Here is a 1153433-nt window from a genome sequence, read left to right on the forward strand (position 1 = left end):
TTTTTTCAGTGCCAAATCACAACAAATGTCATCTCAATACATCTAAATTAATGTAATTGTAATCCAATTATGATCCATTCAGTGAAATCCAAATTAGTCCAATTAAAATGCCAATTATTAAAAAAAGTTGTCCAGCTCAGGAAACCAGCAGATCTTATCAAATCTTCTCTTTGATTCAGTCCTAATCAAAGGAGGCCCAAGACTGGAGAGGAAAACTTCCTTTCAACAGGAAGAAACTTCTGGCAGAACCAGACTCAGGAAGGGCGGCCATCTGCCCCGACCGGTTGGGGGGTGAGAGGGGAGTGAAAGAGGTCAACAAACACCATAACACCAGGCCAGACATAGCTGCTGAGAAAGAGAAACACAAGTTAATGACAATAGTAATGTCATATGTACATGGAAAGTACAGAGAGCAGAGTGAGGGGGGGGTGCTCAGTGCACCATGTTACAACTGAGGATATTAAAAACTTAATTTTCTTGATACATCAGGCCTTCACTGAGGACCTAAAAAGCCCCGAAGTTTTCCCTCAGGGTTAAATTCCATTCGTGCAAGTCAGGGCATCGCCCTTAAAGTGGAACTTCACTTCTATCATTAGACCACATTCCTGACAACACTGGACTCATGTGCCTTTTAAATTAATCAAAACCTGTGCAACAGGACAAAGGTATTTGCTGTATTTAATCCCACTCTCTTTCAAACCTGTCACCCACAATGCTACCCAACTGTTACTCAAGTGTGTTATCAGTGGCTAGTGTCACGTTGACCCATTACACATCAGCAGGGGAGAGGTTAAAGAGATCATTACACTTCTTTTTCCACACCCCAGTACTATTTTATTTCAGTTTCCAGCTCCAACCACTGCATACTCAACTACCAATACAAGACCTCACTAAAATCCCATGACTTATAATTAGGGATTTCATTTTTCTTGATATGTTGTAGCGTGTTTACCATAGAAGGGTAAACACACATGTGCAGTTGTGTTTTGTGAAAAAACAAGCAGACTCTTTATCTTTCCAAAATGGCTGTAAATGCCCTCAGTTTAGTTATACAAAAGCACATCTTTGTTTTTGTTTTTTTTAAGTGGTTTTATGAGCCTGGGGTTTTAATTTCATCTTGATAAATGCCACCACATAGTAGTCTGAAAAGCATGCAAATGCCCCAAATGATAGGACAGCGTTTTAAGAGCGACTGACTCAAAACTTTATACCTTCTTGAGAAAAGACACTGACACAACATACACTTGATGTTTGAAACTGTGGAAAATATGGAAATGACCAAGGGGAATGTAATGCTGTGAACCAGCTTGAATTCAAAAAGTGGGGTGTAATTGGATTAGTGACGCAAATTAGTGAGCAAGCACTTCAAATCTTAATTTTCTACAAGAGGAAGTTCTTAGAAAAAGACTCCATGTGATTAAGGAACTGGAATGTTTATAATATACTGATGAGCATGTTTAGCAGTTTAATTCTGGTTTATTTAAGGAGTCTGAACAGTGAAAATGGTGTCCTTTTTTCTGTTTTAACTCTAAATCATGTGGGATTTTTTTAAATACTCGCAATACACTCGCTCAAACAGCTATCATGAGGGCTCTGAAGGCTTCCTGGTCCAGCATACCTCTACCTCCCACTAAGCAAGCCTGTCACTGCAACAAAGTCAAAAGATGGCATTACACTGGAATCTACAGGCTGCGCTTCTTATAATCGTGTATAAACGTGTGTTTTCTGTCCTTTTTTGTTGCCCCAACAGCAGCAACCTCAGTGAAAATTAGCATGTACTCTCAGATGTTGTGTTCCCATTGATGCCGAACCAAGCTGGAGCCACTTAATACCTGCGTCTGTTGCAGACTGTGAAGCTGAATGTCGATAAAAGTCTTTGACATTACACTCAAGAGCCAGATGTCAGCTGATTTTGTGACCAGTGTCACATTGAGATGCCAGAGAATCCGGCTGGACTAAAGCTAGGCTAACATGTGGCTCTGCCTTGGTAAAACTACAACAGTTCCAAAGATATGCACAAATCATGCTGCATACTTCTTTATCAGTGCTTTCTCACACTTAGATTCCCATTTATTCACATGAATCCCGTCTAGAATGACTGTGTGAAAATAAGCTACGAACGCTTTTGATGGGAATTTTGGGACAATCTTATCTCCTTTACTTCCATAAAGGATCCAGTGCTAAAGAAGATCATTAGGAGAAAGCACTTCCTTGTTAGATGCATTATTTTCACTGTGCTCTGCGGTAAGGTTTAGGAACTGAAACTACTTGGTTAGATTCAGTAAATGTTTGCGGTTTGGTTGAATTTATACAACCTCACAATTGCAATCCAGTGATATTGATGTGACAATACGCCGCTTTGCTTTTCTTATCTGGTGCACTGAGACTGACTTAAGGCTCTATTTTAAAGGATCCTGACTCAGAGTTTAGACTATATAATAGAATCAATACATTTCAGACCTTAATCAATACTGTTGAAGTAATTACTCACAGTCCTGTTGCAAAGTTTACTTTTGAGGGGTGTTGTACGGTATCCCATTTAGTATTAGTTGGTTGGTTACTCTGAGAAGATTAACTGACACAGAAAGTTGAAAGGACACTAAGACATTAAGAATTACGCTACATCTGCACCTTGTAACCTCACAAATCCATTATTCTAGAACTGCCAAAGTGGAAACTTTGGGAGATTATGTGAGAGACACTGATTCAGTTGTAGCACTCACTATATTGTCCCTCCTTAATTTATGACACAATTCTTTTTCAAATCCATTTCAGGCACGTTAGAATGGACCGGGATTTGTTTTAAAATGCCAAATTTAAAGGTAAAACACATTAGTTTAGCTCATGAGATGATTGGAACAGAACAACAATCAATAGGATAGAAGAAGAAAGCAAGATCAATAAGTCCAAAAAACTGAGGTTAGTAGAGTGTTTCTAGACATGACTTTATTTGCTTTGGTGGTCAATTCCATCCATAAATTAATAGAAATACTATTATTAATACTGTCCTCTTCCTGCCTGGTAAAAGTGGGATTAATATTAATACTAATATGGAAAATGTTACGAATAATTCAGTAATTTATTCATAAATTAATAGATTCTGAAATGGCTTGTAGCTGGCAGTTGTCACATGATTCATGACTTGAGTACTGGGAGCAAAGAGGGGAGTCAGAAAGACCGCAGAGGCGGGACATCAGCATGGATAATGGAGCCCGACACGTTTGTATCACTCTAGTGACTAGACAAATGACATCATATTATATTCCATTGTTTAATCCAAAGGATTTATCAAGACAAAGGGAAATCCAACTCAAAGGAAAGCGTTTTAATGTTAAGGTAGAAAATCATGGACATACTTTAAAGAATCCCATCCTGCAACAGTCAGTGAACCAGACCTCAGACCAGAGTTTGAGAACTGCCAGCTTCAGAGTGGATGGTTTGTATGTGTATGAGCTCATTCAGTAGCTGCTGATGTCTAATTAAAGCATGCCGCAGACAGACAGGCAGCAGCAGCCTGTAAGTCTGCACAGAGAGACAGTGCAGGATGAAGAGGCCTAATAAGGAGGAGATTGTAGTGGAGAGGAAACACACACACACACACATTTATACATGGTGGTAATCCCATTCCCTGGCTCCCAGGGGGTCTGTCTATGTGTGTGTGCTTTAATGGCTTTCTTATGCCATTGAGTTCACTGGGCCATTTAGTTTGGTTTGTCGGTCAGTAAGTCAGTCAGTCAGTTTGTCAGTCAGTTAATTAATGAACCTTTTACCTCATCAGTCTGAAATCTGATCATTTTAAACAGAAAGAAGTTATCATACACTGAGGTTCCATTCAGATTCCACATGTTCTCACCTTGTTTTGTGTGTTAAATCATATATGTTCAGATTTTTAATCAGCTCTAACTATAACCCCATTCAAGTGTAAAGTCTTGAGAAAAATGTAAGATGTCTGATGCAGCACAGCCCTAACTAATCTGATATCTTTATGTGGAACACATGCCACATTATAGAGCATATCCAATGCCGTTTCCTGTGTAATCATGAAAGAACACGACAATGAACAATAAAATAAAGCAAAAATGGCACAAAACACAGACACTATAACACTTAAATGTATTGAAAAGCACAAGACCAATTGTGATTGCAGGACTATGAAAATAGTTTGAAACTCAGTTCAAAATGATCCAAGTCATATTTATTAGGTCGGTTTACATGCACACCGGTATTGATCCCAGTATTGATCATATTCTGCAAGCAGGTTATTAATACCCTTATATAAATGATCCCGGTTTCTGTCCCTGTGTCTACAGTTATGTCTAATTTCTTATAAACTCATCAATGAAGATATTTACCAGTGGGGCATGTTCAGAAGCCCGGACAGGGTGTTTATTTCCCACAGTATCCTCAGGCTTATCTCATTCGTCTAATTTGTGCCACCTTGTCTCTATTCACCTCCGTCCTCCTGTGTGTGACCTGAAACTCGACCTCAGCAAATTACTTTGATGGATGTCTCAATTCTTAGAATGCACCTGGAAGAGAAACAAACGATGGGAGAGGAGGCATGCTGAAGGAGTTATAAGTCATAGTACCCTAGTGTATCCTTTGTGGTATTTATGTGTCTGAAGTCTTAACCAACTCAAAACTCAGAAAAAACACAACCCTGCATTTTGTTTTTGGCCCCTTGTATCTGGGAATGTGTCATTCAGTGAGTTGTTCAGATTTTGCTGGTGAAGTAATGTCACTTTACAAAATTATCCAACCTCCCTCTTCTATATATCGAACTTCAGCTTCAGGTATTTCCGCATTCACTGTATCTCAGAAGTGGGGAGTTAAAACCCTTTTTTCTATCAACATCAAATCTCATCCGTTATGTAGTGAATTTGACTGAATAAATATGAGCTAACAATCCTTTATCAACACTTTATTTAATGTTTTATAGCCTGGCATGAAAAACCTGACATCTGATTGGTGTTTCTCATAAATACACCGTCAGAATAGCAACATAACGGCTGTTACAGGAACAAATATTGGTGAAATATTGCCCATATAAGCAACAGTTTTTCAAGTTAGCTGCTGAAAACTTTATGAAAATTAGTGGAAGAAAAAGCAGCTGTTATGTCTCCTTTTAATTTAATCATAGATTAATATATATTGTTATAAAACACATTTAAGGCTAATCCGAAAGAAATGCTAAAATACAGGCGGATGCTACAGCAAAATGGTTAGAGGATGCAGTTGCATCACACCTCTCCAGGATAAGATATTAACCAGGTTTCTAACAACAGCATGACACTGTTTGTATGCACAACAAAAAAATCTAATTAATGTAATAATTGACTAAGATTATAGTTACATGCACACAGTTTGAGTCATGCTCTTAATGAAACGCATTTACTGATTAACCCTGAAAAAAGACTTGAATTTGTTTTTTTTTTCTTTTTGGACAAATTAAACCAACTTTAAAAGGATCCCATAGGAGCAAAAGAGGGGCCTTTACATGAAAACAGTGGATCACCAGGCACCCTGCAACTTACAAATGAGCCTCTCAAGAAAATGTTGACAGTTATAAAGGAAACCAGCCAGTTAATTACCATTTTAGAAAGTTAGTCATCCAGTGAGTCAGTTGAGATGTTTATCTTTCAGTTACAACAGCGTGTGTCATTTTGGTTGTTTAAACAAATTTACCACAACAAAAGAAACCCGTGTTCTGACAGGAACCTTCATACCAAATGTTGCAACACTCTGCAGAGTAAGAGCTTTATTAATAAGGCGGTGCTGCAGCATTTTCTCAGGTAGCTGTGCAACACAAAGCTGCACCATTTCTTTCTTACTCCAAGGTTTCTTCTTCACTGGTCTGTATTTGTATAAACACAGAAGAGAGTGGCAGGAAAATAATGCTGTGGCTTGGTTATAGGTTACAAATTCAGTTGTATTACACACTAAGAAGGGGAGGTAAAGGAATGGTAACAAGAAGCCCATATGTTACAGCTCATGGTGATGGATGACCCATATGCAGAAGAATCAGGCCAGCGCTTTGCAGAGCAGAGAACTTTATTTTGAAAAAATTCAAGCTGCCAAACCACAGAAATCTGTGAAGAAATAAACTCCAAACAAACATGAAACAGTGGAACAGCTACATAGCAGGCAGCAGCAAGGATTTGACAATGACCAATGAAACCCAAGGAGTATTTATACTGGGAGGGGTGAATAGATTAATCGATGCAGGTGTTTGATGAGTAACAGGGAACAGGTGGTAACGTACTGCTCCAGGGACAAGACAAAGACAGAGGAGGACATCTGTGGACAACAGCGGGGAAAAGAGAAAAGCTAACTCAACAGCAGACTGGGACTCCCAGTAACACACGTGTTCTTAGGAGCGCTAACTTAGACCGCTCCTAAGAAGCTCTTAGCACTAAGAGCTTCTTAGCAAATCTGGGAAACGAGGCCAATATATGAGAAATGAAATAAACTACACAACACGAGACTTGGTAAACACCACGTAAACACAGAACAGGAGCAAAAACAAAAGCACAGAACATAATGTTATCAAAACTAACCTTGGAGATGAGAACAGAACATAAGACCAGGACGGTGACAACATACACACTTTGTTGCACATATGCTACACGAAGTGCACCGCGAAAATTGGTACATTTTTGTACCTTGGCTGGTACCTTCTAGTCTTGCGTTTTTTAAGGAACAATTCTGTTCCACTCATAAACAAAATATGCCTTTATTCTCTGATATATGTGACCATTTCAATCAGACATCACACATACAGCCAATTTAGAATCTGTCTTTAACCTAACAGGTATGCTTTGGACTGTGGGAGGGAGCCAAGCCACCTGAAGACCCACACAGGTAAGGGAAGAACATGCAACTTCCAGAGAAAAAGACCACAGCAAAGATTCCACCAGGAACCTTCTGGTTGCAATGTGACAGAGCAAACCACCACACCATGGTACAACTGTGTGCCCCTGGTTTAAGTGAAGATTTTTACCATCAAAATGAAATAAAAGTCCACAGTATTTACCCTAAGGACCCTTTCTGTTCGTCACAAGGAACTTTTCTGATAATTGTGCCCTTAGGTACAGAAAACTAAATCCTTATTTCTCTCTGTGTATGATTTACATCCTATGAGGTCATTTTCAGTCCACTTCAGAATCCAAGTTGCTGATTCTACAAAACTTAAAACTGCATTAAATTTTGATGCTTTTCCTTTCCACGATAACATCAGTCAATATCAGTACATCCCGGTAATGGCCATGGACACATCCTGTTTCAACTAATTTGAATCTGATTTGTCCGATGCTTTCGTGTTTGTTCTTAAAAGTCCAGCCAAATACATAACTAAACATAAATGCTACATAAATAAACCTAAATATCTTTAAAAATACCGTTTATGGAGCAAATCATTTATTTTAGAATATAAAATCCGACCTTGTTATTGACATATCAGCAAGCAGGTTTGGCTAATTTTGGCTTCAAAGTGACAACATCAGCATTCATTAAGATGGTTTTACTGTGACCTGGATTGGGACTCGAATACAAATCTGTTTTAGATGAATTTGTATTAAGTGATGTGGGATTCCCACAATTAATCAGTCATCCAGAGATTTTTAAAGTGAGTCACTAAACCAGCAAGTTTTGCACTCAGAAAAGAAACCAGGGCGGTTAGTTAGTCTGCCTGTTGGCCTGTAGGTGGCACATTAACCCACTTAATTACTCCATAGGCTTAATGTCTCCTCTGCAGAAATAGTCGTGATCCGTCCTAATCAGCTGCGACTGACAAAAAAGAAAACCCCATCCTCCTAAAGTGGAACAACAGACTCTATCGCATCACCCGGGGATTATGCTGCATCTCTCATGCATTATAAAAACGTTAAGTGCATGTTCTCCCTCGACACCAGTATTTTCCATGCTACAGACCACCAACAAGGCTATGATTATTTCGAGCAGTGCAGAATGCATATCAATTAAGCCATGCATGAATTACAATGAACAAAAGCTGTTTATTTACATGTCTGAACGCTCACAGTGGTGTAGGTGAGCATAATCCAACAGCTCTTTTGTTGAGTAACTTTATGCTTATTTTTACTTTACATTCATAAGCTGTGCTTCTTTAAACTTTGAATGTATGGTGTTTCATTTTATAATCATCGAACCGACTGCTGAACCTCATGTGAAGCACATTCAATCGTCTATTTAAAGATTTGGATATGGATTAATAAATGCGACCTGTATGATGACGGCGCTCCTCTTACTGGATTTTTGGGAAGCTTGCTGAGAAACCACGTGAACTGCTGCTGACTCGCGCTATGATTGGGCGATGTGTCTGCACGTGTACCGGCGAATCCCTGTCCGTTATGTAACGTGAGGACCGGGAGGTAGGGTTGTAGTATCCTGGCTGTTTGCAGTCCATTCATGCCAATGTGGAGCCCTTTCAACTCAAACGGCTTGTTTTCACACATTGTAAGCGCCTGTTTGTGTTAAGTGTCTTCAAAAGACGTTTATTTATGATGTATTTTACTTAACAGCTTGACTTCACTTCTGCAAACAGAATTCAAGCGGACTTGAATTGTATTGATTTAAAGGGATGGGCCTGGTTGTTCGCTAGAGCTGCAGACTGTTGTGCCTGAGGATGTGGGCATAGATGATAGCTTGAGATAGTTGTAGTTATTGTAAAAGCTGATGTGTAGGATGAGGGAGAGGAAGAGTTGGGTGCAGATGGCTTGTGAAACACCCTGCAAGACAATGTGACTCAATGTATTTGAAAAGATTATCATTACCAGTCAAGTCACCTTTAATCATAAGGCACATTTAAAGCAAACTGTGCGTATCATTTAGGGCGGTGAGAGAAACAAAAGCAGAAAATCAACAAGAATATTTTTAATGACACAAAAATGTGTCATAAGGGGCGAAAATGATCCAAAATTCCTTTGGAATCACGGGGCAATAGTTTTACTACGACATTGCACAACAAAGCCCGCAAAAGTTGTATTTTCTCTACAGTAAATCATACGTATCACAAACATGATTGCTGACCCCTGAAGGTATCACTTCATAAAAAATTCTCATGCCGTCTTCGCTCCTCCTCGCAGCTTCAACTGCCGCCCTGAAGCTGGACACCCGGCTTTTTCTCACAATCCACGTGTGTGTCTCTATCCTTACATTTACCCGCCACCATTTTCCTGGAATCCACTCCTCGCCGTATCACTCCGCCTATAGTCCCTCCACTTCTGCGCGTGTTTTACCCTTTTCGCCCGCTCGCCCGTTTTTTCCGCGAGGACTCAATCGCTACGGGGACCGAGGGCGGATATTTCGGCGATAGGTTTGATTATCTTTAACGACCTTTTGGGGCTTTTCAGTTTTTTGGCGCGAATTTGGTGACGGCGGAGGAACATCGTCGCAGTGGATACATAAACCGAGCAACCCACAGCCACACCTACTCTGTCTGATAGTAGCGGGGGTGGAGAGGAAGACTTTGGAGTTACACACAATGCTGCCTTGTTCCAACTTTAATTTTACACGCAAAAAGTTTCGCTCAAGCTGAAACGAGTAGCTTAATCTTTCCCTGTGGACGCCATTGGATGTGTTGTCTTTTTCCCCTTTCTTCGTTTTGAATTTCCCTTTAACAGTTGAAGGTAAGAGCTGAATTTCGGGTGAAATAAATTGAACTAATGGCAGCTCACTTGCAAAATGCGTGGTTTTTAAGCCCCCCTCGTAGCGGTGTGTTAGATGCATGTGTGCATTTCCTTGTTGCATGTGTCCGTGCACTGCAGTGCTCGAGAAAAATTACTGCCGGTTTTCACGTTGAGATTATGGGGTGTTGAACCCACACGGCGTTTAAATGTCCCGCAGTCAATAGTCCTACTCCATTTATTGTGACGTTTCACAAAAAGGTTCGTTGTTGCCAGCTTCGGTTTGTATTTGATAAAGGAGTGACGTGTCGAAAGAAACTGTTCACATATGGTTTTCCTCTGTACTGAGCGGAGTTTCTGCAGCTATCTGTCGTTTATTCCGCTTCCAAACACAATCTCCTCTTCTCTCCCTCCACTTTTACCTGCTTGTGTTTGTATTTACTGCAAATGAAAGGCGTGCATTCATGCGCAAACGTCGGTCAGTGTTGAGTGAGAGGGAGACTGTCGTTGGGAGAATAATTTAGTTCTGCTCTCCTGTCCCGGCGCAGACTGGTCTGTGTTTAAAGCCTCGGCTCGTGTTTCCTGGGCTGAGACTGTAAAATAAAGACGGCCTTTAACTCCGTCTCTCACACTGCTGCTTTGTGCGCAAACACAGCCGTTACGCACACGCATACCTTAGGAGCCCGTAGGAATATCGCAGGATTCAGCTCCTCGGCGGTGCTTTGTAATTTCGGCAGCATGCATCGAGTGGTTAGTCAGCAAACAGATGCTGGCTGTGGCTCCCTTTGTTTACTGTGAGAAGTGGTGAATTCTGCCGGATTGTTTAGTCATGTGTGAATCAGCAGCAGAGGTTTTAAGTGTTGAGCAGCACAGAAGGAGACGAAGCGTTTCCACTGAATATTGTTTGCGGGTTTTTTTTGTGTTTTGTTTAGTTTTTCTGATGTTTTTATTAACTTTCTGAGAAGGAAAAATGTAGATTGTGGAAAGAGGTGTTAAGTTTCTGCCCCCGTCTCTCCCAGCTGTTCCTGTGATGTCATGGGGAAGGGGAGGGTAGTCTTTGGGGAGATTTACGGGCCTCCCCAGAAGCAGAAGGGAGGGACTAAAGTGATGTAAACACAGATAAAAGTGGCTCACTGCTGGTGGGGGTTTCAGTCTGGAGAAACTGGTTCAAACTTTCACTACAATAGGTGTTGCTGCCGTTTTGTTTTTTTCTCTCGTTTTTTTGGATTTACCTCATTAAACTGAACCGCTGCTGCTGTAGACACACTACCGGACTAGTTTATCTGGATTTTAGCATTTAAATTTTCCACCACCTCTAATTTTATTTATTTGTCTGGATTTTGTTCTCAGATTCTGCAGTCAAACATGTTACCAAGTTTTGCTCAGTCGCCGGACTGGCTTTACTCTGAGCCGCTGCTGTTTGACGATGACTTCTGCCAAAGTTTGATGAAAGACCTCCAATCGTTGCCAACACCCCCCCAGTCCCCTCCCATGAAGGCTGGTCTGGGAGACAGCAAGCCGCTGTCCCAGGAGGACCAGTTGAGCTATGTGTCGGACATCCTGCTGGAGGACCACGACATGCAGCAGCTCAACTGGACCTGCGACTTCTTTCACTCGGATGCTGCAGAAAAGGAGGACGAGCCCAGCTCCACTCTGGAGGATGGTGGGGAGGACTGCTTGTGGCAGTGCCTTGTTGCGGACAAAAATCTGGAGGAGAAGCTGGTCTCCTCGATGCTCGGCTGCAGCCCTCTGCTGTCTGACATCGATACCAGCATCTTCGAGGAGATTGCCGGCTCTACGCTCGACTGCCAGAACCTGATGGAGGCTCAGGAGTCGAGCGAGTCTACATCAGACTACGGATCCACTGGTGGCGAGATGTCTACGTATTCCTCAAGTGACTCTGGTGAGTCAAGAACTTCATGTTCTCTCCAGAATTTGCTAAGCTGCATGGATTTGTGGGTCTCTGTATTTAATAAAGATATTTTAGTTTTAATGCTGATTAACAGATCAGACTTTAATCTCAGTCTGTCTCATTGTGCTGCTTATCAGTCCAATCGCCTTTCAATCAGACCAGCTTCATTGATATTTCATTGTAATGCTTGGTCACACGGAGCCTTGCTCTTTGCACTCTGCTTATCTGAATTCCACCCACTCACCTGCAATCTGCAGAGGTCTTTATGACTGGATGACATTGTTAAAGCGTGCACGGGCTGCCGGCTGTTGTTTGTAGTAACACTTTTGACTCCTAATAAACTCGAGTCATTTCACCAACTTAAACCCTGCAGAAAATGACAGTTTTAGCATCTAATGCTTATCTTGAGCTGCCCTCATTCAGATTAGGTTCACAGCCAGTAGGTTTATGGCTGTTGACAGTTGTTGGAAAGATTTTCACTACTTGTTTGTGCATGAGAGAGGGTGATCTAAGCCCACATGGTGTGCTGTGTGCAGTGCCTACACTCTTGTTTATGTATCTGTTCTCTTCTGAAATGTCATGGAGCTCAAAGTTGCCAAAAGGTTTTACCATTAAAAACCCCAGACTGACCTTTTTGTTTGTTTTTCCCTCTGACAGAAGAAGAAATTGATGTTGTGACTGTGGTGCGGTGCCCCTCCAGCCCCTCCCCTGTGCCCTCATTGGCTGACGTCTCTGTTCGCAAACGGAGACAACAACAAGAACAGGAGCAGCGGGCTCTGCTGCGCCACCACATTGAGATTCAGCTACAACACAACTACGCTGCTCCCTGTCCTGCCTCACCTCCACCTTCATCCTCATCCAGCAAGCGCTCAAGAGGCAGTGATGGCTCATCGCGCTTCCATCACTCTTCCCGTAACTCCTCTTCGTCTTCATCGTCCTCGTCGCGCTACCACCATTCGTCGCGAAACTCGACAGAGACCGAGGACGACGAGGAGCGTCGGCGGACTCACAATGTGATGGAGCGACAGCGCCGCAACGAGCTGAAGAACTGCTTTATGCGCCTGCGTGATAACGTGCCAGAGCTGTCGCACAACGACAAGGCATCCAAGGTTGTGATACTCAAGAAAGCCAGAGACTGCATCTATGGCCTGGAGGATGACGGCCACAGACTCCAGAACAAGAGAGACAAACTTAAAGCAAAGCAGGAAGAGCTGAAAGCCAGACTACAGGCGCTTCGCAGCTAATGGACCAATGGAGGACTTTGTACAGAGACTACGATGGGTGGGGATAAAGGATGGTGCACCATGCTGTAAAGCGCACACAGACATTTACATTTCAAAGACTTTTGGGTTTCAAATGGTCTGGACTGTGTATAAACACTGGTTCCTAACTCAAAGAACACAACAAACGCTTTGCCTCAAAGTTGATCTCCTCATGCCTTGACTGCTGACTGTTTTTAGTTGAGTGTAAGGTGGTTTGTTTTGGTTTTTCCTTTTTTATTTTTTATTTTCCCTTCTCATTAAAACATTTTTGGGGGTGCCAAATGGCACAGGTGACTTGAGACAAAACCAGCAGTTCCTGGTAGGCCAAATAACTTGAAGCCACAGTAGCTCAGTGTTTAGTAGTTGAAAGAAACTTGAATATTATGTTTTCAGGACGTCTTATAGCCATATTGACAAGTGATCCCTCCACTCTGCCAGGTGTTTTGGTGGCTTTGAAGTCATTTGGACTACACTTGAACACAACAATGCTCTGCATCAGTTCAGTTCATCACCAGTTCAGTCTCTGAATGTGTGTGCATGTGCTCAAGCTCAGAAGCAGCCATATCATACCAAACTATAGTCAGGTTTTGAGCAGGGCTACCAGAGCAAATTGGCCAAAGCTGGGGCAGAAACCACTTTAACATTTTACTCTTGCAGGTTCAAAACTATAACACTCTTATTTAAGGGGGTTGTATTGTAGAGAATTGTGCAACAGCAGGGATACTGGTACAGTTTGTTCAATTACTCATGGGATTGTAATTTCACTGTCGGTTATGAAAATTAAATGTCACTGTGATTCATAAGTCTGTGGGCCCTTCAGCACCTGCTTAAAGACGAACATTTCCAAAAGCTGATTTTCATCGCTGTGTGTTCATGACTTTCTGGAATATGTAGCAGAAGCTGCCCAAACTACTACCATCAGAGCTACAGATCCGTCTCCCTGGGAGAGGAGGAACGAAAAGGTGATCATTGGAGGCCACTGGCTTTGACCAACATTCCCCTGTTGTAAAAGAGGATTTCCCCACACTGGTTGTGTGATGTGCCAAATTAAACTGAGGCACAACTGGCTGAGAGACCCAACACAAAGCAGTAGTTTAAGACTAGAATGCAACACGATGCGGTCTTTCTTCAGCAGGAGCCCGGACATGTTGCCAGGTGTTCATGTAAAACCCATGTTGGCCATACATGTGCGGTTTAATAATGAAGCGCATGTATGACTGAACATCGGCGCTTGTGTGTTAAATGTCTTAAAATGTCTTGTTTTATGTTAAGAGTTCTTCCTCTTCGAGTTCGAGAGGACTTGAACGGAGCTTGGTTTGTAAGAGGTGTTTGGTCTAGAGATCGTAAAAAGCTGTTTGGCCTTGAAATCCATTATTCAGGACTCTGTCAACTTTCTGAGATTCTGTTGCTGTCTAGTTAAAATGTTCTTCTTCCAAAAGAGGATATTTTGTCACAGAAGCCTAATTTTATTTTTCCTCCTGTTTGATTACTTATTTTGTAGATATTAAGTCTCAGAGTTGCCTTGAAGATGCAAAGACAGCAGGATTTTTTTTTTCCTTTTTCTTTTCCACATAAAACTTTGCAATCCTACCTCCACCTGACTGCAGTTGGGCATGTAAATGTTTTTCTTTTTGTTTAATTGTACAGATGTTATTGTATCATAAATTATTTTAGTCCTTTTATTCTTTGTTCATTGTTCCTTTTTGTGGATTTAAAAGGAAAGCACATTTTTTTTTTAATATTGAAATAAAATTGGAAATGAGTCAAAGTCTTTGTCTTTAATGGCTTTTATTATAATTAATTTAAATGACTCTGCACTTGAGTACCAGTATACAGTATCAGATCTAGTGAAGGTCATGTCAGACTTCTCCTAATGTAGCTGTAAATTAAAACAAAACGGGTAAGTATTGTGTCATAACCCGAGAGTTCTTACACCTGAGTTGCAAATTCCTTTACATGATGTGAACTATAAACAGACGTAGGGCGACTTTACAGTTAACTTTATTCCAGACATTAATGAATTCCTCTTTTATGCTGCTTTTTACTGAACATGACAGCCCGACTGCTGTTCAAAAGATTCCTCGTGGTTGAGTTTTGTCTCCATAAAGAAGTGTTACTTCTTTTTTAGTATTTACCAGAGGAATGTGTATCCAGAACACCAATTGTATCTCCTCCAACTAATTTCAGAGTTATTGGAACAGAGTACATGGCATTTCTTGCCTTATAAATACAAACACTTCAATAAATCTCATGTTGAAGGCCTTTTCCAATTGATTTTATACAGGTGAGAAGAGTGTTCGGGGCATTATGGCCTTGGCTTTAACACTTTTCCATAAACTGTTCCAAATTCCTGGATCTGGTCCAGATCTGAGAGCCACTTACTTCAGTGCCTGAGGATCTGGATTATGATCACCAACCAGACTCAATTTCTTAAATGTGACATGTTTTCCTGAAAGATAAATGAGCACAGAACACATAAGATGAAGAACAAGATTACGAGTCTGCTAATTAATACAGAAGAGCATTACCAAGAGGATGCAACTAAACCAGACCAAACATAAACTGTGTGTGCAGTAAAAGTAATTGATCCATTTTCTGTACCCGGTCAATCCAGCTCAGGGTTGAGGGAGGGCTAGAGTTGGGGTACCCCCCTACATGGGTCCATCACAGGGCCACACAGACTATGCACACTCACATTAACTACTAGGGTCAATTTAGAATCACCAGTTAACCTGATTGGATGGTGGGAGGAAGCCGGAGAGAACCCACACATGCATGCAAACTCCAGCCGGGAGTCAGAAACACTTGCTGCGAGGCAGCAGTGATAAAATAACATCTGTACCACTTTACACTGCAGCAAAACACCCAATCCACTGCTGAGAATGATGATGAACCTTAAATTAGTCATAAACTGCAGTTTAGTAGAAATCTACATTTTCAGCTTGCTTACATTATAGATCCAAAAGACAACAGAAGTCGAACATGCCGTTTAATTTATACATTTAACATATATTGTCATTTTACTTAAAACAACAGGTTACAGGTGGTTTTTAAAGCTTTGTTTAAACAAGAGAAAGTTTAACATGTTAAATAAATAACTCGCTGGATCAGGAGATCCTCACGTGCACTGACAAAGAGACAGCAAACAGTGGCACAGAAAGCAGCAAATTGTTCAGACTGCAGTTGAATAATAATACTAACATCAGCTGCAGGATAGTAAGAACTGAACTGCTGTGGAATTTAACTAATATCCTGAACACTGATAAGAACTGGGCTCACTTCAGCCCTGTTGACCACTGCCTCTGAAGGCTACCTTCCCACTGAATAAAAGATGCAGACTAAATAAGCGGTTTTAACTCCATCGGAGTAAATAAAGTTTCACGCATCTTAACAAATACAAGAGCACGTGAGGGATGCTTGTTAGAAGAGCAAGCTAAGCTAAAAATGTTCCCCCTCACACACCTGTCATGCCTCCTTATCTACACACCACTCCCAGGGATGGTGATATGTAAACTTTTTCTCTGGGGAAAGTGTGAGGCTTCAACACGTATATGTTGCGCAAACTGAGCTCAGCCCATGTGTTGCAGTGTGCATGTGCATCAGGTGGACATGTGCCAGACAGGTGAGTGTGTGTTATCTCTGCAGCGTGGGCGTTTCCTTTGAATTCTCTGTTTAAAAAAGCCAACAGCTAAAGTTTCACTGTCTTATCTAAGATCTGCACATATAGACACTATAGAGATGACTACAATCTTCAGTAGATTTCTAAAGTAGTAATTATATAGTTTAAGGTACAAAGTCCTTTGCATTTCCAAGAAAGACTGAAAAAGATAGTAGTCTGACATACTGGGGTTTATGGGCTGGAGAAGATATTTGAAATGTTCAGTTGTATCTAAATGTTTTGGCACCCGGGATCAACATTTCTGTTTCTGTCATTAGAAAATTTAAAGATAAACACATTTTTCATAGACATGAGGAGGCTCAGGTCCTTCAACGTCTGCAACAAGATGCTTCAGATATTTTATCGGTCTGTTGTGGCGAGCTCCATCTTCTTTGCTGCAGTGTCATGGGGTGCGGGCATCAAGGCAAAGGACGCCAACAGACTGAACAAACTCATCAGGAAAGCAGAGTCTGTTGTTGGCTCTAAGCTTGTCACCCTGAGGGAGGTGGTGGAGGACAGGATACTGGCAAAACTGCTGGCAATCGTAGACAATCCGTCTCACCCCCTCCACAAAACACTGGAGAAACTAAAGAGCAGCCTCAGCAACAGACTCATTCAACCCGCTGCTCTAAGGAGCGATACAGGAAGTCCTTCCTCCCAACCGCAATCAGACTTTACAACTCATCTACCTCTGTCAGAGCCACTGTTACAGAACTGGAATAAATCTATCTGTCTTTTGCACTCTGCACCTCAAATACTGTAACGTTTACTTTATATCGTGTATATATATATATGATGATGTATATATATATCATCATATCATAGGTATCATCTATCTATCTATCTAGACATATATATAGCACTTCCAATTGAACAAGAATGGACAAGGAACTGAAGCAAAAGTTTGTTGCTCAGCACCACCTTCACATATTTAGTTCTATGACATTCTTGAGTTGCCTTGCATGCACAATGTCTATTGTGTATTTTTATGTGTGTTTAAGACCATTCTGCTTTGTTTTAGAAGCTATCCCCTTTTTATCCTCACCTTTTATATAATACTGGCTGCACTACAAGCCCAAAGCCTGGTTGAGCCACCAAAATACACCAGGCATCTGTAGATGCTCCTGCTGCACATTTGTGAAACTCAGTTTTGTGGTAAGGAAGCAGGAAAGGTTTCCCTCTGACTCCTCTACAGAGGTCCTATTTGTGCAGGTGTGACTGCACAGAGCTCCACCACCTCAGAATCAGATGAAGGTTTTTTGCCTTTTGAGCAACCTTAGCAATTCTCCAGGAAAGCTGTTTTAATCATTCCAACTGCAGCTTGGTCTCCATGCTACATGTTAACTGACATTCCTCTATGAAAAATAACTGAGAACACTGACAGCCTGAAAAACTGTTCTATCTTCTAATATCTTTGTATAACTTCAGAGGTGTTTGGCAGCTACTTGGAGGTGTCCATGTTTGGTCATGTTTGACTGAGTTTGGGCAGCCAGAGTCTTTGCATCACATAAACTTTCATAATAATGAGTTAAAAAAATAATTGTCTTTACAAGCTAACTAAGACTTTTGTTTAGCACTCTTTTCACATTGTGAATTTAATGCTCATCTTCCACCCATTCAACTATTCATGGTATCAGAAAATTAGGAGTAGGCATGCCCATACCTTTTTCAGCCCACTATGTAAATGTCTTTATGGTTAGAAATGTAAATTGTTTGTATTGCTCGCTTTCTTATCAGTCCAAATGTGGATTCATGTACTTGAACTTGTATCATAGTACCAATAATAAAATTAACAATTCTGTAATTTCATATGTAAAATCTATTGTCGCTCATCTATGTTTGATTCTTCTTAGCAACTCACTAACTTTCTGCTCATTTTGCATTTTTTCTATCAAGATCAAATCGAGCAGATGAGCCTGAGCTGTTTGTTATAATTTATTTTAAACTCTTTTAATCGTGCATTCATGTTAGAACAGCAAGGGAACAGAAAGTGGAAAATGACCAATTCTGCTGGAACAATGGGAAGACTTGTAATGAATAACAGGTTTTGTCTATAGTTGGTACTTTATTCTAGACTTTATCTTTTCAAATGTTTACAGAAGAACAAAAGAGAAGAAAATGATCATTTTCTTGTGGGCTGAAGTGAGAAATAAGATAGTTTCAGAGTTTCAGAAAGAACACATTGTGTAAGGATGGCTGGAGAGGGAATGTTTGTCTGTCTGTGTGTACAGCTATGTAGGTCAGGGTGAGTGTGTGGATGCAACTACCAGGTGTGTCAGATAGCAGCTAACGAATTGACCCAGGTGCCATAAACGTCTTTTCATCACAGAGCAACAGATTAGGTTTGTTGTTTTATGAAAGACTGCAGGGAGAGGCCTGATAAATTACTTAAAAAGAAAAATGCTCACTAACACTGCTCGTCAGCCATAAGTTCAAAGGTGGAGCTTCATTGGAACCAGCTGAGGCACCCCTTTGTGTTTACATGTTTAATTTAGGCTTTATCTCTTTATCTCAGCTCCCCATGCTGCATTCTTATATTGCAACCAGAGGTCATAATTTTATCTGTTTATCTACAAAATCCTGGATTGACAAAATGACAGACCAAAAGAAATACATTACTACGAAATACTGCTGCCCAAAACTAAACGTCTGGAATGTTTTTCCAACAATCATGTGGACTCGTAAAAAGCAGGAATGACTGTAAAACCTCAGTGAAACAAAATATGTCTTCAAGGCACTGGCACATAAGCTGGAGCTTTTTTTGGCTTCACTGTGACGTTAGCTCAACACAGTTTGTATTCTCCAGGAAAGAAGACAACCAAAATATCATATTGCTGTATTATGGGTGGAGTGTCTCTTTAAAATCAAACCAAGGCCAACCTCTGTGTGTGCATGTGGGCGTTGTACAGTAGCTGACTGCATTTGCTTCTTGTGTGGCTCACTGACCCAAATATTCTGACTCATTCATCCTGATCTGCCACATCAAAACAGAGTGGGAGAAGAGAAGGAGATGAGCAATGGAAAATGGTGGAAGTAAACACACGTAGAGGATGACGAAGGAAACAGAGATGATAAAGAGAAAGAAAAGGAAAAGTGGAGCTCCGAAGCTGACATTTGACCGTCCTTTGTTTTCAAGGGAAACAATGAGAAACCCTAATGAAAGGTTAAAAAAAGAACTAAATCCAAACCCAGTTCTGACTAAAGATCCTCAGCCACAATGCAGCACACAAGTGCGTCATACATGTGCTTCAATTTATGCCTGTAATGACAAGCAGTCGCATCATTCTGCCTATGATATGTTTACCCTGTAATATCTGAAGCAGAATGACTTCTCCTGTGAAAATCTAACATTCAATTCAAGGAAATCATGTAGCTTGCTTCTGTTTTGTCTGTGGAAAAATGCAGCAATCATCAGTTTTTAATTTGCAGCATATGTGATTTAGATAGCTTGGTGCTTGATATGAACAACTTTTACGGCTGATTTGATGGTTAACGAATACTTTCTACAGTTGACAAATGCTTTCAATATAAATATAAGATGCTATGCTAAAAACCCCTATATAAGATATTAGGGGATTTTGATAAGGGGACATAGAGGAGGGTTATGGGACTCACCAGTTTGGTAATTTTCTCACATCCTTCTTTTTAGTTTTCACTTCACGGGCTGTTAACTTTTGGATTTGCCTACAATTTTAGTCACTGTTGAAACAACTTGATTCATTTTAGGTGTGTTTGCTGTTTATTATTATCACATGTGTTGTGTTCAGCCTCTTAAATATCACTTAATTTTCCTCTGTCCTACTACCAGTAAGGAAATGGACAATTCCAAGATCAAATCTGTGATAAAATTACAGTTTTTTTTTCTTTTGGACACTGTTCTGCAGCTGTTCTCATTCATCAGCTTCATCATCATGTGCTCACACTGGGATATGTAATCTACATTTAGCCTGGATGTGACTCAACAGCCGGTAAGTCAGCAGTCTCTGCTGCTTGTTCTGAGACTGTTACAGTTGCCCCACTTTCCGCTCATCTGTAACCCATTACCCAGATCCCTTTGCTCTTTTGCCTAACCAAGTGCTTCCCTAAGGGCTGCTAACCAGCTACGATGAAGCATTTCCTGTCTGTATGCCACTGGCTATGAGAGTCATGCTAAAATAATAAGGCTGTTATATCAGAGCTCTGTCACGAGAACTGGTCCTGAGTCAGGCTCATACTGCAGTGCTGCCAGTGGGGATGCCAGGAAACTGTGAATTGGTGTCTATTTGCATATCTGTGTGCATGACATGTTTTTGTCTTTTTTTTGTGTGTGTTAGCTTAAACTTATGAAGGGGTTTTCATGCTGTTATAGCGTAGAATGCATCGGTACTGTAATCAAGGCAGAAGACAAATGTATGAAATGTGTGTTTTTTTCACAGATAGAATCCCCCCCCCCAGGTCAAAAACAAACTATAAAGACTAATGAAGTTAATACATTTTCAAATAGTGCACAAAGTAAATCAACAACCAATGTATGAATATTAATAAATTATAATTCAATTCTCTTTTGGAAGCTCCACTATAATGGAGACAGATTACCATCTTGCTGGTTTGGTTTTTTTATCGTTAACTGAAGGAAATGGGCGCTTATTGATCATGTAAGCTGTCTCAGTTCAGTGATGGATCACTTTAGAACTGCTGAGGGAGATTTTTGGTGATTTCCTGTGTTATTCCCTGCAGGCAGCAGTGTCTTTCCGCTGACATCTGAGTCTTTTAAATAGAATTCACCTTGTCTCACAGACTGTTTTTAATTTCTGAGTATAACCTACTTGCTGAACCTGGCTCCACTACAGGCTTATTTTACTGACTCTGACTCTGTTTGGTATCTTTCAACTGATTACGTCTACGATATCCTAACATGGCAAAAGCTTAAAAGGTCTCTTTTAGACCTGCACCCCTTCATACCTGGGTTTCTAGTACTGATACTAGAAAAATGTGAATGGAAAAGGTAAAAATCATTTTTAAAAATATATTAATGTACAAAAAAAGAATGAAATGGAAATAACTTTATGAATAAAGTCTGACCTTGCAAACTTTAAAATCATGTGACTCATCAGCTGTTTTGGTCTGAACTGGCAAACAAATCTATGTAACGGAACAGAGTCTTTCCAGATGTGACACAATATCCAGGATATTCACAGAGATGAAAGTCATTCCTGAAGAAGAGCTCCCTCCATTTCGTTCATGTGAATGTCCATTGCAGTAAACGGGCGGCTGTAGCTCAGGAGGAAGAGCAGTCACCCACCAATCGGAAGGTTGGTGGTTCGACTCTGGCTTCCCCGGGCTACATGTCGAAGCGTCCTTGGGCAAGACACTGAACCCCACGTTGCCCCCCCAGTGTATCATTGGGGGTATGAATGTGTGTATGAATGATTAGAAAAGCACGTAGTTAAGTATCTTAAGACGTGCTGTATGAATGTGTGTGAGTGGGGTGAATGCGGCATGTAGTGAAGCACTTTGAGTGGTCAGCTAGACTAGAAAAGCGCTATACAAGTACAAGTCCATTTAAATTTGTTGACTTTTTGTGTTCTGGTTCTAAAGGCTTGTTTTGGAAAACTGCTTCTTCTACTGAATTACAACTTAAACTGTAATCTCATCAATTCTTCAAGTTACATATGCTTGTGTGACACGTTTCCAGTGACTTGACGTAGTTTGAAAACGGCTAATGTGTTCGGTCACAATACAAGCAACGATAGAGGCCAAGATCCATCTTTGGTCGTTACAAATGAACGTTTTAAAAAAGGGGACCGAACACTGTCTACCACACAGGGTTGATTTCTCTGCACAAAGCTCGTGTTACAGCTGACATGTGTACAGCAGCTGTTTTGTGCAAAAGAAAAACAAATGATTCATCAAACATGTTTGCACAAATGACGAAAGACAAGTTGCATTGCTTTATGTCTGGACACAAACCACAGACCTACAGCAACCTTTGGAATGACACATTCAGCTACTGCATAGGGACTGTGTTTATTTACTGTTGGCCACTTTCAGCAACCAGTGACCTTTGGAATGACACATTCAACTGTTGCATATGGACTGTGTTCATTTACTTTTGGTCACTTTCAGCAACCAGTGATAGACTGGATAAAGTCTACTCTGCTGCTCCTTAACATAAAGCTTCAGGAAATTCATCTTAGAATGGGGATTTGACCTTAAGAGGCTTGCTGGAACTCTCATTAGCCGCATTCGGACAGAGACGTTGTAAGAACGCAGTTCTAAGAACTGTCCACGTCAAACTTAGTTCTAAGACCTGCCCTTCCCCAGGGGAAGTGTTTCATTTTGCATTCGCACATAAGTCGGGGACCTTGGTCGGACTGATGTGACGCAGCCGTCTGCGACAGACGTGTTACTTTAGCGCCACTCAACAACAAAACAAAACCCGCGAAAAGTAAGGAGAGAAGAAAACAACACCACCAAGAAGCTAACATGGAGAGCGAGGAGGCCCCCGTGTTCATGGTCTGCATGACGGTGATATTAATCATGGACGACCACATCAGGCGTCTAAGATGGAGGCTGGAAGAGCGCACAGCGAGAGTCAGGAGATGAAGAATCCAGCAGCGGGCGATACTTCTTCGTTTCATGAAGGAAAGAAGGAGAGCAGAGCGCCGCAGACAAAGGAGACGACGTCTCAGTTTAACTTATTAAACATGAGCTGGTTGTGTCCGTGTCGTATGAGTAAACATTTCAGACAAGGGGCGGAGCTACCAAACACCTACGTCATATGTGTTCCTATGGAACCCAGAAAAGACCCGGGAGAAGGAGCTAAAATGGTTACAGGAACTGAGGGCCGTGGTCCAAAAAAAAAGGTTATAGGAACGGCAAAAGGTTCCTACAGTGGGAATGTGCCTAATGTTAGTTGCTGTATAAGAAAGCTTCATGTGAAGGAGGCGTAGTTTGCATCTGGTATAGACATGCATCTACAGTGATCTAATCTAAGTTTTACAGCTTCAAGTCAATTCACATCAGATATAAATAAGAAAGCTTCTCCACATGTGCTTAAAGTGACCATTTGATGGGTGTCACTTCTCCACTTCTACACAATTTCCATTTGCAAAGACCCAAGACGTTGTTGTTTTTGACCAGCAGCAGTCAACGATGCTGAGCAAAGTCTGCAGGAAATTTACATCTTGTACAGAAGACTTCAGTGAAGTAGATGGCACAGTTTCCCCTTCACACTATGCAGAAAATGCGTCTTTGTGCAGTCCGGAACTCCCAAGAACGAGGGCAAAGTTACAGGATTTCTATCATCATATTTTTCTCTGGTTTTGAACAGAATTGAATAATACTTTTATACATCCATAAATTAGAAATCATTATTGCAGCATAAAGAAATAAACTGCTATTTGTTAGTTACTAGTTATTTATTTTCAAAAAAGTCATTGTTCAGTTATTACTGTGGGCAGAAATGACCTATAGCATTACAGCTGAGCTGAAGAAGCCTCTGACTGAACACACTCCAATGTTTGATCTCCATGTCATGTAGAGGATGTACAGCATTGTCCATTATCTTGAGTAACTTTGTACATTTTACGTGTTGCATTACAACGTGTTGCATTACAATGTGTTGCATTACAATGTCGCACAAATGAAGAGTTTGATGGAAATGGAACAATTCTTAATTTAGCATTTCTTCGAGTTTTTATGCTGAGTTGACGTAGATTTGGCTTTTTTAAAGAAAAGCTGAAGTAAGATGGAAGGAAAGATGTGTTGAATGTCAGTTTTGATGGAGCGACCATGTTGGTCAAATGAACAATCAGCTGACAAATGACAAATCTCTAAACTAGCCTGGCGTGCATTTCAAAAGTTGATTTCAAATTCGCTTCAGGGCTGGATGGAAACACAACTGGTGCATCCACAGCACATTCACAGTGAGTGTTCATTTCTGTTCAGATCAACCAAGATGTATGTCAATGCCATTTGCAAATTTGCAAGCAGGGCCACAGCGTTGGAGTCTGTTCACGTGTAAAAGTGATCGAGACGAGACGGCTGCAGGTTTTCACTTGATCGTTTATAAGCTCATTCACCTCAGTTGGGTTTCATTTAACTTTAACCTCGCTGGCCCCTCCAGTCTATCTAATGTGTGGAAGTGTTCTCGTTGACACATCATTAGCATGCTAAAGAGGGGATCTCACTGCTTGTCTCACACATTGTTATTCTGTCTGCTTTGTTTTTGTGCTGTTGAATTGACGTGTCGGAGACTCCGTGGAGTCTGCTTCTTAACACTTCAGTGTGACTCATGTTATCATGCAGGAAGCTACAGTCAAATTCATTTTTACAAGGTCTAAATTGGTCTGACTGTGACTCTGTTCACATTGCTAGTTATAGTTTAATAAAGCAGCTCGAATAAATGCATTTACAAAACGTTTTTACTCATAGGAGATGTGCAAAAGAGATAAACTTAACAAATTGTAGCAAAGATTCTTAACACGGAGAAACAAGAAAAAGGAAAATTTTATGGATTTAGCATCCAGTAATCCATGATAATTACATTCTAATGTGATGCAGTATTACCTTTAGACAAATCAATGATGTTTAACCATTACTGTGTAGTCTTAAAGTAATTTCTAATGTGTAAAACAACAACTGAAAGTGTAAGAAAATAGCAACAGAGTCCTAAACTCTTTGCGCTTTGCAGCTGTGTGTGCAGCTCCATGCCTGTCTGTGTTGTGTCAGTGGCGTGAAAAAGCAACAAAAATTGTGTCTCTAGACACAAATCAGTGGATTAACCATTTGTGGCTGTTTCTCCTACGTTATGAGACTGAGCCGCTTGGATAAGTATTTCCACGTTCGATGAATAGTTTGACTGTTTCGAGTTTTTGATGCCTGACAAAATCCATGACCCAAAGGATGTATCTGTAATAAAGATATAATTTGCTTATATTTCTTAAATAATGAGAAATTACATAAACAGGTCCCCGTGTCTGACTTAATACTTCTCAAGCTACTGCACAGACATGTTTATTTCAAGTGGAGTCAGAATTAGCTTTAGCTTTGCTAGCCAAGTATGTTAAACGCACACAAGGAATTTGTATGTTGTTGTGAACTCAAAGAGACAGTGAGGTCTCAGTCCTGTGTCCCAGGCTGACATACAGTCTTCTCCTGGGTGTTTTAAATCACAGCTAAAGACCCATCTCTTCAAAATATTTCAATGTCTGATTGACCAGGTTTTGAATTTGGCTTTGCAGTGTTTTGCTGTGTATCTAGATCTCCTCACATGTTTTAATCTGTGTTTTAGCCTTGCATTTTATTTTGCTTTGGCTGTTTGCTGTGTTTCTTGATATTTTTTGTCTAAAATGTTGTTTTGCCTGCACTTTATAACCCAAACACTGTGTAATCCAGGTTTTAAAAGGAGTTATAGAAAATTAAAGATGCAGATGGTTGAGGTGTTGCATGATGGATTAAACTTCCAGCTTGTGGTTGCCTCATCTGTTTGCCTGATAGGCAGCACAGCATGGTGTGCCAACCAGCCGTTCAGTTCTGTGACGAAGGGTTTCTTGGGGACAGGGGGTGATGGTGAAGCATTTAGAACATCTCCAGCGATCTGTTTAATATTTAAGAGAAGAAAGGAGCCAGGTGGTTGTTTTAATTTTAAGGCAGAAGGAGAAGACACCATCTGGACATACTGCTCTCCTGGTGTTCTCTCTCTCTGAAAGAGCCATTTCAAAAGCTCTTCGCATTGTTTCATTGCATTTTGAAAAGGAAGGGTGATGGGTTGAAGTAGTCTGGGGTTAACAGAGGTGTGACGGGGGATGCTGGTGTTTTGGAGGAATGGGGGAGGACTGTAAGTTTGTCCTTCTCAAAGTGACAGTAGAGGACTTTTAAATGATCAATCAGGTCTTTGTTTGCCTCAGCAGAGGGGGATGGTCTCCCATAGTCTGTGATATCTTGCAGGTCTACGTATGCTCATGTAGGGTCATTGGCTGGAAGGCCCTGAATGTCTGCAACATGACTCCTGACTTCTTTCTCAGATTACCCAGATTAAAATGTGGAAAATTAGCAAATTTGTCTGTGTGTGAATATGGTAGCAAATCCACCAGAGCACTTAAAGCGAGCAAATGCGCATGTTGACAAAAAATGCTGCTTCACACTCGCTTGCCAATGTTGTAAATTCCTCCAAATATATGTGACACTGATGTCAACGCAAAAACTCACCTGGTCTTGTACATTTCAATAAAATTCTAATCTCCACAGCATACTTTTTGTTGTGAGAGAGAATTTTCAGCAGCGAGTGTCCTGATATGAACAGCAACTGCAGTCAGAGTCCTTACCCAGTTCTCCTCCTATCCGCAGTGTTCATGCATGAAAGCGGCCTCTGTCTGTTGTACAGGGTCCAGTTGTGAACCACAGCTTGTTATACAGAAGGTTTTTGTTAGGCACACGTCCGCACAAAAGCTAAAGTAAGATGCCACAGTGTGAGTCAGTTCGTCCAGATTGTCACAGGTTCAGTCAAAACAGTCTTGCAACTTTGGCTTCACTTTGCTGCTTTTTAGGCAGTTTTGGCATCAGGCTTTGCAGTTTCTGCCTGTTGGTTTGCAGGAACCAAACAGTGGTTGAAGAGCCACAATACTGCACACACAAACAGAGCAATGTTTGCTGCTGTGGTTCAGTATTTAATTGTCCCTGAAGAAACTTTCTAAATATTGGTAGTGCATGACTTCTTCTTTCTCCTGTGAAGTCTCTAAAAGTTATTTAAAGTGAGTACAAAGGTTATTCTTCCAAATAGCTAACTAGTTGGCCGGGGTTTGCCGTGTCCTTCATGGTGGTCTGGGGGTAGTCTAAACACCGTCCAGCATGAAGAAGGACAAAGACTGCAGTGAATAAAATGGTAAACAATATCCAAGTTTTGACTGCAGCATTTACAGTTTGCTTATATTGGGACTTTAACTGTAATCTAATGAATTCTAAAGTTCCTGTGTTCTACTCATTTACAAGTTCATACATTTCATGCAAACTAATCAGAATAGGTTTACGTGCTTCTAATCACACTGTTTTTCTCAAACTGTACACTGCTGGTCCCCCCCATGAAAGGTGCAGATACTTTGACTGCTCAGCTGATTGGTCAACAATAGCAGAGGGTGGCAAAGATGCTCATGCTTTTGCTTGAATCTTACCAAACTTGATTAAGATCAGATTTATTGTCATGCATACACACAAAATTTGTCCTCTGCTTTTAATCCATCCAGGTTGGTACCTGTTGACACACACGCACATGCACAGGGTCACACACACACTCATAGAGCGAGATACCATACACTGGAGCGGTGGGCAGCCATTTACAGTGCCCAGAGAGCATGGGGGTATGGCGCCTTGCTCAATGGCACCTCGGCCGTGACAAGGGGGTGGACTGACACCCCTCCAGGGAATTGAACCGCCAACCTTCTGGTTACTGGATGACCCAATCTAACCATTGAACCACGGTCGCCCTAGTTACTAAGAATTATGCGAATACATTTCATAAAAACGAAGTCATGTAATGTAATGCAATAGTGTGGTGAGTGCTTTTTAACACAGCAAAACTTTCACATGCACAAATACAGCATTCTGCATGAAAGGTAGAGAAAACAAGCCTATTCATGAGAAAAGGGAAGGAAAAACAGGTTTGTTGTTTCTTTCCACAGCACAAGCAGCAGCTTGTGATGATGACTGATGTCAGTCTCTAACGTGCAGAAGTCAGCTGTGGTGATTCTTTTATTGGACTCAGTATTTCTGGACTGTGGTAAAACGAACATTCATTCACCCTAATACATTTCATTTTTGCAGACCAGCCTCAAGCAGGTTAAGTATAGTTATATACTTAACTTATATACTTACTATATACTCCATTCTCCCCAGTTCAAAGTTTGCAACGTGTCAAAATTGACAGAAAATAGCTGGCAATTCAGGTTTTTTGGTGTTGTTTTGTTGTTCTCCTCCAGAGTTTTTTAATCTGGTGCGTGCTGATTGAGTGTTGCATTTAGATTAGATTAAATTAGGTTTTCCTTTATTGTCCCACAATGGGGAAATTCACATGTTACAGCAGCAAGCAAGAGACAAAAAGAACAAAGACAACAGGGACATACAATAGCAGGTAATACCACCAGTATCAGCAGTTATACATTAAGAAAATTGCACATTGTTATTATATTATTATTATATAAAGTGGTTATTATACAGTAGATATTGCACATTAAGAACTGTGCATCGTTATTATTATTTATATTTCTATTATTATTTATATTTATAAAACAGGAATAGCTACAAGAAGGGTAGACTTGTGCAATGGTCCATCGCTACAGGCATCCTTTAAAACCATCAAAACTCAAGATGTAACGACTATTGTAAAGGTTACAAAAACATCAAAAGCTGTTTAAAACTGAAAGTGTGTGGTTATGTTTGTTAATGCATATTTTACTTTCTGTACAATATATTCTAAAGCCATTTCTGAGTTGTTGCTGTGCCTTTTCCTCAGTGATGTCTCCTGTGGTTTAGGAAGAAATCTGCTCAGTTCAGCTCACCAAAGTGCTTTACAGCAGATAATAAATAAAGAAAAAAATAAGTAAAAAAACAATAAAATAACAGTAAAAGCAATAAAATACAGTAAAGCAGATTAATACTTTGGACATGCCAACACCTCAGTGGGACTTTTCAAACCATTTTACTTTGCTTCCACTTGGGGATGGTGTTAAAAATTTGTGTAAAAATCAGACACATTTAGCAGCTCTGTTATTTATTTATTGTTATTTTTTCTTATGTTTGCTGTTCTTTACAAAATTCTGTTATGGATTGTAAAGCAGATTTACTGTCTATTGTTTTGATTCTTATTTATTCATCAACACGAGTGCCCGAGCACCTGTAAAGCAGATGTTGAGTTTTCAAATCAGTCACCTAGCTGCATGAAACATGATGTTCTTTTTGATAGTTCACTGTACTTCAGGAAGTTACATTGTTGCAAACTTATCATCATTCCAGAGACCCACAACAACCCACCAAACAACTTTCATGTCTCATTTTACCTACGAACTCTAAAGACGGTTGTCCGATAGATTATTTGCTTTTGCACAAGGTAACCGTTTACTTATGGAATTGCAGAGAAATGTGGATACTAACACATAATAATCTTTGTTGTTTGAAATATGAAACAGAACTGAAACAGCTTTCCGGCATGAGCCCAAAGATCAGACAAACCAAGCAAACTCAGATGTTTGAGGTGAGGTTGCTGCTGATCTTGCACTTTGATCAGGTTTATATCTGAATTCATTTCTACACAGAATCGAGGTGACTGAGTGCATGTAAATGAGAGTGATTAGGGGGAGGTCCCTCTTTGTGTGTCACCATGTGTGGAAAAACAAATGCAGAGTCTTGAGAGTCATAAAAATCCCCCTGTGACATCTGACTTGTCACTTCTGAGTTTAAAATAAAAAATATGTGTGATAGAGGAAGGAAAAGACCAGGTTTCAAGCCTAAGTGGAGCTTGAAGGGTGAGATATGTCAAAGATCAAGTGCAACTTTTAGTCATGTGGACTTTCTCAACATCATAAGAGAGAAAACTGACCTCACACCTGAAACTCAAAGGAAAGTTAAAAAGTTTTAGCTTTTAACAGCTTTATGTCAGTTATATTTTCTGTTAAAGAGGTCAAAAATAACTCTTTCTGAACACTTTTTGTCCAGACTGCAACTCCATTAGAAATGTTATTTGTAGCGCTGAACTGGATAAGAGTAAGGCAGTGCAGTATGAGGTAAAATCTACTGTATCATCATCACATTTCGTTCACTTTGTATCATTCAAAGCTGTTCTAAGTTCCTTTGCGCTCTCAGATGTCTCAGGGCTCTGTCTATCAAACTAACACATCAAACACATCAAACTAACACCAAGAACCACTGGAAAAATGGGCTCCCTGCTGGCTCTCCTCAAGTTGCAAGCATTTGGTCAAACAAATGGCAGATGGGATGTCCCACCTTGTCCTGCAAAAGAAGACATAACTGCCCTGCTTGGAAGGGGGCAGTGATCAGCCTGTGGTAATCACAAGGGAACCTGGAAGACCTCGCAGAAGAAGATGTAAACAAATAAGCATTGGCTTATTATCTCACCATTGTTATTTGCTCAGCATAGACGTTAGCGTGTAGTTCAGGGATGTGGTCACGGGGAATTCTGCACTGGAGTGGCAAGTGAAACCAAACTGTGGGTGAAATAATTGATTATCCAGGTACAGGCAGCGCCCTCTCAGAGTGACAACTCTCACTGACAGACCATTGCCGATTTAACGCCGAATCGTCTGAAATATGCAGACGAGGCGGGACAGTGCAGATGGTGCCTTGCACATTGAAAGACAAGAGACACTGACATTCATTAACACTCCACTCGTTCTAATTCTCTGACTTATGCAAGACACTTTGAGTGTTACAATGGTCAAAATGCAGTATCGTTAAGTTGAATAGTGTTTGTAGCCCCTTTTACACATGCAGTAGTTTTCATTCATCTCGAGGTAACTAAATGTGTCTGTGTTGTGTGTGAAGTACTTCCTGGTACTTTTCAGTACATTTTCAGACAAACTGTGAGCTCCTACAGTCATATTAACAGACAGACATCTTGGGTTAATGCAACATATGATCATGATATGTTTTAAGCAACTGCCAGTTGCCACAGAGTCTTGATGAGCTTATTGTCTGTCACAATTTCTAACACGAAAAGAAACGGAAAAGTATGCGAATGTCTTTGTAATATTAATAAAAAACAATGATGGAAGCAGTTTAGTAGTGTGTGTTATATGTGTAGTTATAACACACACACAGAACAGATGCAGTCTGCACACTGAAATGAGAGCAGATGACGAGAGTGAAACCTGTATGCTAATGTAAACATGGCACTGAAAGAAGGTGTGTTAATACACCAGCCTCTTCACCTCTTTTTATATGCTTCCCACACACCTGATTAACAAGATGAAAGGATATGGGGAAATCCCTGCAAAGCATTGACACTATGAATCATGAGCATCAACCATCACAACATAGCTCAGGATGAGTGAGGAGGAGGGGAAGGAGGAGGAGTTTAAGGTACAGGTTGCTGGCACTTGTTATTTTTCTGATCCTAAAACTGGTCACAACTGAAACAGTTCTGTCTGAAATATCTCTGTGGAGGCACAATCTGAAAAAAATTGGAATATTCTCATCAAGTATACATATTCATATTCATAGCAAGCATGCAGGCAATGCTATAAAATGGCAAGTGTAGTCTGCTATGTAGTTGGTGTTGTCTGACGCAACCTGGGCGTCTTCATAGGATCTGAAACGACACAATAATGTTTTAAGAAATATTGTAGAGTAAACTTTTCAGAGTGAAGGTGAACCAGCATATCAAGTTCTCCTTCACGTGCTGCTGTTTGGCTTTGAGATGTGCGTTTACTCTGCATACAGCCAACATCAGCTGTCAAACACTGTGTCTAAACTGTGGAAATATGGGGGTAAAATCATCCTGCTGCAAGAACAACTTAAATCTAATATCTACAGAGAAGTTCAAAGGCCTGGAAATAATATGAACTTTCAAAGATTCAAAAACAGATTCTGAAATATGGGCAAAAAAGGACTTTTTCAGGGTCAAATCATGGATAACACCAATAGTTCCTAACATACTGTGTGTCTTTATTTTGCTCCATGTCAGTGCTCAGTTATCATTACTTAATATTGACATGTACTCCCTGGTTTTCATCTGTTGGTGATTAGTGAAACAATCTTGCCATTTTCTTGTTTTCATATTCCTTGTGTTGCCAGTTATTTTCCTGTCTGTGGTTTCAGGACTTCTGAAAGTGTTTTAGCTCTGGATTTTGGACTTTCACTTGTCTTGTTGTCCTCACTAAACCTTTCTAGATCTCACAATCAGAGGATCCCTGCATAACCCTTTTTTCACTTAGAAATAGATCAATCACAGATAGAGAAAATACTGAACAAAGAGTTTTTTGTGTTTTATTGAGCTAAAAACACTTGTGAAGAATGATCATGATCATAGACTGAAGTCACCTGACCTCAACCTCAACGCTCAACATTTAAGGGTTCTTGAAACTTGAGAATTATTCCTGATATGATGTGCTACTTTCGAACATCCACCCATTGTCTTTCGCTTATTCATGGTCAGGTCTGGGAGGCAACAGGTCCAGGAGGGAAACCCAGACATTCCTCTCCCCAGCGACACTCTCCAGCTCCTCCTGCGGGATCCCAGGGCATTCCCAGGCGTGCCCAAAAACCATCCAAAGGGAGGCAATCACAAGGCATCCAAATGCCCAAACCACCTCAACTTTTGATGCACAGGAGCAGCTCTGGTCGAGCTCCTCCCACTATCTCTAAGGCTGAGCCCAGCCACCCTCAAAGGGAAACCCATTTCAACTGCTCGTTTCCATGATCTCATTCATTCTGCCTCGTGACCATAGGTGAGGGTCGGAACAAAGATGGAACAGTAAATCGAAAACCTCGCCTTCAAGCTGAGGTCCCTCTTTACCACAATGGGTTGAAGCATGACAAAGTCCTGACCCGTCTGTCCATCTCTTGCTTCAAATTGCCATCACGCCTTTGAACATTGTCTGATAAAATAGAATAAAATTACCTGGTTATCAAGTTTTACATAAAGTTGTGGAGTGTATATGGTGCTGTCATTAAACCCAAAAACACTAATATAGCCTGACATTCACATACATTTTTTAACTTTGGACTAAAACCAACCTGAAGTCATTTAAAAACAAATGCAAAAATATAAGTTCTGGGTTTATATTGTAAAAACGGAAAAAACAATGCTGCCCTGGAGGCTAGTCGGAAGTCCTCATCTTCTCTCTGATCAGCACACAATTAACAATCTGCAGAGCTCTGCAGCTCAAAACCTCTTCATTCATTACACTGAGAGCACTGCATGAGAACAGCGGGGGTTCTTCCACAGAGCTCCAGAAACACAAAGAGAGAAAAATGTGGGATTATAAAGAGTTACAGAGTGAGATGAGCCACCCATGCTGGAGGTGTATTTCCCTGGAGGGTTTCATGTCTATCAGTCCAGTTTCCATTCAAATGTACTGCAAGTTTTAGTGAAACAAGCAGGAAATATGCTTGAGATAAAGCAATTTAAGTCACGCTTCCATCTGCTGATCTTATGTATTTGGAATGCATTGAGATAGAGCTTGTTTCTGAATTGGTGCCATTAAGCTTTCTCAGAGGACGAATGCATGCAGAGATAAAGTAATAAAAACCCAATTCATCAACTCTGGGTGGAAAAATAAAGACAATGAGATGCAAATGTCACATTTATGTTTGTTATCTCAGTCTAAACAGATCTGCTGTCGTGGTCTCTTCTGGGAAAACTTGAGTGATCACACGTTTCAGGCGTGTTATTTAATCACACAGTTGATTGATGAACGCTGCAGTTTGACACATTTATTTTTCATGTGAAGAAACAAACATCTTTCATCAGTTTTACTTGACTAAGAACAACTGCATTTACTGCTGTTCTTGTTCTCATTAATACAGAGGAGATTATACCCCCCCCTGATTAACTTTCTAAGCAATCTTTCTTCCTTCTCCTCTTCTATCTCTTCCCCGAAGCAACACAGCCACACAAATGAAGTGCCTTCCTTTGTTTTACTGATAATCCCTGAACATTGTTCACGGAGGCGACATCAGTCACTGACAGCGGCCCTCAGGGCAATGCAGAAGCCACAGCTCAAATAAAATGCCACAGAAAGTCACTGTAATCACACGGTAAACCAGAATTTTGTGTTAGGGTTAGTTAATTGACTTTATTGCTTCGTTGTACAGAACGAACAGCACTGACACACACACAAAAAAACTGAAAAGATATAAAGATAATTAAACCTATGATGGTCCAAAACTGTAACACAAAGTAAGAGTCTGGTCTTTGTGCAGTTTGAGTTGATTTCATGGTCGTCAGACGCAGCTGCTGCTGGTGATTGACACGGCCTGTTGGTGCACGCCTGCTTCTAATTGGCCTGGTTGCAGCTTAACGTTTTAAAAAACCGCCTGTCTTCATAGTGTGTGATGGTCATACGTTTGGACGATTGGTTTCAGAGCGAACCCCTGAGCAGATTGACATATAATTACCGGTGATTTAAATTTTTATTCAGCACAAACAACAAAATGACAATCTTGATGGGTGTAAAGCTGTCTTTTTTTTTTTGCTTCTACATCTTCCTGTTCTTCTGTTTCTTGACATTTGTCAAATTGCTTCATTCCTGTGGGCAGACATATATTGGAGTAATTGTTGGGGCTATGAATTGCTGTTTGTTGTCAGAAAACATGAGCTCGCCGTTAAGTACAAATCTTTCAGAAGACAAAATGGTTTGTGATAAAGCATGTTTGTGAGAAGAAATCTCCTTTGAAAGTAAAATCACTGCAAAAGAGAGCTTTTTGGAGACATTTTTGGTCAAAACATCACAGGGTTACAGTACCACAACACTCTTTACACCCTGTTCTCCGCAGCCTGTTTTAGTGACTCCACCAAACTGCTCAATTCCACTACTTTGAAGTTGGTAGAATTGCTTACCAACCTATTGCAAGTTACTATTTTCTCCCAACATGAGCACTTTGGCCACAGACAGTTGCCTCTTTAGGCCCAATACCATTCTGAATAATGTGTTGAACTTTGTTGGAATGCCAGAGTAATGTAACGCCCAACATAATTCCTTCATTGCATGTCAGCTGAGCCGGTACTATTACTTAACATAACACAGCAAATCTAAGGATTTATTTTCAGGAGGCAGCCTGAGACAAAGTTACAGCTTTTGAGTTGGTATTCACTTTAAACACACAAACACACGCTTTCATGTGTGTCCTTTAAAATGTCAGATGACTCATCATCTCACCCTCCAGCGAAAGTTAGTGAGCCTCATGTCAGTTTAATCTTTGAAAACCAGAGATAACAGAGCATTATCAGTGACTTTAAAACTCCTCTCCCTCTTTATGACAGCACAAGTGATGTTAAGGCTCCAACGAATGCCCATTTTGGAGGCTTTCTGGGTCAACCCGTCACTGTAAAAAAACTGTTGCCATTTTTTGTCACTCCACACGTTTGTGCACGTCCAACAGCTTGAGCTGGTTCACTTACAAATCATTTAAATTGAATTTGATGGTTGTTCTTGACTCTCAACTGACCCTTGGGGTGAGTGTGAGTGCGCATGGTTGTTTGTCCCTGTGTGGCCATGTGATGGATTGGCGCCCTGTTCAGGATGTACCGACGAACGGCGGCTGGGATAGGCTCCAGCCCAAATGGCCACAAATTATTACAAAAATAAGATTTTCTGAAAGAGTCAATAGAAAGTTCAGAGTGAATAAAAGGGAAATGTATATTTATCATCAAATAAAACAAGATTTCTGAGGAGGAAAATGGATTTTGACTGGGAAGGATCATGTCAAACTTGATGCATTTTATGAATTTCATGTTATTTTACTTCTTTTATTCCTCTCGGAGATGTTTTTGCCTTAAATGATGGAAAGGAAGAAACTAATTTACCCGGTTTATTGTTTATTTATTAAAGTTTTACTCAAAAAGACGACTTAAAAAGTATACTTAACTATGAAATCTATCTAAATAATGAATATTTGATAAATAAAACTGGATTTTGTTGCAACGTAATATCACAATGTGTTTTTAAGATGTGTTGGCATAAGACTTGAACTTTTAGGGTGGGAGTTGGTTAAATTAGCTGTTTGTATGTGTATTTTTCTCTGGATGCACCAAATGCTTGAATCAAACCCTTTTGCATTATGTTTTATATTCATTAGTAGGGTTAAGCTCAGCTGTAAACATGAAAAATAAATACAGAAAGACGAGTGCTTGGATTGTTGGTGTCGGAAAGTTACAGCAAGTGGTGGAGACAGACACCCCCATCATCCAACACTGGAAACCTCTGGAGGAGGGAGGGGTTTCCATTGCTATCACACAACTTTACACCCAGTTCAGAAAGACCATAATCCCACTTTCGAGTTGTTTATTCAATCTTCTTCTTTTGACTAAGTTTCTCAGGCTTGTCTATTTCTGAAAGGTGTTTCCTTCGACCACAGGGAGTTTGCTGTTAAGTGTCAGTTGTTTAATTTTAAAATGGGGAGAAATGCTATAAACTTTGGAGAAAACAGGAAGACATCACTGAGACCACACACCACACATACAAACACATACTACCTCCACCTCTTTTATTGTAAGAGCTGATGTACTGATGGGAACTCAAATACAGAACTGAAAGTGGGCTTGCAATGTGTGTGTGTGTGTGTGTGTGTGTGTGAGGAAGTCTAGCAGTGTGCTGGGTGAGTACACACTAACGGATGGGGAGGTTCAGGTTGTGTGTGAGTGATAACGGCTGTTTTCATACTGACAGCAGTTGCAGCCTCTTCGTTCAGTTCACTGCAGTCCGCTGCAAAAGCTCCACCACAGAGGTTTGAGGACGACCCGGCTGACCTTTGCTGTCCAGTCCACAACCCAGCCAATACAGCCCTGGTTTTCAGAATTTTTGCATTCGAGGCAAAACACAGGCTGAAAGCTGAAACTTCATGTGTGATATGTAACTTAAACTGCTTAATCAGTCTGTTATAGAGATGACATTCAATAGCCTCTCTCAGGCGTGCACTTTCAGGCATGCACTACCAGCAACATGAACATATCGCTCTCAACATGGAGGTGCAGTTACATTAATACTGCGTGTTCTTATATTTTCACAGCATCTGAGCCTCGATGTTTTCAACTGCTCACGTCCACCATTGTTTTATTTGTTAACCCAATGCAGCGCGTCGTTAGCTTGATATTGAATTTTCATGTTAAAACGGCAGGTTATTATGAGGATAAGTGTAAAGAGTGTTGTGTGGTTGGTGCTGCTTCACACTTAAAGGGTTAGGAATCAAAAAAGGCTGAATAGATAGAATTGATAAGAAAATACCTGGCACTGAGCAGCCATAGATATATCCTGTAGTTTACAGAATCCTCCATCTGATAGGCTGCGATTTTTTTAAATAAAGAATATCTCTTTGTTAGGATCCAGTGGTAACATCTTTACATTGGGCCCGTCTGCATGTTAGCATTATACTTTATGTAACAGTTTGCAGTTTACATGAGGTGCACTATTAACACAAAATCTAACATTTTTACTTTAAATCTGAAGAATAGCTGTATTTTTTCACCATTTTGCTATCAAAACCAGACGATGACTACAAGCAGAATCAATAATATGTTTTGCAAATGATAATACTGAGAACCTTTTATCGGGCTGATAATTATTCTTTTACAGTAGGTCAATTAAACACTAACTGTTTTATGAACTCTATAAAGATTAACTTTTATCACACCCCACTTTATATAATGTCCAGTCATCGACGGATGAGAACATTAAAGGAAACCTGAATAACTGAATGTCCTAGCTTTAACAGATTGATGAAACCATCAACGTTATGCATTTCATGTCCAATGTCAGCATCAACTTTTGGTATTTTGCTTTATTTGTTAGCCCATATCATCCATGCACAGTAAGTAGGTTGGAGCGGCGGTGGTGTAGTAAATCATAATCATATAAATCATCCTGGATATCTAGCTTAGAGTGTGAGAATATGTTTACTTTTCACTAAACTTTTTACAGTATGAGGTGAAGAATGAAGAGACAGTAATATAATACATGTCCATAGTTTACAGTAACATATAATCCCATCTTTTGTGTTTGGTTGGAGACAGACCTGCAGAAATTTGATGTAATTTTAAAACCATTTTATTAAGATTTACACCAACGCCTGCTGTTTACTATTATTCTCTTCATGTAAAACATGTGATAAATTATATTGAAAGGGATTTTTTTATGGCAAATGTCTTTGCTCTTGTGTTAAGAATGTGTCTCTCATCTTTGTAGTATTTTAAATAAAAATGCTATATATGCTCTTTATGACAAATCCTTAAAGTGTAAAAGAATTCCAGCAAAGCCACTGTGTCTGTGTGTGTTTGTGTTACACCTCCTCTTATCAGTCCTGCTTGTTGTCACTTGTTTCCACTTGAAGATGAAAGCGAGTTACTGCATCTAAAACAACCCGACACTTGGCCAGACAAACAGGACTGCCTCCTCCCCCACCTCCTCTTCACCTTTGTTACTTTCCAGCAGAAACACTTGATTCCATTATAGATATGTGGACTCTCTAGAAAGAAAGTCAGCAATAATGTGCAAAAATGTGCTGATTGTTGAAAATGTGTTTTTTAATCTCTACTCGCAAACCTCGAGTGTAAAGCGAGTCACAAAAATTGTTATCACAGGGTACAAAGAGAGGATTTTTCAATAATACGGCTTATGTTTGCAAACTGAAGCCCTTCTTTTCTTTATTCTAGCTGTCTGGATCTGGCTTTGTTACCCAGTTCTTCTCATTTGTACTCCAAAGTGGGATCTGTCTCTAATGTTGTCAGAAATCCAGGCAATTGTGAAGGTATCCACCTCTGTTTTCACAAGCTTTTCACCTAACAGTGCGGGTTGAATTTTATCAAAAGCACTGGAGAAATCAAAAAACATGATCCTCACTGTGCTGCCTGCTTTGTCCAGATGAAAGTGAGCTCACTGAAGCGGGTAGATGACGGCATCTACAGCTTCAGCTGCAGGATAATAAGCAAACTGTAATGGGTCCTAAAAGGTGTTTACTTGCTTGGTGAGTGGTTGTTCATTTATCTACATGTTTAAGTAACTTTGGGAAGGACAGGCCTACTGAACCCCACATTGCTCTCCAGTGTGTCCCTCGCTTGTAAATACCTTAGAATAAAGGCATCTGCTAAAAGAGTGCAATGTTAATAGCTGTGAAAAGTCAACCATGTGAACCACAGTTCTTAACATTTGTCTCTTAAAATGTAAACAAACCACAGAAGAATGGAGTTGCAGTGAGGCCTAGAGTTTATTGGTGAAATTATGATGTGATTTTGGTGCATTTAACACCATCTGGCTGTTGGATTTGCACTGTGGTGTTCAAATGCAATCTGAGAAAAAGCCCTGAGTATGTTTATTTCAGTATGTTGTCATTTGGGGAGCCACTCAGTCCATATAATTCTCAGAATGCCGCTAAAACTTTTCAGGACTCAGACGCAGGGTTTTTCAACAGAACATTCATTTTTAACACGATCAACCGCTTGTCAGTAGTTATGAAGTTGTGGCCTAACAGTCTTGTGCATAGCTAAAGCTAAACTGACTGTTAAATTTAGACTAAAGGGGTAGTTCTTTTGTGATTTCACCCCAGGATGAGTTCATAAATAAGGGCCAGTTCTGTTTTGACATCACTTGGAGATCTGCGTGTAGCCCAAAATTTGTGTTAGCAAAGACTGTTGACACTGCAAGTGAGACAGCTGTGGCTGACTGTGGAAAACCAGAACAGTAGTTACTGGATCCAACACCTGTTGTGTCAGTGTATACTTTTTCTTGTTTGAAAAGGTTTTGTTCGTCTCATTATTCATCAATTAAAGGGTACATTTATGAGGACACTCACAAGCTCATATTTTCTATTTTTCCTTGTTCTGCCTGTGTAGGAGTTGTGTTCTCTCTCATGTTGTCATACATTCGAATGTTAGACGCTAATACAATAGGTATGCCTGTGGCATGAATGGAAACGTTTGCCATTGTGCAGAGTCCTAATCTGTCTGCGCATGTGGACACAATGACTATTCATCCTAAAATGACTGTAAATATCCTCTCTTTTAACTTTGCATCATCACAACTTGTACATTTGCTGATGTAGGCTGACACCAACACAAACCTCCTGACATAAGGTTTTACGTCAAAGTATCTCGCCGTTAGCATGCAGTGTTAAACACGGAATGGCTCCATCTCATCTTCTGACAGCGGCAGCCCATCTTCAACAGACTGTAAGACTGAGGGATGACTGCACAGCTGCAACACACACGTTGAACACACATTTGACTTTTGACTTTATAGATGAATATAATGCAACATGGAGGCACACACTTGATGTTTCACTGTGAAATAGCCCAAACACACAATGGATCAAACCTAGATGTAAACAAACATTGGCACAGTAATGTACCAGAGGGGGTTTTACTCAGTAAAGCCAGCTTCACTTTAGATAGACAGATTGATAGATGTTGGATTGAGAGAATGTGATTTGTGGAACAGAACCAGAGGACAGTTGAGGGGTCATGTTCAGGTTAAACTACTGTGTGACAGTGTGCTTGCATACAGCGTGACAACAGGTGTGTGTATGTGTTGAGTCTGTCATCACACAAGCACACAATAGGATCCTTCTTTCTGACAGCAAGACGAATGGAAGCAACAGATGCACACATAACTTTTACTTACAAAAGAGTGAGTGTGGATATATGAAACAGAGAGGGAGGCCAAAGGAGGGGGAGAAAAGGCGAGAGGAACGAGGAAATACACAGATTTCTTTTTGTTGTGGACACAAATGCAAGTGAAAATAATTCAAGCGATTCAAATCTTTCACAGGAAAGTTGAGTTTCGGTCTAAATTTATCAGATTCTGCTGTGCTTCACAAAGCAGAGCCACTTAAAAAATCTCAACACCGGACAGATACTGTCAGTTCATGTTCCGTTTAAGAAACATAAAACTCTGCCTCCCAAAAAAGGTAATGGCAGTTTCAATAAATAAAAAGAAAAAAACACTGAAATGCAATCTAGAAATCCTCATGTCTTTAGTTTTAGATGGACTGAGGTGAAGTGGAAAACTGTATGGTCTGAACAAACGAAGACATATTATTATTGTGTTTAATTATTATTAATAGAATTATTTCTGAAAATCTTGGCTGCTGAGTCCTCTAAGCTAAAAAGAGGGGCTGGACTAACAGCCTTTCTTCAGCTAAAATTTGAAAAGTAAGAGCCAGAAAACATGTCTGCAAGGCTTGGGTAACTTTATTTGCTAAGTACATCCAGACAATGCCATTTTCAGAGAAACTCTTGCATATTTAAGTGGTTTCAAAATGCCCAAAACACACATTCTGCACATATTACAACAGTATGGCCCCATACTGAAAGAGTCTGTCCTTCCTGCTGTCCACACCTGTTGCAGACTAAAAACCTTTCACGCATTATACAACAGAAAATACTCCAAATAAGGCCTTGAACTGTTGAGCAGATTAAGGCCTATAAAGCAAGAATGGGAGAAGACTTTCAAAAGCATCTTTCACACATGCGTCGCGCCTTCTTGGGGCAAGAAAGTAGTTAACCTGCCACTGTTTTCCTCGTAATTCACACATGCAAAATAGAGGCGGAACAGCCCCAAATTGCTGTGTCCTTTCGTTCTACGATGCTGGCTTAATGTGTGAAAGCAAACACGAGGTCGGGTAGTCTTGCCTGTTACTCCCCTGCCACTACAGAAGTGTAACAACGTGAAAGGGTCAAATGTGACAGCAGTTGTGCTCGTTAGTTCACAAATGCCTAAAGAATTGTTGAAGAATTCTTAGAAATGCTCCGACTTTCTAGAGTTTTCCTGTTGGCATAAAAAAAATCCTTACTTTCTAAATAAAGTTTTGAATGACTGATAAATCTCTTGCTCTTACTATAACTTATATAAACATAGTTGTACACCAAGTTTGTTGAGAGTTTTTTTGTCATGCATGATTCCAACCAAAATGACTTTTCAGAGTAGGAAGTGAGTCCGATTAGAATCTGAACAACAAAACTGGATGAATACCTAATCTAGTGTGGACACATCATCTTGAGTCACTGTCAGGACCTAAGCTCCCTTCAGGGGGTCTAGGGGTGGAGACTTGGGAGATCTGGGGGTGAAAGAGTGAACTAGGCGTTGAGGGGATGGGTGGGGGTCACCAGCTAATGATCTTAAATCCTTGACAGGTCAAAGGTCTTTTGAAGATCCACTTCCAGGACACAATAGAGTCTTGTTCTTCCCCTGAGCTGAAACAGTCATTCAACTACAGAGTATTGGCCTCTGACCCCTCCCTGAATCTCCTGTGGAGAAGAAGTTTGCAATTCTGACTTGAACGCATAATTGTTCCAGTAATTGTCCGTGTCGGTTTCATGCTCCAAACTCGGTATGAGCAATTTAAATCTTTGATGAACGAGCCAATCGGAAGCGCTTGCTCATGGCAAAGATTGATCAGACTCTCGTGTTTAAACAGTGTTACTAAGTAAAATTCCTCCAGTGAGCCTTTTTAATGTTGGGGGAGTTCCACTAAAAGCTTGAACACAGATTGACAAAAACCTAAAAAAGCATATTCAACTGAATGATTGATCTGCTCGGATTTTCTGTATCCTCTATGATTCACCAAATGTTAATGATAAAATAACCTTTCTGCAGGCAGCTCAGTCCCACCATTATAGTTTCCTCATGGAGGATTGTGTTCCTGTAGACCGTCTGTAGACAGAGCTGTGCAGCAAAGGCGCACAACGAATCAAGCTCACGGAGAAGTTTGCATGGTCTTCCAAAGAAAGGCATCTGCCACAGTATGCAGCCCACTGGAGTGTAGCTCCTTCGTGGACACGTCAAGCATAACAGCTTCCTAATAAAACAAAAGTCTAACATCTGTTTTGTGGAAGGGAGTTTGATTAGAAGACTCTCTTATTTCAACATTATAGTGCCAAGGACAATTAGCTTAGCTTAGCATAATGACTCCGAGCAGCTAATAAAACATGGATATGTCTTAACTAACACTGCTTATTTACATTTTAGCTAACTGTTTGTCAAAGATTGACAAAAAATGTGTCCTCTCCCTCAAAATTTTACAATGAAACCTCTAAATATTCTTTGTAATTGTACTCGCCAAACAAAAAGCTTTTTGTCCAAAGTGACTTATGAGTGAGAAACAACATTCAAGCTTCAATGAGTGATAAAACCTTCAAATAAAACCATCAAAGCTGACTTTTTAACTTCATAGCATACACAGACATGTTAGCTAGTAATCACATTTCATAACGTGCACGTCACATACCAAGTCATGCCACATGTTATTAATAATCCAAACCATTTGGCATATTTTTTTATTGTGTAAAATACCACAACAAAAGCTTAAAATGACATCCGAAAAGTTGTAATTATATGCATTGTCATAAGGTCACGTTGTCTTCACTGACTCTGTTGGCAAGTCGCTACATCAACACCACTGTTTGTCCATTAGCAGACGAGCGTGAAATCTTCTGCTCTGAGTCAAGACTCAGATATTTGACCTAAATTCATGACACAGAGGCAGTCAGATGAAAGGAAACTTCAGGTTTACTTGCAGAATGTTACCAGGCAGGTAGACGAACAAAAGGCTCAGAAAACAGACAAATTCCAGGTCAGCAGACAGAGGTTGAAAAGAAGTTAAACTGACAGGTGTGGGAACAGCCTCAACACAATGGCAAAATACTAAAAATACAGATATAAACTATTCATTTGATCAATAAACACCAAAATAATCTTTTTAGTTTGTTAAACTTTCAGTTATCTTCTGAAAAGAAATCGTAAAACCTACAGAAAACTTTTATGGGCGTTCACAAGAATTCTGTTTAATTTCAAAATCAAACTTTTCGTTCCATGTTGAAACCCCAGAATTAGTTTTATATCCAAATTTCACCCACACAGGGACAGTACATAGGTGGAGAAGCTGTTATTCATATGAAAACCAACAGATGTCCACAAAAGTGTTATGTGAGAACTGAGTTTTTGGGAGGTTCAGTTTCTTTATTAGTTTTTTTTTTAAATGTTAGAACATTCCCAGACGAATGATGTGACTGGAGAAAGAAGATATTAAATGACCAGAATATGGGAAATCCTCAAGGTTTTACGCTATTATTATCGTTTAATATTTTTTTAAACAAATGGTTTCCTTGGTTTGAGCAGAGGCATGATCGAGCTATCAGAACAGTCAGTACATGTCTGCTCAGTCAGTAAATAACCTTCTGCCAGTGAAATGTTGGTGCTTATAAAGAATATCGAGCACAGTTTTCATTTCTCAGGATGATTAAAATGCCTTAAAGAAGTCACACACACACACACACCATCCCTTCATGCAGTAGCTCACAGTTGTAGCAGTTCACAAACACTCCTCAGAGTTTTAAAGGCACTCTATCTTCTGAGAACAGCTTTTGTCGCTGAGGTCCAACTGGTGTGTGCGCGTGTGTGTTGCTGTAGACGAGCAACACATGTGCCATTCAGACTGCAGTAGTGAACAGAAACACTGTTCGTTTGTTTCTCTCTGTGTGTGCTTTACTATTTTTATGGGGTCCGAAAGCCAGGAGCTCACCACACAAGAGGCATCTGACAGCTTTGTGGAGACCTGAATATCGGCACCCACAGATTCAAACAAGTTTTTGGGGATCAAGACTTTGTTGGCATGTTTGGGTCGGAGTGAGGTTAAGGCAAGGGTCAAAAGAGAGTTCCCCCAAAGCTAGTAAGACAAGGAGTTGTGTGTGTGTGTTAGTATAAACTCCACAATCTACTATGAAATTACAGGAAAACTTTGCGGACAGAGGTGATCATATGTGTTTGTCTCCTGCTGACTGCATGTAAAATTATAGGGCCCCGCTGTGGGTTGTACAGAATTTTACTGCATGTGTTTGTGTGTGTGTATGAATGCTCTCCAAATTATAGAGGTCTCTATGTACTGTGCATAAAGACAAAGTGTGTGTGTGTCTGTGTGTGTTTACTCTTGATGGAGGAGGACCATTTCAGAAATTATGCAAACATCTATAAACAGTGATTTCTGTGCATGTTAAGGCACTTACGTCAGCATATGAGAATGCAACTATTAAACTTGCTCAAGCACGATACCTTCACGCTGTTGTGTGGCATAATGATTATGAGTAACAGCAGCTTAAATAAGTGCACAGGCTTCATTTCTAATTACTCACATTAATTAAGAGCGCATATCAGTTTACTTGAGCTGAGAGTTAACGTGAAACTGGTGAAAATCACATGCAGATTAATCAGAGAATGTAAATGCACATTGTTTAGCATAATTTAAATACCTTACATGATACTCATGGATACTATCATTTTCTCCTCAAGGTCTAAGTTTCTGAACATGCACACCAGACAAGAAAGAGTTCATGATTTACCAAAAAACTACAAGCCAAGGTTCTGTGGCTGAACTCCTCTGTTTACCAAAATATTCTGGAGTCAAATGTGAGGCCATCTGTCCAGTAGCCAAAGCTTGGCTGAAATTGGGTCATCAACAGGACAATAATCCCAAAAAACAGCTGCAAATCTGCAACAGAATATCTGAAAAAGAAAAGAATCAAGGTGTTGAAACGGTCCTCACCCTCAAGAGAGCTGTGCAAAAAAAAAAATGCTGCAAACCTCAATGAACTCAAGCAAGGTTGGAAAGAAGAGTGCACGGGCCAAAATTCCTCCATAATGATGTGAGAGATTGATATGACTGATTTATGTTGCGCATAAAACAATTACCGTAAGTCATTGCCTCCTGAAGGTGGTTCTACAAGCTGTTGAATCATGTCCTGCCTCTGGATTTTGACCTCGTTTTTGGTAAATAAACACTAACATGGTGTAATATGTGTAATATCTTGTGCTGTTGATAATCTCAGATTGTAATTTACCAAATGATTTTATATTTTGTCCTAATAGATAAAATGTAAGAATTCAAAGAGAGTACCTTCTGTTTCACATGACTGTATGTAATGTGGGTGACCTAATTAATGTGTGTCTAAGCCATTAGATAGAATAAAAATGTATGCTAATGGGCGTGATTTATCTGCCACACAATCAGAATGTTTTTCTCCTTTTGTCAAGATAATGTTGAATGAAAATGATTTTAACTGGACCTGAATCATGATTTGATTGCAGTGAATTGGATTATATTTGGCTTGAACTGGATCGTATCTTCAAAGTGCCTCGAGATGATTTGGCGCTATATACAAAACTGAATTGAACTGAACTGGAATGATTAAGGTTTAAGTTCTCAGATGGTTTTTTAAATTAATTTATCTTTTAATTAAGCTGAGAAATAAAGGTTTGAAAAAAATAGCTTTTAGGTGGCTGTTTTCAAATGCTACTTTGAGTTTTTTTTAAATGGTGCCTTAGAGTTTATGGACCGATGAAGCTTTTAATGTCATGCATCATAGCCGTAAAGTTTGATCTACGGTGTCAAACACTGCACTCATTTCTCATTGAATCTTTATCTCACAAACCTCTCACAGGCAAATTTATTCAAATTTTCCATACACAGGCCATGATTTGCATGCAAATGGTTCATCTTGCACAATTTGACACCTCCGATAACTCATAGCACACCTGTTCCGTCGGTTCAATGTGAACCTCTGAAGATTGCATTTAAGATTTATTACATTATCTATTTGTTTAAATGTTTCCACTCCGAATGACCAGTTAAGGGAATAAAAACTCAGATTTACAAGGTTTAGTGCGGCTCTTCCTGTTGAAAAACTAGCACTGACTGTAAATCTCACTCCACTAGAAAGCATTGTATCAGTTTTCCTCTTCATGTGTCCCCATGAATTTCCTCTGTGTGACTGTTGAATACTGAAACAAACAAAGCTTTCATGCAACATTTAAAACCCATGGGTTTAATAAAATGAGTACCCCTTTTTTTACACTCGATTGTGGGGGCACATAACCAACGCAGACCCCATAAATGAGCTGGCACGTTATCCGACATGTGCAGTTCTTCTGTTTCCCAAAAAGGAGCCATACTTTCCAGGAATCTGACCAAGCTTTATATACCGCCCATCCTTCTTAAGTCCTCTGCAGCATGGCATTTTCAATGTGTTTTTTGGGAATGTATATAGAGAGAAGGGGGTGTCCTTAAAGCTTTTGCCTTTATGATCAGCGGGGTCTCCAACTCAGAGGAACTCCCTCCCTGTTTTATATTGTTGAGTGTGTTTTGAGGTTGGACCTTGAAAGCGTTCTGACTGGTAATCAGCAGTTTTTAACATGATCAAACAGCCTCTATTATGATGGAGGACAATAGGGCTGACAGGGGAGGTAGGAAGGGGAGTGCATGAAAAGATGACAATAGATTTCCCCCCTTTTTAACCTCCTTGTATGTTCTTTTGCATTTTTTTAGTGTGTCCAACCACCAGCGAGCAAGTACAGATGCACAAAATGTCAATGAATAAACATCAATTTCTTTTCCTGATGACATTGTTCACAGTTAACTTTCCACGAGTAGAAAAAACCTTATAACTGTGTTAGTGTCTTTGTAGGATGTAGAATTCATTGTTAGACCAGAAAATGATGGCAAAACAGAGCAACTGTTGAAAAAAACAAACACAAACCCTGGTTTAGGTGTTTATGATGAGGCTGATTTGGGTAAAATCTTATTACTGAAGTTTACATGAACAGTGAGTCAGTCAAACAGTCTGTTAGACCACCTGTTGAGATCTGGCTGAAACTCTTCCAAGAAACACACACACACACACACACACACATTGTACGAAGTTTTAACGCCTGTGTGGTAAGTGTGCTGCTGCATGTGAGAAAGTAGCAGGGGGCAGTTTAACTGTTTCCCTTCTAGCCAATGGCAGTGCAGAGAACCCTGCTTTTCTCCAGCCAATACCTTCTGTGGAAGGTCTGATCTCAGCCAATAGACTGCTGAGAAGGGAGAGGTGGTCCACGTGGAGGCAAACAGCCCCCAAAACACTGAAAAACAGGGGATACTGCACTGTTGTGAAGACAGGAAGGGCATAAGGATGGAAAAATGTAGCAACAAAATGTCCATGTGACTCCACACTGTCCCTCTAACTTTTTTTATTCCTCTTCCTGAATGAGTGGGAGAAATGCACATAAAAACACTTTCTCTAAAATTCCTGTGAAAGAAAGGTGACGCACTCATTTTCTGAATCGCAACATGTGGATTGAATTTGGAGAATATGGTGTGAATCATCAGCCGCTCAGCTGGTAATGTTGACACCAGAGGAGGAAGTCTTTCCACGTCCGAGGTGTTGTTTGTTTGTTAAATCAAACACATCCCTGTCAGATGTCCTTCATCTGGCAGCTGCACCGGTGGTAAATGCTCTTACAATCAACTGTGAATTGATTCAGCTGAATAAAGACTTTTGCACCATTTTAGTGAGACAAGCTTTGCTTTCACCAGCTTCCTCTTCACCACAACAGACCGGAGCAGATCCCTCATTACTGCTGATGAAGCCCCAGTCCATCTGTCCATCTCTCGCTCCAACTTGGCATCACTCGTGCAGAAGATCTCAGACACTTTCACACCAGGACAGTCCAGTCCAGTCACACCTTCGTTTGGTTTGGTTCACTTTCACACCGCACTTTTGAAAGCCAAACCGCCTGGACAACATCACACCGTTTACAGCTGCTCGTTTGGGGCTGTAAACGAGCACTGACCAGGTGGGGAAAAGCATAAAGAAGAAGAAAACCCTGCACATCGATTGGCCGGGACTGAAAACAGAAATCCATCCCCATCAGCCAGCTTATTCACAACAAAAACAAACCAAAAATGCAGCAAAAAAGATGGCTGAGAGCCAGAGACTATGACGTGCTGCTGTGGTTACACAGACGTCACTTTCTCTCTTCGGTTCACTGGATAGTCCGTTTGCATTTCCCACTGTAAGCGAAACGCACCAGAGTTCACTTGGAAGCAGACTGAGACCCATGTAAAAACAACCAATAACCATCTCTGAAAAGATAGTAACCAGTTGGTAAAGATTCTGTGCAGATCCACAAGTTCGAATGGAAAGCAAACTGAATTCATTTAAACTCTAAATTCATTTTTTTGGTTTGTCAGGTTTTTCCTGCGAAGCTGCTTATGTGATATCCAAACACTCAAAAACACTCCAGTCATCTCCACGAGAGCATGAGAAACACAGACATTGATTTCATTCCTTCACCAAAGTGAGAGTTGAGGTGGAAGTTTTCAGTGGAAGAACCCATTCAGTTCTGGTGAGGACTGGCAACACTTTTGTTGAATAAAGGCTAAACGGAGCCTTCACTCTGAACGTTCTTGTTATTAATGTGACATTTTCTTTCAGCAAGCATCCACTGGTTTTATACGAGTAATGTCCAGTCCTCACCATGCTCCACGACTACTTTTTCATTGAAACAATGTCAGAATAACCTGTTTTGATGCATTTCATATGCATTCATACATTTTGCAGCACCAACCACATTCAGTGTCGTGAGCGTCTGTGAAAGAGAGAAAACTTCACACATACAAGCTTATTGCTATTTTGAGCTTAAAGACCAAAACAAAATGTTATTCTAAGTGTTTCTTCTCATAGACACACACACATTGTGGTTTATAGTAAAACAACGTATGTTCAGTCTGAGAGTCTATTTGTCGCTTCTGAACTCATTCATACAAGAACTATATAAGGAGGTTTTTTTTTACTTCTCACCTTCACCCTGCTGTCATGTTCAGACAATAGCTTTGGACTAAAACTGGGTCACAGTTACTGGAAGGTTTGACCACAGTCAGCAGCTATACACCAACACTTCCTGCAGCTCTTACAGAACACATTTCATACACTTCAGGGGGCCGATAACCTTCAAACTCCTACGGTTTACATCACATGTATTTAAAAGGTTTCCACTTAAACATGCGCTCTTAGTTTAATGTCGTAACACACTTAAAGATTGACTTTTAAAGATTTCTGTAGCACGACAGCACATTCAGTTTGCACAAATTCAGACATCTGTTTGTGCTATTTAACGTGTTTGAAAGTGACTTAGTCATGGGAGTCTTCTCAGCAAATGAAATGATTAGATGTGTTCTGTGGTTCTTGAGAAACTCTGGAGAAATTACTCAAATGACATACCTAACATGAATTAGAATTTGGAAATGGATGTTTTTTAAACATAAAGTAGAGAAAACGTAGGTTTTCGGTTTCATAGAAGTAGGTGAAATCAGTTAAATCAACTAGTCTTAGTTGCTAAATGATTAAATGAAAATGAACTACTTCAGCGACCTCCTGGAGACTTGCTGGTTTGTAAGGAAAGTAGGTTTTCTTAGTGATTTTTAACATTAAAAACTTTAAAACGTTTAAAAAGCCAAACATTTACTCTTCCTCTCATGAATTAAATAATCACCTCCAGTCAGAGCCAGTGTAACGACATACACATGTCCTGACAGAGAGCTATCCTTCATTTATAAAGTGGCAGCCGATTAGTTTGGTGATTTTATGATTCATGCAGCCTCCAGCACAAGTGGGAACAGACAAGAAGAATGCAAATTAATGCTTATTATAAAGGAACAAAACAGCACTGGGTGTTTCCTTATTGATTTGAGTTTGAATTTGCTACTATTATTACGGTGTTGCTGTCATTTAGATAAGAAAAATGTTCAACTTCAACCACTGCTGAGAACTGGTTACCAAGGTGCGAATGGAGGCAACCCAGTTGCCCGTCAACTATCAAGTTTGCGATAAGTTCAAGTTGTTCTGAGCGAGCGTGTTGTGGAAAGTCCCAGGACTGAAACAGAAAGGCTTTTGTGGTAGCTAACATGGCATGCATGTTATGTCATAAGGACTTTTTCAGTGTAGTTTCACCAAGTCTGCAGTTTGTTTGAATTACTTTTATTACTTCGGCAAAAATGTGCCACCATGAGTTCAGTGGGCTGCTGTAGTCACAGAGTTACCTCAGACTGGCTTGTTTGGGGTGATGCTCACCTGTGGTCGTCACTCACCGCTGCGTGTTATGGAGCGTTAATGATCCTCTCTAAATTCCACTTACTGTTCTAGGGTTATTTAACCTGAAAAGTTAATTGGTTACGTTACTCGTGAATGCCAAAAGGAACACTCTTTTTAAAAGTCTAAATGAAAATAGACTTTATCAGGAGCCTGCGCAAAAAGATCAATATATTGTGGAAGTAATAATAGATGATAAAAGGTTGAAGTTTGGATTAGTTGTGACATTTGATCTCTGAAAAAAGCACGAGTTGTGATTTGGCTCTGCCTTCCTAAGCGAACAAGTTATTTTGGTGGAAAAACTGAAGATCAAATGTTTTTCCCAGAAAATACCTTGTACATTATTGTCCTTTGTTTGTGTAAAATGCTCTTTAGTCCATATCATATTGTATATTTCTCCACAAACACCCACGAGAGGCAATTCTTTTTTCACTGTCTTGTTCTTTCAACACCAAATTAGAGCTCTCTGAGATTATCTTTGGCTCAACCACATGAGCCTCAGCTTATTTAAGATATTGCTTTTTTATGATTTTGTTCTGCAGTATTTTGAGAAGAAAACTTATTTATTCAATGTGCTCAAAGCTCCGTTTATTTCCATTTAAGCTCTGAACCTGCATCATGTGGAACTGCACATAGACATAGTTTGCAGAGAGCAACAGGAAACTGCTTGTGGATGCTCTTGGGGTTTTAAATGTCATCTATGAAAATATGCAGACTGACAGGTCATTTAAATGCAAGTAAATGAAGCTGAAGATGTGAAAAGCCACGTCAAAAACCATTTGACCTTTGCTGCAACCATCGGTTAATCTCCCATAAACAGCGAGGGGATTCCTATTCGCCCTGTGGTTCAATGGCAAACTCTGAGAAGGCAGTCGATTGCTCTTTTTTTTCCATCTTTAAGTCACAAAGTTGGGAGCTGAAACTGAAAAGTAGTTCCAAACTGACAGTATGTGGTTTTCTACGCTCTTTCTCTGAGTCACTGAGTGAGCTTTACGGGCTGGAAAATACAGCGGGGAAACTTTCTCTGCACTTGCAGTGCACATGAACTGCCGCATGTATACGGTGATGCATATAGAATCAGATACGGTGAGTGCGTGTATGTTTTCTGCTCCACTGTGTTCAGACGTCTACGGGGGAAACTAGTCCCTCCACAGACTCCACAGCCCCTTAAATCATCGCCACCTAGATGGACTGTGAAGTTTCCACCGTAGCAAACATAAAAGCAAACACACGACTGCACACACGCCCACACAGATAAGACTCTAGATCAAAAAGCATCTTCAGATCAACATCACTTTGCTTCAGCACGTTTGTCATTTCCGTTCTAAAAAGCATTTGCTTGAGCAAGCTGCTCTTGTGGCATACTGTAATACTGTAATCTCATTGGTCCAGGTATCCTTCATTAGGTGGGTCCTAATGAAGGCCTTTAAAGTACTAATTACCAAAGAGTTGCTGGTTTGATTCCCGGCACTTATAAACATGCTTTTTCTGTAGATTAACATAACTGCAAAACCAAACAATCACCCACAAACTAGAGCAGAGTTTTCAGTAATTGTATGACTAAAAGTTGGTGAAAACCCTCCAGAATGTCCGAACACACTTTACTCAGCCATGAGTGTCTGCTAACAAAGACATCTAAAGATGCATCCCACTGTCTCTTGTCTACCAAATACCACATAACTTCACAAATTCCCAATATAGTCAGCAGCTCATCTGAAAAAAAGGTAAAAGCCATGTTGTGAACACTGGAGGATGAACCGAATGCTGGACACCTGAGGCAGGTGTATAGAGAACTAGAAGAAAAAAGTCTTTAACAGAACAGAGACAGAGCTGGCTTAGAATCTGTTGATTCATCCATTTTCCACATGCGCTTAATCCTGTTCAGGCTTGCAAGGGAATCTGGAATTTATTCAAGCCGCCATCAGGCATGACGTTGGGTACATCCTGGATGGGTTGTCACTCTATTGCAAGGCTGTGCCTCAGAATGGAAAGCCAAAGTAAACCATCCGCAACAAAAGTAAATAGCAATGACGAAAAGGGATCTTGCAAAAAAGAAAAAGCACCCAAGGACTATTTATAAAGAGGAGAATAAGCCCTGTTAAGATGCAGAAGAGGCAGTTAGCAACTGAACCCGGGTGTGAAACTCAAACAGGAAGCAAAATGAACTGAAATGCATGCAGGAAGTGAACATGAAAAAGGAGTTTAAGAGAAAACCATAGAGATACAAGGAATCTACAAAATGCCAATCATAGAGTTCCACATGGAGATCTATCCAACAGCGCCTGTCCCAGCTGTCATTGGGCGAGAGGCAGGGTACACCCTGGACAGGTTGCCAGTCCATCGCAGGTCCGCATTAAATCTCCTACAATGGTGACAATGTAGAGTCACCTGACATGCATGTTTTTGGATGGTGGGAGGAAGCCAAGTGTCCTTGGGCGAGACACTGAACCCCATATTGCCAATTGATGCATCCATCGGTGTATGAATGTGTAGAAGAAAGCCCTGTGTAGCCGACATGGACTAAGACGTGCTGGATGAATGTATGTGAGTGAATGGGTGGCATTAGTGTAAAAGCACTTTGAACAGTGAGGAAAGTGCTATACAAGTACAGTCCATTTACAACAAATGCAGACACACAGCAGGTGGTTAGTGTTTCCTTTCAAAGACAAAGACCTTAAAAGTGTTTGCACGGCTCAGCTATTTCATTTTCTGCAAAATTAGTGTTTTATAAAGTATGAAATGATAAGAAACTTGATACAGACAAAAAGCTGTGTCCATGTCTGAGAAAACAATGCATGATTTAATAATATGGCTCCCTTGTGTGGTCTGCTGTGCAGTTTGTCCTTGGTTGGGGCACACATATAAAGCACAGAGGGTGGGAGATGGGAGGATCTATAGGATACCAACAGTATTTGTCCCCCCTGATGGCCCCCTTAACTGGCTCATCTGTCCATGTCAAGATGCAAGCTTTTACAGTCCTTCATAAGGATTAAAAAAGTGCAAACATAAGTAGAAAGTGCAAGGAAGCTGACGAACCCTTTTGTTGATATGTGGCAACAGCAGATGTATGATGAGAACAGTTTCTGAGATGGAAACTAAATTGAATTTTAAGCTGCATTTAGACAGATTATCTTGTTTTCTCTTGCTGTATTATGATGATAACCCTTCACTTTCTGTTGAATACCAGCTACCAGATGGGCTGGAGACAATTAGAGGTTTGAATAGAGTTTTAAGGATTACTTATGAAACAAAAAGCAGAATTAATCCTTTAAATCTTCATAAAACCAATCCTTCCTGTCTGTTTTTGTTTTGTTTTACATACATCCTTATTATTACTACATTATTATTATTATTATTGTTCTCTAATTGAACAGCTGCTTTTGCCCAGTTTTTGGACATTCTTTTGAATACAGATTATTGACAGATGGTTGTATTGCAGCAATATGGCAACACACACACACACACACACACACACACACACACACACACACACAGAGCTTCAAACTGTTCTGGCTGATCCTTCTTCAAGAGGGGGGGCTTGTTACTTTCGTCACCCCACACATTCACACACATTTATCTCTCCTTCTCTCTGTTTGATGACTCACACATACTTTCATTTTCTTCTCAAACACCTCTGCAGCCTGGAAACACCTCCAGTTTTGACACAGCTCAGTGACTGAACTTATTTTTGTCATCAGAATGAAATTTCAGCTGTTTGAGCATCACTTGTTTTTCTACTTAATAAGAATTGATCTAACAAATGACAAAAATACCCTTCTCACCATTTTGCATGAACATCTTTGACACTTTGGAAACTACATCAGCAGAACATTGTTCAAACCAGACATGTGACCACAAAACAGTGTTGAAGTGTATCTGCCAAATAATAGAAAATGAACTCTAGAAACGTACACTATATCGCCAAAAGTATTCGCTCATCTGCCTTTACACGCATGTTAACTTAAGTGACATCCCATTCTTTTCCCTTTGCAGCTATGACAGCTTCAACTCTTCTGGGCAAGTTTTCCACAAGGTGTAGGAGTGTTTTTATGGGAATGTTTGACCATTCTTCCAGAAACTCATTTGTGAGGTCAGACACTGATGTTGGACAGAAGGCCTGGCTCGCAGTCTCGGCTCTGATTCATCCCAAAGACGTTCTATCGGGTTGAGGTCAGGACTCTGTGCAGGCCAGTCAAGTTTTTCCATACTAGACTGGCTCATCCATGTCTTTATGGACCTTGCTTTGTGCATTGGTGCACATTCATGTTGTCTGGGATGAGTTCAGTCACATTTTAATCATTGCCAGATTGACACAATTCATAAAAGTGTTTACATGCTCTCTGATGCCCAAAGCCCTCATGGAACAGGCTAAAAAAAACTCAACAATTTTTCATTTCACACAAGTGGGAGTTTTCTTATCTTTGATTTTGAGCATTTCTTTTTTCTTGGTCATCTCTTCTAAATGCAAATCAAAACACAGAAATGACAACCTGGTTCCAGTTAACACAGGATAACTTAACCAATCAGATCAACGGAACTGAGCCAGTTTATAAAATCAAACTCATGTCACTCAGAAGACGTTTTCACAAAGCCTTCAGTGCCATTTCTTTGCTTTTATTTCAATTAAGAAATCCCCTCCTGGCCTGACTTGTTAGAAGTTAATGTGCCATGGAAGAAACTTCTTATCTCAGTGACTTCAGTCCTGGCACTTCATCTCCTCAAGTCTCCAACGTGAAGTAGAGTGAATTAATGGTCCTTTAGAAATACAAAGAACATACTCCATAACAAACTCCATAACTTACAAGTAAGAAGCATGTAGCACAAACAACTTCAATGAATGGGCCCAGAATTAGTTCGTCTTAACCATAGAATGCTAACGTACTAATGTACAATCACTAATGTTGGGGGTATTTTACACGATATAATATATCACCCCCCAAAAAAATACTTCAAAATATATTAAATCTCAACAATACATGGCAAATTAAGGTACTCTTCTTTGATTTCTGGGAATACAACATACCATAAAAAATACCATGGTGGACCCTAAAAAAAAGCTCTAAAATCACTGAAAAAATTAATTGCCTGGGTTAAAATCACCTGACGTTTGTGTTTTAGGGCTAATCATCAGAAAAGGGATTTCAAAGGATTTAAGGTTAAGGAATGAAAAACAGAGAAAATGTATATGGACTGTGAAATGTGCATCAAAAGTGCAACAAGTAATGCACAAGATGTAGAACGTTTCCATTTAACGATTACAAACTGTTGGGCGAAATTGACCCATTTGAGGATTCTTTGTTTACTGTAATAAGAAGAATCTAATGTTCAGGAAAACCTTGCTGCAACCACTCACATAGCAGTAATCAGTACTGATCATGTGGGGGTTAAAGGGGATCTTTGATGCTATGAAGGTAAACAACCACAGCGTCACAGGGCACTCTTCTGCAAAACTCCCACATCCTCATCTACATGTTTTTCATGAGTTCAAGTCTGGGTTTTTTTGAGGTAACTTTTTTCCCCCCCTGGAAGGTAACTGGACACATCTGCTTTTTTCTCTCCTGTTTATGGAGAAATTTACAGACACAGCACCCCCACATTTATACCTGGAGTTTCGCTTCAGCAGTAGTTTTCTATTCAAAGTGAATGAGAAACACCAAACACAGGGGCTTTCTTTTTGTGCTTTACTGGTATGGTTATTTCTTAAACATTGATGGATTGATTGCAGCTTTCTAAACTTTAAGAAATCTGTGAGTACAGCATTATCTAATGGCAATACCTAGAAATCATGTCTCATTTATACACGTATTAAGCTTTTTGTCATTTTAAATCAATAAACGGTTGGGGTTAAAGGGTAAAAGTACAGAGCATGGTATCATCCAGTCACGGTACATAGTGTGAAATGACATGTAAAACCACAAAAAGATACACTGATAATATACAGCCTGACTTGACTGCAAAATAAGACAAGGCTGGTTGCTGCTGTGAATAAAGAACAGGCAGCACAGGGTGTTGCTCTTTTAATATTTCCTCATAGATATTTTCAAAATAATTTATTTGAAATTAAATTAAATAACATTTGAAATGTCAGCAACGCCTGTGCAGTTTAACTGTGTATGAAAAGTTAATGAAACACCACCACAAAGAATAAATAAAGAATAAAAATAATTTCCCCGCGTCTCACGCCATATTTGGAAAGCCTAACCGCCTTCAAGAGACATTCAAACAAAGAGTAACAGGGTGCCAAAAAGGCACCTAACTAGTGACTGCTTTATTAGTACTTGTTGGAGCGTGTGTTTGTGTTTCACTACATTGATGTGTGTGTTCATGTTCTCAGTGCAGCTTTTATAAGACTCTCTCTAACAAATGAGTCATCCCTCCACAGCGGAAACTCTTTGTCTAACCGACACTGATACCACTATCTTCACCTTAGTCATTCAGAAACTAATTTGAAATGTTCTGACCTCAAATGCATTTGAAAACTGGAATTGTAAATGGATGAGGATGACAGGATACACACTTTTATTTATAGTCCTCCTTCTTCCATCGGTTCAAATACTATCAATACGAAATATTTCCAAAATGTTCTTTTGAGAAGAACACTTCCATAATTTCCATTAATGCATTTTTTGCAGCAAGACCAAATTATTATTTCTAAAAACAGATTTCTCATATCAAATGATAAAATTTATTTACTGAACTGATTACCACTTATTTCCCACTGTTACTCAATGACTGCTCGGAGGGAATAGCCTATGATAATCTCACATAAATTAATTTAGAATTAAATTACTTAGGTTGTGATTTGATATATATATATCAGAGCCTCAGGAACATTGAAGTTTACCTAAGTTTGAAAACTTATTATTATAAGTTATAATATACTTATCATTAGTATACTGAAGAAGAAGATATTATGTCAGGTCCATAGTTTAAAACAGATCTATAAATAGAAACGCAAAATGCATGTATATAATGTATATCTAAAAAGATATCTAGAAATAAACCAAACTCAAGATTTTTGTCCTTTCCAGACACGAGATGCATAACGTTAATGACTAAATTAAAGTCATGGCATTCAGCCTTTGCATTAATGTTCCTCATGCTTCATTCAGACATACCTGTGACAGTAAGTGGGTCTACATGATGAGATTAACTGGATTATAGCTATAGTTGGGTTATGCTCCTTATCTGAGGATAAGGGTAATTATCCTTGGATATATGGTGGAGAAAGAATTGAATCACTGGCACAAAGCATGCAATACCCGAGTACGATAGCATGATAACATGATAGTACGATAACATGTTAAGTTGTCTTTCAAGAATCATAACGGCATCACATGTGGCTTTATTTATCACGTATGCCACAAGTTAAAAGTAGGGAATGTTAATATGTTGAAGCAACTGGACCAAAGCACATCTTAACTTGATGATAGGAATTCTTTTTATTGAAAAAAGTTGTCAATGTAAAAGCCATGCTTTTAATTGTGGTGTCCAACCACAAACATCCTCTTTAGTTTAATTTTACTGTGGGGCTGAGAGCAGTTAATGCAGATCTTTGTGTGTGGGACTCATTAAGTCTTCTAGATTGACCCGAAGGTCCACTGAGTCACAAACTGACTCCGAACTGGTAGACTGAGTTAGTCATCAACAGCGTTTGAGTGAAAACTAGAGATCACTTTTATTGTGAAAAGTCCTGGTGGTCTCTGTGGCTGTAGGCTGCAGGTCAACCAATCAGATTCGTCTCAGTGTCTAAGCATGCTGACTGATTGGCAGATCAATAATTTGAATTAAAACAGGGTACATTTCAGTCATATTGCTCTAAAGACTCTTGTAAAAAGCCACAGCTATTTCAGTCTGCTTAACTAATTAAAAACATCAAACTGCTCAACACAGAAATGTAACAAAACCACTGAGAGAAAAAAAAGAAGGGTGAGTCACTCCTATTGTTCTTCAGCTTTTTTCACCTAGAATTTCACATCTGATGACTTTTTTTTCCTTTCAATGCTTTTATCTGTATATACGTAGGTGGGTAAAAGCCCTTCAACTTGTGATTGATCTAAGATGAGCCACATATCAAATTTACTCAACAATAACCAGGTAAAACACAGTCAAACTGCAGTCAGAACAACAAAGCAAGCTAACTGTAAGCAGGAATATTTCCCCGAAAGCCTTTTTTTCCCTCCATTACGTTCAAATTAACTTAAAGTGTGTTTCTCCCTTACGCAAACTAGCTAGCTAAAATTGAAAGTTTTTAGAATGATAGATGCTAAAGTAAAGAGGATTTTTCCAGTCCTGCACATTGACTATTCTCAAGGCAAAACATACATAGAGTGCATTCAATATCGTAGCAACCAGTAATCTACAAGCTTTTTAGATTAAAGCGTTAACAACAGCTAAGTAAACACGCCAGAGTTGGCTTTCCATCCAGTGGCAAAATGAATCTGAATCGTTTTAAAATATCTTCTCACAGAAAAGTCCATCAGGCTGAATTTTATCCACTGGCTTGGAACTAATGAACGAGGCTGCGTACTGTTGGTCGCAGGTGAGGGTGCAGGCTATGTTGTGCATGGCTGTAATAAACAGGGAAGACGTCGCTAAATGGGAAGCTATGGAAAAAGCCACAAAGTTCTTCTTGGCCACTTACAAGGTGAAAATGGACAGAGGTCTTCATGAATTATTTCCTGATTGGTCAACAGTGACTATATATTTTTTTTCTTTCTCTATAAGCAGATTGTCGTTCTATCAAATTTACCTAAACAGTCAATTCAGAATATGTAGGAAATAATGAGGAAAACTCAGCTTATATCACTGACATTTACCATTAGAAAATCCTCTTTAGGTGGCTGGTCCATTGGCAAACCATCGGCTGAAACTCATTATAATATTCATATATATGTTTGCTGTTCACGGAGAATTGTGTGAAAATAAGAATCATTGTTTTATAATCTTAGAATGTGCATTTGGTATCCAAAGACGTCCTTCTGCCATGCTGCACCAACCCTTACCTGAGTTTTCTGTTGCCACAGAAAATACTTTTGGTGTTTTTTAATGGTTTTCAGTCTCCAATTTATCCCATTATGTCACTATGGACCTTTAACTTCAATTTACACATTTAATTTACTGTCACATATGACAGAACATCTTATGGGCCCTTTTGATGGGAAATATATGAGTTGTAATAACAAGAAAAGCATGTAAAATAAGCAATGGGTCTTTCATAAAAGTAATGCATTATCAGTGTCTTGACTCATCTAAACTGCAAAAACACTATATACTATCAATTACATCTGAGCTTTTTCTCACACTTTCTAGCCTTTTCTTTTGTCTGCATGGCGGGTTTATCACCATCTATGGGTGGGAGTGAATGGGTGAATGAGAGGCCTTTGTAAACATTCTGTCCATGCAGATAAAGGGAGTCATTTCTTAACTTCTCAGCATTTCTTTACTGTTTTGTTTGCAGCTTCAGATACTGCGCTTTATTTCAAAGTGTGTTGTAAAGGAACAGAAATGATCATGGGGATGTTGGGAACCACCAATGAGGCAGGTTAAGGGAAACTGTGCACACTGGAAAATACATTTCTGCTCCTGCGTGAGAACGTAACACAGGAATCTGTTAACACATCTACACAGAGTCAGCTGAGGAGTGTAAACACATTTTCTATCACTCAGAAAATGCAACAAGACTAGTCTGCATAGAAACAAGCGTAGAAATTCTTTCTCGAAGCCTCTAATTTTACGTGATTGACTAACAGCTTCCTCCTGTTGGGCAATGTGTTTTTTCATCAGTTCCTGCACATTTACAGTGCACAGAATCGTGGTGATAACAGTAATGTGTGATCTGGTTGTGAACTGCTTTAATTGAACAGGGAGCAGTGTAAACAGAGCCTACTCTACCCTCAATGCTGGCAGCAGATAAGCAGCAGCACAGATAAGCGATGCTCCAACAGGAATGTTGGCAAGTGTTTGCCTCACAGCTAAGAGAGTCGCCTCCAGCCAACTGCCAATCACATGCAAATACCATTCAAATACTGATCTTAAAGCAACAGGAAATTTGAATACCACACCTTCGTGAGTATTTTTATGGAATAGTGCGTTCCTTTCTGGTAGCCACAGAGCACGAGTTGAGAAATAATTGCAACGGTTGTGACCACCCACATAGCCCGAGGTTCATTTTCTGGAACTTAAAACCTTCACTGGGATTTTCCATAAGGAAAAAAACTGAGGAATCCATGAGGGTTCCTTAAAACTCTGTAACAGCTCACATCCTCTGCTTCTGCCTCCTCTCACATCCAGCCTGTAGCCACTCCTCTCTCTGCTTGGAAGTCTAAGGATGAAACATGGTGAGAAACACTTTTCACACATTTTAGTCTTTTTTCAGACTAGTGTAAAAAACATTAGAAAGTAAAGTGTTTGTTTCATGACACTCTATCTGTGTGCATCTCCAGATCTTTCCTGAATAAATCAAAAGTCAGCTTTTTACTGCAATGCTCAACGCTGCAGTTGTTGCCTGCTCACTGTCATGTTTGGTCCAAATGTGAAGCTCTCATTCTTGTGCACAAATTGACTGCAACCAAACTTGGCAATTTCCTTTAGACTGTATGCTAAGACTAAAATCTTATTGGCTCATCTCAATTTTGAATGATTTGATCCGTTTATATGCATCACTTGACAACTTCCTCCTCTTCTAGCCTCTAACGGGACTTGCTTCAGATTCAGACAGAAGCATCTCTAAATTACTCCCAGAAAAGACGACAACAACTGTCTTCTACAAAAAGGCGAACTCAGAGATCAGCTGATGAAATGTCGTCCTAAAACGTGTAAATATGTAAGTCGTATCTTGTAAAACAGGACTGTGTGGACGACAACTGCATCCATCCATCCATCCATCGTGGGGGGACTGGAGCCTATCCCAGCGGTCATCAGGCAGGAGGCGGGGTGCACCCTGGACAGGTCGCCAGTCCATCACAGGGTCACACAGAGACAAACAACCACACACACCCTCACACTCACTCCGAAGGACAATTTTAGAGACACCAATGAACCTGACATGCATGTTTTTGGATGGTGGGAGGAAGCCAGAGTACCCGGAGAGAACCCATGCGTACATGGGGAGAACATGCAAACTCCAACCAGAAAGGCCCCAGCCGGAAGTTGAACGTTGAACCTTCTCACCCACGACCAATGCAATAAACCCTAATTGAGTAGAACAGTGTTTAATATTCAAACACTGTTGTGGGTTTTGTAACACTTAGAAAATCTAGTGTTGTCTCTGTGAAAGAGATCAGTGAAGAAGATATGCATCCAAATCCTCAAGGGACTGAGGATACACCGCACCCTGCTAACCCTCTAACCTGTTTTACCAGCTGAGAGCTGAAAACTAAACCAATTATCCAACTGCCTTGGTGGAAATACAGTCCTGAGTTATTGGAGGACACTTTAGTGTTATATTATTGCTACAAGGTCAGTGATTTATGCAACAGACAGTATTCATTGGATGTTGGGCAGACACAAGTTTTGTTTAAAGTACGTTTAATTGCATATTTTTTCATGAAAAGTACCTTAAAAGCTGGTAAATGAATGAAAGATAGTGCTGAATCAGAAATAAATGAATATTTACAGTACAAAAACACAAATATTCATATTTTTCATGTTTTTCTACAAACATTCAGCAAATGGAAACCTGCTCAAAGTTTTCATTGTTGGCTTTTTCTTTACCTCCTTCAGGATCATGTCTGTGTGCCGTCTCCTGCTGGTTAAACTTTGTGGGGAAAGTTTACAAGAAGGCAAATCTTCCTGTCAAGATATGACTGGAAAATTACATTTGAACTGTATTTGCTTTTCTTCAATATAGAGTTAATGACATCTGGAAGCAAAAAGGTCACTTAAATGACACATTTGGTACTTTTTTTTATCACTTTGATTGTCATCTTTTTCAGAAAACACCCTCAGCAGAGCAAACAAGTCGTGATTTCCAGTGGGTGTTTGAATCTAGATTGAATCTTTCATTTAAAGAGAGAACATGAAACTCAGTCATCCTTAGCAAGGATTAAGGGTTTTGTTTCTTCTAATGCCTCAGCTGTCTCAGAAGTAGGAGTAATAACATTTATTTAGTACACACTTGACAAATCAAATCGATCAGTTTTATGATCTTTCTAAAAGTGAGACTTGATTTGCTCAATAGGTTCCAAATAATTTGTAGTGAATAATAACTAGTGTGGCAAAATTGTCACACTACAGAATTCTAAAATCTAAAAGACTGTTTTTAAAAATATAAAGTTTATGGGTCTGATGCTACACCCAGGATTAGAAGATAAAACAATTCTTATGTCACTCCAGGTTATAATGGGTTAATGGATTGCAATACTGATAACATTTATATGAGTTTGCCTGGTTTAAAGTAGTACAACATTTTAATATCAATGCAAAGCATACAGGAAACCTTCAAACAACCCTCAGTATTTGTTAACGCAAAGGCTATTTGTTCAGTCAGGCTCTGTTTACTCAGTGTAAAATATTAGAACATCTATTATCAGGAAATTGATTTCAAAAGGTTGAGAAACTTTCATAAATCTTCACAAATTACCTGTTAATCCCTGTAGATCAAAACACACGGGGGTCACCAGGGTCACCTTTCAGGTGCCATAAATGTCTGTAACAAGTTTCACAGCAATTCATCCTGCTCCCATTTTAAAGAAGGCAAGAACAACGTGTGTAATATTCCCAAAAACAGAGACATTTTCATCTTCAGTTAAAAAGTTCAAAGACAACATATCATTTGAACAAACCAAGAGGCGTTGTGATTTTAGAAACATCGAGTTCTGGTGGTCAGAGTAGGACTGGAGAGGTTGTGTACTGCTGGAGAGAAAGGAACTGGTGCAGCATCTTAAAACTGATCAGAGTAACTGGCAACAAGGAAGTGAAACAACTGACAACTGGATTGGATAATTGAAATAAAAGATTAGGAAAATCTATGGACATTTCTGTACGCAGGAGATAATGGTGAATAGCTGTGGGCAACACTGCTTTAAAAACAGTGCAGCAGGAGCTCAGGAGCACTTCTGAAAACGACTGTTGTTGAACAACAAAAGTACACATTAAAACTCTGCTGTGTGGGGAAAAACCAAGGATCCAGAAGCACCTCCACCTTCTCAGCCTCAGCTCATTTCAGACGGACTGAGGCCAAACGGAAATTTATCCAGTGGTCAGAACTATTTTTCTTTTTGGAGATCATCTCCTCCAGGCAAGACAGGAAGTACCTGCCGGCTTCTTATTGGCTCAGTTTAGAAGCCAACATCAGTGATGGCGTGGGGGGTGCATCTGTGCTTTCACATCTGCTAAAGCCCAAGTAAAGCTGGACAATGTATAAAGTAACATTTCATAGCAATATGTGCTGCCAATTTCCTATTCAGGGAAGCATGCTCCTATTTCAGCAAGACTATCCCAAACAACAATCTGCAGTTATTACACAAGCATGGCTCCATATTGAGGCTTCAGCTGTCCGCCTTCAGTCCAGATTTACCATCCTATGAAAACACTTGCATTATGAAGTGAAATACATAATAATGTAGGACTTGATCTGTTGAGCAGCAAAATATTTTATTAAAGTCCTTCTCATACCGGTTAAAAACCCCCTTCAGTCCCTCATCAAACATCTCTGTCGCTGAAGTTATGGCAACAAAAATTTGTTTTCTTTACAGAAATACACATTTTCAACCTGTAATGCTGTAATGAGCAACAACTCATGGATGAAACGGGATCGTTCAATCCTTTTCTACTTCTTCTTATTTGTGTCTTAAACAGCAAACTAGCCTGATAACCTCTGATCAGTCATAACGATCAGAAACACAACATCCAGGACGCAACGTGATGCTGTATCTTCGTGTTTTCCAGTGATGTGACTGACCCCAGAGCGGTTTTAGTCCAGGTATCACTGATGGTAAACCTGTTACTGTCAATCGCTTGTTTAAGTGGGCGTAACTAAATAAATTTAAAAAACTAAGACTGGGCACATTTTGCATTAACTAATGAATTCATTATCGCCGACAATTATTTGTCTCCCATTAACGCAGTTTTTTATTATTTATTATTTTTATTGTAAACTTCTTTTGCTCACTGGCTTTTATTTTGAAAAGGTCCATCGTGGGAGAGCCTAGTATGTTGCTCACTGCTGCGGCACTCACAGGAAACAGTCAGAAAAGAAAGGACTGGCGGATAAAGCGGGCTGAACAAACATGGAGGTTAGAACTTTTACACGGCCATTTTCATTTCAGAGTTCTTCCAGAAGACGCAGTCAACAGAGCCAAAGTTATTTGTAAGCATTGCAACGTTGAATTGTCTTATCACCGGAGTACTTCGATCATATGACTTTACAGTTCTAATAAAAGTGCGTTATATGCTACTTTTGAACTCATAATTGGATTTTGGGTATAACAATGCGATTAATCGTGATTAATCACAGGAAATCATGCGATTAACGTGATTAAAGAATTTAATATTTGCCCAGCCCTAAAAAAAAAAACATTTGAAAATACTACTTTTGGTGAAAAATGGTGTTACAGAATGGAATAAGTTGCTCCCAAAGTGTCATTAGAAGAAGAGTACACCTCATACACACACCTTACCCAACTATTTTAAAAAGTTGAAAATTAGATTAAAAAAAAAAAAATTTTATTTTACCATTTTTTCTATTAAATATAAGCTTTAAAGGATTTAAAATAATCCCTTTCTGCTTTTAAATTCACATATTGTACAGACAATATGCCGCGCCGACATCACCGCCTCTACAACCTAAATACTCTGCAGTGTGAAACCTGATTCACTTGACTTTTCCTGTCAAATGTAGAAACTGTATATTAGCAGCAGCAGCTGCAGATGAGCTGCCTGTGGTAACACTGCACTGACACTCAGAACCAGAGGGAGCTTCAAACACTCTTTCTAGGGACACATTCTTCACACATCTGTTTCTTGATCAGTGTGAATCCTGATTCCTAACACTTTCCAGGGAATGTGGTTCTGTGTGTGTGTAATTCGGTCAGCCTCTGATTTCACGGTCACATAAATCTTGGTGATGCAGATGCTGAAATCCTGTCACTCCTGCTCCCTTTTCCAGCACTCCAAAGGCGTCTTTCCTATCAACTAAAAACTACAAAAGTGAGCTTAACAGACTTCTTCGGCTTGTCTTGAGGCTGTGTAAGCTGGTAGTATCATAAAAAAAATGTGTTAGCTTCAAGCAGCCTCTGAGTCTCTGACTAAACTGTGGTTTGAGAGACATTTTAGGTAAAGCAGATACAGGTTTTGTATCTGTCGTCTGTCCTTTTTCAGACTGATATGATCGAACCTTTCACAAGCAGCCACTAATCTTTTTATTCTAAATGAGACAAGAGTTTAGAATCTCTAAATGAGTTCAAGCCACTTGCAAATGAGGCTTAGAAAATGATACAGCCACCAGGTGCTTTTACTGGAGAAAGAAGGCAATAGAGATGGGTAATGGTAGCACGACCATGGACAACACGTGTGAAGATAAAATGAGCTGCATATGAACCTGCTAGTTCGTAAAAGTATAACTTAAAGTATACTTTTATAAACTTAAAAATCTTCCAATTTAGTCCAAAGAAGTATTAAATTAGTATACTTTCTAGTACACTACAAGTACACGGCCCCCAGTACACTTGCTATACTTCTACTTCTACTCAAGCATACTTAATAAAATGAACTTCGAGTATCCTACTTTTTGCTAAGGGCTGTCTCCTTATGACATTCTGTGATGCTGGTGATTCTTATCTGTTCAACAGAACATTTGATCCTCAGGCTCTTTCTGTACAATGGAAGCTGAAAGATGTTTCCAGCTCGTTTTCACATGTTAGGAATTTATCTCCTCTGTTGCAGCGAGCATTGTTACATGAGCTGTCAGAAAAGTGTGTCTTCTAAACACTAGGCTCACAAAAAGTATGAAATGATATGTAAGACACAGCAGTTTTAGGCCTCTATGAAACTCCATAAAAACTCTGGTATTACAGGAGTCAATAGAACTGCTGTTGGGTTTACATATATGTTCCTTAAACATAATATATTACAAAATGCTGTCGTCTAAGGTCAGGGACTTACACGAAGAACCACTAACACACTTTCCTCTCTGGGTATCAAGCAAGATAAAAGTTATACTTGGTAAAAATGTATATTATCTATCAAAATGTAAAACCCTGCATCATAATAAAGTGGATACATATGCAAACTGACTTGAAGACAAGCTTCCGCATGCAAATTTGGCACCAAATCCTCACACATGGAGTTTCTGTTTGGATGGGCTCACAGCCAGGACACACACACAATATACATAGTGAACTATTGCTTAACAGGCTGTAACAGGAAAGCCTCAGAGCTCAGCATTGGGAAACGTGACCGTTTAACCCCACGGGATGAATACATCATTTCAGATAGAAATCTGGGTGAGCAGTGGAGAGGAGAAGAGATGGAACAGAAGAAATGGCATTTTAATGGAGGGTGGGGGAGGAAGAACTAAGAAAAAATACTAGAAGAAGAAATTCAACAGAAGAGAGAAGGACTTTATTCAGTAAACAAGGAGGGTGGCTTACAATGATAGGACGAAAAAAGCAGCAGAAATGTTAAAAACCTTTTCATTTTGTTTCCAAGAACTGGTTCATTTACTCAGGAAATCAATGAACTACCCTTCTCAGTGTATATGTGTGTGTCAGCTTGTCAAAGCTACAGGGTTGAGTTCCTCAATGACAAAACGTCGGTGTCCGTCAGTGCACGGGGGTCAAAGGACAAAGGCTGCACAGCAGTCCCTGTAACCTCTGAAGGTTTAAGAGAATGAGAGCTGAGACACTTTGAGGTGTGAAAAATCAGAATTAAGGCTCTGACATGCTCGAACGGTTAAGCTTATATTAACTTTGTGTTGTGGTGAATATCCTTTAAAGTCCTCCAACCTGAACAATCATTCTTTGAACCCATCCTCGGATTAATCACCGCCATGTTAAGATTCTACAATAAATGTTTCGGCACAAAGAGAACTTGGTTAGTTTTTGAAGAAAGAGTGTAAATATTTGAAGTAGAACGGCAGTTTTCAGAGTAAAGCACTTTGAATTGCCTTGTGTACGAATTGTGCTCTACAAATAAACTTGCCTTGATTCTCAGTCATGGTTTCATTAATAAATGCACGAGCAAAGCTTAGCTTAAAGAGCCCACGTTAAGCTCATTCACAGGTTTTGCATTTCATTTTGTAGCTTGTTGGGGTTTACGTGCTCTAACATTTCTGCAGCTCGACTCGTCACCCTCTGCCTCAAATGCTGACTCTTGTTCCTTTTTCTTTTTCATGTGTGGAGTCATGTTCAGCCCCCGATCTCTGTGACGCACCTGTGATAAAGCTGTACGTCATGTTGACCGTTGGGCATTCTCGTGGCTATCTTTGAGCTTCAGTTTGGATTACGAGCCTGAGCTGAGGAAAATAATTGTGGGAATTATTTTAATGTAGTTAAAAGCTAATGTCGATCTAACTGCACATTGAAGCTGATCTTACCAACACACTGGACAACTGGTCACATCACTCCAGCCAAGATTTATCTTCGACCAGACAGAGGTTAATAAGGCATATTTCCACGCACTGGTTTAGAGTGAATAAGTGCAGAGGGTCATGATCAGTGATGGGAAGTAGAAACAGTACAGATACTTGCAATGTTAAATCAAGCCACAATTATAATTCAACCCGGCCATTTAACCACTGTCCCTCTCCCAGTATATATGCACAGGAAGAGAATCAAATTGTTGACTGAAGTATGTCAGACACTGCAAAGCTGTGGAACGAGTGGGAAAACTTTCAAGGCATTCTGCTGCTTCTAACATGCTTTGAAAATGTAAATATAGCTGAATTCACTGCATACTTTAAGTTACTTGAGTAGTGTTTTAGTCAAACGACAAATTCTATACAGCTGGGAATGCTGTAAGTGACTGTTAATTGACACGTATGTGAATAAGAGCTAATGAATGCTAAGCTTTACTCACTGGGGTTACATGCATGCCATCGGATCCGATTAATGGCTAAATTAGAATAAGATTGAGTTATTCAGTTAATGTAGACACCTTAATCTGATAAAAAAAACGGATCGGGTTACTCGCGATCGGCCATAACCATGATCACCACAAACAAAATGTAGAGGGACGGAGCTTCATCTTGCTCTTCGTTCGCCATCTTTCTGAATGCCTGAGTTGGTTGTTGTTGGTGGTGAAGACGTCAACAGGAAGTGGCTCTATTAGCGATAGTTGAAATGGGGACAGCGCCACCTATCGTACCGGGGTATGACATGCTTTGTGCCAGTGATTTGATTCATTCCCCGCCATATATCCAAGGATAATTACCCTCAGATAAGGAGCAGAACCCAACTGTAGCTATAATCCTTTTAATCTCATCATATAGACCCAGTGACTGTCTCTACAAAAAGGTAATAATAATAATAATAATAATAATACATTTTATTTGTTAGGCGCCTTTCATGGCAATCTCCTTGGTTCCTTGGAATCTGGCTCTGAAGTGATTTGATCTCTAACCACGTTATCTTGGTGTGTTAAGCTTGATTTTTTTCCAAAGTTTTGGTTGGACTAATCTATTTCCATCTAGACATGCTCATTGTCTTAACTTTTTATGCATCAGACAGTTTTCCAAAAAGACAGTAAGGACTGAACGCACTGAATACATATCACTAGATTCGAAAGGGTGTGCAACATTGGTGCACTTTTCCCATGACTCATAAGGACAAATTAGTGATGGATGTTTTAACTATTATTCCTTTATACCAAACAAGATTAAATCACAGCAAATGAGCTCATCAGATGTGACATCCCAACTCTACCAGCTCCATGCGCACACACACCGGAAAGAGACCCTCCACTGTTGACATGACTTCAAAAGCAGACAGATGTTATCTGCACAAATTGTTCAGAGTGACATCCACTGTGGTCAGAGCAGGCTCCAGCTCCTTGATGTACAAAACAAACAAACCCAAAGAGATCAGCTCTCGCTGTTGACCTGAGCCATGATTTACAGTGGCTTCTCAGAAACGGCGCTGATCTATCCAACCTCATCCCTTCATTTACCTGTAAACACGCACACACAGAGCTGGGTTGTGAACTCACGCCCACACAAGCACGAGTCAAACAGCAGTAGACACACAGACTGACTTACACAAACCATTTTCCCCAGAAGCCTGATCAGCAGTCTGTTACGTGTGTGTGTGTCTGTCTGTGTGAGTGTAACCATCCATTTAACAGGCCATTTCCACAGGGCGGATGTATTTACATACATGGCCCCTGTAAAACAAACACAGCCTCTCACACAGCTCTGAGCTTTCCCTAATGGCTAACAGGTTGACAGTGATGAGCAAGTGTTGAAATAATTTACATAATAACTGTGTCTAGTCTGCTAAACTTGTGTTTTACACACGCGTGGACACTCAGCCTTAGTTTACATAGAGAGTTTGAACTTGACCTGAGTCAGACTCAGCACTCAGACTACAAAAGTTGACCTTTAAACATGTTCATCCATCTTCATCACAGTCACGGCTGCTTTCTTCTGCCTGAGGATGCAAAATGATTCAATCAACCCAAACTGTGAGGGTCAAAGATCATCAGATCACAACTGACTAGTATGCTAACTGTGGGCAAAGTTTAAAAAAAGGAAGGCTGTTCCAAAATGTGGGCACTACAACAAATGGAAAACCTCTATGTTCATGGTAGCAATGTGCACGACTTATTGATTAGTCAGAATGGCGCACATAGTCGACTGCTTCGTGTGTTGAAGCAGGGGAACGTTTAAAACCTGCTGATCAGCGGCCATCGAGGAGCAGATTTGACATCCCTGATTTAAGGTAATTTATTGCAGAAAGTTAGATATCGAGTCAGTTTGGACCCAACATTGCCAGTACCAGTCATCTCCTATATTGTATTTTGCATGTATGGTGTGTTAACCTCAGAAGACGTGCACAAAGGATGCAGTTCTTGCCTTCTTTTGTCTGGATCCCCTGAAAGGATACCTTGGCTTTAGGTCATTTAATTATATTCTGAACAATAGTTGGGTTCAAACTTTGTGGCAACAGTTAGGGGAAGAGACTCTCCCTGTTTCAATGTGATATTGTTCGTCTTTTGCACGTGCCCATAATGTCAGAAACTTGAATGGCTGGCATGATGCCCTGATGTCATCCCCATCCACCTCCTTTGGAATTCACTGGAACAATGCCCATCGGCTAGAGACAAAGAGGAGTGAAGACTGTTGTAGCAGAAGTTCAGTAACCGAGGTTCTGGTGTTATTTCTTCAACCATCGTGTGCAGCGGAAATGTCCGATCGCTGTTAGCGACATGCTGCTTTGTACCCTTCTGTCGTTCATATTTCTACACACTCGCTCTCACAGACACAGACTGTAAAACCTCACAAGGACGTACTTGACAACACAAAGAAAACAGGAAGTTGCTCACATCCCACTACACATTCCATTCAAGCCTCCCCTCACACACACACACACACACACACACACACACACACACTTAACGGAAAGAGAGGGATGAACAAATGATAGAAAAAGAAAACACCAAACCACTCGTTTAACGCTCAGCTCTCAGGAATGAATGGAATACTGTCTGTGTCACTCAACACTTGCTCTTCATTGGCTGAGAGGAATTCCGTGGGCGGCGAGGAATGCTGTGATTGGCTGGGAAGGCACGCGGGTGCTGTTTGAATTGGATTAGGATCAAGCTGCTTCGTAATTCAATATCACAGTGACTAACAGTCTTCTTCCTTCTCTCAGTGATTAAAAAATTGACTTACGGGAAGGTTGGCAAACAGGACCCACCCTCTCACTGTTTGCTTCTGTTTTTTTCATTCATTCACCCTCGTAGAGTGTGCTTTCAACAGACTGAGTCATCAGATGTTGGCAAGATAGATTAAATTATTTTACCACAATACAAGGAAGGTACCCACACACACTCATTGAGGTCAAGTTAATGTCAGGAATTAAAAGGGAAGAAAACAACAGGATAAAACACAAAAAATCTACAAAGTTGGTGCTGTTACACATTCCTCTGACCAAATACATACTGTAATTTCTGGGAAAAGAAGGCTAATTATAATAAATAAGTGATGCAGACAAAAGACTACAGCAATAGCAAACAATAAAAGTGGAAGACGTAGACTTTAGTGGCCTTGTGTTCACCAAGTGGCAAAAAAACAACTGGACTCAATGACCTTGGACTGTTTGGCTCAAAAACACAGAAAACTTGTTTAAAGCGTTAGGGTGAATAGATTCAGCAATGATTCGGAGTTTTCTTTTCAACAAAGAATACAGTTGTCATGACAACTGTCAAGTAAAAACAGCTGGATTCAACGATATTTGTACAAAAAGTGACTAAACTTTTGTAGTTTGCTCCAAATATCTTAAAATTAGAGTTAATTTTTGACATTCTATGGGTGTTTAAGTCTCCCAAAATTCAAGTTTTCTCAGCAGGTTATTTCTGCTACACAAGATGCTGATCAAAATGGACAATACTGTACGACCACATAGACATGAAACAACTGAGAGTGTCAGAGGCTTCTTCAACTCTGCTGCATGAAAGAACGGTACAGGTGGTCATTCCTGCCTGCTGCAAAACACATACACAACGGCTACTTATGACGAATACTTCTGAATTCAATACGAATGACTTTTACTGAATATTGATTACTAATGAAAACAAAACTGTACGGATTTTTTATTTAGGTTCATTCTCATTTAACTTTTTGAGCACTGACCACTATTGTTTTAAACTTTTGTGACAACAGGGATCATCATCAACACAGCAAAGCACCACACTATTAAAGAGTGATGGTCGGTGGGGTTTTTATGTAATAAATTGCAGATATATGTGGCTATTTGTTTCCTGAGTGTATTAACTGTTCATTTACAGGCAAGGGATGTACCTTTATTAGTTACTAACAATTATGGAACACAGTATTAAACTGTGGTAAATGGTGAATTCTTTACAGTATCATAGCCCTGTTACTCCCACTTGCTTTTCTCTGGGACTTTCACATTCATGTGCTGCAACGAGAGCACTTCTCGACCTACTGACCTTAACTTCCACTGGCCCCCAAAACACACACACTTACACAGAGCAGGTCACGACCCCGTGTCACCAAAGGTCTCTGAGGGTCACTTAGTATCAGATGGAAAACCTCTTATTCAGTTTTTTTTCATCTAGATGCATGGACAGAAAGCACAAACACTGTCGTGTTGTCATTGTTGGTCAGTTTCAAATTATTGTATTAAAAAAAAATTCTTGTCACCGACAGATTGTTCTTTTCAAACTGAAGTGTATATTTAATCTCACTGACGGTAGAGCGAGCGCATGAAGAATAAAGTGACAATCTACAACTGCTTATGGATCTATTTCACAGGATACTATGAGAAGCGCTTGCTTTAAGACCAGAAATGAAACTCAAAGTAGACCTCGCCGAGGCCACACTTTACGACCCTCTGACCCTCGTTTGAACCGCACCGAGGGTACAACTTTCTCACCACACACTTACTTGACAGAATGACCAGTGCTTTGAAAACAAAGACATTTAGAGGTGTTTTTTAAAAAGGTAGTGTACAGCGCAGAAAAGAGGAAGTGAAGAGAAGAAAGTATATGCCAAACCTTAACTATGCATTTGAGTCTGTAACAGACACATCGAAAAGAGGAAGGCAGCAATTGTCATGAACTTATGAAACAACAAGGTTTTTTCCTCCTCATCTGTGACAGTAATTTTGAAACAAATTTCAGAAATGCTGCTGAAGAGAAAATGCAAATTAGGTGTGTTTTTATTGTCTAGTTATTACTATTGTAACTAAATTTGTCATACGATACAAGTTACGCTGCTTTTCCGTTGCAGCCTGACTGTCTTAAGTGTCTCTGCTGGTGAACATTTGTGTTTTTGGTGCTTTTGCTTTGAAGGAACTGTGTCGCCTTAGAGTTCACATACACAGAAAATACCAAATGATTAGGTTTCAAAACAGCAGGATATGTGTGGAGTGAAACAGCCACAATAAGTGCGAAGGATTTGTCTCCACTGTAACATGCAGTAATGAAAATACAGGGATAGTGCAAGTAGGGATATCCACAGTTAGCCCGAGATTCTCTTTTTGTATTGTATGAAAACCAGTAGAAGTCTTGTACTGTAAAGAAAAGAGATCTGTAATTTCATGGGTCAGAAAAAAACAGAAAAACATAAAGGTCACACAGTTCAACAAGTGGTCAAACAAATAGATAAAGAATGTTTAATCAGACGAGACGTAATTCCTCTGAGCTAACCACAGAAACATTTTAGGAATGTGTTCCATCTGAATATTAGCATCTGGTGAGGACGAGGCGCTTTTCCTTGTTAAAATGTACTGGTAAATAATTCAAAGGGATTAAGATGAATAGCAGGACGGGCAAGTTTGGTTGAAAGCTCTGGATTTAGAAAAAGAAAGAGAAAGAAAAGCCAGAAAATAAAAAAGAGGGGATTAATCTTCAGCCGCAGAGGGTTCCCAGCTTAGAGCCAGCTCTCCCATTCACTAACTCACAAAGACACTGAGAGAAGTTGTGCTTTGTCTGCCCTCTAAAGCTGTGACTGTGTGGGTGTGTCTGTGTGTTCAATGTGCTTGTGTGAGTAGATCTTTAACTATCTGTTGACCTTTGACCTCTCACTCTGCGTGTATTACAGCCTGTCTGTAACTGTGAATAGTTTTCCTCCCTCAACATTACCCAGATAACATATAAACTCATTCTATGGTACTTTTTTCATTAACTTACTATTTTTACTTAGTGAATGGACAGCTTTTACAGTATATAGGACCTCCTCAGTAATGCTGACTTCTCTAATGTCCACATTAACCCATTCGTGCAAACAGTTTTTCCTGTTTTATACAGAGTGCAAATTCTCAGGACTTCTGTCTTAATACTACTTTTTAATGGCTATAAAGTATTCTTCTTTCTCCTTCCTCGTTTTCCTCTGATAGAAAGGTACAGCACTTCCCATGGGAAATTAGTCTGAAAGACACATTACACACACATCTGAGACTGAGGCTTTTCCTGTTTGTTTTGGACAAATATCCACATGCAGAAGGTTTTTGGCCGCTGCAAATAAATCATCATAGAAAACCGTGTCCAAGGTGAAGCTATTTAAAAACTCCAGTTTCAGTGATATCATGTGAACAGGGTACTGGGAGAGTTTGGTTTGACTGTTTGCAAGTTTCTCCTTGTTTACATGGCAATGAGAGAAGCCTCCAAGCTGGTGTTGCTACTCTCCCTGCAAACAGGTGCACAGGATGGTGAGGACTGATGTGTCTGATTGTGCTACAGAGTCAACAACTCCAGTTTTGGATGTAAACTAACGGGACCTCTATGTTTTGGGACAGTTTTGCCACTGGTGGACAGACTTCTATGGGGGAAGTCTGTAACAACAGCGATTGCAGCAGCATGCTCCAACCCTTCACACCAAGAGGCCAATCATATTGTTGCACTGATGAAAGTGCACCGTTGAAGCTCATGACAGTTTTCTTTGTGTAATGACAGGATGCTTTGTTCAGCATGTGTGAATTATGAAGAGGAACAGCAACGGCTTAACAAAGCTGTTTCTCTTTCACCTATAATGTGCAACTGATTAGTGAAAGAGGCTATCAAGGTGAGCATTTAGAGACGATAACGTTGTTCACCTTAACCCACTGTGGAGATGTAAATAAAGTAAAAAAGCCTGTCATATGAGAGCTGTTAATTATTGCACCCCAAAACTTCCCTGGTAAAGCAAACAACAGCATTTGACAGCTTTTGTTCTGCAGGTCTCAACTTTGTTGGCTTCAGTAAGATAAGACACGCCCCTCTATGTCATGGCCCCTCCCACTGCTTGCTCTACCACATTCATTCTCCCGCTGTTGTTCTCACTCACTCATTCATACATTCATCCAGTGTCTCTTTCTGACTGAACACTGGAATAACAACCAAGTGGAGGCCTCATTCATCTGCTGGATTCGTGTTGACGTAGCACGTTCTCTCTGACTCTGCCGTTTCATCGGCTTACAGTCTCTCCCCTCGTCATTCATTCTCTTTCTCTGCTTTTTCAAGGCTGCTGCTTTTGCTGTTTTTACACACAGGGTTCAATGGTACTGTACAGAGATTAAATGTATGTAATGAAAGTGGAGAGGAGGCATCATACAGCACTAAAAGTTCTTGATGGCAATAACTATCCAAGACTAAATGAACAAAAATCAATCTTAAAGACAATTCAAAAACAAAATTCAGGATAATGGCTGTGTTATTTGACCATATTTGACTGTCTGTGCTGGTAACATGCAACATCAGCCCTAAAACTGTCCTTAGAGGATGCCTCTTACACTACTGGGCGATTTGATTACATTTGGATGGCTCTGAGTCAATTTCCACGATTACAATGCGTCTTCATGCTTGTCTCAAGTTTGATCAGATATCACTTCTCGACATGATATATAATAAACTTTCATCCATTTTCCATATCCACTTCATCCTATTCAGGGTCCCGGTGGGTCTGGAGCTGCCAGTGAGTGAGAGGGAGGCTACACCCTGGACAGGTTTCCAGTCCTGCACAGGGTAAGTTGTATTTATCTCGATTAACCTCAGTCACATGTTTAGCTTAAATTCGGAAAAACATTTTAATAACCCTTAAAACTCTGCAGTTTTCATTCTGAGCCATTCTGAAGAAATACTCATACTAACAAGAAGCCAGACTTTTTTCTCCAAATGGCACATTTCTCAGTAGATTATTCTTATTTTCCATAAATTTACAGAGGAAAAAACACTCGTGGAAACTGCTACTTGTGTGGAGTTACATCAGCTGAATAGAAGTTCTTTCAAAGCTTCAGTGTGGCCAAGGGGGCATTTACATTTAAACTATTGTACAAAAGTGGCCATGTGGGCTATGGACCAACGCTGTGTGAGCGGTCTAATTTGAACGTGTCCTCAGTGCATGCTGGTTGTGTTCAGACCGTACTTAATACTGTCCACTTGTAATCGAATCCTCCAGGACTTTGTGCTCCTAGATTTAAAATTCTATGACACTTGGTTTATATGTATTGTCAATATACACATCTATCAAAGGGGCAATATACGGCCTGGGGAAAGAACAGAAGAGCAGCAACTCAGAACAAAACAACACAGTCGTATACTTAATCTCTCTTTTCTCAGGTAAAACAGGCAAATTTGGAATCTGATCGCATCTCTCTCTTTCTGTAAGTGATTTTAAATGACGAAAGTGTTTTAATTAGTGGAGGAAATGATAGAACATTGCTTGCTCCATAAGAGTTGTGCACACTAAGCAGGAAACATGAGGAACATAGAGGGAGAACGACTGCACACTCAGTGCATCTTCCCATTGATTGTAGGTGTGTGCTGGTGTATTATGGTTTATGCCATGACTGTGTTGCAGAGTTTGGATCCAAAAGCAGACTCAAAGCCGGAGATCATATAAGGTGGATTGATTTACAATAGCTGAAGTATATTTAGTCCAAAGTTTGGCATGGCTTGACTTGGAAGGTCAGTGCTTGAGTTTCCCGTTCCGAGCTGGTCTTTTTCTGCAGGGAGGCTTAGAATGGCGGCAAGGCAGAGCTTCAGAATATCTGTTGACACAATAAAACAAGATTAGAAAAAAAACTGACTGTATATGCAATCTGACAGGGAGTGGATGCAGTAACCAGGTATTTATGGAGAGCGTGGATAATGAACTGCAGCTGCACCTGCCTCGCACACCAGGAACTGACTCTGAAATTAGGCATTCATACAGGGGAGATGGGAGAAGAGACAACACTGTCAAGGCACCACCTGACATCCTGACACTTTAAAAATAGTATAGTGTAAGCGCGTCTTTTTTTTCATTTCCTTCCCTTTTTCAGTCAAGTTGAAATCAAGAATGCAGCCTTGAGAGTACGTAACTTTTATCATGAATAAAACAGAAACTCTGCAGATAAAATGTTCTGCACTTTCCTGTAGAGAAATTTTTGGAGGGACTGCTGTGCAAGCACAACTCCACTATATGTTGTTGTAAGAATTAAATTAAATCAATTATCATTCTTACTTCTTAGTCTGCCTTGGAAACACAGTTTCTGAAATCATCAAGGATTTATCGAAAAAAAGGTTTTCATTCCACAGCCACCATTTTTTCATCCAAACATAATGAAATGAGTCTTCTGTCAGGAAATGTGACTGTAAGGATTACACTGTTTCTACTTGAGGCCTCCACATGAGATGAAACCAGCAAACTGCCCAATAGACTCTGAGACTCAGAGTATCTCAGACAAAACCAAAAGTTACTTTCTTTTTATCTTATGTTAAGATTTTTAACACCAGGAACACTAATGTGTGCAGGAAAGCGTTGTTGTTCTAAACATTGCAAAACTGTGCTATTAAAACTTACTAGTTCTTCCTCAATAGCAGGTTATCGGGACAAAGTAAAAGTGATTTTCCAGGCTGAGCATGACTGAATGTTGCTCTTAACCTCTCCATGGAAACCACAACTCACAACTGATCTTCTAATTGATTCTACATGTGCTCAGAGGTAAACCCCACAGAGACTCAGTTTCATCTTTAGCAGTTAACATGACACAGGGGACAGACAGTTTTTGCAATCCCATCATATATTTTCTAAACTTGCGGTTCTAGTAACCTTTGCAATTCTTACAATTCACACATGAATGGCAGTGAAGCTGAAACTAAACTTAAAAAAAGACAGCTTGTAGCTCAAGAGCCATATGTATTCCAGTGTAAAATAAAAAGAAACCAACCGACAACACACCTCTGTGGCACCCCATCATCTCTGAGATAAATGTAGCTTACTGAGAAGCATCAGTAATGAAGGATGAAGATGATGGGGCATAGTGACACAAAATCCCTCAAAAGCTTCAGCTTTGTCACTTTCATTTGACACGTCTAACATTGGTGTGTTTTGGACTTTCTGACAGTTTTAACTGATACGAATCGGTTGGAAAAAGGCTGCCTTAAATTAATCCTTGTGAACCACACAGTATGAAGATGCACACAGCAGAGAGACTAACAGCTGAGTAAAAGATTTAACCAGTAGATTGTTGAACTTTTTGATCATTTAGTCTATATTCTGATGCTTTAGTTTGTATGTTTTGTGGGATAAAAAAAGCTGTTACACTTAACATATTTCCTGTTGTGGAGGAAGCTCCACCTTATTACCAAGAACATGTTGACCTTCAATGAAAGCCACACATCCTCCCGAACTTTGCTGTACCCTCCCTCCATGTTATTTTGACACTGTGTGCTGAACATGCAGTTTGTTGTGCAGATTTGGGTCTTTTTGTTTGTTTTTTTGTAGAAGTCAGATGTGAAATATCCTCCTTTCACCCCGGAACCCTCAGCTCCTTAAATCAAGCCTGTATGAGGGTTTCAGGGGGAGGGGCAGGTGAGTGGTGAGCCTTTTGTGGGCCTGACCCCTAATTCTGAGAAACCCCCTGAGGTAATGAAACACCTCTGGGAAAGAGAAGCCTTGAGCTTTGCTTTGAATGCTGTGGGCTATCAGTAGGTGATGATTCCACAGCTCCTCTTCCTCCCACCTCCCTCTCTGATTGCATAGCTGGAATAAAATGTTGGTTCACACCCTAGATCACTGCAGCTCACTTCTCTTCGGTCTACCTATCAAGTCCTTAGACAGACGCCAACCTGTTCAGAACTCTGCCACCCGTATTATTACCAGAACCCCCTTCACTGATCATATCACCCCTGTTCTGCAAGAACTTCATTGGCTCCCCATCAAATACCGCATTGATTTTACCTTCAAGGACATTCACAGCCTTGCCCCTCCATATCTGTCTGAACCCATCCATATCAATACACCCCCCCGCACCCTCATATCCTCCACCATGGGAGCTGAGCCTTCAGCTGCTCTGCACCCAGCCTCTGGAGCTCTCTCCCACCTTGTATCCACAACATAGACTCTCTTTCCATCATAAAATCGATGCTGACTTGTTCAAATGTGCACATGGTGTGGAGTTTTATTCAATTGATCTGGTGTTCCCAGCTTTCATTTAATGTTTTTATATTTTATTGTTTTTATAACATGCATTATTGACTGCATAATGTGATATTTTGGGTGCTGTGAAAGGCGTTTATAGATCAAATGTATTATTATGATTATTGATGTGTCTGTCAGATAATGTATTTTAACTCTACAGTGGAGAGTTCGAGGGCGGCACCTCATGTCAGAGATAATGGATGGAGTGGACGACTGGTCTATTTCAACCTTTTCAGAGCAGATGTCTGAGACACAGCAACTAGTACTACTGTTTATTCCAGTCATGCATAGCATAGAGTATTCTTACTGCTGTGGGGGGAACACTGATTGTGAAAAGAGCAAACTGACTCTCAACTCACTCTTCTGGTATCTTCCTGACACATCCTTGGTCATGAGCTCCATAAGAGGTACTTCATGCACACTTCTAAGTAACAAGTTAAAGTTTGTTTCAAACATGTTTGACGGTTGTGTTCCAGCAGCCGCTCTGCATAAATTAAATAATGAAGACAAGCCACGCTGTAAAGCTCGTGCATTCATGTTGCGGGATATTGTAAAGCCTGGTCTGAGTTAGAAGGTTCTTACTTTATTTTGAGAGTGAGCCTTTGAGCAGCCTATGTTGAGTTTCGGTTGTTTTTTTTGTATAAGAATTGTGCTTCATGCTCTCTCCTATGTTGGTGTAGGATTTCTTCCTCCCGTCAGAAGAGATTATTTCCTGAGTCTGAACACTGAGAGCCTAAAACTGCATTAGAACTGAATCACATGCATTGGGACATTTTAGCCCCCTGTATTGCTTTAGCATTAAAGTCTTTGTGTTAGTTAGCTTGTAACAACAGTATGCAGCCCAATTTAACTCTGAAAACATCCTGTACTAATGTGTGTAGGAGGGAAAATGTTCAGTGTCCAGTCAATCCTTATTCTGAGCCAGTCTCCAAAGAGGGATGTTTTAAAAGAAATCCCCACACGTTCTTAGGAAAGGTTGAATGGAATTCCTCAAACAGCTTTTTTTTCTTGAGTCTGTAAAGGGAGACCATGCCTCTCTTTCATCTCCCTCCTGCTCTCTCCCACTTTTCCTTTTTCTTTGGGCCCTGTTCCCACTCTCCAAGTCAGTTTGGAGCATTTTCTTTCTTTCTTTATGCCGACTGCAGACCGAACCACTTTAAAGCTCTGCTCTCTTTTGCTGTTAGGTTTCAAAGCATTTTTGTCGTGTGTTTTGAGTTTGACAGGAAGTTGTGGTAACCATGGAAACAGAGTTGCTTCACCTTTCCCTGCGGTCTGTGGTCACACGCTTAACATGACATCAGCAGTGTATTTTTCAGCATGGTTCTGTGATGTTTTTGCTTTGCCACAAAACACCAAGCTGCAAGGAAACTTCCTGTCAGAGAGAACATGGACAGAGCTCATGTCGTACTTCTAGGAATCACATGAAGAAGAAATCTGTTACATTTCCTGCATCAAAGAGTCAACAGGAAAACGACAGCTGTGTTCAGGTCACTGTTTGCACATCAGCTGTTGTTTATGAGTCTTTATTATTTTATACAACTTTCATATTTTCAGAGTTTCTTGTGTTTTAGTTTTTGTCATCATCTGCTGCTGAGGTAGTATATTTTCAGTTATTGGGCAACATGAGTCTGACATGCCTGTTTTGGTATCTCTGTTGTTTTTTATTTAGCAGCTCATCTTCTTGTGTGGATGTGTGGTAGGCATATTATTTCACATCTTCACATCAGTCTAGCTAAAGAACTTCTGCGTTGGTACTTTGTAAGACCGAATTTGCATATCCCACTCAAACACAGCCAGGTGTTGAATGTCATCACAGTTGGTTTAATGTGATAAGCTCTTTGCTTACCTCTTTTGTTTGTTATGATGGGCAGATGGGCATTTGACTTAATAGTTTATTGTACTTGTGATTAGCAGCATAACAGCATAAAACTTGCTTGACAACTTTTATTTACTCTGGGTTAAAAACATAACTGATGGATAATGTATGTGCACACCTTTTGCAATTAAGCAGTTATGTACTGCAGCTGTGTGTTGTGTGTAAACTGCCCAAAGCCCATCTCTGAGACTGACTCAGAGCAGGCTGGTAACATTCACACCAGTTTAGTATATTGTGGGTGGATTTTAGGGCACTACTCCAGGTTCAGTGGCGTCACAGCAGAAATACAAAGACATCTTTGGCTCGAAGCTACAGACACGTGCTGACGTGCTTGAAAAAAGCTCTAACCTGCAGAGACTCAATAGTGTAACAGCTTCTAATGACTCTCTGTAAGACGCCACCAACAGAATCACTGATATGCTGTTCTTTCTGAAAGAATTTCTGGAAGAAGCATGACTTTGTCTGCCTTCATAGAAAGTATTTGTGCAACACATTGCGGGCCGAGTTGTATAATCTTCAGATAACACTGGTTGATATGAAAGAGTGACTATGAAAAGCTGCTAATTACTTGAATGTGGGTGTATGAAAAATGGGTTATGAATGGAAGGGAACAGCATGAGAAAACACAAAGCACTTTTTCAGCAAACCTTCCTTGTGTAAATGAAGATTAACCAAACAAAAAACTTCTGAGCCATACCTTTTACTTTAAGCCACATCTCTTTACTGCCTTCAGTCGCACTCCCACTGTTCATACAGGCAGGTATTATAGCTGTCATTCACCTTCACGGATGTGCAGCTGTAATCTACATTCAGGGTATGAGGCATTGCTGTGGATGTGCAAAGGAGCTCCAACAGTTAAAACCTTCGCATACCATTTGTCTCACCTTCCTGTGATTCAACTCTGTCGTCTTTTCAGAGGATGTGGTGCTGCTGAAAGTTACAGCATGATGCAGAGAGGCGTTTCTGTTACTTAGTATATCGTTATGGAGATAAATTAATTGGACAGATTTCACTAAATGCAGTTATTGACAAAACGGCGGTTTTATAACTTGGTAAGCCGTTAATGCAATTCACATTTACTGATAATTAACCTCCAGCTTTTTTTTTTCTCATTTGTTCTCAAATCACTCATAAAACATTTACACCTGTCAGAGGTGATGAAACACACCTTAACCACAACATTGCCTCCGTGTGCACATACACAGAGCTCTCTTTTCTCTGGGTGTATCAGATAACACACAGAGAGTGTGCCAAACCGAAGACACCCACACTCTGGTTCCCATGGGATTCTTCATGAGAATGCTTGTGTGTTTGTGTGTGTGTGCCAGCATCAAGGCACCCGAAGAGCCGAGAAACCGGAACTTTCTGCACACTCATTGCCAAACTTCTATTACATCTGCATTTGTGCTCATTCAAAACGATTGCCCCACCTTTTTATCATAACATGTTGTACCAGCTGAATTTACCAAAGGTGAGAACAAAACTTTCCACGCACCAGTGAAATAGTCAAATTATAATAGTCAAACAAGCAATGGAAATGACACAGAATCACGAGCGACGTAACCCTTAATAGTTTTGATTTAAAGCCTGTAACTAACAGAGCCTGCTTGATGGGTTCACTTGAAACGGTTCTGAAATGTATTTCTTATCTTTGTGGAGATGAAGCTCTGCAAGTGAAACTGCCACATCTGGAGATTTTAGTTTGTTATAGTAACAACTCTGATTTATTGATGTGCACAGATGTGAATAAACCCTGCAGCTGTTCATTTTTAAATAAAAACACAAACTTTTTATATTTCTACTGTAGTGTCCGCTTTGCTTTCAAATTTAGGATTTAAATCATTAAAGCATTTAACTGAACAGCAGCAAACGTAACGTACGTTTTATTCTAAAACTGGACTTTTAAAACACATGTTAGTCCAACTGAAATACCTAATAATTTTTCTTTTACACGTCCAGGTAACGAGGTTCGGAGTAAACCCTCTTCTACATTTACACGTTCAAAGGGACTCCGACAGACCGGTGGTGCTCTGAGGTGCTCCGTGCATGCTCCACAGTTCTGGGTTTGGACCCAGAAGTAACAGAAGAAAGCGGTAGATAAAAGAAGAAGAAGCCGATAACAACAAAGAGCGCACACAAGGGATAGTGCACATCTCATTTATTTAAAAAAAGAGTGTGCAACATGAACAAAATGCAACTTGCTGTAAAGCTCTAGTCCAGTTTAATGCTCTTGTCTAGTTATAATCATTTTTGTATTTTTTTTCAGTGAAGTTAGGTCTGAGCTAGTTCAGGCAGCTTATCCAAAATCTGCTAATGCTCTCATTGCAAAACATCCCCAACAGGTCAGTGTCCTTTACGTGTTAGCACAGTGCATATTGTATTGCTTGACAAGCGCACATGCTGATCACATGAAAGATACGCCACTTCTCGCTGCCACTGCCTGCCGTCAGCATTTCAAAACCAAGTTGCTGCCATCTGGTTCTAAACACAGAGACTTGCTGTCATATCATGCTGATCATCTCGCCACAGGGCATGTTTGGAGTTATGCATCTTATTCGCTTCATGCTGCTGTCAGCTTGTTAAAAATGCACACCTGCACCACATCATCCACTCTAAGGCCCTGAGTCGGCTGTAGCTGTGGATCAGATCAGTATCTGACAAAGTAAGAAGCGAAACAGCAGATATGAACTACCAATATTTAATCTGACATGATTCATTCCACATGATATGGCTGCAATGTTTCTCTTTTTTTAAATGAAATTCGTAAAATGAAGGTACAGATTCTGAGTAGTTCATAAAGCTTATAACAGTGACTTATCTGACTTGTCTCAGGTCAGTGAAAATGTGTCCTCGTTTCACTCAGAGCGATGCCTCTATCGGACCTGGCTCTGTAAACACCATCCCAACCTCTCAGTGTGCAGCATGGGAAAATATTTCAGCAGAAGCGTGAATCACACCGTGAGCCTCTGTGATATTCCAAGAGCTTGTTAATGTTTGCGTTTGTATGATGAAGTGAAAAAGAGGGAAATGATCCAATCAGACAGATGTGTTAAAACGTGATGAAAATAACAGTTTCCTCTAACAGTGCTTTGGTGTATTTAAAAATGGACTGATGTAAAGACCACATGAAGGGAAAATGTGTGTGTGCTCATGCTGTTGCTCCCTGGGCTTTTATTTCTTGATGTGATTGTACTTGTGACAATCAGAGACTGTAAAAGGGGTTTGTTTTGCCAATGTGACCATCTAATGGTATTCTGGCTGTCGACGTATTTTTCAAACTGTAAGTGACGAGGGAGGGTAAAGACCTCACCTTTCTCTGCATTCCAATTAGTATATTCAGACCAAAAAGTTCTCATGGAGGGTTATGGAGACTTGGAGCTCCCTGAAAGAAATGTTTAATTCACACTTAAGACATTAACACTGCGGTGTTGTAACCCAGGTCTTCACTATTGTTCCATTGAGATTTTCAGACACAAACGTCAACTGTTTATAGCTTATATGTTTATTGACTGACTTTTTATCTGTGTTCACGAGTTATAAGGTCGAGCTCTGGTGTTGCACTCAAACGTTCAACCAATTACTGTACATGCTAATCATACCAGTAGAGCTGCATCGCTGATGGTTCTCCCTCTAGATAGGAAAGCTCCTGTATCTGTTAAGCACTGGTTTCACAGACCACAAGACTATACCCATCACATCGACTTCATCTTGTGGCATGGAAAACACCTCTTTTCATACGAAAAGTAGCATGCATGCAGGAAACACATCTTCCTTTTGGACACTGATAAAATAAGGATGATTTATTCAAGGCATCCTTCTTGTAATGGACTAGTACTGGATGTTTGGCTTGTCCCTCAGTCCTTTAAATAGTCCCTCACACATGAAATTCCTTGTGAAATGTGACCAGTCCTCCCAGTATTCAGTTGCTCCATTGACTATTCAACAAACCCTTCTGACACTTGACATGTCCCTCATTTACTGTATGATTTAAGTAGCCCTTTGCACCTTCAATTAGTCCCTTATATTTTCGATTTGCCCTTTAGAGATCACTTTTTTTCATCTATACATATTGTGTTATATTTATGGTGTGTAGTTTGCACAGTTTAACACAGGGTTAAATCACTTGTGTCTTCATGATTAGGAGCTTAGTATAAATCCGGTATCTGTCTGTGTGTGGGTGAGAGGTCCTCAGGGAGGTGTATCAGTCAAAGGTGTCAGTCAGGAATGGAGCACAGGGGTGCGGACATATCCCACAGTTCTCTGGGACCACGAATTTCACAACACAAACGATCATGTTACTCTTTCTCTCACACACCCAGTTACAAATTTAGGAATACATCATTAGCTGTGCTTAATATGAAGTACATGCAATACCTCATTGCCTGACTGATGTTTCTTTCTCTGTGTGGAAATGTACCATTTATATGTGGATTCTCTCTCAATATACCATTTTCCATGCTGTGCTTTTGGTGCATGTTCTGACAGGAAGAAATGCCCATGTAAGCCCACATTCATTACAGTTCGTAATGTTAGGAAAAACTGCTGAGCAGGGGTAAATGCTGACTGGCTAAACTTCACTTTAGGAACATTTCTAAAATGCTAAAAGCCTTGCAGAAGCTAAAAGAATAAAAGCAGAAGGTTTTTATTTTTATCATTATCACCAACCAAGCAGCATTTGCCATATATGCTGTCAGAATAAAATAATAGAATAATGCAATTGAATTAGACAACCTGAATGACACCACATGCCATATTACATCATGTTATTATTAAGTGAACAAAACTAAGCTGAGGCGGTGAGTGAAAAAGTAAGTACACCCCATGATTCAGTTGCTTGTTGAATCACATTTCGGGCAGCAACTTGAAGTAATGGTTTCCTGTGTGACGTTATCAGTCTCTCACATGGTTGTGGAGGAATCTTGGCCCACTCTCCTTTCCAGCGTTGCTTCAGCTCATTGAGGTTTGCAGCTTTGGTTTCTGCACAGCTCTCTTAAGCATTTCAGTCAGGCTGAGGTCTGGACTTTGACTGGACCATTGCAACACCTTGATTCTTTTCTTTTTTAGACATCCTGTTGTAGATTAAAGCAGAGTTTGTGCTGATATGCTGTGTTTGGTTTTCTCCAAACGTGCTGCTGTGCATTATTACCAAACATCTCTACTTTGGTCTGGTCTGTCCAAAGGACAATAGGCCTCATGCAAAAACATTTTCATATTCTTATTCTAAATTTCTCTCACTTTTTTCATAAGGTCTCGTACGAACACACCACGTCAGATTCAATAAAGGCTACGCTTCGTCTCTCCTGTGCCAGGAAGTGTTGAGTGTTGAGTCATGACAATGGCATCAAGGCACAAAAAGAACAACTTTACAGCTCTGAGACTGAAGTTCTGCTTTCAGATATCCAAAAAGGAAAATCTGTCATTTTTAGCTGTTGCGAGTGCTATTAATTCCGTGTCACCTGTAGTTTGTAATGTCACCGAAATAAAGAAGAAATGGTTTGATATGAAAATGGCTCAAAAAAAAAAACGTCTCGCACTTTGATGGGGGAGGTCCATGGTGGTCTTCTGGCACCACACCTTCTGGTCTGCCTGGGCTGGTTCAGGTAGTGGGAGACCCTCGTTCATGGCAATATTGTGCAAAACGCAGCATGCCTTCTACAGAGCATATATTCTATATTGTTCAGCTGCAGCTTTGCAAACCTAACCTGTGCTGCCGTGTTCTTTTTAGAGAGAAGAGGCTTTCTCCTGCAGCCCTTCCAAACAAGCCATCCTTGTTCAGTCTTTTTCTAACTGTGCTGTCATGAACTTTAACCTTTAACATGCTAACTGATGCCTGTAGAGTCTGACATGTAGCTCTTGGGGTTTTGACCTTTTTTTGACTCCTGGGAAGATTGACAGCTGTTTTGAATGTTTTCCACTTGTGAATAATCTTTCTCTCTGTAGAATGATGGACTCCAGATAGTTTGGAAATGGCCTTATAACCCTTCCCAGATTGATGGGCAGCAACAATTGCTTTTCTAAGATCATTGCTGGTGTCTTTCCTCCTTGGCATCGTGTTAACACACACCGGAATGCTCCAGAGCAGCAAACTGACAAAATCTCTGCTTTTATAGAGGTGCTCACACTGACTGATGATTTGTTAATCAAGTGAATTTGGTTAGCGGCACCTGACTGCTACTTCCCCTCTTAAATTGAAGCAGTAAAGGCTTTGGCTTAGTTCTTATTAAATTAATATTGACACGATGTAATACATCATGTGTTATTAAGTCCTTATTTAACACAAATGGAGAGAAGTCCTTTAAAACACTGATCAGTCAGATCACTGTACTGATTACATCAACATTTTCCAATGAACAGCTTCAAAATGTGCAAGAAAAAAATAGACAGACGTAGCTTTTTTGATTGAACGGAATTTTTTGTCTAATTTTCAGGCTGACTTTGTGAGTCTGGTGGATTCTATGCCAGAATAGAAGCAGAGAAGATTTGTATTACTTCTTCCTGCCCTGAGTTCCTGCGGTGCAGAGGCTCATTAGAAAATAGGCAGGAACTTGCATGTTGGTGTAGGTGTACATACGGTCGGTTAATCTCCTCAGGCTTTACTGTAAGGCTTTATTACTGCTTTCATGAACGGAATGTCTTTGATTCATCATCTGAAATATTGCACAATGTCAAGAAAAGCGGCACATAGAGGAACTGTAACTGCGCCGTCTTCAAACAGCAGCAGCAGCACAAGGACTGCCTTAGCCATAAATCAAATACTTTAGCTTTACAGTTAAAGCTATTTGGACAAGAAGGTGAAAGGGCCTGAAAATTACAGAAAGGGTTGGCTTTACTATTAATGCCACAGCGACTTTCTATTTAGACAGGTTGGCTTTGTTTCAACAAGACTTGCAAGTGTGATGCTGAATTAATCAGATTCATTATCAGAAGATAACTTGACTTGTAAGAAGTTGTCAGAATGACCAGATGTTTCTTTTTGTGCCCTGAAGGTTTTCTAAATGTTCAGCTGTTGCAGCTGATCATTTCTTAGTTTAAAGACAAGTTTTATAAACAGATGATTTGATGAAAAATCTGTTAAATTTAGTCATTTGTGAACTCATAGCCAAACATTCAAATTATCTGACGATCAAGTTGTAGGACCCCAGTTTCAGTTCCATGAAAGGTTTGTCTTAAGGGCGCTTTCACACCAGCGCCGTTTGGTCTGCTTTAAACGGACCAGAGTTTGTTTCCTCAGATAGTCCGCTTTCGTCTGGGAAGGTTAAAGCTCACCCCTGAACCCTGGTGCGGACCAAACAAGCTAACTCTGGTCAGCCTGAAAGCACAGGTCTCAATTAGTTGTTTGTTTTTGCGGTGAACAAGCCGGCTGAAGGGGATGGATTTCTGTTTTCGGTCCCGGCCAATCGATGAGCCGGGTTTTCTTCTTCCTCATGCTTGTTTTCTTCATGGTCAGTGCTCGTGTGTGCAGTGTGAAAGTCTCTCTTGGACAGTGAGAATGTGAGATATCTTTCATCTAATAGTTTTAAATATTTGTTTATAAGTGTTGACCACATTAAGCCATTTTCACATGTGAGTTGCAGTCCTGAGGTAGGAGTTGCATGTGAGAGCTTCTGCTCTGGATGTCTTGGGTAGATTTTGCTGCCAGCCCCAGGAGTAAAACCTCTGGACCAAATTATTCACACATTCCCCAGAAAAGTTCCCACTGGTCATTTGTGAAAATGAGTTGAGCTTCTCCTCGACCTAGTTGCAATAAAAGTGTCAACATTACATCAATCCCATACTTCTTCTTTTCAAGTTAAGTGATCCCACAACAGCAATTTCTCGACTGGTAGCTGTTCAGATTTAGAGGTCAGTCAGGGTTGTCCACACTCTTCTTCTTCTAACTGGTGCTTTGATAGCGCCTCCCAACATCACAACCAATCCCACTTAAGGGTATTTTTTCGAATACATATGGTAGCTATAGTTTGAAAGTGTATGTCATTTAAAAACCTTTGTTTGCATTGAACAAAGTGAGGAAAAGGGTTCATGTGTTTCCTGCTCTACCTGCTTGTGCCGTCCCTCGGAGCTGTGCTTTACCACCACCACAAAGATAATATATTTTTATTTTTAATCAGTACATTGGTCTAGAGCACCTGCTGGAAACCTTTCTCTGCGTCAAAGTCCCCAGTTTCCCTATAAGTTACAAGTCCAGATAGCAACCCATGACCCATTTTACTTATGTTCCCTTCCTTCTAATAACACAACAATCTTTCAGTGATTCTGACGTTTACTTTGACTTTTATACTTTTATTCATTGCAGACAGTATGAATATAATATCAGCCTCATTTCATATGTTAATATACATTAATTTCAGGCCTGCAACACATTCCAGAAAAGCTGCAGTGGCAAAGCTTTCACCAGCTTTTCTCACAGCACTTAAAAGTTGTTCTGGCTAAGGGAAGGATTAGTGCTGCAGACAGGCCAGTCCAAAACACATATCCTTTCCTTCAGCAGCCAAATCTTTGCAATGTCTGCAGAATGTAGTTTTGGATCGTCTCATTGAAAAGTTAATGACATCCCTTGGTAAGATGTTGTCTACAAGGCAGCATATATTTCTCTAATATCTCAAACTTTTCTGCGTTAATGCTGCCGTCGCAGACATGAAAATGAGCTGTGCCACGTGCACTGATACAAACCCATATCACCACAGAGCCTGCATGATCCTTTTGGTCTGTTTTCCAGAGCATTGGATGACCATTTCTTCCAAAAAATAGCTGGAATACAGTTTGATCTGACCACAGTACACATTTCCACTGTGTGAGGTTCATCCCAGATGCCTCCAAGCCCAGAGAATTTGATGCCACCACTGGACAAGGTTAACATAAAGCTTCTTTTCTGCACAGTACATTTTAACTGGCATTTGTGAGTGTTGTAGTGCTTGGCAAACATTACCCACAGTTATCCCTTATCCGTGTGGTTTTATCGGCTATTGATAAATGACGGCTCTTCATGAAGTGCATTCTAAGAGATTGCTGACGGATCTGAGAGAATGTGGATGTGTAACTTAAGCTAACGCACATTACGTGCTGAAATTCCTCCAAATTGCTTGAACCGTTTAATGTCAAGCGCTCCAAAGGGAGAAATAAACTAAACCCTCCCCATCTGTCTTTGAGGAACATTGTTTTTTAATACTTAATTTATTTTCTCATACATTTGTTGACAAACTAGAGATCTTCTACCCATTCTTGCTCCACAAAGATTCAACCGTTCATGGCTTCTTGTTTTGTAACAAATTATATTTACAATCACCTGTTATATATCTTCGTATTAAAAAAAAGATTGATTTTTTTCCCATTATTACCAGCTCAACTTGAGCTCAAAGACTCAAGATCTCAACTTTATATGGAATGAGTTGCAAGCTTAAAATGCAAAAATGGACAAGAAAAAGCATGGAATATTTTGTGTGCAGTGAACAAAGAGTCTATCTAAAAGCACTGTGTGTACTTTTCCATATCGTCCCAACTGATTTGGGATCACATAGAAAAGTTTAACGTTCTTTTTCTGTATATCTGCTGGCCTGACACAGAGTAACCCACCAACAGATGTATGCTCTCGTTGCTGCCTTATTTGGCAGTTCCTGTGAGACACTGCACTGACACATGAGAATGTTTTAAAAGCATTCTCCCAGCTGTGAGATCATATTTCACTGCATACACGGGCGTGCATGAGACAGCTGCAAGCCAAGACATTTCCCTGGAAAATGGATGAAGGGAAAAGAGAAGGAAGAAGCTAAGAAGTAAAAAGTGGGAGGAATTAAAAAAGCTTGTAAAAAGAGAAAGAAAGAGCAAGAAACCTGTAAGGACAAAGGCGGGGGGGGGGCTGTGAAAGGAAGCAAAAAGAGAGGAAGGTGTGAACACTATAGTATGTTGACAGATGCTGTAACTCAGTTATGAAGGGAGAGGATGAAGAGAATGAAAGACTGATGCAGACGCTGTAAAACAACCAGAGGTCAGGAGGTTAAAGGCTTTACACAGCAGCCCTGACAATTTTACGGGAATATCACGCAGCAGCAGGAAATCATCAACACTTTGTCACAGCGGCTGCACGTTGGCATAAGACACCCTTTTTCCTCACAGACACCACCAGGAGTGAAAGAACTACCTCAGAGTGATAAAAAAAACATAGACACTGGTTTCAATTTAGACATCCATGCTGTCAATCTGAGGGAAAAGCTGCTCCGAGTTTAAACATTTTTCCTGCCTGGATTGAGCTTTCCACGATATCCCAGCGATTCGGTGAGCAGAGTGGAGCGCCGGGGTGGATGGAAAAAAATACAATAAGTGTGGCAGTGGAGCACACTCTGCACATCAATCACCGTATAAATGTCAAAAACAGCTAAGCTTGCGACAAAGACTCACACTCTCACATGCAGACATGCACATAGATGCAAGCACAGCAGATCAATGAGCCCACAAACTATGGCAGATGTACACAGATATGCACATTTTCAGATACACAAAGGGCATAAACACATATAGGGAAACAAAGCCAGATTACACATAATCTAGCTCTTACACACTTATTTGTGCCCATAAAACAGACACATGCACACACAGTCCCTGGTGGCCGGCACATGCTGCGACATCACAGCCATTTTCAGCTCCTGTGTGGCAGCTCGGTGGAATTTCAGAGTCAGCAGAGTGTCAGTCAGCAGCCCTGAAACTGCAACACATTCAAGCTCAGAGCAGGGGCTAAAAGTAACAACTTAAAATCACTGTCTTAGCATGTGTTTTACGTTTTTTTATGTCAAGTGAATCTGCTGAAAAATAAATCTTTCTCTAATGGAAGCTCAACACTCTTATTGTATCAGCATACAGGAGAAGTGTGGTGATTGTACTGAAACCTACGATACAACTGGTGCCGTGCTTTCATGAAACGGCCCCCCCGATCACTTGTCAGAGAATCTCTCAGTTCTGTATCGGGACAATAGAAATGACAGTGAAACAATCATGCATGTCAAACATGTTCTGTGTTCCCTCGCATCAGGGGGTGGGGGGGCTGACTGTGGACCACCAGAGGATATGCCAGGACATGCCCAGTCTCAGTGAATAGAGAGGGAGACACAGAAAGAAACACTCAATATAATTAAGCTCACATTGAACTGAGCTGAAATGACAGAAGAAAAAAGAAGCCAGGACCGCCTGTAGAGGCAGCTACTGTGTAACAGTTCTATCATGTGTAAAACAGAGGACTTTCATCCTCATGTTTATGAGGCTGTAACAACCAAGAAGGTAAGGTCACCAAGTTGTTACAGTCAAAAGTAACAAGTATCTATTTTACATGTGGAAAATACCACAGATTTCCTGTTGTAAAGTCCAGCGTTTTGTTGATCTGTCTATCCACCTCCAACTCCTCTACAGACGAGCTGTAAAATGTAAGATTGTCAAGCCATTAGTCAGAAAATACAAAGATGAAGAGAATGCTAAACTCAAAGCAGGAGTCCACAAAATAAAAGGGTCGCCTCAAGGTGACGACATACAACTGATATATACTCTCTTCCATCAGCGGCTGACAGTGTCTTTGCTACGCTACGTGAACAGGTCTGGGATGATTCAGCTGGATATATTTGAACCAAAGAAGAAGAAGAAGAGGCTGACTGATACAACTTTTTATTGCCTTGAGCAACATTAGAAATGTTCACTGCCTGGCTTTTCCCCTCAGCTTGACTTCTTCTTTAGCATGTGCTAGCTTCTTATTTCGTCATTTCTTACAGAACAAGCACCTCACCCAGCAAGAAGTCAGGATTGGCTCCTTCAGACTTCCTCAAGACCTCAAAATGACCCCCATGGAGCATTTGTTATTGCAGGCCAAAACGACCTATAACTATTTTATATGCTAACATGTGACCTTTAGTGTTTGTGAGAACAACTGCACATTAATTTGGCAAAATGGTGTCCATGAGGGTAATGGTTGTGTTGTAAAAAGAATGGATTTATCCCCAACAATGATCGTTTTCTGAAGCCTGCTGCAAGTATTTTTGATCTTTACTCAAACCAAGTACTGCCAGAACCCAAACAATAAGTGGCACAAGAGTTGAGACAGTTTTCATTTCTTTGCCTTCAACAGTAGATTCTGCATTTGTTTCATGCAGATAACTGAAATTCACATCCAACTCACTCTACTTCTTCCTGATGAAGATTTTGTGGCTTCTTAAAGGAAATACTTGAGAATGACGTCTGCTCTGATGTGGTTATGCTTATAAGTCGTATATCCGTCCTGCCTCTTGTCGAGTCGATGCTTTACAGGATGCCATTACGGTTCCTATTTAAGAGCATGAAGTGATACTGATATGTTTGTTTTATTTGGAGGACTTTTTGTCATCGAACAAGAGCATACAGGCCATCAGACTTCGGCTTTCTAAAATTAAAGACTTTAATACAAGCACAAACTATCAGATGGGTGCATCTGAGTGCTTTAACCTACACTAACAAACTTCTATACAATATATACTTTACTATATACTGAGTGCTATTTTCAGGGCAGGATGTGGATCACTCTGCTGTTTCCTTTAAAAGATTACTGTAAGGCAGCTCAGTCTGATCACACTCTGTAAGCTCAGTATAACAAACTTACGGTAAAACTATATCTGTGTAGCTTATTACCTGTTTTCTCTTATTTTATATTTTCAAAGACAAAATCAGACCTCAAAGAAAAAGAAAAAACTGAAAATAATTGGTCGCTGCGTCTCTATTTCAAAGTCATTGTGGCATGAAGGAAACAGACATGTCTGGTCATGAGCTGAGCAGAAGCAGACAGCAAGAGGGAGAGAAACCCTCTTTTTGTTCAGAAAATATGTGTGTGTGATGGGGGGATTGGGATTGCAGAGGCAGGGGGGGTGGACACAGACAGGGAAAACTACAAATGAACTCCTCATTGTCTCTGACACGTGTTTGTGTGTGCTTGAGGGGGGCAGAAGTTTGACTTCTACGGAAACAAATGCAGGAAGAGGAAATCTCTCAACTTGAATGTTGTCATTTAATGTCATTTGGTCATATGGGGGGAAGGAGGAAGTTCATCAGGACAAATATCACAGTGGGGACACATGCCTCGCCGTGCTGTAAAGGTCAAAGGCCAACTGACCTTTACATACAGCTGGCTTTACATTTAGACATGAACAAACTTAAAGGAGCTGCACGGCGCCGACAACATCAGGGTTTTCCCTTCTGTTGAAGATCTAAATCATGTTTTAACACAGCTTTTTTTCTGAATCATTTCCTTTAAAGCACATTCAAATTTCTTTGAACACTTTTGAGCCTTTGAATAGTTTTAGATCAGTTTTGCCCTGATCCATCAAACTGAGAGTGCTCTGACCGCTCTCTGCTGCAGGTAAGGAAAGGCACTGAGTACAGCTGAGGCTACGACTAAACACGGCCCTTTATTTGGACCGTGTCTCATTACACATGCATGGGAGGGAAATCCAGTTTCTGACTGAGGGACTGCGGATCCCAGCCATTCACTCTGAATGGGGCGAAGATTGTATCGAGCTCGTACTTAGCGATTGAATCGTGTCATCATTAATGCTTTTGCCCATGTCCCAGTGAGTGCCTGTTCTTCAGTCTGAGATGGGTGATGCAGACCGATGTGCTGTTTATAAGTTTATAAGTGTAAACGATGTTGTCCTTGACTGTCTGAACCATGTTTTAGCATGCGCCTTATAATCAGGTGCGCCTTATTTATGGGTTAAGTACAGAAATGGACCCCATATTGAGGGTGCGCCTTATAATCAGGTGAGTCTTATAGTGTGGAAAATACGATATTTGAATGGTGATTTTATCAGATGAGGCTGCGGTTATGAAAATCAGGACTTAATTAAAGCAAAGCATCAGTCTGGAAATGCTTTTCGTCACCTTGAGTTGACATGAAGTCATTATAATTCTGTAGTGTTTAACCAGCTGACCAAAGAAACTGAAACATATGTGAATTAGAGCAGCTTTTGGGGAACTCGGTTGCATTAACTGTTCTTACAAAAAGTAGGTGTAATTCCATCCCAAACTGCATTTTTTTCACTGTCATTTTTTTTTTCATCTTTTTCTTTAGCAGCGACAAGTCAATCTCCTTAAAACTGTCAAAAACATGACAGAATATCCTGATGATACTATGAGGTTATGTCACAAATCCTAAATGTTACAATAAATGGTTTAATGCTTTGATACTCAGGGCAACATGCAGGTAGTTGAAATATTAAAGAAGTGTCAAAGTCGCTGTTGTTCATCATCGTTTCTGAAGCATCATTGCAGGAGGGAAATACATGCAAGTTTCATGTCCTCTCACTGCTTAGGTGGCCCTGTTATAAACCAGAAACCTGTCTATAAATGCTGTTTAACGCTTAAAGCAAAGACTTTGGATTATTTATGGTGATGATGGTTGAAAACCATTTACTTTCTCATATCATCGCATCTTTTCTTTTTCCTCTAAACCAGCATGCTATAGGACTGAGGACAAAGCTCTGCCAAAGAAACATAACTAATAAAAACATTCACAACCAGTTTATTTGAAAGAACTGATGGCAATATGTTTCAACATTTAAGATCTATCAGGAAATCAAACAGACTTTTTTAAGTTTAAGACATTTTCGGAAACAATTCTTATCATTTCTCATTATTTAGTGTGATTTATTTTAGCGAAAATTCCCATATAATACAAAATAATATTTAATATTTGCTACATTAACTTAAACTTTCAAATTCAAAAGTAAATACAAACGTACAGAATTGTTTCTGTCAAGTAAATAAATTAATATGCAGTAAATGCTATAAAAAGATATAAAAATTCATTTAGGATATAATTAATGCATATAATTTTACATTAATTGAGATTTCTGCTTTAGTATCAAATGTATTTATTTAACTTCTTGTTAATAGTTCTATTTAGATTTAATTTAGATTTAAATCTTATTACTTCCATATGCATTTATTTGGTAAACTTCTCAATTGTTTTTTTGGTACATTTATCCTCTATTTTTACTACACTTACTTACTGATTTGCTCTAATTTACCAAATTAAGTGAATTGATTTAATAGTTTAATTGTAATTTCTTCTTATTCTTAGATATATCTAAAATTTCTGCTTCATTATGCAAATGAACGCATTAAAAAGTCATGTCTTATGGCCATTCAGCATCCAAGCGGTCACGTTGTTTATTGTGTGTTAAGCTAAAATAAAAGTTGCGTACTTTATTGTGGGAGTTCTGACAGATCAGAAAAGTGAGAAGCACCCACAGTGTTTCCCATCATTTCCTCCTCACCTGCTGTCACTCTGCTCCTCACTTCCTCCTGCTGATCTGATCTCATGTGAGCTGCAGCCCTCCAGCATTTTCTCTCTTCTTATCTTTCCAGTCTTATTTTTTGACCCCTATGTAAACTCGTCTGGACCGTTGGATGTTCAGTGACCCAGAAAAGTTTGTTTGGGTTCACACCTCATTTACCAGAGCTGTTACATGTTTGCACTGACCGCAAACAGCAGCAGCAACAATCAGGGATGCCTGTCTCCATCAGAATTCAATTCATTTATTTAAATCAGAATATTTCAACACAACCGAGAGTTTTTTGTTTAATTTGAGTGTAAACTTCTCTTAAGGTGCAATATTACAGATTACCTCCTGCTCTCACATGTATTTAGTATTCAGCAAAGCTAATTTCAGCTTCACTACATAACTGTTTATATTTTATTTCACTTGTTGTTATATACTTATTTATTGGGCTTCTTAAACTGGGACCTAAGTCCTAATTTCTCACCGTAAACATGTAAATATGAGCCGGTATGACAATAAAAGTTCTTTGAATCCTTGACGGTGTAATCTAAGCTATCTGAAGTTCTCCAGAGTTGTCGAGGCTGTGCTTTCATCTTCTGCCAACGGATGACAATAAAACCGGTCACATATTGATAAATAGCAAACAGCCAGGCAGTAAAGATCAAATACAAGCTGCCGAAGGTATGTGTCATTCATTCACAAATACAGTCATAGTGAAACCACTGAACATACACACACACTTGAATGTAACAGTCATTATGAAACCAGTTTTTCAGTGCTGATAATCCTTAGCTCACCACTGTCATCTCTGAATCAGAGTTTAACCACAGTCCGTTACTTACGACACATGCAGCAGCAGCAGCAGCGCCCACAGGGATCACCCGCAGTGAAAGTGAAAAGGAAACGGTGTGAAATGCATTCATCCATTTATTTTCTATATCTGCTCAATTCAATTCAGTATCAGGAGGTGTGAAATGCATGCATGAGTTCTTCATACATGTGTGATACCTGTTGAGTCATAAAAACCAAATGAACACCTGTGAAACATTAGGGAACCGTACTTAACACATTAAATCCACCCAGGCCCTAAAAAATGTGAATGTTCCTATACCAATTGACTTTCTGGCATTTTCCTTGGTTGAAGTCGGAGCTGAAATGACCGAAATTGTTACTTCTAAGTGTTTGATCCCATCAAACTCACCAAACCTCTGCTGCCGTTGACTGTAAAATACCAGCAGCTGGCAGCTTCTGACTGTCAGATGATCCATTACTTTGATCTGAAGCCAAAGAAAAACAATGAAGATTTGTCCCTGCTGATAGTTGACAAGAAGCCAAGCCGCAGAAAAGCATTCTTCTGCTGCTTTTCGTATGTGTCACTCATTTACAAGACACAGTCATACTGAAGACAGAATCAGGCTGTCTGACACACTGGAGTGCAGCCCCCTGGTATTCAAAACCACGAATGCTGGTGTAGGATTGCACGGAAAAAGCATTACTCATTGCACACTTTGAGAAAACTGTTGAGATTTCACCCTTCTGATTCACTATAACTCCCAGTAATTAATCATTTTCAGAGTGAGAAATGTGTCAAACGTCATTTTTGAGGCTGCTGTCTGGCGGGTTTAGTGACCGTTTCTGTGACACGGCAGAACATGAATGGTCCCCCAAACAGTGCATGAAAGATCTCAGTGACAAACTGGACACGAATGCCAGCTGAAAAGTAGGAGTCATTGATTTATCTTGCAGAGTTTCACTGAGACATTGCATAATTTATATCAATGAAAGGTAAATATGGAGGACTGTGTAGCGTGGCTTTGTCACTCTTTTACATCAGCCTACCTCTGTGAAGCTGCTCTTTTTAGTCATTTTACTGTCTAAGCTGCACTGGAGCAGGGACTACCACAAAGATGGTTTTAAGGATGTTAGAACTTGGTCAATCAATTATTTCCTGGTTACTTAACAAAGAATTAATGTCAAGCTAATAATTTTCCCTTAACTCTGAGCGGCTATTTCATGCTCCAACCTTAAGCAAATATTTTCTTTCCATACATTACCCAAGTATTCTATATTCTATGTGAAACCAAAGAAAAATGTAAGTGACAGGATGTACTACACATTGTAAACATTGGTAGGTAAAAGGTAAAACGGGTCTCTTAGCTAAGAGCTTGTGTTAAATTCATCCATCACCACAGCCTGCCTCCTCTTAAGTGTCTGTTCATTGATCAAGCTGAGGTTCAAAAGTGTGTGAAGAAACATAAAATAGGTACCGTATTTTTCGGGCTATAAAGCGCACCGGGTTATAAGCCACATTATCAATGATTGACTGCTAACGGGTCTGTTTTCATACATAAAGCGCACCGGGTTATAAGGCGCATTAAATGAAACAAAACTCAGATAAGTCAAACTTTATTCAACTCACTTGTTGTACTGCGTGACTGATAGCGTTGAGTTTGAAATCCGCTTCGTAAGCATGTTTCTTAACAGGAGCCATTTTTGGTGCAGCGGGTATAGAAAATGAATGAATGAACGCATACACCTTAATGTTGAAGCACAGATCGTATCACTCCACCAGTCCCGTGACTACGGTGGCCGTAATGCTCAATCCATCAAGCAGTGCAGCTTCGTAGCTTAAGAAGGCCGTGCTAAAACATTTTGACAGATTTTTGAGCGTCGTGTACCACATAAAATCGGTTCTAGGTCAGAAAACACAACCAGAATTAATTCATACATTAGGCGCACTGTCGATTTATGAGAAAATTAAAGGATTTCAAACCTTAAATCCCAACCTTCCGTTGGTTTCTAGAAACCTAAAATAGAGCCTTTTTTCCTGGTGACATTTTCAGCTCACGTACAAGCACCTTTGTGTCTGTTTGCATCGTCCAGATGGTTTTTCACAACAAATGGGAACAAGCTGGAAAGCCATCTTCAGGAATTGCAGGCACTGCCAATCAGATCAACTAGAACCAGTTCTTACATCCAACTTTTGGTGAAGCCATTCAAGAGAAGTTGAGAAAAGACTTCAGTGTCTTTGCTTTTCCTTCAGAGGAGCAACTACTCTGCACTTCTGCTTTTAACGGTTGCTGTAACCATCTACATTAAGCAGCTGATATTGCCTCTTCACATTCAAAGTGTGCCAGTTAGATACCAACAGGTTCAAACGATGGTGTTTATCAAGCATAGCTAGAAACACGACAAAACTGATCCTAATCACAATCTAGCTGCTTCATAGAGAAAAAAAATGTGCTTCTGATCATGTATTTCCACCGTTTGTGTGGGGTTATGACGCCTCTTTACTTTGCATAATTCTTCTGTATGAAAATACAGTTATTGCCATGACAGCTGACAAAATCTAAAACCCAATGAAGATCATTTGAGATTATCAAAAGCTCTTGGGCAAACCTTGTTGTTTAAGTTGGCTCAAACTGTTCTCATGGTACACTGATCTCAAATCTGTTTTCCTGCCAGTCAGAAGGCTCTGCGCGCTGTGCTCGAGCAAAATGTTTTGACATCTCAACTCCTACAGCGGAGTTTTCATTGTGACTGTAAGTGTATCAATGGAAGGTGTGGCTGAGAAACAACTGCTCTGTTAAGCTTACATACACATAATGAGATTTGGACTCAATCGACAGCAGCCTCAACCACCATAACGTCCCTTCTACGACTTACTGACTAAACGCCATTAAAATGAAACTCACAGGAATGCAGTGCTTCTGATAAAGCTTCTGTAGACCCTCAGTAGGCGACAACATCAAAATAACCAGTCTATAAGGCTTTGGATTCTTCATCTTTGAAAAGGACTAATTCTATCAACTTTTGTGCAGTGAGCTTCTGCTACACTCAGCATCTTCGTTCCTTCTGTCTTCTTCTTCTTGATGTTTCAGAAACAGATCCATCTTACACCTGCTGTACTCATTGAATTTATTGTACATGTAGCTGGTACTACTTCAGCCACTGAATATCTAAGCTAACATTTCCACATGCCTCGTTTTAATAGGCACACCACTGAATTAATGCAATGCATGTTTGCATCATCACCGCAGCATTGCACAACAGTCCTTCAGTGTAAAGCTTCTGTTACAGTGAAAACTGTGTTTTTTGTCTTTCATGGTTCTAGAATTGCAGCACAACATATCAGTTTTGTCTGCCTCTTATTGTCAGCTTATAAAAGATGCTGTACAGGTGAACTACAACTTTTAGTGCATGTCATCTGGGATAAAAGCTTAAACTGATGCAGGTAAATGCAAACACTATTATTTTTGTTTTGTGTAATGTTAAAAGTCACTCCTTATCAGCCATGTTTCCATATTACTGTCAAGCAAGCTTGAAACTGACTATTATAATGTTGCAAACAATTTAAATTTCCATTTCCAGGTTTGTAGAGAAGTAATCAGGGTTTATGCATAGGCTATGCTATTCGTAGCTTTAATAAACAGAATAGATGATGTAGAGTTTGCAAATGCAAACTTAAGGAGGAAGAATAAAGTATGTTTTTCTAACTATGCAACAGTGCATGTCTGGTGGAAATGTACTGGAAATGTTTCTCCTTGAGAAGTGAAACAGTTGATCCTGTGAGTTGATTGTATGCTTCTTCATTGTGTGAAAACGGCCCTTATTTATTAAAAAGAGACCCCCTCCCGGTGTAATGTACACAACTTTGTCATAAGGACATGATAGTATACAAATCTTGTCCCTTTCTGTGTAACATGGTTAATTAAACAGCTGTCAGCCAGTAAAAACCACCACAGTTAGTCAGTTATGGCTATTTCTGAACTATTTCTGCACATTCTGTACATTTCCAGATGACAGCTTCATGATGGACAGTAACTGTGCAGAAAGCATCGGGTGGAACCTCTCACATGTTAACTAGTCATGATTAAAGTTGTCATTTTTAGGTGTTTAAAGCTTCTTTACACACAAACATGTCATTTGATTGCAGATTTGCAGAAATCGTCCACATGCAAACGCAGTTTTGGGCACTGAGTTTCCCATCAGGCATTACTAAAGTATTAGTGAATTGAATTGTGAAGTGAATTGAAGATTTTCACTGAGTGTGGACTGGAAAACCAGGGTCTTTGACCCGAAATGTCAGATTGTGAGCCACAGCCTTCTCGGTTGAACTCTTTTTTACACGCTTCTACATAAAGTTAAAGTTACTTGCCGACAATATTGAGGAAATGTTGTATCAAAAGATATTGTGGCGTACACAACTACATAAAACAGTCCAACCACAAATGGCCCAATTTAGACGTCACTGGTCTTAGACCAGACCTGGTTGGACTCTGAGTGAACAGGACAACTTGGTGAAGAATGATGCATTAGACTGGGCTGCCTCGCTTTTACATTGAAGGGCAGGAAACTGTTATGATAACACCTGTCATTCCTGCCAATAAGTTGCAAACACACTTTACATCTTCGCTTTATTTGTCTGTTTTTTATAAATGGTGCTGAGGGGATTTTGTGGGGGAACAGAGAAGGGAAAAACCCTGTTTTAGAAAATACCCGTTTGTCTGTGTGTTTCTAGCTTAACACACTGATCTCAGATCACACAATGTTGAATAGAGCCAAGTCTGTTATAGATAAGCGTTTGTATATGCTTAACAGACACTATTCTTATGAAAAATGATTTCCTGTTGCAGTAAAACAAACAGACTTTTAAAATACTTTGAACATACAAAGTCTTATTTAAATACCACAGCAGCAAATGATTAAACCACTTAAACAAGTTAGTTATTGTCTGTGGCAACAAAGATACACACCCATCTTTGTAAATATGAAAATGAACATCTAATCTACGTTATCAAATTTAACAGCTCCATCTTCCCACCTTACAAGGAAAGAGCAGGAACAGGAAGTACATATTTGGAGAACAACATTATATAAAAGTGAAGCCATTTATGCATGTTTAGATTATTTGATATTTTTAACACATATTGTGCATATTGAGGTATTGTTGCAAATCAAAGCACAACCTTACAAACACCAAAGCTAACAAATTTCTATAAGAGTGCCAATAAAAAGAAGAGTCCTTATTTGAATACAATATCTTCTATCTTAGTTCAGGGTTATTCCTGAATCTGGATGTGATGTGAAAGTGAGTAAAAATCTTGATATATGATTTTTTTATGTACCAAAATACAAAAGGTGGAGTCCCCTATCTGCTGGAAATATTAACATGAAACAGATTGTTGTGTGACTATCACTTCAATACTTTAGATAAGAGATGTGTCCCAGTTAACTGAAAAGGAAATAGTCTTATTCACCACTCTCGGACAGAACTTCCCTCTAACGGTCACATTGTGACAGGTGGGAACCAATGCACCTGTAAAAGTTTTACTATCTTTTATCGTGTAACACATGCGAGTGCACGAGTGTGTGCTTGCAGTCTTCATCAACGTCATAATCCAAACAAACTTGCCTGCAGCTGACATTTGCGCAGGTTTGGACACACTCCAACCGTCAGGAACACTGTGTGCCAATCCCACACGAATACTTCTCAGAGCCTGCACCGCGTTCAGAATTTACAAAACAAATTAAAGTCAAATGTCGCTGCAGTCAGCTTGCGTTCACTTCAGTGTGCTGCTGATGTATTTTACAGTTCCACTGTAAGAAACAACAGCTTGATTTTAGAGTATCTGCACAGGTTTTGCATCATATTGTCAGCTTGTTAAAGAGGATGCTACAAACCTGCAGATAACACCATCATTCTTTCGAATTTCACGCTGTTCACTTTGCAGATGATAACTTTCCTAACAAATATGTCAGGTTAGAGCAGATCAGCGTGGAGCAGAGGTGATGTAAACTCAGTAAACCGGATTTAATTTTTTGTGTTTAAACTTAACAACTGATACTGACACAAGAAGGGCAAGTTAAACGCTAACAGCCCTCGATGCTTCAGCTACAAAACTGACAGCATTAGTATGTCAGTCAACACCTTTTTAAACTCTGTTGTGTACATAGGCAAGAAGTAGAGAAATATAAATAAGTATTTGCAAATCACTGAAACCTTTATTTGATTGGCTGCCTTTTGTTCCGTTCTCTGTCAGATGATCCCACACTGCTTCAATAATGTTGAGGTCCGGGCTCTGGGGAGGATTCATCCCTCCATAAGACCTGTTGCCACTGATTTTCAGTCCACTTCTTGTGTCATTTGGCATAGCTCAGCCTTTTCTCCCTGTTTCCCTTCCTGAAGAATGGCTTCTTGACAGCCACCCTTCCATGGAGACCATTTCTGATGAGGCTTGGGCCAACAGTAGATGGATCAGCTGAAGGTCCAGATGCATCTCTCAGGTCCTGTCAGGTCTTTGCTGGATTTTTTCCTCTTTCTTAAGGACATCACTTTCAGATCCTGTTCATCTGCTGTAGATAGTTTTTTAGGCCTGACGCTTCTTCTTTTGTCCTCCACTTGTTCAGTTTCCTCAGATGTTTTAAGGACACACTGCACACCATGCTGAGATATGCCAAGTTTTCTTTTGATAGCTATTTTGGAATCAACTTGTTGGTGCAAATTCTTATTATGTCTGTCAAACTGTGTTTTTTACATTCTTCAAAGCTGCAAACAAATGATGTGTCTTTATTTCAGGCTGTAACACAGTGTAGACACAACACTAGTTTATCCCCTGAGTAAGGAGTCATTTTTATGTTTAAATGATTCACAGCTCAAGGTCATAGGTCAAGTAGCTTAACAACTCGACTGAAAACGAGTGAAAAAGCAGCCTGAGAGCCTGGAGAACTATTCATCAAGACCAATTTAAGAGATAAAAGAAAGTCTGGCTGCTTGGAAGAAAGAATAAAGAAATGAGGGGGGGGGTCAAGACTAATGTTCTCCCTGTACATGCGTGGGTTATCTGCAGGGACTACGGCTTCCTCTCACAGTCCAAAAACATGGTTGTCAGCTTAACTGGTGAGTCTAAACTGACCCCAGGAGTGAGTGTGACCATGCGTGGTTGCTTTGTGTTGGCCCTATTATGGACTGGTGACTTGTCCAGGGTCACCTGATGGCACCTGGGAGAGGCTGCAGCCCCCCTGCAGCCCCCCTGCAGCCCTGAAGATGGATGGTTGTATTGTATCAAAACTCTAAACTTTGAAATACTGTTTTATGATTGAGTTATTGAATTATTTAGTACATGAGATGCATCAAAGATAGATGCATCCAGTAATGTTTGTTTCCAGGAAACCCATCCACTGGTTGTCCTGATGGTGTCCTCGCTCTACATGCACTTAACAGCAAATATCTCTGTGTGCATCAGTAATTTACACCCAAATATGAAAGAAAATAGCTGAGAATAAGTTGGAAACCCTGACATTTTGCATTTGATAGCACAGTTCAGCATCATTAATGTGTTAAATTCCTGATTGCCGGGACACAAAAAAAGAAAAGAAACTAATTTCATGAAATATCTGTCCAATTTTATCCTTCATTGTGATGTTTTTGATTACCACCACATGGATGTGAGAGCATCACGATAAATGGTCTCTGCTGGGCAGAGTACAATGAAATGTAGTAATGTTATGTGTCCCTCATTCTCATGGCACCCTCAGGCCCGACCTGCTGCGTTAGCAGAGCTGTGCGATGTTTAATTAAACTGTCAGCTGGTGTTTTTCAGATCCACGTCAGCACTCTGGAGCTGCACAAGTTAATGTGTAACTGCTGTTGTGTGTAATGCACTTGACCAAGGTCACTGTGACTTGTTTGTTTATTTTCTTTGATGTTCTAACGAAGGCTATGATCTGAAAAGCCGGTGTTTCATTGCATGCAGGCGTGTGGGAAATAAGATTATGAAATAATTTCAAAGGCTGTGAGTTACATTGGACCAACTTGACCCTGACCTCCTTCCTTGTCAGATTAGGACAAAAGGTCACGTTGACTGTCGGTAAAAGCCTGGCTTCCTCTGAGAAATTGTTACAACTCCGGCTCCACAGCAAGCAGCCGTTTTTAATTACCAGAATACAATTTATGAAAAATATTATGAAATATTTTCCTACAATCATTATGGTTTGGGTTCCTCATTTCATTCTGTAATCCCCTTTGCTAGCGTTGGGGATTGTCCTTATTTTTGTGAGTTTGTTATCCCTAAGCTCTCTTCTTTTGTCATTATCTTTACTTTAGTTGATATACAGCAGTCAGGGGGCCAGCGGATGATGGTACTTAAGACTTCATTTAACAGAGATGTAAACCGCAGCTGAGCCAGAAAACCATGAACTAAACTAGAAAACAAAAGACTAAATAATAGAGCAACCAGACAGGGAGATAATGAGATGAGAGAGGAACAGAACTATGGAGAAGATGAAAGTAACAGTGAGGATCCAACAAGGACTGAGACACACAAAGGAGCATATATACTGTGGGGAACTGGTGAGTAAATGACGTAAGTGCAGCTGTGTCATATTGACAATGAACAGGTGGATGAGGAGCTGAGGACCAAACAGGGAAACTGAGGATCTGAACACTGAGCGCTGAAACTAAAACAGACTAAAGGGGTAAAGCTCAAACAAAATACCAACAAAGACCACAGAACAGAGAGTAAACCAAGGCCCGAAGAAGCAATAAAACCAGAGAAAAGTCTAAGAACCCCAAAAACTATCGGCCACGATATAAAATCCCTGATTTTCTTTGTTCAAGACCAGATCTTCTGTTACTTTTGCCCTATTTGGATTTTTGTTGTGCTTTTCTGGGTATCCTCTGTAGCATGTTGCTTCCTTTCTCTTTGTCTCCCATTTATGAACTGAGATCCAGCGCTGAACTCATTGTGACAAACACCAAGCGGTCTCTGAAGTCTTATGGACTAAAACCCAGCTTATCCAAGAAAGTCTCGCGTTATGTGCCATTTCTTTTTACTTTAACAACACATCTTGGATCTTTTCAGCAGTTGTGCCATCAACGAAAGAACCCTCGGCCGACAGCAGCAGCTTAACTGTTTTACCAAAAGCTTGTGCGCAGTTCCAAAAGTGTTGGCAGATCATTTTTATTTTGAAACGTTTCATTAATAGATTATCTGAAGGAAAAAAACTGAAGATCATGCACTGTTTGGGTAGACTGAAAGAGCCTAAAATATGTAGATTATTTCCCAAATCTCACCCTGTTATCCGACCTAAAGAAATTCTGAGTTTTAAACAGATGCAACGCCGGCAGCAGAGAGTCTGCAGAGAATCCAGCAGCTCTCGAGACTTTCGGTCTTTTTTTAAACATTCTGTTGGTTCATACACTGGAGCCTGTGTAGCTTCAGTGCAGACGGTTTGTTGACACTGAGGAAGAAGAGTTTAAATTATCTGACACAATCAGGGCTTTGAACCCACAGCCTGGCATCATCTGCTGCCACAGTAACCGTCCAACCAGCAGGCAGTGCTCTCAGGATGAATGCAAGAATTTAAGACGGTTCTCTTTCTTTATTCATGCGAAGCAGCTTTTTGACCCTGAACTTTTCGGCCATGCTGACTGAAAGTTGTCAATTGTAGAATAATTGTGGTCTTAAACCCCTCTCACATCACAGAGTGAGCGTGGAAGTACAAGTTTTTAAGTGTATGAAGTCCATTAAAGTGAACTAGTGAAAGGATACTGAGCGCTCTTTTTGACTATCATGGTTTACTGAGACTCTTAAATAAACTAACCACCACGAACACCATTTGTATCATGTGTGCTTCTCTTTAACTTTAACTGATGGCAGGTTTTCTCCCTGGGTCCCACATCTGGATGGACAGATAACCTACTGAAAAATTGTAGTTGTTAATCAATCTAGAGAAAATCCACAACATTTTAAGCAAAAAAAAAGAAGAAGTTAGCCTCCATCAAACCTACGGAAGCAGAGAACGGCCGCCGATTATTATTATTTTAATGCACTGTTATCTCGTGATAACGACTTATTATCTCATTATCTTGATAGAACAAAAATAACTTTCTTGCGATAACGAAATTTGTTATTTCGATAGAACAAAGATTGTTTTCTTGCGATAACGAATAATTTCGTTATCTTGATAGAACATAGGTCGTTTTCTCATGATAACGAATTAATTGTTACCTTGGCTGAAGCAGACGGATAGGTAGGAGTTTGTCAGCCTCTCATCGGCTAACCGGTAGCCCCTAAACAAACCTAGTCAAGTAAACAAACTAATGTAAAGTGTAACTTACCGGTAGGCTACAGATATTTAGACATATAAAGAGATCATCTTCATATTACATCATTATATGTTTATGACAGCTACAGCCAGTGAAGCCGTTCGTGGCAGCTCTTGTAAGTCGAAATCAAGATGAACACATTATAAATTAATTTGTTATCCTGAAAATCCTGAAAATTGCCTTTACGTGAGATGATCAGAAATACAAAAAGAAAAATCTTTGCTGCTCAAATGTCATTATTGTATTTTTGTAAATTACGCATATCATACTATGATGTACATTTAGATAGAAAAAGGCAGAAATAACATCACGAGAAAACACCTCCTCAGAGGAAACTTTGTGGAGTTTTTGCCTCAGCATTTTGGGTGAAATGAGCCTTTAAATTTGGAACCCCCTAATTTCTGAAAAATCTTATCTTTCCCCTTAACTCTTTGATTTTCTCTCTCGATTTAACCAGTCAAACATGAACTTGACCTCCTCCCGCCTGCTGACTGCAACCTTCCAGTTAAAAGTTAAACCTCCTGTAACCCCGCCGTTTGAACTCAGCCCTTTGAGCTTTTCTCTTGTCTCATTTCTTAAGATGACCTTTGACTCTGCGCTTTACGAGATCTGGGGCTTCCTCTGTGTTTTCTACAGAAAGACGAACCTCTTTTGTTGATTCATAGTGAACTTTAACTGTACTCCCCCTTGTTCCTCTAAACCAAAATTGTGTTTATAATCACTCAGAATCTTTCCAACGGTTAGTTGTTTTCAGCAGTAGCAACGAAGTCATGGTCCCCAGAAGATAACTATTGATCATCCTTCGTCTTCTGTGGAGCTAATTAAATTAAAACAGACAGTTTTTGTACACTTATACCCAAACACACACATCTTTTACAGTGAAGTGGGTCACTGCAAATATATCAATCATGAAAAAGATTGACCTCTTACTGCATGTCTTTCTTCTTCTGCTTTTTTTTTTCTTCTTCTGTCTATACATATAAAAACAACCCACTAAGCACTGTGAGGAAAAAAGGAAATGATTTTGCTGAATGAACTTTGAGCTTCTGTCTATACATATAAAAACAACCCACTAAGCACTGTGAGGAAAAAAGGAAATGATTTTGCTGAAAGAACTTTGATCATATTTGTACAGGAGCAGAAAAAGTCAAGAAATAAAAATCACACAGGATTTGGATTACAGGTGATACTTTATAAAAGTCACACTTCGAGGTTACCTGGGGGATGAAATCTGTGAAGGTGGAAGAAGGCACTTTAGCACACGTTCTGGCTCCCAAGAAGGCACTTTAGCACACGTTTTGGCTCCAAAGAAGGCACTTTAGCATGTGTTTTGGCTCCCAAGAAGGCACTTTCGCTCGCAGTTTGGCTCCCAAGAGGGCACTTTAGCACACGTTTTGGCTCCCAAGAGGACACTTTAGCTCGCAGTTTGGCTCCAAAGAAGGTACTTTAGCACGCAGTTTGGCTCCTAAGAGGGCCCTTTAGCTCGCAGTTTGGCTCCCAAGAGGGCACTTTAGCACACGTTTTGGCTCCCAAGAGGGCCCTTTAGCTCGCAGTTTGGCTCCCAAGAGGGCACTTTAGCACACGTTTTGGCTCCCAAGAGGGCACTTTAGCTCGCAGTTTGGCTCCCAAGAGGGCACTTTAGCTCGCAGTTTGGCTCCCAAGAGGGCACTTTAGCACACGTTTTGGCTCCAAAGAAGGCACTTTAGCATGTTTTTAGCTCCCAAGAAGGCACTTTAGCACGAAGTTTGTCTCCCAAGAGGGCACTTTAGCACGCAGTTTGGCTCCAAAGAGGGCACTTTAGCACACGTTTTGGCTCCAAAGAGGGCACTTTAGCATACATTTTGGCTCCCGAGAAGGCACTTTAGCATACATTTTGGCTCCCGAGAGGACACTTTAGCCTATGTTTTGGCTCCCAAGAGGACACTCAGGCGTGTCAGAGTTTGCTTGTTTGGTTCGGATTAGCTTTCACGGCTGCCCAAACAAAGCGTACTCTCCGAGGAAACGAACTCCGGTCCGTTAAAAACGGACCAAACGGCGCTGATGTGAGAGCTTTCTGGTCTCGTCAGACACCGAGCCCTCTTTTACAATCAGCACACACACATTACTTTAATTATTACTCTCCTCCTTACACCAGGTTTCCTTTGTTCCTCACCAGGAATTGTCTTTGTTTTATGTTGCGTTGGATGTGTTCAAATGTCATATTAGTGTTGTTTGAGTCACTCTAATCTCTGCATTTTGGGTTTCTGTTTATGGACTCCTTTGATAAAGTCCTATCATTTTCTGAGCCTGTCTCTCTACTGTCCTTCAGTTTGCATTTGGCTCATTTTCACCTCAGATGGTGAATATGACAGGGTTCATAGACACCATCTTCCCCAGATCCACCTTGCTTTCGATAAAGTTTATGAGTTTCTAAAGCCAATGTAGACAAATAGATAGCATTTTTGCAGAGAAAAGGAGACACAACAGTGATCCTTATTTTTGCGCTTGTGAGTCATGTGTTGAGCTGGTGGTTGTAAACAGACCCCAACACAGACAGGAACACTCAAGTAACGTAACAGCTGACCTTTCAGTTACTTCAGTGTTCCTCAAGGTGAAACAGTTCATTACAGGCTTCATTAGAGCCTAATGTTAACAAACGTTTGTTTCTGTAATGGTGGACTTCAGTGTTGCCCTCCTGCATTCTTATTGATGCTGCGAACAGCAACTAATTTGAACTTGAATTTCCTATTTCCTTCAGAGTTTTTCAGAGTTTTTGAGTTGGTAATCTCTTCAGAGACTGCTGAGACCGAAAGATGAAACCCGCTTCAGGAACCCTGAAATAAGGGCAATCAGGAAATTAGAAAAAGGGACAAATGTCAGGTGAATGTAAAAATTTGACACAAGACACTGAGTATACCTGTTTCCTCACAGTATGTCACATGATCTGTGCGATGCTCCCGTTTAAAGAGTTAAACTTTAAAAAGCTGCAGCCTCCAGGATGTGTGTGTGGGTTCAGGTTCCAACCTACTTTCAGCCACAGTGTGACTTATGAGTCACGTGTAAGTGTTTTTCTAAAAGCGCTGCTGGTGAGATTTAACCCTCATGCGGTTTCTCTACCAGCTGTAAACAAGACTAAAGCAGAATGATGCTATTAACAAAACTCAATAAGAAAAATGCAAAACCTTTATAGCTGCTGCAGAGAAATGTAAGTCATTCACAGCTATAAGATGACAGGAAAAGCTACAGGGTACGTCTTTCTGTCAACACTTCACTGTAAGATGATCAACATGTGTCAGTTTGCTGAAAGATCACGTGTATTTTTACAAAGGCACACACTCCTGCTTCTGTGTCACAGTACTTCAGCGTGTAACTATACTCTTGGTTGTTTACAAGAGAAATGATTAGGTTTAAGTTAGTTCATCTGTGACAGTCATGTAATCATGGAATTCATCTTATTCAATTGTTATGTAAATCTTCTGGTAGTTTCACATGTTGATTTTACTGGATAAGTGTCAAAAATCAGCCACAGATCTGCTCTTGTAATGACGGCGATCAATAATAAATAGTATCACCAGGATATTTCAGCCTTTTCATCATTTCTGTCCGAGTTTATCAACACTTTTAAACCTTCAGTCAGCTGAACAGAGGTTGTATGACGTCTTTAAGAATAAATCTCCAGATCTGTTTCACTGCCTCCGTCACACCTTCAGTCTCTGTTATCATCACATCACATCACATCACATGCACACTGTGAGGATGCAAATTTATATAATGCTTCCCATCAGCTTTACACAAAGGACCATCCTAATCTCTGTATTCGATCAGAAAATGTGTATTTATTTTGGTTGTCTGTTTTTTCGGAGTGTTTTGTTAATTCATTTTAAATAGCATGATATTAATTTCCTTTTTCCATCGTATGACATGATTTGACTCTGCATATCAAGGTGCGTGCGGCTGCTGTGACACAGACACAGGACACACAACCTCCCCATGTTTGTGGTTATCGCACCATGTGAGTTTGTCAGCAAAGAAAACTCCATTCTCTCCATTAAAAAACATGCTCATGGATCATCATTTAAGCGCGTCTATGTGCACAATAGAATTGTTTTATGTTTTGCAGGTTTGTAAATTGCATGCACGGATTTTAAAATGATTTCTCTCTTTTGCGTTGGTGTGTGCAGCACTTCAGCACTGCAACAGGTGAGCATCCCACCTGACCAATCAGCAGTCTGCAGCGTTTCACAACACTACTTCATATCAGCTTAGCGTGCTGGGAACCTCAGCTGAAGCAGAACCTAAGAACAGGACGATTTTTTACATGGTGCAACCTGATTGATCTGAATCCTGGCGAGATGTGACGGTTGACAGAACAGGAGCTTCTTTTTTCTGAGTCCAGTTTCAGGTGGAGTGCAGCGACATCCAGGGTTGAAGGTCTCAGAACAGGCCGGAGTCACGTCCAAACAGTTTGGAAGTGCTTCTGCATTGTGGCAGCGTGTCGGAGCTGGAGACCAGTTTTTATAGCAGGGAGAATCAACTATTTGGCTAAACTTCCACCCGCATATGTGTGTAGGAAACCAGGCATGAAGCATGACCTCACTGATACCATCACTACAGCCAAACACGGTGATGGCAGCATCATTCTGTCGACATCATTCTGTGACAGACGGGGAGAATAAAAAGAAAGACAAACGTTGAAAAACATGGAAGTTCATTTTTCTGCAAGATAACAAGCCTAAGCATACCAGCAGTCCTAGTGTGCTGCAGCCAAAGAGTAGATGTGGACCCTGAGCTTCTCTGGAAAGACCTGAAAATTCGGACATTGAGGCTCCCCATCCAACCTGGTTGAACCTGGTTAAACTTTTAAAGCAACTTTATGATCACTGCCAAGAAAATGTGAGTGTAACTGGTATAGAAATATCTTTATAGTCAATCAATTTAATAAAACACTCCCAATAAATAAACCATTTTAAGAAAGTAACACTAAATGTGTGCTGATCCAATAGATAAAGAAAGAAAGATAAGGGGCATGCAATTTTTATTTAGAGCTGCAGCCTCACCCTGAATAAACCCAACTGTAACCTCAACTTGTCAGCCTGTGCCAAGATGTTGTTACTTTCCATAAATGTCTAAATCATCTTGCCTCATCGCAGTTTCACTTTCCGGCGAAACTCAACAAGATTTTTTTCTAAAAGGCAAACTCAACACACCCATATGGACACGGCTGCGGTTAATCCTGGGAGCATGCTCACATTTGTGAATGAAAGACACACTCTCTGTCCGGGAAGTGTGTTCTTGGAAGGACTCCAAGGCTTTGCAGTGGCGGGAAAATGGACACACGTGCACACACAAGCGTGTACACTGCAAAAAGTGACGAGTCTGGACTCAAACTTTCTTTTGTATAGAAAAAAAGACAAAGTTCAGATGTGATTTAGAGTGACTTCATTCACCAAACGCAAATCATGATTTTTTGAGGTTCATTTCTTTTGTTGAACGTTCTCAGATGTGAGTTCTGATTTTCATGTGACTTATTAGGAATTAGTTAAGTTAGTTAGTCTCCTTTGTCACCTGGTCATCATTTGTTGTTACTACCGTCGTTCCAGAGCTAATTTGGGGAATACAACAGCTGGACTAAGATCTAATAAGATAAGGCTCTGCTTTACAACCTGCTTACTGAAGATGCACTGTGCTCAGGAGTCGCTTTCAGACAAGCTGCCATGATCTGAGTTTTTGTGTGTTTTGACTTTGTCTTTTCCTTTCTTGTTTTTCCCTTTTCGTCATCAGTCTTCTTCCTGCACTTCCAGTTTTATTTTGCAGTATTTCCCCCTTGTGTTGTGTTTATCTTCTGTTCACACCTGGTCCTTGTTTGTTATCACCTCCCTCAGTATGCATCCTCCTTTGTTCAGCATCAGATGATTATGTTGTATGATGCTGTTGTTTTTGTACTCATCAGGTCTCCCTTGATTTCTTTCTTGTTTTGTGTATCAGCCAGTTTGTCCTTCCTTTGTTTTTCATATAGCTGCGTTGGCGCCTTTGGTTTAGTCATCAATAAAGCATTTGTCTTTCTTCATCGCCTTCCCTCGCCTCCTCAGTCCTGCATTTGAGTCCTCAACCTCCTGCTGCTCCACGCCCTTGACACATGCTCCCTATTAATCTGACGGCAACTGAACACGTCAGCTTTAAGTCTGAATGTGCACCCTGGTGTCAATATCAGTCTTGGACATAGAAATGTTAACGCAACACATTCAACACAGCACAAGCCTGATCTAAATGTGGTCAGGTTAAAGGAAAGGCAAATGTAAGTACAGATGTTTTTTCTCAGAAAATCAAGAGCCACTTTTCAGAATTAAAATCTAAATTAATAGCGCTGTCGAAGCTTCCTCATTCCATGTTTTTCCTTTTTGGGAACAGTGCTGAGAAGTGTTATCACACAGCCTGAACATCCTCACCCTCCTGATACGACATGATGCTTTTGCTGCAGGATGGTGTACACATCGTCACTTATGAGGAGACAGGAGAGGATGGGCCTGGACCCAGATCCATAAAGCGTTGTGAACACATAGAAATCACCATTTTCCTGCCCACAAACTTGTATTTATAAAGGAAGAATGTTTGCAACTCATGCATTCTTTAGATCACGTGCACACTCTGTTTTTCTACAGTCAATGTAAAAAGAGGCCACGTGATTTACCCTGAACTAAACAGAAGAACTTTGTAGAGATTGCTCGGTTTTCCAGGGATTATTTTTGTTCTGATTTTGTTTCTGATTGTAAATTCTCACACCTTATTGGGGTTTACTGTTAGTGTGGATGCTGTAAAGAAAACTGCAGCCATGCGTCAGACGTGAAGCATGTGAAAGACCTTTCTAATGGAATTTCATAATTAAATCAAGTATTTAGAGATGTTTCTAATTTACAGTAAGAAGGTTGTTTCCGGACGTCCAAACAGAACACATACCATGATCTCTCCGTGTCTCCCTTCTGATCATCTCCGGATTGTGTCTTTTTTTTTACTTCTGCAGGGGGGGTTTGCTCTGAGCCGGTTGCATGTTGCTTTTTTAATTCAGCAGTTTTTGTTCTGTTTTTGACTACAGAAATGAGATCACCAAATGAAACCGACTTCCTTGTTCTTTACATGATTGACAAGTGTCTCAGATTCATATCTGGTGAAACTGTGCTTCTCCTTTACTTTTGCTCTCATTACCGTGCCTTTTTAGTGTTGAAAGTGATGTCTTGATATGGAAGTAGCAAATGAGGGAAGCGGCTACATTCATTCATGGCTAAAAATGGGAGTGGACTTCAGCTTTGTGCTTGTGCATATAGTTTAACAATGACTACGATTTATAAAAGAACCATAAATACACAGCTTTATGTACCTTTTCCAAGGAGTTTGACATCTATCCCACACAAAGCTCTCTAGAATCTTTCTCTTTCTAGTTATATTCTAACTTATGAATGCTGAGGAGTTAAATGTACACGCATAAGGTTAGAACTAAGTTACATGATAAGTTTAGATAGTAAAAAAGTGCAGCCCAGTCTCAGGGAATGTTGTAGCGTCCCAATCCCTGGCTTGAGATTATGACATGGCAACGTATGTATATGTTGTTGTTTTTAGTAGGGCGGTGCCACAATCCATGAAGAATAAACTGTGTAAGCCCCAACCATGTATTCTTAACATGCATGAGTCTTCTTTTAGTGGCCTCTGGCATGGGAGTCTGCAGAGTTACTCCATCATGCATCCTCCTTACAAATGTGGAAATCAAGGTTGTGAAAAGGGAACATTGTCACATGGACAAGATGTCAACATTGACACAAGCTGTGTCTCTAAATTCACGAAGTAAAAGGAGTCAGGAAAATGCATTTGTACAAGTTTGAGGCTTTAATGTAAGGCTGCAACATTTTGGCAGTGTTGACGTTATTCATTCTGCTGTAGGATCCGGTCAAACTACACGGTTGTGGGCAGAAAAACTGCGTACTAAAGTTCCCCCTTGGGAGCCAAAACGTGTGCTAAAGTGCCCTCAAGTGCCCTCTCTTGGCAGCCAAATGCATGCTAAAGTGCCCTCTACAGTGGGTATATGTGCACTTTTTTTTCTTTCTGCCCCTGCCCTTCAACAAGTCTGTGCACGTCACTGTATGTGATGGATAAACATAGACACAAAAAGACTAAAATGTTCAAAAGAGCACCGTATATATTACAGTGCCATGTATTGGAGGACTTTTTGAAAGGCTACAATCTTCCAAGATTTTGATGTGAAATTTACAAAAACTTGACCAGATATTCTTACATGAGAGGAATTATTGTCATGTTAGTCTGAAACAGACCTGAGGCGTAACCGAGCCTCGGTTACGCCTCAGGTCTGTGGTCTCATCTGTGAGAAAGAGATGCTAACGATAAGGTTAGAACCTACGTTTCAACATCTGATGAATAACATAACAGGGATGAACACGCCGATGTTGTAATGTTGAGTGTTGGTCGGGACACAGAGCTCTAAAGTACGTGTCTGGAGTGCACAAACATGTTTCATTAGTTTTATTACCACAGCTTCAAATCTCCTCTGATTTACAGCCGACGCAGAGCAGAGGGAGAAATTATCATATTCTTCTTCATGGGTTTAAACCTTCATGTTGGCATCTTCACCGACAGATAGAAAGACAGCTGATCAGTTATTACTAACTGATAGCAACAATGAAGCTAACTCTACTTCAGTCTATCATTCAGTTTTTTCTCTAAACTCTCCCCGGCAGTAAAATCCGATTTGATATTTATTCTTGTCTGATATCTTACTCGTACGCTTTATCTCTTCTTCTTCTCTTTGCCCCATAGCTTCAGGCATGTGCATATAGAAGCTCATTGTACTTCAGAATGAGTCAGAAGCACATCAGAGTAAATCTTATGGTATTTTTCTTGTATTTTGTTTTGACACATTAAGTGAAGTAATACATTACATTAACATTAATAACATGTTATTACTTTCGAATTAATCGTGAGAGCTTGAATTAGGGGAACTGTTTCACCTCTAACCCTGAACTAGTTGGGAGTATTGACTTATATGTAGTAGAGGGGCAGAAGTATTTCTCATCTGTTAAGGCTCATTTATGCTCCCTTCACGTGCGTAAATGGGTACGTCCGTTTCAAACGTTGTCAAGCGTCAACGCCCACATAGTCCTGTGCATGCTTTACGTTGGCGTGTTAGTCAATACATCCACCAGAGGGCAGTGTAGAGTTCAGAGTTCACTTCCGACGTCAATAACAAATATGGCAACGATGGAGGAGATCCTGCACCTTCACAGAAAGAGACATCGCGGCATGTGGACGGTGTTCTGCCATTTTTGGCTTCTTCTTATTTTTCCCTTTCGCTGGCTGAGCGTGAACTATGCTGTGCAACACTGCCCACACCGTTCCCGCTGGTACTGCATTTAGGTATGCATCTGCAAGGTCTCTGAAAATGTCCCAAAATACACACGAAATGAATGCAGAGGACAGACTGAAGGCTCCGTCTGTATGAGTCTGAAAGAGCATGTTTTTGGTCACAGGATCCAAGGTGCGAATGGCGGTGAAACCACCTTTGCTACTTATAAGCCGACACTCCCCAGCAAGTACTTTAGAACTGAAGAGGCCTTTTGGATGAGAGGTGAAACATCTTCAAGAACCAAGAAGAAGAAGTACAGTTCCCCTTATTCAAGCTCTTAGGATGACCTGGATGACTGAGAAATACTCATACTTTCAGCTCTCGCTATGTGCTCTGTGCATAGACATAAACATATGTGCTCACACATAACAAAAGGAGTGTAGCTTGGCATAAAGTGAAAAAAAGCGACTTGTGATGTATTATTTTTTACAGTGCGTTACCACCCACACAGGCACACACGCTCACTCTCCCTCTCCCTGCGGCTTCTGATTCTCTGCCGCTCGCTCGGCCCCTCCTTCCTCGCCCCCCGATTGGCTGCAGAACTTTGGCGCGTTTTTTTCCTCCTCGTGACCGCTGCTGTCAGCCAGGCAACTCAGGGGAACAAAAGTTCAGCAGGGTGGTTTCCCTGGTAACGCATCCCTGAGCACAACCTGCTCTGTAAACAGGTCGGTGGTGCGGGACCGCAAGGCTGAAACCAGCAGCAGGAACAGAAACAGCATCACAGAGGAAAGAGTTCTGTTTGAGCTCACAGAGCTAAACTTCCTGGAGCACATCTGTTGGTTCATATATGATCTACAGGATTAATTTTAACTCACATGTTACGTCAGCTCAGGGAAACTCTGACACCGAGACAGTGAATGTTAAATACCACGTGATGTAAATGATATATGGTGATTATCCACCTTTGCTCCTGCTTTCACTCTCATGACATCACTCCAAACTCAGCTTGAAGCTCTAAGTTTACTCAAAATCTGAATCAAAGAGGCAGAAACACTCCACCCAACAGCTAAGCTTTAATCTAACAAAAAAAGTGCATTTAAAAGTAAACATTTCTTCAGTTAAAGTAGATGAAGTAGGTAAAATGGATGGATGGGTAGTAAAAAATGCTGTCTTAACATAACTGAAATTCTTGTTTTTACTCCTCATTAACTACTAAATCGTTAGCCTAATAGCATAATTTCCTAAGTAATTTATTTTGGCCAAATTGTGATATCTGCCTAACTACCACTGCTGCATCACCCTGCCTTATTCCCTATGTCCTCAGCCTATCAGAGCACATTTTAGAGTCCAAAATCACTATCTGCCTCAGTCATCTCTTTGACTTGGGCATATTTTGACACTTTTGTTTTCCAAAAACATTCAAATATGACTGAGGCAATTATGCTATTAGGCTAACGAAATGCAACCGTGCATGAAATGTGCACGAGTTCTCTGCCTCACAGATTCATCTTGCTGTTAAGCACCTATCATGTGCTGTGTTGATTCTGCCGTAGCCAGAAATGTCTATTATCATGTCACTGGTTCGGTTTGCTGCTGTATCACAGCTAAATGAAAACCCTAGAAGTACCCAGTATCTTTCGCTCCAGGAACTTTTTCAGGAGCTAAAAGGTACTTTCAGACTTAACAGTTCTAGGGGCTTGCTGAGAAAAATGGACAATGGGGAGCTCCTCCAAGGATGACTTATTTTTGGGCTTTTTATCTTGTTGCTTCACAGACAGAAACGTTAAAGTGATCCAACAGCCACGAGGAAGTCGGCAACTCAACATGACATTGTATTTCTCTTTCATATCTTATTGTCAGCCCATTTGTCTTCAAGTTGTTTAATTTTGCCACTTATAAAGTGATGTTTTATAAGTATTTGACCAAGCTCTGCCCTGGTAGGCCAGCAAAGAATATCTTTATATTAGAAACGCTCTTACTTGGAATTAGGAGCTAAAAAAAGATGATGAATCGAGTTCTTAATGAAGTTGGCTAAACTTCCTGTTGCATAAGATTCTTTAAAAAGAGGGTGGATTTGCTCTAAGAGTTGTAACAACTAAGAAAAGGTTTGACTTTTCTGATGCACGGCAGCTAAATGTGAATGAAAGTGAATCAAAGGCACTTTTCTCAGGAGAGTGACTGCTTCAGATCGAAGTTGTTTGTGTGTCAACAGTGGTCAAAAGCTCCGGCAAAATTAAGCAAATTAGGTCTATCTGAGCATTTTCTTTGTTGTTATCTTTTTTATTTGTGCTGTAAAACAGAATGGACGTGAGACAACGAGAAAATAAAATTGCACCATAGTAGCTTCTCACTCCCCATCTCATTGAAACAGACTGGACTGGCTGAGTTTAAATGTTGTTCACGGTGACAACTAAGTCAGGATTACAATTTAAAGTGAGCTATGGTGCTGATTCAGTGTGAGATGACTAAGACATGAAGGTAGGAAAAAAGCGCTGCTAATACCTTTTGAGCTGGGTTGGTTCTGGGGTGACTTCGGGCTTTTTCACACCAGGATAGTCTGATGCTCCAACAGTTACAACAGCTGCTCGTTTGGGACTGTATGCCTGAAAGGAGCACTGACCAAGAAGGAAAAAACCTGAACACAGAAATCCATCCCCTTGTTCACAACAAACACAAACAATGGAAACACCAAACGTATGCAGTTCCGGGGTTTCTGTTTTCACTCTGGTGTTCAAACCTAATTGTTTGCCCTCTAAAAGCTTCCCAGTATGAGCAGCAGGCGAGGCAGCGAGCAATCAACGCCTCTTTGGTTCACTTCCTCCCTTTGGTTCGCTGGATAGTCCATTTTCCATTTCCCACTGCAAGCGAACCGCACCAATGTTGGCTTGTTTGGTCCGCACCAGAGTCCAGACGAGCTTTCGCCTCTGCCCAAATGAAGCGGACTATCCGAGGAAATGAACTCTGGTTCATTTCAGTGGTAAGAGTGGCTTGTCCAATAACCTGAAGGTTGGCGCTTCGATTCCCGCTCTCACTGCTCAAAGACTTGTGAACTGACTGTCCACCTCCTCGCCACGGCCGAGGTGCCTTTGAGCAAGGCACCAATCCAGCTGCCCACCGCTCCAGAGAATGTGTATCTGTCTCTATATGTGCATGTGTGTTCAACACGTGCCAACCTGGATGGGTTAAATGCAGAGTAATTTCATGTATCTCTTCATGACAATAAAGTTTTAACTTAACTTAACTTAACTTAACTTAACTTAACTTAACTTAACTTAACTTAACTTAACTTAACTTAACTTCCTTAGTTTGTTTCCTGGTCCCTGCAGAGGAAATGCCGGGGCCTCCAGAAGTCCTCAGTTCCTGGGGAAAATCCCTGCAGATGAAACATAGCTAAGTAAATGAATATGTCTCCTTTTGGTGTTTACTTACATATAAGACTTAATTTAACATGTTTTCATTCTGAAAAAGGTACTTCTCCTCTTGAAATAATGGATTAACGATGCACAGACTGAGGTGTCCTAAATTTAAAGGAATCTCTAAATTTGAACTGACAGCCTTGTTGAGCTGCAGCGTATTCATTTTAGAAGCAGGTCATTAGGTTAGTTACCTTCAATGCCAACATAAATTATCATCAAATATCTCGACCTCGTAAAACCAGATATAGCCTGAAGCTCTTCGTATCAAATATCAGGTAAATAAGTTCACTCGAGTTTATTTTTAGATTCAGGATGATGTGCTGCTCACTCACTGCTGCCTCGGGGAAACTTAAGTTAACTTGTAAGAGTTAAATTTTTTGGCTCCACATTATTTGCTGAAATAAATCAAATAATCTCACTTTTTTCTAATCTTTCACCCCATTAAAAACTACCAAAATACAATATTCCTTTTCTCTATTTAAAGTCTTATTATATGTTAATAAAATGTATGATCTCAATACATTTTTGGCTCGAGTGTAGATCTGTGTGAATCTTTTAAAACCATCAACCAAAAGGCTTCTTAATCTGCAAATATGTCTTTTCCCAAAAATGACAAGAAATAAGGCATTTCTTGTGGATAATTTTTCCATATTTGGTCTTCCAGTGAGTACTTCCTTTAGGAGGATGACACGAATACGACTGAGATGATAGAAGTTATCGTGTGTTTATCTTGTGATAAAATCTAATACATGGCTTCCAACTGTCTGTGAGCATCTGGAGCATCAGTGCTCAGGCACAGTGAGGGGATAGTAAATCATTTACTTTTCTTACACGGTAAAGAAGCCTACTTTCTAGTCCGTTGGTTTTATCCGAGTGAATTTAATGATAAGGAGGCAGCTGGTCGTGCAGCCTACTCTGGTTTCAGATCAGATCAGCAGCTGGCCAGGGGGAGTGTACAGTCATTCACTCTGTACATTCATGTCCTGAAAGGAAAAAAGAAAAGAAAAAGGAATGTCGGCGTCAGATCAGTGAAGGCAAACAGAGTGAGGCGATACTTGGCAGACAGTTTGGAACAGAATGACGTCTGTTTACTGGACAGATCAGAGGTTTTGTTCTCTGTCAACGGATCAGATCAGACAGGACGGGGAGAAGAAGAGGAAAAGAGTCTTTTATCGGTTTTATTTCAACTGACCCACCGAGGACCTCTGGTGGTGACACTGGTATTTTAAACCTAATGTTTCAGCATTTATTCATTTATTAATAAGTGAAATCACTTATCAGGTTTAGAAGGTTTGGGTTTTTCTGAGGAATCTGTGTCCATTCTTGCTGAATACAAGATCTGAGCTGCTCAACAGTCCGTGGTTGTTGTTGTCTGATGCTCCTCTTCATGATGGCCACTCAAACACACACACTGTGTGTATGAAGCTATGCTGTTGGAAGTCGTACAGAATGAGGTCTGGAGTCGTCTTCTGGGAAAAGATGTCACCTTGATGATAGCATATGTCTCTCCAAAACTCCAACATCCACCTCTGCACCAATGTTACGTTCACACATGTGAGGTCATCCATGCCCCCCCATACCATCACAGACCTTTGTCTGATAACAGCCTGGATGCTCTTTCTCATCTTTGTAGAAGCAGACGTCAGTTTTTCCCTAAAGCAGCTGAAACGTGAACTCATCTGACCACAGAACACTGTCTTTTTGACATCTGAGATGAGCTCGTTTCCAGAGAACTGGGCCCTGTTTCTGCACAGAGCTGATTCATGGCTTCCTCCCTGTTTGATACAGTTTCAGGTTACGTTTCTGGATGCAGAGGTGGACTGCGTTGGGTGAAAATGGCCCACATGGCTGTATTGTTCATGGTGGCACGACTGTTTCTCACGCAGTAACGCCAGAGGGTTTGAAGGTCATCCAACAGTGTTTTCCATCCTCGGCCTTTACACACTGAGATGTTCCAGCTCTCCCTGAATCTTTTTACAATATTAAGCTCAGTAGATTGCTGACAGACCAGAGACCTTCGCCATTGTGCAGTTGGAAATCAGTTGGTTTAATTTCTCAAATGATATTATGTACATGTGACATTATTGTGGTTATTAACTTGTGTTTCCCTGTTCCAACAGGTATCCTTTGAATGGTGTTTTTCCCCCCTCTTTTCTGTCTTCTCAAACCCCAGCTGGTCGAGGCGGATGGCCACCCTTCCTGAGTCTGGTTCTGCCAGAGGTTTCTTCCTGTTAAAATGGAGTCGTTCCTTTCCACAGTCGCCTCAGGCACGCTCAGGACGGGAGATTGGACTGAAGACAAGTTTCAGTGCAATCTGTTGTTTTCCTTAGCTAGGATATTGTTTTTGAATTGGATCTATATGAATTAAATGGATTATTTTTAAATGAATTAATTGGATTTCATTGGATTATGATTACAATGAATTGAATTCCAATTGGCTTGAATTGGACTATATTATTTAAGTGACTTGAGATGAGATTTGTTGTCATTTGGCGCTATATAGATAAAAATGAATTGAATTGAAATCATTTTGACTGGATATTTTTCTTATGGAATTTGACACAAAATGGTGAGCCGCAACCAATCCTTACTTGGCAGGATTAAGTTTTTAGTGGATGCGCGTTTTACACCCAATTCTGACACCCTCACCTGTCACCACTCTGCAATCTGCTGGTTGTAGAATTTACCAGAATGCTCCCAAATCCTTTTAGCAAGTTGCTGCCATCAAATACTATATTTGTTTAAGCATCAGAGTTAACCCCCCCCCCCAACCCCCGCCCCCCCCCCCCAACCCCCGCCCCCCCCCCCACCCCCGCCCCCAACCCCCACCCCCCTTTCAGTATCAGTAGATTGCAGTGACAGTCAGTGGGTCTACATGATTAACTGGATTATAGCTACAGTTGGGTTATGCTCCTTATCTGAGGGTAATTATCCTTGGATATATGGCGGTGAATGAATCGAATCACTGGCACAAAGCATGTCATACCCCGGTACGATAGGTGGCGCTGTACCCATTTCAACTATCACTAATAAAGTCACTTCCTGTTGACGTCTTCACCACCAACAACAACAAACTCAGGCATTCAGAAAGATGACGAACGAAGATCAAGATGAAGCTCCGTCCCTCTATGTTTGTGATGAGCTGGTTATGGCACAAACGTGATGCATGACGGCACATTCTCCATCGCGTTGTTTGTTTCTTTCTGATGGCAGCAACAACAACAGTAATATCGTCTCCTTCAACTTCCGGTTGATGATCGCGGGAAAACATCTGGAGCATGCGCAGAACGCTCGATCCGACCCACTGTCGTCTACGTGCACGTTCAGTGGGCATCTGGAGCGAGTTATCTCGGGGGCTTAATTCGATCGCAAGTAACCTGATCCGATCCGATTTTTTGTCAGATTAAGCTGTCTACATGATCTGAATAACTCAATCTTATTGTAATTTAGCCATTGATCCGATCCGATGGCACTCATGTAACCCCACTGAGTAATTCCTCCTCCAAGTGTTTTTGTCTTCAGTCTTACTGACTGCTTTCGTCACCCTGCCACTTAATCCTTGTTCGTCATTTAAACCTCCTGAACTGTGAGAGGACTGAAGATGTGCAGACGCACACAAAAACAGAGATAGAATACACGCAGAGACACGAGACGCACCCAGGCGTCAAATTACGAAATGTGTGTGTGTAGAGCAAAATAAGATCAGTGGTGAGTGTCACAGAGTGTTTTGTGTTTGCAGAGTGCCACCGCGGCAACATGAGACATTGTTTCCATGACGCTGGCCGACAGAAAGAGCCGGTCTGTCCCCTGGCAAGGGTGTGTGGCCAAGTGAGTGAGTGTTCTTGCATTAGTTACCTTTTCTGGTTTAATAGGACCGGTAGCCTTCTTATCACAACCAACAATTGGTTTCTAATGAGGCAGAGCGCCACTGGAGTCTGGCTGTCCACAGTGGATGGAAATCAGTGCAACACTGCTCTTCTAACAAGCTTCTCTGTGTGTTTTCACTTGATACGGTCAAGAAATTAATCTAATAACATGGAGATCAGCGAGACTCAGCGTTACATCACAAACTGTTACGCCAGACATCTGTGCTTGAGCCCATTCAGACCCAATATTGTCCAGATGTTTCTCACTTCTCACTTCTCTGTCAAAAATGGGAAAATAAGAAATAGATACGGTTAGGCTTGAATCTTAATACACATACAGCTTTGCAGCAAGACACTAGAACAGTAAAATGTCACCATTTAATTATGCCTGTGCCTTTATTGTGAGATAACTACATTTTAGGCATGTGGACAAGCACCTATTCTGGGTTTTCTTGTGGGACACGACACACTTTTGGGACAATTTGTTATTGATTGTGAGGATGTGAGGCTGGTCAACTTGAAGGGGCTGTTTGAGAACTCAGAAATAACTTATTGATGTACAAGAGCTGAATTTGAAGCAATTTTTTGCCAATTAGACCCTGATGGAGCATTTTTACGGAGCGGAGACATGAAAGAAAGAGGGGGAGCAGATCCGACCCCTCAGAGTTAAGATGCTGGTGGTGGATGAGCCTAAATAGGAGGTGGCAGAGAGAGAGGAATGAGAGTTTTAAATAGGCAGGTATCGAACTGATTGGTCCCTAACGACCACATCTATCTTATTGAACTTACACTTAATCTTCATTTTGGGTCACAGAACTGGTTTGGCTTGGGTGTCAACTTATTCTGTTAAGGTTAAGCTTAATTTATAATTGGTGTGTGTACTTATACATTAAAAAGAAACCCAATGTTTGTGTGGACTTGTGTGTCCAACATACTGATGGAAATGTATTACGTTCTATGCAAACACAGACTGATCCAGAGTTCAGGCTCCTGGTATTTTCTTTGTGCTGCCTGCTGAGCCCCATCTGTCAGCAGAACCATTAAACACACACGAAATGTTAAACTCTGTACTGTACAAATTAGACAAAGATCCTTTTTTGTTTTGTGTATACAGTGTATTTGTAGAGAAATATAAAAAATAATGATAATGTTCAGAGTTTACGGACCATTAAAGGGGAACTCTTTATTCACTCCGTGCTCTGTGACAGTCGGCTAACTTCACACGGAGTTTGCTGCTGATAGTTTTGTGCAACATGGCAGGATATTTATCAGATTTTGACGACGTGGACGACAACTTCGAGTACGATGGATGTCCTTACCGGAGTGAATGAGCTGTGCTCCAGCGGCGGGCGTCGATGACGTCATCCCAGTAGACGAGTGTGTAGAAAGCCCTCTATAAGCCCCCCGATAGCCCCCAATAACAACAACACAGCAGCTATGAGCTAACAGAGCTATAGTACACGTTCATTCATTCATTCGTCTTAAAGTATTGGTGAAATAAAGACAGATAATGCCTTATTTAGAGGCTGCATCGTCTAAGCCCCGTTCACTCCGTTATATGGATCTCGAGGAATCTAAATATCTTCCGAAGGACGCCGACTTTCACCAAACTGTTCTCGGTGAGTCGATGAACGTATTTCATGCCAGAAATAAGGTCTGGTTTAAAAATACCAGAGTTCCCCTTTAAACATTTAAAGTACAATTTATATTTTGTTCTATGTGGTTGTTTTAGCACATCGCTAAGCAGAACTTTGTTTAAGGTTCTCCTTTAACCCAACAACAGTGTAATGTTTCCTCTTAAATACTTCCATCAGCTTAATATCCATCCATCCATTTTCTATACCTGCTTAATCCAACCATAGGGTTACGGGGGGCTGGAGCCTATCCCAGCCATCATTGGGCTGGGATAGGCTCAGTCCACAGGGCCACACAGAGACAAACGACCACACACACTCCTAGGGCCAGTTTAGAGAAACCAATGAACTGAACATGCATGCTTTTTGATGGTGGGAGGAAGCTGCAGTAAGGCCCCAGTTGGGAGTTGAACCTGGAGCCCTCTTGCTGTGAGGTGATGGTGCTAACCACCACACCGCTGTGCAGCCCCAGCTTAATATCACAAATATGAATATAAATGACCATATTTTGATGCTGTCAAACAGTTAAAGGGCCGTACAGATTAGTTTAAAGTTAGCGTTAGTTTTGTTCTGATTCTATCAGACCCTGTCTGTACTGTGTTGCCAGTTTAAAGCATCATGGTTCACATTGTTTTTTACTGTTTGCTAAGTTTATAGATAAATCTCTGGTTATATTTGTCTGTGTTCCACCTTTTTTCTCACCTAAGTTTGATACTTACCAGACTACTTCCTGCAGTTGCTGCTAATTAGGCTGATGAGCGCTGAAGCTGGACCACACGCAAAAATGGCCTGAAGTCATCCTGTTTCGCAATGTGGCTCGAGTCTTAACTGGATGATAACAGGAATTCCTCCCCCCCCAAAAAATACTTTTACGCTTGTTTTGTACGTTGGGAAATAAAAGGCAGATTGAAAGAAACGTGGACCTCCACAAACAGAAACTTTCCCAGGCTGACACAGCCTTGAGAAAAACGTACAAGACCGTGACTCAGCTGCATTAGCATTTTCAAATCATGTGTGGACTTTGAAACGGAGGTAAAAGCTGAACTCTTTGAAGTTCTAATAAACTTATCAGATGCTCTTTTTTTGCGCTCACTATCTGTGGGACTCTTGGAACCTGTGGCCCTCGGTTTCCTTTATTCTACCGCTGTTTAGTTTGAGATAACAGGCAGGTTGAGCCCAGGGTGTTTGCTATCACTGCAGTGCGATCATAGCTCTGAGGCTCAGTGTTTGCTCACTAAAGTGTTTTATGAAGGAACTGCAGCAGCAACAGTGAGTGAGTCAGACTTTGTAGGAGCGGAAATGTCATAAAATTTCTACACACCTTTGTATATCTAATGTTACAATCTCAAACTAAATTGTTCAGGAAGTTTGCCGTAATGTTTGATCTTTTCTGCTGTCGTGTGGTTTTTATGAAGCTTTATGAACTGGAAAATGTCCATCCTGTCGCAACAATTCAAAGCACAATAGCATCTCGGTATCAGATTCACCAGCAGCTGTGGATCATGCAACAGCACAACTTATCTGTTCTGTATGCGTTGCCGTGCCCCAGCAATCAATAGCACTTTTAAAGTTTTGTACTGTTGTCCCAGAATTGACATTCGTGTGTCATCCAGATCAGACAGTCTGACATAAATAATTCAAATGTGCAAAATAAATTAAATTTAACCTCTTTGCTTGGTCTCCATTTAGAAGAAGACTCTTTTTAGCCAAAATGTTCAACTTGTCTTCGATTTAAAATCCTATGAGACTAACTTCAAGCACTTTATATCTTTATTAATGCAACAAATCTTTGTTTCTAATTACTAATAACTAAAATATCTAATAACTAAAGCTGCCAGATAAATGTGGTGGAGTAAAAAGTGCTAAAATTACAACTAACATGAAGTAAGATATGTTTTATGACAGGAAAACACTCAATGAAACTATGTTTAAGCACATCTTTCCTTTCAATTTACAACATATTTACCATTTTACTGAGTGTAAATTTATACTTTTCCAATCCCACAGTGAACTGATGCAGAAATGAACAGCACAAAGCCTTAATTTACTTTACTTCTTTTTGCACCTTTTTATAAAAAAAGGTGTATTTCAACAGAGACATATTAAGGGCTGGTGGTAGATGTAAGATGCATGCTGTGAGAAGTTGGCTTCATCGGTCTAGCAGGGTGGATGCAACAAGCCAAGCCAAGTTTTCCAGTTGGTAGTGACTTCAGATTGTCAAATATGTGCTCTCAAGAACATCCATCCATCCATTTAATGTACCCACTTAATCCAACTGAGGGGGGCTGGAGCCTATCCCAGCTGTCATTGGGCGAGAGGCGGGGTACACCTCGAGCATGTAATGTCTCTTTAATACAGCTGAATTCCCAATAAAGCTGCTCCCATTCAAATATTTTCTTTCTTTTGTCACAAACTGTGAGACAACGTGTCGCTCTGCTCTAATAAATCAGATTTTATAACTGCAACCGACAAATTCACCATTCAGGTCCCTTAAAATGAATTCAGCTGTACTTACATTCATAATGGTCTCTCTACTAGCATTTTTACAGGTCTACCTAAAAAGTCAGTCAGACAACTGCAGCTTATCCAGAACTCAGCTGCTCGAGTCCTCACGAAGACCAAAAAAGTGGAGCACATCAGTCCAGCTCTGAAGTCTTTACACTGGCTGCCTGTCCATCAGAGGATAGACTTTAAAGTTCTGATGCTGGTCTACAAAGCTCTGAATGGTCCAAAATACATCAGTGACCTCCTGACCCACTATGAACCTTCCAGACCCCTCAGGTCATCTGGATCCATTTTTTTATCAGTTCCCAGAGTCAGAACCAGACATGGATAAGCTGCATTCAGCTTCTATGCTCCACATTTCTGGAACAAACTCTCAGAAAGCCTCAGATCAGCTGAAACACTCAGTATTTAAGTCCAGGTTGAAGACACACCTATTTTCAGCTGCATTTGAATAAGCTCGAGTTTCAAAACAGAATCATATTTTAACTATAGATTTTATCTTTCATATATATAATATTTTTCTGATTTTATCTATTGTTCTTATTTCTTTCTTTTGTTTAACTTTTAAACCGTGTATTTTATTTCTTTAGAAAGTTAGAATCTTTAGAAAGGCTCGGGCATATTTTTTCACATATCATCGGACACAGCATTGTTGCATGTTTACTGGGACAAGATGAAACGTCCTGGTCAAGCCATGACCATAAGCTCATGTCAACCGTGCGTATAACCCTGCAGGCTGAAAAATTCAGTCAATACATATACATAGAAACCTTCATCCATCCATCCATCAATCCAGTTTCTACACCAGCTTAATCAAATCCAGGGTCTCACAGCGGTGACCCCGGACGGGTCGGCACTCCATCACAGGGCCACACAGAGTCAAGCAAGACTACACAGAAACAAAGGAGAATATTATGATTGTTACTGTTATTATCCCTACTAATATTCAAACATATGTCAAATTATAGCCTTTTGGTTTTGATGATGTCACGCATTCACTGTGGCGTTGTTTCGAAAAGCTCATGCAGGGTCACAACATTTATTTCCATCCAGAGTTTCTCCTGACTTTGTCATCTTTTCCATCAGGGAAGAGGAAAATCTATTCAACTAAACTGTCCAGTCATGTAAAGTCCAGGTGCGCTTCGCTTGATGGACCTCTCAGATGCTTACAGAAGATCTGGAGATTCAAACCAGCAACCCTTCTCTCCAGTGAGATGGCATTTTGCAGTCCAGTTCTGTTCTGACCATCACAAACTGCTCCTAATTTCCCGCTCACTCTGATGTCTGAGAGGCAGTTCTGATAAATCACATCGGTGTGATCACACAGACACGCCGAGCCCGTCTCTGTCCTTGAAAATCGTTTATCATTCTGACTTCAGCGGCTAAAAATAGCTCAACTCTCCCGGTGACATCACAGTGATGCAGAACTGCAGGTACAAAAGCTAAATAATAGCACGATGACACACACACACCTGCTTTAATTTTTATCTTGAAACTGCAGTTAAATGAATGTAACTTGCTTCTATCACTGATCACATACTACTCGATGTTCTTCTTCTGCTGCTGTAATTAAAGACAGAATCTAAACCCACTTCCCTGTTTACAGTGATTTAAATAACTATTGTTTCTGTTGTGCTGTCTTACCACCTGGACTTGTGCTGCTTCATCAGGGACCAACAACGGCAGCGAGTACTGACCAGACAGAGATGGACAGATTCAGTCTCTGGCTTTCTTTGAAAAAACAAACCCAACACACTGATGAATGTGTTGCATGTTAAAAAGGATTAAGAGGTGTGTTAACTCGACTGAAAAACAAGTGGGTTTACATGGAATCTGCTGATGTCAAAGCAACCTTTTAAATCATACCACAAATTCTTGATCAGATTGAGGTTTGGGGCTTTCACTAAGCTTTAGCAGTATGCTAAGTAGCACTGTTATGATCATGTTATGGACAATGATCATAACATTTCAGAGCAGTCAGTAAACTTTAAAAGAAATCCTGATATGGGATTATCTTGTTTTAAACCGTCACCTGTTAGCAATGGGTCACTACGACCACCAGGTGGCAGTAATTTGTCTGTAACGGTTTGTCCTGTGAGTTCAGGTGAAAATCCAGGTCAAGTCCAAACTCAGCCAGGTAACACTAGTAATACCATAAATGTACCTGGGATTATCCGAAGAGTGGTTCATTTGAACATTATTCCAACTGAAAACGCTCACTCCTAACCCTTAAAGATGGACCTCGGCCCTCGTGACAATTCTTTGGAAGATTGAAACAGCTTTTCCTTATTTGGAATTATATTCAGCTACCATCCATTATTCCCTCAATTCCCAGGATTCAAAGGGTCTGCTGAGGAAAAACCGCCCCACAGCATGATGCTGCCACCTCCATGCTTCACTGTGAGGTTAATCGGTTTGTGCAGAGTCTCCCTGACACCCTTTGGTGTACTCAAACATGCCTTTTTTCCCAGCAGAGTGTCCAGTTTAAAGGTTTTGGTCAGGACAGACATTCGGATCTCTTCTGTGGCGCTTCGCAGCTCCTTTAACCTTCTTTTATCTGATAAATGCCCTTCTTGCTTGTTGTCCGGAGGGGTCGGTGGTCTTCACTCGGCAGGTTTGTTATAAAAGCTCCATTTTTGTAATAATGAATGTGACGGTGTCCTGAACATTCATAGCTGTACATGCAGAATCTTTTCTGTGATTTTCTAACCTTGCCCTGATCTGTGCTTGTTGACAACTTAGTTTCTGACATGTTTGGAGAGATGAGATGCGTTTCCTCGGTCACCAGGTGTGCCGTTCACGTGACTTCTGAAGCACCAGATATCAATTTAGGGCTTCAAAGCAAAAGGAGGCGATAATACGGAGACACAATTTTTCAGTTTTTAGAAATGTTTTGACTTAATTTCACTAATTTGTGTTACTTTGTTAAAGGGTATCGCATTAAATCATAAAATAGATTCACTTTATATTACAAATTGAAGTGGAAATTCATAGAAAAAAACACCAAGGGGCAAATAAATTTGTAATCCTTAAGTATCAACTTAACAAATGTCCACAGGCGATGAAAAACGTTTCTGCTGCTTTCATCTTTTGTTTACTTTGTTTGCCATCATCTATTCCAAAACCCGATATAGTCAGCCTGATTAACAGGCCAGGGTTGCAGCAGTTTGATCTTTTCTTGTTTCCCTCTGGGTGAGTCATCAGCTCCGTGTGAATGTTCAGATGGGTGATCTCACCGTGATCCACTCTCAGCCATGAGTCATCTGTAAATAACAACAACGTGTTATCTCAGCCTAATAAATACACACTTCATCTGAAAACTAAGACCCCCCCCCCGACACTGAGGAACAGATTTTCTTGCAACAAAAGGATGACAAAGCACTCAATTTGGGCTCTTTTACAGAGTGATAAAGAGCAGAAACAACGTATGAAGATGAGAATCCTATTTGTTCACAAAGAGTACTCATTTACACAGATTGGCTACTTTAAACAGGTTTGTTTAATCAGCTCTCCAGAACAAATATACAACTTTTAAGAATTTGTTTGGTTTACTCCACCTGACAGGCTCTGACACCACATTTGAAGCTCCTCAGAAGTGGATGTTGGAACCAAATATAAAATCATCTTTGATTTACAAAGTGGGGAAATGTCTGAAAATGACAAAGTCAAGGTTGACCGATAACACTCCACTTACCAGCTTTGAAATCAGACTTCTTGTGCCATATTCTCTCATTTGTTTAGTTTGAAAACTCTATTTCACGATAAGCTTTAATCAATAGCTTAATGTAGTTGTTTGTGGGGGAGAAACGTAAGAAACAAAGCCAAAAACATGGAAAAATGGCCTCCGAACAGTCGGGAGATAACAAAGTGAGATCACACGCATGTATGCTGCGATCACTTAGTTAGAGGTAAAGTCACTTAAGTGTTGGTTTACTCAGCAAACTGTTTTCCTTTTAATTTGATTCCCATCCATAATCGCTGCTGATTCAGTGACTCTTGATTATATGAGTACTGTTGCCCAGATGTTGCCCAGCTGTAGCTGCAGCCTACAGACACGGTGGTTTGGTGGTTAGACCTGTCCCCCTAACATACTCTTCATAGCATTCAAATACTTTCCAACATGTAAGTTTCTGTTAATATCTTTGTCCAAACTAGCACAGTAATGACCACAACACCCCTTTTCCACTTTCTAACCTCCATCTGGCATTAGCGCGTCATCACAATCACGTGACTGCAAATTGGTAAATTTATAACCAGAGCTAAAGTAGCACAAAAGCATTGAAAAGTGAGTAAAATTGAATAGAAAGTAATGTTTTATCCTCCTTTTGTGCTTTTATTTTGATTCACTTCTGCTCAAACTGTTTATAACGTTGTTCTTTCTCTTGATGAGTGAAAAACAGGGCAGAGCTGAAGCTTTTCCAGCCTCCAAGCAGTGAGAATCACACAGTGGGACGTGGCTGTGGGAGATGAGAGCCAACATTGTTGGAGGCCACAGCTTTGGCCTGTTGCGCCCCCAGATGGCGAAGAGTGGAACTGCAGCTGGCGCAACCCTGGTGCAACACACACCACCCGCCGATTTGTGCAGAGTCACTGTGATGTGGCCTTTGAGTCACCGAGCTGTAAGAGTTCGCCTCCTGCAGTATGTGTCAGTCTGAGTCACCACGGTGACAGCTGCAGTTTATATGTAACGATGACTAATGGCCTCATGGGAAGGATCCACTCACCTGTGTGTGTGTGTGTGTGTGTGTTAAAAGTGAAGCTGATTCTAACTGACCTGTAACCAGCCGCAAAAACACCTGAAGGTGTGTGTAAATGTGCGAGTCTTTCAACAAAGTGATAAAATTAAAGGAAAAACCCGAACCCTATAACAAAAACAACGGATTAAGGTCTACTTGAGACGGCGAGGAGAGGCGGGGGACTTCTTCATGTCCTGCGCTTCACACCTGCTGCACGAGCATCAGATGACCAAATGACACAAAGCGGGAAGACGACGACAAAGAGAAAACAAAGATGGCAAATAAGAAAAGAAAATAAGTCACAGCTGTGGGGATGAAAAGAGAAACTGAGCTGAATCACTCCTTTATTCTCTTGGCATCTGCTGAGGATTTTAAAGTTGTTCAACTTTGACCTCAATCCTGGAAATCGTGAAAAATCCATCTTATTTCACTCCTTTAATCACAATAATTACTAAATAAAATTCCAAAGATTAAAGAAATCTGATTAAATGTAATATCTTATCTTTCGGTCATGTGTGGTTGGATGCATTTTACCAGATAACGTCATAATTTATCATTATTGTTATGATCTTTTGGTGAAACTGGGTTTCTGTGCATTAGACATTAAAACTACAATAGGTCAAATAAGTAGTGGATGCTAATAGTTATGTTTGCATTTACTTTCTAACTCAATTACACCAAATAACACTTTAATAAAGGGAAATGATTTATAATTATATCATCATTCAGTTATTTTCATTACTTAATATGTATTTACTTTGACCGTTACTCATTCAAACAGACAATAAGACTAATGATAATTCGGGTTTAACGTTCCTTTGTGTAACATTCACATCTATGTATTGACACTGATGCATTATAGCGCTCATAGCTGTCTACGGCAGCCCGGAGGGACATACGGCGCACTGCCTCCTGAGTGGACGTTTTTTATTGCCACCATAAGTAGGGAGTGTTTACTTTATTGAGAGTCTGAGGCCCTGGATGTCATTACATCCTATGTGGTACATTTCTAGTGTTTTGCTTTAGCGACAGCAACACAAGCTGCTTCTCATTGGTCAGAGGGGAGTCAGTTTGGTGCCGATGCGAAACGCCAGGGCTGAAATATTTCCACCGAGGGTTTGATCCTCTTCATGCTTCTCTGTCCCATTTCTCTCCTCACAAACAGCCTTTTATCTCCGTTTCTCCTCCTGTGAAGTGGATCAGAGACGCTCCTCATCCTCTGAGACCGACGCAGAACGGCTCTTATTTGACAGAACTGTCATTGTTTGCAGCGTCAGGCTCCATGTTACGAGCTACGAAGCTTCGTGCATTGATCGGCGAATGTACCGCCACCTGAGAAAGTCCCTCACTGCTTGGGATGATTGGCGAACACGAGCCGCAGACACATCAGAGGAAAACTGATGAATCAGCAGAAGCTACTTTAACACAGTGAACGCCACTTATGTTTCACTGACAGCTGGAATGTTACATCTTTGTCGGCCAGATTATTCTTAAGACTAAAACTTTCTGTGAGAGCCAGTTGGCTGATCTTGGAGCAGAGAGACTCAGACGGAGGACAGAAATGAGAAATCACTGAGAAAGTTACTGACATGACGCACTGCTGACAAAATATATAGAATAAATGCTGTGTCTTCATAAAACTGAACCCTAAAAGTACGCCGCAGTTTGTCACTCAGTGCTCCGGGGGGTGGGGGGTGTGACACATATTTTGCATTTATCAAAAAAAACAAAATCAGATAAAGAAAGGGGGCTCTGGCTACTTCCTGGAAACAGCTTTGTGACACTTGCAGCAGATCTTCTGGAGGAGATTCTCAGTCTGATTGAGTGAAGGTAAATTAAGTCGACAGCATGTGTTTGTCAGATGGAAGATAACTCACTGAGATGATCCTGGAGTGACAACACATGATAACGGAGGGAACAGAGGGTGACTTACTGCTGCCAGTGGTTTTAACACAAACAGGGGTTAGAGGGTTCACTCTGCTCCCAGGAGAGATTTTGTGTGCGCCCCACCCAGGCCTAAATTACACCCTGAGGATCATCTGAGGGCGTTCAGCGTGGGCGAGAGTCAGATGAGCAGCTGGCTCATCAGCCCTGCTGTTCGGAAACTGATCAGATGAGGCAGTCCATGTGTGTGAGTCTGGTTTTATCATTTAAGTTCCAATATTAACAAACAGGAAGCTAAAAAGCCAAATATTCAACGCAGACATTGGCAGAGATAACACAGGGAAACAGGTGTGAGACATTGGACTTGAAGTAAGGCAGCCCTGTTTGTACGTACATCCCAGAATATCCAGGACTAAGATGGCTGACTGGAGCATCTATTTTCAGGCTCCTCTCCAGTGGAACCAGCTCCCAGTTTGGGTTCAGGAAGCAGAAACCATCACTGCCTTCAGCGCTAAGCTTAAAACACAGTTTTTACTAAATCCACTGATCTTTCTTTAAATATCCTCATTTGTTTCGAGCTTCTGATTTGTTTTATTGCTTCAGACTTTAATGTCTTCATCACTGTTTTTTTGTTTGATTTCTCTGCTTCTTCTTCTGTTGAGATGACTCATACAAACATAAATATTCACACCCTTTACCTGCTTTTTGAGGCTTAAACTGCTTATTTAAAATGGCTGACTGGAGCCTATCTTTGCCTGATGGAATTCACTGGATGTTATTAGGAAGGCACAAGCCCGTCTACATAAGGTCTCTGAGATAAGACTGTGTCACGCACAGACCAGGGGAATTAATCCAGCTGTTTTTAGAGGTTTTAGGTATCAGGTATGAAGCCTGTTAGTCTGACAGAACTAAGAACAGGAACCAGGAAAATGGAGAACCTTACAGAGGGACAGCATCAGCTGCTCTCCATCAGTCAGGTTTTTATGGTGGAGTGGCCAGACTCGAACTAAGTCTAAGACAAAAAGGCACATGACAACCTGCTGGGAGTTTCCCAAAAGGCCTCAGATGCCTGTGATCAAACGATAAGTGAACTGTTTGGCTCTAGCTCCCAAAAGCCTGTACGGGGGGGGCACCCTGCAGATGTCCACATGCAGATGTTTAAGGGCTAAAGGCCTCTCGATCTCAGGCTGAGTGAAGGTTTTAAGAACTCCAACATCTAACTTTTTAAATCAAGACTGAAGTCGAGCCACTTTGCACACCTCTGATTGTTTCAGGCTGGTCTCAAACCCTTCAGATTTCAGATTTCCTCACCCACAAGCACGAGAAAACCAGAAGCAGACACATCTTTGCACTATTTACAGAAAAACTGCCTTTAAATTCGGATTATTTTGTATTCTCACTGTTTTCTCTGCTTCTAAAATGTTCTTATCTTCCTGTTTTCTGATCATTTTAGCCAAATTAGTCAGGAATACGAGTAATTTTCTGTTGCAGTCTGAAGGAAAGCTGCTGATATGTTAAAAGGTTTGTGAAACACTTGATCTGCAGCAGTTCAGACTCAGTTTTTCTAACATTTAAAAAATAGACCGAGATAGAGGAAAGACAGACAAACTTTAAAGTGAACTTTTCATGTCTCTTCTTTTTGTCCTACATATACTGTAAGTATGAACCCAGTAGACGCTTTATATGACCTAAATAAATAAAATAAAATATACAAGAATCAGTTTTCATCATTCTCGTTATTTTTTTTATCATTAATCCCACAGTGGACGTGAAAAGGTGAACAAAGCATGTTCAGAAAGCATTCTGTTGGTACATGTCGGCCATACGTCTGCTCAGTCCCTCAAAACACATCAACAGTCAGACATCCAATCAGGCTTCAGATCCTCAGACATCAGGAAGTCCTCTGGGTTTCCTCCCCAAAACCTTTTCTACAAAAATACGAGCGATGGCGGAGAGATCACATCGTCAGAGAAATCAAGAAAAATACAATCAGGATATGTGTACGTACATTTTTATAGAAAGATTTAGAGATCTCCCAGGAATACAAGCGCTAATATATACATACACAACTGCCACGGGGCCAGTGCGTCCAGTTGATCAATCAATCAATCAGTCAATCAAAGCATGGGATCAGCTCTCGTGTCATCAACAAATACATCACTTAAATAAGCTGCAGGGAATCCCAAGATGCACAAATGCTTCTCTGAGAGCAGGAGCAGCTGCCCAGAGACTGCACTGCATTTCCCAGCATGCAGCTGGTCTCTGACAGGCAGCTGGAGGCCGAGGTCCTGAACAGCACGCACAAAGGAAATGTTAAAGCCGCTAAACTAAAGTTGGATCTGTTCAGGGACGAATCAGATTTCACTCGATAAACTGCTGAATGACACCACAGCCTGGGCAGCGGCTGCTTTGCTGTGACAACAATTTGGGTCTGAACACAGATCAGAAAACAGAACATAGGTTGGGTTAGAAAACAGAAATTGCTATTACAGCAATTAAATAGTTAAAAGCAACTTTAAAGTAAACACCTTCTCAAAGTGTTTCCTGATTTTATTCATCCCAAATGATGATGAACGTGATATTTTTGGACAAACTATTTTTGAGTATTTTACAGGCTAATATAGGACATCAGCATCAAACCTCTGCTTGTGCTACGGCCCCGTTTACAGCTCGCTCCGACAGCTCATTTTTGTAAGAACTCTCAACAGCAGAGCAGTTTACTGTCCCCTCTAATATGAATCAACGATAAAGAGATGGTGTTGTTTCTTTAAATAACCTACATCTCTGACACCTCCTGATTTATTAGCTCAAAATGAGGAAAAATAAAAGTCGGCAGACGCCACCGAAGCGGTTCAATCACTGAAAATAGCCGAGATTGTTTCCTGGAAAACTGGGAAAAACGTGTGCCGAGATCAGATCTGAGCCGAAAAACATGAAAACTTAAAGAAAATGAACTCTCGTAAGCACTGAAATGTTAACAGGTCTGAACATTTCAACCCAAAATAGAACCAGCTATTTTGTCTGAACCAAATTCTTTAGATGAATAGTCAAATTTGAAGTTACGTCCACACTATTGCTGCTTAATGGTCATAAAAAGCACTTTGAATGTGTCAGGGAAAGAAAAATCTGCTGCGTTGGAGATTTTTTGGTGATGTAAATCTCCAAACAAACGTCTTTTCTTCAGCGTGTGAAGTTTTTCAAACAAAAGATGTCACAATTTGTTAAAAACTTGGAGCCTAAGTAGTTTAAGTGGAGCTTAAACTAGTAAGGATAAATATTCCCCGTAATCCTTTTGAATTTAAGAGGATATGGCTAATTTACTGCACTCAAATAAAGGAGCTAAATCAGGTTCTATTGGCTTTAAATAATCAAACACAACTGAACATCATTTCTCGAAAAATCCATCGTTGTTGTGCCAACATATTAAAGCTGCTGTAATGATATTTGAGAGTTTAAATGTCTAATATTTGGTACTAATAAGGATAAATTCGATAAGAAGTCCTTTAAAGATATAAATGACTGAATGTTCTGGTGTAGGAACCATAGAAATGGGAAAGTTTCAAACTGTAGCTCCTTCAATAAAGCATAAAATGTCGCCCCCTGGTGGCTGCTTGCAGTACACACCATCATTTAATTGTAAACTGTAACGACTGATCTGGAGAAACAATGCAGTTCATTTTGTGTTTTAAAGTCAATGCTAATGTTACAACTACAAAAGCCAATCTGGCTACAGTCAGTAGTTTAAAGCGGCAGTTTTTGTTCCATCTGACAACAATAATAAGTGAGCGTCCACAGAGGAAGTGGGACCTATTCCACATCTCCAGTCCCTTGTCACTACAACTCAGACCACAGATTTTATATAAATGGGCGTAGCCATCAGGTCTGAAACTGAAGCTAAGGAGGAAGTGCCTTAAAGTGCAATACGATTGATGGCTCGATAACATCCGACTCAAATAATGTCAACTTCTCCAACAGAATACGAAGAAAATACATTTTTCACACAAGTATTACTGGTGTCATGAGCTTGACTCGCTTATTCTGATCAGTGTGCTGGTGGTTTATCTTCAAAATAATTCCAGATATAAACAGATATCAGAAAATAAAAATTTATTACTAGTCTTATAGCGAGGGGGAGGAACATTTTATATATATACGCTGACCAATAAGTGACAAAATAAGCAAAAAATATGGGTTTGACAAAATGAGAGGCAGTGACTCCATTATGCAGTTTGTCTATTAAGTAAATATCCAAGTCAGAATGGCTCTAAATTAAAATCCTAATGTAAGAAGCAAATATTTCTCTTAAACATTTGTCAGCGGCTGTAATCTTGTGTGGGTCAGGCTCCTGTTTAAAAAGTTTGTTTCTGCAGCAAGAAGGCCGCAAAAAGTCCTGAAAGAACGTGGCGTTCGTCCACGACAGACCTGTTATTCACCAGCTGCTGTGTGATAGTTCTGCTCGTCATAGCCTGCTATGTTCGTAGCAATAATGTGATCCGTTCTCATCAGTCTGCTTCTCCAGAAACATGAAGGTTGCCTCTTTAAAGTTAGCCGTAAATCACCGTATTCTTTTTTTTTTTCATATATTAACCAGATAATTATTTACACAGTAAATCAGACTTTTGCCCACAGTAAGATATTCGGTTCTTTTCTGCAGAGGCACCATTTGGCATCCGAGGGGTGGAAACGGAAAGCGAGTGGAACAAAACTGTTATTCATCGTGTCAAAGAGGGCGAGTGACCTCCGACAACGTGCCGTTAAGCAAAACATTCATCTTCCCAAAGCTCCGTCTGTTCTAATATTTACAATCTACAGATCAAGTCAACGTTTTATTCCAGAGTTCTGAGTGTTTGGTTTAACTCTTTGAGATGACCTGGTCCCGAACAAACACTCACTTTTCAAATCCTGTGGAAGCACACAGACCCACAGCCAGCTAAATTAAAAAGATACTCCACAAAACACGGGTCAACCATGTAACACTGGAGTTACTGGACTAACTAACTAACTCCACCCTCCTGGAAATCTAAGCAAAAAGCAAATCAAACGCACCCAGGCCTGAAGCGGAGCTGAGACACTACCCACTTCCTGGTCTGGCTAGTTAACATTAAGTGACCAGGAAATGAGGACTAACTAAAACAATCAATGGTTCTGTCAGTAAGACTGACTCATGCAAAAACTTAATCCACAATCAAAATGCAAACATAAACAAAGCCTGAAAGCCTGAAACTAAACGGCCTAAAAGAAAGCTGAATTTTATGTAATAAAACAAAGCAAATGTTGGATTGCAGCTGTTATTCAGTCTGTTCGTAAAGTCAACAAAGTCCAAGTTTCATTTTGCTCTGTGTGCTCTGTGCGGACACACTCTGGTACCTCATGTCAGGTGCTGAAGCCCGTGAACGTAACAATTCACCAGCAGGAGGGGAAACTTGTTCGGCCTCATTTGTGATTGGTTGGAGGTGGCAGGAGAGGGGCGGAGCGATCGTTGGTGGTGGTCCTTTTGAGCGTTACTTTTCTGATGAGCGTCAGCATATCTCCTCCTCCACCTGCCCCCTCCTGGGTCGCCTGCTCGGGGCTCTGATCCTGGTTGGTGGAGGGATGGGGCTGGTGCTGATGGTTGATGCTGCGGTCCAGGGTGGTGGGCTCTCTCTGGGCAGCAGGGGGCTGGAGAAGGGCCTGTTGCTGCTGCTGGAACAACCTATGTTTCTGCTGCTGGCTCAGCTGTTGTTGATCCTCGTTTTGGGGCCAATATTGATCCTGCATGTGTTGCTGCTGCTGCTGCTGCTGTAGTTGCTGCTGCTGCTGCAGTTGCTGCTGCTGCTGTAGTTGCTGCAGTTGCTGCTGCTGCTGCAGTTGCTGCTGCTGTAGTTGTTGTAGCTGCTGCTGCTGCTGTAGCTGCTGCAGCTGCTCCTGATGCCACTGCTGCTGCTGAATCTGCTGGCTGTGCTGCTGGACCTGACTGCGTTGCTGCTGGTGGCTGATTTGCTGCTGTTGCTGCATCTGTTGCAGGTACTGTCTCTGCTGTTGCTGTTTGACGTTGCCTCCCTCAGGTGGCTGGGAAGGTACAGTAGGCACAGGCACCGGGATGGGCATCTGACCCGGGATGAACTGGTAGTACGGAGAAGAAGAAGAAGCAGGTAAAGCACTGAGGCTCTGGGTGGAGGTGCAGAGTTTATTGTGACCAAAACCTCCCACTCCTCCAGCAGGGGGCGCTGTGAAAACATTCTCGTCACTACCACCATTTCCTCCAAGGGCTTTGAGGGGAATTTTTGGGGTGCAAATGGGAATGGGAACACCCCCGCTGATCGTGCCTCTGCGAAATATTGGTTTTGATGACGGTTTGCGCCTGATGGTTGCCGTGTGGGACTGCAGCTGACGGGTGGACCCGCCGCTCAATTCAGCGTCGGCCAACAGGCTGACTGTGGAAGCGGGACGTTTAGATTGAGCAAACTCCCTGTACTGGTATCTGAGGTCGGAGTTCCTCGGGATGGTTGAGGACTTGTCAAAGTCTGACTGGCTGTTGCCGTGAGACAGGTGGTGGAATGAGATGGAATCGGCGTCCCCGTGAAGAGAGATGGACTCGTAGTCGACTGTAGGGGGAAAAAGGAAACGTTAGTTTGATGCTCTGCATTCAGCTGTACTGGTCTCTACTTCTGACTTTTTACTGTGTTTTCATCTCATCTGACACACATGACAGGAGCAGGGGGAGCACATAGTTTCATCTGTGGGTCACTGGTTGTGTATGTGAAGAAATAATAAGGGAATGCATCACTGTGGAAACCCGGGGAACATGCAACCCAGTTACTCACACACACACACACACATATCCAGCATAAGGGTCACAATCACAACTTTATAAAGGCTGCAAAGCTTCAGGAACTTAATTATCCAAAGAAATGTCTTTAGGTTCAGTTTTTCTGTAAATTCTGGTTTCAGGAATGAAGCAAACAATATGTTATATGTGACAATCATATGGGACAATATGTTGTTTTCTCTCACTAATATGTGTTTGGGTTCATCAAGCTGTTTATGTGGTGATGAGATGTATTTACATTCCCATGACAACAGCACAAGCCAACATGTGTGAGGGCGAAAGCAGCGTGTGAGCCTCTGATGACCAGAAACACTCAGAAACACTCAGAAACACGAGGGAGACCGCTAACAAAGAGCTACACTTTGCAAAATATACAAAAGAGCCGTTACCACGAAAGGTGGAAACACGACAAACTTGTTTCACCACTGGAAGCAAAAACACCGACCGGGTATGTGGAGCGCAAAAGTAAACAAATAGCTCAACCAGCGTCTGAAAGGAGGACGTTACTAATGGGCCAAGGATACGATGCCGATATGATCTGTCCTGTGGAAAAGGAGGGCCTGAAGCAAGCGGTTAATTTTGACCCAATACAGAAAATCCTGAGTAGGAAATATCTATTTAGGTTCATTTTATTAGGTGAAAATATGGTGTCGGTTGCTGATGAGGTTAAGTTTAGTTGTTGTTAAACTACAGTTTTAAGCAGTTAAGTTGTACATTTCCTCATAATTTCCAGTTAAAACACAACCTGGGCTACTTTTGTAACTTTGAAGTGCCTTCACATGATATTTGTTGTGATTTGGTGCGATATGAATGAGACTGAATTGAATTATGTGGATACACGGGACATTAGTATTGCACATTATTCCTGATTCACATTTAAATAAGTATGTGATCAGAAATGAAGGTTTGTTTGCATAAACAGATGCTGCTAAAATGTGTTCTACAGCATAATGAATATCAAATATCATCATTATCATTTCCCACAACAAGAAGGAACCTAATATCAGACAAGGGTATCAAGAGCAAACAAATGCTGCTAAAGATTATTCAGAGAATTTTGATGATAAACAGGTTTTAATTCAGTGCTGGATGCAGGCGGGATGGCATGCAAGCAGCCCCTGAACCTCACTGCGAGGTAAGTAGACAACAGGACAGACAGACAGGCAGGCAGGCAGACACACAGGCAGGCAGACAGACAGGCAGGCAGGCAGACAGACAGGCAGACAGACAGGCAGGCAGGCAGACAGACAGACAGGCAGGCAGGCAGGCAGACAGGCAGGCAGGCAGACAGACAGACAGACACACAGGCAGGCAGACAGACAGGCAGACAGACAGGCAGGCAGGCAGACACACAGGCAGGCAGGCAGGCAGGCAGACAGACAGACACACAGGCAGGCAGACAGACAGACAGACACACAGGCAGGCAGACAGACAGACAGACACACAGGCAGGCAGACAGACAGACAGACACACAGGCAGGCAGGCAGGCAGACAGGCAGGCAGGCAGGCAGGCAGACAGGCAGACAGACAGACAGGCAGACAAACAGACAGGCAGACAAACAGACAGGCAGGCAGAGACCTACCATAGATGGAAGGATCTCTCCTTACAGCTGGAAGAGAAGGACGGAAGTTTAACAAAGAAAACAAAACCAACAGAGCCAGACAGGACCAAGTACACCAAACAAAAAGAAGAAACCAGCACATAATTCAGATGACAGGCAGGTGAACAGAGTCAGTTTTATCCTAACGATGCAAATCTAAAGAAAATACACAGGAGTCATATGAAAGCTTCAGCTGGACACACACAAAAAGTAAGACGGAGCTCCCTGAGCGTGTGTTCGGTTCCACTGGCTGCACAAACAGGAGCACCAACCCTGATTCAGAGCAACAGAGATGGTTTTAGGCTGCGTGTCAGCACTCACTGTGTGTGTGGATGGTGTCCTCGGAGCAGGACGGGGTGGTGGTCTGGGTGCTGTAACCGCTGGAACAGTGCAGAGAGTCCCTGCTGCTCCTGGAGGCGTCCGAATTTAACACGCCCAAGGTCAACGCCAGCTGATCCCGGGCCGAACAAGACTAAAGGAATTTACAAAACCAGGAGAAAAGATAACGGATGGACACAAGTTTTAGTGTTTTAACTGTTTCCTGTTTAAGTTACAGTTTTACAATGAACACACATGAAAATGGCCTGAAATAATCAGGAGCCGAAGCGTAACGCATCATCTGAAGGAGCGCGGTGGTGTGGACATTCACGTCTTCCAAAAGCACTGGGTCATGTGACAGAGATACACTGCCTGCAAAGACTCTGGATGAGGTCCTGCTAAACCAAGCAGACCTTCAAAGCTGCAAACTCAGGCACTACCCCCACCTCTGAAAGGCAGTTTCTATATGGGCCTCAAAAGCCCATTTCAACTAATGATCTGTATCCTGCCACAGTGTGTGACTGTGACACCTGCACACAGCTGAAATACAAAGATAAAGTGCTGGAACTGGTGCAGTGGACTGATGTTTCAGCACAGGAGGCATCTGGCTCTTCCTGTCACCTCAACACAAAGGAGGAGAGTAGATGGAAGGAAAGGATGGAAAAAATAAGAGCAAAATAATTCAAACACTCTCTGGTCTCCTGCTGCCCTCGTGTGGGTAATGTGGATTTCTGGACCCATGATAATATCAGCTCAGAACATTTTCTTACTTCCTGCACCAATGCTCTCCAGGCATTGATCAGTCCTTTAAAAATCAACCCCTGTTCATTAATTATACACGTTCAGGCGTATTTATCACTTAAAGCAGCGTCCTTTGGCCTTAAAATGGTTGAGCTGCAACTTTATATTTCTTTGTGTGTGTTCCTGGATCTAAATGTGAGTTTATTCATATCCCAACACTGCGTTTTACCTTCCCAGATGCAGACATGGCTCGAGCTCTCTCCCCATGATGTGTGTAAGAGTTGTGTGGGGGGGCCAGCAGGCCGTTCTCCGTCCCACCGCTCCCCCCAGATGCCAGCTGATTGGTGGAACAAACTCCATCCTGTCACAAATAAACCAGCTAGAGTCAATCAACATGTATTGTCAGAGTAAATAACAGTAACATCAGCAAAGTACACAGAGCATAATCCCATGGAGCCGTCATAGAAGTCCCTCATTCAACACATCAATCCTTTCAATTCTGTGACAGCTGCTATAAAAGCAGGTGTGAAGAGGTTGGAGGAGTGTTTATGTGCTTTAAATAAAAGCTGTGAGGCACGCAAAGCCACAAGAGCCACATTGTTAAAACAAGAGCAGAGAAAGAGTAGATTTGTTTCTACTTAAATGATTACTTTAGAGAAACCTGCTGCACTGGATGTACTAACAGGACTTCTACAATGACTGCTGGGCAAGGATCATCTACACAACATGCATCTTCTTAAATTACAGATAAATTACAGACAATAACAACCAAAAATATCGGCACAAATGAACTGATCTGAGGGCTAAACGTGACCGATTCTGTGGGGATGTAATTCACTGTAAAATATGATGAACTGCAGTCTGGGGGATTTGTCTTTCTTATGAAACTGGCGAGTGAGTAAAGGACCATTACGCCAAATTCCAACACCAGGAAGGCATTCTGGTACAGTAACAGAAGAGAAAACCGGTTAAGGTTTGTGGGGTATGAGAGGATCACATGTGAGAAGTGGAATTTAACGAGAGGACGTGCAACATGTTGATTCTCTTTCAAGGCTGCTTTGAAAAGAGAGGCAACTTGCTGCTGCAAAAGCCTTTGTCTAAAGACTAAGAAGTTTTATCGGCAGCAGTCTGGACGATGGTGTGTTTCTTTCGTTTGGGTTTCAGGCTGCTGGAAGCACAAATCACATGTCGGGGGATGCCGATGAGCTTTTTTCACTGCTTTCTAAAATCTTATCGGCAAAACTACCAACTCAGAAAGTAACTGAGATCAATTGCTGATGAAAACAACAGTCAGAGTAAATCTCAGCTTGTCACAGAGTAGAAGCTTTATGCATCTACTAATAAAGAGGAAGAACTGTGTGGCTGCTCGACTCTTTCAAATGAGTAGCTCAGCACTCATCCTGATCAACAATATTGTTTTGGTCTCAAAAACCAAGCAGCAGGCTAAAAGCTGAGCTTTATATGTTGACTTCTGCACACAGAGAAAACAGCTGAAAAAGGTTTGACCACAGAGAGCTACTTCAGGGTCTGATGAGAAAAAAGATGACGGCTTGTAGGGGCTTATATTAAACTATAAATCATTAATTTATACACAGAGGTGTCACTCAGAGACTGCAGCAGTGACCATAAGAGTGAATAAATGAATGCATCAAACTGTCAAATTTGTTCTGATAGTTAAGCAAAATGTACGAGAAGGATCACAGAAACAGAAAAATTAGACAAACTTAGGAATAAACACTCAGTCCAACATCAAAAAAAGCACCCATTAGTGCACACATGAAAACACACGAACGTCATCAACTTTATGGAATGGCATTAGGATTAGGATTAAACTGACAGAGATTTGCGGTGAAATCTGAGTTTTCATGGGATGAAGCTGGATTCATGAGGCTCATTCTGAGCGGGTGGAATCTGGGACAAAACATGGGGCTGAATGCGAAGGCTCTAAAGTCAGAGTTATGCATGTGTGGTAAAAAGGGAACACAGCTGGGGATGCTGTGGGGTGGATCCAGATTCAGACTGATGGAGGACAAACGGCAAAAACACAGCACGGCACTCGTGTTGGGAGGAATGGAGTAGTTGTAGTTATTTCTCACGGTGGTCAAATCCCTGCGGCTAACGCGGTGGCTCTGAGCGGGTTGGTGACCGTAGCCGGCTGCGTAACCATAGCGACCACGGCTGCCCTGACGACCGAGGCGAGAGGGAGAGTTCCCTTCGCTGAGGGACCGCCCACTTTCATCACAGCCATACAGCAGATAGGGCGAGGAGGAGCGCTACACACAGGAGAGGGTTAAAGCGTTGTGTGTGTGTGTGTGTGTGTTCTTGTACTTCTCTCATTGTCAGGACATAAAGTTTTTATTTCGAAGGTTACATCAGCTGACATCAGTGACATTTTAGCAGAGGGATGGCGAGCATGAGTTGGTGTTGTTGTACCTTTTAGGATTTAGCAGCTTTAAGTTCAAAACAAACATTTACTGAGTTTGGTTAAAATCAGACAACTGTGATCGTCGTCGTTTAGGACATGGCCAAAAGTACGGAGATCCTGACATTCCAACCAAAAACTGAACAAGCTGCCAAAACAGCTTCCACAGCTTTTCCTATGGAAATGGCTGTGGCTGCAGAGAGATGCATCCAATCTGCCACAGGAGCTTTAGTGAGATCCAGCATGCTTTAGGCTGAGAGGGGATCAAGTGTAGGATGGCGATAAAAGAAGGGCCGTGTGGAGGGAAACCTCTGCCACACCAAACTGGGGAAACTATCGGGGGGGAATTATAACTGTGAAAGACAAGAAAAGTACAACAATGTTGGCAAATATGTTGTTGATTCTAATATGTTTGCATAAGATGGAATAAAGTCACCCACACGGGAAAAAACAGCCCCGATTATCACTTATCATTAGATTACTTTTGGCCATGTAATGCAAAGTGTCTTAGATTTCAAGAAGGAAGCTCTTCAGGTCTGAGAACAGTCTCTGTGAGTGTGTGCATGTGGTACCTGAATGTGTATTCCATCCACAGCACAGCTGATTGAGTCCAAGGAGGGAACGTGTCTCACTGATCCAGACTGGTAGTTGCTATCAAACCATAAGTACTTCAGTTTAGTGTTTATAGCAGTTTATATACATCTGAAAAGACAAAGACTGACCAGACTGAGTCATTTTAATTACTAACAACCAAAGAACCACGGCTGTAAAGTTTCTAACTATCTTAAATTATCCACTTCTTCTGGGCATTTGTAAAATGAATCTGAACTTATTTCAGAACATTATGAAGAGAAATATCATATAAAAGTGCTTGAAAGTTCTCCTAAAACCATTTAGAGTAACTTATTTCAGCACAAATATTGTCTGAATCAACATCACAGTCCCAAAGGTAGATCAATAAAACAAAAAAAAACAAAAAAAAAGAAGAAAATATCATACCAGATCTTTTTTTTTTTATCCCTCACTACATGTGGCACAGGATTCCTGGTTAATTCATAATTAAAATGTTTATTTTAGAAACCTTTAAAGTCTGCGTTTATGGAAGTGTATCATCAATACAGAGATTTTAAAGCTGAAGTTGAAGCTGCTGTTCTGTATCGAGGATTGGACTAAAATTCCTCCATTATTATTATGGATTTCACATGTTTTCACCATTAATTCATATATAATCCTGGTTCCTTCTTTTCGACAAATAAATGACTTTGTAGAATATTCCGTCACATTTGCTTAAACGAGCCGTTTTCATGTACTTTTGAGTGTAAGAAATATGATGTGTTCTTGGTCCAGTGTCTACAAAAATCTACAGGGTTACTTTGATCTTTCAAGCATCAGTCTATATGTTTCCTAGATGTCATTTAAGAGTGTGCAGTGTCACCATAGCAGTAAAATGTAGAGAAATCAGCCGTTCAGACCAGAGATGCTGTTAATGGATACAGTCTTACAGCACATTGCAGCCAGTGCCAGCCGGGTTTTACCTGCTGATGCTGCTCTTCCTGGACAGAGTGTTACTGGGAGAAGCTGGAGGTGTCTGATAGGTGTAGTTGAAATCAGAACCTTTCAGGTCCAAAATCACCTGAGAAACAAATAACATCTCCTGTAACTCAGTTTTCCTGTAAGTCAGTTCCTGCAAAAGACCGAGCTCACCGAAATACATTTCAATCTTTCTATGTGACTCTGATTCCCTAAAACAGACCGGCAGCGGAGGAATTTGTTGCTCTAAAATAGATCAAATAAATCATGTATTTAGATACAGGCGACACTTTGTTAGTAATCTCAGTTTATTTCTGGTTTCAAGTGAAGTGTCACATGCTGTACTCTTCAGGTAAAAATACGCTTGGTCAAAATTCTGCAGTGAACAAAGAGAAGTGAAGGGCACCTGTTCGCTGGCTGCTGGGAGTTTACTGGGTTCAGCGGTCAGGTTGGTCAGATCTTCCAGAATGGTCTGCAGGTGGGTCACCTCACCGAGCATGTTGATCTCATGGTCCTGCAAACACACAGTAAGAATTAGCACAGTTTTTCTAATCGAGCCAGCTTTAAAGGCTGAAAACAGTGCTTTGGATCGTCTCACGCGCAAACACACACTGACCAGCACAGGCTTCAGCATGCTGACGAAGCCGCAGTAGCGAGCTCTTTCTTCGATCAGCGCTCTGCAAACGGCTCGCTTCTCCGTTTCCTCCAGAACGGCGTAACGCACGTTGACATCCTGCAGCGCGCTGTCCAGCTGGCCCCGAGCTTCGTCCTTCCCTACAGAAATAAAACGCACACGGGAGAAACTGATGTTGGGAAAATACATGGAAGAAAGGTCGAGATATACAGACACGGGTCCTGGAACACTGAGCAGCACAATCCAGGTGGATTTAAACTGGATTAACACTGAAAATGATACTTACAATCTTAAAAATGGGCTGATAAAAGTCAAAAAACAAAAACATTTAAAAATAAATAAAAGGTCAAAATCTCTTCAAGTCACTCTGGAAATATCTAAATAAAAAGGGATAATTGCTTTTTTTTTTTTTAAATAAACCTGATAAAAATGAGTATCATGTTATTGTGTTTCAGTGTTTCTGTGTTACCCAGATCCTACCAGCAGGGGGCAGCGCAACACTATGCAGCTCATGTAAAAGCACAAGACACACACACACACACACACACTGTGCTGAGCATCAGCTGTCTGCCCCACAAATGCTGCCTGACCTTGTCCTTCTGTTTGGGCTGAGAACCTAGAATCTGACAAAGGCAATGAGAATAAAGGCCGTCTGTGTTTAGATCCATTCAACTGACCAACTGATCTGTTGACCTAATATAGCTGTTGAAAACTTGTGATTTCTTGATTATGTTTTGTCACTAAAATCAGCTGAGTAATCAAGATGCAGAGAAACAGTACTAACAGTACTAATACTGTGAAAAAGAAACAGATGACTCATCAGTTTTACTCCTTCTCCAGTGTTATTGACTAGATTGTTTACTGCACTTAACAAGCCTTGAAGTGCACGTGACAAACCTTTAAACTGAATGCACCACTCTGAAAACCTTTAATATTTCTCTTTTGATAGAAAAAAAGCTTCTGGAGCAGTCAGATGTATTCTGTGCCTCTTTCAACTCAATCCTATTAAGAATATAAAACCTGAGGACCAGGTCATAATGGGTTAACATAACCCCACATCCCTCCAGTTAGGCAGGTCAATTACATGCTCAGCTGTCACACATTTTCACAGTTTAGACTTCACATCACTGTTTTAAAAGAAGAGGGTCACAGGGACTAGGTTGTAATCTTAGATCTTGTGCATGTTCCTTTCAGTCCAAACTTACCTGAAACCTACATCAAAGCAGACTCTTCTTCTCTGCTCTGAACTCTAACGTGTCACACAGACAGGCTGTAGCATAGGGTCACAGCCCAGTAGCAAACACATGCGCAATCGTGCACCGCGGAGCTCAAACATCCAAGAAGAGCAACAATAAGGAAAACACATTGGTCCAGAGGCTGAATTTCTACATTTTGATTTAGATAATCTTCAATGTGAACAAATCAAAGACAAAAACAGGAAAGCATCATGTCCTGCACACACTGGGCTCCCGGTGTAAAGCAGGTGTTAGAAACCGAAAGTCAGTTACGGTATTTTAAACTACTGACACTTTATTTTAAGTTGTGTAAGAGTGGCTGAAGGCACTGCCGGAGCTGAGCTGTAGCTCAGCAGTATAGTGTTGATCTGGCCTGAGCCTCGCCTCGCCTCACCTCCCCAGACCCGCAGACAGAGAGGAGCTGACCAGAGGACCATCCCAGCTGTGGAAATACAACCCATGAATGATAAAATAAGCCCTAAGCACAGACATCCACCAACACAGCAGCTTAAGCTCAACTCAGAAACACTGTTTACCTGCAAAGAAGTCTTTTAGGGCTCCGACGGAGCGTCTTATTTCAGGCTTTAACTCTTCATTATATATGACAAAAACAGTCAAAGAAAGCAACATAAATGTAATGATACCTATTGAAATCATTCAAGGATTGATCTCCTGAAGGAGTGTTTTTATATTTCATCCTTCAGTTTCGTACTGGTGAACAACAACAAAGTCCGACCTCTGGGGTTATCTGTCCACCAGATTTTTGAGATATTTCTCCAGCAAACAAACAAAACGTCCTGATCTTCGGCATAAAACCAGAGAAACAGACAGTAAATCCTGTGAAAAACAGCAGGAAGCAGTTTCTGAAGCCAGGCGGGCACACTGTAAGCTTTGTGCCGTAAACTCAGTCCAAACACAGCTCAGGTGCGAGCGTGGAGGAGTCGGAGGTTTATTTCCACGCTGCTAACAGAAGCTCAGTGTTGCTGTGCTGTTGGTTTGACGTCTGGCCTCTGAGGAAACACACAGGCTGTGTGCTGTCAGCCGCTGTTTCTACAAGGCTCTGGCTCGCCACCCACAAAAACACAGAGACCTGAAATCTGAGGCTCAGCCAATTCGCTCACTCTGCAAAAGGTGAAAGACAGTTCAAATTCAATTGTCACCAGCGAGCATCCTAAATGCACCGAAACGGCACCTCACTTCGCTTTCCCCACAGGATCGCCTTGTTTTTACATCGTTATATGGACTTTTACTTTAATTAACAAAGTTAAGATGCATCTACCTCAATGGCAAATACAGCTCAGCTCAAAACTAAATGAGTCGGGTCAGCCAAGGTCTGAGTAATCTAATCCCAATTCAATTATATTCAAGTCAGACACATGAAAACAACCAAGTCAATATGAGAGGAATTTTCTCCATTGCTGTGGCTGAGAACTTCCCAAAGATCATATGTCACTGTTATTAGTCTGGATCAGTTTCCACAAAAGCTCTTCCTAATGTAGGAAGGTGTCACCCAACACGACAGTAGTTATTTTACTTTTAGACACCAGAAAACTGATCTAAAATGAGCTTCTGGATACACAGATGCACTCGTTGTTCGACTCATTCTTTTCTCATTTGTGCGACTCTGAATGTTGGTGGGATTAAAAGAGTAGCTGTGTAAAAACCCTTAATCTGAATCAACGTGGACTGGATCTACAGTAAAGAAAGCAGCACATGCCACCTGAGCTCGGAAAACAGAAACAGTAGTTCTACGTGCTCGCCTCACTGGGCAGAACTAAGTCAGGGAAGGAAGAAAGAGAGGACAGATGGTGAAAATGTTCTGAGAAGAAGCAGTTGGAGTCACTTTATTTACTCACTTATCTGTTAGTTCTTTTTCTTATCAGTCCACCCATACACCAACAGCACAAAATCTCCTCTTTTTGCTGTGGTGAAAGAGCCACGATATAAGATATCAGAACTTGGGGGAAAACTTTAAACAGTTAAGTATCAAACCACTCAGAAAAACACTAAGTCGGTCTTTTGCCTTCAGGACAGACACCTGACTTTGTGTTCCTGTGGCACATCATAAGAACACTGCGTGAATAACTTCTTAAACGGATGACTCATGATCCAAGCTGCATCACAGGATTAAGTAAAACCAGTATGTCAGCACTTTTCTATGAGGAGGTTGTTTAAAAAGATTTCTTTAAAGCCCCACCTCTTAAATGAACCCGTGAAAAAATCTGTCTTCAAGCTATGAGAATAATGGGACCTTCCAACCTAAAGGATAAAAAAACAGAAAACCAAAAGGATTCAGGTCAATGCTTGGGTTTTACCCATCTTTAGGCACAATGTCCCAAAGTTTGGTAGCTTTAGCAGCTTTACTGCAGTCACACATGACGCTGAAAAGTTCATGATGACATAATCATCTGCTTTTAAAACCTATGACTGATGTTTAAAGTCTTAATCACACAACAGTCTAGACCGTCTGCGTCAGACTGGAGGTAAAGTAGTTTCCCTGAGATACTGTAAGTCGAATGTTTCTGTGCATTTCTCCACAGCAGGTCCAGACATGAAGCAGCTGTATGCAGCACTTAACACCCTTCTCCCCCTTTAACCTCCCTGATCTTAGGTGTCCTCATTCCTCCTTTCCCCCATTTCAACACACCGTCACATCTTCCGTCTTTCCTGTTCGTCTCTACTCAACCTTCAACTCATCTTCCCTTTTCCCAACTCTTCTCCTCTCTTAAAAACTTCCCCCCTTCAGGAAATCTTTTTTTATTTTTTATCTCCTCTGAGATCTTTCTCTTTTCCACCCTCAGGTTCCTTTACTAAGCTTCTTGTGCTCATATGTGACTTCTTCAGAATCCTCCATCCCACATCATTTGATTCCCGTTTTATCTGAATCTTCATCTCCCTCTCGCCACATCAGAGCTCCATGACCTCATCCATGTCCTCCCCCTCCATCCTGGAGGTCTTAAATGCAAACCGCACTTACTCCTTTAACCTCCTCCTCTCTTCTCAGGGATGGGATTTCCCTTTTTTTTTTTTTTTTGTACCTCCATAATCTATATTTTTCTCTTTACAAATATTTCTGTTCCCACTCTTCCTGCAGCTCTCTCTTCCAATCTTCTTTGACACAGCAACCACAAAAGGAGTCATGGACAAGATGACTTAAACCCATCTCTCTTATGCTCTTATTTTCCTCTTCAATTATCCTCTTCTTGATGAATAATTTATACTCCAGTTACAGTTCAGCACAAGCCTAAAACCAAAGCCTGAATGCTATCTGCATCTTTAATATCTAAGAAAAATAAAGAAATCTTTTAGTTCTCTGCTGTTTTGGACAAACTGCTGCTTATTGCTTCACTCATGACAAAAAAAAAAGAGGAAATGCTCATTTTCTTGCTCTCATGTTTCATAATATGTCACACAACCGGACACAAATGTGCACAGCATGCACTTTTAGTTATGTTGTAGCCTCAACCTTCCACAGCTCTTAATATTACTTCTGGAGCTACTTCTCAAACACTCATAAAGCCCATTTTGTGAGTTCTGCTCCCACGTTGCAAGTGTTTCTTTATGCATACAGAGGAAAATATCTTTTCTCCCGTCTGCTATCTGCTCCACTCAGTCAGCCATTGGAGATTCCCTTTCCTAAAGTGGCTAAAGACCACATAATGACAGATGTATGATTCACACACACAAAATCACATGGGATGATTAGGGAAGGAACAGATGTTTACTGTTAGCAGGTTTCCTTTTTTTATTCAAGCATCCTCGATCATACCATGTCGATTTTTACCCCCACTAAAGCAGAATGTGCTGGAATGATCTGGGGAGATTATAAGATAATAACAGCAACAAAAAAAAAAAAAAAAGCATGTGAGAGTTTAAGGATTTGAAGAAAGAATCTGAAGAAAACTGTTAGAAATAGAGAGTTAAACATAGTTTGCTGGAGGTGTGACTGTGATATATCATGAGTGTCTTCTGGACTAAATGCAAACTGGTAAATGGAATAAAATGAGAAAACACGAATCCTAAAACAATCAAAAAGTAAACTTCAACCTGAATAAGAAACAAAACCTCCAACACAGCTTATGCACAAGATGACGGGCTGAAAATAACAGCACTTTTGTTAAGACTAGCTCTCTCCAAACAATAAAGCTACACCAGTTGGTCCCTGTGTCTGTTACATATTATACGGTGTCTTCACACACACACACACAGCGCTGTACACTGAGGATAATTATAACGTGAAGTTTGGGACACTGAGCAGGAGAAAGAGAATGTGTGTTTACGTGCGTGCTTTGTCATTACGTGGTAACAACGTGAAGCTATGGCTTTTCATACTTGTTTACATATTGTAATCCTGTACACTTCTTTCATTTGGATAATTCCTACTTATCACAACCTTTTTTTTAGTTTTTTCCACCATCTCTATGAGTAATAATAGCACCGAACTCACCAGATTCGTGGCTTAGATCTGGTTGGAGCAGCTAAATTTAAAGAAAAAACCTTTCTGTAAAATGATGCATCGTTGTGTGATGTAGATATTTTTTTGGATAGATTGCGCCTTCTTTGCAAGCTCTCAGACACGTGTCTGTTGTTCTGTGTTTCTTGACCTTTGGGACTTATCTGCTAAATAAAAACAGTCCTCTGCAACAGATCAGTAAACTTCCACGTTGAGGACAAAGTTATCGTAGCTGCAGAGGCCAGTTAGACTACAAAATGCTCAAAAATATTCAGGTGATTTGGCGTGTCACTGTCTGACAGAACTGAGGCACACAGACAGTCAGAGGAATGACGGAGGAATACAGTGAGATGGACGGAGAAAAAACGTGTTGAGAGATGCTAAACCCACATCAGACATCACTCTGTTTACTCTGGGTGGGTCTGCAGGCTGTGATGTGTGCACGGACTATTTCTGTGTCTGTGCATATTGGATTTCTCGAGAGGGAGAGCAAAGACGGAGATGATGTTTGTAAACTGGCCTCAATGTTTCTTTCATTTTAATTTGGTTTGTGTGTGACATGCACGAATGAGGTTTCTTTGTTGGTTGGTTTTATTCTACCTAAGGCCGTCCGCATTCTTTCCTCATAAGCTTTCAGTTTCTTTGATTATGGGATGTAAAGCCGAATGAAGCCATGGCAACAACGGGGTGTGTCCATTTGATAGCAGAGAAGGGCGTGGGCCCGGTGTCTGCCGAGAGGTATGTCCACATTTCTGCAGCAATGGTCCAGTCATAACGCCCGGAGACAGTAAACAGGCCTCAGATCAGCACACATTAACCTTCAATCTCTTCATCCACAAGATAAAAGGTGACTCCTACTTTAACAAAGTAGGAGTCCAAAGCAAGACTCAAAAAGTCCAAAATCAAGTCAGAACGTCCACTTTGAAGTCATAAACAGATCGTTATATTTCTGTTCTGATAAACAAGCCTTCCTGTCTGCTTTGGACCATGTGACTCGATTAAAAGTGTCTCCGTCATCAGGAAAATTGAACATTTTGTTTGTCTTGTTCAGGATATCAAGTCGTTCCACGTCGAAAGGTTGAAGTCTGAATTCAACTGGTGTCAAAGCTGAGCCTGCAGAACCCTCTACAATCCACTCGTCTGCCTCATGTGTCGTTATCTCAGCAGGGAAACGTGTTTTCAGAGGGATTGTTTCCTCCCTCGGGGCGTCGGGTGACTGACAGGAGGTAGGGAATAACGGAATACCGCAGAGATCTAATGAGACATTTTTCAGCACAATGAGGGCAGGATGTAACAGACTCCCTGTGTTTGTTCTTCCTCTCTGTGGAAAATGATTTTAGAATTCGGCAGGTGGTTTTTCCTCAAAGAAAACTGATATTTGAGACTTAATCAAACTATGTTGTTGTTTACATTCTTTTTGAATGACAGTAAGACTGACTGCTGGACGTTCTGTTGTTCAGCGCTAATGAAAACCTTCTGGATGTGAATGAGTGACTCCTCTTACCTTTCTTCACCTTCTTCTGCAGTTTGATGGTGTCTGATGACTTCTTCTTGATGTCTGCTCTGGCCTTCTTGTACTCTGATTGTGAAAAAGCCACCAATGAGAAAAGTGTTGTGCCCGTGCAGTTGTGTGTTAGTTAGCTAGCATGTCGACATACCTTTGGCGTGGTCTTTGTCCAGCTGACTGGCCACTTTTTTCCACTCTTCCATTTTCAACTCGAGTGGAGTGATCAGACTTTCTGAGAGAGCTCTGAAAAAAGGAAATTTGAAATCCAGCTTTATTGATTGCTGTGTTTAACCTTCTTCTAATCAAAATCTACTGTAAACGACTCATTACCTCATTCATTTCCAACCGAGTCAGTAATTCTCTGGCAAGCTGAATCAGAGTTACACATTTCATGAAATGATATATTATTGTAATGGAGAAATATTTCTTTGTTTTTATACATGCAGTTGAGCTCTGGTGAATCCTACTCCTCCTTATCAGTGCTAAACCTTGATGTGCCAGGCATCTGCCTGACTATATAAGGTCTATAAAAGAGTGAAAACCAAGCAGTGAGGCTGAGAGATCTGCCTGTAGACCCATGAGAAAGGACCGTGTCAAGGCAAGGATCTGAGGAAGAACACAAGAAAGTCTCTGCACCATTTAAAGTGCCCCTTAGATCTGGCTGCCCAGAAAACAGGGACCCAACAAGCCAGTTTTCACACAGGAATTCTTCCCAACTAAGCCGAATGTGACAAGCTTCCGGAAGTTTGCCAAAAGGCAGCGTAATAACCATCAGACCTTATCTGATAACACCCTCACCTCATTATTACCGCCCAGACAGTTGTGCACGATACCATCTTTATTTGGAGAGTTTTTCTGCGACAGGGTGTGGGAGATAAGTCGTGATAGAGGGAGAGGTGGAAGCAGAAAAATATGAAGCAACCCCGACTGAGAATCTTTCCCCAAGTACACGAGATCTCAGGCTGAATGAAGGTTTAGAACAAGACAACGAGCCGAGGCACATTACCAACAGGTTTCCTTTCTATATTGTTGTTTTAAATAATTAGATTAGACTATATTTTCACATGCACTTGACATAAAGCTGCGTGGCGCCGTTCCACCTTTGTTTTAAGGGTTGGTGAGTTGATTGATGGTAAAATCTCTAAAAACAAAAATCCCTACGAGCGTGTCAAATAAAATCTTTATTGAGAGCTGATGGCTGCGCTGAGCAGCCCCCTTTAAGGCCCAGTCTTTACAAACCAACACAATCAAGACAGTCACTTTAAGGCAGAACAGCTGTATTGACTGCACTAAATTGTACAGGTGTACCTCATAAGGCAGCTTCAGAGAGTGTGTGCACGTGTAAACAAGACGTGTGACTCACTAACAGACAGCTTCTCCAATGACAGCAGACAGAATAACAGCTAAATGACTGTAACGGTGCAGCAGTGGCAGCGCTGAAAGGTGAAATCATGACAGCATGCAGCTCCAGCTGTCTCCTTCTCTCTCCACACACAGATACACACTGACTGTCATGTATGACCGTATGTCAGCTGAGGATAATAAAGTGTCTGGTTCCCACACTATCAAATAAAAGTTGTCATCACACAGTCTTTCACAGCTTCACCTGTCTTCCCCACCTCGTAAAAGCATCACATCAGACACTACGGTATTGAATGTGTGTGTGGTTGTCTTACGTGGTGAACAGCTTGAGTTTGGATTCGATGCTGCGGTGTCTCATGCACATCCTGGTCAGCGCTGAGCCGATCTCCTTGGTAGCACCTGCAAAAATCAGAGTTTTATTTTGAGAAAAGGACGGAAATGAAATGAAAACAAATAATATCTTTAAATAAGGATCGGTTTTGGAGCTAAACCCAACTCAAATAATGACCCCATAAATGTTAGCATCTGAGCTCCTCTTCTGTTAACCGTTGAAACGGACGTGACACCTAAAATATTTTCATTGTGTACGTTTGTAATTGTCTGAAGCTGCCAAAGCATGTGAGGAATCTCTCACTGAATCTGTTCCACAAGTTTGTGTCCAAAACAAATGAAGAGAAAGGATTTCAAACAGCGTAGTGCCAGAGAGTCCGTGTAGAAATGTTCCACTTTCCCTTCAGCTGTGCATTATAAGCAATTTATAAAGCAATTTCTTACTCATTTAATATATACATCGTGTTTGTGGCTCTGCATCACCACTGCGATAAAGCTGCATGTGTGTGTGTGTGTGTGTGTGTGTGCCATCCACACCTCATACTGGAGACGCATTAAGAGCTCAATCTGATTAAGATCTTAAGATGAGTGTTGTAATGTGTGTTGAGACGACGTACGAGGGCTCAAGTGTCTCATTTTGTTAATGAATTATGTAAGATGGCGACCGCGTCTTTTCACAACCAGTTTGGGTTGATCAGATTTCACGCCAACACACACAAACCCTTAACGGAGCTATGACGTAACACGATGCACTCAAGAGTTTGTGACACGGATGGCTTGTGTGCACACTAAAACTCACACAGTGGCAATGATTTTCAGGCCAAACACATTACAGCATTTCTGCTTACAATCACAGACTCGCACTCAGATCCCTGAAGCAATTAGCCGACAACCAGTCTTACACAGCATTTAACACCATGTCTTAGACACCATGATCTCGTGCATTTAAACACAAAACTGCACACTGCAGAAACATTTGACTGAATATGCACAATAGGATTGGCGAGTCATCGGTACATGCAGATAAGATCTAATATTTCCAGGTTGTGGTTGGGAGAGTTTGGCGAGTAAAAGTTTAGCTTTTACCGTTCTTTCATATCAAACATATCAGGTTGTACAGCTCAGTAATACATGCATGCATACATGTAAAATGCACATTAACATGGTTTTTAGAAGCTTTTCTTTTTCATGTTGACTCACTAAAATGGCGGTTGTGTCTTAGTCTGATTCGATGTCATGATTTGTTCACCTGCAAGACGTGTTAAAAATAGCAATTTGAGTAAATGAATGTTTGTAAGAGTTGTGCATCAGTTGGGATTCCACATACATGTTGACTCGGAGTGGGAGGAGGACTGGAAGGAAAGAGGTATGACTTCTACAACAGGTCCTCTTTCATACAAACACACAGAGAGCCAAGCTCATAATAATGGCCTCTTTGTGGCCATCACTCTGAATGTAGGCGCGACATCTTCCGTTAAAATGACAAATCGACTCATCAAAGCATTTTAGTGTTGAAGAGGTAGTACAGAATGTAGCTTTTTGTTTTTCTTATCTTCTATGTTGACGTACGCTTTCCAAGTCTGATTATTCCGAGTCATCACATTGAAAACGTGAGGCGACAAATCTGTGGCATTTCATTTCATCCACAACGTTCGGCTGCACTGCGATCAAAGTGAAAGTTCGTACAGTGACAGTTCACACACACTCATTTCAAGCTATTTGAATATCTAAATCTAAATGCTGCACATGGTGGAAACAGGAAGAGTCAAACACACACATGCACAGGCTGAAAAACTGAAACATGGCCGACATGTAAAGTAAGGAAGGCTCGAATGAAAAATGACTTATCAGCAGGTCAAGTTCTAACAGGAAGTGGTCGCAGTGTGAAACCTTTACTGGTAAAAAGCCTCATCTATCTTCTATTTTTTCCTATCAGGTTCTACACATCTTTTTGCATCCATCTTTCCCCTTACTTTTCTCCATCCTCCATCTTTTCTTACTCATGTTCCATCTCATTCCCTCTCAGCTCTGCCCTGTTTGCTATAAAAGAAATATTATCATAAACTACACACGGGACAAAGAGACGGTGGGAACGCACACAAAGACACGGTCTCTGGTAAAGGGTGTGGGTTAATTGCTGAGGTGTGTCGAGGTGCTTGTTTTATTTGCCTTTCCCTCCCTGTTGCACTTCAAGCTCTGAGCTCTGATAACATTTAAGACTTTAATGTTGTGATAATGCATAAAGTAGCTGTTTGAAAAGTCTGTGATGCGATGTTCAATAACGAGTGTCTTAAAAGCCTTCAGTTCAAAACCCAGCTGATGTTGCTGCTATTAACAAATTAAAATTTTAAAATGTATTTTAAGGATTTGAATGTTTAAAAAAACTAGTAACAGCAAGTTTCATATTACAAACACAGTTTATCCTTTAAATTCTGTAGTAAAACAGGTCAAATTAAGAGAATTATGCTCATTTTCTGGCTCTTTGGCCCCCCTAGACTTCTGGGTTGTAGCACCAAAGTCGTAAAAACAAATCTCCCTTTGAGCCCTGCACATACACAGCCATACGGGTACATTTGTTTTCCTGCTAGAGCAAATGACAAATCTTTCTTAAAGATGGTTAAACATTGTTCTACATCAACAGCTGTATCTAAATAAATTAAAGATGAAATGGTAGAGATTAACTGAATTTATCACAGACCTATTCAGTCATTTTCGGCGTTCCATCTTATTTTGGTTTCCATTTATGGTTCGTGCTCTGCACCAATTAGCCTTTAAGCAGCTGTAAGCAGTTGTTTTTTCAGCAAACAGGTTCACCGCATGCTACCTGGTCTACACTAACCAGCTAATGATATTAGCAAACATATCATAGCTAAATAGCTTCTGAGGAGGACACCAAACCACAGCCCAAAAGAGAATAAATACTCGACTTACACAAACAATACTTCAAGGGGACGAGCTTAAAGGTTCGTGTCTGTTGGATGAAGAAATAGGCAGACAATTGCTAACGTATGTAGCAACGACGACGTTAGCTACATTTTTCCAACAAGTGTTCATGAATTGTTGGCCTCATTATGGAATCAGTTAATAGAGACGGACAAACTCTGGTATTAGCTTTAGTGTTTGGTGTATAGAGTCAGCTGGGGATGCACCGATACCAGTATCAGTATGTGCGTGTACCTGTACTCAGTATTCATTAAAGTGTTCCGATACTACAGAACTGATACCAGCCGAGATTAATTTTCCTGCAGTGTTTGTGAAAGTTAAAAAGTTAAAACAATATGTTGCACTAAGAGTAGTTTTATATTTCTAAAATAAATGAAGGGCAGTTGCATTTGGGTTGAAAATGCAAACAAACAAATCTCCATCTGAGCCCTCCACATGCACAGCTATACATGTAGACCCCCAGAAGCCCCAGGACTGCATATTTCTATAAACTGTGATACACGTGTGAACAAAAATGCTCACACAAAAGACAAAAACCAAAAACCAAATGTTCTTTCTCTGATATACACTTTGCTGTTTCTGATTTACCTTTTTGAAGCATCTTTGAAGCACGTTTTATGTGAAGCTGATGTGCATGTGCACAATATATGTAACGCCTATAATACCCATTCTATGTATTCGTGTCATGTGATGCAAGATAACATTTTGAAAGGCATCAAACTTGACTTTGACATGAAATTTACAAAAACATTTTGATGAGAAGAACACTAGAGCATGTAAACATATGTAATTAGTGTTATTACAGGGACTCCACCACAGCTTCAATCCTCTCGATTCACAGCCTTCGCAGAACAAAAGGAGGCATTGATCATGTTCTTTTCATGATCATAAACCCGCACGACAACTTTACAGACCGAGCCAAGCAAAACAAACGTGACAGAACAAGAAAGCTGATCAGTTCCAGCTTAAAAACAACAACAACTAAGCTCTGAATCTGAAACTAGCTCTGCATCTGTCCGCCATCCTGGTTTTCTCTTTAGCAGTAAAATCCATTCTGATGTTTTGAATGTACATTTTTACCCCACTTCCTCTAATAGTTTCATCTTGCAGCTCTTTCCTGCATCTGTTACAATGTTTTTTTGTCCCTTAAATGTATTTTAAGGCCAAAGTGGCCACACAATTTGCATAATGAATAACGATTTACTTAAAAACGAGTCCGAATCACATCAGCTGTGAGGTTCAGGCATCTCTAGTGTTGTTTTAAATATAATAGTTTAGTTACTGATGGTGCGCAGATGCTGTTCAGCTGCATGCTTCATTGTTGTTTCCACACGTTTATTTGCAGTTTGAGTGAAGATAACACCTGAAATGGTTAAATTTTTGAGTGCTGCCCTGCTCTGTCTCACGCTGTAAAAATCTAATTTATAATACATAAATTACAATCTGTACGACAGACATCTGTCTGTGTGTGTGAGGGGGGGGGTTATGCAGCCAAGTATTGAACACTTAACCCTCTTTTTGCGTTCAGGCATGTCTAATAGCGCTGAGTGTGGAGCAGAGATTACTTCAGAGACGAGATCAGACGCCTTCAGATTCTTTTTGAATGTCACTTTTTGTTTAAATCCAAGAGATGGATGACATTTCAACATGACGGGCAATGCTAATGTCGGGGGAATTCCATGCTTGTGAAAACAACATTAGGTGGATATTGACAACTATGGTGTGTGTGGATTAACAGTTTGCCTAAGAACACACCTACAAGCCGGAAGACTGCTGGAAAACCTTTTGATTTGATAAAGTAAAACACTACATTTCAGTAGTCCAGATTCAAAGTAACAAATGCATGGAGCAGCTTTTCTGCAGCACTGTCAGACAGGGTGTTCCTAATTCTGGCAATATTATGAAGGTGAAAGAAGGCAGCCCTGGAAACCTGTTTTATATGTGTGTCAAAGGATAGATTCTGGTCAAAAATAACTCCAAGATTCCTCATTGTAGTACTACAAGGAAGAGTCATTTAGAGTAAGTATATAGCTAGGCTGTTTCACCCTGAAGCGTTCAGATCCAAAGGCAACACTTAGAAGCAGAAACTCTGCGTCATCCAGGTCTTTATGTCATTAAGACATGCTTGGAGTCTGACCAACTGATCCGGTTTCATAGAGTGATATTGTACTGTAATTGTAACTTTATTATTGGGCTGTCAATGAAAACCTCTGAAAAGCCTCCAGTTGATCCAAAATGTGCCCAGATCACTTAAAGAAGAATTTAGTTATTCAAAGACATGTGGAGGAACCTGAAGTGAGCCGTTCTCGTGAGGAAACATCCAAGAGTTGAAGCTGTTCTGCACAGAATAACACACAAAAAGTCCTGAAAGCTAAAGAGCCAGCACTGATCAAATCTGTAGCTGCAGTTATTTCTGCATGTCGGGTCAAAACCGACTCACTGATTGTGTTGGATTGAATCATTACCCTAAATACATTTTTTGAAAATAAAAATCAACATATTTATCTCATTTGCTTTACTGGGGTTGAGTTTGTGTGATCGTGAAACATTTTTATTCAGTGAGGCAGGAGACAGGTTTATTTCAGTTAAATCATATCCGATCCTTCATTTAAAGCACTGGTCAACTAACAACGAATAAACAAACCAATGACAGGAGCACAGGAGGCCCTAACAGCAAAATAAAGGCAACATTTTGGGGGGTTTCCCCCATAAGGTTATTTCATATAGACGATACATTTGCTGGTCCTTCGTTACTTTTTTCTCTTGTAAGCTTTGAAGTTATTTTCATAAAGATTTAGCCAGACTTTCTTAAATATGTAGAAGACTTGAAACATAAATGCTGCCACCAAAAGCACTAAAACTTCCCCAGGTGGAAAAAAAAAAAAAAAAGAAGGAGAGAAAGGTCAGAACTTTTATAATTTCCCTCTATTTTCCAAAGACGCGGTGCCAGAGAGACAAAGACGGAAGTGTTCACCCTCCTTCCCAGAGATTTTCCAGCTCCCGTCTCATACTGTGGCCCTTTCAGTAAAGTGTGTAAGCGTGAATTAATTAATGTTTTCTTTACACAGGTTGGTCCCTCTGTTTTCCCTTCCTCTGAATCTACTTTCTAACCTCCGGTTTTCTGTTGGAAAACACTAATCTTACAAAAATCAATCTGTGATTTTTCCAAACTGAAACTCTATAACATAAATATTAAGGGGAAAAACTATACTATACTATACTGTGCTAAAGAGTTAGACTGAAACACTAACTGCTTCCAAAGCATTTAACCTTTGCCTCTCTTCATATTGACCTAATTATTGATTAACTGACCAGTTGCGATGGAGCAAACCTTCAAAAACATGCACGGTGTGGTCCTTAGGAAGCCTGTTAGAATTATTCAGGACTCAGTGGGTTGTCTTGTGATGTGCGTGTACATGTGTGTGTGCTTTGAAAGCCCCATGATGCCAAAGACGTCAACGGTTCCTCAGTTGCCAGGGAAACCAGTCATGTGGAATCACCAGAGAAGAGACAAGGGGAACCTACTTCGAAGATCAGCTGATTGTGATCAGACTTGTGCCAAGTATTAACTCTAATACTTGTTAATTATTGTCACGCTAAACCATTAAGGTCATAACTGAAGTTGTGTTTACAGTGATGTGTTTTTAAGGCTGTGAATTCCAAAAATAAGGATGATATATTCAGCAGTTGTCACAGGTTGGATTCTCACGGAAATAAAGAGGATGAAGAGGCTTCAGAATAAATCAAACCTGTGGATGGATGGAGCGAGCAGTCTGTATGAAATCTAATCCATTTCAATTTGGTTTAAAGTCAAACTGCTGTGACTCAACACACCAACAAACAGCCACGAGCTGCTGACATCAGCACACTGATTGATCAGGGGTCAATCTGTAAAAAGCAATCAATGACTAAATGACAGGAAACTACAAACAGCATTCAAGAGCCCTGAACACACCCCCGCATCAGTTTTTACTTGAATAACTCACGTTTATTTACTGGTGGCTATAAAGAAAAGGAATTTACAGACATATCCCAACACACGAACTGACTGACGGATAAAATTCAAATCTACAAACAGATGCATCAGCCTCCAAGTCAACCAGCATTTTTCTAAAGCCCCCAATGGGACCATGTCATGAAATTTCAAGTGTTTTTGCAGTTTGTTCCAGGCGAAGGGAGCAGCACACATGAAAGGATTTCTCCCCATCGCAGTTTGTACCCATGGAACTGAAAATAATAAAAATATCCTGCGAACGAAGGAAATCAGGCCCTGAACTCTTCAGATGGAGGAAGGATTTTTAAACAACAATATACAGTGTTTTAGTCTACCTACTGACAAGGAGGACCATCCAATGTGTTGGTATAATGAACAGTGATGGGTGAGAGATGTAAAATATCAAGAGCATGCAGACATCGACACGAGGCATGCATTTATTCTGTGTACAGAACAGGGATCAGATAAACTCCTCATTAAAAACACAAAAACTGATAGTTATGGAGAAAAAGATGCAAAGTTTTCAGAACTTCTAGATTTGACACCGTACTGCATTCTCTGAGAGCATTACTGCCTTTCTCAGTGTTTTACTGCCTTGTGTCTAGATGTGGTGCAAATGTGTATGTGCATGTGCACAAAATGAAGGAGGTACTAAAATTCACCGCGTTCCACAAGCCTAGATAGTCGAGACATGCCTCCTGTTGAAAAATGACAGCAGCCTAACAGGCACAGGTTAAAAAAAAGAAAGAAAAAGACACAGAAAAGCAAAAAAACATCATCATCATCACTGCTCAGCCCCCGATAATCTGTGCCTGACAGCTGTGAAAAAAGATGGAAAAAAGAAAGACCGAACACACGAGGAAGGCAGCCGTTATATGGTTTTGTCTTTGATGAAGCGGCACGCCAAGATGTCAGTCACTGCTCCAGTCCACGGATGTCACGGATCCGTGATCACAATGTCTAACATGATTGGATTAATCTGATGTCACCTGTGGTTCTGGCTGCATTAACTGATGTTATCAATGCTGACACAGCGTGAGGATGCTGTCATGGTCCATCAGGCTCGCACACGAGTAACTACAATAAAAGTCAGCTCATGCCAAAATACATAATGGGACGATCCAAGAACAGGTGTAACCTTTGAGCAAGGCAGCAGGCTGCCAGCTATGCCTCCGTGAGTGTTTGTCTCGCCTGAAAAACAATCCTCAAACACACAGCGTCTTCCATTTCACTCATAAAAGCAAGACAAGAACATGAGCATTACCGTGGAAACCAACCACGAATCCCACGCACAAACCCACCAGACCGGTTCTGGGAGCGCCCCGAGGGTGCTGTAATGAGCTGAGAGGGAGGAAACTATTAAGTCGTTTTACACGGCGCTAAGAGTTGACAAAGCTAAGGGTACGAGTGCGAATCAGGGGCTGAAAATAGGTAGCGCGCGGCATTCCTCAAAGTCAGCTGCTCCATTTTTCTTTTGTCTTTGTCACACACTCAGCAGCTGACAGGCTGAAGAAGCTGGGAGAGAGAATGAAGGAGGAGGCGACAGCTGTCAAAACACGCTAAACACGCACATTAGCACGCGCACACGCTGGGATAACAGTGGAATGTGCATGGTCAACATGCAGTGTGTGAAGGCCCTATTAGCTTTACAATAAGCTAAACGCAAACAGATGGCAACGAGTTTAACCCAGATATGAACTGAACTGAGTCTAATAAACTCGGCACTTCCCTCCTCATTAAACGACTGCAAAGCTCATTTAAAAAAGATTCTGAATCCAGACCTGTTGACATTCATGTTTAACAGCTTTCAGTCATGTTCTCCTGCACCTCTGTTAGCGCGTCCTGTTATGTTAGAGGCATTTGTGGAAATACGCCACGCTTTGGGGGAAGTCGTCTGCGTTCACGTGCAAAACAGTGACCCACAAACAGAGCATAGTGACAACAAACAGAGCAAGAATTCTTTTTCTTTTTCTAAGGCTGAGGTTAGGTTGAAAAAACAGTCTGTCCTTTTCTTTCTGATTGTGGCATTAAGAAATGAATGAGTCTTTGGGCTTCATCTACACAGTCTGCTGCAGATGCGTATTCAACAGATTTTAACTGAGCAATAAATCAATTAATGAACTTAATTCAAACAAAGCTCTCTTTTTAAATGGACGTTTTGATGGATGTTAAGCAGCTGTCCTGACTCATGTTTGCTGGAAAACATCTCTAAATTTCTTCTATTTCTACACAGATGATGCCTCATGATACCACGCTGTTGACATTTTCAGCTGTTATGCTTGAAGTGATGTCATGTGCTGCAGAATGTGATCTGAAGCTGCCTCAAGCTGCATATTTCAAACTAACCTCTGTATCTAAATGACTATTCACAGGTCTATTCTGTCTGAGTTGTCTTTTCTTTCCGCTGCCAGCCTCCTCTGTCACCACACGCACATATCCACCGAACGCTAACTAGTCACGCATTGCTTCTTTGCATGTGATTTTCTATTTTTATAAACAAACACTCAAATATGACAGAGCTGATCTGCTGAGGCTTCCGTGGAGGGGAGTGGCCATAATCCACCTCCCACATACACACGCATTATTGGATTTTCTTTTAAATACCAACTGATCTATGTGTTACATAATCATACCAGGCACTGTAGCTCTGAACATGCTGGTAGTCCACATCCTTCTGCATTATGCTGCATAGGCAGCAGTCTGTGTCAGATGGCCTAAAAACTAATGCTTTATATGCACAAGACCGGATAATCGGTTTATGTCAGAGGTGGGCCAAAAAAAAAAAGGATCAACATTTATCAATCTAATAAGATAAAACATTATAAGCACACAGTAAAGTGAGTAAAGGCTCCGTTTTCCTAGTTTATCGAAGCATTTTGCTGACAAAGATCCTGTTATGACCCGGAATGCTGACCACAGACATACAAACCTGCATCAGTGTCCAGCCTCACTAATGCTTCCCTGGCTCAAAATCTGGTGAGAAACCTGCACCGCTGTGGCAGAAAATATATACACGGACAAGTCCAGAGATCTTACACATCAAAGCATGCTTAGAGGTCTTCAGGAGTAGAAAAGCATGTTTCAAAAACAGGTGTACAAACTCTTCTGGGACTACAGAGCCTGTCGAGCATCAGTGCCAGTTTGGGTCTACTTTACCAGAAATCCTACCGCTTCACGATTACAGCAGCCACAACTAACACACCGATCTCCAGCTGAGCTGTAGTCCACCTCTTCGTTTTAGTGGATAAAGTAGGTTAGGATTGTAAGGTTTTAAAAAGGAAGGAAAATATACAGAATAAAAGAAGATGCATCCATTTCTTTATCATCAATATGTGTGAGTGTGAGCTACATTTACGGAGCTCCATCCAAACAAATTTTCAAAGAGGGTTTATTCATCTAAACAAGAAATTGGTGCCACTCATTTTTAATTTTCTTAATGTTGATTTGGAAATATATGTTCAGCTTTTGGATGTGGGTGCACTGTGGTTTAAAGTACATAACTTGATTCAAACTATTATTGTATGTGTAACGATACAGACTGTCTTAACTAACCTGGTATTTCAAGCAGTATTAAGAGTAATTCAACTAAAATTGTTCATGAAATGTGTGGAATATAATCCAGGGTTAAACTAGGCAGCAGCACAAAGACTCGTTGGATCGAGGCAGAAAGAATCACAGGAAGACCAGCAGGAAAAAAGAAAAGGTTAAGGAGAAAAATGGCCAAAAACAGCCAAAATAACTTGGCATTCAAGTCTTAAAGAAACAAAACAAGTACAGAAAAGAAAAACATGCAGTGAGATCTGCCGAGGGAACATTTCATAATCCGGTAGCACAACGGTTTCTACATGTTATTATATCATTTACTAAGTCTTTCCACAGAGTAGCTGGAGCCAGTTTTTCACCTTATGGTCTCACCGTTTACAGGGGAAAAGATCATGAGGGAAAAGATCCTTTGCTTCGCTGTGTGTGATGCAAGATGTCGGTTTATTATGGTGATTAATGACTTCCATCTCAATGCGTCTGGCTCGCAGCCGATAACAGCAGCAGCCCTGTCCAGAAGACATTTTGCATCTTCAGTTTCCTGCCATGTCTTCTGAGAAAAACCACCCACAACCAGCAATGCTTTGTGCAACGTTTGTATGTGAAATGATCGTTCAGAGACAAAGTTTGACGCTATGGGGTGTCTCATCTTTCTCTCGCCAACAGTGCACAGCCTCCGCCTGGGGAACAGACCACAGGAACAACACCATGGATGTGCTAACGGCTCATTCATGCTGCTGCTCACTCCTCCCTCACACTGACTAAACAGAGCTGAAGTGTGCAATGACGAGTGCTATTTCCACAGCTAAATAAAAAGAATATTCCAGTCCCAGAGTTAGAAACTGCATGTGTCTGGGCCCCACGGTGAACACCTGTGTGTGTGTGTGTCCTCACCTCTGGTTCCAGTCGCCATGTCTGCCACCTTCTGAAAAGCATCCAAGAAGGCTCCAGTAACCACGATGGTTGTCCTGAAAAGAAGATAAAAAACATTTATATCCATCAAATCCATGTTTCATAGGAAAAGATAAACATCTGCTTTTTAGATTAATGAAGGTAAATGCAGACAAAAGTCTCCCAGACGTCCTTTGCTACTCCAAATATTTCTGAGATACTGAAAGAGAAAGATTTTTGACCTGAAAACAACACCTTCCAGAAAGGTGATGCTTTCTAACAGACGTGTTCTCAGATGGGAAGCTGGAGGGGGATTAGAAAACTGTGCAACCCAACAAAAAACAAGATCCTAAAGAAACAGCAGCAGGGCCGACAAAACTCAGAACACATCTGAAACAAACCTCCACCTGGTGTAATTTGAAGGACTTTTGGTGGAGCCACATGAGAGGCCATTTGCCTTCAAAGGCCTGTGTTGGGAGTGCAACTGGAGATCCTCTGAGACACACATCATCTTCATCAATGGACCTTTTGTTTGCGTGTCTTTTACCAGTCAAGTCTACGCTTCTAAAGCCAACAGTGTCACCTGATCTTCCTGCATTTTGAGGGGTAATGACTGTGTCTGACCTCATTGGAAAGTGTCTTTCAAAGTTAGACCAAAGACTTGACTCTGACACACATGCACACAGCCACCATCTTCATGTGTGGAGATGCAGTTTGCAGCTTTTCCTTTGACTCAATAACTAAAACACATCATAACAAAACTCTTGGAATGAGAGCGAAACGATTTTAAAAATTAAAACACCCTTCAGTGTTTCTTTGAAGTTTCAGGTGTGCAAATAAATGATTGATCATCCAGTCCTATAATAACCGACCGACTGAGCTGGAGGACAACTCCCAGCGACACACACACTGACAAAACTAAACCCAAAATCCGACTGAGCAGAAGCTTCAGTTGGTCTTTGCTCAGTGAGTTCATGCTGCTTTGATGTGCAGATACTCGGGTACAAGCAACATTTCTTATTATTCCTACAAAACATTTTAATATCTGCAAAGGAAAACGAGCCCTTTAGACATTTAACAGGTGGAAATAAAGCGCCTCTGCTCTCTATAAGTTGATCTTAACACATGGGGTGGATCAAATTTTACGAGGAGCTACATTAGTCTGTTTCAGCAGAATGAAACCCACCTTTTGTTTGGGGTTATGTGCTAACAATACATGTTGGATCAGGCACAATCTTAGTCCCACTGAAAGCCTCTTGGCTTGTAGTGAGAAGTTCGTCGTTCTTTAAGTCATTTTAACTAAACCCGCAGTGAAAGACGTGTTTAAGGCTCAATCCTTCCTACGTGGGACTAAATGTTAACACTTTATGAATGATGTAAAGCCTTGTTTTAGTTAACGTGACACCCACCCCCTCAAATATGCTTAAAGATTTATCAGACTCTTGGCTTGAATGATGGGTTTTGATACTAAACGGTTCTACTGAAGGTTCCGGTGTGTAACACGTGGGGCCATCTATTGGCTGAAATGCTGTATAAAGTTCACTATTATGTTTTTAGTAGCATAGCATTACAACTCGGTTTGTGTTTATTACTTTAAAAGAAGCTATTTATATCCAAACATGCTCTCCGTCCCTGTCCTCGCCCTCCGCCTATAACACAACCATATAAATACCGTAGCCCACAAGGGAAAAAACACGCTGGTTTTAGAAGCACAAACCACAGCTTTTCTTTTTCTTAAACTGGAATAACACACCTCACAGATGGAAGCCTCCATCACAACGTCATGGAGTGGTTTGAATCTTTGTCACTTTGTCACAGGCCTTTCTGCCACTGGACAGTTGGAAGATTTTAACAGGACCAACGTTTCAAGCCATGGGTTATGCCAAAAACAAAACATTTCGTAAGTCTTTGACCACCAAATTGAAGCCGTTTTATCCTTGTGATGAAGTGTAAGTTTGAGCCAGATGAATATGAAGCATATTGAGGTGTTCAAGGGACGCCATGTTCTCTATAATGGATGACAGACAAGCTGAAAATATAATGGTCAAGGCCACCGAGTTTTTCAATGTCTTATATGTGAAGACTGATTGAAACTGAGGTTTAAAGGATTAAGGCTTTCTGTGCATATATTACCCACAGCAGATACTTGAAGCAGCATTAAATATTGGCGTGGTTTGAACAGCATATATGTGCTGGAAGCGTGTGTTTGTGTGTCGCTGGCTGACTGGCAGGGCTAATGGACTGTGACTGGCTGCAGCAGGCTGAGCGATGCTTATCAAAGTTAACTGGCCTACTGGGGAAAACACTATTATACTGATCTTAAACTGAGCCAGCTACTGGGTCGCTGTTGGTGTGACAAGGAGACAGTCTGAGTCATGGCATGTGTAACACGTGTAACATTTATGTGGATTATAACACGCAGTGACACAGTTCATTTAAATCAAAACACAGAAGATAGACTGCACGAAGCACAATTCAAAAGCATTGGTGAATCTGACCCTGGTATGTCTTCTTCTGTCTTCTACAGTGATCAACACTTTCACAGATCTTTCATGGTTTCATGTGACTGCTGACAATTAAACAAAAGACACTGAAGGCCAGAAAAAACACTTTAAATGTAGCATTCTCAGATTTATCAAAAATCTTTACAGGTGAGTTTAAATGCATTCTTACTTGAGCTGTGATTGTAGTTTGGCTCCTTTGGTTACAAAGTCCTCCCAGGTAGGATAACTGGCCTGCAGGGGGGAAAAAAACAGTTTAATTCTATTTATACAGCACTAAATTAAAAAAAAGTCATATCAGGGTAAAGTAAAGCATCACGGATGTCAAACTGATGGGAATCCCTAAGTTTAACCGGCAGTCCCAAAGCTCAACAGCATTTACTTCATACTGTGCACCGCTGAAGTGCGTCTAAGCTGCTCTTAGCTGTAAGTGTTGCTCAGATCACTATTAATATCAGTGACATTGTTGGACTTCACAGCAACACAAATTCTACAAAATAAGGAGTTCAGAAATGAGAATTATAACACAAGAGTTGAAGACAGTGAGGATTAATGAGCTCTACTGAAATAAATACCAGATTGATTCTAATTTCTACTCAGAAATGTAGAAATGGTGAAAGAGAAAAACTAAACTGTTAGTGAAAGTGGAGGCTCTTGACTGAAAGACAGAAAACTCAACTTTGGGTTATTGAGCATTCGATTTTTCTCCTGTTTTTATATTTAACTGGTTCAGTTGCTGTGAACGACAGATGTTTAACAAGCTAAAGCAAAAAACACGATAAAGTGACTTTATTAATGGCAGTCGGAACAGCTTCACTGGGCAGTGCTGCGAAACACTTCCTCCCAAAGATATCCAGTCATTTCGGTGTCATCATCATGGAAGACATCAATCCCATGAGGCTTCATCAAAGGATAAAGATGAGTGGTCAGAGCAACTTTGCATTGATTCGCAGTGATCCTCTCCCTTATTGATCGAAGCTGACAGGCAGCATAACAAAGTCACCAAATCCCACACTGGAGTCAGGTTTTTCCTTGAATTTGTCATCTGATTTATAATCATCTCCCGACTAATCATTGATCACCAAATCAATCAGGCACCATGTGTGACCTTTGTGTTCCTTACAGAATGTCAGGGGATTATAGCTCTACTTCCAATTTTGTTTGAGCTAAACTGCAGCAAAACAATGAGCAGCTGAGTGACTCGTGTTATTTTTGGCCTGTCTGACTTCACATTAGAGCAGAGGCTGGGAACTTGGAGCTGATCATTAACACAGGGAAACTAACAGAAAGGAGCTAGGCCTAATACGTGCAACACAATGTCGCTGTCATGCAGCTGTAGTTGATTCTCCGGGATACCGCAGATTTTACTCTGAGCTCATTATTTCCACAAGTATGTTAAACTGTTTCCATAAGATATTACCACCCATATGGCATCGTAATGACTGCTTCCATACATCCGTCTAAGGACCCCACACTTGCAATCTTCGTCACTTTCAATGTGCACATTTAAAAAAAAAAAAGCAACCAACAATTTATATGAAGCGATTAATCAAGTACGCCTTGAAGCTCGAAATCACAAGATGGTTTCAATATCCTGCGAGGCAGATATTAAAATATCCTCCGGTGTCGACTTCTAGGGGGTAAAAGCTGCTCTTGTATCTGCATTTTGTAACAGCGGCTGATTGATTATGTAATCCGAGGCTGGATCGGGCTGAAGGCTCTGACCTTGAGTTGCATCTGTGACCAACAGCTGTTGGTATGGTGTTCTGGTTACTGAATCTAAAATGCAGGAAAAACCCTGTTGAAACAGAGGCCTGAATCCCACTTTCTCTGTATCTATTTTCCTAAACCCAGTCACCCTGAGTGTCTCCAGTCTCTGCTGGTCCAACGAAGAGAGGATAATACTGATTTAACCCATAACACAACAGCGTTAGCCTCTTAGCTCCACACCGCTAAAGCTGCTAGCCGGCCCGGGCTCACAGATAGCCAGACATGCACACAACAGGGGACTGACAGGTTTACTGGCGGCAGGGATTTAGCACTGTGTGATGAAATACTGCAGGTGATTGAATGAATGCCTCCAGTGAATAACTAACAGTGAACCTGAGATAAATAGAAGCAGGAAAGGAATGAAAAGAATGAACAGGAAAAGGACGGCACTCTAAAGCTTTATTTATCTCAGTGAGCTAAAGGAGCAGCTGAGGAAAAATATCCTGTATTTCATCATGATGAATGAAAAACATACATATGCCGACACATAAACTTAATGAGGTACATTCAGGGTAAACTGAAAAGGGTGTAATTCACAGCATTTGCAGCAAAGCTTAAATTAGTAGTAATAAATGAAATGGTAGAACCAAGTGATCTAAGTATCTTCAGTCTCTCAAAAACTCATCTCATGCAAAGGATGCATGTTTCTGTATCAATCTTCCAGAAGCTTAATGTGCAGAAAACAGTGAAATAAACAGCGAGGACAGCGATTTTACTGCCGTGCAACCACTTTGAATTTTACTCCAGGAATTATGGCAAATGAGACACCATCTAACTTCATTTGCATATCATTCAAAGAGACTGAGCAAACTGATAAAGAAAGCGGGCTCTGTGAGAAGAAGTTGATGGACATAATGGATGATACAGCCCATCCTCTACGTAACAGAGAGCTGAAACAACGGAGCGTGTTCAGGCAGAGGCTTCTTCAGCTCAGCTTGAGCTCAAATCGTGACCCTAAGACAGAGATACACAAACATTTTTGACCAATATTACACCTCTACTGTTCTTTTTGGGACTACGGCTCTTACCCTGGACTTCCCTCTTATAACTTTAGTTTGGTCAGAAATTCTGCTTGTTCCACACCAGAGCAGACACTGAACATCACCCCGAAGAGGAATGTCAGACTACAAACACAGAAATGCAACTCCTGCTTGTATTATTATATGTGCAGCTCTTGGAAGGCCCTTCTTGTTCCCTCACCACTTCTCGCCTCAACCAAAAATCCTCCCAAGACTTGTTGTTGCTGCCAGGAATGTCACGGTAAGCTGCAGACAAAACATCCCAGCACTGGTTGAGCAGCAGGCAGAGCTAAAAAGACCACAGGCAAAGTGTATCAGGGTCCACTGAGGCTTTTATACTAAGAGCTTTGGAGCAGTGGTTGCTAAATTAGGTTCCAGTGACCCTCAGGGGTCACTTTTAAAGGGTTCCTTAAACAGCTGCCATCAAAACAGCTGTCTACTCCCATCTGGCTGGATGGCTATTTTTATGTGTCCACTTCATTTCAGCTGTTACAGGCGAAAACTGTACAGAAAAAAAAAGGTGATGGCATCTGATGTTAGTCTGAGCATGAAGGTTTTACAGAGACACAGATCAGTCAATTAGTCAGTGAAGCTCGGGGTAAACAGTAGGTTTGTTGGTGGGTCAAAGGAAAATTCAAGGACAGGAGACGAACACTTCCCTCATAACTGGTTGATTTTATCTGTGATAAGCTTTGGGAACTAATCATGGTCCTGCTTCCTTACTTTGCATGAACTCAAACTGAGTGGAAATGGTCCACCGGTGCTGACACAGTAAACCATTCACACACCCTGAGCTCTCCGTGTATAGAGGACAGACAGAGCTGTTATCCTATCTGCTAAACCAACCTGACAACATTACCAGGGATACGGTTACTTTGTGTGTGTGTGTGTGTGTGTGTGTGTGTGTGTGTGTGTGTGTGTGTGTAGTTACCTGCTATCAGTGTCTAATCCTACCACCATAATTCTGACTTGCTCTACTGACCAACAGAAAGAAGGGATGCAGAGCCATGGGAGGGACGGACGCGAGATCTCAGGAAGGTGACAACGCTGCCCTGTTGACCTTTCCAGAGTCTAGACCGACCTTATTTAGGTCTTTCATTCAACTATGCATTCAACCAGTAAGCTAGTGATTCATCAGCCAGCACGCAAGACCTGCCATTGGGAATTTTAAGCCCCTTCCAGAGCAGCAATCCAGCCGAATGTGTTGGCTTTTTGTCTGAATGAGCGACTCTGATCACTTTTCTATTAAAGGCCAGTGCAAGCTAACATTTACGGATCAGACTGCATGCAGCTACATCAACTGATGAACACACATCGTGTCATTTAATAATAAAAAAGTGGCGCGGAAAATACCGCAAACATTTTCTCAATGAGTCAAACCAGCAGATCAATAAAGAACGCTGGATATAAACAACACTCAAATGAACCAAAAGGATCCGATTCATTTTCAAAAAAGCACCAATAATATTCAAAGCAAGAAACTTCCAAATAAAATAAAATGAAATATAGTTAAAGAGGGGAGCTGAATCGTGTGTATGTGTTTCATTTTCAGGGATAAAATGATGGAAAAGTCTAACACATGAATGCAAGAAAAGTACATTTAAAATAATATTTTTTAAAAATATCAAGATGAAGAGCAGCTGTTTCATCCAGGACAGTAATGATACTGTAAAAATACAGGAATATTGTTGTATATTGTGTTTTTTTCTGTTCTTCAAGTGTTTTGAAAGTGTAATTAATGTAAATAGTTGGAAAAATGGCAAAGTAGTTGTTAAATTGAGTCAAGTAATGGGTATACTATAAATTCCTTTTTGAACACGTTTAGAAGGAAATTTAATATGTGAGAATGAGAAATGTTAATACAAATAAAAGAAAATGTCCATCACAATTCAAACACCTCAAAGTGACAAAGCAGCTTCTCACACCAGCTGGACCAATTTCAAAAATACCTAAAAGTACATTAATAGTGTCACTATAAACCACCAGAGATGCATTTCAAGGCCAGTAGAGTTAGAGATTGTGAAGGCTGATGGGTATGAGGTCAGCCCACTGTCCTGTGGGAACTCCGTTTTAAAGCGTGAAGAAGTTCATTTTTTGACAGGGTAAAAACATCAGAAAACACACCATCTTTCAATAGTTTCCCTTAAAGGAGGCAGACTCCAGGGGTATCATCTGCCAGATTTACAGGTTTGCTCCAGATGTTTTCATTTACTTGACTGTTAAGGTTTTTAATTTTCTTAGCACCGCCACGGTGTTAAAGTAAGCTTTAGCTGGCATTAAAGCTAATGGAGTTGTGCCTTGTTTAGAGGCTTAAACCACACTTACGGTAGTTAAAAATATCTGTTAGCTTGTGTGTAGGAAAGGGACACTGACACCGCAGTGTATGCAGTCTGAAGAGCAGCAACCTTCAGTCACTTTGTCTTTAAGCTGTGGTTTCACTATACGGCGGTGCTGCCCCACGATGCACTGGGCCGTGATTGTGGTTGCAAAGCTCTATTTCCACTGTAGCATCCTCCACAATGCAGTGAGTTTACAAAGGAGCCCAAGATAACATCAAGAGTCAGAACAGGTAGGGTCAGGGAGACCATGAACCAGTGAAAAAAACAGGGAAAAAAGGGGAAAAGCAATAAAAAAAAAAACTATGGGGACAATAATTGTAAAAAATAAAAACAAAAGGCTGAGAATGCACCATGAGTGCACAAAAAAAGGATGACACATCTTTGAGTTTAGCATTTACCAGAAACTGTGTTCCTTATGACAGCTGTGGCCAGCGGCAGCTAACATCTCCCCTGAAGGGCTGAAAAACGTCCACGTGCTTCTCACATAGCTGCTCATGTAAATTTGTACGCAAGCGTCTGTCAGCTGGAAAATGATTTCAGGATTTAAAACAGGTGCGATCAGGACTACAGCTGAGTGAACATGTATGTGCACACGGCTGCTGTCCGTATTCATTTAGCATGTAGAGCCATGCTTGCGGCTCATTGCCACATAAATGCTGTTTGTGTTGTACCTTCTAGATAAAAAGAACTGTTTGGACAGAGCAGAGTTTTATTGACAGCAGCGGGGGGGGGGGGTAAGTATCTTTCATTGAAAGCAGGTTCAAAGGAAAATTCCTGTGAATTAGTTTTAGAGTTAAATCTCAGTTATGTTTCTGTCAGCTTCTCTAAGAGCTTCTCAATCTAAACCACAGTTATCTACGACCTGTGAATATACTCACAGACGTATACTTACCACACAGCTCAAACCTTCACTGAGGGCCACGCAAACAGATAAGAATATGCTGGGACTGCTAAAACTGAGCCCAACACCCACAGCGATCCTTGATGTCCAGGCCATCGATTTATCCTCCTTTTCTAAAGAGCTGGTCCTTGGAGTGGAAAGATACAGGGACTACCGATACAGATCTTATCATAAATAATCAGTTGTCAAAACAAAGTAACTACAAATTCCTCTGAAACCTGTTTGAAAGTGAAACCTGAAATTACACAGAAAAGATGACTAATACTGCTTAATTACCACCCGTTTCATGCTTTCCTCATTAGGTGAAAGCAACATTCAGGCTTTGTGTTGTATTTCTGTATATATGAATAATTTATTTCATTCATTTAAAGAGTATGTTTTAATGAGCTTAATGTTAAATAAATCCCATGAAAAGTCCAAAACTTTCCAGATGTCATGATAAATTCTGTTTGGAAACAGCTCCATCTGCAAAGTTTGGTCCATAAAATAAACAGAGAGACTTCCTGGGTCTCTGTAGATGCTACTCAAACAGGAGGAAATTCCAGATTTAATACACTTAGTGACAGACTGATCCACACTTGGTGCTCTGTTGAGCAGATTTTGGCATGTTTTCCCTGGGATTTGGTGGGTGATTGTTCTAAAATATTGAGTAATTGCAGCTGCGGGATGTTAAATATGAAGAAATTAATGTGAGAACACAAAAAGTCAACCCCAAAATCTCACATTTGTGTGTTTTTTTTTTTAGGTAGATGAGAGGCTGGGAGTAGTTGTAGTGAGTGTGTGTGTGTGTGTGTGTGTGTGTGTTCATGGCTGTCACCTATATGCCACTACATGACTTAAACCTGGAATTATTCTCCACGAAAAAGCAGTACTGAAGTTTAGAAGTAATTTTATTGTTGATTAAGTGTAAAAAAATACACATTCAAAGACACGCGAGCCATGTTATCCGCTGCTCTGGTCATTATGACTCAAAGTCAGCACATTTAAGGAACTGTGGTGAAGCAACAAAAGAGCAATGGAGGTGGAGAGGTCGGGACTGTTTGAACAGCAGGCTGAAGGTTTGTTTAGGATCATGTTTGAGCAACACTGGTTGGCTCAAAAAGACAAAAAAAAAAAGCAGGGAGAAGGGAAAGTAGACGGGAACAGAGCGTCAACATCAGGTTAATGGTTTGCCCGTGGCACACCGTGTGTTCCACAGCAAACTGAGTGATCCTTTACCTGCTAAATAGGGTTTTTAATAAAGACACCCCCCAGTGTTTTCACCTTGCAGCTTCCGTGTAACACAGGAAGTCACAAGAACAGAGGTTCAGGCAGCCAGGGCTATAATAGACCTGAAGAATCAATCCTGTTAGAGCTTAGTGACATATCAGCTTTGTCTCTAATCAAACCAAAGAGATAGATGTTGGACTGATTTGAATATTTTCCTGCATATTAAATGAGACAAAGGTGTAGAGCTACATCTAAAGTCGGACCAACTGTTTTCGTGATGGTGAAGGTTTAAAGGGTGTACTGAATGCCTGGAGGGGAAGCCGAAGTTAAACACACAGAGGATTTCCCATCCCTTTTATCCCACATTCCAAGTACTTGCATAACCAACAACCTTTTCTTTCTTCATTACCGCAACTATTACAAAAGCTTTGTTATTGTTCACCCCATCACTATGTGAGGGGAGCTCCTATAAAGCACTCTGCTTCAGCACATCTGCATGTGATCGCTGAAATACTTCAGGTTGCTCACAATCGTTGGAGTCACATTTCAGCTCTCCCAGCTTCCAGGCTGAATCAGCTGATTTCCATACTAAGATCTTGTGGTGTAAACTGCGGCCACGCAGCCCTCGGTGAGTCTGATGAGGACAAGGAGGGCTCAGTCGATAAATTCTCCTCCTCTCACAGCGGCAGGCTGCCTTCAGGAGGCACGGCTGGGCCGTCTGTCTTTTCTCTCCAACATCAGACTGACAGAGATAAAGCCACACTGGCAAATTCCTCAACTACACCAGCAACAGACCTTTTAGTGATGTATCAATAAATGCACAAAAGAAGAATCACAAGCGCACGAAGCATGAATCTCACTAAAACTAACAGTCTGTGGGGTTTGGTAACATCCACTGGGAAAATTTCGACTAACCAAACACCTCCGCCTCACCCTGCGCTTTTCAAACATTTAGAGAGAAACTACAATGGCTGCTGAAAACATGAAAGGCCTCTGCAGAGCCACTGTTTGGTTTGTCCTTTCTGTGGACACATGGCGGTGCCACAAGCAAAAGAGCAGCCCGTCACTTTGTAGATATAAATCACTTTTCCAAGGAAGTCAACATGACTATTCTTACATTCAACTGGTTCTATACTTTTTTCTAAATAATACACACATGAATTTTGACTCCTGACAAAAATTTGCTCCAAACTGACAGGCCAAAGGTGGACAGCATTAAAAAAAAGGGACTAAATGTATGCTTTATAACAGCTGTTCAGGCCCAAACCATTATCTTATCTTAGCAACAGGTTTTTGGTCACATGCGTGACAGAGAGAGAGTCTTTCCCTTTCTATATTCCACCAGTTTTATCATCTGAGATGTGTCTGTGTGGCTAGGATCGGGGGAGCCTTCATGAATACAACAGAATTAATACAGTGAATCTGTTTCAGAGAGCAAAGGTGTGGCCACTTATTAAATAGATCCCAGGTGTCCACATCTGAAACAGTGTTTTCTATGCAGTTTTTATGTGAGACTTAGAGCAAATATTTCATGAAGCAGTCGCGTCTTTAAGTTCCCAATCCCTGAAATTCACGTAAATACGCTTCACTGAGAAGTAAGTGAATACTTCTTAAAGCAATCTTACGGTCTGAAATGAAGAAGAGTGTGATTTTAAACTCTTCTTCTTTCTCATTTCTTCAGCTTTGTCTTCTTTAAACTGCTGCCATGTCTTACTGTTGATGTGGAGAAGAGGAACTAAACGGCAGCTGATCTACATGTGACTTTTCTATTTCTGTTTCTCTTTCTGTATTTCTTGAAGAATACCTTCAAAAAGAGCTAAATTGTTCAAATATTTCTTCCTTGCATTTAATACTCTGGAGAATCTCACTTTTTTAGATATACAGCTGAATTTAAAGGCTTCTTTTATTTACCATCCAACTGCTTGTAAGACATTCCACTTAAGAAAACTGAGCCCTTATCGGTATGCAGTAATACAGAGGTTTGAGCGCGAGTGAGACAAATCCACACCCTCTGTTAAGCTGCACTCATCCGTGCGACCTCATCGCCTACATCCTTTCAGCGCGCTGATCCCTTCAACTTACTTAAATAGTTTACATGCAGTGTTCCCGATTCAAGAGCTGGATTGCTCATAAGTATTTCCACACTCCATACAATCTCTGAACAATGGCAGTTTAACGAGGATCGTGCCAATATAGCATAATGGCTGCGTGAAAAGGGCCAAAGTCTAATCTGATTGTTTTATTCTGTGTAGCACGACAACACGCCCTTTATTCTCACCAATGCCAATATACTCAGCTCAGCCCAGATAGCTTAGGGATCACCAGCAAACCTTTTCATGTATTTCACATCAACCATGTTCATCAGCTTCTTGTAATTTTAAATGAAAATGCATCACAACATATACAGTGAACTGGGGGGTAAAGTCTATCTTTAGATTCATCACCATGCAGACGTGGTCGATTCTGCATCAATTTATGGCAGTAAAAACTTGATTTTGGTGGAACTTGGAAGTGCGTAACTTAGAAATTCGCCCAGCACCCTCTGCACGAAAAGCACATCAGCTTTTATGAATATCAAGGTAAAAATGACTTGAACAAGAGCCACTCTGCCGGCAGGCTGTGTAAAACTAAACCGAAATATTCGGAAAAGGGCGAAGCCAGTTAAAATGTCCACTTCAACTTTTACTGCGAAGGATTTGTGACCGTATTATTCAGTTGTTGAGAACCAGGGCTGTGCACTTTGAGCCAGGATACTACATCCCATCTCAAAGATATTTTCCTGACACAGGGATCCTGAAGCTCTACATCGAGACCAAAAATGAAGCCATGGAGTCACTGGAGAAACCGGTAGGATAGCTCTAACATGTGATGCATGGGCATCCAGTAAGTTGGAGTCCAGAGGCATTGTTTTTACTGACAGCTGTGATTTCAGACAATGCATCGTTTTAGAATCGCTTCACAGTCGTCTGAATCTTAACTCAATCCAATCGTAAAGTGGCTGAAGATGAATCATATAATTTCCACCACACATATTTCTTTACGTTTCACCAGTTCAGGGCGTGTCCACACCCACATTCACCTGAACTTGCCTATTTGCCTGTAAGGAATGAATGCTCTCTGCAATCAGCCACTCCCACACAAAGTACCAGGAACTACACCGTATCATATCAGTGATGAGACATTACATTGCATTATGGCCTCTGGATCTAGCGTGTATTGTGTGTGTCTGGCTCACTGTAGAAAACCATTTGTTATTCCACACACACCACAGCTGCTTTCTTATTAACAGTTCACCTTCACCGGACAGATAAGACACGCACACAGACATGCACGCACAAGATTTGTGTATAAAATCGTGACAACACACATGCAAGTTGTCACTTGAAAACCTCCGGGGAGATGAGGGCAGGTCGACTGTAATCTGAGTGACATTTTCCTTCAGAGTCAAGAGAACAAGATTTAACCACAGACTTTCTTACATTTTGACTTGTCATAGCATGAAAAGTAGAGGTGAGAATAATTCTGTTAAACGCTCAGTTCCCTCAAAGGTTGACTTGGCAAGTCTAATGCGATTCCATTTTCGTCTAATTTATTATCTCCTCAGTCAACCGAAAGATAAAAATCCAGTGTAAACGGATTGTTGATCAACACAACGAAATTCCAGCGAACCAGGAAAAGTGGGAATTGATGCCAGATAGGAGATGAAGGCCACAGAGCGGCCCTGAGTACCGAAACCATTCAGCGATGAATTCTGAGGATTTTCTGAACACAGTTCCTTATCTTTAAGCAGAAAGAGTCCATTCCACTCTTCCTTATTAGCCACATGTCTCGAGTGATTAACCCTGCTGTTCTAATCAGGAATATCAATTCACCGTGATGTCGGACCTGATCCAGGTCGGAGATGGAGCGAAGCCCAGAGAGAGGAAGCTTTGGAAAACACAGAAAGGAAGCTTTTGTCTCCCGGATGTGTTGCACTTACTGTTTGCTCTGTATCACAGCATTTGTTTGTACAATGTTTGAGTTTTGTAGCCATGGTGGCCTAAAAAACAAATCCTTTCTGTAACAGTGGGATTGTTTGGCAACTTAAATGACCTCGTTAGCTTAGCTGCAATCCTACATTCCTCCTTTTGGTATCATAGTTTTGCAAAAACAAAGTCAAACTTTAACTTTGTTGTGCTCTGGATGTTCGTTTGGCATCCTCTCCTTTCAGAAACGTTGTCCTTGCTTCATCTAAGACAAAAGAGCACCTATTCTCACAGTGTGTTTCTCTTTTGGTCCGATTCTGCAGTTGTCATCTTGACAAAGTGTCTCCATAAATTTGGGAGGTATAGCTTCTAAAGGAGCTTTGTAGGTTTCAGCTGTTGAAGGATTTCATCTTTAAGTTTCTCTGTAAAACACAGCAGAGGGCAAGGATCCCTCAACTAGCTCAGTTTATACTTTTATGAGCTACGCTTGCCCTGACACGCCAAAACATTTGCAGTGGTTAAAGTCTATAAACCAAATACTCAAATATCAATCAAATTCTTCCCAAAAATACATTAAACATGAAAGGTGGAGTTTTAAAGGGAAAAAACACAGACTCTACATGGAGCGAAAAAGCAAAATAAGACATGAGCGGGAATGTCATGGATGGATGTAAACGAATAAGAGCATGGAGGTGAGAGTGAAGGAGCACACTCAGCACATCAGGATGGAGGGATAGGTGCGAGTAGAGATGTGTGGAAGGTCGATGTCTCATAATGTCACTCCTAATATAGCTTAGACAGAAATCAATAAGCCGTCTCTCCAGTAGAACTGAAAGGTGCCATGAAGCTGCCGCAGGCGGGATTTCATCTGAGCCGTGATGTATTTTCATATCAAAAAGTCTGATAACCAAATCATCTGCACCCACAGAGTGTAAACAAGAGTAAATTCAATTAATCTATCCCCCTGGGTGCAATATAACAGATCTTCTGTACCCATTTTTGAGCCTCTTGAAAACTGTAGCGTGACACAGCTTTTGGTTTAAACGTGACCTGCTCAGACAGCAAAGTTACGGTACTTTAACCTGAATATTTTGAACGGCAGACGAGTGGAAACCAACTTCTGCATCCCGGGAAAAACTAAGTATTGGAGTTGTGCTGCATAAAGACAAGACAGTGTAGGGGCATGGAGAGGAAGGAACAACGCTGAGACTTAACCAGCAAAGTCCGCAGAAGGTCTGTCACACTGCTGACCAAACCACAGTAGCCATTTACAGACTGCAGGGACAAAAATATGGAGCCTCAGGTAAGCAGAATACCAACAGTTTTACGGATGCACGATATCCATCGGACCGATAAAATATCTGCCAATTTGGGGGGCAATTACATCATTTTTTATGGATCTGATATGTACATTTTATCCGATAAAAAGATACGATAAATTAATGAAATTGAGGGAATTGTTTGCAGGCCAAGAAGCCCCAAAACAGGCCATGATGCGCTGCTTACGTCGTGCTAAGCTTAACGGCTCAGTAGTTGGATCAAGATTTTAAACATGCAAAAAGCAACGCTACCTTCACAGGTCCCCGGGTCGCATACAGCGACATTGATATGCCAAGCTTTTCAAACAATGCACGCATGGTGGAGTATAATTCTGTTATTTGCAGATAAACCAGTCATAGTTCTGTTGAACAATTTTCGACTGATGCACTTTTTTATTTTAATTGTGTAATGATTTGACGTGTCAGTGCATTTGATTTATTACTCACATATGGTAAATGTTTGGCCTATGAGTGTCTTTTGCTGCTGTTATTTTTATTTAAAGCAAATGACCACAAATATGTGTGACATTAAAAAAATAAATGAACATTTGAAGAGCCAAAACTTTTGTTTGCTGTTATAGACAGGCCAGAGCTACTAAAATATCAGTTTTTCATCACTGCAAACTGCAGATTATATGAAGATTATATTAAATATAAAAATATAATTATCGGCAATGAGAAGCAGGAAATTGTGGGTTGAAATTTTTCCTATCGTGCATTCCAAAACAGTATAATGTGGCTCTGAGTCTCGTGTCACAGTCTGAAGTGACAGTAACAAGCCTACAGTTTGAGCCTCAGCCAACAGCATCATTACAATCACAAATTTGACTGCGGCTCTTAACAGCAGGTGAGATCTCCTGGTCATGAATGAAAGCTAAACATATCCTTCCGATGCATTTCCAGTTTCCTCTTTACATGAATAACCTTTAATAATAACACCTTTCACCAGACCAGCATGCCTCCAGCCCAACACGATCAGCGTGTTTCAGCTTATATATTTCATTCAAGCACACCGGCTGTCTGCAGCACAGAATGGGCTCATGATAAAAAGGGCTGAAGTGGCGCTTGGTTACGCTGCATGTTCACGACAAAGCTTGGATTACGCACCTTCAGAAAGCTGACAACAATCCCTGCAGTTAGCTACAGTAGTGAAGCAATCTTAGCATCGTCTCATCTTCTCCATAGTGGTTACTCAATCCTTATGTGTCCATGTTACAGTTCATGCATAGAAGGAGCAGTTTGTGTGGCTTTTAAAGTGCATTTTTCTTCAGACCTCGGACGCTGGTGTTGTGCTTTCAGTTGTCCCTCTTCATCTACAACAGTTATATCTCTAACAAACTCCAGAAAATGAAAATCCAGGGTATCAGAAGATAACTACCACATGTGGCTTTAATGTCAGAACTAAAATCATCTCCTTGACTATAAAAGGCAGTTCTGTTAAGTTTACAAAATGACCTACAATCAGTAACAAGCCTCTGCGCCCTCATGTCTCTTTGCTTATTAAAGAGTGTGAGCTCTTTAATGGCATGTTATGTTGCCCTGAGGAGACTTTTATCTGAACAGCAACTCTCTACTTAATTAGACATGACTTCTGTGTGTGTGTGTGTGTGTGTCCACGCAGCAGATGGCAGGAGTGCCCCTATTGGTTCTGTGCCATGCTGGTTAAATACCAGGATATGATGCCACAAGCTCTGAACCTCACACACAGCTCATTTCACACACACAATCCACCAAACCATCCCTCTTCCTTGTTATCTGACAGCAGAGGTGACTCATGTGTGCTGCTCACTGTTCTCACTACAGGATGTCTGCAAGTTCCATCACGCTACATGCAAAATGCTTTAACTTCTGAACATGAGAACACCCACATTTTCCTTGGATTCTCCATCTTACAGAGCTCTCTAACCGGTAGCATCTCAGGTAGCATATAGTTTCGCCAGACACCCGCCAAGCGGGTTTTTTTGCACCTGGACATTAAAAAACAATTTACAGAAATGCAACCACGACTCCCGTGAGTCATCAGAGGATCCACTCTTACACAATATTCTGGTATTTCTGAAGACTGAATCATCACCTGTGGTTTGTCAGTACCTCCCTGACAAACCCCTGCGCTCCCTCAGGCATTCAACAATTATCTGAGGATATCTTACAAGAGGCCGCAACGCTGAACACAAGTGTTGTGCGCAAGCAGGTAAAATTCATTAATCCTTTTATGCAATCACTCAGGTCAACATTGATGTCCTGGCATACATGTGTATGTAACTCACAGTGTCACAGACCAAGCCAACAACACCACAGTAATGGCAGCAGCCTCCTTCTATGTGACAGTTTCAGTGGAGTTTCACGCTTCCCTGTAAGAACTGCTCAGAAATGACTGGAGGTGTTGACATATTTGCCATGCTCAAGCAAAACATCTGATTCATGGAGGCCTCACATGAAACTGCCCTTGAGTTAAGTTTCCTTGCTCCAACAGGTCAGAGCTGTGTTGCCAGAACAAAAGGATCATCACATCATTGGCTATGAAACCAACTTTTTAAGTTAAAAAAAAAACATTATTACCCTCTAGCGTCTGTCTTTTTCAGTGTAATGTGCTTACAGTCCTGCATCGAACCACCCCGTAATAGTTTTGGGGTTTTATCGGCTTCACTTCCAATCAGCATTGAAACTAAACAACCGCAGTGCACGAGGAAGCTGTGATCAGGGCTACAGGAGTGAGCTCAGATCCATTTTTCTTTACAGACGCACACACGTGTTTTACCAGCCATAACATCTAGCTCTGACACACAGCTCAAACTGGTCATTTAACTGGACCACCGTCCTTTTCCCAGTAATCATGCGTGGAAGGGGAATCCAGTTATTAACCAACATATGTCCGAAAGTGTGAAAAACCAGGGCCTGGACTTCATTTCTCAATATATGGGGAATTCCACCTTACCTGCTGGTCATTCGGCAGATTTATAAACATCTTAATTGTGGCCTCATCAACAGGTATTATAGGATTATCTCTGCGCTATATAGAGTGATGTCATTTGTCGTCACACTGATCCTTCTTTTTGTTCCTCGTTTCCATGATGTTGCACACTTAACTTTTTGAACGCACCAACAGTGAGCCTCGATGTCCAACTGTTTGATTACGTTTCTATTTATTCTGATCCTCCACAAAGGTTTTCTATATTAAAGACAATAACGGTTGGGCAAGACCGTTCAACCAAAGAAAGAAAAGAAATGACGGATGCATTGATTTCGACAAAGAAGGTTAATAATGATCAACTGTTTAGGGTTTTAAACAACAACTGCAGCCATTCATGTGAAGAAGCCTCGTCCCGCGTTTCCAGAAGTTGGAACTTTGTAGGTGCACAATCAGTCCTCCAGATCTTTTATCAGGTCTTACGTGGCGACAGCTTACTTCTGTTTATATCTAAAATGACTTAGAAATGTAGTTCACACATTCAGTCACAGCCAAGATCATGCAGCAGCCGCTCTGCAGTGGCGAAGGGGAAGATTTTATCTGCTGCCACACCAACAGGAAACAAATTTATTCCACTTCATTTATCCCCAACTGCACCTCGTAGCTTCATATACAAAGCAAAGCGAGCACCCAAAGCCAACTACGACCAGCCTGGTGCATTCATAATTTGTGTCTGCTCATACTTTACTGAGATGCTGCAGCAGCTCGAAGCCTTGTAAGGAGAGGTCAGAGCGGGAGCGTCAAGTCTATCCGTCCTTACAAGAGCTACATTTGTAGGATGTGGTGAAAAATATGTGCAATAACCACAATCCCACACTGAATTTGAGGCCCTGAAATAGTTCAAGACATTCGTTGCTTCAACCTTTCTCTGCGGGAGATCATCATTCATGAAAGTATAACCGAATTTACCGCACGGACGACGTCTTTAAGGTGGTTTTGAATGGTGATTTTTCCATGATTAAATCAGGTTTTCATTAGAACGGAGTGATTTAAGTGATTTAAGCGAGACATTGTCTTAATGGATTGCTTTTCAGTCTGACTAAAGAAATACAAACACTTGCGTATGAAAGCAGCTTTTCTTTGGAGTTTTGGCTGTATCTAAACACACTTTTGTTTCACCATGTTTACAAAAAGATAACCCATTTGAGTGTATGATGCAAGAGAGATTCAATGATCAGCTGCATTATCTCGCTGTGTTAGTCCGGGTTTCATGAGAAAACATTTTAAACGACTCGTTTTAGGGGGTGAACCCATGAAAAACTTCGGCATCACTTCCCCTTGACTGCCTCACATATAGGTCAGCAACTCTTTGTTTCAGAAGAACATTTCAAGTCTTTACGTCAGCCCATTGCCTCCTAATGTCAGAGCTCATCCCAGTACAGCACCGCTTTGATGACATGTTCCCTGGGAGCTGTGGTTAACGACACAGACAGTCAGTGGGTCTACATGATGAGATTAACTTGATTATAGCTACAGTTGGGTTATGCTCCTTATCTGAGGGTAATTATCCTTGGATCTATGGTGGTGAATGAATGGAATCACTGGCACAAAGCATGTCATACCCCGGTACGATAGGTGGCGCTGTCCCCATTTCAGCTATCCTAATAGAGCCACTTCCTGTTGACGTCTTCACCACCAACAACAACAAACTCAGGCATTCAGAAAGAAGGTGAACGAAGAGCAAGATGAAGCTCTGTCCCTCTACATTTAGTTTGTGGTGATCATGGTTATGGCACAAACGTGATGCACAGCGGCACATTCTCCATCACGTTGTTTATTTCTTTCCGACGGCGGCGACAACAACAGTAATATCGTCTCCTTTGAGATTGGGTGACGATCCCGGGAAAAAACCTTGAGCATGCGCAGAACGCTCGATCCGATCCACTGTCGTCTACGTGCACGTTTAGTGTACGTTTGGATCGAGTCATCTCGGGGTCTTAATCCGATCCGATACGTTTTTTGTCAGATGAAGGTGTCTACATGAACTGAATAACTCAGTCTTATTATAATTTAGCCATTGATCCGATCCGATGGCACTCATGTAACCGCACTGACTGACTCTAATAAGCTTGATTCTTTAATCTGTGGCTAACCTGAAGCTCTGCAGTGATAGAGTCGCTCTTTTAACACCAGGTAATATCATAATGGATGAAAAATGCAACTAATATTTCATCACTTTTATACAAAGGATTAAATCTTGTGTAAGTCTTCTTATAGACGGGTGGCAAACACAAAGATTACAGTGAGTTTGGTGGAAGCAAACTAACACATCTCATTACTGAGGTATTTTGACTGTAATGCAGTGTACACCGTTTTAAGGACAGCATGTCAATAAGCACAATAATCTGTCCAATAATGAACATTTCAGGCAGTAAACAGCACTGATAGCTTAGATTAGAAAAGGACACATTCAACAGAAACTGATAGTAGTAAACCCAGGAGCCTTTCAACTGTTTTTTTTTGGTGATTTTCCAAGAAAGACACATTTAAATTACTTGTGTTATTTCATCACCAGCCAAAAACATGACTTAAATAACTATGAAAACAGATGGGGGTTTCTTCTTAGCGAAATGGCACAGTTTGACATCAAACCGCAGTATATTAAAATGTTGATAAAGAGGAGTGTCAATGTCATGAGCTTAAGACCATCCAAGCCCATCTTCAAGCTGCAAAGCGTCTTTTTGTATGCCCATATGAGTTTTCCATCATTCATCTGGACAGCAGCATGTTGTTACTGACCACTTCATGCACAGATGCTGATAAATTCATCTGAAAAGAGATCAAACTGGCCACTAAAACGGGTCAGCCAGGCTCCAGTTAGCACAGATATTTCCCCCAAACAACCCCAGCAGCACCAGACTCTCTGCTGGTTGTTTTGGTCAAAAAGAAGAAGGAAAAAGATGCGACTTGAAAAGAGAGCTGCTAACGATGAACATCTGAGAGCAGTGAAACACTGACAGACAGAAAAGGGCAGCCCGCTTGACAAACATCAAAGAGCGCACAGCTGGTAAAATCCACCCCCATCCAGCCCTGTTACCCTCTCAGATGGCCCAATTCCAGCTTTAACCTCAGCTCAGTCATTACCCAATCAACATCACCAGCACTCACATCCTCATGTTCAACATCCAGCTATTTGTAACCAAAACGTCAATGTTTATACGCATCTCCATTGTCATGATTTGTTGATTAGGTCCTATTAAAGCATAGTTTCCAGCTTGTCAGCACGCTATGACTCAGTCGGTGAAGTATGAGATTATGAAAGCCATCAAGTTAGGAGGAAATGCAAACATGGACATTTTATTCGGGTGACTGTGATCGTTAAGTGAAGCAATGGAGGAAATCTCCTTTAGGAATGAATGGAGCTCCATGCACGCCTTTGTGTCACTAAGCACATAAACTGTGATCTTTACAGAAAGAGCCTGCACATAAAAGAATAAACTATGATGACAAATGGGCTGAAGGTAATGCAAAAAGATGATTCTAAAAAGTGGAAAATGCGTCTAAAGGTGCAAAGCGTGCAGATCAACTTTTGTAAATACAAACGTAAAAGCATAAAGAGAGAAATCGAGGGAAATTATTAGTACGAAACAAACAAGTAAATTCATGATGTTATTTACCTTCATGTCGTTCATGATGAGCTGGAAGAGCCCTCCCAAGGCGCTGCATTCCTTCTCTATACCCGCATCCATTTTTCCACAGGCTCGGAAAAAATCCTCCTCAACCTCCCAACACGTAAACTTTTTCTTTTTTTCTTTACTCCCCCCAAAAAACTTCCAGGCGAGTTTTTAAACGCTCCAACAGAGGAATCAATAGAGCCTTTTTTTTATTTAATGCAGGGGGTGGTGGGTGGGTGGCTGAGGGGGGGTAGTTACAACACCCCGAGGGCAAAGTCTACTTTAAAAGAAACCACCAAAAACAGCAGTGGAAAAGGAGGAAGAAAAACACACGGGAGTAAAATCCAGGTCCAGGTCGGAGCAGCTCACACTAACGTATGGCTGTAGTCAGCCGATGCTAAACGCCGGCCAACTTGATAAACGTCCCAAAAAACACCACATCATGACTGAATCATACAGCAGATTGTCTGGAAAACGTCTGTCAGGTTTCAGAGCCTGGCCCCTGGCTGGTTTTAGTCACAGTAAACGGAAAGCACAGCTAACCGCTCCTTGCTAACTTGGCTAGCTGGAATGAGTGGTAAGTAACTCCGCTAGCAACCTGTGACTGTGCGTGTGTCCAAAGGCGAACACAAACATACGCACACACGCGCGCACACAGTCCGTGATCAATCAGTTGGTCCAAATAACTCTTATCGGGTGTCCAGCCTGGATTTTAAACCCTCAGTCGGTGTCTCCAGATGTGTATCCGAGTGATTTTGCTCTGTTTTCTTGCAAGTTTTGACGAAACGGGCGGCCGTCTTCCCAGCGTTACTCCAACAGGAGTCCTAACCTGAAGTGAATGAGTGCGTGAGCACCGCGTGAAGGTAGGTGAAGTGACGAAAACAACATCCGGTACAGCGTTTCAAAGTAAAAGCCAACGATGGATAGATAGATAGATAGATAGATAGATAGATAGATAGATAGATAGATAGATAGATAGATAGATAGATAGATAGATAGATAGATAGATAGATAGATAGATAGATAGATAGATAGATAGATAGATAGATAGATAGATAGATAGATAGATAGATAGATAGAAACTAACCAACAATATCACTGTAGGCTTTATGAGATGAGATATTGTGTTTTTTGTTATTTCATTGTTGCTTTTCTAATGATGTATACATGGACTTTTGTGTGTGTGAAATATAGATTGATGATGCTGACATACCATTGCCGACAAAGACATATTTTTGTTATTTGTCGCTACTGTTGACCTAATCATGGATGTCCATAGTCAATAATAAAAAATTAACTTCCTTTATTCCCCTAAAATAAAAATTTCAAGACCTGCAAAGATCCCTGAAAAGAACGCACTTTACCAAAGCACAACAGTGTTTTATCAAACATCTTCACACTGTGTTCACTGGCAACCACAGATTTGTTGTTTTGGTCTTTATGTGATTAAAAGGGATTGAGATGAGATAAGATAGACCTTTATCCATCCAACAGGGAAAAATTCCAAAGGGTTACAGCAACAAAGCAGTAAAGAGTAGCACTCAGTACTGGAAAATAATAACGGAAACACGCTGCACATGAAAAATAACAGAAATATTATAAATCAAATCTATTAGATATGGAATATAATGCATGATCTATAAATGCTGATATTAGCCAAGTGAGGGGTTATTATTGTACGACACATACAAATGCATATCTATATGATAAGGATTTATTTTTAAATCAGGAGCTTATATTTCAGTCTATCAATCAGTGTTTGTGATCAGTAGCTGGTGGATCACGATGAATATTTAAACAACATCAAGTTCAGTAAACACTTCATATTTTAGAGAAAATGCAGCAATATTTAATATCTAATATATGATTTTTATTTTATGTATTTATCTATAAATATCTGCAATTGAAATGAAGAAGAAATGAAGAAATGTTTACTTTCCTCGGACTGTTATTTTTGAGGTAGCTCTACTTCCGGTCTACGCAGAGTTGGGTTCTCTTGACGCTCCTGCGTGTCTCTTGAATGGTGGAGGTTTGTTGTGCGTTGAGGACGCGGCAGTTCGTCGGGGCGGAGTCACGGAAGGTAAAATAAAACATTTAGCAAAAGCAGACAAAGATATGGAAACTTTTATTAAGACTCTGGTGACAACAGAGAAGTGGATGTGGTTTGATAAGAGAGTCCAGTTTGTCAGTAAATTAATTAGTGGAAACGTATTAATAAACAGAATATACAGAAGGTAAATACACATAATCACCCTTTACACAGTTTACTCTAGGCCAAGGCTACAAGAAAACACTGATTGATAAATGCTGACTCCATTTTTATTAAATTCTCCTTCATCTGTGCAGCTTTTTCCTTATTTATCTGGACTTTAAGCTACTTTAGGTCACCTGTGCAGGTGGGCAGTGATGTTCAGCTGCAGCTGGATCATAAAGCTTTGTGTGCTTTGTTCCGAGGGCTGCGTGACTTAGCTATTTCATTCACTTGTAACACTTGTCTGTACTGAACTACGTGACGTTTGGCTTCAGAGAAACCACTCTGCCTGCCACAAAAGATTTAAGGATCGTGCTTTAATCAACACCACGCTGGCTGCTTTCATTTTCCAGCAGGAGCGGTTAAGCAGGACCAATTGCTTTCCTATACATTTCTATCCACCTCCTTTCTCTTTGCAAGTTGAGTACACACAAGTCAATTTTCTCTCCTTTATTTTGCATGTAAACAACACAAATTACACGCGTGAGGCAAACAACGACATAAATATATGATGCTTTTTTTCACTGAACACTGTATGTTTGTATTTAGTTTGCATAAAGGCCATGTGAGCTAATAAACCCTAATAAACTCTTAAATGTCGCTACATTTTCCTAATACTATTTCAAAGTGTGTATCCATTGGATATTCAAGTGGCCTTTTTGAGCTTTGCTCATCTTGAATGTGTTTCCATTGGGTCGAGCAACAGGAAACCACTGGTATGTGATAGTATTCTGTCATAACTGAATTCATATTTTATCCGAAATGCTGGCTGTTCGTACTAAAACCAATCACAGTTCCTCCTCTTGTCCTTATCGCTTGGCCCTTCCTCTCTGTTTTGCAGAGATATGGTGTTCATTTTTCTTTTAACAAAGACAAGAGGTCATTCAGCTCTTAAGCTGTGGCGTTGGGGTCCGTTTGGATGGCTCAGTGACCTCTACCCCTCGATGGGGCACCTTACCTCTTCAAAACAGAGAGACAGGGACAGAGCCTCAGTCCACGTCAGCTGTTGCATCGTATAGCAACAAGCATATAAACACAAGGCGCTCAGATGTTGAGTTTGTCTGGGTGTTTTTTACTGATTCACCCGGCAACAAGCTGAGTAACAGCGACAGCAGCCTTGCCCCCAGCCTGGTTACTATGGCGACCAGCCCAGTGGTGTGCACACTGGTTTGCATACGTGTTTTGCTGAATCACCCGATCTACCAAACACTCGTGTGATTTCTGTGGAGAGCAAAGGTCTGAGCAGAGTAATGTCAGAATAATAAAACAGTGAAGCCAAATGATTGTTCTGTCTTTAAACATTGATCTGGTTCAGGTCAATGTTGAATCTGATTTAAATCTGTTTTATCGTCGCGCTTCCTTCAACAAAGATGCAGCTCAGAGTCATTTTACAGATTAAACACATTGAAGTTGTAAAAACAACAAAAAGCAGAGGTGGAAAAGGTACTCAGATGTTTAAGTGAAGCAGAAAACATCAAGTTTAAGATTGTAATAAATCCTTAAATTCAGTAAAACTATTGCATTTATTTGATTTATACATGTGGACTGAACATAAGTACAAGCACAAAGGTAATTACTGACTCTGAAGTTAATTGTAAGAGCAATACTTCACAAGACAAATCTAAGGGGGTGTGAATGATTTGTTTGTGAAATTGTGACACGATTCAGAAACTTCAGCTGCATAAATCTGCATTAATTCTCAAGCTTTAATTTAATCTGACTAATTTAAAAATATATGTATGAAAATACATTTAATTCCATGATTATTCATATGAAAGTCTGAGGCGTCTTTCTTTTTTTTAAGTTTTAAGAGCAGAGTTTGAAACAGCTGGTTCGAACCTTAACAACGTTTTTATGAAGGTTTTGCGAACGTATAAATGAAATCTAAAGGAGTTTAATTTATAAAGCTGTCAAATAAGACAACACAGCACATATCTGCCTCTGAAACATAGTGAAGTTGAAATTTAAAGTTGTGTAAAACAGTAAAGAATACTACTCATTATGGATGATGTGTGAACAGTCAGGAAAACACATCAGATGTAACTTGTTTTTTAGAATGAACTCATTCAGACGGATTCTATCATCAAAGTTACAGAGTTGGACTGAACATGAACAAGCTTAAAATCCCACAGGGCTACTTAAATCTGCACTATTCATTTGATTAAATAAAAGTTTGAATTATGATACAATCCCCAAATGGTGATCGGTAACAGAGGAAATACTTTGCAACAGACAGATAAATTCATACAGGCCTGAATGGACTCCATACAGGTGCAACGTGTTTTATCTCTGCTGTACAGAAAGACATATTTTACATCCATTTCAGGTTTGTTAATCTGTTTGACTCAGTCTGAGTTTAAGCTTTTTTTAATTATCTGTTGATCATCTAATTCTCATTCTCACAGTTTGGAATTTACTGGGTCAGAAATCTTGAGTTGAAGCAGTTTTGTTTCCCAGTTGAACAACTGTGCCACCTGCTGGCCAGAGCTGCAACTGTCACCGAAATAAAGCAGGAAGGTCATAACGCTTTTAATGTGCTGTTTTAAGACTAATTTCTGATCCTTTTAAGCTTGATTTCACAATTCAGAGCTAACAAGGTACATTATTGCTGCTTTAGCTGATAACGATAAACAGCTTTAAGGAGTCTTATTAGATAATCTGTTTTAGTTTTCAGACCACTGATAATCGAGAATAAGGCAGCAATCTTATTTGTTGGACCAACGGCAAAGACAAAGCCTGTATTTATGAAACAGCAGCAAGAGATAATCTTCGTTGTTTTGTATTTTTCAGATCAAAACAAGCACCTTGAAAAAGAAATCTGATGCTCTCGTTTTGTGCCACAAACTAACACTGTGGTGTCTTATTATATGTCTGTAATTATGGGTTAAACTGGGTCAAATTTAAGGTCTGTGTCGTACTTTTTAACATGTTACGACACATTCTATTGCTATGTTTTAATATCACTGTTGTAAAGAAACCATGCTCCATGAAAGGTTACACGACAGGTAATAACCTCAATGGGAGTTCACCTCCTGTGTAAAAGACTGGAAACAGCCTCTCAGTGCAAGTGTGTGTTAAGCTGTGAATGTGTGTGTTTGTTTCAGCATCAAAGAATGACACTCTTCCTCTCTCGCAGTCCAGATGAACGCTGATCAGCTGCAGCTTCCTCTCCAGATGAAAAGTGGAGGGATCCTGAGGGGAGATGATGATGTATTTGCCTTTAGAAAAAGCAACGGCCCACATTCCAGACTTTACATCAGTGCGTCCCTTCCTTCTCAAAGTTTCCGCTGCCACACCAACAAACCAGGCGGTGCTCTCTCCAACTGCAACAGCCCAGCTGTGGGTGCCGGAGTTAAAGCCCTCCGAGGCCAGAACCATGCCGTGATACTCAAACCTCTCAGGGTTCTCAGGGAGATTCTGTCTCTGTCCGCGTCTCACACCAATCAGATCCTCAGACAGGATGAGTCCTGCTTCCGCTGTGTTTGGATCCAGAATCACAGGCGTCTGAGAGACCATCTCTTTCATTTTGCTCCAGATGTTGAATGTCAGGTTGCCCAGATGTTTGGCCACATCTATCAGAGCTCCTGAGACCAGCTCTGGGTCCTCCAGCAGGGGGCGATGTTTGATTCTTTCCACCACAGTCTGATAGTTCTGAAGAAATGAGACCTCTGCTGCTCTGAGCGCCTCCTCTGTGGCTCTGATTATATCTGAAAGAGCTGCTATCTCTCTGCTCAGAGCCTCAGTCTTCTCCTTCATCACCTGACTCTTCTGCTTCTCTTCCTCCCTCAGAGCACTAATCCTTTCCTCCTCTTCCTCCTTTAGAAACTGATGCAGCTTTTTGAACTGCCTCCTAATCTCTGTCTCAGTGTGTTTGGCCTGGACCTGAATGTGTTCTGCTGTTAGGTCAAAGTTTCCTTTAACCTGGTTAAAAAGATTCAGTTTCTCCTGTACGAGCCGCAGTGATCTCTGCAGCTCTTCTCTGTAATCCTGCACAGCCTCACTGATGGGTCTGAATCTGTGGTTCTTGTGAGATTCTGAGTCTCTGCAGATGAGACACACAGGCTGCTGATGGTCCAAACAGAACAGTTTGAGCTTCTCAGAGTGCAGACTGCAGAGATCCTCCGACTCTGCCGCAGACTTCCGATCTCTCTCCCGTAAAAAGACCTCACACGTGTTTTTTAACACCAAATTACACTGCGGGTGTTCACTTCCAGAGGCAGCCTTGCAAACAGGACACTCACGCATTTTCTTCTTTCTCCACCACCTTTTCAGACAGTTTTTGCAAAAGCTGTGGCTGCATGGCAGGAAAACAGGCTCTCTGAATATGTCCCGGCAAACAGGGCAGGAGAGCTCTTCCTCTAATCCAGAGGCCATTTTGTCTTTGACTGATGCTGTAATCACACCAGACAGAAAGTTAAAACAGGAAGTAAGACGCTTACTTCTCGATACAAGTCGTTTTCTGTTTGGTTTGTGGTGTCATTCAAAAACTCACGTTCAGCGACTGAAGGCTGCAGCAGGTTGAAATACACTCTCCCGTAGCTGTCCTGCCTCTGCTGGAGTTTGAATTTGTCTCGCCGCAAATATTGTCCTTATTTTAGCGTGTGGGTCTCCTATCAGAGGAAGAACCTCTGCTTCCTGGTTCGTGTCATGTGATTCATGACATACGTGGAGTTTTGTCATGAAGTGGAGGTGCTGCATTGTGTTGTTTCTCACTGTGCAGCACTTTCACCACCGTTCAGAGAAGTAGAAATATGATTTTTATTCAGTTGTGTAAAAAAGGAAGTACACTCTCTTTCAATTCTAAGATATAACATATCAGGAAACAATGGAAAAAAATTGCTGAGCCATATCAGATCTGAATATTAGGATGACATATTACACCGTGTTATTATTTATTTAACAAAGAATAGTCAAAATGCAGAAGCAGTGCGTGAAAGCACATCTTGAATCATGGTAAGAGGGTAAATAGCTGCCAGGTGCTGCTAATCAAATGCACTTCCTTAATCGATCATCAGTCAGTGTGAGCAGCTCTATAAAAGCAGAAGTTTTCTCAGTTTGCTGCTCTGGAGCATTCAGGTGTGTGTTAACACGATGCCAAGGAGGAAAGACATCAGCAATGATCTTAGAGAAGCAATTGTTGCTGCTCATAAATCTGGGGAGGGTTATAAGGCCATTTCCAAACTATTTGGAGTCCATCATTCCACAGAGAGAAAGATTATTCACAAGTGGAAAACATTCAGGACAGCTGTCAATCTTCCCAGGAGTGGACGTCCCAGCAAGTTCACCCCAATGTAATGTTCAGAGAAACCCAAGAGCTACATCTCAGACTCTACAGGCCTCAGTTAGCATGTTAAAGGTTAAAGTTCATGACAGCACAGTTAGAAAAAGACTGAACAAGGATGGCTTGTTTGGAAGGGCTGCAGGAGAAAGCCTCTTCTCTCTAAAAAGAACATGGCAGCACAGCTTAGGTTTTCAAAGCTGCATCTGAACAAAGCACAAGACTTCTGGAACAATGTCCTTTGGACAGACCAGAGCAAAGTGGAGATGTTTGGTCCTAATGCACAGCAGCACGTTTGGAGGAAACCAAACACAGCATATCAGCACAAACACCTCATACCAGCTGTCAAGCACGGTGGTGGAGGGCTGATGATCTGGGCTGGTTCTGCAGCCACAGGACCTGGGCACCTTGCAGTCATTGAGTCCACCATGAACTCCTCTGGATACCAAAATATTCTAGAGTCAAATGTGAGGCTACCTGTCCGATAGCTAAAGATTGGCTGAAAGTGGCTCATCAACAGGACAATGATCCCAAACGCAGCAGCAGATCTAAAAAGAACAGAATGTCTGAAACAGAATTGAATCAAGGTGTTGCAATGGTCCAGTCAAAGTCCAGAAGTCAAACTGGTTAAAATGCTGTGGTGGGACATTAAGAGAGCTGTGCATAAACCAATGCTGCAGACCTCAATGAGCTGAAGCAACAACAATGATAAAGACTGATAACATCATACAGAAGAATAATCCTTCAAGTTATTGCTGCTAAAGGTGGTTCTACAAGCTGTTGAGTCTTAGTTTTTTACACACTGCTTTTTTTTGTACATTAAATATTGATACAGTGTAATGTGTCATGTGATGTTGTTCATCTGAATAAAGCTTTTAACTCTGCCAGGGCTTGAACATCTGAGAACAGAGGATATAACAAGAATTCAGTGCTGGAGAACATGTGACTTCACCAAGAAAAAAACCCCAAAAGAACAGCAAATACAGGACGGAAACTCTCAGAGGTTTACAGAGCCTTTCAAGCAGGTTCGCTGACCGGATCAAAGATCAGTATTTATTTGAAAAACCTTTGAAGTAACAGATAAACGGACAAAGACCCCAGGTTTAATATAGGTAATGATTAAGCGATCAAAAAAAAAACCCCACCAACGCTCGATCACTATCTAACTTACTTTAAACAACCAAGAGACAGCAGACATGCCAAAACATGCCAACCTGTCCTCCTCTGTGAGTATAACATCTTTCAGACCAGTGGAGGATCTCTCTTGTCTATCTGCAGAGTACATAAAGATACCATCTCCACTTTATGTCATGAATCACATGACACGAACCAGGAAGCAGAAGTTCTTCCTCTGATGAAAGAGATCTGCACGCTGAAATAAGAACAATATAATAACTCCAGCAGAGGCAGGACAGCTACGGGAGAGTGTATTTCAACCTGCTGCAGCCTTCAGTCGCTGAACGTGAGTTTTTGAATGACACCACAAACCAAACAGAAAACGACTTGTATCGAGAAGTAAGCGTCTTACTTCCTGTTTTAACTTTCTGTCTGGTGTGATTACAGCATCAGTCAGAGACAAAATGGCCTCTGGATTAGAGGAAGAGCTCTCCTGCCCTGTTTGCCAGGACATATTCAGAGAGCCTGTTTTCCTGCCATGCAGCCACAGCTTTTGTAAAAACTGTCTGAAAAGGTGGTGGAGAAAGAAGAAAATGCGTGAGTGTCCTGTTTGCAAGGCTGCCTCTGGAAGTGAACACCCGCAGTGTAATTTGGTGTTAAAAAACACGTGTGAGGTCTTTTTACGGGAGAGAGATCGGAAGTCTGCGGCAGAGTCGGAGGATCTCTGCAGTCTGCACTCTGAGAAGCTCAAACTGTTCTGTTTGGACCATCAGCAGCCTGTGTGTCTCATCTGCAGAGACTCAGAATCTCACAAGAACCACAGATTCAGACCCATCAGTGAGGCTGTGCAGGATTACAGAGAAGAGCTGCAGAGATCACTGCGGCTCGTACAGGAGAAACTGAATCTTTTTAACCAGGTTAAAGGAAACTTTGACCTAACAGCAGAACACATTCAGGTCCAGGCCAAACACACTGAGACAGAGATTAGGAGGCAGTTCAAAAAGCTGCAACAGTTTCTAAAGGAGGAAGAGGAGGAAAGGATTAGTGCTCTGAGGGAGGAAGAGAAGCAGAAGAGTCAGGTGATGAAAGAGAAGACTGAGGCTCTGAGCAGAGAGATAGCAGCTCTTTCAGATATAATCAGAGCCACAGAGGAGGCGCTCAGAGCAGCAGAGGTCTCATTTCTTCAGAACTATCAGACTGTGGTGGAAAGAGCCAAACATCGCCCCCTGCTGGAGGACCCAGAGCTGGTCTCAGGAGCTCTGATTGATGTGGCCAAACATCTGGGCAACCTGACATTCATCATCTGGAGCAAAATGAAAGAGATGGTCTCTGATGCACCTGTGATTCTGGATCCAAACACAGCTCATCCGCACCTCATTCTCTCTAAGGATCTGACCAGTGTGAGATATGGAAAGAGACAAAAACTTCCCCGTAACCCAGAAAGGATCGACTACTACCGCTGTGTCCTGGGCTCTGAGGGCTTTGTCTCAGGTAGACACAGCTGGGGTGTTGAGGTAGGAGACAGTAAGGATTGGATACTGGGTGTGGCATCAGAGTTCTTCTATAGAAACAAAGACCTAAAGTCTGGATTATGGGTCTTAAAGTTTGAGAATAATCGGTATTCAGTACTGTCACCCACCAGCAGAGGCTTCATCAGACTTCATCAAATAGAGAAGAGGTTTAAAAAGATAGATGTTTATCTGAGCTGGAACAAAGACAGGCTGTCGTTCTTTGATGCTGAAACTGACACATGCATCCACACCTTCAAACTCACTTTCACTGACAAACTGTTCCCATACTTCAGCACTGGGAAAAGATCTCCCCTGAAGATATCACCAGTGACGGACTCAGCTGAAATGTCACCACTGATCATCATAATCATTTTTCTGCTGATAATTATGTTGGTGTCAAGTTTGGAAACTAAGCTTCGCAGCTTAGGCTATGTCTCTGACCGAAAGTAGGACTTCTTACTATTTTGAAGAAACTGCAGTCCGTGAATTTCAAGGAGCTCTGAATGATGGTGATTTAAAACTTGCCCTTGTTGTAAAAAAGAAAGAAATTCAGCTGTAAATGTCTGCATCATATTAGGCTCAGTCTGTTTTTGATTGTAAAAGATTAATTTAACGAAGTGCTGAATGTAAATAATTTGTTCAAGACTTCCATGTAAATTACAATATGTGAAAATGTGTCATGGACTAAATAAATTCTGCTAAATAAGTAAAGTGTTTTTCCACAGCTGAAGTCTTTTCAAACAACTCATAACACACTGATCCTACCCAATTCATCTGTGATCCTGTAAAAAATGTGCTTTAAAATAGTAGAGGGATCCTTGTTCTGGTGCCATACCAGTTTTTTAGAAGGGGTTTTATTTCCATTTACCTATTAAATCAATTTCACGATACAAGAAAACTGACCTTGTCTTTTATCTGCTTATGCAATGTTTCTGAAGTCAACAGCTGCCTGAGCAGACGACTGTTCAGAGGAGGTCAGAGTCTGTTTGTTGAATTAAAGTTAACATGCATCTATAGCACATTGTAGCTGTTTTTATAGCGAGTAGGCTTCACATTTAGTGATTTCAGAGTCTTATCAGTCTCTTGTTAACCTTTCACAGCGCGGTAACTGCATAACATTTCAGAATTTTAAGGGTCAGCGGGTCTGAAGTATCTTTAAATGGATATTTCTCATTGATATGATTACTTTTATTAATGACATTAATCAAGCTACTGAGCCTACACTTGATTCCTTTTGTCAAGTGTGCTTTTGTAAATGTTCCCAAAGTAGTCTTCATGTGATAAATATACCAATATATGTACAAGTAGAATACATGTGTACCACATCTGTGGTTATTTTGCTTTCTAATTCACTGAAGGTTTAAGTGAACTCCTTAGATGTCACTGTTAACGTGTATGTGTCAGGATTTCCTCATGAACCCCAGTCCCAACAGGTTGGGAAGCCAACTTAATAAAACCAACATTTCATTCACATTAGAGCATAGAAAACAGATCAAATGTTGAAACTGAGACATTTTTCTATTTTATGAAAATTACTCGCTCAGCTTGGAATTGATGGCAACTGCACGTCTCTGAAAAGGTGTGACAGGGGACAAGAGGAACATGCAACTTGTTAGGTTACTGTTAACTGGTAACAGCACAGTAACATAATTAGGTATAAAAAAGAGCACCTAAGAGAGGCAGAGTGTGGCAGAAGTAAAAGTGTGTAGACATTCGGTGATCTGAAATCTAAAAAAAAGGATTAATGCTCCTCAGGAACACTTCCAGAAACTATGGTCTGTGAACACAGCTCACCGTAACGTCCACAAATGCAGGTTAAAGCAGAGAAGAAGCCACATGTGAACATGATCCAGAAACCGTCGTCTTCTCTGGACCAAAGCTCATTTAAAAAGGACTGAGGCAACGTGGAAAACCTGTAGAACTGGAAGGTTAAACATCTGGAAAGGTTTACACAGGTTTTAGAGCTACATATGCTCCCATCCAGATGACGTCTCTTTCGGGGAATTTGCATAGTTCAGAAAGACAGTGTTAAACCACAAGACTGACCTGCTGCTGTCCAGACCTTTAACCAACTGAAAACATTTCAAATAAAGAAAGAAGATCCAGGACTGCTGAGCAGCTGGAATCCTCCATCAGACAGGAATGGGACAACATTCCTCCCCCAAAGGTCTAACAGCTGGTCTCCTCATTTCCAGATGTTTACAGACTGTTGTTAAAAGTGGGAAAATGTCTCACTTTTAGCTTTTATGTTGTTCTTTCTTACTAAATCTATATTTGTATTTTACACAGTGTTTCAACTTTTTTGAAACTGAGGCTGTAGTAATTTCACAGGATTGTGTGTGGAATACTGTCTCATAAATCTGTGTTGTAGGAAACTGTGATCATGTGGTCTGCATTCATCCATTCTTCCTTTTTCTATGGGTGACCTTACAGCAGAACGCATTTACTTCCAAAAACACAGAGATGGAAATCGAGGAGCTAATAGATGAGGAGCAGGCCAGGATCACCGGGGAGGAAGAAAAGCCCATCATGACGGGAAAGACTGGGGTCTTCTGTCAGAGTAACGGAGGACGAACCGAGCGTTGAGTTCAGAGGAAACAGCAAAGCAGCGCCCTCTGCTGCATGATCCACTGCTGGTTTCTGGAGATTTGATGGTGCAACCTACAGTCTTGCAGTTCTGGATCCAAACGCCACTTTTCTAAACCTCATTATACATGAAGCGCTTCAACAGTTTCACTTTCATTATGAGACACTTTCTTTAAATACTAGAGTAAAACATTCCATAAATAGAAAATACCCTGTAAGCGAACTAATTAATAAAACTGCATAACTTAGATAAAATGGCCCTACAAGCATCCATGATGATGTTCTCACCAACCCTCCAAACTGCATCCGCAGCAGTGCTGAGGGACGTGAACTGAAGGTGGCAGCATGTTGGACAGAAATGAATAGACATATTCATCACTGGTGAAAATCATTTGCAGACACACCAACAGTAAACAAAGTTAAAAATCAGACACGGACACACATTTCCTGTAAATATGCTATTTAATACAAACCCGCGTACAAATACATGTGGAAAACTTTAAATTTAACACACAAATCACTCTTTTGGAAGTTAAAAGCAACTCAAAGGAGACTGGACGTGATTTTTACTGCATTTGCAACAGACACATTCAGATGGAGGCGTTTTCAATCAGCTGTTAAACAGCATGTAAAGCAGTTACTGATGAATCTTTAAGGCACTGTTGGCTCCTGATATGGTACATGATATATGAAAACAACCGTCAATACTCTAAACTGGCCAGTAAAAAAAATGTAATCTCTCTTGGTGAAAATATGTCTATTAACCAATAAATGAATCGTTCTGTCATTTAAGAATTCTTTAATGCGAAACATCCTCAGATCGCAGCTCCTCTGGTGATAAAAAAAAAACATTCTAATTGCTCTTGGAAATCAAAATGAACCAGGTCATTATATAGATCAATGACCGAACTGATCTGGTAAAAGTGAGAAACAAACAATCACAATGTGGAATATTGAAAAATTTTTAGTCAATGATAATGTTACAAGTTGCTGATAACTTCTGATCAGAATGCCACAAATCCCACTGGAAGCTGTTACTCTCAATATTTGTGGAGACAGTTTACTTCGACTCAGTCCCATACGCACTGCTGTGCGACTACAGATGTGCAGACAACACAGCCAAACGTGTATTAATCCACCGATGAAAATAGTCCCAGAAACAAGTAGTTTTCCCTCTGTTTGAGTAACTCTTAAGTATGTATTTGTGACTTTAAAAGAATTCAAACGAGGAGGTTTGACGCTGAGTGTGACGGCCGGAGCTTGGAGGTATTCAGTGATTTACCTGCAAGCACCGCACATCTGTACAGAATATTTAACGTCTACAGCTAGATCTCTCACGGTTATTTAGAAAATGCACAAAAAAGGCTAATGAGTTTACATTAGAGCAAAACAAGGTTTTAATGAACATCCTTGTGGATGTAGACAGATCCGGACAGATCTTTACAATCTTCAGTGCTTAGTACCTTCAGCATGTTTTTGCACATCCACATAAATATTCCTCATCTGTTTTTGGAGTCTCTTAGACTGAGGAAGACAGAAAGTCAAATTTGGATTCCTTAACAAAGTTACGTTTATTAATCTTTTAATTGCTGTTAGATTGAGCCCAATTCGGCAAATCGGACCTTTAAAAAAAGGATTCAATCCTTTTGAGAAGTGCATTTGAAGTCAGCAAATATAAGAAAAGCCAAATTCTGATGTTACAACAGCTTCAAATCAAACATTTTCACTGAGGGAATTAGAAAAAAAATATGTATTTATGAATTTTTCTTTTGTTTAGATGCTGAATAAGTACAGTTTTATGATGAAAAACCTCATTGATATAGAAACAAAAGCACCACAGGTTCATAAAATGTTATAACCCATAACTTAAAAACACAGAGAAATTATACAGAGAGAAACCACTGACCATTGAGTGTTTATGACAACTTATTGCAACAACATGACATGAATCATGTTAATTATCCCCATTCAAGAGAAGGCTGTTGTCAAGGCAACAGGTGTTGGATTGTTTACATATGATGTAAAATCAAGCCACGGGGTTGCTGTAGTGATAGCACTTCTGGACCAGTTTCAGATAATGGAAACCAGAAGCAAACTTGGCTTTTGTATTGTAGAAGTAATTTAGGAGTAGCGTAGGTGTACTTCAGCCTGTTTTGTCAGAAGATTTCAGCTTAATACAGACTTATCACCGCCGATAAGTGATGAAAAAGTGCAGCAGAGAAATTTGAGTTGAAATTTTAAAAGCAGCAAAAGAAGTAATTGGCACAATTTGAAAACTGTGGTCAAGATTTCTTCTATGAAAATTTAAAAGATCCTTATTTATCTGTATTGCTATGTCTTTATGTAAAGCATGAAACCATACTGATTTCTGATTAGATGTCAGACAGGCTCCAACAGGAGAATTTCCAGGTGATAAACGCGTCCCGCCCTTGAGTTACACCTTCAACAGCTCAATCGCCCTCAGACTGATCTCTTATTTTACGAGCTGGATTTGATCAGCACAGCTCTCTGTCTTTCTCTTCAGACAAGCACACAAACCAGCGCAGGTCCAGTCGTGGAGCTCCCGTCGCCTGTTTCACGTGCTGAAACACCCCAGCAGCGTTCGTAACTCTGGGAAACACGACTTCTTGCTGCTGTTCAGTCTCGGTCAGATCAGAATAGGTCTGTTTGTTTCAGTCCACTCAACCTTTCAGTCAACTTGCTACGAGTCCAGAACCTCTGCTTCTGTGCTCACTCGTCTGTCCAGCCATCTGTCTGTGGGCGGAGCTCCTTCTCCTCCTCCTCCGCTCTGTCTCTTAGCAAAATCGCTAGCAATAGCCAGCGCTCCTCCTTTTAGGAACCTGACAAAGTTCTCACCGATTAATGGGCCCATGGCGTACATGCCCGGCCCATCTGCTGCGACCACCTCGTTCGTGAACGGGTCTACCTCGATCGGGTTCCTCCGGCATGAGATCGGTTCCTCTGGGTTGATGCCTAATGAACGCCCGTTGTCGTCCAGAAAGGAAAGATTGGGGTGGGCGCCAATCAGGACCAGCACCTTGGAGACCTGGACTACCGTCTGCTCGCCGGAGTCTGACTCCAGGACGCACTTCCGGTCAGGTCGGAATGCCACAACTCTGTAACGCGGGAAACTCAGGTAACCGGGATAGGAGGAGGACGTGGTTGAAGTGGTGCTGGAGGAGGATGGAGAGGGGGAGGGAGGAGAGGAAGGAGTGGAGCTGGGGTGAAGGTTCTGGGCATGTTCCTGTGTCAGAGGGTTTAGTTGGTACTGTTGCTGGATCATCATCTGATGAACCTGGAGACAAAAGGGTGAGACATAGAGGTTAACTTCTGAAGCTGTTCCTCATAAACCGGGGCAAATACTCAACTCTTGAGTCATGACATTTACAAAAATATCCATCAGCACCCTCAGGTATCAATGTCCTCACCTTGTGGTACTCAGGGTAGAGCAGCTTGGGCAGCTGGTTGAAGATGAGACCGGGGTCCGTGACCGAGCGTCTGAAGGCGTGGTACACAGGCGTGTTTAGGTGGTGGGCCGCGAGTACTGCATCGGCTGCCGTAAGCCCCGCCCCCACCACCAGCACCGGGTCTGAGGACTGGTCGAGCTCACCTCGCGAGATGGCTGCCTCCAGTTCCCAGAAGGAGTGGCAGACGAAGGGCAGCGACTCTCCCTCCACGCCGAGCCTGGCGGGGATGTCGTGCGTCCCCGTCGCCAGCACCACATTGTGGGCCAACAGGGAGAAAGGCACCTGCTCCGAAACAGAGGAACCATCTAGACGCAGGAGAAAAGAAACAAGAAGCTGAATATTTGGTGCTTTCTTCATCTTTAAAAACAGAAGCAGCAACCCTCATCAGGACTGTTTCCTTTCACTGTACCTCCAAGCACCTCTCCCTCCCTCCTCTGCAGTCCCGTCACTCTCCAGCAGGGCGGCAACCCGTCTTGGTTGCCAGGCTGCCTGGTCACAGAGGTAACAGTGGTCCCACAAGCAAAGTTCTGCTCTAAGGACATCAGGGAAACATAGTGTTCGTAGTAGGAGGCTATTTCCGCCGGTGTGGCACGATCATTTCTCACATTCCTGCAATTATAAAGACCAAGAAAATACTTTTCAATAATAATAAACACAAATGTGTTGCAACATGGAGCACTATCAGAGAACAGGAACCAGATAAGATAAATGTATGTATATGGCTAAAGTCTAAGGGAGGTGAACAGGAACCATAAAAGTTGGTTGTTATGACGCTAAAGTGTTGCTTTATGCAAATCAAGCTGTGTTCAGCTTGGCTGGAGTCATTTGTAAAACAAAACTGAAGAGAGACTCGCACATGTACATACTTTGTTCTTCAGAGCATCTAGCATGTATCTATGTGTAAATTTACAAAGACATAAGGCCATCTGAGGTGTGGACAGTGTTGTAAATTAAGTCCACTCATTGTCCCAGTGGTAAAATACGTTTAAGACCTTTTTAGCATTTTAGCCAATAAATGTATCGTCAGACCATGGAGGGTTTTAAAAGGGTATATTCAATTATTTAGTGGTTATTTAATCACTGTACTCAACACATTGGTAGTATATCTACCATCAATACAACAGCACTGTGATAGTAAGGCTCATTGACTTATAGCTAATTTAGGTTAGCTAACTTAGGGTTGCTAATCTAGTTTAGCTACAAAAATAGCATCTTCTTTCTTTAGTGTCTTTTTAAAGCAAGCATAGTAGCTGGAAAAGAATTCTGTTAAGGTTGTTAGCTAGTTCTTGCTAGTTCCAGAGGCCATTTAATTAATATTTTCTTTTTGTTTTATGTTTTCTGTTAATTAAGTGTCCAGGTTGGCAGTGAGCAAACATTTAGCTCAGGTTTCAGCCTGCAATGTTAGCACTAAGGTTGTCTGTGAATGTCTGTCAGCTAGTGAGCAAATTTTGATGGGATTATTTTCTGGTTAACAGTACAAATGTTTTCTCTAGCTAGCAAAGTTTAGTTCATGTTGTCAGCAAGCAAATAATTTCCTGAAATTTGGATCAAAGTCATAGCTCACACCCTTAACGCTAAATTAGCCATGTTTCAAGGGAATTTAAAGCAAAACTGAAATATTGCCAAAATTAAAATGTGAAACATTAACTAATTGGGAGTAAATAAACTTGGCTGCAGAGTATCATCAGTAGGCCACATTATACTTGACTATAATAAACAGAGTAGTGGTTGCTTACTGGAAACAAAACCTTGAAAAGGAAAAAACTTAACAAATCCAGCTGTGACAGCCGTACTCAAAAGAAAATAGGGAAAAAGAGGTCATCTTTCATCTTAAAGAGAGCTAAATCTCATCATTATTTAATGTCTCTTAGTACCAGCCTTGTTTAAAAACTGTAACTTAATTCACAATTATGTGACTTTAACTTTTTTCTGCCTCAAAAAATTAAATATTAATATTGTAACACACATGATAATGTTGTGTTTTGCTCTCAGCTGAAAAAAAAAACATTAACTCAAGATTGGGATTTTGCACAGTTTTTGCAGTCCCTCGTCTTCTATTTTGAGTGTAACTCAACTGGAAAAAAAGGAGTAAAAAACTTGCAGTAATAAAGTTTCTGTGAATGCTTTTGATCCTTTTGATATCGTGAGGCTTTAGTTTTCTATGAGCTCTTCTGCATTTCAACACACTTTATTATAAGAGTTGTGTGTGCTATGAACAAAATGAGAGGGTTTTATGATGATCAGACCTCCGTTTCTCTCTCATCCAGTCCTTCAGTTTAAGTCCGGGAAGTTCCATCCAGTTAGCCAGACTGAGAGTCAGCATGGAGCCTTCCATGGCCTGAAACACGACACAGGAAACTAACATCAGACAGGCTGAGTTTCACTTCTAGGTCCTTATGCTCTTGAAAATGAGTTACATGCATATCGGAGGGTCAGTGTGTATGAATAAGAGGCAAGGTAGAAGAAAGACTCCGTTGTGGGGTTGCTTTATTATGTTGAGAAAGTATTCGAAAAATAAATGGTTGACATTTGGTTAAAAAAGAGATAACATTAAGTAGCTTAACATTAACTAGCTTATTATATATGATTTGAAGCCAAATTTAGACAAATTACTCAATATACATAAAATAAACATTCAATACACTTGTTTTTACTACATAAACATCTGTTATTTACGTATGAAATCATTCATGTCAGCTACGTACATGCCACGCTCCTCCAGGTGGGCCCTTTCCCAGCACCAGGTGAGGAATAGCACGCTCCGGCTCGTACCGCCATTCCAAGGGAGACGTGTGGTCCAATCCAAAGTCACTGTCAGGCAACAGCAGCGAATCAAAGAGTACCGCCACAGGATTGGACGATCGTCCCTCCAGCCCTTCGCACAGGTACTCCAGATCCTGCAGACGGACGGGATGAGAGCCACCGTGAGGCACCGTTCACTAATTGCACCCAACTTTACACTGAAATTAAAAGTGCACATTTTGTTTGGTACCTGCTCCAGCAGCGACAGGTGAGGCTGCTCACCCAGCTTGCTGTGCAGCAAAGGGTTTGGGTGCCATGCCTCAGACGACAGGTAGGGGGTGTAACCTGACAACAGGTAGGACAGGCAAATCCCTGAGGGGCCGTTACCTGAGAAACACACAGAGACAAACAGGGCCAGATGAGTTCTGGTGGCGGTCAAACTGTTGTGGCTAATCGGTGTAAATCAGCACAATGCTCTGGGGGCTCTTGTTGTCGTGTGCATATTTTATGTGTGCCCTGGGGTGCTATGGTTACACCAGCAGGGGGTTGTTTCCTATGGTTTGTCCTGCAGTGGTTTTTCATATATTCAAATACGCATTTTGAAATTGAAATTGCAAATAGTTTGCAGGCAGAAAAGGTGCTAAATTGAACAACTTTCAAAGTTAAGAGAAAATCAGAATAAACTTTATAAACTGTCTGTTAAAATAAGAGCAACTAAATGTATAAAATGCAACAATACGACAGCTAAAACATACACTGAAGAACAGCGATTTTAAAGTCAATGGGACATACAGCATGACTCAGCAGGTCTGAGTGCAATTTATATAAAACAAATAACTCATCAATTCCAGACACACAAGAGCCAAACACAAAGCCTCTAACACACACGCTCATGATGATAATTGGATTTCACTTACTCACTTTCACACATTTAGTTTATAAAAACATACTGAACTGACTTTAATTTCCTTAAAAACACTTAAATCATTCCTACAGTTCGGTGTTCCCCCTAATTCCAAAGTGGTATTTCAATTCCTTAAGTCAAGTGGTGTCATTGTGCAATTAAACATCAAGTCTTGACAACTTGTAGCAACGTGTTTTTACTGGAGGCCAAGATTACTGCAAAAGACTTCCACAACGATCTTCCTGTTGCTGAAATGTCTTTTTCTTCATCTTGTGTGCAGCAGCACATCTGCTTTAACACTCAACAGATTTACTTCATAGCTGCATGTTAAGCTTCACAAATTGGAAGCTATTAGAGCTTCCTGTTAAGGCTCCCTTGAGTTTCCTCACAACATAATCAGCAAGTTAAGTCGCTTACCGATAATCACCACGGGTAAAATCTCCCCAGGCAGATTTTCTTTATCATGAAGGTCCATTGTGACTGCAAAGAAAAGGATAATATTGTTATGATCAGAGCATTGTTCATGCCATCGCCATGCTTTTTCTCAAACAGTTCCAACTACGGTAGTTAATCATTGCTGAGACAAGTAATAATGGTGAGTCAGTGAGTCTGATCCCACTTTCCCTGCGTGTCTCACAGTTAAACCCGGCAATTTTACCAAAAGCAAACAAAAGATGCTCAGACACGAGACTGCGACAGCCTTAAAAATCACAGGAAGTGAGCATGACACTGCGTCGAAGACATGTTTGGAAAGACGATTTCCTCTTCTTTCTGTGATTCCGATTCTTGGCAGTCTACACAATCCGGTAGTTTCATCAGCCGGAGGATGCTGCTCTCACAGCTCAAATTTCACCACAAGTGCACCTCCTCTTCTTCAAACATGTGAGAGTACATTAATAAACAGCTCGATTAAAACTTTGGCTTCACAGCTCTGAAACATCTAGAATGTCACACTCATAGCCCAGCGTGAATCCCCTTTAATTTGTCCAGAAAAACTCCAAAAGCTCAAAAGTTAGCAAAAAGTTGATTTAAATGTGCATCAATCTAAGTGAAGGACAAGTGAGCAAGAGCTTAATGCCAACTTTATGTAAAAAAAATGGAGTAAAAAATGACAATAAAAAGCAAGTGCAAGTGGGTGCTCCCACTTTCCACTTACAGCTTGTTTCCTACATCCTTCCTGCACAGAAACTCTTTGTCTCACATTTAAACTTATTCACATAAGTCATTTTGTGTGGCTTCGGGGTGCGTTTGCCATTAATCGTAATGTTAGTAATGATTTCGCTCACTCACACAGTTGCAGAGGGCTGGGCAAGGCTATCTGAGGACATCTGTGGACAGTGTCGGTTACTTTCGACAAACTGCCGCGTCATGCTTACACAGACGAACGGAGAAATGTGAGCAGAGGAAAAAAACGTGAGGAGAGAGAACAAGAAGTGGGGGACAGAAAGGCGAAGCATAAGGTAAACATATGAGGAGCAGTAGTGAGAAAAAGGAGGCAAGGGAGGGAAGAAGCAAAAAGAGGAAGGAATGAACCAGAACCAGCGTGAGACAAGGAGACATGCTGAGCGGGAGATAAAAAGGGTTACATAAGAGTAGCGCTGACGTTGGCGCTGAGCCCAGAGCTGAGTGGGTTTCAATGCCAGACTTTACTGAACACACACACACACACACACATACAGTCGAGGACTACGTGCAGACCTAGTAGCCCAGTTCCCTTCTGAAACTGCATTGATCGGATAATTAGTTTCCGTCATTCTCTGGAACAAAGTGGAGAAGTTTTCCAGCTGGGAAGGTGACTAACGCTGGATTTAAGGAGAAGCACGGTCAGAGGAGCTCAGTGTTTGCTCAAGAAAAAGAGAATTTAGCCATTTTCAACTGAATAAAGGTGTGAAAAAAAATGAAATTCTGCAAAACAAACAGTCAAAGTGAAGGAACATTTCCTTCTGAGCTGTAACCTGTTAAGGGTTGTCAGGGAAGATGTTTTCTAACCTGAAGGACAATTTACTGGCAGGATACTGAGATTTCTGAGAAAGGAAGCCTTCATTTCTCAGTGTGCAGATTAAACACACTCCGATATATTTTCCTCATTAGCTATAACTGGAGCCGCTGAGCATGTGAAGCGTCCTGTGACGCGGGACACGACGCCCCCCCCCCCCCCCCCCCCCCCCCTGCTGCATGTAAACAGCAGAATAAATCCACCTCATATGAGTTTGACTGAATTACTAAATTGATGAGTCACATGAGCTGAGCAGCATGCTGCGTTTATTTACCTTCCACGCCCATGTTTTCATTCTGGGCCATAACCTTCCCGCAGATAAGATCAGATAAGTGGGTCATTGCATCGGACCGTGACACTTTTAATTGGTGAATTCTTGCATGAGATCAACCACTGTCCATGATGTGCGGGCGTAATCTTTACGCATGTAAAACAATAAAGATGCACGATGGCTTCAGCTACTGGATGACGCACAACACTGGCCATCAGCTGTCATGTCCAGCGGCCTTTCTTGGTCCCTAAAGCCTAATAAACTATTGTTTAGCATAAAACACAGCAGAAATAGTTGCTTTCTGCAACAGAAATTGTACATTAATGCAGATTAATGCCCATTTCAAATCTATGAGTGGATTATTTTGAAGCTTTTTAGATGAGCTAAAGTTTAGAAGCGGAGCGTGAAATACTACAATAGTCATACCGTGTTACTGCATTTCCTCTGTTTGCTGCTCACTGTCAGATAAAATCCCACAGGCAAAGAATCGAGCAGCCAAACAGGTTTCTGCTGGTACTGATCATCACGGTAATGACAACAGGGATGCAGCACCTGGTCCTTCAGAGAGCATTACTGGGTGCAACAGTGGCTGTGACAGTGTGTGCGTGCAACAGGCCGATTCTGAATGTCTCACTTCTAACAACCACAAACACCAGAATGTGTCGGCTTCCTCTGAGGGTGAGCAAAGGCTTGTTTTACAGGCTCCAAACCAACACCCAAGAAGACCCCAAAGAGTCTCTGGAAAAGTGAAAATGAGAGGAAAAATGCCAAAATGCAACAGATAGCGGACACCCCCGTCTCTTCCCACATACCTCCTGCAAATACAGCACGGCCCAGAGTCTTATCCATCTTATCTCTCCTTTTATGTAACATCCTACATGACTCTGCCTCTAACCCTCCAAACCTGTATGGATGCCGACGTAATAAAGCCCTGCGGCTGCCTGGCCTATCTGCCATCTGCACCGACCAGACGGCTAATGAGATTTTAATCATTACTGCACGATCGACAAAAGTCCTGCTGGAGTCCCAAAGCCCACAGCGGAGTTGGTGTACTCCGATGGTTTTGGGATTCTGTGACAGAAGCTGATTACCTCGAATATGTCAACATCACCTCTGCAGGCTTGTTACGGACAGCCTTTAAAGACTTTTTTGCTGCTTTGGTCATGACAGCAGCAGATGATCCACTGTCATCGCTCATTAGTGTTTCAGGGTTTTAGGTTCTGTGTGTGACTTGCGACCTCTGACCTCCATCCTGTAAGTCTCTTGTAATTCCAGTGCGTCCTGACGGGCGACGGTTTCTACACAACCAACAACCCACAAAGATAGATTGGAAAACTTGAGCCATTTTTCTATGCAACAACAAGTACTTTAAAATCTCCCAGCGTGAGAATTAATGAGAATAATCTAAGGTAAACTGAGCACACGATGTTCCCAGTATGCTCACAAATATGACAAAGACGCCTACAGATGCCTACAGCAATGCCTCATGTTTACACACAAAACAATGAAAACACTGATAACATATAAAGCTTTTTAGATTGTTGCCTCACTGGGAGAAAGCACATTTATTCAGATTTACAAAAGCAAAACTATGTAAATCAGCCTGTTATTAGCAGATATGTACACAAGCACACAGCAGAGGGCTCTGTGTGTGTCATCTCCATCTTACAGACATTAAAACACTACTCAGACACCACATATTGTTAATAAAACCTGAACAGTGTCGCACTGTATGACTTTAGTTACATTTGGGACCATTTTGTTGCAAGTTAAAAGTATTTTAATTAGTCCTGCGCTTGAAAAACTGTGAATATTTTCTATTTCTTTAACATATATTGTAAAAAATTGAGGCTTTTTTGTAACTTATAAGACATGCTTACAATAAGAAAAACTAATCATCTGAAAATAAATACAAATAGAGAATTATTTTTGTGTAGTAGCAATAGTTAATCAGGTGAAAACGTATTTTTGTTTCTCGTGCAAGCATTTCCATAAAACGTCATCTGTCATTACCATAGTCATTATCAACTGAGTCTATTGTCTAAATTTAGCAGGAGACCCTGGCAGGGGTCCCGCCGTGTGACTGGACATGTAACCGGTCGATAGAGCACCATCCACCCGCCGGCCGGTGAGCTGCAGGAGGAGCTGCTCTCTCCACGCTGCGACCCCTCAGTCCACAGCCATCACAGCCAAGGTTAATAACGCCATACTGACTCGTTTGTAAGCCGGCGGGCCGCACACCCTCTCTGACACAAACCTGCAGGGATAAAAAAAAAAAGGGTATTACTCACAGAAACCTCCTGGAGAACAGGCTCTGCGTCCTCTGTGAGCTCGCAACGTCTTTCGAGTAGAGAAGCGTGTTTTATATTCTGTTTTTCCTTCAGATGAAGGATGATGTCGCGGCTCCCCGCCTGTTCTTCTGTCTGTGCCTTCCGCACGTGCTACGTAGCGCTTTTGCTGAGGTCCGGAGCCGTTCATTCAGTTGTTATATAGAGCTGCGGAATCCCGGCTCGACAGCCAATCAGCGGCAGCCCTGCTCCCCTGTGCCTTATAGACACGCCCCCTTCTCAGCCCCTCCCTTTGTGTCATAATAAACAAAGATCGTCTACTATTGCGAGATGGAGCGAACACGGGACTGACTAGAGGATTCACACCTTTAGTTTTTATGAGTAAAGGTACATTTATTATGCAGCAAGGAATGAAGGAAGAAAAGCAGGGAAGGAAGGAAGAAAGAAAGACACATTTATAATTATTGTATCATGCCATCTTCAAATAATCCTTATAATTTCTACTTTCTCCATCTCCTCCAGCAGCATTTTAGGAGTTGAAACGCTCCCCAGGATGAATTTTTGCTGAGATGGATTTTGTAGGAAGGAGAGACTCCTGCATGTTAAACACTCACACGCATTTTTTTTTATCAAATGTAATCTGCCTCAGAGGTTGAAAACGTCTGGGTTACTCTCATTTTCAAATACAGGGAGAATTCGGCTAGAATCATAACATCGTCTCAAATGATTTTGTCAAGAATCTTTAAACTCAGTTCCTGTTTTAGGTGTTTTTTAAATGAAGGTGAACCTTAAGCCGTTGTTTCATTTGATATTGTCGCATACTAACATGCTTTTATGTATGAAAGCGTTTGTTATTCTGTGTCTTATGCTGCCAACTTGACCAGGACTCCCTTGAAGAAGCGAACTGGTATCTGAATGGGAACTTCCTGGTTAGATAAAAACTGAGTAAAACGAATGAAAAAGAATTAAATTTGCAGCATGTCATCCTGCGATGGGGCTTTTCAGTTTCTCGACGAACAAACTGCTGTCACCTGACTGCTGCTCCTGAAACTGAAAGCTTAAGATGTGTAGTTACAAAATTTGAGAAGATTTTTTAATGCCACATCCTGCTAATTCAAACAACAAAACCTGACGCGCGTCTACATTCTTTTCATTCCTATCTGATAATTAAGTCAGCTGTTTCAAACCAGCTCCCTTTATTTTTACCGTTCCGACTCACAACAAAAGTCGCTGAAGGGCTCACAAAGATAAAAATCCCCTAAACACCAATGAGATTTCTTTCTTTTATTCTTTGCTGTTCCATTCTGTTCTGAAATTTTCTCAGGTTTGTTTTCCCATTTATCCTTCACCATCTTTTCTGTTACTGTTACTTCTGGTACATTTATATACACACATATTGCCTTATTACCGCTACATCTAGCTTTCTAACCGTTTTCTGCCTAGGATTTCCTCGCCATCTTTTCTGTTCCTGGATTTTTTGCTTATTCTGATGACAGATTACCACCATTTGACCTCAGCTTTGTTAAATAAATGGACATTTATTCCACATTTGTGCTGACCTGTGCATCCGTGAAACTTCCTGGTTCTGGCCCATCTTATTTCTTTCCAAACACTGAGAAGAAAAGGAAAAAAAACCTCTGATAGGTCCAGACTCCGAAGACAGTAGGCATCTGCCTGAGCTGAGACAAGAGTAAAGAGAAGAAGAGCGAAATTTAGCTAAATTCAAAGAGTTTCTATCAGTTCATCTTATATCCAAACAAAATAGGTTTGTTTTTCAGGGATAAACCGATCAAAACCCAAACCAAGATCTTAACTTTATCTGAAAAAAAGAATAAAATACGGCCAAGAGATTGCCAAAATGTCCATGTTTGATTGTAGGAAACACCATTGTTCTCTGACACATCAAATGTGACCTTCTGTGTCTATTTTCTTCAACTTCTAACTCCTAAAAGAAGTAAAATTCCTCTCTGGGGATCAGTAAAGATTATACTTCCACCGCCTAAAATAAGGCAGTTACCTTGTGATTCTAAATAAAGAGGCTGAGGTCAAAGCAGGAACATGTTGGGTTAGACTGACTCAGAAAGGTCATCACGTGTCTGCTGTTGGCAGCATTTACAGATGAGTCCCCCAACATGGCTGCTAAAGGTTGGTTACATCACAGTTCATTCACACACAGAAGGACAATGTGCCACAGTGTCCATGCGTCATCCACATTTGACTGCTGTTTAGCCTTTAGTATTACCTTTCAGTGTAGAAATGCTACAGTAAGAGAAAATACATTAAATTAGGGGTGCTGGTTTTTATCAGAAATGTCAGCAGAGTGGGATCTCTTCTGATTGTACCCCTCTAAGATGGTCATAGTGGTCCTGAGGCAGAGAGCTGTGTAGTGAGAGTTTCGTCTTCAGTGGACTCATGCTTAGGTAATGTAATGTGTTTGTAATTTACTTCCACCCCCCTTTTTTTTTTTTTTACTTTGCTTTTAATTTAAGTAATACTTGCAGAAAAAGCATGATTGGTCCAAATTTAAATCGAAAAAGTCCCTTGAAAGTTTGTCACTCAGTTTGCAGCTATGAAGTGAAATGTCTCAACACCTTCAGATTTTAGAGGGCAGTCATGGTTCGTGGTTGCCAGCGTTCAGTTTTGGTTTTTGCTTGTATTCCCGGTTCTGCTTTTTATTCCGTGATAATAACCTTCTAAACATTATCTACAGACAGGGAGTTATTGTCATCGTTCCAGTAATTTATTTTTATATTACCCCAATGTCCATACAGAGTTGGGAAAAAAATCCCTTGAATAGGCAAAATCACTCAAATCCTACAGTAACGCAAAAAAAGTGGAATTTTTTCTGCTCTTCAGCTTAAGTTGTGGGATGTGACACCACTGTCATAAAAACACATTTCTTTTGTGAGCCCTGCATACTTACAGCCATACACTTGAATTTAATTTGTTCTGATAAAGAGGCCACTAAGATGCCATCAATAACCCACAAAAAATGTCAAGCAATCTTTAAAGCAAAACGGTGCGATGCGGGGCTGGACGTAAAGGTCGTGAACTGCGGTATCTCCGCCCCAAGACAGTTTCAGTGCAGAAATATGCACAAAAAAAGTCAGCGTACTTTTAAGTTTACAGTTTTAAGGCCCACAAACTCCACAAATTGCTTTCAGGCAGTGTTTCTCAATTCCGGTCCTCATGACCCACTGCCCTGCATGTTTTCGATGCTTCCCTCCTCCACCACACCTGATTCAAATGAATGGCTCCTTATCAGGCCCCGGCAGAGCTTGGTGACGAGTTGAATTGAGAAACACTGCTTTAAGGAGACAGTTTCTCCATATAAACTCAAACAAATGTCCAACATATTGGAGGCAAAGATTGTCTGGTTGTAAATGTTTGGCCTCCAGTGACTGTGTTGACCAAATATTCAAGTGTTTTAAGCTCTTAATCTTTAAAATTTTAGTTTTATAGTTCTGTTATATGATAACGACATGTTTAAATGATTATTTGTATGACTTGAGCTGCTATCTGTCTTGAGCAGGACACTCTTGGAATACAGATTTTTAAATCTCGTGACTTTTGTGGACTATTTTTTTTTTTAAATGGTGAAAAAAACAATAAACAAACTGTGTCCTAATATGAAAAATAACATACTGCATATTGAATGGAGTTTTCCTTAAAAACAAATTTCTCAATGAAAAATAGATGGGATTTCTTTCTGTTTTTACCCTCTTTTCTTGTTTTTTTTCTGTTTTTTTTAATGTTTTGATTATTTTCTTTATAAAATCACGTCTCTGACCACCTGCTGCAACTCTCTGGTCTCGATGTCTCTGCCTTCTGGATCTTTCCATCTCTATGAGCTGGTTTTCTCTTCATTGAGCTGCTCATTCATGGTCCACCACAGCGACTGGTTAGTCACTGCAACAAGACAGTGTGACGGCATTTCTCCAAGATGATGTCAGGGCTTCCCTGTAAAAAATTGTTTTTATGGATATATGGTCGTACTGAAGACAAAAGAGGGTCCAACCTTTTACTAGCAAGGTGTAAATAATAAAGCGGCCGGTGAGTGTATAAGCATAACGCAGCACAGCAGCATCGTGAAACACGCAGCTTGGACTTCTGTGGCAGATTTTTCTCTGGAGGTCACCACAGTGAAAAGAAGTTATTCTCTGAGCACTTGAGCTGCTGAGTTGTTTCAGTGTGAGCTTAGGCTGCGAGCTAACAGGCTACATAGAGAAGAAGTCAGGGCAGCTGACAAAAATGTGTATGCAGGGTGAAATAATAGAGTCATTACGAGAAGCATCGGTTGTCTGTAGTAGTGAGGCAGCTAAGCCTTTGGGAAAATGAAAGCAAAGAACCTGCAGCTGCACATATGACATGCTCGTGATGACTTGTTAAAAGAGAAGCAATAGACTCCTCTTACAGTTTGAAATGCATGAAGAGTTTATTTCTTAGAGTTAGTAACAAAAAATGCATCTTTACTATTCATCGTTTCCTTCTCATTAGCACCTGTTGATGTCTGTGGAATGAACAGACCCACTTTGGTGGGTGAGGTGGACTTTGGCTCTTTTACCGTAGAGTTGTTCACAATTATCCAGCTGCAATTCACACAGAAGGTTACTCATCTGTATAAACTATCAAGCAGATCAACATTTGATCCCATGACATGAAAATAACCACATTCGTCTAAAAAGTGTCAATTTGTCAATGAATGTTCAAACTACTCCTCACCTATGGGTCAGTTGTGTTGAATTGGCCACAAACTATAGTAAGAAGGAAGGATGGGATGGAAGCAAGGAGCTAATTTATCCCACATTTATCTGCCTCAATCTCATGCCGTTACAAAACTCTCCATGGTTACGGCGTCAGAAAAGGCTGAAACAACACATTTTAAAAAATGCTTTAAAAAGACATTTCTTCCCTTGATCGCCCTGTTCTTGTTTTCTTTTTTTTTTTAATCGGAATACAACCTAAAAGCCTTTTTTTAATGAATTTCATGCACGGCACATTCAGATGCAACAGAATGTTTCAAATGAACACTGTTGCCATCTGCAGTTGAAGTAATCTTAGTCATTTATGTAAATTGGACACTGAAATATTAAGAATTACCTTACTTAATCCCGTCCATGCTTCTGACTTGTTTTATTTGCATTTAATTTGAGTCTATGAGTATGCAAATGGGCCCAACCTCGGCGACTTGCCTGACATCACCTGCGCACACTCTTTATTTCTCTGGATGATATCAGCTGGTGATGTTTTGCTGTAGATTAGTCTTGTTCCCGGATCAGTGCTCACCTTGCAGGTGGAAGGACTAGTTCCAAAGGTTTAGATAATATTAAACATTAGTTTTGGTGTCTGTATTTTTGATCCATGACATCTCGTGTCTTCTAGCATTAAAACTATACTGGGGCAAAAACTCTTATTTAGACCCAGCTCACAGGGAGTCAAAGACTGCGAGCACGTCTGGGTTATGCACATATTTCCCTATGCTGCAGCAGTGAACTGTTACGCGCTTTCTACACCTCACTGGTCCTGCGGTGAGTGCAAGAGCAAGCAAAACATAAAATAACATCTATACCATTGCAAAAAGTGTCATATTTACGCTAATGCTTGTATTTCAGTCTGAAATATCAGTTCTTTGCAGAGAAGATGGGACTTGTCAGTCTGTGTGCATATAAAAAGCAAATCTTTGAGCAGTACATAATGAAAGTGTCTGTTTTTAATCAACCCCTGAGGTTTTCCTATCGTGTAACTGTTAACTCTTTAATGTCCACACTGACAAAAACAATGGAAAAATCTTTCTTTTAATTTCCTTGAGCCTAAAAAGAAACCACAAGCCTTTTTTTTAACTATTTAACTATTGAGATGAGAATAAAAATCTAAAAAAAAAAAGGCAACGCCACTCTTTATACTCACTTTTAGCAGAACTTTTAATCTAAACTGAGAGGAAGAGTTGCCTCAGGCAGATTTGCTCCCAAAGAATTTTTATAAGTCTCAAAAATGTGGACTACCACACAACAGGAGGACGTTAAGGGGTTAAATCAAATAAAAACATAAACTGTCAATCATCAACTGAAAAATAAGTTGCTAACTAAAGTAAGTGCAGAAAGAACTGGGTCAAACCGGATTTCCTTTCTCACAGTCATGTGTGTCGCTCCACCCTTTAAACTGTTGCCTGTCGAACTGGGTTTTTTCCGAAAATGATGCCGTCACACTTTGTTTCTCTTTCTCTTAAACAGACATTTTTGTGCCCACGTGCACAAGACAAAAATGAAGGCCTGTGAGAGTGTCTGAATTGGCTGCTCCTGTGAGGATTAATACATAGAGGGGGGGCTGGTCTTTGTTGCTGCTGCATCTTTCTATGTCCATGATTTATCTCAATCTCCTTCACTTGACTTTGGTTTCATTGGCTTTTTTTTTTTACCCAAATAAAAACTTAATCCTAATAAAGTCTGTGTTCAGACTCCATTCTGTTTCATCCATAACATAGACACCAGCAGCAGCAGACATGTTAATTCACTCTGGATTGTTATCTTTTATGAGTTCAGGATCACTTTGAGCCAGTGGAAATGCGCCTTGGCACTGAACTGAGATACCAAGAAATCTTGATAAAGCGGATGTGCGTGGAGTCAGGACAGCCTGACTCAGAGTTCCTGTCGGTCCTCAGTGAGCCTTAGGAAGTCCTAAGAATTGTTAGGTCTGAAAGTAAATGATGCGTGTACAGATAACAACAAGCTTTTAATTGAAATCCTCAGAAATGATGCTGAAATCCAATAACCACCACAGTTAAAACTCACAGCTACTGACTAGCTCGTAGCTTTACTTCGTCTTTTCATGCCAGAATGGCACACCAGAATGTGATTATTGTGTGGGTGGAAAATGTCTTTTGTTTCAGCTTAGCTTGCATTTATGTGCATGAAACAATACTGTTGAGGGGTACATTCAGCTTTTGCCGCTGATGAATGGACTGGAAACGTGATGTGTGCGTTCACTGAGGTCCACTGATGTGTTTCATGAGAAGATCTGAGAATTTTTTCACAGATAAAGAACAGGTTGACTTTAAAAGATGGCTTTGGAAAGCTCCGGGCTGGTCTGTGAGTCACTGTGTAATCCCCTCCAGGAAGCTATCTATTGTCTGCCAGTGGGCGTCAAAGCGCCAAATTCACCGGGATCTGCTTTCAACAGCAGAGATCACAGGCAGAGGATGAACAGATCCGAGCCAGACAAAAGGGCCTCTGAAGGGTTAAAGGTACACAAAGCATTCCTCCTGGGCTCTTTTCCAGGAACAGACAGGACATTTGAACAAGACAGAGACAGAATGAGGGTACAGCGAAAGGGGTTCGACAGGTCACAGGGTTGCCCACCCCTCAAACCCACACAGCAACGTGTGAGCTGTAACACATAAGGCATTTTGCACAAATGTGTTACTTAGAGGGAACATGAGCGGGACGTACAGGCTTGTAAGACACTGAATGTTACACTCAACATTCAGAACAAAGCACAACAGACCAACAGACAACTACTCATAAAGTGTTAAAAAACTGATTTTGAACTTGTCAAAAATCAAGTCTCATTATTGAAGGCTGAAAATCATTAAAGGTTATAAATTACATGGGACATGACACAAATGTAGCTAATTCAAAGAAATTCTCGCATGAATTTACCTGTAATGGGTTGAGAATTTCACAATCAAAGCCATCCTTGAGCATCATCATTCTGACAAACTTTCAGGAACCAGAAAAACATGCAAGAAAATCCAGGATTTCACAGAAAATGATCTGATATGAACCGCAAATTCCAATTTGGGGTTGTTTGTTAAGCCATTAAACACTAACCTATGAATAATTCAACGATAACAGAGACACCAAACTCAAGGTGTGAACCAGTGTTGTCTACACATATCAGACACATTAGCAAATCATTTTAAATGGCATTTATTGTATTTTTAGGCGACTTGTTACTAGCAGCCCATCACAAACAGACATAATTTGCTCCCTTTTCTTTTGTTGCATCTGTGTCAAATGCCAAAGATAACACAGTATGACATAAAATGGTATTTAGCACCAACAAGGTGATTTCTAAAAAGCTTTTAGTTGGAAACCTGCATATCTTAGCATGGTGTGCAGTTTATCTTTACAAAAGTTGAGGAAACTGGACAAGTGGAGGACAAAAGAAGAAATCCACAAAGACCTGATAGAAAACCTGAGAGATGCATCTGCTGGACCTTCAGTAAATTATGACTTAGAATCTTTATCTTTTACAGTTTAAGTAGATCGGTTTATCTATTTATGTTGTGAGGTTTGGCTTCAACATGGTTAAGGCTGTGTCTGCAGCTTGAATTACTGACTGAGAAACTGCGAAGAAGAGCCAGGCAGATTTGTTCAAGAAATAATTCCATCATGTGACTTTGAACCTCAATAAATGTCTTAAAAATCCTCATTTAATCAACATATTGTATGTATATGTCTATGGTGCCGTCCTGTTGTTTTGGCTACATGTAAACAGACTTCCAGCACTGCAGAAAGAGGTTTAGATTAATGTGATTATACTCACTAACCTCAATGTGTTGCTAATGCAGTTCTTGCTTATTGTGCATGCTGAAAGCAGACTTTAGGAGCAAGTGTGGGAGCTGACCCCTGACCCCGTCAGAGCCCGTGCCCCTCCTCTCCCGTCCAGCTTCAGTCTGGGTCTTATGGACTAAGGAGTTTGTTGACAATTGGATTAAAATATTACAAGATTATGCAATACTTTTGTCTTTGTGCAGAGGCAGGCTGATTGGTGGTGATGTAACACCGGCATCATGGAGACTGTTGAGATAGACAGACGCAGTCAGCAGAACTTCAAACACTGGCTCCAGAACTGAAGAAGAAGTGGGACATCCAGAATTTATCTATTGAAAAACCGAAGTTATATGTTGTGTCTTACTGTTTGGGTTCCTGCACATTTTTACAGCAGAGACCGTCGTTGTTTTTCAGCTTTTAAGCACAATTCAAAGACATATTCACACGTTTTTTTTTTTGTTTGTTTTTTAGGAAAAACCTGATGAAACCAATACATATAAATCAATATAAAGATGATTTATGATGATTTATAAAGTGGTTTGTCTGCTGCCCCGATCTTTCATCCTCATCATGAGTCATCTCAAAGCCCTGACAGGACACTCTTTGCCTGCTTTTAAATGCACAGTCACAGAGACACGCCTCAACAAAAACTGTAGATCTCTTTGGTCTGGTACGGCTGCAACATACAACTGCAGCACCGTCAGCATGACTTGTAAAAACCAGAACCAGCGGTCCCGGCTCACAGTGTTTATATTTGCTATGATTCTTCTTCATGCTCGCTTCTGGACAATCAGAGATTCTCTGCTGATGTGTTTCTAATTAAAAAGACTGGCTGTGCACAAACATTCACAAGTTTTTTTGTAGAGATGAACAAGACGAGGCTTCACAACAAGCTTCCTCTGTTACACAACTAAACAAACACTACTCTGTTTTGACTTGAGATTATTGTTTTGTCTTTTCATTCAAGACTGAAGAAAGCCGCTTATGGACCATAAACAAAATATCTCCAAGGTGGCTGGCTTAGTCACTTCCGCCTGATCAGAGTTATGTAATGATTACGATGCCTTTTTAAAATGTATTTATTCCTTTTGTGTCCTCAACCATGGAAAGTCGCTGGCGTTGTGCAAACAGATCTGACACGTGAAAGAACATTGTGTGCATCTCGGTAATATGTTCTTTAATCCAACGAGGGATGGGCCTTTTGTAGCCTTCAGCACATTAAACCTGTTTATCACCAGCTGCACCTCTGATTTAAATGGCTTGAATGAAGCGAATAGAAATTTAAGTGATTACTTTATCTTTTTGCTTGTTAACTGACTACATATCAAATAGTTCAGAAAGTTCAAGTCAATTAAAAGATTATCATTAGAAATAATGTCATAAAACTGGTTTGTTAGTGATTCAAAGCAGAGGACTGACAGCATAGACAATCATAGCCCAGTTTAAGTACACATTTGGGGCTATGAAAAAAAGTATGTGACCAAGGAACCACGCGATAAGCTGGAAGTTTTTCTATGATCTTTTGCACAGTTCAAAGTAAGCAGAATAAGCTCCTGAAGCTTCTGTTTGTGCATCTGTTGGTGTGTTACAGACTATCATCGCCATCTATCACATGTTCTTTTGGAACATTTAAGTGCTTCATCGGGTAATGTTGATGAAGGTAACTCATCCTAAATGTTAAATCTTAAATAAGCATGTGTTACTTTCCAGGATTAATACTGTGCAGTGTGTAAATTTGGAGTCATTGTTTTGGTTTCATACCATGTTTTGAGGCTCCTCCTCGCGTTGTGGCATGATCTACAGTTCTGATTTTTATCCTTTGGCTTTTGGATTATCGTGTTCTGTACTAGTTAACTTCCTGCTTTTACTTTCAAATGGTTTTGATTAGTTCATTCTGGTTAGATCAACACCACATTTCACCTGATTTGTGTTTGTCATTACCTTCTTCTAGATACATACCACCTTTTTATCTTTCCTCTTTGTCTGATCATCATCTCATCACCTGTTGGTTTGATCACTGGTCCAGACTGACTGTTCAGTTGTTATGAAGTAAGTTATTAAAGTTCTTTGGTGTTCATTCAGCTGCCTTCTGTGGATTCCTGCATTTGGGTGCTCTTCATCACACAAATAATCCCTCATACTAACCTTCAGGATAATGTTTTAATCATGCCTCAGTCCTTTTATACTCAACATAAGCAAACATTGAACATATCTATACATGAGTTTATCAACTCTGTCATAGCATTTGTTTAATATCCTGTATAGCAACTGATAAAATCTGCTGCCTGTGACCCAAATAGCTCACTCTTTTTGGATGTTTTATAATCAGTTTAGTTTAATAAATGGGGCAAAATATGGGGTTGAATTCTGCAGGGGATCAGATATTGGCACGTCAGCGGGTAGCTAATGAGCAGCTCTTTTGTGCTACTGCAAAGCTCTGCATACACTTAAGGGATTTGTAACTTTTAAACTTGGTTCCACTCAGTCTAAAAACACTAAACTACAAAGTGCAGGAATGTTATCTGAGATAATGCATCGAGGTCAGAGATTCAGTCCAAGGTTTTGATCTGTTCACATTCTTTAGGATTGTGATTCAGTTTCTTCTGGTAAAGTCAGTTTTTTCCTCTAGTTTCTCATCTCCTGATCATTTCAACCATCCTTTCAGCCAAACCAAGCAAAAGGTAACCCAGAAACAACTAAATCAGGCATGGAAATGTGTTCTTTAGACGCAACATGTTGTAACGTACCCTAACAATCTCTAGAGAATCCTTAAAAAACTTTTATATCTGATCTGATTTATTTCAGAGAACATTGTGTAATGAAATGGTTATCATTCACACCTTCGTATACTGGGTGGGGAAAGTCACTGGTTTCAGAGTTCAAGTAATTGCATAATAAAGTTCTAGCATGCGCTACAAATAGTACAGCACAGATATATCTCGTAAATATTTTTTTATGCACAAAGTGTGTGTGTGTGTGTGGGGGGGGGGGGGGGGACCTTTGGTTATGCCTTGTTGCTTTATAACCAACACTTTCAAATCTTTGACAAAAATGCACCTTTTTAAAATTGCTTTTAATGTTTAACCTAAGTCTCATATGTTTTTAATGTACTTTTTTATATTGTTTTGCTGATTTTATGTTGTTTTTATGCAAAGTGTCTTTGAGTATTTAGAAAAGTGCTTTTTAAATAAAATCTATTATTATTATTATTATTATTATTAACAGTAGGTAAAGTTAACTTAAATTAAGAATAAGACGTGTTTTTAGTAAAGAATAACAAAGACATTTTTAATTGACTGTGTAAGATGCTTTTTTATGGAGAATGGTGTAAAAAAGCTGAATTTTCCTTGTTTTAGTCCTGAAATGCTGTCTGAAAACTGCTCGAATCTTGGCAATTTTTTAGTTATTCTGGTGATTCTCAAGACAAGTTATCCAGTTGGATGGAGAATCGAGCTGATTTGTCATTTATCACATCTGTTTGTTCCAGTTTCCTTTGTTTATGTGTTTTTAAGGAAAGCCCATTTCATCCCTTTCACACCTACTAATTATCTCTCACTCTTATCTGTTCAGTGCATAAAGGTTATTGAATGAATCACATTTCTAAATGTCTGTTTTCTGTCAGATGAGACTGTGAACAAAAACGTTTTTTTCCATCTTGCAGTAATCCTCACAAGGTTTCAGAGGATTGTGATATATATGGTGTTAAATCTCTGTCAGTTACAGAGTTACAGAAACTGGGCCTGCTTTTACCTGCAAGATGAAAGATTTACAAGAAGGAATGTTAAACCTCATTACGCAACCAATAATCCACCATGAAGCAGTCAGCCTTTTCAAAGAATCAATTGCCGTTTAGGAGATATTTTGCATTGTACTCTCGCCAAATGTTGTGAGAAGATGATTATTAACAGCTCAGCTTAACTTCAAGGCCAAAAGTTCTGGGAAACAGCTAGTCCTGCTCTGTCTCACGTCTCGTGTTCTCATTTATTTAACTCGTACAGACCAGATGCAAAATATGTCAGTATGTTTCAAGCCTGATGCATTTCTTTGCAAAATGTTAATGGATGTGAGAACAAAGACATTATTTTACAACAAGAGTTGAAAGTTTAAGCTTTCAGATATTTTTATCTCCTTCAGTGGCTGAGAAATGACTATTTTAGTGAATATTAACAATTCTAAAAGCTGTTTTTTGAGAAAACTTTCCAGTTTTAGAGTATAAATACTCTTATTTATACTTGTAAAAGGATGTCTCATGTCTTAAAGGATTAATCCATGAACCACAAATAATATAAATTCTAATACTGATCATCTACATATGTTCTTTGTGTTTATTTAGTTAATTTCTTAGTCTCTCCGGTCTCTTTTTAAGCCTCTGTCATAATTTCCCTCCAGTTTAGAGTTATTTCACATCATATTTGTTGTCATATGATCATGTTTTACAACAATGAATGTAACAGAACACTACAAACTTGTTTGAGAGCTGGTGTTTGGCCCCCCTCACAGCGTCACAGACACCTTTCCGCTCACTTAACATAAAGTCAGATTATTGTTAATGTTGTGAGTTTTATTCCTCAACCTGACTGAATACAACCCAAATACCAAAGAAGTTAAGTAGCTCTGTAAATTATAAGTGAAGGAGGCCATTCTCCTGGTTATCATCTAACTTTAAACTATTTTGGTCCCAACTTTGAAATTCTCTCCATGCAGTTGATCAAACCCCATTGCTTCCCTTTGCCCCCTCCTCTTATCTCTATTGTAATTTTCCCTTTGATATGCAGCTGCCCTCCTCGTCTTTGCTCTCTGTATCTATGACACATTAACCGGTCAGAGTCTAAAGTACATGTTTTACTCCATATTTCTTTTACTGTTTTACTGATATTTTCATTGGATAGCATAACTGGACTGGGAATTTTTCAAGTTTTTTTCCACTGAGGTACAGTGTTTTAAAAGTGACATCATATGCATGCTTGTAATGATTCATTCATATCTTGCTTTAAATTTTAACCGGACCAGATTTACAGTGTCGATCCTACTGTTAAAGGGGAACTCCGGTATTTTTAAAATACATTTATCTCCTCACTGAGAACAGTTTGGCGAAAGTCGGCATCCTCCGGAAGCTATTTAGAAAACTTCATATAACGGAGTGAACGGGGCAGGGACGATGCAGCCTCTAAATAAGGCATTATCTGTTTTAATTTCACCAATACTTTAAGACAAATTAATGTACGAACGTGTGCTATAGCTCTGTTAGCTCATAGGTGCTGATATGTGGCTACTTGCTGCTAACGGAGGGATTTCTACACACATCTCTACTGGGACGACTTCATCGACACGTATGGCTGCAGCACAGCTCATTCACTCCGGTAAGAATGTCCATCTTACTCAAAGTCGTCGTTCACATTGTCAAACTTTGATAAATATCCTGCCATGTTGCACAAAATTAGCAGTAGCAAACTCTGTGTGAAGTTAGCCGACTGTCACAGAGCACGGAGTAAATAAACTGTTCTCCAGGGGGGCGTGTGGATGAAGTGGTCCCAGTAGGGTGCCTGTGTAGAATTCCCTCCGTTAGCTCTCCTATAGCTGCAAGTAGCCACATAACAGCAGCTATGAGCTAACAGAGCTATAGGACATGTTCGTTCATTTATTCTTCTTAAAGTATTGGTGAAATAAAGACAGATAATGCCTTATTTAGAGGCTGCATCGTCCCTGCCCTGTTCACTCCTTTATATGGATCGCAAGTTATCTAAATAGCTTCTGATGGACACCGACTTTCGCCAAACTGTTCTCGGTGAGTAGATGAACATATTTCATGCAGAAATCTAGGTTTAAAGATACCGGAGTTACCCTTTAAGCCAGGCTCACTTAGTTTCACCCATTTGAACTTTTGAGTCATGCTGATTAATCTTCTTTTTTTTTTTTTACCTTAGACGTATAAAATAAACTTATGGCATTTGAAAACAGCTTAAAGTTTTGGCATTTATAACCTGCTTGTAAATTTGAGCATTAATAGCTACGTAGAAAAATGTAGCTGCTGTCTGAGGGAACTGCAAATATCCTGCAGCTGTGTGCTGGTGGCAGAAATGTAAATAGATCAAGATTAGCAAAATGATTGTTTGAATTGTGACTGTCTTTGAGTAAATCTGTTGGTTTACGTCAGCCTCACCAGTTCAACCTGGCAACCTGCTCTTTTGTTTCTTCTTATTTTCACCCTTGTTTCCACCACATCTAGACAAAAGCCAACATATCTGGCAATAAGGTTGCTGAGAGACAGATTTATCAACAAAATGTTACTATGGATGAGGTTTCTCAGGGTAAACAGAGCAACAGAGGCTAAGTTGAGCAAAAGAACCCGCACCATTCATGTTGGGAATGTACATAACAAAGATTGGTATCATCAAAATGAGTCATAAGCTCATAGTTTTCAGTTGAATATCTTCCCTAGTAATGTTTTAACAATGGTTAATCATGTAAAGAATGGAACCCCGCTGGCTTCTCAGCTTGTACTTGAAAGCACTTTACATAGGTAAGAGGTGATTCTCATCTCTGACATCAAGTAACTCACACGTCAATGAAATGCATTTGCAAGGGTCATGTGAGATCAAAGAAGGCCAAAGTTGTTTACTGGTGATCTCTGAGCCAGACCAGACTTATTTAACAAAGCTCTGTCAGATTCATTAGAAACAGTTCCTCACTTTGACCGGCTTGTTTCTGGCTTTTTGAGCTCCTGTAAGGGGCTTTTTAAGTTTCACGCTGGCAAGATCATCCAGACTAAACCTGACTGCAATCAATTATCCTGCTAAGTATCTGTTATAGAGCTCACCATTGTTTAGTTTGGTGTCCAAAAAAAGAATTAAAGCAACGAAAATGCTCAGAAACTAATAATGGGAGTGACGTATCACCCATCTGACTTACTTACGAAAAGCTATTTCTGTTACTTCTTGTCTAAAAAGAAGAAAAGAGTGTAATGAAAAGCCACTAAACTGGCTTTCATTATTTTTGAAGGCCTCGTCCCTGAAATTACATAATAAATTTAGTGTTGATGACAGGTTATGAATTCAACACTCGGAAAATGATGGAGCGTGGCTCTGTTTTCGTTGACTGTTGTGATCAAATTGGCTCAACCATGTCTCCACTCAACATTCAAAGCAGTCCAACACGATGGCAGCCTTCATGTCTTTTGTACTGTTGGAAAAAGTGACAAAATCAGAAATTTTGTCTATCCTAAACTACTTTCTATGTGTTGCACACATACATCTGATTGCATAAGCGGACACAGGTCTGCTGTCGGAGTTTGCAGCTGTTCATGGACAGAGATATGGAAAACAACTTGGCTTAATCAGACTAAAAAAACAACAGTGCACTGTGACTCTGGGACCTGAGTAATCTTGAAAAGCCCTAAAACCACAAAGTCAAATAGGTGACTTTGAAGTTGCGTGGAAGTTAGCATGCATGTACAGTACAGTTCAAGAGCCGTTCAAGGCTCCAGTCAGTCCTGTTGAGTTCATGGTTTGTCAGGACAGTGAAAGCTTCAGGAATGAGCGCTCATTCTTACAGTAAAAACACAGGAAAGCATGAGTCACCCACCACCCAAACTGCGTAAAGACGATCTTTATCACACAATAATCACTTCCATATATGTGACTGTCAGTTTGTTTGGTAAAAGCAGAGACGGCAACGTGCTATTCATGTCGCACAATCATTTCCCAGGAACATGGGATTTAATGATTTAAAAAAATGCAACAAATGAGATGACTGCCAACTTAAACCGGGCTCAAAGTTATTTCTGCATCATGCTCATGCATCAAACCTCTCATGCATCTCATTCAGAGGGCAGTGTGGCTTTATGTAGAGTTAAATTTGTCCTCAGCAATCAAATGTCTCTTTGAAGATGTGATATCACCTGTCAAAGTGGTTCTAATAAAAATAGAAAAACAAGAACATGCACTCCCTCCCGTTTGATCCCATGACACAGTGTCAGTGAGGAGACACACCCACCCACAATAACCCAAACAGATACACCATGAGTTATAGATAAAAACGGTATGTTCAACTTGCTGACTCCAGAGCTCCACAAGAGTTTCAATAAAAACTAATAAGAATAAAACAGAATACAAAAGATTATCTTTTCTCACAAATCAGCTCCCTCCATGTGTATGTTTGTGCTCTAAAACTTTCATTACAAGCTGGAAACTGTGATGTAAGAGGCAGAACTTGTACTAGCTGTCTGAGTCATTTTGACCACTTCTCTGATTCTGTAGACAACACATACTGAAACCTGTTTTTCACTCACCCTGTTGATGGCATAATCCTCCCGGTAGCCTTCTCAGAGTTACACAGCTGAATAAGGAAAGCTTGTGCAGAATTAGAGCTTGTGTTTGAGGCTGTTCTGTACGGCTGCAGGGAGAATAACAGGGTCAGCCAAACACAGAATCACATTTCTGACCTAGATAGAAGAATTTACCCTCAAGTATACAACATTTTGAAAAGGAATGTTTTTAATCCTCTTAAGCTTGATTTGGATCCATATTTTGTTCTAATGGCAGAATCAAATAAATTCACCCTAATATAACTATATACCCCTATAGGTACACTCAAGTGAGTGCTGAATCCACGACTTCCAGAAAAACATGTTCCAAAATAATACCTTGAATAATTTAATTAGAAACTCTCTTTCTTACCTCTTAGAAATATTAACCAAACATAATATTTAAGGACTCTAATAAAGCAAAAGGAATGGAAATCAATAATAAATGAATCCCCAGTGTATAAGAGCACACTGATCACATCATTTTTTGTTAGCTTTACTAGAAAAGTAATTGATTTTTGTGTCCCATCTACAACATAATTTGACCTTTCATTTTGAATGATCATTTCCCTGACAGGGGGGATGGATTGAATCAATATGTAATATGAAGCGTTATGTGCTATAATTAACATCTACCAAATAACTCACAGAGATTTTACTGGAATTATGGCTTCAAACAAACATCTCTTCACAGATTTTAAGGTTAAAATTGAAGAAACATTGAACATTTGATAGAATAAAGTTTGCAACAATCACTCTTGTGTTTTGTATGTTTTTGATGGATTTGTGTCTGGAAGCTTGTGAGCTCACAGCATCCTCTCATCCAAGGAAGCAATACAGCTTCTAAACAGGTGACGGAGAGTAATCGTCAGACTTTTGCTGCCTTTTATCAAAGCTGTGGATCTGTAGAGTGGAGGAGAAAAGAGTCAAGTACCTGAATTTTGTCATGAGAGCAGTACTGTGATGCTTAATTGGAAAAAGAGTGACAGCTTCGCATAAAACAACAAGAGAAGGGTAGACAACACATGTTTTCATAAAAAGGTGACTTTGTGAGAGAGAATTAACCTTAGATAGAAGATGAACAAAACTGCAAAATGATTCAGATTAAAAGTGAAACATTTGTTTCCGCCACTGGATTATTCATCTAAAACTGCTCAGCACGGTGGTGGATTAGTCATGATTTGGGCTTTGGTTGCAGCCAGCGGTCTGGAATACATTTCAACCTTTAAGAAGAGAAAAGTGTGCGATAAAATACCAACAAATTCTGACAGAAAACATCTGTTAAAATAATTTATTCATGTACATAAAGCTGGAGATGAAAATTGGATGGTTTCAAAGACTGGAAAACTATCTTAAAGACGCCTCAAAGTCAACAACAAACTACCTGAAGGATAACGTGCCACCGCCCTCACAGTGTTCCCATCCTAAAGTGCATCATAAATATGGGCCTACACCTCAAGAGAGCAACTTGCAAACATTAACAAGTAGTTGTACTTGTTAAAGGGGGTGTTAAAAAGAACTTTAGATTAGCTTTTAATAACGTAAAGACAGAAACTCTGTCAGAAACTTTAACAAGGGATGCTTGACTTTTGCAAGTCACCAAGTTTGGCACCAGAGTTGGGGGTCAAATGTCACTCCTCCTATGATGGAGTTTAAGTAGGAGTACAGTGAAAAGGGTTAGGTAGGTTAAAGTGAAAATATTCTTCATATGGCAGAACTGCAATATGCTTACATTTAGACTTTTTAGTCAATACAGTGAAAGATATGATATCTAATTAAGTTTATTTAAAGATGAGACTTTTGACCTGCGGAGGGAAAGATCACATGGAAGAGAAACAGCTTGAAGCTTGATGATGTATTTCTTTATATATCTTACTTATTATTTATATATCTTTCTTTATTTTCCTGCACACTAATGAATAATCTGCTCAAAATGGTGCCATCACTGATCATAATCAGTGTTTGTTGTCAGCTCACACCGATTTAACTGAGGGCTTTTGGTCTTAAAGAAGATTCTTCTCATTCTTATCGTGTGACCTGAATACTGTGTGTATGGAGGGTTGAACAACTCAGCTGCGCCGGAGGGCAGTGTGGATGGTGACGAGTTGTTTTTAGATTCTTCTATGGGACATGAATTTTTCACTGTCGGTGTCTGTGTTCTTGCAGCTTTCATGAGGAGCAATTAAAATTTTACACCTTGAAATATCATCTCTTCCTCACAGGGTTGTTTTTTAGGTTAAGGATAGAAGTTTGGGTGATGTTGTGAGGTTGCAGCGCTCTGGCAAACTCACTCAACTCTCAATGCTTTTTGGATCACCAACTTTACAACTGTAAAGAATGCAGTTGTGTGTGAATTGCTGCCTTCACATAGGATCAGTCAGTCATAAAGACCTGACATCTGCTGCAGGGCTTTTTCTTGCATAACACAGACAGACAAGTTACATACATGTCAAAAATGCAGATGCCAGAACACACAAACGTCTCCACAGGTTGAATAGATTACTTTGAATTTAGATAATAAAGCAACAGAGAAGTTTGTGAACATTGTGAAGTACCTCTGACACATTTCAGTACACATTGTTGAGCTTGAAACTTCCGTAAAGGGCTCAGGAGCTGAGATACAGCAGTTTTGATGGCGTCTGTGTGGCTTCTTCAATGTGACAAAAAGTGAATGTCTATGACTGTACATGTGCAGGGCTCACACTAAGGTTTGTTTTTATGACACTGGTGTCAAATCCCACAACTGTAGGGAGAGCCAACAAAAAGCTAAATTCTCTAGTGTTACTTCAAACTCAGTCTTTCCACTTGATGTCAAGCACTTTGGCTGCAGCTACAATTGTGTTAGCGTGGGTGGAAAAGTCTGACTCACTCTGTGTTTCAGCTAAATCCAAAGGTGTGGGATGGGCTGAGCTCAGAGATGTTGTCCTGAAAAAAGGAATGGAGAACGGCCAGACTAAGACAGCTCTGTACATGCCTTCTGCGACACTACATACAACATATTTCAGAATAATTTATTGATATTTTTCCAAATACCTCTTCAAACCACACCCTACTGAGCTATATGAACCCATGGCACCTGGCACCTTATCATATTACATATTTACTCCGACACTGGATGTGGAATCATATTACCCATACACGTACAGTTCTACCTTTTGCTTTAGCCCCGAGGTTCGTAACACAGTAACTAAACAGGAAACACTACAATAAAACCAGAAGAATAAAAAGATGAGACTTTTTGTTATGTTTAGAAATATTTTGTTGTTTTGATACGTTTAGAGAAATGTTCTTTTCTACTTTAAAAAAGAAACATTTAGTGAAATGTGGCTCTTTCTATCTATGGTTCTGGTCTTGTTTATGGAAATATTACTCACAATTTTATTGTTTTTTCTGCTTTGCATCTCTTTTATGATGCTGTAAATGAAAAATGTCCAGCAGCTGCTGCCCCCTGCTGGAATCACACAGCACACACTAAGCCATGCAGCTTTTGGGGCAGATCGAACTACTGCCATGTTTGATAGAATAGAATAGAATAGAATAGAATAGAATAGAATAGAATAGAATAGAATAGAATAGAATAGAAAAGAAAAGAAAAGAAAAATACTTTATTCATCCCCCAGTGGGGGAAATTCAAATTTGTCAAGTACCTCAAAAAAAATTATAAAAGATTATAAATATTTACAATGATTGTACATTAAACAGAAACAACAATACTACTACTACTAATAATCAATGACTAAATAAATAAATTTGAGAAGAACATGTCAGCAGTCACTGTTAAAAAGCCTTATGTCTGTGGGGACAAAGGACCTCCTGAACCTCTCAGTCCTGCAGCAGTCAGATGAGCCTCTCACTGCAGCTGCTCCTCTGTCCTGCCAGGATGCTGTGGAGAGGATGCTTATTGTTCTCCAAAACAGAAAATAATCTCCTCATCCGTTTTTCCACCACAGCACTGAGAGGGTCTAGCCTTCTGCCTACAACAGAACTGGCCTTTTTCACCAGTTTGTCCAGGCGCCTACAGTTTTTGTCTGTAGTGCAACTCCCCCAGCAGACAGCAGCATAGAACAGTGCACTCTCAGTGATAGTGTGAGAAAACATGCACATCAGGTCACTGCAGACATTGAAGGACCTGAGCCGTCTCAGGAAGAAGAGACGACTCAGGCCCCTCCTGTACACTGCTTCTATGTTGGCAGACCACTCCAGTTTATTACCCAGCACCACCCCGGGTCTGAACAGTCTCTATCTTCCCTCCATCAATGCAGACTGACTGTATGGAGCTTTAGATCTCCTGAAGTCCACCACATGATTGAAAACCAAATGTCCTTGAGATTAGACTCATATTAAACATAAGAAACATCTGTATGTTGGTGTCTTTTTTCATACCGAAATAGACAAGAACACACCACTGAGTCGGTTTCCCATATTTCCATTTAATAAACAGTGGTTGCCGTCCAGCACAGTGCACACAGTTGACTCACAACACATTCAAGTATTCAAGGATTAAAAAAGTGTTCCACTGCAAACTCTCCCAACACTCTCTTACACGGCCGTTGGGTATATCATTTACTTTTTGTCCACATTTAATAGTGAGACTTAATTCAATCAAAGGTCCATTTCTGAGTGTTGACAACACACAGCTTTCATTATCATCTTTCAAGTGTTCATCTTTACTCTCAACTTGTTCTCACTTGAATTTCCTTTAAAATGAGACAAAGTTTTCTGATTAAATAAGAAGCCATTAGAAATGACCCATCATTAACTGATCACAGTGTGAATTCTGTTCACATACAACATCATTTTGCTTTCTGTGCTGCTCTGGTTTTGTGGAATCCTGAACAGATCTGGTCCCTCTGCAGCTCAGCTGGTGAACTCCTGACAAAGCTGGTGGTCATAAGGCTGCATCAAGACACCAGAGTTCAAATCCAACTTGGCAACGGACTAACTTAGCTTATACCCATCAGTTATTATGGAGTTTCAGGTTTCTAAATGATAAATGATATCTCCTGTCCAGAAACAGGACAGTCACGGGTGTTGATTTGGAGGTGGTCATTTGCCTTCAGTATTTTTGATTATACATGTATAAAAATCTCAATCTCAGTTTTTTTTAAATCCGGTTAACAAGTATCTAATCAAAATTGTAAGATTTCTAGTTCAAAGTATGAAGACCAGATCTGAAGTAAAAATAAAAAAGGAGGGACAGATAACTGAGTAAGCTGGAGGAAAGATGCACCACCAGTTACAGGTATAAGCTGTCCCCTAATCACAAAGTTGGTCCTACACATGCCAAACTGTCTTTGAGAAGGTCACTGCAGCCCAAGTTGCTCCCAGTGGCAGCGAGAACCTTGCAAAGACAGCTCTGCATGGGTGAGGAGCAGCTCTTTATCATATGGCCTGTAAATGGACATTTTTCCACCAATAAGGCCAGAGACAAGGCGGAAAGAAATACGCAAAAACCTGATCTTTGTCTTTAAAGTGACATATTTTAGCACTTTGGCCGAGGACGCTCCCTCTGAGCACTCATCTAGAGCTAATATCTTTTATAATTGATAAAATGGTGATCTGTGTTTATTGATGCTGACAATACAAATAAATCCAACCTTACAAATGCTGGGTAAGAAATGATAAGTACCAGTACCAACAGCGGAGCGAGCTAATTTGAGACGATAGAATTCTAAACATTTAGAAGCCACTAAAGCTGCTCTTGGCTTCATAAGAGCAGTGATCAACAATAGTGGCTGATAATCCAAAATCAATAACTGTTGCCAGTTGATTAGAGAAACTGGGTTAATTCAACTTTGCAACAGCAAGTATTCATCTGGATTATGGTTCCCGGTGCCTGGTGGTGTTACAGTGCAAGAACAAATTCAGACTGGAGGTAGGATGTCTAACCAGTTCCTCTTAGCAGCAGGTAGACAGCAGAGATGGTGATGGCGGTGGCGGTGTAGGTAAAGACAGCAGTATAAACCGTGTTTGTTCTGATTCGTTCTCCCAGCGCCTTCTGGGTCTCCTCCAGACTTCTCACCACCGTGTCAGACTCCCACTGGTCCCTCTCTGATCTCTCAAACTGCAGCTGACCCGCCGGTGTTCCAGCCGGTGCTTCAGCCTGAGTTCCAGCCTGTGTTCCAGCCTGTGGTTTGGTCTCCAGCAGCCTCTTCACCGTTAACAGTTCACTCTCAACCCTGCCGAGGCCTTGCTCGAGCTGTCCCAGCTGTGGGGGGAAGGACTCCAGGATGGACTCAGTCCTCTGGCTGCCAATGTGGAGGTCTTTTAAGGCTGAAAGAGACACAGTGGGAGAGGCTGGGATCGGTCCCCCTTTCTGAGGGTCACCCTTTTTCTGTGTGAAGGCATCAGTCAGAGTGACCCTGAGGCTGTCGATGAGCGTTCGGAGCTCGTCCTGCTGGGAGCGATGGTTTCCGGCCTGGACTTTGAGGGCCTCCTGCAGGCTCTCTGGCCCTTTCTGGGCCTCTAGCAGCAGGTTCTTCAGCTCCTGCAGAGACAAGTGAAAAGTGAGATCAACTAAGATCATCGTACAGTGCTGTCCTGGTCGGGCTGAAGAAACAAAAGAGAATTCATCCGGAAATATGTGTTCGCTCCCGTATGAGTGATAAAGAACACACAGAACCTTCAGCATACAATGAGTAGGCCCAACTACAATGCTGAAGAGTTTTTTTAAAATGCACCCCCCATAATAACGGAGATGCCCAGTCCACAGAATAAAGGTTTTCCTTTAACTTCTCACCCATCCTTGCTCTTACTCATCTCACTGAGCAGCTGAGGGAAACTACATTGTTTTCTCTGTTGCTTCACATCTCAAAAACCCACCACATCACCCCCAATTTCAGATTCTTCAGATTAAAGCTTTGGTGTAAAACACTGGTTTGTACTCGACCTTCTTCATGTTAAGTAGTGAGTACTGGGTGCAGCAGCTCCCCCTTCACCTGCAGCCGAACACGGTTGATGTACGTTGATCCCATGACTCCGATCAGGGCTCCGAGCACCGAGCCGATGATGGACCAGTTCTTGGTGCGCTCTGCTCTGGTCCTCTCCTTCTCGTGGCTCGCCCTGACGCCTGCTGAAAACAAGGCGAACTTCTCCCGCTCCGAACCTTCTGCGTTCTCATAAGCAGTCCGGAGACGACGCTCCTCCTGCAGAGGGGACAGACCATGAGGCGTGAGCGGTTCTTTATGACTAAAGTTCCATCAGCTAAGTCTGCGTCCGACTATACTTCTGTACAACTCTTACTAAAAATACTAATCAGTACATTTGTGATGTTACAGCTGTGTAAGAACTTCACGAGGGCATCTATGTGTACGTCTTTTAAGTCCAAGACAAATGTCCCAAAGATAACAATAAAGAGCATCATCCTTAGTAAGACGGTGTTAAGACCACATTTAGACAGGATTATGCAAATAAATTATTATGCTTTTGTTTCTTTTGACCACCAGCTGTTTGAATCACAAAGACCATACAATCTGAGGCAACAGTTACTGCAACACTCATAATTCTGTGCGTTTTCAATCGTCTCAGCTGACCTGCAGCAGTTTGTGCTCCAGTGTGGCAAGCTCCAGGTAGTGAGCCTCCTCCCTGGAGACTCTGTCCAGGCGGTCTCTGACCTCCTTCAGCCGGCCCTGCAGGGCTTCCAGGCTTGCATGGGCCTCACGCACCATCCCTCTGGCCACCATGAACGCCGACTCAGCCTGAAAGAAAACACATTTCTGTCATGCAAAGGTCATCTTTAACACCCTGAAAAAACACTTGCGAGCAAGAAACCGAAAATGCTTTTTTAAGTAAAAGTTGCAGAACTGTCAAACTGTCTTTTGGGGTGTGTGACAGTGAGATGTCTCTCTGGTTTTATTCAGTACATAAGTCTGGATTCTTACTCTCAACCGACCTCAGTGACTTTTGTTTGAGCCTCGCGGACCTCGTTCAGTCCCACAAACTCCTCATACCGCTCCCACCAGTAGTTGACAGTGGTGGTGGCCATCTGAGCCGACCTCTGACCCCAGTGCTGCCCCAACTCACCGGCATGCTGGAGGAGGGAAGATAAGCGCACGTGTTCTCAGTCGGTTTTGTTTTTTAAGGGTTAAGGTTAATAAATATCAAGGTAATTGTAAATGCATAAAAGGGATTTTTCTGTACTCGTAAAGCAGACAGGGTGCGCTCCTTCACCACCTCAGCTCCACTCTTTTGTTCAGGAGGGGAGGGATCACAGGGGGGCGGTGGTCCAGGCTGATGCTGAACACTGTAGACCCGGACTTGAAGTATTCTGTCCGGCAGACGGTGGCGGGACAGACAACATGAGCCACGAGCCCAGAGACAGATCTGAGCTCCTCTGTACCTGATGAGGTAAAAATCTGATGAATCATCAGTATCAGCCGTAACTCTCAGAGTTCTCCTGTAAACTGTGTGTGTGTGTGTGTGTGTGTGTGTGTGTGTGTGTGCTCAGACGTACTTCATTGAGAATGGGAAGCAGTCAGAGGTGGAAGTTAAGACCAGCTGCTGTCACTGCAGCTACAGGGCCGACACTGAAACAGGCACCTGTGAGAGCAACAAGGAAAAAACTCCGGTTAAAACTTTAAACTTTAAACTTTAAGCTAAGTTGATTAAAAGTAACTTATTTTAAAAGTAAAAAAAAAACAAAACACACACAATAAGTCATTCATTATAAATGAATGAATCCCTTCTCGGTGTAATTAGAGATAAAGAATTAACAAAAGCTACAGAAAAATCCCGTCAATGTAACTAAAAAACACATTTTTGGGGTAGAAGGAATGTTTTTATTTACAGCTTTGCTGCATCAATAGAAATAAATTCTAAAAACAGCAAAAAATTCAAGCAAAGTGGTCCCGAATTCTTTTTTCTTACTTAAAAACCAACAATCTGTACATTGGCAGAGTTGGAATAAGCTGTTTCACCACAATATCTGATGCATTGTTAAGACAATCCTGATGTAAGTAGAACTGCATTTTTTCTAACAGGATTTAATTCAGTTTTACTTAAATAGAATTGAATCCCCCAGCCCGTTCTGAGCGTGCACGAGGTGATGGCGGAAAGAAAAAAACTCCCTTTTAGCAGGAAGAAACCTCCATCAGAACCAGAAGCAGGAACAGTGGCCATCTGCCTCAACGAGGGGGGCGTTGAGGGGACAGGAAAGAGGGGACGACAAGCACCATAAAGGATGGAGAGACGAAGTCATGTCACAAAGACAGGATTATTGGTTTGAGTTCATCTTACAGGAAGAACAGAAGCTTAAAATGAAAGGAGACCAGTTTAGAGTTTCAAGACTCACGCCTTGACAAGACGGTCTGAGGTCAGAGCCCTAAAAGACTTGAGAGGGAGAGTAATGACATAACCAACAACTGTGCAAGGCATAACGGATGTATGAAGACAAAACAGCAAGAAGTGCGCAGCTGTGTGACGCATGAGTTCTTTAAATATATTACGATAAGTCATCAACCCTCTGAGATCACAGCCAGTGTTCTACCTCATCTACTATTAAACTACTCAAAACAAAAACACATGATTATTTCATTTGGGGCAGCTGTAGCTCCAGAGTGGCCTCCGGAAGTTTTCTGATTCAACCCCCAACATCCCCCAATTCACATGTCAAAGTATCCTTGGGGAGGATACTGAACCCCACACTGCCCACCAGTGTGTTTCCACTTCTAAGTCACTTCAGATGAAAGAGTCAGCTAAATGATTGTAACATAACATATAAGATAAAGAAGCATCCTAAACTGTGAGTCGGTCCCAACTGAAGAGTCTTTAACAGCTTCATTAAAGCAGAAAAAGGGACAAGGTCAACAAATTCGTCATGATTAAAAGTCGTATATACGTTTTCATGTAACACAGCTGTTTATATGTAATGCCCCTGTCAAAAATAAATAAAATCACATCTAAATAATGAATTATCATAATATCCATACCTATCTAAGCTCATAACACATGTAATTATGCACTTTGCACGAGCATTAGTGTGTACCAATTTGTCGTTTAACGTTAGAGACGTAATCCAATGCTTGATTCCTCTTTTAACAGGTAACATTTACAATCTGTGAGGGTAACATGAGTGGTATGGAGACTGTTGTCTTTCAAACATTGAAAACTGCCTTCTCATCATAAGAAAATATTAAAATACAACAGTTTTAATAGTGGTTGATATATTATATGAATTATCAGACAGCCTGGAGGAAGACGCTGTTAACACAGGTTTATTTTAACTTATATTGCTGGATTACATACAAGGTTAGCTGCCTCATTTCCAACGAAATCCACGTTGCTAACATTAACTGTCTGATTGACTTTTCATTAATAAAAAACTGTCTGAGAAATCTGGTGATAGTTCCAATTTACACAGCAAGATGTCAAATAATCATACCTGTTTTCTTCGGTGTTGTCAGAGCATTCAGATCCCAAGAATGGCGTTTGTTGAAACTAACTAGTTATCATCTTGATGCCTAATTATTAAGCTAGCAGCTAGTTGAGATTTTGATCAGGCACAGAACAGGGGTTCTGTTTCCGCTTCAGGGTTCTTTGGGGTCCTTCCAGCGCGGATTAGAACGATAGCCTGTTGTATTCGCAACAGATAAACGTTTATTTCTTGTCATTATTTGGTAATAGTCAACTTTAAACATGTCTGGCAGAGAAGGTGAGATGATGTCTTTTCTTAAATTTTGTCACCTAAAAGAAATATTTCCATGACGTAGCAAAACTCAGTGTCGCGTGGTTCATAGAGTGGATTAGCTAGCGACGGCTACAAATCGAGCGAGCCCGTTAACGTATATCTTTCGCCAAACTCTGCTGTAAATTTTCTAAATTAAAGCGTCATTTGCTGTCGCGAAATACATATGTAAGACACATAATATCTCTGCACCAGGAACAAATATTAATGATGCATTTGCTCATTCGGCTTTGAAATTGCGTTCGAAGCTCTTGTCAATTTAAAGAAAAAAATTAATAAAATTTATTGTGGCTTTTACCTTGTTAACATCAAGCAGATTAATGCGTACTGTTTATGAAAGTCTTCAGTGTTTTCTGTGCACACATCCAAGCAAAGAGGGCCCTTTTTCTTACAAATCGTAGTACCAGTGAGCTAATAATTACCATTAACTAATTAAATATCAGATGTATTTAAAATAATGGTGTGGCACTGCAGAGTAAATGGAAACGAATCCGTCTTATTGTACTTAGTATTAACGTTTATTTAACACCCGGTCCGTGATTTTAATATTACACATTTCTTTTTCTCAGGAGGCAAAAAGAAACCACTGAAGGCGCCCAAAAAACAGAACAAGGACATGGATGATGTAAGTGTCCTGTTTTCTAATTCTATGGTTGTTTTTATCAAAAGGTCACTGTTACAGTTATCACTCTCACATATAAATGACAGAAAATCTTAAACAATTCCCCCAACACTTTCCCCAGAATCATTGAGTATCTGATGTAAAGTAAAACTGACCTGATGGACAGCTTATTTTTGCTAATTTTGTCACTGGAAAACCTTGACAGGGGTAATTTATTGAGGACAAAAGTGAGTAAAAAAGCGGACTTGTAATAAGTGTTGAGACTATGGATTGTCAACCGATTTCATATCTCCAGGATGATGCAGCCTTCAAGCAGAAACAAAAGGAAGAACAGAAGGCCCTTGATGCTTTGAAGGCCAAAGCATCAGGAAAAGGACCTCTAGGTAAGATCATTATTGAAATATCCCATTTAAGATGGTATCCAGCTGCTGATTGTGAGCTGTGCTCCAGCTGGATATGATTAAATTCAGAGTTGAGCTGCTTTGGTTTAGTATGAAGGTCTTCTGCTATTAACTGATCAGATTACAAGTTTTCTTTAGCATATGTTCTCATTCCTCCTTTTTTTGTCTCCACCAGGTGGCAGCGGCATCAAAAAATCTGGGAAAAAGTAAAATCTTGGTGTGAGAACATTTGTTTACTCCTGGCCACAGTTCGTTTATGCTTAAGGACTTCATTTATATTTGCTTTGTTAAAAATAGACCCTGTCGGACTCTAAATCAGTCCCGGTGAAGTCATCCAGCAATGAAACAGTACGAGAAATTAGATAATAATTTTAAGGAATTAAAGGGAGAGTAAACATGTCACCAATCAAGTCCGTAAAAAGCTCCCTAATGAAATGTAATTCTAGTTTGCAAACTTTTTTTTATTTCATTCAGTCACGTGTCTTGGCCTAACTTTTAAAATCTAGTAAATAAATGAAGGTTTGTAACTTTGGAACTGGAAATCGTTAAAAACTAAAACCCTCTGACACTCACTGTGTTGTTTTGTGTCCATGTGAAGCTTGCACCAGAAACACAAAACCAACCCAAGTTCTTTTCCTTCTGTTTTTTTTTTTTTTGTATAGAGGGAAACTACCAATAAAGCTTTTTGTAATCACTGCGTGTTTTATTTCTTTGCTAAATTAGGCTAGAAGCTGTCATGAGAATTATCTTTCTATGGTTAAGTTCAAAGTAGCTATTGAAGAGATTTTCCTTTATATAATCTGTTTGTAGACTTCATTTTTTCCTCCCCCCTCGATCTATTGAGATAAAGAAAATATTGTTTTTATTTGTGTATATATATATATACTTCTATACACTCACCAGCCACTTATTAGGTACACCTTGCTAGTAAAAGGTTGAACCCCCTTTTGAGATGTTTGAGATGATATGAGCTTTGTGACAATACAATAATCAACTTTTGATCTCCAGAAACCTGCAAAAAGAATAAATAATTTATGGAAAGGCTGCTGATGGTATGAATCGTTATTCACAAACAAACTCTTCTTTACATAAAGTTTTAATAGCTTAACCCAAGTTATTAAACCCTTTAAATACTTTGAGTATATTGGAGGAACATTTTCTTATTGATTCTTAATGATTTTTTTGTTATATTTGTAATACTTTCTCAAATGTGTTTACTTGTAACTTGTATCTGAATTTGTATCCAACAGAATTAGTTCCAGTACAGACTCGGCTGTTGCGTTAAATCTTTATTGAAAGTCAGTTTATTAACAAGCGTGTCTAACGGTGCAGTATAAGTTTGGAAGGCTGAACATTTCTCCAGCAAAATAAGCCAGTTAACATTTGTTTTGGACTTGGACTCAAATATGTGTAGCAGTTAACAAGTACATGTTGTGTTTACTTCACTTTGTGAACAGCATGTGAAAAAAACCCACACAACTTTATCCTGGAAGTCTAAAAGGTGTACAGACATATTTTCTATATTAATTTCCAATACATTGTCGTTAACCTATACAATACGTAGGACTTATTCTACTTCTCACCTCAAGGGGAGGCTGTTTTTATCATCTTTAGTTTGGCAAATGCTTCTGGCATCCTAAATGTTTCTATTGAGAAATATGCAACTACAAACAAGTCTTATGATGCTTCTCAAAGTCAAGGAAGGTTCCTCAAGGAGCGGCTGCTGTTTCTCAGATGCTACATCATCCATTTTTAAACACATTTCTGGCATTTTTACACCACTTGACCTCTTGAATTTTGTCACCTCGGCTGTTTGAATAGTTAGACCGAGCGTGTAAGAAAAACAACGCATTGAGAATGATTTAAATGGATGCATCAGGTCATTATAGGATATAAGAATTAGAAGAAAGACTACTGTAATGTATATTTTATTCGTAAAAACATCTAGTAGCCTCAAGGCTACAACCTGCAAGATCATTGTGACATCAAACAAAGACGGTCGGTTTTTATACATTAAATAACATCAAAACAAATCACAACATGGTTTGAATAATTAGACATGATTAAATGATTAAATAATATTTAACCTGGCTTGGATGATATGACCTTAATGTACCTATGAAATCACAATCCCACTTGTTTATTTGCATCAAGTTCAACACAGTTTCTGGTACAAGCTATACTAAATAGCAAAACCTAAATAGTGTAACTGTAATGGTAAAACTATGAATCTGAAGGTAGCTCTGTTTAGTCTCATCTCCACAGCTGAACACTGTCCAACCAGCACAAATCATCTGTATGTATTTGCACCTATGGGACAGATTCATGTGTACAAATCAAATTTCAAAGAATAGATCACTCCTGGATGTCAAAATACAAGTAATTTCTGTATGTGCAAAGCTTTTGTTCTGCTTTTTCCACACACAGCTAAAAAATCCAGTGGAGATGCCCGGTCAGTGTTGCTGGGTTGTAGCTGTACAACACAAAGGCCCATTCTGTGCTTAGTTAGTGATTAGATCAATTATGAATAGTGAGTCAAACCAAAATCTCCATTGGGTTGTCAGTTAGAAGTGGAAAAGGTGGGACAAAAGTTTTAGATTCGGAGAGTTAACATGTGTCTTTTAACTTGAAGAACTTAGCAAAACTTGATTTTTACTTGTACTTTTTTTCACACAAATATGTTGATAGAAATTATAAAACATATACAGAAAAAAAACTGTCATCAAATTCAGTCATCGTATCGAACGTTACTTAGAAGAGATGAAAGGTTGTTATTGGCACGAGTCATGAAACGTGAGCCGTCACATTCACCTGGTTCTTAGGCAGACTGGCTCATACTGGGCTGGGCTGACGTACTCAAACCAAACGTGTGGTGCAAAGAAAATGACTATAAGAGAATACTCATTACAAGTCAAGCATTACAGCTAATAAGTCCTTACAAGTCATACATGTTGGAGTCTGTTCATTCAAAAAGAGTTAAAGTGAACTCAGAACAGCTGCTGTGGTAAAGTCTATGAGCTGTAAATCTGTAATAAATCCTAACAGTCAGCTTAAACACTCGTAGTGGTTCTTCTGTGGGTGATGAGTCAAGGTGTGTTTCTGTTGTGTTTTAGACAGATGTGGCCTCTGAATTACACTGCATTTCGATATTTCTCCTTTGCCATCTTTTGTCGGAGGAACTGGATTTCTAGGTTGAGCTTCTCTCTTTCCAGCAGCAGGTTTCCTCTCTTCAGCTCGAGCAGATCCTCACTGGATACAACATCCCCCCCCGCAAAATCCTTCAGACCTGCAGTGGGAAAGGAAAAACAACTCAATCCACTGAGTCCTGCAGCTACATCAGTGCAGAGCAGGAAAGTTGATTTTTAAAGGATAATCACACAGCAAGTTCCTCCTAAAACCATGTCTTCCAGCAAGAAATGCTTTAAAAATGCAATAAATGAGGCAACCAGCAGAGAACCTGGAAGTTTATGTTCTCAGGCAAGAAGTAATTCACCACACAACATGCTCTAAATTTGTTTAATGAAGCTAAACTGGCATGGTGCATAGGCGTAATCCATTGCATAAGGACCAAAAAATGTAAGCATTGTCTAGTAATTAGGAAGTAATATATCTTAGCCACAATAATGTTGGTTATAAGTTGTTGAAAATGTTTTTTATGAATGCCAAACTGAGCCTTGTGATGTCCAGAAAATGTGTCAGCTCTCTGGAAGGACTTTTTGAAATCAGGCAGAAATACGTGACAGCTAACAGACAAGAAAATGGGAGAAAAAGCAGGGGAAACAAGGCTGTGTTTCTACATTTTCTCCTTCATTTAGAAGACATTTCTCTCACCGAATAACCGATGAAGATTCAAGGCTTAATCACTCCATCAATCAATAAGAAAATAAGAAGACATCCCTGTTTCTGCAACCAGCTGGCTGTGGTGGTTCAGCAGCTCAGAGGTTACCACAGGTCAACTTTGATCATCCAGATGTGTTTGACTGCTCACTAAAAAGCTCGTCGCACTGTGTGTGGAAACAAAGGAGTTAATGTGTCATTTTAGCTCGTTTATTGGCACATTTTCACACCATTTGATCCAACTGTAGCTTTGTGGTAGTATGTTGGGTATCATGGACAAAGTGTTGGGAATATTCCTTTAATCTTCACAGGGTTTTAATTTCACTTAGTGGAAATGCCATTATCCTTCTTGTAAGCTGCATATTTTTTTACTACATTCTGTAAAGAACCCAACAAATGTAGCTGTCATTAATAAATGACAAAAAACTGGTGTATTATGAGCATAAGTGTAGCTCACCGTACTGTTCATCTGCGGTCTCAGTCAGTGACTTCAGCTCCACCTCCACGGGATAATGGTCACTCACGTTCAGTGTCTGAAATGACGACATAAAAACATATTTACTGATTTATGAATGCTTTGTGAGCTCTTCCATGAGTCTTGATGAGTGCCGAACAAACCAGATACAGTTACACAGTAAAACAGCTGATCTTAGGAGTAGAGATGTTGTGTAGCTACATTAAAACAACATTAAATAATAATTTAAAATTAATATTTGACTGGTTCTATAGCAGCAACCAAGGAGGCTTCTTCTAGTCCCAGCTTTAAGAAAAAGTGGCATGTTCGTACACACAGACGACTGTTTTAATACCTTTAATACCTCCATATATCCACAGTTTGCTTGGTCTTTCTATGGGACTCTATGGGTTTACAGTCACAAGTAAATACATAAATAAATCCTGTTCAGGCTTCTTTCACCTGCTGATTTTACCGGGATTTTTAGAGCACAATAATTACTTCCAGGCCTCGTGCGAAGTCAGAAACCTACAACAGACCTGCTCTTCAGTGAGTCCGTATTCTGTCTGGAAGTTGAAGGGTTTGGCAGAGTTTGGAACGACGGCGTGAAGCATGTCGTCTCCGTAGATCACAATCCTGAATCCACAGACACCACATGTTTTTAAGACATTTTACAGTGTTTCAGCAGCCACCGTTCACATGATAAAATGGAAACGAATATGGACAAAAAAACAACTCAAACTGCAGCCTCACTCACAGCAGAAAGTGTCAGACTGAATCTTTGAGCAGACCAATGTGCCAACGTGTTCCTCTGCATTAAAGTGTTAAAACTGGTCGAGTCTTTTTCAACCCTTTCTATTTGGACGGCGCTCTCTGCTTTCCATCTGTATGCGTTACCTGTCGTACGTGTGGTCGTTTCCCGTGTTCGCTGTGGTGTCCACGTCATCTCCAATCAGCCAGTGGAAGTTCTTGTCGCTGCGGATACGGATGTTCTTCATGTCTCTCTGGGAAACGTACGAGCCGTCTGCATTGAAGTCGCCCAGGATCATCACGTTCTGCAGCACGGAGGGGGCAGCTCAGTAACACTCACAGAGAGCCAACATGCATCAACAGGTTGTGATCTTCCCATCTCACTCTGCATAACACAGCAAACCCTTTTTTGTTTGTTTACCTGCTGATCTGCTTCATATGAAGACAAACTACTGGTGAAAGATGGCTAAATATTTTTGTTGTTACAGTTTGACATAGTTTCAATGGCACGGCTGTTGGAACAGTGGTGCCACCACTTCTGGGGGATAAAGTTCAAATAACTCCAACATGTGTCCACTTGCTTTTCCAGTTACATCTAATTCTGTTTATCTTTTATTTTTAGATGTCAATAGAAGCCATTTATCTAAAACAGTATTTCATATGATTATCCACAACTTACAGACAGTACAGAACATTCTGCGCCGTTCATCCATTATTTTCAGCTGTAATGACTGTTTTAACCTGCGTCTGTATTCTCATTCTGTGTTGTCACAGTGGAGGAGCCACTATTTATTGTGGTAAAATAATTTGTGCTACATTCAGTTAGTATGAACAGTTATTTATAATACTAAATAAAACGTTTCTCGACGCAACCATGTTAGGATGTTAGGTTAATTGGTGTCTCTAAATTGTGCCTTGGAGTGAGTTGAGGGTTGTCTCTGTGTGTCCCTGTGATGGACTGGCGACCTGTCCAGGGTGTACCCCGCCTTTCGCCCAATGACGGCTGCGTTTTAAAGAGTATAGGTAGGGAAGATGGTTCTTGGAGCTATGTCAGTATAACCGTGGCTGTAACTAGAAAGGAAAGGTAAGAACGCTCAACTACATCGGAGGAGCGATGACGCAACACTTTGCATTATAACTGAATTGTTTTAGCCTCAGTGGTCAGAGCAGCTCTGTACTTCGTACTGTGTTGTTCTCTCTTGCAAGATATTATTAAAGGCATCTTATCTCCTCATAAAATAACTGACTCTGTGCCTTACTAAAATTTCCACCACAATGGATAGATGCCTCCCAGCACTATGACAACATGAGGAGCTCTCCGATGGACTCTGTCATTGTTTGGTCGGGGCCGTGGCCACCCTTGACTACTTCCTGGCTCCACTCCTGTCTGGGCACATGTTTTGTTAAACTGGTGTTCAGCTTCTTCCCCTGCTGATATGCTGGGATCTTTTATTTGATCTTTTAGCACTGTCAGTGCCGTTGGTGATGTGGTGCCCTTACATCGGTTCTCCACTTCTTCTTGACGTGCAGAAAGACATCGTAGAGTTCGTCCAGCTCCTTCTCTGAGTCCTCAGGTTTGGTGTGAACTGGGATCATCACCAGATCCTTCAGCACTGAGGTGGGGGCACAGACAGACATTTATGTAGACATTGCTTCAGACATTACATTACATTTAATTAAATTAATTTCCTGGAAGTTCTGTACTCTAATCTTAACCATAACTGCATATTGCCTTACTCTAAGCCTCACCTTGAAACATTGTGTTGGTTTTTTGTCCTCTTAAGAGAAAACACATCCCGAAAACATGATTGTGTAAAAAGATTCACTGATACCCGGATAACTTACACATATCAGACACCTGCAGCTGAGAGGAAACCCACTGTAGGGCTTCTCTGATGGAATCTTACACTGAGGAAGAAGCATTTTTCATTTACCTCCCTGTTGAAACACGTTTCATCTTACATAGCCGACAGATCTCCTCTCACCTGTATTCAGGCATCTGAACCGCAGGATGTAGGGATCTCTTGCGAAAACATCCCCCCCCTCAGTCACCTCATCATCAAACTGATGGGAGCCCACCAAGTCAACCAAGTCATCTCTGCACATGCACACAAAGACACACACTTATCAATCAAGATGACGAATTTTGATTCTGCAAATTACAGACTGAAGGTCTCTATTCACGTGTTTTATTTAAGTCTGCTGTGGTTTTAAAATAATCTTTTGTGTCTAAATGATAATTCTCTGACAACAAGTCACAAATTATAAAGGTATATGGATATATACATATCATATGGATGCATATAGATCCATATACTAAGTTGAGATATTGTCACTTGATTTTATTTCACTCAGCTGTATTATGTTCAGCCCTCATTTACCCCTAAAATGACAAATATCACCCCTTATTTGTTGCTCTCTGAACCTGTGACTGCTTGTAAATTGCAGCAAAAGAGATAATTTGCCACAATTCAATGTCAAAATAAATCATTCTTAGTATTTATTGCCATATTTACAACAGCTGCTACTAACCACAGTGTTGTAGATCAAAAATAGCAATCAATAAAAGCAAATTGTTTTGAGTATTGTAGAAATGAATATTTTCGACAGCAGTGGTGAGACTTCTGGCTCAGAGGTTTTGATCCCTCGCCTCTCCAGTCCACATTTGGAAGAGTCTTTGGGCAAGATGAGTAATAAATGACAGTGACTGTGGCTTAAATGTCCTCCATTTGCCATTTCTGGTTAGCGAGGGGCAAAGATTCCCTGTCATATCCAACATTTTTCTTTAAATAAAACAATTTATCAGTATTTGACAGTCAGACTGACTGACATCCTGTCCTGATGAACAGCTCTAAAGTCTGAAAACTCCAGACTTCTACTGATGACCTCTCACCTGTACAGGAACATGAACTGCTCCTTGTAACGTGTTCGACCCAGACGAGTGCTGATTTTCAATGTGTAGTGATGTAACCTGTTGGACCTGAACAGACAGACAGAATCATGCTTAATAATAAAGAATCATCCCTCTCGGACGCAACGGATAAATATCAGCCATTAAATATTGGCTATTTCAGTCAAATGATTCTTTTTAATATAATTTAGCTACATCTTTGGGTCAAAATATTAAATATTAGTCTGTTTCCAAGCTAGACTGTCTCATGAGTCTCAGATGTTAAATGTTGCCTACAGTTTGAGCAAGTTAGCATGTAAAACCGCCATAAACACATTATGAAATTTGTTTTTAGCTCACAGTACCTCTCACAAAGCCACTAATTATGTGATAATAGCTGTGACAACCCCACCTCCTTTAGTTTCTCGGCTGGTCTTTGTCTTTGTGTTTTGGTGGGGCATGGTTGGATTGTTTCATATTGAAAACTCCTGGGCCTGGTGTTCCAGTATAACACCATACTGTACACACTTCATCTAATCTTGGTTTCTTTTTGCCACACAACACCTCATCTCTCACACGTATATATGCAAGCACGACTGCTTAACTGACTTTATGCCGTGGTTTTGAGCTGATCATGACATAGTAGTGATGATGATGATAGTGACACTGACTTGTTGAGTGCATCAATGAAGGTTTTCACAGACTCTCCGCTGACATCCACCACCTCCAGGATCACAATGATGTCATATCGAGACACAATCTGTGAGACAGGAGGAAAATAACCTCAGTTTACCAAAAATAAAAACCAAGTCTCAGATCTGGAATCTCAATGTTAACACGTATTTTATTATTCTAATAGTTGGTGAATTAATCTGCATCATCAGAAATGGACCAGTTGATTAATCCATAAAACAAGCAGATTAAGAACCAATGAAACAAGCCAATACAAGAATTTTCCCATTTACTGCTGTCGCTGCTAGAGTTTTATCTTTCAAAGGAATATGATCACTATTCTGTTGCAATATTTTGGGCTTTTTTATTTACAGAGGGAACAAAAAGCTGTTTTTTTTTAATCCTCTGCCTGACAACAAGCCAAAGCAGTTGTCAAGGTTTTAATGAGAAAAAGTGACAATATTACAAAAAAATTAAAAATATGGCACTCTGAGGCATTTACAGAGTGCCGAGGCACATCTGAGTCCACCTGAGCATATATATATGCAGGAGGGATTCGTTCCCCAGCTGCAGTTTCTGAGTGTGTCAGACTGGCTTTTAGTGATTTAATTTAGTAAATATAACATGTTTACATGTGTTATAAAAGTCCATTTTGTTTGCTCTCATGTAAAGGTGCTTAGTGTGGTGAGATCAGAAGTTGTTACCTTAACCAGGATATTGAGGACATCTGGGTCTGACACTTTGCTTCTTCCAAACTTCTGGATGTTAAACGCTGCAATTTTCATGGCGGCTACAGGAGGCAAAGACAGATACAGAGAAAGAATATACAGTATGTATAGATAGTCTGTCTCTGAACCTGCACAATCATGTGGTTTTATTGTGAGAGTGTGTAAGTAGGCTGCAATTATTTGTTAACAGCACTAATGGCAAATAAAAGCTGACAGCTTGTCATATCAGTTCCCCTGAGGCATCTGTAAGTGATTACAGAGTAAATGCTGCAGCCAGGGGCTCATTTGTTTGTCTCTTGTGGTTTAAGTATCAGGACATAGTAGATAACAAGGTAAATAAGACCTCAGATGAACAAAGATACATGACTTATGACACTGTGTCATTATTCCTCTTAATCTAGAAGTCCGCCCCGTGTCTCACATTGTTACGGAGGAATTCTGGCTCACTCTTCTTTACGTCACTTCACTGACAAGATCTTGGCTTTGACTGGATCATTGCAACACATTCAGCTATTCTGAAGATGCTTTGTGTGTTTGGGATCATTGTCCTGTTATCTGTTTTTGTATCGCGTTAGTCGTACTTAACGTATTTTTTGTTCATTTTTGGGGGTGAAGTATGAAATCAAATATGTGGAGAGTTTCGTTGATCCTAATTTGTAAAGAAAACAACCACTTTTATGTTAATACGGACACAATTTCCACACAGTCTTTGATTTATTAGTTCAGGAGGAACACGTTTAATCAGCATTTTTACTCTGCATTTTCTCTAAGGTTCAAGTTGCATTAGCTTTGCGTTTATGTTTAAAAAGGCATTTATCAAATGAATTGGCTGCTCTCTAAATTCTTTCCTATCTTGAGGTGAACGTTTCAGCAGAATAGGGAGGACTTGTTCTTACAGGTTTAGTCACCGTTGTGACACGGTCCTTTCCCCTAATTCCACACCTCAGACTTGACGGTGCCTTCATGAAGCAATCAGCTCTTCGCCACAGGTGACAAACCTGTGTTAACTTAGCCTCTGCTCACCTGTTAGACTTTGTCTTAATCCATCATTTGCTCAGTAACTTCAGAGCAAAAACCACTGCAGGCAGGGAAGCAGACAAACTGCATCCCAAACTCTTCTGGCATGATTATTTCCTATCATGCTACAGAAGCCTCTGACTGCACAGAAACTTATTTCCTGTAATATATTGAGTAGAGAGTGACTGGCTAAAAGCTTGAGACTTTTCATGTGCCTGTACTTGGGTATTTTAGCTAAATTTTTTCATACAACTTAACATCTTTGCTCAGATTTAAGAGGAAACTGTTCTTTCTGTTTATTTCTTAGCTACAACTACTACTTATTTGATCAGATTTCATTTTACATGCAGTAGTTGTGTTCGTCCAAAACAACTTTCTCTTTGTGAAGACAATGAAAGCAACCTCAACGTTAAACTCACGACTTCCCAATCAAACACACTGTTTACAGCTTGGCTTGTTAATGAGTAAATCCTCCAAAAGCACATGAAACTGACCCATCTTTACCAGCTGAAACTGTAAAGAGTATGCCGATATTATCACGAAATGCCAATTATGTAACACTTTAAACTCTAAAAGAGGATATTCTGCCTGACCACTACTTTTAGAACTTGAATACAATCATACATTTACAGCAAGTCTGATGTATTTGTGTGTATTTTGAACATGCTGTACGCAAACCACCAACTTTACAATGCCCAGCCCACAGTTGTATATTTAATTATAATTCTGTTTGAAAATCCAGCAATAGCTTTAGTTTGTGTTCTCCACCCCGGTCACCTGTTGTTTGTCTGTCAGGTGACTCACAAAATCCAGGTAATTCTCTGGTATAAGAGTATTTGCATGTGTAGGGTGGAAGTCGTCCAGCAAGTTTACGTTGTGATTGGTAGGTGCTGCAGTGGAAAACAGCTGCAGGAAGCCAACACAAACACAGCGTGATGTCGTAAACGCTGCTATCGCGTATCAGTGTTGTCTCGACTCGTTTTGCTTCTGAAACATTACTTGATAAGTTTGTTTTTCTGAAATCTACGTGTTATTGGGTGTCATACAAGAAGCATCTCGTTTGCTTTTACTGCAGACAGTAAAATGTCAGACCAACAGTGTAATGTGTCAGCGAATGTTTTCATAGTCAGACTTTCGATATTCATTTCATCATTTAAGATGATTTTTTTGCCGTATTTTAACTTCACAGATATGTACCCAGGTCTGACCCCCAAAGGTCCCAGATAGTTTTTGTTTTTTACAACCACAATTTAGATGAATTAGTGATAATGTCAATAAAAAGATAAATTAAAAGAAAATAAGTGTTTTTCTGGCAGCTGGGGCACCAGGAAAATCCTGTAAAATGGCACAAAATAAATGAGTTATGATAATACAGTAATGCATGTCTTAAACTTTCATTTCAAGTGACATCTTCCGTATTATTTTCTTTTTTTAATGTACAATGAAAGGCACTTATGGCATGTAATGACTGAGAAATAACAGATATATATGGTTAAAACTGCTATGATATAAATAATAGAGCTTAAAACTAAATTACATATCAATATGTATTATTTCTATAACATAAAACCCAGTAGCTTGTTGTTGTAGGATATTATAGCTACACATCTACATGACAGCAGAACACAGAATCTTGAGTCATGGTTGCCAGTTTCTCATGAAATTCGTAATATAAGCCACAAAAATAAGCCACAATTGTGTCATAACCAATCAGTTTGGACTAGAATTTAACACTCCCATGAGTCTTTGCACAAAAAACATGAAACTCCTTGAAAATATATTTTAGTTGTCCCTTTGTCTGATGTAAAACATAATTTCTTTAGAAAATGCAAACAGTGTGAAGGCCTGCATGATATGAACCATAATTATGAGATTTACGTTGAGTTGAGTTGCTGTGCGGGTTATAAAGAGTGAGCTCACATCTATTTCAGTCACTTCACATCTAAATCTTCTCCTAATATGTGCATTACATTCAGAAGTATTTTCAACAATGTGAGACACGGGGCGGACTTCTAGATTAAGAGGAATAATGACACAGTGTCATAAGTCATGTATCTTTGTTCATCTGAGGTCTTATTTACCTTGTTATCTACTATGTCCTGATACTTAAACCACAAGAGACAAACAAATGAGCCCCTGGCTGCAGCATTTACTCTGTAATCACTTACAGATGCCTCAGGGGAACTGATATGACAAGCTGTCAGCTTTTATTTTCTTACAGGGAAATCATCTGTCTGTCTCTGCCTTTTACTGACTAGCTGCCCTCCTTGGACGGCTTTGTTAGGTTCTCACCTGAGATTTGGGGCACTGATTTTGTCCTAATGCTCTCCCTGAGCTTTCCCTGATGTCAACAAGCAAAAATACTCTTTCATGTCATTTTTTATAACCCAGGGTGTTTATTCTTTCCTGGACGGGCAGCTTAAAATGCAGTGGCCAGATTTTAAGAGCGTACCAACCTCTCCAGGCACAGAATAAACACCAGTGATCTATGTGAATGTTGCTCAATGTTTGTTTTTTATTCAGTGCCACACACAAGAGCTTTAAATCATCATATCAAATTATACGAATAATTCAAATCCTGCAATCAATTCAAAACCCAGGCTTGCCATTAACTTCAGGCCTAATCTTAAATTTCTCTCATTATTTTTACATTAGAAGAAAATTTTCTTTTCTCATTCATAATAATGTGTGTTGTCGCACCACTACTGCCATCTCTGAACTGGAAAGAGGGGCCATCTTACACAAGAGCTCACGTAATTCTGATTGGTCCATTTCTTCATTCTGGTGTATTTGGTATTAATCATGCAGGAACTTGTGTAAAAGACACTGAAACGCTTCACAGAACTCCACTCTTGCAGATTCCACAACTTTAGCTTGTAGAAAATAAAGATATGTGGGTGGTTTGCGAAATATATTTCAACGTCAACTATTTGTTTGCTATTATATAAAATACTTGAATGAATTAAAAAGTCAGTTATGCTACTCAGACCTAATGATATGGTGAGCAGGGTTTTCTTGTTGTTTTACATTACACATGTAAAAATGTGCTATTTCTGTCATTTCAATTTTCTCACGTATTCAAAAATCCTAGGAAGAAGTTAAATAAAATAGAAAAATTCGGTAAAATTACAGCTTTATATATCCATTTACTTTTGCAGTGCAGCAGGAACTACTTATCAGAGGCTACTTGTAAAAAGCAAACTGTAAACAAATAATATATCAGCATCAACAAGGGGGCTTGGGGTGGAAATGTCCACTCTCATTACTGATGTTTAAACTACAGCTATGCAACTGACTTCCTGTCAGGAAAAGAAAAACAGGGTGAACATGACACAGAAGCAGTCTTGGTTTCTTATATTTTTCTCTTCTTCTGGGAATTTCTTGAAAGCCACGAGCCTAATTGAAGCCATTTAATCTGTTAAAACTGGCACATTCATCTCTAACAGTAAGTCTGGATGATAAACAACTACAGACTGCGACTCTCCTGAAATCCACCTCTTTATACACATTAGACGCTTTTTAAGGTCAAAGTCAAATATCTATCCAAGGTAATGAGACATTTCTTTATTTTCACATTTATATTTACAATGTAACTCTGGATGGATCTCACTCTCGCCTGCATTCAAAACTTGACAAAAAAATACAAAATTTACTAAGAAAAGTCAACTTTTTACTCTAACTGGGCAAGAAAATGTCATTTTTCGTAATACTTTGTAAAAAGCGCGTCACCTCACAGGTGCACGCCTTCAGAGCGGATTTTCTTCGAGCCGGAGGAACTCTCGGCGGTTCACTGATACTGACAAGCGGAGACCTAATGGTCCAAACATTTTCACTGTGAAGAGGATAGTTAAGATTTAACTGAACAAACATGGCATTTTCCTCTGGTGCAACAGTCGGGAGATCCCTTTGGATTTCGTTCCGTGACCGCAGCCGTTTTCAAGCTGTGGGGTGAGTTAAATGTCACCTGAAACGCAGGTAAACTGATATGATTTTATTAGGGTGCAATAGTCAGAGTTTAGAGCTGCTGTCGTGCTGTTTAATTTTTGGTTGTGCAATGGTTTAAGCATAATATTTGTAGTTCAAATCGCTCTTAAAGTCACTGTTTTTCCGGGTGACTCTTAATTGGCTGTAGGTATGAATGTGCTTTGTTGTCTGTCTCTGTGCTGCTCCTGCAAAGGGCCGTCCAGAATGTACTTTATCTCCCCCATCCCCCAACACCCTGAACTTAACAAACCCAGGTGTCGGGAATGTACTCTTTTTGGCCTCTGAAAGGGGGCTTACAAGGTAAAGATTAAATTGTTTCTTAAACTTTAAACCTGCTGAGGCTACACCTGTCGTTCGCAGGGACACAGTGTGTGAGTGGATTGATTTAAGGGTGTGAAACACTGCTTACAAGCAGCAGAAAACTGGCAACAGTTGGAAAAATTCATGATATTTGTTTACTATCTCTGAAAAAAACTATTTGTTTTAGCTTATTCCTTTAATAAAATCAGGAAATGTCCTGTGTTTTTTTTTTTTCTTTTTAGATTTTCTGCAATTTTTCAATGATGGAACAACAAATACAAGGTAAACTGTTTTATATTAGTACTCTAACAGGGACCCTTGTACATTATCAAGTGGGAAACCTTAATGGGTTAATGTAAAGTAATCAGTTTTGCTTTGGACCTTTACGGTTTTAGTTATTTAAATGAAGAACACTAGCTATTTCTCTACCTAAAACAGTGCAACAAAGTTTCAGATCAGTACCTGAAACTCTCACACTCATATTTTCCACCTTGTTTTCTTTAAGCACGGCAGAGGAGGAGGGCTGTTATGCTGTCTTGCGGCATGTTAAGCCTCTCAGGCATTCAGCTCACTATGAGTAGAAAAAAAAAAAGAAAGATGTTTCTCACCTGCTGAAGGAGAATCTGATCTTGCTGCTGTTCAGCGGACGTTATACCAGATGTGCTGAGTCAAAGTAAGAATCTCATCAAATGAAGAAGGTGAGGGTAATGGTGTAAAAGTCTTTGGCTCACAACCAGAGCAAAAAAGTGTCTGAGAGGGGGGTGAACAACGGCCGTGGGATTGGTTGAAAGCCACCAACCAATAGCAGCAGTTGGAGACAAAGAAAGAAAAAAGAAATATGTTAAACAAAGATCCCGCCCTGCTGATGTATCCCTGCTGCATAACTTGTTGAAAGTCCTGTGGCTTTGACTGAGGCAGACACGCAGTCTTAGAAGTATGACCTAAATGTCATAAAAAGTTTCACTCATACAGGCTGGATGTTTTCAAATTGGACAAATGAAGAATTAGTGCATGTATGTCGCGATGGTTTGTGTCTTATGGGCTCTTCAGCAGGAAGTCACGAGCCCACAATGCACTGACACCAACAGGAAATGATTTACCACCCAAACACACCAGGGGTTCAATTTAGAATTCTCTGTGAAGAAACGCTGCAAAGCAGTTTGTGAACATCAGCCCTAAATGTTGAATAAGATGTAAACCATGTGTGCCTTTGAGATTTGTAGAGTTGGTATGTTTGTATGTTGATTCTTTACATGGGAACAGCCGCAACAAAACGTTTAATTTAATATTTGATTCGTTCATTTCTTTTAACTGTTATTTAACAGACACAAGCACAAAGAAATTATCTCCAGTTTCTTCATTGACCAATTGCATTTTACAAAGATTAGAATATGATACCAGCAAAACGCTCAAAGTTGTCAGCGAAAGGAAGATTCAGCAATCACAAGATTAACTGGAGAGAGGTGACTATGTCAGGGTTGGACAATAAAGGAGCACCCCACCATAATCCTGGTCTTTCCACACAAAGATGTGCGATGGCTCACTGCTTTGTCACAAAGTAAAAAGAAATAATTGCTGTATCAAGGCCAGTTACCCATTTACAATACCTCGAAACAGGCCCAGCTGGCTGTGCTCTGACTTATCAAAGATTAGACCTACCTGAACCATCTCTAAAAGTTTCAGTATGTAAAACTGAAAGAGTTTATGTGTTATGACATTACTTTTTGAAAATCACTTTTACCATAAAGTGTCAGCCAACCATTTGTGAAAAGAAATCATTGATTCTGACTTTTATTACTCCAAAGAAATAAAAAAATGCAGAGAAACCCACTTTTCTTTAGCTTTTTTTCTCATTGCAGGCCTTAAAGGGTTAAGATGCTCACTATTTTGCGTCTGACACTCAACATTATGACATCAAATCACGTATTAAGATTTTCCCAGACAGATTTTCTGTATAACTATTATGGGTCTGAATTTGGGTTTAAAACTATCAGCAAACATGCCTCAATTTTGGCTACGATACTTCACAAAGTTGTTTATGATATTTCCCACAACGCAAGAAACGCCGGGTGGCTACTCAATCTCCAGGCCTCCAAATCCCAGAAACCCTTGCAAACTGGACGATGATCTACTGGTCAACAAATTGGCTCATGCAGTTTCTATTGCTTTCTGTTACGTTTTGTTTCTGTTGAAGCATGAATTAGGTATGTCTCCTTAAGACAGAAATCAGTCATGAACTTTGGAAAATGAAGTTCAGGGACTGGAAGCACTGCTCACCCTCACACCCCCTGGAGCTCCCCGAACAGTCATGTAGAGCAGCGGGACAAAACGCCACAAGAAACAGTGCAACTGATCCATAAAGAGAAGTAAGAGTGCCAGGATTTGAATTGGGTCAGTTTAAACCTCAAATGTGGACCCAAATACAAAATAAAATAAGGCTTAAGTTAAAAAACTTCATAGACTAGTTCATAGACAACGTATTCAGGTGACACCAGCACTAATCTAATATTTATGGCAACCTGCTGTGGTATCACGGTGACATCCTGTGAACTGAGACATTGAGCCAGACGTAGCAAATCTCTGGGCTTTCCCCCATCACACGCCCTCAAGTTGTTTTTGCGTTTTTATGTGTCAAGCGAGCAAATGTTTGCTTATGTTTTGAGTTCTGTGTTGGATGGTGAGCTTATGTTTGCTGTTCTTGATGTTGCTGAGGTTTTTTCCCGGCCCCACATTGTACTCCCCAAGGAGCATAGTCTGGATGCTTTAAAAAGAGCGCATGTGCATGAAGCCGCTGCCTGTTGCAAAAAAATTTCCCCTCAGGGATTAATAAAGTATTTCTGATTCTGAACCTATAATTTTGCAAGCACTTAAAAAAAACCTTGTAATGTTTGCATTACATTAAATACATGCACAAGTCTAAATAGATCCCGAAATGAGTCTGCAGGAGTGCTCAGAGACCTTAACGAGCAGATTGGCAGGAAACAGGGACCCAACATGGGAAATGTCTGTGGAGAGAATTACAAAACTCCTTCAAGAAGAACTCGAGTGTGCGGTTGTTCTGAGTCAGTTGTGTCAACAAATTTGGAGCAAGCACAGACAAAATGAGAATGTAAAGGTGAAACATAGAGGTAGACAAAGATGGAAAACTCAAAGCAATATGCCTGAAAACAGAAGATGGTCAACAAAACAATTTAAGATGTCATAAAAGCCAGAGGAGCTGCAACAAAGAGTCAGTTGTAACTTAGTTTAAATCTGATTTAATCCATTCTTTGTCCACGGTTCCCTTTTTTTTTTTTTTTCCGTATTTGGTCTGGAATCCTGTCAACCCATCAGTTAAATGACATTTTACTGGTATGTTTTAGGTGGCCAAAATGATATCGTTTTTATTTGAATTGTTTTCTCATAGCTGTGAGTATGTGCATGTTTTTTTCTACAAACCAACACAGCTGAATGGTGATTCCATACCTTTTAAACGGGGTTGTACAAAAACATTCTTACCATCCATTTGGAGTTGTGCGTCTGGCAGCCTACCAAATTTAAGTATCGATAATCAGTCTCAATTTGGCTCTGGATCCTTAGCAGCTGTGTCAGTATGTTGTTTAACTGGTATGTGTGTTGCTTGTTACAGAGCTGCAAACTAAACCACAAAAACACTTTGTAGTGCAGTTTTTCCAGATTAAAAATGTACGCCTGTAACAGTAAACAGTGCAATAAGACTAGTGCAAATGAACTAATATATTAAGGTCCAACTGTTCAGTTAAACAATGAGCTGATGCTCTCTGAAAAGCTCTTTAAAGCTGAATCTAGGTGCCTCATCGTCCCAGATTAATCTATTTTGCATTGTGTGTCTGTTTTTTGACTGTCACTCGATGCCTATGAGCTAATATAATATGCACTTTTGTTTTTAGCCCCTGTCAAGTCCACTGATACATCACACTAAGAAGCTACCTGTTAAGTTTCTTAAAATGATTGTTTCTGACTGGTTCTTTGTACTTCATTACCTAATCCAACAGATCCTCATACAGCTAAACTGCGACAACAAAGTGGATACAAGTGGAATTTCAAACAGGTCAGATTTTCTATCCATACATGATGAAGAAATAATGCTCGTCCCACAACATTAACAATGTGTTCACTTTTTTTCTGCATAAATTTCCAGTTTTGTAGCTATATATCTGCTCATAGTGACAGCACTTTTTTGGGATTATGTTACGGTCTTGTTTGGACACAGACTGCTATTGTTATGGAAGAATCATTGTCTGTTGGAGTGATTCAACAGTCATGTTTTCGTTAATTTTATCGTTATCTTACCCCTATCCTTTTTTTTTCCGGATGCCATTCAGACAGGAAGGGTAATTTTCCATTTACAGGGACACAAATAGCTTGCAAGATAAAACTTGTCATGTTTTCTCAGTGCGCCTCCCATGAAAGTTATGTTGACACTGTGAGTCAGTCTCCAGACTGTGTGACAACCTGTGTTTAAGCTGACTCTCCTCTAAGCTCTCTTTTAAAATGAAACTGAAATATATAACAATCCCACAAAGCTCCACCTCTGATATCATCAGACACAAACACGGACATCCAAGTTCACAGCTCAATGGAAGAGTAAAGCTCTGAGGGATTTACTATCAAATAATCTTCACAACGGAATAAAGAGGTAGAGTAACAGAGAGAACTTGGTCTACACAGAGGCTTCCTGATATAAAGTTCTGCCTGATGTGTTTCTAGCTTCACTCAAAGAGAAGATGGCTTCCAGTACAGAGAGGGATCTGTCGTGCTCCGTCTGCCATGGCATCTTTAAAGAACCGGTTGTTCTGTCGTGCAGTCACAGCTTCTGTAAAAGCTGCGTGCAGGCCTGGTGGAGGGAAAAACAAATCAATGTGTGACCGATATGTAAGGAAAGACCTCTGAGTGATCCCCCTCTTAGTTTAGCACTGAAGAACCTGTGTGAGGCTTTCTTACGGGAGAAAGAGCAGATGTCAGTCTCTGCAGGATCTGAGCCTCTCTGCACTCTGAGAAACTCAAACTCTTCTGTCTGGATCATCAGCAGCCCGTGTGTCTCATCTGTCGAGATTCAAAAGCACACAACAACCACAGATTTAGACCTGTTGATGAAGCTGCAGAGGATCACAGGGAGGCGCTCCAGAATCGCCTGAAGCCCTTACGGGAGAAACTGAAACTCTTTGAAAAAGTTAAAGGAAACTGTGATCAAACAGCAAAACACATTAAGGTCCAGACAAGACATACAGAGAGGCAGATTAAAGATGAGTTCACCAGACTTCACCAGTTTCTACAAAAGGTGGAGGAGGCCAAAATCGCTGCTCTGAGGGACGAGGAACAGCAAAAAAGTAAAAAAATTAGGGAAAAGACTGAAATGCTGAGCAGAGAGATTGCATCCATTTCAGAAATAATCAGGGCTACAGAGAAGGAGCTGAGATCTGCAGATTTCTCGTTCCTGCAGAACTACAAGGCTGCAGTAAAAAGAGCTCAGCAGCGCTTCCCGCTGGATGATCGCGAACTGGTCTCAGGAGCTCTGATGGATGTGACCAAACATGTGGGCAACCTGACCTTTGACATCTGGAGCAAGATGAAGGAGATGGTTTCCTACTCTCCTGTCATTGTGGATCCAAACACAGCTCATTCAGAGCTCCTCCTGTCTGAAGATCTGACCAGCATGAGACGTGAGGAGAAACAGAAACTTCCAGACAACCAAGAGAGGTTTGACCTTTGTCATATGGTTCTGGGTTCTGAGGGCTTTAACTCTGGGACTCACAGCTGGGATGTTGAAGTTGGAGACAATGTGGGCTGGGTCGTGGGTGTAGCAGCAGAGCCTGCCCAAAGGAAGGGAATAGGTTTATCTGATGGAAGGTATGCAGCTGCATCCCCTTCAGATCCACACATTGTTCTCCAAGTGAAGATGTTGAAGAGGATCAGAGTTAATCTGGACTATGATAAGGGAAAACTGTTGTTCTCTGATCCTGATTCTGACACAAATATACACACTTTCACCCACAATTTCACTGAGAAGCTGTTTCCATACTTTAGCAATAAGATACTAAAGCAACTAAAGATATTACCAAAGAAAGTATCTGTAACAGTAGAGCATCTTAATCTGAATCCCTGATCATTTCAGGTCAAGATATCTGCTTTTATCTCTACGCATACTTGCTTGATATTTGCCTAAATAGAAATGTTTTTTGTTTTTTCAAATACCCAGTACCCTGGAGTGATGCTCTGCAGGCTTAAGGCTCGCTCCTGTGGCCAGTACCAACAGTGATTTCCATTAACCGATTTAAAACATACTCTTGCACAGTGACCAGCTTCTCCTTTACAGATATATCCTCTAATAATATATAGAGACTTCTTTTTATTTCTAGAGGTGTTGGAAATGTTGCCTTATTTAATTTGACTTGAGATCAGTTTTTCAATTCATTTCCTGCTATGCCTGGCTGGTTCGATATTGGTTGAAGAATATTTGTTTTTTGAAACGTTTAGATCAATTATCAGCCCTTTTCACAAAGAGATTACGTGTTATTATTGTCGGAAAAAACAATGGACAACAGCCTATGTATTCAACATTGTTCTACCACATTAACGCTCTTATCTACGCATTGATTCAGTTCTGAGAACCTTAGTTTCATCAACTTCGGTCCTCCGTTTTGCCTCTGTACCATACCAGCAGAGCAATACAGGCACAGCAGTCAAAGTCTCAGTCACTGGGATGAAATTTCACGACACATTTAGGTCAACGCTGAAAACACAAACAGGTAAGATAGAAGCTGGTTCAGAAACTTCACCAGAACCTACTGAAGTAAACAGAGGCCAAGAGCAGGTTGAAAATATGCATAAAAAAGGAAATATTTTCTTTCATTTCACATAATTCAACAAAAATGTATATTCATTTATGTTTTATGTTGAGCTCGGTATGTTGTGCAGTATCTTTGTATAAAGTCATTGCATCAATGACCACATGAGGTCAGCAAAACTATTCTATTTCAAGTCTTACTGCAACCCTCCTGAGACTTAGGTGGATCCCGTATGTTTGTGGTTTGCATGCTCGTCAGTATTGCTGTCAGTGGTTCATTTAGTTTGATAACTATTAAATTAAATGGGATTTTTTTCCCCACCTTTCGTTATGGAAGCATAAAATGGCCCAAATTTTTGCAGTGAGATTTTAGCAAAACACTTTTCATTTGGATACTGAAGCACTGGATAAGCACTGCTGTTGATTAAGTACTTTGAAGTAGTTTTTAATCTCATTGTTTCTCATTTAATTTCATTGTTACTGTTACTCAGGTAAATAAATGCATTGCAAGTTAGATATTTATGGTGTTCATATCTCTGTTTCATGTTTTAAACTTTAAGCAACCATGAGTTCGATCACATAGTTATTATTAGACATTTGCAAGAAGTCAGAATATGAAAAGTAACGTGTGTAAAGCTTTAAGCATGAAATCAGACCTAAAATCCTTTAGAGATTTTAGATCTGAATGTAAGACAGTTAGATTATGGTAGAAGAATGGTTCACCAACTGGACTCAGATCATAAACTAACTGCTCTGGATGATCAGCCTTCCCGTCATGACCATGAGTTTCATTTCCTTTCTAATTCTGTATAGTGTGTGTGTCTGAATAAGTCAGCAAGTCTTGTTCAGTCTAATAAGAAGGAAATCTCATCCTTTCATTGCAAGTCCACACGTCAAAAGAGTCCAGCGGTGAGTGAGATTTTCTCTCCTGATTTTAGAAGATTGATGACAGAAAAACTGGAATGTTACAGCTCTTAATCTCAGTCTTTGACCATGTGTCTATGGCACCTTTGCGAGTTGTATTTTTTAAAGAAATTAGGTAATTGAAAAAACAAATTTTTCATTATTGAATAGAATTTTTTATTTTCTTCTAGTTAGTTTTCACATTTTAGAACAGCTTGTAAAGATTTGATGCAGACTAAATGTTCTGGCACTTTCGCCTGTGCTGAGCTTTGTGCATAAAATATCTTTAGGTTTTGTTCTTTTACGGCACAATATAGCAGAACTGTAATGAAGTACACGTATGTTGTCTTGGATTTACTTAGGTGAGGGTCTCTTAGATTTTACAGGATTTCTGTAAATCAGACTCACAAACTAAGTTCAAAGATAATTAATCTAAAAAATAGTTTTATATATTCTGTGTTAATATTGTTATCCTACATGGAGGTTTATGTTGATTATCAAAATGCAAAGGACAAATATTTTCAATATCCTACGTAGTTTCTTATCTTTTTATTGGATTCAACTTCTTGTATTTAACATCATTAGTTGTTAACTTTTGGACCATGGGGAGTTATTATTGCCTGGAGGTCCTGGTGGGCGTGGCCTTGTTGCTGTCGACTGTCCAATGTGACGTGGGCTGCAAAGGAACGGACGGCCATGCAGGAATGGAAGGAGCGCCTGGTAGAGATGGATGGCCTGGAGATAAGGGACAGAAAGGAGAGCCAGGTAACATCCTCCTTTACTTACATCTCAGAGCAGATGTATCATTCTGCAGGTTTATATTCAAACTGCTCTTGTGTGGGACAGTTAAAATGCACTGAAGACCAAACACCAAATAGCAGACATAATGATGCAGAGCCATGTGTGTCAGGTTTGGCTCTCTGAAGTTGGTGTGGAACAAAAAAACTGAGCAAAGGGATGGTGAATATCGACTAAAACACTCCAGGAGGCCAGACACATAGCCTCAGATTAATTGCATTTTTGCTTTGTAGCTGCTGGACGTGTGTAAATAAACACGTAAATAAAGAACTATTTGCTGATATTGTGGCAACTTGTCCGTTTATGTTGTGTTGACAGCATGTTTTTGCAGGTAAATCAGTTGTTGTCAGTTTAATCATTGTGGTCCTTGTCTTCAGCCGAGAAGCCCAATGGTCCGGTGGATCCAAGCGCCCTGCTGAAGCTGAAGGGCGAAATGGGGAGTCCAGGTCCCCAAGGGTCGATGGGTCCTAAAGGTTACCGTGGTGATTTGGGTGCAGCTGGTCTCCCTGGTATGGCCGGTCCCCCTGGCCCAGATGGGAGAAGCATCAGCCAGGGTAAACACAACAGTACAGTCTACCACATAACCCTCGTGCAAACATAGATGTCTGACAGAACACACAACAAAGCAGAGATTTACCTCAGTTTACCTTAAGAGTGTTTATCTGCTAAAGACTGACCATACACTCAGGACAACAACATTGGGCAAAAGCAAAAATGCACACAACAAATAGTAATCAACAGGAGGACGTGTTGTGGTTATGACTGTGGTTAAAAGAAACAAGGTGAGGAAATTATAGCAGCAACCTCAGAATAAAAACAGCTTGTGTCAGCTGAGCAGATAAAATCTTCTTTGTGTGTCCAAAACCCACTTGTCATCTTTCCTCAATATATACATTCCCGCCACGTGGTTATGTTGTCAGTGTATGGCTTATCTATCTGCCTCTTACACCCTGACAGCCTTTGATTTTTTTTCTTATTATGTCTTGACACATAAAACTAGGAACTGAAAAAAGCTGTGAGAACACACACTGAAAAACAATTTGTACCGTTGACAGTGAGGCAAAAAAATTAAAGCTACGTTAAACTGATACATTAACATACTGACTGCAGCTTGTGTGTATGTCTCTGTTTATTTCAACAGGAAAAGCTTCTATTAGTCAGGACCATTCGGCCTTCTCTGTGATTAGGACTGATACCAGATATCCTTCCTACGAACAGGTTCAATCTAACGCCCATCTTTCTGTGTCTCAGCTCTTTAATTTTTTTTGTTTATATGTTTTAGTGTACTGTAATAATGATGTATTTTATTAATTGTGTCACTTTGTTTCTCACAGCCTCATTCCATATTCTACTATTTCTTTTCATAAATGTCCTAATTTAACTTTCTAGACCTGACACCCAACCTTTTTTGAATGTCCAACGCTTATATTCATCATGTAAAGATAACAGATAAGTTACAATAAGATAAGATACGATACGATAAAATAAGATACGATAAGATATGATACGATAAAATAAGATATGATACGATAAGATAAGTTACAATAAGATAAGACACGACACGATAAGATAAGATACGATACAATAAGATACGATACAATAAGATACGATATGATACAATAAGATACGATATGATAAGACAAGATAGACCTTTATTCTTCACACAGGGAGAAATTTCAAAAAGCAAAAGAGTAAAGAACAGCACACAGAACTGGAAATTATAAACATGGAAAGTATAAAAAACAGGATTATTAAAAGCAACTGAAGTAAAACGTATACATATGAATAGAAATGGAATATAACACATTAATTACAAATGTTATCTGTCAGGTGGAGAGTTGTTATTGTACAAATATATGGAAATGTATATTTGTATATGTGCATATTTACCTACATGCATAAGATGTAGAAACATGCAGTGTTGTACGTTCATTCACGCTTGTCTGTGTCACTGTGGTTCCATCAGAAAATAACGTACCAGGATATTGTGGTCAACAACCCCGGTGATTTCAAGAACACGGGCGAATTCATCTGCAGAATACCTGGTGTTTATTATTTCACCTTCCACTCTGTTGCCAAGGTAATACATCCCTGTCTGCTGCACCAGTATGTTTAACTACCCTCGACTCAACAATATAAGCTTGTATTGGATCTGTAACCATCCGCTTCAGTTCTGTTTTATTGTTGGGATGTATGTTTGTAGGTCAGCATGTGCCTGGCTATAGTCAGTGACTCTATGGATAACGAGCTGGGATTCTGTGATTACCACAGGGGAAGGGTCTATGAACAGGTGAGTGTCTGAGAGGCTTTCGTGATTGCTTTAAGGTCAATCAGCACCACTGTTGGAATGCAATATGATGCTTTGATATCATTAACTGCATTTGGTTTCAGGTGCTGTCAGGTGGCGTGGTCTTACAGCTAACAGCAAGACAGAAGGTTTGGCTCAAGTCTTTTAAGGAGACACAGTCAGATACTGATCCACGAGACATCCAAGACAAGAAGATCATCTTCAATGGCTTCCTGCTCTTCTCAACTCAACAATAAAGTTCAACTGTACACTCATTCTGCAACGCTTTCAAATCTCTGTCAGATATCATTTCCGAAAAACAACCACTGTTTCACGTTACCCTGATATTTGTATGTTTTGGATTTGTACTGATTTGTTGACTTCATACTGACTCCTATAAACATTCACTGAATGCTGACTCTGGAATTAAAGATGATCTTTTAGTGTGGGTGCTGTATGTTTGGTAAGATTCATTCATGCAGTCATTGATGCAGTTGTAGCTTTCATAATCTCAAACCTCTTGCCATTGTTTATGTTTTTATGTCATCTTAGTACAAAGCTGAATTTTGATAAATGAACATTTCCTCAGTAATTATGCTGAGTCGTGACCAACAGCCCCACAGTAATGGGATGCATGTTGTTTTTTTTGTTATTAAAACAAACTCCAAGTGCAATCAATGAAAATAACATCTAATACAGACACTCAATTTAGAGTAGCCATTTCCTTTCATTGATTGTTACAACCTGGCTCTGCATGGCAGTAAAAGGCAGTCAGATGTAATTTAATGTAATTATTTTCTTAATAGAACATAAATCACAGCGCTAAGGTATGCAAAAGGGAGGAATAAAGGGGCTGAAGTTGTTACTTAGAGTAATCATCTAAAGAAGAAGAGATTCTTGAGTTGTACTAAAAGACTCCTACTTCCTTGGGAAAAACAAAAAACCAATAACCTCAATCAGTACACTCCAAACCAATCTGAAAAATAACCGCAAATATTTGTGGGACTGGAGAAGGAAGGAATAGCGAGAACTAAAGTTAAATGTATAACATAATGCAACATGTGTCTGTTTGTTTCACGTGACTGGAGATTTTAGGCTAAATGGTGCTGTTTGGAAATAATTTTTTTCTTTTTTGTTTTGTTAGGAAACAGAGGAGCAAAAATTTGAAAAAATACCTGTGATTTTATGTAATTATAGCCTGAATCACATCCACCACTCATTGACAGTTGGAATGTGGTTTAAAAGCTGATGAAACCCAAACAAGAGCAGGAACACTGGTCCAACTGGCCATAGCTAGAAATTAACAGAAGAGTGGGGAGTCTGGAGGGCAGGAAAGGCCATGATTCAATATCAAATCATCACCCAAACACTAGAATTCTGCATGAAAGAATACATAAAAAGAAATAAAACCCATATTTGCATTCAGTGCTAATATCAGGCTCTGTAGCAGCCCACGGCTGTAATATTTATATTATTTCTAAACAAAGTGGCATCTTTTCTTTCTGTGTTCTCACCTCACCACAAATGGTCAACAGCTGCCTCCTGGTTCTGTTCCTGTTTTTTCTCCCCACAATCACCAAGTGCTATAAAAATTATTACGATTCCTTTTTTTATATTAGTCAGATTTCAAATTCCGTTTTTGATATGTGAAAATTTAGGGTGACTGGACAATAAAAATGGAAAAGATTTTCACGAATGCAATGCAAAAATAAATAGATAAATAGTCTCTTGAGGTGTTCTATTTATGATTAGTTTATTTGATGCACTTTAGAGGGGATGGAAATAATTTTATGAATAACGTCGAGCAAAGATTGAATTGACATCACTCTGTTCTGAGCGTGCAAACAATAAACTCATGTTCTGACTGGCGTCTTCCCAGATAATCCCAGAAATTAAATTAATTTAAATCCTGAAAAAGAGCTCTCTCCCTTTTCCTCTTGTAGATGTCCATCACAGTGTTTGTTGACTTTGTTTCTACCTCCTCAAGTTAAGACAACTACTTCTTTTACTGAATTATATCAACAAACAACATATCCCATACCGCCACCCGCCATACACATATTTAGTTTAGTGTCACCACTAAACAGCTTAGTTTGTTCCCTTTGAACCAGTCTGTTGAAATGTGTTTGATTCATATTGTTTCATATTCGCTTCACTAGTGAAAGGAAACCCAGTTACTGTTAGCCATGAATTTGACATTCACAAGTACCTAATTTATTTTTGGTAAACCACAGTTAAAAAGCAATCCATCAGTTATGATGTTGGCACTCAAAGTTTGACTTTAGTGTTGATCTTAAAACAGAAAAACACAGAAAACACAAACACTCAAAGAAGATATTCTCCCACCAAATAAACAGCTGGTTATGATTTATGAATAATGAAATGTGATATATTTTGTCCGAGAGTTATCTTTGCACTAGAGGCGCTGACATGAAAATGAAAATGTTGTCAATGCAGAAACCACTTTAAAATGTTCATCCCTCCATCTCAGCTGTAAAATCTATCACTTCATGGCATGGAGAAGTTTCATGTGACCCAGCTGAAAGGAGGATAGAGAAGTGAAACATGTTTGATATTTGTGCTTCTTCTTTTTGGTTAACCTTTGCCACTTTAGAATATCCTCAGCTGAACTATTACAGTGGAGTTTATGAAAGTCTATGAATCATCCAGAAAGTTCTCTTTTTCAGTGTGAATGTGATCAAATTTACCACAAAGCAGATACTCTTAACATGTTAGAAAATTTTGTTTGGTTGAGAGGACTGATAGAAACCTGTAGTAGTTTATTTTATGGTTAGATAAGTGGGTGGAATCGATCAGTCCTACATTCACAAAACACGAGGTGTAGTGTGGCATGCAGAGATTGATTTTCTGAGGAGAAAGTTGGAAAACAGTTCATCTATGAATAGAGTAGATTGGGGCAGCCGTGGCTCAGTGGTGCGAGTGGGTCATCCAATAACCTGCAGGTTGGAGGTTCAATTCCCACTCTCACTGCTCAAAGATTGGTGAACTGACAGCTGGCCAAGGTGCCTTACAAGGTTAAAAAAAAACAGGTTACAAGGTAACAACTATGCAACTTAAAACCTCTCACATCATGACAGCAATTGTGTGGGCCAACCAGAAGATGGACAAATGAGATCAAAACAGAATATCTTGGATTAAACGCAAAGTGTTTGTAGGATGGAAAACACTCCAGCACTGAAACATGATGGTGGTACCGCCATGGTTTGGGCCTGTTTTGCTGCATCTGGGCCGGGACACACTGATAAAATAATGAATTCTGAATTAATTTATCAAGACATGAGCAAACCTCTTCTATCAAAGAGGAATACAGTTAATGTTTTTGAGTGTTCAAGTTAAAATCATTGCCTCAATCCCACAGAAACATTGTGGAAGTACTTGAAGTGAGCAGTTTATGTGATTCCGTCCAACAATCGTCACATACTGATGGATTGGCAGGATGTAAACTTTGAATTTTAACACATTGTGTACCCTTAAAGCTTCAGTTTTGGGACATGTTGGGTCAGTTGGACATTTCCCTTTAATAAAATGCATTTTAATGTGTATTTTAATGCCTTACCATAATTTTTTTCCAAACCTTAACCAAATACTTTAACAGTTCAAAACCTTAACCAAATACTTTAACAGTTCAAAACCTTAACCAAATACTTTAACAGTTCAAAACCTTAACCAAATACTTTAACAGTTCCTACAACTGGAGCTGCTCACAGAGGGCTCCTGAACAAGCGTCAGTCTGCTCAGTTTATGTACAAGACAACAATTACTGGAACAAATTTCATAACAGATTGTTAATTTTGTAGTTTGGTCCACAGAAAAAAAAAAAACCTGCGAAAGCTCCAAAATTGCACAATAGCTACATTGTCCTTCCTCATTTCTCTAAAGACAAACAGCTCCTCTCGAACTGCTGCGACAACATTGGCGATGGTAATGTGATGGTGTCAACAGGTGCCGCTCTTCTAAGTAAGCTCCATGTAAGGTAGAAGCATGGGTTGGTTGGTGGTGTAAAACGCCTTGGCTTCACTACAGGATATATTCTGTACAAAAAGCCTGCAGCATGGTGGACTTTTTCCACTGCTGCTATCCGGGAGGAGATATCAGAGGACACACTTATCCAAAGACTGTCACAATTGAGCTGACAGTATGCACATTGCACTTTTTCAGTAGCTACAACTGCCATGTATATGTTATATTCTGTTCTATTTTTAATTTAACTTCTATTTTGCACATACAATCGTATTGTATGCATAACGTTTTGCACAACGAGCCCATATCTTTAGAACAGGTTAGGTGATCATCATGGTCTAACATGTCTGAGGACTATGGAAGCTTCAGTTTCACTTCAAACTGTGAACTTACTCAATCATTTACACTTTGTGTACATTTCAAGCTGTATGTTCCATCTGTGGACCCTGAGCGTCACCATTTCGCTCTCTGTATGCTTGTATGTGGTAGAGATGACATGAATGACATAAGAGTACATGATTAGGGTAATGCCCAACTCCACTTATAATTGATGACAAGACAAAGGTCTGTATAAGCACCGATGTAGGTCTGGGGCTAGCGGTGGGAGACTGACTTAGTGGCTTTACATATGTACCCATGGGAGGGTTTCTGGTCAATCACTAGAAAGAAGAAAAGGCAAATTAGACAGAAAGAAAATCTCATCTAAAGCCCTAACAGAGGTACACACAGCACACAGTTGGGTTTAGAAGTTGGCTAGGGTTAGATAACTATACATTTTCTCGGACTACACAGTTAAATACTGTTTGTTTGTGGTTCCTGTCATGTGACATGATGCTACCCAATACAAAACAACTACCTACCAAGACATTGTAGTCTGGCAATTCTTAAACCTGAATTGTTAAACTACAATGTATCGGACATGTTGACTGGACGGGTTTGGTTAAAGTTAATGCATTTGCTGTATTATTATAGCTTACCTTTGGTGACATGCATAATATCCCTCATTTTATATATGGTCATTTTTGATCCAATGACTTAAATTGATCTCCTTTTATCCGCTTTTAGGACTTCTGAAAATCTGATCACGCTGTCGTTAATATTTATGCAGAAATAATAAAAGAGTCAGAAAAGTTTTTAATCACTTTTAATCACTGCTGAATGCTGAATCACCTGCTCTTCATAACAACACATCCTGTCATGATTGAGAAACTGAAGCTTAGAAGTTTAAAATAGAAGTCCTGGACTCCCATCAAACACTCCAAACCTCCATTTTTTTAGCTGTTAAATATGATGCTGTGCTTGTTTGATGTAACGTAATGTGCCTGATAAAAGCAAAATCTGTGACAGAGACATTTCATGCCAACAACTGAAAGCATCGGCCTAAAACCAAGTGATAAAGAGCTCCATATTTAAAGGCTCATTCATGTAGTGACATATTATTACTGTGGTTTTTAACAAATGCTTCTCAGCGAGGTGAAACTGTTTTCAGTGGCCAGTGAATCCATATTAATGCTTTCATTTAGTGATTTATTGTGTATTAGGGGCAGCAGCACAGAATAAGAGGGACTGAGGTAAAATAAACTAATTTCTATGTTTTTAATAGTTGTTGGACAACAGTGGAGTAAATCCCTAGTGTTATTGAGTTTGCTGATACTGCTCTGTTCTCTGATTCCCTGCGTCTGTACGTAACCTCCCAGAAATGCAGAACTGCATACTGTCGCCTCAGAGAATCATTGGTGAATCTTTGGTTTTGAGTCGTCTTCCTTGTCCGGCTGCTGCGGGACTCTGAGTTTCTGTTCAGTTTGCTTTTAACTGGCGGATTTAATTTCTCTGTCAGCTCTCTCGGGTGAGTTTTAGACATTTATTGAATTTATGACTTATTTACTTATAAAAGAGAAGCTTCTGTTGAGATAATCTCCTGGTTGGCCATTTTTAATGATCTTTTTACAGTAAATGAGGAATTCAAATTTGTTTTATTCCAGAAAATCTTCAATTAATTTACAAGTCTAGACTTAACTTTTCTTCTTAATCTCATGTTTTATTTCTCATTATTCCATCTCCTCTTGCCTCGTTTCCCCATTCACTTCACTTTTTCCCTGCTCTCCTGATCCCACTTTTCTTTTTCCTTTTCTTCTATTTTCCACCTTTATTCCTCCTTCCATTTCTCTTTCTTGTGTCCTCCACCCATTTCCCAACATCCTGCCATTTCTTCTGTCTACGTCCCTCCTTTCCTGCCTTCCTGTTCCCCCATGTCCTTCATCTCATCCCACTTTCTTCTTTTCGTTTCCTCCTCTGCCTGTTGTCCTCTTCTCTAATTTTCCTGCTTTCATTCTCCTTCTCTTTATTTCTCCAATTTTGTCATCTTTTTGTGTATTTTCCATCTCCCCCTCTCTCTTATATTTCCTTGTCTCCACTCTTTACAGGTTCTCCACCATGCTCCACCCTCATTTTCTTGTGATGGGAGCTCTGCTCTCATTGGCCATACCATTGCTGGTTGCCACGGAGACATGTCCAGCCATAGGGATGCACGGGATACCAGGTGTGTGTATCTATGTGTGCGTAATTATAGATGGTGATGCCTGTGTCTCTGTTTTTGTACAGTTTGTTCATCCATGTGACTCTACACAGGTATTCCTGGGCTTCCTGGGAAAGACGGTCGGGATGGAGAGAAAGGACAGAAAGGAGAGCTAGGTATCCACCTCACACACACAGATATATATTCACACTCACAGAGTTGGTCATCTGGGCTGCAGATATACTGATTGATCAAGAAGTTCACAGTCTGAACTTACAGTCTGAAGAAATCTTCTTTTCTTTTGCCCTGAGGAGAGCTCTTTTCAGATCAAATTTTAGATTTCAGATCAAAATACTGAACAAAAATCTTCATTCTGAACAAATTTTTCGGGTGAAATTATACCAGACATTTGTCTTGAAAATGTCTACACAGAAGTGTCTTTCTTCCTCTTTTTATGTATATAAAAAAGCAACTTTGTCTTGGACAGAGCAATGCTGGTTGTTAACGCTATCAGTATGTAATATTTCCTCTTAAATGATCAAAGATAATAACATGATTCTTTGCAGTGGATTTTTAGAGACGTGGCCAAAAAGCTCATCAGCACCAGACCCGACTGCAAAGCGATAATACCTAACATTGTTGTTGCTGTTTTCAGGAGCACCGTGGGCCAGCGGCCACAGTTATGAGAAGGGCCATAAGGGGGAGGCGGGCCTGATAGGATTCCATGGTAAACGAGGTCAGAGTGGGGATCCCGGGGTGGCAGGCACCCCAGGACTTCCCGGATTACCAGGAGAAGCAGGAGAACCTGGGTATGTGATCATGCACTACTGAGAAAAGCATGGAGGTTTTAATGAGGGCAGCAGAGAGATTTAATTGTATTACAGACAGTTAAATAAAAAACTGAGTGGGAAAAAAGGACAACAGAATCACTGTCTGGTAGTTTGTTTGGCACATGAAATGGAAAAGGAAAAGTCTTAGTCAATCTAAGCTGAGAGGTGCCTTATAGAAGGACCCTATGTTGAAATTAGGCTTTAAAAAGAATTGTGTTTTAGATTAATGTGTCATGCTTGGTTTAATATGCTAAAGTAATTCAGCAGTTAAGATTCATGGTGACAATAAAAGAGAGGAAGAAAACTCTGAAGTAGCCTTCTGAAAAACATGCATTTAAGCACAGAACTTTTCTTTTGTTTTTGTGGCTGCAGAACTGTTGGCGCCCTGCAGCATGCGGCCTTCAGTGTGGCCAGGGGAATCAACAACTACCCCGACAAAGGAAGCGTCATTCGGTTCACCAAAGTTATCACTAACATCAACGATGACTACGACACACTGACAGGACACTTCAGGTGAGGGAGCCACCAGGTTCCTTATCGAAGGGGATGGCATCACTGAGTCAGATCACCAAACTCTGGTGGCTGGCAGTTTGCTTCTATAAAAAGGCACAAATTGCATGTAAAGTCATGTATTTTGTGTAAAATGTTTCTGATATTCATCAAACTTTAGCTGATGCTCTGTTACATCTGCATTGAAATGGATCTTAGAATCAGGAAGTTTCCAGAAAACCCACAAATAAATTTAAAGTTTGCACTTTGTCTTACCTACTTCAGAGATTCTATTGCTGGGCTAAGTAGAAAATCTCCATTTGAAGTTCGGATCGAGTGCTGTGGATATCTGTGTTCTAACATGCCACCAATCTGGGACCTCTCTAGAACATTTCAGGTGTACTCTGCATGTGTGAAAATGGTTATAGTGATGTAGCATCAGGATGAAAAGGTGTTTCAGCATCATTATCTGAAATATCAAATGTTTTTTACACATTTAAAACCAAATCACAAGCACACTATAAATCTGACTAAGTAGTTCCCATGCATACACCAAACCCAACAGAGAGTTAGTATCAACCTCAATAAGTAAACGGCAACTTTTGGAGTTTTTCCATCACATGGTATGATGTGGTAGAGCTCCTTTGTTTTCCATTAGAGGTAGTATGACATAACTGAAACCTTGAGGACAACAACAGGGCACCATCACCAGTGGACACTTTGTTTGTACCTCAGAGAAACACAGTCATTAATATTTGATGCCATGGTGAGGACACACTGAATATTGTAGTCTGAACCAAAAAGGTGGACAAAAAAGCCAAGCTGGAAGCAACTGTAACTAAAAGAAAAACAATTCCCGACAACTTTCTCCGCATGCCAAATAAAATCCGAACATCGTTGGCGCAGTTTTCTGGTGCCATCAGGGTGACCAATCAGATAGAAAAATGAAGGGACCCACTTTAAGTGAACAAGTGTGATAAAGTTTGTGTGCTTTATTGCAGGTGTCGGGTCCCAGGAATGTATTACTTTGTGTTTCACGCTTCACTAGACGACAGACTCTGTGTGCTGCTGAAGCTTGACGGCACACTGCTGACGTCATTCTGTGATCATCGCCGTATCAGGAGACAGGTACAAACATGACAACATTTACAGGTCAATCATTACAGTGCTGGGCAGCTAAATAACATCAGGGCTGGTTGCTATATGGTGTTTTATCACATTTGTTTGCGTCGTGTGGTTTGTCTTCTACTGCTCTGCTTGTTTTTGCCTGGGTTGTATATACTGTATGCCACAGTACTATACTGTAAGTCCCATGTAGGTTATGGAAGAAAACACTGTGGGATGTACAGCTAGTTTGTGCTTAATACAACCACAATTCCAAAAAGGTTGGGACACTATGCAAAACTGCAATGATTTTCTAATCTGAAAGGCTGGGAAAGTAAATGGTACTAAAGACAAACAGCCAGAGGTTGGGACTAATCAGGGTCATTTGTAACAGCTCAGTAACATGACTTCGTATAAAAAGTGAACCTTAGAGAGGCAGAGTTTCTCATGAAACATGGGCAGAGGTTGAGCAATTTGTGGAGCGATTTCAGAATAATGTTCCTTTGAATATTCCATTACATACAGTACATAACAGCATCAAAAGATTCAAATAATCTGGAAGCACCTCTTGTGAGAGGGACACAGTAAAGAATATTGGATGTCCATGACCTTCAGGCCCTCAGGCAGCACTGCATTAAAAACAGACATGATCCTGTCATGAAAATCACTGCATGTGCTCAGGAACACTTCCAGAAATCATGGTCTGTGAACACAGTTCACCGTCCACAAATGCAGGTTAAAGCTCCGTCATACAGAGAAGAAGCCACATGTGAACATGATTTAGAAACACTGCCCTCTTCTCTGGACCAAAGCTTTAAACTGGTCTGAAGCAAAGTGGAATACAGCTCTAGAAAAGAGGGACCATCCACCTTATTATTAGCACTTAGTTCAAAGCCTGCATCTCTGATGGTATGGGGCTGCATTAGTGCCTATGGAACAGGAAACCTGCACATCTGGAAAGGCTCCATCAATGCAGAAAGGTATATACAGGTTTTAGAGCTGCTATGCTCCCATCCAGATGACGTCTTCTTCTGGGAAGGCTTTGCATATTTCAGCAAGACAATATTAAACCACATACTGCATCTATTCAAACATCATGGCTTTGTAGCAGAAGAGTCCGGGTGCTGGACCTGCTTCCAGTCCAGAACTTTCACCAACTGAAAACATTTCAAATACACCAAAGAAGACCCAGGACTGCTGAGCCGCTGGAAGTAAAAAAAGAGGGGATGCTACACAGTGGGAATCATGACCCCGTCTCTTTTTTGACACTTGTTGATGTCATCAAATTCACTTTGAACATTTAATCTGCTTTCTATGTTCTATTGTGAATCAAATATTAGTTGATAAGATTTGCAAATAACTGACATCCATTTTTATTTGTACTTTACACAGTATTTGGGTTGTAAAAATGTAGGGAATTAAAATATGCTGAGTTATTACCAAAAAAGGCAGTGTGGAAATGACTGTGCCAATATATTTTTCATTTTTTCAGGTAACTTCAGGAGGCTTGGCCGTCGCCTTGTCAAGAGATCAGGAGGTTTGGCTGGAAACTAAAGACTACAGAGGAATGAGAGGAAAGAATACTGGTTACAGCATCTTCTCCGGCTTCCTGCTGCACCCACAGTAACCCACAGGATGGGCAACAGAAAAACCCTGCAGAATACCCTCTTTCCTTCTTTAATGCAGACTCTTTTGCCTTTCAACTGGTGAATATTTGATACTTTTCTCACTTTCTCTACAACAGTAAAGCCATCAATTCACTTTTGAGTTGCTCTATTTGCAAATGCTGATGTAAGGAATCTGTAACTTCAACTCAACTTGATATGTCCATTTTATTAAATCAGTTTCTCAAACTCAGTTAATTTGCTTAGTTGGTTTCATTATTTTATGAAAAGAAAAGAAAAACTTGATTTTGGCTGCTTGTAATTCAAGAGTTTCCACTGATGGGTTTAATGCAACAAACGAGTCAGTTTTAAGAATTTTTAAGTGTATTTGCATGATCCCTAAAACTGTGTTATAACCAAGTGCAGCAATTACTCTTCGTCTTATTGTCAGTCCTCTCTGTTTGGAGTTTTCATTTCAAACATAACCTTCCATTTCAGTCGACTGTATTTGATCCAGTAAACTCAAATGAAGAGCTGAGAAACAACCAGAATGGTTTATATGTTTGTGCAGGAGATTTTTTTTGTGCAATATTTCTCCTTCTGGCTCACCTCAATGAGAACACGAGTTAGAGTTGAACATTTTTGATTGATTCAAATGTAAACAAAGGTCAATATGAGTGTGTGTGCCATGGTTTAATCCAATTTGAGGTGCTTCACCACCTTCAACTCACTAAGGTTAAACTTTCCAAAATGTCTCCAAATGATCCTCTGACAGATTTCAATCAACACAATTTCTGAGCACTGTCAGTGCTGATTCAATCAGATCCTTTGATTTCCATTTGTTTTATATTGCAGGATGTGACAACAAAGATCCTAATGGGTCTCATGCCAGAAAAATCTAATTTGTCCCTTTGTTAGCACGAAGAATGACTCTTCTTAAGAGGAAGAACTCCCATCCACTGAGTGTAATCCAATGTTTGGAGCACTTCAAACATTAAAAAAAAATGAGGTTTTTATTACTACTTGCCACTGATTTCAACAAAAGTAAGCCTAAAAACATGTAAAAGCTATTTTTAGAAGGTTTGTTATTCTCAGTTTTACTTAAAAACTCCTGACCAATGATGCATATTCTTAAGTGTTCAACAGATCCTGTGTACTCTCATTAGTAAAATACATGAATATATAAGGAAATATAACCCTGCAAACATTTGTGGGGGATAAATGGGCTGAAAAAGTTTCCGTTTACATATGTGATTGACCTTTATGGGCCCAAGATTTGACCTGGGGCCCATTCTGGGTAACTTGCATGATATCCGTATGAAACCCGTGGATGATACCGACCGAGGCCCATAGTAGAAATATTGGTTGTGAATGTGTGGAGCTCAGTTCCACACCAGAGTCTGCAACAGACAGTTTACCAAAGGACATCCATGTTGCTAATAAAAAAAAGCTCATTTCCAACTTCAGCAGAAAAGGACAGAAATGCATTTTAATTCAAAATGACCAAGTTTTTCACAACATGGCACTTGAACCCTCAGAGTTTAGAATCACAACAGGAGCATGTTGTCTGCTCTTTACTGAGCCTTCTACGCTGTAATAAACAGATCAGCACAAGCATGTTCTCACCCTCAAAAACCACAAGCAGACGGAGCAGAAGAGGCCGAGAGAGACAACAATCAGTCTAGTTAGAACATCGCTAACGAAAAGGAGCACAGCTGATTATATTCGGAGGTCAAAGATTTGTTTAATGGCTTCAAAGGGTGAAAATATTTCACTTTTTATTTATTTTTTAAGATGTGATAAATGGTGTTGTCCATTCATCCACTTTCTATGTCCGTTTAATCCGTCGGTCGGGTGGCGGGGGGGCTGGAGCCTATCCCAGCGATCATTGGGCAAGAGGCAGGGTACACCCTGGACAGGTGGCCAGTCCATCACAGGGCCACACAGAGACAAACAACCACACACATGCTCACTCCTAGGGACATTTTTTTTAACCAATTAACCTAACATGCATGTTTTCGGACGGTGGGAGGAAGCCGGAGTATCCGGAGAGAACCCACGCATACACGGGAAGAACATGCAAACTCCACACAGAGAGGCCCCGGGCGGGGATCAAACCTGGAACCCTCTTGCTGTGAGGAGATGGTGTTAACCACCACACCACGTGCAGCCCCTAAATGGTGCTGTGTGAAAGAATTTTTAACTTTAATTCTAAAAGATAACAGGACACTCAAGTGAATTACTAAACCATACCAACGACTCAGGATTTCTATAACCGTAACCTAGAAGGGTTTCACCTGTAAACATTCCCACGTATGAAAATAGAAAGAAATCATATCTGCGTAAATATATGCATATGTATGTATATAAATATACAAATATATCAAATGATCGTTGAAGAAGCTTGTATGTAAAGTGTTTGGTTTCACGACAATACAAACAATATATAACTGTATCACTTAAAAAATTATGCTGAGACACCTGAAAATAGTTAATTACATCAAATTAGGGCTGACAGCAAAGTGCAGGTGGACAGTGGCAGGCATTAGAATGATATGTCGTCTGAAACCCAAGAGAAGCTTCATGCTGCAAATCTGAGCAGAGCGGGTGAGAAAACAGGACAAACTGTAAGAGGTGGAAAGAGGATCTGAGAGAGTGAAAATTGCCAACCAGCATATTTTACAGGATGGACTTGTTAATGAGATGTATCACCGAAATAATGCTGAGGAAATTAAACGTTTTGTGGAACAGATACTGACATGCAGACTGAGGTTAAGACCTTCAGCTGCCCACTGCTTGTAAACAGTCTCTGTGTTGCAGGGAACCAGGAGGAAGTTCAGAGAAAAACGGAACTAAATCTTACTTTGGAGGAAAGTTATTTTTTAATCAGATGGATTCCGTTTAGCTTCATCATCAGTTCTTTATCAGGTGAAGCATTTCTTGACTTCATGTTGAGCTATTTCACTTCTGCGTTCTCAAATAAATGCAAAATAATCTTACAGATTTACAGGAAAGGGTGTCAAACTCTCTCAAATATGCGCAAAGAAAGAAGACGTGACCTTCAGTTGATCAAACAGAAAAGCAGGGCCTGGACCTCAAGACTTTTCAATAATAATAACGATAATGTACTTTCATAAAGGTATGTGTCTGCGTTGGGTGGCCCCATCTGGGGCTAATGCCCCCGGCAACGCAGCTCTCATGATCATGGGCGAGCTTACACCCCTCCGTCACATTAAGATGGAGTTTGATGGAGGGGGTCGCTCTACATTTGGTGCATCATAAAATGCAAAATGCAACAAAGAAGACCCAGGACTGTTGAGCAGCCAGAAAGAGTGAGACAATGTTCTCCTCCCAAAAGCCCGACAGCTGGTCTCCACAGTTCCAGATGTTGTTAAAAGGAGAGGAGATGCCACACAGAGGTAAACATGACTCTGTCCCAACTAATCTGGCTGCCCCTAAATTCAAGATGGGGTCACACTTTTCATAGAAATAGTAGGACATCTGGCTTATAAGGTTATAAATGACACATTTTATATATGTTACACAGCATCCAAATTCTTCCCAAACAGAACAGGATGGTTAGTTATTATGGTAATACCCCTCTGATTAAGGTATTCATCTGGGTTTATGAATGTGTTGGTGATAATATGTGCAGAAAATGGTGAAAACTCTAAATCCTTCCTGTTTTGAAATGTTTGTCCATTGAGTATTTCCCTTTTTACGTGGTGAAGGCCTCCCTCTTATTGACTTTTAAAGGGCTAATAACATCTGGAATATTATTATGTCTATTAGATCAGTGAAGCACACTGGTGAGAAAAGACTACTTTAATCACAAACACCCAATGCCACCCAATGAATATAAGTTGAATCTTGCTTTTTATTAACATTTTTCATGTTATTTTTTAACATTGCTGTTCACTTTATTATCCCTCCATCTGGTTTCCTCATTTCTTTGATAGGAATTTGATCAATTTGACTGTTAGTGCTTACAATGTTTGATATCTGGCATGTGACATGATTAAAATGGCTCCACTGCATCAGTAAAATGTGTCTGCTGAAGTCACATAGAACAATATATCAGTGAGAGTTTAATTTCATTCTGAAATCTGTCATGTGCACTCTTTTGATTTGTATCTCAACTTTGGTCAATTCACTAACATTTCAGTAACTTTTGTGATCACAGCTTTAAAAAAGCAAAGGGTCTTTTTAGTGCTGCTCTCCCACCTTTACAGCAAGCTATTTTCTTTTTTCAGCCTCAGCAGTGAACGGTCAGTGTCGTATCCCAGAAATCCTAATTTAAAGACACAAACAGAGCCTCTTCTTGCCCTCTTGAGTTTCACTTCCCTTTACCCCCCCTGAATGAGCGACAATGAGCTGCAACAGTCTCTGTGAAGCAGGATCGCTCTCCATCAACTCAACGCCGCTCCATCAACTACACGACGAGAGACATTATTTCTGCAAATGGTGAGACTATTTTATCTTATGAAAGAACAGATAAACAAGAGGTGTATCTGAAGATTGGGAGAAAGTTGCTTGGATGTTACATTCTTCACAAGATTCTTTATTTCAGTTCCTAAATCCCTGTTAGTATAACATGTTTAAACAGCAGTATTAGATCCATAAATGGCTAAACTGCTGAAATCTAAGTACACATATTTACACTTCAGTTCATGTGTGAAATCTGTATGTATCATATATTGTACCATGATTTGTTGATAAAACTTTTCGATTTAAGGACAGACTATTCCATTAGAGTTTATTCGTAGGTTCAGATTTTAGCTGTGTCCTTGGAAAGTATCGACTTTTTCCCTCAGAGTTTGTATTTATTTTACTGATTAGATTTCTGGTGTAAAACATTTCATAAATAAAAAAAAAACAAAGCTACAAGTCGTTCGGGACACACCTTGACTTTACTGTAAAATGACTCTCACCACTGTAACAGAATGACTAACGATGACCATGTTTGTCTTTAAAATAAATTGGAAAAAGAACAGTTAAATAAAGCAAACCGAAATAAATGTGGGCTGCGTTCTGATCTTGAGTTTGCGTGTCCTCAGGCCCTCCAGTGGCTGACCTGCAGCACTGCAGTGTTGCTGCTCTTGGTTCATGTCACTCTAGTTGACACACAATGCTCGGGAATGTCTGGGATTCCTGGGATACCAGGCACCCATGGGCCCAATGGCAAGGATGGCCTGAAAGGGGCCAAGGGAGATGCAGGTGAGCTAAAACTGGACATGAAGTTGGTTTTATATGTTCTGTTCACATGTTTATCTTCATATTGGCACAATTTCTAATTCAGTAAACTCTGTTTTTCAAACATAGAGGTCACTAAACCGTTTAAGCTACCTGAATGCAGCTTTAAAACTCCAGTGAGGGAAACAACGGGGGAACTTAATTCGAAATGCTCATATCTAATAATAAATAAAACTTCAAGCTTCAAGGTGTTGGGGCAGATATCTGGTCTTTTTCCACCAGTGATGACAGTCAATATGCTGATCAATTACATCACACTTTTAGTGGAATACTTCTGTTTGATTATGAAGAGAAAAATATAATACATACACACTGTATAATGCATAGACCTTAGACTTTATGCAAATGCATTGTTATGAGATGTGATTATTGTTTATTTCTAAGAACAGGTGTTGCAGGTGAACCCATCAGGGGCCAAAAAGGGATATCAGGTATGCGCGGACCCCCAGGACGGGCTGGTTTGAAGGGGGAAGTGGGCCTCCCGGGACATTCCGGCGATATGGGCCGGAAAGGGGAGAAGGGAAGGCCCTTTAACCCCTCCAATGACAATAAACCGTTCTTCTCCTACAAATGGATCATGCAGCAAATGCCAGAGTTGGACACCGCCATGAACTTCAATGGGTGAGTTCTACAGTCTCAAAGAGGGAGCCAGAGAGGTTTTACTGTCATGCGTTTCATCTTTAGGCAGGATGCAGGGCAAGACAAAGAGCAGGAAACAATTTCTTAAAACTACCAACTAAAACTGAGGAATGTTTGACCGAGATACTCTGAAGTGTGACATTGATCAACTATCTTAAACTGTAGGCAGGTCACTACTAAAGCGCCTGAATATCCACCCTTTTTCTATTCCTGCTTCATTCATGTCAGGGCTGCTCTGAAAATTGAGCTCCTCGTTCATTATCTTCTAATATCTTTGCTCATGGTGTCAGTGAAGCCTTCAGCCAATCAGAACAGAGTTATTCTGTCACGAAGGCGGTGCCGAGCCCATACAGCCAAACTGACTGTTCCCCACAAGATTTTAATGGCATGGCGATGTTGCAGTGGAAGTTGGATGACGCCAATCACAACCATTTTCACTCAGGGACGATGATTCATGCATGTGAGACTATGACTTTACAGTCTTTCTGCTTGAGAAACATCATCGTTGAATTGTTGTCTGTCTTTACATCTGAAAGACTCTGCCTCTCTAAGATGCTCTTTACACCCAATAATGCCAGTGACCTGTTGCCAACTAAACTAGCTAGTTTTATCTACATTTTACATTAGAATTTTTTTTTTTTAAACTTTAGATGTTGGAGCCAAGTGATAACAACTGTATTCTAACTGATAACAGATGTTTGTGTTAATCTCCCGCAGAGAGTTTTTGCCCGACGTGGTTCTCCCTGGTCAAAAAGCGACGATGGAAAACGGGGAGTTCGTATGTAAAATCAAAGGCATCTATTTCTTCAGTTACCACGTCTCAGCAAAGAGCAAAGTGAGTCTGAAGGGTTTGCTTCTCACAAAGGGTTTGTGTGTCTCCTTGAACCTGATTTTTGGGTAACTGTAGTTTTGCAATTTCTGCCTCAAATATTACACTTGTTACACCTGTTGCTATCTGCCAGCTGGAGGTGGCGATTAATTTAACATACTCATTCGTGTTTGTGTTCCTAACTGCATGTGTAATGTGATTATCAAGGTGTGTCTGAAGCTGGTGAAGAACAGGGAGACTCACATGATGCTGTGTGACACATCTGAGGGTTTCCTGGTCACATCCGGCTCTGCGATCCTGGAACTACAGAATAACGACAGAGTTTCACTGCAACCAACCCAGTTCAGCGCCATTGTGATGAGCCAGAGCAGCACCAGCCACACTTTCACCGGCTTCCTGATCTTTCCAACCCCCTGAAACCACATCCAGTGGAATATTTACAACAGTTAGATGAACTATTTGTGTTTTGTAACAGCGCAGTGAAGATCTGAACCATTAAAGGCTGCTTCATATTTCAGGTGTAGTCTTACTTAATCATGAATTTCTCAAAATCATCCAATAAAGTTTCATACTGAGCTGCAGTCTTTCTTATTGTAGTATTAAAAACCCATCACAGCGAACAGTTCTCGATCTTAAACCGATTTTAACACATTTACAACCTGTAATTCAAGTTTGAATAAATTGACTGAAAGCTGCACTTGCGTCCACATTGACTGATATATTTTTTGTAAGATTAAACAAGTCTATAATGAGTCTGATCAGTGTTCTATCTATCTCTGTTTCTTCTATGACCTCCCCTTAAATAACTTCAGGTTCCTTAGACCTAAGAATGTAATTTTAACAATATCAGCAATTCATACATTCTGAGAGGAATAAAGTCACGTAACAAACATATAATGTCCTCTTGTGTTCAAGTATGGAGTGCCGTTGCAAACATTTAAACAGATTTTTCTTCAGTAAATAACTAATTGGTCATTGTCTGGTACCAAGACCTGTTTAATTAATGATTGTGTGACTCAGTTCAAAACTTAGCTCAACAAATCCACTTAAAATGGCTTATTGAGTCTGGTTCTTTCCTGCATATTCACGTCTTTCCTGTGAAACAGAAGCTAAAAAAAGCCCAGTGTACTGGTCAGCTCTATTGGCCTGGCCAGACACCGCCCACCGTTCATCAGATCTCGTGAAATTCAGAAGTTTGACAGTGCCTTACATTTGAGGAATTCAACTGGCTCAACTGGACTCAAACGGCCTTGGTGCTCTAGATGTACTCCAAAGTTTCATCTGGAAGTGAAAGTGTATATTAATATATTCCCAGTAAAGCTGCTCTCATTCACATATTTTTCTGTTTCTAAACCTTGTGTCGGATGTTGTGACTGAAAATCAGTTCATTGAGTAAAACATTTCCAGACTGTCGCTCTGCTTTGTTACAGCAGTGTTATCTGATAGCTCCACCAATCAAGCAACTTAAAGACGTCTGTGTGGTGAATTCAGCTAGAAGCAGCAGAATGTCTTGACTATTTTCTCAACAGTCCATAGAGTCAATGTTGAACAAGCCTCAGCAAATAGCTCAATTTTTCTCTCTCGTGCGTGTATACTTGGACAAGGATGGCGGGCCAGTTAACTGACCAAGTTGAGCTGTAACCATAGTTTTTCATTTTATTGCATTTCATACCCACTTAATCCAATTCAGGGTCCCTGGGGGAGTGGAGCCTTTCAAGTCAGTCTTGAAAGAAGAATTCACAAACTTTACTTAAGCGAAAGTAAGTTATTAAATGGAAAAAGTCCTACACCACATTCGTATCATTACATTATTCTTGCAATTATGTGAATAGAATGAAAAATTATTTCACTGTTACTTGATGGAGGGGAAGCTCAAAATGTCAGGCTGTAACTTATGATTGTTGTACTGAATTTTTCAGTAGATTGAGTCAGAATCTCAGAAAATACAGTAATCTTTGAGCACTGACAAATGTTTGCTCATGCATTAATATTTGTAGAACACTGTTCGTGTAAGCTTCTATGTGTAAAACATAGTTCCTCAGAAATTAATTTTAAATCTTCATTTTCAGACCACATGCTGTACATATCTATATTCACATCCAGGTCATATTCTTCCCTTGCTTAGCGTTAGCAAGAAGTTTACTCTACATCTATATATGTGCAGAACTAAAACAAAGTCTCACCACCTGGAAAAGGATAACAGTATGAGCGAGTAGGAATTAAAAATTCAGTGGTGTGGTGTGTGACATTTCCTCCTGCAGCTCGTTGGTTTAAAAACACTGACGTATCAGGTGTATGAAGATCAGTGGACTCTTTCCGACTCACACCAGCCCAGGAGTTCATTAAATATCAATCACATGGCATCAGGTGAACAGACCCTTAACTTTACAGCCGTGTGGATGGTAAACACACATCACTACAACAGAACAGACCCTACGATGTCGACCTTAATCTGACCGAGATTTTTTTCTTCTGTGCAACATGTTCATTACAAGGACTTAAAAAATGTGTTCAGTTTATTACCTACTGTACTTTATTTTATAGCATCACCTACGTTGAATATTTTACTTTTTTAGATTGCAATTCTCTTCGAAATATGTTATTTATGTCATTCTATTGTTGTTCCTTCTTGCATTTTTTTCTGATTGAGTCTTATAACTTGACATGTGATCTTTCTTTTGGTCACCCACAACCTTCCCCACTGCAGGATGAATATGTATAAGCCTCACTCATCAAACAGACTTGTGGCAAGAAACAAACAAAGTAACCAGAACCAGGAACATGTGAGGCGAAACAGCGAGAATCTGGCAATGACAGAGAAACCGAGGGGAATATATACTGAGGGAAACTCATGAGGAAGTGACTGCAGCTGTGAGTAATTGACTAGGTGACAGGTGTGGCAGTGGAGCTAAAGACCAGAGCAGGAGGGATCTGAGGAATCGATGGAATAATGACCAGAATAAAAACACAGGACTGAGAACTTGGAACAAAAGAATAAATCATTAAACCATGAAAAATACTAGAAAAACTCAAGACAGTAACAACAGAACCCCCAAACAACATGACAGAATAAATTTATCTTAAATTAAATCTATTTTATCCTAATCTAACATCTTACACTGTGTATATAACAAGAAATCAACTTGGAAAAACAAAAAAAAGTCATCTTGAGGGAGACCATCAAGGGATAAATTAACATTGTTCTTCTAACATTGTTGAAACACTTCTAATGTAGTTTATTTGCTGCCACAATTTGCCATTGAATTAAAACATGTGCTGATCTGATCTGATATTGGGTGCCTATGAGTGTTAGCTGCCCATAAGCCTTTGTAAAGATGTCTGAAAGGTTAACTTCAGCCCACAGTGTCAGTGGCTGATGGGCTGCTGAAGACTCCGTTTCTGGCGTAAAAGGTGCTCTTCACCACGGACAACCTCGCACAGGAAGGAGTTCTGTAATCCAGATTGTAGTCACCTGTGGATAAAAGCATGAGCCATTGTTTGCTTTGTGTAAAGTCCTTTGTGGGACCTTGTAAAGCTTAAGTGGGTACTGTAAAAGTGTGAAGCATCTACCGTTTCATCTGAAAAGTTCTGAAATGAATTCATATATACACACGTCATCTTATTATAAGATTCAACACAAAATACTACATCATTGGTGATTTATAGAAGCTGATAAAAAGCCACAAATATTTAAGATTTAGTCGTCTTAGACTGCTCACTCACCCCATTTTATTTTCTCTAAAGAAGATAATAAAGGCTCCACCAAAGCTCCTTAGAGATTTCGACAGGCTCTTATCATGGCTGCTACTCAGGTTCCCACGCAAAAAATATTAAATGACCTGACACGAGGACTGTCAAGTTCTACTGACCTTCATTACACCTAAAATCCGCCTCTAGCTACCAGTGTAGGACTGGATTGGTCAAAACTTTTGTTTCATTTACAAATGGAAAGTTTGAAGACTGGCAACACGGTTTCTTTTGACAATCTCAAGAATCAAGCTGCTTTGCAAGGTAAACAGAAGTACCTGCCATTCATCGTGCAAAACTTTACAATGAGGTATGAGAGCACAAATATCAGGCTTGAGATGAGGATGAAGTCCTTCTTTAAACTAAGGTGGTAAACACTTATCTTGACAGGTTAAAAATCATTCCTGCTAAGCATCTCTGGGTCAGAGATTATAACGCTGAGCTGTTAAGATTTATGTATACACAGATTTGTTAGCCACATTAAAGTCTCATGGAGTGCATGGTGCCACCAACTTACCCAGCCTCCACCCGTACTCCCAGGATGACAGCAGTGGAAAGTCAAATTTCTCTTCAGGTCTAATGTGGCCACGCCTCCTCAGGTACAGACTCCGCCCTCTCTCCTGCAGACAAGATTTACTTTAAGATTAATTTTGAATAATTTCTTAGGATTCTTGGGATACTGAACAACAAATAGTGAATTGGCTAGCTTGATGGTATTGTGTCGACCGAGTGAATTAGCATTGTTAGTTTTGTTTGTACTTTGAAAATAGGTGGCAGAAATATTTGTTTTATGCTTAATGTTACTGAACGGTGAGAAATAGTCCAGCCACCTTCAAACAACTACACAATTAAAATGAGGGGGTCCGTACATGGTGCAAAGAGTCCTGGTACAGAGTCTGTCTGGTCTGAGGAGAAACTGGCCTCATCAGGGGAGGCATGTCATGCTGCTGCTCCCCCTCCACTGTGGTCGTAGGAGGAGGAGGTGGAGGAGGAGCAGGAAGGTTGCTCTTTTTCTTCGGTGCCCTGATAACAACAGGAGAAACAGCCTTAGTGCGTGCAGAAGTTTACTAACATCTTCCAGATAAAACATTTTAGACTTCAGTTTGGTATAACTCTGCTTATGAAACAATGCAGTATCATCCAGCACAAACAGCTTTCCAAAATAACATATTCTAATACACTAAGATCAAACAGATTATTTATACATCAAGTGATCCAGGACAATTCTGCTGATGTGGTTCACAAATAAGGTGTTGGGCAATTATATGAAAGTACAGCACAACAAAACTGAGAAACACAGTTAAATAATATGGAGTCTTTATGTGGAGGGGAAACATACTGCTTTAAGGTAAGTTGGGTTAAAGACCCCAACAACAACAACCAACTGTATTAATCTAGCATACATTGGGTTCACTTGTTGGACCGTCACTGGTAGAAGGAGCAGTTTAAACACACATTTGCACCAGCATGTCAGTAAACACGTCTGTAATGGCTTTACAACAGTAAAAAGATCTAATGGGCGGAGGGATTTTGTGTTACAACACTCAAATCTCTGAACTAGCGTAACGTAAGGGTAACAGTAGCAAAGCTGACCATAAATACTTTTCATTTTAGAACCCTTATCCCTCTCTTTCTGCAACTGGTTAGCAATTAGATCAATCTGATTGGTGAGTTAAACCGAGCAGCGCCATTGGTTACTCAGAAAGGCCAATAAAAACAATGTTATCAAACATTCAAATATAGTGACACAAGTTACAGAACTTCTTTCTATTCTAGCTCCATAAAATAAAGCAGCTCACCGAGTGTCAGCAGGAAGTTGGGGTAGCCGTGTTTGGTCTGTGCCGTTGTTTCTGATGTCGTAGCTGGACGGGTAGAGTCTAGCATGGCGGCTCTTCCAGGTCAAACGGGTCAACGTCTCCTTTTGGATCTGCTCCTTGTAGAAGTTCTGGGTCTGAGTCGTCAGAAAGCCTTGCATCTCCTGCCAGAAAGCTGCTGCTCCTCAAGCAGGTTCAGCCTCATAAAACAGGGAGAGTCAGACAATACTGTTGCAAGTTTTGGGACCGTAAGGAGTCAGCTTTATTTCTCAGAAGATTTTTGAGGTCTCACAGAGAGGCACTGAGCTTATACTAAGTATTTTCACCAAAGTCTCATACGCCCAAATTAGGGATGCACGATAGCACATTTAAAAAAAAAAAAAGAAGAAAAGTACTTCCCTTTTAGTACTTGCCGATACTGAGTACCGATATGAGTACTAATCAAGGCCATTACAGTTCTTACAATTAAAAACATTTTCTTTTCTTTTGGCATGCTCAACCCAAATACAACTGCACTTTGTGCATTTTAGTAATATAAAACTACTCTTAGTGCAACATATTGTTTTAACATTTTAATTTTCACAAACACATTGCAGAAAAATTAAGCTCCTGTCCCACTGGTATCGGTTCTGTAGTATCGGAACACTTTAATGAATACTGAGTACGAGTACACGCACATGGTATCGGTACCGATACCGGTGCATCTCTAGTCCCAATAACACCTCAGAAAATTGTCTCAAATTGTGAAAAAAAAAAAAAGGCATAAGTCACCTTGAAATGCCAGTGAGTACAATGTCTTTCAAGTTTCCAAAAGGCCTCTGTTTGCCTTTACAAGCCCAATCCACAAAGATGGCAACCCACATGGTCCAAAGAATCCGTTGTCATATCCTCAGATAGTCTTTTGGGGCCCTGCCCGAGACTGGGGCCCTGCCCGAGACTGGGGCCCTGCCCGAGACTGGGGCCCTGCCCGAGACTGGGGCCCTGCCCGAGACTGGGGCCCTGCCCGAGACTGGGGCCCTGCCCGAGACTGGGGCCCTGCCCGAGACTGGGGCCCTGCCCGAGACTGGGGCCCTGCCCGAGACTGGGGCCCTGCCCGAGACTGGGGCCCTGCCGAGACTGGGGCCCTGCCCGAGACTGGGGCCCTGCCCGAGACTGGGGCCCTGCCCGAGACTGGGGCCCTGCCCGAGACTCTTGCCAGATGGCAGTTAGGTCAGGCTCCAGCCCTGAACAGAATGAGGTGGTTATATAAAGCTGCATGACTCGATAAAAAAGGTCCTCATGCTTAACAACTTAATGTTCCTGCTGGTGGCAGTTTAGGGTCGCTCATGCTCTCCACCTGCACTGCATCATTTTGTCATAGTTTGGCTTTAGTATTATTTTGATATTCTCTGCTTTTTGGTTCACTTATGGTTTTCCTTTGAGACGGATTTTGTTCATCATAATAATTAGTGTTTGTTCCACAGCTGTTTTGTTTTTAGCAGATTACTCCACTGCTCCATTCCCACTGTACACACCTGTTAGTCATCGCTTACCTGGTGTACTGTGTATGCTGCCAAGTGTTCAGTGCTTATTTTTTAGCAGTTTTCCAGCCATTTTCCTGCAGTTTCTCGCTTGCAGAGAGGCAAACGTTCTATGTTTGGGTCATTTCACTGGCAATTTATCACACTGATGGCTACATCAGGGTCAAATGACAATCCTTTTTATACCATTCTTTAATAATTATATATCATGCCCTGGAATGATTCACTTTTTAAATCACCAAACATCCCAAAGTATGCTGATAATTGGGTGTCAGGGTTTCTGGTTTATTAAGCAGTCCAAGTCACCTGCTATATAACCAGTGAGAAAAGACTCCTCACACAGACTGGAATGCAACAGCTTTTTTTTGTCTGATATATCATAAGACCCTAATGTCAGATGCAAAGCAGGGCTTCAAAAGGCTATTTATTCTGTCCAATATGTCAAATGTTTTTCATCTGATCATTTTATCTCCATCTCCAAACATCTCAAAAGAAACTTGTATGAGCTTCAACTCAGTTTGGACTGATGCTGCAGATAAGTTACGTTTTAGCTTTTACTGTCTTACATCACAAGATACAAACAAAAGGATTGACAGCCGGGGGAATCAACCCAGATTCAATTCAAAAGGCATCTTCAAAAAAAGAACATGTTCTGAAGATGCGTGTTAAACAGAATAACAAATAGCACAATAAATCACCATCATGCCTGCATAAGAACTGAGCAAATCTGTTTGTTTACATTTGTTAAGCCTTGAATAGGACTACTTTACCTTCGTCTTGCCTGGTGCAGAGGTGTGCAGGATGAGCCGCTGACTGTGAAATGAGCTGTGGATCAGATGGCTCACTGTAATACAAGGAAACACGAGACAGATGCACACACTCGTCTTTTCCCCACCACTACACACCATTAGACGGACCTAAATCTTAATTTGCCGCAGTTTTTACCCCCCCAAAACAAACAAAAAACCAACTAGTGGAGATGCACATCCGATGCATAAGCAATTAACACTGATGAACAATTAACATGCATCTACAATTACACGAGTGGATATAAAAGCATGCACAATCCAATCTAATGCACACCTAATTAGTGTGGAAATTACCTTATAACCCAGATTGAAGGGCAGCAATAATTGCTTCTCTAAGATCATTGCTGACGTCTTGCTTCCTTGACACGAATGTGTTAAAACAAACCTGAAGGTTGCAGACCAGCAAACTGCAGAAACTTGACCACTGAGGAAGGCAATACATTTAGAAAATGTATTTTTATTTTAGATGGATGCTGGACCTTTCTCTCAGTTTAAAAACACAAAAACAATGCAGCACATATGTAAACATTCAGGAGTGCCTCTTTTCTACCACTGACCAGACGGAGGAGAAGCAGGATGAGCACCTGAATGTATCAACAAAAAAAAAATCAATGTTGAGGAAAAAGAAAAAGATTCAAGACTAGTTTCAGTTTTCCACATTCCAGTTTATTTTAATTATCAAATGTACAGTACATCAGGTTTTAATTTCACATTAAAAACACCCAGTTCCTAATACAAAATGAGAAGCATTCCCTATTCCCACCCCAATACAAAATATCCTCATCTTAAAATATCAAAAGAAGCAGTGATAAGGCAACAACATCAAGGTTAGGATCTAACAGACTTGTGTAGATTTCTTCATAATTTACACACAAACTGAAAATCTGACCCAGTTCTTCAGATCCATCACGTATTCATTTTCAGTAAAGCTGAACCATGATCACTCTTTTGTCCAGGCAGACGTGAAACTGATGAGAACCGAGCAAAATAAATCAGATCTGTTCATGTGATGATGCAGAAAGGAATAGCTACGATCTCATACTCTCCACTCTAGCATGTTAAGTAGTCTGTTGTACAGTGCAGGAAACAGTAGTTTGAAGGCAGCCAAAAGTCAATTTTCTTTTTTTTTTTTGGGGGGCAACAGTAAGTAACCATGGAAATCTGGGAGCTAATTATTAAGAGCAACAAATACACAATAATCAGTAGTTGCACAAAGTTGACATTTGATGTTGGAATGAAACCAAACCAAGAATTCCAGTTTTCTTAACAGTTTACTCGCGTCTTAATTCACCCCTTTTGATTTAAAAAAAAAAAAAAAAAAAAAAAAAAAAAAGGCATTCTGCACATACTTGGTTATTTACTTGCTCATTTCTTAAATTAACCAGTAAAACCTGAAGGATACAAACCTTTAATAACCCTCACAGAACTTTTGTTTTGTTCCTGGGACCGTTTAGCTAAAGAAAAGTGCTGGTATTCCAGTTGTGTTTCGAAACAGAAGCATTTCCAAGACATTTCAGTTTAAATGTTTTCCAAATCCAGTTTAACATTTTACACCAAGTGTAGGGACATTCTCACCGACTAAATGTGTAAAAGTGCAACCATTTTTTTTTTTTCTTTTTTAATTTCCCATTACGTTAGTTTCTCTTTTTTCTTTAAAGAAGATCATTTCTACCATTTTGCTTCCCCGAGCCACTGCACAACAAAAAACTGTCCAACCAAGAATCTCTACTTTGATGCGTTTTAGTGTTTTTAAAAGAAAAAATGACTTTTTATTTTATCAGGGTTATTTTGAGGCAGGCAGAAAACCCTGACGAGAGCAGAAAAGGTCACCTCACAAACCTTTGTTTAGCAGCTTGCTCATTGGACAGTCGTTTGCAGTGCAGCCAAGGTGTCCTCCAACTGAAACAGGGATGCAGAATGGTGCGGGAGGAGTGACTGCAGTTTTTCTCGGCGCATCACGGGACGGTGATGTTAAACGGGGACCCCGGGATGTGGTCGTCGCCCCACTTGACCACCAAGATGTAATCTCCTCGCTCCTTCAGCAGATAACTGACGTTGTACTGAAGGTTGCCCTTGTGTTTGACCAGAACCTCCTCACAGGGGATGTGAGGGCCATGCACACTCACCATGAGCATGTTCTTACCTGGGAAAAGGAGGGAAAAGCCTCTTACCAATGATACGTGTTAAAGTGTTTCTGCTGCCCTCCATTCTACACCAAAAAACTGACAATTTCAGCTCACAAGCAGCTGCGCACCATTACTCATCTCAAATAAAATTTCATGGCTGTCCTGACAAGACGTCGCACTTCTGATCTCATAGCGATCACTATGGCAACATGGCCTAAGCAGTTGACTGCAAAACTTCTAAACTTAAGGCATAAAACACCACTGGGCTTTTACAGGGTGCAGTTCAAGTGTGACCAAGTTGTACACTTCATTAAATGAATTTCTTTAGGTTTACTAAGCATTTGCCAATCTGCTGGCCTCTTAATGATCTTTAATTATCTGTTTTTGCCTCAACAAATGAGCCTGGTGCTCACAGGTAAGCAGTGAGAACGTGTTGTGGGACAGAGACCACAGGCTCATCTAATTTTAGTCTCCTTGTCTCCTCTTTCCTCACCCCCTACCTGGGATTCTGTAATCGTTCACAGCAAAATGTTTTGGCCCCGAACCCATTTCCCACATAATAAATGGCATTAAAACTACATTTACTTTCTCCACAAACTGATTTAATGCTCCCCTGATGAGAATAGCTAAATACAGCAGTAGCATACAAAAAAAACCCCAAACATATGAAACTGTGTCCTGTGTCATATTTAACAAAGCACAGATATCTTTTTTTCTTAAATTCCTGTCAACTCCCCTCCTCACGTCTGAGTGTGGGGACTAAGACATGAGGAGGGGAATAGAGGACTGTGCTGATTGGGAAATGGGATAAGCCGTTTCTTACCAGCTTTGCTGCAGTCGACAGAGAAGCTGCCCCTCTGTCCCACATAGGCCTTGCTGAGGCCAGATCCTCTGCATGTCACCTTGCTGGCGTCAGAGTAGTCCGGTCTGGACATGGCACTCTGTGAAAAGCTGCTAGACACCCGAACAGCTGGATCCAGAGTCAGGGTGGACGTCTCGCTTGCGTTTGTCACATTCACCAGCCGAGGACCTGAGAGACAACAACAAAGCTTATTGTGAGCTTTCTGCTGCTGGATCACCTGGTTTTTAATTGTAACGTTACAGGGAGCGGTGAAGGTTACCTGTGACTCTGGCCTTGAAGGGACTGCCAGTGATGTGGTTGGGTCCTCCATACTTTATGCTAATCAGGTAGTTTCCAGGTGCCATGGGAGTGTACTGCACCTTATAGCCCTCTGGAACCTCTTGGCAGTCCATCTTTACTTTAGAGGGACCCTCGATGGTCACGGCCAAAGCCCCAGGACCTGCTTTAGTGTTGTTAATGATGAACTCCGATTGGGTGCCTGTAAGATTAAAAACACTCAGTGTCTGACTTGAAACCAAATCGGACATGGTACATGCATGTATTTGTGCACACCCGCCCCAAAAGTTCAGAGAAATCTGCTGAGAAAAAGCAGGGTAGCGCAAACGCCATCAGAGCCTGTTACAGACTTGTGACCCACCTGTGGTGCCTCTCTCCAGTCCAGCTCCATATGCTGACACCAGAGCAGGCTCTCCAGTCTGTCCTGCTTCTCCAACTCTGACCTGGAAAGGACTTCCAGGGATGTGAGAGCCGTTAAATTTCACATCGATGGTGTGGATGCCGTTCTCCCGGGGGATGAAGCGGATGGCGTACTTGTCTAAAGGGCACAGAGGGTGTTGGTTAGTAGTGGGCCAAAGCAGTTTTCTTTTGGCCACTTGAAGTTGACATGCACCACCTTTAAATCACCAATGAAAAACACCCACACACCTCTTTCCAGCTCTGTGACAACACACTTCTCCAGAGCTCCAGAGGGGCTATGAACTTTGGCCTCCATCTTGCCCTGTGCGCCATTCAGACGTACTGCAAAGGATGCTGGGTAATTTGCCTTAAGACCAGACTCCTGCCGAGCCCAGACATACAGTTAAACAACAGGGGAGAAAATAATTAACACTTAAATCACAGACATGCAGTGATGCTTACAGTTTGGTTGCAGATCAAAACAGCCGCGTGAACATGGACCGCTTTTAATCAGATTAACAGTCCAATCAGAATAAAAACACTACATTTTTCTGTCACATTTTCTGCATATTAGCAGCCAAGCTCACTTTTTAAATGTCAAAAAGAAAATAAAACTCCCCCCCAATCTCATATTTAATGTCAATATAAGAACTTAAATTTGAATCTGATCACATCGACTTCAATCAGATCAAAGCAATCTTTGTCCATTAATACTTCTAACAAAATATTCTCGTTCAATCTGTCTAAACTGCCCTCTTGTGTCATATTTTACTCTGTTCCACCACTTCACTCCATGTGTTCTGCTGATTTCTACTCTTACCTGAGCTCTCTTTGATGCAGCGCCAGCAGACAGACAGACGGCCACAATCAGAACGATTAGCCTTACAGGTAGTACTCAATCCGACAAAAAGACACGTTTGTGGATTCTTTTTTTTTTTTTTTTTTTTAAAAGGATATTTTAAAATGGTTTTGTTAACATATTGTAGTAGAGGCAGTATGTGCAACTTGTTAGCGCTCTCTGGTGGACAAACCATTTAATGCCACTTTGGTCAGAAGTTTAGCACAATGTTAACCAGAGGACATACCACAGAGATGAGAAAACATAATTTGCCCCCTTTGGTTACTTCACCTGGATGCAACTGCATCTGTCAAAGTGATGTTAATGTCCATCAGTACCGAGGAACATGGAGACTATAATGCTTCAGTTTCCTTACTTTCAGGAAAAACATTTTTCTAAATAAGTTTTTAATCTTACCCCAGAAGGCAATGCTTCCTTATAAATACATAAAGGAAGTTTTACATGAAAATAAAGTGTTCTATTTATGCCTTAATAGGAAATTGTTGCTTTGCATTGTCGCATATCTCAGTATCCAGATTAAGGAGAACAGAAGTACTCGCATCAGATCTGTGACTACTTCTGTTCCCCTTAATCTGGACATAGAGATAAACTAACCTTTTCTGTAACGTTTAGAATATTTGTTGGATTTTGAGTTCAGCACTGAAGACTTCACAGTTGAAGCGTAATTTCTTCCTTTTGATTCATAAACTATTCCGCTTGTGGTGCATGACTGTTTTGCTCTGTGCAGTTTGCAGTAGGGAAACACCCAACTATAATCACAGGACTGAGTTGGTTAAATTTAGCATTAAGTAGGACCTTATTTAAATTATATTAAACCAATAAAGAGTTTTTACATCACTAAATGAAATAAAAATGAGAATATAACGGCTTTATGCACTAATGCTGTAGATTCTATACATTTTTAAAGCAGATTTGCTCATTGATTGATTTATTTTTTAAAAACCATTCCCTTTGCCTCACTTTACACTGTCAGATCTGATAAAAACACTGCTGAATGTTGCATACCCACAGTAGGAGCTCGTCTAAACGAATGAGTTGGTCTCTATTCATACCTGGCATTAACATGCATCTGTGGTGATCTGATCACACGTGCACAGCACCTGGTATCTGAGCACTGCCACCACATTTGGAGGTTGTATGAGCTCCATAAGATCCCACTCTTTCAGCTTTGTCAACACAAAAAGACCAATGAGGTTGACTTACCAACCCGACCATATGTTCAGGTCTGCTGACTTAATGGGTCAAGGTGGATAACTGACACCGACTATATTTACATGCACAGCAATATTTAGATTTCGATCCAAATGACATGAAACCGAGCATAGTCATTCTGTACTTCTACAATATGTCACCAATGTTTACACACATCCAAAGCGCTCTCACACAGAAAAATAAACCTTACTTCTCACCCAGAAAGGGTGTCTCTTAAACAAACATGGCTGCCTTTTTTTGCTTTGCCATTAAGAAGACATTATTACCAACTTCTGGTGGGTTTTTCAGAATTTCACACAGTTGGAAGTCAGGAATTTCTAGAATTCCAAGTCCTCATCAAATGCAGCACAGAGCACGTGCCAAATCAGTCATCAAAAAGCTGTAAAACACTCCAAGACCTAATAATGAATTCAAGGTGTATACATGCTTACATAATACCACTAAGACCAGATTATGCCACATGATTTTCATTGGGGTAATATCAGAAAAATGCTGTGCATGTAAACCCAGAGTTATGTGGGTTGGAACATTTCCACCAGAGCGTGCGGGGTTTGCAGCAGAAAAGGCACAAAGCTACATCTTTCATTTGCATATGGAGCGGGAAAACGATCTGACCACAAGTGGTTTCTGTGAGTTCTGAACTCAGGACTGTCAGCTTAAGATCAAATCACCAAAGATGCACGTTTATGTCGTGTATGAAGAGGACCGAGGAGGAAATCTGCTGAGGCCCGTCTGTCTGCTGCAGCTGTGCAGTCGGAGAGCTGATGTTGATGATGGAGCTGTTAAAAGCCTTTAAATGAAACACAAGAGAAACACCAAGAGTTCCACACCAAACAAAAGGAGGGATGACCAGAGCCAGGCAAACAGAAACGTATGTAGTACAGCCACTCTGAGCTGCTCCGTTTGGGATTACAACACCAACAGTCTTTATTGAATTCTTATTTTAATGGTTCTGTTCTCCAGTGGCATCATCACAATAAAAAAATATGAAGAATTAAAGTAAAATGGTAGTTTGTCTTCATTTGAAGTCAACGAGAATCCTCTTTACCAAATTATCAATTTACTGACCAAACTAATCACCCCAGTAGAGGCTTCTGAAATGTCTCTAAAGAACCAACTTCTATTCAGTTTCCTATTCTATGACACTGGAACTTTAATTTCTTTGGGGTTTGTCTGTACGTCTAAGAAAAAAAAGCTTTACTTTAGCCAGGTGCTTTTTAATTATTACAGCTAATATTTGTCTGTTATCTCATTTAATTTTGAAAATAAGAATGTGGCCTAAATAGGAGGAAAGGATGGCTCTCTTAGGCCAAAGTGTCAGCTTCACAGAAGCCATGAGTTTGCCTGGCTGCGGTCACATCCATGAGGCCAGTTGCATGAAGAAAATTCGACTACTTCAAACTGAGTAACTGTGCAGCTAACAGGAAGAGATTCGACTGATGTAGGCGGTTTGAGATGCTGATCATCAGGCTTATCTGTGGCTTTAAGGTTGATTAGTAATTAGAAACAACCTACACGTATTAGAATTTCTTCTTGTGATGCTAAAAGATCTGATAACATGACTCCAATTCCAGCTCGAGGTTACTGTGGGGCAGTCATAGTAAATGTTTCTATTAGTTTAATAAACTTGGTGCCATAGTGAACCAAAATCAGTCCAAGCCCCAGTTAATCAGCTTTAAAGTGGAGCAAATTCCATCTTTGTTCATCAAATTATAATTTTTTTTCTTCTTATGCAACTGCGCCCCCGAGCCCTTTAGTGTTGCATGACAAGCTGGGTGTGGAGGTGTCTCCTCGTGCCTCACCTGAAGGCCGGCAACAGAGAGGCGCCGGGCGTCGTTCACTGGTGCGACAACAGGAACCAGGTAGGGGCTGTCGGGTATGTGCTGGTCATTAAACTTCACCGAAATCTCATAATCACCTGCAGAGGAGGGGGTGAGAATGTAACCGAGCGTGACAGATACTTTAATGCACAGATATGAAATAAAACCGTGTGGGAATCATCTACCAGGCTCCTGAGCAATGTAAGAGACGCCGCAGGACCCGTCTTTGCGGTCGTCAAAGGAGATCTCGGCTCGGCTGGGTCCTTCCACTGCGATGGACAGACCACCAGCACCCGCCTCCCTTGTCCAGATACTGAACTCGGCTGGTGGACGAAGGAGAGAATGTAAGAAAACAATGCAGTAATGCACCTTCCCCATTTATCCAGACCTTTAAAGAGCATTTTTATCATCAAAGAGAGAACAAAACTCAAAGCATTTCATATTAACCTTTTTGGTTTTATAGTAAACGATAATTTTATGAACTCAGAGGTAATGACTATCAGGTTGTGTGTAATTTTTTGTACCTGGCTCTCCTGCCAGTGCACCCTCCAGTCCCGGACCTCCTGCTTTCACTTTTGCAGCACCGCCCTCTCCAAGTGGGCCCACAGTGAACTGGAAGGGGCTACCCGGCACATGCACGCCCCTATACCGCACACTAACGCTGTGCATGCCCATCTCCGTAGGCACGAATCGCACACAGTAGGTATCGCTGCCAACGGCAACCAGCTCAGCAGGCTGATTGGCTCCAGAAGGAGATGTAACCTCAGCAGTGACGTCTTGCATATCGATTGCTGCAAAGCAAAGAAATGGTAATGGGTTTAAAACAGTTCTTTTCTTTTAAATCTACACATTATGCCAATAAAGCTGTGATGAATAGAATGCATTGTTTTTGGGAGAATGACAAACGAGGAAAAGAAAAAGAAATTGATATGAAATGGAAGGCTGGAAGGAAAAAGTTTGAAAAAGATTAGATTGAACCTAAAAGTTTACGCTCTCAGATGAGATTGTGAACTGAATTTCAGTTTGAATCATTTAGTCATTTCAGGTTTTTGAATGTAGACTGACTGACATTAAACAGGGTTAAAAATGATGGCCAAGTGTGCCAAAAGTGAAATGACCGGAGTAGTTCCTGAAGCTGATGTATATATCGTCCATTTCTCTGGCATAAAATCAAAAAGTAACCCTAAAAAAAAGATTAAGTGACGCTGCAAAAAAAAAAAAAGAAAAAAAGAAAAAGCATGATATGCCGCAAACCTTGTGCTGCAAGCCCAGTCACTACAACGCACCCTCCACCCCAGCACTGCTAACTGAACTGCGGGCATCAACAACCCAAACACCCCTCGCAGCTCTCCGTCTTCCCGCCAACACCAGACCAGATAGGCCAGAAATGAGGCGGACGCGCCCAGGGGAGAGGCTCTGATCCCGGGTGACAGTGGAGACACGAGCCGTGCGATAGCTGGATCTTCCAGACAACCGGAGGGAGCAGTAGGAGCGGAAGAAGGTGGGACAAAGGAGCTGCTGAGACAAGACCAGGAGGAACCAACTCACTGGAGGAAAGAGATGAGGAGAAGGAGCAGAGTATGAGGATAGCACAAAAGAAAAGAGGAGAACCTGAGGAGAAGAAAGATGATGGAGAGAGAAAGAAACAAGTCAGACTGGAAAACATGTGGACAGGACTGAAGAGAAGATACAAGGACAAAAAGCTTAAGGAAAAAAGTGTAAAAATAGGAGAGAAGAAGCAGTAACAAAAAACTGAAAAGTCAGAGCTCCTAAACCTCCTTTTCTAAAGATGTTTAGTTTCTGACGCTGCAGGACGTTTTTACACTGGATGGCTGACTGTCGTCTCCACACGATCTGAATCGTGTCGATGATTAATGACCTGAAAGGATCTTTTCCTGTGATGTGTGGAAACAACTCAGGTTTTTTATTGTCCCAGTGATCAGACACCTTTCTGTGGGCTTGTGCGTTTGTGTGTACCTGGTATCTTCAGGTTGAGGTCACACACACTCCCAACGCTGGCAACAGACGCCGCCTTCTGTCGCCGGGTGATGCTCTCCCGTATGCGACCCTCACCCGTCACCCGCACTGTAAATGGACTTCCTGTTGACAAATAAACACATAAATGCTTCATTATTCCTCCTGACACATACAGCTGTCACCATAACTTTGCTTTTAGAAGAGTTTGAACCATTATTTTCTTTGAGAACTTGAGGACTTCCAGCAGTGGAAGCTGGGAAGTTCGTTTGTTCTCACCTGGGACGTGTTCCTCAGCAAAACGGACCGAGACGATATAGTTTCCAGGTTCAGTCGGACAGTAAGTGACACTGCATGTCCCATCCTCCAGGTCCTCCGTCTGGATGTCCACCTTACTGGGACCTTCAATGGACAGGGCCAGACCACCATAACCTGCGCACAAACAAACCGATAACCATGGCAGACAAGCAACTTAAAATGTTGTGAACAGCCAACTGGTGGCAGAGCCTTCTGTACTGACCGGCCTCTCGTGTGTCGACTACAAAGCTGGTGTTGTTGAAGGTGGTGCCCTGGACGAGGCCGTCACCGTGAGCTTTAACTCGGCTGGCGTCTCCAATCTCAGACTGGACCACCATGATGGTGATGGGGCTGTTGGCCACATGCCGCCCGTTCTTCAGGATGCTGACCTTGTGCTCACCCACCTCCCGTGGGATGAAGGAGATACCTGGGAGGAGGTGGGAGACGCAAACAGAAAGATGAGACCTCTAACAATAAGAGAAGGTTAAATAGATATTAATAACCATTTCTTGTTTTCTGGCTCTGAAATGTGCATTTGTGCTGCTGTATATTCAGTTGCTGCTCATGTACAGAGGTTGTAGCGTCTTGAGTCCCAGCCTGGTGCCTTTTATTGCACGTCTTCCCCAACTCTTACTGCCACCTTTCCCATCTAATAACTGTTGACTAAAGAGGAGTATCCACCCCACCCCAAAAAAAACTTAAAAAGGATTTGTGTGCATTACCAATGTGGTTGTTGGCCATCCTCTTCAGCAGGCAGGGCTCTTCGCGGCCTGAGGGCGCCCTGATGCTCGCTGTCAGCAGGCTGAGGTCCGTCTCATTAATGTCCAGAGAGAAATCTGCTGCTGAGCCCAGTTTGACCTGAGAACGCCTCTGGTTGTCCTCTAAAAGACAAAGAAGAGACAGATGTGGACATTTAGCTCAACCACACCCTCCCAAAGCTGTAGGAGAAACTTTGGTGGTCCTAAAAAAAAAAAAAAAAAAAAGCCTGCAACTTCTGCCATTTTATGACTGTGAAAGCATGTATGCCATTAAATCATTAAGATAATTAAAATCTGCTCTGTTAAATATCAGCCCTCTGAGTTTAAGCCACTTTACTCCTCTAATCCAATACATTTGGCTGAATGAATGCATTTCGTCCTTTAAAACCAAGTATCTTTGGCCGTTTGTATCATCAAACTGATAGAAACCACAATTTCCTGTTAGATCAGCTGCAGCAGTCCTCTTAAAGGTGTACGACTAACCTAAAGCCTAGTTTCACATCTATCAGAGACAGACAAACGACCCAAATCTGAAGAGTCAGGCTATGTGTTAACACACGAGACATGATTTATGAGGCTTGCAGAGACGCCCAAGTCCCTGACTGAAATATCTAGCATGTTTAATATTTTCAAGGAGTCAGCAGAGGGAGGAACGTTGAGCAGAAAGAAAGGGGTCAGGAGACCCGGAAAAACATGTTGGTAAAGTTAAAACATTACGATTTGCTCAGTTTTCACAAGCTGACTTTGGTTAAACCAGTTAAACAAAACAGACTGAATGACCAACTTATTTCAGTGTGTAGCGTTAATGACTCGAGAGAGAGGCTTTTTTTTTTTTGCATGACTGCTTCATCGAGATCAGTCTGATGAGTCAGGGATAAAGTTTTAAAATGTTCTTTCTGATGAAGGAAACAACCAATGAGTCAGCGTTTGATACGGAAATATGCATTAGCTATTAAAAAGAATAAGGGCCAATAAAGAGGGGCAGAAATAAGGATATAAAAGTTTGTTTTCAGGCACATCTGTTGATCATTACTGATCAGAGTGTGTTGGAGTGCAGTCTGACCGGTGATCTTGGCAGTGAAGGGGCTGCCGGCGATGTGCTCGTCATTGTATTTGACCATGATGTTGTAATCTCCCGGCAGCATGGGCAGATAGCTGACGCTGCACGTCCCGTCTTTGTTGTCCACACAGCTGATCTCTGCTTTGGACGGACCCTCAATGGCCAAGTCCAGACCTCCTGAGGAGACAGAAACGCAGACCGTTCAGACAGAACAGTAAAATCCTTCCTCTGCATTGATAATATTCTAAAAAGAAACTTGTAGTTTGCATTTTAAAGTGGACATTTGTGTTCCAAACTGAGTTGCTACTATGGGAAGTTACCACCCACAGACTACATTTTTAACTTTAAAAATAATTCTCTACAAATACGTTTTATTTTAAGGTGTATGGTATGAGCCAACACACCATCTGAGGCATCCTCCGTGTAGACCGTGAACTTTGCCATCTTGTTGGCAACACCGTAGCTCAATCCAGGACCGTAGGCTGTGACGTTGGGACTACTGACATGATTCACATAGAACTGAAGCGGAGACTCTGCAAAACACATGAAAGTCAGCACAACCAGCAAAAGCAGTCTATCGTCCCTTTTTGAGGACGTGCCAACAGCAGATGCCTGATGTTTAGGGCCCGATGCCGACACCCCTTAGCCCCAAACTCACCATTTTGCCAGTACAAGCTGCCCTGTTTTTATAAGGATACAAGGAGTTGCGGTCATTTAGCCCCTCAACGAGGGTATTGGGGAGCAGTTCGGATGACTAGAAGACAACTACTCCGTGATCGCCAAAAGAAAAGGGAAATGCGGGTGATCATGCGAGGAAATTCAACATGAGCAAGAACATGAGCATAAATGTGCTGGTGAATGAACCAGGCATAGTCTGGGTTGTTTAATATTAGCTACGAGTGTAATCCAGAAATAAACAAGTCTGGTGCCCAGAAAAAGATTTTTTAACAGCAGTTTATATTCACAAAAATGTGCACAGAGATACTGCTTGGTAAGAGAGCCGAAATCAGTGAAACGGGAAAGTATGGTGGGCAGATTGGCTTATTTCAGCCAATAATGCTCCTGATCAGACATTTCCATCTCCTGTACTAAACTTGCTGTTATATTGTTATAGATCCATTTATCATGGTTTCATTCATTTTAGCATTGCAGAATGCAATAATACATTTCAGTTTGACCCTTTGTTTAAACATAATAAACTATGCATAAACTTAGTCTGAAAAGTTTTATCCAGCTTGGACTGGGAGACCTTGACTGGCCAACAAAGAGCTAACAATGTCTTGGTGTGCAATGATCACAGGCTGTGATCCAGACGTTATCGCCCATCAGTGGCTAAAACAGGTTTAATCTCTACAGGCAAAGGAGCACCATTAAGAGGACAGACTGAACACAAAATCTACTACTACATATGTTTAGATATCTGTAGATTTGAACTTTATAAAACTTAAAGAAGAGTGGCATCAACCAGAATTACTACTTTACTGCGTACCTTTTAAAACCAAACATGCATAATACATCCCAAACCTTCCTTACATAGTTTCAAAAAGGTCTTCATCACACAGAAAAACACAAATGACTCCATTTTTAATCTCAAACACAACGCCAGTGTCTGAGCTCTGCCAGCAAACTGATTCCTGAGGGGGAGATGCCACAGTTCTTTCTAGACACCGGGCGTCTCCATTTTACCGTCCTAACCTCAGCCCTGAGACCTGGCAGCAGGCGCCTCTATCGTGTTGCTCAGGGTTACGTGTGCTGACCTGGAATGTGTGTGCCGTTGTATTTGATGTGCATCTCGTGCAGGCCAGCCTCAGTGGGAGAGTACTGCACCGTGACCGTCCCATCCAGGTTGTCTGTAATCAGCGGCTGAGCCGATTTACCTGAAGGCATCAGCACCTCGCCTGAAAAAGAGAAGTAATGAATGAATGCCTTTTGTCATTATACAGTGTTCAACAAGCTTCTCCTGTGCTCAGTGCAAAACAATTAAAGCAGCAACAACAAGTAAATAAAAGTGCAGATTTGCAAAATAGAAATATAAGAATAAAAAATATAAAAGTATTTAAAAAGTATTGTACATATTATTTACATGGCTGGTAAGCTGGTTTCCTCAACTGTTCTTGTTTTTAGCACCACATCAAGGCCAGTTCTATGAATCTCCCATTTAACTCTTTATATCGTGGCTTGTGTTGATATATCACTTTGTACAGATCCATGTTTCCTCAGGGCATTACAAAGACACTTACAGAACTCTATTTGGCACATTTTTCCCTCATGCAAACCTTCTGAATCAGACAAAAAGCTCCCAGAGCATCGATCTGTGCCTTACCAGTGATTTCTCCCTTCCGGAAAGAGAAGGGTATCACCATGTCAAACGGTCTGAAGCCGCTGCCGTTAACGCTGCTGTTGACAGTTTTGTAGTTTTCTGACGTCACCTGGAGAAGACAGAGACCAACGGAGTTTAGCAGGAAAACGACTTCTCAGCGACCTCCCGTGCAAACATGCTGCTGCATCCAAGCCCCGCCCACTCAGGGGCATCCTAGAAAGTGTAGTGCAGTGGAGCGAGAAGGAGGAAGAGCGTGATGATGATGATGAAACTGTGATGCAGCCACAGTGATGAAAAGTGCACTGAGGAAGAGCGAGAAGTGACGGCACCAAAACAAAACCCCTGAATAATAAAAAAAACCTCAAACACCCGAAACCATAGCAACGCATTCTCACAAACAGTTTATTTCATGATGTTAAAAGTTTGCTGCGATCCCATTGGCTGAGACAACAAGAGAAGCGATGACATGGAGGAAAAGCAGTCGAGTGAGTAAACTTGAGAGAGATGTTAGGTTTCAACTTGCAGCCATTCCCCTGCAACAGAGTGTGTCTGTGTGTGTGTGTCTGTGTGTGTGTGTTGGCCAACTTTATGCCAAACATATCATGTAGTTCAGGTAAAAAAAATTTTTATTTTTTTTTTTATTTTTTTTTATTTTTTTTTTTAAATTGTTTCATAAGTAGTTTCTTTTGGGAGTTTTTTTTGCACCCTATGACTGAACATATTAGCGGAGCACTGACTAACAACCACTTTACACAACTTGGACCCACTCAGGTTTGACAAAAACAATAAAAGCCTTATTTAAGGTTTGCTTTCATAGGAAAATTAACAAGAATATACTATACTTACATTATATATTAATATCTTAAAGTTTCAGCTCTTTTTAAAAACCAACTTACAGCCTCCCCAGAGATCGAAAAGAACACACATTTCTAAAGTATCTCTGAATGTTCATGTGTAAGAGTGTGTTGGTGTGTGTATTGGGGTACCCATGGCTGGAAGCCAGCTCCAGGGGGAGCGGCCTGATTCTGTAGAGACGTCTGCTCTTGCATGATGGGTACCTCATCAGTAGCCTGAGGACATGACAGTAAGGATTAACACATGTAACGCACACAGGCTCAGTCTCTTCCAGCCCATCGACATGGAGGATTTTCTACATCAAAGTCCCCTAAAATTATTGTGAGTGGAAACAGAAATTTAGAAGAAAAAAAAAGCCTCCACGACTGCCAATATTCACCATTAGTATGAAACTGAAACAGTTTATATGTTCTGCCTCAATGTTGCAAATATTTTAATATGAATTAAGAAATCTCTGCACATTTAAGGTGATTTTCTACCCCTTAAAAGGAAGAACTAACTCACCACTCTGCATTTTGTACAAATAAACAGCATAACATCTGACATATGAGCTCCAATTAAAAGGATTCTGTTAACGTCTTGAAATAAAAGCTACAAGTGTCAATCTAAATGTGCATTAGACCGTTAAAACATGAGGTATGCTCCCATGTTCTATCACATGTTAAAGGATAAACTTAAGCTGGGATTTTAGTTCAGACAGAGATATGATGCTATTTTTCTGTGTTTGATACAAACATAAAACGTCTTTTGTTGGAAAATAAAGTGAAACAGAAAACCTAATAAAGCAAAGACTTCATGTGGAGTGATATGCTGCAGTAAAGGGCTCCACATGCATTGATTTTCATTCATTCTGTGCAGTCTAATCCAAACCCTAACCAGGACCACAGAAATGGACCCCATAGGTTTTAAAGGTCTTGTTGATGTGAGCCATTTAACCAGAAAAGGTCCTAATGAGGTAAAACAGGATTAACTTTTTATCCATCTGAACAGACACTGCTGTTGGTAAATCACAGTTTGTAACCTTGAGGCAGAACAGAATAAATAGTTTAACTGCAACCAGCTGAAGGAGTTTATTGACAGATGTGGATGGAAACCATCCACAAAGGAAAATCCACTGAAAATCTCAAACAGAAGACTCATTTTTGGATCCCAAAAACTACAATAAGCCAAAATACTGTGCCGCCAGCGCCTCGTTTCAGGCCCATCTCCTGCGTTCAAAAGCTGTAATAGGAGACTAATGTTTTTATGAATCCATTCTGGTTCCTTAAAAAAGAAACAATTCTGTGTCCAACACTCACCATGACCTTGAAGGGACTGTGTGGCACGTTTTCTCCTCCGAAGCGGACGTAGATGACGTAGTTTCCAGGCGCTGGTGCGGTGTAGAAGATGTCAAAAGTGCCGTCTTCATTCTCGAGCACCTCGGCCTCCACCTCACTGCCGTCTGGCTGAACCACCACACAGCTCACTTTCCCTTTCCCAGCACCCTTAGTGTTCACCACCAGGCCCAGCTCCTCGCCGATGGCCACCGTGGGACCCACGCCTGGACCTGAGAGGAGGAAACTTTAGATCTTTTTCTTGAATGGATTAGGTTTCTTACATTTTCTTGTGCTTCTGTACCAGTGACTGTGCATTTGCTGGCGTCTCCGGTTGCTGTAGCACGAACTCTGAAGGGCGACGCAGGGATTTCATCACCGCCGTACTTTATGACGATGGTGTAACGGCCAGTACGGTCGGGGACATAAGACACACTGTATGTACCATCACCGTTGTCATGGATACTGGGATGCTTGGGTTTACCATCCTGGTCCTGAGGCAGAGGGAAGAGCAACAGCTCAATGAGACATCTTCTGTCCTGTGCATGTTTTAGGGCAGCTGTGTACGTGAGAGTTACTAACCGTGATGACCACGTTCAGCTGGCCCTGACCGGCGTCTCTGGCATCAATATTGAACTCGACAGGGAAGCTGGCAGGGATGCCGTTGGTCAGCCCAGGACCACTGGCTCGCACTTTACTGGCATCATGAGTCGGCAAAACCCGGAACTTGAAGGGACTGAGGAGACCACAGAGTGAGTTAAGATAAAACACCAAAACCGCTGATGAGACCAACAATTATCAATGGAATCAATCTGGAATCAATCCTGGAACAGAGTACATCTTGGATTTTCTTTTAGTTTAATTCCACTAGTTAGTTCATAAGTCTGTCACTCAATCAGGTGAACTAGAATAAGAGGCCAGAACTATCTTCAGAATAATTATGTGGACCATTTGAAGGAACCAGGACCAACCAACCCTGACTACTTGTTGCTAAGTGAGGCTCTAGCAATTTATGGAAAAAAAACTAGCACATGCAGGCAGAGAGCAAGATGGTTGGTTTTCTTCTGGTTTTTAAAGTAGCAGACGTGACCTGTTCAGTTTATGACTGATGGCATGAAATCAGATTCTATAAGTCTTCATATCTTATTTAAGGATGTGGATTCAGTTCATTTGGAAACTTCCCCATCAAAATAAACCAGAGAGGGGTCAGGTCAGCGGTTTTACTTAAAGCAACACAGAGCAGTATCTTCACCTGGGAAAGACTGCTTTCACACATGCAGTGACTCCTCTACCCCACCACTTCTAAATGTTGAACCAAAAAACAGGTGAGCTTGTCTCTAAACTTTTATAAATGACTGAAGCTATTCAAGTCAATTATCTGAGAGACACAGTGTGAGCAGGCATGTCTGCAACATTTTTTCTTTTTCTCATTTTTTTTTTCTCTCGTCTGCAATGAGATTCACGAGTAAAGGCTGCAAACCAGCTGTATTTCAATCAGTGCATCTGTGGCACAGCAGGGGGAGGCAGGCTCTTCCCTGGGGGGGGGTGACCACACACCATGTCAACACTTCTCACACAATTTCCTCTCAAGCAACAATCCTGGGCCTGCACCTAATGTGAAAGCCTCTGATTCCTGTGCTCAGTGAGTGTGAGTCAGCTGCCCTGATCATCACTTGTTCTTTATAATATGAGTTTTGAGAGATGTGAGTTTTGGATATTTGAGGAAGTGCTGAAAGGCAGAGATGTGGGTGGTGCTTCTTAGCATTTTTGTAGATCCAAACTCACTGAATGAGGAAAAAGTTAGTCATGCTCCGTACACGTGTTTTTTTTTCTTATGGCAAAAACTGAAGAAACTGCTGGAAAAGTCCATTAAAGCCTAATAAAGCCAAAAAACCAGACCGAAGACACGTCAGGAAACTCAAGCAAATAGCTCAGCATCAGTTCATACAACATTCATATAAACAACAAACATTTCAATATCTTCCATCTTTTAACGGATTTGCTGATTCCTGAACCAGCATCCTTTCCATGTGCTGTGTACCTGTTGGGGACGTCCTCCTCTGCATACTTGATGGACACAGAGTACGGTCCCTCAACAGATGGAGTGTAGGACACATCATGAGTCCCGTTCCCGTTGTCAGTCACCTCCACGGGCACCGCGACTCCTTTAGGACCGGTGACGGCCACGGCCAGCGGGGCCACGCCGGCCTTCCTGCAGTCCACCGTGAAGGACTGAGGAATGTTTGCCCTGACTCCTGACTCCAAACCTGGACCAGACACCTTGACCTTACTGGAGTCCACCACATCCTTTACTGGAACATTGAATGGACTACCTGGAAGGAGGAAACATTGAGGAAAAAAGAAATTCACTTTAAATGTCTGTTACAAATATCTTTAAGCGTTTCTAAGAAATGTTGCACCAACATTTTAGTTTCATCGCTTTGATGAAGTTTGTTAAGAATCAGCACAAGTGGAGCCATCCTCAGCATGAAAACATTTTTGTTTCCCCAAGACAATAATTCATTCTCAAGTTCAAGTTAATTTCAGTAATGTTCTAGCCTCACAGTTCGTTTGGACGATGCAGAATCATCTCTGTAGAAATTGAAAGATACGGCAGCCTAAATTTTCTACATTAAAAGGTCTCCCACGGTGAATCGAAACGACTTGATCCACTGAGTTCCTTCAACAAACAAAGGTTCCACAGTAAAGTTGTGTAAAGCAGCAGAACCGCCGACTCATCCAACCACAGAACACGACTTCAGTGCCTTTCTGAACTCTGGGAAGTCAGGGGGGGTTTGGGGCGTTTATTTTTGTTAACTGATCGATCATTTTCTGGTAAGTTTGGTACAAAGTGTTGACCAACGACCCACCCGTGCTTGGAAGGACTAAAGCAGCGTTCAGATTGTCAACTCATTCCATACAACCGTTGCTGTGTTCAACATCTGTTGCCACAACACTGACATAAAACTTGATAACAAATCTGTGTGCACACTCATTTTCCCTTTATTACACAGCAACTACCTACACAAACATTGACCCCAGCTGTTGCTGTATAATTACCTTAAATCTACTAACAAATTATCATCAATAAAAAGAAAATCTGTCATAACAGAACTGTTAGAACACTGCATTTCAAAGGGGAGCTAATTACAATGTATTCCAACCCGTTTACCACTGAGACCGGATGTCAAGCTTCAGATATGGTTCTTGAGGAGACGTTGAAGCACAGAGCATAAATCCAGTGCATTTATCCATATTCAATGCTCAACAAACCTCATCCAAGTGGTTATACAAGGATGTGAATGAATCACATGGTTTTCATAAATGCCCAAGGTTAAACTTCAGATGTGCTGGCATCCTACACGAAACATGCATTAGTTACCATGTGTTGTACCATGTGTTCACCAGCTGACCCAGAGTCTCTGCACCTGTAGTAGCTGCTTCCCATTACTGGTGGGGAAGCACTTCAAAACTGTTCGAATATTCTAAATAAAGCGAAGTTTGTCAGGGGAGACCGTGAAAATCATTCTTTGTTCTTCTGTCTGTTGAATAAAGATTCAAACTTACTACAGATTTAAGTTCTGGCTCCATTTTAGAAAAATCTTTCCTGGAAATGAGGATAGTCTACTGCTAGAAAAAGCTTTTTTTTCTCTCCTATGAGGGACCACAGAGGCAGAAATGTAACTGATCAATAAATATTGATATTAAGCAGGAGCAGCAAACGGGTCATTTCTTGGTTTTTTGAAAAATTCTGCCCCAGTTCACCTTTTAAACCCGCCCGTGCGTCGCCAACGCTCTTAAGTTCACTGTTGCACTTGGCTTCATTACTGGCCGACAGCAATGCGTCTGCACCTCCGGGCGACGCCTCCACTCAACAGAACCACAAAGCCACAGCTGCTTATGAAAGGTGTCGAACAAGGAGACACGCTGAGCTTTTGTAAAACGGGGTCAATTAAAAATTCAACTGCGGCTTTTTAACGCGAGCCAGTAACTTCAGCCGCATCTTTAAAACATTAAATGAAACACTCAACGTGTCCTTTTACAAGCCGCAAACATCAACAACATCTTTATAACATTAACTGAAGAACTTTAACAGCATCTTTAACATCAGTGCCTATTTATAGACGAAAATTAGAGAAAAGGCAACGAGGTCCTATAAAAGTTACTTTAAAGACTTTATGGCAAACAACGATGCAAGATCTCATTTTATTCCTTTTTCTTCAGGTTGTAAAAGTTATTTCACATGCATGTGATGAGCTTTCTCAAATTATTTATTCATCTGTGACCATCTAGATTTGAAATGAGCAGTGAGCTCTTAAGAGAACAAAGCGAAAAACACCTGCAACTCTCCCTCAAACAAACTAACAGTCAAACAATCTTATGCAGATGTGCTGGTAAAGTTTCTCAAAGGAACACAGTTTAAAAAGCTGATCTCACCTGGGATGTGCTCCTCTCCGTAGGTGACGTTAACGTTGTAAAGGCCTGGTGTGTAAGGAGTGTACTCAACACTGCAGCTGCCATCTTTGTTGTCTTTGCAAGATATCTTCGACTCTGATGGACCCTCCACGGTGATGCCCAGGCCGCCGATACCTGCGCCTCTGGTTAAATGACAAGTTAGACCCAAAGTTAACAAACTTAAATAGGCGATATACTGGAAGTGCCAATCCATCCATACTCCAATAGCTGGTTAGATTCTAGATCCAAATTGGATTTATTTATTTCAGACCAGCAACCTCCATCTTTTGCCTCTTTAACAAAAAAAATACATTTATGAGGAAAAAAAAACCAAGCTGCTGATGTTACTACTTCATCCACATCAAAGACAGATTTGGAAATCAAATCATCCTTCTGTGAAGTGCTCATTTAACATACCTGGTTATGATGTCGAAGTGGTTGGGCTGGTCAGTCAGGCCTTGTTGGAGCCCGGGGCCGGTGGCCACCACCCTGCTGGGGTCACATCCCTCTGACACGGGAACCTTGAACGGGCTCTTAGGAACTTGAGTGTCATCATAAAGAACCTGGACGCTGTGGACACCTGAAATATCCAGACAAACGGCCGATGAAACACGCTGCACTGTAGTCTGGTTGTGATTAAGTGTCTCAGTCCTGACGTGGAGCGTTACCGTTCTCAAAAGGAGTGTATTCGATGCCGTAGGTCCCGTCAGCATTGTCGGTGACCACACACTCCGTCAGCACTCCAGATGGGTTTTTGATCTCTGCCTTTATGTGATCTCCTCCTCGTCGAGTGAGAGGACGGGCGTCCACTGTGAAATTTGTGGTGGCCTCTCTGAAAACAGCTGGAGATGACAGGACAGGCCTTGTTTAAATGCAGTCTGTTAAAGCGCTGTAGTGTTCTCTGTGGCTCGGGAGGACCATTCTAAAGTCTAAAGAAACAATTCATTTTCATATTTAAACAAACGAGCCATCTTCAGTGTCCCTAAAACAATGAACCCGTTTCAGACTAAGCAGATGGACCACGGCGCACCTTTTCCTTCCACTCCAGGTCCGAACACTTTGACTTTAGATGTGTCGACAGCTGGGTCCACCATCACTTTAGCAGGGAACCCGGGGACAACCTTGTCGCTGTACTTCAGCAGCAGAGTGTACATGCCAGAAGTCAGGGGGATGTAGGTCACCGTGTACGTCCCGTCTTTGTTGTTCACTACCTCAGTCTTCACTTTCGCACCTGGAACAACCAGAGATGTTCATTTCCAGCACAGAACTTCACATGGTCCAAATATTTCAACATGCACAAAGTTCACCAGGACACGCTTCTTATTCCTCTTTCTGAAACCTGAATAACATCTTATTATTCTTTGAAGAAAATAGTTATTTGACAGAATCCATGATACTGTAGCATGTAAACACATTTTCCAGGTTTCTGTACATTTTCTGTTCGGATTATAGCAGTTAAGATGATGAGAAAGTAGAAGGAACCGTTTACACATGTTCAGAAACAGGAGGTTCAGGGGTATAAATAACCCTGTGAAGTTCTCATGAGAAACTGAGAACTGGGATTCTAATGTGCAAGTTAACACACTAAGACATGAATTAATCCAACTGTAATGAATGAACGCTGTGTTGGCATCACCTGAACCCAGATCAGAGTCCGGTGCTGCTTCCAGGCTGAGTTGGCCCGGTCCAGCCTGTGAGCAGTCCACATTCACAACACTGGTTTCTCCAACCTACACATACATAAACAAGCTGGATGAGATTATGGTCAACAGTTGAGCTGCAAAGAGGGGAAACATTTTCTTACAACAGTCAAATTTGGACCAAAAAATGAAGAGGAGGCAACAACATGACTGCAGTTTCAAGTCTGCGAAACCTTAAAACAGTGGAAAAATGTGTGAAACGTGAGAATTATCCGTAATAAGTTTCTGAAGTGCTGCTACACAGTCCATCAGCCTCTCCACATCCTCACCTTGGCTCTCTTCAGGCCAGACCCCGAGGCCACCACCTTGGAGGGATCAAACGGCATCTGGATGTCGGCTTTGAACGGCGAGCCGGGGATGTGAACGTTCTCAAACAGGATGTTAACCAGGTAGTCTCCAGGCTCGGTGGGCAGGTAGGAGACAGAGCAGGTACCGTCACCGTTATCGGAACATTCGATCTTGGCCTCGGTCGGTCCCTCCACCGTCAACCCCAGACCTCCAGTGCCGGCACCCTTGGTGTCGATGGTGAACTCAGCCGGGCTCCCCACCAAACCTCCCTTCAGACCGGGACCGGTGGCCTTCACCTGCAACAAGTCCAGCTTTAATTCATACAATTTATTTTGGCCCATTTTAATTTTCTTAATTATTTCAGGACCAAAATAATCAGACGTAGTAAACTCTAATAAACAACTATGGGTCTGATTAAGGATGTGGAAATGGGTTCAATATTCCAGTTCATTTTACAGTTTACAGATTGTTTTCTGTTTATTTTCGTGTTGGTCTTCAAAGATTAGCAAAGAGACACTAGATACAAAAAAACCCAAAAAAAACACATTGCTGATCTTTTAAAAATTGATAAAAGAAGGAATCAAAACTTAGAAAAAAAAAAAAAACAGGAGTAAAGCCGTTACCTTGCTGGGGTCCGGAGGCAGTTGGGCCTCCACAGGGAAGGGGCTCCCAGGTACAGCGTGTCCATCATAGGACACGTTGACAGTGTACATCCCCTCCTCTTTCGGGGTGTAACGAACCAAACGAACACCCGCTTTACCGGGCTGAGGCTCCACTTTACAGGGTACTGCTCGCTGGCTGGGACTCAGCTAATTCACAAACGCACACAGAAACATTCCAACAACAAGTTTTTGTTTTAAGATTTTCTGTGAATCTTTCATCATTAGATGAAACAATAATGCGGCATCTCTCACCATCGTCACCTCCAGCTGTTCTTGACCTCCTGCGCCTGTGGTGTCCACAGTGAACTGCTGCTCTTCATCAACCTCCACTCCTGAAAGAATTTAAAGTAAGATACTTCCCGTTTAAATCATGAAGATGAAATGTTTTCTGTTTTCAGACCTTGTTTGGCACAGAGGGTGAAAAGGGTTCTTACTTCCATTCAGGCTGTCCACAGCGACCTTACTCAGGTCCAGAGGGGCAGCGACTCCGACTGTGAAAGGACTCTTGGCAATGGGATCTCCTCCAAACTTCACCACAATGGTCATCTCCCCCTGCAGACGCAGAAATGTATACAATGTATACATTGTACCGTGTTCAGATGCAAATTTGATGTGTATATTGTATCAATGACAGGTCTCCATCCGTCATACCTGATGTGCAGGCGTGTACTTGACAGTGTGAGAGTAGTCGTAGTTGTCGATGACGTCAAACTCTTTTGCAGGAGGAGAGAAGGAAACATCGAGCGGAGCTTTACCGGCTCCTTTAGTCAGCACTGTGAAATGGGTCGGCTTCCCGCTCTCTACACCTGATTAAACAAGAACCCAGAGACCAAACTAGTTGTGAAATATCACACAAAAATGTCAAATATGAGTAGAAATGCAAGCCACTTTATATGTTTGTGCAAGACTGTTTCTTGGACAAGAATGGACACTGAGCACAAAGGTCCGTCTTGGTTCAGAGCAAGTCTCCAGAAAAGTAATGATAGTAAATTTTAGGTCCCCCGAAGACTGTCATTCAGCACTGTTGCATGCACAGCTGAGCCGAGCTCCACTTACAGCTCGACCATTTAACTAGACCATCTTCCTTGTCCCAGTATACGTGCAAACTGGGAGATCTAAGTACAGCTGAATTCAGTGCACAGACGTGGTCTTGAAGTTACTTAAACAGTGATTCTGTCAGATGCTGCGGTCATCGAATCAGGAGTTTATAAAAGCAGAGAGACACTCTGGAAATGATTTAAGAGACCACAAGTTGAAACGGAGGCTTAATGGGCTGATTTTCAGTCAATTTCTGAGGCTCTGTGCCCTCCGATAGAAGAAACAGAAATATGTGAACGACACCAGCTTTATTTCTAACTCAGCTGTATAAATATACACCGACACGTTACCATTTTTTACAAAAAGGTTAAAAAGAAAAAAGATGGAACTTTAGAACATGTGCAGAACACTTGAGTCCATTGCTAGCTGAGACTTGACATGCACGAGCGAGTCCATTCTAACCACATTATCTGGGTGTGTAGTCCAGTTTTAAGAAGGTCAGCAAGCATGTTAATAGGTCCCATTTTGTGTCTAGTGTCATGAGAACTGGCCAAGTTTCTCACCACTGCGAGCCAGCCCTGGACCTTCTGCTTTAACCTTTGATGCATCGTGGGACGGATCCACTTTTACGATGAAGGGGCTCCGTGGAACTTCCTGTGTGTGACAAGTTCACCAAAAATAAAAACAGAAATCCAAACACGTGGGTCCAGATTTTAAAACCTGAAACCTTTCAGCTTGTGTGCGAGACTGTACCTTGTCTGTGAAGAGGACTTTAACCGTGAGTCTTCCAGCAGCAGGAGGGATGTATTTCACAGTGAACGTGTCATTGGCGTTGGGGATGATGTCGAAGTCCACGTCAACCTCCTTGTCACTGACCATGTTGGCGTCGCACTTAATACCCACGCTGACATCACCTATTTGAACACATTCACACAATAATCTTTAATTTTCTGCACTCATGTCATGATGTAAAAGTCACTGTCATAGCAACATAAGCAACAATGCAGGGCAGGAATTCAGAGTATGAGAGGGAAGCTGAAACTGTTCAACAGAAACTATTCCTTCATTGACAAGAGGAACTGACAATCGGAACAAGTTTGTTTGCATTTTAAAATGGTGCACATAGCACAAAAATGTTACATCAAGTGAAATAAGATTGTTTGCATCGTTGAGGTGGTAGGTTTTCACACCTTTTCATTGGTCTTTTATAATAAAAGATATTCAACTTAAAATACCTCCAATGGACACCAGTGAAAGTGTACAATTCAAAACAGTCACTGTAAAAAGCAAGAACTGCCAAAATAGAACAGTCACTAAAGGTATTACGACTTAAAGCAGCAGCTTCAGTTTATCATGTAGGTCAGAGCTTAGTACGACGTCTGTGTTGGGAAGAAAAAACATGTCTGGGGGTTTCGGAGGAAGCGTGCATTAGCTACAGTGTACTTTTATACTTGTGTGGGTAGGTGGTGAAGGGTGATGTAAGGGCGTGTGTTGCACTGCTCAGGAAGGTCACGGTGATGAAATTTCCTGTTGGGATGTTTCTGCCTTGACATCATCGTCAGGGCATACCAGGGAAAGGTGTGTGTGAGAGTCTCATTCATAGTTTATAGTGAAGGTGACCGAGTGTGTGAGGCCAAGTGTGCAGCTCGTTTAAAACGTGTTACAGTGGAAATAAGTTCAAAAGTGTGTTTTCCTGTCTTTCTTGCTTCAAGTGTGTATGCATGGGTGTGTAAGTGTTACCATCTCCGGCTCCTGAGCAATCCACAGTGAAGTGTGTGGGCTCGTTTGCCTTTAGTCCAGTTCTCTCTACTCCAGGACCGAACACCTTCACCATGTTCGGGTGGCTGCCTTTACCCACATTCACCTACAAACACCAACAGGAAATAACAGTTTTCATTAAAAAAAAAAAAAAACTACAAGGATAGCATGAAGCATGGAGGGTTTCCTCCCTCAGATCATAAGTTGTTAAAAGCAGAACTGAAGGCAAACACTGTACTATGGCGGCCCACATGGCTCAATCCTGGAGCCACGGTTTTTTCTTTCCCCTTTTATCATGTCTTAACACATTAGGTTTGAATCAATTTCAAAATTAATCACACGGACACAGGAAAACATGTCATGTTTGTATAAAGTATATAGTTTGCTAACAAACTATTTAGCTGGCTGTATTTTATGTATTTGTCCATTTAATAATAATAAAAAAAAAATTAAAAAAAAGAATTCACACCGTCATTAGTGGTAGTTTCCTGCAGTTCAGGAGGTAGAGTTCCCCCTTCAATTGGATCTTCCTACTTCCCTTCTCAAAATACCCCTGAGGAAGATACTGAACCCCACACACAAGATACCGAGCCCCCAAATGGCTTTGGATCAAAGTATCTGCTACATAAATGTAATATGTAAGCCGCTTTGGATAAAAGCGTCTGCTAAATACATAAACATGATATGAAAGAATGTATTCATTTACTTCTGGGTCTAAGTAACTGTATGCGTGATTGGACTTATGACAGCAGTCATTTGACTCCAAATGTTTAATCACATTAACATATGAAGCGAAATTAACAGTTTATAAGAGTGGTAATTCCTTAACAAATCTGAAGAATTTACATCTATGAACAAGAATAAGTCAAGCTAGTGACTTTGTGGAGAAATCTAAACAAGTTACACAGACGAGTCGCAAAACTAAAGGTGTAATCATATCTATTCGTGGTCAATGTGATGCGTTTTTTGCGAGATGTAGATTCAAGTTATTTTCAGTTTCAATTACAGAATCTAAACTTCAGAAAAACTTTCCTGCCGTTTGTCTCGGTATAGAAATCGTTAAACGTCTTGGGGACCCACCCTGAGGTCACAAAAGGAAACGCATAGGAGGAAAAACAGTGTCTTGAGTTCTGGGTCATCAAAACTACCTCACGCTGTGGAGGTTTCTGGGTAATTTGTCACTTTACACACGTCGCCTTGTTTTAACTCCCCATACAATGATGTATTGTGGTAAAGACTTATTACATTTTTCACAGTCTTCTGAAGAAAATATATAATTTTACAATATTTTAAAGGGTTTATCCAGTTATAAGAGAAAAAGAAAGAATTAATGAACCAAACACGATAAAAGATTTGAATAAAATGCCAGAATTTATTTGAAACCATCCTTACTTCCTGAAATGATTAAAGTTGGTATAAATTATTTTGGAATAGGTATTAATGAGCTTCAGTCAACATGTTAGTTACACATTTGTCAAAGAATACAAGATTTAAAATGTAGCAACAGAAATTAGTTACTAAAGTAGGTTTTTAAAAACAAATTCAGGAGAGTGACCTTTGCTTTTGATTCCAGAAGACTTTAACATATTACACAAATCAAAACTCGATCTGAGGAGTTTTCTTCTGTAACTTGTTGAAAAAGCCTTCTGAGGAAATTTCAGTTTATCAGCCGTCTTCCAGACTTGTTTGAAAGTGGAAAATTACTTGAACAACGAGCCAAATCTGTGCAAACCTTCAGGATCGTGACTGAGCCATAACAGGTTAACGGAGTATTCAGAAACTGATTAAAACCCTGACAGAAGAGATCATTCCTGCACTAAGGATGAGTTTAATAGAACGGAAACATAATCTCCAGAGATTAACTCATGAAATTGCTCCGTAGATTTAGTCACTGCAGAATTTACAAAGCTAATAACCGATATTGTCAATTTCACTTCAGTTACAGATATCCTTACTGCCTGAACTGAACTCCAACTTAATCTTTCTTTAATCTGCAAAGCATTTCTGCAGTTACATGTTTACTTGCAGAGCAGCGGCGCCTTGCATCTCTTGTCCTAACATTAAGAGAAACACGTCATCGTTGTAGGTTTCCAGCAGTGCAACCAGTGGGGCGTGACTGTTTGCTTTCTACCCATCGACTGAATCAACACCCAAGTCAAAGAAAGGTGCAGTCAAGTGTCTGCTGAGGTCAAAGTCTCAGGAAGCCAGATATAACAGTTCTTCACCAAGTGCAGACTTGTCATGTCTTGAAATGATCTGTGGACCTTTATGAATACCTGACAAATCAGCCTGTACAAACACTTCAGCAATAAATTATGGAACAGACTTCAACGCAGTAAAATTGCATCATACAATGTTCTTGAATAGTCTTTAAAAATCTCTCAGAAACTTATCTTGTCTGAGCAGCTCCTTGATTTTCTTACAGAGAAAATAATGTCTGCCAACTCTTGCTTTCTGTTGGCATCATAAATTCCTGAACGATGCACAAACATATCCACATACTTTATCCGAGGCCGGTTTGTAGTTTCTCATGACTTATTTGCCCTTTGGGCGAAATCATGAGCACCTCACATCAAACAGGGAGACTGGAGGGCAGCTGATAAACTCAATGAATAAAAAAAGTAAATAATTCACACTATGAATGCAAAAAGCACCAAATTAAAAATGTTATCATGCACAGAGGTCTTGTTAATGAAAATCAGCTGTACAAAGAAAACCTTTTCACTCCAATTTGTTAATAAATATGCTTTATATCAGTTAAAATGGAAAAATCTGTTGTATTAATCACAAATGAATATATCTCGAGGAGTTAATGGGTCAAAAGGTTCTCACTGATGTCAGTTTGTTTCATGTACTGATAATTTCATGTTCAATATTTATGACGGGAACACAGAATCATCATTAAAATAGATGTGAGGAGTGAAAAGGTTTCATTGAACAGGAACAACAAACAAACATAAAAAAGGTGACAAAGCTCAACTCATCTGAACTTCACAATCTTCCCAAACTGGAAAGAATCAGAACATTTCCTTACATCTTAGCCAGCGGTCCACTCATTTTGTTTTAAACTGAAGCCAAGTTTAACCTCCGTTACTGTTACTTTTGTATTTAGGATCTCTCGCTCTACAGCTGTTCCCAGTTCTGCCGAGTACCCCACTGCTTCGTTCCCACCTTACACATCTGTTTGCCATCAGTCATTAATCCTCCGGCATGTACACTCCCTTCAGTTCTCACTTGTTGCATCTTTGTACTTGTCCTTCCTGCATTTTAATTCCCTGTTTGATATGCATGACTCATGTCCTTCTCCCCGTTGCCTGATCTTGGATAATCACTCTTGCTTGGCTGTTTGGATTTTGGACTGTAGTGCTGCCTGCTCTTTGCCCATTTCATCTCCAACATGGACTTCCTTCCTGTTCTGTCTTCATATGGTATATAAACCACTGTATATAAACCACGGTCCACTGTCCTGCAGGTTTTAGATGTTTCCCTGCTTTAACACACCTGATTCAGATGAAATGGATCTCTTCAAAAGATTGTTAAGCTCTGCACAAGCCTGCTAATGATGCATTGATCTGAATCAGGTGTGCTGAAGCAGGGAAACGTCTAAAACCTGCAGGACAGCGGCCCTCGAGGACCAGATGTGGAAATCCCTACTTTAAAGAGATATTTGGGTGTCGGTCTTCTGTTTGAGCCCAATATATTCGATATATATTTCATCTTTACATGGGTTGTTAATACATTTATTTTGTTTTTGCATTTTTATTTTTAGTGCAAGGTGTTATCTAGAGCGCCAACGGTTCTGCTGAGCAGAGCTTTTGCTTGACATGTAAAAGTTTCAAGTATTTCATGTTTTTAAATTGGAATCTAGTTTATAAGGTAGTTGGATGACTGACGATGGGATTACATGCATGTGTAAATACAAACATGTTCTACGAAGGCCAGCCAGACTGAGTAATTGTAAATCAAGATTCAGTTGCAAGCATCAGGGTACAGAAGCACCGTTCTCATTGCCATTTGTCTTTTTCCAACACATCTGTCACTTATTCAAATGTTCAGAGATTTTTCTCATGATCTCACCTCGTAAAAATTTCATAGTTTTTTTTTTTTTTATAAACCAACTTCACCTGAAGGCTTTAACTTGTTTAAACCTCTTAAATCCATCACCTCAGGAAAGACACCAAGTCGCTACTGCACCGACTGAAACACGATCGCTCACCGTTTTTCCAGCAACAAGCACTGATGATAATAATAATAATACAGTTTAAACGGGTCTAACGTGTTCATGAACAACAATTCGAGTCCCACCAAATCACAGATGGAGCTTTTATAGCAAATGTATTAAACAAAAATACCAATGAGGATTGAAAGAGCAAAGAAAACAAGTTTAAGCTATAAAATGTGATTTAAAATGGTACATGGCCACAGTGATTTAGATCTGATCTTAATCGTTTTCTTAAACTGAATGCAGTTGGTCCTTTTGAAACAATGAAGATTGGAAAAAGTACAAATACTTTCATTAGCAAAACTCAACATGAGTTTTATTACCTTTTATTCTTCTAGTCGTATGCAACTTATATTTGACTTTGTTCACAATCGGCAGTCATTCTAAAGGCTCAAAGTGCATAACTGAGTTTATTTTAATAATCTGTAAGAGATAATCAGCCTGATTAAAATGTTAATAAATAAAACTTCCTGTCTGTTAACTCTCTGTGAAACCACCAGAACCCTGAGATTTTAGTAGTTAAGCTAAATTAAGCAGATGCATTTTCCCCATTAGTGGATTAAGTTGTGTCCATTTAGTCACAGCCTCCAGGTTCATTCACCTCACGTCAATAATCCATCCCAGAGACTTCTGGGATGTTGATCAAGCAACTCATGTAAATATAAATCAAGGTGGATTAAAAGATTTTGCTTTAAAAGTTGAGCAAAGCATCTGTGGTTTAAAGTGACTGATGGGATTCAGTGTAATGCTGGTTTGTAGCTAGGATCAGTAGTTCAGAGGAGTTAAACCTTTGTGCAGATCAAAACAAAAAGTGGGAAACAAACCATAAATAAAATGCATGAACAGTGATTACAGTGCAGAGTCAACATAAAAACTTATTTAGAGGGAAAAAGGTGCTCTGTGCACAGACAGAACACAGTGGTGGCGATTCGTGTTTTGGAAATATTACATCAAATGCAAACAACACATTTAACATGCACTTTTGATCATGTGCTGCATGCTACTGACAGGCAGAAACGTTTTCATGATGATTCGAAGCAACAAAATATGAGATGTGTTTGTGGAACATATTATTCCATCACTGATGTTTCTGTCTTAGATGCTGAGAGCAGCTGTTCAGCCAACTTTCATTATCACACCTGTTAAATCCTGACGGAAGAAGATGTTAATACTGGCAGTGTCTCTTCTGAACAGACCTGGATAATACTTTACTTCAAAGTTTTACTTTGCTGTATAGAAATGTATTCATGTTCTTGAAGGGAAGACAAACTAACAATGTTAACCCGTGTTTTGGCACATTTTTTGGTTGTCAGAGGGCCTGAGCAAGACAGAGCAGTAACACCGCAGCTTACTGCATCTGGACTTCTTTGTTACAGGGATACATTAATCAATCTCATGTCATGCTTAAAGCTGGGTTCATGGGGTTGGTTCAGCTTAGTTTAAAGACTGTAAACACTGGGAAACAAGCTTAACAGTGCACTTCTCTGCACTTCTGAAGCTCAGCAACTAACATGTTTGAACTTATCCGTTTTATGCAAACAAAAACTCAAGACATTTGTGTTTGAAGTTTAGTAATTATAGAACAATTTCTTTTATGAAAGACTGAGTATGCCTCCGCCCAGCACTGGTGTGCTAGGAGTCGTACCTCTCCTCAGTGTATGTAGTGATAATTATCAGAGGCTTCTTAGTTTTTCTGCCTTCATCTGAACATTTTGCCTCCACCTTCCTGAAACTTTCCTCTCGAACAGTCAGCTCTGACTCTAAAACTTTGATTCCTCCTGCTTCAACTAAAAGCTCCGACTTGTAATCTTTGGTGCCTTCTGCCTCAAGCAGAGTCTTATATTTGAGCAGAGTAATGCCACTTCTTGTGGTAACGGGGCACTGCGATTGGCTGCTTACCCTGAAAGGGCTGTTGGGGATGCTGACTCCTCCCCAGGCGATGGCCACGGTGTGTTTGAGAGGGGAGGTGGGCGTGTAGGAGCACTGGTACAGCCCATCACCTTTACTCCTCACTTTCACCTCCACAGGGAGTCCCTCACCATCCTGAAGGACACACAAGAAAACTTTAGAAGCTGCTCAAAGCTACAGAAATGAAAACATGAGGTTGCAAAGAAATATTTAACTGGTTTGCTCAATGTAGAAATGTCCCCCCCCCACTCCCCTTTCAACACACGGTGCTAGCCACAAGCTAGAGACTGCGTTTCGTATGCGAAGTGAACATTTCAAAATATATCTATATCCAAGTAGAACAATTAACTAAGCAGCCAAACAACTTTGCTCCCATCAGCTCCCATGAGTCAACATTCAAAGATGGTCCCACTGCTTGCTGGTGCTTTAAAGAAAACATCCCAAGTATCTTCACCCCCATAAGGTTTTCTACACAATTTCACTAAAAACAAAAACAAGAAAAAACACTGCTGTGCATAAGTAAGTGAACATGTGACATACCGTTGGAAAGCAGAGATTCCTGCAGTTTGATTCATGCAAAGCGTTTTACCACAGACTGACCACAGTGGGTACAGTCAACATTAAAGACAATTCTACTTTTTACACACACATTTGATTAGGAAAAATTAACCAAAATGTTAAGCCTAATTATTATATACTTTCAGCTCCACATGTGAGCAGAGACTGAGAAGCTATGAGACTTTTCTGTTGGAGAACCAACCCTGTTGGCCTCAGTGTGTGCACAGAGTAACTGAACAGGTGCCTTTCTGCCTCTAACCTGTGCTGTGATTTTCAGAGGTCCTTTCCCGGCACCCTCGGCGCTGACCGTGAACTCGGCAGGTTGGTTGACCAGGCAGCCGCTCTTCTCAAGCCCCGGACCGTAAGCCTGGACCTAAAACCACAAAACCAGAAATGATTACCTCCTACTCCATATCAAAAGAAAACCAAAGCCAATCAAATTTCAGAACCCTAGTTTGAGGGTCCATCGCCATGACAGGATTTTGTGCCTCAGTGACCTTGTCTGGGTGGCTGGTGTTGTCATCAGGAATGATATAGGCCATGAAAGGGCTGTGTTCAATGTCCTCTTCATCACAGGTCACACGGATGGCATATTCACCAGGTTCTGTTGGCCAGTAACGGACATCACATGACCCGTCGTTTTGATCCTCGCACTCAATTTTAGCCTGAGAAGGACCCTCAATGGCAAAACCTGGAGACACAGCAGGTGGGAGTGGTTCCAAGATCAGAATTTAAGTTTGTTCCACTTGTCTCAAGAAAAGTCACAGTAGGCCAGGACTGATAAATGATGGTCAGTGGAAAAACTACGACTCACCGAGGACCCCTGCATCAGGGCCAATGGACTCCACCACAAAGGTGGCAGGTTTCCCCACAATGCCTCCCTCCAAGCCAGGCCCCCATGCCCTTATCTGCTGAGGCCCCGCCTCTGGACCGACCACCACGTCAAATGGACTGATGACACATAAAGAAGGCGGAGAAGGTCAAAATGTGAGAAATAACAACCCACTGCTGTGTAGCTGCTGCAGTCATGAAGCAACGTATGGAAAACGTGTGGCTTTCTGTGTGTGTGTGTGCATGTGAAAGAGGAATTTAGGTATGAACTCACCTACTAGGTTGTCAACACAAACACAAATCTAAAACCTCGATGCTCCACAGGAACATAACCCAATATTACATTGGCTTTGGGAGCATGTGTGTTCATATGCAGAGGCCTCAGATGGAAACCACCTTCACACCAAATAAAACTGCCTGTTGGGATTTACTGCCGACACTTCAGACTCCCAAGGCTCTTATTTTCACTGACAATTATGTCTTTGCTTGCACTTTCTAACTTTCTAACAGCAAAGACTTGAGCAAACAAAAGAGAGGAATTACATTTATGACTCCTCAGTCAAAAAAGAGCAACCTTTGTAATAATGTAGCAAATGACGACATCTACATCGTAATTAACTGTTGCTGCATCTGTTGAGGCTTTAAGAGCAGTTTTACACTTTCATGGAGGCGTCGGTCTGTGGCGCTCTCAGCCTCTGCGGGCAGCCATGTTTTCAAAGAAGATGAACAGACGTGCAGTCCTCCAAAAAGCCAACAACGCACAGGCTCTGGAGAGGATGCTGTGTTCATTGAATGAAAGCTAGCTAGAATCAGGACAAAGCAGCTTTTCACCATTTTCATTTAGTCTTTGCTACCACAGAGCAAAGCTACAGGATCAACAGCACAACTAGGAGATCTACATTTAGTCTCTTTAGTGGCTTTAAGTTACGATGAATCTGAATCAATATCATTGAGTATATTGCGTGCCAAGATTAGCCAACCATCTGCGAGTCATTTTTAACATCCTGTTTATCAAAAGGTAACCACTTAGGCAGCAACAAACATTAAGAAAAATATTCTATCCTTGTAAAAATGTTAAAAAGTACAATCTGCACAGTGACTATAGTTCATGTTTCCTGATACAAAAAACAGATGAAGCAATATGATGAGATAACACCTTGAAAAACACACCAAAGTGTGTTCCTCACCTCTTTGGGATGTGCTGACCCCCCCAGGTGATGGAAACTGTGTATTTGCCAGGACTGCTGGGGTAATACTCGTATGAAAACACACCGTCCTGACTGGAAATCTGCTTCATCGGCTCCTCGATGCCCTCTGTATGAACAGACATTCAACATGCTTCAAACACAATGTCTGTGTGACCTGGAAGACTGACATCAAAGGAGTTTCTGCTTGTCGAGGAGAAGGCATGAGCACAGAGTGAAGTATGCTCTATAGCTACATTTACTACAGTTACGGAATAAATATGGGATTATGGTGTCAACTTCCCATGTTAGTTTGAATCTACCCAGTACCAAAACCGAGCTATTCTTTTGTAATTTCTTCTTCAGTGAAGCAGGTTTAGATTTAAGGGAAAACATGTGCATGCACCATAGGGATGGCGATCTTTAAGGCGATCTGGAATTAATTTAATGCCATCAGATGTGAAAGAAAAAAAAAAAAATCTCTAGAACCTGCGCTTTAATGTGTACTTAAGTTTCTCATGGAGCAACATGTCTGCATACAGAGCCCTTTGATCTGTGCAACTGGGGAGGAAATATCAAACTCTTAATTACACCCTGTTGCATCTCTTTAATTTGATGAACCCTCTTTTTCAGTTTCCCAGGTAAGAAAAAAATAAATAATTTTGCATTTTAAAACCATATTTAAGTAAAGAAAATGTTTTAGAGTCCAGATATTTCCAGACCAAACTGTATCGGAAGCATGAAAGTTATCCATCACTGAAAAGAAAAACAGATGGAGTCATGAGGACGGCAACCTTCCTCAGATACCTCAAACAAATATCCTGCATTCCATCACAAGGCGAAACTTTGACATACGTGATTCAGGGTCCGATACAAGGCCTTTACAGTGCAAGCTTTACTCACTGGGTCCCTTGATGAGCACCTTCAGGTCTCCACTGCCTGCGTTTCTGGTGTCCACCTTGAAATCCCCAACCTGCTTCACCCTCAGGCCCGACGGCTGGAGGCCCCGCCCCGTCGCTCTGCAGGCGCCCGGCATGCAGGCTGTCAGAGAACCAGAGACAGCACATGTGATCAGGCTGCACTTGATTCATTTGAATGGGCTAAGTGCCATGAAGGATGTTGGATGCAACCAACTGACCGGGTCCCACGTCCACATTGAATGGGCTCCTCGGGACTCCCACCCCTCCGAAGGAGACTGTGACGACGTGCGGTCCGGCCTGTGTGGGCCGGTAGGTGCAGCGGTACGTGCTGTCACCCGTATCCTCAATCATGACCTCCACACTGTTCTGCCGGCCCTGAGGGTCTCTTATCATGGCCGTCACATCGCCCGTGCCTGCACCTACGTAAAGAAGAAGAAACGACTTTGAGGTAGTGATGTCATTATTTAGAAAAATAGGTTATTTGAGAAGCAGTGCATCATCCCCCCTCACCTGCAGTGTAGATGTCAAAGCAGGTGGGTTTGTTGGCGATGTTGCCTACAGGTTCAACTCCTGGGCCTTTCACCGTGACTTTGGAGGCGTCGCCCAGCGCCTTGTCCACATTCACCTCAAAGGGACTTTTTGGAATCTCCTGGCCTGCAAACAACACCGTCACCTACAGAACAGACACAATTATCCTGTTAGAGGATTCAAATCAAAGAGATTTTCACTACATTTTAAAAGGTCTTAAAAAGTTATCCTCAAATTGAAATGCATCAAACTCAGTTCAGTTATTTTAATTCACCTTGTGAGCTCCCATGACTTGAGGAATGTAGGTGACGCTGTACGTCTTCTTGCCCTCGTTAGGCTCCGCCGTCAGCTAATCAACATAAATACAGGTAGAACATTCAAGCACAGTTGGAAACTAATTACTGCAGGCCTATTGTGAAAGGATTGGTGTGTACCTCCTCTCTGGTGCCATCTGGATGGTCCAGGTAGATGGTGACTTGTCCCTGACCTGCACTGAACGTGTCCACGGTGAACACAGCAGGTCGCAACACTCTGTTCCCCGTCGGCTCAATGCCTTCACGCACACAGACAGATGCAGTTAGAGAGAACTTCAAAGTCCAAAGTTCAAAACCCTTTGCACACACGAGTTTAACCAAGGGGTTAACGGGCGTTTGCTTAAGATGGAACGCAGCTTCTGATTTATACTTCAGCATCAGCTTTGAGCTGTGCCACACAGAAAGTCTGTGCATCAAAGAGATCCTGCTGAACTGTGCTTTGATTACATTTCCCACAGTAACAGTGTTTACCTTCTTTTATTCATTTTGTGATGTGATAGTGAGAAGTCTCCCTTGCTTCAATACAGCCAAATAAAATGTTTTCCAATGCAACCAAAGTTTTACAGTAGAAATCTTTGTTAAATAAGGGATGTTAAAGACTTTTCATGCTGTATCCGCCTTCTACCATCATCAGAAATTAGCTGCCTCTGTAGGACTGAAAGTATAAAGTCACTTAACCTTCTAATGCTGATATGAAACTAGTTTTAATGCCCATGCATTTTCTACTGGAACAGGTTCCGTAATGAATCTGATATGATTTAGTCCCATTTAAAAAGGATTTGCCCTCCATCTTTGTTCCGATGGCTCCTTCTGTAAGAGCTTATCAGTAGCTTTTGGTTCAGCAACACCTACTGTCCTGTAGAGAACTTTAGAGCATTGTGTGCGTTAGTATGTGAGGCAACAGGGTTTTGAGTAGACTTGAGTAAAAGTTCCAACTATGACACCACACATGACAGCAATAACAAGCAGGTTAAAAACACTTTGGAGCCTGGGTGGAAAATTACATGTGGGTTATAATAATTAATAATTTTCTGAACCAGGTCAACAGTGAGAAAGTCTAGACTCCAAACCACTGCCTTCGCCATCATAATAATACTGTGGAGCTTTAAAAAGTGACTTGAATTCTGTGCTGATGAGCAGAAGGTGAGAAGCAGAACTGCCACGAGTGAACTGTGGAGGGAATGAGTGTGTTTTTGGCATTTTGATTCTGTTGTCTGGATAAATGTGTGAGTGCTGCCTCTGCAGCCATTCCTAGCATTTCCTTTCAGGATTACCAAGTAAGAACAACCTCACCTGTGTGTGTGTGTGTGTGTGTGTGTGTGTGTGAGTCAGTGTAAACAATGAGCTGAACACAGAACTAACGGCAGCTCACTTCCTCACATTGTCAAGCCGGCATTTCCAGTTGTTTCCATCATCCAACCTTCAGATGTGACATTTAATTACAGTTTGTGTGAGGTTGCCTGTGTATGAGAGTTTTTAAACCCTGTTGGGGACTTAAAACTAGAAGCACGCCAGAGAAAAGGGCCCTGCTGCCACCGCAGAGACAGAATTAAGGTCCATATTGGTCTAGACTGCGTTTTGAAATCCAAAAATTTTAGGTCGGGGTCCGTTGTGATGGTTAATATTGGGACTTCATTATGTCTAAAGAGCGTCCTCATGGGAATATAGAAACAAACAGTTTGTGCCAGTTTACCAGGTCCGTATGCACGGGCCTTCTTGGGGTTGAGTTTGGGTTTGAGTGGTGCTCCCGGCTTCAGTTTGGCTTTGGGGAACTGAGACAGGTAGGTCATCACAGACTGCTCGTCCACACTGGGGTCGATGATCTCCTCTGGAGCAATCACCTACAGACGCACACCAACAGGAAAAGTTCAGGACTGCTGTAAAACCAACAAATATTAGTTTTCTTTTTCCTTAATTTATTTTCACTGCTATGTTCAGAAACTTATGGCTTATTTAAAAAGAAAAAAAGTTTTAAAGTACCTCAGCCCCTCATTATACCATCTCTGAATGATCAATTAACCTTTATTATAACTTAACATAAAAAGATCATTTGTGTAAAAAAATAAATAAAATAAAAAAATGCATCTGCATATTCTCAACACAAAAGACCGATTTGGGCTTAGAATCTTCACCACATGCCGTGTTCTGGCCATTTATAAATTTGTTAAATGACTCACTCATGGTATACGTATATTACATCTGAGATATAATGAAATACAAAATACTTACACGATTACATGTGCAAAAATTTATCATGAAGCCAGTGTAGAGTTCACAAAAGGCTCAGAAAAAAAAAAAAAGATTCATTATGTTTCTTCACTGAATGAAGAGTTACAATCTGAAATTTTCCCCAAAGTTGAACTATGTGATAGCTTGACCATACGTTTTCTTAAGGATGAGCATTAATACAGTTCTTTTTTTTTTTTTACTTTTTTCCACTACATTCTGAACCTGGAAGTGGAGATTCTCCCCTCATTCAGCCAGCAGACCATAAGTGGACAGCTGACCCTGGTGCTGGGGGATAAAATAGAGCTCCATTTGTAAACTTAAGGAAGGATGCTGTTCCAGTTAGTGGAAGCAAGCTGCTACTGTAGAACTAAAGGAAGGCTTCCATTTATGGCCACAAAAACAGACAGTAGAAAGTAGTAGAAAGTAAACTTCTGTCTCAGCATGACCCGCAATTATTATTCAAATTCAGGTTTAAAATGCAGCCCAATTAGGCAAGCAAGTGAACAGCAACTGAAATGGGAATTACAGTTAATCATTGGAAAGCTATCTTTATCGGAGATGCATCAGAGGTGAGAAAATGTACATATTTCTTTTAAATCCAACTAAAATAACGCAGTCTCGGAAAGTACATCGTCATTTAAAAAGGGGAAGTGACTGCACATATTTTTTGTATCTAAAGTGACAACTGACTCAAACACTCAAACAAACACGCTGTCACTTTGCTGGAGGACATCCAAGTCTGAAGATGTGTCTCAGTGAGCCGTTCAGACATGCAGCCGGCTCAGCTGTAACCGTCAAGCTGCTGCCACACATTTGTTACATCGACTCACAGCCACATAAAACCCCAGCGGTTGGATTTTTATTTCCGATGGCAATGTTCCAGCAGCCATTAGCAAAATCCTCAGAGTGTGTGTGTGTGTGTGTGTGCCACCAACTTTATTAGCAACCTGGGTTAGTTTAAATTATAACTAGCAAGAAAACTGTCTAAAATCAGTACCAACCATTTGTGTTTCAGATGAGAGCAGAGCATGATTTCTTTAAGAGAAAAATCAGCCACATAATTCTTTAAGATCGGTAATCCGTATCCAAATGTTCATTTGTGTGGTACCTCATGGCTGTGACACCAGCCTTAAGTGTCAGAGGAAGAGGGATGAGTAAGAAACTTACGGCAGCTTTGTTATGCTAAATATCCAAACAAAGGAAAAACACCAACTGGCTCAGAAGTGCCATAACTTTGCTAAATGACTTCCTGTGAAGTGTCATTTCTTGCATAATTCACTATAAAACATTTCAGCTGTTGAATCTGAGGATCGAATTCAGACAAAAGCATGTGAAAAACAAACAGGAAACCAAACACCGTCTGTGCGACATACTGCAGGGGAACTTTGACCTCATGGAGAAAATAATCACAGCAGAGGGAATTCTGCCTGCACAAGGCTGCAGGACAGAGCAGTCGGGGGGGGCGAGGTTAGTTTGATACTGTTCCGGTGATGCAAGAAGACACCTTCCTTACTAAACGTGGTGGCAGGAGGGCTTTACTTTGGTGCCTCTGGACCACAGGAGCTTTTTCCACAGCTTTAATAACTACAGGATTAAACAGTACTGCAGGAACTGCAGACAGCTGTAGTTCTTGGAACCCTTCTTATTGGGTCCTCAGTTGTTTAGCTCATACCCTGAAGTATCTACTCTCTAAACTGTGTCAGGAACAGTACAGACAAAACAGGTTTATTGTGACCAGTTCAGACAACACAGGTGCTTGAACTCATGGAGCTTCTGAGTTCACCACTACGAAGAGCTTGAAAATTAAGATAAAGTTTTTATGTTGGGCTTTATGAAAATAAAACAGGAATGAATCAACAATTATATCTGAGGTTTATTTACGATGTAAGATAAATCATTTATAGATCCTAGAACGCGACTTTGACTCATCTAAAAACTGCCGACTGGCTGTTATGTCATGGTGAACTTGAATATATTACAGCTTTTTCTTAATATGGTTAGTTGGGAGACTTTTTTTCCTCCATTTCTGTTGCTTTCTGTGTCTGATCTTTAAAAACCAAATGTTGACACAAAAATATAAAAAAAATAAACAAAACTTCTTAAAATCAACTTGTTATTATATGTTGCGTCTACACAACCACCATTTTTTTTTTTAAATGAAAATTATTATTCAAGATTGACCTAAAGTTTCTAACCCCAAATAACTTGACCCGGTTTATTGCTGTCAAAGCAATAAATAAAAAGGTTAAAGTTCACTGTGGAGCAACCTTGGGAGGGAAACTAACCTGCGGGATGCCCAGCCAGCTATCAGCCAGCTGCATGGCTTCAGTAGCATTCTCCACTGGTTTTACTGGATCCCAGGTCTCCCAGTCTGGACACAGGCCTTAAAAAGAGCCAGAAAGTGGGGGTGAAGACAGCGTTACGAGCCCTGCTAAAGAATACTGCAACAACAACCTGAAGTTTCACTTACAGACTTATAGTTAAACATGACAAAACACAGACAGAAGTGTCTTAAACCAACAGTCTGGTGGGTTTTAATCCTCCTTATGGACCAAACATGCTGCCGTTTGGACTTCTTATTTAGCTAAATCAGAGCAAATAGGATCACTTGAAAAAAATATTCATAATCCAAGAAATATAAACTGAAACAAAGTGAAGTTTTGCTCAGGAGCTTTGAAAAACAGTTTATAAAAACAATCATGGCAAAACATTTCAATTCGATTTTTTTTTTCTTTTTTTAAATCTTAGATTTTCACTTTTACACTTTAAAAAAAAAAATCTATTTCTTACGTTTTTCAGATAGATCTATGAAGTTCTATCCATTTTCTAATAAAATGTGAAAAAAAAAAACAAAAAAAAAAAACAGAATCTGACAGAAAAAGCTTCAAACTTAATCTAGAAAAAGAAGCCAAATATGAAAATGTATTAAACAAAAAGTGAACATTAGAAATACATTTTTTCCCCTGATTTTGGTTCTTTCCCTTTTATTTTAAACCTAAAAAAATGGAAGTTCATGTTGAATTAAATTATCAGCTCACCCATCACATCTGTAGATAGGCTGAGATAAGTATTTTAGGTTCCATTTCATGCAACTTTTCAGGGTTTTTAAAAAAAAAAAATTAAAGAAAATAACTGTCTTTGTGTCACAATTACTTTGTTGATCTGTTAAAATCTATTTTTAAATTTTTACAAATATTCCAGGACAGAGCAGCTCTAACACCTCACTGTGATGCAGTAGAGTGCGACTGGACATTAAAACCCTCATGAAGGTCAGGTTTTCTGCAGTATTAGACCGCATTAGTTTTATCTGTGCGCACCAAAAACTGCCAACTGTATCTCAGTGTCAGCATCCGCATTGAGGGAAAAATGAACAGTGCAGCTGCTGATTCAGGCATCATGTAAGAGCTAAAGAATAACGGTGATTAATATTAGTCACTGGTGTTGCCTCGTGTTCAGTTTTTCCACATAAAACGTGTTTGGGCGAGCACGGCGGCCTCTGCTTCACAGTTAAACTTGGTACCTGGTGCACAGCTGTCCACCAGTGCTCCCAGCGCCTTGCCGTTTCTCCAGTCCTGGCTGAAGTTGTTGATTGGCAGGTCAGGAACTTTATGTTGAATCCAGCCCAGCAGACGCTGTTTGGGTGTCTTTGACTCAGCCTGAACACAAAAGCAGCACAATCAGCTCCTGAAAATGAGTTCTGTGTTTATTTTAAAAATATTTTTTGTTTCCAGGTGCGTTTGTGGGCAGAAGTGACACGATGGAGGAAGTTGTTGGCTGTTACCTCTTGATCCTCACCCTCCCAGACTGGCATGGAAATGGAGTAGTGCAGGATCAGAGTCCAGATCAGACCCAGGATCAGCTTCAGGTTCCCATCTACAATGGCTTTAGAGTCTGAAGGAGAGAAAGACAGACCTCGGGTCAGATTCAGACTGCTCTGATGGACAGAACTGGTGATCATATCTGCTTATTCTAATGCAAAGGAACCTGCTCAAATGATCCGATTAAACATCTTACTTTGATATAAACAAATTAAATCTAAGTGACATCTATTCACAAAGGATCCCACCTTCAGGATGTTGTGCTCCAGCTAAAATCATGATTTCCTTTATTGTTCCTCTTTATACATTTTTTTTACCCCAGTTGTTTAAGCTTACAGCTTTAGTTTCACTATTCATGACATTTTACTGTCATTTGGAGCCATTGACCTGGAAAGAGAGCAGCTACATTCTGTTGGGCTGACGGGAATAAAGAGATCTATTGAACTAAGTCTAACAGAACCCATGAGTCTGATGCTAAAGCCGTGAGGTGCATCTATGTTAACTGACCCTCGATGTGAAACCATAGGCTGAAGAGACAAGATCAGATATCAAGGTGTTCAGTGAGTTCCTTCAGTCAATAAGATTCATCCACTGACATCAATGTTTACAGATCAGCTTATTTCACATCCTTCCTGCCAAGTTTATATGAGATACTGATGAAAAGCCCCGAGCTCAAGCCAGCGCCAAACAAACAGTCCACAGATATTACCATTCAACTTCTTTCAGTAGAGCAGGAAAGAACGGAGTGCTGCTGGATAATGTTTCTCCTTAATCACACTTCTCTGTACCAGCTGGTACCTCTCTCACACATGCACACAAACAAACACAAGGACGCAGCAACATTAGCCAATCTACAGCTGCAGAACATAGAGTTCAGAGCCAAGCAGACAAAACAGTCATTTTTAATCTCAGTCTCCAGAAGAGATGCAGGAGTGGGGATACATGTGGTCTGAATACATCTTTCAACACCAAACATCAATTGCCCAACTCAGGAAGTAGAATCCTCTTTTCCAGGGACATACTTAAATGTTATTTTTCAACACTTCGGCTGAAGTGTGATGCAGTGATGGACACTGAAGAATGCCCCATGGATTTAAAAGAAAACTCTTCCTTTTGTTTGGATGTAAATGCCTGAAACTTGAGGTAGCGTATGAGCACTTTAAACCCATATTAGTTATACAACTCAGTCAGTGGATGAGATCCAGCTGAAAAATAAAGTAAAAGAAACAGAGTATTGTATCTGATAGATGAAGTGGCAAAAAGCTCACTTTCAGCAGTGCAGTTCACAGCTGAAGGCACGAGGAGTTGGATGAAATATGACAAGTAAACATGGCCATTCACGCATTTGTCCTCCAAACAAAACATTGACACTGCTGCTCTCCACCTGCATCCTTCCCTTCACTTCACTCGTCATGAAAAAGGACCCGAGACATCTGGTACCCAGACCATTTCAAAGAGAAAAAGTTGCCTCCGACAATAGATTAGTGTTTTCCAGCGATTTTGATTTTAAAAAAGTGCACAGGTATTTTCCTGAAGGTGGCCAGGAATACATCCCACAATCCCAATGTAGGTCAGAAAATCTAAAAACAAAGCCGAGTTATTTAAGAAACTATCCTATGGATTTAAACCTTCCTTCTACAGCACTCAGACGTAATTATTGCTGTTTAATAGCAACTATTAGTTCAGTGTTAAATGGCTCTGCGGGGATCCGCTTGCTGTTACTGGTGTTATAACTGCACCCACTGGTCAGAATTAGTTTTTAAATGTGCATTTCTGACCATATGATATCGAAATGAGTCATTTGTATGTGGTTTCACCATAAAAATGCCAAACTAATGTGGCTTGTATTGAACCAAATATCATCCAGATTAATGTAAATGCATATTCCAGCTTCAATGAAAGCCAGTTCATCTTAAAACATATAGGAAAGGAACATTAAACATGGAGGTTTAATGAACACAAAGAGGAACTGAACCACCAACACTAAGAAACTGATCTTTCTCCTGAGATAGAGCTCTGAAAATCACCAACATGATTTCAAGGTTTCATATTCAGGTGAATATCTCACCTGTATATGAAGCCTTATTACACATCACTACAATCAGCAGGTCTGACTCATTTCTGTAAAGCGGATGTGAGCGATGAATCGCCTGAATGAGACGTAGATGGCTCAGAGAGTCAGTAAAGCCAATAAATGTGTGGCTTCTGCAGCGACTTTGTCTTCTCAGAGGCTGAATGAGTCATTACTACTATCAAAACTGAGATATCAGCGGAAGCTTTAAATGGGGCACCTTCACATTCTTTGGATTTCTCCTTGAAAATCAGACTGAATACTACAAGCATCAAAGGGCCGTCTTCAAAGTTTTATATTCCACCTTGATTCCCGGATTTCACAATCGTTCAAACTTCTCACACCAGATTCAGTTACAAATGTATCCGTCTCTGCTTGCTTGTGCAACGATGTTGCTGCAAGCCAGCCGCTTATTGGTGAGCTCAGCAGATATGAGTCGTGTCCCCACAGTGTGAGAAATCCTGTGATCCACCCAGAGAAGCTGCAGCTTTGCTCCAACATCAGCAAAACAGCTGTGGTCCAAACATGTTTCAGCAACCCAGGTTTAGGTGGAGCTTTGAGGCTGCTGCCTCGCCTCTGGTGACACAATACTCCAACACACACTTTTTTTAAAATCCAGGAGTGGCTGTAACATCCCGTTTATGACACTCCTAATCGTCAACCATTATCTTTTACACAGTCTCTGGATTTTTCCCCTTTGATTTATCCTCATTCCTCCACAAACCCCTTCAATCGCCTCACCTTTTTGTATTCTTTACAGCTCATTTCTCCTTAACCTGCGTGGCGTCTCACACTGAGATTGTAAGGCCACACCTGTGTGGGGGTGTGTGGCAGTGTGTCACATCGTCAGTGGCCTTCACTCCCACGTCCACCCACAGCTGAGCTCATTCACTCAGCTTACTGACAGATTAGTCACACAAAAGCTGCTCCTTTCTTTACGGAAACCAGGACGGGAACTAACAAATCATTAAGTTCATGTACAAGAAAGGGATGAAAATTGCACTTTTGTTCCTATGAGCAGATCATTTTTCTTTTCTGACCCATTATAACCAGCTGCAGAAGTCAGTAACGAGGATCCCTTTTGCTGTTGAAACACAGGAAAAAGGGAGCAACACAGCGCAGCTCTTTTCACACAGTGACCACCAATCACATTTCAAGAAATTCACAACTTAAACCTACATTTGTACAATTCAAGTCAGACATTTTTTGCTCTTCTTATGAACTTCTTGTGACAGACTCAACATTCAGCCAAACAAGTAGTTGGCTAAACATCTAAAGGCTTACTGAGCCGTTTGTGCACCGCATTGTTAATAGTTTAAGGTAATGAGGCTATCACCATGGCAACCTATTGTTCATATGGGGGGGAAGAGTTTAATCGTGTGTGTTGCTTGTGCTGAGACTTTCTGTACGTGGCAGATAAAGAGTGTTTTAGAGGGTTTAATAGCTCTAATAACCTGCTGCATTGTTTCCTTACAGCCTGATCTCTCCCCTCTGAGCCCCTCCATCCTCCGTATGTGACCCACTCTCATACATCACTTTTCAATCCCAACAGCCTGATCACTGTTCTGGTTGTTTATTCGAATTAAATGCATCCCTTTTTACCCCCTTTAACCGACTCTGGGATGATTCAGTGTCCTTTTACGTGCTCCTCTGCACCTACTGTAGCGTCAGGGTGCTTCGCTTCCAACACCAACATGTAGGACCCATTGAAAGCTTCACCTCATCTCCCCCACCCAGAAACCTTAAACATTACAGTCACATCCTCTTTCATTCAGGGATTTATCCATCCACAGATGCATTCACAAAAGGTCTCCATTTAGTTCAGCCCAGATCTAAGACTGATAAATGGAGTCTGAACCTCTCTGTGAACCACTATTCCTGCTGATACCCGCAGATTTGTTGATCTGTTGCCTTGGAGACACAACAATACCAAGACAATAAGGTCACTAAAGTAGAAGTGGGTGCCCGGAGGGTTTAAGTTTGCATTAGCATGGACAAAGAAAACCTGAATGTGTACAAGGAGAAATGGAAAGTGAGATAGACAGACGTGCGTTTGTGTGCAAAGGTGAATTGGAACAAAACGCCTCCCTTATCAGCACGGCACACCCTGGCCAGCACAGGAAGTTACATAATCAGCCAGCAGCAGACTCCAAAAATACCTGCCCTGTGGTCCGAGCTAAACTAATAACAGAAACTGACCTCCAACCAGTCCGGTTATTCATTATGAGACTGACAAATAACCACAGAAAACCCAGAGCAGATATTACAACTGGGCCAAATAAAGACTTCCAGTTGTTCAACCACCTATTTATGTAAAATGTTAGAGTATGAAGTGTTGAGTGAAACAAGGATCTTATACCATCAAATCTAATCTCTTTTTTGGTTTCACAAGGTTATTTTGGCTACATTTGAAGGACTTATCTCACGAGTAGAGAGGCCCTGGTTGCAGTTTCCTTTGCAGTCAAATTTCTGACAAAAGTGGAAATGCTCTTGGGGAGGAATGAATGAAGAAAGGAAGGAACGGACAAACAGATGAATGACGTAAGAAATTAATGAGGAAAAGGAAGGAATGTGGGAGTGAAGGAATAAAGGCTCCAATACCCATAACAGCAGCTCCACTCATTGTCATCAGCACAAATAAATGGATCAGTTATCCGTTCCAATCACAAACCAGTGGAGCTGCACACCAGTTGGAAACACTGGTTCTACCAGCCTTTGCTCGTGATGTAGCAAATTAATAAAAATCAGGACTGCTTCATACCACAAATTAAACTCCCAGGATGATTTTAAGGAGGGTCCAGTTCTGCATACATGCATCATATCTGACTGTGGCCGAGACTTCCTTCAGTTGCACCTAAAAACATTTCTTTGGGACCATCTCGGCCCTCCACCTTTAATATTGTGGCACAGTTAGCAACGACTGCCAAATGTATTTGCTTTAAATGCGTCACGAGCCAGAGGTCTTTAGATCCAGAAAAACACAAGTTTCCAAACCACAATGAGGTCTATGTAATAAACAGGAAGGTGTCAGTGGCTGCTGGAGAGATCAGAGGGGAAACAATACTGGGATGGTCAGCACTCAGTCTGGAAAACAACATGATACAAAACAAAAGGTTTAATCTCTTGATAGACTTACATGTTGCATCAGGGTCAATAAGAAAATATCAAGCTGACAAAGAACGTTTAAGACGAGTGGCTAAAGGAGATTTGGAAGGAAGGGTCAAGAGGCACCTGCGGTGGTAAACAGGACGTGTAGCTACTGTGTGTGTGTGTGTGTGTGTGTGTGGTGCGAGTCATTGTACAAACAAATTCCTGAGTGGTGAGATCACAACACCCCACCCACTAACCCCCAAAAATCACCTCCACCCCACTGAGGATGAATAGAAGGTGAATAAAATGCCGCCACACACACACTTTATGGCTACTGCAAACACAAATTGAAAAAGCACCCCCACACAGTCACTCTCTCACTCAGCAGGTAGCTTTTAGAAACTGGACTCAGATCAGCTACAAGCAGTCGTCACTCAACACACTGCGAGGAGAAAGACACACCCTGTACACACGTCCAGGTGTCTGACATCACCACCTTCCTGTCTTTACCGCAAAGAGATCGCAGAGGATTTGACATGAGCTGAATTGAATCACCAGGGTTCGTTTGGAAGATGCACATGAAAGCAGTGACACAGTAACAAGAGATTTAATTTTTTTTTCCAAACCTCAGATAAAAGAAGTAGGCTGAAAACTTAACAATATGCTGCTTTTGTCATTTATGATCAGATATTTTAGATCCGAACTGATATGCAACCATACAGCTGTCCAATCCAACTATACAGAATGTGATGAATGATCATTTATCAGTAATATAGCTTTGTTAAACCAGAACTTTTGTTCAGTGTTCTCCTCCCATCGTGCATTTCCTGTCTTTACATGGGACTTTGGCTGCGTTCAGACTACACGTCAAATGTGGCCAAAAGCAGATATTTTTGCTCATGTGTGACTCGGATCAGATTTCTTTTGTTTGAACAGCACAAGTCATAAGGAATTAGAATTTTCTCAATTTCAATTTGGGCCTGATCCGAGCCGTAAATCTGAATCGAGCAGAAAGGCCTGCAGTCTGAACGGACTCCATGCATCATGGGTTCCTGCTGCCCGAGAGGAAGTGACTCATCTTTAAAAACTCTTAAAGTAAGAACGTTAAAACCACCAAGCAGCTCCTTTGTTGTGCTTGAAGAGGTAGTTTAAGTTCTATATTAGGACAAAGGTCTCACCAGACATCTGAGTGCTGTTCCTTTATTACTTGTGGCACCTATAAGTCTATTCTCCATTAATCAGTCGCACAGTCTACAAATTGTCTAAACATTTCCTAAAGTCGCTTCCCACAGACCAGATTCCTAATCAAAATGGGCCGATTGTAAAATAAATTCAGTTTACCATCATGAATGATGACAAAAGCAGCAAATCCTCACTTTCAAAGAGTCTTCAGACCCACCAGAGAAAGTTTTGCTTAAAAATAAATAATCCACAGCGTCAATTTATTGATTGAAGTTTCCACATGCACAAATAAACCTGTGCATACTTCCTTTTGGGTCAGCCGTGCCAAAACTTCCCATGCGTGTGCATGTATTTGGTCTACAGTAGAGGTGCAGATAACAGATGCTCATGCAGGGTCTCTCCTTAAATAAAGCGGATATGGTCTTCTGCTCCTCATCTTGGAAAAACTGCATAACAGACTGTGGGACGGTGGAAATTGATCCGAGAGAGAGTCGGTGTTCTCGGTCCTAATGCTCGCAAATATTTAGGCTGCACGCAGTCAGCTGTAGACGGACCCGGTGAATCACCGACGGAAGATGGAAAAAATTCAATTAAATGAAGAAGCACAGGCCTCAAGAACATGGAAACTGAATTGCCTTTAATATTTCAGACCCCCTGGCTTGTTATGAGTAATGCTGCAACTGGGGGCAGGGGGTGAAATCAGTGTAATAAATACATTGTGATGCACAGCAGGAGCAGTGAGGGTAAAATCCAAGGCATCTGCTCAAGATGCTTCTCCAACAGTCGGTAATCATTACATACATTTGGGAAGATGGAGCCAAGGAAACACGTTTCCTATAATTAAAGTGAACTGAACCTTGAAGCTTCTCAAGAGGTTTGAGCTGCTTTTAAATTACCTTAACACTTGTGATCTACTTTTGTGGGCTAATATTTTAACTGCTGAACATCATGACGGCACTCCCAAACTGTGACACCCACTGGCGACATCAGTGCTGTAATAACAGCACAGAGGAGTCACATGAGTCATGCACCAGCAGCTCGGCTCGAGGAGGTGATCCACCAAAAGAAAACACGATCAGATTGCAGACATAAAGAGGCAAGAGGGGTTTAATGTCTCTGATTTGAGTAATGAGGGGTGAGCAAGATGAACAATGTGTCATTCTGTCTCAGACTCTTTAATCTGGTTTTGGTTGGACAAACAGCTGCAGAAAAGAAGTGAGTGAAGATCAAAGACTCAGAAGTACTCACTCGTTCTTTTTACAAGGAGTTTAGGTGAATAAACCTAAAAGAAGACTTGAAAAGCTTCACGAAAACCTGAAGAGCGTCCAGGATTAGTTCAAGAGGTGAATCTGTAGAGTTCACCAAACTGGAGAAGCTCAAAACCGACAGACGCTTGCTTTGAGGACAGAAACAAAAGCAGAGAAACAAAGATTAAACCTTTTATTAGAGGAACAGACCGTTTCAAAGTTAAGAGCCAATCTGAGCAGAAACTTTTCTCAGAAGACCAAAAATTAAAACCAGAGCAGAGCATCAGCAGGAAGGAAAACAGAGTGAAACACATGATCTAAACGCATGAATAATAAAGCCCCGCAGGGACAACGGCGTCCGATACAAGTTCGATGTGAAGAAACAGCCAAAGAAATATGACACGAGAGCCACATGAGAGCAGAGTAACCCACACGGCGCAGCCCTGTAATTAACACACAAACATCTGGCATGACGTCCACATGCATCAACAGCACACACACTGACAGACACACGGCAGCGTTTAGCCCTGCATGACCTCACTCTGCTGGTTCCCAGGCTATGATGTCATCACAACCAGACCCGTCATGCGGTGAGGGCGAGGAGGATTAAGGGAAGAAATTAGACGTGTCATTTGTTTTATTATGAGAAAGCCACTTAATGTCACTTCCATGAGAAAATAAGAACATTCGTCTGTACGTAAGCGTACTGCTCAGACATTTCTATCCACCTCATATCACGGCAAACAGCCACTTTCTCAGCAAACTCATTTAATCTCAGCTGGAGGATTTTCTGCCCATTCTGACTGAATATTTGTGGGTTTCTGACCAGATTAGTACTTTAACTGATATTTCATGGAAGAAAACAAGCTCAACATAATCAAATGCTCGATTTAAATCAGAAACTATCTTATCAAGAAAAAAGTGGGACCAGTTTTTGTTACACTCGTTTGTCAAACCAACTGTTGGTGCCAAAAGTTTTAAAAATCAAAGTTGAACAGAGAATAAACAAGAGGAAAAGAAAGAAAAGCCAAAGATGAAAAGATGTTTGAAGCTGAGCCAGGCTGCAGGAGGTTCACCGCTGTGATTATCAATGAACAATCTCAGTAAACCACAGAAACCATGCACACACACACACTTTTGTATTTCTGTGAGGACACACTGACATAATGCATTCCACAGCTTCTTAACAAGGTCAAGTCGATGTGGCCAAAACATGTCAGGATTTTTCTTTTGGGGAGAACAGTCTGATCCGAATCATTTATCTACATATTTGGACTTAATTCCTGTTCACCTGCTCAGCCGTCAGTACATCTTACAAATGTGTGCACTTGTTTTAATTTAATTTGAGTCTGACCTGTTGTGGTGATTCACATCTCCTCTGCTTCAACAACAAGCTTCCACTATGCAAGACACGCTGGATGAACCAAACCGACTCAACTCAGTTCAAATGATGTTACTTTTTTACTCAGGAGAGCACGGACATCGTAAGGATTTCCTTTAATTGCTCGGGTTCATAATTAGGTTTCAACTATGTGGCATTTTGAGACAACTGGTAGCAGCATCATTTTGGAAACAAACACATTTTTGATAATGTGCACAATTGTTTTAGTTCCATCCATCCATCCATGATCTTCTGCTTATTTGAGGTCGGCTCCTGAAGGCAACAGGTCCAGGAGGGAAAGTCAGACCTCCCTCTCTCCAGCTCCTTCTGGGGATTCCCAGGCCAGATGGGATGATGTGAGATAGAGATATATATATATATAAAAAATCCCTCCAGTGAGTTGTGGGTCTGCCTGGGGTTCCTCCCAGTTGGATGTACATTTGCGTAGTTGATTAAATCTGAACTCAAGACGACTGTCGAGCCCAGAATGGATGTTTTGGCAGGCAATAGTGTCATCTCAGCATCTTATAATTATCATTGCTGTATTTCATCTGACGTTAAACAACATTAGCAGGATATCTGCAATAAATCTCCAGCATACTGCTCATAATCAGGGTCAGCATCAGTCCGTGAATAACTCATAATAGGTCGACCACTTTTCCAGATGGCTGTTTGTTGCAGATTCATATCAATGGTCCCTTCATCCAGAGAGGAAACACAAACCTGAAGCTGAAGTGTTATTTAGAATTTTGTCCTAATCTAAATGGACTGGCAGTGGTCGTGAGCTGCCAAGGACTGATTGATGTCATGTGGGCTGGCCAAAAACATGAGAAGAGAACCAGGAAACTGGTTAGATGCAGGAGAAGTGGGAGTGTGGCGCTTTGAGCTGGGACCCATCAGGTAGACTCATTCCCCTCCTACTGTAGCAAACTGCTTAGTTTCTCTTCTTATTTCTAAGAACAGCAGCGCAGTATTAAACCCTATCCCTCTAAACCAGCCACTGAGGAGGCAGTGCCCATGTTTACACAACGACAGCCTTAGCAAGAAGAAGAGGATGAAGATACCAAGAGAACTTTGACAGAGCAATATGAACAGATTCAGACTTCAGGGCTCTTATATGCCAAACTGATGTAAATAAGCAGTAATGGCAGGACCCTCTGCTGCGTCCAGGGACAAAACTACCAAAGACGACCTACAACTAAGACGCACCGTCTGCAAGAGGACATAAAGCATGAGTCCATTACTCAATAAGATATAAAAAGTTAATGCTCATGAACGCCACTATCAGCTTAGGTTTTAATATCCAACATAGGTCTAAGCCCAGGAAGGCACGTTTTAACACCTTTTTTCTGAAAAGGCTTGAAATTAACACATTACATGGATCGTTTTGTACAAATATGCTTTATTAAGCTTCACGCATTTAAACAGAAACATCTACACTCGCTCTGCTTTCCCTAATCCAACATGTGTCTGTACCCCACAAGCTGCACCACGAAGCTGTGCCGTGCAGCCATCATCCCAACTACAAACTGATGTGCTTTGGGTCATTTCACATAAAGACGTTTGGACTGCAAAGACGCAGTTACTTATTACTTTATAGATTTATGTTTTATGCAAGAAAAGCAGATAATATGCTTAAATGTTCCACCTGTAACCATCACAAGCTGAACCCTTAAACCAGGTTTTTACCCAAAGCCAGACAAAAGTGTCAATAAGAAGAGTCCTCAGTCACACAAAGACAGACAAACCTTTAAAAAGCCGACTAATCCTTCATTTTAAATCCACCACCATCTCCCTGCACAGCATTTTCTTTGTCCATCAGCTTCCTGTCAGTGTGCTCATCACTAACCAAATACCGATCGAGCAGCGACTGAAATTAACTCTGCGTCATGTCTGCTGCCTCTTCACCCAGACGACACAGGTGTGTGGATGTTGATTCATCCCCCATGAAAGAAAGCGTCGCACCAATTCACAATGGAACCAATGGCACAACAACAATTCAGTCTCATGAAGACACGAAGGTCTGCGGTGCGATGACAGGACGAGCGGCGGGGACGAGGCAGACAGAGACAGGCATTTTAATTCCATTAACCTTTCATCAGCAGACACCTCATCACTCAAACTACAGCCTACATGTAGAGACATTCCTCAGGTGAAACACGTACCTCATGTCTTCCTAGAGCCTAAAGCAACTTTTTCAGAACTGTTGCACAGCCCAACCACTCTAAAAGATGCTCATTTTAGACCAATAAAGTTCAATTTCTTCAAAACCAAGAAGCCAAAAGAGCATTTTGTCATCTGCATTTACATCTAAGAAAGACAAATTAATTAATAAAAGAAAGACTTCATAAAGGCTACAACCAGCAGCTGATTCATTTATCTTTTTAGAAGGGCTAGAACAGGTAGTTTTACTTTGTTCATTGCAAACAAAAGCAGTGGCCATTTTTAAATGGGCTGTATGATGGACGGATTTCTGGATCCACAGCTGTCAGGGACCCAAGCAGGAAAGCCAAGAAATTACAACAAATGTTGATTTTATTATGACTTTCAGTCAAACTTCACACTAAACAACCACTTCCCTCTCCAGTCCCTGTCCAAAGATAATCAGCTCCTTTTCTTCTACTTGAAGAACATTTCTGGATTATTTCAACATGACATAATTCACATTCTTGTAGGTTTTGTGGGTCATGCTAACTATTAGCCAGGGAGTTGTTCCTTTTTGCCCCCCTTTATAGGCATCTTCTTGTTCAGATTGTGCCCCAAGTAAGCATGACCCAAAGAAAGTGACTATTCCTTCAGCAGCTACTAAGAACAAACAACTCGAGGTTACAGAACGCGGTAAATAAGACCCAACGTACTGGGTGATTTGTTACACTGAACCATCTGGAAAAGCTTCAAAGTGTTTGGAAAAAGTGAAGGCACTTTTAAACAGCGTTTGTCATGGGATTGGATTAACCATCCGTCTTTCAGCGGGCATGTTCAATGCACACTTTGATGTTGATGGAAACTGCAAAACTAAACGAGTTGTGTTGCAAGTGGGGGATAGGAACAGCTGGAGATCAGTTCTGAAGTAGCAAATGTGATACTCATACAGACCATCACAAGGACAATCAGCCGCTTCTGCAGAAATATTCGTATGAACTGTCCACACAAACTAATTGGGTCTTCTTTAAAGTTTAGTTTCGGGTTATTGAAAACTGCGCCGTTCACTTCAGCCATGCATGATACAGCCTAGAACACTGCCTGCATACAACACCACGCTCCAATTCATTTGCTCCTTACTAGCTGATGGTTACCAGCTCATTTTCTAGGAACGTTTCCTTTTCCAACTGCAGGAAGACACTCCAGTTAAAACCAATCAGTTGGAGGAAATTTAAACTAGTCAAAGCTTCTTTCGATGAAGGACTAACTGATGCTACAACAGCATCCACCTCAACCCTTTTATGAGCTGCTATTATCGACCGTCCTTAGAGGATTCCTGGAAAAAGGACTGACCTACAACCTGGAGCAGACCACAAGGGATTCGCTTCTCAAAATCTAGCAAAACTCAGCAGAATCGGTTAAGTTAAACTCATCAAAACATCCCCAAATACATTTCAAATAGTCTCCATCATTTTGATAAAATAAACCATTTAAATGGGTCTCAAACGATAAGAAGGTGACGTTTGTTCTTCATGTCTCAGCCTGGAAAACCCAACAAAAAGCTGCTTCACTCAGACTTCAATCCAACAAAGACGCTTTCTCTGCAGAGAGGTGGTGTGTGTGTGTGTGTGTGTGTGTAAGTCTATAGCCTGGCTTTTCTCAGGTTACCTTTCCCGCAGCAACACAGAAGCCTGTGTCTCACACATTACAGCTGCTGGCGTGGGAGCAAAGCTGACAATGAAAAAGGTAAAAACGTCAAACTTTTATGTCCGTGTAGGTACAATGAACATCAAACACATTTTGATTCGACTCACGCTGCCTGATTGGCCCCAAAAAGCTGACTGCAGGGAGGATGTGGCGCATTAAGCAGCTTTTTAAACCCTCAGACTGAATGCAGCTTTCTGGCTCAGTCACACCTGAGTGAGGCTTTTGGCAAAGGCACCAAAGGTCGGCGCTGGGAATGTCATTTCTGGTAGCTTTAAGGGTACAGAGGAGCTCAGAAATGCCAATAGTTTGCATGTGTGTCTTTAAAATAAGAACAGACTCTGTCTGACACTTGAATAAAAAAAGCTTTTAATTACACTGGTGAGAAAAAACTTCTAATTTAGTAAATCTGAAACGTTTAGGTAATAATGTAACCTGCTGCGATTTCTGGAGCCCGAAGCAAACATCTAATCAAACCCAGGAGAACACAAGAGATGGAGGAACTCTGTTGGCGTTTTAGGATAAGATCTGAAACCAGTCGTGTTCTTCGTTTCAACACCAACGACAGTTAATTCCTCCAAAACCACGAGTTGATCCAGCCCCATTAATCAAAGACGCATCATCAAGTTTTGACCTTAATGAAAGTGACACGTGTTGAGATCTGGTTGCAATTATTGATCCGACAGCAATTCTCTCTAAAGAAGGAGTGAGCAGGGAGCTGAGGGAAGCTGGACAGCCCGTGTTTACAGCATGTCCCACCAGCCGACACCGCCGAGCAGTAAAACCCAAAGACGAGACCAAAGGCCGGAGCCATAAATATGACATAAATCTAATGTTTGGGTTTTTTCCTCCTGGAGGAGTGAAACCCAAGAGCTGAAACAGATGAGGGAAGAAAACAGCCAAGAGGCAAACATGTTTCTGTTAGAGGAAAAAAAGCTGTGAGGTTTCACAGAGCGAGAACACGGCCAACGCAAACACGCCCGTCAGCTAGGACTTACAGACACGACAGTCTTCAGAGATCGAGCAGAAAATAATACGCCTTTATGGTTCCAACTTCCAAAGAAAATTAAATCAAAGCAGGATCTCTCATATTTTGTTTTCCTCCATTAGAAAGCACCATCATCACACGGAGTGTGAAACTGACAAACTCTTAAAGTTCAGTCACACCAAAAACAACTAATTACGTCTCTAAATAGACCAAATACTGTTCCAAGCCACATGAATGGCGTATTCCACACTACAACTGCAGTTTCACAACGGTGGCAAATTATATTGATGAGATAAATCGACAGCCAATCAAAAATACACCACCTCTCATCCATGGTGCCGAAAGATGGACGGCTCCAAGACCAAGCCTCAGTTTTCCCTGAATGAAGAAAAGCTAAACATTTAATATTGTCTTCCCCGACTAACTCTTATGCGAGTTACTTGGTGGTGTAGGGATACCTTTGAAATCATCCATTCCCAGCCACAATCTACAGTTAAGTGTTCAACTCGGATGAGATCAAAGGTTATCGCCTGTTGTGAATCCTTATTTGGCAGCTGATTTGTGTCGAGCTGCATGAAGACGTAATTTACTGAACAAAATCTGGGATGTCACTGTGTGTTAGTGGTGCTCGTGTTCTTTGGAAAACATGAATGTATAATGTGCACGTCTCAAGCAAATGAACAAAAGCTGCTCAATAACATGACGTCCAGGTAAACAGGCATAAAATAAATGAAGCACAGCAATGACTCAAATCTCATATCCTCCTCTTATCAGCACAAAAATCACTGGAGATAAAAATCACACCATGAAAGAAAGTCCCTTAGTAACAAAAACTCATTAAAACAGAAACCAAGATGATAAACTAGTGTAAAAGCAGGCATCGACCAGCTGCCCCGGCTGGCTTTGGATTGTTGTTTACACACAGCGCCATGGCAACGAGCGGCCGAAAGCGAAAGACTTTAAAGTGTGTGTGTGTGTGTGTGTGTGTGTGTGTGTGTGTGTGTGTGTGGTTTCTGGTCCAGGACCGGAGCAGCCAGCCAGACAGTTAATGTCACAGAAACGGAGGGCGAGCCGGCAGTTAAAGTTCAGCGGGCAGAAGGAGAAATCTGCCCTACATGTTGGCAGACATCAAGAAGAGGCTGAAAGCAAAACTGAACATAAATCATTGATGGGAGTGACCCATTTTGATCAAAACACAGCAGCAGTTCAGCATTACACTTCCACAAAGCCGGCCGTCACGTACAGGCCAATGACGGACGAAACCATTTAAGATGGTCAAACAGCTTACCGATACTTGGCTTGTTAGTGAACATGAGTGTTTAATCATCGCGTATTTTTAGATTGTTCCATAGATGGGAACACAACACCTGGGTGTACAAAACAGGAGAAATGTGATCGTCTGAAAGAAGGAATCGATCAAGCCAACATGGAAGTGCAGTCATCCTGGCACGGACCAGTTTCCCAACATCACTTTGGTCGAATTTTCATGACGTTGCCTAGATGAAAGAAAGCAGCTCCAGAGACCCATTTAATATGAGAGTTAAGACAAGTCCTGGTTAAAATGACTCCATGGTTACTCACATTAGAGCTAAAAGCTAAGGCAATGCCGTTGAGAACAGCTAAATGGTTCGACTGAGGTTTTTAGGGCTAAAAACGATGAGATCTGTCGCCTGAATTCAGAAGTTGAACCCTGTGGAACACCACAGGACACATTCAATTCAGTTTTATTCATTGAACGCCAGGTCACAACCAATGCCATCTGAAGGCACTTTAAAGTTAATATGTACAAACTGGAAACTTAAAATAGTCCAAAGTAATGCAATATTCAAGTCTTTGCAGAAAGATGCTCTGGTCAGCGTTTTAAAAAGCTGCACTCAGATCTAACAGGACGAGCACAGAGAGAAACAGAGGTTATTTGCAACTTTAATTTGTCTTCAAAACGCGGATTATTGCAATGAGAACCTTGTTCAATATAAAAAAAAATGAAACATATGCATCACAATCCAGGTTAAAAACAGACTGAGGAAAACTGCCATAAAAACACAAACACTGAAGAACCACAGGCCGACGGTTTGTGCACATTAGAGAATGAAGTCACGGCTGGATTTAGGTCACAACTCAAAGCCTCCGATCCTGTCGGGCCTGTTCTGAGCAGTCACACGTCTCCTCTCAGGCAGATGTAGAGCACAGCTTTTCAGGTTCAGTCGCACCGCCTTCAAAATAAACTTCCATTTCACAAATGTCTGACATAAACAGATTAAAAGGTGATGCCACAACCATTTATTTGGTCTGCGATCCACGTTTCTGCAGTCGTTGCACAACTCAGTTTACGGCCCGTCCGTTGTCTGGTGAACGATCAGCGTTTTCAAAACAGAAAGCTAATAAACAGCCAGTTCAGTCCGTCACAAATGCTGTGAAGAAAGTGAAGTGTCATGCATCTGTAGAACGAGGGGTTTTCCCCTCGGGAGTTTGTGGAAACTAAATCAATTTCAGTTTCTGATAACAAGTCAATGTTACGTAGTTTATTTTTACAGCACGTTTCATGGAAAAAACAATTCAGAGTGCTTTACGTAAGATGAAAGCATTCAGCGGGGAGTGGAAGAAGCATAAAAAACAAGAATATGAAAAAAGAAAAAATGTAAATGATTAAAAACAAGCAACAGTCTGGATAAATTGGATTTAAAAATGTCTGCATTTGGTGACTGTTTCATCTCCTCTGGCAGTTTGTTCCACTTGTTTGCAGCATAGCAGCTAAATGCTGCTTCTCCAGGTTTAGTCTGGACTCTGGACTGGACCAGCTGACCTGAGTCCTTGGCTCTAAGAGCTCTGCTGGGTTTATATTCTCTGAACAGATCACAGATGTAAACCATCAGCAGGCTTTTAAAATCTGTTCTGCGACTGACTGGAAGCCAGACTAAAGCCTTTAAGACTGGTTTGATGTGTTCAGACTAACTGTCTAATAGTTAGAACACAAGTCGGTTCTTAGACCAAACTCCTCCAGATCTTCTCCGCATGCAGCTGTGAAGAAACACCCGTCTGCACAAGTGGACGGCCAACGCCCTCTCTATTCAACACACACACACACACACACCTGCCGCGCAACTCGCTGGTAGTAATGTGCACACTTTGTTTCCGACAGACGCAAACAGCATTCACACAAAGGATCATATCGCTTTGGATGAAGATTCTTCAAATTGGGCTTTCCTGCTGTGCATTATACAAAACTTTCTGCATGTAAAAAGCTCTGCAGTCTGCACCAAAGTAGATATTCTCTCCTGCACAGCAGTGGCTGAACTGCCCGGGACGCCTCCGTTACCATCCAGGTTATGGTCTACATCACCAGGAAACATTTGAATAAAGCCTGTCCAGCACACAGTTTGTGTTGCACTCCATTTTTAACCAGTCAAGAGCCTGAAACTTTCAGGAGGGGGTCTGGAAGAGACAGGAACTGAAAGAGAGCATTTCATAGTGAGACACAAGGTGCTGCTGAAGTGAAACGTGAGGAAACTAAGGAAAACGTTTTCAAAATGATTGGGTTAGTCCGACCAGGAGAAAACATCCTTCATCCGAACTGAAATTAACAAGTTGTAGCTCATCTGCACACACACCTTCACTTCCTTTTAAAGGCATTTTATTTAGTTTGTAAACAGGTTTGACATCAATTTGATGTCATTGGCTGACTTTTAATACATGTCCTGATTTGTGAAACAAGAGCACCGTAGGAGTATAAAACTGCCACATCAATGGGCCATTAGAAATGCTTTGCTTTAAAATCCTAAGCGAATTGAGTCGTGGAGTCGGAGGGATGAGGATTTTCCACCCTTTGGGATCCCACACATCCAAAAATAAATGAGTAGAATTACATGGTGCGTTTTAACATGATTTGTTGACATCCCGTGAAAAGACCTGCTGAAAATATTTCTTCCTGTCACAGCTTTCATTAGACAAAAGCTTGGGGCCTCCTTAAGGGGCCCATACCACAGCTAACCATTAACACACAGACATGTGAAAAGGACAGAGCTGCATCACTCTGACAACAGTGAACATCTCCTTCCCACGCTTGTTTTTCCCCCGCCTGGCTGGCCATCATTGAGGTGAGGCATCTGACAAACTGCCGTTATCTGTGTAACTGGACTGTAACTTCTCCAAGAAGCCCAGATCCGATCACTAATAACAGCGCTTTTCTTCCAGTGATATCTCCATTCTGAGTCCTCGTGTTCCGCTCCGACATGCGAACGCAGTTAAGCTGTTACACGAGCTGCCAAATACTCTTGCTGCAGGCTGTAAACAAGACGAGCCTCGAGTCCACACCTGAGAGATAGAACACGCCCTTCAGACCGCAGCCGACTCAAGGCCGAAACGCTTTAGTTTCTCAGCCCAGCTCTCGTGGGCTTCCTTGTTTGGTTAAGTTCATCTGAGCCAGTGTGAAGTTGAACTGTGGTGTGGATTTAACACCCAGATGGCTGGAAAGGAGGTCCAAACAGACTGGATTTGTTAAAGAAAAGGAAAATATTAAGAAAGTAGACGTGCAGCTTTAAAAAGGAGAAAAAAATAAATAAATCTGGTCATAGAATAAAACATCCATAAAGTGCAGCAACCATCGTTGAGTTACACTCCAAGAAGCTGCGTCACTGTTTATCTTCACATCAGTGAGCTTTACAGGTTTATTTCTGCAGTTTTTAAACAGTCGAGCAATTTTCTTCTGCACAAAATCTGCTCTAAAACCTGAGCTTTGATTAAAAAACGGCTTCCTCAAAAACCAGCCTCTATTAAAACTAAAGATATGAAATAAGAACCATCTGCCTGTACGTTTATCAATATTCAGAAAAGTCTTTGTGCATCTTTAAAGCAGGTAAAAGCACCTGAAACTCCCCCAAATCTGAAAGGAAAACACAGGATGTTGCATCTGGCCCGAGTGGGTTCAGTCTCTCACAATTCTGGCAGCTGTGACCAGCATCTGAGATTCACTTTAAAGACAAAGTCAAGAAACATGGTTTTACACATGTTGCAGCTCTGTAAAGCAGAAAAGCTCCTCCATGCATTCTCATTCGCTAAAAGCCACACTTACACACGCATGAAAGACTCACGTTTTGTGCCAAATTAAGAGTTGATATTTCTAAAAATACATGGAACTCAATTTCTTCACCTCAACAGAACAAAACTGATCTAGTGACGAGTCATTTCATCTCAAAAAGCTTTTTCTTTTCGTTAGATCAGATAAAGCAACCTACTTCAGAAAACAAGTTTTCATTTAAAATAAGTAGAAAATAAAGGTCTGATTTACTTGATTACACCCGATTTCAGCTGCCATAAGAGTTGGTTAAAGCAGCTACTGAAGGAGGCATACATGTGTGGTTTTATTAGCATTGTTGTTAGGACAAAGGGATTTAGGATTGTTGCAACACATGAGGTTGACAAACTCATGACCTGAACAACTCAAAGTGAAAATGAGCCATTATCTCAAGAGAACCAAATAATTCACTTGCAATCTGGAGATAAAGGCATTAAAGAAAACTTTAAGCGCAGCCACTGTATTTCTGACCCAAAAGAAGAGGAAAAAAGAAAAATCCATAATATCTAGTTGACCATTTTAAGTAAGAAATTCAGAAACCTTACAGTTATCAGGCAGTTCATTCTCCAACTGTTTTGACAATCAACCAATTTCTGAAAAGAACCAACATCCAGAAATCTGAATTTTGGATGTTTCTGAAGCTCTGAAGGTTTAAACTCTGCTGGACTCTGAGCGCGTGTCCCACCCAGTCAGCCGTTTCCTCTCTGGTGTGGAAAAATAATTAAACCTCCACCACAGTTGTACGTCGCTCAGTGCACTCCGACCTCAGCTTCCACCCATCGCCAAACGCCCGGCAGCCTCTGAGGCTCAGTTATTTCAGCACTTTCACTGACCGTGGTCTCCAATCAACGCTAGTGCAGCCTACAATTCCCACAAAAACAGACCGGAAAACTCCAGAGCTCTTTCACATATTTAGAAATGTTTAAATCAAATGAATCTTAGTACCAACATGTGCACAGAGAGCTCATGAAACACCCAAAGTGACTGGCAAAGAAGCAGCAACCTCACAGCTGCGTCTGACCACAGACAGGTGAGGTCATTCGTAAAGGCCTGAGAAGTACCTTCCAAAACAGTGACTCAGCAGCTTGTTGACTGAGCTGGCTGAATGCAGAGAAAGAGGCTGCGTTCACTGTCTGGAAGGAAGATGAACAGAAAAGATGGATACAGTAATCATGCCCCATGAGAAGAACCCCAAAATCGCCTGGAGGCTCATTTCAGCGTCGTGTCTGATCCATGTTTGCTTGGAGAAGCTCAAGAAGGCTTCATGAATTGCACCAAGAACCAACCAGAGAGAATAACAACCCCCCCCCCCACAGATTAAACATCAACACAGATAATCGAAACGTTCCCAAGTAGTGAAGCACAGGCAGAAATGTGGCAGACAGCTGCCTCTTTTACAGCAGAGTGCTGCGTCAGGTGTGCAGGTATCCAGGCTGCTACGTCAGCACTGAGAACACCTTCGATCGCACTGAAGTCACAACCAGGCAGCAAAATATGCACACACAAATAAAGAAAACAGCTCGTTTAATCACAAACAAATAATCCCCCACATACAGCCTTATGAGCCAGTTACAGAAGGCCGATGAGCAGCTGAAGAAACCTTTGAAATCCTGAGGTGCTGCTAAGAGCTGGATGCCTTATATCATCATCTAAATGTCAGAAAATTCATCAATATGAGACCCAGACTGAAGAGCTGCCTTCACTTGTTTTACACTTTGACAGTAAAGACAGTCAAGTTAAAATAAAATGCAAATATTGTCCGACTGGCCCTTTCCATCATGTCAAATCCCTCGGATTCATTTCTTTATTAAAATTACAGCAAAACATGCAATCCTACCAGCAAAAAATAAATAAATGTATCCATCAGTTGCTTTTTTTGACTTCATGGCACACAGAAACAGCTCTATAGCTCCACAGTTAAAGAGCTGCTGCAAAAATTAAGCAGCTTAGAAAATCAAAAACATGAGTAAATGATTCAGACTTCCCATTTAACACCAAGTGGTTCTAATTTTGTGAATATTGGCTGCAAGAGTAAAAACAGTCCTCATCCAAATCCCAAACCGAGGAGATCTCCACGTGGCACCTGCCTCATAAACGCAGGTACCCCAGGTGTTTCCCACCCCTGTGGGAGGCTGCTCATTAGGACACGGCACACCAGACTCCATTCAGAAAACAGTCCATTTAATCCTGCTGTATAAAATACCATTTGTCTGATCTTTTCAAGACAAATTAAATTGGTTTTAGCCCCTAAAGTGGTTTTCCTCACTATAAAAACGACGGTAAAAATCATTAAATAACTGAATTTAGTAAATGTATCAAACACTTGATAAGCTTTCAACAGCTGCTGATTTTATTTATTCATTTTTTTTAAATAGTTTAAATTATGTAAACTTGGAAACAAAGTTTCACTCGGAGCTTATTCCTATATATAATAAATCATATATCAGTCTTTTAAAGCCGAATGAATGGACCTCGGTCACTCACCTATGGAGACCAGCTTTATGCTCTCCCGCTCCAGAAACTCCAGAGCCACCGACACGTTCTCCAGCTTCATCTGCCTGAAGTTGGGCCTCGGGTGGTACTTTCTGTACATCTTTTTGTGGCTGAGGACTTCCAGCAGGGCGATGAGTCTGAGACCGTCGCCCAGATCCAGCTGCAGGTCCGCGATCCGCTTGTTGACGCACTTCAGGTGCTCGTTGATCCATCGGGTGAAGGTGTTCTGCTGGATCTTCTTCCACGGAGCGTCCTCAGCCAGGTCCTTCTCTGTGGCGGGCATCTTTAAGCGCTCTTCCCGGTTGTTTTCTGTAACGCTGGTTGTTCGGACTCGGGTTAAATGTGACTGAAAGTGGGCCGCTCTGCGTGCTGCGTCTTTCCCCGGAGCTGCCGCAACTTGGTCTGAAGTTCTTTCCTCAAACTCACCGACACTTGAAGCGGCGGGTGCGTTCAGGTGGCGCTCCGATTTTTCCACTTTCTACTTACAAGTTCATGCGTCAGCGACGTTTTACCGCCCCCCGTTGATGTTTTTGTGTCTTTTTCTTTATGGACAGTTAATTACCTTTTCACGCGAAAATAATAAGAAACAAGACTCTGAATTCAGTCATTCAGCTTACAGAGAGACAGTAATTTTACAAAGCCAGACCGAAAAGAGCAGAAAATACTCAGACACAACTCTAAAGCGCACATAAGTTAAAATAATCAAATTCAATCAGATTTTAATGCGCAACAAATCTTTAAAATCCCCGTGTAAGAACAAATATGAATAATTTGTGTTAATTAAAAGATTCAAACGGATCAGAACAAAAATGACTAAAAGAAAACCTGCTGCTTTATTGACCATGTGATGCCTTATCTTTTTATTAGTTACTGTATTGTTTTAATATTAAAGTATTTTATCACTTTGATTGTACCCTGCATGTTTTACTATGAAGAGAAACAAAAAAGAAAACATTTATTAAGTAACTTAATAAAGAGAAAAGATCTCACAAAAATATCAACAAATCACGAAATCTTTGCCTTTAAAAAGAAACATCAATGTCATTTTCAATGTCATATATATATATATATATATATATACATATATATATATATATATATACACATATATATATATATATATATATATATATACAAAAGTAAAGATTATTTCAATCTGTAGATGCAAGGAGTTCATATTCTATTTAATCAGGGTGAAGTTTTCCACTTAGTCATGAATCTCGTGCTTGTTGTGTTGTTTGTACTTTTAGGACGACGCAGATCAATAAACTCTGATCTGATCAGCTTTACTCATGACAAAACCAGAGGAGGTCAAAGTTTGAGCTTCCACAACGTGCCTCAGAGGACGCAGAAAGTACTAATTTACTTCAATAAAAGATTCAGGTCATCACAACACCAGGGATCAAAATCATGTGAAAACTTTCAGAATCTACCAAGCTGCTGAATCAAAATATTGATTTGAAAGCTTTATTTAAAATATTTCAAACAAAATTAAGGAACAAAATAATATTTTGAAATCATTTTAAGACAGTTTTTCCTTTAGGCAACAATTTAAGAGAAAATGTATGACTATAAATGTAAAAATGCTGCAAATTCAGGTGATAATTGGCTCACCATCACTTCTTTGATCATGTATCTTTAATAAATTGCCACAAAACTTAAAGTCAATTTCAGTGGTCTGAAATTTTCAGTGGAGATAATCATGTTTGAATACCTTGTATCAAATTAAAATGTATTTTCTTCATGCTTCTGTAATCAGAAAGGATTTTTTCATCTAAGCAAAACTACAGCAGATCTACACAGACTCGTTTCCTCTGGGATCTTTTCATCAGCAGCACATGACACTTCATGTTTCTTGTCAACCGTCTCATAACAAAACGTGTTAACATCTGTTTTCAGTAGATCTTAAAAATCTGAGGCGAGTCGTTGCTGAACTGAAACTCTCCTCAAATGTTTCGCCTTCACAGTTTTGGATGAGATCAGATCTGCGCGTCAGCTCCTAAATCCTCCAGCAAGTTTCTATCATCTCGTAAAGATGACATCGTGCTCCCGTCTGAATGATTGATGCGTGTTTGCCATGTGAAGACATTCAGCTAATGACACACCTACACAGGCCCAGACCTGCACTCAGGAGAGAAATCCCCATCATTTCTCTCTAGATACTCTTAGAAAAGTACAATTTTGAGGTACTGATACTTTATTTCATGCCTCTATTTTAAATAACATCTTACTTTATCACATACTTTTGTCAGATATACAGATGGATGCTTCTTGCAAAGGAAAAGCCAACATGTCTGTAAATAAATTGGAGCTCTCAGACGGCACGATATGAGAGAGTCATGCCACTTAGATCACAGCCACATGGGCTCAGGAGTAGCTTAGAAAACCAGCTTTACTCAGCACAGTCCACCAATGCATCTACAAAAGCAGCCTGGAAGTGTATTACACAAGGAGGGAGCAATAAATCAACTGTGTGCAGAGTTCTCTGGACACGAGCTCATCTCAGATGGACGGGAAGACAGTGGACACGTGTTCTGTGGTCAGATGCGTCTACGTTTCAGCTGATTTTAGTAAATTAAAAAAAACCTGCATTTAGTTCTACAAAGAAGAGAAAGACCATCCAGGCTGTTCTCAGGCAGCATCTGTGATGGTATGGATGACTTCATATGAGTGAAGGTAGCACTGAGGCAGAGGTGGCTGATGGACGCACGCTACCATCAGACTGAAGTCTTCTCTCCTCATTCTGAACAGCTTCCAGCAGCGTGGCTTCATACACACAGAGTGTGTGTGTGTGTGTGTGTGTGTGTGTTGGACAGACTCCACCTCTGTCTCCCGTTGAAACTGTACGGAGCATCATGAAGAAAAGCAGACCGCAACAACAACCACGGACTGCTGAGCTGAGATCCTGGACTCAGCAACAGTTAGCATCCTCAGCTCCCAAACCAAAGAAACATTTGTTTTCCACTCGTTTATCGATGTTGTGAGTGGAGCTCAGAGTGAGGTTTGTGAGTGAAGAGACTGGAAACAGGTGTGGTGGGTCAGCTTGCTACAACTTTAATCCAAACATCGCTCTGCATATTCAATACATCACCATCATATTCTCTACACAGCTCCCTCTCATATCTCTAAACAATTTAAACAAAATAAGTCTAGTTGCACATCATTCAATAACATTTTATTTTACAATTCTCTCTCTGTACTTTAGTGTTTTTGTCTTTAAACATCAGGAATATTTGTTCGCTGTCATTTGTTATTTCTTTTTTTGTTTTTTTTTTGTTTTAAACACGGAGACAAGACAGAATACACAGACGATGACAAACGCTGCTCGAGTCCAAAGTGTGAACCGACACACACCCCACTATACACCGACACACACTGTTATAATTCAATGTCTGTTAAAAAGCTTTCAACAGAGGCCTGAAGTGTTAAAGTTGATCCCATCGTGCTGATAATTTACCTTCGGAGCCTTTTCATGAGCTGAACATCGAAGGAGTTTAAAGAGAAATGAGTCGATAGAAGATGCGACACAGACTGAAGTCTTAAATCCCGGAAAGCTCGTTAATCTGCAGAAATAAAACACGTTGGGTGGACTGAGGCACCAGAGAAAATCCTGTTGTGGTGTTCATGTGGGATGGAGGATTGATGGGACGCCACTCTTTGACTTCTGACAACCAGGAGAAGAGCTGGAACAGGCGTCTGCTTTGGAAATACCTATATGACCTCAGGTCAATTCAATCTCTTATTCACATTTTCCACCAATTAAGAGTCAGTTTAAAATGTATGTGACCAGAGTGGCGCATCTCTACATCGGAAGACAGTAGAGCTCAACAGTAATACTCCTGCATGTTATTGTTTCCATTTTACATTTTCTACTCAAGCAACAGGTTTTCAGGCATCCTGCAAAAACTGAGGTGTTTGGAAAGAGAAAAAACCGTGAAAGTTCATCCTCTGCAAAACACAAACACAAATTTCGTTCCATCCAGAACCCGAACTGCTCGGTCGGAGAACATTTTGATGGCTCCGCGTTATGGTTGGCTCATCAAATAATGAAAAGATGATTTAATAATGAAAACACATCTCACTGGACTTCCTCCAGTAGTCGAGGAAGACTGAGCGGCAGTTGAAAGCTTTGGAAAGACTTGGTAAGATGTTACAGATCTTCTGTCCTCATCCGTAACACTGACAGGCCTCTGTGTGCGTTTATCTGACAAAGTGTGTGTGCTTGGCTGTCCCAACACAAACTGTGGTGCTTGTTAGTTACATCAGAGGCACTTTGACCCCTTTTCTGTGTCCCCAAAGAGAAGAGAAAAAAGAAAGAAAAAATCCGGATTTATTTCAGTAATTTGGCTTCAAGTTTCCACCTCCAACTTCAACCCCAAAAAAAGAGAAAGAAAACAAACCAGAAAACGCCATGTTAGACGTCCAACAAGGCCGACTGAAACAGAACAGAGCAGAGCAGGACTTCCTGAACCCGCCAGTGTGAATACTTTCCAACAGACTCAGTGAACAGACACACTTCATCCCTTTGTGCGCTCACTAAACACTTAGAATACTTATATCATCCACTTTTCAACCTTAAACCTGCTCCAATGAGGTGCGATGCAGATTTCCTGTTGTCCCAGTTCCAGCTATGCCTCGTTAGTGTCGCACACATTTCCCAGCTGATAATTCAGCCTTTAAATTTACCTAAAAATTTACAAAACAGGAGAAATGCATCCATGTTTTTTTTGTCATGATATGAACCAATGAAACTGAGGTGGTTATGAGCAGATAAATTCCTCAAGTGATCAAAAAGCAACACGCAGATGCTGTACATGTTTGATAGTCACAAGAAGCCGGCACACAAAGCTGGGTTGAAGTTTTTGTAGGTAAAATTAAAGGTGAATGCTCCACTTTTCAAAGAGAAAGCAGCCTGTAGCCTGACCTGTGATGAAGAAGAGTCAGTGTCCTCACTGAGGCTGCTGGAAAGCACTTCGTTCCCTCCATCCTGTCCGTTTACCATGAGTGTGAGCGTCACATCGGGCAGGTTTTTGTGAGGAAGCTCTGCCTGCCGGCGAATGCTTCATTACCCAGAGACAAAAACCAAAACGCCCCCACCACAGCTGAGAGAGAGAGCTGAGAATAAAAACGACAACAAAACTCCTCCTCTCAGGAAAAAAATCTTTAAAATAAACCAAGAAGCATCTGAGTCCTCTGTAGAAACCACAACCTTTATATTCCCTCTACAATTATGTACAATTACATTTTATACAAGTAAAGCAGTGATGCTCTCCTCACAGCGCTCTGTGTGTGTGTGCATGTGTGTGTGTTCTAGGTGGAGCTGCTCTTGGAGAGGTTGGGGTAGAGGACGGCTGCTGTCACGGCGACCATCACTGCGATGACCGGCATCCAGGGGCTCCAGCCGCTCTGCCCGAGAGACGACGACACACACACACGGAAACAGAGACAAAGAAAACCAAGTTAGTCTGCAGTGGTGTCTGAGCTCTGCAGCTGGACCGAGACAGAACCAGAGAGGGCGCTTTTCATGACGCTAACACGTCTCCTCGCCTCCGTCACTCGCATCCCGTTCCTGCCCAGAAAGGTGCGAGGACGGATGCGTTCGAAGATAATCTGAGGCCCAAGTTAGCATGATGAAAATCACCTGCAGGTGACAGGAGGAGAGTGAAAGACAAAGCAGTGCAGGAACAGAAAGACAGGCCCATTCAGTCCAAAAGATGATACTTTCTCCTTTCTTGGATGCACAAGTTTTTGCCTTTCAATGGAAAAAAAAAAAACAAAACTAAAAACCGTTTATTTACAAAAAGCAACGCACACGAATCAACATGTAAACACATTCCTGCAAACAACAAGCTGAGGTTAGCTCAACTGATAATTTGGTCCAAATTGATTTAAAAAAGAAAAGAAAAAGAAAATCTTTTTAAATGTCCAAGTTAAAGTTAAAGTAGATAAAAACAACCTTTTATCCTGTCAATCTTTAACAATAAAACAAGACACACTGCAAATCAGACCCAGGCCACTTTCATGTGGTCCTAAATCGGATGCATCTGATGTTTTCTTCAAAGTGAGCTCAGTCTGAACGCTCATGTCACATAAAGTGAGACAATTCTGCGCCCGAGGAGGCGGGACACGGTGAGAATCAAATGTAAACAATGGACAAAACAAGCACTTGGTCATAATTTTGTTGGCTCCGATTGCACAACAACTTCGGGACCGGTGCTCACGCGCTGACATGTGTAGCATCGCGGGTCACTTCACACCCGAGCCTGATGGCGGTCGCATTTCAATTAAACTGAACTGAACTGAGCTTTAAGACCTGCAGTGTGAACGCAGCCGTAGAGCCACTATCACACTTTTATATCTGATGTGAGGTTTCCTTCAGCATCTACACTGATCAGGTCTGTGTGCAAAACTCGGTGAATTTCCCAGCCTTTGGATGCGGTTAAACAGTCATCGCAGACGTTTACGCCCAGTTTCCTCCAGGTTTTGTCATGAGTTTGGCTCCAAAAGGTAAGTACGGCTCTGAGGAGGGTCCATACTGTAAAAACTACATGACAATAAGACATGAAAGCACCACAGCTGGGTCGTAGTTTAAGGTATCTGCTTTTGTTGACATTCATCCAAGTGATTTTTCATGAGATACAGAAAGGATTTTACTCATGTAAGTCCACATGTCAAATATTTCATCCTTTTTGGGAGAAGCTCTGTCTTCTGTCACGGCTTAAAATCCAGCTCCACTGAAGGTTTCTTGGCATTTCATAAGCATCCATCCACACCTCAACATCTTCCAGGCCAAGACAATTTGTCAAGGATACAGCCATGAATACAGTTCAAGTCTGTGTCAACCTTTCAGTTGGTGGGCTGGTCATCTGTTCAAATAGATAACAGATGTGCCGCAGCAGACAGCCGGGGTGTGAAAAAGCTCTTCATCAATGGAGATCTGTCCACTTCGAAGGAGCTTTGTAAAAAGCAAACACGAACAAGCACAATTTGTGCACAAAAAACATTGAAAAGGGAAAAAAATATCATTTTTTGGGACTGTTGGAGAGGAAATAAAGTTTAAAAAAAAAAAACAGATGGAAAACAGCAAAGTAAACAAGATCGAAGACATAACCCGACTAGAAAAACAGAGAAGTTGCAGACCAGTTTTCCTTCAACAACAGGAAACACTGGACAGACATTCCTTAATTAAGAGAAGCAGCAAAAAACGACACAGAACAAACATGATGGACAGGATGTTGGAGGTTTCAAAAAGAAAGATGCATTTAATGTCTGGAAAGAAAAACACCCATATTCAAAGAAATAAAGATGCATGCTGCAGAATGAATAAAACAGCAAAGCTGAGAGTGAAATGGAAACGTAACTGGGTTAACGCAGCAAACTGGATGGAAGAAACGCAGGTCAAATTAAAACAATTAACCACAAATCCTGCGGCAAAAGATGGACAAAAACAAGCATAAGATTAAAAATGAAAGACCCTGAAGAGGAGTGAGAAGAGAGAGCGCCGGTGGAACGTATGAAACAGGTCAGAGCAGGACCCTTTAAAGGGATTCCAGTCTGAGTTTCAGCTGGTTAGACTTCCTACACCTCAGGCTTCAGCTTTCAACCAACAAAAAGCCTCTAATTTAGTCAAATAAACGGAGGCAAAATCTGAATCTGAATAATGAATGAAGTCTTTGCCCAACTTTCTCACATCCTTCGACTAAAACCTGGTCTAAAAATCTCTGGTTTCACAGTAAAAGCGAACCGTGACTGATTTGGGAGAATTTAAGATGACAAAAAAATGACAAAACCCTGCATTTAAATTCTTTTCACCATGAATATATAAGTATTAAAATGGGGTAGTTGGAAATTTTGGATGAGAGAAATGAGGCCACAGCGGTGTGGAAACTGTTTCGCCTTCATTAGGACGACTCTTCAGGTCTATTCACCTGCTATAGCACAACATTATCATTTCTTTTCTCATTTAAATGAAGTCTGCACATGAAGACACCAGTTTCAGGTCTTTTGCAGAACTTTATTTCAGCCCAACTCTGATAGAAAGTCTTTAATTCTCGCTGGAGAACAAAATGTGCATCCACGTGATGCCTGTAACCAAATCCCAGTGGTATTAGCTACAGCTCCAACTTACTTTAACCCTAATCCTGCCACCATAACTGCCTTTAGGAAACTACACAGCCCTGTAATCTATGTCTTTGTAAGAGTTTTTAAAGAAGGCTGAGATAATGGACAAATAATTGGGTTTAATAGTGATTTATTGACATTGAGTTGCACCGGAAATAAATAACGAATTACTATGTTAGTCCGAACAAAACCGGACTTTTAAAATGGATGAAAATATGATAGTTTGACTAAAATCGTTAAAAATGACCACCTCAAACCAACACAGTTGGTTTGTACGAGTACTCTAACCTAAGGGCCTAAGCAGTCCGTGCATGAGCCAATATCCCATCTTTTCTCAAGTACAACAGAATTCCCAATAAAGCTGCTCTCACCCACGTCTTTACGTTTCTTTTGTCAAACGGCAAAATGTGTCACTTAAAGCTTTCCCAGACTGTCGCTCTGCTCTAATAAAATCCAGATTTTACAACCACAGCCTCATCAGACAAAAGAGAACGTCTGTGAGGTGGATTCAGCCTTACATCCGTGTACGATGACCTCCTACAGAGGAAGTTAGAGGTGGCAGAATGTCTTGCACGGCGTCGGACATACTTTGTTAAGTAACTTGTCTCCTTCCTTCTGTGCATGTCTACTGGGAAAAGACTCAGCTGTGCTTGTAACTCCGCTGACTGAAGAAAATATAGATTAAATTGAGCTCACTGCGCGCTCCTAAAATAACAGATCTGGATACCTGTAGGCAGAAAATGTTGAAGAGATTTGACCTATGACTGCACTTAAGTCTGATTTTGTTATTCTGCGAAACATCTTACCCTGATGGACCTGAAAGTGCCTTTAATTAAATAAAATTAACAATGATTTTACTCCTCTGAGGGAATATCTTTGAGCTTTCCGGCTGAATGGAATCAGTCTGTTGGAATCATTTATGATAGAAACTAATGTTTTAAATTTCAAACCTCTACAGAAGTGTAAGCTTTATGTAAATAAAATAAGGGCTTTGCTCCCTGAGGTATCGCTTTAAATGAAGGGTTTAGGGATGGTGTGAGCCCATCTCCCAGAGTTGGCTGAAACAGAGCAGAGGCAGAAGTTTGACTGAGACGGACAGTCATGCAGTTAGAGCTGTTCACACCAGCAGACGAGGACCAGACACCACCATGATGATGAGGATGATGATGATATTCAGTCTCAAAGGGAAGTTTAAGAGGTGAGGAGAGTGTCCTGCAGATCAGAGTTCAGGGTTCAACTCAGATGAGATTTACAGCTGTTTGGAAGAATATGAAGAGGTGAACTGAACCTCAGTCAAACTCAAAACATCCAGTGAGCAGGTGAGGATTTTTGAGTCAGCAGAATCTTTGAGTTAAGATCCAAAGATATTAACCTGCTATGTAAATGTGATTTATTTTTATCTGTAAATACCCTGTAGATTGATTATAATCACAAACCTAACCGTCACAGACATCTGGACCCGGCCTAAGTCAAAAAGTCACGATTAGATTTTTGAGATTTGCAGAAGAAAATGTGCATTGGACTGAGTACAAGCCTCGTTATTCCAACCGGCACATATAACCCTGAATTCATCCCAAAGCAGGACACTGACCCCACCTCTGCTGTCTTTCCTTGCAGAGTTAACAGACAGATGGAGGCGGCAGCAGCAGCAACAAACAGAGAGACTGATGTCATGTCGGTGTGTACCTTTCTACCACAACTGGCCGAAACACCAGTAGAGCAGAGCCAGGACAAGGCCCATGAATATGGCTTGGACAGGCTGCAATATGGATGGCTAGAGGGAAGGGAGGGAAGGGGAGAGGAATAAGAAGAAATCAGCCAGCAAATCAACCAAAACCAACATGGAGGATGGAGCAGCTGCAGCGAGGGAGGGAGGGGAGAGGACAGAGAACGATAGAGGCAAGGAGAGAAGGTGTTCTGGGAAGGTACGTTTATATCCAGTCAGCAACACGACCATTTCTACATGTCCAACAGTCACATTCTCACCAACACCACAGAGGATGATCACACATCCATCACCAGGCTCTTCAACAGCAGCCCTGATTTAAAATAAATCAGCTGGTGTTTAAAGACACGTGAGAAAGGTCTGAAACTTAAAGCCATCTTTCATTAACTAAAGCAGCACAGCAGATGTTCCAACATGCCAGAGATTCGCAGGAGGAATGCTAAGAAAGCCGGTTTTATGAAGTGATATGTGACCATTTGTTAAACTGAGTAAGTTATTCTCCTTTCTATCTGTGTTTACCATGCTCAGATGGATAAAATAATTAGTCTACACTGAATAACTTCAGCAGAATGCCACAAAAAGAAACAAAATGCTGGCAAATGACGCCTGTCTAACATTGAGACACGATTTTATTCACAGAATTACTGCACATGTGAAAAAGTATCATAAATCCTTCTGCATCTCTAAGATGAGGTTGTGGCAACATAAAATGCCTCCAATGATGTCAGTGTCAGCTGATGCAGAGTACTAAATATTAATCTTGGGGGGTGGATGTTACCGTTCTTTCTAAGCTGCTTCATTTTTCTTTTTAAGACGAAGGGCGACTGAGTATCTGCCGCCAGAGAAAAAGGAAAACATGCTTGAATCTGCTAAATGTCTGCAGTGTGTTTAACTGTGGGTTAACTCAGCACTTCATTATGGAAACGCAGGGGATTATAGAAAGGATTATTTCTCAATTTTGTTACTAATTAAAGCAGAAATCTAATCCTGGTTAGCCTGTGTGCTTCAGTTACTTAATGAGGCAGCGTTTACTGCACGACAATAAACACGAATTAAACTCTCTACGCTGCTTTGGAGAGAAGTCTGAAAGTAAACGTGACATTATTCCTGACCAAAAAATATAAACTAAACTGGGAAGTTTTGATAAAGAGCAACTATTCTTTAGGATTTAAATTCAACTAAAACTCGTTAGAAACCGGACTCTGCAAATCAAAACAGATCCTGCAGAACAAGAAACACCGGAGCTGAGAAGTGGTGGATGAGAGAAAAGAGGAAGGTTGGAAGAGGATGAGGAGGGGAAGGAAAAGAAGAGGCTGCTCCGCCTCGCTGATTTTCTGGTTCATAATTCCAGAGATTTCTGAGTATCAAAGACAAACTAACAGCTTATTTATCAGCTGGACGTTTTTGAGATGGTTTTTAACACCATACACAGTTAAATGTTACATCACTACTTTATGTATACACACCGATCAGCCATAACATTAAAACCACTAAAGTGAGCAACGTGTCTCATCTTGATCCAATGCACTGTTCTGCTGGGAAAACCTTTGCTAAGGTCTGACTGGTCAGAGCTCTTTTCGCAGGATGAGGAGATGTGCTCCATGTTAGGCAGGTGGTTATAATGTTATGGCTGATCGGTGCCTGCTTTAACCACAGTGATTAGTAGCAGTTCTCTTCGTGAGATTCAAACTACACTAAAAAGACTTTTCTGTCTCCAGTTAGCATTGAGGAGAGGGTGTGAACTGGGAATGCTGGGTGGGCTAAAGAGTCCAATTCCCCTGCGGTAAACTTTGAGCACAAACAACTGTGGGGGGAACAAACTTTGGCGTTTAAAGCTCAGCAAACAAAAGAATATTACATGTGATCTTTGGTCTTCCTGAAAGGGAAGCGAGTGTGTTCTTTGTGAACTCACGGAGCTCGTCTTGTCCTGCAGCAGCTTCAGGCTGCTCCTGCACTGCTCCAGCTCCTGGTGGATGTTCAGCTTCTCCTGCTCTGTCCTCTCATAGCGCTGACGGAGGTCCGAGAGCTGCGACTGAGTGTCTTCGTACTGCACATGAGAAAACACACTAAATCATCTCAACAAACTGAGCTCATCAGTTTAAGAAACGACTCACTTAACAACTTTAAACAGTCATTAACCTTCCTCTGCTGTTCACTGGTGTTGCTATCTTTGCGAGGACCATTTTAAATTTCTGCCACACCTTAAAATGGGTTTGATTTAACGATGAGGTGGACCACAAACAAGCAATACAAACAAGTGTGAGTACCTCTTTCTGAAGTGTGTGTGTGCGAGCCTGGGCCTGGTCCAGCTGGCTCTTCAGTCTGCTTGCATCCTGCAGGTGCTGATTCTCCAGAGAACCCAGTTTGTCCTGCAAAACCTCCTCCCTCTTTTCCAGAGACTCCAGACTGCTGCTGAGGACCAGACTTTGCTCCCTGGTGCTGCAGAAAAACATCACAAACATGCCCAGTCAGTCAATCACTTTAATACGTTCAATAACATCAGCAGGTCTCCAACAACGTTGGCAGCATCTTCGATCTTTCCAACAATTCACAGAAGTGCAGGAATCACCCTTCCACCATATTTGCAAAGGCACACAACTGATTTTTATCATCCACAAGCTCACAGGTAAGTTAAGCGACTATCTGAAACAGAACCAACTCTGATCTATTCCTTTAAAAGCACCCCTGTTGTGTCTGTAATTCAGATTATTCAGATCATGGAATTCAGATTAATTCTCACAGCACAGACAAATTGTGTGAAAGTGACTAACATTGATCTACTTCCTTCTTTGTCTTTCATTTCCTTTCTCACTTCAGGACTGAATTTCTCAAGCTCACAGGGCGTCGGTGGCTGCATACTTTGGTACGACCAGACGTATCGGCGTACTCTGAAACCTGCAACGCTCCACCAGGCTGAATATGTAAGAAACCTCGATGCTCTTTTAAACATCTGATACCTGAACCAAAAAACACAACAGGACAGCCGGAGACATTTAGCTCTACGGAAGTCCTCATTAAAAGTGCTGTCTGCGGTTTATTGAACGTAGCTGAAACCCAGATAAAATCCTGCTGAACTCCCACCTCTTCCTCTCCCTGGAGAACAGATTTTCAGCCCGTTAACCTGCTGACTGCTCAGACTGGTTCAGCCTCCTGTCGCCTTCTACCTCTATCAGCTGAATGTAACGTTTCCTCCTGTCCGTCTCATCCTCTGCCCGTTCTTTCATGATGAATTCAAACTCAGAACCTGATCTGTGGACCTGCCAGAGCTACTTTCAGCTGTACTGAGCCAAAATTTGTATCTGTGTTCCCGGCTGTCAAACACACTTTCAGTTCAAAGTTCGTCATGCTCAAAGACTCGGTTCAGAGTTTGGAGGCTTTTCAATGAGTCGAGGAGCCACTTCTAATGCCAGGCTGGCAGTGTGAGAGCTTCATTCAAAACAGAATCCGATTCGACATCTCTGTTTGGACGACCAGTCAATCGCTTCTGTTGAAAATTTAAGGTTTCGTTGTTATTTGGAGCCACACTATGCTCTACCGTCTCGACACGACATACCCAACTCAGCAAATTAAGGTGCAACATGAAGAAATATTTTCATTACTGCCCAGCGGAGCAACTGAGGTGTCAAGCATTTATATGACACAGATGTAAATGTGTTTAATGTGTAGTTTACAGCTGTGTGTGGTAAGAAAAAGACAGATAAGAGTTTTTAAATCAGCTGATGACCAATTCTAAATGACTAAACAACGTGTGTTAAAATCCCTACAAACAAATCATTGTATATGTAAGTTACCAGTAGGGGGCAGTGTAGGGTCAAATTTAACCAGACGTGGGGTCATAAGGTCAGCAGCAGTGAAACTGACAAGTTTTGAAAAGAAGCTGAAACAATTACACCCACGACTGAGCAAGTTGCTTTCATGAATGCGTGATTAAAAAATAAGTATATTCCAGGCCTTAAGCTTCTATTGAGTAGAATGTGTTTTTCCTGTTAAATAATGCTGTACCTTTTGACATTTTCCCTTCAAAATAAAGTAGAAATTTGGTATTTTCTGGAGATTGTCAGTTTATATGATAAATATGATACAAATATGAAATAGTTGCGTTAAAGTCAATATTGGCTGTGCTATCGGGTATTGAGTCCTTTCCTTGACAAATTTTAAATCTTGGTTTAAATCTTTTTCTAACTTCAGACTGATATATGCTGGATTAAGATGAAGTCATGGAACATTGCACATGCGCACCTGCTCAGCTCAGCCTCCAGGCGGTGCAGTTTATCTGTGAGAGCTGTCCGTTCAGTTCTCAGGCCGTCACAGTCCTGCTGCAAACACACACACCGCTGCTGCAATGCAACACACTCCACTGCAAGAGATAACGACAGGATGTACAGTTAGGGTCCATTAAAGCAAATCAGAATCCGCAGGGAAACGATGTGTTTAGGTGCAGAAAACGTTCACAGAAACGGTGCTCACCCTGCAGCTGGTTGGCAGCGTTCTGTTGCTGCTGTTGCTGTGTGAAGACATCCTGCAGCCGGCCGATCTCCTCCTCGTACTTGGCAGCCGTGGTCCTCCAGTGCTCCAGCTCAGAGCGCACGCTGCCCAGATCCGCTTGCAGGGTGGCGATCTCGCGTTCCCGCTCCGCTGTGGCCGTCTCCATGGCGTGTCGCAGGACAAGAATCTGGAAAGAGAAACACGATGCACAGATCAGTCACGACGGACAGCGAGGTGTTGGAAAAGCTCAAGAGTGGACTTCAGGGGGAATCAGTAGAAGTCTCTTTTGAAGAAGAGTGATGAGCAGATGGATGGGATGAGGAAGAATCAGATGTAGATGTAAGATTAGGGGGGAGGTGCCACCAGAGCAAGCTGAAGCCGTACCTCCTCCTGGGCTGAGTAGAGCTCCTCTCTGGTGCTGCAGATGGTGCTCTCCCTCTGCTCCCTCAGTGCCTCCATGTCAGCCTGCAGCTTCCCAAGCTGAGCTGCACACACCCAGAAATAAGCAGTTTACAACATTTATAGGCTCAAAGAATCTCCTGTATGTGAGAAAACGTGGATTATCCAGATACTGACTCTGCAGGTATTGGATCTGTTTGGTCGACTCCTCAGTCAACTTGGAGTTACTCCTCCTCTCCTCCTCCAACAGAGCTGCAAAGAATCAATCAGTCACAATGTCAACACTTCCGCTCCGAACCTTAGAACGTCAAGGTTTTTAACTGGAGTAATAACTCCACCCCACAGTGTCGGTGTGGCCTCAGAGAATTAGTTCTCGTTACCTTGTAGCTCCAGACATTTTTGCTTGCCAGTGTTGGCCAATTCCTGGGCCTCCAGAAGCTCTCTGTGCAGATGGTGGATGACCTGTTCTGTGTCTCCTGGCTCTAGACCCGCCCGTTGCAACTCAGCTACAAGCGAACAGAGCCCAGAAACAGAGATGATCTAAACTTTCCTTATCCAAATTTAACAATTAAACGCAGTTAAATTAAACACATAAGCAGCATCACTGCACGGCTCCCCCTAATGGACGGTTATATGTACTGTACAAGCTGTTTGAAGGCCTTTTCTCATAACTCAGATTTCCAGGTGTACGGTCAGTTAGAGCAGTTTATAACAGAGCTACAACGATGAGACGAGTCGTTACCTTTGAGAAGAGCTACTCTGTTCTGCGGTTCATTCAGCTCCTGCTCATCCATGTTGCCTTCTGAAACACATTTAAAAGCCATGTGTCTAATGTAAATGCCTTTAGAAACTAAAGGGGCAAATGAATGGAATCGTGTTGATGATGTGAGAAATTTGTGCGTTTTTCTGACCTGACGTGTCGTCACTGCTGCGGTCTTTGCTTGGACTCAGAGTGTCTGACATGTCCGACTCTTTGGCGTCCATCTGATTCCCTGTGAGCAAAGAACAGTACGACTCCATGTTAACCCTTTACACCCAACACACATTATGTTTAAGCCAGTGCAGATGCTTGTGTGTCCTCTACCTTTCAGTCGATCAGGACTTGCGAGGATGTTGTCTTCTGCCGTCTGGTTGTTCTGCAAGTGGGCGTCCATAACTTCTAAAAATCGTAAATACAGATAAAACATTAGATTTTCAGTCCTTATCATAACATTTAAAAGTCAGCTGTCCATCTACAGTTTATTTGCTGTTAAAAGGATTCAGGATAAAAAGTTCTTTATAAAAGCTTGGCGTTAATTCAAAGTCTTACCATCAAAGTTGACCAGTTTGTGAATTGAAGAACTTACAGTCTCCTTCAGCTGTTTGACAGCTGCAGAAAGAAGAACAGAAAACCAAAGGAGTCGATCAATAAAACTGTTTAAATAAGTGGCCAAAACACACAATCTGGACTTGTATCCATCTTTATTTATCCGTCTCAAACTTAACATTCGGTTAAAACATGCAGAAACTTACACAGGATCAGTTGGATTAGGGCTGGTTAGTAATAGTGATAATGGGGACAGTTTATTTTGCTTGTTCGAGTTGCACATGTAAGACAGCGTTCATCACTCTAAAGTCATTGAATGAACAAAAATCCCTGACAAATTAACTAAGAAAGGTTTTTACTTAAAGACTAACTGCAGCTCCGACATGAAAAACACAACTTTGATGATCACTTTACACAAAATACGCAGTTGTATTGTGACCTGGTGCCTGAAAGTTGTGTGGTTGAATAAATCCAATCCAACTTTATTCATAAAGCATTCAAAACAACAGAGACGACCCAAAGAAGAAGAAGAAGGATGATGAAAGACTAACCAGGGGAACTACTTTCTATTAGACAAAATCAGTTGAATGTCCCCATTCGATCAGTCTACAATGATCTATAAAATGTTGAATTATATTGTTAAATATATTGTTGAAAAAGTCAACCTAGTTAAAAATGTTTCCATCAACTGTCAGTGGCCATTTCCACAAATAAATGAATAAACTTTAAGATAATAAAATAAAATTTAAGCCATTTTTACAGATTTCCTCCTCCTTAAGCCATGTTCTCATGTGTTATTCCACAACAAAGGAACCTATTAATGTAACTCCCAACTGATGGCAAGTATTATTGTAGACAAACAAGCCAGATAGAGTCGCAATGACAGATCTAAGACACCCGATTCTTGATTTGTGTCAGACACACTGGAAGTGGAGAGAAGCTCTCACATACTCATAAATATATATCTCATAAACCCATTAAAGGGTTAACACATTCAGATGTGATGCAACATCTTAGTGCCCATGTGATAGAGGTGCCTCGAGCCTTGTGCGTTAACTAAGGATGAACCAGTAAACTCTTTCCCATGAGCTTCTCGTGAGCTAAGGAAGCCCCTGTATAAATCCTATTCTGGTTCACACTGAGGTGATGATACCGCCAGACAATTTACTGAGATCTTAATGAAATGTTTGTGATACGCTTTGTTCAAAAGAAAACAAAGGAACAGGACAGCGTTAATGTTCCACTTCCATTCAAGCAGATCATTTTAGGGCATGGAGTCGTCGCCTCTGCCCCATCTTCCTCAGTGCCTGCCTCTTTAGAGCTCCGTACTACTTAATAACCCTTAGAGAATTTCATTATGATATGAGAGAGCGTACAGAAAACCGTTGGAACTGTTAGAAAACTACTTGACTTGCACTTTTATTCTCAAACACTCACATTCCCCCGTGTCAGCAGTTGGACAGCTTGTAGGGTACTGAACCCTCTTTAAGGCACAATTTTGTCATGTGTTTAAAGGCCCAAGTTGTTCAAACAAGCACTGCACAGAATTACAGCTGCTGGACGATTAATAAAACAAATGAGAACTAACTTTATAATCCCTCTTGTCACACACCAGCTCCATAAACTCTGTACTTTCCTCTTGCACCATTCCTCTGCGTTAGAAACTGTTGCTTATATAGCCAATATTTCACTAATTATTTTTCTTTTTTTGTAAGGCTGCGCTGTACAGATGATGCTTTCACAACAAAAGTGACAATCGGAATTTCTAACTTCCGACTGGAAGATGCTCGTGGTAAAATGCTGCGGTGTGGACATGACAACTCCTCTCTGAGAGCAGTTTGTCTCCTCTAATAAAAAGATGACCAGCCCGTCTCGGTTTAGGGAGCGCCGCGTATGGTCACGTGACTTTCTGGCGTGCAGCCGGGACCAGGTGAAGAGGAATGTCCAGTCAAGCGACACAGAACAGGTGTCCAAAAATGAACGCTACCGCGATATTTTTGGCTTCAAGCTATCAGACGTTGAACAGAGAAAGGAGCTGTGTGATATATGCAGGATTACAGTTGCTACGTCACGTGACTAGCTTACAAAGTGAAACAATCTTTCAGTCAAACCAAGCAAAATACAACAATGGAGGTGTTTGTAGGGGTCACACCTCACGACAACTCCTCAGAGACATAAAGAATAACCGACTCTCAAACACACTGCTCGGCAAAGACATGATGCCCATATGTACCGTTAGCAACGTGGAATTCCAGAAAAGGATCCACACTCTGGACAACAGGTACCATCTGCAAGTTCTCAATAATGCAAAGAGGTGGGGTCTTTTTTATTTCATTTGAAAACGTTGGATTTCTGGTTGCTGTGGAGTGTTTGAGTTGAGAAACACACAATTCAGCAATATTAATAATTAGTGGGTGTATTTACCTCGATAACCAAGCGAGGTGAACCGTGATACCATTTATTCATCACATCACAACACCGACCTCAATAAACACAAAATGACTTTTCCCCAAACTGTGCAGCCCTACTTCTGACTGGTAAAAAAGAACCTAAATAAACAGCCAGTTTCCTTGTTGGGATAAAAAACATTAAAGTTCTGGTCGAGCATTATGAACGCTTTTATTTCTTAAGCTAAATCAACTATGTAACCAATGTTGAGATCAGATGCTAATAACACAAAAAGCAGCTTCGACTTCCCACTTCTGAGGAACAGTGAAAGCAGCAGCATCTTAAGTTTAAGTTTAAGATTCAGAGAAAAGAGGCTCGGTAAGGCTCGACACATTTTCAGATCTACTGGGCCCCAAACAAAATACCACTTCTTGGCCAGGACTTCAGACACCTAAATACATGCTCTCAGGCACAGAAAAAAGGGATTTTTCTATAGTACGTCGCCTTTAAAAATCCTCTCACGAACCTCTAACTGAGAAGAAACCAGAATGCATAAATGGTGGTGTCTTTATGATAAAGATGCATGTTCGTCAGTGGAAACTTTAGCCAGATTCTCTACATCTGTCCTTCTGCCTGCTGTTTGAAGGATGGGTATCCAATCCTTCTGTTAACAGTCTTCACATATGAGGCAGACGAGAAGTCATTTTCAATGCTAATGCTAACTGTTAGCTATCGTGAGATAAGTTCATGAAAATCAAATGACGACATTCTTTAAAAGATAGGGAAAGTATTCAGAAAGTTTCAGTTTCTTGTCCATTCCGGACAGCGATGGGACTCTGCAGGATGTTGATGAAAGTAAAAAGCATAGGACAGGACTGGATGTTTGTACTCACGCGGACACTCAATCAACTGTTGGATTCTAGTTGAGTCTCCTCCACTGTTGTTGACATGACAGTTGTCTGATAAAACACAGAGGACTGACGTTACTTTGACGACTATCAGATATTCCTCCCCTTTTTTTTTGTTTAGATTTTATTGATTCTGCTCATCAGTGCCAGATGTCACTGAACCTTCACTCCAAGTTGGACACACGCATCCCTTGAATGAAGCAGAATATGAACGCTTATTGTAATTTTGGAGAGGATTTTTTGAAAGTTCAGCCTTTTTCCACTTTCTTTTCCCCTTTAAATTCCATGTGTCTCTGAACTAAAGAGAGACAAACTTTGATTCTCTGTATTAAATAAGCAGAATCAAAAAAATCTTTAATGAGCACTTGATTCTGTGAAATTTGGAACTGAATCCTTTTCAGAATCAGCTCTTAATACCCAACCCTGTAATATTTAAGACGAGTAAAGCTGCAGAGAAGAAACTGTGATGGAGAAAGGACATACAAGCAGGTAGAAAGCATGGCAGCGCTGACGACTTACAAAGACATACAAAGACTCCAAAGACGGACAGACACTTGCCAAATGGACAGGGCAGAAATCGAGGCCATAGAGTGTTGGCATCTTTAGACAGATTAAACACACTTGCAGACAGACAAGACACTTAAATCTTCCAACAGCTGTTCAGTAAAACATCATAAAAACAAAATGCCACACTAAGTGAACGGTCGTTCTCTGCACCTGAGCTCACAGTCGCTCAATTCAACACTCAAACAAAGACTCATTACACGTCATCTTGTCAGGAAGTAAACTGACATCATCTGTTCCACACGAGACACAACTAAAGCAAAGACTAAAATCAAAAAGATTAAACTGGATAATCCCTGACAGAAGTGTGAAATTTACTGCCTAATAAGGACTGAAACAGCTTCTTAATTAGCTGTATACGTTCATATTTTAGTTAATCAGGCATGTGGCCTTGCAGAGGTTTTTGTTTTGGCCCAAACTGACAGGTAAACTCAGACAGGTTGGCAATGAACCTGTACTTAAAACTGATTAAAGTGACTTTAAATTCAGGTGAGTGGTCTGGAAGGAGGCAGTGTGCTCGCCATTTAATCAGAGGGTTGCTGGTTCACTCCCCAACAGCCTCGGTCCACATTATAACTTCTCCTGAACTTACGCTGTCCCCGCTGCGTAAAGGATGTCTTCAATCAGATCAAATTAGACCAATGTTCTTTTCTTTTTCTTTTTTTAAGTAGGTTAAGGTTGTATGAGGTGCTTATGCGGACAGCGATCACTGTGCTCTGAGTTTGGAGTATCGGGGAGGAATTCAGGAGGAGGAACCAATCCAGGCTCGAGTTTACACCATCTTACACAATTCAGACCTCAAAGCGGTTTCATGGCAGTTCAAGTAAACTCCACATGTAGGGATTTTTCCAGCACAAACTTAACGGCGTTAGCTGTGTCAGGCTTTTGGATAGCTAACTGCTGACCATTACTGATCAGGATTTCACCGATTTTCACGGTCTCATATTTGGCATTTTTGCATTTGACTGGCAGAACTGTCATTCACAGTCGATCCACCGCACTGTGAAACCAGCATGAATGGTAAGAGTTGTTTGAGATGGTTAAAACCTGCTTTTCTGGCCATTCTGAGTCACCGTTAGATCCCAGTCAGATTTCCTCCCCGATTCTCCAAACAGAGAGCGCTGGTAAAACAGCTACTACTCAAAAGTACTTCACACAACCCCACAGAAAAACGGTCTTGTATTACATCGCAGTTTAGGGATTAGATTCTCATATGAAGTACCATTTGGATGATTAGATGTGTCCAAACGTTTGACCAATAGACTTCCTGACAATCTACAATGCAATGATACAAACCTAACTAGGTAGAGTAGTGTATTATTGGGTTGTTTTCTATATTAAAGAAGAGTCCTATACATCAAACTGTTTGTTATAGTAATCAAACTAACTACCATCATTATCTCCATCTTCACCAACTGCACCATCATCGGTGTCTGTATCCCCCTCATCCTCGTCTTCCTCCTGGCTCTCAGGTGTCTGCAGGCTCTGTTTGTCCTCAACAGGCTCCTCTACGGGTCCGTGGGAGACAATGTCGACATCTGCCATGTGACCAGATCAGATATATACGATTTTGTCGAAACTTTACCAGCCACACACATGCACAGAACAGAGTCTAAATGATGGCAAGCTCCTTCAAATAGTGGCTACTGTGGGAAAATTGTGCAGTGAGACAGTCACCTGCAGCGCTCATAGTACAATGTAGTCATTCAATCACCAGAAGTCAATCAGTGACCAAAAGCTTCTTTTCCCCAGAAGAAGAAAAACAAAGCAGCAGACAGTTTGGAAACTGTGGAAACAACCCAGATTATCCAACAAGCCCAGTTTAGACCTGACAGAGTCCCAACATGTCCCGAGACAACTTTCAGCAGACACAAAACAGCTCAGGTGGCTTCATTTTGGCCACAGTTAAAACTGCAGGTAACATGACGCACTACTGCTCGGAAAGATTCTTTAAATGCACAGTTAGAAAAGCTACATTTCACAAAACGTTTCAGGCGTTTGGTCAAATGGGAAAACTAAAATCTTAACAGGGAATCTGTGTCGTGGTTTCAGCCAGAGAATGATTTAAAGCCTCAAGACATTTTTCAGCATATGCACCTGGAGAGCGACTTTTACTGGTATGAATGAGATGCCATGATGGAACAAGAGTCCAGTTCCCTAAACACACCCGGTGTCCTGTTCAGATTTACCTCAACAAAACACACGCATGCTTCGAGTATGATTTAAAGGGATGAACGTGTGAATGTGAATGTGTAAACTTTTTGGTTTGCACTTCAGATTTCTGGTACGAACCTCAACATGAACCTAATGCATGTTACATGACCTGTATCAAAAGCTGCCCAATAGAAAATATATGAAGTCATAAATGTTTTCAACACGCATAGAATCTATTATTCGAATTCTGATGCACAGGGGGTTTCTCTACAGCTGTGCAGGTATACTTCTGCAGTAGTAAGTAACGACCTGAGGGCTTTAATGGTTAACAGCGACAGGAAACTGTCATTCTATAGTGCCGAGTTATGAACAAGTTAGCCGGCCCACGTGAGGAGGTTGGATTGGAGGAAAGGGACAGACACCTGCCTCGCCTACATGCTTTTTGATTCCTTTTTTGTCTCCATTTTGATTTCTGGTCCTTTAAACGTCCTTCGCTCTATTGTTGTACCACCCTGTTAGGCATTAAAAGTGCTTCACTGTAAGATATCTAAATGAACAATAATATCTATAAGTTGATGTAAAAAGCTTTGCAGATATTTTCCACGCCACTGAACTGTTTCGTTACCAGCTCAGAACACCTTCCATGTCTGAAGATGAGCTGGGAGTTAAAATGGGTTGAGTTTTGCACAGAAGCTTGCTGATAAACTAATTAATCTATACAAATTAATTAAATAAGTAACTGTAAAGCATTTCCTTCCATCTACAATACTTGTATTTGGGTGGACTGCTCGTCTCTTTTTAACAGTCAGTGTGACTGTGTCAAGGTTTTTTCAAGTGACTTTTGGTTTTCTTGTGTTTATGATTTTGACAGAAATGTATTCAGGGATAATTGTGAATTCAGCTTTCAGATAACTATCTCAACTCTACCTGCATCCGCATTTCATGTCCCCCATCAGAGCTACCAAAGGACACACGAAGTCTCAATCGCACTAACTTCAGAAACAGAAGACAAAAAGCCAGATTTCCACCGGAAAAGACAGATGAACAAAGAAAGCCACGAGAGCAGTGAGAAACAGGAATGTTCATGGGTATCGTGCAGGAAGGTGTCATGCATCATTAGTGCAGGATGAGGAGGTGAAGTTAGTGGCCAAAGACGCACAACAGAGCGGCAGAGAGGAGGCGTGTCCAGAACAGACCAGAGACTCACCGAGACTGTTGTTTTCTTTTATGCTTTTTTCTTGAAGCTGTTCTAACCGCGCTGTGAACAACAACAACAACAACAACAGCAGAAAGAAGCGTTGACTCACAGGAACTCACAGATGTGTTCTGACCCACCAGCTCGTTGCTGAAGTTACCTCTTGTGTTGAGCAGACGCTTAAAGTGATGCAGGATGTAGTGTGTTAGCTTGTTAAAAGTTAGAATAGATTGTGTGTTTGTGTACATATCAGGATTAAACGTGCTGTGAGGTCTTAAACCTGTCATTAAGACACACTGTGGGGAGACAACATCCTTTTAGGTACAAGAAGCAAGTCAACATACAGTAGACCAAAGACTTGGCCTAAGGTTATGATAAAGGTTATATTTAGACAACTGGAGATCAAAATCAGGGCTATGGTAAGACTGTAAGTGTTCTAAATGGTGAACCAATGGTGTGTTTGTACCCTGCAGGGCAGCGAGCCTCTCGTTGGTAAAGTCGTTGTCGGCCTGCAGAGCCTCGATGCGAGCCTGGAGAACCTGCTCCTTCTCCTCCATCTCCTCAATCTTCATCTCCAACTCCCTCTTCTCCGTTGCTCCCCGCTGAGTCAGTTCTTCTTGCCGGCCTTCTGCTGCCTGGAGAAGTGTGACAAAAGAAAGAAAGTTGGGAGGGAAGAGGACATGAGGGGAGAAGAATGAGGAACAAACCAGAAAGAGGGTGAGTTGATGAACATATTTCACCGGAAATAATCTGGGAAGGCACCCTTCTGTTTTGCAGAAGTAAGTTTGCTCCTTTTCCTTTAGGGATCAATGAAATAGATCATTCAGCCACTCCATTAGAGCTTGATGGGAACTATTCCTTGACCCCTAAAAGGAAAAGATCACCTTACCTCAGCAAAACAGGGGTTTGGTCCAGTGTAAGGGTCAGAGGGGGGAACTGGGCCATTTCTGTTTGGGTACCTTAATTTTATCAGTGAGCTCTTTGATCTCGTTGACAGCGGCGTTGTATTTGTTGGCTAACTCCCTCAGCTCCTCCTGACCCCTTTCGGACATCTCCTTCAGGTGGGTGCACTCGTCCTCCGTGTTACTGAGCGAGCGCTGCGGGACAGCAACGTTCAGGCTTTACAAAAACAAAACCACAGAACAAACAACACTCCATCGTACAGTAAGTACATCCTGCAGTCATACCTCCACCTCAGACAACTTGAGGACCACCTCGATCTTCTCCTGCAGGACTGCCCTCAGGGACTCCTTTGCCCTCGTCTCATAGTTGTGTTTGTCCTCCTGAAGAGCCAAGAGCTCCTTACGGATCCCTTCCTCTGGCTGGGACTACGAGAGAATTTTTCTTTTATAAGTTGATGAACATTTAGCCTTAAAGCCATCCAATGAAGAATAGTTTGACAGTTTAATCCTAACACTTTCTGAAAGGGCGTGAGTTTTACCTTAGAGTAAGCCTGTAACTGACTGCCCATCACCTCCAGCCTGGAGAGCAGACGGTCCTCATCTATCAGAGCCTGGTAGAGACACCCACAGTTTACAGCGAGTCATATTACATCAGAGAACTGGTCAGGAGTGTGGTCACTTACTGTACAACCACAAATTATTCACCACAAAGCATACCAGCTGCATTTATCGACCACTTTAAGATAAATGGCAATTACAAGCTGCAATGTGGTTCTAGCTAAATGGCAAAACAACTGCAACAAATGATGATGAATGCTTTCTATGAGGGTTCAGTATGAAAGGACCACAGCGGGGTTCAAGATATATGGGAAAAATATGCAATACAGGGGTGGGCAATAAAACGATCGCAAAATTAAATCGTGATTCAATTTACGTTGATCTCAGTGATCAGCATGAGGCATTTTCAATTGATCTATCCACAGAGCTCGCTGTGTATCCCCTCAGCACACTCCACTCTGCTAGTTGATGGCAACGTGCCTCTAAACTGCTTGCTTGAAAAAATGGAAAATAAATAAATGAATACAATGAACTACCAGCAGACTGAGGAGGGAAACCGAGCAGAGATGTAGGAGAGAATGAGTGTTGCAAAATAGAGCCACGACAGCGTAGATGAGACTGAAACTGAACTAGTTTTGTCTTCCCAAACTGTGGAAGCAGTCGACAAAGAGATCCCACTACGTCAGTGATATGGAAGCGTGGAAAAGATGAAGCCCACATTAACACAATGTGCAAACTTTGCTGTCGGTTGGGGAACGTCAAAACGAGAAACGCGATCAGTTTGCACCGGCCCACATCAGTGTGTGTTTACACACATCAAGCCGCCGCGGCGACATCAGCTGAGCGATGACGCACACAGCCTGTTTCACCTCAGTTACCACCTCCCTTACCAGCTCAGAGGAGTTTCTTTTAACCCTCACACATGCCGTCTCTGTGCTTTCACCAATGACACAGATGCACAACAACTGCAAAGCTAATAATCCTGAATTAGCAAATACATTTTTATGAGCAAGTATGTTATCATCTTTACTAAAAATGTTGAAGGAGATTTGCTCTTCTTCATATCACAGTCCAGGGCTGAAGAACAGAAGTGAGATTTTCTACCTGCCAGCTGCTCTCTGAGGCCTTCTGAGTGTTGGTTAACAGACGCTGCAGAGAGGCGAGCTTCTGCTCCAACATCTGCTCTCTGTGTAAGGCCTCCTGGACAAAGAAGAGAAGGGACAGAAAAGGAGGCGATCAGTTACTCAAATGGAAAAAAATACGATTCTTTAGGAACAAAATCAATAACATTTGCACTACAGCAAATATGGTATAAAACAATTCTATTTAGGGAGAGACGAAAGGATTTACAGCCATTTTATCTACTACTGCAATGTTTATCTTATTGCCTACTCCAGTTATAGTATAACAGTATTTATTTAATCCATGCCTTTTATCGATATAAAACAGAGGCTACATTAGTTTTTTCATCATTTAAAATGTTATTCTTTTCTAATTCAACTCTTCCAATGCTCAACAAATGCTCCATCATTAAGAGTGTAGCTCCCAGTAACGACCAGCAGGTGTCAGTGCATTACCTGTAAATACTGGGAGAGCTGGAACAGTTCCTGAGAATACATACTGGGAGTGTTGGCTGCAACCTGGACAACACACACACACACACACACACACACAAACATGAATACATACTGACCGAGCAGAAAGGGACTGCATATGTTGTTCATGTACATAAACACAATGCAGATGGACAGGAGCACATACAGTCTACACAAAGAAAATATTATATGACAGGCAAGAAATAAACAGTACTGGTAAATTGTTTGGACACACACAGTTACACCGACTAAAACCATCAGCGTTTTCCTCTGAGAATTATCTAACAGGTACTGAGGCATTCGGACACAGTTGCCCAAGGTATGACCCATCTTCAAGGACACATTGACCAATAAATACACACATAACTGCCCCTAAATCTAATAACTCATTACACTGATTCCTGACATGAGGCTGGTAGACATTCTGATATCTAATGAAGGTGTAAAACTTCACAGATCCATGATTATGTGAGGATGTTAGCAACAATTCTTTGTAAAACAACGAAAATTAGGTCCCGTGATCTTTGTAGACATTACAAGGTAATTCAGCTGATCTGAAGCAGATTGTCGCTACTGATCACCGATTTCGTGGTGTAGCTAAAGCCTTTCATTTATAATCCAACATGAGATGAGAAGGTATCATGATGCGACAGCTGCTGATTTATCATCAGCCAACATGTGCGTCATATTGCTCTTTTAAACTCCATGTTAAGAGGGTTTCATAGAGAAGATATTCTGATGTCTTCAGTATACAGGGCAGCGATGGTATCTGGGAACATCTTAAAGCTTCAAAATTATATAATAAAAAGTCAAATTTTAGTAAATGTGTATTAGAATAATAGCTAAATGAGAACAACATACCAAGTTAACAAAAATAATTGTAATTTAAAACACATTTTTACTCATTTAGTTTTGTTGACGCCAAACATAGAGCTGTGAAGAATTTAGAGGCACAGAGTGGTCGAGCAAAAGAAACAAACAACACCATAGAAATAAGCACATCACACCAAAGACTTGTTGTTCCATAATGACAATAAACTGACACTAAATGCAGCAACGTTAGTCATCTGTTTCACAGAAAACTTTGTCACCATCTCTCCTCATCTCCTAATGGCACCAATGATACTGCCAATAGTTTCAGTTAATTTATTCATGTGAAGAAAATAAGAGATGAGTGTAAATATAGCTGCAGCAGCTGAGAAAGAGCTTTGGTAATGCCATCCGTCTCCATACGCTAATGAGACCATGTGTTGGTTACTTTACAATAAACATCTGTGAGAGGATAAAAACAATCCTGACTTTGGGCCTGATATCTGTCCATCACTCATTTCAGATGAATCACCACGTTTACTTAGTGAAGAAGTTTTTCTGTTGACATCTTATTTATTTGTGTGAACCTTCAACAGCTCACAATAATAATAGTTACTTGATTTTACACTTCCGAGCACTCGTGTTGCCCTCTAACAGTCCTGCTCTCCTCCATTTAAAAATAATGATGATGGCCTCTTCTGATCAGTCTTTTCAGTGACAATCAATCATATTATTCATTCATAATTAGCATTCAGTTCATTTGTATCTTTACGACAGATTAAGCCGAATATTCCTTCAAAAATTAGACGATCGATTGAATTGAGTATATGAGGAAAAAGATAAACAAAACTCTTCGATCGTCCTCGATTCGTCCGCAGAGAAAACAGCATCACATCTCCCAGCTCAGAATACAACCTCCTGCAACCTCATTTTCATCTCCTCCCAACTTCAAAACATGCTGCATTCACTGTACCGTGAAAATGGGAAGTTAAAACTCTTTCCTCATGCTTTTTGCTTTGATATTATTAGCACATTCTCATTAGCAGGTGTATGGATTACTTAAGAAAAAGAAAATATCAACCGTTGTATAAAGAACAGCGGTTCCCTGAACATTAGCCTTCAAACACAGAGGAACGGGCCGACAGTGAAGCTCACGGTTTATCGAGCAAATATGTGAAGGAGGAATTACGATGCAAGTTTTGACTGGAGTACAACCTGCAGGCTGGACGCTACATTCTGTGCTGCAGTGTTTTAACAGCCTGAGGCAGTTCAACGCATGACTCGTGACTGAACTGCGCCTCATAAGGAATCAGTACCAGCTATCGGTGGCCAACTACAGACAAGTTTTTAGGGATAAACAACTCCTCCCAGAGTTACAAATTCATGGCAGAAAAAGCAGCTGTGGTATTTTGGCCAAAGTACATCACAGACATTTAATTTAGACCAAAGGAAAGTATGTTAACTTGTGAAAAACTAATCCTTTTTAAATCACACCATACGAGCCATCTAACTGCCCGTAATATCGGTCATTTTAAACCCATCTCGTGTTAATACACGTGATTTTGTTTCAGTTGATGGCAGAAATAATGTTCAGGATGTTTTTGAGCTGCAACTTTTGGGTAGTGAACGAGTAAAGACGAGTGAAATTATCAGTGAATAAGGTTGTAGTTTCACTTTCTCCAGCTTCCTTTAAGTCCTCTGCTGCCAGTCCATTTAAAGCAGTAGGGTCATGTGTAAATGCTGAAATTGCACACAGTAACTGAAAAGCCTTTAAGTCAAGTGGACAGCCCCTGCATGAGTGACAGGGTGAGTGTGTGTCCTCAGAGACCAGCGAGGTACAAGGACCCTGCTTCAGGACAGCTAATTGTATTAGAGAAGTGGTTCAAATCTAATCACAGCTCCTCATGAACACACTCACACATCAGCCTGCATTCCTCAGATAGGTTCCACTGAGGCCCTGCTATTCACACAACTGGAGGAAGACACTGATCAGGCTGAGGCAGCAGAGGAAGCTAACATGGCACACTGCTGTACAGTAAACAAGAAACCATTATCGAATAACCTGACTCTCAACTGTATCGTATGGAAAAACGGAATGATGTGTGGGTTTTGCATTACAGGATTTATTTATTTTAAGTATGAAACGTTGTCTCGTGCACTGCTACGATTCAGGTTACGACTAGTTTATTTATTTGAAAACTGAGTGTTAATTTAGTAAGATTATTAGTTACTCTTTGGGTGAACGTTGGCAATGAACGCCTGGACAATGACCAGCTAAAATTACTGTGCAGCCAAACTGTAGTTCATATACGTCAGGATTTTTTTTTTTTAAGGGTAAGACCATTATTGTAATTACATCAGTTAAAAAAAACAGAGGGACATAAAGTGGTGCAAAGTTAGAGTTTTGTCTTGTAATCATGTCAGGTATTTAACCCCGGTAAGGCGAAGAGGAAGGCTTACTTACTTGCAAATCAATTAGGCTATCTTTTTAAATAAAATATTTAATTTTGTCATAAAAGCCCCACACTAAAGATAAGATTCTGTCTTTTTCATTTTACAAAAGAGGCTTTAACATAAAGACTCTGACCAGATGTGCAAATCCAGTCAAGCTTTAATCTCCATAAAATGTTCTATTAAATACTATGCAGAGGGATTTTAAACAACTGGGAACACCACATCTCCTGATCCGACAGTTTCAGATCTCCACTGAAAACAAGACAACGGGATCAAAAGCTTTTAACACTGGAGATCAAAAATCTAAAAACATTTCAAGTGAAGGAAACAGAAAAAAAGAGACGTCTCCTGATCAACAGGAAACATTTCTGTAGTGCTGCAGGACCAGCTGGCATCTGTCCCTACATTCCTACTATCAACCGACTACTCCACTCTGTGTGTGTGTGCGTGTGTGTGTGTGTGCGTGTGCGTGTGTGTTAAACCAAACCAAACCAAACCAAACCAAACCAAACCAAAACACATTTACACACAAACGCATTGAGTTTCCTCACTGAGGAGCAGCCATACATAAAAATGTGAAACAAACCACTGAAACAAGGGACGGGACAACAGAAATTCAACACTCTCCTGCTCTTACCTTGTCTACAGGTAGTGGTAACGGAGCCTGGATGACACTGAAAGAGGAAGAGAGGAGAGAAAACAGTTGGTCACCAAGGAAACAGCAAGGAGCAAAGACATATGGAATAACCATGGTGACAACAAAAAAAACTTTGTTAATGTCATCATTGAACAAAAACCTCAAAACTACAATCAAACTTAGACTCTGATGCTGCTGTAATATGAAAAAAAATAAAATTACAACTGGCTTAGTCAATGTTTTTTCCCCTGTGTAGTCTTGAAAGACTGACACACACTTGCATACACATAGAAAGAACGAGATCGTGATCAACTACAATAAAGATCATGTTCAACTGCAACAACTACAACAGTCTCAGTACTTTTTTTACATAAAGACTGGAGAGAGATACGTTGGTGAATGAACACAGAGGAACGTCTGAGAGAGCCGACCTTGGGCAGAAAGGGCCAGTCAAAAACAAATACTGCAGAGGACGTTAAGCGTGTTAAATCAGTGCGTTGTGGTGCTTTCTGTGGTGGAATGTGAGCGTCAAAAACACAGTAAATCATTGAGCTGGGCGAAGCCGCCTTAAAATGCAATGAAACATGAATGTGACAGTTCACTGATACAGAGAAGCCTCTGGCCTGTTTTCTCAACTGAAGAATGACCCTGCAGTTGATTTTCTGAGTCTCCAATCATATGTTTGCTTTGAGATAGCACCAAGAATGACAAGTATAGACCAATAACACCCAAGTCTGTGCACAGGAAACTGCACATGATCAATGATATAAGCATGAGCTCAGAGTGAGGCGGAGTAGAAAGTTCAGTACAGAAGCAAAGTTACTGTTCTTTTTGTTTCTGGTGTGTTGGTCCTCACATTTCTATACAAAGAGCTGTTCAAAATGAAGAGAAGAGTTAAAAGACCCCGTTTACATGTCATAAATCATCTTTATGTCAGTTTCCCTCATATGACAGACTATGGTAATGTCTGTCAGAGGTGTTCATGTCCGATTCTTTGAGAACATGAGCTCTGATCACAGGTGGCCACTTGTAACACATTTTAATGGAAGGTATAAACAGTGAAAGTGAATCAATATGATCTTACAATTCATAACAACTGAGGAAGCAGAAAAAAAACATGCAAAAATAGATCAGATATATCTTTACCCCCCCACTCCAGCACTGTTTACGTGAGTTAGTGCTTTTATCCATCATTTCATCCTTCAATCAAATTTATAATAAATTAAAATAAATCTTGATAAGCTGGTTTTGAATCAACATCTTCCTCAGAAACTGTGCAGTTCTGATCATAGACGGGCCTCAAACCTTTGCATTGGAAACTTTTCTGCTTATCCTAATTATACCTCGTTGAATATGGAGATCGAACATGATCTTGTGTCGATCAATGAATAGCAGTTCTGTAGCTGATCGTGTTTAGAGCTGCCCATCCGACTCAAAGATGTCATCATAATGATGGTACTGAGTTGATACAAAGCTAATAATGACATTTTTAAGCAACACCTAATACATTTACATCAAATAAACGTCCTGATTTAAAATGAAGAATTTATCATGTATCAATACAACTAACTCTTTGTGTTCTTTACAACAAATACAGACAGAAGTTCAAAGACATGCAGAACAGGCCACATTCAGTTCAGATACTGTGATTCGGAGCACAGCAACGTGACACAGGTTTGATCGGGGGGGTCCTTTACAGCCTACAGTCACAGTGAAGGAAAACTAGACGCTGAGCAAAAATATAACTTAACTCTGTCAATGTTTAACATCAGGAGAGGTGGGAACTGCAGCAGCTCTCTCAACAACTAAACTCTCAGTATGTTCACACAAAAAGAACAAACCACCATCTTAAAATGGTGAAATTTCTGCCTTGCATTTTGATGCATAAAATAGCCATGACTGGCTCAGGCATAATGGAAAAGGTAGGCTATCACCACAGCCCACACTGTGTTAAAACTGTCCCTGTGTTAAAACTGTAGCCCCTGAAATAGCATTGTTACAGCTATAGGCTGCATGATAACTGGTAGCATCTAGAGAGTAATGCAGCTCAAATGTGCATCAACAAAGTTGCACAGGAATCATGTCCCTCCAACAGTACACGTACTCTGCAGCCACCACAGAAAAAGCCTGTCCGATTAGGAATAAAACTGAAAGAATTTAGAAAAAACGAGATGAGCTCTTACAGATAACGAGATGTGGAAACAGGAATTTAACACTAATATGAGATCAATCACAAATTATCTGACAAGTTCTTGGGTTAAGAGTGCAAAGGTGAAGTGGAGCAACGTAACCAAAGCGTTTGTCATATCTGAACAAGCAATTCTGCACAAAGTGGCAACAGCAATCTCACCATCTACGTACTACTATCCTACTTAGTTTTGACACTTACAGAACACTTTAAACACAAGACTTAACTTTATGTATGAAACTGTGATGGTGTTCCTCTGGGCTTTTCCAACACAGGGGCCCAAATAATTCTTATCATTTTAACGCCGCTTTTGTACCTTTACAATGTTGTGTTTTAACCAAAGATGACAGAAGTGATGCTAAACAACAAACAGGACCAAACTAAGCTGGTTAGAAACCCCTCCTCAAAATGTCCTGTTCTCTGTGGAACAAACGGTTTCACTGATAAGTCAAAGAGGGTCTTAAAGTCGCTCTTTTTTAGCCAAATTAAGGGAACATTCAAGACACAAATTAACTGCTTTTCAGAGTATTCCAGCAGAGTGTTGTTGAATACTCAACTGAATGCCAGCGCTATAAATCTCATGTTTGAAAGGGTCTTCATTTGCCTTTTTTAACACTGAACAACAGCCATTTCTGCAGAGTGAGACAAATAATTAACTCGTAAAGAGAAACTCGACATGCAACAATGAGTACTTTGTATGAGACGGTTTTCCAAAAGGGGAATTGCAAGTTATCTTTGTATTTTTCTACATATTTATGTATTTTCGTGTGACTTTCTAGCTGGAAATCATGTTACCATTTACACATTAATTCGGCCTTTTCTTGCCAAGACACTCACTTCAGATTTAGATTTAGAAAGTCCCTGGTTGTCATTAAATACCTTAAAATACGCTCCATGCAAACACAGATTGATTACAATCTAAACCATAGTAATACAACCCAACCATAGTTATCCAGATCATTTCAAATGAAGGTGAAAATGCAGAAAAATCTAAGCCAGAATTATGACTCGACACTTCTTAATTACTTTAAAAGAAAGAAATGAAGACAGAAAAAATGGACCAGTAGTTTTATTGCATTTTAAACTCAAAGCCAAAGTGCAGGTAACAGAAATAGATAGTTTGAAAAGGATGTGCCAACAAATTAAAAGGAAGCTGGTACCTTTAGCCCCAGCAGTGCAGGTTATCTGTGGAAACCAGGACAACAACCTCCAAAGAGCAACATCATCCATCACAGGAAACACCAGAGACTTTTATTTTAAATCCGGAGTTATTGTGCTGAGTTAAGACTTTTTAGAGCTGCGCAGAAGCCCGGCTGCCTGTCAATCACCTTCATCCCAGGGATCACTGAACTGAGAGCATCTTAAAAACTCCTTCTAAACTGCTACTGTGTGAACTTCAATGCATCGTAAAAGACAAGATGTGTTATCTCTCGTGTTTTAACAAAAACTCAATAACGTGTAGAAAGAACCTTAAAGAAACTGGTCGTGACGATTCAATTTCACTGGTATTTTGTTCAATCTTTGAGGGTCCATTTAGAAAACTGTACACAGTATTTCAACTGTACACCAGAAATTAAGGTGTCCTACTGTAAGAAAATTCACGTAAAACAATGAAAGATTGTAAGGTGAAAGCAAAGTACTAACAGTTCTTAAATTATGTAGGTTAGCATGCTAATCTGCTAGCACCAGACCAGAGTGTATACTCCTCCGTGGTAACACTCAAAGGAACCTTCCTAACTGAGTGAAATGACCCGGTAAGAACTGTTAGCTTTAGCAGAGGATACACCGGACCATCTTTTATGAGACAGGAGGAGATAAATCTGTCCCACAGTTCCTTGCAACAGCAGCTTTGATGTAAAACGCTCGATTATTTCAATCAAGTCGCACTAACACGCAGTGTTTCACGTAGACAAATGTGAGGACAGGACAATGAGTACAAGTAGCCTGTGATGACAGTACAGGTGTCTTTGGCAGGTGCCAAATTGTTCTAACTGGCTTCACCTGTGTTGTGCACCTGGCTTCATTGGCTGTGCAATATTTGCTTTGTCATACCATCAGTGTCCACTAACCAAACTACACCTTTAAGAGCGCGACACCATGAAACCCAGACTGCATGTCAAAAAATATTCCCATCTCCAGCCAGAAAATACTTGACAACAACTCTTGGAAGAATCCTGAAAAATATTAAGTTTCTTTAACCTCGATGTGTTCTCATGGCAACGCACGCCGCCATGTGTCATTCTACACCGTTAAAATAACACGTCCAATAGTCGGGGTTAAGGTTCAGTATGGTTGGAGCCTCCTCTTATCACACTCCATACCATCAAAATTACTGTGCACATCGTGAAATGATGGTGGTTAGGGCAAAAGTGCAACTTCTCTAAAAACAGATACACCAGATCTGAACTGAAACACAACAAATCTAGTCCCAGCAGCACGAGGCAGCTGATTCAAGGCCATGCTTGAAACTATCAAGAATCTGTTACGTTTTTATTAGAAATATAATCAGAGCACAAGGTGCTCCGGCATAGCAGGACAAGCACTCTGGAAACTACCTCCAAAGGACTCATTTTCATCACAGTTCCTTCTTACTGTGCCGACATTTATAGTTTCTATCATATTCATTCAGCGACAGCAGTTTGTCAGGCTCGACAGCATCCTGATGTCATGGACGTCATGATGGAGCTCGGTGACATTGACTACAGGAGGCTACAGGAGTCTTAACCAATAAAACCACTCATCTTTAGTCACGAAACACCGTCTGTGGACCAGAAAAACTCCCAAATAACACTTCTTATAGAGACAGCACTAAATCCAAAGCTCTTCAACTGTTCCTTACCAGAACATCGAGTCTGCCTACACAAACACAAAAAGTGCAGCGGGCCCACAGAAATCAGTCATCCACATCAGATCTAACTGAGTGTTTTGCATGCAGTCCAGCAGTCGGATGATGGAAAACAGTGGCAGTAGTTTCCATCTGGGTCACGCTCAGAAATTTCTACCTCTAGATTAGGTTTTAGTATTATTCTGGACGACATTTGAACTTTTCAGTCTGCGCTGAATATGGCAGCACTTGCTTCTTTTGCATGTAGTTAAATATGCTAATTACATATTTTGTTATTTTCTTCTATTCTTTTCATGTATTTGGTGGCTATTTTTATACATTACATACCATACATGATATATTGGCAATGTTTACAGCCTCGTGCAAGTGGTTTTCTTTGAAATGTATAAAATCCCCAGGTATAATTTCATTAAACTGAAATGTAAAGGTGAATTTATAATACAGTCAACATTCCCCAAACTCTTTAAAGAACCTTACTAACAGTGAACAAACTCTTTATCCTCTTAAAATGTTAAGGTTTAGAACTGTTAGCAAGGAGGGAAAAAGTTTAATACCAAAACTGAGACATTGTATTGAGTTTACTGGGATATCCAAGAATTTAGGTGATCATAAACCTTCTTTGGAAGGCCTAAAGCACAACAAATCAAAAACTAAAGGACAATACCTGTACTAGGTTTTACCTGCATTCATAAACTCAAAGTTAATCAAATCAAACCACTAAAAAAAAACTCAGATTTATTCCTAACAGGAAGTGGACCGGATCATACTAGTAAACAGGTGTTGTATGAGCTGAACAGCAGTTTTTAAACTGCAACTTTAGGTTATGACAGCATTTAGCTGTAAAGCTCAATGTCACATCAGCCTGATCAGGATTGCCTGGGTTTAAAAACTCTGGTAGAAATTCATGAGAGCAGACGTTACCTGTCAGGTCTTCTTCCCGTGTTCGTCGGTGAGTGATTTGTCACGGGGCAAAGTTCACCATTCGGCCTCTAAGCCATTCCAGCTGCTCCTGGAGAAAATAAACCCTTCCCCTTCACTTCATTTTCTCTTCTGGATTCAGACCGAGACGCTGATTCCTCTCTACTTTTCCACAGTGTGTGTGTGTGAAGTCATCACATAAAACAAACTGTTTCTCTTTACACTTTGCTCCTCCCCTTCTCTGAGCAAAACAGCAGATTTTCTTCCTTTAACTTATGCAAGTTGGAGTAGCTCCGCCCCTCCTGGAATGAACCGTGAGGAAACAAACCCTTTTTTTTTTTTTTCCTGCTGGTGCTGCGATTCTTTTTTGGTTTGTGAGAAGTTAAAAGCGTCCCGCACAACTGCTACATGAGCCGAGCTATTATATCCAAGCCTCAGATTCTAACCTTCACAAGCTTTGCTCGCATGAGTGAGAGCGATTCAGCTGAAAATCAAACATCCCTGTCAACCACAAGTCTTTGTAAGTGTGGGAGTTTTGAGGGAAAGGCATTATATCCACAGGTCAGACTTCATCATTTCAGTGGCAGCATTAAATGTGTAACTTATAACCTGCTCTTACTCATGTATTAAATCCTGTGTTGTTCTCTGCATTCTTCTCTCTGTGTGACTCTCTATCACAGTGAGTCATGCAAACAAATAGTTGCTGTACACTTAAAGACACTTTTCTGGCCAAACCCAACAAGTAACGTCACAGCAGGTGTTTCGCATTAGATAGAAAGCACAATGACATGAGCGAGCTCTCCCATTGTTAAATCTACTGTAACAGATTCGATAGTTTCACTTTTCACAGGGTTTTCTGTTCAGTTTCTCCGTCTTTCATGCAAAGTTCAAAGGGTAAACTTATCCTTTTGAGTTAGCAGCTATCAAGAATCAAGTTTTCAATGAATACTAATGTTTCTGTTGTACTCAGACACACCGAGCGGCTGTAAAGCTACATTTGGCAGACCCATTTTTCAGCTATCAATAAATCTGCCATACTCATCTTACTCGTCAGAGATTACTTTACTTTACTAATTCCTAAATGAACTGGGCTACTATTCTATGATTCAAAGGTGGTATTCCCTCCAACTAATTAGTAAGTCAAAATGCAAGCTTTCTACTGTGTTCCAGGTGAATTTACTCTGTCAGAATCAAGATGTGTTACTGTGTCACACAGGAAGAAAACCTGACAGGTAACGTCTGCTGTTATGGATTTCTACCAGAGTTTTTAAACCCAGACGATCCTGATCAGGCTGATATTTCATAGAGCTTTACAGCTGAATCTTAGCTTTCTTTTGAAACCAAGATTATATGTACAGCCCTTGTAGTTGTGAAGATATCCTCAAAAAACAAAAAAATAGACCTGGTGATGACGAGGTATGAACGGACGCTGTGCAACTTTGTTATTCTGCTTAGGCCAGAAAATGATGAATCAACTATTGCAAACTATAACTTTGTGTAAGCTGCAATGCTCAGATATCCACTTTTACATCATAAAGTATCCTAAAAAAAAATAAAAAATAAAATCCAGAAACGTCCTTGGTCTCAGTTCCTGCTCTCGGGACTCACTCTGTGCAGGGCGATTCAAGATTAATATAGTCTTGATTTGTGACATTGAGCTTGACCGCTGTGCTCTTCTATCACAGACTTTAAGGAGATGCAAAAACACCTTTTTTTAGAAGAGAGATGTTAAAACGCCTCTCTGCACAGACATGAGTCAGTACTGTTAGGGTGATGCACAAAACAAAAAGGGATATTTTTAAACTGCTCTTATCCACTGCTACCATCTTCTACACTATCACAGTGTGCTTGTTGGACTAATGTGAGTCACTGTTGTAGGATATGCTCGAAGTAAACTCTACACCTTTGCATTAAGCCTAAATTAATTTGTCCAAAAATATTCATGAATGGGAAACAAAACTAAGGTTAAAACAAACAAGTGTTTTTCCCTCGAGAAGAAAGAAAAGATCACGTCCACCACCAGAAAAACTGGTGTTAGACATCATCTCCCTGCCTACCAACTAGCTCAGCGTGCAACTTTTCTGACAGTGAACTCATCGTACTTCTTCCCCTCAATGTGAAGGCAAAGCAGCTCACTACGACCGATTTATTCTCAAAGTTACTCCGACAACTTTGAGTCACATGAGCCTCATCGAAAGCCGGGGACGCCTGCGGCTGGTTCGGTGTTGGATTATGTAGAACCTTAAACTGAGTCGAAGTGTAACTGTGTATTTATGTGCAAACATTTAAAAGAAAAAGAGAGATATCTTGCTGCTCTTGTTGTCATTACAAAGGGGAATTTGGTGCATATTCTGACATCAGACAAAGGCGTAAACATAACCTTAACAGAGTCAGTCTCAGTTTACTTTCAGTGGCCATAAAATGTGGAAAATAGTCACGGACACATACAGGTATTTTCAAAATACCTGTATGTACAGGGCCCAAGTTTCGAACTGCAACTGTTGTAGTTCGGTCCGGATGAGCATATTAGGACCATTAACGAAGAATAGACCCATGTCTGAGTGTCAAAATGCATTGCTTTTCACAGCCATGAATGCTAGGTGTCACCTGTCTGAGAAGGGCTCTTGTTTGGGTTCATATTCATGCAGGTCTGGATGCTTGTCTGCGTTTCACAAAAAAGAAAGCTGAACACAGGAGCAGCAGATGGCACTACCCGCCATCGCACAGTGCCTTTGGATCACATACACATACACACACACATGGTAAGGACAGCAGCCACACACAAACTAACAGACAGACAGGTGGGACTCCCAGTACAGTAGGAAGCTCCATGCTGGGTCAGCTGCTAGTCAGTTACAGCCCATTTAACTGCTACTTATCCACAAAACACACTTTTCTAACTACGAGACCACTCTGCATCGATCACCGTAAACATTAAAGAAGAATCCCACAACAGTCCTGAAACAGCCTTCACTGATTTTCAATGCAAAGACACCATTTTTCACACAGTCTGTTCACTTTAAAAGCTGTCCTCGTCAGCAACTAGACTGACGATAATCTCATCACTATGCAAGCAGAAATTATGAGTGTGTGCGTTTGTCTGTGCAAGAACGGCCAGACAGTGGCTGTTAGCATCACTGAGAGTAACCAGAGAACCATTAGTAAGTGGTTCATTCTATTCAATTATAATGTGGCACTGATGAAAGTACAAAAAATGAGTTAACTTGGTTCAAATTTGTGCAAAACATACAAGTAGTGAGCGGTCATTCTGACATCCTCATAAATAAATGACTTACTCGCTTCGGCGGCGGGCCTCCATCCCATCAGGTAGGAAGAGTTTGACTGTTGACACGATGCAGCCATGGGTGACTGGGAACACAAACGCACAATAGTGTTAATGACACATGACACTTTTTTTCATGACATTCTGTAAAGGTCCAATGTCCTGATTCATTTCTGAAAGTAAGTCCTGAGCAAAACGATTGAAATCCCAGTCTCAGCCGTGATGTAGCCAGTGTTCACACTACATCTTGAAAAATCTCAGAGTTACAGTAATTCTCATATTTGGGATGTAGTTGTGCATAACTTCCACCTGTTTCATGGTTGGGGGCTTCACGACAATCTATTCTGTTCTAGCAGCTATATTTACATGTAAAATGATCACTCAGAAGCTCTTATCTTATCTGTCCTCTCACATGCTCATTCAAGCCCGTCAGCTGCCATGCGGCTCCTCTTTCACCGTCACTGGCAGACCCTAAATTTGGACTATGCTTATATTCTGACCTCCATGTTAATTGAATCCTTTTGCTTTTCGGCTCCGACCTCTGCTAACTTGCAGGCAATATAGAAAATTATTCAATGGAAAGTAGCTAAAGTTTGTCCAGATAGCAATATCATAAAATTACATTTGACTGATTTTAAAAATTCAAACTTTAGAATATACACGGATGGCCGTGAACATAAATCGGCAAATCAAATCTATGAGTGTGAAACAGATTTATCTGCCTCCGTTGACTTGTTTCACTTGTGTTTTCCCCAAGAGGTTCACATCAGGATCCCAGTTCAGTTTTGTTTAACGATATTTCAAAAAGAAGAAGACAGTTTAAATATACCTGAGACACATTGATCCACCGTTTTTCCCTCTCGGAGAAGTCCCTTAGTGCGGGACTTGAAAGAACTCCTCAGATGTCACAGAGACGTACGAAATGCTAAATATCATAAGCATGAGGCTGAAGAGCCCCAAAATCAGCACAGTGTTTTGGCTCATAAAAGAACCCGTGCTGTTGCTTTACATTTGTAAAACTATTCAATTGATTTTTTTCTTGTTTAAAAATATAATATCTGTCTGGAAATTTACTTTAAAACGTAATAAACCATCACAGCCAGAAGTGAACTCAAGCGCATTCCTCTTGTATGCAAACCAGTGGTATTGTCCTTTTAAGCTTCATGAGTTTATTTTTTTTTCTTAAACAGTGAAGTTCACATATTAACCTGCGAGCTCGGTCTGATATGAACGAGGTCCAGTACAGGTTGAATGCCCGTCGGGCCGCCAACATATAGAGCTGAAAATCTGACCTCACTATCTGCGCTGCAGCACTGTTCATGCAAACATAATGTTGTACGACCTTAGCAAAATCAGCCCGAAGCCACCCGAGAGAGCAAGAGAGAGAGAAAATTTATTTCAGGATTGTTTGTGCATCATCAACTAAAATCTACATAGAGGAAGGGAAAACCTTCACTTTCCTGTGTGCACCTGTATCCCGTTACACAGAAAATGTTTTAAATTTTATATTCTTGCTGTCCTTTGTTAAGAAATTCAATATATGCACAAACCTTTGCGTGTGTTCTCAGTAACATCAACCCCAAACTGAATGATGTCACCAGACAGGACCTCACAGGGCGGACTCTCCTCCGAGCCGCGACTCAACCTCTGGCTGTTGATGAACGTCCCGTTGCTGCTTTTAGTGTCCTGCAGGTAGAACTGACACACAAATAACACAGGTTAGAATAATGTGAATAAACTGTGAAATAACATCATAACAAATACAGACGACGGGGGCAGACAGCTCTTATGAAATCAAGCAAGAGTCAAATTGCATAATTAAACACTAAGCTGCAGCTCGTGAGGGCGAAAGTGTAACTTCACAGGAGTCAGTCAGTAATTAGACTCTGAGTAAGACTTAACACCACATGACATAATATGACCTTTAGACAGCAGAAAGGCTGATGATAGATGATAATAAGAACAGTAATACAGCTGTGAAAATGTCGTTGAGAGGAAAGTCAGGGGACCACCACAGTTAGTCCTTCTGGGGATGAGGAAGGTTTATCGATAATCTTATTACCCAACATACACTCTGACTGTGAATAAAATCTAGACGTAGCCATCATGAAGCCACCCACTCGTTTATGAAATGTTGTTTTGAATCCAGAAGTTTGGCAATTGGTTAACCAACAGCGTCTTGGTCTTTTCGAGGTTTTAATTAAAGACATTTAGGCAAGACACAGCTTGTTTGGGGAGCGATGTTGACTGATCCAACATCACTTTCAATTTTTTTCTAAGTTTTAAAATCTCAAAAAACTTGCATCCCAGCAGTTATGTTCTGTTTCCACCAGATGTTAAGATCAGTTTCTTTTCCCTATTCATAACCGACTCACTGCTTTCCACTCATCAGCTCTTAGGGCTGAATTAGTAGATATTTGCAAATTCATTCCAAAGTCGTTCCACCGTCCAGAGATACTCAATGGTACTGACAATACAGTCAAGCCATTTAAAGACACAGAAGCAGTCACACAGCAGGAATCCATGATGATGACAACAATGACCATGCGAGGAAAACACAAACAGCCAGAGTGAACAACTATGTCATTCATTTGCTTCAGGAAACCAGAGAGGTCACTCAAACATTAATGAAGAAATAAAAGTTAGAAAGGAAACGGAAGACATGTGAGATTACAAATTCCAAGCCAACATCCACACAAATGTAAACACACGTATATAAAGGTGGTACGAGAACGCACACAGACACAGAGGACACAAATGACACTGAAAACCACACACAGTAAGCAGTCTGATCGGGATGCCTGAGGCCTGTCTGTCTGACGCTCTCTGACGAGTTTCATTCATCAGTTCTCCGTCATGACTGAAAACCAGTGTACTGTCCTTCTGATGAGAGAGAGAGACACAGGATGGAGACACAGGAGGATGGAGGGACTGAAGGAAGAAAAGGCAAAAACGAAGGAGAGAATGACGCCCTGGTTCACATCGCTATTTATCCGACTGCAGTGTGCTGCAAAATCCCACCAATTCGCATTTCATGATGGCTTTACCCTTACACACAAACACACACAGCTACCTCCTGTCCCCATGGTAACCTGGAGACGGGGAGGGAGGGACCTAACTATAGAGCTTTTCACCCAGCAACAACACACACACCACCACATACCTCACATATGGCTCTCACACTTGTATCTACAGCCGTGCATTCACACACTGAAAGCATGACTTCATCTACCTGTGAACAGCAGACTTCTGGTTTAGTCCAGCACACGAGCATCATTCCTAAAACTGACTTTACACAGTAACTGCTGCTTGTTTTGGCTTTTTAACAAGCTAATAGTAAATTCCAAACCCGTCAGATCATCTGACTCAGATCACCTAAGACCAAAATATAGATAAAATTCACAAAGATGCGACTCTTTGAAACAAAGGGACCATCCAGGCCGTCCCAAACTTTCATGGACAACAGTCCAGCCCTTAAAGGTTTAAACTTTTTATTTGGTCCATGACCACGCCCACAGTCCCTGACACAGGCAGGAGTTACTGCTAATGCAACCCCGTTTTTTCAGTGCTAGAGTCTGAGCTATGGTGGTCAAAACATCTGATACAGAAGAAAATTAGGTTTTAAAAATACTGGATCTTGATATTTAAATTTAAAGCCCCTTATATGCTGATACTGACGCCATCTGCCTTTGTTGCTGTCCTATTTCTAAAGCAGTTAATCTCCATCTCCATAAACATCCAAGCGTCAACAAAGGATGAAAACCATCTGAGCTATCATACATTGGTTCATTTTTAGATCATCGGAATCACACCATTTGTTGATATTGTGGGGTTTGTTCACTGTCCATCTCAAGAACAACAAAAGAAAAACATCTTGAAATTGATAATTAACTATTTGGCAAGTATTTTGTTTTAAAAAGTATTTCTGGAGTGGTTTTACCATGTATAGGAGCACGTGAATGCACCACATTTTAAACCGATCTGCACTTCCAGCTTTCTGCAACGACATTCCTGCAGCACTTCCACCCACTAACAGCACATTTCTCTGGGAAACACAGCACTCCTTTATCCCTCAATGTCCCTATCTCATCTCTTCTCTCTCTCCTCCGTCACTGTCAGTTAAAGGAATTCCATGTTTGTTTTGAAATTGTCTTCTGTCTCCAAAAAACAGTGCAAACCATCAGCTGGCAGGCAACAGCCACAACAACCACTTAACCAGTCAGGAGGTCAACACATGACACCAGTTTGGTTGGACGCTGTGCACACACACAGGTTGGGAGAAAGTAGCAGTCATGTGATGGATAATTCTCTCAGAATCACTCGTAGGAGGTACACTGAAAGCTTTACCACAACTAAAAATAATTCCACTTTAGAGTAGGGCATGTGACTTCTCCAGCATCCTAAATTTACTCATAAGTGAAAGAGGAAGATCTCCTTTCACAAAGAACAATTCTTACATGTGTAGAATGAATGGGAATATGTGACTGAATGATGCCTTTGTTTTTTCCCCCACGCACCAGTCTAACCACTCAGTTCAAGTAGATATAAAATCTGCCCTTGAATCAAAAGGCTGCTCCAAACTCGCACTTGTCTCAGCCAAATGAATTAACAACAATGTAATAAGAAATTGCAAGCTTTCCTATTTGTCCTGACCTTCTGGGGTCTTACCGAGCAGCTCAGTAGTTCAGAGTTAAGATGATTTCCTTTGTTAGGAGGGCTGATAAAATACTTCTACAGAGAATAGGACCAAACGTCTGCCACACAGAGAATCTTGGGCCGGTCAGGACATACTTCTCACTCTGTGAGGCTTGATAAGCATGTTCATGAACCCTTATGACCAGCCAGAAAACACTGAAGCAAGCAGCTAAGCCAGAAAAAATAACAATCGCACTGAGAGTCACATGGAGTTTAAATAGATATGTGTGTGCATACGATACAGTCTATCAGCTATGCATAAGAAATAACACCATAACCATAATGACCCCAAGAAGTCAAGTGGAAGGTCAAACGCCGTAAGCTTTCTAGTAATAATCATTGAGAGCGCAAGTTTTTAAAGACCCTTTGTAAGAATGGATGTCTAAGGATTGGTCACACCACAGGAGAGGCAAAGAGGCATGAGATTTGCTCCATATTCATTGAATGAATGAATCTGTCACGCTGAAGGGAGTGCGGCATGATTGGCGTGATAAATCTGTTGTAGTCACACTGTTGTTGAGCACAACAGGGACAACAGAGGCGACACGCTACAGAGGAAGAAAAACACAAAGGGGAATGAATGATCACTTTTCACACAGGTCTCTGTTCTTGTAAAGTTCCACAATGACTGTTCAAACTAGAGATAATGGAGGATCAGAGGCCCCTGACGTTACTTACACAAGGTCAGAGCCAATATTTTACTTCCTCATTTAAATGCCTTTATGCACTTTAGTCTTTTAGTCCAATTAATCAAAAATGTCAAATTTTCTGTGAGCTATTGGATCACCACACTGTAGATTTAAAACAAACTGCAAGGTTATTAATCCTAAAACTGCACTGAAGCGATTGGGTACGGCAGAGACATCAATCAGCTGGAGGACTAAATAAACATTCATTCCTCTGACGGTACAGCGGTTTGACACAGTGGAGATTCTTCCTCCACAAATGATCTTCAGCAGAGTATAGGCACCACTGGCACAGAAAACAGACAAGAAATTTTAATTTAGGCCATCCTGATGGCAGGTCTTTCACAGAATAACCACAGACTGATACGACCTATGGCTTCTGGGGAAGGAGCAGAGCTAATCAACGCATTTTGACACTCAAGGACAGATAATTCTTCTAACTAATGAACTGCACAGCAACCGCAAGCTGACAAAGCACAAGGCAGTAAAAGGAAGATTAGCTTAGAACACACTGTGCATGAGCCCAGGGCAAATCTCTACCTAACATTTAGATCTGCATACTGATTAATCGGATCAGTACAGGAGACATCTTTTTCACACTCAAAGGACTTAGGAGGTATAAACAGTAGTTTTTGAAAGGCTGCTCGGTATATCACAATGCTACTCATTTTCATTCAGAGTGAACATGGGATGCTCTTGAGACACGATGCTGATGTTAAAAATTGGAAGAGCACTTACAGGTGGCAGAGCATCTCTGAAAAAGACTGTAGATGTGGAGAAAGCAGGGGAGAGTTAGGTCCCAGTGTGCATCAGTGCAGAGAGCCAGCTCACAGAAGCCTGGACTCCTGCCACCACTTCCAAAAGAGGCTGTTAGCTGCTACTGGCAAACAGAAAAGGTGTTTTATCAGCTAGCATATTCCTGCAGCTCGGTGTTTGTGTTCCCTGGAAGAGTGAGTGTGAATGCACGTGTGCTTCAACAGCAGCTCCCTGTATTGATTTTCTGGTAAAAAGACAAACCTATTATCAAGGACACTTAAAAATAACATGATTATTATTATTATTTGGGGGCTGGATAGTGTAGTGGTATGATTGCCACCTTCCATGTGGGAGACCTGGGTTCAAATCTCCTGCATGAAAGGTACTATCTCCAGTAGGGGTCCTTAGGCAAGGCCCCTTACCCTATCTGCCTACCTGTAAGTAGCTTTGGATAAAAGCGTCTGCTAAATGCATAAACAACAATAAACAACAATGTTAAAGCTCAAAGAAACTGACTGACCTTCATGACTAATGATTGATCACTTTATTTTAAACAGTTTTGGAAGAGATTAACCAATTTGAATCATTGCTGAAGAAAGACGTTGAAGACAAACACATCCTTTAAGGAAGCTAAACAAATGTCTAATCGTAAGGTGTAAGTGGAAGCATTTTTAAATCAAGCAGTATTGTGTTAAACTTCCTTTGAGATAACATACTGTGACCACTTTCATTAAATGGCTTCTGTGGTCCTGCTTGGAGCAAACATTTGCTAAACTTTATGATATTACAGAACATAAGTTTATTACCACAGCCCTGATACCAACTAAATGGGTAACTTTAATAGGAGACCTATTTCTGAAGGATGGTTGGTTAATGGTTGTTACTCTATAAGAGACGTATGAATTAGCATGACGATAAACTGAGGATGACAAAACATGTTGACAGCATCATCCTTCCTGTGTGAGGAAATTACGAAAAGCAGAAAGAGTCAGGATGGGTTACATCACCAGACAGTTGGCCCAACTGTCTCACCTGCCGACTGAAATTTATTTAGGTCAACATCAACATCAAATAATTCCCAACAACTTGGATAATGCGCTGCTGTGGTTGGGATGTTAATCTTTTCTAAGGTTCCTGGAATATTTCGACTGATTTGGCAGCCTGTAAGAAGCATGAGTATATATAGAGCTGATGTAGAGAAGGGTGATGTAACAAACAAATGGTTAATGGGCTTTCACATTCCCTTACTCTAAAATACATCTGATGACTTGCATCATGTACAAGTTATAACTGCCAATGAATACAAGTAAAAGCTTGTGTTGGAGATGTGTTTTAAATCAGACCTGTTCTTCTTCTTTTCCTCTTGACATCTATAATTCTCAAAATAATTTTAATTCGGTATCAAGTGCTTATCTCAGCACTGTGTTATCTGACTCTTTGTGCTCACCAGTAGCTACCATATCTGTAGCATAGGAACTGAAGCATAATCTACTGTTCAGAAGGAAAGGAAATGCACACATGCAACCCATATCAGGAACAACAAACATGCAGAATATACCTACTCATCTCCAAGAGACAGTAAAATGTCAAATGGGTATTATGCTGCAACCCTTAACTAAAATCCCATCATGCTGTTCACTGAACACACACAATGCCAAATCCCAGCCTGCCAGGGTGGCCTTCCTGCCAACACGGTCCTATTCCTTCACATGCACAAACACACAGAGATATTAAGAGTGTTGGCTACCCGTTTACTGTCTGTCTTAACAGCGTTCCTGCACCGTGTTGGTATTCATACTGAAGCCACTACAACACTACGATGTGCAATACTGACACCGGACAACAGCTCTGAGCTGCTATCCACCAGCTGCCTCGTTGACCGATCAGCTCCCCGAGTGTCTTTAATCACAAAGGATGTCGCTGCTCTGAGGGGAAGCTGTATTTGTGAGTAGGTACTGCGTTTAATCAACAAGAGTCTCGATTAAAGCTATTCAAGTGTTTTCATGCACGATACATGAAGAGGTCTGAGGAGAAAATCAACGAGTCATGCAATTCTGAGCTTTTTCATTTCTACTTAATTAGTCTGTGCTCACTGACTGTTGGAGGTGCCCCCAAAGCAGTAGCTACACTAAAGGCACTGGGAGTGGTGAATCTGTTTTTCAAATAAAATATGTGCACACCCAAGGCCGACAGCAATCTAAATGACTCATCTGCTGTAAGGGAGTGTGTCCTCATTATAAGCGAACAACTGGAGCAACAATAATGCGATTCTTAACCCAGCACAACTGACACCTGGTGTGAGTCTATTTGGGAAAACTTTCAGGAAAATACCTGCTGCCATCTCGTCCGGATTATCAGACAGACGTGAGAGAACAAGCAGTTAAATCTGCAAACTCTGAAAGTAAACATGCATTTATCACAACTTCTCGATGAGCAGAAACTAACATTTTTCTGGGATTTAAAAATTTGGCATGACTTCAAAACATGCCATCTGGAATGTTACAGGTGCCAACAAGTTAGAAAGTCAAAGGTTTAATGGCCGACCAGATTTAAAACGGGGCGCCCTTGATTTTTTATTCTTCCAAAACTTCAACGGTGTGGCAACTGAAGCATAGCTATTTTGCTCCAATTTGTTCTTAAAACTCAGTGAAAACAGGTATCTTATCACAGCTCTGCATCTGTCACAGCTTCAAAATCAAGATGACTTAAACACCACCACCCTAAGAAATTAGTGACTGTAACAAGTATGGTATCAGGCAATATGTTCCAGGGCTTTAAATGATGTTATTTAACATAATAGATATACTCCACATAAATCCTTATGACGGATAAATGAAGAGATTCAGTGTTGGATGAGAAGTTTACTTAAAATCAGACTCCATCAGGTTCAACACAAGGAACAGATATGAAGAGAACTTAAATAACTAAAAGACTATCTTTATCCCAAAAAATAAAACAAAAAAAGAAGAGAAATGCCTTCAACTTGAAATTACAAGGTTTGTTTTTCACCTGAATAATCTCTCCGTGGTACCCAGCAGTTTTAATTTGCTGAAAGATATTTACACCTGCCCAAAACATTCATTAATACTTTCATTGCTGTGCGAGTTTCTCCTGCAGTCCTTTCACCTTTAAGCTCTAAATCCTGCAGAGTTGCACAAACATGGAGAAGAAATGCGTGCCGTTCCTGCCCTGAAGAGAGACAGACATCAGGGCGAACTGAATCAACGTGGAAGATAACGTAGGACCAACTCCAATTTCATGCATCTATGGCTGTAACAACCGCATGAAGAATGAAGATGTAAAAAGGCTAAAGGAGTAATTCAACAGTTTACATTTGAACTATGATTGTTGATGAATAAATTTAATCTGTAGCATCCATAACCAAAATTATTTGCAAGCTAGGAAACTGCTTTTTTCAGAGTTTGGTGGTGAAGTTACCACACACAGTTCTTACGTGTTACAATTAAGTCTCGCAGAAGGATTAACCTGGGCTGATCTGGTCAACGGCACATGTTAAGGCTCAGCGTACACGCTCACTGAATGAATGGATGAATGGATGGATGGATGAATGAGAGGATAAGTAAGTGATGAAACAGTACAGCTCCACTGCGAGTCCTACTTCTGAGTCAATGTTTTGGCATGTGCAATAACCTGCTATTTAGTCAACTGCTAAAGCTAGGGCTAGCCATCTTTAGGGGACAGGTATTCTTAAAAATATTATGTTACTAATGCTGTCACTGAAATAACAATAAAACACTTCTTGTAAACTTCTCAACCAAAAAGCAGAAAAATCAAAGCTCCGAGTTTCTGGTGGCACTTTGCGGTTATTAAAAATAAAATCTACTTTAAAAACGGCTACTTTTTGTCCATCTTAACACTTTCTCTGCAGCACTATGTGCTAAATTTAAAAAAAGTTTGAGAGAGAATTACTTTGAAGCTGAAAATCCTACCCAAAACATGCAGAAACCCACTGATGTAAACCATTTATCATTCATTATGAGCCATTAGCGTGGTTACATAAGCTTTCCCTTTCTCTAAAGAAATCCTTATGGACAATTTTTCAAAGTTATGAAGAAAATAAGGAATATGAAACCTCATCTGAAGACTGTGTTGTTTGAGTAACAAACCAACTGATCCTTCTACAAGCAGGAAGTCCGATTAGCTCTCAGCTCGTCTAACAAAAAGATTTCCAAAGTCCAGTCTCAGAACTATGAGCGTGAAGAGAGAAGCAGCTGGATCTGAAATACCTCATAAATATAAACCTTCCATGTCACTTCCTTTTGTCTTAATAGAAGATATTAGAGATAATTTGTTTATGCACCATTACAAATACTTTCTGAACATATCAAGCTTTCACAAAAAAGAAAATCTAAACGACGCATATAACCACGTCGCAGCCCTATTTGACTCGATATGCTCACCCCTGGCCTTCATCACATTTCATTCCAGCTCAAAAAAAAATAAAAAAAATAAAATTAAAATCAATAAATCTGAACAAATTGATCAGATATAAATCTAATTTTGCCAACAATCTCGAGTGTACTCTGAGAAGAGACCACCTTTTACTGCGGGTATCCTCAATGGATGTCTCCAGTTGGATGCTAAAAACAGGCCACACTCTCATGCACACGGTTATAAAACCCAATAATAAAGAAACCTGCTGGATCACTGAGCCAAGCGATAAATTCATCCATCACAAACCAGTCATTCCTGTTTCTCCATGGCACGCCACCCTCACATAGACAAAAGGCTGTGTTCTGAACCATAAGAGTAAATATGTCCAGTATATTACAAAATCATAGTGATGAACAGTGCAAGTGAGTTCAACAAATGTGCATTCAAATCTGCTTCAGCCCGATAGGAGTGTGAAAAGTGAAACTGCTTTTTGACCAAACTAAAACTGCCGACTCATTGAACAGATAGTGCTCGTAGTGCAAGAGGAACCTACAGTTTTGAGGTACCGGTTAGGCAAGCAAGGTCTGCATGTGTCGTAACCAGTTCCATAATTTGAATGCCGCGCATTTTGAATATGTGCTTCGTGTCTAAGCGCCAATGCTGTCATAGTTTTACAATGTACATCATTTCTAACCACATCTTATGCAAGTCTTATATTCGTGCTGTGAAGATGAAACACAGAAATATAAGTTAATCATACCGACTACAGAACCGAAAGGGTGACTGTTGATGGGCTTATTACTCTCCAATGAAGATTGGATATTTGACACCATTTTAATCACAACTTTTGTTATTACAATGAGGGTTACAAGGTTATTCTTATAGGTCAAGAAAAAGTATCCAGATGTCACCTTTCAGTTACTTAAACGGCGATTGTGTCAGATGACGATGCAGTTTTAAAAGATTAGGATTTTATTAGAGCAGAGCAACACCCTGGGAATGCTCCAACCCCTGACACACAACCCTTAATTAATTAACCCTTAGGAGTCTAATATAAATGCACTTCATATAACCTGATACCCCATGTGTTGCACATCGAAATGTGCAGAATAATCTCAGCTATCACACTGAAAGTGCTGACTAATGATACGTCTGAGAAGTCGGTGCATGGTAACTTTGCAGACCGATTATAAGCTTCTTAAATCTCAAAACCAACAGCATCCACGACAGAAGTCTTTTACTCACAAAAAAAAATCTATGTAAATTGATGCAAACATTATTTCTGAGTGTGATTAAATTACTGAAAAAAAAAAAATAAATTAAAAATAAATAAAAATCAGGAAAACGTGATGCAGACTCCTAAGGGTAAACATCTTGCTTTTCAGTCACATTTTTGGCACATTTAGCTGCTTGACCACAGAAACAGAACAATATGTGAATGAGAGCAGCTTTTTGGAGGGATTTAACTGTATTTATATATACTTACACTTACTGTTGACGCAAAAAGCAGGACCTTTAGAGCATGTGCAGAGCACCTACGCTCATGTGAGTCTATTTGAGAGCACACGTGCAGGAGTGACTCGATCCCTCCCCACATTATCCGAGTGTGTAAGTTCAGCTTTGATTTTGTTGTACAATTTCAATCAGACTAACACGTTTACTTGAATTTAAAAAGTCAAACTAACACAATAATCCACTTTTTTAAGTGACATTGTGACGCCCACTGTTAGATCCTTACACGATGCTAAAGCAGCTGTAACCTGACCATAACACTGAGGTTGACTGACAGGATTGACCGACAGTGGCCACAACATTAAGAAAAACTGGTAAATAAGTCATAAGTTTATCACTCGTCTGAAGTTGGGCACCAAGATACACCTCTCATGGGCTGCAACTTACAATTAATCATTCCACTATTTCTCCCACAGCCAATACAAAGAGTACGAGAACCAGCTGTTGACCTATTGACTGTATATAGTTATTACATTTTATTACATGATATCTGGAAATGATGGAGAAAAGAAAGTGAGGATGACATGCAGCAAAGCTCCCAGAAAGGACTGAACGAGGGAAGCAGCGATTCGTTCTACGACGCCTTATGTATGACATAATACAACCATGGTCACCGTTTCTAGATTTTTATATGTGACAAATTAACTGATGTTGAACCGGTTACACATTCCTAAAAATGTCTTTCTCCACAGGTATAAGTCGGGTTGACCTCTCACCCCTGACACGATTAGGCTACTACAGCGCTGAAATTCATTTGAAGCCAGTCAGTGACTGAGATTTAAATGTATTAGCCAATTCTGTAGCAACACAGCTCTTTTCTGATCTATAAAAAAAAAAGCTCTGGTCATAATCTAATAACCAAAATAAGACATTCTCTGTTTTCAACACAGGATATACAGTACAAGTCAAAAGTGTGAACACCTCTGTTTGTTTTGAATTCTTAGGTGCGTCCAAACATAAGGCTGGTAAAGTATGTATCCTAAGAGCAAATAAATCTGGGTGTTGGGATGTGTGCATGTTAAGTCTATCCATGTCCATGCGTTTATCCCTGTAGAGAGGAAAAGATGACGCTACTCGTGTCATTATAAATAGCTTATGCTTTGTGCACACACACACAAACACACAGAGTATTTCAAAGTCCCTGCATGCCACATAGCAGGGGTAATCCCGATGCTGTCTCAGCCTGTTCAACCTGTTCTCCAGAGAAACCACAGACACACAAAAGATGATACATTGCACAGATTTGATCAGAGATGAGGCTCTTTAACAAATGAGAAAAGATTAAGCAACGTTAGACTGCACGGAGGACTTTCATCAGAGAATTTCTGCACTGAATTTAGTCTAGTCCAGGAATAACTTCATCCTGTGAAGAACATGAACCTTTAATACTCATCGAACCAGTCAAACCTAATGCCCAGTGGATGGGGGCATTCCCATCATGGATGATACTCTTCTTCACGCTAATCAGGATAGAGAGGTTTCATCCAAAATGGGGGATGACTCAGAACTACTTTGTTCTAAGGGATGATTGGACCTGTGGTAGATAAAATGTCTCCCAATAGCTTAAAAGAGCAAAAATATCCCCTTAATGTAGAGGTCATTTGTCACATGTCTGCATTAATATTCTGTTCACCAAATGAACAAGAGAAGACACAGAGACCAAAATATCACAGATATCTCATAAGAAGCAGTCCTTTACAAAAAAGGACAGCTGATGCAACTGACAGAAACGTATAAACTTTTCTTGTGATAAATTTTATTTCAGCTTCTTGGAATGAGCGAGCCAAGTTTAGGACTTAACTTTTAATGCTGCAAATAAGGACAACTTTGTTTTGAAGTTATTTGTCAAATGCAACATCACAGATGATGAAATTATGTTACAAAAATCAGGACAATTATATTTAGAAAAAGATGGAGGGCCAGTGGCCAGTGCCAAAGTTCACACATATTTCTTTTTCACCACACATTTTACTGTGGTTCTTAGTGTTTTAAAATCTGGGAAAATATCCTCAACATAGAAGTTTGTGTTGGTTCAGTAGCTCTGCCTTACTGAACGTAAACTTCCACCGACAATAGTGGTGGAATAGTGGAGGCTCATAGCATCGACTGGTTCAGAAATTCAACTTTCTCCTGACAGACCAATTATTTCTTGTATTTAATTTGTTCAAGTTCACACAACGCCAATTATTGGGTACCACTCTCCAAAAAGACAACTGATTCAAACAGTTACATTAGGTTTGTTGAGTGCACAGTGTGCAAAACTTTTCACCAGCTCAGTTCAGGTCATTCCCATCCAGGGGGAAGTTTTTCACGGTGTTATCATGTTAAAGAATACAGCTGTTTCCTGGAAATTTCAATAAAACAGATTATTCCTTTGAAGTGGTGATGTGTGACAAATACATCCAAGATGACATCAGGGATATTTGTAAATGGACTCCATTTATATTGGACTTTTAAAGTCTTATTTACCATTCAGAGAGCAACCCCAAAAATGACACCGATTATACACATTGACAGTAAATTTAAGTGTTCACTATCCTTCCAAAGGACAGCCTAACAAGCAGCTAAAGGAAGAGGAGGAACTAGGGATCAAACCACCACCCAGTTAGTGTCCATAATTCAGTTTGTTAGAAAGTGTGAGACGATCTACAAAAATACTGGAGGGAAGTCAGTCATGAAGGGAAAGGATTCGACTGTCTCTTACCTTGCCGGTCTTGTGGTCGAACCATACAAGAGCATGATTCCTGGACAGCACCTTGCAGTCAAAGGTGGCATTGTTCTGGGCCGGACGGCACCGAGCCACTGACCTGCCGATTTTGACTGGCTCATCCAGGTACACATGCCGCTCCTGGAATGGGTGCGAGTTGGGTCGGCAGGCGAACACGGCCAGCGCTGAAGGCATTGATTTTGGCTTGAGAGTATTACTCCAACCAGACACAAGGGACAGATTTTCTTGATCCAGATTGGCAGGGTTTTGTTGCAATCCTCAATGAATAATCTACAATATCTATAGCCTATATGTAGGCCAAATTCTAAGTCGTGTAATCTTCTAGGCACTAACTGATAAGCATTGTCCACTGTACACAGCCCAGACAGCACCGCTTTCCCACTTTGAATTAACAAGAGTCTTCTGTGTTTGAAAAGAACGAAAATAAAAAACCAACTGACAGGTATAAAAAAAGACAAGACATTCCTTTCACTGACAGTCCATTAAAGCTACATAACGACACTTAGATCTGTCAGCAAACACTATGTACAGACCAAGGTGCCATGTGTCAAGACATACATGACTGAGTATAGCACTGACAGTCTGGCAAACAGCCCCTCACGTCCATCAAACTATTCAAGCAATGAAGCAGGCGAGGGGAGACCAGTTAGTTGCCAAACTTGATATTAAATCAAACAAAAGAGCAGCAGTTCACCCCAATTATTTAGGCTGTAAATCAATCAACCTGTTTAATGTGTCAGATATTTAATTGAATTATTGCGCGCTTTTTGAGCTATGTTTTGACCTGCAGCAAGCTAACAAGCACACGCACCAACGGTTTACACACGTTTAATTGTGTGCCATCTGTTGTCTTTTGTGTCATTTACAGAGTCATAATTGGAATGACAATGTTGCCCTGATACAGGGAACCTTATCTAGCCACCTAACGTCACCACTCCCTCCAGAGAACACCTCCGAGATCGCTAATGACACCTAGCAAGACTACACACCAGAAGAACCCCCTGAGTTATGAAACACTACCGTTCATCTAAGGCTTGCCAATTAAAGCCGTTTCAGTGTCTTCCCTGTCCGAATTAGTCCTTCAAGAAACTCCGTCAGAGTGGATTGCGGATTAGCAGGTCGTTTTGTACAACTAAAATGCTAATTGGCTAGCTTGTGGACAAGCCAAGCGCTAACTCTCGGCCAACGTTTTCTGGCGTTGGACCAGCAGGCTAGGCTAAGCTAATGAGTGCCGACAAAGTTATCATTCAAGTCTTCAAATGTTTTCTCTCCACCCTTCTCAACCAACTCGCTTACCGAATGGATGCGATATGCCATCCCTGTTTCCTGTAGCAATTAAAACCAGCAGGCTACCGTGTCTTGCGGCTACAGAGCCCTGCAAACAAACGTTAGCATGAAGGTGAGCTACCTAGCAGCTAGCCGGCTAACTGACAGTCACAGCAGAGGCAGACGCGGAAAAATCGGGAGTTTCTTGACTGCGGCTCCTCGCGCATCACACCGACGCCGTTTATCTTCCAGGAAAACCACGGTAGAGACCACCAGTTACAGAGTCGTCGTCTGCAGCAGTCCACCTTGAGTTTGCCGTGATCGTTTTGAGTTCCAGCCTTTACCTTCCTACATATTTCTGGAAGAAACCTAGAAGAAGTTGTCCTCCTCCGCAAGTCCCGGCCGCCATACTGAAACTAGAGAGCAGAGACAGGCGTGGTGCGTTCACTGACCGAATCACATCAACTCCGCGCACCCCTCAGCTCATTACATCAAGTGGCAGTGGAAAAACGAGAGATAGATAGATAGATAGATAGATAGATAGATAGATAGATAGATAGATAGATAGATAGATAGATAGATAGATAGATAGATAGATAGATAGATAGATAGATAGATAGATAGATAGATAGATAGATAGATAGATAGATAGATAGATAGATAGATAGACATCAGTCAATAATATTTATGATTAAAAAGTGAACACTGAATAAAAGTATCATTATTTTAATCTTAGATTAAATCAATTTTAGTCATTTTGACTTGTTTGTTTTCCAGTTGTGTGGATATATACATTTTTATGGATGTTGCTTTAAAATGCTCAGACTTTTAGTGTGAACACGTAGTAGAAAACAAATAATTTTTTTCCTTGAAAACTATTCCTAAAATGTTCAGATGAATTACAAATGTACAGCCTAACTTTATGTACAGTATTTCTACTCCTCAGTGCGCAACACTTCCCAACACCACTGCTGTAACTCATCAAAATCCCTTGCTGTATTTTGTTTTGATGCACAAAATTGTAATTTCCATTAGAGGGTTTTATCCAGGTGACTTGCTTTACTGACTGGGACAGCAGGGCGGAGAGCGGCGGGGTGGGGTGGTGTGATGTGGGAGGAGATCAAATTCTGCTTATGGCTCCAGAAATGTCCCTGCTGTGCTCTGATGAGCCGACAGCTGAGACTAAATCAATGTTGGATGAGACAATAGAAGAGCAAGAAACACTACAAAGCATTATTGTCACTCATTTTGTTTAATGCAGCCATCATTTAACAGGAAATGTGGCTAAATTATTTAGAATTACATGTCAGTGTTTGCAGTTTTTCCCATTGAAATAAACTGTTCTTAACCTTTAATTTGCCTTAGAGGCTGCAGACAGAGTCAAACACAGGTGAGCCAAAGAATATTTAATAAAAAATTTAGAAATTTAAATGATATTTTAGAAGCCATCTCTAATTAAACATTTTTGTTTAATTTTCTAATCTGTGTTTAAAGATTAGATCATACTAAGATTATAGTTTATATAGTTTGGGAATTAGGGAAATTGTTTGTACAATCTTGAATGAGAATTCCATAATGTTTCACACTGTTCCAATTCATATCAAGGCAGAGCTATTTATAAAAAAAACAGCATCACAGTAAAACTTTTCTACAGCATCAACACTAAAACCTGAACGTTATGGGTTCAAACTGTGATTTTAAATAGCGACAGAGGAATTATGTGTTACAGTTTTAAAATCATTTGCAGATTATTTTTATTTATTTTTTCCTTGAAGCAGAGTAAAACCAATTGCCGTCACGAAAGAGTGTGATAATGCACTAGACTGCCATGCAAAATCTGTGGAAATTTATAGAAAGGACAACATTCAAAGAGTTGATGCACTAAGAGACGTAAAAAATGCTTCCAAATCCATTTGAATCTTAATGTGTGGGTTCCTTTCCCTATAAAATTATTATGAAACATTACAGTAGAGAAAAATGTTACACTACATTTACGTAATTTCTCAAATGCCCTGAAACAAACGCAGGGTTGAAAACCTATAAGTGATGTCACCACTGAACATTAAGAAATCTGCACTGCCTCCAGGCTACATTTATAAGACGTTTATCAAACCAAACTCCAACTTAGAAAAGCAAATAAACTATTGAACTGTTTTTCAATCTTCAGTGTCCCTTTCTCTGTGCACTGTACACAGCTCACATCATTTCTGTGCCAAGTTCTTTTAACACAACACTCAAAACTTGGAATGTAAAGTTGTATATAAAAGCGTGTGGTCCAGCTTCAGGTCGTGGCAGGACTGACAGGCCTGGGTAATGATGCCAGGTCCACTTGGGATCATACTGATTATCGGCCTGCTCCAAAAATACCAGAGTGGAGGACAAGACCAACTGTTAAGATGTAAACAACATCAGACCTTTCGACTGGTTCCTCTCTGAGGCCTTGTGCTTTTACTGTCACATGTTCCAGGTCCAGTTCTTTATCATGGTGCAGACCCTGGTCTTAGCCTCTTCAGACCTCCTGCAGAGTGAGCAGAGGACCAGCTGTCACTGTGCCAACAGTCTGACTATTATTTGAGATTTAACAGCATCTTAAAGGGTTTAGCTTCTTAGCCCAGCTTGGCATCTCTAAGTCCAGTTAAGCGAAGCCTTACTGTATTTTACACTAAAAGATGAACTCCATTAGAACATATCTTGATATAAAAACATAATTTTATAAAAGCTGTGGTTTTTCTATGCATTTAAACACTGCTTTTGTGGCAGTTATTACTTTTCTTGTTTGGTTAGTCAAAGGAATATTAAGCATTTTTACTTCTAACTGCATCTACAGCAGACAGTTGAACTATACTGAACATTTATTTATTTTCATATTTGTCAATGCTTTTTGCCTGCACTATAAGCTTACAAACATCCATTTATAAAGATGTAATATAATCTTGTAGAATTGTATCAAAGTTAACCAGTATGTAACATGATTTTCTGTGATTTATTGATCAGTTTTGAATTTACACATTTATATATTTGGCATTTGTTTCTTTGAATCAAAACTACACAGACTATAAAGGCAGTTGACAAAAAGAAGACATCTTTTTTTACTGATCTGATTTAGTAGAAACAAATCTTATTGGTTTGAGCTCTCGGTTTACAGAAAAGGTGGGTTATTTCAGCACCAACAGTTGATGTGCACGTCCCCCAAGTTCAGATCTCCAGTTTGTTTCATCCATCTGTTTCCTCAGTGATGGGGCTATTAAAGGATTTAGATAAAGCTGATTTACTACCTTGTTCCTGTCTCAGGCTGAGAGGTGAGTTGTGATTGAAGAAGTGCTCGATTCAATTATGCGACTTATTGTGCCTTGTGGACGAGGAGGGTAAAAATGTAGATCCAGTATGACAGAATTAAAGAAGTTTCCAAAGTGCCGCTACAGAATAAATGTAAATATGACTGTGACTATCAAATCATGATGGCCAGTGAAGGAAAACAAGGCACTGCAATATATACAGACAGCAGTGTAATCTACAATCTCAGAAAATCGAAATATACAGTACATTATCCTACCTGAAACATTTAGCTATTTAACCATGTTAAAAGTATTTAGCGCATAGGTTTGATAAGTAATGTCAAAGTTCTTATTTATTGTTGCTCAAAAACTATTACCTTTTATCTACAGATTTGGATGAATATAGCTAAACTTTTGATAAACTGTAGGGTTTTTTCTGTTTACACATAATATATAGACTGGCATACACTAAAAAAAAAGCAAAAACCCATTAACATGATGGAAAGCTAATTTGAAGAACCTCAAGAGTTAAGTCTAATTTCACATTTTGACTTTATAAATCATGATATTTTCCCTTACCTTCCTTATAACTACTTGTATATTCGTATTTTTATTTTTTAATCCAACACAGAATAAGATTGATTTCCCATTGGTATTTTTGTTTACATGTACTTTAACACATTCTGGTCTCGCAGTGACGACAGTACGTAATGACGTTATACGTTTCATCAACAGGACGTCCTTACGCTCCAACTCAAATGCTAAGTGCTAGCTCAGCGTCTGTGTTGCCGCTTGCTTTCTGTTGTTACCTTAGGGAACGCTAACCAGAAATACAAGCAAACTTGGTTATAAATTCGTTAAGATTTTCAAGAGCATTTGTGTGTCCGTGTCGGGCCGTAGTCATGGCTCTGCAAGGCTCGGAGGAGCTTGGGGAGCAGGTCGAGGAGCCGGAGGATCTTGACGATCAGGACGCTAGTAGCATCTCCCCGGCCGAGGAGATAACTCTGCCCCCCGGGCCTGGGGGCGACGAGGAGCCGGAGGACGCCGTCCTGCTGCCGTGGGACCGCTTCTCCGCCTGGCTGCACTGCATCTGTGTGGTCGGCTTCGATCTGGAGCTTGGGCAGGCCGTGGAGGTAAGGCAGAGGGCTCCACTGAGGACACTGGGTCAAGTAAAACTCTGTGAGGCGACAATTTGTAAGTTAGCAGCTGCTCAGGGCTCAGACTATGTCCTGGACAAGAAGATACAGATCTCTCTATTTTTTTGTGGTTTAGTTATTCTTTGCATAAATGACACACTTATGCATAAATACTGCTGAAATAGTATCAACAAGGTCACTGCTTAATTTATTTAATATTGCTTATTCTCAACCTCTGTTTAGGCTTCCTTCTTTGGAGATAGTCTGAACCATCAGCCTCAGTGTCACCAAGGTTATGATTTCACACAGAAGCTTATTTCTCTTACACTTCTTGCCATATAGGGGACGTATATGAGTTTTTGGACAATTAAACTTGAGCAAAGCATCTCTAGAAGGGGATGTTTGAATCCCACTTGAGTTGCTAAAGCTGTCAGAACAAACACCTGTTGTCCCTTTAATAGTTTGAATACAGAAAATCAATAAGTTTTCATTACAGTACTCTATCTGCAGTGTGTTAAACGTTTTGTTATGCAGTGGCTTCAGACTTTTTTTTAAGTCTTTCTGTTTCACTTTCTTTAGTGAACTGTGCAACACAAACACTACAACACTTATTTTGATAGGAGCAAAAATATGTCTGTACCTTTAAAATGAACCAGTTCATGCTAGCTATACTCAGTTTGTAAATGTTGTGTCAGATAAAATGACATTATAAATGCTTTTTTTTTAACTTCAGTTGTATTGTACTTTTTGAGTAAAAATGCTCCCTAAACTGCTTTACAAGGCTAATGTTGTAATATTTGCCTTTTTATTGACATTTTTGTAACACTTGCTGGTAATTTTTGGTGAAAATGTCCAAGTTTTAACTCCTTGGATGATAGAGGACTTGTGTTTTGTTTTCAGTTTTGGGTCGATGAGCTTCTGTCGTGTGGTAACTGTTTATTTTGTCTTCCAGGTAATTTATCCTCATCATTCCAAACTATCGGAGAAAGAGGTGAGTCAAACGGACTGAGACGGGTTAATTATGTCACATTTTACCATAATTTATGTAAATGAATAATTCTGTACTATCTGAGCCACAGAAATGGGATACACTATGGTGAATTATTGGACATTTTAATCATGTTTGGTCCTTGTGCTGTTTCTTGTATTAAGTATATGAATCACTAAATCAACCTGAAACAGACATGATAAGAAGAAAAGGCAATAACAAATACATTATTTTTGGTTTCCCTTCAGAAAACAAGCATCTGCTACTTGTCTTTTCCAGACTCCAACTCAGGTGAGGTTCTTCTTCAGCATTTTAAAATGTCTTTGACTTATCTTCATGTCGCAGAACAATCAGAACTTAATGTTTAACAGTAAAGTTGAGTCACAGTTTTAGCTCAATCTGGCCTTTTGATCTGGTGACTGTCCTTATCCCAGTATAGAGGTAATGCGTGTTGTTCAGTCAACCGAATCTGGATATTCAGAAAGAAATCGCAGAGAAACGATCCAAACGGATTTCTGCCATTAAGAGACAACTGATATCTGGGCTTGGTAACATGGATTTGCAGTTATATCACGTCTAAACTATAGACGTGATAAACTGTTTAGCATATCTCATTTAATATCCCTGAAACTGCATCAAAGTTTTTGCATTTGATATAAAAAAATCTTCTTTTGGTCTTTACTTTTGATGAAGAACATTAGTGGAACAAGTCTAACTTGCTTGTGAAATGTGTTCATAACATGCCTTAACTTTTAAAGTTTGCTCCAAATATGTTCAAATCAAGACATTGTTTGATGGACGTATCCTGTCTTTGTAATCCTGATCCCCTGGTTCACAAGTCAAATGTTTCCTCAATGTTACAAATCGAGGGGTAAACTGGTAAAGCTTATTGGAGATCACGATAAAGAAGCAAGAAATGTGCCCGCAAAACTTAACTGACTCGTGAGTCACAACTGTGCTCAAAAAACCTGAGCTGCTGAGGTTAGAATAGTATGAAAGATGTGAGTACAAACCTGTTGTTATGCAGCCAGAAAGTCATTGAGGGACTTTGCCACCCTCATTTTGCTGATAAATACCTTTTTTGAAGTACAACTGTGCATTTCCAGACTTTACATACACTCAGGCTTTGCTCTGTGAATTTCCTGAGGTACTTGTAAACAACAGGAAACATTTAGAGATTAATGTGCCACAGATTCTTCTCTGGTTAGTCACAAAGAGCCACGATATTCATTCAATACAATATTCATATAATATTAAGAGTAGGTGCGGCAGATAGGTTAGACCAGTGTTTCTCAATTCCGGTCCTCATGACCCACTGCCCTGCATGTTTTCAATGTTTCCCTCCTCCACCACACCTGATTCAAATGAATGGCTCCTAATCAGGTCACTGCAGAGCTCGATGATGAGCTGATCATTTGAATCAGGTGTGGTGGAGGAGGGAAACATTGAAAACATGCAGGGCAGTGGGTCATGAGGACTGGAATTGAGAAACACTGGGTTAGACTATCTGCCCCGTATTGAGAATGCTGTCCTCATCCTGCTAAAAGAGCTCCGACCAGTCAAAGTGTGGTCAAAGAACATATGAAGGTGTCCTGGAGTGTCTGGTACCAGGACTTTAGCAAAGGATCCATTAGGTCCTGTGGGTTGTGGGGAGAATCATAGTATTTTGGGCTTGATTCGCACAGATGCCCCAGTCCTAGGATGCAGGTTTTCCCAGCAGCGCATTGCATTGAATCAAGATGGGAAGTGTAGCTCACTTTACCTGTCAGTGGTTTTAATGTTATGGCTGATCCGTGTATGCCTGAATCTGGGTGATTTATGCAGTTTTCCTGTCGTCTTCCTCTTCTTCTGTGAATCAGTATCTTGGTTTAAGTTCGGGGTGTGAACTGTGAAGTACGGACAGAGCACCGAAACCAGGTTGGGTCTCACCTGCAGTGGTAATTTGACTGCCAGCTGCATTATCTGTGTGTGTTTGTCCAACTGTTTGTTGTGATTTCAGTTGATCTAACATGTATATTTAAATGTTTGGTGTTAGTCTAACTAACCCATTTTGAGCATCCTGCGGACATACTGTCGTTAGACTGGACTCGTATTCTGTTGATGGGCCTGATTAAGTGTCAGGTCGTGCTTTATGATCAGTTAAAACTTGGCCCAAGTTTAACAATTGTTCTCATCAGTGGTGAAAAGCCAGAAGTTATCAGGAAGGGAGACACATTGCAGCCTTTAAATATGGGAATAATTGCACACGTTTTCACACATTTTTCTCCTGGACGGTGTTTCAGTCGTTGTGTCGACCAAAAAAATGTTTGTTTGAGGGTAAAAGATGAAAAAACAGGATGAGGTTGGATGCAGTTACATTAATGGCATGATTAGAAATGTGGTTTCTGACTCTTAGATTTGACATTCACAAATGCTAGTGACTAGCTTTCATCAGCAGCTGTTGAAACGGAAACAGTTCTTATCGTGTGTGTCATTTTTAAAACTTCCCTTCCCTGTTCACACTCAAAGCTTTTGCTTTGTTTTGGACCTCCTTTTACATTTTTATTTTTTATTTATATTTCTTGGCCCCACAAAATTACTGAGTCTTTTGAAAGTAAGACTGAAGGGTGATGGATGAGTATGTGCACGTGCACACGGATGCAAACGCTCATGCGGTCAAACACTGCTGTGGGGGTGTGAGTTTTCCCTCAGCGTGTGTTTGTGTTGACTGTGAGTCAGCAGTGAAGCTCAGGAACTTGCTTCCCCGAGTATGAAGACAGGATTGGGACGCCGTGCTTTCAGGGCAGCTATTTATGTATATATCAAACGTACTGTAGGTTTTTGGCTGAGAGAAACATTATACTGCAGACCTGCAGCTTGCTTCCTCTCCATGGCTCCCATAATTCAGCCTCACTTCTTGATTAGAGTTGGCATTGTTTGTGTTTAATCCACTTTAAGATTTCAGAAATGAATCGTGACTCTTGATTTGTTGAGTCGAATCTGCTCTCTACCACACTGGCCTTAAAATGAAACTGTGATGTTTAAGTGCTGACACTCTACTCTGAGACTGTTTGAATAAAAAGCAGGAATGGGATAAAACTGATTGACTGAAGCCATGAATTCTGATAAAACAGAGGAAGAGCTTATAAAGAAAGCATGAATTTAGGAACTAAAGAGACAACCGTTATTCTGGGTCTTGGTTGACTAAAAGACAGCAAATCTTGGACTTTGAGTACATTCATTAAGTGAACACAAAGACAAGTCTGTGCAGCTCTGTTCTGTGTCATAGGAGTTAAAATAACACAGATTACATACAAGAACTTGATGACATTTCAATAAATCCGAGGTTTGTCCACTTGCTCGCTTGGAGCCAAAGAAATTGATTTGTGTTGCTTTAAACGAGAGCAGCACAGGCATTTATCAGGTAATTACAACAAAAACTACTGAGTATATCCACGATGGCTGGACAAAATTCCTAGATCAGTTAAAGATCTCTATCAACATCAAAAGCTATGATTGTTTAAGTTGGGCCACACACTATCTCCTTTAAAGTTGAATAGAAATCCATCCATAAACCTCTGAATAACCCTGCTGACAAACTGGAGCAACTGGACAGCCTCCTTGGTGGAAGTAATTAGTTAAATCTTTAAGCTATGGACAGATATGAAAGAAATGTACCTCCTTTTCCTAAGATCTCACTTTTCCTTGTTGAAAGGAAGGATGGTGGGAAAAGTGAAAGACTTGGGGAAAAGATGACCTCACTACTACAAGAATATGACCTCACTGTTAATCTACAGATGTTTACAGAATATTCTGATGAGTTCCGATTATAATCCAATTCAATGTGATACCTGTAATGTTCCATATTAGTCCAAATCATACAAAGCCAATTAAAAAAAAAAGTAGCCTAGCTAAGGAAACCAAACTATTGCACAAAAACGTCTCTTTGATCCAATCTCAAGTCACTCACTGAAACACTTTGAAGCTTGAAGACGGTCGCTTATGTGAACACGAGCTGAAACAACGGCCGTATTTTCCACAAAATACTTCACAATAAAATCACAAAGACGAATAAGAAACCATTTAGAAAAAAACAACGTAGAAGAAACTAAAAACGGTATAAAATGGGTTGCTGCTGCAGAAATTAAGCGGAAAATGCAGTTTTGAGCAGTTTAGTTTTGAGTTTGGACTTGAAAAGGGTCCAAACTGCCCTGACCTGATTCATGCAAATAAGACCAGAAAGTTCAACCTATGGTTATAAACTAAATCAGTGTCTCTTTCTGCGTCTGTTTATTAATGAGGTCCGTGTCTCACACTCTGATTAAGGTAAACAGAACACCTCAAATACAGCGATTCAAAGACACTTTAAACTCCGAAGCTTCAGCTTCCTGATTCTGGCCGGGTGGTCTTGAACGCAACTCGACTGCATGATGTCATGGAGTGTTGGCTTTGTCCTTGGAAGTGTGTGTGTGTTTATGTGTGTGTGTTACGAAGAGGAATGCCTTGGAAGTCTGGCAGACTGTGTTTGTGTTTGGGATGTCCTAAACTCTGATAATCATCAGTCTCCTCTGACATGCTCCCTCTCCGTCTGCCCGGAGATGTGCACACATCATATTGTGGTTAAATGCTGGTCTCATTGTGCACTTCCTATTTTCCTTCTTCCTCTTCCTGTTTACGTAAAAATCCGGAACCAGGGAAACCAGGAAGACACACAGGAGTCGTCTCGTGCTCAATGGGAACAGAAAATACACCAAGGCAAATTATCAAGCTCCCAGTTATCTAACAGATTCTCAGTCGTACAAAAGCAGTCATAAACGTGAAGTTAAGTCATCCAGCTGCAGAACTTCTGAAGTTCTTTGGAACAGATAATGATAAATAACTCAATGGAACAGCCGTTTAATTGTAAACCTCTCATAAAACGCTCTGTTTTGTGTTATGTCCCTCTTCTTATTTGTGCTGTGAAACAGAAACTCGGTGAACAACCACCTTCTATAGAAGCCCAGTCCGCTCTGATTGGACGGATTTTGTGGTCTGATCATGAATAGTTCACTGTTCTGCATCAACTTTGCTTAAATACAAAGTCTGAACAAAAGCTTTATGTATTTGTGATGAGTACCAGACAAGTCATCCAGCATTTTTTAAATCCTAGACATTTTTTTTTTTTCTGATTCCAGGAAGTGAAAAACTGAAATATACCTGCCAGGGGCAGCGTTCAGCTCAACTGGTTTAGCTGGCGCCTCATGTACAGAGGCTGTAGTTCCTCTATGCAGCTGACCCGGGTTAGAGTCCTGGACTGGAGTGCCCCCCCCACTCCCTCTGCCCCCTTTACTGTCTGTCCATTTTCATATCATACCTGCAAAACTACTTTTTGTTTTCATTGCTGTGTGAGAGAATGGTGATATGTACCGTAAAGACAAATAACAGCTCCAAAACACAGCCGTCAATCATGGCGGGAAACACACTTTTTGTAGTGGAGGCGGCCGTGGAAACTATATTGAGATGAAATTTATGATTCCTGTCTGGAAATGTGTGGGCGGGGCTTCTAACTGCTGGGAGATGGAGATAGTTTGGCTTTTTTTCTGGGGGGTTGTCTTGTGTTTTATGGACAGCCACTGATAAGACTGAAGAATTTCCTGCTTGGATGAACTCTAAATATTTTTCTTTGTTTGGGGTTAGACTTAAATATGTAAATATTTCCATCTCACAGCATTAATTAAAGTCATTAAGAGAAACATTGAACCTGGTGGAGTGTTTTGTAGTTCACTTCTTGTTGTTGTTTTGCTGGGTTTCCAGGTTGCCTTGGCGACACACAGTTCTGCTTCCGCTTTCGTCAAGGTTCGAACAGGAAGTCGTCACTGGGCTGCTTCCTGGAAACCGCCGATCGGGACGCTCCGCCCTGCCTGAAGGTAGCACACACAAACACACTGCTCTGTGACATGCTCCCTGTGTGTTTGGGTCCTTTTTAATGCAGCAGTGTGTGCATGTGGAGCCTCCGCAGCTGTAATGAAATCATGTTTCACTGACTTTGTGTGCGACTGTTGCAGCGGGAACAAGGTCATTACTACGGTTACGTGTATTTCCGGCAAGTCCGAGACAAATCTCTGAAGAGAGGATACTTCCAGAAGGTCAGTGTCATCTGTGAATGAAAACATTAACTTATATTTAATAATCTTAATATTTAGGTTTTAGTGTTTCCACTGAATAACTTTATATTTCATTATCAGCAGAAAACGTGAGAGTTGCACATGAAAATACAGTGAAATCCACTGCACTCCATAGTGTTTGGGACAGAGTCACATTTTTCTTTGAGTTCCTTCTCTGCTCCTTATTTTCAGACATTTCAGTTCCACCATGTGGAAATTACACCTTTTATACACAATCCCCCTCATTTCAGGGCTCCATTATGTTTGGGACAGTTGTCAGATGTGTTTCATTGCTTCATCACTGCAGGGATATGATACCTCAGCTTGCTTCTACAATTTGGAGTTTGTAGTTCAACATGAGGAGAGAAGCTGTGCCAATGAAAGTTAAAGAAGCTATTATGAGGCTGAAAAACAAGAATAAAAGCATTAGAGATGTGGGTCAACCCTTAGGATGACCAAAACCAGCTGTCTGGAAGATCATTGACAAGAGAGAATGCTCTGGTGAGCTCTGTAATCACAAAGAGACTGATAGGTCAAGGAAGACAGAGGAATCCTCACTATGATGAAGAAGATTCCTTAAACGCCTCTCCAACAGATCAGAAACAGTCCTGTCAGAGACGACTATCCGCAGAAGGCTTCATGAACAGAAATACAGAGGCTACACTGCAACATGCTAACCAAGAGTTCTGGAAAAAGGTGTTGTGGGCAGACTATGAACCTGTATCAGAGTGACCAAAAGGAAGTGCCAAAGATCCAAAGCATAGCCGGCTCTCTGTTAAACATGGTGGTTAGGGCTTAGACATGTGTGGCTGCCACAGATATTGTTCTAGTAAATGCCTTTAGGACTCATCCTGCAACAATTCCTGTATCTGTACAGGAATGTTGATATTTGATTAGCAGGAGCTGAAGTGAAATGAATGTACTGGTTTCAGGAAATAATCATAGAGAGACGTGGACCCTATTTTAAAAAAAAAAAAAAAAAAAAAAAAAAAAAAAAAAAAAATATTGACACAGAGAAACTATTAAAATCTAAAGTGAACACAAATTTCATGTATAAGTTGGTTCAACATGTGTTTTTTTTATCCATTTTTCTTATTAATATTATATTAGCTAAATAGAAATATCAAATTAACTCATCCAGCTCCTCATTTGGATGTTCATGTTCAATGACTTTTTGACATTTTTCCCTATTTTCTGACACCTTTTAGATAAAATTAACATTCAAAATGAATATTTAAAAAAAAAAAAACAGAATAAGAAGGTTAATAATAAGATGGATAGTGTCAGATGACGTCTTATTGAATGAGTGTTAGAGTTGTCTGAATGTAATATTCTTGCTCTTTGCTCCAGTCTCTGGTCCTGATCAGCAAGCTGCCCTACGTGACCTTCTTCCACTCGCTGTTGAAGATCATGGCTCCAGAATACTTTGAGAAACAGGAGCCCTGCCTGGAAGCCGGTTAGTCTGATTTTCTGTTTCGATCTGGGTTTATAGAACGAGGGCCGGCTTCCCCGCGGCTCTTCAGCCCCTCTTTGACCAAAGGTGACACGGAAATAAATCGTGGTTGTTTTTAGAGTTAAGGTCTGTGTGTGCAATTGTAATGATGAATGATAAATATATCTGGGTGTCTTCAGTTCAAAAGTCTGTCAGACAGACTTCTGTTAGCAACAATAAATGCCTTTCCTGACACTTCCTTAAACGTAATGAAGTGCACACAGTCTGCAGTCCTGAGTGACGATCAAAGTCACATCTTACAGAGAGGTTCTCCAGTTAAGTTGAGCAACAAAAATCACGTTAAACAGGTGAGAAATCTCTCCTTTATTCAGCTTGTTTTTCAAAAAGGAGCTCATTTTAGAGCCTGAGCTGAAACGGTTGTTTTGGTTGCGTGGCTGAGGGAAAAGGGATGACATCACACTGAATAGTTAATTTTATAGCCCTCAAACTGGACTGTTTTTTAATGTTTGATGTTTTTATTAGGCCTTTTTCCCCATCTTCTGTTTTCTCCTTTGTATTACTACACTCACTTATTACTATGAATTGTAGTTTTTGTGCATGGAGTATGATTCTATAAAGTGTGTTATCTTTATTTTAAGCTTCAATAGGCTGTGTGGCAAATATGGTTATTTTGAAAAGCAATGATGTTTTTTCTCCATTTGGTCCAGAGCTTTTAAGAAAACAAGGCTTAAGTCATTACTTTACCACTTTGATCATCTTTCTATTGGCTCCACGTTATATTTTACTGTTTTGATGGCGATATTCCAGGCGTCGCATCTTCCGTATTAGTCATGTGACTGATGTGCTATGGTGTGAGGGTTGATCAGAGCTAACGGCGTCAGGTCCTGAGATCTCAAACTTCTGGCTCTTCGGATGTCCCAGCAGACCAAAAGTGATCATATTTCCCTATTTTCGCCCGTCTGTTTAAAACAGCTTCTTCTGAAGTTGAAGAGAAAGCAGATCAGTTCACAATCTGGTTCCCCGAAATGACAAATCTTCTCGCGTCTCTGGGACTTTTGATCCATTTACTGTGCGGTAATGTTTGATACGCAGGTTGTCGGGAGGAAAACAAACAATGTGAATTTCTTGAGTGCATCTAAAGTATATTTTTCCATAAAAAGTAAGGTTAATTGCTTTCTTGTTGAGGTTATTTTGTTAGTTAAAAAGTAACGTGCTTCTCTACGCTGTCTCTCAGAATTAGTTTTCTTGCAGGTAAATGATAAAACCGGCAGTTTTTGCAGGGTTGTTTGTCAGTTTTAAGCACGTTAGACCTACTAAACTGTCAGATGAGGGTGAGCATTGATGTATTCAGTCTGAGCAGAGCTCTGAGAGACTACGGGAGGAATGTTCTGATCTGTATCACCGTTGTCTGTGTTTGTTGACAGCTTGTAATGATATAGACCGCTGGCCGACGCCTCATCCCGGACGAATCCTCACTCTGCCTATTATGGGCGTTGTCATCAAGGTAAACGCATACATACACACCGGCGTACATTTCATTATGACTTGTCACCGCAGGCTAAAAATGGGTATATGATAATATATGATATTAAGAATGGTTAGCAACATGAATTAATGTGGAATCGCGACAGTTTAACGGGATGTCTGCAGCTCTTGAAAATTTCTAATAATCGTCACTTCTTCCATTTTTTTATTACACTCCAACTCAGGGTTATGGAGGGCTTGAGAGGCGGGATACACGTTGCCAACAGACACAAACAACCATGCACACTCACTTAAAAAGTCCTTTAAAATTCACTTTGCTCATTATTCACCAAAAGGATCTTTGATTTTGTGCATTTTTGATTGTTTGCTTGTTAAGTTGCATACACAGAAGGATGTACAGAAACCTCAAAAATGTTCATCCTGGAGAGAAATGAATAAATAATCAGTTTTTCTGTTGTGCAGGAGAAAGATTTGACTTGTAGATCATTCTTGGCCATATTGTCCTTATTATTTTACCTTTTTTTAAAAAAAATGCATGTATAGACAAAACCGAGCAGTGTTCTCTGTTCATGCTTTTATAGTTTGAAGCTTGAAAAGTAATCTTATGCCTTAAGCATTGTGTCTCAGAATCTATTTGTTGTTCTAAATAAGATGTATCTCAACAAAACGAGCGATGAGACCCATTTTATCACCAAGGCTTTGATTCAAAAGCAGAAACGGCACTCGTTAGTGAGTAAAGTAGAGAAGAACTCATGTTGGTGTGTCTTCTGATGTGCTGCAGATTCGTATTCCAACATGTTACGACAAACCAGGAACCTCACAGCTGGTCCAGTCTGCCCAGGTAAAAAAAAAAAAAAAGAACAAAAAGATTAGTAACAGAGGGAGTTATTGTTTCAGTGCCTGCTTTTTTGTTGTTGTGAATGACATATGTTTAACATTCTGTGAATTATAAAGCTGAAACGGCATATCTGCCTTGCAGAGCGACAGTCTGGTGTCCATTGTGCTCCCAACCATCCATGAAGTCGACCTCTTCAGGTGAGCCATCATGGCACAATGTTTGTTTTATACCCATGCTGCACAGTGTCTCCACCTACTGGTTCGTGGTGGCACTGCAACTGACTCACCTTTTCATAATTGATGGTCTTCAGGTCAGCAAAGCCACCCTCTGCCAAAAAAGCTTGTTGACAGGTAAAATAAAGGAAAAAAACTTAGATTCCAATATTTAGTTTGTTTCTAAAACTTGACGACTTCAGTGCCCTAATTATGTGTATATGAGCTTTTTCTCGCCTGGTCAAAAAACAAAGCCTCCTGGTGTCATAGGGGGTTAACTTCCTCAACTTGAACGAAAATGAGACTTAATATATGGACATCCCAAACCCATCGACATGGATGTTCTTGGCCCTGTTTCTCCTTATATTCAGTCCTCTATAAAATGCATTGGTGTTTATTTTGAAAGTGTTTTTAAATTGGACAGGTTGAAGAAAAAGGGAGATGACGTTACTCCTGAGCTGTCCTGACTCCACTGGCCTCCCAATCATCACAGAATTGGTTTTAAAGTGTTATTGTTGACCTTTAAAGTCACTGAACGCACCAACTTCACCTTACCCAGGCGAACTGTTTCATCTCTTGATTCCAGTTGCTCCTGAATGTGCCAACATCTGGGCTCAAAACTAAGCTAGAAGAGATTGAGTCTCCCTTCTTCCACACTTTAAAAATCTTATAAAGACTAATTTCTTCTTGTTTGCTTTCCCTCTGTACTCTGAACGTCCCCATCCTGGCAGTTTTAACCCACTTTACTGTTTGTATTCATCGTTTTGTTTGAACATAAAACTGTTTTTGTTGCTCCATTTTATTTTGTGCTGTAATTTAGTTAACTTCAGTTGTTTTTAAATGTGTTAAACTTTACTTGAAAGACAAATCTTGGAGGACCCGCAGGAGAAAAACAAATTAAATAATACAAGCTATATGGTTTTAAAGAAATTAAAACCAAACTTGTATAGCTATTAGTGATTAGTGACTATTAAAAAGCAAAGAAAAACCACATAATCTATGAAATATAACTCTCCACTCAGTTAATGTCTGTGTAATCGTTTAAGGAAGGAGTCTTGTGTGTATTTTAAACTGTTCTTTCACACATTTACCTCCATGTCCAGGTGTTTCTACCCGGTCTTCTTCCACATCCAGATGCTTTGGGAGTTGGTGCTGCTTGGCGAGGCTCTTGTCGTCATGGCGCCGTCGCCCGCTGAGTCGTCAGACACGGTGCTGGCATTGGTCAGGTGAGCTGGAGAGGGTAAAAGCAGCTCATTGTGCCAAAATAACCTGAAAGTGCAGAGCAGCTTGTTAAAACTGACATCATTACAGCTGCATGTAGCTTTTCACACCATTAAAGGTCTTGAGCGGGTCGTGGTTTCATGTTGAACTCTTCGGTAAGGAAATAATCCAGATACAGACTGATCTAATATGTTTAATTTACCTTTTAGCATTCGATGATTATATCTCTCGATGGGAAAGCCCCAGAAGTACAGCCGTGTTTTGAGGATGACACAAAACTGAAAGTTACTTCAGTTTTTATGACAGCATTTTCACTCCAGAATGTTATGAAGAGTGATCAGATTAAGCCCCTCTTTGCCATGAAAATTAACTTAATCCCCCAAAAAAACATGGTTGTCTTCAGGGAAATGTGTGCAGTCACCATTGTTTTGTATAAAAAGGACTTCACAGGCAGAAAGATGGCACCTAAATCAAGCTTTTATTAGAGCATCAAGAACTCCAAGGAGAGACGTTCAGTTCTTGTGAAGAAGGCTTCAGGGTGCCCAAGAAAGTCCGGCAAGTCCCAGGATCGTCTCCTGAAGGTGATTCAGCTGCGGAATCAGGGCACCAACAGGGCAGAGCTGGTTAGGACTGGTGAGGTGAAGACTTTGGGGGATGGTCTGGTGTCAAGAGGTTCAGCGAAGAAGTTTTTCCACCAGGAGAAACTGACAGTTGGCAAAAAGTGCACAGTTGGACTGGTTAGGACCAGGTGAAAGTTATTTTCTCTGGAACATCTGGAAAAGGATAGTCCACAGAGGAAATGGTGACTTCTGCCATCACTCCTGTGTCAAGACAACAGTAAATCATCCTGAGACCATTCATGTGTGGGTTTGCCTCTCGTCCAGGGGAGTGAGCACAGCCTCGAATAAAGAATGGTACCCAAATATCCTCAGACACCAACTCCTCCCAACCTCCCAAAACTGTTGCCTTTTCCAACACGATGGAGCATGGCTCAGTGACTCGGGGAGCAAAACATCGAAAAGTTGGCTCCATGTTTAGGAGAACCTGTGTTCAATCCTCAAGGGACGGTTGGACAAACAAAAATGGGTTTCCATTTGTCAGGATTTGGCCCAGAAGTTGATGGACAGCATGCCAGGGCAAATTGCAGAGGTTGAATTTTGACTCTTTGCTCAAACTTTGATTTAATTGCCAATAAAAGCCTTCGAAATGCTTGTAATTATAATTCAGTTTACCAGAGAAACATCTGACAAAAAGATCTGAAAAGAAAAAAATGTCAAATATGTGGAAGTTTTGGCCACTTATTGTCGTCCTCTCTCTGCAGCTGTATCTCTCCTCTGCGCTACTGCAGTGACTTCAGGCCATACTTCACCATCCATGACAACGAGTTCAAGGAGTACACAACCAGGACGCAGGCCCCGTGAGTGGAAATGAACCTGTACAGCTGTTACTGTGACGCCTGTGGGCAACAAACTGTCCTCATCTGTGTCTGCTGACTGTACAGTTGTGCTCTGGAAGCGTAGAGAGGAAAAGTTGGCGGATTCTTAGAGGTTCAGTGCAGCAAACGCCGGCTTTATGTTGTGTCATTTGATACTGGACGCTCCATTCAGGCAGAGAAACATGTCTGGATGGTCAGATCTCAGCAGAGAATGTGATGAAAACAGCAGGTTGTCTCAGGTGTTGACTTGCATCACTGCTGGAAAACATGATGATCCTGATGTGTGAGCGGCAGTGTCTCTGCCATCTTGAGCAAATATTCAAATCACTTATTTAATCCTAATCCTTTCATAGTAATCAGCGATCCTGTCTGTTTTTAAGAGATCATACGTTCCAGATGGATTTGTCTTACAGATAAAGTTTTAATGTTCACAAACCTCCAGCTGCATTTTAAAAATGGGATCAGATGGAATTTAATCGACTGAAACACAAGATTTATTAAAGATGCTCAGTCAGTTTTGTTGATCAAAACAAGCATGAACTCAGGGAAGACATGATGTATCTGCATATTGATACAAATAGGACAACAGAGAAGCTGCATTTTGGCCCTTTTGTGGGACTAATCAGGGACTAATTGGCTAAAATGACCTTCTGTTGTTATTTTAACTGCCTAACAGACACAGTTTAAACTGGCTAAAGCTGGGAAGTCGTGATTTAAATGTTTTCTTTACTGATCTTTGCTAACGGGCAGGAAAAACTGGGCCCCCAGCTGAGCTATGACACTATAATGATGTATTTACATTCACAGCAGACCACCAGGTTTATGTGACTCTCATGTAATAAAAAGATGATCATGATGATCATTCTATTGTCTCTGAGAAGGAGGAAAGTCACAGAACACTGGCTGAAAACACATCTTCGGTCAGTATCGGACTGATTTTAAATAATAATTCTTATATATTCAGTGACTTTCCTCCTTCTCAAGGACTTCTTGCAGACATTGGAAGCTTTTTCCTTGCTCTTCTTGTTTGGCCATACTTCTGGATGCTGCGATCGAATTTGAGCCTGAGGCAGCCAATCAGAACTGAGCGCCCCTGAATTTTCCGATTGGTTGACTTTGTGGCACAGTTGAGCGAGTGAGTGTGCTGCAGGCTGAAAGAGGTTCTTACTGCATGCTCATGTTGATCATAACAAACATGCAAAAACCTTTGCTGAGCGCAGAATGGATCCTTGTTTGCTCAACTATAAGTTCTGTTGGCTCACGTTTAATTTTTTCTCAAATTGTGATTCGTATGCTTGCACAACGTATTTTTCCCATTGCTCGCTCAGAAACCAGGCACAAATGCAACGCCATCATAAGTTAGCAGCTGTTAGGCATCTTCAAAGAAAACTTGTTACTTGTGCTTTTAATTTAGTATCAGATCATTATAAGTGCTTGATTAAGTTCTTATCGTCTGTGATCTGTCACTCTGCAGCCCATCGGTCATTCTGGGAGTGACCAATCCCTTCTTTGCAAAAACGCTACAGCACTGGCCGCACATCATTCGCATCGGAGACATGAAGCAAGCAGGTAAATGTTACTTTGTCTTTCATTAAGTCCCCATGAAATGGCTGTGACAGTTGGGGCTGGGTTAAAAAAATGGATTTTTCCCAATTCAAATTCAATTCAATTCAATTCAATTAGATTTTCATGCGAATTGATTCATGAAAAGCAATCTATCCATTCCGCTTGTCCGAGGTCAGGGCGCAGAGCCAACAGGTTCAGGAGAGAAACCCAGACATCCCTCTCCCCAGGGACACTGTTTAGCTCCTCCTGGGAGATCCCGAGGTGTTCTGAGGCCAGAAGGGATACATAATCCCTTCAGTGAGTTCTGGGTCTGCCCGGTCATCCTCCCAGTTGGACATGCCGGAGCAGCGCCCACAATACTGCTTACAAAATCCCAATCCGTCTGTCCATCTCTTGCTCCCGAGAGCTCGTCAGTTTGAAGAAGAGACTTGTCCTCGACCCACAGGGAGTATTTGTTGTGTAAAAAATATCCAGGTCAGGGCCAGTTTTAACGCTGGACTTTCTGGAGTCAGGAAAAATATTTATTCAGGAAAAAGGAATGAACCAGAGTATTTTTTTGGATAAAGACGCATTGTACAGTGTTTACAATGTTTACAGAATATTTACAGTGCTTACAGTCAGTGGGTCTACATGATGAGATTAACTTGATTATAGCTACAGTTGGGTTATGCTCCTTATCTGAGGGTAATTATCCTTGGATCTATGGCGGTGAATTAATCGAATCACTGGCACAAAGCATGTCATACCCCGGTACGATAGGTGGCGCTGTGCCCATTTCAGCTGTCACTAATAGAGCCACTTCCTGTTGACGTCTTCACCACCAACAACAACAAACTAAGGAAATCGAGAAAGATGGCAAACGAAGAGCAAGATGAAGCTCTGTCCCTCTACATTTAGTTTGTGGTGATCATGGTTATGGCACAAAGGTGATGCACAGCGGCGCATTCTCCATCACGTTGTTTATTTCTTCCTGACGGTGGCGACAACAACAGTAATATCGTCTCCTTCGAGTTCCGGGTGACGATCCCGGGAAAAAATCTTGTCTATATTTGGATCGAGTTATCTCGGGGTCTTAATCCGAGCGTGATTAACCCGATCCGATCCGGTTTTTTTTTTTTTTGTCAGATTAAGGTGTCTACATGAACTGAATAACTCAGTCTTATTCGATGGCACTCATGTAACCGCACTGAATGTTTACAGTGTTTAGTTGACTCTGTGTGACATGTTTGTTCCTCTCAGGGGAAATGGCCAAGCAGATGAAGGTCAAGAAACTGAAAAACCTCAAAACTCTGGATTCTAAACCTGGTAAATATTCAATATTATACATAATTTTTTGTGTGTATTATTTCTTTAAATTAATGTCAATGCTATTGTTTTTGAATCCATTCACCATATTTCCTCAAATAGAAGCGTTGGTCTTTATTTGCTTAAACATTTTAAGCTACCAGGTCTTTATTCGAGGCAGGTCTTTGTTTTAAATAAGTCTTGTTAAATTTTCCTACAATGCCTTATTTTAATGGCTTAATATGAAATCTGGAATGATGCTCATAAACACGTGAGTCATTCTGAGATTACTTTATCTCTGTTCAGCTCCATCATTTCCTCCCCAAGCAGCTGCCTCAACTACTTTGAAAGGTTTAACTTTTGCAGTGGATTGAGGTATTTTTTTATTTAACCTTTATTTATACAGGTGATATCATTGAGACACGGGGTCCAATGACATGATAATCAGTACAAATAAAGTTTCCATAAAAAGTAACAAGTCAAAAAGCACAACATGGCACTAAAAACAGGATCAAGTATCCAATTCTGCTTTTATCCCCAAAACAAGTTCAGAATGTGCTGTAGCAGGTTCAAAGTCTAAGCATGTAGCAAACAAGCTAACAAACAAGCTGTAACTACATGCGTAACACTTCCTGCACCGTATCAGACTTAAAAACCCCTGTGAATTTAACTGGATAGAAATACTCCTGGTGTTCGTGGTGCTTTTTGAGACGTGTGTTCATACCATATCCAGCGTCTTGCTGCGATTGATTGGGAGTGGGTTGAAATTCAGGAATCAAACAGCCACTTTGACAAGTTCTTAATCCAGTAAAACAGCATAGTTATTAATAATTATATTAATTAAATGAAATGCTATTTGGTATGCACATTATAATGATAAGTGTGCCTTCTTCTTTTCTTCTCTCCACCCTGCCAGCCACACCATTATATATTCGAACTCTATGTATTGCCCTGATACTCAACCAGCTTAAAGTTTTTCCTCTAGGGCCAGCTGTCTTGTCCTTGTGGGACCTGCTTCTCTTGCCTGACCTCTTTGTTTATTGCAGGTGTGTACACTGCATATAAGCCATATCTCAGCAAAGATGAGGATATCATCAAGCAGCTTCAGAAGGTGAGAAATGCTCTCCTCTTAATGTATCCTGCATAAGTTGTTGCATGTTTAAAACAACGTGAGCCGGACGAATCGAGTGCATTAAAGGAAATGTTAACATTCATATCTGATGACTATATCCCTCATGCTCAGAATGTGGTTAGTGAAGCTCACAAGTTTTTTGTTGCATCACTTCCTCATTTTCTGTTTGAGTTATGAAAAGGCAGCTTTAATAATCCTCACAGTCACCAGGCAGGAGCAGACGGTCTCAGAAATATAATAGACATCACAGCAAAGAAGTGCAATAACATAAGAGGAAAGTTCGGCACACACGCTGTGATTGTCAGAGTTTTATGAGTCTTGCAACCACGGATGGACAAATTTCTGACAGCATCGGATGTTTGGGGTGATCTTCCTGCTGTATGGCTGCTGCTTCACCTAACCGTCCAATCACAATGTAGGATTGAACGAGGTGTTCTTCAACATGACGCTGACACCGTCGTGCAATAACCAAAATGGACCTGAACAGTGTCGGTCGATGCCAAACTATCTAAATGTGAGTTGTTGAATCCAAACAAAGACGCAAATCTGGTTGAGTTGAGGCGGCAGAAGCTTTGTCCGTATGATGTGTCCCTCAGCTTTTCCACAATAAGGCCCGGCTACAGGATGCTACAGGATGCTGCAGGACGCCTTTTACAGTGCCAAGATATGGGACTCCTATTGGGAGAAATGCACTGTCCTTCATCTCAAACCCGTCTCCACTGCAGGATCCTGTATTCAGTAATGGCAACAGTTTATCAGAACAGTGGAATAAATGCTTTAATGGTTTTGTGATCAAATCTGAATAACTAAACACTTCAGAGCAGCCATGATCATTTTAACTTAACTTCCACTGTAAAGGAACGCGCCTTTAGAGTCTTTATTTTATTGACTAAGGTTTGTCTGTCCCTCTTTCTCCTGTTGCTTTGAACGCTGCTGCTCCAAATTTAAGAACAGCTCATGATTCATAACAAAACGTCTTGTTTTGTTTCTTTTTCAGGGTGTTCAACAGAAGAGACCCTCAGCCGCACAGAATGCAATTCTTCGACGCTACTTCTTAGAACTGACTCAGAGCTTCATCATCCCTCTGGTAACAACAGTGCACAAACCTACATGCACTTTATTTCTGAAGATATAAAGCTTTGTTTTTGTGCACTTTTGTCACAGGTCTTGTTTTTGTTCTTGTGCATTATTTTGCGAAGTCGTTAACGATTTATTTTATCGAGGCTAGAAACTCTGCTGCTTCATTTTTGCGGACAAACCGATTAATCTGTTTGTGGTTGTTGTTGTAGGAGCGGTATGTGGCCAGTCTGATGCCTCTCCAGAAGACCATCAGTCCCTGGAAGAGTCCTCCTCAGATACGGCCCTTTATCCAGCAGGACTTCATGAAGACACTAGAGAAAGCAGGACCTCAGCTCACATCCAGACTGAAAGGAGACTGGATTGGACTCTACAGGTACGGATTCATACTACACACAGGCCTTTATTAGAACTCTCTATCTCTTTAAGGTAATTTGATCGTTAATTGTAAGACGCTGAGGGGCGGCTGCAGAGCAGTCGCCCACCAATCGGAAGGTCGGTGGTTCGACTCTGGCTTCCCCGGGCTACATGTCGAAGCGTCTTTGGGCAAGACACTGAACCCCACGTTGCCTCCCAATGTATCACTGGGGTATGAATGTGTATGAATGATTAGAAAAAAGCACGTAGTTATGAATCTTAAGACGTGCTGTATGAGTGTGTGTGAGTGGGGTGAATGCGGCATGTAGTGATGCTAATTGATCGATGGAATAATCAATTTGTTACCTGAATGATCGCTTGCTGCAGCTCCAGCTGTCGGGCAACTGTGAAGCAAAACGTTATGAAGCAGTGCTGGAAACTAAAGTTGTGAATCGGTATCTGAGTTCCCCGGGCGCTCCAAGGTAGATTCAGGCCTGGGAATGTATAGAACAAAAGTCGGTGTACTTCAAAACTAGTCAGAAGCATGTAGTTTAAGGTTCACTAACTTTTCTAGCGTTGCTTTAAAGGGCAGAAATGTAGTCATTTAATGTCTCCACGTCAGCTTGGTTATGGATCGGCTTCACGTGCACTCCTGCATGTTTTTTTTCTTCAGGCATTTCCTCAAGTCTCCCAACTTTGACGGCTGGTTTCGCAACAGAAGACGAGAGATGACACAGAAACTGGAGGCTCTGCACCTCGAGGCGTTGTGCGAGGAGGTGAGGAGGAGGAGGAGGAGGAGGAGAAAGGCTGTAAACGTTAAGATCAAGCACAGAATTTGGTTAACGTAGAACTCAAATATGTATTGTTGATGCTGCTGACCTGAGATGCTGCCCATCATGGCCAGGAAGCTCGTAGAAAAGAGAGGTTCAGTCTCAAGAGTTTTTATTTCTTTATTTAAATAAAAGAAATAAAATGGATTACCAAGACTTAGTTTTGTACTGAAGGTGGAATAGTTGTGGCACATAACTTTGCTAATGAGTGGCATCCATGAATGATGTCCCTATAAGTTTAAGTCAAACTAAAACGTCCAACACACAAGTTAATGTACTTCACTCACACTTGAGTGGAAGAGGGAATGAAATGTTTAATTTGTTAAAAGTTGTACTCATTCCTCAGAGAATGTCGGATTCGCTCCATTACAGTTTTTAAAGACTTGTTTGTGATGACGGGCTGATATCATTTGATATAAACAAAGCTGGAGTCATCACCAACTGAGCAGCTGCTCAGTGAAAGCCATGACAACAGGTCTATAGTAAGATGCTGTTACTCCATAAATCAGGCGAACAACACAGTTACAGGTGAATGGGCTGCACTTCATAGCACATTTGTAGTGTAGCTGACCACTCAAAGCGCTTTCACACATTCACTCACACATAGAAGCTACATGGTGCTTTCTCCTAAGCATTCACGCTCATTTATACATTGATGGACGCATCGGTAGACAACGTGGGGTTCAGTGTCTTCCCCAAGGACACTCTGAGATATGGCCCAGAGGAAACCTTCCGATTTGCAGGCGACTGCTATTCCTGCTGAGCCACAGCTGTCCAGATGTGGGCTCAAGATGGAGAGAGATGACGGGATACTAATGAGGTATCCATGTACAACAAGGCAAAGGAGCTACAGCTCAGACTGCTGCACCACTTTCAGCGAACACCTCAACTTAGAAACAAACACGTGGAACTGCACATTACATGTGAACCAAAACGCTCACGTAGAGTTTATGTTGGGGAAACAAAATCGAATAGAGAAGTGTAGGACCTACTTTTCCTTTCTCTCCATCTTTTTTTCCACTCATAAATGTTTCTGTCTGCAGGATCTTCAGCAGAGAATCCAGAAGCACACGGAGGTGGAGGCTGTTGATCTGGTTCTGAAGCTTAAAGATAAACTGGTCAGTGTGAACTCCTCAAAGGCTACTCCATGAGTACCAGAACTGTCTTTTTATCTGACTTCATCTGCCATTTATACAACCTGGAAGGTCACATTGAAATACAGGATATCTTCTTCCAGGGAGTCTTCTTTTTGTTACAGCCGCGTCATCAAATAGGGGACAAAAATATTCTTAAGGGAACATTCTTTTACCAAAAGCAAAAGACTACTGTGGATCCTTAGATATTTATTTATGTGTCTGTCTAATCTATCCTTCCCTTATTTCTTCCACTAAATAAAACTCTGTAGAGTTTAGCAGCTCAGATCAGCAGACTGTGGGGCTGAAAATTTAGTTGCTGTTCCACCTCACGTTCACCAAAGTTACCGTTCTCAGTGTAACTGCTCACATACGTGCCTGTGTAGTACACTCGTTACCGGAGATTTCCACAAGGGGGCGCACCTGATCTCTCAGCCCAGCAGCTGCTGCCGGATTTACAGGATGTAAGCAGAAGCACTCCGATAAACAGTAAATATGGGGTGAATGAAAGAGGTTATTGATGGAAACTGAAGATACAAAACACGGAAACATCGAAAGTAAGCTTCCTTTAAGCTGTGCTGGTCACCTACATTTTAACATTTATTTCTGAGGACGTGCACGACTGGCGCATCAAACGAACGCAGGAAACGTGAAGCAGCCATGAGAAACACGTAGTGCACAGCAACTGTATTTTACACTTAAGAGATATTTAAGATATCATTTTAAGATTTAAAAGTTTAGAAAGACCACAGCCGATGTGCACCAGACAGGTACAGAATGGTCAGTCTGCCTCGAATATGTCTAAAGTTTGCTTGAATTAATTTAGTTTGCAGTTAAAGCAAAGTATCTGTAGCGTTCCCTTTCATGTCTTAAATGCAAAACTCTGATCCTGTGTCATAAAACTTTATCTCTAACCATTCATAGCCAGTAAATGTGTAACTTCTCTGCATATTTGATCATGAATTTAATGATATGATCGTTTCGGTCCAGGCTAATGATTTAATCACTACCAGCTACTGTCCCAGACTAATCTTGCTCTCTGTTTGTTTCCAATAGGTGTAATGTCTGTAATTTGTGGCTTTGTGTTCACTCATTGAGTTCAGTGATGCTAACTTTGTCACCGCGCTGCTGATATTGTCAAAATTAGGACAGCAGGAATGCACAACCAGAAATATTCAGAAATATTGTTACTTTTCATTTCTAGTCATTTAAAAATCAATCTATTCATACTCTGAACTATTAAATATTATCTCATAATTGGGTTTTGATGATTCCACTTTGGTTTATGACGCTGCAGAGTCAGGCGGAGAGGGAGCAGCTTCCGGTGCGCCCGGGGACGCTGTCGAAGCTGACAGCCCACATCGAGGCGGTCATCCTGGCCTTACCAGAGGACCTGCAGGGTATCCTTCACAAGCCCCCCACTCCCTGACCTTTAACCTCCCTGGTCTGCACACTAACCCCACGTTTGACCTTGTTTAAAGTTGGAGGCAAACCTTGATCCCAGGTCTGCTCGGGTCTGATATGGAGAGCACACGGGAGCCAAAATGTACATCCAGCCTCAGCGGCATTTACTTCACACCTCCACTGGGAGTCTGACTAAACCCTGATGTCTGAGTGATCGTGTGGTCTTAAAGCGAGCAGCTGGAACAGAACGAAGTGGACCTGCCAGACGGAGTCTTTTAGAACAGCATTAAGAAGGTTTTTCATCACAGTGACATCACTACAAAAAGGAGCGCTTGATGCATGGCGTGAGATTGAAGGTCCGTCTGAGCTTGTGGTGGCCCGTGTGCAAACAGAACAGGAAGCTGACCCCCCCTCCCCCTGCATTGTTTACCTCGTAACATCTTTGATTTATAACTTTTTTAACTTGACGCTGGGCTGCTGCACTCTGACGGAGCAGAGTTTGGAGTTTTCATCCATTTTTAAAAACAGTTTTTAAAAGAAGTGCACTTGATCGCTACCCGGACCAGCGTGCCCCTCACTCACTTCGACACACACAAAACACTTATGCAAACAAACTGAAGCGAGCAGAGCCAAGCAGTGCTTTACTTTTGAATTTTACTAAAAAATATCCTCCATTAAAACACCACTCAGACAGAGCGTCAAGCACCAGCAACCCTATAATAACCCTCGATGCAGCTCTCGTCTCACTGCTGTGAAAGTTCGCTCAGGAGCCAGTGTTCATAGTATTCATGTCACATGACTTCTGTGTAGCCTATCAGAGTTATTCAAAGTTGTCCTGAAGTGCTCAGGGTTTACACCAGAGATGTGGTAACATTTGTGTTGAAGACTGAATTTGTGTGTCAGAAATGTGTCTAAAAACCAGCTGATTGATTCTGAGCTCCTCTGAGGGTTGAAGAAAGTGTTTTCCCTGTTGGACTGTGAAACTATGGAAGCCCAAATAAACCAAGGAAAAGGGGAAACTCATGAATAATGATTATTAAATTAAAGCAAAAAAATAAAGCCCATTACTGTCGGGTTTAGTTAGATTAGTGTTTTTAATTAAAAGTCCTGAAACATTGGGTCAGATTAAACTAAACTGATCAAATGATCAAAATCTTCATGACGTGATGTGAAAAGTCCCTCTGACAATATTCTGCTTTGCTGATAGCTTTATATTTGAAAGTTTTTGCTCATAGATTTGCTGATGATCTGTAATCGTATTTAACAGGTTCAAAAGAACAACATACCTATTTTTATGTTTTGAATTTATCCGTTTCCTTCCTCCAGATGATGGTGGGCTTTCACGGTGAAATATCCTGGAGGTTGAGCTCGACATGATCATTTATCAGAGTTTTTAGATTTTTCGGAGCATAATAATCACGAACACCAGTTGCTCTTTCTACACCGTTCACATACTTTTGGCTCTGCATTTGGCTTATTTACGCTTCAGCCACATTATGTAATAAGAATTATGTAAATGATGCAAAAACCGACGCGTACGACCGAACGAGAAAACGATCCGTAATGCAAAGTGTTTCGTGTAATTATGAATGTAAAAGCACACCCTGATTGACTGTAGCTGACAGTGTTGTCAGCCTTAAAGCGTCTAAGAGGTTAATGTCCAGCGTCAGACTCCCCGTGTTTGTTTTTTGATTTAATCATCGTGGCAAAATGAATCAAAACGAGAGGGTAAAAGCCTTAAAACGTGACGAGCTCTCCACGTTTATAGAAATATGATATTTCTACCGAATGTAACCCACTTTTCTGCCCGGAAGAAACATCATTAGCAGCGATGGTGCAATGGTAAATGGTACAAAGTAAAGATAATTTTGGCTTCTAATGATTTTGACTCCGTAAATCGCATCTTTCTGACCTACAGTCTTAATGAAATGTCAGTGACTTGCTCCAGATTTAGCCCTTCAGCTCTTTTTCTTCAACCTTGAATGTACACCTCAAATCAGAGCGACTGTTTTAGGGCATGAAGCCGTCAGTGTCTGCCCTATATGGAGATCTGAACGTTTAAATGACCCTGTCAGCACATTATTAAGATATGAGAGCGTACAGTAAATGCAGTGAGAGCTAACAGCTCAGACTACCACACACCAAACTAATAGAAAAATACTCCACACCGCAGTTATAGAAACATAAGCCGACGGGTTAATACGCCAGTCAAAAATCCCGTAATTATGGGCTTCACGCTCTGCACATTCATCTGTTTTCAGTTTATAAAGGAAGAAACTTGTTTATGTGGGCAAACTTTTACAATTGTTACAAGTTTAATATGTAATGATGGGTTCTTATGTAGTGCTGCATTCAGTGACAAGTGGAAAATCAAAGATTTTGATGTTCTGATTGGGGGGGGCACCAATTAGAGTCATATTTATATAACATTAGACTAACTACTGGTAGAGCTCATTCAATGTAAATCAAATAACTGCTGTTTATTGCAGTTATGTAAGTCACTTTAGGTAATTTGCTGTTTATACGTGATTACAAGGTGTTTGACTTCCTGTTTCCTGAATGCAGCATGATTAGAAGTTAAAGTTGAGGGGAGATATTTTTAAACCATGGCAGCACAAACCCTTCGAGTTGGTAGCGACATCAGACTGGGTGTCTGAAAGTGCACAGAAAGTAATGCATGAGCTTCTTTCAGTTTTTTGGAGAAAATCTCATCATTAAATCTTAAATTCACAAACTCACAATTTGATCTTGATTAGAACATTTGTTGAATTTAAAATTGCTGAATTTTAAAGTCATGAATGAATACTGCACATTTGAACCTTTTTCTTTTCTTATTTTTCTCACAGAAATGGGGCTCCTTAGTTCAGTTTCTGTGATTATCAGCAATAATTACAGAGACCAGCTCTCGTGTTTAGTCCATCATTCCTGCATCAAATATGTCCAAAGAAACTATGAATAATAACCTGTAAAGTGATTATATTAGTGCAAATCCCCCAGCTGGCAGCTAATAACTCCCACATTTAAGCAGATTTGTTTGAGAAAGTGTAAGAAAACTACTGGTGGCTAATGAAAACTCCCACCTCTAAATTTAGCAGTGTGTTGGATACGGAGGCACATATTTTAGTTTAAACAGTGTGGTGCCTTACTATTCTGAAGAGCCACTTCTGTTTAAGAGTTTTATGCTGGAAATCTTTCTGCTGTGGATTCAAGGCCCGACTGAAGCCTTTTGAACAAACAACTACAAAGATTATTATAAGATTAATTAAGAAATGTAAAGAAAAAAGGCATGTTTATATCCAGATGGATTAATCAAAGACTTAAACCCAACAAATAAAGGGAAGAAGAGCACTGCTGAGTCTGTCATAACGTTGCACTGCTGCATGTTCCAGCCTCTAACTACAACCTGTGGATCATCTTTATGTGTCCATTTAACTTTATGTTTTCTCCAGAACTTTGGCTGCAAGGCAAAAAGAAAAAAAAAGTCACCTATTAGCAGACAGTAAGTGAAGATATGCATAAGGAGAAACTGACAGGACAAACCAGCTATCATGTCACACTTTGAAATGAACATGCAGAAACCCACAAAACCAACAATTTGGCTTCTTTCAGGCCTGATTACATTGAATTCATAAACATTCCTGCACATGTGGAGCAATAACGGTTTATCAGGTGGTATATTTAGCTTTTTCAGATCGTAAATCACAGACTTATTTTATTTTCTGCATTTCAAACTGTTCATTTGACGTCACGTAACATGTTTTAAGTGCTTTGATGTTTGCCTTTTTTTGTCAAGCAGATAAATGTAAAAGAATATAACTGGTTAGACAAACCTGTGACTTCTGGTTGTTGGGCAACCATCAGAGTTTTATATTTGTTAAAAAAAGAAAAACCTACTACAACCTTGAATTTTATGGGGGCTTTAACTATGAAGACAGAGGAGTTTTGTATATAAAGACGTAAAAGTGGACAGGAGACGCACACGTTGTTGGAGGATGTACAAGTATTTTGCTATTAAAACAGATGTCTTACTAAATGCAGAGATGTTGAAAAGAAATACCACTTGTGATATTTAGTTCTTGCTTAGAATAATTACAATGCTGTTTGAGCATTGTAATATTTTGAATTTGTGGATTATTTTTTTTTTTTTGTTTGTAACAGACATTACAGGAAAGTAAATTCTACTTATTGACAATTGACAACTTATTGACTTTGTGTAGTTTACTGATGTAATGTGTGCTTACTCCTAAAATTGTGATCATAAGGTGTTCTATGATAGTGTTTAGACACTCAGCAACACATTATATTCAAATTACATTCGATCCAGTGTCTGTTTAGGTACCGAACCTGGAGATAAAGGTACATCTTCCACAGTCTAAAAAGTGAGTCCTCTGGAAAATACACCAGTTAAAATAAATCTTTAAGGTACATTTGGGATAAAATCTCTCAATTAAATTTTTTTTTTTAGGGCCGGGACTTTAACGCGTTAATTAAGATTCATTAATTACGCAAAATTAACTTGTTAAAAAAATGTAATGCATTTTAATTGCACGTAATTTTTGCACCGCAGAACGTTTCTCACTGGATGAGTTTTAGGCATAAATGGTATGGGATGGTTGGTAGTGTAGTAGTGGGTTGTGCAGGCGCTCTGTGTAAAGAGGCTACAGTCCTCGCTGCAGTCGGCCCGGGTCGAATCCCGCATTGGACGGCCTTTTACTGCGTATCATTCCCCCTCTCTCTGCTTTCTGTCTCTTTTTATCTGTCCTGGCCATTAAAAGGCATAATTTAATTTTTTTTTTTAAACTGAAGGATGGATGGAAGCGTCGATAAGAGCCCGGTTGGTTAAGTACCACTTTGAAAAAAAACCCAATGTTTTGTTGCTTAAGCTTATGCATTCAGTCATTATTCAATGGTATTCTACAATCCTCTTGGAAGAAAAAAAATAGCTTTTCACTATTCTCAGGTCAAATATTTATATAACAAAGCCTCTAATTAATTAGATTAATTTTTTTTAAGAGTCCCGGTCCTATTTTTTTTTTTTTTTGGTAGCGCCAAATCCCAATAAATGTCATCTCACAGCAGTCTGTCAACCCTATAGGGGAAAAAAAACATATCTTAACTATTAAATTGTAATCTGGTCTTTCATTGAACTCGATTATAAACAACAAGCCATTATAAATTAAGCACAAACTGGAAAAATGACCTCCATCGAAGCTGCTTATGAGGTCCAGTTGAGTAGTTTATTACCTCGTATCATCTTGTCCGGACTTTGTGGGAAAGGTCCTGGGGTTCAGGTAAGGTGGTTACAGAAATTCTTTAGGACTTAGGAAAAGACTGATTAACCACACTGACACCCAACTGTGATGTGGGTTCTGCAACACTGAAACTGAAACTGCTGCTTAAGTTTGATAAATCTTCTACAGAAAGTGTGTCAGACACTTTGTCGTGACGATGTCATATCACATTAGAGATAATCTAGAATATTACTTTATTATTGAAGTTTGTCACTGAAAAAGGAAAGAAAGGTTAATGGAACATAACGGTGTGACTGGCTGCTCAAACACACCCTCCTGTCTTCATATTTATCCACATTCGTAATCCAAGGTCACTATAAAGGTTGCGTCCACAGGAAATTGTGGGACGAAATGATCTCCTTTCTTTTATAAGTTATTGGTCCGGTGTGTCCTTTGCTAATGGAGATTATTAAGGAAACTTTGGAGCTCATTTCCTTAGATTTTGTAAGATTCAAACAGTTCTTTCCAAGGCTGCCACTCAGATATTTCCAGGACATTTCACTCAGGTTCCTCGGCCATTATTATCCCAGATAAACTCTTTGTTTAGATTGAACAACCCAGGTCCTCACCTTTATGTTTGACTGGTTCTTTTTCTGTAATTAAACTATTAAAAACAGTGTTTAGGGTCAGCGCTGGAGGGATTTATGAAACATGAGCACATAATAAACTCCTCCACCATTTGTTCTTGCAGCTGTAATTGTCATTTCATCTTTATTTATCTGAACAGAAGAGTCTATTAGGATTAGTTTAAAATGTGTTTCTGTGTGTTTTGGGCACAAATGTGAACAAGCCTCTTGGGGGCAGTGTTAGGTTATCATAGATTCTATGTTCCTGAGCTTTTAATCATTACGTCTTTATCAAAGTAACATTTATAGCAACTATTTGTTCTGGTTTTTACTTTTAACATAACAGCAACCAAATCAAATTGAAGTCAAGCAATGGGTATGATTTAAATTACATATTAGTCGGTAAAGAAAAAATAACCAGCGTCTCTTTGTTCATGTTCATTTTATTTGTGAATCTACAGAAAAGTAAGAAGTAACTCAAACCCAGTGAGAACTACAAGTAAAATCCTCTGAACACAAAGAGCTAATTGGTGCATACACAGAGACAAATACCTAATTTGATCTTCAAAGCATTTACAGGACTACAGTACCCTTACATTAGTATAAGCTCTATACATATTGGAGTAATAGCATTTAACTAGCATTGTGTTTATCAAATTTCCCATGTGACTGGATCAGAGTGATGCAAAGTACTGGTTTACTCAGAACGGATGCAGCAGACTACAGTAACACACCATAACAATGATTCCCTGTAATATTTCCACTTTATTTTCTATGTTTAAATGATGTAATGTTTCAGTAATTCTACATAAATGTTAGTAATCCAATGCCCTGCACGCATCTCGATGCATTAGGAGACAGGATTTGGAGAATCAAACTGGAACAGCGTTCACTGGAACTCAGTGAGTGCTGTATCTGGAGTTATCTCTGGTCTCAGTCGTCTTTATCAGCAGTTTGGGAGCAGGGGAGCTGCTGCTTCTGTGGTAGCCATTAGAACTTTTAGGACCTGGGCAGAAAAACACAGACAGAAGCTCATTAAGATGGCAAAGGAAGAAAAATGAACACATAAAGTCCCATCTAAACTATATCCTCCAATGTAGCCCCTCAAGCAAAAGGGTGGTTTTGGAAAGAAGTTTAAACCTCTTCAGTACTTATGCAACATACGGTATTTCTGTCTAGTTTGTACTTACTGTAGCTGGGGATAGCCTGGATGTTAAGAATGGATTGTTGTCCAAGTCTAAAAAGGAAAGAAAAAAGACATTAGGCATACGTTAATGGTCCCATCACCCCCATCCAGTCTGTGTGGTGGTGATGACTGGGGAGAAACTATTAAATGATCAATTTGCCTTATTCATGTCTTTATTTCCCATTGTGATGGCTTTTGTGACTGTTTTGGCTATTTTAACTTTGCAGTCTCTGGCAGTGGGTGATTTTCAGTTTGTTGTGTGTTGGTGCTGAAGAGGAGATCCATCTCATAAAACCCCCCAAAAAACTATTTGCTTTTTGTAAGAACTTTGAATTTACAGCAGTGATTATCAAGTGCTGCTAGTTCATTACCTTCACAGCGGGTTAATCTGTCATCCACTGAATACAACAGCGATTTCTACTCGTTACACCAAAAGTGTGAGCACAGGAACACCAGCTGTTGTTGTAGCCTATGCTGTCTTTGGGATGCCCTGTTGTGTTTCTGCCGCTAAGTCTAGTCTTTCATATGATTTAGCTTTTCACATGGTGTTTAAATAACTGGTGAATCCTGAGTCAGTTATGGTCTACAGGGGACTCCTCCAATGCATTTAGCTGCTGGGTTTCCAGTTAATCGGCCTCAAACAAGTAAACAACTGAGGCTGAGGTGGTAAATGTGACAGTGGTCAGGCTGTACAACAAGTTGTTGTGGATGAATTTCAGTTGGTAAAATGCACATTGAATGTGGGTAATTTCTGGATTTACAGTCAGACTCCACATTTCCACCATCCTCATATGATTTCCTACCTGTCCTCCTCGCCCTCTAGCAGCTTCCTGTAGGTGGCGATCTCAATGTCTAGAGCAAGTTTCAAGTTCATCAGGTCCTGCAGATGAAGACAATGGCATCATGTCACATGGCCTTTCAGTCTAGCCCTTGTCACTGTGTAATTCACTCTTTTCTTCCCTCACCTGGTACTCTCGCAGCTGCCTGGCCATGTCTTGCTTGGCTCTCTGCAGAGCATCCTCCAGGTCTCTGGTACGGGCTTTGGCTTCTTTCACAGCCAGCTCTCCACGCTCATCAGCTTCAGCTAACTGGTTCTCCAGGTTGGCACGCTGAAGTGGGATTAGGGACGAGAATATATCACAACTGGCTCTGAGCCGTATTCCACTGTAAGGCCTTCAGACCTTCAGACAGGAGTTTGACACCCAGATACAGAAATGTTTTTTCACCTTTGAGTTACTTTCAGTCAATAACAGGACAGCACATTTTGGTTCAGTCTTATTAAGCTTTACAAATCAAAACTAAATGGTTTGAGTTAAAAAAAAAAAACAGCCCATCATGGTTAAGACTAAAATACATGGACACTGTTTTCACTCTTCCCACATAGCTGTCACGATCAAAGAAGTAGCCGATTATTTTAATGAGAATATAGGATGTCGTTGCCTGTATGAGCAAGTGACCCATGGAGTTGTTTTTGGGTGGAGGACAGTCTGATACATCACCTGGACTGAAAGTTTAAACTAGACCTGGATGAGTATCTACACCAACACCTAGACAGATGTTTCTTGCAACTCCACCTGTGCTTTCACAGCCTCTATCTCACTCTGGAGGCGGCTGGTCAGTCGGTTGATTTCAGCCACTTCACCCTTTACGATGCGGAGCTCGTCCCCAAACTGGCTGGCCTGCACTGACATTTGGTCAAACTGCAAGCAGAAGAATCACAAATGTTACACACACAGCTTCAGCTTGTTCCTTTGAATGGAGGAGAAGACATTTTAATGGGCTCATCAAAACAATTTCTTTTATCTTCTTCAGACAATCGAGCTTTGTCATGAGAAATGTGATGATTGCATAGCTACAGAAGAGCGCCTTTAACAAGCTACATTCCCTCATCATCACCTTGTTCTTGTACCATGCCTCTGCGTCCTCTCTGCTGCGGGCTGCAATCTCCTCATACTGGGCTTTGACTTCGGCGACTATCTGCTCCATGTTGAGGTTGCGACTGTTGTCCATCTGCACCACCACGGAGGTGTCTTTAATGCTGGCCTGCAGCTCGCGCAGCTCCTGATCAGGGTGCAGGAAATAAAAGGTGAAAATATTATGTCCACAAGAGTTGAGCCAAATGTAAATTATGAGTTGAGATTTTAAATTTAATATAAGACTTAAAATTAAAAAAGAGTAAACTCTGTAAATGTAAAACAATGCTCACTCCGGATCAGTTTAATTTCAGATATTGTTTGTTTGTACAAACACAAAGACTAAAAATTAATACTATACATGTCTAATGGAATATTGAAAGACTTATAAATTAAGTAGGCTACATGTCTTGTAGTTTGACCTGAGAAAAACGGGTGTTTGCATGTTTTTGTGTCAACATCCTTCTTTAATTTTATATAACTTGTCTGTGAATACATAAAGACTGATGACACAGTAATGTAATGAGGCCATAAGAAGGTTTATATATTCTGTATTTCATTTATCGATGGCATCTTTTATTTCCACATACTATTTCATATTAAACATTGTGTTTTTTTCTGTTTTCTTAGGAGAGGGAGGTGGAACAAAATTCCCTGGATAAAAACGTATAAAGTGCACACGTAGGCAGTTTAAAACAAATAAGGGTTTGAATTCTGTCAGGTTTCTGGAGGAGACGTGTTCATTTTCTCTGGGCTTGATCAGAGCTCCCTCCGTCGCCTGCAGAACGCTGCTGCTCACCTTCTGACTGGCACTAAGAAGCGGGATCACATCACTCCTGTTCTGGTCTCCTTGCACTGGCTTCCCGTCCATTTTAGAATACATTTTAATTGTTGGTTTCATGGTTTGTTTTTAAGATTTTAAGAGGTGTGGCCCCTCAGTATCTCCCGGAACTACTTCAAGTTCATAATCCAGTCAGAGCCGTCAGATCACCAGATGAGCTGCTGCTTGAGGTCCAAAGATCCAGGCTTCAAACTAAGGGCGACCGAGCGTTCTCAGTGGCTGCTCCAAAGCTATGGAATAGCTTGCCACTTCATATTAGACATGCCGTATCGTTGGAGTCGTGTAAGTCTTCCTTAAAAACTTGGCTTTTGGTCGTCTTGGTCCTGCTGTGAGCCAGACTTGATTTTTCCTGGTGATTCCTGCATTGTTTTATGTGTGATGGGTTTTGCATACTGTTGTATTTATTTTACTGTTCTTATTTTATGGTACTTTTATTAATATTTGTGTAAAGCACTTTGGTTGTTTTAATGTGCTATAGAAATAAATGTGACCTTGACCTTGAGGATACACACAACTAATGGATAAAAAAAGGTTACACACACAGGCCAACATGCTGCCATCAATGTTAACACTTGATTGAAACCAAAGTGCATGTCCTGACATGTCTCACTGAACTTGCAGTGTTATGACAATCTTTCCTGCCTTTCAATAGCTTTTTTAATCACTGGCGTTCTTAAGGGAGCTGAAAATAACAAAATTTAAAATATCACACACTAATGGCAAATGTTTGAAGTGGAGTCTCAGATGAGTCATAACCTAAACACAGAACAATGAAAAAAACAGGCGGTGTTAAAAAACAAGTGATACCTCCTCATAGACATTGCGCAGGAAGTTGATTTCATCAGTCAAAGCTCCGACCTTGTCCTCAAGATCTGCCTTGACCAGATAAGCAGAGTCGACATCCTGAAAACACAAACGGACACAAAGACGATACGTGAATCATAGATATGGATTAAAAATTCTTTGAAGGCTGCAGTATTTCTATATGTGCTATTAGTTGCAGTTTTAAGACGTAATGACAACAATAAAAACAAGCACACTGCCTTGTCAGTGTAATAACAAGCTAAACACAACGGTACTTTACCTGTGTAAATTGAATTTTATCTTAATTCGTGTTTTAACTGCACCACAGTTCAGGGTTTCTACAGTAAATCCAAGAGACTGTACATAGACACATACAAGGCCAGGTCATAGAATAAAGCACATATTTAGAAATCTAAGTGGCATCCAACTGTCTGACATGAAAAAAAATACGGTTTATTTCAAGTCTGTTGTTAAAGACGTCTTTAAGCTATCAAAGGTTTAAAGATCCCATATTTGTTTAGGATTTAATAAACTGACTGGATCTGCTTTAAAGGTGTAATGTGCAACCTTAGCAAGCCACTGGGTGTCACACTAGAGCAGTAGACCCATCCATCCATCCGTTTTCTATACCCGCCTAATCCGTCAGTTGGGTTGCGGGGGGGCTGGAGCCTATCCCAGCAGTCATCAGGCAAGAGGCGGGGTACACCCTGGACAGATCGCCAGTTAGAGCAGTAGACCCTAACTCCAAATGAAGTCCATAAAATACCTCATCAATCCCAATATAAAGGTAAAAATGGACCTTTATCCATGAAGGATTCCCTCTCTTTATGGGAGTTTTCATGAAGGAAAAACTCCATGTTTGTTTCCAATAAGAGAGAATCACATGCAGGAACTATGAGTTGCAGGTTGCTCAACCTGCCAATGGTGTTACAGTTTAAAATATTGCATTTTGTAACTTCATTATAAAATAACTCACTAACATATACACATATGTGAACATATTCACATTACCTTCCATTAGGAAGTTCTCTGTTTTGGCTCTTGTCTCCTTTTAGGCTCCTTTTACACAACGCTGTCTACTCTGATTGGTCATTGTTTTACGTGTGCCAAACTAGCCGTTCAGCAAAGCCTGGACAACAGATGAGCTTTTTAACGCAGGTCAGGAGCAGTGCATTCTTTGGGGGAAGAAGAACTTAATTTAGGGTGGTTTTAGGCTTTTACACATAGGGAAGGATCATAAGTACATTGATTGATCGATTTAGTCTGATTATTCTTTATTTGTGCTTTGCATTGGTTTATATTATTATCCACTTTAGCACCAGTATAATCCAGAAAAGCTTATCTAAACACGAAACAACAATTGAGTTAATTGTTCAAAGTGAATCAAAGACAGCTTAATCAATGAATGACGGATAAGAGTTGAAAAAGTTGAAATATTCCCTCAAAACAAGTTTTGTTTAAGGATGCTGTAGAGGAAGCCGGCATCCAGGAGCTGTCTACAGCACAGTACATCAAATATTTCCTGGACTTGGGGGAAAGCCTCCTGCTTGAATGATCAGATGAAACATGAGAACATGCAAACTCCGCACAGAAAGCTGGTAATTGAACGTGGAAAACTCTTGCTGTGAGGCGACGGTGCGAACCACCACACCACCATGCAGCCCTCAGGTGAAACAGTATGTGTGCAGGTATTTGTTGATAAAAAAACTTTTTAAAATGAAAAGCTAATGTTTTGAAGATACTAAGAGTGATGCCAACTTGTGTATTTTGGTTAAGACACTTTAATAAATATTATGATAATTTACAGAAGGAAAACGAAGAAGTTTCTTCTCCATAAAGGTGCAGTGTACATACTTTAAAAAGCTCAGGTTACAGCAATTTTCAGACAAATCTTTAGTCTGTGAACAGCACTAGTAAGAGGCCATAAACAAAATAAAGTGTGGGTAAATGAAACTGAGCAGCTGCTGTTCCCATCTAACATGGATAGTTTTGTAATGTTTGTGGGTGTTGATGCGTTTGGGAATACGGGACAAAAAGTACAATAACCAGAAAGGACAATAGAATGCTTCATCTTACTCGCCACACCTGCGACTGAATATATGAATGAACGTGTCTGTGTCCTGACCTTTTTCAGGATAACAAAGTCGTTCTCCATGTTGTTTCTCTTGTTTATCTCCTCCTCATATCTGTGGCAGAAAGAGGACAGTGTGACACGGAGGAACATTTAATGAGAGCGATACTAAAGAACTCAACTGTCATCATTGTTTACTTGTGTTTGAAGTCTTCCACCAGTCCCTGCATGTTCCTCAGCTCCCCATCCAGTTTGGTCTTGTCATTGTTGACCAGGTCCATTTGACGCCTCAGACCCGCCATGTAGGCCTCGAACAAAGGCTCCACGTTGGATCGGCCAACACCCTGACCCTGCAGCAACTCCAGCTTAGTCTCAAGCATCTTGTTCTGCTGCTCCAGGAAACGTACCTGAGTGAGGCAGAAGGATAGGTTAACATGGAGATTTAAAACCCACGCTGTGGCAACTATTAAGAGTTTGATCATTTATGTTTCTTATAGAATAAAAATCAAACACTCCAGTGTTTAACACTGTATCCTAACACATTGTTGAATTAAACATACCTAAAGATCAAGTCTTTTTATTCCACACCCTCTCATAAATCACCCACAGTGCAACGTAGAATCATGTAAAAATAAGATTTTGTTGTTGTCATCTCTATATATATCGATGGCATATGTCTTTCTTTGTCTTTCACAGTGGCTCAGACTGGAGAATCAAACGTTGACTGACTCGAGGATGGCTGTAACTATCAGCAGCCACCTTAGATATGTAAGCTACTAAAACTGAGCATCCTGGGGATTTGGAAAAATTACCTAGAAGGAAATAACCATCACATTCATCAGTTCCTGACTGCAGTTATTGGAATGAAATAATCTTTTCATAAACAGAGGTCAAAGGAACATTCCGTCAGATAAGTAGCACAAGTTCATTGTCAACACTTGACTGCAGTCCAGGCCTGTATCTGTGCAGCTCATGTTTCCTGCCCGCAGCAGGGTTTATACCCTCCAACACAAAGCCTGTGTTCTGTTTGGAGCAGAATGATCTTCCTCTGAGGCACAACCACACCGCGTTTGACCGGATTCATCAGGTTACAATCCAGCTCAATGGGACGGAAATGGGACAGATCGCTTAGATATCCAGCACCCCAGTACCACCAGCTCAGAATGCAGGTGGCTATTTCAATGCAGAATCTCTACGTTCTGGCTCTTTTATAAAGCCTCTGGGTTTAAATCCAACATGGGATCATTCCAGCAATGAAAAGACAGTACATGTCGTAAAGTATCCAAATGATCTTGACTCTCATTTGGATTTAAACTGCAGCATCAAGTAAAACTTTGTCTGCTTGTTACATGTGACTAATCACATCGCTGCATGAGGGAACAAGCTCTTTAATGTTTCATTAAAGAGCCTGAATGGCATTAGATTTCTTCAGCAAGTGTAAGCTGAGTGTAAGTATCAGTTCTCTCAACTTTTGAATTGCTTCCTTGTTTATATGCATGACTACAAAGTTAGTTGGAGAGGTTGTGTTGCCACAGCAATTGAAATTTAAACTCACATGAAGATCAAAAACGCAATCTGAACGAGAAAAAATGGTCAATACAGGCTCTAAGAAGCCTCTATTGATTGATTGTTTCAGCCTTTCTTACATCAAAACGATATAAAAGCTCTTCGACTGAAATGAAAGGATTTCCAAGTTTTCCAACAGGCAGTGAGAATAGGTGCCACTAAGAATTATGATTATCTATCTGTTTAACATTGAATCACATTAGTTGTGGTGCTTTATAACATTGTTACACAGTTTAATTCCTACTTTGCTGTTATGATAGTTTTATGCAACAACAATTGTCTCTAATATATATGTTAATAGCATATTATTACTATTTAGAATGTATGTGAATGTATATGTATAGTTAATATACAACACAAGACACTACGTGGGTGTATTCATTGTGTATTTATTGTGTATTTAAAGTGCATTTATTCTTCTCTACTTGCAGCTGGAGTTCTTGCACAAACCTATTTGCACAGTTCTTTCATCTAGTGCATGTTTAAACATTGAAAATGTTTAGATAGAATAATGTAGGTATTGTAAGATGTGGACATCATTTTAAAATCTAGTGTTTACTTAAAACAATGAATTTCCTTTATTATATTCTTTGTTTTCATTTAATTTTCTGTCTCAGTCATGGTATACATTTACCTCAACGGCTACTTTGAGATGAAAAAAGTCTCTCCTTATCGCCACTCCTTCTCTTATTTTACACCCAAAATGCTTTCAGTTTTGCAGTTCTTTTAATCAAATACCTTAGAGGGCATTTAATTTTTTCTGCTGCCATCTGTTAGACATCCTCAAATGCAATCGGTAAACCTTCCCCAACTTTAACTCAAACTGTGCAACTTTTGGCTCTGTGGACAAGAGACACTTGGGAATATTATGAAATACTGTAAATTTTAATCCCATCACTCCACCAGAATTAAATTTGAAAAAGTTAATCTTCTTAATCAACTTCAAAACAACTTTTAAATGGTTATATTTGTACATTTGAACAAACGTGCCTTTATTCAGCTCTGTGTCACTGAATGGCTGGAGTGTATCTCTGCTGATGTGAGAAGTCAACAAAGCCTCTATTGTGAGAGCGTTACCCACTCCGTGAGAAAGAAGACATGCTCCCTGAGTAGGGTATCAATGTCCAGAGTTATCAGAGCTTTTCGCTCTTTCTGTGGGAAATGTGTGCAGACTACATTCTTCAGCCACTTCAACAAGACCATCACTCACCTCCACTGTCCCATTTACTGCTTTCTAACACCTCTAACACAAATGGTAGCATGTGTTATTAGTATTATCTGTGTCTTCAGTTTAACAGTGAGTAAATGCTGTTAAGGTTAGCCAACTTAGCATTAATAACACAACAGACTAATTCACTTTCAGTTTCAGTGTCCTACTCACAGAAATCAAACTGTGTAATGATTATACTACAAAAATAAGGTTTTTTATTTTTCTATTTAGGCCCGTGGTTACTTTGAGACATTTTTTTATGCACGTAACGAAGCTCGCGATCACACAGTGAAACCAATCTCTCTGCAAAATCCCAATCTGCTCTGATTGGTCAGCTGCACATACATGTTTCATTGTATGTAAAAGCATTGTCCACACCAGTGCTGGATGATTCAGATGCAGATGCATGAAGACAAACAAACCCAGTAAAACAAGGTTATTGTCCTTGTTAGGCCAGATACTGGTGACAGTTATATTATTTGATAGGTGCTTTGACAAAATAAGCTGTAGTTTCCAAAATATGCTGCTTGACTGCATGCAATTTATAACCACAGACAATTTTATCATCTTAATGTTTCCTGGGTTTTTTTTAGTGTTTTAAGTTAGACGGTTTTAGGTTTATTCAACTGAAGTTAAGGATTTATGGTCATCGTACTCCAGTTTGGCATCAGCATAAAAAATGGAATAAACTATCATTGATTGAAAAAAATCAAATGTATGTTGAATTCTGCATATTTTCACCACTTTTTTCCATCATAGTGCACGTTTTTAATATTCATCCATGCTTCCTTTAAAACCAACTGACTCTGCTGACAAAAGCAGTGCTTTTACATCTCTGAGCAGTTGAAATGCTGATCAACCCAACATATAGGAATTAAACATCCTGTATTTCTGTATGATGTTGTCTAAAACAATAGAAACTGCATAGATTCTACAGTTTAAAGTATTCATTAATTTATAAAGATACAAACTGGATTCAAATTTCAAACTGAAGTAGACACACATTTGACACAGACTGAGGAAAATTGATGGCATCTTGTATCTTCCTAACTGTTTCTTGCCATAAGGTGTCCAACAGCCAAATCGTCAGCTTTTTTTGAGTTATCTAATATCAAAACAGCTTCTGATCAGAAACAGCACCAGTTCCAGTCTCATTACCTTATCTATGAAGCTGGCAAAGCGGTTGTTGAGGCTTTTGATCTGCTCCTTCTCATGGGCTCGACTCATGGACAGGTTGGGGTCGATCTCCAGGTTCAAGGGGGCCAGCAGACTCTTGTTGACCGACAGAGACGTCAGCGAGGCCCCCAGACCATGATGGTGCCCATTGGTGCCAGCATACAGGGAGCTGCTGCTCAGGGAGATGCCACTGAACCCGCCGTGGCCTGGACCGAAACCACTGAGCCTCCTCGAGCCACTGCTGCTCCGGACAGAATTACTGGAGCTGATTCGCTTGGTTCGGCTCAGACTCATGTTGGAGCGAGAGGTGGAGGGTGACAGGAAGAGATGGATAAAATAAATGTGTTACAAATAGAGGAAAGACAGGTGAGTAAAAGAAGAGATGGTTGTAGAAGAAAAAACAAGCTGGATTGAGAGGACAATAAAAACAGAGGAGTGAAGAAGTTGAAACAGGTGAGGTTGGGATGTCTCGCTGCAATGAGGAGTCTCATGTGTCTCGTGGCCTTTTAAATCTCCCCAGGGTGGAGTAATGAGAGGAGGGGAGAAGCTGGAGCTTGACAGAGCTTTGGTGTCAGATATCTAATGTTTCTCAATTTTAAGCGAAATGTGAAACAGATTTTTCTGCTAGTAATAGCTGACTTTTTGTCATAATTTACAACCAAAAATGAAACCTGTGATTCACAATTTTATGTTTTCTTGTTTTCAGGTTCTTTGTTAAGTTTCAGGTTCTCATCACGTTTTCAGGTTCTTGTCATGTTTTTTCCCCTGCCACTTAGTTTCACTCCAGTCACCTGCTTTCTGTTTCACAGCTGCACATCTTCACCAATCACCTCCCCACAGTATATAGTTTCCTGGTTTTCCTCACTCATGGCAAAATCCTCACTTTACCCTCCACGCTCACGGCATGGATGCTAAGTCTGGTTTTGCCTCATAGTCTTGTTAATTCATAGCCACAGTAATTTATAGTCTTGTTGTTCCTACTTTTATTATCCACAGTTCCATAGTCATGTTATTTTACAGCCATTGTTAAATCATAGCTCCATAGTCTCGTTAATCATCGTCTTGTTATTTATTCACAGTCTTGTTTTCACAGTATTCACAGTTTAGTAGTTTTGGATATCCGGCTCAGCCGTGTTTTCTGTTTTGACCTTGCTTTTGGAATAAACCTCTTTTTGATTTTGAAGTCTGCATCTGGGTCCTCCCTTCCTCGCACCATCGAATCTGACAATTTCAAATGATCGGAAACAACGGATGGAGTCCTGGAAATAAAAACCTACCCTTTAGCTGGTAAAAGACAAAATGTTTAACTTCTTGTGGGAGTTTTCCTCCTGCCTCCCACTGCATTACTTGAGGGTAATGAACCCGATCTGCCCCTTCAACCTGAGATCATGCAGGTGTTGGTTTGGTTATGTTTAATACTGATATGTATTTGAACCACCCTGGCCTCACTGGTTTTGTTGTACTTGAGCATACCAGCCTAATGCATCTCATAAACAAATGAATACTGTGAATAATGTTCAAAGTGAGTTGTGTTGCACTGAAATAACAGGATCTGTCATTTACTAAACATGTTTTAGTCTACTTACTAAAATATATTTGTTACCTCCTGGTTGGGCTCATGCAATATCATCACTTTATGAGGCTTAGTAATTAAAACTACTTAGAAAACAATCAGGGTTAAGGCTAAAATACACTAATGAAAAGCCTTTTGTTGGTTGCCTTGGTAAAAAGATGGGATTAAAAGCTCTGTTCATACATCCAATGGCTGATAATTTTGAAACCTGTTCCCAAATCTTGGATTGAAATTCTCAGTTTAATAAAAAGGCACAAATTTCAAGATTTCTAGAAGCCCAAATTTCACTCCCTGTCATCTGTCGATATCATCCATTTAATCTCAGTCATGTGTAATGAATATGCTTCTGTATATGCTCTATGTTGGCACCTTATCTTTGAAAGCTGGACATAGTTGTGCTACAGCAAACAGTGGATGCTTTCAGACATCTTTCTAAATGTTAAATTATGTCATTGCTGTTGTTTAACAAAAAAAAGTCAGACGATGGACTTTTCATATGAGAAAAAAACAATCATCCACATTAAGGAACTGAACTCAAGAGCAACTTTAGAGTGTTGCTGTAAAAGCAACAAAGCTACGTCATTAAAATCACAGTAAAAGGCTTTTATTGGACATATGAATCAATCTTTATTGTGCTATTACGTAACTTTACTACAACAAAGAGATCATCAACTCAAAAGCATCAACTTAGAATGTAGGTTTTTGTTACTTTAAACCAGGGATGTCCACATCTGTTCCTCGAGGGTCGCTGTCCTGCAGGTTTAAGATGTTTCCCTGCTTCAGCACACCTGATTCAGAGATCCATTTAATCTATATCAGGTGTGCTGAAGCAGGGAAACATCTAAAACCTGCAGGACAGCGGCCCTCGAGGACTGACTTTGGACATCCCTGGTTTAAAGTTCCCATAGTACTACAACTAATTATATTTGCCAAATAATATACATCTCAGTTTAATCTGTGATTTTAATCAGTCCAAGCTGTGATGCTGGGTGAACCCAGTTAATCAGTGAAAGGGTAAGTAAAGGGTGAGTTCACAGAGTTTTGGTAAAGATTTTATTCAGTCGGTTTTGAGTACATTCACATATTGCATCTTCTGGCGGACTTGCACATAGAAAATATTTTTAAAGATCCCTTCAGACAATTTGAGTATACTTGAATGAATGAATGTTGTCTTTTTCTCCAAGGGCATCACTGACCTGATAATGAAATATTAGAATTAATGTTGGACCGTTACTCCTTTATGAAATCACTTTCCAGTGCAAGACCTGATCAATTCTTTGTTTGTACTAATGTATCCTCTTTGTTGGTATCTTGGATGCAGCATGTGGTCCTTGCTTCCTTTTTGCTGCCCCATTCGCCTTCTGTGATCCTTCTAGCCTGTACTTCTTAGGTCCTGTTGGTTAACAGAGAGAAGAATGAAACATCCACTTAGCACAGAATCAAACGGTTTTGTGCATATTTGGTAGCAAAATGTGCAGTACAATTATGAATTGAAGTGCATCAGTTTGATTCAGATAAATCGAATGGATAGCTAAAATCGATGGATAGTCAAAATCTGAATGAATTGGGTCAAATTCTATCTTAAGGATAAAGTTGGATGAGGAAGGCTACAAAATGAAGTTGAGGCCCCTATCCCAGTAAGTCAGCTGACAGCTCAGGTGATTTCTAAGCATTTAATCTGCAAATTTCAAACAGCAGGCACTATTCAGTCTGCTTTATCCTGCCTATCCTTGCTGACTGCTCTGTAAACCAGTTTGCAACCCTCCTCCACCCCAGCTCTTCCTCGTTACTGCACAAATTTCGTGTCTGTTGTAAGTGATGTCAGCTCTGTTCTGTATCTGCTGCTCTCTCCACCTCAGGCTTCCCACAAATGCACCTGGAGGAGCTGGCTGAGCTGTTCTGCTAAATACAACTTTCAGCTGACTGAAATGCATGCAGCAGTCACACTCCAAAGTATAATGAGAATCACTTGGGTGAATAGAATTAAAGATACCGTTTGTTCGGGTCTTAGATGTCTGCCTTTTTTTTTTTGGTATGTCTGCCTTCAGCTCCACCTCCACAGGGTAATGGTCACTGATGCTGAGAGCCTTAGAAGGCAAAGGAAAATCACATGATGAATCTCAACACTGGCTGTCCTGTAAAATGCTGCAGACTTTCAATCATTTCAGATTCTTGGCAACAAGATGTTTGTAGGTGTGGAAATCAAAGCAAACAGCAGTAATTCTCACTTGTTCATCGGTCAGCCTTAAGCCTTTCTGGAAGTTGAAAGACTTGGCAGAGCGGCGGACGATGGCATTCAGCATGTCCTCTCCATATACCACGATCCTGTTTGCAGAAGATGTATCACAGGCTTTAATACAGTGATGTTACAAACCTTTTGTGAGCACTTGCAAGTGAGTGGCATAATGTGTAAACATACATGTGGAATAAGCTGCTTATTAACCAAATGATTAGTGTGTCATACAGATGTTGGTCCAATTTTTATTCCTCTTCTTCTGTTGTGCTGGAGAGTTGAACTCAATTAATGTTGAAACAGCCTGTTAAAAGGCATCTGAAAGGCCTTCAGATTAGCTCAAGAAAAGTGTGTAGAGAGATTCATGGAATGGGTTTCCATGGCCGAGCAGCTGCATCCAAGCCATACATTACCAAATGCAATGCAAAGCGTGAGATGCAGGGCTCTAAAGCACGCCGCTACTGGACTCTAGAGCAGTGGAGACGCGTTCTCTGGAGTGACAAATCACACTTCTCCATCTGGGGTTGGCGGTTGCTAGGAGAATGGTACTTGTCTGGCTGCATTGTGCCGAGTGTAAAATTTGGTGGAGGGGGGATTATGGTGTGGGGCTGTTTTTCAGGAGCTGGGCTTGGCCCCTTAGTTCCAGTGAAAGGAACTCTGAATGCTTCAGCATATCAAGAGATTTTAGACGATTTCATGCTCCCAACTTTGTGGAAACAGTTTGGGGATGGCCCCTTTCTGTTCCAACATGACAAAGCAAGGTCCATAAAGATATGGATGACCCAGTTTGGTGTGGAAGAACCTGACTGCACAAAGTCCTGACCTCAACCCGATAGAACACTTTTGGGATGAATTAGAGCAGAGACTGAGAGCCAGGCCTTCTGTCTGACCTCAGTGTCTGACCTCACAAATGCGCTTCTGGAAGAATGGTCAAATATTCCCTAAAACACACTCCTAAACCTTGTGGACAAGAATTGAAGCTGTTATAGCTGCAAAGGGTGGACCGATGTCATAATAAACCCTATGGATTAAGAATGGGATGTCACTTCGGTTCATAGGCATGTAAAGGCAGATGAGCGAATACTTTTGGCGGTATAGTGTTTATTGCTACAAAGCAAGTCAAACCTGACGGTGAGGTAGAGAGGAAAAAAGTGCAAAAATTCAGTTTCATTTTTACATCTGCATCACCTGTCATAGGTGTTATCATTATAGTTGCTTGCTGTGGTGTCGACATCATCGCCTATTAGCCAATGGAAGCGATCATCATTGAAGATGCGGATACTTTTCCTCTTCTTCTTGGAGAGATAACGTCCACCTGCATTAAAGTCCCCCAAAATCATAATGTTCTGCCAAAGAAATAACATAAACGGTAACTACTCATTTGTAGAAAAGAACATAAATGTGATAATCACCACAACTTCTACAAGCTCAACTGTAATGTGTCAAGTTAAAGCAGTCATAGCTCTTTAATAGAAATGACTAGGGGCGTCTGTGGCTCAGTGGTTAGAGCGGGTCGTCCAATAACCGGAAGGTTGGTGCTTTGATTCCCACTCTCGCCACTCAAACATTGGTTAAGTGACAGATAGAGGGTGGCAGTCCACCTCCTTGCCACAGCCGAGGTGCCCTTGAGCAAGGCACCGTACCCCCATGCTCCCCAGGTGCTGTGAATGGCTGCCCACTGCTCCAGTTTATGACATCTGTCTCTATGAGTGTGCGACAGGTTCAACAGGTGCTGGATGTTTTAAATGTGGAGGAAAAATCTAGTGTATTTCCCTGTATTTACATGACGATACAAAAAGTCTGATCTTAGTAAGAAGCTAAAGATCTATGCCCTTGTCAGGCCATGTTTTATAATGAATATAACAGCATATATAGATATATATACATATATTTATATATGCCTTATCAAGGCGGAGAGACCTGCCTAAGATGAAAAAAAGTGGGATGAAACAAAACCATGTGTTTGACTCAATTGCTGCATTAATAAGCACCTTTGGCAAGTAAAAAAATCTATTGTTGGTCAAGAAAGTCGTGCGTAGAATTTGAAGCTATTCCGGTTGTAGTTACCTTTAAATATCACAAACTAAGTTATCAGAAAATGCAAATCCTCTTCACAGAACTTGCAGAACTTTATGCCTTGATAGTTCTGTCTAAATCTGTAAACAACTGGAATTTACAGGCCTCCATCTGCCTCCAAGGAAACATTACAATCTTAAAAAGCATGTTTTGTCCAGTCTTGTCCTGAATCATGGCGTTAGCTGGTGATTTGAATTGGGACTGACTTAAAGCAGCTTCAGATGATTTTAAATCGGCCTTTGATTCCATTGATCTCACCCAGTTGGTCAATTTACCCACTTGGCCAAATCTTAAAAGCCCCAAAAAGTCCACCTTGATTGATCTGATTTTGACTAACGTTTCCGCATAAATTCTCATCTCTGGGTGTCTTCTGCAATGACCACTGTTTTCTGGCCCAAATTTAAATCTTGTATTATTTACAAGAGGAATCTTAAACACTTTGAAGAACAAGCCTATCATCACGATTTGTCTGACACTGATTGGAAGAAAATAGGACTGATCCCTGATGTAGAGATGGCTTTCTTAAAGGGGAACAACACAGCAGCTAAGACAGATAATGCCTTATTTAGAGGCTGTATTGTCAATGCCCTGTTCTCTCCCGTTGTATGGATGTACACAGATCTCGAGTAATCTACATATCTTCCGAAGGACGCTGACTTTCACCACACTGTTCTCGAGTATTTGAGTATTTTATGCCAGAAATAAGGTCTAGATTTAAAAATACCGGAGTTCCCCTTTAAGAGAATGTTTTATGCAAATTGTAAATACACATGCCCCATTAAGGAGATGCAGGGTAAAGGGTTGAGACAGCCCCTGGTTCTCCCCAGAGTTGGCAGATACTATTCAAGCTAAGGAAAGGAAAACAAGCTCTATCGCTGACAAATGATCTTCTTTTATTAAGAAAGCTGAACCTGAATATTATTTGTCTGTCACACCACTGAGAACCTAAACAATCCACAGAATTTTTTTAAAGTTATCAATTCTATATGAGCAAAAACTCTCAAGTTCTACCTACCTATGTCTTAAACGATTCTGTTCCTGTTTATGATATAACAATAAAGGTACGTTTTAATATCTTCTGGCTCTTTGTTTGACTTTTTGGGAGCAGTCTCTGGGAAATAAAGCCCTTTGTCACGTTTTGATTATGTTTTGTCTTGTTTTGTCTTGTTTTCAGGTTTCTTGGTTTATTTCTTGTCATGTTTTTTCCCCAGTCACGTTAAGTTTCTCTCATGTCACCTGTTTCTGTTCCACAGCTGCACCTCGTCACTAATCACGTCCCCACAGTATAGTTTCCAGGTTCCCTCATGTCATGGCAGATTCCTCACCTTTACCTCTCATACCACCTCTCGTCAGGTCAGGTTACTGCCTCATGTTTGTTCATAGTCTTGTCTATTTATCCAAGTCACGTCTTGTCAGCTTAGTATTTTTGATATCCGACTCAGCTGCACCGTTTGTTCCGTGTTTTGTTAATAAATTAAGTTTACTTTGAAGTCTGCATCTGGGCCTCCCTTTGCACCACGTTCGTCACACCCTTAAAGCTTTAGATTATAGAAAATCTTCTGGACCTAATGTAATAGATCCTCACTTTTGCTGCTGATTTTGTAGCAGAGGCTCTTAGAAATGTGTAGCCTCCTTATGGAAATTAGCTTTAGTTTAAAATTAAAGTGCTTTTGTCCACTGTGCACCTTTTACATGTGATATGTTGCAGACAGACTGGAAACTAACTGAACTAGTTTCATTGAGCTTTTTTTAAATTCAAACTGAGAGTTCTTGAGGCCAACTCCACTGCATGCACTTGTTTTTCGTACTCTGCTTGTAAATTCAATCTGTTTTTCTTTTAATCTGTATTTTGCTTGTGTTTTAACTGTGCAAGTTTGTGACTGTATTTTGTATCTGCTGCTGCCTTGAAACGTGTTGAGCACAGTCTCTTGATGGAGGCCATTTTACGCTTGACATGCAGCTGCTCTCACTTGAGTTCACATAGTCTTTGAACATAATTTGAGGTAACACAAAAACTATGAAACTTACATCAGTTTCCCATTCCTCTATGACATGTTTGACCACATCGTAAATCTCATCCAGCTCCTTCACTGCGTCCTTTGGCTTGATGTGGACTGGAATCAGGACCAGGTCTTTCACAACTTTTACAGTGTAAAAACACAGAAAACAGAGATTATGTCATATTTCATCCCTGTACAGTGTAATTAATCCAACTTCACACACTTTTTTCAGGGGAGCATGGATGAAAATCCCCTAAACAAGAACTGAAAGACTCTTTGCTGGAAATACAAAAGCATTTACAACCTGTGAAACTGACTAAAAGGAAGGTTACCAAAAACAAGCACCTTTAAAAAGTTTGCTTCAGGACCGTTTCTTTATTGTTTAGTTTAGTTGTTTTATTTCTAAAGACTCATCTCTGACTTTATGCCTTTTGAAGCACAGGTCATATACTCACTTTGCTTCATTAACAGAAGTTTGGATAAGGGAGCCTTTGCATACATAGTGGGATTCAAACTTTTTTTTTTTGTGGAATCACTGAAATGTATGATGAACATCAACAAACCTGTGGTAGGACAGTGAAAGCGCAGGATGAAGGGCTCTCTGGCGAAGGCATCCTCATCCCCAGCTTGATTATCTTCATACTGCATGTGTTCTTCTAGCATCACCTCATTCTCCCTGAGACACACAAATAGTGAGGCAGAAGGGGGTCTATGAATGCTGTAAGATCGGTGCACTGACATCACTCCACTTAGATTCTGTTCTCCAAATTTCAGATGTTTAATCCCTACACATCTGTGATCGTGATTTAAGCTTATGTTGGTTGTTGTTAGAGTGAACTACTCCTTTATGTGATGCTCACAGTGAATCTACTCCTACCTGTAGAAGCAGACATATTTCTCTTTGTAGGTGTCTCGTCCAAGCTCGCCGCTGGCGATCATGTCATACTGATGCTGTCTGTTGTTGTTGACAAAATAAACAAAAGGAGATATGATTAGGTAACCCGACATTTGTATGGGTCAGAACACTCATTTGAGCTACAGGCATTATCTCCACCTCACAGTGAATCGATATCAATTGTTTAGCCATTTTTTTTTTTTTATCATCCTTTGATATATTCCAGCCCTTCATTACACCATCTTGGAATGAGCATAAATTCTGTCAAACAAATGTGTTAACCAACCTTTGTTCCAAACATCTGTATGAGAAAAATCCTTTGGGTGAAAAACACCAGCTTCAAAAGCCCTTTTAGCCTGTTAAACTATCACCCACTCAGTGACTTTTCTGTACTGGACTGGCCAACAAGAATGTCCCTGTGAAAAATATGGAATGAGGCTGTTACCCTTTGGATGTTTGCTGCAGGCAAACATCACTTTCAGGGTAAAGTCAATGGAACATCAGATAAATATAGGCTACTGCCATTGGTTTATGATATCCTTTTTGCAGATAGGCTGATAACTGTCAATAGTTGAATACTGGCCATTACCAACATTAGGCTGAGGTGCTGTATCTGTGGATGCCTGGTTTAACCCCATCAAAAGTCATCCTCCAAGCAGCACTGTTTGGATTCACCACACCGTCATCTACTTTCATATTCTTGTTGCCCATAAATTGCATGTGCAGATAAACTTAAATACCAAACATTTTACCCCTTATACTCACTGAGCTTCGTTGAGTTTTTCCAGTAACAGCTTAATGGCTGTGCTGCTTTTATCCATTACCTCCAGTATCACCACCACACTGTACTGAGAGATGATCTGAGAGAACAGAACAGCATTTTCTATGCCTATCAAAGGTGAGAGCATTGATATGATGAATGATTTTAAAACATTTTGGCCTGATACTGAATCAAAACCTGAACATCTTAAGATGGAAAACATTACACATAGCACACTCTGCCTTTCTCTCACTGTAGCAGAGATTTCCATTAAGTCTATAATCCATTCAAATATCTTATATAATATTACGTGTTCAGGGCAGGGGAACAATCTTTTGTTGTAACAGACCTTCTGTGTCTCCAAAAAAGCAAACTTTAAGAGTTCTGGATTAAAAAAAAATATGCAAGATCACCATAGTATTGGAAAAATTAACATTTACATTTTCACATTTATTTTCAGCTTGTTATAAATATATAAGTATACTAAGCATATTAAGACAAATTGTGCAAAAGAGTTGAAGGAAATTGAATAAAAACGTTTTGAAAGAGGCCAGTTGTATGCTTGGTGGTGTCTGTATTCCACACCCAGACTGGCAAAACCCTCCCATTATGTTTTTCTTCATTAAAGGAGTATCATGAGCCGAATGTGGAAAAGCTGCTGTGCTTTGGAGGCGGCTGTGTGAGAGTTAAGTTTTCAGAACTGCCCTCAGCAGTGTTCTGTTTCATATAGACTTCGCCCTTTAAGGCGATCGTGGGTACCGTTTATCCCTTCATGCCTGTTTGTGGCATGTTCTGAAAATTTTCACGCCCACCCGTTGAGTGGGCCTCACCTCTGTCTCTGCTTGTGTATAAACTGGTCTGAGACCAGACAATCGGCTCCCAAATGCCTTGTTCTTCAGCCACACACTTTTGTTTGTTTGTCAAGCTGGCTCTGATACCCCATCAACGGACAGCTTTATCGCTTATCTTTAGGAAAAAGCATGCTTTACATTTTTAGTTATAACATGAAAATAATCATTTATCACTGCATGCACAGGTTTGTGTTTGTTCGAGTTCCTGTGTGAGAAGAAAGACGACCCATCTATTGTCTTTGCTATCTTTACAGTTAAAGATAACAAATTTAGTTGGTGTTTTTAGAGATTATTTATTTTATTTGCATCTATCACTCTCTCAAAATAACAAAAAATGAAAAGCGCTTGATAGTAACACCCCCTCAGTAAAGTATCACAGCTTGTAAATGTGTAATGAGTCGGTTGAAGTAATTGCACAGTGGGTATATTAAGCTGCTCTAAGTACATGAAGAAGAGGGGATTTTGATCGTGTTCCCAGCAAAACTTAAATCTAAATCAATGACGGTTAATAGCGGAAATGATTTGGACCTGAGACATAAGCTGTGATTGTAAAGTTTAACCACAAGGGGGGGCTGGTGGGGACTGGAGGTACATGACAGTTTGAGGTGGACAGGTTAGAGGAAAAGGCGCCAGCTGTGACCATGAGCGTGCTGCAGGATCCACTCAGTGGGACTGAAAACTATGAATGGAGTAAAATATATTTTTAAATACCTCTCTCTTTTTTTTTTTAATAAGTTAGAAACAAACTAACTGCCACAGCTTGACAACCAGCCAAGATTGAACTTCGTCAGGACATAAACTGTTTTACCAATCATTTCTGCTAGATATTATTGATGGTCACATGACAATAAAAAGTGCATGGTTGCCAAGATACAAGGGGTGGGTCCACTTACCCACAGGCATATCTCACCCTATTCCCTTCAAATTCAAATGACTGCTCTGTGTGTAAATAAAAGACATCCTTACCTTGATAAGGTGTTTGACGACAGTCTTGCTTTTGACTTTTTTCAGTCCCAGGTTCTTCACGTTGAAGGCCGCTACTTTCATTGTGACTTCATTAAAGAAAAAAACATTGTGAATATTAATGATGTGTCGTCCATAGTGTAGATCAAACCACACTGGAAGAAATCAAGAGTGTAGAGAGAAGAGGGGAAAAGAAAAAACTGAGGCGGGTGACATGTGGTGAAACAGAAACTGGAAAAGACCACTGAGGAAACTGCGGTTGGTCAAGTGTGTTTCCGCTCTTTGTTCAGCTCACACAATCAAAATGAATTAATTGAAATTTAGGCGGGAAAGTCCGACTACAAGAACAAAAGATAAAGAAATGAAAAGTTCTTATCTTTGCTTTTTAGAAAAAAAAATAAATCTTGTTCTTTTGAATATAATCTCACTTTTAGGGTTCAGTTCTGTAATGTGTTTTCACAGAGATACACAGATTAATTCTTGCCTCTTCTTCAGCGTTGGCCATTGGTAATGATTACATGAGCTGTTATACATTAAAAACTAAGATATGGCAGGAGATAATTCAATGTATTCCAGCAGTTAAACTGCCAGACGTGTTTTGCATGAAAGTGCTCTATCTGTAACGGAGGTAGTTTTTTCCCTTCTTCAGTCTGGTGGATTAAAAGCATTAAAATAAATACTGAATTAAGTCAAGACTTATGTCTTAAGTGGCTTGTTGTCCCCCACTGCACCCCCAAACCCATTCAAATGTTATTTCAGCATTGTGATCTAAAGCTCTCTATGAAAGCTTAAAAGCAACAATACAAATCAACAACAAAAGTTCCAGCTGTTTGTGTTAAATTGATTCAGAACATTTTTTACTTAAAGTGTAGATGTAAAATACTCACCTGCGTAGTTGAAATAAACAATGTCAAAACGATGCAACGACTAGACTAATGTGACAGTAAAGAGACTGAAGGAAAACCAGAGGAAGTGTCTCGGCTGACCACAAGAGCGCACACTGAAAACTAACACACCCAGCAGTCTGTATTATCAGCAAGCAAGCATTTCCTGCCTGTAAGTACAGTACAGCTGATGCGTTTATCCCCTCCTCTTCAGTCAAAATTGCTTCCCCAACTAAATCTGGATCACCAGAGACATCAGAGCACTTCTGAATGGAAAGAAGGTACAAGGAGGCATAAAAGAAGATCCACAGACTATCAGAGAGGGAAAGGAGGAAGCTGGAGCCAAGGCTGTAGCAGAACACCAAGAACGCCTCGAGACGAGGACGATCCTCGACCAGTCCATGGTAACAGTGACAGAAGCAGTGAGCTGAACTGTTCCTTCTGTAGGTTCAACATGAAGAGACATGTTATAGAAGACTTCCTCTCTAGTTTCTGTACCAAAAACCATCAGTCCCACTGCAGAAAGTGCCTCTAGGGTGGTATTACCCTCACACATCTAATAACCTTTGACTGGTCCTGGATCCTCCTGGTCACCAGTCGCTCCTTCATTGCACCCCTGCGGTTTCGCTAACCTGGACAGAGCAGAAGGATCTGTCGGAATTACGCTCATTGTTGGTTGCTGAGGAAAAGCATGACTGCCATGTCGTCTTATAACCCTTTTGTATCAAGGACTGCTTTAACTATAAACCTCAGTATGTGTACATCCATCTAAGAGCATCAGGAGCATTATAGGAGGCAGAGCCATGTATATGTCCAACATCTATGCACGTTTCTTTTTGTTAAAGCACTTTGTACACTTCAAAAATCCTTTTTCTGGCTGGGAACCTCAGAAATTTAACCTTCTTAGTTGAAATGGAGCACACCATCATGCTGCCTTCGCTCAAAATTGCTGCAAACATGTCTCTTTGATGCAACTACACTCTTTCTCTTTGAATATCTTATGTCCCAAAACATATAAAGACAACGTCATTATAATCGTAATAAGTGTTTAAGTTTACTAAGTGTTTTTACTCATCTATAAAGAGTCAAGCTACCGGTGACTGGACAGGGGTACTTCAGGGTCAGTCGGATTCTGTCAGGGCATGCCTGACTCCACCTCTGGATCCGCCTACGCTCAGTGTCCAGAGCGTCCTTATGGTCATTTTTTAAAATCTTATGAGTCTGTCTTAGCCAATGCTATTTTCTAAGTGTTGGCCTGTGGTGGGAAAACAGCAAAAGACATAAAATAACTCAAGAAACGTACATAATTTCCCTGCAGGAATAAAGGTTCTTCTGACAGTGACATGTGGTCTGGCTAAATGAAAAGAATGAGACAGCAGAAGAAGAGGAAGTGAAAGCTGCTACTGACATCTTAAACTGCACTTGAAAGCATAATTCAGGAAGAGGTTGATTATTATTTTTTAGTGTCATGCCCTGTATCATTAACCACAAACTTCAATCCAGTAAAGAGGCATCAAGCAGAGGGTAGTCTGCCTGCTGTGGACACTTTATGAGGAAATAGTGTATTCAGTGGGATGGAAATGCTATTATAATCATGATGTTGAAATAAATAACTTATGTTTGTGCATTTAGCAGACGCTTTCATGCAAAGGGACATACATATGAGGATATAACAATGTAGCTCGCATCAAAGCTAACAATAAGCTACGTAGAAGGAAAAGCACTAGTCAGGCTCTGTCAGAGTTGACGGCGTAGAAATAGAGTGCAGGCATAAAAGTAGAAGAACTTCTTCAATAATAAGCCTCTCTGCAGCACTTTCAGATTATGTCCTTTCAGAAACAACTGCTCCCTGAACATCTCATCAACACCTCAGACCCGGAACTAAGACAAAGTAGTCAAAGCTGAGGCCTCTTTTAAATGACATCTGACACATTCTGTATCAAAAGGCTTCATCATCACCTTTTAATATGGGGGGTTTGTTTGCATATCACACATGGTTTGTGTGTAATTTACTGTAAATGCTAATTTTCCAAGAGGTACAAGATGCCATTGCTCACATATTCAAAACTTAAGAAATATTTAAAAAAGGAAGACTTATTATGTATTCTCCACCTTTAAAATGTCTAAGATATTATACTTTTAATGCTGTTTTATGACTCATATATAATTTATTTTGTCAGTTTAATAATAAACAATAATTCTTTGCATTTCCTGGTCTGGCAAACTGAAGAGCTGCTCAAGCAGCACTTAAATTGAAACAAACATTTCAATTCTTTCACTTTCACACCCATTTAGACTTAAAAGATAAACAAAAATGTTACAGTCAGTATGAGACAAACTTCCTCATTCATTTTGTCTTTTGGTTGTACTGCCTGTTTAAAATCCAACCAGAAATAAAAGGCCTTCATGTAAATGATGAGAAAACTAAAAGGAATAATGTTAAATTCTACATAATCTTCTCATTATTGTCGTTATTATTAACACTATATGAATGATAAACATGTCCGCAGGAGTAAAAAAAAAAAAAAAGACAAAGAACACAGGTTTTTCTTTTAAACATTAACAGATATTTAATTACATCAAATATGAAAAACATCCATGGTTTCTGATCTTACACCTGGAAGGTAAAACTCAGTCAGAGTTCCTGCTGCCACCGAAACCGATTAAGGCAGGTTCTAAATACAAATGTTGAAGAGTGAGACCCAAATAAATCATTCATTCATTCATTCATTAAGTCCAAACCAAGCAGTTAAATAGAATTTCCTTTGATTTGTGTCACTCATGAAGGACAGCCCGAGATGTTAATGTCAATGTGAACCTGCGAGAAATACATCAAATGTAGAGAAAACAACCTTTTCCAGCTCAATATAAGCTTGGTGTTAAAAGCTGACGGATGGATTATTTGGAGGATATTGGGTTTTGTTCTCCGCTGGTGGAGGTGGAATGTTTCAAGAGCAGAGCACCATGGGAAGGAGGAGCAGGTGTGTGGATGTGTAATAAGTTTCATCTGGACCAGCATTCAGAGGACGGTGGAGTGCATCTGATTTAACATTAACTGTTGAATGTTGAAGCATTTATCCTGGTATTGTAGGGGCTTAAACGGGCATGAAACACTGAAAAATGGATTACAGACGTCGCTCAGTCCCTGTGAGCAACATTTATTTATCATTTCTTTTTTTTTTAAATTGTCAGTCCCAAATGTTCTTCATGTCTCACAAATCCTTAAAGGTTGGGCTCATCCTTGTAGGGTCAGTGGCTGCAGTTCAGGGTGTGTTCGTGTGTCACTGCTCATTCTGCTGTGTATCTGTGATGGTGGAGACGGCGCCCTGGCCTTTGCTGACATCACTGATACACGCCCACTGACCGTCCATCGACTCCTTCCACAGCGTCACCTTCAAGTAAAGAAAAATGAAGAAAGTTACACCTGCACATCTTATACTGCTTTACAGTATTTCCATGAAACCAACTATATCAGAACGAATATGTAGAAGTTTTACCTTGTTGTCTCCTCCTGAAACAGCCAGTATATTCCCAGTGATGGACCAGCTGACGTGCCAAACAACATCATTGAACTTGTGGAGCAGTTTGGTTGTCCAGGTGTTGCCTGCAGGATCGTCGCATGTCCAGATGAACACACGTCCATCCTGGAAAAAAGTGCACAGAAAGTTTATTCATCAGCAGGTCAGAATGCTTTCAATTTGATTCTTTACTCAAACTGTAAGTGAGTATTTTAAAGATACTCATAGTTCTTGTTCAAAGTTCACAACCCAAAAGGAAACAGTTAATTTCTCAGATTTTCAGAAGGACCTGGGCACCACAGCCAGTGCAGCAGCTGCACACACATCTCCGCATTCATCCATCTCATTATTCATCAGAAGTGCATCGCTGACTACATTTGATCAGAGTTTAACAGAGAAACGGGTCCATTATGTGGAGGCGCTGCAGGTCTGAGTGGATTAATGCAGCTTTTCCCATAGAAGTCGCCTTCATCACACTATTCTTACCACAGAAATTCTGCCCATGACATATCAGATCAAACAGTAATTTAACTAAATGATCATAAACTGTGGAGCTCAACTTAGTTAACACTTACATATAGAGTGTGTGCAGCACGGCTGTCTGAGCAAAGGCCAGAACAGAAGTTCAAATGATATTACAGGTGTTCTGTGGCTTTCTGCTGTGCTGTTGTCCATCTAATGCTTCAGATTCCTTTAGAGTTCTCTTCTGAGAGCTTTTTATTTTTGTTCAACACCACTTTTAGTCAGTTTCTGCCGTGTCCTTGCTGATGTAGTCGCATTAGTTTATTTGTGGTCGTTCACACGTGCGTGTCTGTGTGTGTCTCTGGTGTGAAAATAAGTGTCGACAAGAACGTTGTTCAATGCTGTGACAGAGAGCCGTGCTCCCTTTAAGTACTTCATTTAAAAAGAACATGAAAAATATGAACACTGGACACAAACGTGCACAAATCTATCTGTTCACATTTTTAAGAAACTACCAATATGACTTATTTACATTAGATTTTACCAAGAGTTGAAGCTTAATACTGCCCGTCTATGAGAATGGGATGTTCGCTTTTTTAATTTTTTTTTACCACCAATAAAGTAAATGACACATGACCACGCTGGTAGCGTCTCTGGCTCCACCTGGTGGTACAAAAGAAGAACTCAAAAGGAGTGAAAATAACTGCCGAGTTTTCCAACACTTGAGAAGAAGAGTGATTGTTGGAAAACATTTTGGGTGTTACAAAAGGTCCAGACTAGGTGTAAAACTGTAAAAGTTACCCTTGTAAGTCCATCAAATCTCACCTGGGAGCAGCTGGCAATGGTGCTGGTGGGAAGACCAATCGAGGGAGCCCAGCCGACATCTCTCACCCAGTCGCTGTGAGCCTCCAGCTTCTGATCCTCCTTCCACTGACCGTCTTCCTCTCTGTTGGCAGGAAGTCACAATCAATGACAGTCGGGTCGTAAACCATAAGCTACACGAACCTTTACATGTTCACAGTTAAGTCAACCTAAGTTAAGTTATTAGACTTCTAACATTTCCATTTTTATAAGAAATTCCATCTTAAATTTTTGTCCCCCAGAAAAAGTGCTGCTACATGTTGCCATGGCAACAGTATGGTGTGGAAAAGTTTCTGCTATCGTCTTGCTCCAACTAAACTACCCTGAAAACTCTGAAACTCACTATCAAGACCAGTGACCTTTAGAAATGTTCTGATGCACTCAGGTATACCAAAGAAGACGTGTGCAGATCAGATTTCACTGTGGCAGTTTACCCTTTAAAAAGGGGATAAAATACTACCTGCTGACAGACATCATTAACTAAATGTTCAGAAATTCTTGGGAGGGGCAGTATGTCACTGACTGGTTGTAGTTTCTGGCTGTTACTAATCAGGTTGGAGCAACTCGAGAGATTTTACATCCTGATCATTAAGTCTGAGGCACAATGTGCCTGGAAAAGGTTTTTGGAACCTTTAGTCAGAAAGTACCTTTATCTATTTTTCAATCACTGCTTAAACAAACCATGTGATCTTTACTCTGACTTCAGAAACCTAACAGTACACAAACAGCGCTGTAGAAACTCAGCTCAACAATGACTTACTTCCAGAGCTTCACCAGGTTGTCGCAGCCTCCTGAGACAAAGCGTTTTACGTAGTTTGGTTTCTGTCCTGATGGCTGATCAATCAAGCTGCCTGGAACTACAGCCGGAGCCCAGCTGACAGCATTACACCCAATCTGCAGCAAAAATACAGCTCACTGTACTACTTTAAATACACACTTCACCCTCAAAACAAACAGAACAGCGTGAAACAAATGAGTAAACTAAGTAAAGCATTCATCTCTGCACTGCTGACAGCCGTGGGTCTGACTCACTGTGTGCGCGTTGCTGATCTTTTTGACATCCCACTGCTGATCTCCAGTTAACGTGAGAAGGGAAATTGCACCATCTGAGCTGCCGCAGGCCAGGATTAGACCGAATTCATAAGGACCCCAGCAGACAGAGTTCACTGCAGACACACAAGGAGAAGAGCTGACAAAATGAATAGTTTAAACATAACTTTATCATTAGCTGTGGTCAATGATGAAAGTTCCTAATATTCTATTTCTAAGGAAGAGAAACAAAAAGATAACGAGAAAGAAAGACTCCTGTATCTAGGGCCAGGTGATAAAACGTGATACGATCCCCACACTAATGGCAATAAATGTGTTCTGCATCAGTAGTTGCAGTAACAGGGTGTTGTAGATGACACAGAAACAAGGAGAGTGATCAGACGCAGAGCAGTGACAAAGCACCGGCGATGTGAAAACGGCTAAAGCAGACTGATGGGGAGGAAACAAACATCTCAACAGTTTTAAAATGACCCATCAGGAACACAGATAAAAAGAGCTCAAAAGAACACAGAAATTCTTTGTACTCTGACAGACAAGATACCAGAAGGATGGAGAAAAAAAAAAAAGGGGGGGGGGGGGGGGGACTTCCACAGACAGAACTGTTTTTATTTATGAAGAATTAACATTTAATATAATATTAAGCTCTAATTAAATACAACCCCTCAAGTTCAAATAAAAAAGACACCCTGCTGGTAAGTGTTTTACTCATTAAAGGCCTTAAATTAAAGCTTTATAAAATATAATCTATATCATAAATCCCTCAGACCCACAAACACCTGCACCTCTCCTCCAGAGAGCCACAGGCGTATCAACACGGGAGGAGGAACTACCGACCTGACGACTCATGTCCAGTGTACTCGTACATCTTTTCCCAGGCTCCATTCTCCTCCTTCCAGATGATGACTTTTCGGTCGTAGGAACAGGAAGCCAGGATGTTGCCGAACATCGGGTGGGCCCACGCCACCTGCCACACGGGGCCCTCGTGACTACACAACACACATTTTGATCAGTAACAGTAGCAAGCTTAGGTGTGATAGTATGTTTACAGAATTAAACCTGACTAATAAAATACATACAGGAACCAGATTTATTACCACTTAACCGCTAATGGCTGCAGGAATACTGAGACTCAGAATCTTTAATATAAACAGAAAAAAATGTTGACAAAATGTTTCTTAAAAAAGCGACCATTTCTTCCGTTTTCTGGTTCTGCTGTGGACACTTGGAGTTTCTTTTACCCTCTGAGGTCTGCCACCAGGATCTGTCCTCCATTCCTGACATCAAAGATCTTGACGGTGCGGTCAGAGGAACAGGTGGCGAGTCGAGTCCCGTAATAATCCATCTGGGCATCGTGCTGAAACAAATGCAACAAAATAAAATCCTCCTTAGTTTCTTTCCTCAGCAGCAAAACAATCCAAACGTAACATGTGCACAATAATTCAACTGATGTTTCATTTTTAAGCAAAGAAACTGGATGCTTCCAGCTTCTCAAACATGAGAATTTCCTGCTTTACTTGGTCTTACATGACAGTGTCATTTTGGATGGCTGAATGAGACATTTGCTGGCATCCCAACAGAATATAACATGTTTGTTAAGCATGTTTCAACTTTTTTTCTGTTATTGAACCTTCAGAAAAATCATCAGCAGTGCAGCCTTTGTTCTGATCTGGTTTCTACCTTACGTACCTGCTCTGAAATAAAAATATTTGCAGTTTGAGAACATCTCTACAACGGAAATACAATCAAAAGCCCAAATACAGTCAATTCTGAATCAGAAGAAAAATCGGATGGAAGTTAAAACATTTCCTTTATTCAATCCATTGAAAATAAACGATTCGTCAAACGTTAATGCAGAGTTCTTTCTGTTTCTTTCATGTCTCTCTCACATGCAGCTAAACCTTAAGTACTGGAACATTTGAAAGTGTACCAAACCAAAAGTTTTAGTCATATTCAGCTTCAGCTTAATGATCGACCTTCCAAATGATTCATGAAATTTGGCGTCCATTTCGATCTTTCATGAAATTATGTTCCTTTTACTCTACAAACATATCTTTGGTGTTCATGACCAAAGACCTCAGATATAACATTTTGTTTGTACTTTAGTATCTTCTTTCCCTCTAATCCTGCACACAGAGCAAAGAGTCACCATCCTTATGTCAGCTACGCTTTTTATAGTGCTTATATTAAGGTTTTGTTTTTTTCTGTTTAGCAGACGAACAGGTGTTCTTCACAGCTATTTCCTAATTACATTTTTCAACAGTCTAAATTGCCATTTCTCCAAGTTTGCTTTATAGTTTGTAGAGAAAGAATAGCTATAAACTTTGGGAGCGTTGATTCCTCATGATGATCACCAGTGTTTATACCACAGTATTCTGTGAAACTGTAACCCTTATTTTTAAAAATACCCGATCAAACAATCCCTAAGAGGTTCAAGATAAAATTTAGAGACAGTCCAACATTTTGTGCATGTATGGTTGACTGTTCCCGACATTGTAAGTGACACAGACACCACATGATACTTGATCAGAAATAGAAGAAAAGACACAAACTAAACTGCATTAATGATCTTTAAATAACTCATCCTAGTAAATACCATTTAATATTATACATCTACCAGATTTTCCAAGGTTGCAATCCTATTTTAAAGCCAGTTTTACAGATACAAACACATTAAGATAGTAGAAGCACAAAACCCAGGACGATCAAACTGGATGTCTTACAATCTCTGTGGGTCATTTTAACAAATTATAGCTGCGAAACTGTGACATATATTATTGCTATTTGGCATAACAATATATATATATATATTTGTGGTAATGTGGTATAAGAGCGACCTTTCATACAAGTTAGCCTGTCCACTGACTTCTAACGTTAGCAAAGCTTAAAAATAAAAACTGAAATACTTACGATCATGTCTTCGTGGGAGGTGTCCACTGTGTTAATAACAGAAACCTATAATCCACAAACGAATAAACAACATTAAGCATAACTAAAGATGAGCAGTGTATCTTGAGAGATTAGCCACTCTGCTAACCAGATGCTAACTACCTGGGCACGTCAGCAGCTAACAGTAACTGTTAATCATCACAAACGTTCTCCAACAGGTCGACACACGGGTGAAGTTAAAATGATTGGACTCACCATGGTTGCAGTTTAAGGTGAAGCACTCCAGAAAAGTGTCCCCTGTTGTCTTTAAAATGAATAAACCAGGTTCACTAAGTACTCCGACGTGGCAACAAGTACAGAAGCCGCTTCCACCGAGTCCCACCGCACTTCCTACCGACGGAAACAAGAAAGAGCCAACAAAGGTTCCCACATACATACAAAAAATCTACAATTAGAGGATTCAATGGAAAAAGGCTCGATATAAATGTTCACTTAAAGATAATGGATACAAATAATCAGTGCAGAGCTAAATAAGATAAGACTCAGTGCCACATTATAGGCAATTGGAGGTGTAAATACTTCTAATTCCAAATATAGTTAAACACGGTCTAAAACCAAGGTTTCAAGATGAAACTTCAATTATTTAGAGTTTACACTCTACACACTATTTCGGTGCAATAAATATATTTTAAGCCCATTACACACATCATCGATAGTAAAAACCTATGGTGGTTTTCTAATTTCACAAAGAGATTTTTTTAAATTCAATTTTCGATTTCAAGCTACATTAAATAGTAAGCAATGCGTTTTCTTTTGAGAAAAATCGTTTTTCATAAGAATGCCAGTATTCTCTGTTCTCAGTTTCAGGTTTTATTCTATTTTAATAGTATGTTCTTTTTATTGCATGGCCTTTTTGACTTGTTTCACTTGAATTTTTAAATTTGAATAAAATTAAATTAATCAGTTTTTTTGACACAGGATGATGAAGATAGTTCATGTAGAGCTAGCTACTGATGTATTCAATGTTTACATTTATTAACGATTAAAATATCGTGTTTTACTACAAGCAGTGACTCAGCTGTGATACCCCGTCTGTCCACACGGGGGCGGTATAAACCTTGAACACTATCCCAACGTCTATTTTTATCCGAACCCACCGAGTGTCGGGTTCCAGCGGCCGTTAGTTCCACTCTCTGCCCACCAGTCACGCCATGTTGTCAGGGTGAATCTGTTGCCCCAGTTTCCTTACTTTACCGCAGATTTTTAAGTTTGCTCGCGTCGGTGTCAGCTGTCAAAGTACGACGATGTCGAGTGTGTCCTACCACATCTCCAACTTGTTGGAGAAAATGACATCCACTGACAAAGATTTCAGGTACAGTAAGAAACAGTTGAGCAGCTGTGACAGTGAGACGACACATTTCAGTCTAACTCATGTAACGCGTGCGGCATCTAATTACACTTTGGTCCCTTCATTTCTGTCTTCTGATTTTTAAGACTTTTCTGGGAGCAGACAATAACACTGAAAGCCTGCCTTTAGTAGAAATATAACCACATAGATTGTTTTCGTTTTCATTTATTTGTTCACTTTATATATTGGTTGGAAAATGTGTAGAAATAGTGTGAAAACACAGTGTTATTACTTTCCACTTTTCAACAAACAGCCCAAAACCCAAATGAATTCAGCTTACTATCATAAACAAATTATTGAAAGTATGTGAACCCTTTAAATCTTTAATATTTCTGCACAAATATGGCCAAAAGCATCACTGTGATTTATATATGGGTCCTAATATTAGGTGAGAAATAAATAACCCAGTTGAAACAATGGGACAGATGCCGAACAGAGGATCTGGTGTGATGCCCTTTGCATTTAAACTTTACTGTTAACTCTTGATGAGTCCTGCGCATTAACTTGAATAATTTTAAACTTTTAAAAGTTTTTCAGCACAGTTTGTGACTATGTGAATCTTAAACCTGTGTTTAAATCTTAGTTTAAATCACAGATTAAGATGAAATCTTAATCTTAAAATCTTAAACCTGTGTTCTGACGAGAACAGATAGTTGGTGGCTTATTTTGTTTAAAACACATTAATCAGTTATCATGTCCCTGCGCTGTTCTGAGTAAGTCTGGTCCTTTCTTTTTTTAATTGCCAGATTCGTGTTCAGTTTTTTTCTTCATGTTTAATGAAATATTTGTTTCAGCTGTGAGTATTTTTCCTTATCCCAGTCTTTGTTGCGTGTGTGTGTCCAGGTTTATGGCCACGAATGACCTGATGTTGGAGCTGCAGAAGGACAGCATTAAACTGGACGAGGACAGCGAGAGGAAAGTTGTTGCCATGCTGCTCAAACTGCTGGAGGACAAGAACGGAGAAGTGCAGAACCTGGCGGTGAAATGGTAAAACGTAACAAATACCCTCATTCATTAGTTTCTCGTCTTATTTTCTGCAGTTTGTACAGGATGGAGGGCGACTCTGCCTCTATACAACCGTACATTGGAGCATCATTCAGACCTAGATGTATTACCTCATATTAAAACTTTATCTTGAATATTTTCTATGCTTTTTAAACCAAAGAGAAAAATAAATAGTCAACTATTGTACGTGTTTTTTCCTTTTCAATCAGTTTGGATGCGATTTGTGAAATACATTCCCATTTGTTGCTGCCATAGAATGAAGTAAATTGCTGGTATGTTTGATGTGTTTAGCCTTGCCCCTCTGGTGAGTAAGGTGAAGGAGCCCCAGGTGGAGGCGATGGTGGACACTCTGTGTTCAAACATGACGTCAGACAAAGAGCAGCTGAGGGACATTTCCAGCATGGGCCTGAAGGCTGTGATCGCGGAGCTGCCGCTGTCTTCGTCAGGTGAGGGCCACTGTTGCCTCAGCTGTCTCCTTATGCCAGAGAAGGCGACCGACGGCATTCAGATGTGTTGATCCTATGTCGAAAGCATTTTGTAATGTGAAAAAGAGATTTTCCAGGAATTACTCTGAAGTTCATGATGAGACGATAGACTTTTTCACCAATAATACAAACCAATAAACTCGTTATAATATCTTTCTCCTTCACTATGACTGCACAGCTTCTCCTCCACTTTGGCCTTTTCACCTTTTACGTTATCGCACTTTAAGTCCTGATAGTCTTGTAGGTTTTAAGAGTAGATGTAGTGAACTCTGAGTATTTCTGACAGCAGCCAGAACAGGTGCAACAATTGTTCATGTACAAACAACATCTTTTGTTTGGGGTTTGTGAGTGATGTTTCTTTTTAAATCTTCCTCTGGGCTCAACATGCTTTGACAGGTTTGACTCTGACAGCCAGTGTATGTAAGAAGATAACCTCCCAGCTGATTGGTGCTTTGGGAAAACAAGAAGACGTGTCTGTTCAGTTAGAGGCCCTGGACATCCTGTCGGACATGTTGGGAAGGTAAATACGTTCTGCCCTAATCCACACAGGAAGGTCTCAGTCAAAGACGTGACTTCAGATCTACTCCTGTAAAGATTTGTGAACTAATCTTTGACAGGTGGGATGCCGTGTTATGTCGGACAAATGATTGTAGTGTTTTTGTGTTCCCTGCAGGCTTAGTGGCGCACTGGTCAGTTTCCACAGCTCTCTACTCTCCAGCCTGCTGCCTCAGGTAAGAAACATTTATCCAGATAAAGTACAACTGGAGAGTGACAAATGCAGTAACGTTCCAGTGGTGTGTTCTTCACCGCTGTGGTTCTTCACCGCTGTGGTTCTTCACCGCTGTGGTTCTTCACCACTGTGCTTTGTTGCCAGCATGACAACAAAGAGTTGGTGAGTTGGAATAGAAGGGGAATAAATCTCAGATAAGCTGCAGATATTAAAAAGGCATTCGGTTGCAGTTAGTTTGGTAAGAGGTGGAGAGTGGGAATGGTTTGGACATTTCAACTTGGGGAATGAAAGCAGCAGCTGGTAAATCTGTGATGTGGGAATGTAAGGACACGTAAATAATAACCTTTTGGAACTGTGTCCTGTTTGCAGTTCTTTTTCTCTCTACTGAATTTCTGATCATAGCTTCATTTGTCCGATATCTCTTTCACCTGCATGCTCCATCAGCTGACGAGCCCCAGAATGGCGGTCCGCAAGCGCTCCATCTTGGCTCTCGGCCACCTGGTGCCCTGCTGTAGCCACGCCCTCTTCTCACAGCTAACCGAACACCTGTTGACAGAGTTGTCAAAAGGCCCGCCAGCATCAATGACGAGGACGTACATCCAGTGCTTAGCAACTGTCAGTCGGCAGGGCGGCCATCGAGTTGGTGAGATCTGCTGCTGAATTCGCAGTGGATTTAATATCAGATGAGAAAAATATCCTACAGTTTGGGTGAAGATTTACTTTGTAACACTGATGGCTGTTATGTGTCTGGATGAGCCTGGTTGGACTGTAATGTCAGGATCTACATTCACATCCTCTTTAGCATCGATTTTCCATCCAATGTCATCATGGCAACCATTACCATTACAGCTGCTTTCTGCCAATAGTGTAATCTCATGTAGGCTCACAGGCGCCTGTAAAGGCAGTGAATCCAGATGAGAAAATCCAGCAATGCAGAGCAGAGTGAGGAAGAAGCAAAACTTGGCTTTGCAAGCAGAATTCAGACATACAAACACTCACAGCGACAATGATCTGAGAATGGAAACCTGACATATGCTGTGATATTAAAAGTAAAAGTAAAAGTAAAACAGTAATATTGTGTCAGTAATACACAGTGACAAAGTCTCTTATTCTTTATGCAGATTAGGACTTTCAGTCAAACTTTTCACAGTTATTCTTACAGGCTCCTCCCACCTTCTATTTTAGTGTAATTCAGTTGCCCAAGAAATAAGACAAACTGTCTGTAGATAGTTTGTAGTTATTGTGGTTAAATTTGGTCACAGTAATTCTGCAGAAGAAATCTTACATCAGGCCTGAGTGTGATTAACACAAGACGGGTATGTGTCGATACGTAACTGAAACCTGGGCTGGAAAAAACTAAACAGAATGCACAGGACGTAAAGTTCTTACTAAATAAAACAGGAAATGAGGTAGATAAACATAAAAAGGGACCTTTTACAAACAATAGAGTACGAGAAAACCACTAAGAACAACCAAAACCAAACTTTAGACTAAGATACAACAGTAAAACCAGAGATCATGCCTTATTTCTTAATCTTAATTGTAGTTTTTCTTCCTTGTCCTTTGTTTGTGCTGTAGGCGAGCATTTAGAGAAACTGATCCCGATGGTGGTGAAATTCACCAGTGTGGAGGATGATGAGCTCAGAGAGTATTGTTTCCAGGCCTTTGAAGCCTTTATACGCAGGTGGGCACACTGACAGACACAGACAGATTGTCTCCATCACCTCAGAAATATTCATTTCCATAACCATAGCTACAACCTCTGCTGGTCTGACCCCAACGAGCCTAAAGCTAACTCTGCCCTAACTATAAGTTATAAGTACAGAAGAATTTAAAGATTTATCTTATGCTGACTTCACATTGAGACATCATGTCCCCACCACGCCCTTTACACCGTTTGACAGGTGTCCAAAGGAGATGTCCCCTCATGTTGCTTCAGTGACTCAGCTCTGCCTTAAGTTCATGACCTTTGACCCAAACTACAACTACGATGGCAGTGAGGAGGAGGACGAGCACAGCATGGACATAGAGGACGGACTTGATGAAGGTTTGTGAGAACTGCCTGTCCAACAGACAAACTGACATTCAGCAGGAAGATGCTAAAGTGAAAGCAAATACATTTCTGTGAATGTGCTTTTAAGATTCAGGTGAGTTTTCAGGTCAAACAAAGGATGTTTTTGTCTCTGCTCTCCCCTTGAAAAAGAGTTTGTTGTTAGATTAAATTTCTGCTGAGTCTGAGAAAAAGAAGTCTTCGCGTAAAACCAGCTGCTCGGTTGGGTTTTGTTGGTATAGAATGAGCAAATGATTGCAGTCATGAGCCTCATATGAACTCCATATGTATGTTATATGTCTCCGGTACGACGTAACTGCTGTTGCATCTCATGTCACGACTCCATCCAGAATCAGACGACGAATACAGCGATGATGATGATATGAGCTGGAAGGTGCGGCGCTCTGCCATTAAGTGTCTGGAGGCTTTGATCAGCACACGCAGAGACCTCCTTCTCTCCTTCTACTCCTCCATCTGTCCCGCTCTGCTGACCCGATTCAAAGAGCGAGAGGAGAATGTGAGGGCCGACGTCTTCGCTGCTTTTTCAGCACTGCTGAGACAAACTCACACGGGTTCAGGTCACCACGGCCTCATCATGGCCGGTGCAGACTCAGGGGTGAGCAGGGAGGAGGAGCCAGCAGTTTCCCTGCTGAAAAAACAGGTACTGAATCAGGTTATCACTTGGTCTGACAAGGCTTACAAAAAAGATGTGATCACTAAACAGGGTTTTGCAAAATCTTCACACTTTATGAAAGAAAAACTTCTATTTCATACAGCACGATACATTATTCTTGGAGGTAAACTGCGTAAATGTGTGTGTGTCTGCTTCCAGATTCCAGTGATCGTGAAGGCTCTCCACAGACAGTTGAAGGAGAAGAGCATTAAATCTCGGCAGGGCTGCTTCTGTCTTCTCACTGAGCTCGCTCACACTGTTCCTGGAGCCCTGGAAGAGCACATCCCTGCTCTGATACCTGGTATATGCACGCAGGCACACACAGAAACCCTAAACTTTTACTAACTTCACGTTAATGTGCTCCCTCCTGCGGTCTAAAACTCCAGTTGTTCCTCACAAATACAGACAAGTACACTCACATTACATTGTGCAACTTCTCTTCTTGTGCTGTCTCTTCTTCTCCATAAAAACCCACAAACATCTATTTGTCTTTTCCCACAGCTGCTTCATTTTCTCTTTTCCCTGCTTTTCTCCTTCTCCATCTTTTTTTCTTTCTTTTGCTCCTCTTCCATCCCTCCACCCTCCAGGAATCATCTTCTCCTTGACAGACAAGTCCACCTCCTCCACCATAAGGATCGATGCTCTCTCCTTCTTCCACGTCCTTCTCCTCTCCCACCCGCCGCAAGCCTTTCAGCCACACATGCAGGTCCTTCAAACCACCTTTAATGCTTTGTTTTTAAATGTTTGCTCAGTTATAATGTTTAAAACTACGATTTGAAGACGAAAATAAGCTGTGCAGTCAAACATTTTATTCCAGTCGTCTCATTCTTTTACATTTGAATGATAAATTGTTACCAGGACATCTGAGTGGACAATTTTGAGTGGAGAAGGACAAAAACAGATATCATAGCTTCCTACGAAACTGAAGCAGTGAGCTCTGATCCTCCCTTTACAAGCTGCAGGGGATTCAGCAGTTTAACATTTTGATAAAAAAAGGAAGGCTTTATCCCAATGATATCGTAGATATTCTGCTCTGTTAGGAGTACAAACGCAGAGTACTCTGTGTACTGTTGAAAAAAAAGAGCTTTGGCTGATTTTGTAATACTTCTATTTGCCGTCTCTGCTGTGGTCCCTGCAGGTGCTGCTGCCTGCGGTCTTGGCGTGTGTTGAGGACACTTTCTATAAGATCACCTCGGAGGCTCTGCTGGTCACCCAGCAGCTGGTCAAAGTGATGAGGCCACAGGGACAGACAGCCACAGCTGGAGGATTTGACCCCAAACCTTTCGTCAAGGAGGTACGAGGGCTCACAGCTGTTTTCTCTGATCTGTGGGGTTCTAATTTGATTATGCTCTGAATCCTCCTGGCAGTTTTTCATTTTTCAGTGATCACCAAGTGGCTCTGAAGCTGGAGGTGCACCCTCCTGGGAGAGTGTAATTTACTGATTTATAAAAGGAAAATACGGTAACAAGAGTTTGATGAAGCCACTGAGATGATTTCAATCACAAATGTTGTAATTCTGTTTTTGAGTTGTATTTACTTTGGAAAGACAACAGAGGAAGGATTTATGTTTTACGACTGACAGTTTTAGACACTTTTTAGGCACAGAAATGAAAGCTTACAGTTTTAATCTGGTGGTTTTGTCATGAAAAAAATTATGGATTGTAAATGAAGACAAATCTCCTACGGAGCCAAACAAAGAATATGAACCAGGAGGACATCAGATAGTTTCCTGCTGAATTGAAGTTTCAAAACACAATATTTTAAACCTGAAGAGAGTAGCAAACAGAGCAGAATAATTTCACTCTTTGTATTTCCTGCTCATAAACTCTCTGTCATGAGAGTGCATACACAAACACACTCCTTTCAGAGGGAGCCGAGCTCTAGCTTTCTTTCATCAAATGCAACTGTCACAATCCATAGAGAAAATGAGGAGGATCCAAATGCAGGTCAAAGTGTGCTGGAGTCAGTCCATGAAGGCAAACGAAAGATCTTAATGACGAAATGGGCCAACGGAACAAAAGGCACTGCTAGAATAGGAAAACCAACAGAGGCCATGAACGAACAGAAATCCAGAGGCAAAGCTGACCAGGACCAGATGGAATGATAAATAGAGCAACCAGGTGGTGAATAAAGAACAGATCAGGAAGAACATGTTGGTCATTTGATGTAAACACCACCTGTTTACATGAATGCGCACATATTCAGAGTCGAAAACCTGGCATGACCTAAAGAGCTGATTTAGCATCGTAGTACCACTTATTGAGTCCACTGTTAGGGTTAGACACCCTGGATATGTTGAACCTGCTTTGTATATTAGGTCTCCGGTGTGAGAAGGCCAGGAGTTCTGCTAACTCAAGAGAACAAAGCTCTACAAAATAAGACGGGTATTAACATAACACAAGAACAGAAAGAGGGCAAAACCTGACTGAACACTTAACAGATATAAAATATGGCAATGAGCATAAGAAAACCCAGATAAACAGAAGTGAACTGGATGGTTAACAGGATAAGACATCACAAACCAAAAGAGAAACCTGAACAAACAAAAACAGACCATGACGGCGTCTTAATCGGTTAAAAAGACTCCTGCAAAGAGAAAGAGACAATTGTGTCCCGGCTGGCCTGTCAGAGAGATTTATGAGCTGCTTGAAAGCATCTTGACTGTTTTTGTGTGAGTTGCTGCAGCTCAAGCACGACACACAGCAGTTACCAAAGGACGTATATTATCCGTTTATTGAAAAAAACAATTTATGTGTGGCTGTTCTTGTGTGGTTAGGCTTAGAATTAGGGTTTGAAGGATCCAAATACTGGATGAAACAGCCAGAAGGCAGCTGGATGAAGAAATGAAACCTAGCTGAGGCAGAAAACACGGCAGGATTGCTCTGGCAGAACAATAAACGATGAAAACCAAGGAGTATATATGCTAGGAGGGGAGAGTAGATAAGTGGATGCAGGTAAGAAATAAACAGGAAATGGATGGTAACATTATGACCTGGATACATGCTAAAGGTAACCTAAAAATACCCCAAAATCCAAACACAAGAACACGGAAACACAAAAAGATTGAAATCAAGTAGATTAGACAAAGATAAGGCTCTTCCAGAATAAAACAACTGAACAGATTAGGTCAAATCAAAACTAAATGTTGTGAATGACGGTCGCTAAGACGTTGGCAGAATTTGGTCAATTTTATTGTTGGGGAATCAAGACTTCAATTATAAGCAAGAATGCTCCTCAACTCTCTTTTAGATGTATATTTACATCTGATGTGTGGTTCCAGGGCTGCAAAAAAGCCGGTTTTGCTTCAGTGAAATTGTGTAAAATTAATAAATTGAGTCTTCAGTAACAATACCAGGAGATTTGGTGATTTATCTGCCAAGAACTACAAAATTACTTGAAAAATCATGATTAATTGCCAAGAAGTTCAGCCTTGAATATGAAGGCACCTGTATGATAATCTAAGATAAATTTGGGAATGTGACTTTAATTTAAACACAAAAAGCAGGTGATTAAATGTGGTCAGTTAGAGTTGCAGAAAGCAGTGTTATGCAGTACAAAAATACCATCCGTCCTTCCGTCTGTCCGTCCATCCATCCATCCATCCATCCATCCGTCCGTCCGTCCGTCCGTCCGTCCGTCCGTCCGTCCATCCATCCATCCATCCATCCATCCATCCATCCGTCCGTCCGTCCATCCATCCATCCGTCCAGCTCGAGCCCATCCCAGCTGGTGCCGGGTGGGAGCCGGGGTACCCCCTGGACAGGTCACAAAAAGACCAACATAAGCAAGCAGATGCTTTTGTTCACATAAAGCAGGGTTGCTCTTTTGTGTTCCCTTCTTTGATGGACTGTAAATAATCACATATATTGGAGATTGCTTGTATAAAACATCTGCCAGAACCTTCTCAATGTTACTTAGTAGGAGTCCGATCCCTGCTACCTCCAGAACATCCGATTAGAAATTTAGACTTATTCTGGCAGGCTTTACTGCCCTTTCATTGACTGTTCGCCACAATGGAAGAGTCTGTTTTTGTTTACATTGTTTTATGCTGTATTTAATCTATAATTTGTTCCTGTTTTTGTCCCTTCACTTATTTTTCTTGGCTTAGCCATTGTTTGGGCCCAGATGTGTTTTATTTTGTCACCTGTTCTTCATAAAATGTTGTTTCCCCCCAAGGTGTTTTCAGCAACAATGAAGAGGCTCAAAGCAACAGACATTGACCAGGAAGTGAAGGAGAGGGCTATTTCCTGCATGGGGCACATGGTGTGTCATCTTGGCGACCACCTCGGGGCAGAGCTGCAGGGAGTCTTGGCGATCTTTCTGGAGAGATTAAAAAATGAGATAACAAGGCTCACAGCGGTTAGGACCATCACCCTCGTCTCTGCTTCCCCATTCAAGGTTCAGTATGACCTTTTTTCATAAACAGCGCCCTTTTTATTTGACTTTTTAAAAAGCATAGAAATAACCGCCCTCCTTCTCCAGATTGACTTGTCATCCATCCTGCCAGAGACGTTGTCTGTTTTGGGATCTTTCTTGCGGAAGAACCAGCGGGCCTTGAAGCTCGGCACGCTGGCGTGTCTCACTTCACTGGTCACCCATCACGCTGCCAGCATCAAGCCCGCAGCTCTGGAGCCCATGCTGAGTGAGCTTCCCCCTCTGGTGGATGAAAGCGACATGCATGTATCTCAGGTACAGACACACATTATTCATGCTGCTCACAACTTGTGCAGTTTAACATCAGGAGGATAAATAATGCCAAAAGGGGATTCTTGGTACTTTAAAGTGCTCAGACAGTCGTAGAAAATAGTTGGAAAATGTTTGTATGCGTGCATTTGACAGCGAGATACAGACTTTTGGCAAGGAAGAGTTTTATATACATTTAGTAGGTCATGATCATGACTCCACACATTTATCAAAACAAATGTTTGAGGCTATTTCCTTAAGTGATATTATTTGTTTTCATCCTATGTTTAGTGCCACCTCAACCAAAACACATCAGCCTCTCTATGTAATTCTATAGGAATACTACAGAATATGTAATAATAGTCATGAAGCCATTCCAGTCTCCAGTGGGAGCTCAGAGAGGTTAGATAGACGTCAATGTAGTGTCTGAGGGGTGAGCTGTACGCCGCACATTTCCTGGAGACTGTGAACAGTCGGCTCGAGCCTCTCCATCAGGGTAGAGCGTGTAGGACGCAGGATACGAGACACAAACTACGTTATGGTGATGACTGTGCTGTTAACGGCACGTCGAGAATAACAGATAGGACTGTTTTTGTGTTGGTATCGTGATCACATGTATTTTAACATATCTACAATAGCAACTATCTAGAGAAAACAACATACGGATTCTTACTAGCATGCACACTTGCTTGCTGTAAATGCTCCAATAAATTTGCTGGGTGAGGTGACCTGTGCACGAAGTCAGGGACAAATGATACGGAACATCTCTGTTTTCAGTCCTGCAGTGCCTGTATGAAATGGCTTCAGAGAGGAGGAAGCTTACAGTTGATTCATATTCATAATGTTGCTGCAGCTATGCTTATTCTCATTAAAACTTTAAAGTATTAGAGCTGATACAAATTCATTTTTAAGCCTTTCTAGCATTATAAATAACAGTATGTCATATATTGAATTTAAAGCCAGGGTGGGCGATATATATTTTCTTTTCCATGAGTGGGTAAAAACTGTACCAGTTGAGTTTTTAAGTATTCTGCTAACAGACAGATGAGTCCGCTTTCAACAACACAAAGTTCTGAACCAATATATGTTTTATCGATGTTGTGGTAAACTTTAGACATTGTGTGACTCTGTTTAGGTATCCATCACCCTGCTGACGTGTTTGGCCAAAGCCTGCCCCTCCTCTCTGGCTAAAATCAGCTCATCTGTGCTGCCAGGAGTCTTCAGACTCATTCATTCACCACTGCTGCAGGGTGGCGCGCTGGTCGCCATACTGGACTTCCTTCAGGCAATGGTACAATCCAAGGCCACTAACTTGGGTTATAGGTAAGATGGCATGTGACAGTGAGCACATATGGGTCCATGTTGGAGAAAAGAAGGGAATTCTGGTGGGAAAGCTGTTCAGGGTTGATAACTTCTAATGGTTTGTTTGTAATACTTTTGTTGACCCACAAAGGTTTTAAATAGCTGATAATGATCACGTAGTTTAATGGGTGACTTTTTGCCAGCACTTTAAAAATAAAATGATCTAAAATGTCAGTGTTTCCCTCAGGCCAGTAAACAGCTGCTATTTCGTCATGTGACATAAATCCTTCCAAAACCCACAATGTTGAAGTCACTTAAGGTGATTAAACGCCATTATATTTCATTACAGAATATAAAACATTACAGTGAAACTTGATCAGAGCTCCCCCCCTGCGTCACCAATCCAGATTATATCATGTCTGGAGTGTGTTAACATCAGTCTGAGTCACTTCTGAGTCAGGTCTGCATTACATTGCAACACTGATATTGAAGTGATTGCAGTTTTCAAGGGGAACTCCACAAATTCTATAGATAAAGATCAGTTCACTAATCACAGGCAGTAATACTAAGTCGAGAAAAATATGTAATGTCTTCTGCGGCTCTGCAGGAGATTTGAGCTTGAGTCAGGTCTTTCGATGCCAACCAAGAGAGAATGAAGCCAAACCAAAACAGACCAGACAGCATGTTATGTTCAGACTCCTCGGGTGGCAGGAAAGCTGATCCATTCGCCTCTGTTTGTGGAAACAAAGGAAAAAGTCCAAATTCAAACACAACCCCACGTGGACTTATCAAGTGTATCAGCAGGGAAAGTTCAAGGAAAACAGATTTGTCTGTGTGTGAACAGATTAACCATCCAGAGATGATACACTACAGCTTGTATGGTAAACATGTAGCTGAAATCAACATTTTGGCAGTATTTTATGTATAAAGTAGGGCCGGGACTTTAACATGTTAATTAAGATGAATTAATTACGCAAAATGATTACGCATTTTAATCCCTCTTATTTTTGCACCGAGGGCGATGCTTCTCACTGGATGAGTTTCAGGCATACCGATTATACTGGAGCACCAACTAACGATCATGACTTCAGACAACAACAAACCACAGTGAACAATAGTCAAACATGAGCGAAGAAGCTGATGAGACCGCTTTGGTTGGCTCCGTGGACGGGAAATTTTTGTTTAAAAAACAGACGGCTGGGATGGTCGGTAGCGTAGTCGTGGGTTGTGCAGGCGCCCCGTGTAAAGAGGCTACAGTCCTCGCGGCTGTCGGCCCCGGTTTGAATCCTGCTTCGGACGGCCTTTTACTGCGTATCATTCCCCCTTTCTCTGCTTTCTGTCTCTTTTTATCTGTCCTGTCCATTAAAAGGTATAAGAAAATAAAAATAATAAACTGACGGATGGATGGAAGCGTCGATAAGAGCACGGTTGGTTAAGTACCACTTTGCAAAAAATAAACAATGTTTTGTTGCTTAAGCTTATGCATTCAGTCATTATTCAATGGAGTTCTACAATCCATGTGAAAAAAATGCTTATATTTATATGTGATTAAAATGCGATTAATTTCGATTAATTAATTACAAAGACTCTAATTAATTAGATACATTTTTTTTAATTGAGTCCCGGCCCTAGTATAAAGCAAAACTTCAAGAGATATTTAAGTGAATGGCTTTATGCCTTTCAGTCTAGGTGAGTCTAGTAAAAGGTGATTTAGTTAGATTCTATCTTGTATGAGCTCTGAACACAGAGTGCCATCATTGTTAAAGTCTTCATCAGACGTAACTGGTCTGAGTTTGTTATTGCCCCCAAATATTACCCTGAAGAAACTGTGACTTTTTTGTATAGTTACCACATGGATTTGGGTATTATCACCTGAATTTGTATCTGTTTGTGCATACGTGTTGGTAATGTTTTGTTTTTTTAACCTGATTATTGAATATGAATGTAAATGAGCAAGTTTGCTGTAATCCAGCTTGTTTAGATCACATATGATTTAACTGATGTCCATCAACCTATGAGATTCAAATTGATGAAGCAATTGAATAAATAAAACAAATGACTATTCCTCTCTTCTCCAGTCAGTTGCTCAAGTCTCTCACAGAGCCTTTTCAGAGCTCTAAGTCCTCTGCGGACAGCAGCATCCTCCACAGGCAGTCCTATCACTCTGTCGCTCGCTGTGTGGCCGCTCTGTCTTCAGCTTCTCCCAAAGACACGCCCGGCACTGTGTCCAGCCTCATACAACAGGTGTGCGACTGCATCTTTCTCTCTGATGCTCTACTCTAGGTCTGTTTCGATGCATTTTACATACACACTCTGCATATTGAGTTAAACTCTGAGTCTTTTCAGTCTTTTTTATTATTTATTATTCACTTTATATTTTCATTTTTAACTATTTCAAATATTATTGTGCACAGTTATAGACACACAGCAGTGCTGAATGAATCATTTTATCCATATAGCCAAAGATTGGAGGCAGTTTTGAAATGTGGCTGAGGGTTCATTTACTTCAGTCATGATGGAGTTTCTCCTCTTTAGCAGTGACAGTATGGATCCGAGTATTTTGGTCCATCGGCTGATATGGTTTTGGTGAAAAATAGTGAGTGATGTCGAAGTAAGCTGTGCTCCAGTGTTATTGAACCTCTTTTCTCATCCCCTCAGGTGAAGAATCCTGGCTCTCCAGAGTCATCTCGTGTCCTGGCTCTGTTGTGTCTGGGGGAGGTGGGGAGGAGCGGCGGCAGTCTGGGAGCGAGTAAGGAGGTGCAGGGAGTGATCTTGGAGGCCTTCTCCTCCACCAGTGAAGAGGTAAGACATTGTGCATAGTTCCACGGCTGCAAATTGATATTACTTGTGTGAATTTATATCAATATAATGGACTAGTGGTGTAGTTTAAAGGAGTAGTTTACCAATTTACTGCTGCAGAACGGAGACGATTTTAAATGTCAGTTGGTTCTTTTTTTATGGATAAATTAAAGTGTGTTTTGATAATACATTGGGATTATTTGTGGTAAATATATTTTAACATGAGATTTGCAGCAGTTGATAATGTAGCCCTCTGTCATTAATTATATTGTGTTAGTCAAAGCTAAAGAAAAAACCTTTTAATCTAAGCCTTTTTCTTGTTGCTTTGTATGTTACAATGTCTCATATGAATAAAAGAGGGATAAGACATGTGTCATTCATTAGCAAACAAACAACCTCATCAAAAACTAATTAAGGGGTCTATGTAAATCTAATGATGTGAGAAGAGGAGTGTTGTCTGCTTTTTGCTGTATGAAAACTGAGTGAAACCTTAGATTTTGTGAATGCTGGTGATAAAGTATCTTGCTTGTGTTTCCAGGTGAAGACGGCAGCCTCCTGCGCCTTGGGCAGCATGGCGGTCGGGAGCCTGAAGGAGTACCTGCCCTTCCTGTTGAAAGAGATTTCAGCACAGCCGCGGAGACAATACCTGCTCCTACACTCCCTCAAAGAAGTCATCAGGTGAGTGTTCATACATTTACAGAACATGTTTAACTCAACATCCGCTCTTTGGATAATCTTTTTTTAAATATCTTTTGAATGAACCAACACAGCTCTCCGTTCTTTAGTGACCAAACCTGTAAATTGACAACTTTGTGTACATCATTATGTCCCGTTTAGGTTTTTTTTTAACCAATCACAGAATAATTGAGGGGAAAAAAGTTTAATTCAGTCATCTTTGCATTTCCCTTTAAAGTCAGACTCAAACTCGCATTTCCTCCCTTTGATGAATCCCTTTTTTCTCTCCCTGTTCAGCGCCTGTCCAGCTTCTAGTCTCACGTCCCATGTGGAGTCTATCTGGGCTTTGCTCTTCCAACACTGTGAGAGTCAGGAGGAAGGAACCAGGAACCTGGTGGCTGAGTGTTTGGGAAAGCTGACTTTAGTCAACCCTGCACAACTTCTGCCCAGACTGAGACAACAAATCAAAGCTGGTAGGAGGGCTGTGGAGTTGAATTTCATTCTTTTATGAACATCTCATACAGAGCTGTGCAGTTTCAAAGCAACTTTACATTTGAGATTCTCTTTTTTCAGCTGATTGAATATTGAGACTTTTAAAAACACAATTTATTCAGAAACAAGTCCGAGGAACCAAATATGATAAAAATACAAAAAACTCTTCAGGAAGCAAAGGAGTAAATAATGTATGAGTGGATGAGTATAAATGATTTTGTCTTTATATAGCGTCTCTGAGCAAGATGATATGAAGATACAGTATTTGTCTTATCAGTATCTAAGCTTAAGGATCAAGACGGGTCAGTCTGTCAGTTCATCTGAGCAACAGTTTGAACCAGAATGAAATTGCTCCACAACATAATGGTCAACAGGCTGTATCCTTTGGTGTAAATAAGGCCTCAGCAGGTTTCAAACCATTTTAGAGTAATCTTTAATAGGAAGTAGCACCATCATTTCCTTTTTACATTGTTGTCTGTGTAGCTTCCACAGCAACAGACACCTCCATGACAAGTTATGTTGAACATTCTTGACACAGTATTACACCATAAAGGCTCTTATCACTATAAACAACACTCTACTCAGCTCTATTGTATTTAGGTTCAGATGTGAGGGATATGTCGCAGGAAACTGAGTAAATCACTTTAAAATGATCTTCATGACGCTTATGTAAACCATCCCAAACTGGAAACATTCTTAATTCAGTACTCCACTTGCCTCCTCGCAGGTTCTCCTCTGGCTCGCAGCACAGTAGTGACAGCTATCAAGTTCACTATTGTTGACCATCCGGCTCCCATCGATTCACTGTTGAAAGACTGCATTGGTAAGTCATAAACCAAAAAACACAAGCCACAAAGGAATTCCTCATTTGAAAATACTAAATTTTAGGGCCGGGACTCGATTAAAATAATTGATCTAATTAATCAGAGGCATTGTAATTAATTAATCGAAATTAATCGCATTTTAATCGCATATAAATATTTGAACTGAGAACAGTGAGAAGCAGTTTTTTTCACATGGATTTTAGTATACCATTGAATAATGACTGAATACATAACCAACCGTGCTCTTATCGAGCGTCCATCTATCCTCTGTTTTTTTATGTTATTTTAATGGACAGGACAGATAAAAAGGCACAGAAAGCAGAGAGAGGGGGAATGACGCAGTAAAAAAGTTTGTGTTTTCTGAAGTCATGAACATTAGTTGGTGCTCCATTTTTTTATTTTTGCATAATTATGTTATGTTATTTTATGTTTATGTATTTAGCAGACGCTTTTATCCAAAGCGACTTACAAATGGAGATATAACAAGCTATAAAAAGCTAACAATAAACTACATAGAAGGAACCCACTAGTCCGACTCTGTCAGAGGTGACAGAGTAGAGATAGGGTGCAGGCATAGAAGGGAGTGCAGAAAGATAAAGTGCAGAGATAGGTGAAAGGTAAGTGCTAGAATAGGAGATGCTCTCTGAAGAGCTGGGTTTTCAAGAGTTTCTTGAAGATAGACAGGGACGCCCCTGTTCTGGTAGTCCTCGGTAGGTCATTCCACCATCGTGGGAAGTAATTAATTAATCTTGATTAATGCGTTAAAGTCCCAGCCCTACTAAATATATATAATATTTCAAAATCTGCACTTAAAATCACATTGAAACAGATGTTAAGGCATCTTAGCCTTTACATTCACTGGTTATTTTATTAGGAACAGCATGTTAACAGCATCAATTTCATGCATTTTATGTTGTAAAGCTCACTTTGAGATCCAGATTCTGAAGCAGGGCTCAGACCGGCTGTGGCACTCAAACCGTGACCACTGACAAAAAGCAGGTTGCTCTTTGATTTCATGCTGCTGATTCAGGAAAAAAAACTATGTTCAGCCTCAACAGGAAGAGACTCATCAGACTTCATCAGATTTTCACTTCTTCTACTGTTCATTTGTGGTGAAGCTGTCTTTGCTTCAAACTTGCGGTCCTCTAACCCGCTACCTCTCACTGCAGATGTGTTGCAAGTCTGAGCTGATTTTGTGCTCTCTGAGTGGTCCTTTTTTTCTCTTAGTTTCTCTGTGTTAAAACAGAGCTGCCTTCGATTTGCTTTTTCTTTTCTTCATTCTGAGAACATTTTTGGAGGCCCACATAACACTTTGAAAACCTCTGATCTGAAGGACAGAACTTGTTTATCTTTGTTTGGATCGAATTTTACACAAACACTTCTCTAAAGCTGTGATTTTATCTGTGTGTGACAGGAGACTTCCTGAAAACTCTACAGGATAACGACATCAATGTGCGTCGTGTCGCCTTGGTGATGTTCAACTCTGCAGCTCATAATAAACCATCTCTGATCCGCGGTCTCTTGGGAAAGGTGCTGCCTCACCTCTACAAGGAGACCCAGATCAGGAAGGACCTCATCAGAGAGGTGAGTTCACTGGCCGAGAAACTGCGGGTGTTTATGTGTTTTCTCTGTGCAGACATACTGTTTTATTTGTGCACTGCAGGTGGAGATGGGTCCATTCAAACACACTGTGGACGATGGTTTGGATGTACGTAAAGCAGCGTTTGAGTGTATGTACACTCTACTGGACAGCTGCCTGGAGGGGCTGGACGTCCTGCAGTTCCTGGATCATGTAGAGGAAGGACTCAAAGACCACTATGATATCAGAGTGAGCAGAAATGATTTGCATAGTGACATCATATCTGAGTCGTTTCTCTTGATCAGTAGGAAACTTCGGCTCAGATTGCTTTCTTTAATGGTCAGTTCTCACAATAAAAAAGTCAAGTCAGTTTTTTCATGAACAACCAACCGTGTTCGAAAATACTTCAGCTTCACAGCCAGCGTCTGCATTTCGATTTGACAGAGTTTAGACAGAAAGACAGAAAACTCTCAGGTTTCAGAAAGTGCTTCAGTGTTAAGACACTGCAGCCTCACAGAGGTTTCTGACTATAGAAACCACAGCGCATACGCAGTTGCTCCTGCAACCTACAAGTGTCCCATTAATTAGTTTTCCTTGTGTCTCACATGCGTTTTTGTTTGTGACTTGCAGATGTTGACCTTCTTGATGCTGGCCAGACTGGTGTCTTTGTGTCCTGCTGCTGTTCTTCAAAGACTGGACAGACTAGTGGAGCCACTTAAAGCGACCTGTACCACAAAAGTAAACTCAAACTCAGACACAAAGTCTTATTGATAAATAGTAAAATGATTGATTTATTGAACTATATTTATTGAGAAAGTTAACATTAGCAAGTTATGACTACTCAGTGCACTGAAACAAAGTCTCCATCACCTCTCGCTGTCCGTAGGTGAAGGCCGGCTCCGTGAAGCAGGAGTTTGAGAAGCAGGAGGAGCTGCGGCGCTCGGCCATGCGAGCTGTCGCTGCCCTGCTGGCTGTGCCGGAGGTGGAGAGGAGCCCCAGTATGGCCGACTTCGCCAACCAGATCAGATCCAACGCCGACATGGCGTCCATCTACCAGAGCATCCAGGGAGGGGAGGGAGGCAGTGTAGGACCCACAGAGAGCATGGATATGAGCTAAACACAGGCTCACAGGAGAATATTATGTTTTTTTATAGATGGTTTGAATAGCATAGTTAAAGTGATCTGTGTTTTAAAGAAGCATAAACGCTGGGTGTTTTTGGTACTGTGTGAACTTCCTCTGTGTCAAAACATGTTTTATTATAACCAGGCAAAATGGGTTGAATGACAAAAAAGTTAATATTCCTTCATCTTGTAATGTTTGCAGACAGAACGGGATTACATTTAGTTCACATGAAAAAAAGTACAAGCAGCATTGGAGGTGTTACAAATTGTCTGATGGATGGCTCGTTACACAGGTTTCACAACACTTTGAGTTTAAACTCTCTCTTACCGAACTGTTACAAAAGCAGCACAACCCCACCACAGGCATCTTCATATTGTAGTCAACAGGAAATACAGTGGCTGAGTTTTAACAGGTTATTAGCAGAGAGGAAAACCACAGGCTGAACAAAAGCCTTCAGCAACGGGAAAGTGACTCGCTGATCTGAGTGAAGAGAGGCTGCGTTTATTCTTTGTGATATTGATGCCAACTTGACATAAAATGTTCAATCTGTTGATTAAAAATAACTTAAATCATAATACTTTTGTTTAATCTGAGTAACTGGAGTTCTCACATGTCAAAAGTGTCTCCTCATAACTGATCTCTTCATTTAAAATGCAAAGCAGTGAAATATTACCAATTTTTCTTCTTATAATAATTAAAGTTAAGGAGATAACATGTATGGCTCATATGGAAGAAAGAGGAATGGTTTGTTATAAATGTAAAATACTTCATAACATATACACAGCCTCATAAATAAGGTATAAAAAGCATGATATCTGCATGAGAAACTGACTGAACACTGATAAAACAGTAAACAGCATTCCACGCTAAAATTTATAGCCCTCATTACACAGGAAACTACAACAACAGATTTAGAAATGCGAGGAATCGGAAGATAAAAGAAAAAAAAGTCTAGTCCTTGAGTGGCCTTGGATTGGTTCAAGAGAACTGTGTGCTAGTACTGTTAAAACCGTTAAAACCATAAAAGAAGCTCAGCAAAAGATGCGACCAAGTTCAATTCTGATGAGAGATTGAGAAGTGTAGAAAAGACAAGGGATGAGGATATCTATTTGTGAAGGAGCTCGGTAGGAATAAGTATTCTCAAGAGATATGAAGACGATATTTGAAAGTGGTTACAAATGGTAGTTTTATTTGTAAGCATTGAGTTCATATCAGGATATTTAAGTCAAAGTCTGTCCACAGACGGACGAATAAACATCTGCCAGACCACTTTAACCTCCTGTAGATGCTGCCACAGCACTGCAACGCTTTCACATCTGGCCACAAAGACGTACAGACAGGCAAACATATACAGCTGATGTGGTATTGTTTGGTGGACAAACAATTTAACAATAAACATCTGTGATGTGTCTCTTGATGAACCACACATCTAATCAGCTTGGTGTGATTTCCTGGATTTGGGTTGGATTTTACTATAAACATTGAAAAGCAATGACCTCTGGTTAAGAAGCTGGGGCTTCTTGACTGTTGAGTTTAGAGATTAATTACTTAAGTCTGGATGGATTCTATCCATTCTTAGTTACACACTTCCACTTTTTGGGGGCTTCATAAGCTTTTGTTCATGTCTGACAATCTGAATGAAGCAAATCAAATCATCCACAGCAACTTTAACTTCTCAATTAATTTCCCACAAGGCAGAAATGTGACAAATAACAGTCTCTGAAACCAGTAATCAGGCAGCAGATTAAATAGATAGAAAAAAGACATTTTGTTGGTTTTCGATGCAGAAATCATCAGAGAAACAATTCAGCTGCAACGCTCAAGTTCCTCTTGTAGGGTTTTGGTTAAGTGTGTACAGCAGTGTTTCCTGAGATTTATTTTAGGCTACCTACCAGTGATCCGCCCACCCACATCCTCCATTTTTGTTTGAATGGCATAGTGTCTTGGTAGGTAGTTACAATGTTCCAACCCATTTCTCCCTCTATAGACCTACTGCTGACCCTCTACAGCAGGGATGTCGACATCCAGTCCTCGAGAGCTCCTGTCCTCCAGTTCTGAATCTGAATCAGATGTCTTGAAGCAGGGAAATGTCTAAAACCTGCAGGACGGCGGCCCTCAAGGACCGACTTTGGACATCCCTGCCCTATAGCACCACTAGTTGTATTTTGTCTGAGTATTCTTTATACTGCAACACTAAAGTAAATATCAAACTTGTCACTCCATAATTAAAAGATACAAACATGGCATGTCTAAAATCCCCTCTTTGAATTCAAGACTGGTGATTAGCATGATTCATGTTGATCCATTTTTGAAAATAAAAAAACTGAGGTCAGAGTAAAGGGGAATGAAAGGTAAACCATGCCGTGAGGGTTGATAAAAAGCTCATCTTCACATAGATAAAATTATTACTGAGTCCAGCCATGTCTGGAAGGTCAGTATTTGATTGCACGCATGGTTGAAGTCAAGAGTTTTCTCACAGTAGCATTATGTTAACCTTTGAGACTTTAAATTAAACTCACCGTTCACTTATAAACCCAATAAAAACCCAATCTCATCAAATAATACATCAAAATAATATTTTTTATTAAATGTAGAGAATCCATTCAAGTGGTAAACACTGCTACATATTTGCCTCATGCTGCAAAGAGATCTATAAATATGATAGATAACCTTGTCTCATTCCAGGGTCATTTAACCGAGACACTTCTAAGTCATACTCTGCAAACGTGTTTTTGTTTGACCACAGTTCACTCAGCTTATAAACACAACAGATGAGTCACACAGACACACGTATGTGAGAGACGGGTAACAGACAGAGATCAGATAAATAGCAGGAGTGACTCTGACATCGAACTTTAATGAAACATCTGCACATGAATAACACGAGGTTGCAGAATGAGGAATAGTGTGCAGTTTGTGGATAAAGGCTAAAGTACAGAACCATTAAAACATAAATGCTAAAAAAAAGCATAAAATTACAAAAATGCACGAACAAAAGCAAAAATGAAGCTTGAGAAAGTCCGAAGCACAAATTCAAAGAAACTCATGATTAAGCAAATCCGTGATAAAAATCCTGGTCCACGTTAAACTTTTAATGTCCGCCTCTGCAAATATGACTAACTAACATGTCTATGGTAAGTTTTTGTGTGCCCCAGTACACCACCTATGTCCACCTACACCGACTTTAAGGCAAATTTAGATGCACAGTGAGGAATCAGTTACGTTCAAATCTAGCAGTTAGCAGTTAGCACAGTTCATTCAACATTTGCACATTTTGCAGTGATACTGGTGGACAAACAATACAATAACAACATTTTCTACATAAAACATTCAAAAATCAAACACAGTTCAATCAGTATCTGTGACACGCTGAATTTGTGGAAAACATTGGTCTTGATCACATATCACTGAGGCTGTCTTATTGAGCTTTGTATGCCATTACAATCAAGGGACTCATCATCGTCATAATCAGTCTGGTGTGGTTTGATCAGTGAGTAGAGAGGTATTTCCATAGGTGTGGTTGAATGACAGGTCGGTTGGACTTGGTAGCATTTCACGGTAGAATATTGGCAGGAGGGGGAGGTCGGTTTAAAGATCAGGGCACCTCCTTCAGGCCTGTTAGCTGTTCTGCTTTCAAAGTTGATGGTAGAGTAATGCAGTGGGGAGGGGTTGTCTGTGGGAATACTGGCACTGGTGTCAATGTTATTTATCGAACTTTCTGAGCCTGGTATCTGGAGGGCCTCCTGTATCTCCTCATAGATATGATTCTTTCAGGAAAATAAGAAAAATACAGTTTGTGTTTAATTCTAACAGGATAAACTATCTATATCAACTTTTATCACTGTACAGTGTAGATTAATTAAACGACAGGCAGGTTAATGGTTGAAAACATTTCAGATTTTAGTTCTAAGTATGTAAATGTCCTTCAGTGAAATCATACCCCGACACACAGGACATTTATTGACATTTCAACACTAACCTCTGTGGGATTCTGCTCTGCTGCTCTGTTTCTTGTGCTTTTTAAAGGGAAAAACCCTGACACAAATCAGAGGTAGGGAACAAAAATTAGATTAGACATCAGGACAGAGAATTTATTTATTTTGCTACTCTTCATCAAATGCCTTCTTTGTCTACCTAATTCACGAAATCTTTATCTATCTATGTAAAGCTTCCTTTATCTTTATGAACCTGCAGCAATTTCCCAGAAATTTACAGAGATGATCCTGCCAAGTTACTGCTCACGTCATATGTAATGTGTGACGTGGCCATTTTAGATGTTATCAGGAAAAGGTGTGAACTTGGTTCTATGTATAAACTATGCATGCATGCTTCATGAAGAACAAACAAATGATGCACAGTCTTACGGTTGCAGATCAGGATCGAAACTATGATGAACAGCAGTAGTACCAGTACAGCTACACTGATGATCAGGGCTATGAATGCCTCAAAGCCAAGATGCACTAAACACAGAAAATATTCATGTTAGAACGACAGTATAATCAATCCTGTCCAAACTGAAGAAGTAAAAGGAAGTTTGAACGCTTAAATAGTAGAATTGTAACTGAAATTTAGACGTATGAAATGTATTATCTTACCAAATGGACTCTCAGATGATGTGGACACTGAAAGCAAACAAGAAAAAAAGCTCAGTTCAGATTAGTTTAATTTATATCGCACCAGATTCAAGATCAATTACATATGAACTGTTTAATTCAGATCAATAGAATCAAATGTTCTCCTTCTCTCTTGAATCCTCACTTTTGCAGTCCCCCTCTCTATTCCACAGCTGCTATAACAAAAATATAAAGACTGTAACAGTTCTTCTTTAAAGAAATTTAAAGAAAAAGTCCAAGTCTAATTTCCTGTTGTCACATCTCCAGAGCGTACTTCTCTCAAGGTGCAGGAAATGAAAACAACATAAATAGCAACAGCCACAGACGCACTTATGGCATCACATTTGTTAAGTTGGTTTCACAAAAAGGGGGTAGACGTCTGTGGGTAATTCCACGAAGAAGAAAATGAACTGCTCTAAGTTGGCATTATATATAGCATGTGTGAGAAAACTGAATCATTTACATCTCCGGCAATGTTGCTGGCGTGCTCTGAAACTGAGATTATGTGTGTGAGTGTGTGTCTTAGTTTGTTAAAGTTTGTCAAACCATTATTATTAGTCTTGTAAGTTGTGGACTTAAATGAAATTAATTGCTAGAGTGAAATATTTAGTTGAGTTTTTATTTAAATCTAATTAATTTTGTCTTTTAACCCAGTAAAACCACTGCAAACAGGAAAAGAAAATGTCAGCATTGTGTATAAGCACACCACATCTTCCTGTCCTTTTAATAGCAAACCACTTCCTCTTATTTTCTGCCTTTCATGACCTAGAAATGCATCTACTTTTTCACCAACAGTCTGTGGGAGTTGGTTGCTGCTATCTCCAATAGTCAGCTTGGATATCTTAAACTCAAACAGTGAAGATGGCCTGTATTTTCAGCCTTAAGCCGTCTTTAAAGATGTCTTTCAGTTACACCCCATGCTGCCCAAAGCACAGTTAGATTACAAGAACCAAATATGACAACCTGACTCACCATTCAAGACCATTACGTGGAAGAATATGCTGCGCTGTTTGTCGATGCTTTCTGCTCCACACCAGTACGTCCCAGCGTCAGCTGGTTTAAACTCTCTCAATGTTATGCTGATGTTTCCTTGAGTTCTGTTATCTTTCATGGAAAACCTTCCGCTGTCAGGCTTTGTGGTGTTTACACAAAGCTGACATGTGGATGGATTTTCTCCCTTACAGATGAATTTTGTTGAGACATTGCCAACATATTTACAGAAGTATGAGAAGTCCTGTCCAACTTTTGCAGTTTTCTTGAATTTAGTAATATCTGTGAGAAACAAACGTTCATCTTTCAGTCATACCGTTTGAGGAATACCCAAATGTTGAAGATGAATGTGAATAACACACCTTTAACTTTCAGCTTCATTTCCATGATCTCTATACTGTAATTTCCATCTGTTTCATTTACTCCACACCAGCAGACACTGGGATCTTGTTGGGAGTCATCACTGATAGACAGAGAGAAGCTACTACTCGTGTTTGTGGGTGTCCCATTTGACTTCTGAGGGGATTTTGTTGTCATTTCATTGTGGATTGAATTGTTTTCTTTGTAGATAAACTTGACTTCAGACATGCTTAAATTGTATTTGTTTGAGTAGTAACATTCAATGTTTGCTTTAACCTTTCTGTGGGCTGTTTGATAAAACAACATCTGGCATTCTTTAGTACCTGTAAATTAAACAGAAATATAAAACATGCTGATTTTTTAAAATTGTATTCAGCAGTTAACAGACTGGAGTACTAATTCATTTGTTTTTGCATGGTAGATATAAACAATACATCACTTATAGAAAAAAGAGAGAAAATGATCAATTAATGCTGTAATGTTGTAATACTGCAGTTGTAAAACCCATATGACTGCATGCCCCAAAAAGCTGTGGCACTGAGGCAGCATGAATGGATTTGAATGAAAAGTCACTTACCCTCTGTAGAGAGTTCACATTGGTGTTGTCTACTGTCATTTTGTTGAAGTTGTTTCAAGCTCAGCCTGACGTTTTTAAGTTTTATATCGTGGTGGAAGAAAAATCTATCCTTGGATTCCCACTCATTAGTCTGAGAGCTTTGTCTGGATGCTGTTCTGGAGCTGTTTACTCGGATCGTTATATAGATAGTTTTATGAGGACATTTGCAGGTAAGTTCAAGCCATCCTTCCATGCATCCTTTCACTTCTGACCTGGCCTCGAACCCTGTAGATTAAAAATTAATGTTTATGTCATCCACTGAGACAATCCCAGAGCCACTGGCCTAAACTGCCACCCTGTCGGTACAATACACCCTGCCTGCATCATGAGATCACTCAGATTAATACAATCCATAATAAAGTTTTGTCTGCATGATTTATAGGCGATGAAACAGATCCATTAACTCTAGAGTAGTGGGGGCTGCTGTAGCTCAGGAGGAAGATCAGCTGTTTGCCAACCGCAAGGTCAGCGCTCACTCAGAAAGTCAGTGGTCTGATTCCTGGCTTCTCTGTGCCACATGTCAAAATATCCTTGGACAAGACACCGAACCCCTCATTGTCTCTGATGCGTCCTTCGGTGTGTGATAGAGAAAAATAAAGCACTGTGTCACAGTGTGAAGCTGTGAGTAACACCGCATAGACTAAGACGAGCTGTATTATTGTGTGTGAATGAGGGAATGCGTGGCTTGTGGCGTAAAAGCACTTTCAGCGGTCAACTCTATCTAAAGTAATTCCTCTTTGGTTTTCTTGAGTTCATTTGACAGCTAGTTTTTTCTTGAACTAAACTGTGTTGGATTGCAGATGACAAAGCACACACATTAAAACAAGCTCAGAAAATAACATTTATGTTAAAGATAGGTCATATCCTTTTAGTACGTTGAAAGGGCCTTTAGCAATGAAGAACCAAAAGGTAATAATTTCCCTACTCTGGAAATCCATGTGGTGATGACTCCACTCGGCTGTTTTTGTACCGCTTTGTGAACATGGCGTACCTCTTAGAAACTAAAGTGGCTGACATTTCTTTGAAGTTGGGGAAAAAGAAGCCAAAACAGATTTAAAATTACACTGAAATTCATCACACAGCCGAATATTCAAAACCTTGAAAATGGTTGCAAGTGCTGCTCCGGTTTTACTGAATTTGCAATGAGCAGCTGTTTGATAATATTCTTCATGGGTGAAATATAGTAAATGTTAAATTAAGTAACTTAAGAAGCTACAACACTGAAAAGCAAGGTATCATTTTTAAGTAGAGCATGTGCACACCCTCTATAACATAGAGTGATAAGGAAGTGGTTTACAGATTTTTGGACATGTTTGTAAATTATTTTAAAAACCCTGAAGAAATTTGAATAAACTGGAAGGAATTCTTCATTGTATTTAATTTAAATTAAAAATGAAAGTTAAATCTACACCTGTCACATCTAAATGAACAGTTGATGCTATCAGGTACCAATTCTCTGCAGGAAATAGTCATTTACAAGCTTTAACCTGCCTTTTTCACAGTCGTTATTATGACTATAAAGTTTGGTCATATCAATGATAGATATAGAAATGCATGTAACAGATTACCTGTTACTACACATCACATTGGTGTTATCAAGACACATTAGTTTTTAATGCGTTGCTCCTAAAACTGGTCTTGATTTTCCACTTATTTTTTCTTAATTTGTGCCGATTCTTATTACAACTTGTGAATAAACAGTAAGATGTTGGTAGATACTGTGAAATTATATAAAACTTTATATATTTCTGTAAAATACTTTAACTCAAAATATGACACTGCACCGTTAAAACATAATTAATTAAGCACAGAATAAATAACACTGCTAATAGCATTTACAGACCAGTTATATGCTAACATAGCCACCTTGTGAATCTTTATGCACTTGAATTGATTATGCTGTTATTCCCATTCAATAGTTCTGAATCAGATGGGAAGTGCAAAAGTGAATTGTAGACATGAAACAGGTTGTGTCACTGTGCAAAAGGCAGAAAATTGTATTAAAAGTAATGGCATCGCTTTGACCCTGTTGGTTTTAGCTCTGATTTGGTCCTCTACTGAGGGTGCTACAAAGACAGCTGTTAGGGCACGCGAAAAACAGCAGTAACCACATATGTAGGATGTTTTAGATGTTTTGAAATGATACATTTCTGAAGAGACTAAGCTGTGATATTAATCCCTAATGTGAGTGATAAGGAAGTATTTATATATTTACCTGTCACCAGTGAGAGGATGAGTAGAAAGAGGCTCTTCATTTTGCCACTGTTTGAAATAATATGAAGGGAAGTCAGTCTCTACGGCCGACTTAGCCGTCCTCTTCTTCCTCCTTCCTCCTTTGATCTCAGTGATTGTAATGTTTCATGTTCTCACACTATCTCCACCAAGGGAGATACAAAGGCTACATTGATTTTACATCTACTTAAAAGACACGCAGTACATTAATTATGTGTAGTCTAGTTTGAAGTTGCCATGAAACTGTTATCAGAATAGTTGCCTCTGCATATTTTTAAGTTTAAAAAAAAAAATACATGCACATTCATACATCTTTCAGACTAGATAAACACCTAAAACACTATCGTCATTGTCTTACTTTGTGAGGTAGCTGGATTCTCACAAGATTTGCAAGATCATAATCACAAGAGAATCAATGTTTGCAGGCTTTTTTAAAAGTTTATTGGACTTTTTTTTAAATGATCAAACAAATGATATCGAACAAAAAGATAAACACATACATTTCTGGTCATAATGTAAACCACAGACTCATAACAGTAGAAACAATGACACTAAATATAATACAATACCTTTAATAGTGCAACAGCAGAAGATTAAAAACAACAGTCAGGGAGATAGTCAGAGTTGTAAGAACCAGGGAGGGGGAAGGTTGCCAAGCAGTGACAACATACAGAAGGTTTCTGGATACCAAAGAAGAAGAACGCAAGTGACATCACGGCATGATGGGTCGAGGTTAATCCCCCGCTGACACACCTCTGAGCCATCAAGGGACATAGTGACAGAGACTAAATGGACTAATGGACAAGCCAGCATCACAGAATACGTCACTCAAAACCAGTGATTACTGTTGTCACTCTTGCTGATTCTGCAATGCTGGCCTGCTATGAGTAAGCACACAGTGATGCGGGGCTGATCTTCTCAGGGTCCTGGGGTGATTCAGTGTGGGTAGTGCCATTTTTCAGCTCCACCTGAGGGCGCCATGGGACCAGTACCTGGAGGGTGGATCGACACATCTGGGAAGCATCTGTGATCACCAGGAGCAGAATATCAGGAGTTGGCTGTCAGTCCTTCAGCGCTTGAGTGTTGAACCTTGTGGAACATCTCCCCGAGATATTAGGGAATAACCTTCCACATGCAACCTCTTCTCAGTATTCTCCTGAGAGAATTAAACCTTTGGATTTTTATATCCACGGCTGGCAGCCTTTGTCCTCCTGAGGATCAACTTTCTCTGTGCGACTTGTCCACCCTCCAACACTTCCCATCTGTACTGGTTACTAGACAACAAACGGCCTCCTCCTGGCACACCCATACTGGATAATCACCCTGGATTCCTCTCCCCTCCTCTGGACGTGATTCAGTCATCTGCACAGTAAGGACCATTCCTATCCCCATCAGTTCTTTTCATTCCTCTACAGTGAAGCCTCCGTTCCCCAGTACCTGGTTTCCTTCTACAAATTCACATCCATTTTTCATTGTCTGATCAATAAACCTTTGGATTGTCAGTTCCTCTCAGAGCTTCTGTGTATGTGGGTCAAACATTTGGATAAAACCATGACAGATCCACCTCTTTTTGGTATGTGTGAATTACTAAAGAGGAACAGCAGTGATTAGACAAGAGCTGATTTGTGAAAAGGGCTGTAGTTTCACCACAAGAAACCCACATCACTCAGTTTAAAAGTCTCTTTGCAGTCTCGTCCTAAGTCCTTTTGCAATTTGTATATCATCCTTCTCTGATCTTATGATTCTTTAAATCAAGGCTATAGGAAAAGCTTTTAAGTAAAGACGTCAGAGGAAACTTTTTCATTATGCAACAAAGACTCAATTTGAAAATAAATTAATCAAAAGTCAGCACTGACATGCAAATAAGGCTCTCACACTGACTTTAAATGGCAAATAACATCTAAAGACTAATCTAATCAGTGGAGATTCTCCCATTACAAGAATTTCATTGGTTTCTTGTGTTATTTCTTTTGTCTTGGCTGGACTGTTGAGTAAAAAGGTTCATCCGTAGATCTGGATGGAGTATTGACAGCCAGGGAAGTTGGGCTCTGATTGCATTTCAATGTAGAATATTGGCAAGAAGCAGAGGTAGGTTTAAGAATCATGGATTCTCCAGCAGCTGCTGAGTTTCTTTTGAAGTTGATATTAGAATAATGCAGTGAGAAGGGGTCACTTGTGGCAAAGTTGCAAGTAGTATAAATGGTATTCACTGAATCTGGCTCCCGGTGGTGCTCCCGTACCTCTTCATAGATATAATCCTTCCAGTGAAGAAAGAAAAATACAATTTGTGTTTAGTGTGCACTATCCTTTCAAACTTTACTTTTAGAAAAGAGCAGATTAATTACACAACAAAATGGTAAATATGTTAAACATTCCTTGTCTCACTTTATTTGTCAGTGTAAACACTTAACTACACACGGGATATACAATTATACACTAACCTCTTTAGGTTGCTGTTCTGCTGCGCTGTTTCCTGTGTTTCTTGAACGTGAAAAACCTTTATAAATAGATGGATTATTGATTAGTATAATAATTTTTCACCCAATTTAGCCACAGCTGCCACATTTATCTCATCTGCCTGTGTTACTGTCCAGGAATGACAATTGTAGAGTTGCATTAACTGATGATTGCGTATTTTCCTTTAAATTTATCTGTACATCATTACATAAACAAATTGAAGGATGATGAACTTCCATCTAGTGACAGCTAGTCCTGTCCAGTCAATGTCTGCTGTGGCTGTTCCGGATGTGATTTGCACAGGAAAAGTGTGAATTGTTGTGTGTTGATCAGCTACATGTATAAATGTGTTTCATACTGTACCAACGAACGATGTTCTTACGTTTGTAGGCAAAGATCAAAACGAGCATCAACAGCAGCAGTGTCAGCACAAGTGCACCGACAATCAGAGCAGTTTCTACATCAGAACCATCTGCACCACACAACAAAGGAAAAATCCAGCATTGTGAAAAGATTCAACATGACAATGTCCTCCACAACTGTATTGATCATTTTAGAGCAACTCTACACAAATCAAATAGTATGACATTTATAAAAATTAGTAAAACATTTCTGCTGTTGTCCTGCAGCAGGAGTTTTAGGATATCAGAAATGCTCTCTTACCTAATGTACCCTGAGCAGTTGTTGTACTTGCGTGGGTTGAAGGAGCAGGAGGTGTTGTGGATGTGGTTGTTTTTGTATTTGTTACTGGAAGAAAACAAGTGTACACTGAAGTTGTGTTTCAGAGCATTCAAAAGTCAAGTCAAAAATAAATATGAAAAGTAAATATTGGGTTTGTTGAAAAATTCACCTCCAGCACAAATATTAAGAGCTTAAAAAAAACTGGCCCTTCAGCTTCTTTTTGGATGACAGAGCTTTACTCTTTCTCATTTCCACTATACGAATGTCACAAAACCATATTAAATTATTTCGTCATGTTATAGCAGCCCCCAAAACTTATGCAATTAATTCGTCTAACCTGATATTTTTAGGGCTGAATGACTCAGAAAGACTATAATAAAGAAACATTGTTCATGGTAGTACCTGTACCTGTTTTTTTGTCTTTTTCTTTCCTTTATGAGCGTATTATGTTTTCATAACAAAAAGGGAAATTAATACAGTTTATTTGAACAAATATTATATGCTCTACTCTTGGTTTACATTAAATATGGTTTGTCTGATAAGATGGAATTAATTTAGTCAAAGCTGTAAATAAACCTGGAGACTTGAAGGAGATGGTTACAAAACGAATGACAGGAGAGGCAATCAGCAGTGGAAACCACATGTGACAAACTAACAGAAGTGGGCAAAAGAACGCAATCTCTGAAAACAAAATAGGAAATAACATGAACAAGAAATGGAAGATTTCAAGACATAGAAAAAAAAAGTCTCAGACAAGCATCTAGTTTGTCACAGTTTATGTTTTGATTATTGTTATGTTTCAGGTTCTGTCACGTTTTATGTTTGATCTTCATGTTTTCAGGTTCTTTGCTATGTTTCAGGTCATGTTTTTTCCCCTGTCACGTTAGGTTCACTCATGTCACCTGTTTCCTGTTTCACAGCTGCACATCATCACCAATCACTTCCCCACAGCATTTAGTTTCCAGGTTCAGTCACAGTATTTGCAGAATCCTCACTTACCCTTCATGCCACAGCCATGACAAGTTATGTCTGGTGATGCCTGATAGTCACTATTATTCATTGTCTTGTTTGTTATTTAACCATAGTACCATAGTCTAATTTTGCCATTGTCTTGTCTTGCTTTGTTTATTTTCACAGTTCAAGTATTTTTGATAACCGACTCAGCCGCGTCCTTTTGTTCTTGCTTCGTACTTTTGTTAATAAATCTTTGTTTTTGGAAGTCTGCATCTGGGTCCTCCCTTCCTCCACCGTTCCCGACATAGTTCTTCACATACAGTTCTAATGGTCCCTGTTGTTGATAATTATTAAGCTTAAATATTAATGTCCAAAACTAAAAAAGTAAGAATAAACAGCCTGAACTGGGGTCAAGTAACTTTCACAAAAGAAAACAGCATCACTCACCATTCAAGAACATTCTGTGGATGAACGTGATCTGTTTGTTGGAGGTTTTTTCTCCACACCAGTACATCCCAGAGTCTTCTGGTTTTATCTTGATCATTGTTATGGAGATGTTTTTTCTTTCTGTGTCCTTTTTCGTAATAGAAAACCTTGGGCTAATATCAGGCTTTGCTGTGCTTAGAACGCACTGACATGTGGATGGATCTTCTCCCTTACAGATAAATTTTGTTGAGTCCTTCTCATGATATTTACAGAAGTATGTGAGATTTTGTCCAGTAGTTGTTGATTTCGTGAAGTTAACAATATCTGTGAAAAACAAGTAGTTGTATTTTAGTCATGCCTTAACAGATGATAAATCCTCAGACACTAAAGATGATTACTCACTTTTTACTTCAAGTTGTGTGAGGGCCAGGAAGTAAGTTTTGTCCTTTCCTTTCACTCCACACCAGTAAAAACCAGCATGATTCATGGACACATTACTGATGTATAGATCAACGCCTTTGCTGGTATTCATGAGTGTGAGCGTCCTGTCTGACTGTGTTGAGACAATATCCTCACAGATAGATTGGTTTTCTTTACAGAAAAAACTGAACTCATACTTCTTTGAGGATTCACATCTGATGGTAGTTTTAGCTGTTTTGTATGCAGTCTGAATGACTGGTTTAGGGCAGCCATTCTCTGGAAATAGAAAAACAAATGAAAACATGGACAAATTTGGCTATATCTACCACTGTAATGCAGTGTTCATACATTTCTCTGTTTCGAAATTTAAATTCTTGTAAAATTTTCCTACATAATGAGGAAGGTACTGTGAAAAAATGGCAGCATAACAGGGAAAACTTTGAATAATGAAACTGAACTTTATCAATGTATTCTATTACTAAACATATCATATATTCTACATAAAATAAACATTTAATTAAATTCAGTAGAGGTGTTCTGGGTTGTTAGTTTTTTCAAAACATTTAATTATGCTAAAGAAATGTTTATGTTAAGGTTCAACTTGACTGTATTTGAATAAGAAAATGAGAACCTCTTACCATATTGAAATGTAGCTTCCTCTAAGCCAGGCAGATGTTTAAATCCTTTATTACATCTGGGTGTCTTTGAGTTTTTATGTTTGATTTCCACAGTGAGGTTCTTTGGCAACTTGATTCGTCCATAATCCTTTACTTCGGTTGTTTGATATTTGTGATTTGTTTTAGGATTGCACTTAAATTCAACCCATTCTTTATTCAACTCATTCACCATCTTACAGGCCTTACAAGCTGCAGGAAAGAGACAAATGTTCAAGTCATGTCATTCAGTCAGACAATTAAAAAAGCAAATCATATAGTCCATAGCAGCAATGACATTTATTTTGTTATTTCTTACAAGGTCGTCCATCTTCAATATCATTAGTGAGGCAGCAGATATGTTTTTACCTGTTATTAGCGAGAGGATGAGGAGAAAAAAGCCCTTCATTCTTCTGATTTTAACGCTAAAATAATCTGTGAAAGTTCAGCAACAGCTGGTTGAGTCAGTTCCTCTTGAAAGTGTTTGGTGTGAAACAGCAATGTTTCCTGTCGTTATATTCTGTGCTGCCTACAAGTGATCCGCCCATCTTCTTCCTGTTTTTATTTCAATATCACACCTTATTTTGCTGTTTTGGTGTCTCTGATGCACCATGTTAACACTGTCAGTGGGGCTGTGACCTTTGTGTTTAGTAAAAATAAGAAAGATGTGCTGTTCAAATAAGCTAAATACTTTGTATTTCATTATTCATTACATATTTGATTGAAAATTGCCAATTTGGCCATCGTTAGACTGTGCTTCACAACAATAAATATCAAACACATGACACATTATCAGAGATATAAAGTGTCATGTTTAGTTTGAAATCACCTCTTTGAATCAAACTTGTGTGATTTGTGTCCATGTGAGGACAGTTTTAAGGGGGAATGAAAGGCACACCATGTTTTGTGAGGTGTCAAATATTTGGGAGGAGAGTATTTGACTACATTAAGGCTTGAAGGCAAATATTTTGTTGCAGTAGTATTACTTTGACCCTTACTAGTTTAAATGATTATGTTTTAAGTTTGAAAGTCTAAAGCAAAGTCTCTGTACATTGATTAAAATCCCTAAAACCTGCTTAGAATGTATGAATGTTTTGAAATGTTTTAGATTTAGCAAATTTTTATCTTTGCTCACTTCACGTCAGCTTTCTCAAATCATCTTCCTCATTTGTACAGAAGCCTGACCACACATTGCTCAGTTTATAGTTGCAAAAGACAAATCACACAGACACGGACGCATATTTGTACATAAGAAACAGGAAGGAGAGAGATCAGCTATCAGATTAGCATTGAGTTACACACTAAACATTAATGAAACAAGCACAAACACATCACATGAGCCTTTCTTATTTAGCAGACTCTTTTATCCAAAGTGACTTACAAATGAGGACATAACATTACAGCTAACATCAAAGTTAACAATAAGCTACGTAGAAGGAATCCACTAGTCAGACTCTGTCAGAGGTGACGGGTAACAGTGTAAAGATAGAGTGCAGGCATAGGGGGAAGTACAGAAAGATAAACTGCAGTAGAGGGGGTAGGTAAGTACAGGGTAAGTGCTTGGATAGGAGAGGCTCTCTGAAGAGCTGGGTCTTCAATAGTTTCTTGAAGATAGACAGGTTCCCTGTAGACCCTGTTCTTGTAGCACTTGGTAGGTCATTCCACCATCATGGAACAACACATGAAAATTGTCTTAAGCGTGGTGTAGGCACTGCGACACGACAATCCCTTGACGACTGGAGTGACCAAGTTGTGACATAAGCCTTTGCGAGAGCATTCAAGTAGATGGAAGCCATTTCATTAAGGACTTTGTAGGCTGACATCAGGGGGTTGACGTCTGCTCTTTTAGGCTGATTGACGACCAGACGCGCCAGCGTGTTCTGGACCATCTGCAGAGGTTTCACAGCACAGGCTGGGAGATCAGTTAGGCGAGCATTGCAGTAGTCAAGGCATGAGATGAACATAGACTGCACCAGGACCTGAGTGGCATGTTGGGTTAGGTATGGCCTGATTTTTCTTATGTTTAGCAATGCGAAGCGGCATGAACCGAGGTAACGCGATCTTTGAAGGTTAGTTGGTCATCAATCATGACACCCAAGTTTCTTGCAACCTTTGATGGAGCAAAGGGATTCAGTTTGGATGCAGATGCTGTGGTGTATGGTTGGTTTGGCTGAGAAGACAAGCAGTTCAGTTTTTGAGAGATTTAGTTGGAGGTGATGGGCTTTCATTCATTTCGATATGTCAGAGAGACAGTCTGAGATTTGTGCTGAGACCGTGTGGTCGTCAAGTGGGAATTACAGATAAAGCTGGATATCGTCAGCATAGCATTGGTATGAGAAGCCATGCATTTGGATGATCTGGCCCAGTGAGGTGGTGTATATGGCAAAGAGAAGAGGTCCCAGAACTGAACCTTGGGGGACCCCTGTGGCGAGGTGGAGTGCTGCAGAAGTGTGAGCTTAGGGTTAGTCTGCACTATATGGATTAAAGTCAAAACACATTAAAGCTTAACACATAAGTATTAAAAACTTTGATGTTCCACTTCTCAAGTTAGTTCTTGATCTCCAGATTGGTTTCGAGTTGCTAATGATAATGATTAATATGTATCTTCAGCAATCTATTTGGTCATAGGACAATCCCAACCATGTATTCATCTGAGCAGAAATATGTTTAATGACATTTTATGTAAAAATACCATAGATTCTCGCCCTCTGTCATGTTCTGAAATCCTGCAGCCCAGAACAGATAAACCTCATGCTACCTCTAGTGAAGGCCTTTTACAATTTTTGTGACAATTGTACATTTTCCTACATACGGGGAAGGGGAGGTTGAGGCGCAGGATACTCAGCCAGTTGTCATCTACAGTCACTACATCTACAGACAAATTAACAGTCACACTATGTTAATTTGTCCTTCACACTAGGCTGATGCCAAAATTACTTTATGTTACTTCTGGTGAAATCAGCCCTGCATTACAATGACATTTATGCCACTAGGATGCATTAAGATTTCTCAGATTTACGTAGGTTTTCTTGTGTTTCTATAGTTTCTAAAAGTAGAATGGGAGAGCCTTGGCAGAGCCTTCAGTTATCAGGCCCCTCTCTGTGGAACCAGCTGCCAGTTTGGGTTCGGGAGGCAGACGCCCTCTCTACCTTTAAGATTAGTCTTAAAACTTTCCTTTTTGACGAAGCTTATAGTTAGGGGTGGCTCAGGTGACCCTGAAACATCCCATACTTATGCTGCTATAGGCCAAGATTGAGGGAACTCCCATGATGCATCATTTCTCACTCTGCTCTCTTTTTTAATTCAATCTGTTGGATTCCTTAGCTAGGCAACGTTCTTTTTAAACTGGCCTTGTATTAATTGAACTAAAATTGAATTGAATTCAATTGATTTGATTGGATTATGATTTTTTTCTGGATTTTATCTTTGATGTGCCTTGAGATATTGTTGTGATTTGGCGATTTTGACCACAGTTGGAATAAATTACTCTCTTAGGCACAGTCTTGTCGCAAGTCAACAGGCCTCAGGTTGATACAACACTGCACAGCAGATAGGAAGGCTGACATAGCTTAACAAGCAAGCTGGTGGGAGTCAAAATCATGCAATTCCTCCTACATGCAGGCTTGATAATGCCTTGGCTTCCCTGTTTGTCCCTTCCTCAGTGTTTTATGTGTTTAGAGCTTACCATTAAGAAGTGTTGCTTATTTGGACCACATTTTTTTTCCCCATATGAGCAACAGATGTCTGGTGTGATGCTTATATGTGACCATAAATGCTGCATCTTACTACAAACAGGAACTCAAGTAGTCAAATTTCCTTGTCTGGAATTCGGTTGGATTTATCAACTCCATCTCCTACATTTTATGTCAAAAAGATTAAACATAGATTTTGTTTTTATTTCTTGAGTGAATCTGCTAAAGAGAATTTTGCATGAATAGCAAAGCAAAAATAGTGTTTCAACTTTCCACTTCCAACACACAAAAAAGGCAACATGATGTGAGGCTGTGGGTGAAAATAAGAACAGGGAGGCTGGATAATTTTACTCTGAACTGATAGTTTGACATAACATTAGGCTCCAAATCTGGGCAGCTCACTGAATGAGATATTTTCAGACCTAAACAAACATAGGTTTAGGGTTGTGTCAGAGTTTTTGAGTTAGACGTCTCTCCAGACCCGATAATACTTTACACACTCAAGCACAGAAAAAGTGACTTATTTTATAGAAAGTCCCCTTTAAGCACAGCCATGTCACACTGAGACTTTATTAGGCAAACTATGAGTTGTATTGTACTACATACTGATGTGAAGTCAGGTTGGAAAATGTCATTCTTCAGAGTCTCTTGCACACATGTTTTAAAAGTTTTACGTCTACCAGTACAATATGAGGACAGCACAAGGACTAAAGTTAATTTATGGCTTGGAATTTGTAAATAATAAAGTTTAAAAATAACTAAGTAGTTTTTAAAATGTAGAGTTTTTTGGTTTCCATTTATTAAATACAGACACAGTTTGAGAGGAGTAAGAGAAGGAAGGAGTGAACATGCTGTAAATGTCTGGGGTCAAAGTCAAACTCAGCCTGCTGCAGAGAGGATTTCAGACTTCAGCTGAACCCATCTATCTGGGGCTGTCACAGTTATAACTATTTAATTTGCTTTATTTGTGTAATTCCACTGTCACAGTATAGGCATCTTATCGGGGCTGTATCTTTTTCCAAGTAAAAACAAATTTGTAATGAAGAAATTCCTGAGATGTCACAGACGTCATCCTCGCAAAAGTCAAAGCCCCCTTTTCTTTGGTGTCAATATTTTCCAATTACGATGGCTTTGCTTGCTAGTTTTTCTCTGTATTTCGTAGCCATCATGACATAAGCAATATTTGCTTCTTTGAGAGATTACCTGCACTTGCAATAGGCAAATCTGATTCTAGACCACCCTCTGTTTCATCACGAGTCGAGTTCTATTGGTTTGTACAACTTTGGTTTGAAGCACGTGCAAACTATAATTTCCAAACTGAAATAGAGTAACGGCATTCAAAGTTTTCCCACATTCAAAAGAATTTCCCAAACTTCTACAAATGCAAACTATGACAAGCATGTGCTGGAAATGTTTTCTAAATAAAATCAAATGGGGAGAAATGACATGACCACAGGAGAGAACGGGGCAATGAGATGACATAATTTATACATGCTCCATACCCGCTTTATTTTGTTCACGGATGTTTCAATGACACTAAGCCCAGAAATGTTTGATTAAAAGGGGCATCAGTCAGCCAACTATGTAAAGTTGTAATGAGAGCTTGAATAAGGGAAACTGGATGAGGAACTGAAAGAAGGAGTCCAGTTGCCATCACCATGACCTGGATCACCTGGATGACTGAGAATCTTCATTAACATAATAAAGTTGTGCCAGTATGTTTTACTCAGCTGTTTTTTTTTTTTTTTTTACATGTGAATAAGGATGATTGATGATGCAGAAATTATCTAAAATGTTTCCAGAATTAGTTAGCTCTACCAGGTTTGCATTACCAGTCCCCTTTATAATAGCAGTTTGAACTACAGGTTATTTCAGTCACGGTCTGTTGTCTCTGTGTTAGGTTTTGATAGTTTTTTAGATTTTTTTTACATGTTCTGCATCTTTATTTGATCTTCTCTCATTTATTATTGAACTATTATTATTGAACTATTGTTGGGCAAATCACTCACTATTCGCTTTATAGTGGACTGGATATATATATCGATGATATACAGAAAACATACACCATAATGCACTGCGCTGAAGGAAAGAAAACCGATCCAGCAGACCTGCAGCAGCTCCAAAATCTGTCACAGAAATATAAATGGTTTGCTGTTTATATTCTTAAGATGTTTTCAATCTTTTTTTTTTATCATTTTCTTTGCAAAATTAATTACAAATTCAAATGGCTATTACATATTATGAAGGAAGAAAGAACCTTTTGTAAAATAACAAAAAAAGTAAAACACTAAGATAGACATCACATTGAAAGAGAACAAACTGGATGAAAGTACGCAAACTGTAATTACTATTAAACAAGACACTGACTGGATGTCCTGATCCTCCCCCAGAGTGTGTGAATGTGTGAAGCAGGGCGTTACTGGAGCTGAACTCTGAAATACTTGGAAAATGATCACAATGTTTAAAGAGACCAGAAAAGAAAGTCCTCACACTGACCTCTACACATAACATCAGATTCTTCTGATAGTGTTGAAACCTGCATATTAAAGCCATCTCTCACAATTTATAACACAGATCATTTTTCCTAACAATCCTCTCTGGGTATCTTGGCCGTTTGGACTAGAAGGCACACCCGCCTTATTTCACAGAGTGCTAATGGTTTTTGGCCAATGTCTTGGGTTTGGAGTCCGATAACATACATCATATGCTCCAAGTGAAACATGGAACAATGGTTCCATGGTATGATTATGGTTTATGAGAGTGTTTGCGATCACTGGGACCGCCAGCCAATCTGAAAAGAAAACACAGATAAGATAGAGACTTCATACAGTTTGGGGTCTGCATGCTCAAACACATGTAGGGCTGATTGGTGTTTATAAGACTCTAGCTGTGATTTATTGTGATTTATTAGTTATTTATGACCTGCTGGTGAGAAGGACATTTACAAGACCGAATGAGCAAAAGCTGCAGTCTCAGTTAAAATGATGTAAAACAGGCTGCATGGGACTGTATGTGTGATGGTTTTAGTGGACTTTTGGGGATATTTTTGATATATTTGGAGGATTTTTTTGTATTTGTGTCCTTATTAATTATCTGTTATCACTAGGCAATAACGTGTCCCAACCCATTATATTTAAAAGGATATTTAATGATTTTTTTCTTTAAGTGGGGTTGTGTTTTAAAGTCAAACATCAAAACTTTTATAGCTGTTCAAGCAAAAGCAATATTGTGGATATTCACAATCCGTCCCTTCTGGATCAGACAATTGTTTACACTTTTTGTTTTAACACTTTCATTGAAGGTGGTCCAGATAAACAGCTCAATCAAGCTGGAACTGTAGCTCGACTCAACTGTTAAGGTCTATGACTATTTCTTCTTCCACCAAACTCAAGCATTCATAGTGATGGAAAGAAAATGAACATAGGGTTGTCATTCAAGAGAGACGGTTATTAATAGACTTCCCCATGTTTCATTATGATTATACAGCAAAAGGTTTAAGTGTTAAGTTTAGACTACTATACATTATGAAGCACTTGGGCCAAACACGGTTCCTCTGATGTGTCAGAGAGTGTGTAGGGAAGTTTGATTGATGAGGGTTAATGTAACCCTGGAGTTAGGGGAGCTGTAGTGTGTTTACTCAGGGATTTAAAAGCCTGTCAGTAACTGGCGGCTGCAGGTTGATCTCCTGCAACTCACACAAGTGTCAAACAGACATGCACCCCGCCCACAGGTCTTACTCCAGTCACTGACTGGTCCACAACAAAGCCAGATGTTCTGAAACAAAAGAGATTATGTGGTACATTATTCATAAAATCAATATTCCAACAACATGACCCCAAATAAAGATATGTTTTATTTCAGAGATAATGCTAACAGAATCCTTTTTAATAGGGTGTCTGTATAATTTATTCACAGAGTGAGCATGCTCATAGCTGCTGTTATCAGGCTTTCAGGGACTTTTGTGATGCAGTTAGAATGAAGCAGATAAATCGTGTATAAACATGATAATCACTAATGGTGGGAAATCTTCCTACATTTATTCCAAGCCTTTGACATCTCAGAAAAGTTTAATCCTTTCTGAAGATTATGCTGCTGTAAAGTTCTATTTTTAAAGTAATGATATGCTCTGACTCCCTGCCTGAAAGCATTCCTGTCTCCTTTTCTGTCCATCGGCAAGAAACACTTGAGTAGAACATTTCTTCTCGTGCTACCGTATATATGTAGAAAAAAAGAGGCATTTTAATTAAGTCAGACATTATTATCTCCTTCCAGGGTGTACCCTGCCTCTCGCCCACTGACAGCTGGGATAGACTCCAGCACCCCTGCAGCCCTGAGTTGGATTAAGCTGATACAGAGAATGGATGGATTATCTACTCCTAAAAAAGACAGTTTAGATATTTACAAATTAATCTCATAGCCAAATTCCTTTGATTTTAAATGTGGACCATGTTTAAAGTCTAGAAACTAGGGTGTCATTATTTCCAGATATGATTTGGTTTAAATGATAGATGAGGGCAAACATATTTGGATTCAGTCCAGTTGATTAAGAGCATTAAAGTCAGCATCTGTGAAAACGCTGCAATGTCATCCAAGGGCTAACTGTCAGTGTGAAACTGCATGTTTTTTTTAACCAGGAGTTTTAGATTCTAATTTATGTAGAGATATTATGTAGATATATATATATCTGCCTAACATGTAACAATGTTAGCGTAGCTCAATACAAACAAAAAAAAACTAAAGATTTGTGTTTGCACATTGTTGCAACAAAATACCAAGTCACTTTTAAATGCTGTTCAGAGCAGAGAGAACTACAGTAGTCATTTTATCAGGGATGCCCTGATATTTTGGTCCGCAATATCCGAGTAATCTAAGATTAGTCTCAATCTACGGATTTTGACAGGTAAAACCAGAGTAGGGATGCTAAAATACACAAAGTGAAGTTGTATTTGGGTTAGATATGCCTAAATAAAATAAAATGTGTTTAATTGTAAGAACTGTAATGGCCTTGATTAGTACTCATATGCTCGGTATCGGCAAGTATTATAAGGTAAGTACTTGTACTCGGTTTTAAAAAATGTGGTATCGGTGCTTCCTGAGACCAGAGAAAACCAGACCAAGAAACGGAGTAGTACCAAAGACTTAAAAGTAAACAGAATCAACAGGAACTTCAACAGATTCTAACTAAATGTACAAAGGGAGCTTAATGGAGGCAAAAAACCCATCAGCAAACCCCGGAGGAGCAACAAAACAGAATATCTAACCAAAACCAGAGAAAAACCTCACAAACCAAATGACGAAACACAAACTTAAACTAACCCACACCCACAGATCGTGGCTGTATTGTGTGTGAGTACATTGAAATGCTACATACGGGTTGAAATTAGATTTAATCTAAACTTGGTAAAAAAAAAAAAACAGCTCAGCCTTTTAATGATATATAGTGTCTTAAATTTTCTTGGTCTTATTTTTAGAATAATCTCTCTCCTTAATAACAGCGAATAACAAATCAAAAACGTCCTCAAAAATAAAACACATATTCTGGAAAAACACTGCACTCGACATTTACCTGATAGAAATGACTCACATGTCCCTAAAATTTCGAAATCCCATATGAAAACCAAAAAATATGCAGCATTAAGTTAAGAATGGTACCGAATTTGGTTAAAACTTTCTCCCACTTTGCTCAACCTCACACGTTATTTAATATGTTTATGTTGATGCATTTGGCGACACTTTTATCCAAGGCGACTTACAGGCAGAGTAAACGGGTCTTGCCTGAGGACCCCTACTGTAGGTAGTACCTTTCATGCAGGGCGGGAGGTCAGGATTCAAACTCCAGTCACCCATATGTAGGGCAGCAATATTATCACTACACTGTCCAGTTGGCAACATTAACATGAAGAAGTTTATGCTTTTTTCTTGCTCCTCTGGTTTTATACTTAGAAAATGAACTGTGTCTGTAAAATCTTTCATGGATTTTTGTGGATAAATGTAATCTAGTGACTTCAGGGGTTAAGTGCTGTATGAAAAATCATGTATTCAGGTTGGACTCATTTTACTAGCACGAGCTAGGCCAAAACACATAGGAAAAGGAAGAGAAAACCTGCTCGAGAAACAATTTTGGAGAAATACCAAATAAATAATTTCTGCATGTTTTACGGAGAGCCGTATGTAGACTTGAGAATGTTTTAAAATTATATGGCCAAGGGGGTGAGGAGAAATGTGAGGGATGAAAAATAGGACCCCTGGGAATATTGTTTTTTTTACATAACAGCACAGCACTAAACAGTTTTTACAGCTTTCTTGCTGGAAATGAAATCTACAGTGTATACAGCCCAATTTCACATAAAAAGCTGCCAGAAAGTGGAGATCAAATGCAGTGTATTCCATTTGGGGGAGATCACCATACGAGACGACAGCTCCACAGTTGTTGGAGTAGATGGTTCTACTTGGACAAACGCGTATTGTCTCACATAAGATTCCCAGCCGGTGCACCTGTAGCATTTGACCACGTCTGCTTTGATCCCACAAGGGTTTTGGAGCTCTTACAGAAGTTAAGAAAATTCTTACCAGCATGCATTGCCCAAGTCAAAAGCATATTGTTTAACTTGATTTGTTGAGAGTTTGGCACAGTGGTGCAGGGATTAGCACTGTCACCTCACAGCTAGAGGGTTAAAAAGGGGAATTTCTTTTTGGAGTGTGCATGTGACTGGATGGGGTTTTATCTAAAAGAAAGAAAGACAAGATACTTCTCCCAATATAACCTGGAATATTTGAACAGGTCTTAAATACTCCTAAATCAACAAGCAACAAATGCTCAATCCTTGTAACTTACCAAAACTAAGATGGTATTACACCTCTCTCCTGTTGTCAGGGGCATGGTATGAAAAAAACAAACTATATGCCTAACTACATACAGTAATTCTAACCATAACCACATATTTTTATATCACATTCCTAAACATTTATGACTTAGAACCAAGTAAAAAATGTGAGAAATTACAAATGAGAGCGAACTAGAACACAGAAAGGCCAGAGGAGAACATCTGGGATAGGTCTAAATCTTGGCTCCAACACAGGAATTAGAGCACTAACACCTCCACACTTCCTTTCTCCTTTAGTGCTCAGTGTTCCCGACCAAATCGACAAGATTGTTGCATCGTATATCCTCATCAAGCGTTCTCTCTGAAACAAATCAAATGAGAAAAGCTTAGTCATTATATAGCTTTTTTAGGCTTTATTGTAAAACTGTAAGGTTTTGCTATTTAGGCTAATGTACAATAACCGTTATACAGTGTGGCGTGGGATCAGCTTAAGGTAAACCAGCGCAGTTTAATCAATTCAGTTTACACTTATCTGCAAAGTTTTGTTCCTCCAACCAGGTAACAAGATGGGTATTTGTGAGGATCATTCTTAATCCAGCTAAATTATGATTGGTTGATAGTTTGTCTCACCACAAAAACAGTTGATCATTTAGGCCAAAACTAGACTTATTTGTGTTGCTGGATTAATTGCACATGAACTCATCTAGTTATTTTCACATTTAACTCTGAAAAAGCGTAAGCAATGACAGTGTCTACAATTTCTATTTTATTCATTTAATGTTAAAAAATCTTATCAATATAAATTTCAATTCAGGACAAAAAATGTTGGTGTTCTTTTACACTAGAAAACAAAATAAAGAGTCCTTTAGTGAAATTCCCTGTAAATAAAACACCTGATTATGCATGAATACAAGTTACAAGCAAAAAAACAAAAAAAACAAAATGGAAATGTCCATAAATTAATTGATTATAAAATAGTTCCATTCCTAAATATACTGTTGAGGAATTTATGCAGCTCAACAGGGCAGGAGCAGGATATCCACTGATCCTTCCATTCCTTCATCCTGTCATCCCTTCATCCATCCACTCAGTTTGTATATGTAAAAACTTCTCAGGTTACATCCTATCATGTGTTTGTGCAGGTGCTGAGTATTACTAAGTGTAAGGAGGGTCATGACCTCATCCATCACACCACAGAAGCACCATCAGGTTCAGATGTTATTCAGTGTCAATGGGTGCTAAGTGTGCTTTGCAATGATTGTGTTTATGTAAAATTATTTTTTTACAATGCTCCACCTAAACTACATTCTGTTGTGGAGTCCCTGAGGCAGCAGAGTGTGAATAGGATGTGAATAAAGAACACTAAAATCAGACTTTTGTGTTAATAAGCATCTTGTTCAGTAAGAGTGCACAACAACACAGCTTTAAAAAAGAGGTTGGCTCAATCTAAAACTCTAACACAATCGTGACATTTAGTTTGAATAAACAGATGATTAGTCAGGCGCTACTTTAAATATTTCACTGTGAACAGCTTCTACGAGGAGTAGAACAGTACATGACCATTTAAGAATTTAGAAAATAAAGGGATGAATTAGCATTCAGAACAATGAGTGTTTGTGGCGAGGTTCTTCAATAGGTTATTTTTTACCAAGTTTGTATGTAGACTGCCTGGCTCAAACATATGGTCAATGGCTTTGAAAGTCCTCTGCTGCCTTTAGACTGTGTGCCATGTTTGGGCATTGCCCTAACAACCACAGCCATCTGGTCTTGTTGCTTTGTATGACTCTGAGACTTTGGCTGCACACCATTTGGTCACGCCATGTCACTTATGTAACTTTCAAGGACAGGCACTTGCAGGCAGTGTGAGATGGCAGAGTCTGCTTCATCGGATCATCAGGCCGAGGGGTAGAGATGCCTCTACGAGCTTAAAGTTATATTCACATTTGGATTCAACCATTTCAAGTCCTCACAATCCTGAAGTCTGGAATTTGGAGAGAAAAGTGACAATTATGGTGAATTTTAGCTGTCATTAAATGTATTCTGTCGCTTAAAATGCACAAATGCACGTCACCCTTACGGTCTACAAGATTTTTGTAGAATCACTTCTTGTTTTCAGAATTCATAGAAACAGAGGATATGAAATTGTAATGTGACTTTGAAGAAAATGTTTTTTGAAACGATGATAACTTAGAGTATGTCAAAGAACCAGCCCGGTGTCACATAAATGTCAGCATAGAAGACGGCCTTTTAACACCTCGTTATATGATAGAGGCATGTAATGTGTTGAAATCAACTGTCAGCACCATGGAAAGCAGCTAGTCTCTCCTTGTCTTGGTTGCCATGGAGATGAGTTTTGCCTCAGGGGGTGGTTTCGAACAAGGCCAAACGAAACATTTGACATGTACACGTTTGAATGACTGCAAAAGAGAGCTGAAAGTTTTTTTTTCTGATGAAGTTGTCTAAAAAAATAATCTTTTACATAGCTAGTCAAATTGAAAGTTAACCAAGAATATTTGTAAAAACATAGATTATTATATAGTCATTATTTCTACATGACTGGGACACAAACCCACGTTTCTTGAATGAAACTTATGTGTTTGTACAAGTCCACTAGCTCATCTTTGTCTTGCCTTTACTGAACCAGGCAATCCATGTTCCCACTGCAGCTAAGCTTCTACTCGACCCTCCATTTTTACTCTAAAGCACAGTTAGAATTTGGCATTAAACATATTTCCAATGTTAGGTTGTTAAAAACAGTCTCTTTAATTAATCTTCTCAAGTTTCTTTGACTGAAACACATTTTACATTTCAAAGGTGAAATGTGGGACCCACCGGATGTTGCATTAGAACAGTAGACTCCACCTCTAAAGCCAAATATGAAATCAAACTCTGAGCTTAACGATAGCTCATGAATCCCCATATGTAGGTAAAGATCAATGTACATGAACACAGATCATGCCCCTTTTTTGTATGAGATATTTTTGAACAAAGTAGGTGACTCAGCCAGTGGAGGTTGCTGAAGTTTGCTTGCTCTCCAACAGAGACCCTCGTGCATGAGCACACACATGAGGCTGTGATGGCTTTGAAAACAAAGAGCTTATTAGCAGGAATTACTAAGATACACAGAGAAAAGGGGCCTAAGCTGTCCTGTGAGAACTTCATCACAAAGCTACATCTTCACTGTGTTGAGAATTAAAACACTGTAAGGCAGAAAACTCATTACATACAGTGGAACAAATCAGCCTAACTTTTTTAAGTAGCCTAATTTTTAAGGAAGAAAGTTGCCTTCTAGACTTAGAAGTAAAACTTATCTGAAATGAAGTTGTGTTACCCTCTTTGATGTCAAGCCCTTTTAGTCTGCCACTGGTAGATGTGGGTTGAGCTGAATAGTAGCAACTGGGAGGGATGTAATAACAGGGTTTGCCATGCACAATGATACCGATGCTGTCATCGGTAAAAAACCTAAGCGTAAACATGAAATGTACAACATCAGACTGAATCTTTTTCCTCTCTTCAGGGAAATGATTGATTCTGCAGACTGTAGTCCAACTTGAACTTTGTCAGAGCTGAAACCTCAAGATAGTAAATCTTTTTGTCCTTTTTCTACATCTGTTTGTTTGAATCTGTCTATCATTAAATCTTTTGTCTCCTCATTTTTTTTCAATTCGGTTTATCTTTCTTCACATCCTCTGTCTCTCAGCACCTCTTTACCTCTTCATCTGAAGTGATCCTATTTTAATTTATATTGTCAGCGGAAGAGAAATAAAACTATTAAATCAAAAATCAAGTAGAAAAAATCCAATCTGTCTTTTCTCACATGGAATGCAAACATCATTATAACATTTTCTCAGTATGGATTACAAATATAAATGCTCGGATTTTGGCTCAGTCAGCTCTCCCCACTCATCACCAGTACGTTTTTTTTTCACAATATGAAGCATTTAGTCACAGAAACAAGAGCTGTATATTTAAAAACTTTCATCAGATGACTAAACTACCCAACAACCATGTGCTAAGTATGCCCAACAGCAAGAGAGGAGAAAAAAGAAAGAAGCCAGATGGACAAAAAAGACAAACATAAAGTTTAGAGAGGGACTAAAAAAGAGACATAGCTGAAATTAAATCCTGGAATAAAAAACACATCCTCATCCGCCCGTCCGTTCCCACAGAGGGAAGGTGAAAGGGCTGGTTCGTGACTCATATGCCCTCTGTTACTCCCGATATCAGCCTGGACAGAATAAAGTAAAGAAATCACCAAGACCCAGAGCTGAAGAGGACAGATATATTCCAGAACATTTAGTTTTCATCTTATCAGGCATCCTAAAATGGATGTAAACTTGAATATATCTGTAAAGATCACAACTGTGGGATTAAGTATTTATGACAGTCAAGAACACATCATAAATCATTACATGATTAAAGCATGCTCCTGCAATACTGGAATTTATCTTTATCATTACATCCCATTGCAGTGGGACAATTTGTGTTGAAACTGTACAGTCGGACTGAGGAAACAAGAAAACAACACCAGATGAGGGAGAATTTAGCTGCTTTGTCAAGGTGGAAAGCTCTCCAAACTATATCGGTTGTTTGCTAAACAAATACAACCTTTAATTCTGTATCCTGTAAGTAAGGTAAAGTGTTTCCACAGATGCAGATGTCATTTCTTTAAGTAGCCAAGCAGTAGGAAGGGGGTTGTACATCACAGTAATACGCAACCCTTTTAACCATTTATACATTAATGACTTGTGTTCAAGACCAATTGTCTTTTTAACTTCTGAGTTATGTTTAATTAATAACAAAACAGCACTTTATGAAAACATTTCGCTAGCCTAATAGCATAATTGCCTCAGTCATATTTGAATGTTTTTGGAAAATCTTTGTGTGTACTGTCAAAAATGCCGAAGTCAAAGAGATCTTCCTTAGGGAAGATAGTGATTTTGGACTCTAAAATGTGCTCTGATAGGCTGAGGACATAGGGAAAAATGACTTAGGTAATTATGCTATTAGGCTAACGAGTTTTGACAGTTTCTGGTTGGGTTTAGACAATGTCACTCACTGCTTGGTTTGAGTTAAATATATAAATGTGTTTTTACTCCACAACTGTTACCTTAATTGAAGACATTTTTTTTAATGGTTTACATACAGTTGCCGTCATGACTTCTGGATATTGCATATTATTCAAATATAGTTATTTTTCTAACTTGTTCTCATTCTTTTTCCTTTGTGTGGTGTCTCCATTACTTTTATTTTTACACCAAAAGTAGAGATTTTGAACAGTTTTTCTTTTTTTAAAATGTGGGCAAACTCACTAAAACAAGCTGATTATAGCCTTTCCTGCTGTGAGTTTTAGTGGCCTTTATTATCAGTGCTCTCAAGGCTGCAAATTGCTCTCCTCCCAGAGGAAAGGCATGTCACGACGACAACATGAAGTAATGGCATTACACTGGATCCTACAGGCTGTTTCTGGTGATCATGACTCTGTGATCATTAGGCTAGTTTACTGTGTGACTGGACCCCGGACATCAGTCCCACACAATGGGACAGAGAATAAGCTCACATAGACACTCCTTCTCAGTGACATGCCAAAGATTACACCATCTGTTGTTAACAAGCACTGCAATCCCTCCTCTTTTATTGTTACCTCTGTCTACAGTTTCTGTTTGCTGTAGAGTCTGAAATCTGTGTAGAGAGGAGTTGTGCCTCCAGCCAAGTCTTGGTGAAACAAATATTACCTTCCTGTTATTGCTGCTGCATTCTCGTCTGGACTCCAAGCTCTTCCAGTTTATCTGTCAGTGATTTGACATTTCTCGTGACGATCAAGGGAAGAAATGGTTCAAACCTTCTCTGCCTTTATCTCCGTTCTATTCCTTACCTCCATCCTCAATATCTACCATCAGAAATTCAGGCTTTGAACTGAGCACCGATAAACAAGCTGCTTGGACCCCCTCTTCTTCTGCCCGGAAGACGCACCTTCCAAAGAATTTCCATATTCAGTTGTTCCACCACAGAACAGTTTTCTACGTTGCCTCAGTTAATTTAAAGTGAGCTTTGGCCCAGAGAAGATGGCTGTGCTTCTCTGCACATACGGCTTCTTCTTTGCATGATAGAGCTCTATCCTGCATTTGTGGATGTTATGCAAACTGTGTCCAAAGCCAATGATTTCTGGAAGTGTTCCTGAGCCAGTGCAGTGACTTTTTTTAATGCAGTGCTGCCTGAAGCCCAGAAAATCATAGGCATCAAGAATTAGTTTTGGCTATGTCCCTAAATGTCTTTAGATTATCTGAATTTTTTTTTTGACATTACAAAGTAGATGACGAAATATTCAGTCTTTGAAATTTTACGTTGTGGAACAAGATTCTGAAATTTCCTATCGTCAGATGACCTAATTAGTTGCAACATGCTGGTCCAACTGTTTCCTTTTTTAAGTACCACTAACTTTTCCAGCCTTTTGTTGCCACTTTGTCAACTTTTTTGAGACATGTTGCTGCCATTAAATTCAAGATGACCGAAAATGTTTCATGAAATAGTGAAATGTCTCACTTTCAAATATTTTTGAAAGTGAGACATATTATGTTCCACCGTGAATAAAATATTGATGTATTAGATTTATTTATGTTTATTTACATGTGCATTTTAGATAGCATTCAAGTTTTTTGGAATTGGGGTTTCAGCTGATTAGGAACTGAAATTACAGCACCAGGTCCGAGTGCAAGATGATGAAAGCAAACCCTGTGTATGTGCATGTGTGTGTCAACAGGTGCCAACCTGGATGGGTTAAAAGCGAAAGACAAATTTTGTGTGTATGTATGACAATAAATCTGATCTTAATCTTAATCCTATCCATAACAATGTATGATATTAAGCTCACTATTTAGTCTTCCTCTCAACTCTTGTAAAGTGTTTCAATCAGTGCGTGAAATATTGAGTTGCAGCTGGTAGAACAATAGTGGTCCATTGACATCTACCTCAATCTTATGATAACGTTAGAACAACTTCAGCAGCAGATGGAAGAATGTTCAGCATGTTGGAAGCTCCAAATGAATGAATTTAAGACAATATACTAAGAAAACAAACCACCAGCTGTGAGAAAATCTGGCGTGGGAGCACCACAACAGATAAAATCATGCATTGTGATTATGCATAAGATGTATAAGAACAGGGGTAGTGAAAATGCTGTTGTCTGTGCCAAGGCCAAAACTAAAGTTCATCGTGCATTGTAAGTGTCCTGCATGGGAAATTCAAATCCCGCTGGGAGTCCCTGACTCTCTTTTTATCTGGCTCCCTTCTGGAATATACTTTTGCACGCTATTGTTTGTCAGTTTCCATTTAGCTGTTTCCTTTAGAGACATTGCTATGCAGTTATAAGCATTTCTGTAATTACCATGGCTCAGCATTCCACTAGGTTTAATTTTTTTACTTCAAGTAATCAGTTATTACTCTTTAATCTTAACTTATGATTACAACATGTGTATAGGTTAATGATTAATCTGTTAATAAGTGTTGTATTACTATATATACATATATTTCTTATTTATCTCTATCTTTTTGTATCTTTTATTATGTGTACGTCATCAAGTAGGTGAAAGCTTGACTCAGAGATCACATTGCACATGCAAACTGTTTGTTACTAAACATACCTGCTACAGTAAAGGTTTATTGATGATCTCTTTAATCTTAGTACAGTTACATTATTTGCATATTAGGTGATTTTGTCTGTGTATGCTGTATTTAAGGTTGATGCTAGTGACCTCCCTCTGCTTGAATGTGTGACACATCCTGGAAAAACTGCTGTTGGAGCTTGAACTCCAACAGTTTTTGCGGTGACAGATTTAATTTTTGGTTGCTCCCTGGTTCAACTCTGCAGTAAACACGTTGAGACATTACGATTTTGCATCCAGCAAAACTTTTCTCAAACTTTTCTCCCTTTGAAAAAACTTTAAGAAAATATACAACAAGAGGACTTGTGCAAGAACATCAGCTCTATGTATTTCAGTTCTGTGCACCAGGCTCTCTGTCCGTCCCCGTTCCCATGAGAATGATCTCCAGTTGGGGCAGAAGCCACTCACTGTCTAACCTTTCCGCTTCCCCCAAAGGACCAATTGGCTAACATTAAGTGAGCGACCCCGGGACCGCCAAAAATTAAGATGTATGCGGCAGCAGTAACAGTAGACTGAGGTCAGGTCGTGCTGAAAATAAGACTGCATTTTGTCAAAATAAATAAGATGAGATGATGAGAAGAGGCTTTTATCACTGAGTCCTCTGTGACCAGCAGAGGATGGTGCAATAACACGATCTTCAACACAAAAACCTTCTGCCTGTTGTCGCTTTAAGTTGAGGCGTCACTCTCGATACATGTTGGGATTTTATCTTGTTGTGCAAATCTGTAAGTGTGTCTCTTATCTTGTGGCCTTTATCAAAGAATTTTATCTGTATTTGTGCCAGTTAACTTCTGCAGAACAGTTTATCATTGTACAAATAAACTCAATAATTGGCAACTCACATTGTCCCGCCACATGTAGAGCTTGTGTTTCATAAGCCTGGGACAGAGCCATCTCTCTGGAACTAATCTTTATATGTATTTCCATGTAGAGGGAAGCACAGCAGGACAGAGGAGACACAGTGAGGAGGTGTATCCTGCAGCAGAGAGAGTCAGCCCGTTTTTAACCTGAAATACGTGGACTGCATGGTTTGCTTTGGCCACTGATCCCCCACGATGCCTCAGAGCACAGCTGGATTTAGAGGACAAACTCCAGCTTCCAGTTGCCAACTCAGTGCAAATGACCATACAAGGCATCGGCATTTACTTCAGAAGTGAAATATCAGTCAGGCAAGAAGATTACAGCAACTACAAGACCTTTTTTAGATCTCTTTCTTCTTCTATCAATGTCTGTCTGTTCTCTGCATGTCAACAGTTAAGGCTCTTTTTATGCCCTCTTTCTGTTATCTGGCTATTCCTCTTTTTACTTTCCCTTCTCTCCTCTTTTTCAGCCCTTAATCTTCCCTCTTTCTTTCTCTGGCACCTTCTCATTCCCCTCTACTTTCCCCTCTCCTAGCTCGCAAACTAGAGAGGGCACTCAAATAGACCTCCCTCAGGTCTCCTGTCCCTCCACTCCTCCCTCCTCTTCTTGGTCTTTTCTCTCTCCTCCCCTTACCCCCCCTCTTCTCAACCTCGCTCCTTCCTCCTTTTCTCAGTCAGCCCCAGATAAGAGGAGGCAGAAGTAATTCTCTTCAGTCACTTCTGAGGCTTAAGCCACCAGAGAAGGGTGGGAGGAAAAATTATTTTTCTCTCTTTTCAGATTTCTGGATATTTGAAGATAGAAAGCGCCATTCCATTCACCTTTTTACAAAAGGGTTTGCTTTTTACGACCTTCTAAACATCTATTTGATTTTCTCAGTCTATTTATCACTTTTCACATCCTTTTGGGGCTCTTTTTTCCTTAGTTTTCTCCCCATCCAAAGTTTTTCCTGGGTGGACCTGGACCTCCACTTGACAGAATTTCAACAAAACCATGAATGAGCTGCCCTATGTCAAGCCTATGGACCCATCCATCCAATGCAAAGGTGATCACAAGGAACAAAGTTAAGACACAGGATTGGAAAGTGAAGAGACCACAACTAAGGCAGGAACAGGAGGAAACTCAGTGTGAGAGCAACAGGTGGCGTTCTCTGCTGCTGTGTTTTAAACAGAAAACTGGCCTGTCGAAATCTAAGAGAACAACCTGAAGAAACTGCAGCATCTGACCTCATGGATTGACTGAGCGCAGAGACTTGTGCATGCATCCCCTACACAGATGTTCTCCTAAGGTGAATTGGGGTCAAAGTGTAAGCAATCATCTCTTGACCCTCTCAGCTCTGAGAACACACACTTTAATACAGTTGAAGAGACTGTCATGAAAGGCTTAAATCTCAGCGGGTGGTTGCTGGGGCTTCTTCTGCTTTGGACCTTTTCGGCCGTCACTGATGCAGCCAGTGCTGCAAGTGCAGAACGTAAAGGAGCTGGAAGAAGCCAGAGGAGAGGAGGAAGTGGTGGCGTCAGCGGTGGAGGAGGTGCGGAGAAGAGGCGGAGGTTTCACCGCATCCAGCATGGTCAGTGTAGCTACACCTTCATTCTGCCAGAGCTGGATGGATGTCAGGGCGGAGGATCATCATCACCAGCCGAAAAATATGAGGGCTCCCGCGGTGGGGCGAGTGTTGTGCAGAGAGACTCACCTCCTGTGGATGGCGAGTGGTCGGCCCAGAAACTGCAGCAGCTTGAGAGCACAATGGAGAACAACACGCTGTGGTTGCAGAAGGTAAGCGACAAACTGCCTTCTCTGAAATGCACAACCTTCACAGAATGTTTGGCCAACAGTTGAAGAAAAATGTGTGTGCACAGAGCATTGAAGTTTGCATCTTTACAGAGGACAGATGAAAAGTTTAATGAATCCTCCACAGAAATGAGAAAAAGGTAAACCTCTGTTGGAGACTTTTATTTCTGCTCAAATGTTTTCCAAACTTTTCCCTTTGTGACAGAGGGGGTTGGTCATTGAGTGCATTCATTATGGTGGAATCAAAATAACACGTTGATTGTAGGCTGCAGGGAACAGGAGAGAATGACTGTGTGTGTTTTGCACATGCTGTTGAAGGATGTCCCTTCTTGGTCTCTTTAACTCTTGAACAGATGGACGCTGAACACCCAGAAACAAAATCAAGAAATATGTATAAAAATGTCTGAGGTTGCCTGAGCAGCTGCACACACACACCCACTCACACACACTGTGTGTGCACACTTACATTTGTGGCTGTGTATGTGCTGATGCTAAAATAGCTTTTTCAAATTGCATTAATTACAGATTTCTTGTGTAGCGATTCATATGAGAGAGAGAAAAGTTGTAAGAAATGATTCTGTATGAGTGTCAGCTGGTTTGAATCAAGACAAAAGCAGTGTGTGTGTTCCCTGCTGCTATCCTAACAAACTATTGTCCTTTCTAAACTGTAGTTTCAGTGGAGCGTTGAAAGCACAATGTGTAATAAGAACCATTGTACAACATTTCACATGGTCACACATACTTTCTGCAAAAATTGTTGCTGTGCAAAGTAGTTCATGTTAAAGATCGGGTCTAACTCTTCAGCCATCACACATTCATTACCCACTACACATGTTTCCAAGTTTTCCAGCAATTCAAACTTTTATTATGGTTAACCCCACTGTTGTTCTGTGTGGGCTGTAGAAAGACACGAAACATTGTTCAACAGCCAGTTTTTTTCACCTGCCAGTGATGAATCTCACTGGGAGGCCTCTACTCCTCTGTGTGGGACCAATCAGCCCAGGTTTATTGGGCTTGTTTTTTAAGTGTAGAATTAGCGTTGTGCTTCTTTTTTACGGTTTCTCTCCACTTTAGTTGTCTGATGATGCAAACATTGCATCTATCTATTACACCCACCACTCCTGAAGTTTCAGCAGTTGCAACTACCAAGTCTATGCGTTATAGAGGAAATACAACAAAGAATGTCTTTGTATTATTGCATAAGCTGCAAACAACTTACTTCACCAGATGAGACTACAAATTCACAGCCACTCTGATAGTTGAGGCTGTACTCAATAGTCTGACACTGATTATGTGTAGTGTTCACCATTATGCTAATATTTGCAAATTAGCATTATACAAACACAATGTCCATGCTAGCCCGTATAGATTTGAAGGGGCAACTTTTTGTCTCCATTTTGACCCTGAAAACATTGTTACCTTGTGGTAAATATGATAAATATTTTAAATGGCTTTAATACTTTCAGGGTGGAAGCAGAAACACAATAAAATCCTTTGCTGGCTTTATTGTGGCAAACTGCTGTTTGTCCCATAACAAATCCATTGCTCAGAACTTTATAGAACTAGTATTGTTGAAATAATTTTAAGGGCAAGATGGCAAGGAATGGGAAAAGAGCATAAACTCATTCATCTTCATTGGTTTTCTGTGGCTGGCTCATGGATATTGCCTGCTTGCTCATTTGTGTTAAACAGATCACAAGATGAAAGTTTGTATGTGCATGGAGGAATTTGCGGAAACAATATGAGTCACTGTGACAGTTTATTTGCAGTAAACAGTGTTTTAACATGGAACCAGCTCCTGGTTAGACTAAGTGCCATGTAGCTACAGCAAAGGCTGGCTGGAATGTGATTATTTTTTGTCTTGACATTGAAAATGTCAAAGTGACTGTAAATGAGAAGTCAGTGGCACAACGTTGTTGCACGATGTTGAGATAGTTGACTAAATTAAGTTAAAACTTTGACCTGCTGTAGTGTCACAGGAGGAGTGTAGGGATATATCTTCTGGACACTTGTACGTGTAATGATATTGACAATAATCCAACACAAAAGAGGACCACAGTGGGATTGAGAAGCCATGAGTTCAGTGGGACCCAACACAGATGTTGAAGCAGGCAGCTTTAGCGCTGCCGCAGGCAGGAACTTGAGGATCAAGAATAAAACAAGGAGCCCTGTGTGACATAGGCTCCAGTGCAAAGTCAGATTAACCAATGGTGTTAGAGTTAAGAGATGAAACTGGAAAGAAGATTAACAGTACCAACATGACGCTTTCACATTTGGACAATTTTGCTCTGTTGCAAACATGTTGGATACAAAAGGGAAGGCACAAATGCCGTCCATCTCCTAATATGTTGTCATAGATCAGGGTTTCGCCTATCCACACATCCCCAACACAAAAACACTTAATCTGACTGAATCTCATGAACGATGTCTGTGTCTGTTTTTAGAAGCATTTACACAGCTTAAGTATCTGGAAAATGACGCAAAACAGGTGACATTTTCATAATTTGACTTCTCTATGTGACCGTCACTATGTGACCAAAAACATGTTGCTGTTCTGAACATGTCACACAGAACAATTAGGGCACTCCTACAACAATTATCACACTCTACAAACCATGAAATTAGAATCAGGGCTTCCAGATTAGGTGCCAATGATTAGAGCCTCCTTAGGAACTGACAGGTGGACCCCGTCTTATCTGAACCTCTGACATCAAGGGTCAATTATTATCTTTGCTATTGAAGGGTGTGGTGTGATCATGCCAAGATCTAAAAGGCTCTCAGATGTCTTAAAAATGCTTTGGATGTCTGGAAGTCTTGAATAGGATTTAAAGATTAGATTTGAAGTGATAGATAAAAGAACAGAGCATTTGATGTGAAAACAATCTCCAAGAAGTTCAAGATATCTGCACAGAATCTGCAGGTAACTCTTCCAACTTTGGGTGTCAAAGTGCATGGGTCAAATTGTGCTATGTGAGCAACATAGCACAAGACAATGTGAGATCCTCTGTTAAAAAGTTGAAGCTGAACCCTTCAACAGGGGAACAATCTTCAAATCACAAACAAATCTACCAAGCGATGGCTCAGAAAGAAGCAATGAGGGGTTTATGGAAAATCCTTTTTAACGCCCAGATTTGAATGTCATTAAAATGTTCTGGATGATTTGAAACAACTAGTACTTGCGATAAAATCCTCAAACATGCAACTGAAGGAATTGAAGTGGTGAGATATTATGCAAAATACCGAGAAGAATTTGTATCTGCTAAGGAGGGGGAAATTAGTGTCTGAGACCAAGGATGTAATTGCTTTTTTCCACCAGAGAATTTGACACCTACCAGTATTTTTGTTAAAAAAAACAAAAAAATTTGAAAAAGCAAAGTTTCCTTCTGGTAGTGTGCAAGTACATTATATTAATCTATTGGCATATATTCCAAGTTGATGCACTTTTTGCTTGTCCTCATGTAAAGAAAGCCAACAATTTCCATGATGCTCGACAGCACTCTGCTAGCTCTGTCAGCCTAAACTCCTCGGTCACCCATGTGGAAAAACTCATTGTTCAGTTGGCTGTCATTAGTCTTTGCTTCTTTGCTTACAGTTTTCAAACTGGCAAATCCTCTGACATTCATATAAATTGTGTGCAGCAGTGGTGATCAAAGATAGAAATGAGATGAGGTAACGCAGAAGTCTTTACAGACTATATATAGACCACGCAGCATATTCCTGGATCCTTTTTGCACCCCTCGCGTCCCCTGACAGTTTAAACCTTCAGTCAGACTCCTGCTGATGTGCAGATTGAAGTGATTTAGGTGCAACAGGTGATGCTGATACATTAAATGAGATTAACAAAAGAAAACATTTTTGAAAGGAAGGAGTGCCCATTCATCATCATTTGTCGTTTAAATGTTACAGATGAGAGCAGTTGTGTGAATAATGCTCATGTTTCAAAATCATAACTCTTACCAAAGGAATGCTGGGTTAGCAGCACATGCATTCAGCTTGTTGCATATGTTGGCTGCACCTGTCGTAGCTTCAAGTAATAGTGAATTATGTCATGAAAAGGAAACTCTACAACTTCCCCAAGTTATCAAAACTCACATTTCCAAATTTGAAACCAGTGCGACTTAATGTGGATGCTTTTTGGACTGATTCTGGAGCACCCTTTCTGAGTTAAAATATTAATGATAGTCAAATGAAAATTGGATAATTGTGCTGTAAACTGCCCAAATGAAAATTGCTGTTATAATCAACGGTCCAAAACCACAAGAGAAAAAAGGAGCTAAGATGTTTCAGACAGAGCAAGAGAAGAAGTTATGCAACACTGTACATTGTGATGTTAACACTAAAGCGTGTAAACCTTTTGGAGTGGATATAAAACTGATGTACTTCTAAACACAATTCTTACATATGACCCAACTTTTTGTACAGGCCACTGTTATTTCTCGCCTCAACAGTCCTCTGTCCCCTTCTTGCATTTTTGCCACAGTGAAACCTCTACAGTAGGGTCCATCACCACTAGTTACCCTTGGTTGCCTGAAATAGATTAATGTCACTTATTCTTGACCTCCACAACTGAAGCTAGCCATTTAAACTTATAGTCATACACACTTCCGCTTTTCCTCCTCTCAGAACCATTGTCAGGTACTGCCAACCCTCAGCACAAGACAGATCCTTTTCTAATACCCCTAACATGCCGAAAGCAGGGCACATGGTTTCTACATCTATGTGTGCAAACCACTTGGGACTCTGTAGACGTGTGCATGGTCATGTACACAGAAAGGCCAGTGGCTTCATACACGGGCCATTCACCTTCTAGTTGATTCCTTGTCAGGTCAGTGGCTGTGATGTGGCAGACTCTCACTGGCTGGAAATTGTCAAGCAATTGCCTGACTCCTGCCTGGGGTAGGCACTTCTAAGCGGCTGCGTCTATACTCTCTTTTGGGTCAGGTATATGACACCTCCTGTGGGTGGGCATGTAATCTGCACTGTAGAAAAATAATTCACCTGCAAAGTGTACTTCAAACAAGCATCCATGATCTTCTACCCCTCTTCTTCTTTGTCTGGTATGTAGTTGTTCTGAATTAAGATGAATCTTGGTGCACCTGTAGCCGGGTGCATGCTCTGTCTGTGTGTCATTATTCCTTATGTGGAATATGTGTGAGTTGTAGTTGGTCCAAGACATTTCAGGACTGTGTCCACATTACGCTGCAGTGTTTACCTCAGGTTGCCAATTTACTTGTGGTAGTGTGTGGTGCTGCTATAATTAAACAACGTGCAGGCAATTAGGCAATGTGAAAGGTATAATTTAGCTTAAGTATGTGAGCCACCAGTCCAAATTCCTTCAAACTTAGCTCTACAATTCCCACAAAGTCTGAGGTAGATAAGCTTGATTATTATTGTGAAACACCCATGTACTGTTCCGTGGACATAGAGAGATCCCTGGACTTGCTAGGGATTTAGAAATGTTTATTGTAAGTCTGTATGGTGACTTAACCCTTTCATGCATGAATTATGAAAGCCTCAGTCAGGATTTTGTTCCCCAAGTGTTTTTATTTATCTTTAGGCATAAAAAGAACAAATTATTATTATTTTTTTTTTACACTAATTATTTAAGGAGTTACTGAAATGTCACATGGAATGGACATTGTGCATCTGAGGAACAGAAACAGAAAATGTGATGCTTTAACATCCACTTTAGTGGCCTATGTGCAACTTTGACAAAAAAAACAAACATTTATTATGATAAAAAAAAAAAGATTTCCGTCCTATCCAGTTGGCATCGTGCATGAAAGGGTTAAATATAATCTCTGACGGTATTCTAGTCTTTGTAATACAGAGCAATGGTCTCTATTCTTTAATTTGAGTTAGATTCAGGTAGCGTAATATATTCATATCATTACTGAAGACGAGCCTAATGCCATGTAATTGTTGTTTAATTGAATTGAACTGAATTGTTTGACAAATTGCAGATGAGTCACAGCAGTGAACGAGTCTGTAGTTGTGCATCGTAAGTGACCAGTCACAAACATTTGTGATGTTGACATTGCTACACTTGTCCACATGTGCAGGTGGGTAGAGCCTGTTCTCATGACTGGTGTACGTATGATGTCACCTCTTCAAAGAAAACTACAAATCCAGCTTTAGAGTTACAGTCAAGTAAATGTAAGAAAACTAAGAAGAAAAAATATTATTATTATACTTTATTCCTTTAGCTAGTGACTAAATAGCTAATGATTGTAAAGGCAGGGGTTAAACAAGACTATGTTAGTCTTAATTTTTCCTTGAGTTTTGAGGATTTTTAATGAAAGCGAATGCACCTTTTTTCTTGGATGTTGTTGCTGTTCTGTTTCACTCCTAAACACTGCCAGGATCAAAGTGCTCACCTGTGCAACTTGAGGAAATGAAACCCGTCCTCAAGCCAGATTTCTTCATTGTAACAGTTTGATGCAAATCTCCTCAGATTACATTTGAACATTACACAGCTTAGATACATTCCAGTGTTAATGGAGTGTGTACCATTCTCATTATTCCTTCTGCCAACCACAGTTGATTTCTTTATTGTAGTAGCAGAAGGAGGGATTGAACTACTCTCTGGAAAGATGTTAATCTGTCAGAGTGCTTCACCGGATTAGCCCATTGAGATTTTGCCAGCACTTTTAACAAGCCATGTGTGAGCATGCATGTGTGTATATGTTAGGGTGTTGCGTATATATGTGCCTGCATGCAAGCATGTGGGTGAGTTGGGGTGTGATTACCACCCACACAGTTAAATCTCAGAGGAGACGTGGGTCAGATCCAGAGCTGAGGTCTGCAGCATCCTGACAGGAGACAGAAGGTGACCTTTCACCTTTGAAATTCAGTCAGGGTCAGCTGACAATTCGATAATCAGCCTCTCTCTTTCAGAGCATCAGCTCATGTTTGCTACCAACTACACCTTTAATGCAATTCAGATGAAAGGTAATGCTGTTACCTCGTTTTTCTTTAACCTTTTGTTTTAGTTTAAAAAAGATTTCTCTTCCTTTCTGTTAAAAAGTAACATCTAACAAACATAAATCTCCACAGAGATGACAGAAAAGCCTGATGTGTCTCAGTGTCTTTTGTTACTGTTCACGCAAGGCAATGAAATCCTTGTTTTTTTGTATTTTTCCAGTCAGAAGTCAAGCTTCTTTACAGTTGAAGCCTAGCCACAATTATAACGTAAGAATAGCATTACAACAGTAAATGAAAATAATTGAAACAGGCCTAGAAAACTGTCATCATCCCTGTAGAAGATAAAATAATTCCAGATGTGAGGTAGAGGGTAATTAATTCAGCTGCCTATCAAGTCTTTATAAGCAACTACTGTGTTATTATAACCTTTAGTCCATCTGCTCATTTTTTTAAAAGGTGACAATTAAATTGCAATCTGACAGCTCAAAAGAGTTTGTTCATGGCAACTCTCAAATTTTGGCAGACACAGTTGCTTTAAAAAGCTACACATTTATAAAGCGTAGATGGTAAGACAGTGGGTGAACAAAGATAAGCTCATTTTAGCAATGATTTCTACAAAAAAAAAAAATACAAAAAAGATATACTGGTGCTTTTGTCTGAGCATGGACAGTGATGTCTGAGAAATAAAGAATGCATGAGATATTTCATATGTCGAGAAAGAGAAATGTACAGTACACAAAGCTCACAAAGCCCGTGTGCTATTCATAGCAAACTCTGTCTGTTGACAGCAAACAAAAGTAGGAATTTGTAAATAACAGGAAAATTACTCTGAGCCGAGTCTGCAACAGATCCACAGCTGTCTTGTGTCTCAGTGATGGCGCAGCACAGCAATCCCCAACCCCCTTAACTGAGGCACGGCATTCACTCCATTTGTTCGAATTCTTCTCAGTATTTGTGTTTCTCATGTGGTCACTGGTGGCAAATGTTCTTTCTCAGGGCTCAGGAAATCACAAATCAAATTTTCAAGGCGAGGTCATAACTTTGGTCAGGTCAAAACTGCAGAGGAGATGACTGTGGTGTTTGTGAGGCTGGTTTACCCTGACTTTAGGCTGCAAGAGTAACAAAAAAAAAAGAAATTGAATAAGATCTTTCAAACTTAAAGCTTCTTCAGGAGAGTAAACAAAACAATGCCCAGGATTTTTATAACAGGCATCTTCTGCAATATTAGCCAATAAGCTAATCTTCATGATGAATGTAGATTGATAAGTTGGCCAGTACATACTATTAAGTTGTTTTAATTTGAAATGGTATCGACAGCTTCTTTTGGTTTCATATTTATAATAAATTCCTATATAAGTAAAGTAATTAAGAGGGTATTTCTGTAGTAGCAGCACTAACGTGCAAATGTGTTTGCCTCAGGTTTTACCACTCACTCAGTCACAGTTTGGTTTCATGGGGCACTGTGGCCTCTGCAGCAGTTTGTGGTTTTCAAGAGAGACGGTCTGTAAACAGCAGAAAGTGAGGTAGTTAACAGGGGGCTTGTTTAGTTTTCTGCCAAATGACTGACTTCAAATGGACCCGTGCCTAAGAGACTGAGTGAGAGAAACAGGAAAGCCACTGTGGTTTGATCACAGCCTGGCTATCAACTACCGCTGCTGCAATACAATGCTTTGATGTGGTCAAAGGTTGTGTTGATGATAACCCTCTGTGGGGAGACAAAGAAGAAAAGAAAGACAGCAGTAAGCTTAGAAAGTCTGACAGGATAAGATGGAGAAAATTCTTTAAAACTCAAAACACAAGAGGAAAAAACACTGAAAAAAATAAACTAAAGGTTTCAGGTCAAGTTGAAAATATTTTGGGAAATGTAAAATTTTATTATGAGAGAAGCCATAAATTTAAAAGACTCAATGTTTGCCTCATTATGAGCTAAGTTACAAGCCTGTTTATGATGCTTATAAATAAGAAGAGTGAAAAAAAACACAGCTAGTAAATTACAGTTTAACTGCAGTGGACACTGAGTTTTATGTGGTTACAACAAAACATCAACTCTTGCCTTTCAGTGAGGAGAAATTACTTTTTATGTTAAAAGTTTTGCACAAAAGACAAAAAAAGAGAAGAGAACAGAAGAAAAACGTTCAGGGGATGTTTAACAATGGTATTATATAGATGTTCACTGAGAGATCCAGAAATTTAAAACACAACGTATTTTGACGTCGTATCTAACATCGTATTTGAAGTCAGGAATTATAAGAATATACAAAAAAAAAAACAGAAACTGAAAGCCTGAAGTCATGTGACAATAGTAAAGGTTTCCATTAATGTTTTTTAAAGTGTGAATTAGAAAAGGAAAAAGGTTGATGGATTGCATTAGAGCAGTGTGAAACACGTTGCCTACTCGACTGATAACATGAATGATGATGTAAGACCTCTTTCCATTTTCTCTCACATACAATTTGTTTTGTTTGTGACTTGTTATAAAGTTTTGCATTCGGTTAGTGGCCAATACTTATAGCTACCTTCTGATGATACTGATAATGTGCAGTTTACGGTAGTTTATTCTAAACCAGTAGTGGAAATACGCCTGATGCTCATTTTCTCTAAAGTAACATTTCAAATGTTTGCTTCAGATTTCGTTGATAAATGGAAAGCTTAATCAATGACTGGTGTGATCTCGTAGCTTTGCATATACAAAGCATGCCACTTCTTTCACATTATTTGCATGCATTTTTATCCTTTGTGTGTCATTGTGCGGCATGCCAAAAAGTGAAAAACAGGCTAAATGTACAGGGCAGAGTGTCATCCTGTCACTGTGCATAACGTTAAAGGACATGAAAAATAATAAAAGGATACATGGTAGTAAATCCAGACATAACTTTACATGTTATAACTACACTATTTCCCAACACCAGGATACAAAATGCTCTGTAAGGACACATAACTCTGAGACAGACAAAATAAAAATCAATGTTTTGAATAAAAGACATTTATTCTGTGGTTCAGTGTTAATACTGGCATGAAGTCAGCAGATACCAGCTGCGTAAGAACGTGAACATGTCTCTGTGCTCTGTGTCATTAAAGTTTGAGTCAGCAAATGTTGGTGAACATGTTTGCCCTAAAACTTTAAAAATGTTTCTCTGTCAGCTTGAGGTGAAGTTCCTCTGCTGATAAACAGCTAAAAACACCAAGAACCACTAAGAGGCAACTTGTTGCATTCACAAATTTTCTCAAATTTGAAATGAGGTAAACTTGAATTCATGTGTGGTCTAGACTTTTGGCACAATTTACTACCAGAGAACATCAGCACCATAAGTTTTGCAGTTGTCTTATTTTCCTGTTTTGTAACACTTAAACTCACCCGTAGACCCGAACAGAAAATGAACGTTTATTGTGTTAATAATGAAATTTCACAAGAGTGCGCCTCCTTGCTGGCAGCTCATGAACAGGTGGTATTCATCATGTTGCAGTGAGCATTTTATGACAAGTTTGTGGAGTTAAAAGAGTTTTCTGAATCAAAATGTGGTCAAAAGTAAGACAGCTCCAGGATAGAAATTCCTAAAATGTTCCAGGCCCCTTGTCAATAGAGCAGAAACACCTGGTTTGTGAACTACTGCTATGTGCTCCATCATCCTTCACAGCTATACATCAAACAGCCCTGACAGCACTAATAACAGCATAATGACAGCCATTATCTACCAGTCAGCCTCCTTACGTCTGCTGACACAACTGCTTACAATTCTGCTCTTATTCAACCACAACAAGATTTTAAATACAAAGTTTAAAGTGCAATACAGTGTAAACTAGAAAGCTCAGATGGTCTTTAATGATGAAGAGGGAAAGCAGAACCCCCTGCGGTAGAAGTGAAAGTTCTGGTGGCTCTTCTACGTTTAGAATAATTTTGGATGACTTTTTATTTTCGTAGTTTGAGCTAAAGAGGCAGTTTAGACCTGAGACTAAATGCATGCACACAGAAAAACAGAAGCATGCATACTCTTTCTTTTTGTGTGATTTATAAAGCTGTGCATACATATTGTTATCTTTTCTAAAACTCAGTCATGGTGAAACTATATGCACATGAATGAACCATGTTTCTACTCCCATTTTAGACACTTTAGGACGCAGACACCCCTAATTTATCATTTGCATAAAAACTGTTGTTTGAACCAGAGTTTAACTGACATGATAATGAAGCAACAGTAAAAGAAGAAGCACGGTTTTACTGAATGTAAAACTGAGACACTCATTTCTAAAGTACAGAAATTTGTTTAATTTGATGGTCTTAGTTTCAGAATCAAGGACAAATAAAAAACTGATGAACGAGGAAGTAACAGTAAAGCTTGCATTGCCTCTGAAAACAGGAAAAGAACCCAGTAAAAAAGAAATGATTGGATAACAAACAAGAGAAAACATGCTTCAGCTCGCACAAAGATAGTATCAGAGCTGCTGGTGGAGGACCAGCAACTTCTGCTTTATCTGCAGTCCTGTACAGTATATACAGCCTGGTATGGAGATGAGCTGAAGGGACACAGTATGTTTGCTTAAACAGTCTTTAGAAGTCTAAAGAAGCCTGGCTTCTGATATTACTTCACATGTGTATGTATGTTTCTGTAAAATATGTATTAAGTGACTGAAACTATATCATTATTCAGGCATTAGCACGTTTCAGAGTCGCTTATTAGCTGTTGCAAAAACTTTTTCTGACATTTCAATAAGCACAGTTACGGAGCAGATGTGGTCAGAGGGAGAATAGTTGGTTTCTGACCTTACAGAGCTCACTGTCAACACACCTCTGGTAACTAAAGACACTCACACTGCGGCTTTGAAACTTCCTGTGGTTTTTGTACTACTCACCCTTAAAGGTGGTTTCTCTCAGTTTGGTCTTCAAAAATGATTTGAGTTTTACCAGATGAGGTTTATGTTTCCATTCATGTTTAAGATGAAGATTATGACAAATAGCCAATTAGCATCTAACAACAAGAAAAGCATGAGGCTAATTTTGATCTTACTGCTGATCTTGTGTGAGCTGGACACAATAACACAGCACGTACATACTTGTGTACACTTTATTTTGATAGGATTTGTCCAGGATATCTTCAGGATAGGAATCTGAGAAAATTTGGCTCTTTTTACAGATAATGTCATCATAAACTCTGAACATGAACTGCTACCAAGTAGGTACTTGAACAACAAATTAAACACTTGCGTGAATTACACAAGAGAGGATATTTTCCACTCATATTTACAATATATTGTCAGTTTTACTGTTTTTCTCTTAAATCTACTGTTCTGGTCATCACTGTGGAAAGTTTTCAGGATTTGCTCACAAGTTTAGATTTATTGTACACCCACCCAATGAAAAATGATAATGCAACATAACTTGCTGAATATCCTCAATCCAGCTGCACTTGCCCAGATGCTTTTGGTAGACACCTGCAAACATCTGCCAGATTTCTGGTTGGATAACTATTCCTGGACGCAACTTCTAACACACTACATATCTTTTTGATAGAGTTGAGGTCAAGACAGTGGGAAAACTATTCAAAAAGCTTTAATGTTGTTTATCCATTTAACAGACATTTCTATGTATGTTTAGGTTCACTGTCAAATGTTTTAGAGTGTTGAGACTTCCATTCTTCCTCATCATTTTATCTACTTTGTGCAGTCTGCCAGTTGCACTCACAGCAAACACACCCAGCATGAAACTACCACCGTCATGCTTAACAGTTCATGTTGCAGTGGTCTTGGATTTGAATGCCTCACCTTCTCCAGACATACCACTGGTCAATGAGGCCATACACCTCCATCTTTGTCTCATCTGGCCATAAATCTTTCCTCAAGCAGCCTTTTTCTTGTCCCATGTGGTCAGCTAAAGGGGAAGCTTGAAAGTGTTGATTTTGGAGCAGAAGCCCCTTACTTGGAGAGCAGATTCTCAGTTTATGGGGATGTGCAACTGGCGTGTCTGTAGACACAGCATGTGTTCCAGCAGCTTGCAGTTCTTGGGAGACCTGTACTTTGACGGGTCCAGGTTGTTTCTGACCGTACAAAGCAGTTCTGTCCAAACAGATTGTGACAGTTAGGTCCGTCTCCACAACCTGACAAAGTCTACACCTACCACCTTGATATTGGAACCTGTAGTTGTTTAAAAAATGGCTCAATGAGACATTTCTATGACTGTTTTTGTAAGATTGCACGAGGAAAGATCAACGGCCATAAAAATTTTTTTACAGTTTATTGAAGGAAGATTCAGATACTTAATCTAAAAAATACTGAAATAAAACATCATAAATCATTTGATCTTAACCACTTAATGATCCCAAAGAGGTTTGATCTCTTCAGCTGCTGAACAACTTTTCTAACAGAAGTGTCCTTGAGCATGACACTGAGCAGAAGAGCTCTAAAACTTCTGCTGTCTGTTCTGATCTTCACATCTGTGTTTTTAAGCCCTTCGCAATATCTGAGTTATTGTTTCTTCATTTTTTTCTGTGAGTTTACTACTCTGTCGGGAATAATTATGAAATTATTATAGTGAGCAGAAAGCAGGATGGGCCTTTTTTTTAAACCACAGTGGTATGTTTTACTGTGTTTCATTGAGATCTGCTGTGACGCGCTGGACGTCTGTTGTGTTGTATTAAACCACCTTGTTCGAATGCCAGCTGGCTGAAGTGCTGATGGTTTATGATCTGACAATGTAAGAGTCTGACAATCCTGTGCTTCTTTAGTATTTGTAACACAAAGACATGAATCATTGTGATAACTGAAAGAGCAAACCTCACTTCTTAGACTTTTTTCTCCTTCTGAAGTTTAATTGTATGTGCTCTTATGGGAAAGAAATATGATTTAAGGAGGCACTAAATTGCAAAGCATAAACAAGATCATGAATGAAAGAAATTAAATACATAAAAAGCTATATTAACCCTGGGAAAAACGATCACAGGGGATGTGACTTTGATCACGAGTGTAAGTGTTTCAGTTTTCTTTTTTTTGTATGTCCTGTATAATTCCATGAGAATGTGACTTTTAGATGTGGATCATTCAGAAAAGAACACATTTTAGACTCCAAATAGGAGGTTTCTATATCTCCTTGAATTGTCACTGCTAAATTAATGTTGGTAACCACCAGAAAAGAAGAAAACCAATTCTCAAGGTGTTCCAAGCATCTTCTTTTATCTTTATAAGCATTTGTTACCAAGTAAATACAAGCAAGATATGAAAAGTGGACGTCATCACTTGGGAACCAATACGGAGAGTTAAGGATGTCAACATGCTGATGAATCGAAGCTGCAGTCTGTTTAACAGATTAAGGAAAATGTGGTCAATTTTTGATCCTTTTTGCAATTTGGACCAATGTAGCTATTTCACTTTCTCTTCTGAGATCAGGTTCTTTACCTGGTGCCTGAATTTAGTGTTTTTCATTACTTAAACACATTTTACTATAAATTTTCTCTGTGACAACCCTCTAAAATTACACTCATTCAACCACCCAACAGAGACCAATATACGCTCACTGGTGTTTCTGCACCTACTGGTATTGCCCATGCTTCTGGGATATAAATGTATTTGCATGGTTAAAGAGACTTGCATTCCTTTTAGGAACAAAAATAAAAAACCTGGGACATGGATCATTTAGGGTTAGGTTTAGATGAGTGATTAAGGTTTGGCAAGTGGCAGTTAAGAATGAGGCAAGAATAATCAGTGTAATGCTCCCTGAAGTCAAAATGTATGTGTATGTAAATGTATTATACGTGTGAATACACAACCAGTAAGAATTAGATAGAGAATCAGTCATAAGCTTTAGAGCTCTGCAATTGGTGATGGTGACAGCAGCAAGAGGAAAATCAGCTGCTCAAAGTGAAAGAGCAGCGAGTGCATCGTTTAACAGTGCAGCTTACAGTAACTCACATGGTTTCAATAAAGAACTCAGTCAATTATATTTGCAAACATGATCTGATGTCATGCTGCACACGCCGGAATTAATAAAATGAGTTGGTAAACTTTCAAGAAGTTGAAGAATTTAGGAGCTGACTTATTACCAAATGACTGCTCTGAGGACGCATTTCCGATCAGTTTAATTCATGGCTAACCTCAGTGAAACTTCTGTGTCCCAGAAACAACACAGTGTTTGTGTGTTGAGTAATTTTAATGTTTTAATGTGAGGTGAACAGCGAACTATCTGAAGACAGTTTGGGAAACTTTTTGCTGTAGAACACAAGTACACACACATATATATATATATATATATATACAGTTATATGGACACATCTCTTCTCGCTCCTCTTTTCACATTGCCTGCAGGAAAAAATAGATAATAATAAAAATACTGCATCTGCCGTGCGACCACATGTGGTTCGTTTTCAGACCTGATTACTGAAGGTCTTTTCCTGATCTGAAAAGAAGAAAAGGATGAAAGAGAAACAGGAGTTTCTTTTTTAGTGGGAGCCAGGTTGGACCTCTGTATCAGTGCGGCTGATTACTGGACGGTTATCAACACAGCGTATTTGACTGCCTGCCGAAAAGAAACACTTCAAACAGGCTGGCAGAGTTGCAGGGGGGGAAAAAGGAAGACAATCTTTAATTCACATTTGCAAATTGCTTTCTGGAAAAACTTTAAAGTCACAGAATTAAGACTAATCAGTGATTATGTACTGACTGCTCAAGATAACCTGCAAACCACCTCTGATTTCAACATAAACAAGCAAGAAATCATTGAAAGCTTACATAAACAAACCTGAATTTAGTGTTAGAAGCTTATAAACCGTCACACAGGTTCGAATGAATTGATCTTAACACACGGAAAAATTTCTGGAAGATGTACTCCTTTTGTAACCTTTTAAAATCACTGCTCTGCTTTTCTAGTCTGTTACACTCACTGTAAAATATAATTATTAATATGGCAATCAACTTGAAAGAGTGACAGGAATCAGCCTTTTCCTGAGATGATGATGTAGATATACTTTAGCTGTTAGGTGTGTCATTGGGGTAAGTTTAACTTTAAGCTCAAGAGGCTTGACTGAAACATTAGTAGTTTAGCTTATTGTCATGGTAAAACAAAGCAATTGAGACAAAACATATTTAAAAAAGGAGGACTAGCGTCTAACGGAAATGAGAAAAAATATACAGAATGATGTATTTGAGACAAACAGAAAAAAAGGATGGGACAAAGAGGAAGACATAGCTCAACACTGCAGCCAAATGGCCTGTTAATCCATTAATCATTACACTGAAGCAAAGCCAGAAAGCCAGACAGGAACAAAGTAGGCGATAGAGGTTAAAGTTAGCTCAGATAAATGGACAGGAGGTGAGAGTAAACATAAGACAGAAAAAAGAGAGGAAGATGAGAGGGCCACTGAAGAAAGTGGACATTCTTTTTAAAGACACTTTCAGTTTTTTACTGGAACGACCCAATTACACAACAATGTTTTACTGAGAACTGGGTTTCTGAAAGTTGGTGTCATCTTACATTTCAGAGACATACAGTCATACGTTAAGATCTTTAGAGATTTCTTTCAAGTGCTGATCGCACCAGTGTAGCAGACTACTGGGGGAGTGCCGCATTAATCTTCACACGTCTCAGCTAACAAGTGTTTTAAGTTATTTTATAGTAATGTTAGTCAGTCACGTCTAAAAGTAGTTTCTGGAGGCTCCTGTAATATGTTTTCTGCCACAGGAAAAATCACCTCAGAATAACTGAAACGTGCAGCTCAATAGAGTTATGTGTATATATATATATATATATATATATATACAGTATACATGTATATTGAGCACCAGTTCACAACTGTCTTCTCAAGGCTTTTTAAATTGAGTAGCCCAACAACTACCATTTAGCAAGCACTTGGTGACAGAGGTGAGAAAGAAAGTTCCCTTTCAACAGAAGAAATGGAAGCAGACTGAGGGAGGGTGGCCACCCTTTGACCGTTTTGGGGAAGGGGGCTCGAAGAACAAGCAGACAGCAAATGAGACACAAGGCAGATTGTTCTGGACAGTAACTGCAGTTAGAAAAAAAACCCAAAAAATAGGCATCTCCAGAGCAATGAAAATGTGCTCATAGTGTCTCTCCGTGTCTTTAATACAGAAACAAAGCAGACAGGAAATGAATCAACCGAGAAATGCAACTACCTCAGAGGATTAGTTAGAAAATACATAAAAGTGTGAGAGAAATGCACTCTGAGCTGCAGGAGCCAGGATAAACTTGCCTGGGTTTTCCATTCAGTGTTGCTGAACCATTTAATTATTGAAAGCTCTTTAGCTCAAAGTGTCTTTATCAAAGTGGTTTCTGTCTTCAGAAAGTATTTTCACAAAAACAAAGATCTAAGGAACTCATTTCACACTAAACAAAAAAGGTGTATGACCTCTGCTGTGAATGGCCAAAAATTCGAAAGCTGAAGAGAATCATTTAAATGTGCTCAACAGCACATAAAGGAAATTAATGTGGGGGTTTCTCGCTCTCTATCAGAGCCTCAGACAGCCTGTGATAGCAACACTCTCCTGCAGGACATCACATCAAGCACAGGCCCTTCATCTACTGTGCCACAGCTGCTTCACATCTCAGCTGTGACATCTCGCTATCAAAAGAGGTGAGACATGGCTTTTATACTGCTTATGAGTCCAACTCAGACCACAAATTATTTAATTACCTTGTGTTGCAGGGAATTTAACCATCTCAGTCTGCACAGTAAATTCAACTAGACTGTGGCACACAGTGAGACAAAGAGTCACTGTGTCTGTTGTTTTTTACTTCTTGTGTTGTTGTTGAATGATTTATTTCAGTCTGTTATACATTACAAATGTTTAATGTTTCTCTCTGACAACCATCTGAGGCAGTACATCTGCACACACAACCTACTCAAAGAGTTCAGAGGAAAGATGCACAGAAACCTACAACAGCGTGTATGACGCAGGTGTTCATATTGCAAGATTTCTTGTACCATATCTGTTCACAAGTCAAATGCAGTATGGGATAAAACAGTCCTTTCAGTTTTACATGCTAGCAATCTAAAACTTATTATATATAGCCTGAGCTTGAAGTAGTTCTAAGCCATTGAGACTGTGCTGTGTTTCATCAAAGCCATCAGACTTATTATGCAGTCACTGCTTTCTTTAGCTTGGTCCTGATCACTAAATACAGTCGAAGGGCACATCGCTGTTTGCCCTCAAAAAGTAAACCCGTATTGTGAAATAAAATAATTGACAACAGAAAGTTGTGTGCTCCAGTTCTAAATCTCATAAGAACAGATATGGATCTAGTGCTTTTAAAGGACATGACAACGTGTGGATGATATATCATTATTCGCTCCCTCGCTGCTGGGAAATGCAACAAAGAAATTCCCCAACAAATACAGAAGAACAAGGATACGTGTGCGCATCTAACATACAGTTCACGAATAAATCTACATCATTATTGTTGATCATTTGTTCATGTTATGTGTTGCAGCTGCTTTTCATCTCTCTGATTTTTAAAAAATCACTGAGACTTCTTAATAGCGCTTAAGTAAACCCAAATACCGAGATATGTTAGATAAACACACTCACTTTAATTCTAATCAGCTGACCTATTGCACAATGAACGACTGTGATTACATGCTGACATAAAAGTAGAACACCTGATACACGGTCGTCCTGTTTCCCTAATAAACACATGAATGGGAATGGTGAGTTGACAAAGCACTACAGTACACGCAAAACACATGCAGATGTACAATAATAGATGCGTGTGTAAAAACAGACATGAAAATGCTGTGCTCGTCAACAAACAAGCACACACACAAACACACATAAGCAGAGCATCCTTGCCTAATCAGCTGCTGTTATTCCCTTTGGATGTCCATATTTATTGGCTTCATTTGTCAATTAGCTTTTCCCAGAGAAACGCTGCTGTCAGCAGAACAGCTGTAACAGAGGCAAACCCACAGTCATCAACTTTCCCATTGCAGCCATGAGAGCTAAGTTTGCTTCTTTGTGTGTGTGTGTGTGTGTGTGTTGTGTGCACATAAATAGATAAAGGAATGCTCATGTTGCTATGCGCAGTATGTGTGCTCTTTGCTTATGGATACCATTGAGAGGGTGGGACAGTGTGTGTGTTTATGGGCCACACGATTGGCCACTAATTTGTGTGTTTCTGTGTATAGTTGATAATATTGTGGAAAGGAGAGAGTAACTTATTGACAGTGGATCAATGTTTACCACTACAAGCACATATCATTTGTTCATCTGTCAGTTTTCTGAAGTGTTGACGGCCAGAGTGGTTAGAGATGTGATTCAGAGCAGAGTGACATTTCTTCAGGGTGTGATATCTGAGTGAGCTTCATTCTGCCATAAGGAGTTACGTGGAGACCCAAATGTAGACATGGGGAGGATGCAGGCAGATAAGAAACAATAAGCAACTTTAATGAAAACTTTAAAGAAAACAAACCGTAGAAGCAGGGAATAGAACAGCTCATGGAACAGGGCAGAAGAACAAAAGGGAACACAACACTGTTGTTTGACAAACTGGCAAGAAACAAAGACAACAGCAGAGTGTATATATACAGGCAAGAGAGAAGACTAACAAAACAGAGGTGTGGAACAAGCGATAATCTAAAACAGGTATGGAGCAAAGCCAAGAAGCAAAACTCAACAGAATTGAAGCAGAACAAAGATAAATCAGGAAGTGAAGCTCAATAAACACAGAGTGCTGAGATCATAAAAGACAAAAACATAACTAAAACTCATGGATCAAGACACATTTCCTTTCTGATTACCCTGAATAAGTGATAGCCCGCTACATGAGTGATCCAAAGCTGCCTCCCTGCTTTGACTGTCCGGCACATCTGGACAACTTACTTTGGTTAACTCCTGGATTAGTTGATGTTTTAATGAAATAACTGTTAATGATTGTGAAGGTACAAAACAAAAACATCAAATCTATATGTGCACTGCACTTAATATTACGTGTCTCCCATAAACATCTGGTAACATACATGCACTCACCCACTGATTTCCTTGAAAAGCTGTGTGTTTGTACTAACTAAATATAAGACCAGAGAAGATTTACCGAGCAGCCAGTTACAAAACAAACAGCTGTGGAAAATCTATGACACTTCAGGTAGAAGTGCCTTGATTTGAAGACAGAATTAAATTACTCAGTTTAATTTTAAATGAGATAAAGAAGTCCTGGTGGGATGAAATCTATATCTGCTACCAAGATAAGTGGCCAAGTCAAACAAGTACATTATGTCATTTAATTATGATTAAGAGCAGTGCTATGGGTGAAAGTGATTTGACGCTGCGGGCCAATCTCTGCTGAGATAGGGGAAAATCAATCACCACACGTACTAGTGTACAAATTAAATGCTATAAACACAAACAGCCTGCCAACTCTTGAGATGGACACTGATATTTAATCACTGGCATCTTTTGGAGGTTGCATTGATGTTGTTGGAGTAATACTGTACATGTCGTATGTGTTTTTAATGATTATTCAACCTGTCACTGAGTGCTTAAGCTACCGCCATGAACTGAGTCCACTCAGTGCTACGTGCTGTACAACAATGCCAACAGCAGCAAGCTCTGCCTTACCTCAGCTTTCATTATGTCCAATTATCTTAATAGTAGATAATGATGTAAGAAAAAAAGAATAAAAGATAAGACTAATTTTATTGATTCCCTTGAGGCAACCTTGAAATTATGGCGCAGGAGGAGGCTGGTAAATTGGGTAAAACTCTCTAAAGGCCATAAATAAAAATTTTGACAACACTGTTTGTAGTAGAGCTGTTTGGTTAGGTAATCACTACGAACACAACGTCCCTGACAGACATTATTTTCTTAGAAAATGTTGGAGTGACTTTGTTCAGGCTGACAAACCAAGAAAATGAGTTGGGCGTTAGCTACAAATTGATCTGGATGCTGCTCATCAGCTTAAACTACACAGAAATCAGTGTTTGCAGGTGTTTTGAGCTGCTGTCGTGTTTACTGGCTCGTTTTTCAAAGGTGAGGTTGATAGGTGTTCAACACTATTCAAAGCTTTTGACTGTAGACAACAGTGCAGAGATCATTTCTCATTTAACAGACTCCTAATGGCGCCTGAAGGCTTTGGCTTTTCGGTAGTCCTTTAAGTTCTGTGCAAGCCACATTGCATGACATGACAATGAATAAACTTTTCACACTTTAGCCTCAATCAATTTGTTTTGGGTTTTTGTCACAACGCTGCCATATCACACTTTCATACTGGTCTCCTACTGTTTGATTTGTAGACGTAGGTCATCACAGCATTCACAGTGTGAGGTGAACATCCTGACTTTATGGCACTGTCAGAATGTTTTCTAGGTTAACTTTACTTAAAAACTATTACAGCAGACCCAGTTTGGGTCGCATCATTGCATCACTTTATACATCTGTTGCACTCTGGTTTGATTTTATTTGAATCTCCCTTAGTTCTGAACGTCATAGTTATAATTACGCCACTGTTTTTCTAGAAGTTATTACTAAAACCGTCTGTTTCTAAGTGTTGTTTGCTGTGCCAAAAGGCATTCAGAATTACCATTACAAATGAGGTGGCGGTAAACACTGTAAACACAGTGACGAGACAAAAATATTCTACTAGGTCATTTGTTTATTTAGCAGAAGGATTCAATATTTTGAATATCTGTGACTGGCAAAATATATGTGAACCTTTCAGTATCTGGCAAGACCACCTTGTGCAGCAATATCAGCAACTAAACATTTCCAGTAACTGTCAATCAAACATCCTGAACATCAGCTTGGAGGGATTTTAGCCATTCCCTCTGTACAGATTCAATGCTGGGATGCTGGTGGATGTCCTCACTTGAACTGCCTGTTTCAGGTCTTTGCACAACATTTCCTTTGGATTAGTTTCACACTTTGACTTGAGAAAGTCAAGAGACTAAACACACATTTAGACTAACACATCACCTGCCATCATTGTTGATGCTGCAGCAAATGCCAACAGAGTCACTACGAGTCACTATGATGAAGGTATATGTGGGTTACTAAATATGTTGTGCTGTAGGTTACATTAGAGTTGGTAAATTTACTTTGCGGTAGAGGATCAAATTAAGGGCAAAAACTGCATTTAATACAAAAAAAAAATCATGACATGTATGGTCCAACTGCTTTGATTTAAAAACATTATTTTCACAATTGATCATGAATCTGTCAGTACATTCAGAGTGTAGTGCTTGGCCAGCATCAATTTGAACCCCCATCTCGCTGCTTGCAGATTTAACACATATTCAGTAATGATGAGCGGACAAACATAGTAAAAAAAAAAAGAAAGTGTACAGCCAACTACTCACTCGCAATCACAGAACCATCCAAACAAACTCTGGTGAGATTGAAAACTCATTTATTTGCCATTACTCTGGTTTTCTCAGGGGGTCCTGTGATAAACATTCACCTCTTTCAAAATATTTTCACCTCTCTGATCCAAAGAAAATGTTGACTCGACAAAAAAGTGCAAACTGTGAGATTGTTAAAACTGCACATTTGTATTATAGATTTTTCAGTAATTAGATGAATTAATAAACAGTTGTGATAATGGACTGGTGACTCTGCAGAGTGCTATAATTCCAGGAACAGGCGTTTCTTGCAAACTGGAGCTAACACGTGTGCCTTTAATCATGGTTTAATCAAAGACAAAACGCAGTTAGACATGGGCGTGTGTTTATTGCACTTTAAACACTATACAGACACTTTGTGCTTGGGTTTACCATCCTTTACTTTGATGTGTCCCCACCCCACCACTTTCAATTACCTCATTCATGTTGTTGCGGTGGGAAGTTTCTCTGCTGCATGATCCAGCCGCTGGTCTCCCACTGCTTAACAGGATGATACAGTGCAGCAGACAGCATTTATAGGGAGGTAAATCCCACAAGTTGGGATTCATTACAAACTGTGCCACCATCAATTGGTTTTAGTTTGATGTTCTGTTGCTATAGCGATTTTCTCTGGTAGTTTTACTGTGTAGCTATGGGACATGTTTGAATGATTATCCCAGTCTTGGCATACTGATGTTGTATATGTAAATTAAGTATCATGTTGCTGAGATGTTGAGAAATCCAACACAGATACACGCAGCTGACAGTTAAACCTTGAATCATGTACACAAGAAAGTGACTCACCGTGTTGGTTGACATGAATATCCCAGACTCATCCAAGTTTGGATCATATTTGAGATGTAACATTTACATCGAGCTCATGTTTTGTTTTTCATTCGTTTTATATGACTCTGATGCACTGATGCACTTATCTTAACCTGACATTTGTGAGACCGTTGACCTGACTTTTTGCCGATATATTTTTTTCGGATTCTATTATTTTCCATTTGAAACTTCAAAAACCTCAGCTTTTCCATGCTTTCCTTCGTGGATCACCAAAAGAAAGGTGAGTTTGTGGTGTTGTGGTTAAGGCTGCTCTGAATGGGATTTTTGGGGAAAATCACCAATCACCAGTTGCTAGAAGCAGGATCGGCTAATACCAGTACCGATCACCAATCGCACGATGCATTTGAAGCTTTTGATTTATAATGCAACATTATCTACGACTGTGTTTTCCTTACATCATTATCAACAAATGTATAAAAGTCTATGATAAGAATTACCTTCTGAGATGAGAAGGTATCATCATGGAGCCTGTTCTTGGTTATTGGGAAGAGCATAAGTTTTATTATGGTATAAAAATAAGTCATGTTTTATGAAATATCATTGCCATTTTTTCCAACAACAAAGTCCCCAAACATCAGACTATGAAGGATAAGATACATGCTGCAAGTGGTCCAGCAAGAAGACAAAACTATGAAATAATGAATAAGCATATAATACCAAATGGTTATTTCTCCATAATGGCACTGAACGCATCATTTTGTGCTGTAAAGACAATGAATGCAGTTTGTTGTCACCTGTTTCAGGGAAACAGTTTCTCCTCAGCCTTTTAATCATACTGAGATGGCGAGACTGACAGTTGTTTTTTTCTTGCGAGGCAAATAAAAGATGAGTGTAAATTATCAATGACATACAGTTGCAGTGGTTGAGAAATAGCTTTGGTAATGCTGTCTTTATCTATATCCTAATAAGACATGTGTTGGCCACTTGACATTAAATGATTGCTTCAAGATTCAATTGTTGTGTGTATAAAAAACACGAAAAGAGAAGAAAAAATCCCTTTGACTGTAGGATGTAGGCCCAGCATCCAATGCTAGGTTCAGATGAATTAACACTTGTTTGGAAACACAAGGGCTTGTAGTCGTCTCTGGTGATGTCATCTTCACTGCACAGTGAAGCTGGTTTACTGTGACATCTGCCAGCTGCTTTTTATGCTGACATTATCAGGTTACTGCAAGTTTATTGTTTATATTATTTACTCAATGTGGCTTGGAAATAAGCTCTCAACAGTTTAATATAAATAGCTTCTTGACTTAACTCCAGTTGTGTGTTGCCCTCTGACAGACTTTGCTTGAATTGTGCAGCTGTCCTCTCCAATTAAAAGAATAACAGAATCGGCCCTTCTCATTGACCTTTTTCCGTGAGCACCAATCACATTGTTTGGGACCAATATCAGCTGATAACGATCTCTGTCCACCCTTGCTTGTGGTTAGCTCTTTCCTTTTGTAGCAGGAATGTTCTGGCAACATGCTGTCCGGCTGGGGCTTTTCTGTAGTTTGTATATTCATCCTTAGTGGGTTTCTCCTGTTTTGTCTCACGGTCTAAATACATGCATGTTCAGTAGAGTATTTAACCCAGCACGCACCTATAGTTCACAGCGTAGGTGTGAGAAAGCGTGCTTGCAGTTGTCTGTCTCTCTGTAATGAACCCTGCAGTCTGTACAGGTTGTGTTCCTCTTGTGAGATGTCAGATGGGATAAAATCCAGCCCACCGCAGCTCTCTGCAGGATAAAGTGGGTTTGGGTAGAGTGCCAAAGGAGAAAATCCACTTTTTTCTTAATTGCTGTTGAGACATTTTTTTCCCTAACATTGTGTGTAATTCTTTGACCTCACTTGGCAAAAGCTACACCTGCAGAGGGAGTAATCTAATCCCTGATTTCTTTTGAGATTCTTTGAAAACCTAACATCTAACTTGGACTCTCCTGTTCTTACATCCACAGCAAAAAAAAAAGTGATTTCACATCTTCCATGATCGTCTGAACTCTTCCTTACCAAAGTTCTTCAGATGTCTAACAACCCTCTTATAGGTTACACACTTCTTCATACACCTGCCATTCAGTCAGCAGTTAGGTTGGAAGTATTTAGAAAGACAGTCTCACTGTGCATTTACTGTATTGTATATAAGCTTTATTATGTTAAATTTGCCTTTTTTGGGCTTAAGCAAAATTCTGTGAATTGGTGGACAAAATGTATTTAGTCTTCTGGAGAGAGTTTATTGGAGTTGTATCCCCATCATTCAGGGAGCAGTTTGAAACATACATTTAAACTGATATAAGTTATAATTTCTGTTGACTGCAGTTGACAACCAGTAGCTGGCATTCCGACCCAGCTTTTTTCAGATTCTTAAGATCTTAAGTAATAAAGATATGCTTGGGAGTCTGCCTTAGAACAAGCTTTTTCATACTCTTTATATGCACAGCTCTGGGTTCAGGATCAGCACTTTGACAGAGTCAGGATGGATTCCTCTTAAGCTCAGCTGGGACTTGCCTCTTGATATTAAACTATTTGATTCTTTCATTACTTTGGCTGCATCAGCCAAATCCTCACTTTGGCTGATTGTAAATTGGGAGTTACAGTCAGACATATCAGAGGTCCTCCTACACTTCAGTATCTTGTGATGTCTAGCCTAAGTTGGTTGAATTTAGCAGACATCCAAAGGTTAAGGAGGAATATGTCAGCGCTGACAATGCTGTGATGTGTTCGGTTTATCAGTGGTGTTGCAATTCAAGCTGTCTGCCTTAATAATAAGCTGTGGAGCTTGGTTATATTTGTTAGGGGACTTTGTTTTAAGAACAAATTTGAAATGAAATAAAGATGTCGTCTTGTTATTTTGTGCAGCAGGATAGAAAGAGTCACATTTCTTACTTTAAGGCAGTACTTGTTCTGTCTGAGATGTCTTAGATGTTCACTGTGTAAAAAAACGACACACTGAGACAGCACATCATCAGCTTTTGTGTGTTTATTTTTACAGTTTAACACACAAAGACCTTTATAACATAATAAATAAGCTATGCAGCACCCAACAACCGAGCAGGACACAGGATTCACACTGAGAGAAGCATTTCTGTAGGAGAAACGAACACACAGCTGATTCACACTTATGCAACTTTTACATAGATTTAACAAACACGCATCTTCTAAAATCTCACAAAACGTAGATCGCTGAAGGCTCATCTGTCACCTGCTGAATAAGAAGTGGCACCAACATCACACCAGTCAGATGTAAGAATCTCCAACCACCAAGAATCAAAGTTGTGTTGCCACATAAAGAAATATCCAATTGTTTATGATCAAAAACATTCTTCGTATTACTCAAAACTTGTAGCAATCAAGTGGTGCTGACAGATGCTGGTGAAAAGTAGTTCTCCTCCCCCTCCAGCAATTGTGTGTTTTCTTATTTTTGCAGAGTGATTCAACATTTTTCTGTCTTAAGAAGCGTCATACAATAAGTGAGCTCCAAACCTCAAGTCACTCATGTTTCATATCAAATACTCTGAATCAGCCAAATGTATTTTGGAAAAAGCTTCATATTTATTCTTCCAACTCAAGCATTTCTGAAATGTAGCTATTACTCTGAGCATTTTTAAGCAATGTTACTCAGACTTCAGTCATACTCACTGAGGTGACACTACATGTATATCTCTCATTCCTCAGTTCTCTTTACCCTGCTGTTGGCCAGTCACTGTTTGTTTATGTGAGCCTGAGAGAGGAATCTCTCCTTTTGGCCCGCTGCTGCTCTTTCCCTCTGAGCAACCGGGTCAAAGCACTCAGGCCCAGTTTGGGGGAAGCCAGCACCATCTGAATTGCAAAGAAAACAGAAAATCTACTTCAGGCTCAGTCCTAACTCTATGATAACACATAATTAATCGGCTGGAATCTGCTGGCGCAATCAGCTGTAGCCTTAACCCCGCACCTCCATGTAATTACAAGTTAAGGACAGAGAATATGAAGCGTGTTTTGGGGGGAATTTATTTTACTCAGAATTGCTCCACATGAACAAACAACTGAGAGGAAGTGTTTACAGCACGTCTGGATAGAGAATAATGTGGGTTGAATTTTTGTGTGAATCGCAGGATGCTTGGTTTGTTGATTTGCTTGTGGCACTTTCTGTAATGAAAGCGGTCGTCTTGAGGGGAAACAAACACTGCAGAGAGGTTTGATGTCTGTGTTTCACTATGTGAGCATCTCTTGGGATGTTGTGTCTGGACAGTAAGTGTGAGGTTCAAGTGGACATTCAGCCCACAGTGATGCTTCACTGCAGGCTAAAATTAAGTCCTAAAGTGCATGATTTCTTTTTCTGTCGCTGTGCACATTTGCATGACACTAAAAAATAATCCACTGATGTGTTAGTCGACCAAATGGCACTTTTAAAATGCTCGTAAACACAATCTGACTGAAATTGTTCAGAATCGAGCTTCTCAAAGTCAAACTTACATATCCAGATCTTGTTATTTACACAGATAACTCATGATATCTCAAAACATGCAGGTATTTAGCTTAAATTTCATATAGAACATTAGCCATCACTGAGCTGTTTGTGATGCAGTTTGTTACTCATTGTTAAAACTTTGATATGTTTTTCCTGTGGAAAATATGAAATATTCATGTAAGTAGACTTATGGGTTATGAACTGTTTCAGTGTCCTGCAGTTCAGCTTTGTGATTTAGGTGTATTTTTGCCCCCAAACTTCCTTCCTGCAGATTTAATGAGCTTTAAGAAAGTCGTCAAGCCTTCAGATCACCACACAGATTTGTTGTCTGATGTTATCGGCGTCCTTGGAGCAGGTGAGGGTTCAGGAATGTTATCCATTCATAGGCTGCTGTGGTAGAGAAAATAAAGCTGTCTCTCCACAGGCTGAAAGACCACCAACATTTTAGGAGTAAACCAGGAATAAACAAGATGCTTCAAAGTAAACACATGTTTGAAACAACACCACAATGATAACAAAGGGACACAAAATTAGTACATTTCCTGTTGTTACTGTGCAGTTCTGAAAGAACAGAAAATGTGACTGCACCTCAGTGTATTCAGCTACATTTAGCCTGTGAATGCTAGCTGATGTTTCTATGTCATAGTTGCCATAATGTCCCTTTACAGTGTGGAAATTCTGGTTTAGATTTAAGCTTGAAAATAAATTTTAGCTCTTATGAAACGCTTTTTCTTTGGTTGTGTTATGTTATACAGTTATAACCAGCTGTCTGATAATTATTTTCAGTCCAGTGTTGCAATAGGAATACATACAAAGTCAGATAATGATGGACTAATCACCAATCAATTATTCTTTCAGCACGAATGATCAAAACAACTATTACTGTGGCTAGAAATGACTTCCTGTGATGCTCTTTGCTGCAGCAGAGCTGAAGAAGCCATCATACAGTGACTGAAGAAGCCTCTGACTGAACACACCTAGCTGTATGATCATGTCATGAAATAAAAAAAAATTGCTTTTTTTAATCCTTGAGAGGCATTTTCTTTTGAGCCCTATATATCTGAAAATGACGTTGACATTTGCAGGTTGAACATATATCACTCTACATGGTTATCCAGCCTCCTCCCTCTGTATCTTCGCCTAACTTCAATTTTAGATTATGTTGCATTTGCTGTGCTCTGAATCAAACATTTTACTTCTGCCTTTTGCTATGATGTTAATGTTAAATCTCACCTCCAGTTATATGGATCACATAAGAAATAAATGAGCCAACAAATTCTCTGCCAGGGCTTTTTTTGATGTTTTGCATCCCAGGAAATCTGATTTCTAATTTCCGTTCTTTCATTTTTTACCTGTTGAAAATTGGGAATTCTGCTTTCCAATTTACCATTGAAAGCACCATCAGTTCAGCAAGGTTTTAGCCTTTACAAAAACAAATACTGGTGAAATATTGTCCATAACGCTGAAAACTTAAACAGAATACAGTGGAATGGAGTGACAGTGAAGTACAAAGATCTGGAGGGATTTCAATATGAGTCCTCAGTAGCATTACTAACCAGCCAGCTGCTGTTACCTTCTGTAGAGGGTCAGTTCATCACATGATGCACCACAAGATTGTGCCAAAAAAAGAGGGATCAGTCGTCTACGAGCTGTGCATGGTTATTTTAGAATAGTGTGAGTGGGTCACTCGATACCCTAAAATGATTTGCTTGAAAAGAAGTGTAAAATATTTCATTAAGATCTCAGAATGAGATCATAGGCTCTTACAGAAAAAGAAGAGGCTTAATCACAGGATTGATGTCGTAGACTAGTGTAATTCAAAGTGGGTGATTTATAGCAGCTTCGAGTAGTTTTCAATTTTGCAGAAATGGATGACAACTATCCTCAAAAAATGTCAAGATGGTGTCTTTTTGGGTTTTACATTTCCTGCTGTCTGATTTAGTTTGTCTGTAGTAGACTACATCCTGTTCACCAGGTTTATAATCCCATCTGAGCAATGAGATGAATATACCAAAGATCTCAGGGGATATTTTATCTCTGATTTCTTCCTGTGAATGTAAATTCTAATGGTACTTTAACAGGAAGAGGAGTTAGAGCCATCAAGGAAGATTATGAATAAAGTATCTATTCAGATGTTCATTTGTTCCGACTCGCATCTGTCCCACAGTTCTGGACAGTAACTATACCTGAAGATTATTATTTACTTCTGTACATGATAGCTCCTGTAGTGAAACGTTCTTCTTCCTGTACACTATGAATACGTGGGTCCTGTTTTATATCCAGAGTGGATCAACATATTATCCATATTGAGTGTAAGTATTTAAAAACAAAGATCGGCTCCCAAAGTGTGCATAAACTGGCAGCTTTTCCTCAACATTTTTCATAGAGAGTTTGATGAGTGAGTTTTATGGCCATTAGTTCCACTCAGATAACAGCTTACATTAAACAAATATTGAACATACACAGACACGGCTTTGCAGGTTGTAGGCTGCCTTCAAAAAGATCTGGATCTCATATGATTATATGGATAGCTTTCAACAAGATTTGCAGGATTTTGCTTAAAATATCATGAAGATGGAGGTAAAAATTTCTCTCACAAGAAACAGAAATAGCTCAAGACTCATGAACTCGAAGACTTGAAGATTTGTGAGTCTGATCTCAGGAGATGGTTTTATGCTTTTCGTTCCTGAGTTCTGAAAAGGAAATCTGACACAGCTGGACTTCTACATATGACAAAAACATCAGTTAGCGCTGTGTGGTCTGAGCAGACATCCTTTTTTCTCCTCTTCTTCTGTCTGTCATAGTTTTTTAATACATCTTAGACAACCATAATATTTAATTTTCTGTGATCAATTAGAATGAAATGTTTGCTGCTGCTCAGCAGCTGCTCAGAAGTTCTAAAAAGCCTACAAATCTACAGTTGTTGGTATGTTTAGGAGGTTCTGGCTTATAATGCTAACTGATGCGAGATAAAGTATTATGTTCTGTTACAGTGAGCTGTTGTATGTCCTATTTCACCAACCCAATCAAATATATCATCATTTTTTCATCAACCTAATCTAATTTGTAAATATGTATAATTTTTTTTTACATTAAAAAATAACTTGAATGGGGGACAAATTAGGGCTATTAATGACATTAAAAAGATCATTTTCGGTTATTTCAGTCAACTGATACCAGCATGTGATTGTAATCATGTTTCCCTACAAAACCAGTTGAGTTTTTAAAGAGCAAAGATGGGCAGAATACCTCTGGTTTGATAGTAAATCTGTGAGAAAATCATTTAACTGTTAAAAACGAGGCTCCTCAAAGAATGACTGGATGGGATTTGCATGTTTCTGATTCCAGAGTGCAAAACATTGAATTGTCTGATTTCTAAAACAGCAATCCACCAAGAACGTTCATTCATCATGAGCTGATATGACAACATAAGCAAGGAATAACTGTGGGAAGCCTTCACGAAGCACTACAATACAGAGTTACATGCACAAATGTCACGTCAAACTTTACTTTGCAAAAAATAAGCTTTATTTTCACTTTGTCCAGCGGCAGCTTCAACTTCACTGGGCTCTGAGGCATTTGGGATAAAGCATCAGACATTAGAAAAATGTATTGTGGTCACACCAATCAGTGTTCAAGTGGTGGTATGGGGGTTGTATGAGGGCCCTTGGCAAAGTTCATGTCCACTTCTGTGATACAAGAGCAACTGATGCTGGCTTCAAGACCACAACTTTTCCAAAGACGTCAGTGCATTTTTCAACAAGACCATGAAAAAACCACAGTATGTGCACATTACAAAGCGTGTCTTAAGAAATAAGGGGGTATGGGTACTGGACTGGCCCGCCTACTGTCCTAATCCATCACAAATAACGAATATGTGGAGAACTTTTTTAATGAAATTGTAAGTTGCATCTAAAGCTGCAGTAGTGGTGTACTTTGGTATGTTTATGTACTCAGCTTAGTTTAGCCTGACTGAAAATAGCTCCAAATGACTGAAACAAGAGAAGAGTGTCTCCTCCGTTTCACTGGCATCTAATCTCTTGGAGGTGCTGTTCAGACAATACGACAGCAAGAAGCTCTTCCCATCCAAGACTGAGACAAATCTGCTGCAATAAGCTCAACCAGATTAAGATTTAAGTTAATATTTAGTATATGGTTTTATTGGAAGTGACTTACAAGAGTGAAAATGCTCAGTCCAAGTGTCATGAGTCAGTGCCTGGGAGTCATGTTTGGGACCCCGAGCCAGATGCAGAAAGCCTTGCTCATCAGATGACAAATAGGCCAAAGCAGGAAGCTGAGAAGAAAGACTGTAAGTTAGATTTATCTTTTGTTCTAAAGGCCACCAAATTTGTTAGTGCAGCAGACAGACTTTTATCAGCTGGGTGGAGATAAAGTACTCCTCCAAAGCAAGAGTGCGTTTAAGTGTGTGTGTCTGTGTGTGTGTGTGTGAGAGTGTCAGACTGAGAGAATGAGAGTGAATGGTGGTTCATTTTGTTTTCAGATCCCAGTTTAAAGAGTCATTTGTCACTCTACAGCTGCGAGTTGGAGATTTCAGTTGCTATGGCAGTTGACAGGCCAAGGGGCAGAGGGAGGACAGGCTGATAGAGGGGTAGAGGAGATGAAGAGAGGATAGGAGAAGGAGAAAGAGATATACTGTGGACACATGAAAAGGGGGGTGGGGGCTGGCGGGCTGATAGAAGTTGGAGGATGTGTGAGAGATTAGAAAGACATTAGGTTTGGATTTGGAGGGATAACAGATGAAAGTGAGGAGGTGTGATTAGTGGATGGGGCAATGGTGAGGAAGAAGGAGGGAGGGTGAGAGAGGCAGAGATTCCCAGTTACTTGTGTCAGAGTGCAAACGTGCTCACAATCACACAGTTTCTTGGAAACTCCTTTTATTCATTCTCTTTTTCCAATTCCCATGAACACAGTCATAGACAAATAGTTGTTTCTACTTCTATGTGAGCTCCCTCTTAACACACCACACCTGTCTGCTACTCTTACTTTACAGCACGAGTCAGAGTTTTCAATTATGTTTGCACCCAAAAGCTGATCTTTTTAGGTGTTTTGTTGTCTAAAAATTAGAGGAATGTTCTTATAGAAAGGATATGACAGAAAATGCACTGCCATTTTTCTTCCTTTCTTCACATTTCTCAGTTTGGACTGAATTCAAAGAGAGAAAGTGTATAAATTCAGGTGTGATATTCACATCACTTCCCCCTGTTTTGTCTTCAGTTGAGCTCAATATCAAAAACCTAATTTAGCAATTACTCTCAGCATGTCATGGTGACATGAAACCGAGAGTATGAAGCTGTTGCTAAATGAACGACAGCACTCACATTCATTTTTAGTAGTGAATAAAACTGTCAGACAAATGCAACAGAGCTCAATGTGTTCTTAATAGTTTCTGACAACATTCCAGCTCTGTGGTACATAGGAATACACCACTCTGCGACTGTGTGAGTCATTGTTTTAGTTTCTGAATCTGTGTTGCACAAAGGAATGAGGCATATCTGGTCTGGATACACAGATAATGACTGTGAGTGGTTCAGTTGTGGCTTTGATCTTGTTTTAGAGTTTCCTAAGATACAAATATGGAAAGTCATCAGCCTTATTTCAAATTCATCAACCTTGACAACCACAAAACACTCAGATCCATTCACTGGAACTGAATTTAACCCAAGCTACAAAGCCAAGTGTTCAACTAAGTCTTGACTGTCAAACAACCCTTTGAGGACCAGCCAAAACCTTCTGTTGTCACTTCCAAGATCTGAATCTCAAATTCGTCCCCACAAAGATAGAAGTGTAAGAACAAACATTCTCACTCATACTGGCGAGTGGCCAAGCACCACAGCCTTCGAGGGGCTCAAACATTCCCCTTTTAATGCTGCTAAAATGGGTGAACTCTACTCTCATCTCTCCTTCCACAGCTCTTTTGGGACAGCAGGTAGTCAAAACCAAAACCCTAACTGTAATCAGTCACATGAAACTAATTTTAATGACTTCTGGGAAAGTTGGCTTTCTTCCTTGATATGAAGGGAAACAGGAAGGATGGGAGAGCACGAGGACAAAAGTCCTGGACCACATTCAAATCCTCATGTTGCAATTACTTGATTAGTGCAATACGCCTACATAAATCTGTTTTGTATTTAATATCAAGGTTGTATTTCCACTGCTGTCATGTAATATTTAAACTTGGATCCAAACCACTCTTCCTTTTTTGATAAGGTTCCATGATCTTGCACATGCTTTATAATCACTTTTGATGACCACCTTAACCTTCACTGTTCAAGACACTCCTTGAACCTTGAACCTACAATATTCAAATATTTAGATACTATACTGTCTGAGCTTGGAAACTTTCAGAACATGATGTACTCTGTCAGTTACCACAAAATATCCAAACTCCAGCTGGTCCTGGTTGCTGAACCCAGACTTTCAATCGAATCAATATCAGTTTCAGCATCTTTTCACCAGTTGCCTGGTAAAATAGATTAGAACAATTTAATTTAAGGCCATTATATGGGCTTTGCTCCTTATTTAATCTGCAGCATAAATCTTTATGAGCCCTAAGTTGGTCTTTTGGAGATGTCAGTTTGTAATAAGTTTGAGATCTTTGGAGTCATCATTCCTTGACTCTGGAATAACTTGTTGGAAGACCAAGTACCTGATACAGACAAATTCTGTTATTTTTCATAATTCCTCTTACAAAGACACTATTTGTATGCATTTGGTTGGAATCTTTCAATGCATATTTCATGCAGTTGCAGTATTATGCAAAAGTCTTGAGCCATCCCTCATTTTATTATATTTTGACCCCCAAAAGCCGGACATTCTTGTAATCTTTTAAAGTGGTCTTGTGCAAGTGTTCGCCAGGCTTTCTGAAGGACTTTGAAGGTTTTTCTTTGGAAATTTGCTGCTTTTTTTTATTCATTATCAGTCCAATCTTTGTACCTGACCATTTTCATAGGTCTGTGTTTATTTAGCTTAACACTGACCCGTGAATAATTCAGTAATAAAAGGGCACCTAACTCAAGGGATGAGCCAGTGTTCTGTGTACACATAACAGACAACTCAGCAAAGAGCCAATTTTAAAGTTTATCTTTAGGCAGTTTGTTACGAGCAGCCTGTCACAAAGACACATCATTTGCTCCAATTTCTTTAGTTGTATCTTATATACTGAGAATATACTGATGTTCTCAAGAAATAAGGAAAAAAATCCATCAAAGACCTGACACAGGATCTTTGCTGCACCTACAGTTTGCTGAAGCCTCATCAGAAATGCTCTCCGTGGAAGCGTGGCTGTCATGAAGACAGATGACACAAGAACTGGACTGAAATTCAGTAGCAATATATCTTATGGAGTGAAGAATCCTTCAACATTGTTGAAGCAGTGTGGAATCATGTTGACAGAGAACGGAACAAATGGCAGCTGACATCCAAAGAAGAGCTTTGGAATGTCCCTCAAGAAGCCTGGAGAACTATTCCTTAACTATTTCCCATTTTCGTGGCAATATACACGAGCATGAAGGCTGCCTTAAGTCTTTTGCACAGAACTATGTTCTAATATTAATTTGTTTTATATAATTTTGAACCTAATGTCAAATTAATCAGTGATGTTTTTGGTTTTAGGTTATGTATGTGGGAAATATGCTCTGTCAAAACAAACTCAGCAAAAACAATGAAAGCTCATAGGTGTGTTTATATGTCAGTTACACTCAAGGATGACAGAGTCAGAATCTTTTTTCTCTGTGGAAATAAAAAGACAGCAGGTGAACAGCAGAGACAACATTTAAATCTAAATCACTTTGACTGTTTCAATTCCTCTTTCATGCCTAAATCCACTGAGAAAACATGTGTAACCACAATAACTTAGTTGCCCTTTATTGAGCTAATTTCAGCCTGTAAAGTAATCCATCATGAAGTGACATCATCATCTGTTCATACCTGCTAAAAATAACAACACTGGTCATTAATGTAAAACAAAGCCACAGTAAATAGATCAGGACATGCAGGTAATGTTATAGACATTAATTTCAGCATGAACTTGAAAGTCTTGTCCATGTAGTTTTACCAGTGAAAGTATATTTCCAGACATTAAGAGCAGATATATCTTGAGCTGTTCATTTATTTATTCTGCTCCTTTCCTGCAGCCACCGCAGTCTGTTCTCAAATGTGATTCAGGCCCCAACTGTGTTTGTAATCCAAATCAAATTATTTCTCTGTTTGCATTTTTTTCATAGTTTTGAAACATTTTTACACAAGAACATTAACCTCCCATGGGCCACTTTCATACATTTTGCTTGAACCAGACAGTCACGCAGCAGGACAGGTTAAGACCTTTAACTGCTGAAGTAGTTCTCAAAAACCCTCTTTCTCAACCGGCCATTACTCATTGTGCTGTGTCCTTTGGTTTGGCCTTTCAGAGTCTCATGATTTTCATAAAGCACAAGACTCTACAGAGCCACACTTACAGCTCTGTGAGGCTGTGCTGTCCTCTCATACCTTAAAAGTTTGCATCTGCATAACTTCATAGCCATGCACTCGCGCGCGCACACACACACACACACTCGCATATACACACCACTGTGTTGACTTAGCCCATCTGGTCCTGATTGTGGTGAGATGATTGAGATATTTGTTGTGGCTCATTTGCGGGGGTGTAGTGGTGACCCAGCAAGCTAACTGAGACACATACACACATAAGTGCATATTGTAGATGGATTTACTGACGTGCACTCACTGAATCACTCGTTTGCACACACACATACGAAGAGAAACAGACAGTTACAAGGTCATTAGACTGTAATATTTAGGTTAGTGACACAGAAGAGAACCCTTTTAGACAGTGAACAGATGAAGCTGTGATACACTCCATATTCAACAGATTTGGGAAGCTTTTCTTTTCTCTTGTTTTCTTTTCTTATCTATTCCCATCATGTGCATATTCATTTTAGAGCTCAAGTCCTTTGTGAGTTATCTTGGCTGTGACTTCATCTTAAATTACAAGAATTTCAAGTAAATCATGACCATAATACAAACCTTGCTTCAAAATTCCTTCGAAAAGTTGCTTTTTTTCACACTAACTGTGTAACTCTGTAAGAATGTTGTTGATCCTCGTGATTTGCTCAATACTTTTGTTCACAACATACCAGCAAAACCAGTGTCATTCTCATCAGTTAACTCTTATTAGTTCAGTTGCATGAAGGGCGAACATAATACACATTTAAGAAATTATGTATTAATAGCGCACCGAGTCATGTGTTACTATAAAGAAGGTTTTGGTTGATGTTTTTGTGTCACTTTAGAGATGTACAGAGAAAGAATGACCCTGTAGCTACAACATATTCATTTTGCTATTTCAAATGATTAAAATGACACAAAAATAGTTTATAATGAGTATAAATGAAGTAGCATGTTAATTATACACATTGTCAAGAGATGGCTGCTCAGATGGTTGTGTGCAACAAACCATGTGGGGCTCAGTTTGGATAGTTAATACAGAACAATATGGTAGACAGAAATGAAAAATTGGCGCTTTGGAGAAAATTATTTGGTCATATTCTCACATCTTGTTGGTGAACATGAGATGATGAGGGGTCTGAAGCCTGAAAAAGAATCTTATGGTAATCAGTCTAATAATTGATCTATAGCCACACCAAACCAGGACATTCAAAAATTAAACATTTTATTTTGATCTTTTTGTGGCTTTCATTTGAATATTAGACATCCATGTTTGCATCAAAGTAGTTTCAACGTGACCATTTGAGTAGACACAAACTTTAAAAATTCTTTGTTGCTTTAATACAAAAGCAGAAACACAGACTTGATATGTAATGATGTAATATGAAGTCACACGCTCCTACATGTGTGCTGTAATTTTGCTGTTTTAGCTTCATGTGCAGGTTTGTGTATGACTTATGCCGTTTAAAACTGTATGCAATCCGTGCCCTTACATTACATTGTGAAAGTCCAGCCACAAGCGTTAAACTCAAGGCAACTTTCCACATTTTTGCCCACCAAAGGACCTCTATTCCTCAGCTCAAGATTCATCACATAAAAGGAGGCGGGAGGATAAGACCTGAGCCAACATTCATTTCCGTTTTTTGTTTTATGTGTTTTGGCTTGAGATGCCGATGCTCTAGTGCCACATCCAAAAGTTCTGAATATACAGCATCCTACAGACAATACAGACAATGACTACTATGTACAGGATATTTGATGTGGCCCAGTCAATGCTGAGTGTGTATTTGAGGGATTATCAAACTCAGTCTATTTCAATTGGGAACTGTGTTCTGTGTTTGTTCCATGCCTGATGCAGAGCTTTGGCATCCTGTGGGAACAAAATTCTAAATAACAAGACTAAGTTGGGCTCTCTCCACTAGTTTCCCACTCCTACCTCTTTCACAATTTTAGCTTTCCCATAAAAAGAATTAAAGCTGAAGTGGAAAAAGTGAAAGTTAAACATGTTAAACATTTTCATCTCATTCTGCTCTCCATAAACAAAAAAGAACACTCGATCATGAACTTGTTGTTTGAGCAGATGCAACAATTTATTAACTAATAAATACTTGTCACGGTGCGTGGTGCGAGAAGGGAGGACCCAGATGCAGTCTTCAAAGTAAAACTCGATGTATTTACAAGACAAAAAGCACAAGGCAGGAACCAAGGACGCGGCTGAGCCGGATATCAAAATACTTAACAAAACAACAAGACCTGACATGGAATGAATAAACAAGACTATGACTTATGACGTGGGGCAAAAATCTGACGTGAAAAGACTTGGGCAAACGTGGCGTGAACATGAAGGAAAGGTGAGGATTTCGCACTGACTGTGAGTAAACCTGGAAACTAAAAACTGTGGGGAGGTGATTGGTGACGATGTGCTGCTGTAGAACAGAAACAGGTGACTTGAGTGAACTAAGTGACAGGGGAAAAAAAACATGACAAGAAAATAAACCAAGAACCTGAAAACAAAACTCAAAATGTGATAATACTGTGATTGTTGAATGTTATTGATCGGCAAAAGACATGCTCAAAGATAGTTTATAGATAGAAACATTAAGAAAGGAACAAAAGGAAACAAAAAGCCACAGATTATATGTTCAGAACGCTTTAAACCTCATCATTACACTCACATTAAAAACACATACAATTGTGGTTGAAGGGGATTCCCGTAAGGGAATTGCTGAAGGCAGGACGGTTTTTGCTGGTTGCCAAGATAAACACATAAAAAATGTAAAAATAGGGAAATAAAGTGAATGTCGTCCCATGGAGATTCTCTATTGCACTCCATGCATGTTACCAAAACAATTAACCGTGAGGTTCCTGGAGGTTTTAAAAAATGACCCTTGTATCGTCTTTGTTGATTTATTTGCAGATTTTTTTGATTAGTAAATTTATACTAGATATGGGTTCATGGAATTTGTAAATCATATGTGCAGCTGCTTTATTACACTATGAACAGATATGGTCCTGCTGGTGTTTCTTATGATTCATCTGCGAAAAAACAATCCACTTGTTCTGTCTTGCAGACTATTTCATTTTAGTGACAAACTTGAGATGCATGTGATGTCTGATCAGAATACATTTCCATCTTCATACTCTCTGTCAGTACAGCAACATTACCCATCCCTTCAGTTGATGTGGTGAGGCTGATCTCTGATCAGGGGAGTGTTTTGATGCATGGGATTGGGTTAGAGGGTGATTCTCAGTCAGTTCTCACCCTGAAATGGTCCAACCTGCTGGACTTCAGTATAACCTGAAAATGATTAAGTCCAAAGAGCATTTTATTCAAACTGAATGAACTAATGACACTGTAAGGTCAGAATACTTGCTTGCCTAATGATTCTGCACACAGTGCATATTTGGGATGCTTTTGTTGTAAATTCTCTTACATTGAACATGTGCAAAGTATCTCTGCAGTGAACTGCGGTTTCATAAAATACCCAATAGGAGATCTGCTGAAGTTGTACAATATGGTGTGAGAGGAATGCAAACATCAGTTCTATGATTTCAGCTAACAAGGGAACACTAAAGTTAGCTTGAACAGATGAAAAAACATGTTAGCACTTACACATAGTTAGGATCTGACATGAAGAATGCTGGGATGTCTTAAAGTATGTGTGGTTAGAGAACATATAAAACACAAGTTTAAACCTCTGTAAAGGTCACCTGCCCACTTACTGCTCCCCACAAAGATTATTTATTGATTTACAATCTTTTCAATCCTACTTGAAAGGTCATAGTTACTGAGTTAAGTAATCAAAACACATTTTGACATCATGCCGCTGAATGGTCTGACATGTTCTACTGTATGAGGAGAAATTAGTCACAAATGTGCATTACATAATTACCAAAAATGTATTCAGTTCAGTTCCAACAGTTTGTACTAGATTTTGCACTTGCTTATGTATTTGCTAATCCTTATACAAACACCAGGTAGTTTAAACGTGTGTAAAACAACTTTATAAATATGCACATTGTGAATTGATCAAATATGAATAATTCCCTCAACCTCACAGATGTGGTCATTTTTACACTCAAAGCTTGGGTTTGTTGTACTGCTGAGAAAGCAGCGACAGTGGCAGCAGCGAGATGACAAGACGATGAGGTCTGAAAAGTGTATAAGCTAAACGTGCACGTTTTGCAACATGTAATAACATATACTTAATATTTCAGATTGTATGTGTAATATTGGAGGCTTTTACCTCTGTGCTTCAAGCACATGTTTAAATGAAACCATGTGAGAACCTGTTTAACAGCTTACAGACATGTGATGAGGTGCTGTTGATATATGTTTGAATAACACTTCAAAAAATGTGTTTAACTCCAATACTACTGTACAGGCCAGAGGTCCTTTAGAAAATAAAGATGTCTACATTTATGAGTGGTCAGCTGTTAAATTGTTGTATAAATTGAGGGCAACTGTAGCTTAGGATGGAGAGTAGTAGTAAGAAGATCACTTTTTCAGTCCTCAGCTTCCCAGCTTTTACAGAACAGTTAGCTATGTGGCAGAAAAAAACAAATGTTTTAGGTCTCAGATTCAGAAAAATGTATGTCTGTGAGATGAGAAAAGTCCCCTCAAGACATTTTAAAGAGAAGGTAAACGAGTTCAATACAGGTCCAATCAGATAAAATCGACTTTAGTCAGTCACTCAATCAATTCCATTAATCAGTCAAGGAAACCTAAATGTGTATCTACACATTTAGGTTTGTTTGACTACATAATGTCTGCTGGACATTTATGCAAATAAGTGCATTTTAAGGAGAAAGTTTTTCATTTACATTTTCAAACGTAACATTTCAGGAAACACTTTCATCAAGACAAGTGTTCTTGATGTAAGTAATCAGCTGGGGAAGCATCATGGTGAAATCTATCAGCTGAAACTTTTATCGGTGAATGAAAATGTAAAATATAATGCAACTTCACAGTACATGTGCTTTCTCCAAATCAGTTTTGGTCTTACTCTGAGTCAGAAATCTTCGTTTCAGCAGCATTTACATACACAACACATTCCAGTTTTTTTCTGTCGATAGTCAGAAGGTTTTGACAGAGGTATTTGTTCATATCTCAATTATAGCCTGGCTTATAGAACCTTTCTTCCTGAAGCAGCCATTCTTTCCTGGCAGCTTGCATAATTTTTGATTAATGGAGTGATGGGAGAAGATATCCAAAATTCCTTCCGTGAAAAGCTTTGACCCTCAATGTCCACAAAATAAAACAGGAAATTTAAAAAAAAAAAACTTTATCAGTGTTCCCTCTTAAAAAAGTAACTTTTTTCAAGATAAACATTTGTGTATTTCCATGAAAGTCTTGTTTTTAGTCGCAGTTGGCCTCCTAAATGCAGTGTGAAAACCAAATATATTTTAAAAACAACATGATTTTCACATTAGAACAGTTATATCTTCTAATTCTATTACAGTGCTACTTTGCCCCCCAGTCAATCCTAATCAGATTGTTTTTCCTTATCTGTATTGTGGCTCCTTAAACACTGCTGTAGAGCCTTATGAGGAAATTAAATCTGTGCAGACGACCTTCAGGAGTTCATGTCTGTGTCAGAGAGGCAGAAGTTCAACAGGTGTCACAACTCAGAACGAGCCTCACTCATCAGCTCATCAAGTGCACAGATCTTCATAAATACACAGAAAGGTTTATGCAAATATACACATTTGTTGGAGTTATGTAAACCTCGGACAATATGTATCCTAGTTATGATCTCCTTCACACAAAGCACTCAAGACAAGTTCATTCATGAGACAATAAGAGTAAAGGTCAGGTCCCATACAGGCAGATATTTCCCTTCAGTATATCAAGTGCAACGGCCTCAGAAACAGAGCCTGAGGCTGTTAGCTTGTTCTACTCTGATTATTAGCCAAAACATCTGGACTCTCTAATACTTACAGAGATGCTGCAATAATATAACAAACTCCAGAGGTATGTTTAAGCAATTTTACGATTTGTCCTCTGTTCATTTTGATCAGTCTCATGATGCTTTTTTCAAGGCCATGTACGGTGTAGCACATGACTTTAGAGGAATGTCATAATACATCCTGTAAGGGGTTCACCATCACCCGATAGATAGATAGATAGATAGATAGATAGATAAATAGATAGATAGATAGATAGATAGATAGATAGATAGATAGATAGATAGATAGATAGATAGATAGATAGATTTCAAGGAAATTGATATTACGCAATCAGTATGATAAAGCCACACAAAAATAAACAGTAAAATGCACTACTATCTTTGTGTGGGAGTGTGTTTCGTCTTTAAATCATCACGATGGAAGCTTGAATTTGGCTGCATATCATACTGCAGGGACCTCCGACCACTGTGGGGACCAAACTGAGGTAAACCAGGGTCCAGACTTCATGTTTATATGTGTGTGAAGGGTTGGGTGACTAAGACTGTAAAAGACCAAACACATGTTGCTGCAAGTTTAAACCTTTTGCTATTAGTTCAAAGTCATTATCACTCAGGAAAAAAGCCAGCTTGCTAAGCAGACTTTCATCATCTCTTGCATTTCTGTCCTCATACTGGCACGATGGACACACTTACACCAGTAATGTGGTGGGATCTGTAATCTGCACAGTGAGATCCCATCCATGGGTCTCTTTTCCAAGTGCAGAAATGTGCTTGTGATTGTGCCCAAGAGTCTCCTTCCTCTGAAAATCAAGTTTCTAACCTTGTTAACATGTCCATGAAAGTTTTTTTTATGTGCTACAAGACATATCATGAGCAAAATCAACCCACAACAATGTGATCGAGGTATGTTGATGGAGATTCTCATTCATACAGGTCATGGTAATCCTAATAGCTTGAATAAGGGCAACTGGACTCCCTCTTGGAGCTTGAAGACATTTCACCTTTCATCCGAAAGGCTGATTTCTGCCTTGAACTGGCAGGCTTCCTACAATATCAGAAAGGCAAGGTCAGGCAGCCTGAATGATCCATGTAGAAGATTGAAGGACCCTGCCCTGACTATTTGCTGGGTGTGCTTTTTTACATGCACTGTGAGGAACTGATGAAAATAGAGGCTAGACGAAAAGTTAACACAAGTTTATAGGAGAAGACAGAAAAAGCAAGACCAAGGTAGGGAGGTGGGGCTCTCTGCCTACAGCTGTGAAAGCTGTGAGAGCTGGCACAGCTGCAAGAGGCACAGACCAGGAGAACTGCTCATGGCCAGACTGAACTAGCTTGGAGCCGGCTTCCTCTTCTTCAGAGTCACTTTCTGCTTCAAACATTTATGGATTATTTCTTCTCATATTCAAAGTGCTGAACAGAACATAGTGTAATTAGAATAAACAGGATGGGCAATATACCTGCTTTGTACCTGCTAATGTGGGACTAAGCTCCACTTTCCTTGATGGCCTTACAGTCTAACCACAGACTGAATATAACAGTGGCAGGAAACTACCTGGACATTACACATTGATTCTCATTTTGAATTCTTGAGTTCAGCAGTTTGATCTGAATACCCTGGGCAATGGGCTGGACCTGACTGAGAAACACAGTGACCTCACATTCGTATAAGGTAGAGGCTTGCTAATAACTGCATATCCTCACCCAAATAATACCCTCCTTTTATCATATATTTTCCTCTAAATAGGACCATAATTCATGAAATTGACATTTTTTGTTCTATTTCACGAATATGACATTAAACTAAATAGCAATAAAATGTTTACTGAGGTCACAAATCATGAAGTAGACTCGTTTTCTCATAAACTTCTATAAAACCTGGCTTCTTTTTGCAACCATGACTACATTGACTTTGAGTCCACCAGGACCTCAGCCAAACTCTGAGTACTGTTCCTCATTTGTATACATGGAAAATCGTCCAGCATATATATGTTAAAAGTCACAGGTTTCCATCATTTTTTATTTTGGTATGAGAACACAATCCTGAGGGATTTGCAGGATTGTCAACCAGCAGAACCTCCAATCATCACCGACTAGCACTTTTTGATTGTTGTCAGTCATCAGGTGTATTCTTCTAATTGTGCTCAGTTCAGTTGAGACCGTTTTATTGTGAGTTTTGTTCAGTCTTTGTAGGTTTCAGTGCATCTTCAGGTTTCATAATGACATACAGTTTGACTAAAACCTAGCTTTCTCTCTGTTCCAGCTTTCTCTCCAAGCCTTACAGTTTTACATCGCTTTGCATCCAAGATCTCCATCAAACTCTTGCTTGCCAATTTTAGGGCAGATGTCACTGTATATACTGTACAAGCTGCTGGCTGAGACTCATGTTTAATCTGGCACAAGAATACACAACAGTTTGTGTTCTTGCGGGATTTGAGGGTTAAGATCCAGTGGTTACGGACCATTTATTCAGTGTTCTGTCAAATGTATCTAAAATCTGCTCTCAGTTTTGAAGTATAGTTCCTCCAGTCTTTAGGTTTGTCTTACAGGAAGTTGAGAAATAACAGCAAGATTATGAGTGTTATTTATATTACTGCATAGGTTATTATTCAAGCTTCAGAAGATCGTGTTGATAAGAAAACTAACCGTGACTGTGAGTTGCATCTTTTATGCTGAAAAGATGTAACTTCCTCCACATTTCAAAGCAACATGACATCACACAATTTCGGTCATTGACACAGAACATAAAAGTAGTTGTTTAAAACCGTTTTCAAGAATGATCAATGATGTATATTTTCTTATTAGTTTAGTCTCATGCAGTTCCCTGTATGTACCATGTCCACGGATCCTGACACACTCCAGCGACACACCGTGCACTTGTTACCCCAGATCGCTATCAGTGCTACTTGCCTCTGCGTCAGTCTTGTTATCGGGGCAGTTTGGTGACTTTCCCCTCCCCCTTTCCCCCCGACCCCTCTGAAGTCACCCAGAGGGCCAGATCACAGCAAAATGAACATGTGGTTTGAGTTAGCATCTCTGGAATAAGCCCTCCATACGTGAGGTTGTGTGCGTATTCCCAGAGCTTGTTGGTCTGGCTTAACTTGTGTAGTTTATAATTGCAAGTGGGCCCATGTTGAGCTAATTGTGTTTGTGTGTGTGCGAGTTTGCATGAATGCATACCAGTTTATGTGTGTCTGAGAGAAGATGTTTTATGTCCAGTGTGTGGTTATATCCTAGCAAAGGAAGTAAGGGTCAATTAGAAAGTCAGCACATTATGTCTCTGGAGCCTTTGCAAAAAAAGTAACAAAATGAAGATCCAAAGAATCTGCTGAACTTGTGTTTTATTAATTCTCACTTTTATTCACACTCAAGCTCCTTCACAGATTGCAAATTTCTGCTGTTTCTGTACAAACTACATCACACTGAAACAGGTACAGACGCTTCTTTAGTTTCCCCCTCTCTGGCTCTGCTGGTGGACTGTGCAGCAGCCAGGTGGAAGTTTTGGCTTTTGTCAGAGTTTATCTTTGCAGAATCTCAGGAAGCAGAGCAGGAGGGAGAAACGAACCAGCTCGTTCCAGCTATTTTCTCCTTGTTTGATTATTTGATTAACATCTCGCTACGTCACAACATCAGATCGTTTTCCCTCTTTGTTCCAGCCAAACTTAGTCACCTGCAAGTAAGTCCCTGAAAAAGGCCCCTTGGATTTCTGACTGCTGTGTTACCCATCTGCCCACTCGTAAAAGGTCTTAGTAAGGGACGCTTGTGGAATTTAAATCAGACTTCAAGCAGACTAAGCCAAATAGCACTTTTCTAACTTTAACTAGTTAGTGAGAATTAGAAATACCAAACTAAATGCACAAAGAATGTTAAACATAATAAGGTCCATCAACTGTGAAAACATCACCAGCTAAAATAAATCCATGTAAACAAAACTTTGTTTAAATGAGGGTGATTCATCAGCATTAAAAAGAATGACTCAGCTGTTTTTTTGCTTTGAAATGAGTCCCGTTCACTTCTAAAATCTTTATTCGGCACAATTGTTGGTTTGTTTGTCAGGACACAGTGTGTGTCAGCAACGAGTAAACAGATTTCCACCACAATTAATTACAAGTTAGAAAAGCAGAAAATAAATGTGTAGATTCTGGTCAGGATCATGTTTCTGAATGGTTTTCTTCACATTGTGAGATCAGTATTTGAGCATTTGACTCATCTACCATGTCTCTGATTGTGATTTATCAACTTTGTATCTTCCTGAAAATCACATCTGAAATGTTATCAGCTTATTGAATTACATGTTGGATCCCAATTCGTTTTCAAAATTCCTGTAATTTCTGAAAGCAGGAGAATTCACTCACTCGCATATATTGAAAGAGTAAAGTTCAGCATTTCTACATTAGCCCCCTAATAATCCCTCTGGTCTCATAACAAAATCCTACCACTATATTTTGATTGGCTTCGCTCCTGATTAAATATTGTTTGAAAATGCAGTCTATTTATTTAAACAGTGGAAACCATTTTAAGATACAAAAACCAACAATAGCAGCAGCAGAAATATATTATTATTATTAGGGCTTCTGTCTTACTTTGTTTTGACTGAAAGTAAAAGGAATTACTTTTAATAAAGTCCACCAGATTTTTATTTATGATAGAATCATAGCCAGAAAAGAACATCAATAATGACCAAAGCTGAAAACCAACAAATTTCATTCAATGAGCACATAAATTTTATTCCAACAATAATGTTATTGAAATTCTTGCTCTCTAAAATAACTTTGTGTGGCAACGATGATGTGGTTTAGTAAAGGCCCCAATTATAGCAAGTAAGACTTTCTTATAAGATCACATCAAAAGTTTAATGAAAGGGCAAATATTAACTGACTCACACTTAAAGGACACAACATTATGAAGAGTGGAAGTAAAAAAACAGAAAAAAGCTAAATGTTAAAGATATTGCTGATTAAAAAGATTGTGAATATAAAATTAAGCCATTATTTGCTTTAAGTTAATCAAAGTTAGTACAGGATACTAGATGACTTTAGTTTTCATTTCTCACTTTGTTACTTCGATCTCTGATCAAACATACTGAACTTTGAGATCAAGAAAACCTTGGTGAGGTGAACAATGCTGGGATATGGGGCACGTTTTAGGTTAGGGACAAAAATTAATCTAAATAAGAGAAAAAATACACTTATCAAACTATTTTAATATTTACCAATCTGGGCTCATTAAGTTACAGTAACAGACGTCAATGTGAAACACAGGGCACAACAAGCTCATTTCAATAATGAGGAAAATAGAGGTTATAAGAATGAATCTATTTACAGGTCCTGTTGAAATATTTAAAACAGACTCTGGCTCATATTCTAAAAAATATTTATATCTTGTTTTCACAAGTTCCATAAGACGTCACTCTTCACTCGAACTACTCTCAAACGAGTTTGTTTAATGGTTCAGGACTTTATGGCACATATAAGTGTCATTTAAACCAAACATGTAGCCAAAAAAACAATAAAAGAAAAACCTTGTTTCAGTCAGAGACGATGCAGGTGAAAATGTGAATGATAACATCCCAGCTACAGAGGTTACGGTGTGTTCAGTTCATGAAACACATTTAAAAAGTAACAAGAGAGCGTGTGTTAAAACACTTTAGTGCATCAATTATTGCATTACTCCTTCCAGTTGGTGGTTCCAGACCATTGAGTCCCTTCAGGAAATTAACAATAGCATGGATTGGCAATTGATTTGCTCTGATAAACAAATTCTTTCTGTGTTTTCTGACTCTTGTACATCCACAAAGCAACAACCCCAGTCATGTGAAGCACTAATGAAGAAAAATCACTGTTCCCCTTCCCCTCAGCTGCTGAGAGTATTGCTTTTCTTTGGTAAATCCCATCTGTATTCCCATCTTTACTGCTAAAGCAGATTTTGTGCCCCACAGTGGTCTGTTTTATACACTACGAGATATTGACAGAGAACTCATCCTATTTAAAACCAGTTACTTAATATATTCAACGAATATATAGTTTGTTTTTTATTCATACTTTTCTTGTAAAACTGTCTCAGTTACATAACATCTAATAAATCCCCATATCTAACAACGTATCATTTTCATTTGCTACTTTTCTTCTTATGCTGTGGTATTAGCAACAAAAAGCAAACAATAATCAGTGATCTGTGTTCTGACACCCACCTCCGATCTGATTTGTAAATAAAGCCCAGATGCAGTTAAAACAGAGCGATTATGAAGTTTTGCGATGGGATCCCTGTTAGAAGAGTGAAAACATTATGTGGGTGTTGTGGCCTGAACTTGGCCTCATTGGTAACTGGCTCTCCCGGTGGGACCAATCTGTTTGTTGGTCCAGCAGTATATTTATCAACTCCCCATGCTTCTCAGTGGCACTGATATCCTGAGGATGTGGAGTCAGAGGCATGAATAAATGGCTCGATGGACAGATTATTTATTTGTCAGCGGCTGAAGGTCGCAGCATGGCAGTACAAGTTGGCATTGGCTGATATTCCCAGAGATGGAGAGACCTGTTTCTTTATATACCAGACCTCCTGACATGTTTCATTATATATGTTTGATTTGGTGAACTCAATGTGCTTAGCTTAGTGGGTGGTTTTAGTTCACAGAATACACTAAGTCACAGCTGAGCTTTTTTAAACTTCTGGAAAGAAACTCAACTCACCTTTATGTCTTCTTCTCATATTTTTGTCTTGCTTTCAATTTTCTGCCTCTTTTAGGCAGCAACAAGGTTCTGTGGGTGGAGGAAGTTTGTTCCAGATTGAAATCAAATTTAAATGAACTTTTATTCATAAATGTGTGGTTTTCAGACGGCAAATCTTTATGATTTCAGTACTCACTTTTACTGTGGTTCTCATCTTCTTGTGCTCACTTGTGGTAATCTTACTCAACATTTTGATTTAGCAACATTACCATTATCATACCAGTTAGTTTCCTTATTCAACAACCCTTCATCCAATGTCAAATTATAGTGTGTTATTACATTATTATATAATGTTTTTATAAAGTAAAAACATTTCCATCCGCCTCATGTCTGCTGTTTTTTTAATGATAACAGAAAAAACTTCTTACAGCTGTCTGACATGCTAATTAACAGTTGTGATGGAAACATACTGAAATCCATTGTTCAGCGGTCCGAATGCTAACCAAATACTAAATTCAAACAGAGTCATCAACGTAGTACTGAAATCTCATAATTTGAGTGACGCTTGCCAACTATAAAACCAAACAATCAGAATGCATCATATAAAACAGCATGCCACTGAATACGGTTTTAACTTGACATAAAGCAGGCAATGCTAGAATAAAATAAAAAGGTTTAAAAAAATCTCCAACAGGCAGTCAAACAAAGTCCAAATAACACGAGTCTTAACAAGGAAACTAAAAGCAAGAAATGTCCTCATTCACTCACAGATTTACTCGCTGTACAGTGTTCAGTGCATGACTGATACTAATGATTGTTAATATTACCCCCAAATTACAGTAAAATACATGAAGACATAACAACTGATGGCAAACAATTGTGTTTAGAGCCAAACATCCTGAGATTTGGAGCTTCACTGTCAATCCTAAGAACATACTCTGATGCTTCTCCCATATACATTTCTCTATTTAAATGTTAGCACTTTGATCCACAAAGCATTCATCATACAATCCATGCAGCTGCAAACTGATGTTTTACAGTCATGCAGTAATCTTACACCTTCATTGTGTGCCACATTTTCCGTCTTCCTTTCTTTGTTCTTTCCAATTTTTAGCTTTTATTTTCATCCAATCTGAAGTCTGATGTAATATTTATGTTTTTTTTAATTTGCAGTTGGAGAATTTCATACAGAAGAGCCTGAGGCGAGATGTCGTCAACATACAGTCGCACGCCGTTCACAACCAAACAGCCACAATGCTGGAAATTGGAACAAACCTCCTCTCACACACGGCAGAGCAGACACGCAAACTCAACGTGGTTGAAGCCAAGGTAAATGAGTTTCCAGTTTGCTTAAATTGTGTCTTTAAAGCAGACTTTGTGGATTCATTGTAGTTTTGCTCTTTCACCAGGTGCTGAACCACACTTCTCGGATTGAGATCCAGCTTCTGGAGAATTCTTTGTCCACCAACAAGCTGGAAAAGGAGCTCTTACTGCAGACAACTGAGATTAACCAGCTGCGAGACAAGAACAGGTAGAAAACTGACTGTGTTTTTTATGTTGACTAATTGACCTTTTGACCCATGTGTAAACAGTAGTTATTACAACATCAGTGCGTAAATGATCACTCAGTACTGGGTCGCAATGCACTCATCTTCCAACTCAGCATTACCTTTAATCTCAGTTACACACGTAAAATGTTTTATGAGTCTTTCTTGCACCAAGGTAACACATTCGCATTTTTAAAATCTGTCCACACACAAACATCTGCCAAATTACTCAAACCACACATATGGTGATTCGTTTTACTTTAGGAGCACATTTTGCTGTGATGAATAACACACATGCACACAGAGGCTCATACGGGAAAACAATACCAGCCACACAATCCCAGCTGCTAACTTATCAGTGGGGATATTTGAAATACAAGTAAGCGAGTGTAGACGTTGGAAATAAGTCCACAGCTGTTGCTGCGAGACACACAATATTTGGAATCACAATATTTTCACAATTTTTCATCATGAGGTGAACTTGGACTGTGCAGTGTGTGGTGAAACATGCAGAGTGATTATCAGGAGTGTTCTCTGTTTACGGTATTGGATACATCACAAACGCAGAGGCTTGGACAGCACGTGCGTGTGTGTTTCTGTGTGTATGTGACTTAGAAACAGTAGCTCGACAGTGTGTTAACACCTCTGTGTGTGAGTGGATACCAACACAGTTCGTTAAGAGAGCACATATCTTTTTACACCTTGGCCACAAAAGACAAAGAAATGTGGATTGTGTTGTTAGGTTGGTGTCGATTTACTCTAAAACAGTAAGTCTACAGTTTCAGTGATCATGCCAGTATCAAACTGAGTAATGACATAAACTGCTGGATTATTTTAGAATGGATAAAAGATGTTACATGACTCAAGTCAATTCGAGGCTCTGTGCTGCTGCTTGTTTTCAGCACCATCTTTTTCTTTGCAAGCCCTTACCTTCCTCCCTGAATGAATGAATAAGCTACCTCCAAACAAAGAAACAATAGCTTAGTGTTCCAAACCTGAACAAACACAAGCTACTTTAGCAACATTCTGCTAACAGGACAGGTAACAGGGTAGGTCACTAGTTACTGGGATTCTCTACGTTATTTAAGAAACTCATGTGCTGTGGGGTAACACAGATCTATAAAGCCTGGATATGGGTTTGATTGTTTTAGCATTTGGTTACTATCAGCCTTTCTAATAACCATTGTGTTAAAGTCAACCTATTCAACAGTAGCACCTACCTAAGATAAAAGTAAAAAACAATATTTGCGACCATGCTTGTGTAACGGCATCTGCCCAGCTCACAAAAGTGAGCTAACCCTGTGTGTCTTGGTGAGTTTAAATGAAGGCAGAAATACCAAACAAATGTTGTTTGTGTCTCTAAACACCAAAGAATTAAGGGAGTTACAGTTGATCTTAGAGACCAGGTGCATGGTGGGAATCTACTTATGCAAACAAAAAATCTTGCACTAGTCATATCTGTGTATCACATCTGGAACTTATCCCATCTGTTATTGGGCGAGAGGCAGGGTACACACAGAGACAAACGAGACAAACAACACTCTCACTCACTCATAGGGACAGTTTAGAGTCACCAGTTAACCTGACATGCATGTTTTTTGGGCGGTGGGAGGAAGTCAGAGTAGAATCCACACATACATGGAGAGAACCAGCACACCATCATGCAGTCAAAAAATAAACAAAAATATTGATTTCTGCTGCATCCACTGTCACTAAGTAATCTGAACTTTCTTTCACACCTCTTTGCCCAGACGGCAGTGGCCGATTCACAGTCACATTTGTGTGTGTGTGTGTGTGTGTGTGTGTGTGCGATTCGGATAAATCATTTTGACTTAATGTCTTCCACATTCACACAGACAGCTGTCATCTGTTGGTGGACACAGCTGGCTGCCGTTAACCCAAACATCTCTGTTTTCACCTTCACTGTGAAGATTAATTTCCAATCTGCCAGGGCAGTAATGTAGGCAGCGGCACACACGTATTTATCCGTACATTCTCTGGAAACACCTTAGAGGTAGGAACATTTTCCTAACCAAGGAGCATTTAATTCTTTAATTTAGCTATAAAAATCCAGACAACAATGAGCAGTCGTATAGACAGCTTGATTTGTGTACATACCTGTGCCACAATTAATTATCATGATGGAACAGGCTCAACTCACTTTGTCTCAATAAAACTTTATTGAGACAAATTGAAAAAATAATTCCTTGAATACTTCTGACAGAAGTCTTAGTTATATTTCAGTATTCCACAAAGCACGCACACATTTTCAGCTCCCATAGTTTAATAATCAAAGTATAAACAGCAAATTGTACCCACACAGTCTGTACAACACTGCAGACTCATGGATCTACACATGCAAACATAGCAGTGTGCTGCATATGTGCTCCCCACTCATGTACTTGCTTGACACATTGCTGCACAATCAGCAACACCACAGCGATCAGTGGCTCCTCATCAGCCTACATCACTGTGAAAAATGTTTCCACGTTCATGTGGAGGTCAGCATATTGAAACGATCACCACCAGGAGCTGATAATGTGTTTCAGTTCATAATGAAACACACTATCAGTTCCTGGTTGGGACCAAAGTCTCACCTGCTCATGTAAGAAAATATCACTAATTTGTATCAATAAGCTACGTCATATAGAATGAATGACAATCATGTCTGACTCTTGTTACCTACACTTCAGCAGAAACTGGACTTTGAATTGCTCAGTTCCTAGCCTTTCACCCTATGGCTCCAGACCCCTGTGACCCTAAAGTATATCAAGTGGGTATAGAAAAAGGATGGATGAATGGATGTTACTTCTTGTATTCTTATACATCTGTTGCATATTCACATATTGCTGTACAACAGGAGAATCGTGAAGATTAAATCCATCTATTATCAATTTACTGTACCTTCTTGTTAATCATATGTCAGAATTAGACCATGCAGTTTCCTAAGAAGTTGTGGTGAAATTGCAGAAATTACCTGTCCCTTGTGTCTCGCTAACTGCTAAAAAGCTTAAGCGGAAAATAAGTCAATGCTCTGGTGAGGTTTAGCTCTGTATTTGAGTAAAGTAGGTTCGGATATCTGCTTTGCACTCCAGTGCATCAGATACTGACACAGATGTCTGATGCATTTGATTCTGATGCTGAATGCCATCCACGGTGTTGGTCCTGACAGTATATGACAGTGTCAGAGTGAGATTGGGATGTGTAAATAGATGTGCTAAACTTATCACTGCATAGCATGAAAAAACAACTCAGATCAGCATGCACGAGACTCCAAATCCTCCTTGAATTTTTGAATGCTTTTCTTTTAACTTAGCTACATCAAATCTCTTCTTTTGGTGGGAATGAGCTTTGCAAAGCGTGTAATTGTTCATGTAGGCCACACAGCTTTTTAAAAACAGAAATGACTACTATAATGATGAAACCTTATTGAAAGAACAGGTGGAATTTTACTTTTAAAGTGCACATTATTAATAATGGCCACCAGCAGACGCTGTGTGACACCCGACCCCTGCAGGACGTCTCACTCTGCACTCTGCTCTGAGCACAGGACCAGTAAATGAAAGTGAACTGGACATTCAGCCTCATTCCGACATGTTCCACATGCTCCTCTGAAGCCGCTGCCACTCCTCATCAGGTTTCATTCATTTGGCTCATATGTTGTTGATCTAACTGTGGGCTGGAGTCTATTTTCAACAGTTGCACTGCTGGTTCAGCTGCAGAGATAACGAGAGCTGTGGTCTGACCTGGCAGGAAGAATGATGGTCAAGATATTAGTCTTTATTTCCCTGTTACAGCTTATTTAATGAGAGGGAGTAATTCAGGAGTTACAACCTCTGGTCCATTACAAATTTGGGGCATAAATATTTTGGGTTTGTCTCGTCCCTGCACACCAGCTTCATGGTTAACAGTCTAATGCTCATGTGTCATACGTCAACATTCCTCCTCCTCTTCTTTGTGATTTAGTGATTAAGAACGTTTTTATGGGAAGTCTTTGTATTTTGAATGTGGGTGTAAAGCAATATGGTAAGTTTAACAAGGTTAGAAAAAGTTTGTAAAAGCTGCAGTCAGTTGTTCCAATGACCTACTGTGAGGCTGTGGGTGGTTTTCATTTTGGTCTCTCTGCCTTAGATTTATAGAAATGATTGGGCATTAGACAAGAGACAGTTGTCATTTTTGAGAGAGTTTATTTTGATATGCTTGTGTTCAGCTCTCTTTGGCAGCTGTATTTATAAAGAGAGGAATCAAGGTTGCAGTCAGGTGACAACATTACATCTGTTTTTGGCCTGTTCCCAATAGTCAGCTTTGCATTCTGTTTTATTTTTCTCAAACAGTAAGTGGTTATTTTCATTTATCAATCCATATTCTGTCATCTGTTTGGGGTTTCAGTGTCCGGATTCTATCACGACATTCGACAAAAAGGGGACTACGTCCTAGAAATGACTTTCCAGAGTCTGTGGTTTCCAGATGTTGGAGAACACTGCAGCTCCATTTGCTCCCACTGTAGTGGGAGCTCAGCTAAATCTGATTTAAAAAATCCTCACTGTGAAAAAATCCGAATAACCATCATTTCAGACCTTTTGTTTTTCAAATACAATATCTTAATTAATGATGTTGGAAACAACATTTAATTTAGGAAAAAACCTTTCAACTCTAAAAATATTTCAGCTGAATAAGATGGTCTGAGGTCTTTACTCCAATGCTACTTACTCCATGTTTTCATCCAGGAACAGAAGACACTGCTGCATGTAATCTTTACCTGTTGGAATAAAGAATTAGATTAAGTGTTCAATGTCTGGTATCACCTTAAACTAACCAACAGCCTAAATATAACCAGAAAACTTGTGTAAGCATGACATGCTGAAGGTAAGTAAGACACATCAGATTTTATTATCTGATCTGGAAGACGCCTGTGTTCTGTCGTCAACAAGAGGGCTTTTATATGTTCTCCAGAAGAAAATCTTTCAGCACACGTATTAAGTCTTCAGAGTTCTTCCATCTTTTTGTCTTTCAGTCGTTTAGAGAGCCAAGTTCAGATACTGGAGTCTCGACAGAGAGGAGAGCTGCAGGACATGAAGGAGGAGAAGAACAGACTGCAGGTACAGTTAGTTAAAGTGACATCTGTGTGTTGTTTCAGCACAGCAACATCATCAGCAGGCTGTTTGGACAGGTGTCTGTGTATGTCTTAAAATTAATCTTGTCAGGGCTGGTGGAGGCAGGTTATTTGGGTCATTAAATCATGTTTCAGCATAGGTTTTATATTTATTAGGCCATATCTTACATCTATATGCTCAAGCTTTCAGTGTACTTGATGATGATCGACGAGAGGTTGACCTCATAAGTGTAAATTATACAGCTGTAAGCAAGCAGACAACTTTTTTCTTTCCAATTTTTCACTTATTCAAACAACTTCAGTCTCACTCCATTCACATGCCTGAGCAATGGGCCCTCAGATGTGAAAAGTGTCATTTTTAAAATGAATTTATAAGTGAAATGCACGCCAAATTAAACGTATAAAGCCAAAATGAGGATAAGAATGATCTATACCTTCATGCATTGATAGAACATATGCAGACCTCTGAACAAATTCCTCAGTATCCTCAGTGATTAAACACCAGTGATTTTTTCCTATTTCAGTCTGTGGTCAGGACTCAGATGATGGCAATAGAGTCTTTAGAGAAGCAGCTCAGAGTCGCCAGCAGCAACAACACCGCTCTGCAGAGGCAGCAGACTCAGCTGATGCAGTCTGTCCACACGCTCATTAACATGGTGGCCAGTACTACAGGTATGTGCACACATGTTCTCACTGAGAAAGCCTACAAGTTAACAAGAGCTCATTATTTGACTGTATAACACTTTGTTGTGTCATTGCATGTAGGGTCACCTCCTCAAACCCAGATGTGGAAGGACTGTGCAGATGCTTTCAAGGCCGGTCACTCTGTGAATGGCCTGTATCACATCTACATCGGCAACAGAACTGAGCCTGTGCAGGTAAATACCAACATTTCTACTGTTTTCAGAGTTAAATGCCATAAAATGAAACATTTCTTGTTGAAAACATCAATGCTCAAATGAAGACTAAAGATACAAGAAAAAAGCTTGTTTTTATCTATTTAAATTTCAATCATGGGTTTCTTAAAACTGAGCTATCATTGCAGTCAATAAAGCTAAATAAATAAACAAATACATTTTCTGACCAAACACTGGAATCAAGTCAATAATTATTCTATGAGTAATAATTTTAAGCCACAGTGTATTTTAACAATCAGCACATTCCACACTAAAGTTTGTGAAACAGAGCATTAAGGCCATAAAAAACTCAAAAATTCAAAGTTAAATATTACAATTTGAAATTAAATTTTTCTTTTTTTTTCCCCCTTGTCCTGTCCAGCATTATGGCAGCAGAATTGTAATCTGAATACCTTTTATGCCAAACAGATTTGCTTTGCCAAGAGAAGCTTTATAAATGTAAAGCACCCCTTGATGCCCATCAACTGCCCATTTATTTATTTTTGTTTACAATCTATAACATGTAATAGAGCCGAACCGGACTGGGGGACAAGGAAAGAAGAAGAGGAAACAAAACAAAAATAGAAACAAAAACCAGACAACCAGCTGCTACACCTGTAAAAACAAAACAGACGACAATCCACGGCCTCTGTTATGAGTGTATAAGTATACAGCCCCCCCCCCCCCCCCCCCCCCCCCCCCCCCCCCAGCAATCAGAGCACAGAACCCAGGAAGCCCACCGCAGGGACAACCACACATCCACCCAGAAGACCGCAGAGGAAGCCAGGCCATGCCCCGGACCCGGGCCCCAGGAGCCCGAGCGCCCCCAAACCCCCCGGTAGAGGCCCCACCCAATACCCAAGAGGGCCAAGCACCCCAGACAGCCACACAGTGGAACATCCACACGTCCTCCCTCCTTCAACTCCGCTGGGGTGTGGCGCAGCAGCCCCCCAGCCACCACAGACCCCGAACCAGCAGAATAATTCATCCTCCTGGCCCCTCCTGCCCCGAGCAGCAACCAGGAGACAGGGGTATGGGAAGACCCCTCCCCTCACCCTTCCGGCTCTTGTAGGACTGGAATATTAATTAAATATTAATGTTAAGATAAATGTTGAGAGTGGCAGTTCGAGATTTAAAAAACTAGCATTAGCATATAGAGCTACAACATGTGTACAAAAAGCCTTTTGTAAATGAAATGGTGACATAGTACTTCAGAATAGATGTAGTTCCAAGCATGCTCTTAATTTTAGCACAATATCTAAGTGTGGTAATCACTACTTCAAAGAGACTGTGGCAAAAATAGCGTCTGTTCAGAAGAAGAAACCAGACAAACCTTGAATAAATGGACACATTCCTGCAAAAATGTTCAAAACAGCATCATTATCTATTTGAATTAATCAGATGAATGTGGTTAAAACTGAATTTTCATCTTTGCCATGCACATTGTAATGACAGGTGTGCACGTGGTATCTCCATTACCAGTACAAGTGGATGGCAGCCTAAAGTTGAACCACTTGATAAACTCCCATACACAGTACATCCCCTGGTTGAACAGAGGATGGCAGCAGGCACACTAAACTTGATAGACCAGAAGTGTTTATTGTCAACATTTGAATATTCTTGAAACTTTAGTCTTAGTATTTAAATTTTATTCTCAACATTACAAATCTGTTCTTAGAATAAAGACTTAGAAAATAAGTCTTCATCCTCAGTTTGTTTAATTGACCCCAACACTCTCCTTGAATAGAAAATAGCTGACATACACCCTTATGAACTGATCAAATGTAATAGTGTCCATTTTAGAATATCTTAAAGTGGAGACCTTGTGCATTTGTAGTCTACCATTATTGAGTCTTTTTAGTTCTAAAATATTTTGAAATTGTGCTTAAAACTTAAATTTCTCTATCTGAAGGTGTATTGTGACATGGAGACAAGTGGCGGAGGCTGGACAGTCTTCCAGCGGCGCTTCAACGGCAGCGTGGACTTCCAGAGGAGCTGGAGGGAGTACAAAATGGTCAGTTTGTCTCAGAGTGAGAGCGATCAATCACGATCAAGGACTATAAAAGCTGAGTAAAATCTGTTCCTAATCACACCTGACAACCTCTCGTCCCCTCCCGCAGGGTTTTGGGGACGTGTTGGGAGAGCACTGGCTGGGTAATGAAGTTTTGTACCTGCTGACGAGTCAGGGCCAGTACTCTCTGAGAGTGGAGCTGAGGGACTGGGAGGCAAACTCCGCCCATTACCTGTATGACCGATTTACAATGACCAGTGAGAAACAGCAATACAGGTAACAGATACACCTACACACACAAAGTATTCATTAACCAGTATTTTACATTATTTATACTATAATACCCTTTTTGCTGCTTTCAACTTCACGCAGTATCAGTTCGATCAAAAGGCACAAGGTTCTATTTCCACATCAAAGTAGTTTTGAGCTGCAGCGTGCAGATATCTTCAGCAGCTTTTGTCATTATGCTGTTAACAGGTGCTTATTTGATCAATACTGTGATAAACCTTGAATTATTTGATTAACAGCTACTTGTTTGATCAGTACAATGACAGAAGACGGTAAGATGATGCATTTATTATTTGCATTAGTTATTGTTTTCCCAGGACCCAAAGTTGTTTGCCAAGCTCGAGAAATGTATGCAGCAAAATTTAGACATTTAGAACAAAATGTGTTTGTTTGTATCAAAACTGTTGTCAGATATTTTCCCCTCAGTTGACAGAATTACCTAATTATCACAGCTCTGTTGGTATACGTGGTTTTACTTGACAAACATGCAGAGTATCACAACAAAATCATGACTGAATTTAGGTGAAAGAGCAAACCTTTATGGCACAAACACATGACTGCTTTCTGATAAAAACATGTGCTGTGAACACCTTTGCCTTAAAAGTGGCACCAGATCTCCTCTATGAACTTGTACACAATTTGGAAATGTTTGGAAGTATATTATTTAATATGAAATATTAGATAAAATTAAAGTCAAAAAGTGCAAAAACACAGATTACAGAATTTTTGCTCAAGTTCTAGAAAATATTAAATTCCATTCATCATTATTATTGGTCACATGGCCAAAGACTAGAAAACAATTATCCTTTACAAATCAAGCATCAAACCAGAAGCCTTGATGTATTTATAGATTCAGACCTAAACTGCAACATATAAGTACAATTAAGAGTCATAATAACCTTCTAACACAGCAAAAATGACAACATTTCTGTCAGACATGACAAGAAAAACCTTCATTTCCAGTATTATAGAGTTTTGTATAATAATAATAATACCTGAGGTCTGCTGAAAGTGTCAGCTCTCTCAAATCCGAGCATATTATTTACACCGGCCTTTCAGAAAATAAAATGTACAATTCATTTTTGAATTATCGAAAATTCTGTATCTGCTTGTCGTTTGCATGGTCTTTTAACTCAAATTATTTTACTGTGTCACTATTTCTTTAAAAAAAGCACTTTGAAATGCGTACCTGAATCACATATTCGCCTGGCTCAAACATGGGCGTACAGTTGTGCATGTAGTCACACACCCTTGTATTTGTACTCTTGCACTTCACAGATTTGTGAACATACAGTATATTTATGACTGCACATACATATGGTCTCAAGGGACAGGATGCATGTGCATATTTTGGACCTGTCCACATACAAGCCCAGAAAGGCAACATACTGAATCTGTCCGATCAGTCTTCATTAATCATTCTTTCTCCTGTCACTCAGGTTATATTTGAGAGGCTACAGTGGTACAACAGGAAAGCAGAGCAGCCTGACCACACATGGGGCCGGCTTCAGCACTCGAGACCAGGACAACGACAGCTGTGACCATTGCAAATGTGCCCTGATGCTCACAGGGGGTAAGGTTTCTCCCTTTCTTTTGGTTTCTGCAGGTCTAGGTCAGTGTAGACTGGCTTGACAATATTCAGTCAACAAATAAATAAAACAAATGAATTAATTTCACTAAATTCACGTAACCTCTACGAACATCTTCCATTTAAATATTTGATTTCATTGAGTGGAACCACTCAGATAAGTTTGATCTGATTAGTAAAAGTTTATCTAGTTTTCATTAGACTATATATCTGCCTTATATCACAGTAAATAAGAAAATGCTTTCCAAAACGAGGATGAAAATCAGCGGTATATTCCTAAAAGCTCCATTCTGTCAGACGTCTGTCACTGTCACTTTTCAGTGCACTAACCTTCACCTTGAGCCAATTCCAACACAAACAACTCTTTGGTTCTCTTCAGCCTCTCCTCAGTGGGTTGTTATCCCAGATTAAGTTAATGGTTCAGGCCAAATCTCAAGCTCTCACAGGGAAATACTCCAATGACACCATTTCTCAGTGAGTCATTTAAAATCACAGCAACTTACAGACACAAAAAAATAAAAGAAATAGGGATTCAGAGATGGAGATTAAAGGAGTATAGTATAGTTATAGAAAAAAGATCACTGAGGGTTTAATGTGATGGCAAAGAACAAATCGAGCAGAAAAAAGACTAAAAAAACAGTCAAACAATGAAAGTTACACCCAAAATTGAAAATAATGATGGCTTCAATCAAAAAAAGCACATTGCCTTCGGGGAACATCAGAACAATTTTCAGACACGTGTCACAAAGTACTGTAAACGGTCTCACTGGATTTTTCTATTCACATTTGAGCTATTTTCATAGTTCGCTATTAAACAATTTCTAGTGTTTATGTAGGATTTTCAATTCTTTGGAGACTTAGATATCACATTATTGCACATTTTAAGAATGTTTAAGCATGCAGCAGATGTCACAAATCCAGCATGAAACCCTGACTTGTACAACAACAACTTAAAGTGGGGTTTTCTTGCCCTTTTATTTGAATAACTTTTATGTTACGAGGCTGTTCTAACAAAACATAAACCTTCCTTCCTTCCGTTACGGTGCATAATATTAGGAAACGTCACACTGAATGTGAACACTTTGAAAAAGACCATTCTGGAGACCATTTTTGATGGGAATCACATCGGCTGCCGCTCATCTTCAAACTGAGTTATCATTCTGATCAAAATGGCATATGGGCTGCATTTATAAACCGCTTAGCTGGTTTAAGCAACTATCAAAAAGCGATTTGCACTGCCATTCACACATACAGCTGAAACAACACTTTCTTTTATCACATGCACTTAAATTACACATGCACAGATGTAATGTTGGTGTATTTTCCTGATCCTTGTGATTATTATACAGACACCGCTCCAGAGGCATGCTGCTCACCCCAACTTTTCCTTCCTTGAGCTGTGTTTGGGAAAATCAATGTTAGGTCTGATATCTGCTCTGAGCCTCAGACATTTGCAGGTGGAAGGGAAGCATCGTTCACAGAGCGATACTGCAAAATTTAATTGACATTACTATCGTAATTATTCTTCTGTTACAAAAATAGAGAAAATAGAATCCACATGATCCATTTCAGTCAGGTGGCCATCACTTAAAAGGTTCTGTAATAGTTATTTATATTTACTTCTCCCCTTTCCCCCCTCAACCTATTCTGTCTATCATACCCTATTTTTTTTCTTCCTCTGTCTTTGTCTCACTCGATCTCTAACTCTCATTAGGTTGGTGGTTTGATGCCTGTGGTTTCTCCAACTTGAATGGGATCTATTACACAGTCGGCCACAACATCAGAAAACTCAACGGCATCAAATGGCACCACTTCAAAGGCCCCAGCTACTCCCTGAGCGCCACATCTATGATGGTACGACCCTACGACTTCTAACAACACCCCTCAATCTTCGTTTGAAAACAGCTTGACCCATGACCTCTGACTGCAGTCTCTCAAATGATCTCAATTTTGGTAAAATCCTAAGACTCATGACTGTCCCCTCCAAGACACCTTCCTGATGACCACCAGCTTACAGCAACGCCCTCAGCTTTAGCAGTATTTTGGTACAACCCTGGGTCACCCTCTGGAACGAACACGGTACAGCCCTGAACCATTACCCACTGATCCACCTTCACAGAATTACAGTGTAAAGTCCTGTCAGGAACTTCGTTTTCAACACCTATTCTGACCCCACGAGGGATGGAACAAACCAGGAAAGCAAGTTTATACCAGTTTGTTTATTTGTGATGTGATTATGATTTAGATGAGATGATAGCAACACATCTAAATCAAATAGTCGTGTAAAGAATAAAGAGAGAGCAAAGTTCAAACCCAGATGTTCATTTCATGTGCTGACCAGTCATTGTCTTGGTTGAGTCTGATTGTTGTTTTTTTCATTTCTCAGTTTCCCCACCCACAATGGCTACATTACAAAAAAAGGTCAAGTGAAAAGTCAAAAGTTTGAGTTTACTGGTACGTTGCTTTATAATTCAGAGCATCGCCTGGGTTTGAAATAATGTGCTCCACAAGATTGATAAAAAAAACTTCTGCGAGCCTTCCCTTAAATGAGCCCAGTGAAAGGCCACAAACCTTAAAAGCCAACATTTAGATGTGAAAATCAATTCTAAAATACTGTGTGAGCTAGTATGATAAATGAATAAGTAAATGTAATTAAAAAAAACTGGAACGATGAGGTACTGATCCTGGTGAAGAGTCTGGCAGCTAAGTTGTGTTCAGTATGTAGCCAATGAAGAGGTTTTTCATTGAGGCGGATGACAAGCTTTGTGCACTGATAAAGACATGAAGAGATGAAAGGACATGACGTTGTGTCTGTGGAAGTGTGTGGAAGTCTGTATTTTAGATGACAAAATCATGGTTGGGTTTGCTTTGTATTGGTCAAAACTCAAATTACTCTCAAACCAAACACACCAAGGATTCTTCACAGCAGACAGAGATGATGTTGACTAACACTATGTTTAGAATAGATCTGCTAACTTTTTATTGAATCAGTTTATAAAATTATCTGCTGACAACTTGTTAATGAAATCAGTCATTTGTTGCAGCCCTGCACGATGTTGCCCTATGCATCCAAAGACAGACACCGAGGTCATGAAATAAACTGCTGCCCTGTAAAGTCACATGTTCCGTTTCTAATTCAGATAGTCTCTGGATTATGTTGGTCAACGGTAAAATGATAAATCAAATGGCTACAGTGATTCAGTGGGCAAAGTGTACAAAAAGACTTAATCCATGTACAGGCTACAAATGATGGAAAATCATAAACAGCATAATATGACAGGAGCAAAGAAAAGAGGTTGGATCAATGTGGTGACAGGCTGAAGCCATGTGGATTGATCTGATGAGCTGAAAGGACATCACACAGGAGGAGGTGACTCACTATCCTGAAGAAGGAGCAAAATAAAAGTCCTCATGTGCAGGGAGACACATTATTCTTCAGACAAATGTGATTGTTGTTTCTGAGATGCCAAAATGGACAAGTGGACTACCAGCGCATCTGAAACTCAGAAAAGTGAAGTTCTAATGAAGGCAAAGATTTATTGTTTTGCTCATCATAAATGGAAACTCTTGCATAATGGAAGGTTGGGTTGATATTAAATCTGCAAGCTGGAAAGACACTGAGCATTAGGGTTTTGCCTATAATTTAGGAAATAATGGCATGCGGTCATAATCTTTTTGTGGATAAGTGATTGCTTTTTTGTACATTTTACTGGACGTTTATTAAACAGGAAAGAAACTAATTAAGTGAACTAGCTTTTTTATTGTTTTTGTTGGGCAGACATTCTGAACAATGAATGAAGAAAGTAAAAAAGAAGAGCTTTGGATGTTGTGATTTAGTAGAGTCCAGATTCTAAAACAAAGAAATGCTGCTTTGATTATCTTATGAATCTAAACAACTGGTTGATTATCTTGTTTCTTGTATTTTATTATTGCCTACAAATTAATACTCCAGTGGCAATAAATGAGTTACAGGACATATTTATTCTATTCAGTGAATTGTTTTGGTAAAGTCTTCATCTGTATCGTGTTACTCTGTCTTGTGCACTCACATCCTTGTCACATATGAGATTCATATTGTGATTAAACAGAAAAATGTGGAAGACTCTCTTGCTGTAACTGCCGATGCTCTAGCTCCTTTCATGCGTCCTGTTTCATGCAGTAACTCTTCAAAGTGTTGGTTTCTTGCCTGGTAAACAACCTGTTTACCAGTTTAGACTTGATAACATGTCAGTGTAATTTCCAACACAGGACAACAATGTAAAGTTGTAAAGTGGACAAGCACATACAAGATAACAATGTAATGATGTAGGATGTTTTGACCTATGATATAAGCTGTAGCAGTAACACCTTAAAATCTCCAGTCTAATCCCAAACATCAATTAGGAAATTTGGCTGTATTGCATCGCTGTCTTTCACTGGTCATTGTGAATCAATCATACTGGTAACGGGCGGAGTTTGCCACCCAGCCCCTCAGCTCCACTCTCAGAGAGTACTGGCCCGGACTCGTCTGCAGGACGGACTCATAAACATCATTACTCAGCCAGTGTTCTCCCAGCACATCCCAGAAACCCTGCGGGAGGGGAGGAGATGGGGTCAGGTGTGATTAGGAACAGATTTAAATCAACTTTTATTGTTCTTGCTTCTTGATTATTCTTGATAATGATTAATTGCCGTTAAAACACCGGTGGACGACTGTCGAGTCTCTGCCGCTTGTCTCCGTGTCACAGTCACTCCAATGTGGTAAACAATGTCTATGACATATAAAATTAAGCTGGAGCTGGTTTGTTGATGGGCTGCACGGTGGTGTGGTGGTCAGCACCGTCACCTCACAGCAAGAGGGGTTGAATCCCGACTGGAGCCTTTTCTGTGGGGAGTTTGCATGTTCTCCCCGTGCATGCGTTCTCTCCGGGTACTCTGGCTTCCTCCCACCTTCCAAAAACATGCACGTTATGTTAATTGGTGACTCTAAATTGTCCCTCAGAGTGATAGTGCATGGTTGTGTGTCTCGTGTGGTCCTTTATTTAAATAGTATTCTTTAATCCTGCCTTCTGGCCCACCGTCACAATCATTTTGCGCAATGACCAATCTTCCAAGTATAATGGAGGCTTTGCTGTTAATGTTTCCCAGTGGTCACTAAAGGTAATGCAATTAGGAAATTCAAAGTTATCCAGAAGGTATTTTGCCTATAGACTTCAGTAATACAAGAGATGCTTATAAAACTGTTGACAGGACACTCCCAACTGCAAATAAAGCCAGTTTTTACTCTGTCTACTAAATGCTTTTTTAGTCTTATTTTCATGACTTTTTGACAGCACGAAGCCTGCAAGCCAGGCAAGAACTCCAGTTGTGAGGGAAGCGATATTCAGCGTGTACAGGGATTTACACAATGAAGATTAAAACACAGAAGGCAAACAGTGTCGAGGCTCATGAACCAGGAAAGCAAATATTATATATGTGGGTGGGCACCATGCATTCAGTTATCCTAAATACATCTGCAGGGTTAAAAAACAACAGACGTAAACGATTTGTGCTTTTCAGTGTTAACCTTGTTTTTGCTGTGATCTGCATATGTGCAGAGAATCCCCCAAAAGCATCATAAACAGTCATTTGTACAATAAAACATGTTATGAAATATGGATTCTCAGCATGGCGTGTCAAAGTTTCTCTGAAATTTGATATCAAACTAGATGTGAAAGATTTCTACTTGGAGGCGTCCTCTGATGGGAATCAAACCACTGAGCTTCTGTTCCAAGGGCAGCGGTGATACCGCCACAGCTTTATATGCACGCATCCTAATAGCTGAAAGGTGCAGTTATTATGTGTATTCTTTATAATTTGCTATGGTCAGTGTGAGGTGGCAAGGGGATCCAGTCGTCAGCACTGGTGCCTCACAGCAGTAAGGTTTATGATTCACACCTTGAGCAGTCTTTCTTTGTGGAGTATGTATGTTGTCCACCTCTGGTTTGTCCTACAATTCAAAATACAAATGTTAGTTTAATTAGTTTCTCAAAGTTGATATAGGAATGAGAAGAGAGTGATCATACATGTCAGACTGTGTTAATCCTGTAATAGACACTGTTTTATGAGTCTAAGAGATGAATGATATTGTGAGAGGAATTAATTGATTTTGCTTTTATTTTATTAAAGCATTTTACTGTTACAAATTTCAACAAATTGAATTAATTTATAATTTGCAATATTAATCATGGAGGTTTTATTGTCAATATACTGCGGATATGATGTAGATTGAACATGCTTTTTAAATTTGCAAAAAGTGTTACTCTGCCGCCCTCTTGTAGCCAGATTATGGCACTGCAAAATATCCAGTTTGCTTGGAGCAAACTGAAATTTGAAAGCATTACTATGTATGTACAACCCAGCTACAGTAACAATATCCTGAAAATTATAGTTGAAATTAAGCCTTCAGATACATTAAACACCCATAAACGGATAGATGGTTCACAATATATGTAACAGAAGTAGTTACCTGACTTTCATATAAAGCTATGACATACTGTGACAAAAAACAAAAGAACAAAAACAATCTTCTGCTTTTATGTACGAGATTACATCAATATAGAGTTTGTTCTAAATTGTTAAGACTGAAAATAAAAGTTTTAGGTTGGAGAATTTCTGATTCATGGACATATTTTTCAGAGGACAACCAAATTAGATTAATAAATGTAGCACCAATTGTATAAAATTCATAAATCATCGTCAATACGTCGGAGGATAAATACGTTCACGTTTTACCAGAATATGGAGAGGGTGAAGTATTTATTTATGGTGGAACAGTCTTCTCTTTCCATGACATCGACTGTCCTTACTGTCTTCGCTTTTTTCCACCGAGTAAGTTTGTCCCTTCGTGGATCCCATATATACTCTTCCGGTAAAGGGTGAAACAGAGCTGAAGTGTGTTAGCGGTTTTGTGAAGGTCGTGAATCATACTTGTGAGTATCTCGAAAAATACAAACGATTCAACTTTGTGCGTTCAATTTTGATAATAAAGTGTTGCTTTTTTATATTAATAACAACGCTTGGATCTATCAAATGTCACATAAAATTGCTGCTTTTCTCTCGCGCCGCGGTCAGGTTAGCTGTTGGCTCTTATTGACCGAGCTAACGCTAGCTCATCCGCAGTCTATATTTAGCTAATTGCTAATCGAAAATCCCGCGGGTCATATCATCAGTTCGCTAAAACATGAATGTTTCTTATACATGTTGGACGACTTTAATCCCTAATGAAACTAGTTGTCGTTGTAGGGAAAAAATAAAGCGGCTTCTGTCTTATGTTGAACCGGTTGTTGCGCTAGCTAACAGCACTTTGACCCTGTGCTGGGGCTGGAACCGTAACACTGACACTATTTTCTGTTATCTGCTATTTCTGTCCCCGTTATTGCGCGTTGTAGATTCTTTATACATTTACTTCTCCACATCTCCAAAGTGTGTTTCTCAGCGTGAAAATAAGACTAGTTTTGGTAGTGATTTCTGAAGCTGTTACACAATATGAGAGCTGACCTGACTACCTGACTTGGCAACCATCCATGATGGCGATCTGCCTTGAGTAATTGGGCATAAATTAATTCCCGTTTAACCAACTCTCCAGCATGACACTTCAGCAGAAATAGTTCAGTAGCCCATGCTGGGTGAATAGTGTTTTTTTTTTTTTTTGGAACGTAGTTCTATGTATGAGATTTAATTGACACTTTGTCTTTGCTGAGCTACAGTAGAATTATGCTAAAACACACGGTGCTAGTGTGAAATGAGCACAGGGATTTTTGGGTGTTTTACGAAGTTATTGTTGAGAAAACTATTTGAGATTAGGAATGAAGGTGGAGGTGTGATGTTAAAAGACAATCAAGGAAACTTTTAAACGTGCAGTCTCAGAGGAGCTGAATGGGCTCTGGGGAGTGTAGGTGTATATAAAGGTAAATTGTGTGATAGTTAAAGATGCATTGATTTGTTGACCATCACAACATTGCTTAAGTTAATTTTTAATATACTGTATTAGGACATGGAGCACCAGTTAACATGGATTCTGGTATTCCAGTCTGCTGCCACTGGATTTTGTAGGTCCAATGTTTACTTGTTCCTCACATTACAGAGATAAACTGTTGTTTATTGAGAGGATAATTGAGAGGTCAATCTGTAAATAAAGTAATTATTAGTAGCGGTCCTATTGGGACATCATAGAAGTTGAATTTTTGTTTTTGTTTTTTCAACAGGTGAGCCACCATGTCTCTGCCTAAGCCAGTAATGAGGGGTTTGCTTGCGAAGCGTCTGAGGTTTCACCTTCCCATTGCGTTCACTCTATCTTTGGCTGCTGCAATAGCATTCAAGGTGAGAGCAGGACACATCCACAGCTACAGGCCCAGATCTGATTTGCACTGTTGATATTCATGAATAACTCAAAGTGTTCTGTTAGGGTCTGGACCCACTTACAGCTCGGCAACTATTTGAAAAGAAATAGTTGAAATTTGATGGTTTACAAGTGCTGATGCATCTTTATACATTGAGCAAAAAAACTGTAAATGTTTTATTGGTTCGTAAGCAGGGAGCACAACTAAAATCCAAATCAGTTATCACTCATGTTAAACCCTGAATATCATAGACACTTGAGAGGTTTTTTGAGACATTCTTTTTGCATTCAAGGCTTTTTGGTGTATCCATTCAGCCTGATTTCATAGTTAGAATTGTTGTTCAGTTAAAAAAAAGACTCCTGAACCAGTTAAATGTTGACATTATGAAGTGAAATACTGTTTTACCCCTTCCCAGCTAACGTAAAGCTGGGAGCTCAAAGGTCACTCTTATGAAACAAAGATGCCAAATAAACGAGAAATAGGGCTCATGTGTTCAACATCAAAAATACATGAACATTTCTTAAACCGCTCTGACAAACAAAAGAAATAACCACAATCTTCAGGAAATACTAAAAATCTGCTTCATGTATCTGATCTGATAAAGCTATTGTAAAGACAAAATGGTGAAAACTAAACCTAGTCATATGTGGCATCCTGTATGTCTGCAGACCCAGTAGACCGTGATAATTCGACCTTTTGGTTCAGGAAAGCATCTTTATATCTTTATATAGGTGTGTACCTTCACAACTGTATGTGCAAGGTTTCTTTCTTTATATATGAAGCATCTTTATCAACTGTTGTTTGAGAAGGTGACTTATACAAGAATAAATTCAGTTTCTTACTTCCAAAATAATTATACCTCTTGCTACAGTTTATTTGTCAGACATATTAGATCCTACTTTGCAGGATTATATTTCATGTCAGACCACAAAGTTTTTCATATACTTCAGTATAACATGTGAATGCACGTCAGATCAGCATTTGAAGCTTTAAAGCTAACATTTTGTCTTAAAAATGCCAGGTTCTGTTTTAGGTTGAAATTGTGTATAAACTGACACCTCTTCTGCTTCCTACAGTACATGGTGACAGAGCCCAGGAAGCAGGCCTATGCTGATTTCTACAAGCATTATGACAGCGTTAAAGAGTTCAACTCAATGAGGGAAGCAGGCATCTTTGAGAGCGTGCGGCCCTCTGGGGAGTAAAGCCACTGTGAGTCATTTATTGGACCACAACAAACATGTTAATTGTAATATCTTCCTTCAGTATAATTCATCGTATAACCAGCTGGATCTGTGGCTAATATGTGCATGTTTCTCTTTACCAGCTCTGCTGTCCTGTCATTCATTCCTGGTCTGAAGATGGTTCCTTCTTGCTCCGTTTGATGTTTACTGATCAGATGTGAACATCATTATGCTGTTTGTTCCTCTAAATAAAAATAAACTATTCTATTAATGTGAGTCTTTCTGTCTCTGTGATTCTTATAAACGGGAAGCTTGTAGTCACATCACCTCTCGTGTTATCAGTATGAACTCTGTCGGTATATCTTAGTTTACTGACAATTAATTAACATTTATAGTGTACTTGTACCGTAAAATATAACTTTTTCAGCAAGACTGATTATAGAGAATTTTAAATGTTCTGGTTTTAAACTACTTTAAAATCTATTCAACAAAATAGATTTAACATATTTTGCCTCAATTCATATCAATTAGCCTATTTTGACAGTAACTATTGAAAATTCTGCCCTTTTCATGTTTAAATTCATGTCAAGTTCACTATCAGTTAAGTGTGTACACTGCTAAATCTCCACATTTTAGATACTTATATTGGTAAAAATTTATGTTTACCTGTTGATTTTAGAATCAATATCCCTCCAGGTTTTGGTCAAGAAAACGATACCCTATTTAATATCCCACGGTCTGATAATGGCAGCGATATTTCTATCGATTCAATCTAATGTAATTTACATCCGTGTACGTGGTGCCCCCTGCTGCTCGTCTCCTGCACTGCAGCCTTTGTTTGCACCGCCTTCCTGCCTGCTTCTCGCTTCACTTCCTGGTTTTCTCAGGTGGATGTCACAGCGGCTGCCAAACGCTCTGTCAAACACGTCTAAAGTTGTCCAGGCACGGGAGGAGGATGTACCCTACGGCGAAGATACCGCAGCTGAGTGACGCTAGTTCTCTGTGTTAACTCCGTTTTACAGAATGATTAAAAGACGTTGTCTTTTTTTTCACGGCTACCGAGCATCAGCTGTACCGTCCGCCGGGACTCTGCTGTGAAACAGCGGGGTTAGCTGCTGCTAGCCTGCTAGCGAGCTAGCAGGCGGTTACCCGCTACTGTTAGCATCGTGTGTCCACTTGACGTAGACCACTTTGGTTCAAGTTTGACTCCAGACCTGATTCAGAGAAGTCCGAGTGTGCTGGAGGGAGATAACATGGAGAATAAGGATAAAGTGCAGATGAGGAACCCTCGCAGGTAAAGTCATAAATGAAAACAGGTCTTAGACATCAGAAAACTCATTGATTTGTTTATTGAACGTTAGCCTTGCATTAAGGTGAAGTTTGGCGGTGGGCTACCCGCCAGCAGTAACTTCGCCGAACATAACTTAGTTGGCAATAATATAAACTATTTTAAATGTAATGTTGAACAGAATATTCACAAGTTTTTTAAAATCCTATTGCTTCATGGTGTCCTTCTCGCTATCTGTCATGCACCAGTAGTCATTTTATACCTATGTTATTTTATTACAACTCTTAGTTTTTCATGGATGACTGACACAAAGTAAAAGAAACAGTATCTTATGCATTTATTTTAGCCTGTACCGGACCAGTCTCGACTTATTTTAGTTACGGGCTTCAGCTTAAACTGATTTTAATGTGGGGAAACCTGCTAATTGTTGATTCGGTCAGTCAATAAAATAGCAAAGATTTTAGGGTGGAAAGTAATTTGTGATATCAGATCATGAAATGACTAAACTATAATGATAGTTTCCATCACCCAGTGATGTACAATATACAACAAAAGCTGATTTAGTCATTTTCCTTTACCTTCTTCAGTCTCCAGCCCCACATGGGTGCAGGTATACTCCTCATGTATTCACTATCTTGTTGAATAAGCTGAGAGCCTTTGTTGGTATACTGTGACAAATCCCAGGGCTTGTTTCTATCAAAGGCCCTCTGATCCAATTTAATACCTTAAGTCTGTTCGTAGATCTTGGCTTAGCTGCTTTAATCTAAAGTGGTTTACCAAAATCAGCTCGGAGTGGATACATACATGTTCAGTCTGTGATATTTGACAGAATGGAAAGATTTGTGGGGCCTCGGATACCACAAAAATTATTATGTTGCCAAAAATTGGGCCACTGGAAAGGACGGCTGTCTTTAAAAACAAGAAATCATTTAAGTGGGAGTTTATTGTCATATAGAGCAGGTAGTTCATGAGAGAACTGATAATTTCTTTTAGATTGTACCCATTTGTGTGCACTGCACAGGTTTTCCAGGTCTACACCCATTGATGTTTTTTTTATGATCTTTCCTTTAAGACGATTAGTCATTTGACTACCTTAAGAGTTCATTTCATCAGCCTCTGAAAGTATTTGCGTGCAGTTGACAGCTTTGGTCTGGTGCCTGTGGTTGTCCCTGTTTTTCTTTTACTTTGTGATGAGGTTTGGCTGCATTTATCAACAGAAGTTGCTGAAGCTGTTGGTAGATTCAGATATTTTTGACTTTCAGATGCTGGGGATTGATCTTTAGTAACTTTTGTAATCAGAGACACTTGCTGACATGTCACCTGTCTGCCATGTGCAGCACTGTCACATAGACATAACTGGTTGCATTTAATCTTAGAGTGTGCACTCTGGGTACTGTTGCTACTACAAAGACCTTTATTTTTCTCTCCATGTGGTTGTTTGTAACGTGGATATCTTTAAATAGACTACACAAAAGCGATAGTCCCATAACAAATGCAAGTCAAATATTTCAGGTGCACGGCTTACATTGTGGATGTATTAATAGGGTTATTTGATGTTTCACAGCTGCTTTTCAATGTTTAAAGTGGGAGTATTTTTAATCTCTCAGTGTGTTTGACAGTAGGAACTGAGGAGTTCCTATTCTGTCGACTTATGAGGATGATGCCGGTAAAACGCGCTGCTCTGTTGCTATCATGTCCACTCAGTCACAAACTGTTTCCTCATCCAGTTGATGTAAGAGTGGAGTTAATTTTCCTTCCCTCTGTTGAAACCAGCCAGGCTTTGTGTTTCATACCAAACGTGTGTCTAAAAATATGTAAACTTGTGTGGCTACTTGTTAAATGTAAACTAGAGCAACCAGATTGTGTGACCGAGGACCTGGTTTGGGTACCAATATATTTTATTAAAGGTTTACTTTGGTTTGGTTGTGTCCTGAACCAGATCCCTTAAACGGTGGTGATTATTCTTGCAAACAATAAGTCCCCAAGTGGGGAAAGAAATAGAAAGTGAGATGTTAATTAAAAGTTAAGTTAGTTATTTTATTGCGATTACCATTTGGATGAATAGAAATTCAAGTTTGCTGCTTGGTCACGACTTGATGTGAAAACACTGAGCATGCGTAAATATGTCGAGCTTATTAAGAAACAGTCGCTGTTTTTAATCCGATGGTTCTCTCCCTTTTTGTCTGAGCAGAAAATGTCTGTCAGCAGCAAATTAAGCCTTTAATGCCTTCTCCACGAAGGCTGCACTATGATTTTATCATATTTCAAATAAATTTGGGACGTCACAAAGAGAATAAAAAGCACCTTTAAGGTAGAACTTCATCTAAGTTGAATTATTTGTAGTTATAATGGTCATGTAATGTTTTGTTGAATGCTTCATGATTGTTTTAATCAGTTCATGTTAATTCACTTGAATTAAATCTATCCAAACATTTTAACAGGCCTTTGTTTTTCGCTATAGAAGAACATTAAAAGCAGTATTTGGTGCTGCTTGTAACTGCCACATCAATACTGTTGTGGTCTTTAGAATGAAGTAGGTTTATCATTTTAAATGTAGTCATGCAAACATTTGGTGTGTGCAGTACTTTTTAACAGGGCTCCTACGGTAGAGTAGCATTTCAAGGCTCCGCTCCGTCTTCTTGAAGTTGATACACTGGGCCGCTTGGCTTGTGGCTGCAGCGTAAATTCTAAAGTGTGGCCCAGATGTTTCGCCGAAAGCTCCAGTCTTACTGAGAAATCACCTCTGTTTTTAATACGCTTTAATAAACAGAGTTTTAAAGGATTATACTGTTTTAAAGAGACATGTGAAGCTGTGTAACATGTGAGTTTTGATTGACATTATCAATCATTTCATGGAGCAGAACAGAGAACGTAGATATATTCTTTGTAGTTCTTCGTACAACATTAAAATTTATCAGTTAGCTGATTACAGTTGAAAAATTACACAAGTCTGTGTCAGTTAAGCCAAAGTCATGGTTACTGTGTCTGCATGAGGTCTGTGTGACATTTAGTTTCTGCGTCAAGCCAGAATATATTTTAACAATGTGCCTGGATCACTCTCCCAGTAAAAAAGAAAATGAGTAGAAATAAAGCGGGTAAAGTAGACGGAGCAGAAGAGGAAGATCGTGGATGGTTGAGGTGAGAATATGCAGGAGAGTTGCAGGTATCCACACCCCCACAATCCTTCATTAACAGCTGAAGAACGCCAGACTGTTGAAATGCACATTTTTGGACAGCTTGATGCAGTCGTCCCAGATTGTATCACGAGTGGAATCACGTATGTTTCCAGAGTCCGATCGACTCGCGACACAGCTGCCATGAATTTGCCTTTTGGGAGCACATCAGGCTGCATCAGGCCTGCGCTGTCAAGATTAAAAATACATTGGAGCTGGTTCCACTGCATTTGGTTTAAATGCTGTTTTAGAAGAGATTCCACAGGGCCACATTTCTAAAGCATATCCCAGTTTATTTTACTCTTATTGAACATTAAACCAACTGTAGCTCATTTAGCAGAAGATGCCACACCTTTTTAATGCTGCTCTAGTTCCAACATGAAAAGCTGCTGTTGGTGCAGCATCTTTCTTGCATAAAGATTTCAGTGCATGTCATTCTTTTCTCACGTGTGTCATTATTAATGTTAATTAAACTTACCACAGATCAGTTTTAACACAGTATTTGCCATTTCTAGCTGTAATGGATTGCTGATATTGTTGATTCTGTGGTGCCACTAAACTATATGCTTTTAATGGGATCTTTCTGTTAACTACATCTTCATAAACTTCTTGGCGAGGAAGGTTTGATTCTCACAACCAAAAATAGCATTTTTCTGTCACATTTCTCTTCGTGAGACTAAACACTGAATGGAAATACAAGTAGATGTAACCAGAATCCCATGTGATCCCATAGGAATCTAAACTGGCATGCTGACATCCTTTACTTTATTCATCATCTTAGTCAAACATTCTTGAATTTGCTGATTAGCATCAAACACAAAGCACAGCTGAGGCTGATGGGAATGTTACTGGTTTTACAGGTTTTGGTGCTACCCACCCACAGTACCATCACTGGAGCCGTCATTGTGCAGTTTGGTGACTTAATTTGATGTTTCCTCCCTCGTTCCTGCAGTTTATGAGTGGCTTGTCACAGTCTGCATCTCGGACTTGTTTAGATCTATTTTTATCTGTGTTCTGAGGATATTTTTGTCTCTTGACTTCAAATATCAGGAGAGGTTTTGTTGTCCTGGTGTCTCAGAAGCGCGATCACCCAGAAAAGGAGGATAAAGTTCTGATTTCTGAAGACGGCACATCCTGATTACACTCACAAAACCTCTTTGGAAACGCTAATTTAATTCCAGTCGCTGCAGTTTGAAAAGTTGCCTTTCTAAAATTATTTATTTTTTGTTGTTTGCTTTGGTTTCATCTAGAACACCAAAAATAGGAATACAGAAAGTCAAAAAACATCTGTTGACCTTTAGCTTTTAGCGATTCATTTCTGGTGCTCTTGTTGGCCGTATTTATGGCTGTTTTATAATAATGTTAGTCTATTAATTCTGTACTACAGGTTAATGAGTTTTTGGGATAAATGAGCGACTAAAATAGGAATTGTTCACTTGTTGATAGGGTGAAATGAGGCATGAGGAAGAGATAGAATGATCAGTTGATCATTCAGTTTTTAACTATTGGAAATTACACCATATCTCCTTTGATGCTTTATGAAGAATTGCTGCTTTTCTTTATCTTTTATTTTTTGCATTGGGAATGCCTTTCGGGTTCATTTCAGAAAACCTGGACCATGAGAACTTCCTATTTTTTCATTAGAAAGGGCACATTGAGGACGCTGTTTGCAGTTAAATCGGCACTGAAACAAATGAGTAGTTTCAGTCCTGCTGTGACAGTTGTAGTTTAATTCTCTAATCCGATCCTAACCACCAACACTTTCCTACAGACAGTTGAAAAAGCTGAGCGAGGACAGTCTCACCAAGCAGCCAGAGGAAGTCTTTGATGTCCTGGAGAAGCTGGGTGAAGGGTGAGTCATTTAGTAAGATGATAAATGAATGACACATAGGCATCACAATGTCCTGATAAGAGACATGGACTGAGTTTTTAAATCTGTTTATTTGCATTTAAAGTGTTGGCAGTATCAACTTTATTTTCCCCTTTTCATATTTTCTGTTCCTCTTGATGTCTGTCTGTATTTCTGCCTCATTTATTTCTCCCTCCTTGTTGGCCATTTAGCTCCTCCCTTCTCTGGTGCCTGTCAACGTAAACATTGCCTCTTCATATCCTGTTTCTCAATGCTCTTCCTGTTCGCAGTAGCTGATTGACGCTGTGTGTGTGTGTGTGTTTGTGTGTGTCATGACTGTCAGTCATTTCTTCAGCAACTAGCATAACTGAATGACCCTCGAGTGGATCCAGCTCTTGCTCTGTGTGCAGTCTTTCTCTAACATTAGCCGATCATTAGCAACACTGATGTGAACAAGACTTCGACTCATACCAGTTGTGTTCATTTATTTATTTTTTGCTAACATGCGTGAAAGTGACTAAACCCAGGCTCGAGACTGCAATGAGAATAATCCGGTCCGGCCACAGCAGGAACATCTGAAGTGACAGATGCTGACAACTGATAGCTAGTTAGTTCCTCATTCTTAAACGTATGAAAAAGCTTATTAGCACAATAAAATGAACAGAAACATGACTGATGCTGACGTCTAGCCCAAGATCCTGATTTACTTTTTATGTTTCCACCCAGAAAACCATTGAAGTGCACTAAATACCTGCAACAGGGCTTGTCCAGCTTAGTTCTCACACTCTCCTGTCAATTAGGTTTTCATTCAGTAGCATACCAGACCAAGCGTCAGTTTATAACAGACAAAAGAAAGAAAACTATGTGAACAGACTCCGTGGAAAAATGACAAAAGCAGCATATAATCTGTAGTTAAAGTTTTAAAATTTATCAGAAGTCAGAAGGGAAAGTTTTCCTTTCCTGTATTCTCAACAGATTTGTATTGTGCTGTTATATAGGAAACTGTTGTCATTCACAGGTCACCCAAACAGCTGAAACTTTATGATAAACTTCTCTCTTTGTGTTTCTGCAGGTCTTATGGTTGTGTATTTAAGGCTAATTATAAAGAAACGGGGGAGATTGTAGCCATCAAACAAGTTCCTGTGGAATCTGATCTTCAGGAGATCATCAAGGAAATCTCCATCATGCAGCAGTGCAACAGGTATGTGTATCTGAGTCAGAAGCTGCGTCACCGGTGTGATGTAGAGTCTGGGAGGTCATTTTGATTATTAACAGACAGATCGAATGATTCTTCACCAGAAATGACTCACAATGACTTTTGAATTTTGAATCTGTCGTAAACCATTGACACCACAATGTTACACTATCCACTCGATAACCATAACATTAATGGTTTAATCTAAACTAATCTGAACAACAAGTGCCCAAACGCTTCAAACTTCATCTTGCTGCTCCAGTCTTCTTTTTCTTTCATAAAGCTGAACACTTGAGATATATTTGCCTGAGTCACAGTGTTATCTTTGTTTAATGCATATATATCCATCTATATTTACAATGTGTGTTTACTATTGTTGCCCCAAAGATTATATTTGAACATATTCTGAACTTTTCAGGCTCATCAGAAGATAATTTTATCTTGGATGAGCATGGTGGTTGAAAAGTTTTGAGAGTCTTCAACTAACAAAAACATTAGAATGATCTGAGCACATAGAAGAAAAACTCATGCCTGTGGTCTTACACGTATGTCTGTGTGTTCAGTCCCCATGTAGTGCGGTACTTTGGCAGCTACTTCAAAAACAGGGACCTGTGGATTGTCATGGAATATTGTGGTGCCGGATCAGTATCTGATATCATCCGAATACGTAACAAGACGGTAATGTGATACTCTAACACACACTCCCCCACCATGTAGTTTGTGCAGTACTCCGTGTTGAGCATCAGAGAGAGGGAGGCAGATATTTTACTGACAACATGCTAATATGATTGTGACCAATTTGACGTATAAATGCTTCACTTGTTTTTCTCTAAATGGGGTTTAATTGACACTTTCTTGTGTAGCATCAGATTAAATTACAATGTCCACTGTAAGCTTTTTCTGTCTCATTTATTACCTTATTACTTTCACCTCTTGCATCCTTACAGAACATCACCCAACACAGGTGGGTCTTGCGTTCACCTTGTGCTTTTTTCTGAGTGCTAGGGCTTTTTAAATTTTCTTTTAATGTATTTATTCAGCTTTTCAGTTCGAGAGAAGAATGTATATGACCGTTTTAAGAAAAAGCGCTAATGCTAAAAGAGCTAATGCTGAAGCGACCAATCATACGAGCAGAAACTGTCACCCAGGTAACCAGGAGAAATGAAAAATAAAGCATATGCATTGACATGTCGTACAGAAATGATCAGACCAAAGAAAAGCCCATTTGTTTGAGCAGATCGGTCAGAAGCTAACTGTCGATGGTGATAATCTGGATAATGTGATGGAAACGCAGCTGAATCAGTCAAAAATGAAAATGACTCAAAGTCTGTCTGTCCTGTAGGTGACAGCAGAGCACAGAGACTCTGTGGGGAGATGAAAATCTCCTTTAATTTTGTGCACTGGCACTGCAAACCATCTGAAAGGAGTTCTATCTAAAATTGTTCCTAACAAACCTAAAGTAGGCCTGAAATTGGAATCCTTCTAATTGTTGCTTTTGCACAGGACACAAAGGCAAACTGTTGGATAAATCACTATACAGCCTGGTCTTTCCCCCTGCAAAATGATCATGCATTCAGACAATCCATGAGCAACTTTTTCTTTGACATCTGTGGCATCCATTGGACTAAACAAGAGTTTGAAGGAAATAGTGGCGTTAATTGACCACAGAGCTTGTTGAACAAGGGTATTTTGCTACCTGTGCTACCTAATCTCTTTTTAAATGCGTGTGAATGTCTTGTAGATTACAGAAGAGGAGATAGCTACTGTCCTGCAGTCAACATTGAAGGGTTTGGAGTATCTGCACTTCATGAGGAAGATCCACAGAGACATCAAAGCAGGCAACATCCTGCTGAACACAGAGGGTCAGGCCAAACTGGCTGACTTTGGAGTTGCTGGACAGCTCACAGTAAGGAGTAAATCTTTATACCCTCTTTGGTATTTGATGTTTTCAACTTGACCTCTTCCTATTTCTCCCTGTGTTATTTATTTTGTCTGTTCTTTTCCCTTCCTCAGGACACCATGGCGAAACGAAACACGGTCATTGGCACGCCGTTCTGGATGGCTCCAGAGGTCATACAGGAGATTGGCTACAACTGTGTGGCAGACATCTGGTCACTGGGCATTACAGCTATAGAAATGGCTGAGGGCAAGCCGCCTTATGCCGACATACACCCAATGAGGGTGAGGATGAGTTATTTTTTTAGAACGGTGCATTTATGTGTGTAAAGGAAAGGATGAAAAGTATATTTCAACTCTGTTGGCCTAAGGGAGCCATTTGTAGTATTTATGGTACTGTGACCTTTATGCATACGTTTGTCTGAGGTGAACTGAATTCATGTTTCTTCCCGCAGGCAATATTCATGATCCCCACCAACCCTCCCCCAACGTTTCGGAACCCAGATCTGTGGTCAGAAAGCTTTCGAGATTTTGTCAGCCAGTGCTTGGTGAAAAATCCAGAAAACAGGGCGACGGCCACACAGTTGTTACAGGTAACATTTTGACATCAACCAGTCAGTATTTGATTGGTAAACAAGTCCTCAAAATTAAAACCCAATGACCATACTCTAACGGGAAAATTCATGAGTATTTTACTCATTTCTTTTGGTGATTAAAGGGCATATTTATATACTATCTATCTGTAACTCCAGCTATTCCTTCAATAGTTAAGACTGGATTGTCGTTACATTTAAGAGTGTTTGAAACTAGGTTTCAGGGAAACATCTTTGCACTATTATCTGAGCTAATTTTATATTTCTCTTTGCTTTTCAGCATCCATTTATCAAGTCAGCCAAGCCCAACTCCATCCTAAGAGCCCTGATCACAGACGCCATGGAGATCAAACTGAAGAAACAAGAGGAGGCAGAACAGAGAGAACAAGATGCAGAAGACGATGACAATTCGGTACCGACTTTAAGGATTACATACACGAATCAGATGAATGGATGGAGTGTGGTAGTTGAGCACTGAAGCTGAGTCTGTGATAAACTTTAATTTACACGTGATTTTGATTAAAAGTGATCTACTTCCACCCTAAACTGTCACCAGAATAACATCAGTCTCTGAACTTCATCCACTGGAATTAAAAAAGACATTAACTTGACTTATGAGAGTGCTATCGTTCAGTTAATTTGCTTTGCTGACCACCCGGCTTACAATTTGGCATATTAATGAATTTACATTGGTTGCTGGTTATAAATGCAGTGACAGTACAATTGAAATTCACTTTAGCCCATACTTATGTCTCAGGATGAGGATGAGGTCGACCAGGGGACGATGGTGCGGGCTGGAGCCGGTGACTCTGGAACCATTCGGGCTGCTGGCTCATTAGAAAGTTCACTTGGCGGTACAGCTCGGACAATGATTGAACACGAGGACACGGGAACCATGCAGTCACAGCTTGGCACCATGGTCATCAATTCTGACGATGAGGATGACGAAGAAGCTGGCACAATGAAAAGTAAGTTCTTCTAAGCATTGGTAATTGACTTGTCGCATCAAAGGCTTCTTTTTTTAGACATTAGGTTCTCAAAGTTGTAAGAGCATAAAATTAACGAATAGTTCACAGTGATCCAATGAAATTGTACGATAAATCAAACACACTTACACTCCTAAATTATTGTAAATCAGTCATTCGTACTCACCCTTGACATGGAAAACAAACGAAGAAATGCATATGATGCAGCTTTTAAATTAATCTGAGATGAGATTGTGAGAGCGACAATGAATAGACTGAAGTGAGTGACGAAGTTCTGAGGCTGTTCAATTCGGACACTGAAGAAGATGACTTTGATGGTTTTAGTGCGCAGGAGGAAAAGGAAGAAGGCGATCAATGACTGTTCCTGGTGGGCTACTGTTTGTTTGTTTTTTTTTGTTTTTTTAATCGTCCGTGTTAAAGACACTGTTCCAAAAAAAAAAAGCATTTACGCCACGTATTTGTGCGTTACCGAGAGGTATTTAAGTTAAAACCATCAGTGTTACAGGCACTGTTCAGGAAAAAGAGCATTTACGTCATGTATTTGTGCGTTACAAGAGGTATTTAAGTTAAAACCATCAGTGTTACAGGCACTGTTCGGGAAAAAGAGCATTTACGTCATGTATTTGTGCGTTACAAGAGGTATTTAAGTTAAAACTATCGTTGTTACAGGCACTGTTCGGGAAAAAACGTGCGTTTTTTGTGCGTTACCGATAGGTATCTAAGTTAAAACCATCAGTGTTACAGGCACTGTTCGGGAAAAAGAGCATTTACGTCATGTATTTGTGCGTTACAAGAGGTATTTAAGTTAAAACCATCAGTGTTACAGGCACTGTTCAGGAAAAAAAAGCATTTGCAGTATCTATTTGTTTGTGTATCATACGAATTTAATTAAAAGTTTAAAAATCCTTACGTGTAACATCTTTCTGTGTAAATATCTCACATTACAATGTGGACACCCACGGCCTATAACCGGCCTATGCGGCCTATACAAGTACAAAATGGATTTCTTTTTAAAATTAGAAGGTGCGGCTTATATTCAGGTGCGCTCTATAGTCCGGAATTTACGGTAATAGTTTTGCTTTTGCAGTTGTTTTTATACAAAGTGCAAACAACAACAAACAAATATTTAGTGCTTGTGTCTGTTGCCAGTGAGTAACAGTTACTTGCATCTCGCTGTCAGGTTGGAGATGGCAGCTCTCTAAAACAACATGCCATCTTTATCGGTAGGCTAAGTGATCTACTTTGGAGTAACTCCAAAGACTTTAGTTTGTCATCAGTAGTTTCCATCAGGGAGAAGTTACTCCAGAGTTCTGTCTTGTTTCTTGCCTTTGCCTATCACAAACTCACTCCGTCTCCATATGCCCCCAAATTTCTCACAAACTGTTATCTGAAAAGCCAGATTCCTCCACTTTCTACTTCTCTGTTGTCTTCTGAACAGAACTTTTCTTTTTTGTGCCTTTTAGTAGCAGTAATATCACCGTTTCGTATAGTAAACCAAATGTATCTCTGTCAGATCGTTGTTTTTGTTGCACATTTTAACTTTAAACCAACAGCAGCTCTCTTCTTGGTGTTTTTTTGCACACAGAATGTCTGATACGTGGCAGATAGATTGTTCCAACATCTTTCAGATCTTTCCTCAGATGATTTTGGTTGTCTGACTTTCTTTTTTATCTTAATGTGATCCAAGACTAACACCATGATTTTATCATAGTGTATTGAGGAGAAAAGAAAAAGCCCAAAAACTAAGATTACCATTTGTTGTTTTGATGACAACGTGTGATCCATTTAAAGACACTTTGGAAAACACACACACACACACACACACACACACACACACACACACACTCCTCTTCATTAATTCTTTTCACAGCACCTGAGCCAAGTAAAAGGAGGAAAATTGTCAATTTTTCTTCTCGTGTTTTGCTCTTTTTTATTATTGTACATCAGCCTTGTCATTCTTTCTAAAACATGCTGAAAAGCAACTTTTCAAACTGCTCCCATTCTCTGCTGATGTGATTCATACAGTCACAGTGCACTTATCACTGCTACATGATGATGTTGTGGTGAAATTGTGACCTCGGCCAAACTTGCATGTTTGGCAGATAAATTGCACTTAACGGGTCTCCTTATCACTCAGAGGACACTCTGCCGTGTGTATCATGTGAATTAGGGTGAGGAATCAGCTGATGAAGAACAGTTTTACATATTTGATTTTTATTCTCTATGCACTCACATTGTTTTGAGCTGCTGCGTTCATAATTAAGACTTCTGTGAACAATCGCTTTGGCCTCCTGTTGTAAATGAAGTAGTCAATCAATGCACAGGTGCTCATGATCCTTAAACATGCCTGGAAGGTCTTCGTGATTGCCCTAATCTCTGAGTAGATTGACACGATCTGTTATCTGTCGTTAAAAAGTGCAGTTTATCCACCAGGGGGTGCACTGTGACCGTCACCTGCCGTACCTATGAACTGCATGAGCTCTGTGTTCTGTGTGTGTTCACAGCATCTTATCTTCACACAAGACAGACTTGTGTTCACCCAACAACAACAGTATCTAACAACTTCCAGAGTCGTTTAAGGTCTTTCAGAGCATGAATCATGAATATGAGGGCATCAACCTCTGCCGTGGTCGTTTTTTTTATTCTGGCTGTTAAAGAGAGACTTGTTTCCTTCAAAGAGCTCTGCCTAATAAAGCGTTTCCTTTGTTTTGTCAAGACAGTGGTCCATTTGGGTCATTATCTTGAAGCTAGGTGTAACTAATTTAACATTCACAAGCTTACCCTTAAGCACAGAATAAAGTGGGCAATACCAGCGGTTAACAAGATGTTAGAGTTTGTCTATGTAATTACAGACATGCTGATTTCTTATAGAAACAGCAGAATTTACGACTGGTTGTACGATACCCTTTTCTGAGTCCAACCTATTTTATTTACAAGTAATGTCCAGAATAGACAAACCTTGTATATGACACGCTCATGTGATATTTCCTATCTTTTATATAACCCGTATTTAATTGGGTTGTCCTGTTGAAAGACTCATGAAAGCAGATGTAGCCAAACAGAAACAACTACACACAACACATAAGCAGATGTTGCAATGAATATACTGACTTCTGGACTGTCATTTATAGAGAGATATGTTAGTGCAGCATCCATCTGTTCAAGTCTGCAGTGTGGGAGTTGGAAGCGTTGGATGCATTGGGTGCCTTTGGAATGGAGTCTTAATAAAAGTTGGGCTCTGCTCAACAGAACTTGCAGTCTGTGGGTGTGTTTTATGTTTGTTTTATATGCAAAGAATTAACCCCAATGAGACACTACAGCTCTCATTGAGATTGGATATGTAATTGAGTGTGTGTGTGTGTGTATATTTGCTTTTGCTCTGCATGACTCAAGTAATGCACACCCTTGAGTGTTTGAACACTGCCAGAAAGCTCCCCTGATGAAAACAAACCTACTCTGGAAGTGTATGGTGTAATATCACAACTCCTACACCGCATCTAATGAGGTTTATATTTAAGCCAGGGAAGCTTTGTAACATTTAGCATCATTAACAGAATTATACTTAATTTGAGTGAACACGTAAGAGGAGTAGTCTGGAAACTCTCTGTAATGAGCCATGTGTAGAGAAACAGGTTAACTCAACACCTTAGCTGATTAAAGGTGCTGTATTAAACATTTTAACTCCTGTATAGAGACGTGAGATACATGATATACTCTACTCATATGAGACAAAATACTATAAACAAACTGATGAGATTTCAGCACAGTCGATATGAGCACATGCATTCACAAACACGATTCTCATGATTTATCTTACAATTTCAGTGCCGGCTTATACATTTTGATACACGCTGATGAATACATACATATACACACAGTGTCTCCTGTCTGATGTCCTACCATCAAGTTAGTATTGATCTCTGCTGGCAGTTTAAACTGCATTAACACAGGAACATTTGGAGTTCTTAATTTCATTAGAACCTCTGTATCCTGCTGTTTTATGTTGTGTTTCAATATGCTCGCAATCAAGAATGTTTCAGTGTGTTTTTGTACAGAGTTGTGTGCATCTGTGTCCCAAACCAATGACCATAGTCTGGTCCTGCAGAGCCCCTGAGGATTAAGATAAGATATCAGTTCAGATATTGATCTTCCCCAATGGTACCGGAAAAGAGAAAGGCTTTTAATTCACACTGATAAGCCATGAACCCTCACTCGCTCTAATCCCTCATAAAAAACTTTCATATCTCACAGCTTCTGCATCTCATTGACAGCCAGAGTATTGAATTCAGCATTTGCCCCTAAAAAAAAAAAAAAAGACAATTTGAATTTAAAAATTGTCCCCTGACGTGGATCCAAGCGCACCTCCGCACCTCTTGACCCCTTCCTCACCTGTATTAAGTAATTTGTTGAACTTGTGAGCTCTCCTTTAGTCGTGAGTTTCATTTAGGGAAGAAGATAAACCTTCCCATTAATAGATACTTCCCATAAACTGGCACACACCAGAGGAGAAGTTGAATGGAATTAAATTAATATTTTGTCATTTGTTGAATGTTGAGTTGTGAATATGTTTTGTTATTAGCTGCCCAATGCTTGTGCTGGTTTAAATATTCCCCAATAAAGGATGTTTCTCCACTATTAAACAGTCAAGTTTAACTTGGTACTTTCACTTAGGCCTGTTGTGATTTGAAAGTTGCCGCTTTGATATTAAATCACAGTATGTTTTTTAAGAAGAAGCAGTAACCTTAATAAAGCTGTTGTACTAGATTATTTCAGTCAGTTATTGGAGAGTAATAAGAGTAGGTAGATGTGTTTATGACTGCAGACACTTTTCTTTTGTTTCTCTGTAAAACACACACATAACACCAGATGAACTGGAGCTGACTAAAGGGAAGTTGATTCAAACGCTCTATTCATCTTTTTAGCAATGCTCGGGTTGGCTTTTCCTTTTCAAAATACACAAACATTATTTTCTATTTTTCAAATATTTCTGCAGATACAATGAGAAGATTCAGCCCCAATATTTTCATGTTTATAGTTCCTTGAGGCTCAGAATTTTATAGTATTTTGTGCAGTTTTAAGGGTTACATAATACCTTTATGTTGAAGAGGCCTCAAAGATGCCATCAATGAATGGAAACCAATCGTTGTGTGATACTTGGGTATCTCTCTTCCCAGTGCTCTAAGGCAGTTTCAGTACCAGGAATGTGCCAAACAAAGGTCAGTTTACTTCAGAATGAGTCGGAAGCTCATGGTTTTAAGGTTCACAAACTTCTCTAGTGTTGATTTAAATCAAGTTTACTGTCTCTCTGGGTTGTAACAAAGCTCTTCAACCATTCTTTCCCTAAATATGATTAAAAGATTTTGTGTAGCTAATACAATGCCAGTAGCTTGCACACACAAATACAAACCACACAGTAAGCTGTGTACTCAGTTCCAGTGAATACACAAACCACTTTGTCGGGAACCTCATTAAAAGCATTGTGTGCTCTTCTCTCATGACTCTTTACTTTATTAAAGTTTAATTTTGTTGTGGGAAGTGGCAGGTGCAGATAGCAGCCCAGAGTCCACTGTGATTTAATGTGTTTGTACACACCGTAAAACCTTTGTGTTCCCTAAACGTTGGGTTCGTGTCCTCTAAAGTTTCTTCAGTGGAAGTTGTTAAAGTAGCTGGCTCATTGCTTGTCATCTACATGTTTCATTAGCACATTCCATTAAACCCTTGTCATGTCAACATCTGAAATATGTTGGTTTAAAATACATTGTGATTATTTTATTAATGGGTTCTACCAAGTTATTTTTTACTCAAAGTGAATCTCGACTTGATGTTGAGATTTCTGTGAATGTAATTTGTCAGAGGAAGGCTGAACAGACAGGCGTGCGCATCAGTGTCGGTTAAATAAAGAGGATTCTCATCAGCTAAGGCTGTCGGGCAGTTTTTTTTCAAAAAGTTTTTATTTCTGGTAGACTTGAAGGTTTATTGTGACAAATAACAGCCCAATTTTAGCTTAAAAAATTGTTTAAAAAACTAAGTTTATCATTTATGAATTTAAAAAGAAAGTTATTGGTGTAAAACCTGTTTTGTCAGGATGTAAAGAAAAGATGAAGACCTTAATGCCTCGTTCGCGGTGAATTAGCAGAGTGTTGGTAGAGCTAGTCAAAAATTCAAGCTCATGACTTTTTTGTCACTAATCCTTTCATTTTCTTCTTCTGCTGCTACTCGTTATGATCACACAAATGTTGTAGGGTTAAAGAGGATGTTTTAAAACAATGGCGCTAGTTGAGATTAAAGTTGTACCAAGGGCTGGGCGATATGAGAAAAGTTATATCACGATATCAATCGATATCGTGATATATCACGATATAAAACAAATCACTATTTTGTGAATTTTGAATGTTTCTTGTTACTCTTCAGTGAGATTTGAAGATTATCAGAAGTTTAATTTTTAATTAAATATTTATTTTCTGTCAAAGTTGAACATGACATGTAAATACATTTACAGATAAATACAGGTATTTTAAATTAAAATCTTATATCTGACCGGTCAACTAATAAAAAAATAAATAAATAAAGAAAAAAAGTTTGCACCCTCCGTGCTCAAACAGGTGGTGCTGCTTCAGGTGATGAAAAATATTAGTGGTATCCTCCGTCTTCGTCGGAACATGTGCTCGACATAATTCGCAGTGCACACTACTCTGTTTCGTGTCGGACTTTTCGGGCCCTTCGTATCAACAATGTCATTCCTTATGCCTTGGGCTGTTCCGTCGGTTCTTCAGAGGCAGCACTCATTTTCTGTTTTTATACTGCTGCAGCAGCACAAACAAACACGCCACGACTAGCTGCTGGCATGACTATTCCAGCCACGTGATTGGTTCAGCACAGTGCAACGCTCTCTGTCATTGGCTATTCGTATTGTTTGTCAAAAGATCGACGAATGTAATCTATCAAAAAGTATATCGACTGTGTTTCATATCTCCATCGAGGAAAAGTTATTCCTCGATAGCTATCGATATGGTTTTACCACCCAGCCCTAGTTGTACCTTTATCTTAAATGGTCAAATGGATGAAACGATGGAGTGTTGTGCTTTGATGTGAAAGACCAAAGTAAAAAGTGATGTTTCTGATCCTCACATGGTTGGTTGGACTCTAAGTATTGGAGCATACTAACACTAACTGTGTTTTGCAGCTTGTTTAACCAAAAGCTATATTAACACTTCGGCTGAATTATGTAACAGACGAGCAGAAAGAGGATAGGTAAAGTGCCTTTTTAAAAAAAAAAAAAAATTATTTACAATCTGAGATTATAAAGCTCAAAAAACTGAGTGATCATGATAACCAAATTTTGCAACATGGATCTTATTCCTTTAAATACAACATGGACATTCTTCCCTAAACTTGTCTTCTTGTCGATGTTACAAGAACACAGGAAATATCCCACATCAGAGAGATTGTGTACGTACAGAAGTATAAAAAAAGACATGAAACAATATCAACTGACTTGCTTCCTCCACACTGGGTTGACATGGCGACCAACAAAGCGCAGCAGATAAAGCACAGTTGATGTGTCTGACCAGTCAGATAATTGCTCAAGTCACCAAAGAACAAGAGATGCCAAGCTAGAATTAAAGAGCCATTAGATCATAGGTTTTTATGGGTCTGACCTTCTGTCATCTGATTATGTTGGGGGGGGAATCTCCATTTAGGGAAAACTATGGCTACTATCCTTAAACTTCTCTCTTATCTGTGTCTGAGAATAAATAGTCATCAGTTGTTCTCAAGGGAGCGCTCGACATCACATTAATTTGGTGCTTTAAAAAAACCGACTTCAGAGCATGTGAGATCAACAGTGATGGGCGTTAATCGGTATTACAAAGCAACGGATATCTGCAGGGTTTGAATGCCAGCAGATGTCTGTTTCTAACAGATTTATTCAAAAGATGCTTCACTTTTGGGTTGATTGTTGATGTCCTCATCGACAATCTGTTTTAATTTCAAACAAAAACAGTCTCCTGACAGACAAACAAACCTTCACCACACATACTCAGGTGTCTAAAATGACATATCTCGTGACCTTTCCGTACACTAACGTGCTAAAATGCAGAATTTAGCTTAACATTGGCTGTTGAAGCTGATGTCACCGTCTTTGGAAAAGGTCACATGTAAAGGGTGTAAAAAGTTATTTCTCTTTAAAGACTAAACGTAGTTGTCAGACTCGGGAAGAGTCGCCACTGCTTCCAAAGTTTCTGCTTCAGGGATCGTTAAATGGCACAGTGATGTAGATGTGGGCAGAAACCCAGTAAAAGTTGCATGTTTTGAAACAAAAATACATTAGAGCGAATATGGCCTTTATTCTGTGTTCGAATCAAATACAGACACATTATGGCAAGTAGTTGCTCCATTCGGCTTCCATCACATTTACATTTTCCAAACATGAAATAAAGAGTGTAACCCAAGGATCCAAGGAGTTTTATTCAATCGCCATCTGTAGTTCAGCAGGTGAACTGGACAGCAAACTTCTAATAGTGCTGAAATTCAGCCGTTTGTGGGCAGAATTATGGAGCACATTACGGAAAAGGTTACAGTTACGGACTTTTTTGTAGTTTTAAAATCTTTTTGGCAAACATCTGTGTTGCTGTAGTTCAGCCTGTTGAAGCTCTTCCAGTTTCTGGATTTTTATTGTTGGCTGGCCCTTAACTCTAAGTGGAGCAAATTTTAATTGCTTCAGATATAAACCAGCAGTCGCCGTCATTACATCATCATTACCTTTGGCTTGTCTAATGTAAAAACTGAACATCCACCTGGGTCCTGAAGTCTTTGGTCAGTACAACTTGAAACAACTGACTCATGATTCTGGAGTTATTACTTTTCCATTTATACCCTCTCGTCATTGGCCATAAATTTACACACATAAAGCAGCTCTAATTTGCTCAGATTTTTGCCTGCCTTGTGGGGTTGGAGAATTCTCAGAGGAGCAGCATGGTGGAGTAAACATTTGAAAAACTTCTTGCACTGACTGTGCAAATGAAGATTAAGAGGGTCAACCTGATAAAAGGTTGTGAATACGAATCCCGCAGAAATGGTTCCTGTTATTACACCATTAACTATTCACACAAAGATGTGGGACCAGCATGAAACAGGCTGAGGAGTTAAATTCATTCAAATGAAAGTGTTGCTGGTTGGTTTTCACACCTTATGAATTGTTGGTGATTTCCTGTGTTGTGCATCTGCTCGAACATCCTGTAGAATCTGATGTTTGAGCTTCGTTGCATGTAAATGCCTCTTTTTTTCTTAATCTGGTAGACTAACGAGGCTCCACTTTTTTACACTGCTTGTGAGCTTTAATAGCCTTTAATGCATTTGTTTCCACTTTAAAGGTTGTGTGACTTTAATGCAGATGTATTGTGGTGGTCTTGTTCAGTGTTTATTGCTTCTTTAATAATGTAGTACTCAATTGATTCTTGAAGGTAAATTATCCGAAGGCTCGCACATTAAAGCAGTAACCTGCAGCTGCATGGGATTGAAGCATTTTCTGGGTAGATTTATGCTGATTGAATTACAGTTTCTGCATACTTGTATTTTAATCACTGATTCTGAAATATGTTAATGTGCAGTAGATGCATTTGTGTTGTGGAAGTACATTTAAAGTCAAATTATGTGCATGTAAAGGGGATAAGCTTGTTTAATGTATAGCTGCAGAGAAGATAAAACTCTCTTTGGATTGTGTCTGCCCACTATGGCTGGGCTCATAAAAAAAAGCCTGTTTTATAATCATTACAACAATTTTTAAGCTTTCTCAAAAGGGGAAAAAAAAGGAGTACAAACAGTGGGCTCTCTTTAGTGTGGGGAGGACAGTTAAACATTATAAAGTTAAAGGGGAAAGCTGAACTCACTGGCTTGGCTTGAAAAATGATCTAATTTGTCTAATTATGATGTGTTAATAAAAGTGAAATCAATAAATTGGGTAAATGCTAAATGATCAGGTACATTGGGCTAGCTGACAAAGTCTTTTATGTCATCATAGCTGCCAATATCTCAGCAACTAAGGACAAGACTGCTGTTAAAACCTGCATATCCTCCTTGTTTTAATACAAAGAGCCCTGCATTTCTTCATCGAAAGAGATAATAGGTTCAGCCAAGTCTGCATGCTCCCTCAAGCACAGCAGCTGCGTGTGCTACGTAGTTGTTAAGTAGTTCAGACGCACACGAGTGAAACATTATAAAAAAGCGTTCTAAAACCTAAACACTGCTTTAAAAGACAGCCTCCTAACTCTGAGGAAAAACCTTCAAGATGCCCAATAAAACCTTTTTATCGCTCAGTCTTTGAAGAACATGTGAGATAAAAACCATTTGAGACTTTAAGATTTAGCCTTTTTGTGTTAATTATTTCCCATTATGTTTATTTCTACATAAACAATCATTATTCTTGTGTCTTGAAAACGATGATGTGATGAAAGTGTCGCATCAGGCTTTAAAGGTCTGAAAAAGAAATCCACACGCTGGTTGAGTTAACGTTATCCACGCAGATTGTTGACGTCTGATGTGCATCTTCTGCGGTTGAGTAATTGTTGGTTTGCTTGTGTGTTACACAGGGAGAGATGAAACCATGCAGCCAGCCAAGCCGTCCTTCCTGGAATATTTTGAGCAGAAAGAGAAGGAGGCAAACAGTAATAACGACGGAGGACGTAAGGGAGAAAACAACGTAGACAACCGCAAGCTGCCTCCTGATGGAGATCTTGAATTGGTGAGTTAAACCCACTTATGCCCTCTAACATCTGACATTCAGTCCCGTGTTAGATGGGTTTTTATCAGCTCCGGCTCTGGTCAACATTGATGGGAGCAACACTAGCTTAGATTAGCTCATTTTCAGTATGCAACGACCCGATAAAAGAATCGTTTCTTTTCTTTCTCTTTTTTTTTAAACCATTGAAAGATGGTCTGCAGCTCATTCTCAGTTCTGTTATGTGGGGCTGATATTCATGGACCAGTCAAAGATGATAAACTTACGTAATGATCCCAGAAACATGTCCTTATCAGAAAAATAATGCCACATCTTTATATTATCATATGTTAAAGGCCCCTGAGGACTTACTACATACCATATTTATTTATACAGCACTTTAAAAAAAAAAAAAAAAACCTGGTAGACCAAAGTGCTGCACAACACCGGTAAAAACTCTAAGAACAGAGAGAAATTAAAATCATCTAGAAACAAACAGCACAGTGCAGTAAAAACTGAATAAACAGTAAAATTAATGTCAGTCTCACACTGGGTTAAAGGCCAAAGAATAAAAGCGATCACCTCTCATTTTCCTTTGTGATTTGGGAATCAGCAGCATCTGGTCAGCTTACCTGAGGGAACGAGGCGGGGTGCAGCAGGTTAGACAAATAAGCAGGAGCAAGGCCATTAAGGGACTTAAAAGCAAATAAAAGAACTTTAAAATTGATCCTGAAATAAATAGGAAGCCAGTGCGAGGAGGCTATAATCGGAGTGATGTGTTCTCGTTTCTCTGTACGTGTTAAAAGTCGTGCTGCCTGAAGGCGTGACAGGGTGACCTGGCTAATTCCTGTCAAGAGATCTGGGAACTGTTACTCGACTCAAATCAAGTTCTGTGAACATTGTAGCTCTCAGCAGCCTTGATATAAACATGCTATGACTACAAAAGGGATTTGATTGACCCATTTTTGTGGATTTTATCGTTGTTTAAAAGAAAAAAAACATGCTACTTTTGTTGGAAAAAAAGTTTTAGAGTAACATATACATACAACTTTATTGTGGAGGAAGGTCTATGAGGTGCCTTGAAAAGGTGTTCACAAACAGTTTTTCTGTTCAGTGAGGTAACATATTCTGATGGGTAACAGTTTTTATTACTGAGGCCACCAGCAGGTTTTCCGCTCTGTCCTTACAGTGTAGTACCTGACCACGTTTAACGCTGCTCTCCTTTCTAAAGCTTTTGGTATTCTTTGGTTTGGTATTTCTAGTTGTCTTTTTCACTTGTTCAGTGCCAGCCCTACACTATATCCTGCATGCATATATTTTCTGGAAACGTCACAAAACAATATTGTGCATCCTCATTTCTGTAATGCTGTTCAAAGCTGCTGCAGAAGACATGATAATCTGAGTAAAACATGTAAAGCTCCTGGTTTTGATGACATCACAGTGACGTACATTTGTATATTCCCTTTCAACCGGCTAATTTGGACTCAAATAATGAGCTGCTTATTTGATTTATTAACTCATTGCAAGGCAAATAGGCAAAGTAATTATCTTTTTTAACTGTAAACATTAGTTTTTATGCTACTTTGTGGTGTATTTTATATGATGTATGTAGTGACATTTGCAGACTTAACAACTCTACAGATTCTCAAAGACCTTTTCTTGCAGGATAACAGCAAAGTTTAGCGGTGGCCTTTTGAAAATACCGCTAATGCAGTAAAAATGGAAAATCCCATCCCAGAGTAACTGATACCCGTCCTGACCTAAGTTAGGACGTGTCCACATCATTTTGCATTTAGTCAAGTCGCGCAGGGTCTTACTGGTGTTTTTCATGCGTAACTGAGTCCACTTGTGCTTTCTCTCTTATTATTTATTTATTCGATTTGAACTATGTCTGCATTTTGATTGGTTGTTCTCTCACTGTCTACTTTAGTTACACACATTTTATATCTGTCTAATTATCCTCACATCTGTTCATTATTTATTTGTTGATCCAAGAATAGCAAGAGATGACCTTTAGTCATTTAAATTTGGAGCTTTGCACCAATTTATTTCTGCACATTTCTGTATTCTGTCCAGTTTGACACACACTCTGCTTATGCAGAGGTGTTTGTCAGAGACATTTGCACAGGACAAGCTACAGCTGCTTGCATTAATTATTAAATATCTGACCTTTTAAATATGAAATGATCTCTCCCACCAGATTACACAGCTGCCTTTCAGCTTTTACCACTTCTCACTTGGCGTCTGCAAAGACTTTTGGGAACTAAGTATTTGTATTTCAAACAGCTTTTATCAGATTTCTTTATAGAATTAGTATATAATTGAAGTTAGTATTTGCAGTGGTTAGATTGGGCTTAAATGATAGAAATCTTAACTCTGAAGCGGTTATGTTGTCGTATGTTTGCATTAAAGAACAGAAGGTAACCTCTGCTTGATGCTATTTTTGCTCTTTATCCCTTGTCTTTAACACACATGCTGCCTCCCTTAGTTGTTAAATGAATAACCTGCAGGCAGACTCTATAATAGTCACTCACATTGCATCTTCAGTGGCAGGATCATCACTCTGTCAGGGATGGGTACAGAAAGTCGGCATTAAATGGACCCCAGGGCCAAATTGTTAAAGACCGTAACACGATAAGCTCAGACGTTGTAGTTCCTGCTCTCAGTACTGGAAAAAGTCAGAAATAAAAGCCATATTTCTTAGGAATAACACTTCATGCTACATGCAGTACGAGACAAGGTGCTATTGAACGACAGACTTAAAGCATAAGAGCACAAACTGGTGATTGATAAAAATGTTAAGAGATAACATTTTCATTTGCATTGTGTGTGTACATGTGTGTTACTACACCATCAAACACCCAATGATATTAATGAGGTGGAGGGTAGATAATCCACCCGACTCGCTGGTATTGAAGAACAGAATTGTTTTGGATTAAGTATTCTCTTTAAAAAGCTTAAGATTCACTTTTGAGGCATGTGGTGGCAGAAACGTATCGATGGAGTCTGCATGTCCGGAGTTATGACAGCAGAAGTGAAACAGAAAATGTGTGTTTTACCGCACCGTTAACGCTATCTGTCAGTTAGAGGCAGATCAAATAAGCTTTACTTGGTGGGATTTGTTGTTCTATTAGACTTGCAGATGTGAGGATTTAAAAAAAACAAAACATTTCTTTGGGATCTTTAATTCTCTGAAGCAGTTTGTTGACAGTTTCATACTGGCCATGTTTAATTTTAGATCCGTCTACTCTCCATTACGGCAGTTACTGTATATTGGAGATTGTCATTTTGACGGGTAGCAAACGCCATCACTTTGATGTTTACACATCCGCACATTTTTACTGTTTTTAATATAACTGTGCAGTGTGTCTCTGGTTACCTACATCTCATATACTGGCTACATGTCTTAGCAAATAATCCCTCTTCACCATCAGAAGTGCTGTAATGTTATATGGTATTTTAGGCATGTTTAGCAGGAGCCGCGTCTTTTTTGTTTACATTTCATCTATCAGCTTTAGCAAATTCAGCGATGTGACAGTAGAGCATATGGTTGGCAAGCACTAACCTACATAATTCATGAGAGGTAGGCGTAGAACAACTAACCTCCCTCACAGTTCTGTCCGCACTACTTTTCTCTATACTTTGCAAGTCTATTTTTATTCTTCAGTCCTGATTTATTTCTTCTCAAAACGAGTCCCCCCCTGCTGCCTTTTTCTGTCCCTCCTCACATCTCTCTTTAGAAGAGACCTCAAGCAGACTGCAGATGGTCCCATCGTCTGCAAGTCTCATAATCTCTCAACACACACGGTGAAGAGTTGAGAGACGTAAACACGACTTATTTGTGAGACTTAAAGTTTTGGTAAAAAGAACATGGTCTGATGTGTAGAGCTTCAGGGGAGAGTTTGGTCTTTACAGGCTGCCATCGTCGCACCAACAGTTGTTACTTTGTCAGAGGAAGTTTCTGTTGGTGCCGCTCAGAGTGCACAGCAGGGGAGACCCTACTGCTCACATCATTTTTAGTTCATTTAATCGTTGAGGTGTTTGCCCCAGCAAAAAAAAAAAAAAAAAAAAAAATCACATATTTGGGATTGTTTTAGTTAGAACTTCAATTAAACTTTATCCACTGCATTTGCAAATGCGTAGGAGAGACGAAGAGAGCCGTGTGGTGATTTTAGAACCTCAAAATGAACAATCAGATGGATATAACATGCTTTTAAATTTCACAACAGTTTCTCAACCACATGTACGGTTGTTGGTCTAGTCCTCAGATATGTTACTTCTCAACTGATCAGACAGCAACTGCTAAATGTGGCTCAATTTATATTTATTCTCTCTGATTTGTACAAAATAAATAATCAGTTCAACAACAATGAGTAATATGGGCCCACGCCAGCTGTCAGCCCCTGTAAGCACATGCTTTAAACTGCTCATACGGGGTTATTATGGACTGCGCTGAACGAGGCGGGCAAAATATAACGAGAGCGGCCAATCTCCAACAGCTGATGTCTGTGCCGTTTAAGTTCAGTTGAACTCTTACTACAATCCTTTGGTGTTTTAGATCCATTTACATAAAGCATTTGTACATAATGAGCCGGTGTGTTAGCATGTGAAAGGGAACGTATGAGAGCAGACTGTTAGCTGAAATGCTAAATGTTTGATGACTCGAGGTACGCCGATGCGTGCAGCGCCACGCTCATGAAGGTGTGTTGGGTGATTTTGTAGCTTCGCACTGACAATGTTTTCAACTGAGCATCTGACATGGACATCATGTTTTTCATGTATCATGTATTTCCCAAAATCTATGACTAATTTATTGATAATTTCCTTGGTTTATTACTTATTTTGCATGTAAATGGAAGATAACAGCAACTATAAAGTGATATCATCAAACAGTCTGAATTTAAAAGACTTCTGGAAAAAGAATAATTGATTCAAATAATTGATCATTTAATTGTTTTATGTAGAAATGTATTATGTTATGGAAAGTGTTACCGTCCTCACTGGGCTGGTTAACAAACAGTTAGTCAGCGAATCATTTGGCCGATAGACTGGATTTTATCTGGAGTTTGACTGTTCTTTACAAACATTTAGCTATTTATTATTATTTTTACACTTTTACATATTATTTTTGAATTAGACTTCGAACTATACTAACTATATATTGTTATAACTAACAATATATCTGTGCTAACATTAGTCACAATATTAAAAGAACATTTTGGTAATATAAGATTTTTTAAATTGATTTTTCTATTTTATAAAAGTTTAACACCTCATATTTTTAGTTTAATCCAGTTGCCAAAAAAAGAAGACAAAAATCTGTTATCTCAATGGCTCTAATTCAAATAATAAAAGTTCTGTGAAAACAATCAGAGATCCGAGCCCTCGGTGTCTGTTGCGTTCCAGATCCTGGCCACCCAGACCTCCCATCCTCTGCTCACGGTTATCCGAGCAGTGGACTGGGACGCCGGTGTTATTTTAGCCGTATTGATTGTGTGTAATAAATAGCTCGAGAGCGTTGTGCTGCTGGTAAAAGCTAAGAGGGGAAACCCCCCGGGGAAAAGCTAAAGCCGGCTTCAGGTTCCTATCAGAACCCTACAACAGAGAGAGAGAAAGAGATTGGATAAATGTCAGTAGATGTGGCCTTTAAAAGCCACTAAAATAGATAGTTATCACACACCTTGGTTACGGTTGTCATGGGAGATATTTTTAGGTTATAGGAAAGATTTTCTTGACTGTCTGTTAATGGACTTGTTACTAGTTGATCTTTGAGCTTCATGTTATCAAATATTTTAACTGCAGAACATTTTAACCACAGAAGAGAAGTAATTATAAAGTTCTGAAAGCAGACACCGCGAACACCTAAAAGCCTCATTTTGAAGTGAGTTGATAAGGTTTTGATGTCTTGAAAATGAGAGCTTGTCATTTTTAAACATTAAAGCGACTTCGTTCTGAGCAGAGTCGCGTTTTAGCTCCATTTGTTACAGCGCCTGCAGAGTGAAACTTTCACAACATCATGCATAATCTGGAGTTTTCTCATTCAGCGATGTTGTTTTAATATTGAGATAACTGTGATAATGAACAATGTGCATTTACACAAATATTGAATACATTGTTACTTTCCTTTCGACTGTTTTGTTAAAGAATCAGAGGGAAGTTGCTGACAGAAGCTGAAAACTCTTTTCTTTTTAGACTTAAAAAACTTTGTGACAGTTTAGAATTAATGATGTTTTGAGCTGTTTTATTAGATTTAGATTAGATAAAAATGTAACCAATTAAATGACCTCCAGTTTATCTTGGAAGCATATTGGCCATAAGCCAATAAGTAACCTTTTCTATAAAAAGGTTGATATAGTACTGTTATTTAGAACTATTTAAACATTTCTTTACATGTAATTGGTTTCTTTTCAAATTAAATGGATAAACATTTGCTGTTTTCTGGGTTATAGTGCAGGAAAATCTGCTCAGGTAATGTACGGATGTTAAAGCTATTTTGGTTTATTTATGTACCCAAATGGCTTCTATGTGCTGTAAATATATCAGGGTTACATTGCATCTTGTCAACACTGACATGAGCAACATTGATCGTGACAAAAATGAGCAAACTGTGGACGGTTTGCTTGATGCAGATAAATGACTGAAGAGTAACGTCTTGACATAGTTCGTGGTGTCTTTGTGCAGGTGAGTACGTGGTCGGTGGAGGAGCTGAGGATGAGACTGGACTCTTTGGAACCTCAGATGGCGCAGGAGATCGAGGAGATCCGTCAGCGGTACCAGGCCAAGCGACAGCCCATCCAAGACGCCATCGACGCCAAGAAGCGACGGCAGCAGAACTTCTGAGAAGGAATCTGTGGAGCTCGTTACAGTACGGCAACAGGATGTTTCATCTCATGTTTTTCTACCGCAGCGCGCTGAAAATTCATCATCCGGATGCCTGGCCATGGCATCATCCAGTTGGATGTAACATTTACAGAACTACCTGAACACGTGTAGCCATTCTCACTTTGGATGTCAAACTGCTGACTTGGAACTTGATATTTAGAAGAACCTCCAAAGAGCTCTGTCTTATTGTCTATTTGATGTGAGGTGTAATTTTGTATTTGCATTTCTAGTTTTAACAAATTAGGAAAAGACGATTGAGGAAAGTTTAATTTTTGTATCGTCAACAGCTGATCTGGATCTGGAGTTTCTTTCCGCTCATCTCATGCTTGCAAACGTTTGCCTTGTTTGGTACAGTCTCATTGAAAGGGCAGATTCTTCTTCTTTGGTACTTGTCTTTGCTTAAGTCTTTCTGTCATTGTTGAAAAAGTACAATGCTGCTAAACTTTCCAGTGTTTCCTCTCCAGACTGTTAAAATCTAGAAGAGGAAGAACAGAAGCACAGGACTGCCTCCTCAGACAGAGGTTTGATATTTTTTCATTAGATGTAAAAGCAGTGTGAGACCAGGCCTTTACAGTTACCAGCTATTTCATTTTATATGATTATGGTGTCGTTTTGCATCCAAATGGTCTGATTGAAAACAAATTCTCAACAGGACTATTTACAGAGAAACAGTTACAATGCATAGATTGCAGTGCAGTAGAAAAGGTGAAAATGTAGTTCCTGTCTGACTTTTCTGCTTGTGTTCTGATCAGGTGTTGTTTTCCCAACGTGTGGCCCTACAGATGAATCTGAAGGGGCGTTAGATGATCAATAATTTGCTACTTAAAACTTTATGTAGCACTCTTATCAGTATTTCGGAGCATTTTTTATGGCATTTGTCAACGATTCTTACTTTTACTAATTTGTCATTTCTAAATTATTTTACTTTGTGTTTTGGAGACCCATCAGGAGGAGAAACAACGGATTTATTCACTCTTACGTCATTTTAGTGTGTGGAATGTTAGATGTAGAGATCGAAGCAAAGTGAGAGGGAAACAAAGTAAAATGTTGTTTCCTTTGTTCATTTTTTAACTTAGTTACTTTTTATTCGACTCGAACACAATAAAAAGAAAAAGATTTGGGGTCCGCTGGCCTCAGAATACAGACGTGGGTTTGAATGTGTTAAATACGCGTAATTTGGAGCTCATAGTTAGAATTTTAATCTGATTGTTGAATGTATCAAAATGTTTTTAAGGGAATTCAATGACTTTTTAGCAGTTTTGCCTTCTTTTAACCACGTGTGCCCTGCAAAGTGTTTGATTTGGAGTATTTCTACATTTTTTCTGTCGGTCTCCAGCATCTGTTTCTCTTCCCCAGCAAGCTTTAAAAAAAAAAAAATACCTGGATTTACAGAAGAGATTCAACAGAGCTTTTACGTCCTGGATTTATGTCTGACCCAGGTCTGATCCAACTTTACTTCAAACATTCCTCAGAGCATCTCAGTCGCTCGTGTTTTCCAGCGCTTCTGACACGTCATTTAGCACAAAACATAAAAAGGGACAATGCCTATTTTTTTACGTAGTGGTGACACAGACAGACTGGAGACAGCTGATCATTGTGTCAAAGTGAAAACGAGCTTCTCAGGTCATAAAACTCCTCAGGGGTGTAAAATAATGACAGCGGTGATGAGAAACTACTGTAGATAGTTCAGTAACACGTCTGTATATGTGAGCAACTCTCGGCTGTTTGTGTTTTTTTGTGTTTCAGCTGATGTGCCGAAGGGTTCCGTCTCAAATCGAGACACTTTTGATTAGTTATTGCTTCAGGTTTGAGCAGTTAGATATTGATAACGAGTCAGAATGGGTGTGTGATGATGGAGAGAAACCGCATGGCTTATAGCAGAATGCTGTAATAAATGAATCCAGGATTTCTGAAACACGATGACTCATGAGCACAAATCATTTTCACTTACAAGCAAAGCTTAAGGGATTGTTCTTTCTGCTTCATCCATTTATCTCCGAATGCACTGGCTTTGCGTGTGTGTTGTTATCTTGAGTGATGCCATAGAAAAAGGGAAATATTGAAAATAACGGAGCCTTATTCTGTTGGGTGCTGACGGTGTCATTTCTCTGCTGCTGTCAGAAATGAAGTCGGAATCACTGGAGAACTGAGACAGAAGTCAAACTTCTGATTTTGAATCAGGTATAGCGTGAACCACTGTCTGCCGCCTTATTTAAAAATATGACTTCTCGATAATTTCCACAGCTGTCTGAGCTTTTAACGGCAGTGTTGTGCAAAGACTTGTGACTAATGAGGTCAACACAAACCTCAGCAGGTATCTGTAGCTGTACACATTACCGTTTCCTACATAACTTTAAGTAGTAGTAAAGTTTTAGTTTGTGCTTAAGATTAGAATTTCGTTCAGCCGACTATGACATGATTTATTTCCATAAATAATTTGGATGAATCACTATTAATTCCGCTGTGTAAATCCTACAGAAACAGTGTATGGATACAGCTTTCTTGAACTGTTACCTCTCCTCTGCAGTTTCTTTTAAGTCTCCTTCATGTTAGCCTGGTTCACGTGTGCCTGGTTCATGTTAGCCTGGTTCAGGTGTGCCTGGTTCAGGTGTGCCTGGTTCAGGTGTGCCTGGTTCAGGTGAGCCTGGTTCAGGTGTGCCTGGTTCAGGTGTGCCTGGTTCACGTGAGCCTGGTTCACGTGTGCCTGGTTCAGGTGTGCCTGGTTCAGGTGAGCCTGGTTCACGTGAGCCTGGTTCAGGTGTGCCTGGTTCATGTGTGCCTGGTTCAGGTGAGCCTGGTTCAGGTGTGCCTGGTTCAGGTGTGCCTGGTTCAGGTGTGCCTGGTTCATGTTAGCCTGGTTCAGGTGTGCCTGGTTCACATGTGCCTGGTTCACGTGAGCCTGGTTCAGGTGTGCCTGGTTCATGTGTGCCTGGTTCATGTGTGCCTGGTTCATGTGAGCCTGGTTCAGGTGTGCCTGGTTCACGTGTGCCTGGTTCAGGTGTGCCTGGTTCACATGTGCCTGGTTCACGTGAGCCTGGTTCAGGTGTGCCTGGTTCACGTGTGCCTGGTTCAGGTGAGCCTGGTTCAGGTGTGCCTGGTTCAGGTGTGCCTGGTTCATGTTAGCCTGGTTCACGTGTGCCTGGTTCAGGTGTGCCTGGTTCATGTTAGCCTGGTTCACGTGTGCCTGGTTCAGGTGTGCCTGGTTCAGGTGTGCCTGGTTCAGGTGTGCCTGGTTCAGGTGTGCCTGGTTCATGTGTGCCTGGTTCATGTGAGCCTGGTTCACGTGAGCCTGGTTCACGTGAGCCTGGTTCATGTGTGCCTGGTTCATGTGTGCCTGGTTTACGTGTGCCTGGTTCACGTGAGCCTGGTTCACGTGAGCCTGGTTCAGGTGTGCCTGGTTCAGGTGTGCCTGGTTCACGTTAGCCTGGTTCAGGTGTGCCTGGTTCACGTGTGCCTGGTTCATATGTGCCTGGTTCAGGTGTGCCTGGTTCATGTGTGCCTGGTTCAGGTGAGCCTGGTTCAGGTGTGCCATGGTTCTTTTAAGTCTCCTTTTTTTTTTTCTACCCAACTTTTCATCTTTTTTTTTGTACTGGTATTATAAAATGCGCAGTTGTATCTCAGCTCAGTTGGGAAACATCGTAACAGTCACAAGAAACTGTGAAGTGAACAAATAAAACACAAAAGTGGAGAGAAAAAAAACCAACACAGTAGTGTATGTGAGCCTGGTTCATGTGTGCCTGGTTCATGTTAGCCTGGTTCATGTTAGCCTGGTTCATGTTAGCCTGGTTCATGTTAGCCTGGTTCATGTGAGCCTGGTTCATGTGTGCCTGGTTCATGTTAGCCTGGTTCATGTGTGCCTGGTTCAGGTGTGCCTGGTTCAGGTGAGCCTGGTTCATGTGAGCCTGGTTCAGGTGAGCCTGGTTCATGTGTGCCTGGTTCATGTGAGCCTGGTTCAGGTGAGCCTGGTTCAGGTGAGCCTGGTTCAGGTGTGCCTGGTTCATGTTAGCCTGGTTCATGTGTGCCTGATTCAGGTGTGCCTGGTTCATGTGTGCCTGGTTCATGTGAGCCTGGTTCATATGTGCCTGGTTCAGGTGTGCCTGGTTCAGGTGAGCCTGGTTCATGTGAGCCTGGTTCAGGTGAGCCTGGTTCATGTGTGCCTGGTTCATGTGAGCCTGGTTCAGGTGAGCCTGGTTCATGTGAGCCTGGTTCAGGTGAGCCTGGTTCAGGTGAGCCTGGTTCATGTGAGCCTGGTTCAGGTGAGCCTGGTTCATGTGAGCCTGGTTCAGGTGAGCCTGGTTCAGGTGATCACAGCATGCATTCATCGTCAGAAGTATTTGCCTTTAAAAAGCTGTTGCTGCGTCGCCGCTTTGCCTCTTCTATGTGCAAAACGATGTCCTATCAGCATCAGCATGTCGGGACCTTTACTCTGAGGTGTATCTGCCTTAAAGTACAGTATGCAGTGCAAGTCAAGCATAAGTGTGACCACTGGTATTTGGTTTGTGTATTTCATTTGTTTGCTTCTCTAATAAAGAATATAGGAAACAATCAACTTGTCTCCATTTTGTGTTCCTGTCACTACAGTTTATTATTATGAGGTGTTCTTTTATTTATTAGAATACACATTTTTTTTCTCTTCAGCTTATTTAAAACCACAGGTGTGGGAAATGTTTAGGTTTTCAACATCAGTAGGTGCAGAAGTACCATTGTAAAGATATCGATGGGTAAAGTTGCTCATGTGAAGCCTGCTCTTCTGTTATAGGTGCGATCGTTCCTCTGCAGCGTTTTAAAGTTGAAGTAAAGTGATCTTTAAATACTTTGACCAAAAAACTGCAGTTTCTCTGAAGTGGAGTGGAAGTGTGGATTGCTTAAATATACAAGCTATGTTTGAATACTTCATATAATTTATATTGCCTCCTTTCATTCTTGTGTAAAAAATAAAAAATCTGGTTTCAGCTGACAAATTCTCCACTTTCAGCCTTTTTTCCCATGTTAACAATTTTAAGGCATATAAAATACAACAATGAATGTATCCTATTAACAAATATTGTGTTTCCTGAAGCTGAATATATGCCATGAATCTTTTGCAGCTGTGTTTGAGCCACAGAAAAGCATCTGATGTTCTTTCTTAACCAAAAACACGTTATTCCAGTAAAGTCCCACAAAATGTGGATTATTCTGTGAGTACAAGTACTTCCCAACAAATGCATCATTTCTAATTTGAGTCATTTTCTCAAAACTGTTGTGAGGAGCAGTTTCAGGAAATTACTGGCGTTTTATAGTTACACATTTTTCTTCAATGTTTTTCAGTCTTCAGTCAGAAGCAGCAGCTTTAGAGCTGCAGCAAGGCAGAGAAACACTGTCTTTGATTATGATGTAATGCAGAAAGATTTTGTGCCTGATTTTTCATTTAAGAGAGTCAACTAACTGTAACATAAGTTAAAAAAAAAAACGTTTTCAGGCCCCAAACTGAGGCCAAAAACGAGATGTCTTTTGAGTTTTGGTCTAAAATGAGGCTATAATGGTCATATAGTACAGACATAAGTTTCAGTTAAATTAACAGCAACTTAATTAACGGACAATCTTCTGTCTCCGAAGGCAATGCTTTTTTTTGTATTTCTGTGTGTGTGTACATGTCAGTATGTTCCTACATGTCTGCTGTAGTTGTTCCTCCTCGGGCTCTCGCCTCATCATCAGCTCTGTGCAGAGGACAGAGCGACTGAGCTTGCTGTCGACTTGACTTTCTAAAAGCCTTTTCTTGTCCTATCAGACCCATCACAAACACTGAAACCTCTGAGGCTGGGCTTGTTGTTTCCCCTCAATGTTTAGAGTTCTGTCTTCCAAAATAGCTGAAATTAATTTTTAATCAGCTGGCTACGAATCTGATCTCTCTCCTTCGCTGTGTCTGTCTTTTTGTGTGTGTGTGTGTGTGTGTGTGTGTGTGTGTGTGTTGCTTCTCTAAGCCCAAATAAAGAGGAATTTGTATGGATGATGGAGAGGATGAATAGAATTTAGTTTGTGAGACCATTTTTTTTAAAGCCTCCCTGACATTGATGGGGAACAACTCATTATGCTGATTAATTTAGCATCTGAGTCATAACTCAGTAAGGAGTATCTTCATGCATCATTGCAGTCCTTTAGCTGTCTGATCAGAGCGCCTGACAGAAACTTTAACTGAATACCAGAGAGCATAAATCACAGCACAAAGATTTAAAGTGGTACAACAAAGACTGCTCCTCAGGTCAAATCTTTCTCTGCTAAAACAACTTTCCAGAGCTGCAATCACCTACTAATTGTTCTCATTTAAAAGAAAGAAATCCAGTAACTTAGTTACTATCAAGCTATAATTTTGACAGATGTGCGATGACTCATTAAAGTTACCATGGTAATATGTAAAAGCTTTCTCAGATGCTTTATCCAGTTAACATGCATATGCAGTCCTTCCAATCACACAAATGACCAATGAATGGGACAGTTTTAGGCATTTTTTAAATTGGGAGCACCAAATCATACTAATTCTAACCATAAATTAAACCAAACATTTCTACATATTCATCACAGTCAGATTTGGGCTTTAAATGATTTCCTTGAATTGTTTTGTTTCCCAGAGGCAGAATTGTAAAACATGCATCTTTAAACTGAAATAGTTCACAAATGTCTTTTTATTTGTGTTTTCTGAGATCAGCAGAAAGTCAAAATGCACGTAGAGACTAAATAAAATGAATGTTCCATCTTAAATAATTAATTTAGGCATGCTGACCTTTTTAGACAGCTTATCTGAGCCTGTTTGACTGTGAGAGGATTGATGATATTAAAAATAGCTACAAATTACAAAATCATTGGTTAAATAAAAAAAGATTTTCAGTTATCTTAGTGCTACAGCCCTTGGCCTTGGAGGAAGTGTTGCAGCCTCCTTCCATGCAGATTTGAGCGTGGCAACACACTTAGGATTCGCTGTTTGATTGGCTACACAAAACCAAGCACAGGTCTTGGTGTGGTGTGTCAAAGTGAGTGTTTTACATCAGTTATAAGTGGTTCAGTTGTGTTAGCTGGTGTTGTGTTTAGTTGCTGGAGATGGATGCAGAGAGTTGCACAGGTAAAGTAGTTTTCTGTTCATTTTTTATGTCACGTGTCCCTCATAAAGAGTGAGCTCACTGTGGTGATGCAGCCCCGCTGCAAAGATTAACACTGAAATACAGTTCGTCAGCAGATTTGTGAATAAACTCGCAGTGGCTTTAGGACCAGGAATGTTTGACAAATTTGACTGCAATCTATTCAGTTATATAAATATTTCAGTCTGCACCCAAGTGGACTAACAGAGTGGCCGTCATCCATAGAGACAATCACACCAAAGTCAAAAGCAGGTGTTTACAATTAATTCTCATTAAAGCAAAGATTGAATTACAATTATTAAAATGTTGAAGTAGACACTGGTAAACATGCATTAAATATACCTTTACAGCCATCTTAATGAAAACTTTATGCTGTTTTTAAATTTGATTTCAGATGAAGAACGGGAACATCACACGGAAGCTTTTCAGATGATTATAAAGAAAGCTTCCCTTTCTCTTTGGGTTTTCTGAAAGAAAGCAGAGCTTTTGGCTCCAACTGATCTTGGTTGAGCTTTACTGTGTTAGCATCATTATTTCTCTCCTCTGTAGTGCTCTCAGATGGGATGTAAACCTGCTTGAAGACTCGTGCAATTCAAGGATCCATTACATGAAACCCAAACTGAGCTGCAGAACAATTCTAATTCAATTCTTCCTGTTGAGATTCACAAAGGTTTCTTCCTGCTTTTCTTCCAGAACAATGGTTTGGAGGTAGGACAGCCAACTCTGTGAGCTAAAAGATACCTGACAGCTCAGTTTACTCAAGTTTGCAAAAGTTTTGCGAATTCTGAATAGCAACCTCCAAAGTTATAGGAACTACCCACACAGTCTGTGGATCACACCAGAGGTGGCCCCTGTTGAACTGGAACACAGATCACAAGCTCATCTATATGAATCCAGTGAGAGTTTTTTTCTGGTGTCAGTAAAACTCTCAGAACAGGAGAATACATGTGATAAGTTTTTGCTTTGATACAACTATGATATAATGGCTTTGTTCCCTCACAAATAAAGAAACATACAGTTTAAGTTTAAAATGGTATATCATCATTTAAGCCCCTGCAATGATGCGGAAAAAGCAACTCATTCTCATTTCTTGGGAGTAAAATACTGTCTTTTTGTCGAAGCTGGTAGTACCTCTGTTGTACACACATGGTGTCCTTGTCCTTTGATGTTTGTGCCCTGACACACCAGATGCTGCAATATTAGATGTCAGGGGCATACATTGCCTCTTCAACATTAAGAAAACATCTAGGAGGTATGATCATTTCATAAGTTAAGGTACTTTATTCTTGGAGACTGGAGTTCAACTCTTGTGTGAGACAATTTCTCTTTTCACATTCTTTCAGTTAAATTCCATGGAGCTCCTATATGACACCATTGTGTTTCTATTTTACTCTCACTTACTGTTTAGCCAGGTTTAAGCACCAAAACGATTTTCTTATGATTAGAATATGATCATTACATACACCCTTAAGCAATCTTAGCCATGTGAGAGTCCTGACAAAGTGAAGGGAGACTGGACCTTAAGGAGGTGCACATCAAACAAATCTACCTTGAACAGCCTCTGGCAGACATGCATCAGAAAAAGGTTGTGAACAGTGTTTTAAAAGAAACATAGAAAATCAGAGAAGTGAGGCCCATGTTCAGAATACTTAGTCTGATCTTCAAAGCGAACGTCAGCACGGCAGCTTATCATTGATAATGATCAATGACAGTTCGAAAGGGTTGATGCATTTTCCAGTAAACAGAGCAGTTGGATGTTTCACAAACTCATCTTGTAAATGAGCTCCGTGGCACAATGCCACTGATGCATCGTTCAGACCAAACTGAAAGGGTTGAATAAAAACTGCAGCGTACGTCACTGAAGCATTACAGAGTAAAACCTTTAGTTCTTTTCCCAATTCCTCTTTTTCAAAGGTCATTCTTAAATAAAAATCTCAGCTCAAATACTGTAGATATTAATGAGTTCAAGATTCCTTTACAGACATTTTCTTTTCTTTTGACTTAAGTTTAAATGTCACTCTGGTAATGAAAGGGCTTTATTGAGACTGACTGATGAACAGCAATACAGTTCACCTTTAATTAGGTGATCAGATCAGACATGGTGAGCAATGAGCAGACACTTTGCACAATGAGCCCTGATCTTTAGTAACACTGCCAGCATGGTGCTTTGCCAGGGAGTCTGTTAATTAACTGATGCATCACTACAACACCACTATTGAAACTCTATGAAAGTAACAAAAGATTTCTGAAGGAGGTTTTGAGGAAAGGTTTAATTTAAAGTGGTAAGATAGTGTTTGTTCTTTGCTGATGCAGCATGACTTCTCTGTTCTGTCTGCGTTCGTTTGTCCTTGTTTTAATGTCATATCTGCTCTAACATCTAATTATAATGTTTAGGAGTCGGTATTTCACCAAAATAACCAAGATTATGTTAATCCAAGAGCTTTAGAGCCACAGGTAGAAAGTTTTTGTGATGTTTGAGCAAGTCCTGATCAGCTTTTTACCTTTTTAGTCTTTTCAACAACCTAATCTAATCTAATAAATACAAACTATAGGCTTACATCCAGCATACAGACGTTTAAATGGGATATTTTCTTTCAATATTTCTTCTTCTTCTGCGCTTTCCTTCACAAATGCAGTCCTCACATTTTTACATTGCATTAGTTATTTATTTCATGGGTGTGCATGCTATTTCATATGAGTTCAATTTAATTCTTCTGTAGGCCTTTATACTAAAATTGACCTGGGCTATTTCTTTTTTGTTTTTTCTTTGCACATTTATTCTTTAACAGCCAGTGTAATCAGTCCAAAATGAGATCAAACCTCTTCCATCCTGAAACAGCCCACATGGAAACAAATGACAGTCAACTACAACACATAGTGTTAGGTTTTCATGGAAGCCCCAAAGTTGTTTTCTAAATCATGTATCAGATGTCAGTTTTTGACAATCTGTGCACAGCTCAGATGTTTCTGAAGTCCACAAACTCCCGTCAGTTAATGTCCTCAATGTTTAGTCAGCATGATGAGTTAAGAGGAGAGTTGTCCAGCATTGAGTTTTCAAAGGAGGTCACACATAAATCCTTGAGTTCATGCTCTAATTTGCTTGATTTTGGTTTCAATCATGACCAAATATGAATATGACCCAAATCAGATTCCATGGAATTTTCTTCCATCTGGATTTTAGTAGCTGACATAAAGAATTATCAATGTGAATGCAGACCAGCTCATCTTTACAGCTGATACAGCTCCTTCTTTCTCGTTATTGACATATAGGATGGATGCTCCACATAACTATAGTTTATTACTCCTCCTTCATCTTCATAATCTATATCGTCCTCCTCAATGTAATCAATGTCATCCTCATCCAGACAGTCACTGTCCCTGTCTGATTCTTCATTCTCCTCATCCTCCTCCGGCTCGTTCTCACAGCTCATCCTCATCTTCTTGTGGTTGTTGTTCCTCACAGACGCCTCCAGAGCCTTCTGTCGGCGGTAGAAGTGGGAGAACTTGTTGAAGATGATGGTGATGGGCAGCGCCACCACAAGGGTGCCACCGAGGATGCAGCCGCTGGCGGCCAGCTTCCCGGCCACTGTGACGGGCACCACGTCCCCATAACCCACTGTGGTCATGCTCACTGTTCCCCACCACCAGCAGGCTGGGATGGTGTCCAGACCCACATCCTGAAAACAGGCCCAGATGCACACTTTAAGTCTAAAAAGTTACGGTTTTGCTCCAGAGCATGTAGTAGTTTGTCCACAGCTTAACAATATAATAGTATCACATGTAAGGCTCTAAAACTGTGAGAAGTTGCACAATGTTTTGCTTAGAGCCGCAATTATGTGACGGGGTGTTGAAACCGTAACATTTTTCTAAAGTAACGCTAACCTTATATCCGAGAAAACCTAACCAATCAAAAGTAACAGCGACATTGAAAAGTGAAAGAACACTAGATAATTATGTTGGATGGGGTTCAAATCCAGGCCTTTTATTGTGGACCAATGCCTCTGGGCATCCCGTCCAAGCCTGAGTTCTTCCAAAGTCATCTTTTGCTGTTGCCACATGGTGGGTGTGATTGGTCTGCAAAAATGTTAAAGGAGGCAGCAAGTGTCAAAGTGGGTAAATGCCAGGATGCAGATTCTTCACCTCCTTCACCCGTCAGTGGTTTTAATGTTGGGCTGATTGGTGCTACACGTTCCATAAGTAACATATGATTACCATGCTGCCCATTCAAATGCAAAACTACTTTAAATTTAACCATAAAGTTATCAGATTCCAACAGTATCTTAGAATAAATGTATCTAAAGAAAAGAACAACTAAAATATAGAAAAAGTGTTAATGATTTATTTTGAAATGAAACCACTTCTGTGTTTTCAGGAAATATTCTTAACACCAATTTAGTTTTTATTTGGATGTTTTGTTTGTGGTTAAAAAAGAAAAAATAACAGCACCCTTTTGCCCAATTAACAGATTAAATATTTATGGATTATTACGGTTTGACAGAGGAGCTTTTATTCTTTTTTATTCAGCAGGCAATGCACTGATAAACTGATTAGATTTTAATTAAGTAGCGTGCTAAAACTTGGTATATAGGACTAACAGGAGAGTAGTGTGTTCATTTCAATTCATATTCTGGTAACCATGTATTTAATCTCAAAATGTCAGAACATTCAATAATCTCGAGACTTCACTCAGGACTGTGTTGGTGGAGACACTGAGTGACGGTTATTGAAATGCTAAACATGCAAACATGGCTAAAATCAGTGGTTAATATTGGCATTTAAAAGACAAATTCAGTGACTGATTTTAAACTAAATATCCAATCTGATCTGACATCTCTAATTTTTTACCTCCTCACATTCTGCAGTGTAAGCAATTCCAGAAAAGACGGACACCCCAACAGCCAGATAGAGAAGAAGTATTCCAACTTCACGGTAACTGTGCTGCAGACACAACATGGAGAGACTAGTTACAAACCATCACTCGTCGAGTAAGTGGGAATGGCAGTTTGTGGACAGTGTGATACTGCTGAATTGATGGTTTAAACACTGCAAACCACCACATCACCCCATGTAGTTCTAATGAAAGCAAACTTGATATTTGGGTGTTTTTATATGATTCGGTTTGCACTATACTTCCTCTGTACATCAGTATGCGCCCCAATAAAGTTGAAAATATCATTTTACACATATTTTTAAATCTATTTCAGGTTTTGTCTGGAACTCTTCAAACATGCTGAAGACTACGCTTTCTTAAATTTTGAACCTTAGTATCGCTTTGGGGGTGGTGTCTGATCAGGCCACAGGAGCTGTCCAATCACAGCAGACTGGACTTTCTGAGGAGGGGAAGTTGCTTCATGTTGTGGAACAAGGGGAAAAAATGTTGGGAGTCACTTTTGTTGAGGAGAGGAGTTGAAACAAGAGGTACACTGAGATTTTGACCAAACTGACCTGCATTCCACTCTCTATTGGGAATCTCTAAGGACAACAGAGAAGTAGAAAACAAATGGTCATATTAGCTAACTAAAAATAAAATACAGCCTGTACATTCCTTTCATATAAAGTATTAAGTCATGTCATTCTGACCTCATGTTTCAATTGAAATAATTAAAAAATAAAGTCAATATAAACTTAAAATAAAAAGATGTTTGTTTTACTAAACATGCAATTAAAAACTAAATATACAAAAACTTCAACTGATATTAGAAAATAAATAAATCAAATCTTTGGTTTAGATCAGATAACAGCCTGCAGATTAATGAGTTATTATTTAGAATATCAGGAAAATACTTACAACATGCCCACATCGCATGAGTGTACAAAGGAAACTGTGTAGAACTTTATGATTGGAAAAGAAGGAGATCTAAATTGTCTTTTTAATCTATTTAGATTCCTGACAGTAATAATACAATTGTTGCTATACAATCACATTAAAAGAATGTAGGCTACAATGTATTTCAGCTCTAAGCTTTTACACATCAGGACATAATGAGAAGTCATTTGGTTCTCAACAGGTGTTAAAATGAGGTAAATACAGTCTCAGCTGAAAGACCCATGACATATTACACCGTGTCATAATTAATTCAACAACATGTAAGCACAATGCACAAGCAATAGGCGAAAAAATAAGAGCTCACATGATTCAAAGTACATGAAAAGTAATCTAGTTCTCGTTCCCATCAAACGCTGATTGTAACCCCGTTGTTTACCCTACGTTTTCATTTTTCTCCAACACAAACAGAAAAAAGTTATTTTTTTAAGAAACGCAGTCAGCATATTAACAGATGCTGCAACATTGCAAACACTGCAAAAACTCTCTTGATACTTCTTTTTTTTTAAATGAAAACAGATATGATAGAACTTCTGTTTGTCTGTAATAAATGTACATACATATATACGTATATACATACATATACATATGTAACCCAGTTTAAACCATGACATGCGGGCTAGTCAGTTCTTACAGTTTATAATTATAATAATAACAATAAATAAATAAATACAATAATACAGAATAAATGAAAAATATATAGAATTGTCCTTTTTCTGTGTACGTTTGTGTCAGAACTAGATTGGGCTCCGTGCTTTTGTTGATATTTAATATCTGGCTTGAGAATGGCAGGTTGATCTTAAGCCAATTAAATTAAAATGTTGTGCTGAAGTGCTTTTGTAGAGAGAGTGCTGCTGCATAAACACATTTTCTTCGTTGCTTTATGGTCAACAACAGCTAACAAAAACAACTGCAACAGCCTGCATTAAAAGTTAATTCACCACAGAACGAGGCTGTTCCAGTAATATACCATTTAAGATGTTTTTTGTTTTTTTTATTAGGTTGCGTTTAGCTTTCTTTTCTCTTATTTTCAAGGGAAAGCCTGATACGAGGGTTTTTGGGCAGATGTTTTAATGCCTTCAGTACAAAGGCAAGGGAGAGTAACACAGGACGCAGGAAGCCTTGAGGGTAAAGGCATTCTCGATTAGTGGATGTATTCTTTAATACAGGGTCCTGCGGTCTGCATGCCAAAGATGTAAGACAAAGAGCAAAGATGCTGGTTCTTTTTTATAACCTGATGTACGTGCAGGACAACACGGATATCTCATGGTTCTCTTTTTCAACATATGGTTTCTTAAAAGGTCTCCAAGACTTTGTGGCGCCTGGCCGACATATATCAACCCATAGTTATAAAAGGTAAATATCATGTATCGCAGCATTAGACCCTCTCAGAGTGGTACACAGCATTTATCAGATCCAGCTTCTGCAAACATGCTGTCAAAGCCTTATCACTGCATGGACTTCAAACCCAGTCACTGTGTCTAAATCTGAAGTTCTTCAGCTCAGAACTGGTCTTGATCAGGGTTTTTATATTGGTCAAAATCCAGGAGAAAGACCCAATAAGCTCTCGACTCCTGATGCTAGTCATGGATCAAAGTATTTATAAAAGTAGTTCTTCTCTGTAAATCTAAATCTAAATCTAAATCCAGTATCCCAGCAACTTTGACAAAGATGATGATCTCTCAGTTCACATTACAGCTGATGTATAATGATGTTTTCCGCACAGATAATTCTCCCCGTCATTGTTTGGGTGGAAAAAACAAGCCTGAGGGACAGACTGTAACGTGAGCTGCTGCAGACGTAATAAAACCCAGGAAGAGCAGCACAGTAGTACACTGTGGTGAACTTCTTCTATGTCTTTGCTGGTGTAACTGATACACATCCCATGAGGATGTGCAGAGGTATGACGCCACATATAACCAGGCGGTTTGATTAAACACAACATGGCAAATGTTCATAAAGAGTTCATCGTTACAAAGAGAATCCTTTACTTTGCAGTTAATAGATAAAAGAAAACTTAACTTGAACTGTTTCAAACCGCTGCAGACAAACTGAATCTAACTGGCACAGTTCTACTAAAATTCATCCATAGTCTTGGTATATTTTGGGCTGACAAATGACCTCTGAGAAATACCCACTGAGCATTTTTGCTTGGAAAACAAAAGTTTGACACTTTTGGTTTTGGTGAAAATATATCTCAAAGACATAAATGGTCCAAAGACATCTCGGCTGAAATTGGGCCAAATCAAGTTAAAAAGTTAAAGTTTTATTTAAAGCTGTTTTAGCTCAGACTTCCCCAGGATTTGTAGTTTGACTCAAAATAATATAATCAGGAATTGAAGCTGAGAGCTTTACCTTACGAGTGCTCCTCATATCTTGCTGAGCTACAGAGCCACGTTGTCAGCAAAGGCTCCCCTAGAGGGTCATTTTACATATCGAAGGAAACATTCTGTCTGTGCTGAAGCAACATTATTTCCATTTTCTTTTGTGCAACAGGTAAGTCTAGATATTTACACCTCAACAACTTCTTGCATGCAATCCTATCAGTAAAGTTAATTTGTTATATTACATTTGTTTGCTGTCCCAAATGCATCATGTTTGGTACCTGCAGCCTGTAAAGTTCCATAGCTTCAACATTTTATAAGAGACATTAAATCTATTGAAATTAAGTCATCTTGCAGACCACATTTGTAATGGTTGGTGGGTTTTGCTGAGATGTCCTGCTCTGTTAAAGTTGACACATTCTGTATTCTTGCCAACTTTACTTCCAGTTTAACTAGTTTCATTCCAGTTAGTTTTACTTGGCATTTACCTGACTTGTTCACAGGATTGTTCACATGTTCACACACTATTTATTGTTCCCTAAAGGGTAGGGGCAGCTAGCTGCAGATGCATTTTGGACACTACTTAAATGCAGCGGTGCTGTACAATTATGCACCATACAGTGGTAGAAAAAACCCTTAGATAATGAGACTGCGAATCAACCAGTTTTCAACCAGAAATCATTGAATCATCAATGGCGTTCTTTGGGAGTTTAGCATGATTTACAGACAATTGTGCATCTTGCACATTGAGAGTTGTTTGATATGTAAATGATGCAATAAAGATTAGCTGCTTGGGGCAGACGTGGCGTAAATTTAGCTGGACATTCATGGCTAAATGAAGGTTACGACTACATGAGGCAGAAATGAGGCACGTGTCTGTGTCTGTCTTTTGTAAACATGATGGATGTAGCAAAGATGTCAGCCAGTGGAAGATCAGCGAGGTACTGAACCTAATAAGCATTTGGGGGGATAATTCCTGTATCTAGTGACGTCTTTGTTTTTTTGCTTATGTGGGTCGGTTCAGTATGGTGAATCATTCACGCCACATAAAAAAAATTGGAATTGAGCATTAAGGCCTGCAATGAACGTGGCCAAAGCTGCACAAAGAGAGAAGTTCTGCTCTTTAATGAAGAAAACTCAAAAACTGACTTAACCCTCTGAATTTCATTGAGGATTAAAACCATATCTTCAAAACTGCACAAAGAACCTTTTTGTCTTTGAAAGTGTATGAGATATCTAGTAAGATCCCTTCACTATTCATTAACCTTCATCTGATGCATCTACAGAAAGGTCAACAGACTAAAATGTAACAAGACAGTAAATGAAAATCAATCGCATTGTTTCAAAGGCCGGTTAAAATCTTTGCTTGCCAGATGGCAAGACATTGCATACTGTATCTGTGGACGCACGTGGAGTCCTGACCTACCCGGAGTGTTGCTCCCAGTGAACGCAGACCTGTGGAGTGACGGGCCAACTTCAAAACTCTGAATATCCTCATTAACCTGAACACCTGAAAGAAAGAGGGATGTGGCGTGAGTCTAGTAGAAAACAGCATTCGTCACTTTGTAACTGTGGCTTAAGCATTGACGGCACATTCAATTTCCCCAAATTCTCTTAAATTAGTACCTTTAAAAACGTCGGTCTGCTATTGATTTTTCCAGTGGCATTCACAGCCAAGAGTCTTTATGCAAGTCTTTGAAAAAGACAGTAATTGACACTTAATTTTATGACACACTGAATGTGTGATTGTGTCACGAGTGTGATCCACTGCTTGTTATATTTTGGTTCTGTTATGCGTTGTGTATTTGGTTTAAGTTGCATGTTTATTTATATTTTGTTTTTGTTACAATCGTGTTTAGGATTTGAGTTTTTTTCTGTTAACAAGTAAGTGGATCCACTTGTTGGCTGACTGCGGCGCTAGCCAATCAGGTGCTGGGACTGGCGCCTAGAGTGTTTTTAAGGAGGCCAGGTAGCCAGAACAGAGGGAAAAAAATACGGGAGAAGGAGCGTTTGGTCGGCGCGGACGTGGACAAGTGAGAGGCGGCAGGAGGGACTCGTGGGCTGGCCAGAGACGCCGGAGCAGTGCATTGGTAGCTGTTGGGACGCAGTGGCAGAAGCGGGAGCTTCTGCCCGAAAGCTGTGAGTCCCTGATGTACAATGCACTGTTAGCTGTAGGGTCAGGCCCACTCTGGAGGAGAGCGAGTGACACCTCCTGTCCGCATAGTTGTCTGCCGCCCATGTTCTTTGTTTTTTAGGTCCATGTCCATTGCTGGGACCACTGAGGAACACCGGGGACCAGCGGAGCCGACTAACCAGGAGCCGGGACTGGCTGGCGTGGTGGAGGAGTGGCAAGGACAAGTTTTTAATTGTGTTTTTATTTTTACAGAGGGATCCCAGCTCTTTTTAAGGACATTGTTTTTTTTAATAAATGTTGTTTTTAATTGTGCATCTAAGCTGTGGCTCATCAGTACTGCTCACCATCGTAGCTTGAAGGAGGGAGCTGCAATCGGTGGAGAGGGGTAGTTTGCGAGCCGTCGGTGGATTATGACGGGACAACGACCACCGACGACCACCCCCCTCCTTCGCCCCCGAAAAAATTGCAGTTTTTCTTCATGGGACTGATTTAAAATCTGATCTGATTAAAAAACTGACATCGGATCATAATAAACCAAGTTTTCATTAAAGATTTGGAGGAATTTGGAGCTAATGTCATTCACTCTTTTCATTCACAATGGCATTCTTATCAGATAAATTAAGTAGTGAGTTGTAAATGAATACGATTAGATGTAGACATATGTCTGTTTTAAACATACAAATTCTCCCACCCACCTCCACAGGTGTAACTACCATATACTGTATGCAACTAATTAGGATCTGGTTGTTTTGAAGTTGCATCATTTCACACCCTACTGGAGTTATCTTATGGTCTTCTGGTGTTTATTGTGAGATTGAGACATTGTGAGATTTGCCACCAGGCAGCTGCTGCTTAATAAGCTTTAATCATTGTGCAAAGAGCTGAGTGGGAAGGACCTGTTTTGACTATCTTGCATGAAGCCCAGTGCTAGCACATTACACAGCTGCTTACATAGCAGCTATAAACCTGCTCTTGTATATGGCGGCTCTTGATGTCAAGTTGTATCGTGCAGGGTCCCCTTTTGTTTCATCTCAAAATGTATAAGTCCAAAAAGTCCCTCAGTGTCTGACGCAGATGATGTCAGACCACTTTCCAGTGTTCTCTACTGGTGATGTCACTCTCAGGGACCATGTAACTGTGGCAACCCAGAATACTGACTTGTTGCAGATGGGCAGAAGTGTGCTGCCTTTTTGTTTGTTAAATTGTGTTGATTTATCACAAATCATGATGTTTTCCTAAACTTAATAAGCACAAAAGTGCCCCGTCATAGGACTGAAACTTGGGTCCTCTGGCTGAAAGTCCTGTGACTTCATCCAAAGGTTGACTTTGTTTTGGCAAGATAACTCCCTGCACATTCAAAATGCAGCCAAAGGATTGTCCAGTGTCTGATGTCAAAAGTTTCTGAGCATGCCATCAGTTAATGACAGGTTAGGAGGGATAATCTGTTTCTTACACCACTAACCTGCATGAGTCGTCCCAGGTCTCCAAGCTCAGAGTCTGAACCCAAAGTCATGTCAAAGATAACGGTGATGTAAATGGGAACCACAGACACCATGTCAATAATGTTGAGAGGGTGATGAAAGAACTTCCTCCTGTTTGGCGCAAGCAGCAGCCGCATCACAACCTCAAAGAGATCAGAGATCAGAGATAGTCAGACGTTGTTTTTCAAATGCAAGCGTCTTTTATCTGTCGCCAGAACACAGAACTCTTTGTCTCTATCTCCTCACCTCGAAGGTGAACCAGCAGGTGCAGAACACCTCCAGCGCCTGCATGGTTGGGTCCTCGATCAACTTTCTCTCCGAGTCAAAATTCTGTAACAAAAGTCCAATGTTTTTAATAACGTGTGTAGTTTTCTTATCTTATTGAATAAGCATGACATGTGGCAAAAAAACACCTTATCTATCTATCTATCTATCTATCTATCTATCTATCTATCTATCTATCTATCTATCTATCTATCCATCTATCCATCTATCCATCCATCTATCCATCCATCCATCCATCCATCCATCCATCCATCCATCCATCCATCCATCCATCCAGAGTGAGACCATTAGTTAAGATTCATCATCCAATCATCTTTGGCTATTTGGCACCAGTAAATGTCTGATGAGCAGCTTTTAACAGTTTTTTTTGTAACCTGATTGCTTCGATTAGTGAAGAAAGTCAATGTTAAAAGAAACTGGAGAAACGATGGAGTTTTACGGAGCATCTGTTTCTCTCCATGAATTTAAGATACCTTTTGGGACATTAACATGCCTTTATCTGAGATTAAATCCTCAGAGAAGCGAAAATCATGCAGAGTGTAAAAACGTGTATCAAAGACATGACTTTGAGGAGCACAGTTTGATGCAACGAACTAAGAACTTTAAATGCCTCTATGAGCTCCTGCAGATCTGATACAGTGAGGGGCTTCCGATTGATAGCTTGGCTTTGCTTTAAGTACCAACCTGATACTCTGGGATACTGTTAATGCACATGATAGCAATTGATGTGAGCACCACTCCTATGGAGAGCAAGCTGAAGAGCTTGCTGGGGATGGAGTAACCTGGGTTCTCCAGCGTCAGCCACAAACACTTCTTTATGTTCCCATAACGCACCTCCTGGAAATGCTGCATATCCCTATGGAAGACAGTGACTTAGCCATCAACAACATGAGGGAAAGACAGAACAACAATCATAATCTCTTAGTTACAGATGAAGAGCACCGCAGTGTATTACCTGTTTAAGTCAGATATCTCATCCACAGATGTGTCTATACTGCTGACATCGCTCTCATCGTCCCAGCTGCGGTGACGGCTGCTCTCCAGCTTGCGGTCGTGGTAACGGTAACTGCAGCAAGTGTCCAGGAAGAACTCATTGATGCCCCAGTACTCTATCTCCTGACTGGGCAGAAAACAAAAGGCAAAAATCAAGTTACTTTGCACATCAGTTGCATTAATCAAGAAAAAAAATACAGTTCCACGCAACAGCCTGTCAAAAGAATCCTTCTTCTCATTGTGAACATGGATTTGTAAAGGGGCTTAGTTCATTTATGTGTGTTTGTGTGTTGTTGGCTTTCAAATTGTAGATCTTGGTTATGGAAAAGTAAACACAAGACACAAGTCACTAAACAGCTACTTTAGCAAAGATAAAATAGCAGACTAGAAGATGTATCTGCTAACAGCAGCTCAGCCACAGAAAGCTTAAAAAGCAACCACTCAACTACTCAGTGAAAAATGTGTGTGTTTCAAGGCCAGGACAAATCAATTTAATTGATGTAGAGGTATTACAGGAATGTGATATAAAAGATTAGGTGGAATGAGAACAAGCAGACCTGAAGGAGAAGACACAGAGCTCCTCCATGACATGAAGTTTGCCAGTCTGGTAAAAGTGGAGGACGTAAGGAAACAGGCCGGGATTTCGATCAAAATAAAACTCCTTCTGCTGTACGTCATAGTCATCACACACCTACGAGGAGGAGAAGTCGGTTTGAAAACAAATTTCAAAAAGGATGAAAAGGAAGAATGGAAGATGGACAAAAGCCACAGAAGATAATTCATTTATGCCGTTATGTTTCACCTGCTAGTCATCAATAACCCGATCAATCCATCCTGTCGACCAGTTAACCCACCTGCAGTATATCTTCCTCTGAATCACATGCTAACAGTTTTCCCAGTCTGGTGTCTGGGAATTTCTTCAGCGTGCTGGAACAGAGGCTTCTCTTCAGACCTCCAACATTCACATGGACAAGACCCTCTTCAGAGTCCTGGTGGACCCAGCTGGGCAGACACTCCTTCACCATGGTGATGTCTGCTGAGACAAATATCAACAGAGGCAGCGCACACAATGGCAGGATCTTCATTTGAAGTGTTTTTAAGTTCGATTTTTCAGAAAAAGTCGATGTGTTGCACCAAGTAAATCTTAACATTACTTCTGGGTCTCAGACACTACAAGAAGCCATTTATTATTCTAGCAGAAAACCTGTCCAGACAAGCAGCCTTATAAGTTTTATACAGGATGGTACAACATCATGCATGGGAATGAAGCAATATTCAAACTATGGAGATTGTGCATGACTGCTGTGAAACAGCTTTATTAATAATCCCACATTTTAGAAGAGTCAAATCTTTATTTTAATGACGCTAAATTAACTTATAGGGTTTGTATTATTGTGAGAGTCTACTAGAAGAGTTTTACATGCTATAATTTCCTTTGGTGAAGCCCTTTTAGTCTATTTCTGTTTGAAATGTTCAATTTCAGCTCCTGCCCCTTTACAGTCCCCCTCTCAGAGGGCCCAGCATGCTCTGATTGGTCGACTGCTTGCTCAGAAATGGTGGTGGAGAGGAAAGACAAGGGAAGGAGGAGGCAAAAAAGAGGCATTTAACAAAATGGTGTAATTTTTTAACCAACACCAACTAAATATCATGTGTGCACAACTGCATCATCTAACCAACGTTTAGCTGCAAATGAAGACTTTAATGAACTAGCTCTGTCCCATGAGCATTACATCTGTAGAAATGTACTTTTGATTCAATTCAAAGTGAAGGATTAACATGAAATGCTACCTTCAGATATCACAAGTGCCAAAACACCACAGCAAAGGACACACCAGAGCAGGGATACCCACATCCGGTCCTTGAGGGCCGCTGTCCTGCAAGTTTGAGATGTTTCCCTGCTTCAACGCCTGATAGTCCAGAACTTAACAATCTTTTGAAGAGTTCCATTTCATCTGAATAACTATCGCCGCAGCCTGCTTTTTCAACTGAATCTTCATAGGCGATAATTTCACTGCTGTTACACAGATTTTTCATTAGGAGCATGGATGGGAAAACTGCAGGCTTTATATAGGAAAATAGTGATTTGTCCACATATTCAAAACGTAGAAACTGTGAGATAACATTTTTATTGCCTGTTGTTTTGTACAAGGAAGCACTCAGGCAAGATGATTCTAAACAGCAACCATGTATTTATTAATACTTACTTCTAGTTTTTTTATATGTAACCAACTACAACTGACAGCAAAGTGGAAAAAGCTGTGAGTCCATAATGTGTCAGATGAGAATTGAACTTGATTGTCTTGTATTATAGTCTGGTGTAACACCACCGTCCGCCATCCTTATGGGTGGCTTTGAACATTTAGTAGTTTAGTACTGTGCACGTATTACAATCTGCAAAGGAAAATGTAGACACGAAAAATTTTGGAGGATTAAAATGTAGTCATTTTTACTGCTAAGTTTTTTTATGCAGTGGAGCAATGTTCTACAAATCAGTTGTTTTTTGGTTGTTGGTGTATTTCAGCTTATCTCACACAACAACTAGACCGGTTAATGTATTTGCACAAATGTTATTGTTTCTCAAGTCTGATGCAGTCCTACTGAGCGTAGAACCTATTTCTTTACATTAGTTATCATCATTGTATGATCTGCTCATGTGATCTTTCTTGTGTAGATTCAGTTACTCGGGAGCTGCTTTATAAACCCCAACCACAGCCTTCTATTGCGAGTTCAAGTAACATTGGAATAAAGATGAATCTCTTTCCTTTGTACTGCAGCTCATTCGAACCATCCGTTCGTTCTATTACACATCTGTACTTACTACTGCAGATGGAGTGTGCAACATGAACAAATTTGACTCGTTTGCTAGAATTCTGTAACATTTCACAAGATTTGTGTTGCACACCAGCTCTCCATACTCTGCTGAAAACTGTTCCCAACAAATACTTCTGATAAAGAAAATGACTACGCCTGTTCTGAAAATCAAGTACGTGAGAGTCTGATAGCAAGAGAATGAACATTTAAAAAAAATGCTGAATAACATTAACCTTACACTTTGTCTTATAAATATCTTGTTGAATTACACTTGTGAACATTTTCACTCGACTGTGCAGCCTTACTGGAACTTTCTGAATCACAGCCAGGATGTAATTCAGATCTTGTCCTCTCTTTTAGCTCCGCTGAGTCAGCAGTCATCAAAATCCAAAAAGGGTTTCTGACAAGATTTATTTCCGCTCCAAATGTTTGACTTGACTTTCTCTTTTTTTTGTTAAGTTGGCAGTGTAGCTGCATTTGCTCTGCTAAATATCTTTAGCAAGATTTAACTCCGAAAAAGCATATGATTTAACTTCCGTCAACACTAAAGACCAAGTTTCTCTGTGTGATCACGTTAAAAAAAACACAACAACACACAGATGTAGCCAAAACTCCCACTCAAGCTCATTTACTGTACTCCCAGCACAAACACCCACACAGTGAATAAAAACAACAAACCATGATGAAATCACTGAGCAGATGAGCTCGAGTGTAAAGTTCACATCAAACTTTAAAACTGTGCAAAGTATCATGACTTTTTCAGTCACTCTCAGATACTTCCAACAGGAAAAACGTAATCCGGTTCAGTTCGGCTGGAATGTTTCACTGAATGACGACAATATTTGGACCCCTACAGTATGCCAACAACTGCCTTTCTGTAAAAAACACAACTGTGGCGCTCAAAATATGAAACTCGGTGAGCTGTTCAGATTAAAGTGGATTTCTACTTCACACTCCCAGCTGAGAGCAGAATCATCCACCCTCCCCGTCTTTATCTCCACCCGACTTCAACTTCAAATCGTGCTGCATTTCCTGTACTTTTTCCTTACTATTAACATTCCCTCCACAGTCAAACAAGGCTATGTTTTGTCTGAAATAAGTCAACTGAATAACATTAGTGATAGAATTAGTGATATTTTGAATGTTAGGTAAATATTAATGCTTTTCTATTTCTGATCTGAGTCATGACTCCTGGTGTAAACTTCTAAGCATAACCAACTGCTCCATGTATAGCGCTCACTCTAACAGGATGAAGGGTATCCATTTAGAGGCAGTGGTAAGTGCCTCCCTTCAGGTAAAGTGAAGCCATAATGTAAGGCCCTAATGTTATAAAATCTCTAATTCCACATTGTAGGAAATGACCCGAGGACTCTCAGATAGGTGTTAACCTAATGCGAGTGTAATGGTGTTTTAACCAGAGCAGTCGGACTTTATCTGTTCCTGAATCTTTCACTCTCTTCCTGCTGGTGTTTAATCAGGTTTTTCTGTGATTTATGGTCACATGACCTGGCTTCAGTTTAACCGTGGCAGCTGAAAAGCATCTGTGTGAAAATCACAGCTGGGTGGTGTGTTTTAAATGCCAGTGGTGAATAGTAACTAAGTAATACAACACTGTCCTTGATTTATGCTTCGTGTCCTTATATATCGTCTCCCTTTGAAGGTCGTCTCTGTGGTTGTTTTTCATTTATTTATATTAATTTTGTTTCCCAGCGTGGTTCTGTGGTCTTTGCTGCTGTTTTCTGTTATCAGTTTTCTTCCTTTATGGTAATTTTCTGTCTCTTCTTGTGTTTATTTTTTTTTCTTGTCCGTATCTTTTGGCCTATATTTATCTTTATGTGGTTCTTTAGTGTCTCTTTGTCATTTGACTGATTTTCTGTCAAATGACACCATATAAACACACACGGCATTCACAGGGATGCTCTTGTCCAGGGAAAAGCCAGCTCAGATATGTAACTATGGTACCAAAAAATGTAATCGCCTACACCTTCCATAAACAGTATGTTGACTAGTAAATAGAGAAACATTTTAAAGGTTAATAGTTTCTAATCAATAGCTGCTTAAACTTATATGATAACTGAGCTTCAACATGGTGTTGCAGTCTTGGCATGAGCTTTGAGCTGATGCAATTTCATTTTGGCCACCTTTACAGAGAGCGTAAAACCCAAATCACAGGTGGCACGGAATCAAGCTTAAAGGAGCAAAGCCTCAATAAAGAAGGAGGGTAACAAGTTAGATCTTTATATACATACTTTCTGTAAAGAAAAGCAGAATGTTGACAAAATTATATTTACTGTATGTAAGAAAGGGTGAGGGTACCTGAACATTTGGTCTCATCTCACTTTCTTCATTCATCCTCAAAGCAGCTAAGTGCAGCTTTGGGCATTAATGATGTTGGTCTATACTGCAGGGGTTCCCAACTTTATCAGCTCCTAACTCACAGAATAACAGTAACAGAGACCTGGGTGTTGAGTTTTGCTTGATTTCCGAAATGGGAGGAGTTACACACAGGTGCCGAAAATGACAAATAAAGGGACTGCAGCTTGCTCTGGTGAGCTGAAGCATGCCGGTCACATTAACTCAAGTGCGTCTGATTGTTCATTGTTCCTTCTTTATGTAGAGCCATCAGTGTTTCATGTCCTTTTTATGATGGCAGCGTCAACAGGTTATGGGCCCAGTTCAGAAAGAAAACCCACAAAATAGAACCGGAGTCCTATTCCATTATTCCTAGCTGCGGTATTCAGGTGACCAGGCCAGCTTTGAACACTCAAATTTTTTTCAAAGTAACTACATGATTGCTGGTTCAAACCTAGAATAATACTGATGCAATCAAAGCAAGGGCTTAATGATAATAGAAACCGCCTCAACAACCATAAGACATAATTCATGACTTCTGTTTTTATCTCTTGTGACAATTATGGAGAAAGTATGCAGGATGCAATCGTTTCAAGTCTGACTTTGATTTCTGGAGATCATCTCCAGAACCCACACACGATGCCGGTTGGGTCTTCACCACCGCTTTGGGGACCACTGGTATAGTATGGCAAAGTTTAGGTGTAACCACTGGTTTAAAATGAAAAAATTACCACTGCATAGTTCTATAATTCTTTTGTTTGTCTGCTTGTTTAAATATTTGTAAAGGTCTTAACGTATTTAACAGATTTTACCAAGAATTTACAGTGAATACAATCTTGACTGGCAGCTCAAATGAGTTCTTTCCTTAATGTGTTTTTGTTTTTGCTCTGGAAAATCAAATCTATCATTTCAAATATCTATAAGATATATTTGGTTAGTACTTGAAAATTTAAAGCTTTGTTTTCACTTGTATTAAGTGAGGGGCTGCACAGTGGTGTGGTGGTTAGCACCAACACCTCACAGGGTTCCAGGTTCAACTCACGGCTGGAGCCTTTCTGTGTGGAGTTTGCATGTTTTCCCCGTGTATGTGTGGGTTCTCTCCAGGTCCTCAAGCTTCCTCTCACCACCCAAAAACATGCATGTTAGGTTCCTTGGTGATTCTAAATGGTCCCTTAAATGGAGTGAGCGTGGATGGCTGTTTGTGGCCCTGTGATGGACTGGTAACCCGTCCAGGGTGTATCTCTTGCCCAATGACAGCTGGGCAACCCTAAATTGGATCATTCTTATTTAGTATGTACCACAAGAGAGCCAAATATTGGTTAAAAAAAACAGCAGGAAATGGGGTTCTGTGTGTTTTCAACATGATGGGGACAAAAATCCAACCGCACACTAACTCATGGGGACTTCCTGTGAACATACAGACAGAAATGTTGGCCCCTCAGATATACAGAGATTTTTTTTAAGGCTGGTTGACTTGGTTTTGGGGTCACCGTTAGAATTATTTCATGGTTAGGTTTAGGATAAGGGGCTAGGCACTGCATTGTGTCAATGAGAAGTCACCACAGTCAATATAAACCAGACGTGTGCTTGTCGGGAGTGGGGTGGTTAATACGTGAAGAGGCATACTGAGCTCTCGGGGGGGGGGGGGTACACATGGTGCACATACAGAAGTAAAGTTGATCTATAATTCAGCACTTCAGTTTCAAATCACAGCGGTGGAGATGTGCAGCTTCACATAACAAACTCCCTCTAACGCGCACATGCAATTAAAGTAAATCAGCTCATGGATTAATTGCCTGCTAAATACATTGCTGCCACGAGCTTTAATGTGCGAAAAAACTGTGGTGTGTGTTATTTTTGACGCACCTTTGAGTTTCCTCACGACCTTCCTTCATCACCGGATAAGCATCCTCATCTTCAGACGTCAGACTCACCCCATGATGCTTTGATAAGTTTCACATAACCACATGAAAAAACGGATTTAACCCTCATACACGGATTAATTAAAGAATAAAAAAGTCTTCTTTCCGTTAATAAGTTCACCCCTCTCTGACTGCATCAACAAACTGTGGAGAAGAGACAACAGAGTCAGCTGTGAGCACGCAGATTTCCTCCATCTGAACTACGATTTGTCCATCTTCTCTCTGAGGTGCAGCCTTCGGCTTTTTCCGTCACATTCCGGAACGAGATGGCAACTTCCAAGAAGAAATAACTTTGATGTTGCCAAACCTACTTACTTGTTTTTATGGTGTGTTTACACCACCTAGTGGTTAATATAGAGCGAACTTGAAAGCGATTCGTAATTTTGTTGCATGTAATAAAGTTTGGAGAGCAAAAATACGTTTCCTCTGAATACCAGCACTCAAAGACATGTTAATAAAACTTTTCAAAAAGCTGTTAAAGGTTTTAATCATTTATTTTTTGTGTGTCATGAGATAAAAGTTCGACAAGCAAAAAATTCGACATGCAACTGCATGGCAAACAAAAATATGAAAAGTAAACTAAAACTTATTATGTATTGTTCAAATATTTTGTAAAAGCATCCATTTCACAAAGTTTTTAAATTGTTTGACATTTTTCTTTTTAAGTTTACAGAACAGACTTTTGATAGGCCTTAAAACAGAAGCAAATCTATTTCACTAAAACAAATATCAAACTGAATAATTTTCCATCAACATACAAAATAAATACTAGTTTCCAAGGGTATTACAAAAACAATAAATAAATGGATAAACATTTCAAATATATTCTAAAATAAATTTTCACTGAAAAAGTACTTTCTGTTGCAACTTGGGAAGCAGCTACAAACTGCTGCAAATGACACAATACCCCCATCTAGCGGCTAGAATTGGAACTGTATCACCACCGAGCTCTAATTAAGTCTCACCCTTTCTCCTGTTCTCTCAGAATCCGCAGTACTGAAGTGCCCAGTAATGCCACATAAAAATAACAAAAAACAAAATCTGTTATATTTGCTGTAATTTGGTAAATTTGGCTCTTTAAAGGAGACATGAAACAGGTAGAATGACTGAGCCTATGTCTGTGTTATCTCATTTAGGATGACATATGTGTGGGATTCTCAATAAAGTTAAAGTAAAAGTTAAAAAAAAAACATTTTAAACAGATTTTAAGTAATTAAAAATATTTCTAATTGTTTATTATTTAACCTTGAAGTTTATATTTCAATAACCAGGTTCAGCTTGCATTGCAAGTGGATGATGAGATAAAACATGTAAAAAGCACATGTTTAGTCTCTTAAGGACAGTCATGTTTGGAACTTCTCAGGAGTTCAACCTTCTACTCAACAGATTTCCTGAAATTACAGCAAAAGTACAGCTTGAGTCGGCTGCTGAACTTCTGGTCTCTGACGCCATAGATGAGCGGACTGAGAAGACGCGGAAACACAGAAGTAAACAGAAAGGTACAGAAGAAGATCTTGGTGCGGTCATTGGGCCAGATGCTTAGCATTATGAGGTTGATAATGGGAGAAAAGTATGACAGCATGCACAGGAGGAGCTGGATTCCATGCAGAAAGATAGTGTTGCGGGCATTTTTGGCTGAGGCCTGGTTAGATGCAGAAATTGCCCGGGCAGTACAGACGACCTTCAGGTAGGTGATGAGTAAAGTTAGGAAGACAAAGGAAAACAGGAGGACCTGGATCATAAGAAAATTTTGGTTAATTGATCTCCACTCTGTCCCCAAAGTAATTTGAAATTAGCCTTACACTGAAATTAAAGACAAGAAATGTCTGAATTTAAAACAAAAAGAATGAAATAAGTCCAAATGTTTCACCTGGACAAGCACACTGTGCACCTCATGGTGTGGTGTGTTATACACAAAGGAAGGATAACAGAGGTAACTTTTTGAGAAGAACGAGCGGGGCTGGGTGGCGAGGATGATGATGACATCTGTGATGGCAGGGACGAAGGAGATGCTCCAGATCAGGGCAATAAGAGCGTAGGCTCGATGCACAGTACACATGTGAGTGTGAAGGAAAGGGTGGCAAACGGCAATGTAACGTTCTACCGCCATGCCAGCCAGGTTCAGAGGGCTGTTCCTGATAGAGACAATGTCATTTGATCATGATTTACAACTGCTTTTCCCATACAGATTTGTAGCATAATCATCCAAAGGAAATCCTAAAGTGTTTAAACATTCTGTATGTAGCACACAGCCCAGGAGTTCATATCCGGAAAGTTAAAAGAGAGGGCATCTCAGCTAAGAGCCCCCTGGACAAACTTCATCCACACATCACCACAGTATCAAACTGAAAATATTCTCTTGGCAGGAATAAAGCTCAGCCCCCACTGTCAGTTCAGATGGGATCACAACTCCCACAGCAGATTAATGAGAACTCACGCTGGGTAACAAATGCATTACAAATTGCCCACTTGCTGCTGATGTTTTTGGAAAACTTGAAATAATTCACTGCAGAATAAAGTTCTGATTGTTTCTGATATGAAGGCTTGGGCCGACTGAGTGTCTCCTCTCTCCAGGAAAAAAAGAACTGACTCAACTACTTACATGAAACGAGAAAGCTGCAGATGTATTGATTCCACTGAATCTATTTACAGAAAGTTCTTCTAAGTTTTTGATAGTTTGCAAGTTTAGTTTGTTGAACACTTTGACCAAGAGAGTCAGAAGGTTTTTCATACATTAGTGTGTGCTTTTTTTCTGGGAAGCTGGATGAGTTTTTAGTGAAGCTCCCTGACCTGAGATGTGTAGTTACCCTTTCTTTGTAACAAACACACTGCACTGGAGATAAAGCTGGCAAGTGGAGGTACGAGGACCGTTTGAGGTCAAGTTGAGTACTACTAAATACATTAATTAGAAAAAAATACAACATATCATTTCTGAATTTCTTAGTGGAGTATTTTTCTATTTGCTTTTTTGCATCACACAATACTATTTGGTTTTGCTGTCATAGAAAAATCTTGATCCAAGTATATGCTACTAAACTGACAGGAAACAATTTTGCAGGTACTATTATTGTGATGATTATTTAAAAATGTTATTGACTCATGGACAGCCCAGCCTATACAATGGAAATAAGGCTTTACTCCACATGCATTTTACAGGAGACATTCTCCAAATTTGTTTTATCTATTTAACCAGTCAACATCATTTATAATACTTCAGGTATTCCAATCCCAATTCTCCTAAAATGATGTAGATAGTGTATGTAATGTAGAGTAACAAAAGGGAAATGCGCTCATTTGCAAAGCCTCTACATCATGTTTTTAATGTTGGATGTCAGACATTTTACTATCTAATAAAAGAAAGCTTCTCTTGAATTTGATGGATGGCTGAAACATGTCTTGAAAAGGTTAGAGCAGGGTCATGTTTACCAGTGTGTGCTAGCTCCTCTTTTAACAACAGACAAGAATCTGAAAAAATGACAAGAAGGCTTGTCCAAGAAAACTTGTCTAAGAGGGTTCAGGCTGTGTTGAAGAATAAAGGTGCTCCGACCAAATGTCGATTTTCAAGCTCATTAGATTGGCACAAGATCTTTTTTTGCCGTACTATGTACTGTTTTTCTCTTCATATTTCAGTAAATTGCTCCACCTGTTTAATGTATTTCTGGTAATATATCAAGAAATCAGGAGCCGTTTAAGACTTTTGTCCAATACTGTACATAAACAAATCCTATCGTCTTACAGTGTTTTTAAATCTGTGCCTCTCAAGAGCCCCGGCCTTCTAAAGATCTCTACACATTCCTGAATGTTTTTTGACTGTATGACTCTTTAAACTGTTTTTTTAGAGACATGTCTCTTTACAATAAAGAACAGCTGATACGTTTGCATCCACACAAACACTCTCACTTGTTAGATGTGACTATGATGAGCAGCAGGATGCAGCATGGAGAAAAGCTCAGGGGAATGGTGTAGGTCAGGATTTGAAGTGTGACTGTTAATGTCAACATAATCATGTCGTTGATCACCAGATGAATGTACAGCACATACCTGCAGGTCAACAGTAAAAACAAGATGGTAAAACATGTTTAAAATGAAACTCTAGACTGAACTCTGGCCTGTTCCGCAGATCTGAATGATTAGTGTCTTTAATCAAACATGGTCCTGTCTCACCTGGAGTCCTGCTGGAGGTCCTCACTCTTATGATAAATGTAGACAAATGATCCATTTATGCAGTTGATGATGACACAGAAAGTAAAAGAAATGAAGTTCTTTGTGAAAGCATCATTTAAGGTGTCAGCGTGTCTGGAAGAGTTCATATTCCTCCTCGTCCGGCTCGATGAAGCCCCTTCTCTGTCCAAATCAACCAAAAAGCTCCATTTCTGTTAAAAAAAGTATTTTTCACTGTTTCTGTGGCCAAAAGGAGGAAGGGATTTACATGTACAAAAGTTTAACTGATATCTGCTAGTTATCTCAGACTAAAATCTAAAAGCCACACTTTCAAATGTAAATGTTACAGTTGAAATTAAGGATATTTTTCTCACTATTACAGTTTGTAACGTTTTTTTCTTGCTTTACAGAAAAAAATAAATAAATAGGGAAGACAAATACTTTGAATGCATTTACACATCTGGATTATTTATAGATTAAGTTACAAACCTCAGATTGTTGTATAAAATGCAGCATATTTTCATTAAAATTCATTAAAACGTTTGTCGTTACACAAGTAAACTTCTAAATGCTTGAAGAAAATAAAGTTTAAAGTTTCTATTTTAAATGGGGACACAAGAATATAAACTTTAGTGCTGTCACTGAATTTTACAGATAAAGCTTTGGGCAGTTTAAAAACGTCTGACTTACTTCAACAACACACTGATCTCACCGTACACAAAGCACTGAGTTCACCAACTGTCTGTGGGAGCCGGAAGAGAAGGAGGTATATATGTCCACTTTGGAGAGCCCGGGTGGGCTAGGGAGCAGGCCAGAGGACTGGAAATAGTCATTTAAGTATTTGAAGTGCAGTTGCCCTGAAATGAATAAGTACTAACATTTTCTCAGTGATGTTAATATAAATTTTTTAAACAACACTTAAAGCGAAGATAGTTTTTATCTAAACAAACAGCAGCTGGGTTCAGTGCAGACATGACTGTTGCCATGAATATGCAGATGTTTTTATGAGAAATCTCAGATTTTCATACTGGAGGTTATTTTCAGATGTTGGAGCAGACAGTAAATTAAAGTTGGTTAATCCATTAGGGCTACTCTCAGCTACTTTGATGTATTATGCCTGTAAGTGGTTAGATGAAGAGCTTGTTTGTACTTGCATGAAGGCATATTTCTGCAGCACTCTCAGATCCTGCAGACTGGTGCAGAGGATATGCATATATATATATCACTGATTGATCAAAACATTCACGATGGCTGCAGCTTTTACTCCTTTGACTGGGGAATTTTATACAAAAGGCTATTAGTTTTCACTGAATCGTTGCAACCTTCCAAAGTATTTTTGTACCATTAGCATCTGGCTCCTGATGTTTGTATGTACCTAATTTCTATTCTGGGGAAATTCACAAAGCCTGAAAGCATATAAAATGCTGGCTGCCTGGTTGTATTTTTAAAGAGGGATTTGTCAGCAAAATTGAGGTGGCCAAGTCCTAAATCCCCATTCTGGTTGTGTACTGTGTCTCGTGAGACAGTTAAAATGCTTTTGGCTGCTTTATCGTTGTCTTCAATAAGCTTTTTCCTGCTACTCTATTTATTAGGTTAGGAAATCATTTTAATTCTGAACCAGGTCACAGATGCGATTTAACCACTCATCAAAACATCAATTTTATTTGAACATATACAGAGCAAACTTGAAATGTTTAGTCATTATCTGTGAACATTTTAGTTATTGTTCCTCTAAGGTTGACTTGCAAATATCAGACCATCCAAAATTCAGCCAAATGAAGCATTTTTATAGATGATTTTTTCATCAAATGCAAAAGTGTATCAGGTCCATGTTCTAAGAAATGTTCTATCAAAGAACATAACAGACACAAAGTATTCCCTGTAAATCCACATTTCCAAGCCTGGATTCAAGTTGTGTCTGTGAACAGCAGAAATCAATTTGGCTCTCTTTATTGAACACTAGAGCTATCTTCTAAAAGCTTTTGGCATTTTGATATGCCACTTCAGTTTCTGTCACGCTGCCCGCTGCGGGAGTGTTGCTGTATGGTTGTATAGATGTATATAACTTAGGTGTAGATGTTCTAGTGTAGTTGTGTTAGCTGTATATACTGTGTCATGCCTATGACTGGTGTGGAAATCTTTGTAACATCTGTCGTCGTTAGAAGGCACATCTGCATGTGTTGGCACAAAGCAGCACGACAAGTTCATCGCTGACATGAAAGTCTTTCAGTGCTGCAAGAGACAGATAAGCTCTTTGGATCCATTAAAACGACCTTGTTCGGTTAACATGAGTGCACTCCAGCTGCCTCCTACCATCCTAAAATGTACAAAGGACTGAGCGTGCATGATTGTTTGTGTCTGTGGGGTCCTGCGATAGACTGGCAACATGTCAAGAGTACCGTATGCCTCGCTTTTCGCCCAATGACAGCTGGGATAGGCTCCAGCCCCCGTGCAACCCTCTGTTGGATTAATTCATGAATGAATGGATTCAAGTTATTGAAGTAAAACCTCAGTTATAGGCTATATTTTACTCTATCATCTATATATAAGAACCTATTCATATGAGGGGGGGGTTTAAAAGAATCAGTATATTCATTTCATTTATGCCGTCTGTGTGGTGAGGTTGGTCCTTATAGGGATCCTTAGCTGTATCCTCCAAACTCTAAGTTCTGCTGAACAGATTTGAAAACATTTAACCTTTTTATTTAAGTAGTTTTCAACTGTAACCTAGTCATTAGGGATGCCAAATAAATTTTTACCAAGTTTACTGCGTATATTAGGGATGTGGGGAATAATGAAATTATTTAGACATGAATGTCTTACATTTTGAATTAAGAGAGTAGCAATTTTCTAAAAATCCTAAATGATAAATAATGTTGAGAAAGGAGGAACTTAAAAAAGTGGAAGTGACAATCGAGAGTGTGCACAAGATGGCTGCTCATCGCTCTCTGCATTAACAGCTAGCATATGCTGTTTTTTATGAAGTTGAACAAAAATATCTTTGGAAACGTAACAAACATGAGAACAATTTTTCACATTTCCAGCAGGGGAAGGATGAAAACCATCCGGTTGCAGTTGCTACCAACCAGAGAACCATTCAGCAAGCGACGCCAGAGCTTCATCTTAACTCTGACAAGGTGAAGAAAATGAAAAACTCCATCACAACTCTGATAGCCAACAGTTGAAAGTGATCACAGTTGGATATTCTGCAGAGGGCCAAGAATTCCAAACAAACAAATGTATGTAGACAATAACTCAATGAGCACATCATTACTGAATAGTGCTGAAGTGGGCTTGGAGCCCATGCACTCAGGTGGAGTGGAGATTTCCAAGTTGTCCGAGACAGTTATTTCCCCTGCAGGTCCACTGTCAGTTGTGCTGTCCTGACCCCAATGGTCCTGTGACTCCGACAGGACAGGTACCGGAGCCAGAACTTCCTAAACTGTTCATCCCGAAAACCATAGATCACAGGGCTCAGGAAACGAGGGATAATGTAGACAAGCAAGAAAAAGATGTAACGGATGTCCAGGCTCCGCTGAGGGAAGAGGGCGATTAGGGCAGCCTGGAGGGAGGGAACCACGAAGGCGAGCATGCACAGCAGCAGCTGAAACAGTGTTGCAGGGGAGAATGAAATGATTAGGAGTCGAATGAAACATTCAGCATTTAGAAAACTATTTATTTTTTTATGTTAACAAAAAAATTGCAAAGACAAAGAATTTTAGAAATATTAAAATAAGAACATGAATAAAGGCACATTTTGGGTCCTCTCCTTGCATTGAAAGCTAACAAAATGTTGCATACATGACTGTAAAAGTGCTTTGAGTGGTCAGCTGAACTAGAAAAGGGCTAAAGAAGTACATTCATTCATCATTACGGCTGAGTTGGTTTTGGTCAGACAAAACAAAATGTTTGACCCCATCAGTTTGGACCTGATACCCTGTTACTCACCTGCACCCCGTGAAGCAGCACAGTGTTTCTGGCTCTCTTCACTGAGGCCAGGCCCGCTGAGGCAGCTTGAGCCGTCAGCATGATCTTGCAGTAAGTGTAGAGCAGCGTAAGGGCCACAAAGGAAAGGTATGTCCCGTCAAACACGCAGTTCTTGTAATAGATGGACGGGTCGCGAAACAGAAACGAGTGGTCACAGAAAAGGGTGGTGTGGAAAAAACTCAGAGGCTCCTTGACAATGGTGATGAGGAGGTCTGTGATGGGAGGTGTGGCGGAGAGGATGAGAATGATGCAGATTAAGGTGAAGGTGCGGGGGACTGTGCACATCTGGCTGTAGTGCAAGGGGAAGCAGATGGAGATGAAGCGCTCCACAGCCATGCCAGCCAGGATGAGAGGGGTGGAGCGGGTGGTGAAGACCGCTGTCATTATCTGAGGATAGTGCAGTTTGAGAGTCAGATGAACAAACAGAATATTAAAAAATGAATCAATGGTTCTACCTTTAATTTCATACATGTGGTAATTTCACAACCTGTATTTATTTTTTTATATTCATAATGTCAAAGTCTGTGCACATGACAGTCCAGTGAACCAGTTTCCTCCCTTTGTCTGCATTGGATTTTTTTTTAATACATGAATTGAATATTCAAATATTTTAACACTAATGTGAGGAAAACTGGAGGTTTCAACATTTCCTAAAATTGTAGAGCAACTAAAGTTGGCAAGCAAAAACATTGCAGAATTATTCGACAAAATCAAACTACCTGCACCCGTGACTCACCAGTGGGCAGCAGACAGAGGCGGGGATCTTCCTGAAGATATAGCTGACGACATATAGAGCTGTTATGAGGGTAAGCTGCAGAGCATCATTGATCACCATGCAGATGAACATGATGTAGCGGGGGTTCTCGTAGAAGAGACTAGGGTCAAAGATAAAGAACTGACAGAGAAACAGACACCCTGTATGTTTGTTTATGATTACATATAATGTAGAGCCAACGAGTATTTAATTAATTTTCTCAAAAACTGACTTTGTTACGGGCAAATCTTACAGCAAAGTGAAGTTTAGGGAGATGAAACTAGGTTATATGTTTTAGTTTGGATTCAAGTTGAGGAAAATAATAAAAAATATTTTAAATATAGTTGGCTTGAATATTTTACACGCTGCTGTTTATATCCACATTTACAATAATATCAAACACCATAAGGTTTAACATATGAGTTTTGCTGCACTGCACCATGTGAGGAGTACAGTGTGTCATACAGTTGCTCTGTGTACCTGTGTCGCAGAAAGGTGTGCACCATGCTGCTGTTGATGACACTGAGGGCCAGCCATACTAACATGGCCATAATGTTCTTAGTCAGGGCATTGGAGAAGCTGTCTTTAGATGAAGCCGCTGAGCCCCCTGTCTGAATAGAGCTGGTGTTACTCAGCAGGAAGGAGGTGGAGTTCATCACCAACATCTCCTCCTCGTTATCTAAGAGGACACACTGATTAAATCTGATGCGTAGTCGTTATGGAATTACAATAATTACGAAGACAGAAATATTTAATGGGTGCATCATTATGCACCTATTCTGAATGTGTGATAACACATTGCACTAGAAATCTTTTGAAAAGTTTGGACACAGAGTATTTTTTAAGAGAATGCCTTTTCATTGTACATATGTATTGATTAATATCTTTTGCCAGATGCTGTAATGCATGTAGATTGGTACAAAAGTTATTTTTCTTTGTTTTTTTAATTCTGTCAGTAAAGAACAAACAAAGTATACTGACATGTTATAATAAATCTGTTTATATCTATCAAACAGAGTTCAGTCATAAAAAAAACGAACACTTGAATTCGATTTTTGACTCATAGCTCTATGTTAGTTGTACTGCAGTACTGTAATACAACTCAATAGTTTTACCGTATGCATGTGTTTAAATACATAATATTCATGCCGTGGTCTTTGATAGAAATAAGAGATGCATCAGACAAAACAAACATTGTACCACATGTTATTATATCAAATGATTATCTTGTTTCACTTGTTTCTACATGCAGAATCACATATTCCAGAGTTTCGTCTAATCAATGCAGATAAAACATTATAAAAATAGTTTACAATGTAACACACTGTCAAACTTTCCGAAAGAAAACAAAAAGGAGGAAAACGGTGCCTTATAATTATTAATATAACAGCTGTGTTCAAAAGCTTTTACATAAAAATGATTTAGTCACAGACAGTAAAATGATAACAGAGGTCTCACCTGCTGAGTTACTGAGACGGTAAACAGCCTCCACCACCAGCCTGCAGGCTCATTTATAAGTAAGCCGAGGTCGTTTCAGTGGATGCTTTACTATGTATTGATCAGGCTGTTTCCAAGGATAGTTTGAGGGTTGTGATGTCACAAGTCATGTTATGGTTCCCTATAATGAGCACATGGATTTGAACTGAGGTTAAGAAGAACACAAAAGAATGCTGATTTAATGGGTACATTTTGATCTTCTTCATAGCAGTCAGAAAATGCTTTCTTGGTTGATGTCAAGCTGTGGTGCGATGATAACATTTTATACTATAACAACTCTGCATTGAGAGTGTCATAACTGACCGAATGACACCAAACCGACACAAACATTCGTGAAGTGAGAGTCCTGCATGAGATGGAGATGTGTTTGTTTGTTCTGCTTACTGTGGCAGCTTCAGGTTGGTATGTGGACTGACTGTAGCACAGAGTTTAGCTTTTCTTTGCTCCCGTGTGAAAACAGATGCTTTTGCATTAATTATTTAAAACAAAACTTATAGCTTTGATATTATTTGAAGTCACATTTATAAAATATTAGTCTTTTTGCAACTTATCAGACTGCAGTTTCTGTACACATTGTTTTATTTTAGTTTGATATTTATTTCATTTGCATTCACAATCAAATGGACTCTAATTTGCAACAGTCTTGCACCTTCATTTAAACTAGTTTTCTTTGCTGACAGGAACCACTTTCTTCACTGTTTCCTTGCACCTGTAGCTCAGAAGGTACATCCTGAGGTACTTCCTGAACTTTTTGTCTCTGACACCATAGATGATTGGGCTCAGGAACCGAGGCAGAATGTAGACGATCAGGTAGTTTGCATATCTGATCTCTAGAATTCGTCCTGGAAAGATAATGCGCAGAACGATCTCCACACTGGGTGAGATGTAGGAGAGCATGCACATGGCCAGCTGGGCCCCGTGGAGGAGGATGGTGTTCCTGGCTTTCTGAGCAGATGCCTTCTCTGTTGAGAGGGCCCTGGCTGCAAACAGGATCTTTAGGTAAGTGAAGACCAGAGTAAGAAAGACACAGGAGAAATAGATTATATCAAAAGCTTGCCTTTTGTATGCCAGGATTGGTTCTTTGAACACATTCTGACGCAAGCAGAACACTGACTCTTGAAAGAAGCTCGGGGACTCGGTGGCCAGCGTCACAAACAGATCTGTTATATCTGGGGCCACACAAATAAACCAAATCAACCCGATGACCATGTAAGTCCTCTTCACGGTGCAGATTTCATTGTACCGTAAAGGTTCACAAATGGCAATGTAGCGCTCAATGGCCATGCTAGCCAAGTTGACCGGTGTGTTTCTGGTGGTGAAGACTGCCACCAGGATAAAGAAGCAGCAGAAAGCAACGTTAATCTTGAAGAAAATGTAGCTGAGGACAAAAAGTGTGATGGTGACAGTCAGCTGGATGGCGTCATTAATCACCATGTGGATGAAGAGAATGTAACGAGGGTCTTCATAGAAAGTCTGGTGGAAGAGGGGAGTAAAATGATCAGTGATGCATGAAGAAAACAGTTGGAACGACATCAGTGATCACCCCAAAAATAAATGATTTACAGTCATTTCAGCTAATCTTCTTATCAACACATGTTGTGTGATTGCTTTTTTCCATGTGATCAGGCTTATTTAATTATAAAAGGTGCAGATAATGTGGTAAGCTGAAATGTCTGAATTACCTGATCAAACAATTAGTGATAAATTATTTGTTAGTCTTTTACTGATGTATGAGTAAACATACTTTTGCTGTATTTAAAATTCTGTGTCCCTCAATCAAAATGTTTACACGAAATCCCAAATATTAAAAATGTTTTAAGTACTGTATTTACTAAAAAATATTTATTATTATGTTCAAGTATGCTTATTTAGAGAGTAAAGTAATGAAAAATTCCATTTCCCAAATATCATGTTAAACACTTTAAATCGCATTAATGCTCTGCATTAATTAGCATTAATTAATTGAATTACTCTGCAAACATATTCAGTTTTGAAGAATATTGAGATAGAAATAAAAATAAAATTGATAAATGAAATCTTTAGCTTTTTAAAAAGCTCTTTAAGTACCTGATGTTTGAAAAAGGTGACAACCAAGCTGCTGTTGGTGTAAGTGAGGATGAGCCAGACCAGAACCACAATCAGGTTCTTCACAAAAGCTGTCGTGTAAGTGTCTCTGATGGTGAGCTTGACAGAAGCAGACAGAAGAAAAGGTAAATTACATTCAGATGTTCCCTCACATTGTTTAATCAGTCATTCTGCTAAAGTAAATAAGGGGGAAGGTTTTACTTTTCCTCAAACCACTGACACATGCAATATTTGTAATATATGATATTTGACGAGTAAAAACAATTTGGCATGAGGAGATTGCAGAGATGATAATAGATGAAAAGTTTTCACTTCAGACAACAGCCTTTTTTCCTCATCCCCCGTCTTGTCATTTCTATTAAAGGTCGAGAAAATATCAGGATTTGGCTTAAAACAAATGTTTCACAAATGGTGAGATAATACAAATATATCTGTTTTTCTTGCAAACTTATATTTGGTGACACTTATTTAACTTAAAAAATTAGCACTAACGGACATAAACGGTCCCTTTCCACCATTCCAGATAGATTCACATATCAGTCCATGTTCATACAGATGAAATTCTACGCACTGACATCAACAAAGATAAGGGAGAATCCGCTTAAAAAATCTAATTACTTGTTTCAATACTTCATTTAATCCACCTGACAGTGCACTGCTCAGAGGTCACCGTGTTTCACATTCATGAATAAATACCAACAATGTGCTTACATGTGTGACAAAATCAGGGAGGGAAACTGAAAAAAGAGGAGCAAAATCAAAGAAAAAAGTAAATTACCTAAAGTTTTGGACCATTTCAAACAAAAGAAAAGTGAAAATACTGTGAACTTTGTCCATTGTGAAAACAAGTAGCTTAGCACAATAGCAGTAAGTTAATTATTCAGCATAAGTGACTTTCTGGGTCCATTCTGTGCATTCAATCCACAGATCAGATCCAACACAAGGCGATGTTTCATGTTATTATTTAGCTAGTTAAGATCATACATTAATTGTGGTAAGGGCTGGGTGGTATATTTGGGTGAAAAAATGTGTTAAAAAAAAAGACCATACTATTTATACTGATATGATCTGATGCATTTTCCACTATGAAGTCTTTCCCCAGAAACAAGCAGAACTCTGGTTGCACACAACTTCTCCTCAGTGTTGACAACTTGGAAACTTAGAAAAAACAAAAATGTTGGACAAACTGTGGCTAAATTGCATTGAAAACTGTTGCCAGAACCTCCCTGTTAGCACAACCACACTATTTTTCTCGTTCACCTTTAAGTGAACAAACACACTCAGTCATTTTACATGACAAATCAAAAATATGTGATGAAGGTGATTTTATCAGATTATATTTATATTTCTGACCTCGTCTGACAAGATACACAGAAAAAACTAGAAATGAGTTGCGTTATTAAGTTGCATGAAAATACACAATATGAGAGCAAAGATAAGACACTGCTGACAATGACTGGAGTTATATTATCAGTGTGGATATTTATAGAAAATGCATATATACACACATACTGTGGGCTGCTATTTTTTCTGAAAATACAAAGGGTTTTATACATATATAAACGGTACTTTTAACATATGTATGCAGTTTAACAAGTAAATTTGTTGCATTTTCTGAGGAGGAAAGGAATCTGTGGTATATTTTAACAGACCTGACTTTTTATTACTTTTGAACAACTCTTCGATAACACTCAAGTATTTCTAATCGCAATTGCTAGAACATTCATTACTTAAATAATCAGTTACTGCAGCCCTCTTTAGCTTACTGACTTTTGTGAATCTGAAGATTTTGCTGGAACAGAATTTGTACAATATTTTCAGACACATTCAGTCATTTTCTTGCTTAAAGGGCTCATGTTAAATTGCTACAACAGACTTAATAAGTGGAGTTCACAATCAAATGATAGTAAATATATTGTGTTTACATCAGGAATGAAATAAAATTGAATAAAAAAGAGTTTTTAGTGATATGAACATTAATTTCATGGCATTCGATTGCTTCAACAAACCTGATAAGGGAAAGTCATGTTGCTTCTGAGGCCCACTGACCAGCTCATACTTCAGCAAGACCTGAAAAAAAGGTGTGGAAGAATTACTCTTATATTAATTAGCATAATCAGTTTAATAAATCTATCTGAATACATTCAACATATTCATGTCTTTTGAAAAATACAATGTTTGAGATTGGTTGGACTTTAGTTTGGTCTCACTAATAAATAAAGATAATATTTGTCTATTATTTACTCCTGAAAATGTTCAAATTCTCAGAAAATACACTCAAGTGTTACTTTATCCCTACTTTATCAGTACAGTAAACACAATCTTAAACAAACTCAATGTTAAACTGTGAAAAACTGCAAATCTTGCCTCCTGAAAAAGAGTGTGAATGGTATTAAAACAAAGTTTCAGCTGAATGTTGCACCACAAGTGCTTTGCCATCGCTTTGCAGTGCAATCAGTATTCTTCACACTACAGGAGCACGACATTGTAAAGTATTAAACTGACTATATCCAAATTTAGACCTTCAAAAGTTGATTTCCTGCCTCTCCACTCTGTTTACTTACCTGACTTCAGGTAAGATGCACACAGCAGAGAGCTGCAGAGCCTTTATAAAGACTAGTGTTCATCACTGTGGGGAAAAAATGATGATGATAATTATGATGGAGAAGATGGTTTCTGTTTGTAATGAAGACGGCTAGAGAACAGTATTTTTCCCCCGTTTCCTTTTTACCCACGGATATGTCTGGCACACATGATTTCTAGCTTTTGAACTTCTGAAAATTTCCAGACCAACTTACAAGTGATTAAATGATGAAATTTTCTGGACTGGCCGATATTACAAGCTCCATTTCAAGAAGAGTTGGAAAGTTTCTTTATTAAACCTATAATGATTTTCAAAGCGTTCACTAAGCAACGTCACTATATTTGGAAAATATTCAGAAATCGTTAGCCTAATAGCATAATTTCCTAAGTCATTTTTTGTGATATCTGCCTAACATTACTCTCCTACCACTGCTGCATCACCCTGCCTTGTTGCCTATGTCCTCAGCCTATCAGAACACATTTTAGAGTCCAAAATCACTATCTGCCTCAGTCATCTCTTTGACTTGGGCATTTTTGACACTACACACAAAGATTTTCCAAAAACATTCAAATATGACGTTATTATGCTAAAGAAATGTAAAATGTAATGTTGTGTTACATCAGTCTTCATTTTAATCAACTAATGCTTTTGTCATTTGGGAACTGAGGAAACTAATAGTTGCAGTTTTTCAGAGAATATCTGTGTCAATTCTTGCTGAGTACAAGGTTTCAGCTGCTCAACAGTCCATGGTTGTTTTTGTCTGATTCTCCTGTCCATGATGTTTGATACGTTTTCAACAGGAGATCGATCTGGACTTCAGGCAGGCCAGTCAAACGCACACGTTTGTGTCTACATGCTGATGTAGTGCTCCTGAAAAAAACAGAAATCTTCTGGTGAAAGCTGTCATCTTGATGGGTGCATGTCTGTCCAGCATTTCCAGTTTACACTTTTGGATCAGTGGGGCCTTCAAACATATTCAACTAAATTGAATAGAATTTATTTGTACAGCACAAAATTAAAACAAATGTCATTTAAATTCACTTCAAAGATACAGTACAATTCAAGTATTTTAGAATCAAATTCCTTGTCATAATCCATATGAAGTCATTTATGTCATCTACGTCAGTGCACACCTAGACTTAGGCTGTCACTTTTTCTTCAAAGTTAAAATATGTGTTAAAACTTGGAGAAACTTGGATATTCCATTCTAAAAAAATACATACTGTTTGTATTTGCTTCAGACTGTAGGCTGTAGGGAAAGCTGTCTCAGCTCAGAAATAGAAGTAGGTTGTCTTGACATCCATAAGAGGGCGCTCTAGTAGCAGCTTGCCTATTGCAAGCCCTTTAACGTCACATTAAAATAAGCTAATCGTGTTATGTTTGCATTGCAGCTACGAAAATGAAGGATACAAACAATCAAAGAGTTCCCCCTCTGCTCCTCAGTGTAGTGTTCTAAATAAAAAATGCAGATGTAATTCAAGTGCACATTTCAGACTTTAATTTATATTAATTTTCATACATTTCAGTTCCACCATGTAGAATTTACAACACTTTTTTATCCATATCCTCCCTCATTTCAGGGCACCATAATGTAGGACAACTGGCTTCACAGTGTGATTACTCAGGTGTGTTTCATTGATTCATCGGTGAAGGGATAAGATGCTGAGGCTTCCTTCTATAATGCCGAGGCTGTAGTTGCCATTGTTCAAAATGAGCAGAGAAGGTGTGCCAGTGAATATCAGTGTAGCTGTTATGAGGCTGAAAAAATAGAAAAAAGAACCTTCAGAGACAACAAACTTAGGATTACCAAAACCAGCTGTAAGAAAGGCTGCACTGAAGAGCTCTGCAATCGCAAAGGGACTGGTAGGCCAAGGAAGACGTTTGATGAATCCTCACTATGGTAAAGAAAATTCCTTAAACACCTGTTCAACAGATCATAAACAGTCCTCAGGAGGCGGGTGTGTCTATGTCAGAGAATACAATCCGCAGAAGACTTCATGAACACAAACAGGTACACTGCAACATGCAACAACAAACACCAGTTAGCCACACAAACAAATTACAGTTTGAGAAAAAGTATTGAAAAGGTACCTGTTGAAATCTAGAAAAAGGTGTTATGGATAGATGAACCTGTATCAGAGTGATGTCAAGAAGACAGTGTGGGACTTTAGAAGATCTGCCTCCGTTGAACAAATCCAAGTGTTTGATTAACAGATAACACACTTTGGTACACCTTATGCTTTTATGCTCACGGTGACAAATGCACTAATAAATCACTTGGATAAATGATTATTATAAATCATTAAAAAAGGAAGTGAATAAATAATAAATAATACATGTGATTGACATTGGTATACGTAATAAGAAATGTCCAATAACAGTAATTTGCAATCCATATTGTAGAATTATCAGTCCAATGTGAAAACACTGTACCTACCCAGTTGGATTCCAAATTCTACCAAGCTTGTGAGACTGAAAAGTTTATATAGGTGAAGAGATGAGATGTGTTTGATTATTTTTGAGTGTATTTAGATGTGTGCATTTCCATTTTGGTATATGTGTGTCTTAAAGGAACAGTTCTGCTAAAAATGAGATGGACCCAGTGACAACAAGCTTGAGTTTTGTTGTCATTGGGTCTACCTGGATGGATACGAGGACGTTACTATATAGGGAAAAACTCACATTGTAGTATTTTCTGTTTCTATGACATACATTCAGATATTGAAAATAAATATAGAATTTTTAATTGCTGTATTGCTTGAATGAAATTGTTTAAAAATGATTGGGGGGACTTTGGTACTCCCATACATTAGAATAAAAATGGTGAGGCTTAAGATTGAGGCTCTTTCAACCTTATTCTCAAAATCATGAAGGACAACAAAAAGCACAACACAGACAGCCAGACAGCTGATATATTTGTCTGAGAGAAACGAGTCTGGTGCAGCAGCATGGCCAACCGATGGTTGATTTATTTAACTAAACCTCTGACATTTTCTTTTCATGCAACCAAAATACACTAAATACAGAGTTGCTGGGTTCTCCTGTTCCTTGCTCATGTTGTACATGCATATATGTGCATGGATGTCTCTAACCAGGAACAGTTCAATTCAGTTTTATTTAACACATGTCATCTCAAGTCACTTCAAACATTCAAGCCAATTAGAATCCAATTTGTTTTGGAACAATTGCACTCAAATTAAATTCCAAATTAGTCCAGTACATACAGAGTAAATTAAAAAAATAAAAGTAGCCTGGTTAGGAAACTTATCTTCGATCCAATCCCCCGTCCTGAGCGTGCACAAAGTGATTGTGGAAAGATAAAAACTCCCTTTTAACAGGATGACACCTCCATCAGAACCAGAACCAGGAAGTCAGGAATTCACCTCGACCAGCAGGGGTTTGAGAGGAGAGGAAAGAGGTGACAACAAACATCATAACACCAACCTTATGTTGTAAATCAGTCACACTGCTATCATTTATAGCAGCATCCCTTCTCCCTTCCTTAAAAGCCCAAACTTATACTTTATCTTTTTCAGTTCAGCTTGTACTCAGATGTAAAGGTTAAAACACACATTTGAAATTTGAGCTATTTCGTCTTTGCAACACATACTTATTTGGTTTGGGGTTGGTATTACGGACATAATTAATGTTTAATGACGTGAATAGATTGAGCACGAGTAAACATGAAACTTGAGTTTTAGTTTCAGAAACAGCCCCAGTTATCACCCTGTGAAATACAATTAATTTCAAGATACATTCAAATATTCTAACAGGAAGCATTCATTTTATGTTTAATTTCTAGTTCAGTCAGACAACTCGCATGTTAATGTTTCTACATTTTTTTCAAAATGTATGATTTAATGCACAGGTGGATACTGGGGTAGAGGTGGGGCTGAAAAGAAGGCAGTGTATGCTGTAGGTGGTAGCAAACATGATGCAGAGAGCTGTGCAGCTTAAATCGACTGTGCAGATTGGAGGAGTGTGTTTGATAAGGAGCATGTAGAGTGTGATACAGATCACACGGGAAGCAGCAGAGCAGCTTGAGTTGCCCATCTGAACCAGCTCGCAGGTGTCGCTCCATATGTTGCCATGCAGACAGTCACTAGACTATAGAAAAAACAATAGGACTCCGCTGAGGAAAGAAAACTTTAATTGATGAAAACCTGTAAATAAAAAAAAACTAAATTACATATTTAGCCTGTGTCCATACAGGAGAATTAGTGAGTATGTTGGTTACAGTAAAATCTCATAAATATGGGGAAAAATGGGTGTAAAAGCACATAATGCACTGGGTGTAACAAAGAGGTATAACTTAAAAAATGTCACTGAATTTAATCAGTTTTCTGACATTGTTTCAATGCAATTATAAGTTTTTCCAATTCACATAATCGAGTCTATGCAAAGATTGTCTTCAGAGGTTGCTTCTTTAATAAGCTCACTATTGCCCCATTTTTGTTATATTTGATAATATTTGAAGCAGTTTATAGGTAATTCATTCTCCGGCTAACCTGAGCAATTTATTTGTCAACCATTTTGAAAATCAAAAAGATATTTTCTTATGTAAATATTTGGTGATTTACGTCTTTTCTTGGTCATGCATATGACTGTTTATCATGTATAACTCAGGTCTCTTTAGAGTTTTCTATGGATGAATCTTTTCTTTTTTTTTGTAATAATTTTTCAGGTACTTTCTGAACGTCTTGTCTCTTAAACCATAAACAACTGGACTGACAAGTCTTGGCAGAATCTGAATAAGTATTGAAACTATGTAGCGAATAATCAGAGAATCTTTAGGGAAGAATTTCGACAGACCTTCTATCGTTAAACTGTGAACATAACTCAGCATACACAGCAGCAGCTGGAAACCATGCAGCAGAACGGTATTCCTCGCTTTCTTGGCGTTTGTAGAAGCTGCCTGTGCAGCGAAAAGGATCCTGAAGTATGTATAGAAAAGACTGACCCAAACAAAGACTAAAAACAGAATGTTGGAGATTTCTTGTTTCTCATGAAGCTCGGGGTTTGTGAAAATACGTGCTCGCAGGCAAAAAATCCTGGTAGTGAAAAAATCCATAGGTTTTGTGGCCAAGACTACAAACAGGTCTGGTATGATTGTAAGTGAACTTAGTGTCCATATCACAGCAATCGTGATATAAGTTTTCTTGACTGTACAGATGCGGGGGTGGTGGAGAGGAAAGCATATAGCCAGGTAACACTCTGCCGCCATAGCAGCAAGTGTTAAGGGATTATTTAGACTTGACACTATAGCAATCATTAGCATAATAAGGCAAAATGACACATGAAGAGTGAACAAGATGTAACTCAGGACTTGAAGAACCACATACAATAATAACATGATGATGTCATTGATTACCAGATGGATGTAGAGGATGTAACGTGGGTTCATGTTGAAAATCTGAAGGGAGGACAAGGTTATACAAGAATTAAGAAACATACATGTAAATTGTTGAACTGATTTCAGATGAATATATAACGATACATTTTGGAGCTTTGAGTTCTATGGTAACTTTTACTAAAGTCTCAGGCCTTTAAGGCTTGTTCAGAAATATATTTGGGAAAACCTAAGAGAAATTCAGATCTTTATAGATATACTGATGCTTAAAACCTTGCAACAATCTGCAATCTTCATCCCACCCTTTTAGCAGCCATTTCACTGGTAGATGGAATAGCTGTTTAACTAAGATTGTGACAAATGCTGGACAACACACACACTGTTAAGAAATAAAAATGAGAGTTGGATAGCTGCTATAACGGTACAATAATCCTAAAAAGATCTCACAATCCTCACTGGCCCTACTGCACGCTGTGGGTTTTGCCCTTCAAAGACCTCTTACCTTTCTAATTCTAAAACTGTAAATGTAAAAGATAAAAACGCAATCTTGCAAACAAATAAATACTAAATGTAATACTAAATACTAAATGTATTATATTCAACCTCAACAGGAAAAACAGATAATCTTTTTGTCACTTCTGCACAGCAACAGAAATGTCAGATGAGGGAGTCCAAACTACTGCATGAACACAACAAAACTTATTTGTATGATTGACAGAATTCAGACCTGATGTTTTCTGAATGTGTGCACTAGGGTGCCATTGATATAGATGACGGAGAGTGTGAGGACGACCGTAATCGCATTCTTAAGTATTGCTATGCCTTGGGAGTCCCGACTGATAGTTGTTGAGACATTCATGCCAGTGTTCAGAAGCTTCTCGAGTCATCTAACATGGTCTGCCACACAGGGGAGGAACAAAGGCATGTTAGAACAGAAAAAAGAAAAAGTCAAAGTCAAATTTATTTATATAGCACATTTCATGTACAAAACAATTCAAAGTGTTTTACATAAAATGAAAAGCATTGCAGCAGGGAGCGGAAAAAGCATTAGAATATGTAAAAGAATATAAATAGAAAGAGATAAAATGATTAAAATGAATAAAAACAAGCAACAGTCTAGATAAGTTAAAAGATACTGTGCAGATTTCATGCATAGACGCATGAGAAAAGAAATGTTTTTAACCTGGATTTAAAAATGTCTACATTTGGTGACAGTTTAATCTCCTCCAGAAAAGAGTGACTATAAGAAGTCATCAACTCTTGACATTAACGTTGTGAAATCTTTGTATCTTTCTATAAAGGCCATCGACAACAAATTCCTGGAAAGTTTCAAGAAATTCCTCAAATAAATGGCAGTGTTTCTTTCAAGCTGTTTTGTTCTCTAATGCCCCTTTTTTAAATGAATAAGTTCATCAATGTTGTGACAATACATGCGTTCGCTTCTGTGACATAGATGAGCATTTTTCACACAGCACAGTCTGTTTTTTGCATGCAGATTATCACCAAAATGATGATAAAATGTACTACTTTTTCAACAATTTTCAACAAAGTTTGCTTCACTTTAAGGTAAAAAGAATAATTATTGTTTTTCATTGAAGAGGTATTGATATGCAACAGGTGTTCAAAGACGGTGATAAAGAAGATGTTTAAAGCACTTTCATTTGTTATGGCACTGAAGCACACACATCTGTGATGGCATTAATGATAGAATAATATCAGTACCCTGAAACAAAGCAGGTTGTATACTTTACTATATGTATAAATTACTCTTTGTGTTTTACTAATACTTCATTTAAAAACATCTACTGTGATAGTTTTATTGTTTGCTGTTATGATGGATATCCACAACAGAAACAACTAAAAAACAGTTTAAAGTGATGAAGATAAGAGTGAGAATTCCAAACACAGCTGTTATTCACATTTGATAACAATAAAAGTATCAAGATTGAAACCACGTTAATCAGAAAAATTATTGTTCTATAATCATTGCTTAATTCTTATTGATACCATAAATGTGTATTCACAGAAAAGGTCAAAGCAGTACAAACTGGCCGCAAGATAACATTTCATCTATCTGTGCACAGAGAATAAAACAAAGAAGAGACTCTTACCTGGTGTTGGTCACATATGACAATGTTACAAACAAGTGAGGAGTCCTCCATGTGTCTCAATATATAGTTACTGCGTGCAAAGGTCATGGGACTAAAGACAGCAAAGGGGTGTAAATAAAGTGTTTGTGTTGTTGTGTGTGAGACTGCTGAGAGTGAGCAGAGGTATTTAGGTTAGAAGTTAATGAATTTATTACGTGCTCGATGGAAATTATTTTATTTTTGTCACAAGACTTGAGTGTAGAATGTGTAGATCAGCTCAGCACAAATGAACAGCATTATTATTTTTTATTATTCAGTGGTAGTTGCAGAGTGACAGGGTTTACATGGACTGGTGTTTTATGTAAAGTCTGAAGCATGTTTCTTGAGACGGGAGGCCAACATGTTAGGTTACTGTCACATTATTAGGTGCTTTTGGAAAGCAATAACCTTTTCATAGTTCTTATAAGTAAAGGAGGGAATTTTCCTTCATTTTTCTTTTCACACATCGGGAACAGAGGCCTACTCTGTATGGTTGAACTGCCCATAAAGGATCTCTTTTTAGCTTAGTGTAAGGACTTTTCCAACAGAAGGGAACCATCTGTGACATAACTGTATGGTGATAAATCGAGACTAGATAAGTGTGCAGTGATTGGTGATATGCAGCTGATATGTGACAGAGAAATTTAATGACTTAGACTTGTCCAACAACCACCTTTGGGGAGCTCCCAGTTCCAGCAACCCTCAGAGAGCTACTCAAACTGCTTTTTCAGAATGTGCCTCCTATTGTAAAAAGCTGTATTAATATTATCTGAAGTCATGTCACAGTGGGCTACTGGTCCAGGAGAGAAACCTGAACATCCATCCCCAGCTCCTTCTGGGGGATCCTGAAATGTTCCTAGATCAGAAAAGATGTATAATCCTTCTAAACTCAAAAGGATGGTGACCAGGAAGCATCCTAATCAGATACCTGAATGACCTCAGCTGGTTCATTTTGATTCAGAGGAGCATTAGCTCTATTTCCAGTTACCACAGATGCTCATGCTACTTTCCCTATCTCTAAGGCTGAGCTCAGCCACCCTCTGAAAGAAACTGATCATTGCACTCTGGTGCAGCGGCAGAATATGAGAGACACTGATTCAAGGATGACACCCAAATATAGACAGTTCTATCATACTTTTCCATCCGGCTGACTCAGGGATTTGTGTAGCTCATGTTTGTTGGGTTTAAAGTATTGTGGCTCTGCTTCAGATACCATTGTTAGCAGTCGCAGTACCACTACCATAAAAACAATTCAAAACACATGGCTCACGACAGAGGCTCCACATGCGAGACACTACACCCTTGCGCAATGACACCTATCGCTTTACTGGTGAACAATCAAACAGCAGGTGAAGTTTTTGAATTGAAGCTTCCTCCGTCCACCACTCAGCAGATCAGATACAGCAATTCATCATTTGGAAACAATAGTTGGTGTTGATATTATGTTGCTGAATATTAACAAACAGACTGTTGTTGAAAGGCAAGGCAAGGTAAATTTATTCATGCAGCACAATTCAACAAAAAGGTGAGTAAAAGCTTTATATAGAATATAAAAGAATTAAAACAAAATTTACAGTTTAAAAAAGTACAGCACAGGGAAAGTTCAAAGTGCAATGCATTTGAATCAAATGTAGTAGTAAACAGAAAAGTCTAAAGGTTTTATTTAAATAAAGCTGGAGTTGATACAGACCTGCAATAATCTGGGACTTAGTTCCACATTGATAGTATATAAAATGTTACAGAAGCTTCTTCATGTTTAGTTCTAACTCTGGGGACAGAAGGCAAAAGTCTTATAGGTTCATAATGTACCAGAATATCTGAGATGTAGTTTGAAAACTACAAACTATTTAAAGATTTTTAGAGCAACAGTAACATTTTAAAATCAGTTATTTGATGGACAATGAGCTAGACTCTGTAGAGACCTCAGAACTAGAGTGATATTATCCACCTTTCTGGTCTTAGTGAGGATTCAAGCAGCTGCGTTCTGAATCCCCTGCAGCTGTCTGATTGATCTTTTAGTGAGACCAGTAAATGCACTCTAACAGTAATCAGGTCTACTGAAGATAAATGCACGGACCAGCTTTGTTAAATCATTCTGACATACCATAATTCATGAATATTCTTTAGGTGACAGTAGGCTGACTGCATAACTGACTTGATATGGCTGCCGAGGTTCACCTCCATGTTCACTAACACACTGAATCAAAACATCATGTATGAGAGGGATGCTTGTTGGATTACACTGTTGTCAAATGATACTAGATGATCAACTTTCAGACCCCTTAGACAACAGTCTGTCTCAGACACAATTGTCAGTGAAGTAGGAAAAGTTGTGCTTTTAATGTAATCAGACTACCTCAAGTATGATCTAATTCTGGGGGAAATACTGCAGCAAGAAATACAGCCAGTGAGCCACCAGTGTTAGGACTAATGTGTAATAAATTAACATGTTAGAGTTCTATATTACCTTTATTTCTCGTAACTATTAATGTAACATGCAAGTTTTGCTATTGAAGTAATCAGTTACATTTTGCTTTGTCAAATAAGAGATTCATTGCTGTTGGCATTTATTTAATATGTCTTCAAGGACATTGTTTGGATCTTTTATGGGAGGAGTCCTAACCCAGCCCAGCCCAAAAATCTTTGGATTTTCCTGCAACAGTTGCAGCATTATGATGCATACAATCGGAGTAAGTAAAACAAAGAACAAATTAGAGCTTTGACAATGACAACAGTTGCATGCTTAACTGTATGCTGCTCCAACAGTGTGATGAGAGATGATTTTTGAACTGTGGTAAACTGTGAATTTTGTGTCTTGTCTTTCTGATACCCTCCTCTTCTTTATCTGTTCAGTTTTCTTATGATGTCCCATTTGTTTGTTGCAGTCTTTATCTCCTCCATTCCCAATGTTGCCTCATTAATTACATGTTAATGTCAGTCTTGTTAATTTCTAGTTGTTTATAATATGACTTACCACAGTTCAGAAAGTAGAGGACAGAAACATAACATGGAGGTTATTTCTGAAAAGTGGAGAGAATTCCTCACACGTCCACTGTTGAGGATAGGTCAGAACTGCTGGCAAGCCTCACGTTACCGCACCCTCCTCTTCACCATGTTGCTCTAAAATCCTCATTGTGCCTTTCTGTATTGGTGCTTCCATCACAGAAGTGTAAATGAGCTTTGCAAAGGGTATAAATACAAGCTTGAATTGAATTCTTGAATTGTTTAATGATATCATGCATGGTAGATGAAGAGATATCCAAACCCATTGCAATCTTTCTTTGAGAAACATTGTTTTTAACAACTAAATGATTATTTTATTATGCAGCTGTCGACAGGCTGGAGGTCTTCTTCCTATTATACTAATAAAATGACATATTTTGACATATATTTTCTGCAATAGAATGAAAGTAAATTAAGGAATCACTGTCTTTTTTACTGTTCCGTTTCATTCAGATTATTACGGATTTGATGTTGTTGTTTCATATTTCATACAGCAGTATCCATTTTACTGAAAGCTATGGTATTCCTTTTCTCATGGTACACAGCAGATACTTTCTCAAGTACTGTTTAAATGTCTTATCTCGAAACCCGTAAACAACTGGACTGACAAACCTGGGCAGAATCTGAATGATGATGTACCAAACAAAGAGTACTTGTATGTAATGTTTAGGGAACCATTTCCTGAAAGTGTTGTTTAAAATGTGACCGAGAAAAGTTTGCATACTCAACAGTAGCTGGAAACCATGGAGCAGGATTGTGTTCCTGGCTTTCTTTATATTTCCATCTACTGAATTAGCAGCTTTAGCTGCAAAGAAGATCCTGAAGTAGGTGTAGAGGAGGGTGAGCCAAACTCCACTGAGATAAATTAGGTAAGAAACATCTCTCTTTTCTAAACTTATTGGGTGTCTGAACAAATTATCCCTCTCACAATATATTGTGGAGTAAAATAAGCGTACAGGCTCTGTTGCTAGAATGACAAAGACGTCTGTCAAAACTGACACTGCACTAAAAGCCCAAACACAACCTATCAAAATATATGTTCTTTTGATGGTACAGAGCTGAGGGTGTCGCAGTGGTAAACAAACAGCTATGTAGCACTCAACAGCCATCACAGCTAAATTTAAGGGAGTGTTGAGGGAGGTGAAGACAGTAAAGGTAATAATGAAGCAGCAGAGGGAAGCATTGATCCTATAGAAGACATAACTTGAGACAAACAGGCTGATAGCTGCAGTGAGCTGGATCATATCGTTCAACACCAGATGGATGAACAGGATGTAACGAGGATTCACGTAAAATACCTGAAAGAGAGAGAAAAACACTTTTTCTTTAATTGATCCATTTGGTTCCTTCCACAGACTACACATGATGATAACTAGTTTCACTACCATGCAGATTCATCAACAACATGAAGAATTACAGTAAATTCCTACCTGGTGTTTTCTGAAAGTGTGAATCAGTGTGCCATTGATGTAGTTAATAGTGAGGCCAAGAGCCAGGACGATCACATTTTTGGCCACAGCTGTGCTCACGGAGTCTCGATAAGTCAGACTGCTCGACACGTTGTAGCCATAAGATGAGGAGTTCATGGAGCTAATCTTCGTACAGAAAATGTTTATGTTTATGTATTTAGCAGACGCTTTTATCCAAAGCGACTTACAAATGAAGATATAACAAGCTATATAAAAGCTAACACATAGAATATAGGAATAGGAATAGCAGGAACCCACTAATCAGACTCTGTCAGAGGTGAGAGAGTAGAGATAGAGTGCAGGCACAAAGGGAAGTACAGAAGATAAGGTGCAGAGATAGAGGGGGTAGGGAAATACAAGGAAAACTTGTTATTTTAAAAATTGTAGAAAACCTCTGTTCTTAAACATTACATTTTCATAAAAAAAAAAAATTAAAAAAACAGAAAAAGCACTAACATAGTGTCATAGCTGTAATGTGGAAGGGTTTTCCTACCTCAGGAAGATCACTTGAGACTCCACTTTGACTTGTCAGAAAATTAGCATGGCTGATGTGTTTATATAGATCAACTGGATGCATAAGCCCTGCTGAATGTGACGTCACTGTGATATCCTGCCTTCCCATTATTCAGTTTTCTGTAGGTAATGAGATCATCGATTGGTGACAGATTCTTTTTTCTTTTTTACCTCAGTATTGCACCTCTATGACCATATTTCCCCTATAAATTTCTGTGACAAAATGAACATGAGCAAAAAAATATATATTATTAAGAATTAAGATTACTTCATATCAAAGACGACTAAAAATGAAACCACCTGTAGTTTTTAAAGCAAAAATGTACAGGATTTAGGGACATTTATAAGCAAAGTTTCTGATTATATGCACTGTTTAGTTTGAGCTTACAGGTTCACTGTAGAATCACTGGTGCATTATGACGGATTTAGCAACAGAGCGCCAAAACAAAGCAATTCTTATTCTTATGTACTTCCTTTTTTGTAACGCCATGTATGAAAAGTTGTTTTGCATTGCAGTTTTTTTCTCAAATATCATAAACTCAGTCTGACTTGTAGGAGGCTGTTTGAAGGCCACAAATATATGTGTTAACCAGAAATACAGATATACATATATATATCTGAGTATCTGAGGCGGTCAGCAAAGCAGCCTACTCAGTTTACTCAGTTTACTTTAGAATCACATTTCTTGTACTAAAAACTCAGAATAAGTGTGCTTTTGCAAAGGTGGCAGCACAGTGGTGTTGTGTTGAGCACTATCAGAACACAGCAATAAGTTTCCTGGATCGAATAGTGGCAAGGGCCTTTCTGTGTGGACTTTGTATGTTCTCTCCATGCATGCATGGCCTCTCTTTGGATTCCTCCCACTGTCCACAAATTAATGTTATTCAATTCAATTCAGTTTTATTTATATTGCGCAAAATCACAACAAAAGTAATCTTAAGGCACTTCAAAGATGTAATCTATTGATTGATTGTAACCCAAACATGATCTAATCAAATCCAATTTATTAAATTTCAAATGAGTCCAATTCATATATACAAAAACAATTCAAAGAAAGTGGCTTATTTAAGGAAACCAACAGATTGCACCAAAACTTTACTTCATTCAATCCAATCTTCCATCCTGAACATGCATGAGGTGACTGTGGAAAGAAAAAACTCCATTTTAATAGGGAGAAACGTCTGGCAGAACCAGACTAAGGGAGGATGGCCATTCACCTTGACCAGCTGGGGTTTGAGAGGACAGGAAAGGGGGGACAAGAAACCCCATAACACCTGCTGAGAAAGAGACAGAAGTTAATGAGGGCTCTTCCTTTAATTCTAATTTTGCTTGGTGGCCGAGCTTTGGCTGGAGATTGGTGGCAGGCAAAGGATGGAGCCCAAGTGTGCCGATCCCTGTGACATGACTCGAGGGATGTGGGATGTCACTTCGCTGGCAGAGAAAGCCACTAGTGAGATGGAGTGACCTAGATACCTTACCAAACTCCTGAACACTCGTACTTGTACGAGGTAGTTGCCCATGAAGAGAGGTGAGTCACAAGCACGTGTTAGAGTTCTCTCCAGGGAGCACCTCTGTAAGTTGCAGGAGGAAAGGTGTGGAGGTGGCATTATGGACCGGGGTTTCTGGGGGACTTCAATGCCCATGTTGGCAAAGTCTGTGAGATCTTCAATTTATCTTCAATTCATGCATTTGGCAGACACTTTTATGCAAAGCGACTTACAGGTAGGCAGGTAGGCAGGACCCCTACTGGAGGTAGTACCTGTCATGCAGGGGATTTGATCCCAGGTCTCCCACACGAAAGATGGCAATCATACATCATCTAATCACACTGTCCAGTCCCACTACACTATCCACTAACTTGCACCTCCAGGAGGGTGGAAATGCCTCAGAATCCCTCAGGAGCAGCTGGGGAGAGGGATGTCTGGGTTTCTCTCCTGAACCTTTGCCTTCTCTACCCGACCTCGAATAAGTGGATGGCAATGGATGTATGGATGGGTGGACTCTTAGACACGACATTCTTAATTTCGGCAGTATTACGAAGAATATTGAAAACATGTCCTAGAAACATGTCTCATCTTGTGCATCAGAGGATAGATTCTGGTAAAAAAAAAAAAAAAAAAGTCCAAGGCACTGTAGTACCAGAAGTCACGGAAATGCCATCTATAGAGTTAGGATACAGCTAGATGGTTTCTTCCTGAAGTGCTCTGGTCCGAAGGCAACAACTTCAGTTTTGTCAGAATTTAGGATTAGAGAATTTTCAGTAATCCAAGGCTTTGTGTCTTTAATGAATTCCTCAATGACATCAAAGCGTGAAAGTCATTAAACTCTTTGGTTTTAAAGAAAAGAAAACATAAATTTAGTTTGGTCCAAGTGGTACCTTTGATGCCACCCGTCTTAATCCCACTTTTAGATCCACTTTTTAATCTTGGTTCCCCTAAAAATATTTTTACAAATTTTAGAGTGATTATGAACTGATTTTTAAATTTAACGAGCAAATCTGCATCGTTGTACAGAAAAGCTTATTTTAATTAAGGCGAATAGCAAAGCTAAAGCCTGTTCTGACATGGCAAGACTTGGAAAATGTGATTCATGCTTTTATCATGACTCATCTGGGCTACTATAATGCTCTTAATGTTGGGGTTAGCCATGCTTCCCTTTATGCCTTTAGCTAGTCCAGAATGCTGCTGCTTGCCTTCTAACCAGAGCGCACAGACATGAGCATATTTCATCAATTCTGTCGGCTCTCCGTTAAAAATGAGTCTTTCACCACCCCCTAACCAACTCTAGAACATTTTTTGTTAAAAAAGGGGTAATGTGATAACTTCAGGGTAGCAGTATGTGACTTAGCTGCCACGGAAGTTAGTTCTCAGAGTTAATAGTTTTATTAATACAGAACATTTTTCTCTCTACATAGACACAGTATGTATAAAAAAAGGCCCCACCTCTGTATTCATAAACAAACTGAATCAAAACATCATTATGAGAGAAATGCTCATTGGGTTACACTGTTGTCAAATTAGTGCTGATGCCACTAGATCACCTTTTCAGACAATCTTTTAAAAAAAAAATTTTTTTAAAGGAGCACTTTATGGCCGTCACGGAGATAAGTGTTAGTCAAGTAGAAAAGAGTTGTTTTTAATGTAGTCAGACTGCCTCAATATGATCTGATTCTGGGGAAAGTACTGCAGCAAAAAATACAGCCCATGGGCCACCAGTGTTAGGAGTAACATGTTATAAATGAACACGTTAGCGTACTCACATTACCGTTATTTATTATTCTTATTTTTTTGCAACTGAAGTAATCGGTTACTTATTAATTTGTCGAATCAGAGATTCATTGTTGTTGGCAACTCATTGTTCATTTTTTGGATCTGTTAAGGAGTCCTAACCCAGCCCATCTCAGAAATCTGGATTTCCCTGCAACAGTCATTTCTAAAAAGCTTTGACAAACCAAAATATGTCCCATGTAGGCAGGTAGTGTAAGGGGTCTTGCCTAAGGACCCCTACTGGAGGTGGAGCCTTTCATGCAGGGGTGTCAGGATTCAAACCCAGGTCACCCACATGAAAGGTGGCAATCTTATCACAACACTGTCCAGTCCAGTCAAAATCAGTGCACAATGCATACAATCTGAGTTCTCATTAATCTTCGTTATCACGTTTAATGTAAAGTAAAACAGAGAACAAATTAGAGCTTTGACACTGATGACAGTTACATGCTTAACTGTTTACCACTCCTATGGTATGATGAGAGATGATTTTGAACTGAGGCAAACTGTGAACTTCGTGTCTCATCTTTCTGATACCCTCCTAAATTTTACTTGTTCGGTTTTCTTATGATGTCCCATCTGTTTGTTGCACTCTTTATCTCCTCCATTCCCAATGTTGCCTCATTAATTACATGTTAATGTCAGTCTTGTTAATTTCTAGTTGTTTATAATATGACTTACCACAGTTCAGAAAGTAGAGGACAGAAACATAACATGGAGGTTATTTCTGAAAAGTGGAGACTGCAAGAAAGGATGTTTTCAGGGATGAACATGTAGTCCACATCAGAAGCCTGCAGTCTGTACTAAAGTAACAAGATGTTAGTCATTAAAAAGCCATCTTAGTTGCTAATGCAGGGAATATGTAAACTGCTGTACCTGTGGTGCTAAATAAGAATTCCATTATGGTGTCCTCATTATACCAGCACACAAAAAACTCTCAAAATCTATTTGCACTCAACTCTTGTCTATCTACAACATTCAATCACAAAAACGGGGGAATACTAATTCATCCAATTACAATACATCCTTCCACTGTGTAACAGCCCATCCAAGGCACCTCTGAGCCCAGAGCTTCTGGACAAGGTCAATGTAAGGCTTCTTTTTTGCACATCAAAGTTTTAGGTAGCAACTGTGATTGAAACTCACTATTGTAATGCTTAAAAAAAATCAATCCCTTGCCCATGTAGTTATGTCAGATACTAATGAAAAATTATTTATCAATAGCTTATGGAGATGACGGGTGTCCAGCTTAGACTTGCGCTCTTTGCCTTCAAAGCACTGAATATCCTCCAGATTTCTTGAATTGTTTAATGATATTATGAATGGTAGAATAAGACATATCCAAATCCATTACAATATTTCACTGAGAAACATTGTTTACAAACCATTAAGAGATTTTCATATGCAGTTGTTAGCAGGCTGGAGGTCGTCTTTGCATTTTACAAAAAAAAAAGAGGCCAGAATTAAAGAAATGGGTGTATATTACTAGATTAAATCAAGCTAATGGGAAGAAAAATGAAAAATCACTTTTTCCTGTTCCATTTCATTCAGATGTTTTCTGTTTTGATGTTGTGGTTTGATATCTTGTACAGTTGCGTGAAATTCACCGAAAGCTATGGTATTCCTTTTCTCTTAGTACACAGCAGATGCTTTCTCAAGTACTGTTTAAATATCTTGTCTCGAAGCCCGTACACAATTGGACTGACAAACCTGGGGAGAATCTGGACAATGATATAGAATGCAAAGAGTACATTCATATAATATTTAGGGAACCATTTTCTGAAAGTGTTTTTTAGAAGGTGGGTTATAAAAGTTAACATACTCAACAGTAGCTGGAAACCATGGAGCAGGATTGTGTTCCTGGCTTTCTTTATATTTCCATCTACTGAATTAGCAGCTTTAGCTGCAAAGAAGATCCTGAAGTAGGTGTAGAGGAGGGTGAGCCAAACTGCACTGAGATAAATTAGGTAAGAAACATCTCTCTTTTCTAAACTTATTGGGTGTCTGAACAAATTATCCCTCTCACAAAATATTGTGGAATAAAACAAACGTGCAGGCTCTGTTGCTAAAATAATAAAGACGTCTGTCAAAATTGACACTGCACTAAAAGCCCAAATACAACCTATCAAAATATATGTTCTTTTGATGGTACAGAGCTGAGGGTGTCGCAGTGGTAAACAAACAGCTATGTAGCACTCAACAGCCATCACAGCTAAATTTAAGGGAGTGTTGAGGGTGGTGAAGACAGCAAAGGTAACAATAAAGCAACAGATGGAAGCATTGATCTTATTGACATAACTTAAAATAAACAGGCTGATAGTTGCATTGAGCTGGATCATATCATTAGACACTAGATGGATGAAAAGGATGTAACGAGGATTCACATAAAATACCTGAAAGAGAGAGAAAAACACTTTTGAGTGCATTTATCCACTTAGTTTAATCCACAGACTACACATGATGATAACTAGTTTCACTACAATGATGATTTGTTAAGAACATGAAGAATTACAATAACTTCTTACCTGGTGTTTTCTGAAAGTGTGAATCAGTGTGCCATTGATGTAATTAATTGTGAGGCCAAGAGCCAGGACGATCACATTGTTGGTCACAGCTGAGTTCACAAAGTCTCGATACCTCACACTGCTCGACACGTTGAAGCCATAAGATGAGGAATTCATGGAGCAAATCTTTGAAGAGAAAACATTCTTATTCTAACAACTGCCAAAAAACCTAAACTTCACATAAAAGAGCTAAACAACAAAATGCTCTACCAGCTGTAATGTGGAAGAGTGGAAAAGAAACACAAAGGGCTTTCCCACCTCAGGAAGATCACTTCAGACTCCACTTTGACCAGTCAGGAAACGAGCAAAGCATGGCTCATGCCTTTATATTGACCATCTTGATGCATAATCTATAAGTGATGTCATTGTGACATCCTGCCTGTTTATTATTCAGTTTTCTGGAGGTAATTAGACTTGTGTTTTCTGTGTTTACTCAGGTATATAAAATAGTATTTACAAACTAGGTTGGTGATAGCAGTTTGCATAGAAAATGCGAGAAACACTGTGATCTGTGAAGGTAAGCTGTGTCCCTGTACTGTGTTCCTCTACAGAAATAGGAATACAGCAGAGGGAGGTTCAAACACATACTAAACTAGATATCGTTACGTTGTTCTGTGGTGATCTAGCTGTCGAAAATCAAACCACTTTCAAGCTTTTTCATCCCCATAAATCAGCATTAGAACAAGTTTTTTGTCAAAAAGTCACGATGGTGACAACATCAAGGCAGCAGTATGTGAGTTAGTTGTTGCATAACGTATTTCTCAGAGCTGATAGTTTTATTAACACGGAGCATTTTTTTCCCAACACATAGACAAGATAAATATAGAAAATAAGCCCAATCTCAATATGTGCCATCCATCCATTTTCTATATCTGCTTAATCTGTCAGTCCAGTCACGGGGGGGCTGGAGCGAGAGGCGGGGCACACCCTGGACAGGTCGCCAGTCCATCACAGGGCTACACAGAGACAAATGAGACAAACAACCACACACACGCTCACACTCACTCCTAAGGACAATTTTAGAGACACCAATTAACCTAACTCCCTCAGTATATGCAAACATATCAAATCAAAACATCTCGGAAGGGAGGAATGCTTGTTGGGTTACATCAGAATCTGCAGCCATCAAAATATCACAAGAAGCTTTCAGTAAAGCAGTTTAGGTGGAGTACAATTTGCGAAAACCAGACAGGAAAATACCAAAAAAATTGTTGTCTCTCCAAGAAAATATTACAGTGCTTTGCTGTTGTCATTTAGATATTGGCCTGCAACTGTTTGGAAGAAATGGGTCCATATGTTTTTAAAAAAAATTGTTTTAACAACAGCTTAATTAAAGAAGCTGGGAACTGGGCCAGTATGAAGAGAAGTGCTATTCATTTCCATGATACAAGGACCAGTGGAGTGAAAAACACTTACGAGAAAAGACGTAGAAAGGACATTAAGGAGGCTTGAAGTCAGTTTCATACAACCTAACAGAGCACTGATGTGCTGAAGGGTAACAGGAGCAAAAGGTTATTTATTAGCCTGTCACTCAAACATGGCAGCCTATATAAGCAGATTGTGGCCTCAAATGGAGTGTGTGTTCTCAGCTTTAGTCTCCGCCCTTTTCCTGGTTGCCTGTCTTTTGACAATGCTGCAGGTATGGTTAGCTGCCCTTGTGGCTAATAAGGTCTTTTATGTATCATAGGACCTGTAAGACTGGATTGGGTCCTTCTTGTGCAGCCTCCACAGCAGCTAACTCTGCTGCTACTGTGACCTACACCTTTTAACCTGTGCTAATACGATAGCTGGAACTCCACTGCTGTTTTGTCTTTTTGTTGAATTTTGTGGCAGACTTACATAGCCTGCTATTGGGACTGGCTCATAAATTGTTATGATTTGTGTGGAGCTGGGAGCTCTGGGCCATTTTAAGGTGTGCATGTGTGAGGGACATATTACTATTCATTGAGTAACTTACTGGTTTTATTTAAAATTTTGGAAAACCCTCTTGATTGTTACAGCTTTTATTTTCTTGAGTTCTTTAGGTGCTGTTGGCCTAAGGCTGGCCTCTGCTGATGAGGGTATCTACTTTTTGTGTGCTGTGTTTAGCCCTGTACTGCCAGTCGTGGGCCTTAACCATTTTGTATGCGTGTGGCATGTGTGAGGTGAGGTGATTTGACTAGGATACCTTTTACTCATTTTGACTTGCTAGCCCCACCGTCGGTGGGCTTACCTGCAGCGAAGAACTTGTTCTTGATTTAGCATTGTTCCTTACTACTTTTTGTAGCTTTTTTTGGAAATCTTTGCAATGGGAAATGGAATCCTGTGTCCTGCTGATTAAATTAGCAAACCTGAGTGCCTTAAATTAAACTAACCTAACTGAACATTTCCTTGGTTGCAATTCCCAGGGTCGCGTTGTCAGACTTCTTCCGGCTCAACTAAATGTCCCTGAATATAACCATACCCAATCCCACATAACCAACCACACCTACCCTTCGCCACACAAACATGGCTGATGGCACAACAGACACCTTTAGAAAGCAAGCTCAATTCTATCCCTGAAGATGTGACTGAGACAGCGAGATGTTGGCACATCTTGCTACTTCATCAGCTTCACAAGGAGTGCAGAGACTTCATGCTTCACCAGAAAAAGCGCCAACTTCTACCGATGTACCATTAAACGTATTCTGTCTGGCTGTATCATTTAGTAATGCAGTTGTGATGTTGTGGACCGCATAGTTCTATATAGGGTGGTTACATCGGTACGTGTTACTGGGATTTAACTGCCAGACATCCAGGACCCTGACAGACAGGGAAGAAGGACTAGCAGATCCTCTCCAATCCCAGCCACCCTAGCCACAAACTCTTCTCACTCCTGCCATTGGGCAGGCGGTAAGGGAGCAGTCAGACTCGCACAAGCAGGTTCAGGGACAGTTTCTACCCACAATTCATCAGGCCACTGAACTGGTGAAATACTAGGCACTTTGCTCACTCTTTATACACATTGTACTCAAACACACTGCACATGTATACCACACTCCCTGCTCTACCACCAGCATAGCAGTTTGTGTATTCTGATACATTCTACTTCTGTACATATTCATTCAACTTCAGTGTATATATCTTTTTACTTCAATATTCTATTTGACTTTTTTATTCTTTGTTTCTGCAGTTTTATCTTTTATTTTATGAAATAAATGTCACTTAAGAGCAATTGTTTTTGTTTAAGTACATTATTTGAGGTGGCTCTGTGTCCAAGAATTTCCTATATGTAATTATGTTCAATGTTACCTTTATATGACTATAAAATATGAAACATGAAATTAACAACAATAGAAGACCACTGGGACAATAATGCCTCAGCCAATGCTGAACTATAGGACAAAGATGGCAAGGGATTGGCTGTGTGTGTAAGGCGTTAGCCGGCAATACATACCAACCATGGTGGCTCTCTTTGTTATCACTTTTAATCGTAAGCAGCAGAAGTAAAACACAATCAAGGTGGTGCTTTTATAACAATTACATTTAAATGCTTAATCTTATACTCCTTCTTTTGTGACATGCTTTTGAACTGTGAAAAACTGATAACTGTACAGTATTTTTTAGATATTCTCGTCTTTCAGGGATTGAAAAGTATACTACACCAGAAGCCTGCAGTCAAAATGTTGGTCATTAAGAAGAAATCCTCCTCAGTTGCTAATGCAGAGCATATGCAAACTGGTGTGCCTGTGTTTATGAAAAAGAGCGAATAATCTAAATTTGTGTGCTCTTTGCACCAGTTCACAAAAACTGTAAAAACGTTTTTGCTGTCAATTCTTGTATATTTACAGAAGTCAATCATAAAAGTTTGTAAAATGGAGGGAAAAAAGTGCACTAATTCTTACACTGGTTTAGACTTTTATTTTGTCACAGACAGTTAAAACCCAAGCCATTTCATATTTATGTGCCATACACTTAAAAACAAGTTGGGGAATTCCCTCTCACAACACTTAAGATATCTGCTTGAGGATACCAAGCAATTGTTTTGTCCCCTTGTTCCTGCAAACATGTTTATAGTGTGCAACAGTTTAGGGTTTTGTTAATTTTTTTGTTTGTTTTTTTCAAAATTCTCCACACATCCTCTCTGGGGAAGAAGTCAGGACTGCAGGTGTGCCACTCCAGTACACACACCCTCTTCTTCCTCAGCCATGTCTCTTTTTTTTAATAATCGGTGCAGAAGGGGATTTTGCATTTTCTTGTTGAAAAATACATTGACATCCCTGTAAAAAGATATTGTCTTTAATGTATCAAATATTTCTTCAAAATCTCATTGTTTCTTTCTGTATAGAGGCTGCTATCAGAGAAATGTAAATGAGCTTCGTCAAGGGCACAAATTCAAGGCCATACCTTTGCAGAGACTGGCTTTTGGACTTGTGGGTTACAACAGCCTTTGGTCCAGAGCAAAAAGTGTCAACTTCTTTCTGAGAGGATGTTAAATAACAATTATTTGTACCACAATACTACAATAGAATTAAAACAAACAAAGAAATCGTTGTTTCTTTATGGCCTTCTTTCCCCACTCTCCAGATGTTTTCTGATTCGATATTGTAGTTTGATATCTTCTGCAGCAGCATACGTTTCTCTGAAAGCTATGGTATTTCTTTTCTCTTAGCACACAACAGATACTTTCTGAAGTACTGCCTAAATGTCTTGTCTCTTAGCCCGTACAGAACTGGACTGATAAACCTCGGGAGAATCTGAATAATAATGTAGCAAACAAAGAGTACTTGTAAATAATTTCTAGGGAACCAGCTCACCAAAGCTTTTTTTAAAAGAGGGGCAACAAAAGTTAACATACTCAACAGTAGCTGGAAACCATGGAGGAGGACTGTATTTCTGGCCTTTTTTATATTTCCATCTACTGAATTAGCAGCTTTAGCTGCAAAGAAGATCCTGAAGTAGGTGTAGAGGAGAGTGAGCCAAACTGCACTTAGATAAACGAGATAAGAAAAATCTCTCTTTTCTAAACTTATTTTGTGTCGAAAGAGATTATCCCTCTCACAGAATATTGTGGAATAAAATAAGCGTACAGGCTCTGTTGCTAGAACAAGGAATATGTCTGGTAGAACTGACACTGCGCTTAAAGCCCAAATACAGCCGATCAAAATATATGTTCTTTTGATGGTACAGAGCTGAGGGTGTCGCAGTGGTAAACAAACAGCTATGTAGCACTCAACAGCCATCACAGCTAAATTTAAGGGAGTGTTGAGGGTGGTGAAGACAGCAAAGGTAATAATGAAGCAACAGAGGGAAGCATTGATCCTATAGGAGACATAAGTTGAGACAAACAGGCTGATAGTTGCAGTGAGCTGGATCATATCGTTCAACACCAGATGTGTGAAAAGGATATAACGAGGATTCATGTAAAATATCTGAAAGAGAAAAGAAAAAACTTTTTTGAGTGTGTGAATCCATTTGGTTCAATCCACAGACTACACATGATGATAACTAGTTTCACTACAATGATGATTTGTTAAGAACATGAAGAATTACAATAAATTCTTACCTGGTGTTTTCTGAAAGTGTGAATCAGTGTGCCATTGATGTAGTTAATAGTGAGGCCAAGAGCCAGGACGATCACATTGTTGGTCACAGCTGTGCTCACAGAGTCTCGATACCTCACACTGCTCGACACGTTGAAGCCATAAGATGAGGAATTCATGGAGCAAATCTTTGCAGAGAAAAAAATTCTTATTCTAACAGCAGCAGAAAAAACTCTGAAAATAAGCACTGAAATCACATAAAAGAGCTAAACAACAACAACAAAATGCTCTACCAGCTGTAATGTGGAAGAGTGGAAAAGAAACACAAAGGGCTTTCCCACCTCAGGAAGATCACTTCAGACTCCACTTTGACCAGTCAGGAAACGAGCAAAGCATGGCTCATGCCTTTATATTGACCATCTTGATGCGTAATCTAAAAGTGATGTCATTGTGACATCCTGCCTGTTTATTATTCAGTTTTCTGGAGGTAATTCAACCATGGATTTTTTTACTTTTCTTTTCTTCACGACCTCAGTAATGCACATCTATTATAACCATATATGACCATATTTCTCTGATAAATTCCTATGTAATAAAATGAACATGAAGAAAAAACTAAAATATTTCCACTTTTTAAAACAAAACGCAATTATCGGCAAAGTTTCAGATTAGATGTTGTGTTTGGTTTGTTCTGACACTGCAAAAACAAAGGAATTCCTATTTTTATGCATTTCCATTTTATGTAATTCCATGTATGACAACATATTTTCATATTTCAAATCCTGTAACTATGCAAGTCATGCACATTGGTTCTTTCTAAAATATAAACCAAATTTGACTTGTAGGAGGCTGTTTGAAAGCCTCACGTCAGTGTTAAACAGTAATAAAACAGTGAGGCAGTAAACAACGCAGGGTACTTAGTTAATTTTGTTTTTCATTCCACATAAGAGGAGTGTGATAAAAATAATTCCCATCAGAACCACATTTCTTGTTTTTCAAAATTCAGAATTGATTCAGAAACTCAACATTTTTTGAATGCTTGCTTTGCAAAGTTGGCTGCATGGTGGTAGTGGTTAGCACTGTCCTCTCACAGTAAGAAGGTTCCCAGATGAAACTGCATCTGGGGCCTTTCTGAGTGGAGTTTGCATGTAAATTTAAAATCAAGTTGACCTCTCAAAGACCCATTCAACCATTCACACACACTCATTCTTCACATCTTAGTCTGCACAACATGCACGTTCTCAACATGATCCTCCTCTTCATGGATGGGCTCTCTCGTGGAATTCCAGCTTTCTCCCACCATCCAAAAATGCATGTCAGGTTGATAAGTCATACTGAATTGACCTTAGGAGTTACCGTGAGAATGTTTGGCTGACTTCTTTTTTTTTTCTGTGTTTGCCCTGTACTGGAATGGCGACCCACTCACAGGCTGAGATCCGTTTTTTTTTTTGCGTGGTTGTTCACATTATAATTTAAATGAGACCACATTGGACTCCAGTGTGAACAGTATGGCCCTGAAGTGACCTGCATGCACAGCAGAAGACGTCAAGGCACATGCGGCGCGCTGCATTTATGAAAGTAAATGTGGATGCTACAGATGTCAGCTATGTGTATCAACTCTCATGTTGTTGTGCTATCGGAGCCACCAAAATTTTGAGGATTTTAATGAAGTCCAAAACCTCACTTTGTTTCAACTGACTACCTCCATCAAAGCTGTCTGCCATGCTTGTTTCGTCCTTGGTTTAAAGTTGATCCTGCCACAAAGTGACTCCTCTGGCACAGAATTATGACCTCTATCTCACTCAAATGACATAAAAGTCAGATGAAAACCGACATGAACATTCCAACTGAGGTTGCTTTGAAAATCATCCGATATGTATTCGATTTAGGATCATATATGAAAGTGACCTTTTATTTAGTTTAGACTGTCAGAAAAAATCCGATATGGGTCACAAATGGACAGAAAAGTCAGATCAGGGCTACTTTTGCCTGTAGTGTGAATATAGCCTATAAATCCTGTTTCCAGTGGCGTGCATAAATACTGCTCATCATTTGGAAACACTGGTTGACATTGCAAAGAGTGTTCACATTCACAGGCCATTGTTAGAAATAGTATTTCTAAGCTAGGCTTGTGATATCAAAACATCAGTTTGTTTGGGAAATGAGACATGCACTGTGGTCTGTGAAGGTAAACTGTGTCCCTGCAGAGTGGTCCTTTACAGAAACTCAGGATACACTCATTTCCATTTTTTTAAAGAACAAAAATTAATGTTGGTTGGGTTTAACAACATGAAATCAGGGATAAAAGCATACAATCTGACCTCTCATTCATCTTTGTTATCACTTTTAATTATAGGCAGCAGGAGTAAAACACAAATCAAGTTGGACCTTTTACAACCACGATATATAAATGCTTAGTTATACGCTCCCTCTATTGTGTGACGAGATATGCTTTTGAATTGTGACAAACTGTTAATTGTACCATCTGTAGCCCTGTGGGTATTATTTTCATTCATTCATATACAGATATTAAAATGTTTGTGTTGCTAATAAATAATAGTTCATGAAGTGTAAATATGTTTGATAAGTAATTTCATATACAGTTAAAAGTCAGAGATAAAAGGGTGGTGTTAGTTTTAAAATCCATATAATTGTCGGCACAAAAGATAGGAGACCACATTTGTTTATGGAGTAGTGAAGCATCGTTTTAATCTCTCATCTTTGAATGTATGTAGCCTTAGCCAATCCTGTCCTCACCTTGTTCAGGGAGGAGGTGTTTAGCATCACCAACGTGCCAAAGCACATTAGCCAGAGCAGAGGCTGCGTTATCGGCGTCCTAGCTGGATAGCTGTAAACTGTAAAGTAAATAAAATACTCCCAACTCCCAAGACGGACGGAGAGTCGTCCCGTGGCTTATGTGTGAGAACTCTGAGAAGCTGCCAGAGGTAAATTCATGTGTTTTAATGTACTTTGTGCTGTTGTGTAATTGTAATGTGTTAAAGACAAGCAATTGCTAATCGCTGCTAGCCTTTAGTTTAGCCAGCTCATAGACTTGCCCATGGTTAATTTCACATTGCAGTTAGCAATTGCCAATTCGTTTAAGACGTACTGTTGGTTTTTCGACATGAGTAAGCCTGTAACTTAGTTACTAAGAAGAATTATGTTATTCAGGACCGGACATTTGCCATAAGAGGGAGAGAGTGAGGACCGGGAGAGCCCTGGACCTTTGGAGGGAGACTGTAGCTGCTGTACTTGAACGTGGCTCACCGCACTGTATTGCTGCAAGCTCCATTTTCTTGCCGCTAAAACGGCACCTTGCCTTTTGCCCCTTTTCCATCATAATCTCTGACTGTTGCTGGACTCGTGAGTACACCATTAAAACTGTGCACGTGCTTTTTGTTTATGCTGGTTAAAACCCAGTGAAACGGCCATTCGTTCTCGGCCTCCACGCTCACAAGCTTCGACCAGGCCTGCAACGTTTTACATGTAATAGCCCAGCGTGAATGTGCGTGAGTCTGGGCTGTGGACATTTGAGTTTATTTGTTGATCTTGATTTCACATTCTCTCATTGGGTTCATCATTTATTTGTATCAAATCTTCCAGAGCATATGAGAGTTTTGAATACTGTTATTGATGCACATTTAAAGGTCAACCGTGAACTATTTGACTAATCTACAAATCCAAATCGTAACTTTGTAATAAATAATTATTGTTGTTTCAACTACATCTTGTGTTGTACTTACAAGGGTGGTACTTTTGGGATAAATATTAAATAGGTTAAAGTGAACTTTTATTGGAAACGGGAAGTACCAAATTTTGTGTTACTTCTTAAACGTTATTGGAGGCACCGCTAAGTTATTTTGTATCACATTTATCACAGGTAGCGCCATCTTTAGACGAACTCAGGCCCCGTCCCACTGTACTACAACACCCCAATTATTTGTCAGTCAATATTTCCTAGCTACATGGGACTGGGGTTACACATCTTTAGGTTATCCTCATCTTCTTCACCTATATATTGCTCATGATGTCCCATCTGTTGGTTACACCCTTCGTCTTCTTTATTTCTTTTTTTTTGCCTCAATTCTTACACGTTACTGTATTCCTTCAATTCTTATTTTCCTGAAATATGACATTCTATAGTCTAATAAGTGGAGGGTAGAAATATAATAAACATTATTTCTAAGCATGAAGAGTACAAAAAGCAATGTTTTTGGGAATGTATTCTACATCAGAAGCCTGCAGTCTGTGGTGAAATAGCAAAATGTTTGTCATTAAGAAGACATTTTCAGGTGCTAATGCAGAGCATGTACAAACTGCTCGCCTGAGTAGGTGAAGGAGAGTGAATAGTCTACATTTGCTGAAATTCCATTATTTTGTGCTCATTGCACTAACACACTTGAATCTATTTGCTCTTAACTCTTGTCTATCAATAACACTAAATCTTAAAAGAAGAGGACAAAAATGCACTAATTCATACACTTTTTATCATGAACACTTTTATTTTTACCTTTCCTTCATCATAGCTTTTGAATTAAGTCTGGATTAGATTAAAAAACACAAATACTGCAATAAAATGGAAACAAACAAAGAATCACTGTTTCTTCTTTCTTTTACATACTATCCAGATGTCTTCTTATATGATGTTGTAGTTTGATATCTTGTACAGCAGTTAACATTTCTCTGAAAGCTATGGTATTCCTTTTCTCATGGTACACAGCAGATACTTTCTCAAGTACTGTTTAAATGTCTTGTCTCGTAGCCCGTACACAATTGGACTGATAAACCTGGGAAGAATCTGAATGATGATGTACCAAACAAAGAGTGCTTGTATGTAATATTTAGGGAACCAGTTAATCAAATTATTTTTTAAAAGTGGGGCTAAAAAAGTTAACATACTCAACAGTAGCTGGAAACCATGGAGCAGGATTGTGTTCCTGGCTTTCTTTATATTTCCATCTACTGAATTAGCAGCTTTAGCTGCAAAGAAGATCCTGAAGTAGGTGTAGAGGAGGGTGAGCCAAACTCCACTGAGATAAATTAGGTAAGAAACATCTCTCTTTTCTAAACTTATTGGGTGTCTGAACATATTATCCCTCTCACAGTATATTGTGGAGTAAAATAAGCGTACAGGCTCTATTGCTAGAACAAGGAAGATGTCTGGTAGAACTGACACTGCGCTTAAAGCCCAAATACAGCCGATCAAAATATATGTTCTTTTGATGGTACAGAGCTGAGGGTGTCGCAGTGGTAAACAAACAGCTATGTAGCACTCAACAGCCATCACAGCTAAATTTAAGGGAGTGTTGAGGGTGGTGAAGACAGCAAAGGTAATAATGAAGCAACAGAGGGAAGCATTGATCCTATAGAAGACATAACTTAAGACAAACAGGCTGATAGTTGCAGTGAGCTGGATCATATCGTTCAACACCAGATGGATGAACAGGATGTAACGAGGATTCACGTAAAATATCTGAAAAAAGAAAAGAAAAAACTTCTTTTTCGTATGTTAATTCATCTGGTTTCTTCTACAGACTACACATGATGATAACTAGTTTCACTACAATGATGACTTGTTAAAGACATGAAGAATTACAATAAATTCTTGCCTGGTGTTTTCTGAAAGTGTGAATCAGTGTGCCATTAATGTAGTTAATAGTGAGGCCAAGAGCCAGGACGATCACATTTTTGGCCACAGCTGTGCTCACGGAGTCTCGATACCTCACACTGCTCGACACGTTGAAGCCATAGGATGAGGAATTCATGGAGCAAATCTTTGAAGAGAAAACGTTCTTATTCTAACAGCAGCAGAAAACCTCAGATTTTTAAAAAAAAAAGTATTAAATTCACAAACAACAGATTAAAACAAACAGTAACACAGGCTCATAGCTGTAATGTGGAAGGATGGAGGAGAAAATAAATTGTTTTCCCACCTCAGCAGGATCCTTTCAGACTCCACTTTAACCAGTCAGGAAATGAGTTAAGTATGGCTGATGCCTTTATATAACCCATCTTGATGTGTAAACCCTGCTGAATGTGATGTCACTGTTATATCCTGTCTATTTATTATTTCATTTCTGTAGGTAATTGGAGCATGGATTGGTGACAGATTATTTCTTTCTGTTCGATTGATAGGTGATTCTAATTTGATCCTAAGCGTGAGTGTGATTATGTATGGTAGTTTGTCTTGTTTGTTTCTGTGTTGGCCCTGTGATGGACTGGTGACCCATTCAAGGTGTTCCCTGCCTTTCACCCTTTAGAAGCTGGGATAGGCTCCAGCCACTCTGCGGCCCTTAATTGCATTAAGCAGGTATAGAAAATGTATGTATAGATGTTATGCAAAGATGATGACCAGCATGTTTCTAAAGGTTATGTTTAATCAAGTTTTTTATTTTTCCAAAAAAAGGGTTTAGGCACTGGATTTAAGGTTAGTGCCTGATTTAGAATTGTTTCTTTCTGTTTTGACCAACAAAGCACTGGCTTTGACACAGAAAAGCTGCCACAGTTGCACCAAGTCTTTGCTGGAGCTCAGAGCATAGAATGGCTTATGTTAGGGGCTTGGAACATAGATACAGACACAAACCAAACTGAGCTCCAACATGCATGTGAAGTTGAAGAGCAGTGCAAGGACATGAGCTCAGTGTTCCTCATTTTCTTGCAGTTCAGTGTTTTAATAACGCCAGACACATTTGTGAACAATGCCACTGCAGCACATAGAGAAGTATTCACTGTTGTTGTTTTCAGCTGAATTCATTAACACTTTCTTTAACTTTGTCTATAAATATTGTTTTGTGTTTCATTATCATAAGCTGGCGTTTATAGATCCTGCTTGAATCATAGAGTATAAATCCTGTTTCCAGTGGCGTGCATAAATACTGCTCATCATTTGGAAACACTGGTTGACATTGCTAAGAGTGTTCACAATCACAGGCCATTGTTAGAAATAGTATTTCTAAGCTAGGCTTGTGATATCAAAACATCAGTTTGTTTGGGAAATGAGACATGCACTGTGGTCTGTGAAGGTAAACTGTGTCCCTGCAGAGTGGTCCTTTACAGAAACTCAGGATACACTAATTTCCATTTTTTTAAAGAATAAAATGAATGTTGGTTGGGTTTAACAACATGAAATCAGGGATAAAAGCATACAATCTGACCTCTAAGTCATCTTTGTTATCACTTTTAATTATAGGCAGCAGGAGTAAAACACAAATCAAGTTGGACCTTTTACAACCATGATATATAAATGCTTAATTATACGCTCCTTCTATTGTTTGACGAGATATGCTTTTGAATTGTGACAAACTGTTAATTGTACCATCTTTAAGTTATCCTCATCTTCTTCACCTATATATTGCTCATGATGTCCCATCTGTTGTTTGCACTTAATCTCCTTTTTCTTTTTTTTTTGCCTCAATTCTTACACGTTACTGTATTCCTTCAGCTCTTATTTTCCTGAAATATGACATTCTACAGTCTAATAAGTGGAGGGTAGAAATATAATAAACATTATTTCTAAGCATGAAGAGTACAAAAAGCAATGATTTTGGGAATGTATTCTACATCAGAAGCCTGCAGTCTGTGGTGAAATAGCAAAATGTTTGTCATTAAGAAGACATTTTCAGGTGCTAATGCAGAGCATGTACAAACTGCTCGCTGAGTTGGTGAAGGAGATTGAATAGTCTACATTTGCTGAAATTCCATTATTTTGCACTGTTAGTGATTATATTGCACTAACACACTTAAATCTATTTGCTCTTAACTCTTGTCTATTGACAACACTTAATCTTAAAAAAAGAGGAAAAAAGTGCACTAATTCTTATACTTTTTATCGTAAACACTTTTATTTTTACCTTTCCTTCATCATACACATTAAAAACCCAATATATATCATGTTTATGTAATGTCTATACTCCAAAATAAAATTGTGGCACTAAAGCTTTTACTAGTTTATAATGTTTCCATTTCCTCTCACAAAACTTAAAACATGTACATGTTCTTATTTGTTTGTTTCAAAATTCTTCGCACACCCCCTTTTGGGGACCGGCCAGGAGTGCAGGGGCGCCAGTTCAGTACCCACACCCTCTTCTTCCTCAGCCATGTCTTTGTAATCGGTGCAGAGTGTGGTATTACATTGCCTTGTTGAAAACTGTATTAACATCCCTGGAAAAGACGTCTCGAAGGTATCAAATATTGCTTTAAAATCTCATTGTTCCTCTCGACATAGAGGCTGCCATCACGGAAATGTAAATGAGCTTTGTCAAGGGCTCGAATACAAGTCAATACCTTTGCAGAGCCTGGCTTTTAGACTTGTGCATTTAGTCTGGATGGTCCTTTTTGTCTTTGATCTTGTTAAAATGATGTTAAAAACTGATTATTCAGACTACAAAACACAAATACTGCAATAAAATGGAAACAAACAAAGAATCACTGTTTCTTCTTTCTTTTACATACTATCCAGATGTCTTCTTATATGATGTTGTAGTTGTATATCTTGTACAGCAGTTAACATTTGTCTTAAGGCTATTGTATTCCTTTTCTCATGGTACACAGCAGATACTTTCTCAAGTACTGTTTAAATGTCTTGTCTCGTAGCCCGTACACAATTGGACTGATAAACCTGGGAAGAATCTGAATGATGATGTAGCAAACAAAGAGTGCTTGTATGTAATATTTAGGGAACCAGTTCATCAAACCTGATTTTAAAAGTGGGGCTAAAAAAGTTAACATACTCAACAGTAGCTGGAAACCATGGAGCAGGATTGTGTTCCTGGCTTTCTTTATATTTCCATCTACTGAATTAGCAGCTTTAGCTGCAAAGAAGATGCTGAAGTAGGTGTAGAGGAGGGTGAGCCAAACTGCACTGAGATAAATTAGGTAAGAAACATCTCTCTTTTCTAAACTTATTGGGTGTCTGAACATATTATCCCTCTCACAGTATATTGTGGAGTAAAATAAGCGTACAGGCTCTATTGCTAGAACAAGGAAGATGTCTGGAAGAACTGACACTGCGCTCAAAGCCCAAATACAGCCGATCAAAATATATGTTCTTTTGATGGTACAGAGCTGAGGGTGTCGCAGTGGTAAACAAACAGCTATGTAGCACTCAACAGCCATCACAGCTAAATTTAAGGGAGTGTTGAGGGTGGTGAAGACAGTAAAGGTAATAATGAAGCAGCAGAGGGAAGCATTGATCCTATAGAAGACATAACTTAAGACAAACAGGCTGATAGTTGCAGTGAGCTGGATCATATCGTTCAACACCAGATGGATGAACAGGATGTAACGAGGATTCACGTAAAATATCTGAAAAAAGAAAAGAAAAAACTTCTTTTTCGTATGTTAATTCATCTGGTTTCTTCTACAGACTACACATGATGATAACTAGTTTCACTACAATGATGACTTGTTAAAGACATGAAGAATTACAATAAATTCTTGCCTGGTGTTTTCTGAAAGTGTGAATCAGTGTGCCATTGATGTAGTTAATTGTGAGGCCAAGAGCCAGGACGATCACATTTTTGGCCACAGCTGTGCTCGCAGAGTCTCGATACCTCACACTGCTCGACACGTTGAAGCCATAGGATGAGGAATTCATGGAGCAAATCTTTGAAGAGAAAACATTCTTATTCTAACAGCAGCAGAAAACATCAGATTTTTTTTAAAAAAAGTATTAAATTCACAAACAACAGATTAAAACAAACAGTAACACAGGCTCATAGCTGTAATGTGGAAGGATGGAGGAGAAAATAAATTGTTTTCCCACCTCAGCAGGATCCTTTCAGACTCCACTTTAACCAGTCAGGAAATGAGTTAAGTATGGCTGATGCCTTTATATAACCCATCTTGATGTGTAAACCCTGCTGAATGTGATGTCACTGTTATATCCTGTCTATTTATTATTTCATTTCTGTAGGTAATTGGAGCATGGATTGGTGACAGATTATTTCTTTCTGTTCGATTGATAGGTGATTCTAATTTGATCCTAAGCGTGAGTGTGATTATGTATGGTAGTTTGTCTTGTTTGTTTTTGTGTTGGCCCTGTGATGGACTGGTGACCCATTCAAGGTGTTCCCTGCCTTTCACCCTTTAGAAGCTGGGATAGGCTCCAGCCACTCTGCGGCCCTTAATTGCATTAAGCAGGTATAGAAAATGTATGTATAGATGTTATGCAAAGATGATGACCAGCATGTTTCTAAAGGTTATGTTTAATCAAGTTTTTTATTTTTCCAAAAAAAGGGTTTAGGCACTGGATTTAAGGTTAGTGCCTGATTTAGAATTGTTTCTTTCTGTTTTGACCAACAAAGCACTGGCTTTGACACAGAAAAGCTGCCACAGTTGCACCAAGTCTTTGCTGGAGCTCAGAGCATAGAATGGCTTATGTTAGGGGCTTGGAACATAGATACAGACACAAACCAAACTGAGCTCCAACATGTAGTGAAGTTGAAGAGCAGTGCAAGGACATGAGCTCAGTGTTCCTCATTTTCTTGCAGTTCAGTGTTTTAATAACGCCAGACACATTTGTGAACAATGCCACTGCAGCACATAGAGAAGTATTCACTGTTGTTGTTTTCAGCTGAATTCATTAACACTTTCTTTAACTTTGTCTATAAATATTGTTTTGTGTTTCATTATCATAAGCTGGCGTTTATAGATCCTGCTTGAATCATAGAGTATAAATCCTGTTTCCAGTGGCGTGCATAAATACTGCTCATCATTTGGAAACACTGGTTGACATTGCTAAGAGTGTTCACAATCACAGGCCATTGTTAGAAATAGTATTTCTAAGCTAGGCTTGTGATATCAAAACATCAGTTTGTTGGGGAAATGAGACATGCACTGTGGTCTGTGAAGGTAAACTGTGTCCCTGCAGAGTGGTCCTTTACAGAAACTCAGGATACACTCATTTCCATTTTTTTAAAGAATAAAATGAATGTTGGTTGGGTTTAACAACATGAAATCAGGGATAAAAGCATACAATCTGACCTCTAATTCATCTTTGTTATCACTTTTAATTATAGGCAGCAGGAGTAAAACACAAATCAAGTTGGACCTTTTACAACCATGATATATAAATGCTTAATTATACGCTCCTTCTATTGTTTGACGAGATATGCTTTTGAATTGTGACAAACTGTTAATTGTACCATCTTTAAGTTATCCTCATCTTCTTCACCTATATATTGCTCATGATGTCCCATCTGTTGTTTGCACTTAATCTCCTTTTTCTTTTTTTTTGCCTCAATTCTTACACGTTACTGTATTCCTTCAGCTCTTATTTTCCTGAAATATGACATTCTACAGTCTAATAAGTGGAGGGTAGAAATATAATAAACATTATTTCTAAGCATGAAGAGTACAAAAAGCAATGATTTTGGGAATGTATTCTACATCAGAAGCCTGCAGTCTGTGGTGAAATAGCAAAATGTTTGTCATTAAGAAGACATTTTCAGGTGCTAATGCAGAGCATGTACAAACTGCTCGCTGAGTTGGTGAAGGAGATTGAATAGTCTACATTTGCTGAAATTCCATTATTTTGCACTGTTAGTGATTATATTGCACTAACACACTTAAATCTATTTGCTCTTAACTCTTGTCTATTGACAACACTTAATCTTAAAAAAAGAGGAAAAAAGTGCACTAATTCTTATACTTTTTATCGTAAACACTTTTATTTTTACCTTTCCTTCATCATACACATTAAAAACCCAATATATATCATGTTTATGTAATGTCTATACTCCAAAATAAAATTGTGGCACTAAAGCTTTTACTAGTTTATAATGTTTCCATTTCCTCTCACAAAACTTAAAACATGTACATGTTCTTATTTGTTTGTTTCAAAATTCTTCGCATACCCCCTTTTGGGGACCGGCCAGGAGTGCAGGGGCGCCAGTTCAGTACCCACACCCTCTTCTTCCTCAGCCATGTCTTTGTAATCGGTGCAGAGTGTGATATTACATTGCCTTGTTGAAAACTGTATTAACATCCCTGAAAAAGACGTCTCGAAGGTATCAAATATTGCTTTAAAATCTCATTGTTCCTCTCGACATAGAGGCTGCCATCACGGAAATGTAAATGAGCTTTGTCAAGGGCACAAATACAAGTCAATACCTTTGCAGAGCCTGGCTTTTAGACTTGTGCATTTAGTCTGGATGGTCCTTTTTGTCTTTGATCTTGTTAAAATGATGTTAAAAACTGATTATTCAGACTACAAAACACAAATACTGCAATAAAATGGAAACAAACAAAGAATCACTGTTTCTTCTTTCTTTTACATACTATCCAGATGTCTTCTTATATGATGTTGTAGTTTGATATCTTGTACAGCAGTTAACATTTCTCTGAAAGCTATTGTATTCGTTTTCTCATGGTACACAGCAGATACTTTCTCAAGTACTGTTTAAATGTCTTGTCTCGTAGCCCGTACACAATTGGACTGATAAACCTGGGAAGAATCTGAATGATGATGTACCAAACAAAGAGTGCTTGTATGTAATATTTAGGGAACCAGTTAATCAAATTATTTTTTAAAAGATGGGATATAAAAGTTAACATACTCAACAGTAGCTGGAAACCATGGAGCAGGATTGTGTTCCTGGCTTTCTTTATATTTCCATCTACTGAATTAGCAGCTTTAGCTGCAAAGAAGATGCTGAAGTAGGTGTAGAGGAGGGAAAGCCAAACTCCACTGAGATAAATTAGGTAAGAAACATCTCTCTTTTCTAAACTTATTGGGTGTCGGAACAAATGATCCCTATCACAATATATTGTGGAGTAAAATAAGCGTACAGGCTCTTTTGCTAGAACAAGGAAGATGTCTGGTAGAACTGACACTGCGCTTAAAGCCCAAATACAGCCGATCAAAATATATGTTCTTTTGATGGTACAGAGCTGAGGGTGTCGCAGTGGTAAACAAACAGCTATGTAGCACTCAACAGCCATCACAGCTAAATTTAAGGGAGTGTTGAGGGTGGTGAAGACAGTAAAGGTAATAATGAAGCAGCAGAGGGAAGCATTGATCCTATAGAAGACATAACTTAAGACAAACAGGCTGATAGTTGCAGTGAGCTGGATCATATCGTTCAACACCAGATGGATGAACAGGATGTAACGAGGATTCACGTAAAATATCTGAAAAAAGAAAAGAAAAAACTTCTTTTTCGTATGTTAATTCATCTGGTTTCTTCTACAGACTACATATGATGATAACTAGTTTCACTACAATGATGACTTGTTAAAGACATGAAGAATTACAATAAATTCTTGCCTGGTGTTTTCTGAAAGTGTGAATCAGTGTGCCATTAATGTAGTTAATAGTGAGGCCAAGAGCCAGGACGATCACATTTTTGGCCACAGCTGTGCTCGCAGAGTCTCGATACCTCACACTGCTCGACACGTTGAAGCCATAGGATGAGGAATTCATGGAGCAAATCTTTGAAGAAAAAACATTCTTATTCTAACAGCAGCAGAAAACATCAGATTTTTTTTAAAAAAAGTATTAAATTCACAAACAACAGATTAAAACAAACAGTAACACAGGCTCATAGCTGTAATGTGGAAGGATGGAGGAGAAAATAAATTGTTTTCCCACCTCAGCAGGATCCTTTCAGACTCCACTTTAACCAGTCAGGAAATGAGTTAAGTATGGCTGATGCCTTTATATAACCCATCTTGATGTGTAAACCCTGCTGAATGTGATGTCACTGTTATATCCTGTCTATTTATTATTTAATTTCTGTAGGTAATTGGAGCACGGATTGGTGACAGATTATTTTTTTCTGTTCGATTGATAGGAGATTCTAATTTGATCCTAAGCGTGAGTGTGATTATGTATGGTAGTTTGTCTTGTTTGTTTCTGTGTTGGCCCTGTGATGGACTGGTGACCCATTCAAGGTGTTCCCTGCCTTTCACCCTTTAGAAGCTGGGATAGGCTCCAGCCACTCTACGGCCCTTAATTGCATTAAGCAGGTATAGAAAATGTATGTATAGATGTTATGCAAAGATGATGACCAGCATGTTTCTAAAGGTTATGTTTAATCAAGTTTTTTATTTTTCCAAAAAAAGGGTTTAGGCACTGGATTTAAGGTTAGTGCCTGATTTAGAATTGTTTCTTTCTGTTTTGACCTACAAAGCACTGGCTTTGACACAGAAAAGCTGCCACAGTTGCACCAAGTCTTTTCTGGAGCTCAGAGCATAGAATGGCTTATGTTAGGGGCTTGGAACATAGATACAGACACAAACCAAACTGAGCTCCAACATGCATGTGAAGTTGAAGAGCAGTGCAAGGACATGAGCTCAGTGTTCCTCATTTTCTTGCAGTTCAGTGTTTTAATAACGCCAGACACATTTGTGAACAATGCCACTGCAGCACATAGAGAAGTATTCACTGTTGTTTTCAGCTGAATTCATTAACACTTTCTTTAACTTTGTCTATAAATATTGTTTTGTGTTTCATTATCATAAGCTGGCGTTTATAGATCCTGCTTGAATCATAGAGTATAAATCCTGTTTCCAGTGGCGTGCATAAATACTGCTCACCATTTGGAAACACTGGTTGACATTGCTAAGAGTGTTCACAATCACAGGCCATTGTTAGAAATAGTATTTCTAAGCTAGGCTTGTGATATCAAAACATCAGTTTGTTGGGAGCATAATGCATACAATCTGACCTCTCATTCATCTTTGTTATAACTTTTAATTATAAGCAGCCGTAGGAGTAAAACACAAATTAAGCTGGAGCTTTTACAATCATGACATTTACATACTTTGTTGTATCTTAGAACAGTTTTTTTTTGTCAAAACATGTTAATGGTGACAATGTCAAGGCAGCAACATGTGAATTAGTTGCTATGTAAGTTTGTTCTCAGACTTTATAGTTGCAGTAATACAGACCATTTTTACCTACACATAGACAAGGCAGATGCAGAGAACAGGTCCCCCCTCAGTATTCACAAACACAACGAATCAAAACAACATGCAAGCAAAGGATGCTTGTTGGGTTACACTGTTAGCAGATTACATGTATGCTGCGAGATTTATCAACCTTTCAGACCTCTTGGACAACTTTATTTCTTTGAAAGAGCACATAGCAGTTTTCATAGACATGAACATTAGTGAGGGAGGAAAAGTGATGCTTTTAATGTAATCTGACTGCCTCAAATATGATCTGATTCTGTGGGAAATGCAGCAGCAAGAAAAACAGCCAGTGTGCCACCTGTGTTAGGGGTAATGTGTTAGAAAGCAACATGCTAAAGCACTCACATTTCCTTTATTCTTTTAACTAGTAATGTAATGTTTTAGTTTTGCGATTAAAGTAAATAGATACTTCTTATTTTGTCAAATAAGGGATTCTTTATTGTTGGGATTTATTGTACATATCAAGAAGGGCATTGTTAGGATATTTTAAGAGTGGAGTCCTAACCCAGCCAGGCCCAGAAAATCTTCAGATTTTTATCCAACAGTTGCATCATTTTCATTTTCCTAAATAAAAAAAAAGAATGTTCGTTGGGTTTAACAACAGGAAATCAGAACAAAATGCGTACAATCTGATGTCTCATAAATCTTTGTTATCACTTTTAATTATAGGCAGCAGGAGTAAAACACAAATCAAGTTGGACCTTTTACAACCATGATATTTAAATGCTTAATTATACACTCCCTCTACAGTGTGACAAGATAGGCTTTTGAACTGTGACAAACTGATAATTGTACCATCTTTAAGTTATCCTCATCTTCTTCACCTATATATTGCTCATGATGTCCCATCTGTTGGTTACACCCTTCGTCTCCTTTATTTCTTTTTTTTTGCCTCAATTCTTACACGTTACTGTATTCCTTCAGCTCTTATTTTCCTGAAATATGACATTCTACAGTCTAATAAGTGGAGGGTAGAAATATAATAAACATTATTTCTAAGCATGAAGAGTACAAAAAGCAATGTTTTGGGGAATGTATTCTACATCAGAAGCCTGTAGTCTGTGGTGAAATAGCAAAATGTTTGTCATTAAGAAGACATTTTCAGGTGCTAATGCAGAGCATGTACAAACTGCTCGCTGAGTTGGTGAAGGAGATTGAATAGTCTACATTTGCCCAAATTCCATTATTTTGTGCTCATTGCACTAACACACTTAAATCTATTTGCTCTTAACTCTTGTCTATCGACAACACTTAATCTAAAAAATTTGGGAAAAAAGTGATGTTGTAGTTTGATAGCTTTCACAGCAGTTAACATTTCTCTGAAAGCTATGGTATTCCTTTTCTCATGGTACACAGCAGATACTTTCTCAAGTACTGTTTAAATGTCTTGTCTCGTAGCCCGTACACAATCGGACTGATAAACCTGGGAAGAAGCTGAATGATGATGTAGCAAACAAAGAGTGCTTGTATGTAATATTTAGGGAACCAGTTCATCAACGCTTTTTTTAAAAGATGGGCTAAAAAAGTTAACATACTCAACAGTAGCTGGAAACCATGGAGCAGGATTGTGTTCCTGGCTTTCTTTATATTTCCATCTACTGAATTAGCAGCTTTAGCTGCAAAGAAGATCCTGAAGTAGGTGTAGAGGAGGGAAAGCCAAACTGCACTGAGATAAATTAGGTAAGAAACATCTCTCTTTTCTAAACTTATTGGGTGTCTGAACATATTATCCCTCTCACAGTATATTGTGGAGTAAAATAAGCGTACAGGCTCTATTGCTAGAACAAGGAAGATGTCTGGTAGAACTGACACTGCGCTTAAAGCCCAAATACAGCCGATCAAAATATATGTTCTTTTGATGGTACAGAGCTGAGGGTGTCGCAGTGGTAAACAAACAGCTATGTAGCACTCAACAGCCATCACAGCTAAATTTAAGGGAGTGTTGAGGGTGGTGAAGACAGTAAAGGTAATAATGAAGCAGCAGAGGGAAGCATTGATCCTATAGAAGACATAACTTAAGACAAACAGGCTGATAGTTGCAGTGAGCTGGATCATATCGTTCAACACCAGATGGATGAACAGGATGTAACGAGGATTCACGTAAAATATCTGAAAAAAGAAAAGAAAAAACTTCTTTTTCGTATGTTAATTCATCTGGTTTCTTCTACAGACTGCATATGATGATAACTAGTTTCACTACAATGATGACTTGTTAAAGACATGAAGAATTACAATAAATTCTTACCTGGTGTTTTCTGAAAGTGTGAATCAGTGTGCCATTAATGTAGTTAATAGTGAGGCCAAGAGCCAGGACAATCACATTTTTGGCCACAGCTGTGCTCGCAGAGTCTCGATACCTCACACTGCTCGACACGTTGAAGCCATAGGATGAGGAATTCATGGAGCAAATCTTTGAAGAGAAAACATTCTTATTCTAACAGCAGCAGAAAACCTCAGATTTTCAAGTATTATATTCACATGAAACAGATTAAAACAAGTACAAACACAGGCTCATAGTACAGCTATGTGGAAGGATGGAGGAGAAAATAAATTGTTTTCCCACCTCAGCAGGATCCTTTCAGACTCCACTTTAACCAGTCAGGAAATGAGTTAAGTATGGCTGATGCCTTTATATAACCCATCTTGATGTGTAAACCCTGCTGAATGTGATGTCACTGTTATATCCTGTCTATTTATTATCTAATTTCTGTAGGTAATTGGAGCATGGATTGGTGACAGATTATTTTGTACCACAGTACTGACTTCTACTACATATGGTCATATTTCCCTGACAAAAACTTCTGTGCTTGGTAACCTGTCCCTACAGGTCAACTGTAGAAACAATGGAGCAATACCATGGGTTTGTCACCTTGGTATTTTGTGTTCTTCTGTCTGGTTTCAGTTTTGCCATTTCCCTGACCTTTTCCCTCAGTTCCCTCCCATCTGGTCATCGGCTCCACTTCCTTCACCTGTGTTCAGTTATCCTCAGCTGCTATCATTTATCACTCTCCCCACAGTAATTTAAACTCCCAGTTTTCTTTACTCTTTGTCATATCCTTGTCGTAGTTATCCATGGTTTTCCCTGTCAGTTCTTGTTCCTTTTCCTGTGTAATGTTACAGTCTGGTTTTGTTATATTCTTAGGAGTTCTTTGTTTTTCAAGTTTAGTGTGATGTAGTTCCGGCCTTGCCATTATTTGTGTTGAAATAAATAGTTTTCCTATCATTTTTGCCTCCCGGCTCCTGCTCTGTGTCTGCACCTTGGTTCTCCTTCCTCGCCTACATTACTGAACCGTGACAGAGCACCAAAACACATCAGCACTGTGCTTATATAGCTGTGAAAAAACACAAACCACTCCAAAGCTGGTTCTTTACAGAACTCACTTAAAACAATCTTTACCCCCCCCCAAAGCATTTGAGCAGTTTTTTTGTTGTTTTGATCAAAATATGGTGATGGTGATAATGTCAACGCAACAGCATGTGAGTTAGTTGCTGCGTAAATTTGTTCTCAGAGTTTATAGTTGCAGTAATACAGACTATTTTTGTACATACATTACATACATACAGACCATATCTGCTCCCTGGGCACTGTGAATGGCTGCCCAGCGCTCCAGTGAATATGGCATCGGTCTCTATGAGTGTGGGACCCTGTGCATGTGTGTGTTCCAACAGGGGGGCCAGTACCACACTCTCTTCTCGCTCAGCCATGTCTTTGTAAAAAGTGCAGAGTGTGGTTTTACATTGCCTTGTTGAATAATGTATTGACATATTTGGAAAAGATGTTGTCTTAAAGGCAGCATATGTTGCTTTAAAATCTTATTGTGTCTTTCTGTATTATTACTGCCATCACAGAAATGTGTACAGCTTTTCCAAGTGCACTGATACAAGCCCATTCCCTCACAGAGCCTGCTTTTTGGACTTGCGGATTATAATAGTCTGTATGGTCCTTTCTGTTTTTGGTCAAGAACACACTGTGTCTGTTTGTTTTTCAAAAGAAGGTGCATACTAATTAATCAGACCACAAAACACATACTGCAGTCAGAAAATCACTTTCTTTTTTTATTTCACCTTACCGTTTAGTCCCATTCTTACTTCAAACACTTCTGAAGTTACGCAACAGTACAGGGTTATCGTTGAATTCTCGGTTGTAGACAGGCGAGGAACTATAAGCTGACCAATTGAGTACCTGTATCCTCCTCTTCCACAACAATGCTTTTTTTGTATTGTTTTGCTGAAAAATGCATGGACGTCCTTGGAAAATATGTTACTTTGCATTCAGTTAAATCAAGTTTATATAGTGCCAATTCACAACATACATATGTAATCTCAAGGCACTTAAAACAAAGGATAAACAAACTAGATATATGTCAGAATAAATCAGATTTTAACTCAATTCTTTGCAACCTTATTCATGTCCATAGAAACCTGCAATGTTACCGGCAACATATGCATTAATGCTGCCATCACAGAGGTAAAATCACCTTTTTTTCATGTTGTGTGATGATGCTTTAGATCCCAGGAAACTCAACACAGCTTGTGACAAGGTTTTAGGAGACTTTGTTTTCACACAGAAAGTTTTAAATAGCATTTATTGCATTGCTTAAAAAAGGCTTTCTAAAGTATTTCTTCCTCATGGGTTCACACCAGCTATGAAGGAATTGCGGTTATTGTTCCTTCAGATGCAGCAGCATTGGTTGTCAAGCTGGGGCTTACACCCTCACCCTTTATTCACAACATTTCCACCATATTCTTTGACTTGTTAGATAGTATTCACTGCAGAGGGACAAATGTGTAGATGTCCTCCCAGCTTTCCTTGAGATAAATTGAGTTTAAAGAGTTCAATGATTGTCTATGTATTTCCATCTCAAAGATGCAGCCATTCTTGGATACTGCTTTTGTGCCAAACACACTTTGTTGCTATCTTGACTGCAAAAGTTTTAATATTTTTTTAATATAATTAATAGCCCTGCTATTGTAACTGCTCCGTTTCATCTTTATTTTTGGAATTATGTTTCATGTCAGATTTACAGAAATGTGTTTATTTTGTTTAAACAAATTAATTAAAGTTAAAGGGGGATAAGAAGATGTTTTCATGTTTTGAAAAAAAAAAAAGAAAGACTTTGCTAACTTTTTACATTTTGAATATTAATTATTGTTCAGTATCCAGTACAGCAGCATGTGTTTTACTAAAAGCTAAATTTTTCCTTTTCTCATGGTACACAGCAGATACTTTCTCAAGTACTGTTTAAATGTCTTGTCTCGTAGCCCGTACACAACTGGACTGACAAACCTGGGGACAATCTGGATGATGATGAACCAAACAAAGAGTGCTTGTGTATAATATTTAGGGAACCAGTTCATCAAACCTGATTTTAAAAGTGGGGCTAAAAAAGTTAACATACTCAACAGTAGCTGGAAACCATGGAGCAGGATTGTGTTCCTGGCTTTCTTTATATTTCCATCTACTGAATTAGCAGCTTTAGCTGCAAAGAAGATGCTGAAGTAGGTGTAGAGGAGGGTGAGCCAAACTCCACTGAGATAAATTAGGTAAGAAACATCTCTCTTTTCTAAACTTATTGGGTGTCGGAACAAATGATCCCTATCACAAAATATTGTGGAATAAAATAAGCGTGCAGGCTCTGTTGCCAGAATAATGAAGATGTGTGGCAAAACTGACACTGCACTAAAAGTCCAAATACAGCCGATCAAAATATATGTTCTTTTGATGGTACAGAGCTGAGGGTGTCGCAGTGGTAAACAAACAGCTATGTAGCACTCAACAGCCATCACAGCTAAATTTAAGGGAGTGTTGAGGGTGGTGAAGACAGCAAAGGTAATAATGAAGCAGCAGAGGGAAGCATTGATCCTATAGAAGACATAACTTGAGATAAACAGGCTGATAGCTGCAGTGAGCTGGATCATATCGTTCAACACCAGATGGATGAACAGGATGTAACGAGGATTCACGTAAAATATCTGAAAAAAGAAAAGAAAAAACTTCTTTTTCGTATGTTAATTCATCTGGTTTCTTCTACAGACTACATATGATGATAACTAGTTTCACTACAATGATGACTTGTTAAAGACATGAAGAATTACAATAAATTCTTGCCTGGTGTTTTCTGAAAGTGTGAATCAGTGTGCCATTGATGTAGTTAATAGTGAGGCCAAGAGCCAGAACGATCACATTTTTGGCCACAGCTGTGCTCGCAGAGTCTCGATAAGTCAGACTGCTCGACACGTTGTAGTCATAAGATGAGGAATTCATGGAGCAAATCTTTGAAGAGAAAACTTTTTTTTTTTTAAACAATTCTGAAAAGAGAATGAATTAGATACAATTTATCTTCACATTTGATGAATTATTCATACATAGTCCCCTCCTAAAACTACATTTGCAATAGTATTCGATATTTATAAAAGTCAATAACAGGCTAAAATCTTGCAGAGGTTGGTTGTTATTGAACTTTTTCCCCTTTGATAGCTTATTACCACATTTTACAAAAAAAATCCCAAAAAAGAGAAAACCTTTATTAAAAAAAAAAGAATGAACTACAGCAAGTTTAGACTTTAACTATTTTTAAGATGTATGCTGAGCAAATAATAACACTTTTGAATAAAGTTCAGTGCTTAAACGTTAAATTCACATAAAAAATATTGTGTTTTGGGGTTCCAGAGGCTGCAGTCTTGTTGCAGCTGGCTGCTTAACATTCCTTCTGCGTCTCTGCCCCTATTTCCTATCAAGCAACTGAACCAAAGACCACATCTCAAGAAAGCCTTTAAATTTTTTTTATTCTTTTTATGTCTTGATACTTAAAAAATAAAAAGTAACTTCATATAAACCAACTGTATATTTGCATGCTGAATTGTTTAATTTAGGAGTTTAAAAAGTAGTAATTACAGAAAAAAGGCTTGAGATTAAGCACATAAAACATTGTCACAGCATTGAACATGGAAGGGAAATATGGAGGACTTTCTTACCTCAGCAAGATCACATTAAAACTCCACGTCGACTAGTCATAAAATGAGTAAATCATTGCTGTATTTATATTGAGCAGAGGCTCTGCTGAATGTGACGTCACTGGGATGTATTTCTGTGCATTAGTTAAATGTCTGCATCAGGACCACCACCAGACTTATCAAAAGAACATACTTAATGACTGTGGTCTGTGGCTTAATGATGATTCACCTTAAGTGTTATCTTTTTAAGTACACAGATATGATTCTTTTTCATGTGCTTACTGAATGCCTTTTCAAGTAAACCATAGAAAACAGGGCTTATAGAGCGAGGAAGAATCTGAATAAGGACAGCATTTGTAAAGTTCATGGTTCTTCTTCCTTTAGGGAATATGTCATAACTCTATGAAAGACAACCTGTATATTGCTAATGAAAGCAGTCGCAGGGCTTGAGTGCCAAAACAGGAGCAAAGAACAGCACTTTTAGTCTGTTATAATATGCTTTTTACTATCTCATCAATGGGGCCAGATTAATTTTATAATTATATTCAGTTTTCAGTGATGAAGAGCAAAGATAAGTCATAAACACTCAGCTATAACATTAACTGAGAAAATTAGGCAGTCTGAATCCACAAGGAATATTGTTGGACCTAAAAGCAGAGCTAGGTGGTTTATCAGTTTTAAAATGGGACCTATTGCTTCTCATTAGTTGGAATGAAGGTTGTTATAGGTTGTTGTTGGTACAATAACTGATAGCTGATGCTGAGTCAATGATCAAAAACTATTTTTCAGACTAAATAATCGTAAATAGGTGGATTCTATCATGGAGCTGCATCTGTGACAGCCTGTTGCTTCGCCAATATAGTGTGCGTCTTTGTATCTGCTTGAGATTTTCTACTGAGCTTTTTTCTTTTAAAATCATATTCTCAAAGTAATTCAAACTTTTTCCTACAATTGTTTGAAAGCTTAAGGGATTCTGACACTTTAAACATATTCTGAGTAACGAGGCCAACAGGAGAATTGTTTACACATGGGAACAGTTTATTGAGCTTTTCAAAACCCAAATACCCAAAAACCCAAATCAAGATGAGATTAAAAGAAGATGTTGTAGGACTGGAACAGAATGGATACTCATAGGAAATGTAAGATCGCTGCCAGATAGCTTGAACGATCCCATTGCATGTTACAGCACATGTTGTAATACTGGACATGTTACTGATAAGGTTCATATCTGTTGGCTGAGCATCTCTATCCACGTTGTCTACTGAGAATGTTCACCTGTATTATTTTGGTAGCTGTATGTTTGTCACCCCGCATAACAGCTGAAGTTGAATGTGATATCATCACCCTAGTTGCTGCCAAACTAAAAGCTCAACACGCAAGGCCTCTCTTTACGACACCTCCAACTTTTTAACGGTTTGTCGGCTGATTTTTATTCATGTATCTATTTTTTATTGTTTAACTCATCATTCCTCTTTAACTTTCACTGCAACAATTTGATTTGTCTTCAGGAATTCATAAAATAGTTTTCAATTATCTTTAATATCAATTTTCGAAATGCATAAAACTGATCCTGAGCAGCATCATAACAGCTGCCCTTTTGTGGTAGATACTGATGCACTGGTCAAGGCAACTGTTCTATTATTAAGCGGTAGCAAGGTCCTCGTCAAAGGGGGGTGGGGGAGATGATAAATCCTGTGACAACCATTTTGCACCTCTTTTCATTAATTTGCCCTTTAGTTTAACTTTTAATCACTGCTTTCTTAATTTTTAGCATTAATTTACTTAGTTGGATAAAAGTTAGTGAAAACATCATGATAAGGCAGTAGAAAATAATATTTTTCTGTCCAAAACTTTCAGTGTTAGCGTAACCTGGTGTCATGTGACTGCAACCATGAAATACAATATCAAACCATAGAGTGTTGAGAAACAACAGAGAAGGTTCCTAACCAAGTAGAAGTGGCAACAGGTAGATGTAATTCTCTGGACATGCTGATTAAAGCAGTCAAGGTGAACTGTTACAATTAAGAGAAAACTTAAAGCGCTCACAGAAAATCACAAGAATACAACAAGATACAGAAGAAATGAGCCATGATTGTCGTGTTTCCCCCCCCCCATAGCATTAGGACTGTCATCAATTTTAAATTATAGGACAAATGTCTAAGTAATTATGATTAACAATTTAATTACTCAATTTGTATGCCACTAATGTACAAGCTTAATAAAACAAAAATCCAACCCTTTAATGGAATGGTTTATTAAAACAAATGGAGAACAGAGTAATAATAGTAAAAGAAAAGAAAAATGTTACAAGCCTTTTAGGCTTCCAACACAAAACTGCACAAGGCCGACATGTTCACAGCAGAAGGCATGCATCAACATAACATCATTATAAGGGTGTAAACTCTGTCAACCTGATCAAATGGCACATGACATTTAATTTACACAATTGTTGATTTTTGCCTGGAAACCATCCTCACTTTTTGTGGGTACTAAACATGTTTGGGTTTATTCCTACACCGACAGGTGGCAAACATTAGGTTGTCACATAAAAGAACTAATGAAATATAAGCTTTAGTGGAATATTCTCCTGGAAATAAATTGAAGTTTTGAATTATACAAATCATAGTCATGTGCTTGAACTTTAGATTCTCTGTATTTGAACTTTTCCAACTTTGTCCCTTTACCAGTTCCACATTTGAATAATTTTGTTATGATTCTCTGACATTATATAGCAGGTACCTTTTTAAGTACTTCCTGAAAGTATTGTCTCGTACACCATAGATAATTGGGCTAATCGATCTCGGTAGGACCTGTACAGTAATATAGGAAGCAAAGAGAATGGTAAATGGACTTGTACTTGTATAGCGCTTTTCTAGTCTAGCTGACCACTCAAAGCGCTTCACTACATGCCGCATTCACCCCACTCACACACATTCATACAGCACGTCTTAGGGGATAACTACGTGCTTTCTAAGCATTCACACACATTCATACCCCCAATGATACACTGGGGGAGCAACGTGGGGTTCAGTGTCTTGCCCAAGGACGCTTCGACATGTATCCTGGGGAAGCCAGAGTCGAACCACCGACCTTCCGATTGGTGTGCGACTGCTCTTCCTCCTGAGCTACAGCCGCAATGAGAGCATCATTGTAGTTTTTGGGGAACGATCGCTGTAGGATATCTAATAACAGAGGGGATGCATATGTTGTCATACACAGCAACACCTGAAACCCATGCAGGAGGATTGTGTTTCTGGCTTTCTTAGCATCTTTGCCTGCTGTTTTGGCAGTGAATAGAATCCTGAAGTAAGTGTAAAAGATAGTGAACCAAACTAAAACTAGAAACACTACATATGTAATATCTCTTTTTTGTATGATGAGGGGATTTGGGAACACAGTTTGTCTGATACAAAACACTTGGGAACGAAAGAAATCCAGTGGCTGTGTGGCCAAGGTGATAAACAGATCAGGAAGGACAGACAAGATGCTGGTGGCCCATATTAATCCGATCAATGTTACTGTTCTCTTGACAGTGCAGATCTGAACATGACGAAAGGGAAAGCAGATGGCGACGTAGCACTCCACTGCCATGCAGGCCAGGTTCAGAGGAGTGTTTTCAGTGGTGAAGAGAGCAATGAGGATCATAATGCAACAGACAGAAACATTGAGTTTGTAGATGGTGTAGCTGATGATGAAAAGTATGACGGTCAGAGACACCTGGATCATATCGTTGACCACCATGTGAATAAAAAGGATATACCGAGGATTCGTGTTGAAAATCTGGAGGGAGAAATCACATTAAACGGAGGAAAGAATGAACAAATTACAAATTAGCATGACATTAGTGGCAGTAGCAGAAATACCTGTAAATAACCAGGTCATGGGTCTGCCTGGGTCTCCTTACTGTAGAAAATTAAACTTGCTATAAACTTTACAATTTATTCAGAAACGTGTTACCTATTTTACTTTTAAATGCTGCAAAATAAGCCTGCACTTATGTCTGTCTTAGAGCCAAATACATTTTGGAATGACACTTGCAACCGCAAATCAAAGGTGACTAAACTAGCATGTTAGATAAAAACATATCAGACCTGGTGTTTGCAGAATGTGTGAATAAGTTTCACATTGATGTAGTTGATGGTAATCCCAAGAACAATGACAATCACATTCTTAGTCACAGCTTTACTGAAGGAATCTGAATACCGAGTTACCAATGTCGCATTCACAGATGATGTGTTCATCTCTTGAAATCTGAAGTTTGGAGATAAGCAGACAGCTTATGATCTTTGTTTTTTGTAGCTGTCAGAATGGTGCTCTACAATATGAATGAATGTACTGAAGATACAAAAAAGTTAATAATTACCTGCACAAATGTCACAAACACATACAAAACAGTTTATGCAAATTGTGCACCACAACAGATCTGACAATCTTATAATGTTTATTGGAGAAAAAGACAGCCCCCGCCCCACCTCCTATTTGCATAATGATGCAGAAACTCATACATAAATGTAAAAACAGAGGGAAAAACATGTAAATTAGTGGGTTTGGGGAAATAAGGGGCATAGAAACGGGTAAATAGCAAAGCAAAAAACTACTATACGATCTAAACTACTATAAACTACTATAATTCAAAAGAGAAAAATATTTGTGAAATGAGAATAAAATAGATAAATAAATAGATTGGGTGGAATAAATAGACGATGCAAAGAGAATAAGCAATAAAGTACAGAAAATAGTAGAAAATATATGCATAAAGATAAGAAAAAGTCAATCAAATTTAAAATAAATGACGATTTAAATCAATTAAGGTATTATTAGATAGTTAAACAAATATGGTTGAAAATTAAAGTAGATATATCAGTTTCTTCACATTTTGTCTTTAAATGATCATATAATGTACTTATTTTGATTGTATTTATTGGAATATTAATTTGTTTATTCAGCCATTTACATATTTTTGTATTTATTTCTGATCCTAATAGTTTCAGCCCTCCATAGCTTTGCACTCACTCCACACTACCGTTGATATGCAGAAATAGATGTGGTATTGATATCAACACAAGGAACCTTATCTGCTATTTTAAGATATGTTGTGAAGAAAACAGTGATTTCCGTGGCCTTAAATCTGCACCAATCTAAATATTATTCAAGACAGATATCAGCAATGCACATCCTGTTATAACACCATATTTTCTTTCCTTTACAATCAAATACCTGATAAGCAATATTTATGATGGGATTTACAATAGGAGTGTCTGTTTTGACATGTGTCATTCGGTGTGATGTAGGCCAGGACTGATTGGTTTTCTGGTGTGTTTCAGATCCGATCTCAGCGGCAGGCTATGGAATGGATTTGTTACCAAATAGTGACATTATATAAAAACATAATATAAAACCTATTCTTCTTTACCAAAGGAAGGGCCCCCAGATCATCAGAAACATTACAGCTGAGGCTTTTCAGGACTTTTAACGACAGAAAAACCTTTTGATTTCCATTCTCATAGGATCAGCTTCTTGGCCTTGATCATCCCTCAGAGGGAGACAGGTGTGTGTTTTTATACAGGTGAACTGTGGATTACAGGCAATCTGAGGATGGCAAATTGATCTTGTGGCTAGAAAAGCCTATTAAATGATCAATTTAATCATTTTGACCAGAATCCAAGTGAGCAATGAGAGCTTAGACAGGATTAGGTCTTATGCAACCTGAGTTTTGAATAATCAGGGGTGGGGAGTTGTATGAATTGGTCGTTCATGCTGTTAATAGAGCAGAACCATCTCAGTGTGGGACAGCTTAATACACAATCACTCTTAACAAGAATAAGACTCTTAACATTTATTCATGATTCAGTTTGATTATCATTGTACTACACAACTATAATTGGAAGTATACTAAATTACATATGGTTCCTACATGTGGTCCCTATGCTACAAAGAAAAAAGACATGCCATATATGCATGAATAGATAAGAAATAAGTCAGAAAAACCAATTTGATTTTTAGAACTGAGACTTGAGGGTGAATTTAGTTATCACATAGACTGAGGAAAAAAATTGCTATGAATGCTGGTAATACGGTGATTGGTACTTGTGTACCAGTCTCAGGATGGCAGCAGATTTACCAGGCTTTGAAGAGAATGGGTAGTGCCATGCTCTTTATCTTTATATCCTGCTTTTTATTTTAATATTTTCATACTTCACATCGTAGACCATGTATTTGCAGTTATCTCCTAAACTAAACTTTTAATTTGAGCATATTGAATGTTTTAGTGTGGCTTCTTACTTTCAGCATGCTTTACATAATAAATACCTTTTCAGGTACTTCCTGAAAGTTTTATCTCGTATGCCATAGATAACTGAACTAATGGATCGCGGTAATACCTGAAAAATGATGTAACAAGCAAACAGGGAATCTGAATAATTATTCGGGAACCATTGCTTCAAAGCCTGTTTCAACAGGGGTTCTACATATGTTGTCATACACAATAAGACCTGAAAGCCATGGAGGAGGATTGTGTTTCTGGCCTTTTTAGCATCTTTGCTTGCTGTTTTTGCTGTGAACAGGATCTTGAAGTAAGTGCAAAAGATAACAAGCCAAACCAGAACCAGATACACAATATAGGTATTGTCCCTCCTCTTGATGATGCTGGGATGTCGAAAAGCTGTTTCCCTGAGGCAGAACACACTGGAATAAAAGTAGTCCAGTGGCTCTATTGCCAAGGTAATGAAAAGATCAGGAAGAACAGACAACATGCTGGTTGCCCAAATGAACCCAATCAATATCCATGTTCTCTTGATGGTGCAGATCTGAACATGATGAAGGGGGATGCAGACGGCGATGTAGCACTCCACCGCCATGCAGGCCAGGTTCAGAGGAGTATTTTCAGTGGTGAAGAGAGCAATAAGGATTATAGTGCAACAGACAAAGACCTGTATCTGGTAGAGGATGTAGCTGATGATGAAAAGTGTAACAGTCAGCGTCACTTGGATCATGTCGTTGACCACCAAGTGGAAGAACAGGATGTAACGGGGATTTGTGTAGAAGATCTGAAGGGTCAGAAGAATAGTACATATGATGGAGGCACAGTTGTAATTATGTTGTAAGAAGAGAAGCTCCAAGGGAGGAGCTATTTATAATGTTCTTTTAATCTAATTTTCATTTTATTTCTTACAGATAGAATGATAACTGGGTTGCATTGTACTGTTTGTATGATGATAATAACAACTCATTAATTTGTTCATTTATAAAACATTCTTTTAATAATTAGTGTAAATTTACATCTTGTATCAGTATGAAACAAAAATTTAGAAATATTTTTTATTTACCTCATGCATTTTTTAACATTTTATATCTATCTATTTTTGTGTCATTTGTAGATTTTGTAATTAAACTTAGAACTATTTCTGACCTGAGCGACTGCCTGTCTTGGCGTTTTAATTACTTGTTAAATTAAAGGTTAATTCAAAAGAAGAGGGAAAAAATAAATATAAAGAGAGATGCTGACTGCAAATTGCTAGATAAGAAACACAAAATTATCAAGAAATCTAACATTATCAAATTTCAAGTCAGATTATCAGCGCAGTCCATGTATTCCACTGTCTGTGATGCAGCATACATCACAAATGGAGCCACAACATGCTGGTCTGCATTTCTATTAGGAGTGTATTATTTACAATAGCTGCTAAGCTGCAAATCACCTGTACAGTTTTGTGGATGTCAAGTTTATATTTTCAACCCAGACAAGTCACCAAATAATTGATTATTTGTTTATTCTGTTCAGATGGAAGATGGCCACTGGTCGAAGAGGAGAAAACTTTACCAGTTTACCAGATAAATAAATATGTCAGAGAAGGGCCTGATCTGCACGTGGAATATAAAGCTTGTAATGTAAGACTTTGACTCCATATGCATATTTCTTTAGTAAATGTAAATTTAGTCATTGCACATAATTACAAAAAAATACCTGACCTGGTTTTCACAAAAGGTTTGAATGAGTCCTGCATTGATGTAGTTGATGGAAATGCTGAGAGCCACAACAATAACATTTTTGGCAACAGCTTTGGTGAAGGAATCTCGATACTCTATGACCACAGTCACATTGGCTGATGAAACATTCATTTCTTGAAGGCTGTAAAAGTAACAAGAGGGAGAAAACATGACAATGCTGTTACTTTATTCTTAACTAGAGCTATTTCGAAGTTCAGATCGCGCAGAATGAAATTGAACTAGTTAATGCTCATACTCACCATTTAAAATTCTGATCTAATCCCAAATTGAGCTAGTTCTCATCATTTCCCACTTTTTGCATTCATCTGATTTATTTCTCAGCATCGGGATTCTCAAAATCAAAATGTCTTTAAGAACATTATTGTGTTTTTGGCACATAGCCTTCTTCCTCAGATTGATTTTAAGAGTTCATCTGAAATCCAACAGTCATGTTTGCAGGTTTAAATACAAAATCTCTGCCCTCAGAAGTCACATTTATAAGACCGGTTACATCACAGAAATTCTGCTTCTACCACACTAAATAACACCAGTGGCTCTAAATGTTTGTTAACTGCAGAGCTCAAAACAGTTTATATCTGTCATCTAATAGTTAAAATAATATGTTTTTTTACGATGCTAATGGTGCAAGAGGTCTTTATTGGGATCCAATGCAAAATAGTGAAAGTGTGCCCTGGCCATCACAGTGTAAATAGATATAAAGCTTACTATTCAGCCTGCAGCCTGCTCTCCTCTTGTCTCCTTTCCTACTGGCATCAACACAACATTTTCACATATATTAAAGCTTTTTAGTCAGCAGTTTCCATGTGAAAAATGCCTCAGTTTCAAAATTAATAACAACAAAATCACAAGATAACTACAAACATCCGCTAAAAAACAACCAGCAACCACAACATGCTTGGCACCGAAAAAAAATATCTAAACAATAAAATTATTTGAAAATGGGCAAGCAGCTCCTCATGACAAAATCTAGTGTGGGAGCATCACAACAGATATGATTATATTCAGTGCATGAGACTGATGAAAACAGTCAGTAAAAGTGCCGCTGTATGCGCTAAGGCCTTTTTTCTGCCTTTTGGCTTTGTGAAGTCAGCAGTTAAAACCTTCAGATTCAGCTCTGTCCTGTTTTTTTGATCTCATCATTTTAAGCTCTCTTCTGAAACCTTATTTTGCTTTAGTTCGCCACACTTTTTCAGTGTCTGTCTCTGTGTTTGTTGTAGAAATGTTGCTGTGAAATTTTACGTGTCTCTAATACCGTGACCAAGCATACCAAGCAGTTTCATCCTATAATCCTCTTTAAAATGTAATTTATGATTGATCTGGTTTGATCTTTGGTTTGGTGTGCTGGGGTAGCAGGCTGAGGGCAGCAGGCTGAGGGCAGCAGGCTGAGGGCAGCAGGCGCCAACAAGATCAACAAGATCACCAGGGAGGCTGGCTCCGTCCTGGGGGTCCAGCTCTTTGTTGGTGGTGTCTGAGAGGAGGATGCTGTGTAAACTGCATAGTACAGACAGGGTCAGTGGAAACACTGCATCCTGAGGCCAAATGTCACTTTACCCAATGTCACTTTATACATTGACACTTTCTCTAGATCACTTTTTGTTTGTATTTATTTATTTTTTTTATTGAGGCTGCTAATTTGCACATTGCACATATTGTATTCAGTTACTTATTTTATTTTATTTTGTACTTTGCCTCTTGTACCTTAACTGTTGCACAGCAGGATAAATAAAGCTTCATGAATGAGTTACTTAATGATATGGTTTTGTGTTACATTGCTGTATATTTGTATTCTTTTAAATAACATTACAGAGAAAGATAAACAACTCTATCATCTTTGGGAGCTAAAACTGAATTGTTCATGTGAGAAAAATAAGTATTCACCTCAAACCCAGGATTAAGGCATCAACTTGAATCAGCCTGGGATTGATGTCGAGGATTTTAAAACCTATCAAAGATGAAGAACAGATGAAGGAATTTATTAATCATCACTGCAAATCCAAACTGTCAAAAGAAAACAACCTGATTAATGAGTAGATAATTATTACGAATTCTGGTATTTCCATTTGTTAAATAACATTTAATGTTCTGTCTGTGTTTTTGGTAGAATGCTTCACCAGCAGACCTAAATTTGTTTCCTGTAAATCTGGATGAGAGGAAGAAAAATGTAGCAACAGATGAGAAAGTATTTATGAGAATCTTAAATAAAACAAATTGTAAACAACCCTGTCTCCTTTGGTCATATTCAGTACATCACATATCAGCACCACATGAATACATCACCAGATACAGTTAGCAGATGAAGCTATTAAAACCATATAAAATAACTTAGAATGACAACATTTTTACGTTGTTTCACGGTTAAGTACTTCATTTCTGGTCAAGCCGAATTTTACAGTACCTACCTTACTGTAATTAGACCAACATCGTTACCTCAGACTTTATATGCAGTTTGGCTAGAGATAATCCAAGGATCCATGGGTATACGTATGCATACATATGCAGACATTGTGTGTGGGTGTGCATGTGTGTGGGTGTGCATGTGTGTACATGCTTTTTACGATATGAAAAGAAATTTCCAAACTTGCTTAAGTTAAAACTTAAAGTCGTACATCACAATGCAATATGATTAGAAAATAATGACAACAAATATTGCTTTTGCTTATATTTTAGTAAGATTTTGGCTAAATCTGCCAAGCTGAATTTCATTAAATTTGGTTAAGAGCTGGCGCATGCGCGAAGGAAGATGCAAATCATTTTGGTTTACAGTTCTGGTCTTGAAAGCAGAGACAGTTTCTAACTGGTTTTGTGAAAATGTCTCAGGAACGATTACTGTTGCTATAAAATTGGGTTCAGACATCTGTGTTCACTTTCCAATAGATTATGATAACTTTGATCTTGGGGCTCTTTATCTTGAGCATCATTAAACAGCGTTCTTGAGTAAACGTTTGAAAACTAACTGACTTACAATCAAAATTAAAACAAATGTGGACAACTGAATCATTCAACTGACATCTAGATGATTGATACTGAACTGGTAGTGATGTTAAATCCAACATAAAATCTCCCACCTTTCACATTTTGTGAGCTTAAGTTATTGTTATGTAATAATGAAAATAATCTGTTTGTGTTGCTTGAGTTTTGCTCTCAAGCTACTGATCGAGAGGAAACAATTTTTGCACAAAAAGAGGGACCCGTTTGCCTGAACGGATCATTGAGTCTTGCTTTGCACCAAGAATCGAGTCAATCTGCTGTTTTCTTGCAGATAACACACGGATATGATGATAAATCCATGGATCAATCATTTGGCCATCATCATGTAATCATAGATAAGTTGGTATCAGTTTATGCACTTGCTGTTGTACAACAAGGTTTACAGAAAATTTCAGGATATTTTTTTTAAACAGTTTGTCGAGGAGAACTTACAAGGTCCTGCTGACTGAGCTGACTTTTGTATAAATAAATGTTTCATCTTTCCATGCCAAAGATGTTGCATTGGTTTAAGCATTTGTCAAAATGACCCTTTGTTTCTATCATATCTACTCTATCTTAAGTCATTCTGGATTAGTCTGATTTGATATGATCTAGAGAGTGTTCTGTGTATAGTTTTGTCAAGCTAATGTTTTGTTAAATTGTTCTCTACTTTTTTATTCAACTTTCTGGCATACATGTCTCTTTTTACAGTGCACTGCAAAACACACTTGAGTCTTACTGAAAGCGACACAAAACAACAGCAGTGCTTCACAGACTTGTTCCCCATAAGAATGAATGGATTTCTGGCTGACTCGCATATGAACACACAGGCATGTGGAAATAAGTTGTTTTCGAGGTATTGAAATAAAGCATTAAAGAAAAATACAACATATCACACTAACAACGTTGAGAATTTGAAATAAATCCCTGCCTCTGAAGCCTGGTACCCTGAACCCTTGATGTAAATAAAGAGATTGGCCTTTTTTTTTGAGAACATACGGTAAATGTTTGTTTGAAAGGAATATAACAAATAATACATATGATTTTTTTCAAACTCTCTAGTATCAAAATTAGTTGTAGGATCAAATAACAGTATTGGTCACACATGGCCATTACATATTTTAAGGGCTTTGTTCTTCAAGTTTTCACCTCAGAACACTGATTTGTAACAAGATGAGCAGTCACTCATTTCACTTGTCCTTTTAATATGAGAGCTGAAATATGTATATATTATATGTCAGAAACTCGCTTTTTTGGATCATATTTCATTGTCACTTATTGCAGATCAATAGGCCTCCAAACAGTCTGCAGTAATTAACCAGCACGTTTGCAAGTTCACTTGAATTAAAAGTGCATTTAGCAACAGATACTTACAATAAAAGTAAGTGATGTTTGTATTTAGTGAATATATCTTATTCTTTTTTGTTTATATGTTTTTTATCTTAGACAGAAAAGTTCAAACTTCTCTTGAACGGCTCCAACAGTATTGCACTTGCTTCAGCAGATTTACTGTAAACACATTGAAGCACTTTCTACAGAGATTCCTTTTGGGAGATTCTGACATTTTCAGTAATCCTCAGTGTATTCAGGAAAGGAGTCATGATGAAGGACAAATAAGGAGCAGCCAACTGATCAACTCTCATTAGGCCTTAATGGTAAAGGTCACACGCACACAGGGGCAGGTTGTTGTGCAGTATTCAGTGTGCAGTGCACACATGCACAGCATCAAAGGGATTTATTAGATTTATCTTCTGAGAGTTTGTCATCACTGGCATTAAAATAAACTGCAATTACACAGAGCTTGAGGCTGTTGTGTTTACAATCATGATTGACTTTAAATGGCTTTTTAAATGACAAACAAGTTGCAGCATTGTCAGTGGAAAACAAGCGATTAAGTTTAATGATTGCAACAAGGTCGCTTGAAAATGCATATTCTCTCAAGAGTTGCTCTTTGGACAAATCCATCAGGAGAACAACTTTATTGCTTACTTGTATGACAAACTTACATTTTTTTAATTTATTAAACTCAACAACCACAGTCTTAATTTTTCCTTGAACTTCATCACCTCACATTCAAGAATAAATATGTGGTTGTTAAAACATTTGCAGCCTCTTCAGTTATCATATTATAGTCTGTTGTGGTCTTAGCCACACAAAAAAAGCATTGCCTTGCCATTTGTTTTAGCATGCACAAACACACCTCACAAACACCAGTCACACATTTTCAGGTGTGGAGACATTGCTTAATGTTGCTTTAAGAAATGAGCCAGCATTTCCAAAGGTCTGATTTAGCAGGGCTTAAAAGTTTAATTAAAGACCAGCTTAATCTTAAGCTTAGTTTGATCAATCAGCAGATCTCAAAATTACAACAACTAGCAACTAAAAAACTGTTATGAACTTCCTTAGATTATAGATCTTTTAGGGGTGCTGGTAGCTCAACTAGTTGAGAGGGTAAAGCGTGTAGAGGCTGAAGGCCCTAAAGGTACCCAGCCCATGTTAAAATCCTGTCCTGTGGCCCTTAGCTGCATGTTATCTCCTAATCTATCTGCCCATGTTTCTGTCCAGCCATTTTTAAATAAAAGTCACAAGTAAAAACAAAAAATTGTAACATGCAGAGTCCATTCATTCAGCAAAAATGTAGTTTAGAAAGTCCAAGAAATAAATTCTCCATCAAATTTGACTTTCCTTACAAGATGGTCCTCCCTGCCCATATGTCATCACATTCTTTATTAAGTTATGTTTAGTTCATTTATGTTGACCTATTTAGTGGTTCTGGCTAACATTTATGATCATGCTTTGATTATCTACATATCTATATAGAGTTTATATTCAAAGACACCACTGGTTGCCCATCTGGCCTGTTCAGCATGTTGCGCTAGTATGAAACTCCAGTGACCCAGAAGGGGAAAAAAAACAAACTCTGACTCTACAGCTGGACTTTTGCTGTTTTTGGTGGCTTTACAGCTTTAACACTGAACCTCTAATTATTAAAAAGGTCTCATAAAGCACTTTTTATCATATGTATGTACACTATATACAGTGCTTTTTTACCATGATCACTCAATGATGAATATGTTGGGCCAGTGTGAGTCTCAGTATCTGTGGATCAAACTGCAAACCTTCTGATTGGAAAAAAGACCACTCAACATATTCCCCAACTTTTAAGGAATACAGTTTGTAATATATTCAATTGACGTAAAATTAACTGTGTTTCTGTATTTGAACTTGTATTGTATTGTTGTGTTTTTTAGTTAACTTAGTTAACAGTTTTTATGTTACATATGTTGTAACCCATCATAAAATGTGCAGTTTATAAAAACTGCTTGTAACTTCTGTTAAAACTTAGTAACATGTGGTGTTTATTTAAAGGAAACAAACTGGCAGAGTAAACATGTCTTGCATTACAGTCTGTTGAGAAAATGCGGTAAAGGTCACCATCAGTAATGATGTTCTTTGAATGCAGTAAGTGATCCCCATGGAGCTGCTCTTTAAACACAGCAAATTACAACCCACAAGGAATTACCGTAGCTCCATTTGGGTTTCACTCGCTTGTGTGTCTACATGTCTTGTCAAAAACAAAGCTGACTTGTCTCCACTGAGAACAAACTTTTGCCAGATTCAACTTCATGCAATAAAGTGTGAAAAGTCACTCAAAGAGAGTTTACTAAAGTAGGAGCTTAGCAAAGACGCATATTTGCATATATAGTTTGCTATGATTAATAAGTCACTGCTTAGAAGATAAGACAATCATGAAAAATGTCAAATAAAGCTTAAACAGCAACTTCTATAAAAAGATTTTAAAATAATTGCATAATGAATTGTAATATGCACCCCTGTTTTCTCCAAGGGTATCACATCTCCACAGCCACACACTGATGGTACTTAAACTTTTAATCTGTTTTGCAGTAATTGGCTGTCTTTTCTCATTTGGCTGCAGGTCGGCCTGCAAGAACTACACATAGTCCTGTTAATAAATTGTTCTGTTCTGTCTTGACTGGAACCCTTGACAGTCCAATCTAACCAAACAATAATTCATATCCAGTTGTTTACATCCATCCCAACAAATCCTTAAAGGTGTGGGACTTTTTTAAAACAAAGATCTAATAAAACAGTGCTTTGCACTCTTTGCAAAATAAAAGTGACCTTCCACAGCAGCACAACTCATACTCAAGAACATCTAAAAAGAAAACATCCGGTGTCTCTATAAAGTAAAACTCTGTATAGGCGAGCAAATGGTGACTGTGGCAAAGCTGCAGCTTTTATTGCACTTTGAAATTTCTGTTGTTTTATAATTATGGCCTTCAACAACCATGAGAACAGCAAAAAATATATATTATTGTGCAGCATTCCATCTTGCAATAATGTTCCCATTTTGTCCTAAATACACTACACCTCCTTCATGGGAATACCCAGATGTGCTGCTAAAGAATGTGAGAACCATGAACGATCCTACACTTGTGGTCATATTGTTTTGACTAATTAATCATTTTCAAGCACCACCTGCACACTAATCACTGTGGATTTAGAGAATGACATCATGATGACTTGCAGAAATAAATATTGTTGATTTCATGAGAGAAGATCCTTTTTGAATAGGTTTCTGTTTCGGTAAAAGATTTTCTTGACTCCACAACCTTGTGACCTTCAGTGGGGAAGCATGCTAATACACTTCCTCACTAGCTTCACTTCTCAGGCTGTTAAAACATCCTTTTGCAAAGATCTAGATAAAGATAACCTTTCTCTGCTTATATGTTTTTGTGTTGTTGTTCTTATTGTGTGTTCATGTTGTAAATAGAAATTTGGTAAACTGTGAAAACAAATTTTACATTGAGTCTTTCTTTAAATATGAGAATATGAGGAAGAATGAGGGTGTAAACACCATTTTCAAGAATTTATACAATAATAATGACCGATGTTTAGCTGCACACGATATAGCATAGATAGCAGAATAACCAGTGAAACACAGAAAGGAAAAGTTCACTCCTTTATTGCCTTCTGTGCTGTAATACAGAGATTCATTAGAAAAATACAAAAAAGTGTAGTTATAAGAAAATATACAAAAACATACAGGGATTCAAATATTAATGGATATAAATCTATGGTGGTCTTTTAATACAAAACTGTAAGAGTTAGACATCCCACACTAGCACAAGGCATTTATTTTAATTTACAGTAATGTTTCTTACGGCTGATGAGACACTTATTTATATAGGTAGAATTTAGCTGATATTAATTTTTATGTTTCCTCTTTGAAGCCTGTTGTTAAAAATTACTGAAAGGACAATGAACTCATCCAAAGATTAACGACCAATGCCAACAAGTAAGCAAGAAATGATTTTATTTTAAAATGTCCCGAACCAGTTGAATATTGGAAGTGGTAATAAGATTATATATTTTTCTCCTTTCTTCCCCCTTCAACTTCTTTATTTGCTATTCTGCTGTTGTTCTTTTTTAAAAGGAACATTATGCTATAAATACATCACAGTTAACAAACCGTATAAAACAGATCAGGTATAAATAGAGTACTCAAAGAAGAAGACAAATGGTTTGCATCTATGATTGAGCATTGTACACAAGAAAACCTGCCACTGTGGTCATGATTTGTGCTCACATCTAATATCTACATTACACTCATTACATGTAGTGTACAAGGACAGTCAACATGCTTAGAATACTCTTTGTGCACAGATGAAGTGCTACAACATGTGCTACAAAGAGATCAATAAAGAGTATTCGCTATCTTCAAAGTATTCTGTGTTTACTGGCACATCTGGAGTGTAAAGAATGCAAAATTGTATGTTCATTCTTTTTCTGAACAATTGTCATCTTAAACACTTACTTTGTTCAGTGGTGGATAGGAAAGTGGGCGTGGTGCATGTCATCATTAACTACAAAGGAAACTTGATTCTTTAACACAAAGTTTGATCAAGTTCTCATACTCCTATGAGGATGAAGAGTATCAGAGCTACCAAAAGTTGCAAAGCTTTAATGAAAACACACTTTTTTGTACTGTTTCAGGAGTTTCTGACTTCCCCTTCAAACCTCTTAAGACCCACCACACTGGAGTGCAGATACACTCAGGTCTTAATGGGTTCATGGTTTTGCCAGGATGTGCCCTTCTCTTCTTTTTCACTATTCTTCTGTGCCGTTGTGTTTGCCTCCCGTGAAGACAAGATCACTTCCTGGAGAGAAGCTGATTCTCCAGTTGCTCCAGACGGACGGTCATCCCAGACAGTAAACAGTTGATTAAGGAATGATTAAGAACACAGGTGTTTAATGTAATCCTGCATGTCATATCCCAACATCCTTGAAGTGTATGCCCTCTTCAGGCAACATACAAGTATATACCTGACAATAAATAAGAGACTGACAAAAGAAAAGGGAATAATATACAGCTTCAAACCAGAACATGTTGGATAGATATGGCAACTGAAAATTAAAAAAAGAAAATATTATTCCTACATTTATTTTGACTGTCATTTCATTATAGACAGTATGACAGTATTAGATAAAAAACATTGCATTTCAGACCTGTAACTCATTAAAAAAAGTTTGCTCTCACAACATAAACAGATGTTCTGGCATTAAGGCTATCGTGTGATTACTTTCAGTTGGTATTTTGTCCCATTCTTCCCACAAACACATCTTAAGGTGTGCAACAGGCCGTCATCGCATTTTCTTATAAGTTATTTACACGTTTTTCTATTGGTGCCAGCTCAGAACTGCAGGTATGCTTATCCAGTGTACAGTACAGTTCTACTTCTTAGCCATGTCTTTGTAGCTTTTGTCTTGTTGTAAAATGCACCAATGTCTATGTTCCTTTAAATTCAATCTTTTCTGCACTAATGCTGCCATCACAGAAGCATAAAGGAGCTTTGATTGATACAATCACAGAGCCTGGCTTTTGGATGTTGCTTACAACAGTCTGGATAGTTCTTGTCTTTGGAACACAAAGCAGAAATCTTGAATACTGAGTGGTCTGACTAAAATACACATTTCCACTGTGTCATGGTCCATCCCCGATGTCTCTGAGCCCAGAGAAGTCGACACCGCCTCATGACATGGTTACCTTAAGGCTTCCTTTTTTTGCACAGTGAATTTTTTAATGGCATTTGTGAATGTAACTCTGTATTGTGGTGGTCAATAACAGTTTCCCACATTAATCCCTTGCCCATGTGGTCATTGGTGATTTGACAGTTATTGATGAATGATGGTTCTTAATGCAGTGCTGTCTGTTGACATCACCCATTTTAAATACCTTTTTAGCCCTACATTGCCCCTGTCCCAACCTTACCTTACCTAATGAAATTAAGCTGATGAGACAAAACATGAAATATCTTAGTTTCATAGTGTGCCCCCTCCTCTGTTATTTGCATTTTTCATTCTGAACACCTGTTTTGGGGGTCGTACATCAGTGTTGCCCCAGCTAGGTGCAAACTGTAGCCGACACTTCAACAAGAAATGGATTTCTACTGCAATAAGATTAACAAAACATGAAAACATTATTGTTCTGGGTGAATTTCTGGTTCATTTTCAGTGTTTCATTCCTTAACAATAAAGATCATAAAGACTGAGCTCAAGAGCCAAGGCCACCACAACATCCCACGTCTCCACTTGATGAATAGTTCCTTTTAGGCTATGCAATTTCTTATTTACTCAAAGGATATGTTTCTGTGTGATTTGTTCCAGGCTGTTCATTGTGGCCTGCTGGAACTCCACCAGGTTCTCACAGGCACATGGATCCTTCACCTCAATCTCCCCCTGACTCTCCTCTGCAGAGGGGGAAAATGTAAATTTCACTATTACAAATTCATTTTGGGGTGTCTTTGTCTATATAGTTCCTCTCTAGTTGTGAAACTTCAAATATCACACATTTTACATTTTTACATTTTACATTTTACAATGTTTTCTTTTCGTTGCAATTCAATCTGTTTCTGAAAAGTCATTATTGAGCTTCAATGTCGCTTTGGACCTGCTGAAAAGTAAAAAATGCACATTACAACACTTCTTAATGAGGGGAAATTGTTATTTTTGATGTCGTGCCCATGACATTTTCTTTTGCAACTGTGATGTTGCACATTTGTCAGTAGATGGCAGCAAAGTACTAGATATCATTCGAATTGCTCAGAGATGCATTTGATGCACTGGGACCATCTGATTCAGGTCTCTTTGAGATTAACAAAATCTTTTGAAACTATCAATAATAATTATAATATATGTATATATATATATATATATATGTATGTATATATATATATATATATATATATATATATATATATATACACTCACTGGCCACTTAATAAGGTACACCTTGCTCGTAAAAGATTGGATCCTCTTTTGCCTTCAGAACTGCCTTGATTCTTCGACAGCATCACGCAGTAGCTGCAGATTTCTGATTCTAAAGCTTGTGATTTCCTACCACCTCCCTTCTCGTGTCCTTACAAGGACGCACTCACTCATAAGTGAACACTCAAGAATTACTAGAATATTGTATGTATCTTAGGCTACTGAGTAGAAGCTACTGACTTTGACGTAGTGGTAGTGTTTGAGGGTCTGGGAATGAGAATCATAAATGTTGTTTTAAATACAGTATTGAGGTCTAGCAGAGCTTCGTACCTGGGCAGATATTAAGTTTGAGGTTCTCAGCGATGGTGCTGATGGCGCTGAAGTCAGTGGTGTAATAGAAATGTTTCTCCACAGGCTCAGACGCAATTTCACGAAGTTCATCTTCCACAGCTTTTCCCACACCCACAGCATACATGGTGATACCTATATAGGTGGACAAAAATACACAGCATTAAGTTGAAGTGGCAGTTATTCCACCACAATGTAGACAGAGTAATCAAGCTATGGAGGTCATTGGGCTTGTTCTCACCTGCTTCTTTAGCCTTCTTGGCGTACTCACTGATGTCGTCCTGGGACCGTCCATCGGTGAAAACCAGTCCGACTCGGGGAATGTTGCGACTGGCCGGACGAGCGCCCTCTGTCTCTGAGAAGCTGTTCTCCAGCATGTGTTTCAGGGACAGACCTGTCATTGTACCTTTCTCCATGTATTCAACCTAAAGGTAGAAATGTTGTAAGTCAGACTCGAGATAGCTGATCAGGACACAAAATGCGGCTATAGTCATAAAATAAATGAATTACATACACCGTCATGCAACTGAGATGAGAAAGTAATGTGTTGAAAAATTTAATTCACCTATGATTCAGTAGTTTGTACAACCACCTTTAGCAGCAAAAACTGGACGGAATAGTTTTCTGCCTGTTATCAGTGTCTTGTTGTCTTTGCCCACCCTTCTTAACAACGCTAATTACATTCACTTGGGTTTGCAGAGATCAGTTTATGCACAGCTCTCACAAGGTCCTATCACAACGTTTCAATCAGCTTGAGATCTGGACTTTGACTGGACCATTGAAACTGCGGGGCTTGAGATTATTGTTCTGTTGGATGACCCAATTTCAGTCAAACTTCAGCTGTCAGACAGATGACCTCACATTTGACTATAATACTTTGGTATACAGAGGAGTTCATGGTTGTCTGCAAGGTTTCCAAGTCCTGTGACTGCAAAAAAGCCCAAATGATCAGCCCTCTACAGTATGAGGTGTTTGTACTGAAATACTGTGCTTGGTTTTCTCTGTGCATTATGACTAAACAAAGAACATGTGTTTTGTTCAGATCCTGCTTAATAAACCAGTTTGATAGGCAGGAAGAAGATAACTGCTGATGTCTTTCCTCCTGGACACATACCTGAATGCTTCAGACCAGCAAACTGACAAAACTTCTGCTTTTATAGAGGTGCACATATTTTCTTAAGATCAATTAATCCAGTGCATTTATCTACATTTTTACTTAGTTTTTGTTAAATTTTTAAGACAGTATGAAATGTCATGTATTGTTCATCTGAGGTTGTATTTACCTAATTTCTAGACTTCGTAAAGACCAAAATGATTTGTTATGCTGATACATTCAACCTGAAAGGTTTCTATTTCAGATGACCACAGCCTTCTAAAACTAAAGGTGCTGCAGAACTGTTTCTGCCAAACCAAACACTTCTGTGAAGAATTAGGTTTAATCTAAGCCTGAAGGGGATTAAATGACTGGGGTTTTTGAATAGCTTTGCTTTTAATTGCTGTGATACTCTGGTATTATCTGCTAAATAAACTTTAATTCATACAGTATGTGCTTCTGTTGTTACCTTCATGACTGCAGCTTTGATCTCTTCAGCAGTGTGGTACTTGTTGAGAGGGAACTCTGTCCTGACCCGGCTGGAGTACTGAACCAGACCGACTCTGGTGCCGTGAGCTGACACATCTAGAGAGTCCACAACCTGGAGTACAGGAGGAGGTGAGGGATGTTCATATGACGCAAAGAACATGCACACTTTGAATTATAGACTGGACTATAGACTGCATTCTGTAGTTTTTAAAATAGAAAATCTCCTCCCGACTTCTAATATTCTAACAATGTTCTTCAACCACCATCAAAATGGAAAATACACGTATATTTGTAAATATGTTTCTTAAATGCCAAAAAAGGATCTTACAGTTATCACCACTGTACTCAAAAGTTCTGACAAGAAGTTTTACCTGATTAACAAACTTTTTGACAAGCTCAAAGTTTTGAGGGCGGACACTCTTGGAGCCGTCAATCACAAGCACCAGGTCGATGTTGGCAGACTTGCAGGCTGAAAACACAAAAGGACACACAAACACAAAGCAAAATCAAACCTATACAGCTATAAACAAAGACATCATATATTTTCAGGGGTAACAACCTAAAAAGATAATAAGAATATGAAAACATTTCTATCTCTTGCTCTTTGTTCACATTTAAGTGTCATAACAAATTGTGCTGTAAAACGTTGCTGGTGTTTCTTTTCTTTGGCTCAATTGTCAGTAACCTTTCCGCAGAAATAACTTATTCATATTCCACTGGAAGTACTTGTGTTACTTTTCAATCATAAAACTGGCCTGAATGCTTAAAAGATCAGATTGTTCACGTCTGGCTATTCATATTACAAATTGTGCTGCTCGTGTAGCTATTGAAGTGAAATAATAATGTTTTCGATTCATATATTTAATCTTTCTTTGCTCAACTATTAAGACTGTTTGTTTTGCTGATAAATGTCTCAGTTAAAATATAAATATGGATATTCTCTGCCACAAAATATCATGTGGTGGTATAATCTGATGGTTACAAACAAGGAACTTTGGATTTCGCTTATCCTCCCTAGAGGGAAACAAAATATAAAAGAGGATCATAATCTGATTCCAGCCAAGTTTTCCCAGACAAGACTGAGCTGCTTTTAACATCAGTATGAGATCTGCTTTATTCTCTCATACATCTTTATTTCAGCTCAGAGACATAACAGCCTCTATTCTTTACTCTCATTCTACTCTCAGATCTTAATTTGTGTGTGTGTGCATGGTTTCCCTATAATCTACTGTAATGAATTATTTTTTTTTAGAATTATATTGTCATTGAGCTATATCTAATTAGATTCTTATTTGAGCAAATACAATACAGTTGCAAACCCGTTTAGCTAGATGTCAGTAAAACACACACTGTATGTGCAGTGTTGCTACGGGAACCCACACTAATCAGTCACAACAATGAAACCAGTGACAGGTAAAGGAAATAACACAGGTTTTTCATTACAATGGGAAAAATTTATCACAGAGAATATAGTATCAATGACATTAATTTCACTTTGATTCAGTGGTTTCCAGGTATTAGTTCAAAATGTAACATTATGGAACAGGTAGAACAAGGTGGGTGGAATGGATCAGTCCATTTGGTGTGAAAGGTCAAATGAGGTGTGATATATATACTGCTTAGAAATTCAGTAAAAAGTTTGCATTAAAAGTGCTGGAAGTTGTGCTAAAATATTATTCCTGAACATCTCTATTTATATATTTTGAGAAATACTACTTTCCAACTTTTGTGAATACAATCCTTTCTATTTCTATTTCTATTTGAAGTTTAAATGCCGGAATTTTCAAGTTTCTGGTGGGAAATTTCAGTTGGGATCCCCCAGCATCCCATTGCGTCAGAACAGTGAGCATCTTCTAAATAAGCTCATCGATGAAGAAAGCCGCTGCGGTATTCTAATAAGGTCCAACCTGAATATGCTCCAGTTCGCTCACAGCAGTTTGATGCAGTGATTGTTTAGACAGATTGAATTGTTTAATGTTTGTCCAGATCATTTTGTCCCTAAGAGATTTAACTCACTGCCACAGCTCTTGCCATCCTCTTGTAGAAGTTGGCCTTCAGGACAAATGCAGTAGTAAGATCCAGGTGTGTTCACACACTGGTGCTCGCAGCCATGCTTCACAGTGTTGCACATTTCCATGTCTGAAAGTACACAGTAGATAAACACGTTTTACATGTAAGAAGCTTGCAGACATAGACATACAATATGCATTAGCGTGGCAACTAAAAGACATGTAACTTATTTTGTGATATTTACTAATTTTATGAAACAGGTGAGTGACTATTTTGCATGAGATAATCTTATAATAAGTGGCTAACGGAAACAAAATAGGTGGTGCTTTTAATCAAGAAAACTTTTAACTGGGACTTTTTGAAACCCCGGAGCTTTTATAGATTCAGTGATGAATGCACAAGCACGGTCAGGTATGTGCATGTGTTTCTCTCCTCAGTTAACCTTTTGCCAACAAGAAGTTGCAGGATTTAAGAACACACCACAGTTATTGTTCCGGATGTTTCTTAAATACATTTTTTAGGACTAAAGGACAGTTTCCCAAACTGAACATTACTTTGAAAACAAAAAACAATATTCATATTTATTATCGAACATATTTTTAGTGACCAAAGCGACAACATTTATGTTTATATGTATATTTATATTTCTCTAATTGGATTGGAATAACTGTGATTGGAGGTTCAAACTTCAAGTGATTACATGGATACTAAATATAGTGATCTGTTGTGCATTTAAATGCATTCAATCAGACAAAGCAAAAAGAGAAAATGTTTGTTTCTATCTATATTCAGAACTTCAGGGACCTTTATGGCTATGTCCAGCACAGGAGCCAGTGAATGAAACTCAGAGAAAGAGAGCTGTCGTCGCAGAATTTATCGATCAGGAATGTCGGACTGTCAGAGATTTTTGTCAAGAAGTTTAACAATCCTCTAGTCTTACACAGAAAAGTGCATGTCATAGGCCAGCTTTGTTTTGCTTCCACCTGATTCAACCCCTCTGAAACTCATCATATCACCTATTATATACTGCCGCATGGTTCTAGTAATGCACAGACAAAGATTCCCATTAGACAAATTAAGTGTATGTATGGTAACATTGTCCCGTTGATCAGGTTATCAAAAGATACAGTAGCCCTCTCAATCTAACTAAACAACATTCTGATTGGGCAGAATCAAATATAGTCTTATCTGATTGTGTTCACGTGAGGCTTTTTTATTCAAATTGGTCTAGTAACCTGATTAACAACAGCTAGTGATATGTGCAGTAGTCATTGCAGTTTTTGTTGGCGCCAATAATCCATAATGATATATTCATTTTAAAGAAACATTAGAGAAGTTTGTGAACCTTAAAACAATATGCTTTTGATACATTTTGAAGTAAATCAACCTTTGCTATACACATTTCTGAGCCCGAAACTGACCTAAAGATACAGCAGTTCACAACTTCAGTTTCCAGCCCCACACCGTTTCTCTTTATGCTTTCTTGTGGCCTTTTCAACATGACAACAAATCCATGTGTATGACTGTATATGCGCAGAGTTCACATGGAGATTTTTTTTCCACAGTGGTGTTACATCCTGCAACTATAGCATACTGTACATACTGCTACCTATTTGTCATTCAGCACTGGTCTTACCATGCGTTGCATTTTTTGTTGAAAGGGTTTTGACACTGTCCTGCTTATATACATGCGAGTAAGCCTGATTTCGGCAGGTCAAATAAGAAGCCTTCAAGCTGATGTTGTGAGCCTTTGTGGTTCTATCAGCTGAGGCATTGGGCAGACATTAAAAGTGTTCATGTTACAGCTCTGGATCGCTCAGTAATTTTATTTTTTTTTTTATTTGAAGTCAGTGACACTGAAGGGGACCAATTAGCAGTCAAGTAAAACTTTTTTTTTTAAAAACAACATTATTCTAAATATCAGAGTGGTCCATTTTAAAATGTCATGAGAATCAGGGACACAGTGGTGAAAACACAAAATGAGAATGAGAAAATGTTCACTAACTTGTGCATGTCTTCTTGTCCTGATTGAGTTTGAATCCTTTGTTGCAGTCGCAGGTGAAGACGCCGGGTGCACTGATGCAGATTTGTTCACAATCATGTTTCCCCTCGGCACACAGGTCAATGGCTAATTAACATACATACACATACATACACACACACGCTAGATTATACCTCATTTTTAACTTGTGGAACATATAAACTGGAACATGATGAGTGGTTTTCAATGTTGTTGTCTGTGTGTTTGTGGTTCTGCATGTCTATAAGCAAAAGCTGAAGTAAGGCAAGTGGATCATATGATGACAATGTGTTTTAAAATTATTTTCTAGACTATATAAACTGATTATATCTAATAGAATATCACACGAGGGTACACACAATGTGGAACTGATGAGAAAGGATAACTGTCCCTTCAATGTAGGATGGATACACAAGCAGGGTTTTCTTTCACAAAGATGCATGTTTCTTGGTGTGTGTACATGTGTGTATTTGTGCAAGGGCCTGACTAACGTGCACAGCTCTTTTCGTCCTCATTGAGGGTGTATCCCTCGTTGCAGTCGCAGGTGAAGACGCCCGGTGCCATGTTGACACAGATTTGTTCACAGTCATGCTTCCCTTCAGCGCACAGGTCAATGGCTAAATAACACATACACACAATAAGTAAAAGTTGTTGTGTGTTGAAAAAAGTGGTAAAAAATTAAAAATAAATTGGCTAGAATTCCCGCATACAACAACCTCAAGATAGCCCCAGGATTCAAACAGAAGTTATGAATCAGAATAGCAGGCAATCTATCATTTAAAATACCTCTTTACATTTTCACGTTTAAACTGACAATACAATTACACAGTTTGTGTCCACATTTGTATGGCTTCAAGGGAGTAGCAAGTCTTTGGTTACCCAATGGTTGTAAATTGTCTTAATTTTCTGACAACTGGATCTTGTGCTGCAGGTGTGACTGTGTAACGGCCTCTGCAGCATCTTTAAATGAGTCTGTCTGCAGCATGCATGAATATGCACAAACATGTTGGCCGCTTACATTGTCACACATACAACACAATGCCCGGTGGATATGTATCAAGTGTGTGTGCTTGGTTGTTGTCTTATTATGGCATAAAGTTGCCCCCTAATTTCAAAGAATGATGCCAGATCTGAAGGCGTTTGTCAGTTTTTATATCCTGAGGCAGTTAAGAACAGCAATACCTCATCATCACTGGTATGTAAAGATCCACTGTTTGACAATTTTTGCCAACTAAAATGATTTCTGTTTTCTCTGGTAAGTTTCCATAGAATAAGCTTTCCAAGTTGAACTGAAAAAAACTGAATTTGGGTAAAAAAAAAAAAGAAGATGATAATATTGGCCTCTGCTTTCTGTCTACTGCTAATTTTCCCTTTTTACAGACCTGATCTTGCATTATTGCGAGGGTATGGTTGTAAGAAAATATATAAATGAAATAAGAAAATGCATCAGGAAATGGCAAACACTGTAATTTAATTGTCATCATGTGAGCACTCTTCTTCAGATTGGAAGAGGAAAAGGAAAGCTTATGCTGCATCTGCTCGTCAGGCATTATTTCGAGTTTGCACTAAATGACAGCGAAAAGCAAGCAAGTCTTATCAAAACTTTGATTATGATTTCCATGACAAATAGTAGCCAGGAATACTTGACACTATAACAGCTGATTGAAAGAGTTTTAAAAGTCCTTCTGTGGAGGCAGGTAGTGTAGGCCAGCAGAGATGAAATAAATAAATACAAATTTTGCATTGTGCTGCCCAATTGTGGAATTAGCTGTTAATGCCATATTACATTCATACAGTGATGCTGGAGTTAAATATCCTTTTTAAATCATGCACTTATGTTAGTGGTTGGGTTAGACTGAAACCGGATCCTCACCTCCAAAAGCACTGAACATCATGGTTGTGTTTCTATCTGTCTCACTTACCCTGGCAGGTTTTGCTGTCATCCAGCAGCCTGTATCCTTCCTTACAGGTGCAGAAATAGCCATTGAGCACATTCATACAGTTATGATCACAGCTGTGGTTCCCAAATGAACAGTATTCGATCACTGTGGGGAGGAAAGCGGCAGGGCCATCAGCAGCAAAGCGAACAGCAGAAAAATGTATGGGTTAGCATCCATGTTACCTTTCATTCACAGTTAGTCAGCTGAATTCAATTCAGTTCAGTTCAGTTTTATTCATATTGGGCCAAATCGCAACAATAGTCATCTCAAGGCACTTCAATAATACAGTTCAATTCAAGCTAACTAGATTGCAATTCAATGTAATCAGAATCCAATCAAATCCAACTAATTAAATCAAACAAGGAGAAGTATGAAGAAGCAAGAAGTACTGCCTGGTTAACACTCGATGTGAATTAAATTGTATTTATTGACATTAAAATCAACTGTGGTGTCATGAATTATACAGCAAACTTGCCCTCAGAAGTATTAGCAGACCTCAGTTTAGTCAAGATTAAAGCTATGTTTAACTTGAAAGAGCTCAATGTTGCATTGTGCTAGCCTCAACTAACAAACATTAAAAAAACACACTTCATTTAAAGTTTAGCACGGTCAATTAGGGGGTTATTTCAACTTAAGTGGAAACACGAGCCAGAATAGTTTGATCAGGTTTAATTTTATGTGAATTTATTTAACTTTGTATGACTTTTTAAAAATAGAATTCTAGTTTTTGGCTGTGTTTTTGGGACTCTTTCCTCTTCAAAAGGCAAGAAAAACTGAGCTTTCTCTTAAACTAAAAAGGTCATCAGGGGGTGCTATTTTGAAAAATAAGGGTCCTTTAACTGTGACCTCTTGGTCTGTAGGAACCCAGTGTTGATTTTTTTTTCTCATTTTGCATCAGGTAGTTTTTTTTTTTATATCTTTCTCAGCCAAAGGAACATTTGCAGTGCTCCGTGTAATTACATGCACTGATCAAATAAATCCTTCAGGAGTTGTGTCAGATAGATTAGTGCTGGGTATTATTTTTGCAGTGGTTTAAACAATGTTTTTCAACTGTGACTTTTAAACCCCTTTTACGGGTCTCGTTGGTGGTGATTTAGAATTGGACAAGAGGAAATTGCCAGTCACAGCTGATCTGCAGTAGGATATGTTAGGCAACCACCAAGCATGCAATGATGCTTCTTTGGCTGAGGGAATAGTGACAAGATAAACATCTGTTTCATGCAAAACGAAGGTTTGAGCATTTGTTCAAATTGGTATAAAATTTCTGAAGTTTGTTCTTTTCGAGAGTAGAAATTTGCTCTTTTGTGGCCATCTTCTGAGCAGCGCTTATCTTAGCTAGTCCATCAGAATTCCTTCCAGATTTGAGAGCACTCTGACTAAACTTCTCATACAGTAAATACATCACACAACCCTGCTGAAGACTACAAAAGAAAAAGAAATATCTCTTTAAAGTAGCCATGAATCCTGTCCATATTCACTTTAGTGTTTTCAAACAGAGATATTTCCCATTAAAACACTTTATATGAATTCTTTTATTTTGACCAGCTGTAAATATTGTAACATGATGCAAACCCATACTCAGCTTAATGAAGTAGCAGAGGAAGTAGCAGAATCAGCGTAAATTAATCTGACATGAATTCAAGCGAACCACACTTCAGTTATTAATTTGCAGGGAGCTACTGGTTCATTTGAGATGTGTCATATTGTTGTGTTTAATGATAATATAACGCGTTTGTATATGTGTGCATTTGAGACTAACTTGAACAGGTCTTCTTGTCGTCATTCAGTTGGTATCCTTTGTTGCAGTCGCAGGTGAAGGAACCGGGAGAGCTGACGCAGACTTGTTCACAGTCATGCTTTCCCTCAGCACAAAGATCAATGGCTGAGACAGACAGACACACATTATGCAAGAATACCATTAACTGTGAATAGATAAATAGAAGCATATTTTCCAGATGTTTTTTGTTGTATTCAAGCCACTTTTCTCCTCTGAATTAATCTATTTTCTAAATTCTACCTCAAGTTTATGTGAATGTCTATATTTTGTGTCTAATTGTATATGTATATACAGTGTGATTCAGTGGAGAAAGCTGACATTAATAGACATGCACAAAAATTTTAAAGTACCTCTATTACTCTGTAGGTGTACAAATAGATCTGATCTTTATTTTTTTATTCTTTATTTTTTATTCTTTTCTTATTCTTTTTTAGTCTTTATTCTTTAAAGATATTCCTGTCCAGAGATATTCTTTACGATATTCATCCAACTGTTCATGGCCAAAATGCATTGTAATTTCGTTCTGCAGTGCATCTCTGATGTTATGTTGAATGACAAAAAAAGAATCTGAATCTGAATCTTGAATCTTGAAAGTTGTCTTGTTCCAACTTTACACCTCAGGTCATATCATTAATGTCCTCTGCACATTTGCTTTTATTTAACTTTTGAGCACATGGTATCCTAGATGTAAAGGAACATACTGTTTTCTATCAATGTGTCCATGTTTGCCAATATTTTTCGTCACCTGCACATGTTTTCCCGTCGTCATTCAGCGTATATCCGGACAGACAGAGGCACTGGTAGGAGCCTGGGGAGCTTTCACAGATGTGCTCACAGCCGTGGTCCGACTCCAGACACAGATCAACACCTACAGTACAGACAACATCCGTAATATAGGTTTAGGTTTATTTAACCAAGATGCAATTATCAGTTTGATTTCTCGCATTGTTTTTTAATAACTGTGGCAGCAAAAGAACTCCATCAAGATGATATGTTTTCAGCTTCATGTGACCTCTGCATATACAGTGTGGACAATATATCAGCTTCAGCTGTGGAGCTCAATAAGCCATTATACCTGGGTTTCTGTTGTGAGGGTTGAGTAATTTTATCCACACACCATCTCTCTTCGTATCCACACATTGCTCATGTTGGATTCCTTTTGTAATGATTTATTCAATTCGGTTTTTATACTTCATTTGTCTGTCTTCCCTTTCCATTCCCCACTGAGGAAAGCCATATTTTTCAGGAGTAGCAGTCCAGTTAAAAGTAATCCCAGCATGAGGGAAGGATTTGAGAAGTTTTGTTATGAAAAAGTATTTGGGCATTGAGATTTTTTTCAACAGGCTAGACACTTGATTACATGAAGAATCACACTTTTTCCCAGCTGATCCCAACTGCATGAAATTTCAATTTCCGAGACTTGGCTTCAGGTTTTTAAATCTTGCGCTAAGATGGCTTCAAATAAAAGTAATCCATTAGCAGAATTAAATGTGAAAGCCAGTCTCAGATGGGACTTTATATAAAAACATGATGTCAGCTCTAGAAGTAATGACTCCCCAAAGGTCAAGTGTTTTATGGTAAGTCTGCACTTTACTGTTGTCTTGAGTCAGCTTGAATTTTAAGTTTTCACATAGAATGATTTAATTTTGTACAGCTTTTGTTTACATTCCAGTCTGTGCTGTACTCTGTACTCCCTGAAAGGATAATGTTAAGAAACATAAATATGAGGAATGATCTAACAACTAGTCTTAAGCCCAAGTCGTATGCATCTGATTGTAGTTGTGGATGGAAAGTTTCCTGTAACAGCAACTCATATAAATGTACAAGTATATTTTAAAGATTCTGTAGTGATCAGGAATAGTTACTGGAAAGTACGGTATTCACTTTATATCTTGGACAGTCAGTGAGTTTATTTCAGTCTTACCACAGAGTTTGTCCTGGAACTGCAGTCCAAACTGGTGAATGAGATCAAAGCTCTCCACCAGGAAGACGTGGTCTTCGAAGGGCGGGGATGCCATGGCCCTCAGGGATGCCATATCAGCTCTGGCCACTCCAACAGCAAAGATCTCAATGCCTTTCTCTCTGGCCTCAGCTGCCACCTCTGCCACACGGTCCTGAGGACGTCCATCTGTCACAATCACAGCTACATTTGGAACCTACAGGAAGAAAAAACACCAGGATCAAATCGATTGGATTAAAACCGATTTCTCTTCAAAATTGTCAACAATGTGTGCATATATAAAATGTTTGGTGATAGCAGTGTTTACATAAAGTTTTTTCAGGTTCAGCTCATAAAACCAGGACAAATACTGCAAAAACTGTCCCAATAAAACAAATCTTCTTTTTAACTAGACATTGGTATGGGGCATACTGAGAGTAATATGTCTTATAATACCTTTGGCCTGTCGCCTTGCTCAATGGTAAAAGCTTCATTCATCATATATTTGATGGCGAGCCCAGTCATAGTACCCTGAGCTAGGGGAATGATCTCATTGATGCCTTTCACCATGCTGTCCAGCTTGCTGTGTGTCTTCAAAAAGAACTCACTGCGAACCTGATAACAAAGGAAGGGAATGATGACACTGATAATGAGAAACTGTTGATCATTTTTCAACCAACTCTGGATAAAATCAGTAAATTAATAAAAATACAGAGAAAGAGGAGAAGGAGCAAAGGCTGAAATTCATCAACAAAAGAAGGACACGATGATAAAAGAACACAACACTGAAGAAGTGTGGATGCAGCACCTGGCTGGAGTACTGAACCACTCCCACTCTGGTGGTGTCGAGTCCAATGTCCAGCGTGTTAAGGATATCAATCATGAACTTCCTCATGGTCTCAAACTCATGTGGTCTGACACTACGGGAGCTGTCAATAAGGAAGACCAGATCCACTGGACCAGACTTACACTTCTGTTCAGGACCTAGAGGATTGATTAAAAGCCGTTTACAACAGGTGCCAACAGGTGGGTTAAAAGCTGAGGACAAATTTCATGTGTATGCATGTATGCATGACAATAAATCTGATCTTGAAATCTTAAAATCTTAAACATGCAACAATCAGTATAAGCTAATAAAACGCACGGCAAACCAGTTAAAGGAAAGACCAAGTGGTCTCTGAGCACCATTACTGAAAAGATTGAGAATAGTGATCTTGAAAGGGTTTTGCATTTTGACCCTAAATTAATGCCTAAATTATTCTCTAACAAATGCACAAATCCCTTCTGTTTGAGCAATGTTTGCTGACAATTGCAGGCAATAAAAATGAAAACAGTACAGTAACATCAGCTGTATATCGTTATACCTGTAGCTGGAGCACCAAAGTGGTTTTGGAACATGGTCTCCCCCTTTAAACTTACAACAATATGCTGTTTATACGTAACGTTTTTCTATTATGAGTGTATAAATGTGTCTGTGGTTTTCAGATTTACATTAGTCTCAAACAAAGGAGAGCAGAGGCTTGTGCATGAGTATAACTTTCACTACTATTACCACCTGATCTTACTTTTCCATGGCTTCTGCTGCCATAGGGCACCTGTTTTTGTCTTTAATTTTTCTGAGTCACTCTCATGTTGTAACATCATCAAGAATGAGGTATTAGGTGAGTCTGTGTTTGTAGTGTGGCTTTATGACTTGGAAATGGATTGTTTGATTAATGCTTATCCAGAATTTCTGCACAAAAGCTGAGCTTAAACTGGAAACCATAACAGGTGAGACTTGGTGTCGCTATAAGAAAACATGTGGGACTGTTGTGGAATCTGTCTTTTGGTTTCACACAGACTTGAGAAATACCAGCATGTGTTTTCTTTTTTCACATTTTACAAATAGGTCTATGAGTTTGCTGTCTGACCATTTCAACAAAGTCAGCTGCAGATATAATGTAAATCAGGTCTACAGGACTGTATGTATAGGACCTGTATGTTCTAAAACTCCTCATGTTACTTTCTACTAAAGTTACAGAATTTCAGAAAATATCAAAAAGATGTAACATACTTATTATTCCTCAAGGTGAGGATGAAATCCACAAATAGAAAAATTTGTAACATTTTGGTAAAAAGTCATGAAAAGTCATTTTTTTTTATCATTTTACAGATGTCCTCACCGTGTCGGTAGACTAACCTGCTTTTGGTCTGGCTGTGGCGAGGACAGCCATGGTCAGCAGAATGAAGCCGCTTATTGCTCTGAGCTGTTTCATCTTTCAACTGAAGATACAAATCAAGTCGATGGGTCTCTGGACTTGGCTCAACTGGAACAGGATCACACTGAGAAAGAGAATCAGTAATTGAGTAAGAGCTGAAGCAGAAAGCAAGACGCATAATTATGCATAGTTTTTAGGCTGATGTGAAGCACAAACAGCAGAAACTTTCAACAAACATATGGCCTGGGTTTGGTTCAATTTCATATTTGGCAATAGAGAAAGAGCGGTAGTTTTAGCTTGGAGGCGATTTTTTATTTTTTTATGCCATTAGACAAAAGATACTTTGTTGTACAAAGGAATGGTCCATAAATAACTCCAGCATAGCCTGCAAAAGTAAGGACTTATTTAGTTTTGGGCTTAGTTTTTTTTTTCTTTCATTAAAACTGTTTAACCATGTCATCATACCTCTTGAAAATGGAATAGTTATAATTTGCAATGTGTCCTGATTTTTATTTTACCTTTATTCCTAGAGTGAATTAATCTAATTCCATCTCACTATGTTTTTCTTTTCTCTTTTTATTATTTTATTTAACACTGGGTTAAGATTCAGTCTTCCCATGGCTTTACAGTCTGATTCCAGGATGCTTCATGCCTTTAGATCCCCACTTATATTAAGATTTCTCCAACATGTGGGTGGCAAAATAACTTAAAGGTGTAGCCTTACAATATGACTTCATAGTGTCCATCAAATGTGGTAACATGTCAGTGATCAATGACCAAAACTACTTTGTGTGCCAGTCTCTGCTCCATTTGTGTCTTTAATCATCTTATGTAATACTGACTACTGCTGTTTAACAAAACATTATAAACAAAAGAGCACTCTGAGGGGTTCTTGTTAAAAGGCCAAAAAAGGGCGATAATCCCATTAGTTCTAACTACAGCCTTTGGTTCTTTATTTAGAAATGCCAAACTTGAAACGTGACGAGGTGGGAAAGAGAAAACTCTATGCAACCTTATCAAAAGCCTTTATGTCATCTAAAAAATGGCAACAACTGACATTTAAGGTAGAAATCCCTTCAAGGTGTGTGCAAATTATGACCCTAAACATCAGCAGAGGGGAGGAATATTGTGCAGAGCAGTATTGTCATAAAAACACAGTCATGTAGATGGAGGAGGTCGACGTTGATGGATTAATCAACCAGGCACCAGACTTTGACATAAAATGAACCATATTTCAAACTCGTACACTTAAAAGGTCCAGCGGGAAGGATCTAGTTACATCAACTGGCTCAAACTGACTTACCTCTAACTATGGCTCAATAGCTCACTTTAGAGCCACCATATAGCCCAGAAGGAGCAAACCATTGTAATGACATGGCAGTGCCACATGGTGAGGGGCGGGGCTTGTGATCGCAGTGTTTTTTTATGTTATATACTGGAACTTTTTGGGTGCATGATGTCAAAGTGAATTATTTTTGCTAAACTTACTGATTATCAAATCTAAGTTACTTCATTGGTAAAGATCTCCTCAGTGCACAAATGCTCAAAATGATGCATTTTTGCATCAAATGGCAGCACTTTATGTGTTTTGCCTCACTTGATCTGTTAGTGCTCATCAAAGTGATTAGAGAGTGTAGAAATACCAGTAAATTCCTGCTCTCCATGTTTGTAAAGTGGTAATAATGGCCATGACAGGCGTGTGTTGCAGTGGGACATTCCAGTCCTGCCCCATCATAAAACATTTGGCTGCAAACACCTGGTTAAAGAGCACAGCAATTCCCGCTAATAGAAGGCTGTGGATAAACACACAGAGTCCCTGATCAGCTTGTGTGTCTGTCAGTATCGCTGTAGGCTATCAGTTCAGCAGCACGGGGGTAATGATAATGTGTGGAATGTGTTTATGTTCAGGGCACTCTGTCAATTCAAACAGGCAACATGAAAGTCAAGTACCCGTCTTTAGGTCCACAGAGACGGTCTGCCAAGAGTTTATCACTAACTGGCAGCCACAGACTGTGGCCATCACAGGCTGAGATCAGAGTCATGAGTCAACAGATGTAGCAGAGGACAAAAACTCTTTTCTCTGTCTCTGTTTGTCTCGTTGCCTTTCTCTGCGGCATCTGCTCTTTCTCTCTGTTCCACTTTTTCTTTACTTTACTTTCAGGGAAATCTTTTTAGTAAATGGATGGTCAGCCAAACACCTGAAGCACCTTATTTGTGTCTACATTTTGGTAGCTGCCCTTAGCAATTTAGGTTTTCAACTTAGGTCCTCAGTGGATCAAGCGCATCTTGCAGAATATCAATCATATTTCATTTCAGGGAGATCTGGGAGGCCCAGTCAACGCCTCGGGTTCCTTGACATGTTCCTTGACATGTTCCTTGACATGTTCCTTGATGTATTCCTAAGCATTTTTTGTGTGCCTAACATCTACCAATAAAAGTTACACTTGGGTTCATATCAGCTAGCAACTTTTGGGAGATTTAGCTATTTTTCTAACCACTTTACTCACTTTTGTGTTTTTTAGAAAGCAACAAATGTAGCAATTCTCTGGAGGACCAATTGACAATACTGCACCATAAAAGCTGTGTATTTCTAGGCACATGCCTCACTGCTTCTTCCCTTAGTTGAACTGACAGACAGTGACAAGCTGCTGCTGCAGCTGTAAAGTGAGCTGTTTGCACATGCACATTGTTGCTGTTGTGGCAACTCAGAGAGGCCCCACTCACAGTAGTCACCAGCAAGGTTATGCAAAGTGGCACAAAAACATCAGGCTTTAAATTTAAAAACTTTGTACAATTACAAGGCATCTATTTAGTGTTTCTCACACATTATAAAAAAGCAGCCCGCCAGGTATATTTGGGAACTCACTGACATAACTATTTAGTCATTTGACTGAGTAGCGATGGCAAATGACTTCTCTGCAGTGTGTTAAGTGAGTTGAAGAGAAGAAAAGCATGTAAGTAAATGTTAAAGCCTCCCAACAAATTAATTTTCTATAATATTAAAAAGTAAAAAAGGACATTGGTGCATGGACAGAGACAGAGCCTCTCTGGCTGAGCCTGAAGTCAAACACCAACTTTCCTGTTTGACTTTCACTCAGGACTATCTTTATTGGAGATGTCTCACTGCAAGAGACTGGTCGCTCTAAAGCTTGTTCCTGTTGACTTTTAAAGATTTGGAATTGAAATTAATTACTTTAATCCATCAGAGTTATCTTTATGAAAGATTTATTTGCCTTTTTCTCAGACATTATGTGAGTGTGCAGTGTTTCAAACTAGAAAAACTACACCAATAATGTTTGTAAAACCCTTTTCACTTAGAATTTTTGGAGCCTGGGTGATAGAAAATCTACTTTTACAGTTATATGTACAATAAATCCACTGATCAATTTGAACTGCTTTTATGTTTGTTCCTTATCTGTTGTAAAGTGCATTTGAAAGAGCTGGTGCTGTACCTGAGAGAATAAGACTGAAACTTTCTCACATAAATCCGGAATACACATGCATCACATTAATTCAAACAAATACAGAATTGTAAATCATCGGTGCTGAAATGTTTTACATGAACACACATATATTTAGAGACAGAAAACCTGGTTGACTTATGGTGTTGATAATCAGCATCATATTACTGTTACAACATCTCCAGTGTTAAGGTTAGTTAAATGAAACCTTTTAAAGATTATGTTGAACCTGCATTGTTGTGCAGGCTCTTGGTGTCACATTTAACCAACAGAATCTCAGTTCAAAACAAACAGCCTATTGTCAGAAAAACCAGAGCAAGCTTGACTCTGTTCGGGATGATTTTCACCCAAAGAAAGTGTTTTTTTCAGTTTAGGAAAACTTAGAAGCTCCATTTTATTGCAAATTAGGGACTCAAATGCACCAACATGCTTGTGCAGCTGGACCTGCTGCCACAACACTGAACATCTCATCTCAATTTGAAACATAGAAGAATAGTGACTGAGATCGCTGATAGTAAAAACACTACTAACACAAACCAATACATCTTCTCATGGTAAATGCTGTATACTGTATTTGAATGAATTGTAATGAATATCAAACCTTTCAGCTTATGCAGAAAAATGTTTTGCAAGTAAAGCCAAATATGAACCACAGTAGTAAATCTGACAAACTAGCACAGTGGAGATACTGTTAAAAAAAGAAGGAAAAAGACGGGTTTTATGTGAAATTTTGACATGAATTAAAAATTGCACTAAAGCTTAACAGAGGAGTCTTTTCACCATCTGTCAGCCTTAAGACAAACTTGAAACCTGAGTGTGTGTGTATAAGACAAAGACTCCTCAGTAGGACTTTCTGTACCTAAACGGCAGTAACCACCCCCCTCCTGAGCCTTCCTGTCTCCCCCACCGTCCACTCAACCAAACAACAATTTACTGTGATCCTGCTGCTGCTCAGCACTGCAGACACACAAACACACACATCTCTGCTGCTGCTCAGCGCGGCTCACAGACCAACATATGTTCTATAACTATCCACAAAGAGAATCATTCAACTATAATTCAATATTTTCTTGTTAAACATTTAATTGACTGGATGGTGGTGAAGGCTCCTAGCGATGGTGACTGTGAATCAGTGTCACAGTGTTTGTTTAAACAAGGTAAATGCACTAATGGAGATCCTATTTCCTTTAATTACCACTTTAAACTAATTTAATTTGTGTGCTTCCTCGCTACCTTTAGGTATACAGTGCATTAACAAGTAAAAACGTAAAAAAGTAAAAACTACACTAAATCATGTGAAACTACGACATGAACGAGTGATTAACTGAATAGCCTCATTACTCATTGTCTAATCTGAGAGATAAAGTGCTTCAAATATAAAATCAAAGCACAACAGAAGCTAAATGTGTTTTTGGATCAGTTTCATTCCACATACTGGAGTCTTAACCAGCCATTTAGATTAAAGGTACTTGGAAAGAAAAGAAGGAGCCCATGCTGATGTTGGCATTCATGCAAGATTACAGATGAAACAAAGGCCATTTCTTAAAAAGTATTTTTAAGTCCAGTTAGTAGAAATAAACCTTTCTTTTTTTGGCCATTTTTTTTTTGTATTAACGGATATCTGGGAGGGAAAAAGTTTAGAATAAAAATAACCTGCCCTGCAAAGTTCACACCAAAAACCATTATTCTCCCCTTTTCTTGGATTTGACAAAATCAAAGGACCAAACAGTTTTAAGGACTCTCTGAGGGTTATGGGGATTTTAGCTCCTAAAATAAGAACGTACATTCGAGGGCCTTTTCTATGGTTGCATTCACACTCCAGATTGAAACACTATAGTGACGCAGATTGGTAGACAACTTCTGGAATCCTCTGATTCTATTGTCTCACATAGACTCAACGACTTCCCCATCAGTTCATTCCTCTGTGTTTTGGTTAGATTTTTAGAGCCTAATGTTAAGAACTATTGGATATAAAAAGAAGTAATAAGAAAAATAAAAAGGTTCATGCTGTTCGAAAGCACCCTATGAAACACTTTGATGTCTGCCCAGAGGCTAGTGTAGCACGCCTAAAAGAATGAGCACACTGTGTACTGTACAAGATTTAAAAACAGGCCTATTTGTATGTAAGTCAGCGAGAAAACAACTTTTACTTGATCTATTACCTTTGTAGACGTTTTCCAAATGGATTTATGTTCGCAATCACTAAATAAAATTCTTCCTTTCCAGACATTCATCTTGAAAATAGCCTAGTTTATTATAAACTTTATTGTAAAGCTGGGTATGTATTCGAGTGAGGTTATTTGTGATTTACACACTGCAAACCAGTGAGATTGCTTCATAAGGTCCACCACTTACTCTTAACTGTTGGTTTTAAAAGACCAACATGACAGTAACCAAACAGCTGAACTCAAGTCTTCATAATATGAGTCATCATGATTATGGGTTTCATCACTGTGCGTCTTCAATCTTCTTTAAACAATCTATGGGTCTAACACTTTACCAATAATCACAGCATACTGTGCCTTTCAGGAGGAGGCCCTTAAAAAGACAGGAGCAGAAACAAAGCATTTGAGACAGTAATGTCAATAATGTACAGTAGGAGCATTAAAAAGGCTGTAAAAAGCAGTATTTGGATGCTTCATTTATCAGAGGTTTAACTATGATCAAATCTGTAAGCATGCCACTTTTAAAATCTTGATCTAAAAAGTATATTTTAACTCCAAATGTCAGATAAATGTAGTAAAGTAAAAAGTTTTTTATGTCCCTGTGAAACACAGTAGGAGTTTTGGTAATGTCATACAAAGCAGGTCTCTCTTGAATCATGGTTTATCAGTTGGTATTCAGCTAAACGTGTTGTTAAAAGTGTTCATTTGTAGAAATGAAGATGATAAATGAGTGGAAATTGCATTTGACATACTAAAACATTGTGTGATATGTCAAGTCAGCTGTTCTCTGTCTTTTATGTCTCCTGCTAACATACAAAACACTGATTTAACATGTCGACAGAGTCCAAAAATGCTGACCCTGCATTATGTACCAAAATACAAGAATGACAGATAGCCATTCACTGACACTACAAACATGTTCGGCAGCTGACTGTCAGCTTGGTGTATAAAGGCCCTCAGATTCCTTCATTTAATCCAGTGGCCAACTTCTTTGCCTGTTTCTTTGTCTTTAAACCAGTTCTTCATGTTCAGGCCCTTTGCTTTTGTTAATCCGAACACATCAAAAGCCCAAATTCAGTAATCAGTTATTTGTGCAATGAAGAAAGGGAGCAGAACCTTAAAACAACAAAATATCAGGACTGTACTTCCTGTTAGTACTGCCCCCTGGAGACAAGAGCCAGTTAATGCATTTTCCAGATTTCCCCTGCACTGCTCCCAGATGTTCACTCAAACTGCAGGCAACGGGAACTCTCACCTGACACCAAGATCACTTTGTGACTTCTGCAGAAGACATAACACTAAACAGGAAAGAAGAATTTGGATGGAACTACTGGTAGTGTTGATTACACTACTGATTCAACTGTGTGACAAGTCAATTACTGCATTTTTACTTCAGTTCAAAAAGAAGGAACCTCAGCCATTTGTTGAATATCATTGACATGTCCTATTTGAATAGAATTCCACAATCCACTAAATACTAGTAAGCACATCAATCAAAACTGGTTGGAGTCATAGAAAAATGAAATGGACCATATGTTCTAATAATACTCAATCAAACTCTTGACTTTGATTTTTGGAAAGCAGTGTATTTCCTCAGCTTTCTCATCTTTCCCAGAGTTTAATACATTTTTATTTTGGTATATTTCATATGTGGTGAACCAAATTTCACTGAACACGGCTGATAAATTCAGGTCAGAGGGCAGGACCCGGCATATTTAAATCAAACCCATTTTTGTGTTAACTTTGGATCAATCATTTTCCTAACTTTCCAAAGTCTTTCCATCACTACTCAAGTGAGTTTGACTGACGTGACTAAACTGTTCCACTGGCATATCACATCACTTGAAGTAAAATAAAGCTCTAAACAATGTGAGCTGCAGTGTGTAACAGGTATGTGTTTCTGGTCATTAAGATTGCCCTTTTTTTTGTCTGCTGTCTGATAGAAAATGCAGCGCTGTTTGTTTTAATGACACTAATGTTTTTAGCAGCCTGTCGCACTGCCTGTGTAACACAAAGTTACTGCAGGACACGCCAGTCTGTAAGATAGAGGTAAGATTGAGGTATTTTTACATTCTTCCGTCACAGAGTGAAACCTATCAGCTGTGTCATTAAATAAAAAAATAAAAAAATAATAATGAAAAATATCAGAATAGTTGGTGGATTGATGTTTTATAAGCTGCTGATTTGCCCAGAGCTGTGCTCACTATTATGTTCACATTTAAAGGTGTTGTTTAATTTATCTGCATAAGTTTGTCTTTCTGAAAGTTCATTTAGATTTATAACACTAGATATATAGCAATAATCAGTATATCGCCACAGATGTAAGTGGGCTTAACTGAGCATAAAGACTAGAAAAAGTGGAAATGGCTGATAAAAATATGAGAAAAATACTGCAAATTGCTTAATTTATCCATCTAAAATTTGGAGGTGTAAAAACAACAAGCTGACATTTTGTATATGGCGATACAACAAATTACATGGCTTATTTTATGTTTCGATTTTGAGCTGTGTTAATTTAGTCAGCTACTTCCTGTTGTTTCATCCTAACTGAACTGTACAATCACATAAGTCAGAAGACACAAACCGTTCTTCCTTTATCAATGAAAAGATGAATTTAAAAGAAAAAATGTTTTTTTTGCTATTTACTGCCGTATTACCAGTTGCCTATTGTGTGTCTGCTTAATGTTATTGCTGTATTTATGTTGTTTAAAGTCCTTCACCTTTCAACCATGTGTTTAATTCTTGTTACTAGTTCTGAGTGTTTAAGCTTTACTGCACACGGTGGTGTATGTTCAGAGTTTGAAAGCCTGTGTTCAAATTAATCTGCTGAAAGTGGAAAGTTCTTTCTGTGCATGACTGTGAACTGTAAAGACACCGTGGATGGTCTTTTAGTGATATAGGGGGCACCTTAGACCCTGTAATTCGAGTTTTTAGATGAAAATGGGGGCATATTCATAGTATCTGGGTTCTTCAAAGGTGGAGGATGTTTGGATGTAATTTTAAGAATTTCTAACCAGCTAGTTGAACTTTTCTTACTGTAAAACCTTTATCATATATTAGTTTAAAGCAAAGTAGTTCTCAGAATAAACATAACAAAGTTTAAAAGTCCCATCGTGAAGAAATATGTTTGGTATAAATATAAACTGTGAGGCATACTACGTAAAAAGTTTAGAGGAATTTCTTGTATTTCCAGTATCCTGGAGTGATGAAAATGTATTTATTCTACTTTCAAGTGGCATAATGTCTCGTATGTAACAGCTCTTTGTAACTATGTCTGAAGGAAATGTTGTTGAGCTATCAAGGTTCTACCGTGCAGCTGTGATTAGCTGATTATAAGCTCACAGACAATCATACAGCACTTTGCTGTCATTATTTATTTAGATCTTAGTTGTTAACGCACTTAAGTCTTTAATGGTTACCTGAATTACTGGAAAGAACAATTTCCCCTCACGATGGAACAATAAAGGGAAATTATTCAAAGGTGTTAATCATCGACTCCAAAGCACTCTTCCCCACATGAGGTATGTACAAGAATAGCTAATAAAGAGGTTATTAAACACAAGAAAACAGATAGGGCTTATATTTTTAGACCAGTTGAAAAACTCGATGAAAACCAGATGCCACAGAAATGCTGAAAAATAAAATCAGCTTGGACACATCTTCAGTGTTTGCCAACCAGAAAGGTGTGTGTGAGAAACCTGCAGTCCAGGAACAGGTGATTATCTCCTTATCAACACAAACTGAGAGATACAGTTTTATATGCACACATGTATACACACGCATGCACACACCAAGGCCAGATAACATATCTGAGATGCAGAGCAAACAGGAACGCATGCACTTAAATTTGTTTTCCATCAAAGCTCCTCTTACCGTAGACTAACTGTACAGTATGAAGGCTGCATTTCACTTTGTGGTCAGGCTGATGGTTTGACTGACCAATGGACTTTGATAGATTTTAACTAAGCTGAACTGTTTCGCTCAGAGAGGATGATGTAGCAGAACAATATGTGGAACATCTGAATGGACAGAAACTGAACCTTAACCAAGAAGCTACAGGACAACTTCCCAGCTCACAGTAAGAGCCTTGACAGTAATACAATATTCACTGTTATTATTTCTTTTCAGATTAATTGCAGGTAAACGTTAATGCAGGAGTGTTTACTTGTGTTTGCCCCACATTCAAACAGAGCATATTGTATTTAGTTCTAATGATTGTTTATAAGTTACATTAAGGATGAGTTTACACAAAGAGTGGACTTTATTTCAATAGACAATAAAATTGGAACCCAAAGCCACATTTATGTTTAATTAACAGTCGCCTTAATTAAAGTAGCTCTTGGACATGGTGCTGGACAGTGAAGGCATTATTTTTCCCCTTTAAAAAATACCTTGCAAAGTGTGTATCCCTTTGTCCATTGAAGTCTAACATAACTTTTAGGTGTAAAGCAGTTTATCCTGAACTTATCATAAAACTGCTGTGAAAGCAGAGCATCCATGGACCTGAAGAATGCCCAACCCTTATAACAGCAGAGGCCATCATGGAGCAGTTGAATATCGGGGACGATGGCAGGCAAGGTGAGTAAAAGTGTATTTACACTGTTCTGTTTCGTATTAGATTTAACTGTGTTGCATTTAATGACATCTGGAGGCTCAAAGTGAGCATTTCAACCAACTGAATATCCCTCACCCACCCCTAAAATGCAATGGCTCCAAAAAGCAAGAAAGAATAGTGTTGACTCCTTTTTTCATGTAATTCCACTCTTTTACAAAATAATATATTAACAGTTTATGCCTTTTTAGCCAATAGGCTGTACTAAATGTTAGACTGACACATTAAGTACATAAGAAAATGTGATGTATTCTACATACTTTAACCTTATTGTTTCTTGGTGAATGAGCTGAATGGCGACACAGTTCAAAACAATATATTGTTTCACTTAATTAGGTCAGAGACAGCCAATATATTGCTATTGATATATCACTGAAAGTACCTTCCCCTGCATGCCAATGAGAATTGTGACATGACCCAGCATCTAAGCAATTCTCAAATATGTTAAAAAAAAAAAAAAGGTAGAAGAGGTTATGCGTTCAGTCCTAATGTTTAAATAATTTTATATGAATCTCAATTTCAGAGCTTTTAATTTTGAACATTTTCCACATTCTATAAACCACTTGACCTGTAATAACCATCCCACAGCTGCCTGCTGGGGTCTTTTTGACCCAGAAAATTGGTGACAGATGACAGATATCTGACCTTTAAGCTGACATAATGTTGAAAAGTGTCTGAAACTCATTTTGGTTGAGGACTTCTAGCTTTCCTTTCACTTTTACCAAACTCAACTATTCAGAATCTGTTCGATGGGCTTAATCAAACTATTCAGAATAAAAGCCTCCTGGTGCTGCCAGTACACTGGGCTACTGTTTTCTAACCAGAGGCGCAGATGCCTGGAGTTTGCTAGATAAATCTAAGGGCTCATGAGAAGGATGAAAGGGTGAAAAATGATTTCTCCTACATAGATGAGTGATTTCTAGTCATGTTGGCAGGATTACCCAGATGGCAGAGATGGGGTTTGTCATCTCTCCACTCTGGTCCAGATGGATGTATTTCACACTTCATTAGAAGTAATGGATGACTTGATGAATGAAATGCTGAACTGACACTCATGCGTTCTCTTCTGGCACCAGCAGCTGGTTGACATTTGTGCTTCTCTGCAATATGTCTCAACACCTATTTGGAGGATCACGATCAAATGTGGCCCAGATTCTCATGTCCCTGAAAAAATTAACTGTGATCACTGTAAGACCCAACATAAGGGATTCTGTGGTAACGATCCCGTGTTTGAAAAATGATGGCTTTTGACATAACTATACCATCAGCCTTGTTACCAACTATAATAGAAACGCAAAGGTGTGAAATTATATGAAAAGTTTTATTTATGTTGAAATGACATGTGAAATGTCCTTAAAAGAGGTGTGCTACATTTTAAAGTCTTGTTTCTTGTTGGCTTTTTATATAGAGAGAAATTATATAGAAACCAAATCTCTGGCTGACAAATTAACTAATTAGAATGAACTTTATAATGGCAAGAACTGTAAAACTTGTTCATCTGAATGTATATCTTAAAGCGGGTGGGGATGATAGAAATGGGGATACAGAAATTCCAAAAACAAAGTCAGAGAGGATTTAAATGGGGGAACCCACTTGTTTGTCAAATTCGTCTCTGTGTGGGTCTGTGATGGACTGGCGACCTGTCCAGGGTGTACCCTGCCTCTCACCCAATGAATGCTGGGATAGGCTCCAGTTGCCCTGAGTTGGATTAAGTGGGTATAGAAAAGGGATGGATGGATGTTGAACAAGCATTAGGATATATATCTCAAAGCACTATAGTAAAACCTCACGAGGCTGCTGACACAACTGGAGTTAGGGATCACTCAAAATAATATTCATGTCCAGTTTGTAGGTTTTATGCATTTTACTGTAAGTTATTTTATATGTATTAACTGACAGAATTGAGCTGTTTTGTCAACCGTTAGATGTATACTAATTTAAAGCAATCAAAATAAACCAAAGTTATACATTTTATAATTAAAATAAAAATCTAAAATCTAATCTGTGACAATGTATATTTTTCTATCTCTAATCGTGTATTTGTGAACATCAAAACCTAACTATGTACATTCATCAAAAACCCTAACCACATAGTTATAACTCTTAACCTAACCATCAGCAGGTGGGAGCAAAGTAGAAAAGTAAGTAATAACAGAGGTGGAAATGTGAAAGGATTGTGGAAAAGATGTAGGTCAGGATTTGAACTGTCAGTCTCACAGTTGCTGGCTAAAGGGTTTAACACCCCCCACCAACCCGTTATGTTCCAATTTGCTCCCAGTCAAGAGTGGCAACTGTCGACATCATAACATCGTGAGTGTAAACGTTGTCAGGCAGAGTAAGGTTCCCACACACGGGAACTTTAGTAACAATGTAGTCTCAACACGTGAATGTTGTGTTGTATATCTAAATGTTCAGCATCAACATGTAACTTAAATTCATTCTCATTTTAGAAAAGTGATATTTCCACAAATGCTGCACTCATATTTGTCCATAACAGTGATTTGCATAGTTGTACCTGTTGAACAAAAACTATTCACACCACAAATGTCACCACAGCAGATGTGTGAAACTGACAGTTTCCCAATGATTGTAATGCAAGATTATCCTCTCTGCAGTTTGAGAGTAAAACACTCAATGAGATAAACTCGATTATAGCTATAGTTGGTTTATGCTCCTTATCTGAGCAAGGGTAATTATCCTTGGATATATGGCGGTGAATGTATCGAATCACTGGCACAAAGCATGTCATACCCCGGTACGATAGGTGGCGCTGTGCACATTTCAGCTGTCGCTAATAGAGCCACTTCCTGTTGACGTCTTCACCACCAACAAAAAAAAACTCAGGCATTCGAGAAAGATGGTGAACGAAGATCAAGACGTTGTTTGTTTCTTTCTGATGGCAGCAAGAACAACAGTAATATCGTCTCCTTCAACTTCCGGTTGACGATCGCGGGAAAAAATCTCGAGCATCCTGCGCATGCTCGTTCCGATCCACTGTTGTCTCCATGCACGTTCAGTTGGCATTTAGATTAGTTATCCCGGGGTCTTAATTCGACCGCAAGTAACCCGATCCGATTCGATTTCTTGTCGGATTAAGCTGTCTACATGATCTGAATAACTCAATCTTATTGTAATTTAGCCATTGATCCGATCTGATGGCACACATGTAAGTAACAGGTAAAATGTGACTTGTGGGGAAAAAAAGTCCGAAGGCAGGTAGTGTAAGGAGCATAAATAACAAATACACGGCTTGTAGTTTCTCTGTAAATTTGACTGACAGGCTGGATTCACGCAGAGACGAAAACATTTCTGGGATTCAGAGATTAGGAAGTAAGACTGCAGAGATGTAAACCATATGGTCGTACATACTGACGCAAAATGTGGAGAGAAACAGTGAGAAAAGTGGGCAAAGAAACAGGCAGGGGCAGCTACAGTATGTGTCGTGAGACAGGCAGAGACCCTGTGGTCTGTTCTTTAGGTGGTTTGGGATTTGAGTGACAGCTGGAGCCCATACTGAGATGAAGACACAGCACTTCTTGTTAGTGGCTATAGATTGGAAACAGATGTTGACTCTGCTACTGTTAGCAGTTTTGCTGCCTGTCTCACTGATTTACTTCCTGTATGACTGACTGTAAATCTACCTGAGGGTGGTTTCATGCTTTGACTGTGGCTTACATTAAAACAAAAGCAGGATTTCTGTACAGCAGAAAATGATGCTCTCAATGAATTCCACAATGAAAATAAAATTTTAATTAGGAAATTTATCAAAAACTTCCAGTGGCATAAATCACAGCATGGAGCTGAGCTGCTCTGGCTTCATACTTTGCTAAATGAAAACGGATGACAGTGCTGTCGCTATTCCACATTCACTGCACTCTTTCAAAACTCTTGTCACTCGCATTTTCACATCATGTCAGTCAACCACAAGTAATCAGCCATATTTTCCTCTGTCTTTGCCATTGCTGCAGCTGGTCAGCAGGTGTCTTTAGTGGTTACCATGGAAGCAACTCTTGTCTCAGAATTAGGCTGGATCTAGGGTGGCCTGCTTAACACTACTGGCTTTACAAAGTAATACTTTGCATTCAGAAAAGTTTTAATATTCTCACATAAATACAAAAGATTCCAATGATTCCATTTAAATTTTGATTCCATGTTAATAAAAAACAGAATATTTGATTAGAATCCAAAAGGAAGAGCATGTGTCCATGATGGTTAAAGTGTAAAATATCTTGCTCATAAAAAGAGAAAATGGTGAATATTTCTCTCACAATGAGATTTATAATAGCTAGTTTTAATGACGAGTGACTAATGTTTTAACAACCTTGAGCCACATAATGTGGAAAAAGAGAAATACTATAGTAAATTATAGGCAAAGACAATACAGATCAGTAACTACCTGTGTGAAACTAACGAAAGGACATGAAGACTGAACCAACATCAAACACTAGTCTACAGTTTGTTTTCTAAATGAAACCCAATCTCCTTAACCTCCTATCTGAGCCTGACAGTATCATGACTGTCCATATGGCTTCATGAATATAAAGGAGTCACTGTCTCTCATCTGACTGACTGACTGTAGAACTGTCTGACCCTCTTCTGTTCCGGCAGGATGCTTACTGATCTATCGCTCACTCTAACTGCCAGCCCCAAGCCCGCTTGCACACAGCATCACCTCCAGGCAACCAGTGTGAACCCAAAGCATTACCATTCCCTCTCTCTCACTTCTTTGCACTCACTGACATTCATGTCTATTTCTAAACCTCATCATGCCACCTGTGTATCTTTTCTAATATGATGCTCAGTTGCAGCTGACTGTAGTTTTATAAAATTTTTTCTCCAATGAAATTTAATTTCACACAATTTCCAACATTCACCACTGCAGCATGACAGCAAACAGTCCTAAACTCCAAAATAAGCCCTAAAGCTGAAATATTTTGAGTATCAGCAAAGCCTTTAAGAAGTGAAGTAAAAAATATTCTCATTAGCTTTTCATTTAGAGATTAATTCCATATTTTTTCTTTCCACAGGAACTGATCCAAGCTGCACCACACCGTTTTGCTTTCCACAAATTTTCTTAGGGATCCTCTTTGCTTTCAATTATAGACTAATTCAAATTAGGCAGACATGGAACATGTCCCGTTTTTAGTCGGTCTCTCCTGTGCTTCAAATCTGACAGTTTGTCTCATCCGACCAGAGACATCAGTGCACCAGCCAGGACTCTCCCATGCAGACACGGATCTATTATATTCCCTTACACTGTCCCCTAACCCGATCAGCTCGCTGACTCACCTGGGGACGCTGCTGGCTGGACACGATGCACCGAGGACCGGCGGATGGGGCAGGTAAGGCCAGCTGCGTTCTCGACTTCTGCAACAAAAAATCCCGAAACACTTTCACACACACAGTGTCCCAGGTTAGAAAGGGTTTGGTCACGGTTGGTTGCAGCTTATCCCAAACTTTTCTCAGGGAAACCGTGTTGTGAGGAATGAGCGGTTGGACGTTAAAATGCGTTCAGGACCTGTCCTGGGTTATGCTCGATGTTGGAATGAGGTGGTTGAGAGATGGTGTGGAGGTATTAGAATGCCATGAGGAGACGTACTGGGGGAGGTGGAGACCCCACCCTCCTGCTATTCAAATCTGGAAAACGGTGGAGAGCTTGGAGGACTTTGGAGAAGTGAGAGCTGTGGCGCATAGAGCGCATCGTGGCGCACGAGTGTTCGTACCTCAATAGATAATTTTTTTCCTCCGCATAGAAAATATTAAATATCATCCAATACTTTACTTGTCATCATGTTTTACCACTATATAAATCTGTCAAGTCATAATCAAGTTATTCCAAACGTATGTATTTTTCACCTTCAGCTTTTTAAAATGTAACCTAAACTAGCTGCAATAAGACTAAACCTCGATCACTGTCCTTCACTTTGCTTCTTGGCAAAGTAAAATAAATTGTGAGACTGTCAGCAAGCACTGAAGCAATAATTTATACACAAGTGGGTTTGTGGGTACCAAAGTGCTTCATGTATGCAACAGATAAAATAATATAGTTTCAAATAAAACACGTTTGCATACATTGCCTTGATTTCAGAAAACATAATATAATCTATGTTAACATTGTGAAGGAAATTATTTATTGTCAATACATTACTGTCAGCCCACCACTGGTCACAAAAAGGACACTCCTGTTTCTTGTTTTGGAGCATGACACTAGACTTGAGTTGAAGAGCAAAACATCTAGAAAGTTCTCTCAAGTCCATTTTTATTGCCCTGGCACCTGCTGAGTTCTCATGAGCAAACCTAACAGTAACTGTAGTCATTACAACTTTCAGTCTACCACTACCAGAGCAACTTCTGGCGCAGAAGATGTACTTTTTTGGAGGTGAAAGTACATTCCCCTCCCTCCTCTGTCCTCAGCCCATTCAGCGTTCCCAGTGTGAAATACCAGAAGGTCTGAGCTCCTGACATACTGTCCTTTGACCTCTGAAGATGGGAAGCTCTAACTTTGACTGTTGCTGTCACCCTGGTGACTGAACACACATTCACACACAAACAAACACACAGCCATTCAAGTGAGCCCTGAACTATGCATTGAAGTGTCAGGGGGAGTCCTTCTCAAAAACAAAACAAAATGGCTCAGAAAGCAAACGTGGAGCAGGCTGCTCTGATCTGAATACAAGTACATTTTGTGGGAGTAGGTAAAGGACCAGATGAGTTTCAGATAAATAAATCATCACATTTTCAGTATGTGATGCTTCACCAGAATTCTGCATTCTGTATAATGTATAATGTAACCATCAGTAAAGCCATGAATACAAGAAAGAAACTCAGATAAAGGGTCACATAAGTCATGTGATGAAGTAGAAAAAAAGTTCAATGTGAGGTAGCGTATCTGTGTCCACCAGGGGGCAGCAGAAACAAGCTTTAAACAACCTGACTTTAAAAAAAAAAAGGATAATTTTATCTAAAAAAATATTAAAATGTCACTATGAATTTTTACATGAGATCGTAACGTTAGCTTCTTAAAATATATTAAAGGTCTTAGTTAGAAATTATATTTTCTACTGTGCAGTGTCAACCGTATTCTCCAGAATATTACAGATTGAGCGTGCACTGGGCTGTTTGTGTTTGATGTGATTTTATTCACATAAAGTCAACTGGTTGTACAAAACTCATCGATTCAAAGAGTGTAGAGTTATTTAACAAATACCAAAAAATACAAAGTGGTGCGTGTCCAAGATTAGGTGGATTTTATACTTTAACTGCCATTAAAAGGAAAGCCTTAGCATCCTTAAGTTAACAGCCTGGCTATCTTTAGGAAAATTAAATGTTTAGGTTTAGGCATTAAATACCACATGGTTAGGTTTTTGGATTTCCATGGATTTTTTTTATTTCTTTGAGTTTTGACTTGGGAACGCTGTGACCTCTGGTTCTGCATTCACTAACTCATGTTGTCTTGAGATTTAAAGAGCAACAACATACCAAAATGATCTTACCTCATTTAAACCGTCCATTGGCAAAGCAAGACACTGGCCACTGAAATGGTTTACACCATTGACATTTGAGTACTTGTGACTGTGTGAATGAGAAACACATTAGTGTTTCCACTAAAGTGGAGAACCTAGCTCAGGTGTAAAGTAAGAATGTATCAGCAGTTGGTTTAACATTTATTTCCAAAGACTTAGGCTCCACCCACTTTTGCCAACCGTGTGACTTCAATTTTAACAACTACAACATTCATTTAAAAAAAAAAACACTAGAGCTCTCTTTCTATCTCTGACTTAAGGGCCAGCTCTCTTAACTTCCACTATGTTTGTACTGCTTGTTCAGTAGCAGAGAAAACAGCCGCAGCTATGACCTGCGCAATCGCCTTCTCTCCTAAGTTTCTGCTCAGTTTCCTTCCTCAGTCCGCTGGTGGGTCATTCTATTATTTTTTTTCCCTATGGGATAAAAACGTATTACCACCAGGTTGTGCTCGGTGCATGAGAGAAAAAAAACAACTTTTATTCCCTGTGCATATAAATTTCATCGCTTTGATATGTGACACATCCAAAAACATGCATGTCAGGTTAATTGGTGACTCCAAATTGTCCGTAGGAGTGAGTGTGAGCGTGCATGGTTGTTTGTCTCGTTTGTCTCTATGTGGCCCTGTGATGGACTGGCGACCTGTCCAGGGTGTACCCCGCCTTTCGCCCGATGACTGCTGGGATAGGCTCCAGCTACCCGATTAACGGATTGACGGTATAGAAAATAGATGATATGTGACACATTATAAAGAAGCAAATGTATCTAAAGGGATGAGATGTAATGCAAATCCAAGTTAATAATAAGCAATTTCATCTGATAACAATTTAATAACTTGTCTTTAAGGCTTTTTTCACTCAAAATAACTGACATCAGTGTCCTTCCTGATCATGACAATTTAGTAGCTGCAACAAGTAAATCCTGCCACCATGGATGGAGAGCAATTAAAATAGCTCTTAAAATTTGACATTTGTGAGCTGTGACAGTTGCCTATATGGGCAGTAGAAACAAACCATTCAGACAGACTTGGAAGTCAGAATGCAGTAAAAACTCATACTGTTTAAAACTCCAAATGATTTGGCCCAAGTTTACATGTGGATCAACACCTTTCCTGTGGTAGAAAGCACAAGCACACTATGCATCTAAGGTGTCTTCTGAGGTGTAAGTGTCATGTAGTGACAGTACATAGCTGCAAGTTTTGCTCTATCCTCCACAACTTGATTAAAATACACTAGTCCAAACAACATCATGTCTAAAATCTCTAACAGTGCCACCACCTGTTTATCTCAATTTGTCTACAACTGAATGCTCACATAACTCTAGTATTTTAACACTTGCATATTCTTGCTTATTTTTTTGTTGTTGTTCATAAAAACTATGCTAAATTTGGGTGGTAACCTGGCTAAAGTCACAAGTAAAAATTGTGAGTGGTATAAACTGCTTGCCAAAAGTCTGTAAAAGATCACGTCTGCACACTGAGAGACTGAGGTTAAACTCCTCTGAGTCACCAGGACACAGAGACCTTTTTTGTTAGGATTTTATTACCGGAGAAGTACGTGAGCCCTGTTAAGTTCTTACTTTTTGCACGTGTCTGATCAGTAGTATATTCTCTGTGACGTATGTCAATGTGACTGCTGTCTAACTGGGTTGTCTTTAAAGCCAGGATCCTGCTGCTTTAATAAGCAGAGCTGCTTTTCTCTCTGCCTCTTTTTTTTACAATATGTTTTTCTTATTTGGTGTAGTCATGCACTTATGTCTTGTCCTATTTCTCTGACGGTTTCATTTTCTGCATGTAGAATTCCTGGTGGGGAAGGTTTAATATTCTGACTTACCGTTTTTGGCCACCTCAATGGAACAAAAGAGAATTGTGGGGAAAAAAATGACATTTTAGGTTGAATTTGTCAGCAAACATTTATTCTATTATTCATGCAGAAATAGAAATTTGAATTTTGAAGAGTGATTTGAAGAGTTTTGCTTGCATGTCCTGATATAATCTTATCCTTGTGGAAAGAAATCATATCCACACAGGTTCACTCATGTCTTAATCTCCTGTGTTTTCATCAGTCACATAATTCGTATTTGTCTTTTCAGTCCTCTATGTTATCCGGACGTGTTTCTCTCCTCCTTTCGTGTCGGTAGCCTTCATTATGAGTAACATTCCAGACTCCAGGCCCCAGGGTTGTAACTTTGCGTCTGGCTCCTCATTACATCGTTACACTAGAGAAAAAAGCACAGTAAATGTGACAGCAGCTATTGTTAGCAGAGCTCCATGCGGCCATGGAGCAATGTGTTTCAGTCGCTTACCTGCTGTTCAACTGAACATCTGGAATCAAATCTGTAGATTCATGCATGAGTGGAGAAAGTAATCATATTTTGTCATCTTTAATTTCTTTTTAACCGTGTTGATATTGTCTGCCTTTGTTTTTCTGTTCTATGTTTGTAATTGTACTTTGTATGTTTTGTAGCTGTGAGGTTTTAGAGTCTTACTGTGTCTGTACCTGCCTTGGGACTACGGATGGAATTTAGCATATTTGCTAAGTCTGGCACATTTAGATTGATACACTATGCATTAATGTTGATCAATGTGCATTATCCCAGCTAAATAAAATACATTAATTTTTTTTTTTTTAAGTCTTATTTGGTTTGATAATTCATCGTATTTTTGGCTTATTATATGTTTAAGTAGTGGATACTGAACCAGTCCTTAAATGTAGTACTGCAAGAAATATTTTCACTGAGATTTCTAACTTTCTGAAGATTAAAAACTATTAAAGAAATATTTAAAAAGTATCTAAGATGTGCTTTTATTAGTCTTTTTGGACTGTTGTAGTTTGACCACAGCAGATTGACACCAACAACATCTGCAGTCTGGTGCTAGTGCTGCTGCTGTTGTATTCATGAGTCCCTTTGTTAGCCCCTCAATACCTTTCCTTGACTTTATGATGGTTTCTAACATAGCTACGGAAAAGTATTTAACAGTAATTCGATTTTTTTACTCCATCTGTGATTCTTCCCATGTATCCAGCTTTATTGTTATAGTTCCTCTAAGAGCCAGATACAGGTTAAATTAATTGTATTCTGTGGTTGACTAAAAGCGCTCTCCTCCAATCAGGAGAATGGACCCAGGGTTCCAAGGCTGCCAGCTACTGGGAATTACAAGTCAGCCGGGAAGAGAAGCTCATGCAGACCAAAGTGTCTTCATCCTGCACGCCAAAGTCGCTCAGAAGTCCTACGGCAACGAGAAAAGGTCTGACCATGCTCCGGTGGAGAGACGCCTGTTCTAACAGCTGAATAGACATGCTCCATTGGAGTTCTATTGGGGAATAGATTAACTTGGTTAAAAAAAAATATCATGTGTCAAGTTGTGAAGTTCTGTGAAGTTAGCCAAATCTGAAGCCCTTATCATCAAAAAGCAGAATATTGTTGTAATTCCTGCTTGTCTCCATTAACTGCTCCTTTTGTCGATGCTTCTGTGCTGCTAAATTTGCAAATAATTTCACGACTAACTCTGGAACAAGGTCATTGCCACATTTTAGATTAATATTACAAATGAGATGTTTATAGAATAATCAAATCTTAATGAATTACACCTCTTTAGTTTTTTACAGCAATGCCATTTATTGACATTTAATCCAAAAGGTTTAAGGCTGGTTTGTAAATTACATCAAAGATAGAACAATAGTGTGCATGTATAAATGAGCAGGCTTTATAAACAAATATGATCTTCTGAGACAGAAACAACTGATAAACACACAAAACTTTGCTTATCCAGGTTTAAGTGTAAAATGATTTAAGTAAAGAATGTGCTTGAGTTCAGTTTCTCTGCCTCATTACCTGCAGGTTCTTCTGCCCTCCTCCATGTGTTTACATCAGGGGTCATGGATGGAGGGTCATGCAGGACCATTTGAAAGGTGAAGTAACAAAAATATACTCAAGATTATCAATTATTCCTTGAGTCTAGTGGCTGCCTTCTTCTTCCTGATTTCTTCACTTTTTATTATCTATTTGCAGCAGCTGGATGTGGAGACTCAGTATATCGCGTATGCGGCTACATGTGTCTGGACAGCTCCAGTCAGTCGCAGGCAGACACGTTCAAACTGGTTTTCGATGAACAGCCAAACTCCAGGGTGAGAGAACTGTGATCTTACGCAATGCAATGATCTGTTTATTAGACAGCTTTCGTCAACACAGGCCTTTCAATGACAGCAACACCAATTTTCTGAAGACATACATCTATATCCATCAGTCCCTTTGCCCCAGTTAGCATTTCACTGTGAGAACTAGCTTATTTAGTTGTAAATAAAGGAAGAATCTCTCATTGAGAGGTGTTTTTTTACTGTCTGCACCACACTGATGTGGTTGGTGTGAAACCTGTTTTCAGTGCAAAATAAATTCACTGTCAGTCATTTATCAGTAGAATGTCCTCAAAAGTTCCACAGAAGTTCAATACTTTGCACCATTTACCCTCCAATGGAAAGACTGACTTATGGTGTCAAAATCCTTGAAGGGCCCTGAAGTGATATCGTCTCCTAGCAACATTTAGACCGCCAGTTTGCTCAAAAGTCTGAAAAGTCATGCAAATTTTGATCACCTGACCGTTTTGGGGGTGTTGCAGCATTTTAATTAATCCAAACACAAAGATGGTCTTCATCTTGTGTTGAAACTATTTTCTGCTGATGCCGAAAGTGATGACAAATAAGTTCTAGTCAGCAGGCTGGTTTAAGCACACTGTACGTACAAAAAGATATATTAACAAGAAACTGTTGCATGGATAAAGGTCATCATCTTAAGAGTCTATCTGCTGCAGACGCAGTCAATAATAGAGGTCAGACAGTGCAGAGGGAGGTTGATAAAGGCTTTGTGGAGCCTGTGACCTGACTTGGCAAGGCAGAGTAGAGGTGCCTGCAGTGGAAATGAGACAGACTTAGTCCAAATGTTCAAAATGCACACGGAACAACCACTCAAAATAAATGATTCCAAGAAGTCAAAGGATGTGTTTGACATTAAATGTTGCCCTATGTTGATGCAAATGCAGAGACAGACAGCAGACATCAAGAGGCAAAATTAAGGAGGAAAATACATAGAGAAGCAACAGAAACACACTGATACAGTCACCATGACAGAAATGAAACAATGACGGAAACTCCTACAATTTTCCACATTAAAGTGGATCTACAGGCTTTGTTCAGTGCCAGCTTGTTCTTTTCACCGTGGCATCAATACTAGTGACATATTGGAGAGTTGCACAAGCCTTCCTTCAGCTCTGCCACAAGCAAATCTTACAGGAGTTCCAAGCCAAGGACATTCTCAAGCTTTTGTTTACAACTTTCCAGTAAATAAGGATGTTTAAGAATTTTTTATTTTAGTTTCACTCATTACCAAATAAACGTCTGTGCCACATTAAGGCACAATTTGTCACCAAGAATATAAAAAACTAAATCTCAAACTGTTGGTGGTGAAAACACAGAGAAAGATGACACAGTAGACCTGGACTTGGCTTCTTCTGCATAGATTTAGATTTTTTTCTTTTCACTGTTCATTGACACTGCAGCTTAATGGTACTGTAAGTCTTGCGTATGATTTATGTTTTTGCTTTATTTCCAGGCTTGTATTCTTTTAAGTTTTACATCTGCGCTTTTTGCTCTCTTACGCACTCAGTGTTGCATTTGTACTTAAATAGAGTTATGTACATAAAACTGGTTTAATCAGAGGTATTATAATCTATAATCTAGTAAAATGTGGATGATATTGAGTGCGAGTCATGATTTATGCTGGCAGATGAGGAAGTCTTTGCACCACCTATGGACTGGAGAATGATGGCATCCTGAGTTCTAGCTAAACTCAGACCTGTAGCCTGTTAACAGTTGTGTGGTTTAGTTAAAACATCATCTCTTTTATTAAAGATCATTTGTAATTCTGCAGTCATGTCAGAAACACTACACTGCCGTAAAAGGCTATGTGGTCCCTGGCCTCCTGCTTACTCAGAGGTTACATAAGTACATTATGACTACAGTAGTATTGGCCTACTTCACGGTGCATCATCAGTTCTGGTCAGAAGTTTATATACACTCACCATTGACCTTTCTTTTCCTGTGGCAGATCAGTTGCACAACAAACATTTAAACAAATCCGGTGGAACTGAAAGTTCCAAAATGTCTTTCAAGTTTACTTCCTGTTGTTTATCATGATTAACTGCAGCTGTTAGTTGCGCTGCCAAAATAAAATAAAATACATGAATTTGTTTAGCCGCAGTCACTGGACTGAACGACTCCCTGTAAAAAAGGAAAATCTAAAGAGCTCATTGCAGATCTGACAAAGAGGACTGCAGATTTGCACCGTCAGGAGCCATTTCTAAACAACTTGTGATTCCAGTATTATTGGTTTAAACAATGTGCATTAGTACAAGTTAATGGAATGTTTACCTGTTCTAAGGTCTGGAAAAAGATCCAAATTATCACACATGGATGAGAGGGAATTAGTTTGAATGGCCAGAATCTTTCTAGCATCCACTAAGGCACAAGTTTACTGGAAATCTTCAGCATAAGCTGAAATCATCAGTTAGACGGTTCAAGGCTGTTACTTTGTGTTACAAAGTGGTTGGAAAATAAGTGTTTGAATCCTGAAAATACTCAGTATTAAACATGCAAAACATTGACTATGACCGTCACCCTTCATATTTGGCACTTGTACAACTGAACAAACACATTGCTTCTGCTGCAGAAAACACCAGTGCATCAGTCAGCTCACTGATAACAAATCCATCACTGCCTAAAAAAATGAAAAGTTAGAAACAGTTGTTTATGACTAATCATTGTGCATTCTTATTTATTCCACTGCGAAAGACAAAGCTCACTTTCTGTGTGAGAAACTTTCACGTTAGGGATTCACAATTAATTGTATAAATTATCCCAAGGAGATAATTTATTTGTCATTTATCCAACATGAATCCTGCCAGAAACTTGTTAAAGTTAAAAAATGTCAAGGACCAACTTGCTTCTGGATTTGGTTGGAATGTGAAATTCAAAGTGGAATTTAAAATCATCCAACTTACATTTAAAACTCTTAATGAATATTGCAAACATACTTCAGTTTAAATCAGCACTTAAATAAGTTTGAGTCATGCTCCTTAACAGCCAGTGTGTCTGTCTCTGTTTCTCTGCAGCAGCTGTTTGCCTGTGCAAAGTCCCTCTTCATCTCTGATCAGGACAAGAGAAAGCATTTCAGCCTGCTGCTGACACTTTTCCTGGGCAACAGACAGGAAGTGGGTTCCTTCCAAAGCAAGATGATCAAAGTAATCTCCAAACCCTCCCAGAAGAGACAGTCTATGAAGAATGCTGACTGTGAGTCTCGCTTCTCAATCCAGCATATCCAGTTTTTTCAGCTTACTGCATTTTCAAAAGGAACACAAACGGCGACAAAATAGGACCAGTCCAGTTTAACAGTAAGAGTAATGGACACAAACAGTAATGACAGTGAATTTAATACACATGTGTTGACTGTCTGATTGCTTTTTGACCAAAAAAAGAAGCATTTTTAAGAAACCTTCTTCAACTGGCTCCATTTGCATCTGAATTTCCTCCTTAAAGTCCTATAAAACATGCTGTGTGGTATAACTTTTCAAATGATTAACGAGTTTAGATTTATCCTCCTAAATGTCCTATTTTCATGTCATGTCTTGATGTTGCGTTAGTCATCGTGGTCATCGACAGATGGTTGCTTTATGCTATTTACTCTGTTCTGTTGGGTCACAGGGACAGTTTGATATATTATCATATCTAAGGTAATCCAAAGTCTGCATTACAGTTGGTGGATTTGAGCTTTGTTACAGCTTTCATATTAGAATCAGATAAAGCCTGGAGTAAGGGTTATGGTTTAGCATTTAGGGAAAATTTATGGTTTCTATTTATGGTTTAAGGTTTCCTGCACGTACACTTGACTACATTATAATTTGGTCGGCTTAGACGCTAAAGAGGTGGCTCTATTGAGTTCATCAATACTCACAGTGTGTTCATACCTTCAGATGGGTTAAATCGAGGGTAAAATTCCTGTGTGTATGGAAGCATGTTGGCTACCAGAGCAGCAAGTTTGGATATAGCTGTTCATTTCAAATGGAAACTGTGTCCAAGCCTTGAAGTCGAACTGTAAATAGAGAGAGTTCACAACAAAAAACTATCTAAAGGCGCTTGAAAACAGAAACAAACAAAAAAACAGTCCAAATAAAAAAAAAACATGTTAATACACTGAACTTGAAAAGATTAAATAACTTTATAGTTGGAAGTAATAGTTCATAGTATTAGCGTCTATTTAAAATAGAGGCTTAATAGAAAAACCTCGGTTGCTACAGGGAGTATTTATTTGTTTGAACAACTAAGCATCTGATTTATTATTCTGATACAGGCACAGTTATGGGCTTTTGCACATTTTACAGCTATGAGCTGGATGTGTACATCAGCACCAACACACGACAAAATACACATTATGCGGACCCTCGCAGACATGATTTGCAAATGCATAATAGGACGCATTCTACCATTGAGGATCCAAACAGAAAAACAAATCTCAAAAGCTTAAAAGGATGCATCAACTACCTAAATGCACGTTCTCACACTCCCCAAAAAGGCCTAAAATCTGTTATGGTATAATATCTTTTTAGAGGGTGTCCTGACAGAGTGTGTTTGTGTTTCCAGTGTGTATCTCATCTTGCTCCAAAGTGGCTTTGTTCAACCGATTACGCTCTCAGACGGTCAGCACTCGTTACCTCTCAGTAGACAGAGGAGCTTTCATAGCCAGCGCCAGACAGTGGACAGCCTTCACCATCACCATGGGTAAATGTGTGTGTGTGTGTGTCCATTCAAAGCTTTGTCTGATGTGTCTTGTACTCTGCAAAGGTCACAGTGTGGTCAAATAAAAAATGTTTGTAGAATGCATAGATCAATAGTTGCCCCATAAACTGAAAACAGCAGACTACTGACTGATTCCTAATTTAAGGCTTTTCGGATAACTGATCTACTACATTAGTTGCTCCACTGATTGTGTTAACGACACTAATACATAAAGCAGGCCCCCCTAAATCCTCCCTTTAATTCTTTCCCCTAAATACTGTCATCAAAATGCAGAATCAGCATGAATACAACTGATTTTTCTTTGCTAACAGTTTACTATGAAACCTGGTTTCAATTTTTTTATATCTATATAATCTGAAGTACTGAGATGGTGAAGTCAACACCAGGTAAGCGTCTGCATCAAAGACATAAAAACAGGATGAACTTTGGCCGTCACTGGCATCAAACTTATACCTTCCAGTCACCGCCCTGCCACCCTGCATTAATACAGTCACTGTGAGAGCAGTTTTTCTCACACACGTCTGGAGGAACCAGTCTAAAGATCTGTGAGGTTATTTATGTAACACTCACAGTGTTCAAAGTGCAAGGACCTCCCACGACCAAAACCTCAGCCCCAGTCATTCATCCATCAGCAGCACTCTATCCTCTCTACCATCCACACACACACACACACACACACCCAGTCACTGTCCATTTGTCTTTTTTAATCTGTTGGTAGAAAAGTTAGCCCACAGAGGAAAAATGTTATTTAATGAGAAAACATTTCATAAAACTGGAATGAATTTAAGTGCAAACATTAAACTCGGACTTCACCACAAAGAGTGTGTGTTGTATTCAATGTATTTCTATTGATATGAATATTCATGTATGGTTTTATATGTGTGTGTTTAGTGGATGACCAGCGTGCTGACCAAGGAGGCTTTGTGCTGAGTGAAGCCTTCATCTGTTACGGCTCTGCGGTCCAATTAGTTTGTACTGAGTCAGGAGTAGCTCTGCCACCCATGGTAATACACAAACACACACACACACACGCACACACACACACACACTGACTTACTGTGGAGTGTGATTTGTTCGTGATACTTGGTTTTACTTAAGTGTTAGTGCAGGTCAGTGCAAAGTATGTCGGAGTGTTCACCATTATTCTGTCATTAAACATTCTTAAACATTTATTTTATTAAACATGGTGTTCCACTCCACTCATAGAATCAAGGACAAGATGTACATTTGCTGCTCCGGCAGAATGAGGTTCCTTCAATTTGTCACTCGTCTGAATTCAGAATGAGCAGTTTCAGTTACAGTAAGTAAAGGATATATAGTATTCTGTTGCTAACTACAACTGCACAGAGACTAGTTAGATGGGATGTCAACCACTGATTGTTGGTCAGATAGTCAGTTTTGGGTGCTCTATTTAAGAAGAATTAGTTATAAGACTAACAGTGGCATCCCCAACAACAGTGAGTGGGCCATATTTGTTGTTTGTGTGTTAATTTTTGTCCTTGGTCAGTTGGCCCAACACTTTTGTCCAGTCTTAGATGTATCTTGTAAACAGTTAACTGATTTTCATCATCAGCTTTGAGTTAGCTTGCTAACTGTGTAAACTAAGGTAGTGAACATGGTAACATGTGATCATTGTCAGTGTCAGGTGGCTGACAATATAGCATCAGAGATGCACAGATATATTGATCTAACATTAGCATTGGCTGATATTCAGTTTGTTGACCCCAGTGGGCTCATCAGCAAACAGGATAAAATCAACCAATTGAGAGATCAGTATTCAGGGTGGTGGGACAGATTTTCAGCCCCTGAGTTTCACATTCAAAACCAGTCAATTTCATATGTGCCAAATGCTTGTCAAGACCAAACAGGACTTATGACATCGTTGCCTGCATGATGTGCACCAAATCTGTAAGAACCTGTGGGAACAACTGAGAACCAAACTGTTTTTATTTCTTTAAATAAAGCATCATAGGTGTTTTCAGTATGATTTGCTGTTCCAATAGGAATGGACACATACATAATTTGCTGTTTGGACAAGTGTCCATCAAAATAAAGTTTCAGTTTTGATTGGATTTCCAGAAATTTTAACTGTTGGCTCCTGTAATGTAAGTAAGAAGATAAACTACTGAGATGGAGCAGGTGCAATGGTCTGTGGTATTTGTTTATTACAGAAAAGTACACCACAAGATATTGCTATAAAAAGAGCTCTATAAAGGTTAAAGATGCTAAACAAACAGCAAATATGACAGATTTCATTGCTCCAAACAAATCTGTTGTTAGTTTAACTGAACTTTAGCTTGTCTGTTTCATTAGGCCTCTTAAATTTTCTAGTTATGGCCCAAAAAAAGTTACATGAAACCACTGACCATTCAGATGAAGACAATAACGAAAATTCAGGAGGGATCATTTTGTGTTCATATTAGCTGTCCTAACCGCGGCTAACTAACTACAGTAAGAGAAGTAGAATTAATCAGTGTTGAGTTTTTGAAGAGAAGACAGTCTTCATCTTTTCTGGAACTACTTAAGACTGAAAATGAGTCAAGTTATAATTTCTACTCATTTCTAATCCTGTAGTGCCTGCAGATGTTTGTCTGTGCAGGTGTTATGTAGCCCGCTAATCCCACATGTTGATGGTGTTCCTCCCATCATTACATTTGAGGGTATACTTAGCAGAATCCTTCTCACTTTGCTGAGCAGACCTTTTCTCTATACCTCCTAAGCTGCTGACATAACAACCTAAACTGCAAGCCTGGTGGAAGACGGTTAAGGTATACCCACACGCTATACCTCTATATATTTTTATAGTTGAGGCTTATTTCTGCATGATTTGTTTAAAGATAGAGAGATTTTACCTACTAAGGCATTGGGGTGAGGAGATTCCTGGCTCTGATTTCTGTTATGCTCACAGTTCGTGGATTGTGGAGGGGTAAAGTGAATGTACAGACTGAAAAGTTCAGCTGGATCAGCAGGCATATGTAAACAAAGCATTTAATATCCTGAGTGCACTGGAATCTGGGGTGTTTTTGAGTGTCTTAATACTCACACCAGAGGTAACTCAATAAGGTACCTCCATGTGGAGAAGGACCACCTGGTTGTCATGTTGTTTGTTAAAATCTCAATACTGGATTCATTTTCTTGTATTGTTTTGTTTGCTGCTCGACACACATTGTAATAAAAGTTCCTTAATACAGTCGGTGTGTAACTGTACATGAAGACAGTTCTGTTAGTAAGGGTGGCATCAGCGCTGTTTTGGCTAAATCCGCCACTGACATGTAAACAAAGGGGATGTCGGCAAACATTAAAACCAAGGAGATAGCAACACATCTGACAACGTGAGAGAAAAGACCTGGTTTTCCTTCCTGTGCGTTCATAAACGTTAAAGACATGTTACTTGAGAAACTTCACCCTGGAAGCCATTTTCCAGAAAACTTTGTTTGCTAGTGGACAAAAGATGCAAATGCATAGAAAATGACCAAAATACTTGTGTTATTGTGTACAAGGCTTTGTTTAACACGTTTGTCACAAACAGTTTCTGTTTGAAGAAGGGAAGAAGACATCAGGCTCTTTCTCTGATCTTCACATTATATGTTCAATGGCTGGCTAATACTGAGATGACATCCATCCCTGGTTCAAAGAACATGAAAAGTTTTTTTCTGGTGTCTTTCTCTCTCTATTGTCTTTATGCCTCAGCTGTCCAATTAAGCTTTTACAGTCACTGAGTGATTTGAACTCAGTTATTTATCAAATCACTGCAGTGATGCTTCAGCATGGTTCTGTGAAGTGAATATCGGACTGTCAGTCCCATCTAAACTAAAACATCTCAATCTAACTTGATGGATTAGTATGAAATTATATGGAGACATTTGTCTATAGTTCACAGAAGATGAACTGTAATAACTTTTGTTTTCCCCCTGAACTTTTATACAGACCCAATTATTCGGTTTATTGCCAAATATAAAAAACTTCTCTTAATTTTATTTTAGCGTGTTTATATGAAGATGCTCAGATTCAAATCAAAACTCCACTGTGCATATTTGCAGCCTCACAGAGCTTGACTTATTTGCTGGTGCAATAACAAATACGCTGTCCCTTTGACATATTGTACAGTAGTAAAATTAAAGGTCATGACAGAGAAGAGAATTATTTTTCTTCTGAGGAAATTGTGTTGGGAGTTCTGAAAATATTCCTGAGATTTTTGGTGCCTCCAGGTGATTCGGAAGGTCAGCAAGCAGCACGCCATCTTAGACGTGGATGAACCAGTTTCTCAGCTCCACAAATGTGCCTTTCAGTTCAGAGACAATCCCAACGCTTATCTGTGCCTTTCAAATGACACCATCATACAGCACCAGGTAAGGCTACCTCTTTCTGCTCCTTCCATCCTGTTTACTTTCTCTACATCTTTTAATTTATTCCTCTGCTGATAGCTCCATCTGTTCCTGCCTGTTGATGCTAATCACACCATCTCTACCTTATCTTTTCTTCTGCTCCTTCCTTCAAATATCCTCAACCCTTTCCTTCCCTTTAGGCCTCATCCTGTGTCAGAGATCCCAGCAGAGTGGTGCTAAATGATGGATCCTGTTGGACCATTATTGGTGTGGAAGTGGTGGAGTTCACCTTTAACCAGGGTGTGGCCTGCATTCAGACCCCAGTTAGCCCTTTTCCTGTTATCACAGGGTTAGAGGTGAGTTTTTTTAAACCAATGTCCGCTCCAGATTTACTGATTTCACCTATCTGATGTAGTAACAAGTAGTTAATGCAAGTGTGCATTATTGAAGGTTACTGGTGGAGGACACGTTGCCATGCTGGAGATCGACGGAGAAAACTTCAATCCTCACCTTAAAGTCTGGTTTGGCAACAACGAGGCTGAGACCATGTTCAAGTAAGTAAAGAGAGACAAAATTGTAAGGTAATTGTAAATTGTAATTGAGAATTGTAAAGAATTGCAATGCACTCAAACACAACTCTAAATATCTTAAAAAGAACAACAGATATAAAGCTAATCAAATATCAGATGTACACTATGATTCATTTAGGACAAGTCCTAGCAAACAGAACAGAACAGAACAATACTTCCTGTTTATACTCATACCAACAGATTTAATAACTATACATTGTTGCATGTCTGTTTCTTGTTGTTAAGCTGATCTGTCGCCAGCTACATTTAATCTTTGAGGAAAGCAGTTTTGTCTGGGGATTAAAAATGCTGCTCACTCTTGCTTCTTATTCAACTATCAGACATTTTTCAGGTCATATTTTGTAATGACCAGAAATGTAATGTAATTTTCTGGTCATAATCTTTGATGAGCCAGTTATATTCGTAAGTATGTAAATTGGTAAAAATTCAATTTGAATTATTTGATCAGTCTGAGTTCAAAGTGTAATGAAAGTTGGACTAACTTTATGGAGTCTGAACTTGGTTTATGAGCTGACCACATAAGTGACTTCCGCTCTACGGTGAACCGTTTACCTCAGAGGCCCAGTCTTTCATTTTTGACCGCTTCATTCCGTCCACTGTCACACTACGCCAAAGAGACACCAGCTGTGGAGCTCAGCAGCATAAGGGCAAAATTAAAGTTGTTGTCTTAAGTGAGACTGCTCAGAGCTGCAAAGTTGCCTGATCATAAAAGTGGGGCTGAATATGGACATTTGTTATGGCATTTTCATATAAAAATGTTAAGTGGCACTTCCAGACCAAATATTAGATAACCAAGAAGAACCGAGTAGATTTTAAAGATGTATATTGAGGAATTTCTACAAAACACAGCAGATGATTATCCTGCTCACAATTGTCGGATGTTTTTGGAAGAAGCATCTTACTTTCAGATGGAGTGTCTCGCCCACATGAATGAATCTAATTCCTTTTTCACCAGCATTGAATAGTAATTACAGAAAATACTAACACTTAACAGTGCTATTCAACAAATTGCATCACAACTTCAAATTAACAAATTCAAAAGAAGCCTAGCATTACATTAAACACATGAAAAAGATTCTGATGAGAAAATATTATGGCTTATCATCCTAATTAGATTAGTAAATGATATTTGAGACAACACCACAACTAAATTAGCTTAGCTAACTTTGCACAAATACTGGAGGAAGGAGGCCAAAAATAACAAAACATATATGTGTTCTCCTCCAAAGCACTGATTTGATATTTATTGACTAATCTATACAAAATCCTAAAGTATTAAAGTTGTCTGCTTCCCTTTGTTTCTAGACTTTATCCTGAGCTTAGATATATAAAGAGACAACAAAATGTTAAAATGTTACTTTAAACGTATAATTTTCGAATATAGATTAGTCATGTTGGATGACTGAGTTGCGAGATGAGGACCTAAACTTATTTTTTATTCAAGAACTACAAAGGTGTGGTGGCCGCACAGCGAGAGGATTCCATGTTCGATTCCCATCTGGGGCCTTTCTGTGTGGAGTTTGCATGTTCTCCCCATGTATGCGTGGGTTCTCTCTGGGTACTCCGGCTTCTTCCCACCGTCCAAGAACATGCATGTTAGGTTAATCTGTGTCTCTAAATTGGCCCTATTAGTGAGTGTGAGCGTGTGTGAGAGCCCAATGATGGCTTGGCTAGGCTGCAGCCCCCCTGCAGCCCTAAATTGGATTAAGCGGGTATAGAAAATGGATGGATGGATGGACTTAACAAACTTGAAGTTTAGAGCTGCTATGGCAGATAATCCTGAATACAAAGACATGCATGACAGGAACATGAAGGAAATTGACACAACACAAAAACAACAATGGGGATTTAGATCTGAACAAAGAACTAGATAATCTGAGGGCGATAATGACAAACATGATGCGAGTGACGCATTTAGGACTTGGTGTGAAAACAAGAGCGGAAAGTAAACTCAACAGAATACACAGGGTACACAGAAGGTACTGTAAATCAGTGACAAATTGGAATCCTAAATTACAAAACATTAAATCAAGCAAAAGAGAATAAAATGAACCCAGAGATCATTGCAGGATGACTCTAATTATTTATTAATCTATTTATTATTTTCTTTATCAATTGTGAATGCAGCAAACAGAAGGCTGGTCACCCAATCAACCCCAAATATGAAGTCACATGTCAGTCTAGATGGAAAGAGTTTGTCCTTTAACGGATTGAAGTTGATCAGGGATTTATTTTAACATAAATCATAAACTTGTCTTAACTTGACCAAATTATTTGAGGGCATATTAGTTATGAAACAAAACAAAGAAAATCAAAACTGGACACAAACCACAGGTGAAAGTGGAAAGTGGAAATGTGGTGCTGCTTTCAACCAGCCAACCTCACATTTACTTAGTTTAGGAAGTCAGTGGTGATCAATTTGTTCTGTCATTTTACATTGTGGACATTCTTGTATTGAGAATGGACTGATGTTCAAACAACCTTGATTAGATGCATTCTTAACAATCAAATATGGCATTTTACTGACTTCCCCCCTTTACTTTTAGTTCTTAAAGACGAAGACTGGAGCAGAGAAGCATAGAGGGTCGTATGTTAAAATCAAACATTAGTAAGAGCAGCTCAGCTTTCAGGAAATAGTCCTCTCTCTAACACTTGTGTTGGAGGCTGTAATTTACAGAAGGGCTCCACAGAATCTCGACATTAATGCGTCCCCTCACAGAATCCATCCTGGACCAAAGCAGCTTCTTTGACGTCAGAACCCACCTCAGATCCCACACCTAAAGTGCTGAGGTATCGTAACTCAGGGTCTCTGGCTGAGAACAAATCATGAGTTTCTGAAAAAATTCCTTCCAGAAGCTCAGCACCATCGTGGAAAAGAGTATTTGAGTAACTCAGTCATCCACAAAGTGCTGTTTGTATGAGAAGCTGCATCCAATTATGAGCATGATCCCCCACAGCCATGCAAGCCAGACATTTAGTATGTTTTTAGCATTTGAAATGCAGTTTTTCCTATTCTTCGCGGCAGAAATGTTTAAGTTCTGGGCTGGATGGAGAGCGTCAGTGCATGGCTAATTTCAGATATCTGCAGGGACGTTCATCTTGATTCAGGTTCACACTGTGGCTGGATCAGTCCAGGACTTTCGCTTCGAGTTTCCTGAAGCAGCTCCTGTTTTTTTCTTAGTGTTATACTTTCTTTGTCTTGTTGAAATGTAAACCTGAACCTCAAGATCAAGAGCTCTACAGATTCTTCTGTATTTCGGCATCTTCCTTTCCCTCCATACTAGCTAGCCTCCCAGAAACTGTCACATTAAAACTTTTCCCCAGAATGATCCTGCCATCACAATGTTTGACATCAGGAACTGTGTGTATGAAGTGATGCTAATTACCTGGTTTCCTAAGCACATGCGGATTGGTATCTGTGTTTCATGAGTTTTTTTTAGCAAGCTCTCAGTGGCCTCTTGTGTGTTTTTCCGTTATTAACAGTGTCTGTCTGTCTGGCCTCACCACCATAAAGGAATGATAGGAGCCGTACTGCCTCCTCTGTAAGGATGCCCCATCTCCACAAAAGAAGTCTGGTTGTCATTCATAAGCTAGCTTTCCACTACTGTTTTTGATTAGCATTTAGAACTTGCAATAAAAGGTTAATTAATTGGAACAAATGTTTTAAAACTGTCACTAATACACAAAACGTTTTAAGTGTGTGCTTGAAATGGTTTTTGCCAGTTTTGAGTAAAACTCAATGTGCACAGGGAATGGAAACAACTTTGCAGATCTTGTCTGACCCGGCAAAGATGAAAATAACATGACTTACCAGCTGTTTCCACTCTGGGCAGCCAACAATAAACTCACCTGACTGACCACCGTTGTTTTTTTTTGTTTTGTTTTTTTCCTTCTGTTCTGGTTATGGCAACTACTTCTAATAAATTACAACCACAAGCAATGTACAGATGTTCACCACCATCTGGCAACACTGCAGCCTTGTTTATTCACCTTCAACCACTTACTTGAAAAATGTCTGATTTGCCGTTCTTTTTTGCATTTCGTGTTTTTTCAAACCTTGCTTTACATTAGCTTTGCTAGTGAATGGAAACATGTCTCATTTGACCCTTTTCTTGTTACATGTCTGATGAGGGTCCCTTGTTCCTGAGGGTCCCTTGTTCCTGAGGGTCCCTTGTTCCTGGGATTTCTACACAGGCACACTGGGACCACTTCATCCACACGCCCCCCTGGAGAACAGTTTATTTACTCCTTGCTCTGTGACAGTCAGCTAACTTCACACAGAGTTTGCTACTGCTAGGTTTGTGCAACATGGCAGGATATTTATCAAATTTTGACAATGTGAACGACGACTTTGAGTAAGATGGACATTCTTACCGGAGTGAATGAGCTGTGCTGCAGCCATGCCTGTCGATGAAGTCGTCCCAATAGAGATGTGTGTAAATTCCCTCCATTAGCTCTCCTTATAGCTGCAAGTAGCCACATAACAGCACCTATGTGCTAACAGAGCAATAGTACGCGTTCGTTCATTTATTCTTCTTAAAGTATTGGTGAATTAAAGACAGATAATGCCTTATTTAGAGGCTGCATCGTTTTTGCACCGTTCACTCCGTTATATGGATCACGAGTTATCTAAATATCTTCCGAAGGACGCCGACTTTCGCCAAACTGTTCTCGGTGAGTAGATAAACGTATTTCATGCCAGAAAGGTCTAGGTTTGAAAATACCAGAGTTCCCCTTTAAATGCTGCAGAACTTTTCTTGTATCCGTCTCAAGATCTTTGCCTTGACACTATCTTGTCTCACAGGTTTAGGGAAAATTCTCTCAAACTGTCAACTTATTGTCATTGTCAACATAAACAGCAATTTTCAGTCTTTTATTTTTGATAATTAGAATATTCTTCAAGTGACATTGGGAACAATTGGACATCTTGCAGGTGAATAATTTTATATGGTTAATCAATATGTACACAGCAGACACAGAGCAACAGTTGCCTTCATCTGCAGTTGTGTCCATTCACTTGAGTAATAAGCATCCATTAGTCCAGTTGCAGGATTCCCAGACCGATTGTGCAGCCCCACATTTACTGACTTTCATCCCTTGGTTTTCCCCTCAGGTCCCCCAGATCTCTGCTGTGCGTAGTTCCTGACGTTTCAGTTTTCAGTGATGGCTGGCGCTGTCTGCGACGCGTTGTGACTGCTCCTCTGTCTCTAGTCAGAGTCGACGGCCTTATTTATCGTACATCCTTCAGTTTCACCTACACCCCTGAGCTCCACCTGCCTCTGTCTGTCAGAGGAGCAGCAGGTGGAGGGAAAAGAGAAGGAGGGGCAGACAGAGGCCATGAAGATGAGGAGGACATTCTTTTTGAGACCATTCATCAGGAATTCACAAGAGCAAATTTTCACCTCTTCATGCAGAGCTAACTTATCTGTTCACAGTCCTCAGGTAAATGTGGGAGAGAAAGTGAATATCACTGCAACAATGGCAACGTTTGACTGATTTTGGATTATATATTGTGTCATTATACTATGTGAAAATTTACTTTGGACTGCAGTATTCCCTTGTGGTCACCTTTAACCATTTTCAGTTTGCTAAATATTGAATAAGTCTGTTGTGAAGTGTGTTCGACTCATTTTTCTGCTAGATGCCATTAATGGGAAATTTCAGAAGAATCCTTGTCCACTATGGCAGTGTTTTTCAATCCTGGTCCTCGGGTACCACTGCCCTACATGTTTTTGAGGGTTCTTGCTCCAACACACCTGATTCAAATGAGTGGCTCGTTATCAGGCCACTGCAGAGCTTGATGACGAACCTATTTTAAGAACCAACTCCTCCAAACTTTACAGATTTAGCTGCTACCCGAGGCAGATGCTAATCTCATTAACCCAGTGTTGCGAAGTGTCTTTCATTTTGTAAGATATTACAATACCATCCAAGTTCCCTTTACTCAACACGTAATAAAGAATTCTGAATGAGGCTCATTGTGCTTTCATGAAAAAAGTTACTTTTTTTCTTGATGTTTTCTTCTGCCTTCCCCCAATGTAAACCCTCCTGCTGTAGTTACCAATTTATATAAAGCAGGTGTCCAAGCCATTACTCCCTGTAGAAATAAGAAATTACCTAAAAAATGCACCATAAGATCTAACATCTGGCAATCATTTAAAAATTTAGAAGGAAGGGAAAGTCTGTTTAGCATCGGTTGAATAGAGCAGTAGTACCACAAATCACTCACCTCATGTGACATCATGGTGGATCCCTGAATGCTAACACAGCTGGCACAACACCTCACAATATAAAATACTCTGATACTGAAGACTTTTTCTGCCACAACTTGGCAAAGTCACAGGTGATTACAGCATCTATTGTCACTACTAAACCTTTACAATCTCGCAGTGTGGATGAGAGTGACAGTTTTTGTGACATTAAACATACATTCGACTCATGATAACAGACACCATCTAGATAGTATTTCACAGACAAATGAGTGCCAAACTTATATATCAAATCAAATAAATATCAAATGCATTTTTTTGTGTTCTGCAAAGTATAAAAAAACACTTGATTCCTCTTTGAGTCTTTAATTATTTGTATATCTCTGAAGGGTATCTAACCAGAGCCACATTTATAGAAATGACTTGTTTTCACTTAGAACAGAAATCAAATAGCTACATTAATGGTGACATCTGTAACAGATCACATCAAAGCACATCAAAGCTCTATGAAAATGTGCCCTCCCTGGATAGTAGAGTACCTCAAGTATGTGTCAGATTGTCTTATAAAGAAGATATGCACAGCCCCTGGAGAAAGGTTTCCTTCCTGTGTGGAAGTCCTAAAAGATTCCTAAACACTTCACCACTTTCTCCAAATTATATATTTTTGTTGAACAAACTTTCTCATCTGACCATGAATCATGTAGACAGTTTTAGTTCATGCGGCCTGCAAATTCTCAAAGTATATGGGGATACATCTCGGTGCATTTGTGCTTTCATCAGCAAGAGTTTGGTTTAAGCCTAAGAACAACTGCAACTGCCTGTGTCTTTGACAGTGAACAAACACATTAACTAATCTGTTAACCGATTTCTGTGGCCATCAGGGAGACATAGGCTACTGTATATAAAATGTGATCTATGTCTCTGGGAGGGTAACATAACAATGTGTGGAAAATGAACCGTGAATGCCTGAAAGGAAAACAGTCCGACATAGAGAGTTAAATGGGACAAATGCAGTCTGAGAGGATGTTTTTTCTGGAGGACCGACATGCGATCTGAAGGCTGTGGTGAGAGAAAGCAGCTGTTAAAAACTGCTTCCTATTTGATCTGTTGAGAGACAGCTTTCAGCTATATGTGAAAATATGGAAGTTGGAGCGTAATCTGAGTGTGATTCATTATCTGATGTAACCTGTGTATGTTTCAGAATGACACTTTTGTTACTCTGCTGTAACTGTAATAATACGGGAATTTAGCAAAGAAATAATATGGTCAACTCCGCGAGGGTCTACATAAATGTTGTAAATGTTTAATTATTTTACCTTCATAGGTTTGTCGAGTGATGTCAGAAACTCCACAAGATTTTAGTTTAATTCAGTTTAGGGAAAAAATGTTTGTCTTGAAGCACATTTCTAAATTTATTTTTCTTTTTGTTTATCTCAATTGTCATTAGATTATTGATAAAGTGTTTTATTGATTTTACTTCACATTTATTTAACCAGGAAATTTGATTTCTTGAGATTTAAAGTCTGCTTTTTAAGAGCGTCTTAAAGGCAGCAACAACTTATGCAGCAACTTAGGTCAGTAGGAAAAACACAACAAAATCCACATTGTAAAAGAAATAAAACATACATGTAATTATCATAAAAAGGAGTTTAAGCCAAAGTAAAACACCCAAATCATAAGAAACCTAACAAATTTAATTACCACAACCATCACAGGCCAAACGGGGACAGAATGATCATAACGTTTACAACTGCAAATACAATGTGGTGTATAATTTCTTTAAGTTTTGTGGTCAGAACTTAATTTCTGGTTCTGTGATCAACCTGAGTGTTCCTCGTCAGACTGTATCCAATGCAAGTAAGCACTGCAAGTATGAATGCATTCAAAAGGGGCACCAAGTCTCTTTTTAACCTCAAAAGAAAGACAAGGCTCGATTTTAAAGAAATAGCTTTAGCTTTACATGTTTTATACCAGTTTCTGAATGGGAAGTTTATAAGAATTTGTATTGGAACACCTTATCTCATAGGCTTGAATGGTGAAAAAGAGTGGAAAATTCAGGAGATTTAATCATGCATTTTGAGAACATCGTGACTTGTACTTTGTTGACATTCAATGCAAGTTTTACAACACCCAAATGACACAAAAAGCCTGACTCTGTGTAAAAATTGAAGTTGTTTTTGATACCTTCTGACTGAGCTTGTTAATGTATAAAATTAAGAGAAAAGATCCTCAGACTGAGCCTTAAAGAACACTGTTACACTGAGGTAGATAGAAGTTATATCTTCTGTCTACAACCACTAAAATCTGTCTGATGGATCATTTTCTAACCATCTGATATTATTAGTCAAGAACACATCATTGTGATGATATTTGGAATAAAGTTTACCAGTTTATAGTTGACTTTTGCCTCTAATTATTATATGACAGCAGTAAACCCCAAATATCTTGATTTACACATACAATATAATACTGAGCTCTGTGCATCTCTTTTTGCAGTTTCAACATGACAGTTATCTGACATCTAATTCATGCACATGGACCTCATTCAGGAACAAGTCATACACATGAAACGTTCAGCAGCTCTCATGAGGGATATATCAGAAATTAATGTGCAGGTGAAACTCACTAGTATCCAGGCAATGTATGTATACACAAAATCATCATTGAATCATCATTGGAAGTGTGCAGTGATTTTGATCTCTGAAAGAGAAAGTTAGAAGCAGCAGAATGTCTTGAATTTTTTTTTATCATACAGTCCATAGTGTTCCAATGCTGGATAGACCTCAGTCAATAATTTGATTTCACTTCTGTGCATTCTGCGTCCCTCAACAAAACTGTGGCTCTGTTAAGTTTTAGAGATTTGGATAAACAGAACCAGTATTCAGATGAGACTGAGCTGATATTTTGTAATAAAGGTTTATTCAGAAGTGTTGATTAATGATCAGAATCAACAAATTAGGTTTATTAGTTCCTATGTTGTGTTTTTGTCAGTTATTTATCCTTGTCTACATCTGTTTCTTTACTTCCTGTTTTATTTTGTTGAACCTCCCCCGTGTATTCTGTTGAGTTTTACTTCCTTTCCGTGTCACACCTGGTCTCCATTTCTAATTAGCACTCACCTGTCTCTGATTCCCTTATCACTCCCTCTGTATATTTACCCCAGGTCATGCCTTGGTTGCTGTTTCAGGCTGCTGGTTCCTTCAGGCTGCTGGTTCCTCCAGGCTGCTGGTTCCTCCAGGCTGCTGGTTCCTCCAGGCTGCTGGTTCCTTCAAGCTGCTGGTTCCTTCAATCTGCTGGTTCCTCCAAGCTACTGGTTCCTCCAGGCTGCTGGTTCCTCCAGGCTGCTGGTTCCTCCAGGCTGCTGGTTCCTCCAGGCTGCTGGTTCCTCCAGGCTGCTGGTTCTTCCAGGCTGCTGGTTCCTCCAAGCTGCTGGTTCCTCCAGGCTGCTGGTTCCTCCAAGCTGCTGGTTCCTCCAAGCTACTGGTTCCTCCAGGCTGCTGGTTCCTCCAGGCTGCTGGTTCCTCCAGGCTGCTGGTTCCTTCAAGCTGCTGGTTCCTCCAGGCTGCTGGTTCCTTCAGGCTGCTGGTTCCTCCAGGCTGCTGGTTCCTCCAGGCTACTGGTTCCTCCAGGCTGCTGGTTCCTTCAAGCTGCTGGTTCCTCCAGGCTGCTGGTTCCTTCAAGCTGCAGGTTCCTCCAGGCTGCTGGTTCCTTCAGGCTGCTGGTTCCTCCAGGCTACTGGTTCCTTCAGGCTGCTGGTTCCTCCAGGCTGCTGGGTCCTTCAGGCTTCTGGTTTCCTTCAGGCTGCTGGTTCCTTCAGGCTGCTGGTTCCTCCAGGCTACTGGTTCCTTCAGGCTGCTGGTTCCTTCAGGCTGCTGGTTCCTCCAGGCTGCTGGTTCCTTCAGGCTGCTGGTTCCTCCAGGCTGCTGGTTCCTCCAGGCTGCTGGTTCCTCCAGGCTGCTGGGTCCTTCAGGCTTCTGGTTTCCTTCAGGCTGCTGGTTCCTCCAAGCTGCTGGTTCCTCCAGGCTGCTGGTTCCTCCAGGCTACTGGTTCCTTCAGGCTGCTGGTTCCTCCAGGCTGCTGGGTCCTTCAGGCTTCTGGTTTCCTTCAGGCTGCTGGTTCCTTCAGGCTGCTGGTTCCTCCAGGCTACTGGTTCCTTCAGGCTGCTGGTTCCTTCAGGCTGCTGGTTCCTCCAGGCTGCTGGTTCCTTCAGGCTGCTGGTTCCTCCAGGCTGCTGGTTCCTCCAGGCTGCTGGGTCCTTCAGGCTTCTGGTTTCCTTCAGGCTGCTGGTTCCTCCAGGCTGCTGGTTCCTCCAGGCTGCTGGGTCCTTCAGGCTTCTGGTTTCCTTCAGGCTGCTGGTTCCTCCAGGCTGCTGGTTCCTCCAGGCTGCTGGTTCCTCCAGGCTGCTGGGTCCTTCAGGCTTCTGGTTTCCTTCAGGCTGCTGGTTCCTCCAGGCTACTGGTTCCTTCAGGCTACTGGTTCCTTCAGGCTGCTGGTTCCTCCAGGCTGCTGGTTCCTTCAAGCTGCTGGTTCCTCCAAGCTACTGGTTCCTCCAGGCAGCTGGTTCCACACTATTTTTCAGAAGTCTTCCATCTGTGCACTTTTGATCCATTCATCACCAACTCTCTGAAACAGTAGCTGCAGCCTCCAAAATGCTGGTTGAGGGGTTTATTGTCTCCTCTCTGTTAATTTAGAGCTTAACAATAACCCTTCTGAGGTCCACAGTGGGGTTCAGGTTGACTAAGGAGGGGGCCCAAGTTGTTCTATGGTATTCTTTGTGCCTAAATAGCCAAGTGATGAAGCGCTTTCCAACAGACATAATACAGCAGCGTGTCATTGATGTGGTTTGTTTAGTTCATCCGTAGCAGTATTACAGGAAAAAAAAAAGTTTTCCAAAAGGTACTGCATGGTCCAGCTCAGAAGCGATTGGTGTTGATCCAGAAGTTTTTTATTCAGTCTCAGACTGCTCTTTCTCAGTTAGGCTTTTCAGTGTTCATTTAATCTCTTTTTATTGTTCACTTTACCCTCAGAAATGCACCTACTTCATAACTTTGCACATCACAGGTGTTTCTGAAATTAGCCCACACCCTCCCAGGAAATAGTTAACTGAGTACAGTTTATATGTTTTGGTGCTGAAAAATGGGTAGAAAGAATGATAATGTCAGAATTTTGTTGAAAAAAATAACCAAAAGTTTTCATTGCAGAAAAGTCTCAGAAGGAAACGGGTTAGCTGTATTTTCTTTAGTGTTAGGAATTGCCTCTGATCTATATCACCCATTAGAGAAAAAATCTAGCCAGCAGTGTAGAACCAGTGTAAATCCTTTGGACTTCATCCCAATCACCCACGCCTAACATTTTGTCCCTTTCAGTTTTCGTTTTTACTATTTTAATCCAGATAAAAGTGTCAGATTGCAGCCAAACTCAAAGCACACCAATAAAGCCGATTACACTCAACTCTTGTACTGATTGTATGATCTTTGGAAGTTATGAGTAATTATTTTGTGGTGAAAAGAACAACCAAAAAGCTCTTTTGTTCCAAACAAGTGAAGCAGGAGAAAATCACACAAGCATGACTGGACCTCCCACATGGACGCATTGCTCTATGGCAAACCCAAACTTCCCTTTTTCATCCCCTGCATACTTCTCATTCTTCCTGTTATATGGTTGACTCTCAGCAGCTCAGACATTGTCCCAGAATGTTCCTTGTTCAATCAGCTTAGCTGTTTCCCGAGTAATTACAATCTGAAGACAGCAAGCCTTGATTTACCCCTGATTGTAGGTCAAACACAGTAATACTTCAACGTTGAACAAGCTGCACCTGTCCTGAAGAGTAGCAAGCTTCTGATAATTAATACACACCTAAATTCCATCATCTGTTGGCCTCTGGACTGCTCTTCTCTTAATCAGGGACTTCCATATCACCGGAAACCATAACACTTCTCTGCTGTATAAGCAGAGACTAAATTTTACAGCCCTGTACAGTTCCAACCCACATATGTAAACTTCCAGAACCAATAAGTCATATGTGAATTTGGCCAAGTCAAATACAACTTGACCTTTGTAATAGTGGTAAGTTTCATGAGCCAACTTGTGATTTAATGGTAATACTGTCATTCAGTTTGAAAGTACTTTATTTTCCTGAACATAACTGGAACGAAGCCTTGCTAACTGGTCTTGATTCACACCAGGTTCTAGTTTTCTGGTTGACAATCACGTACCTTGTTTGTTTTTTTCCTCTATGTATACTGTATAAACTATCAGGTTTCCCAAATTCTCTGCCATGTCGTCATTGTTTCATCATGTTATTCCCAAAGCCAAGTTAGGTTCATCTTCTGCCGTGTTCTGCTCTGTTTGTATTTCGGTCTCTGGACTAGAGCCTTAGTAACATTGTTGGTTTTGTTTGGATTAGTACATAAATTAATTTATCTCTCATCCACCCCTGTGAACCAGTTCTGTGGTTCTCCAGAGCTACACGCTAACAAACCTTATGCAAAACAAAAGAACTAAAGTGCTTTAGAGTCATCCCTGCCCTGTCACTCCCTTATTCTGTTGAATAGGCTGCTATTTTCTTTGAATAAAGGAAAGCTATAGTGTTTATTTCTTGGACGTAATCTTAACCATTTAGGAATTTGACATGCTTCTGTTCTCTTACAGTTACAATCAGCAACATTCCATGTAAAAACACAGATAGTGAAATCCCAGTCACAGAAGGCATGGTGCACTTTAAAGGTCTGCAGGAAAGAAAGCAAAAACATTTGAAAAATATTTCATAGCAGCACATATAACATGACTTTTTTACATGAGTTTTCAGGTTATTTTTGATTTCCCCACCTGATTTGGGAGTGATGTGCTGGATCAATCAATATGTTCCTCTGGCAATCAACATTAAGAAACACATAGTGAAACTTCTCTCCCTTTGTTTTCACTTTGTTTAATTTAATACTGAATTACTCAAATCCCCAAAATTGTATATATTTTTAAAACCAAAAGAGGGTTAGTGATGGAGCAAACCATTTGTAAATCTGGCCCCAAAATTTCGACCAATATTCTTTTATAGAAAGAATCCTTTATGGAGCATCACACCATATTCTTTAGTTTATTATTATCTGGGATTATAGTTTAGGACAAATGCAAGTTAGGGAACACAAAAGAAAAACAGCAATAACCAAATGCTGTTAATTAGTATTGTATCGTACAATAACTGGTCTATAATTCAACTACCAGGCTGGCATCAGGCAGCCAAAGGAGGCCTGACCTTCCCTTCATATCTCACGTGCTGATATTCTGAGGGGAACAGTAAGGCATCTGTCTTTCTTCCTGCACTTTTTCTCCCTTCCTCTCCTCCTCTTCCTCATCATTAGCAAGACAAACATGTGTGAAAGAAAGAAGGAAGGAGACAGGTAGAAACACAAGACCACGCCGTCTCTGGACTTCTAATCTCTATCATGTGGGAGAAACTTCAAACTGAGAGATTCAGAGGCCCAAAACACTGACAGCCGTCATGTTTTTACTCCATCCTGATGAATAAGAAGCCATATGAAAGAACCCATTCTTAGATCCCAATCCATGGGAACACACTCACATTCTTCTTTCAAACCCCTAACCTTCTGTTACATAAAGAAAAGTTAAATTACTTTAAAGTCTTTCGGTTTAATGGAGCCTTCTAAAACCTGGCAGGGCAGACTGACATCACAAAATCACAATAATCTGTTTATAGCTGTTTTCAGTAAAATAGATTATGAAAAGCAGCTTCTCTTACAGCTCAGAATTTTCAGAATTCAGTGTGGAATATCACCAAATCAGATGTGGAAGTTGTTATGAACAGACTTTAGCACATGAATGATGCATACCTTGATGGATTCTCAGTAAATTAAGCTAATGCCACGTTGCTACAAATATGGAGGAAATGAGCTAGCAAAGCCATCCTAAGAGGATAATCACGTCACCAAATAATCTGAGAAGTGATGCTTGGAGATTTCACACCATAAATGGTATAGTAATGAAGATAAGGTCATTTGTCGACTTTTCATTGGATAGATAACACCTGCCTTGAACCTCTTGTAGCTCTCATCACCCACTAAGTGAGTTCAGAGCATGATTTTTTTTTAAAACATGACAGTCCCTGACATTATAGTAACACGGTTTGCAAGCAATGCTGAAATTAGTTTGTTAGAAATTTGTCTGGGACAGTGCCAAGTTCAGAGATGATTTCTTTGTAAAAATGGTGTTCAGTGGAAATATGTTTATTTGGTCCATGGGCAATCATGCGGGAATATTGAGAAATGTTCAAATGTATTCTTTGGCTTAATAGTTGGAAATTTCAACAAAGAACCGGACAGGCCAAGAGTATGAAAGTTGATATGAAAACATCTTCAGTGGGTCGGCTGACCCACTTATGTTCTTACTGATCTGAACAAAAAAGAAGAAAAGACAAAGAATAAAAGAAAAACAGCTGATCCTGTCCACATTGAGTGCAATGGAAACAAAGTAAAGTACCAGGTATTACCACTGAATGAAGTGGAGCCATGTTCCATACAATGGAGACATGTTATAAGAATTCTGTAAAGTTATCAAGACTAACGCGATTCTAAATATAATTTAACTTACTTACTTTTGTTGAAAACTGGTCTCTAAAGAGGAAGATTAGAGTAAAACTGATGTAACGGTTCATCGAAAAAGCTTCATATCTCTGGCTTTGTTTAAAAAGCCTTTTTTAAAGGTTTCTTTTTAACTTTAATCAGTCCATTAAAACTTTTTTCTTTTTCAGACACTGAAGAAACTGCTACCTCTACCCCCGTGTTTCTCAATATTTTTGAAAATGATTATAATGTGTCTTGAAATGTGAATGTAACGTGTGTGTTGCTCCAGGCTTGGACGGATAACACGCATAAGTGACTCCAGGTCATCACAGGATAAAAAAAATAATCCAGAATTCCTTTGAGGCTGTGGTTGAAGATTTTGATAAAAGGATCAAAATTAGGATTAGACTGAATATCAAGATTTCAGAATGTATTTACATTTGAAGTCATTGTGTTTAAGATAGGTTTAAGATTCAGAAAAATTGGATTAGAGAAAGATTTTGAATCTTCACAAGGAAAACACGGGTACACGTGTGTGCGTGTGTTCAGGAGCAGTATTGAAGAGGGGCCCTTAACCCTCTCCCAGCAGTTTTAGCTCTCATATCCTTCACAGTGTGGTCATGGGGCCCATGTCCCTATGGTTTCTCTTTGTATGTTACAGTGGCATAAAGGAGCCTACTGTCTAGCTCTGCTCATATTTACTACAGTCCTCTTCCTGTATATCATCACCTCAACATCAGTGTGATGGACAGGCGGCAGGATGAAAAAAACAAAAAGAGAAAACATTATTTTTTAACTGAGAGGCAAAAAAGGAGAACTGAGACTGAATAAGAAAGAAAAGTAAAGTCAGGATACAAAAACACCACTGTTTAGACATAAAAAGTAGCAGAAAAGATGAGACTTGAAAAGAGAAAAGCTGATTGACACATTGATATGTACATGAAAGAAGAAAAGGGAAATTACATCCAAAAGACAAATGGAGACAACAGATGCTACTTTTCATCCAGTTGTAGATGAGTTTGATATTAAGACAGTATCAATATGTTCTTAGAGGAGAAGCCAGAGCTCATCAGTGGACATCTCCTGTTGTTCAGTGCTATTCAGCTGCAAGTGGTGACAGGAGCTGTCTGTGAGGAATCCTCCTGTCAGAGCTGTTGGAGAAATATGAGCTGAATGCTAACTGTTAGAAGCTAACAGACCATGGGAAATATGGGAGGAATGCTAATGATAGTTAATAGAGATTATACCAGGTGGGAGTGTTAGGCATGTCCTGGAACAAAGCAGGATTCAGGGAAGACGAGGAGGAGGCCGTGTTTGAGAATAAAAACTGCCTGCTGTTTCCATGAAAAGATTCTGTGATTTAATAGTAGACTTAGGTGAAAGCTGCCTCTCTTGTCTGTTCTTGAAAAATGAGACAAGTGTTTTGTATTATATATTCTGCACACAGAAATGATGTATTATCACTCTTTTAGTTTACTCCAACATACATTCTTTTAGCACTCTTTGATTGTCACTACCTCTTGACGATAAGAAGTGACTTTTTAGCTGATAAATGCTCCACCAGGTTCACCTAGATACTTATTGTTTGGTAAAGGGAATTCCATGCTATAATATACACACCTGGGGGGTTACAACACATTTCTATCTGGATACAAATATATACATCCAGTGAACCAAGTGTCAAGTCTCCAAATCCCAATGGGACATATCAAAGAAAGCTGCTAAGCACAACAGAGCTCAGTGAGATTCAAACTGACAAGCAGCTGCTGGCCAACCAACCAATCAGAGTGGTGGTTGACGGGCGCCGATACATGTCATGGATGTGGGGATCCCTGCTGACAAGAAAGAAGCAATATGACAAGATCAAAAAGTACAGGTGCTGAAGGAACAGCTGGAGCAGATGCCAGAGGTTAAGTCTAAAGTTGTCCCAGTGGTAATGGGCGCATAAGAAGCTAAAATGTCCAAAGTGGGAGAGTTTAAACAGATTTTAGGTATTACTCCAGGTTGTGGGTCGGGTTCCTACCTCAAGGGGAAGAGTTTAAGTATCTTGGAGTCTTGTTCAAGAGCGGGTGCTGAAGGGAACAGGGTCTGCAGTGATGGAGATGTTAAACCAGACTGTTGTGCTGAAGAGAGAGATGAGTTGCAAGGCGAAGCTGTCTGTGTACTAGTTATTCTACAGGTCTTTCACACATGCCTTTAAAGCCAAGACTGATGTGACTTTGTTCTGCATTGGTCTTGTCAACGAGATGGCATGGAGGGTCGAAGCTTTTCTGCCACTGATACACCCCTGAGCCAGCAGGGGAGGTAGTGACAGAGATAAAACAGGCAATGTGTGTAAGGGCAAGCTGGCATAAAAAACGCTGCTCAAACTAGTAACACTGAAGTCTCTTAGCTGATGCCTCAATGCTGGCTTGATGTGTGTAAGCACACACCGATGTGCAGCTGAGACAGCTTTGTCTCGCATGCGTGAATTGCCGAGGCAAAGCAGCAGCTAGTTAAGTAAGATGTCTTTTTTTAAAAAATAAACTGCAATCAATATGTAAAAGGGGCAGCTATTTACTACAATCACTGGCTGTGGGCAGTGACTGGAAGAAGGACATAAAAGCAACTGAAATTAGCTCCAAAGGGCATCTGTGCTCACCCTTAGAGAGAGAGTGAGACCAGGAGGAGCTCAGAGTTGACTCTCTAAGCCGAAGCAACGAAAGGATCTATTTGTGCTTGTTCTGGCATCTGGTCAGGATGCCTTCTGAACATCTCCAAGGGGAGGTGTGGACATGTCTCACAGTAAATGGCCTCAAGGCAAATCTGGGACCCACTGGAGAAACATATATCTTGGCTATCTTCGTCACAGTTTACCCCCAAAGCACTCCAGGATAAGGCTTGATGAATGGATGACTATCTATTTCCTCAAGTTCCTCATGCAAACACCTCTGAGGTCAGTTTTAACCAATGACAAAAGGCAAAGTTTGATAATTCTACTTTTGTTTTGGCCAGATTCTGATCTGAGAAGTCTTCTGGGAAAGAAGAGAAATAATTTGCAGGTCCTTTGTGGTATTGTGTTTTAATAAAGCGTGGAATACTGCGTGCACCTTTTACATTTTGGACGTTCCTCAACAATACGGTTCTGGTCTCCTTGGTGTAAGTAATATAGGCCAAAGTAGATGAACAGCTGCCACGGTAAAGCCAGACATAGATACATCCAGAAAATACATTTTAAGGAGGCAAATATACGTAGCTCAGGAGGAAGAGCAGTCGCCCACCAATCGGAAGGTCGGTGGTTCGACTCTGGCTTCCCCGGGCTACATGTCGAAGAGTCCTTGGGCAAGACACATTGCCTCCCAGTGTATCACTGGGGTATCAATGTGTATGAATGATTAGAAAAAGCACGTAGTTAAGTAGTTAAGACGTGCTGTATGAATGTGTGTGAGTGCGGTGAATGCGGCATGTAGTGAAGCGCTTTGAGTGGTCAGTTAGACTAGAATATAGACTAGCTATACAAGAACAAGTCCATTTACCATATGGTTCGAGCAGAGCAGGTAGAAACTTAGGTAAATTACATGAAAAAGAGGAAAATGATTGTCTGTAACTCACATAAGACCTTTTTGTGTAATACCTTTGCAGATAAGATTAAATTACAATGTGATATTAGCAGAAACTGCTGTAGCACAATGTCTCTGATTTCAAGCAAAAATACAGTTGTACATCTTTAGAATCTTCACTGACTGATCTTGTTAAGAGTTTGAGAAGCGTAAGTAAGAGAAAAAGAGTGATATTCATGGGACATGTTACAAGTTTAAGTAAATGTTTTTCTTCGCTGTAATAAGTCTAGAATCTTCACTGACTGATCTTGTTAAGAGTTTGAGAAGAGTAAGTAAGAGAAAAAGTGATATTCATGGGACATGTTACAAGTTTAAGTAAATGTTTTTCTTCGCTGTAATAAGTCTCTTCAGGAGCATAGCAACAGTGTGCAGGGACCGTGTGTTATGTTAGCTCTTTTCCAGACAGTTTCTGTCCATCAGGGTCATTCTGTGCATTCAGCATACAAACAGCCTCCTGACAAGAACAAATACAGATGTACATTCATCCTGTTCAGTGCCACATGGGGATATATGTGTATGTCATTTTAGTTGTATAATAAAAAGGTTTATTTGAATCTCCAAGATTTGATCATTTATCTGTGGCATGTGTTTGTTTGTCCAACAGTTGCATCAAAGGACATTGTCCCATGAGTCGCTGGATTGTGTATGTACTTGTTTCAGTCATGTTGGTGTGACATAAATCTATTTATTTGGTTACTTTGTGAAGACTTAACTTGTTTTTTAGAATAGATTAGGTTGGTTTTATGTTACCATATTGATTGAGAAGTCGAAATTGAGAAGAAAATAGCACAATGTCCACTGACACTGTCTGAATGTGTTAACCATTGTGAACCAGGACACATGTATATTTTAGTATAGCGCTGCGTGTTTGTGTGTTTGGGTGGCTGTGCACATCAGAGGAAGTTACCTCAGATACCCAGACCGATTAGGGTCATGTGTAGAGCAGGACTGTTAGCCAAAAGAATTTACGAGCCTCCACAGACATGAATCGCCTCAGTGTGAAAAATGTTTTATGAGCTCAGAGTGAACATCGGTCTTCATCATACAACAGTCCAACAAGTCTCAAACAACAAAGATTCAGAAAATCACCTGGATGTTAAACCGACCATTGAGATGTCTTATGAACGCATACAACTTGGTCAACAAGTTAGATGATTGTGAGAGGGAATGAGGGAATGAGGGAATGAGGGAATGAGGGCATCAGGGCGCTGGGAGCCAGACGTTTGGGAGGATAGTTATGGGACTGTACAGCAGATTACAGAAATAGAGTTTTACTGAAGTTTTACTCAAACTGATATATTTCTTAAATTCTTAAATCTAATCCAGCTGTTCTGTTTGAACACTCAACATAATAATTTGTTGACAGCATGAAACTAATGTCTTTATTTTACACTCATTGAAAAGTTTGTTTTGTGCAGGCAAATAGGGGAAGTTGTCATCTGGCAAACAGATGTTTCAGAGGAAAATGTTTTATCACTCTGATATGTACAATATGTGCTTACTGACAGCATCAAGGAGGTTGCATTTGTAACAGGACGACTGCCATGGTATTTGAATTTCATCTTATTCTAAAAGGGACATTTGTATTAGTTAGATTATAAACTAATTGAATGCTCTCAAGTTACCCAAAGGCAAATTTTAATCTGTAGTCCCACTGTCCATTGTTAGCAGGCATCTGATCACATGGATGATTTGTTTAATGGCCGTAGATTTAGTGCAAAAAACAACAAACTCTGGACATAAGATATAAACTGTAAACCTCTTTAAAACACTAACCTGCAACTGTCAGATGATGTCTCTGTGTGTGTTTTACTAACCTGCAGTGAACCTCACTGACCTTCACATCCTCCAGCCAACCTTTGAACTGAGTGACACAGGAGCACTACTGGGACATGCACAACCATAAAACTACACGCGCACACTAAAAGCCAAAAATAAAAGAAAGAAACCTCGAGCATACACAGTTATACTGTATGTTACCACACTCAAACACATTAGCTTGCAGAGGTGAGTGACATTACTGGGGACAAAAGACTAACACATAGCATGAAAACACAATTGCATTTAATTTACACATTCAGATAAAACAAGTGTGTACGTAAAGAAGTTGGTATTATGGCCAAGAAAAAACTATCAGTAAAAAATGGAAGCTTAATTCTGTTTCAGGTCAGTCAACACTCACCCTTGGATCAATTCAGAATCACCATCTAACTTAACATGCATATATCTGTGGGCTTTATGTCTCTGTGTTGGTCTTGTTATGGACCTCCAACCTGTCCAGGATTTACCCTACCTCTCACGGAATTGGGTGTCTTCTCCTTTCAACGCTCTTACACGATCTGTGTTACTTGTTAATAAGCCAGTATAATGAATTTAAATTTCCTGTATCTGTTACCATTGGCACAGTTGTTGCATCACTTACAGCTGTAGAAGGTTAATTAGCAATATGCAGCCGCAGTTTTTGCGGACAGTTTTGATCAAGTATTGCTTTATAGGCGTGCGTGTGTGTATGCACGCACACATGCAGCAGTGTTGACTCTGAAAGTGAGCCTGTTTCCTGTCAGGAAGCATTTTCCCACTGGAATACTGCCCAGGAAGATTATGGACACACACGCACAGTCATAGTCACATGTAGTCACACACCTTTTACACACGTGAACAGTCAGACGTGTATCTTTGTCTCCTCCTCGTTGTCTGCCTTCAGTTTATGAGGAACAGCACATCAGATAATAGTTCTTAAACACACATGACACTCAAATAGTGTCTCACCACTGCAGTATGTTCCTGACGTTATCCATCACCACACTGCTGTTTTTTGCTGTAATAACTAAACCAGGTCCAGGTAACCAGTATTTAATGTTGTAGTTGCTGTTACATTTAAATAACATCATATGTTGTTTATGCAACAGTTTGAAACCTACAGTTAAGTTTTACTGTCCAACAACCACTGGCAATCATGTGAGACATGAACAGAAATACCCTAAAATCTGCAAATATAAATGGCAAGCCACTCCTGAGAGCACTGTCTACAGGCCATAGTAATTATGGTGGAAGAAAAGAAGGAAGTTAGGTGACTTTATCAAGGAGTGCTTTTCATGATGCGAACATACCTCCTCATACGTACTTTCCACACTCATCTCTTCCTCTCATTTTAGCTCCTTGCACATTTCGAAAAAGAGATGTGTGGACAGAAGAATCTAGGTCGCCAAATGAGAAATTAAACAATGTTTTACTCTGAGCCTCACGTAAAGATTCAGCATTAAGAGGTTTGATTCTCCCAATCTGTAGCCATGTGTCCTTTTATGTATCATTTCATATAGAAGCATAGCCATGCCAACATAAATGTTTTGCCAGAGGCTTACGAATATAGGGAGTAAAGTAAAAACAGCTGAGCATGTTCCTGCACTTATCATACAGGTTTTAAACCTCAGGAGTGCAAAAAAAAGTGACCACTGCCACCTTGAAATATTCCTGTTGCAGCACACACATTATACACGTATTTACTTTCTGTCAGCTCCTCAGAGACATCTGTGCTTCTTGTTTCCTATGAATGTTAAATATCGCAAAGAAAGATGAGTCACCATGATGAAAAGTGCTCACAAAGTTGAAAACGTTTGCATTGGGAAGATGAGGATGGATGGATGATTTTAATGTAGGTGTAGCTCTCTTTGGTTTTACTTTCAAAACACTTGCAGGATTTTGTTTATTACTGTAACCATGATGAAGGAGGCCTTCTTAGCCTAAGAAAGCCCTTTTAATCCAAACCATGACATTTTCCTTTGTGTCTAATCAAGTTGCTCTGGTGCTTAAACTTAACCAAAGCTTTGGTGTAACTTAAAATTAAGGCTACAATATCAAATGGGCTGTCTGCTGTGTATGCCAAGCTACTTTCCCCTCACTGTATATGCTTAAATAATGTTTGTAGCTTTAAAAAACAATATAAAAATACAAAATATGAATCATAAGAGCATAAGGGCAATTAAATAACTAGAAATAAATGCTTGTAAAGGTTTGTTTTCATCATAGCGCAGAGTTAACCGTGATGTCAGATGCATTGATTCTCCTGCTCCGACTATAAGCATTTGACTGTTGCTGTTTATCATCTTCCTCTTCTTACCTTCTACATACTATATAATGTGCTTTCTTTTTTTTTACCTTTCTTTTATCTATCTACTTTGAAAAGCAAGCTTTATGTGTAAATGTTAAGCAGAAAGCAGAATATTTGCCTCGGTCATCGCCCTACATGCTGATGACAGTTGTTTGTCATGGACAAGCTCCATGAGCGCTGAATAAAGCTGATTCACTAACTAGAAGAAGGACAAGAGGACTGACTGACTGAAGGGAACTTTTCTGGTGATATGAGGGAGAACAGGAGACAAACGGGTGTTGAACAGGAGAGGAGGAGCTAAACTGTGGGTGGGTTAGGCTGGGGGGGGGGGGGGGGGGGGCAGAATGGGAGGGGTGAGACCTTCAGGGGGCTCAGAGGAGTGGGAGAGGACTGCCAGGAGGTGCCTGTGTGGAGGGTACAACCTCACATCAGTTTATTACTGTGGAACCAGCAGAGTCTGGCAGTTTATATGTATCCCTGCTGCTGTTTCCCTCGTATTAGTAATAATTTAACTGATTTACTTCTACACTGGACTGAAGTGTCAAATCTGCACTGAAATTAACTATCAAAGATGTTCACATTGTAAAATATGTGAAGTATCAATACCAAGGCATTGTAGAAACAGGATGGATGGCAGTAGACATTTCAACAGCATGTAACTTTTATCTATTTTGAGTTGTAAAACCAACTTACAAACAGCAGTTGCTGCGCTGCACACATGCAAACTGTGGTGAACAACACCGGCTTGCGGCGCACACAGGAACCCAGAGAAATGCTCTGTGTCTGCTGGATGTGAAAACAAGGACCTGTTTCCAAACACTGTTAATCCTTTTTATCTTCAAGTGCAAAACTAAAGTGTAGTGATTGGTATTTTTAACCATTTCAGTAGTTTGGTTTTATTAACAAATAAGTTGGGAGTGATTTGTAAGGAAATATTTTTATCATTTAACACCATCTTTCTTAAGCATAAAAAAGCTGTTGCATTTGTTAGACAATTTAACGTTTGGAGTCTGTTCTACAAAGAGACGTTGTGTGGTCATTCATCAATCACCACATGTCAAACTTACTTTGGGCAAGATATTTAATCCCATATTTACCCCCTTAAAGTTTGGATAAAAGGTTCTGCTTGATAAGTAAATGTGAACACCATTGGACCCACTGTGGCCTAAACTGCTGTTGTTATACATGTATACTATAACAGCGGTGCAATTGGTTGCTCTTTCTTCATTCTTTTTTCTATATATATCTATTACCATATGATCTCCGATTACCACTGCTGCCTTCAGTTCCCACATCTTCTCAATTTCCGCCTGCAGCCCTGAGTATGTCCCCCTGTCACGCTTCCCGTGTCCCTTCTTCCTGATGGTGGCAGGACTTCTTGATGCCATACAGAGGCCTACCCTTCTGTGATAGGTTCCCCTATCCTCCTCTCCTCCCTTGGGTTTCAGTTGCCTGAAACATCTTCCTGATGTATTTCTGGATATATGTTGTTTCATCCTGGATAGTGACTCCGACACTTACTAGCCCCCAGCTAAACAAAAAAAAACAAAAAACGGAATGCACAGCTGAGCTGGGAAACCAAAAACTTTATTTAGGACACAAAAATACACCAACCAGACAAGGGGAAAAACAGAGCAGTGAAGAACTGGGAAACAGAGATTATACAAGATGAAGAAATGTCAATAGTCTGACAATGACTGAGATTCACAAAGGAATATATATACTGAGGGGAACAAATGAGAATGAGGTTTGGCATCTTCATGACAAGAGCAAATCACACAATATAGTCTCACCTCCTCGCTTCAACCATCGTCTTCACCTAGATTGTGCTATCTTCTCCTCATAGCTTGCTCTAACTTCTAATTTATTCACATCACATGCAGTAGCTCGGGAGTCCTGCCCAGTAAATTGTCAGGATTGGTTCCACACGTACATACAGGAAACTGTCTAATAAGTGTTGCTCTGCAGATTCAAATTAGAATTTGTCAGCTATAGTGTTGATGCCTTTGTTTCTGATACTTTGTGTAGCACATTAAAACATGGTATGAACATGTATCTTTTTCAGAGGATTACTTAAATCTTTTTTATTGTATGCCCCCTCCAAGTGAGATGTTTGTTCCCAGTTACTGGCATCACATTTATTTTGGGGGGGGGGGGGGTTACATTATGTTTAGACATTGCTAGGTACATTGCACTAATGGTTAAATGTCATGGGCTATTGAAGTACTTAAGTAAATAAAGTTGAGTCCAATCACTAAACTCAAATATTTGAGGGAGTTCTAACATTCAGTCTTGACTCAGATGGAGAGTTCAAAGCTGTCTGTGTGGTTGTAGGTGCCTAAATAAACCAGGCTCTATTTGCAAATGGATTCAAATATTTAAACTATCTGAGGGTGGTGTGATTTATTAGATGACATCACACAGACAGGTAAAATGATCCTTGTGAGATGAGAGGATGGCCAGTAAATCTCTGTGAATAACTACTGAGGATAGATGTACTTGCTCTTGTGCACCATTTATAAACTGACAGCCATCTGATCACTAACTAATATTTGTCAATCCTTTCTCAACTACACTCAGCAGCTTGCATGAGCTCAAAAAGAATAGAAACAAAGCATGTGAGAGTGAAAGAGATGCATTGTGATGGACCCTGATCCCAAATCCACCTCCATCTCAGGACTTTCCACTGGCACTCTCATTTTACTGTTAAAAACCTCCCAAACACACTCTCCTACTCTCTGTTGGAGATTTAACCCACTTGACCACTCTGACGCTGCTCTACCTGACCGAACTAAAGGGCCAAATGAATTTATGTGACCGAGCTAAAGAGCCAACATATCAGATGTCTTATTGGCTGAATATGTGTTTGCACATGAGAGTGCATGTGTTTGAGCTTTTTTTTCTCTTCACTATTAGTCTGCTCTTCTTCCTTCATCTTTTACTGCAAGCAGTTTGATAAGGGTACCCTTCTAATCACTTTTTGATCTTTTCGTAAAAAGTTTTATGTCTTTATCTGAGATATTTTATATATTTGGAAACTACCAAAGCTGGCATTCACTGTTTTAAATTCATAGTTTTAGAATGGAATTTGTGTCACTGCTACATGTTGCTCAAACACATTTCCGTTCACCTGAACTGTACTTCAAAAACTGTCTGCAATACATGAGTGCATGAACAATATCTTCAATTTTCAGTGAACGAACCCATTAAATTTCAATTGACAGGTGGTTAGAGTAAAATCAAGCGTTTCGCCCTTTAGAGGAGTGATCAAGGAGATAAATTCAGACCATAAAGGCCATTATTTTTCATTTGGGAGCCAGTCTACCTGCTGTGATGTTATCTCTATATCACTTGATCTCATTACACAATAATATAAAGTCCAGTTGTGCTTGTTCCAGTAATGATCTAACCACCTCTGCCTCCCACTGTCACAGCGGTAGGGGGGCCTTTCCAGAGCAACAGTCAAAGTTGTTGACAAAATATTTCTGAGCGTGCAGCAGCAAACATTCCAACAGCAAATACCTCAAATAAAGTGTGAGTTCATTGAAAGTTCGAGCAGGTTAGCTTAGGTTTGGCATATGAGCAGAACTGGAAGTACACACTAAACAGTGCTCTAAGACCGAAAGGTTTCAGGGTCACCTTCCAGTCTCTGTCCTGCTGAAGCTAATCAGGGTAAATGAATGAGTCAGCTACGTGCAACGTGTTGGTTGTTGAGCTGCAGAGAAATCAGAGTATTCATAAAGCTTTGACATTTGAAATCACCTGGCCTTTCCAGTGGTGATTGTGAGCCAGTTATAGCCATAATAAGTTGCTCAGTTTAGAATCTGAGAGGTCTGATCTCTTGGGATGCCTAAACGTTTGTATGCTGGTCCTTTCTCTATTTTTTTCTGAATAATTGTAAAGAGCCAAAATAGATTTTCTGATTTAACTTTGTGCCTTTTGTTAATCACTCATCTGACACCTCAAATGCTCCTTCCAAAAACTGAATTTTTGATTAGTGGTGCCCATGCTTTTGTATGCCAATACACCTAGATAGTAGGAACCCCTCCACAGTCGCAGTGTTTGTTTTGTCTGCCCCATGCAACCTCTGAAATGTACTGACTGTACATGTGATCATTGTGCAGGTAACAGTTTAAAACAAAGAAAACAAAAAGATCTCCCTGTTTTGACAACTGCTGCTTGAGTTAGCTCATTCTTGATGGTGACCTTTTAAGAGTTTAGTTCTTATTTTTCAGATTTTAAAGAAAGTCGACACTTCACACCTGAAGCTGAGCATGAAACAGAATATCCTAACATTTTGGAAAACCTGCAATACATTTCAGGACTATAAGCTTCTGGTAAATCAATATTTACAGCAGAGGAAGTTTCATCAGAAATTAAAGATGTTTGTTGATCATAGATTATATTGCACACTCACATCTATACCTGTCACACCTGTTTTTATAAGATTATTACTTAATCATATTAGAATTTTATATAATTTCCCCATCTGGATCATCAGAGGAGATACATACATTGTTGTTTTTACCCACCCAACTCTGGCTGTCTAAATTCAAGAATAGCTTTGAATTCAAGATATTTTCAAGAAAAAGCTTAAATTGGTTTCAGTCCAGCTCGACAGCATGCTATCATGTTCTCAATCTGGGGTCCAAAGTAAATGTTACGAATAAGGTTGTCATGAGCAGAGCCTCATTCAGTGCAGAGTGGAGATCGTGAAGGAAATTAAAGCCAATTGCTGCAGGCCTGCAGAGAGGGGGCATTTAAATAAATGACAGCAGTGACGGATATGAAGCTCCCTCTGTGCCAAAAGAACTTTTCTTCTGAGTTGTTGTAGTGGACTACGTTGGAAACTTAATCAGTCATCACTGAACACAACTCTGACAAATTAACCAGCACATATTTTAGTGAATCCCTGGGTTTTGCTGGCAAGAGAGGGAAGAAGTAATTTTATGATGGTGAAATGTTTTAAGTCAGAAGTAGATGATAAAATGTATTCAACTGCTTATACTGTAGGTTTGAATGAAAGAATGGAGAATTGATGAGAAATATGTTGGGGCTGTTTGCAGGAGACTTCAGTCATAGTGATAAACATTATCATATCCAAAGTAAAAGTACTAATGCAACACTATAAAAAAAACAAAAAAACAATATGTTACAACCCAACTCAGCCAGGGGTCAGGGGAGGTAACATAAAAATGTGTTAGATCTTGGATGTGGAGTTACACAGGTTTATTATACAACTGAGACCAACAAAGAATTAAAACAAAATAAATCCTTCTCAAAGGAGAAGCACCACCAAATTTAAAGGTCCACAAAGACTCACAAAATCACATCGTTCAAGAATCTCAAGCAGCACAATGGGAGCAAGACACTCAGCCCAAAGCTTCCCCCATAAATGAGGCCTCCTTGGGGCCTTTTGAAGTAGCAAGTGTCTGATCAGCTGTCTTGATTGGTCCAGTGTCCCGAAGCTGGTCCAATAGATTTCTCACAGGAGGGAGGCAGGCCAAAGGCTCCAAACTGCCAGTCCTCAGTGAGTGGTGCCACACTCAAATCTGCATGGAGGGAGGCTGCACCACTTCTTCCAACAAATAATAACACACAAATTAGAGTTCTGAAAGTCCATGATTTACTAGACTAGATTTTGTTTCCAGCCCAACACACTTTAACTTTACTTTTGTTTCACTGTTTGTTTCCATTTTGGTCCATTGAGAACAAGTTTTCTAATTTTAGAAATCAAACACTAATTGCTTGGGTATAGGTGTTAAAGCCAACTGGGTAACATGAAAACATTGATTCCCTTAAAATAACCCTCTCACAAGATCTAACACATGCTACAAATCTCCTTTATCTGGCTACTCGCTGATTCGTCCCATGCCATCTATTAATGACCCAAAATTTGGAGCAGACACAAGTGAAATTTCCCAGTGACATGCATTACTTTAAAAGTCATGCTGGGTGTCAAAGGATTTTTGTTTTATTAACATTTAACCAGTAATACATTTATATCAACAGAATTCTGAGGCTGACAATAGATATATATATATATAGATATATAAATATAGATATATGAAAGCAGTATGAAAAAAAATTCTAATTTGTTGTGAGGTACATTTAGTTTAATAAATGCAGCTACACTAAATAAAGTTGTATTATTGGCCTGTTGATTTACAGACTTTGAAATTTAAAAAAATGCTGCGTCCATTGCAGGCAGGTGTAAACTGTAAATGGTAGACGAGCACTGCTGATGTTTTTTAGCTCTGTAGCGTGCTGCTTCCACACACTGTGTTCCCTTTCCTTAAATACAAGTTACCCTGGTAGCAAAATATACGTATAATGTTGGAATTGCATAAGTCTCCAACATAAAAGTGTCAGGTTTGGTTAACAATATATCAGACTTAGCTATTAGCTGTGGAGCCACCTACAAATCATCCAGCACCTTTGCATGAATTCCAGGAGCTGCCTCTCAACAACGCATAAATAACAGTTCAAACACAGGACAAAAATGGTTTTGGAGTCAATTCTCTTATTAATTGGCTTGCTGAGACCAGTCAACAAGTCAGCATCCCAAAGCTGAAGTGAATTTCTTTAAGTGAGGCAGAAAAGAAGGAGGGCAGGGAGTACTTGTGCTTCAATGAATAGAGTAACATATACATCTCTGGAGCTCCAGTTAGTTTTCTTTGGCTTTCCAGCTGCTTTCCCTGTAGAGATGACTGAAACTCTGACAGACTGAGCAGCGGACAATGCAATGAGTGTCCCTGACCGATGTTACTTAAGGTACTCAGACTTGCACATTTAGAAGTATGACACTTGAGCAGAACATATATAGAATCATATGGCAAATCAGCCTTTGGTTGATTTAGCTTGGTGTTAGTTTTGTCAGCAGTCTCTTGAAGAAGAGCAGGCCCTCCAAGACTCTTGGTTTTGAAACAATTTTATTTATGGTACCTCTTATACCTCTCAAGGTATTTGAAAAACACAATGCAGTACAATTATAACCCAATTTATCATATCAAATTAATCTTTTTTTTTCAAATCCAAATTCATATAAACCCAATTCATAAAAAATAGCCAAGCAAGGAAAACCAAGATATTGGACTGAGAATTCTCTTTAATTCAGTCCACCATCCTGAGTGTGCACAAGGCTGTAATGGCAAAGAAAGGTCCTTTTTAACAGATAAAAACCTCCAGTGGAACCAGATTCAGGAAGGTGTCGACCAGTTCGCGATTGAGGGGACAACAAGCACCATAACACCAGGCCAGGGACACCAGCTGAGAAAGAGAAACACAAATTAATGACAACAATAATGTCATTTGTACATGGAGAGTAAAGAGGGCAGAGTGAGAAGAGGTGCATCATGGGAGGCCCCCTAACTTAGCCTATTGCAGCATAACTGAGTAGGGTGACCAGATTCCAATGCACCAGATGTGGGACAAAGACTGTTTGCGTGGGACAGTGAAGGATACCACTGCAACGAGGTAGTCTAAAATAACTTCTAAAAAAATAAACATCTCTATTCTGCCTCTTAGCTTGTACATTACTATGCTTTGCCATCTAGTTGATTCAGCAGCACATAACAGACAGCAAATAAAAACTTAAGAAATATATCTGATTTAAATGCAACTTTCCCAAGTTCTCTCATGTAAGAAAACATAGTAAGCATGGAGCTTTTCTATTTCACTTTTCTATTTCACTGTGTACAATTGAACAGAATAGACAGGACTACACTTGTTCTTTCAATTATAGCGCTTTTTGCGAGTCTCGCATTGTCTGTGTTGTTTGACGTCGTATACACCTCCGTGTGAAACGGAAAAATGACTTCACACAAAATTTTACCAGACTCGCCTTGGACTGGTTTCACCCAGGGGTAGATAGTTTCCCAGTCTTTGTTGTACCTGCATTTTCTTTCCTTAGTTGAATGAGTCGTGTTTTTCTCCCTTACCAACCATGTTTCGCGCTGCATGCCGGTGCCGTTCTGACCTGATTTGCATTGTTTTTTGTTGGTGGGCGCGCCCTAAACCTGCGTCCGCGTTCCCGTTTGATTGACATGATCGAACACCCCGCCCCCTGATTACAGCCTCACTGCTTTCTCCACACAGCCATTTGATAAAAGCCAGATTATAAAACACGCATTTCAAAACTGAAGTCTGACTGTCAGTAACAATGTCGGACAAAGTCTCAATTTGCGGATTGTGTGAAAATTAATGAGAATGCGAGACTGTCCCGTTCAAAGCGGGACATCTGGTCATAACTGAGGGATGTTAAAGGGTTATTTAAACCATACCTAACACTAAGCCTTCTCTAAAAAGTAAAGTTTTAAGGTAGAGAGGGTGTCTGCTTCCTGAACCCATACTGGCCCATTCTACTTTTAGAGACTATATGAGCCACAAGTAAACCTGCAGTCTGACAGCCTGCAGTAAGTCAGTAAGGTCAGTAAGGAAAATTAAAGACACAATCACGAAAAAAAATGCAGCTGGACAGGAGCTTGCAGAGAGTGTCAGTCATTCAACCAGCAGTTATTTATATACTATATAACACACTTACAAAAAGATAAAGTGTACTAAATGTTTGTTTTAATATGGAGAGCAGTGAATAAAACTGTAATATTTATAAATTACCTCTGTTGAAAACATTACATACAGTTTGGGTTGAGAACCTTCAGAGGAAGGCCAGAGCTCAGGAACAGCGATAATACAATCGCATAAACTCCACAAAAACATGGATATTCTCTAAGAATACTGTAAAAATCTTTGGATCTTCATGCAAATCTAACAGAATCATAGTATCTTTGTTCCAAAATGCATTAAGCTGCTGCCAGTGCAGGATTATCAAAACTTAAATTTGGAACGTAAAAAGTTAATCGTATGCACCCAAAACAGCTTCTCTCTGATCACACATCTTCTGTAGAGGCTGTTTCTGATTCTAACCTCTATCTTCCATCAGGTGCCTCCCTCTGCTGTTAGAAAACTAACGCTTCAGTTTCAGAGGGATATTCTGCTAATGCACACAGACTCACTTTCTTAAAGCCATTTTTCTTGTTTGGTGCATCTCCACCACTGCGGGGAGTCTTGCTGATACCAAGTTGTCAGAGCTAATGTAATAAAGGAATGATTTGATTCAGGTGTTGCTGACTTGGCAACACCAGACAGCCTTTACTGTGTGTTACTGGCATATGTGGAGAATTTAGACTTGTTCTTGACTGGAGATAACATTAGCCTATTGGATGAACTCTTTTATGTTATGTATGTATGTTATCACTAGGTTGAAAAAAAGATTGTCAAAGTTATGTTTTTAAACAAATTTCGCTTGCAACCATTAAAATACAGATGGCAGGAAATACAGATGGATATCCTGTATCTGTTTCCACTGAGGTACAACTGTAACACAAAGCCCCCGCTCTCCCTCCATCTGATTCGTGAACAGCTTCAGGACATTTCTTCATTCTGAGCTCTTCAAAACCAGTATTGCCACGTTCCTTAGAATTTGGTAGCTATAAATCATGGAGATCATTAATTACAAATTGAATCACTGCTGCAAGGAGTGCCCCTAACTCCCTTTCTACTGAAACTCTTATCTAAAAACACCTGAGGGAAGAAAACAACATAAAGAAAGTTCTCAGCCATTTAAAAAACAGAAAACAAATAACTGAAACTGTCTGAATTTTGACCAAAGGTTGGTGATTATTTCCTTTTATTTATTTTTTGTCCCCTGTCCTTGTCCTGTCCAGCATTATGGCAGCAGAATTGTAATCTGAATACCTTTTATGCCAAACAGATTTGCTTTGCCAAGGGAAGCTTTATGATTGTAAAGCACCCCTTGATTCCCATCAACTGCTTATTTATTTATTTTTGTTACAATACTTAACCTGTAATAGTGCTGAACCGAACCGGGGGGACATGGAAAAAGGAAGAGAAAAGAAAAAGAAACGGAACAGAAATAGAAAGATACAAACAATGAAAAAGCAGACAACCAGCTGCTACACCTGTGAAAACAAAACAGAAGACAATCCGGCCTCTGTGGGGAATCCAGCCTTAGAGTCTCCAGGAGCACCTGAAAGCAGACAAGCAGAGAAAAAGCACACAAACAAAAAAAAAACAAGTAGCAGCAATCACATACAACATAACTGTGGATATAGATGACCTCAAACCACAGGATAACACAACAACTACTTAGCGAGCGTGCTACTGGAGTAATGAATGTGAGTGTCCGTGTAAAACAAGGGAGAAACAACAGAGGTAGGATCCCTCCACTATGACAAACGTCCTGACAGTTTGTGTGTCGTTTAAAAGGAAATAATGCACACACACACACACAGAGGTCTGTTGCACAACAAATGCTGTCATTTTAAGCTTACTGGCCTAACAAAAATTTACTTGAGAACAACTTTTAGCTGCTCGCAAACTTGTTAAAACACATTCTGCTAAGAAAAACACTTGTAGGAGTTGTTGAGATCAAAGCTGTTCTCAGTCTGCTTTCATGACAAGCACAGTCATATAAATTCCTGGAATCGAGGCTTTCGGATATGGTTGGATTGAGCTTTGTGCTCTGCCTTTTAAAAAAGCAATAACTAGCATGGGATTCTCAACAAAGTTGGCAACTAGAAATCCATCCATCCCTCCATCCATTTTCTATACCGTCAATCCGTCGGTCGGGTCGTGGGGGGGCTGGAGCCTATCCCAGCAGTCATCGGGCGAAAGGCAGGGTACACCCTGGATAGGTTGACAGTACAACTAGAAATATTAAATATTATTTATTCTTTTACCAAAACTTAGGACTCTTTGTTGCGGGTTCAATAACATCTACCTAATCTTTATACATACATACTACATAAAGTAAATGTTATTTACTCACTGATAAATCAGCATTAAACAGCTTAATACCAGTTCTTATAACCAGTTCTTGAGCCCGAAAGTGAGGGGATCTGGTGTTTCGGTCGTATTATCATTTTGCTGAGTTTGGGCCAATTTAGGAAAAAGAATCTTTGCAAATCAATCCAAAATCATTACAAAACACTTCCATCATGAAGGGAGGGGTCTCTTTCAGGATAGTAATGACCCCCATCACCAGAAAAAGGAGAGGTGGCAGAATGATTTGATGAGGTTGGGAATTATGAGAATTACACACCATGGCCTTCATAGTCAGCAAAGTTTTCAGTGGAGTTGTTCAATACTGGCGTGTTAAAACACAATATTAAACACACATATTAAACAACTCAATGTACGACCATCTTTAAGCACCAATTTAGGAAATCTCTTAAAAGGTTGGTCTTCCACAGCCCTGGTTGAGTTTCTGAGAATTAATACCAAGGCATTCTGAAGCTCACGGACTGTCTACACGATACTTGTACATACTAGTTCCATTGTTTCACTTTCACTTTTACTTACTGTTCTTATTAAATTATCTGGAAATCAAAGCACCAGCACGCCCCAACAAATTCCTTATATGTGTAAACCTATTTGGCAATAAAATGTTTCTGATTCTGATTCTTTTATAATTGACAACAAAAGAAGGACTGTGCTCAACTTAAACACAGTAAATAACTTAAAAAGTCACGAAAGGTCCTGTTCCTATGGTCCAGTTGTGGTTCAAGCTTTTGTAACTAAATGTTTTAATCTTTTACTAGCTAAAGAGAGGTATAATTTGTTTTATATTACCAGTTTCATGTGTTGTTTCTGCAGACGCTCTCTCTCTCTTTGTTATTCTTGAGTTTTATTTTTTCAAGTACACACTTCAAATAGAACATGTCCTATTCCTTTGGTGCAAAATTATGTTGAGCTTTAACTTCATTGTACACTTGTATTTGTACATTCTGTGCGTGACAGAGGTGTCTTTTACACATTTTTAAAAGCCACAAAGTGCTAAGTTGATTCTTTCCTGTGTGGCTCTTTGTTCCACAAATAAGAGCTGTTCTGTGATTGATACCTTGTGGTATTACCACACTGCGTATGTATGTTTTGCTATGCCTCTAATGCCCTCAAAGAAAATTGAAAAATGTTGTACATCTGTGGACTTTGTGTTTTTTTTCTGGTTCTTATGCCTTTGAGTTTTCCCATTCCTACTTGTTTTTTGAAGATTGCTGTTCACAAAGGAAAATCATCCAACCTGAAGGAGTAGGAGCAGTTTTGCCTTGAGGAATGGGCAAAAATCCCAGTGGCAAGATGTGGCAAACTCATAGACTTATTCAAAGCGACTGTAATTGCCAAAAAAGGTGTGTCTATAAAGTACTGACTTTAGGAGGGGTGAACAGTTATGCACGCTGAAGTTTTCTGTTATTTTGTCCTATTTGTTGTTTGCTTCACAATAAAAAAATATTACATCTTCAAAGTTGTAGGTATGTTCTGTAAATGAAATGGTGCAAATTCTCAAACAATCCATTTTAATTCCAGGTCGTGAGGCAACAAAACATGAAAAATGCAGAGGGGGGTGAATACTTTTGCAAGGCACTGTATTCTATCCAAAGCTTTTGTTCATTCTTTTTTGACAGAGAATGAAAAATTTTTCAAACATTTTTCAAACAAACTCTTATAAATCTGAAGTCTGCAAAAACAAAAGATGAGAAATCACTCAGGCGTCATCAAGGATTTTATCTGACCATATCTAAGCCATTTTAAGAATTTAAGTAACTGCCCAATTGTCTTTGCTGGCTGTATTCCCAATTGGGAATAACTGAATTTCATCAATAGTTTGTTCCTCTGAACCAGTATTTACACTTCCTTCTCCTTTGGGAGCTATCACATAAGTTGGTGGTTATGAGCTGCCATTTTCATCACTGCGAGCGTGCCACTAAATACTTCTGTGCCAACATGCCAACAAGAGTAAACACACCAGTGTTGCAATAAGAGAAGACTCCTGAAGCAATTTCCCACACGTGTTGTTCACATTTCTTTGGAAGGATTAACTGAACGCTCTAATCTATCATGTCACTGGAGTACATACATTCTCTGATTCTCTTCCTGTTGGTTTATAAAGCTCTAACCTTTTCCTCTTTCATAAGGACATCACATTCAGATACTGTTCATCTGTTGTAGATAGTTTTCTTTTTAAGTCTGCCACTTCTTCTTTTGTCCTCCACTTGTCCAGTTTCCTAAAATCTGTTAATAACACACTACAAACTATGCCGAGATGACAATTAATTGCATAATAGCTATTTGGGAATCATCTTGTTGTGAAAATTAAATTAAATTAAGTTAATTTAAACATACCTTATTTATCCCAAAGGACAACTACAGTGTTCCAGCATTTTGTTTCCCTTAATAATCATTATAAACTTTCATTATTCAATTCAGTTAAAAAAAACTTTATTTGTACCCGAGGGGCAATTAAAGGCACATATGGAGCAGCAAACAAGGCAACAATGTAAATGCTAAATCAACTGTAAACAAGGAAAAGAAAGTAATCACAGAGTACAATCATTGCACAAATTGCATGTTCATAAAGGGGTTTGTGCAGTAAGTTGTGCAACTATTCCTAGAACTGAATTTGTTTAGACTGCGTCAGTGCAGGTGAGAGGAGTGGTTACACTCTCCTTTATAGAGAGATCGTGAAGTGATGTTTCAGATCCTCAGGGGACTTCGGCAGCAATGGAGCTTCTATCACTCGTGTGCCTCTTCGTCCTGGCGTGGTCTGCAAGGACACTTGGTGATGAAACCGGTAAGAAAAATAATTCTTTATATTTTAGATAGTCTTTGCAAATGCAGATATGTTTAAATTAACAGTCTGTGAACACGTATGATTCTTGAGTTTTAACACTTGAGAAAAGTGAGGAGATAATGGAAGCTGCTGCGCCTCTCACAGCAGCCTTTAGCCGTTTGAAAATATTGAACAGAAATCCCTCGAAAATACCAATCAAACCACTGCCATCCCTCAATATATTTTAGTATTTTTGTCAGGCATGTCATTTTGGAAAGGAGTTTTTTAAGAATATTAAACATTTGATTGGACATTTTGTGCCAAATTCCTTGTGCCTAAGTCTTAGTCTTAAAAGAAATATTTAGAATAAAATGTTTTGATAGATAAACCTTAATAATTGTACAGTGCATTTGCTCTTCTCTGCACCTCTTGCATTGTATTGTTTTAAAGTGACGTCACCTGTCCTGGCTGTCTCAGGTGTAAATGATACTCAACAATACCAGCAGTTACATTATGTTCAGCTGGTTGAGTTTTCACCTTTTGCTGCCACTTCTTCTTCGACACATTATAAACCATACCGGGGAAGCGGGGGGTGGGGCGAAACCACCAATTTGTAGTTCCTGTATGGGCTGTTAAACTACATCCTGCCCCCATTTTAGTGTGATGAGCAAAGCTCACCCTGAGGTTTCATAGTACTACAGTACCATGACTGGAGGGGGACATAGTGACATCATTATCTCTGAGTCATTGTTTTGAGAATTTTATTTACTCTATAATGTAAAGAGGAATTAAACATAAAGCTGTATTCCAGTTTATGAGATCTCACTGTGATAATGTGATGAGAAGACAATATTCAGTAAATATTAACTGATGCATAGAGCTCAGGCTTGTTCACTGGGTCTTATGGTGGGAGAGTTTTAACTGACTGAATCTGGAGGTGCTTCCTTTTATGGTTTTATGTGATAAGTTAAGTTTCTCCCATTAAAGTGGATTGTAAAAGATGGCTAGTAAATTATTCATGGAAATAAAAAGCACTTTCTCTTATTTAAGCTTGTTCTCTTCTTTTTGTAGGTTATGTTGCATATGTAGGACTGTAATTTGAAGTAGCCAAAGTTTCCATCTTTAGTTCAGAACTTTTAGAAATGATCTATTCATGTCCTAACCAGTTTTTATTAAGTCACTGGGTGATATTTATTGTTTACAACAGTTGTATTGTGTTTACTTTCCTCTTAAACACACAAATGTAAAAATCTGTGGTGCATGCAGGGGTGAAAGTAAGCCGGAACTGCGTTCCACTAAAGATTCTGAAAGCCCTCATTCAGAACCAGTCACGGTTCTACTAGCAATATGCAGTCTTGAAAACTACTTTGTCTGTTTAAACAGTCATATTAACTCAATCGGAATTGTTTCTGAAGTGTCCGTGCTGTGTTTTAAATTTAGCCCATGCTGGACGGAGCCTTGGTCGGGCATCTCCCTCTCTTCCTCGAGGCTCTTGCCCTGCTTCTCTACCCCTCCCCTCGGTCTCCTCATATTAGCTCGGAAAAGAAACTGCTCATGAGCTAACGTACCGGTGTAGGTACCAGATGTGCTCGGGTTACCAGATCTGCTCGGGGCCCTGCGCCTATTGGCTGGACGTTGGCACGATGACGTAAGGGAATGTGATTGGGAATGTGATTGGGAATGTGATTGGTCTGGACAACTTACTGAAGAGGTAAAAAAACAACCTATTGAAGTCGTTTTCGCGGCTCTTCGTAGGAAACATGGACGGCTTTTACAAAGAAATCCAGCATTATCTTTCGAAAGGGACTTCACCCCGAGCACATCTGATTCTTATGAAATGAGACGCAATGTAGTTTGTAATAAAGTTGGAGTTTCTATTAAATAACCTCATATTGGCAAAAAATACTTCATTCATAAAATGTAAATAGTGGGGTAAACGTAAACCCAAACAGGCGCAGGGCCCCAAGCAGATCTGGTAACCCGAGCACATCTGGTACCTACACCGGAAAGTTCACTCAGCAGTACCTGAGTGCGCATGCGCGTCTACTTCCAAAACACAGCAGTTGCTATTGGGATCGGTGTGTTTGATTTATTTTAATATTAGTACCGGCAATAATTTAAATCTACTTTCAACCCTGCGTATATTTACCAAAATTCATGGTGTTCTAGAACACTATGGATAACTGGTTTATTCTTTGTTCCGTTTTGTTCTTCTTGATGAAAACATTCAAACGTTCATTTTGACTTTGTTCAATTTCCCTCTTCTCCTCCTCCCTCCCCCATGGACATTTTTTCCTAATAACGCAGCAATGCCTGTAGTAAAACAACCTGAAAACACAACCCGTGTGTTGATCACTGCCACATAATGTTGGAGATGTACAAACAAGAACTGAAAGAGAATATAAAGACGATCCAGATCTGCATTGTGATGCAATAGGTTCCTAGCTGACATATTATTGACCTCTCTACCAAATTTCATGAAACATAGTCATGAAGTTGTTGTAATTTTTTTTACAGCCAGAAAGAAAACCAAATGACACATTACAGATGAAACCTGCCTCTAATAACAATAGTGGAGGAAGAGTGGGATTATCCACCAAATACAAATAGTGATGGAGACTGTGTGAGCATTGTCATGAAAACTTGTTGCATCTGCCATCAAGTTTCATATCAAGGAAGATCACAAGGTTGTTTTACCATGTTCGCTCGATAATACAGATCCCACAGACAAAGTCTTTGACTGGAAGAAAGACAAGATGGAGGTGTTTTTATATTCCAAGTGTGCTCATTACAATAATGGCTTTCCCAGTCAAGATAAGCAGTTCAAAGGGCGTGTCTTTCATTTTCCAGATCAGCTAAAGTCTGGTAATGCCTCCATAGTTATCAAAAAGACAAAAGTGGCAGACTTTACACCTGTTGTTTTCCATCTCGATATAGCCAGCATTAGCGAGTATTTTTTTCCAATAATCGCACAATGTCCACTAAAAACTTTGCCTGCAAAGAAGCGCTGGATCTTCTATTCAATAATCCTTATTCTGAAGGGGAAAATCTACCTTCAGAAGATGACGGTCAGCTGTTAGCTAGTCCCGGCGCTAGTGGCAACACGTTCCCGCCCCGCGTCCCCGCCTCACCAGCAGTCGGACAAAGTGTTTCCCTGCACCAAGCACCAACTTCAGATCCTTTGCCCACTAATGTTGGTGGTGAGGAAAATGTTTCACAGGGTCAAAGTTTGCATCGAGGAGTTAGCAGGGATGGTAGTACTGGAGGGAACGAGGTTGGAAGAGCTGGGGGAAACCGTAGCGGCGCAGGTCATGCAGACGCAGCCATGCTGTCTGTTCACTGACCGGAGCGCCTGTTGGCGCACTTGGTGGAGACATGACAGGAGCGCATTTAGAGGCAGACGCGCTGTCACGCAGCACAGAGACAAGTCAGCCAACATGCGTCTCACTAAGCCAGGTTATGGACATGCAGGCTTTGAGTATTTGACTGATCAGGTGGGGTACAAAAATTGGATAAAGCCATTTGATGAAACAGTTGGATATCAGGGGGACAGAGAACTATCAAATGCTGATTCGACCCTAGATTTTTTGTCACTTTTTCTCAATGATGATTTCTGGAATTTACTGACTGTAGAAACAAATCGTTATGCCCATCAGTTTTTAGCCTCCCATGAAATCAAGCCACATTCAAGATTTCACCAGTGGTCTGATGTCAGTGAAATCTAAAACGCATCAGGACAAAACACACTACCAGTGGGTACAGATGAATAAATACACCTGTGTGTGTTGATGATTATAATTCATTCATGGGGTGCATTGACACAGCAGATCAAAGAATGAAGACCTAACTCTTTCCCCACAGATCAAGAAAGTGGTATAACAGAATTTTCAATGCTATTCTTAGCATAAGTATGGTGAATGCTCACATAATTTACTGAAGCTATATTCCGGCTCCTCACAAGTCTCTGAAGGTCTTTGTGCAAGACGTGGTAACTGGTTTACTGGCAGGCTACTCCAGGACAGAGAGCCATAAAGGGAGGAATAAGTAATCGGGAGAAATTCCACAGAGACTCACAGAACATCACTTTCTGTATAAGGCTGATGACCACCCAGATTGTGTGGTATGTTCTGATCGAACCCGGCCTAAAGGCCGCCATCAGACAAAATACAGGTGTAGGCAGTGTGGGGTGGGTCTTAGTGTGGTACCATGCAATGAGAGGTATCACACCATAAAAACTACAAACAGTGTCACCTGGATGGATAGGCATAGGCCTATTTTGACCTCTGCAAACAAATGTGAGGTTATCGCTCATGTGCATTTTTTCGGCCATTTACTAGAAATAATTTACAGTGTTGGTTTATCCATCCATCCATTTTCTATACCGTCAATCCGTTAATCGGGTAGCGGGTGGGCTGGAGCTTATCCCAGCAGTCATCGGGCGAAAGGCGGGGTACACCCTGGACAGGTCGCCAGTCCATCACAGGGCCACATAGAGACAAACGAGACTAACAACCATGCACGGACAATTTAGAGTCACCAATTAACCTAACATGTATGTTTTTGGATGGTGGGTGGAAGCCGGAGAACCCGGAGAGAACCCACACATACACGGGCAGAACATGCAAACTCCACACAGAAAGGCCCCAGGCGGGGATCGAACCTGGAACCCTCTTGCTGTGAGGCGATGGTGCTAACCACCACATCACCGTGCAGCCCCAGTGTTGGTTTACTCTTTGCTATTTCCCTGAACATTTTGCATTGTCTAGTACATTAAATATATAATATTGAATATAGCACAGACATTCATAGGGACATATTTGGGGGAAAAAGGCTGCATTTCATCATTGAAACATGAAAATTTCATAAAAATTCTATAATCCAAGATGGCTGCTACACCATGACGTCATAATATGCAAATTAGGTGTGTCAATTTGCTTCCTACATAAACTTTGGGTCATCCTTAACATTTCTTTAGTCTCTATCTCCTATCAGTTTTAAGATATAGCCCTTTGAAATTCATTTGTCAAAATCAAGGATTTTCGAAAAAAACTTCTGACGCCTCAAGGGTTAACTGTTATTATAACCTGATTATAACCACATTACAGTAATCTTATAAAAATAATCAGATTACAGTAATCTTAAAAAGTAATCACATTACGGTAATATTTTAAAGTAATCAGATTACAGTAATTTTTTATTAAAAAGTAATCAGATTACAGTAATCTTATTAAAGTAATCAGATTACAGTGATATTTATAGAAAGTAATCAGATTACAGAAATCTTATAAAAGTAAGCAGATTACAGTAATATTTTGAAAAGTAATCAGATTACAGTAATTTTATTAAAGTAATAAGATTACAGCTCTTCTCATGACTGTATCTGGCTCGCAGATAAATCTTAGCTAACACTTCTTAACTCGGTCAGTAATGAAAAATTCAGCTGAAATTTTAACACAACAGAAATCCCAGTGTTAAAAATAACGTTGAAAATATGAAACATTTTCATGCAAGAAGTACACATTACAGTAATCTGATTAAAGTAATCAGATTACTGTAATCTGATCACTCACCTTTTTACTGTAATAAGTCTGTGAAACACTTGATAGTGGCTGATGTTGTATAGGTTAACATCTGTCTGCTGATGAACATCTGGCGAAAGAATATTTAGCGCAGCCACCCATGCAACATCTTCCTGCTTAGCCAAATGGCTAAGACACAAAACTTCTCACACACAGAAGTGTGTTTCCATACAAAGAAGTGTTATTGAACCACCTCCATTGCGTCACAGAATCAGCTGCAGGTCTCAGGAAATAATCAAGGAGCCAATCTGCCCATGACCTAAACTGTCTGCTGCAGAGACTCTTTCTTACTTTCCATCTACCCAGTTCAGTGTAACTGCAAACTTCTGCATCATCTCAGAGCCTACAGACTCTTTTTGGTCGATCCTCCTAATGTTCCTGGTCAATCACCCTTTTCATCCGCTTGCCTGCTTTGCCTTCACTCACCTCGGCCTCTTCTGCCATCATCTCATCCATAACTTATCTTGATATTCACACTTAATCTCTACTCTTCCCACTTTGTTGATCTCTAGCTGCTTTCTACTGAATTTATCAAAGCATTTTCACTCTCCAGCCTGCTTGGCACCTCAGCCAAGTGGAGCATGAATGGAGCATGTTCTTCACAAGTTAACATGATCTCACATTTAGTGTGCACAGTCCAGCCCAGAGAACACAACCTGAGCAAACTTTAACCGAGAATTAAATATGTCTGATAAGCTTGTACACACATCTGTATACGATACATTTAGCCACTGCAAACATTCAGTTAGCTTAGTAAAATGACTGGAAATATCCTGCCTCAGTCCAAAGGTAACCACATCCACCTAAAGGACCTGTGAAGCTTGGCAGTTACCATGTTACTTTCTTTTTGTTTTGTTCATGCCACAGAAAAGAAAAATGGAGAAAAGCTCTAATTTTCTGTTTTGGAATCAGCAGGATGCTGCTTTTCACCATGTAAAACCACAAACTGATGCTTCCATATCTCTGTTTATAACTTTTTACCAACTGCATGGAAATGTAACCTAACTCCCCCTCTAATGTCACTGGTCAGTGTTGTTAGTCTCTTTCAGTCTGATGACTTGACTGATGACAGGATCATCTTGCTGAGATTTCATGAGCTTGTCGTGGCTCATGGTTGGGAGCAGCTCTGGTCACTGCATGGTTGAATCATGCTGCGACAAGTTGAGAACAGCTACATAGGTGACGTCTCGTTGCTTAGCAACTCTGCTGCCTTCCCATGTTGCCAGAATGGTTTCTCTGGGCAGCTCCTGTGTGCATGAGTCCACATAACTGTCAATGTCTAAGGGCAACCTAGACAGAGTGTCAGCGTCAATGTAGTTACGTTCTGCAGGTGTTAATGTTCTGGACCCGTAGGCAATCACCCTCAGCTTTCCTCCCTGCCGCTGGTACAGGACAGTGCCCAGCCCCTGTTCTGACGCATCTGTATGAAGCACAACAGGGAGGTCAAAATCAGGATAACCAAGCACTGGCGGATTGGACAAGATGTGTATGAGCTGGTCGAGGGCCCTTTGGTGCTCTTCAGCCCACTTCACTGGGGTCCTGGAAGACAGCTGTGCCCCTTTTCCTTTCCTTTGCTTGGGCTGAGGCATCACCACGGCAGTGGTTTTGGTTTGTAGGAGCTCATACAACGGTTTGGCGACTCTTGAGAAGTCTTGAACGTACGTCCAGTAATAGCTCAGGAATCCAAAGAGCTTATGGACTTCTCCGACAGTGCTGGGGGTTTTACCCCTCAGAACCTGGATAGCTTCCAGGTCCTTGGGGTCGACCCTAATTCCATTGGCCGAGACCAGCTTCCCCACATAACGAACCTCCTTTTTTAAGAGCTCGCACTTGGTTGGTCTGAGTTTCACACCGTGGCATTGGAGAGCCCTCAGGACGCGTTGCAGAACCTCAACATGATCCTCAAATGTCTTAGCATAACAGAGAACATCGTTGAGGTAGGGGATACAGCATTCATCCCGCAAAGAGTTGGGCATCTCCTCCATGCTCCTCTGAAATGCTGCTGGTGCGTTCGAAAGTCCAAAGGGGATACTCACCCACTCGTACAAGCCCCATGGAGTGATGAATGCTGTCAGGTGCCGTGACCCCTCAGCAATGAACCCTTGATGATAGGCTTTTCCCTGATCCAAAATTGAGAAACAGCTGTACCCACCGAGCGTGTCAATCAGGTCTTGAATACGGGGCAGGGGGGTGTCTATCTGGGACTGTCTTTTGGTTCAGGAACCTGTAATCAATGCACAGGCTCAAGCTCCCGTCCTTCTTGCGAACACAAACTACTGGGGCGGAGTATGGGGACTTTAATTTTACTATCCACTTCTTCCAATAAGTCCTGAATATACTCCTCGACTTCTTGGTAGAGGGGCTTGGGGATTGCTGCGTAGGATTGCTGTACTGGGATGTCATCCTTCAGTGTTTTACTCATTTGGAGGCTTGGAACACATCCTATGTCATTATCATCCCGCGCAAAGGCATTTGACTCCTCACAAAGCATTGTTTTCACCAGTTCTTGTTGTTCCTCATTTAAATGGCTTAGCTCGACGGGGGGTTGCCACCGCTGGGGTGGCTGCTCTGTTTCACTTTTGTCTCCCCCGCAGTCAGGAACAGATGAGTCGACTTTGTTGATCTCAATGCAATCTGCTTGGTCTGTTTCCACTATCTTGTCGATGGGCTGGATACTGCCTAACACTGTGAAGTGGTCCAGCGTGATGTTGTGTTGGGTATGGTTGCCCACTGGGATTTCTACATAAGGCTGCCTGGTGTGGTGAACCTCAACCAGGCCATCACCAAGGTCTAGCTGTTCCAGTTTTATGTCTGGATAGCTGACCTCGAACAGCGCCGGCACCTTAGATTTGATGCGGGCAATCTGGCCAGGATGGACAACGACTTCATGCTGACCAACTCTCACCAGTGCATGGCCATGAGTGGGCTCCTGGGTCTGTATAAAGTTTACAATTGCCTCAGCGTTGTCACTTTCAACCTGCATGGCATCTTCCAGCAGTCTGGCAATAACACTGACAACACCCTTCTACCCTCCTGCCCTAGGATGAGCTCTTTGATCACACTGAAGCCCACTATTTGCCTCGCAAGACTCACCTGACTGACCAGGAATGGCACTCTGATGGCGAGGTTTGGATCATCATTGCCAGGTAAGTTAAAGGTGAGTTCAACCCATCCATCATATGGTATCGGTTCTTCATTGGCTGCAGTGAGATCGAGTTTTCTGTCTCCCAAGAGCTCACTGAGAGGACGCACTTCTTGCTTAGGTAGGTATTTCTGAGTGGTCTATAATACTGACCTGTGCACCAGAGTCTTGAAGAGCAGTCACAGTATACCCAGTCAGATTACATTTCAATAACCATTTCTCTCCAATTAGTTTAGCTACTCGCTGTGATGTTGATATACTTTCAGCTGGTGGGTGAGGAGGTGACGGCTTGTTTGCTGTTGTCTGGGTGGGACTTAATGCTACTGTCGGTCACAGCTTGCCCCTCTTCACCGCAAGCAAAGCAGTGATTGCAGTCAGTCCGATTGCTGGCAATGCAGTTAGGGCAACCACGTGGTCTCCCTTTTCTTAGCTGCCTGCTATGTGTATTAGGACACTGGCAGGTACACTGGGGCTGAGGATTAGATGTTGATTGCTTCGCTGTTGCTGGAGCATTTGACTGTAGGGAGCTTACAGCCTGAGTCAGGGCCTGCACTTGAGCGCTCAGTTGATGAAGTAGCTCACCTTTAGTATTGGTGTCAGTGTTACACTTTTCTTTGCTCACCTCACCAGTGTTACTCTCACTACTCTGTACGTGAGCTGTTTTTGGGCGGGTGCTGCGCCTCAAACGTCTTTGCCTCTCACTCTCCTCATTTGTTGTTTTGTTAACTTTTCTTAGAAGCATCTCATCAGTGATTGTAGGGTCTGAGAGGAGGGGCCTCAACTCACGCCGAATGTCATCATGTTTCTCATTCAAGCCCTGATCGACTGTGCGAAGGAATACATTTTGTGCTGTTCGTGCCTCGTACTTAATATCTGAATCTGTTTCTCTGGATGTAAACATCACCTTTTGTTTGAGCCCCATCACTCTGTAGAGAAACTGCTGCAGTGTTTCATGCTCATGCTGTTTGGCGTTCATCAATTCCTGAAACAGTTCAGTGCTGCTTTTCTCTCCCAAGTGTGATTGCAGGAAGCTCTTTAACTCTGATATTGTCATCTCATCCTTGCTGGAGAGCATATCCTTGAAGTTGCCGGGCTTTATGATACGAAACACTGCTCTAGTTAGCTCACCCTCAGTGTACTTGTCTTTCAGTCCTAGGTCAATTTTCTTACTGATATTGCTGTAGCTTATATCATATGCATTATCACCAATTTGTCCACCATGAATTTTGAATTCTTTCCTCTGTAGGAGGGGAAGGTCATTGAGAGCAATCATGCTTTCAGCGGTGTTGATGGAATGCTGGTCAGCATTTGAGCAAGGCGAAAGCATGGCCTGTGGGCTGCAGGACTGGTTACAGCCATTGTCAGTAAGTGGAGTGTCTGTCACATGTGGAGTGAGTGAAACATTGTCAGACGCCTTGAATTCTTGCAGCTCCCGGCTCTGATGACGTGTCTCACACTGGGCCACGAGTTCAGGGATCACTGGATCAACGACATTCTCCCACCACAGGTGTCGCGGATCCCGGACGAGCCCCCATAAAGAGCCTGTTACATAAATCTGTAACAGGTCCCAAGCGGAGTAGTACACAAATAAGGTTCCTGTAAAACAGGAGAAAGAATGAGACAGGCGACCGTTTGCTTCTGTTCACTGCAGCTTCGCTCAGTAGAATTTATTTATCAATTTATAAGATCTCTCTTTTCTTTTCTCTTTTATCCTTTTTCTGTATTTTGTTTTTCCATATTCAAGTGTCATTTAGCATCCACAATATCAGAAACAAAACCAAAATACATATAGGCTAGTTGCAGCATAATCCTCGTTTCCCAAATAAAACATACATTTCCAAATTCTTCATTAAGAATAATCCTGAATTCAGCGGACCACTGCATTTATGCTCCCTTATTCAGTCAATTAACTGAGCTACCATTTAGTTCACAACTACTGAAAATAAAACCATGAAATATAAAACATACAGGCTCTCACAGGTTGCCTTACTTAATCTCACTCGTAGCGCAAATAAAAAGAAACTAGCATTTTGCTCTTAAATGACTGTTGATTCAAGATAAATGCCTGAGCTGAAGACTTACACGATTTAACAATTTTAACTGCTTACAATATTAACAAAATACATATTCCTCTCTGTAACTATAACATTCAATTAATTTACCCATGTAACACAATACTGTACGCAAAAGAATAATTTTTAACACAAAATTAAATGTGCTGGAGCCAGAAACTACGACATGGTTTGGTCGCACGCGGAAAAAAAGTATACAGCGGCGCCATCTTGAGTCACGCCGAGAACCGTCTGTCTTGCCACTTGTTCAGAGACCCTTAAAACATTTTCAGAACCCTGAAATTGGTCTAACATCCTATTTAATTGTATAACACACATGTAGGTATATATATATATATATATATATATATATATATATATATAAGTTTTAAAACACCACCAACCTGTAAAACAGGAGAAAGAATGAGACAGGCGACTGTTTGCTTCTGTTCAGTGCAGCTTCGCTCTATATGAGGATGAATGAATGAGGAAGTAAACAAAGGTTCATAAGGAGAGTCCGAGTGGAGAAGCAACTGTCACACTGCCTCCTACTGGTAACACGGAATTACTCTCTTTGCTCTTCCAAGAGGTAATAATTGAACATTGTGGCACATATAAACATATTTCTTTCATAGAAATAATATTTTCAAAATAAAACAAAAAAAAACTACATAAAATGTAACCACACATTTCATGAGCGTCACAGAAACAAACATCAGAACAAAAGATCAATGGATCTTTTTCTTTTTTCATGACTCATAAGTCCAATGAACCCTTATATCCACATATATTAACAATATTTAATCATGGACAACCTTCCATCCTGGCTCTAACCCTACACCAATGTGTCACCAGCAAATGGCCACAGAGCACTGCAAGAGTCTCCTAAAATTTGTCAAACATCCATCCATCCATCCATCCATTTTCTATACCGTCAATCCGTGGTCGGGTAGCGGGTGGGCTGGAGCCTATCCCAGCAGTCATCGGGCGAAAGGCGGGGTACACCCTTGGCATAGTTGGAAACATGGCATCAGAAGTAGGTTAAGGTGATATAATGATTTCAGAAGCTGGCTTGTATAGCAACACGTTTCCATATGTCTGTTTCTCTGTTATTACTCAGCATGTAAATGTATTGATTATCACATTTTACATCTTCCAGGTCCAGCGGTCATCAAAGTGACCGTAGAAGAAGGAAGTGATGTAGTTTTACCCTGCGTCCTCAGCTCCAAGGAGAACCTTGAACTAAATCTGTTTGACTGGAAGAAGGATCCTCAGAAGCAGGTGTTCATGTATGATGCTGGCTGTCATTACAATAATGGTCGATCTGGTCAAGATGAGCAGTTCAAAGGTCGAGTCTCACATTTTCCAGAAGAACTGAGGAACGGCAACGCCTCCATAATGATCAGAAACACCAAGGTGGCTGACAGTGGAAACTACACCTGTGAATTTCCACATCTGCAGCCTGAAAGAATATTCCACATTCAACTTGTTGTTGGTGAGTGATTTCTGTCATAAAACACCAGATTTTTACATTTTTTTACCGATGAGTCAGAATGAACAGCAGGCAGAACCTCAGCAGGACTGTAGCCACACGAGGAGGGATTCTCTCAGTGTCAAACATAACCGATACTTGCTTTCAATAACAGTCTCTTTATTTCTCCTGACTTTTTCAAAGTCAGTGTTGCTGGTAAGATGGTCAACAGGATTTATACTTCTCTCGCCTCCTTTTGAGTGCAACCATCAATTCCATCATCCAAAACCATCATCAGATGGCACAGATGTATTATTATCAATGAGAAAATGTTTCTTCAGTATCATCCATCTTTGAAATTTTCCTCAATGCAGCTATGACCACTTTTACCCAGGCCTGTTGGACTAGTTTGTTTGAAGCATAATCTGCTCTTATGTCACATACTGGTACTGATGGCATTTTCACTCTCCAGCCTGTGTGGCACCTCAGCCAAGTGGAGCATGAATGGAGCATGTTCTTCACAAGTAACATGATCTCACGTTTGGTGTCCACAGTCCAGCCCAGAGAACACAAACTGAGCAAACTTTAACCGAGAATTAAATATGTCTCATAAGCTTGTACATACATCTGTATACGATACATTTAGCCACTGCAAACATTCAGTTATCTTAGTAAAATGACTGGAAATATCCTGCCTCAGTCCAAAGGTAACCAAATCCACCTAAAGCACCTGTGAAGCTTGGCAGTTACCATGTTACTTTCTTTTTGTTTTGTTTATGGCACAAAAGTCACAAATATTATCAATATTTAATCATGGACAACCTTCCATCCTGGCTCTAACCCAACACCAGTAGAGCTGAAAACGCAACGTGTTTCTCACACCTTACTGAAATACCACTGAAATAAGTTAGTAGTTGTTGCAGCAAATTGACAACCAATTCTCCCCTGGAGGAAAGTAACGTGACCATAAGAGCCAGTTGTTCTGACTTTGTGATTTCAATCCATCTAGGACTGATTTAACCAGTCTCTTCTGTAAAGGAGCTGCAATATTTATGAAATTTGAGCTTGTGGGTTCTGATTTTTTTTGTTTTGATGTTTGAAAAATATGTTTAAAAAAAGTGGATGGGGGGGGGTTACATTCAAATGTAATTTTCTCTGTTCTATGTGTTAGCCAAGTTTATGATATCATTCTAACATATCTTGTTTTCCTTTTTAGAGTATATCTTAACCTCTTAGCGCTGATCACAACCATGCACATGTCTGCAGCTTTATGCTGCAATGCTGTTTTTAACCTTTCACTTCATGTTTCAAATCCAGTAACCAGTCATAATACCGGATATAAGGCTGATATTAACTGGACACCAATCTTATTTTGTCAACAATATGTGCTGAAATTTCTAAATTGACTGAATGATGTAGTATTAAGATCTCATACCAATGTTATGCTGATGATACTCAGCTCTATCTGTCATTCCCACCTGACGACCACACGGTCTCAGCACAAATCTCAGACAGTCTCTCTGACATATCAACATGGATGAAAGCCCATCACCTCCAACTTAACCTCCCAAAAACTGAACTGCTTGTCTTCCCAGCCAAACCAACCATACACCACAGCATCTGCATCCAAACTGAATCCCTTTGCTCCATCAAAGGTTGCTAGAAACATGGGTGTCATGATTGATGACAAACTAACCTTCAAAGATCACGTTACCTCGGTTGCTCGTTCGTGCCGCTTTGCATTACTAAACATAAAAAATATCAGACCATACCTAACCCAACATGCCACCCAATTTCTGGTGCAGACCATGGCCATCTCCCACCCTGACTACTGCAATGCTCTCCTAACTGGTCTCCCAGCCTGTACTATGAAACCTCTGCAGATGGTCCAGAACGTGGTGGCGCGTCTGGTCTTCGATCAGCCTAAAAGAACACACGTCACCCCTCTGTTCATTGAACTCCACTGCAACGCATCAAATTCAAGTCACTGACTACAAAGTGCTTAATGGAACGGCTCCCATCAACTTGAATGCTCTTGCAAAGGCTTATGTCACAACTCGGTCCCTCCATTCATCCCAGGATTGTCGTCTAGCAGTGCCTACGCCACATCTAAGACAATCCAAACTCTTTTCATATGTCGTCCCACGATGGTGGAATGACCTACCGAGCGCTACCAGAACAGGGGCGTCCCTGTCTATCTTCAAGTAACTCTTGAAAACCCAGCTCTTCAGAGAGCATCTCCTATCCTAGCACTTACCTTGTACTTCCCTACCCCCTCTATCTTTGCACTTTATCTTTCTGCACTCCCTTCTATGCCTGCACCCTATCTCTATTCTGTCACCTCTGACAGAGTCGAACTAGTATGTTCCTTCTATGTAGTTTATTGTTAGCTTTTTATATAGCTTGTTATATCTTAATTTGTAAGTCGCTTTGGATAAAAGCGTCTGCTATATACATAAACATAAACATAAGATATTTCAAAAAGTGTAGCACAGACAATCACCAGCAGATGGCCACAGAGCACTGCAAAAGTCTCCTAAAATTTGTCAAACAATTAGGATAAATTTCGTTCATAATATTGTGTCCATTAATGTTAAACATAACTATAAAAAAGTTATTTTAAGCTTTGACCTAATCATTTGTTCTTATTATGTAATTAAGGACATCAGAGACATACAATAGATCCACATTCATATATGATCATACATCTTATTTCTTTGGCAACAAACAGATCTGAGTGTTTTTCACTGTACTGATTTACTGTTGGTTAAAAGTTGCTGTCTATTTGATAAAATGTAGCTTCCATAGTGATGCTCTCCTCTGATTGGCTAACTGAGTTAAAAGTCCTCTAAATTCGTCACTTTTGATCGAAGAAAGATGCTTATTGATTAGTTTTGTTCCTGGGCGTTAAGGGATAACCTTCCGATAATACTTATACAATAACTGTGACTATGAATTGTTGTTTTTTGGAAACTTTGTTTCACTTTGTTACACTTCGTGTAAACTAAACAGTGGCGGTAATCTATTTTTATTCAGATGCATCTTATTTCCGCTTTAGTTTAAATGAGCTAATGTTAGTTTTTGGAATGTAAAGACTTAAAATGAGGTGCACTTTTATCTGTTATGTCTGTACTTTTACCAAGTCATACCTTTTAACTGTCGTGATTTTTACATAAATTGCTAATTGTTAGTTGACATAAAACAAAGATTGTTAATCTTTAATCTTGTTCATTCTTCACCTAGATTCATGATTTTATAAAAATAAAGAAATAAATGTTCATAAAGAAAATTAACATGGAAGCTATCAAACAAGATATGTCACATCTGTACTGACGTTATGGGACGACGTCAATAATTTAGTGTATCTTTTAATTAATCTTTTATGTAAACTTTAGGTCACATACATTCTCCAACGCAGAGATTAAAGGACAGAACTGAGGAAAAATATAATGATGAGTTGAGTTTCCGATGATGTCACTGACCATGTCACCTGTTCATGCAGTCCGTAATCTACTCTCTTACCTAGATTAATGGCCAAAATAGTTTTTAAACTGAATTGATCAAAGACTATATTTAACTTGTCCTTAATTAATCAGATCTGGATGATAAGACTTTCTCTGAAATATATTTGTTAAATGTGTTGATTTGTCTATGTGTAATGAGCTAAAACTGATACAGATGTTGACCTAAGATCATGAAGTATGATAACCATGGTTAAGAAAGAGAAGACATGAAAATATATTGAGTTTCTTATTCTGATAACAACATTGAACTTTATGTCACTGCGGTGTGTGTGAATTTATCACTAATAAATACACACACACATGCCAACATCCTTAATTTGATAATATATTTTTAGGGCATTTTCTTCAAAGACCTTTTTGAGATCTAGCATTAAGGCCTTTACTTAGTAACACAAATTACAATCCTCTAATACAAAGAATAATTCTGGAATTGTTCTTTACATTTTGTCCACAGGTACCTGTCGAATGCCAAATATCAGGATAATAAACCAAACAAATGATGGGATGCTGTTGCAATGTGCGGCTCAAAATGCATATCCAAAACCTGAACTCGAGCTGCAGGACCGTGCTGGAGTCATTGTTCCTGCTGAAAATATCCAGTCTTTTAAAAACAGAGACAACTTTGATGTTATTCTCTTTGCGACTGTGATAAAGACAGGCAACTATCACTGTGTTGCAAGGCAGAGAAACATCTGTCATGAAGTCCTTTCTGTAGAGACCTTTGTGTCCCACTCAGGTGAGTTTCCTTTTTACGGTTTAATAAATAAATGATGCCTGGAATAAGAGTTTAAATCGAGACAAAATGAAGAAGATGTTGGCCCCAATGAAGAAAGTTTTGACGATCAGCTGTCCAAGGTGGTGATGAAGTACAAAAATCTATATAACACATCAGCTAGAAAACTGCCATCTCTGCCATTGTCACTATGCTGTCGCTGTATTGTTGTTTCTGTCACATTCCCACAATGCTTTGCACCTGTGACATGTGCTGCAGTGGGAGAATGTGCAGGCCTGAACAGACCTTTGGGACACTGCTGTTAAATCTAACACTGTGATGCTTGTTGTCTTCCTTTTGTTGGCAGAGTAGTTGAACAACATGAGACGTTAATGTCACAGGTGTTGGTAATAAAATGGAAGTTTGTATCAGGACAGAATTCAGCTGTGATAACAGATGTGTTGCACATCCAGTACCAGTCAAAACTTTTTAGACACAGAATTATTCTAAAGAGTGGGTAGGTGTGTCCAAACATTTGACTGAAACTGTCATTTTCATTATATTATATTTTAAAACCACTATAAAATTACTTTTGATGACATGATTTCAGGTGATTTTTATTTTCTAACAGAAGAAATTGAGCAGAAAGTGATTAAATACGTGAAAGTTATGATCAGACTCTGTAGTGTTTGCTGGCACTTAAATGATTATATTTGTTGTTAGAAACTGGTTTAGAAAATATCCAAATTTCATAGGATGTTTCAGCTGTAATTATGTTGTGCTTCACATTTCAGCTTTTTCTTAACTTCCTGTTAGGAACAAAGATAGCACAAAATTTAACAGGATGTGAATTTTCTTTAATGAATTATAATTTCTGTTTTCAGGTGCAGCTTCAACGGCATCTGGTGAGATTTCTTTGATTTCCTTTGAAACACTGAAATAATTTTAGCTGAACATCTGTTTAGATTAACAGCAAAGTATATTCTAAAACAACAAATATAAGAGAGAAACTAAAACAACACGTGATGATTTAGATGTTAAAATCATCTAAATCTGTGACATTTTTATTTTCACGTGTAGCTGAAGAACTGATGTGCCAAATGTTCCAAAAATACAGAGAAACCCACTGAAGTTTCTGTTAGCTGGAGATGTTCAGGTTGGTTTGAATCAGCTCACAGACTGAAAAACAACATGAAAACACTCGGAAATGTAAATTAAATGAAAATGTAGGACCACTCTAAACCTAAATATGTGCTAAATATATGTGTTAAACCAACACTGTGCAGGTAAATAAAACCGGTAGTAAAGCTGCTGTGTAATTTAACATTTCTAATGATGACCATCACAAAATGTAGATTCTCTCATGACACGTAAGACAGAGTCGTAGCCTCAGCTCAGGCTGCAGAAAGCCTCGGTTATAGACAGACTGTCACATGCTTTCATATCTCAGTAGGAGTAAAGTTAAAGTCATGTGTCAAAGCTGAAAGTAGAGAAGAATCAAACATGCTGCATACTGATGAACAACAAGTCTCAGAAAGATGAAGTAGACTAAAACATGGAAGTCAGGTCAACTCTGAGGTAACTGGATGTTAGATACATTCCTAAAGTCACAGTCTGGATGGTTTAATCTCCACATAATGTTTGACTTTTGAAAGCATTCACAGATATTGTTGCTCTGTTTGTTTGATGTTGAATCTGCTGTGAATCACATTCAATTACATTCTGAGTGTAACATTAACTTTTTATCATCAGTTTCAGAGTTCTCCACTGGATTGACTGTTGCTGTCACAGTTCTCAGTTTTTTCCTTGTTATCCTTAACCATCCCTCCTTGCTCATTACTGCTCTATCTGGAGACTGTCTGCTTAGAACATTTTAAAGCTAGTCTGTCATATTTTACATTTCTGCAGTCTTGAAAAAAAAAAGATTTTATTCTTGTACTTATCCTTTCTCAAAGCTTATCCATTTTATTTACCAGTGATCTTATAATACCCATGATGATCAAGGAAAAAGTGGTTTAAATGTCCTATTCCTTCTTCTCCCTTTTGCCCCACATGCACAACGTCTCCTACTCAACTAATAGGTGGTCATATTACAGGCATTAGTTGGAGTTTGAAAGGCTTAGTCAGCTGCTACCACATGTAAACTCTCAACTCTCTTGTTGGCATGGTTACTCGTCATAAAGGATGTTAGAAAATATTATCCTCACCAGAAGAAATCACAAAGGTGGCTCAGCGTTCACAAAACCATAGTACAATCTTTCCAAATTTGTATTTTGACAAGAAAACGCTCGGTAGAAAAATACACAACAAAACAAAGCAAGACATAATGCTATCAGAGATACTACAACAAGATATCATTGTTTGACGCTTTTCTAAAACAAACATAATGGGAATGGTCTCTTCACTTTTCTAGTAATTTAGAATGCAGGGAAATGTAATGTTTTCTGTTCTGTTTTTGTTGCGTTTAATATCAAATGTTCTGTATGTGATGTATTGATTGTTACATTATTAATGATGTGTCAACTTTTTTGTTCATTTTAAGGATGCATTGCTGCTTCAGTTTTTGGGGCTCTTCTTGTTGGTGTTCTCCTGGGTATGCTCCTTCACGCATTCATCAACCATTAGAAAAATAAGTTTTATTACCATTTTACATCAATATAATCATTATTTTTTGATAAAGCAACACCTCAAATTCTTGATAATTATTTGTGTTTTGAGTTTTTAAATGTGTTCTTAGCATCTATGAATCATTCTTGTACTTGTAACACATAAATACCCCCAAATCTACATTTATCTTTGATTGTAACATAGGACAGGGCATGAATAATTTACTCTGTGCGTGCATGTGTACGCATGAGTTTTCAAGCATTCCTTAGAATATGCCTGAGACAGTTTTGACCTAGTATAATCATTCCTCCTTCTTGTACTGGTCATAAAGAGAACTCTTCATTTTCAATGCAAACAATTGACTAAAATGCTCAGCAGGTACATTTGATTGTCACCATCAAAGCAAACTTAAATGATCAGGGGCCCTAATTTTCACTAGAGCCAGGACTTTAACGCATTAATTAAGATTAATTAATTACATAAAAAATAATGCGTTAAAAAAATTAACGCATTTTAATTGCACTTATTTTTACACCGCGGAATGTTTCTCACTGGATGACAAGAAGCTGATGAGACCGCTTTGGTTGGTCACGTGGATGGCAAATTTTGTTTTAAAAAACAAACAGGTGGTCGGTAACATAGTACTGATTTGTGCAGGCGCCCTGTGTATAGAGGCTACAGTCCTCGCTGCTGTCGGCCCCGGTTCAAAGCCGGCATCAGATGGTCTTTTACTGCATATCATTCCCCCACTCTCTGCTTTCTGTCTCTTTTTAACTGTCCTGTCCATTAAAAGGCATAATTTTATTTTATTTTTTTAAACTGATGGATGGATGGAAGCGTTGATAAGAGCCCGGTTGGTTAAGTACCACCTTGAAAAAAACCACAATGTTTTGTTGCTTAAGCTTATGCATTCAGTCATTATTCAATGGTATTCTAAAATCCACGTGATAAAAAATGCTTCTCATTGATTTCAGGTCAAATATTTATATGCAATTAAAAATGCGATTAATTTAGATTAATTAATTACAAAGCCTCTAATTAATTAGATTAATTTTTTTAATCGAGTCGCAGTCCTAATTTTCACACCTAAAAAGCACCCAGGAATGGTCTGAACTGCAGCTTGTAGTCTGTTAAAAGTTTTGTCATTCACTTTCATATAACTATAAAACTGCTCACTTGACTAATACTGAGCACATCCTACTAACTGGATCAACCTGTATTGAATCCTGTTGATAATGGCTGGATGTAATGAGGGAGATGTAAGAGAAAATAGAAAAAAACACGGCTGGAACAAATGTACAGGAAAGCTTATTTGAATTATTCATGCAAATACATTTTGTGCCACAGGAAGCACTGAGAGGTTGTATAATTGTGTTTTCTCTCTGACAGGCCAACCATGAAAAAAAAGAACAGCACTGAATCAACAGAGAGATGGCTGCAAATACGCCTTGATGTCAACTGGTGAATGTGCACTTTTGCTCTTATGTGGACCATTTTAGTTCAGGTATTTTTAAACATTTTAAACATTTCAAGAGTGATTTTAAGCTGTAGCGATAAGGACAGAAGAAGATAAATGTAAAAGGATAACTACAAGTTCAGTCTTTCTTTTACTCACAGTCTGATTCTATCAATGTAATCTTTGACACCACGTGGGTGTAGCATCTTTTTATATCCACTATGTCTGTGTCAGTGGCAAAGTTACAGGATAACTTTTCTCTTTCTGCTCATTTGACTCGGGCACAGTTGGAAAAAATGGCTTACACATGGCATCTAAGTGCTCTTCTTTGTTTTTGTTTTTTTTCAAGAAATCAATCTATTATTCCTTTTTAGAAACTGATTACTTGTGTATTTGATGTGACTATATTACAATTTCAAGCATTGTTCCATTATTGTTAAAAAATCTGAATAAATTAGCTAGCTGTTAAGTGAATTGTTATATAGTCTCTCTGTTTGTGTGTGCGTGTCAGACGCTGATGACCAGCTGGTCAGACAATGAGAAAATACAGCAGCCACTATGAATTTAATATGCATGTGTGTGCTATTAAAGATTTCTGCTTCATACTCTTTTCTGCTTGCCTGTTGTTTGCTTTCCACTTACTAATCGATGCTGTGATATTATTACATAATAAACAATGACAGTGTAATGAGAGGGTGCTGGTGCTGGGGAAACATCCTCTTCAAATGGAGGTCAGGAATAGGAGTACAGAGAGCTGATGGACGGGTTTGTGGAGTGGTTGCATATAATTCACCTGCTGCTGAACATGGACAAGACCAAAGATATGGTCATTGACATGAGGCAGAAGAGCATAGCCACACAACTCCTGTGCATTTTTGGGAGGACTGTTGAAGCAGTGGAGGACCACAGCTGATCACATTGACAGCAGACTGAGCTGGAAGACCAACAATATGGCTGTGTACATGAAAGGAATGAAAACAACATGAAAACACTCAAAAATGCAAATCAAATGAAAATGTAGGACCACTCTAAACCTAAATATGTGCTAAATATGCACAGATCCTGGTAATGATGCCATGATGGCTCATAAAAGCAGCTTTTAATCATTTACTGGTGATTAGTACTGACTGTGTGGCAGCAACGTTTCTGTGTAACAAACATTAAGTGCAGCAGGATGTTTGCTGATTACAGCAGAAAGTAAAACTCAGTGTTTGGTTTTTACTCAAAGAGAAAATGGAAATGAAAGCAGCAGTGAAACTGTCCTCATTCTCATTCCTAAACCTGGTCAGAAATCATCCTCCTAACAGATGTTCACTACCTCTCACATTTACCAACATCTGGCTTATGGTTTGTGTTAAACCAACACTGTGCAGGTAAATAAAGCCGGTAGTAAAGCTGCTGAGGGACATAAACATGACTTTTCATTTTAGAGTTAATTATCACAGTTAAACCAGCAGAAACAGTTAGATTTTCTTATTCTGATATAAAGCTATAGAATGAATTTAAATCCAAACATCATGACATGTCCTCTTTCTTTTATCACCATTAATAGTTGTTGGTGGAGAGTTTGCTCCAAACAGGACAGATGGACTAAATTAAACCACCAGATACATGAATAAGAAACAAATACCAGTGATCATAAGATGATAAAAGTCCCAAAGAAAGATTCAAACTGAAATAAAAAGTAAAAGCTCAAAATCAACACAGTCTCTCTCATTAAAACTAGTCTGTATAATGTATAAATACTGTATGTTTGAAGTTTGAGGGGTTGAAAAGACATGATGGACTCAGTCAACCTGAGTCTCTCTGACGGCTCAGTCAGCAGCTTTGGTCCACTTTAGTTTTCAGCCGAGCTCCTGGAGCAGATAAAAGACCTGCAGCAGGATCTCAGACTATGTGCTGGCTCACACGGAGGCCATGAAATGCACAAAAGTCTTCAATAAGATCTTAAAATCAGTTCTGTATCATACTGGGAGCCAGAGATGCCAAAACAGGAGTAATGTGATCTCACCTGTTGGTTCTGTCTCCTGCCTGTGAGAGAGGAAGGTAAATTTAATGCTCTTAAACGTTTTCCAACCATGAAATATAGATATTTCTTTAAAGTTGTGAACTGTTATCAGAAAACATTGAACATATTAGTAGTTTAAATGTTTGGGACTGCATTATCAGTTATGAAACTGTGTCTTAGTCTGCAGATGGGAACTGAAATGAGTGAAAGTGGATAAAACTCACTACAATCCTTTAGATTATTGAACATTTGTACAGAAACCTGGATATATTTGTTCATAAACTGAATGCCAGCACACTGTAATAATTGTTAAGTGTATTTGAAGCTTGAAGTTGTTTGTGGTGCATAATTTCAGATTTAACTGCTCTTGAAGTGTGGGGCAACACTGACCTCTATTGGTCAAATTGAGCATAGCACCCATCTCAAGCGTCATCCTTCCACAATTTAGCATGTTCAGGCATAATCCTACGAATATCCGTCTACACGAGCGACCAATGCGGAAAGCCTGAAGTCAGGGCTGACGTGTCTTTTATTCACAGAGAAAATAAACATTTTAAAATAGTTTCGACATTATAATACATTGTTGAAAGTGAAAAATTTGACTTTTTATTTTTAAAGTCTTTTTTCAGGGAATTTATGCAAGCTTTAGTTTGTTAGTTATTAACCTGTAAAATTTTAAGTTGTGAACTTTAAATTCTGGAACGAAGATGGCGCCGTTTTGACCACTTCATGCTGTTTAGTTGCTTTTTTTTTTTTGTTAACTTTCGTTTCTTTTGGAGACAAGACTGGACAAGACTTTGTGTTTTTAATTACGCTTATCTGTAAACATGTGTTAAAACATGTCAAATGCATGAACTGAAACCTGTTACGTAAAGCCTAGTCGGAAGGGTGGGACGTTTCCATGTCGGAATAGCGGAATATCGGTCTGATGGGATGTCGGAATAGCGGGATGTCGGACGGGGAGGGGAGGGGGGTCTCGGACTGGCGAGATGTCGGACGGGGAGGGGAGGTGAGGTGTCGGACTAGCGGGAATGAGGGTTGCCACCCGTTTGTGGCTGGCCGTCTACCTCTGCTACCTTTTCTGTGTATTATCCTGTTTTTGTCGCTTTTATCTCGTGGAGTGGCATCTTTACTGGTGTATGATCGCCTGAGGCTCTTGGGGATCCGCGATCCAGGACTTTGGCGATCGGGCAAGACCACCGCCTCCTGTTATGGCGTCTGGTCTGTACCCTCTCACCTATGGCGCCTACTTTGTTGGTTACCACGCAACAGCCATCGCAGAAGATGAAGAAAGAGAGGTGGAGTAATATGCCGGCTGAAAGCTCAATTGGCTTCGTCCTCCACGTACACCTCACCAATGCTGTTTGGTCTCTCCAGTGATTACGCCGGATACGACATCCGAGGCTCCGTGGATTACTCCTACCCAGGGCCGTACACAGGGCTAAAAAGAGACTGAGGTCATGAGTCAGAACTTCTAAGCGGGTTCAGGGGGCATGTTCCTCCGGAATTTTTTTAAATTCCGTTATTTAAATCTGGCCATTTTCAGAGTCTTAAGGAGCTAAAACAACATCATAATGACTTTTAGGCTTATTTGTTTTGTTTGTTATCAGAGAACATCGCCCTCATCCTAAATGTTTTGCAAATGAATTACATTGTAAAACTGGAGAATGAATTAGGAATAAAAAGGAAATGAAAAATCCTGGGACAGAGGGATAATATAAATAAATGCTTCATATTTCCTTCAGTATTTAAAATAGACATCCAAACCCTATTACACTTTCATGTTGATTATAGTGCCTAATCTGTTCACTCTTGTTAAGGAAAGCCAGCTTTTGAACACACTTCTATTATAATCTTACACAATACTTCAAATATAATACATTATACATCTGACTTTTAAAACATATACGGGTCTGGCGTAGTCTCTTCCTTTTATAGCACCTACTCTCCCTCTATGTCTCTTTTCACTGTTCCTCTTCTTGCTGCTTGGCCCAAAGATGAGCTTGGTTTGGCTCAGCCTTTTCCTCCCTATGCTGTTTTAGTGAAGAATATAAACACAAATGGTCAAATACTAAACTGATAGAAATTAAAACAATACGCCATTTCAACATCATGTAATCAGATGTGTCAGAAATCTTAAATCTTGAGGGCAGTGCAGAGCTTTTTAAATTTGAGGTAAAAATTGGGCATTCTGAGGCTTTTTGAAGGACCATTATGTTGACTCATGAAGTAAGGCAAGTTACCACAGAAAATTATTTCTTATTATTATTTTGAAAATTAACCGGATGTTTTATTTTGTTTCTGCACACGACTTCCTGTCCCGCACGATCTGCTCTGTGCCATGTTGCTGCGTTGTGCTCCGGCAGAAATGTATAACAGGGTCAGCATCCAACATTGAGAAATCAACACTGAATAAACGTTTCATTTTCAATCGAAGACGTCGCTGACATTTCAATCGCAAAATGAATGTTGACTCAACCGGTGGAAATTGATTGACGACCGGTATTGACGGAGTAAACCAAAATTAAACATTGATTTGATGTTTCCTTGCTATCTGAGTAGTACGCTGGGCTGCAATAAAATATTTCCACATTAAAATGCATTTTTTTCAGTCATCTACCACTTAAACTGCTCTCCACCTACATTTTTAGCGAATGTGCTCATCTTCCTGACTGCTGTGACTGACTGACTCACTAAGGGTAGCGGTGACAACATCAACGGCCGACTTGTGTGTAGTAGTTACCATAGCGACAGTGAATGTTGTTGATGACGCGCAGCACGTATGCCCAAACTGAGACACAGTGTCTGTTTTATTAAACTGTCGCGCTACTCTTGACTCTTCAAATATAAAATCACCACAATTTAAGCTAAATAGATAAATACCAAGGACACGACCTCTGTGTCCTCAGTGGTAGTTACGGCCTTGCTCCTACCGATGGTTGCTACCGGCCGTACCAGACGCCGGGTACCCACGTCCCTGTGAGGATCCGCAGATGGGGCCGCGCGCTGGAGAATCTCCGTCCAGTTAACCGGGCCTACCAACAGACGGATCGGCGTTTGGTTCGCATGGCTCTCATCAACATCAGATCCGTTGCAAATAAGACTTTTATCCTAAATTACTTTTCTACTTCGTATTCCTTGGATTTCCTCCAGTTGACTGAAACCTGCCTTAAACCAGGTGATAACAGTCAGGGCTGTACGTTAACTTTTTCAGCACATAGCACAAGTGCTACAGAGGCTGACAGCTTTTTGGGTGGGTGGGTGTGTGCGTGCGTGATGAAATCTTGCTTCTCACTAACATGTTGTTTTGTCTTCTAGGTTTACTTGCTTCTGTGCTGCTTTGTGTAGTTCTGTTATACAGTTTTGGGTTTGTTTCACTCTGTTTTGTGTAGCTCTTTGTTTATTCAGTTTGGTTAGTTTAAGTATATTTTTGTTCCATTTACATTTGTAATATAGTTTGATTATGGATTAAGTTGCCGGTTTTGTTAACCCTCTTTGTTTGGTGTTCCTTTTTGAGTTTCAGTGTGGCCTGGTTGTCATCAGGTGGGAGGCTAGGCACTGTGGTGAGGACCTCACTTCCTATTTTGCATGCAAGTATAGACACTGGGACACTTCTAGTGTGGTTGAAGTGGTTTCTTTTGTTTGTAGTGTTGCATCCCAGGTTAAGAAGGAGGGACACGCGCACCCAGTAGTATGCCTCCCATCGAGGCTCCAGCCCACTGATTTTAGTTTGCTGTTGTTATTTGGATTTTAGCATTGTTTTAGTCGACCTTGTAGCCTCTTTTGTTAATAAAAATAATATTCTAAATGTATTTTGTGTTTAACCCTTTTGTTCTTTCTTTCTCTACAGCAGCAGTTTTACTGTTGCTTTATTCACATTTTTCAAAAAACTGATTTGTTTTATTCAATTTACTGTCTCTGCCTCCTCAGTCACGACCCTGTGTCCTTATAAGTATTTGTATTCCAGTTGTTATATCTTGGGGTGCAAGTCCCCAGGCGGCGTTGTTTGCCCTACAAGTCCTTATACTACTCCGCTTCTTGCCACATTACCTTTAATGATAAAAGTATAACGGGTCACTCCTATCGTTTGGGCATAGAAAATGGTTATATGTTAACCAGTGCTTGCTTGTTCACTCACAGTCCCCTCATTGCTCCTAGTTCTGCTTCTGACACTAAATAGTCATAGTTCTCCCCTTTTTATTTAAATTATATAATGTTACGTTATATGCCACACAATTCCTTGGCTTGATAATTAATCAACTTGAACAGTGGTTTGCAGGCAGAGTTCAACATATTGCCTTACCGTTTCATCGTCCTCATTTGATGTTAGAAACCGCAAGCTCATTTTAGTGAAAATGTTGCAAATATTTGCATATTTAGCTGCGTCTGTTTCCAAAGTTTTCCTCTTTAATTCCAGCTTTGTTAACCTCTGCGCTTTCTTCTTTCCATCTTTCAAACATCACTGACCAAGTGCACTGATGTGTTACGTCAGAGTGCGTCTGCAAAAAAACAAACGCACAAAGGTGGCCCAGGGACAGCGGTAGCGGCACGTAGTCAGCCCACTGCCACGGCTGAACACCGGCCCTTGTGGCCCCAACATCAGACCAGCCCACCAGGAATTTGTCCCGGTCCTCCTCATTAGCCACTCTGGGCCTGAGCCAAGCGAACTCCTGCTCCCACATAGTGTTGTAGCTATACGTTTTAGGTTTCACTTTTGTCGTTGGCGCATTTTCAGTCGGTGTTGGTGGGTTCTCGTTATCTTAATTTACGTTGTCTGTGTCGTCCGGGGCGCCTTTCATTTGTTTCGTGTTTATTAACGCGAACGTGTTGAGTTGAAAAAAATCTCTTTGTGTTTGTTGGATCGTGGGAGTAACGTTAGCCACTGTGTAACTTTGCCAACCCAGCCGCTTGGGACAGAGCGTAAAGCTGCGACCGTGAGGAATTGGTGCTCAATACACAAGACATAACGTTAATCACTGACCACAGTTGACTACAACTACCAGTAACGGTTATCTTGTTACCATCGTAGACATACAGAAGGATTTTTTCTTTTTTGTAATCGAGATTCGAAACAAGATTTTTTTGTTGTTTTTTTGTGGCTAAATCTGCCCATAGAAACTATGCTACAGGGTAGATCAATTCTTAGCACAGGCATGTTTTGATGTAGCACGTGCAACATGTGGCACACTGTACAGCCCTCACAGTTCGTTCTCTGAGCTCCTTCCATCCATTGGTTTTTTCTTCAGCTCCCCGGGAGTGTCGGGGCGAGGAGGGAGACTTGCTGCTGTGTTCAATGCCAATTTTAAACGGCGACTTCTTCCCATCGGTACACACTCCTTATTTGAACTGCAATTGTTTGCGGTAGAGTTCGCAAGTCCAGTGTTGTGTGCAGATGTCTATCGCCCTCTGAAATATAATGAGGGCTTTATTCATAAGTTCTCTGAGTTTCTGGCTGACATTCTCCCAAAATATGACACAAACCTGATCTGTGGGGATTTTAATGTTCACATTTGTTGCCCATCTGACCAATTCGCTATTGACAAAAGCCTGTTGGCAACTTTTAATTTGATTCAATCCATGGATAAACTAACACACCATCTGGGGCACACATTGGACCTTGTTATTTCTTCTGGGCTTTCAGTTTCCATTAGAGATTTCTTAGACTGCAATCTCAGATCATCTCCCTATTGTTTTTGAATGGATAGCCCCCCAACCAGTAATCAAACATCTTGCTCCATCCCATCAGCATGTATCATCACTCCCTCCACAGCTGATGATAATACTGCTGCTTTCAATGACTCACAGTATTTTCCCTTGAATGGCTTGGCGTCCCCTAACTGTCCTGATCATTTTCTCTCCTCCTTTCACTCCACCTGTACCAGGATTCTCAACTCTATTGCCCCTTTTAGACAAAAATCTGTCAAGCCAAGAACAGACCCCTGGTTGAACGACACCACCCGCGCTATCAGGCAACGTTGCAGGCAGGCGGAACGCAGATTGAAGAAGGACAAACTGCATGTGTCACAGGAAATGTTAAGAGAGTGTCACACTGATTATCAGAGAGCCATATGTGAAGTAAAATCTCAGTACCTCTCTAATTTTATTTCTAGCAGCAGTCATTGTCCTAAGGTGTTATTCGATACAATTATTGCTGTTGTTAACCCATGCACTTCTGCTGCGACTGATGTATCGATAGCCACTTGTGAAAATTTTCTTCTTTATTTTGTTGACAAAGTTGATTCTGTCAGAACAGACACATGTTATTTTGAGTACAAATAAGGATCTGCCTGTTGTCCCAACTCATTCTGTGTTTGATCAGTTTGAGCTGGTTTCCGTTTCTTGTCTCTGTGATGTAGTGAAATCTCTGAAACGTACAAATTGTCTGATGGATATTGTCCCTGCCAAAGTGTTGAAAATGGTTTTTAATACTGTGGGGCCCAGTCTGCTGGTTTTTATTAACTCCTGCCTTAGATTAGGAACTCTCCCAGTTGCTTTAAACATGCTGTGGTCGGTCCCCTTCTTAAAAGGCCTAATCTTGACCCCTCAATGTTCTAAAATTTTAGACCTGTTTCCAATCTGCCCTTTCTTTCTAAGGTTTTACAAAAAGTTGTTTTTATACAAATACAGTCCTTTGTTGAGGATAATTCTGTTCTTGAGAAGTTCCAATCTGGATTTAGGTCTTGTCACAGCGCAAAGTCTGCACTGTTAAAGGTGCACAATGATATTTTTGTCTGTGGATGCCAAGTGCCCTGTTGCCTTAGTGCAGCCTTTGACACGGTGGACCATGCAGTCCAATTATTTTGGCATCCACGGCACTGCATTAAAGTAGTTAACATCTTACTTATCCAGAAGAACCTTCTCCGTTATGGTTGGTGACCTGTCCTCTTCCATTGCTCCTCTCTCCTGTGGAGTCCCACAAGGATCTATTCTTGGCTCTATCCTCTTCTCATTATACATGTTACCACTTGGGTCAATTATAGCCAGGCACAACCTTTCTTTTCACTGTTATGCAGACGATTTACAAATCTATCTGCCATTGAAGCCAAATAGTAACAGTGCACAATGTTCTTTGTTTGACTGTATTGCTGACATTAAGCAGCGGCTGGCCCAAAATTTTCTACATTTAAATGATGATAAAACTGAATGTATTGTGTTTGGGGATACTGTGACGGCTGACTTTGGCAGCTTGTCTTCAAAGCTCAGTTTAACCGTCAGAAATCTGGGAGAAACCTTTGACGGTCATCTGAGATTTGACAAACAAATTAACAATATTATCAGGACTAGTTTTTTCCAGTTGCGTCTCCTGGCCAAAGTTGAAATGTTTTTAAGACGTCACGACCTTGAGAAAGCCATCCATGCCGTAATAAGTTCAAGGTTAGAATACTGCAATGCATTTTCTGTCGGCGTCTCCCAGACTTCTCTCAGTCACCTTCAACTTGTCCAAAATGCTGCTGCCCGTCTTTTAACCAACACTAACAGACGTATGCATATCACTCCTGTTCTTAACTCCCTTAATTGGCTTCCTGTCCTTTATAGAATTGATTTGAAACTTTTATTGTTTGTTTTTAAGCTCTTAACGGCCTTGCCCCATCGTATTTATCTGAGCTTTTAGCTGTCCATAATCCTGGTAGAGCTCTGAGGTCAACAAATCAACTTTTGCTTGAAGTGCCCAGGTCAAAATACAAACACTGGGGTGACCGAGCCTTTTCCGTTGCTGCCCCCAGGCTTTGGAATAAGCTCCCCACCGAGATGTGTGTTATTTCTGACCTGTGCCTCTTTAAATCTAGGCTAAAAACCTACTTTTTTTCAGATGGCTTTTAATACCCAGTAGTATGGTGACACTTTTATCTTATCTTATTCGATTTTGTTGCATTTTATTGCTTTTACTGTTCTTTTATTTTTTTTACTTATTCTTTTCTTTATTTATTATCTGCTGTAAAGCACTTTGGTACACCAAAATGGATTGTTGTAAATGGCTGTATAAATTTACATTACATTTAAAATTTGGTTTGGTTTCGAACGTTGCTATGGTGGTTACTAAGGACGCTACTATCACTGTAACTTCCCTTATTTCATCCAGCTTGGACTTAATGAGGGTCTGAGAAAGTACACCTCAAAGGCCCTTGCCTTGGAGCAAGATGAAAATTAAACTTTAGTGTAGGACAAAAGTGAAGACATCATTGGAAAGGTCTTGACCTAGGGAGTAACATTTTTTTTTTATGTTGGTATGAAAATTGTGGGCAGCTCCTGCTCCTCAGAGGTGACCTTTGAACCTGACACACTTTTGAAGGCTTACAAACCAGCAACAAAATGGGCCACAGACCAGTTGTAAACAGTTTTGGAAAGCTATTAACCTATACTACCATCACCTGCCCCCTACAGGTGTCACCACTAAGTAGGGTCAAAACCCAGAAAAACACATGATTTCACCCCTTTAACTATAAGCAAGATCAAATCTGACCAAACAGATGCGCTTCCCAACCCCAAAACCTTTAAAAAGTTTGAAAGTTTTCTGGCTACAATTTCACATATTAGAAGAAACGCGTTAGAACTGCGAAGCATATCGCAACTGTGTACGGCAATTTAGTACAAAATGTAGTTTTTATATCATGCTTCCGGGTTAGGGTCAGGGTTGCGAAATTAGGGTTTGAAAAACATTTAACTGCGCATTCTTCAACTGAAAAAGTATAACCCTAACATGTACGTTTATGTCATGAGAAAAGCTATGTTATGAAAACATAAAAATAATTTTAAAAAAGTAGCTGAAAGAAATGGAAGCTGTTTTTCAATGCAGGAATTGCACATGTGCACTGCTTTTTCATGTCAATGTATATTTGTAAGATGATGCAACTTTTCGTATGTTTCCATACAAACCCTTTCATGAGAATAGTTGACATGTTGCATCAATATCGGTAGACAACATAAGTCAAGTAACTTCAGTGTCACTCTAAAGAACTTCGTTTTTCATCAGTGATTTCCATCTCAGAAAAGCCACATTCATATTTGTGATAATTCTGATTCAGCTGATTTCCCTTTATTATTATTATTATTCCGCCGTTTTTCGGCACTTAACTACTCCTGCATACTTTCAGCGATTTCTACAATTTTGGTATCAAAACGTTCAGCTCTTTAAGGAGATTCAACTTCAACTTTTTTCCTCATTCAAATGAATGGAAAGTGCTTTCAGCTCTTTAAAAACTTCCTCCTCTTTCCAACCTAACTACTTTACAGATTTTCAGCAAGAGACACCATTCAAACTTTAAACTTTTTCTCCTCTTTACAGCCTAACTACTTTACAAACTTTCAGCTAGAGACATTATTCAAATTTGAAACGGGTCACAAGACCCTAACTTTCTAACTTTTACACTTTTTAAAATATTTAAAATATTTTTTTTAGATTTTCTGCAATTTTTATGCAAATGTCACATTTCAATTATTTCTTCTCTTTTCAACCTAACTACTTCTACATACTTTGAGCTAGAGACACCATTCAAATTTTAAACGGGTCACAAGACATTCAGCTATTACCAAGTGGGTCAGCTTTTTCAAATATTAAGCCGATTTTGAAATATGACAGGTTCAAAAACATGAAAAAACCATATCCATTTTTTGGCCCTTTCATCAAATCTTTTTCCAACAGGTTTAAATCATTCCCCTATTTTTATTTCAACTTCAAATTTCTTCAACCAAGTCTTCAGCAACTGTTATTTTCAGCAATTGAAATATTTTCCAATTTTTTAGCATTGTCAGCTATCCCCATTCAGCTTCATCAGCATTGTCGCTGCTGTTTCGCAGGAACAGCTTTATCTAGTTCCTCTTGTTTTCTGCCTGTCCATTTCTCTTGAAATTCATTGTTTCATGATCTAGAAATTCATATAAAGTGTGATGCTCCATTTTTCAAATGTCTATCCTGAAGCTTCCCACCAAACAGCATCAACAACCACTGATTCCTCCTCTATGTTCTTTTTGTTTTCCTCTTAAAAGTACTGTTCAGTATTTTAATCCCATATCTGTCTGATAAATACAGTGGAGTAGGAAGCACAATATTTCTCTCTAAATATGAAGTAGCAACAGAACCTGGAAATCTAAAGTATCATCTGAAAGTTGTACTCATGTACAATACGTAGTTGGTTCTTAGTTAGTTACCAACATGAGCTGCAAAGGTTATAATACTTTAACAGCTGTATTTCAGGTCCAATCACAAGCTGCTGTTACTTGGTGCTTCTGTCAGCACAGAGAGACATAAAGATTTTTAAGCAGGTAAAAGGTTTATTGAACAGATTTCTGATGATGACCATCACAAAATGTAGATTCTCTCATGACACGTAAGACAGAGTCGTAGCCTCAGCTCAGGCTGCAGAAAGCCTCGGTTATAGACAGACTGTCACATGCTTTCAGATCTCAGCAGGAGTAAAGTTAAAGTCATGTGTCAAAGCTGAAAGTAGAGAAGAATCAAACATGCTGCATACTGATGAACAACAAGTCTCAGAAAGATGAAGTAGACTAAAACATGGCAGTCAGGTCAACTCTGAGGTAACTGGATGTTAGATACATTCCTAAAGTCACAGTCTGGATGGTTTAATCTCCACATAATGTTTGACTTTTGAAAGCATTCACAGATATTGTTGCTCTGTTTGTTTGATGTTGAATCTGCTGTGAATCACATTCAGTTACATTCTGAGTGTAACAAACTTTTTATCATCAGTTTCAGAGTTCCACTCTGGATGGGCTGTTACTGCTGTCATTTTTGGTCTTCTTTTTGTTGTTGCTTTTGTTCTGTTTGTCCTTGTAACAAAGGGTGTTATAAATGTAAACTGTAATAAAGGTAAGTTTGAATAATGTATGAACATGTCAGCAGCATGTATCCCATGTTCAGAGTCCTGACAGTTGTTTATTTGCAACATTTCTTCATTTTTAAAGGATAAAATCTATAACATGTCTTTAAAATGATTTTTGTCCTTCCTGCAGACCAACAAGCATCTCCTATAATTCAATGCAACCTTCTGATTAAGACTCTAAACAACCTTTAAATGTTTGAAGTTTGCTGCTGAAGTATGTTTTATGTTTGCATCTTTTATGTCTGAACCAGCAGAGCTGTAGACAAAGATGGTTCACACTTATTTCAGCCAGTTTAGGAGCTCTGACCAGTTTTGATCAGGATAAAACAATAAAACAAAGGTTTTTGGTTGGGTTGGTGGGTCTGTTGTAATGTGAGAAGTAAGACTGTTGTGGTCATGAAGCTGCATGTAGCTCATTCTGCTCTTATTCAGAGCAGTGAAAGCAGAGTGGCCTGTTAACACATTTTCATGTTAATGATTCCCTCTTACTAACAGAAAAATACATAGAAATACTATCACACAACTGTATTTGTATGTATTCCAGTATTCGTACATTCCAGTGTTCTGGGCCGTCCGCACCAAGAACAACAACTATACTGATGTGAATATAATCACTGCTGAGAAATGATGGCCTGTAAACTGCAGTCAAGCTGTACCAAGGCCACAAAATGGGTTTTGATGACACAAAAAAGAAAACCTGAAGGCTGTGGATTCACTTTTTTTTATTAAAACGAATATATGGGTCAGGAGAATCAACCTGTCCACCTACTTATGTTAAGGTCTTATTCACACTTTCATAAGATCTTTCTTCTCTTTTCAGTTATTGCTCTGTGCAGCTGGATGTGTGTTTAAGGCCGTGCTGAGAGACACAAGATCAAATCAAAATTTTATTGTATAGCACATTTCATGTACAAAACAATTCAAAGTGCTCTATACTATTTCAACTATTTTGGTCTCAAAATGTTCAGCTCTTTCAGGAGATTACATCTTTCACTTTTGGTCTTTCTAACTTTTACACTTTTTAAAATATTTACCATTTTATTCAAATTTTCTCCTCTTTCTCCTTTTCAACCTAACTAATTGCACATACTTTGAGCTAGAGACACCATTCAAATTTCAAATGGGTCACAAAACATTCAGCTATTATGAAATGGGTCAGCCTTTTCAAATATTAAGCCAATTTTGAAATATGACTGTTTCAAAAACACGAAAAAAACATATCCATTCTTTTGTCCCTTTCATCAAATCTTCTTTTTTTTCCAATAGGTTTGAATCATTCCACTATTTTTATTTCAACTTCAAATTCCTTCAACCAAGACTTTTTTTCAGTAATTGAAAGATTTTACAATTTTTTAGCATTGTCAGCTATTCCCATTCAGCTTCATCAGCATAGTCACTGCTGTTTCGCAGGAACAGCTTTATCTAGTTCCTCTTGTTTTCTGCCTGTCCATTTCTGTTGAAATTTACTGTTTCCTAATCTAGAAATTCATATAAAGTGTGATGCTCCATTTTTAAAATGTCTACCCTGAAGCTTCTCACCGAACAGCATCAACAACCACTGATTCCTCATCTTTGTTGCTCTGTTTGTTTGATGTTGAATCTGCTGTGCATCACATTCAGTTACATTCTGAGTGTAACATAAACTTTTTATGATCAGTTTCAGACTTCCCCTCTGGATGGGCTGTTACTGCTGTCATTCTCAGTGTTCTTTTTGTTGGTGCTGTTGTTCTCCTTGTCCTTGTAGCCAAGGGTGTTATCAATCTAAAATGTCATAAAGGTAAAGCATTACAGCAGGGAGTGGAAGAAGCATAAAAAAATATAAAAGAATACAAAGAGAAACAAATAAAATAATTAAAATGATTAAAAACAAGCAACAGTCAAAATAAATTAAAAGATACCGTGCAGATTTCATGCATAGACACATGAGAAAATAAATATTTTTAACCTGGATTTAAAATGTCTACATTTGGTGACAGTTTAATCTTCACTGGCAGTTTGTTCCACTTGTTTGCAGCATAACAGCTAAATGCTGCTGATCGTCAACATTTACTCCTAAAAGGCTCCAGTTATCTTAATTAAGTTTGCTGAAGCAGAAAGTTTCGTAAAGCACTTTAAAATGAACAATTCATATATTACATCTTTAATGAGGGCTGAACTGTCACTTTGCAGACAAATAATCTTTTTACATGATGATGATTGTTTCAGTTAGAAGAATTCTCACCATTTTAAAATCTAACACCAAATAATAGGATATAAAAATAAATAAAATACATGTCAGAGAAACAAAGTATAACAAAGTATTTATTTTCTATGAAATGAATGAGAGGATTGACTGGTTGATATGAATGGACTCTTGTGTCTTCTATTTTATTAACAAAACCAATTCGATTCTCTGGCCAACATGGCACCATTCATTTAAATATCTAGACTTCCTACATCAACTTGAGTCAAACAGGTTCTTCTATAAATGTGGGTTTTCAGTCTGTCCACACGCAAAAACTCTGGCCAAGACGAATATGTAACACTGTACTCTGAACACATACAGTAGCTGCAGTTGTGGAAGTTAAGTTGTTTCGTCAGTGTTTTACTCCTCCGTAGAGAAAGAAAGACATGCCGCCTCTCCATCTGAAAAAAGGTGAAGGGAAAAACTCCCATGTTGTCTCAGACAATCAGACTGACTGAAGATCAAAGTGATCGTACCTCATTTTAAAAATCAAGGCAACAAGAGAGATTTACTGTGGGAGTAATCTATAAAAGTGTTTTTTTTTTTAAAAAAAACTCAACTGTGTGATTAGCTCACAGTAAACTGGTCCCTTTCCACTTGTAGATTAAGAGAAAATGGTAATGATTGGCTTATTTTCATTTCACAAGCTTGGCAAACAAGTGTTATTTCAATTATATTATTATTATTATTATTATTATTATTATTATTATTATTATTATTATTATTATTATTATTATTATTATTATTATTATTATATTGGAATAATTGAAATTAATCATTTCAATGTGGCAATCTGGGAGAAAAAAAGTTCCTGAATCAGCTACTGTACAGGCCGTCCTGATGTTTCTATATCTCCTCTCATCTGTCTTCAGCTCATAAATAAAAACATTCTTTTAGAGGCAAAATATTTATGTGAAAATCAAACATTTCAGATTTGAATCTGTGCTTCCAAAATGTCTCATTTGACAGGACAACGCACAGAGACCAGTTAAGTTCTGTGAAAAAGTCTGCCAGAGCTTGCTTTTCTTGTTTTTCATTGTTATTTAACCAACCTCTGTGTCACTTTCACACGGAAGTTAAATCAGGAGATATCAGTGCTACAAAACATGGCTCCTTTCTCTTCTCCATACAGCTAGCATGCAGCTGATGAGATGAAGGCAGCTAGAAATAAAAACTCTTAAATCTGAACATTTCTTTAACTTGCAAAAGAAATATGCATTGTCAATAGCAACAGATTGAGTGTCTTTAACCTTCCTATGATGAATGCAGGTCTGCAGCATGGATGGAGTGTGCTCTTAATGTTCTGCATGAGGTGGGATGAACTGTATCATAAGACAGCAGCACTGCAGACACACAAAGCCATGACTGCTTTACTGTGTTAGTGCTGCTAAGTCTGGCCATCTGGATGACTGCCAACTTACTGCAAAATTGAACGAAACACACTTCACACGCTACTGACTGAGTCAGTGATGGTGAGAGGAGTGGTTACACGCTCCTTTATAGGGAGATCGTGAAGTGATGATTCAGATCCTCAGGTCACTTCGGCAGCCATGAAGCTTTTACCACTCGTTTGCCTCTTCGTCCTGGCGTGGTCTGCAAAGACACTTGGTGATAAAACCGGTAAGGAAAATGTGTTATTTAAATTTTAGATACTCTTTGCAAATGCACATAGGAGTCTTGAGTTTTAACACTTGAGAGAAGTGAGGAGATAACGGAAACTTTTGCACCTCTTACAGCAGCCTGCACAGACATGCAGCATCCTCCACATAAAACATGATATCGTTCAGAGAATTCATGGAGATATTTGTGTATTGTCAGTAGGTACAACACAGCATCTGTGAGCGGATGGGCGCTGTCTGTAGGAAGTTCACATCTATTTCCGAGAATCTGCTGCACCCACAGATTTATTCATTTTTGGAGAGTTTTTCGCCCCTAATGAGCTCTAGGTATAGTATTTTCACAGTTGCAAACTGCAAGTTACCTTGTTTGGTATGTTCACATTTATCTTAGGAATTATTTTTTAGCATTTTCACAGAAAACAATCGTTAAATGAACAGAAATCCCTCGAAAATACCAATCAAACTACTGCCTTCTCCCAGTAAATCGTAGTATTTATGTAATTATAGATTATCTTTGCAAATTCAGATATTTTTTAAATGAACAGTCTGTGAACACTTAGGAGTCTTTACTTTTAACACTTGAGATAAGTGAGGAGATAACGGAAACTTTAGCACCGCTCACAGCAGCCTTTAGCCCTTTGAAAATAGACACAAACACTTTAATCTGTACAGACATGCAGCATCCTTCGCATAAAACATCATATCGTTCAAAGAATTGATTGAGATATTTGTATAATATCAGTAGATACAACACAGCATCTGTGAGCGGATGGGCGTTATCTGCAGGAAGTTCACATCTATTTCCGAGAATCTGCTGCACCAACTGCGCAGATTGATTTCCGATTAGTTATTCATTTTTTTTCGCCCCAATGAGCTCTAAGTACAGTATTTTCACAGTTGCAAACTTAAAGGTACCTTGTTTGGCATGTTCACATTTATCTTAGGAATTATTTTTATTATCTTCACAGAAAACAACCGTTACATGAACAGAAATCCCTCGAAACTGCCCACTGCCTTCTCTCAATATATATTGTTTTGGAAAGTAGTTTTTTAAGAATACTAAACATTTGGTTGGACATTTACTGCCAAATTAGGTATGTGTCTTAAAATAAACATTTAAAATAAAATGTTCTGATAGATAAACCTTAGTAAATAATGTGTAATAAGGTGTAAATAATGCTCAACAATACCAGCAGTCACATTATCTTCAGCTTATCTTTTATCTTTATTTGTAAGTTCCTGTATGGGCTGTTAAACTGCATCCCATCCCCATTTTAGTGTGAAGAGAGAAGCTCACCCTGAGGACGTTTCATAATACTACAGCACCATGACTAGAACATGAGCAGGACTGATGTGCTTCATTGCTGTTGCATCAGTCCAGAAACCTAAGAACATTCTCAGTAACATCAGCATCACTGGGTCATTGTTTTGAGAATGTTATTTACTCCATAATGTAAAGAAGTTGTTTTAAACTTTGTCAGATCCCACTGTCATAATGGGATGAGAAGACAGTATTCAGTAAATATTAACTGATGCGTAGAGCTCAGGCTTGTTCACTGGGTCTTACAGTGGGAGAGCTTTAACTACCTGAATCTGAAAATGTTTCCTTTAAGGTTTTAATTTCCCCATATAAAAATCATAGTAAAACTCAAATTCTTCATACAACTCAAGAGTCACATTGGATTATTTGTAGTTTTGGTTTGTTTTCTGGTTAATGCTTTTCAGTTTTTGTTGAAGGTGACATTTTGTCCCCTTTTTCACAGTTTGACACAAGTTTCTGAGGTCTTGTTGAGATTCATGACGCAGGCTTTGTTCAAAAGGCCTGATTGTTTAAGCACAGTTGCTCTTGTCAGCCCCCTTCAGAAAAAATAAATGAACTATGTTGAGTTTCTCTTATTTCCTCTTTCATCAAGCTGGCATTGTCCTTTTCTTGTGGTTACAGTTATGGGGGTGTAAACAGAGATTATCTGATTAAAAATTGAAAGCTGTTACAAATGTCTGAAAAAGCATCTGCACACCAAAAACTAGAAGTGAAATTTGAATTTAAAGATCATGATTTAGATTTTCTTTGTTATCTAACTCTTACTTTGCACATGTTTCATGTCTAACGTCTGTCCAATTTTCATCAAACCCAGCCAAGTGGTTTTTGTATAATTTTCCTAACAAGAAAACAGACAAATCAAATGACACCTTTCATAAACATCCACCCCAGAAATGTCTAAGGCTGAAGAAGATGCTGATCTTGAAGTGGTGTTTTGGACTGTTGTTGAGACACATGTATATTGTGACTCATTGTCTAAACTGATCAATTTCAGTGAGACGCTCTTATCAATACATGTTTTGTCTTTCAGGATCAGATGTCAAGAAGATTTTAGTGAATGAAGATGATGATATTATTTTACCTTGTTCCGTCAGCCGTGAGACGAATGAAGAATATGTCTTTGATTGGAAGAAAGATGGGAAGCATTTCTATTTTTTGAAAAGTCCTTCTGCAGGACAAGATGGTCGGATCTCTCATTTTCCAGATCAGCTGGAGAATGGTAATGCCTCCATAAAGATCATGAACACAACTATGGCAGACAGTGGAAACTACACCTGCTGTATTCTACTTGAACCACAAAAATGTCTGCCAAAATCCCAAATTGAGCTTAACGTTGGTGAGTGTTTTCTTGGAACAGTTAAATAAGCTTTTTTATAGAAGTTATTAGTTCAAATGTCCCAGATGAATTCATGTCAAATTGGCAGAAAATATAATAACAAATCTAATATGTGTGACGTCCAACCTCACTGATAGGCTCCAGAATTGCTTCAGCGAGAAGCCACTTTTCATGGGGCCACTACTATAGCATTTCTTTCCTCTCAGCTGTTCAACGAAGCACTTTATTTTTACTATTCACATATTCATATTAATGACAGAAGAACTTTATCTTCAGCTTATCTTTTATCTTTATTTGTAAGTTCCTGTATAGGCTGTTAAACTGCATCCCATCCCCATTTTAGTGTGAAGAGAGAAGCTCACCCTGAGGACGTTTCATAATACTACAGCACCATGACTAGAACATGAGCAGGACTGATGTGCTTCATTGCTGTTGCATCAGTCCAGAAACCTAAGAACATTCTCAGTAACATCAGCATCACTGGGTCATTGTTTTGAGAATGTTATTTACTCCATAATGTAAAGAAGTTGTTTTAAACTTTGTCAGATCCCACTGTCATAATGGGATGAGAAGACAGTATTCAGTAAATATTAACTGATGCGTAGAGCTCAGGCTTGTTCACTGGGTCTTACAGTGGGAGAGCTTTAACTACCTGAATCTGAAAATGTTTCCTTTAAGGTTTTAATTTCCCCATATAAAAATCATAGTAAAACTCAAATTCTTCATACAACTCAAGAGTCACATTGGATTATTTGTAGTTTTGGTTTGTTTTCTGGTTAATGCTTTTCAGTTTTTGTTGAAGGTGACATTTTGTCCCCTTTTTCACAGTTTGACACAAGTTTCTGAGGTCTTGTTGAGATTCATGACGCAGGCTTTGTTCAAAAGGCCTGATTGTTTAAGCACAGTTGCTCTTGTCAGCCCCCTTCAGAAAAAATAAATGAACTATGTTGAGTTTCTCTTATTTCCTCTTTCATCAAGCTGGCATTGTCCTTTTCTTGTGGTTACAGTTATGGGGGTGTAAACAGAGATTATCTGATTAAAAATTGAAAGCTGTTACAAATGTCTGAAAAAGCATCTGCACACCAAAAACTAGAAGTGAAATTTGAATTTAAAGATCATGATTTAGATTTTCTTTGTTATCTAACTCTTACTTTGCACATGTTTCATGTCTAACGTCTGTCCAATTTTCATCAAACCCAGCCAAGTGGTTTTTGTATAATTTTCCTAACAAGAAAACAGACAAATCAAATGACACCTTTCATAAACATCCACCCCAGAAATGTCTAAGGCTGAAGAAGATGCTGATCTTGAAGTGGTGTTTTGGACTGTTGTTGAGACACATGTATATTGTGACTCATTGTCTAAACTGATCAATTTCAGTGTGACTGCTCTTATCAATACATGTTTTGTCTTTCAGGATCAGATGTCAAGAAGATTTTAGTGAATGAAGATGATGATATTATTTTACCTTGTTCCGTCAGCCGTGAGACGAATGTAAAATATGTCTTTGATTGGAAGAAAGATGGGAATGATATCTATCTTTCGGAAAGTCCTTCTGCAGGACAAGATGGTCGGATCTCTCATTTTGCAGATCAGCTGGAGAATGGTAATGGCTCCATAAAGATCATGAACACAACGATGGCAGACAGTGGAAACTACACCTGCTGTATTCTACTTGAACCACTAAAATGTCTGCCAAAATCCCAAATTGAGCTTAACGTTGGTGAGTGTTTTCTTGGAACAGTTAAATAAGCTTTTTTATAGAAGTTATTAGTTCAAATGTCCCAGATGAATTCATGTCAAATTGGCAGAAAATATAATAATAAATCTAATATGTGTGACGTCCAACCTCACTGATAGGCTCCAGAATTGCTTCAGCGAGAAGCCACTTTTCATGGGGCCACTACTATAGCATTTCTTTCCTCTCAGCTGTTCAACGAAGCACTTTATTTTTACTATTCACATATTCATATTAATGACAGAAGAACTTTTTTTACCAACTGCAAGGGAGCAAATAACAAAACAAAGGAACTGTGGCTCTTTTCATTTGTAGTTGGTCACCCAACAGCAGACTTGTTACTTTCTCATAGATCGACTTGGAAGACGTTTGTTCTGACTTTGTGATTTCAATCCATCCAGGACTGATTTAACCAGTCTCTTCTGTGAAGAAGCTTCAATATTTATGAACTTTGACTCTGTTGGTAGCATGAGGTGGTGTCTACAACACTCAGAAGTTGCTCAGGTAGTGCAGCTCATCCAGGATGCCACATAAATGCAAGCTATGGCAAGAAGGTTTGCTGTGGCTCTCAGTGCAATGTCCAGAGCATGGAGGAGATACCAGGAGACGTGGAGGGGGCCGTAGGAGAGCAACAACCCAGCAGCAGGACCGCTACCTCCTTCTCTGTGCAAGGAGGAACAGGAGGAGCACTGCCAGAGCCCTGCAAAATGACCTCCAGCAGGCCATTAATATGCATGTTTCTGCTCAAACTGTCAGAAATAGACTCCATGAGGGTGGCATTAGGGCCCGACGTCCACAAGTGGGGCTTGTACTTACAACCCAACACTGCATTCTAGGGCATTCTATGTGCTAGCCAGAGGTACCCTGACTGACATTAGGTACCTGGATCAGATCCTCAGACCCATTGCGAGATCATATGCTGGTGCAGTGGGCCCTGGGTTCCTTCTGATGCATGACAACGCAAGGCCTCATGTGGCTGAGGTGTGTCAGCAGTTCCTGCATGATGAAGGCATTGATGCTATGGACTGGCCTACCTGTTCCCCAGACCTGAATCCAATCCAAAGCATTAAGATTAGATTTATCATCATGAACAGGGAAATACTTGAAATTTCTCCTCTGCATTTAACCCATCCAGGTTGGCACCTGTTGAACACGCACATGCACAGGGTCACACACTTATAGAGACAGATAACATAGACTGGAGCGGTGGGCAGGCATTCACAGCACAGCATTCACAGAGCATGGGGGTACAGTGCCTTGCTCAAGGGCACCTCAGTCGTGGCAAGTAGGTGGACTGCCACCCCTCCTGCTTTCAGTTCACTAATCTTTGAGTGATGAGGGTGTGAATCGAACTGCCAACTTATCGGACGACCCACTCTAACCACTGAGCTACGGCCGACCACATCTGGGACATCATGTCTTGTTCCATCCACCAACGCTACGTTGCACCACGACTGTCCAGGAGTTGACTGATGTTTTAATCAGGAGCATTCAGGAATTTCCACTGAAGTTGGATCAGCCTGTAATGTGATTTTTCCACTTTTATTTTGAGTACGATTCCAAATCTAGACCTCCATGACATAATCATATTGATTTACATTGATCATTTTTGTTAATTTGTTCTCAATGCATTCCACTATGTAATGAATAAGGATTTTCAACTGTAAGTGTTATTTTAGTGTTCCCTTTATTCTTTTTTGAGTAGTGTACATGTTTTTTTTTAAATGGGAAAAGGGTAAAGCATTTTGATTTCCTATTCACTGTTTTGTGTGTTAGCCAAATTGATGATATCACAGAACTCTTACATATCTTTTTAGGTTGTATGTTAAAGGACAGAACAGAGGAAAAAAACCCAGGTGAGTCAAGTTTCTGATGATGTCACTGACCATGTCACCTATTTATGGTGTCCGTAGTCTACTCTCTTACCATTTTTAATGGCAAAATACTTTTTAAACTAAACTGAATTGATCAGAGACTATATTTAACTTGTCCTTAATTCATCAGGTCTGGATGATAAGACTTTCTCTGAAATATATTTGTTAAATGTGTTGATTATGATTACAATGAATTGAATTCCAATTGGCTTGAATTGGACTATATTACTTAAGTGCCTTGAGATGACAATTGTTGTAATCTGGCGCTATATAAATAAAATTGAATTGAATTGAATTGAATTGATTGTCTATGTGTAATGAGCTAAAACTGATGCAGATGTTGACCTAAGATCATGAAGTATGATAACCATGGTTAAGAAAGAGAAAACATGAAAATATATTGAGTTCTTATTCTGATAACAATATTGAACTTTACGTCACTGCGGTGTGTGTGAATTTATCACTAATAAATACACACACACATGCCAACATCCTTAATTTGATAATATATTTTTAGGGCATTTTCTTCAAAGGTCTTGGTGAGATCTAGCATTAAGGCCTTTACTTAGTAACACAAATTACAATCCTCTAATACAAAGAACAAAAAATCCATTATTCTACCGATAATCCTGGAATTGTTCTTTACATTTTGTCTACAGGTACCTGTCAAATGGCAAATATCAGGATAATAAATCAAACAAATGATGGGATGCTGTTGCAATGTGCGGCTCAAAATGCATATCCAAAACCTGAACTCGAGCTGCAGGACCGTGCTGGAGTCATTGTTCCTGCTGAAAATATCCAGTCTTTTAAAAACGGAGACAACTTTGATGTTATTCTCTTTGCGACTGTGATAAAGACAGGCAACTATCATTGTGTTGCAAGGCAGAAAAGCATCTGTCATGAAGTCCTTTCTGTAGAGACCTTTGTGTCCCACTCAGGTGAGTTTCCTTTTTCATATAATTTTTTTGTATTTTTATTGATTATATGAATACTTTGTTTTTGATAATTGTTATTTCTTTGTTTTAATCTACATTGACGGGAGCAAGAGAATAGATTCATTGCAAGCTACAGCTAACATTTACATGGTTGATTGTGCTCTAAATACACACGTGGACAAAATTGTTGGTACCCCTCAGTTAAAGAAGGAAAAACCCACAATTCTCACTGAAAACACTTGAAACCTACAAAAGTAACAATAAATAAAAATTCATTGAAAATTAAATAATCAAAATCAGCCATTACTTTTGAAATGTTGATTAACATAATTATTTAAAAAATAAATAAAGAAATAGGGCTGGACAAAAAATTATGGTACCTCTATAAAAGATTGAAAACTATTTGACCAGAGTGACATGATTAACTCAGGTGTGTCCTTTAGTTGACATCACAGGTGTTTCCAAACTCATAATCAGTCAGTCTGCCTATTTAAAGGGAGACAAGTAGTCACTCTGCTGTTAATTAGGAAGCCGGGTAAAGATCATAGTAAGACAATAAATTACAGGCCCATAGCACTAACATCGCATATAGGTAAGATAATGGAAAGAATGATAAATGAAAGAATGATGTATTATATAGAAATAAAGGGATTGGTGACTAGACATCAGAGTGGGTTTAGAAGAGGTCGGAGCACTATTGATCCAGTAGTATGCATTGAAGACGATATAAGAAAAGCACAAGTAAATAGAGAAACAGTGGCAGCAGTGTTTTTTGATGTGGAAAAGGCATATGACATGTTGTGGAGAGAGGGATTGCTAATTAAAATGCATCGAATGGGAATTGAGGGAAACATGTTTAACTGGACTATGGATTTTTTAAGTGAAAGAGTTATACAAGTTAGAATAGGGTCGGAAGTGTCAGAGAGCCATATGGTAGAGAATGGTACACCGCAGGGGAGTGTGATAAGTCCAACGTTATTTACAATAATGATAAACAATATATTCGACAGTGTACCAGCAGGAATGGGATGATCTTTGTTTGCAGATGATGGGGCATTATGGAAGAGGGGAGGCAACATAGATCACATAGTTAAGAAACTACAGGAAGGGATAGATCAAGTGGAGAAATGGGGAGAAGAGTGGGGTTTTAAATTTTCAGTGGGGAAAAGTAAAGTAATGTTCTTCTCAAAAAAGAAAAATTAGTGAAAATAAAAAGTTAGAACTTAGAGAGTGTAAACAGCTTTCAATTCTTAGGAATGATAATGGATTCTAGATTAACATGGAGGGAGCATGTGAAGGGAATTGTAGAGAAAAGTAAGAGAGTATTGAATATTATGAGATTTTTGGCTGGGTTAGAGTGGGGTGCTGATTTTACAGCATTAAAATATATATACATAGCATTAATAAGGTCTAGAATGGATTACGGCAGTGTGGGATATGGATCGGCAGCAAAAACAGTACTCTCACAATTAGATATAATCCAAGCCAGAGCATTAAGAACTTGTCTCGGAGCAATAAAAACAGCACCAATATGTTCACTACAGGTTGAAGCAGGAGAAATGCCATTATGGCTCAGAAGAAAACAGCTGATAGCCAACTTCTGGCTAAATTTAAAAGGACACAAAGAAGAACATCCAGAAAAAAGAGTTCTGGAGATGTGCTGGGAAAAGGGGAAGGAGGAAAAAACGAGTTTTGGGTGGGTCAGTGAGGGTTTAGCAGAACAACTAAAAATACAACGTATGGAATTCAGCCCAACAGTTCTGTGGACAGTAATACCAAAATGGATGCTACAAGAAACAAATGTAGACTTAAACATGTGGAACATCAAGGAAAGAAAAAAAACAACAGATCTAGTGCAGGAATTTTATAACTATGTGGAGGAAAAATATGGAGAATATGTGTATATATATACAGATGGGTCCAAAGAACAGGCAACAGGAGTAACAGCAGCAGCAATGGTGGTTCCCATTTATAATAGGACAATTTCAAGAAGAACATCAGATCATTTAAGTATATATGCAGTGGAATTATGTGCAATATTGATAGCAATAGAATGGATGGAGGGGGTGAGGGATAGGAAAATAGTTATATGTAGCGATTCATTTTCATCACTCTTAAGTATTAAAAACGGAACAGCAAAAACACATCAGGAAATTTTATATGAAATACAGTTAAAAACATCCAGGTTAATGCAACAGGGGAGGGAAATAGTGTTCATGTGGGTACCACCGTATGTAGGAATAAAAGGAAATGGAAAAAGCAGACAAAGCTGCTAAGGATGCAGTAAAGAAAGAGGTGGTGGAAATGAAAGTAAAATTATCAAAAACAGAGGGGAAAAGTTTAGTATGGAAAGAAATAAACAATCAGTGGAATCAATATTGGAAGAAACAGGTAAAGGAAGACATTTATATAAATTACAAAGTATTGCAGGAGAGGCAGGGTGTTGTGGACAGAACAGAACAGAACAATTCATTATTAGCAGGATAAGAATAGGTCATTGTAAACTGAATAATACACTTAAGATAATGGGGAAACATCCAACTGGGCAGTGTAGCTGTGGGGAGAGGGAGACAGTGGAACATGTGTTAATAGCATGTCCCAGATATGGAAGGGAGAGGGAAATAATGAAGATAGGGCTGCAGAGGGCAGGAATAACAGAATATAATTTGAAAAACATAGTAGAATCTGCTAAGTCTAAAGAAGGGATGAGAATAACAATAAGATTCTTGGTAAATACTGGAATAATTAAAAGAATATAGAAAAGAAGAAATAGGAAAAAAAAAAATTTAGTCCAGTAGTTAGCGGCATATGCAACACCAAGGATGCCAGCTGCCATTAAAAATCAAAGAAGAAGAAAGAAGAAGTCACTCTGCTGTTTGGTGAAAAGGTGTGTACCACACTGAACATGGACAACAGAAAGCGGAGGAGAGAATTGTCCCAGGACATCCAAAAAAAAAATTATAGACAAACATCTTAAAGGTGCAGGCTATAAGACCATCTCTAAACAGCTTGAAGTTCCTGTGACAACAGCGGCTCATATTATTCAGAAGTTCAAGACCCACGGGACAGTAGCCAACCTCCCTGGACGTGGCCGCAAGAGGAAAATTGATGACAGATTGAAGAGACAGATCGTTCGAATTGTATCCAAAGAGCCCAGGACAACCTCCAAAGAAATTAAAGGTGAACTCCAAGGCCAAGGTACATCAGTGTCAGATCGCACCATTCGTCGTTGTTTGAGCCCAAGTGGACTTCATGGGAGACGACCAAGGAGGACACCGCTGCTGAAAAAAAAAAAAAAAAGCGAGACTGGAATTTGCAAAAATGCATGTTGACAAGCCACAAAGCTTCTGGGAGAATGTCCTTTGGACAGATGAGACCAAACTGGAGCTTTTTGGTAAGGCACATCAACTCTATGTTCATAGACTCAAAAACCAAGCATACGAAGAAAAGAACACTGTCCCTACGGTGAAACATGGAGGAGGCTCAGCAATGTTTTGGGGCTGCTTTGCTGCATCTGGCACAGGGTGTCTTGAATGTGTGCAAGGTAAAATGAAATCTGACGACTATCAAGGCATTCTGGAGAGAAATGTGCTGCCTAGTGTCAGAAAGCTTGGTCTCAGTCGCAGGTCATGGGTCTTCCAACAGGACAACGATCCAAAACACACAGCCAAAAACACCCAAGAATGGCGAGAGAAAAGCGTTGGACTATTCTAAAGTGGCCTTCCATGAGCCCAGATCTGAATCCCATTGAACATCTGTGGAAGGAGCTGAAACATGCCATTTGGAGAAGACACCCATCAAACCTGAGACAACTGGAGCAGTTTGCTCATGAGAAGTGGGCCAAAATACCTGTTGACAGCTGCAGAACGCTCATTGACAAATACAGAAATCGTTTAATTGCAGTGATTGCCTCAAAAGGTTGTGCAACAAAATATTAAGTTATGGGTACCATCATTTTTGTCCAGCCCTATTTCGTTAGTTTTTTTTTTTTTAATAATTATGTTAATCAACAATTCAAAAGTAATGGCTGATTTTGATTATTTAATTTTCAATAAATTTTCATTTATTGTTACTTTTGTAAGTTTCAAGTGATTTCAGTGAGAATTGTGGGTTTTTCCTTCTTTAACTTGTACCAACAATTTTGTCCACGTGTGTAATCATCATTTAAATATGCACAAAATTAAAAAAAAACAAATAGTATGACATTTGTTTGAATTTAGAAGCTTGTTATTACTAATTCAGTTTGTGATTGTTTACAATAGTAAGTGCACCCTAACAGTACATGACTGTAACGTACAGTTGTAGGATGAATCTCACATTTGATCATTTTACTTGAAGAACATTTTTGATTTCAGAGATTATGTTTATGCATTTAGCAGACACTTTTATCCAAAGTGACCTACAAATCAAGATCTAATGAGGAGGATAAATGAGGAGATTCTGAACATGATTGGTCAAACCCTTCTGATAGTACTACTGAGCGAAATTGCTGTTTTTGGAAACTTGACTTCATGTAAACAGTAATCAGTTTTTTTTGTTATGTGCATATATAGATAATAAATCATATATCATTTGGACTAGATAAATGCAGCCAAAAGATATCATGGCAGCTCAAGAAAACTCCATGATTTGTGCCTCTGTACTGTCTTTCAGACCAGCATTTTTTAGCTACTGATAGGACTTCCTCTCAGCCACTTCTTCAATCTGTTGGTGGTACATGCCATTCAGAGTCTTATAGTTCCTCCCTTTCCTCCTTGCCTCCCCTGGGTTTCAGCTACCTGAGACATTCACTTAGAAGTCCATCACTGGGGGCACATCCTCCTGATGTATTTCTGGATATTTGTTGTTTCATCCTCGATATTGGCTCTGACAGTCACAAGCCCCTGTCCTTCCTCTTAGTGTACAATCTCAGGGTGCTGGACTTCGTGCATTGTGAGGAGCTTTCTTGTCTTGATAGCAGTGGCTTCTATTTCCTCCTTTGACCAGGTTATTATCAGTAAGGTATCTGATGTAGCTGTTCATGGCTCAGACTTTGTTCTTACCATTAAGCTGACGCTTCAGGACCCGCCTTACTCTTTGCAGGTACTTTGTTATAGCGGACTTCCTTGTGGCCTCTGCCTGGTTGGCATTTGCCTTTGGGCTCCCAGGAATTTGTAGCAGTCCTCAATGTCTGTTAAGGTGCCCGCTGGTAGTTTAACCCCTTCAGTCATCACCTTGCCTCTTTTTGATATAATTCACCCGTATTTATCTCGTCCAAATGACATAACGCAGTCCTTGCTGTATATCCTAGTGAGGTGTGAGTCGATATCTCGCTCAGTCCTCACATACAACTTAAAGGGGAACTCCGGTATTTTTAAACCTAGACATTATTTCTGGCATGAAATACATTTATCTACTGACCGAGAACAGTTTGGCGAAAGTCGCCATCATTCGGGAGCTATTTAGATCACTCACAATCGGCATATACCCATATAATGGAGTGAACAGGGCAGGGACGATGCAGCCTCTAAATAAGGCATTATCTGTCTTTATTTCACCAATACTTTAAGAAGAATGAATGAATGAACGTGTACTATAGCTCTGTTAGCTCATAGGTGCTGTTATGTGGCTACTTGTGGCTATAAGAGAGCTGACAGAGGGATTTCTACACAGGCACTCTCCTGAGACGACTTATGAGACGATGATATATATAGAAAGATTAAATTAGTTGGGTGAAAAGGGGGGAAATACTTCCAGTAGTGCAGATAAAGCAACGACTCAAATCAGTTCAGGATATTCTATATGATACTGTAGTGTGTTGTAGGTTATAGGGGCTAAAAGGATGTTACTGACAAGGTCAAGCTGATTTTGTCTGGCAGGTCATTCAGCAGCTAACACTCAGTCTGCTTCAGTTCTCAGTTTGAAAGCCTGTTTTTGACATGCAAAAAGGCTGCTACATTAACAGTGATCAGATTAAAGCTGAAAAGATTGTCTCTGATATTTCGCCAGCTTTGTAGTTTCCTGCTAAAAATATGGTTAAAATACATAAACAAATAAATGATGCCTGGAATAAGAGTTTAAATGAAGAAGAGATTTCTGGGATGTTGGGTCCAATGAAGAAAAGAAAATTACCGAAGGAGGAGAAAAAAGGTTCAAACCCTTTTTTTTTCTTTTCTTTTCTTCCCTGATATTCATGGGAAATAAGAGATTCCTGCCAAAAATAGTGGACAGGCTGTGGGCACAGCAGAATTTCAGAATATTATGTGTTTCACTGAGACTTGGCAGCAGGAACCCACTTCAACGCTCCTCTATCTGGTGACAAAGGAATGTCATTCATTTCTTGCTGTAATAGTTTGGGAGTTTACTCAGCCTTTTCTCATCTGGGCAGAGCGTTTTTCTCATTGGTTTGGTTTGGTCTCATTGGTCAGAAATTTGAAGTGGGTGTGGCTAATGCGGAAAGTTTTACAGTAATGGGTATTTTTGAGGATCAGCTGTCCAAGGTGGTGAGGAAGACCAAAAATCTATATAACACATCAGCTAGAAAACTGCTATCTCTGCCATTGTCACTGTGCTGTCGCTGTATTGTTGTTTCTGTCAGATTCCCACAATGGTTAGCACCTGTGACATGTGCTGCAGTGGGAGGGCCCTATGAGGACTTCCCAGGAGTTCTGCAAGTGACGTGTGAAATGTCCTGGCCAGAACTAACTTTGTTCTCGTTCCTGCTTGTGGAGAATGTGCAGGCCTGAACAGACCTTTGGGACACTGCTGTTAAATCTAACACTGTGATGCTTGTTGTCTTCCTTTTGTTGGCAGAGTGGTTGAACAACATGAGACGTTAATGTCACAGGTGTTGGTAATAAAATGGAAGTTTGTATCAGGACAGGATTCAGCTGTGATAACAGATGTGTTGCACATCCAGTACCAGTCAAAACTTTTTAGACACAGAATTATTCTAAAGAGTGGGTAGGTGTGTCCAAACGTTTGACTGAAACTCACTTTCATTATATTATATTTCAAAACTACTTTAAAATTACTTTTGATGACATGAAGTTATGATCAGACTCTGTAGTGTTTGCTGGCACTTAAATGATTATATTTGTTGTTAGAAACTGGTTTAGAAAATATTCAAATTTCACAGGATGTTTCAGCTGTAATTATGTTGTGCTTTACAGTTCAGCTTTTTCTTAACTTCCTGTTAGATATACTGTTGTAACCCGTTAAAAGGAAAGGAAAGATAGCACAAAATTTAACAGGATGTGAATTTTCTTTCATGAATTATAATTTCTGTTTCCAGGTGCAACTTCAACGCCATCTGGTGAGATTTCTTTGATTTCCTTTGAAACACTGAAGTAATTTTAGCTGATCATCTGTTTAGATTAACATCAAAGTATATTGATAATGGAAACATATTTGCCAGTTGAAAAAGTCTCACAGTCTCATTAGTAATGAGGCCCTGACACTTGATTTAAATCTGTAAACAGACAAGAGGAGGAACGAGACTCTTTTACAGTTTTCTAAACAGCTGGAGCAACATGATCCTGAAGAGAGAAACTAAAACAACACGAGATGATTTAGATGTTAAAATCATCTAAATCTGTGACATTTTTAGTTTCACTTGTAGCTGAAGAACTGATGTGCCAAATGTTCCAAAAATACAGAGAAACCCACTGAAGTTTCTGTTAGTTGTTCAGGTTGGTTTGAATCAGCTCACAGACTGAAAAGCCACACTCAAAAATGTAAATGAAATGAAAATGTAGGACCACTCTAAACCTAAATATGTGCTAAATATACACAGATCCTGGTGATGATGCCATGATGGCTCATAAAAGCAGCTTTTAATGGTTTATTCATTGATTCATTAAATTTTATTTATATAAAAATTGCCAAAAGTGCCAAATTACAACAATTGTCATCTCAAGGCACTTAAATAATATAGTACAATTCAAGCCAATTGGAATTCAATTCATTATAATCATAATCCAATTCATTCATATAGAGCCAATTCAAAAAATAATATCCTAGCTAAGGAAACCAACAGATTGCACCGAAACTTGTCTTCAGTCCAATCTCCTGTCCTGAGCGTGCCTGTGGCGACTGTGGAAAGGAACGACTCCCTTTTAACAGGAAGAAACCTCTGGCAGAACCAGACTCAGGAAGGGTGGCCATCCGCCTCAACCAGCTGGGGTTTGAGAAGACAGAAAAGAGGGAAAAGAGGGGGGAAAAACACCATGACACCATTCAAAGGATACCTGTTGGAACAGGGAAACACAAGTTAATAACCACAATAATGTCACATGTACATAATATCATTTGAGAAATAAAACAGGGGGAAAAAGAGAGCAAAGTGAGGAAAGGTGTGACAGATGAGGTCCCCCAGCAGTCTAAGCCTATAGCATCTTAACTATGGGATGTTTCAGGATTACCTGAGCCATCCCTAACTATAAGCTTTATCAAAAAGGAAAGTTTTAAGCCTAATCTTAAAAGTGGAAACGGTGTCTGCGACCCGGACATTTACTGGCAGCTTATTCCACAAGAGAGGGGCCTGATAACTGAAGGCTCTACCTCCCTCTACTTCTCCCTTTACTTGTGATTAGTACTGACTGTGTGGGAGTAAAGTTTCTGTGTAACAAACATTAAGTGCAGCAGGGTGTTTGCTGATTACAGCAGCAAGTAAAACTCAGTGTTTGGTTTTTATTCAAAGAGAAAATGGAAATGAAAGCAGCAGTGAAACTGTCCTCATTCCTAAACCTGGTCAGAAATCGTTGTTATGTAACACTATCAGAGATACTACAACAAGATATTATCATTGTGATGCTTTTCTAAAACAAACATAATGGGAATGGTCTCTTTACTTTTCTAGTTAAGTTTAATGAAGTTTTACTCATTTAATTTAGAATGCAGGAAAATTCTTTTCTGTTCTGTTTTTGTTGCGTTTAATATCAAATGTTCTGTATGTGATGTATTGATTGTTACATTATTAATGATGTGTCAACTTTTTTGTTCATTTTAAGGATGCATTGCTGCTTCAGTTTTTGGGGCTCTTCTTGTTGGTGTTCTCCTGGGTATGCTCCTTCACGCATTCATCAACCATTAGAAAAATAAGTTTTATTACCATTTTACATCAATATAATCATTACGTAAGCAACACCTCACATTCTTGATAATTATCTGTGTTTTGAGTTTTTAAATGTGTTCTTAGCATCTCTGAATCATCCCTGTACTTGTAACACATAAATAGTAGTAGTAGTCTGTTAAAATGGATTCTCTTATAATTTTAATCCCCTGAATCTAATGAGAATCTCAGATTTTTATCCTCGATATTATTGTTCACAGAGTTTTGTCATTCACTTTCATATAACAATAAATTTGCTCACTTGACTAATACTGAGCACATCCTAACTGGATCAACCTGTATTGAATCCTGTTGATAATGGCTGGATGTAGTGAGGGAGATGTAAGAGAAAATAGAAAAAAACACGGCTGGAACAAATGTACAGGAAAGCTTATTTGAATTATTCATGCAAATACATTTTGTGCCACAGGAAGCACTGAGAGGTTGTATAATTGTGTTTTCTCTCTGATAGGCCAACCATGAAAAAAAAGAACAGCACTGAATCAACAGAGAGATGGCTGCAAATACGCCTTGATGTCAACTGGTGAATGTGCACTTTTGCTCTTATGTGGACCATTTTAGTTCAGGTATTTTTAAACATTTTAAACATTTCAAGAGTGATTTTAAGCTGTAGCGATAAGGACAGAAGAAGATAAATGTAAAAGGATAACTACAAGTTCAGTCTTTCTTTTACTCACAGTCTGATTCTATCAATGTAATCTTTGACACCACGTGGGTGTAGCATCTTTTTATATCCACTATGTCTGTGTCAGTGGCAAAGTTACAGGATAACTTTTCTCTTTCTGCTCATTTGACTCGGGCACAGTTGGAAAAAATGGCTTACACACGGCATCTAAGTGCTCTTCTTTGTTTTTGTTTTTTTTCAAGAAATCAATCTATTATTCCTTTTTAGAAACTGATTACTTGTGTATTTGATGTGACTATATTACAGTTTCAAGCATTGTTCCATTATTTTTAAAAAATCTGAATAAATTAGCTAGCTGTTAAGTGAATTGTTATATAGTCTCTCTGTTTGTGTGTGCGTGTCAGACGCTGATGACCAGCTGGTCAGACAATGAGAAAATACAGCAGCCACTATGAATTTAATATGCATGTGTGTGCTATTAAAGATTTCTGCTTCATACTCTTTTCTGCTTGCCTGTTGTTTGCTTTCCACTTACTCATTGATATTGTGGATACATTCAAGTGCATGTGGTATAAATACATGCACAAAATCGGTCATTTTGAAGCTTCTCAAGTAACATGACACGGAGACTGGAGAATTGGTCAGCCTCCAGATTCTCAAGATTTCAGTTCAGTTGAAAAATTGTTCATTGAATAAATGAATGCATTGATAGCTAATTAACTGGCGACCTGTCCAGGGTGTACCCCGCCTTTCGCCCGATGACCGCTGGGATAGGCTCCACCCCCCCCGTGACCCAACCGACGGATTAAGCAGGTATAGAAAATGGATAGATGGATAACTAATTAATTTACGTGTTCATCTGAGTATCTTCATTATGTAATGGAACAAGGATCATCCACAGAGGCTCCACTCTGTAAACTGCAAGATCCAGTGCCAACATCTCAGTAATAGACACCAGGGCTCAATGAGTTAGTTATTTTTTGGCTGATGACCCAAAATAAGATACCTAGTATACAGTGAACTGCTTCTGGATTTTGGCTTAATTTCTGTTAAATAAACAATGACACGGTGTCATGAGAGGGTGCTGGTGCTGGGGAAACATCCTCTACAAATGGAGGTCAGGAATAAGAGTACAGAGAGCTGATGGACGGGTTTGTGAAGTGGTTGCATATAATTCACCTGCTGCTGAACATGGACAAGACCAAATATATGGTCATTGACATGAGGCAGAAGAGCATAGCCACACAACTCCTGTGCATTTTTGGAAGGACTGTCGAAGCAGTAGAGGACCACAGATATTCCAGGAGACAGAGCTGGAAGACCAACAATATGGTTGTGTACAGGAAAGGAATGAGCAGACTTTTACTTTCTGAGGAAGGTCAGATACTTTAACGCAGGGTTCTCAAACTCAATTTATCTGCAGGCCGCTGGAAGTCGAGTCTGGGCCGCATCAAATATTCCAAAAAAAAAGTACAACTGATCCAATCTTCTTAATCTTTATTAATAACATTCAGAACATGAACGGTTCTTCAGAACATAGGCTTCTCTGACCTACTCCTTGCTACCAGAGACCTGGCAGCGCTTCCTCTCACACAGCTGAAGTATATTTGGTCTGAGGTAGGAACCAATTGAGACCCTCAGTTGGCTTGAAGATGCTCATCAGTAAGTTTGGACTTGTACTTTTCACACAGATATGTGCTCCCAAAAAGGCACATGGTCTGCTGAAAAAGCATCCTGGAAAGCTCGGGAAAGGTGGAGGGCAATTCTCTCAAAAATTGTCCAAGCTTCTCTGTTTTTCCACTCACCTCCATGAACTTGGCTTTAAGTTCAGAATTGCACTGCAGGTCGATTAGCTCCATTTGAAGCACAGGAGGCATCTTGCACAAGGAAGGAGAAGGGGTCATCAAAAATTCCTCCTGTAGCTTTACAATGGCACCAGCATACTTCCCACCACTGAATGGTGTGCCCACATCCATGAGTGCCTTGCATGCTGGGAATTAGTGGAGGTTTGTCGGAGATTGCTGGGCTTTCCATAACACAAGTTTTGTGGAGAATGCTCTGATGTTGTCAGAGGCAGCACTGACAAGCTGCCCCAGGCCTTGTAATTTCTTGTTCAGTGCATTCAGCTGCTGTGTGATATGAACAAGAAAACTTAAGTCCATGAACCATTTTGGATCACTCAGCACAGGAACAGCCACCCCATCCATGAAGGCTTTCACTTCTGCTCTCAACTCAAATCTCTTCAACTCGTTTCCCCGGCTTCGCCAACGTACCTCGATGAAGTAGACAGAGGCTGACTCTCTGTCCTCCAAAAAGGCGCAGAACTGCTGATGCTTTAAGCCTCTGGATCTGATGTGGTTGATGCATTTCACAACGACAGACATCACATTGTCAAACTTCAGGAATTTTCTGCAAAGGGCCTGCTGATGGATAATGGCCTCCTCCACACCCTCCTCTTCCAGTTTTCTTTGAACAAGTGCCACCAGTCCATTTCTCCTCCCTGTCATTGATGGAGCTCCGTCGGTTGTTATTCCAGCAAACCTCTTCTATGGTGAACCGGCATCCACCGTGGCATCACGCAGCTGGCAGAACATTTCCTGAGCACAGATCTGGCCTTGCATTGGAATCACCGTGAGCAACTCCTCCATCACTTCAAAATTGTCGTCACTTTTACAGCGCTTTGGTCAGCGTTAAGGCGGACTTTCCACTGTATATTTACATATTTTAGTCCCAATACCTGAGTATTTGGGATTTTATTTTAATTTTATTATGATTCATTTTAGTATGCCCTTATCATTGTTAATAGCTGTTTTTCAGCACTTTGTTTTTATCATTATTAAATTTATCATATCATTTATCAAATATGTGTATTTGCACTCCATGTAATTCTTTTCCTTTACCTACTGCAACACTCTGCTGTCTTCATTAGGTGACTAATTAGTCTTGAGTCCGCCCACTTCCCAAGTCCTCTGTACCTTGCACTGAGTGACAGGATGTACACTGCTCTAAAAATAAAGGGAACACTAAAGTAACACTTCATAGATCTCATTGAATGAAATATTCCAGTTAAAAATTATTATTCATCACAGAGGAATGCGGTGAGAACAAAATAACATAAAAATGATCAATGTAAATTAAAATTTTTGTCCCATGGATTTCTGGATTTGGAATCATACTCAATCAAAAGTGGAAAATCACATTACAGGCTGATCCAACTTCAGTGGAAATTCCTCAAGACAAGTCAAAAAGAGGCTCAGTAGTGTGTGTGGCCTCCACGAGCCTGTATGAGCTCCCTGCAACACCTGGGCATGCTCCTGATGAGGCAGCGGATGTTCTCCTGGGGAATCTCCTCCCAGACCTGGATTAAAGAATCAGTCAACTCCTGGAAAGTCTGTGGTGCAACGGTGGAGTCTTTCTGGGTGGAGTTCCTGGGGTTTAGGTCCTCCCAGGTGGCGTTGTCAAGCTTTTTTTACACTAACCCTTCTAGTATTGTGTCACCAGCCAACACACTCCCCTCGCCACACCATGCATCCGTACTTATCAGTTTTTGCACCAATCAATATTAAGCCATCACCCTTAACAACACAGGTGATGTAATTTCCTCACAGCATCCCCCCAGATAACATAAAGCAAATATCATCACTTGAGCTGTTAGAGTCAGTTGGATATTTTCAACAGCTACAACCTTTTTAATGTGAAATTAATTTGAATGTAAACTATATATTTGTATAAATGTACAGCACTTTGGTTGGCTTATATTGAGTTTGAATATGCTTTAAAAATAAACTTTGACTTAAACTGACTTGAAATGTATCTATTGGTATGAATGATTAGAAAGCACGTAGTTATGAGTGTGTGTGAGTTCAGGTGAATGCGGCATGTAGTGAAGCTTTGAGTGGGCAGTTAGACTAGAAAAGTGCTATACAAGTACAAGTCCATTTACCTTAGAAGGTGAAAACAAGAACCAGTTGGTGAGAAGGAGAAAAGAAAAAGGAAATGAGGTAAAGGAAATGATAGAGGTGAGGACAGAAATGTCAAAATAAAGGGAAATTAGGATCTTTGTTTTTAAACCGGTAAAAAAGAAAAAGATAAAAACTTTAGATTCTCTTTGCAAATGCAGATATGTTTAAATGAACAGTCTGTGAACACGTAGGAGTCTTGAGTTTTAACCCTTGAGAGAAGTGAGGAGATAACGGAAGCTTCTGCAGCTCTGCTGCACCGTAGTCTGTCCACTTAAAACAGATCAGACTGAGACTGACATCACGCTCCATCCAGATTGTCTAAAATAAAGTAAATACGCCCAAACCTTGGAATGACTGCCTTTCAGATTTTCTTGTCCTACTTGTTTTTAGCAGCTGCTGGGAAATGCTCAATGTCCTCTTTGTTATCTGCAGTGTTTACCAGAACACCGTTCTACTCTTTCACTGTGAAGTTGTAACTCATTAATCAAAAGGGTTTCCTAATGATTCAGCAGAAAAGGTTATGGAATAGATTTCTTGCTGTCATTTCCTGTTTAACAACGGGACTTTTTAAGAGTTACTGTCAATCATGTTTCAGCTGCTAACTTAACCCCAGCGTCTGCACTCAGTCCTCCAGAAGTGCTCAGCTCAGAAGTTAAGCTACACATAAGCCAACTCTTAAAGAAAGTCACAACTAGAGCAGGAGGGCCCGTAAAATTCAACACATCTGAGGTTGAAAGAAATTGAAAGTAGTCAGCCAGTGGAACCATTTCCTGATGCTGTTGCTGATATTTATATGAAAGGATTACCTGAAAGTGTGTCCAAGGTACTGAACTGATATGTTCTGTTATTGGAGTAATTTCTATTAATTTGTTTAAGTATTTAGCAGATGCTTTTACCCAAAGCAACTTACACAGATAGACAGTCAGGGGACTCTTTCATGCAGGAGATTTGAACTCTTGTCACCTACATGAAAAGTGGCAATCTTACCACTACACGAACCAGTCCCCATACAATATGTATGTGGAACTAATCCCCACATGACTACAGGTCTCCATCAGCACTTGTTTTGTTTTTTTTAAATAAACATTAAGATTTCCCTTTTCACCTCTGCATTTTTCCTATTTTAACTAATTGTGCTCTATTAATAAATAGACCCATCTCATAGACAAACAGTCCCATCTCTTCTTGCCGGAAGAAGAAGATATTCAGTCGGATCCTCTGCCTTTTAAAAAAACAGTGTGTAAGTGTAAAAAGGTGCTATTGTATTACAATTAGTTGGTTTATTTTTGGTTTGAATTGGACTGTAACTTTGCCTTGAGATGACATTTGCTGTGATTTGGAGCTATTAAAAAATTTGAGAAAAGAATTGAGGGCTGCATATTGGAGTTGTGGTTAGCACTGTTATGTCATAGCAAGAGGGTTCCAGGTTCAACTCCCAGCTGGGACCTGTCTGTGGAGTTTGCATGTTCTCCCCATATATGGGTGGGTTCTCCCTGGGTACTCTGGCTTCCTCCCACCATCCAAAAACATGCATGTTTGGCTAGTTGTTGTCTCTAAAATTGTCCTTGTGAGTGAGTGAGTGTGGTTGTTTGTCTCTGTGTGGCCCTGTGATGGACTGGCGACCTGTCTGGGGTGCACCCCGCCTCTCGCCCAATGTCTGTCTTCAGCTCATAAATAAAAACATTCTTTTAGAGGCAGAATATTTATGTGAAAATCTAACATTTCAGATTTGAATCTGTGCTTCCAAAATGTCTCATTTGACAGGACAACGCACAGAGACCGGTTAAGTTCTGTGATAAAGTCTGCCATGGCTCCTTTCTCTTCTCCATACAGCTAGCATGCAGCTGATGAGATGCGAGCAGCTAGAAATAAAAACTCTTAAATCTGAACATTTCTTCAACTGACAAAAGAAATGTGTATTGTCAATAGCAACAGATTGAGTGTCTTTAACCTTCCTATGATGAATGCAGGTCTGCAGCATGGATGGAGTGTGCTCTTAATGGTCTGCATGAGGTGGGATGAACTGTATCATAAGACAGCAGCACTGCAGACACACAAAGCCATGACTGCTTTACTGTGTTAGTGCTGCTAAGTCTGGCCATCTGGACGACTGCCAACTTGCTGCAAAATTGAACTTCCTGATTGTAAATTCACCCTTCAAAGTAAAACTGTAAACATCAAAATATAAAATAAATCCATTTAGATTTCTGAAATGTCATATTACTAAGTAGAAAATAAAGATAATTGGATCACATACTTTGCCTTTCGTTTCAAACGAAATATCTTATCTTACTTAGAACATCTAAAACAATACATAAGCCAGTAGAAGGACGATGACACATCGGCAAGGTAACAGTGACCCTGAACGTCCACATATCAACAGTAATGTGCAAAAGTCTTGAGCCTTTACTAATTTCTTTCAATATTCAGAGGAAAAGGGGAAATAGACAAAGAAATAAATTCAAACGTATGCAAACACACATGGAAATGTAGTAAATAAGGCAAAAACACAGTCTGTACAATTTTAACAAGCTCAGTTGTCAAAATTTGGTCTGAGCTCCTTTATTCTCCAACACAGCCTGAACTCTCTGAGACGAGCTTTCTGTCATTTCTTTAAGTAGTCATCAGAAATTGTTCTCCAGGCTTCTTGACATCCCAAAGCTCTTCTTTGAAGCTCTTCTTTGGATGTCAGCTGCCTTTTCATATTGCATGCATGCATTTTCATATTGTTTATGTATTTAGCAGACGCTTTTATCCAAAGCGACCTACAGATAGGCAGATAGGGTAAGGGGTCTTGCCTAAGGACCCCTACTGGAGACAGGATTTGAACCCAGATCTCCCACATGAAAGGTGGCAACCACTACACTATCCAGTCCTTTTGTTCTGTTCTCTGTCAGATGATCCCACACTGCTTCAATGGTGTTGAGGTCCGGGCTCTGAGGAGGATTCATCCCTCTAATCAAACCTGTTGCCACTGATTTTCAGTCCACTTCTTGTGTCATTTGGCATAGCTCAGCCTTTTCTCCCTGTTTCCCTTCCTTAAGACCTTAAGAATGGCTTCTTCTTCTTCTCATGGAGACCATTTCTGATGAGGCTTGGGCCAACAGTAGATGGATCAACTGAAGGTCCAGATGCATCTCTCAGGTCCTGTGTCAGATCTTTGTTGGAGTTTTTCCTCTTTCTCAAGGACATCACATTCAGATACTGTTCATCAGCTGTAGATAGTTTTCTTTTTAAATCTGCCACTTCTTCTTCGACACATTGTAAACCATACCGGGGAAGCGGGGGTGTCATGTCCATAAAGGACTTTGTGCCGGAAGTACAGCTTTTGCAGAAGCTGAAAACGAAAGTTATAGACTGAGTCAGTGATGGTGAGAGGAGTGGTTACACGCTCCTTTATAGAGAGATCGTGAAGTGATGATTCAGATTCTCAGGTCACTTCGGCAGCCATGGAGCTTCTATCACTCGTGTGCCTCTTCGTCCTGGCGTGGTCTGCAAGGACACTTGGTGATGAAACCGGTAAGAAAAATAATTCTTTCAATTTTAGATAGTCTTTGCAAATGCAGATTTATTTAAATTAGCAGACAGTGAACACGTAAGATTCTTGAGTTTTAAAACTCGAGAGAAGCGGGGAGATAATGGAAGCTGCTGCACCTCTCACAGCAGCCTTCAGCCGTTTGAAATGAACGTGAACACTTTAATCTGCACAGACATGCAGCATCCTCCACATAAAATATCGTTCAAAGAATTAATCTTTCTGTTCCCAATCATATGCTTAATATATTATGGAGATATTTTTATAGTACCAGTAGGTACAACACAGCATCTGTGAGCAGATGGGCGCTGTCTGCAGGAAGCTCACATCTATTTGCGAGAATCTGCTGCACCGACTGCGCAGTATTTATTTCCGAATAGTTATTCATTTTTGGAGGGTTTTCGCCCCTAATGAGCTCTAGGTATAGTCTTTTCACAGCAGCAAACTTCGCGGTACCGTGTTTGGTATGTTCACATTTATCTTAGAAATTATTTTTAGTATTTTCACAGAAAACAATCGTTAAATTAACAGAAATCCCTCGAAAATACCAATCAAACTACTATATTGTAGTATTTATGTAAGTCTTGTCGTTTTGGAAAGTAGTTTTTAAAGAATGTTGTGATAGATAAACCTTAATAAATGTATAGTGCACTTGCTCTTCTCTGCACCTCTTGCATTGTATTGTTTTAAAGTGACGTCACCTGTCCTGGCTGTCTCAGGTGTAAATGATACTCAACACTACCAGCAGTTACATTATCTTCAGCTGGCTGAGTTTTCACCCTTTCCATATTTGGAAGTTCCTGTATGGGCTGTTAAACTGCATCCCGCCCCCATTTTAGTGTGATGAGCAAAGCTCACCCTGAGGTTTCATAGTACTACAGTACCATGACTGGAGAGAGACGAGTAACATAATTATCTCTGAGTCATTGTTTTGAGAATGTTATTTACTGTATAATGTTAAGAAGTTGTTTTAACTGTCAGATCCCACTGTCATAATGTGATGAGAAGACAATATTCAGTAAATATTAACTGATGCACAGAGCTCGTTCACTGGGTCTTACACTGGGAGAGCTTTAACTGACTGAATCTGGAAGTGTTTCTTTTTATGTTTTTTGTGATCAACACAAGATTCTCCCTTTAAAGTTGTTAATCTCTAACTTGTGTTCTATTGAATTTATCAAAACATAGCCACCTCAGCCAAGTGGAGCATGAATGGAGCATGTTCTTCACAAGTAACATGATCTCACGTTTGGTGTCCACAGTCCAGCCCAGAGAACACAACCTGAGCAAACTTTAACCGAGAATTAAATATGTCTGATAAGCTTGTACACACATCTGTATACGATACATTTAGCCACTGCAAACATTCAGTTATCTTAGTAAAATGACTGGAAATACCCTGCCTCAGTCCAAAGGTAACTACATCCACCTAAAGCACCTGTGAAGCTTGGCAGTTACCATGTTACTTTCTTTTTGTTTTGTTTATGCCACAGAAAAGAAAAATGGAGAAAAGCTCAAATTTTCTGTTTTGGAATCAGCAGGATGCTGCTTTTCACCTTGTAAAACCACAAACTGATGCTTCCATATCTCTGTTAAATACTTTTTACCAACTGCATGGAAACAGACATCAGAACAAAATAACTATGGATCTTTTTCTTTTTTTATGACTCATAAGTCACAAATATTAACAATATTTAATCATGGACAAGCTTCCATCCTGGTTCTAACCCAACACCAATAGAACTGAAAACGCAACATGTTTCTCACACCTTACTGAAATACCACTGAAATAAGTTAGTTGTTGTTGCAGCTAACTGACAGCCAGTTCTCCCCTGGAGGAAAGTAACGTGACCATAAGAGGCAAGTAAGGAACTAAACTATAAAGCTGTGATAAGATCAACTGAGACAGTTGTTCTGAGATGTGTTAAAATTTCTAATTTGATTGAATGATGTAGCATTAAGATATTTCAGAAAGTGCAGCACAGAGTGTCACCAGCAGATGGCCACAGAGGACTGCAAGAGTCTCCTAAAATTTGTCAAACAATTAGGATAAATTTAATTTAAAAAATGTAAACGGGTCTATTAATGTTAAACAATGGTCAGATGTTCAGATGATATTCCAGTGCATATGATCAGAAGCCTATTTATCAATTAAATAAACCAATAGACATTGTTCACCTGTAACGGATATGAAGGTGGTTAATGTTTCAGCAGAGTAACATTGGCATAGTTGGAAACATGGCATCAGAAGTAGATTAAGGGGATGTCATGATTTCAGAAGCTGGCTTTTATAGCAACAAGTTTCCATATGTCTGTTTTACTGTTATTAGGTATGTAAATGTATTGATTATCACATTTTACATCTTCCAGGTCCAGCGGTCATCAAAGTGACTGTAGAAGAAGGAAGTGATGTAGTTTTACCCTGCGTCCTCAGCTCCAAGGAGAACCTTGAACTAAAGCTGTTTGACTGGAAGAAGGATGATCAGAAGGAGGTGTTCATGTATGATGCTGGCCGTCATTACAATGATGATCTATCAGGTCAAGACGAGCAGCTCAAAGGTCGAATCTCACATTTTCCAGAAGAACTGAGGAATGGCAACGCCTCCATAATGATCAGAAACACCAAGGTGGCTGACAGTGGAAACTACACCTGTGATTTTCCACGTCTGCAGCCTAAAAGACAAATATTCCACATTAAGCTTGTTGTTGGTGAGTGATTTCTGTCATAAAACACCAGATTTTTACATTTTTTACTGATGAGTCAGAATGAACAGCAGGCAGAACCTCAGCAGGCCTGTAGCCACACGAGGAGGGATTCTCTCAGTGTCAAACACCTCTAATATTTGATCGATGATTTTTTCAAAGTCAGTGTTGAGGTAAGATGGTCAACAGGATTTATACTTCTCTCGCCTCCTTTTGAATGCAACCATCAATTCCTCCAAGTAAGATGTAACAGATGTATCATTATCACAATTAAAATGTTTATTCAGTCTCATCGCTTTTTTAAATTTACCTCAATGCAGCTATGACCACTTTTAGTTCGTTTGAAGCATAATCTGCTCTCATGCCACATAGAACTGGTGCTGATGGCGGGATAGTTGTTTCATATTTTCCCTCAGTCAGTTTTAATCTGATTTCCATTCTTACCTATATCTGTGACAAGTTGTTGATATAACACTGGCACTCTAATTCCTGTTTTCTTTTCCTTTCAGGACGTGTATTAACCTCTTAGTCCTCATTGTCTTCAAACTGCTTCTCTGTGTCTTCAAACCTGCCAGTTTAAAACTGTGTAATCCAAACACCATGAGGGCAACATCCATTTCTGCCATGTCTCTATAAACCAATCATTAAAAAGTTTCATTGCATGCAATAATTATTTTTAAGCTTTAAACAAAGTAAACTGAGGAACAGTTGTGTAGGAAAAAAAGATGGTTTTCTTGTAATTTTTCCTCAAAATTTTTCTTCAAAATGCATTGAATTAGTCATAGTGTGGACTGTCAGGCTAAAAATCTGAGTATTTTACCCTGAACTAGTCCTAAATGTCTCCACAAAATGTCATTTTGATAACCAGAAGTGGCTCTGAGATATTTCAGAGATTACAATGTAGAGCATCTCCTCTATATCTCAACAGTGCTTAAAAAAAGTCTCATCAATTTACAAATAATGATGATAAATCCACTTAATGGCACTGAAGACACTGAAAAAATGTTACTAATTTGCAATTTCCCAATGTGAACATATTTTTTATATCCAGCTAAAGACTTACATATTTGTTAATATTATATTTGATATATTTTTCAAATAATTACGCCTTTTAGACTACGTTTGTATTTTATAATCACTGAGAAGCACACTTTATCTATCTATACAGGCAAATTATTTTACTTCCAACCAAATTAGTGCCTTTTGGCAGTCATTACTTACTATTGGTTCAAAGTAGCTGTCAATAAAACATACCTGTGACTCTTTCTAAATACTCTCCCCTGATTGGTTGACAGAGTTAAAAGTCTGAACATCTCTTTACTTAGTGTGGTACAAGCGTGCTGATTGGTTAATGTTTTTCATGGGCGTGTACTCTTTTCAGATATACTGATTATAATTGGTTAAATCTTTTATTGGAACTTTTAAATTGAGCGAAATGTCTTCGCTTGGACGTTTGCGAAATTTTTGAAAAACTTTTATTTTAGCTAATTTACTGTTAATTCAGCTACTGTAACTTCTTATTGGACTTTAACAAAATTAATTTTACTTTTGGAGTTTTGTTCTTTACGACGAGCCTCTGTTTGCCTGAAAATGTTTGTGGTTTCGGCCAGTTTTCCGCTTATTTACGATGATGCGACATGTTAGCGAGAAAGTATCTAACTATTTGTTTCTTAAGAGTAACACGCTTCTATTTGTTCTCTCTTAGTATTTTGTTTTAAATCTGTAATCTGGTGAAAAACGGACGTCTAAGATTTCAAACGATGTCCCGTATGTTTGTGACGATGCGTCTGGTCGAGACGAAAATATATAGAACATCTATTTATTCATTTTTAATGTAAATATTGGGTCGCATACAACCTCAGCGTCTTAAATGGTTAAAAGACAGAACAGAGGAAAATATTCCAGGTGAGTCCAAATTATGATGACGTCATCATCACTATACCTCACCGGTATGTGATGTAGTTTAACAGTTAATAAAGAGACACATTATCCATGACTAAATGTATCTAAAATGATGCACTGAAATGAATGAAGATATCTTTAAGGGGAGCATATGTCTGGCCGAGAGGTGCTTAAATGTGTTTAAATTATTCTACACCAAAAGTCTGTTTTCGTATAGATGGGTAAATATAAATACTTTATTAATCCCGAAGGAAATGTGTGATAAAGACGATCATTTAAATGTTTTTATTTAGTCCAGAAATCGTTGTAATAGTGTGCAGTGCTTTCAGGTAAATTATAGAGGTTCTCAGAGGACAACTGTCATTGATAAACAATATTCACTTTATTTGCACTGAAAATAAAATAAAATTCAGAGGAAACTGTCATTAACTTGACTGGTAAAAAAATTATTAAATGTTTCCATTCACACAACTTTATTAACACATTTAAACAATCCGTAATAACAGGAGAGACACATGAAGTCTGTTGCTTTATATTTTGTAGCTCGGTTTTTATTTATCAGTCAACAGAACATTTAATGTAGCTTCCTTTTGATGTAACTTGTAAGATTAACACATTTATGATTATTTATTTAATTCATAAATATTTTATTCCTTGAGAGAGTGCAGGAATGTGTGATTAATTCACTGTTCTGTTCCTCATATCCTGCGTGTCTTCTCTTGAACACACTATAATCCACTCATACAAAAAAATACATTTTGAAAAGTTCAAATATGATAGAATTAGTTGTTTTATAAGCTGCTGTTTATGTTATGTTCACCCTCCAAACTACTGTGACCAAGACCGGCCACTTCCGCTGTGTAGCTACACAGGAGCAAACTGGCCATCAGATTCATAAAGAGACCTTTGTGCTTATGAATGGTAAAGTTCTCCTTGGTTATCTTTCAAAATGTATCAAATATAGATATTCATGTGTTTTTCGGTGATCTTCCTGTGTGCTCCACCTCTACTTAAAGCTAATCAGCTGAAGGGGAACTTCTCTGAGTGAATATTAACTGTTTCTTGCTCACATTGAGTATCTATGATTCATCATTAGCTGTTTAAAGAGAAAAAGAAAGACTCAGAGGATACAGAAGAAAACTGCTCTTCAAAGTATGGTCACAGTGAAGTGAAACATAATACTTCCACTGTTAAAATACACTTCTGACTTCATGATTGTTGCTTCTCAGAGGGCAGTTAGATGAGATACATGGACATCAGATTTGGTAATAAATGCTTCAGATGTTTTTTCCCCTGCAGTAGAACTAGTTTTTGGCCCATATAGAGCCCCATTTTGTTGCCCACTTTTTTCCACCACCTCTCGTTGCTTGTCTTCCACAGACTGAGGATCAGCTCCAACTCTGAGCTTCCTTTTATCTGCAGTTTGTGGCATCTTTCCCGTTGAGAGGACAACATGCACTGAAAAGGCCTGTTGAGTCTTTCACAGGCTCTCTGTGCTCTTTCTGATTACATTCACTCTGAGCTCATGTTGTGTTCTGTAAAGGCCTGTTCATACTCTGTGAGAAGAGAGAAGTTTGTTCTCACTCTCAGGGCTGCGAGAAGAGAATGATGTCATTCATTTTTCGCTGCCCTGGTTTAAAGTTTTCTCAGCTTGTTCTCGACGCATCATCTGGGCAGAACTCTTCTCTTGTTTGGTGTCGACAGCTATTGTGTGATTGGTGAGAAATTACAAGTGGGTGTTAATGCAGGTGGTTGTACAGTAATGGGTAGTTTTCAGGATCAGCTGTCCAAGGTGGTGAGAAAGAACAAAAATCTATATAACACATAAAAAAAACTGCCATCTCTGCTATTGTCACTGTGCTGTCGCTGTATTGTTGTTTCTGTCAGATTCCCACAATGCTTTGCACCTGTGACATGTGCTGCAGTGGGAGAATGTGCAGGCCTGAACAGACCTTTGGGACATTGCTGTTAAATCTAACACTGTGATGCTTGTTGTCTTCCTTTTGTTGGCAGAGTGGTTGAACAACATGAGACGTTAATGTCACAGGTGTTGGTAATAAAATGGAAGTTTGTATCAGGACAGGATTCAGCTGTGATAACAGATGTGTTGCACATCCAGTACCAGTCAAAACTTTAGACACACAGAATTATTCTAAAGAGTGGGTAGGTGTGTCCAAACGTTTGACTGAAACTCACTTTCATTATATTATATTTCAAAACTACTTTAAAATGACTTTTGATGACATGATTTCAGGTGATTTTTATTTTCTAACAGAAGAAATTGAGCAGAAAGTGATTAAATACGTGAAAGTTATGATCAGACTCTGTAGTGTTTGCTGGCACTTAAATGATTATATTTGCTGCTAAAAACTGGTTTAGAAAATATCCAAATTATCCAGATGTGTAGACTTTCTTTTATGAATTATAATTTCTGTTTACAGGTGCAGCTTCAGAGCCATCTATTACAACACTTGACCAAACTAAGGACTGGGCTCTGCTGCAGTGTGCGGTCCGTGGTGCTTCTCCTAAACCTAAAGTATTCTGGCAGGACAGTGCTGGAAACGTCCTTCCTGCTAAAGAACCAGAGATCACAGAGAGAGGAGACAGCTATGACATCATCCTCCAGATTACTGTGACCAAAACAGACAAATATCGCTGTGTAGCCACACAGGAGGAAATCAACCATCAGATTCATGGAGAGGACTATGTTCATTTATCTGGTGAGATCTCTTTGATTTCCTTTGAAACACTGAAGTAATTTTAGCTGATCATCTGTTTAGATTAACATCAAAGTATATTGATGATGGAAACATATTTGCCAGTTGAAAAAGTCTCACAGTCTCATTAGTAATGAGGCCCTGACACTTGATTTAAATCTGTAAACAGACAAGAGGAGGAACGAGACTCTGTTACAGTTTTCTAAACAGCTGGAGCAACATGATCCTGAAGAGAGAAACTAAAACAACACGAGATGATTTAGATGTTAAAATCATCTAAATCTGTGACATTTTTATACAGAGAAACCCACTGAAGTTTCTGTTAGATGTTCAGGTTGGTTTGAATCAGCTCACAGACTGAAAAACAACATGAAAACACTCAAAAATGCAAATCAAATGAAAATGTAGGACCACTCTAAACCTAAATATGTGCTAAATATACACAGATCCTGGTGATGATGCCATGATGGCTCATAAAAGCAGCTTTTAATCATTTACTGGTGATTAGTACTGACTGTGTGGCAGCAAAGTTTCTGTGTAACAAACATTAAGTGCAGCAGGATGTTTGCTGATTACAGCAGAAAGTAAAACTCAGTGTTTGGTTTTTACTCAAAGAGAAAATGGAAATGAAAGCAGCAGTGAAACTGTCCTCATTCTCATTCCTAAACCTGGTCAGAAATCATCCTCCTAACAGATGTTCACCACCTCTCACATTTACCAACATCTGGCTTATGGTTTGTGTTAAACCAACACTGTGCAGGTAAATAAAGCCGGTAGTAAAGCTGCTGAGGGACATAAACATGACTTTTCATTTTAGAGTTAATTATCACAGTTAAACCAGCAGAAACTGTTAGATTTTCTAATTCTGATATAAAGCTATAGAATGAATTTAAATCCAAACATCATTACATGTCCTCTTCACTCACTGTTTCCTGATCTAGAAATTAATATTAAATGTGATGCTCCATTTTTCAGATGTCTATCCTGAAACTTCTCACTGAACAGCATCAACAACCACTGATTCCTCCTCTTTGTTCTTTTTGTTATCCTCTTAACTGCACTCTTCTTCTACTGTTATTTTTATGGCAGTAATTGGGCCGTTCTACCATGTAGAAGGACCAACTGAGCAAATATGAGTTCATTCTAAGGCAATGAAATTTAACAATTCAGTAAAGCAATGAGATGCTAATCAAATAATAACTTTCAACAATATAATCATTGTTTTGTTTCACAGTATAACTTTAATGTGCTGCAGCAGCTGTGAAGCTGAACATTGTCAGGCAGCAATCAGTGGAGAGAGAAATTCCAATAGAAATTTCAATAGAAATTCAGTAAAATCATCAATAAAATCATTCTGCGGTGATACAAAGTATTTAAGATCGTTTTATCTCCATTTTAAATGACACATGCTCGAATTAAGGAAAAAACTAAATGTTTTATCTTGTGAGTGGGTATATTGGCCCTGAATATGGCACAAAGACCCTCGTCACTCTCGGTCTTGTCGTTTAATCTCTCAGTTAAACACATAAAATCAAGACTGTGAGAGGAAAGTATCAAAAGCATTGTTAGACAGGAAAAAGTCAGAAAGCTGTTTGTGTACAACTTTTTCTAGAACTTTGCCTAAGAATTGCAGGTTTGATATGGAAATGATAAAAATCTCAGGTTGTAAAACATCTTTTGCTCAGACAGTTTTTCCTGTGAAAGAAGTAATGATTTGAAATGCTCTGTTTGTTTGTCTGAGATCTTCTGAACTTTAACTCTTTAAGAGAGCTGTTCAATCTTAATACACAAACTTCTACAAATGTCTAGCTTTAACCCTTGTTGTTCTTTTCTTTTGTTTTGTTTTTTTTTTAAACTAGATTTACTTTGTAGATTACTTTTGTCTTCCCCTTCTCTAGGATTGGGCAATTTTACCATGTTCAATTCTCCCTCAAACCCAAATTTATTTTCTCATCTCTGTAAGTATTTAATATTATCTGGGTTTTCTTTTTTGTTTTTTTTTAAACATGATTTTAGCGCTCCCACTCAACTCCCGGTTAGCTTTAAAACAGATATTTCCCATACTGTCCTCTTGCAGCTAATCAATTTTCGGTGGAGTTAATCTGAGTACTACTGAATGAAACACTACTTCTGTCGTTATGTCACGAGCAACAACCAGATTCAAATGTTCACTTCAACTCAATTAGTCAGTAATACATTACTTCTGTCGTCACCCTCAGCAACATCATACACCAGCAGCTGTTTCACTCTTATACATACATAGCAAATAAAACAACACTGAAACAAACAATTTAACAAACAATTTAACAAACAAACATAGATGGATTTAATTCTTGCGATCTGCCATCGCAAACTCTCTTAAGAAAGATTCTGTTTCTAACGCACGGCGCAGAGTTATTTATTCCTGTAGTCTTCTCACACAGACTATGGACCTTCACCTTTCCTGACTGCTTTACAGTACCAGCTAAAAGGCTACCACCTGATAGTCTTCACACAGACTATGGACCTTCACCTTTCCTGACTGCTTTACAGTACCAGCTAAAAGGCTACCACCTGATAGTCTTCACACAGACTATGGACCTTCACCTTTCCTGACTGCTTTACAGTACCAGCTAAAAGGCTACCACCTGATAGTCTTCACATAGACTATGGACCTTCACCTTTCCTGACTGCTTTACAGTACCAGCTAAAAGGCTACCACCTGATAGTCTTCACACAGACTATGGACCTTCACCTTTCCTGACTGCTTTACAGTACCAGCTAAAAGGCTACCACCTGATAGTCTTCACACAGACTATGGACCTTCACCTTTCCTGACTGCTTTACAGTACCAGCTAAAAGGCTACCACCTGATAGTCTTCACACAGACTATGGACCTTCACCTTTCCTGACTGCTTTACAGTACCAGCTAAAAGGCTACCACCTGATAGTCTTCACACAGACTATGGACCTTCACCTTTCTTGACTGCTTTACAGTACCAGCTAAAAGGCTACCACCTGATAGTCTTCACACAGACTATGGACCTTCACCTTTCCTGACAGCTTTATAGTACCAGCTAAAAGGCTACCACTTGATAGTCTTCACACAGACTATGGACCTTCACCTTTCCTGACTGCTTTACAGTACCAGCTAAAAGGCTACCACCTGATAGTCTTCACACAGACTATGGACCTTCACCTTTCCTGACTGCTTTACAGTACCAGCTAAAAGGCTACCACCTGATAGTCTTCACACAGACTATGGACCTTCACCTTTCCTGACTGCTTTACAGTACCAGCTAAAAGGCTACCACCTGATAGTCTTCACACAGACTATGGACCTTCACCTTTCCTGACTGCTTTACAGTACCAGCTAAAAGGCTACCACCTGATAGTCTTCACATAGACTATGGACCTTCACCTTTCCTGACTGCTTTACAGTACCAGCTAAAAGGCTACCACCTGATAGTCTTCACACAGACTATGGACCTTCACCTTTCCTGACTGCTTTACAGTACCAGCTAAAAGGCTACCACCTGATAGTCTTCACACAGACTATGGACCTTCACCTTTCCTGACTGCTTTACAGTACCAGCTAAAAGGCTACCACCTGATAGTCTTCACACAGACTATGGACCTTCACCTTTCCTGACTGCTTTACAGTACCAGCTAAAAGGCTACCACCTGATAGTCTTCACACAGACTATGGACCTTCACCTTTCTTGACTGCTTTACAGTACCAGCTAAAAGGCTACCACCTGATAGTCTTCACACAGACTATGGACCTTCACCTTTCCTGACAGCTTTATAGTACCAGCTAAAAGGCTACCACTTGATAGTCTTCACACAGACTATGGACCTTCACCTTTCCTGACTGCTTTACAGTACCAGCTAAAAGGCTACCACCTGATAGTCTTCACACAGACTATGGACCTTCACCTTTCCTGACTGCTTTACAGTACCAGCTAAAAGGCTACCACCTGATAGTCTTCACACAGACTATGGACCTTCACCTTTCCTGACTGCTTTACAGTACCAGCTAAAAGGCTACCACCTGATAGTCTTCACACAGACTATGGACCTTCACCTTTCCTGACTGCTTTACAGTACCAGCTAAAAGGCTACCACCTGATAGTCTTCACATAGACTCGAAGGATGTCAGAAAAATTCTCTCAAAATTAGGCTCAGAGTCGCTGGATACGATTAACACAAAACATTTATTTCTTGCAAGAAAGAGACGAGTCCGCACAACCTGTCAGGAAGCTGGCTCAGAGTTGTCTGCCAACAAAATGGTACTATTGCTATTTATATTGTTTATGCTTGCTGGCCACACAATGTTATGGGAAAAGACATTACCAGCCATTTAATGTTATGGGAAGATGAGTTCAGACAGTCAAAACACTTTTGCTTGCTACATAGTATTATGAGGACCAAAAGACAGGAGGAGCCCCCCCATCACAGAAACTCTTATTGTTGCAGCTTTTCTCATAGTATAACTATATAAGTTTTCTAACAAGCTGAACATTGTCAGGCAGCAGTCAGTGGAGAGAGAGAGGCACTGTGTAGTACTACACAGTGAAAATACTGTGTTGTCAGTGAAATCTGTACCTTTTTATCATTTTAATAAGTATTAAACAGTATTTTGATCCCATATCTGTCTGATAAATACAGTGGAGTTGGAAGCACAATATTTCTCTCTAAATATGAAGTAGCAACAGAACCTGGAAATCTAAAGTATCATCTGAAAGTTGTACTCATGTAGAATACGTAGTTGGTTCTTAGTTAGTTTCCAACATGAGCTGCAAAGGTTATAACACTTTAACAGCTGTATTTCAGGTCCAATCACAAGCTGCTGTTACTTGGTGCTCCTGTCAGCACAGAGAGACATAAAGATTTTTAAGCAAGTAAAAGGTTTATTTAACAGATTTCTAATGATGATCATCAAAGATTCTCTCATGACATGTAAGACAGAGTCGTAGCCTCAGCTCAGGCTGCAGAAAGCCTCGGTTATAGACAGACTGTCACATGCTTTCAGATCTCAGCAGGAGTAAAGTTAAAGTCATGTGTCAAAGCTGAAAGTAGAGAAGAATCAAACATGCTGCATACTGATGAACAACAAGTCTCAGAAAGATGAAGGAGACTAAAACATGGCAGTCAGGTCAACTCTGAGGTAACTGGATGTTAGATACATTCCTAAAGTCACAGTCTGGATGGTTTAATCTCCACATAATGTTTGACTTTTGAAAGCATTCACAGATATTGTTGCTCTGTTTGTTTGATGTTGAATCTGCTGTGAATCCCATTCAGTTACATTCTGAGTGTAACAAACTTTTTATCATCACTTTCAGAGTTCCCCACTGGATGGGCTGTTACTGCTGTCATTTTTGGTTTTCTTCTTGTTGTTGCTGTTGTTCTGCTTGTCCTTGTATCCAAGGGTGTTATCAAACTAAACTGTAATAAAGGTAAGTTTGAATAATGTATGAACATGTCAGCAGCATGTATCCCATGTTCAGAGTCCTGACAGTTGTTTATTTGCAACATTTGTTCGTTTTTAAAGGATAAAATCTGTTATAACGCGTTTTTAATATGATTTTGTCCTTCCTGCAGACCAACAAGGACCAACAAGCCTCTCCTCTAATTCAATGCAACCTTCTGATCAAGACTCCAAACAACCTTTAAATGATTGAAGTTTGCTGCTGAAGTATGTTTTATGTTTGCATCTTTTATGTCTGAACCAGCAGAGCTGTAGACAAAGATGGTTCACAAAGATTATTTCAGCCAGTTTAGGAGCTCAGGCCAGTTTTGATGAGGATAAAACAATAAAACAAAGGTTTTTGGTTGGGTTGGTGGGTCTGTTGTAATGTGAGAAGTAAGACTGTTGTGGTCATGAAGCTGCCTCTCCTTCACTCTTCCTTTCCTCACCTTTGCATGGGACGGCAAGGCTGGTAAGAATGAAATGTTTACTATCATCATGGGGCATCGGTAAGAAAGCTTGCAGACAGGAGTCGAAGAACTGTATGTTCAAACAGGTTTATTTATCAAATAAGGATTTCAATAATAAATTCGATACTGGAAGAAAGGTAGAACAAATACAAACGCACATGAGTGATTGAATCTGAAAGAAAGCAAAAATAAAGTAAATAAACTCAGAATTTTATGTTATAAATGAAGCTCGGTTTAAATGTCAATAGTAAAGAAATAAGATTCCATGTGAAATATGGACAAAACTAATGAGTGAATGAATAAAGAAGCTCTTACCAGCACTGCTGCCCCATGCAAAGGTGGGAAAAGGAGGAGTGAAGGGGGTGCAGTCTTTTAATAATGAGTGAACAGGGTAATGAGGGAGTGATAAAAGGTGAAAACAAGAAGCAGTTGGTGAGAAGGACAAAATAAAAAAGAAGTGAGCTAAAGGAAATGATAGAGGTGAGGACAGAAATGTCAAAATAAAAGGAGATTAGGATCTTTGTGATTAAACCGGTTTTAAAAAAAGATAAAGATTTTAGATTCTCTTTGCAAATGCAGATATGTTTAAATGAACAGTCTGTGAACACGTAGGAGTCTTGAGTTTTAACCCTTGAGAGAAGTGAGGAGATAACAGAAGCTTCTGCAGCTCTGCTGCACCGTAGTCTGTCCACTTAAAACAGATCAGACTGAGACTGACATCACGCTCCATCCAGATTGTCTAAAATAAAGTAAATACGCCCACACCTTGGAATGACTGCCTTTCAGATTTTCTTGTCCTACTTGTTTTTAGCAGCTGCTGGGAAATGCTCAGTGTCCTCTTTGTTATCTGCAGTGTTTACCAGAACACCGTTCTACTCTTTCACTGTGAAGTTGTAACTCATTAATCAAAAGGGTTTCCTAATGATTCAGCAGAAAAGGTTAAGGGATAGATTTCTTGCTGTCATTTCCTGTTTAACAACAGGACTTTTTAAGAGTTACTGTCAATCATGTTTCAGCTGCTAACTTAACCCCAGCGTCTGCACTCAGTCCTCCAGAAGTGCTCACCTCAGAAGTTAAGCTCCACATAAGCCAACTCTTAAAGAAAGTCACAACTAGAGCAGGAGGGCCCGTAAAATTCAACACATCTGAGGTTGAAAGAAATTGAAAGTAGTCAGCCAGTGGAACCATTTCCTGGTGCTGTTGCTGATATTTCTATGAAAGGATTACCTGAAAGTGTGTCCAAGGTACTGACCTGATATGTTATTGGAGTAGATCAATTCCATGAATCTTGATAAGGGGGTTGTCATTATTTCCTATGAAACCTTTACACAAAGTGGCATCCTGGGATCTTATCCCTATTTTCTTCATTATTTTTAGTACTTTAATGTGCTTCAGGCATTTGTAATTAAAGGTATACATCTTTTAGTGGCCAAAGGAAGTGTTTCTGCAGACATTCTCCCCGAGTAAAATGTTATTCTTGACTTTAGTTGTTTTTATAGCGTCTCCAGATAAAATGCATATCTGCTTCCTTCAATGCTGTATTTAGCATTTACTTCATTACACACTTACATCTGTGACAGAACTGTCTCTGAAATATTAGGAAAAGCCACAAAAAGCTGAGATGATTTATTTTCTTCGATCAGGCAGCTGCAGCCGGATCACAATGCTGCTCCTCGTGTCCTCAATCGGACCAGAAAAGTGGATCATATTACTTCAGTCCTGAGGTCTCTACGCTGGCTTCCTGTTGGTTTATAAAGTTCTAAATAGTTTGGGACCAAAGGACATGTCAGACCTGCTGTATGTTATGAATCTTCAGGAACAGATTTCTTTTCTGTCTCCAGAGTTAGAACTAAACATAAATAAGCTCCTTTCAGTTCCTATACAACATGTATGTGGAACTAATCCCCAGATCACTGCAGGTCTGCATCAGCTCTTGTTTTTTTAAATAAACATTAATATTTCCTTTTCACCTCTGCATTTAATTAACTGATTTAATTTCATTGAAGACCTTTAATTATAACTTCCACTGTGATGTACCTCTCTCTGTTTTTAACTGTAAATTTTGTTAATGCTTTTTTGTTCTATGTAGAGCACTTTCAATCACCTTTTTTTTACTATTTCTCCTAATTGTGCTCTATTAATAAATTTGCCCTTATGACAGCAGTCCCATCCCTCTCTTATGAGTTTGCCAGAACAAGAAGATATTCAGTCGGATTCTCTGTCTTTTAAAAAAACAGTGTGTAAGTGTAAGAAGGTGCTATTGTATTACAATTAGTTGGTTTATATTTGGTTTGAATTGGACTGTAACTTTGAAGTGCCTTGAGATGACCTCTGCTGTGATTTGGAGCTATTAAAAAATTTGAGAAAAGAACTGAGGGCTGCATGTTGGAGTTGTGGTTAGCACTGTTATCTCAGAGTGAGAGGGTTCCAGGTTCAACTCCCAGCTTAGGCTTTTCTGTGTGGAGTTTGCATGTTCTCCCCATATATGGGTGGGTTCTCTCTGGGTACTCTGGCTTCCTCCCACCATCCAAAAACATGCATGTTTGGCTAGTTGTTGTCTCTAAAATTGTCCTTGTGAGTGAGTGTGTGTGGTTGTTTGTCTCTGTGTGGCCCTGTGATGGACTGGCGACCTGTCCAGGATGCACCCCACCTCTTGCCCGATGACTGCTGGGATAGGCTCCAGCCCCCCTGCAACCCAACCAACAGATTAAGTGGGTATAGAAAATGATGGATGGACTGAATTGAATTTTTCCAAAGTGAAAAAAACTTTTATTTTCTTTTTTATTTGCTCTGGAGAACTATTGTTTGTTCTGAGTGTAGCTACCACATTGTTTGTGTTTGTCACTGGTTATAGATCTACACAGCAGTGTTAATGAGAAAAAAGCTGTGGACTTGTTCAACTCTCAAAAATACAATGTATATCTGGCTTGTTAGCATATTTATAACATCTACATTTATCCTGTGCACCGAACACTTTGTTAATAAATCTCCATTTAAGTGAAAAATCATATTCTCTGATATTGTTTTTTAATTATTTCAATGTGGCAATCTGGGAGAAAAAAAGGTTGCTTTAAATCAGCTACTGTACAAGCCGTCCTGATGTTTCTATATCTCCTCTCATCTGTCTTCAGCTCATAAATAAAAACATTCTTTTAGAGGTAGAATATTTATCTGAAAATCAAACATTTCAGATTTGAATCTGTGCTTCCAAAATGTCTCATTTGACAGGACAACGCACAGAGACCGGTTAAGTTCTGTGATAAAGTCTGGCAGAGCTTGCTTTTCTGGTTTCTTCGTTGCTGTTTAACCACCCCTCTGTGCCACTTTCACACGGAAGTTAAATCAGGAGATGTCAGTGCTACAAAACATGGCTCCTTTCTCTTCTCCATACAGCTAGCATGCAGCTGATGAGATGAAGGCAGCTAGAAATAATAAATCTGAACATTTCTTCAACTGACAGAAGAAATATGTATTTTCAATAGCAACAGATTGAGTGTCTTTGTATGGAAACGAATCGTGACCATAATTCAAATTAAAATGCATTTGCAGAAATGCTTTTTCATTTTAAGAATATGGCGTCACATTAATATGGGCATGGGTCTCACACAATCAGAAAACAGAATTCTTTCCTGCCGGGTGAGGTCTGACATAGCAGTGGACGTAAACCCCCGTTCCATGAATGAAGAGCGGACGTAACCGCCCACTCGGTTTCTTAATGTCTGGGGGATTGAGGGTGAGTCATCCCGGTTGGGACATAGAAGGGAGTGCCGCTGATCTACGTTATAGAAGTTATTTTTAGTGACAGTCACATCAACAATGATCAGGTTATAACTTTGGCACAAAGCATCAAATGGCAACAATTAAGTTTAGTTGTGAACACGGTCCCTTTACAAATAATAGTAATAAGGAGTCTGCTACATCAATCCGTTGCTTTGCATCCTCCGACGGATTGTCTGGTGGCCTACGCCAAACAGCTCCGCCTTTGAGGCTCCACAGCATCCAACCATTCCAGGACTGAACTGAGGTTTACTATGGCAACCTCATTAATGTATAAATCTGTGACGGCAGAGTATGCAGCCAAGCTCTCTGACTTGTTCTACTCGGCCACGGGCATCAGACCCAGATATATTATTAGATTCTACCTGCTCAGCTAATTCTAACAGTGTTTGCACAATTTGAGGGAGCACCATGATCTGTGATGCGTCCTCTAAAGACCCGGCAATTCAATGAATTTCCCGGCACATTTGCAATGTAATGCAATGCAGATGTGCACACCGCCCCCTACCGAACGATGGGTAGCTCGGTCAGCAGGGAGCTGAAGAAGAGCTGACGTCACTATGCTGCGCCGCTCAGTTTGTTTTTTCGTTTTCGAATCATGGGCAGGACTTTGCGGGCAAACCATGAAAACGAAAAAGCAACAATGTGCAGTCTTGAAGAAGAAAATGCAAATGCAAATGGAATGATTGATTACTAATTTTATTTATGCAGCCAATAATGCAGCCACATTCTTAAAATGAAAAAGCATTTCTGCAATTGCATTTTAATTTTCAAATTTGACATTTCAAATCGAATTTTGGTATCTATTTGCTGGGGCATATTTTGAAAATTAAATCTCAAATGTCTATTTCTTTTTCATTTTAATTAGGTGAAAGATTGAGCACTGTTGAAGAAGAAAATGAAAATGCAAATAGGATGATTGATTACTTATTTAATTTATGAGTCAAATAATGCAGCCACATTCTTAAAATGAAAAAGCATTTCTGCAAATGCATTTTAATTTGAATTATGGTTACAATTTGCTTCCATATATTCGACCTTCCTATGATGAATGCAGGTCTGCAGCATGGATGGAGTGTGCTCTTAATGGTCTGCATGAGGTGGGATGAACTGTATCATTAGACAGCAGCACTGCAGACACACAAAGCCATGACTGCTTTACTGTGTTAGTGCTGCTAAGTCTGGCCATCTGGACGACTGCCAACTTGTTGCAAAATTGAACTTCCTGATTGTAAATTTACCCTTCAAAGTAAAACTGTAAACATTTCATTTCTGAAATGCCATATTACTAAGTAGAAAATAAAGATAATTGGATCACATAGTTTGCGTTTCGTTTAAAACTAAATAATATTCATATCTAAATATCTGGAAGAGGCAGGTGAGGATGTAGGTGTGTTGGGTGAGGCAGGTGAGGATGTAGGTGTGTTGGGTGAGGCAGGTGAGGATGTAGGTGTGTTGGGTGAGGCAGGTAATGTAACAGGAGAACTGTGTGAAGAGTCCGAGGTCGCAGGCGACCAGTGTGAAACAGAGAAAGAAATGGAGACACGTGAAATAGAAAAAAAAGCAAATGAGTTGTGCGAGGGGGGTGCAGAAGCTGAGGCTGAGGAAATGGAGGCCTGTGAGGCTGGAGGGAGTTCTGCTCCTCAAAAAAAGCGCACCAAAAGAAAAAATGTGGTGATTGTGATGGCCAGCGGTAAGGCTAGACGGCTGGCAGGCACACCGGGTGCTGCAGAGAGCAGACCTGCCTCTGTCTGTCTGTCTGACAGCAGCGACAGCGAGGGGTGTGTGTCTGACAGCTGCAGCGTGCTGTCTCACACCCAGCAGGCTGCTGCTCAGGTGTATCCTCCTGCCATGCTGAAGGTGTTCTTACAGAGGACCAAAGGCATGAAGGGTCTCATACTAGAACAGCACTTCCCTGACCTGCAGGGTTTTTATAATTCCGCCAGAACCACAATAAAGCAAAGAGCTGAATCAGACCTGAGTGACCAAGAAATATACAGACTCAGAAAGCAAATGATGAAAGTCAGGAAACAACTCGGTCTTTAATGATAAACAAACCACAGATTTTATTTCTATTTAATTGACTGTTTGTGTTCACTGTGTATTTTAACATCTCTGTCATCGTCATCATGGATACTTTTAAAATAGGAAGCCTGAACGTCAATGGTGCCAGGGAAGAGAGGAAAAGGGCACTGGTGTATGACACAGCGAGGATGAAGCACATTGATGTTCTTTTTTTACAAGAAACACACAGTGATGATGGAAATTAAGCAGATTGGAGCAGAGAATGGGAAGGGGAGCTAATTTTAAGTCATCACACCAACCTCAGTGGAGGAGTGGGCTTCCTATTCTCCCGAGGATTTGCTCCAACCTCTGTGGAGGTTCAGCACGTTGTGGAGGGGAGGTGCCTTGTAGTCAAAGCCCATTTTGAGCGTTTTAACGTGGTTTTTATCAATATTTATGCCCCTAACAACGGTACAGAGAGGAAATGCTTCCTTGAGAACTTGAATGATGTTTTAAACAGCTGCAGCTCGGAGGATGTTTTATTCATGGGCGGGGATTTTAACTGTACCGATAATGACATTTTAGACCGCAACCACGCAGAGCCTCATCCAGCATCCCAGCATGCCTTGAGTTCAGCTGGTCTCCTCCCATGGCCTGGTGGACGTGTGGAGAAGGATGCACACAGGCTGCAGACAGTACACATGGTCCCACGTTAGCGAAAACAGAATCTCCTCGGCCAGACTTGATCGCTTTTATGCTTTTAAACACAGAGTCAGTGTCGTCAGGATGTGTAAGATTTTACCGGTTGGTTTTACTGATCACTCTCTGGTTTTATGTAGCGCTTTTATTAGGAATATTTTACCCAAAAGCGCATACTGGCATTTTAACTCTGTTTTAACTGTTGATAAATCTTTCAGAGAGGTTTTAAGATTTTACTGGAATGATTTTAGACTGATTTTAGTGATGATTTTAGTGAATTTGTCAGTCTGAGGCAGTGGTGGGACCATGGAAAGGTTCAGATTAAACTTTTATGTCAACAGCACACGCTCGATGTCATACGTGACATTCACAGATCTATCAAAGATCTGGAGACTGATATTGTGGATCTCGAGTGTGAGAGCGAGTCCACAGGAGATCGAGGATATTTTGAAATCCTCAAGTCAAAAAAGACTGCTTTGGCCGACCTGCTGGACACTAAAGTACAGGGTGCACTGGTCCGGTCCCGGGTCCAAGACATCAAGGAGATGGATGTTCCATTGAGCTACTTCTTTGCATTGGAGAAGAGACGAGGGCAGAAGAGACAGATCCACTCTCTGCTCTCCGAGACAGGACAGGAGCTGACAGAGCCGGGTCTCATTAGTAAAAGAGCTGTCGAGTTCTTTACCTCGCTGTTCAGAAGTGAACACAAGGAAGACGAAGAGCTGATGGAGGAAGTCTGTGGTGGACTTCCTCAGCTGTCTGAGGAGGTCAACTCACAGCTTGACAAGCCACTGACTCCACAGGAGCTGCACGCTGCGCTGCAGGGTATGCAGGGGCGAAGGGCTCCAGGCATCGACGGCCTCACTGTAGAGTTCTACAAGGCTTTCTGGGACATGTTGGCCCAAGACATCCTGGATGTCTTTGAGGACAGCCTGGTGTCTGGGTCACTGCCACTGTCATGCCGGAGAGCTGTAGTCACCCTCTTGCCAAAAACCGGCTGCCTGCAGGACATAAAAAAACTGGCGTTCTGTCTCTCTCCTCTCTACAGACTATAAAATATTGTCTAAGGTCTTAGCCAACAGGCTGAGAGGAGCCATGGAGCAGAATCTCCACCGGGACCAGACGTACTGTGTACCCGGCAGGTCTATGGTAGATAATATCTACCTCATTCGGGATGTTTTGGAGGTCTCCAGTTCATTAGGCATAAACACTGGATTGATCTCATCAGATCAAGAAAAGGCTTTTGACCACGTTGAACACAGCATCCTCTGGAAGGTCATGGAGAGGTTTGGGTTCAGCGCAGCTCTTATAGCCAAGATCAAAGTGTTGTACAGTGACAATGAGAGTGTGCTAAAGTTTAATGGTGGCTTGTGTGCTCCTTTTAGAGTGCATAGAGGCATCCAGCAGGGCTGTACACTGTCTGGGATGCTCTATGCACTCTCCCTGGAACCCCTCCTACAGAAGATAGGATCATCTGTTCGAGGCCTGTTTTTACCTGGTTTTAACAGCCGTGTTGTTTTATCTGCTTATGATGATGCAGATGATGTTGTTGTTTTTATCGTGCAAAAATTCTCTGTCGTGTCGCCGGCAAGGGTGAACTGGAAGAAGAGCGAGGCCCTGGCTGTTGGCAAGTGGCGTGAAGGCCTCCCTGTTCTCCCTCAAAGCCTAACATGGAAAAAAGAAGGTTTAAAATACCTTGGTATTTATCTTGGAAACAACGACTTCATGAAGAAAAACTGGTACAATATCAGTACAATAGTAGAAAGCAAACTGGCTAAGTGGAGATGGCTCCACTCAAAAATGTCCTTTAGAGGGAGGGTGCTGGTCCTGAATAACCTGGTAGCCTCTTTATTATGGCACAGGTTGACCTGCCTGGACCCTCCATCAGGCCTCGTTGCGAAGATCCAGGCAAAGATGGTTAATTTCTTTTGGGATAAGTTTCATTGGGTACCGCAGTGTGTGTTGTTTTTATCCATAGATGAGGGGGGCCGGGGCCTGGTCCACCTGGCTAGCAGGACAGCCACCTTCAGGCTCCAGTTCATTCAGAGATATCTGACTGGACCTGAGGATCAGGTGTGGCGGGACGTGGCCAGCTGCATACTCAGGCGTGTCAACAACCTGGGGCTGGATGCTGCTCTGTTTTTAACTGATTTTAATTCTCTGAAAGTAAGTGGGTTGCCTCCTTTTTATCAGAGTGCTTTTAAATCATGGGCGTGTTTAAGCATGAAGTGAGCGGGAAGCGTGACTCTCTGTACTGGTTGTTAAAGGAGCCTCTAATATGTGGTGCCAGGCTGGATGTATGTTGCAGCACCTTGCCTGGGCTGGCGGGGGCGCTGTGCAGGTCAAAGGTCGTCTGTCTGGAGCAACTGGTAGATGCAGCAGGACCTGCACTGACTGGCAGCCAGGCTCTGGGCTCAACTCTGGGGGTGCTCTCCGTCCGCCTGATAGAGAGGAGCCTGGAGTTATGGAGGAAGAGGCTGACAGAGAAAGAGAGAGACCTTCTCCTCAGGTACGGCAGAGGAGAGGCCGAACCCGACGCCACAGACCCGTACCCGGAGATAAACCTGGAACCCACATTCACAGAGCTCAGCGGTCCGTTACTGTGGAGGTTTGTCCAGGTGACAAACTAAGCCTGCACAAGGCTGATAAAAGGATGTTATATATGAACAGTGTGAAGAACATCCACAAGACAAAACAATAGTGCAATAGAGCTGAGAGCGTGTGGACAGAAAGGATGAGTGGACTGAGCCCACAGTGGAGAACTCTTTATAAACCTCCCTTAAAAAAGAGAACTGGAGATCTCCAGTGGAGGATTTTACATGGTGCCATAGCCACAAATGCTTATTTATCTGTTTTTACTCAGTGTTTTAAACGAGTGCCCTTTCTGTGGTTTGCCCGAAAACATTTTTCATGTTTTTACCGAGTGCAATAGGTTAGCAGTTTTTTATCGTTTTAACTCGCGTTTTTAACCTATTTGGTGCTACTTTTACTGTCCCTGGTTTTATCTGTGGTGTCAGATACGAAAAGACTAAAAAACAAAAGTGTCAACTCTTAAATTTTCTTGTAGGAGAGGCTAAACTGTCCATTTATCTGACCCGCAGAGACAGACTGCAGGGAGGATCGACCCTGGATGCTGTGACTCTGTGGAGGTACAACGATAAAGCCAGACTGAGGCTGGAGTTTTGCTTCCACAGAGTCACCGGCAACATAAGTGAATTTGCACATCACTGGGCTCATGAGGGGATTTTATGCCAGGTGGCTGGCAAAGAACTGCAATTTGCACCTTTTCTAAACTAATTGACTGATCCTTTTATTATCAAGTAAATTGTGTGATATGTTTTGATACAAAGTGCTGTTAAAAGTAAAAAAAATCTTCTTCTTCTTCTTATGGAGACCATTTCTACTGAGGCTTGGGCCAACAGTAGATGGATCAACTGAAGGTCCAGATTCATCTCTCAGGTCCTGTGTCAGATCTTTGTTGGAGTTTTTCCTCTTTGTCAAGGACATCACATCCAGATACTGTTCATCAGCTGTAGATAGTTTTCTTTTTAAATCTGCCACATCTTCTTTGACACATTGCAAACCATACCGGGGAAGCGGGGGTGTCATGTCCATAAAGGACTTTGTGCCGGAAGTACAGCTTTTGCAGAAGCTGAAAACGAAAGTTATAGACTGAGTCTGTTCTCTGGTCATTTCGGCAGTCATGAAGCTTCTATCGCTCGTGTGCCTCTTCGTCCTGGCGTGGTCTGCAAGGACACTTGGTGATGAAACTGGTAAGAAAAATAATTATTTAAATTTTAGATAGTCTTTGCAAATGCAGATATGTTTAAATTAACAGTTTGAGTTTTAAAACTCGAGAGAAGCGGGGAGATAATGGAAGCTGCTGCACCTCTCACAGCAGCCTTCAGCCGTTTGAAATGAACGTGAACACTTTAATCTGCACAGACATGCAGCATCCTCCACATAAAATATCGTTCAAAGAATTAATCTTTCTGTTCCCAATCATATGCTTAATATATTATGGAGATATTTTTATAGAGCCAGTACGTACAACACCGCATTTGTGAGCAGATGGGCGCTGTCTGCAGGAAGCTCACATCTATTTCCGAGAATCTGCTGCACCTTCTGCGCAGTATTTATTTCCTGTTAGTTATTCATTTTTGGAGGGTTTTCGCCCCTAATGAGCTCTAGGTACAGTATTTTCACAGCAGCAAACCTCGCAGTACCGTGTTTGGTATGTTCACATTTATCTTAGGAATTATTTTTATTTTTTTCACAGAAAACAACCGTTAAATGAACAGAAATCCCTCGAAAATATCAATCAAACTGCTGCCTTCTCTCAGTATATTGTAGTATTTATGTAATTTTTAGATTATCTTTGCAAATTCAGATATTTTTTTAAATGAACAGTCTGTGAACACTTAGGAGTCTTTACTTTTAACACTTGAGATAAGTGAGGAGAAAACGGAAACCTCTGCACCTCTCACAGCAGCCTTTAGCCCTTTGAAAATAGACCCAAACACTTTAATCTGTACAGACATGCAGCATCCTCCACATAAAACATGATATCGTTCAAAAAATTCATTGAGATATTTGTACAATATCAGTAGGCACAACACAGCATTTGTGAGTGAATGGGCGTTATCTGCAGGAAGTTCACATCTATTTCCGAGAATCTGCTCAAACGAGCATTTTCTGGAGGGTTTTTTTTCGCCCCTAATGAGCCCCTAGATACAGTATTTTCACCGTTGCAAATTTCAAGGTACCTTGTTTGGTATGTTCACATTTATCTTAGGAATTATTTTTAGTATTTTCACCAAAAACATACTACAATATATTGTAGTATTTATGTGAAGCATGTCGTCTTGGAAGGTAGTTTTTTAAGAATAGTAAACATTTTGGTTGGACATTTTCTGTCAAATTAAGTCAGTGTCTTAAAATAAACATTTAAAATCAAATGTTCTGATAGATAAACTTTCATAAATGTAAAGTGCGCTTGCTCTTCTCTGCACCTCTTGCTTTTAGCAGGCTATCATCTCTCTGTTTGCAGTGGAGTTTTAAAGTGACGTCACCTGTCCTGGCTGTCTCAGGTGTAAATGATACTCAACAATACCAGCAGTCACATTATCTTCAGCTGGTTGAGGTTTCACCTTTTCCATATTTGGAAGTTCCTGTATGGGCTGTTAAACTGCATCCCGCCCCCATTTTAGTGTGAGGAGAGAAGCTCACCCTGAAGAGGTTTCAGTACTGCAGTACCATGACTGGAGGGGGACATAGTGACATCATTATCTCTGAGTCATTGTTTTGAGAATTTTATTTACTCTATAATGTAAAGAGGAATTAAACATAAAGCTGTATTCCAGTTTATGAGATCTCACTGTGATAATGTGATGAGAAGACAATATTCAGTAAATATTAACTGATGCATAGAGCTCAGGCTTGTTCACTGGGTCTTATGGTGGGAGAGTTTTAACTGACTGAATCTGGAGGTGCTTCCTTTTATGGTTTTATGTGATCAACACAAGTTTCTCCCTTTAAAGTGGATTGTAAAAGATGGCTAGTAAATTATTCATGGAAATAAAAAGCACTTTCTCTTATTTAAGCTTGTTCTCTTCTTTTTTTAGGTTATGTTGCATATGTAGAACTGTAATTTGAAGTAGCCCAAGTTTCCATATTCAGTTCCTCTTAAACACACAAATGTAAAAATCTGTGGTGCATGCAGGGGTGAAAGTAAGCCGGAACTGCGTTCCACTAAAGATTCTGAAAGCCCTCATTCAGAACCAGTCACGGTTCTACTAGCAATATGCAGTCTTGAAAACTACTTTAGTTTAAACAGTTATTTTAACTCAATCGGAATTGTTTCTGAACTGTCCGTGCTGTGTTTTAAACTTAGTCCATGCTGGACGGAGCCTTGGCCGGGCATCTCCCTCTCTTCCTCGAGGCTCTTGCCCTGCTTCTCTCCCCCTCCCCTCGGTCTCCTCTGCTGCTCCTGGCCTTTGAAACGAGTATCACACGTTTAATGCCTTTACGTTCGGTGCAAAATGTCCCAATTAAAATCAGTAGAAGAGTTAGCAGTTGTGTTTCGTGTTATTGTGTTCAATTTTAACGATACATATTAGCTGGGAAAAAAAACTGCTCATAAGCTAACGACCGGAAAGTTCGCGCAGCAGTACCTGAGTGCGCATGCGCGTCTACTTCCGAAACACAGCAGTTGCTATGGGGATCGGTGCGTTTGATTTATTTTGATATTAGTACCGGCAATAATTTAAATCTACTTTCAACTCTGCGTATATTTGCCAAAATTCATGCTGTTCTAGAACACTCTATGGATAACTGGTTTATAGGTTTTTGTTCCGTTTTGTTCATCTTGATGAAAACATTCAAACGTTCATTTTGACTTTGTTCAATTTCCCTCTTCTCCCCCCTAGCTGACATATTATTGACCTCTACCAAATTTCATGAAACATAGTCATGTAGTTGTTGCAATTTCTTTTACAGCCAGAAAGAAAACCAAATGACACATTACAGATGAAACCTGCCTCTAATAACAATAGTGGAGGAAGAGTGGGATTATCCACCAAATACAAATAGTGATGGAGACTGTGTGAGCATCGTCATGAAAACTTATCAAGGAAGATCACAAGGTTGTTTTACCATGTTCGCTTGATAATACAGATTTCACAGACAAAGTTTTTGACTGGAAGAAAGATAAGATGGAGGTGTTTTTATATTCCAAGTGTGCTCATTACAATAATGGCTTTCCCAGTGAAGTCTTTCATTTTCCAGATCAGCTAAAGTCTGGTAATGCCTCCATAGTTATCAAAAAGACAAAAGTGGCAGACAGTGGAATTTACAACTGTTATTTTCCATCTTCTCTGTCAACACAACATATTCATCTAACTGTTGGTGAGTGCTTTCTTATAATGGTTAAACATGCTTATTTACCGAAGAGACTAGTTAAAGTGTCCTAAATGTGTTTAAGTCTAATCAGCAACACTCAGAATAACACATCTCGTGAGGTCCTGACTCACTGACAGGTTTCAGAATAACTTCAGCTAGAAGCCATTTTTCTGTCATATGGGATCCACTTTGTGAGCACTGTGTGTTTATTATTTTACTCCATATAAGCGAGCTTCCATATAAGCCTGTCATCAGAAATGGAATTATTTTTGATCGATCCTCCTAATGTTCTCGGTCAACCACCCTTTTCATCCGCTTGCCTGCTTTGCCTTCACTCACCTCGGCCTGTTCTGCCATCATCTCATCCATAATTTATCTTGGTATTCACACTTAATCTCTACTCTTCCCACTTTGTTGATCTCTAGCTGCTTTCGACTGAATTTATCAAAGCATTTTCACTCTCCAGCCTGTGTGGCACCTCAGCCAAGTGGAGCATGAGTGAAGCATGTTCTTCACAAGTTAACATGATCTCACGTTTGGTGTCCACAGTCCAGCACAGAGAAAACTACCTGAGCAAACTTAAACCGAGAATGAAATGTATCTCATAAGCTTGTACATACATCTGTATACGATACATTTAGCCACTGCAAACATTCAGTTAGCTTAGTAAAATGACTGGAAATATCCTGCCTCAGTCCAAAAGTAACCAAATCCACCTAAAGGACCTGTGAAGCTTGGCAGTTACCATGTTACTTTCTTTTTGTTTTGTTTATGGCACAGAAAAGAAAAATGGAGAAAAGCTCTAATTTTCTGTTTTGGAATCAGCAGGATGCTGCTTTTCACCTTGTAAAACCACAAACTGATGCTTCCATATCTCTATTAAATACTTTTTACCAACTGCATGGAAACAAACATCAGATCAAAAGAACTATGGATCTTTTTATTTTTTTATGACTCATAAGTCACAAATATTAACAATATTTAATCATGGACAACCTTCCATCCTGGTTCTAACCCAACACCAATAGAACTGAAAACGCAACATGTTTCTCACACCTTAATGAAATAAGTTAGTTTTTGTTGCAGCTAACTGACAGCCAGTTCTCCCCTGGAGGAAAGTAACTTGACCACAAGAGCCGAGTAAGGAACTAAACTATAAAGCTGTGATAAGATCGACTGAGACAGTTGTTCTGAGATGTGTTGAAATTTCTAATTTGATTGAATGAGGTGGCATTAAGATAATTCAGAAAGTGCAGCACAGAGTGTCACCAGCAGACGGCCACAGAGTCACTGCAAGAGTCTCCTAAAATTAGTCAAACAATTAGGATAAATTTAATTTAAAAAATGTAAACGGGTCTATTAATGTTAAACAATGGTCAGATGTTCAGATGACATTCCAGTGCATATGATCAGAAGCCTGTTAATCAATTAAATAAACCAACAGACATTGTTCACCTGTAACAGATATGAAGGTGGTTAATGTTTCAGCAGAGTAACATTGGCATAGTTGGAAACATGGCATCAGAAGTAAGTTAAGGTGATGTCATGATTTCAGAAGCTGGCTTGTATAGCAACACATTTCCATATGTCTGTTTCTCTGTTATTACTCAGCATGTAAATGTATTGATTATCACATTTTACATCTTCCAGGTCCAGCGGTCATCAAAGTGACCGTAGAAGAAGGAAGTAATGTAGTTTTACCCTGCGTCCTCAGCTCCAAGGAGAACCTTGAACTAAAGCTGTTTGACTGGAAGAAGGATCCTCGGAAGGAGGTGTTCATGTATGATGCTGGCCTTCATTACAATGATGGTCGATCTGGTCAAGATGAGCAGTTCGAAGGTCGAGTCTCACATTTTCAAGAAGAACTGAGGAACGGCAACGCCTCCATAATGATCAGAAACACCAAGGTGGCTGACAGTGGAAACTACACCTGTGATTTTCCACATCTGCAGCCTAAAAGAATATTCCACATTCAACTTGTTGTTGGTGAGTGAGTTCTGTCATAAAACACCAGATTGATCTTTTTTTTTTTACTGATCAGTCAGAATGAACAGCAGGCAGAACCTCAGCAGGACTGTAGCCACACGAGGAGGGATTCTCTCAGTGTCAAACATAACCGATACTTGCTTTCAATAACTTCAAACAGTCTCTTTATTTCTCCTGACTTTTTCAAAGTCAGTGTTGAGGTAAGATGGTCAACAGGATTTATACTTCTCTCGCCTCCTTTTGAGTGCAACCATCAATTCCCCGAAGTAGAGATGGCACAGATGTATTATTATTAATGAGAAAATATTTATTCAGTATCATCCATCTTTGAAATTTTCCTCAATGCAGCTATGACCACCTTTACCCAGGCCTGTTGGACTAGTTTGTTTGAAGCATAATCTGCTCTTATGTCACATAGAACTGGTACTGATGGCATTTTCACTCTCCAGCCTGTGTGGCACCTCAGCCAAGTGGAGCATAAATGGAGCATGTTCTTCACAAGTAACATGATCTCACGTTTGGTGTCCACAGTCCAGCCCAGAGAAAACTACCTGAGCAAACTTAAACCAAGAATGAAATGTATCTCATAAGCTTGTACATACATCTGTATACGATACATTTAGCCACTGCAAACATTCAGTTAGCTTAGTAAAATGACTGGAAATATCCTGCCTCAGTCCAAAGGTAACCAAATCCTCCTAAAGCACCTGTGTTTAGAGAGACGTTTATGCTCAAAAGTCACAAATATTATCAATATTTAATCATGGACAGCCTTCCATCCTGATTCTAACCCAACACCAATAGAGCTGAAAACGCTGAAAATGTTTCTCACACCTTACTGAAATACCACTGAAATAAGTTAGTTGTTGTTGCAGCTCACTGACAGCCAATTCTCCCCTGGAAGAAAGTAACGTGACCATAAGAGCCGAGTAAGGAACTAAATTATACAGCTGTTCTGACTTTGTGATTTCAATCCATCCAGGACTGATTTAACCAGTCTCTTCTGTAAAGGAGTCGTAATATTTATGAAGTTTGAGCTTGTGGGTTCGGATTTTTTTTTGTTTTGATTTTTGAAAAATATATGTGTCAAAAAAGTGGATGAGGGAGCACATTTAAATGAAATTTTCTCTGTTTTATTTGTTAGTAATGTTGATGATTAATGTTGATGATATTACTCTAACATATCTTGTTTTCCTTTTTAGATTGTATCTTAACCTGTTAGAGCTGATTACAGCCATGCACATGTCTGCAGCTTAACTCCAGCCAGTTTGTCTTTTGTCACATTTAAAAACCATTTAAAACTAAAACATGCATGTTGCATCACTGTGATGTAAACTCTATAAGGTTTCCTGCAATATTAAACACTAAAGTGTTGCTTTTGTTCCTGAGATTTTTTAGAAGAGTCAGCAGACAAAGACAGAAGCAATGCTGTTTTTAACCTTTCACTTCATGTTTCAAATACAGTAAATCAGTCATAATACCAGATATCAGGCTGATATTAACTGGACACCAATCTTATTTTGTCAACAATATTTGCTGAAATTTCTAATTTGACTGAATGAAGTGGCATTAAGATATTTCAGAAAGTGGAGCACAGTGTCACCAGCAGATGGCCACAGAGCATTTCAACAGTCTCCTAAAATTTGTCAAACAATTAGGATAAATTTAAATAAAACATTTTAAAAGTGTCCATTAATGTTAAACATAACTATAAAAGTTATTTTAAGCTTTTACCTAAATATTTGTTCTTATTATGTAATTAGATTGTACTTATTTCAACTTATTACAAAAGAGAACAATGTTTTATTTTTGTCATATTACATGAGAGACTTATAATAGATCCACATCCATATATGGTCATATTGGTCATTTTGTTGGCAACAAACTCAGTGTTTGGCGTTGTGCTGAGTTGCTGTCTATTGCCTGACATATCGCTTGCGTAGTGATGCTCTCTTCTGATTGGCTGATTGAGTTAAAAGTCCTCTAAATTCGTCACTTTCGATCTAAGAAAGATGCTGATTGGTTTGTTTTGTTCCTGGGCGTTAACATGATTGGTCAAACCTTCCGATAGTACTTTTGAATAGACCAAAATACTTTCTTTTTTCGGAAACTTAGAACTTAGAAACTAAACAGGGGAAGTAATCCATTTTTGTTCCTTTTTAATTTTTTTAAATCAACATTCAAATGAAAATGAGCTAATGTTAGTTTTTAGAGTTTAAAGACTCATAACGAGGCCCAGTTTTATATGTTATGTCTTTGCTTTGGCTAAGTCTTATTTATTGACTACCGTGAAACAGATTTGCACGGACGCTGCTAACTATTAACTCAGGTAAAACAAACGCTACAATCTTTATCTCGTTCATTCTTCACAGAGATTCGCGGAGCTGTTTAAAAAAAATAACATCGAAGCTTTCAAACGAGGTATGGCAGGTCCGTATGGACGTTTCCGGTCAACATGAAACATTTAGTGTATCTATTTATACATTTTTACATATAAATATTGGATCGCATACAACCTCCGCGTCTTAAATGGTTAAAAAAGGACAGAACAAAGGAAAATATCTCAGGTGAGTCGAGAATCTGATGACGTCACTAACTTTATCACCTGTATGTGTTGTTACTAATCATTCATTAACGGAAACGTTTCTTAACATCTCTTAAACTTCTACAGATTTTTGACATATCATTATTTTTCTAAATGAAATCCATTTGAAATTACATTTAAAGTAGTTTTCATTTAGCAGGTCCAGGAGATAAAACGTGTTCAGTTTAGCTACCGATGTGTAAACTAAACTAAACTAACTAACTAAACTGTCACAGGCATGACCTACGATGATTTAGTTTTTTTTAACCGTGGTTATGAAACAGAAATACAGAGTCCTAATCCTGATGACATCACTATGTGTGTGTGAACTCATCACTGATGGGTAAAGACACAAACACCGACATATTCTGTGTAATTATTTGTCATTTTGAACACAGGTCTTGCTGATATACTTTATTTTCATTACATATGCCATTGCCAATCCACTCGCTGTCAGGATATTTGTAATAGTACTTGAGTATTATCGTAAGTGGGTACATCTATCCATTCCTATGAATAATAACAAACTAATTATACTAATTGCCAATTTATTAGGTCCAAAAATAAAGAAACACTGGAGAATATGCAAGATTCAAGATAGTTTTATTAGTCACATACACAATCATAGACAGTACGATGTGCAATTATATTCTTGTCCTGACAATAAAATAAGAATTCCAATTAAATATGAATAATATAAGAGCCCAATCATAAAAATCACCCACAATTTAAAAATATCTCTGTTTAGTGTCAGTGTATGAAATAAAATATATAAGGTATCTAAAATGTACAAAATAATAATTAACAGACAGAAAGTGAAAGTGATATAGTCCAGTTTAATGCTCACTGTTGAGCTGACGAATGGCCTGGAGAAAAAGAAGCTTTTCCTCATCCTCTGTGTTGGTTCTCAGGCTGCGAAACCGACGCAGGGCCAAGAGGTCCTGTTTATTGCAGCTGCCCATCCATGTGATGATGCTCCGACTCAAGATGCTCTCAATGGTGCTGTTATAAAAGTTCCTGAGCAACTTGAGGGGGAGCCTGAAGTCTCTTAGGTATCTGAGGTGGAACAGGCGCTGCCTGGCCTTTTTAACAGTCCTGTTCACCTGCAGTGACCAGGACAGGTCCTGTGTGATGGTCATACCGAGGTATTTGAAACTGTTCACCCTTTCCACCTCAGACCCGCCGATGCAGAGTGGATGGATGTCACTCTGCTGCTTCCTCTTGTAGTCCACAATCAGCTCCTCAGTTCTGCTGGCGTTCAGCTGGAGGTTATTCTCCCAGCACCAGCTCTCCAGGTGGATGACCTCCTTCTTGTTATGGGAGATTAACCCCTGTGTCGTCGGCAAACTTAATGATGATATTGTTGTCTGATGTGGACACAGTCATGTGTGTACAGGGAGCACAGCAATATACTGTATATAGCCACAGCCCTACAGTAACTCCTACTATAAGTCTGAATGTTAACTCTAGAGAGGTGTTTCTTGTATTTTGTGATAGCTGTTATTCAACAACAAGAGAGTCTTAAGTTTGTCTTGTGACCGTGGTTCTTGTTTGGGTGCTCTGGCATCGCTCCATCAGTCCAAAGACCTGAAGAGTTGGTTAATTGATGAATCTTGACTGTTGGTGTGAGTGAGGGTGTAGGAATGACTTTAACACTGGGGGGACATATATCGCAAACCTGACAGATAGAAAATCATTTTTGGGTGGGACAAATGCGTCTGTCTCCAATATTTCCTATATTGGTTCCTTCACCTATCGGTGTGAGCATATATGGTTGTCTGTCCTTCTGCGTTAGCCCTGGAATGAGTTGACAACCTGTAGGGGAAGGAATCCCAGTATTACAAACCTGTTTTTTTTTCTTTGTGTTGTGTTCACAGGGGCCTGTCCAGAACCAGTTGTTACAACAAGTAAAGAAAGCAATGCGGTGCGTCTGCATTGTGAGGCTCGAGGTGCTTCTCCAAAGCCTGAAGTACAGCTGCAGGACAGTGCTGGAAACCCTGTTCCTGCTGAAAATGTCACTGTCACTGAAAAAAAAGGCTACTATGACACTATTCTGTTTGGTTATGTGACCAAGGAAGACCACTATCGATGTGTTGTGCAGCAGAAAGAAATCTGTCATCAGATTAATTCTAAAGACATCTGGATCAATCCTGGTGAGTTTACTCTCTTGATATAATAATTATAACATTCATTTATTGATTTATTAATTTTAAGCATTTTAATGCATGAGATGAGAGGAAGAAGAGGACTGAGGAATTAAAAAAAGAACGGAGATTCCTTGCAAACTATTGTACAAAACAAAGCCGAATAGCTACAAAAGCAGCTACATTCTCTGTCTCAGCTCAAAGTGTGAACATATTAACAGTGAGTGATAATAACTTCATACAGTGACAGCTCTGAAACTAACATATTACATGACCTCAGTTACATTGTAGATGACCAACAATGTTTACTACCTTCAACTTTTTTCAGTATAGCTTTTCATAAAACTAAAATATTTGTAAGATTAAGTAAAACATGTTTTGAAATATCTTTTAAAGATCACAGCAAATTAAGAGAAAAATTAAATAAAGACAAAAAATAACCATTCCAAAAAGAAGAAATAATGAAAAGACCAATAAAATAAAGTAACAGTGGGACTCTGACTCAGGTTGAAGACCTTTAGTTTCAGAATTTCAAACTACCTACTGGCTCACATAAGCCATAAAGAGCCTTTAAAGTGATCAATAAGATCCAAAAATCAGGTCTTGATCATACTAAAAGCCAGTGTAAAGAGACTAGAACATATGTAATGTGGTAGAATCTATCTGGAGATTCTTGTTTTAGACATGTAAAAACACTGCTGATTGTCAGACTATTATGCATTTTGATGAGACTTGGCTGCAGGAACCAACAGCAACCCTTCTCTGCCTCGGCTTTAATGTACAGACAGAGAGTTTAGAGTAAAGGAGGAGATATTGTGGTGCTTCTTAACAACAGATGGTGTAATCCTGGATACATTGCTAAGAGTTACTAAGAGTATCTATGAGTTTCAATATTTTCTACCGGGAGAGCATCCCAGTGTTACCTGTGGATATTGAATGTGGCATCATCAGCCCGTAATCAGTTTTAAACACAACAGCTGAATGCATTTATGACAATCACTGGAGATTTCAGCTACGCCTCTCTCTGCTAGGCACTCTGGCTTCTTCCCGATGTCCAAAAATTTTAATTTATACTGGTGATTCTGACAGGTTTACTGTGGGAGTGGACATGGTTGTTAGTCTCGTGTGTCTTTGTGTCGGCCCTGTGATAAACTGGCATCCTCTCCAGGGTGTAGCCCACCTCTTGTCCTGTTGGCAGCTCAAACAGGGTTCGTCCGTCTCTCTTGGGTCATGAATAGTTGTTAGTGTTTTATTTCTTCACTTCACGTGGGCGTGTTGTTGTTAAAATGTTGTGTGTTTAAGAGAAATGAAAACCCCAAATGAATAAAGATCGTGTGTGACGTGTTAAGTTAGCCATTAGCTTTCTGTGGTCACCACGGCCTTCCTTGTGCACTCATTCATTACACTGAACAGCCAATCAGAGTGAAAAAATGCATTTCCTGCATGAATCACTTAAGCACCACAGCATTCACACCAGCATACTAAAATGTCTCAAATCAGTGTTTTTAATGGGAAAAAAATTGGTAGAATAACATAAAATGCAGCCATTGTTGTGGTATCTTTCCAGAATAACAGAATAATGTAACAGAAAGATAATCTGTTTTAATCTTAAATTATCATGCTGGAAAATGTACACTTTTTGTTCTGTTTTTGCTGCCTTTAATATTAATTGTTATTATAAATAATATGTTCATTTATCTGGTGAGATCTGTTTGATTTCCTCTGAAACACTGAAGTAATTTTAGCTGATCATCTGTTTAGATTAACATCAAAGTATATTGATGATGGAAACATATTTGCCAGTTGAAAAAGTCTCACAGTCTCATTAGTAATGAGGCCTTAACACTTGATTTAAATCTGTAAACAGACAAGAGGAGGAACGAGACTCTGTTACAGTTTTCTAAACAGCTGGAGCAACATGATCCTGAAGAGAGAAACTAAAACAACACTAGATGATTTAGATTATTATTTTTGTTGTTAAAAACTGGTTTAGAAAATATCCAAATTTCACAGGATGTTTCAGCTGTAATTATGTTGTGCTTTACAGTTCAGCTCTTTCTTAACTCCCTGTTAGATATACTGTTGTAACCAGTTACAAGGAAAGGATTTTATGTCTCATGTGTAGACTTTCTTTTATGAATTATAATTTCTGTTTACAGGTGCAGCTTCAGAGCCATCTATTACAACACTTGACCAAACTAAGGACTGGGCTCTGCTGCAGTGTGCGGTCCGTGGTGCTTCTCCTAAACCTAAAGTATTCTGGCAGGACAGTGCTGGAAACGTCCTTCCTGCTAAAGAACCAGAGATCACAGAGAGAGGAGACAGCTATGACATCATCCTCCAGATTACTGTGACCAAAACAGACAAATATCGCTGTGTAGCCACACAGGAGGAAATCAACCATCAGATTCATGGAGAGGACTATGTTCATTTATCTGGTGAGATCTGTTTGATTTCCTTTGAAACACTGAAGTAATTTTAGCTGATCATCTGTTTAGATTAACATCAAACTATATTGATGATGGAAACATATTTGCCAGTTGAAAAAGTCTCACAGTCTCATTAGTAATGAGGCCCTGACACTTGATTTAAATCTGTAAACAGACAAGAGGAGGAACGAGACTCTGTTACAGTTTTCTAAACAGCTGGAGCAACATGATCCTGAAGAGAGAAACTAAAACAACACGAGATGATTTAGATGTTAAAATCATCTAAATCTGTGACATTTTTAGTTTCACTTGTAGCTGAAGAACTGATGTGCCAAATGTTCCAAAAATACAGAGAAACCCACTGAAGTTTCTGTTAGCTGGAGATGTTCAGGTTGGTTTGAATCAGCTCACAGACTGAAAAACAACATGAAAACACTCAAAAATGCAAATCAAATGAAAATGTAGGACCACTCGAAACCTAAATATGTGCTAAATATACACAGATCCTGGTGATGATGCCATGATGGCTCATAAAAGCAGCTTTTAATCATTTACTGGTGATTAGTACTGACTGTGTGGCAGCAAAGTTTCTGTGTAACAAACATTAAGTGCAGCAGGATGTTTGCTGATTACAGCAGAAAGTAAAACTCAGTGTTTGGTTTTTACTCAAAGAGAAAATGGAAATGAAAGCAGCAGTGAAACTGTCCTCATTCTCATTCCTAAACCTGGTCAGAAATCATCCTCCTAACAGATGTTCACCACCTCTCACATTTACCAACATCTGGCTTATGGTTTGTGTTAAACCAACACTGTGCAGGTAAATAAAGCCGGTAGTAAAGCTGCTGAGGGACATAAACATGACTTTTCATTTTAGAGTTAATTATCACAGTTAAACCAGCAGACACAGTTAGATTTTCTTATTCTGATATAAAGCTATAGAATGAATTTAAATCCAAACATCATGACATGTCCTCTTTCTTTTATCACCATTAATAATTGTTGGTGGAGAGTTTGCTCCAAACAGGACAGATGGACTAAATTAAACCACCAGATACATGAATAAGAAACAAATACCAGTGATCATAAGATGATAAAAGTCCCAAAGAAAGATTCAAATTGAAATAAAAAGTAAAAGCTCAAATTCAACACAGTGTCTCTCATTAAAACTAGTCTGTATAAATACTGTATGTTTGAAGTTTGAGGGGTTGAAAAAAAGTTGAAATGTTTGGGACTGTATTATCAGTTATGAAACTGTGTCTTAGTCTCCAGATGGGAACTGAAATTAGTCAAAGTGGATAAAACTCACTACAATCCTTTAGATTATTGAACATTTGTTCATAAATGCCAGCACACTGTAATAGTTGTGTTAAAAGTGTTTTTGGAGCCTGAAGATGTTTGTGGTGTATAATAATATAATTTCAGATTTATCTGCTCTTAAAGTAGATGTGGAACAGCACTGACCTCTAGTGGTCAATTTAAGCATAACAACCTTCTTCAGTGCCATTCTTCCATTATTTAGCAACATGTTGCATCAATATCTGTTGACAACATTAATGCTGAGAAGAAATCAAGTAACTTCAGTGTCACTCTGAAGAACTTTGATTTTCAGGTCAACTCTGAGGTAACTGGATGTTAGATACATTCCTAAAGTCACAGCCTGGATGGTTTAATCTCCACATAATGTTTGACTTTTGAAAGCATTCACAGATATTGTTGCTCTGTTTGTTTGATGTTGAATCTGCTGTGAATCCCATTCAGTTACATTCTGAGTGTAACATTAACTTTTTATCATCACTTTCAGAGTTCCACTCTGGACCGACTGTTGCTGCTGTCATTTTTGGTCTTCTTTTTGTTGGTGGTGTTATTCTGCTTGTCCTTGTATCCAAGGGTGTTATCAACCTAAACTGTAATAAAGGTAAGTTTAATTAATGTATAAACATGTCAGCAGCATGTATCCCATGTTCAGAGTCCTCACAGTTGTTTATATGCAACATTTCTTGGTTTTTAAAGGAAAATCTGTTATAACGCGTTTTTAATATTTTTTCCTTCCTGCAGACCAACAAGGACCAACAAGCTTCTCCTCTAATTCAATGCAACCTTCTGATCAAGACCCCAGACAACCTTTAAATGATTGAAGTTTGCTGCTGAAGTATGTTTTATGTTTGCATCTTTTATGTCTGAACCAGCAGAGCTGTAGATTAAGATGGTTCACACTTATTTCAGCCAGTTTAGGAGCTCAGGCCAGTTTTGATGAGGATAAAACAATAAAACAAAGGTTTTTGGTTGGGATGGTGGATTTGTTTGTTGTGTAAGATTTTTGTGGTTGTATTTTGTTCATGTAACTCATTTTGCTCTTATTATTCCTACATCCCAGTGTTCTCAGCCAGCCGCACCGAGAACAACAACTATACTGATGTGAATATAAACACTGTTGAGAAATGACGGCCTGTGAACTGCAGTCGAGCTGTGCCAAGGCCACAAAATGGGTTTCGATGTAACAAAAAAGAAAACCAGAAGGGTGTGAGGACATTTAATTTGATTAAGAAGAATACATGAGTTAGGACGTGTCCACCTTCTTATTAATTCACACTTTCATTTGAGTCACATCAGATTGATGATATGCTGAAAATCATCACAGAGAACATCAGTAAAGAACAAACTTCAGCTCCCACCTGACAGTGTGTCGCTGGTAATTTACTGTCTTTCATAATGTGAACTGAATGTTAGTGAAGTGGCAGCAAATCAACAAAACTGTGGGATTTCAGTGGAAAAGTGTTACTTTCACCAGCAATTAACTAAGCAAAGGTGTCATTTATAAAGCATTTGTTTGTTTTTATCTGTTGCTTCTTTAAATAAATGAATGATAAGAAGTGTGAAGCGCTGCTTTGGAGCTGTGCATCTTTGCTGTATTTTGATTGACTTTAAATTTTTAGAGATACTTGAACTCCTCTTGGGGAAGGATCTCATTCCCGACCCGGAGAGATCATTCCACCCTTACTTAACCATTGAAGGTAGATTGACCATTACTGGTCAATCTACGTTCCCATCCTCAGTAGGATGTGGGTAGGTAGTGACCGAAAGAACAAGATCGCGAGTACAAGCGGCTGAAATGGGTTTCCTCCGCAGGGTGTCTGGGCTCCACCGTAGAGATAGGGTGGGAAGCTCAGTCATCCGGGAGGGGCTCGGAGTAGAACCGCTGCTCCTCCGCATTGAGAGGAGTCAGATGAGGTGGCATCTGGTTAGGATGCCCCCTGGGCGCCTCCCTGGGGAGGCGTTCCGAGCACGTCCCACTGGGAGGAGACACCGGGGGAGACCCAGGACACGTTGGAGAGACTATGTCTCTCGGCTGGCCTGGGAACGCCTCGGGATCCCCCCAGAAGAGTTGGAGGAAGTGGCCGGGGACAGAGACGTCTGGGTTTCTCTGTTAAAGCTGCTGCCCCCGCAACCCGACCCCCGGATAGGCGGCAGATGATGGATGGATGGATGTAAATTTTTTATATATCATCAAATTGCTCTGACGACCCTTTAAAATTGACCAAAGCATCTAAGGGTTTTCCATGCTTTCAATGCCAACATTCTTTCTTTTGTTTTCTGTTTTCTTTCATTTCACTTTTTACTTGTCTGCCCGAGAATAAATGGGTTAAACCAAGTTAATGTCTTCTGCTAATGTTATGCTAATGGTATAAACTGTGACAGTAGATGTAAATACTCACATTTTTCCTACTCACTAAACAAACTGCTGTGTTGTGGATTTATGATTAATGACAAATATTAAACAATAATGTTTGACTCAGACTCAGTCAACCTGTCTTCTTTTCATGTATTCAGTTATATTTAAACCCTGTAATTGATGGTTTGGACACTTCTGATTCATATTGTACAATCCACCGTTCACACACATCTTAATCAAATAATAAACTGACTGACCTGAAACCAGTGACATTTATAGAAAAAAGTATCTTCCCTTTTCAAGTCATTGCTTTGTGCAGCTGGATGCGTGCTTAAGGTCGTGCTGAGACACAAAATCATCAACATTTGCTCCTTAAAGGCTCCAGTTATCTTCCGACTTCATTGATTAAGTAGCTGAAGCAGAAAGTTTGTATCGTAGGAGGTTAAAACTTTCTTTTCCTCCCATAATTCAATTTCAACATAAAGTTACTTGAAATGACATTTTACTAAAGAGACCTTCAGATTGTGCTAATTTATAATCCATTTCTCTGCAGAAAGTAAAAACTTTCAAGTGTCCCAGAGCAGATTATATATCAGGTTAAAACAATAAACCTCACTTTCATAAAAAAAAAAGATGCTGTCTTGACTCAAGCTGCTTTCATACATGAACACTGGTGCAGCTCAGGAGATTCTGAGTGAAACTTCTTTCTGCTCTCACTAAATGTGAATGTGAGGAAGGTAGTGTTGGGCATTGTGTGTCTTTAACTTAAGATGTAAAATGTACACATTTTATAAAACGCTCTTTAAAAACTGATTTTGTTTTGACATCAATACAACACATTTGCATGTTCTCACAATATGAACGAGGAAGTGAGAAACCAGCTTAGTCAGCAGAAAAAACAGCAAAAGTAACCAGAAAAAAAAAGTAAAAGCCAAAAAAGAAAAACTGCTACATTCACACACACCTTCTTACTGGAGCTTCTTTCCAACATTTTTACTTGTATGTGAAAAATTATTAATGATCGGTTTGGCCAACAAGCAACCAGCTTATTTAGTGTCAGAAACCTGAACCTGATGTCAGGAGCTTACAATTAAACGAGGACACAATAAGTCATATCTCCATTTTTTTTACTATTCACTCGAGTTTTATAAAGATTCCTTCGTAAATTTTGTGATCTCGCTGCTTTTTCCGCACTTTTGTGATCTTTAGATTCCTCGAATTCATTTAAAATCTCTGATCTGATGATGGGGATGACGTCATCAATAACAAACGAGTAAAATGTTTCCCGTTTCATGAGCAACAACATGTGAAAGCAGCAAACACTGAGATGCACAGAAAGATGGAAGGATGACAAAACAAGTGATGAAATACAAAAACGGCACATTCAGCAAAGACATTCACATGAGAGAAAAACGACCTTTTGTGAAACTTGTTCAAACCTGGTGTTGACCTGTTCTGAAGGTAAAAGCCTCTTAATCACAGTCTGCATAATCGTATTTAACATAAAAAACTAACACTCCATCAGTCTAACAAACAACAAGTTTCACCAAGATCTCAAATACATTTTATATATATAAATATAATACATGTGTAAATATATACATATTTACATTAAATAGACAAACAACCGCAAAACAAACGTAACATATAGAAGTGTCCTCCTAGCAGTATGGAGGTGATAACATGGTTCGGTCTGAATGGTGCTATTTGATATGATGGAAATCAATTGGACTGAGTTTTTCAACAGAAACAACAGATAGTAGTGAGAGTCGCTTTGGATCAAAGCTTCTGCCAAATGCATCAACCTAAAAATGTAGCTTTGCTTTTGTCAAGCTGCTACTTTCTTTATCCAAAATATCCATAAAGAAAGAGGAGCTTGTGATGTGTTTGTAAGAGACCTAAAAGCTGCAGCTTTTATCACAAATATCAAAATGTGTGAGAAACAAAGCACATGCCTGGAGATTGACATGTTGGCACTAAAAGAACGAGACCCTTACAAACCAATATTTCGATTTTAAAAAAAGGAAATATTTGGGAGGAATTTCTGTAAAGGTGCACGTTTTGCACCATACGACACCCTGTATGTGAGATATGTGAGAAACACGGGAACCTGCTCTAACATGGAGGATCTTCTTTGGCTTGGAGTGGGAGCTCTGAACCGTCAGATAAACAGTTTGGGTTCCGTTTGGAACCTGCAACAGAGAAAGAAGAAAAAAGCACATCAGATTAAATCGTTTCTTATAATGTGTAACAGTAAACAATTTGTTTTTTACATCAGACTCAAAAGCTCAAATCTACCCTAAAATTAACCAAACATTACCTGCATTAGTTCATGTTTTAGCTCCCAGCGTTACTAACATTAACCAAATTTCCATCAACATCTCAGGTGTTCTTACAAGTGAAGAGTGACAATTCTGTTCTCAGCAAAAGGAGGGAAATAAAACAAGAAACTAGCCGAAAATAAAGGATTTTCCTCGCAATCTACGTGATGTCACAGAGGAAAAAAACTGAGGCACAAAATATGATGCTAACATGTCCTGGATGATGTGATGATGAGCGGACAGCAACAAATACAGATGTGAAGACATTCAGCATGTGCACATCTGTCTGCTCAGGCCACATTCAGAGGCTGTTTGGGACTCTTTTGGTCACATTTCCATTAAAGTCAGACCAAAAACTCCATCCTGAGCCCCAGAGAAGGATGAAATACTCCTCTGATGTGACATTGTGCAACAATTTCTAAATATTTTGTTTTGCGTATTAATAAAAGGAAAAAAAAACATTTAAAATGTGTAAATCTGTGCACAAAGCAGAGGAACATTACCTGAAAATGAGCTTTTGTGTGACTGCAGCATTCACACACATCATGTAAAGACTAACTGATCTCACCGTTAAAATGTGCACGTTAGCACAATATATTTAGTTCTAATATAAGAGCCCTGTGGTTTTTACAAAACTTTCAGGTGAAAATCTAAATAAGTGATGCTGTCGGGTATCAGCCATAAAACTGGACACTTTACAGATACAGTAAATGATGTTTCAGTGGATTGTGTAACACAACAGAGAGGTTTAAATGTGAAAGGACAAAAACAAGAAGGTGAAAGCAGGTATCTTAGACTGATGTCTGCACATTACAATCATCTTCATACATTTATCATCAAAATTTACCTTTGAGTCGTCTGATGTATAACAAGAAAGCAACCAGAGCTGAAAATGCAATATTTAGAACTCCAGAAAACACCAGACCTCCCAGCATCCCCCTCACATCATAAGGAGGATGGAACTCAAACAGCTTGTCTGAAAAACATGACAGAAACACTCATTAAATGAGTGAACAGACAAAGTAGAACATGTTATGATCAACACAAAAATAAAATGTGTTCAAGGCTGAAGGTTATAAAACTAAAGATATGTTTGAAAAACATTAAAACTAATATTTTGTCACCTGGCACAACGATCTCATCAGTAACAGGGCTGCTGTTCTCTTGTTTGGCTGCACAGAGGAAGCGGTTGGTCTTTGTCTTTTTCACAGTGATCTGGAGGGAAACATCATAGCGGCCTCCTCTGCGTGAGACCTGTGGCTCCTCAGCAGGAAGAATGTTTCCATCACTGTCCTGCCACTCTACTGAAGGTTGTGAAGAAGCACCTGCCACGTCACACTTCAGTCGCACTCCACCCTCTGTGGTATTACGTATCCCAGCAGAAACCTTTGGCGGTGCAGCTGTGAAAACATGACAGATGACATTTAACAGTTTAACCTCCTTTGATGAATTCTGTTATCAGTGAAATAAGTAACTACACTATATTGCCAAAAGTATTCGCTCATCTGCCTCATCTGTGTAAAAACTACTTTTGCAAAGACGGATCAGGAGAAATGTGTGAATTAAAACAACACAGTGACACTCACCTGTGGTTTCTCCTGAGCAGTCTTTGCAACTACAGTCTGGAAAACAAAAAGTAAAAGTAGTTTTTGTACAGTTCATGTGTGATATTCTAAATCAAATCTTAATTTGAAATTATTAAAAAGTATTAAACCATCTGAAATCCAATCATTTGAATTTAATTCAATTCAATTCAGTTTTATCTATATAGCGCCAAATTACAACAAATATCATCTCAAGTCACTTAAATAATATAGTCCAATTCAAGCCATTTGGAGTTCAATTCATTGTAATCATAATCCAATGAAAACCAATTAATTAATTTCAAAATAATCCAATTCATTCATGTAGAGCCAATTCAAAATTAATATCCCAGCTAAGGAAACCAACAGATTGCACCGAAACTCGTCTTCAGTCCAATCTCCCGTCCTGAGCGTGCCTGAGGCGACTGTGGAAAGGAACGACTCCCTTTTAACAGGAAGAAACCTCTGGCAGAACCAGACTCAGGAAGGGTGGCCATCCGTCTCGACCAGCTGGGGTTTGAGAAGACAGAAAAGAGGGAAAAGAGGGGGGAAAAACACCATAACACCATTCAAAGGATATCTTTTGGAACAGGGAAACACAAGTTAATAAAAGTGGAAAGGGTGTCTGCTTCCCGGACATTTACTGGCAGCTTATTCCACAAGAGAGGGGCCTGATAACTGAAGGCTCTGCCTCTCATTCTACTTTTAGAAACTCTGGGAACAACAAGTAAACCTGCAGTCTGGGAGCGAAGTGCTCTCTTAGGAAAATATCTTACAATGAGATCTTTAAGATATGATGGAGCTCGGTCATTAAGAGCTTTATATGTGAGGAGAAGAATCTTAAATTATATTCTGAATTTAACAGGGAGCCAATGAAGAGAAGCTAAAACTGGAGAAACATGATCTTTCCTGTTAGTTCTCATCAGAACTCTGGCTGCAGCATTTTGGATCAGCTGGAGGCTTTTCAGAGAATATGTGGGACAGCCCAATAATAAGGAATTACAGTAGTCCAATCTTGAAGTAACAAATGCATGAACTAGTTTCTCTGCATCACCCTGAGACAGGATGTTCCTGATTTTAGCAATATTACGAAGGTGAAAGAAGGCAGTCCTAGAAACCAGTTTTATATGTGCGTCAAATGATAAATTCTGGTCAAAAATAACTCCAAGGTTCCTCACTGTAGAACTAGAAGCCAAGGAAATACCATCTAGAGTAACTATATACCTAGACAATTTCTCCCTAAAGCGCTCAGGTCCAAAGAGAACAACTTCAGTTTCGTCTGAATTTAGAAGCAGACAGTTCTGAGTCATCCAGGTCTTTATGTCTTTGAGACATGCTTGTAGTCTGATTTAAGGCCTTAAAATGTCTAAAATGATCTTAAAATTTCATTAAATGTCTTGAATACGATTTTGAAAGGTCTTAAAAATGTATTAACATTACTTTCATTTAAAACAAATGCATAAACTTCAGTCTTGATTTTAATTATTTCGATTTTTGAGGACGCTATAACATAACAACAAAACAGAACTAAAGTACCTGTGCACCCCGGTCAGAATTTATCGAGCACAACTAGTTAGTGTGTCTCCAAAGTTAACAGTAGAACAAACATTAGTTCACAATAGAGAGGCTTCGGGTGTTTTTAGTTAGGTTAAGCATTTTGTATTCCCATGTGAGCTGTAATAAAATCCTATACTTTGCAAGTAATTCCGGGCCTCAGAGTTTCCTTCATGCCTTTTGCACTTTTTTGCCAGTATGGTTGTGAAATGGGTCTTAAATTGTACTCATTATGGTCTTAAAAATGTCTTAAATTTGACTTGATGAAACCTGCAGACACTCTCCATTCTATTCTATTCTATATTATATCAATACTTAAGTTGGAGATCAACATTGCAAATTAGAACAGGCTACAAATCCTATGGTGTGGAGCAGCTGTTTAAATGAACACTGATCTACAAAGAAGAAATATTTGAATAAATTAAGTTCAGGTAGGGAAGAATTCTTATAAGTCTTGCAAAAAGTACAGCTTATTGTTACTGAAGTGGTCTGGAAGGAGACAACACTTCTGCACCGCCACATGGCTCCATCTTCACGACAGGAAAGTGGCCCATGAAAGGCCAGAAAATGACAACAGAAAATAGCCTTAAATCTAAAAGCCAACGCAGGGTTTAGGTGGCTGAAGTTCTCCAATGAAGTGTGGGAGAAGGATTGGCACTACACTAGAATGTAAAAGCTAATAGTTCAGAGAGTAAACTCTTAAATGAACAAAATGATTTCTGACTGGGTGGGCCCTCTGTTATCATAACCTAAAAACTGCTTTATTTAACTTTGATTTTTAACAGGAATTATATCGGTTTCACAATGTCAAGTCAAACTTTGACGGATTCCCACCGAAGGAATCGTTCCCAAATGTATTTTTCTTGTTAAAGATCACTGATCAATGAGGGCTTTGAGAAGCAGTGTTCAGTGCTTTTTTCCAAGATGATTCTATCCGAAATGACTTCAGAAAAAATGTACTCACCGACAACATCAAGTTGGATGTTGAATCTTTGTTCTCCTGATTGAAGACGTGGGAAAATACAATTGTAGTTTCCTCCGTCCCCCTTCTTTGTGTTTTTGATCATTATGGAGGCATTCCCAAACTTCAGCTGTTCTGGGAAATGAAAGACTCTTCCTTTGAACCTGAAAGTCTGTTGCTGTAATGAATACCAGCATCGTATAAGAAGACCTCCTGTCCGTCCATCTTCCAGTCAAAGAGCTTCCCCACAATGCTGTCCTTGGTGTTGAGAGAACACGGTAAGATGACATCACTTCCTTCTGATGCAACCACTTTTACCACATCTGGCCCTTAAAGAAAGACAAATATGACAGTATTTTCATGACCAGGTGTAAATATGCATTAAAACAAATACACGTCACCTCAGCTTCTAGTTTAAAAGCAGGTTAGTTTACAGTCAGAATTATTCATTATTCACATACATGAATCTTTTTCACAAACCCAATAAAACTGATGAGGACCATGAATAACCATAGTCAGAGTTCTTTCCAAAATCCAAGACAACTTAAACCAAGCAGCTTGAGTAAATATCACATTGTGGATTTTACACAGTTTCATTGCATTATTCCAACATGAGACTGTGAACTGGCTTCAAAACAATCCCAAAGGTTGTACATTTTCAAGTGGCGATCAACCTGAGGTGATGATGGTGTGAACTCTGTGTTATAACGGGAAACCCATCATGATGGCACCATCAGATACTGTTCCTCTTGAATTTAGGAGGATGGCAGGTTCTAACATCTGTGAAATCCATGCTACTGACAAATAAATCCAGAATTTTTTTTATCCTTCCTTCTAGAAGATTTGTTCATAAATCAGCACCCCATCGAATCATTAATACAAAGCTGATGCTGTGAAGACACCCACCAGCCACGCTGGTCGCATGTGGTCCATTTTTTATTGACCAAATTCTACATGTAAAACATGGTCAACATGAAACTTGTACTTGGATGTACTATACTTCATAAGTTCTTCACTGATGGATGGTGCATCCATCAGTGAAGAAATTGGCAGCCTTGAAATTGGCAGATTTTCACAAAACACGATCAATGAAAACAAAACAAAATAAAAGATTGTGGCTAGTGTTGAACCAAAGAAACACAAGCCAATAAGTTAGTGTAGAAAACATTAGACATAGTAGGAACACAGAATTGTTATGAGCTAACATTAGCTACGTTACTTACTTTAGTTGTAGCTAACGGCTAACGGCTACAATTAAAGTAAGCGTTTAATGGCTTTTACAGACTGTGTATTCATGTTTTTACCTTGTTCCTGTGCAAAAGTTTTTCTGTTCAGGAGAGAGATATAGAGGCAATCAAGAACATCCAGCTCCTCAGCCAAAACATTGCTAGCGGGGCACGATGGAACTTCAAAACTCCAAAATAAGTTTGCAATGGATAGCTTTTGAACACGGTTTATCTCTGAAGTATTAGAAGCGCTTTGAGTGGTCAGTTAGACTAGAAAAGCGCTATAAAAGTACAAGTCCATTTACCATCTCAAAGGAGATATAGCGATGCGGCGATCTTGTGCGGCAGCGAAGCTTCCCACCGGAAGTGACGCAGTATTTGCAGATTTTCGCAGGCTATGAATCTGACACAGCCTAAGTGTAGAAATGTTGGCTTATTTTACTTATTTTGGAGTACGTAAGATCTCACAGACCAAGTAAACTTGTTCTAATGATACGTTTGGTAGTTATGAGTAAGCGTTTTTTTAAAAAAATTGTTTTAATGTATGAAAGATGTTGAAAAGAAGCTCAGACAGCAAAAATGTGTGTGAATGTCGCAGTTGGTTTTCTTTGGCCTTTACTTTGAAAGTGTTCCGTATGCTGGTTTCCCACTATAAATTCCCGTATACTCGTTCATATTGTGAGAACATGCAAATGTGTTCTATTGATATCAAAACAAAATCAGTTTTTAAAGAGCTTCATCGGGAATTATTGACATTTTATAAAATGTGTACATTTTACATCTTAAGTTAAAGACACACAATGCCCAACATTACCTTCCTCACATTCACATTTAGTGAGAGCAGAAAGAAGTTGCACTCAGAATCTCCTGAGCTGCACCAGTGTTCATGTATGAAAGCAGTTTGAGTCAAGACAGCATCTTTCTGTAAAAAGAAAAGTTACCTTTTTTTTTTTATGAAAGTGAGGTTTATTGTTTTAACCTGATATATCATCTGCTCTGGGACACTTGAAAGTTTTTACTTTCTGCAGAGAAATGGATTATAAATTAGCACAATCTGAAGGTCTCTTTAGTAAAATGTCATTTCAAATAACTTTATGTTGAAATTGAATTATGGGAGGAAAAGAAAGTTTTAACCTCCTACTATACAAAATTTCTGCTTCAGCTACTTAATCAATGAAGTCGGAAGATAACTGGAGCCTTTAAGGAGCAAATGTTGATGATTTTGAACCAAACCCTATAAAAAGTCTAAAGAAATGGCTGTTTTAAGGTAGAAAATAGCCGAAAGATGCTGGAAATGTTGAACACTGCAGCCAAATATTAGATATGGGTACCAGCAAATGTGTCCAAAGTATATTTTGTTTTGTATATTTTATCCAATCAACTCTTATTGGATCAAGACTAATCTGCTTGCAATATTTTGAGTTCTATATTTCTCAGGTGCCTTAAATTCTGACCAGCAGCAGCTCAGTGATTTACAGCAACATTTATCTCTCAATGCAGGGTCACCTGTTGATCATCAAAAATGTCTTCTAACGTACCAGGTCTTCCACTCCTGCTGCCATTAGGAGAAAGTACCGTCAGGATTTCCTGATTTTCACTGATTGCATGTTAAAGATTAAGGATTTGCAAAAAAAGTATTTAGCCAATAAATACTTAATCGTGTACAAGATGCATTGTGTTTCTGCACTTTGTTACTGCTGACTATGATTTTGGACAATGAAATATTTTGAAATGACAAAACTGTTTCATTTGAATTTATTTCTTCAGATATTGTACAATTCTGGGCTTGTACTTTTTTCTATAAATGTCACTGGTTTCAGGTCAGTCAGTTTATTATTTGATTAAGATGTGTGTGAACGGTGGATTGTAAAATATGAATCAGAAGTGTCCAAACCATCAATTACAGGGTTTAAATATAACTGAATACATGAAAAGAAGACAGGTTGACTGAGTCTGAGTCAAACATTATTGTTTAATATTTGTCATTAATCATAAATCCACAACACAGCAGTTTGTTTAGTGAGTAGGAAAAATGTGAGTATTTACATCTACTGTCGTACACGTCACAGTTTATACCCATGCTAACACAATCAAGACTTTTATATACATGAAATAGTTACTGGCATCATTGTACAATTAAATACCATCATTGTACCTCACTATCTGGATTTGTCATTAATGCAAAATACACAAAAATAAAAATAAACCTCCTTCAGCTGCCCTGAATTTGACCATAATAATTAGACAAAATGAACCTGTAATGTTTGCTGTCATCTAGGTTTAAAAACAGTTTTACATCAGAAAGTACAAGGCAAGACAACCACAATCTACATGTATACAAGGTTTGCCCCTCATGACAGCTATAAATACACCCTCTTCTTGATTATGTACACAGAGATCAACCCTTCTTTTTATCCCCTGCAGCATTTCTGACAAATGCAAACAGGTGTGTTCAGTGGTTTTAGTATCACACCGTGCTCATTTCTAACCTGTGCATCGCAGAGCGAATTCTCCTCAGTGTTTTCACAGATTGACTATATAGCCAAGATGTGTGTTTCAACTTAAACTCATCCACCCATTAATTTTCTACACCCACCTGTTCTAACTTGGGGTCGTGGGGGGGGTGGAGCCTATCCCAGCTGTCACTGGGCAAGAGGAAGGGTACACCCTGGACAGGTCGCCAGTCCATCACAGGGCCACACAGAGACAAAAAAAACCATCCACGCTCACACTCACTCCAAAGGACAATCTAGAGTCACTGATTAACCTAACATGCATGTTTTTGGGCGGTGGGAGGAAGCCAGAGTACCAGAAGAAAACCCACACATACATGGGGAGAACATACAAATTCCACACAGAAAGGCCCCAGCCGGTATTCAGGAACCCTCCTGCTGTGAGGCGACGGCACCAACCACCACACCAACGTGCAGCCCAACTTCAAATCATCCCTTTTATAATGTACACAATTTTATTTTAGATTGTTGCTCCAGAGAATGTTTCCTTTAAAGTACAAATATATACTCAAACATGACATTGAATCAAAAAAATCTTTTTTGATCATCAGGGGTGTTGCATAGTTTTTCCTAAAGTTATAACTTATTTTCTTTCTATTCAAATTTACTGAGGGACTGAATGTGGGTACTTTCGAATATGAAAACCTTTGTTTTAAATCTAAAAGTTTAATACAATCTGATTGTTGTGCAGTCTTGGGTATAATAACACTAAACAGTTCCTTTTCATTCGCTGTAAATTACACACACTAAGCTAAACCCACACTAGTGTGGCAGCACAGACTGAGCTGTGTCCATTATTGCAAAGCTGATTTTTCAAGTTGCTATCAAATCTCCAACCTGCATGACAGTGATTATGTGGCCTGAACGGTTTCCAGAAGACACCAGTTCTGACAGTTCTTAAACGTTTGATGCGTGTTTTACGACTCGGTCTGTGGCACCAGGTCACAGCAGCGCTATCAACGGCGCACTGCGACCGCACCGCTCAAGACAAAGCAAGAAACAACTGATGCATTTCGTAGGCGAAAAGAACATGACAGAAGAGTGGTGAAAACTTCAGTGAAGCCTGTGATTCAGACATGAGGAAACATGCACAATATGTTTAACAATACTTTCTTCTCCCTGTATAATCTACCCATCTGATGCCAAGGCAACAAACATGAGAGCTCAGCAAGAAAAGCATTTCAGTCTCTCTGGATTAGGAGATCTAATTTAAAGTAGAGATGACTGTATGCAGAATATTGGCAGGCATGCAACTGCATTCAGTTGTTTAATGATAAAACACGTTTTTTAAAGTTCACCTTTCTCAAGCATGAACTGAAACTTCACCTCATGTTCACCTGAAGGATTAAAACTATGATGATGATTAACATGACAGACGCATGCATAAGAATGCATTGCTGTAAGTGACCCACAGTTACTATGAGTTTAAATGTTAATTTCCTCCATAATATCACCACAAATAAATGTTTCAACTTAATGTGATCACAGTCTGGATTACAGGAAAATAACAAATGAAAAAATGTGTGCCTTAGAGACACTAATGATGAAGTTAACATTGATGAAAATCTATGAAATCTAGATAAACCTAAATAAATGGAGTTCACTGTTAGGAGATGATCCCCATCAGAAAAAGTGAACTAAGAAGCAATTTCAGTTTAAAGAAAAAACTCAAATTTAGAATAGTAGCTTTTCTAAATCCATGGAGAAACAAAGTTAAAACTGATCTGTGGGTGTATGTCTGTTTCATAGAAATAAACTTAACATGAAATAGATGCTTCAGCAGGAAAACCATAACCTATAGTGTAAAGGAAATGCACATGGCCAGCTGAGCTACCATCCTGAAACCTCAACACATCAACCCAACAAAAAACTGAAAGAACACTAAAAAATGCTCATTTGGAACAACTCACCAACTGCAGAGCTTCATCAATTCCCCTTTCACTGACAAGTCATCTCTTAGAAACTAGGTTATTTGTTGCTTTTCATTTTCTCTAAGAATAAATTATCTTTAAGCTAAACAATGCAGGATAAATGATAAGGGTTGCTTCAGGAAGGGCATCCGGCCTAAAACAAATCAATGATGTAGGGATCGATGCTGTGGCGACTTCTGAAAAAGAAGACGCCAAAAGAAGAAGAAGCTTAATAATGCAGAGCGACTGGTTTGTGTAACAGTGCACAAACCAGTTCACTTTCCAAGGAGCCGATGGTAGAAGCATCACTGTCACTGTCTCCCAGCCCCAAACCCCAGGTTGGCTTAGGAAGGTTCCTAACTGAGTTAAATGGAAGTATGTGATCAGCAGCCAGAAAAGAGTTGTCTAAAGGATAAAGGCTTTTTATTATTCATTTATTATCATCTTCAGCACACCCTAACAAAGAACATAAATAATTCTTTCTCACAATTTTTTGTCCCAGCAACTTTCAAAGCAATGCTTGGTTACTTTCAACCAGTTAATAATCAAGTAATACTCTAAAGGAGTTTTTGTGGGATATTTATTGAATAGCTTTAGTTTCAGTGCTGCACACTCACACCACAGCTTAGTGTAAGTTGTCAGAGTGGTGCTTTGATATGACATTTGTTGGGATTTGGCCCTATATAAATAAAACTTAATTGAACTGTCTTTCCTAAGTTCTTATTAATAGCACATTTCCTTAACCACATACTGGTTTCCAACAAGGAGGAAAAGGAAAATAGTAGGGAGCTTTCTTAACCATTTGACTAGACCCCGAGTCAAAATAAACAACCCTGTAGAGAAACACAGACCATCAACAGCCTCCTCTTAACGTCACAGGAGAAACAAACTGAGGCGTTTTAGGCTCTTTTACACTTAACAGAAGTATGACTAAACTCAAACTAACATAACAGTTCACTGTGGAAAATAACTTCTCTAGTTATGGTGGGAATATGGTCTGGGTTAGGGTGACAGAAATAAGGTGTGATGGTTAACAAGCAAGAACCTGGTGAGCTGATCACAGCTGGTCAGTTTTGTGCATTCAAACCAAATAGGAGAAAAGCGACTGAACTATTACAGGTTGACAATGAGCACAAGTTTTACATTTTCAAAATAAACAAAAATATCAAAATGTTACATTTATCACAGGGGAAAAATGTTGCTGATTTGACATCCTGTCAGACTTAAGTGGTTGCATCTCCTAAACTATCAGAACATCAGTGCACAGTACAGTATTCCTTCAGTGCTTCCAGTAATTCACCTTTGTGGATACTCACAGTCTCTGTTTAAGCTTAAACTCATTGAACAAGCATGCATACAAACAGAACCCCGATTAAAAAAAATGTTCAGTCAATACAGCTCATTACTTTCATAAAAAATGGCAAAAAAGTGTGTATTTATTGTTATCAATATTCTCTATAAATGCCATCCTTGCACATGATTCCATGTGCATATTTACAGGTTAAACCCTTAAACACATCAGCTAAAAAACAAAAAAAATCATTGCATCATCACAACCTCTAGTGAAATCAATTTTCATCCCTGACGCTGCAACGTAAAAACCTTCCAGTGTTTGAGTGCGAGGTCACCCCATCCTCTTCAACAAGTGCACGTCATATTTCATCAAGCAGCTGCTGCAGCTTAAGGAAGCTACTAACTTGCATATTTCTACACAATTTCACCTTCAGTTAAATTTGTATGCATTAAATATAAATTATATTCATATAACTTTATCTAATGTATAACATCTATCTATATTTGTTGTTGGAAAAATACTTCTTAGTTCCATGAAGGCCGCCATTTTTCATTGAGTGTTGAGGATTTAAATAGTAGCATTTGCAGCCTCAGTGTGTTATTTGGCTGTTTGTTGTTCAGTAGTCACGTGAGGGGAAATCAAATGTACTTTTTTTGTGTTTTGGTGCTGTGTTGCTTCGTTAAAGTGCTGTTTTTCTTAAATTTTCAGAGCGAGGTATCAACAGAATATAATTTCTGTGCAAATACTTTAAAGAGCCCCCTCTTTATGATAATGTTCAGTGTTATCAATACAAAAGAAATCAATAACTAACGTGTGATCTGTGCAATCTCGGGACGTGTTCGAATTTAAAAATGTTCAATTATTAAATGGTCATAATGGATGAAGAAAGACTGCTACAGTTTTCCTGAATCTAACCAAAAAAGAAATCAAGCTTTATGCTCTCACCTGGATGCAGTGACATGAGGAGAAAACTTTCAGATGAGGATGCTCTTATTTTTTGTTGAGGATGTAATTTGAGAGAAAGCAGCTCATTTGAACCTTTAACTTTACAGCTTTTGCTGTCAATGTTTCCTGCAGGACATCAGAGGGGAGTCCATGACACAGACTCAGTTTGGCTTTTGCGCTCTCATTATTTTTCTTTTTAGAAAATAGTTTGTCTTGTTTCTACAAACATCAGCTGACATCAGCTCACTCCTCACTGATGCCGTGCTCCCAAGCCACTTTAGCTTGTTCATCCTTGGTTGCTGCAATTATTGGCTGGGAGATCTTGCGTGGCATGGGCCGAGGAGCAGGAGGAGGCGGTGGTCCAGACTGGGTGATCAAGGGGTCCTCCTCAGGGATACAGCCCTCTCTGAGGTAGGGTTTAGGAGGCAGGGCTGGAGGGGGCTCATGGAGGTGGTAGAGAGGCGGGTGGTGGGGAATGTAGTGTGGGTGGAAGTGGTGGTGGTAAAAGTGGTGTTGGGGGTGTGGCTGCCCATCTGGCTGTTGTGACTGTGGAGCTCCACTGGAGGCCGGACCTGGAGCCTGAGGCTGGATTTGGCACACCACCTGGGCCGGGCTGACACCTCCTGGGGCAGAGTGGCTGCGGCACGGTGGGGGTTTGACTCCATCCAAGACTTCGGGTTCAGACATGCTGTACCTGACGGGCTGGTAAGGGGAGTCGGGGTCTTCCTGGTCAGTGGTCCAGGCCTGGCTGCTGGGGACGGACTCCAAGGTGTCTGTGCGGCTGGCTGGAGGGTCGCAGGATGAGGTGGGGCCGCCGAAGTTGCTCTCACTGAGGGAGGAGACCCCAGAGCTGGCGCTGCCGGACAAGGTGGAGTTACTGCCATCCAGGATGGACTGTGGACTGGTGGGCGAGGCAGGTATAGGGTGCAGGGGAGACTGGGGAGACAGAGGAGGAGGGTTAAAGAGAATGTTAAATCGTTAATCAAATATCCATGTATGCAGACTCATCAACAGCTCTGCAACATAACAACAATTTGTGATAAAAATGTACCACAGTGTGATAAAATTAGGTTATCGCTAATATTATTGATAATTTGAGATTTCTGTGTAAAACCTGGAGAATAACCCAAGAATAAAACAGTTTCATAGCACTTTTCTACAGCAATGTGTTTAAAGTTGCCTGGAGCTGAATTTCTCATGTTTTCATAGGTTGAGTTGGGCCTCCTCAAGGGATTGGGGGAGGGCCTCCTGACAGATAAATGGGAGTTTAATTGAATGGAAGTTAGTTAATATTGCATTAGTTAAATAAAAAATAACTTGTGATGCTGTTGAAGAGCTCGGATACAAACTGAAATATGTGGATATCTTGACTAATTTGCAATTGTATATGGTGTTAAGCAACATAATCAGGATCCCATTAGCATCCTAAAATGTAACAAAAGAAGGGGGGGGGTAAAAACTTTATCTGAGGGGAGGCTTACTGTCTCAGATTCTGAAACTCTTGCTAAAAAAAAAAAGGAAAACTGAAAGATAAAATAAAATAAATCTAATGACCATGTCTAATGAAACTAAACAGACCTGGAAACTGTTCAGAAAACAGAAAAACGTGCAGAAGAGGAAACAAGGAGTTGTGATGTCTCTTTGGATGATTTCTGTCAGAGTTTATTTTCAGCACACTCAACTGTGTACTGTGAATGAGAGCATTAAAGGAAAGATGTTTTTGTCTTCCAGCTGCACACACAGATGCCTCACATCTGTTCAGTTACTCTTTCCTGAGAGAAAAAACTTTTAGTGTGTGATGGTTTCAGTCACTCAGAGGCTGAGGTGGAAACATACAACATTTTGTGATGACATTTAGAAGGGCTGTGACCCAACGTGTCTCTGGCACAAACGCACAAATGACCACAAAGAAAAGCATACAGATGCCACAATACAGAGAGAAACATGTCTTTCTTGGGGAGTGCAGACAAACAATCAAGCATCCACACTAACAGCAGGAGTGGGAGGAGGAGGAGGAGGAGGTGGAGGAGGGTACCTTTCTTAAGGAGCGCGCAGGGAGAGCTGGAGGGAGGTCGCTGATCTGGTGGTGGAAAGCGTCAAAGTGCATCGACAGGTGTTGCCCTACAGGGGAAGACACAGCAGGACTGACTTAGAGAGATTCACGCTCACACACACTTCAGAACTGAGAGGAGGAGGAGGTATGGAGTGCCAGGTGAAAGAAGAAAGATAAGAGAGACGGGAGGAGAAAGAGAGCACAGGAGAGGTGGGTAGAAGGAGTACAAGGAGGGAAAGTTGGATCAGAGAGGAGGTGGAGGAGTGTGTGAGGGAGGGAGGTGTTTGAAGCGCTTCTTTCAGAAAGTCAGTGGAGATTTGTTTCAAATGCAGCTTCTACACTCAAAAAATAGCTTTGATTCTTTACTTTTTTCAACAATACTGCTGGAAGTGACAAAGAGGAAGATTAAAGTTTGAGTTCAACCAAATTACTCCTCAATACACTTTTCTTTTTTTTTTACCATTTATGGGAATGAGCCATGTAGGCAGTTTGGCTGTCCAGTATTAAGCAGTACACTGTGTCTACTGTATGCTGGGACTGAAATAACACATGTCGTGCTCAAAACTTTATTCGGTTCAAACAATAAAAACATTTTTAAAAATGTCTGAGACACTCAGAAGGAATGTTATATGTGACTTTTGATGACTTTCTGTAAAAAAATCTCTGACACTGGGTGTCAGAAACATATTTAAGCTTCAAAATGCTTTGGTAGTCTTCTGATCTCTTCATTCCTTTCACGAAACTCTGTGTTTACAGAATAAGAGGCAGAAAGCCTGCTATGATGCACGACTGAATCTTTTAATTTGTTTGAGGAACTTCTTGAAAGAGTGTCAATAAACCACTAGTTTCCGTTTTGTGTTTGTATTTTTCCAGTGAATGCATGAAACATTTTCTTCTGCTGTTGTTTAATACCTTTGGACTCATTTAGACAAATTCTAAATTAGCAACAATTTATCTATAAGTACTGTACATATTGGACTTCAAACTTACCCACAATTCATGAATAAACACAAAAAAACAGCATCATACAAAAGGTCTCTTTTGGGTGAGCTAAGCTCCACCAAGCTCATTGGTTATTTCAAGTATGCTCCTCTAATCAGTAATCAATCAATGTGAACAGATTTCAATCCTTCTGGAGGAGAAACTACATAAAATGCTAATCTAAATCTGTTTGTAACACCGGTAGCAAAATTCTGTAAACCACAGTTAATACAATAGAAGATACCAGAATATTGAGGGAAAATAAACACAATATCACACCTACAAAATGAGAAGATTTGTACTATATGGCGCATTCCACCTCACTCCCTCTCGAACTTTACATTCTTTCTGACCGTTGTCGTGCATGAAGGTGCTTTTCAAGAGTTTTACACATGAGCAAACTGCAGCTCGACTCCCATGTGGAGCATGAATCTGTACCCAGCCCACAAGATTAAAACCTGCAGAAATTTACATGCAAAAGAAACTGTCTAAAATCAACATCCACAAGTGCAAATATCTAACACACAGACACACATCTCGCTGCAGTTTCATACCATGGGGTATGTTGCGTGGTGGCACAGGTGGTGCCATGACACTGCCCACATGGGAAGAAAGGAATGGGAGGGCTTCTCTGGTACCGCTGTCCAAACTCCAACTACTAGGAGCGGTGAGGACTGAGGAAGAAAGGAAATTGAAGAAGATGTGGGGTGAGGAAACGATAAATTAAATGTGATTTAATATATTATCTCGTACATATACGTGTGTGTGATTGCTTACCTTTCTCAGCTACGGAGAGGTTGGGGTCACTGCAGGGTTTACATGGACCAATCACCTGATGGAACAAAGCTCGCTGGAAGTTTGCCAGCTGAACAGACAGAAAGATGCATGAGCAACATTATAAAAAGCAAATATAAAAATGGCAATCCATGGATATTATACAGTTCATCAACCTGCTGGCATCATAAAGGATGGAGACTCGAAATGAACCACACAGCTCACATTATGTGACTTCTACTTGTCTGTTCACGCCTGAGTGAGTCATGATGGCCCTATTGATGTTCAGGGTTAAATCTATCTTCAAGCCATTAATAGCAAAGGTCTAAAATATCTATATCATAGCTTAAAGTGCATTTTTCTATCACTGAGCCAAAAGTTTAATTTTAAAGTGATCAAATCTATATTTATAAACAAGACGTCACAATTTCAGGTCAGACGTTAATACAGGGAATTGAACATTCAGGTGGTGCGGTCTTTCCCTCCATCCATCCCTCCGTACCTGTCCATTCTCAGTGATGTTGGAGTACATCGCACTGCTCGGCCTCTCCCTGTGTGGCGGCAGCAGCATCAACAATTCTCTGTTGTGTCTGTACTTGTCTGGCAGAGAAGGAGAGCCGACTGCAGATGTACAAACAGGAGATAACATTTGTTAAAAAAAAAAGAAAACTACAGCATTAAACACTCACAAATACATGTGTCTTTTCCATGTTGCAGTAGCTGCATCTGAACTGCTCACCTCTGATAGCTGAGGGGGTAGTGTTTATCATCTGAGGGGGTGCGGAGTGGGTGGAGCTAAGACTGGAGGAGGAGGGGCTTGCCTGCAGTGAGAAAGTGTCATGGTGAGTTCATTAAAACTACAATGATAAGGTAAACAAAACTGGGGATGGTGGTGGTATAGAAACAGAAGTCACGTCTGATAGACTAGAGTTTAAAGTCTCGCGTAAAACCCTCAGATTCTTTACCACAGTGAAAACACAGCACTACCACAGTAAAAATACTCCATTACAAAAGAATGCTATTTTAAAAAAGTTATTCAAGTATAACTAAGAAAATGTATGTATTAAAGCTATAACTAAAGTGCTTTATGTGTGTCATCAGATTTTTTTTTTACTAAATTTCTCACACAAATTACTGTCGTATCTAAGTTAGATGTGGTCTATGCCATTTTATAAGAGATAGCTGCTAATGATTATTGTTATTACAGATTCATCTCCTCAGATTTTTTGTTATGCTTTTGGGAAAGACCCTTATACACTTGTTTTGTATATGAGTCAACTTAATCAAAATAAAGTAAATCAAAACTATTCTAAGAAAGATCAGAAAATACATTTTACATTGAAATATTGAATTTTTGTGATTTTTATGAAAATAATGACGAGTCTCTCAATGACCATGTCTGCGTGGTGTACCACTGACCTGCATGCGGTAGAAGTCTTCAGGGTGCTCCACCACCACGCCATCAGCCAGGATCAGAAGATTTCCTGTCTCACTGGAGTTGTGAGAGGAGAGAGTGGGGGAGGAAATGCGAACTGGAGTCAAAACAGCAATGGAACTGGGAGGAGGGAATGAAAAGAGGAATAGGAAAGGAAGGAAGGAAGGAAGGAAGGAAGGAAGGAAGGAAGGAAGGAAGGAAGGAAGGAAGGAAGGAAGGAAGGAAGGAAGGAAGGAAGGAAGGAAGGAAGGAAGGAAGGAAGGAAGGAAGGAAGGAAGGAAGGAAGGAAGGAAGGAAGGAAGGAAGGAAGGAAGGAAGGAAGGAAGGAAGGAAGGAAGGAAGGAAGGGAGGAAGGGTGAAAATGAAAGTTTGGGGGAAAAAGGAAAAGAGAAGGAGGGATGGGGAGTGGGGGAGGAAAAAAGGACCAAGAAGCGAGGAATCGTGCAAAGTGCAATACATCCAAAGAAAACAAGAAGAAAGAAGCAAAAACAAAAGGCCAAAACATGCATGCAAGGTAATTTGATAAGAATGGGAGTGATCAGCAGCCCAGGCCATGCAAGAAGCCAAATGTAACATGGTATTGATTGGGAATGAAAGAAACAGAAAATGGAATAATTTCAGAAAGTGAGGTGTAAGCAGAAGACAGATATGGCAGAAACAAGAGATTTAATAAGTGAATAGCGATGGAATGAGAAGATGGTGTGTGTATTAACTGTAATATGTGACAGAGTCTCTGCAGTGTTCACAAAATTAAATTTAAGACTTTTCAAGATCTTATTAAAACAACACTGAATGCAATTCTCCTGCTGCAGATTCAGTGTCCAGACTGTGGCTTAAACAGATTTTTCCAGAAACCTCCACACTTTCATGCTACTTTGGAGGAAACTCCATAAAAGGATTTTTCATGGCTTTTCAAGATCTGCTGTTACCCTGAATGAGGATGTCACATCATGTTCATGTGGATGGAAGACAAACTGTCTCTCAGTAAACACACAGCAGAGCAATCTTACAGTGCAAAGCTTTGCTCAGAGATAAAGTAAACCTGGAAACTGCTTATGTGTTGCTGACCTATGTCGGTGCATGAGCTTGAAGCTCTCGGGGCTCATGGGATTGTGAGAGGCCAGGATCCCTCTGGGAGTGTTGGCTCCTGAACTGGACTTGTCCAACCCAGGCAGACCCTGCAATGCAACAAAGAAGCACTGCTCTGAATATTCACACTGCCCTTGGATGAACACACACACACACATTGTGCTGATCCAACCTTCAAGCATGTCTACAGATACCCTCTTTTAGACTCACTGTAGATTTAGTTTTGATTCCTCATATTTTGTCTCATAAAGAACCAACAAAAACTACTTCAGAGCCACAGCTGAGGTCACATTTTTCCCATAACATACAGTATCTCCCCTGAACCCTGCGCAGTTTAAAGGTTTGAAATGCTGCATGGAAAGCTGCTGTTGTCTGAACTCACATGGCAGAGGCTGCTCCTCATCATCTGGAACTGATCTATCAGCTTCTTGTGCAAGGGACGCATTTCTGGGTGCACCAGCTTCTCATGGACAGCCAAGCCAACTCCAAGGATATGGACCTGTGTGGAAACGAGATCAACAATGCAGGGCGACTTCGTCAGTGTGAAGAGAGAATGGTTGCTTGGTTGTTAAAGAATCTCTTCTAACCATATTTACTGTTTTTGTCTCAGTAGGAGATCATTTTTTTCACCTCCATCATGTGCAGCATTCTGCATTACTGCAACATTTCGAAGGTTTTTGTGGGTCAGTGTTTCATGATGATTCTTTCCAATTTTAGTGAAAGCCAGATGTTTTAGTCTAGTGCCACCATCAGCTGTGTCCAAGAATGCTGACGACTGTATTTAAGTGAAGAAAGTGTTGGTATGTCATTGGTAAGTCAGAGATTCCTTTAAAAACTGCTGGTTCAGTTGAAATGACTTTTAAATATCACTGAGTTGTTAGAGGATTGTTTTTACGACTCTCTGCCTCATGCTTGACTTCTTCACATGGTTGTAGGTTTATGCACATGTTGTTTCTCAGTGAAACCACAAGTAAAAAACAGCGTGTAAAGAATGCGTCACCTGCTCCTGCATCAAGTCTTTGAGCTGTGTGATCTTCTCTGTGTCGTCAGGGTGGCTGGTGATGTACTCCTTATCAAAGAATGCCTAGTTACACAGAAAATAACCATTTTTTTTTTTTTTTGTTGCTAATGACTGTAATTATCTGGTTATATGATTATTGTGCTGTACTACATTCGTCAGAAATGATAAAACATAAATCTCTTGGTATTCTGCTGAATCCTTTCAGGCAGATTCACAAAAGACTGTCAATGACAAATGATCAAATGCTTTACATGAGCAACTCCTCTCAAAGATTTCTTCTGGACTCCAAAATAGAAATAGAGACCTTCAACACCTCTAAGGGGTAAAACAACATTACAGCAGTGAAATATCCTTAATCACAGAACAAGAATAAAGACAGAATAAGGACATTATGAAAGACATTAGACATATGCTGGGCTGATGAACAAAAACATTAATTCATATATAAATCTGTTTTGTAAGTACATGTAGTTTAATAAATACATTGAACTGGTTTATTGCTAAAATGCCCAAATGACAGATCAACAAACTTTTGACAGTAATATATTGCTTCAGATGGGACTGCTGATCTGAAATAAAGATGTTTTTATGCAGCACTTTCTGCCTGACCTCTTGGTATCTGGCGATGCCTCCATTAACGGCAGCATCGATGACCCCGTTCAGAGTCATGCTGAGCAGGTTGATGTTGCCATGCAGCTGCTTGTGTTGGTACTGGCTGATCAGAGTCCGCAGCTCCTGGTTCTTATTCTCCACCACAGAGATGGCGTTTTCTAACGGACTCACCTCCACCTAAGAGAAAGATGAAGGACTCAAAAGTAAAATATATATGCAACTACAATTTACTTACAATCTGTTGGTTGCAGTTTTTCACAGAGCTTCTTTGCTCAAATTCAAGCAGTTTTTCCTCTTTTAACAAAAATATACTTCTTGTGTATCAGTGAGACCTTACATTTTTTTATCTGTATATAAAAAAGGAATCTTAAATGCATGTATTTTCATAATGAATCAACATTTCATCGCACAGATGTTTTTCCTGACTCACCAGCTCTCTCTTGTCCACCTCAAACCAGCGTGAAATCCCAGGCAGAGGGTGTGTGAGGATCAGAGTCGTCCTTTCTATCCAGAGACTCTGATACAAACAGAACAACAGGCAGTGAGACAAACTGTCCTGAATTTCACAAGGTTTGATCTCAGCTTCAGCAGCAGTGAAGTCTTGCTCCTTAAATATTTTATAAGTATATCATACAGCTTATAAAGTACCATGTTGATTTTGAAACATCATATTTATCATTTGGGTTGAAATTTTGGATTTTTTATTGTGCTTGTACTTAAGCGAACGCTTTTAAATATTATTTGGACATATTTAGGAGGCGTGTACGTGTCCATGTGAAAGCTTATCAATGTAACGAAACACAAAATACAGAAGAAAGGGAGAAATCATCAAATGGAAATCTCTCATGCCTGGTAAGAGTATAAAAACACCAGAACAACAATGTGAGGAATTTTGATTTATCCACATAAATGGATGGGTGATAAGATTAGACTAGAAGAATAATTTATTTTCCACCAGACTAATTTGGCATAACAGGCAACAAACCTTGAACTCATTGTCTCTGTCTTTGGGTCCTTTGTGGAAGGGCCGGTCATAACGGAATCGACGAACGTTGTTAACCCGATAGAAGCTCTTGATGCGATCTGGTACTCTGTCCATCTGAAGCACGCTGACACTGTCTGGAGCTGGTGTTACAGCGTAGATCTGGAGATCTGAGCCGAGGAGGGCGAAGGGTCAAGGAGCAAAATAGTTCACATTCAGACAATTTATGGTCTGAGCGAGTAATAATTTTACTTTTTAAAGTCACTGTTTTTATGAACACGAGTTGTTTTTAATGTGAAAATCAATCAGTTTTTTATTGAACTTTTGTTCATATACCACCAAATCACAGTAAATGTCATCTCAAGGCAATCAATCACTGATAGAAAACTGAAAATGACACAAAGATGTAACATGGTCTCCTGTCTGAAGGATACACTGGGCATCACACTGCAGGATGGCCTCATCTGGTTGATTCGGGTGCTGCATCGCAATGGCTTGTGGAAATTCTCCCAGCATCCTTTGCTGGAAGGCTTCTAACCTTTCATAGTCATGGCCACGGCACACAAACTCTTTGTTCTGATGTGAATGAACCAAAAACAAATCAAACAGAAGATAATTCTTTATAAAAGTCTCACTTGTGTAAACTACAGAGAAACTACATGACAGTTAACTTGCATTAGTAAGCTTCAAACAGGTACCGTGTTGTACTAATCCACAACATATCACTCACTCTGAGGAAGAAGGGGAACTTCCTGCCGTAAAATCCCACCCTGAAGAATTCTGGCTCCAGACGCTGCTGCTCCATGATATTGTCATAATATGCTGCTTCCATTTTCTACACAAACAGGCCAAAAAGGAAATATAATCATGATAAGTTATATTTAAACTGGGCATGCATTAAAAAACAGTGTAAAGAACATGAAATTATATTCATATTCATTATTCCTTCATCAGTCTATGTAAAAGGATGAAACAGCACTAAATACTCCGAGATCCGTCCAGGGATTATATTTCAGTGAGATGGGAAGGAGGATTTACAGTCTGTGGGAGTTAATGCTGTAATTGAAACTAGTTTGTGATGGAGCTCACCCGTATCCAGCTGAGGCTCTGGTAGTCATACAGAGATTCATACTGAAATGCCAGCTCCCTGCACAGAGGAATACCATACTCCCAACACTGCAGGACACAAACACAGGCTTATTTAGCGTAGTTAAAAATAATGAGTACGGCATGAGAAAATTCATCTGAAACTATTTTGAAAGTGAATATTTGTTAGTTATTGATGATGTCTTAATCAAAAGAGTAAAAACATTTTTGGCAGGATTTATTCCATTTCTCTGCTGTACGTTACAATACACTGAATATTTTCAAGACTCACAAACAAAATATTTAAAAATAATACATTTGGGAGGACAACATCTCAAATTTCCAGACAAAATATTCTAATAATAATCTCCAATAATTAATGCAACAAAATGGTTTTAATATGGATTTAATATGTGGCTAGAGAATCAAAAATAGCAGTGGTATTCTGCAAGAGTTTGAATATGATTCTGGTTCACATCTCATGATAAGATGTTGAACATCCTTCGTGTCTTTAAAACAATATACAGGACTATATATACTATACATTTTAGTTAATTGATATTAATATTAGCATCTTAAGTACAGATAACCACACAAAGAAGAATATAAATGGTAACAAGGTAACTGACCACTGCATCGTCCTACCTTGCCATGACTTAAGTAGTGTGTGAGCTCTAATATTCGTGTTGATTGTGTGATTTCTCACTTTTCCCTTGTTGAAGTAGTGGATGACTTTGCGGCAGAGGCCCTCCTTGCGGTGCCACTCAGTCTGAGCGGGATAGTGCAGGAACTCTTTCAGAGGTCGCTCGTCCCAGTGAAGCAGCTCCCAGTACAACAGCAGCGTGAAAGCAGCCTCTGTGGACAAATAAACAGCAGCAACACATTAGCAACACATCTGTCACAGTATAAGTGTGCATGTGCGGTATTTTAAAAAGAACTGCGTGGCGTACCAGTGTAGTTCTCAGCCTGTAGATGCATGTCACACAGTTTGTGGATGTAGCGGATGTACATCTCTTCTTTGTTTATTTCAGACTTGTAGAAATTCTGAAAAGTTACAAAAAAAAATCAATATACTCTGTGTATACATGGAAAACGCATCATTATTTACAAAAAGTAAGTTACCGAGCAAGATATCAACAAGATACACATCTTACCAGGAGGTTAACAGTGCAGCCGATCTTCTTGTTTTCTGTCTCATCTCCCTTCATACAGTCCCTAGACAAAACAACAACTCTGTTATAGCATGAAACGTCAACCCGATCCCCTAACGAGCCTCTGATTCTACTGCGGTCTGAGACTAAGCTGCTATTTGTAACACAGTAGAAGGTTTTTCACTTCATGCTACAGCTGCTATAACTGGTAAAATTTTTCTTTCTTTCAATATTTCCTTGGCTTTCAAAACAAAACAGTCTGTAGTTTGATGTCAAAGCTTCATGGGAGCTGCATCTCTGGTGATTAAAAGAAGAAGAAAACAGAAAAAATATGCTTATGCAAGCACACACATACAGTATATCCTGTGGGAAGCTTGGGAGAAGTTACCGGTAGTCCAGGAGTCGCTCCATCAATCTAGTGACAGAGGTAACAAAGGAGATCCCCGTCTCTCTCCACGTCTCCTGCTCAATCTTTTCCAACAAACTTCAAAGAAAACACAAGAATTAGACAATGATGTGTAATGATACACTGGTAACAAACTCAAGATGTTCTCATCAACAATCTGTAAAGACTGACTGCTGATTTGAGCAAAATTATGCAAGTTTTGTACAATGTAACTGAAAACCGAGTACAGTGATTTACACATCTCATAAACTAATATTTTATTTGCAACAGAACATAGAAAACATAACAAATGTGAAGTGTGAAATTTTACTATTTAATGAAAAATGTTAGCTCAGCTTGAATTTGATGGCAGCAACACATCTCAAAACAAAATGCTGGTAAAGTAAGTGGTACTAAAAAGAAAGGTTAATTAAAGAAGGTTAATTAGCAAAAGGTCAGTGATGTGGTTGGATATAAAAAGAGATACAAACAATAATCATGAAAGTTAACCAGTTTTCCATCTGGGAAGGTTTTTACAGCTGGTTTTCAAGAGTCACACCATGAACATGTGAGGTGATAATAACGCTGACTGCCAGTGGAGATGTGACTCGGCTGAAATATCAGCAGCATGGATCTATGTGTCAGCGTTGTAGTACCTGGGATAGGGCCCAAACAGCTGAGTACTAGTCCCGCAGCACAAAGCAAAAGTGAACACACGAGAGCAGTGTTAGAGCAGAAAAACAGAGTTAATTTCTGTTATCGAATGGAGAGAGAAAGGGAGGAAGAATTCACACTGGTTTTAAAACAGAGTGAGGCGGGAGGTAAAGTACATGCAAACAGAAGTTCTACTCTGTGTTCCTTACAGCAAACCGAAGAGTTCTCTGTAGTTCTCATCACCTTTCCCCTCAGACACCAAACTATCGAGCTTGTCAATCAGTTCAGCCTCCACCTGCATTCACACATTCAATACAAAGGAAATATCTAAACTCTGTCGTCACATAACCGAGCAGAACTGCTTCCTAATTTAAAAGCTGCTGTTTCCCGGAGGAGATAAGGTGAAAGATGTGTTTATACATGTTTGTTTACCTGTTTGAAGTTTCCGTTTTTGCGCTGCTCCCAGTCCATCATGTCATGGAAGATTGGAATCATGATGTTTCTCACCTCCACCTGAGGGACTAAGGTCACTCCAAGGAATGGGCCAATCATACCGGGGATGAAATGGATCTTATTCTCCCCTACAATCAGCACGTTCACATTTTAGAACCACTTCACTTATAAATCTATTATTGATCTCAAGGTATTAGGGTGAAGAATTAAGTTATTTTTTAGAACAGAAGAAGAAAAATAAATTGTAGCAGATGTTTTGTCTTGTAACTATTGAATTATGTTATTCACCTTCAAAAAATTATTTAAACTAAACATGATTCTCATTATGATTTTATAATTTAAATAATCATATTAAGATCTTACCCAGGTTCTGCCACATACTGAAAAGTTCATAGGTCATCATCACTCTCATGTCACCATACCTGCAAAGGGACAAATAAAGCAATAAAGTTAAACCCCAACATCCATCCATTTTCTATGCCTGCTTAATCCAGTTCAGAGTCACAGGGGGGGCTTGAGCCTATCCCAGCTGCCACTGACTGAGAGGCGGTGTCACCAGTCCAGAAAGACAACAGACATGTGTTCTGTGGTCAGAATAGTCCATGTGTCAGTTTTTCCTGGGAAAAACTGGTTCTACCTGGTTGTATCCCAAAGATGAGGACAGTTATCAGAAAAAGATGCTGAAGCCAGCATCTGTGGTGGTGCATCAGTGCCACTGGCATGGGTGATTTGCCGGACTGTTATGTAAATGTATTGTCCCATCAATGCACTGAAATACACTGAATTGGAATTTCGGGTAGAAATATGTTACAATGCAACATCTTTTTCTGAGAAGTCTGTGGTTATTTCAGCAGAATAATGCCAGACAATCTGCGCAGCTTAGATCTGCATGTCTCAAGAAACACAGTGCGTGTCTGACTGCCTGCAGTCCAGATCTCCTAATAAAAATGTATGGTGCATTATGAGGAAAATCAGAAAATGATCACCAAGCAACTGAAAATCTTGTATTCAAGCCATGTTGTTTCTAATTTTCACAATATTTGTGATGTTAAAACTCCGTCGAAAAAAGAGGATGCTTCTATCAGATGCTTTCAGGGTCAGTGAGTCTTTGGGTACTCTCAGCGTCCGATGACGTCAGTCGGGGAAATAAGCTTTCTTAGAGTAAAGAGGGGTTTCTGAAGGATTCATAAAGTAGCTTGTGGAGTCATAGGGTTTGAAGCACTGTAGCAGTTCAAATATACAAATTAGTTCTTTCTGACTGAGCATCTAAGCTGCAGAAGACACATAACTCTGAATAAAAGAAATTTTGTAATGAAACTGGTAGATAAGTGTGAATGAGTGTTGTTATAAACATCAAGTTGTTCTGGGTTTGATGAGTCTTGGTAAAAGCTGTAATGGAAATGGATGAAGGTATCACATTGTGTTTGTGTACTATCAGATTAACTTTACTAACTTTACTGTTTGTGGTTTTGAGTCTGAGGAGTGCAGTAATGGGACCCAATCTAATGGGACTGATGTATCACACTGCTTTGTTGCTGGCGGGTGCATTATTTGAGTGTTTGTTTGTGTGTCCTTACTTGTCTAAGACCTTCTTCCTCTTAGCAGGACTCAAGTTTTCAAGCTGTAAACTTGGCTGGTTGATGTAAAGCACCGCTAGACTGAAGTAGGAGTTCCAAACCTGGTTACACACACATAAGCTGACTTTATTACATAATCATTCCCTGTATTAGGCTTGTTCACACACAGATCTGCACACGCCTCCATTAATCAATTTTTAAGTGAGTGACATCATATGTTAAAAGAAAAATCTTCAGTTGAACTTATTCCTGTCCCAAAGGCAAACAAAGGCATAGAGCTTTCATGAGATGAAAATGCTTTTTTACACTTTCATGCACTCATCTGGATAAGCAAGTTGATATTTCCAGTTTGTGTGTCCTTTAACCTTCTACAGTCTTTGTTCATAATGTTTTAGGCTCAGTAAAACAACTTTGAGTGCAATGGCTCAAAGTGCTTGAAGCTTTTTTGTTATTTAAAGAAAAATCAACAACAGTAGATCTTTTTTCAGAATCAGAATCAGACAAATACAGACAAACCTCAGTACAGAAAATAATTTTCCCTTCATGCAGTTGTGCTTTGTGGTTTGTCGTTGGGTGTATTCGTGAAAGTGTGGCAGTCAAAATTGAATACCTTAAAGTCAAAGTCTGTTTCTGTAAAGTTCTTGTGCAAAGCAGGAGAAAGGTACTGAGCTGTGGTCAGGATGATGCTGCAGAAAGGAAACCACAAAAATAGCTGCTGTTAGTTGCTGCTGGGCGTTAATCAAGCTTCAGGTAGTGATGCATTTTAACACTGATTGGTGTCTGGACTGTTCTTATTTCTTACTTGCTGGTAAGCAGCCTCATGACGTTCCAGTCACGGGGGAAGATATTGAGTTTCATCAGATTTCTAAACACGCACAAAATCTTCAACAAGAATTCCTGTGAGGGGGAGGAAGACAAGAATAGAATCAGTGTTGACACATGGTGTGACTTTTTAGGACTTTTAAATCTTTGCAGTTGCTCAGTTAAACTTTTCTTTTCTCCTCTTTCGTCAGCTCTGTCATCTAGTGGCACAGTCGCAAGACTGCGATAGGTTTTCATTTGGTTTCATCTACCTTGAGCTCGTCCTTGCTCTGAAAGTTTTCCATCAAGCGTTGAAAGTGGATGTCTGTCATCTGGCGAAGAAGTGACAGGAGGCAGGACACGTACTCTCCCTGGCAAAAAGCAAAGCAGGGATGGTCATGTGAGTCAATCCCATGGGGACAGTTATGAGTTAAGAAGTGGAGATAATGGCAGGCTCCTTCCCAAAACTGACCCCTATTAACCATCCTGTCACGACAGACTGTCACTCTGTATTATGTCATAGTTGTCATGGTAAATAATTACTTATTAGATGAACTGCAGAATGCACTTTTTATCAATTAGCATAAACAAAACAAATCTCACAATGAAGTGATTATCCAGTGACTCTCCAAAACAATCTACATATGGAGAATATTTCAATTTACTCAATTTCAAATGCTATTAACCAGCTTATTTTTCTTGATTTAGGCTTTAACAGCTACAGGTTAGCAGTAAGTTTCTGTACATGACTAGATAAAGTACAATATCTGCCTCCTTACTTGGGGCTTCCACTTACAGTGTGATGTTATGAAGAAAGTAAAAACAGAGGCGTAGCGTACAGTGCAAGTAGTGACCAGAGTGAGACTGAGCCAGAGGTGAACAGGGTGAAATGTAAATGCAGCATGGTGGACCATCATTAATCAGTCAACTGGAAAGTGGATGTTGTAAATGTGAACAAGACAAATAACTTTACCTGAATCAGAAAGATCATTGAAGAACAAGTACACAAGAAAAAGACAACTTTATGTTCCATAAAAGTATGCATACTACTAAATCTAATCAAAGAAGGATGTGAGGAAGAACAAAGCAACTTATTTAAGGCATGCAAGCATTCATAAAGAGGATGAAGTGTAGTCTCTAATCAGAGATGGAGCAACAGACAAGATGGGATATTGAAAAGATGTATTAGGAGAGGGCAACATGGACAAGATCAACACTGTAATAAACATATTTTTATTAGGCAACTCTCACAGTGTATCATATTTTGTTAGAAGTTTAATAACTATGTCTTAAATATTTAATAAACAACTGTGTTACTATATAAGACTGAAAAAGGACAACAAGGAGATACAATAGTTGATATTGTCCAGCCCTATAAACAGACAAAGAGGTGGCTCGACACAGGATGGATGGGGTGAGTGGGACGTGAAGCAATAGTAGTCGTATTGTTAGTTACTAACAGTGATCTCCGCGGTGCACTGCGGACAGCGTTGACCCCTTACCGCCTCCTGCGACTGGCTCTTGCTCATGATCGACAAAAGGGTTTGCAGGAGGACATCTAACAGGGACTCCACCATCATCTCCACCTCCTCCTGCACTGACGTGTCCTGAAGGAAAAGATGACAGGAAAAAGCGGTGTGAAGGAGACGGCATGGAAAGAAGGGGGCAGGGAGCAAAAATGGGAAGAGTGGGTGAAGGAAAGGAGAAGTAAGGACAGAAAGACTAAAACAAAGAACAAAACTTCCTCTATCCCACTTTTAAATATCACAAAGTTAAAAAAGATGCTTCCTGAACTTTCAAAGCCAAAGACATAACAATGATCATAACGTTTTATCCTCTAAATGTTAAGCATCATGTAAAAAAAGGAAGGGAAAAAAAAAGGAAACAGTGTGAGCCAAATGCACATCATCCAGGATGTCCATGAAAAACTAATTCAGAAACAAGTGAATTCTGGATATTCAAGATAACCAGACATTAAAACCCCTTCATTTCAATTGATTTTCCAATCACTTACAAGAAGATTTTCTTATGAGTAAAACAAGCTTGCCATAATCATACTGCCTTGCAGAAGCAGGGCCCAAATAAGAATGCCAAAGTCAGGAATGACAAGACACATTCATATTATGGAAGACACACTGTAGCCTGAAGAGGGTACTTCAAATCATAATCATGGGTTAATATATTCATAGATGGATTTACTTTGTCTTGGAAGGGGATAAGTATTGCTAACCTCCGTCTCCAATCTATGCGATGGATTATTGAACAAGGCACAATTATTTACAACCAGTCATCATCATATTCTAGTAACTGTGAGTGAGTTTTAGGTGTGGCAACAGTCAACGATGTGGGCTCCTAAAGGTGTCGATGCTGCTATAGTATCAGTTATATCAGAGCTGGAAGGAACAACACCAAAGGCTTTTCTTGTTTGTCACTAGAGTTAAAGATTTGTGTATTTTTGTTCTATTTGCAGATACTGTGTAATTTTCTATATGTGTGTGTTACCAGTGAGCTGGACTTGATAATAGAGAATATGGAGCTGAGTATTCCAGAGCAGATGAGCAGCTCTTTCTGCTGCCTCAGATGCAGATGAATGTGATGCAGGACCACTGGAAGAAGGATCCTTCGAGACTCTGTGGGCACACACAAGCATACCACACAGACACACAAACACACAAACCCACAAACTGATTGAAATCATTCATTATTTGCACTTGAATTCAATTTAAATTGTAATTAGCAGAGTTATACCTAAACTGTTTAAAATTAATCTTAGAAAGAAGTGATTTAGATAATTAATCTTCAAATCATAACTAAGCTAAATTTGCCTAAAATTAGCATTTTTGGAAGATAAGCGGTCATTTGTTTGACATCCTTTAGCTTTTTTTTTCTACTCATACATTTAAAAACATCACTAAGCACCATAAATCAGAGTCAAAATTAGAAGATTTATCAATGATAAGGATTTTAAGTCAAATCAAAACTTTACCTGGAAAGGAGAAGAGTCTGCTGTCCACGGTTCGAGCTATGGACTGCAGTTTGACCACATCCATAGACTGTCCTATGTGCACTGTGGACGGCATGCTGCCCAGAGTACCCCGCACAAACTCTGCCACCTCTTGCACGGTAAACATCTGCAGCAGCTCATCAAAAATAGCTGGAAATGAGTTCAGCAGTGCAGCCTGAGGAAGAGTAGCAGAGAAAAGGGCGAGATAAGATAAATACTCACAGAGGAGGGTGGAAATGAGAGTTAGGAAGATGAAGATTTATGTTATAGAGAGAGCAGCTGGGTTGCAAGGTTAACAGTGTTAATAAAACAATTGTTCACCTGATTTTTAAAAAAGGAATGTTGGAGAGTGGTAAAAGACAGAATTTATTCATTTGCAGATGTCAGATTAGAGCAAGATTAAAAGGGGGAGATTAAAAAGACAAAAAAACAAAAGAGTTAATCGATAACACTTCCAACACCATTAGAAACAAGATAGATCAGTGAAAGAGCTCCAGCAGCTGGTTTAAGTAAACAGAATCATAAAGACAGTGCTACTGGTAAATTTTATTTTGGTATTTTGGATTCCCGGGGCTTTAATTCGATTTTTTTCTTTTCTGTGAAGCATGATTGAACTCAGCGAATAGGGTGCAGCGGAATTTGAGTTGGGCACAAGGTTAAGGATTGTGGTGGTCTGAAAGGTGCTGAAGATTCAACTCCAGTTTAACTGAAAACGTTTTCCAGTTTCTTTGTCCATCATTTCGTGTATACGTCTAACATCTAGTGGACTGGATAGTGTAGTGGGTATGATTGCTACTTTCCATGTGGGAGACCTGAGTTCAAATCCCCTGCACCACTCCAGTAGGGGTCCTTAGGCAAGACCCCCTTACCCTACATGCCTACCTGTAAGTTGCTTTGGATAAAAGCGTCTGCCAAATGCATAAACATAAACATCTTCAGTAGACAACTGATATGAACTTAGTTTAAACACAAAAATGTCTTACCAGGTCACTGACCAAGCATCTTTTATTCACCTGACTTTTTGCTGACAGTGATTAGATACTGATTTGGATGACCTCATACAGAATTAAATGTTTATACCTTTCCGTTTGAGTAAAATAAGTCATTTTTTTCTCCATCAATTATCATTTTTGTGACAGCACAGTGTGCAGGTTTTACCTCACAGACAAATAAGGGTAGATAGATTTGATATATTTAACTAATTCCAGTTACTTCTTTCTTTGTTTGAGCATCCAACTGATGTGAGTGGATATTTTGTCTTTGGCTGCTAATAAAGATATTGTAGTTGTTTTTTAGAGGTGTGGTGAATATATATGTTCTGAATCAGGTAACAGGTGACTGATATGCAGTGATTTTGAAAGAATAACATTCAGTGGGTGTGACTAGTCAGTGGGGGATGAACAGGAATGTGTACTTATGTGTGAAATCAGTCAGGGTGTGGAGGTTTGCAGGTGCGTATGTGAGATGTTAGGCTCACAAACAGCTGAACAGGTGAATTAGGACTCTGGGCTTCACACAACAAACGGGGAGTTTTGGCTTTCTTCCAGACATCTACTTACTGACAGTGGAGGTGGCCGCGGAGCGTTGGAGCTCAAGGCCTGAGAACAGTTGGCTTGCCCGCTGCCAGGAACCTGTCCTGGGGCAGGGGGCTGGGTTTGGCCCAGGGCAGGTACTAGTGCTAAGGGTGCAGGAGGGCCAATGCCAGTGCCAGGGGCTGGGTTTGGGCCTGGGCAAGGCTGGGAGCCCTGTAGTGCATGGGTGCAAACGGGACCCAATTGAAGGAGCAAAGAATCAGGGGAGGTTGAAAGAGAAGGGTGGAGAGGAAGCACGGAAAGACCAAAGGTACAAGTAGAAAGAGGTGCAAAGAGCATATTCGAGTCAGATTAAAGCAACTACTGTAAGAGGTGATGGAAAACAAGCTTATATAGAAACTTCAAGTAAAACTAAATACATTTTCATGGCACTAGCTGTTACGAAAGCAAATTAAAGTTTTGTGTAAACTACAAAGACTGAACAAGCTGCCATTTCAGCTGTGAAAAAAGAAAATGAGTGAAGTAGATCAAAATTCAATCATTTTTATACGTGATGCTTCTCCAAAAAGCTGAATTATGACAGGAAAAGTGCCAGTACTCTGCTTACGCATCCATTTTATTGTTTTCTCACCTGAGTGAAGATGAGGGTCTCTGAGTTGCGGCTGTCGAGGCTGAGGACAAAGCGGATGGACTGAAAGAGTTCCTGGATGCTGGTGCGAAACTGCTCCTCCTCCATACCACAAGTGGCCCGAGAATAAAGGATCCGAGACTGGACGATGAACTTAAACAGATACTCCAGTGCCTGAGGATTGTTTTGTGTGTGACAGTAATACAAAGGGATAAAAAAATTAAGTAGAAAAATACAGATATTTAGATAGTCAGACAAGGTCACTTTCATCCTGCAGTAGTTCCAGGTATGTGGTTGACAAGTTGTTATTGAAGTAAATAGAAGACAAACTTAAAATTGAAATATAGTTATCTGAATCTGTGCTGCTCCTGGAGTAAATTTGAGCACTAATCAAAAACAACTGAATGTGCTGTTCTAAAAAGCCTCCTCAGTTCTAACAAATAAACATCTTCAAGAAATTCAAGCAAGTCTGGTAGCCTTCGTTCTGCACTTAAATGCAGGATACCATGACCTGGATTACAGGAAATCTTCACAAACAAGTGAGCACATAGTTTACAGAGAAGTGTAATAGATTGTAATGGACAAAAACAAGCTAAGACTCTCTAACATGGGCACTGACAGGCTTCTAAAGGGTTTCTTCTAAAAGTTAGAATCCACAGCTGCAGCATGTGTCATAACTACTCTCAATAATTCACACCGTCCACTTCTACATGACAGTGTGACCCATTTGAGATGGATGTTTGAGTCTGATGAATATTTCAAAGTGCTGAGCAGCTTTGTCAGATAATGTGGTATATCCTGCACATAAGATGGTTCTTTGCTCCACCTTTGCTCTGTCTACAGAACTGAACATATGTCGTCTTAACATATTTGTCAGTGGAACAAGTAAGGCCGTTCAGTGGGAAAGATGAATGTTTAAAAATAAGTGTAAAAATGATTGGTTCTCACCCTCATGGCTTCCTGTATGTGGTCTTGTCTGACCACCTCAGCAGAGCGCTCCATGTACCACTTCAGACAGCGGATCAGCTCTCTGGAACACAGCAAACATTATTGCATTTTTCTTCTGCTCAGAGAACATGGGGTAGAATTGGGAATAAAATCTTTAAATCATTAATCAAACCAACAATAGGTGTGAACAAAGCATTAACATTCTATGATGATGGTTGAGTTAGTCTTAAGAGTTTTCTGCCAGAAAGGTTTTCATGAAGTCAGGTGACATAGAGGGACACAATCTAGGTGCGAAATCAGTACCTCTCTGTAGGCAGACAGGGGTCTGAGTTCCGTCTGTTTTGTTACCATTTTCAATTCTCTCATGCAGTTTGGCTGATTTTAGGAAGAGGAAAAAACTGAGCATTTCACAACATTAATCACAAGTTATAGTCCTGAACGGAAAACCCCTTAATTGATGATACACTTCTATATTCACAGCAGATATGCTAACTTTGCCTGTTTGTGGTTTTGTAAGGAGCAGTGAACAGGAATTCATATAAAACAGAAACAGGAAAGTGGTGCCAGTGAACAGGGAGGGTAAAGCTGTGGGTACACAATGAGCTGAGTTCTCTTTGTGAGATGCAGGTTCCAGTAATTATTATCTGTAGGCTCATTGTTACAATTTAGAAGTATCTTTACTTTTATTTTCATATGCCCTCCTTTTATTAAATAATATTTATATGATTCTACTGCATTCTTTAAGCTGGCAGGGAGCCAGAAAAATAAGAGAAACATACCAGGCTCTCAAAGAAGTTGTGTATAAGGTAAACCATGTTTTTTTTTTCTTTATTTAAGTTTTTTGGGTGCAAGTCATATCAATATTCCTGAGAACTAGCACACTAGTTTAAATTCATTTTCAGGGTCTGTTAGATGCTCCCGTTGAGCAACCCCTAAGGTTCTTATCACAGTGCAAGTGAGAGAGTAAAACACTCACTTGTAGGCCAGAGCGCCAGCAAAGTGTTTCTGGATGTATGTGTCCATCACTGGCCTGAAATGATAGTATTTACTGTCCCTGAGCAGGTTTATGATGAACACCTGAGAAAGACAAACAGAGAGAAAAGAGGGGGAGTGGGGGTAAACAGGATATAATTAAGCCTTAAGCTCTACACAGGGGACATCCTGAAGAACAAACGTGAGTAAATTCCTGGAGATGCACAATGGATGCATACGTTTCAACAGTGTCGAGTCGTGTTTAAGCACCTGCCATGTTTAAACAAGCCATCATGCTGAGCAGACTCAGATGATTCGGATTTTGTATCAAGATGTAAAGATGTGAAACGATGTTAGTGAAATTAAAAGAGGGATCATTGTTGTGAGGAGCTTAAGTCACAAAGAAGGATCATCTGGTTGGTGTTTCAACATCGACTGTGACTAAAGTATCATCTTCATATTTTCGTTTAGATCTTTGGGAAAGTGCGTTAATGAGATATGCAATGAATAACAGTCTCAATCTCTAAAGACTAAAGATGAATGAACAGTTGAGATTTAATTCTTGCAAAAATAATTTAAAAAATTTGGTCTGTACACAAATATTTACATATAAGACAAGACTGTTGGTTTCCAATTTTAGTTCAAGTAGTGGTGATGTGGTAGTAGTGGGCTGTGGTCGCATGCTTTATGTGTTCATTAAAGAGGTGGAATACACTGGCTGAAATAGAAACTTAAACCTCAGCTATTAACTGATGATGATACTACTTTTTACTATTATTTTACATTTATCTGCATGCAAATTATGATCATGACAAAAGCAAAGAGCCGGAGGTTTTTGCCTGAATATCAATTAGATGTTATGCAGCTGGAAGCCAGAGGCATTGTTGTTTCATTAGAGTTCGCAGACTGACAGCGATGTGGAGAAAAGTGTGAGATGAATCATTGTTCAACACTGACAAGTCCATATATGGCATGAACCAAGAGATCAGAGCAAGTTGCACAGATCTCCTGCTCTGTTGAGCCCTCGTGAGGAGACTTGGTGGCTCTGTTACGCTGTGAGGGATATTTTGCTGTCATGGTTTGGTTTCACTTGTCCCCTTAAGGGTATTAAAATCCAAACCAAGAACCAGCGGCTACAAGAGGATCCCTGCTGTGTCTGCTCACATCACGAGCATCTGGGCAAACATGATAGCAATTGAACACACGACTTCCAATTGCTGGAAAGGACGAACAATCTACGCCTGCACAAGAAGACATTGCTCAGTAATGCTTACTTCATACAAACAGGAAGACTGCAAAGATTAACAAAACAACACAAAAACATAAATAATACAGTATGTACTTTGTGTATTTCAGTAATGTCGACAGAGCTGGTCTCTCCTGAGTCATGATTATCTGTTGGTGTTCACTGTCTTCGCTCCACGTGGATGTGTTATTGAGGAAGTGTTTGACAAATGAGATAACACTGTCTGTAACACGTTATGTTAGCTGCTTGACCTGTCCTCACTGCTGCCTCCTCTCTTGTGCAGTTATTCACTACACTGAGCAGCCTATGAGACCAAGCTCTTCCACTAACAGACAACATTCAGCATCTTGAACAAAGCCTGAAAAAAAACATAGTTGGAGTTGGACAATGCTGACGGTGCTTTACACACCAAAAATACAAGAGACAGACTTTCACCAGTGGTTGATTGTCTGCTTTATATAAGTGGCCTTTGAGGGAAAGATTGGCTCACATCAAATCATCTTTACTCTGCAGTGAAATACCAACAAAGCCCACACACTGAGGAGATGAACATTTGATGAATACGATCGGAAACATTGCCTTCAACAGACATCAAATCTCAGTCCAGCTAAACACTTTCTAAAACCTTCCGGCACCTTTGTCAGAACACTAAATAAGGGAATATCCTGCAAAAGGATCATGTTCCATTTCTTCCACTCACATACCTATTGTCTTTCTTAAAAAAATTATTTTTTTGTCTTTAACAGATGTTGCGTACATGTCTCTGTGAAACATTTGTTATATGGTACAAGTTCACTATGAATCAACTGATAAGATTTGCACTGATGAGAGTTTTTTTCAAGGTTCATTAAAACTCTGAAAATATACTGCCCTGTTTTATCTCTGTAACAAGTTCAGTTTTGATGTTGTCACTTTGTGTGCTTATATTTTAAAGGCATACAGTCCAATCTGAAGTACTGTTTGCTATGCATATGCTACCAAAACACAGCTGCAGCTGAAACTCTGACACTTTCACAAATCAAATCACTCTTAATCATGTCTGACTCGTGTGTGAGTGAGTCTGAGTGTGTGTTTGCAATATTTTGACACATAACAGCCTGAAACTAATATAAACTGACAGTGTGTCACATCTGTTATTAATCTGTCTTTTGTTTGAGGATCTTCATCTTTAGTTGGTTGTTCTTACCATGTTCATGTTTTTTCATCAATCCACACTTACCAACGACTGGAATACCAGTGGTCCATATTTGTCTGTGTTGTCATCCAAAATGGAGAATAAAGTGTCCAAAATGTCTTGAAGAAACTGTAAGACATACACACAGATAATTACAGACACATGCTGTACTGTTGTTAGTTTGTAGTTCCTCAGTTTGTTTAAGAAAACTCAAGTCCATGTCTGACTGTCAGCAGACTTTATGTTTTAATGAAAGATGTCTTGTGTGACTGCTCTGATGAACAACTAGCCCACAAATTTGACTCAAGCACCAAGATTATGGGTTAGATGCTGTGGAAATGTCAAACCATGGCAAAGAGTACTGCTGGCAGGTCACACCTCAGATGTTGTGATGAAGCTGCTAGAAAACACTAGAAATCATGGTGTTATACTGTTATTTCACATCTGTGACATAACAGACCCCGGAGCAAAATAAAAACACTACAGTACAATAACTCTGTCAGGGAAAAATGTGTTTTCTGCTCAAAAACAGTGTGTGAGATGTGGTGACAGTGCAATCGCATGGTTCAAGCTCCCAATTTCCATTTCACAGTGACTTTGGTCTCAATCTTTTTTAGCCATGTGGACAGATCATTTGATGCCATGAAAATAATTCAAGTAAAGAACCCTCCCTCCTTTCTCTCTTGTCAGACTAAACCTCACCTTGACTATCTCTTCTCCACTGACATGCCGAAGACGCCCAAGGATGTCCATGACCCGGTCAGGATGAGCCTTCCACTTCAGCAGGGCCAGGAGGTCCACTGGAAGAGAACAGCAATGTCAACAACCACAAATAAATTGTAAAGATCCAACAAGTTCCCCATTTCCATTCATGAATGGATGGAAATGGGTGACAGCTCCATCAAGATCTGGACTGATTTACTGAACAATTAATTGGCAACACAAGGGGCAATGAATTGTAGGAGATAACAAAACAGACACCTTCATCTCATCATAGCTCTATAAGTGAGACTTTCTTCTTGCTTCCTCATAAGGAATGCACTCCAGATTTTTCTTACATTAAAAGCAGGTCATCGTCACCTCATCTTTACTTCATTCTTGACACAGCTGTGTTTCTATAGAACATATTACATTACTGCATCATGTTTGCCGTGGAATTAGAAGTGTTAAGTTTGTCTGAGACATTTTATCTGCAGTTCTTGGTGTTTAAAGATTTCCTCTTTACACTAAGATGAATGTTAATGATTTTTCTGCTTACAGGACCTGTACCTGAGGGAAGATTTAATACTCTAAAACAGTCAAACTAAGCATTGACTTATGTAATACTAAATCAGCTGTGTACCGTTCTGAGTGAGCTTGGTGGAGGAGAGCTGTGTGGAGATCCAGAAAGTCTCCTTGGTGCTGCGCTGGAAGATGAGGCTGGAGGGGATGCTGGGACAGCTGTTGAAGTCCTCCTTGCAGCAGGGCAGGCCCAGATAGAGAGCGTGGTTACTGAAGGTTGTATTCTCGTCACACTGAGACCAAGAGAAGGGAGAAGTGGTAAATGGCACTATTTAAGATTTTTAAACAGTTGTTGCCAGTGTTTTGCATGATCACTTTAAAATGAATGTATATTTTCTGTTGATGTTGAACTGAACGAGGCAACTTTTCCCTAACAAACATGAAGTGGGGGGGGGGGAGCAACACTCCCACATCAAGCAACATCAAGAAAGACTTTGCACAGCAGGAAGCTAAAGTTAAACCTTTATTGTGGCTTTTTTCACCGCCTCTGTCCTCCACTTCTGTCCTCCCTTCACACCATGTAGTATAATAATTTCATCTAACTTTAACACCAGATTTTGTCACACTAACTTCTTACTTTAGTTTTTTACATGTTTATCATGGAAAAATGTCTTCACTGTTTTGGACATTTGTTTGATTTGAAGTCTAGAGGTGCTCAGGAATGGTATATGATTTTTAAGGTAAAGTTGATAATGTGTGGTATAGCAGCAAACAGATGTAAACATGGAAAGACAGAAATGCAACAATTCTATCTGACCTTGTAGACATAGAGCTCATGGCTCTCGTCAGACAGAGTGGTTCCATCCTCCCTCATCAGAGGAGTGAAGGCAAAGCCGAACAGCTTTTTCTCCCCTTTGTCCTTTGCTGTATGAGTATGAGGAAATAAGAGACAAAGGGAAATGCGACATTAGAAACTGAAAAAGATAATAGATGATGATAACAGATGTTCAGCACTGCAGTATTTCCCTTCCACAAGGATAAATGAGATATTGCAGCATCATGAGTTTGTCAAAACACCTGAGGAGCTCATTGTTTATACTGTCAAGGTTGGGTTTGAATTTTTTTCGTTCTATATTTGTTCACAGGTGTTACTCAACAGTGGTTTATTCTGTACTGATATCATGTTGCAATCGATCATCTCAGAGGTGATTTTATTTTCTTTGTACAGGCAATTACTTGTAAACTGCGATAATGACAAAGTCAGTTACAATATTACTCACTGGAGCAGTGTCTGAATTCGAAGCGTAGGTGGGACCCTCTGAAACGATCAATGGGAATCGGCAGTTTAATCACTTCACTCCATCGAGGGCTGTTGTTGTGGTAAAGAACGAAGGAGCGATATTCTGGCATGTTGGGCTCTCCTGAACCCAAACTGATGCAGTCCTGCAGAGCAAGACAAGCCAACGGACATTAAGAGGGACAGAGCGATGAGTGAAACTGGAGAAAACTGGAATCATTGAAATATTGATTAACAGATGAAGGATTGTTTTAAAATTACAGTAATTATCTAAATCTACTAAAGTCAGAGATGATGCAACATAGTGGTAAACATGTCCGCATCCCACTTTCTTTAAAATATGTTGCTGGGATCAAATTCAAACTAACTATGTACTTTAAAAAATTGCTCAGATAAACATTTGGTATTCTTATCATTATTATGGTAATAATGGGATAACCAGAAAATCTATGGAAACAAATTATTAAATGATAAAATAATTTAACAAGGATGACCTGGCCAAAGCAGCATCTTATTACATATTGAAATGCGACATAAGCAGCCACATATTCATCAAAAAGGAAGACTCCACAATCAAAACAGTGAACAGTGAACAGCAGGCCTTCTTCCCCTCATTCACTGAAATAATTTTCAATTATTCAATCGATAATTTAAAGTTCAACCGAGAGCCCACAATATATGTCATCTTTGAGCTAATTTCAGTATGAATTAAAACCTTTTCATTTATTTTCTCTCATTCCACTTAAATTATTACAAACCTGCTCACTCACTAAAATTTTGTCACAGAAAGTGAAAAAAAACCTGTTGCTCTGGTGTTATTTGTGTCAAAATAAGTTGCATTTCTTTAGCAGGACCACCTACTCACCTTTAGGATTTCTCCATCAGCATAGAGGACATACATGGTCACTTCAATGTTCTTCTGAACGCTCTTTCCTCCCCTCTCAAAGTCCCCTCGCTCCAGTGTCAGGTACAGGTCGTTACGAATGTCACCTTGGACCAAGAAGGACACATTAACACATAAAACACGGACACATAAAAAAAAAAAAAAACACAAGTTAATCTTTAAGTTAAATATCACACAGCTCATATTTGATTACTTTAATCTGTTGCATTAATATATGACAAACATTGTAGGTGTTCTACATCAAACATGCATTTTATCACACATGTAACCGAACAAAAGCTACATACTCTTCTTCTAACGAGACAAACATGTCCTCAATCACAAATGGAAGCACACACGGTCTCACTCAGATTTTGAGCTGAATTCATCGAACATACACAAGACTAATGACCTGTGTTAACATGTTTGTGGATTAATTTGTCATTTTCAACTCGTCCTCATGGAGGGGGTGTCACCCCAAATATATCAGGGTGGGAGTTAAATACTCACTCCGTCACTGCTGGAGGGGAGGAGTGGTTAATGTGTGTGAAAGAGGTGTGAAAGACCCTTCAGCACATCAAATGTGTGTGTTTTAAAATGCAGCCCTGCTGTTTCCTTGTCTGTTTTAGAGGACAGTTTGAGGTCAAATATAATATAACAGAGATCAGACTGATCGAGGTCATCAATTAATTGCAAGGTAATCAGAACATTTTCCAAAAAAGAGATGTTGCTTTAGTTATTATTAAAATTAGCACAATGAAATGATAAAAAACTTTTTTTTTTCCAAATCTGAGCAGTTTTTTAAGGGAAAGTAGCTAAAAAAAAGTTAAATCACTTGCACGGCTTGAATTCACTGGAAAGGAGTGAGGTAGTGATTTGAGAGTTTTATCCTACCTTGAAGTCTGCTGCTCACTTTCTCAGCTTTCTGTATATTGAAAACTGAGTCTGCAGCTTTTTGACACTAAACTGTGTAAATGAACAATCTCAGTTGGCACTTTTGAATTCTTGTGCATACTTTAACTCAACGCTGTTTGCAATACTAGACTCTCACTTTGTTTAAAGAGTTTTTTATAACGTACATCCATCACACTCTTCTTATTTTGATGGCACATCACCACGTGTTAGCCTTAAGCTTGTTTTGCAGAAAGGCAGAAATTAATCTACAGTGATTTACATATATCACAGATTAACTGGGAAGAGATTTATACATTTGAGACCACCATAAAAAACACCACAAGAAACTAAAATAATACATCTTTAACAAACCCACTCATTTCAAACTTTTATATGGCCTCTCAAAGTTATATTGGCGTCCTATATTTCCTTCATGCTGGAGAAACATACATGTATTTTGTCATGTTTTTTGTCACAGTGGTGTGCAAACAGAAAGGAAAGGATGTTTGCTGAGATCATCCCACCTGTGTTAAGTGGACACAGAAACTGACAAGTAAATGTGAAAACTGAAATTATGTAAACTGATTTTTTTAAGCATCTGTGCACCCAAATGTAAGAAATCAGCTGTTCTTATTTGTTGAAGTTAAAGGAATTCAGCACTCCTCATGACTACAGTGCTTCATCTTATGAGTCTAAGTGTTGGGAGTAATTGTTCTATTATTCTACTTCCACTGGTTCTTCAAATTGGAAAGATTAAACTGACAAAACTTGACGTCTGCCCCTGAAACATAAGTATGTGACTCACCTGGCATGATGACATCCGGAAATCCAAGTTTCCGTGTGATGGCCACACCTCTGTTGAAAATGAGTGGGTTTTCTCTGCGGACCTGTTCCATGTCGCCCCTCAGCAGCTGCAGGGAGATGATCAGACCTGCAGGTGACAAAGAGGATATAGGATCATAATCAGTTGCACTCTGGAACTGTACAGAAAAACATCTAAATGCATATTATATAGAACCAAATTGTATCACTCCTGAGGAAGCAATAAAAAGAGCTTCTATTCATAAAATACTGCAAGCTTAAAGCAAATAAGGCCAAAATGTTGAGTTAAAAAATGTGACTTTGGGGCAACAGGAGGTCACAGAGTGCAACATGGGGTCAGGCTGACAATCCCCTCCAGTCACACCAATTAAGATGATTTTCCATGTCAAGTGATGACATGCATGTAACAGTCAGATGGCGTGCAGCTCTCTAAAGTGAATGAGTCACTCCTGGGAGGCTTGTGTTTGTTTTTTGTAACTCTGACTTCTACATGCATGAGTGTAACTTAGTTCATAAGCAAGTGCTTCTTTAAAGTCAACAGACTCCTTTTTCCATGTGATGTAACAATGGGACTTTCATGTGATGCAGACACCGAAAAAGAGAGGGAAGGTAGAATGTGGGACTTCATCAGTGATGTAATTTTACAAAAAATATAAAAGACAGAATCAGTAAGTATAACTATGCAAAGGTGATGTCATGTTGTCATTTTACTCCAGGTCAGCTGAAAAAAGTTTGCAGAAATTAGTTTCTGTACCATTTCTACTACCTTTGTGAAATGTGACTACAAAGTCTTAATTCAGTCACAAAAAGGGAAAACAGAACTAAAAAACAAAAGAAATGTAAAATCCAGAAACATCAGTAATCACAATCACACAAATTGGTCACACTGACCCATCCATGGTCCACCAGAAGGCAATGAATGGACAATACAGTAAATGTGTTTCCATTATTAAAATAACCAGATGTTAAATTCTGTCATGAAAGCCAAACAAACAAAACAGTTATCCTTTACTTCAGACAGTCTTGATTTAGAAAAATTGACCCTGTGTATAATCTTAGACGCAATGCATTCGAAATGATCACAAGAGGAAATCGTTCATTTTAACACAAATTTTGGCTTCACAAGGGCTTTTCTTTAATATTGTTTATAATCTGTGCATAAATCAATGCACCACATACTGACAAGGTCACACATGTGACAGCCCATACTCTCATGCAGTTTCCAGCCACAGCCACAGCCACAGCCAAGCCAGACACACACACACTTGTCCTACCGTAATTGGTGCTGGGTGCAGTGTATTTGGTACTGGACTTGCGGATGATGTTCTCGTGGATCTGGTACCATTCGTTCTCATTGTTACACCTGGAAAAAAAAAAAAAAAAATGTCATGGTATATCAAGCAGAAAACGATTTGTAACCCGTAAACAGAAGATTGCTCGAATGAGTACATGAGACTTCTCAGTGTGATACCCACCGTTTGATATCAGTTTAATCAGAAAATACATATAAGCATATGTTTGTTTTTTTGTAATTGTAGAGCAAGAATGTTTGCTGAATCATTTGAAAGTTAAATATATAGTTATTTAAATGATTACTTTAAAGTGAAGCAAAAAAAAGAAGAAAATATTAACTGGCTGATTATAGTGTATATATATATATTATATATATATATATATATATATATATATATATATACACTATAATATATATATATTTATATATTTCTGTCTCAGATCTGAAAAGCATGTGGAACCACCCACGGAACATAAACTGTCCTCGGGAGCTGAGGTTGTTTCACAAACACACACAATAAGCCGAGCACCATAGCACTTGTGTAGGGGAGTTTTCAAGTTTTAACTGAGAGGGATTCTCCTCTGTTGGCCTGTAGGTGTGAAAGAGAGGAGTGCTGATAGCAACTGTCTGTAGCTGTTGAGAAGTCCTGTTTTCTCATTTTGTAAAACAGTCTCAGATAGAGAAAGGAAATAAGAGGTTGAAATGTTACATGAGGCAAGAAATGAAGAGAAAAAAAGTAAGTGAGATAGAAAAATGCTGTGACTAAGAGGCAAAAAGAGGAAGAGAAGAGGAGAGTAAAGATATGATGAATGGAAGCCACAACATATTGTTGGTCAACATGATGTTTTTCTGAGAAGAAACATCACTGTAACAATTATATCAATCCTTTACATGGTAACAGCTCACTTTTTTATTTGTAATCCAAGGATGTGGTGCAGCCACTTACGTGTAGACTTTAAGAACAAAGTCTTTCTCCTCTTTGAGTTCTGAGATGGTTTGCAGCACATCACTCATGGCCAGGATGGCGCAGCCGTATGGTCGGCGGTACTGAACGTGTGGAGGGCCTTTCTTACTGTCATTCAACAGCATGCGACCTGCCACAGGAGAAACGTGTTTGGCATGTAGTGAGAAATGCTGGACATCCTTTTACATCTGTTCAGCAGCATATAATCATACAACTGTGCCTGAGTTACAGATTAAAAAATGACCTCAAAAGTTAAAAGATCATAAACGTTGACAAGTTATTTAATTTGAGGAATTTAGTTGGTTTTTCATTCATCTCTTAGTAACTACAGTCTTACCTGTTCGAACAACTTGTGAGACAATGTAGAGATCTCTCTTCATGTCTTTGTTGCTCAGGTCCTGCATACAAAGTTACTGACAATAAAAACACTAAACTCTGTTAAGCAAAATGGTTGAGCTGCAGTAAGACAACTGAAGATAGAAATGATGTGTTGAAATGTCAAAAGAATTTCACCATGCATTGTTTTCTACCTTAAATAAGGAGATCGTATTGTTGGTTCAGTTTGTTTGACTGTTTCATATTTGGATTGTGGATTTTATATCAACCCACATACATCTCTGACCTGAACCTTATTAACAACGTGCACATTCACCATATATATTGCATTAAGATAATTTGAGTATTCATCATGACTTGTTTTATTTTTGCAGAAAACCTTTGAGGCTGATTCCACCACAGAGCAATAGGGGGCAATGCAGCTTTACTTTTAGCTCTTTTTTAAACTAAACTAATCTACATTTTAAGAATGCAGTTTTCATTTCATCTGTATTTGTTACCGTAAAGAGAGCGCACAGCCTGTCCACCTTCTCAGGATTCTTTGGTCCTCCGTTCTTGTTCAGTCTCACCATGAACTTTTCACTGAAAAACACAACCAAAAGAGAAACTGTAAGAGAAAAGAGAACACTTGTGCCCCAGTGTGTCTGTGGCTCCCCACCACCTGCAGGGATCGCTGTCCTGAGAACCATAAACGGGAAATATTTAAGGGTTCTATGTCTTGGACACAGCCTGGAGGTTAAGTCTGTGATGGAGTCTTTTTTAAAATACATTTTCTAAATTGCCATTATCTTAATCAAACATACATTACCACAGTCAGCATCATTATGTCAGACTTTGTAGCAACTTCTCATCTGCATATCCTGCTAAATCTGACTCTAAGTGGAAAAATTCTGCTCAAACCATTTAGTTTACCCATAACACTCTCACAGTCTCCTCAGGGGAAATCTGAAAGAGATGCGTCATCTCTTCTCTCCCCCTGAAGCACCACCACTGAGGAAACTCTAAAGCAGGATGTAACAGACATTTTTACTCAGGGAACGGAAAAATATTATCTACTGTTAAAAGCAAATTCTGTTTCTTTATCTGTTTATCTAGGAAATGTGACTAAGCTGGGGAGCTTTAATTCAGTAAACCTCAGACACACTTTTAGGAAGATAGAGAGAGAAGTGCACACTAATCCACGGATATTTTGTGACTTTAAGTGTATGATGCACACATAATAGAGCAGGTGGTTTTGAGGAAGATTACATAAATGTGACAAAGAGTGTTGTGTTCTACTTTTAAGTAAGTGAATGTTATACCAAAATATACTGAAATTCACAGAATATCCAGCACATTTACACTGAATTAGATATTTCTTAATTGCAGAAGGAGGGAGGATCATACTTTGAATGAAGCAGATTTCTAAATACATAAAAGCTATTTCATAACTACATTTATTAGGATGTCAGCATTAAAGACAGTAGGGGCCAGATGCATTAGTGATGTGTACACACAAAAAACATGCAGAGGCCTGTCTCTGCAAACAAACTGGTGTTTAGTTCAGACTATGCATACACATGCTTTTATAGAATTTTAACCACAATATGGAGAAAGAGGCCACATAATTTACCATAAAGCTAAACAGAAAATATCATGGAGCTTCCTCGGAATGAAAGTGTGATTTTACTTCTCATTGTCAATTTTCACAGTATACTCTTAGTTACAGTGATTATGAATACTGTACAAAACTGCAGCTGTGCACTGTGTGTAATGGATGTGGAACACAACTCAAATGAGACTTTAAAAAGGAAATTAAGTGAGTTTTCTGTCACAAGATTGTCACGTTGACTTGGGCAGCTTAATTCAATGGCAAATACACCATCAACACATCTGTGTCTCTCTCCTGGTCTTCCCTGTCCAATGCAGATGTATCTGACCACAGAACAGTGTTCTATTTTGCCTCAGTCCATTTTAGAGGAGTCTTGTCCTAGAGAAGACTAGCATTTACAGGATCGTGTTCAGATATGGCGTCCTCTTTGCATGATAGACCTTTAATCTGCATTTGTGGATGGCACGATTAACTGTGTTTACTGAATGATTTCTGGAAGTCCTCCTGAGCCCCTGCAGTGATTTTATGACAGAATCATGTCTGTTTTTATGTAGTGCTGCCTGAGAGCCTGAAGATCAGAGCCATCCAGTATTGATTTTCAGCCACGTCCCTTACACAAAGAGATATCTCCACATTCTCTAAATATTTTGATTTCATGTTCTGTAGATGCTGGGATATTCAAAATCTTCACAATTTTATATTGAGTAAATTCTGACATTGCTCTATAGTTTGTGGACACAGTTTTCTGCAGATTCCTGAACCTCTACCCATCCTAACTTCTGAGAGACCTGCCTTTCTAAGATGACCTTTCTATACCCAATCATGAAACTGTGCTGTTGTTAATTAACTTAAAATAATTGCAAAATGTTCCTCCTTCTATTTAATTTTAGCACCACTTTTTGTAGCCCCCATCTCAACTTTGAGATATGTTGCTGTTGTCAAACTAAAGATGAGTTAATATTTTTCATGAAATAATAAAATGTGTCACCGTCAACATTTTAAACGTTTTTAATGCTCCATTTTGAATAAAATAATGGTTTATGACATTTTTGATTATATTTCATATAGCATCCAGACTTTCATGAATTGAGGCTTTAAAGGCTCAGTTTCCAGGAATTAATATGTTTCTCTTCTGAAAATTGCATCTCATCATAGAGAAATAACTTTTTTTATTATTCCCCATGCTCCCGTCTGTAACAGGCAACTCTCAGGTTACTGCTAATGTTGGAATACACCTGCAAACAACAGTAGCACTGAGGACCAACAAATCCCCACAACACACTGTGCTGCAATCTTTAAACGAAACAATTTATTCTAATCCTCCATCCCAAACAAATATGACAACGGAAAATAAATATGTATTTTTTCCTGTTGTGTGTGTGTTTATGCATGCGTTTGTAGTTGATAATGCAGGGTTAGGAGATGCAAATGAAAAGTGGGCTTCTGGTTTTAACTCGCAATCACAGCTCCTGAGTTTTGTTGTTGGTGAATGACACACAGGTGTAGGGTCAAATAAGCACACATGCATATCTGTAAATATACATATATATCTATCTATATGTCTATAGATAGATATATAGTGTATATAGCATATACAGGAATTAATATGCAACACAACACACACATATACATATTAAAGCACACTCTCTTTCAATTCTCAGTACATCTGAAATAATCATCCGTTTCTTAACATGTTATAATAATTAGGTGAATACAACATCAGAGGAACAACTACATATGACACACTACACTAAGATTATTTTAAGCTCCCATGATTCAGTAGCTTGTTGAACAGCCTTTAGCAGCAATAACTTGAAACTACTTGAATGTTCTCTGTACGATGTTATCAGTTTCTCACATTATTGGGGAGGATCTTTGGCCCACTCTTCTTTCAAACCTTTCTTCAGTTTATAAAGGTTGGCCGGAATTTATCAATTCACAGCTCTCTTAAGGTCCCCACCACAGCATTTCAGTCAGGTTGAGGTCTGGATTTTGAGCAGACAGCTGCAACAATTGGATTCTTGTTTTTTTCAGTCATTCTGTTGTGGATTTGTTGCTGTGACTGGGATCATCATTCATTCAGCCTAGTTTATTCTGTTGTACAAACTGCCTCATATTTAAAATGTAAAATATTTTAGTATGTTGAAGAATTCATGGTCGATTTAATGACTGCAAGGTGTCCACGTCCTTTTGCTGCAAAACAAGCTTAAATCATCAGCCCTCCACCACCGTGGTTGACAGTTGTTATGAGGTGTTTGTGCTGATATGTGGGGTGGTTTTCACCAACATGGTGTTTTGTGTTATGGTCATCAACAGCTCTACTTTGGTCTCATCTGTGCTAAACTTGCTAAGACATCAACTCCTGGGAAATTAGTGGGACATGGCCTTCTATCACTGGCCTTCAGATCACTGCTGATGTGCTTACACTTCCTGATGATTGACGCTTGAGTTTAGCAGCACATGGCTGCTATGTATCTTCTGATGACTTGGCAAGGACCAGATGACATTTGATTATGTCCTGCATGCAAAGAGGGTGCACACAACTTTATGCATGTACAGAACACACATATATACCTTTACTGGAAATGCAAATAAATAATTTCCACAGCGTTTCTATAAATCCTCAAATTATACCATATTCACAGCATAAACTTGCTTCAAGCCATTTAAAATAAGTAAATAAAATAAACAGACCACACATGCACAGGGAATGTCAGGGAAATGTCAGACTATACCAATCAAATAAAACTTTTCCAAATATACACGTTACAAGAATTCACATACAGGCGCAGCTTAGACTAACCACATCTATTACAAGAAACAACTAATGTTGTTCTTTTCAATCAAATCAGTTCACTCTTTTCTTTTACGAAGTAGCCAAATTCTGTCCAAAAAAAGTCTGAATGTCTATGCTTTATTAAGTTGAATATTTGGTTTAGTACAAATTTGGACCTAAACAATCATCATCTGCAGGCAGATAATTATAACCGTGGTATCAGATTAAAATAGTTTCTCTGGCTTTTGGGGCTTTAAATGTTCAAGTGACGTGATGTGAATCACAGCTGAGCCAACAGTGACACTCTCAGTTGCTGATAAGTGGAGATTAACTAAAAGCTATCTTTGATGATTAGTTAATGAAGAGTTTGTATGAACTTCTGCTCTCTCAGGAAATGTATAGAGCCTGTTAATCCCATGGAGACATTATTTGTAGTATTAGGCTGTGCTAATAAAACTTAAAATAACTTTGGTTTTATTTTGTGCATACCATTGACTTAGCCTGCTGATATTCCTTAATTACCTTCTGTGCAGCATCATTAAACATTATGCATATCAATAAGTGATATCACTGAAAAAAAGGGACAAGCTCTTTGAAAAAGCGATAATTGGAAACTAGTCTCTTAGAGTTCCTAAAGTATTTTACCCAGGATGTGATACGGAGCCCAACAAATGTACTGATCTGACAACCTTCATACAAAAGCTTAAATACAGTATGCGCACGTGACCCAGGTGAATTATCTGCAATTTGCTGTTCAACTGAGGTTAACCTGGTTTGTTCTACCAGTTTAACCTCAGTTGAGCTTAATGTTTGATTTAATCTTATCAGAGTAGAGCTGGTGATTCTGCACAGCCTTTCTCATTACATACATTTATAATGAATTATATCCATTCAGGTGATTTTGAAAGTCGGTTTTTCATCACTTGTGATCGTTACAAAGAAGATTCTTCCACTGGAGCAACAATGCTCTGACAATACAGCACTCCTCACAAAAAAAGAAGTGGTGAAGATAGGATGGAAGAGGGTAATGCTCCAGTGACTACAGGCTCATGTGAGTCACACCTTGCAAAGTTTCACCATCAAGAGACAAAACTCTAAGGGCTGTGCTGTTGGAATCGAGTGGAAAAGTCTTTATCGCTTGAAGAGGAAAAAGTGTAAGCTCTCTTGAGGCAGAAACCAGGCTGATATGGGACAAAAATAGGACTGAATGATAGCAAAAAACAGGCTACTTATTGTATAGTTTCAAATTACGGGTTGATATTACTGTAACAGGTAAAAACTAGCTATGCTCCTCTAACATGTTTACAGGTGAACAAACTGTCTATTCTCTCAGCAGTAAATATCATTTCAATATCAATTTCTCCCATTTTGTTTAGATATACAAACTGCTCTCTTTTAGCTCACTGCTTTTTTTTTGGTTTATTAATATTTACAATAAATGAACCAAATGATTCCTTAGTGTGAAACTGGAGCTACTGCTGGATAATGCTTATAACAAAAAAAAAGAAATATGCAAACAGTCTGAGAAAATGTTTTAAATTAGATCACATTAAAGTAGAAAAACTGATGTGACTCTTCTCTTGAGAGAAACATAAAACTAACAGTGTGTGAATATTCTAAGAGAACTGTATAATGAAAAATACTGTTTGTCCTGCATGAACAAAGACATTCAGCATAAGCAGAAACTTTTCCCTCAAGCATGAAGGAGTCTTTGGTTGCCTGTGGTGACTCAGAGGAAAGACATGAGGAGAAATGTGGAAGGTTTCCTCTTAAAAGAAGAAATAGTGAAGACTTGAAGTAGACTAAAGAGGATAACGACATCACAAAAATTAGTCTCGGGCTCCAGAATAACAACAGTGTTTACTAAAACATAATATATATACACACACTGACTCCTCTCCTCTCCTCTCCTCTCCTCTCCTCTCCTCTCCTCTCCTCTCCTCTCCTCTCCTCTCCTCTCCTCTCCTCTCCTCTCCTCTCCTCTCCTCTCCTCTCCTCTCCTCTCCTCTCCTCTCCTCTCCTCTCCTCTCCTCTCCTCTCCTCTCCTCTCCTCTCCTCTCCTCTCCTCTCCTCTCCTCCATTTAAGACCTCTGTCATCTGAGCACCTCAGAGGAGAAAATCCTGTCATTAAACTGATGCTGAGTCAGGAGACACACATAAATCAGACCATCAAGATCAAATTAATTTTTTTTGCATTTTCTGTACGTGTTATGAGAAACTTTTAGCTGGTTTAAAACTGTGAGACAGAGCAAAATGATGAGGGAATTCTTGTTCAGCACTTCACCATCCCTTTTCCTACAGGGAGCAATTTCCTCCTCAGCTCCCCACACACATGTACACACTCATGTCATCACTGTTGGCCTAAATCAGCCTCATTATTGACATTAGCAATTCTTTGTCTGTTAGCATTGTGTTCTTTCCAGAAATAAATAATTGATAGGCATTCATTAGGTGGAGAGGAGGGAGGGGGGTCATGAATTATTTACAGCAGCTTCATGTAGCCACTTGGCATTGATACTCTATGTTATTAAAGGCAATCAGATAAAGGGAAAACATCATGGCCAAAGAGCACATGAGTGCAGAGTAATACAAAAGTTAGAGAGAAAGGATAAATCATGTATGTGCTTTGACAGAAGTGATCTTAATCATTATTATTCTACCGATTAAAAGAAGGATAATATCCTAAAGACACACATAAAGTTGGGAGTAAATACATGTATACACTTTTTGTTATGCCTCATGGCTGGAGATTCAAAAGGCTGTAATATCAAAGTGGATGTTTTCACATCACTGAAACAAACAGCCAAGTTCCCAACAAAGTGCAAAAGTTTAGCCTACAGTCTCTTTCAATCCCCACATAACTCAACACAACTACATTTGGCATCATAAAAACAAAAAGGGAGAAGGTCGAGGTCTCATCATTTGTATCCAGTGAATCTGCATCTCGATAACTGATGAGTCAGTTGAAAGTATTTTTGTATGCATACCTGATAGTCTTTCCCTCTCTCAGGTCATATAGACAGAAGAATATGTCAGTGTCCTCTCCTATGCTGTTATAGGTGAAGCTCTTCAGGTTGACCAGTAGGTGGTGGGGTACTGGAACCCTACAAGACTCCCCGTGTCGCTGTCGGGTATTTTCACCCTGAAAATCCACATAAAAAACCCTCACAATTCATGTGGCTTTTACACAGTTTTTGCACCTTGTTGCTCTACACAATTCATAGAGGATTTCTCAAAGCCAAGTTAACTTTTACCTGTTCTGACTAGTTGTTGGTTTATAGGAGGCAACAGGGTGAAGTATTTTTACTAGTTTTAAAATAAGATCACATGACTGGTGGATTTTAAGCCAAATTAATTTTTTAGGGTTCCTAAATGTTTTATTAGTCAGCAGAATCTTAATGTAGCAGTTCCCAGTTGTTTAGAAACATCTGCTGTTTAGTTTTAATAAAGAAAAGAAACTCATAACTACATGTGTCAGGTATTTGTATGTTATTTTCATAGAAGGGAACCTGGGAACTTGATCGAACATATGTGTCAACATCTATAAAATGAAACACATTACCTGTGTGGTGCTTTGTTGGACACTGTGTCTGCTGGATAAATGCTGTAAAAAAAGAAAGAAAAAATATGTTAATCACATCCTCTCATACTGCATCTCCTAAATTTGTCTCCTCTCTTAATTTCATCTCTTTACTCTGTTTTGTTTACTTCCTTTACTTGTATACTAGTTTAATTTCCTCTTCCTTCTATTATTTCCCTTCTTAATCATCCCCTTTTTCCCTCTCTTCTGACTATATCACTCTGTTTCATTCTCTTCTCCTCTCTTCTTACTCAGAAGATGAAAAGGCATGAACGCCCCAGGGACTAATTACTCCGACCTGTCTCTAATTCCTCAAGTGGCTGTGTGAGCAGAGAGACAGCAAGAAGTCAGGAGCTATTTGATGAATTAAGTAATGACAGTGAATGACAGGACAGCTGTAAACATTGCACCTGAGCAGAAATCAACACCAGCCTCCAGTAACTTTCACCTTGTTTTTGTAATGCTGAATGTTTAACCAATCAGAAATGTTTGATGCTTTAAAGCACAAATGCACACAGCTAAATGAAAAAAAAAAAATCTAAAAGGCCCTTGTGGGAACACGTTTCAGCAAATACAACAAACATTTTCATGAACCTACACACAAACACATCTAAACATTTTGATTTGAGCATATCTGCTTGGACATATCTGACATATTTGCTTGTACTTGTGGTGCACACTCCTTTAGGTGAGCTATAGAGAAATGTTTAATTTTTTTACTTGAAAAATGTCTAAAACTATTACTTGATCCCAAAAATTCCATCTGATACCTGATTAACTAAAATAATCCACATAATCTACTTCTATTTAACATATGTTACAGCGTGACTTCGTATTTCAGTCAGTTATATAGAACATAGATTGCTTGGAAGGCTTCTTGTTGCTCGTTTTATATACCAGTTTTGTGTATTCCTTAAATTTTACTCTTGCTGCAGTAATGTCATTTACCAGAAAAACTAATTAAGTTAACTCTTAAGTTCTCATGCTGAGTGATACAAAAAAATTCTTGTTCTAAAACTGTATTTCATGTACACTAAAAAACTATACACACGTTTTTTTCTCTCTCTGTTTATTCACTCATCTCCAGTTTTCATCCTACCATCTACAGACTTTAGCACTTTATCTCTCACCCTGTCCTCAGATCAGTCTCTAGGCAACAGAAGAAAGGGGAATCACTACAACAATAGTGTTTGACTGGTGCAGCTCAGCTATTTAAAGCAGGACTGATGTAACAGACAGAAGTATTACTAAGAGACCGTCAATAACTGAGATTATGTGTCACACTTCAACTCATAACAACATTAATTGGCTTCAGTTTTCTTTGCAATGGAATATTAGTTAAAATATCCCTGGAGATCTGATGTAGTTTAAGTTTATCCATTAAAATCAGAAACACATTAGGAACAAGAACAAATAGTTACCACACTTTTAAAAGCCTGAACCAAAATATTCATGAAGAAAACTGTACTAAATAGAATTAACTTTTGCATAAAATGCCTTGAAAAAACCTTGAAATATTCTTTAGATGATCAAAACTTTCAAGGTTTGTTACATTTCAGCCTAGTCTCACTCCAGATTGTGAAATAGCTGTTTTTGTACAAAATGCCAAGTCCTAACAAAGGCTCAAAAACTGTGGGGTAGCAACGTTTTGCCTTTTTTTCTTATAGGGCAGTGTTCCTGTGATATAATGGACAACCCAATTATGTATTTTGTTAACTTAACCATATCTATATATTTCAAATGTCTAACTGCGTAGTTTTTAAAGTAACCTAATCACTCACAAAAGAAAAGTTGGGTCATGTGTTGCTCCATTTTTGTTCTCTATTGACTTATTGTGTGAATTTTGTTGTACACAATGATGGTTTGAAGACTTGATTTTGAAGACTTGATTTTGTATACCTAATCATTTAGCATCAATAATTAATTTGTCTTGTGAGCTCATGTAGCCTGGAATGATAATCAATATATAATTTATTCACTGATGATGATTCACGAAGCACTCAGATCCACCACAGTCACCCAAATAGCAGCCAGAATTATTCCAAATTCTGTTTTTTTAAATTTGTTCTTTTAACCAGAATCAGGAAGGGCTTCAGACAGAAGTAGAAGTTTAATTTTACAGTTCACATAATCAGAACAGAAGTTTTAAAATGACCTGAAAAGTTGTGTTGAAGTCATCAGAAGACAGAAGTGGAAGTGGACTGTAAGGTCCTCTGACGTGAATATGAATGAATACTTCATGTTCATTTTATATCTGCCCTGGGATGGGAGTGGTAAAACGTACACAGGTTGAAAAAGTGACATGGAAAATGTTGGCTGGTTGAGGCAAGGCTGAACATTTCTATATGTGAAAAAAAATAAAGTAACACATTCTGGGAGAATGTGTTGCTTGAGGTTAAACCTGTTAAATTAAAGTTGGAGGCTGTTTTCAGAGAAAGATGAACTGGGAATAACAGGAGAAATGATGGAATGGCCAAAAGAACACAAAATTAAAGCACGTACTGAGCATCAAAATGCAACAACAGTGATTCACAGACCTTTGCTCAGGTCTTATACCAGTGAGAGCTTACAAATCCCCGTTCATTTTTTATAAAATGAACAAGGTGCGTAGCAGCTGTAACTGAAAGTCAGTAAAGTCAATAAACATCAATAAACATCGACACTGTCATAAAAAAACCCAGAAAAATAATTAGAACTAGGCAATTCAATAGCATCTTATTGAATTCAAATGCAATATTAGATACACCAGCTGAATAGAAATTCTGTTGGTTACAATCCTTTTGAACATTTGCAAGCAGTTTAAAGCTAAAATTAATCAAATTCAAACATTTATATTCACCTTTTTCTGGATGAAAAGGCAGAAACAGTTCTCCCATCCCATTAATCTACAGCCTAAAATGAGATGTGCGGCAGAATCTACTGAATGTTTAATTAACAGCTGTGACTGTTACGCTGTGGAAGAAAAATGTTGGTGTGATGACCTCTTTGACTTATCGATGTAAGGAGTACTTATATGAAACATATTTGTGACATTTTGTTCACCAGAAGCTGCTTATCTAAATGCATTCCTCTGCAGCACAGACTGAACTGTCCACCAGCAGGCTGTTTCAGAACCTACAGCCATACAATTATTTATGAACATCCCTTCTGATTGGCAGGTGATGGGGCTCCACGTCTATCTTGAGCCAACTGGAATTATAATAAATAAATAATGCAAATTTCATTACTCAGCACTTTACCAGATATAATGGCCGCAGCAACAGACACGAGACTGTGAACCAGAGTCTGAAGTAGACTGAGAAGGCTTATCTATTAGGTGTAAAAGACTTCAAATCACTGAATAATGGTCTTACCATCTTATAAAGATCTGAGACGCTAATTTGGTCTTCATCAACCATCTCAAACTCCTTCCTTGGCACCAAGTCCAGACCGAGGTGTCTGAGAGAGATAGCAAGAAGGAGATGGATGTTCTTGATATCACACAAAACAACACTCACATAAACCATGCACACATAATATATGAAGTAATTTTAGAGGTGGCCTTGTTCCTGAGGTTTCCTTTCTAGTAAATCACAATTAACACATATTTCACTTACAAGCCAGTGGCCATGAACTCAAAGACATGTTCAGAATTTTCCCGGAAACTAATTAAAAGTCTTAGACTGTAAGAGAGAAACTAGGTATCAATTTCTGTATTAGCCAATCATGAGTTTATACATAGTTTCAATGGGCTCATTTTCAATCCCAATCTCTGACGTGTTTGGCCATCTGACATAAGACACAGAAGAATGTGTGAATGAGAGCAGCTTTATTGGAAATTCAGCTGTATTAATTTACACTTGGAGCATGTACAGCACACCTAGGCCCATTTGAGTCCAATGGAGCGTATGCATACAGAACTGATCAAACTCCAACCACAGAATATGGTTATGTTCGTTTGGTTTTGAGAATCCCAAATTTGAACTCTCTAACTTTGGTTGGAGTAACACAATAATTTGATTTTGTCTAGTGTCATGCAAACATGCTTTCTGGCAGTCTGACCTGTTGCTCTTTTGTTTCTGACATGTTACTTCTCTAACCAGCTCTGCACTTCATTTGCACTGATCTGCACAACAAGAAAAGTAGCTTCTAATTAGCTTGTTTTACAGCACACTGTTGTAGTCTGATATGATTGTGTTCCTTCAGTGAGGAAACAAGTCCCCCCCCCAAAAAAAACAGTAATGAGTAGAAGCAGTGATATTATTCAGTTGTATTGTTGATCTTAGTAGATCTTAATAACTGTTTCAATCACAGACATACTTTTCCTCCTACGCTCCTTCAAGTGGAAGCGTTTTAATGTACTCTGGCTTTGACTGATTAGGGGAAAACTCCCTTATTTAGCAGTCACCTTGGACATGCATTAATTTGCAAGCACATCTCAAATCATATCCACTTATGAGTGTGACAGTATTATAAAAATGTGGTGAGAAAAGCACTGGTTTATGATTGAATGGATGTTTTTTTTATTGTGTAAACACAGCATTTTACCATCCTGTGAGTTTGTAAGGCTGTTACCCCTGACAGGTAAAAGACAATTTTCAGAGAAATCCTTATTCTTGTCTTATTCTTCTGTTCAGCACCATAAAAATGAGTAGGCATCACTTTTTAAACTGTCTCTTCCCCTTTGACACTGGAGCAGTGCTTTTTGAAACTAGTAATCACTTAATCTACAAGCAAATGGGCAGCTTTTCTCAATCTTTATCTGTTGTAAACAAACCTTAACAAGTCTTTTCAACCATGGGTTTTAATCTTCATCTACTTGCCTTACGACTGCAAGAGTCCTCCAAATAGTTTTCACTTTTAAATCCACGCAATGATGGCAACTCCATAACCAGTTTGTGCTGAGGAATGATGTGTCTGACACCTATAGAACAGCTACACATGGACTTTGTGATGTGATTTCTTTTGTCAGCTATTATCAACAAGGTGAAGAATTTACTTCTCTAATATGCATCCTCTGGATTTGTTGTTTCAGTTAATATGTGTCAGTGTGCATAAATGTGTGCTTTGATATGGGATATATGCAGATGTTTATGTGTGTATTCTCACTCATTGCCCCAGTCGAGTCTGACGGTGATATGTCTCTTGACGTCTCTGCTCTGGTCTTGCGTCAGGTGACCAGACAAAAGCTGCCTTCTCAGGTCGATCAGCTCCATCATTACGTGGCGAACCTTGTAGAACAGATCCACCTTGTGTCTCTGATAAACAGAAACAGGGAAGATTAATCCAATATTTTCCAGGGAAGGTGAACTAACTTATTATTCTTTCCAGCCTTTTGTTTCACATGTATCTTCTCAGAAAGATGTGGAGCCCAGTAACTATGCAAGATCAAGACAGTTTTGTGACTCCATTTCGACCCTTTCACTGTGTGGCTTTGAGCTATGTTTGTTGCAGCCACTTAACACACACTTTCAGATAACCAGGATTTTAAACTGAACCACATCATATATTTCATGGAAATGCATGTGATTATACTGAGAAAAAAACAATTGCATATAGTTAAATAACAAAATACAGTATTTGTAACCTGTTGCAGATGTCAAGAATGAATAATAATTATATTCCAGTTATATATCAAAATGTTGATTAAGAAATGGTTTCATTGCAATCTGCTCCTCTACTCTCAGTAACTGTAATTGTCTATGGTCAAATTTAACAAAGCAACCCCGCACTATGTTTTTTGCCTGCAAAGGCAAGATCGAATTGTCCATTTCTTCTAATGAAAGCTCAGCAGTGGTTTCCTTCATGATGATCTTTTTACATGCCATCTTCAAGGGATATTAAAGACAACAATTATAAACATTCCTCAGTTTTCTTCAGGGATCTGATATTGTCAACTAATGAACACCCAGATCCTTAGAAACGCTTTGTCAACTTTTTACTATGAAACTCCATTTCACAGAAAAACAACTTTCAACTAAACGATGAATTAAAAAGAATAATGAAAAGACCACTGGTTCCACCTCTGTGAACGTCTCAATCACATTTTCCGAAGCACAAAAAAAATCGATTGCTGTCTTATGAACCTGAGCCCCTTTAAATGAAGGAATGTTGAACTGACTCTTCCGGCGTCTCAGCACCACAGAGTGGACTACTGGGTGTCAATAGTTTTGTTGATTAAAAAAAAGAAAAAGACCAAATGTAAAAAGATTTGAGCTCATACACAAACCTGGAACAAAGTTCCAGCTACAGCTGTTTCTATCATTAGCACTCTTATTTACCCTGCAGGCCCTCCACAGAAGGCAGTGGGGTTCAAAGCCCATTTAGTTATTCGCAGGACAGCGAGAAAGGCCAGTAAGACAACCGCTATGGATGCACAGACATATCTACTAAACCCATAAAAAATGACTGAGATTGCAGTTCTATAGGGTTTACATGAAAAAAAGCTTTCCTAGTACTCATCAATAAAGTACTTTGCATGGAGCATTAGTACACACAAATGGATTACATGGTATCTGCATATACCGGCTTTAAACTGTTTCTCACGCAGAGTTTATATTGCACATGCACAAATGTTGGTATTTGAATATGCATGGATACTTTCCAAGATATAAACAACATGTGCAGAGGTCAGGCAGTGAACCCAGCAAAAAAGAGCAGCAAACCACAAGCTCATTCTGTTGCCTGTAATATCTCCATTTTTCTATTTCAGTATATCTCTCTATGTTGGGTGTCACCAATATACAAATTATCCTTTTTTATTAGAATATTTATACAACTGTGGCTTCAGTGGAGCTGTTTCAGGAATTTTATAAAGCGTTTGTTGAACATAGCAGCAGCAGCTTTGCTATCAACTTGTAATTTGCCCGTTAGGTGTCTTTGCTACCCTCCCAGTGCATGCTGGTGGAAACGGAAGTCTGAAATTAGATAGGAAACAAACACAGCACGATACGTCATGTAAGGTAGATACCATGTATCAGTATTTTAAGTGAAGCATCTCTGTCTAACTCTACTTTTAACTAAGTATTGACAAAGTTTTTATAGACCACTCAATTTGCATATTCCTCACTGAATATGCAAATAGCTTAAATTCTCTAAATATAGAGAAAGATTTCAAAGTCACTCCTTTATTAAATTTGCTTAATTTTCTAAATATAATTAAGTTGTTAAATCAAGACACTGGATATAATTTCCTTTTTACTTGTATTTGATAAAGATTTTAGCAAACAATGGAATTGAAGACTTAAGTTCTTGCTGCATTTAACAAAATCTCCTTACTTCTCCATCAATGCCGTTTGCACATGAAATTAATTTAATAAACTTAATAAACATAAAACAAGTCAACTTGCAGAAATATAGGAAATTAGCATTACAGTTGTCCTGCACGTAACTGTATTTAGGGCTGAAACTTTCAAGTAAAGTTTCAGTTTATGTCACTTATTCCCCAGGATAAAGAATCACACTATCATGACAGGTAAAAACAACAGATACATCTATATACTGCCAGCAGTCTTGGTCTGACTGTAAACGTTTATTCAAAACAGGGTATCAATCTAAAAGATTGCTTTCTTGTTATCAGAGATTTTCAGAAATTATCACATAAATCTGAGGCAATGTGTCCAAATGGAAGAGACTGTCCCAGAACAGACATCTCCTGCTGGTAACTGTTGCATCATCCAACGGAGCTGAGTGATTTTGGTCATTTTAGCCCTCAGCGCAGCAAGCGCTCGCAGTAAAAAAATACAAAAACTTTCAGTCAAAGAGTGTCACATTTTAAAAGGGTTTTAAGTTACTGCTTAAAATAGCATTTCCCCTCAGCATCTGTTTCGCATTTGTTTTAGAAGCGATATGGACATAGAAATTAATACTCATGCAAGTCAAAGTACAAATGTAGTGTGAAATTCAGAGAACACAAAGGAAGCATGCTACCCAATACACATACACTGATCTCACTGCGCACAGTGCTGAATCATTAGATAGCAGTGCACTGTCACGTGCAAAATGAACAAGCTATGATTAGGATTAGGATATGATTAGGACAGCATTTATTTTATTTGGTGCTAATCAAATATCAAATACACTGAGGTAACAAATAACCAACAACAACAGCAACTTTTGTACAACAAATCTTCCTAAATTGTGAAACAAAAACTATATTACAATTTGTGAACAGATGAGAACATTACTAAAATATGCCAACAGCTCATTTTAGCCTGCTTTTTGCGTACTATCACAGAGGTTCTTGAACCAAAGACTGCCCATTATGAGTGGTCCAGTTACTGCTCTCATGTGGTAAAGCTCATATAAAACCATATACAGCATAAATGGGTACACTCCCAGGGGTGCACTTCAGTTAAAGCAGCAGAACAGAAGTCAGTAATCAAACTCAGAGTGCTACACAGACCAATCCCCAAATGACATATCAGCACAAAGACACACAAAAAGAGCACTAAACTCTTATTTACAGGACCATGCTGAGAGAGGGTGTGCACGAGGAACAAGGTACAAAAAACACAAATGCTTTTACACCAGAGAGGTGCCCAAAGCCAACTAACTATTGTCAGCCAACAGAGCCGCTGTGGGAAACAATAAAGTATGTGCTTGGAACAAGTTCAGCTCAACAGATGGAGACAGCGTATGTGTTATTCCCCTTTAGTACATCAGTAAAGGCAGACTTTGTTTGCCAAAGATATCAAAGACATAGAGGTAAGGTAACTCAATTATACAATTCAGGTAAATCAATTACTTGTAGCACTGCAACAATAAACACTGCAGCAGTCTCTTAGTGATTCTCTTAGGATACTGCATTACAAGATTAACAGTAACCTGAGAGTTACGATTGGAGTTATATTGAATAAGAAAAAATTGCAAAAGTTGTATCTATTTGATATGAGACAGTTTCTATCAGAAAAAACAATTCCTGGAAACAGAGCCAAATTCTAAAAGATTGAGAACAGTTTTCTGATAGTTAATGAAGTTGTGGGATTAGTTACCTTTAAAACAATTTTTGTTTCGCAGTTATACAGTCAACTTTACTGTTTCAACAATGGTTGTTTATATTCGTGCACCTCAGGTGGCGTGCTGTTGCAAGTAACAAGGACACTACATTAGCATTCATCACGCATGCAGAAACGTGCAGAACCAGATTTCTTTGTGTTCCATATCAATCTCTTGTCTACACTGTGATCAAAGCCATAATAAGTATCAGGTAACCAACATACTCATGTAAACATCCTTAGTTTAAAAATATCTTCATATGATCACAGAGAGCAAACTAAAAAGAAATGATGACTTGAAACCTAATGGGGACAAAATTAAAGCATTGGGCTGATTTTGAGCAACAGGCAGTGGAAGCGTTGCAGCCATGTGCCATCTGTACTTTTTTTTTTATTCAAACAGCTTGCAGTGCACTTAAATCCCCTTTAAAACCAGGACCGTGGATTTATTTGGGACATCTGGCCATCACAGTCAGTGGGTACATGTGCTTGACCTTTGTGTCCTCTTATGAGTTGATCAACTAGACTTGGAAAAGATGCACCAGCTGGCACAACAGGGGGGAGTGAGTCTCCTCTCCACCTTAAGCTGGCATGAAAAAAACCACCCACCCACACCACAAATACAGACACATGATGTTTTGAATTGAAAATGGCCGACATGTTGTTTCTTAAGGAAAGATTTAGATTCTCACAGGTACAGCTGAACACACTTTTTCTCCAACAACAGTGTGGAAATCTGTTTTAAAACAACTATCTGTAGATTTATCCTTCTCCTTACTTCCACCACTCCCCAAATGCCTGTGAGAAATCACACCTTCACATCCAGCAGGAAGACTATTTAGACTTCAGCAACATAAAAAATGGCAAAGCGGGTCTCAGATAATGATGCTGTTTATAAAAGCCAGTTGGTTTCATTGAACCTAAAATTTAGAGCTTTGTGAACAAAGTGAAACGAATAATATTCAAATCACTTCAGCAAAGTGTGCCCCACAGAATAAAAGTGTAAAGCTGAGCACTAAGACAAAAATAACAACTGCTCATGTTTGAGCTTGCAAGGCTGCTGTGTTTACCACTGTCAACTTAATCAAACATTTATTTTCCTATTTATCGCTACGTTGGCCTTTGCTTTGCACAGTTAGGGATATAATCTAAAGATTTGAATCACTGTGACAGCCACAAACTACAGAGACTGACTTTAACTGCTTCCTTCATTAACAAGCACTGCATATTTTTCACTGTAGCAGAATTACATCAGCTGTTTCTTCGAAAGGTGGGTCAGGAACCAAATGTAGGTCTCCTTGGAGCTAGACTGTCAAGGCTCGGCATTAATGTATAAAAGGATTCTATGCGGAGTGACAGTTCTTATAGCTAATGGGATATTTGTGACGCTTCTTTTTCATTAGAGACATCCTACTCCATTTTTACACCTGATAAATGAGAAAAGAGAAAAGCAAAAAGCATATTTAGAAGGCTTTCCCTTGGTCTTTCAGGGGGTTGGAAGTACCTGATTAGTGAACTAATGCTGAATAAGCAGAAAATCTGAATGTTGCAGATTCCAGTGATACTGAAAAAGCTATCATTCCCTTTGTCAGCATGAAGGCGGAAGAAGCTGAGCATCATTAGATTGTAGTGCAAAGTGCTCATTTTACAATCATAAATGTAGGAACATTAGTCTTTGGTAAACTGTGGCTTGGTGCACGGGAGATTGCGTGCTGTTGTTTTACCAGAGCTTGTTAGCTGAAAAAAGCAGCCTGTCTCAGCTGGAGAGGACACTAATGAGACTGGACAAAAGAATTAAGCTGTAGAAACCAAAGCAGTGAGTTGAAAGATGCCAAAATGCTCTGTACAATGCAATAGATCTGACTTCACAGATAAGCATAACCTACCTGACACTTCTTTACATTGGGGTGGCACATAATACATTCAAATTACATGGTGGCACCACGGAAACAATGCCAATGGAAAGTCACCTCCTCTCTTTGAGATTCTCAGGTAGTTCTCAGGTACCTTGTTCTCAGGTTGCTGAGAACAAACTACTTTACTCATCATGGTTGAGACTCAAATTCCCTCACCCAATCGAGGTAGTATTATTCTAAAGTCAACTCTGGGGATAACAGCGACAGCTTGCAATTGTACTGTTCCATCACAGTACAAGTGCAAGACTTTTGGACAAGACATCCTGGTTTGAATAATCTGTGTGCCCCGTGTTTTAGGCTGTGGTTGCTTTTGTCTTGAAGTGCTGTTTGGTTGTTTTCAGTGTGGTTTGGCCAAGCCTGATGTTACCTGACATAGTGCACGAGCTTTGCTCTCATCTTAATAAAGTTAATTTAAAATCCTTTTCACTGAAGTGGTGGTGGATGTAGAGGGGGCTTGTAGACCTGGTTACCAAGACGATAAGGCAGATGCTTGTCCCTTTCTGTGATACCAGCCTGTAATTATAACACATTTTGTGCCTCCGCCATGTAATGCTCTGTTAAGAAGTCATGTTCATTTTCTCATTTCTGTAAGACCAGGCTGAATCACAGAGTCAGGTAATAATTAAGACATTCTGCCTTGTGCTGGAACCCAAAAAATCATCCTTCTGCGCTCAACAACAACAGACTAGTTGCCCTAACAACCTTCATATAAGTCTTAAAGAGACTGTTATTTGGCTCATTTCAGTGAGCAAGTGAACATATTTCAAGACTTGTATGATTTGCTTGTTTATAATTGAATACCTCACAAACAGACTAACGTTTATGAGACTGAAGGGTTGTGTGTCTGAGAAGGTGATCAGCAGCACAGGAGCATCCCAGAGGACTGTACTCTCACCATCTCTTCACTCTGTACACCTCAGACTTCCGGTGCAACTCAGAGTCCTGCACTGTTGTGGGGTGTCAGTGATGGACAAGAAGCAATGTGCAGGAAACCTGTTGACCAAATTGTAGCATGTTGAAGGCACAATTACCTAATGAGGGTGAACAATGAAAATATAATCGATCTTAGGAGGACCATGATAAGCCAAACATTTAAAGATGATAAAAGTTAAAGAGATGAAGAGATAAAGATGTTGCAAAAGCTGCTCAACATACACTGTATTTGCTAAAGGCTAAAAGATCTATGCTGTTTTATCCTTGTCACCTATCATTGTACTGTAGGTCATATACCCAGGTATCCAAGACGGTGGATAAAAACTGGCTTGCTGGTGGAAGCTTTTAGAACGAAAGCTGAGCGAGAAGAAGTGCTGGGTTCCAGATGGTTGTTCCAAATGTCTTTTCCCGATGTTTGCATGATGTACACCACCACTTAAAATGTAGGGAGAAAACCTAAAGATTAACTAAACAAGAGCCAATATTCATCCTAAATCGTGGACGCTATTTCCAAACAATTTACTTTATAATACATAAGTATGATTGCATACACAGCTCTAACATTTAGCATGACAGAGTGTTTGCTGTCTTAGACCGGCTCCTTAATTTGAGTAAGTGCATGTTGATTCATCAGCACTATGGTAACACAGTTCTCTGGCTGCCATCTCGTAACACATAACATGCTAACCCACTCTGACAAGCTTGGCTACATATTAAATCAAGTAATCTGTAATGTGTAACTACTTACTCTGGGAAGTTACCAGTTTGAGGCCTTCTAATAGGATGTGAACCAGCCTGGCACCTCTCAAATCAGAAGGGACAGTCTCAACACCTCTGATCCATTAGCAAATGCCCTGTTTCATCTTCACGCTTGTCAAAGCAGTTGCAGTTTTACTGAAAATAAAAGCGCTGAGACAAACCACCAGGGAATACGAACAAAGAGCCTCTGAATTCATTTTTGGTCTCCTCTGCTCAGCTGTTATTGTAACATGCTGCCATTGCTATGTAATGATAAATCCGAACAAGGGATGATTCCCATGTTAAATGTGTCCTTGAGCCTTAATTATACACCTGCAGTGGATCAAACCTTGAACTTGAGGTTGTTGACAAGCAGTGACCTGAATAGATGAAGATAATCAAAATGCACTAAGACAGGGCATTTAGCAGATGAAACTGAACTCATTACAGTAAGATGTTTTTCATTTGTATCCTTTTTGGCCCTGAGAGATTCTTAGCGCCAAGGATTTTATTCTGAATGAGTACAACTTGTTTTCTTATTCATGTAGAAAACAATCAACTATCTTGCATCAACTAGGTACTACATTGCATCACGAAATGTGTCTTGGGTGACCTTTTCTGATTGAATGCCATTTCCGACCCCCATCTATATATAAAGAAGTAGTCATCGTAATACATACTCTTGGGGAAGAGGCAGGACTTCAGCAATAAGTTTTTTTGAAAAACCTGACAAAATTTTAAAAATACTGTATTTCACTTCAACATACTTTGTCATGCAATAGATATGATATTAGAAAGAAGTACAAAGGATCATGAAAAGAAGATGAAGTTGGGATTTTGCAGAGCCAATGCACCTCTGCTTATTAAAGACATACAATAGACGATGTTCTACTCTTTGCACTGAACCAGTTACATGCAGAAATGTGAAGAAAAGCCTGAAAAAAGGAGACCACAAACAAAAAGAAAGATCTGAAGTTTACTTTTTAAGATGCCTCTCTGAGGAATGTTAAAGCCACTCGAGTGATAAACCTTACTTGAGTGGTTGATTAGAAAATATTATCAATGATGGCCTTTTCTTTTTTCTAGTCGTAAGTCAGAGACCAGAATACCCTGCTGATGTCAAACAAAGTAGTACAGCAGTCCACTGCTGATTGGATCACCACATGTTAATATCAAGTGTAAAAGGTCTCTGACAATCTGCTCTGTATTGAGGATTCATCTGGTATAACAGCCAATAATTGGGATTTCAACAGTATTTTGGCTTATTTGTGCAGTAAAACTTGCAAAAAGTTAGTATTTTGAGTCACTGATCATAAACTTGCAGATTTATCTTGGAAAAAAAACAACTGCATGTTAATGCTGAATTTATTTGTAGACATATAACCTCCAAAATGTTTCACAAATGTCCAATTTCCATACTAAATATCATTGTAAATGCAAGGGCTTTGTTCAACATTTATGGCTGTACATAGCTAATTTTCATTTTTAAATAATGCCTTTGTGTCCTTTTACTGAGAGAATTAGATGTTACTTTGATGGAAATACATACTTTACTGCCTGACATTGGCAGAGTTACTGTTAACCTGAGCTCTTTGCAGAGTGACATCAGCAAAATAAATAAATAATGATCTTGAAGTATAAATCAAAGAGTTTGGTAAAGTCTATAACTTCTAGCAGAAGTTCAGTGTCATGGAGCGTGCAATGTGTGCTGTGAGTATGTTTGTGCTTGCTGCTGTGGTTGTGTATGACAGCTGCATCCCATGCCCGTTATTTATCCAAAATCCCCTCATGACCTTGTTTGAACTCTATCAAGTGACAAGCAAGAAACACACTCAAACGCAATAACACACACACAGTGATCACAGCAGCAGAAAGTGATAGCAGGGATGCCAGTCTGCCTTTTCTCATGCTGTGTGTACTTCAGGATGTAGACACAGGAAGGGCAGCTTTCTCTCTGACTGTAAAATGCAGTTACAACACCAAGTGAGACAAGGTGTCGCACAGAAAATATATTTGATATAAAACTGATGTTATTTAAAGTACGTAATATGAGGATTTAGTTGCTGGATGGACAGACCACACGGCTCCAGTTTCAGTTCCGATGGCTTCTGGTGTCTTAGAATTAATTCAAAAGTCTGTTGTGGAGTTTGCATGTTCTCCCCATGTATGTGTGGGTTCTCTCCGGGTACTCTGGCTTCCTTCCACTGTCCAAAAACCACTGTGTGTGGTTGTTTGTCTCGTTTGTCTCTGTGTGGCCCTGTGATGGACTGGCGACCTGTCCAGGGTGTACCCCGGCACTCGCCCGATGACTGCTGGGATAGGCTCCTTGGATGGATGGACAATGGAGAATTAATATATAAAAACATTTCCTACATATAATATTACAAACCTTTACTCCAAGTTTGTGTGAGTATATATCCGTGAGTGGAAGAAGCTCAAATTTTCAAAGGATATCACAAAGGAAAGACAAGTTTCAGAAAGCTTTATAATTTTGGAAGGATAACCTTTATATACAATTCATTGACACACCGTTTATAAAAGCATAAATGGGCATTTAGGAAGAACAAGCTTACCCTACAGCAATATAATCCAATATCAGATCATCAACTTCTAAAAGAGGTCAAAGGTTATGAAAATTGCCAAAACACATGCAGATAATTTAGTGTTAAAAAGCAAGAAACTAGCGAAATAACCCCATAATATAATGTTACAGGATAGACTATAAAACACAGACATCCCCCTCCCCCCTCACACACACACACACACACGCACACACACAAATATAAACAATTACGTCTGCCATCTTTTAACTACCCCTCAAAAACAGACATGCTTTTGGTGAAGCATGGTGGTTCAGTTTTGTTAATAATCAGTGGGCTTTACTCATTATGATCCAAAAACGAATCCCATTATTATTTCCACTGAAAAACCATGGTAATGGCTCTAACTCATAAGAAATGGAAAAAGGGAACAATGTTCTCACTGAAAGTCTGATATTTTGTGGATTTCTCAGTTCACTGTAATTATCTCCCGCTGCTCCCACTGTGCTATGTATCTAACAAATTCACATGCATTTCACACTTTTTTGCTCCCAATAGACAAAGGTGACTAATTCTACAGACAGAAATGGCTTTGTCACTTTTATAGAGATTGTTCATGCTAAACATGATAACTTTTTCAGTGAAAAAAAACAGAAGGCTACTTTTTAAAGAGATTTTTGGGCACTGGTGCTCTAAGAGTCATTGCAGGAAAGAGGGCAGACATGCAGCAAAGTGCCAGAGGTCGAGACTCCAACTTTGGCCAGCTGCAGGAATTGCTTTCACCCACGCTACACGGGTCATCTGTTGAACCAGCTAAGCTACCCAGCATCCTAGGTCACTATTTTGCCACACATTATTTCAAAAGAGTCACAGCAGGTGGGAATAAAACAATATTTACTATAACATTACTTAAATACTAAATCTTCTCATAGCCTAAATATTTACTAAAGTATTCAGTATCCAGGAATCCATAGCAACAACAATTTATTCCAAACTGAGATATGAGCCTGAATTTGGGTTCCTATCACCCAAACTGGCCAAGGGATGCAAATGCGGTTTTCACACATGAACACTGAAGAACATCAGGAGAAAGAGAATCTCAGTCAGAGTGATGTAATCTGTGTTATGGCATGAAAATAAGAGAATAAACCACGTGAACAGCTAAAATGCCTCAGTTTGGGGATATTATAAGAAATACGGTTCAGCTGTTTTACCTGCCAGACAGAACAGGATAACAAAGTGAGTGCTTTCTCTTTGAGAATAATTTCCAAGAGTGGGCTTTTTCTTTGTACATTTAAAATACGTCAGAAATAACATGATGTAAACATAATGAACGTTAATGCACACACTGTTAGCTGTATCATTAAACATAAACGACAGATGCTTGAAAAGACGACTTCTATACACTTTCCACGAATGCAATGAAAAAAAATACTGTATGCCTCGTTACTATGGCAACAATGGGTGAGTCACCATAGCAAATATATGACACTGCACTTACTGAAGTCTATAGATCCCGGGCAGCCACAAACATATTTGATTACGTGAAGCTTGAAGACTAGACAAAAAACACTTTCCATCTTTGTGGACAACTCTTTTTCTCTCTAACACACTCTCACACACACACATCTCAATCACAGGAGATTTATTCTGAAACAGACAAACTGCATGTCCAGATGTAAGAGAGACTACTTACAGTTGTCATGGAGGGATGATAAATCCACCAGTTTCTCTCCTCACCTTTTTCCTTCCTCCAGCAGTTTGTCACAACCGACCACTGGTAAGCCACTAAAATAAACAGCAATCCAAACCAGCAGACGGGAGGAAAATCACAGCCTGTCAAATGAAGACCAGCTTACAATGTACTGTAGCAACACCACCGCTCTCTCTGCTTGTGTGTCTATGTGTGTACCTATGCCTCATTCTTCATCTCCCTCCTCCTCTGACCTGCTCCAGTCTCCATCTTTCTTTATCCCCCCTCAGTTCCACCCACCCACCCACAGGCCAGTCTGCAGCTCCCAGCTTCTCTCCACTTTTGCAATGCTAGAGAGAGTGCACAAAGCTGATAAAAGATATGACGATGTGTGTTCTCCAAAGTGATATACACCACACTTGAAGATAAAGACATTTGAAAGCAGAACTCATTTCCTTAAGCAGTTGCCCAGAGGGAGTCTTTCGAATGAAATATGTGGTATTTGCGTTTGTGAAAAAAAAGAGCAAGTAACAGTAGATATAAAATGATAGACAGATAAATATCCAGCGGTACTCTGTCTTATCACCTGCATCATCTGCATTTCCTACTTGTTTGCACCTGGTTAACTTTTACAACTCCCATTTGAACTGAGCGTTGCTCTTTATAAGCGTTGCTCTTTATAATATAATATGATTCTTTAAACTGGTAAACAAAGGACAAAATGTGTGTTGCCAGAGCTGACAGTGTAATAGTGTCAACTGAAGTTAAGTAAAGCAGCTTTGGGGTTACTAATAGTTCACTAAGAGCTTGCAAATGAATATGATTTATTTATTTTCTGCTGTGCCATCTGTCTGACTCTGTGAACCAACCACGGAGCAATTTTTTAATGTTGAAAAATTTGGAGTTGGGCAAACAAGTGTAAAAGGGTGAGATTTTAGAGTTTTAAGCCTTGGCTTTAATTACAGACAGAGTTAAGAGAAATCTCCAGGCTATATCGTATTTTGGAATTAAATGTGTAGGTGATTTAACTCTACTTCTAGAATTTAATAGTTACTTTATCCCTGATTATTTCCACTATGCACCTATGCACTAACTGCTCAGAAATCTAAAATCTGTGTAGGGACATTAGATTAAACAAAGTAATCTGTAGTTAACAGACTGGTGTTCAGTGAAGTCATTGCCATATCAGCAATAATAAAACAGCCAGAGTCAGCCTGTTGACTTTTGTACTTCTAGTAAAAAAACACAATTTCACCATGAGTGAAGTGGATGTCTGGGATAAAGACACACTGTGTGTTGGCACTGCTTGGCTTGATTTGTGTGAAATGACTGAGATGTGCACGTTAGATTGCATTTCATGCAGGTTTGCATATCTCAGTGAAGAGCACATCAGCATTTGCTACAGTATGAAATATCAAAACAAACCACAACAGCTGTCAAGTCTTGATTCTTCAGACTGGAAAAGTTAAATTCACTCTGATGAGGATATGCACTAATAAGAGTTCAGCTTTATAAAAGTTTTTAAGAGTTTAAAAAATAAACTTCTAGAAAAAAATTACTTTAACTCTGCTTACTGTGCAGTTGATGGTCTCACATTTACACTCAAATTGAGACGGTTTTAAATCTGTTAGTCTGTTCTAAAGGTGAAAATATGATGCACACTTGCCGAGGATTTTTGGTAAACCTTTGCTAGTCTTAACACATATACATAACTCTCACAGTAATTGTTTCTCAAAATAACAGCTGAGGCTTCTTTTCAGTTGATGTTCAACCAATCCATATTTTCCAATTTTCTATACCCTCTTACTCCAATTTAGGGTCGCAGTGAGCGGGAGTCTATCCCAGCTGTCATTGGGCAAGAAGGCAGGGTACACCCAGAACAGGTCATCAGTGTGGTTCATCTTCACTGATACAGAAATGTGTATCTATTAAATCTTACAGTACAGTGCCAATCACTGCTGCAAATAGTAGGCCCGATCAAATATAAGGTCAAAATGTATTGCCTTTATTACAAAGGTATTTAAGTTCTTAGGAAAGACAGTTATCAATGTTTGAACACAGTAAAAAAAGGTAGAAAACATGTAACTTAACTACAAAAATATTCAACACACCATGTGCAATGAAAACAAAATCAAATAATTCGATCACAAACGAGGCTGATAGTACTGAATTAATCCTTAAAATATCTCCTTTATAAAGAAACACTGAAAATTACTGTGAGTAAAAACTTGGACACTGCAGTCTGGTGAACGCTATAGTGTAAAGAATTTCACTGTTAAATAGAGTAAAATGCTAATGTCTCTGCTGCCAGTAATTTTTAGTACTACTGCACACATTTAATTACAATATAACCTGTAATTTATTATAATAGAAAACAAGTATATATTGAATTTTAATATATTACAACTGGATAACTTTAGATTCATGTGATTTGACTACCTGCATGTGACTAATAATAAAATCTGCTTCTCTTTTGCATTACTTTAAAATGTGTGTAAGATTTTGCTTACAATCAAATGCACTTCATTCAAGTATCTCTGCAACTCAACTGCGTTTAACTGGGGGAAACAACCCACTTTATATTTAGCTATCTGTGCTAACACAGTGCTCATCATCAATCCAACAACTTGTTGCACCCACTTTGCTAATTTAACATGAGGAAAACTGAAACATAATCTAGCTAGAAAAACTCAGTATAAAAATAAAAACACAATACTTTAGCTATCATAACAATTATTAATTTCTGGTAATGTCCACCAATGCCAACACAATCCCGTGAAAGAAAGTGAAATTAATTGGTTCACAGTGCAAAACACTGTAATTTCATAATAAAGACTCATAAATTGCTCCTTTACAGTGCACCAGCCAATGAAGCAACAACTCTTGGATTTTAGCAAATTATAATACCAACACAATTTTTATGGTTTTCTTTCCCATCTGGCTTCCCATTCTGTCATTAGCTGCTCCATGACGACTGACAGTTTGATGAGGCATGTGATTCAGTGCCAGCTCTAGAATTAGATTGCTGATGGGACGTTGTGGATAAGCTTACTTTTGCACAACAGTTTTTACAGAGAGGGTGGTAAGCCTCACTGCTCCCTACACCTCTTATTCACAGTCTTCTCTCGTCACATTTTATCATTTGTAACAGACATCATTGCATGGTGGTGTGGTGGTTAGCAACGTTGCCTCACAACGAGAGGGTTCCAGGTACAACTCCAGGCTGGGGCCTTTCCGTGAGGAGTTTGCATGTTCTCCCTGTGTATGCATGGGTTCTCTCCAGGTACTCCGGCTTCCTCCCACCGTCCAAAAACGTGTATGTTAGGTTAATTGGTGTCTCTAAAATTGTCCTTAGGAGTGAGTTTGGGCACATGTGTGGTTGTTTGTCTCGTTTGTCTCTGTGTGGCCCTGTGATGGACTGGCGACCTGTCCATGGTGCACCCCACCTCTCGCCCCATGACCACTGGGATAGGCTCCTTGCTAAAGTGAGCTGTCAGTCAAACTGTATAAAGCAAAAGACTACACAGGCCTGAGGGATAGAAGACATATCTGATTGCACTCAGCCGTTATACAGCAAAACTGACTGAATCTGTGTCCAACTGACATGCTGGATTAAAACTTTTTACATAAATCCATAAAAAACAGTTCCTGTTTGCAGAAGATTTATCTTGGACGCCAGCGATGTCAGATAATAAAACATGAGTAAATGCTGTTGCTAGTTACAGACTTATTCTTTCACATAATATCCATGTAATGAGACTGAAATAATTTAGTCATTTCTTAATATTTGCGTAATTTTTAATAGACTTTTGGAAAAATGTGTCAAACTCTAAATCTAAATCAGAAGAACAAGACCCAAAACCAATAAAGCCTTTGTAATTCAACAGTTTTGAATTGATTTAGCAAATTTAGGTTTTTATGTTGAATGCCAGTTTTCGTACATATTTATCTATGTCAGTGCCTTTTTGCTTTTGCTTTTCTTCGGCAAACAAACCAGTGTGGGATTTTTATTTTAAATCACCCCAGGTTTCCTAAAAAGGCAACTGAGTTTGATCTTGTGATGAAGAAGTGGGAAGTTTTTATAATCAAATCCAACTCTTATATCATCCATGTGCCTTTTAAATAACTGTCAATTTCAGCGATAGAAGTACATTTGAATCCACTCTTCTAATCTCACCCAATGTGAAGAGGGACTGCTGCATTGCAGTTATCTCATCTTTTTTTTTTTTTAAGATATGTTAGATTTACATTAGTTGGGTACGTGGCATGCTGCAAAATACCATATGTTTATTTACTGTCAACAATGAAATGTGAACCAGATTTAATGTTGCATATGAAGCTATGAAGCACCTCGATAACCACAGTGTCTATGGTTCAACTCCAGATGGCTCCAAGTCTTTGTTTTATGTCACATCCATATTTATCTCCTTGGATCTCTATCACATCTATCATCTACGCAGAAATCGGAAATACCAATAAACATGATATTAAAAATTATGCCACAGTCAGCAGCTGCTTAGCAACCCTGAAGTAAAAGCGGCATGTTGAAGATTTATGAGGGGTTATGTAGCTGTAGCTGCAGCTGTGCCCAAAATCACACCCTCATTCGCTCATTTGCTTCTTCATTAGACACCAAATGGTTTTCACAACAGTGGGTAATGACGTGAGAACACGTACTAATCACTGTTATTTTGTGTCACCAATGCCAGGTGTAGATTGCTGCGCTGTAGGATTGTTATTAGCAGTGTAGAAAACATGGTCATCACTCTGTTGTTAAATATTTTAGCTTACTATATCCTGGATACATTTACAAGCTTGTAATGTGGACCCACAAATGAATGACAGGATGTAAAAGTACGGTATGATGAATAAGAAGTGACTATGGGCTCAGACTACTTCCTGGTCATCAACCAGGCTTTCTATAGTTTGATAAGTTGTATGAAGTGTGTCTCAGTCAAAAGGTTTTGGTCTTTAGATGTTTTGGATGATGAGCTCATGAAGCACTGAACTCCCACCAGAGACCATATGTTCGCCTCCAGGCTGCAGAATGTAGCTGAACAACGATTGCTCTCAGAAAAGCATTGTGTTTTTGGCTAAATGTCAATCATGTATCTAAACATTAGGATATTCTCTTTTGCTTTGACCTTGACCCTGTAAATGGGATAAAAAACAGAAATATTGTAAGTCACTATATCCTCTGGTACGTTTAGCAGGCAACCAGCAGAAACTCTAGATCGTGACAAATAAACGTCTTTACCAAAGCCAATTCCTGAACCTGCTCGGTTATATAAGCGGCATCAAATATGTAGCACCCTCTTTACTTTTGTCTGTTCATTCATCCACACATCTAATAATTCTCACCAATGAATTGATCCATCATCCCTTTTCCCTTCCTCCTTTCCTCTTGTATTTGATTCTCCCTCCGATCTTAACTCCCTTCACTTACAATGTAGCATTGAGAAGTCTCAATACCCTTAGTTTATTAAAACTCACAATCACCTCAGGAAGGTCAAGTGTGATAGGATGATGTGGAGAAGCTTTGCTGGCATGTTCCTTTCTCATTGACACATTTGTGATGTTTCAACATTTAGCTGCACTTCCCTCCAGAGCTTTTCACCTTTTAATGTGTTGCTCTCAGTTTCACCTTTTGTTTTTCTCTCATCCTGTTTATCTGTTTTTCTCTTGAGAGGCATCTTTTTTTTTTTGCACAGCCATGATGTGTACATGTGTGAAACCAAAAACATGAGATGACAAGGAGAAATAACACAATTCAGCAAAGGTAACTGCAGGATGTCACTGCAGAGTAGGCTCCAACTTCTAACGGTCATCAAACAGCAATACATCATTATGGTCTGCCATAAACCGCCAAATATATATTTTCCACATGTTGACATTTTTCTGATTGTGTAACATGTTAAAAAAAGTTATCTACTACCTGAAGGAAAAATTAAAGATGTCATATACTTATCTAGACTGAAGTTACGATGGCAGCATTGACTTAACTCATCTGTAATTGCTTTTACCAAGATTAGCTGCCATCCCACTTAGTTAACAGTTGAAATCTAGTAGCAGTAGTGGCTAAAACTGAATGCTTTTCTCAAAACATTTTTTGATAACACTGATCATAGATTATTTTTTTTTTTTTTTGCTTGAATCTAACAGCATTTACTTTGCTTAGGTCCAGAGCTTTGAATCTATCCTCTTTGTCAAGTTATGAAGAAGCGGTTTATCTGTTTAAAAAAATAAGACCCTGATATTTGTTTTATGTTTGCCTGCATGGTGGCAACTTATTCTCAGCTCTAAAAGATTTTGTGACATAATTCGTGACCTCTTAGCTTAATGTTTTGATTATATATATTCTTTAAAAAATCACATCGCTTAAAGATTTCAAGACTTTACACAAATCTTTAATGAGACTATAGTGAGTCTGTAAATGTGCTTGATTAATGTTTTTTTGTTTTTTTTTGGTACAATTAAAGGGGAATAATCAAAATATCTTCCGAAAGACACCGACTTACACCAAACTGTTTTCGGTGAGTAGATAAAAGTATTTATTTATTTATTATGCCAGAAATAAGGTCTAGGTTTAAAAATTCCGGAGTTCCCCTTGGTTGAACTGTGGCATTTCTTTGGATTTTTGTTGAAGTTTTCTTGCAGTCACTGCTCGACACTCCCCTTTATTCAAAAATATCAAACATTACTTTCTCCTGTTAGAGGATAAATAACTTTCCATGTTCATTAGTAGTGTCAAAAAGCATTAGTAGCATATTTCCTATAAAAATGTTACATCTGGTGTGTTTCAGACTGAATAATTTTTTTCTTCTACCCATATTAAGGACACACTGTGTTTTTCATCTATAAACTCCCCAGTGGGGGTCTGTATTCTCCTTCCCATTCTTCAGCACAGCAACAAAAAAAAAATTGTTTTTATTATAAAGTTAAAAGAACTGGACAAGGACAGATTCCTCTTCCTCCTCCCACGGCATCGCTCCAGTCACTCCTTCTGTACTTCTCCTCTTCAGTCTCAACTTTTGAACACACAGACATCCATATAATCTCGCCTTCAAATTTCACAGCAAAGGAATGTGTCCTTTTGCATTTATCCCCGTCTCCACGTTCCGCCGTCCATCATTGTTCAGTTGTCACTGTTCCCTCTCGTCTGTTTTTCTTGTTCACACATTTATCCTGCCTACACACACACACAGACACAAAGAACTACACATGCCATTCCATCTATTTTAAAATCATCTGAGAGATGACACAGAAGGAAAAATGTAGAGAAGGGAACAGAAATCAATGAAGTAGAATTAAGGAAGAGACGAGTAAATCTTATTCTGAAACACTAATTAAGTAAGTAAGTACTACAAACAAAATGTGTAAAAGATAAGGTAATGCATTAAAATATTGCATTGCAACATCGCCATTGTATGATGAAACAACTTTAGCCACAATAGAAGCTGTGTGAGAGTCTACCATACCTTGAACTTTATAATCATTAACTCTTTCTGACAATACTAACAAGCTGATCATTTGGGCTACCTTTGATAATGTTTAAGCTCTTAGTGCATGTTGATATGTGTTAATTAGTCCTAAACCAAATGTACAGTTCAGCTGAAGGAGATCATGAATGATGAAATGTGGTGGCAATCCATCCAACAGTTGTTTAGCAGAAGCTAAAAATATAGTTTCATATACGATTAATAAGAGTGGGTGTAATTTAACGGTTGCTGGAACCTTAAAAGGAAAGAAAAAGAATAAGTTGCTTCTCTGGTATTTTCTATTTTTACTTGAGTAAATATTTATATAGTTTACCTGTTTGCTAACTGGATCCAATCTGTGTCACCCCTATCTTTCTGTTATTTTTAATTCTGTCCTAAATACCGTCTCCCACCGACTGTCGGCCCGGCCTGTGGTTGTTCTTCTAACAAACTTTGTTTCACACAATCTTTTTCTATTCAGTATTTCGCACACTGTGTCTGAGTTCCTCTCTTGCTCACACACATACAGACACTATTTCTCACATCAGTAATGTGTAAAGTGCCTTTGGCGGCATCTAAAAGGTATGCATACAATACACTGGTGAGAGCATAACACAAGATGTGTGTTTGCAAAGGAAAGGACATGACACTGTATGACAAAGGTACAACCACGTTGATAGAATACATCAAAGAGCATATCTGGTATTATGTGAACCTGCAAGTGTAATGTATGTGTGTGTGTATGTGTGTCACCCATCACTTCTGCTCTGCTGCATTTACAAGCTTCAACACCATCAAAAGATCCAGTGACTGGGAATTCAGCACATCAGTGTTTATCTGTGGGTTCAATCATATGTCACTGTATGACACTCAAGGTGGACAAGAGTGAGCATCACGTACAAGTGTTAACATTGCAAACTGCCCCCTTGTGCACCAGAGACAGCTCTGACCTGTCGAGACATGGACTCTGACCTGAGTCTGCGGCATCAGCTGGAAGCTGTGAGGGAACCTCAGTCGATAAGACTTGTTTTTCCAGCACAAGTGCTCAATTGGCATCTGAGGTTATTTGAAGGCCAAGTAAATGCCTTGAATTCCTCGTCTTGTTCATCATGCCATGCCTGATAAAGTGTTCATTATGCTAATAAAAGAAACCACTGCCATGAGAGAATACCACTGTCAAGGAAATTGTGAAAATACTCCAAAAACCATGTTTAGGTGTAAACAATGTATCCGTCAGTATTTCCCAGTTGTATATGGCTCAGAGCATCACACTGCCTCTGCCAACTTGCTTTTCTCTTATCATTCATCCTGCTGTTATCTCATCCCTAGATAAACAAAGCACATTTCAACTAACTTTTTGTTGCTTCGTAGTCCAATTCTGCAGCTTATGTGTTCACTCTAGATACTTTATGTGATGAACATAGGTGAGCTTTTTCACTCTGACAGGTCTGCAGCTAAGCAGCTCCATAACTAGAGGATTGTGATGCATCGTGTTTTCTGAAACCTTTTAATAACCATACTTAAAGGAAGAATATTAGATAATTACTGATGGACTGATGATTTCATGTTAGCATCACAACAGATGCAGTCACGAAGTAAGAGATGCGATGCTGTCAACATGAGGGGCAGATTTTAAGATAAATGTGGTCTTATTAATATACCCATGCTACCCACAGTCCTAGAACAATGTTTCTGTCTAAAGTCCTCCCTCAATCACACAAATAGACAAATACATATATGCTAATCTGACTCTATATCAGTATCACTGTCAGGTGAGCTGAGTTACCTTGATTATACTGTTTCAATATTTCCTAAAAGCAGCCACTGAACATTCAGTTCTTAAAGCTGATGCACTCAAAGTATGAAAAAAGCACCTTAAGGATCTGAGTGACTTTGACAAGGACCAAGCTGTTATACCAAGAAGACTGGATCAGGTCATCTCCAAAAGTGCAGATTTTGTGAGATGTATCTGATATAAAGTGAATAGTACCTATGAAAAATGGTCCAAGGAAGAATAAATGGTGAGCCAGCAACAGTATCATGGATGCCCAAGTCATCTTTAATGTCAGTATTCTTCAGCGTCTTTATCACTCCTTCAGTTAATTTTCTTATAATTTCTTGTCAATGTGTGTGCTTAGAGTGTATTGCTACAATGACAGACAATTCCTCCTAATCATCTACCTTTACTAGCATCATCCATTCACACAAAGCATGATTATTTATTGTTGTTGGATTTACAGCAGCATTAACAGGACAATAATGTGAGGTCTGTCAGGATGGAAATAGAAAATGTTTCTTGCAGAACCCGACAATGACGGTTTTGTCTTTCATCCCTTCAACTCTGGCAGGGAGCAAAGACAAAAGTCTGTTAACTCTGAATAAAAGCACAGAATGACAGGATTGGCAGGACATGAGGAAGATGAGTGATGAATACAGCCCTCAGAACAGATACAGAAGACGAGGGGCAGTGACAGATTTAGATTTCAACAAGGCTTCAATCAGAGAATCTTTTGCCTCTATTCATTAGGTATGGATGGATTTCCAATCATATAATAAATGACACTGAAAAATAATAAAAAAGAAAAGAAGACAGATGGCCTGCAAGCAAGAAAAAAAGATTGGGGCAAGAGTAAATAGAGAAGAAGAATAAGTCTGTTCCGTTAAAACCGACAGCAGCTCCTTAATGTTAGGAAGGTCAGGGTTACCACTTGCAGCCTCGACAGACTGAATCTAGCTGACTGTAAGATGTAATACTGCTTATGATGTCCCATTTTTTCTGAAGTATGCATTACTATGATTACTTAGGAAATAACTTTGCTCATTAACATTTGAAAAGGTAAAGCAAGAATTATATTAAGTGTGGCACAACGTCAGGCCATTGCTGCTGTCGGTGTTCTTTGATCAGCCAGCCGGAGCGATTCACCCAGAGATGGAGGAAAGATAGGTAAAACTGAGTATTCCTCTATCCAGTTTATTTTAGGCAGATGTTTAGTCATAGTAGAATGGAGTGGATGAGATGGAGCAATTTTGGGGGTGAGGCAATTTTGGAAATCAGAAACTGTTCATACACACATCTTCGAGAAGACCTGGTTTTATCACAACTCAGTGAGTGGTCTCATTTTTCTTTTCCTCCGTTTTCAATCACAACTGCTGTAAGATATAATTTACCCCTGATTTAAGTCTTGAACTTCTCCCAGAGGAGAAATATTGGGTGTCTCATGCATCCTTCTCCTGAGGATAAGAACAAGTGAAGAGAGGTCTAGGAATCTTACTATTTTATGTAAATACATTATAATATTGTACTGTGCAATGATTAACTGATTCTTAAATCCTTCAGCACAGTCAGGCATATCTTGCAAACATCCCACCTTAAACATCTGATATTCATTGCACTGCACTGCATTGATCTTGGTTAGATGTGAACTGATGTGCAGACATTCAGCATTTCGACTGGTTGTGCTGTGAGGCCAATGAGAACCCACAAATGAGCAAAGTCACCCACCTGGCTCACAATATTTCTTTGATTATGGATATGAGCTTTAAGTAGAAGAAAAATGTTTTTAAAAAAGAGAAGATTCCACTTGGGAAGGTCTAGGCTGTTGATTGTGTCATAAGATGACAATAAATGTACAGTTATGCTTACGTCAGACTTAAGTCTATGTCAGATTCATCATGTAGTGGGTCCCATTGCACATTTAAGTAGCTCTATAAAGTGAGAGGTCTGCAGGACATAAATCAAGGCAGACAGAGGTTACAACATACAAATGTATAAAAGTCCCAATGAGAAAGAAGGTGGAGTGGAAAAGTTTTGAGGAGAGAAAAAGAAAAAAAAGAGAAAACTCTCATTTCTAACTTGTGTTGTATAACACCAATGGTTACTTTAGCTTTATTCTCATGCAAAACTATTGTTGAGAGACATAGCCATAACCAAATGTCTTTGATAAAGTACACCGTCACCCAAACCAAGAAGAAAACACTTTCTTAATTGGAGTTAAGACCTCATTCACGCTAGGCAACACCTGCCCATTTAAAAAGCTGTCCGATATGTTCTTTTGTGTGTTTTTTTTATGTGTTTTTATTCTACTGAAATCTTCAAGATCTTGTGGGAGGGTTTCAAAGATTAGACCTGTGGGTTCAGGACATCTGCTGTACAGTTTTGCAGAGGCAAAAGGCTTGGGCAAGTCATTAGTTCGACACACTATTTACGCGGTTTGACCAAAGTGGTTCCAGTGCTGGGTGACAGAGCCAGTTTAATAACGAATGGCTTGATTTTCCACAGTCAGAAAACCACTTCATTCATCATAAGGTCACTTTGAAGATCTATACCAATACATGTTCAAATCTCCCTTAAGTGTATCTGAGTTTCTGTGGAGGACCACAGTGCAGGGAGACAGCTCATCAGCACAGATCCCAGTGTCTGTAAATAGCCTCTGCAAATAAATGTCTAAATATCAGTCAAGTGCATAAACACTGCTTCAAACAAATGTCTGTTTTAATGAGGTTCTCTGCAACTTTAACTAGTATTTCCACACATTGACTATTATTTCCAAATGGCATTGAAAACAAGATCTATACATACCTTTTTAGCAAGATCTATAAACACTAGCTGGAGACATCAAAATATGGTCAATGCTGCAATGTAGCTGCAAACAGTGATTATAAATAGAGATAAAAAAAAAAGGCAGTTGTAAATGTAGCATTAACATTTTCTCTTGAACTAAGCAGCCCAGATGCCTCACTGGGTCTGGATTTTTAATCATGGCAATTGCAACTTCTTAGTTGATCCGCATAATTCTGCCTCCATCCTCTGATTCTTTGTTCTGGTCCAACAAAGAGTTGGTGCTGCTGTAGCACCAGTTTTTCTGGGTTGGAGCCAGAACTTTGGCAGTCAAAACAGAACAAAATGGTTCTAAGTTGGGCACTGGCTGCAAAACACTTAAATCAGTCTTTATGGACACGAGTTCTGTGAAAACAATGTACAAGATTTACTAGCATATATGACTAGTTATAACTACGTACAACTAGCATGCGTAACTAGCAGGTTTGAGGCATAAACAAAGTTGAAAACAAAACCTGAGCACAAAGAGAATATGACATCTGCCACATCTTCAGCTCTTCACCAACTTATGTAAAATAACCCTTCCTGATTGGATTAAAGTACAAAACACACACACACACTCAAAGCTTGTAGAAAGACCAGAAACATTCTCAAGTAAACAAAAAAAAAACAAACTCTGGGCTATAGCAATGCGGGTGCCTCAGCAGTTACATATATGCAGCATCATGCAAATCAAGTTACTTTAAATGTCCATGTGAAAACAGAGGAGGAAAGAAATCAACTTTTGCCTCTGGGAAAATACTTCAGTGCAAATGGCTCCATACAAATCTTAGTAGCTGAACTATGAGTGCGTGAAAGCACCTCATGTCCCAGTGAGTGACATTATGCTGACAATTAGACTTACAATTGACATAACCATGACTGAACGTCTTTGACGTCCAGCGACCAGCAGCTGTGATCTCAGGAAATGAAGTGGGACATTAAAGGATTCGTCCATTTTAACTGAAAACAGTATTTTTGTGTTTCGGGGTGAAACCAGTCACTCGTGAATACTTTAAATTATTATTACTATTCATTTTTATAAATTTTTCAAATGTCTTGAGAAGGCAGTTTGAGAAGGCTGAATCTGTTGTTTTCAACTGCAGCAACACAACAAACATGAAGACAAATATTCTCTGATGCTTACTACATAGAGCTGCTTCCATAGCAAAGCCCATTCTTGAAGTGTTGATGTCACCTCTGTAACAATGGGGTCTTCCAGAGGCACAACAGTCTCATGTGGCCTGCAAGAAAGAACAAAAGAAGAAAAAAACCAAAGACACATTTTATTCACAGCCGATTATGTTAACCATCATTCACATAATAATTTGCCGACTCACAAAGCACTACACAAATACAAATAATTAACAGAGGAGGTGACCGTCCACATGGACCTTGTTTTTCACCAACGGAACTTAATCTATCTAATCAATCTATCTATTGAGTTTCATTCAGTTAGGCTTCAACAACAGTGAATTGATTTCATTTGTATTTCAAAGTGACAGTCCAGTGATAATACATTTGGTGTGTGCAATAGTTTTGTAATCAAGGCTGCCTTAACCAAGACCAATAAGAGTGTACTGGGATTAGAACCAGTCCAGACTTTGATGGGTTAAGACCAGGACCAAGAAAACCATGCTTAGACTTCGTACAAAAGTACAAGAGTTCAGTATTTGTTATTTTAATGTTTATACAATTGCAGAACTGTATAAAAAACAACTAACTTGATGACATATTTTCCAGACTTTTATGGGCCAAGCTGCTAAAACGAGCAAATTCCTGAACCAGCTGAACCTCAGAGGACTTCGGGTCACTTCAGTACATTAACACATCATTACCCAGTAACTCTTTACTTCTTTTTTTTTTTTCCTTTTTCTAGCTGCCCAAACACATATTTTGACCACAGGGGATATGCTGGCTAAAACTAAAAGCTGAGTCACTGTTTCAGCCCTGGAGTCAGAAATATGAGTGTACCTCACTCTATATTTACCCTCTTATCTCATACCACAATTTCCCTCCTCCCTCCCTGAATTTTTTTTACGTTGCCTCTTCCATCTCTCTCTTTTTTTATAGCTGATTAATTAATAAAAGCCAGTGTGCCAGATTAGCTGATCATCCCGCTGAGCAGTATCTGCCTGGTGATTTCACCCACATTAGTTACACTTGTATCTTAGATGCTTTCCCTCTTCTTCTATCCCTCCTTTCTTCCCTCCCTACTTCTGTTCTTCTTCCCATTCCCTTCTCTTTACTGATCTTCGTTTTTTTCTCTATGTTGAGGCAATTCTCATTAATCTCTCTCTCATTTTCACTGCTCCCACTCCTTTCCTCCTAGCTTTTTCCCCTAGTTCTTTCCCATGCTCAAGATGTTTCTTTACCCTGTTCCTCTCCTACTTTTTTCTATCTTCTGTCTTTGCTTTCTTCTTTTTTCCCTCTTCCTCTATCGTATTTTCTCCCAACCTCCAACAATTCTCCCTCGATTCTTTTCTCTGATCCTCCATCTTACGTTTGCCCTCTCCAGATTTCATTCAGCTTTCCTTCACTTTGCCAGTCTTCTTTCTTTTGTGTAAAAAAGTGCATCCATATTCACTCTGATCATACACAATTCTGTGTCCTATTATTTCTCTTTAAACTGCTCTCTGCACCAAGAAATCATTTCTGTCCCCCATCAGTCTCCCGCTACACATATTCTCATCTCCTCCATTCCAGCTGTCTCTTCTGATATACGACTCCTGGTTGTTGCCTGTGCAAACACTTAATTTTTAAATACACTTTCTGTCTCTATACTTTCAAATGCTCAAAGGCAGAGGAGTGCTTTTTCTGTATTTGTCGTTTGTACCACCCAGCTGTACTTGCAGCTTTAAGGATGTAATTTTCAAGTACAAATTTTAAAATAAATTTAGTGCAGGAACCGTTTTGCAAAATTAATCTTAGATATACTCAGCAACAGATGGACGTCAAAACAAGCACATCAACAACAACAAGCATTTAGGGTAGCATTCTCAGTGCACCTAAACTACTCGACAAATCAGAACGTTTTGACTTCTGACTGGTAGTCCATATAACTGCATCAGCTCTACTTAATCTCTCACTTTTTTTTTTTTTTTACAAATTCCTACAGCTGAAAGCCCCTGACATCAAACACCCTCTGCTTTAGTCTGAATCCCACCTCCAGCTATGATGACAGCAAAGAAATCGAGACTATGCAGACAACCTTAAAATTTGATCACTGGCCTTCCTGATCTGACCTTTCAGATCAGAGAGCAGATCAAACGTGTTGCATTTACCACGGCACAGATCATCCCAACCGCCTACAATTGCTGCTGATACAAGGCTTTAAAGAAACACTAGAGAAGTTTGTGAACCCTAAAACATTGATCTTTGTTATGCATATTACTGGGTATGACACAGTTAAATATAAAAAGCTAAGTTAATTTACAGTTGACACTAAATCAAACAATTTGATGGTGATTTAAGGAATATTTAGTTTTTAACATATAGGTACATCTGCCAATTTTGAATTATTTAGGTAAAATGTTATTTGAAATTATCAAGGCAATTTTTGAAGATCATAAATGAAAACCATACAGCTGTGCAAATAATGTCTGATGATAAGCTACAGACAGCTTGGTGCTTCAGTGGCTCAGGATGAATTGAAACTCCACATTTCTTAAGAGGTTTCTCTTTCTTTTTTTTCTGTTACATTCGCTTTGTTCCACACTTGTCCTTTGAATTTTCAAAGCAGTGGGAAAAAAATCAAAATGGGAAGATAGAATAACGAAGAAAAACTCAAAACATATTTAAACAATAATATTATTGCGCCAAAAAGAAAAATTACATTTACAATATGGAAAAATGCCTGTCACTCTGAGGAGAATTTGCTCCTGTCTCTGTTACTCCTTAACAAAACACACATGCTCTCCTGTTTCTTTAGGAACATAAACGAGGCATGAGAGATGAAGCCATCAAACTCCAGATGCCAACATTAACCTACTGTAAGTGTAAAATATAGGTCAGCGGTCATTTCACTTCATTGGTCTTAATAGGAGCAGATGGTCATTGTGTAATCAACTACACATCATAACTCTTTACTTCAGAGTGCTCTTAGAGTGAGAAAAAGAGATTAGTTTGTGGAACATGTTACATGAACTAAATCTGTACTGCATCATCGATCTTTATCATCTCAGATCTGAGATCTTTGATGTGAATAGCTGGTAAAATCTGCAAGACTATTCTTTCACATATAAACATGTCAGTATATTAGACTTTAGCGGAAGATGAACACAAGTAAAAGTAATTTACCAACCTCGCAAATTCAGCAGTAATATTCACCAAATAATGTTGTTGATCTGCAAGTGCATGTAACACAGAAAATCTGGCAACTGCTTAATATTCTGTATAATGAATAAATAAATATGTGTATTTCCAACTGATCCACTTGAAGATTTTGCTGATCTGCTAACCTTTATTATCCTGTTTTCATGAAACAGTAGAGAAACCTATGATGACCTCTAATCATCCATACAAAGCTGCTACTTTTACTGTTCTTTGCCACCGGATATAAACATGGTTCACAGCAGTGAATGAACAACCAGTTATGTGACTTTTTAATGAAGAACACATTCACTGCAGGGAGCAAGTGGAGTCATCATGTGATTTCTGAAAATCAATCACTTTGCCTGAGCATAATCGCCTCTTTTGCAATGTCTACATGCATTAAATATGTACCAAACAGCCTAATTAAAGCATCAACTTCTAAACTGTTGAAAACCAACACAAATGTTCATCAAACCTGATTTATTTGTGTGTTTCTTCAAAATCCTTTTATTTGTATGTGTCTGTACAGTCTGCATGTTGCTGTCAGTCTCACAGTTGAATGTGGGCTGTGTATGTGTGTGTTGACAGCTTTCTTGGTGTTTTTAGGTGTGATCCTGAAGTGTGGAGGTGAGGCTCTCTGATGTCTATAAAAGTCAGCTCTGTGAGTGGATGTACTCTGTAGAGGAGGAGACAGCTGTCAAAGGTTTCTTCATAACATTGTTAGAGGCTGCAGCTCACAAGTGTCTCCCCAGGATTCACTTAGTGATACTGGCCTGGAAAACTTAACAAAAAACGGATAAAAAAGATCAAAGTTGAGACATAAAGATAAGAGGTAGCTTGTCTCTTATCCAGTGTGACTGTAAATGATTCTCACAGGTCTTCTTTCATACACAGATCTTTATTAGTTATCATTACTATTATCATCATAGTTCTTTAGTCTAGACCACTAAGTAGGTGCCTGTGCAGAGTGATGCACTAATGGAGCACTTGTACATTTGTAGTAGATGGTTTTCTAATAAGCCTTACTTATGAGCACTGCAACAAAAAATAAAACAGCAGCCTTTAAAGAACCCATGTTACCCTCATTTATAGATTCATAATTAGATTTCAGAGTGCTTCCTCCCAAAAGGCCCAGCCTGCTGTGATTAGTCAGTTGCTTGTTCAGAATTGGTGAACTGCGAGGTAGATGTTTGAGGGTGTGTCTTTCAAATGTCAAGTCCAGGAGAAGAAGCCTAGATTATAAACATTTTGATATGTGTTTGGGATCTGAAGCAACATGCCTGCACCTACACAAACTAAAGACATGTTAATTCACGGTAAATCAATAATTTGTTGAATAATCATCTTTCATTTAAACGCAAATCACACACACTGAGGGTGCTTCAATTTGTTTACGTGCAAGAATGATGCAAGGACGTGTCTGTGTTTCCTCAATCCACATATCCTCAAAGTGAACTGAAGGAACTGGAAGGTCCTCCATAAAGGTGGAGAGAGAGCAATTATGCATGAGCTAGAGTAATAATAAAAGCCCACAGAAGTAACACACACACCATCATTTTCTTCATTTCTCTAAAACACCCACATGTGGTTTATATACTAGTTTCAGGTCTACTTATTTAATCGTCATAACTATATTTCTCATCATGCATCATCCTCCTATAGTCAATAAAACACTAACTCTCTTCACTCTTGAGTCTTTTTTTTTCCTCTCCCCCTGGCCCTGAGGCCAACTTGAAACCGTTAAGGATTCACTAATTCCAATTAATTTACTCTCCCTGCTTTTAATTATAGGGGATAAACTTTTCTTTTTTAAAAAAAAAAAAACGCTTTTGCAATCATTATGTAAATGTTTAAACGTGTATTTCTGAGAGTGGAAAGGAAACAGAAAGTAATTCTATTAAAAAAGAACGAGTCTCAAAACAATGATCCCAACATGAAACAAGATTTCAGCAGCAAATAAAGAAAAGAAACGAGTCACAGTACAGTTGAAAATAAAGTATACTCTACTGTGGCACTACCACAGACACAGCAGACAAAAGCAGGTTAGTATAGCTTTACGCTACATAATCAGATCAGTATTGCAGTGACTTCAAGTTGTCAATGATCTGCTTGGTACGAAAGCTCTTGTACCAAGCAATAACATCAAGCAATAACATCAGGAAGGTGTCTGATAGCTCACATGACAATAAGCCCAAACAGAAACCTTACAGTTCTCAGCCATAAATAGAACAAAACATCCTGCAACGGTGCACTCCCTACACAGCTCTGATCTCAACATGGAGTCAGTGTGGACTGAAAAAAAGGGAGGCAACAGACCACAGTCACAGAAAGCAAGCTCTGAAGCAAGCTCTCCAAGATGCAGGAACAAACCAAAATCAAGTACCTTTATAAGAGAAGGCTGTGTTTCAAAGGCGAGGAGTGCCCAAACCAAACATTGATTTAAGATTGAACTGGCCTCAGTACAAATGTAACTGGCAAAGAATCTAAATGTTTCATTTTACAGTGCATTACCTGCAGCACTTAATCTATGGTGTAAACGAAAATGCCATGTAGTGTACCACTTTAAACTATAGGTTTTCATTGTATCAACAATTTTGAGTCCTTCTAATGAAAATTGTAAAATAATGAAGCAAAGTACACAGAGGTTTCACAGATGGGGTAACTTTAATTGTGAATGGCACAGCGTGCAGGTTTCAAAACTTACCCTCGGTTGGTGACGATTGCTTTCTTCAAGTGAATGTAGCTGGCAGGAAAAACTCCCTGGACACAGAGAGACATAAAAACAAATTAAGCAGACAGCTAAAACCCACATCAGATAATGTATTTCTAAGCAGCAATATAGTCATGAAGATTTTCTCTATTAGGACAAAAGCACAATAAGATGTGTCATTTGCTTAATTTACGTAAGGAAGCTAGCCCACCCTCTGCATGAATAAGCAGAGAAAGGTACAAGACAAAATGTTCGAACTTGGCTGAATGTTTTTCTCATCTTTCCCAGTAACACACAGAACAAGCTAAATACATGAGGAGGGAGACTCGCTGCCCTGCACGGCACTGCTATAAAACATATGCTGTGTCCGAGAGGTGTCCTGTTCAATAATTCATGTGAGACACTGAAAGTTATAAAGAAAGCTGCTGGCATTGTAGATAGGCTGCTTCATGTCTCTCAATAGGACAGGATTACTTTATGCAAATAGGATTTGAAAATTAATGATGTAGTACATATAAAATGTGCTGTTTTGTCCGTTTACTTTTATTTTGATGTTAACATTATATTCCCATACACAAGCCATTTAGTGACAATCAAAATAATCTACATTGTGGCTCTTATTCACTGAAATTCACAACTTGTAAAAGTAAAACAATTCAGCTCTATCTTTTTTTTTTGAGGGGGGGGGTCAATCGAATTTTAACATAAGAGTAAGAAAGAAAGTTGTTGTGATTTGTAGCACTTTACCAACAGCTATCAAAGTTATTGATCATAGTTTTGTGTGTATGTGTGTATGTGAAAACTAAAGTCCATCCTCTTTCAACACTAAGCCTTTATACTGTACATCAGGATATAAAAAACTATCTGGTCCTTACAAGGTCTTGAACTCTGGTAAATACAACCACAGATGAACAACAACACATGACATATTATGCTGTGTAATCATTCAATTCTGAAAATCTGAGCCAAAATGCAGAAGCTATGTGTGAACAACTGAGTTCACCCTTACTGCCTCCATAAGAATTAAGAGGTTAAGTGGGAGTCAGATGCTGCTAACCAAATGGACTTGATTAACTGATCATCAGCAGATGTGAGCACCTCTATAAAACAGCATTCGGGCGTATGTTAACACGGTGCCAAAGCGGGATGACATAAGCAGTGATCTTAGATAAGCAGTTGGTGGAGCAATCAATCTCGGAAGGCCTTTTAAAAAAAAAATATTCTAGAGGAAGATTATGCATTAGTGGATTGAGTTTAGCTGTCTGCTTAACCTCCATGACACGGTGGATCATTTGCAACCAAATACTGTATATGTTGCTGAATGTTACATCAATGAATAATTTGTGACACAAATAAAAACAATTTTCACATTTTCACAAAGCTGTTCTAATTTTTCACATTACAACATCTTCAAACTCAAAAGAAACCACGCAGCTTCTAGTGGAAATTAATATCTAGAGGGTGTGCTGTTTTATTTGTATACCCTACAGATACAGATACATTCCTCAAATGCAGAAGCAATTAAGCTCTTTGTGTCGTAAAATCTCTGCATCTCCAGTGACTCAGGACAGCATATACTGAGTGAAGCCTTTAAACGGCAGGGACGTCTACCACATGTGAAAAGGAGAAGAGTAGAAACAAATACATGAGAATCTATTTCAGGAATCAAAATACGCATTTCTATTTGCACATTTGTCAAAAAGTCCCTGTATAGATTATCGTAAATGCATATGCTTATGTATGTTTGAATCTAGTTTACATATTCACTCAACTGTCAACCAGCCAGTACACATATGTAGAAGATAAATGTGCAGTATTAGCTAAGGTAGGCACGCATCTGTAAGTGTGTCAGTGTGTGCATATCCATGTCCTTTCTGTACTATTAATGCTCAGTCACATTGCAATCATGCATGAGAAACTTTCTTTTAAGCCACATTTCAGTCGCTTCTCCTCTCTTGAGAGAGATGTAAACCACTGTACATGTCCTTTTGGGGTCAAATATTGGACAGTAAAACACAGGGGAACCACCATCTGTTGTTATTCAGATGTGAATGCATTTGGAGTGAGGGATGGGAAAAACCTGTAAAGGCACAGATAAATGAGAACTATAGAGGTGGGGAGAAATAGAGTAACTGTGGTTAGCCATGCATGTGACAGGAGCAGCTCAGAGGTGCTGGTTCTTCCTCCAGCAAACTCTTTCAGTTACCTGTCTGCCTAGCACCATAAACACTTTATGTGAGCTTCAGAGTCACACAGCCCTCACAGACCCGCTCTATAGCTTCTTGTTTAAGACTCAGAAGAATCTGCAGTCATTTTTTAATGTATAACTTAAACTATGGATATGTATTTTATGCTGCTTTAGACTTCCATTTGCTACGTTTCATTGTAAATGGACAGACTGTTGTTTAGTTGTTCATGAGCTCAATCACCAATAGTTATACCCATGTTAATATATGCAAAACAAAGTATAAACATGTACATATCTTAAACAACACAACAGTTTGTAACAATATGAGAGAACCATCTGAATCATAAACATCTAAACAAAAGAAAAACGAAAGACCCGAAAACTTAATTATTACTGTAGGCTAAAGCAGGGCAGAAATGGTCAATCATTAAATTTGAAGCCTGATCTGCAGTCGGCTTTAAAGTAATTTGGAATTTCTTTGTATTCAATTCATGAGATCAGCTCTCCTAAGCTGAACACACACTGTGCAGCTCTGGGCTACTCAGGATGAAAGATGTTTGTGAAAGTGTAACAAACTGTTTTTCATTCATTTGTGTTCTTTCTGTTGTGTTTTATTTTGAGGGGGGGGTGAATGTGCGCAAGTCTTGCAAAATGCAGACGAGGCATGTGGATGATGTCATACTCCAGCACAGACATAAACATGGTAGGGATAGGTATCCTTTCAGCTTCACGAGAAGAAAAGACCTAATTCTGAATATTTAAACTTAATTACATTTGGTTTACTAATTGTTAAAAATAGGAAAAAAAAAATATTTGTACTGAGATGATCACTTAATCTCAGACCTGAAAAATTATGAAATAGCTATACTTGGATCTATCCTGATTTTCAAACCAATACAAATACATCCATAAGAATAATATGTGAAAAACACAATAATATAACATTAACAAGAGCCGTTTACACATTTGTCATTTTGCTCCAGAAATATCTGTATTTCAGGACTTTCAAAAGCACTGCTGTGTTGTTTCTTAAGTAAAACATCTGCTTGTTTCATCCACTAATGGGTGCATCAATTTGAGACTCTAAATAGTCTTCATAAAAAGAGATATCCCTCAAGAGTTTATACTTCATACACCACTACGACACTTAATCTTTCTTTACTTGTTTCTTTAAGTAACACCTATCAAACAATCGTGACCACTAGGCTGCCTGTATGAGACTATATTACCTTGACTTTTAAGCTCTTCATTTGCTACTTTTAGGTCTATGAACAGCCAACAGAAAAGTAAACACAGAGCTTTAATATTGGAGACATCAGATCCAGATCATGAACTATGTAACACATAAGCAGGTATAGACACATGTACACACAAGACCTTTGAGCCAGATCAGCTGAGAGCCTAAGGCGTTCTGAATGCACTGACCTGTAAACTAGCATCCACTGTCACAGCTAACTAAGCAAATATAGGAACAAGATGTAATGTATATGTGTGTGCGTAATGGGAAGTGCTGTATGGTTCCTAATTTAGCTGATGGTGTCAGTCCAAGTAAAACACAGAAAGGAGACGAGAGGAAATTCAATAAGCAGAATCAAGGATACAAAGCCACAAAGATGAGAAAAAAACAGAGGAATATGGAGAATATGAAAAGGTGAATGAGGCTGCAGTGAAAATGCCATCCTCCCACAAATAATTCTGTCTCCCTCTGGACCCGTCATACTGTATGTCACCTTGTGTTGATCTGTGATTTAAGTGCTTTTTAGAGGCCAAGTATTGTCTTGAGTCTGAAATATGGTGCATCTAACACCATAAAATTGAAAAAAAGAAAAGGACACAGAAGAAACAAAGATGGTTGATAGAGGCAGAGATTTAAATCAGTGTAATTCTGACACATAGTGAGAGGGATTGTGTCCGAGTATAAAACAGAAACTTCTGCTCAGATATATACCCGTCTCAAATCATCTTCCTACTATACCTCCCAACATAAATGAACTGATTATTATTATTAAAGACACAGCCAACTAGTCCAGGAATCAAATCCAAGCTATCAAAAATAATTGTTTATTATCCACTTAAATACCCCAAGCTCCGTTATGGCTCTATTGTCCTCATCTGTGTGTGTAATTGTGTGGAAATATACATGATTATGCAAACAACATTGGCTTGAATTCTCATTTATAAAGCAATGTATCAAAATGTCAAGCTGTGCGGAGACAATGCTTAAGAGTCTTAAGACTGGTAGAGAGCCAAGACTTCCTGTGAAAAACATAACCCAGATTTGACACATTTAATTTCACGGATTGTTACTTATGTATGATTTAAGTTGCTTAATTACTTCTATGTCACTGACCATTTAAATTAGAACTTAAGTGAGGCTTCATAATAAAGTTTAGTGTGTTCACGTCAGCAGAGTTAAAGTGATTTACCCTTTCTTCTTTTCATTAGGCAGAGGGAATGATTTGCTGCTACCACCAAACAACTGTACGTGAAAATCTCAGTTTCAGTTCCATTTTAAAAGAGAAAATGGGGCAAAGATCAGTCAGAAAGGGATTTGTTTGTGTGTGAATAGAAAATGCACTGCCCTGTGGTAAAACATTTCTCTTAAAACACTGAAGTGTGTATAAATATAATCTTATAATTATCTTTTCAAACAAAATTTAGTAGTCTTGTCCCTTTGAGCAGGACAGAAAAAAAGAAGGAAACAGTTTGTGATATTCAGACATTCCTCCATATTCTTAAACAATATGACATGAAGTTATGGTCAGTCACAGCAGCAACTACATAGAAGGTCACCAAGCTTAAATTAAATCATAGAGACAAAAAACAGATAGAATTCCTGTCTCTAAAATTTTATGTTGATTCTTTTCACTGCTGTTGTAATTTATTCAGCTTATCGCCATTTACAACATTCAGCCCATCTGACTTCTCTGACCTCCGTGACCAAATAATCTCGACCTCTTCCTTCCCTGCCTGTCTTTATCTTTTCTGCTCACTGCACTTTTGAAGAAACTCACTTCACGTAAGTTTGCTCCAACAAAGTGATTTGTTTATGTTTACATGAGATAAAAATGAAAAAGTCAACAGGCTACAAGAATAAAAAATAAAACGATCAGTCAAAAGTAGTATTTATGGTCTTTCCAAAATAGTCTTTTCCCCTTGAAATGAAGTTTTTTAGATTTTGACCTCCTGATGCTCCTCTCAAATGATGCTTTTGTACAGCTTTCTAGAAAGCAAGCACCTTTTTTCCAGAAGCATGCAACTTGGTGAAATATGGAATATTACGTCTCTTCATGGTAAAACTTATTTAAAATGACCCCACACATAAGACTTGAGGCCTTTTCATACATCTGACTGATAGATGACCTATCACATGATGTGTCTCTGAGTTGGCAATAAGGAAGCAATATTAGAGATGAAACAGTCCACTTGCGAAAGGGTGTGCCAACATAACAGAACACACCACTTTGACTAACAACGGTGTTATTACTCAGCTGATGTGGCAATGTTAGCTGATCTTTTTCTGTTTGGTCTGTATGAATTACCATAAAGGAACAGCTACAGCTTAACCACGACACCTTGTTTGCTCCAATAAGGCGCAAATGATGTGTGACAAGGGCTTCACAAAACATTTTCAATTAATAGCTCCAATAGGACAAGTAAGACCATGTGATGAGAAAAAAAAAATATTTGACAGTTACAACTATAATGGCAGTAACTCTTTGCCTTGCAAGACCATTAAATAATTAAAGGTCCTTGCAACAACAGTGCTGACCTTTGGAGAAACAAGGTGGGTCATACATGTTTTAGTTCTGCTCCCAACTGCATTACTGCAGTATCTGTTCTGATCTGCAAATTAAACAAACTGCTAATGCAAATCTGAAGAATAACATTAATTCAATAGATGAATTAGGTAAACAACAAATAGGAAAAAAAAGTAATAGGTAGAGGTTATCCAGAGTAATTATTTTTCAGAGGGAAGCTGTTAAAAATAAAGAGTCAATGAAGCACACTAGAAACGTTCACCTTCTTTAACTTCTTCTGTGGCGCCAAGAAAAGCTCAGAACACTTAATTACACCCCCGCATTATAAACATTGATTAGGAAAATATGCTAATTCTCATCCAATACAGGGTCGACAGGAAGCTGAAACCTATCCCAACTGCCATGGGCGAGAGGTGGGGTACACCCAGCTAAGGTTGCCAGTCAATTAAAGGACCAATGCAGAGACAAACAACCACACACATTCACTTTTAGGGTCAAATCAGAAACACCAATCAACCTAACATGCATGTTTTGGACTGTGGGAGGAAGCCGAAGTACTCAAAGAGAACCCACGCATGCATGAGGAAAGTGTCAAAACTCCACACAGAAAGGCTCCGACTGAGATTACCATCAACGTAAAATCTGAGAAGTGCAGGTTGTTTCACTGAACTATAACTCTCACTCCGCTGTTGATCCCCATAAAATCTCCACCAGATTACATGTCTTAAATAAGATGGTTTCAGTTTCAGCACAGGAACGAATTTAACAAAGTGCTTTTAGTTAGTAATAACCCAGTCTCTCAAATATCTCAAGCATTCTATATGTAGTTACAGTACATTTAGTGGCCTATCAGGCAGACAGTCGTGTTTAAGAACATATGGAACAAGCTCTTCTATTTGGATGCATGGTGGGGTTTGGCTATACTTCTAAGAGTGAGAAGCAGGCCACCGAAATTTTAGTCCACCTGCTGGAGAGAGAATGCAAATTAAACTGAAAGTGACAGTACAACACAAGGTGAAATGCATTGGGAAGACCAGGGGTAGAGAATCAGTACCATATTGCATTGAAAGTAAACTTTATATCTGGCTCGGTTGAGTTTGAACACTCATGATCGCATGAAGTCAGTGGATCACTCTGCTTTCAGTGTGCAAAGGTTCATGTCGAAGTTGAAAACAGGAACTGGTTGTGTCATAATTTAAGTTTTAGCATAACATTATTCAGCTCATCTCAGCATGACCTCATGGCATCAGTGGATGAGAAGGCTCTCATGGCTCATCAGTTATGACCACACGGTGAGTTCAGCATGTTAAATTCTACAAAGGAAATGTTTTTAACAGTACAATATTAACTCTGTTCTCTCTTTCTAGATTTCCTCGAGTCAACCCTGATTTTTTTTCATTACAATCATACTGTACTCTCTTTTGTTTAGCTTCACTGATCTGCTACTTTCCCCCCTTTTCTGGTTACTTTACAGTAATTACACTCTTTTGTTTTAGTCTAATCGCACCTGCTGATGAGTTTGGGATAATCTGTGTTTCATTGTCCTCCAGCAGTCATTTCTAAAACAAGATAAAGCTAGAATAGCAGCTGCAGCCGACTTTCCTTTTCTGCCTTGTCCCTCTATTGTCCTCAAGGAGTTAATCTTCTATTCCTAACCCTAACAAATCCCTCTATTCTGCTCTTTTATGAGCTTTTCTGTTGTGTTAAGCTCCCCTTATTGTCCTTGTTTCAAGCTAGAATGGGAACTGAGCAGTTCCTACATTCAGCTACAAGGAGCATCATAATGCACTCTGGTCTATAATTTCACACAGCGTTTCTGATCAGTCTGAATGATAAAATAACAGTGATTACATCACAACAGCAAAAGCGTGTAACTTCCTCCTTTATTGTGTGATTCTTCGACAATGAGTGTCTTTCTTACTATTCTGAGAGGAAGATTTTTCCACTGAACTGAGCTTTATGAAAACAAGAGGAGAAAATAATAAAGTTTTCATTTTCACTCTTTCAGTTCAGTTATTGTTCGAGTCTGCTGTGGCTCAACCAAATATTCAGTGCAATTTTACTGTATATTCACTGAAGTTTATGATAATTTTCTGAAGCCAAAGGGTGATCAATCAATTTAAAATCAAATGCAGGTAGTGTTGCTGAGAGTTTTTAGCTCGTTGATTAGAGAAAATCATATCTGCTACAAATACCAAGTGTGAACAGTCACTGATTCTCCTTTTACTTCACTTTTGTGTGAATTTAATGAGTCAGTCATTCGAAAAAAAGGTAGGAATCATCTATTACTTTATGTGATAATCATTTGTTTACAGAATCCGATATTAGTGTTGAATGGAGCAATTACCTGCAAATATTGGTTTCTCCAGAGATTACTGCATTTTGAGTTGTTGGTTCTGCAGCCTGAGGGGCCATGTTTCTATCGTAATGCAAAAGCCAGCAAAGGCATAACTCTGACCATTTGGTATTTTCTTAACCTTAAAATTAGCTTCAAGCATTGTTGTGGTATTTTGGTTCCCAGCACAGAGGGCAGGGTGCACACGTTGGAGGACAGCTGTAAACAGATGATGGGTTCAATGCAGAGGCACAAAGTTGCTGTTATTTTTAAGGAAAATATGCCTCAGACATCTCAGACATATCTGTCAGATGCAGCGTGAGCTTTCCAGTTTAAAATTGTATTATTTTGTTTTATTAGTCTCATGTTTGGGTATAATTGCATTGTCATTCAAAAAACAACACTACACCTCCCCAAGGGCACGAGCGAGGAGTCTGTGCATATATTTGGTGTCAAGGTGATGCTTTATCCACCAAATCATCTGCATCCATCTTAAAAATTCTTATTCTGCATCTCAATATCTACAACCTTCTCTGTCTTGTCTATCGACTAAAAGAGAGATGAGTAAGTGGAGGGAAAATAAATTCTTGTCTAAAATCCAATCATACTCAGTTCTTGAGACTGTAATGAGAAGCTCGACTTCCCAGTGTGATTAAAAAAAAAAAAAAACTCGCTATATACTTTCTAACCATCTTCATCTCTCTACTTGCTCTCAGATGGCAATTGATCTTTTTTAGAGGGTCAATAATTTCAACAAGTTGCCTTTTCTGTATCTAGGGCTTTTAGTGTTGTTTAATGATATATGTGCTGGTGTTTATAGCTTACAAGTCAATCAGATAGTCTTGGAAAAGAAATGTAAAGAAAACGGAAATAAGTTCAGACTGACTGCACAAAAGAAGTTATTTGGAATAACAAATCAAAACAGAATGAAGCCTTCAGTGTCAGTCTTTAAAGGGCTGGATAAACGCAGTGAAATGTTACATGTCTGTGTTATTTTCCGATGTTTAATCGCCATAATGTTTTAACCATCCATTCATGGTTCTCCTAACTGAGCACAGAGTGAAACACAGAAAAGGAAATAAAAACATGGATCTGGAAAACATGGCTGTCAAAAACTATATTAAAATAAAGCTTTTATATTTTAATTATTTCAAAATGAGTGCTATATCCACACCTTCACGCACTCCTTTTCCTAGCCATGTTGCGCCATCATCTTCCAACAGCAGCCCAAAAGGGACAAACCCTTTTAACATCAGCACTGGAAGTGGCCAGCATATCAGTCTCGTACAGTCACATTCTTTCAATAGTGTAAATAAAACCAATAGAGCAAGTGAAGAATGTGTTGGTGTGCATTACAAAGCGTAATGTGATTTAGCATTTTTCAGGCTTTTCTCCACACTTCTGCACAGAGAATGTTTCTGATCGGAAAAAAAAAAAGGTTTAAAACCTTCTGCTTGCATGTCTTTAGTCTGCAGACGCATGTTGACACTGAGCTCTGCACCATCACAAATCTGTCCTCTCATGCTCCTTTTACTCTTCTCTCATCAGAGCTTTTACAAAATGCTCTTAATCAGAGCAGTCTGAAATCTATTAATTCTGAAATCTACAATACGGTGTAGGTCACAGAATGTAATTTTGGTCTTTGCTGAAACATTATTAGACTTCAACTGTTTGTGCGTGATGTGAAATGTTTTTGCTGAAAGAACAGGGAAATGATATCTGATCACATGACTCTAAAACCAAATGCAAACAGTTTTTTTTCACCTGTTAACAGGTCAAAAATTTGATTGACCAGCCAAATAATTTCCCTCACTTAAATAGAACTCAAAATAAACTATTAATCATAAATATAGATTAACGGGAAATTTGAAAAATAAAAATTAAATGGTACATTAAAATTACATTAATGCATTTATTTAGTTTGACTGGAAGTTTAATGTTGGCCTTACAAGCTGAGTGTACAAGCAATTGAGATATCAGCTCTAACATTTTTTTAAATTTAACACCATATTTGCATATATTTTATTTAAAATGTTTATTTTATGTCTGTCACAGATAAACTGTACGAGCTTTGAAGCTCATCAGCAGATGTTTCTGTATAGTTATCACAAGTGGAATATACCCAGTAGGGCAGTGCAAAGCTGCATCATGCTGTGTTTAATAAACATGATCATAGTCATTACAAATGAACCTTTCAAAAGTGACAACTTCTATGTAGTGCAGCATGTCATGTGTGCATAATGTGTACAGTTCATGTTGATATCAGATTTTGGGTTTATACAGAGGGCAGCCAAGGGAAGACTCTGAGGGCAGTGAGCCAAAGTGTGCTGATCCTGAAAAGGAATGATAACCATGACTAATGCGCAGCAAGTGCAGTCCCAAAAGCCCCACTGGTTGGGTGTACATGTGAGCATTTGCATATGTGTAATTGTGTTTTTTGTTCATGAAAAATCTACCTTGATTGTTATAATCTCTGCTGAAAAGTGAACACATAAACAGTCACTGCCCAGCTCACACTCATTCACAAAGGTATGTGTTAACTTTAACAGGCAAAGTAGATCGGCAGACATTTCATACACCACCATAATGCCTTTCACTGCCCTGCTGTTGGAGTTGAATCTGCAAAACCAGAAAGCCAGTTATAAACACAAACACACACACACACACACAAGACAGTCTTTTCATAAATATTCTTAACATACAGACATTAAACCTAAAACCTGCATCAAAGTGAACCACAATTCCCAAATAAATGCTTCCATTCCCAAAATGCTGACAGGGTATAGTCAGCACACTCACAAAGTCAGGCACAATCAAACATAGCACAGAAACCTCAGGCATCCTTAGCTCCTTGGGCAACCAGCACTGCAGCTCATTTCATGCCATAGAGATTCTCGGGCATTATATATAAAGGTCACGAGTGGAGGGATAACAAACCAGTTTGAGAAAGATAGATGAGAAATGTCAGTCAACAGACAACATTTCAAATTGTGAATTTTTAAAAAAACCTGACAATTGCTGAGATAAGTATCTTAAGGAGTGCTATGCACTTATTTATGGAGTGCAGGTGCAAAATGCACCAACAGAATCTGCCATGTGCAAAGTATTGGTTAACATCAAAGTCAGTAAGGAGCAGTCATTGACATCTAAAAAGACAGAAAAACACATTCTAATACTGATAAAGTGAATGGGTGATAAAAAAAAATGCAACTTCAAGTAAATGTGTATTTTTATTTGAAATTTAAAATGTTTTATTATAGTTAGAAAAAAACTAAATCCATAAGTTAATTAAAACTTAATTAAAAGAGCTAAACAGCATATCTGGAACAGAGAAGCGCAGCTGTTGCTGACTACGAGCTGCCCTCTCTGTGACCCCGATGGTTACTGTAATCTGAACATTGATGAAAGTTACAGTGCAAAGTTCTCCAAAGTGCAGCAGAATTAGAAATGACTCAGAGCTGGAAGACATTTCCTCAGGGAGACAAAGTGATTTGTTTTAACTAGCAAGCTCACTGTAGAGAAACCAGGTGATTAGGATGGAACTAACAGGATTGGGCTGATGCCTCTGTTTGGAGAAATAGGCAACAGATGAAACACACAGCCACACTTAGGCATACCATCACAATGCAAAACAACAGCGTGCAAGGATATGAAAGCATACTGTAGAACCAAGTAGGAATGATTATATAATGGTAATTAGCATGTCACATTTGCACACACACACGCTCACAAATAGCTCTTGTAGCACAAATGCATGCAGATTTAGATCATGTCACGTTCAGGCTCCATCACGGCAGGGGAATAGGATCTGCTCCCTTTCTAGCATAAGCATGGCTTTGTCCCACACAGGCTCTTTTCCCTGCTCCAGTATTTAGACCTATTTTTTGGCCAGCTACTGTTTCTGGAGCGTGAAATAAACCTGCACATGAAAATAAATGGGCATGTTTACTGTACATTGGTTAAGAAAAACATTTTTTATTTGGTGTGTTTACATATGTACTTACAACTAAAGGTTAAGGATGTGAATGTCGCTATGTTTCAGGCTAACTAAAGGTGCAACTAAGAGACAAGTTCTCCAAATATCATGAGTGAAACTGAAGGCTGAAACAGGCTTATACAGCCTCATTGACAGCTAATAATACATTTGTGTAATTAATCATGCTGAGAAGGCATTTTCAGAAACAATGACTGAGCATTAGGAGACCTGCAGTGGGTAGGACTCTTAGTTATTCTGATTGCTTGCCGGATGTCTCTGGACATTTGTTCTAATCTCTTGAATGCTTGCTGTAAAGTTGTAGCTGCTTCTCCACCTCCATCTACCTGCTTAATCGACACAAGGAGACTGTTAACCTCACCACATCGTACTCGCTATTGATGCATCTCTAATCCAACAGAGGTTATACTCCTTAGTGCTGCACAAAGGTATTCAGCAAGACATCGATGATAAGTGTCTATGAATAATTAAAAAAAATGAATGTCAGAGAGCTATGAGACTGGGTCAGTGATTGCTGATGATATCACATCTTCAGAGGGCCTGAAATCAAAATTAAAGTAGAAGGAGTTCACTGAAACAGACCAACCAAGAGAAAAAATATGTGGTATGACCATTAAGACGAAGATACTGAATGAGTTTAAATTATGAATAAGCACCATGGAAAGCAACAAGTTCTCCATTGTTTTCATCACCATGATGCAAGAATAACCCCAGCTAAGAGGGATGACATCACTACTTCTCTTAAAAGGTCGTAGAATATAAAAGGTCCAGATTTTTTTATATTTTATGAACACAATGAAGTTGTTCAGTAAAACTCATGAGGAAACAGAATAATGTTTTTTTTTTTAAAGTGGGCGTGGCTCAGTGGTTAGAGTGGGTCGTCCAATAACCGGAAGGTTGGTGGTTTGATTCCCACTCTCGCCACTCAAAACAAATTGGTGAAAATGACAGGAGGGGTGTCAGCCCACCTCCTTGTCAAAGGCTGAGGCAAGGCACCATCCTCCCGGGTGCTGTGAATGACTGCCCACCGCTCCAGTATATGGCATCTGTCTCTATGAGTGTGTGACCCTGTGCTTTAGTAAGAATATGTGGTGATAGAAAACAATGTGGTCTTAAAGTTTATTTCTGTGAGACCAAGTTGGGACATTAATATGTTGGTGATTGCAGGCCTCAGAGGGCTGGAAGGGACCAGAAAGCAGTCATGAGAGAGACAAATGTAAGTATGTATGACACTCATCTGTTTGCCAAGGGACTACTTAGTGACACATTGCATCTGTCAAGCTTCCAGTAGAGATAAAACATAAAACACTCACTGTAGTTGCAAATGATTCATAAATAAAAAAGTTTAAGTTCATTATGATTTAGCGACCTCTGAGATTGTTAAGCTAAAGTATAAGAATCGTTTAATGTTTACAAAATGTAATTCAAATTTTTTCAGAAAAAGGACTGAGATATGCAAGAGCTATATTAAACTGAGCATTTAAGCCGTTATTATCCCACTACTCTTATCATTTTGCTCCTCCTGCTATTTCACTCAAGCAAGGAAACAGTGGAGGATGACTTGGCTTTGTGGCCTTTGATCCCTCTTAAGTTGAGTAATAATGTTTTAAACATAACATAGTTTTGAATTTTGACATGTCTGTTGATGCTATCTTCTCCTCATCCTCTGACAACCCTCATCCAGCGGGGTATTTCCTTATCAGCCAGGTTCAGGTCAAAGGTTTTTAGCTGTTAAAGTGAGTAAATAGAGTTTTCCCTTGCAGCTGATACCTTTGTGCTTGTTTTATTCACTATGTTCTATCAGAGAGAATGTTGTTTATTCCAGTCTTATTTGTATTCATGTTTTTAGCCAGTGTAATTGTTGTTCTGTCCTGTTATTTTCAATTATATGTTAATCACAATTATAAATATTATTCTATTCTGTTCTGTAAAGCACTTCCTGACTTTGTTATGCTCTTCTAAGCTTAAGTTGATGTTTTTCCAAGAGCAAAATAAAGTTATTTGATGATGTTATTTGATTCAGCGTTAAAGAGTTCTATTCACCACAGTGCTCTCAAGATTTCAGATGTTTGGTTTGCATAAGGGAACCAACTGTACTGAAGTCCATCAACCTTTGCTGTAACTTAAAATTGATGACTGTGCTGTCCACAGCAGAACCACTTTGTTGGTCCACTCCAAGTCAAGGTTTTCTCTGGAGATGCTGTCCCTCAACAACAGCTGATTCTCACTTGCAAGGTTCCAGATTCAACCACACCACGGTGTATAATGCACATAAGAGCAATGTTTTAAATATTTATTGTTTTACTTCTATTGAAGGTGAAATAGTTGTATTTTAGGTATTCTACACGGGAAGTTGTCTGACAGCAGAAACACTGTCAGTGCACGGTCTGATGCTCTCATAGGATCCAACACAGTTCACAACAGAATTCTGAAGAAGTATTTTTCCTATGTTTACTATTCTTTTACCAGTTCCTGGTCTCTGATGTTGTGAACTCCTTCGTCAAGCGCAGACACTGCCATGCAAATATGTCTGTAAAGTTCTCCTCAGATGTGCTTTTGTACATTCAGGACTGCTGCAAAGCATGGCATGTTGCCAGTGATATTTAAATGGGAATATGAATATAATCTTTTAATTTGTTCCAGTTGTTAGATATGCAGAAGTCCTTTTCAGGATGGTGGAAATGGCATTATAATCTGTTTATGCAGATGTTTCCCAGTGATACTTTTGAAGAATAAGGATTGTTTTAAATGTTGTCTTTAATTAGAGCCTGACTTTTTGACATTACATTGAAACTTTTAAGAATAATGGTTTATTCTTTACTAAATTAATTTGCACATATTTAGTAATGGTTCTTTTGAACTCCCCCAAGTGGTCTTTTGTGGAGAAAGTCTGGAGATATCTTTAGAAAGAGCTATGTACAATAAAATTCACTTTTTTTTACATTGACTTTTTGTGCTTTTGTCTCTGTAAAGCACTTTGAATCACCTTGTTGTTGAATTGTGCTATACAAATAAACTTGCCTGGCTTTGCCTAAAAGCTTACAACTATATTCAATCCCAGTAACACTTTACCATTTGTGGGGAGAAAAGTATTACCTTTCACAGAGTATTACCTATAGAAAAAATTAAATCAAGCATGTCGAACAGTTAGTTTGCTAAATATTTCTTTAGGGTAAACTAGCCATTTCTGTTTCAGTTATAAAATCTTCCTGTCATTAAGTTACATAAAAAAAAACCTTGCAGATGATCTATTTTGTCTTACTACCTCTCTTATCTACAATGCAAAAGACCTAGCAAAGACCGAAAAAGAACAGCTTATGGAAACACTGCTGTCTAGAAATAGCAAAGCTAAACGGTGAAGCCTCTTATGGACTTCCAGAGCAGAATAGAGATGAGGACAATGGGACACACAGGACAAGAAACCCAGACAAAGTACAATATCAGAAGGGCTGGGGTTCTTTAAATCAACTTACTGCATCAAAATTATTAAAATAAAAACTTAATACACGCATAAAGGAATTCACTGCTTACTTAAAGTTGCATTTGTATGCTAATGGGTTCATCTAATCTACCTTAAATACAACCAAATTCAAGTTCTTCCAGTAATTAAATTTCTTAATTTACCAAATGAAGTTGCGACTTTTCAAGACTCTTCTAACGTCTAATCTTCTAACTTTCTAGTTCCTGGTAACAAATTCATTTCAGATGTTCGACTATTAATCTATTACAGAAGAAAAACATGAGATTCTGCTACATTAGAGGCTAAATGGCAAGCTTATAAAAGTCTGCATGTTTGTAAAATCCAACAGAACTATGGGTCAGACTGATAAATATATCAGCCAAGTATTGGGATAAAGCTTCTCTGGCAGTTTTTTTAATAGGTTTTAAAAGATTAAGCATGATTTTGTCAGACCAACAGGAGAAAGTAAAATGACTGATAGTACTAAGTTCCAAATGGCCACGCTACAAGGTGGAATGAGAGTTCAGCTCTTATGGAGAGGAAAAGGATGAGGAAATTAGTTCATATGACAATAAAGCCACACACTTTCAGAGAGCCTCTAGTGACACAACTTTTCACACACAAAATGGCCAGAATCAATTGTGTTAAGACAGACTGTTAGCTTGGCCAACCACTCAATGAAATGGGTGTGAATACCAGATTTTCAGTTTACAAGCACCAAAAATTAAACAGTATTTTCTGAAACCAAATTATTTGCAGATGGAGACTGAGGAAACATTTCAACAGCTAACAAATGTCTCTGTTGGAGTAAGCTGGTGACTTATCCAGAGAGCATATGAGCAGCATTGTCAGTGGAGCAGTAGCTCTGGCCTCCTTGTGTATTTCTACAGAAGATGCACTCAGGCCACACACTGAATTGTAGATCACCAATGTTCTGGAAGCACTCAAAGCCTGACACAGGATACAGACAGCCAGATGAATATAGACTTTAGCCATTAAAACATATTCTTAGACTTGTTTACTGGCAAACGTGAGCACAAATAAAATGTGATCTGTTACTCTTTGGTGTGCAAATAAAAAACATGACTGAGAATACACTATTATGTTCCTGTACATCATGTAATTGTGGACTGAATGCAGGCTTTTACCAATGTTCACACTGAGTTACTGAGAGCTAGAGTACTCAGCATGTAGGTCATTCTTTTTGAAAACAGGCAATGCTAAAACAAAACCAAAGCACTGCTGTATGTTTCAAACTCTTCCTTCATAGGTACAATGAGTAACATATTGTAAATTATTACAGCATCAGGAGGTGTGAGCCAGAGGTTAAAGGCACAAACCGTAACTACACATGTTCATGTAAAGCTGTGGACCTTTTCCTCTTGTTATTCTAAATCTTTGTTTCCTCTCATGTTATATCTCCTTTGTACATCATTAATAAAATGAATGAAATGTCCCAAGAAAGTATTTGAGCTAAACATCATATGTTCTTTGTCAATCTTGTCAATCTTCACTTCAAAAGTCCCTGTGTTTACATGCACAGTTCAGTTGAACCATGGTTATAGCTCAACTCGGCCATTTAGTGAGACAACTATCACAGTTCCAGCATAGAAGCACAGGAGTGATTTATTGACTGAGTATGTGTGATTCCTCTATGATAGGCAGCGATATGGCCTCCTTCACCTTGGGAGTAGAGTATCAGACTTTTTCCATTTGACCAAACAGATTACAAACCAAAACAACTGACAAATAATGGGCAGTCAGTACTATGTTGACTAGTGAAATGGACAAGTTTACAGATTTGTTCATTTCTGAAGTGCTTTATGCTTTAATATTTATAATCTTTTTTTTTAAATGACATTCAAATCTACTGAGTGTTTACTATCTAGCAACACTGTGTGGAGTTTAAAGTCTGTCAGAGACAACAGTGAAAGATTCACAGAGAGAAACCTGGTCTGAAGGAAGCACTGCACCACAGAAAATACCCTGCCTTTGAATTACATAAGTCTCCTTGACACATAACAAACAAAGGTGGGCACAACTCACTAAATAATAAGCAAACATTTAAAAGGAATGAAAGGATTATTGGATTATTATTGGATTGAGAGATGAAAGTAAAGCATAAGCTGTCAGTCTGTCTTACCTTGACATTTGGCTTCCTTGTTGAGAATCCTCTGTACCATCCTGAAAGAGAGCACAAGTAACAATGACTAAGACTGATAAGCAAAACAGATTCAGTAAAGAGTTGAATGTGGTTATGAGTCAGCAGCTTGACTGAATATACAGAGCAACTCTGGCTTGAACATTTTCCAACAAAGAGGTCATCTTTCTCTCAGATTCAATCCTTAAAAAGTGAATGAAAAACAAAACATTCAGAAATTTGAAAAACAAAATGCTCATCAACTCTTCACTTGTACACTTAAACTGTACACTTTACACATGCAGGCCAACAAATGTCTGGACGATAACCAAATTTTCAAAACTTTGTTAATTTACACAGATCAAAACAATCAAAGAAGTGCAATGCAAGAGGTAAAACAAAAGCATCATCTGAAATGTTATTTTCAGGCACTAAAAGGTATTTTCATGCACAGTCCTCTGTTCTTCACTCAGCTAGATAGCGTTAAAGGGCTTTTCCTTTACCAGTTAAAATCATTCAACCACTGCTGCCTCCTGTGGACACTCCCTTTTTTGTTGCCCAAGTTCAACATTGCTTTCCATTCAGTTTTTTCTTTGTCCCCTAATGTTTCTGCTATCTCTGATGGGTTTGCTTTGCTTTAGCAGCTTAATGATGATCTATTTGACTTACAATGAAAGCTCATTTGCAGTTCATGCTGTCATTTTATATTTTAAAAAATCCAAACGTTGACTTTACCTGCTAAACAGATACATTTTATATATATATATAAATAATAGTCACACTTGTTCATGTATAAGCATCTGTGGGTCGTTTGTCATACTGCATTTGAGCTTCTGAAAGAGACAGTTGAAACTGATCTCAAATGCATTGTGAAACATACAAAAGAATATTGTGCACATTCTTTAAAGAGTTATTCTTGACTGCTAATGTTAATAAGACGTTTCCCCCCCAAAAAAATATGAGCAAAAGGTCTGAACATGCTGTTAACCAGTCATTTATCCAGAAAATGTACTTGTAAAATGAACACACTTTATCAGAAGATGCAACACATGCTTAGTTTGTACAGCTGTCAAAAAGAGTAACATTCAATTTTTGTATATGCGCATGTGTTTAGGGGGAAGGTTGCAGGAACTAGATGATGGCCTACTTGATGTGAGCGTACACTGAATGCTATGAGCTTATGACTGTGGACGACAAAGTTAGAGAGACACTGACAGACATGACGCCCTCCAGCTGAAGACAGATTTAGTCCACTGCACTTAACCCCGTGTCAGTGTGTGTGTTGGTGTGTCTGTGGTGTGTGTGTGTTGGTGTGTCTGTTGTTCCTCTATCTTTAAAGGGACCATTACGCAAACTACAGGAAACATAAATATAAGTAAAATCTTTAAAAATAATCTAAATGTTTAAAGTTTATACAAATGCCTTTTGTTGACTTAGTTGACTTCTTCCTTCTTTTTTCAGAAAACCACTTTAACAACAGACCACAAAGTTTTATCAGAGCTAATGTCACCTTAATGTTTTAATTAAAGAAGGAATTTTCAATAACTACTCTAAATTTAACTAATGACATTTAGTTTGGTCTTAATTCTATTAACATAGTGTAGGTTAAGAATTTTTTCACAACTGAACAATATTTGCAAAACAAAACTCATGATTTCTATAGACTGTTTACATTTTGATAAACATTCAGGGTATGCAGTGTATCTGTTTGTAATACATTTATCACTGGATAAAAATCTGACAAGCATGATCATTTTAAAGAAAGTTCTGAAGCCTCTTTTTTAGTTTTATGGATACGGGATGTTAGAGCAACTGGTCTGTCCAAAGTAGAGTGAGAATAGATATGATCCGAACTACAGTTTTAAGATCAGATTTATTGTCATGCATACACACAAAATTTCTCCTCCGCTTTTAACCCATCCAGGTGGGCACCTGTTGGCACACACGCTCACAGGGTCACACACTCATAGAGACAGATGCCATACACTGAAGCAGTGTGCAGCCATTCACAGCGCTTATTTACATTAAGCCATGCATTTGCAAGTCATTTTACATATGGACACTAAAACGTTGATAAAAATCTGTCTAAGCTAATCTGCTCACTGTTTAAAGTCCAGAGTCAGAACCAGATTGGTGACAGAACTGGGCTGACTTAACAGTACTACTCACAGTCCCATGTGGTCTACACTGCATGACTATGTGTGTGCAAGCAATGAACCCACTTTCTGCAGGTCTCAGAAAGCACAACTTTCTTTCCACATGGAAATGCCTCAGCCGAGTAGAGAGCTGTCATCAAAGCTGACTCAACTTGAAATAAAACGTTGACAGCTGAGAAACACTTGTATCCAGGGAGTAAATATGGCCAGGAAAAGCACACAGGCAGTAGGGACATTTATCTCCATCCAAGTGGGAATTACAATGATTGTGTCTGCACCTACTGAAAATGTAAGGGTTGGAGGATGGCTGTCACCAACAAAGTGAGACCAAAGAGACATTTATTTCAAAGTTTTCATTATCTTAGACTTCTAGTTGTATGCAACTTAAAAGACAATTCTTATAAATTTTAACAAGAGTTGGCAAAGCTTTGAATATCTGAATCAAAATATCAGAACCAAAAAGAATTTTTTTTTTCCATGATTAAAGATTTCAGTTTTGTTGGCAAGGATAAACACATTTAAATAATGCCCAAAACAGACAATTAAAGGTGAGAAATTTCAAGCAAGACTATGAAAGCACTCAAAAATGCTTCAGTGATTCCATTTATAATCAGAGTATCAGATGGGATGCTTCACATTAACTTTCATCTTATCATCTTGCAAAATTATGAGGTTCATTTTTCCACGACTCTCCATAATTTGATTTGAATATGGAGATGGAGGTTTAATTGGCTGGTTAATTAATAACCAATCAAGATTAATTTTTCACCAGCATTAAGATGGCTGTGTTTATTCCCCAGCCTCTCATCTATATGATAATCAGAATGAGGCTGGAGCAGAGCAGTCTGGGCCTGTTTGTGAAAGCTGAAATGAGGTGTGTGTGTGTGTGTGTGTGTGTGTGTGTGTGTGTGTGTGTGTGTGTGTGTGTGTGTGTGTGTGTGCAGTTACTGTAAGGAAATAGAAATTATGACAAGAGAATTGAATGACAAGGAAAAAAAAACATTTCTGGCAGGTATATAAACATATATTGTATTATATGGTATGCATGCATTAAATACTACTATATGACTAAAAATATTTGTGAAGATACTGACGCATGTGATGCACGTGTGATGTATCAATGTATCATGGGGTGGATATTTCCCATATTCTTTACTGTAATGCAGCCTTTCACAAAAGAAGTGTAATCATCTTCCCTCCCGTATCCAAACAGTTCACAAAGTGGTTATTAGAATAATCATTTTGCACTATAAGCAACATAATCCACAATAATAATCACTTTAAATCATCTCCAAAAGGTGGGCACAACTCAAGGGGCCACTTTTGTTACATTAATGGAGGTTCAGATTGAACTCATAATGGAAACTGCATTACACAACAGAGTTCCATCTAGCTATCAAATCAGCCGAATGTGAGTCTTAAATGATGCTTGATATCCCTGTCGAGCACACCTCAAGTTCAGTTATGAAAAGAGAAATTGCTTGTTGATGCAGTAATAACACCCAAGAGGACATTTTTCATTGTAATTTCAATCATGACAGAGATTCAATAGAGGTGTGCACTGCAGCTGAGCCATCTGTCCACTCACTGTGAACACAACAACTTTTACAAAACACTGACACTGCACATGCATTGGCTAGTGACTGGAGAGTATACTGTGTTAAATTTAATTGAAAATGGTGGATCAGCTAATTAAGTGTTATGGCTAAAACTAACAAATTATGAATATTTTGGAAAGATTAATTGCACCAATAATTGCCTTTTACACGAAGAAACAGGATTTGTTGATGATTCTCACACAAATTTCTGCTTTCCTTCAATAAAACCTGAGGGGAAACCCAAAAGAAACTAAGCATGAGCTCCTCCAGGGGTCCCCTCATCAATGCTTATTCATTAGTCGTGACAACACCAAGACAACACTGTGGTGGTGCCAACTTGATTACAGAGAGGCACGGAAGAACTGTCATTTACAGTAAATCTCACAGCAATGACACGCTTCAGTCAATTCCTTCTTTACAACATCAGGAGGGTCCAATTCCAGCAAGTACACACCCAAGCTTTTTCTGGAGCTAATCTAATGTGTTGCCACCTGCCTGGTATTAAACCCTCCCAGGTTTTCATATAGCATTGTTTGCTGTTTGCTATGATGACTTTTTTTTGCTGCTTGCATCTGACTATAGTGCAGGCCTCGAGACTGATGAAGGAAACTGCTCTTTTCTAGCACTTGAACTAAATGCAAGAACAAGTGTTTTCCTAAGTGCTCATGTCAGGCTGCTCTGCAACACCAAGACAATGAGAAAACAAGATTATTTTCTGGTAAATTCTTTGCTTAATTTCTTTTTTTTATGTGTTTGTTGAGTGATTACATTTTACGGTTCCATTCAATCTACCACTACCGCATTTTGCTGCATCTACAATACCAACTCCATCTGCGAGTCCTCCTAAGGCATGATGCATTAGTGCTAAATCATTTTTGAGAGCAACACAGTGTAAGCTGAGTGCCCCTGCCACACATTATATTGTAACACTTGCCATGCCGTGGCACAAATGTGCTGGATTCAATGTGTCAATCTCTTGATAAATTGTGACATATTGAAGTGCCACTGTACCTTGAAGCCATGGTCAAACCCTACATCCTCTGCTACAGGTTAGGCTGTTCCATCCATCAGAGACAGTTTTTCTCCTGCAGTGATAGGCTAAGTTCACTTTTCCAGCCCACACCTCAACCACCGCAGCTCATTAAAAAACAGACCTAAAAAATTGCACTTTTTCAGTTTGGTGCTCAAGGAAGAGGACACAAAAATCATTTCACCACAGGCATAATGGAGTAAGCTTCAGTAACTTTGACATGAATTAACAAGTTGTGATAATAAAAACGAACGAAAAGAAAATTATAACTCAAAGGGGTTTAAAGGTCCAAGCGGGCAATGGGAGTTTCAAAGGTCACCTCCTTTGGTCAGATCTCAGGTTTAGGAATACAATTTCTAAACAAAAATAAATAAAGCCAAGTCTGTTACCCGCATGTGCATTTAAATCTCATGCCCCCCCCCAAGTCTTTGATTGTATTTACCGACTTATTTCTCCTGGTCATCTGCCAAAGCAGAGGCTTGCTTTACATTAGTTACAGCGTAAAAGCCTCTCCCAAAGACAGCTGAATTGTTGCTATTACTACTTCAGGAAGCTGACAGTTCAGGGAGTTACGATGTTCTTTAAGTTTTTGCTACACCACAAGCTAAATTTTAATACTCTCAAGTGTTATAGCTCTGACAAGATCTTTGAGTGGAAAACAGGGACTGGATTCCCACTTACTGCCAGCTATTTGCCAATCAGTGGGGTTTCCATATCACTGTCATCCTATCCATTTGGGAGGATAATTTGGCGGATGAGTGTTTGCCACCATGAAAGGGGGCAGGAAAAGACTACTTTAATGTAGACTTTCCAAGCATCTTGAACTGTCATTGCACTTTCTGGATAAAAGTCTATAAGTATCTCTGCAGCAGCTGAATTGGAAACGTTCAGACATTAACAGATACCTACACATAATAAATGTTCCACTGAAAACCATTCTCTGATATATATCCATTCTGCTCTAATAGCCAGCCATTGTTTGGAGGGTATTTTCAGCTAATGTGTTTGCATGCTCAGATAATGACAGACGCTCTAGGAATCTTGAAATTGCCATGGGGCTCTTGACAAAAAGTTAGCCCTGGTTCGGCCTGATAATCACTGTGTCTTACTGTGATGTCAGCCTCTGCCACATGCACTCAGATAATAGCTCATGTCCCTTGCTTGCAGGATTGTATTCCATAACTGGAGCAAATTAGATGCTGAGTGGATGTCGTGAGAAAAGCTCAGCCTTTAATATGATTCTGGTTGGTCAGTACAGACAGCTGGGGACAGAAAAATATACAGAAGAGAAGCTTGGGGAGTGGAAAGAAAGAATAACAGATGAGAGGAAGAGGGAGGAAAAACGGTGAGGAAGATTGTAGGGGAGGACAATGGTGGGGCATGAGGAGGCCAGTAGAGAAATGTGAATCCTTGCAATTTTCCGCATCCATCAACAGAACATTTCCTCCTTTCTGTCTCTGTCCCTCCCCTCCCTTCAGGGGCATATTGCCCCCAGGGTAAAGAAAGGCCCAATCAGCCGCCGGCGTTAGATCAATGGGATTGTCCTGCCCAGCTGTGGATAATGGAACACATTCTTGCTAATTATCTATAAGGCAACATTTCCTGGTCTCAGACAAATCCTTGCTTGAGATGCTAATTTCTGTGAGTCAAAAATAGTTATAACAATGAGAGTAACTCTGGCTAATAACTTTGGCTCAAGTCCAGATTTTCACTGGGCTATTACAGGTTATTTGCACCCATTATTTCACAAAACCATTAATGTAGCAATGAGTATTTGTCTATGTGCACATTTTTTTGCCGACACAGCTGAATCTGTGGAAGCTTTTCTATCTGGCGTCCTCACAACAATTTGTTGCCTGGGGCAAACATAATGTCACATAACTGTTGCTTTCAACATAGCTATTACTTCTACTGAAAAGTAATGTGAAAAAAATGACATGTTTGTTGCCTTTTTAGATGACAGGGGACTCAAACATGGGCTGCAAAATATATATTTCTAAAATACTTGACTCTTTCAGTGATATTGGATAGCATTTGAGATGGAAGCTACGACACAACTCAACCACATTTTGCCAGAACATTATGACCTTGACAGGTGAAATGAAAGACACTGATTATCTCGTTACAATGGCACCTGACAGTGGGTGGGATATATCAGGGAGAAAGTGAAACCTTCTGTGCTTGTGATGTATTGGAAATGAAATAAATGGGCTAGTGTAAGAATTCAAAGGGGACTTTGACAAGAGCCACATTGTTATGGGTAGACAGCTGGGTTATAGCATTTACACAACTGCAGTTCTTGATAGAACTGCCAGATCTGTAGTTGTCAGGACTTCCCAAAGTTGTGCAAGGAAGAAAAACTTGTGACAAGCGTCTACTGCTGAATGCACTTGCAATAGACATGTGAGCATCAGAACTGGATTACAAAGCAATGGGAGAACGTAGTCCAATGAATCCCATTTTCTTTTGCATGCAGATGGTTGGTTTTGTGTGCACAGGAACAAGGTAAGCTGGCAAGCAGTCTCATGTTTTGGAATAACTTTGGGTCCTACAATTTATGTAGTTGTTACTTTGACATATACTACCAATCTAAACAGTGCTTCTGACTAAATACACTCGATGGAAACTGTATTCCCTGAGGCCATTAGCCTTTTTCAGCAGGATAATATGCACTTCTACAATGCAAAATAGTTCAAGAATGGTTTGACCATGGCTTCAGATTTAAGGGATTCATTTATCCTCCAATCTCAGTCCAGTCGTATCTAGTTGGGTCCATGTCTCTATGAGTCAGGGCTTAGTCAGTGAAAAAAATGCATCTATTAATGATACAAAATTAAATGATGCGCTCCTAGTAATTGCTGGAGGTTTCATTCATGCATCTCTCTCTGCTAAATTTTCAACTTTCCAACTGTTCATTCATATTTTTGTGTGTTTTCCCCATAATTTATACTGTAACAACTTAAATTCAATTCAGGGGTTGATAGAGTATCATTCAATTCAATTGGGCAGTTGATCATAATGTCATGGCTGACATGGTGTATATTTACAGGAATTCGGGTATGGATTCAGAAGTTGTTGAAGAAATAGAGGCAACCTCATACAAGCCTCCAAAGTCAACTGCAATAAAATATAAGTAAATATCTAGTCCTGTGGGAAATGCTCTAGGATATTTCTGATACTTGGACTTTTATTAATCACAGTAAATTTAGGGAGGCATCTGACTGGTCCAAAATTCATTGTGCAAAATCACGAAAGAACAAATATATAGTCAGAGAAAAAAATAAACAAATAAATAATATTAATTCAAGATAAATCAATTAAAGAAAATAAAAAACAATTTTCAGCAATGATAACAACATTGAATGTATACCGTCTCCCACAGTTTTTCATGTCATAAAATCAGTCCAGGGAATTGAGCAGAGCTTCATAAAGTTCTACTTAGTGAAAATCTGACCTTGAAAATCTGTGTGCATGTGTACAGAGAAGAACTGGTGCTAAAGTCTAGCTTCTTTGTTCTTGAAGGCATTAGTATAGTTGAAGGCATAGTAATAAGTGAATCCATAAATGATTACTTTGTGCTTGTGGATGATACAAACATTATGTGGGGTAACTATTAAAAACAATAGCTTTCATTCAGTGGATTTATCTTTTATGATGGAGAATGCATCAAAAGATCACTTGTTCTGCAGAGATTGTAGGGTGCCCGTTATTGTCATATGTGCTACTTATGTATGTCTATCCCCAATTTCAGGATTAAGATTTAATCTTATGAACACAATAGCCTAACTAAACCTGACTGTTGGAAATGATCCTCTCAGCACTGAGAAGTTAATGTTAATACTCTTAGGTTTCCAGAGGGCCCTGTGATTGACTGGTCACCTCTTCAGGGTGTACTCTGCCGTTCCTCCAAAGGAAGACGGGATAGGCTCCAGCCCCCCTGTATTATCTTATGTGCAAGCTCTTGGGATGTTGAGAGAGGCGTATTTTGTGATTTGTGTATTTTCTTTTATGTGAGCAACTGTCTGAAATCCTTGATATCAATATTTATCATAAGCCTTGGAGGGTATTTACAGTTTTTACTAATACTTCAGAGAAGTTTTTGTGCTGTTGTAACAATGATTAACATGATTACTGCATCAAACATTCATCACCATCTCTCATAAAGACAGATAACAGGTACAAGCCTTACCTTCACATTTTTCCTGAATCTGAACCGTCTCCCCCACCTCCAGAGCCAAACCCTGAGTCACTGAGCCTCGGAAGTTGCAGATGACTGAAGAAAAAGAAACAAAGCAGAGAGGATGAAATTCTAAGATACAGGTGAAGATGTCAAAATGACAAAGACTGTATTTACATCTAAGCGACTTCAAGATTGAAAAATAGAGGTAACAACATTAAAGATAGGCTTCTGAATTTTTGAACAGCAACAACTTATTTTCATAATTTACTGATCTAGCTATGTATTCTTTTATTTTTTTCCAGAAATTGAAAAGCAATTTCATATTAAACATAGCAGGCAAACCACACAAATACAAGAGCTGTGCCCATCTCCCTTCTTCTCCAACACAGTCTCATCCAACATGTCCCATGACAGCAGTGTGACGTTAGCGTCAGAGCCTGACTGAACATTTCCACTGACAGTGCTGTACCAGGCAGTGTTGATGTTAATATCCCTCATGACTGCACCAGTGCACCCCCAAAACAACAGACGTCAGAGTTTATTCAAGTGCTGCAGTGACTGCAAGTCATGGTACAAGGCTGAAATATCAAATGCTAAAATCTCACCCCAGGCAAGATGGATTTCATAAACCATTCAAAACTATAATAATCCTTAAATCCTTGGCTTTTTCTCCCTTGAACATTTCTCCATGCTCTTTCCTTTTAGCTGTTCTGGGTAATATATCAAATTCATGCCCCATTTAAGCAAAGTTTGACTTGCCACAAATGCTGTTTCCAAAGGTTACTGTTGATTAGTTAAAGATAATTATTTAACTAGAGGATATCCACCATAATGTTCACAATAACTAGTAAGTGATAAAATGTCATCTTTGAACATAGAAATTTGTCCATTGGGGAAATTTGCTTAAATTTCAGAAAAAACAACCCACGACTTGCTGCAAACAGGAAAAGATTGATCTAGGCCAAGTATTTGTCCATTCAGGACAACTGTAAAGACATAGTGGTCCAAAAAGTCATGTATAAGGTAATTAAAACAAATATTATTATCATTTTCATAAGAATTTAAAGTCCATTATGACTATTATATTGTATTTCTGGTAACAGCTCTCCACTCGTCCTACAAAATACCAATTACAGTAAAATGTAGCTAAGTTTATCGAACTTGTTGAGATGTTTTTAAGAATTTTTTATTTTAGACATGGATTGTTGGAAATACAGTGTAGTCAAAGTAAAGAAATGTTCACACAAACCCGGCGGTAATGAGAAGTAGAATATGTTATTTTCCCTTGAGGATACCTTCACTCACATCACAAATATAACCAGCAGACAAACATTATCCAGGAACTTATTCGTCTTTGCTCGGTATCAAAACAGCAAATACCAGCGCCTGTCACAGTCTGTCAGTACAAGTCATTTCACAGAATGAATGAGAGTTCACTGTGCAATGAAACAGTTAAAGACACTCAAAGAACAGCAAGTGAAAGTGATATTCTGGACAACAGAATGTTCCATGTCCTCATGATCAGGAAGAACCGAAATGCTGGTACATTAAAAAAGTTTTTGGCGTATATGGCGTCGGATGTCAAGCAATGATAAGCACCTCGTTACTCTTCTTGCTAAAATGTCACAAGGACATATGTAGGTTGTTACAAATGGAAAAGTAAGCAGATTACATATTGAGGTCAGAACTCAGTGTTGTGGTGGCCAAAGGAAGAAAAAAGAAAGCAAAGTTCAAAGGTCAGTGTAAAGTTAAGAAAAAGTTAGTTTAGAAAACCTAAATGCTTTCCAACTACTGTTAACTGTGTACTTCTTTCCTCTCTGTGATTGTGTTCTTCAGTCAGACAGAAGTCTTTAAAATAGTGAGCCTTGGCCAAACTGAATGTTGAATAAACAACAAGAAAAGACTAACTCCATCTTTCTGTATTTGTTTAACTGGCTGCACTGTAAGTCTCTTTGAGTTTTAAGACATATTTAAGGCCACAGCAGCTCATATATTCTACTCTACAACTTTGAAGACAAAGCCTGCTTTATGATCAAAATGTTGTCACTCTTGCCAAGGCCTCCTTCTGTCAATGATGCCACTCTTTTGTCTTTGTCTGAACATTTAGCACTTGGCTGTTATTACAAACGTTGCTCTAGAAGTGTGAAAATCCAGACAAATCCTCAGCATCATTATGCTGTTATGTCACAAAAGTTCTTGACTTAGTCTCTGATAACATGTTGAACAATGTGAATTATGAAAGACACGATCAGACAGAGGTGTTCAAATCGATCCATTGTTGTTTTCTCCACTAAGCAACATGACTCCAAAGCACATCTCTAAATTTGAGCTTAGTTGTTTATTTCATACTCTCATAATTGCAAATGGTCACATAAAGTATGTCATTTCAGCAAAAAACACTCGTATGTGGGGGACATAAGTAGTGAAATTATTCTGTTGTTGTTGTTTCTGATCGCTGTCTGATATTTTGGCAGTGAGGAAACAAACCTGACACCTCCCAACATCAGGATCTTTTGCATCCGTCTCTGTCTGACTTTGTCTCTGTGTCACTGTCACCTTCTGTCTCTGTAGCATCAGTGCTACTCTCCCTGTTGTTGTCACCATCTGTCTCGCTGTCATTGCCATCATTCTCTCTATGTCACTGTCATGCTCTCCGTCTCAATTATTAGTGTCAGTCAGTGTGGGACCGTCGCCATTTGCCATTCTGTCATAGACACGCAGTGCTCCGTCTCTACCCCTGCCGCTCTTGTTTGTTTATTGTGGCTTGTTGTCATCACCCTCATTCAGTCATTGTCAGTAGGCTGTCAACTGTCAGAGACCTTGCTATGGTCTCACTCTGTCATGCTGCCTTGCCCAGTGCTTGGGCCAAAGGTAGATATTTAAAAGTGTTGTACTTCAGAATTAAAAGGAATTTCAACGGATAAATGTGTGAACCTCCAGAAAAATTAGCAAGTCTGCTTTAAAACATTTGGGGAAACCAAACCCACTGCTGCATTAAAAATATGGCTGAACCCACTTATATTTGTCAAGTAAGGAAAGAGTGGCCAAAGGGTCCTGACTGATTTTCATTTTCATCAAAACTACAAAGCAGCATGTATACCTGCTTCCAGTTCATTGTAAATTACATTAAGATTCATTGTGTTAGACTGCATAACTCCTTAAAGACATGGAATCAGATTTAAAGTTAATCTCTTCTAAATTGGCTAATGCCAACACCTCTGATCATTTTCTAAACAAGTCCATCCATCATGTTATGGATAATTCAACTAACCAAGAGACAAATAAGAGCAAGCAGAAGGTAAATCCAGAAATAGCAGCATTGGATGTGTTTCATGGAATAAAGGAAATTAAACTACAAATTTGAAAACAACATGGCACCAATTATCTCCTGAATCAAACACGATGAGTGCAAAGACATGTTTCATGCGCAAATAGTAGTATGGACTTAGGAGTTGTCAAAAAGGAGGAAAACAATTACCACTGCAGATGAAACAATCCAGTGGCACTGTGAGTGCATATTTACACATGCACAGCACACATCTCTTTATCTGGAATGCAGTTTGGGAGGAAATTAAGTCCCATTCTATCAATTTTGATGCATATTTATAAAAGGAATAAGAAGGATACCTTACATAGGATACAAGGATACATCTTCAAAATGATCCAGTGTTAAAGAAGTATTTCAATGAGAAAGTAAAAAGTTTTGGAGCTCCAGGTTATGCCTAAATTCTGCAGTACGTGCCTGTCAGAAACAACTTTTATAGCATGGTGACTCATCACTGAATGGAAGTTCACCGAGGCTCTCTGATCTTCAATCTTTATCATTTCGGCTGCTCATTCACACTCAATTCTGAAACGTCCCTAAAACCAATATTCTTATTGCCATATTATACTGTCTCGTTGTGAAAAGCTTCTTAGCTTTAATAGATTCTGTTCATCTTAACCTCATTCACTTTTCTTATCTGAGCTAAACTGAGTTCATGCATGACACTCCATCCTCTTCCTCCTCCTCTTCCACCGACCTGTTATTTAAAAGCATGTCTGAAGTTCAGTTAGTCCAGATCAAAAGACTTCTTTTTAAATACTGGCTATTATGAACTTATGTCACGAATACTGAGAACAGCATGTAGCTTACTTATTCTTAACGTTATGGAGGAAAGATAATGATTCATGAGCCAACACCGTGGTATAAAAATACAGTCTGCGTTGTTAATGAGTCCTGTTCAGTGATTATTACAGATATCTGCTCTATGATAGATTTTAAAAACAATCTGCTCAGCTGCATACACTTATATAATTTCAGATTAATCAAAATAAACCTTTAAATGTGAATGTACGGCTGGTTATTGTAATTTAGAAAAGACCTGTATTTCTGGTAAGATATTTCATAAAGGGAAATGTCTAGTGATCTATCTTTTCTCAGATTAAGACATAGTGAAAGCTGATGTGTGTGTGTGTGGCTGATCTCAGTATCTTCCTTAAGTACCCCTGTATCAGATAATCGGGGATGTAATATGTCAAAATCATCGCAGATGATTAAAAAAAATTCATAAAAACAGTGAACCAATGAATGAAAATGGTCTATATCGATGCCATATATTCCAGATTAAGTTTAATTCCAGCCCATCTGATAGAATATTGACCGGGAACATGATGTAATCCCTGAAGGATATAAGGTTTATTCTTTATCAATATAAAACATGGACACAAAGCCTTTTTAAATCAGAAAAATAGGCAGTAAGAGACAAATCTACAAAGTAAATACAATTTCGTTTGTAACAGCAATTTCAAAAGTTTTGCTCTAACACGCTTTAGTTGGTTCACCTTTAGTAGACATGTTTCAGAGCATTTTTTTCTGCCCCTGGGGAGACTGTCACAAAGCTATGAGCTCTCTGGAGAAAAGAGGAACCAGAGGAGATAAGTCAAGAAGAGGAACAAATGCACACACACTGAACAGAAAAGGATTAGCATTGCTCTATCCAGCTGGTATTGGCATTCAGTTTATCCAGTGGATTGAGTCAATAGTCTGACAAATGACTCGGATCTGTTAAGCCAGTCGCACCATTTAGCTTGTGGCCTTTATGTGTTTGAGTGTGTGTTTGTACGAAACAGTTGAGAAATAACTTGAGATTGATGCAGTTTCCCTGAAAATCAATCACACAACTTCAAAGGCTTTGTTTCAATATTTAATTGCTGCATCAGAATCCTACCAAATCCAAACTGAAGAAAACATCTGACATACATTTTTATTACTGTGAATTATTTAAAGAAGCCATTTTTTCCTATATAGGACAAGATTTGCACATTTTCCAAGCAGATGCTTGTTCCATGCTTTTAACCAAAGCACGTCACAGTAAAGATGAGTACAAATCACATTAGCATGACATTCATTCATCTTATTCAACCTGTGTCAATATAGAGATAGAAAACTTGTATGAGCTAATTTCTTCCTTAACAGTCTTAATTTAGAGTAATTATAGTCTATTATTGTAACGCATTAGCAATGCATGGAAAGCATTTATGTTATAGGAAACTTGTGATTTGTGAAGTTTTTCAGGAACTCATGTCAAGTCAACCTCAAAGCTAAATCCTAATTTCAAAATCCAGTAAGATGATGAGAAACAATATAGTAAAGTCAATCAACTTAAAAAATTTAACAAAATCCCTTTTGTGGTACTACAAATGTCTTGCAAACTGCAAACTCTACCTTTAAAATCTTTATCTATAGAGAAAGACTAAGGTGTTTCTATCAAAGTTTCCATGTGTGTATATCTTGATAATAAGGTTTATAAGTACATTTATACATGTAGAATATAATGTAAAGTTGCTTTGATATTTTGTAATGACTTGTAGTATTGATTTGGTCAGTGACTGAGATGCTGTATGTTCACAGATGATGAATGATGGGTGAGTGAGGACAAATGAGACAAATCTCTTGTAGGGTTTTGTACTCAAAAAGTATGGGATGACTTGAAACTGAAGGAAATGCACCTGGCAGATGAAACACAGAAAAGACAAAAAAGTGTAAGAACATACAAGAAGACAGAATGTTCTAAGCTGGGTTGAGTATCCTCTGTGGTCTTTACATGCCAGCTGAGGACTGGAACACAGCCTGTATAGCACTATTTTATCTCACTGAGCAAAAGACCCTGTTTCTACATTACAGTGATGTGGTAGTTCTCATTTAACCCTGGATATCTCTGGTTAAATACAGACTACTTTAAGCCCAGTGTAACATCTTGTTGCATCATTTTATAATGACACCAACAGCTGTAAATATGTAAGGTGCCTCACTATATATGATAATAATTAAAATTGACATTTTTGGCAGCATGGCATGGCAAGGCAAGGCAAGTTTATTTGTATAGCACAATCCAACAACTAGGTGATTCAAAGTGCTTTACAGAGACATTAAAACAGTAGAGATAGAAAACATGATTTCAAATTTAAAAAAAAAAGAAGAAATAAGAACAATAGATTAAATCAGAGCAATAAAGATAAGATTGAATAGAAATGTAAAATATGATTACGTTTTTGTAGCATGGACATGCTATAGCTAAAAGTAGACCTTTTACAGCCCATTAATTATATGTAGATCATTAGATGTCATTCCAGCATCTATAAGCATCTATGTTTCTGACTGTGGATAACTTTAAAAACAGCATTGCACATTTGACAGATGTTCGACATAAGTTCTGCAGACCCCAGCATGTTAAAAATACTGTAAATGATAGCGTTTGACTTACAGCTTTTTTTGATTGTTAAAGATCTTCTTGAAAACTGTCACTTCTAAACCACATTTAATTAGATTAGCTAAGTAATATTCGACTTCTTTCAGTTATCTTTACAATGGAGAACTGCTCAGCGGGTTACTAGTAATAGAAGAAGCTACAGCTTAAAAGCTCCCCTCAGCCCTGCAGTTTTTATCATCTTTCCACTAATTTTTTTTGTTTTAGTTTCAGGGCACCTTTGTAACTTTAATGCTTTCAATTAACTACTTTTTAAAAAATCACCAATTGCATTGTAATAACACTGTACACTACGTGCACACCTAATGAACACAGCCTGAAATAAAAGTTAATTTTGCTTTAGATCTGTGAACTTCGTGGCAATGTTGAGGTTATCACTGTTGCATTTCTTCCCCCATATATATATAGATACTCACACACACACAGCCACACACACTTATGAAGTGAGAGATGCACAACAAAAGCATATTTTTATCTGACATCAGAAGACATTTTAGGGCTCATAGTTTCTCTTTAGTCATCTCTACCTTATCTTACACATAAAGCTTCCAAAGGCAAAAAGCTTGTGTTTCTTTGAGAACTTTTAGGAGGTATTTCACCGTACAAAATAAACTGAAGACAAAAAGGATTAAAAGATAACAAGAAATATGAAATATTGTGTTGCATAAAATAACAGAGTGCACTCAAACTAACCAAGAGATCCAAGAGCAAGGTTCCCTGTCTAAGCCATTCTATTCTTGGGGATTTTCTGATTATAATCAAGGTTAATATTACACTGTATAATATACATTTGACATGGGATCAGCAGTATAGTTGCTTTATCCTTTGATTCTTTTTTTTAAAATCAAGTATAGCTGTAAATAATGTTATGATGCTGGGTCATATTTGAGCCATTGTGATTGTTGCTTCTTGCCTCTCTCGTCTCCTCTGATCATGTGTAAGTGTATGAGTGATCTCTCTCTGGAGTTAGTGTGCAATTTTGCATGCATGTGTGTTTGTTTGTGTGTGAGCTGACACAAGTGGGGCTCTATGATTGGCCTTTCCTAAAGGAGTGCCTCCTCAATATTAGACAAACAGCTTTTTGAAAGAAAAAAATCTCAACTCACATCAGCTTACGTTAGATAACTGTCCCTTGGTAGCAGTTGTGTAAAAGTAAAAAGCTATTTTGTGAACACCTTTTCTCTTATTTCATGATTTAGGACCTCTATGCCATTTTTTTGCTTTTATTTTCTATACTACAAAAATTTAGGAGGTTTAAGCAATGTTTTGAATGCTGTTTTGGGCACTTCTCAAATATGAAGGAAAGAAATTGTGCAGCTTCCCTTTCTTCAGACTGGGGAAGAGTGGTAAGTTTCATATCATGTTAGATATGGGTTTTATAAAAGGCTGGGGATAAAATAATAAACACTGAATTCAGAAAATAAACAGTAAATCAAAGAGCATCCCTAAATTAAGGGTTTTTAAGAAATATAGGGAAAGAAATGTGTAAATGTACTCCAAAACTAGCATGGAGCAACATTTTGCATAAGCATTCATCTGTGGAATAATTAATCCATTACCAGCTCCTTTAAACAAAATGGTGAAAATGTGTGACAAGCAAAATATGATAATTTCCCCTTTATGCTACTTAATAGATTTTCCTCTTTCTGTAAACCATTGAGGACTAATGCATATTATGTTGCATTTTGCAGAACTCGTGTTCATTTATTATTCATCATGTGTGCTTGGTGCTGCAAAATGTGGATGCCTGAAATGTGAATGCCTGAGAAACATATTCCACAAGGATTTAGTCATGCGTTTCAACCATAAGCACAAGAAAAGAGATCAAGTGTGTTTCCATTACAGAATTATAGCTCTTCAGTGAGGACAGTTTTGGAAAATAAAGCAGTTCGAAAAAAAGAAAACATTGTGCCGGCAAGTGCAACCTTTGCTTTCTGTGATAGAGGGAGGGACTAATACTGGTTTAGAAAGGCAAAGTATTTTGAAACGGACAGAGGAGAGCATGAACAGAAGGGCCTATACTGTCCATAAATTAGTTTCTACATAATGATGGCATGCACTGCATGAGCATGCACATTAGTGGAGTTTGTGTGTATGAGAAAATTATGTGTGTGTGTGTGTGTGTGTGTGTGTGTGTGTGTGTGTGTGTGTGTGTGTGTGAGTCTGTGTGTTTTCATGCCCCGCGCAAAAATCTCATCCTAATTAAGACATGGAGCTTGTCATTTTAACATCCTCCGCTATGCCCACAGGCACACACAGGCAAAGTCTCAAGTGCACTCAGCACTCCAGCAGATGGATCGTGTGTAAGTGTCTGCGACTGCGTTTGAGAATTTGCCCTCTAGCTGCAGCTGCTGCTCCACAGCTGATGTGGTGGATGGGGTGACAAGGTGAAAAAGAGATAGACTAAAAGCCAAAGACACTGCTGAGAAAGACATGCACCTTTTTTCATGTGTTCATTTTACTCACTCATATACATGTGCAGTGACTGTATGTCCGCATGAATGCATGTGAGACTGCTGTGTACATACAACATATAGTAGGAGGAGATCTGCATTAAGACAGAAAAAGAACAGTGTGGTTTAAAAGAAAAGGCCAGAAGAGAGAATAGATAAAAGTCTGTTTTAGCATCAGCAGTGGCAGTAATCAGAATTAGGCCAACGCCTCAAACCGGCATTAGTGACTGTGACAGCTACACATCAACCCACATACAGCTGAGATAAAATGTACCACACAGATGGGACACAGATTTCAGTATGTCATGTTCTCCCTGCTATTAACAGGCTAAACGGGAAAACCACTCATTTGCACTTCTTTACCCCCGACTGCTCCACAAGAGATGCCTCCATAAGCAACAGTTTGGGTGGTTGGCACAGAGCAGCTCCAGGACACTATGCACATTATGAATTTGAAACACGAGGCTTTACTAATGGCTAATGAAATAACAATTAAACTTTTTTTTTTATTGAACCAAGACCATGGATTTTTCCTTGTCATACTTCTCTGTCAAAATGTGTATACCGTTAACTGTTGATTTTTGTCTAAACATGTATTTTACACATGTAGACCTAACCATGTTAATTAATTCTATCCCCTACCATGTTCTTTTCACACCTAATTCTTACCATTTGCAGACAAAAAGTACAATGACAGCAGAAAACGTTGTGGAGGACAGGTCTCAAACTATTAATCTCTTGCACTGAGGGACTGTTGGTTCAAAGTTTGTGGTACAGGACTGCTTCAGAATTGTGCTGTATCCCTGTATGTATTATATATGTATATGTATTAACATGACAACACTCTGTCTCTTACTGGTGGGGTTTAATTAATACCTTCACTTAAAACAGTTTGGGTATGGTTAGATAACTAACATGGTGGGGGACTAAAATACATTCTATTACCTTCATGGACACCATTTGTACAATTTGCATGCAGTTGCTCTTACAACCACTAGGGGGCACATATTCTAAAATGCATGTTAGTAGGTCCCATCTGCCTGCATGAACACACACTCCATGAAGGCATACTAGGGTAGAGGACAGTCGTCGAACAGTAGTATTGAAGCTCCTTGCGGCAATTCTCCAATTGTTTAACCTTTGCACTCCCAAGCTCATATCTACACTGGGTAATGGTATTTGCCTGCTATCAACAAAATGCTTCTAAACTTTCAACAAAGACCTTTCACTAAATTTGAAAAGCTCAAAATTCATTGATCAATCTCATAAAACATTTTGTCCAATCAACAGGTATCTAAGACAATAATCACAAAGGCTTCAAATTTGGGTTGCATGTAATAATTTGTATAACAATGTGCTGTGAATCACCAGTTGAAAACACTTATGTCCATTAAAAAAGTAATATTAAGAGTTTAAAATGACTATCTGAAGCTGAAGACAACGCTTTGGTTGGATGAGTCAACTCACATTTATCTTATAGTAGAAGTCTCTACATCACTTTAATAAAGTTTGATCAAGGTAAAGGCTTCTAAGAAACTGTATTTAATCCAGATATTAATAGTTTTCAGTTTAATGACAGATTAAGGATAGTGTTATCAGAGCGGAGTAAGTGGTTGGAAATGTATTGAACGATCATTGCCATGAAAAGTAATACTGATGGCATGACTTTTATCAATATCCCCACTCAGTCACTGAACATTTAAAGACCATTACTAATGACCTATTAATGGCTTCTTCGGCCATTTTCCTATTTACATCCGTAAGAAACAAAATCTCACCTTCTTCTTCTACAATGTAGAGTGCAATCTAAACCTGGTTTCAAGGCGGAACTCTAATCATTCTCATAATCCATCAATTAGCATATATAGTTTACTGAAATTGTTGTTTTATCCATAAAAAAGTGACTATAGCTTGTTATAATTCCTTTGATCAAATGAGGACATGCCATTGAGCCTTCTTTTTTCAAGTCAAGGGTCTAAAACCCAAAAGATGTTGAATCCACTATCCCATGTTACAGAGAAACCCAGCAAGTTATGAGCTTCTCACTAAAACAGGGATCTGGTTTCATTTAAAAAGTACTCTAATGGAGCAGACAATAGAACATTACTTTTAAATGCAATGCCCTGCTTTTCCAAAGCATCCCGGGTAATGAAACGTATGCCCTTCTGCTCACATGTCCACTTTTTACCTTTTAGCTGAGCTACATTCTGTTAAATGGCAATGGCCAAACCTTTCAGGTGAGGGTTTATGCAACCAAATGCAGACACTCCTTTCCACCATGCTAGCATCATTTCACAATAATATTAAAACTTTATTTAAACATCAAGTCAATACCGCAGTATTTAGCAGCTATGTGTGTAGACAGTAAATGCAAATTCCCTCATCAGTAACCACCACAATAAATGGGACCTCACAGGCCAGTAGTAGCTTAAGAACCAGTTATGAAACCAAAATCTCAAGGTTAAAGGATGATTTGCAGTTTGAAGACGGAGACACCACCAATTCCATCCATGCAGTTCCTCCTGTGCCAAATAATTAAATCTGGGAATGGCTGGGGGACTTGTTGACTGAACCAGCTGGGGTGATTAAAATTCACTCCAGGAGATTTGGATTGTTTGTTTATCTATATATTTTTTGGGGAAAAAAACATGTTTTTCCCTTGACAGGATTACCACGGTCAGTAGATTGTTAAAAACACACTGTAGTCTCTTTTTGTATACGTGTATACAAGTGTATACTACACTTTCTTTTATGCTGCTGTAACAAGTAAATTTCCCCCTTTTGGGATGAATCAAGTATAAATCTATCTATCTTTTAACAAGATTAATGCAACTTCTGTTTTTGTAGAATTTTCAAACTGATAATGAAAAAAAAAATTAATACAGACAGTGAGTATTTTGCATAGTAGTTTGGTGATATCCTGTTAATTGTCAAAGAGGACATCAGTAAAGAACAAACTTGAGAGACCATATAAACACCCACCTGGCAATTTGATGCTTTTTTTGGTATAGATTTTGGCCTAACATCATATTTAGTTCAGAATTATTCGATGTTGACAAGGAGATTTAAGAGAAAAAATATTTCCTAAACTATCAATTACTTGCATAAAAGGGGTAGTCAAAAATGGCAAACACAACATTATCAAAATATCTGATTTAACTTATCTATTCTGATTAAAAAGAACATGAATAATAATAAGAGAACAGTATGAGGCGCAGTCTTGGAGCTATCCATCTTTTAGCCCCACAGAGGGGAGAATGTGATCCCTGCTGTATTTTGATTGGCTCTAAGTTATGTGGTTATTATAGGTGTCATAACTGTTATTGTTCATGGTGTGGATGTTCCCTTAGACTGAAGCTACAGCAAAAATAAATAAATAAATAAACCAAATGGTTTTACAGACTCAAGCTAATTGGTCTATCAGTTGTTTTGTCTGCTAAAGACAGCTACATTTATTAATTTTTTTTCTACTTCTAATGTATTAAACTTTTAACATACAATAGAAAATGCTTTTAGGCCAATGGCCTGATGAGTTTGTCAAACATATTGATATGCAAGTTAATGTCAACTGAGGTGTTATGTCATCTCGCCTAAACGGCATACGAATAAACTAATGTAGATGGTGGGTTAGCTAAATTAACAAGGATCGATAAATGTTACCTGAAACCCCACCGTTAACTTTTTAGTGAACATAGATTTGTCCTGAGGGTAGCATTGTGTACTTCTGCGTGTAGTACTGTTACATTAGTTAGCCAGCTAACTTTCAGCACACAGACAAACTGTTCAGTCTGTTTTTTGCTTTTCCCAAATACTTTCTTTATGGTTCTAATGGGAGAACTAATAAAAAATAATCCATATTGTTGAAATCACAAGTAACAACGTGCATTGTTTTGTAGAGTGACGTCTCTCTCAAGAATGAGTGAATAATGTTTAACAAAAACTGTCCAAAATTTGTGTTATGGTTGAGAACATCCTCCTGTTGATGTGGTTTAAACAACACTGAATAATTTATTGACATGAAACATCTATAAAGTCCTCCACTGTGCAGTCTCCTCTGCACTTCATGTAATTAGCTGCAAGAGACAGATGTTGATATGTGCCAAGCCACTTTCCCTAATTCACAACAGATTGGCACTTTGCAAAAATAGATCTGGGTGCAGATGCAAACGCACATTCACACACGCCTGCAGGCTTTAAAATCTTTTATGTCCACAGAAAAAAATATTGGTCTGCCTGGATTGAGGGAAGTCTGTTTTAAAATAAATCATCAAATACCTACTTTTCTTCCTTTTTATCTTGTAGCTTCTGACCGAAAGATCCCTCAGTCAAAAAAAAAAAGCTTAATGTTTGCTATCAGACTGAAAATCATTAAGCAGAATACGAACTTTCGCCCACCCCCAAATTCTATCTCATTGGAGTAAACAGAAGCCTCCATGGCATTTATATTGATTACTTGATAGAATAGTTGGAGCTCAGTGCCGTTCACAAAATGCTGTAAACCAGTACTGACCAGCACCGATCATCTTGTGTTTGAAAAAAAAAAAAATCCGGATTACCAACAAATCAGCAGATCTTATGAGCAAGGATCTGTCAACCAAATTTTAGCAGATAATACTAAGATTTTCAGCCATTTAAACAAGTGTCCGTGATGTTTGTTAGAGAGGTTTATAATATGCATGACTGAAAAACAACTGAGACTATGTGGCCATATAAAGGTGCAAGAAAAGCAGAATCTCATCCCAAAACAAAACCTAACTTAAAGTTCTATTTATTCAGGAAAACCAGAACAATGATTACTCCGGTCCTATACCTCCCTTTATCTGGCTTTACAAATCTAGAACAAGGTCTGTTTAATGGAAGAAAACTACTTTTGCCCACTTTAAACTGCAGAGCAAGGGCTCACACTGAAAACAACTTAATGGAAAATGGCTCACACAAGTACTGTCTGAGTACGATCCTACCTTTCCATCCCCGACTTAAAGGAAAATAACAATCATCGATTTGTTTTTCTGAGCATTTCCACATAAAGACTAATGAAAGAAAATATCAAACATATTCTCAAATGCAAAGTTCTTCTGTTTTTTTCTTTTTCTTTTTAATCATTTATCAAAGTAAACTCCATTTCACAGGTCGATGAGCAAAACAAGATATTTGCAGATTCAAGAAGTTTGTCATAATGCATGCCTGCTGTGGTGTCTATTTCTGTTCCTGCGTCTTGGTCTACTGTATATTATTTCATATTATCCGTTTCTGTTGATGCTGCTAGCACAAAGTGTCTCTGCTTCCCAGAAACAGTACAAGTAATGTGTGCCCATTATATCTACAACAAAAATATCAGTTACATACTGAAGAGCACTTCAGTGGATGAACTCCCAACATATTGCTTCTTAGTCTGAAGATGCAGCATCTTTATTAAGCTGTCTGAGTCATGGCTATTCGTAAGCAACATCACAACAAGAAACAGACAAGCAGGACATTAGTACGAAACCTGAAATAATATAAAAAGAAAACTGAATCTCTTGGGGCTCACATAAATGATTATTATAGCCATTAACTTTCATTCTGTGCAATGTACAGATACACAAATTCCTCACTCCAGTGCAGAAACTGTGTCTGCAGCAGAGCTTTGAGCAATACGCTGTTTTAGAAATATTCATACACACAGTTGTGCCTTCATCACTTCAAAGGATATCAGAGTAGCTAACATTAATTTCCCGAAGCCTTTCCCTAACCATAACCACTTCTTGCTTAAAAGTGATCCAGACCTTAAACCAAGTCTGCATTCTAAGAATTAATGATCTATTCCATGGGATTTTTCTCTTATTCAAATACCTTGTAACATGCAATACACAGAGAACTGCATATACACACATAAACAATGCACACTGTTTCCCAGCAGTTCAGTCTCCATCTGAGAAACATTGGTTCCTATGTCTGCAGTAGCATTTACATCTGGATCTGTGCTTGTTCCTGTATAAATTTTGTCTTTGTGTTGAAAAAACACACATACACACACACTCCATTTTTACTTTATTATGTCCAATTATTAGTGTGTTTATCTGTATATTTACTGGATTTTTACTTTTTCCCTTCTACAGACACCAAAGAGGAGACCGTGTGTGTTTTTCTACATAAGATTTTTGTCGTCTACTTTCATGTCTGTTTTGCAACTGTCTCTCTGCATCTACATCAGAGAAAATATAGAAATTATATAATATTTTTAAAAATATGAATATTTTTTTGTGCCTGTAAATACATAAACTCATGAAGCAGTTTTCCTCAAAGGCACAACGAATAAAAGAGACAAAACAATGACACGGACGTAAATAAACTAAACTATTCCGTGTCCAGTGGGGTTTATCCCATTATTTGTACATCTAAAAATCAAATACACTTTTGATTGACATATTTCTTGATACATTTAAAACCATAGTCAAGGTTGTTTAGCTTCTTTTTTTTTAAAACAAGTGACAAAATAAAACTTTTAATAGCAAGATTTATTATAAATATCAGACAATGAAACATAGAAGAAAGGACAGAAAAACGAATGTCAAAAGTGGAGATTAAATTACATCAAATGAGGTACAAGAGCTACAAATGTTTCTGGATTGAAAAATCAGTGTTTCATTGTTTAGTATGAAACAAGGTTGAATAAACTAATAACAGACTAAAGATGACGTAAGGGATCAAAATATAGTTTTAAAAAAAGTTAAATGTAGAGCTAAAAATTCTTAGTAAAGAGCAGAAGAAACAAAGTTTCAAGAGAGTGACGGCGGAACTGGGTATTGTACTAAAAAATATGAAATACATGTTAGACTGGCTAAAAAAAAAAAATTTGGTGGACATAAATTAACTGAGTTTAGGACTCTTGAAATAATGCTACAAAAATTGTCGTTCCATGATGGTGGAATGACCTACCGAGTGCTACCAGAACAGAGACGTCCCTAAATATCTTCAAAAAACTTTTGAAGACCCAGCTCTTCAGAGAGCACCTCCTATCCTACCACTTACCCTGTACTTTTCCTACCCCATCTACTACTATATTTCTACTCCATCACCTCTGACAAAGCCTGACTAGTGGTTATGGTGATGTTATATCGTCATTTGTAAGTCACTTTGGATAAAAGCATAAACACAATTTGGCTTTCTTTTTGCTCATTGGCTCCCCTTGCAGTTGTGGGATGTAACACTACTATTATCAAAACAAATCTCTGTGTTAGACCTATACCAACGTGAACCACGGTATCTAAGTCCCTGGGTGCTCCAAGGCAGTTTAAGGCCCGGGGATATGCATAACAAAAGTTAATGTACTTCAAAATGTGTCAAAAGCACATAATTTCTAAGTGTAGCTTTAAACTCAATTAATTCATGTTGACAAAATACATTTATGTGCAGCAAACAAATTTCTATTTAGCTAATCTACCATCATGCCTTACTTAATTTTTTTCCATGTGGACTAAAATGAGAAAACGCCCTTTTCCTGGTCTGATTGATTTTACAGCTTGAAAACTGGAAGAATTATCAGGAATGAAATTCAGTGAGAAGAAAAAAATCCAGGGGACAGAGAAATTGGGTGATGAAATAACAGAGGTGGTCATTGAGAGGGAGAAACTTAAGCATAGGCCTGAGAAATAGACCTATGAAACCTGATATACAGTGACAATATCACTGGGAAATTAGATGTCATCGTGAAGAGAAAGTGAGTGATGAGTGAGAATGGGAGTGGATTGAGAAGAGGTGGAATATTAAAAGTCATGATAAGAGTGGAAAATTAAAGTATAAAAGAAAAGAAGAAAATCAGAAAAGGAAGAACGTCGGTTTAAATATATACAATGAGCAAATAATTCAGTAAATGAGACGAATACAGCAAAGACAGGGTTGAATTGAGAACACTGGATATGCAAATAAGCTATGAATTAGTTATTAAAAAATTACCATTCTAACCAAGATTAATGCAAACATATTTTGGGAGGATGCCAAGTGAAAAAATAAGTATTCTGCAGTGAACAATTCTGCCCAGTCATTCTCTTTTCTGCTGCTGCTGCTTTCATCTGAGAAATTTATCTTCTGTCTATCTTGTACAAGGGCATCCATGCTTTATCTTTTCTCACTGAGAGAACTTCATCCCTCTTCCCTGTTCTCAGTGTCAGTAGTCACTCAAAACGCAGACAAAAAGCTGGTCTCAGGCATGAAGCAAAAAAAAAAGAAAGACATGTAATGTGACAAGAAAAGACCGCAGGGGAAGATGAAGAGGAGGGGTGAGATTGGATGACAGAGGTAGGTAGTGAGTTTTTTTTGCTGAATTAATTGAGCTAACTGAACACCCCAGAGATAAAATAGTAGGGCCTATGTGTTATGATAGTGGAAGAGCTTAAAGGGAGTATAAGATGAAACCATGTGGCTGAAAGGTCACTGATGGAAAGGTGGAAGCAGAGAGAGCAGATGAAGATATATGATTCAGTAGAGAGAACTCAAGCAAATGGAAAAAAGCATATAAACCCCTAAAAATAGACACGAAAGAAGAAGAGGTGTAAAGGAGCTGACGTGCTCCTCCATGTAAGTGAAAGTGCAAAAACCAAAATATAAGTACAGTAAAAGTGCTGGATTAAAGTACAATATTAATATTAATATTATTACAATATTAAAGAGAAGCAGCTCTTTTGGCCATGGGATGTGAGTTCAACACCCAAATACAATAACAACACTTCACCAAAAGATTATTTTTTCACTTCCTGCTTGGGTTTAGGCAATTGCATCACTTGCTTTGGGTTTGAAATCAAAACTTATTGGTTAGGGTTAAAAACATTAAAGTATGCACTAAAGTACATTCTTTTATTTACATTCTAAAGTACATTTTTACAACACTTACATGCATTTGCTCCAGAAGTAGCACATACTTTGGACGTAATTACAGGTTACTGCCTGCATGAACAAACCAGCTATGGGGTCATTTATGGGAGGAAGACACTAAACAATGTGCAGAGAACAAAATCCAGACAGTGTGCATCACAGCAGGATGCTGTTTTGGTAAGACGTTTTTTCACAATAATGATGACCAATATTCTATTACCATTACCTTATCTCGAAATATATTTATCCATATAGTGGAAAGGCCTGTACAGGACAGCATAAAAGTATCAAGCATCAAGTGTGATCAGTACACACACATATTTACTCATCCCATTATTCCACTGACTCATCAGTATCAGGCTGGGTAAAGTCGACTCGGGGTCCACAAAAATTCCAGCAGTAAAGTTGTCTCTTGAGAATTCGATAACAACTGGCATGTAAAGCACAACTCAAAGTATGCCTTAAGGAACTGACATTTAGAAGTGGGCCATATTAAGCAGGTTCTTGATGGCCTGATTTCCATATTTTGATAAACAAGAAAGTAACTTCATGACAGTTAACCTGTAATTAATAATGGATAATTAGTGAGATTCATTGTTCATCCTATTTCTAAAAATAAATATGCATCCCATAGTTTATGATGTGCTCTTGTTTGCCACAAGCTCCCTTATTATTGCAAATGGCATGAGGTGAGAGGGGGCTCCTAAGACTGCGCTCCTCCGTCTACATGAGTTACACATAACCATCTCCAGTTGCACTGATCGCCCGACTCAAGCTCATAACAATATCTGATAAACAGTTAAGCATTTAAAGAATACCTCACAAACTAATGCACTGGCATGCAGACAGTAAAATTATAGATGCTCAATAGAATACACTACAACCAAACCAGTAACGACGATAAAAGTTCACAACACCCCTGGCAGATGTGACTGTCCCCTGCTGGTAAATGGCCCCCTGCTACACCCGTCACCAGAGGGCAAAACGACCCACTCATTGATTTTCTGAGCCAGCCAAAACAGTGGCCCAAATGCCACGCCTCATCCAGTGGTGAAAACATTCCTGCTGAGATCTTATTGGTACTGAGCTGACCTGAGTCCACACAAATGGATCCCTTTTATTGATGACATTTTTTTTTATGTTTGACTGTGACCTGCTTACAATCAGGGAGTCAAAACTCCCTAACTCCTAGCAGCTGAGGATAAACTGGCATAGCAAAACTCCAGAGAGAAGAGTGCAGGATAATCTCTCTTGCTACTGGCATCTTCAAGTGAAAAAATTGCTTCAAAAAGGTCTATAAATTAGATTTTACAGAAGATGAGCTTCATGAGGGACTTCAAATTTCTGCGTAACTCGTATCTAACTAAAGCAAGTGTGATAGCGATCCATCCATTTTCTATACCCCCCCAAATCCAATTCAGGGTTTCAGGGGGGCTGGAGCCTAAAAACGATGCAGTCAGCTCAATTGAAGCCACTTTTACTCATACAGCACATTAAAGAACGGCACGGGTTGGTCCAAAGTCAATTAATACAGTAAAGGTGGGACTGTAGATTTAAAACGGGACCTTTTTAAAAGATCTCTGATGAACCAATTTAAAGTGTTTCTGTTTAACTATTTCTTCCTCTTTTTAAACACCTTTCCTGATAAATTAATGGGACAGAAACTGACTTCAGAGTACCAGGTATTGATTCATCATTGGTAACATGATGAATAACACGCCACACAGTAGATGATACGGCATCAGCATGTTATGCCTGCATGTTGACTTTTTGTTTGTTTTGAGAGTCTGGAGAGGATGGGCTTATTCTTATTCATAACAGTGATGTGTGCATTCACATACGTATTGATAAATGCATTACGGGCATCACCCACTCTCCCATACTATGTCCCTGAGCTAAAGATAAAAAGAAAGAGAGGAAGATGTAATGTGAAAATATTAGATTTGTACATTCATTTGTCACTTTCTTCTAAGAAAACCCAATAAATTCACAGATAAACTGAAACAACTCTCTAATATTTGAGCATGTCTTAGTATTTTTTTGCATTGAATATTGTCATGTTTATGTCTTTTACATACAGTCTTCTGTTTACCAGTAAGGAATGTGCAGTGAAATGAGATGTAAGAATGATGTTGCAGTCAGGAAAAATAATTACTATGAGGGCAGCAGTAATGTAAATCTGTCTCTTTTCATTCCTCCATCCTTTGCAGCTGTAATTGAATTTCCTCACAGCTTTCTTTGCCCCTCCCTCCCATAACAGTGGTCATTATTTCTAAAGCACAGAAACATGCTAATCTGCATGAGCCTGTGCATGCGTGTGTGAGTGTAAAAAGTGGGTTAGGGGACATAAGGCTGTAACTATAAGCCCTCAGCAGTGCGCCTTGTCAATCTGTTGTACATTCACATTACCACCACTCAATATAGGCCTGCACAGCATGGCTACACTATAAGAAGGCTTTACACACACTAGACAATCATACCCTTTACCAATAACACAAAGAAGATTTCACAGTACAGTCAGCATGATGTCTTACTGTACTCAGTTCAACTGGTGATACACATGCCTCTCAACTGTTTTCTATGCTTGGCCTTACACAGAGTTCCCAATAGAAGGGTCTACAGTAAGTAGCCACTTTGAGAAAGTTAACACAAACAAAGGCTATTGTGCCTATCACTGCTGATGTGCAACTCCTGTCTCCATAATCATGCAAGTGTGGGAAGGTGTCAGAAAAGTTTGCTTATTATCATTAAATAAAAGTCACAGCCAGAGAGGCCATTTCATATCAAAACTTCACAAGGAGAAGTTGGGAGACAAAGAGAACTGTGTTCGAAGAAGGAATGTTGTCTCCCCACTGATCGTTATCTTTATAGCTCCCCAAATAAGGAGATGCCTCCAAACTAAGGAGATATACCAGACCTGGGCACATAGAGGATTGTATGTATGTGTGTGTGTGTCACCTAATAAAAGAGCAAGGGAGGCAGCCACTCGTTGGAGAACTCTTGTGAATCTGCAGAGAGAAGGTTTGTGTGTTGTTCTCCCCTTGCAAGTAAAATTCTGAGGCCTCTGAGGGATTTCTTGGTTTCATGCCGTTGTCTGTTAGTTAATTTTTCTAACAGAAGGCAGTGGCCTGTTAACATTAAAAGTTTATTTTCAACTGATTCTCAAGTTATTTGGTTTGGAACAAATGTCACACGTCCAGTGTTTTGATCAATTTACACTTTTTTTAAGCTCCCCCAAAAGTTTTTACCCCTGATTGAAAAAGGCTCTAAACATAAAACTTTCATAATAGGACAAGCAATACTTCCTAACCATCTAGAGATGCAGCTATACAAAAGAAAACACAGAAGAAAAATATTATTTTTGGAAATTTGACTTAAGAAAAAGCTTTAAAGGAAGACAGTGTGAAGGTATGCATCAAAGGCGGAAAGTTAAGAGGAAAAAAAGAGGATTTTAAATACAAGACACACTTCTTCAAATTCCTTTATTTTCCTTTTTTCAAATACAATTATTTTTATATTTCAGGACTTGTACTGCATATATATATATATATATATATGAAAATGAGGCAGCTCTACTAAGTGATGAAAATATAAAATTTTTGTCAGTTTTATCCAGTCTTTGAGTTGAATTAAGTTTATTATGATGATTACAATATGCAAACCTGACCACTGTTATCTTAAATAATTACAATTACACATTTCAATCGTTAATTGTAACAGGCCTACATACCATAAAACAAATTTGTACTTACTTTAACACTATCAACAACTTCATCTGACAATTAAATGTTTGCCCTTTTTACAGGAACTTTAAAGAAACAATAAATTACTTTTAAAAAAATTAAAATAACATAGACTGTAACAAATCAATAACACGAACAATGTTGTTCTGTATAAACAAACTTAATATTTATTCTGAGGACTCATGCAATTCAATAGAGATCACTTGCTGGCCTGATGTATGGATCTTTCTGTAGTGAAACCGTTTGGCCAAAACACTGCAGATTCATGCAAGAGCTACAGTGTGTGCATGTGTGTGCGTATGTGTGTGTGTGCAAGAGGGCTAGATATAGAGAGACAAAGCTTCATCCAGCTGAGAGCAGGGGATTTGATGGGTGAAATTGAAATATGAAATGGTTTTCATAATCTTGCAGCCAGACAAAGAGAGGAGAGTACCGGGTCAATCCCAATTCACACGCACTTTGGTGGCAAGAGCCAGTGTAATGAAATTTGGTCAGCTAAAAAAAAAAAGATGGGACAAAAAGGCACTTTAAAAAAAAGACCACTTTGGGAAATAAAAGAGGATTGAATTTTTTTTTAGCTCTGCTCCAGCACATTTACTTCACAGAGACGGAGAGAAAGAAAGAAATAGGTACAAACAGAAATAAAGTGAAACATAGGAGCGTTGCGGGAGAGAAAATGGAAGAACCAGCTGCTACAGAGTGAAATTAGGAAGTTAAGGACCATTAAAGAAATGATAAATGTATGGAAAGGTAAAACTTATATAACTGACAACATAAGGAATAGGAAAAGAGGGGAAAATGCAACACGACTGATTCATGATAAAGGATGACATCTAAGATCACAGTGTTCACATCCTCAAAGAAATGCCAAGACTACCATGTATAGAGCTGCCCTTTTTTATCCATACATTGTATAAGCACTGAGTAAAATGGGTAAATAATGTTAACAGCTACATTTATCTTCTCAAAACCTATGGTTAAGTCTTTAATTTTACAACCATACTATTTTCACCAACTCAAAATATGTTCTTCAGCACTATTAAAAAAAGAGTTATATTTCAATCCATTTAATGTTACATCAGTGTCATGTTATAATCAACATCTGTTTGCAGGTATGCCACAGGGATCCACCCTTGGCCCATTACTCTTAAAGGTATGCATATAAATGAAATAACAATTCTGTCTGCTGACGAGAGTTGATGTTTGCAACAAAGTGTGTGTGTGAAATGAAAAGCATGCTTTTTTACTAGACAAGTCAAACAACTCTGAACTCTGTTTGATTCTGTCCATTTAAGTGTATGAAGAATGTTTTTGTAAGTGGTCAAATTCAGTATTTCAAATGTCAGATTAACTGGAATTTACCTATCACTGGCAGAAGCTAAAATGCATGAGTTGCATTAATTTGGTACCCAGGTGGTTATTTTCTCTATCTCTTACATGCTCTTAAATTCTAGCTATGCCTCTAGTTGTGAATGTAAACAATCCCTACAACTATATGTAATTTCAAGAAAATGCCAGAAAAGCTGATTATGCCAGTCTTCAGCTCTGTGTCTTAATGAAATTAAAAGTGCTGACAATATTGTATATTATCATCAACTAAATGCTTTCATATTTTGTAGTATGGCAAAGTAACTGTCCAATCCCAACATATGTGTGAATGGTCTTTGTACAAATTAAAACTCAACAAGAGTTAATTTTCCTAACTGGCTGATAACTTGCTGATGTTGGACATTAAATGATATATGTAAATGGTAACTCTAACACAGTGAACCCCTCAGCTCTCCTTCTACTCAGTTTTCCAACATGCAGTGAGCTATACGTATATTTGTTCAAAAGAGGGAAAATGAGATGTCATAGAGAAAAGTGCCTTTAAACAGTTTAAGTTCTCAGTTGAACATACGCATGAAACTCTATAGCAGCCCACATTAGAGAGCTGGATCCATACTGTGCATTCTGAGCCCACTAAATTAAATGGTTCAAAATCTAGTGCACCTTGCTATCTTCATCCCAAGCTGTGTACTTCTGTCTGCCATCAAATGTTGCTGTCTAATGCTAGTCTGCCCTTATGAACCTACATGCAAGTGATTTAATGGCTTTGCTTTTATCATAGCAGAAGGATTTCTGCATTTTATGAATTGTATCTGCTTTTTATGGCACCTGCTTTGTGTGGCGAACGCTGTCTCATTTACTCCATATTTATGTTAATATCAAATTCCCCTTTTTAAAGCTCTCAATGCCTTGCATTCTGACAATACAGTGTGGATGTGTCCTGTGTGATTTTCAACCTGCTTTTTAGTGTTCTTTGTATAGCTCTGCATGCTTGTAAATGATCTCATTATCTTACATAATATCGGTCCAGGGAACACAAATGAAAAGAGCAATTTCTGGCTGTGCCACAACTCTGACATATTTACAACACTGTTTATTAATATGCTATATCCTTGTTAAACTAATATTACATTCACACCTTAAAACCCCTATAATACCTCGCTGCAAGGAACTAAATTAGATGTAAATGTATAGTTTACTGTCCATACTTATTTGTACATGAGCTGATGCATGCTCAGTAGAAATGTGAGGTCATCGTCGTAATTCTAGCCTGTAAAATCTTTATTTTCTGATTGAATCCCACTCTTTTCCTCCTTACACTGTGCACACAAGCCATTTCCTATGCACAACATTTAACTGTTTTACTTTTTAATGTCTCAATTAACAGTAGACTACTTTTCATTTGTGTCAAAAGAAGGCTTAATTGTTAATGTTATGTGGACAGAGTTTATCATTTTCACCACATGAATAAATGTTATCTTAAGTGCTACAATCAGTTGGATGTTTAGCACAAATGTGCGCGCATTTAATTAGAAAATACATCAGGGGAATTTTTAGCATAAGGGAATGCCTTGAGCAATTAATGACAACGCATTGTGGTCATATTTATATACAAGATAACAGAGCTGAGGAGGACAAAATGCCCATATTCACAGTATATTCTCACATAGCTGACTGACTGCTTATGCTAGACTTCGTTACCCTTTGGCACAGATTGTCCAAAGGACCTATGCTGTTTACTTCCATCTCTCCATCAGAATGACAATGTCCTGGCCTCACACCATCCAGGTGGTTTGTATAGTTGTGTCACAATAATAACTCTTTGCCCTGATACCTGGAAGATTATCCAGGGGAAGAAGGATGAAAACACTGAATCAGATATTAGTAATTATTTTCATATTTAATTAAGAATCCAACATCATAACAATTTATGAATCTAACAAAATAAAGCACGTCTTTCATAAAAAAGAAAGGATAAATAAGAAAAGGGGCCACAGGCTCAACTTGACATCTAAAATATCCTAAACTTTGAAGTTTGTGACTCTTTGGCGCCATCCATGGAGATCTTCTTCTTATTCAGAAACTAGAAATCTAGCAGAGATTTGGCTAACAAGTTATTCATATAACTGACTAGAAGTATCACAATACTGGTGTTAACAATGGCAAATATGTTTCTGAAATGAAACGTTGATATTTATGCATGTGATAATATCCCATATAATTCAGTTCTGGTAATTTTCTGATCAAGTCTACAATACAGTAAGTGCAAGAAGAAGAAGGGGGCACTAAGTGAAATCATGGTAAATCACTGATTTGCTGGTTTGCTTTTTCACATAAAAGACAAAGAGTTGATCAAACCACTGCATAAAGATGAAACTGAATGAGTGAGGTTTCTATGATATTCTTATTGAGAACTGTGTGTGTTGGTCACAAAAAATCATCCTCAAAATTTCAGCTGTGAGATATAGCTTCTTCAGTGAGTTGTAAGATGAGCCTGGGGGCTCCACACAGCATGCTATGTTTCTCCAGGAAAGAACCATGGCTTCAGCTCTGGAGATATTGCTTTGCATTCCAGGAACATCACACTAAGCTGGAAGTTGCCCAAGTGAGTCCACTGATCAAATAATCCAATGCTAAAAGTTAATCAGCCAATAATTGAATTAATGGTTAATCTTTTAGGTCACTTTTGAAGACAGAAATACATTATATTCTCTGGTTTAATGTCTTTGATCAGAACAATTGATAGTTGCAGCTTACATTTAAAATACCTTTGTCCTATTTTTTTTAACATATTTTCTTATTCATTTCAAGGAATAAGAAAATGTTCCAGGTTGTTACTATCCTTTCAGTGTATTGGTCTTAATTATAATCAATCTACTAAACCCAGTTCTTATAGATTATATTAATGCCACTGACAAGATCAGTCAACACTCTTAAAAACCATCTTTCTCTTCCTCTCTGCCTGTCCTTTCTCTCAGGGTCCTGTTGGCTGAATCATCACAGGTCCTGGGACTTCTCTTTCGCTGTGTAGTCTTAGATGTGTCATCTTTTCCTCACAGGAGATTCAGAGCTCTTCCCTGTGTTTATGTTGTCCTTGCCTCTCAATTTTCCTCTGTGAGTTTGTCTCATTTCTTCTCTACACTGTGTTAGAAACGAGATGCTTTATTAACCTTGTATTTATGTGATCCATCTTTTAGTGGGATTTTAATGTCGAGGGGTTTTATCAGTTGCTCAACCTCCCTCATTTACATATCTTTCACAAATGCTTACAATCTATGTGTGTTATCTTGATGATCCATACTATCATTTCATGATATTGGTCTCTATCATGCACATGGCATCCATTACATTCCTGTCCATCTTGGAAATTGAACCCTTCATTTGTTGCCCTTAGATTCCACCATTTTTCATTATTCCCTTATGCGAATGAAGGCTCCATAAATAGACTGCTGTATGGTCTACAGTTTGTAATATGTGTTGAGGGGTTATATAAATGAATTACACTGACATGTATGTGACCTGACTTGGTTGACACAGGAAACAGTGAACCTTATACAGTGGTTAATAAACTATGAATTACCATTCTCTATAAGCTCCTTCTACGTGACACATAATATTGGAATATGCTATTGAAATGCATGCTATTTCATTTCCATGACCTCTGCATCTGTGATAGTATTGATGGCTGACTCAGCACTGAATAAAACAGGTGGGGAGGGGATTGGAGGATGCATTGAAGGACACTGTAACACAATAGAGTACTTCACATAATCCCTCTCATCAAAACTACTTCATGGACCCTCTAATGCTTTCATTTTCTTCATAAAATGTATAGTATAGGGTTGTAGTATTCATAAAAATTGGTTCAGTAATTTTTCACCATACAAGCTCACTCCTGTAATGACAATCAGTCTTTGAATTACCCTGAAGGGAGATATTCTGTAAATGGTATTTGTGTAACCATGCTATTAATTTCTGCGTTTATGCATGGCCTTATTACAGAGTCACTACTCTCCTTCAAATGGATGGCTGTTCGCTTTTGTTCTTCTTTTATCTGTAATACACTTGTACAACTTGTTTTATCAACTGTCTTAAGCTTTAGAAGTGTTGAATAATAATATGTAACTTGGAATTATATAGTGGGATTAATAAATATCTCATTATCATTAAGCAATTATAAACCTATTTTTTATTGAGTATGCCGTTAAGTGCTGTAAACATTATCAGTGAAGAGTGTGAAAGACGGGGCAGATAGTAATGTAATTCAGACTGCTGAAGTGCTTTAAAATAGGCTTTTAAACTGATTACTTTTCTTTTTTTCTTCTTTGTAATTGTGTCATTAATGGGTTGGGAATGGGTAGTTATGATCCATATCAACAACATACGAGACTATTATTCTGCTGTAGGACAAGTGCAGTGCTGAGGAAGGAATTAAGAGTCTTTATCAAAGTTCTCAATACCAGTAGCACAATATAAGAATAATGCCTTACAAATGCAAAAAAAAAGAATAAATCAAACAAAAGTAAAAGTATTGAATGCAAAGAAATGTCCCTTTTTATTGTTGACTTTTGCTCACGCAGTGACGTAATACAGTAACACAATACTGTGCAGTTGTTGATAAAGCTCTTTTTTACTGTATTTCTTTATGTAGGTGCAAGTAAAATTATTTTAAACTCATCATTAAATCAAGATTTTATTGTTTCTTCTTTTGTTTTTGATTTTTTTTGTATAATACAGTGAGAAATGCCTGCAGTAAATTACAAGAATCTCATATCAGTGCTTGGATATAATCGTTACTACAATAATAACAACACTTACATTACATTCAATAATTGCAGTACTGTAACAGGCCGAAAACACTGTGGGCAATGACCTCTTTGTAGTTCCCTCAAAATACTTGAATATTTTTATTGTACAATGTGGTTTATTACAAAACTCATAGCTAGAGCCATATCTCCCATCCCAACTCTTTAGTTCAGCTGGTTGCCCCGGGTGTTGTATTGAATCATTCATCAGTTTCTAAATTTGCTAGCTACTGTAACCCATGGCAGAGCAACTGGAAGCTTTGTCTTTTCCATTTGGGTCAGAGTGAAGCCTTCTCTTGCATAAGCCTAGCCCTGAACAGTAAATTCTTACACAGGGGGAACAACTTTTGGCCTCTTACCGAGAGGGAAAGCAATATAGTAAGATGAATTGTTGAGCTCCTTTAACAGAGTGGAAAATTGACCCTCCTTAGGTAACTACTTCACTAAGTTTGACAATCAATCTGTCTATAGCATCCATGGGTACAATAGGGACATTGGAAAAACTGGTAAAAGATGTGCTGCAGGATGAGTCAAAGTTCTACAGTTGCATAAGTGCATTAGCAGACAGAAGCCTTGGGATGCCACAAAGAAAACCTTGAGCTCCATTATGGTCTGTAAAAGCTCGACTCTGCCCTGATTCTGATGAGATTTAGAAAAGACCCACATACTAACTGCATTTTCATGATTGCAGATTCCTTTATTTGGCCGTTGGGAAATCTGCTCTGTACATACCAGTAGTCACATTGAAGTACAACCAATATAAAGCACTAATAAACAAAAAGTGTATTTTTTTTTCCTAATATGTTCCTTGAAAACGGCTATTAACAGGCATAATTCAATTATCCAGATTATCCTGCCTTGCTGCTTCCTATCAAGTAATTTGTGGATCTGCCTGTATAAATAAATACAGCTCGCAAGCCTGTAAAACCAACTAAACCTTCTACTTTGAATAATTTACTGAGAGAAGAAATCACTGTTTCCTCAAAGAAAACTATGAACAAATAATGATAGCATCATCTGTTCTACATCCAAAAAGTTTCTACAGTGTGATTACTAAGACTTTAATGCTACTTTAAAAATAAACCCCCGTCACAAATGTTTTATTGCTCTGCCATGAAAATGTTCAGATGTTTATAGCGCTCATTTATTATTTACATTAACAGAGTTTTCATATAGCCATCAGATAAAAGACATGTTTTACATCTGGGTTCTCATTATGAACTAGCTGAATTATACTCACAACTGAATAAGCTTTCCACTGTGTAATTGCATTTGGCTCAATTCTCAATCCACTCTTTCATCTTGCAAAAATGTTCTTGTCCATTTCTATTCTGAACAGAGTTTTTCTCATGCTTAAGGTTTATAGTCCAGCAATGTGAGCTCAAGCTGTGTTTGTATCTAAATATGTGATCATGACATCAGAAACCCACTTTAATTTATTTATAGAATGAATGAGAAAAACCAAACTGGTTTGTGGTAAAAGAATCAAATGGGTTGGCAAGAAATTAAAGTAAACAAAAACTGAAATCAGGCGTTAATATGGTGTTAGCACCCAAAAACAACTGTTTTTATTTTGTCTCTGATGTGTTATCAATGTCAAAGTGGCTGGAGACTAGCTCGATACCTCGTGGCAGTTTTCTCCAGAACAGACCAATCAAACATCTAACAATAATATTCAATTTCCATTGAAATTGAATTGAAAATCAACTGAACACTGGTTCAGTTATCAGCCACTGAACACTGGTTCAGTTGATTTTCCATCTGTTGGTAGCAAAAATGAAAATAATCAAAATGTCCAATTAACCACATTTTAATATTGCTCTCACTTAAAATGTGCTGACATGAAAAAACAGATGAGTACAGGTACAGGAACACAAACTGATGTCGGTAATTAACTGCTATGAACTAACAGTATGAGAGCAGAGTGGGACCATGATTACCAATCCTGTGCAGACTACAGTAAGGACAAGAAATCCTGGATAGATCTTGCTTTGATAAATCTCACTATGAGGGCTAAGAGGCTCTGCTAATTGACTGCAGGGAAATTATGCATGAAATATGGAGTCACTGTGAACACAAATGAGCCGAGATGGGACACAGACATCAGTGACAGCAGCTTAATATTTTCAATGTGACGAAGGAACATTTCATCTGTTAAAGCTGCTGAATCCACTCTTAGGCGCATGTTTGTGTACTGTACATCTAGTTGCTTTTAAAAAAAAAAGCTTGCATTGTTTCATGTTTTTGAAGCAAGATAAATTATCATTTCCTAAAAAACATATTTTTCCATCAACATCCGTCACCACCCATTCCCAGCATACAGCCACTTTATCCCGCTGTAATTGATTTGTTTGAAGTCAGGCAGGAGGAGAAGGAAGCCCGCTGGTGACGTGTCTTTGAACAAAAGAAGCATTAGTCAGGATTAATTGGAATTAACAAGTGGAAATTCTGATGGACAAGAAAAAAAAAATCCTCCCACCCCACAGGCTCACAGTACCCGTCTTAACCAAAGACGGGCGGGTGAAGACATGCTTGTGTTTACGTGGGTGATTACCTCCAAATGTGGTCCTGAAGATGTATGTGTGTTTGTGTCTAGATGTCTAGATGTGTGTTTGTGTCTAGATGTGTTTTTTTAAGTTATAGTGTATGTGTGACAAACACTGAATGACTCCAGACAATAACTACACCCAAACCCACCACAATCACCATGGTGAAATCCATTTATTGCTTATCCCTTCCGAAAGAAAAGAAAGACTACTATATTCTAAGAGCAGAAAAGATTAGATGATCTTCAGAAAATTAAGAAGAAACATTTTCTGTAATTGATGGTTAGTCATATTTTGAAATGAAAGTTTAGAAACATCAAAATTAAACATAAATGCAAACATTTGCATGAGTTCTTCATCTTTCAGTATTGTGATTTAAATGTCTGGACCATGACTGGGATCAGAACCATTACCAATTGGGTAAATAGTTTTATGTTAAGTTTTTGGCAGAAAGCAGAAATTGGTAAGATGAACCTAAAAAAGTAATAGCCATATTTGATTAAACCAACAGTAGTCTGTGTGACAAAAAGTCCCCAGAAATCAACCAAAAATATTTGTGTAGAATTACTATCCATCTTTCTTTCAGAGCCAATCAAAGTCAGAAAAGTGGGAGGTCTTCACCTCTGACCGTCACTTCCACTGAGCCAGATCACTGAAAGCTCCATCCTTAAATCGTGTCCTTCGTAAGGTTGCAAACAGTTAACTGATCAATAAATGATCAATGTGATTAACTACATTTATCATAAAGAATGTGGCCAAAGCACAGTGTTAATATTCAGGAATGAAACACAGGAAAAAAACACAACACCGGTCTTGACAATAAAGTGCCCTACCTCCTTGTTGCTTGTAATATAGCCAAATATCCTGAAATCTGGCAGATATAGACCATTGCCACTGCTGAGAATACAGGTCTCTGAGATAATAAATCATCAAGTGCTCCGACAACATTTTTCTGTCCATTAAAGCAACACAGACAAGGAGTCCTGTTTTGAATTCTTCTTGAGTTGTTACAGATGCAGCTCTTAGAAAAACTATAAAGCTTCTTTAAACCAGGCATTTACACAAGCTTTTCGTTGGCTGTTGTGGTGGAGAAGAATATTAATTAAAAGGGACCAATATATGAAAAAAAAAACACTTTTCAAGATTTAAGGCACTGTAAAAATGTGGGTGTTCCTAAAGTCTGTGACACAGTTTGCCTGGAGCACTGTCCTGGTGCATTTAATGCTATCTGCAGAAATCCACTATGCCGGAATGAAAACAAGTCAAGGCCTGAAGGGGTCTCTCAGGCAGGGAGCATAAGTATGGGATGTATTTGTAGTTTCTGACATGTGCATGACAGTCTCCTCAGGGAGGGGCTTTGCAGGTAGAGCTGAAGCACAGCACAGAGGGAGGGGGTTGAGTCCACATTTTTCAAGTTTACTAAGCCGTTGTTAAAATTACATGAGGGACTTTTTACTAACAACACACAGTCTGTAGATCAAATTAAACTAACTTATTCACAACATCAATACAAAGTAAGCAAAGGTTTGTGGTCAAATTTTCTAATCATGAGTAAGTGTAAACAAAAAAACCCTCAAAATAACATTTTTATATATGTGTGGATCTAGAGTATGAAAGCACAACACCATTTAAGAATCTAATGAACGTTTTCGTTGGTCTTTCTGCTGTTCCTAGCGGTTGTCGTCCGCATCCAGCCAACTTGACCTCAGCTTATTCTGTTAACTCCCATTCCTTGATTACATTACAAGCTGAAGAAACAGCTGCATGAAAAGTATTTGCAATCCGCTGTCTTCCAGTTATCTTAGAGCTCAAATCATAAACTTCTGCATGATCCTCCTTTGCCTTTTTCACTTCAAAACTAAATGACTCAACTAAATAAAATTACTACACTAATTTGCTTAAATTTGTTGAAATGCAAACTTGAACTTTAAGCCTCCAGGAGATTTGTCCCATTTACTTTGTCTTTTACCAACATAAGTTTCAACCACTTTAGCATGCGACTTCATAACTAAAAACTTATGACATCCCACCTTAAGCAATATTTTCAGCAGCACAGATCTTATTAACGCTGTACTGTTTTTCTTTAGGAGGCTCAGATTAATACTAACTTTCATTTAAAAGGGAAATATTGGCTGAAGAAGATGGCAAATGGATAAAAAAAGAAAAGGATACAAGGTACGAGGAAAGATGCAAAATTGAAGGAAAAGGTAGAAAATACAGAGTGGAACAAAAAGGAAAGAGGAAGATGGGGGAAAGGGAAAAAGAAAGGTGAAAGTCACATCAGAGAAAGACCTAAAAAGAGCATTAACATAGAGAAAGAATGGGAAAGCAGGAAAGAGGGGGAAACAAACTAAAGGAGGAAACAGAAAATATAGACATAAGGGCAAAAATGATGAACAAGATGGACAGAAACCACAATATAAAAAGGGATGAAGTAACATGAAAAGGGAAGAAAGGAGAGCAAACAGAACAAAAAAGAGCAATACCGTAACATTTCTACAAAACTGCAGGGATGTCGTGCAACTACCACAGACTTAATCTATAATTAAACTTGCAGTAAAAAATCAACCGACGTAAACCGATAGGTAAACTCCATTTTGAAGAGCTGCAATCTCTGACATTCATCCCCCTCCCATTACTGAAATCAAATTACTGGAATTAACAGAGTGCCACCAGATGAGAGGCAGAAAGAGGTAGGCAGAGAGGAAGATGGTGATTCCAAAAGATGAAAGAAAAAAAAACTATGTGTGACAGTGAAAAAGAGGGACAGAGGGAGAGAAGCCCGAAAATGAAGGGGAAAAGAAGGAAAACGATCGAGGTGAGATGCGAAAGGCTATGGGAGCATGAGAGGGAGAGGAAGAGACCCTCGGGCAACTGTTAAACTGACTTAATCGGATCAAGTTACTGACCTGGATAAACTCTGCTTGACTAGAACACAACAATTCACATGACAAACTGCCCCCTGAGATCACGGTGAGGAGTTTTATACACATTACATTTTTTTCTTTTTTAAGTTTTTTTAAAACACTACAGAGAGAAGCCATTTCTGTTGTATCAGAGATACTGTATTTAGCAGCTAACATAGCTTTCCCATCTACATGTGAGTTGTTGCAGTGCAGGACAAGTACATTTTTGATTACATCTCAACATTAAAGTACTAAACAATCCGGAAGTAAACCAAGACAGCCCCACAGAGGGTGTTACCTGTTGGTGTAAGCCTGTTGACTAACAACTTATTTCAAACGCCATCCTCTTCCTCTGCAGCCGTTTGCATTTAACTGTTTTTATGGCCCCTAACCACAGAAAAAAAAAAAAGTTTTCATGAAGATTTGGACGGTGTAATACAGCTGCTTGCTTCCTTCACTGGGTACTTGAAAAGATGTATTTAGATGCTGTCTAAAAGGGACATTCTTGCATGTTTTTCAACTTCTCCGACACCCTTCTGAGGGAAACACAGCACATCCAGTATAAGCTAAGGGTGATGGCCAGCCTGGTCTCATGACAATGATTGAAATAGTCACAAAAGCGAAAAGTATTTTCCCATTTCAACCAGCGTGATTTTCAAACTGATGCGTTTCATTCAGACATCTGGTTCTTTTGTCCAACATGTAGGTTGAGTCAATATGCTACACTATTACAGTGTCTGCATCACCATCAGCTAAGACATTTCCATAACCTAAATAATATTGTTCTTATTAATTAAACTTAACCAAAGACCTTTTCATGCCTAACCAATTACTTTTTAATAGTAAAATGACTTTATAACTGCAGTGACTGGAACAGTAGTTGAACTTCATCAATCATGCACGCAGCTCTAAAACACAGCCCATCTGACCCCTGAATGTGGACTTGTTATGGAACAAATCTTTCAAGACAGTTCCATGAAATGTAATAAGAATGTTTCCTTAGCATAGAAAAAACAGCAAAAATCAATTAATCACCAGTTTTCATGAACATTTCAGGTTTAGCTACATTCAACATTGTAGTTTTGATAACTAAAACTTCTGTTCACTGACTGTGTTTTTAGCCACCAGTTCGCTTTCTGTGTGGGGTGATGTTCTTTAGAAGAAATTTGGCTAACTTTGCTTAAGACAAAGACTGCAAGATGCCATCTTGAGTATCAGAGCTAACATTACCTAGGAATGCAAACTTGCATAAGTTTTTATAAGGAACAAAAAAGAGGGAGATAAACGTGGCTATCACTAGATATCACCAGGATGCTTTTCGAGAAGCAAAAATTCTTCTTCTAAAGTCCACTTTACCAACCAAAAAAAAAGTTGTAAAGGTATGTTGTCCAATTGTATTGAATCACATAAAGATCCAAAAAAGTCCACAAGAGGATAGAAGTAACATGGGATTCAATATCCTTGACAAAAAAAAAGTATTTTGAACCTTGTGTTTACTTGTAAATTAAACTGGAGTTTCAACTGAAGAGGAGAGCAGCATTGATGTTTCTCTTTAAAATGTCAATGACTTCAGGCAAATCATCCAATGATGCAATCGCCAGAGAGCTGCAAAATGACTATGACCTCATTAAAGACTGAGAAGAATGAGAAAAAGAAGAGGAAAAAGAAGGGAAAAGAGGAAGCAAACTCAAGAGGGGAGGGAGTATGGAACTGCTTTTTCTCACCCTCAATGTGCTGTAAACAGTTAATCAGTTTGCTGTCTTTTCCTGCCCTTCTTTTGCAGCTTACATACATGATCATGTGCTTTAATGGATCAATGCACAATTGTGTGTGCATGTGTAGGTGTCTGAACACAAGCGGGGGAAAGAGGAGAATGTGCCAGTTAAGCATTCCTCACAGTGTGACCGTGCCTGCCTGTTATGCTGTTGCTTTGTTGCAGGACTCTGCTTTGTCCCACAATAACAACAAACGACAGAGTCTTATGACACAACAGCTCAGATACCCTCCCAGTGTTTCATCATATGGTATCATCAGAGTGCACATGATTAAAACTGGCCTGTGGTCTAAATCTGCTAAAAAAAAAAAGCATTTGAGGCATCCTGGTTTAACAATTTCAAGATGCTAGAGATAAGCTTAATTTTAGAAATACTGTGACACAAACTGCATTTCACCCCCTATCCCTCAGAGTAATTTTCAGACAGAGTACGTAACACTGCTGGCTTCATCAATATGTGAAACTGTCATTCAGACTTGGGTCATTTCTACCATATAGCTTCTACAGCAGTGCACTGTGGTTGTATGAAAGGTTACCAACTGTGCATGGGAGAGCTGAAAATATCACTTTTCTACTTGTTTAAGCGTGTTGAACAGGTGGTTTGCTGAAGAACTCTTTTTGTATTCTTCCTCATGAATGTTTCATCGCAGTTATGACTAAGTGTTGTCAACTCTCAAAAAACAAATTACCTTTCATTTCAGTTGAGTTCACTGTCTTTGCCTCTTTCCTGACTGCTACGTGCAAGTCAGGCTCAGGCTGAAGGACAATCATAAAACAAGATCTAAACATGGTCTTATCATTTGTCCAGATCCTGAGACAAACAGAGGATGTGTTGGATTCCTCTGAGATGCCGATCATATTCCCATCCAATTTGTGCCCGTCTGGTCTCATGCAGGGCAGATTTGTACTGTGTTGAACTGATATGTAAATGTCACCGAGTCCATCCCAGTAAGGTTGATTATATGACTTTTATGGAAAGGTGAGCGAGGTGCTCTCTCAGAAAAGAAGCCAACACACTCGTATCCCATCAGATTAATGGAGAAGAGTGCATGTGTCAAAGTTGCTCAAGTGTAAAATCCAAATGGGCTCCTCGAAAGTGAGTGGGTAGCACTCCACCCACAGAAAGCTGGTGTTAATATTATAACTATAAATCCCCCCCATTCAGTTTTTGTTTTGTTTCCATATTTTGATTATCCTGTGAGAAGTTGGCTGACATCCGTTAGAGTGTTTCTGAGTCATGCAGTTAAAATGTTTCATACTGTTTCAAGTTTCAAAGGAATGGTGTGTCCTGTTTTCCAATATGCTTGCTGTATTTTGGTCAATGCATGTCCCACAGTTCCTTCTCCAACTTTCATTCAGCTCCTTTATTCTGCAAACTGAGATAAAAAATAAATACATTTTTTAAAAAGTATCATAAACAACAAAAACACTAAGCCGACAGTCATTTGTCCCATAACATTCTTGTGATTTAAAATGACATCACTTTATTGCTAAAGAAGCATGAATTTCAGAGCAGTGAATTTTGCTGACAGTTTAAATATGTGCTCAGTTAACCATATCATATCATATTACATATTGATAAAGTTTAGAATGCTTGCAATTTACCCTTAAAAGAGTTTAAGACTTCTTTCATTTCCCTTCCAAAGAAGTAAACTAAAAAAATGCAAATTTGTTACGGAGCACAAACAGAGTAGCAATTATTACTTGTTTGGCTTTTGTTAACAAACATCTTACATATTTGAAACCTAATTATTTCTGTCGTATTTACATCTGACAAATATGTCCTGAATTATTAAATGTGGAGTAGAGATAGAAAAAGAGAGAGAGAGAGAGAGAGAGAGAGAGAGAGAGATCAGGCCAGGTTTTAAAGTCCTGGCACTTGAGTCGGCTCCTTTCACTGCACGCATCAGATTTACTGAGCTGAGATTTTCTAAACTGAGGTGTCAACACTCCAGCTTCAGCGCAGATGTGCAGGAGGAAAACATAAATCATTTTTTGTACTTCAAATGTGAGTAACCAATTTGAAATAAAAAATTTAAAAAAACAAATAAAATACTTTCCACACCTCCGAGAGATGTTTTGTAATAACACTTGATTTCTGACTTGACTGCACATTGGAAATGAACAGATATAAACTGGGCCATTAAGACTCATATATCCCCATCACTTATCTATTGTCTGACAACTTGTCTCAACATAATGAGCAAACAACATTCTCAGAGACTCCAAGAAAAACAGCTCTAGTAAAGCTTTAATAATTTGCCAATGATGATGATTTTGAAGGATGTAGTTTGGGGCGCTTCATATCAATGAGTCAGGCTGAATGATAGAAATACTTCTCTTAATAATGCAGTAGGGAGCCACAAAACTGCATATTTCAAGATGGTCTTACAGTTGAACACTTTTCTATATTCCTTTTATGAATTCCCATCTACTGAACCAAGTTCATAAATAAGGTTTTTTGCATCAGACACTTGTCATGTCGGAGTTACAAGAGGTCCTGGGGAGTGAGGTCTGATGAGACTATCCATCTTGTAGCTACAGTGAGAAAGTGTAATCACATTCTGCTGCAGAAATAAAGTAGAACTACTCCTTTGCCTTCAAACAATGTTTAAGTGAAGTTAGTAAGCCAGTTGCTGTACACTGACACGGAGAGGGAAGCAGATTTTTAATGTTCTACCTGCTGTGGAATTTGGAGGAACTGAAGAGAATGGCTGAATCTTTTGCACTGTTCTCCGTGAGAAATGTTATTTAATGTAGATAAGCAAACCATGATACTTTCTTTACACAGTTCTCAAACATCTCCATTTTCTCTCCCACTTTCTTCCTGCATTTGGGCATCACTTGATCTCTTTTACTTCATCATGCTTTATCCCCTTCTCTCACAAAGAAACAAACACACACACCGAGTCTTGTTACAAGCACAAGTAATGTAGTACACTCAGGGGACTCCCGCAACAGAATCTCCAGAAAGGAATCAGAGAGGTGAATTCACAATCAAACCCCATTGAGAGCAGCAGGGGCACACACACTTATACATTCATGGCAGCATGCATGCAGCCTGATCTTATGACAGACTGAGAAATAGTTGATCCACAGCACACAACTTTGTAGCTTTAAAATAAAGTCTCAGAAAGATACTAGTTGGGGTGAGACATTGGAAGTATATGGTTAGTGTTAGTACTAATGTAAATTCTACATGGTCTGCATGTTAAAAATTACATGGTTATACAGTTACAATAGCCATGATTATGGCTTACACATTTTTATTTGAATTCATCCTGATTACTGTCATGTCACATGTACGCTGCCCTCCAGATAATAGCCAAAGACGCCAGGTGGCTCAACTGCAAATGGTAAATTAGCTATATCTATAAAACACTTTTCTAATGTTATGGACTACTCAAAGCCACTTTCAATCATAGGCCACTGGTACCTTAAAAACCTTAAAAAGAAAACAGCTTAAGATACATTACCATCTCACAGGTTACAACCATGGATTCTAGCACAACTACATAATGGATAAATGTATATATATTGCACATTTTCTGGTGAGACTGAGCTAGATCATGCCATGGGAAATAAATACTAAAACTACAGACCATCAAACAAAAGAAAAAACACTGAAGCAAAGGAGCATCATGGGGATAGGGAGTGAATTTTTCACAGCAGGCCCACCTGGACCAGAGGGAATTTTAACCGGCACCAAAACAGCAGTAAACAGCAGGGGTTACAGTTGTAGCATATGCCTGAAAGCTCAGAAACACAGAAAAAAACACAGTATAATAGCACATACTGCGTGCTCTCATAAGTACAAAAACTTAAATAGATTCAGATCAGTAGGAAGCTGCTCTGTGAGTTTGTTGGTAACAGTCTTAATGGAACAAAGCAAAACTATTACATGCATCACAAGATCTACATAAAACATCTTATATCAAATAACTAAAAAAAAAAAATTGCAAAATACAGATAGAATAGATTAAATAACTTAATCTGCCAGATTTATTAAAACATGTGTCCATATAAATATGATTTGACTTGTTCAGTTCTCACTCTTTATGTTTTCCCCCAGCATGCCGCACATCATTACTGCCATCAGTCTACTCAGCAATGTCAGTCAATAAAACCAGAATATCCACCAGCTGCTTAGCACATCCGTCCATGTAACATCTGACAACTTCAGAGAGAAAACATGGATGGATTGGGGCAGTGTTGCAGTGATGCAGACAGTGTACTCATCTGTCACGCTGAAGAGAGAACTGAACCAAAAGAAAAAACTGTTGCTCTACTAATCAATCTACCTTACAATCCTCAACTATGCTCACACGCTGTGGGTAGTGACCTAAAAAAATTAGACCTACATTGAAATGAACCAACCGATGTGGTTTGGGCATTTTGCCAAGATGCCTTTCGCACCTTGGTCCCCCTGGAAGAGCTGGAGGAGTTGGCTGGAGAGAGGGAGGTCTCGGGATCTCTTCTCAGACTGTTGGACAGGCAAACCAGTCCAGGACAAGCAGCAGAAAATAACTGGATGGGTGGATGGTTTATTTTTCATACTGCAGCCGAATAGTGAAGGGATTTTTATATCCAATCATAAAAAAATAGTACTATCTATACTGCACGGTGCAGCTACCCTACACTGTAAGAAACAGTTGCTCAAACCATATTTTATCAGCAGAATAGAAAACAAGAGCATAGGATGTAAACCTTTTGGAAAAACAGAGGCAGAATGAAAGACACCAGATGCATGATGGAAACTACCACAGTGGCTCCCCCTGAACACTAGCGCAGATACTGGGATGGTGTTGTTGTGGAAGTGAGTTAGAACAGTTGGGGTTTCTTTCACAACATCTGCGAGAGGATAAAAACAAACAGCAGGAGGAACAGACAAAGTCTCCTGCTAGTTGCTATGAAGGTTATTTGTGCTGCTGGAACTCTACAGCAGATTAGAAGCATAGTCCATATGAAGACTGTATTTCCTCACATTTAAATAAAAAATTCCCCTCAAAAGTAGAATTTAGTAGCCTTTTTAGCATATATGCATATGGCAGGTTTTCATATTTTCTAAAAATGGATTTGAATAATTCTATTCATATCAAGCTTTGCACTCTATGCCACCAGAGCTAAATAAAAACAAGTTTTGCTAATTCATTAGAAACAAGGACTGAAAGACCACAAGAAGCCAAATCATTTAGCAATCAGCCTTTGTAGGGGAAACCAGGCAATTTGGTGCAGTTCTGAGTAAATAAAAACTTTTCCTGGATTCCCTGAGTTGCATTTATTTACAAGACTGTATCTGAAGAGAGCATCTCTAGAGAGATTTGAAGATGGCTGTCCACTAACACCCACATCTAACCAGGCTGAACCTAAGCATTTCTGTTGAGACAAGTGGGATTGACTTCCAAAGGAGAAATGTTCCAAGCTTGTAGCAGAATTCCTAACAAGATTTGAAGCTTCTAATTGTGTCAAAAGGAGTTTAAACCAACTACTTATTTAAAATGTTTTTAATTCGGTAAACACTTCACTAAGATGTTTTTGTTTTCATTTAGCTGAGTACTGCTTGTAGATTGATGAAAAAAAAAGACTTAACCGAGAACTTGAGAGGATTTTTTAAAAAGAATACTTTGACAGTACACGGGCTGCCTAAAGGCAACGTTATGTTTCTGTAGCTCAATTTATGAGCTAACATTGAATGAGTGATGAACTTTACCCACACTGATACTTAAAAATGTTTGGTGGTTTTAAATCAGATTTGGAAGTGGTACATTGAACAGGCCATTGACTTGTATTTCAGTTTAGAATGTCAGATAAATGTGAAACATAAATTATAAATCCATATAGTTTCCTCACTGGAGAAGTGTAGTTACACTTCTATTCAACTGAAATGTTTATGAGCAATGATCAGACAGAAAGAAAGAACAGATAATGGCTGTAAATTTTAGTTTCATAAATGGAAAAAGTAGAGCGATGAGATAATGCGCCTGTAATCTAAAATCTGTCACCAAAGTTCACAAACAAACAAGCTGGCCCTTTCACAACCAAATGTCCCCAAAACTGTGTCGAGAAGGCCTAAATGCAAGATCAGAACAGCCTTTTGTTGTATTTATGTTACTCATGTAGTCAAAAAAGAAAAAAAAAAAGCCCTAAATAGCAGAAAAAGCATGCAAGGTAAATGACAAAAACAGAAACCAACTTGCTTGTCTCAGGTCAGGCTTCTCGTGCTCAGTACCAAATCTGTGAGTGTGAGGCATCACAGCTTATGAATATTACAGATGTTTACCGTAGAGAGCCTGAACTTTCCAGTAAATGCACATCGTCACATTAAGAAACAGGACAAATATAAACATTCATGGAGGTAAACAGGATACAGTATCACAACCACCAAACACAACTCAAGAATCTCTCGTTTCCACTGAGACAAACTCAGCTGCATGTACTTTTCCCTCCACTGACTGATGTTGTGGTCTACTGTTCCATGCTTACATGTCTTCTTTCCCCCCATCATTTCACTCCACAATCTGTCGCCTCAATCTGCCAAGTAACAAGACGAAGGAAAGGCGGGAAGAGTAATGAGGTCACTAGCACTTATCTGCAGAGGCTGAATTAGGGATGAAGAGGATGCTCTGGGCTTTTGCCTTAACACACTCACTTTTAAACTCTTGTCACCCTTATTGCCTCAGCTTGGCTTCTGTCACCTCTTGTTTTGCTGGCTTTCACTGATTTTATGTCCCTCCCCTTGTTTCTCTTCTTTACATTTATATCTCTCAATCACACTGCCTGCAAAGTCTCAGTCTGGTTAAATCCCTCTTTTGTTGTCATTCATTTGTGATATGGACCGTCTTTGTCTTTCTATCCTTCCATTTGATCTACCTCTTCTCACACCACAGGCTCCACGGCATCATTTTCACCCCTTCTTTACTGAGATTTCATGTTATAACCTCTGCACCTTATTCCATCCAGATTTATGTACATAAAATGCAAAACGCCAAGTAATAAACCAATGAACTGTATTCTCTGTATGTTGCTTCCTGAGTTATTCTGTACCTCACATCTTCAATAAACTGATCTTCTGTCAAACTTAAAATGTCACAACAAACCTAATTGGTAGAAAGATGCCTTTACATCAGCTGAGAGGAATTAAATTAACTAAATGTCAAAGCTTATTTTTCTGCAGCTTTATAGTCAAATAATAGTAGCATATTTAATTTGCACTGATGAAGAAACAACATTTTTATTATTAACAGGCTCACCGTAAGATAAATGCTATATATTGACTGTATTGTTGATCATATCAAACCTCAAATAACTGAGTAACTGAAATGTTTCCCTGGGTAAAGGTGCTTATAAGATAGAAGAGCCAACAATATGGATTAAACAAATATCCTAATTTGTTTGCAATAGCTTAAAATTCATACGGGGAATAAATAAGCATGGAAAAGTCTTCTAGAAAATGATTTATTAATTTGTTTATCTAATTAAAGAGTAACTCCCTTGATGCTTTACAAGCCTGCAGGTTTTTGTATGTGCCAACAGATAAACACATTTTGTTGGGATATTAAGATTCTCATTTTATTTCTGCAGTCTGTCAGTTATTCATTGTTTTTATTATAATATTCTTTTGTTTGGTTTGCCCCAAATACTGAATTATATTTTCTTTTGTACAACAATTTTGTGAGGAAAAAAAAAAGCTTTCTCTAAATCCTCAGCTTTAATATGAAAAATATGAGTAACCATAAAGCCTTACTTCAACCCAATTTCCTACCCGAGTGTAACCTCAAGCCTAAAACCTTAGCGTGAACTTTCCAACAGCTCTTGGGATGTCTGTCAGAGTGACAACAGGTCAAGATGCCCTCAAGGTCTAAAACTAACACCTGTCCTCACAGAGATGGATGAACCATACATGTATATACCAACTGTGGCAGATGTGAGGTGACAAGCTGAGGACTTTAGAAACTCTTTGAAGGTTAAACTGTTTGTTTTTGCGCAGGAATGTGAGCCGGAAAGAGAGAGAGCACTTTCATCAGGAAAAATCTGATACGGAACTGATGCTGACCCAAATGTTAAATAATTCAAACTCAAGCTGCTTCTAAAAATTAGTGCTCTTTAATTTGTGTATGTGTGTGAGTCATACGTTGGGCACATGGATGGACATAATAAAATGCACACACACACACAAATTGTAGCCATTTAGCCCAACCCCCACACACTGGCTGATAATAATGTGGGGCAGTCAGATAGACCAGATGTTTGTTGGTACATCTTAGCGTGTTTGTGTACCTGTCTGTGTGTGTTCGTGAGTGTGTGCGTTCCCAGTAGCAGGTGCATCTACTGTTTTTCCACTCATGCATAAGTAAATCAGTATTTATTCCTCTGTGAAAGTCAGAGCCTGATGTACTACACAGGCTGAACTGCTTGAAAAATCCACATTTTACAGGTAAATGCTTGGTATAGTGTTTATAATGAAACATTCACTCACTCAAAGATCTGTGTACCATGTCCCTGAGTTTGTCTTCTTTTTGTTAGTAACATTAGCACAAACATGTTTCTGAGAATCACGATTGTTTTAACCAGGCTGTTTGCTTTGTGCCGTGACCTCACAGACCAATGTGTTGCAGCTTTAGAGTACTGATGTCCAGATGGCCAGGCTCGCTGTTCCTGCTCTGAAAGTGGAGCACTGGGCTAAGCTTCCATTATACTGGCTTAAAAACACACTAATCACCCAACAACACTCTGCACCACTGCTGCTTTTAGAGGACGCCACCAGGATGCGTTTGAGTCTAATCTTAGTACTGCTCTCTCTGAGAATCAATCATCAACCGTTATCCTGACCTGAGGGGTAACGTCCCTTTAAATTGCATCTGACAAGCTTTTTGGAAGTGCATACTGCATGTAAAGGAAAACAAGTAAGAAATACTTTAGCCATAGGATTGTTACAATTCATTTGTATTTTAAGACTATGAACAGTTATAAACAGTTTTATGATAAATGACAAAGTGCCTGACTTCTTGGTCAAAAATCTATTTAATTCCTGTTAAGACTGTCACTGTTATGAAAAAGAAGAGCTCTTTATGAAGAAGAATTAGGCTCTTTTGGACAGAAACTCTTCTCCAAAGACCTCAGTTTAATACTTAAATATGAATTTTATTAACCAACTGTCTAAAACCATGTACTCTTGGCAGTGTGCCCACAATAGAACAAAGTCAATTAATTCATTCATGAGAATCGCTTCAGGTCAGAGTGGAGAAATGCCGCCACAGGGAAACACCCGCTCTACACTGTGGGCTCTTTTGGCAGAGAGCAGAGCTGCTGCTACTGCCAACCTTCATCTGCCATCCAATTCAGTGTGTGTGTGTGTGTGTGTGTGTGTGTGTGTGTGTGTGTGTGTGTGTGTGTGTGTGTGTGTGTGTGTGTAGGGCAACCCCAGGTGCCAAGGCGTGCCTGACATCTTGGCCTGCTGGCACAGTGAAACCACTGCATCACAGCAGGCCAGTAGCCCTCAGCTCAAAGCCCATATGGGCTGGTATCGCACACAGAATTGGTGCAATGACATCTTTTCCTTCAGTAAAGGAAAGTGAAAACTTTGTGTAGAAACAAGATGGTTTAGTGAAGGTCATATATTTTAGAAGGCATAATGTACAAAAAAAATAAATTTTTGACTGGAGGAAACCTTTAAAAAAAGAAATGTTTCACCACATAAAAATTGCTAAATATTCTCTGCACGATAAATATTGAGTTTTTCAGCTAACAATCAGTGAATCTATCAATTCTTCTTTGATCTTTGTTCTTATTCTTATTCAGTAACTGTTGTCAGCTGATTCAGCAGATTCAGATCTCCCAGCGTACACTTTGCCGACGTACACCAAAACACACTGGTGATCACACGCTCACAGAAAGGAAAAGAATTGACTAATTATTTACTAAAGTTATTTTGTGTACCACCTGCCTGCCAACTATGCACATTTTCTTCTCACAGTTCCAGTTGTCACGGGAAAAACAGTTTCCCTTGACAACTGGAGACTCGAGAAAAGTTTTAAAAAGTTTCTGCACGCTACCTGCAAATGGCACCAAACTCCTCACCCTCGTCTCTCCTCTATCCATGTAAGATAACAATGCAGACAATGATCAATTACACTGATTGTTTATGATGATATGGCATGTTTTATTTTGAGTTGGTCAATGTCTGAGTCAATGATAGTCTTATGATGAAAGGGCAGCAGGCAACATCAATCAGGCATCCTTTCCAGTGAGTCTGGATGGGGTCCTTAGGCAAGACCCCCTTACCCTATCTGCCTATCTGTAAGTCGCTTTGGATAAAAGCGTCTGCTAAATACATAAACAACATGAAAACAATATGAAAACAACAATATGAGTCTGGATGATATATTCTCTGGAGAGACTGCTAAATCAACTACTTGTCACAGATTACTCGGCAATTAAAACAATTATATTAGAGCATCTTATAAACAAATATCTTGAATAGGTATATTTCTTTAGAAGATCATATCGTGGACCGTAGTTTCTCCCATGACCTGAGATGTAATTCCCAAGTACTGTAACTACATGTCACAATGCAAAACTCAGTAAGTGGTCGGTCCACTTGGAATGCATCTACACGACACACAGCTTTATTCTTTGTGTCTTGTGAAAACAAATTAAAAGTGTAACAAGCTGTAATGTATTCTGGTTTGCTCATAATGCCAGCACAATGACCAGTCATTCATTTTAAAAGTTCTTCCAATCCATGTAAAAAGTCAGTTCAACTCTCATACTCATTTCCTCTAACATCTTCCCCATTTTCTGTGTTGCACTATTTTCAGTAAAAGCAGCTGTAATTCAACATTTAGCTCCCCGAAGAGGTTTGCTTTAAATTGCCATTGTTTGAAGCATGGGCAAAAACCCTGCAGTAAACAGATGCAGACACACAGTTCACAAGCGTAAATGCTAACAATAAGGTCACTTCCACAGGCTCCCCCACAGGCTCCTTGCAAGCGTTCTGTCATCAACAAATCTGACACTATTCATTCATACAAAAACACAAACAAGAACTCTGCAGAAAATCCAGCCAATGTGAACATTTGGCACCACAATGTGATTTATAAATGTATGAATATATTATTTCTAGGAGACAGAGAGAGTTTGCACATTAATGGCTTGTTTTTTTCTACCGTTTCACCAATGTGGTAATTTTGTGATTGCATGTTGCATGCAGTATTGTGAAGATGCCAATTCACAATACTGCATGCCAATTCGTCAGAAAAGAAGGAATGCCGTTATACAGTATGGTCATTGTGTCTTTTGGGTTTGCTTGTAAGTGCTGTCTCATGCCAACACAATTTGTACAAAACTAAGCATAAAAACAACTGCTTCTTGTCAACAGCTCTCTCCGACTTACTCTGAATTAGACATGCAAGTTTCTGCTGTTGTCCCACTCAAGGATTTATTCTAAAAATGTGATTTTTCAACTATAAATACTGAATTTGTTAATAGTTTCACAATACTGTAGTTCTTCCACATCCCACAGAGAGGAAGAAGAAAAAGTGACATAACGCGTCTTTGTCTGACATCAATTATACAAAGTGTCTCTGCTCAGCTTTCTTGTGTTTGTCTTAATTTGCTTCCCCTAACATGCAGATGGAGCTCAAATGCTTCATCTACACATTGTGCCCAGTTGCATATTACAGGTTTAACAGTCTGCCATCTTTCCAAACTGTCTCATCCTAGAAAAGAGCTTAGTCAGGCCGGCTTAATGATGTCACCTTTCATTTGTCCCTCTTCCCACAAGACACCACAGCTGCGTTATGCTTCTTAGGGGAATGGATGGGTGTCAGGTTATACATCTCATTGATTGTGAGTTGCCAGCTTAGCGGTCACAGTTGAGTCAGCTAACAGTTTGGATGAGCTCTTCATCATTTATCCGAGAACATGGCCCTTCAAAAAGAGGACAAGGCTTATGGATAATGCTTATGTTCACGTTTTATAATGTCCTTTAATGACAATGGGAGCCACTTCCACCTGCCCTGAGTGCCATTACACGTAATGCATCTGATGGTAGAACAGTGTCCATCTAACCAAACTGTATAATAAATATTAGTGAGGTGGTTTTTTTGAAGGCATAACATATTTTCCATTTAACCTGTCTGAAGACTCACTGGCACCATGCTAAAATCCCTACACTAATATTACATTAATGTAATTACTTTAACGGTACGTTAGTGAATATAATCACAATTTCTCAGAAGTATGCTGTTGTTAAGCATCCTCAACCACAGTAAATGCAGTATCCATCATATTTTTCAATAACCAATATAACACAATCTCTGAACATTCACTAATATAAAATTATGTATTTATGTCGATTTTGTCTATCCTACTTTCATTGTTGCTGCAAGATTATGAATTTCCCCACTGTGGGACTAATAAAGGACTATCTTATCTTATTATTAAATCACAAGCCTCCTTATGATTCAGAACACTGTCGTAGTAATAGTCTTTTAATAACAAGGAATATGAAACAATGTTCCTTTGTCAAGCTGTTAACATTGTTTTGTATGGACCTATTCAGTCATGCCAAGACTATAACAGAAAAATCCATGAGCAAGTTCAAATTTCAGCCAAGACATGACACAGAAGATGAAGTTAAAGATGTTACACCATTAAGTCTGATGACACCTGATTCTCTTCATCCTCAGCCTGAAACACAAACTGATCTCAGTGTCAGATCAACTTCTCACCATTTTTTTGCTCAATAATTTTCTTTTGTCAAAGAGAGGCTTTACATTCATGAAAGTTAACGTGACTGTATTCATTCAGACTTAGACGTCAAAGACTAATGTAATTTGGTCTGATGTGGACAGATAATAGTCTTTTATAATTAATACAAAGATGAACACAACTGGAATTCATATTCATAGATTTGATTCACAGCTCAAAGTCAAAGCGAACTTTATTGTCAATCAAGCTTACAACAGTACATTGCAAGCAGACAGAAATTTCGTTTATCTAACTCCAAATGTGCACGAGTTAAAATTTGACATACACCTAAGATATAACTGTATTGAGATTTACAACACACTAGAACATAAAGTGCAATTGATATCAGATATCAGGCATGATAGAGATATCGCTAACAGCAAACACTAACATAACAAGCAACAAACATAGACACTGTGAGCATACATTCTAGACTGTCAGTGTTTCAAGAGTCTGTGACTGTGAGCATACATTCTATACCTGTTAGCTAAAAGTTCATCTTACAGGGAAGTCAAACAGTCAGAAAACTTATAGTCAGCCTCACATATTGGAAAAGTCTCACATATTCAAGAGCCTGCATCCATGATACTCTACATCACAGTTTATAAGTTACAAACAGTAACCCCACCCACATTAAATAACTAGTTTTGTTAAAAAATATAGGTTGCGGTCCTCTCTGTCCTGCAGCTGATGCTGAATGATGAGTAGGACAGAAGGATGAAAGAATGTCTATAACAGCTACGCTATCACAAATGACCCGAGTACTCCCTTCAGAGTTCATTAATAGAAGCTAAGAGCTGAACACCTGAGAAGAGTCAGATCAAATCTTGCTGCCCTGAGAAACAGTGGACAATTTATAAAGGTTTTGGGGCTCAAGGTGTCTCAATTCATTAAAACCTCCTTAAAGTTACTACCTAAAATTAAATTTGTGTCATACAAATTATTGTATTTGTATCACTTCAAAGTATTTAAGTGCTATGAAAGCCTTGGTCTGAAAAATATAAGTCTGTATACCTGAAGTTTATGAACAAGCACAGATGTCTTATAACATAAGTTTAGGTCTTTTAGTACTTTATGGTTATTGTAGCAAATTAATAAACACAGGGTATATATGATAATACTGTAATCCTATGTGTATAATATATATTAAAAAAAGATTTATACACACTATGGCACAACACTGTGATAAACCTGCCCACATAATTCTTTCACACGCAAGCACACGCAAGCACACGCACGCACACACACACACACACACACACACACACACACACACACACACACACATTGTGGCTGAACAAAGTTAAGCAGAGCATCCAGCCTGCAGTGAGGCAGCTGCATACAGCAACTCGCCTGTCTACCGAATGAAAACACAGTGTTGTGTACACTTCAAACGGTCACGCAAGCCTTAAAAAAAAAAAAAAAAAAAACTCACAAAGCGTGTGCCTGAGACTAAGGGACTAGGGGAACTTTTGTATAAATGTGGTGGTCGTGTGTGACTGTGTGTAACGTCAGCATGAATGAGGCGTGCATTTGATGCCGGGCAATAGCATGTCCTAAAAACAGAACAGGCTATATTCAGGCAGCTTTTTATTGAATGTCACAATTAAGCATAGATGAAAATGAAAAAAGAAAATAGTTCTGGTGAAATGTGCTGCGAGGTTCTTAATGAGAACATAAAATCAGAGGGAGAGGAACTGATGCTCTCTGTTGGGCTTCCTAACATATTTTTAACATTTCTTAATTGGTAAGGTTGTCATCCAGTCAAATTTTCAACTAATTGCACTAAGATGCACTGACTTGAAAACTCTGATGTCATTTTCATGGACTAAATAAATGGTGGTAGCATATCAACTTTTCCAATTTGTATATTTTACTTACATTTAGCAACATTTATCTCAAATTATAAACTGAATTTTGGAGGTAAGCCGAAATTCTCCAATTATCTTTCTTGTCTTCTTAAAATATGATTTTTGAGTTCTGCGATGTCAATACAATGTTCCAACACAATTTGGAGGACACATGGAAAATAACTCAACATCTATCCCAATTTAGCTGCAGCTTTTTTACCCAGTCAAGTGGATTTATTTCTACAAAGTGTTTTTTGGCTTTTTCTAACCCCAGGTTGAGGAATCAATGTGTCAAATCAATTAGTAACAGCCACAGCTGATTTGTGGTAGTTATCTAATGATGGTGTTTGTTAATCATAGCATTTCCCACTGCACTCACACAGGGGACTGAGAAACTCTCACAAAATGGCTAGTAGTCTAATAAACTAGTACAGTTTTTTGCATTTACAGGATTTACAGACATTCAATTTAATTACATAATGTGCATTGTGTGCTGCATTCCACTTTCTGAAAAATATTGGTTGGTAAAGAAAATCAAGCATTTAGAGACAGAAGCAGAGCCAAAAGGAAGTAAAGAAAGTAATACTTTAATTGTATTAAAAGACACTGCAGTAAACATGTTTTCATTCACAACTTACACTGAAAGCAGTTTAGGAAGATGATCCTTCTATAAAGAGAAGAGGGGATTAATGCTAAAAAAAAGAAAAGAAAAGGGTTTCTGTTCCGACACCTCAGAGGAATATAGTAAATTTCACATGCAGTCAACAATTTCTATTTTCTGACCTCAAGCTCTTTGTATTCGTCTATGATTTCTGCAACTGTGCCAAATGTGAGTACAGGAGTTCACTGCTCAGGTGAAATTAATTTCAAATGACCTGCAAAGCCCACAAATGCAGCAGACCAACACAAACATAAGCATTTTCTATTCACAGAACATGTAACATTGATGGTTTCATTTCTATTCCAGCAACAGTGTTCAGTCATTCAGGCACATGTCACTTTTCTGGTAATGTTCTTCATGCAGACATACCCACAACAATGAAGGATAGAGCCACAGTGTGAGTCATGTCATATTGACACATGTCATGTTTCCATATTACTTCATTTTAGCCTTTAAAAAGTGTGCTGTGGTAGTGTAAAAATATACCTGCAGTCGGTGGTTGCAGCTCAAAATAAGTGGTGGACCAGAAGACAACAGGTACTATCATAAGTCTTATTACATGGTACATGATTCCAGTCCAAGAAGTCTTAGGATTGCCAAGACCTGACTGACAATCTACACGGACAGATGAAAATATCACTTCTCTACATGCATAAACCTGTTTTAATTTGATTCAAGCACTGGGGAAAAAAACAAGTGCTACACCTATTAATACAAGTCAAAACTGTACAGGAAAGGTTTGAACAGCACTGTATTCAACTTCTTTAATGATGCAGTCTGTGCACTTCTAAAAAGTAAACCCTATGTCGTAAATCATATCATATGGGCAGTCACGGCCCATTGGTTAAGGTGTTTGTCAATCAGACAGAAAGTAGGATGTTCAATTCCCAGCAAGTCCACATGTCAAAGTGTCAAAGCGTCCTTGGGCAAGACCTCACATTTAAAGGTTAAAGAAGGTGCTATCAAAGCGTGGAACATCAATTAACTCATGTGCACGCCTGTACCATCTTTTAAAGTGACTGAAGCAGTTCAGGTATGTGCAGCATTAAAAGTAATGGTTAAATATTTCCATGGTGCTCATTAAGACATCACACCTACAGTACATGTTCACTTGCTGTCAGAATAATAGAAAGCAGTGCAGTACTGTTGTATCGTATATACTGCGATGTGATTTTACAATTACATTTTTAAAAAATGAAGAAAAAATAAATAACTCCATTAAAACACTACTGTAAAAGTAACTGTGATAATCATCAAAATAGAATCCTTAATGGCTGCATTTCTAAGCTGCTAAATCATCAGATCCTGAAGGATTGCTATGATAATCCTCTCTGGTGTTATTAACTTGAGTCAAACTGCCACTTTGTTTAAAAGCGTTTCAAGACTAAATGTGATCCCTAAGAGAGAGAAAAAAGGACATGTAATAAAGAGCTATTGATGTAATGGTAGGAGGTGAAGCATGTATTGCTATAACCAGTCCAAAAGAAGGTAAGAGGTTCCATAACGAGCACCACACTTGGCCCTGAAGGGAACTGAGCTTCTTAATTAGCTGCTTGAGAATCAGAACCCGTCACCATCTGCATGAAAGATTTCTGCATCACCCTGCAACCAATGTCCATTTTGAAGCACATGCTCAAAACTTTTAATAATCTAAATCTAAACTCTGTTGTTGGTCAAGTAGAAGGTTACGAACTAAACTCCTCAAGAGACCAAAACAGAATGTGTTTAATATCATTAATCTTCACTTTAAAAATACTAATGTGCACTGATTTTATACATAAATGTCTCTTTCTGGATATTGTGCAGTATAAATACAGACATGATAAAAATGTGTATGAAGCAGAGAGCACAAAGGTTACAAGGGTTAAGTGTGCAATATTAAATCTATGGAAGCCCTCATGAATTTAGCAGCTTTCTAAATTAAAAAAAAAAAAGTTACCTTGTTGAAGAGTGTAAAAGTGTTATGGAGTGGATCAGCCTCACAATGGTAAAGAAATTATTTGTGTTAATCTTCAGAAATGCAGCTGCAGAAACACATCCAAGACTACTTAAAAACACCCCCATTAATATAAATATATGCTAATGCAGAATGTGTGGACATACACTTACAGTTCTCAGTAAGTCCCATATTCACACACATACACACCACCCATTACTGCCAGAAAGTCTAATCAGGTCACAGGAAATGTCCAGTCGACTGGAATTAGACAGGAAGAGGAAGGAGGAGTTAAAAGGAAAGAATGAAAGAGAAGATGGGAAAACTGAAAAATCGACAGAGTGCAGGTCAAATGAGACTTGGGGGGGGGGGCATAAGAGTAAATTAACTAATAATGTGAGAGATGAAGAACACTGCAATGAAAAATTAAAAAGTATGGTTTATAATTCATATTGATAGATGTTAATTCTGACACATCTTGCAGGCTGCTCCTGCATGCTCATTCACGCTTTCCTTAATATGCTCACCACAGCAATAACTCCATCTGTTGCTACACAGGAGTGATACATGTATCAGCGTTTGAGGATCTAGAGGATACAGCTGTTGTCAGTTACTTATACTCACCAATTACATTAGTTTCCTTCAATGTTTTAACATTGGAAGAATTTTTTCCTCATGTGTGGTGTAAAACATTTGGCTCCTGTGCATTTTATCAGTGGAAACACCCTCAGTGTACAGTACTGTGTAAAAGTCTTTTTTTTCTGTTGTTGGTTGGTTGTTTTTTTAAAATTAAAGAAAAAAAGAAAACTGGAGAACTACTGCTTAAGACTTCTTTAAAAATATTACAAGAAAGTCTAGAAAAGACGTGAGACTGGATCTTTTGCACAGCATGAATTAAACTGACTCATTGATTTGGGATGTACAATCCCACTGTTAATCTTACAGGTTAATATTACAAGTCACCTACATACAAGATGGAGACTGCTTTTCTCTAGATGAGACTCATATGAAATCTGGCTGGACCCTGTATGCCCTCCTGCTTTTACCAACATGGTTGATAAAGATGGTACTTTTAGTGAAATTAATTAATAAATAAATGCACATTGAAGATCACCATCTTTCTAATGCCTCTAAATAAAACCAACGTTCAACTTTAACTTTTACAAAAGATTGGAAAACCTTTAAAATAATGTGTTTATACATTCAATTTGTACATTTGAGCCCAGATCACAGCACTGTGCATTCTGGCATTAAACAAAAAGTAATAGTTTTATTCCAAACAAATTCAAGTAAATGTTGGTACATAGTGGTGGTAAAACTAATTTTACTAACTATGTCTTCTGTGTGGAACTTTTTCTTTGACAGTATTTTAAATGTAGTTACTTAAGAAAAAGGCTTGAGTACCATCTGTACCAGTACCAATTTTCCAAGGGCATCCATGCATAGCTTGTGTTTCTACCAGTAGATGCTGCACATGAAATCATTGAGCATTGTCAGAATCAAATGTCCTGTGGTAGATTGGTAGATTGCTAAAAAATGTGTTGAAAGAGAAACAGCCAATGGAAAACTCCAACACTCCGCTTTCATAGTAAAGCTTTAGCCATTAGCCTTAATGCCACCGTAAGCCCATATAACTGGCAGACTGTGAAAAGTGTACTGGCTCCAGAGCAGCTCATTGACCTTTTGGCGTGTTCCTAGTTCCCATCAAACCTTCAACCACTCAGTGAGGCCCATTACCAGTCCATTATAGTAATTCAATGAGATGCTGTCTGCAAGGTACCCTGCAGGTCACACATACACACACAAACACTCAAGCAAACTCAGACATGCATGTCCAAAGTCTATAACAACTACTGAGGATAAAGGACAAACTAAGACTTTAACACAAAATCCTTTACATAGCTATAAAACAGCAAAATCGCGAGTCTTAAATTAATTCTGGAGAGTGTCTTCATAGGCACATATAAACACTTTTACAGTGTTCATTTGATATTGGTGATTTTGCTTCATTGTTCATCTGCTTCAATTCCAAAATGTATTGCTGTCAAGAAATAAACTCAAATCAACAGACTGATTTAGAGTTTTTTTCCTTCGTGTTTTTTATTCCATTAAAGAAAAAAAAAAGAAAAGAAATTTGTGGAAATGCACCATTTTCACCATGGTGTATAATCTCAGAGCCAACTACAAGGCACAGGTGCCAAGGCCCAATCCCAGTTGAACTACTGACTGATCCCTAAAATAAAAAGGGCACATTGCCTCTGCAAGCTGGATCGGTATTGCCAAACCAAATTAGGGCAGAAAGGGGAGCGATTGGGATTTAGCTTAAATTCCATGATATAGACTTTTTTTTTCATTTAAAAAAAAGAATCCACTATCACCACATTAAATACATTTTACCAACAGTTTCTGGTAGTAATTCATTCTGCACTTTATGGTTTAACGTGCACCTTTACACCAAAGACACACCTATACTATAATTCAGTTTTCTTTAGGTGTTGATCCAACATGTGATACCACAGCACCTTACAAGCAAGGAAACCTCCGATTAAATTTACTGGCAAAATCATATATAATTTCCTTTCAAGAAAGATGTGCCTTTAAAACCAGTTCCATACAATATCTAAATCAGTCATATGATAGTTAGTTGTTGAAACATGTTTTTTGTTTCCACATCAAAAGGAATACAAGACCCCCTTTTACAACCTCTTGTCAAATACGTACAGCAGTAGACTCCAGAACCCCATGAACCTGTACAAGGTAAACAGGTATGTTTGATGGATAGAAGTTTGGGCATTTAATTGAAATGGATGCTACTAAAATGGAACACATGATAAACAAGTTGATATTAGGCCGTAATACTTGCTAATTAACCTTTAAATTAGGCTGAAAGTCAAGGGAGAAACGCTTAAAACCTCAGCAGTGCTGCATGTTTCCCCCAGAAATCAAAGATAATATTTATCTTTTGTTCTGTGTCATGATAATACAAAAAATATTTTTTTAAATGCTGCCGTTTCTTTTGATTTCATCATTGATGTCTCCGAGGTCCAATTTTTCCCTCTTTCTTACTGCTGAACAAACACACACTGACGCTACTTCAGCTCATATGCAAACACAAGGCAACTGCTCGAAAACTCATTCAAGGATGCCCTCATGTCTGCTTTCCCTGTGCAAGTACATAAACAAGTAAACACATAATGTACACCCACAACCTGAATTCACAAAGTGAAGAATGGACCCAACAAAATCCATGGTCAAAAATGCATTTAACACTCCATCCAATTTATATGACTGAATAAGCAGGCAGTGGAGGATAAGCTTCAATGGGTTAAGGGGAATGTGCAAAGAGCTCAAAGCCTGGAAGGTTCACAACATTACACATACAGTACTGGCTGCTTCAAGCATGTGAATGAGCATATGCTTTATAGGAGGAGAAGCTGATATCACATTTTGTAACCCAGAAAAAAATAGGCACTTCTGGATTAAAAAATAAATTTGTAACTGTTTTCCATAAACCACAGTTTCTGGCTAAATACCCAACAACTCACTTAAGTCCTGCTGTCTTCTTTATTCTTAGGTTCAAGACAGTTCAAAACAATGCACGCATGCCGACAGCGAAACATGTCGATCTTTCTGTATCACTCACACCCACACAGGCTCTATATAGTGTGCAGGCTGATGGTCTCAGGTTGAGGTCTGAGCATCTTGTGTCACTTACTAACTGCACTCTTCTGGTAAGACACTGTTGGTGCTGCTGTGTACAGAATTATCTGGGCTCATCTTACAGACTCTTGTTGAGCAGTTTCTTTTCAACTGCAACGTACACTTGCTATGCTGAATATACAGTATATATTTTTTTCCACATAATTTGCAAGGCATCTTCTTACTAGCTCTGGAACTATTGTTTACTTCTGGACCTATTTTCAGATCTTCCATCTTAGAAAGTGGCAATGACAGTTGTAACAGTAGCTTTGTAATGTTCCTTTAGGCCATGAAATTTGGGCTTTAGTTTGTGGGTTTTAAACTTCTCCAGGAGAGTATATTCCTCCTTTGAGTATTTTTTCTTCTTTACTTTAGCTGGCTACTCTGTATTCTTTTTTTCCTTTGAAACACATGGATCCAGAGCTGCTTTTTGGACCAGTTTAGATCAGCCAAACAGATGAAAGTGAGACACTTCTTTTCACCATCACATCATTTACAGGTTTCCCCAAATTATGGGCTCTGCTTTGCAACTAACTAAAAATAATAAAATGGCTTTCTTCAATCACTTGCTGAATATAAAATCCTAACTGACAGGGCTCTTTTCCTGTTTGACAAAAACTTTAATCAAAGTTGATCTTTGGTACAACAAATGAGAGTAAGACTCGACTTTGCTTGAAAGACAGAGAAAAACAGCTTTGTTCTAAGAAGTGATGATAACTGAAAGTGACGGGGAACTCGATCCCAATCTGATAATGACTAAATAAGAACGTGCAGATGAAAAAGCTGAGCTTGATGGATGGAGCAAAGCAACAATCCCTTCTATTAATAGCATTTCTATTTGAAATATTCATTAGACAAAGTGAGGGATGGGTAGAAGGTAGGAGGAACATAGGAAAAAAATACAGATTTATCTGAGCAAGGTAAACAGAGTGAGACTGAGGCAGAGAAAATACAAAAATGAAAAAAGAACTTAAAGGAGAGGGAGAGTCAGAAAGAAATGAAGGAAGAGACAGATAATTGGACCATAGCATCTGCCCCCCAGCCTGTGGTGTCACCAACCATTTGTGTCCTCTCCCATGCAGGGAGGGAGTCAGAGAGGGTAAAAACACAAAAATTAAATCATACAGACAGAGAATCTTTCCTCAGCAACACAGGAATAAATACAGATGTTGAATCAATGAGAAGGCGTTTAACTTTGTGCCTGAATCAGTAATTGTTTCTCTCACCTTGGTGTCCAAGTTTATTAAAACATAGCCCTGGTTTTGTGTATGGAGACACTGACAAGCACGAATCACTATTGAAAAAGCCAAAGAATAGATGGTGGGCGGCAAAACAAAATGTGTGCAGTAGGAGTTGGGTCATGCAATATGAGTCCAAAGGGGATATGTTGTGAATTAAATAGAGAACTATTAAAGTTTTATTGGACTTGATATTGAGAACATTTGTTTATCTAATTATTTTTTTCCTTTTAAACTTTAGGTAGTGATTTATTATCCATTTTTAAAATGTGCTGTCATGCTCTTCCATTATTCTCTCTCATTATCCTTCTGTATTTGGTGAACCAGCTCATACACACTACAAGAGAATTCAACACAGGAGGCCACAAATCCAAATGAAGAAATAGTAACTTTTCCCATTTGGTCTCTGACTGCTTTGTAATAATGTTTACAGCACCATTTCTTTGTCATGGGAAAATCAATTCACTCTGGTTAGGGTCATTTTTCTCCTGTCCTGGACATGTCCAATGAGCCACTCTCCAAATAGTACTGTCTTAATCTGTAATCAATAGACCTGGAGAGAAAGAATTTGTCGACATTGTGAAAAGTTTGACTATTGAGCATACTTTGGACCAGCTTCAGAACTGCAGAGCAATTAAACTTGTAGACCTTTTTAAAGCACTAATCAATAGAGAGACGAGCTGGTATTATTTCAGGAAACGATGCTCTGAGATGTCTGAAACAGCTGACAACTAACTTCTAATCACAAGGAAGGAAATAAAGTTAAAAGCTAAGGCAGGTTAGAAAGGGATGTTTAAGGGACAGATATATGAGATGGGAGAAAAGCTTGAAAAAAAAAATGTAGACACGAATGCTGATTTAAAAACTGAAATCAAACAAAAAAGGGAAAATGTTTCAAAGGATTCATCTGACACCAGTATCTTTAGCTTTCAAACACACGGCCCTTGACGAGGGAACAGACCAAATTAAGTCACTTTTACCATTTCAGTTAAACAACTTTTGTAAAAGTGCTTTTTTAAAAAAAAAACTACACAGTCAGAGGAGACCAAAGCCAGGGGGAGAAGAATACTGACGGAGAATTGACTTGTTGTGATCCAGAAATGGTCTCATCTATCTTTGGAGCACTTATGCAAATCATTTCCAACCTGCTTCAGTTAGGAGCATAACAAGGCCGGGACGCTTTCTTCTGAGCACTTAACTGTGTGACGAGCATTTGCTAAGCTTGAGGGATCTGTTCATAGTCAGTATTTCCATAGTGTTTCCAAGAAAAAGGATGAATACCCCCAAGAAGAATCAGGAGTTTAGGGCATCAGGAGGGACAATTATGTTGGTGTTGAATTAGTATTTATGCAAGAAGCAAACAATAAAGTAGGATGTGAGGTGATGCTATTTTCAAGCAACATGAGTTTTAATGTGTTGTCTAACATCACATCAAATTTACCCCAGTACACCACTGATCACCTCCCATTTCCACACACATTTTATTGCTTTTGCCATTTTAAACAGGCTATCACAATTATTTCTGATTTTAGATATCCCCGTATGCACGGTTACTGATTGCTGTGCACGACTTGCATCGCAAATAATCTGCAAACACAAACCTGTCACACCAACCAACCTGCAGTTTATCCCCAGTAGCTTCATCTAATCTTCCCTGGTCTCTCTCATCTCTCCACTCATTTGCATGTCCACTCAAAATACAGATGGATAAGGTCCCTTTGAATCGATGTTAAACTGTTTGAAATTATGATTAATAAATTATTATTAATTTCTTTTAAAACTTTCAGACTAATCCCTCTGTGCTTTTTAATACATCATTCGTCTGTGCTAATTCTCTTCTATGTATAATTAGGGTTATGGTATGGATCAGGCCGCTATGTAAAGTTTGTCCTCCATTATTTCGCCATCATTCGTTCATAAATAAATCCACTGATTCTCACTTCTGGTGACATCAGAAGAATCTCAACACAGCTTGCCTGTTTCAACAAAGGTTCAAGCAAATGATTCACTTAAAATGAAAGATAACTTGCCAACATGTTCACATGCACACGTCTCACAGTGCAAAATCCTATCTATCCGTCTCTTTTTTTTACTTTATATGTACTCATGTGGCACAGTTCACTTTGTGATTGTTCTGAATGGACAATATGAAACTTTGACACCATTTGTATGAATTGTTTCTACAAATAAAATCTATGCTGCTTTAAACCTAGATTTAGATTTGACCAACTCCTCTTGCCCGGCTGGTGTGGTACTTTTAAAAGAACTTAACTCAGTTCGTGCATTTGATTTTTCTGAACAGTGATAAATCAGGGATCATGGTTATGTTGTTAATGGAATTTCTGCCAGTTTTGCTCATTTGACAATGGTTACTGGCCTGTCTCATTTCACTATTTGTGTAGAAAAACCAGCATCCTGTAAACACATCTACTACACATTAAAAACTAGAATAAGTGTTTTCCCACCTTTCTTGTGTAATGACATAAGAAGCTTTGAAGCACAAATACAGTAAAAGGAAACCTGATCATAACCTTGATCCTTTTGTCTATGAAATTATTTTTGGAACACTATTTCTGAATATGATCATACCGTTTTTCACCACTATGCTTGATATGGCTGAATTGTTTAGCAAATGTCAGGAATTAATTCATGGACTAACTGGTGATATGAAATCAATATGTTTGTGTTTTCAGTGATTGGGCTGTTTCTGATCCGCCTCCCTCTTCTGAAAGGAAGCTAGGAAGTTGGACCGTTGTTATGGCGATTATAGAACCAGTCTTGCCAGGGTGTCCGCTGAAACAGAGTGTAACCATAACAACGACGGAACTCTCCTCTAGAATGCTGCTGTGTTTAAGACCCTTGAGACACACGAATACTGACGCGCATACACTCACGCATACACCCACTGGCTGAAGGCCAGTAAGAGATGGAGCCCACACCCACACCAGAGGGAGAGGAAAGTTTCCCTGACATGTGAACCACACAGTACAACTTTTACTTACTCTCATATAAACAAATCTATGCTCTGCGCATATAAAGCAGATGACAAGCCTGTGCTAAGAACCACTTTCCTGATAACCAGATCTACAGGAGGTGATAGAAAAGGCAGGAAAAAATTAACAAAGATTGACAAGATGAGCCCAAGTTATTTCAGGAAGGGAAAAAAAGGGTCACATGAATGTTTCAGGAGATTTTCAGATTTAAGATAAAGGCAAATAAAAACAGGAGTTACAGATGGAAGCAGCAGACTGAGGAGCAGGGAAAGAGGCAGAGAGGCAACATAACTGTGACAGAGATGGATATTAAAGTAAAGAGAACCTAAGAGGAGAGTTCAACAAAGGAAAAGAAAAAAAAGGGGCGGGGGGGCTACTGAGTCTTTGGTGGGTTTCTAATCTCAAAGCTTGGGCCATGACATGTACAGTTATGCTAAACCAATATGCTCAAAGATGTGTAGTAAAACTTAATTTACACATCACCATCAGCCACACAAATGTTATATATGCATAAGGCAGCAATACATCCAGAAACATGTAAAACAAACACACCCAATCCAGAAGTTTAACACAGAAACAGATACTCTCTTGCTTGTACACAGTGACACTTACACATGAGTAGGGACTTTTTAGATCAACCAGATGTTTTGCAATATTCCACAAATATGTAAATAATGTTACCATCATGAAGAAAAGCAATTAAATGGACATTGTCATCCATCACTAAGGGGCATTAGGCTCTAAAGTCCTGTTGCTTTGCACATAATCCTGTGGAGCTTCCCTCCTTTGGCTTCCTGCCCTACTGTTACTATGCGTAAAAGTTTCCAAAAGCAGTGCAGCCTCTTTTTTTTCAGTTTTAATTTTGGCCCCCATGCTGTAAATCATACACTATAATCTGTTGGCAGTTAATAAGTGCAGAGTTAGTAACCATCTGACGCACATACTGTACCAACATACAGCAGCTAGTTGTTTGTGATGAACTTCCCTCCTACATATGAAACCCTGCAACATTCTTGTCATGACTTCGTCTTTCAGTTTCACCAGTGGGAAAACAAAAAAAGTGAAGGCCAGGATACATAAAGGAATCCTCTCCTGCACCCAATGATTGAATGGGTGTGTTTCAGCACCGCGGACAGCAGTCAGCATCTCCAAAACTCCAGACCTAAACTCTTTAAGTATGTTTATGTTTATGCATCCAAAGCGACTTACAGGTAGGCATGTAGGGTAAGGGGGTCTTGCCTAAGGACCCCTACTGGAGTCATGCAGTGGATTTGAACTCAGGTCTCCCACATGGAAGGTGGCAGTCATACCACTACAATATCCAGTATAGAGCCACATTGCAAGCTTACCAGTAAAACTACAGAAGAATGGGAAAATAAAGTGCTAGCTGTTTTTAAAGGTATCAACTCCTTTCCATAAAAGATAATACTCATTTTCTCTATTTCCAACATAATCCATCTCCTTCCTGTCACTACTACTGCCATAACCTTAACCTTGCAAGTGGTAGTTCTACACCATTTCTATGCTGTGGTCTACTGGGGCAAATTACTTAAAACTCAACCCTATTCAGAAGGATGGTGCTGAGCAATCTACATGCAGGTAAGAGAGGGAGAATTTTGTCAAAACTCCTCTCCATCATAATCTCCCTTTCTCTACACTGGGTCTGTTGAACTGAGAGGAGTGCATGCAGACTACAAATCTCTAAACGCTCAACTGAACGTCACAGGAGGTCATTTTAATCATAGAAATGACAGTTTTTGCAAATATATACCAAAGTCAGCGTGCCTGCATGCATCGTTTCATGGACCAGTTATCAGTTATCATATCACTCGATAAACTCAAGTGTGAAACAGCCATAGATTCACGGAAGGTTAAAACTTTGCAGGGCAGGGGATCCGATTAGATTGGTATGAACAGTAACATCAACTGTGGACAAATGGAAGAGGATCAGTGTACCAGAGAAAAACCAGCAAAGCGTACAGAGAAAAAAAAAAAGAAAGTCAGACAGAGAACAACTATAAAGTAAATGTTAAGCTCAGCACAAAGAGAAAAGACACATTCACAATGTAAAAATGACATGTATGAGGAAATTATCCGTTACAGACAAAATGTTGGGCATGTAGCTTCTTGTTTAATAATTTCAAAGTTCACTGCCAGTACATATCAGTGATTAAGCAGATGTGGGCTCACTCTGTTATGCTTCAACAGCTGTAGATGGACACAAAATGGCAGACCAATGCAAGAGATAATCCTATTAATCAAGATAAACCCTAAAAAAAAAAAGTTGGGTCTTCATAAGATTTGGCTGATTCTCAATTAATGTGATTTTGAGTGATTTTTAACATTAACTTTAAAAAGTACAAAAGCAAAATAAATAAATATCCAAAACTTTTTTTTTTAATTCAGCTTTTATAAATTTAAAATATTTTAGAAGTATGTTGCTGACCTAAAATGAGTGTATAGATTTCAGTTAAACGGGTATTGTCACATTCTGTTTCCCTTTACATTTTACACAGTGCCCCAAATATTTTAGAAAAGCTGTGAGACCTGTATTGGACAAAGTTCAGAAAATGGATGGATTGGTTAGAAACAGAGTACAGCTGAACGCAGTCCCTCCTGCCCCCCTCCCACTTTAGAGTCGTTTGGTACATTTCAATGGCTGCTATTTTCACTGTAATGTAGCCATTACAGCACAGAGTCCTAACAATCAGGCTTGAACAGTATCTGTGAGAGTTACTTGGGCTTTCCAGAGTAGGGAAAGAACAAGAATGAAAGAGAATGATTGCTTGTTTCCCACCTCGGCAAAGGGAGTATAATACAACACACAAGCCTTCAGAACAAAAAAGGACTAATTTAGTAAAGAGATTCTGTGTGATGTGTGGTTGTTAATTCCCTGCTTTGAGATGTGATTAGAAGGCAACACTAATACCCTGAGGAAAAGAGGAGGGAAAGGCGGAGTGAGCATGGAGCGGGTGCAAAGGCAGTTAACTTGTTCTGCTGTCACTTTCCACAGGCAAAGTGGGCATTTTAGTGAAAGAGTAATGAAAGAACAGAGGTAGAGCATAGTTACAGATACATACTCTGACATAAAACTTTAGGCGGCCGCAGTAAGCATCAGCACGAACAAGAATTTAAAAACGAAAAAGAAAGGCACAAAACAACATGACATGGTTTGCTTTCATGGGACAGCATAATATACAAGCTACTTTTTCTATCAGAAAATGAATATATGTAAATATGAAAACAGTCCGTAATAGTTTGGATTTAAACAGATCAAGCCCACCAATACATCAAGTCAGGACCCATTTTATTTTTTTTTTTAATAATCTAATTTTAGTTTTAAGTTATGACATGAAAAGTCATCTCTTTAAAAATGGTTAAAGATTTATTTTCTCAGAAGTTAAAGAGGTGTTATTCCTGCATCCAGAAACAAGCTTTTTTTTTTTTTTTTTTTTCACTTTGATCAAGATGTCATACCTCGTCTCTCCTCCTGGAGTGACAGATGAACATGGCAACAACAGCTGGTCCAAAATAAATAGGTCAACGTGAAAACTGACAGAATAAAAAAGGTGCAGCTCTGGATTTCAGAAGAACATCATTTACACTTAAATTACTGTCAGTGTGACCCAGTTCTGGCAATGTTTTTTTGGCATGTCTTTTCATGTGGCAGCACAGTGTGCAGTGGTTGGTACTGTTGTCTCACAGTGAGAAGTTTCTGGGATACAACCTGCCGATAGGCTTACTGTGTGCAGTTTGCATCAGAACACCCTGTGCGGGTGTTCTCTGACGCTTGAGTTTCCTCCTACAGTCAAGACATCCATCTTAGTTAGACTGTAGATGGATGAAAATCACGGTTGGCCACAGGTGCACAGGATCATGACAGTTGGGTGTCTTGGGTCAAAGGGTTAAAGTCCTCAACACTAGTGTGTGTGTGTGTGTGTGTGTGTGTGTGTATATTTTTAGTCAGACGAGTTTTTTTTTGAAGCCATGGACTCTGGAAAGGGACACAAAAAAAACAAAAAAACCTCCAATTTCAGTCTAGTTGCAATTCCTAATGTTGTTGGACTTTGCAACTTGTATGACAAATTTGATTTAAAAATAAAAAAAGACCTACAGTGGCTGATAAAAGTTAATCCCTTTAGCAGGTGCATTTCATAACAAGTATGCCTGGGATGTCACAGATTTGTCCATCTGTGTGTGTTCTGTGTGAGTGTGAGAACTGAGTGTTGTGCAGCGCAGCCCTGGGGGAGGTGAAGCTGCATTCAGGAACCTCTATGAGCACCACAAAGCTGCATTCATTCAGCTGAATAGCTGTTTTCTACAACCAGGCACTGGTCATCCCAACCCTATTGGAAAGCCTCTATGAGTTACCACTCTCCCTGCCTTGGTATGCAAAGCTTTATCCAGCAAAATTACAAATAGTTGGATTAGCAAAAGCCACGGAACACCTTTGCAAGAAAACACTGATGGGATGCACTACTGTTCAGTTCCAAAGGATGACTGGTTTTTTTTAAAGATTTTCTTGACCTTCCATCCCTGAATTAAATGGGGGAGTAATCAATTCCTGCTGCCTTTCATCTTTTGCTTGTACCTGTTCAGTTGCTACTTGACTTTGATATGCCAAATATAATTTACCGTCATTCTGGAGAAAAAGTTTTTTTTTTTGCAGTAATAATTTGCATATGATGTGCAGCACACACTGGGTGGAGACAAACCTGATACAGTCTACACAGAAAAATACTATAAAGTTTAGGTTTTACAGAATCAAATCAAAAATTGATTGAGTTTAAAGAAAAACTGAGGTATCTTTGTTTTTTCTATTATTCTAATAACTCTTTAATTCTCCTAATAGAGTGTTAATAACTAGTTATTAACAGGATCTACATTGATGATTGATTTTCACATTTGTGAGAGAAAAATGTGATGCCTTGTGTGATCTCTTAATGTTCAGTGTGATAGAGAAGCAGTATTTATAGATGCCTTCCCATACTACTACATTGTTAGATTATGCTGCTGGTGTCCTTGTATCATGTCTGCTGTAATTTTGTACTGTGAAACATTTTAAACTGCAATGCAATTCCAATTATGATGTTAGGGGAGTAAATCAAGCAAACATAGTTGGACAGCAAGGAATAAATAAATAGAATAAAAAGAGAAAGCTTCTCATTCAAATTCAGAAAATGTCTCATTCCAATTAACAAAGTGCCAGAGTCATGATTCCCCACATTGACTTTCTGTCAGCAGAGTCCCACTCCCTCCCACTGCAGAATATTGGTGTAGAGTTTCGCCTAATCGGTCACTTGGAAGGCCCAGGCAGCAGTCAGTCGATAGCGCTGAACATTCGGGGCGGGAAGAGGCTGGCACCTCATGTCAAACACTTATGCTAATTTTGTTGTATTGTGCAATTTTAAATTGATTTTCACACCATTTTTAGCTGCATGGGAGGTCAGACCCATTTAATGAGGAAATGTTTAATGATTCAAGGAAGCAATTTTTCCATTAGATGCTCAAAATCTCGGAGTTATTAAAACAGCAGTGGTGAAGATTGAACATTATCATGTAGTCCTCTTCTCTGGGTATCAAACCAATTAAAGAGTCAAGAAGCTGACAGATGCATCACCATCTGAAGGACTGTAGTGATTTCCTGAAGAGCTGACTCAACATGACCCAGAGCTGAATCATACTTAAGGGTGTAGCTGCAATGTAGGAAGCAATACTGTGCTCGTCAAAGAATTCAGAACAGTGTAGACAGCCTTATAAGCATTCCAACAGCAACATGATTAGTAAACTTTAGATATGGCATGATTGACTATGGCAGAAAATCAACTGGCAGCCCAGGCTAAGATGATTGCACAGGAAATGTTTTCATGATGGCAGATACACCTGTCAGGATCCATGAATTAAATGTCAGAAGTTGTAAGCCACAACTATGTTTTATTACCCTATATGATCATTTCCCTATAATATAGTAATTCCACACAATGTCTATGGTAAACCTACTAAAGGGGGTGTTGACTTGAAAAAGAAGTTAATATGGCTGAACTTTAACTAAAACATTATTAACAAGATAACCTGTTGCATGTGCAACTACCAAATATTTGAAGGAAGTATTGAGTCAAAGGTAGAATACAATACAAAAGAAAAAAGCTGAGTAAGAAGTCAGCCAAGAGGTGTGGAGCAGTGACAGCTTCAAAGGATTAGGTGCAGTAATAGATGTAAAGGGGGTGGAGTGCATAATAAATGGAGTCACAAAATAATTGAATTGTGTATTTTTGGCCCCTAAACCACCAACTCTCCTCTGAAAACATTCATTGTCATTACAATGCTTTTCAAGTCCAGCTGATAAATCACCGTTGCCCTGCTGTACTCTGTACTGCCCATTAACACAGCATCCTGCTTCCCCTTGTTGCATCCATTTAACCCATCTGACCCCTTACCATGGTTACAGTTTCTATATTCAGACATAATCAAGTGTATACTTAAGACATCACAGTCCCTTACTTCAACAAATTGGTCTTTGTCATATCGTGCTTCAGTTATGGTTGACAGCTCACTGTGCTATAAGACTTTCATGGTCCACGCATATAAGAGGACAAGTACCACAGACCATAAACATATCACACTGAAAATGCTGATACAGACAACACAAGATATCAGAAACTATGGTCAGTAAATCAATTTTCAGTTAACTCTGTTACCATATAACTAGCAATATATTATAGAATACTGTGGATAGTGCTCAGAAACATCAAATATAGTGGAAATACAATAACCTATCCACGCAGTTCACTGACATCACTTTAGAACTCGAGGTTTTCTGTTCACATCACCATTCAACATCAAGTCATCCGTGTTGCAGAGGCAGTTGAAAGCATCTCAGCGACAGCAGTTATTTTGTGCTAAGAATAATGCGAAGAAAAAGATTTGCATTGGTCAACTCAGCATGACACCCTCGTCAGAGTCACGGTCCATCTTTGGCTCTAGGGCACGCAGCGGTACATAAACAGATAAATATCACTGTTCTCACTCACCAACACCGATTTTTTCGTCCTCTGTCGGCGTCCACATGATGCCCCGCAGAAGCAGAAATTCCCTACAAAGTATATTCACCCGATGCGTCGCTTCATGGAAATCCCACCGAGATATCACCCATAGAGTGGGACAGAGAGAAGAGGACAGCCGGGGAGAAAAGTTTAACTCTGGATGGTGGGAGGCAAAAAAACTAGTGTCTTTAGATGTCGACGGAGAAAACAGTTGATTTTTTTAAATGATGAGCTGAAGATACGACGTTTTATCTCGTCAGGTTGGGGTGACGCATGGCGCAATATGTTTGTCCATCTCTGCTGGTCTACTGCGCTCTGCTGGGGCAAACCTCCGAGGAAATCTGCTGAACAGGCGTCACCGAGATTTGAGGCGACATAGGAATACTTCCACAGGGGCGGGAATACTATTAGTCAAGCTGAGGGCTACTCTTTTTCATTTATTTAGACCGCGACATACTCCAAAAAAAAAAAACGAAAAAAAACCCCCAACATGTATCGTGTTTTCAGCCAAGTTTTTTCAAAGCCTCGACTCTTGCCTTGCAGGAATCAGTACAGGATCTCTTGTCCATCTTTTTTTCATTTGTTATTATCCTAGTTAGGCTGAGTGCATCAATGCGTTTCAAAGTAGCAACAGCAAAACCCGTCCTGAGCAGATAAGGAGAAAGAGACAGTCCCGTCTGCGTTTGGTGCAAGTCTGAAACGAGCGGGGAGTCGTGCGCAGCAGCGTGGAAGCCTGCATCAGTTTAAGAGGATCAGGATGGAAGAGGTTACACGGTCAAGGAAGGGAGATAGTAATGTTTGACTGGGCGAGTAGTGTCTGCGCCACCCGATCATTAAAGGTTTTCACCAGTGACATGACGCAAGAACAAAATTGTCACATAGGGTGAGCCTTCAACATGTATGTGCGAGGGGCGTTCACACTGACGCAGGAAATATTAACGTACTTTGGGAGATTTTCATGCTCGACAAACATATTTAATCAGATTTAACATATAACAAGAACCATGATGCAAAAGGAAATAATGTAGCTCCGCAGGCTCAAACATTTATGATAACCTCACGTGATTCATGAACCATGACATGACACCACAGTGACATAATTGATTTAATTTTGTTAGAAAGAGTGATTTCCAGTGTCCCACTAACAGAGGCATATTTACATGCATCTACATTTTGGTGTTCAATGAAAAGTTCCATAAAGACTTGTTGTATTGTGCCACCTGGTGGACACTTTTGAGTAGTACAACAACTTTTTTTCATGGCGCATTATTATCTTATTAAAACAAACTCGCACTGCTTCGCTGAATAATGTTGTAACCATGGTGATCTCCAGGAAAAGACTGATTATTATAAAAGATTAAAACAAATACTTTGAAGATAACAAAAAAAGAGCTAATTTTCTACTTCCTGCTGTCTCTGGAGAAGATGAGTATAGGCCTCTACTGACTAATGGAATATAAGGACTCAGCTAATTTAACTTGGGCCACTTCCTACTTTGTAGCCTATGGTTATGCCAAAGCAGTCAGCGTAAATCCCTTATACACTCACTGGCCACATTATTAGGTACACCTTTCTAGTAAAAGGTTGGACTCTCTTTTGCCTTTAGAACTACCTTAAAGCATCACACGGTTGCTGCAGATTTGTTGGCTGCACATTCACCAGATTCCAAAGGTGCTCTATTAGATTGAGATCTGGTGACTGTGGGGAGCATTGAACTTACAGTGAACTCATTGTCATGTTCAAGAAACCAGTTTGAGATGATATGAGCTTTGTGACATAGTGTACATCTTCTGATGGCTACTTCCAACAGGATAATGCACTGAGGTCATAAAGGGAGATATATCCTGATATTTCTAATGGAAAGCACAATTGAGGTTTGACTTACCTGACTTGTATCATCTTAACATATAAACAGGATTCTAATTTGATTAAAAAAATAAATAAAAAAAAAAAAGGTGGCAATGGACTGATGGATCACCTGCTGATAATTAGTAGAGGTTAAAGTTTACCTGTGAGTGGGAGGGCTGCCCAAGTTGTTAGTCCAGCAAGATGGTTCCTGGTTATATATCCGTTAACACGTTACATTTGACATATTTATAGAACGTACGTATAGAATGTTACTTGTTAGCATGTTAATGTTGCGTAAAAAGCTAATTTTGCATTAAATGATTAAATTTCATTTTAAGTCAGTTAAAACCCCTGTCTTCCACATTCTGATGCTCGGTTTGAACTTCAGTTGCAGTCATGTGATTGGTTGATTAGCTTTTTGTGTTAACGAGCAATTGAACAGGTGTACCTAATAAAGTGGCTGGTTAGTGTAACTCACAATACATCCACCTGGAAATACCAAGAGGAACTTTCTAAAAACCTAATTGGGTGTACTTACGTTTCCAAAATGCAAGTAAATACTGTAGGCTGGAAACAATCATTTCTCGTCAACCTACGTATCTATGACAACACTAAACTTTCCAGTGAAGGTTAGTGATTTGAAGCACCTTCGATAATGTCACGTTACCCAGATATTTCTAATGAAAACATAATTCAGGTTCGATAAATGTCTGACTTACCTGACTTGTGTAATCTTAACATGATTCCAATTTGATAAAAACGTCTAATTTTTTAGTGATCGCCACTATTTCACACAATTCAAACACATTTATAGACACACAATTTGTTGTAAAACTGGAAGTTTTGTGACCCACACTTTTATTAAGCGTGAATTTAAGTTGTAAATGTTTAACACCAACATGGTGTGCAAATGCTCTTTCAGGCAAGAGGATACATCCATTCAGACACCAGACTTTGGGGAAAAAACTTTTCATTGAGAGGCTGCAGCTGTGCTACATCATACCAACCTCCCAAAAAACAAAAGCAAACAGAACACTAATCAGCAACGATCATCATTCAGACTCTCCCTTTGTGTTGCAGATTGTTCAACGCAGCAGAAAACAGCATCAAGTTGGTCCAATATGTCTCAGGTACTTACAAATGACTGATTGTGTTGTTAATCTGAAATGATGACTTTCTATTTTTGTACATATCAGTACCTTTGAAAAAAGAAAAACAATTTTTTTTTTTTTAAAAGTACACACAGTAATGTGTTATTGAGTGATGAGGTACACAGGTTGTAAAATAAAACACAAAGCATGACTTGAAAATAACCACCTTGCATTAAAAAAATCCTTGTAGCAGCTGATAAATTAAAGAAATTATATAATTTATGTGTATTCCTTCAAGAGGGAAAACCTTTCAACGAAATGGCAGAAATGATTCAAATAACATTTAGTTTTTGCCATCAGCAAAAAATGTTCACATCAAATTGTAATATTTCCTAAACTTATATGTTATGTTTTTTTTTTTAGCTAACATTATCAGCTGCTACAAACCTCCAAAAAACAACATGTGTGGCTCATTTATAAATAGACTGTCAAAGATGGATGTACGTTTCAGAGTGAGGCTACATCTATTTATTTGTTATAACACTGGTTTGAACAAAATATATTTTGTTGCCCACACAATAACTAAATGATAGCTTTATGTACCGTATTCTAAAAAATGTAAATGTTTAACAAAAAAAAGTATTTAAGCAGATTTTCAGTCATCTTACCAGCTCAACTTGTCCTTCAACAGGTATCAGCTTTAATACTTCCAGTTTACCTGACAACAGGACACCTGATGAAAATTAGCTATAAAAAAAAACAGAATTCTCCTAAAATGTAAAGACCATCAGAAAAATAAAACATGAACTTGAACTGGAAAGCCTCTCAGACACAAATTAAACTGAAATTGTTAAGTTACGGCTTTTTGTGAACAATTTATGTGCACCGTTCATGACAGTGTGGCTCAGATTCACACCAGTGCAATGCACACAGCCTGTCTACAGTAACCAAAATAACAGGACAGCAACATACCGGTGTCCTAAAGGTCCAGCATATAGCATTTAGTGACATCTGGCACAGCAGCTGCAGACAGCAACCAACTGAGTCACAGGACAAACTGCAGTGGCCACTAAAAATGAACAGTTCTCATTTTAAGGTAATGAAAAACAAAATAATTCTTATTTTCATACGATTCCACACAGATGATAAATTAGGATGATGTTGAGGATACATTTCTGTCACTAGATTTCACTAAATGTTATACTCAGAAGCACAAAGGGGTGCATTTATGGGCTTTTTAACTATCTTTAAGACAGAGAGATTTGGGTTTTTGTGTCTGGAAACATGTAATTCTAATACTTGCAATCAGCTAAAGAGGTTTGTCTGTTTAGATACCCTTTAATCTAACACAGTGAAGAACGGATCACTTTATATGAAATGTTTCTTGAAGGTTCTCTTCGGGACGTGTTTTAAAGTGTCTAAATTTTTTCTTAACATTTTCTTAATGTTTTGTTTAACAATGAAAATCACGACATTAGCTTTGGAGGGATTTGGCCCTTCATGTCCGAGCACTAAGGAGTGCGCTGGGCACCAAAAGAGAGGACTAGCAGGCATATCAGAGTAATAATTAGCTCTTTTTTCATGTCAGTAGCTTGTGGGCTTGTAACTGGCAGTGGCTGAGGCAGACTTAGCTCTGACGAAGCTAATCTAAGCTCCCACTCTGTATTCTGGAGTTTTCAGATTTCTTTTGCTAATGTTAGATTGGCTTTTGAATTTGTGACACCGCCAACTCTAGTTTTCCTGGTCCAAGTTAGAACCTCAAATATTGGGGAGGCGCACAAACATCTCCCACTTTGGTTGAGGAATTTAAAAACGCCTCTAAAATGACACGTTGATGAGATGCAAGTCAGTATTAACATAAGAATAAGAAACACATCTTTGACTGGAGATGATCTTTACATATGCACAAAGGATTCGTATCATGTAAGATTTTCTACATCCGAGGATGAAAAAGGTTTATTTTTAGTAAAATTAGCAAAGTGAGGTCATTTTTGTGGATCCACTTTGATCACTCATGAATATTTGGCTTTGAGCTACTATCAAACTTTTGAAAATGAAAAAAATGCATCTATGGAAGAAATGCATCTATGGAAGACTGAAAAGTGCTTCAGTGTGAAGAACAACAGGGCATTTTGTGTTTTATTGTGCGTTTCAGATTGAATCATACGGTCTTTAACAGATGTTTACACCAGGAAGTGGTTTTGTTGCTACTTTGTGAATGATAAAATGTCAGAATGTCTTCCTCAGAGCAGAGCATCATTTCTCCAGCCAAAGCAAAGAACCATGTAAAACACCAAACACACTTCTTTCAAAACTTTTATAAATACTCTCTTTTGAAACAAGAAGCAGAAACAAGAGTCTACAGGAGTCAGCATATTTATCTGAGCCCAGTGAACTTTGACAAACATTTATCTGCCTTCTCTCTAATTAAAAAAAAAAAATGTTCAGAGAGAAATAGTGCTGATTTTTCATCCTCCAGGGCATCAGTGTGCATAGCGCACTGTCAACTTGCCTGCTTAAAGGAGAGATGGTGGTTTAAATGGGAACAAAAATCCTTCTTGAGGTTCACATTATCAGCAGGGCAGCACCTTCTCCCAGGTCAGGAGAACCATCGGTCAGGGACGGACTGGAAAACTCAGTCTTCATCATCTGATCCTTCTCCGAAGACTGTAACATGAAAAAGTTATTGTTATAGTGAGCAAATTCCATTTTAAACTGAGCACTGTGCGTTGTATCTGATAAATAAAATGAAAATGCTGCATAAAAGATAGATTAGGATTTATTTTTTCATGTCAAACTAACGATAATTCTTATTATCAGGTGATCTGTGCATTTGTGTTCCTGTTAAACATTTCCCTGTTAGACCAAGAAGAATCAAAGACGGGTGAAGAGCACCTCAAACTTTCTACAGGGTAAAACTGAACTTCTAAATGGCCTTTTGTCAGACAAAAATAAATAAATAAATCACTGCAAATTATGTAAAAACCTGTCAGTCAAATGCCAGAACTAAAAGAAATGCACATTTTATTTTTTTAATTTTGAATTACACATTGGTGTCAATATAAGACTGATGATATCTTCAACTTCCTTCTATCTTATCACAAAATTACAGAGAAAAAACATGATGACTTGTCAGTGTATTTGACAGGGTACATATGGAGGAGGGGTGATTTAAATTAATCTACCCCCCCAGGTCAAACAGTACTATTTATTTTTTTGTTAGACCATTAAAATTAGCAATCCCACAGGTGTACAAGCAGTTAACTAGCAGCTTATTTACCAAGTTAATCATTTTCTTGACTTACATTCTAAGTTGCCTGGACTAAACGGGTCAGATTCTTCACCAGTTCCAAATGAATGATCTGAATCTTCCGAGTCATTGTCATCATCATCGTTACTGTTGTCATTGTCGCTGCTGCTGCTAAGAAGACCTGCAATCTAAAAGGGAAAAAACCTTTACTAGATAAGTCAAAAAGGAAAAATCAGAAACAACAGCAAGAAAACATAATGCATAAACATTAAACTACTGAATGTATGTCATTATTCAGTCTCTTGTAGGCCTGTATCTGCTCATCTAAAGCAAACAATGCATAAAGCAATGTTCAAATTGAAAATAAATTATAAATCATATATATATAGAGAGAGAGATCTATACAGAGATAAAAAAATTTTAAAAAAAACTTTCTATCGTTCTGAATCGGGTCTCTCCATTGCTGCCAAATGTGTTGTTGTTTTCTTTTTTTAATCCCATCATGTACAAAATAAGGATTCAAAATCACAGCTGAACATTCCTCCTTGTAGCTCAGTGTTCTGGTAACTGCATCAAAAACATGCATTCACCATAAACCAAAGGAGTTAACTCCGTCATCATTTTGAAAGATCGATTCCAAAGAATTTTTGGTTTAAGGACCATTCCAAGTTTTCCATCCTTCATCAATCCTCAGCCTATCTTAAAAAGATGTTTAAATATAAGAAGTCCAGTGTGTGATCGAATCAGGTACCCCTTCATCTGCAGGAGAGGTCGCTCGGTCCTGGTTTTCTGGCTCATCGATATTGGCCAGTTCTTCCATGAGCGGGTCCGTGTCTAGATCGTCATCGTCGTCATCTTCATCATCGTCATCTGTGTCTGAAGAATCATCTTCATCCTGATCTTCATCCTGGAAAAACACAACACCCATTACAGACAAGGCATGAAGTAAGTCCCACACAAGCACCAGTCCTGGTCAGAATTATTGCTATGAACATATCCCAAAAAGGCCAAAAGACAAATGATGCATTGAGCAATTTCTGCACATTGATCAATGCAACAGCGTTTAAAAAGCATATAAGCTGTGGTCTTACAAATCATGGATGTCACTAATTCATAGAATAAAAATAAAACACAATGTAAAGAGAAACAAATCTTTAAACGTTGTGCAATTCACCTGATCATCATCTCCTTCCTCAGCCAGTTTTTGTCTTCCCACTTCGTACAGACGACAGACCGTGTCCAAGCTCACGGCATCCTGGTTCTACAGAGTAAAAATGCAAAAATGTTGAATTGTCTCAGGAAATATAGTAATACATCTTAAATGTTAATGATATATGTCAGATCGGTCTAAAGAGAAGAAAATAAAATGCTGATAACACCTATTAGTTCAATTGAAAACTGTTAGTGGAAGGCAGAAGCATTTGGATGCATGTATTTAATGTAATAAAGCAGATTAAAAATAAGTCACATATGGTATTATTACAATGAACTCTTTTAAAGCAAGCACAGGATTAAGTAACTTATTTGTGCTGCAGATGAGCATCAAGGCATTTTCAGAAATTTTTAAGAAGTTCACTTTATTTGCATGGAAAGACAAAGAAGATAACATAAACCCTGACGTGATGGGGGCAAAATGCAAGAAAAGTACCTCTATGACAGCCAGGTAGCAGTCTTTGGTATCAGTACACAGATCAAATATGTTCCTCTTTACGTCCACAGTGGCTGAAAGAACAAACAGCATAGTTACACGCTGAAGTAAAAGGTGGAATAAAAAGTCAGCCCCACGCAAACCTCAAAGAGTTTTGTAAATAACAAGAGGCTTATCTTTTTCATGTTTTCATTTGTCTTCTCAACTACTTTAACAGTATTAGAGGAGCCACACAAAGCATCACTTAGACACAAGATACAGGACTTTTTAAATGCTGCTCTAAGGGCTATGCAAAGGTTAAAAAAAAGACATTTTAGTTGCAACTATGAGCCATATGTGACTGATACAATATAAAAGTGCAGCTTACCAATAGGCTTGTAGTCTGTGGCATTAAAAGTTCTGAAGGATGAACCAAAGGGACTCTTCATCTGTTGGTCCATTGCATCATCCTCATCATCAGCTTGCAACATTGCTGTACATGAGAGAGGAAACCAACCGTGACATGTAGCAGCTCCACAGTGACCGAGTCTGTCACCGTGTTAAAAACAAGTGAGACACACGGGCTCATACCTCCATATATGATGGTGCCGTTGCTGTTGAAGACCACCCTGCACTGGTCCAGGGCAGGAACAGTGTGCAGGAGGTGGAAGGTCCTCAGGTCCCACTGATATCTGCTGTCAAGGCTGACAACCACTGTAAACCACTGAAGGGTACAGATATACACATGGGTCATCAGTTTAGAACAGCTCCATGCTCCCAGCACAATTCTAACATCTAAAATCATCCAACTATCCTCTGCTGCAGAAAACACAAGAGCTGCCTCAAACACCTGGTGTGTAGCTCAGGCTTTTCTTCTTGTACATCACTATGACCCCTTGAAACTGGACAAAACGAAGGAAATCGATCAGCAGCATTAGATACATTGCACCCAAGCGAACATGCAAATTTCTGTTGTGTTTTGTTTGGAGGTTGCAATGTCATGTAACTGCAATCCAAAACACAATTATTACAGCTAGTAGTGAAGGAAATGTTTCATTTTTAATTTCTATTTAGCATCTGAGTTTTTTGGTTATGATTACATTTTCAATCAGGCGCTGAACTTGTGTCACTGTGTAACTTTGACAAATGATCTCAGAACAGCATTGTCCTTTTAAAGCCAACAGGATCAGAGGATACAATCTCTGTATTGACGATGACCTCCAGCCCATTAGGATGGAAAACCCCGCTGATGTTCATGTTGAACTTGTCGAACTTATGGATGGCCCGTGATGCCCGCACGTCCCACAGCACCCCATCATTTATCACCAGGTCGTCAGTGGGGTTGAAGGTGGCACAGTTCCTCTTGTAGTTGTTGGCCAGGGCCGGGTCATTCAGAGTAAGCGTCTTCTGACCCGTCTGGATGTCGTAGATCTACAGCACAGGAAGGTTAAACAATTAAATAAACATACAAGTATTACTCAAACAAGGCCAATTAACATTTTGATTTTAGATTCCACCATCATCACTACAGGCTCCTTTGTTCCTCTGTTACACATGCATAACAACATTAATATTCCATATTGTCATAAAGACAAGAATCACTTAATCAGTATAAAGCTGTGCAGTTTGGTTCAATAACCCAAAGTGTGAGCGTGATTAGTGAATAATGTGCTACCTGATTTAGGTTTAAAAGCATCATTCTATGAGAAATTAGAAAGACTGAGTGAAAGAGAAGATGCCTAACCTGACAAATAAACATTTTTCTGAATTATAGCATCAACAGCCTGCTCAAAAAAATCTCATGATACATCTATTGTGTGAAGAAATGGAAATTTAAAACATATAGCTTGATCTGCCTTAAAGAACATCAGGATCTATTGACCAAAGGTATGAAGGAGAGATAACAAATAGCAAAGGGTTGATGGGTTAATGGAAAAAGAAGGGTAGAAAGTTTTTTCTTTCTAAACACTGGAAACTTTTATTGACTTTAAGAGAAATAATGGAATGTAGGACAAGGGAAGAGGTTGAGGATAAAAGGCACCGAACAGTGAGTCGGTCTGTGTTACCTACATGTGCAATTTGGTCTTTGGTGCCGATGACTCTGTCCTGAGAGAGTTTGCTAAACTCAACATAATGATCATCTGCAAATGAGTTCCTGGGGACCAAGAAAACACTGAATACATCAACACAACATTGCAGTTTGTTCAATAAAATAAGCAGCAACCTATAAGCTGTTGTGTACAGTTAAAACCGTGATGTGTGACAGCTTTACTTCATGCTAAAGACGTCGTCCATACTCCAAAGGGCTGACAAGGGGACACTCCAGGAACCAGAGGTGAGCAGCAATTTCCCATCCTAAGAAACAAGGAAGTGATTAAAGTGTTTTTTAATTCAAACAAAAGAACACAACTCTGAAAAACATTCAAGAAAAATAAATAAATAAAAGCAGCCACATATGGATTACACACTCAGCTTTTTTTGTGTTGTTTTGATTGGAGTTTGAATGGTTCTATGGGAGTGAGGATTTAGAATTAAACGCCATAATTAAATGGTTCTCTACCAGCAGCAGTATAGCTGAAGCCAGACAGCTAAACAATAAACTGAAACTCATGACAAAAGCACTGCAGGTTCATTGTCTCTTGGTAAAGGTCATTTTCTCCTGTTTTGTCTTAAAATGTCATATTTTATACAACCAGCATAAAACCAAAATATATTCAGTTTACTTTCAGACAGTAGATGAAAAAAACAGCAGAAAAAGCAGAAAATGTTCACATTTAAGATTAGAAAACAATCTGACATGCAGCAATGTTAACGCCAACCTAAGAGGACTTTTAAAATGTGTGTGTGTTGGTTACCCTGGAGGGCTCGAGGTGTGTGATGGCGGATGTGTGACAGGTGTAGTTGGCCTCCTCCTCTCCAGAGAAGACATTGTAGAATTTGAGGTGACCGGAGCAGGTTCCCAGCATCAGGAAACGCTCACGGGCAGAGAAGGCACAACAGGTGAAACCGCTCTCGTCTCCGTCGCCTTCGTGGAAGACCGACATTGGGCGAAACCTTAAGACAAGGAGGAAAAAATAAAAGCAGGTGGAGATGGCCACAAAGCCCAAGAAAGAAAGAATAAAGTTTACTTTTCTTAAAAGTTTAAAATAAACAACAAGCATGGTGTTCCGAGGCGGTTTCTTACCTGCTAAATATCAGATGTCTATCTAGACACCCTCGGTCCACTCCTCCATATTTGGGGTACAGCACCCTGCTTCCCAGGCGGGCAGTGAAATTGGGCGATGCCTGTCGCCTCTGCTTGGGCTCTGGGCAGCGATGGGGGGTGAAAAGCGAAAATGGAGGGCAGGTGGTGACAGGATTGGGGCAGCGGGCATGTTGTTCCCTCAAATACTCTGTTATGATGCTGTCCAGGGACGGCGGGGAAGGTAGGTGGCGCTCCAGCTGCTTCTTCATGGCTGGAGTCTGATGAAGAGAAAGGGAAGAAAATGGGGGAGACATTACTTCTGCTGGTATCTGGTTAAAAATAAAGAAAGAAGAAGAAAATAAATCCAACTTTTGACCTGATGATCGTGCTGGATGTAAAGTCAAATGGTCACCAGATGTATTACTATTCATCCTTTGAGCGGCGTGACTTTCTGAACAACACTGAATGACAACCTATTCAATGGTTATCAGCCACCGTAAGCCACAATTATCAGCCTCTTGGTGGCGCTATTAGACAATAAGCCCATCACCACACTCATCAGACTCATAGTGCCACTGCAGTAGCAATGTTCAAGAACTCCAATGCAGCTTATATATTCCAAACACCATATACGGCAAATCAAATCAAAATTCCAAACCAATTTCAATTTAATCCTCAACACGCAGTCACAGACCAATGATCCTCAGCTAATTTTCATTCATGTTAAATGTATTTTTTTCTTTTAAATAAAAATATGACTTGTTGAACACAACAGGGCTAAAAAGGCTGCGACTCTCGAGCTATTTCTTTATTTTTGCATAAATGCTGGTTAATCTATTCATAATCCAATCAGCATATAAACCTTTAAAGTTGCTAAAGAAAACCAAATTCAGAAAAAGATAAAGAAACACACGCTTTCAGTACAGGGTGTGTACAGAAATTTCAACTCATTCCTCAAACAGATTCAAAACAGATGAGATCAAGACTTTAAACTTTGTAAATCCAAACATTAACTTTACTTTTCTATAACCATTCTTTGATATAAAAACTGTCGTCCTGCAGCATTTCTTTCTCCAGAGATTCAATTCATGGATAAATGTGCTGTCATTTTCCTTTAAAAAGTCACTAGTATAAATCAGGCAGGCAGGTGCAGGACGCAGGCCCCACGCATCGGAGGTCCTCACAAACGTCCTTTGTTGGTTCAGTGATACATTTCCACAAACTTTTATTGTGAAAGTGACTTGAAAGTGATGAAACCCGGTTCTTTAACATAAACACTCACAACTTATCGACATTACTTTGATCGAAAACCTAATTAAGAAATCCATCAAAATAACATTTTGTGTCATTTGTTTAACTGGGTTCATTTATCTACATTCAGGGTATGAAACCAAAGGGATCAAATTCAATGGACTGGATCTTGTGATCTTTATCTATTGTTCAATAACTGTAAGTTATTATGAAGTCGTAAACACTGATGATACTTTGTTGTTGATTAATAAAATGATTCCTCAGCTCTGTAAATAATTAGTAGTACACATAAAACAAAAAGGCATCACTGACCTGAATGAAAGCACCATGGTCAGACTTCTGTTTCAGTGCACGAAGTTTTTTCCCTGAGTTACAGTGGGCTGCTGGGCGTTCTCGTGTGAACAAAATCCGTCCGACAGGATGTGAGGCCGGGTGAGGATGAGTAGGAAGAGTCAGGAGAGCGGAGGTAGATGCAGAGGAGCATGAGGGGTGAGGACTCACGAGGGAGCGAGAGGACGAGGGAGCAGTGGAGGCTGACAGAGGAGAAGTTCCAATATGGCCGGCAATACGACCTGCGATCCCGCCAGCTAACCGGCACGTCCTGGGTATTGTTGAAGCAGACGGGGGGGGAGTGACACAAGAGGAGGGGGTGCTTGGACAAAGGGAGGCTGCAGGTAAATTTGCCTCTTTAACGAGTGTATTGGCTGTGTCATGGAGCCCTTTGGCCACAAGGTGGTTCCTGATCAGCATGAGGAGTTCCCTCTCAGCAAATGTGATGCGTGATTGCGCGACCACATTGGCCTTTTGTAGACGAGCGAGCGAGACATCACTGCCCATAAGGAGAGGCTTGCCGGACACTCGCTCGGTCAGATCGGCGGCATAGCGACAGAAGCGGACATGTTCGCTTCGTTTGTCCTGCAGCACGGGCTCCTTCATCAGCTGGGGAGGTAATGAAATAAATGGATGAGTATTTACAGTATGTGTGAAAATGTTCAGTGTATATTGTAATGTATTCATTAAAATGTAACATTAGTTGTTCAGTGTTTGGACTGAGGATCTTTTGCTTACCTGCTGAATGTGGCTGCTGGTGAAGAGCGGCAGCTTGCTGATGATCTGTCTGATCGCAGAGCTGCGGGAAAGCCCGACCAGAGCTTTACAGGCCAGAGCACGAATCAGGTCTGCATCTGTGATGGGCATCTTCACCGAGAGCAGAGACAGAAGCACCTGGAGGGTACAGGCGTATTTGATCTTTAGGAAATTGTTTTCCCCTATCTTACACTCAATAAAGAGGTTGCACACCTCACACAGTCACAAATACAGCGAGGAAAGAATGAAGGCCTTTTCTTACATTAAATCCCATTTTGCTGCACAAAGACATATAGTTTTTCACTGCTTACCTTTATACCATTATTGTTCTGCACTAGCTGCCACATGTGGGCCAGCACCCTGTTGTGGGGGGTGTGGGGCTGCTGTTGGTGGATGGACTGCCTGAGGGGGGCAACAGCAAAAGCACCAACAGTGTTCAGGCTTTGGTCTGGGGCACATACACAGTTTATTATCACCTGGGACGAAAGAAGGGACAAAAAGGGAGTTGATTGGAGTGAAGAAACAGACAGAAATAGTTTGAATAGGACTGTTGCACAAGCTTTGTCGTCAAATAGTTTTATCTGAATCAGCCATGCGAGCCATTCGGAGAGGCTGAAATACACATGCCAACATACTGATGCACTGCAAAAGATTAACATTTTAGAATGCCACAAGTTTTAAAGGAATTTGGTCCACAACTTCAGTTCTGAACAGCATCATTTTTCACCAGATGATGGCACTAAACAGCAAGTCGATGGTTTAGCAGTTAATCAGTGCAAAATGGAAATTAAGGCAATTTCTACAGTCAGTGGAATTTATCCACTTAGAATCATGAATTACTCGATGAAATGTTAACACCTTGTTATTACTTATTGTTGAGATAGCTTAATCTGGAGCAGAGCAGCAGACAAATCACTGTCGCTGAGTTAACCCATCTGCTTACTTGTAGTGCAGACTTCTGGATCTCAGCATCATTAAGGAACACCTCGCCCTCAGCAACACCCAAAATGATGCTCATCCCTGCAGCAGAGATAAGAGATTATATCCTAAGACTGATTAATTCCAAAACTATAAAAAAAAAAATTATTTTTTTTTAAAGCGAAGTAAGAACCAAGAAGTTTTACTGACCCACAGTTGAGACAGGCGACCGGTTTTCATCCAAGACATCTACGGTGTCAGCCAGCACCAACTGGACTTTAGGAACCACTGTCAGGATGGCCAGGATGTCCAAAGCATAGCGCACTGTGTCGCTCCTGAACAGACAGACAGAGCGAGGGTTAAAAACAAGTCGGAAGATGGTGATATCAGGGTTGCCGAGTGTCAACCACACAAAGATGAAAAGAAGAAATCAAAAACGCACAGAAAAGACTACAGATTAACTTTTGTTATTCTGTCAGCTCACACAATCATCGTGGCCTCCAACTGCTGATGGAAACCCAGATTACCTGCCATAGTAGGTCTTCCAGTCACAGGCTGTGGATATGAGCTGCAGCATTAAAGGAACGCAGGACAACTTGTAGAAGACCTCAACTGGCTCCCAGTGGAGCTGAGGAGGTCCACACTCAATAAGAAACTCCATCATCTCAATTATCTGCTCTCTGGTGTAGGAGTAGGCCTGGAAACACGAAGCCAAACATACAGTCCAAGCAGGGTTACATGAAGACACTTTGTATTTCTATAACAGGTAACAAGTTAGTGAAATATCCCCATTTGCATTCAGACCGTAAACATGGAGCACCTAATATACGGATTATTAACTCATTATAATTGCACAGAAGATGTACTTGTTTACCAAAAAAGCAGACGATACATTTGAGTACATTTAATACCTTTAATCTTTACCAAATATATCATTTCACTGTATACAGAAAACCTGATGAAAAAAATGTCATGTATACCTTGTAAAATGGCTGCTTGGGAACCACAGTTCCACTGTCTGATGCATGCAGGGACTGTTTCACCTGTTCAGTCTTCACTGCCAGGTGAGCCTCAAAGTACCTTCAAAAGTAATTAATAATACCGTTAATGCTCAGTGTATCTTATACACGTGAGTGTAATACACAGCTGTAGGTGTAGATATAGATGAGGGCGGGGGGTGTAACAGAAATGCAAGCCCTACCCTGTAACATTTAGCTGTTTTTGACAATCAAAAGCTAATTTAATTCTACTGACTTAATACATTTGTACACTTCTATCAATCTGTCCATCAGTGCATCCGTCCATCATTGCCATACCTGCGCAGCGCCATGCAGGTGTGTTTGGCGGTCTGCCGGCTTGAAAAGACCTGATCATCACTCATTATGGACACCTCATTCTCTATGTTAAGGATCTCCAAAGTACTGATCTGTGCGGAAAGATGAACACTGATTAAAGGTTTCAAACTGAGACATTTACAGCTTGCATGATAACTACACAGTTTTATATCTTCAGTCTCTCTCTCTTTTTTGTTTTTAAGGAAAGAACATTACAGAGATTTATACGTTTTCCAAACTGCTTCAAATTCATATTCCCATGGCGTCTGCAAAAGTGTTTCTTTCCATCACAAAAATCCAGCAGAGATCATACCTGTTCCCTGAAGTTAGAGAGCCTCACTAAAGCCGGTTTTCTTTGAACTGCTATTTCAAATCAGTATTTTAATCAGTATTTTAGATATTAAATGCAAGAGTCAAAAAACTTTTATATTTAATCATTTATTTTTAAAATGTTTCCATTTATTAGTAATTTCTGAGCTATATACAGTCATTCATTACTTATTAATCCAATTAATTTAAGCTTAAGCGCAAAAATTATACATGAATATCATAAACTGCTCTTCCACAAATGGCCACATGGGGCTGGATCCAAGTGCAAGTTGATCCAAAAAGACACTCAACTTTACAGTTTGGGTGTCAGTAGTTAGTAGTTAATAGTTAGTAGTTAGTAGTTAATGCCCATAATCTGATTTTTACACATTGAAACATCTTCCACGGCTATCAAGCCTTCATGGGTCCCAAATCTGAGAATTCAGTCATTACAGACTTGAAGATTTAAAAATTATTTACATACTGCAAATGTAAAACGTTAAGATCCTTGTACTCAACTTTCTAAAAGGCATGGTTGCTTATATATAGTAACTTAAGATGGCTTCTACACATCAGTGTATAAAATCTGGGACAACAGTATGAAAAGGTAGGTTCTCTAATAAGTAACGCTGGCGGACATATGCTACACTTCACTATCTCTTCTGTTAACATGATTCTTGCTGGGATTTGTATATCAGTCTATCATTATTTGAAACACTGCTGTATTAAAGCAACAGAAGACGTATGACCACCACTAACCAGATTAACTAGTCTGCGCAGGCCATCCTGTTCATCAAAGAGCTGCAACACCGCTCTGAATGAAAATGAAATGGAGAAAAACATGGTGGCATGGCAGACGCCTGAAGCATGGGACGACTCCAGCAACCACAGGGCATAAGACACCATGTCTGACAGCACACCGTCTGGGAGCATGCACACCTGTAAGCACACACACAGCAGAATGAGACTTCTGATTATCCAACTCAAGTTTGTGCTGATGGGTTTCACTGCACCAAAGGTGATGCAAGTACTCCACTGCTTTATCATAAAATGCCACAAAGTGTTAATATTCAATGAAATTAATCAATCAAATAAACCTTAAATTCCTGAAACCTTAACATTTCACCTTTTAACATCTTTAAAACCTTTAAATCCACCTAAATTTGCCTGTGTACATACATATGTTGTGTGCATTTTAACTGTACCCTCTCCATTGCGTCTTGGTTGTAGGCCAGGTAGTAGAGGCAGAGGGAAACTCCTGTTGCTGCCATAGAAGGCCTCGGGATCTCCAGAAGTTCCTGCACTCCTCCATGAGCAATGAACTCTGCAGCAAACTTCTTGTGAAGGAGCAATGAAGCCAGATACTGAAGAGGGAATAAAAGAGATGGATTAACAAGTCAAATGCTTCATTCGATACATTACATTCATATCATCGATCCTTTTAGAGAGACAAATCAGTTCATTTGTAATTGTGGAGGCGATTCATGTAAATGACTTTTTTTCTGACAATTATTGTGAACAAGTACCATCTATGTATCGGTGCATGGCACTGTAGCGTGCTACGCCAATGACACCGGTGCATGACACACTGACATGACATAACATAACATTTTGAAACAAAGCAAAGCGGCTTGAAGTAACTTAGAAAATAATATTATCATATAGTTTGTTATGGAAAGCTGCTCCAACTCCACTGTAAACGTGCTCTCAGCATAGTCATGTAGCACATATGTTCATCATGTGTTCATCACACACATACATAGCACATGCAGCAGAGCACATTACAGCTGACCAGACAATGGTTAAAAGGTATCACTGAAGATTAACATCACTTAACTAACTAACTAACATACTACACATAAATATACATTACATACAGCATCACATATCAGAGTATTTAACCCCCTAAACATCTGTACATCCCCCCAAAAGAAACTGTTCTCATGCATTCTTAGTTGTCCAAAGACAGTTTCACGGGTCAACTTTTTCATTTATCATCAGAACAGGACAAAGCCCACTTTTCTTCCCTCACCTCTGAAGAGCCACTGCAGGCTGGCCTGACCTTGGCTTTGAGCTTTGCATGTGCATTAACTTTCGAGTCATTTTACTCGTAAATACAGCCAGAATAATGAAGGAACCATTAAGTGATCGTCACATAACTCCATACACTTGAACTCCAAAGCTCTGATTGGGAATATACATCACTTTGAAAAGTACAAACTGTCAGTGTAAACGTCACTAACAAGGAGGGGCTTCACGGTGCGTTTAAGGTACACTTAGAAATCTGATTTGAACTGTTGTTTGTTTTAGTCTTTCGCTTCTTCTTTTCTTTGTTGAATAAATAAAACCTGTCAATTGCTTTCTAGTTCCTTCAGAGGGACAGCTCATACCAGAGCAATGTTTACATGAATGAGTTTAGACTTATTTTACAAATAAAATTACATTTGTCACTGCAGAAATGTACCCTAACAGTAGTAAATAATACTTATGTGCAGAAAGATATCTGTCATGTTGCCATTAGTCTTATCAGAATCCAGTACTATTGATCAAATAATAAATACAGGACTTAAATAGAGTGACAACAGCAGTTTTACACCTTTTTCATTCATGAATTTATAAAAAGCATTGCGTTTGTCATTGCTTCCCAGCCATATTCAATCATAACTCCTCGTAAGACATTCCATCAATTACCTATGTAATCATTAACCCATGCAAATGAAATCTGATAATAAATTACATATAAATCTAGATTAGCTGAAACATCTCCGTCTAAAAACACAATTTATTTACATGTCAAATTGAAAAAAATGCAAAGAGATGAATAGTTCGAATGAGTTATAGACAAGCTGGTTAATTTAACCTTCAGGGAGCTCAGCAGAACCACACCCACAAAGGCTCAGACTATCTTTTACACACAGACACCTTTTTTTCTGTGGGGAGGGGCTGCATGTCTGAATAACAGCACAACATTTGGCCGGTCATCGTGTTACTATGGTGTTACTGGCTAGAATTAAGTCTTCTGATCAGTGTGCTGGTAGTCATTCTGAAAATTATTTCATGATCAAACAAATATTAAGCGTCAAAGCCACACACTTTTATCCTATTAGTCTCCAAGTATCCACCCTCAAATGGGCTTCAAAAAGACCAAGGTGGAGAAACCAAAGGCCAATAATCGAGGCTTGAAAACGACAGCTCACAAACCAAAGGTTGATGCCACCGTGGCTCTGTCCACGTCTTACCTACAGTCTATGAATTATAACCCATTTCAACAAGTTAATGATGATCTTACATGTCCAGAAAATGTGTATTTCAAGTTTTCAGCCCAAAAGACTGATACCATTTTTTATTTAGGAGATTTAACTGCCAGCTATGCAATTCAAAGAATAGCTTTACAAGTTTTCTGCAGTCAACAATGGACACCAAGACATAAACAAAGAGCCAATATCTACGCATGGCATGATCAGCAACAGAGAACAAGTACATTCTTTTGGTTCCAGCTTTTGCTCCAATTAAAAACTTCACACATAAATAAACTCTAAATCACAGCATAGTGGACAGCGATTGTGTTGGATGACTCTGTGGCTTTAAAAAAATAAATAAATCAGGATTTTTGTACTCCTGAGATGCAGCTTGTTAACATGATCCAAGTGGACACCGTGTCAGTCTACAGACTGCTGCAGACTTTCTGTGACTGCTCGTGTTCTCTGGTCGCTGAGACATTTTAGAGTTAATGTTAGCCTAAGTGGCTCTAGTGAGGAATAATGAGGAGAGAAAATGATGCCACACTGCCAAGTTCAGATGAGCTGTGCTGGAAACATGCTGCAGACATGCACAATGTAGCTGTAACATCACAAAGTTATGAAAGTCATTACAGCTCGCTTGAAGACACAGCATCTAAAAGAGTTTTTGGGCTTTTGCATGTAAAGTGAGTATTATCATCACAATACGGTACAAAAAACAGCATCAAAACCTGCTTTACATTCAAACAAAGTTATGAATATATCATTTACTACATTAAGGAAAATTTAAAGGCTCAATCAGACGTTCAAATATATAAACAATTACTAGAGCGAGAAAATAATTTATACTATTATTATTATTATTAGACCAACTAGTATTTAAAAATAAGCCTAAACTATTTTTTTTATAATCAATCAAATAAAATCCTGATTTTATAACCACATCTTACAATATCACCATTCAAGTAATCCAAAGAGAGCGACTGTGCAATTAAATCAGCTTTACTTTTACATTCGATGATCTGTCAGAGAGAACGTTAGAAACATCAGAATGTCTCAAACATTTTTTTTTACGAATGAACAAGATCACAGCGACAGACATGCTTCAGTTAATAGCTCAACTCCACTGCTGTGCACGTATACAGGGACAAGAGCGGTGGTCCAATTAAATGGCCGAGTTGACTGTAAGTGCATCTCATGTCAACGTGTATGTAACCGTGCTGACTTATTCAGAGGATGTATGCACATTTTTTTTTAAAAACCAAGCCTCTCTTACTCGCTATTTTTGGGTAAAATTGCTATTGGTTGAACCATCTTCCAGGCTATGATTGTTTAACTGAAGAGCAGGCTCATTTAACAGATTTATGCACACTAACTTACAAATACGAACGCCAAACCATCAGAACTGGCGTTCTGTTTTGGTGAATTTTGTCCAATCTTACCAGGAGGGCATCAAAGGTGAGCTGGACGTTCTTGGTCTTCCTGAGGTCTATGTAGTTCATCAGTAACGACCTGGTATCTAGTTTCATGAAGACAGCAAGCAACTAAAGAAAAGGGAAAACATTTCTTTTTAGTATGTTTCATTTGATAAACATAAGTTTGACAGAAACGATTTCAATGCCCACTGATTTTGCTGAACAATCTTTGATTCCGTTTTGAAGAAAAACAGAGTTTTGTGTAGCTTTTACTTTCTCCAGGGAGCTGTGTGAGCAATGGGTTGGCTGGGGTTTGAAAAGAGTTAGTGAGACTTTCTGGACCTTGTTGGAGGCTACATCACCCATTACTAAAATAAAACACCCCAATCTTAGCCCAGTATCAAAATCATTATAAAGTTTTTGCTCCATCTAGGTGGTGAAGCTACACCGTGTGAAATGAAGGCGATAGGTTTAGATGAGGAAGTAGGATGTTTTTCCAATCGCATGAAACATTGTTGTTTCACCATGTGAGTTGTTTGAGGTCACATTCACAGATTAGGACTCTCACCTCCTGGTAATCTCCGAGTGGCGTCAGGTACTGCAGGATGAGCCTCTGCTCCATGGCTGGGCTCAGCGGAGAAAGGCAGTAGTCAGAGCCAATCACCATCGAGCTCATCTCAGACCAGGATGAGCTATTGGTTGGCTGTTCGCTTGTATCTGCTCTCTTTGCCTCCTCCTCACTACTGGTGGAAGAGGTAGTAAAGTTGAGCTTCTGCTTGACCTTCCTCCCGTTCTCTCTTACGGCCTGTCTCTTCACTCCTCCTCCCTGACAGTCCTCTATCTCCTTGGTGGCAGGGTCTGAGCTCGCCTGGTAAATAATGTCTGGAAGGAGTCGGGAGGAGCTGCTGCTACAGCCACCATTTTTTGGGGGTGAGCAGAGCAGGGTTGGAGGTTTGGTGTTTGACACCGACCTGCTGCTCTCTCCGTCTCTTTCTTTTCTCTCCTCCTCTTCCCCTGCATCAGTCATGTTTTGATGGTCTGTTGCGATATTTGAGGTTTTGGCGGTTTCATCCTGAGCATCTTGAGGTAGATTCTGGGGGGCCTGGGTGGGATTTGAGTTACTGGAAGCCTCTGTTGTTTGCAGCTCATGGAGACGATTAATCATGATCGGTACCTGTTGGTACAGAAAAACAAGCAAGATATTTGAAGTTTTTGAAGATTTGGGAAATCCAGCTGAGGACATAATGTCTTCAAATAGTTTAAAGAGGTTTGTTTTTTGTTCTTTAAGCAGAAAAATATCAAGTAACAGGGGATAAAAAAATAGGAATCACTAAAATATTCCTGTGGGGTTATTGAAAATTTACTGCACTCGTCATGCAGTCAATCAATGCACTCAAAACAAATGCAAAACAAATCTTAACTGATGTGTGCCCTACACAACCTCTATCAAAACTAGAACTGTGGATATCAACTGCAGATGTGTTAGAACCCACCAGTTGAGCGTTCTGCTCTCTGTAGTTGGCCGCCACTTCCTGGTTGCTCATGGCTCTAGCCAGCAGGCCTGTGGCGTAAACGCACAGCGGTCGCTCAGCTTCACGGGCCCAGCTGAACAGCTTCTCTACCAGACCTTCCTGTCACACACAAAAAAAAACCAAAAACACAGCCACTCATTCATTGGTTAACGAAGACAGAAAAAAAACAGACAAAAGATTATTGTTTTGCTCAAATGAGCAAAGTGCAACACGCTTTTTAGAGAAATTAGCCACCAATCGTCCATCTATAACAGAGTCGCTTGACTCGGGCAGAGGTGAACAGACATTTTCTTTCTATGGTCGATGGCAATCATAAGAAATCAGGCAGCCAATAGCGGTTGTATGATGCCAATTTAGCACAGGGGGATGTATGGCTGCTTGTGTATGCCAGCCTTAAGGTAAGCCTGCTCTTTAGTTAAGACTTCTGCATTTCACATGTTGTTGAATCCCTGCTTTGGTTGGCATTTTGTCTTTAATGGTAAAAGTAACTCTCTTCATGTGTTTGTCTCGCCAGTGAGGCTCTAATGTAAAAAAAAATCATGAAGATCACTGATCTAAATGATTGAAAAAAATGATAACTGATAACTATGATTCCAAATCCTGTTGCTCGTATCTGTCACATTGCAGACATCACAGAGGCTATGACCCATAGATTGCAGACACATTGAATGAGTAAAGCTAAGTGCACAAAGTAGACAAAGTTAAATTCATGGCATGAGCGACAATATAACAGTGACTGACTATTTCACTCAATTTAACAATCAAACATGCTAACTAGACAAGTAAATGAAACATAAATCATGCAGCATTGACAATAGCTACAACCACTCTGGGGATCACAAGTTAATGTAACATCAGCAGTGTGGAAGTTTGTGTGGCCCAGTGGGCAGCGTTTATTCTGTCTGGGGTTCTACAGCAAGTACACCGTGCTGCCAATAGATTTTTTTCTTTATTAAAATCCACCTCAAGACAAAGCATTAAATTCATGTCTTTTCAACTGAAGTCATAGACCAAAAGTCGAAGACGATGATGTTAGCTTGTTTTATGCTCCATAGGGAGGTATAGCTGTTGTATATAAAGCTGATATGTAGGTATGCACTTTGCAGCGAATTGGTGTTTCTAAACATGGTGTCCAAGCTGTTCTACAAAAGACTACGGTATGTTTAAATACTGGAAACACAGGTGAGTTAAGGACACTGAACGCAGCAGAAAACAGACACTTCAACAATTAAATCTACACTTTCCAATACATTTTAAGGCCTTAGATTTGCAAATATTCAGTTTTACCTTTTCTTCAAAGACAACAGCAGCATCCAGGCCCGGCATGATGTTCTGAAGGAGGCGGCATGCCGCTGTGTTGAGGCTCAGCTCTCTACTGCTCATTATATACGAGTCCAAAAGCTGCAAAACATATGCATAAATGAATGAAAGCTGCTCTCTTGTGATTTCAACTTCCTTTATTCGGTCATAAAACTAAATATAGATATTCACCAATTACATCACTGCTGATTATTTTGAAGCTTTAATTTTTGTGACACTGTGTGACAGTCGAGCTGCTTATTCCAGTGAACTTCCATTAGTCGTATGTCTTAAATGTGAATAAAGCTGATGGAAGTGTCATGTAATGAAAGAGCAGCACACTGAGAACTGAGATCACCATTTATTTTCTTCACTGGTGAATGTCTCAAATTCACATTCTGAATAATTGTGCTTCTTCTTTGTTGCCTTCATTGTCACATCTATCTTGTTGTGGCCAAAACAATGTTTTTATACGCTAATGACTAATTTGGGGAGTGTATTCATCCCATTCATGGATGAAGTGCTATTTCACAGTGGAAGAAAAGTATAAATGAGAACCATACATAAACACTATTACACACTAGAATTACAAATGTGACAAAAACAGTTTTTTGTTACAGTTATACAGATTATGAATCTGCTCTCTGGACCTCTGAAGGCTCCCTGTGGTATCTGGCACCAAACTGTTATCAACAAATCTTCCAGTCCTGTAAGTTGTGGGCTGTAGCAGCTGTGGCTAAAGCTCATTTCATCACATGTTCCAACACGCTGATGTTGGTTCATGGTTTGTCCCTGCACAACAAGCCTTTAAGCCAGAAATGCTCGGATTTCGTCACCCAGCCAACAAACAGGTCCTTTCCACTGTCCATTTCTCCCACATCAAACACACTGACTGCTTGATCCAACTGTTGACCTTGAAACATCACGTGTTACTGTTAGGACAATAAATATTAATAAAAGAAAAGAAATTGAAATAAAAAATTGAATAAGTCGTTACCGCATTAGTGAAGTCATCGTTCATAAAAAGCATCTTCAGCAGCTGCCCCAGCATACACTCTGGGTCCGCGCGTCCTGCAAAGTTAGACAGAAACCAGAAACTCTACAACATGTCACAACTTTTAATGGACTCAGTTCATTTCATGTAATCTTGTGTGTCCGAATCATTTTGTCTAGTGAGGCTTAACAAAGTTTTTACAAAACTACAGTAAGTTTCTAAACGTGTAAACAGATCATCACCTGGATGACGGTCATCAAACGGATCGGGGTCTGCTTTGTAATATTCTCCTGTCTCCCGTTCAATCAGCTCAGATATTCTGCAGCAAACACAGAGGTGAGACACCGTCAAGTCTTAAACAAGCATGGAGAGGCACAGATAAACAAAAAGAGAGGGTCTGACTTGGTCAGGATGGGCACCAGTCGGTCTGGGACGCCCCGCTGCGCTTCTTCCCACTCATCCAGCAGAGTGGCAAGATCCGCCTTGGCATCCACAGTCATGGCAACCGCCATGGCAGCCGACAGTGCAGCTGAAAACGCAGACGACAGGAGCGCAGACACACTGGCCGATGGCTCTTCGTCAGGAGAGGACATCGCAGCCTAGAAGACAGAAGGAGCAGTGTAAGATGGTGAAACAACTACAGTTCAGATCCACCTAAAATCAGTGGACTATAAACTTTCAATGTGGAACAATCACACACGCATGAGATGGATGTAGCCATGGACATCTGGAAAAACTCTACTGAGATGACAAACAAGACTAAAGTATGATCATTTTCCCACAAACATCTTCACAAGCACAATTTTGTCTTGCAACCAGGTGAGTGTCCCCCTTGTGGTCATTTGAGAGATTGCAACAGAGGCAACGTTCCTCAAGGTAAATAATCTATGGCACCAAAACACCTGAACCATGTTTTCTAATGGAGGTATCTATATTTAGATTACAGATGTTCATTAGAAAATTATCATTTGTAGATTAATGTGATTTATGTGAATTTTAACAAAATTAACATTTCAGGTAGTCAACCACAGTTGCCAACACACCCCAAAGACAAATCTAAAGACTTTTCTTAAAAGGTCTTCACAACTTTTATAAATATAATATATAAATCCTCCTACAGCCTTTTGTGAGGAAACTGAATGTGTTGCTTTATAAAAAATGTAAAGCTATGCTAACAACAGCTGTGGAATAACTATTCAGATCTTTTGCAAAGAACTGGCACATCTGTTGCTATATAGTCTTCCTTTAGCATAAAAATGTTCTTCACAGATTTACCTCAACTAAGTAAAATTGTTCAGTTCAGAGTTTCTCAACCTTAGGGTGGGACCCATCTAAAGGGTCACAAGATAAACCAATGGGGGTCTGCGAAGACTAATTAAGGTTTAAAAGAAAAACTGCTGCTGCACACACAATTTGGTTCCACTCTCAGACATCTGAAGGGGTCATAAGGCATAACAGTTGGGGTCACTTGCTTGATATTTATAATTTATCTGATTTTATAAAGTTTTACACATAAGATCCAAGCGTTAAAGGTAACAAACCAGATACATGAAGAGGAGGAAAAAGTTAAATAACACCCACTCGAGGTGAAGAACAGTATGTGGAGAAAAGAAACATGGACAGAAAGAAACATTAACCCTTAAATTAAATTGTTTCCATCTTCCTGAAAGCACAGTTTGGCTTCGGGAAACCATGACAGGCATTTTGTCCACTATTTCCAGATATTTTTTATAAAACATGCCGTTGTGCAGGTGAACTGATTGTGGTGAATTTTTTGGCAGGTAATTTGATCATTACTGTTGTCAAAAGACAACTTTAATTTATGTGGCTTTAAGTTTTCAAATTTATGAATAAACAAACCTAGAAAACTGAGAAAGTCCTGCTGCAAAGTTGTGATCCCTGCAGATCTAATAAATAAGGCAAAATAAACGGAATGAAGCCCTATAAAACAGCTAAACTGAGTACCGTATATGTATAGGTATTTCTTTAACAGTACTTTAGTAAATGTACTTTCCATCTTTGGCATTTCCTACACTTCCACTTTGAGTAAAAAACATACAATACTTGTAGGAAACTGAGGTAAGACGAGAGATTCCTTCCAACTAAACTCTTTGAAATGATCACATCCTTGGTTGCTAACTTTTGCTGTCGAATACTCACCATCAGCTGCTGTGCGAGTGAGGTTCGACGAGACATCTCCGCAGGCTGTTTCAGGGGCCGTCAGAGATTGTGACAGTTGAAAACACCCCCGTGATGCTCTGAATCCGCACCAACAGGTGGCCTGTAGTCAGGACAGCTGGTTCATCAGCCGCCACTCCAGGGGACACTTTCCTGGTCAGTGGCTGAGCTCAGCTAACAGTTAGCAAACTTAGCTAACGCGACTAAATGCATCGTGCTTCCACCAAATTATCTACATAAGTATTTCCCCTCCTCCTTCTTGATAAAGTTACGATCAACTTAGCTCGCACAGCTTGCCTCGGAGCTCAGTGGGGAGTGAATTCGACAGCGGCAGCATGTTGACAGCCAGTTACCTCATGTAAATGCTTCAGCTAGCAAGTTTATTTAATGTTTTCAACGTTACTCACCTGATAATACGCGTCCTCTGCGTTGAGCTGCGCGGTTCAATTACTCCTTTTCCAGAAAATTCTCCAAATTTGACCGAAATTATAGAAGAAACAATGCTGACATTGAACGTTTAAGGTGTAAAAAGTTTCACGTTTATTTTCAAACTTCTCCCGGCGGCCGCACATTACGTCACCAAACGGCAGTCGTCGTTGGATGATGAAAGAAGGCGCAATTCCTCACGGGTAATGTAGTTGATTTAGTCGAAATTAGACTCTTTTATATGACAATGAATTGGTGTCAGATTAATCGGTTTAAAAAAATTAAGATTATGAGGGGGTAATATTAGAAGCAAAAAAATTATCTGAGTAACCAGTTCATGACAATAACACTGGTTTACAATAAAACTTCAGGTTCCACAAATATAAGTATCTTTTAGAGTGCAAAACAGTGAGGTACTGCATTTGTCCATCACTACAACAAACTTGATTTTTCTGGTACATTTTCTAAAAAGCAGTAATAGCTAACTAAATTCTTGTTCATCCCAGACCAATTTTGTATCATGACATGTAACCTGAAACTATATTAGAGAAGGAGGCAGCCGCATAACAACTTTGTGCAGAATCACTGCTGAGTTCTCTGTGTGGGAGCTCATCTCAGATGCATACAAGTCAGTGGACACAATCTGTGATCAGATGAGTCCAAATTTCAGCTGCTTTTAGGGGGAAAAAAGGATTCAACGAGCCAAAGATAAGAGACTATTCAGGCTGTTATCAGTAAAAATGAACAAAGCCAGCAGCCAGGATTGAATGGGGGTGCATTTGTGTCCATGGTATGGATTACTTGCATATTGATTCAGAGGATTATTGGATTTTTTTGAGATACATTTTTTGAGATACATTTCCCAAGAGGTCTGTTGATATTTAAGAAGAACAAAGCAAGACCTCATTCTGTACAACTTCCAGCAGAGTGGCTTCAGAGGCACGGAGTATATGTGCTTCAAGTTTTTATTTTGTAATAACCTGAACATACCGTGTTGTAACACAAAAAGGTATCCTGTGACATATATCAGTGAACTGTTTGTGTTATAACACAATTCAGATTTGTTTGAATTTCGCTGAGTTGGCAGCTTTTTGCATCCAGAGTAATCTTAAATAAACGAGGAATTTAAAAATATAATCCAGGCTAAAAGCAGAAACTGCAGCCAAAGCCAAGAAGCAAAGCTGGCAAAATGCTCACGGCGTGAATGCCTTACAAAAAGGCATATGATCCTCCTACACATGACTAGCTGGCCCTCTTCATTAGTCAGGATGGCCCATTGATGAAAGAAGTGGAAGGGGGTGCAACATCAGACCCTGGTGTTGGCAGCTGCCAACATGAAAAATAAAAACAGCATATGTTTCAGTGAGCAAATACATGAATACAGAAGGCTGAAATGGAACATTAAATAATGTAAAAATTGTGGGAGTAAGCAATAATATGTACGTTCTTTCATTGCAGTTTATAGATGAACATTGATGTTGTTGCTATCACCCACATAAACACCGTCCGATACAGAGATTATACACACTGGCATGTAATCAGTGGTTTATCTTTGGTTGCCAAACATGGAGTACATATAATATTTACGGGTCTGATGTTTAGTATATATACCAGTATATCAGGAGGCTTCTGCTAAATTTACTGACATGTTGATGACAATCCATCACTTCTAATTGGATGTGTTGGAGCTGAAAAAAATCTACAGCTGATGGGTTCTGATGACCAGGTTTGAGGAACTCTGACCCAAAGCATAGATTTCTTATTCAATTTCTAAATTATCATTACTGGATCTCACTCAATACCATTAGTTTTTATCACTTGGTGGTTTAAAGTCAGTGTGGTTGTAAAAAAAAGCTCTCCAAAGATTCAGGAATTGTCATCAATTAATCAACCCACTAAATCCATGGCTCTGCCAGAAAATATCACTTTTTGTTGTTAAATTATATTTATCTACTATGATTTGTAATCTGACAACCACCTGCTAATTTACATATGCTTAACTGAAAACTGCATTGACAGCATTTACAACTGAAAATCAATTCTTTATAGTGATTGTTTCTACTTGATACTGAGTGATTGTAATGTTAAGAATCCGAAAGATATAGTTTGGCTGCTGGAAATGTAGGGATGGCTGAGCTTTGTAGCTGACAGGAAGGTTGATACTATTTCAGTCGCTTGAGGCGGTAATAACATGCTGGTTCATCAGTGCTGAGGTCGGTTGATTCAAAATCAGCAGCCAAACAACAACGAAAGATTTGTTGTATTAATAAGAATTAAGTTTTTGAAGTAACATGTCAGCATCAACAACAAAGAAGAGCCATTAACCAGCTGATTCTTGAGAATCAGGTTTGACTGAAGTGAAACCACAAACTGTTTCCTGCTATAGATATTGGTATCATCATCCATTGATTAGTTTTCTCTATCCTTTCAATCCCACCAATTCTCTATTTCTGTTGTGTGTTTTTTTCTTTCTTTTAATTAATGAATTTACTCTTTGATGAACTAAAGTGCTCACTGCCGTCTCTCGGCCCAAGAGCCTCAGATGGAGAGACACATTTCTCACTGAGAGAAACTCATCTTGGAAGGTGTTGTCAAGGCGACCAAATTTTTAGTGGTGACTGTGGTGGTGCCTCCGCAACCAGAGACTTCAGTCCAGTTAGGTTCATTAGTGTTGGTGGTGGTCAGGATGTCAAAGAGCTGGTGAAGAGCTCTAGGTGACAAACATCCTAACTACAGACTGTTAGGAAAAGTTGAAGTTGAAGTGACACACACTTTGCTGACATTCAGTTCATCTGCGCTGACTCATTCAGTGTGTCTTCATCCTGAACATCAATAAAAACCATTCAGCCCCATTTATCTAAATTCCTCTTTTTTGTCAGACGCCAGGATCTCTCTTACAGGAATTTGGAGGATTAGACTAGAAAATAGAAAAAAATGTAATCCCTCAATTGAATTTCATCCTCCCTTTCAAAACACCTGATTATATAAAAGAAGACATGCGAGTGACACACTGAGGGGCGGGGGGGCCGTTTGGGATCACGTTAACACAAATAACCCCAGAAATGCTTGACAAAAGTCACGTCAAAGATGATGCTGCTGACATTTGTTTCATTAGGAAATCAAATGGCCCATTTTCAGTTTGTTGTGGGTGGTCTCAACAATGTGTGCGTGTGTGTGTACACGTGTGTGTCAAAGGCCTTATAAAAGGTCTGGAGGTCCAATCTTCAGTCAGTTCAGAATTGAATCATCCGAGAAGCTGCTTTCACCAACAACGTAAGTACCTTCACATAAAGACCATTTACTGTTTCTATTCATTTATTTATATGTATTTTTTCTCATCATTTATTTATGTAACATTTTTTGGTACTTGTGTCACTGAGACTTTTGTGGCCACTGTTTGCCCCCATGAATGTGATGATTGTACGAGAAAAAGATAAACTTTTCCTGTTAAAGTTTAATTAGTATATTTTTTTTAAATCAATCATGGGAAATTTACATAAATGACTATAACCTTCTTAGACAGAATCATTTTGGCTTATTAAGAGTGACTGAAAGATAGAACACAAGACTAGAAACCTTACCATGGTGGTTGTGTATGTTATGTTTTTTTTTATACCTTGATCTGTTATCATGAAGCTCGATCAGTCAAATGATTTTTCCTCATATTGTTCTTGTCAATTGGCTATATGTGCAGTATAGTTAGCACAGCTGAGGTGTTTTTTACAAATCCATCAGTTCAGCTTGCTGGAGGTTGAGATAGTGTCTGATTCCCCTCTACTTTACAGAATTGAAACCTAATGTCAGTCTTTCATTCTTCAGTCCAACATTTCAATGGTAGATAGAAGAGTTCAGAATCTTAGCAGTGAGTTAACCAAAGTCTTTATTTTCACTTTTCCTCACAGTGAACAGCAGCGGTGGTTAGTTTGGATTTTGCAGGTGGAAAAAAATTATCGCTGCTGAAAAGCAGTTTGCTTGGAATGCCCATCTTGCAGTATTTAAGGCCAAATGCAGAATAATCTCTTGGAAATTGTTTTACTTGACATGGTCTCCGTATGGCAACTTGCAGGAATTTCTGAGATGTACACACAGAAACACAATTTGACCATTTCCTACTTATAATATAGCCAGTTATTCACATACAGCATACAGCACTGTCATTTTATGTAGTGAGTAGCCTCAAACAGCCGCATGCTCTTGTCAAATCTCTTTTTCAGTCTCTTTTTCTTCTCCATCAAACTTTCATATTGTCGATATATTTTAGCTGGATTCCAGTACTTTTAGGCTCAGTAAAGTGGATGTTTTCCTTACATACTGCCTTTACCACCACAAGTTGTGTACACTCATGTTTAGTGAATGTTCTTAGGTTATATCGAGGGAACTACAATTGACAGTTTACTATGTGTATTATAAGGAGATATTAAGAGACATCTAAAGTTATGATTACATTTTGCATATTTTGATGAAGATGTCACTGATCTGATACAGCGGTTCCTGAACAGAGGATCGGGACCAGATCTGACAGATAACTGAGCAGATAACACAGGTTATTAAAGTATGTTTGTTTTTCTATCTGTGCAGAAGATGCAGATGTCCCACAGGTCTGTGCAGTTGTTCGCCTTTATGCTTCTTATCATCTTTACAGCCGGCCAGTGTCAACTTAATGACAGGTGAGACCGCCAACTACTCACTGTGCTGATTATGTAACTACTACTGAAACCTTGCAAAGAGAGATCAAAGGCAGACAATCAAATGTTCAAACTGTACAAACATTTCTTGAAACTTATGAACTCACTTTGAATTTGCTGCACTGTGTAAGTGTTTAGAAACTGAGGAGACAAATCGCTCGAGACAAACAGTTCAAGGCCTACTTTGTTGAATTTCTGTTCCATAATACTCCATAATACAAATAATAATATTTTAAGTGGGTGACAGGTCTGGAATCCATGTAGAGCGCTTTGACAACTGCACTATTTTACTACGGAGCAGTTGTGATACATGCAGAATGTGTATTATCACTATTCTGCCAATAAAAAAGGAAGACGTTTCCTGCAAAAGACATCACGGATGGCTGTACAAGTTGCTCTAAAACCCATTCATCATTGATATTACCTTCACATGTGCAACTTACCATGTGCACTAATGCACCAACATGCCATCATTGATGCAGTATGAATAGGTCCTCTACTCTTTAACCTGGAGGATGTGGTGTCCATGATTCCCAGAACAAGTTTTAATTCTGACTGGGTAGATCACAGGACAGTTTACCAGGTTCAGAGAAGGTGTTAACATTTCTGGATTTTCTTTATATGTATTTCAATCTTTGCATTGCAGACTGTGATAAACAAACTGTGTTCAATTACAGTGGTTTTCTGAAGTTTTCTTAAGCCTATGCACTTATTTCCACGGCCGAAGCTTCTGTTTTTAATGCAGCTTCTGTTGACCATAACAACCTGATCATTCAGTACTGCTTTGTTTCATTGTTTCACAGGGAGATAAGCTCTCCCCACCTTTTCTTCTGAAAGAGTGATTTTTTTCCCTTCTTAATCATTAACTACTTTTTTATGCAACCTTAATTTAAGTTACACAGTAATAAACTGACAGCAGTAAAAAAGTAATGGATGAATTAATTTACTGACTTGGTGACAATGATAAGTTGTGAGATACGGCACCTTTTTCGTTGTTTTTAATATAGACATATTACATTCATGTTGGCGGCAATAAACACTAAATGAGTTTCAGCACTTCATATGCTGACTTTGTGCTATTTGCAGATGGACCTACACAGTGTCCAAACTTTTTTGGTTATAATTGTTTTTTTTTTCCTTTCACACAATCTACAGTCTGTTTCCACATCAGATTTAACATTTTTGCATTTACATAAAAATTCATGGAAATAATTCAGTGCTATAGGTGAACTTCAGTATGTTTCTGACCGCAGCTCCCTCCTTCTTTTGTCTCCCTGCAGCCGCCGAGCTGTGACAGAACACCAGCTGATGCACGACCGCGGTCGAAACATCCAGAGTCTCAAGAGACTCATCTGGCTGTCCAGCGCAATCGAGGGTCTCCACACCGCACAGGCTCGCTCTGCTGCTTTCAACCCCTCAAAGGTCCTGAACTTGGCTCTGAATCCAGCAATGATCCCTGCTGCAGGCGGCCCCCAACCTGTACAGGTCCAGAGCATACTGAGAGACTTCTTTTATCCCCATTTGGCTCATCTGTCGGATGAAGAGCCCTAACTGCCCTACACTGCCCTACACTGATGCACAAACACCAAGCTGCACATACAGAAAATTTTAATCGCGTCACTTACTTGTATAATAAAACACCGACAGCACAACAGAATTTTCAAACCATCTGTAGAGCCAAGACCTGCATTGAGCAACAGATCTGTACAAATATCTCACAAGTTTAGATGCAGGTTTAGTTATCTTCTCATGCATGTTCGCTGATTAGAAAAATCAAAAAGGTTGTTTTTTTGGTTGTTTGTGCTGTTCATCATGCAGGTGTTAGTAGTATGATATATAAAGTAGTGAAGGTTTGGTAGAGCCAGTGTGTTTTCATAGGGACAAGCTTAGAAGGATTTAATTTGTGTTAAACATACCTTCCATTTTATTTTCATTCACTACTGTGCCCTCAGCTGCTCAAGCATGTAGCAGACTTGTATAATTTCAGGGAGAAGTTTGTCTTCAGGGATTCTGACAAAGCTTATTAACATGTGGTTAATGCTGTAAAAGCATCTTTTTTTCATCATATTTTCTTGGACCTTAACAAGAGTGTTTGATGCCCAAGCCCAATAAAACTGAAATAAGATCTGAAACTAATGTAAGCCTAGAAATATTAAGTCAACTCTGAGTTTTGGTTTCACACAGTACAAACTCCACACTCTGGGGAATTAGTCCAGTGGTTTAGTCATCCAACCACTATAATCCTCCCTAAACAGAACTTAGATTAGTTTCCACTGATATTTTTGAGTCTTGTTGGGAAGATGTGAAAAAGCAAAGGTTAATGGAAACAGTTGACACTGTAAAAACTGTACAAACAAGAAAATATAGAATATGTGCTTGCTTAAGGTGGATTTTGCTTGTTTTGAAGAAGACATGATTCCCATTATGGGCATGGACAGGCTCAGGTAAATCTGAGATTAAAATGATGTAACTCACTAGATATGTCTGGTTTGAGACTGAAAACAATAAACTCACATGGCTGAGCAGCGTCTTCTCAGATGTGATATATCCCAGATTTCCACAGAATTTAAAGTAATTCCTGAAGAAAAGCTTTCTCTTTTCATGTAGAGTATGTCCACCGCAGTTGCTTTTTCCACCTCAAGTTGATTCCTGTATCAGTCCTATGGATTGGAGTGACTACAGCACCAACATCCAGATTCAGATTTACCAAAACCAGATCTTTCTTTCTTTTTTTCTTTGTAACTATATATCTGCATTCTACATCACTTTCACGCACAGTTTCTATTGCGTTGTTTCTGTCACATTCAGTTAAGCTGATTTTGGTCAATTATACATCTGCAAACATCGAACAAACAAAAAATAAAGAAAAAATATATCTAATTCTGTTTTTTTTTTTTCACTGAAAACTAAATGTATATCCGGTCTTACTTGTAAATAACGTGCTTGGAAGCAGCTGTAAGTGTGTTAACTTTTAGCAGTTACACACCATAAGGCAATAAGGGACTAATGTTTGATTTCAGCAGTGCGCTGTGGTTTAACTCAGTCTTTGGCCTCGTATTATCTTCAGCTGAATTCTACAGCGCTGTGGATTTTGTCCTCCATCCTTTATAGAGAACTTATTTACAAAGGGAATGATTACAGATGCCAATAAGTACTGAATTAGAATAGAGAAGCTACTACAAATTGGGAGTCTGATGATTGTTTGTACAAGGCAGAAAAAAGGTCAGGAATTATATGAAAGTCTATATTCTTTTTGTCTCATTGCCTGTGTGTGTGTGTGTTTGTGTGGAATGTTTAGCGTTAACACCATTGGAATTTCTACAGCATGTCAGCTATCAGCATGTCAAAAAATGTGCATGGCTATTCTTTTCTTGGCTGCATGCATAGCAATGCTCGATGTAGTTTAATGTGTACAGTTGTTGACAGAGTTGTAAAAATCTTAGAACACAAACTTATTGTATCAAATAACATTTCTTAATGTGTCTGATTAATCATCTTCATACATAAAAAAAGGGATGTTTTATCAAACTGATATTTATATTAAACTATATGGATGCACTGTTGTGTGTTTGGGGGCCTACTTGCAGCTAAAGCTTGGTATCTTATTTGTGTAGCACTCATAAAATATAGAGATTTACTCAGTCAAAGAATTGATGAGTAACCAAAGTACAAACAAAGGTTTTGAGACTGGATATAGATGGCTTTATCAATCACTTCTTGATCTCGTTTCAAAGAAGATAAACTCTCACAAGCTGTTTTATCTCCATTAGAGTTTTTGACTCAGGGGACAGTTAGAAAACCTACATGATGAGCATGATAATGCTGGACATGGAGCAAATCCAATTTGGACATTGTAGGTTAAGACAAGGATTTATGAAATTGCTCTTGCTTGTTTTGCAAAGACATCAGGATATGGGAAATATGATCAAACCCCGATCTTGTAAAAATCCCTGCTGACGCATTTTAAATTGAAGCCCTCCACTGCTGGATGTACAGTTATCAAGCAGATTTCAGGGGATTCAATGGATTTCAGGATCAGTGGTGGACTAAATTGAATCTGCCATGTTAGATGAAGGCAGATTAGATGACTATCAAGTTACTTTTAGAGTTGAAGAAACCTAAAAAAAAAAGCTTAAAACATCTTTTGCAGACCAATGGGAATATTCATTTTTCTTCTATAAAATCTTTATCCAGTTTAGTTATGGATAAATAATGTAATTATAGGGAAATTTTACTTTTACTTTAGTATTTTATTTACTTACCTAATCTGCCACTTTCGGATCTTTTGAAAACATTTCAAACAGTACTGGGAAAACTTTATTTAAAGCAACACTAGAAAAGTGTGTGAACCTTAAAACTATCTCCTTCTGACCTGCTTTGTGGTACAACAACCTTTGTCATACATATTTCTAGGCCTGAAGCTGCTCTGGAGCATCCAGGGGCCGAGATAACACAGTCAATACACATGTGCTGTTGTGGAGAAAGGAGTAGTCGACTCACCTTTGTAGCCTGTTTTGGGGAATTTATTAACAGGAACAACATAGAAACATATTACATGGCAACATGCACATAATTCCCAACAACAACAGCTTGTGAGATCCTCTTATACTTCCTGATAACATTCTGTTCGTATGTGGCCAAAACCCAATCTCTGTCTGACCCTGCTGTGCCACATCTTAATAATATGAGGTGTCAGCAGTGGCAAGGCCCTGCTCCCTCCCACGGTGCATGGCTTTACATGTGCAGGGCTCACAAGGAGATTTGTTTGAATGACAGTGGTGTTACATCACACAAATTTAGGGAGAGGCAAAGAGCAAAAACTTTTGCCAAATTTTCCAGTGTTCCCTTGAGGCGTTTCTGTTGTAGTTTTGTTTTAGGTGCATTGATTTAGGGAGTTAACCTTAACTGAGTTTCAAGTCTTTGGAATGTGAGTAGAAAATTAAGTACTTGGAAGAACTATACTGACACTTTATAGACGGTCTGTCCACTGCTGCCCCGGTAGACCTTTTAAACCCTTCTTAGACTAATGAGATGAATTCTTTCCAGCAAATCATGTAGCAAACTTGCTTGATTGCCGGACCTCAACAATACAATTAATTTCAATGAGTAATAAACAAGAGCTTTTTGAAGCTATTTTGAATTAATTTTATGGAGAGAGTAGAACAGAGTATAAGCTCATCCAACATAATTGACTTTGTCACCTGATGTAAGGTGACCAGTTTACATCAGGTGACATCAGCAAACACTTACATGTTCAGGACGGTGCAAAATGCGATACAAAACCAGTGCAGGGTGTTTTATAGTGTGACAAAACAACAGAAATAAACCTATGCAAAGTAGAGCAGTTTAATAAAGGGGACTTTGTACTTAAATGCATAAATGTTGACAGTAAAGTAAAACAAAAAAATGAAAGAACAATCAGCACAAAGATCATGATCATTCCACAGGTGCACAAACAGATTACAGCATAACTAGTGAAAAACCAATAAAAAATTAAACATTTACAGTCTATTTTTACCTGTTTAAGACAAATCTGACAATGAAGCTTTGTTCACTGTTGGCATATATGATTTAGCACTGGAGAAATGAGCAAAGCTGATTACATTAAAACATGCCAGATACAATATTTCATCAGGTGCCAGACTATTAGTAGCCAAATTATAAAGGTAGAATTTTCTCTGCGTATGAGTAGTCTATGGTTCCCACTCTGTGGATCATTTAAATGTATGAGATTTATGCAACTTCAATAGTTTTGCAATAGTGATGGAGTAATTAAATTAGATTTTCTTTTTTTAAATGCTTTTGGCATTGGTTTTAGATCTATTACTGTCCTTCCACCCATTTTCTATATTCATGTTCGGAGTGTAAATCAAATGATGATGATTATTGTCATTATTACTGATGTTATTGAGTTGTTCTACTGTCTGAAGGGAGCAGAGAGATAAGGTTGTTTCATGTGCTCATTGCCTGGGAGATCGAATTTAGGGTCAGATTTTCTCAGGACAAACAACTTCGCGAGATTTCCGTGATGGCTAACGATAGTTAGCTATCTGTGCCAACCACTGTGACACCGGTCGTGGACATATTCATACAGCTGCAAACGTTGCTCTTGTTTTCCAAGTCGCTGACGGGAAATCAAAAAGACTACAGAGGTGTCGACTGTCGGACTGCAGCTTCCGTACCACCCATTTGACTGTCCGTGGCTCTCGTCCTTTAATCGGCAGGTCAGTCTGTGTTACATTCGTTAGCTGTCTTAGGTTTAGCTAGTCAAGCTAGCAGCTAGTTGCAGTCAACACTGGGGATGGGATGTCAGTGTCTTACGTTTGCTGATGAAAATGTATTAAACGCGTACTGATGTTTTTAGCAATGCGCTTATGCAGATAAAATTATAAGACAACTACAAGTGAGGGGCCTTAAGTAACTAAACTGTTAAGTTTTTCGTTGCTACTTGCTGCGCTGACATCACAAGTGTTACGGCTAATCCTAAACGCAAGCGAAACTGATATGGGAAGTTAGCCAATAGCAACAGCAAACCAGCTAAGAGGCTGATTGTTTTCGATCGAAGAAAGTTTGTCAGCAGTTCTTGCGTTGCTGACAGTCACAAGAAGTAGTTTAGTTGCGTGGATAGGCTCAGTCAAGACAGCGTCGTTTGCTACTACAAGTACCAGGACAACATAACACAACAGGCAGGTAATATTACAGTGCAATATAACAGGTTGTAGTACTTTTGTGGAGTCATTTGGTACTTCGATGCGGATGTGATCAATCACTGACAATGACATGTGCTTGTTCAGGCTCGTTAGGCTCATTAGGCCAGACGTCCCGAGGACAATTCATCCTTTTACAGTCAAATGACTGATTGTTTTAGTTGAAGTTAACTCTCCAGCTTCAGCTAGTCAACGACATACATCCTAGTTTGTCAGTGAATACGTTTGAAGTTTGGATGGATGAATATTTGTGTATTGTAATAGTTTTCAAATGGGAGGCTTTTAATACTGAAGTCCATATTTTTTTACCAAATATGTAAATATATAGTGTTAGCATGTACATCTGTCAAAAAGTACCATAAATGGTTGCTGTCTGTCTGTCTGTCTGCATAGCTTTCACCTTATACTGTGTGAAGGATTATAGAAAGTGATCAACAGAGAGGGGGGTGAGTCCCCCCAAAAGCAAGCAGCACCTTGCCCCTTAGTGATAACATTGTGCATACCGTAGAATGCAGACCACAAAGGGCATACATTGTGATGTGTGATAAAGAATGAAAAACAGTTGATAAGAATTACAGACAATGGCTTCACAAGGCAATCTTAATCAATTTTTGGTTTCAAACCACTGTAACAGACTTATTTAACAAATATTTGACAGTATGGTACTGAGACAATGTGGTCATGCTTCCCTGACACAGAAGTGCTATGCTTATGCAGTGCCAAGTCTTGATTTTCTTTTCAAAGCCTCTACCGCCAAAAGAGCCCTACCTTATGCACATCCTTCATATTAGTGAGAACAGTTCACCACTGATGGAACTTCAACTCCACTCTCCTGGATTAGAGTCCTCGTGTGAACTGTCTTCATCAACTATATCCTCTTCCTTGCAGATACTTTGACTTTCTTCGTAAGACCTTATCTGATGTAGTCTGGAAATACCTCTATATGGCTAAAATCTCTCACAAAAAGCTATGTCTGAAAAAAGAGTAAAGACTAGATCCAGTAGTCCAGTGTCTTGTCAGAATACATTAAGTGCCTGATGCTTAAATGTTTTTTCCCTATGATGCTGACAAGCGGAAATACATTTTTGGCATATTTTCACAGGAATATTGTATTTTTTCCCAGGAATCATCCAGCCTCACTGTGGATCTCTAGCCCTTCAGGCAGGACAGTGGCAGAGGCAGAGCTATCAGGGATAAGATCAGCAGGCAGCGGGGCTCCATGAGCACAACGGGTCAGCAGCAAGGGGGGGGCCTGCGTTCTCGCCGAGGCCTTGGCCGGGACAAGGACCCTGGGCAAGGCATGGGCATGGAGGCAGCCTGCTGGCTGGCCCCCGGAGTCCTGCGCAGGCTGATTGAGCTTCCTTCTCCCCCCCTGTCTAGACACCAGCTCAAGAGACTGGAGGAGCATAGGTAATGTTTTCTTGCTGTTGTTATATTTCATTAATATTTGTCAGTTCACTGAACTGTGTCCAGTGCATTGTGGGATAATAACAATATTAATAATAATGATATTTGTCTGCTTTGTCATGGAGAACTCTGGTTTGGTGTTTTAGTTTACGGTGCAGCAGGTCTATGTCAGGTACTTTTTGGACTGACACCACCTCTGTTCTTATACCACAAACAAATGAAAGGAGGCACATAAGTTTCTAGACTTACCGCTATTGTGGATCCATTTTTGCCCACACCTCCTGTAAAAATAACTCGTGTTCCTCCACTGAGTGACATGTCTGAATTGAGATGTTTTGAAATGTTCATTGTTGATGCTGGGATGTCTGTCAGCTCACTTGTGATCATTTTCACTCAACAATGTTGACCTGTTGCTGCCTGCCTGAAATTGCTGTGAGGTGAAAACCAAAATGATACAGGTTGTTTCACAATGATAAGTCACTTTGCTCAGCCTTAATTGTTCTCTGCTCAGTAAATCGGCTGATAACCATTTTGATTTTAGTCTCGATCAACAAATGCCAGCTATAACTGTCAGTTTCTATCCTATCTGTCTTAAGATTTTCACCTGGCAGAGTTTATGATAACATCATTGTCGTTATTTCTGGCCCTACTTGTCAGGTAAATCTCCAGAGTAAACTTCTCAGGGCCTCACCTGGCTGTTTGTCGGTCTCTGTAGGTACAGCAGTGCTGGACGCTCCCTGCTGGAGCCTCTAATGCAACGTTACTGGGAATGGTTGGTTGGACAGGTCCCTTCCTGGATTGCCCCTAACCTCATCACCATCATCGGCCTAGCCACCAATGTCTTCACCACACTTGTGCTTGTCTACTACTGCCCAACTGCCACTGAACAGGTAAGTCATCGGTCTATAAAAGATTATAATTGAGTAAATGTTATTATTAAGCTGCTTTTAATATAAAATTTCAGCTTTAAAGCTTTGAATTAATTTGGGGTTAAAAACTATGTTGGTGTTAGTTCACAAAGTGAAGAATATGGCTTGAGTGTGTAATGGAATTATTTATCAAGACCAAAAATAAATGTCGCGGAGATGATGAATACTAAATGCTGAGGCTTCCTAGCAAAGTATTACTTAAGAGATAAGAAATAAATGCCTGGATCTAATACAGAAGAAATGGGAATAGACCATAACAGAGAAGAAGAAGCCAGTAACAACAGAAGAATCATAAAGTTTTTTGTTTTTTTTTAATGAAAAAGTAAATATAGTGTACAGCATTTACAAAGTGCACAGAGATGTAAAACTGTCCATTTCACAGATTCCACTGCACTGATAAATCCATTGCATTCCCATTACTGTAAACTGGGACAAGGACTAAAGAACAGTAGTCCAGTTAAATGGCCCTGTAAACTTTTACCTGTAGCTCAGCTGAACTGTACAACTGTACATGTAGCCCACGTCATTCCCAGTGGCAGGTTGTATGACACCTTGTATGACATGCACACACACTTCCTTGTTCTAAAAGAAAGGATAACTGTGTCCAGACTTTTGACTCGTTCTGTCCGTGCAAACCTCTTACTGAACATTAATTTAGTTTACTGTAATGATGCCTGTAACTTAGATCTGTTTGTCTGGTCTGATTTGACCAAGTCTGCGTGTTTAGAAAAATAAATGAACTTGGTTTACAACAAACAAGTTTTCTGTGATGGCAGCGCTCTGAATGAATGTGTCCATTATTCCAGGCTCCTCTCTGGGCGTACTTGTTGTGTGCAGTGGGTCTTTTTATCTACCAGTCATTGGACGCCATTGACGGGAAGCAGGCCAGACGCACCAATAGCAGCTCTCCGCTGGGCGAATTGTTTGACCATGGCTGCGACTCCCTCTCCACAGGTCAGTTTCATTCTTCCATTGTCTTTGCAAGTCTTAAACTCTGTTCACACTCTGTGTTGGCGTGTCTTTCTCTGCAGTGTTTGTGGTGTTGGGAACCAGTATAGCAGTGCAGCTGGGCACCAACCCGGACTGGATGTTCTTCTGCTGCTTCGCTGGGATGTTTATGTTCTACTGCGCCCACTGGCAAACATACGTTTCAGGAACGCTACGCTTCGGCATGTGAGTCCACAAAGTCCTAAAGATGTGTCAGCCATTTGAAATCTAACCTTTCTTAGGACTTTATTTGCGTAAATCTTACAGGCTTTAAAACAACTTTTATCCCTTTGTACTGAACAAAATGTCTTCCTCCAAAAGCCTTTTTTTTTGCTTGAAGAAAATACTTCACTGTTGTCTCAAGACAAAAACCTGCACAATAAGTTTGTAACTAAATCAAGAAAAACACCAACAGTATTGTCAGAAGTTGTTTCTATCCTCTAAATAATGTTGAACCGCAGCCAAGTATGAGAGCTCTGTGCTTCAAAGCTTTGTGGTTGACCATTGCTTCTGTTTTTTTAATCTGTTGGAGTTTCAGTGGAACAGAGTGATGTTCCTTGAAGCAGTTTTCATTGTTGTTGAATTGTGTTTTCATTGCCTTAGAGCAAGCAGTTGATGTTCAAATATGCTTCAAGTCGCCCTCCTCACTACCCTGTCATGTTGTACTCGAGTGCAGAAGCCTCCAAAGCTTTTCCTGCTTAGAATTAGAGGGTGTGATGGGGGGTGTTCAGTTGATTGTGCATCTAGTGGCATAAATCGCTAATTGCATTCTACACAGGACTTTGAAAGTACTAATTCAGCCCTCAGCGTACAACATTAATATTACAGTGTCAGCACTCATTCAGCTTTGGGATTAACTCACTCTGAGTGCATTGTGATATTAGCCACACCCTCCCTCATTTCCTTTTGTAAAAGGTGAATATTCCAGAAGTTTGTACAAATGAGTCACATTTACCTTCAAACTTCTTTGTGAAATCTGAATAATCCATGAATATTTTTCTTTTTATTTGGTTTTCATGCCTGTATTTGAAAACTGTCTTTGTGGTGCAAAAATATGGCAAATTACTACCGCCCATAAGTTTGACAGAGCGGACAAGCAGCATGAAAATATGGACTGCTGAAAGAAACGCCTTCAGCACTCAGAGAAACATGTCAGGTGAATGTTATCAGTTTTTTATTTTTCAGTTGCCTGACAAGAAGAGGTTGAAGAAGTTGGATAAACCTTTCTGTACTGTAATATTAGTTCTTTCATCAGATAGCGGCAGTGACATGAACAGTTGAGGTGGAGTAAATGTGGATGTGTTCTGTGTGTAGATTTGACATAACAGAGGTGCAGATCTGTCTAGCAGGATTACAGATGCTCACAGCTGCTGTTGGTCCCTGCCTGTGGAACGTGATGGTAAACCTCTTGGCTGCTGCCTGCATGGCTCACTGCTGTCTGCCTCCACAATGGCCGCTGACCTGCATGGAGTCACATGGAGAAAATAAATTCAACGTGCTGTGCATAAAGATGCAGTCAGTAAAACAGGGCTTCTTGGTAATATTGCCTCAAGGGAATGCAATTTCTATCCTTTTTATTTTTTCCTTTTCAACCATAAAACAGGGTTTAAACCTACTTGTAGGCTATTGAATTAATATTTAATAGTATATTTTATTACCTTATGTCAGATAACAAGAGATGAATAGAGACATCACCTGTATAGTTGGAAGCACACTAGTTTTTCTTCTTCTTAACTTTCATTGATAGACACTTGTCAAAAAAAAGACATACATCATGACAAGAGAAAATGTTTCTGGAAAGTTCTTATTAAAATGATAAAAATAGTATAATAATAAATATTCTAAAAATAGATTAAAACAAACGTAAAACCATATTGTATACACATAAATGTCTGTCCTGACATTGGTTGATATACTGACAACCATAATTAAAGTGCATATCCAGTAGGGCTGAGCGATTTTTATCGATACCGCGATGTATATATCGATATTTAAAAAAAAAAAAACTTTATTGAAAAGTCAGACGTTACAATTAGTGAAAACACAGAACATTAACATGATACAAAACGGTGATAAATTAGTTCATAAAAATGTTATATAAAGTGCATAGCTCAGTAGTTTTGATGGCTTTTCTGTTTATAGAATGTAGGATTGTTGTAAGGAGCTCAATCCTTCTCAGAAATTAAAAAAGATGATTTGTGATTAGAGAATTTGGATTTGTCTGTATGGTATTTAGCAAGTAAAACAAGCAGTTTGATGATGTAATATTACAACATAAACATGAGTCTGCATACGCTGAAGACGTGTTTGGGACATGTTTGTTCGTTGTCCGTTTGTCTGGCTGTCTTGTCCTTCCCGTTCAAAGGACGGACCACCAGTACAATCAGCGACGATTCATGTCAAATCACACTGTCCCTTTTAAGATATTTCAGAAAATGATCTGTATTAAATCGCATCGCATCAAATCATATAAAATCGTATCGTATCGTTGGATGAATGCCGTGTATCGTATCGTGAGATTAGTATATCGCTACAGCCTTAATATCCAGACAGGACTTCCATAAAACCTAAAGGACCATTAGAAGATGTGTAAAGTGGCAGTATACAATATTTTACACCGTAATTCACCTGCAGAAATTAGATCCATCACTCAATCTAGGTTGGTTGAATTTGAGGTTTTCAAAGGCTCCTAGCCGGGCTTTACTTCTAAACTTTGGCTCAGTTTGTGTTGGAGTTAGTCTCTGGCTGTACTGGGACACCCAGTGGTTTTCTTAAGTTGTAGATTACACCCTTAAGCTTTGAATAAACACCAGAATTTTGGCAGAAATGGCATCTGGACTATGCGACTTGTTAAACACTAAAGAAAAGGACCCACTTAACTCTCAAAACTTGAAACCCAGTGGAGACATATACAATTTTGGCAGAGCAATTTACTACTGATTGCATCTTTAACAACCACCAAAGAGGCTATGCATAGTACAACAGAAGCAGCTCCATGTCCAGCAGTGTGTTGTGGAGGACGACTGTGGGATGATGATGTGCTAGTAGACCATACTAACCCTCACTGTAAACTCTCTGCTTTCTCCTCCCACTCAGCATTGATGTGACTGAGGTGCAAATCTTCATTATAATCATGTATTTGCTGGCCGCCGTGGGAGGATCTGCTTTTTGGCAGTCACTGGTAATTCTGATCGGTTCTAATTCCTCCAGATTGAGATAGTAAGAATGATGTCATAATTATAAAATGATGATCTTAAGTGAAGTGTAATGCTCCTCTAACATCTGTGTTTTCATTGTTTAACGGTATAGTAAAAGGTTTATTCAGAAATACAAAAGAATATCCGTCTGAGCGCTTTTATCATTCTCTAACATTATTCATGATGCTTTCATTGTGGATGTAATGCTTAATGTACTCAAAGTACAAAAGTAGCTGGACTTTATAATCGGATCAGGACTTGTTCAAATGTTTTGTTTTACTATCTATAGGTTTACTATGTGAATGTCTCGATTTCCAGATTCCGATCCTAAATATCCAGATGAAAATGGTTCCTGCCATCTGCACTTTTTTAGGAGCCATCTTCTCCTGCACCAATTATTTCAGAGTTATTTTTACAGGAGGTGTGGGCAAAAATGGATCCACAATAGCGGTAAGTCTAGAAACTTATGTGCCTCCTTTCATTTGTTTGTGGTATAAGAACAGATTTCTGTCCTCTTTCCTGAACAAATCACATTTCTGTATGATGTTGTTGTGGGATGTGTACATAAACGAGGTAAGATAATCAATCCAGTTGCCTGGGATCTTACAGGAAAATAGTGAACTCATGGACAAATGTAATGATTTTTAGACGTGTGGTGCAGATCCCATCCTACTCAAGTTTCATGTCTGATCCCAATAGAAAATACTGTTGTTACAACACTAGCATGTAGTTTGATCCCGCACAAGCACGGCATTTTACTTGATGATTGATTGTACTCCATATATTGTCTTTATTGTCCTTTTGTTGTCCATTCCTCAGGGAACCAGTGTCCTCTCACCAGTCCTACATATTGGTTCAGTTATAATTTTGGCGATGATGATATACAAGAAGTCTGCTGTCCAGCTCTTTGAGAAACATCCCTGTCTTTATATCCTGGCTTTTGGCTTTGTATCCACGAAAATCACCAATAAATTAGTTGTAAGTTACACATACTTTTATTCTGGGGGAAGTCGGCAGTGCATCTTGACCATTTTATAGCTATGCTCTTTGAATCTGTTTACATCCGTCACTAACTTTGCCTCCTGGATGATATTCAATCAACAAGTAGAGCTCTGTTACATCAGTTATCTATTTGTAAGCTGTGTGTAAGCTGACCTCTGTCAACCCTTAGCATGTCATACGAGTTAGCACATGCACAGCGACTTATGTGTCAAACTAGAACATCTAAGGAGTTTTACTGCTTTGTACAGATAACTAAACGGTTGTTTGATGCAGATTCTGTCTTTGTCTTTCTACAGGTAGCACATATGACAAAAAGTGAGATGCATCTTCATGATTTAGCCTTCTTGGGACCAGGATTACTGTTCCTGGATCAGTATTTCAATAGTTTTATTGATGAGTACCTGGTGCTCTGGATTGCACTGGTAAGTACATGTTTGATGCCACATGTAAATGCACTTGTGACAGTTTGATATATCAAAGCATGAAAAGCACAAATGCAACTGATAACAGTGATGATGGCTGTATTGTATGCAGGTCCAGGGTTTGTAATTTTACCTGTAGTTTTCTTGTTGTGATGAGTCAAAGCGTGTTTATTTACGTTCATTTAACCTGTGATGTTGGTATATTTCTCAGTTATGGTTGACTGTTGCATTGAAGCTCATTATCACCATGAAAAAGGAAAAAAAATAAGTCAGAACTGACATAATACATCAAGTTAGAATAAGGTGGAATTTTTGGCTACTTTTAAAATGGTACCATGTCGGCTTTACATGTCTCCTTTTCCTAAATTTTTACCTACTTCCTGGCTTTAATGGGCTTCCAGTGTGT

At 39.4% G+C, this 1153433-nt stretch overlaps 45 protein-coding genes and 1 pseudogene across 71 annotated transcripts in view; 16 read left to right on the forward strand and 30 right to left on the reverse strand.

The window, feature by feature from the left end:
• Positions 1-9428: 9428 nt before the first annotated feature.
• On the forward strand, positions 9429-60588 carry mych (myelocytomatosis oncogene homolog). 3 transcript variants are annotated; one of them, XR_011915166.1, is made up of 4 exons: positions 9429-9644; positions 10992-11544; positions 12211-13777; positions 60576-60588. XR_011915166.1 is itself a non-coding variant. In XM_072381524.1 (3 exons), exons 2-3 carry the CDS (start codon positions 11007-11009, stop codon positions 12795-12797), a joined length of 1125 nt encoding a protein of 374 aa, XP_072237625.1. In that variant the 5' UTR covers positions 9429-9644; positions 10992-11006; the 3' UTR covers positions 12798-14583. The 3 variants fall into 3 exon arrangements, 2 of the variants coding, with proteins under 2 accessions (XP_072237625.1, XP_072237626.1); XM_072381524.1 differs by lacking the exon at positions 60576-60588 and having other exon boundaries at positions 12211-14583; XM_072381525.1 differs by lacking the exons at positions 9429-9644; positions 60576-60588 and having other exon boundaries at positions 10633-11544; positions 12211-14583.
• A 79272-nt stretch (positions 60589-139860) lies between these two features.
• On the reverse strand, positions 139861-192531 carry mtss1 (MTSS I-BAR domain containing 1). 2 transcript variants are annotated; one of them, XM_072381513.1, is made up of 14 exons: positions 191686-192531; positions 172751-172812; positions 170081-170154; positions 158694-158778; positions 157169-157260; positions 157015-157089; positions 149805-149962; positions 149595-149702; positions 149194-149291; positions 148231-148309; positions 145466-145597; positions 144499-144649; positions 144160-144186; positions 139861-142352 (listed from the first exon to the last, which is right to left on the reverse strand). In XM_072381513.1, the coding sequence occupies exons 1-14, from the start codon at positions 191755-191757 to the stop codon at positions 141202-141204; spliced, it is 2364 nt and encodes a 787-aa protein (XP_072237614.1). In that variant the 5' UTR covers positions 191758-192531; the 3' UTR covers positions 139861-141201. The 2 variants fall into 2 exon arrangements, with proteins under 2 accessions (XP_072237614.1, XP_072237615.1); XM_072381514.1 differs by lacking the exon at positions 144160-144186.
• Positions 192532-194477: 1946 nt separating this feature from the next.
• Positions 194478-198580, reverse strand: LOC140302968 (E3 ubiquitin-protein ligase TRIM35-like). Its single transcript, XM_072381515.1, has 2 exons — positions 198426-198580; positions 194478-198324 (listed from the first exon to the last, which is right to left on the reverse strand). The coding sequence occupies exon 2, from the start codon at positions 198305-198307 to the stop codon at positions 196928-196930; it is 1380 nt and encodes a 459-aa protein (XP_072237616.1). The 5' UTR covers positions 198308-198324; positions 198426-198580; the 3' UTR covers positions 194478-196927.
• A 1610-nt stretch (positions 198581-200190) lies between these two features.
• LOC140302969 (nuclear factor 7, ovary-like) lies at positions 200191-202683 on the forward strand. Its single transcript, XM_072381516.1, has 2 exons — positions 200191-200673; positions 200775-202683. The coding sequence occupies exon 2, from the start codon at positions 200792-200794 to the stop codon at positions 202286-202288; it is 1497 nt and encodes a 498-aa protein (XP_072237617.1). The 5' UTR covers positions 200191-200673; positions 200775-200791; the 3' UTR covers positions 202289-202683.
• A 2184-nt stretch (positions 202684-204867) lies between these two features.
• Positions 204868-216299, reverse strand: osgn1 (oxidative stress induced growth inhibitor 1). Of its 2 annotated transcripts, XM_072381517.1 has the most exons (8): positions 216096-216299; positions 211955-212017; positions 210884-211020; positions 210597-210788; positions 210138-210229; positions 208301-208500; positions 207853-208196; positions 204868-207719 (listed from the first exon to the last, which is right to left on the reverse strand). In XM_072381517.1, the coding sequence occupies exons 1-8, from the start codon at positions 216280-216282 to the stop codon at positions 207126-207128; spliced, it is 1809 nt and encodes a 602-aa protein (XP_072237618.1). In that variant the 5' UTR covers positions 216283-216299; the 3' UTR covers positions 204868-207125. The 2 variants fall into 2 exon arrangements, with proteins under 2 accessions (XP_072237618.1, XP_072237619.1); XM_072381518.1 differs by lacking the exon at positions 211955-212017.
• Positions 216300-237356: 21057 nt separating this feature from the next.
• Positions 237357-243436, reverse strand: ccdc51 (coiled-coil domain containing 51). The gene is made up of 7 exons (XM_072381519.1): positions 243325-243436; positions 241399-241484; positions 241086-241284; positions 240838-240975; positions 240479-240643; positions 239885-240091; positions 237357-239433 (listed from the first exon to the last, which is right to left on the reverse strand). Exons 2-7 carry the CDS (start codon positions 241401-241403, stop codon positions 238831-238833), a joined length of 1317 nt encoding a protein of 438 aa, XP_072237620.1. The 5' UTR covers positions 241404-241484; positions 243325-243436; the 3' UTR covers positions 237357-238830.
• Positions 243437-243457: 21 nt separating this feature from the next.
• Positions 243458-245342, forward strand: tma7 (translation machinery associated 7 homolog). Its single transcript, XM_072381520.1, has 4 exons — positions 243458-243594; positions 244197-244252; positions 244545-244632; positions 244826-245342. The coding sequence occupies exons 1-4, from the start codon at positions 243579-243581 to the stop codon at positions 244858-244860; spliced, it is 195 nt and encodes a 64-aa protein (XP_072237621.1). The 5' UTR covers positions 243458-243578; the 3' UTR covers positions 244861-245342.
• Positions 245343-247636: 2294 nt separating this feature from the next.
• Positions 247637-260032, reverse strand: dnase1l4.1 (deoxyribonuclease 1 like 4, tandem duplicate 1). Its single transcript, XM_072381521.1, has 10 exons — positions 259891-260032; positions 253958-254043; positions 253253-253341; positions 252585-252671; positions 251677-251789; positions 251192-251304; positions 249839-249996; positions 249481-249577; positions 248945-249020; positions 247637-247936 (listed from the first exon to the last, which is right to left on the reverse strand). The coding sequence occupies exons 2-10, from the start codon at positions 254036-254038 to the stop codon at positions 247782-247784; spliced, it is 969 nt and encodes a 322-aa protein (XP_072237622.1). The 5' UTR covers positions 254039-254043; positions 259891-260032; the 3' UTR covers positions 247637-247781.
• A 3620-nt stretch (positions 260033-263652) lies between these two features.
• LOC140302976 (zinc-binding protein A33-like) lies at positions 263653-265493 on the forward strand (annotated as a pseudogene).
• Positions 265494-266905: 1412 nt separating this feature from the next.
• LOC140302980 (complement C1q tumor necrosis factor-related protein 2-like) lies at positions 266906-270523 on the forward strand. Its single transcript, XM_072381526.1, has 7 exons — positions 266906-266996; positions 267576-267755; positions 268166-268342; positions 268930-269006; positions 269755-269868; positions 269992-270078; positions 270180-270523. Exons 2-7 carry the CDS (start codon positions 267593-267595, stop codon positions 270330-270332), a joined length of 771 nt encoding a protein of 256 aa, XP_072237627.1. The 5' UTR covers positions 266906-266996; positions 267576-267592; the 3' UTR covers positions 270333-270523.
• Positions 270524-275672: 5149 nt separating this feature from the next.
• LOC140302981 (complement C1q subcomponent subunit C-like) lies at positions 275673-281270 on the forward strand. Its single transcript, XM_072381527.1, has 7 exons — positions 275673-275902; positions 276480-276595; positions 276685-276747; positions 277227-277380; positions 277774-277914; positions 278892-279018; positions 280487-281270. The coding sequence occupies exons 2-7, from the start codon at positions 276490-276492 to the stop codon at positions 280619-280621; spliced, it is 726 nt and encodes a 241-aa protein (XP_072237628.1). The 5' UTR covers positions 275673-275902; positions 276480-276489; the 3' UTR covers positions 280622-281270.
• A 3684-nt stretch (positions 281271-284954) lies between these two features.
• Positions 284955-287834, forward strand: LOC140302982 (complement C1q subcomponent subunit A-like). The gene is made up of 5 exons (XM_072381528.1): positions 284955-285062; positions 285656-285815; positions 286241-286472; positions 287208-287325; positions 287527-287834. Exons 1-5 carry the CDS (start codon positions 285060-285062, stop codon positions 287734-287736), a joined length of 723 nt encoding a protein of 240 aa, XP_072237629.1. The 5' UTR covers positions 284955-285059; the 3' UTR covers positions 287737-287834.
• A 2737-nt stretch (positions 287835-290571) lies between these two features.
• Positions 290572-295241, reverse strand: LOC140304072 (protein SPMIP1). Its single transcript, XM_072383081.1, is given in 5 exon segments — positions 290572-290791; positions 291584-291686; positions 291936-292112; positions 292862-293044; positions 295171-295241. Coding segments are annotated over 4 exon segments (579 nt in total). The 5' UTR covers positions 293042-293044; positions 295171-295241; the 3' UTR covers positions 290572-290672.
• Positions 295242-295859: 618 nt separating this feature from the next.
• Positions 295860-359549, reverse strand: flnba (filamin B a). Of its 2 annotated transcripts, XM_072381530.1 has the most exons (49): positions 359114-359549; positions 337717-337826; positions 337456-337591; positions 336221-336318; positions 333400-333547; positions 331827-331945; positions 331667-331741; positions 331375-331537; positions 331083-331283; positions 330848-330985; positions 329948-330074; positions 328744-328880; positions 328427-328620; positions 328189-328302; positions 327363-327506; positions 321224-321347; positions 320237-320397; positions 320047-320137; positions 319097-319251; positions 318880-318997; positions 318698-318777; positions 318407-318592; positions 317765-318079; positions 317432-317525; positions 316826-317026; positions 316464-316637; positions 316213-316375; positions 315778-315938; positions 313382-313673; positions 311923-312076; positions 311645-311834; positions 311326-311573; positions 310159-310242; positions 309176-309281; positions 308610-308750; positions 307257-307385; positions 306856-307029; positions 305757-305915; positions 305258-305461; positions 305017-305169; positions 304741-304863; positions 303288-303554; positions 302949-303086; positions 302746-302861; positions 299122-299254; positions 298835-299011; positions 298457-298675; positions 298159-298365; positions 295860-297352 (listed from the first exon to the last, which is right to left on the reverse strand). In XM_072381530.1, exons 1-49 carry the CDS (start codon positions 359403-359405, stop codon positions 297165-297167), a joined length of 7821 nt encoding a protein of 2606 aa, XP_072237631.1. In that variant the 5' UTR covers positions 359406-359549; the 3' UTR covers positions 295860-297164. The 2 variants fall into 2 exon arrangements, with proteins under 2 accessions (XP_072237631.1, XP_072237632.1); XM_072381531.1 differs by lacking the exon at positions 310159-310242.
• A 2604-nt stretch (positions 359550-362153) lies between these two features.
• slmapa (sarcolemma associated protein a) lies at positions 362154-415027 on the reverse strand. Of its 9 annotated transcripts, XM_072381533.1 has the most exons (26): positions 413307-415027; positions 400109-400256; positions 398572-398644; positions 389325-389361; positions 385406-385468; positions 384933-385028; positions 383810-383881; positions 383556-383696; positions 383328-383465; positions 382835-383003; positions 382381-382431; positions 380411-380557; positions 378441-378506; positions 375163-375222; positions 374938-375012; positions 374765-374845; positions 374596-374655; positions 374234-374359; positions 374031-374105; positions 373839-373939; positions 373437-373641; positions 373209-373326; positions 371237-371408; positions 370882-371016; positions 368930-369017; positions 362154-364528 (listed from the first exon to the last, which is right to left on the reverse strand). In XM_072381533.1, exons 1-25 carry the CDS (start codon positions 413502-413504, stop codon positions 368934-368936), a joined length of 2691 nt encoding a protein of 896 aa, XP_072237634.1. In that variant the 5' UTR covers positions 413505-415027; the 3' UTR covers positions 362154-364528; positions 368930-368933. The 9 variants fall into 9 exon arrangements, with proteins under 9 accessions (XP_072237634.1, XP_072237641.1, XP_072237635.1 ...); XM_072381540.1 differs by lacking the exon at positions 380411-380557; XM_072381534.1 differs by lacking the exon at positions 368930-369017 and having other exon boundaries at positions 380411-380527.
• Positions 415028-418612: 3585 nt separating this feature from the next.
• Positions 418613-690098, forward strand: dennd6aa (DENN/MADD domain containing 6Aa). 2 transcript variants are annotated; one of them, XR_011915167.1, is made up of 20 exons: positions 418613-419004; positions 419960-419998; positions 420244-420286; positions 425768-425880; positions 426019-426099; positions 427468-427573; positions 428995-429074; positions 429837-429896; positions 430035-430090; positions 431209-431331; positions 432648-432743; positions 434236-434330; positions 435567-435632; positions 436658-436722; positions 437741-437830; positions 438033-438196; positions 438851-438953; positions 440051-440125; positions 441438-442373; positions 690088-690098. XR_011915167.1 is itself a non-coding variant. In XM_072381547.1 (19 exons), the coding sequence occupies exons 1-19, from the start codon at positions 418774-418776 to the stop codon at positions 441567-441569; spliced, it is 1818 nt and encodes a 605-aa protein (XP_072237648.1). In that variant the 5' UTR covers positions 418613-418773; the 3' UTR covers positions 441570-445743. The 2 variants fall into 2 exon arrangements, 1 of the variants encoding a protein (XP_072237648.1); XM_072381547.1 differs by lacking the exon at positions 690088-690098 and having other exon boundaries at positions 441438-445743.
• On the reverse strand, positions 447850-458949 carry LOC140302995 (keratin, type II cytoskeletal 8). The gene is made up of 10 exons (XM_072381548.1): positions 458151-458949; positions 454415-454623; positions 454271-454331; positions 452149-452244; positions 450484-450648; positions 450162-450287; positions 449553-449696; positions 449391-449467; positions 448592-448638; positions 447850-448407 (listed from the first exon to the last, which is right to left on the reverse strand). Exons 1-10 carry the CDS (start codon positions 458460-458462, stop codon positions 448301-448303), a joined length of 1344 nt encoding a protein of 447 aa, XP_072237649.1. The 5' UTR covers positions 458463-458949; the 3' UTR covers positions 447850-448300.
• Positions 461028-470505, reverse strand: LOC140302999 (deoxyribonuclease-1-like). The gene is made up of 10 exons (XM_072381556.1): positions 470407-470505; positions 469523-469608; positions 467711-467805; positions 466928-467005; positions 466614-466726; positions 466079-466191; positions 463163-463320; positions 461970-462066; positions 461735-461828; positions 461028-461134 (listed from the first exon to the last, which is right to left on the reverse strand). The coding sequence occupies exons 2-10, from the start codon at positions 469601-469603 to the stop codon at positions 461028-461030; spliced, it is 936 nt and encodes a 311-aa protein (XP_072237657.1). The 5' UTR covers positions 469604-469608; positions 470407-470505.
• sec13 (SEC13 homolog, nuclear pore and COPII coat complex component) lies at positions 473192-479570 on the reverse strand. Its single transcript, XM_072381541.1, has 9 exons — positions 479436-479570; positions 479202-479246; positions 477533-477648; positions 477129-477280; positions 476277-476410; positions 476005-476138; positions 475209-475329; positions 473901-474047; positions 473192-473795 (listed from the first exon to the last, which is right to left on the reverse strand). Exons 1-9 carry the CDS (start codon positions 479436-479438, stop codon positions 473685-473687), a joined length of 963 nt encoding a protein of 320 aa, XP_072237642.1. The 5' UTR covers positions 479439-479570; the 3' UTR covers positions 473192-473684.
• On the forward strand, positions 480373-499583 carry cand2 (cullin-associated and neddylation-dissociated 2 (putative)). The gene is made up of 24 exons (XM_072381542.1): positions 480373-480552; positions 481432-481575; positions 481885-482039; positions 482475-482598; positions 482752-482809; positions 483253-483451; positions 484387-484492; positions 484713-484855; positions 485209-485519; positions 485691-485832; positions 486119-486237; positions 486670-486825; positions 489708-489929; positions 490014-490220; positions 491350-491537; positions 493595-493760; positions 494175-494318; positions 494854-494993; positions 495288-495463; positions 496210-496305; positions 497721-497890; positions 497970-498134; positions 498516-498623; positions 498772-499583. Exons 1-24 carry the CDS (start codon positions 480485-480487, stop codon positions 499000-499002), a joined length of 3738 nt encoding a protein of 1245 aa, XP_072237643.1. The 5' UTR covers positions 480373-480484; the 3' UTR covers positions 499003-499583.
• LOC140304073 (uncharacterized) lies at positions 509069-513839 on the reverse strand. The gene is made up of 8 exons (XM_072383082.1): positions 513780-513839; positions 513396-513623; positions 512740-513033; positions 512359-512661; positions 510940-511023; positions 510659-510748; positions 510261-510316; positions 509069-510077 (listed from the first exon to the last, which is right to left on the reverse strand). Exons 1-8 carry the CDS (start codon positions 513817-513819, stop codon positions 509781-509783), a joined length of 1392 nt encoding a protein of 463 aa, XP_072239183.1. The 5' UTR covers positions 513820-513839; the 3' UTR covers positions 509069-509780.
• Positions 533180-598319, forward strand: angpt4 (angiopoietin 4). Its single transcript, XM_072381543.1, has 10 exons — positions 533180-534221; positions 583950-584105; positions 584186-584307; positions 589338-589422; positions 589961-590108; positions 590202-590314; positions 592245-592346; positions 592453-592619; positions 594071-594204; positions 595934-598319. Exons 1-10 carry the CDS (start codon positions 533820-533822, stop codon positions 596092-596094), a joined length of 1590 nt encoding a protein of 529 aa, XP_072237644.1. The 5' UTR covers positions 533180-533819; the 3' UTR covers positions 596095-598319.
• Positions 601080-604036, forward strand: cox6c (cytochrome c oxidase subunit 6C). The gene is made up of 4 exons (XM_072381544.1): positions 601080-601169; positions 602445-602559; positions 603656-603788; positions 603904-604036. The coding sequence occupies exons 2-3, from the start codon at positions 602455-602457 to the stop codon at positions 603779-603781; spliced, it is 231 nt and encodes a 76-aa protein (XP_072237645.1). The 5' UTR covers positions 601080-601169; positions 602445-602454; the 3' UTR covers positions 603782-603788; positions 603904-604036.
• Positions 604636-634937, forward strand: LOC140302992 (serine/threonine-protein kinase 4-like). 2 transcript variants are annotated; one of them, XM_072381546.1, is made up of 11 exons: positions 604636-605054; positions 609993-610073; positions 611143-611271; positions 611829-611943; positions 613007-613171; positions 613279-613446; positions 613617-613754; positions 614035-614166; positions 614512-614722; positions 625327-625478; positions 632136-634937. In XM_072381546.1, the coding sequence occupies exons 1-11, from the start codon at positions 605014-605016 to the stop codon at positions 632292-632294; spliced, it is 1491 nt and encodes a 496-aa protein (XP_072237647.1). In that variant the 5' UTR covers positions 604636-605013; the 3' UTR covers positions 632295-634937. The 2 variants fall into 2 exon arrangements, with proteins under 2 accessions (XP_072237647.1, XP_072237646.1); XM_072381545.1 differs by having other exon boundaries at positions 604636-605047; positions 609983-610073.
• Positions 642116-653515, reverse strand: LOC140304074 (delayed-rectifier potassium channel regulatory subunit KCNS2). The gene is made up of 9 exons (XM_072383083.1): positions 653341-653515; positions 653044-653177; positions 652449-652613; positions 652178-652349; positions 651455-651538; positions 651190-651351; positions 649020-649103; positions 644291-644383; positions 642116-643122 (listed from the first exon to the last, which is right to left on the reverse strand). The coding sequence occupies exons 1-9, from the start codon at positions 653509-653511 to the stop codon at positions 642673-642675; spliced, it is 1515 nt and encodes a 504-aa protein (XP_072239184.1). The 5' UTR covers positions 653512-653515; the 3' UTR covers positions 642116-642672.
• Positions 660947-663881, reverse strand: LOC140303053 (odorant receptor 131-2-like). The gene is made up of 4 exons (XM_072381650.1): positions 663736-663881; positions 663472-663612; positions 661442-661706; positions 660947-661303 (listed from the first exon to the last, which is right to left on the reverse strand). Exons 1-4 carry the CDS (start codon positions 663879-663881, stop codon positions 660947-660949), a joined length of 909 nt encoding a protein of 302 aa, XP_072237751.1.
• LOC140303073 (odorant receptor 131-2-like) lies at positions 667079-669066 on the reverse strand. Its single transcript, XM_072381680.1, has 4 exons — positions 668954-669066; positions 668456-668594; positions 667681-668106; positions 667079-667336 (listed from the first exon to the last, which is right to left on the reverse strand). The coding sequence occupies exons 1-4, from the start codon at positions 669022-669024 to the stop codon at positions 667079-667081; spliced, it is 894 nt and encodes a 297-aa protein (XP_072237781.1). The 5' UTR covers positions 669025-669066.
• LOC140303094 (odorant receptor 131-2-like) lies at positions 670631-672163 on the reverse strand. Its single transcript, XM_072381715.1, has 2 exons — positions 672038-672163; positions 670631-671443 (listed from the first exon to the last, which is right to left on the reverse strand). The coding sequence occupies exon 2, from the start codon at positions 671402-671404 to the stop codon at positions 670631-670633; it is 774 nt and encodes a 257-aa protein (XP_072237816.1). The 5' UTR covers positions 671405-671443; positions 672038-672163.
• Positions 679282-680848, reverse strand: LOC140303113 (odorant receptor 131-2-like). The gene is made up of 2 exons (XM_072381739.1): positions 680717-680848; positions 679282-680052 (listed from the first exon to the last, which is right to left on the reverse strand). The coding sequence occupies exons 1-2, from the start codon at positions 680846-680848 to the stop codon at positions 679282-679284; spliced, it is 903 nt and encodes a 300-aa protein (XP_072237840.1).
• On the reverse strand, positions 685637-686707 carry LOC140303137 (odorant receptor 131-2-like). Its single transcript, XM_072381770.1, has 2 exons — positions 686552-686707; positions 685637-686419 (listed from the first exon to the last, which is right to left on the reverse strand). The coding sequence occupies exons 1-2, from the start codon at positions 686705-686707 to the stop codon at positions 685637-685639; spliced, it is 939 nt and encodes a 312-aa protein (XP_072237871.1).
• A 1884-nt stretch (positions 690099-691982) lies between the features above and the next one.
• Positions 691983-693050, reverse strand: LOC140303165 (odorant receptor 131-2-like). The gene is made up of 2 exons (XM_072381810.1): positions 692895-693050; positions 691983-692762 (listed from the first exon to the last, which is right to left on the reverse strand). The coding sequence occupies exons 1-2, from the start codon at positions 693048-693050 to the stop codon at positions 691983-691985; spliced, it is 936 nt and encodes a 311-aa protein (XP_072237911.1).
• Positions 693051-697540: 4490 nt separating this feature from the next.
• On the reverse strand, positions 697541-698613 carry LOC140303170 (odorant receptor 131-2-like). The gene is made up of 2 exons (XM_072381815.1): positions 698458-698613; positions 697541-698323 (listed from the first exon to the last, which is right to left on the reverse strand). Exons 1-2 carry the CDS (start codon positions 698611-698613, stop codon positions 697541-697543), a joined length of 939 nt encoding a protein of 312 aa, XP_072237916.1.
• Positions 698614-703124: 4511 nt separating this feature from the next.
• LOC140303196 (odorant receptor 131-2-like) lies at positions 703125-704199 on the reverse strand. The gene is made up of 2 exons (XM_072381861.1): positions 704044-704199; positions 703125-703907 (listed from the first exon to the last, which is right to left on the reverse strand). Exons 1-2 carry the CDS (start codon positions 704197-704199, stop codon positions 703125-703127), a joined length of 939 nt encoding a protein of 312 aa, XP_072237962.1.
• Positions 704200-706954: 2755 nt separating this feature from the next.
• On the reverse strand, positions 706955-708029 carry LOC140303218 (odorant receptor 131-2-like). Its single transcript, XM_072381896.1, has 2 exons — positions 707874-708029; positions 706955-707737 (listed from the first exon to the last, which is right to left on the reverse strand). The coding sequence occupies exons 1-2, from the start codon at positions 708027-708029 to the stop codon at positions 706955-706957; spliced, it is 939 nt and encodes a 312-aa protein (XP_072237997.1).
• A 2753-nt stretch (positions 708030-710782) lies between these two features.
• Positions 710783-711857, reverse strand: LOC140303231 (odorant receptor 131-2-like). The gene is made up of 2 exons (XM_072381911.1): positions 711702-711857; positions 710783-711565 (listed from the first exon to the last, which is right to left on the reverse strand). Exons 1-2 carry the CDS (start codon positions 711855-711857, stop codon positions 710783-710785), a joined length of 939 nt encoding a protein of 312 aa, XP_072238012.1.
• A 2819-nt stretch (positions 711858-714676) lies between these two features.
• Positions 714677-715751, reverse strand: LOC140303257 (odorant receptor 131-2-like). The gene is made up of 2 exons (XM_072381944.1): positions 715596-715751; positions 714677-715459 (listed from the first exon to the last, which is right to left on the reverse strand). The coding sequence occupies exons 1-2, from the start codon at positions 715749-715751 to the stop codon at positions 714677-714679; spliced, it is 939 nt and encodes a 312-aa protein (XP_072238045.1).
• Positions 715752-718540: 2789 nt separating this feature from the next.
• LOC140303288 (odorant receptor 131-2-like) lies at positions 718541-719615 on the reverse strand. Its single transcript, XM_072381987.1, has 2 exons — positions 719460-719615; positions 718541-719323 (listed from the first exon to the last, which is right to left on the reverse strand). Exons 1-2 carry the CDS (start codon positions 719613-719615, stop codon positions 718541-718543), a joined length of 939 nt encoding a protein of 312 aa, XP_072238088.1.
• A 3397-nt stretch (positions 719616-723012) lies between these two features.
• LOC140303323 (odorant receptor 131-2-like) lies at positions 723013-724545 on the reverse strand. Its single transcript, XM_072382038.1, has 3 exons — positions 724396-724545; positions 723447-724084; positions 723013-723142 (listed from the first exon to the last, which is right to left on the reverse strand). Exons 1-3 carry the CDS (start codon positions 724543-724545, stop codon positions 723013-723015), a joined length of 918 nt encoding a protein of 305 aa, XP_072238139.1.
• A 2043-nt stretch (positions 724546-726588) lies between these two features.
• On the reverse strand, positions 726589-728422 carry LOC140303355 (odorant receptor 131-2-like). Its single transcript, XM_072382086.1, has 2 exons — positions 728273-728422; positions 726589-727350 (listed from the first exon to the last, which is right to left on the reverse strand). The coding sequence occupies exons 1-2, from the start codon at positions 728420-728422 to the stop codon at positions 726589-726591; spliced, it is 912 nt and encodes a 303-aa protein (XP_072238187.1).
• Positions 728423-736248: 7826 nt separating this feature from the next.
• On the reverse strand, positions 736249-769209 carry matn4 (matrilin 4). 3 transcript variants are annotated; one of them, XM_072381549.1, is made up of 17 exons: positions 768909-769208; positions 753363-753505; positions 751992-752167; positions 751640-751798; positions 751169-751400; positions 749990-750112; positions 749227-749349; positions 747450-747572; positions 746019-746144; positions 745513-745635; positions 743514-743636; positions 741869-741966; positions 741478-741609; positions 740157-740340; positions 739898-740050; positions 738946-739050; positions 736249-737512 (listed from the first exon to the last, which is right to left on the reverse strand). In XM_072381549.1, the coding sequence occupies exons 2-17, from the start codon at positions 753436-753438 to the stop codon at positions 737454-737456; spliced, it is 2115 nt and encodes a 704-aa protein (XP_072237650.1). In that variant the 5' UTR covers positions 753439-753505; positions 768909-769208; the 3' UTR covers positions 736249-737453. The 3 variants fall into 3 exon arrangements, with proteins under 3 accessions (XP_072237650.1, XP_072237651.1, XP_072237652.1); XM_072381550.1 differs by lacking the exon at positions 747450-747572 and having other exon boundaries at positions 768909-769209; XM_072381551.1 differs by lacking the exons at positions 746019-746144; positions 747450-747572 and having other exon boundaries at positions 768909-769206.
• Positions 762897-790841, forward strand: rbpjl (recombination signal binding protein for immunoglobulin kappa J region-like). The gene is made up of 13 exons (XM_072381552.1): positions 762897-763085; positions 763449-763585; positions 768814-768961; positions 774253-774387; positions 774981-775051; positions 775152-775267; positions 778303-778480; positions 779828-779965; positions 780875-780987; positions 784192-784332; positions 784509-784664; positions 784759-784862; positions 790012-790841. The coding sequence occupies exons 2-13, from the start codon at positions 763549-763551 to the stop codon at positions 790316-790318; spliced, it is 1644 nt and encodes a 547-aa protein (XP_072237653.1). The 5' UTR covers positions 762897-763085; positions 763449-763548; the 3' UTR covers positions 790319-790841.
• A 30024-nt stretch (positions 790842-820865) lies between these two features.
• LOC140302998 (programmed cell death 1 ligand 1-like) lies at positions 820866-920966 on the forward strand. Of its 2 annotated transcripts, XM_072381553.1 has the most exons (7): positions 820866-821038; positions 832949-833284; positions 910964-911299; positions 915761-916036; positions 918187-918465; positions 920258-920371; positions 920512-920966. In XM_072381553.1, exons 1-7 carry the CDS (start codon positions 820969-820971, stop codon positions 920589-920591), a joined length of 1491 nt encoding a protein of 496 aa, XP_072237654.1. In that variant the 5' UTR covers positions 820866-820968; the 3' UTR covers positions 920592-920966. The 2 variants fall into 2 exon arrangements, with proteins under 2 accessions (XP_072237654.1, XP_072237655.1); XM_072381554.1 differs by lacking the exons at positions 910964-911299; positions 915761-916036; positions 918187-918465; positions 920258-920371; positions 920512-920966 and adding exons at positions 885060-885398; positions 889736-890014; positions 895339-895452; positions 895598-899058.
• A 13867-nt stretch (positions 920967-934833) lies between these two features.
• On the reverse strand, positions 934834-1107441 carry LOC140303001 (dedicator of cytokinesis protein 3-like). Of its 6 annotated transcripts, none has more exons than XM_072381560.1 (54): positions 1106699-1107441; positions 1039395-1039478; positions 1030425-1030465; positions 1012538-1012593; positions 1006667-1006763; positions 981738-981886; positions 980003-980087; positions 976632-976673; positions 976057-976211; positions 969203-969284; positions 968704-968764; positions 968349-968496; positions 967383-967471; positions 966092-966217; positions 964375-964499; positions 963493-963655; positions 963030-963136; positions 962334-962505; positions 961694-961791; positions 961037-961120; positions 958576-958676; positions 957600-957681; positions 956655-956825; positions 954474-954666; positions 953990-954117; positions 952990-953094; positions 951760-951858; positions 951489-951583; positions 951297-951372; positions 950687-950787; positions 949473-949531; positions 949089-949237; positions 948866-948951; positions 948659-948685; positions 948006-948101; positions 947621-947681; positions 947417-947510; positions 947173-947321; positions 946470-946556; positions 946111-946215; positions 945815-945956; positions 945384-945550; positions 944829-944915; positions 944396-944575; positions 943766-943849; positions 943148-943264; positions 942745-942875; positions 941661-941796; positions 940981-941062; positions 940744-940862; positions 940245-940332; positions 940022-940141; positions 938469-938554; positions 934834-937369 (listed from the first exon to the last, which is right to left on the reverse strand). In XM_072381560.1, the coding sequence occupies exons 1-54, from the start codon at positions 1106733-1106735 to the stop codon at positions 936677-936679; spliced, it is 6297 nt and encodes a 2098-aa protein (XP_072237661.1). In that variant the 5' UTR covers positions 1106736-1107441; the 3' UTR covers positions 934834-936676. The 6 variants fall into 6 exon arrangements, with proteins under 6 accessions (XP_072237661.1, XP_072237663.1, XP_072237659.1 ...); XM_072381562.1 differs by having other exon boundaries at positions 941661-941733; positions 942745-942854; positions 952948-953094; XM_072381558.1 differs by having other exon boundaries at positions 942745-942854; positions 952948-953094.
• A 1958-nt stretch (positions 1107442-1109399) lies between these two features.
• On the reverse strand, positions 1109400-1133857 carry LOC140303002 (DDB1- and CUL4-associated factor 1-like). 2 transcript variants are annotated; one of them, XM_072381563.1, is made up of 31 exons: positions 1133673-1133857; positions 1133248-1133368; positions 1131490-1131686; positions 1131330-1131406; positions 1131091-1131164; positions 1130082-1130195; positions 1128756-1128893; positions 1127831-1128436; positions 1127290-1127391; positions 1123814-1123972; positions 1123368-1123547; positions 1122282-1122391; positions 1121946-1122045; positions 1121493-1121662; positions 1121176-1121300; positions 1120991-1121067; positions 1120359-1120523; positions 1120030-1120185; positions 1119274-1119900; positions 1117711-1117988; positions 1117382-1117580; positions 1116799-1116881; positions 1116597-1116681; positions 1115724-1115957; positions 1115118-1115211; positions 1114915-1115019; positions 1114548-1114621; positions 1114074-1114160; positions 1113651-1113806; positions 1112955-1113087; positions 1109400-1112316 (listed from the first exon to the last, which is right to left on the reverse strand). In XM_072381563.1, exons 2-31 carry the CDS (start codon positions 1133281-1133283, stop codon positions 1112285-1112287), a joined length of 4773 nt encoding a protein of 1590 aa, XP_072237664.1. In that variant the 5' UTR covers positions 1133284-1133368; positions 1133673-1133857; the 3' UTR covers positions 1109400-1112284. The 2 variants fall into 2 exon arrangements, with proteins under 2 accessions (XP_072237664.1, XP_072237665.1); XM_072381564.1 differs by lacking the exon at positions 1133248-1133368.
• A 3077-nt stretch (positions 1133858-1136934) lies between these two features.
• On the forward strand, positions 1136935-1141731 carry pth4 (parathyroid hormone 4). The gene is made up of 3 exons (XM_072383084.1): positions 1136935-1136964; positions 1138270-1138358; positions 1139657-1141731. Exons 2-3 carry the CDS (start codon positions 1138273-1138275, stop codon positions 1139925-1139927), a joined length of 357 nt encoding a protein of 118 aa, XP_072239185.1. The 5' UTR covers positions 1136935-1136964; positions 1138270-1138272; the 3' UTR covers positions 1139928-1141731.
• A 2681-nt stretch (positions 1141732-1144412) lies between these two features.
• The window catches only part of cept1b (choline/ethanolamine phosphotransferase 1b), a 12353-nt gene continuing 3332 nt past the window's right edge, over positions 1144413-1153433 (forward strand). The window contains exons 1-9 of one of the 3 annotated variants that reach the window (XM_072381567.1): positions 1144413-1144600; positions 1146207-1146493; positions 1147206-1147380; positions 1148226-1148373; positions 1148451-1148592; positions 1149721-1149805; positions 1151922-1152053; positions 1152423-1152581; positions 1152902-1153027. In XM_072381567.1, coding sequence (XP_072237668.1) covers positions 1146303-1146493; positions 1147206-1147380; positions 1148226-1148373; positions 1148451-1148592; positions 1149721-1149805; positions 1151922-1152053; positions 1152423-1152581; positions 1152902-1153027 — 1158 coding nt within the window. In that variant the 5' untranslated portion in view covers positions 1144413-1144600; positions 1146207-1146302. Of the gene's footprint in view, positions 1144601-1144782; positions 1145067-1146206; positions 1146494-1147205; positions 1147381-1148225; positions 1148374-1148450; positions 1148593-1149720; positions 1149806-1151502; positions 1151588-1151921; positions 1152054-1152422; positions 1152582-1152901; positions 1153028-1153433 lie in introns of those variants that run through there. The other 2 variants (XM_072381565.1, XM_072381566.1) reach the window with 2 other exon arrangements.

The sequence above is a fragment of the Leuresthes tenuis genome, unplaced genomic scaffold (assembly GCF_036924035.1).
Source record: "Leuresthes tenuis unplaced genomic scaffold, fLeuTen1.0.hap1 SCAF_3, whole genome shotgun sequence".
Lineage (NCBI taxonomy): Eukaryota > Metazoa > Chordata > Actinopteri > Atheriniformes > Atherinopsidae > Leuresthes > Leuresthes tenuis.

Bases quoted from the DNA above. Each gene is read 5' to 3' on its own strand.
- mych (XM_072381524.1), top strand. From the start codon at position 11,007: ATGTTACCAAGTTTTGCTCAGTCGCCGGACTGGCTTTACTCTGAGCCG. The intron at 11,545-12,210 runs GTGAGTCAAGAA...TCCCTCTGACAG, and splicing joins GTATTCCTCAAGTGACTCTG to AAGAAGAAATTGATGTTGTG.
- mtss1 (XM_072381513.1), bottom strand. From the start codon at position 191,757: ATGGATGCGGGTATAGAGAAGGAATGCAGCGCCTTGGGAGGGCTCTTC. The intron at 157,090-157,168 runs GTATGTCGACAT...TTTCACAATCAG, and splicing joins GGACAAAGACCACGCCAAAG to AGTACAAGAAGGCCAGAGCA. The intron at 144,187-144,498 runs GTGAGTGCTGAC...CTTCTCTTCCAG, and splicing joins GGACACCATCCACACACACA to CTGTAAGGAGAGATCCTTCC.
- LOC140302968 (XM_072381515.1), bottom strand. From the start codon at position 198,307: ATGGCCTCTGGATTAGAGGAAGAGCTCTCCTGCCCTGTTTGCCGGGAC.
- LOC140302969 (XM_072381516.1), top strand. From the start codon at position 200,792: ATGGCCTCTGGATTAGAGGAAGAGCTCTCCTGCCCTGTTTGCCAGGAC.
- osgn1 (XM_072381517.1), bottom strand. From the start codon at position 216,282: ATGAACGGCTCCGGACCTCAGCAAAAGCGCTACGTAGCACGTGCGGAA. The intron at 212,018-216,095 runs GTGAGTAATACC...TTTTCTTTGCAG, and splicing joins CTGTTCTCCAGGAGGTTTCT to TCACAATGGACCTTCATGAT. The intron at 208,501-210,137 runs GTCTGATCATCA...TTATAATTGCAG, and splicing joins TGGATGAGAGAGAAACGGAG to GAATGTGAGAAATGATCGTG.
- ccdc51 (XM_072381519.1), bottom strand. The intron at 240,644-240,837 runs GTCGGTTGAGAG...GTTTTCTTTCAG, and splicing joins CTCAAACAAAAGTCACTGAG to GCTGAGTCGGCGTTCATGGT. The intron at 240,092-240,478 runs GTCAGCTGAGAC...TCCCCTCTGCAG, and splicing joins TGGAGCACAAACTGCTGCAG to GAGGAGCGTCGTCTCCGGAC.
- tma7 (XM_072381520.1), top strand. The intron at 244,253-244,544 runs GTAAGTGTCCTG...TCATATCTCCAG, and splicing joins AGAACAAGGACATGGATGAT to GATGATGCAGCCTTCAAGCA. The intron at 244,633-244,825 runs GTAAGATCATTA...TGTCTCCACCAG, and splicing joins ATCAGGAAAAGGACCTCTAG to GTGGCAGCGGCATCAAAAAA.
- dnase1l4.1 (XM_072381521.1), bottom strand. From the start codon at position 254,038: ATGAAAATTGCAGCGTTTAACATCCAGAAGTTTGGAAGAAGCAAAGTG. The intron at 249,997-251,191 runs GTAAGGGCACCA...TCCGTGCTGCAG, and splicing joins AGAAGAAGTGGAGAACCGAT to AACGTGATGATCCTGGGCGA. The intron at 249,021-249,480 runs GTCTGTTGTAGG...TCGTCATTTCAG, and splicing joins ACGGACTCACTGAAGAGCAG to ACACTGAACGTGAGTGACCA.
- LOC140302980 (XM_072381526.1), top strand. From the start codon at position 267,593: ATGGGGAGTTATTATTGCCTGGAGGTCCTGGTGGGCGTGGCCTTGTTG. The intron at 267,756-268,165 runs GTAACATCCTCC...CCTTGTCTTCAG, and splicing joins GGGACAGAAAGGAGAGCCAG to CCGAGAAGCCCAATGGTCCG. The intron at 269,007-269,754 runs GTTCAATCTAAC...TGGTTCCATCAG, and splicing joins GATATCCTTCCTACGAACAG to AAAATAACGTACCAGGATAT.
- LOC140302981 (XM_072381527.1), top strand. From the start codon at position 276,490: ATGCTCCACCCTCATTTTCTTGTGATGGGAGCTCTGCTCTCATTGGCC. The intron at 276,596-276,684 runs GTGTGTGTATCT...GACTCTACACAG, and splicing joins AGGGATGCACGGGATACCAG to GTATTCCTGGGCTTCCTGGG. The intron at 277,381-277,773 runs GTATGTGATCAT...TTGTGGCTGCAG, and splicing joins GGAGAAGCAGGAGAACCTGG to AACTGTTGGCGCCCTGCAGC.
- LOC140302982 (XM_072381528.1), top strand. The intron at 286,473-287,207 runs GTGAGTTCTACA...AATCTCCCGCAG, and splicing joins ACCGCCATGAACTTCAATGG to AGAGTTTTTGCCCGACGTGG. The intron at 287,326-287,526 runs GTGAGTCTGAAG...GTGATTATCAAG, and splicing joins ACGTCTCAGCAAAGAGCAAA to GTGTGTCTGAAGCTGGTGAA.
- flnba (XM_072381530.1), bottom strand. From the start codon at position 359,405: ATGCCCGCCACAGAGAAGGACCTGGCTGAGGACGCTCCGTGGAAGAAG. The intron at 328,303-328,426 runs GTCACTGAGGCA...TTGTGGTTTTAG, and splicing joins ACACCAGCCACCCAGACAAG to GTCCAGGCTTACGGTCCGGG. The intron at 320,398-321,223 runs GTAACACTTACA...GTGTTCAAATAG, and splicing joins TTGCTCAGGAGCCGGAGATG to GTGATGTCAGCGTGGGTATT.
- slmapa (XM_072381532.1), bottom strand. From the start codon at position 413,504: ATGCCTTCAGCGCTGGCCGTGTTCGCCTGCCGACCCAACTCGCACCCA. The intron at 382,432-382,834 runs GTACAAACACAC...TGTTGTTCACAG, and splicing joins GAGGCTCGCTGCCCTGCAGG to CGCGGTTAGAACAGCTTCAA. The intron at 374,360-374,595 runs GTAACGACTCGT...GTTCGCTTGTAG, and splicing joins CAGAGTAGCTCTTCTCAAAG to CTGAGTTGCAACGGGCGGGT.
- dennd6aa (XM_072381547.1), top strand. From the start codon at position 418,774: ATGGCTCTGCAAGGCTCGGAGGAGCTTGGGGAGCAGGTCGAGGAGCCG. The intron at 425,881-426,018 runs GTAGCACACACA...CGACTGTTGCAG, and splicing joins ACGCTCCGCCCTGCCTGAAG to CGGGAACAAGGTCATTACTA. The intron at 436,723-437,740 runs GTGAGAAATGCT...TTTCTTTTTCAG, and splicing joins TCATCAAGCAGCTTCAGAAG to GGTGTTCAACAGAAGAGACC.
- LOC140302995 (XM_072381548.1), bottom strand. From the start codon at position 458,462: ATGAGTCTGAGCCGAACCAAGCGAATCAGCTCCAGTAATTCTGTCCGG. The intron at 454,332-454,414 runs GTAAACAATGAT...TTTCTGCCACAG, and splicing joins GTGGAAGACTTCAAACACAA to ATATGAGGAGGAGATAAACA. The intron at 449,697-450,161 runs GTGGAGTTGCAA...ATCCCACTTCAG, and splicing joins TAGAGGCTGTGAAAGCACAG to CGTGCCAACCTGGAGAACCA.
- LOC140302999 (XM_072381556.1), bottom strand. From the start codon at position 469,603: ATGAAAGTAGCGGCCTTCAACGTGAAGAACCTGGGACTGAAAAAAGTC. The intron at 467,006-467,710 runs GTGAGTATAAGG...CAACAACAACAG, and splicing joins GAAAAACTCAACGAAGCTCA to ACAGCATCAGTATGACATGA. The intron at 466,727-466,927 runs GTAGGAGTAGAT...TGTGTGTCTCAG, and splicing joins AAATATGTCTGCTTCTACAG to GGAGAATGAGGTGATGCTAG.
- sec13 (XM_072381541.1), bottom strand. The intron at 477,281-477,532 runs GTAAAAGAAACT...TGTGTTGTGTAG, and splicing joins CTGGTGGCAGACCTCAGAGG to TCACGAGGGCCCCGTGTGGC. The intron at 476,411-477,128 runs GTCGGTAGTTCC...GTGTGTCTGCAG, and splicing joins CACTGGACATGAGTCGTCAG to TGAACTCTGTCTGCTGGGGT.
- cand2 (XM_072381542.1), top strand. From the start codon at position 480,485: ATGTCGAGTGTGTCCTACCACATCTCCAACTTGTTGGAGAAAATGACA. The intron at 486,826-489,707 runs GTACGAGGGCTC...TTTCCCCCCAAG, and splicing joins CCAAACCTTTCGTCAAGGAG to GTGTTTTCAGCAACAATGAA. The intron at 498,135-498,515 runs GTGAGCAGAAAT...TGTGACTTGCAG, and splicing joins AAGACCACTATGATATCAGA to ATGTTGACCTTCTTGATGCT.
- LOC140304073 (XM_072383082.1), bottom strand. From the start codon at position 513,819: ATGAAGGGCTTTTTTCTCCTCATCCTCTCGCTAATAACAG. The intron at 513,034-513,395 runs GTAAGAGGTTCT...TTCTATTTCCAG, and splicing joins GGAAGCTACATTTCAATATG to AGAATGGCTGCCCTAAACCA. The intron at 510,317-510,658 runs GTAAGAACATCG...CTATTTATAAAG, and splicing joins TTTGATCTTTGCCTACAAAC to GTTTTTCACGTTCAAGAAAC.
- angpt4 (XM_072381543.1), top strand. From the start codon at position 533,820: ATGAAAGGCTTAAATCTCAGCGGGTGGTTGCTGGGGCTTCTTCTGCTT. The intron at 584,308-589,337 runs GTAGAAAACTGA...TTTGTCTTTCAG, and splicing joins CAGCTGCGAGACAAGAACAG to TCGTTTAGAGAGCCAAGTTC. The intron at 589,423-589,960 runs GTACAGTTAGTT...TTCCTATTTCAG, and splicing joins AGGAGAAGAACAGACTGCAG to TCTGTGGTCAGGACTCAGAT.
- cox6c (XM_072381544.1), top strand. From the start codon at position 602,455: ATGTCTCTGCCTAAGCCAGTAATGAGGGGTTTGCTTGCGAAGCGTCTG. The intron at 602,560-603,655 runs GTGAGAGCAGGA...TGCTTCCTACAG, and splicing joins CTGCTGCAATAGCATTCAAG to TACATGGTGACAGAGCCCAG.
- LOC140302992 (XM_072381545.1), top strand. From the start codon at position 605,014: ATGGAGAATAAGGATAAAGTGCAGATGAGGAACC. The intron at 614,167-614,511 runs GTACCGACTTTA...CTTATGTCTCAG, and splicing joins CAGAAGACGATGACAATTCG to GATGAGGATGAGGTCGACCA. The intron at 625,479-632,135 runs GTGAGTTAAACC...GTCTTTGTGCAG, and splicing joins CTGATGGAGATCTTGAATTG to GTGAGTACGTGGTCGGTGGA.
- LOC140304074 (XM_072383083.1), bottom strand. From the start codon at position 653,511: ATGGTGAAGGAGTGTCTGCCCAGCTGGGTCCACCAGGACTCTGAAGAG. The intron at 649,104-651,189 runs GTTAGTGGTGTA...TCTTTCTTTCAG, and splicing joins ACCTGGGACGACTCATGCAG to GTGTTCAGGTTAATGAGGAT. The intron at 644,384-649,019 runs GTAGGTCAGGAC...TTGTGTCTGCAG, and splicing joins CACTGGGAGCAACACTCCGG to CACAGTTACCGTGAAGTTGG.
- LOC140303053 (XM_072381650.1), bottom strand. From the start codon at position 663,881: ATGAACTCTTCCAGACACGCTGACACCTTAAATGATGCTTTCACAAAG. The intron at 663,613-663,735 runs GTGAGACAGGAC...GTTGACCTGCAG, and splicing joins GACCTCCAGCAGGACTCCAG to GTATGTGCTGTACATTCATC. The intron at 661,707-663,471 runs GTGAGAGTGTTT...TGTCTCTATCAG, and splicing joins ATCATAGTCACATCTAACAA to GAACAGCCCTCTGAACCTGG.
- LOC140303073 (XM_072381680.1), bottom strand. From the start codon at position 669,024: ATGGCCATGTTAGTATGGCTGGCCCTCAGTGTCATCAACAGCAGCATG. The intron at 668,595-668,953 runs GTACACAGAGCA...CTTTGACCCTAG, and splicing joins CACACCTTTCTGCGACACAG to TCTCTTCTACGAGAACCCCC. The intron at 668,107-668,455 runs GTGAGTCACGGG...CACTATCCTCAG, and splicing joins CCTCTGTCTGCTGCCCACTG to ATAATGACAGCGGTCTTCAC.
- LOC140303094 (XM_072381715.1), bottom strand. From the start codon at position 671,404: ATGGTGATTAATGACGCCATCCAGCTGACTGTCACCATCACACTTTTT.
- LOC140303113 (XM_072381739.1), bottom strand. From the start codon at position 680,848: ATGAATGTCTCAACAACTATCAGTCGGGACTCCCAAGGCATAGCAATA. The intron at 680,053-680,716 runs GTCTGAATTCTG...TCCTCCCTTCAG, and splicing joins ACACATTCAGAAAACATCAG to ATTTTCAACATGAACCCACG.
- LOC140303137 (XM_072381770.1), bottom strand. From the start codon at position 686,707: ATGAACTCCTCATCTTATGGCTACAACGTGTCGAGCAGTCTGACTTAT. The intron at 686,420-686,551 runs GTAGGAATTTAC...TCTCTCTTTCAG, and splicing joins ACACTTTCAGAAAACACCAG to GTATTTTACGTGAATCCTCG.
- LOC140303165 (XM_072381810.1), bottom strand. From the start codon at position 693,050: ATGAATTCCTCATCTTATGGCTTCAACGTGTCGAGCAGTGTGAGGTAT. The intron at 692,763-692,894 runs GTAAGAAGTTAT...TCTCTCTTTCAG, and splicing joins ACACTTTCAGAAAACACCAG to GTATTTTATGTGAATCCTCG.
- LOC140303170 (XM_072381815.1), bottom strand. From the start codon at position 698,613: ATGAATTCCTCATCTTATGGCTTCAACGTGTCGAGCAGTGTGAGGTAT. The intron at 698,324-698,457 runs GTAAGAATTTAT...TTTCTCTTTCAG, and splicing joins ACACTTTCAGAAAACACCAG to ATATTTTACATGAATCCTCG.
- LOC140303196 (XM_072381861.1), bottom strand. From the start codon at position 704,199: ATGAATTCCTCATCCTATGGCTTCAACGTGTCGAGCAGTGTGAGGTAT. The intron at 703,908-704,043 runs GCAAGAATTTAT...TTCTTTTTTCAG, and splicing joins ACACTTTCAGAAAACACCAG to ATATTTTACGTGAATCCTCG.
- LOC140303218 (XM_072381896.1), bottom strand. From the start codon at position 708,029: ATGAATTCCTCATCCTATGGCTTCAACGTGTCGAGCAGTGTGAGGTAT. The intron at 707,738-707,873 runs GCAAGAATTTAT...TTCTTTTTTCAG, and splicing joins ACACTTTCAGAAAACACCAG to ATATTTTACGTGAATCCTCG.
- LOC140303231 (XM_072381911.1), bottom strand. From the start codon at position 711,857: ATGAATTCCTCATCCTATGGCTTCAACGTGTCGAGCAGTGTGAGGTAT. The intron at 711,566-711,701 runs GCAAGAATTTAT...TTCTTTTTTCAG, and splicing joins ACACTTTCAGAAAACACCAG to ATATTTTACGTGAATCCTCG.
- LOC140303257 (XM_072381944.1), bottom strand. From the start codon at position 715,751: ATGAATTCCTCATCCTATGGCTTCAACGTGTCGAGCAGTGTGAGGTAT. The intron at 715,460-715,595 runs GTAAGAATTTAT...TTCTTTTTTCAG, and splicing joins ACACTTTCAGAAAACACCAG to ATATTTTACGTGAATCCTCG.
- LOC140303288 (XM_072381987.1), bottom strand. From the start codon at position 719,615: ATGAATTCCTCATCTTATGACTACAACGTGTCGAGCAGTCTGACTTAT. The intron at 719,324-719,459 runs GCAAGAATTTAT...TTCTTTTTTCAG, and splicing joins ACACTTTCAGAAAACACCAG to ATATTTTACGTGAATCCTCG.
- LOC140303323 (XM_072382038.1), bottom strand. From the start codon at position 724,545: ATGAACACATCATCTGTGAATGCGACATTGGTAACTCGGTATTCAGAT. The intron at 724,085-724,395 runs GTCTGATATGTT...TTCTCCCTCCAG, and splicing joins ACACATTCTGCAAACACCAG to ATTTTCAACACGAATCCTCG. The intron at 723,143-723,446 runs TCTCATTGCGGC...TCCATTTACCAT, and splicing joins CCCAAAAACTACAATGATGC to TCTCTTTGCTTCCTATATTA.
- LOC140303355 (XM_072382086.1), bottom strand. From the start codon at position 728,422: ATGAATGTTTCATCAGCCAATGTGACTGTGGTCATAGAGTATCGAGAT. The intron at 727,351-728,272 runs GTCAGGTATTTT...CTGACCCTTCAG, and splicing joins AAACCTTTTGTGAAAACCAG to ATCTTCTACACAAATCCCCG.
- matn4 (XM_072381549.1), bottom strand. From the start codon at position 753,438: ATGAAACAGCTCAGAGCAATAAGCGGCTTCATTCTGCTGACCATGGCT. The intron at 751,401-751,639 runs GTATTATAAGAC...TTCTTCCTGTAG, and splicing joins AGCAAGGCGACAGGCCAAAG to GTTCCAAATGTAGCTGTGAT. The intron at 741,610-741,868 runs GTAAAACTTCTT...CCTGTACTCCAG, and splicing joins TCAAAAAGTTTGTTAATCAG to GTTGTGGACTCTCTAGATGT.
- rbpjl (XM_072381552.1), top strand. From the start codon at position 763,549: ATGGAGCAGTTGAATATCGGGGACGATGGCAGGCAAG. The intron at 784,333-784,508 runs GTAAGGCTACCT...CCTTCCCTTTAG, and splicing joins ACACCATCATACAGCACCAG to GCCTCATCCTGTGTCAGAGA. The intron at 784,665-784,758 runs GTGAGTTTTTTT...GCATTATTGAAG, and splicing joins CTGTTATCACAGGGTTAGAG to GTTACTGGTGGAGGACACGT.
- LOC140302998 (XM_072381553.1), top strand. From the start codon at position 820,969: ATGGAGCTTCTATCACTCGTGTGCCTCTTCGTCCTGGCGTGGTCTGCA. The intron at 821,039-832,948 runs GTAAGAAAAATA...TACATCTTCCAG, and splicing joins GACACTTGGTGATGAAACCG to GTCCAGCGGTCATCAAAGTG. The intron at 911,300-915,760 runs GTGAGTGAGTTC...TTGTGTTCACAG, and splicing joins CCACATTCAACTTGTTGTTG to GGGCCTGTCCAGAACCAGTT.
- LOC140303001 (XM_072381557.1), bottom strand. From the start codon at position 1,106,735: ATGTGGACGCCGACAGAGGACGAAAAAATCGGTGTTG. The intron at 951,584-951,759 runs GTAGATGAAACC...TCCCCCTCACAG, and splicing joins AGAGCAAGGACGAGCTCAAG to GAATTCTTGTTGAAGATTTT. The intron at 946,216-946,469 runs GTGAGCTCCATC...CTGTTTGTGTAG, and splicing joins AGAGCCTCAGCTGGATACGG to AAAATGGAAGCAGCATATTA.
- LOC140303002 (XM_072381563.1), bottom strand. From the start codon at position 1,133,283: ATGTCTCGTCGAACCTCACTCGCACAGCAGCTGATG. The intron at 1,128,894-1,130,081 runs GTAAAACTGAAT...TGTGTGTGACAG, and splicing joins CTGTTGTCTTTGAAGAAAAG to GAAGGTCTGGTAGAGAAGCT. The intron at 1,115,020-1,115,117 runs GTATGAGCCCGT...TCTCATGTACAG, and splicing joins CGGCACCATCATATATGGAG to CAATGTTGCAAGCTGATGAT.
- pth4 (XM_072383084.1), top strand. From the start codon at position 1,138,273: ATGCAGATGTCCCACAGGTCTGTGCAGTTGTTCGCCTTTATGCTTCTT. The intron at 1,138,359-1,139,656 runs GTGAGACCGCCA...GTCTCCCTGCAG, and splicing joins CAGTGTCAACTTAATGACAG to CCGCCGAGCTGTGACAGAAC.